Genomic DNA, 1,121,484 nt, shown 5'->3' on the forward strand with positions numbered 1-1,121,484 from the left:
CTACTTGAGTGCCAGCAGTTTTACCCACTGCTGCTCTTGCATCATCAGCACAAATATCAATGAAGTGAAAATGGCAAATAATAACTTAGTAGTATTATGAACATCATTTTTGCCTTGTGGATCCCCTGCAAGGGTCTTTGAGACCCCCAGGGGTCTGTGAATAAGACCCCAAGAACAGATAAGAACTGACATTCAAACTCAAATGAAAGAATTCAAATAGCCACATTTATTTGCCTTTTTAAATGACTTTTTTTTTTTGAGATATCACTCAAAGGTTTGTAAAAGGCTCTCAAATATCCCATGGAAAAAAATGAAAACCAACTCCATTTGTAGTACTATTTGCTTTACTTCCTCCAAAAAAAGTGGGGGAGAGGGGAGGATTAAGAACGGGGAGGCCCATGGGAGTGCATCAGGCATGTGAAGTCATCCATCATGTGTGTCATGGTGAGCAGACACAGTCCTGGGACCGCAAAGGCAAGTGGTGCTGGGAACTCAGGGCCCTCGGCCACCTTCCCCCACACAATCTCTCTAGCTAGCCACACATCCCTCTACAACAGAGTCACACACACACACATAGAAACACACATACACACACACCACTCACACACACACAGAGCTGGACTTTGCTATGGCTAACGTCACACAGCAAAAATAACCAGCTGAACCATGGTTACATTCACACAATACAATCTTATGCCTACACCAACGCCGCACAAAAAGTTCCACTAAACACCCAGTCTTATTGTGCTCAAATCCAATTCACACTATTTTATATTCACAGGTGAAGAATTTCAATGAGCACACACCCAGTTAGAGTGGCACTCCAATGATCAGTGTGGCACACAAAACATCTACAGGGTCACCCTGTGACAGTGTGCATATTGTTCACAAGGTGAGAGTGTAGGGTTTGAAGACGGGCCAACCTGGGTTCAAGTTCAGGTTCTACCACTTACTAGTTCTGTAACCTAGGGCCAGTTATTAAACCTGCCTGGGTTTTAGTTCTCCAAGGTGGAGATAATTCCTATCTTGTAAAGAGGATGTGAGGAAGACATAAAATAACCAGACAAGTGACAGCTCCTTGTCTGGCTAGACGTGCCCTGGGGATAGGGCTGTAACTGCCATGTATGGCTTGTGTCAGCAGAGGGCACCAGGGCTCTAAGATGTCAGTGGGGGGTGCTGGAAGAACCCTGCCAGAAAGTCCAGGAGTCCTGGGGAGTCTGGAGGCAAGTGCAGGCTGGGAAGGTGTAGGGATGTACATGGGGCTGTGCAGACTCTGGAAAACCCAGCAAGGCCCAGGCCACCAGGGTGTGCTGCTGGGCAAGGGGTACCTCCTGATCTCACCCAGGGAGGAGGGCGAGTACTGACTCTATACCAGGCCCCCTTCTATGCCTACTTCACACATATTTCTTCCTCACAAAAATAAGTGTGTGATAGTCACTACTAATCATCTTCCTCTGGAGGAATATTGAGGAAACTGGGTTCCAGTTTACCTGGCTATTAGGTAGAAAACTTGGGATAAGAATGCAGGCAGCCTGAATTCAGAATCCATATTCCTTTCCGAGTGGCCCCTCCCGCCCCTTCCTGGGGCTCTGCCAGGACTCTCCAGACCCCAGCTGTCTGCCCTGGAGCTCAGCCAGCCCCAGCTGACCCTTCTGCTCTTCCAGCCTGCTCCCTGCCTGCTCCCTGAGCTAGCCCACCTTAAGAAGCTCATCAGGCAAGTGGGGGAGATTGATAAGGCAGGGCCCCAGGGGCACGGCCTTATCCAGCCTCACCATCCTCAGCAACTGGGAGTTGTGGGGTGCTGCCAGCAGATGGAGCCCCACCCACTCAGGCGGCCATGTATCACCCATGTGTGGAGTCCCTGGTGTCACGGCCGTTGATGCCATAGCTCCCTATGATGTCATCACGTGCAGTCACACCATGGCTTCGCCTTCTCTCAAGGCTGAAGGGGTTACTCAGATGGGAGCTAGGGAAGTGGAGTCTGACAGCAGCCTTACCCAGGCTTCAGGTCAGCAAGCGGGGTTGGGCTGGACTGGGCAGAGGGGTGGTGTCAGGGTGGATGGCTATTTTTGGTGTTGGCTGCTCCACTTTTAGCCACTCCTCCCAATCCAAAGAGGCTCTGGGTTCAGCAGGAGTAGGGGCAGTGGGAGGAATCACCAGTCCCTCCACAGGGCGGCTCTGGATGTCAGCCTCTAGCTCTGGGCCAGCCCCTGCTCCCCACGGGGAGGTCTGATGCTGGGAAGAGGAGCCTTACAACTCATCCCTTAGGAAGGCAGTGAGGCAGGGAGGGATTCTAAGGATAGCCAGGTGTACGGACTCAGCCAGACTGGCTCTGACAGTCAGACATGCCAACTTGCTGACAGTTTGTGCTCATGGCCTCCCATCATCCCTGTCACACACTGGAAGACATTCATTCTTATGGCCAAGCCCTCGGCCACACATGGGCCACAGACCTCAGTGGGTCATGTGCCCCTCACTGGCACATGACACAGGCACACAGTCACATGTCCCATATAGGAGAGTAGGAACTCCTTTTCTCTCAGGGCCAAGTTCCTAGAAATCAGCACAGTTCCCAGCACAGAGCAGATGTCCGCTCATACAGGCTGAGCAAGTGGACATTCATTTACACAGTTCATGTGACCAGGGGGAGGTAGGACTGGAAGAAAAGCTACCAGATTTGATCTCTCCACAGAATGGGAGCATCCAGGAAGCATCACTGTTGTTTCCAGAACCACCCCCGGCCCCAGCTTCTGCGATGGCCATTCTCCAGAAGATGCCAGTCACTGAAGGGATCTGGGTCATGAGGGCTACCACTCCTCCCCTCCAGATTCCTCTCCAGTGAACTGGGATGTTGGTGCACCGAGAGCTGGTTGTTAGGAACATCAGGTGGTCTAGATGTTAGGCACCCTGGGAATTAGGCCCCCTGGGTGCTGGGCACTGGGTGCTCCGGGTGCTGGAAACTCGGGTTTGGGTTCTCTGCAATGTTGGGAGCTCTGGCACCCTTGGCATTGGGAATTCTGGACTTTGGGAGCTCTAAGCTATTTAGGAATCTTGACATGGAAAGTTCTGGACATCAGGGCTATACCCCAGACAGGGCCAAAGTCAGTATTTCCAATCCCTATGTCTCATTTTACCTGCAGCTGCTGAGGCCCGGCCTTGAACCCTGCTCTGATTCCCATAATTGGCTCATGCTGCCCCCATGGACCAGGGTCAGAGAAAGCACAACAGGATGGCCTGAACGGCACATGGAGCCCCAGAGACAGCTCAGATCTGGAACCAATCTAACCGGCTCTTTTGCATTGGGACAGGGCAAGGAAGGTGCCAGGCACTGACCACTAAGCTCCAAGGTCAAGGCAGGAAGAATCTGAGAGAAGAGCTTAGGTGGGCTTCTGCAGCTCCTGAGGCTGGGGCCCAGGCCAGGCTGCCACCCTCCCCCAACTTCCCAGAAGGGCCCCTCAGCACCCCTCCCCACCAGGTGCCCAGGGCTGCCAGCTCCTACAGTGTCTTCCAGAAGTGGCCCACATCTGTCCTTATCACTGTTCCCACCAGACATACACCTAAGCACACTCCCTGGGTCCCAACAGAGGCCTGGTTCCTGCAGGCTGATGTTGACAAGTGAAACCAGCCAGCACTGGGGGATCTGACGCCCGGGGCCTGCCCTCCCAGGAAATAGCAGCTGGAGGCTCCTGAGACACGCCCTAGCCCACAGTGGGTGGGGCCCGGCTGCTGCCCGTCCTCTGCTGCCCTGCCCCAGGAAGAAGCTCGCCAGTATGATGTCTGACCCCAACAGTCCTCCTGTCCGTCCTCTGGCCTGACCCCTCCACTCTCCCCACAGTGGCCCAGGCTGGCCATACCCTTCCCACCCTGTGGGCCATCTGCCCAGGGCCAGGAGCTCACAGCCTGGGATGAAGGCCATCCCAGCTCTGACCTGGGCTAGGCCCAAACCTGCCTCCCTTGGGGCCTCGGTTGGGTTGGAAAAAAACAGCTGCTTTAGTCCCTGTCTTGTGGAGACGGCTTTTCAAAAAAACAGAATCTTTCTCATAAACTTCCCCTCAGGACTCAACTCACTGTGTGGCTGCCTGAAGCCCTTTCTAGATCACAGAAGACAAAATACAAACATCTATATGCAAATATTCTTTGTGTTGTGTCATCTGTCTAGTAAAATCAACTTTCCCCAATACTCTGGGGAAAATCTTTTTCCCCCCACCCCATGGGCTAAAGTACTAGGCTGGCCCTGGCCCCAGATTAATCCCAGACACTCTTTCTTCCTGATAGAGGCTCAGAGGGCTGAACCCTGAGCACTCCACTCTTCTTCTAACCCCACCCCCAGCCACAGGTCCTGAGAGGCTCCTGGGGGTCTGGTTCTGAGCATTTGAGCCTGCCTCCCTTCATATGGGGTCCTTAGGGTGAGGCGGGAAGTCTCACTTTCTTCGGCCATGACAGTCTCAGAAGCAACACTGACACTCAGTGCCCTCTTCTCAGGCACCCCTACCCCCAGCCTACTCTTCAAGGGGAAAGGAGGCCACTGTCCCACCCTCTCACACTCTTCCTTGTCCCCACACCACTACCTGGGGGATTGTCCAGCGGCCTCCATCCTGCCTTCCCTGTGTGGTGGCCCTTTTAGACAAGCCCCAGGGGGAAGGAGGGAGGGAGCCATCACAAACAGAATTTATGCCCTAGCAGGAGAGGCAAGGGGTGGGGGTGGGGTTTTGACCAGATGTACCCAGTCCCTGGAGTTGGGCACACACACACCTCTACACAGAGCTGCTGCAGTGCACACACTCTTCCACAAACACAGACCCACCTACAGAAATCCACAGGAGCAGGGTGGGCGCAGGCACAACAGACTGCTCAAGTAGAGGCATGCGAGCACACACAAGACATCTGCAATCCGTTCACAGGAGGATATAAATCCCAAACATGCTATACCTGCTAGGTTTGGGGACAAAGTTAAAGTGAAAGATGAGATTAACATCTCCAGACCTTCCTAGATTTGATCAAGTCTCTAATGTGAATAGGTTGTCAGTTCTGAGTCCCTAGCGCCCTAGGGAAGGCTGGTGGAGTGAACTATGTGTGGCCTGAGAGCGTTCCTTGCTGCAAGTATCTGTGCCTGATACCTGTTATCTTGCTCAGTGCCTCTGGTTGTAAATTAATAAAGTGGAATCTCACTCATCAATTGATCCTGTGTGTGTTTGCATGTGTGAATCTGCCTCTTAGAGGCTGACTATCCTCAGGGAACAAATAAAACTGGTTTCTTGGCCAGACAACTGTGAGGAAGAGACTCAGGGTGCAGAGGAGAGACTATCTCTCTGTGCTGATCCCCTTCCTGAGCAGATGCTGGGGGCAAAAACAGTCCCTTGACAGTCAGTACTAACTGGTCATTCTCCTTAAAGCTGGTAGTGCTCAAGGTAAGCAAGTGTGGGAGCCCCTTTCCACCAATTGCCAAGCCTTGCTGCCCAGAGGCAGCCTAGAACAATGTGTTTTGTATATTTTGCAGGACAGGAAACTGAGGCTCAGCAAAGCTCCCTTTGGCAAAGTCTCCAGCTGGAGTAGGAACCCAGGTCTGTCTCCCCAGGGAGGGAAGAGGGGACCCAGGTGGGTGTCTGTAGCCCCTGTAATACAACTGCCAGAGTAGGGCTGACCAAATCCGTGGTCAAAGGAGGGTCCGTGGAGAAAGGACCCCCAGCCCTCCAGTTCCAAGGAGTAGGACCCAGGCCTTACCCAGCTGTGCCCACAGTCCCTAGCGGCACTGCTCCAAAGGGAATGGAATTTGCTCTGACTTCTCTCTAGGGGGAACGCAGGCGCAGAAAGCCGGGGGCCTTTCAGGCTAACTCAAGCCTCAGCACCCCGAGTGCCCAAGGCCTTCTAGCTTCATTCCAGCCTAGCCCGAAGGGGACGACATCTGCTTCCTCCAAGGGCCCCAGCTGGAGGGCAGCGAGGCAGGGACGGAGAAGGGGGCTCCTTTACAGAGCCCACTCCCAGGGGTTCGTGAGGATCAATCATCTAAAAGCTGGAGCGACTTGTAATTTTATTCCCTGGGAGGAGGAGCCTAAGAAGTCGGCCAGGGTGGGGATGAGATGGGGGGGAGGCAGGGCGGCCAGGGGAGCTGTTCAGAGAGGGGAGGGACTTGGCTAGGTCTCCCAAGCCTTCTTCACTCTCCAAACTTTCACCAAACTCTTGGCCCCCGCCTCCCCGAAACCAAAACACAACTAGCTCTGGAGGAGCGGCGAGTGGCGCGGCGGGGCGGGCGGACTCACGGCAGCACTGAGCCTCAGGAGGCTGATGCAACTTTCCCTTTAAGAAAACCACCTGGGTGCACCGCGGTGCGGACCCAGCACGCCCGGGCCGGGGGCTGCAGCATGGTAAGGGGCTGGGGGAAGGGGGCGCTGCGGCTGCGGCTGCGCCTCAGTCAGTCCTGCCGTCGGACACACAATCCGCGGGGCTGTGTGTGTGTGTGTGTGTGTGTGTGTGATCGCGCATGCATGCGGGCATCTGTGGGTAAGAGTGTGGGTGCACGCACGGGGATGGTCTGTCTCGCCGGAAAGGTCGGGGTAGGTGCGCGCGTCTGGGTGTCACCAGTGTCACCGAGGAGCTGAAGCGGGCAGGAACGGTGGCGCGGGGCGAGGGGGCGCTCCCGGAGGAGGGGGAGCTGCGTGCCGACTTCGGTTCGGTCCCGGGCGACGGGCGCAAGGATGTGCGGGCAGTGCCGGAACCAAAGCGTCTGTCTGAGGCGCCAGTGGGTCTGCGCGCCGGGGGCCTGCGGGCGACGAGAACCAGCGGGCCCGGTCTGTGCCCGGCATGCGAGCTCCGGCTTTCCATGTCCTCGCCCTGCTGGCCGGCCTGGCTGCCTATCTGGTCCCTCCAGCCGGCCGGCCTCCCTATCTGCCCGCCCACTCGCCGGCCGGGTGCGGGTTCCCGCGCGCCCGCAGGTCCCGGGAAGCCGCGACAGGGAGTCTCGGCGCCCTCGGGGTGTCTTTGTCCGCGGCTCCCGGCCACGGCTTTGGGAAGGGGCTATGCCCGTGGTGTTCTTTGGGGGCTGCTACCCCGGAAAGAATCTGCGTCCTCCCCACCCCAGCCTTCATTCCGGGTGCACGTAGGGCGAGCCCGGGCGGCCGCAGGTGAGAGCAGGGGCCTAGCAGCCCGGGGCGCCCACCCCTAGCCGGCGCCCCGCACCCCGCAGCCACTGCCGGGCGGGAGAAAGCGGCGGGGCCAAGCGGCGGGGCCCGGGCAGGGCGGGAGGGGGGGCTTTCCCGGAGGGCCGGGAGGGGCCGTAGCCGGCCCGGGGGAGGGGCAAGGGGGCGGGGACCTGGGCGCCCCGGTACTTTTCCACCGCAGGGACCGGGGGCGGGGCTGCCGCCCCCTCACCAGCTCAGAGGCCCACACGTGGCGGCTGATGTAACGCCCGCCCCCATCGCCTCGCACTCGGATTAAGGTGGACGCGCCCCGCTTCGAGGAATCGGGGCGCTCCAGGAGGTGCAGCAGCTCCGAAAGCGACCTCGCCTCTTCCTGCCGTTCTGGGGCCTCCTCTCAGCTTGCCGGCTGCTTCTTAAAGGAGCCGCGCCCCCTTTCGGGCCTGCTCTCCGCAGACCACGCCCTTCGCGGGTCACTCTTAAAGGAGCCGCGTCCCTGACTGTCTGACAGCTCTTGTACACAGCCAGGTTCTGTTTCTTTGCTGAAAGCCTGATGCTTCGGCCGCTAGGAGATAAAGGCTAGAGAGGGTGAGGAGTGGAGAAGTAGGCAAGAACCTAAGAGATTAAAGACCCTCAAAAGTGAGGGAGCATCAGAAGATTGGGACTAGTTATAGGAAGGGACTAATGGGTAGCACTGAGCATGCCTAAGTGTTTCCAAAGACCGCAGAGAAAACGCTCCCTTACTCGGCCTACACTGCGACTGCGGCGGTACCCGCTCAGTGCCCAGCTCCGGGCACACAGAAGAATCACACCTCTGCCCTAGATGATTTCTCCAGCTGGTGGGGAAAGCAGATTTGGACACAAATAACCATGCCGCAACGGCTGTGTGTGAGGAGCATGTTAATCAGATGTACACAGCGTGCTTTGTGTGTACCGTGGAAAGATTGACTGCAACTGGGAGGAGAAAAGAAGGCTTCCGGACGAGAATAGCATTGGGACAAGTTTTGAAGATGGGTAGGGTATATACAAACGGAAATGGGGACAAGGGTGCTCAAAAAAGAGGGAAGGCATGAAGCAAGAACCCTCCGGGAAGGCTGGATAGGTGGCCTACAGGTGGCCACAAGTGGCCACAGGTAGCCGACCTTGGATCTAGGCAGAACTGAGGTCCCTCCCCTACTCCTACAGCCTATCCATACCCTCCATCACAGCAAATGGAGATTATGCTTCCTCCACTATCTTTCCTGGAAACTGTGAGGTCTATATCTACCTAGTGAGGACTCCAGGACTTGACTCTTAAAATTGATTGACCTGACAGTCCTGTTTGGAGGAGAGGCAAGACTGAGCAATGAGACTGTAAAGGTAAGCCAGGGTCCTAAGACTACCCCCTTAGCATCACCCTTTGGTGGCTCACAGACAACTCAAACGCAGCTCACTCAGTCCTGCTGATCTTCTCCCCATTCCAAACCTGCAGCCTCTCCAGCATTCCTGTCTCACACTGGCACTGGCTTCTTCCTATTACACCTCCAGAAACCAGAGACCCCACCTTACCCCTCAGCCCCCAAGTCCAATTCATCTCCAAGTCCTGCCAAAGTTACTTTCTATATTTTTCTCAAATTTGTGCATCTCTCTCCACCCCATTGCCACCTTCCTGATCCAAGTCCCCTCATCTCTGGCCTGGCCTATTCCTAACTGATATCCTCTCTTCCACCACCGCCTCCCTCCAGTCCTTTCTCCGCACTAATCTAGGGTGATGTTTTCAAAGTGCATGCTCCATCAACTACTCCTCCTCACAGCTACAACTCTGCTTTAAAGACTTCAGTAGCTGCCATTGCCCTCAGGATAAAAACCAAAACTGAGGCCCTGAAGACCCTGACGCTGCTTATCTGTCCACCTTCATCTTTGGCTGCTTTCTCCCTGGCTACCTGAGCCCCAGCCCAATGGTCTTTCCACATATTATTTCATTTGTTTGAATCTCTCTTCCTCTTCTCTTCCTCACTATTGCCTAATTAACTCCCTCTGACTCTTAAACATCACTTCCTCAGGAAAGTCCTCGGTAACTCTTAGACAAGGCCAAGTTCCCTTGGTGTAAAAAGACTCTTTCACTTTCACACCCTTTATCGAAGGCTTTACTGATACACATTTGAGTCACCAGTTTCATTTGTTCCCCCAGCCTGTAAGCTGCAGCAGGGCAGAGACTGAGGCATTTTTGATGCCCAGCACAGGTCTGACCCAGAGCAAGCCTAAAATAAATATTTGGGGAATAGATGAATTGAATTGTGGCCACCCCCAAATGCCTGCTGAACAATTTAGGCCATATCCTGTTGGCTGTGGAGAACTCCTGGAGAGAACTGGGGCTTTAGGAGTTGGGGGAAGATTAATGGATTGGAGGGAAGGAAAAAGTGGAGGACGTGTAGTGGAGTCAAAAATGAAGCAGAAACTTCCAACTTCAGCAGAACATACAAAGGAAGTAGGATTAGACCCACCTTCCAGACTGAGAAAACTGAGGCTCGGAGAGGTTAAGTAAATTGCTTGAATTCACATACCTAGTGAGTGGCAGAGCCAGGTCCAGAGCCCAAACTCTTTATCACATGCTAAACTGACTCTGACCCACTGCTGGTCAATGGTGGCCCATTCTAGGTTAGGGGCAGGTCTGGTGCCTGAGAAATGTGGATGCCCAACCCCTAGGAGAGGGCCTGGTGATCAGGTGGTACTTTTTGAATGGATGGATGGGGCCATTTAACAGAAATGACAGAGGCAGGAGAAAAAGCAGGTGCTTTACATCCAACTTGCTGTCCTGGAAATGACCATAAAGCCGTCTTTTTTCCACTAATCTGTAAGCACCCTGCCCACAAGGACTGTATTTGCAGTGCTCAGAGATAGCACCCTGTACCCTAAGTTCCAAGACAGAGTATCCTCAGTTTACTCACCTGACCAGAGGGCATATTCACAACCCATGAGGTGACTCTTAATAATGCCATCTGTTGTCATTACTGTCATCATTGTCGTGATTATTTGTTGGTCGAAGAGAGATAGCTTTGAGAACGTCAAATCTACAGTTTACAGCTCAGAGGGAGGGGTGCTGTGAGTGAGGTGGACAAGGGTATGATCTTCTAGGGGAGCATAACCCCTCTTATCCTGGCTGCCTCTAGGAGACCAAAGCCATGAGCAGGGACCTCTTTAGGGACACCACACTGAGAGGCAGGAAGGCCAGCCTGGGTGACTAACCAAAGGGAAATGGTCACAAGTCACGTCCCCACTTGGCCCTGCCCTGAGGAGAAGGTTGTACAGAACACTGGTGGCCAGGGCAGAAGCCTCAGGTAGCCCAGGGCTGGTTTGTATAGGCAAAAAATAGCTTCTTCCTCTTTTCTAGCCTTCCGATGACTTCCTGGGCCTGTGAGTGAGACATGGCCCTTGAGGTGGACGCAAGTTGGGCAGAGTGGCACCAAACAGCCTTGGGAGTAGAGTCTGCTCCCTGGGAGGACCCAGAGAAGATCCCAGAGGCTGAGCCGGATCCTTCCTGGGACCAGGCTCTGTGGAAGTTGAATGTCCTTGTCCATCTGACCCCGTGTTTTCCTCCTGGGGAGGAATTCTTTGAGGCTCCCCCAAGGTTGTTTCCTCTCCTGTGACCTGTCAAAAATTCCCCCCTCTTCCATCTGTGGCTGGCATTAAACCTGCATACAGCTGCATGCCACATGGCCAAGCCTCCCATCTGTCCCCAGCCCCACATTGCCTCTCAGAGGCTTCCTACAAGACTCCAGCTGACTCAGACCCTCATTTCAAGGTTTCCTCCTTACCGGTTTATTTCCGTTCAACTCAGTTCCACCAACATTTCCTGCAAGATGAGTGCTGCCCTAGGTGCTGGGCGCAGAGGAGTAAATGAAACACATCCAGCCCTTCAGGATTGGCCAACCTGTGGTTGACAGACTTATAAGCAAATATGTCTAATATGAGTTGATAGGGACACTGGTAGAAGTCTGCACACCACAGAAAGGAGGAAAAAATTTGTTCATTCTGGGCTGAGGTCAGAGGAGTGTCAGGAAAAGCTACAGAGGAGAAGTGATACTTAAGCAGGGTCCTAAAGGATTTGTAGAATTTCACCTGGCGAATAGGAGCGAAGGTGCTAGGCAGGGGCCAGCCCAAGCAGGGGTAGGGAGGCATGCCCACACACGCTGTGTTTGGTGTGCCTAGAGCTTCTGGTCCAAGTTAGTGACATAACAAACCCAGCTGCCCTGGAGCCCGAGCTGCGTGGCACCAGGATAGGGAAGGAGCATCCTGGCTGCCTGGCTAGGGTGAGGTTGAGGAGGTTGTGCTGATCCAAGCTGACTCCCTCTCAGGGGAAAGGTTGAAGCCATTCATAGAGACGATGAAGGAATTGGACCCTGTCCCAGTTCTGTGTTCATTTTTTATCTTTTATAGAATTGGGCATCTGGAGAGTCAAAAATAGACCTTTGCCCATTGGGACAGGAAGCCTGGAGACCAAGGGATCCAGGGGAAAGGTTGGAAGAAGAGTGAGGTGGGGGCTGGATGGAGGGTCATCTGGAAAGGAGCAAGATGGGAAATAGCCTGGTGGAGGGGGGCCAGGGCAGGAGGGAAAGAGGGACTGCAAGCTGATGATCCGGGCCCTGTACTGTCTGTTCTGGAGAGCCCTCAGGGCCACACGTCCTGGCCTTCCTGGGACAGGTCCTCACCTCACTCTACTCTCTCCACAGTTCTTGAGGCCCGAGCTCTGAAAGGTGCTAGAAGCTGAGCCTGTGAGTGTGGTCTGGGACCCCAGAGCCCCCAGCCCACCGCCGCCATGGTAGGAAAAGGTGCCAAAGGGATGCTGGTGAGTACAGGGAAAAGGACAGTGGGGGGTGAGGGGTCCTGAGCACCATCCCCTCTGGGGCCTGCTGTCAGCTGCTTACTGTGACAGGACAGCCTGGGAGTCTCCATGGGGCCCCGAGTCTGGCACTGCCTGGGCTCCTGAGGGCTAGGGCTGTCCCAGGCTCAGGTGGGCAGTCCCTCACCCAGCTCTGAGCCCATAGCAGGGCAGATTCTGCCACAGAGCCCAAAAGGCTGCCAGGAGGCAGGAGATACACTCCCCATCCTCACCACAAGAGACCCTGGAGAGAAGGCTGCAGTTTGTCCTGCTGGAAGGACAGCAGGACACCTGGGGTTGTCCCCTGGTGGACACCCTGGCACCTCCACCCCCACTCCCACCTTGTGCTCTGCCTGCCACGGGGAGCATTCAGTATGTGCTCATCAAGAGGTTCTCAGACCCTGTCCGGTTTTTCTCTACTTCCACTCTGAAAAGTAGCACAGAGCATTTCATCTTGAATCCTGTCCTGATCTCGGGAAACTTCTCTCGCTCCCTTCCCCAAGCCACAATCCTCCCTTGCCCCAGAGTCTCTCTGAGAGGCAGCAGGCAAGAGCAGGGCCCGCTAAGTGAGGGAAGGCGGCTCACTGATGGACGGAGCAGGCTGGCACTGGAAGCAGGAACCAGGACAGAGATGCCAGATTATTACCCCAAGGGCAGTGGTTGTAGTTCTTCTCTTGGGATCTTGCTTTGGGAGCCAGCGAGAGTGGGCAGCTGTCAGGGGAGGGAGCCAGTGACTGAGCATGGCCCCTCCCTTGGCTCCTCCCTTCCCCACATCAGTCCCTCCTGTTGCTCTCATTCAGTGAAAGATTGACTGGCTCAGGGTCTCTGCTGAGCCCTCCCCAAACAAGCCCTGTCTCTCACTAAAGATTGCTGGGACTCAAAGTATTTGGTCCAAGGGGAATGGTCTGTGGGAGGAAGCTGGACAGTTCTGCTCCAGGCTGAGGACCCTCTGTCTTACCCTGTTCTGAACTTCCAGCATCCGGCCCCTTGGGCCTGCTCTGGGCTGGCCCCCTTCTGATTGGATGAACTAAGCTTCTCAAAGTATTCCTGAGCCAACCTGAACTCTGGGTTCTCAGATGTGGGCAGAGATGGAGGTCTCATGACCTGAATATTTGCTAGCAGTGGATGTCGTGAGAATCAGAAATGGCCTCGCCCTTCCTGGAAGGGACAGAATTGCCTTGGGTCTGTCGCAGGAAGCGGGGTGTGGCCCTGCCCCTCCCTCCATAGAGATTAGGAGTCCCAGGAAACTTAAGAAACCCTCTGAGTACTCGCTGGCTGCTTTGTTTTCTCTGGAGTGACCCTGAAAGGACTGGGGCCTGCAGGCAGGAGAGATGGGGGACCCACGTGGGCAGTTTAGGGAGCATGAATCACAATGTCCCAGAATCCCTGCCGGAGCTGAGCTTCCTAGACCCTGGGTTCAGCCAGCCAGCAGGCCAGTCGCTTTGTGGAAGGGAATGCTGCCTTGGGACGCCCGTTCCCAGCACCAGGATGTGCCTAAAGATAGATGGGTCTTGGTTTCCTCAATGCCCTCTGCTCTTTGACTTCTGCCCGCCACTGCTGTGACTGAGGCTCGTAGCATGTCCCCTGGGCACCCCCAGTGGTTGCTCGAGATTCTATTCCTGCCTTTTTCTCAGCTCTGCTGATGACCTTGGGCTACGCTATTCTTGGGCTCCAGTTTGGAACCAAAGCTGCCTCCATTCAGTGTTTGTCTCTAGGATACAGCTTCTGAGGAGGGCCAACTCCCCTAGTTAACCTAGGCAGCTGAATCAGGACTTTGTTAGGTGCCTGTGGTCCCCTAAGGGCAAATGACTAAGGATGCTTCTTCTCTGAATGCCATGTTGGGGCAGGATAGAGGGTGCTGAGGGCCATGCAAGTAAGCCAGTGGCACTTGGACTATCCCAGGTCTATGGATTCTGTTTCCATTTGTGCCCTGGTATGCTGGGAGTGGGCAGTGGCCCCTGCCATTGGGTCCTCACCTCCATCCCCCTTTGCCCCAGGTTTGGGGTGTGAGACATGGGTCTCTTCAGTGTCCAAAGACGCCCTATGTCATCCTTGGAGCTTCTGCTGGGCCCTTCATGCGGCCAGTGCCCCATGGAGGGCAAACCACTTCCCAGCACGTGCCCAGGCCCACATGCCTGCTGCACGTGTCCCTCTCCCCACTCCCAGCCCAGATGGTCTCTGCCAGGCCAGCTCAGCTGCCTCCCTCACGCCTCAGCAGCTCCTAGGACAGGGCTGTGCAAGAACCCAGCTGGCCAGGGTGCCTCCAAGCCTGAGAGCAGCTGGGATGCTTGGGGGCACCAGGGGGTGGGAGGTGGGGGTGGTTCTTTCATGGAGACCTAGTGACTCTGTACACATGTGGGTCTGGGCTGCTTAGGGCTCAGAGGACAGGGAGCTGGAGGAGAAGAGCCCAGGACAGGAGAGCCCCACTGGGTCAGTTTGAACTCCACGGCCTCACACCAAGTCCACAAGTTGTCTGACTCAGTCCCCTCCCCTGTGCCCACTCCTCCCTCGTACAGCCTCTTGGGCAGAAAGGCCTTGGTGAGCCTCACTGGCCTGTCCTCACATCTTTGAGGGCACCGGTTGCTTCTACCTCAGGGAAGCCTCGTGATGAATAAGAGCAGAGTCACTAGGGCCCTGGGTGCCTCTTCCTGGAAGGCTTTGCAAGCACCTCAGACCACCTGGGGCTGCCCCACCCTGACCTGTTCTGTTATGCTCTGATGAGAAGGTTTGGATACTTCTTGTTTGCAGTGTCCATCATAGGACTTGGTGCACAGTGGGTACTCATTCAGCCCAAGTCCTGGCATGTGGGAAGTGCCCAATTGGTACAGGCTTGACACATATTGGGAGCTCACCGAGCACAGGGCTTGGCACACGCTGGGCCCTCCCTTGGTAGAGGGTCTGTCTGTCACTAGGCACTCACCTAGCATGAGTCCCAGCATGTGATAAGTGCTCAGCTAGTATAGACATGGCACACACTGGGCACTCCCTTAGTGGAGTGCCAGGCGCACAGTAGGTACTCACCCTGCTCAGAGTTAGGCATATAATGGGTCCTCGCCTGGCACAGAATTTGGCATGCATGGGGCACTGGTCTAGTGCAGGACCTAGCACACCACAGGGGCTCACTGGCATGGGGCTGACACACAGTGGGTGCTTTCCTAGCATGGGTTTGACAGTGGGTCTTCTCCTAGCTCAGGGACTGGCACAGAGGAGGGGCTCTCTTAGCTGGGACACCCTGATCAGTGACTTAGATAATCAACTAGATGATCCTAGGTGATCCTAGATGTGCAAACCCCACCTCCCAATGAAATGGACACTTTCTAGATTCAGAGGAAAAGGCCCAACATTCCTCAGGCTTCCTCTCTGGACCCAGAACCTGCCCTCCATTTCCCTTGGTCTCCCTCCCATCCCCAGGCTTCCTGGAGCCCATCTACTCAGCCCTGTGCCCTCACCTCCCTTCACACGGCTTCCCTGCAGCCCTGCCACCCCAAGCACTTCTCAGCCGTGGCTCAGCAAGACTTTCCCTCAGAGTCACAGGGCACAACAAAGCCCCTAGACTCCTTAGCCCTCTGGAAGGATGCCCACTCTTATTAAGAAAAGTCAGAAGCGGGGTTGGGGGGAGTTGGCCTCCCTGAGTGGGGCTGGAGCAGCTGGATCCCACTAATGAGGCCTCATTACGGCCAGGACCCAGCTGGGCTCCTGCCGCCTCCTGTCCCCGTGGCCAGAGCCAGAGAAAGCTGTCCAGCCAGGGCTGCCTGTTCTGGGCACCCAGCCCAGGCCAGGGCAGCCAAGCCCAGAGCCCACCCTGGGTGGAAGTGAGCATTTGGGCATCATGGGTGACTGGGCCTTCCTGGAGCCAGTGGCCTAGCCAGGGCTTTGGCCCTCAGTCTGGGCTTGCAGGAAGTCAGCAGAGCGTGTCTGGGTACCCGGCTGCATGAGGCTGGCCAGGGAGCAGCTCAGTCACTGGGGTCTGAGGCCATTCTGAGGAGACTTACTTGAGCCAAGGTCAGCCCCCCTCTTCTCCCCCTAGATGGGCTTAATAACACATCTACCTCAAGGAGCTATTGGGAAAACTCAATGAGTTACTGCATATAAAAAGTGTTTAGGACGGCGTCTGGCTCATAGTAAGCACTTAGTATGTATTATCTAACACTATTATTATAATGCTCACTAGCTTCGATGAGTGGATACAATCCCCATTTTAGAGATGAAGAAACTAAGACCAGACAAGTTAAGTGACTTGCCTAAGAAGATAGATAGATAGATAGATAGATAGATAGATAGATAGATAGATAGATAGATAGATGATAGATAGACCAATAGATCGATTGATCTGCTTAGGCAGGAGCTGGGGTTTGACCCTTGGCCTGTCTGACTCTAAGGCCTTTGCCCTTTTTTTTCCTTTTAAAGTCATCTTGCCATGTTCCCATTGGGGTCACCACACTTACCAAACTCATGGAAAGCTGTCTTTTACAGCAGAATTTGTACGTCCTTCCATCTGACAGGTGTTTACTGAGATCCTACCACGTACCAGCCCCTTGGCCAACTTACCAGTTTCCAACTTATCAGTTGTGCCTTTCCTGGACCAGAATATTCATGCCCACCTTCCTGGGCATCAGCTGGAGACTGACCAGTGAGTGTGGCCTCAGAGAAGAGGGACTGGGTGGGTCTGTGTGATGTCCCACCCCAGTCATGTGCTGGCCTGTACCCAACCCATTCAGCACACACTCCCAGAGTGAACACCTCAGGTTCTGGGCATCACAATACAAATCCCCAAGGGTCTGTCTTCTGCAGCCCCACTTTGGACTCTGTGGTAGCTCTTGGCTAAGGCCATCTTTCTTCAGACAGGTGACAGTGCAGTTCATGGGGCCAGAGTATTTTTGCACGGTCAGTCACATTCTCCAATGGGGACGCTCCATCATCTTGGCTGGTTGGGGGTCCCTAGCTCCCAGGGGATTACTCCAGGGCCCCTTATCCCCCAGTCTGCAGCACTCTAGGAAGTCTGAGATGCTCTGGTAGTGCCCTGTGGGCTGCGCCCCCTTCTTCCTGCCCCTCCACTATCTCGAGTCCCAAGTGGCACCCAGTCAGCCTACCAGGAGCCCACCAAGTGCCAGGCCTGTGTGCTCAGAAGCATCTGGGCCCCAGACCCTGTTCTAGGTTGGGAGTGAGCCGCCCTCTCTCTCTGCTGTACCCGCTCTGCCTCACCCTGTGGTTGCGAGTGTGTGTGTGTGTTTTTTGTTCCAATAACTTGCTGGGAACAAGGGAGAAACACAACAAACCCCACGCCTCGCTCTAGCCGTGGAGCATCCGCGCTGGGCTGCAGGGGAACTGGCCGGAGGGGGAGGGCCAGAGGAGGGGGGAGGCAGAGCTTCGGGAGGAGATGAGGTGAAAGTAATTGATGCTGCCCAGCCGGCAGTGGAAGGGGCAGGGGATGCATCAGTGTCGCCTGGAGCTGGCAGAGGTGTGAATGAGCGGAGGAGACACGCACGCACGCTCCGCTCCAAGTGCTCACCCTGGGATGGCCGCGGCTCAGGGACCTGTGGCCCCCTCCTCCCCAGAACAGGTCAGTCACCTTCCAGAAGGTCAAGCCCCTCTCCCTGGTGCCAGGCAGGCTGGGAGGCTGGGCTGCGGGTGGGGAGAGGGGCTGAGTGGTCTGTGCCAGGGAGGGGCAGGCACAGCCAGCCAGCGAGACAGACACCAGCCAAAGTGACCCAGAAAGTTGCAACTGTGCAAAGGAGCAGGAAGAGTTAGCTGTGTGGTGGGGGCACGGGGGAGGAGAATGGGGGTGTGAGGGTTCCCCCAGCCCAAGGACCTGCTGAGAATCTGCTCTGTGTATCAAAGCTGCATTGTCCTAGCTCCCGGGGAGACGAGCCGGAGGTGCCCAGGAATTGTACTAATCAATACAGCCCCATTGTCTGTACCACGGCAGTTACTCCTATGGGGAGAGTGGGTGAGGGGGCAGGGGGACTTGGTACATGGACTTGGTAGTGAGGGTGGGGGAAGGGGATGGGGCAAGAGTTTGGCTGGAAGGAGAGAGACCCCACGGAACATTCACCAGTATCCAGGGCAAGGGCCCAGGTTAGGTGGGCAGTGGTGTACTCTCATCCCTGGAAGCCAGGGATGGGCAGGGATGTCAGGCACCGTGGGACAGATGGCAGCAAGGGTGAGGGGACTGGAAAAGCCACCTTACTTCCCTGTAGGGCATCCTGACTTGACCTTCAGGAGGGAAGAGAAGGAATGTCCTCCGGGGAGATGTGAGTTGGGTTTGGGAGAAGCATTATGCAGGGCTGCCCTCCACCCTCAGGACTGCTGGGGTCAGAAACCAAAGTTACTTCCCAGAGTGCCAACCAGCTGCCAGCCGACTGGGGCAGAGACTGCTCAAGGCTGCCACAGTGTAGGGCAGGGCTGCTGGGCTTCTCCAGGGCAAAGACCAGAGTCCATCCAATGGCCCCATCACTGCTCCCAGGGCCTGGAGTGGAGCCTGGCATCCCTGGGGTGCATCTTCTGTCTGCTGCCCACAGTATTGGCAGGTCACTCTCTGCCAATCAGGGCTCTGGGACGAAACAGCACAGGGCATGTCCTTGCCTCTCTCACCTCCTCCTGACAGGTGCTCTGAGGCTTTTCTTGAGGCAACAGGTACTAATAGCCCCTGCAGACTGCCCGGGCCTGGGGTAGACTTTCCCATGTTCCTGCTCCTCCAGCCCCAGCCCTTGGCTCTTTCCCATGTCTGGATAAACGAGGCCAGTTGAAAGATGGGAGGCTCTGTCATTGCAGGGCAGGTGCCCCCTGTGACTGACTGGACTAAGGGGAGAGAAGTTGGGGAAACAGGAACCGAGGGGTGTGAGGAGGTCACGGGGTCTCCTGAGGCAGCAGCCACAATTTACTGTCATAGCTGTTCTGCCTGAATTCCCCACTGGGGCTCAGAGAAAGTTGCCAGTGATCTGAATTTGGCTCAAGGTCAGTCTGCGATGTAGGGTCTTGCCTGTTCTCCTCCGCAAAGTTTATCTTGGATGGGACTTCATCCCTTGAGCAAACCCTGGGGCTGCAGAGTCCTGGACAAGAAGCCTGCTGAGTCCCAGCGGGACCCGCCCAACCAGGGCAACTCCAGGAGTCCTGAGTGTCCGCTGAGAGCAGAGGAGGGAGCTCACACTTCACAAAAATATCCAATGGACACTGCTCTGGCAGGGCGGGAGTTGGGAGCCGGAGCACAGGCATCGCCCAGGGTAGAAACCTGGGCTGTCTCTGAGTCTGGGCCCAAAAAGGAGGGGCGGCCGCGTGGTGGTGTTGGTGCCCGTGGCCTCTGGGAGCGGGCTCGACAGCATTGTTTCCTCTTTACACTTAGCTGTAGTTTCCAATTTTTTTTAATGATAAGCTTATAATGCTTTTATAATCAGAAAGAAAGCAATAACATCTTTTTTTTTTAACGTTGTTTAGAAAACTAGTGAGAACTAACGGAAAATACAGGGGAGAGTCTGAAATAGCAAATTCCAGGCCACGAGGAGCTACAGAATAGTAAGCGATCTATTGAGGTTGTCTGGTCTAGCCCCTGATTTTATATGTAAGGACACTGAATGCCAAGAGTGGAAGTGACTTGCCCAGGGCGCTGGGAGAGGAGGCTCTGGAAGGCTAGGGTTCTAACCCCCAGCGCAGGGTCAAGCCCAAGGTGCAGGGGGACATCTGGATTCTGCCATCAGAGCTGAACAGGCTTAATTCCAGGAGCTCCCTCAGAGCAGCGAATATGTAAAGGACTTATGTAAGTGACTGCTCAGTGTGGCTCACCCCTCGAGGTAAGGATGGGGGTGAGAGGTTGTGAACCCAAGACAGGTTGTGACATCCTTGTGCAGGGTTAGACACTGCTACCTGCAGGACCGCTTCTAAGGGCAGGGGCCTTGAGGGTCTTCTGTGTGTATGTCTGTGCATGGTAGGCTACATGAAGGATGATCAGCTAGCCCACCCCCTCAGCTACGGAAAGAATATCTCATAGCCTGCATTCTGCCCAGCCTGGGGAAGAAGCTGGGGCACAGGGCAGGGCAGTCCGCATCCTGGAGACCATCCACCAGGCCCATGGTGGGCGAGTCAGAGGTGAGGGTGGGGGCTACCCAGGGACCTGAAGAGGAAGGACAACCTAGAGGGATATCAGGCCACTATGATTTAATTCACCCCCCCAGGTGTGAGCGAGGGAGGGCGGTTGGGAGAGCGGCAAGGGGCGGACAGTGGGAGATGGGTGATGGGCAGGAGAAGCCTGGAGCCTGGCCAGTCGGCAGGGCTGAGCTGGGTTAGGCAGACAGGCCACCAGTCTGGGTCAAACCATGAGCACAAAGAGATTCTTTAGTGGACACCTCAGACCTGACAACCTCTGCAGGGACAGTTAATATCAGTGACACACCATCCACCCAGTGGATCAAGAAAATAGGAGGCTTAGAATAGGGAAGATTATGCAAGGAGAAAAGACAGTGGTACAGCATTGCCCAACTCGCCAGATATGGGCATCGCTGCCCAGGAAGGAAGTGGAAGGAAGTCCCCCAAGGGGGGGCTGGAGGAGGAAGGGCACTAGAGCCCTCAGGACCCCCGGAGGGACCCTTCTGTCCAGTGTACTTGCAGGAAGGTGGGCTTCCTCTGTCACCAGCTAGGCTGTCTGAACATAGATGGCACTGAAACTGAAGTCAGAGACCTGTGGACCAGGCTTCCACGGCAGCATCCTATCTGCAGCTCCTGCACAACGTATGGCGGGGCCGGGGAGCGGCAGATGGTGCTGCTTCTGCTGGGAGCTCCTCACGCCACTTGCAGGGCATCATTTCAACTCCTTCTGTGCTGCAGACCCCTAGTGTTGTTGGTAATTTCCTGCCTCAGCCCAACCCCCAACTCCCAGTTCCTCCCGGGTCACAGCCAGCAAGTTCAAACTGGTGTGCTGCTTGTTTATGAAGCGGCCACTGGCTCTGGAGGGCGCACTCAGGTGGCCACCTGTGGCCGTGGCTGGGGGCATCACCACCCTCCCTGTCCCCTCCATGCCAGGGAAGGAGCAGGACTCAGAGGTTCAGCTCTGGTGCCGCTGCACTTGGTTGCAGGTCTGGGGCCAGGAAAGAGTCCTTGAACTTCAAGCCTTGGGGACCTCAATTTCTGTAAGAGGCCTTGCCCTTGCCCTGCCCATGAGGCCATCCTGGACCCTCAGTTGTCTCTTTACAGCTGTGACCGCTGCTTCGTGACCCCACCCACGTACTCTGCAGCCGCCACAATCCCCCATTGTGCCCCTAAGTAAACAAGCCTTGGACAGAATAAAACTGTTATTGTAGGATCAACATATAGGAGCCCTATTTGGCTGGGATTTGTTTGGGAATGGATAAACTACCCTAGGCAAGCCTCACACGCTCTGAAAAAATGCCCCCCTGATCCTACAGTATTGCTAGGCCTGTCCCAAAAAAGGCCCTGGGAGGTGGTGACAGGCTTAGGCAGGATTCTGTAGGGACCTGTCACACTCAGACCATGAGCCACCCTCTCCCAGAGCCAAGGTGGCCTTCAAGTACCTTCATCAGGGAGACCTTCTGTGACCTCACCCTGCCCCCACCCCCACCCCCAACCCTTGTCATCCTTCCATGCTCTTGTGACTTGAGAAATTCCCCTTTGTGGTCACGTTGAAGTTGCACATAAAAATTATGTATTTGCTTATCTCATTGATGGCTTACTTCCCCACTAGCTCTGAGTGGGCAGGGGAGTGTTTTGTACACAGTAGGTGTTAGTAAACCCCTGTGGCTGCACAAGTGCATGTGCAGCCTCTGCCAGCTGGCTCTGGGTGCTCCTTGAAGAGAACAAAAATGCCACAGTTCCTGCTCCTGTGCCCCCAAACCTCCCAGGAGGGTATGAGGCTCAGTGTCTCCAGGGTCCATCCTGGATGGGGTGTGCAGGACAAGGGTGTCTGTGCTGTAGCACCCACGTGGTGTGCAAGCCCAGAGGGGCCCCCCATATATGCCCACTGTGGGAGCAAGGGGTGTATGTTGGGGTCTCCTGTGTCTGCCTTCCCCAGTGGGCCTTTCCGGAAGGCCCAGGGCCCCATGAAGCCATTCCTCCCCTCTTTTTTGTCAGTCAGTGTCAGGGTCCGACAGCATGTCAAAGCACCAGGCCCCTCTGTTATCAGCCAGCGTGCCTGTTGTCCTTGAATATGTCTCTTTCCAGCTGAGGGTCAGCATCACCACCGTGCCATCCCCCAGAGGCCATGCTGCTGGGTCTCTGATGCTGGGTGTCCTCCAGGGAGAACAGCCCATGTCTGAGAGGCTGTCTGTGCCACTCAAGGACCCCCTGGGGTTCTCTATTGGTGACTCCTGGTCCCTGGTTTGATTTCCCACTCACCTGGGAGGGGGTGGAGGGACATGATATGGGGGAGGGGGTGCTCACACTTACAAAGAGACTTACTGGATTAGTTCCAACCTTGGAGTTAGGGTCCTCAGTGGGGCCTCTGGCCACTCAGCCCAGCCCCCAGCTCCCCCGGGCCAGTCCGGCATCCTACCCTCCAGGCAGACCCCCTCATCAGCCCCTCCTGACCAGTTTCCCCCCTTTGCAGCCCACTGCCTCTCAGCTTAGAGACCCTTTTCCGGAGTCACTCCCTCTGTTTCCCCTAGCAGAATCTGTCCTCCAAGTCTGGCGTGGTGCCTACAACTCCGGTCTCTTCCCCCAACTCCTGGCCAGCACCCCCCAGCCCAGGTCAGCTTCCCCAGGGCCCCCTCCCCAGTCGTGGGCAGTATAGATGGCTCCCTTGGGCCCTCCCATCCTGAGTCCCAGAATGCCATCCCCAGGTCTGGCCCAGTTCAGTTGCTCCTCCCTTCCCCCACCCCACAGCTCAGCCCACCCTGTGCCCCCAGGAAAAAGCCTTCAGTTGGGGGAGGGGTCCAGCCTCCCCTCCCCCGCAGCCGCCTGCTGTGGGCAGCGTGCTCAGCCTGGTGATGTGGTGGTGGCGGGTGAGGGGGAGCTGTCTGGACACAGGCCCCTTTGTGCCCAGCCCGACTTGGCTGCTTGGTATGAGGCTCAGCTGCTCCCAGATCCTCACCCAGAAGGCAGAAGGGAGGCTTTGGAGGGGCTGGGGCTGGGGGTTGTCAACTCTAGCTCCCTCTCAGTGTCCCACCTCTCAGATGTTGGCAACAGCTCCTCAGGTGGGCTGGCACCCCTGACACGGGGTGCTGAGGGGCTGGGGAGGGAGGCCCCATTTGTGCCCTCTGGCAGCCGAGCTGTTCCTCCCCTCTCCCTTCCTCTGCCAGGCCTGCCTGCAGCTCCTGCCAGCAGAGGGGAGGCCCAGGGTGGTGATGGGCGCTTGGAGGGTCCTTGGTGTCCCCGCTGGGGGAGGCCCAAAGGGTCAGGCATTGAGCGCAAATGCCTTGCTGATGGTAGCTTCTCTCCTGTCCCAACAGAATGGTGCTGTGCCCAGCGAGGCCACCAAGAGGGACCAGAACCTCAAACGGGGCAACTGGGGCAACCAGATCGAGTTTGTGCTGACGAGCGTGGGCTATGCCGTGGGCCTGGGCAATGTCTGGCGCTTCCCATACCTCTGCTATCGCAACGGGGGAGGTACCCAGGGGGCACAGGGCCGGGGCCACCCGCATGGACAGAGCCCACCCACCAGGGCCCAGTGCCCCCTCCCTGGCACAGACCCCACTCCTGATAGGCTAGCCTCTCTGGCCCTGATCTCCTTTGCCCCCATCCCTGGCTTAGGGACCCTTTACCTAAGGCACAGACCACCCCCTGACCCTGGCCACCTGCTCACTGAGGTGAGGAGAGGTGGAGGAGAGGTGGTGAAAAGCACGCCAACCTCCCAAAGCTCCCTGTCTTCTACCCCCCACAAACGATTCAGGGCTATTTGAGGCTTCTAGTGATGAGCGCGTGTGGAATTGCTTGGTTAAGCCATCACATCCCACCCAAACATGGCAGCTCTAGGGTCTGGGTTCAGCTCAGAATAGACTTCCTGGGAGCCTCTCAAATTCAAAGACAGACCTCGAGCAGTGTGCCTCAGACCACGCTCTGACTCAATGCATAGGACCCCACTGGGGGGGGCCTGGCCAGTTCCGCAAGTTTTGCTGTTGGGTTCGGAGCAGGAAGAGGGCAGAACCCCCCAAAGCTGCGCCTGAGCCAGCCCTCTCCCTGCCCGCCAGGTGCCTTCATGTTCCCCTACTTCATCATGCTGATCTTCTGCGGGATCCCGCTCTTCTTCATGGAGCTGTCCTTTGGCCAGTTTGCAAGTCAGGGCTGCCTTGGGGTCTGGAGGATCAGCCCCATGTTCAAAGGTGAGGCCTGGGTGGGGTGCTCATGCACATACACGCCCATGCACACACACAGGCCATGCTGACTCACCCATCTGTATAAACACTGCCAACCCCTACGGAACCCTGGTGCTGACCCCAAGCCCCACATCAATGGCCAAGGCCATGGACACATGCTGGGATCTATGTTTACTTGGCCTCCACCCTCCCCTCCTACCATATCCGTCCGTACACAAAATCCCTTCGCCCCACCCTGAACTTGCCCCTGCCATGGCCTTGACCTGTCCCTTTGTGAAAGCCCGTCCCTTAGGCCCTTCAGAATTAACCTGACCTCCTTCTGCTTGATATGTGAGGCTGCTCCCACCCCTCTCCTCCCCCAGGTGTGGGCTACGGCATGATGGTGGTGTCTACATACATTGGCATCTATTACAACGTGGTCATCTGCATCGCCTTCTACTACTTCTTCTCGTCCATGACGCCCGTGCTGCCCTGGGCCTACTGCAATAACCCCTGGAACACACCCGACTGCGCCGGCGTCCTGGATGCCTCCAACATCACCAACGGCTCCCGGAATCCCGCCCTGCCTGGCAACCTCTCCCACGTGCTCAACCACAGCCTCCAGCGGACCAGCCCCAGCGAGGAGTACTGGAGGTGAGGCCTCCGTCGGACCTGTGCTTCTGAGGGCCACCTGGTGCCAGCCCCTCACCCTCTTTGTCACCATCCAGCAACTGTCTGCGGACTAGGGAGGGTGCCAGGAACAGCGCAGGGTAGAGGTGCTTGAAGGGGTATTGGGAGTTCGTGGCCTAGTTCAGGAAAAGAGGTGGATGCATCAGAGTGATGGGAGGTGGGGTGTTGAGCTGGGGAGCCCTTACAGAGCAGCAGTGAGGGAGGCAAGGGTACAGGGGTCTGCAGAGGCCAGGCAGGGAGCAGGGGGATGGCTTCCTGGAGAGAAGAACAGCATGAGCAGAAGCTCGGGCTCCCAGATGAACAGGGGCTGGTTCCAAGCCCGAGGGAAGTAACAGGAGAGTAACAGGTGTGTGGGGATCTCATGAGCCGGGAGGTAGCCTGGGAGGGAGCACTGGCCTTCTTGGAGGGCATACAAGAATGAAGCTTAGACTTAATGCTACAGAACAAAAGAAGCCATGGAAGTTTCCTGGGCCCAGGGCTATCATCATCAAGCTGTGCTTAGGAAAGACAGCCTGGCACCACCGTGCTCTGCAGTGACAGAGAGTGGAGGCTTGGGGCTGGCTGAAGCCGCCACTGGAGGTGTTTGGAACATCTTGTCCCAACTGGGTGGGTGTGAGGGCACAGCAGGACATCCTGGAGGAAATTCCCCATGTCCTGTTGGGGAACTCAGGGGAAGAGGGCTTTGTGGGCTGGAAAGTCAGCCTCGTTCATTCACTCCACCAACATTTATGGCGTCCACACTGCCAGCCCTGTGTGCCCATGGGGTGTGAGTGGCCCAGAGCCCCTGCCCTCAGGAGTTCACAGTCCAGTGGCGAGATCAGTAGCTAACCCTGTGAGGGGCAGGTGCCTCAGTGCAGGTGTGTGCAGGTGTGCGATGGGGGCACAGAGTGGGTGGTGGTCGTTCTGAGGGGATGGGGGCAAGAGCAGATGATCAAGAAGGCTTCCCAGAGGAGGGAGAGAGGGAGATGAGGAGGGAGAGGGGGAGATCAGGAAAGATGCGAGGCCAAGAGGTGGCAAAGTGGAGCTGGAGTCAGGGGCAGGTGGGACACTGAGTATGGGGACAGAAGAGGCCAGAGCATCATAAGGTGCAGGGCTTCCCATGCCCAGCTGTTCTCCACTATTTGATGGGGAACCATAGGTGAGTGGCCAAGGCCCCAGTGATACCTGAAGTCCTAGCAGGTCAGTGTCCTAGAAGCCCAGGCCCAGTGCTCAGACCCTGAGGGGCCCAGCGTCCCTGTGCAAGCCTCTGAGCTGGGCTATATGCATTCAAAGATGGCTGAGATGTGTTCACCACCCTCAGGGCCTGTGGTGGAGACAACAGAGCTGTTGCCTCCCAGTAAGAGGTGAACAAAATTACTTCTGGGCAAACACAGTCACTCAGTCATTGGATAGATCATGTCCTGAGCACCTAGTAGGTACCAGGCACTGCACTCAGCGGGGCACAGAGCAGAGAGTAAGACACACAGACTCCGCCTTCATGGAGCATACATCTAATGGGAGAATTAAGCACGTAACTCCCCAGTTAGGTATTCTGCTGCATTCAAGGCATGATGTGGACTGGGCAACTTGATCTAGAGTAGGGGGTGAACCTTCTGGAAGCTCCCAGAAGCACAAAGCCCCACCCACACCCTGGAGATGCTCCAGAAGTTCTCACCCCAGGGGCTGTCAGCCAGGGTGGGGCCACCGCAGGACAAAGCTCAGGAGACTTTATCCAGTGCAATCAGAGGGGAATCGCCCTCAGAGAAAACTGGCCATGGATCCGGAGACCAGTTGAACTCTACTCCTCAGCTGGGGCTAGTGCCAGGCCTCCCTAAACTAGCCGCTGTCCCAGGCAGGACTCCTTCTTTGCAGGATGGCTCCCTGCTGCCCCCTTCTGGAGAGCCTGGGGAAGTGACCCTTGAGAAGGCTGCCAGGGCTAGCTTTGGTAAGGATGTGAGGCGAGCACCCCCGACTAATGCCAGGCGTATTATCTTATATGATCTTCTCCCTCCTCTTCAGATTCAGATACTGATGCTCAGGGGCTAAGGATCTAGGCGGAATTCTGAGTCGGGATATATATGTCCCCTGGTGCCTGGTACCTGGTGTGAATTAGGCCGATGATACTCTGCAGGTGTTTTTGGTCCACGCTCTCCAGCTGCAAGATCTCATTTGAGACCCACAGCAACCCTGTTAGGTAGCGTTGCAGGTTTTATAAAATATTCCCATTTTACCAGTGAGGAAAGCAAGTCAAAAGAAATATGAAGTGACTCCTTTAAAGTGAGCAAACTCCCAGGACGGATTTCTGAGCCCACGTCTGCCTCCTGCTCAACTTTCTGGCCCACAGCCTTCCCCTCCCTCACCACCCTGTCATAATCTAGTTTTACAGCCCTCAGCATGCTGGTCTGATTCCTGCTAGTAGGTCCGAAGCTGGTGAGACCATGCCCTCTCACCTCCACAGCAGAACACCTGACACAGCGGGCTCGGATCCCAGCACCCCTCTCCCGGTGTCCTCAGGGCAGCTCCGGAGCCACAGCCCTCACTCAAATCCCGGTTCGGCCCCTTACCAGCTGTGTGGCCTTGGGAGGTTACCAAACCTCTCTAAGTCTCAGCTATTCATCTATTCAATGGTGGTGGTCACCACCATCCTTGTTTTTGTAAAGATAAAAATGAGATGATGCAGCATAAAGCACTAAGAACGGTGACGGGTGCTCGGTAAGCAGAGGGATCATTGCTTCTGGAGATGCAATGAAATACGTCTGGGTGTCCCATTCTCAAGGCATTTATTATCTGGTAGGGAAATTTTAAAAATAACGCAGGATAGTTCCAGAGATGTTATGCATGGAGGGGCAATTTGTAAATATGTGGAATTCCAAAAGTTCTTCAGTTAGTTGTTTGATCTCAAAAGCACATGGTCCAAAACCAAAACAAAACACTAACTATGGTGCCATAGAAAGAAAGGTGGAGTTAATTATTTAGTTCCCAGGCTAGCCTTCTAAACTCTTTAAACCTTCATATTGTAATGCTGGACTCTTGCAAAAAAAAATAATCAAAAATACTACCAGTTGAACACATATAATTAGACAATGTTTTTAAAAAGTCTTTTGAGCTAGAAATGGTTTCTTTACTTTGAATGCTGGTGCTTGAAGTAAAGTGCCTCTCAGCTGTAGCAATAAGACCCTGTGGCTATTCTGGAAGGCAGAGCCTCCCAAACTGATGTGCCCCAAAAAGTGTGCCAGTTAGGTGAGGCCTGGGCCACCCAGAGTCCCCAGGCCAGCTGTCTTCAGCTTGAGTGACCTTGTCTATTTGCCCCTATGGGCTAAAAATATTTTTTCTGGATGCCATGAAGGGAAAAAGATAGGAAAGCCCTGATGCAGGGTCCCAGGAGTCTCTCCTTACGGATTCCACAGCTCCTGAACTTCTCCTTCCCTTTGCCTTTGGTTCCCCCATGGACTAAGAGCCTGGAAAGTTCTAGCCCAGGGCCTGGCCCTGTTGCCTGTTGGATGAACCTGCGAGGTGTGCAGGAGAGGGATGTGTTGGACAGCGCCCTCTGCAGGCCACAATGTGAAGGGTGGCCCAAGGAAGATTGGAAGCAGAGGAGGCTGGACAAGGCACTTGCAGTCTAACAGTCAAGCAGGCTAGCCAAAAACCAAATCCCAGGCCTGGCAACATTGTCCCATGAGGGGCCGGAGTGCAACCCATCACCAGATATTAAACATATTATCATGAGGTTTGAAAACCGATTTGGAAAAAACAATGTAAAAATAGCTAAGAATGATAGAGGACAGCCTATGAGCTATGCTGAGAGGTCCGAGCTGAAAGAGGGGAAAGAAGGGAGCTTGTATTTACCTAAATCTATCTACAAATTATCCTATATCAGTGTTATGATGCCCATTTTATAGATGAGGAAACTGAGGCTCAATAGCTTGTCTCTTGCTCATCTCTTCTAACCTGGATAACTCCAACAGCCAAACTGGTCCCCCTCCTGGGTGTCTTCTTTATACTTCCCAATCCATTTTCCATGATGTTCATTCATCCCTTCATTCCTTCAACAAATATTTACTGAACACTGCTGTGTGTCAGGCACTGTGCTAGGCACTGGGGGATACAGATAAAACCCCGTGCCTTTACAGAAGACAGATGACAAACGAAATAGTAAAGTGCACAGTATGAAGAAAGGAGACGTGCTGTGGAGGAAAATACAGCTAAGAAGGGGGTAAGGCGTGCTGGGGCCAAGGCTGCAGTTTTAATCAGAGTAGCCAGAGAAGGCCCCTTTGCTGAGAGGACACCTGAGTAAAGACGTGAGGGAAGTGAGAGGAAGGAAGCCACGTTGACAAGCCCAGCACATCATTTCTGGGGCTCAGTGCAAAATGAAAATATGGGGCCTCTTGTTTAAATGTATTAAGAATTTCAAGATGGTGATGGCAGGGCATTAAACCAAACACAAGGCCCTTCAAGCATGGAGCCCTGTGTGACTGCACAGGTCTCACCTATGTGGACATATGGATATTTGGGGAAAGAGCACTCCAGACAGGGAATGGCATATGCATAGGCCCTGAGATGGGAGCATTCCTGGCACATTAAGGAACCACAAGGAGCCCAGTGCAGCTGGAGCAGTGGGCAAGGGGGAGAGTAGGAGGAGAGGAGATCAGAGAGATGACAGGTAGGGGGTAATGGATCACACAGGGCCTTGGAGCCACTGTAAGGACTTTGATTTTTCCATGGTTGGAGATGGGAGCCGCTGCAAGGTTTGGAGCCAAGGAGAGCCCCTGAGGATGTTTTTATAAAAACCCTTCAGAAGCTTTTCATTGCCCTCAGGATAAAATCCAAACGTCTCAGCCTCGATTCCGCAGCTTCTTTTGGTATGGTCCCTTCCTAGCCTCATCCTTCTCCATCCCCTTCCCCTTCTCCTCCAGCCTTCCTGAGCTACCGACATACCCAGGCCTTGCTGTTCCTCTACCTGGTGTGGGCTTCCACTCCTCTTCACCCACCTCCTCCCTATTTCTCAAACTTTGGCTTGGCCTCACCTCTTCCAGGAAAGCTTCCAGTGTGCTCCTCCCCGGGATTGAAACACTCCTGGCAGTGCCCGCAATGCCTGATCCAGGTCTATATGTCCAGCATCTAGCAAGGGCCTGGCACGTAAATGTCCAGTTGATTGAAAGAGCACAGCTGGCCTGGCATCAGCCAGATAGAGCCATGCATATGTAGGGGAGGAATTTGGGTTCAAGTCTAGGCCTCTAGAGCTTCCAATCTTTACTCAGCATTCCGCTGCCTCCCTCTGTGCATCAGAGTTGGAGAACCAGTGTGAGTGAAAAGCTCACAGAAGGCTTCCTGGAGGAGGTGACACCAGATAGGGTGTGTCTAGTCTGGAGGAGAGGGCATCCCTGAAGGGAGAAAAACACAAGCAAGAACCTGTGCCGGGTCTGAGCAGGGACCGGGAGACTTCTACATCCCAGAGGCTGAGGAGGCTGGCCCAGGCCCAGGGTGTGACCTCCAGGTGCCCTTGAGGGTCCTGGGAGAGGCTGCAAGCCATGGACTCCCCAGGGGACAGCAGGCAGAGGGGGCTGGGCCAGCCTGGCTGGAGCCTCACAGTGGCTCCTATCTTACGTGAACCGCCTGCTGGGACTTCGTGAGGAAAGTGGGAGCTGCTGGGCTGGGCCTTGGCCCTTGGGAAGTTGTTGCTGGCGGCAGTGGTGCTGACCTTCAGTGACAGGCTATCCCCTTCCCCAGGCTCTATGTGCTAAAGCTGTCAGATGACATCGGAAACTTCGGGGAGGTGCGACTGCCTCTCCTTGGTTGCCTCGGTGTCTCCTGGGTGGTTGTCTTCCTCTGCCTCATCCGAGGGGTCAAGTCTTCAGGGAAAGTAAGTACCCCTCCCCCAGCAGGGTCTGTGCCCATCTTGAAAGATCCTGCCCCCCCCCCGTGGGTTTTATGTTGCAGGGGGTGGGGTGGTGATGAATGGATAGGGGAGAGGAAGAGGGACCAGGGGGAGAGGAAGAGGGACCAGAGGGACAGTGGTGATTGGGGGTCAGGTCGGGAGGCAGGAAGAGCCCAGAGGAGTCCAGTGGAGCCCCTCTCACACCCAGGTGGTGTACTTTACGGCCACATTTCCCTACGTGGTGCTGACCATCCTGTTTGTCCGCGGTGTGACCTTGGAAGGAGCCTTCACCGGCATCATGTACTATGTGACCCCACAGTGGGACAAGATCCTGGAGGCCAAGGTGGGATGAGGATGAAGGGTGACCCCGAAGGGACGGGGAGGGGCAGAGAGGTGCCTGTCTCTGACCAAAGTTCCTTGCCGGCCCATCCCTCCCCGCAGGTGTGGGGGGATGCCGCCTCCCAGATCTTCTACTCGCTGGGCTGTGCGTGGGGTGGCCTCATCACCATGGCTTCCTACAACAAGTTCCATAACAACTGCTACCGGTGAGACTCTCCCTGCCAGCCCTGGGGCTGCTCCAGTTCCCTGCCCTACAGCCTGACCTGGCTCCCCAGACCCACCAGATCCAGTGCAGCCTCCCCGCCCACCAGGGCCCTCCCTTCCACTCACAGCTTTGAGATCCTGGCAACGCTGGGTCTGGACCCAGTCATTGGAGAATGGAGAGAGGGTGGAGACGGCAATGTACCAGGGGTCTGTGAGGAATCAAGACTGCAGGCCCACTTAAAGAGGCCCAGAGCAGACCAGAATGGAGATTGGAGGCACCTTTGTTCCTAGAACTTTCCCAGGTGTCTTGGCCCTAATCAGGCAGAGGCAAGTAAGCTGCGTGTCCTGAACCCTCGACCTGCTTTCCTCCCCATCAGGGACAGCGTCATCATCAGCATCACTAACTGTGCCACCAGCGTCTATGCCGGCTTTGTCATCTTCTCCATCTTGGGCTTCATGGCCAATCACCTGGGTGTGGACGTGTCCCGTGTGGCAGACCACGGCCCAGGCCTGGCCTTCGTGGCGTACCCCGAGGCCCTCACACTGCTGCCCATCTCCCCACTCTGGTCCTTGCTCTTCTTCTTCATGCTCATCTTGCTGGGGCTGGGCACTCAGGTACGAGGTGCGGGACGCGGGCCAGTGGCTTGGGGAGGGAGGAGGCGGGGCTGAGTTTAGGCCCCTATTCTGATGGCCTCATCCTGCAGTTCTGCCTCCTAGAGACGCTAGTCACAGCCATTGTGGATGAGGTAGGGAATGAGTGGATCCTGCAGAAAAAAACTTATGTGACCTTGGGTGTGGCTGTGGCTGGCTTCCTGCTGGGCATCCCCCTCACCAGCCAGGTAAGAACTGAGGGAAAGGCTAGGCTGGAGTTGCCGGGGGTGGGGGCGGGGAATAATAGGTGGGAGTGCCTAGCTCTGGGCACCCCCGACTCAGCTGCCCACTGTCCCGTAGGCAGGCATCTACTGGCTGCTGCTGATGGACAACTATGCGGCCAGCTTCTCCTTGGTCGTCATTTCCTGCATCATGTGCGTGTCCATCATGTACATCTACGGTAAGTACCCAGGCGTCCGTGGCCTCCCATGTCCCAGCCCTGGGCCTGCCCACACCATCCTGCCGGGCCGCTGACCTCCCTCTCTCCAGGGCACCGGAACTACTTCCAGGACATCCAAATGATGCTGGGATTCCCACCGCCCCTCTTCTTCCAGATCTGCTGGCGCTTTGTCTCCCCAGCTATCATCTTTGTAAGTTCCTTGGCTGGTCCCTTCCTTCCCCTGCAGCCCCTCAGCCAGTGTCCTTCTCTTGGGGGCCAACGAAGGGAGAGCAGGAGCCCATCCATCTGACCAGAGCTCCCCATGGGGGCTCTGCACCCACAACTCTGGCCATTAGGAGGCCAAGCAAGGTTGCATAGAATCAGACAGGTGTCTGAAGACTCAGAACCACCCAGGCCCTGGCTTTGGGTTAGAAAGGGAGCATAGGGCACTGTATTTGACTGAATAAGGTACCCAGCCTCAGAAGGGGAAAGCAGGCTGGCAGCAGCTGAGAGCCAGCCCTCCCTCCCTGGTATTCCTGCCTGGTGTCCCCAGAGGAGCCTCAGGGACCATAACTGATATTGGTGTCAGCCTCTGTCAGCTTTTGCTGAGCTCCTGTCTCCAATTCCTCACAACCGAGGTGCTTGGAGTGCTCAAGGTATGTGGTGTGAACGCATGAGTGTTCCAGAAGCAGGTTGTACGAGTCAGATGTCTGCTCAGAATCCAGGGCACCCTCGTAAGCCTTCCAGGCAGTGGATGGGCTGGCTTGGGAGGGTGAATTCTGGCTTTCTACCAATATTCAACACCTGGGAAATTCCCATCAGGGAGCTAAATTGGTGGTGGGAATTTCCACCATGGCCAGGAACCGTACATTAACTCATGTGATACAGCTCTCCAAGGTATTATTATCCCAACTTTCCAGATGAGGAAACTGAGGCACAGAGATGTTAAGTAGTTGACCCAAAGTTACACAGCTGATAACAGGCAGAGCCACCATCTGAAGCAGGTAGTGGAGCCCACGTGCTGGGCCAGTGCTACACTAGGAACAAAGAAGCAGGAAGGAGGGCTGGTCCATGGACTAAAAACCCTCCAATTTTGCTCCTTTACACCCAGGGTGAGAAGAGGGGGGCAAAAGGGTAATGTTTGATAGTGTAATGGTCCTGCCACAGAGAAGGGGCAGGGCCACCTCTGAGTGACAGAGGGGTCAGCCCAGTGGCCAGGGCAGTGTCCGGAGTCATGTCCCCCTCACGCCCGCTCCTCTGTGCCACAGGGAGCTCAGCAGCAGATTTCCACTTTGGCTCCTGTTTTTGAAAAGGAGGCCCCTGAGGGCTAAGGCCTCCATCACATGGGGTGTGGGATCTCCCCGAGCCGGGCACAGGCACCAGCTCTGGCCACTGGCCCAGCTTTGAAACAGGAGGAGCGGAAGTCTCCTGTGAAGGGTGGGAGGAAGGGGAGGATACGCATCACCGCCAAGCTCCACGCCCTCCACGCCTTGCCCTGGGGAGCTCATCCTCCATCGCTCCCGGGAGGCTGCGGCCCTGCGGGGAGACCCCGGGGCACCGCCAAGGCAGGGCGGGAGGCAGGAAGGGGCCTGGGTCCAGTGTCTCCACGAGACTGAGGCAAAGTGTGCAGGGCCCTCTCTGTGCCCAGAAAGCCAGGCTGGAGTCACCCTAAGGTGAAGACTCCAGGCTCTGTGGACACGTGTTTCTGGGATGTTGTGTTTTCTTTGGGGGCTTTACTTCTTTATATTTCTGAAAAGCTTTTTTTTTTTCTTCAACAGACTCCATCCTTCTATGAGCTCAAATAAGGAATTTGTCCACACCTTAGATCAGGATCTAGTTGCATTCAAGGAAACTTGTTCTAAGCACCTCTCTGTGCAGTGTCCCAGGATATGGGTCTTGTCCTCCCAAATTTGGTCATGAGGAAGGCTGGAGGGGCCTGAGCTCCGGGATGTAGCTGAGGGCTCGGGGTGGGGGGTGGGGGTGGATGCTGGGCCCTCCTGGCAGGCAGCATCCACTCCCCTGGGCCCTCTGGATGGCCCATGATCCCCCTGCCCATCTTCCTGCTTCCTTTAGTTTTTTGTTGCTACAATGCCAGGCTTTATTTCCCACCTCCTTCATCGCTTTCCAAGAGCATCCCCAGCCTGACGCACCATTTCTAGCCTTTGGAGCCTCCCCAAGCTGTCTGTCACTGTCTTCACAGCTGGAGACAGGCAGGACTTTGCCCTTCCCTCTCCCTCATCACTCCCACCTCTCTGCATAAGTCAGTTCAGATCAGCAAATGACCTTATGCCAGGCACTGTGCTGGGCACTGGAGACCCAGAACTGATGCAACCCTGGGAACTCCCAGGACTGTAGGAAACATTTTAAGAATACTTAGTAGATAGAAAATGCCACTGAAGCCCTTTCAGCAGGGGGAGATGGGAAATCAGTAGAGGCTTCTTGAAGGAGGTGGCATTTGCCTAAGGTTTGGCAGAGGGTGATGCAGCGGACTCTCCATAGTAAATGAAGAGGGTGGAAAATGCCGGCTATAGCTCAGACATTGAGACAGGGTAATGGGACCAGAAAGATAAGCTGACGTCTCAATGTGAGGTGGAGAAAGCCCTAAAGGCCAAGGGTTTGGCCTTACTTCAGTAGGCAGTGGGGCGGCATTGCGAGTCTTTGAGCAGAATTGACTGCCTTCCTGAGGCCACAGCAGCTGCATGGTTTCCTGGCTGGTTCAGGAATCTTACCCAGGTTTCATCAACTTCTTCCACTTTCCAAACGTTGACATCACCCCCCTACACTCCCCCAAATGCCTCTTTCTGGTTTGGGAGAGGAAGGGGAGGGGTGCTCATAGGAGGCCCGAGACCTGCGTGGGGCTGGGCAGGACTCATGCCCCGCTCCCATCCCTTCCTCTTTGCAGTTCATTCTCATCTTCACGGTGATCCAGTACCAGCCAATCACCTACAACCACTACCAGTATCCAGGCTGGGCCGTGGCCATCGGCTTCCTCATGGCTCTGTCCTCTGTCATTTGCATTCCACTCTACGCCCTGGTCCAGCTCTGCCGCACAGAAGGGGATACACTCCTCCAGGTGAGGTGTCAGGGCAGGGGGCAGCCAAGTCAAAGGAGTGGGTGGAAGGATGGGGCTTAAGGGTTCCCTTCTGATGAGCCCTGCCTGACCGTATCCCACACCTCTGCCTCTCCTGCAGCGTTTGAAAAATGCCACAAAGCCAAGCAGAGACTGGGGCCCTGCCCTCCTGGAGCATCGAACTGGGCGCTACGCCCCCACCATTCCACCGTCTCCTGAAGATGGGCTTGAGGTCCAGCCGCTGCACCCGGACAAGGCCCAGATCCCCATGGTGGGCAGTAATGGCTCCAGCCGCCTGCAGGACTCCCGGATATGAGCACAGCTGCCGGGGGAGTGCCCTACCCCCGCCCTGTGCTACCACCACAGAGACTGGGGAGGCAGTGGACAAGTGTCACCGCCTGCCCCCACAATGCCCTGGCCAGGGTGGTTCCTGTCACCTTGGCCACCACTGCTAGCGCGGTCATTCGTGCTCGTGTCCCTAGTGTTTACAGGTCCTTGGATGCCAAGATGGCAGCTGGGGGGTGTGGGCAATGGGAGGGTTGCTGGGGGGAGCCCAAAGCACTTTGAAGGGGGGGAAATCTCAGGCCAGGTCCCCAGAGACCTGTGGGGCTTTACGTGGCCTCCGATGCCCTCACATTTTGCCCTGAGCTGAGGTTCTGGGTGGGCCCCCTACCTGTCCCTTTCCTTGAGCCTTCAGCCTCCTGACCAGTGTTCCTGCCCTCAGAGCAGACCCCCGCCTCTACCCAGGCCAATTTGGATCTTCCTTCCTGGGGGCAGGGTAAGGGGCCAGGGGGCTGTGCAGTGTTACGTGTCAGTCTGTGCTGCCCAGCCATTTGTCTGTGTAATTATTTTTGTAAAAACTGTCTTATCTGTGGTTGCCACCCCTTGCCCCTGGCCTCAGGCCCCATCCGTCTTCCGGGCCTGCCTGCACCTCACTCGGCTGCTCTGGGCTTTCTGCATCTCCTGCCAGCCAGCAGAGGCCCATGACCCCACAGCCTGCCCAAAGCACTCATTCCTGGGGGGTAGGGGTGGGTGATGCTCAGCAGGAGGTTGGAGCCTGGAGCCCTGGGGAAGGGGACCCTACCTGACACCCCCTTGCCCTCACTCCACCAGGCTAAAGGCCCAGTCTTTCCAAACTGGGCTGCCCTTGTTAATGTGCCAAATGGCCCCAGCCCATGTGCCCCACCTCCTCTCTGGAGCCAGAGCTCCTTCCCCCAAGCCCTGCAGTGTCTGTCTGTCCTCTGTGCCCCTCTGTGCTGTGACAGCCCCAGAAGAGCCACCTCTAATCCTCTGTAGCAATAACGGTGCGCCGCCCACCTTGCCCATCCGTGCACCACTAGGATTTTAAAGTCCATAGATTTTAATGAAATTTCTATTCCTGTCTCTGAGCAGCTGCTGTGCTTTATCTGGGTTCCCCCAGGGGAATAAGAGTCAGGGCTGAGATGAGACCTCTTCCCACCAGGCCTTTGAGGGATGCCTGGGAGGAGACAGGCCAAAGGCTATGATGGTCAGACCTGGTGAGGGGGCGGGGTGACAGACAGCCTCGGGATCCTGCTGAGGGCTGATCCAAGACCAGATCTGAAGTGGGCTGGCTCACAGCAGCTGAGAGGTGGCAGCAGCAGATGGGGCGAATGCCAGCAGAAGCTGAAGCCTCTTTCCTGACTGACCCTTCAGGTTGGGGTCTGGGGTGTTGAGCTAGACATTGGAGTGGACATTAGCCTTTTCCTGGGGCTGCACTGAAGCTTCCGCCCCCAGCGGCAGGTGGCAGCCGGACCTCGGGGCTTGGGGCAGCACTCCAGAGGAGGAACAGGCAGGCAGCACTGGAGAGGCCTGGTCCAAACTCCAGCAGCCCCACGGAGGCAAGGCAAGGGTCTGAGACCCTGGCTGGAGGACCCCAAGGGCCACTGCCTGGACAGGAGGGAGTAGCTGTGAGGGGGCCATGGCCTGACCCTTAGCCCGCCCCGTCCAGCAGTTCATCTGCTCTGGTTTACCTGTGGCTGGGGGAGACCGGGGAGGGCCTCGGAGGTGACTGCAGAGCTCGTTGCATGGCTGCCTTCTGTTCCTTTAGCTCTGGAGGAGAGGTCTGTCTGAGACAGCTCTTCTGGCATGTGTACAGGAGTGGGGCAAGGACAGGGGCCTGCTCAGGGTCCTCACCTGCCAGGGTGGGCTCTAGGGTTGCCTCGGAGGGCTGGGGTGCCCCTGTGTACTCCCCTTCCAGGCAGCGCTGCAGGAAAAGCCAGCTCAGTGCCCCGACCTGATGGCGGGGGGGGGGGGGGGGACGTGGGGGGGGGGCAGGGCAGGATGCAGAGGCCAAGATCCCTGGGGCAGAGCCCAGAAACCAGCCCATGCAGGCTCCTCATCCCAACCACCTGAGGGCGGCCCAGGGTAACGCCAGCCTCCCTGAGAAGCCAGGTTTGGCCAGTAGGTGGCAGGCCTGGACCCAGAGAAGGCTGCAAAAGACCCAGGGCAAATCCAGCAGGCTAATCTAAAAGTGCTGGCCTTGCATTTAGGGGCTCAATGAGAACCTTGGGCTTCTGGATTCATACTCTTGGGAAGTGTGCATACATGATGAAACGGCCACAGGACTCGCACAAACTTTGCATGCACGTACACGCGCGCGCACACACACACGCATGTGGATATCACACACCAGGTGAGAGATGGCAGAAAGGCTCTGGGGGCGAGGAGGCCCAGGGCTGCAGCTTACCTGAAGGATGGGAATCTCCCTCTCCAACATACGACACTCCTCCTCCAGCAGGGCCCTGGGACACGAGGGAGCATGGCACCAGCAGCAGCGTTGCTGGCCCAGGTCTCAGCTGCGCCCTCCACACATGCCAACTTCCAGCCTCACCAGGAGCCCTTCCAGGCCCCTCCTTTCTCAGCCCACCTTTCCCTCCGCTACCCCAGCACAGCCTTGCAGCCCCTGCCAGCCTCTTCCTGGGTGAGAAGTGTCCTCTCCTTGCCTTCCTCCCAGCACCCACCCCAGCGGGCACAATTCTCTCTTCTGCATAAGTGCCCTGGGCCAGCGAGTCCTCCTGCCTTCATTCTTTCCCACAGCATAGACCTTCCCCTGCTTAAAAACTCTTCTGTGGTCTATCTCTCCATCATCCTCTCAAGATAAAAGTCCCCAGAACACAGCCCCTGCTGGCATCTGTTCTTGGCTACTTCCTGGCAGCAACCTCACCAGCCCTGCAAAGCCTGCCCCTTCCACTTCTCAGCCCCATTCTCCCGGTCTCCCCACCAGGTGTGCTGCCTCCTTTCTCTCATACTCCCAGAGTATTACGGTCCATCCCCCATCCCATCCGCCCGGTCTCCATCCCCAGTGCATACACTCAGGGGCCTCACCGCAGGTGTCTGGCCACCTGGTCAATGTTGTACACATTCAGTTGGTCGATGATGCTGAGGTCTCTGGGACAGCTGCTGGCAGATGAAGTCAACATTACTTTACCATGTTGTTTCACTCCAGGCCTTCAGTACACAAAAGCCATTTCTCCTAGAGAATTTTGTGTCTTTACTCACGAAGGCAACATAATACCATACAAAGAGGAGTTCTGGAGCCTGGGTTTGCAAATGGGCTTTGCCACCCTTCACTGTGTGTGGCTTCACTGTGTGTGTGGCAAATCGATTATCCTTTCTGAGTTTTAGTTTCCTCATTTGCAAAATGGGGACATCACCCATTTCATAAGGATGTGTAAGAATTAGAAATAAGTTGCTGCCGTTCACTTAACGTGTTCCTGCTCATTTATCTCATTCAGCCCCCAGCCCTTTCCAGTCCAGCCCTTAATCCTGTTCTCAAAGCCTGAGGAACAACTGACCACTGGGTGAAACCTTCCACCCATGTCTGTATATGGTGTTCCCTCTTCCTGAAAAGCTCTTCTTGCTTTATCTGTCCGGAAGTCTGTTCCTCAGACTCTAAGACTCAGCTCAAACCAAGCTCCCAGGCTTCACACGTGTCTCTTGGGCTTCTGCAGCCCTCATGGGCTGATTCCTACCACAAGTGTCTGTGGAAATGTCCAGACCCAGACCAGGAGCTCCTCCATGCAGCCAGGCAGGACCCACCAGTTTGCTGGGGCCCTCTGCCAAGCAGGGACAGATCCCTCCTTTCCTACCACTTTACCTGGATTCACCAGCCCTCATCTGGAATATTTCCTGTTCTGGCAAATCACACCTGGGCTCTTCCAAGGCAAAGCGCAGGATCCTGGGGCTATACTGGGCCCAAGCCTGGGTCTGGTCCCTGTGGAAGGAGCGTACAAAGGAAACTCAGGGGCTTCTTCCCGGGAACCAAAGGAAAGGCGACTCTGGCTCCTTGTCAGATGCAGGGCTAGCCCACTTGAGTTCTGGTCTGAGGCGCCCACCTGCCCTCACAGATGGCCTTCTGGCGGAGACCTTGGAGCAGCTGCAGCAGTTCCCGGCGCACGAGATCTCTTAGAAGGGGCGGCGGTGCCAGAAGGGAGGAAGGGTGAAAGGTGGGGCGGGAGCCAGGGGCTTGGGAGGATCGAGCCTCTCGGAGCAGTGATCGTAGCATCACCACCTGCAAAGAGAGCTGGGACACCTTGCGACTGCGGAGGTAAGTGAGGGGAGTGAGGGGACCTGGGGAGTGAGGGGCAGGGCAGAGTTAAACTGGAGATGGTTGGTCGGACAGTGAGATCAGACCAGACCTCGAGAGTTACCGGGCAGGGTCACGGACCCGGAGGGGGTGGGGAAATTAGCCGAGTCGTAGGACAGGCCAAGGTGGTGCCCACCTTCCCACGCCCCACCTCTGCCCGCAGCTCCAGGCTCAGGTCCACTGCCGTCTCCCCTAGAATTCTCTTTACTTCGGGCTGCTCCGGGAGCGGAACGTGCTCCTCCACCAGCTCCCACAGCGACGGGGAGTTCTCAGACATGGCCTGCCGGGCCGCCGCCCGCCGATGCGCGGCCCCAGGCTTGGACCTGTGAGACATCAGGTCGGAGGGCCGGGTTACTGGGAGACCGCGGATTGCCCAGGACCGGGCACGCCCGCTCACTTCCCGCCCCTTCCTGGCCTCACGGGCCACGCCCGCAGGCTGTCACGTGGGCCGGCCTCTCCCAAGCCCCATCCCCGTTCTGCCACCAGTCCCCACGGCTGGAGTTGCCTGGTCCAGAGCCGCCGGTCTCTCGGGGCTGTCTTTCCTACCTCGCTCCTGGCTGACTCCCGCAGGCTGAGGTTCCTGGTCGCGGCCCCAGGAACCGGGCAGCGGAGGCCTGGGCCCTAACCCTGCCGCTTCCGCGCAGCCATCACCCGGGAAACAGGGCCGCTACCCAGGCCCCGCCCCCAGAGGGCCCCGCCCCCGCCCACTCCGAGTCTGGAGAGCGACGCGCGCTCGCGGAGTCGACCCTCACAGCCGTGCTAGGTGGTTTTGGAGTCCCAACCATCCCCACCGCCCTGACCCCAAGCACCTTTCGGCTTCAGGGCAGGTGAAAGAACCATGAAATCTGAGTCCACTAGGTTTATTACTTCCCTGCCTCTTCTGGCCCGGAGGCAGCGGCAGGGTAAACTTTTCCGCGGTCCAGCCCGCGGAAGTCTAGCGAAAGGCTGCGCTTGAAGAGGCCTGGGGAACTAGAACAGCCCGGGGCAGACCCATAGGTAGGGCCAGGCGCTCTCCCACAACACACTCTGAGCCTGGGTTTAGGGATCCAGATCCCATCAACAACAGACAAAGGGGCTGCTCCATTCACGTTTTTTACTAAAGCACCCACACAAGTTTCTGTGCAATGTACATACACGAGCCGGCCCTGGGGCTGCTGCCTTCTCTCTGAGAGGGGGAGGCGGGAACCAGATTGACTGATCCAAGCCCCACCCGCCCCCATGCAAAGCCCAACCCCAAGATCCCAGGCAGCGACACAGCACCCCCTCTGGTCCCCTCCTGGGGCTGCTCCTCAGCAGGGGGCGCACTGGAGTTTGCCCTACAATGTTGAATGAAAAAGGTTTCCCCTCCCCTGGGAGCGTGGGGGATCCCCAGGTCTGAGAATTCCCCCTGGAAGCAACATTGCCCCTAGTCATACCTCCCACTCTACCAGGCCCTAGGGGACTCAAGGGGGGGAAACTGAGGCACAGAGAGGTGGAGTGACCTGGCCCAGGCCACTCGGTGAGGCAGTGCAGGGGCTGGCCCAACCCTGACAGTGAGGTGGGGCTGGACTGGGGAGGGAGGAGCAGGAAGAAGGGTTGACCCCATAGAGGGCCACACTTGAGGGGCTTGCCCAGGATGGAAGCCCCCCAAAGTAGGTTCTGAAACTTCCAGGTGCAGCTGGGGGCCTCCTAAAGACCCTCAGAAAACAGAGCCCACGGTCTCAGTCCTGGGGGATCCCCCACAGGGCAGCCGCCAGCCAGGCTGTAGGTCAGTCCTCTGGCAGGCAATCCTTGGCACTGGAAGCCTTTGTCCATTAGCGTCAGCCCCGAGGGGGCCATGATGGTGGCCGCCCAATGTCCACTGTGATATTGGTGAAGAGCGGTTGCCGAGACACCTCCAAAACCTGGTACCGCACTGACCCAATGCCGTCCCGCTTCATGGTCAGCTTCGTGTTCTGAATCTTGGTAAACCTAGATAGGATGGAAGTGGATCCAGATCAGGGCTCACCATCAAACCCAATAGAGATCACTGCGGCCAAGGCTCATGCCATCCTGGCTTCTTCCAGGGGTGACTTGGTTCTCCTTGCCACCCTCTCCACCCTCCACCTGCCTGGAGCCCTTTGGGTCTTGTATCTACCCTCACAACAAAGAGCTCACCCCCTTGAGTCCAGAATCATGACACCCTCACCAATCTTTCTCTCATCTCAGATCCAGACATGGGGCACTCTACCAGCACCTCAAATGCAACATGTCTTTATCAGATGCATTATCTTTACTCTCTGTGCCACCTTCTCTGTTCCTCATCCTTCAGTCACCCCGTCACCATCTATTTATGTGTCAGCCTACTCTAAGCACCAGGGACACAGCCATGAACAGGACAGCAAAGTCTTTCCTCTCACGGCAAGACTGTTCCACTAAGAAACAGTGGTAATGGACAGGTAACACACAAGGAACACATCGGAGTGCTAAAGAAGACAGGAGAAGTGATTGCCATGGAAGGGGTAAGTATGGGACAATCAAGCTGACAGCAGGGGAAGAGCATTCCAGGCAGAGGTAACAGTATATGCTGACCCTAAACTGGAAATGAGAATTTGCACAGCTGAGTGGCCAGAGCTTAATGGGCCAAGGCGAAAAACAGATTAAGATTAGCTTGGTGGTTAGAGCGTATATGGACAGGCCTCTGTAAGTCAGAGGACGCAGTTTTTTTATTCTGTGAGTGAGAAGACACTGAAGGATTTTTAGCCCAGTTTGGGAGAAGGGAGGGACAGAGAACATGAACTACTGAAGAGGGAAGATGGGAAACCAGCCGGGCAAGATGACAGAGGCTGCACTAGGGCAGAAGAAAAGGGACAAGCGGACAAGCTCATATATGTTTGGGGAGTGGCACTGATTGAGCTGCTGATGGTGTGGACATACACAGTGAGGGAAAGAAGAACCCAGGAGAACTCCTAGATTTGAGGCAAAAGCAACTAGGTAGATGAAACCAGCATCCACAGAGTTCCTTAAGCCAGAGACATCTTGCTAGCTTGCCACTTCCCCAGGCAAAAGCAGACATCACTGAGGATGGCACCTAGACGCCCTATTCCCGAAACGGGAGCATGGCTCCCGGCATGTGCTTCCAGAGCTCCACTCCCACCCTCATCCCAACCGTTTTGATCCTCCCAGTCCTTCTGAGCTGAGTTCAGATCCCTCTCCAGAGCCAGACCAACACTGAGCTCTCCCCCTCAGATGCCCTGAAGCCCCTCTTATCCCAGCCTGTCGACCCTGCCATGCTCACCACAGTTTTCATCCGAACTGCTTTTTCATCAACTCCCTGGACACCAGGTGCTTCCTGCTTCTGCCAAATATCAACCTCCCATAGTGCTACTGCCTCCCTCCACACTCTTACGCCCTGGCTCCAGAGCAGAACATCCCTCCTGTTCCAGTGGAGGCACAGCAGCCTCATAGCCAGCATACCCCCTGGGCTCCATCGATTCCTTCGGGCTCAATCTGCTTCCTCCTGGTCCACCCAGCAGCCCTGCCAGCCCTTCACCTTCTTCAAACTCAAAGAGTGATCCTTCTAAATGCAAATCTCATTATCATGCCCCTTCCCCACTGAAAGCCCTCCCATGACTCCTCAGCACCCCTGGACAAAAGTGAAACTCCCAGTCTGGGATCAGTATGGACCCTTCTCCCATCCCTCCCAGCCTTCAGACTGTAATACCAAAGAGTTTCAGACTCTCAGCACATACAATGGACGTTTACATTCCAGACTCCCACACACACTATTCCTTTTATCCAAACTGGCCTCCCCCATCAGCCTGGTGAATATAGCACTGTGCCCAAGGTAGGTGTATGACAAATATCTGCAGAATAAATAACTCTTTTCAAACCCCCATTGACCATCACCTCCTCCAGGAAGCCTCCCACCATCACTCCCTTTTGTCAGGACAGCACCTTGCCCTGATCACCTTGTGCTGTAGCAGCCTGCCTTCCTCCTTAGAATGAACTTCATGTGGGCTATCCAACAGAGATTGGGTATGACTGCTCTGGGCCCCCTCACCCCATCTAATGTCACGTGCCCTCCCAGGCATTCTCCCAGCCGGCACCAGACACCCAGTGTTGCTTCCTCCTCAGAAAGGAACCGCCTACTCCAATCTCAGACGGCTCAGCAATGTCTTTCCATTCCTGCCCCATACTGCCCAAGCCACCTTTGTTGGGTCCCCAGGCCCAGGAATTGTGCCCAGTGCCCACAGTCTCTCATCCTATCTGCTCTGGCACAAGTGAGGTCTGTGGGGGCACCGAGAGGAATGCAATCTACTCAATGATGATTTAAGCCCTGCCCTTAAATTTTAGTTCTTTTTAGGAGTCAGGCCAGGGGAGAGAGTCGGCTGGGGTGAGGCTGAGCTGGGGACTGGGGAACAGGGATCGGGGCGCCGGGAGTCATCTCTAGGAGTCAAGGGTCAGGGGCCTTGGGATCACCTCAGGGGGTCAGTGGCACTAGGGCATCACCTCTATGCAGTAAGGGTGGGTTGGGGTCAGGGGCGCTGGGGGTCACCTCTGAGGGTTGGGCTCGTTATGCTTGTCCCGGTCGTGCTTGATCATGCGGTAGCGGCCTATGCGGATGTCTGGGCGCGAGATCTTCATCCCAGTCAGGGAGATCCTGGGGACGGGGACAGATGGGCTGAGCAGGCACCAGGAAGGGCAAAGGGCCCCACCCAGTCTACGCCACCCACTCTCGCACACCCAGTCTAGGCCCCAGCCCGTCCCTGCTCACCGGTTGAAGATGTCGTCATCCTCACCACCCCAGCCCCAGTACTCGTTGGGGAAGCCGTTGATTCTCAGGAACTGGGCTTTACTCAGGCCTGACACGCCTCCAAAGTAGCCAGCGTAGGGCAGCCTGGGGCACAGAAGTCAGGCGTCAGTGAGGGGCCTGAGGTGAATCCAGGAGGGATGGAGGTCCAGAGACAGGGGGTCCCGCAGCAAGGGAGGCCCTGGCTCCCAGCCAGGTGGGGTGGAGGCAGCGGGACGGTGAGGCGGGGAGGCCTGAGTCCAGCCAAGAAGGGAGCCCTCACCGGAAGCCGAACTTGTCCATGGCAACGGCGAAGTGGCGAGGCTGATCGCCACAGCGGTACAGGTTGCGGTCATCCATGGGGACCAGGTCCACGTCACTGAAGATGAAGCAGTCGTAGGTGGCATCCTCCTTCAGTGCCTCTAGGAAACCCACATTGAGCAGCTTGGCCCGGTTGAAGGTGTCCTCACCGTGCTGGGGTTGGTGGAGGGGACAGGTCAGCTCTAGGCCTGAGACTGGCAGGCACCTGCCACTTTACCACTGTCTAGAGCAGTCCCTGGGGCCTAGCACTATCCCATCCACCCCATCATCGCTCCTCCAGACTCTTGGGATCAAGTCCAGCTCCTCATCCTGGACCTGGCCTTCCCCAGCTTTTCATGATTTGGCTCCTGTCTCCTCTCTGGCCACTGCCTTCAGACCCCAAGGCCCTGCTATACTACATTCCTCTGCAACCCCAGGGCACGCCAGACTCTTTCTTGCCTCCAGGCCTTGGTGTCAGCAGTTCCCTCCGCCTGGAATGCTCTTTCTCTGCTTGTCCAACTCATGTCTGGAAAGGCCTCCCTGACCATACCTCCCTACCCCAGTATAAATACTCATTCTCTCCTATGGGCTTCAGTTATACCAGGGTCCATTCAGACTCTTATAACTTAGAACTCCTGTTTCATTCATTCATTCAAACATGCCCTGAGGCCCTGTCCTTGGTGCCAGGCATCTTCTTCGTGCCAGTGAGGATCCTAGAGGTGAGTGGCCCTGAGCACCATCCCTAAGTGAGATGAAAAAAGCATGCCCCCAAGTGACCAGCGTCTAAAATCCAGAGACCATGGGGACTGAGCCACTAAACCCTGGCCACCTGTCACTCCGGCTCACGTGGATCCACATCCAACCCCCTGGGCAGCCTCTGAGACCAGGACAGGACCGGGCTTCATTCATCTCCCCCAAAAGATGACAAGCATGGTGATTTTGGAGTCCCCTGGAAATGGGGCTGCAGGGCCAGGTCTCCTTGAGGCTGGCCTCCAGTGCAAGGAGTTTTCCATGGAAGGAGCTGGCCCCTGAGCCCTCAGCCCCAACCCATGATCTCCAGGCTAGAACCAGAGAGGCTCCTGGTGAGGGGGGTCTTCAAGTGGGACCTACTGGAAGGAGAGGAGGAATGGTAGCTCCTGCTCTCCACCAGCCAGCCTGGGTGCGAGGGGGTGCTGCTACCCTGGACCCTGAAGGGCTCAGCTTCACCTTCTCTCTCTCCTCCTTCCCCTGAACCTTCTCTTGCACCAGCCCTTGGAATAACTGTCCATTCTCCCCAGCTCATCAGCATTCCTTAACCTCTCTCACCACCCAGGAACCCTCCCACAGGGCCTATAAACATGCTCAAGTCTCTTCCATCCCAAGAAAACCCTCCCTCTAGCATGGCCCTACCTTTTGCCTTCCCTTCTCCACAGAGGGTTTTGTTTTTTTTTTTTAATAGAGTTGTCTCCAATTGGCTACTTCCATTTTGTCAAATCTGATTCCTTCTGCAACCCACTGCAATCTGCTCCCGCCCCCACCATGCCCCTGAAATGGCTCTCGCTGGGCCCACCTTGTTGCTAAATCCACTGGACGCTTCTGGGTCCACATCCTTCCTTCCTCCCCCGGCAGCGCTCACGCAGCTGCTACGCTTCCTTCTCAACACTTATTCCTGGGCTTCTGGGACACCATGCTCCCTCAGGTCTCCTCGAACCTTTCTGGCCAACCTTCGCAGACTCTACAGCAGTCTCTCCCTGCACCCCCCATCCCCACCCCGGTCCCTTGTGCTGGCTTTCTCCTCTCAGCTCCCAGGCCCCCAGGGCAGGTCGGACATTGCTGGTTTGGGGACCATCTACATACTCATGGCTCCCAGATCCTTCTCTCCACCTTAGACCTCACTCTGAGGTTGACTCACTTGTCCGACTGCCTGCTAAACCTTCCTGTGATACTTCCCCTGGGCACTTAAATTCATCACATGGGAAAAAAAATTCAGTCTCACTCTCCCCGAGACCCGGCCTGATCCTGTGTTCCCATCCCGCTCACAGGCGCAGCCATCCACACACAGAACAGTCAGGATGGAACCCCGCGAGGTGTCCCACGTCTCTTTCCCTTACTCTCCACTATTTGCATAAATCGCTCCCCTTACCCGCATGACTACTGCCCAGCTCGTGTTCACCATTTCTTTCCTGAACATCGATCGCAGCCTCTTCCCAACTGGACCCCCTTCCTTGAGGCTCCCCTTCCATCCCATTCCCCACATGCAATCTGTCTAGTAAGTAAACGTACACATCATTTTCTCCTTAAAACCTTACAATGGTGCCCCATGACTTTTAGGCTGGAAACACCACTTTCAGGCTAGAATTCAGCTGTTTAAGATGCCTCCTAAGACCTTTCTGGATTTTGTCTCCACCGGCAACTCCAACCTCACCTCTGCTACCCACCTTACATATTGGACCCCACCCCTCAGCCAACAGTTCCCCAACACATAAGCCCAGTTCTCTTGTTGGGCTTGGGGTCTCCAGGTCCCTCTGCTGGTAATGCTTGCCCCCCCAAGTCACTCCACCGGCTGATGCCTGTTCATCCCTCAAGACCCTTCTCAATCAATACTTCCCCACCCCAGGGCTGGCCCAGGCCCCTTGGTGGCCCCACAGCCACCTGCTCCAACTCCAGTCACACATTATCATTCTGGAGTCTCAAGGGATCCAAGTTCAAGTCTGGGAATTCTCTGTGGGGAGGAGGGCCTGTCTTAGATCCTTTCCAGGCCCCGGCAGCCAGCCCCAGCCAGGCCCGTGGCAGGGCTCAGAGGCCAAGCTGAATTCCTGGACCTCAGCTCTGCTCTGCACTTGGGCCTAAGGCAGACTTGATCCCTCTTTCAGGGTCTAACTCTCCCTCTACTCAGGCCCTCAACATCCCATAGCCAGCACACCCAAAGCCGCTACCACCATGGGGTGGAGCTTACCAAGGGTGGACAATGGCTCCCATCTCCACTGAGGCTACACACACACCTGGCAGTGTGCACACCAACATTCACACAGATGTACTTCCCTTAATGCACAAGCAAACCTGCCTCCACACGCCCTGACCGACACGTACCCCCACAAGTACATTCACATGTCTACATGAACACAGGCAGATAAGCACCCACAAATGCCCCTGACCCCATGGATGCACCAACAGGCATGTGGGCCCTGCACCCACAGGGGCGCGCAGGTTCCCTGGTGGCTAGGGGCCAGCCTGGGGGCCACAGGCAGCACACCTGGTTGATGACGTAGATGCCGTAGTGCAGCCGCTGTCGCCTGAGGATGGGGTGCAGGTAGTGGAGCCAGTAGCGTAGGTGGTGCTCCCGGTGTCGAAAGGGGATGATGACCGCCACGGTCTGGGCAGGTGTGCAGTCGGGCGGTGTGTAGCGGCCACCCAGGAGCACGCCAGGGTTCTCCCTCTGCACCCGCTCCAGTGGCATGGGTGAGGTGAACTCAATCAGCAGTCGGCCCACTACAGGGGATTAGGACTTCATCAGAACCCAGGGACGCCAAGCCCTCTCCCTCTGCCTGGGGTGGGCAAGTGAGCCCCTGAAATAGCCCTCTTCCAACACACCTGGACCCTTGGCACCCCCACCCCACCCTGAGCAAGACTCCAGTCCCCCATCCTCTGCCCAACCCTGGAGGTGAGCCCCACCCTGCAGGCTCACCAAGACCAGGTGGCGAGTCAGGACAGGGTGGCAGGACAGGAGCCGTGGGGCCTGGCCGGGCGCTGGGAGCCTCAGGAAGCCCGGAGCTGGGGACAGTGGTGTTAGGCCGAGAGCAGTTGGTGCTGCTGCTGGCAACTGGGTGGAGGGCACGGGTGGGGCCGCGCACACTGAAGCGGCTGAAGAAGGCCAAGTGCTGGGCGTAGACGTCAAAGTAGAGGATGACGGCCACAAGGAAGTGCAGCAGGCAGAGAAGGAGCACGGCCTTGCAGACGCGCTCCAGCGTCCCCCCCAGCAGTCTGCTCATCCCGCAGGCGGCCACCGGCCCGCCCAATGGGCCCGGGCATCCGGCCGCCGGCCTGGGCAGGGGTAGGAGAGAAACAGACCCAGCAGGTCAGGACTGGAGGGGGCAAGGCCACCCACCTACCTCTTGCCCACTGTTCATACTCTCAGACCCACATCCTCATGCTTTGACACTCACAGACTTACAACAAACACACACATGACACACTCCCTGGCAACTCACTACTCAAACACCTGTATACACCTGAGCACTAACCCACACATGCCTACCTTCCTTGTCCTCACTCACACACACACACAAGTACAGCCTCGTGCACCCTCACACTCAGGTATGTGTCCTCACGGCACAACTTCACACATGCCCCCGTGGATGCCCAGGAACATGGACATGTGACCTCTGATCACACTGGTTCATACATGAACACGGAAACACGTTTACCTACAGATCCACAAGTGTTCTCTGTGCCCCAGAGAACAAACATCCCATAGGCCAGCATCCTCAACCCAGGACTCAAGACCTGGGGAAGGGAGACCATTTACCGAGTACCTACCATGCTAGAGTGCTTTGTACTCATGGCTTCATTTAGTCCTCCTGAGAACATGGTGGACAGTGGTTTGGTTGGACAGCTCCCAGTGGCAAGCAGGTCAGGCCATCTGGGACCAGGTTAGGAAGTGGCCCTCAGCATCCAGGCGGCCCAAATTTGAACAAGATGTTTATGGGATCCCTTCCCTCTGGAGCAAGAGGTCAAAATACAGGGTGGGGCATGGGACACCCCTTCCCTAATACCTCAAGGATTGGGATGAACTCCCCAGGGCCTGCCCAGCACCTCTGGTTCTAATTCCCAGAAAGGGGAACGCTTGGGCCCTGGAGACAGCATGTTAGAAGAGAGTCTTGCCTGGGTCCTGGCTCTAGCTGTGGGTCCAACACAGCAGTAACGCTCCTAGGAGCGTTTCTGGCTTGCTTCAGGGAGCAGGGTGAGTCTCACTCACAGATCCATAGTATCACACAACTACACAGGCACCCTCGGTCCCAGCTACAGTTGCCTGCATACAGAGAACTACATACAGTCACAGACATGCCCGGGTGACAGTAACAGAAATGCACAGAGTCACACACGCATAAACAAAGCCACTGCTCCTGGACTTAACTCAGCCATACATACAGGCCCTTGGGCAGCTCACAACACCCTGACCCACGTGCAAACACTCCCACCCCCTCCCTCCGGGGCAGCGGTTCTGGGTCAGGCTACCGGCCAGGCTGCAAGGTGCGTTTGGGCGGGGCTGGAAGGCTGAGTGGCCTGAGCACGTGGCACCCCAAGACTAGGAGGCAGCAAAGACCGGGTGGGTGTGGAGCCTGGGGTAGGGGGGGCGTGGATTGGGGGAGAGGATGTGGGGCGGGGGCCCAGGCAAAGGGTAACGTGAGTAGAGCGCCTCCCCACGCCACGAGGCCGGGGTGAGCGAGGACAATGAGGGAGGCTGGCTGGGGGCGGGCAGAGGAGCCCAGGTCGGGGGAGCCAAGGGATGGGGGTAGGGTGGGGTGACGCCAGGCCGGGGTCTGGCCGCCAGCGCTTCTCACCGGGTCCTGGGCGGGGATCTCGGGGCCGCGCTTCAGGCGCCCCTCGCGGGGCCGGGTCTGGAATCTCCGGGCCCCGGGCTGGGGGCTGAGCGCGCCCCGCTCTCACCGGGCGCTCGGGGCTCAGCAGGGAGTGCCGCTCCGGCTCGGGCTGGGTTCCGGGCTCCGTTCCGGGCTCCGTTCCGGGCTCCGGCGGCTGCGGACGGCTCCGTCCCCCATGGCCCGGCCCCGCCGCCTCCCGCCGCCCGGTCAGCGGCCCCCGCGGCCCCCGGGCCGCCGCCTGCCGCCGCCGCGGGCCATGGAGCCGAGCCGCCCCGGGGGGCAGGGCGGGGCCGGGCGGCCGGGCAGACCCACGGACCCGCGGACCGATGGACCACAGCGCCGCCGCCTCCCTCCCGCGCTACGGCTCCTCGGAGGGGCAGGCCCGGCCGGCGCGCCCGCGCGCGCGCCCCCGCGGCCCCCGCCTCCAGCGCGCCCGCACCCGCAGCGCGCCTCCGTCGCCCGGGCCTGCCGGCGTCCAGGCGCCTCGGAGCGAGGGGCGGGAGAAATTGATCAGGCTCATCCAAGGGATTGGATTCGAAGTCCGGACCGGACAGAGTGTGGATGGGTCAAACCCATTACGGAGGAGTGGAGTCTGGTCTGGGTTGGAGCGCGAACTCAGCCAAAAAAGTGCACTTGGAAGTTAGGTGCAGGGGCGTCAGGGATTTATCCACTCATCCATAGGAACATGATTAAAGGGGGCTGCTAGTTGGACAGGACCCTCAAATGCGTGGACTGAAGTGTGTGACAGGGGCTTTCAGGGTAACAGAAGGTTGGGTAAGAGGTTGGACAGGAGTGGGAGGAGCCGGACAGGGCCTTGGAAACAAGGGATCAAATTAGTTACTGACAGGGGATGGTGCTGAGATGCATGGAGGCAAATGAATGCGTTCCAAGCCCCACGGCATAAGAGGTGATGGATACCTGAGGGTAGAGTAGGGTGAGTACTTGCAGCTGATCTGACAAGAGCCCTGAGGGCATGGGACTAGAAGGACACCTCCCTCCCACACAAACACCTGGGTCCATATCCCGACTCCCTCCTTCCCTTCAGTGAAGATGTTCAGGGCTAGAGTCCTCAGCCCAGCATTCTTCCCTCCCCACCCAAGAGCCAGCTCTGTCCAGAGCAGAGACAGTGTGTATGAGTCAGAAAGCTGGCAAGAGGCTGGCATGAGGTTGAGGCTTATAGACCTGTTTACCCTCCCTCTGTGAAAGGAGGTGTTTAAGGAAGGCAACAGAAGCGGCACTGACCCAGACAAATACCACTTTTATTTCACAAACACTGGGAAGATGGTTTACAGGTGGTGGTGGGACACAGGTGCAAAGCTGCACATAGTCATCAGCGGCCCATTCCCACACTGAGGATCCAGCCAGGCAGTGCCTCCAAGTTGACGCAGGGAGGAGTGTGGGGAGAGCCCTGAACACTGAGCCCCCTGAAAGCCTAAGGGGCACAACTCCAGCTGTCCCGGGAAAACCACACATAAATAAGAGTGGGGCACGGCCCCCACCCACACAGATCATCTAGTCACCCATCTTCACTCGGGAAGTCTGCAAAAAAAAAAAAAAGAACAGGAGAAATCAGGCAGGGACAGAGAAATAAATTAGACAGTGACAAATGACAGATGAGACCTAGCAAACCCATGGCAGGATGGAGGGGCCACAACACACGGATAACTGGACCAGGATGGACATGCTGTGACAAACACAGATGAACAGAGACAGACAACTACAGAGCTGGACTGTGTGACAGACAGACCGAAGCTGCATACGGACAGTGAGAGTCACCGAACGTCAACCCAGTCAGGCTCCCCCAGTCACACTCAGCTGCTCCTTAGCCACACTCACACATTTCCAAACAAACAAGATACACACACCTCAGTTGTGCTGTCCTGCTGACAGCATAGATACCCACAGGCCATGAGAAAGTCACTCACACCAAGACAGACACAGACAAGATCCCAACCTGGTCTACACCACAAAGAAACAGAGAGACAGATACAATAACAACAGGAAAAGAGAGGCTAAGTGAAACATATATAGATACAATACAACATACAAAAAAAGACAGTTGTCAGATACCAAGCTGGAAACAAATAAATGGAAGGCTTCAAAAGGGGAAAACCAGAAGATGGGAATGCAGTGTGGAAGCTGTTCAGGGGTTCTACGGTTACAGGTTAAGAAGGGTACACTGCGGCTCCTCCAGAAGGGTGAGGCTGGGTTGGGGACAAGGACAGAGGCTCCCCAGGGGGATTCAGCACCTGAAGGATTGCAACAATGACCCCAAAGAGGCCGATGGCACTGCCAAAGATCTCCACGATGAGAATCTTTACAAAGAGACTGGGGTTCTGCGCGTCAGCCAGGGCGGCTCCACTGCCCACGATGCCCACACAGACTCCGCAGAAGAGGTTAGACAGGCCCACTGTGAGGCCAGCCCCAAACATGGAGTAGCCTGCGGGGATGGAAAGGGAGCACTGAGGTCAAGCCAGAAACAAGGAGAGATGAGGGCAAGAATCCAGCACAAACTAATGGGGCCAGCCACCACCCCAACTCTGTAGAGCAGGCCAAAGTAGGTGGGGGACTATCAAAATGAGGAGTCTGAGCTTGAGGGTGCATGGGATGGGGAAGAAGCTGTGAAGCCCCAGCCTTTTGCCTCCACACACCCACCTACCTGCATGGTAGTTTCGATGGCCAATGGCTTTGGGGTCAGTAGCACTGAAAGGCTGAGGGAGGCAGAGAAGTAATCAGATACCACCCCATACTCCATCCCCCTCCCCACCATCACTAAGCAATATACTGAAATGGATGCCCACCCCACCCTGGTCCTCCATACCTCAGCCATGTTGCTAATGACAATTGCCATGATGATGCCATAGATGGCCACAGCCTCACAGAAGATGATGCTGGTAGTGGCAGTGGGGGATTGGGGGTAGGAGAGGAGAGGAAGAAAGAAATGAGAAAGAAACCAACCTTTCTCCCCAGATTCTTCAGCCACCTCTCCCTCACTGACACCCCATCCCATCAGGAGGCTGGTCAGGAATACCATGTCAGGTCATATACACAGGCAGCTCCAAATGCAACTGGTTCTGACAACAGTCCAAGGGTCTTACACTTACCTGACTAGGTTCTTGGTCTTGATCCTGGGGGCCTTCACCCCTCCCCCAATGATGGAAGAGCCAGTAATATAGATGCCCCTGGAAAATGGATAAGAAACCAATGAGCAGAGCGCAAATTTGTCATTGCTCCCAAGGTGACTAAGAGCCCAATGACACCACCTGCTATGATTCAGTCCCTCACTCAGTCCCATGGCTCCAAAACTCACCATGCTGCCCCAACCACAGACAAGGAGATAGCGAGGCCAATGCCCAGGTTTGACCACATGAAGGGAGAAGTCTCCGTCAGGAACCTGGTGTGCGGATAGAAAGGAAGGCATTCAGCTCTGGTAGAGAAGTGAGCACAAAATCCACCCCCGTGTCCACTCCAATCCCACCAGTCCTGCATGCTGAGACGTAACATTTCCTATTTCCCAGACAGCTGAGGGGTGGGGTGGGGTGGGGTGGGGTTGGGGGTTCAGATCAGAGAAGGCAGGTTGCAAAGACTCTCCTAGGGAAATCCTCTCCCTTACCATGCCACATCAAAGCGGAAACCCAAGTCAAAAATGGTGTAGCAGATTCCTGAAGCAGTAAGAAAAATGGGGTTAGGGGCTCCTCCCTGAAGAGAAGCTCCCTAACTTAGACAATAAGTTGCTGACCAGCTGATGGACCACCTTCCCGAAGAGCTGCCTATACCTAAGTCAAGGAGAGTCCGCAGGCGGGCCCCACGTGAAAGCACAGCTGTATACACATCCCTCAGCTCAGGCCTCCATTTTCTGCCACTCCCTCAGTAACGTATCTCCCTCTGTGACTGCACCTCCCAGATCGAGACCTCCCAAGGGCAGCTAGCTACCCGCAGACCAGAATACCCTGGACGAGGGGAAGGACAAAGAGGTCTGGGACGGCCTCACCAGATCCAGTCAGCCCAGTCTGCACCGCTGTTTACCCAACAAACTGTGGGTGGGGGAAGGCAAAACGATCGGGAAAAGAGGAACTGGAGCAGCCGGCTCGTGACCCAAGCAGGCCGATCAGGAGCAAGAGAGGGACCACAGCAGTGTGCCGGGGAAAGAGGCGGCAGAAACACTAGAGCTGCGCTCGCGGTCCCCATCGGCCCCCGCCGGCGCCCCTCCTCAAGCAGCTGGAGATCCAGGTCTCTTCTGTCAGGGCTAGAGCCCAGGAAAGGCGCGCGGCAGGGCCCGGGGTACCAGTACTCCCAAGACCCCGCTTCCCAGCTGGGCTCCAGCTCGGCCCGATGCCGGCCCCGCCCGCCAGGGCCCGGCCTCACCCACGACGAGCATGCAGGCCCAGAAGGCCACGAAGACCCCAGAGTAGAGCAGCACCAGCCCCGTCATGGCGGCAAAGAGAGCGGGGCTCGGTTGGGGGGTCCGGAACTGAACCGCGTCCCTGCGTCCACCGTCAGCCCCGCAATCTGTCGGCCCACCCCGCAGCGTCACCTGACTCGCCCACGTGACGTACCAGAGCCACGTGACCCCACGCCGGGTCGCCGCAGGTCTGGTACTTGGCGACGCCGGAACTGCTAGCGCTTAAGGATTGTGGTGGTTGTAGTCTCGCGCCCCTAGGGGCTCGGGTACCCTCCTTACGGAGTACCTCGCCCTCTCCCTGGCAGTCCGGCTCGCATCCCTCCACGCCCGCTCCTTCTCCTCCCTGCCCTGGCCCACCAGCTCTGCTTTCCACCCGAGCTTAGCCTCCAAGCCAGTGCTGATCCCGCGGGCCTCGTCCCTGGCCGGCCCGCCCAGCTCCGTGAGAGTGTCTGCTCTCTCCCTGAGCCCTGCTGTTTCCTCTACCTGAAGCACGCTTCTTTGTGCTCACTACAGGGCCTGGCCAACACCTGCTGGTCCTCAGATACCATTCTTCCAGGAAGCCTTCCTTCCACAACCAGAGGCAGGGCGCCTGCTCTGGGCTCCCCCGCCTCCCTGGAGATCTTTATGAAACTTAAGCAAAATGGTGTTACTCTCTTTAAAATACCTCAGTGGCTCCCATTTCCCACGGAATAAAAGCCATAGTCCTTATAGTGGCCTTCTAGGCCTCTACTGATGCTGCTCCCCATGCCTCTTACCTGACCTCACCCCCTAATACTTCCCCACTAACTCCCTCCTCTGGCTGTTCTGGCCTCCCTGCTATTCCTTGTACATACCAGTCATTATCCCACTGCATTGCACGTGCACTTGTTCCTACTGCTTTCCCTACTATTCATGTGGCTCACTTGTAACTTCTCTCAGTCTTTGCTTGTCTTCAAAAGGCCTTCCCTTCTGTCAACATGCATAGTCTAATTGTAGCATATTTATACTACGGGTGAATGTTCAGCAATAAAAAGCAATGAACTACTGATAAACATAAAACATGGGGGGGGGGGCCCTCTCTGACCATCCTGTTTAATATTGCAAGCCCCTCTCTCTTACACTCCTTCCTAGCTTTGTATTTCTCCACGGCACTCATCACCATTCGGCATACTAAGTGTTATGATTGTCTAGCTTGTCCCACCAAGAGAATGTAAGCACTGTTAAAGGATCCCTGAGCTCACCACTGGATTTCCAGTGCTTGGCACACAGTGGGTGCCCAATACATATTTGTAGAACATGATTGGTACCCTTGTCCCAGTTACCACAGTTGAGTTTATAAATTGCCTCCACCAGCAGACTGGGCAATCCTTGAGGGCAGTAACCACATCTCCCTGTTCACTGGCTTCTTCAACACCCCAGACAATGCCAATAGGCCAAAATTCTCAGCAAATGCAGGGAATGACGTGAGTAGTTTTCTTCATACCTCTGAACCTTTAGGGTCCAGCAACTCCACTTTGCTTGAAGCACCCACCATGCTAGTTCATGCCTGTGTGTTTAAGCATGCTGTACCCTTTGCCCAAATGTCCTTTTCACTCCATTTCTTCCGATAATTATTTTTTTTCTCAAAGAGATCCAGCTTGGGTAACACTCCCTCTGGTAAGTCTCTTCTGGGCTTCAGCTACCCTTGGGGACTTCCCTCCTCACAAATACTGCTTCACTGTGTGGTAATTGCCTGTTTTAACTGCCTTTCTTCCAACTACACTGTGAGGACAGGAATCCAGTCAAATACAATTCAGATCTGGACCCACACGACCTGTGTAAGACCTGCAGCATTTGACAAATAAAAAGAAACAAGAAGAAAAATTATCTAGTTTATTCAAGTTTCTGTTCCCTGAGAAACAAACTGGAGTCAGGGTAGACCAGTATAGCCTGACAGAAATGTCAGGAAATGGCCTATATCTGTGCTGTCCTCTCATGTAGCTTTCTGAGCACTGAAATTTGACTAGTATAACTGAGAAACTGAGTTTTTAATCTTAGTTAATTCAAATTTATATTTGAACAGCCACATGTGGCTACTGTATTGAACAGCATAGGTATAGACTAGTGGTTCTCAATTTTGCACTCACAGGGGACATTTGTCAATGTCTAGAGACACTTTTGGTTATCATAACTGGGGAGGAGTATGCTACTGGCATCCAGTGGGCAGAAACCAGAGACGATGCTAAACATCCTACAATGCACAGGATAGCCCCTCACAACAAACAATTATCTGGCCCAAAGTGTCAATAATGCCAAGGTTAAGAGCCCTGGTCTAGACCATCTAGCACCTGCCTTTGACTGCACAACAGGAACTGGGACTGGCCAGAGGTCTTGGACTGCTCCCAGGAGGATAGTTGGCCCACAAGGCTTCAGGGAAGACCCAAAGCCATTTCCCCCCATCAGTCAAACAACAGGCATTTAGTAAGCCAATATCTGCCAAGCTGTGTACCTGTGCCAGTGCCAGGAAAGGACAGGATAGAGCTGGATCCTATCCTAAGTGAGGGGCTGCCTCAGTGAGAGTCTCCTTCAAGGATCCTGGCAGAGGGGTGAGGTTGATGTAGGGAGCACTAAAGGTTTTAGCAGTGATTCTTAAGTCCACCTGTGACTCTGGTCCCACATGGTATCAGCTGCTTCCCTCATCCTCGTAGGCGATGGCAATCCCTCGTCTTCCGCTCACAGCTCCTGTCACTGGCGTCTGACCCAAGCGGGGCTGTAGTCCCTGCCAGCTCCGAGAACTAAGAAACGAGGCTGCAGAGGTAGGGGGCTAAGGCTGAGTGGGCTGAATCCGGGGGAAGAGTTCAGAGGGGAGTGGGGATTTGCCACACTCACCTGCAGGGCTGCTCTCAGCCAGCTCCAGTTGGGGCCGCGGCGTTAGGGCTGTGCATCCAGGATCACTCGATGGCTTCCAGGCAGGTGGGGGTCGTAGGTCCCCAGTAATGAGTGACACATCTGGGGTGTCCCACAGCTCTGAGTCAGGTGGAGGGAGGGGCACGTGGAAGGGAGAGCCTGGAAGGGAAGGTGAAAGAGGATCCATACTGGCCCCCTGACTCCATGCCCCAAGTGTTTTTAGCTTAGGCAGTGCCCCCACCACTCACCAGGTAATAAGTCTGCATAATGTGTGAGGTGGGGAGCCAGGCCTGGAGGTGGCCAGGCAGGGTTGCAGGCAGCCTCCAGCTCACACGGTGTCAATACAGGCCGGAAGAAGCTGCCAGAAGGCTGGGGGGCTAGGGCACCCAGAGGACAGGCCAATAGCACAAAGACATCCACCTCAGGGAAGTTGGCAAGCTTGGCAGGCGTGGGTCGTCCCAGGGCCAAAACATAGCTACGCTTGCCGGCAGCCTGCGTCAGGTTCCGCAAGTGTGCCAGTGCCTCACGGTGTTGGGCCACACCCAGTGTGCCCGCCAGCAGCCCCACCACACGGGCATCTCTAGCCCTCTCTACCAGATAGTGTCTACGTGCTCTGAGCCGCCCAGCCCGAGCACCTTCATTCCGAGTCTGCCCTGTGTCTGGGCAGCAGGAGAAGAAAGACTGCCCTGGTGCCCAGCCCAAGAGCAGCCGGCTCAGGTCTGGGTCATGGTCAGGGTCTGAAATGGACTCAGAGCCCCCAACATAGAAGGCACCATACTCTTCCAGACACCTCCCTGGAGCCAGGGGGAAGTGGCGCCCAAAACGCTCCAGGGGTTCAGGATCTGGATTGAGGGAATCCACTCGCAGGGGAAAAGCCGGGCTGGAGACAACCAGATCTGAGTACCGTGGGCGCAGAAGAGTGGCCAAGGCCTCTGGAAGAAGGAAGTGGTGTCAGGGTTGGGGCCTGGTAAATCAGGATCCCCCTCATCCCCAGGAGACTGAATGTGACCCAAAAGCAAAGAGTGGGGTCAAGCCCATATTGAGAGCTCCATGGGACTGTACTGAAATGGGGAAATGAAGGCACAGAGTGGCATGCACAGGCAAAACCCCTCACCCAGGGCATGGGCGCAGGCCGGCTCACTCAGCAGCACCACAGGAACTGTAGGGTCTGGGTTCTGGGCTTCAAAGGCCTTAGCGCAGAGTTCCAAGGCCACAGAACGTTGACCAAGGATGAAGGCCACAGGCAGTGGGCGGGCAGGAGGGCTTAAGCAGGCAGGGCCAAAATGTACAAGGGCCTGAGCTCCAGCTTGCTCAGCACCCAGTACATCCACACAGCAGCTGCAAAGGAGATACCATTAGTGAGAGGGGTTCTCATCAGGAAGAGTTGCTGTCATCAATGGGACACGTGGTCAGTGAAGAAAATGACATTACGAAAAGAAAACGCTGTCACTGAGAAAAGCTAGTAGCAGGAGAGGAGTCATCATAATGGAGAAATATAGCCATTGGGGCAGACGCTGTCATAGAGGAGAAACACCATGAGCCCCAGATCACTAAACCTACCCCACCCCCAATCCTTAAACTCAAGTTCACACCTGCCATAGGCCGTGTCTCCCAGAATGAACATCTTCGACCCCGTAGCCCTCTCCAGTCGTGCAGCCACGGCCCCAGCATCTCCCAACAGCTGGTCAGGGAACTGCAAGGCCACCTTTAAGCATAAAGCATGGAGTCAGATACGGCCTCTCCTGCACCGAGGGCCTCTTCAAGGAAAACCTGCCGGGACTCCCTACCTAACCTTCAAAGCGCCTTCCAGAGGAACACCTCCCCCAGACCCCATCCTCACAAAAATACCTCAAGATCCCAATCCTCTGGGCAACCATTCCCTCTCGAACCTGCCCTCACCCTTCGACACCCCAGGTTGCGGACAAATCCAACGACTCGCTCCAGCTCGTACACTCGATCCAGGTCATCGAGAGGAGTGAGCAGCCCTGCTGCGCCCGCCTCTCGCTGCAGCGCCGCCTCGGCGGGGCTACTGAACGTAGATACCATGAGGCACAGCTTCGGTGGCGGGAAGCAGCGGGGATCTCCCTCGGTCAGCTTCAGGCCCCGCGTCCTCAAACGCAGTCCTCAAGGGGTCAGAGTCGTTTGGTAGGGGCAGGGGGCTGGGGGTCATTCACTCCGCAGCCCTTGGTCCAGCCCCCAACCCTTTCAAATTCCCGTTTCTCAGCTACGCATGGGTCTCAAGGGAGATTACTTCCGGGCGTTTGAGGCGGGGCGGATGGCAATTTTACCAATCTTAAACGGCAGGGCTCCCGCCCTCCAATCCTCGCCAAGCCGCCCACAGAGAACCAATGGCCTGCCTCAGAGCCCCAAGCCAACCGGAAGTGCCTCAGAGGAAGGCGCGGAGCCTCATGGGTGTTGTAGTTCTCCTGGCTAGCCTCTCCAGATTCTGGTCTTCGGGGTCAGCTCCCCGGGCCCTCAGAAACACCGACTCCCTGAAAATAACTACCAGTTTGAGCAGTTCCTATTTACCTACACTGTTAAGCACTTCCTGTGCACTCTAACATCTGGGAGATGGCGTTGCATAATTTTTAATTCAGGTGCCAAACTGCCTTCGTTCGAATATTGGGCTCTGCCATTTACTGAGACTCTTAACAAAGTTAATGTCTTTAAGGCTGTTTCCCCATCTGCAGAACGGGGGTTGTAACAACAGTACTCTTAATAGGATTGCTGGGTCAAATTAATTTAGATATAAAACTTTATAAAGTAGTCCTCTGCGTAGCACATGTACAGAAGGAATTCGCTGTTACCCTCACAGCAGTCTATGTCAATCAGGCAAACACTGAGCACTTACTGTTTACCAGGTACTACATTCTGAGAGTTTAGTCTTTGGAGTAAGAATCGTCCCATTTTACAGATGAGGAAACTGAGGTTCAGAGGCTAAATGCCAAATAAGACACAGCAAGTCACTGGCACCATCAGTATCAAACCCAGGTCTGAGTTCATAAGCTGTTATTTAGACCCCTCATTCTCCCGGGTTATGTGTGCTACATTTGGTCATGGCAGGGAGGAGAAAGACACCTGCGTGCCATGTCGTGGGAGAAGAGGACAAAAAGTACGTGAAACATCTCCATACACCCTAGGAGAAGTGACAAATCAAGAGTAAAGTGAGAATGGGACTGAGGAAGGGTAGGGGAAAGGGGACAGTGACCTCAGGGGATAACATGAAAGGGGGACTGATGCTGGCTGGTGTAGGAAGAGATTGAATGAGGATAAAGAATGGAGGGCACAGAATTTGTGCAGAGGCTGAGAAAAGAACAGGAAAAAGAGTGAGACAAACATGGGAATAAACTGTTCTATCACCTCCAAGGAGACTCAAGGCTCAGGAATGAGAATGAGCGCTGTCTTGCTCTTGAGATCCTAACTGAGGATAAGACTGGGGTGCCTGAGAGGCAGTCAGGGTGGAACTCTGATTGAGGAGACAGAAAGAGGGAACCCTCCTAGAGGATAGCAGCAGCTGGCCAGGAGCTGTCCTTGGTCCTGACCAAGGCCTGACCATCTTGTGCTGGTCAGATACCATAGAGGCGGGGAGCTATGGGTTTGCAGACAACACTAGGGTCTGTCTTCCTCTTCCTCTGGGGGCCACATGCCTCCTCCCCTCCACATGCTAAGCCCACCTTTTTATACCTCTCCTCAACCAAGTGCAATTTGGGTGCCTTTATAACTCCATACAAGAAACCCATCCTAGAACTCAAAACCACTCTCCAATTCTTCCCCCACAACTGGACCTAGCCCCACCTCACTTCCAGCCCAAGGCCCCAAGTCCTCTATCTAGGAAACCTCCTATTCCTTTCAGAAATGAAACTCCTCCACATAGCCTTTCCTCACTGGTCCCATTCTCCCAGCTTATGGACTAGATCAGCCTTTGTTCAGACAGAACAAGACAAGGCAGAATTAGGGGCCTAATACTCACCATTGTTGATTAAATAAATGTAAGCGTGCATGAACATTAGGACTAGTTTAATGGGAGGGGTGGAACTGCTGACACTACTGCAGTCCCCACCAACCCCAAGGGCAATGGCAGTATTCTGAATGGCTCAAGCCTAGATGGCTTGGATACAGCACTGCCCCTTTCACCTAGGAGCTAGAGGTTGGCCCCACCACTCCCTACCAAGCCCTGGGTCCAAGCATCCTCCCATCCTTCCCCTAGGTCTTCTGAGGTCACCCAGTTAGGAGGCAGTGGCAGTGGAAAGGAAGCATTGACAACAGTGCAGTGAGGATTCAGGTTTACTCTTTGGGAATGGGGAAGGATGAGGAGGAGGTGTGGGTGGGACAAGGGTGCCCCTCAGTAGTCAGCTGTGTAATCTGTGCCATGTAGCCCCCGGCACAGCAGTGTGAACTCTTTCACCATCTCCTTCACCCGCCTCTTGTTTACTCGCTCCCTAAAGGAGAGAAGGGAGAGCAAGTTAGCACCAGCCAGCCCTGCCTCCTCCTCCCCCGAGACCTGAGCCCAGGCCTCGCCAGCTATGCTTACCGAAGGATCTGTTGGCTGAAGGTGTCCTTCTGCTCAGGGCTGAGGCGGGCAGAGGGAAAACCAGGTGACTGCAGCGCCTCCTTGATCCACACACTCAGGAGGCTGAAGCAGTGTTTGTTCAGAGCAAACAGGATGTCGGCAAAGCAGTCCATGAGGCTGCGGGAGGCCTGGCCCCCAATGGCCTGAGGGAGACGGGTTCTCAGCACACTAGGGCCTCACCCCTTCTGCAGCAAGGGTGCCTAGCCACGCCCACCCACCCTTGGACATTTCCTCAGTCAAAGTGCACATGACAGATGAGTGCTGCTTTTTGAGAGCCAGCTGATCCTCAAAGCAACTTAACAACAGAATCAGAGAGCTTAGGGAACCAAAAGCTCAAGCTTCCCAGGAAGGCAGCTGCCTCAGCAGTGAGGGCCTCCCCCCCACATCAAGCCCCACTTGCTCCACCTCACCTCCAGCACTGCTATGAGCAGCATACGGCCATCCTCCTGTACCACCTTTCCCACAGGTTCTACTTCCCCACACCGAGGCAGCAGCTCTGTCTACAGAGGACGGAGAGGCTCGTCAGCCCCAGCTCTTTCCCCCGTCTCCCTGGAGACAAGACCCTGCACACCACACCTCTACCCTCTAGAATCCTGGCCAGTGTGGGCCGGGTATAAGGGTGGTGGGGAGTCAGGGGTCAGCATGGAACTCACAAAGAAGCCACAGGAGGCCTTGACAGTAGGTGCTTCGGGGAACTTGAGGGCCAGCACAGCTGTGGGAAAGGCAGAAGCAGATCAGATGGGGCCCAAGGATCCTCTAGAGGGGGCTCCAGGCCCACCTGCCCACCTGGCCCCACTTACCACACTGGAACACAGCTTTGACATCCAATCGTTCACACAGGAACAAATCTGGCTTCCGCTTCAGAGCCTGCAGGAGGTGGAGCTGGTAAGCCCAGCCCCAGCCAACTCCAAGAACCATCCCCCCACTCACCTGCCACCCAGGCCCCAACTTCACATACCACAAGTAGAGGCTGCCAAAATCAGCCACCCAGCCATCTCTGGGGGACCCAGACCACTCCAGAGTTCAGTAGATCAGGAGGGGAGCAGCCAAGGGATGCTACATACATGTATGTGTACATGACCATGGCACAGGTATACATGGGAGAGACTGGGGGTCATAATGCAGAAAGCTTGGGTCCCAAGTAACCCCGAGCAAACACCTTCCCCCCAACCCTCCATCAGGGCTAGATCTCCTGTAGGCTCCAGGTTGCCAGCAGTGATTTCACTTTGATTCACAAAGGCCTTTGAGGCCCCTGGATTAGTTAACAGGGCAGCAGGAAGAAGAGATGGCAGTTGGATGTGGAGCCGGGTCGAACAGCCCCCCTCCCATGTCCCACCCGCACCCCTCAGGCACTCTCCAGCTTAGAAAGAGGAAAAGCAGGGCAGGAGCCTGGGAGCCATGGCTCCACCTCTCAGGATCCCCTGTGTCCAGGCCCCTCTCATCCATACCCAGCCCAGGAAGCAGGGCTGCAATGTCGGAGGGAGTACAAGGGCAGAGAGCCCACCCCAAGTGGTACCAGGACATGACTGGCACATCGTCAGGTCACAGGAGATGCTCTGCACAGCCCCCGCAGTCATCAAGCACTGCTGTTCCCCAGCAGCCCCCCAACACATACCACATCAACCCCTAACCGGCCAGCCCCTCACATACCTTCCACTCCCCCAAGTTCATTCATGTGCAAACAGCCCCACGTGCACCCTCATTTGAAATGTCCTACTTACCCTCAAACATACCTCTACCACACCCCTTATACACACCACTCTCATACATTTGCAACACACCCTCGCTACATGTTCACATCCCAATCCCCCCCACATCCCCAGGCATGTCCACACACCCACACCCTCAAGCTACCCAGTTCTCCAGCACACATACTCTCCCAACGCACACATTCACAGATACACACTCAAACGCCCTCACCCCAAAGATACACCCTCACAGATACCCACATTGACGTCTATCCAGACCCAGAACACACTCCCCATTCCCCTGTCCTCCTGCGCCCCACCCGCCACTGGACCATAAGTTCCAAGAGAGTAAGAGCTGTGCCTGTTTTTGCTCAGCATTATATCCTCAGCGCCCAGCAGACTACCAACCACATATTACACAGTCAAAAAATATTTTTGTTTTTGAATGATTAAGCACAGAAATACATCCTCTGCCCAACCCACAGGACTCTCCAAGTCATAGGAACTCGCAAACACACAGGACCCCCATCACACTAACCCCACATTCCCACAGCCCAATACATATATCTTCCAAAACATATAACCCCTAATGCAGACATACTGCTGCAATATATACGATCTTCATAACACGCACTCCCACAGCCCACAGCCCACTACAGACATGCCTCCAATACACATCAACATTCAAAATCCATCAAAGCCTAATGCACATCAACATACAACATGCATCAATGCATGGGGCCACACTCCAACTACACATTTATCCCAACACCCAACACGATACACATGCTACTTAGAGCAGCTATGTGATATCCACTCCCTTCCCAAACTGAACTCAAAACATACAACTAAGGTCTAGCACACTTTAACACACACACCAAACATAAACACAACCTAACACTGTCTCACAGTGGAGCCAGCACCCCACCTCCCAGCAGCAGCACAACCCGTCCAACAGCCCAGCTCTTGGCTCCATCACAGCACATTCAGCTCAGCCCCTCCCTCGGAGCTCCTCCCAGCCTACCTCGGGGAGCAGGCAGGGGACACTGAGGCAGGCAGTTCCCGGCAGGAGCACGGGGACAATAAACCCCAGGCCCTTCAATTCCGCTCCAGCCCTTGAACTTCTCAGGCACCCCAGCTGCACAGGAGCTGCTGGGCACAGTTGCCACTCCCTCCCTTGGCGACCCCCCAGGCCAGCCCAGCTCCCTCCCCTTGGGATAAGCCTCTCCCTGGTCTCTGCAGAAGACTGAGCTACTTGAGGCAAAGGGGCACTAAAGGAGGATGTTGGGTTGTCAACTTCCACGGAAACAGATGAAGAAACTCTATTCAACTGAACAGAAAAAAAAATTTGTCAACAGAAAGCTAAAAATAGGCTTAAATTGAATTTCAACATAAGAGAAAGAGAAAGAGAGAGAACAGAACGTGAATGAATAAAACTAAAACACACCTGTGCCAGGAGTTGCATAAATGAATCAACAATATCAGGATGATCCCTGGGCCCTAAAATATAATAAAGATGGAACTTAAGAAAAAATTATACAAACAGCAACTCAACCTCATATAGTTATGTGGGACTGAGAGCCTGCAGGGAGACAGCGTGGGGGCACATGAGCAGCAGGAAGCAAGATAAAGAAACAAAACATACAAAAACCATGAACTGGGAGAAGCCCAACAGAAAGAGACGGCAAAGTGAAGGACGGGCCTGCCCCAGCTCCCTCCCAACCGGCCTTCCGCCTACTACCCACTCCTCAGGTCAGTCCCCAAGTGATCCTGCGGTGCCCGAGCAATGTGGCCCCCATGTGGCTGGAGAAACAGCCCCCACACTCTTGCTATGGCCTCTGGCACGCTGGGGTGGCCCTACACTGCTTCCTAGCACATACTGCCCCATCACTAGCCATCAAAGAGGGGGGGCAGGGCTGGTGGGAGGCGATCCTTGGTACCTCCTTTGGAGGCCTGGCTGAAGGCCCTGGAAAGGCCAGGGTATCAGGGTCTGAGCAGGTGTCCCCTCACTTCCATGGCGTTAGGGCCCTTGGTCTAGCCAAGGAAAGGAATCTCTTGTGTTCTCTTAAATCTTGGGTAGGGCAGTGCCCAGTATGCTATGGGGATGGCCAGGCAAGCCACTGGCAAGGCCTAGGGGAGGGAATTGCATCATGAGGCCAAAAATGAGAGCCCCACCCAGCAAAACCCCTCCGCATGGACACAGACTCAGCGGAGAGCCAGGCTCAGGGATGACGACCAGCTTCCACCATCTGGATGCACGAAGAAAGAAGGAAACCAGTCAGCGTGTCACCCCATGGTGTGGTGGGAAGGCAAATCCCGAGGAAGGGACAGCAAGACTAGGACAGCATAACAGATAAGGGGGCCATATGTCCTGCAAGACAACCAACAAGCCCAACAAACAGGATGTTGGACACTATTCTGCCTCCAGTTCTGATGAGTCCTGCGGCAAAGTGTGTGCCTGGAGCTCCTGCCTGGCTGCTCCACTCTCAGGAGGAGGCGCTGCAGGAACCTGTGCCTGAGACACCACTAAGGAGCTGTGTGATCTTGCGCAAGCCACAAACGCTCAGTTTTCCCGACTGTCAAGCAGATAATAATCTCTCCCCTGCTTCCTTCCCCAGGCGGTAAGGAGCCATTGATAAAGCCCATTCCTTTCACATCTGTGCCCCAAGTTAGTCAAGTCCTGGAAAGTGAGGCCCAATGTGCCCTATGCCTGGGCCCCACTGCAGACAGCAGGTCGGAAGTTCAGCAGCCACTCTGCTAGCGAGGAAGAAAGGCTCTGAGGGCAAGGAGCCCTCACTCTCCCTTCTTCAAAGGCATCTGATACCTATTCTATGCTGGTCTTGTTCTGAGGGACGCAGAGGGAAGAGACCCAAGCCTGCCCTTGAGGGGCTTAGTCTAGGGAGAGAGACAGACATGGACGCAGCTTACTGAGTGTGACTGGTGCTGTATCAGCGGTGCATGTACGATGCAGTTTCAGCACGGGGTCAGAAGCACCCAGTTCTGACTCACAGAAGCTTCTGAGGACTGATGCATGGGAAAGGTGTGGAGAAGTAAAAGTTCACCCAGTAAAGGGCACAGAGTAATCCAGGCAGAGAAGCACAGCACAGGGATCAAATGGGACACGGAGAGGGGAAAGTTGGTGTGGCTGAACTGCTGGAGCCATGGGGATGCTGCCAGGGATGGAGGCTGAGAGGCGTGCCAGAGCTCCATCGTGTGGGTGGGAGTGGGATGATAACCCGAGGGCGATGGGGAACAATGCAAGGGCCTTAAGCCAGGGAGGGAAAATGCTCAGATATGTGTCTTACAAAAAACAGTACAGCCTCAGGGTGCAGAAAAGGAGAAGAGCAGATGTCAGGGAAACCAGTTAGAAGACTGCTGAGGTGATCCAGCTGACACCTTACACTGGAGCAGTGGCCATGGAGGGTAGGGAGAAGTGGGCAGACTGAGGGACCATCAGAACTTGACCCGACCCAGATACTAGGACAAGGAGAGGTGGAGCTGAGATGACCACACCTGCATTTCTGGCTCAGGTTTCCCCGCCACGTTGAACCTACCCCATGGCCCATTGGATCAGAGGCCAGCATCATGGGACCAGACACTGAGGACTTAAGCAGAGAGCACTCTAGCTCCAGCTGTGACCCCTGGTGAGCCTCAAACCTGTGACCACAAATCTAGGCAAGACTCATGAGGCTGACAGAGCAATGTAGTTTCTCTTCCAAGTGAGAAGCCTGGGTGAGGCAGCAGGGGAAGCCTGGAGCCCCCTGCACCCAACCTCTCTCAGACAGAGGGCCACAGTGAACGGAGGCTGGGACCACAGCCAAAGGCTTTTGGCCTTAAAAGGAGTAAGTCTCAATGCAGGGAAAGGAACCAGCACTTCTGAGTACATTGTGTGAAATAACCCCAAGCCAGGGGCCTAAAAGACGTTACTTTAATATCTATCACAATCCCATCAAGTATAGGAAATCTCCATTTCACAGATATGGAAACAAAGGCTCTGAAAAAGTAAGTGACTTGCCCAAGGTCACACAACTAGTTGGTGGTGATGAGCTTAGAATCTAGGTCTACCTGACTTCAAAGCCCATGCTCTTCCCACTTTTCATTGTATCCCAAAGGAAATGGAGCCACCTTGGTGCCCCAAGTCCCTCAGAGCTTCCATCCCCACCTTCCCCCACATCCAAACTGGCCCTGACCCCAGCAGGCCAGTAGAAGACAGCATTCACTCTCTTGTCCACTTCAACCTAAGGTGTCAACTATTTGTAAGGTGACAACTGTGCTGTGCTTGATCCCGTTAGTTTCCCATCAAGTCCCAGGTGCAACTTGGGGGAGAGAGGAGAACAGAGTGGGCGGCTTTGGCTCCCCAGTTGGGGAAGCAGAGGCAGTGGCAGTGGCGGCAGCAGCAGAGACCCTGGTCAGGACCTACCTTGCTGGAAGAGAGTGAGTGTGACGGAGGTGACGAGCAGGAAGAGGGCCTCAATTGGGGGAAAGTGGGCAGGCTCATGAGCAAAGATGTGGACCAGCTACAACAAAGCAGGGAATACTGGTCAGCTGAGGCCCTGGCCCATTAGGACAGGTCAGCATCCCTGGAATGCAGGTGAGGACCCCTGCCAGAGCAGCCATCCACCTGACTCCACCCACCTACCCAATCCCTGGCCTGATCTCTGACTAGGATCACATCCCAAACACTGCTGCCCCAATCATAAGGCTCACCTGTCGAGTGAGGTCAAGAGCAGAGGCCTGCGGGATGGTGCTGTACATCCGACCCAGCATCTCACACAGCTGTGGCACCATGGGGGCAAAGTCGTCCAGCAGCGTCTTAACGGACTTCTCGAAGATAGCGCACACCGCCTGGGAAGAAAGCAAAGGGGCTCTAGAGGGTCAGCGGGTCACCACTGGCTGGAACGGAACCAAGGCCCCACACTGCAGAGGCCTAAGGGGCCTTACCCACAGGTCTCACCTGGCTCTGCAAACCAGGGAAGGGAAGCACGTCTGACCCGCACCCTGGACAGGAGGAGGCTGAGAGGCACTTCCCAGAGGGACAGAGGATAGAACTTTGTAACTTAGATCTTGCTGCTTACATCTCCACCACTTCCTCTCAGGGAGCAACAACAGCAAGAAACTCTTGAATTGAAAAGAACCGAGGCAGGTCTGTGATGCTAAAATCAATCCCTGACCGTCACTTGGCCCCAACATCACCATCCTTGGGTACCAGGAAGTTCTGAATGTCTTCCCCAAAGGTTTGTTTGTGTCTATGGGATTCGTCTCCTTTATTTCCTTCAGATCATCACAAGCTGAGATGGGGCAGCAACACTTTCCTTCTGCTCCACCTCTGAGCACAGTCACCATGGGGCAGAGGGCAAGGGTCGAGGCTTACCTCCACAACCTGGGCATCATTCAGCCATTTGCTCAGCACCTTCTGGATAAGCTGGAAGACCTGCTGCAGTACCACGACCACCTGAAGACACAGGAAGAAATGAGGTGCCCCCACCTCCACTTTCACCCACCTGAGAAGGACTACTTGGCTGCTGGAAGTAGGCCAGGAGTTCAAACCCATTCCCCCAGACTGCAGGTTGAAGACTCAGTGCATGGGACCCTGGGGGAAGGAGTGCTTTGCTGAACCCGCATGAATGCAAGAAGATATCCAGAATTCTAGTAATCATTTCAGAGAAAGCCTCAAACTGCAAAGTAGAGGTATTATGAGTACTTCAGAAGATTATTAAAATTTTGTAACCTTTTAAAAGACTCACTCCCTATCTACTTCTGCTCAGCAAAAGGCCTACGGGCTAACTCCTGAAGAAGGATAGATGCTGTCTCACCCAGATAATCTTAGGGTAGAGAGCGCCAAGGCATGCACAGATACAGGCAGCTTATGGGGGAGCAGAGAGCAGCCTGAGGTGCTGGAAGGTGAGGGTGGGCAGGATGATGACTACCTCCGAAGGAGAAGGGCTCCTTGGGAGGACAGTGGCTTCGCTTTGGTCTGGAGCCGAAAGGGTAACTGAAACTGGGGTCAGGAGTTGAGTAGAGGGGTCAGGAGTTGAGTAGAGGGGCCAGGGTATTGTGGCTTCCTTTTCTCCAGGAAAAACCCTGGAGGGCGTACTTGGAACAATGACCAAAGCAGTCTCTCACATCTGTACAGAGCTTTACAGTATGCAGAGTACTTTCAATCAAGACCACATCTGCTATCCAGCACAGTTCTATGAGATGAGTGTCAGATATCCTGATGTTCATAGTTCTGAATGGGAGGCTGAGGCTTGCCCCAGATCAAACAGCTTGTAAGTGGTCACTGCAGCCCCCCGTGCCGGAGCTTACCACAGCACTTATCACACTGCTCTGTCACAATCTGCTTATATGTCTTTTCTCTAGACTGGGAACAACCCCAAGGCAAGAACTATTACATGTGGAGCATGTAAGCATCCTCAGTGCCCACAGGGGACAGTGAATGTTGAAGTAGAAGGCCCCACAGAGTTGGGGGTTAAAAAGTGGCCCATATTACATCACTTAGGGGTCGAAGGATAATGTCAGAGTCCCCCATGGAGTGGAGGAAACAGGATAATAACATCACCCTAGTTGGGCTGGGGACAATGACAACATCACCCACAGGGCTGACTGAGACAATGACATCACTCTCTACAGAGTGGGGAGCAATGATACTGTCATTTATGGGGTCAGAGGACCAAATGCATCACGCCCCATGGGGCTAGGGAAACAATGACAATTATTACTCATAGAGTTGGGGGGTGACAGTGACATTCTCACAGGGCTTGGGGGGGCAATGGCAATGACAACATCACCCACAGGGTTGGGTCCCTGCGGCACTGGCAGCTTCCGGAGCTCAGGGCCTTCGTGATCATCCTCATGATGACTGACGTCCAGTGTGGTGAAGAGGTTGGAGAGAAGCCCCAAGATGTGGACAATGGCCAGCTTGTTGGAGGGATTAGGCTATGGGGAGAAGTGAACCAAGCTCTGAATCTCCCATCCCCAGCTGGACCCCCTGGCCCCAGCCCTGACTGCCAGCTCCAACCCCACCCCTCAGCAGCCACAGCCCACACAGAAAAGCCCTGGAGTCCCACTGCTTTCCCCAGCCACACACACACGCACAAGCACACCAGCTCACTCACTATCTCCTCTGCCAGCTTCTCCAGCTGTTGGATATACGGTGAGATGAGTGAGTGCAGGTTTTTAAGAATCTCCTCCACTTGCAGGGCTGACAGCAGGAAGCCCAGTGCCTGCATCAGCCACATGCACTGGCTCGTCTGTGGGGCAGAACATGGAGGGTCAGTCCTGGACATATCTGGTTGTGGGTGGGAAGAATGAACCTCTTGGGGAAGGTTCTAAGAACAGAGAATAAGGGACAAGAGGTGGGGGAACAGCAGAAGATGGGATTTCTATAGATCCCCACAATACCCCAAGAAGCCCCCTAGAAAATTCTTAGCTCACCTTATGGATCTGTTTCATCAGGACATCCTGGAGATAAAGAAAAGGAATATGGTATCAATGCAGTACAGAGTGTGCCCTGAGGTCCAGCTGCACCAGGACCCCACATACCTGGGAGACAGCCACAATGTTGGCAGCATAGGGCGGCAGGTCATACTTGCATTCTCGGCAGATCTTCTTGAGGGTGGACACGGAAGAGATGGAGAGCTCGGGATTGCCTAGGGCATGCAGTACAAGGGGCAGAACGCTGTTGATCATGACGGGGTGGTCGGCCAGCCATTCAGACAGGGCTCCTGGGGGAAGAAGGGAGAAGGGAGGACTTCAGAGGCAGGCCAGGCTGGCTTTGTACCACATCCTGGTGAGGCAGGCAGAGCTCCTGGCAGGGTTGAGTTGCAGCCCCAGTACAGAGCACTGCTCATTCAGAGGATGGAATGGGCAAACACACACACACATGCTCAAACATGAGCCTTACAGCTGAGAAGCAGGAAGGAGTTACTCAGGAGAGGCTCAGCGCTGCTGTTGCATCGACAGTGAACTAGCCTCACTGAAATGCAGCTCAGTACGCTGTAGCAAGGACCCTTAGATGTGCCAGGACAGTCAGTTGTCTGCAAGGCTGATTGTGTGCGTGGGCCTGTATGCCTCCCATTTTGGATCGGACCCAGCAGGCTGGCTGTGGCTGGGGATGGGTGCCTTGGCTCTGGGAATGTGCTCCTGGGTGTGTGCCAGGTCTCACCAATGGTGAACATGACAGTGTCCGCCAGCTGCACGTTGCTGATGCTGATCCGTGGGATGAGGCCAATGAGCCCGGGCACCACGTCAGAATAGTTGACATCGATGGTCTCTGCGATGGATTGGAAGCCATAGAGCAGGGCCTCTGTGTGCTGGGGAAAGAGGATGCTACTGGCTTGGCTGAGAAGGAGGGTGTGACAGGTCTGGGAGGGCTGAGGGATTCAGGCTTGGGAGGTACCTGCCAGGAGTAGGGCTCCTCTGAGCTGGTGAGCAAACGGCCCAGCTTGTCATAGAGGTTGCTGAGCAGCTCGGCCCCCAGCATCTCATAGACATACATGAGCGTGTCTGAGATGTCCACCCTGAGAAGCAGATGAAGGCCTTATACACGGCCTGGATGCTTCCCCCAAGCCCAGGAGTCCACCCAGTACCCTCATGTGAAAGTACATAGAGAATAGACAGAGGAGGCCCAGGATTCAGGAAGCCTAGCCTTGGGCCCCTCCCCTCATTGCCTTCATTATTTCAGGACTCCCTTTAGAGCCAGGATTGGCCTGCTGCCATCACCTGTAAATTCGGAACTGCTCCTTCTCATCTGAGGACCAGAATCCATATTCTTCATCAGAAGGGAACTGGGCCTTGTGCAGAAGCACATCCACCAGCTGGAAGTAGACTGGCCGGTACACCTGCTGGTACACAGCCTGCTTCTCTGCCTCGAAGGACAGAATGTCATCCTGAGAGAGCCAGGGAAGGGAGTTAGCCACAGAAGCCCATGATCCACCTTCATCCACCATGGCCCAGTTCTACTGAAGGTCACACAGACACACCTGCAGTGTGTACCAGAAGGTGAGAGTCAGGGAGCTGGTAGTCTCATTGACAGGAAAGTGGCCAGGGATGCCCGTGCAGAACATGATCATGTTGACAAGGGCCAGGAAGCTCTGCCAGTGCTCCACCTGGTCCAGCAAGGCCCTGGAAGAGAGAAGACATAGTGAGGTCATTCTGCCTGCCCCACCTCTTAGAGGGCCCTGCTGTCCCAACCACAACTGCACCTCTCCTCACCGGGAATGGTTCTCGCCCAGGGCCACAGCAATGCGACAGATGCCGTGGGAAGTCTCCATATCTCCATTCTGCACTGCCTGTCGCAGTTGATCCTGCAGTCCCAGCACCAGCGGGATGAGTTTCAGGAGTGTGTTCACGTACCTGGAGGCATGAGGTGAGGAGACTCATCAGAACTGTCTGCTCATCCCCCACCAGTTTTGAGAGAAAGGCACAAGCTCCCTGTCTTCCATCAAAGCCCCGCTTCCCATATCAAATCCAAAGCAAAAAAAGAGGTGAGGGCCTACATGGCAGGTGTGATGCTGCCCAATTTGGGGAAAATTTTAGATTAGAGACCTCCAGGAGAAGGTCAGTGTTATGGGTTGACTTATGTCCTTCAATTGGACTTAGAGTTGATGCTGAAATGAGTTAAGACTTTTGGGGAGGTTGGGATGAGTGGATCTATTTTGCATGTGAGAAGCTCATAAATTTTGGAGGGCCAGAGAACAGACTGTTATGAATTGAGCTCTGTTCCCTGCAAAAAGATAAGCTTAAGTCCTGACCTCCAGTATCGCAGAATGTGACTTTATTTGGAAATAGGGTCATTGCAGATGAGGTCATAGAGTAAGGGGTATCCCTAATACAATATGACAAGTGTCCTTAAAAGAAGACATTCAGATGAAGACAGAGACCTGCAGGGAGAATGACCTGTGATGATAAAGGCAGAGGCTGGAATTATGCAGCTGCAAGCCAGGCGAACACCAAAGGTTGCCAGCAAACCACCAGAAGCTAGGAGGTGGCAAGGAAGGACCTCCCTACAGGTTTCAAAGGATGCTGACACCTTAGTTTCGGACCTCTAGCCTCCACAATTGTGAGATAATAAATTTCCGTTTTGTGTGCCAGTGTGTGGCACTTTATTATGGCAGCTCTAGGAATTGAATACACCAGTGTCAGTGGAGGCTGAACCAGGATGGACGACAGAAGAGGTAACACAGGCTGAGGAGTCCTCTTAAAGACTTTAGAAGGCAGCAACAGCTCCCAAGAGCACCAGTCCCCACCTCCCACTCCACCCTCTACCACCGAATCCTAACTCCTAAGGACGCTGGCAGCAGTAGGAGGGGAGAGAAGATGATGAACTCAGAGGGAGCTTAGAGGCAAAACAGACAGGACTTGATAAAGGACTGGATACGAGGATGGGGAAGAGTCAAGGACAGCTCTCAGGTTACCAGCTAAACAACTAAGTATATGGTGGAGGTATTTTCTGAGACTTAGAGGGATGGGTAGAGGGAGACAGTAAGCAAATTCAGTGAGTGGCTAGAAGGTGGTTCAGTGCTAGGCATGTTGAATCAGAGGTACCTGGTGAGATATGCAGGTAGAAGTGTCCAGACAGTTGGATATAAAACACTTAGAGCAAGAGACACAGATGCAGGAGTCATCCACAAACAGCTATGGGAGTAAATGAGAAATGCCCCGGAAGAAAGTGTTGAATGAGAGAAAAGAAGAGGGTCCAGGTCAGAGCCCTGAAGCACAATGATCCCTAAAGAAGGAGCGGAGGAAGCAGAATATACAAAGGAGACAGAGAAGGCTAGCCCCATCCCACTGGACCCCTTCCCAGAAGCCTGCTCTGTGGAGATGAGACTAAGTAGAGTAAGTGATACTCTCAAGGGGGATCAGATGCTTGGGATCCCTCTGCTGTCAATCACAATGTCACCACAGCAATCTATGGAGGGGCGGGGGGGTGTGGACTAAGAGTCCAGAAGGACTTCTATCTGGACTTGCCCTAAGCAGGTTGCTAGGCAGGTAACCTCCCTCATAACCTTAGTGGGAGGATGAAAAGGACAAGAGGCAGGAGGGATACAGCTCAGTGGTAGAGCGCATGCTTAGTACGCACAAGGTCCTGGGTTCAATTCCCAGTACCTCCATTAAATAGATAAACCTAATTACCTCCCGCCTTCAAAAATGAAAGGAAGAAAGAAGGGAAGGAAGGAAGGAAGGAAGAAAGAAAGAAAAACAAAAAGGACAAGAGGCAACCAGCCCAGGATGTTGGCCTTCTACACATCCCCGTTCTTGAGGAACAAGATAGCAGGACACCCGCAGTCCAGAGACAGCTCCAGAGGGTGCTGCCTGGAGACAGCTGGGATAGCTTCAGTCTCATGACTCTGACACGGGCTGCACCACAAGACAATGGGCACCCTCAGGCCAGACTCTGGCACAAAGAGTAGGGGCAGGGCCAAGGCCACAGCCTGAGAACTCCCCAACAGCTGAGATGGGAGCAGGAAGTAGTGCCCTACCCCCACAGCATCCCCACTGTATTCGAAAGCTCCCTCATGCCTTCAAAATTCATGTACACAGTAGGTACTCAAGGAAAGTTCTTAATTTGTCTCAACTGAGGCTCATAATAGGATACACGAAGAACAATGTAGCCAGTAGAGCTCCCAGTATTACTCAAGGTCATAGTGCAAGTTAGACACAGATCCCAAGCTGAGACACCTCCTTATACAGCTATAGGTCTGCTTCTGTTTCAGGACCCAACTTGAACTTCCTCAAAGGATCTACGCAGCTCTTAGCCCATATCTAAAGTTCTAATTGATGGGAGCCCCCCAAGCCTGTATAATTCACCTTCTTTCCTTCCATGGCCCCCAGTGAAAAGCTTTTCCAGGATTAAAAATAAATCTCAGGAAAAAAAATTTCAAAGGAGAGAGAGCCAGGCAAGCAGAAGCAGCTGTGGAGGGGTGGGAGAAGAGTGACTTGAGTGCAAGTTCAGCCAAGGAGAGGGCCAATGTCTAGTACACCTGGGGAGGTAGTGGCTGGATGACTCAGGAGTCAAAGCCACTGAAGGTAACTTTCCCAAGCCAAAGCCAGGAAACAGACAAGACAGAGCAAGGCCCAAACGCTGACTCGCTGACTCGGGCTGGGTGCAGACCACCCACGGGGGAAACTCCTGTGTAGATTTCCTACCACCTGGGCGCCTATGCCTGAGATGTGTGAGCAGACAGGAGAACAGGCCTGAGAACCACCAGAGGCATCTAGGTTTGGGGGAGGGAGATAGAAAGGATGTCTTTAAGTACCACGACTGAGACTTGGTTCAAGAGGCCTGGCTCCTGTTGGTCAGCTTGAGCTGCCGGGGCAGGGCTGCTAGGACTCCTTGGCTGCCACTCACACTGAGCTCAGCCTAGACCTGCAATTAGAGCTCTGGGAGCAGAGCTGAGAAAATGGGGAGAGTTGCTAAGCAACCAAGGGGGCTGCAGCCAATGGGCGCTCAGGAGGCTATAGGTTCCCTCACTGGCTTCTTGCTCGTTCATTCGTTCAGAGAAGAAGAGGCATCAATTACCTGCCAGAGCCCTCAAGACTGGCTAGGCAGGTAAACCTGAGTGTATCCAAGGACACTCCACATCACCCATGCACTGGCCCTGCCAATTCCCCTTAGCCACCAACTGTCCAAGCCCAGCCTGCACCGGAGCTTCAGACTGCCAAGAAAGGACTTGACCTGGGACTTGGTACCCACCTTAAGTTGGTAAACCTGGGAAACCATGGGAAAGGGCTCATACTAACTGCCAATGCGATAACGATACCAAATGCAAGCAACTGCCATTTATGGATTGTCCAGGAACCATGCTAAACCTTTCACAAATATCCTCTTATTTAATCCTCATAACAAAATATTCTCCACAGCATATGAGGGGCAGGCCCTGGGCACATGATCCTATTTAAACTCTGTGAGGTAATATGATCAACCTATTTCACTGATGATAAAAACTGAGGCTTAAAAGTGGCCTACCCAAGGTCTCAGATCTAGTAAGTGGACCATCTGGGATTCAGACTCAAATGTGACTAATGCCAAGGCTAGAGCCATTAACCACTTCCCCATGCCGTCTCTTTCAGTGGCATTTTCCCTCTCATTCTGCCAAGCATTCCCAAAGCCTTTTCTCTGAAATGTTAGGTGTAAGGCCTCCAGTCTTGCCCTGGCCAATCCAATTTACACTAAAAATCTCATCATGCTATTTTCACTGCTTAAAATCCTTTGATATCTTTACATTAGGATAAAGACCAAAATCTTAAGCCTGGCTGACAAGGTCTTGCATGTTCTGGGCCTGGCTCTCCCACCACTGGCCTTACACCCTGCTGCCTAATCACACTCACTCACCAGGATCCCTCACACCCTTCCCTTGCTTGGGCTCTTCCATCTTGTTGCAATGTCCTCCCATATCCATCGACCTCCATCTGGCTAATTCTTACACAGTCTTCAAAGCCCAGCTCAGATGCCACCTCCTCTGGGAAGCCCCTCATAATCCTCAGGCTGGGTTAAATGCCTCCTCAGGGTTCTGACAGCCCCCTGCTTTCCTCATCACGTTGACTGTACTTGTCCATTCAAGTGTCTATTAGATTGTTAGCTCCTGACTTGCAGAAGTCAACCCATTTGTCTTTATGCTCCCTGTGCTCAGCCCAGGGCCCCAAACATAAACAGGAGCTCAAGAAACATTTGCTGAACAAGCACCTGACTACACTCACCTTCTTCGGGGTCCTTGAATGTACAGTGGTGCTGTCCACTGCAGGACTTTGCCCCTGCTGTGATTCCCGAAGCCTGGAACACTCACTCCTCTTCCAACATCCCCCTTCCCCACCCCTCACCACTCAGGCAACTCCTACTTTTCATCTGTTTGAAAAATAATGAATGATACCAAGTGCTGCCAGGCACAATGTGACAAAATAAAATGACAGAGTGCCTGTCCTCACATTGCTGAGAAACTAATGGGGAGATGTACATTAATTTATAATGAAATCATGTCATGGGCTAAGAAGGAAAAACACTGGGAGCTCTGAGATAAAATAAAAGAGAAGACTAAACTGAGTCTTAGAAATCATGAGGACTTCCCTAAGAAAGTGAAGTTCCAGCTGCGGCAAAGGTGACATGTCAGGTACATGTGAACGTTCAGAGGCTGGAAGGAGCCTGGGCCACTCACGGAGTTAAAAAGACCATGTGAGAGTGAAGACAGCAAGGAGCACGGCATGAGATTAGGCTGGAAGTGCCGTAATGTGCAGCACCCTTGTGAATCACGTTAAGGATTTGAACCTTACCCTAAGAGCAGTGAAGAGCCACTGGAGGGTTCTCAGCAGAAAGGAAAGACTAGATACTCATTTTTAAAAGATCATTCTGGCTGCTAGGTAGACAATGAAGGGTCTAAGAGTAAAAACCAGGGACTGGTGAGGAAGCTCCTCAGTTATCTGGGGAGAGAGATGAGGACAGCCTTGACTGAGGTGGTGGCAGCGGAAATGGAAAAAATAGATATGCAATGTGATCAGGAACAGGACAGCCAGGACCTGGTGACTGATTGATTGAGAGAAAGAGAGGAGAGGGTGAAATATTTTCATTGAATAATTTGTTGGATGGTTAGTTGTTTAATGTCTGTCTCCCTCTCTGAACCATAGGGACAAGGGAAATGTCTCATTTGGTTCCTTGCTATATTTTCAAGCATGCAATAGGCACTCAATTAATGTTTACTGAATGGGTGGATGGATGGATGTGTGTGTGGCTGGCCAAGCAAGCTGTCCATCTCCAGGACAGTGGGGACCAGCTCACCTCTGGGCATCAGGCTGTGAGATGGCATTGACAATGGCCTCCACACTGCTGTCGAAGAGCTCTGAGTCCTGCAGAGCAGCGAAGGCAGCCTGAATGAGCGCCTCGCAGTCCTGCAGCGGCACCTCCAGCTGCACCCAGCTGGAAAAGCACTTGAGCACCTTCTGACGCACACAGCTGGGTGAGCTGGGCTGCTGCAGCAGCTGCTCCAGCAGTGGGAAGACAGCCCCACACTCCACTGCCAGGCTGGTCCGCACCAGGCTTTTGCGATACTGGGGCAGGCGGCTGGTCTGGAACTCCTCGGGCAGCACTGTCAGTAGCTCCAGCAGGGCCAGACAGCGGCCCTGGCCATCCACCGGTGAGTCCTCAGCCTGGAAGAGCCGTACCATATCTGCCACAGCACACGGCCAAGCGTCAGGCATCATGCTGAGAGCCAGCGAGGCCAGCGCCACACATAGCCGAGTCAGCACAATCTTGGAGCCACTGGCAAAGCGGGTGATCTGGGTGAAGAGCTGTGCCTTTAGACTCTCATACTGGTCAGTAGGGATGTCACTCCAGTAGCGCGAGATCTTGATGTGCAGGGCACTGGCCCCAAAGTACTGGATCTCAGGCACCTTGTCGGGCTGCAGTAGCTGCCAGCTGAAGTGCCAGGCCTGTGGGGAGACCTGGGCCTGCATCAGCCACTTCTGAGCCAGGTTCTTGTTCTCAATGTTGGGGTCGTAGTAGAGCTGGTGCAGAGCCTGCAGGACAGCACAGGACTGAGCAGGTGCCGGCCACTCTGGATCCTGCCAGAGCCCAGAACAGAGGGCGTGACTTGGTCCTGCAAGACTGTGCTCTCTTTCTGACTGGGGGGCTGAGCAGGAAGGGAGACCTCAGGGCTCTGCAGTGTTTCCCGGGCCTGGGGTCCTGCCAGTATCTTGAGAGCCTGAACTTTGTCCATGTTCTACCATATCCTCTTCTTCTTATAGCAAAACACTATGGGTTCAGGGAGTGAACCTCCAAAAGAAAGCAGAAAAAGAAGAGGCCGAGTTCCCCAAAGGGGAAGCACCTGAGGTAAAGGGCAAGGCTCAGGTGGAAGGAACGGCTCCACAGGGAAGAAGCTAAACCCGAGAAGAGAGTGGAACAGCCTGAAGGGCCCTAACCCTCCCAGGCACAGCTGTTCCCATCTCCTCCAATAGCTCCATTTAGCTCCCCCAGGATCATCCCTAGGTCACTTCAGATGCTGGCACCAAACCCACTGTGAAATCTGAGCAGGACTAAGACCTGGCCATGCAGCCCTAGGGCAGAGACACACTGGAGGGAAGGGTGAGAACAATCCTCAGGGAGCATATGAGAGGGTCCAAAAAGCTGGTCCAAGGAAGTCTTGGCCTGTAGCCCTGGCAAATGCCTACCCTGGAGCTCTCAACTAGCCAAAACCCTAGGGTCCCAACTCCATTGGGACTTCACACAGTAAGAAAACAGTGGTTTATCTCCCTGGTAACACATGGAACAGTGCACCACCATGCCAACACTTCCCAGCCTCAGGGTAGAAGACCGAGGCCAGGACTCTTACCTCCTAACCAGGCTCCATTTAAGTAGGCTTAGCCCTATCTGTACCCCTGACAGCCAGTTATGCCACTGTTACTTGTTTGGTCCCCTCAGGGATGCTGAGGCAGGCAGAGAACAGAAGCAGAGAGATGCAGCCTCACCATTTGGAATGGTAAACAGGGCTCAAGAATAACAAATGAATATCTGCAACCATTCCCTGCTTTCCAGCAAGGTAGGCCCATCTTCCCATTCATCCCAGGGGGGGATGCATTTCTGCATTCCAGGCCTCTGGGGGCAGAACCCAGAAAAGAAACAGAGAAACAGTTCAAAAAGATGGACTGGGCAGTGTGGAAGCCTAGGAGTGCCATGGCAGGAAGCCATATGGGCAGGTGAGTAGCTAAGGACACTGAAGCTGCCAGCAGGACCAGGCCCCTTGGACCTAGCACAAAACAAAGGGGGCCAGCCCTAATCCTGCCTGCCCAGGAGTAGTTTGGCCTCCATCCAACAAAGTAAGGACCCTCTCTAAGAAGGAGGGAAACATAACCCAGATTGCTTTAGTTCCAGGTTATTTTCTGAGTTCCTGGCTCAACAAAACAGGTCCAGGATGGTTCAGCATCACTATGGTTTCTGGGGACTGAGCTGCAGGTCTCCTGGGTTCCTGGTTTCTTACTGCACTGCTCATGCAGTTCCCCTGGAGCTGGAGAACAGCCAATCTGGCTGGAGGTCTAAACCATCAGCACCCTGAAAGGACCATCCCAAGACCCTAGAGTATCCACAGAGGACCCATGTCTAAAGGAAGGCCAAAAATAGCCTATTAAGACACCATTACACTGCTGTCCTGCCTGCCCAGAGACAGCAAATGCCAGGTGCTCTGGAGGCACCATCCCAGCGGGCACCCAGCCCAGGCCTGGGCTCTGGCATTAGTGTCAGTCCCCAGAACTTCTGCTCTGTCACTGGAGTGCCCACCCCAGGGCCCTCATACCTTCTCCACGTTCTCCACAGTGAAGTCCAAGGCTGGTGCTGCTCCAGCCCCTGCAGCCCCGGGCTGCTCCTCCCGCCGCTCCATCTTTGCTCCCTCCCCAGCAGGGAGGTGGACCGTGACCTGTCTTCTGCCCCAGCCTCTTGGCTGCTGGCTCCCTGCTAGATTCCGGCTTGGGTGTCCAGGGAATGGTGGAGTGACAGGGGGCCCAGGGTGAGCATGGCTGCCGAGGCCTCCCCACCTCCGTTGGGGGTGGGGGGCTTGCCAGAGGGCAAAAGGGTGCTCTGAGGAGGACACCCACTGAGGGAAATTCAGAGGAGGAAGCCGTCAGTGAGGAGTTGGCAGGTGAGGGTCCCGGTGGTAGGTCACGGCTCTGTCCCCAGAATCTATGAGGAGGAAGTCATAGGGCAGGGAGGCCTGGGGGAAACCGAGGCCCTGGCCTGTGAGGGGTCACAGGGTCGACAGCCTGTACCCACAACACCCTCGTCTGAGTGAGCTCTCGGGTCCTAGGAGGAGGTCACGGTGGTAGGGGGTCTCGGGGGAGAGAGAGAGAGCCCTTCGCAGGTTACGGAGGCGTCCAACGAAGCACAGGGGTGCAGCTCCGCGAGTCTGGGGCGAAGAGTCCGTAGAGTTGGGGGGCTGTAGCAGGTCCCCTCCGCTCGGCCTGGCCCGCGCTCTTCTCACCGCCCGGCTCCGGCCCCGCTACCGCCGCCTGCCTCCGCCCCAGTGACTGACAGGCGAGCCGGCCCGGCCGGGACGGGGCGGGGACCTCAGATAGGCACGGGCTGCCCCGAGCGCCTGTCCCCGGCACCGCCGACTCAGGCGCCGTCCCCCTCCTCCCGCGCCTGCCCTGGCCCGACCCGGCCCGGCACAGCCCGGCACGGCTCAGCGGAACTGCGCAGAAACTCATTCCGGGTCCCCGCTCCTGTCCTCGCGCGAGCCCGCGCGCCCCCGAGCAGGCATAGAGCGACGCTCCGCTCGAGGCCCCCGCCGAGCCAAGGCCCGGCCGCTGTGCATCCTGGGGCATGTGGTCCGTATTGCGCCCGGCGGGAGGGCGGCGCCTCGCGGCTGAGGCCGGGATCACATGGGTTGGGGACCAGCCGAGCCCCGCCAGCCCCAGGCCGACAGCGGCCCACAGGCCCTTCGGGTCACACCGGCGGGAGGCGCTGCGGGGCAGTTCCTTAGGAGGGCATGACTCAGGGGGCCGGTGGATGGACTTGGAAACCTGGGCTGGAGGATTGTGTGTTGGGGAGCGGGGTCGGGGGGACACAGGTCACGCTTATGCACGACCTGGGGCCCAGGATAGGGGCCGTCTGGGAGGAAGGCGTCCTCACCACCCTGAGAAGAAAGGGGGCTTGGCGCGCCTCAGGAATAAAAAGGACGGCTCTCGGGGACACCCAGTGAGCAACCGGGAAACCACATACCATGGACAGTGCTCGGAGAATTTCATCAGGTTCTTGGAAGCAACTTCTCTTTATGAGTAATTAAAATGAGAATAGCTCACATTTAAGTGCTAGGAACTGTACTTGCATACCTTAGGTCCAATTGTCTCAACAACCCTGTGGTGGGTATTCTCATTCACCATTTTCATATGAGGAAACCGAAGTGAGGAAAGTTGAGCTTATCTTGTCCCTGGACCCACAGCGAGGGTAGCAGAGACCAGCCACAAGTCTGGTTGGCCGCAGACCCCAGCAGTCCCTACCACTTACCCCTCCACCTGGCCTTTTATTATCTCTTGCCAGCCATCCCAGCAGGGGAAAAAAATATAATCAAAAGGGAAAAGACCTCTGTACTTGTGTAGAGTGGAGGAAACTGGCGTTGGCAATAGGCAACTGAGGCCTGCAAATGTGGATGAAGGCTTCCCTGAGGAGAAACTTGACCTGAGCTGGAGGAACAAGGAGAGACGGGGGTGGGGGTGGGGGCTTGATTAGCTGGTAAGTGGAGTCCAGTGGGAATCTAGTCATTCTACCAATCTTTATCAAGTGTTTGAAGTTCAGCTAATAATTTGTCCTCACTTGAAGCAATTGTCAGTGGGTGAGGAAGGGGGAGGGGATGAGTAACAGAGGTGAGGTTGGGAAGACAAGTTGGGAACAGTAGACTCTTGAAGGAGTTTGGACTTTATCCTCCAAGAAATATGAATCCATGATGGAGTTTCAAAGTGGGCAGTGATGATTGGATTTGCATTTTAGAAAAATCTATCTGTAGTATATAGGATAAATTGAAGGAGGAAAGAGTAGAGGCAGGGAAAATTTGGAAGAAGGAAACAGGAAGCCAAAATCAAGTAATTGATTCCAGGTCTGTGCATAGCTGTGTGAAATGCCTTGGCCCTGAGATTTCATCTTGGAAGGTATTGGGGGGAAGGGAAGGTTAAGACCATGTTCAAAACCTGTCCTACCTCTTTCTAACCATAAGAACTTGATTTCTTCTGAACGTCACTTAAAAAAAAAAATGAGAACAGTAAGCCCTCCAGTGATGGACACACTGAAATAGTATATGACTTAGGGTTCAACCCAGAGGCCACAACTTGGTCAATGTGAGTTTTCTTCCTGCTTCCAATCCAGGGCTACTTCCTGGGGTCTGGGGCTTCCCATGACAGAGAAAGAAGCCAAGTCTCACCAACAATGGCTCCTGAACATGCTTCATAAACACTACGTAGGACAGATGGATTGAAGTGAGCCCCAGGCAGGTTGGGAGCATTTCTGGGTGCCAGACCAAAGGAGATCGCTAGTAGGTCCAGGCAGACAAAAGAAGCTCCTTTTCCTCTTCTCCTGGGCTTTGGAATGCTCTCTCCTGAATTTTGGAACCCTCCCAGGGTTGTCACAGGTTTTGGCCCCTCTATGTCCCACTCTTGTCCCTCAGATGAGAAAATAACCCATCTGTGACTAGCTCTCAAAGACTCATCCCCCAGTGGGCTCTAAGCTATCCTGGATTGCCACCCTCCTGAAGCGCATCTCTAGACAATCCCCCTTAAAACCCTTCAATGGCTCCCTCAGGACCAAGTCCAAGTTCCCTGGTGTAGCATTCAAAGACCTTTATGATCTCTCTAGACTTCTGTCCTGATGAGAGCCCTCCCCCATTCTACACAAAATCGCTAGCTACCCGGGCTGTTCCACATTTCCCTGCCTTAGTTCATGCTACTGCCTCTGCTGAGAAGGCTCTGCATCAGGCTGGAGCCAATCAGGAGAAACCATGCAGTAACCACACAGCGACAATTTAATATAAAAATTTTAAACTGCAGTAAGGGATTGAAATAATGAGGGGTTGGCAAGTGAGAAGCAAAGAGAACGCTAAAGAAGATGGGAATAGCAGAGTCCTAGGGCTGAGCTAGAGAGCCCAAGGAAGAGGCCCTCACCCCCGACTCCTGCCCAAGCCTGAGACCCAGACCTTGTGGGACAGGGCATGGCTGGTGAAAAGGGGGAATCTAGAGCTGAGAGGCAATGAAGGCAATAAAGGATAACCAGCACAGGCCCGATGCCCCTTGTCCACCTCGTGCAAATATTTCATTTTTCAAGGCTCAAGTGTCACCTCCTTCACGAAGACTTTCCTGCCTCGTCTTACCCTTCCAACCAGGTAGAATTGATCCTTCTCCCTTTGTGAGTGCAGAATTCTCCCTCACCCTGACGTATGTAACTGTGCCTCAGTTCATACTTCTACTGGAGGACTTACAATGGTTGACTGAATTTTTTATTTACTTCTTTACCCCCACCTAGGGTTGCCATAAAAAATACAGTACACCCAGTTAAATTTGAATAATGGGTAAACAACAACAATTTTTTTGTGTGTCTCAATTATTGCATGAGACATATTTACTAAGAAAAGTATTTATTGCCCATCTGAGATTCAAGTTTAACTGGAAGGCCTGTATTTTTATTTGCTAAATTTGGCAGCCCTTTCCCACCTCCATCTCCATCTATGGTCTCTTTGATGGAGGAACATGTTTCTAGCTGACCTCAGAATCCCCATAATTTGCCCAAGGCATAACTGTTAGTGCTCAATTAATGTTAAAATGTCACAGGGTTGAGAGTGACTGGAGGGAATTGAGACTGGAGACAGAGACCAATTAGGAGGATGAGCAATAAACCACTCTACAAATTATGAAGACTTCTATAGCATTGGAAATAGAAAGAAGCGGGTGGACTTGCAAGATCTAAGGATCTGAGGACCAATGGAAAAGAAGTGACAAATCTCAAGGAGTCTAGGATGTTGCCTGAGTGTCACTGGATGGAAGTTGGTGCTGTTCCCTCAGGAGGAGACATTGGAAGGGGCTTGGAGGCTGGAGAGCAGGGATGCTCATTGATGTGAGGCTCAGAGAAGGGTAGGGAGGGATGGAGAGAGGATCTAAAGGAACAGACAGAACATATGCAGGACAGATATATTAAGTTTGAGGCTTCTGAGGATACACAGATAGACGTACAGGCTTGGAGCTTAGAAGAAAAGTTAGGCTGGAGATACAGTGTGAGCATCGTCAGCCTGGAGGTGGTAACTGAAACCGTGGGAGTTGAAACTACTGCTCAGGGAGCGTAGAATGGGGAGATAAGGCCTATATCGGAGCCCTAAGGAACACTGCAAGAGGCAGAGAAAGAGGAAAAGGAACCCAAAAAGAGTCTGAGAATAAGCAGCAAGGGTTGGGAGAAAATCCAAGCAAGCATGGGATGGAGAGAGTCCAGAGAAGACAGGTGTTCCCAGAGGGATGACGAAGTTGAGTGCTTCCAAGAGTTCAAAGGACTAAAGGCTGAGAACCAGTCTTTGGGTTTAGTGATGATGAGGCCCCTGGGGACCACAGCAAGAGCTCTTTTAATGAAGGAAGTGAGGTGGAAGCAGATCATATATTTATATATTTGTGATCACAATGTCTTTTTTTTTTGCTGTGATATATTCAAGCAAGTTTAAATGCAGAGGGAAAGGGGTTATTCAATAGAAAAAGGTTGAAGAACAGGGAGGCTTGTAAATAATGGGGACAGAGAGCCCTGATACGGGAGCCTGAGCACAGGAGGAGGAAACAGTCCAGCTCCAGGAGGACACTGATGACAGCATCACCTGGAGCAGGGCATGATACCTCGAGGGCCACGGACTCCTACATACTCGTTCAATGAGCTTCAGAAAGTCTGAGGGCTCCCTAAAATTGGCCACCAGATATACACATCAGTGACTTTTTTAGCACTGAGGTGGGGGTTGGGGGGTTGGATCCTTGGTATTCATCAGTTTCTCTAAGGATTCTAGAGTTCCAAAACAGCTTAAGAGCCACCCATGTGAACAAGAAAAGTGAACTCACATGGCACAAATTCTCCCAGATCTTCAATCTCTGCTTTCTACCCTACCTCTCCTTTATAAGACCTCAGTTAGGCAGCCAGTCCACATGCACTCAGTCTCAGAGAACTCTAGCTGGGGGAAGTATGGCAGTCCCTGACCCAAAGAGGAGGAACACCATTGGCCAGGGCAGGGGAAGCACATGGATCCCCAAACTTTGACTCCTGGATGAAACTAATCTAGAGGGATGTTTGGGTGCCCCTGAAGGTGAAAAAACTGCCATTTCAAAGCCAACTGCAGTTTTGCCTTGCAAGACTTAATGCCCCTTTGGAGGAGACCACACCTTAGTTCTGGGAAGATCGTTCAAATGGGCAGTGTTGTTTTGCAAATATGAAACAGATTATAGTCAAAAATGGAGATATTAGGGTCACCTGTGGCCCCCAGGAGCACAAGTGCTCTCCAGGTGAGGTCATGTGCCAGGTGACTTTTGCTAAGTTGTACGCAGAGAAGTGCAGCCTGGCAACTTGTTTCCTTTTGGAAAATAGCTTTATTTATTACTTTTTTTTAAAGAGGGATTTGGTTTGTTGTGAGCTGCAAAATGAGACTAGTTCTTGTGGGAATGTTTCTTTTGGAGAAGTTGCTATCTCATCCATGACTTTGTAAGATGTTGGGCACAATCTCTTTGGGGCCCAGAATGCAGCCTTGAGTTGGGGGGGACCCTATTCCCTCCAGGACTGACAGTTTGGGGAGTGCTGAGAGCCAGTACCTTTGTCTGGGGTTCTCACCTGGCTCTCTCTCCAAGCATTGTCAGAGATGGCTTCATCTCAGCTCCTGTAAGTGTCTCTGAGAGCAGAGATGTCCACTGAGGGGCAGGTCCTGGAGGGTTTGGGGATGAGGCCAGGCTTTTTATATATCTAGAGAGAGCATTTTTATTTTTAAATTTTTTAAAGGGGATAGGTAGGTTTTATTTATTTATTTTAATGGAGGTACCAGGGATTGAACCCAGGATCCTGTGCATGCTAAGCATGCACCCTACCACTGAGCTATACCCTCCTGTTAAGGCTTTCAAGTCTTTCCAGCAGGGGATCCCTGGCCCCAGTGACCCTGGAATTGACAGGCTGCCCCCCTTCACTCCCAACCAGGGCCAGGGCCCAGCCTTCATGAGGTGTCTCCAAACTGGATGGCACTGCTGCCATTTTCTTTGGTGGGAGGTGGGGGTTGGTGACTGAAGACCCTCAATCAGTTTGGAGGCAGAGAGAGAGATCAAGGCGGTGTTTGAGGGCAGCATGAGAGCACCAAAGTTTTGAGGACACCTAGAAAATGGGGCAGCGAACACAGAAGAGTGGAAGCACAGACTCATTTCTCCTCCCTGACCCTGAATGCACACAGCCCTGAGAGCTCCTGCCAGCTCCCCATTCCAGCCTGGGCGAAGGGGGCAGCTGTGCCAAAGCCGGCAGGCACTTAGGCAGTTTGGAAGGAATATTGGTTAATTGTGTCAAATGCCTGTGGGATCCCAGCCTCAGCCTGCCTCACTCTCCTGGTGTCTCCGGCACCCCTGGCTGCAGCTAACGCCTCTGTGTTTACAGCTGCCAAATCAACCTCCAGCCCAGACCTCCCTCTTCAGCCCCAGACCGGCATATCCCACTGCCTCCTGACCACCCCTCCAGATGTCCCACAGTTCCCTAGACCCAGCATGCTTTCCAAACACGTCCTGATCTTGTTTTTAAAGAAAAAAATCGTGTAGGACAAATTCATAGGACCCTGGAAACAAGGTTTCACGGGATATACACAGAAGCTCAGAGGGACTGCACTGACTTTTTAGAGATGACACAGAAGCTCAGAGGGACTGCACTGACTTTTTAGAGATGACCTGGGGACAGTGTGGAGGGCCAGGGTTAGCTTTAGCCTCTTCCTTCCAGATGACGGTATGTACCTCTTAGCGTTTTGTCCTTTTTCATACTATTTGCCAAACTGAATTTAAATAATTATTTATGTAATTATTTACTTATTGTCTGTCTCTGCTTATTTAAGCTTAAAGGCAGAGATTGTGTCCTTTTCACTTCTGTATTCCTGGGGTCTACCCAGCATCCGACATAAAATAGGTACTTAATAAATATCTGTTGAATGAATAAATAAATACCCTTGTTCATTATCCAAGATGCAGGTCCCTCGAGGCACACTCAGTCTTTTCCTGCTTTCTTACTCCCATGATGTTCTGGGCCTCATCCCCCTAAACCAGCCTTCCACCACTGCATCTCTTCCCCACCCTTGGCCTTTTCAGATCTCTCTTGATCTGGGGTGCTTCCGAGTGTGGGCAGTGAGCTCCCCAAGGTGGGCCATCTGGAAGCACAGGCAGTATCCGCACCTGTCAGGGTGCCCTGGAGAGTAGGACACTGATGTCCTACTAGGACAATGACAGCGGGGTGGGGCAACGTGTCATTCTCTGCATCTTTACCATTAAACAATGCTCCCAAGATGCCTGAGGTCACAAGGGTAGGGCTTTCTCCATCTGCAACCCCAGGATCCAACTGCTGGGGACTGTGCAAGGGTTTGTGTGTGGACTGTTGGAACTGGTGAACACACCTTTGCCACCCACTCTGTATGGATTTCATTCCTTTTATGTCCCAGAGCTGCTGGCTGGGGGCAGGCAGTCCCAGGCTACGCCTATGATTGCTGAGTGAGCCTGAAGTTGTGAGTGGGATGCTCAGGGAGTGATCTCCATCCAGCTGCTTCTACCTATCCCCCATGCAGCTGCCACAGCTCAGTAAAGGATCTGACAAACCACAGAAGTAAATAAATAACTTAGAAATAATAAATAGGGCTCCAGCTCCCACAAGTGAGTAAAGGCCCAGTCCAGCACAGGCATTCCAGCAATGCAATTCCAACGTGTCTCCTCCAAATCTGTCCCCGCATGCCTGGGCTGTGGCTGAGACCTGACACTGCTGGTTCTCCAGAGGAGTCCTGGGTCCATGGCCTGGTCAGTGCCAGTCTGTGAGAAGTGGGTCCTCGGGTCTCCATGGGTCTTTGGGTCTGAGACTGGCAGGGTGAGAGCCCTGGGGCCTCTGGTCAGTCGGGCCTCCCTCTCTGCAGGGCGGATGTCCATCACTCACCCAGCCAAGGCCTCGATCTCCAGCTGAGGCCCTGGCCCGCCCCAAGCAGGAAGATCCATTGGCAGGGGTGCGGTCTGCAAATCCCCGAAGGGAGCCGTCAGCCCAGACAGCCGCAGGCAGTGGCCGAGAGGCGGTCCACGGTCCTCCAGGTGCTGTTAACATCCATGAAGGAGACGGCCTCGTAGCGCGTGGGGCGGCAGCAGGGCTGGCTAACGGGCCGCGAGCCAGGGGGCGGCCGCAGAGCGCCGGCGCCCAGCAGGCTGGCCAGGCTGAGGTCGTGCGGGGAGCGCGCGCGGCGGCAGGAGCCGCTGCAGAAGCGGAAACGCACCAGCTCGTCGGAGCGGTGGCCCAGGCCGAGGGCGCGCACCGGCACCAGCTGCGAGCGCAGGCGGCAGCCCCGCGCCCCCGCGGACCGCGTGCGGCTCCCCAGGCCCCCGGGGCGGTCCCGGCCCCCGGCCCGCGCTGCGCGGGCCCCGCGTGGGGACGCGGGCGAAGGCGCGGGAGCGGGCGGCGGGGGCGGTGGCCGCCGGGCTCTTCCGCCGCAGGGACGGGCCCCGCGGCCCCCTGGAACGAGACGCAGTCACGCGCGGGTCCCCGGCCAGCCCCCAGTCCCGCGCCCTCGCCCTGTCACCTACCCGGCAGGTGGCCCGCGGGGGGCGCCGGAGCCGGCGCGGGGCCTTCGCGGGGGGCCGGGCTGCGGGGCGCGGGGCCCAGGGAGGCTTCGCCCTCCGCGACGCTGCTCAGCAGGGCCAGAGCGGCCAGGGTGGGCCACAGGGCAGGCTGTCCGGAGAGACCACGCGCAGCCTCAGCGGGGAAGAGGACACCCGGGTAGGCTTAGGGTGGAGCTCAGGGAGGGGCTGGAGCCGGAAGGAATGGCTTAGGTTGGAGGATGGTGGGTCAGCTGTCCCAGGGAGCCGGGGGAAGGAATCACTCGAGGGCACTGACCTTCCTCCTGGTCCCTCCCTGACCATTTCCCCTCCCACTTTTGATGCCTGTGCAGGGAGCCCTGCCTTCCCTTCCTGGTCCAGCCACCTTTCCTCAATACCAAGTGGGAGTCACTTGGAGAACCACTCACCTGCCGCCTAGTCCGGGGCCAGAGGGGCAGCACTGACAGGCCTCCACGTCCGGGCTCCATCTCTGTCAACACCAGGAGCTCCCATCAGCTGTAGTGGACCTGGTCCCCCACCCTCCTTTAGAGCCAGCTCGGAACATTAAGAGTCGAGTTCTCCTTTGTGCAGGTTATCCTTCCACTTCAGCTTCTCCAGGTGAGGGACAAGGGGCTTGGGCAGCTGGACTCAGCCCAAGAGAAGCGGCTGCATCAAGAACCTATGTGTTGGTGCTTTGCACCTGTTTCCTCTTCCTGATCTCACGACTCCATGGGGTAAATGGTACAATCCTCATTTTCCAGACAAACAAGACAAACAAGGCTCAGAGAAGCTCAGCGATTATCTAAGGTCCCAAGGCTAGACCCATACAGCTGTGCGGGGAAGGAAGGAACCTTCCTACTCTGTGCTGCAGGGCTAGAGCGGCCAGAACTGACTGGATAAGGGAGGAGTTGGACACCCTCGATCTCACAGAGAATTTTCTCTCCTTGTGGAAGAAGAGGAAGTTGTGGCCAGGAGAGAATTAGGATGCTTGCTGGTTGACCGGAGATAGCTGATGACAGTGAGGCCCAGGCTTCAGCCTGTGCTGCCCGCCCAGCGCCACTGCACCTTGCTCCTCTATGACCTCTATCTGGACTCAGAGCCGACTGACCACAGAAGTCCTCTCTTCTGACCACAGATGTCCCCTCAAGAGCCGGCAGATGGTGGGAGGCGATGAGACCTCTAGGAACAAGGGGCCTGGGCCATGGCTCCCTATGGCCACCAGGGGGCAGCATCTGCCAAGCCTGTGGACTCAAAGCGGGGTGGGCTTTTCTGCTACCTTCAGCCAGGTTCAGGCCTGAGCAACTCCCACAAGGGTGAGCCAGGCTTCTACACCATCCTGGTTGGTCTCTGAGAGCTGAGCCACCCTGAGAGCTGGTCCTGGCCTATTCCCCTTCCAGCTTCTTCTGGATCTGGCAGCCCGGCCCTGCTCCTAGAAGTTGCCCCCATGAACCATCCTTCCTGAGCCCAATCAGCCTTTCAGAGCCCCACCAGCTTTTGTGAGGCCACAGTGCTTGGCACTCCCAAAAACCCCTCTGCGGCCCTGGGGCCCTCATGAGCCTTCACTAGCTGGCCTGCTCCTGGGTCCTAGTGGTCAGCTCCACCCCCATCCCCTAGCACACAGAATTTCTGCATACCTGTGGACCAGACCTCCTCCCCAGACCTCCCTGGTGTGGTTCTTCAGGGCCAGGTGTGCTCAGCTAATGGAATAAAGGCCTGAGGAGCCAGCCTAGTGACTGTTTTCATGGATAGAGGGAAAGCAGGGCAAAGAAGGCTTAAGGACCCCCTGCACTAGGGGGAGCCCAGGAGCAGGTCTCTTGAGGGCAGCTCATGCCCTATGTCTGCTTTCCAACTGTCTGGGGCCACTTGTCCTGCAGCCCTTGCCTTGCCTCCCCATCCACCAGTCCGATACTCACCACGGTGGCTCTGTGTTGTATTCTTCTAGGCACCTTTCCTGGGACCAGTGCTGGGCTTTCCCCCACAGCTCAAAAGGCTCATGCCCAGGGCTATGCACCTGGCAGTGCCTCTTTTAGCCCAAAGCGTGGACTTGGCAACCAGTCTGAGCCCTGGAGCAGCAGCGGGAGCCTCACGTTACAGCGGGCCGGCCAGGCTAGCGCAGTCCGACAAGAGACAAGAGGGACTGAGGGGGCTGGGAGGGGCGGAGAGCTGCGCAGCGGGCCCAGGAGAGGGAGGATGTAAGAAAGGAGTGGAGGGGGACGACCCTGCCCACTTCCCCTAGCCCCAGGGCTGGGATGGGGGGTGGGCAAACAGGACGGCTTACCGTGGGTACAGGGCTCTGGGTCTGGGACACAGCGAGGGCTTGGACCCGAGGGACCTGCTGCTGGTAGAGCCCGTGGGCCGTGTCTAGGGGCTGGGCCCAACTCCATCCCTCAGGAGCCTCACGCCCGCAGCCGTCCGGTGTCAAATTCCAGCCCCGGCGTCACCGGATCCTGGGGTGGGGCCCAAGCACCCCCGCCCAGCCCCACCTTTCAGGGCTCACCTGGCTGCTCCACCCTCCAGAATCCAGTCCCCCTGGCTCCTCTGCGTCCCCAGAGGTGGAAGGGAGGAGACACTGGGAAGGGCCCCCAGGACAGAAGGGAGAACCCAGGCGGCGCAGAAGCGCGGAACTGGGCGGTCACAGTTTGTAGACATTTGAAGTAGGGAGTTGGGAGGCCGGGCTGAGGGTGGGAGAGGGAGGGGACAGGCCAGTCCCTGCCTTGGGCCACCGGCCTTTGGGTTCTCACGATCTCCACCCTCCACACTAGCTGCTCTCTCTGATCCACTGCTAGTTTCTTCTTTCAACAGACCCACTGGAATCCTTGGGTCGGTGAGGCACTGCACTGGAGTTTTCAAGGTCTGATCCTGCTCTGGCCTCCCCACCGCTCCCTTCCCGCGCTGCCTGGGGCTTGGAGTCCAGACACACCTGCAAGCACCGCTACTTGGCCGGAACAGCTGAAGAAGGGGAGGGTCCTGGAGGAGGAACACTTGCACTGAGGCTTGAGGTACGTGCTGGAGGGTAGTATTTCAGATGCCTCATGGCAATTTGGCAGGTGGGATGGAGGCTGGGCGAGCAACATGGGTAGAGGTAAGGAAAGGCCAGATCCTGGGTGTCATACTGGGGAGTCTGGACTTTATCTCACTGACACTGGGGACTATTGAAAGAGTTCAGGCAGGAGAATGGTGTGATCAGACGTACGTTTCAGTGACTGGCTCTGGCTGCAGCTGGGAGGATGGTTTGGAGGTATGTTGGGAGGCTGCTGGGAGAGAGAGGAGGCGAGCTGAGCTGTAGGGAGAGCATGGGGCTTTGTGGGCTCTTGTAGGACCACCCCTTTTTGCAAACTCTGTTGGTGCCTGATTGGATGGGGTTAGGAAGCAGGACAGACAACTGCATACTTTTGGCCTGGGTCACCAGAGGGAGGGGATGTATCCTTGCAGCTGGGGCTCCTGGAGGAGGGACAGGTTGGGGGCAGGAGCACATGAGTTCAGAGTCTGACGTCAGGTTGGAGGGACCTGTGGATTATCCTAGTGGAAATGTTCAGGAAGTGGCTGAATTTGTCACCTGGCACGAAGTGAAGAGAACTGGGCTGGAGATGGATTTGGGAATTGTTGATCAACGGACAATTGGAAGCCGTGGGTAGGGGTGAAGGTGCTCAAGGAACAAGGAACGTGTGTGGATGGGCGGAACCCTGGCAGTGCATCAGAACTACCTGTGGACGTTTTAAAACTATGTGCATCCAGGCCCTACCCCAAACCTGAATCAGAACTGGGGTGGGCATGTGCAGTTTCCATATCTGCACAGGTGATTCTGGGGTATGGCCAGCCTGAGAACCACAGCTTTTGGGAGAGCAGTTTCCATGCAGCAGTGGGGACTGACTGGTGGGGCTGGAGGCTGTCCCCAGGCTTGGCAGGATCCCTTGGGACAAGAGGCCTGGCAGTGAGCAAGCAGCTGTGCTCTCTGCTGCCTCCCCACCGCCAGCTGCCCAGTTGAGGGGGAGGGTTCTTCCCCGGGGCTTTATCAGCCAGGCCTCCACTTGCAGGCATGCAGCCTATGCCCTGTGCAGCTCTACGGGCATCATTCACGTAGCACACAGTGTGCATTGGAGTTTGCATCACAGTGGCCTTGTTTCCAGCAGAATCAAAGGGGGTTTCTGGGCCTGCCTGTCCCTCAGTCAGGGCCTTGCTTTCCCCTCAGCTGAGGAGGCTTCTTCTGAGGACAAAGCACAGCAGTAAAGGGGCATGTGGGTAATTGGGAGGGATGGCACTGGTATTGGGATGGCAGGTGAGAGGTGAGAGGCCAGCCAGCCCCACCTGCTGCACTGTGGCAGCTCTGGCAGGACGCTCACTCCAAGGCTTGTGGCCTCAGGTACAGGCATGTGTTGGCCTCATTCTCAGGCCTGCCTAGGGATGCTGGGAAAGGGAGAGAGCAGATTCCAGGACTCTAGGGGTGTAGGGTTGGAGGTAGGGGGATGTCCTTTCTAATGTTTGCCAGAGGGAGCCTAGAGCTGGGCTGTGCCTTCCTGTTCTGTGCAGGAAGAGGGGTGCTCAGGGGAGACTGTTTGCCAGTGTGCTGAGTGGGGGTTGTGTCTTTCCAGGGCTCAGCTGGGGCTGCCAGGAGTGGGTTCAGTCCATGGGCTGCTCTGCAGTGCATCTTTCTGGGCTTGCCGGAATCTCTGTCCCTAGGGCTTGTGGGCTCCAACCCCCTGCCCTCTGGCTCTTTTAGGAGGCACCAGGGCAGATTCTGGGGTATGCCCTGATACCCCTGGTCTGCCTCTCTTAAGGCAAAGAGGGTACAAGACTATATGGGACAAGAGAGGCTCCAAGAGGCCCGTAGGTGGCTACCTAGGTCCTGCAGCTGACGCAAGAAGTGAAAGGGACGAGGGAGGGCTGGAGAGATGGCCCTTGTGTTTAGCACCATTGCTGAGGCCCCAGGTTCCTGTTTCTCCCAGGAAAGTCAGAGGAAGTGAGAGGAGGCCAGGTTCAGGGAAGAGCTTTATTGCTTCCATGATGGCTGCCCAGCATGGCTGCCACAGCCTGGGTGAGGTCCTTGAGCCTCACTTCCCCCTGGTCCAGGCTCAAGGTAGAACCCAGGAACTTGGCAGTCTCATTGCTGAAATCCAGAACAGCTGCCAGGTCGGTCAGTCCAGGCCTGGGGCACTGTCCAAGGGGTCAGTTGCAGTAGGGGAGGGGGCCATTCCAATCAGACTGTGCCAGGTCTCGACTCCTGAGCTCTGAAGTTCTGTCCACTCAGGCCCAGGGGCATCTTGTTGGCTTAAAGGATGGCTCCAGGGTTCCCTGTGGGACAGCTAGGGGCTGCTGAGTGGGAGTACCCCACCTTCTCCCCAGGAAAGGCCAAACAGTGTCATGAGCTGGCGAGGGCTGGCCTGAGATCCTGCCCATGTCCCTGCAGCCCCGGAGCAGGGCCTGTCATGGCACTTCTTGAGACAGGGAGCCCACTGGTACCACTGCCTGAGGGGCCCTTTACTGGGTCTCTTTCTGCACGGCAAATGGACCAAACTTGACATCTCCAACCATATTTAAAAATAAATTATCCCTCCCCTCCCCCCACCCCAAATTCACAAAATGATAATACACTGAACACTGATTGGAGAAATGATTCCGGCAGCAGCCTTGCTGCCTAATGTCTACCTCCTGCATGCTGGGCCCGCTGGGCACGGCCAGTGGCCTCCTGGCCCTTTGGCTGCAAGGACCCAGGCTGAGAGTGAGGCTGAGTGCTGGTCTCTGAGGCTGGCCTCCAAGCAGACACAGCTCTGGCTGCCCCGCCAAGGCTTCGTCACCCCTGGGGCCACTTGGCACTGTCCTTCTCTGGGTTTGAGGACCCCCGTGCCTCTCAGGCAGAGCCAGACCCAGGCCAATGACGTGGGCGGGTGGCGGTGGCTGGACCTTTGCGGCTATGTGCTGGGTCCACCTCAGATGCCACTGGTTAGGTCAGTGATGACACGCGCTTTCACCAGCTTCCGCAGAAACTCTTTCTCTCGCTGAATATTGTGCGTCCAGGACTGGAAGAAAAGATGGAGCAGAGATCAGGGGGCAGCCCAGGTGGCTACCAAGACATGGCCCTGCTAAAGCGCACCTTCCCAGGACTCAATGCCCTCTTCCGAGCAGCACTCCCAACCCCCTGTGCCTGCGGGAGGTCTGCTCTAGAAGTGCCACAGCTCACCCTCCTCCCTTCCAGAGGCTTGGAGAAAATGACCTTCTAACCCCCTTCCCCAGCCCAGGAAAATCATGCCTTTTAACTTCTTCCAAGTCTTAGGAGAGTAGGCTTTGCAACCTTGTTCCCACAGACTTCAGCCCCTCCTTGCCCGGCAGCTCGTCCGGGGCCTGGTCCTAGGCACCCAGAGGTCAGGCAACGTGAGTCACTTCAGTCCGGCCCAGGCCTGGGGGTGGGCCTGCTGGAAAGTGAACCACGTGGGCGGCTTAGTCATTCTCGGCCTGATGCAATCTACTCTCCAGGCCTGGGGGCAGCTGATGAAATCCTGCCTCAGATCAGAGGAGCCAGGGGGCCGGAAGACAAGCTCATCTTACTAGTAATGTGGACATTGCAGGGAAGACGCTGCCAGCCAGGGCTTTTCTGGGGAAGACTGCTCCCAGGCTCACTTTCTCTCCTATCCCCAGTAGTCTCACCAGGAAGCTGTGATGGCTAAGTCTCTCAAAGAATGAAAAAGGACTGAATGAATAAAAGAATGCTGAAACCAATAGCCTTGACACAGTCCGGACACAGCTGACCGCTCTGTTGCACCGGTCAGCACTGAGGCTTGCCCTGGCCGTGTTCACGGCCACTATTTACCAACACGAAGAACTTACAGCTCTGGTCTGGTCCTTGTTGATCCAGTCCTCCTTCTCCAACCTTCCAAATATTTTCAGTCTGAAACTTGGGCAAAATTCTCTATAATCCTCTTCTCTGAACGCTCCCTTCAACATCCTGTGCTCACAAGCCTGGCTGCCCCTCAGGACAGCATCCCCAAGACACGCTCTTTCTTCCCTCACACCCACGTTCCAGGGTGCCTGGAGCTGGGCAGGGTCTCCTTCACTCTTTGTTGCTGCGTCTACACAACTGTCCCTTGGTGCTCCCTCAAACCTCTGGCTCCTTTGGCCCCTGCTGTTACCCTCAGCAGTCTGCAAACTGCTCCTCCATATTGCAGACCCTGGGTGATTCCCCTCATTCCTTGAAGATTTAAACATCTGGCTCCCTGTCTCTCTTTGAAGGCAGGGACTGTTTGGCACGGAGTAGATGCTCAGTAGATATGTGTTGAATGAAATGAGGCTTTACAGGGAAGAAAATGGAGGCATGGAGGAGTGGCAGGGCCAGGATCCAGGCAAGTGTAGAAACTCATACGGCTCTTTACTCATCCCATGCCTTCATCACTTCCCAGGAAGACGTAACTGACGGGTCAGTTTCCAGATCACCCAACGAGAGTCACTGAGGGTGAAAGCTCAGCAGAGGACTGGATATCTGATGATATTAAGGAATTATTGTTAAATTTTCAGATGTGATAATGGTGTAATGATGAAAAAATCATCCTGATCTTTTAGAGAAACTTACTGAAATGTTTATGGCTGGAAGAAATGATGTCTGAGGCTTGTTTCCAAATAAGCAGTGAGGGGTGGGGGAGAACCAACAATGCTGGCCTCCATGTTAACTGGGGCAGGGAGGTGAAAGTACATGGGAGTTCATTATTTTATTCTCTATACTTTGAATGTGTTTGACAAAGTTCATAATAAAAGAGTTGACAAAAAGCCTGCCCCAGGCAGATCTCTGGGACAGGCCTCGCCTCCTCCCTGTGCTCTCTTTCCCCTATTCCTCCTCCGCAGACAGCACAGGAGCTCACAGAGCTCTCCAGCCCGCGCTGTCCACGCTGTCTGCGGGCCGGGCCCGGGGCAGGATTCTGGGGTCCTCCCCAGGACCCCCAACTCTGGATGCAGAGGTCCATCCCATTCACAGTCCACACTCGCAGAGGTGCCTTCCTTCTCACTGCTTTTTCCGTCTTTTATCTCTGGCTCCTCTTCCCTCAGCCAGTCCTTAAATATTGGTGCTCCCAGGGTCCTGCCCTGACCATCACACTCCCTCCTCTGTCATCTCCCAGGAAATCTCATCTGAACAGGCAGCTGTGCTCGCAACTCACAAATGGACATTTCCAGCCCAGATGTCCCTGCCGTGGCAGACTCCCACGCAAACCCACTGCAGCCTCTAGCTACTGCTCAGTTCAGCCTGTCCTCCAAGCTTCCCCAGGGAGCACTCACCGTGCGCTGCACCGGCGCTCCCTGTACTGCCCTCACTCAGTGTTCAGCTACTGCAACCTGGCTCCAATGCCCCATCTGCTTTGAAACTACGCTTCCCACAGTCTGTGGGCACCCCCTAACTGGTACGGCCATCGGGCACCCCCTAACTGGTATGGCTGATGGCCGTGTCTCAGCACACATCTCGATGCACTTCCCTGTGGAGCCGGACATCGTGAACACTCCCTCCTTTGGTCTCCACGACCCTGCATCTCCTAACTTCTCTGCTTGCTCCTCCTTTATGAATTCCTTTGACATCCCTCACATATCCCCCAGGGTTCGATCCTTGCTCCATTGTCTTCACATCCCATACGCCCCCACTGGGCCCAAAGAATGGGCTGGCCAGTCAAGTGGAGGTGAAGCCATGGTGAGGCTGAGGTGCTAAACGGTTCAGTGACTGCTGAAGACACCCCGAGGTGACAGTGGGGATCCTACACCCGGGCGCCAGCATTTCAGGGACTCCTCTAGGATGCTGAGAGGTAACAGTAATAAGTAGGGGTAAAAACATGAACATTAACAATGGCTAACATGTATGGGCACTTACTGTGGCCAGGTTTTTTTTTTTTTAATACATTATCACAGGGAATCTTTCCCAAACCTAGGAGGTAGGTGCTATTATTAGTACCCTTTTAATGACAAAGAAAGGAAGGTACTGAGCCAGGCTCAGCGCAGGCCACTTGATTTCAGAGCCAGCACTCTTCAGCATTCTGCATGGAGGTGCAGCAGATGCCATGAGCCTCAGAGCCAGATGGTTATACAGGATGAGGAAGGAGGTCGGGGGCAATGGCCTGAAAACTGAGACGTGGCAGGTGGAAGAAAGGAACAGCCTCCACCGAAGGGCTTCGGGGAAGGTGGCGTCCTTCTGCCTCATTCGTGCATTGAGGCAGTCTCCAGGCCTCGCTGATTTAAAGTCCTAATTTTCTTACTCTGTCTTATCATCACTGAACAGTTCCCATGCAGGAGCCTGCATCTCTTGTCAAGACTGTGATGACAGCGTTCTGGCTAGTTTCTGTTCCTGCCTGTACCCCTCTATTTCTTGCTGCAGCCACAGTGACCCTCCTGCCTGCTAATCTACAGCCTGAAACTAGTCCATGGCTCCCTCCTGCCTTCAGAGCAAAGTCTAGACTCCTTTCTCCTCACCAGGGCAGAGAAAGCCCTTCATGATCCGGCTCCTGCCTAGGTCTATGGCCTCTCACCTTCTGCTGAAAACATTTACAAAGAGTTTACAGAAAAGGAATCTGTAAGAGACCAAATATAGTAGTAGACAGAAGCTGGGGGGCAGGTGAGGGCTGTAAGATCAATGTGGACTGGGTGCTGGCAGAGGACTGAACAGCTAGGAGGTACGTGAAGAGGGGCAGAGATGGAAGGACCAACAGGGTCATGGCGAAAATGAGGCAGGGCTAGGGGGATCAGACAGTTCTGGGCTCTCTCTCCTGGACCCAGGATGAGCTTCCCACTCCTGAACCCCATTCCAGGCAACAGGGGGCTCATTTGTAAGGCTGCTCCTGGTTTCCCATGAGATTCCCAAGTCTCTCTTATGTCTTTGAAATGACTCCCAATTACTTGAGGCAGCCTGAAGGAACCAAAAACTCCTAAAACAACAGCGATGGGAACTGAAGCTACGGATGGGGACATAAATCTGGAGAATGCGTAGAGTGGGGAGAAGATTGTCTAGGATTGGAGCCCTAGCTAATGCTGATGCTTAAGGGGTGGGTTGAAATCAAAGACACTGAAAAAGAGGATGAGAGACTGGCAAGTGGAATGGGGGGGGGCACTAGAAATGACTGACTCAGAAGGCTGAGCAAGAGAGCTTGCTTCTGAGAGGTCAGGAAGGACAAGACTCCCAAGTGTCCTTTGGATTTGGCAACCTTGAGTCACTGGTGACCTTGGTGGGAGTCATGCTAGGTGAAGGGGGAAGCCAGGCTGCGACAGGCAAGGGCCAAGTAGGAGTGAGGAGTGCCAAGGGGACAGAGTCCCCACTGCAGCCTCAGTTTCTCGCTGTGGAGGAGGTGAGGGGGGTGAGAGCTTTGGGGAGCATAAGGCTCCGAACAGAGAAGTAGGGCTGGAGACGGGCATGTAGAGACTGGCGAGGAGGAATGAGGGCTTGTTCAACTGTGAATCTGCACAGATGGGAGATTTCGTCTAACCACCCTCACCACCCAGTTGCAGGAGTAGACAAACTGCTCAAAGCACAAGCCCAAGATGCCCAGGGTCCAGGATGGGAGCAGCGGAAGGCAAGGCAAGGGGTGTTGTAAGAGGCGTTCAGATTTTCTACATGGGCTCTTGCTGTGAAGGGAGGGAGGCCAGGAGAGGCTGACTGACTGGGAGAACTGTAATGCTTCTGGAACTGTAAGGTATGTGTGGATCACCTAGAAAGCAATTCTGGGGGATGAGAAGCTTCAGTGCTTGGCCAGGGGGCAGCATGGAGGAGGTACGGGGGCATCCTGGGACTGAAAGGTAATGTCTGTGGGCTGTTTGAGGGGGCGAGGAAGTCCTTGAGGGGAAGGGGAGAACTGGGGTAGACAGGATGGCTCCAACCTTGAGCCAGGATGAGCATATGGTGGCTGGGGAAGAGCAAAGAGGAGGCAGGACCAGGACAAGGAGAGGGCCAGGGAGGGAAAGTGTGGGGAGAAGGCTGGGGAAGGGAGTGCAGGGTTCAGAGGGAGGCTGAGGAGAGGGGCACAGAGGATGTGTGGTGCAGGTCAGAGGCCTGCAAGACAGGGATGGATGCCTGGTGACCCAATTTAACTGAGGGTAGGGCAGGGCCTTCCAAGGAGCTTTGGGCAGCCAGACATGCCTCTGGCTTGTCCCTTTACTGTTCACTTGTGCATACACCATCAGAGTCTGTCCTTCCTGCTGGCACTGCCCCCTCCCCCTCCCTGCCCAGGGACCGCCCCCCCCCCCCAAGGCCTGCACCTCTTTGATGGCTGCCATGCGCACAGTCTCATAGTAGTGCAGGGGCGCGTTGGGTGTGCTCATGTCGTAGCCAAAGCCTGCAACTGCCACCTCATCACAGCCGTGTAGTGCCATGGTCACTGCCACACTGCCGAGGGTCGGGATGTTCTGGAGGGAGGTGGAGGGGGTGCAGAGTGAGGCTGAGACCCTCAGCTAAGCTCTCCTGAGCTGAGCTCCACTTCTGAGAACTGAGTTCTCTGTCCCCACCCTGCCTCCCCATCCCTCCTTCCCAAGGCACCTCTGGCCCAGGTCCCCTCCTCCCTCTCCCAGTGCCCAGACATCTCACCCCACGGCCCATGAGGCCATTGTTGAAAGGCAGTCCAATGAGGGTGAAGGCAGCTTCCTGGATGAAGTATGGGTTCAGGATGCGAATCTCGGGGGGTTCCTTGGGCACTCGAGTGGCCACAGACTTCCAGAAGCCATCCGATGCACTCTGTAGACATAGCACAAGTGGGCGTGAGTGGGCACACAGCTTATGATGGGACGAGGTGAATAGTGGGGACCCAAAGTGTGTACAGGCAAATGAGAAACGAGGTGGGGAGCATGGGGTGTACGGGGAACCTGGGTCATGGGGAGTAGACACAGCTGTGTGGTGGGGACACGGATGTGTGACAGACAAGGTGTGTGGTGGAGAACAGCGAGCACATGGTGGGGCCACAGTGTGGATGGAGGATACAAAGTGAGCTGCAGGGCCGGGCACGGGGTGTCCTGCTCTGGCCTGAGGGGTTCCTGGGCCAATAGGGAGACCCAGCGGCCCAGCTGTACCCTTCCCCTTCACCGCTACTGAGGGGCCCAGAAAGAGCCTGTCCTCTCTCTCCTATCTGCTCTGCTGGGCTCGCCTCCTTTCCCTTCTGCTGAATTTCCTCGCTCTCTCAGTCAACTGTTCTAAAGTGAACCTGAAAAATAAAGACAGAACATGAGATAGTACCGCACAGCAGAATGACACCCAAGTCCCAGTTCTGCCACCGAAGGTGTTGGGGAACTTTGGGCAAGGGACAGGCTCCCTGAGCCTCAGTTTCTTTGCCTGCAAATGAGGTCATTCTTCCTGCAGAGATCTCAGTACTGGACTGGAAAGGCATCAGCTCTGAAACCTGACACCCCAGCGTTCACTCCAGGGCCACCAATTCCTCTCCATCTACCCATCTCCCTTCCTCTAGTTCCCAGCCCTGGTTTTCTGCTCGGTACACGTCTAGTCTCCTGGTCTAGTCCCTCAAGTATGTCACCTTAGTCACTCTCTTTGTGAGTGCCCCTTGCCATCTTCTTGTCCTAGTCCAGGGAAACCATGAACTTGCAATCAACCCATTCATCCACCTTTCCCACCCTTACACCTGGGCTCCTGAGTACCGCTGGACACAGTCACAAACCAACCCTGCAGACTGGAGATGTAACCAAACCATGCACTCCAGCTGATTATTTCCAGGGAGTGTGTTATTTGCCTGAAAAAAAAAAAAATCAACTAAACTCAGAATGGATCAAATAATTTAGCAATGGGATCTGTACTCCAGTAGGAAAGTCACCAGATATAATAAAAACTAGATCTGTTTGCAGTCCTAACAAAAACATCAAATGCTGAGCAATAAAGTTAATTATGTGGGACCTATGGTTAAAAAAAAAACCAAACTATAATCCTTCATTGAAAGATATAAAAAGATAACTTAAAAAAATGGGAGAGGCAAACCATGTTCTTCAATGGGAAGGCTGAATATTAACACAATGCCAATTCCATCTAGGTCAGTGCAGGTGTAACACTGTAACATAATTCTAAGGAGAATCCTAGTAGGATTTTGTTTTTTGAAATTTATCAAAAGGACTCTAAAAACACACTCCAAAAAATAAAATAAAATAATAAAATAAAAATTTAAAAAACCCACTCCAAAGATTTAACAGGTAAAAACATCCCCCCATTTAAAAATTAGATATTAGAGTATATTATGAATTTTCAGTGATTCAGACAGTGATGTATAAGAATCAACACAAAGATCAATGAAACAAGATGGTCCAGAAGCAGATCTTAGGTTATGATAAAGGAAGTTTCACCATCAGTGGGAATAAGACGATTTTCTTAGCAAGTGATATTTGAAAATTCGCTACTTAGGAAAAAGATCAATTTACTTCCTCACACCACACACAAAATAACTAATTGCTAAAAAAAAAAAAAACTAAAAGAAAATTTAGATGTATATTTTATCACTAAACTTCCTTAATGCAATGTTAGAAATAAAAAGCTAAACAGATTTTGACTTTGTAAATACTTTAAAGTGCTTTGGTGCATCAAAAATATAATAAGCAAAACTAATAGGGAAACAAAAAAGTGGGGAAAATTTTATCACACAAATAATAATACATAATATTTTAAAAAGTCATGAAAAATCAATAAGCCCCATAAAAATGGGGAAAAATGTAAAATAAGGTTAAAAAGCATGAAAAAACTCAATAGTGAAAAAGAAATGCAGATGATAGGATACTGTTTTTTTATCCCCTAAAGTATTCATGTGTATCTGTGTACACATCTTAGTGCTTGTGTTGATGTGCTGTGACCGAATTCTGCTACACCACTATAGGAGTAACTTTCGGTACAGCCTCTCTAGAAAGCAATCTGACAACATGTAACAAAAGCCTCAAAGTTGTTTACACCTGATGACTACATTTCTCTTCTAAAAGAGTAATCAGAATGGTGAAGACTTTTGTCAAGATTACAGTGTTATTTATAAAAGTGGAAAACCAGAAAAAAAATCTGAAAGTGTACAATGGAGGTTTGATTAAATGACACATCTACATAACTGAATGCGATAGACGTCAAAATTGCGTTCTCTAAGAAGTTTGTCACGAGGGTGTACCATAACCTATGTAACCCATCCTCTGCTGTTAGACAGCTCAGTCACTTCTGGCTTCCCCAGGTCTGCTCCTCCTCCTGTGTTCCCTAACCTCTGTTGTCCACCCGGGTTTCCAAACCAGAAGCCTGGGAATTGACATTCCTCATCTCTCCCATCCATTCTGTACTACTGGTTATCTAGTTCTTTTGATTCTGTTTTCTGTAGACTCCCACAGATCCATCCTTTCCTCCCAAAGCCACTGCTGCCACTCAAAGTCCAGGTCTCACCATCTTTCAAACGGACCATCATAATGACTGGCCATGTCCAGTGTCTGTCTTGTTGACCACTAACCCCCGCCCCCAGAGCCCAGTAGAATGACTGGAGCATAAACGGTACAAAATTATTGTTGAATTCCATTCATTTACTCAACAAACATGTAATGAGTGCCCAACGATGGGCCCCCTCTGCCCATCCAAACCACTTTCTGCTCTCTGCCAGAATGATCTATATACAACCAGATCACATCACCACTGTCCACAGGAGATCTCAGCTTTTCAGCCAGTAACGCTGCCTGTTGTTCCAGTCCCAATTTCGGCCCATCTGAAGGCCCCACCGGCTAACTCACGCCTCCACGCTTTTGCTCATGCTGCTCCTCCGTCTCTAATGGCCTGCCCACCTCTATCCACCTGATCCACCCTCCTCATTTGTTAAGACTCAGCATCTCCTCCTTCCTCATGTCTTTCCTGAATTCCTTCATCCCAAGGTAGAAATGACCTCTAGTCTTTGGGAGGCAATAAAATATGGTTAAGATCTGCAATGGTTTGAATGTTTGTTCCCCCCACCCCGACTCATTTATGTTGAACGCCTAATGCCCAAGGTGATGGTATTAGGAGGTGGGGCCTTTGAGAAGCGTTCATTAGGTCCTAAGGGCAGGGACCTCAAGAATGGGATTCGTGCCCTTATAAAAGAGGCCCAAGAGAGCTCCCTCGCCTCTTCCAAGTGAGGACATAATGATCTATGAACTGAGAACCATCTATGAAGCAAGAAGCCCTCATCAAATACCAGATCTGTCAGCAACATGGTCTTGGACTCCCCAGCGTCCAGAACTGTGAGAAACAAATGTCTGTTGTTTATAAGCCACCCAGTCTGCACTCAGCATAAGCTGACTAAGACAGGAGAGCCCTGGCCCTGGATCCAAACTCAGCTCTGGTCACTCAACTGTGTGGGGACCTTGGGCAAGAAACATACCATCTCCTTATGGATAAACCAGGGATACTAGCAGATTTATCTTGTGCTGTGAGGATTCAGTGAGATAATTCAGGCTGAGTGCCCAGCTCACAGTCACTGGCCAGCTGTTATTATCACCAGCATTAGCCCCAGGGCAGGGGCTGTCGGATTCATTTCTGTGGCCCAGTGCAACACCGCCCACCAGGGTAGAAGGGACACGAAGTCCATCCCAGGCTCCTCCGCTGTCCTCAGCCCGTCTCCAGGGTCATCTTCCGCGGCCTTCAATGCACTGTCTGCTCCTCCAGCTACCCCTGCCTCGTATTTCCCCACCTCTCTGGCAACACCTCTTTCTTGGGCAAATTCTACCTGTCCTCCAACGGTCAGAGCTCAAAGGATCAGCTCTTGGAGCAAACTTCTCTGGGTCTCAGCCCCAGTGAGACAAGAGAGCAGACCTCCGGCCAGCTTCCTCCTCTGTCTCCCTCTGTGTCCAGGAGAAGTGTGTGTGTGTAACAGGATATAGGTCAGGGCAGTAGGACCCAGTAGGAAAGGGAAGGGTAAGAGAAATGGCCAAGATCTTACGCAGAGCTGGGGAGAAGCCCCTCCTGGGAGGGCCAGATGTGTGCTGGGAGGGATGGCAGGTGCACAGCCTCTGTCCCTCCTCCAGAGCCCAGCAGGCCCCAGCAGCCCCCATGCCCACCAGGGTTCCTGCCCACGCCTGCCCACACACACCCGAAATGGAGGATGTGCAAGGCTTCTGGGGAGGGGAAGGAGAGGGAGAGGCAGAGATAGGGGGAGGGGGAGGCTCCAGGCTGGTTTCCACAGACATTCTTTATGTCTCTTCAACTTTCACCCACATCCCAGGTACACAACCCAAGATGAAGCCACATGCTCAAGGTCACGTAAGCGGCTGTGCCGAGATGCAAACCCGGGTGTCGTGACTCCAAGATGTGTGTTCTTTCTGCCACATCATTTATCATCACTGTTATTCTCACCTCAGGAGGTCTGGGGGCCTGGGGTCAAGGATGACTGGGACCCCGGTCTACCTGCCAGGAGCTCTGAGGTGAGTTAGGGGTTGCTCTGGTTGGTGCCTCGCATCCCAGTTCATAGAGGGCACTGAGGCTCAGAGATGTGAGGGGACCTGACCAGATGCATATGCAGCTGGGGAGAATCTGAGCTGGATTCAGCTTCAGAGCCTGGGTCTCTGTGACACGAGATTCCCTCTCTGAACTTCTGCTTTTCCCATGTACTTACAGGTCCAGGTGTAACCACCATGCGAAACGGGAGGAAACTAGCAGTATGATCCCAAGCCCCCTTTGAGAATCTGACAGGAGCCCCAGGGTGGAAGGGGAAGCTACTCTTTCCCGGGAGGGGAAACGATGGATGCGACTGCTTGGACCTGAGGATACATGTGTTACGTTCACTGGCAGGAGATGAAAAGGCACACACGCAGCTCCTCCTGGCCTCCCTGGAGCAGCCTAGCATCCTGGCCCCTGCTCTGCTCATCTGTGCTGGGAGCGCTGAACCTCCTACCACCTTCGGGCAGGGTAAGATGGGGACCCCGGAGGAAACAAGTCCTGTGCTTAGATCTCCAGTCCCAGAGAGCCTGCGTTAGGGCGCTGGGAACCAGCACAACTAACAATTCGGCGCTGTGATTTTATTTTTCCCATCTGTCGCTGTCCTGGTGCAGAGCCTCCTCAGGAATTCCAGGGAAAGGAGGAACAGTCAGACCAAGATCTGGCTGGGGCATGGCCGCGCTCCCCCAGGCATGCGAATATCAAGTACCAACACAACTGCAGCCTGTCTCCTAAGGTAAAAGCTACGGCTCTTCTCAGAAAAACATACACAGGCACGCACACATAACACGTAGCACCCCACGGCAGAAGGACGCAGGGTCCCTGAAGGCGCGGGGGTTTGGTGACTTCAGATTGAGAATCTCTGTGCAGACTGAGAAGGGAGGGGAACCCCGAACGGAATCCGGTAAGCACCAACACCGAAGGGGCAAGTGGGAGCAGAGGAGCCTGCGGGAGAGACTGAGGAGCAACAGTAAGAGCAGCGAGAAGGTCCAGGGGAGTGTGAGGCAGTGGACGATTGTGGGAAGACCCACGTCCACATCCAGAGTCCATGTCTGTGTGACTCGGGGCAAGTCATATAATCCCTTTAAGATTCAAGTTCCTCGTGCATATCGGGGATGTCAGGACCTACTTTCCAGAGAGTTGTGATGACTAAGTGAGGTGCTGTGTGTTTTACATCATCTGGAACCATGTTTGGCACATGGCAAGAGCTCATTAAGTCTTACGTATTACGGTTATGAGTGAGTGTCACAGAAGCCAAGACAGTGAAGCAGAGGGTGTGGCCAGCAATGTCAGAGGCCATAGAGAGGCCATAGACATACATAATTCAAATGAGGGAGCCAGCTTTCCCCTCTGGTTCCTGCAGAAGGGCAGTGGGTGCTGAAGGCCTTTCTGCTGCTGGGTGACACTGCCAAGCCTGCCACCAGAACACATCCCTGCTCCAGAAGGCCAATCCAAACATGGCCTGAGGCCTCTCATGTCTCATTCCCCTGCCCCACAGGACACAACACAGAGGTCTATAAATCCAGCCCCGGAACAGATGAACCTCTCCTCCAGGCCACCTGCGGGCTGCATTCTTGTTTGAATCCCTCCTCCAGGAATGTCCCTGCCTCAGTCAAGTCTGGACCCAGCTCATCTGTGTGGAGCCGCCAGTCTCCTGCTGATGCAACTTGTTCTGCTCTTGTTAGAACAGCCAGGAGCAAAGGGGAAAAGCTTCTGGGAAGGAAGCACCTTCCCAGTCGGGTTCCCGCAGTGTTGCCCTGAGCTCTCGCAGGCTGCTTCTCCCGCAGCCTCTTTGCCCTTCTCTGTTAGGAGAGATGCAGTCTGCATGCTGAGATGAGAGGTCTGGGAATGGAGAGACTGACCCGGGGCTGGACTCCTGCAGCTAGGAGTAGGGCAGGTGTGTTTGCTCCTGTCCCCACTGCTGCTCCTGCCCGAGGACAGGTCATCAGCTCTCACTGCAGTCACTCCAGGAGTCACCAGCCCTCCCTGCCTCCATCTTGCCTTCCTTCAATTCTGCGCAAATCTGATCTCGATACTCTCAGGGCCAAAATCTCAGAGGCTTTCCACTGACCACTGAGACAGCTGGTCAGGATAGTCAAGAGCGCAGGTCTGGTTTTGTTTTTTTTCCTTATTCAAAAGGAGTTTATGATCCAGTGGGAAAGACAGGGCTGTGTACAAATATCTCAATATTTAGTATAATTATTATGATGTGAGAAAGCCAAAAAGAGGTTTAAAACATCTGCTATACTTATTTAAAACATATACATGGAAGACCTACCCTCAAAATGTTCACATGCATAGTACTTAAAACGGAGAATGAGCAAGGTGTCATACTAAGAAAACTCGAAGTAAAGTGAAGAAGAGCTTGAAAAGAGGGCTATTTACAGATGTAAATATTTCAGAATTAATTAACCCAGATCAACGAAACAACAAATACACAAGTATCTGTTACATATAAACCATGTACTTTTTGTACAAATGTATTCTATAATATTTCAGGCAATGAATAACCCTCAAAATACTGATTGCATTCATACAAGAGACCTTTATGAACATCCAGTCCAGTCCCCTCCTAAAGAAACCCAAGGACCTGAGAGGTTTGTTTTCTTATCCAATCCATTTCTTCTGAGGGATCCAGCTGCCACCATCCCTCCCCAACAACTCGGTCTTCAATCCTCAGTCATTCCTAGGAACCAAGCAACACCAATATGTGGCTTCTGTGCAGATCCAGCCACAACTGCACCCTTCCCATCCTTGCTTGTGGATTGGGCTGCCCTCAAATTCCGTGATTCTGTTTTTGAACCCTAACAACTAACTCTGTATCCGTAAGAGAGTTCTTTGTCCTTCAAAGTCACGTTATCATCTATAAAATATGAGAAAGAAGACTAGTCCCTTCTTCATAGCGTTTCTATGCTATGACAATTAAAAGTCACGCACATGATATGTTTGGTAGAAAGTCAGCTCGTTGTCTTCTATTATTAGTGTGCAGGACGAAGTCCAAGCACCTTGATGTGACTCTGGCTTACAAGACCCTTCACCGTCTGTCCCTTGTCTACCCAGCTTCACTTCCAACCATTGGTACTACATGCATGGGCAGGCTCATCCCTAAGATTTGTGGGGCCAGGGACAAAATTACAAGTGGATGTCCACATACCACATGTTTAAATTTTAGATTCTAATCAAGGTATCAAGGTATCAAGCTATTAAATAAAATATATTCTATCCTCTCTCTCTCTCTGTTTAAAGACCTCTGCATGCTTTTATTTATTTTCTTTTAAAGAATTTTTTAATTGAAGTAGTCAGTTTACAGTGTTGTGTCAATTTCTGTTGTACAGCATAATGTTAAGTCATACGCATACATACATATATTCCTTTTCATGTTCTTTTTCATTATAGGTTACTACAAGATATTGAATATAGTTCCTGTGCTATAACAGAAGAAACTTATTTATCATATTTTATATATAGTAGTATCTGGAAATCTTGAGCTCCCCACTTATCCCTTATTCTATCCTCTCTTGAAAAACAACCTGGAAGGGCAGGCCTGAATTGAGAATTTGGATTCCTGGAGCTCTAGGGGGAGGGTGTGTACTTAGCATGTATGAGGTCCTGGGTTCAATCCCTAGTACTGTCACTTCAAAAATAAATAAATAAATCTAATTGCCCCCCCTTCCACCAAAAAAAAAAAAACAACCCCCAAAAACAATTCTGGACCACAGTGGAGTAGGGAAAGCTAGCCCCAGTCTATCTTCCCCTCCCCTTCACCCTGGTCCCATCCCTGTGTGCAGGCATGGGGATTGCCCAGCTTGTACATCCAAGTTCTGCTCAAAGCCTCTGCAAGCATCCCTCCTTGGGCTTAGGGATATGCGCAGGGAGGTGAGTTCCACCATCAGTGAGCTTGGCACTGCTAGGGCAAGAAATTCTGAGGTCTCCGGTACCTGGTGATGGTCTAGCAGGGGAGGATGGGCCTAGGGTGGGCATTTCCCTCTAGACCCTGAAAAGAGATCCAGCAAGGCGAGCCACACAGGGAAGCTTTTACTATGCCCATTGTACAGAAGGGGAAAATGAAACTCAAAGATGTGGGCTGAGGCAGAGGAAGGGACTGGTTTCTGTTCCTAATACTGACTCCAGTGCTGTTTCACCAACCTCACCCGTCCTCACCAAAGGAGCAACAGCAACAGCAGCTGCGCTGGCTGGTCCGGGCGCCTGCAGCCTCTGCAGGGTCGCCGGTCTGCTCCTTTATACTCCGTCCAGTAGTTGAACCATGCTTTCCATAATAAACCCCTTAGGTTATATTTGGGTTTGGCCATTATAAATAACACTATAATACAAATCTTTGTAGGCAGATTTTTCCTCCTTTGGGTGATGCCTCCTGGTGCCAAGTGTCATTTCCTTTCCAAAAAGTTGGTCCCCATTTACACCCTGACTAGCTGCCTTTGAGAGCACCTGTCACTGCACTCTTGCCAGAATCACGCGTTATAGTTAAACACATCCTCCAAAGATGTGATAGGTGATAAATGGCCTCCTGGTGCCTTCACATGAATCTTCTGCCTGCCAGAAAGGTCAAACATATTTCTATTGCTTACTAGTTATATTTCCTTCTGTGTGATCTGTTCAGTCTCCTGTCCATTATCTGCTGGGGTCCGAATGGTCTTCTTGTTAACTCTGATGATAACCATTTGTCATATTTCCTTAATATATTTTCAAAGTTTGGTGGTAGCCAGTCTTTTTTGTTGTTGTGAATTTATGAGGAGGAGGTAATTAGGTTTCTTCAGTGATTTCCCCTTGCAGGAGGTACTGGGGTTTGAACCCCTGACCTCTTGGGTGCTGAGCATGCATTCTACCACTAGAGCTATACTCTTCCCTCTGTTGTTGCAAATTTAATATAAATTTTCATATATTATCAAGCCTGATTCCTCCTAGCACTTCTGTCCCTTGGAAGTTCTTTCCCCTCCAGGGATTTGATTTCTATTCTACTTCCTTCAAAATTTCCTTTGGTTGTTTTTTCATATTTTACTTTTTAGTCCATTTGGAATTTATTTTGATGTATGCCATGAAGAGAGGGTCAGAAACCTTTCTGAAAGCTATATTTGGAAAAAGCAATGAACAAAGAGAGGAGTCGGCTTGGGGCCGGCTGTGCGGTGCCTCTAAAAGAGGCAGAGCGCCAGGGACTGTTTAGTTTTCATTTCTTTATCAAGGAGAATGATCTGGGAACCACAGAAGAAGATCAAACATGGCTAAGAGGAAAGAGTTGCCCAGGAGAGGTGAGAGGAGAGCAAAAGGACAGAAGGGTCCGAATAGAAAAGAATGATCTCATGGGGCAATGGGAGAGGAGGTGGCCTACTTGCGAGGAAAGAGCCCTGATGGAGGGTCAGAAGATCAAGGTTGCAATCCTGACTCTGCCACAAGTCCCTGCCTTCCTCTGGGCCTCAGTTTCCACATTTATTTATTCATTTACATATGCTAATTCTGTCTCCAATGCTGCTGGAGGCGATGGGCTTACAGAGATAAACAGGGCAGTTCCTGCCCTCCAGAGGCTTATAAGAGTTGACAGATAAGTAAACCCTTAAGTACAACAGAGTGATGAGCATTATGATGGGGACTCAGAGGAGGAGCATCTAATCCAGCCTCGGGAAGGGAAGCAGGCAAAACGTGGAGGTGTGAAATGGGATATATACTCTGATATGGCCAGCGTGGAGAGCGACGTTGGGTGCAAGACAGAGTGGCAAGGACAAGGAAGGGGCGGGAAGGCCCCGGTCCCAGAGTGCTAGGCTGTGAACTTGGGATTTTATCCTGCAGGCCAGTGGCTCTCTCACCTGAGCCTGCATCCAGATCACCCGGCGGGCTCGTTAGACCAGACTGCTGAGCCCACCCCCAGAGGTGCTCATTCAGAGGATCTAAGGTGGGGCCCCCAAATGCATTTCTGACAAGTTTCCAGGTGATACTGATGCTACTGTTCGAGAAGGCACTTCAAGAGCTGTTGCATGTGGGCGATGGGGAGGGACCCATTAAGTGGGAGAATGAACCAACCAGATGGACACTTGAGGATGAATCTTTTGGATACAGATGTGGGGAATGGGTTGGTGGCAGACCCCACTGGAGGCAAGGAGATAGGAAGCTGCTGAAATAATCCAAGGAAGACATTTTTAAAAGGGAGAACCATAGATTTGGAGACTGAATGATTGAATACAGAAGGCAAAGGAGATGGAGGAATCAAGCATGCTTCCCAGGATTTTGGCCACGAGTCTGTAAGAATCAAGGTATATCCCGAGAGCTCAGCTCTGTGCCCAGGCCACAGTAAATGCTCGCTGAATATTTACTGACGAGCTGTTCCTTTAAAGGGAGGCAAGGCTGAGTACACTGGATTTAGAATCAGAAGGCCACTGCCATAGAGGGATAGGTTTGGAAAATAGACTGGAGAGGGTTGAGAATCAGAAGAGGAAAAACATGGAGATGGACAGGTGATGACTCTTTCCAGGAACCTGAAAAAGAAAGGAAGGGGAGAGAGTGAACACCAGCTGAAGAGGAAGCTTTTATTTTTGAGGTGAGAGAGACCTGAACAAATGTGTAGATGTAAGAGGGGGCACCAGTAAAGAGGTAACAAAAGAGATAAATAAAAGAAGACAGTTCCTGAGAAGGTGGGAGGAGACAGCACCTAGAGCAGAAGAGAAAAGTGAACTTGAACACAAGAGGCACCGAAAGGATGGAGGATGGATGTAGGGATGGATGGGGTGCAGTTAAGTTTATAGGTCAGAGGCAGGGGACACTGAGAGTTTTCAGCTAGTGATGACCTTTATCTTCCCTGCAGAGCTGGACATGAGATTTCTGGTTAGAGTGGGGATGGAGATAGAGCAGAACTGAAGATGATGGTGAGAGTAGGTTCTGAGAACAATGATAGGACATGGGAGTGGCAAGCAGTGTCAAGATATTAGTAAGTTAACACCACTAAGTGTTACCATCTCAGCTGGAGCTCTCTCCTCGTGTGACTCTCTGGTGCTAGACTGGCTGGAAACGGAGAAAGTCAAGGGCAGAGGCAGTTGTTAAGCGAGAGAGACAGTACTTGAAACCCGGGGCTCTGTGTGATTTTGGTGACTGACTTGGATTTGCTGAATAAATGAATCATGGAGTAAATGAGAGGTGTTAGAGTGTGACGGTTCAAGTGAGACACCTTTGGTCCAAAACGCCACTCTACCACTTACTTCTCACAGTATCGGCCTCACAGGGTTGAGATGGCTGGCTGACACAGCCTCATAGATCATGCAGCCCAGGGCCTGGCATGTGGAAGAGCTCAGTAAAAGGTAGCTCTTATCACTCCCGTGGGCCACGGCAGGTAGGAGCTGACTGATGGAGAATTCTAAGCAGGAGGGTGATGTGGTCAGATGTATTTCTTAGGAAGATCCCTGGGGCAGTCAGAGCTGGGTCAGAGTTCACCTCTACCCTTTACCTACTTCTGTGCTCTTAAACAAATAATACATCTTCTCTGTGCCTCAGCTTCCTAAACCCCACGACGGGGATAGTAACAGTACTTATCAAATCGGGTCATTATGAGAACTGAAGGAAGGAACTCAAAAAAGGCTGGCGAACTGAAAAGCTTAATAAAAGAGGGCTATGATGAGGATGATGGAAGGAGGAGGAGGAAGAAAAGGAGGAGGAGGAAGAAGACGAGGAGGGGGAAGAGGAGAGACAATGATTGTGGCAATGACAGTGATTATGAGGCAAGTCACCAAGAGGTCATGAATGATGGTGACAAAGAGGAGCAGGATGTGGTGACCTGAGCCCCTATCCCTCGGCATTTCTGTGGGGGGAGGAGCAATGGTTGGGATGGGGGATGGGGAATGAGCAGGGGGCCTCGCTGGCTCTCACAGGGGATAGAGATAAGGGAGAAAGGGCTGTGTCCACTGGAAATGGCTGAAGAGGACATGGTATCTGGGAGAGCTCATCTCCAAGGCTCGGAAAGGAGGTTGTGGGGTGAGGACCATGGAGCTGGCTCAGCAGAGGCCTCGTTGAGCAATAGGAGGCCATGGTGCTGGCCAGCCTGACCACGCCTTTTGTTTTTGGTTGCAGGGGAGGTAACTAGGTTTATTTTTAGAGCAGGTACTGGGGATGCCACTTGAGCTATGCCCTCCCCCCATCACCATGCTTTTTGGATGCCCTGCACTGAGTATCCCCAGAGGCAAGGTGGTGTCCACGCTGGGCTCCTCCTGGGCAGAGCCCATCCTAAGGCTCTGCCTCCCTCTCAGGCCTGGAGCAGAGCATAGGTTTAGGTGCACATGGACACTCAATTCCCATCTCAGCCCTGGTCCCATAAAGCCTTGCACGCGGGCACCTAGTGGCCATCCACCCTGTGGATTTCCAGGATGCTAGCCCACCCCTGCGGCCTTGCACCAGGAGGCCCATGTCTCTCCCTTCTCTAGGCCCGGCCTCTGACCCCTGTTTTTAGGTCACCTCCTAGGTCAGGCCCTACAGTCTAGACAGAAAAGTGCTTCACTCCCTAGTATAACTGGCCTCTTCTAACAGCACTACCACCAGTAATAATATTAAAATAATATATAGTATTAATACTTGCCATAGACAGAAATTATTGTCAAGCACTGTGCCAGGTGCTTCTATATTTCATCCTGTTTAATTTTTAAAACAACTCTGAAAGATCAGTTTTATAGATGAGATTAAGCCTAAGGGGCCAAGGTGATGTGCCCAAGGCAACCCAGCTAAGAGTGACAGAGTCTAAATGTAAACCCAAGTCTATCTGACGCCAAGGCCGAAGCTGCTTTTCTCTCTTCAACCTTGTTGCCTCTCAAATCTGGGGCCCGGTTTCCTATGCATGAATGTGAGTCCTTCCCTCCTTCCGCAAAGACTGAGCTACAGCTGGAAGGTCAGGCTTGTGTCAAGGCTGTCCAGGGGCACACCTCTCCTGTGTCCTCTTCCCAACCCTCTCCTGGCCCAGAACCACGCCAAGCCAGCCCAGGCCTCGGGGCCTTGCTGAATTGCCCACCAGTCAGAGGCCGCTCAGCAGTGAGGCCAGCATTCCAGCTTCACAATTGAGGATGAGAAAGAGGATTACAAAGAGCCGAGGAGGCAGCCTAGAGGACTAGGAAGGCAGCTCCCTGGGGTCTCTGAAACCCTGGGCTACAAGCATTCTGGGACATGGTTGGGAGGCTGCTGGAGGCAGTGGACACAGCACAGGAAGCTCTGCCTGTCACATGCCCCCTCCTCTCCAGGTCCCAGGGCTCCTTCCTCAGAACAATGGACAGGGCATATCCAGCCTTCATCAAACAGCAGGAAGAGGATGCTCGGGTCAGAGCACCTATCATACTGCATTATAACTCCAGCTGGGCACTGTCTCTCCCACCAGACTGAGTGATTTTGGGTCAGAAACAGTATTTAACTCATCTCTGTATTCCCAGGGAGCAGCACAGTGCCAGCAGAGAACACCCAGCGATGCCTGGCAAATGAGTGCGTGCGTGGAGGGATGGAACTAGATATGCCTCTGAGAAGAATTTCACAAAAGCTGGAGGCTGCCCCTCCCTCCACGGATCTACATCCATATCCCCAGTTCCTCCCTCCCTCCGAACCTCAGCTTCCCCACTCATAGTCCACTGGCGCCCCTCAGACCTATCCAGCACACAAGGCCTGCTGGGAACTCGGCCACCTGCTTGGTCTCCTGGGATCTGGGGGATAAAGGGCCCCTTTAAAGGTAACTTGTTTGGAGTTATCTGTGCTACTGCCCAGTGAATCAGGAAACCAAACAGCCACAAAAGGTGACGAGGACAGCTCCTATTTGGATGAAGAAAGCATGAAAAGCCCCAGCACACGCTGTTTTGGGGTTGTTCCCTCTTCCTTCCCTACATCTTTCCCTTTCCCATGCCCCATCAGGACTCCTGGGTACCAGGAAGTTACACATGCAGTGAGTGACTGCTCGCATAGCAAGTGGCAGGCAGCAGCCATGACTGAGGCCTATTACCTGCTCCGGCCTGCCCAGCCAGGCTGTGGCTCCTGAATACAGAGCTGCCTTCTGCCAGAATTCTGCAGGTGAGGCTCCACACAGGTGCAGTGAGCTCTCCAGTAGCCCAGAGGATGCATGGTTAGAAACATCACTGCAGGAGCAGGGCAAGTCTGTGGCTGGGCACCAGACAGATGGGGGTCTGGGGAAGCAGCCTCTCCCACATTTACCTCGGTCTCAGATGCAGAGAAGTGAAGGAGAGTGTGGGAGAGGTCCTGTGAAGGCATCAGCCCTAGGCTTGGGATAGAGGAGGGCACTAAAGGAGAGACTTCCAGGGTAACTTCCAGGGCCCCGGGCGGGCCCACTTCGGGTGCTGGGAGAGGTGAGGCCATGGGCGTCACTTGCTTTCCTCCAGAAGCTCACTCTAAAGGCCCAAGTTATTTTTGCCTTTGGAGCCAGGGAAGGCTCATGGAACTTCAGAGGACTCTGTCCGATCTCCTCTGTCCCCTTTCCACTCACATGCCCCAACCCTGGGAAGGAGTACTCACCAAGGCCCACAGGACTGGTCATGTGCCTGGGCCTGGCCAAGACAGGACACAGACATCGGCACAGTGAGGGTGTGACTGAGCACAGCTCACACCTCCTCATCCCAACTGCTCTAGTTAGTCCCTTGGATAGGCCTGTCGCCAAGGCCAGGCCAGCCGTGAGCTCCTGAGTCTTCCTGGGAAAAATGAGGCCCTGCTGTCTGCTCCCCGAGGGGCCTGTGTACACTGAGTCTTCCGCCTCTAGTTGGCTTCCTTCCTTTTCTTCTTTCCTTCCTTACTCCCTTGGACTAATTGTAAGAGCCTTGAATTAACTGATCTGGGTGACCTTGGAAGAAACATGTGATAAGACCCATCTGGCTGGCCCTGCCCCACCCTGTGGCCTAGCCTGTCCTATCCCAGTCTGCCCAGCGGGAAGCAGGATCTGGTGTTTGAGCCAATTCCAGATTATCTGTGGTGACTGGGCACTGAGGGGGAAGAAAAGCAAATGGGATCAGGGCCCTGCCCTCTAGGAGCTCCTCTGACAGGTATCCACGGGCAGAGGAGCAGATCCGCCAGGAGCGGGTGGGCAGATGGGCAGAAGGCAGGGTGAGAAAGCAGCCCCCAGGCTCTCTGGGGTTCACCAAGGCAGACCCACTTTCCTCCCATTTCTCCCTGAAAAGTGCCTACCTGTGATGCCAATTCTATTCCTTCAAGGCAAAGAGAAGGGCTCTGAGGACATTAGTGTCTCAGGCCATGGGGTTGTGAGGACAGAGGGGCGCTCCCTCAGCCCCCACACTCTGCCTGGTTTGTGTGGGCAGTGGGTCTGCTTGCAGCTGGGACTGGCTGAAGCCAAACCCTTTCTTCCCCTTTGGGGAGCCAGGCTGCCGCCTTCAGCCTGGCTCTGAGTGGGCTCCCCTTTCCCCTGTCCCACCTACTTGAATTTCTGGACCTGACTTCTGTCTTCTCTCTTGCTTGCTACCTACTTGGCACTGCCTGCACTTGGCCTTGCTTGGGAAAAGGCTGTGGAGTTAAACCAGATTGCGCTGAGACCTCCACAGGCAGGAGAAGCTGTCCCAGCCCCCCAGCTCTCCTCTAAGCCTCCAGAAAGAACAGCTAGCTTCTTACTTTAGGCGGAGGGCTGTCTGTCATCATTCTCCCCTGGTAAGAGGCTGGGGTACTGGAAGATGAATGGCCTGAACTCTGCAGTGCCCCTCCCTCATGGTGGCTGGTGACAGCTGGTTAAGGGGAGAGGAGGAACGGGCCTGGACAAGTTGGCAGAGAGCCCCATAGGCCAGAGCTGAGAGACAGAGGACTCAGGAGGGGGACTCAGTGGGTGGTCCACTAAGGAGCAGTCTGACCCTACTCGGCCATGTAAGCTCTCTAAAGAAACGGGCCCTGACCCTTGTCTGTCGAGAACAATGAGTACAGAATCTGTCCATCCTCAGAGTGGAACCAGACTCAATGGCAGGATGGGGACCCAACCACAGGTCACTGGTAAAAGCACAAAGTGGAGAGAGGCCAGGACTTACGAGTCTGGGAACTGGCACCCTCAACTGAGGGGTCTGCTGTCCCTGCGGAACGGTCCCAGGGTCCAAATAAGGCCTTCTTCCCTTGGCTGGGAAGGAGGGGAGACCCACACGACTGGGGTCAGAGAGACCTCACCGATGGCAAGAGGGACTTGGGGGACAAGGACAAAGTGAGGGCAGGGGATTATGAAGATCAGCAGTATGCTAGGCAAGCCAAGTGAGAGCTTTCCTTAGCGGGGAGCAAGGGTCAGGGAAGGGCCCAGGGAGCTGCTGAGGAGGCACTAGGGGCCTGGCTAGAGAAGGCCGAGGCAGGACCTGCAGCCCAGGGAGCTGGAGGCAGGTAGCAGAGAGCAGACATATCGGCTCCAGGAGTCTGGGCCAGCGACCCTGGCATCCCCTGGCCTCTCTGCCCCTTTCACCTCTGGGTCCTTAACGCCTCCTTTGGAAAGTTTCTACTTGTTCTTTGCCCTCTGCCTGGTTCAGGGGAAGGGGCTGACTTGGAAGCTAGGCAAGGCCGGGGCAAGAGGGGCATGAGCCGCCACACAGGGAGCTCACCACTCTCTCCTTGTAGACGATGTACTTCAACCACTTGAAGTCCTGCCACTTGAAGCCAGCGAGGACAAAGAGAGAATCGCGTTCATACTGCTCAGGCCGCTGCATGGCGCCCTCCGGGTAGGTGATGCGCAGTGTAGTTTTGCTGCCCACGTCCTTCTCAAAGCCTTTCACGGGTGCTGAGTTCAGTCTGCAGAGAGCAGGCCCAGTCAGAGCCTGCCCTGCACTCACTGCATGGTCTGCAGGCCTGTGTCTGGGGAGGCACCATGACCCCAGGATACCCCAGGTGCTCAGAATGACAAGCCCAGGCCGCCCAATGCCGCCTAGCTTCCTGTCTGGAATCCCTCCGACCCAGGGTTCTTCTCGAGGCTTCAGCAGATCTCCAGCCCAATGGGCCAGAAGGACAGACAGTCCTTAAAGGGCTCAGGGGCCAGGGTTTGGGCCAGGACACGGATGTGCCTGAGACACTGCTTTGGGGAGCTCACCTGACCACGATGTCATAGTCATCAATTCGTGACCCCAGAGACTTGTTGGCAAGGACACCTCCGTTGCCCACGATGATGCAGCGGCGGCAGCTGAGGCTGAGGGGACAGGTAGAGGCCTCTGGAGGGCTGTCCACCAGGCCTCCTCCCCCCAGCTCCTTTGACCCCTGATCCCATGCCCTCGGCCAAGCACAGGCTGGGACAGAGGAGGAAGACCAGTGGGCTTTCAGCAGCATTTCTGGGAGGAGGTCAGAACCACACTGCAGAGAGGAGAGCTGAGCCACTCGGGCTCGTAGACACTCCTGTCCTGACGCTTCTCCAGGGAAACGTGTGGGCGGGGCTTGGGCACTAGCTCTGGGGTGGGAGGAAAGAGACTCTGGAGAGACGATAATCTGGGTTAATGACTCCTCAAGGATTAGTGGGGTTTAGGCTTTCAAGGGAAAGGGAGAAGCAGGCAGAGCCTGAGGGCTACTCCAGAAAAGCCAGAACAGAGGAATGGGACCAGAGGCTCCAGGACTCAAGGCTGCACTTATTTTTAACTAAGAAGCCCCCATGCACTCAGCAGCCACCTGGGACCCTACTCAGTTTGCTTCTCCCACCTCTGACCCTGGGGCTTCCCCCATTCAGGGTCTGTTGGCTTCAGAGCTGTCAGTACCTCCTGGATTTAAGCCCCTTCAGCTGCCCCACCACCCAGCTTCTCAATCCCAATGATTCCAGCCCAGTAAGCTCAGTTCTCACCCTCAGATCCTGCTGTCTGAGGGCTGAGAGGTGGCCCCGCGTATCTGCTCACCCATCCCAGTGTGTGTGCTGTGTGTGCATGTGTGGCTACGCTGGAGGACCTGCCCGTGTCCAGGGAAGGCCAGCTGGGCCTCAGCACCTCTGCATGTGCCAAGCAGCCGAGGGACGGGAGGCTGGGCAGCAAGTGGCTCACCTGTCCAAGGCAGGGGTCAGGCGGTACTCTTTGGTGACAGACAAGATGGCTTTGATCAGATTGTCTGTGGACAGAGAAGGGAGGTAGCTGTTAGAGGGTCACTTAAGTTCCCATGAAATGTTGGCCGATTTAAAGGCACCTGGTTCTGGAGCGAAGTTGGAGGTGGAGGTGGAGGAGCGAGCTCTGGACACAAGGCTGGGCCACTGGCCCAACTTCCTCCCTGAGAAAGGAGATGGAAGCAGAAGAAGAGGCGGGCACCCACAGCTCTGCTTGGAGCCAGACCCCAGCACCGGCCTGCAGTTCCTTACTCAGGGCTTCCCTGGCCCTTCCTGGGGGGTGTCAGCTGGCTTTTGGAAGCTCTGCAGTCAGGCTCTCTGGACTCACATCCCCAGGCATGGCCTTGCCTGTCAGCCTTTCCTGGAATGAGAGTGCTTATCAGAGGCAGAGACCACGTGCTCACCTCTGTGCCCCCACCGAGCAGATACCAGGAAGCAAGTGAGGGGACAACCAATGGTGTAGAGTAGTCCCAGCCAGCTCCCCAGGTCAGGCCACTCTGCCGCATTTTCCAGTACCATCTTCCCCTCACCTTCTCCCTCTAACACTGTCGGTCTCTAATCCTGTTCTTGCCAGCTGTCTCTACCGCCTTCCCTCTCCAAGCCCTGCAGCCTGGCATCTGCCTACCTGCACTCTGCTCAGGCTGCCCTCAGCAAGGGCCCTGTGACCTCTGTGCTCTCAGATCCTGTGACCATATTCAGACCTCATTCTTCTTGGCCTCTCTCTGGCTTTGGCAGTGAGGGTGGCTCTCCTTTCAGACTCTAGTTTAATGAGGGCATTATAATATTAACAGATCATGATATCAGCTTTGGACTCAAATCCTGGCTATGCTGCTTATGAGCTCTGTGACCTCAGATAAATCACTTAACTTCTTTGAGCTTTGGTTTCCTCATCTTTCAAATGAAGATGGTAATTTCTACTGTGCAGAGTTGTTAGGAAGATGAAAAGATAATGTACATAAAGACCTAAAGACAAGGTAAGTAAGTTGGTAAAACCACAGTGGAAGGCATGTTACTATCAAGTAAAGCTAGAGATGTGCATAGACTAGAATCTTGCAACTCTGCTCCTAGGTGGATAGCATCAACAAACTCACACGTTTGTTTAAGGTGACTTGTACAAGAATGTTCACTGCAGAACTGTTTGTAACAGCAAAATGTTGGAGGCAACCTGAATGTCCACCAAAGGAAAATGGATAAAATGCGATATATGGAATACAACATAGCAGTTACAAAGTCAATGACCTAGAGTTACACATACCAACACAGATACACGTATCAACACAGATAAAGCATAAGCAAAAAAATCAATCTGAGAAATACACACACACATATACAATACCTTTGTAAAGTTCAAAAAGTGCAAAAATCATGCCATATTTTTGATGGATATATAAATGCTGTAGAAATATATAAGCAGGCATGGAATGATTATGCCCAATCCAGGATGATGGTCTCCTGGGGAAGGAAGGGAAGGGCTACACAGAGCTTTAATTCTATCTCAAGTTTTATTTCTGAGGCTGGGTAGGGAGTACGTGGGTACTCATTATACTAGGCTTTATGCTTTTTTTATATGCCTGAAATATTTCAGATAAAGTAAGGATGCTTCCAAAATTAAACATAACAACCACATATTTTTTAACAGATTGTCAGATGCAGCTAAGAGATCAAATTAAGAACTTGAAATGTACCCTTTGGATCTCATGGGGGCACTGAGCAGTTTCACTGAATTGGCGGGAGGAGAAGAGGTTCTTCAGGAGTAAATGGTGAGAAAGAGGAGACAGTAGGCATGGACAATTTTGTCCAGAAGTCGAATGAGAAAGGGTAAGGAAACAAACCTGTAAGGAATGTTCTATACTGAGTGCCTACAGATCCACTTTACAGTGGGCTTCAGGGAAGGCCACAGATCCCCTCCTTCTCCCACCTCCAGTTTCACCTCTGAGGAGAAAGCATATTGCTACCAATTGGCCAAGGTCAAGTATATGAATTTTTTTTTTCTAGGAGGGGAACCTTAGCAGAAGGGCCATCAACTATTGGGTGCTTTTGCCTGCTGGCCTATGGGCTCTGAATTGGCCTTTCCTGTCCTTCAAAGCTTAGTAGGATCAGAATCTCGAGTGAGGATTTAGGAGAAAAGTTAGGCTGCTTGGACACCTGCACCCAGGAAAAAGGAGCTCTTCATATGGTTCAACCCAACCTACTAGATTTGTCCTTGAAGGTCTAGGTGTGAGGGGGCACTGATGTCTCAGACACCCATTTTCTGTGATCTCAGCACTGTGATCTTCCCTCATCAGAGTCCTTACTGTCTTGCGCTCTAAGGATCTGTGTCTGCAGTAGAATGGAGCTTTTTGAGGAGAGGGACCACACCTGTCCGCTCCACTGTTGTACACCCAGCCCCTGGCAGAGTGGTGGGCTCTGAGAAAATGTTCCACTAAAGAAGTAAGAAAAAAGGAAGGACAGGAAAGAGGGAGAGAAGGGAGGGCACTGTTGAGGGGGATGCTCCCAGGCAGGGAGACTTCTGAGGGTAAAGTCCTGTCCTGGAGTGTAGGGAGATAGTCTAGGGGATGAGATGTTAATGGAGAATGGGGACAGGGTTCCCAACATACCTTGACCTTTGATCCCAAAAGGCGGCACAAACTCCCGGATCCTAGCCCACTTGCGGAAGGAGTCATCCAGGAACATGGGTGCTGGCTTGGAGAACCTGGAATACAACAGGGCTATTCAGGATCCCAAAATGCTCCAGTACTAGTCTGAAGTACTGGCTGGCTCTTCTGTACATCTGTCTTGGCTGTGGGTCTGCCGGAAGCCACCCTCCATGATCCAGTACACCCTCCCTGCCTCAGCCTGTTCATTGGGTAGCTGCCGGGCGGGGTCTGACAGATCTTGTTTAGTGGAGCCTGAGTTTGGAGGAATGGGCCTGGCCAGTCCTTATGTGGCCAGCTGTAGGAATGGAGAGACAAGATGCCCTCAGCAGGGACCAGTATCTCAGAGCAGGAAGCCCTCTGGCAGGTTATCCATGCATACATCCATCAAATAGTCACTGCTGCCCACGCTGTTCCTGAGATCTGGGAACACGGAGATGAGACACTATCCAGCTGAGCAGAAAAATACCCCCAAATACAGCCAAGGCAGAGAGGCAGAACTTGGGAGAGAATTCTGGGAGGTGGACCACCCAGGGCGAGGAGGAAGAATTCAGACGAGAGGACAGAGCAGGTGAACAGCCATAGGAGCTGGCCGTCTGACAAAGAGAAAAATCGCAGTCTCCTGTGGCCGGCAGGCAGGGCTGAGGGGAGGCTTCAGACACGCAGGAGCCTGAACACTGTGGCTGGCAGAGGAGGATGGGGAGTGCTGAGCTCCTCAGGAGGTCGGGGAGGGACTCGGAGCTTAAGGTGAGGGGGAGTGCTGGCCTGGGGTAAAGATGGGAGGGAAAAGAGGGGCGAAGAAAGCATGAGGTGATGATGTTGAGCTGGGAAGAGAAAACAGAAAAGGCAAGTCTCACTTTCCCCCGGAGGCAGAAGAGTGGGCAGGACAGGGCATGGGGGACGCAGGGGGTGGGCATGGCATCAGGGGGAGGCAGAAGGAAGTGAGGGCAGCGGAGGGACAAGAGGCATCAAGCTTGTCAGAGGTGCTTGGACAACACGACTTCACACGGAACCTAGCAACCTGGTTTTGAGACCTTTTTCAGGGCAGCCCAGGAGATGGCCAGCACCTGGTCACTGTCTGTGTGTTGACCTTGCTGCGGGGTCTGCTTGGGGTCTTCTTGGCCAAGAATGGAAGTGTGGAGGCCCAGGCCTTGGGGATGGTCTCTGTTTCTCACTCAGCCTGAATCAGCCCACTGAAAAACTGAAGACTGGAGGAGAGGCACCCCCAGCCCAGAAGCTAGACCTCATCTGGCCCCTCCCACAGACTCTAACCTCAGTGTCCACGTCTCACTCCCATCGTCACCAACCCCATCAGTCACTGGACCCCGGGGAACAACATCAGTAATCACCCGGAGGCCTAACATTATTAGATTGTGAAGTGAACTTGAAATAGGCCGAAAACTTTCAGTGCTGCTCCCTCCCCATCACTTGCTGCTGGGAAGAAGCTGTCAGCATGTGACAGCACAGGAAGGCCATTCCTGCACAGTGGCTTTCCTCTGGGCTTCTGAGTGAGCACACGTCCCTTCTGTGTACAAAGGTCATGCATGTTTCTCATGCCTGGACACGCAATCTAAGTGAATTAATATATTTGATGTTTTACCAGAGGTCCCCGTGGATAAACCTGGGGCAAGAACCTCTCCTGTGTCAGGACCATGCTTATAAAAGTTACGCAGTTGCTCGTCAGGCTTGGACAGGATTTTATCTGCTTCCCAGCATGTACTGTATGTTATATGCTAGTGAAATCGCCTAAGATCTAGCCAAATGGTCTCAACATATTTTTTTCCTTGTCCTCCTCCTTCCTCACTTCTTTCCAGCTGATTAGAAAGCTCATTATGTTAATTTTTACTTAAAGAAACACCTTATTTTTGGTGTCGCTTGTAATACGTGTTAGTTTTGGAAAAAAATACAGATAGGTACGTGCGTGCACACGTGCACGCACGCGCGCGCGCACACACACACACACACACACACACACACACACAAGTAGAAAATAACCAGAATCCCACAACACAGACAATTAACCTTTTGGTATGCATCCATACTGATCTTCCTTTTCCCATATTGTTTTTCAGATTGCTCTATAGACTACTTTTTTCACTTTATAATAGTATGCAAACATTGCTATGCAAATAGACAGAATAAAAACCATAAGCTGCTGGTAACCTGACAAAAATTGACCCCCCAAAATCAAATGTACAAAGATACGCAAATGAAGAAATGTGTTGAGAACATTTGATTTTATATTTATAGCTCTTTTCTCTTAAGCTGACATCATTGTTTATAGTGACAGTAACATTTTATTTATTTGCTTTATCCTAATATATCCATACATGTAGATACATATAGAAAATATGTAGAATAGTTTCAGAATAACACCACCAGTATTATTACTAGCATTATCAATACTAAAAGTTATTTAAAGTTCCTTTGCAGTTCTTTTTGCCTTAGGGTATACCCCACAAGAGGTACAGACAAACTACTTTGCTTTTGCAAAATTATTTTGAAAGAAAACTGCTAAGTTTACTTCATCAACAATACATAGTTAGGTTCATTTGTTTCATTTTGGTTTTGCTTCTGAGAGTCTTCTGATCCCTCATTTTAATTTAATTTTGTTTTATGATGATATGAACCTTTATAGAATTCCAAAATTAAATCCATAAAGCAAGATATACTCAGAGAAGTCACACTTTCATTTGTGTCCAACTCCTGTTATTTCTATTCCCATATAGTATTCATTTTTATTAGTTTTTATTTTAGCCTCCTTTGCTGTTTTTTTTTTTTTTTTTGATATAAGCAAATACATAACATGTCTGTGTGAACTTCTATTCCCTTCTATATTCACTAGAAAGGGAACACATACCCTGTTTCACTTTTTTATTTTTTTCCCCACTTTACAATAGATCCTGGTAGGAGAGTAATAGACTTGATAACACCCCATTATGGTATGTACATATATTATTCAATCAGTCCCCTGAGTTGTTTCTAGTCTTTTGTAAAGTAGGTCCCACCACAGTGATTACAATGGATAACATCATGCATACATCTTTTCCATTTGCCAATGTATCTTTAGAATAGATTCCTGGAAGTGGGTTTGCTGGATCAAAGGGAAATACGCATATATATAATTTTGCTCCATATTGCCAAATTCCTTTCCACCAAGATCACACCGTTTCACAACACCCACCAGCAACATATGAAAGTGCCCTTTCCACCCTCAGCCTCACCAACAGAATGTACTGTTGAACATTTCTATTTTGCCAGTCTGATAGGAAGAAATAGTATCTCAGTGTGGGTTTAATTTGCATTTTTTATTATGAATGGATTGAACATTTGTCTCATTAATGGAAGAACCGTTTGTAGTTCTTTTTCCGTGAACTTGGTTCATGTGTCTTGCCCATTTTTCTAAAGGGTTATTGGTCTTTTTCTTCTTTTTCCCCCCTAGCTTTATTAAGATATAACTGACTATAACTGATGTGTAACATTGTGTAAGTTTAAGGTGTACAACATGTGATTTTATACACAGATACTGCAATATGATTACCACCACAGCATTAGCTAACCATCTTTTCTCTTGTTTTGAAACTCTTTATCTATTAAATGTATGAATTCTCTGAGATACAATTATAAATATCTCTCTGAGTTTATTTATTTATTCACTTGGCTTGTGGTGTTTTCTTTTCTTGCTTTCTTTTCCTCCCTTTTTTGGGCAATATTTTTTTTAATGTAGTCAAATTTATCAATCTTTTCCCTTATTGCTTCTGGGTTTTGAGTTTTAGTTTAAAAAGTTTCTTCATTCCCAGGTTATATCTCTTTCCTGGCTAGAATCTCATTCATTTCTTCAATTTCTCTCTTGCCAGGACCCTGTATCCTCTTGCTCCATTGTCTTTTTGTCTCATCCATTAGGCAAAACCCAATCAGAGATTAATCTGATCCTACACTCATATTTTATATACTCAAAGTGCTGTAGGAACACACACACACACACAAACACACACGCACACACACACATGCATGGACTGCTAGGTACCACAACAAACTGATGGACTTGAGCCTTAGTTGGACCCTTTCCTTTGCTCAGTAGTTATTCCAAACCTTCTCTACTCTCCATAAACTCTCTATCCTCTTCCAACATTATCTAAGCAGGAATCTCTTCTCTTCTCTCACTTCACACACAAAACCAAGCCGACGAGACAGGAACTCCTTCAGCCTCTTGCTCCTTAACCCCAGCCCTTCGTCCACCAAAGCTTAATCCTCTGTCATGCTGTGGATGGATCCCATCCCTGTTTGGCCTAAGCATACAATCAAGCTGAGGTCTCTCCTGTGTGAAAACAAACAAACAAACAAACTCAGCACTTTCCTGACCATGTACCCAAGTTACCCATCTCTCTCTATCCTTTCGTGGCAAAACTTCGAGAAACAGCAGTGGATATTCTGTCTCAACTTCCTCATCTCCTATCCACTCCTCCATCTAATGCAACCTGGATTTCATTCTCCTGAGACCAGTTGTGTTCCACCAACCATGCCCTCTATAGCTCCCGAATATGCTGCTCTTGGTGCATTTACACACACAGTCCCTCTGCCTGAAATGTACCCGCCCCCAACCAGCCCTCTTCCTTCTATATTTGCCTGGAAAATCCCTTCTCATTCTTTAAGTGCAAATGCTACTTCCTCTGGACAGTCTTCCTGACAACCCCAGGTAGACTTGCATTCTTCCCTTAGTATTTCCACTGCACTTTGTTCAGCCCCCATGAGGTGGCTCAGTGCCTGCAGAGGCCTTGGAAGCTGAGCCAGGGGGCCATAAACAACAGGAAGTGGGTTGGGGTGACACACAGAGGTGCTGTATGTGTGTGTGTGTGTGTTTGTGTTAATTGTGCAGGTGGTCTGGGCAGAGCTCCATGCTACACCTGGAAGAGAATTCAGGGGCTTCTGCCCAGAGACCAGAGTGCCAGTCTGGGGGCCTGGCCAGGGCGGAGGTGGCCCTCAAGGTGCAGAATAACTGGCCAGACTGGTGGGGGTGTGGGATGCCTGACCTGCTTGCCCTGGCCTTGGGGGGGCGGGGCAGGGTGGGGCAGCGGCAGGCTCCAGTAGACAGGCCCCAGCCCGCCAGCTCACCGCCTCTGCCGAGAGCCCCAGCACGCAAAGGGGCCTTAAGATCAGGTTTCAGGAGGGTGTGTGTGAGTGCGTGAGAAGAAACAGGGGAAGAAGGAGGCGGAAGCTGCATGGGGACCTGTGCATCTTGTCTTCTTGGATCCTAGTGTGTAGCGTGGTGGAGACTTGGGGCTCTAGGAGGGCACATGCTAAGGGAGTCTGACTCCTGTGCCTTTCACAGCAAGGCTGGGACCGCAGGTCCCCAAGGCTGCCCTGACTACAGACTGAGAGAGGATGATGACTCTTACGACGGCCAGTCTACCAGCCAGGATGGGCAACCCAGGACCCCCCAAAGGGATCTTGCAGCTCATTTAACATCCAGCAGTGTGGCTGAGATGCAGTGTAGAAGGTGAATGTCTCCAATTCTGGTGCATCTACCTAAACCATTTCCTGAAGCCCAGAACAAACTGTGCCCAGAGACCGGCAGGACAGCTAACTGGGTCTTATTTCCTGGGAGGGGAGTAGTTGTTTGTGGGCACCAGCAGACCCGGAGTGGGGTCTCCTCGTTGTCCCCACCAACCCGCTGAGAAAGGCGCCTCCAGATGTGGGTTTGCTGGATTAGGACAACACCCAGCTTCACCTCTCCATCTGTGCCTGTTTGGTCGGGCAGCCAGCCTTCTAGCCGCTATTCCCAATACGTGTGAAAAGCCCAAGCAGCCCAGGAGACAAAGAGAAGGCAGAGCCCAATAGTGGGTGCTGAGACCAGGGGCCACAGCGCATCAGTCTGCTAGATTCAGCCACAGCCCTTGGTCCCAGAAGCGTGAGACTGTCATCTAATGGGTGAAAGCCAAACCACACAGATCCTCCTTCCTAGAACCTGATCTGGGAAGGGGCAGGTAGACAAAGCGGAGGGACACGGGTTCTCTAGAATCTACCTGGTCTTGTTTGGGATCTCGCTGCGGCAGCCCCACATAAATGGCCCTGCACAGTGACACCTTGGGATATGGCCAAGCAAACAAGATGAGCACTTGGTCGGTGCCTTGTCAAGCTTACATCCTGCTGTCACTTCTCTCGCTGACCCACCTGAATGGATCCCATGGCAAGCAGGAGCCTTAGGAGGAAGGGTGGTAAATCTGTAGGACAGGTGGGCCTATGTCCTGCGAGAAGAGGCAAAGAAGACAAACAGCAGGTAATAACCAACCAGTACTGCTCCGAGCATGAGCACGAAGCTCCTGTCCCCAGTCCTATGCGGGATTAGATGGAGCTGGAGAACACAGCTTCATCCAGCGACTACTTGCCTACTCAGTGCCTGGTCCAGCTTGGAGTGCTGGCTGGGGACCTAAAGGTAAACTAGCTTTGGTCCTTCCCTACAGGAGCTAATGGTAGACATAGGTAAACAAATAATCATAAGAAAATACGTCTGCACATCCTATGTTTTGGAACTGGTGTGGGTACAAAGGTCTCGGACCAACTTTGGGGTGTGGGGAAATTTTTTTTTTGAAGAAATATTTTTATGAGTATTGATAAATGCATACAGAGGTGTAAACACCCCACAACCACAATATATAACAGTTCGATCATTCCCATAATTTCCCCAGGTCCTGTTGTAGTCAGACCCTTCTCCACCCCTACCTCTGCCAACTACTGATCTGCTGTCTGTCCCTACAGTTGAGTCTTTGTCAGAATACCACAGAAATGGAATCATACACGGTAGTCCTTTGATTCTGGCTTCTTTCACTTGGCATAATGCATTTGAGATCTGTCTACATTGTTGTAGGCATTAGTAGTTCACTCTACGTCCATTGTTGAGCAGATTCCAATGCATGGATGAACCCAGTTTGTTTATCCTTCATTTGAGTTGGATCCAGTGTCCACTCTTTGTCACATAAAGCCTTTATAACACTTGTCATAGGTACTTTGTGGACATAAGTCTTTATTTCACCTGGTCAATACCTGGAAATTGAATTGATAGCTCAGGGTAGGTATATGTTTACTTGTTTAAGAAACCGGCAACTATTTTTGAGTGTGGAAGCTGGATTCTGCCTTTTATTGTCCTCGGCCATTTATGAGAATTCCACTTGCTGCCCATCCCCATCAGCTCTGGAGATGTCAGGTTTTCATCAAAGCCATTCCAGTCAGCCCAAAGTGGCATCTCATGGTTTTAATTTTCATTTCTTTAGTGACTAATGATACTGAATATCTTCTGAGGGCTATCTGTCATCTGTGTATCTTGTTTGGTGAAGTGTCTGATCCAATCATTGCCCCGTTTTCAAATTCAGATTTCCCCAGGGTTACTTGTATTCATTTGTGTCTATGTGTGTATGTTTAGTTCTATGTGATATTATCACATGTGTAGGTTCGTATCCACCACGGAGGTCCGGATATAAATCACTTCCATCACCTCAATGATCCTTCACGTTTCACCTTTATAACAACATCCACCTCCTTTCTCCCATGTTCTCTCCCTGCCCCTAACTCCTGCAACCACTAATTGGTTTTTAATTTTTAATTTTGTTCAGAAGTGCTATATAGACATATGAAATAGAGCCCTAGAATATGTAGGTTTTGGGAATTGGCCTTTTTCACTCTGCATGATCCCCTGTAGATTCATCAAAACTGTTGTGTACATTAAGTACTCCTTCCTTTTCAGGGCTGAGTAGTATTCTGATATTCAGGTACAACGTCTGTGACCCAGTCACCCACTGGATGACTTGTAGATTGCCCCACTTTGGGCTGTTGTACATAAGTTACTATGAACATTCGTGCATAAGTTTCTCTGTGAACATCTGTTTTCACTTTTTGAAATAAATATCAAGGGTGCAGTTGTGGGGTCATATGGTTCTTCAAGTATACTTTTTGAAGAAGCTTCCACTGTTTCCAAATGACTGGGCCATTGCACATCCCATCAACCACGCATGAGTGATCCGGTTCCTTCACATCCTTGCCAGCATTGGGGGTTGTCGCTATTTTTTACTTTAGCTACTCTGATAGTGTGTCAGAAAATCCTGAAGGAGATGTTGACAAAACCAAGCTGAGCCTTGAAAGATAAGTAAGTGTGAGCTTTGTGGAACATTTTGGGAAGGGTATTCGAAGAGAAGGGGAGTGCAGACAAAGGCACAGGAGGGAAGAGAACCAGAAGTAACCTTCCCCTCAAGATGGGGAGAGAGAGTGCCAAGGTTGCCAGAAGGAAGCAGCGCCTGCCAAGGGCAGGGGAGCTTCAGCCCCCCACCCACACCCACTCCCAGGGACCTGCCCCCTAGTCCCACCCAGGCAGGCGCAGCAACGTGTAAGGAGGAATGAGTGGGCAAGGAAATTCTGACTGGGTGTAAATAAGGCAGCTGAGGCGCAAACTCTTCACAGAGGGAAAAGGCCAGGGCAGGGCCTGCATCAGCACTGCCAGGGTTGGCCTGCTGCCCTGAGGCTGTGTCAGGACCAATTTCAAGCTGGATCATCACTGGTAACTTGGGGCACTCAGTTCATGCTCTTTCTTGTTGGCACCTTGCAGGGGAAATCTGCACTCCTCCCCACTTCTGGAAAGCATCCTACTTTTCATTCCATACGGTCCTAGTTGAGCTGACCCCACCACTGCTACTGGGATGGGCACAAGGCTCAGGCTGGCCAATCAAGATATTTCACCATCAGAACCACAGGCATTGGCTCAATGACTGGCACCTGCCCAAGTGGGATGAATCAAAATCTTCTCTGGGATTTAACGCGTGGACACTGGGGGATGTAGGAGTCTCGCTTCTCTTCCAAGATAGTGAGCTATAAAGACCATGTAAGCCTAGAACAGGGCTTGCGCAAACTTTGGCCCAGGGCCAGCTGCCTGTTTGAATAAAGTTTTATTAAAACACAGATACACTCATTCATTTACCTAGTGTCTATGGTTGCTTTCATGCTGTAATAGCAGAGTTGAGTAGTTGTGACAGAGAAGATTTGGCCTGCAAAGCTGAAAAATTTACCATCTGGACCCTTGAGAAAAAAATCTGTGGAGCCTGGGCCTAGAACCGCCAGAACCATCTTCTGTGACTCCACAGGGGAACTGTCTACACACAGTCAAGCCCAGAGGAAGATAGCACCAAGATGGGGGGTGAAAGACACTGTTTGAGTCCTAGTTTCGGGTGGGCCTGGAGACAGTTCAGCCCTGATCTTAACAGTTACGTAAATCCATACATTTCCTTTTTGCTTGAATTAGTTTGACACGGGTTTCTACCAACTACAACAGCTACTAGAGGATACAGTGTAAGCCCTTTAGTGTGGTTTACAAAGCCTGTGATCTGACTGCCCTGTGTCTACGTCCCTGCCTCAGATACCCCCTCTTCTCCTCCCCTTCCCAAAGCTCTCACCAGATCCAGCTACTTACAGACTCTAGAACCTGCCCGGCTCTTTAACACCTCCATGCCTTTCCACTTGCTGTTCCCTTGGCCTGGAGTTCTCTTCCCCTTCTCACTCACAGGCTGAATTTCTGCCCTGTCTCCCCACAGGTAGGGCCTTCCCTGAGCCACGTGGGGCTGACGAGCCTCCAGGTCCCTGCTGTTTCCGTGCCCTGCTCGTGGCACTGACTGCACACTCCCGGCCGTTCCCACCCCAGCACACAGCTGCGCAGCAGGTGCTCAGTAAATGACCGCTGGTGGAAGAGGGGGGAGGGCTTGGGGTGACGGGCTCCACGGTGTGGCTCTTCCCGGGCCAATCCCGGCCAAGGTGCTGCTCGCCTGTGGAGATCTGAGGGCGGCTTTCGCGTGGCCCCTCGTGGATACTCTCATCTCCCTGCTCTGAGGGCTGGGCTTTCTCATGTCTCTACTGTTTCCTAGCTGGCCCCTCCTCGTCTGAAATCCTGCCCGCTGCTGCCCCTCCGCCTGCTTAGGGACCCTGGCCGCATCTTGTCCAGACAGGCTGGAGCCAAATGCATGACACGTATGACAGGCAGGGAGGCCTGTGCTGAAGGAGGGGAGGGGAGGCGGAGCCCGAGGCCCTCAAGGGGGCAGTGCCTGGGATCCTGCTGACAGGGCTCCCGCTGGCTCTGCTGACAGCCAGTACCCAGTGAGGACAAGGGAGGAAGGACAGGGGCCTGGACTTCCTGGTTAAAGGAGGGCAGCATGGGAGGTGAGGACAGGACTATGAGCTGAGAAGCTGCTATGGGGGGCAAGTGTGCCTCCCCCAGCGAGAGCCCAGACGATGGTCAGACTGTCTTCAGAGGCCACAAAACCCAGAGCCCAAGGACATGATCCCACCCCCAGTGCCCCGCTCCGTCTCTCCAATATGTGCTGAACTTAGCTCATCCTGGGCATTGCGCTAGTCATTGGGAACATGACAACAAACAGCTAGAGTCCCTGCTTCGCAGATAATGGGTGAGGCAGCCATGGTGAAACACATGATACACACAGAGGCAAATGTGAAACATACCGCTACAGTAGCAATGGTAACAGCAACAAGTTACAGCTACCGAGCTCTTTCAATTTCAATGTCCTAGACACTGTTCTAAGTGCTCATGCACATCATCTTACTTCATCCCCACAAGGGCCTCAGGGATCGGCACAATTTACATCCTTATTTTTATTTATCTCATTGCCTTTGGGATACACGGAAGTGCACTATCAGGGAGAGAGAGAGGGCAGAACCGGACTGCAGGGGGATGAGCAGGGAGAGACGTGAGAAAGTGTTCAAGAGACAAGGGGCAATGTCTCCAGAAACGTGGTCGTGGAGGAGAGGACAGAAATGGAACAGTAGCTGGCGAGCATAGTGGGAGGGGAAAGAATTGAGCATGTTTGTATTGTGGGAAAGAGACGGCAGAGGAGAGGTGGGGTGCAGGACACAGGGGCGACAGCGGAGTGAGGTCCTGAGGACCAGAAGGGGATGGGATGCAGAATACGAGGTGGGGAACACAAGAAGGCAGGATGCCTTCTTCCTGGGGAATGGGGGAGGATGTGTGGGTGGCTACTTTGGTAGGTGCACTGAGAGGTGGGGGAACCTGAGAATGCTCACCAGATAGTCCCATTTCTCTGGGGAGATCTCTGGGGTTAGGGATTGTGGGTGGGAAGATGTAGGCTGCAGTAACCAATGAATGGTAGCGGTTTGGAACAGTCACTGTGGTAAGTCAACCAGGGCCAGGATTGCTGAGCACTGGCAGAGGCTGCAGCCCACGACACCACGGCGGGGCCAATACGTGTGTTTGTGTGTCTCTGTTAACAGTTCAGCAGCCCAGAAGCAGAAGCAGAAGCAGAATCAGAAAAGGTGGCTGGAGAGATTTCACCAAGTTTGGGCACTGATGTTCGAGGGTGAGTTGGAAGGGCAGGAGTGTGACAGAACTCAAAGAAATGGTGGGAATACCAACGGTGCCTAGGACCATCATGGAGAGGTGCTGGTTCTGGCTCCCATAGTCAATCAAGCAAAACCTAGGATCATTCTTTTCTTTTTCAGTCCCATTTGCCTGGGATTGTCACATTCTACAAAGAGAAACACCTATTTTACAAATAATCCTCTCTCTTGCCGATTGGGCAGTATCCCTCTGAGTCATTCTTGACTCATTTCTCTTTCTCGTCTGCCTCTCATCCAGGTCATCAGCAAATCCTGTTACTCTCTAAACATATTGTAAATCCATCCACTTATCGCTGTCTCCACCCAGGTCCAAGCCATCACCTTTCCAATGCTGCAACGATCAGTGACCAGCTTCCACTCTTGCACCTCATTCCATTCCCTAGATAAGCCAGGAAGGGTCCTCAGTCATCAACCACGTGGTACCATTCCTCTGCCCCAAACCTCCCCACTGCCCTCTGGGTAACACCACACTGTGGTCACAATGACTAAACCCCACCTGCCTCGTGCCTCACTTCAGGTCCTCTCCCCGACTCCCCCTCCCCCTTCTGGCCAGTCCTTCAACACCGCATTTTTCTGCCCCTAGATCTTTCTAGAACCCCTCTGGACCTTCCCAAGCCTGGGTTTTCATGTTCATTCAAGTCTCTGTTCAAATGTCACCTCCTCCGAGAAGTCTTCCCTGATTCCTCTGTTGAAGGTGGGTTTCCTTTTGTCTCTATCACTTATGTTTATTTTATTTTCTTCATAAACATTTAGCACCATTTAAAATTGTCTTGCCCAATTGCTGACTCTCTCTCATGTGTACTGGTTTATTATAATTAGAGAAAGCAAGCTCTCTGTGACGAGGGGTCTGCCTCTCTTGTTCAGTCATATCCCCCAGCACCTAGAACTATGTCTAGCATAGTAGGTGCTGAATAGATATTTGTGAAGTGAGGTCACAGATCTGTCTGTCACCAAATCTACAAAACCACTTGTATCTGCCCCACTTTCTTCTCCTTCCCTCTTGATAAAAGTGAGGAAGTGTCCATTCATCTATTGAAGATCAATCTCTCCTGATGTGCAATGTCTTCCTGTCTCAGTCAGAGGAAAGGGTAAAGGCTGTACAGTGGCCAAGGCCACCGTGATCCCTGACACCCCCCTCCTCCATTTCCTCTCTGTCTCCATGTCCTACTGCCCGCCCTCTGCTCCCTCCGCCACAGCCATAACCCTGCTGCCTTGGGGCCTTGTCTTGAGCTGTCTCCTTTGTCCAGAACATTCTCCTCCAGATATGTGTCTGGCTCACTCCCACACATCCTTCCAGTCTTTATTCAAGTTCCACCTTTCCCCTGAGGTGAATCCTGACCGCTCTGTTTAGCACTCAACCTGTCACTTTGCCATACTCTTACTCCCCCATCCCCACAGTATTTAGCTTGTTCTAATTTACTAAATAATTCACTTATAAGTTGTTGTCGGTGTTTCTCTGTTACACTATAAACTTCATAAAGGTAGGATCTTTTTTTAATTGAACTATAGTTGCTTTACAATGTTGTGCTAGTTTCAGGTTTACAGCAAAGTGATTCAGATATATATTCTTTTTTGGATTATTTTTATAGGTTATTACAAGGTATTGAACATAGTGCTATATAGTAGGTCTCTGTTGTTCATCTATTTTACATATAGTAGTGTGTATCTTTTAATTCCAAACTCCTAAATTATCCTTCTCCGTATAAGTTTGTTTTCTATGTCTATAAGTCTGTTTCTGTTTTATAAATAAGTTCATGAGCATTTTTTAGATTCTACATATAAGTGATATCATATGAGATTTGTCTTTGTCTGATTTACTTCACTTAGTATGATCATCTCTAGGTCTATCCATGTTGCTGCAAATGGCATTATTTCATTCCTTTTTATGGCTGAGTAATATTCCATTGTATATATACACCACAACTTCTTTATCCATTTATCTGTCAAAGGGCATTTAGGTTGCTTCCATGTTTTGGCTATTGTAAATAGTGCTGCTGTGAACACTGGGGTGCAAATTAAGAGTTTTTATCTTTTCCAGATATATGTCCAGGAGTAGGATTGCTGGATCATATGGTAACTCTATTTTTAGTTTCTTAGGGAACCTCCATACTGTTCTCCACAGTGGCTGTACCACATAAAGGTGGAATATTGAGATGAGATTATCCTGGATCATGCATTCACGAATGTCTTTAGGAGACAGAGGCAGTGGAAGGCTTCTGTATGTAAGAAGAAAAGGCAATGTGACCACAGGGACAGAGACTGAAGTGATGTGGCCACAAGCCAAGGAATGCCAGCAGCCACCAGGAGCTGGAAGAGGCAAGGAACAGACAATCTCCCAGAGGATCTAAAGGGAATGCAACCCTGCTGGTGCCTTGATTTCAGCCCAGGGATGCTGATTTCAGACTTCTGGCTTCCAGGGCTACGAGAGAATAATTTGTTACAGAGCTATAGGAAACATTATTTTCTGAGCCTCACAGGCTAATGGTTTGTCTTGCCTTAAATTCAAGTGAGATAAAGATATGGAAACAACCTAAGTGTCCATCGATGGATAAATGGATAAAGAAAATGTGATATACACACAGACACACACACACACAATGGAATATTATTTAGTCATAAAAAAGAATTAAATCTTGCCATTTCTGACAACATAGATCTTTAAAGCATCATGCTAAGTGAAATAAGTCAAGTCAAAGAAAATACAAAAACCATGTGATCTCACTTTTATGTAGAATCTAAAACAAACAAACACAAAAACCCAAGTTCATAGACACAGAGAACAGACTGATGGTTACCAAAGGTGGGGGGTGGGGTTGTGGGGCAGGCAAAATGGATGAAGGAGGTCAAAAGTTACAAAATTCCAATTACAAAATGTAATGTACACCATGGTGACTACAGTTAATAAAACTGTATTGCATATTTGAAAGTTGCTAGACAGTAAATCTTAAAAGTTCTCACTACAAGAAAAAAATTCTGTAATTGTGTGGTGATGGATGTTAACTGGACTTATTGTGGTCATCATTTTGCAGTATATACAAATATGGAATCATTATGTTATAACCTGAAACTAATATAATCTTGTATGTCAATTACACCTTGATTTAAAAAAAAGTCTCAATAAAGATGGGGAAAAAATTCTTGAAAAAAAAATTCAAGTGAGTAAGGCCCTTAAACTGCCTGGCAAACATACTACATGCTACTAGTCCTGTTACTCTCTAATTTCCCTAAATAACTATTCACGCTTCTTCTGACTTCGCATTTCTAACACCTCCTCCCTCATCCTTATTCTCAGCAGATGACTTTGCTCACCACTGCACTGAAATATCTGAAACAAGCAGAACTCCCGCAGGCTCTGCACCACCACGTGTCTGCACCTTTGCCTCCCTTCTCTACTTTCTTTTCTGTTTGGAGCGTCTATACTCGCGACTAAGGCCAATTTCTGTTTCCTAGACCCTATCCCTTCCCATCAGCATCCAAATATGTTATTTTTCCCATATTATAAAAATATTTTTAAACGCTTTAACAGTTTCACTTTTCCAACTCTGTATTATCAAAAAAAAACAAACATACAGAAAAGTTGAAAGAATAGTACGACCACCTAGATTCAGCTACCACGCATTTCTTTTTTTCTCTTTACTGAAACACACCCTGAAAGAGCTATTACACTCGCCATTTCTGATCTCTCGCCTCTCTTGAATCCATTCTAGTGACTCCTAAACTGGTCCTTTAAGGTCACCAGTTACCTTCATGTTGCTAAATATAATGGTCAGTTCTTATTGACCTATCAGACAACATTCTGATTTGCGTGGGATGATCTTGGTTTATGTGTCTTTACCCTGGAGTAACTATTAAAAATATCCACTTTCACTCTCAACAGTGTCCTAGTTTGGACAGTAACTTATACAATCATCCTACCTATCAGTAACATGTTACATAGTTAATTACTCCCCTTGGTATACTTGCTTAATTTGGCTTCCAGAATACCACAATTTTCAGGTTTTCCTGCCATCACACTGGGCGTTCCTCCTCATTCTCGGCACCACTAAATGTTCTATGCCGGAGGGCTCAGCCCTGGCCTCCTCTCTCCATATACATTCACTTATATGACAATCTCTGCTGCTTTCAGAGCCTGGACCACTCCCTCGAATGCCATGCTTGGATATTCCCCTGCCATCTCGATATCTCCACTATCTAAGCGGCATCTCAAACTTTGCATATTTAAGCTTGAGTTCCTCCCACTCCCCCTAAAACCTGCTTTTCTTGCAAGCATTTCTCCATCTGGATAAACGGCACCTTCATTCTTCCAGCTGCTTAGGCTAAAGACCTGATGTCAGTCACCCTCCTTCTCTCATCCCCACGTCCGAGCTGTCAGCAAACCCGTCAGCTCTCCCTTGAGAATATATCCTGAATGCAACAATTTCTTACCACCACCACTGCTCCCACCGTGGTCCGAGTCACCATTGTCTCTCTTATAGGTTATTACGGCAGCCTCCTAATTGGACTCCCTGCCTCACAACGGTCTCTTCTCATCCAGGCAGCCAGAGGGATCCTTTAAAACCAAAGTTACTCCTCTGCTCAGAATCCCCCATCCTTAGGATGACCCACAATGTCCCCTCCCCATGCTGTCGACTTCTCTTAATGATCTGACTTCGTCTTTTATTTCCCCCTCCAGCAACACAGGCCTCTTTCCTGTTTTTGGATCCCATCCACCTCAGCACTTTTGCACTGTTTCCCCTGCCTGGACGGCTATTCCCCCAGATGATCGGCACGGCCCCTCCCTAACTTCTTTCAGGTTTTTACTGAAATGTCACCTTTCCCAGTCACCCCGTCTAACACGGCAACCCCTCCCTGACTTTTGGTTCCCCATTCCTGCTGTATTTTTCTCTAGCATCTCCGCTATCTAACATACTATATACATTTTATTTATGTATCAGCGGTTTTTTGGCCCGCTCCCCATCAGAACATGAGTGCTGCAAAGGCGGGGATGTTCTCTTCTGCTCACTGCTGTACCTCAGCACCTAGAGAAGCTCCCGACACTTGGCAGGCACTCAATGAATACCTGTTGAATGAAATGAATGTAAAACGGGGCCAATACCACTCCACCTCACAGATTATTGTGAAGATGGAATGACACGGGGCATGCAAAGTTCCTGCACACCATGTTGCTCAACAACTGTCGGTTTCCTTCGCCCCATTCCCTCCCAGTTTTGGTCTCAGCCGTGCCCTCCCTCCCCACAGGGAGTCCCAGGTCAGAGGCAGGGCTGATGGCAGTAACTGCCCTACCAGCAGCCGGCAGCAGCCCCCCCAGCAGTCCCTCAGCCCCGGGCCAGGCTCGGCCCTGCTCCCAGACGTTGATATCCTTGGTTAGACGTGAACCACCTCTATTTAACCCAGGAAGCTAAAGCCTGCAGAGTGACTGAGTGAGACGTTCGCAAGTCCTGTCCTCAGACCACGCCCTTGTATCGAGGGCCCAGGGCTGTTGTGCCTCATACCCCAGCCTCTCCCTCACACCCCAGACACAGCCCGGACGGCCCTCCCCTGTGGGCTCACGTCTTGGCCTCATGGATCCATACAGCAGCACAGCCTGGCTGTCTTTGTCGCCTCCTTCTCCAGAATCCCCACCGGGGCTCTCCTGGGCCCTCCACGCTCAGTGTACCACCTGCCAGGCCACTGCATCCCAGGAAGGCTAGGGCGCTCAGTCCACCAGAGACCACTGCTGTGTCCACGTGCAGGGACTGTCCCTGGCCAGCCACTCGCCTGGCACAGTCTGTTCTGGCCATGCTGCTCCCTTCTGGAGCAGCCTGAGTCCTGTCCCGACACCAACTCCTAGCACCTTTCTCCACACTTTAGGAACAGGGGCTGTTTCCCACAGACGAGTCCCCACAGAAACACAATCAACCTAAGCCAAGATTTCTGCTGGCATTACTTCTTCTAGAACCCTCGCCCCCATGCTTGGATGGCTAAGCCTGTCGTAGGAAATGCACCCAAGCACATAAGCTGGTGCTGCTCCGAGTCCTGGCCTCCCACCTGGCCTGCTTCGCTGCTGCCGGCCCGGGGCTGCCCTAGTAAGCAGCCGCTCCTGTTGAGGACTCCACGGGGCCTCACAGACGCTCTCCACTCTTCTCAGCCTTCTCTCCTGACACCTGCCCTTCGTGGTCAGCACCTGGTCCCATCTCTGCTTCCCAGGGAAAACAAAAGCCACCAGAAGGGACTTCCTTCACCCTTATGCTGCACGTGCAAGCCCACGTGTGTTTCCACCACTCTGCCGTCCTGTGGAACGAAGTCTCCCTGTTAGAGCAAAGGCCACTCCCTCCCCTCACTGACCTCGGGGACCTTGTTGTATCATTTATCCCACCACTCTCCTCCTCATTTCCACCTTTCCCCTCGGTGTCCAGGGTCCCTCCTGTTGGTGGTCTGCACACCCACTTCACTCTCATGGCCGCACCGGCCCCAGCCTCAAGCCCACCGTCCTTCTCCCTTCACAGGCACGGTCTCTAGGAACAGTCCCCGTGCGGTGACCACAGACCCTTGTCTTGTGATGCAGCTTGATGTCAGCTGCTTCCACTCCGACCACTCAGGAGACACGGCTCTTGCTGAGGACTTCATCTCTAGTTCCAACCTCTAAGCTCCTATTCCTGACTTGCCTCCACAGGTTTCAAGCCGCTTCTCAATACGTGTCCTGACACTGGACCCAACTAGCAAAGGCAGGCTGTTCTCAACTTGATTTCAGACCCTCCTGGGCAGCTCCTACCCTGCCCAGTCTCAGGTCCCTGAGCCCTGACTTCCCCTGCCCCCGGGTTCTAGCTCATTTGCTCAGGGCATGGCCTGGGGTCGCGATGGGCTGTGGCATACCCAAACCTCCTGCTGGATCAAAATTCAGCAGGGCTTCTGTGACTCCTATTTGTGTCACTCATGGTGCTTACACACTGGTGGGTTTTCAATAAGTGTTTATCATCATCTTATTCTTACCTACTGTTTCTCATTATACCATAATCCTTTTAGCCTCACAAAAGCCATTTGAAGTAAGCAGGGACTACATTTCCCCTAATTTACAGATGACTAAACAGAGGTTCAAAGACTTTCTAAGTGATTTGTTCAAAGTGAGAAGGTGCCGAGCCAGGTCTGAAAGCTGAGGTTCCTGATTTCCAAGTCGGTGCTCCTTCTAGGAGTCTGCAGTCTTAAAGGAGGAGTCCTGTGCATGGAGCTCTCAGACACAAGTTCGCCTGTGACAAGGTCCTGGAAGAGCAAGTGGCAAATGCCCTTTCAGGTAGATTCTCTAAGGGATGAGGGATAGATAGCAACGTGGGTGAGACGGCAAGGTGGTTTGAGAGCTTGGTAGCTGGTGACTAGTTCTGCTCACACCTACCAGGTCAGTGGCAGATTCTGCTCTAGGCTTACCTTGGTCACTGTTTTTGTTTGTTTGTTTGTTTCTGGGGTTTTTTTAATTTTATTTTTTATTGAAGTGCTGTTGATTTACAATGTTAGTTTCAGGTGTACAGCAAAGAGATTCAGCTATACATACACATACATACATTTTTTCTTTCAGATTTTTTTCCATTAAAGCTTATTACAAGAAATTGAATATAGTTCCCTGTGCCGTACAGTACGTCCTTGTTGTTCATTTTATATATAGTGGTGTGTATCTGTTAATCCCAAACTTGGTCACTGTTTTTATGTCTACTGTTTGGACAAGGATAGAATGGCTGGTCATCAAATCTATGAAAGACAAACAGAAAGGAAAGAAACAGCTTATGTCGGAGGTCCATGGAGGACTGAAAACGCTCCAGATAGGCAGCTACAATGGCCAGGCCTGGTTTGGGCCCATACATTCCATCACGCATGCTGAGTAGGAAGAGGGTGGGGACTTGGCAGCAGCATGTCAAGAAGAGGCTTATGGTCAAGGTGCCATGACCACTAAAGTAGTGTCTCTAGGTGTCAGCCACTATGAGGAGCTGTGGAAATGGGGAGATGCATCCTTTCTGCCTGGCAGGCCACCTCTGGGCAAGCATAAGCTCTACTCTGGGCACCTCCTAAAGGGAACCAGCCCAGAGAAGAGAACCGCCGTGACAGGCAGGGGCCTTATGGGACCTCATGAGGGCAGAGATGTCTGGCTAGAGAGGACTTGAGGGCACCTGATCACCAGCCTCAAATCTCTGAGCATTGGAGAGAGAGGAGGGGTTAGGCTTGTTCTGTGTGGCTTTGACAGGTGGAGGCAGGGCCACAGGTGGAAGTTACAGACAGGCAGATATTGGCTTTTCCTAGTTAAAACTTACCAGTTACTGAGTATCCTCAAGTGGACAGGCTGCTTCTGGAAGTTCAGAGCCTCTGGCTATTGGGAATAGGGAGTGGACTAGGTAATCTCCACCATTCTGAGACAGGGGTTCTAGGCCCACCAAGCCCAGGGAAGTGGCAGGAACCATCTCCTCCTGGGCTCCCCTGGGCTGAAGTTGGGCCCAAAGTGGCAGCAGGTCCTGTCTCCAGTCCAACCTCTGTGGCCAAGGCCGCGAGTTTAGTCACTCAGTGCTAGTGTCCAGGGACTTTCTTAGTAGGGCTGTCTACGATTTAGAAGACTTGTTTTCTCTCTTTAAAAGGAAAAATTTTAGAAAGGGGGGAGGCTGTGGGAGAATATTTCCATCTTGGTGTCTATTCCAAAGCTCTGGTGTTTTGCCAGGATTTAAGCAGGGTATACACAACGCTGTTAAAAATAACCCCTTGATTGAACAGAAGGCGTGGGAGAGAGGGGATAGCCAGGCAATTCTGCTAGAGGGCGGGGGATGTGGGTGAGGAGAGGAAACTTGTATCCAGAGACCCTGGGAAGGGCTGTATTCCAGAAAGTTATGTAGACTTGGAGGGACTAAGGACCAGGGAAATACTGTCCCTAACTGCTCCTTTCCATAGAATTGCTCAGTAAGTGCCCTGCTTTGGGTGTGTCTCGTATATAAACAAGCTACCAGTTTCGAAGGGTTCTCCTAGGATTGAGTGCCACTTTTCAGTCCTGATCACCAGCCTCTGGGACAAAGGTCAGGGAATGACGACAAGGAGCAGAAGCCAAGAAAGGTTAACAATGTCAAAAACCACAGAAAGGTCAGAGACACAGAAGCCAGAGAAAGGTCTACTAGATTTAGCTTTTGGGAACTTCTTGTAATTTGTGTATGAAGGCTTCCAGACATTTCCTTCTATAACAAGACATTTAACATAAACGGAATGATCTGATATGTACTGTTCCATAACTAGCTTTCGAAAAACTGAAAAAATAAATTGTGGGGTCACGTCAGGAAATAAGTCTGGCATCATTTTTTATGACTACATATATTTCTTCACATGGACTTCCTATATTTACTTAATCATTCTCAACTAAGAGACATGTATGTTCTTTCCAATTTTCTGCTAATATAAATGTGCTGCAACAAGCATCATATTACCCAAACTTGTGTGCACAGATGTGATTGTTTCCTTATGTTAAATACTGAGAAGTGGAATTGCTGGAACAAATGAAATCCGCATTTTATACTTTATGACACTTTGCTTCCCATAATTTTCAAGTGAACAAAATATTGATTTCATGACTTCCTCTAGTCTCTCTGGCCATTCTTCCCCATTCTCCTTCATTATTTCTTCCTCCTATTCAGCCCTTATCAGTTAGTATTCCTCAGAGTTGTGTCCTTCTGTTTTCTTCTTCTTCCTCCAAAAATTATAAGCTCAAATGCCTGCTGGAGCCCAGAAGTTACTACAAATATGTTAATTGGGCCAGATGTTAAGACAACAAGAAGTGGCGGGGAGTGGCAAGCCAGAGTGGACACACTGCCTAAAAGTATTCACATGATTTGAAAACACTATGCCAGCTACACAAAGCATGTCTACTTCAGGTTGCAAGCTGCCAGATGAGGACCCGGTCTACACACCTGCCCTACACTACCTCATCCACTGCCCAAACTCCATCTACACTCTGAGAGTTCCCAGTGCATCATCTCTGGATCTGACCTCTCCTCCTGGACTCCAGACTCACACATGTAAATAATTATTCCACATCTCTCCTTAAGTGTCCTGGAGGTATTTCAGCCTCATTACGTCCACAACCAAATTTGTGATCTCTGCCCTTTCCTCTTCTCCTAACAAAAGCCAGAAGTCTAAAACCAGAAACAACTGCTCTTCTTCTTGGGTTCCCTATCTCAATGAATGGTATTCCCATTTTTCCTACCTTCAAAGCCAGAAACTTGGAAGTCATTCCAGATTTTTCCCTCTCCCCAGCCTTCCATACTCAGTTAATCGCCAAATCAATTCAGCAGGCTTGATAAGTACTTACTGACCACCTAATCAGTGCCAGGGGCTGTTAGGTGCTAGGGTTGGCCACAAAGAGGCATATACGCTCCCGTCCTGGAGGGGGAGACAGACAACAGTGTCATGATCAGATGTGGTAGTGGTGGGAGAACGGCCACACAAGATGTTCTGGGAGGAGAGGAGGGACACGTTGATTCTATTTCCTTAGTGTTCCTCAAATAGCCTCTAATCTCCATCCCCATGGGACTGCCTTCAGCAGCTACTGCAGCGGTCTCCTAACCCATCTTCATGTTTCCAAGTTCCCTCCTCCAGTGCATCTTCCCTGTTGGGTTAAAGCAATCTCTCCAAGTAGCAAATCTGATCACGGCATTCTCTTACCTCCTTGTCTAAAACATGTCAATAATTCCCTGGTGTCCTTCAGGATAGAATCAGAATCCTTTCAGTAGGACTTGTAAGGTCTCCTTGGCCCTGGCCCTAGGCCTGGATGACGTCTCCAGCCTTGTCTTCCAGCATTCTGGGATGTAACATGTGCCCCAAACACGCCAAATCACTTGCAGTTCTCTGAATATCCTTGAGTATCTCACGCTATTAGTTTGTGCAGTCCCCCTGTCTAGAACACCTGCCCTATCATTTTTCAGTTGCCTAATTTCTATGCAATCTTTAACAGTTGGATAAAATAACACTTCTTTCAAAAATCCTTCTCTGACCACTTCACCCAAAGAAGATGGCTTCTCCAGGTGTTCTTTGTCACGTGCCCTCCCAGGGCTACAGGCTCACAGCACCAGAGGGACAGGAACTTCCCAGGCATTTTGCCCAGACTGCTGGGCACGTCCTCACCTGGGTATCTCTGAGAGCAGGCACTGATGAGAAAATACAGAGTGCAGAGCAAACAGCGAGGATTCCAGAAGAGGTCAGGAGACCAGGAAAAGGTACAGCTCTTGGGTTCTGGTTGGGTGTGGCTTTGAGGGGCCCATGAACCTTTCAGGACCACAGGCCACATATTTTGGGGGAGCTACTGACGTGATCTAACCTAACCACTGACAACTGGAATACTCACCCCTGCCAAATACAAAACAATAAAAAGGAAAGAAAAGTTTTCAGCTGAATGATGGTGAGTCACCACTCACCAATGAACCAACGAGAAAGGATAGTCTCTGGTGTTTAAATGCTACAAGCAGATTTTTAGAATGACAATCAAGAGATATTGTAAATAATAATGGTAGGAGAGGAGTGAAACCAGAAATTCACCTTAGGAAAAAAAGTCTTCTCTGACCTCTCCAATTTAATTTGGAGTCTTCTTTCTGTATATTCACAGCATCCTATATTTTCATTTATGCCATAGTATATTTTTGTTTTCATGTCTGACTCCCCCTAGAGATTCAAATTCTAGGGTAGGGTTTATTTATTATTCTGTATCCTTAGTACCCAGCATGGTATCCAGTATATGGTAATGCTTATAAGATAAATAATCGGGGAAGGAGTAGGAAGGAAGTTTAGGCAAAGAGTTTTCAAGTTGAGAAGTCTAGGGATAAAGAGGGATAAATAACAAATCAGTATATCAAGAAAAAATTTCTTCCATTGTGTCAGAGACATGAGGAAATTGTCAAAGAACTGTATAAAGACTTATTTATAAGGATATTGTTCATACCAATGCTGTTTATAAAAGAAAGATATTGGGGAAAAGAAAAACTAAGGACCCTGGTGTTCCACATCTCCACCAGATGCTTCACAGGAACTTTAAGGTCAGCATTTCCCCAAATGATCTCAAGAGCTGCCCCCAAACTTGCTCTCCCCCTGTGTTCTCCAGGTTAGAAAGTGGTGCCACCATCTCCCCAGCTACCCCAAACAGAATCTGGGGATCCATTTTTACCCCTTCTCCTCACTTATCCCTACACCAGCCCCCTAATGTCACTTCTCCTCAAACATCTCACCAACCCATCCTTGCCTTATCACTGCCTCCCAAGAGGCTCCCTCCTAAGTCTCACCTCTAATCCTTCCCCGACCATTGGCAGTAATGACCTTTCTAAAGCACAAATCTGACGCTGTCCCTCTCTCCCTCAAAACCTTTGCTGACCTTATAACAAAGAGCAAACTCCTCAGCATGTCATCCAAGGCCTCTTCCCACCCAGGGCCCGGACTCCAGACAGCCCAGGCTACTCACCAGTGATCACCCTCAGCGTGAGGGAGCCTCTCCTGGGAGCAACAATTGTTTCTTCCTTTGTCACTGTTCCCCAAAGCCCTGTATCCAGCTTGGCAGAGAAGGGGTGCTTAGGGTCTGGGGAAGGGGCAGAATCTACCTTGGGTCCCTGGAGGTCAGGAGTGGGGCAAACTGTCACCAAGGGGAAAGGTCCAGATGAGGGTCTGCAAGTCCTGGTCCTGGTCCCCAAGGTGGAGGAGGAGGGTGTGGGAGGCTTGCTCCTGTGCCCCGAGGGCACCCTCTGCCACACAGGAGCCTCTGTGGGGGGCTGGGGAGGATTAAGACCACACGCTGCGCAGGCACGCCCAATTCCAGGGGGCAGAGTCTGGCTCAGTGACGGAGCCACAACTTCCCCGAGCCAGTCCTCATTCTTTACGGTCTCTGAAGTGTAGAGGCAGAAACTGCCCGGCCTCAGTCTGAAGCTTTTCGTGACTCGTGCAGAAGAAATAGCATCAAGAGCCTTTTGTTTGGGCTTGACTCGGGTGAACATGCCAAGAAGACTTGCTCAGAAGGCTTTTCAGATGTCACTTCTGTCTCCTTATAACTCTGCTCCATGAAAGGCATTCACAAGCCAGCTTTTCTGTGGCTAAAAAGCTGTCACCCTCTCAGTCCTGCCACTGCCCGCAGAGCTACTGTGACACTCACCGAGTGATGGCATGTGCTGTAGCCAGACCAGGGCCAGGGTTGGGGTGTGGCGGGGAGAGGGCCTCACCTTTCAGCCTGGCCTGAGTGCCACCAGAACCCCAAGGTACAGAGGGACAGCTCTGACTTCTGGCCCCCAGATGCTGATCTGGCACCATGGCTGCATTTTTCAAGCCCATTTCTCCAGTGTCCAACACAGGCACTCGGCAAAACTGAGTTAAGTGACCAAATAGATCTGCAATTCCCAATTATTTGAGTTTATTCAGGGAGCCCATCAAATTCCATGTGTTGAGGGGAGAATTATCTGGAATTTAATACTTCTTAGAATAAACTGATGAGACTCTTCCCACTGTTGACGCTAGTGGGGTGGCTGCTGGAAGGAGGTGCAGAGTGCCAGGTCTGGGGGCGCTGCAGGCTTGGATGTGGCACAGGAAGGTGAGCAGGACCCCGCTTTCGTCTCCTGCTCCAAGCCGAAGCCGCTGCAATGACTGTGTGACAGGACTGACGAAGGCGAGGGAAACGGAGCTGGCCCCAACTCGTTCTGAGTAAGGGCAACACAGGGTATACTGAAGGTGAAAATCAGACAAGGATGAGCAGAGACCCAGGAGGGAGTTGCAGTGCAGTGTGTGACGGGTTACAGACAGAGACACACAAAGAGCTGTCAACCTCTGCCTGTGGGTCCCCAAGAACATCACAGAGGAGGTGCCATCCGAGTTGGAGTCTGAAAGGTGGAGAGTGTGAGGAGGGACACCCCAGGCGGCACACAAGAGGCTGCCATGCTCTGTGGTAGATGATGTTCAAGCTGCTTCCTGTCAAAGTCATGGTTCTCAAGGTGGAGAATTTGGGGAAGAGCATGCCAGGTTAGGGGAATAGCATGTGCACAGCACAAAGGCATAAAAGATGATGGTTTGTGGGGCAGGGCCACCCACGGGTTAGGGCGCCAGCAGGTACCAGTTCCCTGTGCTGTGACGGCTGTCAGGGGGTCAGAAGAATTTTTTTTTTAACTGAATTACAAATTATCATAGCATCCTGTGTAGCTGGAGTTTTCAAAAGCCACACTTCCTGATATGTAGAGGCAGTCCTATATCAACAAATGCCAATCATCTGGGTCTGTATGCATTGTCTGCACAAGTCCTGACGGTTCCCAGATGAGACACATCACTGGAAGGTCTCGACAGGAGTTGAGGCCGTCAGGGTATGAGGCCAGAACAGCAACAACAATTACCAGCATGGCTGAGCACTCACTGCAGGCCACATACCTCATGGATTTCAGCTCCTGTCATCCTCAGAACTGTCCCTGACACAGGGACTGCTATCTCCATTTTGCAGATGAGGAAGCGAAGCTGGGCGTGGCCAAGGAACTTGTCCAGGGTCACCTAGCTAGCTAAGTGGCGAAGCTGGGATTCAAACCCAGGTTCATTTGACTCCAAAACCCAAGCTCTTTTCATTTGCTCAGATTGAGGAAGGGGAGCCCCCAGCCCCATTCAGTCTTTGCTAAGGGCATGCATGAGATGTTGTGAAACTGGATGGGTACTGGCTGGGCCCTGACCTCAGGGATCACTGACCTAGGGGCGAAGTCAGGTGGCACAGAACCTCCCTCCATTTCCCCTGACCAATTTCACCCCAGCAACAAAGCTCTCTACTTCCTGAAATCCAGGGAAATCCTCAGAAAAAGGCTGAAATATAACCAGTAATTAGGCCCAGTCACGGCCAGGGAAGGAAAATGGGCAACCTCCAGCAGGAGGGAGCATGGTGGCTGCAGCCACAGGCCCCTGGCCCTACCCTCTCTGCATCCTACTCCCGAGCCCTGCTTGAAAGGGCTCATAACTGGACAAGGACAAGACCTGCTGTTCACAGAGGCCGGCCCTGGGGATCCAGATGCTGGGCAGAGAGTGGCTGGTCTTTCCTTCCTTCAGCAGATGCTGCCCCAGGGAGTCTCTGGATGAGTACTGGGACAGAGACAGACAGAGCCAGGCTTACCTGGGAACCTGCACCCTATACACAGCTGTGGCTGTGCCAGCAGATCTCCCTGGCTAGCTGCAGCCCCTGAACCTTTTGTTTCCTCCCAATAATTGGAGTGGCAGCAAAGGAAGGCATCTCCATGAGGGTCAGTGACAGCTGGAGCCTGCTGGAGACAGGGCTGGGTCAAGGGCCCAAGTCTCCCGGACGAGCAGTCTTTCCCCACAGCCTCGAGCACTGGCTAACTCTGGCACTGCTCTTCCTGCTGCTTCAGGAAGACCAGCTACCAGAAGAACTGACCACACCACAGGCAGCTGCTGACCATATTTTAAAAAAAGGTCATTGCCTCTGAGGCCTCCCTTCCATCAACCACAGGGGCTCACAAGACCTAATCAAACCAGTGGTCATTCTCACTGCATCCTCCCTCAGGGGAAGGGGAGGAGTGGAGACAGGCCCGCTGTGGGGGAAGGGACCTGGTTGTCGGGGCACCTGTGCATGCAACAGCCTCTGAGCAAGAAGAGAAAGCACAGGTGTTTTGGCAGCGGCTTAGAGAGGGTGCAAAAGGCCCTAAGGGCAAGCACACAGCTGAGCCAAGTCCTGCCCTTAATCCCTGTTGCTGGTCCTGGGGGTGTGCAGGTTGGATGGCGGAGATGGGGAATGAGGTGGAGACAGCCCTTCACCCGGCCAGAACCTTGCTGATGACAGCCACCCGGGGACACATGGGAATAAGGTTAGCGGGGACAGCAGGCACAGAATCACCCCTAATCAGGCCCCACAGAGCCCAGGCCTCCTGCACCTGCCCTGCCCTACGTGGGGGTCTTGCTCCATTTGGGGGCTTCTTGGGACAAGCTCTACAGCTGGCCTCTGGCCCAGACACTCTTTCTTGAGGGGCTGAGCAGCAGAGTGCAAAATTTTTTTTTTTTTTTTTGCAACTATCTGTTTTCAAACTGCACACTCTCAAGTTGTTCTGTTGCAGGAAGCTTCCCCATCCTAAGCCCTGGGAACACAGGGAAGGAGGATGGGTCGTCCCAACACGAGAGGCACAGAGATGTCATAGAGCCAGCTGTCAACAGGCCTACCATTGTGATGCTGCCAGCAGTCAGGCTTGTGTCCCCACCATGGGGGGCTCCCAAGAGCAGAGACCATATGCCCAATCCTCTCCACATCACCCTGGACAATCCCGTCTGCCCTCCCAATGGATGATCTCCATTTTCCTTCCTCCATCTCAGACCTCTCTCCTGAGTGATTTGCTGAACTCAGGCTCCGTGGCTTCCCTCTGGCTACTTCACTTGCCTCAGCCCGGGCTCCATGCAAGGTGTGGGGGCAGAGAGTAGAGAGCTCGCATGACAAGAGGTGGGCATGGACTGGTGTCCTGCCTTTACTTGGGAGTGGGAGGCTTCAGCCCTGCTTCTCCCTTCCAGCTCTGGCCATTTGTTTGGGGAGGCAAGTCACCCAGTGATGCCCCCTACCTCCACTGCAGACAGAGCAGGGAGAGCCGGACCAAGGTCCTGAAACCACCAGCATCCTCTTCTCTGCAGAGCCTCTGCCTCTGCCCCGGGACTGGTGAGGGTGGAGCTCAAACTCGGGCCCTCCCTCTCGCTGAGTAGCCCGTGGCTGGGCCGGTCCTGGCCCGGAGCCTCGCACAGCTCGGGAGAAGGGCCAGGATCAGGTTCTGTGCTTTCACCAGCTCTTGCTCCCCATAGGCAGCAGAGCTTCCCACATGGGGATCTTGTACCTGAACCAAAAAAAGCAAAGCTGCTAATCTGACAAGATCAGTTTCCAAATACCACAGGAATGCAGCCTGCCAGCCGGCTCTCAGCAGGCGCTGAGCTTCTAAGCACATCGAGGGTTCCTCTGGCAGAGCCTGGAGCTGGGTCCGCAAGGGGACAAGCTGCTCCCTACTGGTGTGTCTGACTTTGCTTCTGAAGCTCCATCCTTCCCAGGATAGCCCAGGCATCACCTGCACCAGGAATGCCCCCAGTCAAACTCTCATCGCCCCTCCTCTGTGCCTCCACAGCCCTCTGTCCTGGCCTCTTCCAGAGCACACACACCCGCTATGTGTTTGTGTCCATGGGCTGCCTCCCTCAACCTTAAGGCTGGCAGGTACAGACTGAGAAAGGGAGGTTTGGAGAGGTTAAGCTGACCCAGTCCTGTTCACTTCCAAAGCCTGTACTCATCTCACCAGAATCCACACTTCTCAAACCACCTGTGAAGAAGGACCAGTTTGTTTTGCCTTTTAAATTTCAATTCTGTCACAGAGTGTGACCCTTTTATAAAGTTTAATAAAAATGAATCTCTAGAAGAATTAAAACACACATATATAAGCTCCATTTTTTAATTATTAGATTCAACTGACAAAAACTTACTCTAATTGCTATAGACTTTTTGGGGGGGGTAATTAGGTTTGTTTGTTTGTTTATTTATTTATTTATTTATAGAGGAGATACTGGGGATTGAACCCAGGACCTTGTGTATACTAAGCACACACTCTATCACTTGAGCTACACTCTCCCCTAGGCTATAGACATTTCTAAAACTTTATTCTCAAATCCTCAAAAATCTTGTTGCAGGCCAGTTCACATCACTTTTGATTCCATGACACATAACAGGCTCCCAACCAACTGCTGCCTGCTGGGACACTCTGCCGAGGTCTCTTGGTAGAGAGGTTAGAGAGAGGATGAGACACAGCCCCTCAGGTCCTGACCTGGGCAGGAGAAAAGACATGCTTCGATCATATCAGGAGCAGTGAGCAGACTGGGGCCCAGCACTTCATCTAGAGCAGGTGAACTTATAATCAGGAAAAACCCCACAGGTGGGTCTGCAACATCCACATATGCAAAGAAGTGTGGGTCCCTCGTCATCCAGGAAAGGAGATTTTTCCAAGAAAACACTATTCTGGCCATATGCTACAGACCCACCTATAATGGTTGGAAGACAGAGCTAAGAGGAAAGAGATGGGGAGTAGGGAGAGCGGAACGACAGGGTCCTAGGGGGCTGAGTTCCTGGAACCACTGGGGAAACAAGAAGGGTACGTTGAGACAAGAAGGGGAGTTAATTTAAAAGCAGATCTTGGATTGGTTCCCAGAGGAGGTCAGAACATTTCTCACATAGGAACACAAGAAAAACACTGATGACAGAGAAACCATCAGGACACAAATGGTAATTCCTCCAGCTTCAAGCTGGAGTCCAAGTCAAAGAGAGGCATGTGGTCTGTCTAGCCCAGGCAAAGCTGTCAGCCCTTGGACACTCTGCAGAGAAGCTTTAGTTACTGAGCACTCCACTCTTCCCAGAAAGGCCCAGCACTCAAGGATTCATTGCACTGAAATACTTAAATATTGAAAATACTCAAAACATTCTCAGTCGAAAGGCATCTGTAATCCCCTACAGGCTCACAGTTCAGAGCCATGACTCAGGACATAAGGTGGGGCTGGTGGGTCTGACTCCTGATTCTGTGCTATTGCAACCTTGGTAAGTTACAGCTTTTTTGTTTGTAAAATGGGCATAACAACACTTACTCCCCAGGGCTATTGTAAGGCTAAATGAGGTAGTGAATATACAGTGTTTAGCACAGTTGCTGGCACACAGCAATGGCTCTGCAAAGCTGTGACATTTTATACACATGGGCTGCATCTGCCAACAGAGTGTAAGCTATTGAGGGGAGAGATTTTACGTATCTTATACGATGCTGAAGCTTCTAGCACCTAGAAAAGTGTCTGGTGCATAGAAGCTGCTCAATAAAGATGTGCTGAATGAATGACATGGTAGCTCTTACCATTAGATCTACTATAGAACAGCAGGGTCATTGTGGCAGCTTCTTGAGGAATGAAGGCAACCTGAGTGTGATTAAACAGTGATATGAAGGAGTCAGTAAAGAGAATGAAGATGCAGGTTCCTGGATGTTCGGGTCCAAGATCCAGGAAAGACTGGAGAATCAGAACACAGGGGAAGGGACTACTTCTCAATAAATGGTAGAAGTGTCAGGACTCAACGATTCACTGGATATTTGGTTGAGAAAGGAAGGAGAAAGAGTAACTCCCAGACTTCTGGCTCAGATGACAGAGTGGACAGTGGTGTCATTCACCAAAATAGGCAATGTGGACTGACTAGATTAGTGGAAATTTGGTGAGCTGGATACATTGAGTTTGAGATACTCAAGAGTCATCCAAGTGGAACTGTCCAGCAGGGAGTTGGATATGTGGGTCTAGAAATCCAGAGAGAGTGGGGCTCCAAAAAGATCTGAGAGTATTTGTTAGCTGGAGTGAGGGGAGGGGAGGAGAAGGAAGGGAAGGGGAGGAGAGGGGAGGGGAGAAGAGGGAAGGGGAGGTGAGGGGAGGGGAGGGGAGAGGAGGAGAAGAGAGGGCCACAACTGAACCCTGGCAGAAAGCAACATTTTTTTTCTAACATCAGCATTTAAGGTTGGGTACAGGAAAAAGACTGCTTATAAAAGAGACTGAGAAGGAATAATAGAGAAATAGGAGGAGAACTGGAAGGGAATTTAGACAAAGAATCGAGAAGCGAGAGTTTCAAAATGTTCAGAATGGAGGAAGAGATCAATAGTGCCCAATGCTTCTGAGAGGTAAAAAAAGAGGTCTACCCATTGGGTTTATCAGTTGGTCCTTTTGGGTGATGTGGACAAGAGCATTTCAGAGATGGGAGGGGCAGGGGTGGAAGCTAAACGGCAGAGATCAGGGGATGTGAGGAAGCATAGAGCAATGAGTCTTCTGCATACCCCTGGGTGGGGGGACACTTGGCCTGCCCTCAATCTAGAAGGACAGTGATTCTGTGGAAGTGGGCGGTGCTCTATTCTCCTCTGTAACTTATGGTACCGCGACAAAGTTTTACATGGATGCCGCTCAATCTTACCATTCCTCCCCACTGTTGTAGTGCTAGAAGTCCCAGGATCCTTCTCTGGAAGGGCAGAGAGGGAGGGGCTTTGGGATGCGGGGATACCAGATACCCAGCTACCCTGGCCAGGAGCCCATAAGCTTTCAAATTCCCCAGGGCAGTGCAATAGACCTCCTGCACCTTCTCACACAAGGGTCCCAAAACAGTCAGCTGGGACTCTGTCAATACTCCAGACTTCCTGTCTCTGAGAGCTCAGCAAGGTTTCAAAGGCCACCCTTGCACTCTGGGGAACTCGGCCAGCTTGGACCATGGCAATGATTCCTTAGCCGTATGAGAATCAGACACACATGGTCACAGATACACACCATGCACCCTGGCCTTCCCAAAGCAAAGCGTGTCTTAAGAGAAGTGAGGTTTTCCTCTGTTAGAGCTGGGCAAGAGGGTAATTCTTACACCAGTACCTCATGAGCCGCCACCAGGCATCTGGTGGACCTCTGGACTCTAGCCACTAGCCACCCTGTCCATGAAACAGTATCTGTGAGAGGAAGTAGAATGCAGTAGTTAAGCATGTGGGCTCTGCGCTCAGAGTGCTTGGGTTCAAAACTGGGCTTCATCACTTTCTGTCTGTGTGACCTCAGGCAAATTGCTTGACTTCTCTATGCCTCGATTTCCTCATAGTTAAAACTGTATTAATAACAATCCTAGTTCATATGATCTTTAGGAGGACTAAAACAAACAAACAAACAAAAAAAAAAAAAAAAAAAAGGAAAAGGTCTGAGCAGAAGCCCTGATACATCAGTATCGATACATCAGCAGTTGTTAGCCATCCCTGTCACTGCTGTTCTTGCTCTGCAGCATGGGCACAGCCTGGATCGGGTTCTGCGTTCTGCTGAAACTGTGTGCCACAGGCTTAGCATCATGACACCATGCTTGCTCCCAGTGGTGAGTGGCTCCACTGGTCCCATCCAAGCGACATGACACCCAGTCGTTCACCAAATTGCAAAACGCCATCCAAACGTATGTACCGAAGTATTTTGCCAGGAGAATGGAGAACGTCAATTAAGTCTTCATAAGTTATATCGTTTTCTTTAAAACTACTTTTAAATGTTTTATCATGACCTATTCTGGGATCTTTACTTCTTCCCGAAAAAAACTTACCTGATTTAATGAAAATCATTGAGAAAACAGAATTCACTTAGTGTCTAACATTAAATTTTGCTGGAATGATCTAACATGTATAGCCCCAGATACCTCATCTCATTTCATTCTCTTGACTAATGAATTAGTCTCTAAAATTCTAAAAACTAGTGCTTAGACATTTCCAAGATCACATACAGCCTGTTAAGTGAGAAAGCTGTGAGAACTTTCTGTCTTCAAATCTCATCTCTTTCGAATCTATCATGTATTTGTACATGTCAAAATAATTATTGTTTCTTCAGTAACTCTCTCCACTGAAAGAGTGTTTTACCAACATACTTCACACCCTCAGATTGTCAGTCTCCCAAGGGCAGAAATTAATATCTATTCATAAAGTAAGTACTAAGTGCCTCCTAAGTGCTAAAGGCTCTGCTAAGTGCTGGCGGCCATGAACAAGACCCTGCCTCTGTGCTAAGTACACAGCTTACTATGGGAGAAGAGATACTAATGCATAACTAGAACTCCGACAACAGAGCTACGTGTGCGGCGCTGCGGTGGTACAGGTTGAGGAACGGGAAACTGGATGTGTGCAGAGGGGCTGAGGTTAGGGAAGACTTTCCATTCCATGAGACCAATAGATACAAAAGCCTAATCCAATGTGTAGAGCAGAGAAGATGTTCAATAAATTTGAGTTCCTTCGGACCTCATGCCCCCTCCTCCCTGTCTCTCCCATTAGAGGAGGATGTACCGGGCAGGCAAGTCTTGAGGAAGGAAGGAGGATTTCCCAGCAGACAGCACAAAGGTGTGTGAGGGAACAGGCTGGCTTCCCAGAGGAGCAGGACTCTGCAGCCTGCTCCCCAGACTGGGCCCAAGTATGGGAGTCAGTGGCTGGGCGGGCTCAGGAGGAGTGAGGCTTAGGGACAGAGTGAGAATATGCTTCACATGACACTTGGTAATTAAAAAAAAAGAGAGAAAGATTAAATAGTTTGTTTTTATCAGACTGTGTCAAAACTAATACGTCAGAAGAGCTACATTAAGATCTTTAGTGTCAAAATATTGTTGCATTAAAAATCAAAATCCTGAATGTACTTAGAACTTTTTGGTCAAAATATCAAGAAACAGTAGCTACCCACAGGGAGAAAAATTAAACAAACCTAGATCCCAGCACCAGGGATCGTGCCTAACACCAGCAGCAAAACAAAACAATAATAAAAAACCTGGATGGATTAATAATTTAAATATAAATAACAAAGCTATAAAAGTAGTGGGAAAAAAAAACAACAGAGGAAAGCACCGCTATAAACTACTATGTGCAGATGTGAATTCAAAAACTGCTACAGACGGCAATTTGCCAATAACTTTCAAAATTACAAATGCACATAAATTTTGACCCAGAAGTATCACTTTATTCTAGATAATCTCACATGTGGGAAATGCTGTATAAAAAAGGGTTATTCTGAAAGGCTGAAGTAGTATCTGCAGTAGTGAGAAATGACGATTGCCTAATTGTCCATGAATAGGGAACGGACGCACTAGGCTGTAGCTCAGTTCACGGAATGCTATGTAAAGAAGGGACTTCTGCTTCCAGCCACGATGGAATAACAGGGATGGGACCTTAAACAACTAGAAAACAAATCAAAATAGATGAGATAAGTTTTCGGACCAGTGCAGGGATGGGGAACCAAACAGAGCCCAGTGGTCTTTCTGAGTGAGAAGAGAGATCAATGTTTAGAGAGGCCAAGGAGACTAGAATTTGTGGAGAGGACTAGCATAGAGGACAGAGCTGCTCAGAAAGCCCTGGAGATCTGCAAAGGGGTCCCCTCAGATCTTGGGCCAAGTACTGATCTGCACATACAAGGAGAGGAAACTCTGAGGCTCAGAAAGACCATCAGGAAGCAGTAGATCAAACAATTCCTCATGTTCACACAGGCCTGGGAGTTGTTTGTATTCGTGAAACCATTGTGGCAACAACTCAGCCACAGTGGAAATGCCTCAAAATACACAAGGCATTGGGTTGAGTTCTCAGATGGGTACTGCGTTAGTAATGGGGATAAACTAGTCCAAGACAAAGGGCTGTTCAAGACCTGTACTAACCATGCTAAAAGCAAGTCTCAAAGGAATACAACTGATTCCAAGTAACTTAACCACAGGCCCAGCAAAACTAGCGCTATTTAAAGGAATGCAACAAGGTCTAGCACAGAAAAATGTAAATTCTGCATTGTCTGGAATCTAATTTAAAAATTACCAGGCAGGCATATGAAGAATCAGAAAGATATAGTCCATGACCAGGAGAAAAATCAATCAATAGAAACCATCCCAGAAATGACAGAGATGATGAGATTACCAGACAAGGATGTTAAAGGATATTATAAATATGTTCCAAGTATTCAAGAAGGTAAACACATGAACATAATAAAGAATGAAATGGAAGATATACAAAGACCTAAATGAAACTTCAGCGAATAAAAACACAACACACACAAAAAAAACCACAATACAAAATCTGTTTACAAACCGAAAACAGACTCACAGACATAGAAAACAAACTATGGTTACCAAAGAGGAAAGGGTGGGGAGGGATAAATTAGGGGTTGGGGATTATAGACATACGTTACTATATATAAAATAGATAAACAACAAGGGCCTACTGTATAGCACAGGGAACTATATTCAATTTCTTATAATAACATAATGAAAAAGAATCTGAAAAGAAAAATACATATATGTATGTATGTGTATGTATATGTATAACTGAATCATTTTGCTGTATACCTGAAACTAACATTGTAAATCCACTACACTTCAATAAAAAATATTTAAAAACCCACAATATCTGAAATGAAAATATACCATATGGGATTAACAGCTGATTAGATACCACAAAAGAAGTATCAGTGGACATGAAAACACAGCAATATCAACTATCCAAAATGAAGCCTAAAGAGAAATAAGATAGGGGAAAAAACACTAAACAAGCCAGAGCATCAAACAAACCAATGGGACCAATGGCTTAACATACATGTAACTGAAATCCTGGGAAGGGAGGTGGGCAGAAACATATTTGAAAAAATAAGGGCAAAAAATAAAATTTAATTTAAAAATAAACTATAAACCCATAGATCCAATTAGCTAAATAAACCCAAGCCAAGAATAATATAAAGAAAACCACAACAAAGTGCATCATATCAAATTGCTGAAAATCAGTGATAAGGAGAAAAATCTCAAAAAATAAAAAAAAGATTAAACTGACAGAAGACTTTTGTTAGAAACTATACAAGCCAAAAGAAAATGAAGTTATATCTTTAAAGTACTGTATGTGTAAAATTGTCAACCTAAAATTGTACACCCAGCCAAAACCTACCAATCAAACAAATAAACTAACTTACAAGACTGAAGGTAAAATAAAGGCAACCCAAAGCTGAAAGACTTAACGCCATCAGATTGTCCTCATAAGAAATGTTAAAAGAAGTTTTTCAGGTGGAAGAACCTGAAAGAATACCATATAGAAATACATAAAGAAATAAAGACCAACAGTAAAACTAAGTTTGTGGGTAACTATAAAAGACTTTTCATACTAATTTAAAAAATTTAAATTATGGTAAAATATACATAACATAAAATTTACCATCTTAAACATTTTTAAGGGTAAAATTCAGTAAAATACTTTCACATTATGCAACCAATCTCCAGAACTCTTCTCATCTCGCAAAACTGAAACTGTATCTATTAAATATCCATCAAACAGCAAATTCTCATTTCCCCCTGTCCCCAGCCTCTGGCAACCACGATTCTATCTTCTATCTCTGTGAATTTGACTCCTCCAGTTACCTTACATAAGTGGACTAAGACAGTATTGTCTTTCTATGACTAGCTTATTTCACTTAGCATAATGTCCTCAAGGTTCATCCACACAGTAGCATGTGTCAGAATTTCCCCTCTTTTTAAGGGTGAATAATATTCCGTTGTATGTATATACCACATTTTATCTTTTCATCTGTTGATGGACATCTGGGTTGCTTTAGCTATTGTGAATAATGCTGCTATGAACATGAGTGTGCAAATATCTCTTTGAGAACCTGCTTTCATTTCTTTGTGGTATATACCCCGAAGTGGAATTGCTGGGTCATATAGTAATTCTATTTTCAGTTTTTTGAGGAACCACCATACTGTTTTCCATTGTGGCTGCACCACTTTACATTGCCACCAACAGGGTACAAGGGTTCCAATTTCTCAACATCCTTGTCTACACTTGCTATTTTCTGCTTTTTTTTTTATAACAGCCACTCGAATGAGTGTGAGATAGTATCTCACGATGGCTTTGATTTGCATTTCCCTAATGACTAATGATGTTGAGCATCTTTTCATGTGTTTGTTGGCCCTTTGTATACTTTCTTTGCAGAAATGTCTATATGAGTCCTTTGTCTATTTCTGCTGCTGTTGTTGCTGGTATTGTTGAGTTGTAAAAGTTCTTTAATGATTCTGGATATTAACCTCATATCAGATATATGATTTGCAAATATCTTCTGCCATTTCATGGCTGCCTTTTCCTGCTCTTTTTAATTCAGTTTAAATGATTAACTGTTTAAAACAAAAATAAATAAGAACAATGCTGTGTGGGCTTATAATATATATAAATATGAAATGTATGACAAAAACAGCACAAAAGGCAGGAGGGGAAACGGAAGTACAGTGTTCTAAGGTTCATGAGCTCTAAGTGAAGTGCTATAATATTGTGTGAAAACAGATTATAAATTAAAGATGTTGAATGTATGTATTATATGTATGACTGAAACATTATGTTGTACACCAGAAATTGACACAACACTGTAAACTGATTATACATCAATAAAAAAGAAAAAGGAAAAAATATATACATATATTATATAAACTTTATAAAAATCATGAAAAAACAAAACAAAGAGGTAAGCCAATAGTAAAGGTAAAATAAAATTGTAAAACACACTCAATTAATCCAAAAGGAGGCAGGAAAATAAAGGGGAGAAAAAAAGAACCAAGCAGAAAACTAACAGTGAGGTGGTAGATTTAAACCCAACCACATTGATGATTACATCAAACATAAATGGTATAAACACTGCATTAAAAGGCAGGCATTGTCAGATTGGATAAAACAGCAAGATTCAATTATGTGCCATCTACAAGAAACCCACTCTAATTATAAGGAAATAGGTTAAATGTAAAAGGAAGGACTGCTGCCCATCCTACCTCTAAAATCCAACTTCTCTGATACTCAAGGGTATAACACACATACGCCTTCCTCACCAAAAAAGTAAAAGGACAGAAAAACATGTACATGATGAAGCTAATTTTTAAAAAGCTGGAGTGGTTACACTAGTATCCTACAAAGAAGATTTATTACCAGCGCAAAAGAGACATTTCAGAACAATGAAGGGATCTATTCAGCAAAGGGATAGAATGATTCTAAATGTATATGCACTAAATGGCAGAGTTTCAAAATATATTGAAGCAAAAACTGATAAATGGAGACTTCAACATCCCTCTCTCAGTAATTGACAGAAGATCAGTAAGGATACAGAACTGACAAATACTATCAACCAGCCTAATCTAATTACCATTTATAGAATACCCAATAACAGCAGAATATTTCCTAAGTACACAAGAATATTCACCAAGCTAGACCATATTTTATCCCATAACTCAGGTCTCAATAAATTTAAAAGTATTAAAATCATACAAAGTATACTGTCTGATCACAACAAAAATAAGCCAAAAATCTTTAACATATCTAGAACATCCTCAAATGTTTGGAAATTAAGCAAAAAAACTTCAAAAGAATCTAGAGAGAAACTAAATGTTTATGTTAGAAAGGAATTAAATCAATCGTCTAAACTTCTACCCTAAGAAATAATCAAACAAACAAAAAAGAATTAAGCCTCAAGTAAGTGGAAGGAAATAATAAAGGTAAAAGCAGAAATCAACACTATATTGAAAAAAATACCAATGGAGAAAAATCAGTGAAACCAAAAGTAAGTTCTTTGGAAAGATCAATAAAAATAATAAACTTCTAAGTAGGCAGATTAGGAAGAAAAGAGAAAAATAGAAATTACCAATATTAAGCATGAAAGAGAAGACCTATCTGGAGATCCTAGCCATTAAAAGAGTTACATTTTATAAACAATTTTATGCCAATAAATTTAACAACAACTAGATGAAATGGTCAAATTTCTTGAAAGACAATCTATCAAAGAGGAAATAGGAAAGTCTGAATAGAAATAAGAAAGCCTCAGACCTATTAAAGAAGTTAAATTCTTAGTAAAAAAGCTTTTCATAAAGAAAACTGCAGGCCTAGATGTCTTTGTTGGTGAATTCTATCAAACATTTAAGGAAAACTATTATCAATTCTACACAAAACTTTCAGAAAACTGCATACTAAAGATATTACAAGAAAAGGAAAGTATAGAACAATATCTTTCATGAACAGAAAAATAAAAATCCTTAACAAAACAATAGCAAATTGAATCCAGCAATATATGAAAATAATACATCAGGACAAAATGAAGTTTAGCCAAGAAATGAAAGATTGGCTTAACATCCGAAGTCAATCAATGAAAAAATCAATCAATGTGATCAATCGTATTAAAAGACAAAAAAAGAAAAGCCATATGGTTATCTCAAACAATGCAGAAAAAGTATTTGACAAAGTTCAACATCTATTAATGATTAAAAACTTTCAACAAGCCAGGAATAGAAGAGAATTTCCTCTACCTGAGAAAGGTATCTATGAAACCCTTAGAACTAACACCATAATGGTAAAAGACTAAGGCAAGTATGCTCACTCTCACCTTGCCAATTCAGGGAGGCAGGAAAAAGGAATAACAGGCATCCAGATTGGAAAGGAAGAAACAAAACTGTCTGTTGACAGAGGACGTGATTATCTGTGTGTGCATGATACTGGTGCAAGTATAGACATAGAGATCAGCAGAATAGGACAAGGAATCCAGCAACAGAAGCACACATGTATATTAACTGATTTTCAGCCAATATGCCATGGTAGTTCCTTGGAGAAAGGATAGTCTTTAACAAATGGTTCTGAAACAACTGAACATCCATTTGCCAAAAAATGAATCTCAACCCTTACCTTTTTCTATATACAAAAACTAACTGGAAATGGGTCATAGACCTAAACGTAAGAACTAAACCTATAAAAATTCTAGAAGGAAATAGGAAAAAACCTTTTGACTTTGGATCAGGGGAAAATTTTCTTAGATAAAACATGAAAAGTGAAATCCATAAAAGAAAAAATTGATAAAATGGACATGATCAAGATTAAAAACTTCTTCTCTGTGAAAGACTTCATCAAGGGACTGAAAAGACAAGCTACAGACTGGAGGAAAATATTTGCATATCACCTATCTGAGAAGGGACTTCTAACCAGAATATTTACAAAAGTCTTCTTACAATTCAATGAGGAGACAACCAACCAACTGAAAAAAGACAACAGATCTGGACATTTCCCCAAAGATAAAAGAAAAGCAAACAAGTACATGAAAATGGTACTCAACATCATTGGTCATTAGTAAAACAACAAATTAAAATCACAGTGAGATATCACTCTAGGCCTACTAGAACAGCTAAAATTAAAAAGACTGAAGCCAGGGATGCAGAACAACTAGAATTCTCATACTTTGCTGGCAGGAAAGTAAAACAGTATAGTCACTTGGGGAAACAAACTTGGCAAATTCCTAGAAAGCGAAGCATACATCCTGTACACAAATGTCTATATTGGCTTCATTTATGAGAGCTGAAAACTGGAATTAACCCAAATGTCTTTTGATTGTTGAATAGATAAACAACATACAATGTAACACCCAAACAATGGAATACTATTCAGCAATTAAAAAGGAACAAGCAACTGCTACACACATGTATTAATCTCAAATGCATAATACTAAACAAAAGAGGCAGACTCAAAAGGCTCCTATATGATCCATTTATGTGACATTCTGATAATATAGAAGGACAGTGGTTGTCAGGGCCTGGTCAAATTTCTTGAAAGACAATCTTTCAAGAAAGATTCAAGAAAGGTCAAGGGAAGGATTAACTGCAAAGGAGCACGAGGGAACTTTTGGAGGTTAATGATGGAAATGTTCTATTGATGTGGTGGTTGTACAAAGATATTACCAAAACTCACACAACTATACTAATAAGTAAATTTTACTGTATGTAAATTAAACCACAACAAATCTTATTTTAATAAAACTGTGATACCTCCATACAATTACATATTATGCAATCATTTAAAATTTACGATGAGGGGGTGGAAAGGGATAAATTGGGATTTTGAGATCTGCAGATACTAACTACTATATATAAAATAGATAAACAACAAGTTTATATTGGACAGCACAGGGAACTATACTCACTATTTTGTAGTAATCTACAATGAAAAAATATGAAAAGGAATATACGTATGTATATGTATGAGTGAAGCATTATGCTGTACACCAGAAATTGACACATTGTAAACTGACTATGCTTCAATAAAAAAAAGACTATGTTCTGTCTCTTAAAATATACAGTGGATCCATATATGCTGGTAATAGGATAATCTCTAAGATCTATTGTTAGGAGTGAAAAGTAAGATACAGAACAATAAATACAGCATGTTCCCGTTTACGGCAATATTGGCTGTCTCTGGGGTCTGGAGTGGGAGTATATACCCTTTTGTCCTATTTGAGGCTTTTTTATTCCACATGCTTGTATTACTTTCAATTAGAAAATCTGTATACAGGTCAAGGAAAAGTCACAGGTGTCTGGTCCAGGGGACCGAGCCATGTAGATCTGAGAGAATCTGTGTAAGAATACGGAACATAGTGCCAGACACTTAAGAGGTACTCAGTAAATAGCTGGGGGAAGCAAAACATTTGGAATCAAGTCAGAAGACAGACCCTGGACAAAGAGATCGCTATCTGAACACCAGATCTTTGGCCAGCAGAGCCCCTGTTTTCTACAAGGAGCTAAGCTTAGATTGCTCACATTAGAAAAAGAAAAGGAGCATAAAATCCAAACATCCCGGATTTGCTTCTGGGCAAGCTGTTTCTCGGCATTCCTTTGCAAGCACATTGTGTGCCCCAACTCCAGCCTTCTAAGGGATGGGGTGCACACACTTGCCCCGGTGAACAGAGCCCACCCCAAGAGGCTGCCCCTAGGGCTCCTCTGGTGGTCCAAGTACTATGTCCTGATTCCTGGAGGTCCAGAGCAGCCTCTCCTACATCCCCTCCAAGTCAGATACTCCTGTAACTTTCTGAAGGAACAAAAACAAGCCCAATAGTCTCACTGCACTCGGACTGTAGACAAGATGATCTCAGCCTGTCAGGCCCTTTTCCACACCAAGGCTTCAGAAAAGAAAGGCTGAAAGGAAAAGGCAGATAAGCAAGCAAGGCCCCTGAGTGGAATTTGGTAAAAGGAACTCCTGGGGTTTGGCACAGCTTCTTTCAGCAAGCCTGACATCAAGGAAATCAGGAACTCAGAAACTCCTTTGTATTTCCTGCTTTATTTGGCTATGCCTTCCCAAAGCCAGGTTGTTGGTCCCAGCTTCCAAAAAAGACCACGAGCTTCTGTGCTGTGCAGCGTTGTCTGGCTGCTTCTGGACACCTGGCTTCCAAGGGGCAACAATGGAATTTTCACCCCCTCCCGCCCCTCCACAGAAAAAGCTGTGATGGCAAGTACCAGCTCCAAGTGACAGGACAGGGGCAAGGGGTAGCAAGGGCCCAGGGTGGGGCTGGGGTAGGAACCAACTGAAAGCAAGGTCCTTCCCAGGCACCCACAGACTCAAGGACACAGGAGGGAAGGCACCCCAGAATCTCATCTTCTCAGGAGCACAGCACTGGCCACAAGGGGCAGGGTGTCTGGTCCTGGGCCATGGACCGGGCTGTCTAGGTGGTGGGAAGAAACAGGAGCACTTACCTGGGGAAGATGGCAGTCATCAAAGCCGAAGCATAGCCAGGCTTGCAAGTCCCCTCGGAAAAGTTTGCGTACTTGGTGGCTAAGTCAGCAGGCCTGCGGGAAGAGAAGGAGGGTCACAGCTCACCAGGTCCTGGGCAGTGGGGCACCAGCTCGTGAAGAGCCGGCTGTAGGTGTTTAAACCTTGAATACAGCTTCATTCCCTCCAATCAGCACTTCAGCCCCTTCCCCACACCAAGGGGGGGGGGGGACCAAGAAACCCAAAAGGAATAGGTAGATAAATACACAAGGCCTCTCAGTAGAATTTGGTAAAAGGAAGCCAGTGGGTTTCGCATAGATCCTCGGCAGTAAGCCTGATCCTGAGGAAATCAGGAACTCCATCCAGGCTCCCAGAATGGGAGAGTGAGGCCTGGAGACCTAAGGAGAGAGCTGCTCAGGCTGTGATAAAGTCACAGGCACTGCCCTTTCAACCTTCCTGCCTTGTCCTACATGTCCAGCCTCATCTGCCTCTGTTCTCCCCAGACAAGCTATGAGCCAGTCAGCGGGAGCCACTTGCAGGGCCCTCATGCAGGTCACATGTATGTTGGGGCTATTACTGTAGCCCTCAGATGTTTAGCTGAGGATGCTTTCCTGCTCTCCTGTTCTCTCTGCCTGGCATGTTCTTCCATGTCCCTCTCCACCTGCCTAGGGCTCCTAGTCCTTCTCTACTCAGCTCAGATGCCAGCTTCCCTGGGAGTAATTCCCTGACCCCCGGACTGGGCCAAGTGCGTCCACTTTGCTCATCGTCTGCCCCCCTGCCACCCACACTACGTGCTGACCCCCATCAGTACTTGCCACACTGAACTACAATTGGTGGTGGTGTGTTTCCCTCATTGTACTGTACATTCCCGGGGTCAGGATCAGATTTAACCCTGCAACCCCAGTTCCTTGCACAGAGATGGGCACACAGAAGACCCCGGTGATTTTCTAAAGGAACAAAATGGCCCTGACAGCCTCACTGCACTTGGACTGGAAACAAGGCAATCTCAGGAGGCCACAAGTCAGGGGGAGCTATTTTTTCAGGAGACTTGTATGTTCTAGCCTTGGCTTTGTTGCTGTGTGACTGTAGTCACGTCACCTTGCATTTCTGGGCTTCGATGTCCTTATGTGTTCAATGTGGGGCTGGGGTCACTGCCCTGCCACCAAAAACTCTGCCTAATACAGTCTAGAGAAAACCACAGCCGAAGAACAGGACACATTCAGTGATGGCTGGGGCACCTGAGGGAGCCCTGGCTGGTTGCCAGTTCCCAGTCCCGACCTCCCCCCACCCCTTGGGCCAGCTGCCAGCACTCTAAAGCCCAGCTGCTCTGCTGCGCTGGGGCCCTGTGGCAAGTCTTCCCTCCAGGCTGCCTTCTGCAGGGGCTAGGGGGGCAGGTACGGTGGGGGGTGGGGGAGGGGGGCAGCTGGCACCTATACTGGACGGCCAGGAACCATGACGCCACTGCCTGTCCTGTGTCACATGTGACTCATTCTTGTGCCCTGTGGGCCCAGCCCAGGGCCTTACACAGTCATTGCTTGTTGAATTTAGACAAAATTCATCTGTATCCATGGGCAATTTCTTCTAGAAATCTACTTTTTTTTAGCCTTCCCTACCAGTGAAATTTAAAGCCTGAAATGGAAATACAAATGCTGAGTGACAAGACAGAGTGTGGGGGTGGGGGCAGGAACCTCTATTTGGTAGGCAAAAGAAAGTCAACGCTTTAATAAGAGCATGTGCATAACAATATTTCCTTATGTAAGCAACTATATTTCAGAAATGAAATATAAACTTCAGTGCAATTACTGAAGCTGCCTGAAGCTTCTGGACTAGGCACAGCAATTTTAAAACATTATACATTTTTTAAGTCACTCCTCTCAACAGCCACATGCATAGGTGCTATTAATGATTAATTCACACGTGAGCTCAAAAAGATGAAGAGACTTAGCCAAGATGACAGTTAGGAGGTGGTAGATACTATTTGAACTGATTACTCTGTAACAGCAGTGCAGGAGCTCTTCCGGCACCACCACTGGTGTGGGTCACAGTCAGCGCCACCACAGAGGGAAGCACCGAGTCCAGGGATAGCACGAGTGGTCGGTGCTGCTGCAGATGGGGCAGACACGAGAGTCAAGGAGCCCCGCACAGGCTCACACGGGCACCTCTGGCCGGCGTGGCCCACTGCTGTCTGTGACAGTGTACCCTAATAAACTATTCTTACACTTGACCTCTGGTTTCAGGTAGATACTGCAATTAAGAGGTTTAGGAGTTTCCTGGTCAAGATGGCACTGGAAGAGGATCCTGATCTTACCTCCTCCCACAAACACCTGATCTTACCTCCTCCCACAAACACACCGAGTCTACAGCTACATGGAACAACCCTTTGAAAAAACTTAAAGACGGGCTGAGCCACTCCCAGCAACCCCGAACGAGAGGAAGTCCGCGTCAAAGCCATTCCCAGGTATCTCCGAGACAGGAGTTTATACACTCATTTGGAGCCCCGTTGTGGGGACTGCTGCCCAGGGGACACCTCGAGATCAACTGGCCACGCTGCCCACCAGGGCATAAGCTTGAAGTCCCACAGGACTATACATACTTGTACACTTTAAAAGCTGCTGTCTGAAGGTCTGGCTTCTCAATCACTTGCCACAATATAGTACATCAGAAAACTCTAAATAAGAAAAATAATCTTCCACCATCTCACCAGCAATCCTTGACTTTTTCATTTTATGCTACCCTCCAATCCTTGTCCACGTTCATTTTCAGAATCTATATTGAGTTTTATCTTCTAGAATGGTGATTTTAAAATACAATATTTGTTTTTTTAAAAAAGATCTCTCTTAAAGAGCTATGCCTAAAGCTCCACCAAACACAGCATTAGTTTCTAACATGTACATCATGAATAAATTTACGAATATCATAAAAAAAATAGAAGAAGAATCAGCCATGCACAGCTCTCGGGGAGCATGAATACCAGCAGTGAGACATCATGAGCCTGTCATATTCTCGTCTCTCAGTCTCCCACCTTCTGCCTGCCTTGCTCTGTGGGTCCCTATGGGCTTTCTGAATTCCATAAGTTTCACAAAGAGAAGGAAAGATGGGTGGCGGTTGCCCCTTTAGCACAGAGCACTGCAGAAAGGCCTGTACAACTACAGACAAAGCTTCGGGCACATCTTTCCCCTCTCTCCTGCACACCATCAACTTCCGGCAAGGTGCTTCAAGAATCAGGGCTATGGAAGAGTCCGAGCCATGATGAGAAGAGGGTGCCCAGGTAAACTGGAGCACAGGGAGACCAGAACCCAGCAGGACAGGCTCCTCCCAGGGCAGTGCAGGGTCGCTAGATATCGAGGATGAGCAGGTCTAAATCAACCCCCCATTGAGAAAGCAACAGTAACTTCTAAAACACATAGCCCTGGGTAGAGTGGGCCACGTCAAGTCATTACCAAATTAAAATGCCTCAGAAATGGCCTCCTGACCATCCCAGCGAGAGAAGAATAGTGGGAGTGTTGGGGATTCTGAGTCATACAGCAGGCGGGGACCTCTAGGGCAGTTAGCGGTCAAAACCACCAAGATTAACAGTCGCCAACTCCCTCGGGCCAGAATAGTTAGTTTCTCTAAGGCGCTCACACTCCAAATGCCAGGAGGCCCCCCTAGATGTCTGATCAAATCATGCAGCCCTTGTTCTTCTCATACTCTGCAGCTGGCCTTTCCTTTGGGGGGATTTAGCATTTCAACCAGTAAGAGCACCCATTGTCCTGCAAACGTGACTACCAAGCGCCTGGGGTGAAGAGTGTAAACCACTGCACTCTCAAGAGGAAATCCAGATGGAGAGGCTGGAACCTAAAAGAAGGAACCAGACTTCCACTCCTCTGCTTCACTCGGATGCACTGAGCTTAAGGGATCAGGCCAAACGATGGGTCGTAAATGGGAAGGATGTAGGACCCGGAATCAGAAACTTTTACAAAAGACACTGCAAGCTGTGTGACCTGGGGCAAGTGGTGGACAACCTGATTCTCTGCTTCCTCGTCTGCAAGTGGGAACCTCTCAGTTCCCAGGGATGGTGGAGAATGTGGTGAGAAAGCACGCTTGGAGGGGCTGGCTGTCCTCTAGAGCACCACACAGATATGACATGAAAGGTGAGGTGGCACGGGCAGGTCCTGGAGGTTTCCAACACCTGGCTCAAGTGTGGATTCTGTCACACATCCTCACTGAACAATTTCCAGTGGGACAGTGCCCTGATCACCATGTGCGTTTTAAGGATCAACATTTGGGAGGCGAGGAGCAGCACAGCAAAAGGCTGAAAGCAGCAGTCCATGAGATAGAAAAATAATCAGGAGAGAGTGTGAGGTCTCAGTTGCCAAAGGAAGGAGGTGTCTCAAGAAGGACGCAGGGACCAGCTGAGTGAAACGCTGCACTAGGCCCGCTAATGTGGGGACATAGGATTGACCACACCTGGACGCCCAGCTGGATTGGGCAACATGGAGGTTACTCCTGACTTTGAGTACAGCTGTGTCACTGGAGTGTGGGGGCAAAATGCTGACTTCATTGGGTTTAAGAGAAAACAGAAGAACTGGAGTTCTGGAATAGAGACTGCAATGTTTAGAAGTTTTGCTATAAAGGAAGACAGAGAAATGGGTCAATAGCTAGAGGGAAGAAGCAGGGAAAGATGTGTTTTGAGGTTAGGAAAATTTTTAGCAAGTTTATGAGCTGGTTAGAATAAGGAGCAAACTCATGCATGATGCAGGAGAGATGTGACAGTTCGAGAAATGTCCTTGAGAATGTGCCTTAGCTCTGTTTACCCTGCCCTGCCCTGCCCTGGCCAGTGACTACCGGTTTGTCTTGTAACATTCAGTTTAAGCACCACTTTCCTTTATGAAGCTTCTCGTGATTGCTTCCCCTCCAAAGTAGAACCAACCTACCCTGCCTGTGGGCCCCATCTTACCTAGAGCTGACATGAACCTGACCTTGCTCAGTTGTTCCCACACTCTCTTTCTCTCCCACGTCTTTCCCTCCCTCTCGTTCATTCATTCATTCATTCATTCGCTCAACAGATATTTAGAAGCAACAGTCATTCTGCTTGGATTTGTATCCTGGCTCTATCCCTTACTAGCTGGGCATGTTATTTAATTACTCTGTGCCTCAATCGCCACATCTTTAAAACTGGAATTATACTAGTACTTACTTCATAAAATTATTGTGAGGATTATGTTGAGAATAAAGTGCTTAGTACAATGCCTGGCACATGGTTCTCTCTCAGAAAATGCTAACTCTAACAGTCTTGTTCTGTGCCAGATGCTGGCCTGGGATTAGGGATACAATGATGACTAGGACACAATATGGCTAGCGCTTGTTATACTGAAGAATAACTGTCCATTTAAATATCTTTCTCTCCCAGACCAAGAAATCTGAGCACAGTGCATGGTGCTGAGTATGTAAGTACCCAACAGAATGTCTGTTGGACTGAACTCCATTGGTTACTTTGACTTGAAAGGTTAATTGATAGGAAGTGTGGGGGTGTGATGGTGATGGCTGGTGGAAATGGAGAAGGGACTTTTAGGGTTAGGACTCTATAGATCAGTGATGGGCATCTTGTGACCAATGGTCTAATTTCTAGAACCTCTCAGAAAGGACTGAACTCAAATCAACCCCCTACTATGCCCCCTCCCTCATTCCACGTCGTAGTTTACCGGAAATTTATCTCATTCAGTGGAAGCAGTTCAAGGAACTGGTTGTGAGGATGAAATAAGACCATGTATGTAACGCTTAGCACACTGCCTGAAAAATCACAGTTAATAAATAATGGTTTCTTTTCAAACAAATATAGCAACTTGATCAAAGGTAGCCAGTATAACTGTGATGGGAGGGCCTGCATGATGAGCACACAGAAAGAACCCTCAGCACAGAGCTCACCCCACCACTGCTTCTCCAGTTCTATCCTCTCTAACCTTCCTGATGAAGATGCACTTCTTTAGGTACTAAAGGGATGTTTCTGGAAAAATGACATGGTTTGGGAAATGGCAGAAGCAGCCTAGGTTAGTAATCTTAGCCAGTCACTAAACATTTTCATTTTACATTTCTTTTTTCTGAAATAGCCTTTATGGAAGAAAGGTTACTTAACACTTAACAGTGCCACAGACCCTTTCAAGCTCCAAGATAGAAAAGTTTTTCCTTAAGGACAATTTCTGTCTCCTCTGACTGCCTTTTCCCTCTGATCCCCTGATTACAGGCCTGCTGGCTCTGCCTGTATTATCACCAGTCTCTTTGTTCACTCACATTTGGGGTGTTGCCAATCCATCCTGCTCTGGGTGGGCATCACTGACCCTTTGTGAACTCCACCACACACTTGGGCTTCTATGTAGCTTTGCCCCATTTACGGTGACCTATGATAAACTTGGCTGCATAGTATCATGTCTCTTCCAGAACTATAAGAGAAGAGGGACTGCTTGGTCTATGCCACCTAGAATCTGGGCTATTTCTCAGCTCTGGAGGCCCTACCTTTCAGCTCGTGCGACTGGGCACTGCAATACCCTTTCAACAAACCAGGCCACTCTGCTGTTTGATTAGTGATCCTGGAGCTGACATTACTGTAGTTTATCTTTGTCTCCAGGGCCTTGAAATTTATTTCATTTTAGCTGGGAGGATGCTCTCCAATAAGCTCTTGCAAACGCTTTAGCCTGAGCTGTATAGGCAACTCTCACAAAGACTCTCCACCAGGGATCTCTTGCAACTGCTCTAATTCTATTTTGTTTCTACGTCTTACTTAAAAAAAGAAAACACAACCTCTTTCTGGATGGTAGTGAAAAGAACAGGGGAACTAACATTTATTGAGAATAAACCATGTGCCAGACAGTTGACTTAATTATCTAATTTAGCTTTAGAATAATCCTCTAAGGCAGTGCAGCCTTTAGACCCAGGCATGTGAGGCTAAAAGAGTCCAAGAGAAGACATGTTGGAAGATGTGCTGTTTCAAGTTTATACTATAAAATTTCAAATGATAAATATTGATAGGGATTGCACTGAACCTGTAGATTGTTTTGGATTCTATGGACATTTTAACAATATTAATTCTTCCAATTCATGAGCATAGACTATCATTCCATTTACTTGTGTCTTCCTTAATTTCTTTCATCAGTGTCTTATAGTTTTCAGTGTGCGTGTCTTTCCCTTCCTTGGTAATTTATTCCAAGGTATTTTGTTATTTTTGATGCAATTATTAATGAGACTGTTTTAAACACAACTGATTTTTGTGTATTGATTCTGTATCCTGCAACTTTACTATATTTGTTTAATAGTTCTAACAGTTTTTTGGTGGAGTCTTTAGGATTTTCTATATGCAATATCATGTCATCTGCAAATACAACTTGGATTCCTCTTATTTCCTTTTCTTGCCTAGTTGCTTTGGCTAGGACTTCAGATACTATGATGAATAAAGTGGCAAAGGTGGGCATTGTTGTCTTGTTCCTGATCTTAGAGGAAAAACTTTTCAGCTCTTCACCATTGAATATGACACTATCTATGGACTTAAAATATATAGCCTTTATTCTGTTGAGGCATATTCCCTTTATACTCACTTTTTGACAGTTTTTGTTATGAATGGATGTTGAACTTTGTCACATGCTGCTTCTGCATCTATTGAGATGATCATATACTTTTTTCCTTCATTTTGTTACTGTGGTGTATTGCATTGATTGATTTATGGATGTTGAATCATCCTTGCATCCCTGGAATTAATCCCACTTGATCATAGTGTATGATCCTTTTAATCTGTTGTTGAATTTGGCTTGCTAAAATTTTGTTGAGGATTGTTGCATCTATGGTCATCAGAGCTATTGGTCTGTAATTTTCTTTTCTTGTAGTGTCTTTGTCTAGTTTTGGTATCAGGGTAATGCTGGACTCGTAAAATGAGTTTGGAAGTGTTTGAATAGCCTCCTCTTCTATTCTTTGGAAATGTTTGAGAAGGACTGGTATTCATTCTTCTTTAAATGTTTGGTAAAATTTACCAGTGAAGCCACCTGGTCCTGGACTTTTGTTCATTGGGAGGCTTCTGACTACTGATTCCATCTCCTAACTAGTAATTGGTCTGTTTAGATTATCCATTTCTTCGTGAGTCAGTCTTGGCAGTTTCAAATGATAAATTTAACACAACCATAAAACTAATTACAATTCACATTTTCCCTGCATGCTTTGGGTAAGACTTGCGTTTGTGATCATTGTCAGCAAAGCAGTCACAACCTTTGAGAGTCACTGGAAGCCAGTATTTTTGGCCTGCATGAAGTCTAAGGATAATACAGCATCATGAGTAATGATGTAACCACCAAGAAATAAAGTGTACCAGAGGACTGAAGAGACAGGAAGATGTACATCGTTTCTATAAAACACGTTCCAGAGAAACATGACACCTTAAATAATAACAGCACTGCTACCTTTTTCTTGTGGTAGGAAATGTGAAATTGGTGAGAATGATGCACCTGATAATAAAAAACATGATGAGGTGTTTCCTGAACCTGAACAGAAAGAAATGGTGTTTGGATACTATGAAGAACCCTCATGTGCCCTGACTGGATAATAAACACATATGTAAATAACACTTCTTCCCCCATTGCTCTAAATCCTCATCAATAAATCATTATATCTCACACAGACCCATCAACTTATTTATAAAGCCTTACAAAAAAAAATATTTAGCCAGGGTTGGGCTCACCCGTGAAGCAGCCTTACTCTAGGGTATTATTCTCATTTTTGACAAGCTGACTCTAAAATCCATTCTTTTTTTTTTTTCTCACCAAAGCCCTTGCTTTCTTTGGTAGAAAGAACAGTGGGGCTTAAAGGTAGAAAGACTAGAGTTTAAGTAACTAGCTCTTCCACTTACTAGTTGTGTAACCTCAGGCATGTGATAATTGGTTCCCTTAACTCTTAAAATAGCTATAATAAATATAGGACTGTTGGGAAGATCAAATGATTTCCTGCAACAATATAAGTCAGAACATTCTTTGAAAGGTTATACAAATGTCAGTAAATATTCCTACTGTTTTAATGTCTGACTTCTGCTTTTACTACTTGTAGGTCACCTGAATTATTATCATCATTTGACTAATTTAATGAGGAAAAGATTGTTCCTTTTACTTTTCTAACTTGCGTTAGTCTCTCCTATTCACTTGGCTGTCTCCAAACTTCTGCTCTACAGCAGTGAGGTCAGGAGACTCCTGGGAACAGAGAAGGAGGGTCACTGAAATGAAGCCAACATCTCATATAGAGGGACTTGTCTTCAACTGGCATGCCAGTGCATATTTGAGCCCAGTGGAAGGGCTAAATCTCATAAGAGCTGCAGTGTAGTACTTAACTGATCTTTTTACTGTCTCCACGGTTTTTCCCTTCCCAGAATGTCATATAGTTGAAACCATAGAGTGTGTAGATTTTTTCAGACTAGCTTCTTTCACTTAGCAATATGCATTTAAGGTCCCTCCAAGTCTTTTTAACACCAAATAATATTCCATTGTCTAGATGTACTACAGTTTGTTTCATCCATTCACCTAGTGAAAGATGTCTTGGTTGCTTCCAATTGCTGGCAATTATGAATTTTTTTAAAGGTAATAAAACAAAAAGGCCTTTATTATTGTATAAACTAGAGCAATGTGCAACATTTGTGCCATATTACAATATTTGTGAGCAGTGTCTGTATAGACATAGGTTTTCAACTTAATTGGGTAAATACGGACAAGAGAAATTGCTAAATAACGTGGTCAGGAGATGTTTAGCTTTATAATAAATACGTTGCCAGAATGGCTGAACCATTCTGCACTCCCGCCAGCAATGTATGAGACTTCCTGTTGCTCCACATCCTTGTCACCATTTGATATGTTAGTGTTTTGGATTTTAGCCATTTTAATATGTGTGTGGTGATGTTTTAGTGTTGTTTTAATTCGCATTTCCCTAATGACATATGATGTGAGCACCTTTTCATAAGCTTATTTGCCATCTGTGTATCTTGTCAGGTAAGGTGGATATCTGGCCAGGTGATTTTTATTTTTTATTGAAGTTTAGTTGATTTACAATGTTGTTAGTTTCTGGTGTACAGCATAGTGATTCAGTTATACATATATATGTATATATATTTTTCAGATTCTTTTTCATTATAGGTTATTACAAGATATAGAATGTAGTTCCCTGTGCTATAAAGTAGGACCTTGTTGTTCATCTATTTTATCCATAGTAGTTTGTATCTGCTAATCCCTCCTCCCTTTCCCCTTTGGTAACCACAAGTTTGTTATCTATGTCTGTGAGTCACTTTCTGTTTTGTAAATATGCTCATTTGTTTGTTTTGTTGTTCAATTTTTTTTATTAAAGTATAGTCAATTTACAATGTTGTGTTAATTTCTAGTGTACAGCATAGTGATTCATTTATATATATATTTTTTGCTTTTATTTCTATTCCCATGGGAGACTGACCTAGGAAAAACATTGCTATGATTTATGTCAGAGAATGGTTTTGCCTATGTTCTCTTCTAGGAGATTTATGATGTCCTGTCTTATGTTTAAGTCTTTAAGCCATTTTGAGTTTATTTTTGTATATGGTGTGAGGGAGTGTTCTAACTTCACTGATTTACATGCAGCTGTCCAGCTTTTCCAACACCATTTGCAAAAGAGATTGTCTTTTCTCCATTGTAAATTCTTGCCTCCTTTGTCGAAGATTAATTGACTATAGGTGTGTGGGTTTATTTCTGGCTTCAGCCCATTTTTAATTGGGTTGTTGTTTTCTTATTGCTGAGCTTTAAGAGTTCTTTGTATATTCTGGATAAGAGGAGTTTTTGGTTTTGTTTTGTTTTGTTTTTTGCAATTGATCTAATAGGCTTATTTATTTATTTAAAAGTTGAAACACAGTTGATTTACACAGTTGTGTTTGGATAAAAGTCTTTTATCAAACATGTGTTTTACAAGTTTTTTTTTCCATTTTGTGGCCTTTGTAAAAATTCTTTTAACAATGTCTTTCACAGAAAATTTTTTTTTTAATTTTAATATGTCAAGTTATTGATCTCTTCTTTCATGAATTATACTTTTGGTTTTATAACTAAAAACTCATTGCCAAACCCAAAGTCACTTAGATTTTCTCCTCTGTTTCCTTCTAGAAGTTTTGTGTTTTACACTTAGGTCTATTACATTCCATTCTGAGTTAATTTTTAGGAAAGGTGTAAGGTGGAAGAGTCAGTTTCTGTATATGGATGTCCAGTTGTTCTAGCACGTTGAAAAGACGGTCCTTTCTTCCATTGAATTACTTTTGCTCCTTTGTAAAAGATCGATTGACTACTTCTGGACTCTCTGTTCTGTTCCATTAGTCTGTTTGTCAGTTCTTTTACAAATACCATGCTGTCTTGATTACTACAGGTTTATTGTAAGTCTAAAGTCATGTAGCCTCAGTCCTTCAGCTTTGTTCTTCTACATCAGTTTTATGGGAGCTACTCTTGGTTGTTGGTGTTTCCATATAAACTTTAAAATAAGTTTGTTGATATCCATAAAATAACTTGCTGGGATTTTAATCAAGATTACATTGAATCTATAGACCAAGTCCGGAGGAACTGACATTTAAACAACAATGAATCTTTTTATGAATCTTTCCATCTACGGATGGAATAGGTCTCCATTTATCTAGATTTCTCTGATCAGAGTTTTGTAGTTACATACATATTTAGATTTATACCTAAGTATTCCTTTTCGTGTGTGTTAATGTATATGATACTGTGTTTTTAATTTCAAATTCTGATTGTTCGTTGCTGGTATACAGGAAAGCAACTGATGTTTATATATTAACTTTGTATCCTGCAACATTGCTATAACTGCTAGTTAGCTCTAGGAGTTTTTGGTCAGTTCTCTGGGATTTTCTACATAGTCAACCATGTCAACTGTGAACAAAGACAGTTTTATTTCTTCCTTCCCAATATCTATGCCTTTTATTTCCTTTACTTTTCTTACTGAATTAGCTAGAGCTTTCAGTATAGGAGTAGTGAAAGGAGACATTCTTGCCTTTTCCCAAACTTAGGGGGGAAGCATCTAGTTTCTTATCATCAAGCATGATGCTAGCTGTAGATTTTTTTTGTAGATGTTCTTTATCAAATTGGGGAAGTTTCTTTCTATTCCTAGTTCTCTGAGTTTTTTTTTTTTTAAATCATGATTGGATTCTTGCTTTTCTGCATCTTATGGTTATGATCATGTGATTTTTCTTCTTTAGCCTGTTAATGTGATGCAATACAGTACCTGATTTTCTAGTGCTGAACCAGCCTTGCATAGCTAGAATAAATCCCACTTCATTTAGGTGTGTGGCTTTATACATTGTTGGGTTCAATATGCTAATACGATATAATAAAGCTAATATTTCATTGAGAATATTTGCATTATGTTCATGAGGGATATTGGTCCGTAGTTTTCTTCTCTTATAATGTCTTTATCTGTTTTTGGTTTTAGGGTAATGCTGGCTTCACAGAACAAGTTGGGAAGTGTGCCCTCTGCTTCTATTTTCTGGGAGATATTAAAGAGAACTGGTATCATCTTCTCCTTAATGTTAGACAGAAGTCACTAGTGAAACCAGTCACTTGTAGTCTGCTGCATCTCAGTTATGAAATTTGTGAGCACAGAGTTGTTCATAATATTCCTTTATAACTCTCTTAACATCTCTGGAATCAGTAGTGATGATTCCTCTTTCATTTCTGGTATTAGTAATTTATGTCTTCTCTAGCCTCGCTAGACGTTTATCAATTTTATTAATATTGTCAGAGGATCCACTTTTGGTTGTATTGATTTTCTTTACTGATTTCTGCCCTTTGCTTCTTTGATGGCCTCCTAAGTATTATTTCCTTTTCCACTCCTGCTGCTCTCCAACCCATCTACCTTCCCACAGCCAAAATCATCTTTCTACGAGTCAAACTGATTCTGCTTTTCACCTGCTTAAAATACTTCTAGTGCATCTTTTGCCTTCGAGATGAGCCAAAACTTCTTACTGTTGTCTCTAAAGCCTTGCATGCTTTGGTCTGCTCATTCCTCCAGACTTATGCCTCACCCTCAGACCTCTTGGAGATTTGACAGCACAGAAAAGATAGATACTAAATTTTCACACAAATATTTATTTCAATTATAGATAATTAAGAGATATTTAAACAGGCTGATAGAATGTACAGGAAACCCTTCAATGGATTCAGATTTTAAAAGGCCATGAAGGAAAAATTAGGTAATGGGCTGGTAACCAAAAATTAATATAAAAGGAATTTCTGAAAATAGTGTTTAGAGACCTAGAGATCATAATGAAAGTTTTTTTTCATTACAGAAAAGGCACATCCAAATATACTTTTTCATTGTAAAGGTATATTAAGGACAACACAGAAAATGTAAGCTCAGAAGAAAAAGTTCCCACAATCTCACTGTCCTAACGTAATTACTACTACATTCTGCATAGTTATTATGCCATATTCAGATATGGTCACAGTGATAGGCTTGAAGGCTACACCCCCTTGGTTCTCAACCCTGGCTGGTTAAAATCACCTGGCAGAACTTTTAAACATTAATGAGTCCGATTCCTGAAACTAAATCAGAATCTCTGGGTGGTGAGGTCCTGGGTTGAGAAACACTGTGTATACATGATTTATGTACAAGCAGGAGCCTCACCTCCAGGGTGAGTTTATTCTTGGCATCCATCACCTGGAAAGTGAAGAGTTCCTCAGACAGGAAATGGAATCTTTTAGAGTAGTGGTTCTCAACTTGGCTGGATATTGGAGTCATCTGGGATTAAAAAAAAATCCCAATACTGCACCCCAACCCAATGACTTCAGAATCTCTAGGGGGTGGGATGCAGGCATCAGTAATTTTTTTAAGCTCCCCAAGTAATTCCAATATGCAGCTAAGGTTAAGACCCACTGTGCTAAGAGCTCCAGGTGAGCTACAGAGTGGGACTTTGGCTCTTTGGGTCTTGATCACATAGGTATCAAGATGTCTAGGAGGCTGTCTTTGAACAGCGAGTTGTGAAACAGGCTGGAAGCTATGAAGCAAAGAACCCAGTCAGACCCTGCAATGCTGCGCTCTCCTGCCATGAACTAAGTCCGGCCCTGGCTTCAGCTGTCTACAAAAGGGACAGAACTCTGTATTTTGCAAACCTGACTGCTTCTTTGGGTTTCTTTTACCCTCAGGGTTTCCCTGTTGTCCTCTTTTAATCTTTAGTGAAATATTTTTAGCTTTGTTCGGAGGAACCAAGAGAAAACGTTTTGTTGTTGTTGTTTTGGTGGTGGTTTCTCTTTTCCTTAAAGCATTAAAGAGAACCTGTGCTCTCTGGAGTCAACGTGCTGGTGGCAGCAGCTCTTGAAGTGAGAGACCCACCAGGAGATGGTGAAACTCAGGATTAAGGGCAGGGGAGTCCTCATCACTGCATAAAGATGTGATTTCCCTCAAATCTTCCAATATTGATACTTGGGGGATCTGGGATTTGTTATTAAAGATGGCATTGTTCTTTCTCATATCCTCTTTCTCTGTCCTTAACTGATGTTGTGAACATTTATTGAATATTTACTATGCACCAGAAACATTGGACTAGGCATCGGGAATACATCCATGAGTGGGACATTCACAGTTCCTGCCCTTACAAAGTTTTTGTAGTTGCTCAAACTTAGGATCAAACTGACAGTGTGAATTTGGAAAAAATAGAAACCTATGTTGAATAGTGCGACAAGTAGGATGTTTGGAGCCAGGCAGAGAATGGTTGGGATGCTGGCTTCACCACATATGGTTCTGGGAACACAGTAAATTGCTTTTATGGTTCTCATTTGTTACATGCATTTAAATACTTCCTACTTCATAGAGTGGTCCGCCAATTCACACATTCAACCAACAAATATTTACTGAGCAATCACTAAGTGCTGGCAATGTTTTAGGTGCTAGGAAATAGCAGTGAACAAATTAGAACCCCCTCCCCACTCCCCCACTGCTGCCCTCCCTCAAGTGAGACAGACAGTCAACAAGTGGAGTCCAACAGTGATAAACACTCTGGAGAAAAATGACACGGTAAGGGGAACAGGGGATGCTAATGGGGGATGGATATATAATTTTAAATGGCATGGGCAGGGAACATCTTAGAAGGGGACATTTGCGCTAATGTCTGAAGAGGTGAGGAAGGGAGCAATCTCTGCAGGTGTTTGGGAAAGAGCGTCCCAAAGGAATGAGCAAATGCTAAGAGTCTGAGGCAGGAATGGACCTGGAGTACCTGAGGCACAACAAGGAGCCCAGTATGGAATAATAAACAAGGAGAGTAGTGAGAAAATGTGGTCCAGATCATGAGCATGGTTGAACGTGGTAAAAACTCTGGTTCTTATTCTAAGACAAATGGGGAGCCATTGGACGGTTCAGATCTCAGGAGTAGCCAGAGCCATCTTGCATTTTAACAGGATGGCTTTGGCTTCAGTGTGGAAGCAGACCACAGGGCAGCAACCATGAAAGCAAGGAGAGCAGATAGGAGTGCAACGAGGAGGTAGGAGATGATGGCTGTCGGCACACAGTGATAGGTCAAGCGGTGAGAAGTGGTGGTAAAGCCAGTGGAGTTTGCTAATGATCAGTTTGGTGTCAAAGATACGATGCTTAACAGCCGGAAGGATGAAGTGGCCATTTACTGGACTAGGGAAGATTCTGGGAGGCAGGGGTGAGAATCAGGTGTTTGTTTCTGGACATGTTAAATGTGAGATGCCTATTACACAGCCAAGTAAAGGAGGCAAGTGGATACATGAGTCTGGAGTGTGGGGAAAGGGGATACAAATTTGGGAGTCATCAGCACATAGATGATATAAAAGCCACGAGACTGAATGAGACTGTGTAAGCAGTTGTTGTGCAGAACAGGTAACACAGAAAGTACCTAGCATGGAATTGTGCGGAGAGTAGGTGCTCAATACACACGTTCCTCCTGCAGCCATAGGGAACCTGGCAGGTGGTTCTGGAAATAGTAAACTATGCCTTGGGGTATATTTTAGACTGCTCCGTGTTTACAGGCCTTTCACAATTGGCTGGGTTTTCACAAGCCTTTGGGGGTTAGAAGTTGTTGGTTTTGGCTCCTGTATCTTTGGGTCTTCATGCAGAATTCCTTATAAAATCAGACTGAGCATTAAGGCCCCCACACTCTTGCCCACACGGCTACCATAAAACACCCACTGTGGCAGGACACAGGTGCTTTCCCAGAGCACGGAGCACCCACCCACATCCAGCTGAAACAGATGACACCTCCATTTAATTAAATCAGGTTCCAGAAGGCTGACATCAGCCCAGGAAAAACACACCTGGACACCAGGGTCTGGCGCCATCAAGGCTCCAGATGGCTCTTCTCTGGGCTGGACCATGGGCACATTCCTGGCTCCTGGTGTCATGTTCCTCATAACTGAGACTGAGATTTCCTCAGGGTTCTGTCTGAAGTGCTCTGCCTCTGGATACTGGCAGGGTTAACTCCCTCTCTTTTGTTGTGAGTCTTTGCTCAAACGTCACCTTGCAATGAGCCTGTCCTGACTATCCCCTTTAAACTTGCAGTCTCTTCTCCAGCATTTCTTTTTCCTGCTCTGTTTTCTTCCATAACACTCATCAGCTTCCAAGATAATGAAAACATTAATTACTTATCACACTTTCTGTTTACAGACCACCTTGTTCACTGGTATATCCTCAGAGCATAGGATACTGCCTGACACAAAAGATACATAGTAGCTGCTCAAGAAAGAATGAATGAGGAAGTGCTTACCTCAATGTCTAGGCAGCAGCCTGGAGCCCTGAACCTTTCCCTAGGGCCCTGCACTTTGGACAGCAGACTCCTTTCAGGGAACCCAGAGCCTCCCCAGGGACCAGACTTGAAGCCTCTGGAGGTATCATCCAGTAAGACTGCAGCTGAATGCCCTGAGCAGCCTAAGTGCCCACCCACAAGGGAACACAAGGTTAACTCCCGGGCAATTCTGAGGCCAGCAAAACCCAGCTCACCAGCCTCACATCCTGGTTATTCACCCCCTCAATGATATCCTTGTGGGTTTTCTCATGCCCAAGTCACTGCTCTCTGTGGCTTCCTCTTCTTGGTCCAATCTCCTGCTTCTCCCCCACCACCCTTCCCCTACCAGACTCTTAACTTTCCACTGTCTTCCATGAACTTTTGTTTCTTCACAGCCTCACTTTTTCAGTGAATGTTCCTTCCATCTTCTGCTTTCATAGAAACCTGAGCCCTGAAAACACCATTTCCTTTATACCCCATGCATCTGAGGATCCCTCATACCCTCTCTGTGCTCCATTTATGCTTCCAAGACACAAGTATATCATCTTTATTTAAAAAAAAAAAAAACCTGTCCATCGCTCATGCTATCCAGAAATACTACTTCTTACCCCCACTTGCTGTTCTCATCTACTCCCTGCCCCTTCACCAAGATTCAGCTCACAAGACATCCTTTCCAATCAGGCTTCTAAGGCTGTTCACATGGGTTTAGAATTTCAGTTTTATCCCAATTACAAAGCACACAGTCAGCACTCATAAAATATTTGCTAAAAGAATGAGTGAGGAAATGAAATCTGTGGCATGAAGCAGGAGGCAAGCTGAGGTTCAGATCTCATTTAGGGGCTATATCCTTCCCGGTTTACCAAACATCGATAAGGATAGGTTGAATTTCATCCTTGGGTGATTACTATTATCCCAACTTCAGAATGGGAAACTGAGGCTCAGCAGTTAAATAACTCACTCAAGATTATAGCTAGTAAGATGTGTAACTGGGCTTTAAAAATCCTTGTCTGACTCGACAGCCCACGTTTTTAACCTCCAAAAAACACTGCCCTCCTGAACAACAGAGTTTGCAGTTAAAAGAAGGTTTTGTACAGCTCAGTGCATATTAAGTGTTCCGAATAATTTTCATAGCACCAACAAATGATTCTGTCATGTAGATACAAGAATTGAGGGAACCCTCAAAGGAAATAGGAAACTAGTTACTCTGCAAAGACGTAATTAAAAGAATACAGTGAAGAAAAAAAAAACCCCAAAACATCTATTTCCAGATGTTTGGAGTATCACTGGATATAGAGATATTTTAGGAAGATTTCTATATTTTAATAATAATAATTAATAGAATATTTCTATATATGGTTGCCCCTTGAACAACAAGGTGGTTAGGGGCGCTGACCCTCCACACAGTCAAAGATCTGCATATAACTTACAGTCAGCCCTCCATATATGCAATCGCACATGCACGAATGCAATCAATGGCAGACTGTGTAGTGCTAGTGTTTACTGTTGAAAAGATCTACGTAGAAGCGGACTCACTGCAGTTCAAAACCGTGTAGCTCAAGGGTCAACTGTAAACGGATTTCAAGATTTGAGAACACCTAGGGTGGGGAGGCACTTCTCATGCAGATACACTGGTACTGCACTCTCAATGAAGGGCCAGCCAAGTATGATCTGTGGGCCAAATCTGACCTGCTATCTGTTTTTTGTATGGTCTGTGGAGTTAGGAACATCTTTTACATTTTTAATGGTTGATTAAAAAAATTAGAAGAATAATATTTAATGACGTAAAAGTTACATGAAATTGAAATTACAGTGCCTGTAAATAAAGTTTTATTGGCTACAGCTACAGCCATACTCACTTGTCCATGCGCTGCCTGTGCATGCTTTCATGTTACAGCAGCAAAGGTGAGTAGTTGTGACACAGACAGTGAAGTCCCCAAACCCTGAAATACTGACTGGCTCCTCACAAAAAAAAAGCTGGCCAACCTCTGTTTTAGTCATTTCTTCTGACTTAGCTTCAAGTTCACTAATTCTGTCTTCAACTGTATCTAATCTGCTGCTAAATCCTTCTATTGAGTTTTTAATTTTGGTCACTGTATTTTTCAATTCTAGAATTTTTGTTTTTCCAATCTACTATTTTGCTTTTTATACTTCCCTTTATATATATATAGTTCAATTTTTATCTTTATTTCCTCAAATACAGTGTATCTAATTGTTTTATAAACTGTGTCTGATAATTCCAATTTCAGAAGTCTTCGTAGGTCCCCCTTTGTTGTTGTTCATGGTTCTCCCTAATGGAGCCTTGTTTCCTGTGTGCTTAGTTATTTTTCACCTTGAGCTATTCATTTCCTTGAAAAGTTATTTGTAAAGAACTCATGTCTTCCTCCAGAAAGGGTCTGCATTTGCTTCTGCCAGGAGCTCAAAGGCACTACCAGCCTGGAATGTCCTGGACTGAGTTCATGGTTTGAGGGCTCACCTGAGTGATGAGAGCCCTCGCTGTGAATATCAAGAGTTTCTTTTTTATAGACTTAGTGCCCTGATCCACTCAGGGCTCTGGCAATCTTCCCTGCAGTCCTAGTTTAGGGGTGCAGGTTTAGTCCTAGTTTATCCTTATGCTGAGTCTTTCGGGGTTCCAGCTTAATGCAGAAAGCATCAAAAGATGGAAAATACGGAAGTCAGTAGACCTGGAGGCTAGAATGGGAAGGTCTAACACTTAATCAGAGTTTCAGAAAAGGAGTAGAGAGAGAAAGTGGGATAGAGGCAGTATTTAAAGACATAATGGCTTAAAATTTTCCAGAACATAAGAATTCTTTTACTACAGAAGCTAAACAAATCAATCAAAATAAATAAAAAGCAATTCTTACATTTGCATATTTATTCATACTTTATAGAACTCTTTCTTTTATTCTTCATAAAAACCTAAGGAAGTGGGTATTATTATCTATATTTTTCATAAGGGAAAATTGTGATCCAGAGAGCTAAAATCAATTATCTAGGGCCGTATAATTCTATGCAGCAAGGGCTGCTCAGAATTGTATCAAATCCAGTTTGATCCTAGTTCAGGATCTTTCCTATACATCAGAAATAGAACACAACACAGCAGAGAAAGACTTCATAAGGGGAAAACTGAGCGTTGCTAAGGAATTCCTTCTAAAACCCAGAATCTTTAACTTGGAAACTTCTCCCTGAAAGCAGTTAAAAACCTTTCCCACAGATCTGTGCTTTGTTCTGAAGACAGCACTGGATTGGAAAAACCTTTGCAGTAAGAGGCAGGAATGTTCTAGCTTATACCTTAAATTGGGAGTTAAATCTAATGAGGCCAAACCAATTCTCTGGGCTAAAGACCAAGTTGATTCCAACGGTTTATGGAACTGGCCTGGTACACCACCTACTGTGTACCACCCAGCTGTCAGGAGAGCAGTGCAGGAATGCCCTCCTAATCCCCCCTTACACCACTGAAGACAGGTTAAATACTGTAGTTAGCATGTCCTGGGTAACATGTCTTTCGTTCATCAACGTGATTCGACTTGGTAAATTACTACATCTCTTCCATTCTGGTTGTATTTCACTTCTTATAGCTTATTCCTGATTTGTTTTTTGCCCAGAGCACTAAAACAAGAATTTTCTAAGGGTGAAGGCTGTGAATTACTAGCATAATCCAGCCCGATTCCCCAGGTGTTAACACGTCGCTGACATCTCTCTACTAGCTTGGTATAAAGAACAGACCACTCTTCCCTCATGGCTGCCTCCACGATATATAAAAACTGAGAGAATTACAATGCCTGAACTCATAGGAAGAGGCACCAGAGCCAAGAAGCCAGATGCCAGGGTAAGGGGGCTAGATGCCAGACAACTCAGCAGGAAAGCCAAACAACCCCGGGTTTGAGGTCTTGTAGGTAGGTGCAGCCGTCACCATCAGAAGCAATTGTGGTCAAGGCCTCGTACAAAAGAGGAAAGAAAGGGGACATAATTCCGACCTTTCACGTCTGTCTGGTATGGGCCAAGGGCAGAGGCATATGAAGATGACTAACCACAGAAAGGAGCCACAGGCAGTTCTGCAACCATTTACTGCACATCAACCATGTGAGAGGTGCTGTGCAGGGCACGAGCACAGAGGGGATTCAGCCCCATCTCAAGGCAGCCCAGTCTAACGAGGGAAGAGCACAGGTAACCAGCTGTCATCCAGGCTCCGTGTATTCATGTTTACTGAGCACCTAACACACACATGCCAGCCCTGCCTAGGTGCTAGGGAGACTGAGAGGGCTAGAACAGGGAGGATACTGAAAGGATTAGATACTTACTTGAAAGCCCCTGTGAATTCATCATTTCAATTCAATCCTTACCACAACCCTGTGAGGAAGGCATATTCACATCCTTATGTTACAGGTGAAACTGAGGCTTAGAGTGGTTAAGTGGCCTGCCCCAAGTCAGAAAGAAAGTAGATGGCAATCTGGGATTTGAACCCAGCTTGGCCCAGCTCCAAGACTGTGCTGTTACTTAAATTAATAACTATTACATGGTTAATTATAAAATAATGAGATAATGGGTGCCAGAGGCAGAAAATTCACAGGAAGCAGAGGAAGAGATCATTTCGTGTAGGGAGGTGGCCTTTGAGTTTTCCCAGTGGACAAGCAAGGAAAGGGGATTGCAGACACAGATAACAAACACATGCAAAGGCAGAGAGAGGGAAAGGGAGGGTTTACCCGTGGGAGAGTGACAGGAGTTAAGGTGGGGAGGAAAGCTGATCATGGGAGGTTTTGCATGCCAGGCTGCAGAGCATCTTTGAAAGGCCCCCGCCTCCTGCTGCAACTCAATCACCCTCCACTCTGCAGCAGAGGACTTTCCTTCTCATCCCTCAAACTCCTGGCAGTGGCTCCTTCTGTAATGAGCTGTCTGTGTCTGCCAGGCCTTATGTTTGTACCCACAACCCCATCCTCTCTGGGCCCCAGCAGACTCCAGGATTCTGCCGACAGACTGAGGACAGAGGCCCTGGGAATCCCCCAACAACCCCAGGGGTGGTGAGAGATGACCCTCCAGGAATGGCCCCCAGCTCTCACAGAGCTCTCTACCACACAGTCAAGGCTTGCTCTCATTCTACTCACAGTTTAGAGTCCAGCTTCAGGAGGAAGCCCAAACGATCATACTCTGAAAAAGAAAAGCAAAGCAGGAAATGTCAGTGATGTCGAGCACAGCTGACACTAGGAGATTGCATTCCCCAGGAACATGGGTGACAGGAGCAGATTGCATTCCCCAGGCCCTGACCAGGGGTGGCAGACAACTGCTTCAAAGGACAGATCCAAACACCTAAGCTGCAAATAAAGTTAAGTCACCACACTCTTGCTGAACACCTGCCTTGTGAAGGACCAGGTTCCATGCCGGTACTTCCTAGGCCTTGTAGGCCAAACAGGCCTATGCTGGTCTGTAACTGCCTTCCTGTTCAAATGTTGTGCTTGAAGCTGAAATTTAGTAAACCACAACACGGGACCCCTGGAGAAGTAAGAGGGTCAGAAGCAGTCTCTGCTTTCTCTAAGCTCTGAGTTCTCAGATTTGTGCTGAATCAGCCATGTTAACTTTGGGGTGAAGATATGGCAGCCAAGGGTCCTCAAACCCATGGCAGTGATCCTCTTCATGACAATTACAAAGAAGTGATAGATTTGATTTAATAAAGGGTGTAGGAAATTTAAAATGAAATCTAAAAAAAACCTGGTAAGATGTTTGAAACAAATGATAAATCATTATTTTATTTAATTTCTCTGTATCTTGCCTCATTCTAAAATGAAGTTGAAGAAGTTTTTAAAAACTGTATGCAGTACAAGATTTTAAAAAAGAAGAAATCTGGGGCCAAGGGGGAAATAAGCATAGGAAAAATAATAAAAAGCAGCCAGGATAAGAATGCCAAAAGTAGATGTCCTAAGCTTTTATGTGTTTGCTGGAAAAGGATTACAGATCTAGCCCCAAGATTTCTCACAGCTGAAACTAAGTGCAAAGCACTGATACAATGGTTTAGAGTATCCATGAAATAAACTAGGAGAATCCTAGCTCTTTCTGGTAATAACACTTCAGAGAAGTTTCCTGTGTCCTCAAACATATTTTTATAAAGAAATGATAGACAAATATATGTATGTATATGTATGACTGGGACATTGCGCTGTACACCAGAAACTGACACATTATAACTGACAGTACTTCAATTAAAAAAAAAAGAAATGACAGAAAGTGTTATAAGATTGTTTCATATAGCTCTGTTCAATGACTGGAGTGTGTGTGTGTGTGTGTGTATAGAGTGCTGTGTCAAAATAAGGTGGTCTAGGAATGCAGCTCTCAGCTGGCCTGGCTTAATTTGAGGATAAAACAGAATACCAAGACCAAACAACTTTGGAAAAGGCCATACAGCACGGCTTTCAAGGAATTCAGTCTTTAATAAGCAATGAATGGCTAAAGAGGGAAGTTACACACACGGACAAGTATCTCACAAGAGCCACTCTGCAAGGCCAATTAAGGCCAGACTGTGTGCTTTCACAAGCAGCTGAGCTTCGGGGAGAGAATAATTCCTCCTACTAAAACGGAAGATAAACCAACTAGGACACACAACTCAACAGAAGGCTTGCCTTCCAAGAGAATACGCTCAGGCAAGTGAAAGCCTTTCCTCAAAATAATCCTGGTTTTGCTCTAATTCAGATGAATGGATGAGACACTTTGCTTAATACATCAGGAACTTCTAAAAAATCAGTAAGATTTCAATTTTTAAAATAAACTGAAAACAAAATTTGCCAAAAGAGTTAGTTTCAAATTTTAATGCTCTTTCAATCCTATTTTATCACTGCATGAAAAAGAAAACCTCGTTAACTTGCCAACACCTGCTGCTTTTTCCCCACGTGGCCATAACACTGGGGAAACCCTCCTGCCGCTCCTCAGACCCGAGCTAAGACTTCCTTGGACATACGATGAATCCACACTTTGGCTGATTCCCTCCAGAGAGGCCAGAGAATGCTTTTCCTTTGCTGCAAACTCAAATGTCAGGGGCCAAGCAAGAAGATAACATAAACCAGAGAAGTGGGAGAATGTAATGCCCTCTCACAGCAGCTCACACCACTTACTTTAGCTGCACTGAAAACAGATCCTGTTGAAAGGTCTTTTTTCATCACTTATTTTTGTATAGTAACCATAATTATATCCGTGGGTCATTTTCCAATGGCATCTTAAGTTCTGTTTTACACGCACACACACTAATTGCACATTAAATATGTAAGAACACTTTGCATTTCTAAATCAATTATGTCCTGTCCTTCCATGGCTCTCTTGGACTATCTGTTGTTTGTTCTCTTTTGTTAAGAGACACAAGTACCAGAGACATTTCATTTTACTCTTAATTTAAGAAAAGGTAACTGCATGTGCCCAATGGTAAATGGCCACTGACACTGGCTTCAGGTCTCAGAGCCACCAAAAGGGAACGGAGTCCATCTGGAGACGCTATGCCCTGTCGGAAAGAGCAGCCTCCCCCACCTCCAGCCAACTACACCAAGGAGCAGTGCAGGCCTGGCGTTGCCACATTTTCTAATTTTTTAAAGCCAAGAATCTGGAACTTCTAAGGTAAAATTTCTCAATTTGTAAATATTGGCAAAAGATTCGAGAAAAAAATTAATGATTATGAGGCTCAACCACAGTATGCCCAGGGGCAGGACGCAGCCAGCAGGCCGCTGGTCTGTAAATGCTGCCCTGGACGAGCAGCTCAGGAGGGCTAGAAGCAGCTCTCTTTTGTGGCTGCACACAGGAGATGCTTCATAAATATTTGTTGACTATTATTATCAGGATTATTTGGTCACATTGGTCATAAATCCAAGTCAAATTCTAACAGGATGCTAAGAAAGTTTTAGCCCAGCCTCTAGGATGGTAAATTTTCAGACACTGAAGTGAGATGCTAGACTAGGTTTTAAGTTTTCTAAGGTAATATCTGAAAATGTGTTACATAATTCTAAAGGCTCTCCTACATCAAATATAAAAGTAACTGATGGTGAGAGATTAAAAGAGAGAAGACTTGAAGAATTTCTATGGAGAAAGCAGTGTATGAACTCCACTACCCTGAAGGGGCAGAACTCCACCTCCCTTAGTAGTTGTCTCTTACTTAAGCCTGGTGAGGGAAGCTCAACACATGACCCGTAAAGAATGAGAAACACAGCGGACTGCCAGGTGCCTGAGTTCTACCTGAGAAGTACGAAGGACGCAAGATGGGCTGGCTGGGGAGGATAGAGCTGCATCAGAACTGACCTCTAGAATTTGTTGCAGAGAAGGAGGCATGAATAAGCTAGTGTTTGGTTGTTTCAGGTCCTTTCCAAAAGATCTGCCCAGAGGGCTGTTGGGTCCTCAGCAAACAGAAGTGAGAGTGGACATTGGGAGTCCCAGGAGCTACAGGAGTGAGCGACAGGGTTTTTGTGAGTGCATGACCCACATCAGGGGACCTGCAGAGGAGAGGTCCCTAGAGAGAGTGGTCTCCAAAACGTCTACGAGAGCACCCCACAAGAGTCAGCTTAACACACTTGCCAGCGCAGTGCCGACACTATCTTCTGTCTTCTCTGCTCATTCTCTCTCTCCCTTCCCCACCAATTCCAGAGGTCAGAAACTGCAGCCAGCTACTGAGGGACCAGTGGGAGAAGGACAAGCAGGGCACATCCCCTTCCCTGGGTCAGCATTGCTGGTACTAAGCCCTGATGCGGGGGCAGCTCTGAATGAACTGAAAGCTGCGACTATTATATAAGGCGGGGACGCTCTAATTTTGGAACTGGTGACTCAGTGTGACCACAGGATTCTTATTACCTCATAGGTACCAAAAAATTCTCTGGACCTCCCGCACTGAAAACATCTTAACGGGACAGAGAGAGACCAATGAAAGTGGCTGTGATTATCCCCTGATGTTTCCTGCATGTCCTACATACTGGTTGTACCAGCTTAGGCAAGTAGGGCAGTTTGGTTTGTTTCACATAACCAAAGCGTGGGAAGGGTCAGGGTGCAGACGACTTCGGGGAAGACCGAAAGGGACTCGAATGCCAGCAGGCTTCAGGCTTCCCTCAGTTAGCTCTGCTGTCCCTGACTAGCTCTCCTCCTAAGTTAGGAAACAGCCGGCAGCAACTTGCAGGCTGAATCTTCAGCTCAGCCACTGAGAAGGGGATGGACCCGGTCTCTGCTCCTGATGGCAAACTCCCCGGGAAGGGATCGAAGTGGTCTAGCTTGCATCAGCTCCTCACCCCTGTCTTCGTCACAGTGCTCAAGGAGATGGGGTTTGTATCAAATTCTGATTCCAACATGACACATCTGGTTAGAAGGAGCATTTTACCAGAAGGAGGAACGTGCTGTCCTGAACAAATAAAAGCTCCTGGGAACAGCAGAAGTCCTTGGAAAACATAGAGCTGGCTGAATCTCCCAGATACAATAGGTACGACCACCGCTAAAATGGGCCACGGACTTTCTTCTCACATCCGCATTCTGCTGTGGGTTTTCTCTTCCCTGTCCAGTCTCCTCTTTAAATCTGTCTCATGATGCCCTCTGAACTTCCAATGCCAACTACCTGGCTTACTTCCCTCTACCTTCTGGCCGACCTGAAGCCTGGCTCTGCCCTGAGAGACTGGGCTTTTCCTGCGGCTCTCAATGGGCAGCTGCTTTTTCTCTCAAATGCTAAGGACCTGTGGGTAGTGAGAAGGGAATGCTTATGAAGTGCTGTGCTGCACTTTTCATCATTTTCCTTGTGTTTGGGGTTTGCTGAGCTTCTGGGATCTGGGGGTTTAAAGTTTTAATCAAACTTGAAAAAATCTTGGCCATTATTCCCTCAAAAAATTTCCTGCCCTCCCCTCTCTCCTGGGGGCTCTGACTACACATGCGTCAGGCTGCATGAAGTCCCACCACTCATTGATTGATGCTCTGTTCATTTCTTTCCAGTAATTTTTCACTCTGTATTTCATTTTGGATAGTACTGATGTCTCTTCTAGTTCACTGTTTTTTCTTCTGCAGTGTCTAATTTGCTATTTATTTATTTAGTATACTTTCATCTCAAAAACTATTTTCTTAGCTCTAGGTTTCTTTCTTATATCCTACATGTCTTTCCTTGATATCCTCATGCTTTCTTCTACCTTCTTGAAGTATGGAATATATTTTAATGTCTTTGCCTACTAATTCTATCATTTGTGTCATCTCTATGTCTGATTCTATTGATTGGTTTCCCCCCTCACTATGGGTTGTACTTTCAAGCTTTTCTGAATTGCCCGGTCATTCTTGATTGGATGCCAATAATATGCATTTTCCCATGTTGGGTGCAGGATATTTGTGCATTCCTTAAGTATTTTTGAAGTGCACTTAAATTACTTAGAAACAGTTTGATCATTTCAAGGCTTGCTTTTAAGCTATGTAGGGTGAGGGTTAGAGACAAAAGTGGACGTTAGTCTACGGCTAATTTGCACCGTTACTAATTTTGCCCCTCTGCCAAGGCAATACCCTTCTGAGTACGCTATGTGATGCCCCATGTATTGTGGCATTTCCCCACTATTCCTAGGTGTGAGCTGCAGGGGCTATTCTGCCTCCTCCTTTCCAGGTTCTTTCCCTGGCTTCCAGTCGTTTCCTCACACACATGCTCTGATCAGCTGAGGAGTCCAGTGCTTTCTCTGTGTGCAGCTCTCTCCTCTCTTGTACTCTGCCCGTGAATTCTGGCTGCCTTGGTTCCCTCAAATTCTCAACTCTGTTTCCTCTTAGGAAGACTCTTGGGTTCTGTTTGGGTTCTCCTTCCTGTCCAGCCTTCTCTCCTGAGTTCTGGACTTGTGTACCCAGCTGTCCCCTGGACATTTCCACTTTGATATCCTATAGGCACTTGAAACTCAGGCTGCCTCACACAGAGTTCATTTTCACCACTCTCACATACAGAGCTCCTCCTGTATTCCCTACCCTAATGAATGCCACCACTTTTCACCCAACTGCCCAAGCTTGAAACCTGAGAGAACTCCCTGATTCTTGCTTCTCTCTTATTTCATTAATTCACTACCACGCCCTTTTAATTTCATCTTCTAAGTGGATCGCAAATCCACTTACTTTTCTCCATTTCTACTATCCTTGACTAAGCGTCACTTCTCACCTGCATTACTAGCAACTGCCTCCTACCAGGCTTCCCTGGGTCCCATCTTGTCTCTTTCTGCTGGATTCTCCATGAGGTAACCAGAGCTAGCTTTCTATAAGATAGATATGATTATGTCGTAACTGCTCAAAAATCTAAATGGCCTCTGTTGTTCCCAGAATAAATCTCAGTCTCTTGGTTTACAAGGACCTTCATGATCTGACCTGTAGTGATCATCTCAAGTTCACTTTTTGACTCCCTGCATCGCCCCATGTGCCCTGACACTTCTATGTCCTAGCCAGACTCAACTATTTTTTTTTCCTCCAAAGTATCTTTACCATCTCCAGACCTTCATGCCTGCCTTTCCCTTTACTTACAGTATCATTCCCCACCCCCTTTCACATTGGGTATTTCCTACACATTGCCCCTAAATGACTCAGAGTCACCTCAAACTCAAAACGCTGAAAATCAGACTTACCTTCCCCTGTCCCCCTAGCCCTGTTGTTTCTCTGGTAATGGCATTACCGTTCAGTCCTCCGAGAATGAAAGTTTTGGTGTGCCCTATTTCTCTCATTTCTAAATACAAATCCTCCTTCCTATACCGTGGCCGCTGCTTTTGCTGGAGCCTTCACTGCTGCTTGGGCCATGCGGCAACCGCGCAGTCTGTCTCCGCCTGTCTTCCAGCCTTGCCTTCCGCCACCCCCTCCAGGCAGCCGTCATGCCTGACACCTGTCACAGGTGACTTTCCCTCTACCTGAAATGCCCCCATTCACCTTGCTGACTGGGTAAACTCAACTCATCCTTCAAGATACAGCTGTCACCAAAGCTAAATCTAGCAGACGTTTCTGTAGCACCACAAGGACCTTCACGACTGGGCCTTAGCTGCCTTTCCAGCTCTGTCTTGTACTATCTTCTCCCCTATGTGCTGTGTGCTCTGGCCACTTGGGCCTTCTTTCAGTTCTCTGAATGAGCCATGAGTTCTCTCAACACAGGCCTTTCTCTTAGAAGCAGTTTCTTTTCTGCCTAAAATGTCTCTTTATTTGGTTTGATTCCTACTCATCTTTGAGACCCTAGTTCCAACGTCCTCTTTTAGCAGAGCCTCCTGGACCCTCCTGTCTGGGCTGTGTCCCTCCTGCATGCGTGCTCCTTTTACAGTGTACCTACTTGACCTCATAATAGTTACTCCCTTATACAAATGTAATTATACGTTCATCAGACTCTGCCTGCTGGCTCTCCTCCACTAGACTAGAAGTTCTACTAATGCTTCATCCAAGAGATGGACCACTGTTCCAGTCTAGATTCCCGAATTCCCAGCACTGCCCTTCATGCTCTTTCTGAGGGCCAGTGGTTTGGCTTTTAATTTGATTCTGTGGGTACCGTGTCCTTCTGATAAGTTCCTTTCTGTTTTAAGTTAGCCAGGGTCAGTTTCTGTTGCTTATAATAAACAATCCTAACTGTATGTGTCTGTATCTCTGGTACCTAATATAGGGTCTGGCACAGTTGGGGCTCATACATGTGCTGAATGAATGGAAGAATGAACGAGTGACCTAGCGACCAAGAGGGCCTAGTGAATAGCCCTAAGAACTGACTTCCTCCTAAGACCTGTCTTCCTCCACCTCTTGCTGCCTCTAGCAGTCACTAGTCCGACCACCTTTTACAGTGGTGCTTCCCTTGCTCTGGCCATGCTTGGTTTCCAGCCTATCCAGCTGATTACAGCGAAGTCAACTGCCTATGGAGACCTTGCCCTGGTTCTTCTTAGGCACTCTTCCCTAATTTCAGTTTCTGGCTTTTACTTTGGAGTTCCCTTTTGATGATTCTAAATTTGCCAAGGTAATTACATCCTGCCATTTATAAAAGCCTAAAACTTAACCTTCTCTGCAAAGCCTTCTTGAGACCCCTGAGTAAACAGTCACTGCCCCATCTCCAGCTCTCCCAGGGATCTTATCTGATAAGCATTCTATTCTCATATTCATGAGCTATTACTGAATACGAGGCATACTCCCAATTTGTTACTGATGGTCTAATCTATACCCAGTTCCTCAGACTTCCCTGACTAGCAGGAAAGCCAACACACAATCTTAAGGGAATATAAACTAGAACAGAAAGCGATCAGGGAGTCACAGGCATAATGCTCTGGGAATACAGGAGCAGAGCTTCTTACTGCTGGGTCTGAGCAAAGCTGCAGATCTCAGAGCATCTCACTGTGTACAAATGTTTCTTGAGGTTGCATGTAAATTTAGCTTATAAATGGAAATGCTATTTTGAGTGTACCAATTTTTCAGGGACAATTCACCTCTGGGGAAGCTGGCAGAAAGAATCTGATCTCACCAGCAGTCCAATGATCCCAAATCTATAAGGATGGAAGACTCTGGGACTCTCAAGCCACCAGGCACAATGTGTGCTGATGCACACGCACAGCTCTACCAGCACCTGAAGGTGCTCTCCTCCCAGGTGTCAAAGAAGCAAGACCGCAGCTGCACAGTGAAGGAGCGATGTTTAGTCTGGTGGTTTAGGCTTCCTGCCTCAGCCAGGGTGGGAAGCCCAGCATTATTAAAAAAAAAAAAAAAAAAAAAAAAAAAAAAAAAAAAAGAGCCCCTAACCAAAGAGCACATGTGTGTCCTTGCCCGGCTCCAGGTGGGAAGTTGCATGAATGATGCAAATCTCTGCTCTTCCTCTCCTGCAGCTGCACCAAGTCAGACCTGTGAATGTATAAAGTGCCTTTCAGAAGCTTAAGAGTCTTTGAAATTAACCATTAACTCTTCCATTGCCAAAGGGATATATTGTTCTGAACTTATCTAAACTCCTATGAGGTTCAGAAACTGGATATAAACAAAAAGGACCGCACACTACAGTGTGTATGCACCTAATAACGAAACCTCCCTCTGTATCAGGCAAAATTAACAGAATTACAAGGAGAAATATATAATGGGCCCCTTGTCATCACATGGGAAACTCATACACCACTGGAAAATCAGGCTTACAAAATCTGTGAGAAATCAGAAGATCTGAAGAGAATAATGAATAAATTTGAACTAGCTTGGTTTACAGAGGATCCTACATCCAACAAGTGGAGAATGTACATTCTTTTGAAGCATATATGGAACATTTATGAAAACTGACCACCTGAGAGGCATACAGCCTGAGATAAAGATGAGTGAAACAAGCTCAAGTTTTTAACTTAAAAACTTGAAAATATTTCTTTTTATGTTTTACAGCGATTCAACATTTGATATGTTCCATAATACTTTGTATTTCATTTTGCTCCTCGTAATTCCATAATGTAAAGAAAATTACAGATGTTTTCACAATGCCCTCTTTAGATAACCCTAAGTCCCCTCATGCTTATCTTAGCAGGGTGTGCAAATATCACTTCCTCCTTATACTCTCATGTATAAACAGCTGGGGCACTGGCTACACAGTGGGATCCTATCCTAGGATGAAGGGAGAGCTCCCTGAAAGGAAGTGCCCCACTCTAGCCCCACTCTCCGTACACTGAGCCCCCAAACGGACTTTCCAGGAATACAGGTGCCCACTGTGAGCCAGCAGTGCTACCAGCACTTTCCGTCTCCAGTGACCCACTTCCCTTTCTAAAGAACCACCACAAATTCCCATCGGCTGTCACTGCGCTTTGCACAAAGCAGACGAATATGAAATAACTGCTGCTAATGACAACAGTGAATATTCCTCAGGAAGGCCAGCTTGAGGAACATTATTGAAGTAGACAAAGTTCAGCTTATGGGATAAAAACACGGCTTCGTTCTATCAGATAACTGCAGTGCTTCGTATCAGAATGCACAAAAGCCGGAGAAGCAGGGCAGGCCATCAGGCAAGGAAACTGCAACCACACAGGAGAAATGGCTCTGCAGCCAGGTCTTCTCCGAAGGGGTCTTTGACGCCAATCTCTGCGCTGTGATGAATTGCTGAGCGCAGAGGGAAGAGGTGTAAATGGAATGAGGGCCTAACCTGACCCAAATAGATCCCGCATTTCTGAAGAAATGGCCCTGTACAGCCTCCAGTAAAAGTCATGGGCTACATTAAACCTAAGTAATGTATGTCATGACTTGGGTGGAGGAAGAAGTTGGCAACAGTTGCAAATGGACGGTCAGACAGGCCAGACAAAGGGGAAGATGGAGGGTATTACAACTGACTGAGCACCTGCTGTGAACTCATGCTGCGCTCAGTCCTCTAGACCACAGTCTCAGCTTGATGCTTGGGACCCCCGTGAGCTGGGTATCTTCTCTGCTTTACAGAGGAGGAAACAGAGCATCAGAGAGGGCCACAACCAGAACATGGACTAGCTGGGCTGTTGCTGAACCGACCCAGGTCAGACTCTGCAGCTTCTTTTCCTTACTCTATGCTGCGCTGATCCTGAGAGGAAACAAGAAAAGCAGAGCTTCATGTCAGCAGAGCTGCCACGAGAGCAGTTATCTTCCACTGCTTCCCACCCTGGCCCCAGGGTGGTGTCAAAAGGCCCATCCATGCTCACACATGAGCCACGGGAGTCAACAGAGGCCCAGAGGGGCTGACCAGAGTGCAAACAGCTCCCACATCATTTCCAGTTGGGAAAATAAATCATAACATAGGATCAATTAATCAAAGACAAACTAAAATAGGAAAAGCGGTTTTATAAAATAAACACAGAAAAAGTCACTGACCTGGACTAATTTAACTGACCCAGTAAAAGAAGTTAGACATTCACAAACTGAAGTCCAATCTCAAACGGGTGTACACTGCTGTGGGGGTGGAGAGAGGCCTCGCAAGGGGCTCCTGATAAGATGGAGTCCCCTGTGACTATGAGCCCTTCACCCAAGCACAGCACAGCTGTGACGGTACTGGGAGCCAATGGAGCGTGGAACCTCCATTGGTGGGTAGAAGTCCCATCCCAAAGCAGGCAAAGAAGTCATGCACAATTTCCCCTCTGTCCTGGGAAAAAAGCAGACATCTAGAGCTAAGCACGCAGTGAACTCAGTTCTATTCGTGATGCCAAGTGTGTCCAGACCATCCAGGGCATCCTGTGCTAAGCTGCAGGAGGATTATGAAGGACAATTTGTCAAAAGAGCAGATGGGACAGAAAATGGGAAAAATGATTCACTCTGCAGACTGTACCTGAAACTTCATGGAGCTTACCACCTAATGGGGTAGATATGTACAAATAATCACCAAGCAAAGACAGAGTCCCTCTCTCCAAACAAAAACTTTTTTTTCCCAGTTGCAGGAATAATACAAACTTACTGTAAAAACTCAGATGTAAAAAACTTATAAACAATGAGGTAAGAACCATTCAAAACCCTCATTACCTAAAGTTAATTGCTGCAAATATTTTGGTGAACATCTTCCCAGAAATCTCTACAATTATATGTGTGAATGTGTGTATATAATTTAACTTACATGTGACCTCAATATATATGCTGTTTGTTTCTGTTTATTCACTCAACAATACCCTCGACATCTTCTGTGTCAATAAAAATAAAGTTTCATCATCATTTTTAATGGCTGTACAGTATTCCACTGTATGGATATGCCATTGTTTATGTAATCTTTAAGCATTCGTTAAGTGATAGACATTATTATTTCTATTTTTCTACTCTTCATTCAACAAATATTTACTGAGAACCTATTATGAGCCAGGTAATGTTTTAAGTACCAGGGACACAGTGGTGAACAAGATAAGCAAGGTCCCTGGCCAGATGAAACCTACACTGTAGTTCGGGAGACCAACAGTCTGCAGGAAAATAAGTAGATACTCTGCAGGAAGGATAAGTGCTGACAAGAAATAGACCTATCTTCTTAGAGAAGACCTGGGTGTCAAGAGAGTAGACTACTGTATACTTTACATAAAGTGGTCTGGGAAGGTGTTCTTGCAGAGGTGACATTTGAATAAAGACCTGAGACAGTCATGCAAGGCAGGAGGTAAGAGCAGTCGAGGTAGAGGAAAAGTGAGTACAAAGGTCCTGGGGCAGGAAGGGACTTGGCATATTCATGGAATGGCAGGCATGCCGGTGACGGGCAAATGGACTAAAGTGAAAGTGTTGAGATAATTAAACAGAAACTGGAGTAGGAGCCAGCAAGTCGGGTCCTATAGGTCATGGAATTTGGATTTTAAATGCACCATAAAGTCACTGAAGAGATTTCAGTGGGATAAAGATATGATCTGATTTACATTTTTAAAAGGTCACTTTGGGTACAACGTGGAGAATGGACCCCTGGGAGGCGAGAGACCAGTTAGATGTTTACTTGTCTTGAGGGGAGGAGATGGTACCTTGGACAGTGGTGTTAGGAAGAGTTGGCTGGAGGGGAGGGTATAGCTCAGTGGTAGAGTGCGGTGCTTAGCATGCACGAGGTCCTGGGTTCAATCCCTGGTACCTCCATTTAAATAAATGAACCAAATAAAATTGCCCCCCAAAATAACAAAAAAAAACACAAAGAATTTTTTTTTTTAAAAGAAAGAGTTGGCTGGACAAGAACACACTGTGAAGACAGAAAAGGTGGGACAGAGTGAGGAAAAAGTACAATTATGGTCATTCCTAGGTTTGTGGCTTGAATGGTTTGGTAGATGGGGGGAAAATGGGTGAAGAACAAGTTTCAGTATACAGATCCCACACATTTCATTAGATTTATAGATGAGGGGGTATTTTGTTGGGGGGCTACTGTAATTTTTAGAAAAATTTTTGATTTTCAATTATTCATTGCTAGTACCTAGAAATATAATTGATTTTTTGTGTTTTGATCTTGTATCCTGTCAGTTATTAGTTCTAGGACTGCTTTTTAGATTCCTTGGCACTTTCTACGTAGGCAATCATGTCACTTATGGGGAGGGTTAGTTTTATTTCTTCCTTTCCTGTATTCTTTTTATTTCTTTTTCTTCTTACCACACTGGCTAGGACTTTCAAGGGTGGTTCCTGATCTCAGGGGAAGAGCAGTCTCTTACCATTAAGTATGATGTTTGCTGTAGGTTTTTTGTAGATGCCCTATATCAGTTTGAAAAAGTTCCTTTTGAAGTTTGCTGAGAGTTTTTATCATGAGTAGATGTTCAATTTTGTCAGAGGCTTTTTCATCATCAATTGACATGATCATGTAGTTTTTCTTCTTTAGACAATTAATATGGTAGGTTACATTGACTGATTTTTGAATGTTGAATCAGCCTTGCATTTCCAGGATAAACCCCACTTGGGCACCAAATTTGGGAAGTTTAAGCCATTACGTCTTCAGTATTTCTTCTGTACCGCACCCTTTCTCTTCTTCTGGGAATCTAACAACACAGATGGTAAACCTTCTGGTATTGTCCCTCAAGTCACTGAGGCTCCATTCAACTTTTAAAATCTTTTTTCTTCTGCTGTTCAGATTGGATAGTTTCTACTGCTTTATTTTCAAGTGCACGGATTCTTTCCTCTGTCTTCTCCATTTTGTGATTGAGTCTGTTCAGTTGAGTTTTCAAATGTTCAGTTACTGTATTTTTTTTCTTATATCTCCATTTGGTTCTCCTCTGTATCTTTTCTTTCTTTAGCTAACGTGTTCTATCTTTCCATTCATTTCAGTGGTGTTTGTCCTTACTTTCGGGAGTGTTTTTACAGAAGCTGCTTTAAAGTCTGCCAGATTATCCCAACATTTGTTTCATCTCAGCGTGGGCATCTGTTGACCGTCTCTTCCCATGCAAGTTGAGATTTTCCTGGTTCTTCATATGATAATTAATTTTGGATTGTATCCTAGATATTTTGAATATTACATGATGAAACTAGGTCTTATTTAAATCCAGTAGAGAATATTGATATTTTTGTTTCACCAGACAATCAACCAGGTTGGATTTAGGTGGCAAGATCTGACCAGCCCTCTGTGAGTTGTAGTTTCAATGCCAGTTTCATCAAAGCCTGTTCAGCTGTGTCCCTGTGTGCACCACCAGCGTCCATTCTGGGACCCAGGTGGTGGTCTATCCCTTGGTTCAGTTCTCAGAGTATTTTGGTGTGTTGGTGAGTCCGATGCACACATGCTCAGCTCAGGGTGAGCCCAGAAGTTCACACACAGCTTTATGGAGTCGCTTTCCTGAGCTCCTTCCTCTCTGTTATCTCCGTACACTTCCCAGGTCACTAAGACTCCCCTTCTTGGTTCTCTGGCCCCAAATCTGGAGTTTTAGTTACCACTTTCTGCCACACGTTTCCTGAGCTGTACCCAAATCTGAGACCAAACAGCAAAAAGGCAGAGAGACAGAAAAGAAACTAGACTTCACCCTACTGTCTTGGGATTACAGGGAGAAAGGTTTGATCAAGGAGAAGGTTTCCCTTCCTCAGTTTCAGGTGCTTGAAGGCCCCACTGCTGCCACCAGCACTACCACCACCTCCACTGAGAGCACTGCCTGGGGACCAGGGATAAAGAAAACAGACAAAAACAACCCTTGGGATTTCTCCCTCCATCTGAGTCTTATACCCAGAGCCATAACTAGAGGTCCTCTGGAATTCTCTCCATTTGTGCCCTGGTGTCCACTCTGTTTGTGCCTAGGTTTCAGGCTGCCTTGAGTCCAGGTCATGGGATACCAGGGGAAAAATGAGAAATTCACTGCCAGTGTGATGGTACGTTTAATTCTAGTTTTCCCCCAATCTGTCTACTACTATTTATATTTCAGAGTCCTCAAATAGCTGCTAAATGCATTCTGTCCAAGCCTTTGGCTGCATTCAGTGACAGAAATAGGTCCTTATATATGTATCTTGTACATGTATCCCATTTGTGCAGGGAATATACTTAGAGGAGGAAATGCCAGGTCGTGGGTAGGTGTACCTTCAAATTTAGCAAGACACCATCAAAGTTTTTTCCAAAGTGGTTGTAACCAACTTACCCACTGACCAGTGGAGCCTCAGAGCTTCCACTGCACCACATCCTCAACAGCCCTGGGATGACCAGCTCTTCAAGTTTCCTTGTTTTGATAGATGGGCAGTGATATAGCACTGAAACGCTACTTTGCATTTTCCTAGGTACTAACACAATCCAACACCTTTCCACAGAGTTATCGGTCATTTAGAGCCCTCTTTTGCGAAGCACCTGCCCGGGTCTTTTGCTTGTCTCTATGTTAGGTTGTTTCTTTACTCCTGCTGATTTTTGTAGTTCCTTATTCTGGAAACAAGCCCTTTGCTGGTTATTTGTGTTGCAGGTATCTTTTTTTCACCCTGGAGTGCCTTTTCAGTCTCCTAATGGTATCTCTGATTAATAGAAGTTCTTAACTTTTATAAAATTGTTCCATTTTTTTCCCATATGAATTGACACAATGTTGCATCTATTTAAAAATGCTTTTATCTGTCTACTCTATCTTAAGGCGACTCCCTCATCTCAGCATTTCATTAGGGACACCTGAAGCATGGTAAGGCAGAGAGTACTGGCTCTATGAGTGGCCATATTAAACAAGTGGTAGCTGTGATCATATTCTCTGAACATCTTCCCCCTTGTCCTCATTGTCACAACGGCCTGAACTCACAGCTGCTCTGTGAAACATCAGTCTACTGCAGGCAAGGGGAGCAAAATGGGTCCACTGCCCTTAGCTGGCCAGCAACGTCTCCCTGTTATTCACAGGCAGCACTAGTGGTACAAGGACCACCAACTTCAACTAAAAATGGAGACCTGATGCATAGAGATGCTCTTCTCATGAGGTAAAGTCATTCTAAGGCTCCCTTGGGGATGCGGTGGCAGCGAACTGAAGAATCAAAGTATCTTCTCTTTTTGTTCACTGCCAACAGCATAGTAGTGTGGGGCAGGCAGACTGCCTTAGACAGGGGAGAGTCAAGCTGCATTAAGCCTGGGTGAACTGTGTCAAAGCAAGGGTGTGCCAATTTGTCTGTCCTGCACCACAGACACAGGGAAAAGCAGGGGTATGTTGGCCTGCATGTGCTTGGGCACAAGTACACAGTGCAGTGCATCTCCTGGAGGAGGTGTGTATTCGAGTATGTGGGGGCATGCGTGTGAACATGCAACAGGGTGGATGGATGTCCTCAGGAAGCGGCGATACTCTCACCAGCCGGCATGTTACTGGACAGCCCCGATGGTCATCTACTCCAGCGTGCCCAGAGCCCGGGGTCTCTCAGCGCCCTCCGCCTCACTCTCTGAGCCAGGATATGTGCACAGAAAACAGACACCTCTCCCATGAACCTGGACCACTTTGAATGAGGAAGGAGCATCTACTGCAAACTCCTCAGTGCACACTTTTAAAGCAATTGGCAAAGTTTTCCAGATGGTGCGTCCTCCTGCTGCTTCCCAGACCACAGGTCTCTAGAAAAGCTTCTTGAGATTTTCCCACAATACTGAGATACTCCAGTGCCCTCCCCAGACACCCCCTCCCCCACCTCATTAGGCTCCACTTCAAATGCGGCCAGTGCTGGGGGCTGAAAGGATGGTAGAGAGGGATTGGTACCTGAGCCTAGTGTTTGTCCAGCGGAGTCAAAGGAAAGAACCATTGAATCTGCAATACAAGAGGACAAGTTCATTTCTTTCCCCTTCTTATAGTAAAACAACAGACAAAAGAACTCCCACTGGGGCTGCCCAAACCCTCCCCCAAGGAAAGGCAAACTGGAATGGGACTCAGCTGCATAGACAGTCTCCACAGGTCCATGCCCACCCGTCCACTGGGCCAAGAGGCCCTGCCGTGCCCAGCCCCCAGCCTCGTGCCACTGGGAGGAACATCTCAGGGCAGAGACAGGCCCCAAAATCTTCAGAGGCATTTCCTGCCAAATTATGGGACACATTTACTTCTTTTTCCTTCTCACAGTGAACACAAAATGAAAACAAAGCAAAAAGGAAACTTCCCTCCTGCATCTGGTTAAAGGCACTAGTATTTCCCTTGGGCTCCTCCCTTTCTTTTCCTGCTCATACACCCAGTTTATTATTTCTTCCCCCAAAAGGCATAAAGTGACCTATAGGAATTTACAGTATGCACTGGAATTTTAAAAGTGAAGAAATCAAAGAAAGGAAAAATACAGTCAGGGGACTGTTAGTGCACAAAATGCATGCCATGAGGACCTACACAAACACTACAGATAGAATCAGAGGCCGGGGCTCCCAAACAGCTAAAGAAAAGGGGAAAATGAATACGATTTACTGCCCACCATTCATTCATTCATTCACTCAACCATTCAGTATATCTTTATTGGGCATCTACTAAGTGCAAGACACTACACTATGACTATGAGATCCAGGAGCAAACAAAAAACAGCATGGTCTCTGTCCTCATGGATCTGTCATCAGTCTAAGAGAGAAAAAAGTTACCAAACAACAAGTTATTTCAACAAAAAACGGATTAAGTAAAGAAGAAGAGAAAAGAGTGCTGAGAAAGTTTCTATTAGGAGCTAGACCTAGTTTGGAAGAGGAGTAGGTGTTGGTTAGGGACATCTTCCCTAAAGAAGTGACACTTGAACAAATAATGAAGAATAAGTAAAGATTAAACCTGACAAGAAGGGAATGGGGCATTCCAGGCAGAGAGGATGCTATGCGTGGAGACCCGAAGTTAGATGGGACAGGGCGTCTCAGAGCGGCCAGAAGAGCAAAGTATAAATGCATATACTATACAGTGATCAGAAAGAAATTTCTCTTAATGGGTCTTAGTAAGGGAGGATGTTGCATGATGTTGAAGACTGTAACTTCTACAACATTGCTGTAACAAGTAATTGTGAATCCTGTACGGCAGTTTCTTACAACATGAGCCAATACCAATGATGGCATAAAGCCAATGCACAGCTCAATAAAAGCCATTATAAATGACACCAAGATAATTTAAGGCCCAAGATAACCCCAGAGACCCCAGACTAAAAAGGGATCACATTAAAAAGGCTCAGTCTCTACAAAGCAATGCTGGCTGGCTGCATACGGGACCAGTGTCTACACCCCGTGCAGTGTCCCACCCCAACATGATCCTTCAGATCTCAGAAGAATGTCATTTTGTCTTATCGCACATGGAAATCTGACACAGTCATTATCATAACTATAAGTAACTTCTGTCCCCACTGCTAGACTCTAAGCTTCATAAAGGCAGACACTCTACCTGCCTTATTCACAGCTCTGTTACCAGCGTAACACCTGGCAGGCAATACCTATTTGCTGGATGACAGTGCCTAGAGAAATGGATGGACCTCAGCTTCTTCAGGCAACCGTTCATAAACATTTTTTCTCATAACCAGCTGTTTACTAAGAACTGGGTAAACTGGAGAGAGCTGGAGGATGTGGTTTTGATAAAGATCCACAGGCAGATGCTGTACTGCCAATTAAGGGCAGATCCATTTGCTTTGAAACCTACCAAATAAAAGCTAGGGTTGATTTTTTTTTTCTTTCAGAAAAATGTAGAAGCATAATTAGGACACTTGGCTAATCAGATAGTTGACCATCTTACCTTGTAGGAGATCCAATCCACATCTAACTCTTACAAATTTTACTTCTTTATCAACGTTTCTCACATCTGTCTCCTCTCAATGCTGCTGTTCAGAAGAGAAGTCCTATTTCTCTCTCTTTTAAAAGAGCTTTATTGATGTGTAATTCGCATACTATAAAATTCACTAATTTAAAAAATATAATTCAATGATTTTCAGAAAATTTACAGAGTTGTGTAACCATCAGCATAAGTAGTTTTTGAACATTTCTGTCACCCTAAAAAGATCCCTCGTGCCCACTTACAGTCACGCCCTGTTCCCACCTCTAGTCCCAGGCCACCACTAATTTACTTTCTGTCGCTGTAGAGTTGCTTTTTCTGGAAGTCTGCTTATCCTTTCTCACTGGCACTGTTCTCATAGTCCTCTAGCCAAACCCCTGTTTCCAGCTTAGCCCACGTTCATCATCCTTTATACGGCTGCACAATTTTTCTAAAAAGTACACCAGAGTGTGTTTTTGTTCTTGATTAAATACTTCTCTGGCTTCCCATAGCCTGTAAGATAAAGTACAAACCCTGACATTCAAGGTCTTTACCATTTTGGCTCATTTACCACCTCAAATATATCTCATGTTCCAGATATGTCAGACTACTTCTATTTCTATTTCTCCAAAGAGAGATGCACCTTCGTGTCTTTAGACATCAGAGGTACTGTTTTCTCTGTCTGTTTGCATTAAGAAACTCCCACTTTTCTATGAAGACCCAACGCAATCATCTCCTTTTCTTGAAGCCTTCTCTGATCAGTTCTGCCCCTCCTCTTCCTTAGGCCATCACTGTACCACCATCAATGGCATTTATTATACTGCATTATAATCCGTGCCTACTTCTCTTTTTCTCTTACTAAACTGCAAGTTCCCTGAGGATAAGGACCATCTATCCACTTTGAAGCTTTGTTGCCTAGACCAGTGTCTGACACACAGAAAATGATCAACATGTTCATTAAACAAAGGAATAAACTAGTAAATATCTGCTTTCCTTCAAAGGTGATGTTATCTAAGTGATATTTCTCAGACTGGGGATGGGATAAATCCATTCTGCATACAGATTCTCATTCAATTCAAGTCAACCTTGAAATACCCTTGTACCTTCAGAGGTTCAAGCCCGGCCCCACCCCTGGAAGATAAAAGCTCTCCCACAAAGCAGTACGGAGGGGCCAGAGGTGGGTGGGTAGTAAGAAAAGGGCCCTAGGCACTTTCCAGATGAGAGAGCGCATTCACCTGGAGAAAATTAGGAAAGTCTTTCTGAGGACTTGACTGCCCAGACAGGCAACAATAAAAACAGCATCTCAAATTTTTATTGCAGTTGACAAGTATTTTCCCAACTCCAATTTACCTTCTTTGTACTCACAAGCAGTCCTGAAATAATCTCTATTAAACTCGTCAGTCTAAATGTAAAGAAAAAAGGCTGAAAGTTAACTAAAAGACTAAAACTTCAGTAAGAGTAAAAGAAAGAAAAAAAATTAAGTGTTAACAATGGTCGTCTCCGGGTGAAAGAATTATAGGTGATGTTTATTCTTTGTATTTTTGCAAAATTTCTACAGTGAACATGTATTACTTGTATTATCAGGGGGAAAAAAAAGTTAAAAAAGAACTCTCTAAACCAGCTCTAGGATTTCTGACCTCTAGCTCACTGGTACCAATGCAAAAGGATGGAAGGTTCTTGATCTCCTTTGTTATTCACTGTACATGTGGAAAAGCTATTCAGCTTAGTTACTTAGTTACTGAGGTCACCCTTATATTTCATGACACTTTAAACATACCTCAGCTACATCAATTCCTAAATAGACTGGCTTCTGTAAAATTCTTTTCTTCTTCCTTCCTTCCCACAAATATGATCAAGTGCTTTTTATGTGCCAGACATGAGAGACAGAGAGCTGCATAGGACATAGTCTTTGCCTTTCAGCCCAGAAAGACAGACACGTTAAGAGGCACTTAAAATAAATATAAAGTGTGATAAGGGTGTGCAAGGGGTGAGCACCAAACAAATGAGTCTCACTGGAAGGGAAAAGTCAGAGTTTTTGCAAATATTATTTTAAGTGATAGTGGGATGCTCCCGAGAACATGAGTCCCTAAACTGCAGAAGATGCACGTGAGAGGGCAGAAGCTTCAGGAGGATGGTAGTGACACACACCATGTTTTGCATAAGTTTTGACAGATGTTGCTTTGAGCATTTAAGGCAGAGATTTGAGAATCAGTTTGGCCATTCATTTTTTTGTGTTTATTCTAAAGGATGTAAGATCATTTTAGTTATAAACCACTTTGACAGCTAAAGAGAAAATTCAGTATTCAACAAATTGGGAAGTTTGTTTTGCAAGAAACAGAGCAAGAATATCAAGGCTTCTCCCTCTCAGGCTCACAAATGTGTCATTTTTATTTCAAGCAGCCCAGGCTCTGGCTGTTCCTGGCTCCCAGGCCAGAGGCAGCCATGTGGTGTGCTACACAAGTGACCAAACAGAATTCCAGACCAAAGTACAACAGAGCATTGCTGCACATGACTCTGTTCAGTGAGGAAACCTGGAATTTACTGGAAATCTTTTATTATGGTCAGATGTTTCCTGTGTCTGGTTTCTGAAGCGGATAAAAAGAATATAAAAGGAGGATGAAGAATGGGGCTCAGTCTTTCCAGGCATTGGAGAGGCTTCCAAAACTCAAATTACGCAGTGAAGCAGCTACACTTTTGGGTACTATCTGTCATGGTACACATTCAGTGCATGTGTTCTGCTGGACGCCATGTGTAAGCCCTAGTGAGGTAAGAATGAATGAAAACAAAACATAAAGAACAAAAAAACCTCTTCCCTCCAGTAGCTTGCAACCTAACAGGTAAAATAAAAACACACATAAAGCCAAGCATTCTATAGGTAACAATACAGCACTGTATACCTGAAATCTGCCAAAGTGAGTAGATCTTAAATGTTCTCAGCGCATGCATACACACAAGAAGGTAACTCTGTGAGGTGATGGATTTGCTGGCTAACCTTATTGTGGCAATCATTTCACAATATATGTTTTTCAAATGACCACGTCCTACACCTTAAACTTACACAATGTTATTTGTAAATTGTGTCTCAATAAAGCTGGGGGAGGCTAAGTATAATGTATAGATATGGATACAAGGGTAATGAGGGAGATATTTCACTGTTCATTAATTTAACATATTTATTAAGTGACTACCATGCACCAGACTCAGGTATACAATGGTAAAGAACAAGAATGTTCCTGTTCTCAAGGAATTTATATTTTAGTCAGAGAGTTTGAAAAAAATAAGTAAGCAATGAACAGAATAATTTCTGACGTTGATAAGTGGGATGAAGAATATTCAACAACATAATGGTGACCAAGGGTGGAAGTACAGGCAATACTAGACATAGGGTGTTTGGGGAAGGCTTCTCTGAGGAGGTGACATATGGCTGAGACCTGGAGACAGGAGCCCGCCAAGACAAGACCAAGGGAAGAAGAGCTCCAGGTAGAAGGAAGGCAAGTACAGCAATCTTGGTATATTTAAGACACAGAGAGAAGGCCAGTGTTGCTGGAATACAGAGCGTGGAGAACACAAGGAGGGTGGGAAATGAGGTCAGAGAGGAGGGCAGGAGCCAGATCTGTAGGAGGCCTCATGGCGGAGGCCACAGGAAGACGTCTGTGGCTGTATTTCAATAGCAGGTAGAAGCCCCTGCTTAAAGCCAAAGGAGTAATGTGATCTGATTTATATTCTTAAATATAAACTTTCATTGCTATGTGGGAAGTAAACTGACTGTTCTGGTAACAGGGTAACAGGTAGGTTAGGGGAGAGAGACTGGTAGAGGAGAATGCAACATTCCAGATGAGAGGTGACAGTGGCCTGAACCAACGCAGTGGCAACAGAAACCAAGAAAAAAGGATGGATTTCCATTATAGAAAGAAAGAAAAAAAAAAGGTAGAAAAAATAGGGGAAAAAAAGAAAACAAAAGAAATAAGGTTGGATGCTAATAATGTTTAAAAAGGAACATTTATAGGACTAGTGACTGTTGGGACATGAGTGAGAGATACGAAAGAAAGAGGACTATATTTACATTCTGGGCTTAGGTGAATGGAAACTGACTGTTGCTTGACTGGGAGGGGCCTTCACCTAAGCCACAGGACCCTGCCTCTCCTCTGGGCACTGACAACTGGACCACAGGTGAGTACCTGACCCAAGAGAAGGCAATTCATAGACTGATCAGCCATCTAAAAGGCAGAGAAGTTCCACCTTTTGGAGACTGGGATTGGGAAGTGCAGAGAGTTGGGGCGGTTGGCAGGAGATACAAGCATACAAGCAAAGAAGAGCAGAAACTGGGAGGCCACGGGCTGGACTTGATGCAGGGCCTTGGGGCCCGCGTTAGTGGCAGAGCATCAGAGTAAAGAGCCACGACCCTCAGTTGAGGGTAACAAGACACTTTAAAGAGCCACCTTAGATCCAGAATGTTCCTCCAGGGCCAGTCTCTGCGGCAGTCAGCTACACCATGGATCATCTTTCCATGAGACTTTAGGGCTTAGCACTTCCTCAGTTCCCTTAAGACTTGGCCTATAATTGAGATTCTCCTTTTCAAGTCTCTTGGTATCTTGGAGCTGTCTGTAGTCTGAGTGGGCTCACCTCCTCTACCCTCCAGCCCTCATGCTTTTAATACCCTGGAGCACTTTCTGCCTCCCTGATGACCTGCTCCGAGCACAACTCGCACCACAGGGTCTAAATCTCAGGACAGGTAGAAGGCGCTGCTTGGTCCTTGGGTCTAAGCTGTGTTCTCCAGTCTAGCTTCAAGAACGAGCTCTCACCTTTGGGGATTTATCAGTCCACCAGCAAAACTGATACTTTAGTGGCCATGTGGCTACCTGTGTTATGTTCTACTTTCTCCATTGCTTAGATCCTGGTTCTCCTCTAACCCCTAGTCTGAGGCCCTCAATTTCTTCCCTCTCAACTCCAATCTCAAACAAACAAGAGTAAATGACAATACATAGAGAAAAAAAAAAGCTGAGGACAGAAAATAAAACATAACTACTGATTTAGAAGGATGTGACATATGGAAGAGAAATCAGTGAAATAATCAGAGGTAGGAGTAGCAGCACAGAGGAAGCCAGAGGAAGTAAGAATTATTTATAAGGAGGATCCAAATGTGGCAAAGAGATGGAAGACGCTGATGGATGCAAAGATACTGAAGAATCACTCATTGGTAGGGCATCCGTAACTTCAGTGGGAACAATTTCTGTACAGTGATCAGACTGCAGGGCCTCAGCTGTAAATGAATTAAGTGGAGGCTGTTGATTTAGTAGACTTATTTCAGGAAGGTATTCCTTAGATTTATTTAATTAATTTAACTTACCAAACATATACAGAGGTCTTAGTAAGTTCAAGAGGCTGTATGGAAAGATTAGACATGGTCCCTGACATGAAAAGAGTTTCTGAACTATCAGGAGGATAATACGAAGATACAAATGTATTCCATGCCTCTAGAGAAGTTGCTACAGGAGTTCAGATGCAGGAGGGAGAATTTTTTTCTGGGAGAACCTGGGAAGACATGGAGGAGATAGTATTGGAGCTGGTATGCCGTAACCTTATGGGACAGGCTGTGCTGGGAGGCAGGGAACATCGAAGAAGGGGCACTGAAGCATGGAAAGTGAGAGGTGTGTGGTTACAGGAAGGTAAAATCATACCTAATTAATATATTAGGGCTCCTTTCAGGAGGTAAAATGCATGTTACTAAAAGGGAACTAGTCAATACAGCCTGTTTAGACTTTCAAAAAAGGCTTTGACACATCAAAGACTATTTTTAAAAACTGAGTCATCATGAAATTGAGAAAGAAATTGCTATGTCATCCAGGAGACAAAAGGCACTTGGCTGAGGATCAGAGGCAGGACACCCCCTGGGGTATAATCACCCATGGGGAGACCAGGAAGTCTGGGAGTAGCTTGAATTCTACTACCAACTGCCCTCTAGGAGGGTGGGGGCAGGTGGAGGAAGGGTGGCACTGCTTACAAACACCTGTTTGTGCAACAGAAGAAGCTGGAACGATACTAGGCATGTGTGGAAACTGAGAGTGAGATGGTAGGATGAAGTCTGGAACTTCAGGTGCCTGGGAAAGTTTTAGTCGTGGTGCCCTGGAAATAGGAAAGGGATGGGTTTGGTGCAGGAACCAGAATTTGCTGAACTTGATTTAGATTCCACACATGCCTCAGCTCTCTTCCAAGCCCCTCAAAATGACAGAAAAGGTTGTTTATTTCTTGTAAATCAGAAATACACAATAACAAGAAAATAGGAGAGGAGACATCAGCAACAAAAGTTTTGGAAAAGCAAATAAACCAGTGGAACTTACTCAGCAAAACTAGGAAAGGTGAATCCTATACTACTAGCAGTGGGGAAAGCTGAAATATGACCTCAAATACACCACCACACTCCCCAAAGCCTCAACCACTGGCCCCACCAGTACCACTAGAAGTAGGAGAGAAGACAATACTAAAAACAAGACAGCACACTCTGCAGTATGGGCTGACAACCAACAACAAGGCATTAGAGGAAAGCATCTAAAATAAAGACAGAGACCAAAACAAGTGAAAAATGATCACAATGCAGAAAAATAGAAAATACACATGAAGGTGAAAACTCAGGAATAAAATCATTAAAATCCTCAGAGGGAAGATATTTTGTTTACAAAACAGATAATCATTTTTAAAGGTACATTTAGTAAATAAAAACAAAAGAATAACTTGAAAACTAAAAACATGATAGCAGAAATAAAAAGGATTAAAAAATAAGTTGAGAAAATCTTTCAGAATACAGCAAAAAAGATAAAGATAGAAAACAGAAGACAAAAGGTTTCCTTAAACAATTAGAGGACCAGTCTAGGAAACATGACAACTGAATTATGGGAGTTCTATGAAAAGAAAACAAAATTTAAATGGAAGGGAGAAAATAGTCAAAGAAATAATTCAATAAAATTTCCCCATAACTAAAGAATTTGAGTTTTTTGAGCCCAAAAGGGCCCTCTGAGTGTACAGCACAAGATGAAAATAGCCCTCCAGCAAGGTACATCATCATGAAATTTCAGAATACTCAAATTTTCAGAGAGAATGACAAACAAGTTTTAAAAATCAGAGCAGCATAAGACCCCTCAAGAAAAACACTGAAAGCCTAAAATACATTGAGGCAATATCTTTAAAATTCTGAGGGAAAATAATTTCCAACCAAGAATTGTATACCCAGCCAAACTATCAATTAAGTACAAGATTAGAATTAAGACACTCTTACACAGGCAAGGTCTCAGAAATTTACCTCTCATGCATCCTTTATCAGGAAATTATTAGAAGCTGTGCTAATCCCAGAATTCCAATTTATCTCTCCCTCCCCTTCTCCTTGGGTACCATAAGTTTGTTTTCTATGTCTGTGAGTCTATTTCTGTTTTGTAAATAAGTTCATTTGTATCTTTTTTTTTTTTTGGATTCCACATATAAGCGATATCATATGGTATTTGTCTTTTTCTGTTTGACTTACTTCACTTAGTATGATAATCTCTAGGTCCATCTATGTTGCCGCAAATGGCATTATTTCATTCCTTTTTATGGCTGAGTAATATTCGTGTGTGTGTGTGTGTGTGTGTGTGTGTGTGTGTATAGCTTCTTTATCCATTCATCTATTGATGGGCATTTAGGCTGCTTCCATGTCTTGGCTATTGTAAATAGTGCTGCTATGAATGTTGGGCTACTGGGCTATATGTATCTTTTTGAATTAGAGTTTTCTCTGGGTATACAGGAATTGCTAGATCATATAGTAACTCTATTTTTAGCTTTTTAGTTTTCTAAGGAACCTCCATACTGTTCTCCATAGTGGCTGCACCAATTTACATTCCTACCAACAGTGTGGAGGGTTTCTTTTCTCCACATCCTCTCCAGCATTTATTATTTGTAGACTTTTTGATGATGGCCATTCTGACTGGTGTGTGGTGTCACTTCATTATAGTTTTGATTTGCATTTCTCTAACAATCAGTGATACTGAGCATCTTTTCATGTGCCTGTTGGCCATCTGTATGTCTTCTTTGGAGAAATGGCTATTTAGATCTTCTGCTCATTTTTTGATTGGGTTTTTAAAAAAATATTTAGCTGTATAAGCTGTTTGTATATTTTGGAAATTAATCCCTTGCTGGTCATATCATTTGCAAATATTTTCTCCCATTCTGTATATTGTCTTACTGTTTTGCTTCTGGTTTTCTTTGCTGTGCAAAAGCTTTTAAGTTTAATTAAAAATAAGTTTAATTAGGTCCCACTTATTTATTTTTGTTTTATTTTAATGGCTATATTTTCAAATGTTCTTATCTGTTAGAGATGCATACAGAAATATTTATGAGTAAAACGACATGATGCTTGGGATTGCCTTTCAAATCTAAATAATTTTAAAAATCCAAATATTGAAAAAAGGTATGACTCTCCATGAGAACAGGGCCTGCAATATTCACATATGCCAGAGTCCTTTGGACAGGATGAGTCAATCTGCCATATGACATTCTTTCCTTCACCTGGAAAAAAAGAGGTAATTGATAGGCTGTCATCAAGAGTACGGTACCATTCCACTACCAAGAGATAACTTAGTTAAGACAAACGGAAGGAATAAGATGAAAGGTTGCTCAGTTAAGTTTTTACATTTTGTCATGAAAAGAAAAATTGTATATCCATTACTTTGCATTATTTCTATTTGCAAAGAAAGGATATGTATCTCTTAGTACCACAACTGAGAAATGAAAAGTTGTAATTGGTTGATATCACCATCATTCCTCTTAAGTACTAAGAGTGGAAGGCATGGGCAGAAAGGGAATACATTACTAATGGGAATGTAAAGGGTAAAGCAGCTTTGGAAAAATAGCCTGGGTATTCCTTAATACATTAAGTACAGAGTCGCCATATGACTCAGCAATTCCACTGCTAGGTATACATATACCCAAGAGAAATGAAAATTTTATGTCCACACAAAAACTTGAACATGCATGTTTACAGCAATATTATTCACAATTGCCAAAAAGTGGAAGCAACCTCAGTGTCCATCATGATGAATGGATTGTGAATACAGATTTCAGGTAAAACTAGAGTTAGGACAGGTCTATAGGGAGAGCTCTCACACCCTGCCACGCATCCTCAATTATTCCAAACAGGAAGACACACACCAGATCTCCAACAGAGAGGTGCCTCTACTTTACTCTCAGAAGGAAGAAGAAAACTTCTCTCCACTCCAGGACAGCCCAGCCAATCAGAGACTGCAGCAGTCCAACCAATGAGAAACCTGTCAACTCTGGACTCCCAGCTTCCTCCAATGGACTCTTTGGTTATCACAGACCCTTCGAACCCCACTTCCCCCTCACTTCCCTATACAAGCACGTTATCCTTCCTTGTGCTCTGGATTTACCTATGATTTGCCATAATTTGCACTACCCAAACAGCAATTTTTCTGGTACTCCCAAATAAATGCACTTTTGCTGGTAAAATATCGAGCTACTATATTTCTAAAGTTGACATATTTGGTGTCAGAAGTGGGGTCCAAAGGAAGCAAACCCTGAGAGATGATGGCTCCTGGAATCAAGTGAGGTACCTGCACTGAGACCCTTGTACTCATGGCTTCCCTGAGTCGCTGCCTGCTTTCAATTTGGTGAGTCTCCTCTCAAATTCTGAGCTCTGCTCTTTTTGTATTTTGAGGTCTTCAATTTTACTCAAGATCTGGAAAGGCTTTCTCCTTTCAGAGGAAAGGCTTTGTCCTTTCTGGTTCAAGGCTTTGTCCTTAATGAGTACTCAAGTTGTCTTCTGGAGCACGCGGTAGCTAGGTTCTCTTTTGAGGATTGAGCTAACTGGGAACTAAGAGTTTGCCTTATTCCTTTTGCAGTCTGGGCTAGGACTCTATCAACTTTCTTGGGTTTCTGGAAGAATTTAGGGAAATGGGATCTTGATCATCTAAATGCTCTGAGGGCAGCCCTTTTATGGGGACTCTGGCTGGTTCATGCTTAAAACCTATGGAACCCCGACATGTGCATTTTTAACTAAGTTGGCCAAATGAACTAAAGTAATCTGAAATTACAGTGGCCATTAAAGGGAACTTTTAATCTCCCCAAACTCATTTTTCTTAAGATTAAATTGGAGGGCCACAGTTCTAAAATGAAACAAAACAAATGGTGTATTTATTTTCACTGATACCTGGAAGCTCCAAAATGTGTACAAAACTCTAAAATTTCCTTTCTGCAAGATTCCGTTTCTAAATTGGTTGAAATAACCCCGCCTCAAACAAAAACAAAAACACTAGAAAAGAACAAAACAGCTTCCAAAGTCAAGCTCTTTGTGTCCCCTTCCCCCAACTGCTCTGTCTTGGGCACCATGTTGTGTGTCTTCTCCACCTGCTTTGTCTCAGACTCGGCCCTGGCAGCCAGCTTGTGCTCAGACCCTGTCCCTGATGCTATCTTCCTTTCTCCTCCTCTGCAAAAACCTGCTCCTCTAAAGTTAGACCCTCTGAGGATCCAAATGCTAAACTCCTAATTACTGTTTGTAAGTCAGCTGGAGCAAATAAACAACTAAAAGGAAAGATTTAAACAGCAATTGCCCTAGATTTGTGATAACAGACAGACTTCAAAACTCCTAGGAGAAAATTTGCTTTCTGTGTCTGCCTGTTTGTGAAGCTTTTTGGTAAGTCACCCATCCTGTTCAAAAGGTTCAACCTTTGTTTTAAATAAGTCCACCTTGAGGGGCACCCTTAAAAGAGAGAATTCCAAACCACTCACGAGACAACAGATTGCCTTCTTTGATTGGTATGCAGAACTTTCTGAAAGACAAATTAATTCTAAAAACAGCTCTAAAATGATCCTTACAATAAGCCAGGAACACAATTTGGATCAAACTATTCTTTTTGAGGTATTACTGTACCTGAGACATCACTAAAATTTTAAATAAAACTATAAGGTCCCTATTTGCATCTGTCTGTATGCTGATGTGTATCTATATATGTATGTATATGTGTGTTGTAGATGCATGGTATTGTTTTTTCTTTTCTATCTCTGGATGGTATTGTTAAAATTAATTTGTAAAAGAGCTTTATTTAATTTGTTTAAAAACAAACAAGCACTTATATGAATTAAAATATAACTGAGATTGGCCAAGGTGCTTTCTGAATTTATGTGATCTGGTTTTGAAAGCTAGTTTGGGGTTGATGGTTTAATTAAAACAGGCATGTCTTTGGAGTTATCAGTGCTGAAAATAATGTAGGCATACAATTTTTATTCTACCTGGTTTATTGGCCAGAGAAATTCATGTTATCTTTGTTACAAAATTGGTCAGCAAGAAAAATACTTGGCATGATAAAATTTTTCATGAGTGTTCTAAATATAACTGCTGAGAACAAGTGAATTGAAAGGATGTGGATAACATATAAGTTTCTAGGTAAGCCTTTTAAATAGCTTCCCCAAATCTTTTTGGTATCCTGAAACCTTACAGTTTTGCTAAATTAAATAATGGGTAGTCATTTAAATATCTAGCTCATTCTCAGATAAGATAAAATACTGAAATATTACTTAAAATAGGTTCATCTACTTTTGGCTTCCCTTACAAAAGAACTAAAGATATTTGAGTCTATTGGTAAACATGCCACATTGGAAAATTTCCTATAAGGGAAATACGCTTTTAAGAATTATGAAGTGTATCCATAAATTTGTAACGAGCCATTCACAATTGCTTAGAGCTATCAGAAATAATAAGGGGAAACAACTATGTATATAAGAAAAGTAAGATATGTGTTTTGGGTAAGGAAAGGTAGAGGAATGGAAATGCATTTTGTTGAGGAAAAGAAAGTAACTTTATCCTAAAGTGACACTGAATGTTTCAGAGCGGGGAAGAGGAAAAACAGGACAAGGTTGAATGGAAATAGTAAGCTGTAGAAGATTTATGGAAAAAGAATTTTTGAAAGAAGGAACTTTTGTGTGATCAAGCTGGCTAAGATTAAACTGAATATATTTTAAAATGTAAACTCATTTTTAATGTCAAAAGTACACTGGTCCAAAACTAGAATTTGGTTTTTATGTCTGTTAAAAGATCAAAGTTTTTTTGAACTATTGGTCTGCTCCTGATAAGAGATAGTGAAAGGTTTTTCCTTACCTGTAAGTAATTTGCTTAGAAAACACAGATTTGTGTTTTACCAAAATTCTTCCCTGTGCTTCATGTTGTCTTAATCTGGCCTCTAATTACTTAAGAAAATTGAATCTTCTTAATATTAAAAGAGTTAAGGTTTGCTTACAACTATGTAACCTTTTATATTTGCCTCTGTAATCTGTTAGTTATTATTACTTTGATCAAATAGATAATTAAGTATCATTTCGTAATAATCTATGATCCTGTTTGATCAAATGTCCAAAATCTTTTGATGTTTTTTTACAAACTTCCCAAAAATCAAGTTCTAAATGAAGTTTCTCCAACCTTGAACTAGCTCTGGGCTCTTACTCCACAGGGCCCCTGCAAAACCTCAAAGGATTTTTCTCTCATCTAGTAAAATGTTAAACTCATCAGGCTTCTTTGATATGTTTGATTATATCAGACATTTGTCAAATAAGAAGGAATATTAAAACTTTGAACCTTATATTTGTAATAGGTATATGTTAATAAGTGTTCTGAAATTGTATAAAATTCCTGAAATTCTAAGGTGTCCTGATTATAATGTTATTAGTCATAATTTTAAAATGTATGTCACAGAAATTAATGGAACCCCTTGTCAATCCTGTTATAATAGACTCTCATTAGATATTTAATAATGGGTATTTTCAAGTCTTTTTGCCACTTATAGGCAGTTATTGCTTTACTCTAATGCTTTGCAAATACATTTCATCTTTAAAGAGATTCATGTAAAAAACTCTGACAGGTACTTTGGAATTCAGGGTTTTGATAACTTTAGATCATAAGACTGAACTGGGTAAGGAATTCTAAAAGTAATGGAAAACTGATTGCTTTAATGTTTTTTTTCCTAGTGGTAAAGGGACTCTTTCCCTCCTCTCCTTTTAAGGCTATCTAAACTTACAGTATTTAATAAAGTGTATGTTCACAACAAAGATTGAAGCATTTATCCTTTTCTCCACACCTGGCTCTCCAAAAGTCCTGAAACTTACTAAATATTCTCGTTTTTTCATGGCAATGTATATATTTGCATGGGTTTGATGGGAGTCTGTTCTTGTAACAGGATGCCCAATGCACTTGGCTCCTGCTCCTTTCAATCTGCAACTGATAAAGAGACATACTTCTGTAAAGGCCTAATTACATATATTAAAAATAATCGCGATGCTCTAGTAGAGCACCCTGTTCACAGCACATTCACAGGAGACAAAGACCCCAAACATCACACTCTACAACCTGGAGATTTTGTGTACTGGAAGAGGCACCTTCAAAAGAACTCTCTCCAGCCTCCCTGGAAGGGCCCATATCAGGTACTGTTAACTAATCCTTTTGCCACCAAACTCCAAGGAGTAGATTTCTGGATCCACATGTTGTACTTAAAGAGGCACTGAACCCCAAATGGACCATCTGGTGACCTGAAAATAAAACTCACTAGGATCTGAAGCAGACATATCAGAGGCTGAAAGCTTTCCCAAGATTGTCCAGACCAAGCCTGTGTACCTTTCTTTCAATACTGTCCCTCACCATGCTTTCTTCCTCCTTTCCACGGAAGGACAATGCCCTTGTCTGTATTTCTCAATCCCTTGTGAAAAGGGGAAACCTGTCTGATTTCTGGATTTGCCGTTGGAAACATCAGTCCATTCAAGATGACCCTTTGGTTCATCCTATAAGTAATTTCACTGGGGTTCCAGATGCTGTTGTCTGTCCAAATTGTTCCATGGGCCAATTTTATAGAGTCAGTGTGCTAAGCCTGCCTAAACTTATTCCTTGCTTCAATTTGACCCAACCCTGGGATGTGAAAACAAGATCTTTAAATATCTGTATGAAAGGTTCTGTAGAGTTGCCAGTGTTAGTCACGTCATTTGTAAACTCACTGACGCATCTATACGTATAGGTAATCTCTTGGTGTGTAATAACCTTATGTACAAGCCTTAGTTAAGTAATGCTAATGCCTTTATGCCAACAAATGACTCTATAGACACTATCATTTATGAGGGGGCCTTATTACACCCCTGGTTATGCCTTCATATGTGGAAGTTTGGGAATGGCCTTTATGCCTGGACAACTCATTGCCTTGATAACTGGAGAACACAAGGATGGTGCACCCTTGCTATATTCACTGTCTTGTTCTCCCTTCATAGCCAAACAGAAGCCTCTCATTGGTCCATCCCATTAGAGCTTTAAAACCACCTTAAGCGAGAACTTCCAGGAAGCATACAAGATTCTAGTTTTGCCTCTGTAGGGAGCGCTTTCTTCCCATGGACTGAAGTGAGCACCAATGAACACATAATCAGGAATCTCTCCTTGACGTTAGGAGTTAGCTAACTCCATAGCCAATGCAGTTTCAGCTCAGCAGTGTTCAATTAGCTCCTTGGCCAAGGTGGTTGTGGATTGCCACACAGCCCTTGATTACTTACTTCCTGAACAAGGAGGCATCTGTGCAAGAGCAAACACCTCTTGTTGCATGTGGATAAATGCCTCTGGGGAAGTAGAGACCCAGTTGCATAAAATTAAAGAGCAAGCACATTGGTTACAGCAAATTTTGCCTGTCAACCCATTTATCTTTTGATTTATTCAACTGGCTACCATCAGGTTTGGGCTTCTGGTTTAGAATTATCTTGCACACTGGGTTTATTGTGCTGTTTTAAATTCGGCTCTGTATATTTGTTAAGTTCTGCACCTACTGCTTGTTAAATCTCTGAAAAAATGACATGTCTAGTAAGATGTTGCCAGTCCAGTGCTTAAGAACAATTTACAGCACTTACCTTGACTAAATATGGACTTTTAATAAGAAACTTTTGAGAAGTTTCCATACTTACTACCTTTCCTTGTTACTCAAATGTGGTCTTGTGAGGAGGTTTCTAATTTGTGTACTTTCCCTCCAACAAAGAACATGACAACCAAGGAAGGTTGAGAGGCAAACTACTACATGTGGAGATTCTGACTCTTGATCAGCAATGCTTTCAAGGGATGATCTTAATCAAATGGTGGAAATGTGTAATTAATTAAGGAAATCTCAGCTAAAACTGGAGTCAGAACAGGCCTGTAGGGGGAGCTCTCACACCCTGTCACATATCTTCAATTACTCCAAACAGGAAGAGACATATGCCAGATCTCCAACAGAAAGGTACGTCTACTTTACTATCCAAAAGGAAGTAGAAAACTTCTCTCCACCCCAGGACAGCCCAGCCAATCAGAGACTGCAGCAGTCCAACCAATGAGAAGCCTCCATACTCTGGACTCCCAGCTTCCTCCAATGAACTCTCTGGTTATTCCAGCCCCTCCCAATTCCCACCTCTGTTTCCCTATAAAAGTTCTCCTTCCTCGTTCTTTGAATTTGCTTATGGTTCACCACAGTTTACAGTACCTGAATTGCGATTTCTCTGCTGTTCCCAAATAAGCTCACTTCTGCTGGTAAAATCACTGGTTATTATATTATTAAAGTTGACACCATAAATAACTTGGTCTATCCACAATAGAATATTATTTCAACATAAAAAGGAATGAAGTATTGATACATGCTTCAACATGGATGAATCTTGAAACATGTGAAGTGAAAGCAGTCAGTCACAAAAGATAACATAATGTATGATTCCATTTATATAAAATGTCCAGGGCAGGCAAATCTACAGTGGTGGGAAGTAGCTTTGTGGCTCCTTAGGACCAGAGGTGTTTGGGGGAAATGGAGCATGACTGCAAATGGATACAGGGTTCCTTTCTGGGGTAATGAAAAAGTCCTAAAATTAACCGTGGTGATGTTTGCACACTCTGTGAATATACTAAAAACCATTGAAAAAAAAAAAAAAAAAAAGTATACTTTCAGTGGGAGAATTCTATGATACAGAAATTGTGTTTTAAGAAAGCTGTTACCTTAAAAAATAAAAAGGAGTGGAAGGCAGGTCACCTCATCTCTAGGGAAACATGGACCCCTGTGGTCACAAGGGTCAATTGTGGACAAATCACCTTTGTCTGCCCCTCATAATACAGAGGGAACTTTAGTGTTTGGAGTTTAAAAAAATGAAACCAAGAAACCTCACCAGCAGAGGACTAAAAAAATCAATGAAGGTAATAATTATTTTACTTAATATTATATTGAGGAGAAAATTAAAAGGACTTGTTTTTTTAAAAAAACCAAAAAACCTCTTCTGGTTTCTGTCCTTAGTATTCTGAATCTTTTATTTAGTAACTTTGTAAAACACTTTAATTTAGGGTTGGACAAGAAGGGAGTTTTGCCTAATCTTTGACTCAGAATTTTCCTATACCTGTAATTCTGTGTCCCCTCAGCACATGTTGCAAACTGGAGGCTCACGGTGATGTTATGCTTAGTCCACAAAGTGCATGAAAAGTTATTAATTTGTTAACATTCATAAATCAGGAGATACCACATAAAAACATAGATTTCCAGCTTCTCTTGAAAAATAGGTAGATCCTGGCAATAGAGAAGAGTGCTTCTTTTTTTCAGCAACAGTAACAAATTATCTTTATAAATTGATATCCAAAGTATGCAAAGAATAAGTTAGCTGGTTCTCACTCTAAAACTAGGGAAGGAAATGTAAAAGAATCAGGCAGACAGGGACTGGATGTAATCAGAGGCAGAGGATGGAGATGTAGGGCTAAACATCTTCAGAGTTATACTTTGAGGTAACACCTCAGGTTGGGACAGTCTTCCTATTATTCCCTCTCATAGCACTTCTCACTACAGGTATTTAGGAGTCTCTATTTTAGAATACCTATAGGATGCTTGCTTCTATCTTCCTCAAAGAAGATGAGTAATTTTTCTCTTCAAACAGAGCTTATGCCATACTTATCCTTTACCGCTCTTGCCCTTTCTCTACTCTTGATCCTAAAAAATCCAGTTCCCAATCAGCAACACAAAGATCCTGAATATGGCAGAGACATGAGCCCACTCCAGGCCGACACAACACCTGCACGTATATATAGCAGGGTGCAGCCTTCTGGAAACATTTACTGCAAAAACATTTACCATCCACAAGGGAATGGGACAGAAAATAGCTTCGATCTTTATTAAAATATATTACAGGGTATACAGTCCCATTTGCTCAGTGAAACAAGAATAAAAATATCAAAAGAAAAAAATCAAGTTAGAATTAGAATCACCACAACTACTAACATTGTTTCATATAAAAATAACAAGGATTCAGTATTACCATATATACTAGTAAAACTGACCCAATTATCCCCTCTAAGGTCTTTTATGGCTTTTCCCCCTTTTATCTGGGTTCCAGTCAAAGCTTGCCCTTGGCATTTGGATATTTGTCTCTCTGGCCTCTTTTAATTAGGTCCACCCCAACTCCTCCATCTTTGTTTACTCATGTAACCAACTTTTCTTTAAGGAGTCCAGGTCAGCTGGCTCATAGCATGTCCTACATCTTGTACTTCTCTGATTATTTCCTCACAATTAGATTCAGGTTAAACATTATTGGAACAAATAGTCTAAAAGTGATGTGTATTTCTTATTGCATCACATTAGAAGGCATATAATGTCAGACTATCATATTGATGTTAAATTTGATCATTTGGTTAAGGTGTTGACCCTCAGAATGCTTTCTCCCTTTGTGACTAGTAAGTTAATTATTAAGTAATTAATATGAGAATTAATAAGTCAATTTTCTTAGTGTAATAATGGTACTATGGTTAAGTAAGAGTATATCCTTGTTTTTAGGAGATGCAGATATTTAAGAGAAAGTATCAAAAACTCTGAAACTTACTTTCAGATAAAGGAATACATGAACAACTCTATGCCCACAAATTTGATAACCCAGATGAGATGAACCAATTCCTTGAAAGACGCAATTGGCCAAAACTCACACAAGAAGAAATTGACAATGAGAATAGGCCTATACCTACTAAAGAAACTGAATCAGTAATCAGTAACTTCCAAAACAGAAAGCTCCAGGCCCAGATGGGGTCACTGGTGAATTCTACCAAATTTTAAGAAAGAAATTAAGCCAATTCTCTACCATCTCTTTCAGAGGACAGAAGCAAAGGGAGAACTTCCTAACTCATTCTATGAGGCCAGCATTACTTTAATACCAAAACCAGACAAAGAAACAAAACCATTACAAGAAAACTACAGACCAGTATCTCTTATGAACATACACACAAAAATCTTCAGCAAAATATGAGCAAATCAAAAAACAGCAATCTGTAATATGAATTATATACCATGGTTGTGGGCTTAATCCCAGGTATGCAAGTCTGGTTCAACATTTGAAAATCAATTAATGTAATACAGCACAGCAAGGTAAGGAAGAAAAATCATATGATCTTATCAGTAGATGCAGAAAAAGTACATGACAAAATCCAACACCAAAACATGATAAAAACTTTTAGTACACTAGGAATAAAAAGAAATCTCAACCTGATAAAGCATATCTACAAAAACCTATAGATAACATCATACTTATTGGTGAGAAAATAGAAGAGTTTTCATTAAAGTCAGAAACAAGGCAAGGATGTCCCCTCTCACCACTCCTTTTCAACATTGAAAGTCTTAGCTAAAACAAGAAAAGGAAATAAAAGGTGTACAGATAGGGAAGGAGGAAATAACACTGTCTTTGTTCACATATGACATGATTGTTTATGTAGAAAATCTAAAAGAATTGACAAAAAAACTTATGGCAAGGTTGTAGGATAAAAGGTGAATATATGAAAGCCAATCACTCTTCCATAAACCAGCATTAAGCAAGTGTAATTTAAATTAAAACGTATACCATTTACATTAGTACCTTTCGAAATAAAATACACAGGCATAAATCTAACAAAATACACATAAGATCTATATAAGGAAAAGTACAAAACTCTGATAAACAAAATTTAAAAAAAAAACTAAATAAATGGAGACATTCCATTTTCCATAGGAAAACTCAATTTTGTCAAGGTATTAGTTCTTCTCAACTTGATCAACAGTTTCAAGGCAATTCCAATTAAAATCCTGGCAAGTTATTTTGTGGATACTGACAAACTGATCCTAATGTTTATGTGGAGAGGCAAAAGATTCAGAATAGCCAACACAATATTGTAAAAGAAAAAGGTTGGAAGACTGACATTGCCTGACTGAATTACCATAAAACTACAGTAATCACGACAGTGTGGAACTGGCAAAAGACTAGACAAATAGATCGATGGAACCTTGATAGGGAGCCCAGAAATAGATCCACATAAGTACAGTCAACTGATCTTGACAAAGGAGCAAAGGCAGTACAAAGGAGCAAAGACAGCCTTTTCAACAAGTGGTGCTGGAACAACAGGACATCCACAGGCCAAAAGAAAAAAGAATCTAGGTACAGAGCTTACACCTCTCCTAGATACATTCTGTTTCAAGTCAGCAGAATTCTAATATCCCTCCCTTTTGTATATTTTCGCTTAACTTCCATGATCCTGGAGGAGAGAAAAATGATGTCCCAAATCCAGGAGCACACACCTTTGAAAGAGACAATCTTCTGTTAAATAAGGAGAAGTGTCCATTTGTCTAAGAAATTTATTTTCCTTAATTTAATGGTATAATCATCACAACTATAACCACCATAGCCTTGATGGTACAAACATTGCACACACATACACAAAACACACATCCATGAAAAATGGCCTTGAAGAATACACAGCAAATCTTTAAGAATAGGATTTTGTGATGGATAACTTGTTTTTCACTCTGTACACTTGTTTATTGAAGGTATTTACATGACCATGTATTCATGTTTAACATGTATTACTCATTTAATTACATAATACACTGTGACCTTATAATTTCAGAATATTCTTGCTATGTTACACAATTAAAAATCTTAAGAAATATATGGTATCTATACACCAATGTGATTAATTATATACAACAAAGAAAAAAGCTAGACATAGGAAAAAGTTCAGGAGAAAATAAAACAAAATTTACCTCAAATTGCCTCCAAATGACAGAATTATAAATGTTTATTCTATAATGAACTTTCTTTTATAATGGTGTAAATATACACAAAAAATTATTAAAAACTATAATTTCTGAGTTCTGGCCTAAGTTTTAGATCACTGAGTCAAAAGTGGTTTCCCCAAGAGGTGTCACCTAACAGTCTCATTTATTTAAATATAAATAATAACTTCTAAGAATCTATTTTATACTACATGGAAAAGAGATCCCTAATTCATGTCAATCTATTTACTACAGACATATTCAAGTACTTATTTCAGATATAAAATATATTCATAATTTTTATGTATATGTAAGTAAGTAAGCATGTTTATTGCCCAAAGGAAAGAGCCAGGAAAAAGTGGAAGGTGGCAATGTCAGAGAGGAAGGTAACTGATGGTGACAGACAGCTGATAAGGGAAAAAGAATTTCATTGGACTTGTCAACTGGAAACAACTGGAAGAGTGGAGATGTGATGAAAGCAGATAAGGATGAAAAGTACGAAAGGCAGCAGATGACAGCTAACTTTGTGACTCTGGCAGATGAAGTTGCAAAGACAGCTGAAGAACAAAAGGTGGAGGGCTCTGTATATCGGGAGAGGAAGTTGTGGACACTTTCTGCTGGAGATCACGTCTCAGAGCTTCCTTCCAGCTCAGAGATCGAACTTGTTTGATTAAGCATCCCAGCCACTTGGCAAACTATCTGGCATGCAGCAGAAATTCGGAAATGTTTGCTAAACTGAATAATGTCTTCTTCCTTCTAAGCAAGGCAAGATTTTATCAGATGTTTTGTTTTTAGTATTAACAGTTAATAAACTAAGCAATTTTCCTTCTTTCTTTTTTTTAAACAATATAAACGGTAGGCAGATCTTCCTCGTGGACCAAGTGGTTGACTCAGATATCCGGGACCCAGCCGTAAGCTCAGCGCAGGCTCCCAGCCTCCCGCTCCGACTCCAAAGGGGCGAGCACGTCACCCTCGCGCACGGGACCTTTCAGGTTTTGGATGATGGAGCGGCTCGGTACATCCATGAATTCTTCGCGGACCTGCGTGCACTGTCCCTGCAAACCGGTCCTGCCCAGCCAGCACCTTGGTCACCACAGCCGGCTTGATGGGCTGCACACGCTCGTGTTCACGACAGCGCCGCGGTGGCGGGCAGCGGAGAGCTAGTAATTTTCATTCTATTCTCACTCTCAGGGTGGCTTCTTTTTCTCCAATAAATGTGGTCTTTGTACAGGACATTCCCTTTCATGATGTTTTTGTCACCAGTTCTCCCTCAGCGAGTCATAATAAGGTTGCACCTCCCTCCTGTGCCAATACTTCCAAAATCTGCCGTTTGTGTTAATCTTTGCATACAGCTGTGGACCTGAGGCCTGTCACTGGGACGGAGGAGGTTGCTGTTCCTCTCTCTCTCCGCCTTCCGCTTCTCCCTCCCTGCCCTTTCTTTCTCTCATAGTCTTACACACACTGTAACTAGAGATATTCTGTGTGATGGCCCAAACCATGCTTCTAGGACCCCAACAGATTTCCATTTCCAAAATCTTTTGATTATGTGCTTTGAAGTTACAGTTTCTGTGCTCCCTGGAGTGAAAGATTAAAGTCTTGGTCCTATATTGACACTGAGCGAATCAGTATAATTTTATATTTGCTTCTTCATCTATAAAATTAGGAAAAGACCTTTTGACAGACTTCATTCTACCTCAAAGACCTGCTATATGATTAAAAACGAATGAAAAAATATATAAAGTATAACATACTCTTGATAGCTAAATATGAGCTTGAACTAGTATTTAACAATTGGGATGAATTTATGCAAATGTATTTCCTTTTTCTCAGGTAGTTTCCCTAATCATCAACTGCATGAGTTTTCAAGATAGTAAAGAGAATATGTGATTTAAATAATTAAATATGCAAAAGCATCTAGTACAGAACTTTCACAGAATAAGAACTGAATAAATATTAGGTCCTTTTCCTTTGTTTCAACTTCTTTCTATATTCTCATTACCAGCCAATATATTTAATCAATGAAAGAAATGAATACATGGGTCCAAGTCAGGCAAGGCTTTCTAAATTTCTCTCAAACCCATGCCCACACCTCTCTCCTATTAACTTCCTCAGGTTAGATTTTCATCATTTTCTTTCTTGCCTCACTGCACTAGGCATCCAGCTCAATACTGAAAAAGTCATGTTTGGTGCTTGTCTTGTTTCTGATCCTGAAAGGAAAACCTCCAAAATTTCCCTAGTAAGCAAGATGTTTTATGGAGAGTTTTTATGGATAGATACCTTTTTTCAGCTTAAAGTTCTCTGCTAGCTCTAGTTTGCTAAGCAGTCCTAGCATGAGTGAATGCTGAATTTTACCAAATGTTTTTTTCTGTATCTATTGAAATACTATGACTTTTCCTTTATAATCCATTTAAATATACTTAACCTACTAAAACCTATTATTAATGTGATTAATTACTTTGATGGATTTCTCTAATGTTAAATCAATCGTGTATATTCTTAGGATAAGACCAACTAGGTGATGATGTATTTTTTTTAATATATTGTGGAATTTGCTAAAGTTTCGTTCTGGATTTTTATATCCATATTTTTAAGCAGCTTGGCCTGTCATTTTCCTTTCTTGAGCTGTCTTTGGTGGGTTTTGGTATCAAGGATGTGCTAGTCTCAAAAAACAAGTAAGGGGTGTCACTTTTTTTCTGTTCTGTGAGTTTGTATGAGGCTGGAATTATTTATTTATTCTTTTCAATCTTTTTAAGAAATCTCCAGTAAAGCCATCTGAGCTTGGAGTTTTCTCTGTAGAAAGATTTTTGATTATTGATTTCCTTGGTTTAATGCTCACAGGATTGTATGGTTTCTATTACTTCTTGAGTCAGTTTTGGTCAGTTATTTTAGAAACTGATCCATTTTCACAAAATTCTCAGAACTTTTGGTATAAAATTGCTCACAACCTCCTCTTTCTATCTGTTGAATGTCTGTGCCTTCCCCAGTGCTGTCCCCTTCCCATTCCTGGCATAGCTAACTTGCACTGGTGCCTGCGTGCTCTCTCTCCCCCAGCTCCTCCTGATCAGTCTTGCCAGGGGTTTGTCAATTTTATCAGTCTTTTGAAAGAACACGTTTTGGGCTTTGTTAATCCTTTACACTGTAAATTGTTTTTTCATCAAACTCTGCTCTTTATTATTTTGTTTTCCTGCTTTGCGTTTCATTTGCTATAGTACATTTTGCAACTTATTGAAATACAAGTTTAGATTTTCAGCCTTTGGCTCCCCTCCACCAAACTTATGCCTTTAGGTCCAAGAATTTCCCTCAAAGCTTGGTTTTAGTAGCATTATATAAGTTCTGATATGTAGTATTTTCAATACCATTCAGTCCAACCTGTTTTTCAATTTCCATTATGATTTTTTTGACCCAACAATTATTTACAAGTTCATGTCTTAATTTCTAAACAGAAAGGGATTTTCTAGTTATCTTTCTGTTATTGAGTGCTAGCTTAATTCAACTATGGCCAGAGACTTTGTTCTGTATGCTATCAACCCTTGGAAACTTGTTGGGACTTGCTTCCTATGTGGTCTGTGGCTTCCTCTTCATTTACCTAATAAGTCTAACCTCTTTAATGTGATCTGAATGATTACCTACCCACCCAGTGATTATCATTCCCCATTTATATCCTATATGCCAGCCATAGAGACTCCCCACAGCTTTCTACACATGCCATGCTCTTTCACACTGTGTGCCCTTGCCCATAATCTGCCCTTTGTCAGGAACACCCCTACTGCTATTTTCTGTGCCTCCTTATCCTTCTCTGTTCAGCTCAGGTACCCCCTGCACCGTGCAGCCTTTCCAGGCATTCCCCCATCCCTGAACCTCCCCACCTGGTGAAGTGCTGTGGCAGGTGGTATCTCTACCTCCCATCTCTCGGTCTCAATCTATCCTCCATACTGCTGCCAGAGTTCTCTTCCTGAAATGCGAATCCCACCACACTTCTCTCCTGCTTAAAATCCTTGCATTATCGGCTTCCCACTAACAAAGTTCAAACTCAGCATTCTTTACAAGGCTCTCTCCTAGCCCTATTCCAGGTCCCTCCCCCTTTACTCACGCTACTCTCTCTGCCTAAAATGCACTTCTCACCTTATTCATTCATCTTTCAGGTCCAGGCTTGTGAGTCACTTCCTCTCTGAAGGCTTTCCTGTGCCCATCCCCAGCGCAGCTCTTCCGAGTGCAGTTAACCACTCCCTGTCTAACGGTAATAATCAAGGGGAGTGGGAGGGGCAGGAGGATTTCCCTGAATTAATTTCTAATTATGGCATTTGTTGTATTATTAAACATTAATGAAGAGAGACTGAGAGACTTCAATGTTTCCACAGGAGAGTGTGGGCTTTTTAAAAGCTTGGCGAGCGCTATAAGCACAGCTGTACATCCCTCTGTCTTCACATATGTGACCCAGTGCACTTGTTTTTACAAAGTGTATCTTACCTAACCAGACGATAATTTCCTCAAAAGTAGAGACCGTGGCTTAACTTTGATCTTTAGACACTGGTACAGTAACTAGCTTAATAAGTATGATTTAAATGGCTGTGGAATGAACTTTGCTGATGGAATAAAGGAAGACAGTTTAAAATTCTAGGTACTCAAACAGAAATTCCACAGGAAACCTCTGTGAATCTTCCTTCACACAGAAGTCCAGAACACCACATCTCCATCAGGTATTTCTATTAAGTGGAAGAACCTCTCATGGCCTTGCCTCGCGCACCTGACATTAAGGCCCTCTGTGACCTGGCTCTGCCCTCACTCTCCAGTCTTTGGTCTCACTACTCCTTGCCCCCTCCCCCCACCATTCTTCACATCACTCTCAGCAATCGCTGTTGCTTCAGAGGTTCTGCTAATGTTCTACTTAACCAGACCACCTTTCCCCGGTCCCCAGATATCCCAGGCCACCTGTCAGGGTTCCTGACTCAGAGCCTACCTCTTTCTCAAAGCCCTCCTCAATTTCACATCTTCCTTCTCATCTCTGAAACACTTAATCTGGCCCTGTCTTATCTTTTCTGCGACATCAGCTGTCAGTCTGCACACTTCTCAGGCCCTGCTGCCTCTCTTCCTGTGTGCCCCACACTGCCTAGAACAAAGCTGAGCAAGTAACCAGCCGCCACTCAGCAGTACTCTTTCTTGTTGGCTAACAGAAAAAGTTGATATCGCTACCTTGGCTTCTCTCCCTCCAGCTCAAGGGCTGCCTGGGTGGTATTTACACGAGACCCCACAAGGACCTATCAGTGCAACTTGCAGGCACATTTCCTTGTAATCCTCTGTCTCCCACTACCTCCATGCTACCTCTGAGAAGATGCTCCTGCTCAAGCTGGGGGAGAGAGGTGAGCTTGCTTTCACAGCTAGACGACATGCTCAAAGGCTTCCAGTTTTCTTCTCTACTGTGACACACACACACACGCTCACACCTGAAGTTATTTTGCCTCTTTTTTGCCTTTCCAGAGCAGGGAATCCTTAAATTCTCAGCTCTGTTTTAACTCTGTTCCATCCTTTCTCTCTGGTAAAATTTTGCTTTCCTGAGCCTTTTAAAATAAGCCCCAGATGAACAAAACCATGCTATTATGATGATGGCAATTTAAATACGTAACTCTGGGAAATTAAAAACATACAGTTTTGAAGTGTCTTTGATTCACCAGCAGTGACTAAATCCAGCCACCACAAGGATAAGAGCAAGATAATACTGTAGCAGTGAGGGTTACATGTCCATCCTTTTCCACCTGGGTACCCCACTACTCTAGTTTCCAGCTCCCCTCAGTAGGTGGGACCCTGTGAATGGGGTCTGGCCAATGGAATGTGGGTGGCAGAAACACATCACCTCCAAGCTGGCCCCTTGAGACCCTCAGCACATTCTCCACAATCTTGCCTGTTTCTGCTCAGAGGACCCAGTGGAAGATTCCATGGCCCTCAGAGCTGGCAGGGTCACTAGTTTGAAGGAGTCTGTGTCCCTGAATGAATTAGGTAGAACAGAACGCCTTCCCCTAGTGTCACAGATCTGCACTAGATAGTGTGGTGAGAGAAATGAGCCTTCAATGTGCTAAGCCACAGAAATTTGGGGATAGTAAAGGGTCCATTTAGACTAAAATGACTTTATCCTGAATTCTTAAAAGTTAAAAGTAACAATCATTTCTAAGTATTACTCACAAGCAATTCTGTCTAAAGCTGTCTTTCGTTAAACTGCACTAGCCATGTTACTGTTTTCCCTTTAGGGGGCCACAGGCACTGATGAAAGCTGTAGTGTGCCCCTCAGATCCCCCCTCAAGTAATGAAGGACTAGTCCGCTGCTGGGATCACGGTGGGAAGAAAGCCCCCAGTTCTCAGCTCTCTTCAGGAATCGCTGTGGCTGAAGAGAGCTGCCTTGCCCAGGGTCATGCGTGGGCAGGGTGGCCTCATCCAATGACTATCCTAGGAGGAACCAGCCCCCTCCCCCTAGCTCAGAAGGACCATCCCAACTTCACAGTCCCCGTGCGGTAGCCTGAGGCCTTTCTTGGGACTGAATCACAGCCAACTTCTCCCTCTGTACCATCCTGCTGCCTTTTCCTTTCCTTTCCTTCCAGGGGTGTTGCTCCCTAAAGTATTCCACAATAAGATTTTCACATACTACTCTTTATCTCAGAGCCATTTCCCTGGGATCCCAATCTGAGACAGGTGCAGTATCCTTGACGCAATACCATGTCACCCAACACTACCTCTGCCCAGGGCACAAATACCTATATTCCAATCAAAAATAAAAATACACAAAATCACAGTGGGATGGAAGCTGTAAAATTGAGACTCTCCACAAAAATTCAAAATGTTTTACAGTATTAAGAGACTAATTCTTTGCAAGGAAATCAGTAAGAGACCACAAATATTTTGAGGGCCCCTCTAAGAAAAGGAGCTTTTGAAATTGTCCTAATGAAAATATTACCACCTTGCTTGTAATCAAATAAAGAATTAGTAAGTACATAACAAAGAGCCACATAACAAAAATTACTGAGGATCCATTATCCATCTGTATTGTTAGCTGGTCTTACAATTATAGCAGTTACTTCTTCATTGCTTGTCACATAGTGCTAAGAGCTTTAAATGCACTATCTCACTGAATCCTTAACTACTTTTGCAGGTGAGAAAACTCAGGTTCACACAGAGTAAATAAATTACCCAAGGTCACAGGGCTGGGATCAGAGTCAGGTCCAGCTTATTCTGAAGCCTCCAGTCTCTAGGACGTCTTGCATATTCTTGCATATATGTCTTGCATATTCAAGCTCTAAGAGATTAAGGATTATAACTAGTTCACTAAGTAATTTGCACAGGGGAGGGAGGAAGAGCAAAAAGCAGGTATCTGTGATGCCAAAATCTATGTTCTCTCCTGTCATCCCCCTACTGCCTCCATTTATGACACGAAGAAGCCCTGCCTTCTAGGTGCATGCCATCTAGTGAACGAATCAGTGAAAGAACAATTCCATGCACAATTTTGCCAGAAGGAAGATACCCAGTACAAGCCTGTCCTGAGGCAATCATAAGGTTCTTCTGCCCTCTTGTGGCTCAAGGAGACTGCTACATATCAAAGCTCCATTAGAAAGCTAAAACACCATATAAAGGCACTAGGCAGTCAGACACAAAACAGCAGGAGGCAACTGTGATTGGCTCAAAATGGAACAGATTTAGTAACTCAAATATTTGATTATGCCGACCATTGCTTGTAATAAAAAAGCAAATAGTAACAATACTAGAGTTCACAGAAGCACAACCAAAAAAACAGTATTTTGCCATGATAATAAGGAATATGATAACCATCCTTTCAGAACGATAAAAGTTTAAAACATCCTAAGCACACAAAACTCCTGATCCTTGCTTTTCATACTGAACAATGTATTTTAGAACTCTTTTCATATCAGCACATAACAGAGCCTCCTCATTCTTCAGGTGCAGAGCACCCCCACTGGATGAGTGAACTTGGCCCCTACTGGTGAACATTTAAGTTGTTTCCAAACTTCTGCTATTAAAAACAATGATGCTAAAAACGATGCCAAAAACAAATAGGCAAAAAAAATGCTGCAGTGGATAACCGTCTACACAGCCCGTTTTCCAAATGTGCGAGTATACCTGTAGATGAATTCCTGGAACTGGAAATGCTGGGTCAAAGGGCACATGCAAGCCTTAGCCTTTTTAAAACTCCCACCTCTGACTTCCCCTCCTATCTCTCTGGCTGCTCCTTCTCAGGCTTCTTCCCATGGCTTCCTAAGAGTGTATGAAACATTGTTTATTCAGGGTGACTTCATAAGAGGTGACCACCTACCTCCCACCTCTTAGATGTTGGTTCCTCCAGGATTTGGTCCTTTGTTCTCTTTTATCCTGTATCCTCACCTAGCTATCAGCTTTCTTCCCTGAAGGCAGCCAAAGTTATTATTACTGGGTTCTATGCTTTCAGAGTTGTTTTATACATATTTATGCAAATCTATATTAAATATATGTACCTGTGTATATATAAATATGAATATATATGCACAAGACTTTCCCCTTCTTTCTATATAAATACATTCTGTATTTATATATAAATGGTAGGATTTGTAACCCAAATTGAAGCAGTTTTAAGGGGATGCTGCCAAGTGGCAACTTTCACAGGAGAAAACTGTGACCTCAAACATTTTTCAACCTGTAGTTAGTTATCTGCCAGACCTGTGGAGTGAATCCACAGGGGAAGATCAGAAGTACTTTCTCCCACCCTAGGCTACTGTTTCGAAAGGTCTCACAAAGTAGTCACAAATTAATTTAAAGGCTAGAAGAAGGACAGAACACAGAGGCCAGTGAACAAAAGATCAAGAGTCTAAATAAGATCTTCGGCAGCTGTGGTTACTTACCTATAAAAGTTTTTGTTTGACTTTTTTTAATGAAAGTTTTCTAACCACACAAAAGTGCAGAGAAGAATACAATGAGCCCCATCCTATAGATGAAACAAACATTTTGCTACTGGCTTCCTGGTTTGGTTCTCTCCCTTTCATGCCCTCCCTCACCCCTCTTTATTTCTCCTTCTCTCTTTTTTGGCTGCATTATTTTAAAACAAGTCTCTCGATATCATGCTGTTTCATCCTTGAATACTTTGCCTAGACATAATTATAACACACATAGACATTTCCTTACATGACCACAGTATCATCATTTCTAACAAAGTGCATAATTTCTTAATATCATCAAATGCTCAGTCCACATTCGTATTTCCACAATTATCTCAAAAAAATATTTTTATACTTGGCTACTTAGGTTTTGAGGGAACCGTATAGCCAAAGAAATTCCGAGCCCAGTCTGCAATAGCTTGCGATGATTAAATCTTAAAAGAATTCCTAGGCTCCCAAACCCCCACCAACAAGAAACGAACTGCTAAGGCTACACAGCTCCCAGGAAGGGTATCTCTCCTACTGCCCACCTTGATGTGGCCTTGACAGATGGCGGTTAAGGAAGAATCACTCTCTACACTTCAGCTATCGCCCAGTCCTAAGCAACTACTAATCCATCTTCTGTGTCTATAGGTTTGCCTATTTTGGACATCTCATACAATACATGGTCCTTTGTGATTGGCTCCTTTCACTTAGCATATTTTCAAGGTTCATTCATGTTGCCCTCATTCCCTTTTATTGGTGAATAATATTCCATTGTACGAATGTACCATACCTTATTAATCCATTCAGCAGTTGATGGACATTTGGATTGTTTCTACTTTTTGGCTGTTATGAATAATGCTGCTATGGATGTTTGTGTGTGAGTTCTAATGTAGATATGTTTTCATTTCTCTTGAGTTTTATGCCTAGAAGCGGAACTGTTGGGTCAAATAGTAACTAAATGTTTAACTTTTTAAGTAACTGCCAGACTGTCTTCCAAAGTGGCTACAGCACTTTACATTCTCAGCAGCAGTGCAAGAGGGTTCCAATTTCTCCACACTGTCACCAACACTTGTTATTGCCTGTCATTTTGATTATAGCCGTCCTCATGGATGTTAAGCAGTATCTTGTGATTTTGACTTACGTTTCCCTGGTGACTAATGATGATGTACATCTTTTCATCTGCTTACTGTTTAAATCTTCTTTGGAGAAATGGCTATTCAGATATTTTGCCCATTTGAAAAACTGGGTTATCTGTCTCTTTATTACTGAGTTATAGGAGTTGTGCTTTCTGTTTTTCTCCCATCTTTTCCAAAGAGAATAAAAGGGTCCTAATTACGCAGAGTACTGACTTTCGTTTTCTATGGCAGAACTAGTTTTCAACTCATCTAAATCAAACAATGATAGCTTCACACTATTATACAAGCTTTTGAAAGCCAGACAACAACTTCAATGACTACGCTTCTGAAAGTCATCCAATCAGCAATGGTCTTACTCAGGTAACTGTGAACTCACAGCTTAAGGTCAACCACTCCCTAAATACTCTTGCTTCTGAAAGTCCACCAGTCCTTGAACCACTCTTCTGAAGACTCCAGAAAAAACAGTAGTTCTTAAACTTTTAGTATCAGGACACTTTTATACTCTTAAAACTCACTGAGGACTCCTGAGAGTGTTTGTGTATGTGGGTTCATAATTATTAATTTTTAATACATTAGAAAATAAGATATTTTAAAATACTAATTCACTTAAAGTTAATAATAAACCCATTAAATATTATCATACAGAATATAATTTTATGAAAAAAAAACTATTTCCCAAAAAAATTAGTAGGAAAAAAGTAGCATAGTTTTACTTTTTTGCAAATCTCTTTAATTTACAACTTAATAAGGGAAATTTGGATTCTCATCAGTTTCTACATTCAATCTGTTGTGAAATGTTCTGAATGAAATATATGAAAAAAATGTTGGTCTATCATAGTTAGAAGACGGATAAGTATTATAATAACCTTTTCAGGTGAGTATGTGTATTCCTCTTTGATACTACACCAAAACTCAAAAAGTGGTAGTTTCTTAAAGGTTAGTGGCAGCGTTAAAATGGAAGCCGTATCAGTGAACATTTTCATACTTTGTTACATTAAAATTAACTGGTCTATCTTACACCTTGAATGAATCTTTTATCCTTGCATGATTTGATAACATCCTGACAGTGGTCATTTGGACATTATTGGTTCACTGAGTTATGTAGACCTTCCTATGTTTTCATGTTCATTAAACAATATAAAAAAGCACATTTGTCAATATCACTATCAATCTCATCAGAAAAGCATTTAAATATTGAGGTGCCAGTTTCATGGAGACAGATACATTTTTCAGAATTCAAATTTTCACTTGAAATCTCAAGTTTTATCATAGTAAAAAAATAGTTGTTCCCCTTGAAATGACAGGCTCATTTACTTCATTCATTTCTAAGATAAGGACTGCCAAACCCTCAAGCGTGAATAACCACAGTTTGCCTGTCAATCATTTCTCCAAGTGGAAATGGTGTTCCACCAAAGAAGCAGCTATTTCAGCTTGCAGTCCAATCGCACAAGTGCGTTTCCTCAAGATAATGTTAACACTTCACAGTGCAAGTAAGGAAGTATATGGATAATTATGCATATTTCCCACTTCATCTTCATATCTGTTTTTCAGTAAAATGATACCCCAAAGTCAAGATATAATTAAATCTGTTTCATCAAGAACATTCTTAAGTGAAACTGGTTTTGTTTCTTTCTTTGTTTTAATGTACTGTGTGTGGCAGTGAAAAACACAATGACTGCCAGGACAGTTTGGTGCCATTGCTTTGATCTGTGCTCAGGTGTGAACAGCTTCACCCACCATCACTTTACATCATTAGTGCAAATGTCAACACACTGCATAGGGCAACCAATATCTTGTCATTAATATGAAAATACTCTTGACCAAACTTTGAAAGCCATTGCTCTCTGCTTTATTGAGACTAGGTCTTACAAGCATGACTCTCCTTGCTTAAACTACCAACTATTCAATTTTTTGTTTCAGATATTAAGTATTGGCCTTCCTTCAAAATCAGCTTTTTGTTTGACTTTCCTGCCTTCTTTTTTTCTCATTAATTTTTTTCTTTTGTTAGTTTTTAAGTTATGTACTCTTTCTATTCGAGTAGTAGTTGCCTGCATATTTAACTTAAATCTTACCTGCATATTTAACTTAACCTCTAAGTTTACTGATATATTTAACCCTCCTACCAAACATTACAAGAAATATACTTTAACTCTTAACATCTTCTCTCAATTTATATGCTATTACTGACTCATAGTATGGTTCCATCCCTTTGTTTTTTATAATGCTGAATATTGGACAATACTGCCATTTAAAAATACTATATGGCTAATATTGATTTAGATTACCCACATGTTTACCATTCTCTTTTCTTACCATTCCTTCTTGCATCCTCTTCCTGGAATAATTTTCTTTTTTCTGAGGCTTATATTTTGTAAGTGGCTTTATGTATCAGTAGTGAACTTTCTTCAGTGTTTGTTTCATTCTTGAAAAATGATTTCACTGCATATGCAGGTTCTGGGTTGACAGTTATTTTCCTTAAACACAATAAAACAGTCCACTGTCTTCTGGCTTTTATTGCTACTCTTGAGAAGTCACCTGTAAGTCTAACTGTTGTTCTTTTGAAGGTAATCAGTCTTTTTTTCTCTGGCTATTTTAAAAAACGTTATTATTGAGGAATAATTAACATACAATAAACTATCCACATATAAAATGTACAACATAGTGAATTTTGACATGCATCTGCAAAATCATCACAATTAATTAATGAACATATCTATCAAGCCCCAAAGTTACCTCATGCCCCTTTAAATCCACCCATCACCCCACCCCATTCCTATGCTACCCCTGATCTGCTTTTTGTCACTATAAATGAGATTGCCTTTTGTAAGTGGAAGCATATTTTACGTACTCAGTTATGTCTGGCTTCTTTCACTCAGCACAATTATTTTGAGATTCATCCATGTTATTTGTGCATCAATAGTTAATTCTTTTTTTTGTAACTATGGGAGGTAATGAATGCTAACTAAACTTACTATGGTAAGTTTTGCAATATATGCATATATTATATCATCATGCTGTAGACCTGAAATCAGCACAATGTTACATGTCAATTATGTCTTGATAAAAACAGAAAAAATAGTTAATTCCATTTTAAAACTGCATATTATTCCATTGTATAGATATATAACAATTTGTTTATCCATTAACTGTCTTTGAGTTGTTTCTAGTTTGGCAATTTCAGTTTTCTTAGATTTATTGAGGCTTGTTTTGTAGTCTAGCATGTGCTCTATCCTGGAGAAGGTTTCATGTGCACTTGAAAAGAATGTGTATTCTGCTGCTTTTGGGTGGAATACTCTATAAATAGCAATTAAGCCCATTTGGTGTAAAGTGTTATTTAAGGTCTGTGTTTCCTTATTGATCCCTCTGTCTGGATGATCTGTCCATTGATGCACGTGGGGTATTTAAGTCCCTACTGTTATTGTATCACTGCCAATTTCTCCCTTTATGTCTGTTAGTATTTTCTTTATGTATTTAGGTGCTCCTATATGGGGTGCATATATTTTAATGAGTGTAATATCCTCATCTTATATTGCTCCTTTAATCATTATATAGTGTTACCTTTGTCTTCCTTTATGGTCTCTGTTTTAAAGTTTGTTTTGTCTGAAATCAGTATTGCTATTCCTGCTTTCTTGTCATTTCTATTTGCATGAAATATCTTTTTTCATCCTCTCACTTTCAATCCATGTATGTCCTTCACCCTAAAGTGGGTCTCTTGTATGCAACATATTGTAGGTTCTTGTTTTATTATCCAATCTGCCACTCTGTATCTTTTGATGGAGCATTTAGTCCATTGACATTTTACAGTAATTAATTTTTTTTATCTGAAGAAGAAATTTCATTCTAGTTTTTAATACTCCTATGGATCCTATATAAACAACATGATCAAGGCAATACAAACATAAAATACCCTTTTATAAACTGACTTTTCTTCTTGCAAAAGAGTCATTTATAAGCTTTTATTTTGAAATAAATTTAAAGATGATGATTGAGAAGCCAAAAGTATTTCTGGGTAAGGCTGAAGACCCATTTGCTTGTTATCCTTCAACTTTTGTACTATAACTTTGGCAAATTCTTCTCCGTGGATGTCACTGGTATCCAGCTGTCTGAGTTTTGAGGTCCTTGTAGGTTTGGTACTAATGAGCTCATAGTCCCCCTTCATGATCAAATCCCTGGACAGAAGGGCATCTAGCAACTGGTTAAGGCAGGCTTCAGTTATTTGGTTCACAATGTCTTCTCTTTTACTCTGAATCCACTGTTGGTCTATACCAGGCTGAAATCGCTCTGAAGTTCCCTCAGCTGAGAGTGGATTTATTATTGCTAAAGAACATGGGGCAGTCTTGTGATCACAGAATGTTGTCTTTTGAGCCACAGAAATGTTACTGTTCCAACTGTGATTTACTGGACATTGACGCAGCACAGAAAAGTTTTGCATTTTTCTGTTCTCTGTTTTCTTGCTTCTTTGCCTCTATGTTGTTCCTTTTGCCTGGAATGCCCATCCTTTCTAACTATAGGATGTTCAACCTTCAACCAGAAACAATTTCTTCATGATGACAACATGGTATAGTACAGTGACATGAAAATATTTATCAAAAGACCTGACTCTGAGTCTTGGGTTTGCCAGCTACTAACTGTATGATCCAGAAGTACTGATCTTAAGAATTAGGTAAAAAAAAAATCATTTTCTTGAGGAGCTGACAGGAACCCTGAGGCTCCAGGAGAACCACTAGTTCTATGGAGCTGAGAGGATCCACACAATTCCTCCTGCAGACCATGATTTACAGATGTGTTTATAGATAACTCCATTTTCTTCTTGTCACAGAAGTGAACAGTACTTGAAACACTCTGTAACTTTGTTTTCTTTAGTTGAATAACAGCTTCAAGAAAAGTTATCTCTTCAAATGTTCTCAACACTGATTCAAGTTCTATTAAACATTTTAAGAATGATGGTTTTTCTTCTGGATTTTTGTGCCCATCCACTTTCTATTAGAGATCATAAGTGCTCATTGAGGTAAATCAAATGGCAAACTTTCTTCATTAGTGTCAGGTCGATGTCCTTGTGACACGCTATACATAACCTGCAAAGGACTGGTGACTTTTCAAAAGGCTGTTTTCAAATGGCAAACTTTCTTCATTAGTGTCAGGTCGATGTCCTTGTGACACGCTATACATAACCTGCAAAGGACTGGTGACTTTTCAAAAGGCTGTTTTCTGAGTAAGACTTCCCATGTGATAATTGCATAGCTACTTATATCATGCTGATACTCACCCTTGACTTCTGTCCAGGTTCATAGCTTTCAGGTGGCATATACATAACTGCCCCTCCTTCTGGTGCAGATTTACTACTTCGTGATTGTTAGAGGGACACCATGTGCAATTTTGGTGAACCAAAATCTGCCATCTTAACATGAAATTCATTATCCAATAAGATATTTTGAGTCTTCAGGTCATGATAAAGTACAGGAAGATTCATATTGTGCAGATAATTTACACCTAGTGCAATTTCATGCAGAATGCGAAATCTCAATGGTCAAGGAACATCGGGATATTCATTTTTCCCATGTAGGAGTTCACTTAATGATTCATTTGTCATGTATTCAGTAATTATTCCCAAAAATTCAGGCTCATTGCAAATTCCCAAAATTGGAAGAATGTAACTAAATCTAGCTTTGTGTAAAATTTCAGCTTCTCTTTAAGACATCAGTTCTTTCACTGTCGAGCAGCGGGATGTGCACGTGCAGGTGCTTCACAGCCACCTGAACGCACCGGTCTGCGTGCCGGGCCGACGACAGGGTGCCAGAGGCACCGCGGCTCAGGTAGCACAGGTCGGCAAGCCCGTGGTGGGCAGGTGCTGCACACGGCCCCCTCGTTCGTGGTGGCCCGCGGCGCGGGCACTCAGGCCGCCGGTGGTTCCAGTTGTGCCCTCCGCTTCCGCGGCTTCGCCCCTGCACGAGCGGAGTCGGCCAGGCCGTCTAGGCCACCGGACACTAAGTCACGAGGCCGTCCGTTCCCCATGCAGCCTACGCCAAGCCGCTGCTCTTCCGCAGCTGGGGCAGACTCTTCTGGAGACTGGGGTCAACTCTGCGGGTTTCCTCTCCCAGATCCGGCCCTCCCAGGCACCGCCCGCCTGCCGAGCTCCTCCCTCCCCACGCATCTCAGGCGACTTAAGCCGTGGACGCTGAGGCGGGGAAGAGGGCCTGGGGCCTGGGATCTCCGTCTTGTGGCACGGCCCCGGTCTGGGCCACACTCGCGGGGCTCGGAGGTGGGGAAGGAAGCCAAGGGCGCCCAATATGTCTTCTTGCCCCTAACCGCTGGGTTTGGAAGTTCTCTTTTGAGGAAAGTTGCTCTCAGCAGCCTCATACCGAGTCAGAAAACTCTCACTCCGGGGGAGAAATCTCTTCTGGGCAGTGGATCTTTATGATTTCTTCAAATATCTTTTCAATCCTCTTTTCTCTTTCTCCTCCTTCTGGGACCCCTATTTGTTGATTAGCATGCTCTATATTATCCCAGAGGTCCCTTGTGTTGTTTTCACTGGCTTCTCTGTCTGCTGTTCTGTTTAGGTGACTTCCGTTATCCTGTCTTCTAAGTCACCTAGTCTCTCTGAATTATCTAATCTGCTTTTGACTGCCTTTAGCTCAGCTCTTATCTCAGCCACCGATTTTTCTGTTTTTAATCAGCTCCTCTTTATAGTTTTTACTTCCTTTTTATAGTATTCTGCATGTTTATTCAGTCTCATTTTTCAGTGCTTTTACCATCCCCTTTTTGAAGTCATGATCTAGTAGACTATCTGAAGTCTGAATCACTGGCGGTTCTTTCGGGGCATTTCTCTCATTCCTTTAATTGGGAGTGGTTCCTCTGCTTCCTCGCTTTACTTGTATCTCTCTGGCCCTATGGATTATGGAGTATCAGTTATCTACCATGCTCTTGAAGGGCTATTTTTCTGTCTTTTGTTTTAAAGAGGATGTGTTCCCACGTAGACCGTGCACCTCTACTAAGTTTGTAGCGAGGTCTGTTATGAACGGTTGCCACATCTTTCTTCCGTGTGTGTGGCTGTTATCCCTTTGATTGTGGGTGTGGCCTGTGTCGTGGTGACCAGAGCCTGCCCAGGTTGTTGAGTGGGACCTCCTTTCTGTTCTGTGGTTGTCACAGCCTGACAGGGGCCAGGCCTGTTCCCCTTCTGTTGGACTGGAGGCTTCCAGGCCTGTGTCTGAGCTGCAGTGCATGGCAGGGGGTGCTGGAGTACTTCAGGCACTCTTTGTTGATGCTGCCCTTGTCCCCGTGTTGGCCGCAGGAAGGTCAGTGCTCTGCTCTGGCATCCCCCAGGTTCTCTGCCCTCAGAGCTACCAGTGCACATCCGCTGACATCTGGGTCACACACCTGGATCGCGGTGGGCTATTGGGTCAGTGCTGTCCCCAGTGCCATGTCCATGTAAGACACACAGGTCCCCTGAAAACGCTGCACCTGCACTTGCCCCCTCTGTGCGAACTCCACTCGTTGGTCTCAGAGGCGCATGCTCGCAAAGCCCCCAGAGCCCTAGCAATTGTGTAGCTGCGCTACTGGGTCAGTGCTGTCCCCAGCACCACGTCCACGTAAAGTATGCAGGTCCACTGAAAACCGCACCGGCACTCGCCCCTGCTGTGCGAACTCCGCTCCTTGCTTGTTTGTCTTAGAGGCACGGATCCACAAAGGCACCCGTGGAGCAAATCAGTCCCCTCTGCCTGAGGTGGTAAACAAATTTCAGTCCCATCTATGAAGTTGTGCAGGCCCTGGGTACGGATTCAGTTTTCAACCTCACCCCTGCACCAGTGAATATGGTGGCTATGGCTGAGCCCCACCTCTCTTCTCATGAGAACGTGTCAACAATGGTGCCATGGGCCTGTGGAGACAGAGGCTACAGCCCAGCTATACTGCACCCCTCCCCTCAACACACCAGCTGTGTTGCCTTTTTTTATGGGGGACTTGGGCTACTCTGTTCAGTATACATTCCCAGCCACAGCCCACAGCACACTCCAGCCCTCAGAGGCTGCCTCTTGGCAGTCAGCCCCAGCCCTCTGCCCAGCTCGGGCAGCCAGTCTTGGCCCACCCTCACTGGCTCACATCTAGGGCTAGAGATCGCAGGGCCCTCTGTGCCGGCTTCTCTCAGTTCTGTCAGCCAAGCACCTGCCATGCAACCCTCTAAGCCTCAGAGGTCCCCCTCTGTACCCACTGACCTCTTCCTTGGAGAGGGGGCATTCCAACATAAGAGCAATATTCCTCTTTTGCCGCTCCCTCCCCACAGGACAGATTCTCCCACTAATTTCCTTTTTCTTCTTTTTCTCCTTTCTCCTCCCAGATTTTGTGAGGAATTTTTTTTGTCTTTTGAAGTAGGCGATGTTCTGCCAAAGTTCAACAGGTGTTCTGAGTGAATGCGTGGGTCTGTGGATGTCTCTCTTAGTGTATTCGTGGGAGAGGGTGAGCTAAGAGCATCCTTCTACTCTGTCATCTTGGCACTTTCTACCTACATTGATTAATTTTTAAATGGTGAACCAACCTTGAAGTCCTTAGGCATAATGTAATATCCTTATTATACATTGGGTATAATTATATATATATATATATATACACACACACACACACACACACACATTATATAATAATTTTTATATTAAATATATGTATCTCACACTCAATTTCTAACATTTTATTGAAGATTTTTGTATCGATGTCCATGAAGGATAATGATCGCTAATCTTATTTTCTGTAATATATTTGCTATACTCTGGTCAAGATCATGCTGGTCCCATAAAATGGACTGCAAACTATTTCTCCCTCTATTTTCAGAGTTTCTGTAAGACTAGTATTAAACCATTCCTTGAATGTTTACAGAATTCACCAGTGAAACTCTCTGGGCCCAAAGCTTTCTGATTATGAATTCAAGCTCCTTAATAGATACAAAGCTACTCAAGTTTTTCCATTTCTTCTTGAATCAGTTTTGGTAAGCTGTGTTTTCAAAGGAATTTGCCCATTTCACCTAAACTGTCAATTTTATTACCATAAAACTGGCCATAATATTCCCTTATTACCCCTTTACTATGTGTGGGATCTGTAGTAATATTGCCACATCTCTTCCTAAATTATGTTTTCTCTCTTATTTCCTTGATTATTCCTTTTAAAAAATGTATTGTTATAAAATACACATAAAATTTACCATTTTAACCACTTTAAGTGTACAGTTCTGTGACAATTATTCACACTGTTGTGCATTCATTGCTATCATCCATCTCCAGAACTTCTTCATCTTTCCCAACTGAAACTCTGTACCATTAGAAGCTGGCTCCACATCCGCCCCCCACTTCCTCCAGACCCTGGCAACTACCATTCTACTTTCTGTCTCTATGAATTTTGATACTCCAGGAACCTCATGGAATCATACTATATTGGTCCTTTACTGACCGGTTTGTTTAATTTAGCATAATGAATTCAAAGTTCATCCATATAGCATGTGTCAAAATGTCTTTCCTTTTTAAGACAGAATAATATTCCATTGCATGTATACACCACATTTCGTTCTTTACCCACTCATTCACTGATGGACAGGTCAGTTGCTTCTACCTTTTGGCAACTGTGAATAATGCTGTTATGAACACATGTGTACAAATATCTGTTCAAGTCCCTGCTTTTACTCCTTTTGTGTATATACCCAGAAGTATAATCCTGTAGTATATAGATATAGATCATATAGTATAGATCATATAGTAATTTTATTTTTAATTTTTTCAGAAATCATCATACCATTTTCCATGGCAGCTGCACCTATGAATGCACATAGGAATGCATTTTATATTCCCACTAGCAATGCAGCAAGAGTCCCAATTTCTCCACATCCCTGCCCACACTTGTTATTTTCTGTTTTAAAATATTTTAAGCTTTGCAGACCAGATAGCCTCTGTCACAACTATTCAATGATGCCATTAGAGCACAAAAGCAGCAATAGACAATACGTAAATAAACTGACATGGTTGTGACCTGATAAAACTTTATTTACAAAAATAGGCAGCAGGCTGGATTTGGCCTGCAAGCTTTAGTTTGCCTCTACCTGCAATTACTGTCTTATCATTACTGATTTCTTATTTAATTCTATCATAATCATAGAATATATGCTGTAAGATTTCAGTCTTTTAAGATGTATTGAGACGTATTTTATGGCCTAGTATCAGTCTCAATGAACACTCTGTTTACACTTGAAAAGAACATATATTCTGCCATTATTGGATGAAGTGTTCTACAAATGTCAACTAGGCAGAAGTAGTTGATAGTGTTGCTTAGATCTTCTATATCTTTATAGATTTCTTGACTTGTTTTATTAATTACTGAGAGAGGAGTATTAATATATTTGAACATTATTGTGGATTTGCCCTGTCCTCCCTTTAGTCTTATTAGTTTTTGCTTAATGAAGTGTGACACTCTCTTATTAGATACATACATATTAATAGATGTCTCCCTAGTGAACTGCTCCTTTTATCATTATGTAATGACCTTCTCTAATCTCTCGCAAACTCTTTGTCTTGAAGTATAATTTCCTGAAATTAATATAGCTGTGCCAACTTTCTAATCTTACTGTTTATATAAGATATATTTTCCAACCTTTTACTCTGAACCTATTTGCGTCTTTAAATTTAAAATATATCTCTTACATCAGGACATAGATCATGTTTTGTTAACCATTCTGACACTTTGTCTTCAACTGGAGTTTTAACCCATTCACATTTAAATATAATTATTTATACACTAAGGATGGCGTCAACTGTCTTACCATTTGTTTTCCATTTCTCCCTTCTGTTTTTTCTTCTTATATTGCTGTTTTGGGGAGTTAACTGAATATGTTTTTAGCACTCCATTTTATTTCTTCTACTGTATTTCTTAGATACACACCTCTTTTTGTTATTTTCGTTAGCAGTTGTTCTACTTAAGAGTTCTAATAAAGAGTACACATCCTTTACTCGCCAGAGTCTATTCAGAGTCAGTATAATACCTCTTTTCATCTGACATTTCCTACTCCTTACTTCACAAACTTTACTCACTTTACCCTTTACTCACAACATTCCTACTTTCCATTTATTTCCTTTTCACAAATGTAATCTTATAAGCATAAAATTCCACTTACTCACCCCCCACTCCTCGTGCAAGTGTTGTCGTATCTTTCACTTCTACGCGTCTTCTAAATCTCACCTTATAGGGTTACTGTTTTTGCTGTAAGCAATTAGTTGTCTTTTAAGCAAGTTATGAGAAGAAAGGAAAGTCTCTTATATTTGTCCACTATTTACCATTTCTGGGGATCTTCATTTTTTCCTGTAGATCCAAGTTTCCATCTTCTATCACTTCCCACTGGCCTGAAGGATATCCTTTCTTTTGTATTACAATTCCACTAGCAACTAATTCTGCTAACTTTTCTTTATTTGGAAGTGTCTTTATTTCATCCTCATTTTTGAAGGATATTTTCCTCAGATAAAGAATTCTGGAATCACAGGTTTTTGGTATTTTCTTTCAGTCCTTTAAAGATCTTTCATTGTGTTCAGATCCTTACTGTTTATGCTGAAAGGTAAGTGGAATTTCTTACCCCCATATGTAAAGTCCGCTTTCAAGATTTTCACTTTATGTTTAGGTTTCAGAAGTTTGACGATTAATGTATCTAGATTTCCCCCCTCCCCCAATATTTATCCTTCTTAGTTTGCTGAGCTTCTTAGATCTGTAAGTCAATGTTTTCACCAAAATTTTAGGAAGTTTTCAGCCATTATTTCTTCAAAATTTTTTCTGCCCAATTCTCCTATATATTAGAAAATTTTATGTTGTACCACAGATCCCTGAGGCTCTGTTCATTTTCCTTCAATATTTTTTCCTTTCTGTGGTTCCTACTGGATAATTTTTACTCTACTCTTTTCAAGTTCATTACTTCTGTTATATCCTGTCTAGTGTTAGATAAAATAGTCATTTCAATTCCTACACTTTTCAGTTCTAGAATTTGCATTTGGTTTACAGTTTCTATTTATCTGCTGAGATTACTTACTGTTCACTGTATTTCTTTTAATTCTTGAGATTACCCATAATAGCTACTCTGTCTGCTAAGTCCAGTATCTGGGTCCTCTTACCGATAGACTTGGGGTTTTTTTCTTGCGTACGGATCACATTTTCCTGTTTATTTGTGTGTCCAGTAACTTCTTACTGAACACTGGACACTGTGGATGTTATATGTAGAAACTATGAGTACTATTGTCTTCCTCTGGAGAATGTTGATTTGTATTTTGAGAAAGTTCAGTCACTGCCTGACCACTTTCAACCTGTATAGCCATGATGTTATGCTATGTTTCGTACGGATTTGAGGAAAGTCTATGGTATTTTAGACTTCTCTAACTGGAAGGGACCCATCTTCAAAATCTGCTTTGCTGAGGCTTGGTTTGGGCCCCTGTTAGGGTGTGTCTCGAGTAGATCTTCCTCCAGGATGAGATCTTTACTTGTAAGGCATGGCCTTTCTGATATCTCAGCTGGACGCCGGGTGGGGGGGGTGTTCGAGTGTTAATGAGATCTCTCCACTCTGGCAGGGCTGTGATTTCAAGGTCCCCGGCCCTCCATTACCCCCGTTATACTGACCTCTGCTCTCACCCTACAGCAGCTGCTATTTGCATGGCAAAGCCTCAGGTGTTTCTGCCCTGTGTGTGTGTGTGTGTGTGTGTATAACAGCCAAGTCCTCAGCTGTAGGCTCACAGGAAATCCCCCTACAGACTTCTGAGACCCTCATCACTCCCTACTCAGTGATGGCTCACCCCACAGATTTCAACCACTTCAGCTGCCCTAAACTCTGATCCCTGCCTCCTCAGTTTAGTGGAACCACCACAGATTGTTCAGACTCCAGGTCACTGAACAGGAGTGGGAAACTGTCCCCCAAAAGAGAACTAGGCAACTGTGGAAGTCACCTCATCACTCTTCCCTCTCTTAGGGACTGAACTTTTACACTGCCTGTGGTCCACTGCTTGATGGGAGCTGCTTCCTTTATTTTGTCCAGTTCTACAGCTGTTTAAAGAGGGAGGACTAGCCTGATACCAGTTAATGCTATTATCATCAGAAGCAGAGTGCCATCCTAAGCCACAGGACAGAAATGCCAGCCTCCATTTCATTTTTAACATGGAAACCAGTTAATATAATTGTTTATGACTATCAAGCTAAGTTCAAGGTATCCTCCCAATATCAGATCCAAACTCCAACTTACTTGCCAGATGGTATTCTCCATAGCAATCAGATCACTAATGAATATTTTATCATCTCTCTGGTAACGATCTTCTGTAAATATGGGCAAAAACACAAAAGGAATTGCTAACTGATAAATGGAGTAACATGAATTTTTAAAGCTCCCATAACACAGGAAATTAATACTAATCATTTGAAATATCCACTTTAATTTATTATATATAAATAAAAGTCAAAACAAATTAAAATATGTTATGCTTCCATAAAATGGACCATAGAAATAAAGTCTATTGATAAGAGGCAACTACCCGACACTTATACAAGGCACTGACCTAAGTAAAAGCATTAGAGCTGAGAAATTAAGTATAGTATCTCCACTTTGAAGATGAAGAAACTGAGTGCATTCAACTCTTTCTGGCTCCACTGTGTTGGTTTGTTCATTAATTTAAATATATGTACATAATTTTTATCATAGTATATATGTATGTGTGTATATACATGCACATACACACATAAAGTAGGATAATTCTACAGTACTTTTAAAATTAAGACCTTATTTTTTTAGAGCAGTTTTAGGTTCATAGCAAATTGAGGGGAAAGTACCGAGATTTCCCATATACCCCCACCCTCACACATGTATACTCTTCCCCCATTATCAGTATCCCTCATCAGAGTGGTACATTTGTAAAACTGATGAACCTATGTTGACACATTATCACCATCCAAAGTCCGTAGTTTACAGTCTATGCTTCATGTACACACTTTGTGTGTTTGGACAAAAGCATAATGATTATATCCACCCTTATGATAGTCTATACAGATTTACTGCCCTAAAAATTCTCTGTGCCCTGACTATTCATCCCCTCTCCTACCCACAAACCTTGGCTAATCTTTTTATTATCTTTACAGTTTTGCTTTTCCAGAGTGTCACATAGCTGGAATTGGAATCATACAGTATGTAGCCTTTTCAAATTAGCTTCTTTCACTTAGCAATATGCATTTAAGTTTCCTCCATGTCTTTTCATGCCTTGAGAGTCCATTTCTTATTAGCATTTAATAATATTTCATTGTCTGGATGTACTATAATTTAGATATCCATTCCACTTACTGAAGGACATCTTGGTTACTTCCAAGTTTTGGCAATTATGAATAAAGCTGTTAAAAACATCGATGTGCAGGTTTTTGTGTGAACACAAGGTTTTAAATCCTTTGGGTAAATATCAAGGAATGTGATTACTGGATCATAGAGTAAGAGTATATTTAGTATTGTAAGAAACTGCCAAACTGTCTTCCAAAGTAGCTGTACCATTCTGCATTCCAACTAGCAATGAATGAGAGTTCCTGTTGCTCCACATCCTTGTCAGCATTTGGTGTTATCAGTGTCCCAGACTTTGGCCATTCTAATAGGTATGTAGTGATATCTCATTGTTATTTTAATTTGCATTTCCCTGGTGACATATGATGTGGAGCATCTTCATATGTTTATTTTCCAACTGTAAACATTCTTTGGTGAGGTCTCTGGCCCATTTTTAAACTGGATTACCTGTGTTCTTATTGTTGAGTTTTAAGAGTTCATATTTTTAAATAACAATCCTTTATCAGATGTGTCCTTACAAATATTTTCTCCCAAACTGTGGCTTGTTTTTTCATTCTCTTCACAGAGCAGAAGTTTCTAATTTTAATGGAGTCCAGTTTATTAGTTCTTTTTTCATGAATTGTGCTTTTGGTGTTATATCTACAAAGTCATCACCAAATCCAAGGTCATCTTAGATTTTCTCCTCTATCTTCTAAAAATTTTTTAGTTTTATGTTTTTATACTTAGGACTGTGATCCATTTTGAGTTAATTTGTGGAAAAGGCGTAGAGTCTGTCTAGATTTCTTTTTCTTTCTTTTTTTTTTTTTTTTTTTTTTTGGTATATGGATGTCCAGTTGTTCCAGTACAACTTTGTTAAAAAGACTATCTTTTCTCCATTGCATTGCTTTTGCTCCTTTGTCAAGATAAGCTGACTATACTTATGTGGGTCTATTTCTGCGCTCTTTACCAATGTTCCATTGATCTGTTGTCTAATCTTTTGCCAATGCCACACTATCTTGATTACTGTAGTTTTAGAGCAAGCCTTTTTTTTTTTTTAATATACTAAGTCTTGAAGTCAGGTAATTGCCAGTCTTCCATCTTTGCTCTTCGATAATATTGTGTTGGCTATTCTGGGTCTTTTGCTTCTCCATGTAAACATTAGGATCAGTTTGTCGATATCCACAAAATAACTTGCTGGGATTTTAATTGGAATTGCCTTGAGTCTATAAATAAAGTTGGAAAGAACTGACATCTTGACAGTATTGAGTCCTCCTATCCATGAAAATGGAATATCCTTCAATTTATTTTTTGTTCATCAAAGTTTTGTAGTTTTCCTCGTATAGATCTTGTGTGTATTTTGTTAGTTTTATACATAAGTATTTTATTTTGGGTAGTGCTACTGTAAATGGTATTATGTCTAACTTCAAATTCTACTTGTTCACTGCTGGTTTAATATAAAAGTAATTGACTTTTGTATGTTCACCTTGTATCCTACAATCTTCCTATAATTGCTTACTAGTTCTAGGAGCTTTTTGTCACTTCCTGTGGATTTTCTACGTAGACAATTGTGTCATATGTGAACAAAGACAGTTTTATTTTTCCCTTCCCTATCTGTATAGCTTTTATTTCCTTTTTTTGTTTTGTTTTGTTTTGTTTTATCACATTAGCTAAGACTTCCAGTACAATAATGAAAAGGAGTGGTGAGAGGGACATCCTCGCCTTGTTCCTGACTTTAACAGAAAAGCTTCTATTTTCTCACCATTAAGTATGATGTTATCTGCAGGTTTTTGTAGATATGCTTTATCAAGGTGAGGAAATTTCCTTTTATTCCTAGTTTACTGAAAATTTTTATCATGATTTGGTGTTGGATTTTGTCAAATACCTTTTCTGCAGCTACTGAAATGATCATGTGATTTTTCTTCCTTAACTTGTTGATGTGTGAATTATATTAATTGGTTTTCAAATGTTAAACCAGTCTTGCAAACCCTGAGATTAATCCTACAACTATAGTGTATAATTCTTTTATAGATTTATGGATTTGATTTGCTCATATTTTGTTGAGGATTTTTGTGTGTATGTTCATGAGAGATACTGGTCTGTAATTTTCTTGTAATGTCTTTGCTTTTGGTATTAGAGTAATGCTGGCCTCATAGAATAAGTTAGGAAGTTCTCCCTTTGCTTCTGTCCTCTGAAAGAGATGGTAGAGAATTGGCTTAATTTCTTTCTTAAAATTTGGTAGAATTCACCAGTGACCCCATCCGGGCCTGATGCCTTCTGTTTTGGAAGGTACTGATTACAGATTCAGTTATTTTAATAGATATGGCCCTACTTAAACTGTCAATTTCTTTTTGCGTCAATTTTGGCAAATTGTGTCTTTCAAGGAATTGGTCTATCTTGTCTAGGTTACCAAATTTGCGGACAGAGTTGGTCACAGTATTTCTTTCTAAGCCTTTAAATCAGTAAATGATGATCCCTCTTTCATTTCTGGTATTAGTAATTTGTGTCATCTCTCTTTTTACTTCATTAGCCTCATTGGAGGCTTACTGAGTTTATTGATCTTTTCAAAGAAACTGGTTTGGGTTTCACTGATTTTCTCTATTGTTTTGCTGTTTTCAATTTCACTAATTTCTGCTCTAATTCTTATTATTTCTTTTCTTCTGTGTGCTTTGGATTTAATTTGCTCTTTTTCTAGTTTTGTAAGGTGAAAACTTAGGTGATTGATTTTAGATCTTTTTTAAAATATATGCATTTTAATATATTTTTAATATATGCATTAGTGCTATAAATTTCTCTTTTTGCTGTGTCCTACAATTTTGATAAGTTTTGTTTTCATTTTCATTTAGTTCTAAATATTAAAAAAATTATCACATATTTCTTCTTTGACTCATGTGTTATTTAGAAGTGTTATGTTTAATCTTCAGATATTTGGGCATTTTCCAGTTATCTTTGTTTTACTGATTTCTAGCTTAATCCTTTTGTGGCCTGAAAGCAAACATTGTATGGTTTCTATTCTCTCAAATTTGTTAAGATATGTTTTATGGCACGGAATGTGGTCTATCTTGAATGCTCCACGTGAGTCTAAGAAACATGTGTTCTGTTGTCGTTAGGTGAAGTAGTCTATAGGTGTCAATTATATCCAATTGATTAACAGTGTTATTGAGTTCAACTAGGTTCTTACTGATATCCTGCCTGCTGGATCTGTCCATTTCTGACAAAGGGGTGTTGTAGTCTCCAACTATGGTGGTGGATTCATTTATTTCTCTTTGTAATTCTATTAATTTTTCCCTCACATAGTTTGAGGATCTGCTGTTAGGTGTATACACATTAAGAATTTTGATATCTTCTTGGGGAACTGAAGCCTTTATCATTATGTAATGCCTTCCCTATCAGTGATAACTTTCCTTGTTTTGAAGCCTGCTTTGACTGAAATGAATACAACTGTTCTTGCTTATTTTTGACTAGCATTAGCATAGTATATTTTTCTCCAATTACTTTTAATCTGTATGTCGTTATAAGTAAAATGGGTTTCTTGTAGACAACAGATAGTTGGATTGTATTTTTTGATCCATTCTGACAATCTCTGTCTTTTAATTGGTGCATTTAGACCACTGACGTTCAACAAGATTACTGATATAGGCAGAGTAATAACATATTCATTACTGTTTTCTCTTCCACTCTTTTTATGACTTTTGTGATTTTAACTGAGCATTTTTATGATTCCATTTCCTGTCTTTTTTTAGCATAATGGTTATACTTCATTTTTACTTTTTTCAGTGGTTGTCCTAGAAGGTTGCAATGTATATTTACAACTAATCTAAGTCCACTTTCAAATAACACTATATCACTTCACGGGTAGCGTGAATACCTTATAGTAACAAAGTAATCCTAATTTCTACCTCTCATCCAATATATCATTGCTATCATTTATTTTATTTGTACATAAACATACACATACATGTGATATATATGTAAGCATACATAATCAAATACATTGTTGGAATTATCTTGAACAAACTGTTATCTGTTAGATGAATTATGAATAAGAAAAATGAAAGTTTCTATTTTACCTTTACTTGTTCCTTCTCCAGTGCTCTTTATGTAGATCTGAATTTCTGACCTATATTACTTTCCTTCTCTCTAAAGACTTCTTTTCACATTTCTTGCAAGGCAGGTCTACTGCAACAAATTCCCTCGATTTTTGTTTGTCTGAGAAAATCTTTATTTCTCCTTCACTGTTGAAGAGTAGTTTCACAGGGTACAGAATTCTAGGCTGGTGGGTTTTTTCTCTCAACACTTTAAATATTTCACCTCACTCTGTTCTTGCTTGCATGGTTTCTGAGATGAAGTCAGATACAATTCTTATCTGTGTTCCTCTATGAATAAGGTATATTTTGCCTTCTAGCTTCTTCGAGGATTTTTTATCTCTGATTTTCTGTAGTGTGAAAATGATATGCTTTGGTATCGTTTTTAGGCATTTTCCTACTTGGTGTTCTCTGAGTGTCCTGAATCTGTGGTTTGGTTCTGACATTAATTTGGGGAAATTCTCAGTCATTACTGTTTCAAATATTTCTTGTTCCTTTCCCTCTTTTCCTTCTGGTTTTCCCATTTCACATGTTACACCTCTCACAGCTGTCCCATAGTCCCTGGATATTCTGGGTTTTTGTGTGTTTGTTTGGTTTTTGTTTTTTTGTTTTTTCAGTCCTTGTTCTCTTTGCTTTCTAGTTTTTGAGGATTCTATTGATATAGTCTCTAGTTCAGAGAGTCTTTCCTCAGCCATGTCCAGTCTACTAACAAGCCCATCAAAGGGGTTCTTCATTTCTGTTACAGTATTTTTTTTATCTCTAGTATTTCTTTTTGGTTCTTTCATAGAATTTCCACCTCTCTGCTTACACTGGCCATCTGTTTTTGCATGCTATCTACTCTATCCAGTAAAGCCCTTAGTAAAGCCCTTAGCATATTCAATCATAGTTGTTTTAAATTCTTGCTTTGGTAATTCCAATATCTCTGCCACATCCGGTTCTGATGCTTGCTCTGTCTCTTTAAATTGTTTCTGTTTATTGTTATGCTTTATAACTTTTCTTGATAGCCAGACATAATGTACCAGGTAAAAGGAACGCTATAAATAGGCCTTTAGTAATGAGGTGGTAAGATGTGGGGGGATGGGAAACTTTCTACAGCCCTATGATTGGGTCTCAGTCTTTCAGTGAACTTCACAAGCATTTCCCAGTTTTTCTCTCCCCACTTAGGTGGGGTAAAGTGGCTAGTGGGCTGGAGCGGAATATTTCCCTTCCACATGCAACACTAGAGATGGCTGGAGTGGGTATTTCACTTCCCCCAGGCCAGTTAGGCTCTGATAATACTCCAACAGGTTAGGCTCCAGTTAACTAGTTTTTCTGGAGGGCAGGCCTTGTTAAGAAAAACAAAGTACTCCAGTATATTTCAGAATGGTTCTTTTTTCTTTCCCTGCCAGATGCAGGAGGGGATTTTTCTCCAATATTTATTTTGGGAATCTGGTCCAGCTCCTGGAGGTAAATCTCATGATACTGTAGGGGTCCCCCTATGACTGGGTCCTCCTGGAGTTTATAATTCTTAGTCTTGTCCACCCTGAGCCTCCAGCAATTCATCAAGTGTAATTCAAGTTTGTCTACTCCGGCGCTGGCTCCTGTGACAGTTCCGACATGAGACCCTCTGTATTCACCTGCCTCGCCCATCTGGGTGGCAGTGGTCTGCCCTGTGTCCTCCCCTCACTTACAGATCCAAGAAGAGGTGAGTTTTCAGTCTGTTCAGCTTTTCATTTGTTGTAGGTCAAAATGGCAACTTTCAAGCTCATTATCATGCAGAACAGGAAACCTCAACTTTTTAAAACAGATTGATAACTACACCAGTCTCATACAGGAAGCATTTGACTCAAGTCCTGGCAAGTCTTGGCCATGTGTGACTATAAACTGCTCAAAACAAAATAGTTTGCATCCTTCTACAATATGCCTTGGGATTAATTAAATCTTAAAATTTTCTAGCTGGAGGGGATTACATGCTCTAACATGGCATTTCACATAAACCTCTTTTTTAGAACATTACACATTATAATAGTTGTCCTATTTCTTTCTCATGTTATAGGTTGAGAGCATAAAGTCTATGTTCATCTTATATGCAGTTTACACAGAACAGCATGTGGGCCATAATAAGAACATACGGCTTATTGGATGAATAATTTAATAATAAAAATGTAATTCTAGACTCTTCTTCTTCCCCCACTATGAAGGAATTCCAATACATATTGTTGATGAGTCACAAGTAGTATAAAAATTAAGGGAAAATTGTGCTAAAGACATTTATTTTTTCAAACTTGGAAATGCCCTCTGAGTTCCACAGATGAAGACATACAAACTCGTGATTACTGAGCCTTTTTGAAGCCTCAGTTTCTACAGCCCTGTGTAAAAGAGGATAATAATAATCAACATAAACTATGAGGATCAAATGAAATTATGAATATAAAGCTCCCATTACAGTACAGACATACAGTAGACAGTCAATAAATTATTTTCATTTCATTATTATTGGCATCACCATCAGTAGCATTAAACCATTGCCTAACTTTCGGTCGGTACACAGCAGTCATCTGCTTTGGGAAGCTCCTTCAGCCTGACCTTGTTTATTGAGTGAGGGACCCTTCTCTGACTTGTTAAGCCTTCAGGGCTGGTCATATCACTCTAGTCTCTGATATTACTGCACAGAAACAATATGCTCTAGTAAGAAGGTCTAAACAACCTACTTGGAGTCAAATACCTGCAAGGCTTGAGAGTCAGAGTCACAGAAAAGCTGTGGATAGTGGTTAGTCAGCGAACAACTAACTCAAAGGACAGCAGATAACACAAACTACGGAAGCCTACAGCACACGAGCAGCACCTGTCACCTCTAAGCTAACAAACCCCTGTCGCCTGGAGGACTTTCTGCCTTTCCCTTCCCCTTAACTTCCTTTCTTTTTCTTTCTCTTTGTCCCTCCTGACACTTTATACTATTTCTTCTCTGAGTCCCTCCCCTCTCTCTTTTCACCAACTAGAATACAGAATTAAATCCTATCCTAATATTTATTACACTTTACAGTAAAATAATGAACATAGGTTTTAAAGACAGAAAATCAGAATTCAATTCCAGTTCTAACAATTAGCTACAAAACTTGGGTAAATTAGTTAAGCTAAATACTTCAGTCTGCTCAAATGGAAAATAGGGATAATAATCGCATCTTCCTATGGTTATAACAAGAAGTAAATTAAATTTGTAAATTATCTAGCCTAAAACTTGAAACACGAGAGTTCTTCCCCAAGTTAACGTCTTTCTTGATTTCTCTAGGAAAAAATGACTGAATCCTTGGTTATGTCATTGGACAGTAGCTTTTAACAGAGAGACCCCACCCCCAATCCTTGCACATTTTTCCATCTTTTTTATGGATACAGATGAATCCATCCATTAGGGGTATGAACAATGTCTCTAACTACAGAATTCCACACTGCACTGATATAAATACTCCTTACTCTGAGCTGTCGCCTTGATTTTAAAAATAAGTTGGAACAGGGAAATTTAAATAAACTCTGGAAACACAAAGTAATTAGTGATAATTATAAGCTACGCATTTAAGAGGCACTTGAACATTCCATATAAAACAATAAATGAAAGCTGTAACACTACGCTTTTAAAACTGGCTGAAGTTGCTTCAGAAGTTTGAGAAAGAAATGAACCACTTCATAGGAGCAGTTCCATGTTAAGGAGTCAGTAGAGCAATAGGCCAATTGCCAGTTGCCTCTTCCAACTCATTTTAACCTCATATCTAGAGACTGACTCTACTCTTGAGTGAATTCCACACTGGTATCTAGTAGGTGTTTGTAAAAATAAAACTATTTTAGAGAAGAAACACTCACTAGGAATCAGAACAGGCCACCCAACCTTTCCTGGGCACAGCTCAGACAGCCGTCAGATAAAAGAACCAAAAGGAAAGCTACATGTGACCACCGTGTGACACCTGGAACTACAGCCAAGGGGACAACGTGCAGAGGTCGGTGCGGCTCAATGCAAGTTCTCCAACTGCAATCCCCAAACCACAACACAGGCAGTGCTGGGGAGCCAGAAGCAAGTCAGGGGCGGGGGTGGGGCGTTCAGACAGCCACACAGACAACAGTGAGTATGACTACAAGTGGGAGAACAGGATTAGGAGTCAGTGGGTGTGGGGGAAAAGCCACTGTTCTATTCAGCTGCACGTGCAGTACCAGCAAGGGCTAAAAAGATTAGGTGGACAAAATTTCCTTAGTGAAAATAAAACAAAGCCAGTGTTAAACTGAAAACTGAAAATGCAAGGAAAAGATAAAGGTGAATGTTTTAAGGGCATCAGGAAACCAACTTCAACAGCAAGCCCTAAGGCAATAACTGGCAAATGGGAGTGGCAAGAAACTGTAGTGATTTAAAAAGAACAACACTGGAGAACCAGAAGGACTGGTATGGTTTGGGTTTTTATGGAAGAATTGCACATTTTCCCTGAGTTCATAAAAAGATTTGCCATGACATGCAGTTGGGTTTTTTTTTTTTTTTTTTGAATATCAAAGGTCTCAACCTACAGCAACAAGAGTGGTTTCTAAGCCTCAGTCCCAGAAATGCTCAGTTTACTCTCACTGCCCATTTCTGAAGACAATGAGAGCATTGCAGCCACAGGAAAACCCCAAGTCCTGACCTGCAGCAGGCTCTTCCTGGGGGTGGGCGAGACTGGCCATACTTACTGGAGTCCTCCCACTGGAGTAAATGTAGCTTCCACGCAGAATAATACAGAAATCCCAGGACCAGAAAAAGGCAGAGGGCTAGCAGCAGATTGCGTACAAATACCAAGAGTCCCATCTTCACATGATTTACAATTGCCTACATGACCTAAAAAAAAAAAAAAAAAAAAGACAATTTAGGTCTTAAATGATCAAGCAATCATCTTATTGATATACTCCACCTTAAAATAACTATTTATAGGAGAATTTCCAAATGAAGGACAACCTAGAATTACCACTGACTGAGTTGATGACCTGGGATCCTCCAACCTGCTCAACCCAGTCTCAAAGAACAGCTTCACCATTACTCAGCATCCAAGCCAGAAGTCAGCAGTCATCCTCATGGCCCTCCTCTCCCTCACTGCTGACACCCAATCAATGACTGAACTCTGGCAATTCCAACCTCCCAAATAAATCTCAAATCAGACAGCCTTCCCTCCATCACTACCCCAGTCCACACCACTTATGTTCTCCCACCTGCAAATATGCACTCTCCCAAACCTACTTTCCACACAGCACAAGGAGCAATCTGTTAGTATCACAAAATGTGACATTACATAAACCCCTTTGTATAAGTACTTAACTGCTGCTCCAACAAAGTACCACAAATGTAGCAGCCTGACACCACATGGATTTAGTTATAAAGGCCAAAAATCCAGGTATGGTGTGGTTCAGCAGGGTCCTCTGCACAGGGTATCACAAGCCCCTAACCCAGGGGCCCAGCAGGGCTGCATTTCTTTCTGGAGAAGCTGGAGGTAAATTCACTTCCTAGATCCTTCAGGCTGAAGCCTGAATTCAGTTCCTTGCAGCCGTAGTGCCCAAGTCCCCGTGTTTCTCCGCTGGTTATCAGACAGTCTTTGCTCCCCTACTCCTTCTCATGTTTTCCACATGGTCCCATGGAGGGTTAAGTCCCTCCCCCTCTGATCTCTCCAACTTCTCCTTGCTTCTGTTTCTGGCCAAAGAAACTTCCTTGCTTTTTTCATGTGATTAGACTGGGCCCACTTGAATAATCCAGGATAACCTCTCTATTTTAAGGTCTTACATTTCTTGTGCAAAGTCCCTTTTGCCATGTAAAGTAACATATTTACAGATTCCAGGGATTAGGGTGTGGCCATCTTTGAAGGGTCATTCTGCCTAACACACCTTTCACTAAACTCTCAATTCCTTTAGAATAAAGTAACTGCTCTAAAGTAATTGCTCCCTATAGTCTAGCAGCTTCTGACTGCAGTCCTATTTACCCTCCAACCACCTCTTGCTTCTCACAACCTCATCTGTGCCCTGTGCCCTAGCCCCTCTTCTTTCTATGCGCTGAACGTTTCCTGTTGTTTCTCTCTTCAAGGTCTGTCTGGAATACATTCTCCACCACCCTGCTTTCCACCTACTGCACATTCTTTGATACTCACCTTAATGTAGCATCAGCCAAAAAGACTTCCCAGGATCACCCTTCCCCACCTCCCAGATACCTCAGTCACAAAATAATATATGACAAAATATGTATAAATATTATAAATGAAGTGATAAAAGGTTATCACTTGCAGATTATATAACTGTCCACCTACAAAAACCAAGAGAACCAATCAAAAAACTATTAGAACTAATGGAAAATGCATTAAAGTAAGTGATTATATGGTTTACTTGCAAAAATCAACAGCCTCTAAAAAACTACACCAGCAATAACCAACTAGAAAACATAAGGGGAAAAAATTCCATTCACGATGGCAACAAAATCTATAAAATACCTAAAACTAAGCTTTGGAAGAAACAAAAGATTTTCACCAAAGGACATAAAAAATCCAAATAAACAGACATAACAAGTTCCTAAGTGACAAGATTCAATACTGGAAATATGTCAGCTCTCCTGAAATGTCAGTTCTCTCCAAGTTCAGTCTAACTCCAGTCAAAACCTATTATTTTTTTAACTTAGATTTAATGTTAATCCAAAGAGTTCATGCCCAAGAAGAGTGAAGAAAAAAATTTAATAAAAAATAATGAAATGAGGATTAGCCTTATCATACTAAGATCAACTCAAAGTCATAATTATTAAGCTTGATGGATACTGGCACAGGAAAGGACAAACGTATCAACGGAAGAGTCTAGAAGTGAGCTCTTTCAATAAACAGACTGATACAGATACAGAAATAGATACACACACACGTATAGAAATGAATTTATTTTGTCTATATATTTGACTTTATGACAAGCACATATGTTTTCTTAAAAAGCTATTATGGGGTACACAGCTAACTATTTTGGTTTTTGGGGGGAGTAATTAGGTTTATTTATTTAAATGGAGGCACTGGGGATTGAACCTAGCACCTTGTGCATGCTAAGCACACTATGCCACTGAGCTGTACCCGCCCCCACCTATAGCTAACTGTTGACATGGTTACCTCTAAAATATAGGATACAATGATGAAAGATAACTTTCCCTTTATATACTTTGAATTAAATGTCATAAGTCAAGTATTGCCTCGATAATTTTGAATATTAAAAAATCAAACAAATAACACAATAGAAATCTAAATTGGTAGACTTTCAGGAGCAATTTGGAGGTAGAGATATTCCATTTTTTGAAAGTTTGCTTTACACCACTTCTGAGAAAGACCTACATTAGTACCTGTTTTTACTAAGTGAAAGAAATCTAAAGAGGATTTTCACTTTCATGAAAAGAGGTGAATGGCCAAGACAGCCTTCAGCATCTGTTTTGCATCCAGCCATTACGGAAGCAGCGGACACCCAGAGGGGCACCACCAACTTCCTTCCCCAGGAACTACACTGGGCATCTCCGTCCGCATGAAGCCACCAGAGCTTTAAATTGTAAAAGTGAGCATCTGTGCTTTATCTCCATTTATTTTGTGTATCTGTTAGCAAGACGTGTCCTCAGGTATCAGAAAAGCCTAAGAGAACTTGTAAGGGTGTTATGCTTAGCATAAAACTGGACATAAGTAAGCATTTAGACTGTGCTTGCGTTGAACTTGCCTTCGTCCACTGTTCATACTATTTACACTCAGAGAGAAAGAGTGTTGAAAACTGCCAAAGTTACCACTGGTTCTGCTAGTAGCCAAGTGGTCTCTTTTAGTTGGCATCCAGTTATGGATAAATTGCAAAGTTCATTGCTTGAGTGGATTGCAGGGTGCAGAAAGCATAGTGTTCCGCTATCTTATACTTTAGGAGAAATCAGTCTTTTAAATAAGCTGAATTAGAAAGCACTGGACGATGTTGATGAAAGTGTTACAAGAGTAAAATTTAAAGGTGGTTTAGTTTCTGAGATGAAGGCAGCCTCACAGCTTAAAGGTTACTGGACAGAGTGCTTTGGCTGATACTGAAGTTGCTGAAGTTCCCAGAAGAATTGAAGAAAATTACTGTTTAACTGTGACAAAACTGCAATTTATTGGAAAAAATTGCTGAGCAAGTCATGTACTTCAATAGAAGAAAAGCAGGCTAAGCGACACAAGGCATCGAAGGACAGGCTTGCCCTCTGCCTACTGTTAACACCACTGTGATGCTGCCCTAGGGCCTCTAGCCGTGTACCCCCCAGAAAACCCGGGGGCACTTAAAGGCATGATAAGAACACACTTCCTATTATGTTTCATTCCCATCCAAGTGGTTGGAATATCCACCTGACTTTTTCTGAGTACACGAGTGGACACATTAGTCCTTCTGTTGAAAAATACTGTAGAGAAAAAACCTCAGTGATAGCTGCCTCATGACTATGGATAATTGTGCCATTCATCCACATGGCATTACCAAGTATAGTAGTACTATCCATGATGTGTTCTCACCACCAAATACGATGTTGCTGCAACTGCATGGCCAAGGCCTAACAGCCACAATTAAGGCTTACTTACTATGGGCAAAAATGTGGTGCGTTTTATTATAAGTGCCACTGACAGAGGGGGCAACTCCAAAGCATCCTTATGAGAGATCTGAAAAGATTACAATATACACTTGACAACTGCTAATCGTGGAGATGCTCTCAATAGGCTAAAAGTCTTGGTGAGAAAACGGTGTTTGGAAGAAACAGGGTCCTGAAGTAGTAAGCAATTTTCAGGGCTTCAAATCAAGAATAAGTAAGGAAATAGTGACTTTAGCTAAGGAGGCTGGGTTTGCAGAAGCTGATGAAGGTGCTGACGAGATTTTGGCACCCTATGACCAAGAACTGACAGATGAAGAACTGCCATAATTGCAAGAGTAAAGGATACAGATTGAAACTGAATGCAATAGCAAACAGCCAAATAGTGAAGTCATCCAGGAACTGATTATGAAACATTTACGTAAGATTTTCACTATGACTGGCAGTGCTGCACAAAAGTATGACTTAAATTTTGAAAGGATACACAGGTTTAGGGCAGGTCTGCAGGATGTTTTGAGCATCTGTAAAGAATTGTATGATAGAAAAATGTGTGAGGCTAAGCAGTCAAGCATACTGTTCTATTCAAGCCTGTCACATCAGCCACATTACCCACAGCAGACAATAAATGTCAACCTTTGACATCAAGGCAGACAGACACAGAAAAAGGTGTAGACATCAGTAACCGGCCTGCTCTGATGGATTCAGACAATGATGAGATGTTAATAAATTACCCTCTTCCCCTCTCTCCTCCACCCCAGTCTCCTGTACCTCCCACCACCCCAGTCTCCAACAATTCAGCCTCACACACCGTCACCACCACCTCTTAGCCTTCCAGTGTAACTGCTGTCTTCCCAATTCTGGGGAGTGAAACAACACCATGCATACATTATTTCTATTTTATGAAGGCTGTGTGTTTATCATTTCATTTCTGCTTTTACTATATGTTGATGTTATCTGGTATGATTTGGTAGGTTATTTTTTGGGTCTGGGAACACTCAAAAAATTTTCCCTATGTATTAGTGGTAATTGCATCTTCGCTTTCCACCATTTCAGCTTACAAAAGATTTCACAGGAATGGTCCACTTTCAGATAGCAGGGGAAACCTGAATCTACTGAAATTTACAACATTCATGTCCATCAGTAGGAAACCAGACAAATACACTGTAGGACGTCTACACAATGATACCTGTATCAGCTGAGGTCTTGGCAGGAAGTAGACCGTGTAGGAAAAGGAGTTAACCAAAGGAAGGGAATGACGGGCTTTTCCGTAGCTGTGTGAGTAGGTTAGAGGAACCACCCAGGGGTGTGAAGCATTCAAGAACTAGCAACAGCAGGAAGCTACTTCTACTTTCAAGCTGAAAATGGAAGGAGAAAAAAGGGCGTTCCTGGAGCCCAGCAAGGGTTGGCTGGAGAAGACAGGCCAGCCAATAGGGGCAGTGGCCACAGATAAACACAGCTGCTACTACAGCCAGGGCAAGGCACAGCTGGGGACAATAAATACTCTGACTTCTCTCATCATTTGCCCTCTGATAACCTTTTACCAGCTGATCCCAACTGGAACCAGAGAGCAAGGAAGCCCAGATGATGCAGTTTGTAGAGGTCGGATACCAGCACACAAGGAAAGAAGGTGGATGATGAATCGATGGGGGCAGGAGGATAACAAGTATAGAATACAATGTACCAGTTAAAAAGAATGAGACACACCCACATGTCCTGACACAGGAAAATAGAATATACTGCTAAGTGAAAGAAAATCCTGTAGAACAGTATGTCTATGAATGTCTGTATGGCCCCACGCTGGTGGCAACAAACAAGGACGACAGTAATATTTAAAATTAAGGTTAATTATTAAGTACATACATAAAAGAATATGCACCAAGCTTCTCACAATAATCATCTCTGAAAAGTGGGTCTGGAGAGGGTATTTTTCACAATGTTTTCGTATACTGAACTTTAATTTTTGTATTTATTCAAGTAACAAGTGTACAAAGGTTTCATAGTGAAATAAAAATTGGAGACTTGCATTTCCAGTAACACAAAGGACTATGTATTCTGTCCACTCCTCCCACAAAAACAACAAAAAATTTAAGGTGTAAGCAGCCTGCCTACAAAAGGCAGGTGGTTCTTGGAAAGTTTTTTCATTCTTTTTGAAAGGGGACTGAAGTGGCTGGTACCAGCCCCACCCAGGTCTTTCTGTCCTGAACTGCCACAGCCACACAGGGACTTCCACCCACACAACCAACAGTCAGCCAACAGATTTGCCCAATTTGTTCAACAGATACGGCAGTGAGAATGGTGAACTAGTCACCTACTTTATTTCTGTCTTTTCCATTAAGGAAAATCATCTTCAAATAAAAAGGCAGAACAAACATCTTAAAGAGGAAACTGATTTTCAAAAGTGGATGACATACGAAGAAGCAAATGAGAGCTTAATCTAAGCCCAAACCTCGAAGACAAAGAGGAAAGAACACCTCAAGATTCTGAGATGAAATTTCAGACTCACTGTGGGGACAAAAAGTTAACAACATATTCCAGTGGTGAGGCTGCAGGGAGAACCCTCATACAGTGCTGGTGGTGAGCGGGACTCAGCAATATTTAACAAAATCACACATGCCCCCACCCTTTAACCCAATAATCTCACTTCTAAGAAACTATCCCAAAAGATACACTGACAAAAAAATACAAAAAGACTTACACACACGGCTATTTACTACAGCACTATTTGTAATATAAAAGTCCTTCAGTAGGAGTTGAATAAACCAGGGTATATCCACAAAATGCAGGATTATGCAGCCATAAAAAAGAATGAGCTCTCTCCCTCTCTTCTTTTCTAAATAACTTAACCTAAAAGCCATTAGGCTTTAGGGGCCAAGCAAGATAGGCACAGGTACCTGCAGTGAAGTGGGGGAGGAGCATCAGGCCATGGTGAGAGGTCTGGGGGTGTGGCAACACATGATATGAGATTGACCCAATAAGTAAATTTATTGAGACTAACAGGAGCTGGATTTCTCAATGATGGAGAAGCGAGCCACAAGTAAGGAAAAGGAAAAACTAGAATAAATCTTATGCACTGCACTAGAATTGACGGTATCAGTGTGAACTGATGGTTTTCAATATATACACACATACAAATATAAAAGTAACTGTAGCAGTGGACAGTGTGGGTGTGCCTTGGTGTGTGTACACGCATATAAGCCCTAGCTCTGTCCATTGAACGGGCCCAGCAGCAATCACAGCCCACCAGCAATGAGCAAACCTAGCACCCAGATCTTGCTTTTTAAATACCATCCTCCACTATGTAACAGCAGCCGGTGATCCTTGGAAGGATGGCTAATTCCAGGGCTGAGGCACAGAAAGCACAAGACAAGCCTGAAGGTAAGAAAATACTCAAAGAGTGACAACATGTCAAAAGGAAAAAGCAGCCAGCTTGAGGGGCACCTCACGGCCAGATCTGGAGTAATTTAGACATAATAACGGATTATGACTCATTAAATTAAAATTTAGTAAATGAGAGGAGAACGCTCTTCCTTAGAGTGGAATGAATGTAGAAGGAATAATGTAATAAGAAAATCACCATTCAGCAACCATTTTAGCAATAAGTCAGCTAAGAAACATCAAAGAATGCCGAAATTAATGAGTAAAAATTTGAGAAATGGGATAGTATATAATCTAATGTATACAGAAAGGAAGAGAGTAATTTTACAGTGTAGAAATCTGGTAGACACCACTGTAAACTAGCTGAAGGACACCCAAGAGTTCTCTGTAATATTTTTGCAACTTATTTGTAAGTCTGAAACTATTTCAAAGTTAAAATTCTTAAAAGAAAAAAATTAAACCACATGGGCAAATGCACGTTCAAAAAAACATCAAATGAGAGATTATGCAGCCAACTGAGATATCGTCTACGAAAAAATTTTAATGACTTGGGGAAATGCTTGTGACCTAGTATTGAATGAAAAAAAGGTAAGATACAAGTATCATATACTCAACTATAAAAAAGGAAAAAGACCAGAATAAAACACAGAACACTAACAGTAGGCTAACGCTGAGAACTTTTCTGGCTGCAGGAGCGCACCTGACCTCCCTGAACAGCCATAAAAAAGCATGCGGGTGAAGAGCTGCAGGTGCTCACAGCAAGCTCTCTTCAGCATGTAGAGGGAACCCAGCAATCTGGACTCATCCCCTCCTTATGCATTCATCTCTCAGAGAAGCACGTGTCCCTCTTCTGTTCAAAGCTAATGCAACAAACACCAAGTGCCAGGGATTATGTGAGGCACAGAGGACACTAAGACAGGCAAACCTAGACCCTGCCCTACAAGAGTTTGTCTGACTTCTCACTTCCCATTCATTCTTCAACCCACCACAATCTGATCTGGCTTCGGATCCTACCTGTCACCTCTTAACTGCGAAAGCCACTGGACACCACTCCTCCCGTGACTTGAACTTAATACAGCATCAGAAACTGTAAGAGATGGTATGGTGTGGTGCTAAGAGCTCTTTCTTGCCTTCTTCACCTAGCAACACCAACTCACCTTTCAGGACTCTGTGAAAGTCTTATCTCCTTCAAAAAACACTCCTTAAACACTGCCCTACACTGCGGCTCCCTGTGCTCTCCTAATATGCATGCTTACCTTTATCATAACATTTGTAAAATATCTTGTCTATTTCTCTATCTCTGTAAAGAATGAGCATACAGTCTGAAAGCAGAAACTATAACTTCAGTCTGTGAGTCACCTATATTTAACAGCATAGCACCTAGGTCACAGTACTTTTAAGAAGTGTTTGTTTAAAGATCAAATAAATTAATACATTTCTAATTATTTTCCCAACTCTAGACACAATTAATGTAATCTGTACACATTCCAAAAAGTAATACATACTAAAGACATAATTTGCACATGCATGTGTTTGTGTACGTGGGGAAAGAGACAGTGCACAAGCAATTTTAAATGTAGAGAGAACCTCGGGCGCTGTCTCAGGCCTTCTTATATTCTCATTCCATAAATACCCGCAAGGCAATCTCATTTAACTTCCATGATTTCATTTACCATCCTTATGCTGACTATCCCAAACTTTATATATTCCATCCAGATGTCTCTTCTAAGTTCCATGTCCGTTTATTTACTTCTATATTATCACCTAGATGTTTCACAAATGTCTATAGTCTATAAACCTCCTCTTTCTCCAGTGTTCATAATCTCAATAAAAGAATTAAAGGCAACACCTTCACAGATGCCTCTGTCAGAAACCTGGAAATTATCTGTGACACTACCTTCCTTCTCACTCACCCTCCATATATAATCACCATCAAGTCCTATGAATTTTGCCTCTTAAATACATCTGGAATCCATCCACCCCTCTACCTTCATGCCACCATCATATTTCAAGTCACCATAACCTGTTAATTGGACTACTATAGCCTCCCAATAAGCTCCCGTATCCACTCTTCCATGTGTGCATGTGATAAATCCGACATGCTACATTTTGTAAATTTAAGATATACGTGTTACTTTGATGCATTTATATATTATGATTGCCACTGAAGCAATATTTATCACTTTACATTATGGTACAATATTATTATCTATATTCATCATATTGTGCTTATTTGGCCTCTATGGCTTATTTACTTACCTCTACAAGTTTGTACCCTTAACCATCATCAGTCTTACCTCCCTATCCCCTATCCTGTGGTAACTTCCATTTACTCTGCTTTTTTACAGGTTGATTTTTAGATTCCACATATAAATGATACCGTGCAGTATTCGTCTTTCTCTGACTTATCTCACTTAGCATAATGTGCTCAAGGTCAATCCATATTGTCACAAATGGTAGAATATCCTCCTTTCTCGTGGCTGAATAATAGTCCACTGTGAATATGCACCACATCTTTTTTTTAAACCCATTTATCTGTTGATGGGCATTTGGGTTGTTTCTGTATCTTGCCTACTGTGAACAATGCTGAGATAAACATGGCTGTGCATTATCTCCTCAAAATCCTGTTTTCAGTTCCTTTGGGTACTCCCATTTCCATCCTTGATCCTCTTCAATTCATTCTCCACATAGAATTCACTTCACTTCCAGGCTTAAGCTTTATGAATTTCCCACCCTCTTCAGGGTCAAGTCCTAACCCCTTAAAAGGCATGTGAGACTCTGCATGATCTGGCCCCTACCCACCTCTCCACCCATCTTTCTTGCCATACCTCACCACCTCACCATTCACATGCAACAATGAATGTCTTTCAGGGTTTTGAACTCTCCACACAGTCTCCCAATGTCAGGCTGAAGCCATCCTGATTCTGTCACTCCATCTAGACAACTCCCACTAAGCCTTTAAGTCTCAGCTGAAAAGTTAATTCCACAGGGAAGCCTCACCTGTCTCCACACTTTAGGGTTCATCCCCTTAGTAGAAATTCCCACAGCATCTGTATATCCCCATCCATTACATAGTGCACTTATAATCTTACGAGTATTTACAGTAATTTGCTTAAAATTTATATTCTGGCTAATCCAGTCAGGGAACATGTCTATTTTATTCACCACTGCATCCCTGGTAGGTATTCAAAATGTATCTGCTCACTGACCAAATGTTCAGTCAGTTAGTCTGCTCAAAAAAAGGTACAAAATGTACATAAAGCTAGGTTGTTTCAATCAGCTACAAAAAATAAAATTTTATAAAAATTTGAACTCACTGAAACAAACTGCACCAAACTCCTGTCATTTCTAAAACATCCTACAATGTGGTTATTTTCTGAACTATACCTGGCAACAATTTTTAGCCTGATATGTTAGAATTTTGCTGACCTTCAAATATCAGCCATAATGAATATGAAGTCAATTATGACAAAGTTCCACAGAGCAAAAGCCACAAAGTATTTCCCCTTTGAATATTTTGACACAAGCTAACTAGAAGTTATTACATACTATTTATTACCCAGATCTCTGAACAAGTTACTGAAAAGCTCATCAGTTTCTTAAAATGTTTTTGCTGAATGTACACCTCCTTTTCAGACTTTACGCATGACTGCGCAGATTTAAGGTGTTAATTAACATGCAATATATTACATTATTCTATGCAGAAGAACTGTGCATTTTCTAATTGCAAGTCACTGTGAGGGAAAAATTAATTAATATTGCTAATATTCATATAGTGCTTACTGTGGACTAGCTGCGGTTCTAAAAGTTTTCTATGATTTAACTCACTGAACCTTCTCAACAATCCTATAAGGTTATCATTCCCATTATATATAGAGAGAAACTGAGGCACAGGTAAAATTATCCTAAGACCATGAAGCTAGTAAGCAGAAGAGCTAGGATTCAAATCCAAATGATCTGATTTCAGTCATGTAACTTTTTTCACCTGAAGAGGTGAAATGGTACATCAGAACAATAATAAAATGGAATCATTACAGAATCAAGTGGAAGAAATGAAAGGGCAGGGTCAAGGGGAAGTACAGAACAGACAAAGATCACAACAAAGGTTCTCCCAGCCCTGTCCACTCCCAAAAGGCTCTGTAAAACAAGAGCTGACTAAAACAGAGATTAAAGGGAGAGCTCAGGGGGGAAACAGTAAAACAACAAATTTTAAATAAAATAAAGTTAGCACTCAGGAAAAGCGAAGGAAGAAAAACATCACCACCACAAAAACAAAAGCCTCACAGTAAGAGTCATGAAGGCCATGGTGGATTAAAAAATGAGCAAGATAAAATGAAAAAGAACAAAATATTTAAAAGGATTACCAGAACAAATCCAAACAAAAACATAAAAACACAACAGGAATCATAGGAGATCTCATATAAACATAACTGGTGTCTGAAAAAGAGACCCAAGCAAATGGTACAAAAAAGGACATGCAAAAACGGCTAATCAGAGAGAGCAGGGCTGAGGGTAAGTTGGACCAACGACACAGCATCCCAACTTTTCCAAACTACAACAGCCAAGGTGGGGAGGATAACCTGAAGCTCTCCAAAGGGAATTAAAAAGCTAAAGGTATGCTGCAGTTCTGATTAGCCACTGTGGGGGTTACGGACTTACTGCCTCTCAGCTCCAAATTCATCCTTTTTGCTTGTTCTGCAAAATGGATCTGGGCCCTTAATGTTTCTTTTCTCAGCTGGCATGAGACCAAGCTTTGTCACTAAAGGATGTCAGAAAGCCCCTGCTTCTGGGTTGCAGTATGTACCAGTGTGCTACTGGTAGGCTCCTGTGTCACACTCGGCTTTTCCAGTGCACAGCAGTCAGCAATGAGCAGCAGCCAACAGCTTCCCTCAGCTCTCCTCTTGGGCAGTTTCATAGCAGAGTGCCTCTGATGAGACACCCCTCTGCAAACAGCTTTCCTCAGTACCTGGACGGCAGATTTCTGGCAAGGACCACCATGCAGCATCAGAGTGGCTCATCTGCAATCCAGTGAGCCGTGGCCTGGATCTCAGCCTGCGGGGGGATCTCTTGGGAGCTCTCTCTGTCGAGCACCCTAGCTCAGCCCTGGGGCAGCAGCTGCTCCTTAGGTCTGTTTCTCTATTTTTGAGCATTCTCTTCACTTCTTTTTGACAGCATTATTGAAATATCATTCACATACCATACAACTCACCCATTCAAAGTATACATTTCAATGGCTTTCTGTATTTTCAGAGTTGTGCAAACATGACCACAATCAATTTTAGGACATTTCTATTACCCAAATGATACTCTGCACCCTAGTGACAATCCCCTAAAAGCCTCCAGCCCTAAGCAACCACTAAACTACTTTCTATTCCACAGAACAGGCAAATGTTTATAGACACTTCATATAAATGGAATCACACAATATGTAGTCCTGTGTGACAGACTTCCTGCACATGGCATAGTGTTGCCAAGGTTCGTGCATGTTGTAGCATGTCAGTACTTCCTTTCTTTTTACTGCCAAATAACATTCCATCGTATGGATATACCATCTTTTATTTACCCATTTGTCAGTTGATGGACATTTGGGTTGTTTCCATCTTTTGACTGAATAATACCGCAATGCATATTCATGTACAAATTTCTGTATCAACATAAGTTTCGATTTCTTTGGGAGTGAAATATACCCAGATCATATGGTAACTCTGTTAAACTGTTTGAGGAAATGCCAGGCTGTTTTCCAAAGCCCCTGTACCATTTTACATTCCCATCAGCAGTGTATGTGAGTTCTGATTTCTCCACACCTGTGCCAACACTCCTTATCATCTACCTTTTTGATTACAGCCATCCTGGTGGGTGTGAAGTGGTGTCTCGCTATGGTTTTGATGTGCATTCCCCCGACGGCTAATGCTGGGTCTTTCCATGCGCTTATTTCTCTACTTCTCACTAGCTAATCTCATGTTACTCTAATTCAGTGTTAAAGTTGATAATTCTTATGTTAAACTTTACTTGCTCAAAGTACCAGGTGTTTTCTCTCTCTTGACTGGACCCAGACTTGTGTAACATGGGCAGTCAGTTGACTTTCTGAGCAGAAATTAGATATCTACACCAAGGTTTTAAAATAGAAGACGGAAGAGTGAAAAATAGTTTGTCTCTGGTCAGATGTCCCCTTTAGAAGTAACTGAGAAAAAAGGCTAGGGGAGAGGGGTAAAAACCCAAAGAAACAGAACTTTCAGTTTCGCGTGTTTTAATTCACTTCTGTTTTTACTTAAAAAAAAAAAAAAAGCCTTTCTGAATAGGAGCTGACAATGTTTGGTTTTATTGGGGCTTTGCTTATTTGTTTTAACGTTGTTCAGAGGACAAGGTTCTAGACATAATTTTTTATTTGGAAAAGTTGACTTCAATCAGCCTTGAGAAAATTCAACTGGAATATTTGAAAAGATGACCTTGCTTTGTCTGGGCCAATGGAGATAAAAGGATGGGGGCTGGTGTGGAAGGTGGCTAGGGGATGGCAGATGGCAATATGTCCAGAAAACCGGAAACAGATGATTGCAGCACGAGAACAGTCAGGAACAATACTTAAACATGGCTATGGCTGAATTCCAGTAAAACCCACAGGCCTGTTTGGTGGCCCCTGCTACGTATTGTACATGGACACATAACATGTAGCAAAAGTGCACAAGCGTAAGAACATGTATGGGAATTTTAAAACTTTAAATTCAAGACAGTGAATTGAATGGTGAAGGAGGAAGGAGATCGGGAGAAATATACAGAGGGCTTTTACTGGAAATGTTCTATTTCTTTAAAAAGACAAAAACTGAAGCAATATGGCATGTTAAGATTTAGTGATGGGTATAATTATATTGTTACATTCTTGTACGTGTAAAATACATCATTAGAAAACATGAGACAAATGCTCCCTTCCATTGCTATTACGTCTCTAGGACTTTGGATGTCTTAGGCTACGTAGCAGTTCCATAGTGTTTACCTGCTCATATCTTAAAAAAAAAAAAAAAAAAAGGCAAGGAAAGAAATATAATGCTGCAGAATAACTATGTTGGAACCATGCTAGAAGCTATGTCGTTCTTATCAGTCCAGGCAGAAGCCACTATTACTCACCTGAACAGAGCAGTAGGACAGTGTGGTAACCGCCCTCAAGAACAGTGTAATGCGTGGAGTTAAACAGCTACAGACATTGTGGGGCAGTGGAAATTAGTAACTGTCTGTGAGGTTTCAGAAAAGCTTCAGCAAAGACGTTGAAGCAGCAAAACAGTAGATCTAAGGAGTCTCAAATTTATCCCACCCGGCAATGGAGAACCACTGAAGGGATTAAGCAGAGAAGTGACACAGACCTGTTTTTTAGAAAGATCCCTTGAGTAGCAAGATGGAGGACTGCCTGGAGATGGCCGGAAAGAACAAGATGAGGCTGTTGTAACAGCCCAGGCCTCTGCCGTCAGAGAGGATGGACATCACAAACAGCACTCAAAATGATTCACCAAGGTAACAAAAGAAGATACCAGAACTTCTGTTCATGAACTTTCCTGGTATTTAATTTCAGTGTTTGCTGGCCTCCTCACACAATCCCTATGTCAGATGTTTTGTGGCACGTGAGGTTCAGGAAGAATCCTCAGAAAGTGTGCAAGTTCCACAGCATGGTGGGTATTGGTACCAACACTCACCACTGCTGTGTGGTGCAGTGCAGTCTGTGCGTTAAAAAATGACATCTCTGTGGTTAATTTCATAAAAAGTAGATCTTATTTTAAATAGGATCATAATTAAACTTGACAATAAGCTGGTGAGTAACCACATGCCTCAGAGTTCTCTGGTTATCATCTGGCCAAGCACGTATAAGATTTCTAGAACTTGAAGAGCAGTTGTATATTTTTCTTTCACAAAAAATACTGGTGTTTCAAGGTTGCTGATCTTTTCTGGGACGGCAAATGTCTGTTAACAGTATGGCACCTAGAAGATTTTCCAAAAATATGCATACCTGCTCTTTCAAGGTGAAGAATGTGTCTTAACAAAAGCTAGAAACTAGGTTTTTTCTTTTTTTTTTTTTAAAGAAACTATGTTGAGTGCATTATGAAAACAGATGTTTGGCAGTGATTTCATCCTTATGTTACTCTGTTGCCAAAAAGATATAAAAGTGTCGCTTATAAAAACTCTCATATCTATACGCCAGCAGTTCTCAATTTGTGGTCTCAGGACCCTTGAGGGTCCCCAAGACCTTTTCAATGGATCTATGAGTTTAAAACTATTTTCACAGTAATTCTCAGACATTATTTGCCTTGTTCGCTCTTACTGACAAGAGCCCAGCACGGTTTTCCGGAGGCTACGGAACATGTGACATATAGCATGTGACTATACCACTGTCCTCACAGCTAACAGAGTGTGTGCTTGTGTATTATGATTTTAAATTTTCTCAGTAATTTTTAATACATTAATTATCAATGGACAAAACCCACAAAAAAGAAAGTTCTCTGGGGTTTCATAATTTTTAAACTTATAAAGAGGGTCCTGAGACCAAAAAGTCTAAAAATCACTACTATATACTTAGAAAATTTAGTAACAGAATATTCTAACTTGTTTAACATATTTCAAACAAAAGGCTTCCATGGGTTTTTAAGCTATGTTAAAAATACATAAACATGCCATCTTCCCATTATTTTGTAAGGAAAACTGCTATCAAGAAAAAGGGAAATTTACTGACATATAGACAAATAAGGGTAAGACAAGGCAGTCGACAACATTTAATCAGAATAACATAAATTACGTTGCGCAGAAGTTCGAGGGGGAGAAACTCCTGTCAGCCAGGATGACCAGGGAGAATCCTGAAGGAGAACAAATTGGAATTAAAACCCCGTTATCACATTTACAAACATATTTAGAAGACTGAGGAGGAGCAAAACTTCAGGGCAACAGTCGGCAGTGAGGAGGACAGGCGAAGGAGGGGCGCACACGTCAGCAGCCCAGGCAGACAGAACGTCAGAACGTCAGTGACAAGAGCATCTGCATGTGTGCAAGTGTCACTTCTGATTGATGGCTGGGAAAGGCTGAATGGCCACATATAATCTGTTGGGATATGAAGAATGCTTAAATTGGTATAATATTCATACTAACCAACTCTTCCCCTCATGATCTCAGAATAATTCCCTATGCCTAACCTGCCCAGACCAGCGTCATCAATCAATTAAGATGTGTAAATAAAGCCACGATGTTGGCAGTGGTTATTTCTAGGTGGTGCGATTTTAGGCTGATGATCACCTACCATGAACCAGGTAATACACTTCAGGTTAAGAATCTTAAAACTATTATTTTTATTATAATAGGTCCCTCATGTATCCAATAGTACAAGACCAGGCATTTTACACTTATTTGCTCAGATTTTCAGAACAACCTGGCAAGGTAGGGATTTTTATCCCCATTTTACAAATTTGAAAGCCAAGACAACACAAGAGGTCCTGAAGCCTGCCCAAGGCCATACTGTAGAAACTGGTGAAGCCACAATGGAAATCCTGGTCTGCTGACTCCTGTACCCCTGGAAAGGACGTGGACATGCCCCTCCTATTACTGCAGTAGTCTAACTGATAACCTTCCCTCCATTCTAAGCTCTCCTCATACATAAATATTTTACTCTGTGTAGCAGGTGTGGTACTATGGTTGCAAACCTTAGAACTTCCCATGTCAGGGAGACAGGACATTCACTCCTCTCCTGCCTCCACACACAGTGATCTTCCTAAAAGGCAAAGCTGATAAAGTCATTTCCTACCTTCAAATCCTTCAGTGGCTCTTCCTTCTCATCAGGATAAACTCCTGAACTCAAAAGTCTTCACAATTTGACCTCTGCAGCCCCCACACACTCCCGAACACATCCTGTTCTCCTGCCTCGTAAGCATCTTCAGGACGTAGCCACATTCTCTTGTGTTTCTAGGCCATTACATACATTGTTTCCTGCCTGAAAACCCATATTTGCCCAGCTAATTAGTTGTTTCAAGACTTAGGTGTGAGCTTCTCTAGAAAACCATTATTTATATTCTCTGTGTGACATCAGGTCCCCTTTGAGGGGATCCCACAGGACCTTCAAACAAAGCCTGTTACACTGTATCCTGACTGCTGGTTTACTGGCTTCTGGTCCTACCAGACTAGAGGCTCTCTGAGGCGTGTGATAAGCCTTTTACATTTATAACACCGTGACCTAGCACAGAGCCTAGCACAGAGTTCATGTTCAATAACTCTCTGTGGGATGACAAGGGAGCCTAGTATAGTGGAAGCTACAGACACATATACAACAAAGTAAAATAAAATATGATATATACAAAAATAAGAAAGGTGTGGCAGGATGCGATCCAAGGAAGGGGGAACAGGTAGGAAAATCTGGGGGAATCCTTCTGCCTACATCCCTGGGATTTTCTTACCTGATTTCTCAGTTTCTTCAAACCCTGCTGCTGCTACTGATCATGATCATGTCTGTTTACTTTGAATTACGTACTATGCAAAGCACTTCATGCAAAATGAACTCGTAATCACCCTATGCATTTCCCTGATGAGGAAACTCAGACCGAAGACACATGCTCAGTATCAGGCAATCAGTGGCAGAAGCCAGATTTCAATCCATTCTTTCATTTTCTTTTTTGAAAGTGAAATCTCCTCCCCAAATACCAAAGTTTTACAGCCTCCATTAAACCCAATTAAACTAATAAGGTTGGACTAAGATCCTTTTTGTTTTAACCATTCAGGTGAAAATGTACCTCAAGTTATTACACACTTCCTGGCTTCCTAAATTGAATATCTTGAATAAAATTTAACTTTTTGTGGACGCCTCAGGACCATTCCTGTGTTCATTACAGAGGGCGCTGTAAAACAGCAATGCTCTTGGGAAAGACCGTGCTATGGCTGGAATAGCACTGACTGCCCTTGTAGCAACGGCCTTGGCCTGTTTGCCTCTAATGGAGTTCTGACTTCCTAATTCACCTTCATCCCATGCCGAGAGCTATTATTTCTTGCTACTGTTAATATGTTTCTCTTCAGTAGCCCATCTGATTTTACTACCTCTGATCTTCCATGGGCTGTGCTACTCCAGGAAGATGTAGCAGACATTAGTGCTGTCCAACAGTTATTTCTGGCTTTTTGCTTTCTGGGCACATGCTAAGACTGCAATTTCCTGCCCTTCTTTAAATTAGGCATGGCCACATGACTTGCTTTAGCCAATGATACATAAATGAAAGTGACATGTGCCACTTCAGGACAGAAACTTTAAAAGCCACTGTCCTTTGATCACCATCTTCCACTCGATAAAAATGATCATGGAAACACCATGTTAAGATGGAGTTCCCATCAGCCTGGGTTCCTGAGTGACTGAGAGGAGCAGACTTACCTGTGCAATCATGCTAGACACGAGGCATGAATAAGAAGTCAACTTTTGTTCTGTTAAGCTACTGAAATCTTGACAATTTTTGTTAATTCAGCTTAATCCAAGCTATCCAGATCAATGTACTCTCTCAGTAAGGAATTCTCTCACATAAGGAAACTTATTTACAGATTTTATGATGAAAGTTTTGGCTGTGTAAATAATTTTGTTTGCATCCATCCTGGTTCAAAGCTAGGTTCAATGTAAAATATTGCCAAGTACCTACTATGCATGTACAAAACACTGTGCTAGATGATGCAGATAGCCCATGTCTTGGAAAAGCTTCAGTCTTACGTTGGCAGCAGACGAAAAAAGGCAGGCTCTAGTGTTATGATGGTTTAAAGGAGATACAAGTCCCATCTAGATGGTAAGAAAAGCATAGGAAAACTTCACAAAGAAAGTTCCATATCAAATGGCCCTGAAACATGGGTAAAAACCAACAACTAGAGATTCAAGGTGGGGGGTGGTCACTGAAGATAGAAAAAGCAACATGAGCAAAGATTTGAAGTAAACAGCAACACACGAAGAGCAAATAGTTCCACTGACCCAGAAATATTAAAAAAAAACTAAGGAAATGGCAAATAGTGCTTTTACCCACACTGCCCAGGCCAGGCTGGTCTGTGCTTAACTCAGCAGATGGTGGTAAGCCATTAGAAGTCTAGGCTGAGGCAGTTAGTTACCAGGAGGTGACAACAGTACACAGGATAGATGGGAGGAAGGGGGCGGGGAAAGGCTGGGGGGTTTCTGCAGTAATTCAAGAGAATGTTATCAATGGCCCCAAATCAGGGTGATGACAGTAGGCAGAGAAAGAAGCTAGAAAAGAGTGTGGAGGTAGCAGCAACAAGAGCTGGCAACCAGCTTAACACAAGGGACGAAAAGAAGAAAGGCAAAAATGAATCTTGGGGTGAGGATCCTGGGTAGCTGAGAGGTTAATCAGAAAAGTCACAAGGCCAAATGCAGTGCTACTGTACATGGTTCTAATGGCTAGCTCCAGCTTCATCTGAAGTACTACTTCTTTATACTTTGCTCTACTGAGGACAAAGTTACCTCCTGATTTGATGCTATCAACCTATCTTTTTTGTACAACCTCATCTCCTACTTTGTCCAGTAAGAACATCCTGAAACCACCCATGATCATTTTCGGTTCTCCTCTGCCACCTTTCCCATCTTCACCTTCTCATTTCCTCACTTCTGTCTCTTCACCACCCAGGCCTACCCATTCACGGCTCAACTCAAGCCTCAGCTCCCCTGTGAAACTTTCCTCAAACACATGGATTTCTCCTTTCCCCAAATTCTCATAGTCCCTACTGTTTTGGAATTCCAGAGACCACATTATTAGTGATCATTTTCCTGTGTACCCTTTATCCCCACAACTATCTCGCAGGCCCATTAGAACAAGCCTCATACAATAATACAGGTCATGAGGTCCCCACAGTTTCATTGCCTTGCACACAATATGCACTCAGTAGACACTTTATTGATGATGCAGTCACTTAGTCTCTAAGAATATGCACGCCTTTTCCCCTCATTAATAATTTTCTTTTATTAAACCATGGTGAGACATTTAGACATGAGAAATAGAAAGATTCATCAGTTAATACTTCAAAATACCCTTGAGTTCAGAATCTTTCATCTTAGGAGCTGCTACTGCCTTAAGAGATTATTTGAAAAAAACATTTGGTCATAAATTTTTGTACCAACTTCCTTTTAATCCTTTTGATTTGAAGATACACCAAACAAGGCAATAATCATCACTCCAAGGTGATTCTGACTTAGAAATAACCTAATTTTCCATGAGGACTGTTTCCTTTCAGGAACCTAATCAGTGCTTTTTTTTTTTTTCCTCCCAGCTTGGTGTTCAATCAGCTATAGTAAAGATAACTCAAAGTGAATCCACAGAAAAGTTCGTATTTCTTTACAAAATAACAGCTACCTTCATTGGTCTCTCTCTCAATTAATAACAATGATTCAGTTCATAAGTTTCAGTCCTTCATACGTGCGAGTAACACAAACATAAATGAGGTTTATTAAGGAACTATAAAAAAAAGGGCACTGTTGTAAAAAGGAATTCGAAATATTCGTAGGATACTATCCCAATCAAACTTACTTTCATCACTAAGATATTTCCTCCTACAAGCATAATCACAGAGTAAACAATGGGGAGAAGTACCACAGGAGAGAAAGCAGAAGGCGGTAGTCTGTCAATCAAATTGACCCCGGGCCCCTGAACATCTGGAGGCTGGTAGAGCAAAAAGCAATGACAACTGCTACCCGTATGCTGCTGATTCCCACTCAGGCTTTCCACTTTTCCTCCCTCTTCCCATAGAGAAGGCCCGCCTGACATGTCCTTCCTCTGCGCCAAGGTGCGCAGCGCTGCGGGGTCTCGCGCGCTGGTGACCTCAGACCGCTCGGCCCAGGTCCAGCCGTTCTCTCTCCCGAGGCCTGGCAGTCCCTACCCTGGCGAGGTCGTCCAGGGCCCGGGCTCCCTGCCCGAGCCCCCAGTCAGAGCCAGACTTCATTATTCAGAGATGGCGGGGCCGCGCCCGACCCCTCCTTTCCTAGCAGCAGCGCGTGCGGGCTCCGCGCCTCCCCCCGGACCCGGAGACCGAGGGCGGCGGGGGAGGGGAGGGGCGGCGCGGCAACCGTTAGCCGCGGTGATTGCCCTCCCGACGCGCGCAGGACCCGCCCTTACCGCAGAGGAGAGGGAGGCAGGGAGGAGGCGGCGCCCGGCTCAACGCGAGCGGGAAGGCGGGGGCGACGGCGGAGGCGGCGGCGGCGGCCGCGGGGGACCCCGGCGGGCGCCCACGACGCGGTGGGCTGCCTGGGCGCCGCCATAGTGGGGACGCAGCGGCGGGCGGAGCGCACGGCCGCGACCCGGGTACGGCGGGACCACCAATCCCGCTCTCCGCCTCAGCGCCGGGCATCAGCGGCCAATCGGCGCACGGGCGCCGGGCGGGGCGCACGGCTGACCAATGCCGAGCTGTGCTGCAGGCCGTGGGCGGGCGCAAGCCCCTAGCAGCCCACTAGGCACGGGAACCCAGTTCTCCCACCCGGCCACCCCTCCCGGGGGCCAGGACTGGGAAGCTCGAGCGGACGCCCAGCACTCTACAAGGAGCCCATCCGCCACCTTGAGCAATCCTCTTTCCCCGGCTTGACGCTCCGGAGAGCGCGCTGACCTCTGACGGCCGCGGGGCTCGCTGTCCGCCGGGACGACCCTGTTTCCTCGCCCATGCGGGGGGCGAGGGGCCACGATCTTTCCACGCCGAGGGACACAGGCATCAGCCCGGAGCCAGGCTGAGTCCCAAAGCTGTGGGACGTCCACGAGCTGGGTGACCTTGCCCAGTCCTGTGGGTTAGGGAGGACAGAGGTCACTGGCTGCCCTTATTTATCACTAACTTTAGAGCCTCGCAGAAAATTTTTAGTCTGGGCATAGGACCACTCGGCCCCGACTCGTCTACCCTTTGCAGCTCTGGCGGTCCCAGCTCTCCCACCCCACTCCCTCATTCCCGCAGCTGAGCCCTGGCATCCTCCTGGGGCGCAATTTAAAAGGAAATTCTTCCCAGGGGATTTACAGAGAGAGGAGGAACTGTCAGGCTGTGATCCATGACTGCAAAGGAAGGCAGTTTGCCCTGGCAAGAAGGCTTCTGAGGGGAGCCTGCCTAAGACCTGCTGGGCGCTTCCCTGGAGTCAGCCAGTCCTCTGAGCCCAGGCCTCACTGCAGGCAGGAGAGACAGCCTGTTCTGTGTGGTTTGAGCATCATCACCTCTTTAAACTTCAGTTTCCCAGGGGGTTAGAACATTAGGCCAAAATAAAAGTAAGTTTCTAGAAAAAAAGCTGCTGAGCAAGAACTCGACAGGGGTTACACCAAACACCCCAGCTCTGCCTGTCGTTCAGTAGGGCTGGGGATGCTAGGGTCAGTGAGAGGTAAGGAGGTCTGGGACCCTCCTTACCAAGTCTGGGGAAGTGTTCCTTCCCTCCAAAGATGTGTGCTCCCAGGGATTGCCAATCCATTAAGTCCTGGCTCTGTCTACTCTCCCCTAGGAATCCTTAGGTGCTGGACAAAAAAAGTCAACCTCCCTTTCACGGCCCCAGGAGGGAGGGAACTGGCATAGAAGAGTATCTTTGAGACCTGCTGCTCCTCCCTTCCCCCACAACCAGACACCAGGTGACAACCACCTCCCAAGCTCCAGGACACAAAGAAGCATTGAATTGCTGAGCTGACCCGCACCTGGAAGGAGCCAAGAAATAGGGCCTAGTACCTGGCTGTCCAAGACCAGCTGGAACAGCTCTGTTGTGCCCAATTCACTGAACCCTCCTTGCCCTGCTGCTGCTCTATCCTTGTCCACCTGGACCTCAGGAACTCACTGGGGGGTCAAAGGGACTGGGTCTTCCCCCAGGGAAGCATCTCTCCAACTACAGGAAGCTCAGAACAGCTTCAGAACCCACCTGGGGATCGATGCCTTGCTCTTCAAGCACCTAAAATATACTGCTTCCTTTCAGGCTAGCTCCACAATTTTGATGGAACAGACACCGGCATAAACTTGTATCTGTTCAATGAAGTTAACAAGTTGGGGCAAGATGAGATCAAATTCAGTTCTACAAGGCTGTGGAAGTGGCCTGGTCCTTCCTCTTACTACCTCTTCCTCCCCATCACTAAGGCAAGGAAAGCAAAAGGAGGTACTCATGGCCAGATGTGCCTCTGCTCCCCAGGTCCCACCATACAGAGCCACAGGACCAGAACTTGACAAGCAACCCATCTCTTCAGGAGGGCTTCCTGGATCCTGCCTTACTGAGCCTTCATAAAATACACGGCCCTGTTCCATGGCCTGTGACTAGATACACTCTCGGCCTGACCCTGGGCCACTCGGGCTCCTTGGGGCAGATACAGCCAAACCTCTGCTCAATATATTTTATTGCTAAGGACAAGGTGATGCACCGGTTTTCAAAATAATTTGGTTTATAGCGTTCATACGTAACAAAAAATGGGGAAGTATTATAAATCTGATTCTTGTATACACAGGGTATAAGTGTGAAGCCCTCCGATCCTGGACCCAGGCAAACAAATTCATGAGGAGCAAAAACCTGTTTAACCCCTTCAGTGTTGCCCTCCAGTCCCACCCCCCCCCCAAATCAGCTCCCTCCCACCCCCAGACAAGAGGCACATCTAAACCTGCCCCAGTCTCCAGTGGCCCCAGTTCATCTTAACCCTCCCAGCCCCTGCATGATTGCAATTTTCTGTTGACAGAATCACCCACCAGGCTCTGCCTGCTTCCATCATTAGAGTCCCCCTTCAGGGTCTTCCCCACCCACATCCTCTAACACTGTCCTCAGCGGCTCCATGCCTAGCGTGGTATTTACAGGCACACACCCACGCAACCCCCATCTTCTCCTTCAAGAGAGGGCCAAGAAGTGGCCTTAACTTCTCGGCATCTCATTACTTTGCCAGCACTCCCTTGAGGCAGTTCCAGGGACAGACAGATGCCACACCCATCTCCAGCCAACCCCCAGGAGCCCTCACTCAGCTAAGCTGAGGGCAGAATTTCACATTTTTGTTGCCCTGGATAGGCAAGGAAGAAAGTAAAGGCCAGGGGCTGGCAGAAGCTGGTCCAGACCAAGCACACACACGCACACACGCACGCGTGCGCACACACACACACACACACACACACACACACATAAATACAAAAGGGTGGAGGGGCAAGCACCAGCACCTCTGCCTAGTTGGTGCAGGTGATCATTAGGAAGCTTAAGTCCTAGGCCAGGTACAGGGCAACCAGCCCAGCCAGCACAGTCGACCCCATTCTAGACCGGGGCCAATGCAGCCACAGCGTTCCAGTGCTCAGCCCATCAGCTGGGAGATCAGTGGCTGTTGCCACATGTCCAAGAACGGCTTGTCCTTTCACTACAGTGGAATTCGATGAGGGTGGGGTGAGAAGATGATGGGGTCGGTTATTTCATTCCTTTTCATTTTACAATTCACTTTTAGAGACTTCAGAGTTCCAAGTGGCTGCTGTGCTGTGGAACCCCAGAGTGCTTTCGGCTTGACAGCTGGGAATCTCTTGGCCACTGGAAGCATCTACTCCATGATGGCCCGGTACAGTGCAGGCTCAATGTAATCTTCCCGGTATCTTGAGTTGATAACTCGCTGCCGTTTCTTTTCCTGCTTAACCTCTTTCTCTGTGAAAATCTCATTGAAGCGCATGTCTGAGGCTACTGACTGCAGAAGAACAGGCAAGCCAAATGAGCCCTTTGTGGCCAATCATCCCAGAGAAAAAAGCCAAAGGAACACATTCTTTTGTTCCCTCCCTCCCAGATAGGAACCGAGGGCACACAGAAAACACACTCACCAGTCTAGACTTGACTCTCTTGGGAAGCTCTTCATCCAGCGTATACACATCATCTCTCTTAACCACAAGCTGTGAGCCATCCTCAAACTCCACCTACCAAGGAAACAAAGGCCTTTGGCCAAGATATCCTTCCCTCTCTCCCTGGTCCACCACTCACAGTGCAATTTCCTGCAGTCACAGGAAGGGTTTAGAACACTGAAGTAAAGCCTGCCATGTTTGAAGCCATACCTGGCAGACTGGACACAGGGCAGTCCTTAGCACTCCCAAAAGCAAATACCTGCCTCTGGCCCAAGAGGAAACAATGAATTAATCAAGTACCCTCCCCCCTCCCCCATCCCCAGCAAAAATCTTTGGCTACCTGATACATCTGGATGGGGTGGGAGGCCACAAACTTGGCTCCATAGACTTGGCCGTCAGTCCATCTCACTTGGACTACTTCCCCTTCAGCAGGTGGACCCAACTGGAGACAGTCCTGACTCTGAGGGAACAGGAAGGGAGAAGAGTGAAAGAAGGTCCACCTTCTAAAGACCTGCCCCAAAGTTGGCCCCATATCTCTGCTGGCTACTGCTTCTTGGTCAACGAAAAAAGTCAACTTAGTAAACTCAATAAAGGTAGATGACAAGTGCCACGATCAAGAGTCCTTCTCACATTCCTTCGACTGTGTCTCTTAAGGGACAGGGCTCTTCCAGGAACAAACACTCAAACTGCGCTCAGCTATTTTAAGAAGTGGGTTCTTAACAGGAACACCTACCAAGGGACTTGGCAAAAAACTTTAGGACTCTTACTCCCTGCAGAAGGGAGTACCCTTGCTGCAATGCCAGCAGAGGGCTTGGTATAAAGTGGGAGGTCAATGTACGAGCGTGTTCATGGTAGCTGAATGAAAGGTCTGATGGGCAGACCGGGGAGAACATCCTTGGGAACGTGGCCTGAAAAGGTACACACAGGGGAGGGAGCAGGGCAGAGTCTAAAATGAGGCAATATTCAAACTGCTCTTACCAACTTCACTACTACTGACAAGAGTTAGGAAGGTTCTATACTCCTGCTCACTTACTGAGTAGAAATGGTTGTATACTGTGCCCATCACTGACTAGGTACTCAGTAACTATAATGTGTATAAATTCAACAATCAGGTAGAAAGTATTGCCCCCCCCCCAATCTCAGGTGGAAGTTTTAGCTAGCCCAGTATGTGATCCTTGATAAGTCACTTAAGTTCTCAGAGATTAAGTTTCCTCTCCTATAGCAGCAGCTCTTAAAGTGTGGTCTGCAGACCAGAGGGGTCCCTGAGACGCCCACAGGAGCATGTGAGGGCATGACGGTTTCCATAACAGCATTAAAACATTACTAGCCTCTTTCACTGTGTTGACATTTGCAGTGATTGTGCAAAACCTATCACAGGTACACCTGCTGGCACCTCAGCACAAACCAATGGCCCTGAGCTCTACTACGTGTTACTGCACTCTTAACCGCTGTGGACTCATACTGTAGGAAAAGGGGGGAAAACCTACTTTCACGTAACACTGTCCCTTGATGAAGCAGAAAAAGCATTACTTTTATTAAACCTTAATCTTTGAGTTCATGTGTTAGTACCCAAAAGACACTTCTGCTGGACGCCAAAGCATGATGGTTGTCTAGAGGAAAAGCATGGTCTAACTGTTCAAGTTGTAAGAAGTAACTGCTTTTTTTCATTGAACACCAGATTTAAAAAAAAAAAAATACCAACCGACAAACTATGGTTATTCAGACTTGGGTACTGGCAAACAGCCTCCTGAAAATGAATGAAGTGGGCCTGTCACTTCGAGGAAAACAACTGACAGTACCACCAATAATAAAACCCAGGCTTTCAAGCGCAAATTAGAATTTCAGAAGAGTTGTATCACCACCATGAGCTTGAAGCTTCCTAAAATGTAAAGATTTTTCTCAGATCGATGATACAAATGAAAGTGATACTGCATCGTAAGTTGCATTTTTGATATAGCATCATAAAACTTAACATCTGGAAGACTGGCAGAGCCCACTGCATCAACGTGGATGATGGCACAAAATCATGCCTGGGTCAAAGACCCGTTCCCGGTGCAAGACAGACCCACGAACTTCAACGTAGTAGAGCACGCAAGGTTCGCTGAGCTGCTTTCAGATTCCACACTGCTTCTAGCTTTTGAGAAATAACCACTCGTTGAGCTTTGGTGTAGTAGCGAAGTAGAATAACCACAATCATCCGAGAGGCTATTTAAATACTCCTCCCCTTTTCAATTACATATCCCTGTGAGGCCAAATTTCTTTCATATACTTTAACCAAAACAATATACGGCAACAAACCGAAGATGTGACATTAAAAAGACACACAAAACTGTAGGAAAATGGCACTCTTCTCACTAATGTTTTTTGTTTTATTTAAAATGAAGTTGTTTTTCATTTTAAAAGGGACTACTTCAAATCACTTAATCTGTTTTAATTTCTAATGAGAAAATACTGACACACATAATTCAAACACACAAGCTCTTTGGTAATACAAGCTCTTTAAGTCCTCCGTAACTTTTAGAAGAGACCTGAGATCACTGTTCTCTGAGTCAGAGATAGCACCTACTTCTCAGAGTTGGAATGAGGCATGAGATACTTGGGTGAAGCACTTAGCATACGTAGTGCCTGGCGAACTGGAAAAGCTTTAATAAATCTTAGCTATTCCACTGCCACAAACACTGATACCACCTTATAACTAATGAGTGCTTTTAGCAACTAAGTTGCTAGTGTGGTATAAATGTGGGAAACACCTGTTGGTAAAGGAAGAAGTGGCTTCCTCCCGCTACACTGGTGCTTAGTCTAACAAGAAAAGAAGGCAGGGTCGGGGGTGAGGATAGGGGAAACCTGAACTGAGTCCTCAGTCCTGAGCCAGGAAACCCAGGACTGGGTCCAGGTAGGGCCCCCAGTGTCTCAGGTGTTGATAACATAAGCAGGCCAGGGATGCCTCCAAGCAGTTTCTATTCAGCCCCAAAGCCTTCAACTATACAGAACCAAAAGCAAATTCCATACATCTACTAAGAAGACATGGTAGAAAAGAGTTCAGCTGGGTAATTCTCCCCCAAATCACACAGCTACTAAGCGATGCAGCTTGTACTGACAAACTGGTCTTATTCTGAAGCCTGGGCTGGAAACCACACCAGAACGCCTCCAGGAGTAGTTTAGACAGAAATACAAGCATGTTTCAAAGAACTACAGAAAATGCTGATTCCTAGAAGCTTCCAGAGGAAGCAAGGCATCTGAGTGGCACACAATTTTCTCTGCACAGAAAGACCAGCACAAATGCTTTTCTGTTCAGGGAATGACTGATGGGACCATGGGCTTGGCTAGAAAAGGCAGGCAGGCCCACAGCCAGTCTGCCAGCCAGACTTAAAAATACCCCTGTTCCAAAAAGCCCAAGAAGCTCCTTGCAGACATTACCACTATGTCCTCGGGGTAGAGATTGTCGCTGAAGGAGCCGTCATCAAAGTTGACTTCATAGAAGGTTTCGGTGGTGAGCCTTACCACCTCACACTGGTAGAAGCGCCCGTTCTTGTGCTTGCTAATGACCTTCTGGCCCGCAGTGATGCTCTGCAAGGCCCCCTTGGCACGCTGGAAAAAACAGAGGCTTGGGTTAGGCCCACGTTGCCAGAGGCCTGGCAAATGGGCACCAAGATCAACTGGTTCCTCTTTACCAGGAAAAGATAAGCATGAGAATGGAAAAGTGAAAAGGAGTAAGAGATAGGAGCTGAACCAGGTCTCTCCAGATATCCACACCCCAGCCAGACATAAAAAAACCTAGTGTCATATTTTCACCCATGAATGTAGCTCCTCCCCCGTTCCCAGTCCACAACTAGTCCTTATACCACCCTATCTTACAACAACCTCCCAGAACAGACCCTTGTGATTTCCCTTTTGTTGCAAGGAACTGACCAAACAGCACCTACTAGTGCACACAACTTAGACACACAGCAAAGTAGAGACTCAACATGTGATCTGAGGCCCAGGGCCCCCACACAACGTTCCACACAGGTCTTAGCACTAGCTCTACCCTCTGGGCTAGGGAACAAAGACTCAGGTCCCCTGGATGTCCTCAGCTGCATACGACAGACAAACAGCTCCCCATCACAAGGGCCCTGCCATCTCTGGGGCCCTCACATCATCCTTCTTCTCATTCTGAACTCGCCCTTGAGATCACAGAGCATGTGGCAGCCTAATGTCTAACCATTCCTCCCCAGGCTGCCCAGGCACTGTGCTCCAGCCATGCTGGCCTCCTTGCTGTTCTCTGAGCATGCGTGCCAAGCGTGCTCCTTCCTCAGGGTCTCTGTGCTGCTATTCCCACTACCTGAAATGCTACTGCCCAGTGCTCTGCACACTGGCTCCCTCACATCCCAGTGTCAACTTACTGACAACACTCCTTACCACCTCCTCTTCCATTCTCGTATCCTGCTATTTATCCCCACACTTCTTCCCATCTGACACGCTGTATTATTTACTTGTTTCTATATATCTTTCTACTGTATGAAATGCAGGAGGGCAGGGACTGTTTTTGTCTGGTTCACTAGACAAAACACACCTAAAACTGCCTAACATACAGTAGATGCTCAATAAATACGTGAAGAATGAATTAGTGAAAGAAATAGTCCACAGAACCCCCAGCACCAACAGCATACAGCCGCCAAACCACTCTCCTGTTCCAGCGTGAAACTCCTATTTCCTTACCAGAGCCAGGACTCAAGAGTCCTCAGGCTTTTATTCCTCCAGAGCCCCATTTACACGCTGACAATTTTATCCCTCTTCCTAAGCTCCTAACCCACACCCAAGCACTTTTGCTCAATTAAAACATCTTTATGAAGAAAGGAGAGCCCAGTCAGCAGACTGGCCTTCATGATCCAAATGGTAGAGTTTATCCTCAGGGCTAGTGGTGCTCTGTCGTGTCCTTCCTTTTGTGATCGTTTCTGCCACATCGTGGACAAGCCTCTTATCAGCGTCTCCTTTGTTGGACTATACCTCACTGATGGTGGTCTCCTCCAGCTACAGTCTGGCTTCTGACCTGACTGCCCCATGGAGCCACCGGTTTGGGGAACCCAGTGACCATGCTGCCAGCTGGCCCTCCCGCCAGCGCTGGCCCTCGGGAGCCCCCTGCTGGCCTGCTGGCTGTGGTGCTCTGCTTCCCTCCACCCCTCTGCTGCTCAGCTGCTCCCTCTGCCTCCTGCTCCGCCATCTGCTCCTTAGATTAGGAATCTCCAGAGCCCCGTTTCTAATGGGAATTAGATTTAACTATCCTGTTAAATGCTGATGATAACCCAGTCTTAATCCAGTTAATCCAGCTGCCTACTGGGAGCTCCATCAGATTCTCCTGCAATCTCAGTCTACAGGTTCTTTCCTCATTTTCATCTTCCTCCCTCCCCACTGCAAAATAGCCCAGCCCCATCTCAGCTCCTGTTTGCAGTTAATACCATCATATCAGCATCCCTTCCACCCTTCAAGGGAGCAGCCTGGGTCATCTTAAATTCACACTCCCTCACTCCCTCACCCTTCCTCTTCCTCCGTCCTCTCTCCCCATGGCAGTCAACAAACTGTGTCACAGTTCCACCCACTGTAGGAGCCCAGTGCTGGATGTGACCCTAAAGCTGTGCCTCTGTGCTCCCACTTCAGACCTCACTTCTCACCTTGGCTAACTGGTCTCCCTGCCTCAAATTCTCATTCCCTCAATCCTTTCTTCAAACAACCACCAGGGGAACTGTTAAAAAAGACAAATATATATATATATATTTCTAAATCATAATATTAGAGAAGCTCTCCACACCTTGAAGGACAGAGGTCAAGCTCCTAAGAATGGTGGCCCAGGGCCCTCATCCTCTGGCACTGCTTGCCTGTCCAGTGTCACCCCCGCCACGTTCCTGGAACCAGTCTTCCACTTCTGTTCTTCTGAGACTCATTCATTCTGTTTCTGAAGACTTGAAGGCCCTCTTGCTCACAATTCCTACTTACTGTTTAAGACCCACTTCAAATGTCACCTTCAACCCCAAACCCTTTCATGGATTTTGCACTGAGCTTCACCGTTTAGAGAAGTACAAAACCCTCTACTGTATGGGGGTTAATGGCTAACCGCTCTTCCCCCCAGTTCACAACACTTTACACAGAGTTTCTGCTATGTTCCTGACACTGTGTTAAGTACAGGGACACCGAGATTGATAAGACAGAGACCCTCAAGGAGTTTATCCGGAGGAGAGGCAAACAAGTGAACAGCTAATCAAAAGGAATCGACCACAGCAGCTGATGCCACTGGATTAGGAAGCACAAGGCAGGAAGGAGAGATGGACGGGGGCCACCCCCGTACCCATTAGCACGCTCCGCAAAGCATAACACTTGCTGACACAATAAACAGACAGCCTGCAGAGAAAACGGTCCTGGAAACCATCGAGAGGATTCTAGAATGGCACCCCCCTCACCTCCAAGTTGGGAATCTTGTGCCGAAAGCAGGTAATGAAGACAACAAAAGGCCAGTCATCTGGCTGCATCATCACACCCGCGGCCTGCGCACAGCTCACGTGGAAGGCGGTTGGGCAACGGCCGTGAGAGCACTGCACACAGCAGCCAGCGGTTCTTTTCCTCCGCTTCTTACAGAAGACACATTTCTATGACACAGGGAAAGCAAGCCAATGGTTCCAGGAACTAACAGTCCAGTTTCCTCTACTGTTCCCCTGCCCCAATGCAAGAGCCAACCCCCTTCCCAAAACACAAGGGCGCACACACCCTCTTTTAATCTTGTGTCTGACCACAGGTGTCCTCATGAAGTAGCTTTAGCCAGAGGACGAGACTCGTAAACCGTGACCAAAACCAAGGCCAGCAGAGGACGCCATCAGAAATGCTATGTCCCCGTCTACACAGAGACCCGGAAACAGGGATAGGATGTAGAGTCACAAGCCCATCTTTCTCCTTACCAGTTTGAAGCGGGGCAGGGGAATTTTGCTCACGTCCACTGGACTTCTTTCTGCAATGTTGACAAATCTCGCTTCCAGAATCGCCACAGCACATGAGACATGGACCCACCTGCCAAAACGCAAAGGCCATCTCAGTCTCTCTCTGGCTCCGAGGCCCTGGGGCCTTCTCTTCCTACGAGGGCTGCCGATAGAGCTTCCTGCCTTACTCGGCCTGACCACTAGACTTCCCAGCAAGTTCCTGAAACCCAATGAGGTAAGAACCAGAAGTGTCTCCACAATGATATGCGGAAACAGGTCCCCACCACACTGCCCTGGTCAGCACAGGGACATACTTCTTACACCACTAGCTCACAACCTGTTGCAAAAGGAGCAGAGCCAAGCTAACTGGGGAGTGAGAAGAAATTAGAGGGCCTAGGTGCTTCCTCAAAACATCTCCAACTATGTCCCAATCTGCCAGTAACCCCAGCCCGCCCTCCCCTCTAGGCCTTTGCCCAAACCTTTCCCCGGGCTGAAATGACCACTGCCTTCTGCTCCCTTCATCCACCTCAGACTGTAAGGTCTGGTGCAAGCCCCACTTACTCTGAGAGGTCTGTTCAATTAAAGTGAGTTCTGAACATTTGGGGAAATTGACATGCACCAAGATGAGATCAGCTAAGATGGCGAGAGATCTTAGAACCAGAGCAGGTGAAAACCTAAACAGCCAGTGTCAGGGCTCAGGGACACTGTCTGCAGTACGGACAGGGCTGTGGTGTGAGAGTGGGAACGGATTTGTTTTGCGTGGCCCTGGAGGGCTGACCAAGGGTTGTAAGGTCAAGGTGGGAGGTCCAAGAAGAGCCATTTCCACTCCAAATGAGGAAGAACTTTAACACCACTGTCTTCCAATTGTGAGAAACACAGTGACCTCAAGTTGTGGCAGCGAGTGCCTTTAAAGGACTGGAAGTAGCAAGCAGAACAGCACAAGGGGATTCCTGTGAGGCTGGAGGCCAGGCAGTGCATGTGCTCCAAGGATTTTAGCCGAAGCAGGAGCTTCACCTCATTGCCCATTGACCTGTGTGCACTAGCCCCTAGACAGCCGGCTCTTTAGGGCAAAAGCCTCAATCCCCTCACATTTCTACCTCAGAACCACTAAGCCAAGACCAAACACAAAAATCCAGCTCAGTGAAAGCGAGCTGCCCAACAGCCAAAAAGCCCAGCTCAGAGCTAAGGAACCCAGAGCGTTCTGCAGATGTGAAGCAGTAGGGTAGGTAGGACGGGGATCTCCTCCTCGTCCCACTGTCCTCCTTAGGACACCCACCCTCATTCTAAACAGCAAGGGAGCCTGCCTGCCGAAAGGGCTCAGAGCCCACAGCCGTGGCTACCTCTGCACCAGCCCCCGTGCTAACACCATAACCACCCTCACTTCCAGCCGTGAAGCCCCTGGGTCACCTCCATGGGGCCTTCGTCCTATCGTGAGTCCACCTGAGCTCCTCCGAGCAGAGGACGTTACTTCCAGGGCTGCCTCAGAGAGGAAGTAGAGTAGGAAGGCTCTGGGACCACTTGACTTCCCTTTTTCAAAATGAGTCTTGGAGATGCTATTTCAGCCCCAAACAATGTGCTTTCCAAGTCCTCATCAGTCGTGTCGGTGAACAGCCACCCTCCTCACGGTGTGCCCGCCTGCGGCTTCAGAGCTCTGAACTCACCTGTCGTCGTTGGCTCTCTGCAGGGCTCCTCCTCGTAATGAGCATAAACAGCAGTCCTGCCAAGAAGCAGGGAGGGAGAGTGGTCACTACGGGGTCGTTAACAGCCCATCTGCTCTCCCCTCAACTTCCTTTGGGCAACCGTGGCCCCCACATAAGAGAGCAGCCCACAGCGTGCGGGGCCTCGCCAGCTCAGCCCTGTAACAGCACACCCCTGGAGGAAGACAGGGAGGCCACGCGGGGCTAAAGCACACCAATTACTCCCCTGACTTAACATAATCCTCTTTGCCGGTACTATTTATTAATAATAACAATAAGCAGAGTCATGGATGACACTCTGCTCAAGCTGGAGGCATAGGGCTCTGACTGCCTCCTATGTGGGCACTGCCAGGCTCCAGGGGCGGTGGGACAGGGATGAAGAGAAGGCTATGAAATGAACCACCTGAGCCCTATTCTGATGCTCCAGCCTGATGGCTCAATTCTTTCCAGAGGGTTATGGTCCATCCACAGGAGGACCTCCACTTGGTCCTGACACAATGGAGCAAACAGTTTCCAGACTCCATTCTTGCCCTGCCACAGGTGGGCAAAGAACACTCTCACTGTCGTGGGGTTTTATTCTGACAACACTCCCTGACATCACTGTGTAACAGGCCACGTGCAGACTGCTGGGACATAAAGCCCACATGAAATAGTCCAGCCCTGAGCAAACTCCAGGTCTCATGGGGAGACAGCAACATCATGGAAGCACTCACCTCTTCCAAGGCATTGGCCGAACACCGAGAACACATCCAGTCTTCAGAAGCCTTTGCAGGGGGGACCCCATAGCAACCTAACAGAGACACCGAGATGGGCAAATTAAACCCAGATGTAAGCGTTAGAGTGAAGACTAACTCTTTCCAAATACTACCTCCCAAAGCTACGACCAAATCTTACAGAGACCCCTGAATTCTAGAGTCCGGGCCCCCACGATGTAGCCATACAGTACGATCCAAAGTCTCAAAAAGTCAGAAACTAGATTCATGGGTACAAACACCTAGTGAGCACTGGGGACTGAGCCCCTCCTGGTATCTGTGACCAAGAGGACAGTCCAGGGTGGACAGTGAAAGCATGGACCCCAGAGTCCCAGGAAACTCAAGACTCAATTAGCACCAACCTCCCCAAGAACACAAAAGCAGTCTCTGCACTGAGGGACCAGGGAGGCCACTGGGAGGCTGCAGGGAGGCCAACAAGTGGCAGGACTGCCAGTGAGAAGTCCCACGCCACTGGGGCAGGATGTAGAGAAGAGGTGAGAGGCACTCACTGGCGTGGACGCGGACACTGCACTTCTTGCAGGAAACTAGAATGCTGGTGCCGTCCTCCTCAAGGTAGGGGGTAGACAGGTTGATGTCCGTGCTGCAGCCAGTCGAGGTGAAGCACATTTCTGGAATCAGTGGCTTGGTCCTCTGCTTCTGGGGGGCTAAATCTGAAGCATTTCCACAGTTCTGACTAAGGCCTCCAAACTCGACCTGAGGAGGGAGTAGGCACACACCTCAGTGAACATGCGCCAAGTCCTCAGCTCCCGCCTGCTCCATGGTAGAAAGCTGCTCCCTTCCTCACAAGGAACTGCTATGGCCCTTGGGTGCACAGCCATTATCCCAGAGCTGCTAATTGAAGTTACCTCTAATGACTCCAATTCAATCTCTCAGAGCAGCATCAAACAAAAGCCCCCAGGGGACAACTGAGAAAAGGGAGCGAGGTAAGAGGCAACTGGGATTTCAATCTCTCCAAACCAAGTGGTAATAAAATGCACTGAGATGTTAGCAGGCTGCTCTTGGGGGCTCCCTGGCACGGCTCGGCGGCCCCACCCAGGGAGAGGACCCAGAACAGGTGCTCCCAGCAGCCAGCACTGACTTCCTCTTGGGGCCCATGTCGGCAGTCATGTCGCATGGCTGGAGCCCCATGTGCCATTCCTGGCTTGGGGCCCCGCCCCTTCAGGAAGAACATTATTATGTCCATGGACTTCCCTTGGCAAATGGCCTGACTGCAAGACTCTGCTGGCTCTGCCACTGGATGCCACCATCACCCCGGTTCCAAGGACGGGCCCAGAAATGTCGACCCCCAAGCCTATGCCACTCATAAAACTCTGAGCCCCACTCGGCAGATCTGCTGACAATACAGCCAGGCCATCTGCCTGCTTCCCTCACAGGCAAAGGCATAAAGTTCTTTGGGCTTTGTTTTTGGTCAATGGAAAGAAGTAATGAATTACTAACTCAAAGTGCATTGGTCTAGGTCTAAAGTTTCATTCTTTGGCAAACATGAACCTGGCTGCCAGGCTCTGTGGCGGCTACACCACTTTAACCGTCACCAGGGGACTGGTTAACAACATACCACCCTGTGCAGGTCCCAGCTGAGACTGAGTTAGCCATCTGGCACATGCTGCTGTGGGTGCCTTCCTGGCCTCCTAGAGCTGGACCCAAAGAGACCCATGATGGAGGAGCCATCAAACACCCCAGGGATGGGAGGGGCACAGCTGGGCTCAGCCACGGTGCCTTCCCACCCTTCCCCATCCTGCAGGCCCTCTGCTCCTACCCCTCCCAAGTTCCTTTCCAACACTGCCAACATCCATGGTAGCAAAGGAAAGAAGAGACAACATTGGAGGATCTGGCTTTTCATCTGAAGTTCAGACTAATTTAAAGAAATCTGCAGTCCTCCAGACTGACTGGCCAGAACTGCAACCCACTTGGGAGGAATCGTCACTGACCAGAGTAACAGAAGGGCAGGTTCCTCAGCAAACAATGACTGCCAAGGGCAGCAGGAAATCCCCCAGAGCCTAAGCCGCGCCCTCAGCTTTTCCCCAAAGCATTCTCGAGTAAAAACCCCGCACTGCTGACAGTTAACCACCTGGCAAAGCCTTTCCAGCACATGATGGGACAGAAGACACTAGGAAACATGCCTTTCCCTAAGCTATGCACCCCCCATTAAACCTAGCTTCCCTATGACTGCTGGTCCTGGGCCAAAAGAGGGGACGAGGTGGGCTTACCTGATGGTAAGTCTGAAAGATCATACAGACAGCGCAGTGAGGGGCCTGCTGGGCGATGGTCTCATTGAATTCCTTTTCGGCCTCGAAGTTTGGAGGTCGGTTCTGCCATAGCTGGCTCAGGGGCTTGGCCCAGGCCTCTGTCTCCTCAGCCTCCTCCTCGGGGGTCCCCTGTTCTGATATCTCTAGAGGACAAAGCAGAGGCAAGAGTCAGTCGGCACCAGGCCTGCACGTCTGTAGCTGTGCCTGGAGCGCAGATAAGCTCAGCCAAGGCTCATGGTCCCAGGTTGGGACTAACCAAGATCCTACGGGTGACAGAGGCAAAGGGCGGAAGTCATTTTCAAAAGACTCCTACAATACTTGGATGATGCCATGAGAGCCCTGGAACCCACAGCTACAACCCCTCCAATGATCTCACTTCTTCCTGGACACGAGTGCTTTCCACGAGACCCTGGAGACCTGTGCAGAGCAGCCCGAGGAAAGCTCTGAAACATACTTAGGCGAGGTACCCATTTATGTGTTCATGTCTTACAACTCAAGCTTGGTGCAAATAAATAGTTATCCCCAGGAGAAGGGTATAGCTCAGTGGTAGAGCACATGCTTATTAGCATGCACAAGGTCCTGGGTTCAATCCCCAGCACCTACAGTAAACAAATAAACCTAATTACCTCCCAACTCCAAAAAAAAAAAAAAAAAAATACAGTTATCCCTGATGCCTTCAGACGTGTTTAATCCAAAGGGGTTTGGCAGCTGCCAGTGCACACGACCGACCTCAGTGAAGGGTACCATAGCAAATTTAAGCCAATGCAGACAATGAAAATCAACTCCTACAAGCCCCATCCAACAGGCCAAGCCAGAAGCCATGGTGCCAAAACACAAACACAGGTAATTTCTGCATCCTGGCTAGAACAAGAGTGACCAGAACAGGAGGGAAGAAACAGAAACAGACTGCCTCACAATCACAACTGAAAAACTTAACACACTGACATCTGCTCTGCTTACAAAAATCAAAAGTGGCCAAAAATCATTCTATTTGTGAAAACTGAATGAATAATGAAGGAAAATGTTCACTGTTAAGTGAAAATTGCAGGAATCAAAATTCTACAGTTCATATAGATAAAAACTTCACTGACCTGTAAAGTGAAAATGTGTGCATTTCCCTGAATGAGTCCTGCCTCCATTGGGGGGTAAAAAAGTTATAAGTGGAAAGAGGGGTGTGTTCAAGACTAAAGAAACATTCAAATGCAATGTGTGACGCTAGCTTGGTTCATACCGGTTTAAAGGGAAAAAGCTATAAAAACACACGTTTAGGACAAGCGGGGAAAGACGCACACAGACTGAAGGGCAGAGGCTATGATGGAGTCACTGCTCACTTCCTGAGATGTAGTGAAGTGGGGTGTTTATACAGGAGACGAGCCCTCCTGGGAGATGCCTACCGGTGTACTTTAAGTCAAGTGATCTGATGACACAGCTTCCTTTCAAATGATACAGCAAATATGTACACACGTGTGTACGTAAACAAGGCACGCGGAGAAACAGCAATTTTGGCAAAGTGGTAACAGCTGTTGAACACTGGAGGCGGATACACAGGATTTTTATTCCTTCAACTTTTCCACCCTTGAGATTTTTTTTTAAAATCACAAAAGTTGGAGGGTTGTATATTATGATCTCATCTGCATTATTATAAAAAGGACATGGACATAATATAACATCTGACTGTAACAGTTGGCAAGAGTAACACGTTAAAATGTTCACAGTGGTCACCTCTGCGGGGTAGTTTTGCTGTCCTCTTTATAGCTTTTTCTGCTCTCCCAGTTTTCTACAGTCTACATTGCTTTTGCACATTGGGAGCCATCATGAAGCTAGGCTGCTGCTACCCCAGAGGACCTGAAGCCCCAGTCTGGGCTGGAGGAAGGCCACTGAGGACTTCTGACTTGGGTCTGGCCTACTTCTGACTGCAGGATCAAGAGGCTTTCCCCACCAGTTTATCAAGGTCCTTGTACCATAGAGAACAGCAGAGAAACTGCCCACCCAGCCCTGGGTGCGAGCAAGGCTAGGACAGGGCAGGAATAAGCCGGGCACTGGCTGGGAGTAACAAGGGACCTGGTCACTGACAGGCTCACCAGCAGACCTCACTGGGTCCGGGGGCTCCAGACAGCACAGGAGACCACGCTGCGCGGACGGCAGTCACTCCCTCAGCCCCAGCGACACCTCAGTTACCCTCCATGTGCTGCCTCCTCCTCTGTCTCCTTCACAGGCTCCTCTTCTCTGTCCTCTTTATCCCAGCCTCTGCGCCCTCTCCCCAAGTGGCCCCGTCTATCCTAATAAAGACAGCAAGCACCACCTCCATGCACCCCAAGTCTAGATCCTCCATAGACGCTGAACACAGATTTCCAAAACCCAACCAGCACCAGATCCCCGGAAGGCACTCTACTTGGGCTTCCCCCTTCCCTACTGCCCTCACACTACCACATCCAGTGGACTTTATCCTCCAGACACATTCACCACATCCGTCCCCCATCCTGACCACCACTATGCTGTTTCAAACCCTCCTATCTCACAGAGACCACAATACAAGCCCTCTGCTCTTTCTCAAGAGGCAACCACCAGGAACAATCTATCTAACAGTCAAACTTGACCACGTCACTCCTCTGCTGACTACACTTCCAAGGCTCCAGAACATCTATGAGCAAAGAGCAAAGTCCCCACTCTTTAGTTCACAATGACCTCACTCCTCCTCCTCCACTCGTCACCCCCAGCCTGGCCCTGTAACTCCAGCCACACTGAGCTGCTTCCTCTGTATACACCTTCTTGCTTGTCTTCCCCATGGTTAGTCATGCTGTACCCTCTGCCTGTGTTAACTAACACCTACTTCCTTCAGATCTGTTTACAGGTCAGTCTGCCTCACTACCCTGTGAGCTTCCCGAGGGTGGGGACATATCTTAGTTATCTCTGTTGCCACACACTCAGCACAAGGCTTGGCATCAGACAGAACTTGCTATCCTGAAAAATCAGTCTGGTGCCTACTAAGAGAAGGAAAGAATCTGCATACAGTGATCCCCAACAGGTACATTCCAAGGTACTCAAACTCGGAACGATTATAAATTAGATATCCTGACATCCTGCCCTCTTCATGGAGCATCTGGGAGAACAGCTAAGACACACAGGCCTACCCCTGGCCTTCAGCTTGGCCTCCTGAGGTCCTGTCAGAGCGGGTCCTAATGCAGGGAGAGCTGCTCTCCTGGTGGATGGGGAACAACACTCACCATCATCGCTGACGCATTCCTGCAACACGAGAGGGTGATGGCGGGGGAGTTTGCTCAAAGGCTGCCGCCGGCCCTTGGACTTCTTAGTCTCCTCCAGGGAAAACACGTATTCATCCGTGACCTAGGCAAACACAAGAAAGCAGAATGGTCTCTGCTCCACTTGGGGACACAACAGAAGTTAGTCTTACAATGAAAATCGAGGGAAAGAGCGGGGAACAGAGAGACACGGAGAAGTATAAAATCACACACAGAAAACACCTGTCTTAGAAAAAGCCAAAGTGACAGTGTCATGCAAACCAGTCTAAACTAGGATTATGTAAACATTTCCGGGCAAAATCTGTGCCTAGTAAGTGTGGGTCCTGGCCTTCTCAGAAGCAGCCTGAAACAAATGTACCAAAAGTAAAACCAGTCTAGCTCTGAAGGTGCCAAGTGCCCCCCTTAAGCGCACTGTCACAAGACTGTCTAAGAGCGCCAGGAAGCACCACAGGCCCCTTTCCTTGGACCAGAAGGCAAGCAGCACCTGCCACAAAGAGCCAGGTGGCTGGGCCGTCCAGGTCTGAAAGGCCAGAGGACATTCAAAGGAGTGAGGAGTAGTTGGCTCATTAAAAAGAAAGCAGGCCGACCTCCCCTGAAGCTGAGACCTCAGCTCTAGCTGGTACTGGTCACCGCTCCATCAGTCTCCCCTCCGCCAGGGAGACCATCAGCCAGGACACAGCGCCACTCGAAAGCTCCAGCCTGGCCACGGAAGGAAGGGTCCGTTTAACACCACATTCACAGTGTCAGAGCAAATGTGATCAGGTTCACAGTGCATAGGACTGAATCATAACACGCATCAGAGCCTGTCTCTAATCAACATATTTAAAACTTGGTTATACCGAACAGGAGGCACGGGGTCATAGCAAAACCCATTTAGCGAGGAAACGAGGCCTGGAAGAGGGCCACTCTGCAAACTGGGACAAAAACCAGTGCCTCCAAGTGCCACAGAGAAGTGGCAGCACCGCAGAGCCACATCAGGGAAGCAACGCTGGGCCTGCAGACCCTGAGGGCAGCTCACGGGGCCCCGGGACTGAGGGCCATGCCAGGGACATCAAGAAAAACCAAACGCTGAGCAGGCCACGTCCAGGCAGAGCACAGCCTCCAATTCCAGACATCAGCTGAGTGTCTTTTAGTCCATTCGTTCAGCAATCATTGACCGAGACTACCAAGCCCAAAGGCCTGCCTGGGGAAGGAAGGTGTGAGGAAACGGAACTAGGAGGTGACCCATGCTCACACGAGTGAGTGGTGCTCAGGGCAGCGTGCAACATGGTGGAGGAGAGAGGGCGGTGGGGAAGCTTTACTACTGAGTCCACAGAGATTTCAACCATCACGGACTTTTAATCAGATCTGAACCATGATGACAGTCTAAGGCACTGGTTTCCAAAACATACACCAAGAAGGCCCCTCAAAAGCCTCCATTAGCATGAACAGTTGGGGCTCCAGGCCCACCTCCATTCCAACCACGACAGCCCTGCTTTCCATTTACATTTTTTTAAATGACTAAGGTTTCACTTAAAGTGGTTCTTTGGCTAAAACAAACTGGAAAACCCACAGTCACCGAATTTATTTGATAGTCTTACCATGGAAATAAAAGGTGTAGGAAGATGCACCCTAACACATGTATGCTTACTGATGAATTCTACATCCCAATGTATTTACACATTAAAGCAAAAGTAGACTACAAAATGATTAAGGTAAAAATAAAGTCCCATTATTTAATTCCTGCACCCCCATAATCTTCTTGCATCCCCCACTTTGAAGACCACCTAGATAACAGGCCTAAATGTGAGATGTGGCAGAGACTAGGAAGAAAAGGCAAGAGAATAAAGGAAACAGACGGTGGGGTTTCCAGCCTGGTCAGCAAGGTGAGAGGCTGAGACGGCTCAGGCTCAGGTGGACGAGGCAGGAGTGGTAACAAGACAAGCTGAACATGCAGCATGTGGTACACACGCCCCCTGCCTGGGGGCCTTCCTTTGAAATACCCAGGAGGCAAGAAGAAATCCAGCCTGGGGGTTCAGAAACAAGTTCAGGGCAAGAGCTGTAGATCTGGGACTCCTCAGCATCGGGTTCAGAATTAAAATCGTGAACGGATGACACTATCAGTGAAAGACTGACTGGAGGGCTGTCTGGAGACGAAGCCTTCCAGGACGCGGGAAGAAAGGAGGATATAAGCAGGGGTGTGGGCGAGGCTTCTGGGGGGAAATCCAGTCCAAAGACCACCGAAGAGCTGAGCAGGCAGTGGCCAAGGGATTCAGCAACTGGGACATGCCAGGACTTTTTTAGAAGTAAATTCCACGCAATAAGGAACTAGGGAGTGAATACATCACAGAGACTGTTTTTGAGACGATCAAGGGAAGGAATGAGATAGCGGCTTGAGAAGGAAATTTCCTGCAGTTGTATTTCAGGGTAAGGGCCTTGTGAGTATGGTTTTATGGGCGGAGAAGATGATCCTGAAAGGAAAGACACTAGGGAGACGTGGCAGAGGGAGTAATGGTCCCCCAAACACAGTCCTAATCCCTGTGAATACGTTAGGTTAACATCACAAAGAACTGTTAAAGTTGCTAATCAGATGCCTTTAAATTTAAATCATGCTGGATTATCTGGGTGGGCCGTATGTATTCAGTGCTCAGTAATGGAAAAAGGAAGAAGAGTCAATGCCAAAGTGATGTGAACGAGGAAGGTGTAGTTGCCCTAGGTGGAAGAAAAGGGCCATAGGCCAAGGAACGGAGGAGCCGGGTGGAAGCTGGAAAGGGCAAGGAAATGGATCCCCCCACGCCTCCAGGAAGGTACACAGCCCTGCCCCCATTTCAGACTTCTGAAGAACTACAAGAGAGTAAGTGTGCATTGTTTTAAGACACTAAGTTTGTGAAACTTGTTGAAGCAGCAACAAAAGGTTTAGTATAGGGTAAGAGGTGGAGACAAATTATTTTATAGGCTAGTACTGGAGGAGGCAGAGGGGTCAAGACCGAGAACACCAGGATGTGGCTCTGGGAAAGGAAGGAGGAGGCCGCCTCTGTCCACATGTGTTTAACCTAAGTGCCTGCTACACACCCAGCAGATGTGCCCAGGATGCCATGCCTGCTGGTGCTGTGGCCATGCAGACATTGTAAGACCTGACTCTACCTTCAAGGACCTTACAGCCCAGCCAGAGGGAGACTTGGTGTCCCAGTCTAAGCCTGCCCTTTCCGCTATCATCACACTGACATTGACCAAAGCAGTCAGGCCTATTCAAATACCTGAACATCCTTCCACATTTTCCCATCTTCTGGCTAAAGTCTGCCTCCTGCTACAGGGCATCCACACCCTTCCCCACAGTGCTATCTTGCCCTCCAACATATTCCAATTTCTAAACTGGAATTAGAATTTAACAGGATTTATCAGAAAGGGCTGGGTTCAAACCCCAGTTCAACCAACTAGCCATGTGAGCCTGGCAAGTAGCAACCTACTGCTTAAGTGGGGTAATGAGCACGGCCCCCCAGGGTTCTTTGTGAGGATGGGGTGGGATGGCGTGTAGGGTTTCCCAGGCCTCTGCCGGCAAGAGAGTGGGAGCTCAAGGCTCTCAAGTTCCTTGTTACCCCCTTAATGTGGGGCAGAGAGGTCAAGATCAATGTTCCTAATAGGGCTTGTTCTGCTGCAGAAGAACCAACCGTTCTCTCTTCTTTCGGGAACTTACCTTTCCAAAGCAGCCCCAACTAACAAGAACTCCTGCAGCAGGCACACCCCTGCGGCTCAGCCTGCAGGTAACTGAAAACTCCGAGGCTGCAATGCCCTGGCCGCCAGTCACCCAGGGTCCTTGACACAGGGTGGTGGCACATCAGCCGAACAGCAAGAAGCCCAGTTACACCTTGGGGGACGCTTGAAGTGAGGAGAGGGGGCCACAAGGGTGCGCCTCAAAATCCAGCTGTTTCCAAATATGGACTCAACGCTGTGAGACTTCTCCAGGGATCAGCAGCATGTCTCAGCTTCTGCCAAAGCCTTGATTGCCAGTCCACCATTCCGCCCACCCCACTAATCCTGACGTCAGCTTCTCACTAAAGTTAAACTTCCACTCATCCCGCCCACGATAACAGAAGGCTCCTGGGCCCAGCCCTGGGGACCACGCTGGTGCTTTAGGGAGCAAAGCCGAATGCACCACGGGCCCGGCTCCTCACAGCACATCCGCACCAGCCTGTGACGATCGCCCCGAGACCAGGGCCCAGTGACGTGAAAAAGGAACAAAGCACCACAGAGACTGGAAGGAGACCCGGAAGCAGGTGGGAAGCAATGAAAAGCTTCCAGGGTAGTGGATTTGGAAAAGGGCTGGGGCCCAAAAAGCCAGAGGACTGTTCCAGGAGTGACACCTGTCTCCTCCCACCTCAGAAGCGTCTGCAGCTGGTGACGGCTGCACAACAGGCCCCTGAGCTGTACACCAAACAAAGGCAAACGGTTAGAGTCATATTTTATGTCACATCTATTTTACCACAATAAAAACAAACCCACCTGCAGCCACCCCCTCTTGCCCCGTCTCGGGGTAGCCCCTGGCACCCTCCTGCTCAGGGCTCCAGGCCCTCTCCTCACCCTACAACACAGGCACACTCACAGGCTCCCAGTCTCTCCTCCCTAGCTCTTGAGGCACCAGCCTCTCCCAGTTCCCCTGCACCTCTGGCTGCTCTTTACTCACTGTCCCCCTTCCCAGGCCCTCTGCCTCCAGCCTCCACACGCCCCACAGGTGAGCTCCTCCATGCCCACCAATGCCCTCCAAGGGAAGGCCGACCCTCTGGAGCTGCAGGTGTGTGTGAATGTGCGTCCTGAGCCGAATTCAAACATCCCTTCACTTTTCCTGTGACCTCCATCCTCCACTGATACACTGCCGTCCATCTAGTAAATAACTCAAGCTAGAATCCCAAGTCACACCGCAATGCCCTCCCACTCAGCCCACACCAGCCCCCAGCCCTGGGCTCCTACCTTTCAGGCAGCCCCCAGTCTAGCCCCACTCTCCCCACCGGTCCTCCCACATCACAGACTAAAGGAGCAGGTTCCAAACTGAATTCCCTACTGCAAGTCTTTTTCCCTCCTTTCCTGATGCAGAAGTATTTGATCATAAAAATAACACATTATTCATAAAAAGTATTCAATTTATAAATGCAAGAAGTGAAAATCATCCATAATTCCACCATCAAGAGAGCCACTGCTGTTTCTAATTTTGCCTCCTTCTTCCCCCCAAAACCCTTCTACTGCTTCCAAAATGTTCTTCCAAAATATCAGAGCGGAGCTTCAAAAACCCTTCACTGGACAATCTAAAGAACCACCAACACCGTTTCTTGAGTGTGTCAGCGGGGGCTGGACAGAGGGGCACTGCCCAGGTTAAGGCAAACTTAAAAGACATAATAAACAATTGTAAGATCAATTAAATCTTGATTCAAACAAACCTACTGTAAAACAATGTTAGACTGCTGAGGAAATTTGATAATGGACTGAGTATTAGATGATGCTAAAGAATTTTTCTGATTTTGCTGGGTACAATAATGGCATGTGTGGTGATTAAGAAAACACCTGTATTTTTAAGAGATGCACACTGAAGAAGAGAAGAAATCACATGACACCAGGATTTGCTACACAGTACTTCAACAAATAAAAAAGGAGAGATGAGGCAACTGTGGAAAATACTGACAGCTGTTAGATCTCGGTGAGGAGTATTTGTGGTTTATCGCATTATTTCCAGTGCATCGCTGTGTATTAAAAAAAATGTGTTATGGAATCTCCAATCTCCAAAAACATACAGCAGGAACGTTCCCCTGCCTCCTGAGCCACAACTGTCAAGTCAAGGTGCCTCAGAGAACAGGCAGAACTCCAAGACCCAGCTCCAGTCACCCCTACCCACACCTCCCAAGGCCCTCTCATCTCACATGCCTGAGACCTAAAAAACCACCGTGGACCCCCATGTGCTCAGACCGTGGCATGAGCCACCATCACCAAATTCAACCCTCTTCTCCCCCAGATTCCCTCTCCAATTTCATCCCATTCACCAGGCATACTTCTGCTAACACCTCTTCCCCGCAGTCTCTCTCAAGTCCTCACCCCAACCCCGGGCCAAGCTGCCAACTCTTCCACTGGTGCTACGAGTATCACTAAGTATCAGAAATCCCCGCTCACCTGTCTACTTGCCTGGACCGTGAGGTCCTTGAAGACACAGTCTGAGCCCAAGAGTAGACACTAGCAACCATTATAAAGTGAAGAGGCCAAGCAGCTAAGATATTTTAGTGAATCTGAAGTACTGCAAAGATGCCAGCACAGCAAGGGGGGAGGTGGGAGAGATGACCAGTGACAGAGTGGAGAAGGGTATTACCATCCGGCTGTGGCCGAGAGGTCCACACAAAGTAAAAAGGAACCAGGACAGACACTCAACAGTTTCTGAGTAGGGGCTGCACAAGAGAGGCGTGTTGGAGAGAAGCCTCCTCTCCCGGCATATTCCCACGGAGAGGATTCCTGCCTTCCTCCCTGGCCCTCGGACGTCAGTGGGCATCACTACACTGGGACCTGCCTTTTGTGGAGGGAGTACCTTCTGGTCTGTGTACACAACACGTGGAAGGCGAGCAGGAAACGCTCTGCCACAGTGTCGGGAAGTGCCTGCGCAGTCCAGGACTGCCTGTGACCAGGTGAGTCATCTGTCTAACTGAGGGTAAGTGAGCAGCCTGGCCATGTGGCCACAGGTTAGAAGCCAGTCCCTTCAATCAACTATAAATGGCAATAAAGTGACATTCTGAGCATCATATGCCTGCTTCCTGTACCCAATATTTAACTGGTTTGTAATTTTGGAGGAATAAAGGAGTTATTTATTTATTGGCTCTCCCCACCAAAAAAAAAAGCCATAAAAAACAAGACTCTGTGGCAAAATTAAGTTAGCCATTATCGTCTGAACGATGCAGATAAAGTATTTAGAACACAGTAAGTCCTTGCTACTGTTAGCTGCATTTGTGATTGCAACTGGAGGCAAGAAAGTCAGGACACTGCAAGAGAAGGACAGTGGGACCTGCAGTGCGATGGCAGGATGAACGAGAGGGCACAGGGCTCTGCAAAGGAACAACGGCTGGGATGCGACCACAGGGAACTGAAGGGGTTCCGTCTCCCAGCTGAAGAGCCCTCTGTGGAAGAGGCCGCAGTGGCGCAGACAGAGCAGCCATCAGAGGCAGCACAGTGGTTACTGGCTCACTAGCCTGCACCCGCCGTGAGAAGGGGGAGGATAAAGGGAGTCTACAGAGACTGAGCCCCAAGACTCAGAGACAGCAGAAGGGAAAATGACACAGGTGTTAAAGACAAGGGGACACACCAACCACAGGAAGGCACTACTGAAAAACTGAGGAATTTTAACGTGGATGAAGTGTTAGCACTTCAGCCGAAGACAAAGTAAAGCCAACGTGCCAAACGTTAACGTGCACAGTGTCCACGGGGACTGGCGACAGTATCCTATTTATGTACTCTTAAAATGTTTCGTAATAAAAACTTTGAGAACAAATTTTTCAAAGGGAAAGGGAAGGGAATGTGGGACAAAGGAGACCTTCTGCGCTGACTTCTACCTGCTAGCGGCCCCGCCGCATGCTGCCCCGGACTGCCACCTGCCCACAGGCTGTGCGGCTGGGAGACAGCAGCTCGCTTGGGTAGCCTGAGTCTGGCTGCACCCAGTGCGGCCCTGCTGCATCCCACTCAGACCCACCAAGTGCCTTTCTGCACAGAACGAACAAGACATAGCTTTTGGCAACAGTGTGTTCTAGGAGAAAGCCTGAACCAACATGTCCACGTTTACAGCTCTGGGAATTCATCCTGGTCTCCAAAAGGAAGTTCTCCCAGCAATGTTATCCCAGGAGGTGAAGAATGTTACAGGGGTAGTCTAGGGTAAGAAAGGCCACCTTATCCCCAACCCTCAAACACTTGGGTTGCAACCACTGCCCCCTAACCCTGTGTCCCTACTGCCAGGAGGGTCAGAGGACGCACCTGACTCAGCTGAAATCCACCGAGGGCATCACTGAGGCTGCAATGCAAGTCTCTGGAACAACAGTCACAGAGAAAGAGGCAGGAACTCCCAGCAGAGAATGAGCTGGAAGTGAGCCAAGGCCACCTGGCTTTTGCTCGGCTCGTGTGCAGACTGGAGGTCTGTTCTAAGGGTCTCTCCTGCCATCTGGAAGCCCTGCAGCAGCCCACCCCAGAACCATGGCCCGAAGCCCGTACCTCGGCCAGCTCCCGCTCACTGAGGCTCCTGGTGGCGCTCGCCTTCTTCCTTGTGCACGGCTCTCCCACGGGGACCCGGCCGTCCCCTTTGGCATAGCTGTGCACAGTGAGAACTCCCGTTTGCCCTTGGGCTCGGCAGGACAGAGGCTCACTGGTTTCTGAATCGGAAGAAATAGAATCCTGGGAAGAACCAGAGCCCAGGCTGGAAGACAACTTCTTTTTGGAGCCTGAGAAGATAAGGCGTTCCCCGAGAGAAGCTGGATTCACAGAAAGGTCCAAGGCCGCTGCTTCCTGTTCCTCCTCCTCCTCCTCCTCCTCTTCCTCTTCTAGCTTGACATTTTTAAGCTCTTCAAATTTGACTTCAGTGGAGTCGGAATAATCTGAAACACAGATACACTGGACGGAGCCCATTTCCTCATGCACATCTGAACTTCGTGAAAGGCAGAGTGACAAAGCACAGACATCGTGGACGGCGAGCGAGGCTCCAAACTCCGACTCCATCACCTATGGGGGCACTGTGTGATGCGGGCTAGCTCCTAGCCTCCCTGGGCCTCCAGTTTCACTCACCCTCTGTAATGCAAGGGTCCTAGCACCTATCTCCAGGGCTGTGTATAAGATGGGAGCACAGTCAGGCTCTTGGCAGACACTCAGTAAGTGGCAGCTGCCATTCCTCAGATGTCTCCTGCGGCTCAGCAGAGAGTCAGCCAGTCCAGGCTAGAAAGTCTGCTCCACCAAAGGCAGTCAGGCCCTAGGGTCTGAGTCCACAGAGCTGTCTGGCTGTCGGTAGACACACTGTCAGCACAGAGATTCTTCATGTCTGTCCCAAGAATGAAAGTAGCCACTCCCTAACACATCCACCCTCAACAACCTCCCCAGTGGATGTTTTAAAAACACTGTATTGGAGCCAAGACATGGAAGCAGATAAAGAAGCCGCAGGGGGTGTGTGTACACATGCGCGTGCGAATACTACTCAACCACAAAAAAGAATGAAATAATGCCATTTGCTGCAACATGGATAGACCTGGTGATTGCGATTAAGCCAGAAAGAAAAATAGCACATGATATCACTTATATGTGAAAATCTAAAAAAAATGATACAAATGAACTTATTTACAAAACAAACAGACTCACAGACATAGAAAACAAACTTACGCTAACACGGGTATGGGATAAAATGGGAGATCGGGTTTTGCAGATACTAAATACTATACATAAAATAGATAAACAACAAGGTCCTACTGTAGAGCACAGGGAACTATATTCAATACCTTGTAATAGCCTATAATAAAAAAGAATATGAAAAGAAATATATATATGTATAACTGAATGACTATGCTGTATACTGGAAATTAACACAATATCATAAACCAACTATACTTCAATAAAATAAATTAAAAACAATAAAACAAAACACTGTATTGGACCACAACATCCCTTCCTAAAATACAACACAGCCCCTCAAGCCTCCCAGTGAGCAAACTCTCAGATGGTGGGCAGTACCCCCACCATCTCATTCCCGTTCCTCCAGCAACATCTCCTGTGACACACCCGTCCCCTACACTTCCCACCCCAAGTTCAAGTCACAGGATGTCACTACCAGATCCCCAAACAGCTGGTGCAGTGGCACATCTCCACGCCTTCACCCCTGCTGCTCCTCTCGAGGATGCCCTTTCTACGTCCTCCAGTCTGCCTGCAGAATTCCTGCTCATCTCACAGGAGCCCGTTCCTCGTTACCTCACCAGGCTAAGGGGTAGCGGGGTCTCTCCCTACATCCCTCAGCCGCCCCGTGTGTCCCTAACCCTAACCGAAGCACTTCTTTCTCACACTCCAGTCGTGCTACTTGCTCCCAGACCTGCCTCCCCCCTCCTCCTCTGTGACCGCGCCCTCACATGGCACCTAACAGAACAGAGCAGCAGGGCTGTGGGGCAAATACCACAACCAACTCACCTGGGAAGGCAAGACCGTCCTCGACTTGGCGCACGGAGCTGTGGGTGGGCCTCACGGGCGCGAGGGCAGCCTGGCACTCCGTCATGTCGTACTGCCCTGAGCCCAGCTCCTCCTTGGGGAACAGCTCGCTCTGACTCACCTCCTGCGGTATTTCAAGACAAACTCGGTGCCTCTTTGTCCCGATGCGGTGCTTGGCAAGGCTGCAAGGAGAAGGGCAGACTCTTTAAGAGCCCCTGACACATCGGCTCACACACACACATTCACACACGACCTGAAACAAACAGCCAGAGCCCGTCAGGCCTGAGACTGGAGACATCACCTCCGCAAGCCTGTTCTATCCAACACAGTTGTATCAGCACCCACCTTGCCTGTATGTGACCCTCGCTCCAGCAAACTAAGGCCCCCGTGGAGGTGCTATCCCTCCTGGGCGGCAGCCACAAAGAAGGGCCTGAACACCTCACTGAGGATTCTGGAGCCTGTCCCAAGAAGAAAATTCCCTCAGCGGAGGCTTAAACACCCCACTCAAAAGCAGCCTCCTGGCAGGTTATGGAGCCGCCTGGACCGCCCACCCCAAGCAACTGGGCCCTGAGGGCTGTAGGTTACCTCCTCTTCGTGTCACCCTCCTCTCCATCCTCAAGCGCTTCCATGTCCTCCTCCGGGCACTCCTCCTCATGCCGGGCTCTCGGCAGCAGCTCGCTCTCCTGAAGGAACTCGGCCGCTTCTGGAGTGGGCAGGGTGTGGTCGATGACTGTGCTGTCCTTCCCAGCTTTCCAGAGTTTGTACCTCTCTGGCTGGAACTTCCTCACAAACACATCCATGGAGATCTTCACCATGTCCTTCCTGCAGGAGCACTGTCACAAGGCACCAGAGGGGCCTCAGGTGAGCACGCGCTCCCTGCTTCCACCGGACCCCAGCTCCCATCTCCTCCCTCCAAGTGGAAAAAAACACAAGACAGCTCAAAGCTGAACTCTTCTGGGTTCACAGGCTGAGGGCATAACACCCTTGCTGGAGTCTCCAAATGAGAAAGGAAGCAGGGAAAAAGGGCGGAGAACGCATGGCACTGGGGCAAGTCCACCCAGGCACCGAGAGGGCACGTGGAGAGCTGGTAGAGATGCAGTTCAGCACTTAGACCCTGTACGGTCAACGTCCACCTTCCCTTTGATTTCTCTCCAAGCCAGGACCACGTGAGCAAGTCAACTCCTGGCCAAGCATCCAGCCCTGCTGCTTCCCTAGAGCAAAAGGAAATCCCTAAGAACTCCTCAACAGACAAATCCCACGGTGACTAAAGCAAGAAACAGCGCTGGGTGTGGGTGTGGTTTTAATGCTCAGTGGACTCAAGCATGGAAACTTCATTTTATACGTGCCCAATCTGAAGAAATTTTTAAATCACTCTGTGAACACAAGATGCTGGCACTTTTGCACATTCCCTGCCACTTTGTTTCTGAATTCCAGCTGCTCAAAGAAATGTTCTAAATGCCCGCCAGTGTATCTAAGAGTGTGTTCAACCAGTCATTGTTAGATGTGGTTATTACAGAGAGAAACCATGCAGACTCACCAGCACAGCTTGTTTGCCATACTCGATCCACCGCCGGGTGGCAAAATTGGTAGACTCGGCACAGTTGAAGCCGTGGTTGAAGCCAGCATGGTACCCATAAGGAAAAGTGATCATAAATTCTCCAGCTTCCTGAGTCACCTGAACAAGAGCAGACTTGGAGCAGCTGCAGCAAATGGCAGAAGTCTCCAGACCTGGAACCCTGGGCTCCAGCTCTGTCGTGCTTTAGCTATGTGACCACGGACAAGCCATAAAACTCCTGGGGACCTGGTGTCCTCTGTGACATACAAAACCCTCACATATCAGACGCCATGACTATAATTAATGATTCCTCCAAATTAACTCTGCTCAAGGGGGTGCGACCCTCCTCTGTCCCCAGGAAGGTAGTTGCCCACCTTTAATGCACTGAAATCAGTGTCTACCAGGTCCATACCTGGGACAGAGGATCGACCAGAATAAAGCTCCTCTGTGAAACAGACCGCAAAGGGTGGTTTCCATGTACGCCTAAGGACCACTGTGTGCAAAACCTGCTCACCTTGTCGAAGGGAATGCCGTACTTCTTTAGCATTAAAGGAGAAATCAAAGTCATCTTATGTCGGAGAAAAGCCTCACAGCTTTGAGCACTGCCTGGGAAAAAGCCTGTTGAATTGAAAACGGGGACAGTTAATACACAGCTCCATGCTGCCTCTGTAAGCCCGGAGTCGCTTCACACTTGGGTGTCTCATCTGAATGATAAGGAGGATGAATCACCAATGTGATCTCCATGGATCCCTCTAGCTCCAGGGCCAATCCTAAGATTCTACAACAAGCCTCTGGGCTGTCTCTCTTGCAGGCTGGGTCATCAAATTCTGTTTGGGGGATCGCCCCGGCTACCTCTGTTCTTATAAAAAGCCTCGAAACTATTTAGAGCTGCTCTTCATTCACCTGTATCCTCCACCCTTTGTCAGTAACACATCTACAGTGCACATTAACCAAGCTCTTGTGAAACAGACTCCCTAGAGGGACAAATTTACTAAAGTTTACTTAAAAAGAACCAGAGCATAAAATAATTCAATTTTGAATTTAACACTTGGGTTTTAGGGAAAAGAACCCAGTACAAATAGTATCCTTGGCCAAATAAACCCATGCATGATAAAACTTAGACAAAGGCAGTCTAAGAATTACTAATTCCCTTCCAAGGACAAAATGGGGAAAGGCTCCGATTTCAGTTGCTCTGCTATGGGGATCAGCCTACCTCACCCCTCAAATGCAGGCCTGTGAAAGGACAAGTAAGACTCTGACCACAGAAAGTGGACATCTAGAGCAATGAGTGCAGCTCACAGGAGGGTCTGCCCCAGCACCGAGGAGACAGCGTACCTTTGGCCAGGCGCTCCAAACGCTTTCCGTGCTCGGGTGGGACAGAGTACCTGCAATCACACAAAAGCACTGGCCACTGAGCAGGACAGTACAGGAGCCAAGGGGCCTGCTCCCACTCCCAAAACAGCTCAAAGTAACGGAGTTTTCAACTTCCCAACTACCAAAACTAGACAGGAATATGGAGAAATATTAGATTATTTGGGCAAGGAGTGGGGCACCCACATAAAAGCAGAAGCAATTTTCTTTCTTTTACATTCGTCCATTTAACAAGACATTTATTGGACATCTACCGTGAACCAGGATTTACCATGTGCATTCATTGTTGCTTTCCTTTTAATGTTGTTGGTGCAATAAAATTAAAAAAAAAAAAAAAAAAGCACAGCACTAAAGTGCTCTTGGTAGAGCCTCAAAGACCTAACTGGGGTGGCACAGAGGAATAGTCGAAAACTAGGTGAAGATGGATTCGACACCAGATCTGGCCCCATACCTGCTGATAAACCCATTTTCCCTTCTCCACAACAGCTACACTGATTACCCAATCACTCACTACTCACTCCTCTACCCTCTTGGGTATCTATCTAGACACCAAAGAACTCTTCATTAAAAAATGACAGAAAAAAAAAAAAAAACACATATAAGACTATTTAAAACTTTTGCAAAACTGTTAAATTGTATATTCTGGAACTCACAGTAAGTCTATTTGAACCTCTATAATCAATTCTAAAGATTACTCCACAACAGCAAAACCTTCCCATCCTAAACAGCTTTATTATAAAACAAAACAGATGAGGGGCTGAGAAAATGCCTGTCCCCTAAAGGAGTCGGATCTATCGGGGACCTTGCACAGAAGTCTCTGGAGGCCTCACTTCAGATGACCTCAAGAGGGTACGCAGGGACGGGAAAACCTCTCAACAGGAAAACAGAACAAGCAGCTTCAGGGAACAAGCAGTAAACGTGGTGCAGACACAAAAGCCAGAGGTTCTAGAGGTTGAGCCATCCAAGGAAGGAACCGGGACAGTAGTCGGGGGGGAGTCACAGGCTCCAAAGGGCTTCCCCCCTCAAGGATGGAAAATGTGACACAGTTGACAGAAAAGAAAACCCCTAGGAAAGGATGTGGCTGAAGAAGTTAGAGAAGGAATGAAGGTGGATGCAGTCTCCCTGACTCCCCATGACCAGCCACGGTGTCCCCTCCGGCCTCCTCGCTCCTCCACCTTATACATGGCACCCAAACCAAAGGGACTTCCTTCCTCTCATCACTAAAGACATCAAGCTCGCTCTCAACTTAGTCTTTGCAGGTGTTGTTGTAGCCACACAGACACACTTCCCCCGGTCCCCTTCTAACCCACCACCAACCCCCTGAACCACATCCTCATCTGCAAGGTCACCTCTTTCAGGGGAGCCTTCTCCAATTCCCACGCTCACGCACCTTCCCATGTGGACCTGTCGCACCCACTGTTCCCCATCAGAGCTCCTTTCCCACCTTCCATCTCCTAACCAGTCTCCCACCTGTGTGAGGGTGGGCACCTCATCTGTCTTACGCTCTGAAGGCAGCACCTTCACTAACATGCCGAGATGGAGATGGGTGGGCGCAGGGAGAGACCAGAGAACCAATCTTTGTCTCGCAGGCCAGACTGCAGCCATAGTGAAGAGCAGGGAGCATACACTGAGTGGCCTTGCATCTTGAGTTAAGCACACACTGCTGCTCACCAAATATTTTTTCCATGAGGAAAAGAAAGCTTTCTATCATCTGAAGGAGTGACTCCAGTCTTGGAAATCTGCCTCTAAGAAAAGCCTCAGGCCTGCTCAAAAAAAGAAATTAGAAAGCAGAGGGAGAGCCTGGGAGAGCCTCTGTGGCTCTCAGTAACTCAGCCACCTTCTGTTTTCATACAGTGGTATTAAGGGCCCTGCCCTCAAACACCTGCTACTCAAAGGGCAGTGGGAGCACCAGAGCTCCAATTGCACCTCACTGCTTGAAAATCAGGATAATATGCAAAATGCCAGTCCCACCCCAAGCCTGTCAAACCAGAATCTGCATTTTGCCTCGATCCCATGGTGTTTCCTGTGCACAAGACAGTTGAGAAGCTGCAGTGCCAACTGTAGGCCAACTTTACCAGGATTTAGGTTCTCCGAAGTGCAGGTAATTGATACTGTACAAGTCCATGTCTTCGGTGTGCCAGGCAAAGGATGTCTTCCACATGCCGAAGTACAGGTAGGGGGTGTTCACACCCTCGATGGTGATCCCACTCTCCTTTTCCACCAAGTCCAGGATTGTTTTCAAACGGCCAATATTCCACTCATCAATATGCTGCAAAGGAAATGACGGACCAGGGCAAATTATTACACTGAATATAAACTGAGGCTCTGAACCTACCAATCACAGAGTGGATCACAGGTGAGCTGTCACTTGTAACAAAGACCTAGATTAATGTGGAAACTGCATGGACATGAAGACCACAGCACCCCTCATTCCCAGTGCAAAGCCACCGCTGGAACTGAGGCCCACTGTACCCCTGAAGGACAAATACCACTTGCTGAACAACACTAAACACCAGTAAATGAAAAATAAAAAAGGAGGTGACAGCAAAAGGAAGCATCGGAACAGACGCTAAAGAAACTCAAGTCAAAAGAGGAAAGAACTCTCAAAGCATAAAAGACACAAAATGTGGAAATTAGCTATACCAATATGTGACCTGTCTAGCCCTAATTTCCACTGGGCAGTGTCTTCAGTAAGTCTACAATGTCACGTCCTTACCCTGAGTCGTACTGGTCAGTGGCAGCGAGGAGCCCACTTTCTCTGTATGTCTGGACTCGAGCCTTCCAGCTCCACTTCCCACCACCCAAAAACACCCTCACCAACAAAACTGGAAGCCACTTCTTGTACACCTTCATTTCAATAATTTACAAAAACATTAAAGTAATCAGAGGGATAATCCCTGAAACACCCTACAGGTTTTTTAATCATCTTAAAATGGTCCCAGATATTCCTTCCTTGTACCGTATCTAAGGCGGTTCTTTATGCCAAAAAGCACTACATCCTAAGCCAAAGAAATTTGTTAAAACAGATTTTGCTACAGAATCTTGTTTGAGGATTCTAAAAACCTAAATATGTTTCTCTCCTTAAATGCATACTCCTTTCATTATATTAGTCAGCGATCCTTTTTTTTTTCCCCCAGAAACCGCTCTGCCCTCCTCCAACATTTCATTTACTGCGATCCCACCCTTTCCAGAACCCATCCACTACCACCCACGGACTCTTCTAACAGCCCTTGCAAAGAACACCATATCATCCAATTCACCTTTAGAGTGGGAGAAGTAAAATTCAGTCACATGCAAAAGTACCCATAATTAAGAGAGCACAGCATTCCTCTGTCCAAACGCCCATTCAGCAAAACAGCTTTGAGGTGCCTACTGCACGCTGGGCAGATAAAAATGGGATTACATTACAAAACTGCACAAATGCTGCAGAGTTTCCAGTGAGTCTCACCTTTTCATAGAGAGTGCCATTCACATCTGCACCATAGATTGGGGGATTGAATGTGAGGTTTTTCCAGTATTTCCGTTCAAGCTCTTCAAACTCACTATAGCGTGGGGTACAGTACCTTTCAAAAGTGGGAGAAAAAAAAGTGTTAGCCACTTACAAGGGACTAAATTCATTAGGCATTATGAACAGCACAAGATACAATCCCTTGTCCCACGGATACCAAGACAATTTCAAATGAACGACACATAACCTTGGCCTTCAAGGTTCCAATACCCAGTAACTCCTTCAACATCCCTTCCATGAGTTCTGGGCCCAAGGAAGGTAACCTACACAAAGACGTGAGCCCATCGTCTTAAGAATTATCTCAACTCTTTCAAGACTCTACTAAAACTACACCCTGCTTAGTCAGCAGTGGCCTGGCCACCCAGGGAGAAAACAGGCTTAAAAATTTGTGAGAACCAAGAACTGCAAATCCCTGCATATCCACAGACAGCCAAAACCCTCCAGCACATGGAGAGCTGAGGCCCTGGAAGAGTATTCACTTCCCTGCGCTGTGAGGAAGCAGCTCCCAGAGGGCTCACTTGTCTCGTCACTGCTACCTTCCTGGCCCCCTGTGTGGTGACTAACATTCAATCAATAACCATTCCTGAAAACAAAATATTTTAATAGAAATATAAAACAGTCCTAAAAACATAAAAAGAGGGTTTTGCCAGAAATAGACTCACAGACATAGAAAACAAACTGTGGTTTACCAGGGGCGAAAAGCGGGGAGGGACAGATTAGGAGAGTTTGGGAATAACAGATACACATTACTATAGATAAAACAGATAAACAGGAATCTACTGTGTAGCACAGGGAACTCTACTCAATTTCTTGTAATGAGCTGTAATGGAAAAGATTCTGAAAAAACATACTTGTATGTGTATGTATAACTGAATCACTTTGCTGTACAAGAAACTAACACTGTAAATCGACTATATGTTTATAAAAAATAAGAATAAAAAAATATATAGGGTTTTGCATATCATGTCCCTAGTGCAATACACATCTATATGTATGCACACGCACTCACACACAACTATCTATACCTCTAACTGTACATAAAGCCTTTGAAAATATCTATGCTCTTTAAAGCTCAATAATATTGAGAATCTGCTCCCTATGAAAATTAATATGCAGCAATTTAAAAAGAGTAATATGTAAACCTAACAGGTATTTGAAAATGCACACTCTAACTCAAATGGCCAAAAATGAGTGGATAAGGAGTGGAAGTGAAGACCAAAATGAAATTGTGTAGAGATAGTGGGATAAGTGTGTGGGGGGGAGCAACTTACTTTAAATATTGCCTTACATTTTGATGTCAATCTAATGAACAAAAAAGTTGAGAACTCTCAAGTTCCCTATGAAATATAAATAACTACTTCCAACTGATCTGCTTTATAAATTTAGATTTTACCTACTGGGTTTTCTTAGAGCTGGCAGACCATGCAGACAGAAATCAAGGGCAACAACTGGCTGTATTCCGGCTGAAGAGAAAAGACACAGGACTGGTTCACTTAAAAAGAGGGTATTATCCTGAAAGAAGGTAAGGCCGAGTGTGGCCTCTGAGTGGTGGAGGAGCCCCATGTGACACAGAGCAGTGCGCTTGGTCTCTGGCAGAGCTGGAAAGCAGACATGAAGGATGGCACAGCCTCTCGGGTGCAGAGCATGCACACTTCCTCAATGTGCTTTTACCCGGATTCTCGTTAGAAACAGCAGGCTGGCCAGCAATAGAGATGCTTTAAGAGTTAAGCTGCCAATAATGCTGAAGCACACATTTAGAACTGTGATAAGTCAAAGGAAAAAGCAAAGCACAAATGTAGAAAGAGTGAGATCTGATGTGAGATGACAGCACAGGACGTGTGAAGGCTGGCAAGCTGAGGCTCCAGCTCTGTGCTCCCCTACGGCGGAGCCACAATACATCTGCCCGGCTGAAACCGAGACATGTGTGGGTCCAAAAAGCTCTGGAGAAAAGACAAGGGGGGAAGGCAGAATCCCTTGTGGAGCCTCAAAATGAAGAAGCAACGTGGGAAGGGAGAAGATCCAAGAAAGAGGATTAAGAAGGCGCAGTCGGAGCTGGAGAACGGAAACACAAAATTCTTCCTCTGTGAATCTTGAGGTCAAATGAGACCAAAACACTAAAGACAGCAGAGAAAAACAACTGAAAAACAGCAGGCCTAAACAAAGACATTTCCCACAGAGACAAGAATGTACAGATGACAGAGTGACAGAAAATAGCACCCAGCTTGGGAGTCAACTCACAACTGATTAATGTCAAAATGCAAATGACAGCATCTTGATGGGTGGTGAGGAGTCTGACATGATTAAAGACAGAGGAACCCAGAAGAAAGAGATCAACTTAAACTACTAAGGCCACTTTTCGGTAGGTGGGTATTATCGATAGATCTGGCAGAAGCTCCTTTTGAACCAACCTTCTCCTTTGCAACCTTGCAACTTACCAGAGTCAGAAAATGGTCCTACTTTAGAAGGAAAACAATGGGATTAAGTTATGTAAGAAAAAGGACAAGTTTAGACCGTGACAGTGCATAGAGATGAGGAACGCTTCTGTGTAAAGAACAGAACAGAAAGGGAGACAGAAAGAAGCTAGAGTTCCAGAAACAGTTCAGTAAGAGGGCAATAGTCTGGGAGACAGCTCTGAGCAGAACATGCCAGGTCCCAGACGCGTGGGAAAGAAAGTGTTCTCACTCACTTGTCGCTGTTGGCTATCTTGCGGAACTCTCGAACGGTCATGGCTTTCTTCTGTATGTTGTACTGAGTGAAGAGGCCAGACTGCCCAGTCACCAGCTGCTGGATGGGGGCAGGGATGACCAGATCGTCGATGTCATCATAGGACGCTCGTGGCTTCCACTCTTTTGGAGGCACAACCTGTAGGGAACACAAGAAACAAAGAGCTCAGAAACCTGGCATGTTGGTGGTCAGAGTCCAGGAAGTGGGCAGGCTGCTGTCCAACATCACAGTCGATTTTACTAGAAAGTCACTTTGATTCCACCATGCTCACTCAAACACAAAGTTACACTGTCATGCTAGCCCCCATCCAGTTCTGCCACCAACAAGCTGCCAGGTTGCAATGACCTCAGGTAAGGAATATTCACTCTCAGCCTTGGAATCCTATCTGGGCACCAAGAGAGGAGGCTGAAGAGCTGATTCTCTCTCAATCTAATAGAAAGTCCAAAGTGGGAAGCCAAAGTACTATCAGTGCTAAGTGAGATGGAGAGAAGCTGGGTGGCGCGAGCACTCAGTGACAGATGAAAACACTAAAGCACCCATCGTTGGTCCTGGGACACTGCTCTTCACCTCCCTTTTAAAGATGCCAAACAGCTCTCCACCTACCTCAGAGACACTTCAGATGTTAACGAAAGGAATTAACTTGCAAATAGGACAGCATACACTCAATCATGACCCCACCTGCCTTTCAGTAAAACTCAGTTCTTCCAGCCTTCACTTAGGGAAAGTCTGACTACCGCCTGCCCTCCGTTACAAAAGCCTCACCCCTCACCTTGGCCAGCCCAGCCCGATGAGCTCCTTGGGATTCAATGTAGGCAATGTAACGACTAAAATTCCGGAACTCATCCATGGTTGGGTAAAAGGTCATTATCCGAGCGCTGGGATTCAAGGTTTCAGATTCAGAAGCCATTTTTCCTTCTTTTTTGAGGTCACTTTGGTCAGGCAGGAATCTGAAGAAACACATTAAAAGTATAAAATTACTTAAAATATAACTTAAATTAAATGCTGGAAATGTCAGTGCTGAAAATAGTAAAAGACGTAGAAATTCTCAAGAAGCATTAAGACCTCACACTTGGAATCTGCCTCTAGGTAAATTATTTAAGTGAGTAAGAAATACAGATAGAAAAGGCTGTTTGAAAGAATCTGATGTATCAAAACTATATGTATTCAAGTGGAGACACTGTTTCTGCTAAAAAAGGGAAACTAATTATTTGCTTGCTGGTCCCATCTAACAATACAGCTGCCCCGCCCATATTTTATTCTTATCTTTTCAGCTGCTCCCTTATTCACACCTTGCTAGTTGCTTCTAAGTATTAAACTGATTATACTAGAACCAGATTCTTTTAGAAATAAAAATCAACCAATGGGCTCCCTTCTAAGGCACAGTTTTGAAAAAGGATTCTAGATTCCTAAGTTAACTTGGCTACAAGATTACAAAGTTCAAGAGTTAAAAAGTACCCTGTTATTAGTAGCCCCAGTTAAGAATGTTAAAACCTAAAGTGAAATTGTTCTCACATCTAAACCAAAATATAGTTACATGACTGCTACATGAAGTCAAGCCAGAGACTAGTTCAACTGTACTGTACCCAGAACTCAAAGGACAAAATTTAAACAGGCAATAAACTGGCAATACAGGGCAAACTTCATAATTGACTGGAGATTAAATAAATACCACTTTGTTTCTAGATGAGGCCTTCAGCTAAGTGGGTGCATCCCCACTGCCTGATAACACAACATTCTATTTCAACTGAGTAAGAATCAAGCACACCAGATAAAGGAGCCAGTTTAAAAGCAAAACCAATGTGTCCTTTTTTCTCTACTCAGCACCCCCCTCCCCCCAACCTGGGCCTCAAAGCCACGGCAGTTCAGCTCCAAGAGTCCCCTTGAGAGCCCCTTGAGAGCCGGAGAGATCACAAGGGAGGAAACTGCCTCCAACCTACCAACAACCTAGTAAAAGACTGGGAAGGCAGCATGGAGCAGAACTGTCTAAGGCAGGAGAGAAGACAAGCCCCAGAACCCCCATCTCTCTTGCTTGCTTCCATTTCACCAAAAATAAACTGTGTTCTGGCCTGGCACTTTCATGCACCTCACCAAAACTTTGCATGGCAGATATGCTGTAATTCCTATTTTACATACTAGGAAGTCTGCCCACAGTCCTGTAATGCACTCCAAGTACTCCTTCCATTACTCTATGCTGCCTACATCATAATCTCCCCTTAGTCTAAGCCCTTTGCAAGGGCAGATTCCAGTGTAGAGGAATCTGAAGTTTTATTCAATTTTGAGGACCCTCTTTTTAAAAATAACACAAGATATCTTACTTTCGCAAATTTTACAAAAACATACAATCATGTGAACACAGTGTTAGGGCCCATCCCCAGGCCTCAGAAACCCCTATTGAGGCTTCATGCGACTCTGGCCTTAATTCATCTTTGTATGCCTAGAACCTAGAACAATGCACCGCACAGAGTAGGCACTCTGTAACTGCTGAATAACTGATTTCCTCGCCCTTACCTCAATAGCTCGCTCCCTTTTTTCTACTCGAGGATTCCCTTCCCCCATTCTATTCCCTGGGGAGAGTTCCTGTTCCCTGACACCTTCCTTTCCCCGCCCAACAACAAAGCCTAGTGGTTCAAGAGAGCACTGGCCCAGAAGTCAAAACAACTCTGAATACAGATCCGGTCTCTGCTGTCTGTTAGCTGTATGACCTTGGCTGTGTAAGCTGCCCGAGTCTCAGTATCTCCTCCTGTAAAATGGGGATCCCAACCTCTCTGCCCTGCAGGGTTGCTGTGATTAACTCAGATGATGCAAGCGAAACGCTAAGCACTAAGCACTAGGCCTGGTACTCAATAAAGGGAGCTGTCGCCAACAACCACCTCAAACTCCCGCCCCCTCCCCCCGCAAGCCGCTCCCGCGGGCATCGCTCCCAAAGTAGCCCCTCGCTCCCAAGGTCCCCAAAGCTCACCGCGCAGACGCCCGGCCCCTCCCGGCCCCGCCGCCTAGGCGAGTGAGGCTGGGCCGCAGGAAGAAGAAAATAAGGCCCAGTAGACCCGCCCACCCTTCCCGACGTCCATTGGCCATAAGAGATTGGAAAGGACCAATCCCAGGACCCAGTTTAGGAGCTCCTGTTCCCATTGGCCGAGGCCCATGCCTTTCAGTCACCACTGAAGGCCACCCTCCGCCCCTCCCCCATCGGAGCTCACGGTCACGGCTACCAGCAGCAACAAACCTAAAGGATTCAAAAACCCTGTGGTTCTTACTTAAAGCCCACCGCCCCGGCAGGGCTAAGGCACGGCTTTTGCTGTCGCCACTAGCCGATCCCACTGCTTTCCCAGCCGGCGAAGGACAAGGCTCCGCCTCCTCTCAAGTCGGCCTCTGCGCAGCCGCACAGTGCTCCACAGAGTCAACCAATCCGAGGGCCGCCATGAGCCTTCCAGCAGCCAATGAGCGAGTGCTGCATCCGCCCCAAAGTCCGGGCATATCAATCTCCTCAGCCTATGAGCGCCAACTCGGGCTGTTGCCAGGAGGAAATGCTATACCACTCGGGACCGCGGCCACTGAGCATCTCGCCTGAATCTCAGAGCTGGCCAATCATAGGCGGGCTTCTCGCTGCCCGTAGCTACTCTAGATTGAAAGAGACTAGTGCCTAGAAATGGGATAGTCAGCCAGAGTAAAGGCGATGATGAGGCCATTGTAAGATGTTTCTAACGAAGGGGTGGGGACAGTCTTTTAGGGGTGAGTAGAACCCTTACCTAAGATAGAAGTGCGCCCTCGACCCTTAGGGGCAGCTTCCGAAGTCAAGGAGTTCCTGATAAGGTGACCAACTTGTCCCGGCTTGCCTGGTACTGTCTCGGTTTTTAAAATACAAAGTCCCATGTCTTGAGAACCCTCTCAGTTGCCGACAAACCGGGACATTTCTTGAAAGGAGCAGTTAAAGGAGCTCTGAGCGTCATTAGGACAAGTCCTGAGAGGGGATGTCCTTAGGGTCATTAAAAAGCATTTCCTCAGTGGGCGGGGATTTAGGGGGTCATTAGGAGCAGCTCTTGGGGTGGGAGAAGATCCAGGGAGTCATTAGACACACTTCTGGAGGGAGAGGGGTTTCCTAGAAGTCATTAGGAACTGTTCCTGAGAGGTAATGAGTCGTCCTAAGGAACTCCCAGATTGTCAAGGGTGATAGAGAGGGAGGCGTACAGGACAGTCTGAGAGGTCAAACAGAAAAGTGGAATACCCACAACCAGCCATAAAGGATGTACAAAATAATCCTGGATGAGTAGTTCTGTTGTGCACTGTAAAAAGCTACGGAGTCACATCAGTGTTCAAAACCAGTCACTCCTCTTAGCTTGGATCTTCCCATCAGTAAAAAGGAAAAGATAGTATCTGTCTTGCAGGATTGTTATGAAGATGAAAGTTAATATATGTTGGCAAAAAGGATGGTAGTACATCGTATGGAATGAACATAAAGCAATCATGATTTTTACCCTGGTCCTGAGCATGGGCTTCCTTAAAAAACAAACAAACAAAAAACCGAATTGTGTTGCAAAAAAGACAAGGGAATGACTGTTGGGTAGGAAACCAATAGTCTTTCACAATTATAAAGTTTTTCTCTTGACCTAATATATTAGATAATAGATTATATTGGTTAGCTCAGAAAATTTCTGAATCTGAAGAATCCAACCTGGAGTATACATAACAAGGAAAATACCACCCCAAATCAGACCATAGAATTCATTCACCACTCTCAGATGCTCTAGCTTGCCTCATTGACTCCACTGTGCTGGGCATGGATACAGTTACTAGCACTGCTGTCACTACCAACTCCTCCATGAATTTGATCTTGCTACATTTCTCACTGCTGCCAAAAAGGGTTTTCCAGGATCCCTGTTACTTTGTATCACTAGCTTCCAATTGGTATCTGCACATGATAGGTAGAACCTAGATCATATTCTCTTGTTATCCTCCCATATCTCTGATCAGTTTATCTCAGTCACCCTTTTAAGCTCATCTTTCCTTTCCCACCCCTAAATTGTTGATATTTGAAGCAAAACTCATCTATGGTGTTGTAAAACATATCGGGGGGCGGGGCGGGGGTGGGCATAAGGAAAGTTTCTGGGGTATTAGTAATGTTCTGTTTCTTGATCTGGATAGTGGTTATTACACTGAAGTGTTCAAAATGTTGAGCTGTACACTTTTAAGTTGTGCATAGCATTTGATGTATCTGATCTTAATTTTTTTTAAATTGAAGTATAGTTGATTTACAATGTTGTGTTAGTTTCTGGTGTACAACATAATGACTCAGATATATATAGCTATATCTATATCTATCTACACACATTTCTTTTTATTTTTTTTATTATAGGCCATTATGAAGTGTTGAATATAGTTCCCTGTGCTATACAGTAGGACCTAGTTCAGAATCATACATCCTCCTATCTCTGGATACACCCCCCTTCCCCACCCACCTGGGTGTCCTACAGGTACCCAGAACCCACATGCCCAAGAAAGAACTAATCTATTCACTCCACAAATGAGCTCCACCTCCTAGGTCTCCTATCTTAGTGGGACAGCCATCCATCCAATTGCCTAAACCAAAAAAAAAAAAAAAAAAAAAAAAGCCTGAAACCAGTAGGCAACTACGGATTCCTTAATGTTGTCTATCACCTCACCTCACCCATACAGAGTCCCACAGAGCAAGTGCTTTACAAATGTTTGGATTTGTTTCCATGCCCATCTTCCTCCATGAGACGAAAATCTCTCAAGAGTATCACTTTGGTCTTATTGGTAGTATCCTTTAGGAATGTGTCCCATTGCCAGAAATAGAAAACCCTAGCAACAGTGACTTAAACAAATGCAAAGTTATTTTTCCCAAATGTAATAAAAAGTCTGAAGGGGGGCATTTATTGGCATTGGCTCAATGCTCAACGAGGTCACCAAATATACAGGCTTCCTCCATCTTTCTCCATCCTACTTGACAACTTGGTCTTGGCCCTCACGTGTGCATCTCACGGTTGTGACGGGATTACTGAAGCTCCAGGCACCCTGTCCATACTCAAGGGAATACGGAAGAAAGGGACAGTATCAGCAGCACCCTTCCCTCGTATCAGATCCAGCAAAAAGTCTCCCAGAATCTGTCCACCTGCCAGTAAGGAGTGGAAGACCTTACCCTGCCTTCGTGGTGTTTACAGTCTAGTGATGGAGACAGACATGAAACAAGTGCTCACACAAATAAATAAAATCACAAAAATTGTGCTTGTGATGAAGGAGAAGAAGAGGGGAGAACAACTTTTAGAGTAACTCACTGGCAACGGTGGTAGGATTTGGACCTTAAACTGTCATTTTGGCATAAAATTCACAGCAGGCTCGTAGCTCAAGGGCTCTCTCCTGGAGCTTCATTTCACCCAGCTCCCAGCACCACGCCCAGCCCAGGGTAAGCCTTAGATCAGTAACAATCATGGCAGTAACAGTAGCTTACAAATGTAACTACGTTTCCTCAGCACTGACGACGTTCTGAGCAACAGGCTAAATGCCTTATATTCACAAAAATTGTTTACATTGTTATTAACACTTTAGTTTTTCCAAAAACAACTTTTAATTGAGGTATAATTTACATACCATAAAATCTGACCACTTTAAGGGTAGAGCCTAATTTGCCAAGTCATTCAGCCGTCAAGCAACCCAGTTTTAGAACACTTTCATCACCTCAGTGAAACCTACCACCTCATTAAGATCCCTCGTGCCCAGTTACAGTGACTCTCTGTCTCCACTCCCAGCGCACAGGCAACCATTCATCTACTTTCTCTGTACAGATCTGCCTTTTCTGGACATTTCATATAAATAGAGCCATACAGTAGATGGTCTTTTGTGTCTGGCTTTTTTCACTGAGCATGATTTTTTTTTTTGAGATTTGTCCACGCTGTAGCATGTGTCAGTATTTTGTTTTTTTAATGTTGAATAGTATCCTTTTGTAGTATTGATTGACATTTGGCTTGTTTTCCACTTTTTTGGCTACTATAAATAGGGATTCTATCAACGTTTATGTGGGAGCCTTTGTGTGAACGTGTATGTTTTCATTTCTCTTAGATAGATAATTAGGAGAGGAATTTCTGTCTTACAGTAAATTTATATTTATTTTTTTAAGAAGCTGTCAAACTGTTTTCTAAAGTGGCTGTAGCATTTTCCATCTCCATCATCCTTTTCTCCACATTTCTCCACATATTTGCCAACATTTGTTACTATCTTTCTGATTATAGCCATTCTAGTGGGTGTGAAATGCTATCTCATTGGGATTTTAACTTGCATTTCCCTGATGACAAATAACATGGAGTGTGTTCATAGCATCACTATTTACAATAGCCAAGACATGGAAACAACCTAGATGCCCACTGATAGATGACTAGATAAAGAAGTTGTGGTGTGTTTATACTGTGGAATACTACTCAGCCATAAAAGATAATAAAAAAATGTCATTTGTAGCAACGTGGATGGACCTAGAGATTATCATTCTGGGTGAAGCAGGCCAGAAAGAGAAAGAGGAATGCTGTGTGATGTCACTTATATGTAGAATCTAGAGAAAAGAAAGGTGGGCTTGTCTGTGAAACAGACTCACAGACACAAAGGGTAAGCTTGTGGTTGCGAAGTGGCGTGAGGGAAGGGGATAGGAAGGGATAAATTGGGAGCTCAAGATTTGCAGATACTAACTACTATATATAAAATAGATAAATAACAAGTTCATACTGTATAGCATGGAACTGTATTAATATCTTGTAGTAACCTATAATGAAAAAGAATGTGAAAATGAATATATGTATATATATGTATGACTGAACTATTACGCTATGTACCAAAAACTGACACAACATTGTAAACTGACTATACTTCAATAAAAAAAAGAAATTAGAGTCCTTCTCTGCCTCCAGAATTTGTCCAGAGCCCAGCACTTCCTCCACCTGCACTGCCACCACCCTGATGCAAGCCGTCATCATCTATATAGCCTGATCAGAATAATTCTCCCTGCTTCTGCCTGGCCCCCTTGCAGTCTGCTCAGCACAGCAGGCAGAGTAATTCTTTAATACTAGAAGCCAGATCATGTTACTTTTCCTCTTAGAACCATTAAATGGCTCTCTATCTCATTCTGGAGAGATGCCAAGTCCTCATAATGGCCTACAGTCTTCCCCCACCCCCCTCCCTGCGTAACTCCTCCCCCAGCTCACTGCTCTGGTTGCCTATTCCCCCACTCTGAATGGCTTACTCCCTCACCTCCTTCAGGGCCTTGCCGACATGTCACCTCCTCAGTGAAGCCTTCCCAGATCATCACTACATACTTTATTAATTTTTCTACTGTTTAACTCTCCCCATTAGAATCCGCTCTGTGGGGACAGGGGTCTGTGTTTTGCCCATCAAGATCCTCTGCATTTAGGACAGCCCTGGCACTTTGTATGTGCTCACTAAATATTTGTTGAGTGAACAAATGACATTTCTGAATTTTATTCTCAGAATGAACTTTGGAAGAAGGTGTTAATACTGTTCCCATTTTACAGCTGAGGAGACCAGGATGCCGGGAGGTTAAGTAACCTGCAATGAACACTGAGCCTGTGGATACATGTTGAATAAATGGATGAATGAATGATGAACTGAATGAGTAAACAGACAGGAAGGACTATGTTTGCATGTTAGTGAGGCCTTTGGCCTTCACCTCTGGTGGCATCACATTCCAACCCTTGCCTATGGACATCAGCTGGGGAACAGAAATATCTTCCCTGGAGCTTTGGGATGCTCTGGGCAAAGGGCCTGACACTAGTTGCCCAGGAAAAGAAGCCATGATCTGTAGGCACCAGGCACTTGCATACATTGCCTGACCCCCTCAGCCCGCTTCACTGGAGGGGGCTTCTGCAGCCAGGCCTATCCATGTATACAGAGAATTCAGCCTCAGTTCAGTCTTGCAGACACAGTTGGGAAGACCAGAGCCTTCTAACCTATGAAACATAAAAATACAAATGTAAAAATACTCTGAGGCAGACACATACACACCCACAAATACACCCTGGATTCCTCCATTAATGAAAACTTAATTTTTCTCTCTATCTCTGATTTCTTCTCTCGCTCTGCAGAGGATGCTCCAGGTTACAGCCCAGGCACAAAAGCCCTGGCAAGTTTCAGCAAGGGGTGCCCACAAGCCACTTCCACAGCACAGTCTCTCCCTTCTCCTTTGCTCCCACCAATAGTTCCACTTGGGTTTCGTTTTGTTTTCATCTCGGGCTCCAAAATACCTGTATCTCAAGGCCAAATGCAACCCATCCTTCAAGATGTGACTCAAATTCTACCCATGTGCACATTCTTTTATCTAAAAGATTTTAAAATAAGCACCTATCTTGTGCTAACTCAGGATACAAAGATGAGGTCCCTGTTTCTCTGCTTGGGCAGTTGCAGGGACCTCAGACTCAGCAGAAGCACTCTGGGTTCTCCACTAACCCTGCTCCCCACTCGGTGTTCCCCGTCTCAGTAGAGGCATCTGTATTCATCCAGGGGTCCCGAGAGTCTGTGTCGGTCCTCCTCTCCTGCAGCCACATCCAGTCCTATTGACCTAACTTTCAAAACTCTATCCTGAACCCTGCTCTTCTTACCTGCCCTGGCACTGCCGTCCCACCTCAAGCCACACCACTGTTCTCCAGGACCCCTGCAACCATTACCCCCTCCAATCTGTTCTCCAAACGGCAACCAGACTGATCTTTCTAAAAAGTAAATCTGAATTCACTGCTCTATTGAAAACCCTTCAAAGCTTCCTGTGCCCTCACCATGGACTCCAAATCTCCTGACTCTGGTCTACCAGGCCCTGACCGACCTGGCCCCTGCCCACTCTCCACCCTATCCTGCCCCTCTCTGGGTTCCAGCCTCCCTGGCCTTCATTCTGTTTTCTAAAACAGCTCCTTAAGGAGGAATCCTCTCTTAGACCTTTCTTTAAGGAGCTGTTTTAGAAACCCCTGCCTCAGGGCTTTTACTAAAGACCACTTCCTGGGAGAAGCCTCTCTGATTGTCGGGCTAGTTCCGTGCTGCTCTCCTTGCTTTAGGCACTTTTCCTCAGAGCATCTTGGAGAGTTTGTCATTATGTATGTGGGTAAGATTTCTGTGACTGATGTCAGTTTCCCACCAGACTAAGCCTCTAATGGGAGGGACTACTATGTTTTCCACCATTGAATCCCATCACCCTTGTACAATGCCTGGTTCACAGTAAGTCCTCTGTAAACACTCCTAGAATATTATTTGTGGAAGGAATAGAGAAATGAAACCGCATGGATTGCAGTTTGTGGAATAGTTAATCATTCAGGCTCTGGAGTCACACAGATCCAGGTTCACATATAGATGCTGCTTCCTTTCTAGCTGTGTGACTTAGATGAGTTGCTTGACCTCTCTGAATCTTAGTCTTCAGCTGCAAAAGGAGATACTAATATAAGCTACTATACAGGACTGTTGGGGGAATTACATTTTAACAAGCAGGTAAAGTGCTTGGCATGTTTAAGTGGTTAGTGATGGTAGCAGGCATTATTATAGTGCGTCATAGGTGTATACTGTGCGTTTGTTGGATTTAAATCTTTAGGACCACATAGGAGCTCAGAAGGGAGTAACTGCAAACTGCCCTGAAAGTGTGCTAGAGAGGAGGCCAGAAAGGACCATCCCTGGAGAGGGGCCTGGGACACAAGGTCTTTGTGGAGAGATTGAGGAGCCAGCTTCTGGGGCCAGAAATCTCCCTACAGGTCAAAGTCCAGTCCAGGTCCTGGCTGACTTTTCTTTCTTTCATTCAAAAATCTTGTTGCTTAGTAAATCTCCATCAAGACATTTCCTCCTGTTGGTGTGGGGGATGGGGAGAAAAGCAGGTCCTCAGGGAGAGGTTGGGGTTTGGTGTGGCAGATGCAGATCCTTAGCTGAGGTGATTGGAAGGGTGGGAAGTCCCTCTAGGAGCTGACCAGGGTGTGTACTCAGGGTGGAGATTCTGAGGACTGTGTATTGTGGCAACCTCAACTGTAATCCTGCCTGAAGATCAGATTTACTTCCTGCCTCAGGACCAGGTCAAGCTCCTCCCCTTTTATCCATTTAGCAAACATTTGTTCAGATCCTACTTTGGGCCAGACTAAGCTGGCAGGCAAGTGAGACACAGTCCTTGCCTTCAAGAAGTTCACAGTCCAGTGGAGGAGACAGATGAATCAAACAATAATTATCATGTCAATTTGCATTTCATTTCTGCACTGCAGCCTGGATAATTTCTTTAGTTTTGTTCTGTTTTTTCCTATCTGAGTATGTGAACAGCTGAAGAAGCAAGAAGAATAATTTCAGCACAGTGCTTTGGTTGCTGGACCAGCAGCACAGCTGGATATGAGGCTGTCTGGTCAAGGGTAGGGGAGGAAGGGGCTAAGAGACAATTCCTCGAGGACTTGGATGAGATGTGCTAGGAAAGGCATCCAGGCAAGTGCAACCACAGCCTGATCAATTTCTCTACCATTGACATAATCTTATTTTTAAAAAAAGTGCACAGTAGAGGTAGAGGAGCCAGAAAAGACATTTAAAACAGGGAGCATCACAACCTGGAAAAATTACTGCTAACAAGCTTGCCAGGGCTTCTCTAATTTTAATGCTTATACAGATGCCTTAAAGAGTTGTCAAAATACAAATTCTGATTCAGTAGGTCTGGGGTGGGACCTGAGATTCAGTGTTTCTAAAATGCTCCCAGGCGATGCAGATACTGATGGACTCCAAATTCACTTGAGCAAAGCTATAGATTATATATCTGTGTGTGTATCTGGGGTTGTTTCGAACTTTTCAGTATTATAAATGATGCTACCATGAAGCTTTGCCTATAGATTTAAAAAATATTTGTCTGATTGTTTCCATTATAAACATTCCTAAATGTGTGTCACTGGGTCAAAGGTAAAGTTTTAAGGCTTAAAAATATTTTAAGGTTTTTGACTGATATTGAAAATATTCCTCCCAAAAGGTAGCACCAGATTATATCCCCACTAGCAACGTGGGTGCTCAAATCACCACATCATATTAACACATAAGTTTTGCCAATTTGATAGCCACATAATGGTATCTCGTTGTTTCAATTGGCACTTCTTTGATTAATAGCGAGGCTGAAGTAGCTTCCATAGTTTTACTGGAATTTGTGTATCTTCTTTTGTAAATTGCCTATTTGTGTTCATGCCCATTTTTCTATCAGGGTGTTTCCTTTTGTTCCTATTGATTTGAGAGCAGTTTTGGATTCAACCCTTTGATTGTTACAGATGTTTAGCATGGCGGGCTTAGGAAACTACGGTATTTAGAGAAAGCCAGAGTAAAGGGTTTAAGGAGAGATGAGCCGTGTAGAAGAGCCTGATGGTCTGAAGCGCCAGGCTGTGGCCCCTGGGGATGTGGAGAGGCTGCACTGCATGCGTTACTGCCCTCATTCTAGAAATTGGGATGGCTGCACCTGTCAGACAGTGTTTCCTCCCTCTCAGCAAGGCTGGATAAGCACAGCTTGCTTTTGATTCCAATTTTTAGGCTTCATTTAGACTCCAACCAGCTTTTCTTTCTTTTATGTTAACATATATCCTTCACACACATGGCTGGCAATTTTATCAAGCTACAATAAAATCTGCAACCAAAGTTGAGGGAGGGGAATTTTCCAAAAATAATCTAATGTCTACTTGGAAGAAAAACAGGGGACTAGAACTAATTAATTTTGAAGAGAAAAAAAAAGATAATGATGGGGGATTAGCTGTGTTAAGTAATAAAACAAAGTCACAGAAGTTAAATGAGTAGTTATGGCTTGGCCTTGACAGACAAGTGGAACACACTTGAGGCCCAGAAGTAGACTCTGTACTTATAACTTCCTATGTAATAAAAAGGAGGCATTACAAATCAGTTCGGGGGGGAAGGTGATCTAAACAAATAACTATTTAGGAGGGGAACCCAATTTAGATACTCACAATAACTGTACACCAAAGTATTTTTTGAAATAAAAATTCCAAAAGATAGCGGGTGCACTTGGGTTGATGGAGAAATCAGACCTGAGAGAAACCACAGCAAAAGATCCCTGAGTCAAAGGTCGTCCTTCCCAAGAGAAGCCTAGACTGGCTGCAAGTTCAGAATCTACAAATAAAAAATCAAAGTGGGCGACCAGGCAAACAGCAGGGTAATTTGACAAAGAAAGCCATTAGCAAAGCAGCAACAGCTGCCTTACAGCCCTCCTCCTCCTCCAACAGCTGCTTAAGACAGAACTAGAAACAACAGCTTTAAATGTTTCTGGGGAGAATTATTTTCACAACGAAGCCCTCACCAGACCAAGCTAAAACTGAGAGTGAATGTAAAAGAAAGATCTTTTCAGACATACAAGAATCCGTTTATGATCCTACGGGGGGAAAAACTGTGACAGGTACTCCACCCAGGTAAAGAAAAAGACTTAAGGTGCTAAGCAGCAGCAGTAGCTGCGTGTGACGCAGAAGGGAAGGAAACAAAAAAGTGGAGAAAGACTTATCTGAAATGGCTGCTCGAAAGATTTTCATAAACACCCAATTAAAATGCTGTTTATCGGCTTTCAGTTTGGGGGATGAAATACTTAATTATCCTGACAGAACAAAAAATATTACAAACCTTGACAGTGTGAAATAACAAAAAATGGGTAGTTGGAGGAGGAAGGAGGGGAACCCAAGGAAAGTGAGCTAATTTTCTCGTTCTTCATAGAAGGTCATCAATAGAACACTGCCTAAGGTGATAAATAAATGTTTATATATATGTTGTTTAAAGTTATCAGGGAGCTCCAGAGGAATTAAGGGTAATAATTTATCTAACAAAATCAGGAGGTACAGGTGGGAGGTCATCTAAATTGACCAAACCCCACGTGTTTTATTGTAAAGACTCACCAGGTACTACCTACTAACGGTGCAATCAACTTTTTTTTGAAGATACGATGCTATCAGCCAAATTGCTCAAATCAGGAGCTCCAGGGAAGGAAACTGGAGCTGGGGAGAGAAGGGAGGAAAGTTGACCTGTTTTGTATCCTTTAAGGCTGTTTTGAATTATTTTTATCTATTTAATCGTGTGTGTCCACTTTTTCTTTACTAAAAAAGCTATACTGGTAACTATTTAAAAATCATGCCACATCTATAACAGAAGAGTATGTGGCAGTTTTAAAAATGAAATACTGACATGGAAAGAAGTCCCCAATGGACTTAAATGAAAAGGGCAACTTGCAGAAAGATATGACTAATATGATGGTAGTTTTATAAAAAAAAAATGGAAGTTTATATACGTTTGTATATTCATAGAAACACTCAGCAGAATGTAGACTAAATTGTGACTCCCTGCAGGGAGACAGGGGCAGGAACGGGAGGGGGACCTTAATGTTTTACACTTCTATCCTATTCTGTTTGTTATTTTTAAAAACGAAGTATTGGTTGTACCATTTTAAAAGTTTGTCTTTTTAAAAACTGAAGTCATATTAATGCTTTATAGAAAATTTGGAAAATTACAAAGAAAACAATCACCCAACCTCACAATTCTTGGTGTATTTCCTTCCATTTTTTTTTTTTTTTTTTTTTTTTGACTCTATGTGTCTGACTCTGCCTCTAGCCATGGGCAGGTGGCAGTGAGGTAAGTGCCCTGGAGTCAGGCAGACCCACCAAATTCCAGTTGGGAGCCTGGAGCAGGTACTCAGCCCTTCCTTGCAGCTTCACATTTCCACAAATGGCAACTTCATCCTTCCAGTTGCTCAGGCCAAAACTGTGGGGTGAACCTTGACTCCTTCCCCTCCTCCAGTCCACAAGCACATCCTCTTAGTTCTATCTACCTCCAAGACAGAACCAGTATCTGGGCCCTACTTACCAGGCCTGGATTTCTGCCCAAATCTTTCCCTTGGCGTAGGAGCTGCACTGTTTCCTCTGACCTCACCTCCACTGCTCTCACCCCTGCTCCCAGTGTCATGGCCACACCTGCCTCAACCCTCCTGGCACATTCGCACCCCGGCCTCTGCTCTGGCTGTGCCCTCAGCCTGGATGCTCATCTCGAAGACGTTTAGGCAAAATCCCTCACCAGCTTCAAGTCTTGCCTCAAATCCCATCTTTTCAATGAGGCTTCTTCTGACCACCCCGATTAATAATCTAACCTTCCCTATGTGCCTGACCCCTCCAGTTCTGATTTCCCCCCTCATGACACATCACTTTCTGACAAACTGCATATACATTTATTTATTACTTTTCACGTGAACCATTTTCCCTCCCACCAGAGTATAAACACTGCATGGGCAGAAGTCTTCACACTGATGCGACTGGCCCACGGCAGATGTTCGACAAGTACTGACTGAGTGGGTGAGACCTAATTTTCCCATCTACAAAATGGGCATAATAGGACCCACCCCCCCACCCTGTTGTGAGAATGACAGGACAAATATTTCAGGTTACTTGCACAGCAGGGTCAGCCAACCTCATTTAGGATGGTTCAGGATGGCTTTTAAAAGAATTATTTCAGCGGAAACCTAGCGACCAGGAGCTAGCCAGCTAGAGAGGTGGGGGAGAATATTCCAGAATAGTTTGTGTGAAGGTCTGAAGCTGAGAGAATGATGAGGTAGGCACAAAAGGTAAAGAGTAGACTGGGTCATGATGGGGGAGCGGGGGCAGGGACGGGAGAGGAGGCTGCAGAAACTGGGTCCCGCAGCCTCAGAAACCCGAGGATTTTGGGCTGGCTAGGAGGTCTTGGCATGGTCTCATCAGGTCACGTCTGCCAATAGAATCACTGGCTGCAGTGCTGGGGCAGGGCTGGGGGCAGGCAGAGCAGCAGACCAGGCAGGAGAGGGGACAGAAACACTGGAAATGCAGAGAACGGAGCAGGTGCAGGAGGAGGCCGAATGGGCAGGGTGTGGTGATCACCTGAATGCGGTGGTGAGGAAAAGAGGTCTGAGTGGGGAACCGGTGGGTAGGTGGGGTGCCATACACTGTGATGGGGTGCCCGGGAGGAGGAGCAGGGTTGGGGGGTGACAGTGAAGGGAGGGGGGCTGACACCAGTCCATGAAAGGGCAGGGGCTCTGGAGCAGCCATAACCAGGCATGGGTCCCAGCTCTGGTGCGCACCTGCCCTGTGGTTTTTGACCAGGTTTTTAATCTCCATCACCCTGTCTCATCTGTGGGGAGAAGAGGGTCTACTCATGTCCCTAAAGCAGTGTGCACAGAGCCTGCCTGGTGCAGTTCTTATGCTGTTGTTCCTCAGGTGACAATCTGATATTTATCCCTCACTTGAAAATACCTAATGACTAATTCTTTAATTTAGCAAACATTTATTCAAATTTAATACCATCAAGCATAAAGCAGCGATGGTGTTTTACTTAATGAATAGAAATATGCCAGGCACTGAGCTAGGAGCTGGGAAACCAAGGAGAGCTCTGAGCCCAGGCCTTGGTCACTCACAGCCCCCAAGGAGACAGCTAGCAACACTGGAGTGCGCTAGAGCCACAATGTTGGTGGCACAGCACATTACAGAGGCCCGTCACCCAGCAGGGACACCTGCACCCCCTTCACAGTCCCCTTAGCTGCTTCTAGCTAACCTCTCTCACCTTAGGTCTCTAGCTCAGTCATGTGTGCTCCTTGTAGTTTCTCATGTTTGTTGATGTGTTTCATGCTTCCAAGCCTTTGTACAAGTTGCTCTCTCCATCAGAAATGCTTCTCCCACCTTTTGAAAGCAACACCTACTCACCCTATGAAGCACTCAGAATCCAGTTTGTCACCTCCTCCAGGAAGACTTCCCTGATCCTGTCGCAGGGAGAGGTGCTGCCTCAGTGCACCCACAGCACCTCTGTGTTGTGCTCATCAGGACACTCTCTCCAGTCTGGTCATTGCTGACTACATGTATTATTTCTCTTCCCCACTCGTTCTGGGTCTTGTTCATCTCTTGTCCCCAGAAGTTCCATGGTTTGACAACCCGGTAGGACTTGACTGATGACCAGCAGAAAGGCTCCTGCAGATGTTGCTGTGTGTCCAGTACCTACTTTACTAGAATGACAAGAGTCCTCACTAGCCAATTTTCATCCTGTCTTGGCCTCTGTGCCACAAAGCCATGCTTCTCCTTATAGCAAGGAAGGAGGAGAGGGGAGAGGGGGATGTGGCTCAGGGAGCCCAGTACCCCTGACATGGCGACGCAGAACATGGTGAGGGTGAAGAGAGGCAGAGGGTCCCTGGCAGCTGGGTCCTGCCGGGCGCTCCGCACATGCACTGGTGGCTCAGACTTGAGGCTCCTATCTGAAAGCGGGCATGACACCCAAGTGGGAGCTTGTCTTCTCACAGATCCCTGGGACAGCTTCACTGTCTCCTGAGCAGCAGGGAACCTGCAGAACCCACCCCTAAGGACTGACTTACAGAGCCCAGACTCTAGTTCCAGAAAGAGCTGAGACAGAGGCCCGGTTTGTAAGAAATCTGATTATTCAAATTTATTACCATCAAGAATTATGCAATGATGCTGTAGTTTTCTTAACAAATAGAAAACAGACTGTGTACAACAGTGAACTCTACAGCACTAGCATCCACAAGGTAAAAATGAATGTCTCATTCAACATTACCAACCCTGGATTGTTGATCTTGACAGCCTAGCTAACCTGGGGATGTCCACCTCGCGCCCCTCGGCTAAAACAGCTATATACCCTTCCCGCCCCCACTTACCTATCTAGATAGTGCTGCCCAGAGGAAGAGGCCCTCTCCCTGCCTCCAGCAAGCCGAGATAGTAAGGATTGATTATAGTACCATTGAGAGAAGTCCAGTAGTCTTGTCACATTGGTTTATGAGGGCATCTCGAAGGAGTGGAAAAGAGCGATTCTCAGGGGCTTTGCAAAACAGCTGCAGACCAGGGAGGGAAATCATCTGGCCCTGCTCTGGGGACAGATATGTGCTACCAGGCCCACTGGCCTGGACCTGAAGGGCCAGCTGCACCCCTGCTTGGCCCTGAGGTGTGGGGGGCACGGCACACACCCCGGCCAGCACTGATCACCTTGGCCACACGGCCAGACCCATAGCCAACCGACACCACGCCACACCGCAATGCTGGGGACAAAATCCAGGCTCCATGGGCCCAGAGGTCAGCCCAGCAGCTCCCCGAGAACCCCAGGAGCACAGAGCCACCTCCCCTCTTGGAGGTCTGATGCACAGGCAGGGGATGACTCTCTTTTTTTTCTTGGGTTTTCTTTTTTTTTTTTTTTTTAGTTTTTTGTTTGTTTGTTTTTTTGTCTTTGCTTTATTTTTAACCTTTGCAAACACAATGGTGATGAGGAACGCCTTGCCCGGCTCCCTCAGACACGTCTGTGGTTCTGGGCTGTGAATGTTAAACACACACTGGAATAGACGACTGGGGGTGAGCGTTTCCTATCTCCTCCCCGCCCACCACTGTGGGGCCTAAAATAAGGCTCTCAAGGAAAAACAAGACAGAACTTTAAAAAAAAAAAATTGTTTCCCTGCACTTGGCTGAAACAGGATCTCGTCTGACGGGCTGGAAGAGCAGCCCGATCAGCGATGCCTCCACTCAGGCTGGCGGCCCCAGCTCCACACACACGAGGAAGGCACGCTCTGTCCTTCAGCAGTAAGAGTCATACAAAAAAGGATCCAGAATGAACTAAAGAGAAAACTACACCCCAACCCCCACAGCAGCCCATTCTGCAGTTAAGAATTTGCAAAAGGAAAAGTCAGAGGGAAGAGGCTAGAATCCCTGTCTACCCCACTCAATGTATAAAAAAGGAGGCTTTGCTCCCATCCCCCCCACGAGAAGCATGAGAAACGCGGCAGCGGAACAGAGAGCTCAAAGTGGCTCTGGGGCGGGCTTGGTGGACAGAGACAGCTGGGAGTCTGCCTGCCCGGCCCACCCCCTTGCCTGGGGGAGTTCTGGGCTCTCCGTTTGGTGTGGCAATGTTCCTGAAACGCTGTGATCCCAGTGGACTGTGCTCTGCCAGCAACAGCATCCATGCAGGAGGGCTGGACGATGGTCGGTATGGCTCAGAGGAGCTGGGTCCCCTCCAGTGCCCCCAGGTGGGGGCGGCGGAGGAGAGGGGGCGGTAGTTACGTTGCATAGTGGTCAAAGCTGCCGAGGTACTCCAGGGCCGCGCGGTAGCACAGCTGGTACTGGTCCTGCCGGGACAGAGGGCCGGTCAGTGTGAGCGGTGCCAGTGGACACCCCCAACACACTGCCAAGAGCATCTGTGTTGCAGCCAGTGAGCTATGGAGTTAGCCCCTGCCTCTGCTGGCCAAGAGCAGGGGCTGGACCCACACATCGGCTCCAGGCTTTCCCCGACACCCCAACCTGCCGCTAGACTGTGCACCCCATAAGGAGTGTGTGTCCAACCTTAGCCGGGAACCAGGCACACCACTGGTGCCCAGAGCACAGCTGCTGGGCTGGGAGCACATTTGGCTCACCCTACCCCAGCGCCTCAGGCAAAGCAGGCAGTGGTCAGTGGGCCCGGTGGTGGCACGTGCCTATGAGGAGGAGCCAGTCCCTGCACGGCCAGTGGCCTACGTACCTCTGTCTGCACCATGGCTGGGCGCTGTGTGCGTAGGGTCTTCACGGTCTGGAACATGTCAACCACGCCCTCATAGCGCATCCGCTCCAGAACGATGCTCAGCGTGATGAACACCCCGGTGCGGCCCACACCGGCACTGCCCAAGGACAACGCTGGGTCAGGGCCCCTGTCCCTGGGCCCCCAGGCCCCCAGCCGTCCAGCCCTCCACAGGGTTGGCCCCACCTGCAGTGCACTGTGATGGGCCCGTCCTGCCCAAACTGCTCCTTGGTCTTGTGCACCTGCCCAATGAAGTCGATGAAGCCCTCGCCCGTTTTGGGCACACCCTGCTCTGGCCAGTCTGTGAACTGGAACTGCCGGATTGTCCTCGACTGCCCATCCTAGAGAGGCAGCAGGGGGTGGGGTCAGGGCTGAGCCTCAGGCAGCAGCCCCCCAAGCCAAGGGGGTGGCACAGCAGCACAGGTAAGCCCCCTGAAGTTGTCACACTGTGGCCACCTTGGGAAATGGGCTCTTGCTTCCACATCTCACCTCAGATTCCTGTGGGTTGAGCTGGGGCACCATGTAGGCAGTACCCACTCCACAGGGGCTCAAGCAATGTTACAGACATGCTTTCGTGCAAATACGCACACTTCCCTGTCCACACTTACCCGGGCGTCTGTGACCTTGAACTCACGCAGGATATACTGGGGCATGTTGTACTCAGCCATCGGGTCAACAACAAAGTACTGGTAGCGAGCAGAGCGCTCTGCGGGCCAGTACTGGTGGCATTTCTCCTGTGGACAAAGGGCCCAGCCCCATGGTCAGGTGGGGAGGAAGAGGGGAAGGGAGCTCCGAGTTTCAGAGGATTCGAGGCGGGATGCTGCAGGTGGTGATAATGGGGTCTGAGACTACACTGATGGGGCTGGGACGTGAAGGAGACGATAGTGAAGGGGCGGCTGGTGTGCTCCCAGGTACCAGGGGGGCCCCGGGGGTGGGCTCACCCTGCCCATCTCCCGAAGCCTGGTCAGCATGACGATGATGGTGGAGTTGTGCTCCCAAAGCATGCGCCAGAAGTCCTCGGTGCTCTCTGCCAGAGGCCCCTGTGTGGCTATGTAGGCCTTCTGCTGTCTAGGGTGGACATAAGACTGGACATGCTGGAGGTGCTGCTGCCCCCAGAGTCTCCCCATGGTTGCCTAGTCCCTCAGGGCCCACTCAGATCACCCCTCCTCCAGGAAGCCCACCCTGGTCTTCCAGGCTGGCCCTACTCTGTTGCACTCCTAGCCAGCCAGGCACAGGCCTAGCCACCCACGGGTGTGGTGGACTGCCCCAAGCGTGCTGACCTATAGCCATCCAGGAAGCTGGCATTGATGTAGTCAGAGCCCTCCACGCCGCGGATGGGCTGCAGACACACACGGGTCAGTTCATAGGGCATGATGTTCACCAGGCGGTTCTTGAATTTGTTGCAGGGCAAGTTGGCGCTGATGAAGCGGGATGTGTGGGCCTTGGAGCTGGCCAGCAGCTAGTGAGAGGGAGAGGCTGGTCAGGCCTGGCTTCCAGGCGGAAGTCATCCCCATGACCCAGTCCAGGTCCTGAGCCCACCTTGAACTCGAGCTCCATGGCAGTCACACTCTCCCCAGGAGGCACTTGGCCCAGCTTCTGGATGTGGGCATAGAGGTTGCGGGCGGGCACCTCTGTGTGTCCACACGTGGCGGCCTCCAGCAACGCCTCGTGGATGAACACGTACTGGTCCTCGGTCTGCACCATGTAGTTCCGCTGAGACCGCATGCATGTCACGTGGCCGTAGATGTCCACCGTCTTCTCGTGCTTCATCCGCTCCAGCATGGCATCGATGACGATGAAACAGCCCGTGCGGCCCACGCCCGCGCTGCAGGACATGGGCTCAGCCTGGGCAGAGGTCCCCACCGCCTCCACGCCCCCACCTCCCTGGGGTGCGGTGCCTCCTTACCTGCAGTGTGCCACCATGGGCCCCGCGTCCAGCGGGTTGCAGGCCTTGACCCGACGCAGGAAGGCCAGGATGGGGGTTGGGTATTCGGGAACTCCGTGGTCTGGCCAGGCCATGAACTGGAACTGACGCAGCTCCCGCTTCTCACTGGAGCCGCTCTGGGGAGGATGGTGGGGGAGACGGTGTGACCCAGGGAGTGTTCCTACAGCAGACTTGGGGCAGGATGCCATGACGCGGAGGCCAGACCCTGTGCTCTGACGGGACTCACACAGAGCAGCCTGAAGCAGCTCACGGTGCTGCTTCTGTCCATCCCATCCTGGCTCTGGCCATCACAGCCCACTCACACCTCCAAGCCCCAACCTCCAACATTGGGTTCCCCCCAGCATACCACCATGCTCAGACCACTGTCCTAACAGGGCCTGGGAGGGCGGGGGACAAACACCAGGGCAGGGCCGCACCTTGTGGAGCGCAAAGGTGCGCACAGTGTACGTGGCCAGCTCCACTGTGTCCAAAAGGGTCACCTGAATGAGGCCGTAGGTCTCGGTGCCACGAGCCGGCCAGTACTGATCACACTTCACCTGCAGAGGGACAGCCGGGCAGGGTGCAAGGGTGTTTGGAGGTACCCAAAGGCTTAGACGGGCAGGGTCCAGGGTGGAGGCAAGTTGGAAGGTCCAGCCTACCCAGCTACGAGCCCCCCTGCCCCAAACTCTCAGATCCATTGCACCATCCCTCACCAAACCATATCAGCTTCTCTCGCTACATTGCCACCCCTGCCCTTGGAGGGGAACGAGGGCCATAATTGAAAATTATTTATTCATGACCAGATCGCACCAGGCACATTTTCTGCCAAATTTACCCATAACGTTTATATGCCATTTTCAAGCCCTGTAAATTTTACGTTCCAGTCGATGCTTTGCTGTGTAGAAGCAGATAAGAACAGCTCTTTCCACTAATTAACTTAGGGGATGTGTTAATGCCCCAGCAACACTCCAGCATCTGGGGAAGGCATGAACATCCCAGGAACACGCCAGTGACGGGAGAACCTATTAATATTCTTGAAAAATGACAGCACCTGGTGCAACATATGAACATGTTAGGAGCCCACTAGGGTCTGGGGAACACGCCACATCCCAGGAACACCCAGCAACTGGGATATGATGACACCCCAGGAATGCAATAGCACTTGGCACGTCCTTGAGGAACTTCTTCCCACAGGGACATGAAAAGGGGCCCAAAGTCACCTGATGGCTGAGTAGCCCCTCCCCTCAGCCTCCACTGCCAAGCAGGGCACTGCCCAGTCTTACCCGGGACTTCTCCTCCAGCCGCGTCATCATGACCACAGTGGCTGTGCGCTGCTCCCACACCATCCGCCAGAAATCACCCATGGTCTCGGGCAGCGGGCCCTGCGTGGCAATGTAGGCATTCTGCTTGCGGTAGCCGTCGATGTAGTTGGCATTGATGTAGTCGCTCCCCGGGACGCCTACAGACAGGAAGGGATGTGGGAAGGCATTATCCTGGGGCTTCCAACCAAGCCCACCATACCTCAGTGTGCCCTGGGATCCGTGGGCTGCTTCTGGAGGATGAAATTTCACCCCAGAGAGGAGAGCAAGGGGGCGGGAAGGGTCCCGCCTGCGGCTCACCATCGATGGAGGTAAGGATGACTCGAGAGTGGTCGTAGGCAATGACATTGGCGTAGCGGTTCTTGGGCTTGTTCACCTCCAGGTTTGAATTCTCCCATGTGAACTGTTGTCCAGGGTCAATGGACTGCAGGAAATGGAGGAGGCCGGTCAAGTAGCACAAGAGTTGAGTTCTACCTAGTGCCCCCAAGGCAACCCAGCCTTTCAGGTGGTGCCCACAGCCTGCCTTCACTCCTGGGCCACAGCCAGCCACTCTGTCCCATAGAGCTGGTGAGGCTGTGCACTGGCCACCCCCCCATGGAGCGCAAAGGCCGCCATGGCACCTGTCAGCAAGACGATGGACCAAAGACTCCTCTAACAGAGGTACCAAATTCCCTTGCCCAGAAGAGTGGTCGGGGTGGGGTAGGGGTCAGGGAAGTCCCCAAGCCCTGCACCCAGCTAATGCACGGTGCAAAGCAAGATAAAGCAACGGTGGCCAGCCATGTAGAACCTGGCACTGCTGGGGCTTGGACGCCACTGCATGGCTTTGCCCAGCTCTCCTCCTCTCTCTCTGGCTGTTCCTTCCCATGGGCAGGACACGGCGCTTCTCCTGGTGAATTCTCGGGCCCTCTTTCCTCTTTGCAACCTTTCCTGGGGGAGCTTGCTTGCTCTCAGGACTTACACCCATGTGCTAGCACTGCCACAACCCGTGTCTCCCCCACGCTCCTGATCCGAACAGCCAACAGTCCCTTGGACATCCCCACCTGGACATCCTGCAGCCCTTCCATCTCAACCTTTGCCAAGCTGAGCTCATCAGCTTTCCCTGCAAACCTAGTTCTGCTGCTAGGACTCCATCTCGGTGAAGGGCAATGGCCTCATTTACCCAAAAGCCCAGGCCGGAACCTGCGAGTCGTCTTCAAAACTCCTCTGTGCCGTGTCCCATCAGAACCCATGTCCCGGAGCAACCCCACCCCTTGGCTCTCTCCAACCTGCTGCCAGGGCCTCAGCAAAGCCACCCTCCCGCTCAGACTTGGCATCTCCCTGCCTCTTCACTTTGCCCCACCCCGTTCTGCAGCCGGAACAACCCCTGTAAATGCAGATCTGATCATCAGGTTCCCTGCTTCTTGCCTTCCATGGCCCCGCATCACCTCAGGGCACAATAATAACAGCTGAGTCCTAGTGAAAACTTACGGACTGCTTGGCACTGTTTTAAGCACTCTGCATGTATTCTCTCATCTAATCCTCCCAAGAAACTGGTTCTATTATCATCCTCCTTTCACAGAGGAACATAGCCCAGGGCTCTCAGCGCAGTGCATAATGCCCTCCATGTTTTGGCGCTGCCCCATCATCCTCCACAGGACAGTGAGCACCACTTCCATGAGTGCCCCCAGCACACCCACCCCAGCCTGCAACGGTGCCACCAGCTCACCTTCTCCGCATGTCTGCACTGGGGCACGTCGTCACACTCAGTGTTTACCTGTGTGCACTGTCTCCCCACCAGCACTCCCTGCCCCCAGCACCCTGCACAGGGTAGATGTTGGACTATGCGTGAAGACTGACTGACAGTTAAAAGTAACAGAGCTATGGGATCCTGGCTGAGGGAAAGCTCACGGCAGGCTGGCCAGGGCCAGAGAAGGCTCCCTGGAGGAGGAGGGTCTTGAAGGAAAGCTCAGGCTGGAGGAGAAGGTGGAAGGGGGACTCCATGAGCCTAGACAGTGAGGCGCAGAGCCCAATCAGGAGGATGTAGGACGTGGGACTAGGTGAGTGTGAGTAGAAGACCACGCGAGGCCTTCCGGGCCAGATAAGGGACTGAAGGCAGAGAGCCCAACTCACCGCTCTGTCCCCCTCAGCAGGGCCTTGTGCAGAGCAGGCCCCCAAGTGGGAGGGCACTCTATAGGGGGAGGCAGCACACTCTTCTCACAGCAGACATGCTCACCATTTCACCTGCCAAGCTCCAGTTCCTCTGCGGAACCTGGCCCACAGCCCTTGGAAGGGAAGTTTCCCAGGATACCGCGCACAGCCGAGGGTGTACATCTGACTCACAGGCGGGGCTGGGCCAGCCCATCGATCACCTATCCATCCACCAAGACCCCTGTGCCAGGCCTGCGCTGGAGGCAGGGGGACTAGTAGGGGCTGAGGCAGAAAATGCCTTAACAACATCTGCGCTTCCATCTGTGATCCTTAGAGGAGGCAGGGCTCTCGTTATCACCTCCTTAATACCTCCTTCACTAGCAAAGTGCCTCCCTTGCTGGGCCTGGAAGCCCCGACCGCAGGTGAGGGAGCAGCAGCGCTCCTAAGTCTGAGCCCTGGTAGGTAGGTAGGTAGGGTCGAGTCCAGAGTGAAGGAACACCTGGAGGGCCCTGAGCATGAGGGTCTGTGCAGCAAGACTCAAGCCCTGACCACCCCCCATCTCTGTGATCTGCATTCTGAGAACACCCGTGAACACACACACGTGCGGGGCCCGGGCTGTCATGACAGTCTCCACTATGTATCAGCTGTGTGACCTCGGGCAAGTCACTTCCCCTCTCAGAGCCTCAGCGTCTTGTCTGTAAGATGGCATAACACCTGCACACACTTCACAGGATTGTGGGGAGGACAGAATGAGGTGATGCATGCCCAGTGCCTAGCCTGGCGTCGGCCCACAGGAAGCTCTCCATAAACGTCGGCTGATTACTTATCTATGTGTGTGTGTGTGACCTCCTGTCTGACTGTTAGCTTTGGGGCATGTGTCTGAGTGTCCTGACCTGGGGTGCCTGGAGAGCCTCAGCCAGCTCCAGCACCTGAGGAGCTGAGTTCCCCGCTTGCTACAGCTGACTCCTCCATTCTGTCCTCTGGGGAAGCCTGGAGTCCCCCTCCCACAGCTGGGGCTGAGATGGGAGAGGAGCCACCATAGGGCCAGGCCTGGACCAGGCATGTGCAGGGGTTCAGGATGAGGACGACTCACCTCGTATTCTTGGGAGAACTTGAGGCCATCGTTGGCTTTGAGGCGCTCGATGTTGTCTGCCAGATCGGTGATGGGGATGGGCGGATGGTCTCGCATACCTAGGGGCGGGGGCGCGTACAGGCAGAGTTAGCATGAAGCCTGAGTGCAGTGGCGGAGACAGCCCCGATGCATGTATATGCACATGTGAACACGTGTGACCATGGAGCACTCGGCACTGGTGGCATGGAGAGAGCAGTACATGCGGCGACAGGGATGGCAGGGCACACGGTGGCGGGGGGTGGGAGAGGACAGGGAGGGAAGTGTGTGTGTGCCGTGAGCATGTGTGAGCATGTCCATGTGACACGGTGCTGAGTGGCAGTTTCTCAATGGGGATGGGAGACTTCCTGAGCCGGAAGCCTAGGTTGAGAGCAGCGGACAGGATGGAACTGGGCTGCTTCAGCCTGTGCCCCGCCCGCAGGCCCTGCCTCTGGACAGCACTCCTGCCCCTCACTGGCGCCAGTCACCATGGGAGGCTCTGTGACATCACTGTCCCAGCGCCCAGCATGTGGATGGAGCGATCACGACGTACACGGCAGAGTGACGTGGAAGAACTTGGAGAGAGAAGCAGAGAGGAGGAGGAGACGGAGGCAGAAGAGGCATCAGAAAAGTGTCAGAATGAGGCCAGAGGGGAGAGAGGCAGAGATAGTTGGGAGGGAAAATAGGGGAGGAAGGGAGCAAAGTGGGGAGAGAGAGGGATGGAGAAGGAAAGGGCAGGAGACGGCAAGAAGGGGGAGAAGAACGAGGAAAGGGGAGAGAAGAACTCAAGAAGGAGAGAGGTGACAAGTGAGAGCAGTGGAGGAAACACACAGAAGCTGGAGTGGGCCCCAAACACGGGAACGTGGAAAACTAACTTGAGATATTCGGGCAACTGGGGACACTGGAACCTGCAGAGAAAAAGAACAAAAACAACGGGGCAAGAGAAGGAAATCCATTAACCTCTGGTTAGGTCACTGTTGGACACAGTGAGGGGCTGAGGGCTCGGGAGGGGCAGGCCCTCCCTGCAGATGCATCTCCCACCCAGAGCTTGGGCGGCCTCGGGGGGCCTCTTTCTATGACTAAATTCTGGGTCCAAACCAACCCTTGTGCTCCCTGGTATCAAAGATTGACCGTGGCTATTTCCAGATAATTCGGCAAAAGGTAAATGTGCTTTTATAGAGAGATGAAGCACATGTGGCAAGAAACAAAAGGGTGAATCCATAGGAGGACGTGCAGTGGAGGACTGTATTGCTTTCAGCTTTTATCCACGTTGGAAGCATTTTCAGGATAAAAGTTAAACTACAAAAGAAATTACAAACGTTTGCTAAACTGAAAAAAAGGAAACCTTCAGCCGTGGACAGCACTGCCATCCTCGCTGTCTGCCCCCACCGCCCATCGTCCCTTCTGGTCACTGGTTAATGCCCTGGGGCCGCCCTTGTGCACAGGACGCCTCTTCCCGCCAGCAGCCTCATGCCCTGATCTCAGCACCTGTGGTGACCCTCACGGTGCCCCTCCCCACAGCCTGCCCCTGGCCACAGCATCCCGTCCTTCGGAACCCCAACCCTTCTAAACACCATCTCAGGCCTCTTGTTCTCCACTCCGCTTTCTCCTCTCAGACCCCTGCCATTTCCCCTGGCCTTGCAGTAGCCACAGGGGTTCAGGCCCGGGCCGGCTCTCACACCCACTTGCTCATTCCCCACTGGCCGCCTCAATCCATCTAAATGCTCCTACCCCTAGGACTCGGCTGCCACGGCTCGCCAACGTCCTCACTGCCAAAGTCCTCCATCTGGGTCCCCCCTCGAACAGCCCTCCCTGCCTGGCTTCAGGGACACTCCTATTCCCTCCTTCCCCTCCTTGGCTACATTTCATCCATCCTTCCTCAACATTTCACCTCCTTCCCTGGCTGCTCTTCCCCTTCCTCCTCTTCTCCTGGGAGAGCCATTCCCAGGCTTTGACCACCGTTGAGTTCCTTGGCACCTCCTGCGCCTGTGGCTCCAGCCAGGATGTCGGTGCAGAGGTCCAGACCCTGAGATCCAGCTGCCCTCTGAACCCTCCCAACCCACCGCTCAGCCAGCAACCACGGAGCAAGCCTGGTGTCCACGCCCCCATTTCCTCACTCTATGTGGAATCAAGCCCAGCCCTGCTGTTCCTGCCTCCCTAATGCTTCCCAAGCACATCTCTTCCCTCCGCCACCCACCTCGTCCAAGTCCTCTGCACCTTCTCAATAGTCTGCCTCCCCACCTTCTCCTCCTCCAATCTGTCTTCCCCACGGCAGCCAGAGCGATGTTTCTAAAGCACAATTCTGCCCAACTAGCCCCTGCTAAAAACCTTTAATGTCTTCCTGGAGCTCTCAAGATGAAGTCCAAACCCTGTAGCCTGGCACCCAGGTTCCTCTATGACTGGACCCTGGCCTAATCCTCCAGTCTCTTCTCTAGGCTCTCAACATCCTCAACTCCGGTGCCACAGAACATGGCGCCCTGAGCTGCTTTCCACGAAGGGAGCTCCCTCCCACCCACTCAGCCCGCTAATGTAGGCTGGCATCCCCTCTCAGAGGAGGCAGCTGTGCCCTCCAGGCCCCAGCATCTTGGAGCTTTGGTTCCTCGTAGATCTGAGCATGCCTGGCTGCAACAGTCTGCTAGGTCAGCCTGGCTTGGTCGCTCTCAGGACATGCGCCCTTGGAACTCAGTCAGCATGTTATGGAGGAGCCCAGGCCACAGGAAGAGGCCTTACGTGGTTGTCACAGCCAAAAACCCCAGTGGGCTCATAGCCAACTCCAGCGTCAACCACCAGACACAAGAATGAATGTGTCTCCAGAATTCAGGGGCTGGCAAACTTTTCTATAAAAGGCCAGGTAGTACATATTTTTGGCTTTGTAGACATATGGTATCTATCATATCTACTTAACTCTGCTTTTGTAGTGTGAAAACAGTCACAGACAATACATAAATGAACAGATGTGGCTGTGTTCCAATAAAACTTTATTTGCAAAAACAGGTGGTGGGTCGCATTTGGCCCAGGGTCATAGTTTGCTGACCCCTGGTTTAAATGATTCTGGCTCCCAGCCTTTGAGTCTTCCGGCTGAGAGCCCAGACATTCTGGAACAGAGACAAGCCACTCCTGCTATGCTCCTGTCTGAATTTCTGACTCACAAAAACTGTGAGAATAGTACATAATTGTTGTTGTTTTCAGCCATGAAGTTTTGGGGTGATTTAGTATGCAGCAATTAACTAGCTCGTGTGCACACAAACCCTGTGTATGTTAGTTCACTCACTCATTCAGCTGTCTGTGTCTGCTTCCCAGGCATTCAACAAGAACGCTCCGTGAGCACAAGATAGGATATGGTGGAGGAATAAGACACAGCTCCCAGCTCCCCAAAGCTCAGACTGCCACAGAGGCAATTCCAGCCCAGGGTGAGAGGTGTCATGATGGAAGAAGCATCTGGGAGCCGAGCAGAGATTCCCCTCACCCCACCCCGGGGAAGAAGTCTGAGCTGTGTTACTGGGGCACGGGGAGGGAGCAACACCTCAGGTAGAAGGAACAGCCAGAGAGCCACGTGAGTGGTGGGGCAAGAAGGGCAGACACCAAGCCCTGTGCTTGCATGGAAAATCTGGGGCGAGCCACCAGGAAGGGTCAGGTGCCGGCACCCCATCCCACCACGTGTCCAATGGGCCATTTGCCACCAACAAAGCCCTCTTTTGTGTGCAGAGGCCAGAGTGCAGACACAGAGGCTGGTTACCCTGTGCTGGGATGCGGGCTCTGTGGGCCATTGTTCCCTGGCCCATGTTTGGAGAGCTTGACAAAAAATGAGGCAGTACCCAAGCAGCTGCCCCACCACCCCCAGGGGCTCCCCATGGAGTCTGTCCAGCTGTTGGATCCAGGGGTTCCCTGGTCACTTCAACAAAGCAGGTGGATACCAGGAGAAAGGCAGAAGGGAGGAATAGGAAGTAGGGACCAGGGAGAGGCCAGGGGGACTTGGTGGAGACCTCAAGCCTGGGCAGGGGGCAGGCAGTGGGCAGGCAGGTGTGGGGAGCCGTCCTACCTGGGGTCTGGTAGTTGAGCCTCCGCATCTCCACGGGGTCGGAGGAGTGGGCCAGCAAGGAGTCCTTCAGCCCAATTGACTGCTCATCCTTGGACGATGGGGAGTGGGTCCTTTTCCTGCAGAGTCAGAAGGGTGGTTGGTGAGAACCGAGGTCCAGGGGGAGGTCAGAGACGCGTGGCATGGCTGGCTGCCACAGAGCCTCTGTGTCCACAGCTCTTCCCCACCTTGCCCCACCCCAGCCTGGGGTCTCTGAGCACAGGGGAGCCAGGGCCAGAGCAGCTTCACATGAGAGAATACAGGGTGGGGGTGGGAAGACAGCAGGAGTGGGAAGTCCACAGAGGGCCAGTGCAGCGGGAAAGGAAGGGGTCACAGAGGCTGGCGGCTCCTTCGCATGAACAGCAGGTCACTGCTAGGCAGTGGCTGTTGTCCACAAGGCCCCCACAGCTGAGGCAGCAGGAGCCACCAAGAATAAACATGCAAATGATACATAAGATATGCAAACATCAGAGAGCTGGGCCCCAGCCGTCTGGCTGTCAGTATCAGGGTAAATGCACAGAGCAGCAGGGGAGGGACGGGGAAGGCGGCACCCTAGCCAGGCAGAGTCCTCCCTTCCTGGCTTCAGCTCCCCAGTCTACAAAGACAGGATCAGACACAGACTACGGGGTCCAGTGCTGACAAGTATCCAGGGGCCGCTTCTGCTCGATGGACACAGGTGTGCTTGGGGAGGGAGAACTTGTAAGAGTGTGCCCGAGTGTGGAGTAGCACACCCTTCCCCGTGCTCTGCGGCCAGCACTCTCTGCACCCAGGCCAGACTCTGTCTCTCGCAGCGCTAAGGTAATCTCAGAGAACTGGGAGCCAGGGGCAAGGCTCCAGTGAGCTCAGTCAGTCTGTGCACGCAGGGGAAGCATCGGAGGCCTGTGCTGCCTGTGCCCTAGAGAAGGGGCATCCCCTGTGCAGGGTACTGGTGGAGAGGGTGACAGAGCCTGCCCCATTGCCTGCCGAGCTGCCAGACAGCCACAGGCCTGAAGGCTTCCAGTCAAAGCACTGCCCCTCCCTGAGGGGCCCGCCATGTGCATGAGGTAAGAAGTGAAAGGGGAGGCAGGTGAAGAGAGAAGGAAGGACTCCTACCTTTCTTGTTTACTAGGTCCCGAAAGACAGGCAAGGACAGAAGAAAGGAACGGTCATTGTTTCTGTCAAGCACTCAGGCCTTCTCATGACCGGAAGACACTGCAAGACTGAGCTATAGCACACACGTGGCATTCACAGGGAGGGTCGCCTCTCCTGGCAGACACCAGGACCCAGACAGAAGTGGAGGGAGGGTGGGGGTGTATGTGGGAACCTCCTCAGGTTCTTCCTGCAGCAGTCTCCAGGAGAACCAGGAGAGCCTGTCCCTATTCACCCTGGGAGGAAGGAGCTAATTCAGGAAGGAGACATTGGGTCCAGGTCAAGGCTCAGGGTCAGGGCCGGGGAGAGACCGGGCACTGGGCACAAGAACTCCTATGCAGAGATGCATTCAGACATATGGACCAACAAGCATTCATGGACAGTCAACAATGTTCCCACTGAAGCATCACCCGATGGTGGGAACAGTGTTGGGGAGGGCTGGGGGCCTGGCAGAGCTTCAGGGCCCCAGAGCCTGGAAAGGAGTCTTGAAGGATGAGCTGACAGTTGCCTGGTGGTCAGGGAGAGCTGCAGACCGGGGCGGGGCATAGCTGGAGCTGGCCCTGGAGCTGCATGAGTTTGGTGACAACACTGGCGGTGGTGGTGGTGGCCAGACAAGCCAGACATTTGATTGACAGGCTATAAAACTCTTTAGTTAAAGCTAAGAAGTTAAAGCTAAGAAGTTTTAAACTGAGTGACAAAGTAAATCTTTGGAAATACCTTTCAGGCCTGGAGGAGGATGGAGAGAAAGGGGAGACTCCAAGAGCTGCAACTAAGAGAGGCCTGAGGCGTGCCATGGGCCAGGTACCCAGCTATGCCTGCATGTGCATTACCTGGTGGGGAGCCCATGGCGGGGGCAGGTCCAGTGATATTCAGGACAGGACTCCCAGGGGACTGGGTGGAGCGCGATGGGGGTGGGTGAGGATGACACTCAGGTTTCTGGTTGGTAACTCTATGGATGGGCCCATCCCCTGGGATAGGGGCCCTGGGGGAGGGTGTGGGAAGGTTCAAGACACCCTGGGGCTGGGACAGCTGTGCAGGCTGCAGTTAACAGCAAGCACTGAACAAATGTCTGCCAAGTGAATGTCTGAGGGCATGTGGGCCTGCAGCTGGGTCTGGACCTCTTGAGGCCTGAGCAGGACAGCCAGGCAGGGGAGTCATCTAGGGATGGTGGAGGAGGAGGAGCTGAAGATAGGAGACCAGAAGAGGGTGGTGACTTGAAGCTGAGAGACAGACACGCTCACATCCACAGAAACACAGAGGTGGACAGACAGACATACCCGAGGATGCACGTGATCAGCCCTCTGTGAAGGTTCGGCTCCTCATCACGCCGAGACTCATATCCATGCATATGCACACACACTGCTTCTGCTCTTCCTGGCTTCCCACTGACCCCAAGGGTGCACTTCTGAGGTGCAGGCCCGGTGTGGCTGCCCTAGGCCCAGGGAGGGCCTGAGAGTCCAGGGACAGGTGGCCGTCCACTGGAGCACTTACCTCTTGAACAGGAGGATGGCAATAACAATGAGGATGATAAGGATGACCGCCAGGACAGGGCCCGTCACCCACAGCATCTCGGGCTCCTCCTGCTGCTGGGCGGGTGTCACCTGGATCACGATCTCATCGGAGTAGGGGCTGGAGGCATAGCGCTTCTGTGGCCGGTGGAGGAACAGCACAGGTGGTGAGCTCAGGGTGAGATCCCCCACTCGCTGCCCCCACAAACCTGGAGAAAGGGCTCTGGGCTTGGTTGGCTGACTGGGCACCTAGGGTTAGATTAAGTCTGGCCTTCTGGGTCCTAGGGGTTAGTGCCTTGAGACTCCTAGTGCAGGTCTGGGGCCTCTGGGGAGTCTGAGACTGGCCTGGGGGCTATCTGGTCAGGCTTGGGGTCTCAGGCAGACCTGGTCCACTGGTTCCTTCAGGGAGGCGAGCACAAAGCACTGGTAGCTGAGGTCCGGAGACAGGGGCCGGTTATAGAAGCCCCGGTAGCTCTTCTTGTCCCCCAGGGTGAAGGTATCAGGGAGCACATCCACCTGAGCGGCCACATAGGGCTTCAGCCGCTCTGCCTGCCGCCGCCGCCGCCGCCGCCGCCACTGCTCCATGTCACCCTGCTCGATGGCCTCCAGAAGCTGATGGAGCAGAGCACGGGAGTCACGCTGAGCCCTGCAGCACACGCTCCCGGGCCTGGGGTCTGCCCCACTGTGCTTGCAGAATCACGCCGGACACGAGACATGACAATCACTTTCCCAAGCCACCCCGGTGAGAAGGGGCCCTCCAGGTAACCTGCCTGTCACCCTAACCAGAGAGGGCTGGTTCCACACCACTGCGAGAAGAGGGTGGAGAGTTCCAAATGTGTTGGGGCTCCACTCTAACCCCTCTGTGGCCTCAAAACCTTCGAGACTCTAAGCTTGCAGGACCCGAGACTCTGCAGAGATGTCTCTGCCACTTCCCACCCCAGGGGATCCTCCACAAACCCTCTGGGGATTCTCTGTGAGCCCTCCAGGAGTTCTCTAACAGCTCTCAGGGGCCAACTCAGAGTCTCTCTCCCCTGAGAGGGGGGCAGGCAGCCAGCAAGAGAGTGATTCCAGTTTGAGGGAGTCCCAGGGGCCACTGCCAACCACTGCAATGGGACTGTCACCAGTGCTGCCCCGCCTGGCCCCCAGGCACCTCGTCCAGCTCCAGCTCCTCGGGTGTGCTCCACCGGGGCGCCAGCATGCTCCCTCCCACACGGTCGATGGGCACCACCATGATGTAGAACCACCTGGCAGGCAGAGTGGGAATCAGGAACATCATTGCCCGCGTTTGCATCGCCAGCCTCCCCTGAAGCCTCGTCTGCTCACCTGACCAGTGAGGGGTCCTGCACATGGGGCATGGAGAGCGTGAAGCGGCCATCCTCGATGTAGGCAGAGGCTGGCAGCGGCTTGTGTGGAAGGAGGTCAGGGGCCGTGCGGATGGACACGAGGTGCTGCAGGCCCCCTGCACTACTGCCGCGGTTCATCAGCACAAACGAGTACTCTGTGTTCGGCTGCAGGTCTGCAATCAGCTTCCGCATGGAGTGCCCGTCCACCTCCACACTCTGCCCATTGTACAGAATCTGCCAGGAAGAGGGCAGGCAGCACGCTTGGGTGAGGCCTCCCATCACAGGCCTGCAGCCATAGCACATGCGCGCACCTAGCCAGGACCCAGCATCACATGGCATCAGCATGCACGCCTGGGACCGGAGTGAGGGCCCACAGCAGGACTGTGTGTGTGCCAGGCATGGCTGGCTGGCTTCACTCACCTTGAAGGGTACAGCTGACTTGTAGGAATCGGGGACCTCCCAGCTGAGCAGCACAGATGTCTTCATGGCAGCCGCCACTCTGAAGTTCTTGGCAAACACTGTTGGGATGTAAGAAGGGAGTCAGCTCTGACTGCATAACTGGGGTGAATGGGCCTGAAGGGGTTCCCCAGGAAGAGATGTGGGGGTAGTGCAGAGGGTTAGGAACGGCTGCAGAGGACCAGGCAACCCTGCTCCTTCCAGCTTCAACTGCACAGTTCAGCTCCCAGCTCCGGCTCCTCCTCACAGTGGGCACAGAGTGGGGCAGACGCTGCAGGACCCGTGGTCAGGATCTCCAGAAGTGCTTGGGTGAAGCTGGAACTTATATATCAGGTCAGAGTGATCAGAGGTCAGTGGGATTTGGTCACAAGAAGCATGTGGCTGCACACCAGAAAGCATAGCAGATCGTGTTCACTAGACGTCAGGGGGCCATGGCCCCGAGAGATTAGTGTTGCGTACCCCACAGTGGTGATGCAGTCAAAAGAGATCAGTGGGTTAGGGTCACAAGAGATTGGAGGGTCACAAGAGATTGGAGATTCACACAGCAGAGGTCAGTAGGTTAAGGACAGCAGAGATCAGGGGTCACACACTGAGAATGTGGCGCCCATTTGCTAGAGGTTAGTGGTCACAGTCATGAGAGATTGGAGCGTCACACACCAGAGGCTGGTGGATCACAGTCGCCAGAGGTCAGTGGGTGAAGGAGAGCAGAGGTCCCCAGGCGCAGCCACATGCCCACAGCACACACCTTGCTCCACGGGCATGGTCCGGGACTGGATGCTGGGGCTGAGCGGGCCGGCGCCTTTGCTGGTGCGTGCACGGACCTTGATGTCATATGTGGTGTCTGGCCTGAGGCCTGAGAGTGTCAGGTGGGTCTCGGCAGTGATGTTCTGCAGCTCCTGCTGGCTGTTGATGTCACGGTACACCACGGTGTAGTTGGTGATGCGCCCATTCCTCTCCGCCAGCACCGGGGGGTCCCAGCTCAGTTCCGTGGTAGACGTGGTCAGCCCTATCACACGCAGGTTTTGGGGGAAACCGCTGGGCACGTCCTCAGGGGTCGTGATCTCCTTCTCAAACTCCTCGCCTGGGCCGGCCCGGTTCTTGGCAGCAAGCCGGAAGATGTAGGTGGCCCCTTTGTGCAGGCCAGTGATTGTAAAGTGCTGGTCGTCCTTGCCGAAGTCGATGGTGTTGGGCCGCGCCTCATCAGCTCGGCGGTACTGCAGCCGGTAGCCCAACAGCTCACCAGGCAGCTCCTTGGGTGGGTGCCACTGGAGCAGCGCAGTGTTCATGGCCGTGGTGCTGACCATCATGGTGGGCCGGCCTGGGACTGAACAACCACGCACTGGGTTCTGGTCCTGCCCTCCTGATGGCCCCACCCTCGACTCTGGCCCTGACCCTCACTCACCTGCCCCTGTGGTCGTGACAATTTTGGGCTTGCTGCGGGCACCATCTCCCTTGGTGGTATAGGCGGCAACAGTAATGGAGTAGGTGGTCTCCGGGGTCAGGCCACTGATGGTGGTTTCCTAAGGGAGGAGGAGGGGCCCATTCCCATCACAGGAGAGCAAGGAGGGGCCAGACCAGGCCAGCCCCCTCGGGACTGAAGCTGGTGGGGCAACCCCAGGGCCGGAGATCCTGCGAGAGTGGGCTGTGAAATGCCGGACTCTGCTGGAGGCAGAACAGGCAGGTGGATGGGTACCCAGAAGGACCCTGTCCATCCTAGGAGCCACATGCCTGGGGCAGACAGCTCATTCTTGCTTTCAGACAAAAACAAAGGGCCACACTGTTCCTTCACTCCATTGTATCTCGTAAGGTCTGGACACACGTGACACACAGCCTCGCATGCACACAGAACCTCGAATGGCTCTTGGCACGCACACGCATGCAGCCTACAGCTCCTCCTGCACTAGCAGGCGGAGGGTCACCTATGGGTACTAACACACGCACACGAGAGTGGAGGGGTGGGCCAAGGCGCCACCCTGCAGGACCAAGTCAGGACCCCCTCCTGCCCCAACCAGGCACCGCCTCTGTGAGCACCTTATGCCCTGCAATGCTTCTTGAGACAGGAAGGAAAGAGAGGACAGGGAAACCACCCCCAGAAACATACTTCCCCACTGCCCCCAGTGATGCCTGAGAACTCAGCTAGGGCAGTGTCCCCCCTGTCTTGGCAGGCTCTGCCCATATACCCATCCCCAGCCAAGGCATCATTTCCGGACATGCGGAGAAAACCACGGGAGGCTAAGCCACACCACACAGAGGGAAGAGTGGGAAGAGGGGAGGGAAACACCGCGCAGTGGGAATAGAGCTGTCACCACCAACCCTGGCGTCCCTCCAGCTCTGAGCCTCAGGTGGGGCCACTGCAGCTGCCACCAACCCCTTGCAGGCCCCCTCCTGCCCTGGCTGGAGGGTCTCCCAGGGCTGGGGCTCCAGAATGCACCAACGCTGGAACCCAGCTCCCCGGACTCCCCTCCCAGCCTGGGCCCAGAGCAGGTGATTTTTCACTCCAGGGATCAATAAAGCCTAACGATCAGGATCGGATTTAACTCTATCCCCGTCTGGCCAGAGCAGGGGCCAGGCCCTGGTCGATCGCAAACACTGGCCTGAAATTGCTGCTCGACAGGCGAGAAGTTAAGGATTAGAGGAAATGCCAGTCGCTGCTCAGCTTGGGGCTTGCGCCTAAATGCCAATTTTCTCTGGATGTGGCTGGTGCCCTGTGGATCTTGGTGGCTCAGGCTGGGAGGAGAGGTGGAGGAGGGGGAGTGTCCCACGAGCCCAGCCTGACCCAAGTCTTGCACGCGCTTGCACACCTCTTACTTACATAGTCCTCGGACTCCTCTGGCTGCCACTGACCGCGGGAGAGGGAGAGAAAGGGAGACAGGATGTGAAGGACTCTGGCCCCGAGGGGCCTGGCCCGGGGAGGGCAGATGGCAGGCATGGGCCTCTGAAGTGCCCAGGAGTGGCACCCCAGGACCACTCCCTGTCCGAAGATCCCAGCCCCTGCCTCACGAGCCCAACTGTATGTAAGCCCAGCTATGTGCGCCAGGGATGAGGAGGGGAGGCCTGGAGGGCAGTGGGCTGGAGAGAGAGGGCTCCCAGAAACTGAGGAGGTCACACAGCGCCACCTGGAGATGCTTTGAGGGAGAGACTGCCGGACATGGCAGAGGGAAGACACGAGGGTGAGTATGGTGACTGTGCCCTTGGGTTGCCTCAGACAGTCCTGGCCTAGGCTTGCTGTATTAGAATGATTATTCACAACATTTCTTTTCACTCTCAGAAGTATCCCAGTTGAGAAGATAGGTTATCCAGTCACCCTAGGCAAGGAGGGTTGTCCCAGGAACAGCAGGAGCTGTACCGTGGCTGGAAGGGGCTGGGGCGACTGGCCAGCAAGACGAAGGCTGCAAGTGCCAAGCTCGAAGCCTGGATCCTGCCCCAAGGCACGAGTGAAGCACTGAGACCCCTGTTCCTTCCTGGGGTGCCTGATAATCAAGGTAGGAAGCCTCGTTTTGGGGCCGGCACTGCTATTTCTTGAACATTCCACTTTAGGACACTGTGCACAAAGGTATACTAGCTGGACAGGTGCAGGGAGGGTAGTCCTGTGGCACCGGAGAACTGAGGGTTGGCAGGACAGCACAGGGAGGTGCTCCACGACATCTCCAGACTAGAAGCTCCATGGGGTCCTCCTGCTCAACCACCCTTGCAGTGCTGGTCTAGTCTCTGCCCAATGGCCCCAGTTCCTCCTGCCCCGGGAAGGTCTCTTGGAAAGTCCTTGCAAGGAGCACGAGATAACATATGGGAAGAAGCCATCTACTGCCCCTCCAGCCACGGCCACTTTCTAGGGTGTGGGAGGGAGAGGCTTGAGATGGGAGGACAGGAGAGAGGAGAGAAGAGAACAAGACAGACAGAAGCACAGTAGGTAAGAGGGAGACAGAAACAGAGAGAGGATGGAAAAGCAGGCCACAGGAAAGGGACAGAAGGAGATGGGGAGATGGAGCTGGAGACGACGACAAATGGACAGGCTTGAGATGGAGACATACATGCAAGGAGACAGGTCTGGCTGCACATTCATGGGGGGCACATACCCCATGCTTCTTTCAGAACTGATGGGGCCTGGGCTGAGCAGATGGTGCTGTGGGGAAGGAGGACAGGCTGTGGTGTCCTTGACCAGGCGCTGGGGGACAGCTGGGCCCTGTGGCCAGCTTGGGGACCAGCCCCATCTGCTCTGCTACTGGCTTGGAGCAGAATGACCCAGTCCCGGGAGGTGATGGTGCTGCAAGGGCAGGCCCTCCACCTTCACTTCACTCCCCTGGAGCCCAGGCTCATGTTTACCTTCTGTCATAGGGTATCTGTAGCCAAGAGGACAGTGTCCCTTGTCCTATGGCCCAGCTCCTTTCAAACCACTTGGGACCAGAAGGGGGCACTCAAAGTGGCTTCTCTGAAACCCCACTGGCTGCAGCTGTGCTGCTGGCCCCCTAGGGTGGGAGGGACTGGACAGAGCCCATTCCCAGGATGTTTCTGGGTGGGTGTGTCCGCTGAAACTCCGGGAAGAGCCCTCAACCTGCGCTGGAATGCAGGCAGGTCCACAGCCTCCTCCACCCCGTTCCTTCAGCACTGGGCAGGCTGAGAGGAGGAAGAAGGCGTCCTTTGGGCAGAGGGCTGAGCCCAGCAGATGGCATGAAGGCCCTGTCTTGTCTATGGGTGAGTCCATCCCTCAGCACAGCACGCAGAACACAGGGTACATGTTTGCAGCGCTGACCCCAGCCCAGGTAGGGTGAAAAGCTGAATGGGGAGGGGGGAGGGTGTGTGGGTTCTGGAGGGAATCTGGGCTTCTTTCTCCACAGCGCTGCCCTCTGTGGATCCCTCCAAGGCCCTGATTCTGGATGGGAAGCCTCTGAGCACAGACACACCAAGTGTTGTGACTTTTCAGCAGATTATTTTGGGAGGGAACTCGTGGTAGCAATTATAGCCCTTTCCCAGGAGTCTGGAGACTTGGCTTCTTATCCACCCCTTACTGGGAAATTCTGGCCCACTTGCCTAACCGCCTAGTACCTCAGGTTCTCCATCTGAATAGCAAACCAGTGCTGAGAATACCCCAGCGACCTCACCCCAAGCTCACCCCTAGGGACAGAAGGGCACAGAGGGAGGTATGAGACTGGCTGGCAGGCCCAGCCCTTGAGAGTAAACATCAGGGGCTGAGCCATCCTCTGTGGGCAAGGCACGGAGCAAAACCCCAGCCTGGCTATTCACAGGACTCTGCGATGCCAAGGGCCAAGTCGGGGGAGAGGACGGCTCTTGGCTGTAGGAGGAGCAGCTGCATCTCGTAAGCCCAGCCTAAGTGTGACAGCGAATGTACTTCCTGTAAACCACAAAGGAAGGCTTGGGGGGACTGAGGACAGAGCTCACTGCTAGTGCTGGTGGCTGAGCCACAGACTGCCAGGCTATCACCTGGGCAGATGGGGCTGACAGGGTCTGGGATGACACAGCTTAGGCAGACCCAAGACAGAGGAGGGAGTGCTCCTGACACCTCGTCCTAACCACCTGGTCCCAGCACTTCCCTAGCCTGATGCAGCAGGACGTCTTGGTGTCACAGTCCCTCTGAGAGCAGGCAGGGGCAGGAAGCAAACCTGGGCTCCAAAGAGGAAGCAAAGCATGCTGGCCTCGCTCACCCTCCCACCCCAGCACCTCCCAGTGGCACACCTGGGCCTCGGCCAGCATGACGTCCTGGATGATGGGGGGGCCCCGGGGCTCGCCATTCTCCAGCCGCACATAGGTGACCTGGTAGCCGCGGATCTGGCCATGCTGCTTGCTGGGGACAGGCAGCTTCCAGGAGACGCGCACCGCCGTGGAGTTCAGTGGCTCCACCTCTACCTTCCTCGGTGGCCCGCTGGGCACTGGGAACCAGGTGGAGAAGGAAGTCAGGCCCGTGGTATGGATCTGGGCTCAGTCAGGCACAGCACATTCCAGGACCTTCCCCATGGCCCCAGGAAAGGACCTGATGCAGTTTCCTTAGGCTGTCTGTCCCTGGAGGGGAACGTGGAAGGCTCCCTCTGCCTGGCACAGGGAAGAGTCGGGGACCCTGCCACCTCTCTGGCTCAGGGCTACCTCACTTGGTGGGGAGGGTAGCAGTGGGGGAACTGGGTGAAGGTGGGGCACCAGGCCTTCCACCACCCCAAGTCAACCTGTCCTATCTCTTCCTGGGCCCCACATCATGCCAACATCTAGCCAAGGCAGAGTCTAGTCGATTCTACTGAGTGTCTCTTGCACCAATCTCCCCAGTTCTCAATCTCTCAAGTCTTAAGTGGATCTGCTTCTTTGGCCTTAGCCTTTCAAGGCCCCAGCTGCCTTTGGGAAGCCCCAAAGGCTGGGATCTGGGCACAGGCTGTCCCAAGAGCTACACCTCCCCAGTTTGGACCATTAAGCCTATACCAGAAAGATGATGTGTCCTTCTGGGCTTGCAGGAGGTCAAGGCCCTGGGAGCCAGGTGGATGGTGTCCTGGCAGAGCAGCCACCCTCCCCACCCACCCCTCAGCGCCGCCTACCGTCCTCGTCGGTGCGCACCAGCACCGGGCTGCTCTCGGGGCCGGGGCCCACGTCCGTGTGCGCCCGCACCCACACCCGGTACTCCGTCCACTTCTCCAGGCCCACCAGGTCCCAGCTGGAGTGCTCGCGGCCGATGCCGTCCACCACGTGCCGCCCGCGGTCCTCGCCGTCCACCGCCTCGTAGGCCACCGAGTACTGGGTGATAACACCGTTGCGGCTGTCGGCTGGCGGTGGGACCCAACTTACCCGGACTGTGGTGGAGCCCACGCTCACACACGTCACCTTCTGGGGAGGGGCGGAGGGGGCTGGGGAAGACAAATGGGGGGAAGCAGGCAGATGGAGGTGGGAGTCAGGCAAAGCGACCAATCACAGAGGACAGGAAACTCACCCAGGCAGGCTATGCCCCGGGTACGGCGTGGCTATCCCAGGGCCCCTCCAGGCAGGCTGCTGCCACTGCCACCAGATGGCCTGGCTCCCTCTGGACCACAGGCTCTTCACACACACACACACACACACACACACACACACACACACGGCTCTAACACAGCACCTCACACACAGTCTCCCATAAAACACACATAGCATCAGACACACACAAGCATGGGGCCATGTCAACCTCACCCCCAGTCACACCCACAACCACACATGGAGACCCTCTCCAGCCCACAGCTCTCTCCCTTCTCGGGACAAGTGACCCCATCGGCTCTTCTGGTGCACAGCTGCCTCGGCCTGTGCCTGCCTGGAAAGGGTGTCTGCGGCTGAGGCGCAGGAAATCACGGAGGCTACAGGCCCCTGGCACAGGGGAGGTGTCCTCGCTCAACAGCTTTCTTGGGTGTCAGAAGGTAGGTCCATGCCCTCCTTGTTCCCAGTGACATTTCCAGAACCTATTCCCACTAAGGACACTGTTGCTATCACACGGGCTTCTTGCCATCTCAAGTTCTGCCACCACCCCTGCCCAGGCGACTCCAGCCACCCCTCAACCCACTGGCCCTCAAGTCCCTCATCTCCAGAGCTTTCTCCTCCCCTGTGCTGCTGTGGTCATGCCCTGGATGCTGCCACTGTCTCTAAGACTATAGCCTCCAACACCCCCCGCAGGCCCTCACCTGCTGTCCCAGCTCAGTTGCCCAGGGCCCCCAGCACTGTGCCTACACCTCCCCGAGGGGCACCTCATCCATCAACCTCCCATCCTTATCACCCTCGACATTCAGCTTAGAATCTCACCACTCTCGCCAACATCCCAAACTCCCCTGCCTCCTCCTCCAAGCTCCTGCCCAGGCTGCACCAAGCTCTGAATGAACCCAACCCCACACCTCCTCGAGGCGGCACTCGGGCAAGCTGGCATCCTGTGAGCACCCCACGGCCGCGCCTGGGCCCTCCCTGCTGTCTGCTGCTCCGTTCTCTGCCCGGCGCCCTCCAGCACTTTACACCAGACGCCTCCCACCTCCTGCAGACTCCTCAAACCGCCAGCTCCTGCCATCTCCCCTCCTCTCAGCACGCGTCCCCGTCTCCTAGTCCGCGAGAAAACCAAAGTCTCCCAACGGCAGCTCCTCCATCTCTTGCTACCAAACCCACCAACCAACCTGCATGTGCATCAAGTTTCTCCTTTCCTCCCCTGGGAAGAGCAAAGGGTGCCCTCCTGTCCAAGGCCAATCTCTCCCATCGCCTGTGCTCTGCTCTCTTCTCCACCTCCCGAGCCTCCAATTAGCCTTCTCTTTTCTGTATTTTCTACTTCTTCTTATCAACACGTTTCCAGTAGCATTTATATATGTTCAGTATTTTCCCATCTTACGAGGCAAATCCCAGCCTCAGCCCCACACCCACCATCCCCCACCCCACACCAGCTACAGTGTCCCCTCCCGCCAGCTAAACTGCAGACACTGAGCTCTCTGTCTCTATTTGCCTCCCATTCATACCACGTGGAACTACAACTGATTTCAGCCCCTCATGCCACCAAAACTCTCGTCTGGGTCCACCCCCGACATTACTAGATCCAGTGGATGCTCCTGTGTCCCTCTGGCCCTGACTACTTAGTGGCAGCATCTGGTCCACGTCTTAAAAACCTCTTCTTTCAACCTCCAAGACACTCCCCACTCCTGGATCGCCTTCCATCTCTGGTCCTCCACCTCCGGCCCCAGCCCTGGATTCTGGCAGCCTGTCAAGCATCACCGTTTTGATGGCACATGGCATCTTAAGCTTGGGGGCCCTGGAACCAGGTGCACCCCCCCACCTGCTTCTGTCCCACTTCCTATCCTAGGGAGTGGCACCACTGTCCTCCCAGGTCTGTGCACCACACATACAGGTTTCACCCAGTGTGTTCCTCTCCCTCAGCGCCCCACACCTAACTCATCACAAGTCCGGCCAGTGGCATCCTAGACAGCTCTTAGATCCACCCCCACCGTTTCACCTGAGCCTACATCTCTTGCCTAGACTGATGCACAGCTTCCTCACTGGTCTCCGGCATTCTGTCTGGCTGTCCCGTGTGTTCTCACACAGCAGCCAGGCAGCCCTCCCTCCTGTCCTCTGTCCCTGAGGCCCTGACTGCTGTGATCTGGGGCTTCTCTGGCCACACTGGCCGGCTGCTTGCTGCTTATCACAACCAAGTGCCTTCCTGCCTTGTGCACCAGCTGTCCCCCTTCCTGGGGCCTCTGTATCACCCAAGGAAGTCCTCCTTGACCCCGCAGACCAGGTGAGGTTCCCGTCCCATCACCTCTGCACTGTCTGCCTCTTCCACAGCACTTTACACAAATATAATTAAAAGCTCATTTGGATAATTGTGGGTTTAATCTCTGTCTTCCCCACTAGACTAGGATCCCTGTGGGCAGAGGCCACGGCAGGGTTGTGCTGCTGGCCCTAAGGTGTACACGGGCCCCGACCAGGAGCTCGGCAGGCGCTTATAGAATGAATCCGTGAACATCAGATTACACGTGGCACATTTACACAGTCCCATGTGACATGGGCGGCCTCACAAGAACATCACATGTCAGCACATGTGCTCAGTCTCAATGCCACAACCTTAACCAGCCACACACCTATGGCACGGTTACCACATACAGCCTCACACAGTGGCCCACAGGCCACATGACCAGTCTCACAGTCTGTCACTAGGAGAGCTGCAGAGACCCTCAGACACCCAGAGACACACTGGTTGGGTCCTAATCCTAAGAACAGCCTTACAGACCTGACCCCAGGACTATAGCAGACTCGTGACACACACATTCGGGAGCTGTTAGGTGCCTGGGCGGGGACACACGGCATCCGAGTCTCACTCACACAGGAATACAGTAACATGCAAAGCAGGCACACAGATGGCCTCATGGATGTTCCAACACATGGAGGGCCACATGGTCTCAACACAGGCAGGTGGACATGCCTAGTCACACGGTCTCATCTCTGCTGTGTGCTCTGGCTCAGTGTGACTGCACAGCTCACACGTACTCGTTGGGGAGGGGGTATGAGGTGGGAACACAGGTAATAGGGAGATGAGATGTGAGGATGTGGGGAGGGAAGACGCCCGCAGAAGCAGGTATGGGACACAGCGAGCACGGTGGTCCCTCCACTGAGGATGGCCCAGTGGGCTAGTGTGACTAGCACAGAGTGGGTTGGGGAAGGAGGTGAGTCAGAGACACAGGACTTACCTGGGTGGGCGTAGGGGTGAGGGAGGGGCAGGAGTCGGGCAGGGAGCAGCGAGCACAGCAGCCACCTGGATGCAGACTAGAGGGCACTTACCTGTCCCTCTCTTAAGGTCCAGACTGAGCCCAGGGCCCAGCAGATCTGACCACCCGCCTGGTTGAGGGGAAGGGGTATGCGTATGTCTGCGTCCCTGCCCAACTGTAGCAGGCGGTGGCCTCGGGAGACACTTACTAGACTGTGCTGTGCGAGCCTCAATGGTGGGGGTGAAGACGCCCACCCCCATCTCGGAGCGGGCAGCCAGCTGGAAGCGGTACAGCGTGTCAGGCTTCAGGTCCTCTAGTGTGTAGGAGGAGGTGGGGTCGAAGGTCACCTTTTGCTAGAAGAGCAGGGAGCACTCACTGACTGCCCTGACCTCAAAGGTCACTCAGAGGCTGTTTCGCAACATAGAAGGCAGCTGACCCCCAGGGACCCATGGTGGCTACAGGGCTGGCTTCATGCCACATGGCCACCTGGACCACACAAGGGCACCTCACCAACTGCATGGCCCTAGCAGAATTTCAGAGCTCTGCTGGTGCCATGTGAGCACAGAGCCTAAGAGACCCAGGACAGATCTAGGGGCTTTGTCCCCAGCACAGACCTAGGGGCTCTGTCCCCAGCACAGAGGTGACAAAAGACTACAGAAACACAGAGGCCACATAAATCCCAGAGCCCCAAGGGACTGTGCCCACATGACCACAGAAATCCAGAGAAGCCTGGGTGAGCCCACCACAGACCCCCAGGGACCAGGAGGAGTCCTCCTCCCTTCTGGCCTGTGGGCACTCACCTGCTGGCCCTCGTCCTCTGCCGCCCAGTACACTAGCTCATACTTGATGATCCGCTCCTGAGGGGGCAGCAGCCACGAGAGCTGGATCCTGGTGTCCGAGTCCGTCTCGGCCTGGAAGTCCGCGGGCTGGGCAGGCACTGCAACACCGCGAGGTCAGGCGCCGTCAGTCTCACCAATCCCCCCGGGGGTGGGAGCATCCAGGAAAAAGAGACAGGAAGGCCAGGCCTCACCCCCAAACCCACCCTGCCTCCCAAGTGACCGTATGTGTGGACACGAGCCCTTATTCTCCTGAAGCCCCAGGCTCATGGCTGGAGGGAGGAGGCACTGCCCAGCCTCGCCCACCCTAGCTCTGCCCGCTGTCCACCAGCACCTACCTCCCTGCTGTGTCTTGACCTGGATGGTGGGGCTTGGGGGGCCGTCGCCCACAGCAGTGAAGGCCAGCACACGCAGGCTGTAGGTGATGCCGGGCAGCAGGCTGCCCACGGTGGTGAGGAGCCCGGCATCCGTGTTGTGCTTATGCCAGGCGCTCAACGGGCGGCGGGAGTCGGGAGTGTAGTAGACGCGGTAGCCCCGCACCAGGCCGTTGGGCTCCTCGGGCGGCTCCCACTGCACCAGCATGGTGCTGGCACTCAGCATGCGTGCCTGCACGCGGCGCGGGGGGCTGGAGGGCGCCTGCTCCCCTGTGCGTGCCCGCACCGCCTCACTGGGGGGCCCTCGCCCGATGCTATTCACTGCCAGCACGCGGAAGGCGTACTCCGAGAAGGGACTGAGGCCGCCAATGCTGTAGCGGGTGGTGGCCACGCCATCCACCTCCTGGAAGGGACCCTCCATGCCCGCTGGACGGTACTGGATGCCGTAGTAGGACACAGGCTCTGAGTTCCCAGAGTCCCAGGTCAGGGTGACGCTGGTGGCGGTTGTCTCTGTCACCACAAGGTCAATCGGAGGCTTTGGCAGAGCTGGGGACAAAAATGGAAGGTTCAGGGCTGCCTGTCATGACCCCTGCTCTTGGGGTTCATCCAACCAGAGAGTGGTTGACCTCCACAGCCTACCCTGAAGAATGGCCTGGAAAGCCCTGAGGTCAGCTAATCGGGGATAGTGGCCACCTGACAGTGCCTCCAGGCACCTTGGGTCATTTAGTGTCTACCCAAGTCACTTCTGGGACTCCTTGGATCCTCACATCAGCTCCAGTGGCTCATCTAACAAACAGACCCAGAGGTGGCCTGCCTCGGTCCCATGCAGATGGAGGGCACAAAGGCTGAGGAGCAGAGATCTCTGCCTCTGCAGCGCGTCTGGGCTCACCTGTTCGCCAGTCTTTGTAACAGGGGCTGGGAGGGGAAAGATACTTCCTTCGGTAATGCCTCTGAATTTGAGAAAATGATAGGGCTTCTGGTCCCACAGACTCTGTGGCTTGGCTCAAACTGAAGGTGGGGAAGTCCCAGGTCTGCAGCCAATCCCTCAACAATAGTAACTGAGCACCTACTGTGTGACAGGCACTGTGCTAGGGCTGAGAACACACTGACAACCATGTCCCTGCTCTCACAGAGTTTACACTCCAGTGTGAGAGAGAAGTAATCAGTGAGTTGATAATCATGGTTTTGGTATGTGTAAGGACAGCAGAAAGCAGGGTGCTGAGATGGAGTGAAATTCAGGGGTGTCCTCCGATGATTGGGGTGATTGGGGAAGGCCCCACAGAGCTATGAAGAGCGAGATGGAGCCGGTGATGGCAAGGGCAGGGTGAGGAGACGGCACAACTGGCCAGTGCGTGGCAGTGATGATCCCGTGAGGTCTTTATCTGAAAAGCAGCAGGAAAACACTGGAAGGTGTTTGTCCTTTTCTTTAAGGGAGTCACGTGATCTTGCTTTACTTTTAAAAAGAACATTCACATTGCAGAGTGGAGGAGGGGTCAGAGGTCGGGTGGGGAATGGAAGCAGGGTGCCTCAAGGAGTCTGCACTGTACTCGACCTGTCCCAGAGCTCCGGGCAGGGAACCCACCCACCTTGGCTCTCTTCTCATCCTTCTTGCCAGGAGGCTGGTAAACCCGAGGGTCTGGTGCTAAGTAGTGGTCAGAGGGGTGTGCGGGGGAATCAGACCCCCAGGGTTCAAGTCTCTGCTTCATCATTTACCTCCATGTGACCATGTGCCTCAGCTGTCTAACTTAAAAGATGGGGAGAATGAGACTGTCTTTCTCCCGGAGTGACACCACACATGAACAAAACAATCTGCGTTGACTAACCCCAGGAACCCAGTACCTGTTAGCTATCATTACTGAGACTTTTTCTGACAGAAACCCCTTCCTCCACCACTGAGGACCAGGAGGACCCCGGAGCTGGGCACCAGGAAGGCAACGACCCCTTGGCACCCCCATCAGCCACACTTGCCTGCCACGCCCTCTGCTACAGGGCAGGCCACAGGCCACAGCAGGCACTCACCTTTCACAGTGACTTGGGCCGTGGCCTCGATCATGCCCAGTGAGGAGATGGCCACACAGGTGTAGTTGGCGGAGCGCACAACGTTATTGAGCTCCAGCACGTTACGGCCGACTGGCATCTCGTCCTCCTTGGTGAGCTCCTCAGCCCCCATCATCCACTTCACGTAGGGCATGGGCGCGCCCACGGCGACGCAAGTCAGGTTCACGCTGCCGCCGGGCATCACCTCCTGGCTGCTGGGGGGGATGGAGAAACGAGGAGCCACACGGCGCACTGCGGGAGGAGGGAGAGAAGCACTCATAGGCTGGGCAGGACACACGCGGGGATGGAAGGGCAGGGGCCCCTCATTCAGGAAGCCAAACCCACTGCAGAGGCAGGAAAGGCGGAGTCCCTGGGCCCCGGCTGACCATCTCCTACCCTGCTTTCGGGCTAGAGGTAGCCCCTGCTCTCAGGGACTGTCTGAAACACGAGAGATCCCGCAATCAAGCCGCCTTTTCACAGCTTAGGTAACTGAGGTCCAGGGTCACACAAGGACTCAGTGCAAGGTCCAAGCCTCGTCAGAGCCACATCCCAGGTCGCCTTCCAGTGCCCACCCTTACCTGCTCCTGACCCCCACCCCCACCAAGGGTCTCCAGGGGGGCTAGCTGGGGCAGTGAGAGAGATCCAGGCACCCTAGGGTGGAGGGTCCTAGGGTGGAGAGCATGTCTAGGGCAGGGAAGAGGGTCAGCCCAGAAGTGGCAGGGCTACCTTCTCTGGAGCCACTGCCTCCACTTTCGGGCCATGATCCAAGGGGAAGAGAGGAGGGCAGTGGCAGGACCACCTGCCAGGACCCCAGCCATGTTCAGGGCACAGGCTGGGAACCCACACAGAGGGGCCACCTCCAGGAGGGACTCGGCATGGGCCAGGGTTCAGGGCGGGCCAGGGACGTGGTCCGCGGGCAGGATGGGCATGATGATGGCAGGAACATGATGAGGGCGCCGAGCAGACAGCTTTTGGCGCCAATGAACAAGGGTCTCAAGGCGGAGGGTGGCTGTGCCTGGCCACGACCTCCGGCCTTGGGCTTCCCAGGTCAGAAGCTGTTCTGAGCTTCTCAGTCCAAGGTGTAGCCTGGACCACCCCCCAACCCCTGCCAAAATCGCAAGCTTGGCACAGACATTTGTAACATGCAGAGGAAGGGAAGGCAGGCAAGACCTAGCCATGGGAAGGCACGCGTGGCATGCAGACTTGGCATGCAGCTGGTGGGCAGAGGCTGGGGTGTGTCCTTCCTGGGCACCCCTACAGACAGGGTGGGAGAAGGCAGGCAGCGAGGCTGAGAGACCAGAGGGCACCACTGAGTGCGGGTCTCTGAGGACTCCTGTTGGGGAGCCCAGGCATGCAAAGGATCCACGGTGCCACGTTAGGAGCACCTCCAGTACAGGCACCAGACTGCTGCTCACACAGCCCCAGACCACAGGATCAGAGCTGGAAGTAACTGCAGAGACTACCTGGTCCAACCTACGACCTCACCACACAGTGGTCAAAGTGGCAGCCCAGAGATCAGACATCCAGCAAACCACCAGGTCCTGTTAATGCATCACCTAAGTATCTGTCAAACACACTACTTTCTTTCCAAGTCCACAGAAGACTGACACTTCCAAAGTCCAAGCCACCATCCTTCCCTCGATCACTTTTTCACTGCTCCTCCTGCCTTGTCGTCCCCTGGGCCTCTGGTCCTATAGCTGGTGGTCCACAAACGGCTGTAACAAATCCAAATCTGCTCACATCACTCCCATTAAAAACTCTTGCATCGGTCCACAACGACTCCTCAGCCCAGACTACAGGACCCCAACTTGCTCCTCAGCCCCCACCTCAATTCCGCCCACACTGCCTCCCTCCAAGGCCTCCAGACAGAACCAAAACACTGCCAGTCTCCCAGTGGGCTGGGTATGACCCAGTGCCAGAGGCTGGGTCTGCTTCCCTCTGTGCCCCAGGCTCACTGGGGTCTCAGCATGTCTTGGGGAAATCAAGCGCTCTGCCTTCTCCTAGAATCAGCATTCTCATCTTTTGAGGGGAAATTTCTCAGCCCCCACTCTTGGTAGGTGGTGTATGTGATCCAGGTCTGGCTAATGAGATACAGCCTTGTAAAACCTAGTAGGAAAGCAACCTTTTCTCTCCATTGTGCTGGCTAGCCTAGAGGGACTGGGGACCACCTGTTGCAAAACACAACAGGACCTGCTTGAGAACAAAGGAGTTATTGAGGCGAGCAGAGCTAGAGACAGAGATAGACGAATGCTCAACCAAACCGTTTAAGTGTCTGGATCCAGCCTTGCCTGACACCAAACCTACTTCTACGTTTTTTTAGTTTGGTAAGACAAGAGTTTCCCTGTTTTGCTGGAGCTGACAGAAGTGGACTTCTGCCATCTGTCCTAAAGCTGGGTGTCTACACTGAATGACAAGACACGTCACAGGTACAGCAGTTCTGTGTAGCAGGGAACAGGTGGATCCTGGGGGCATGGGTGGCAGGAGGAAGCCACGACAAAGAGCCTCCTTTGAGTACTCCCCACAAATGACACAAGGGTGAGGCTGGGAGGCACAGACAGAAACATCGCCCAGCCTGTGGTGCAGGCACTCCCTGGGCTCTGGAGCTGAGCCGGAGGGCAGGCTACAGAGGAGAGGCGCAGGCAGGCAGGGGCCCAGCACAGCCCTGGCTAGAGCAGAAAGGGACAGCAGAACAGCCGTAACTGACCAAGTCTCTCCTCTGTCTCAGCCAGCAGCTGCCCCATCTCCTCCTCATTCATGTGCATCAAAATCGGCTTGGGGAAAGGAAATCACTCTTAAGTGATCACCTAATATGTGCTGAAGGTTTCCACGCTGTGGATGGTATCACCTCCCAATTACAGACAAGGGAACTGACTGGAGACTGACATTTTAAGTGAGGTGCCAGAGTTTATACATGTACTAGGAGGATTGTGTGCTGAAAAGCTCTTGCCCTTTTTAGTCCTGGCTCACAGGGCTGAAAAAAAGAGACCCAGAGGTTCTATGAAGAAGCTTCTCAAGCTTAGTGGCCTCTGGGTTAGCCAAGGTTGGCAGGAGAAGATATTCTCCAGTCGGCATAAAGATGGGACTTGAAGAGCCTGTGCCAGAGCAGAGGTCATGGTGGCAAACTTGACCATGATCATTGGCAGAATCTTGGAACCTAATCAGGTCCCTGGACATAAGAACAAGAGCTCCAGGAAAAGGATGCAGGTCCTTGGCCAATAAACCTTGGACCTAAGCAGTACAGAAAACTGACTTGGTTTTACCTCAAATCATCCCCTAGGACAAGTATTCTGTGGCCCTGCCAGGAAATGAAGGCCCTTTGGGAACACATCCAGAAGAGTTTTGTTTTTATTTTTATTTCTTCTCCACCTAGATACAGGTGGAAAGGAGAACCCCAGGAGCTAAGGATGAGTGAGAGGTCAGACATGACCCTTAGGGTCATCCCTAGCACCAGGCAAGGGCCTCAAGCCCAAGGACTCCTGGGTGGCATACACCACACTTGATGCTTTCACAAGGATACTGGCCTTCAGTCACACACAAGGAGCCTGGAGGGCAGTTTCCTGCAGCCCAGTCTCATCTTCCCCACAGCATGAGGGAAGTCAGGTCTACAGAGAGAGGGTGGGGGCAGCAGAAACGAGACACTACCTCTTGGGATCTGAGTGCCCTCTGGACCTGCCCGGACAGCCACCCCCATCCCAAGAACCGGAGTGGCAGGTGCCTCCCAGCAGCAGCCCCACCGCACTCCTCCCGCTGTCACAGACACAAGGCCTCCGAAAGGGGGAGGACCCTCCCTGGACTCAGTCTATTAACAGAAGCAACAGCAGGGAAGGGAAAACCAGAGTCGGGAAAAATGCACTTAGGGTCTAATCGTGAGCTCCAACAATGCTGGTCTATTACTGTTTCCCGTGCATCCTTAGTGCTGACATTTTATAGACAATTTCCAAAACAGGGCCTTGCCATTTCTGGATTATATTTCAGCTGTAACTTTTAAGTCTAATTATTTGAGCTGACAACCCCCTATAATAGGGCGGTGCGGCGCCTGGAGGCATCAGCATTCAGTGGAGTGACAGCCTAATCGCAGGGGGGAGGCAGCCCCGCAATCTGCATTCACTCCCGGAAATTTCTCCGATGAAAATAACACAACATTAAGGAGGGGATAAGGGGCAGGATCTACTGTATCAAGATAAAATAACTCTTTAATAAATAACCTTGTGGCTGCCGCAGAGCAGTAATTAAATGCCGGCACACTTGGAGCACAGTTTTAAGTAAAGCTGGAAAAATGTAAGATGTAATTATCAGCGCCAAACAAATTACCAGCCCGGCAAATCCCCCCCGGAATATTTAGAAGCTCATTTCTGCCTTCCCATTAAATATTTGTGTACATGCTTATTTTTGGTGGGACCACAGAAGGGGTCATGCAGACACGTGGGGTGTCAGGAACCCAAGGGACAAGGGACCAGGAGGGTGGGGGAAGGGGCCCAGGGGGAGGCGGCTGCAGGCTGGGCTCTCTGCTGATGACTGTTTTCTGAACTTGGCAGATCTGCTGGGTCAGCGAAATGGTATAAGTGAAATGCCCCCAAGCTCAGGAGTGCATATGGATGGATGCTCAGAGCTGATATCTGAGCTGAGGCCGCAGCCCTCCTCCGACTGGCTCACTCTCCCTCATGGAGGAAATTCAAACCACAGAGATGATGCAGAGGGGACCAGGTGGCCCAGCTCTGCTCCCTGGGGCTCAGCCCAAAGCCCAGCGCACAGGTGAGCTCCACTGACCACTAAGACCATGTGACACAGATAGGCCCACTGGCCCCTGCTACTGGTCCCAGGATTGAGGGTAGGGGTGTAGCCCTGAGGGGGTGAGACTGCTCTGGAATGGGCTGGTGCAGAGTCTCCAGGAAGCCCTCCCCAACCTGCAGCTAGGCCAGGGCCTCTCCTAGACTCCTGTGTGGGCCTCGCTAAGCTGCAGTTGACCCGTCAGTCAGGTGTGAGCTCCTGGTCTGAATGCCCAGCATGGGGCTGAGGAAATGCCAGCTGTCTGGGAGCCTCAGGCAGAGAGAGGGGCCTGGGGCAGGTGAGAAGACCTTCATTTGGATCTGGTCCGAGAGGAAAAAGACAAGTCAACAGAACACTTCCTCCATGAGCCAAGATGATGCCAACCACCTAGTGTCTCGGACACTAAGCTCAGTAGGCAGAACAGGGTCCCATCCGGCTTGAGGTAAGGGGGCTCAAGGACAGGGCAGACCCTGTAGAACTTTCACCCTGTGTTGCAGGATCTTGAGGGGTGAGCTCATTCTAGGCTAGCCTTTTCCCTTCATCTTCCCACTGGTTTCAGCCGAGCTTGGGCAAACGTGGATTTTACATGAGTGCAGGTTGTGGAAGACCCCACGGGAGCACATAAAGCACTGCGGCTCTCACTGCGCCCACAACCTCTCCTGAGCTCCACCTGGAGCAGACAGCTGGCCTGGCCTGGGCACAAAGGCGGGGCCCGTCTCATGCCGTGCACCATGCCCACCCGACCTCTGCAGCAGGGGAGCCCAGCTAAGGGGTCATGCAGACACGTGGGGTGTCAGGAACCCAAGCAGCAGAAACATGCGGGGCAGGGAGGCCTGCCCACCCACCCCTGGTCCTGCCCGCATGCCGGCCCAAACAACGGAGCGCAGAGCCTGGTGGGCAGGCAGGCCTGACTGGGGGGAGCCCGAGGGGCTGACGGAGCCCGCTGGTCCCTACTGACAGGAGCATCCCATCGATGGGCGAACTGTAGATGGATAAGAAGTGAAAAGGACCAACCTTCTCGCTGATCTGAGAGATGAGAGTTTGGGTTGATGGCAGAGTGCGATGAAGATGAGGAGGGAATAAAAAAAAGACAAGGAGAAACACAGAGAGAGTAAAAACAGGCCAACCTTCATCTGCCCACACAGCACAGAAATGAGACAAGACTCTTGTGCCCCACGCACACACACGTGCTCGCAGGTGCGCGCGGACCACGCCGCTCACAAAAGACTCAGGACTCATGGAGGACATGGTGGACAGGGCTGGGTCCCGCTGGCCGGTGCCGGGAGCCAAGGGTAGGAGAGGAAAGGGTGGGAGTAGGGCACAGGCAGGCCCCTATGCCTCACGCACACCCCACAGCTCAGATGGACCCAGTGGGCTGGGCTCTGGGGTCAGGGCCCACCCAGCCCACAAACCCACCAAGGCACACAGGCCACTAGAACCCCGCCACCTTGAGGAAGCCCCACTCTGTGTGGCACCAGAGTGTGAGGAGCTGGTTTGGGAGCCTGTGGGAAGAAAGGCTGGGAGGACATGGCCCTGTTAGAGACAGCCGTGGCCCAGTGGCCAGGTCCCTGCAGAGAAGGGGGAAGGTGGGGGCAGGTAGGGCCGGCTCTGTGGAAGGCATGGCCCCGCCCTGGTCCCTGGCAGCTGTGCATCCTAAGAGCTGGAGAAGAGAGACGCTGTGGATGGAAGGAGAGAGTGAGTCACTAGGGGAGGGAGTCAGCTGGAGAGGGCCTGGAGAGGGGCTGGGCCATCCAGCATGCCTGGGCCTGCCAGACGGTGGGTGGAGCTGCAGAAGACTGGGAGCAAAGTCAGCCGTAACTGGGTGATGCAGTCCCAGCAGTGCTACCTCGACAGCAGCAGAGGCTACTGACCACCAAACACTTTCTGTGCGCCCTGCGCCGGGCAGGGAGCTTTACACACGTGGTCCAATGAAGTGCAGTGACCACAGATCTCAGACAGAAAGTGGGAGCCCTAAATCTGGGGGACAGAGGAGGGATGTGAGGTGGACATTGAAGCAAGATCCAAGGGGGAGACAGGGCCCCAGGTCCTGTGGACATGGCAGAAGAGAGTCAGGGATGGAATGATGGCCAGCAGGAGGCTGTCCATCCAGATCAGTGTTTATAAAGAGGGGTTGGGGGGATTCCCCCAGGTGACACTGGGCAAGGTCTGGAGACACTGTGAGTTGTCCTGACTAGAGGATGCTACTGACATCTAGGGGGCCGGGGTGCTGCCAAACACCCTACAATGCACAGGAAAGCCCACAGAGCTAAGGGTTATCAGCCCCAAATGTCAATAGTGCTGAGGCTGAGAAACCCAGGGCTGGAGTCCACACTGACCTGGATGCTGAGTTCCTGACGGTTGGAGCCCGGGGGGACCTCCCACCAACCCAGAGGGTTACAGGTGCCTGCTCTGGAAGGAAGACTTGCAGTTGCTCTGTGGGGAGGTAGTGGGCCCAGGCTAGTAGACAGGTTGGCCCTGGGAGGTATTTCCATGGGTGGCCTGCCCACAAGCAGCACTTAAGATACAAAGCTGGTGGCCAGTGCAGCAGAGGCTATCCCAGAGGAGTTGGGGCTGATGGGCCCTCAGCGCTGCTTTTCCAGGACTGTGAGGAGGGGCGGACAGCAGAGGCCAGGGTCTAGCAGCAGGGCTTTCTAGGTGTCTGCAAGTCCAGTCAGTAGGCCCTGACCTGGGGCTATGGGGCATGCTGAGCTCTGCAAAGCAGGACAGGTGGAGATTCAGGTGGGGCCTGGTTACAGGGCAGGTCCCGGGGACAGAGACTTAGGACTGGCCCTTAGACACCAGGGCCCACAGGAACGTGTATGCATGTCAGAGAGAGGGAGAAACAACTGAAACCAGGTTGGGACACTCTGCTTTAGGGTCCCTGGCAAGTGGGGCTAGAACTAAAGGAATCCCCATGTTCCCCGCCCAAAAGACCTGTGGAAACAGGACAGGAAGGCAGTTCAGGAACCCTGGTAGGGGTGCAGGGTGGGCCATGGCAGGAGACAGTCAGGTTCCTGCCTGAGCCCACCATGTGCGGACAGTGGAGTCCCCATAAACAGGGAGGTCATGGGCTGGAGGTAACAGCTTATTGGTCAGCACCTGAGCCACCAGCTACAGCAGCTGAGCTCAGCTCATCTCAAAGAGACCCACTGTCCTGCCTCTGGGCCACTGCAGAGGACACTGCCCAGCCAAGACGACAATACACAGTCCATCCACTTTGGGCCAGGGCCTTCTCCTGCCTCGGTATGGCCTCGGGCAGCTCCGCCCCAGGAACTGTGCCCACACAACCACGCCCGCGCAGCCTGCTTGGGATTCACAGCGGCTCTGCGGGGCCTCTCCTCTCCCTGGTGCAGCCACATGCAGTGAAGGACTTTGTTGCTGAGGCCCAGGACCTGCACTCTCAAGCTTATGATCCTCTGGAAGAAGTGCTCGGTCAGGACTACACAGCAGTCGGAATGGTCCTGGATGGGAGGCCGCAAGTGGTTGACAAGAGTCATTCTGGCTGCTCCCCTAGAGTGGGCTCATCAGGTCCCTGTACACTGGTCAGCAGCTCTGCCCCAGAGCAGATTCGGGGGAAGGCTGTGCAATTTACAACATTGGTCTTGGCCATTTGGGCGACTCTCAGGGTCCTGGCCTCCATGCCCGGATGCTGTTCCTTAAGATAGGTCCCCGGTCAGTTCAGGTGAGCCTCGAAGAGCAGGACACCTGAGAAGTAGGCCAATAGGGACCTCGCATCCCATGCCCCCAGTTCCAATGAAGCATCAGCCACTGTCTCTAAAGCACAATCTGCCCATCATCAAAAGGGCTGGTGTGGCTTTTTGGGATCCTGTGCCCTAACACAGTGCAGCCCCTCCATAAGCACACAGGTGATGGCCTAACTCTCTCTGCTCTGTCTGACCATGTGGCCCTGAAGAGCGGGACAGACCACTGCCATCAGCTGCCCCATGAGTGGTTCTGGGTGGACAGGGAGATAACATTGCGAAGCTGCACTAAGCACTTAGCGTGATGAAATCATCACTGCAAGGAAGCTGCAGACACTTTCCTTGACAGATCCCCTGAGTGGAGGCAGTTTCACTTTTGATGACGCCCATATGTGCAGGAGAGCTAGGTTGGGGGATGGTGAGGGTGGGAGGGGCAACATGCATACAAGACCCAGGGTGTTCTCAGGAAGGGGCAGGTGGCCGGCTTTGGTCCCTGTTGGGCTGTGAGCGTAACAGAAACTAGACACGTCAAAACAGTCCTCAGATCCTCTCTACCGGGTACCTGGACTTGTGAAAGAATGTGATCCACTTAGTCCCAGCAAGAACACCTAAAACACAGTAGGTGCTCACCTGTAGGGGCTCAAAGCTGCCTGAGCCTGACCCCTCACACAACGGTCCTGGCTGATGACAAAGCACAGCTGGCTCCTCCTCCAGGAAGGCCCCAGGCAAACCTCGTCAGAGGGCAGGTGCACCTGGCCCGGAGCCCACCCTGCAGGTGTGCACATGTTCACACACAAACGTGCGTGCCTGCTAAAACACACACACACACACACACACACACACACACACACACAGTCTGCTCAGAAGGCTCTAGACTCCTGTGGGGCTCTGGGCCCACGAGGCAGGACCTATAAGAGATACAAATGCTCCCAAGAGTGGCTGCTTCCCAAAGGGCCTGCGAGGAGGAAGGCAAAGTCGGGGCGGATGTCAGGAGCTTGCCCGGTGGGAGCTGCTGCCGCTGCTAGGGCTGCTACAGAAAGAGGCAGAAAGGAGAGACGAGGCCCGTGGCAGCCCTGGAAGTCCACACCAAGGCTCCAGGCAGCAGTCCCGGCAGGGGCCACTCAGGTCCACGGAGACGGCTGGGCGCCGCCCGAGTCCTTACCTCGCACATACAGGTTGGCAGGGGCCGAGTAGCGCGTGCCTGCGGAGTTGGTCGCCACACACTCGTACTTGCCTTGGTCCGACTCCTCACTGCTCTCAATCTGCAAGGCACCTGCGGGGACACAAAGACAGCAGTCAGGCCCGAAACACGAGGAGGGTTCTCTACAGCATCTGTGGCTCCTGTTGACCAGAGTTGCAGATATCAGGGCCACACCTGGGCACCAGCGCTGCTTCCAGGAAGCTCTCCCTGACAAGCCTAGACACCTCCTGCCCAGAACCAAGGTCGCACTCTGCAGCACAGTCCCACCCTGCCTGCAGTCCAGTCGGGCCTGTCCACTCGGCCAGGGGCTCTACCCCATCCTCCAATTCCACTGAGTGTCCAGCTCTGGCCAGTACTGGAACCGGTTTGCCAATGAGCATCCCCACTGGAGCATCGTGAGCCAGGCGTTGGGGGAGCAGACAGTAGACCTGCTGGCCTGGGATCCACAAGTAGGCAACACCCTCATCGGGCAAGGCCTGAAACTGCCACCCACCAGAACCCCACAGGAAGGAAGGCCTGGCCCTGGGGCCTGGTGCCCAGCAGCCTCTGCTCACGGCACCATTCTCCCCTCCCACCACCCCCCAGCCTGCCAGCCCCACCCATTCCGGCTCCTCTCCTCAGCCCTGTCCTGCTAAAGTGCTTCGACCCACCATGGCTCCTGCATAATTCAGGAGGCTAATGGAGGCTGCAGCTCCCACTCGGCCAGCGCCCTGAGGGGCTGCTCTGGCCGCGAACTGACAGACAGGAGCTGGGACTGGGTGGGGAGGTGCTGAAAAGGACCCTCACAGAGGGTGGAGGGAAGGGTCCTGGGCCAGTCCTGACAGGTCCAGGTCGGGTGGGCCAAGGTGAGGAGTAGGGGATAGGGGTGAGACCAGTCGACTTGGCCACCCCTAGCCCTGGCAATAAACACTTGAAAACACTGCTGGTGAGCACACACTGGGCAAGCCGTCTGTGACAGGAACACCCGGAGGCACAGGCAACACCCCGCCCCCTGGAACAAGCTGACAATCACACCCACACAGGACGGTCCAACGGACAGTTAATAACCCCACAGGACACAGCCTGACAGCAAACCACCACCTGCACAGACCTACCCCTCCCAGAGCCCAGGCTGGCTGATGGTCACACCCACACAGGACACAGACAGAACTGCCCAACCCCACCTGACCAGACTGGACAGGAGCCACAGGAAGAGTTCTAGGCCACGCTTTCAGGCCCAGGCCCCAGGAGAGGGCCACCGAGGGTCTGAGCTACGGCCCCTCCACTGCCTGACACGCCTCTTCCACCATCCAGACCCAGGGCAGCAGGAGGGGCCATGAACAACCAAGAGGCTGGGAGCTGGGAGTGGGGGAGAGGGATGCCCAGGCTTGACCCTGATAACAGGGAAAAAGGGCTGGCCTGCCCTGTGGTTCTGGCCTCAGCCCTCCCCACCAGCACCAGGGAGCATGAGGGCCCAGGGCACGTGCCAAATACCCATCTCCAGTGAGCACAGCCTTGATGGGCACCCAACAGGTCATGTTTATGGGATGGATGGGCGTTGTTACAGAAAATGTTCATTCAAGCAGGAGGGGTGGGGTCAGAACCCTGGCAGAGGGGAGGTGGGCCACACTAAGGTCAGCTTTGCTGGGAGTAGGAGACCTGGCAGCTGGTGCCACAGGCGGAGACAGAAAGCAGTACCTGGGTGGGACCCTTGCTGGAGAAGGAGGCTCTCCTGCATTGAGAGCCAGGACTGGTCAGGGGACCCAACACAGACCCCAAGTCTACTGCACACAGAAACCCCCAAATCTGGAATCAACACCAAGACCCAACAGTGGGGGCACTGAAGAGACAGCGAAGGCTGAAAGGATGGGCGGGGAACCCGGAGGGTGAGTCCTGTCCTCGTGGGGTGAAGGACAAGGTGCCCCACAGGGAAGCAGCTGCTCCTCCCAGCCCCATCTTCTGTTCCGAGAGCAGCCTGGCCCCGAACTCTGAGGGTGGAGATGTGCCCAAGGATACTAAGAGGTGGAGAGAAAATGATGTTAATAAAATCATACGGAAGCGACCAATTTACAGGATGTCTGCTCTGGGCCAGGCAGTGCCCAAATCCTCTTCCTCTCCCCTAATCCTCCAGACTTCATGAGGTGGGGCCCTGGCTGCAATTGGAAAGGGAGGAAACAGACTTCTGAAAGAGAAATCAAGTTTTTGAAGGTCACACTGGAGGTGGGTCAGACTTGAACCTGGATCTGTGAGTCCAGTCTGGGCTTTGAACCCCAGGCTGCAGGGTCCTGCTGCATGAAAGCAGCTGGGGCTAATAGGTCAGGGGGTCTGGTTACCTAGGACCCTGTTTATTTCTGTTGTTATCCTAGCCTCTATACTCAAGTCTTAACTGCATGTTCCTCCTAGTGCTTGCTGGGCTGAGGGATTTACAGGAGGATCCAGGGCCAGGATGTTAAGGAGGAATTAGTAATAACTGAAAGCCCCAAGACAAAGGAGGTTCTCGAGAGGAAAGGCAAGGCTGGGTCATGCTCCCTCACCTCATGGGAAGACTTTCCATCTCCCACCAGCCTGGGGAACCCGGGCTTGGCTTCCCTGCAGGAGTCAACACAGCCCCTTCCGTGGGGCTATCCAGCCCCACTGCAGGGATCAGCCAAGTAGCTCCACAATCCAGACTTGCAATGGATGAGTCCACAGGAGGGGATGACTGAGAGTGGATGTGTGTGGTGGCCGGTGGTGTTGAAGGGGCTGGAGCTGGAGATGAGGACGCTGGAGAGGTCGGGATGGGGATGGGGGAGGTGACGGACTGGACTGGACGGGATGGAGTGGTGGTGACGGCAGTGGCGAGGCGTGGTGTGGCAGGATGCACGGACAGCATTCTTACCTCTGATTGGTGAACCACCTGGCGAGGTAATTTGAATGCAAATAAGATCAGAGAGAAGCATTAGTACAAAAGGAAGGAAAGCTACAAAAAGCCAAATCAGATAAAATAAGACACGAGAGAGGGCCTTAAATACACGGAGAAACTGAGGCCTGGCTTCAGCCACAGCAGGTGATCTGTGAGCAAGCACCAGGCTGAGTGTAGGCAAAGTTGTGTTCCCACGTCACTGGCACTGCTCTGAGGAGGGGGAGTGCGGCTGGGTGAGCAGGGCTAGGGGTGACGGGAGTGAGGATGCTGAGTCAGGGCTCCTGCAGACCCCACACACACTGGCTCAGGTCACAGAGAGGGAAGAGGAAGAGAGGAGGTAACAACCCCACCCTGCAGGGACCCCCAGATTCCACAGGTGAGTAGGATTTCTGAACAGAGCACTTACCAAAGCAAAGCAGGGAGTTGAAGCAACAGAAGAAATGGCTAGAAGGAGGCTCACCTCAGGCAATCACCAGCCCAGCACTCCCACAAACACACACACCAGCCCCCTACACACGACCCGACCCAGTGGCAGGCCCCCTGTAACGCCACTCAACCTTGCTAAAAAACTGAGTGACCACAGAGTCCCCCGGACCTGATTGGTGAGAGCCAGAGGCCAGTGCCCCCTGTCGACCCTCGCCTGTTTGATGCCTTGTAACCCTGGGAATCAGCAGCCAGGAGGGCCAGACGTTCACCCTCCAAATGCCTGATTTGGGGCTATTGTGAAGTCTGGACAGGCCTCTTCCCAGCAGGGACCCCTCTTCTACCACTGCCCCATCCAGAGGACTGACGGGCCATGGGCAGGACCAGGTCAGCCCTGTCCACCCTTCACCTTCTGGGGGAGGGATGTATGCTGGGAAACAGTGATCACTCTCAGTGAACCTGGCAAATCCACCCGGGGGAGTTATCCACCTCAGCAAGAATGAGGAAACAGGCTGAGGAACATTAAGTGACCTGCTCAAAGCCCAAGGTCACACAGCTTTGTAAGGGAGATGGCAGGAACGAACCAGGTTTCGCTTGCAGCCTTCCACCAGACCAGGCCGCCTCCTGCAGACAGAGCAGCTGGAGAGAAGGTAAAGGTGGTTGCTGGTGCCTGGGCTGTGTGAGGCGTGCAGAGACTGTCTAGGAAGAATCATCGTCACGGTGATCCTCCAAGAGCCGTACCTGACCTTCAGGGCCCCTGAGGCCCTTTCAGAGGTCCACAAGGTCAAAAGCATTTTCATAATAGTAAGAAACTTTTTGCCTTTTTCACTCTTGTCCTTTCATGAACAAACATACAGTGGAGTTTTCCACAGGCTTCAGGACGTGTGATGTTGCAATAGACCAAACGCAGAAGCAGATATGAAAATCCAGCTGTTCTGTATTAAACTCCAGATTATAGAGATTTGTAAAATTGTAAAACAGGGCCACTCCTCTCACTAAACACTTTTGATTTACAAAATGTAATTATTTTTCATTAAAAAAGTTGTTTATCTTAACATGAATGAATTTTAAAATTATTTTAAAGTGGATTAAAAATATTTAAATTGTCTCAGTCTTAATAATATGCCAAGTATTGATAGATAAAACCCACACAAACAAAAGCTCTTGGAGGTCCTCAGAGGTCCTGAGATCAAAAAGTTGACACCGCTCATCTACCCCATACGGTCCAGGCCTGACCCAGGAAAGGGAGGGGTGGTAGTGTAAGTAGATGCTCCGGAGCTGGGACCTCAGCCCCTCCGAAACCTAGCCTGCTGTGTGATGAGTCTCTGGGCCTCTCAGAACAGTCGTTTCCCCACTAAATCGCAAGAAGAACTTGCCTTTTCCATTTCCTGAGATGGCTGTAGGAGATAACAGGGTCCCTTGGAACCTGCACTGGCCGAGTGCTCAGACGAAAGGGTCTGCCATTGACAGTGCACCCTCCTGGCAGACTGGCTGATGGTGGGATGGAGTGGGGGCTGCAGGCTCAGGCCCACCATGGAGCCCGCCCTGCACGTCCCTCTGAGTCCCATCCGCTGGGGCAGCGGGCCACTTCCCACAGCCAGGTGTCTCTGGATGAGCACGTGGACAGCTGTGTCAGGTGGTCCTCCATGGTGATGGGGATGGCAGCGTGCACATCAGGTGCTGGGATGAGCAGACAAGGGGGAGGTGGCTGAGCTCGGGGCCAACAGCAGCAGCTAAGAACCCCACTGGGAGGTCAGCCCCGTTCACTTCTCCGGCGATGCTGTGTGCTCTTGACTAATTTCGTCTCTCCCCAAACTGTGCCCACTCCTCCAGGGCCCACACTGGGTCTCAAGATCAAATCCTCCAAGATGCTCAGGTTGTGGGAGAAGGTCACGTCACTTTGGGGAATAAAGCGTCTGTTGAGCAGGGGTCCCGAGACAGCCGTCCTCTCCAGCTCCTGTTCCAGGGGCCATGCTGTGGTGACACCTGTTGGAGCTCAGCCCACGGATGCCTGAGAGTTCTGGGTACCAGTCAGGGAGGGCCTAAGGTACAGAGAGGACGGGCTCTGGTGCTCTGGTGCCCTAGAAACTTCCAGGTTTGGTGGATATGATAGTAGAAGGCCCCTGGGTGACATCCCAGGGGAGCTCCCTGGCCTCAGATCTCCAAGTGACCCTGGGTAACTCCCTAACTCAGCTGGAAAGAAGGCATGATGATCACAGCCTGTCCCACTTCTCAGGGTTGCAGGAGACTCAAGCGCGACCAAAGGCAAGAAAGCACTTGGTAAACTGCTGGTGATGCGCAAACCGTGAAGCCCCTGTAAAGCCGAGTGTTCGGGGGCTCGAGTCCTCTCCATCAGGGATGCCCCTGTCAAATGCACATGGAACTGCTCCAGCACCTTCCTAAATGGTAAAAGCCATTTAGGGGTCAACGGTCAGGGGCCACGGTCAGGTAGTGACGGAGGGAGCCCTGTCCTTTACTGTAGAGCGGGGATGATTAAGGGCCGTCAGGTGCTATCGCAGGAGCTAGACCTTGAGTCCAATGCACTGAGGTCACAGCTCCTATGGGGCAGGAAAGATCAAATAAGGAAGTCTTCCCTGGACCTGAGAAGCAGGGGGAATGGACGTTAGTCTGCAAGGACAGGGCCCAAAGGTCAGGTTCAGGGAATCATGCATCAGCAAGGGCTCAGAGATACCCGTCCTATAGCTGGTGCTGAAGGGGCCCTCACAGAGGGGAGCCAGCCCGAGGCCCTTCCTGCAGGGTGCCCAGCCTAAGTGAGGAGAGCTGGAGCCAGACGGTGATAGTATAAAGCAGGATGAGTCCTGAAGGAGTGGGCCTTAGGTAGAGAAGGGGGAGCTTCACATTCTAGTGACTGTGAGTGGAGGGTAAGGATGTGGTCAAGGGGCTCAGTGCAAGTTGGAGAGTGGCTGGAGCTGCGAAGAGCCCGATTCACAGAGCCCTCATCATACACCAGTCAACTAAAGCTCTCATTGCCATTGTCTTGCTTAATCCTCACAGTAACTCCTTTTTAAAGATCAGAAAACTGAAGCGCAAAAAAGTTAAGTAACTTAAGTGAGGCCACAGAGCTAGTAAGTGATGCAGCTGGGACCTGATGAGATAGAGCTGGAGATGTAAGCTAGGGCAGAGCAAGAAGGGTTCTGTGTGCCTTGTTCAGGGGCATGCACCTGACCGTGGAGGCAGCAAGATGCTACTGAGGTCATCAGAGCACAGAGCGCACAGGCAGAAAATGCTGCCAGTGCTGCAGGATGGATTAGACAGGAGAGCCTGGAGGCAGAGAGAGCAGTGTTTATTGACCTGGGATACGGCCGAGGAGGCAGATGGAGATAAGGGGACCAACTTGAGAGCCACGTGGGTGACGGATCAAGAGGATTTGGGGGTTCCTTAAATAGAGGAGGATTTGGGGTGTGTCCTATATTTCGGGTTAGAGGGGCTGCCACTCACAGAGAGAGGGTCAGTGGGAGAAGGGCACAACTGTTTGGGAAGGAAGTTACCACACATCTTCATCAGGGTGACACCCAGAAGGAAGATGGGATTTTAGTCTAGAGCCCCAGCAAGGTATTTGGGTCAGAGAGATAGAACTGCGAGTTGCAGGCATGGAGCTGGTACTTGAAGCTATAGGAGTGGGTGGGCTGGCCCGGGGAAGGGCTCTGTCCATGGGACAAGGGCAGGGTTTGCGGGCTCCCTGGCTGGAAGAACGAGCAGAAGAGGCTGCCCGGCAGCGAAAGGGCACTCAGAGGAGCAAGAGGGAAGCCAGGGAGACATGCAGAGAGTGGCTGAGAGGAGGGAGGGGCGTCGGCCGAGGAGGCCGAGGTGGAGCAGCGCCTAGTGGAGCCCTGGGCCGGAGCGGACTCCCAGGGTGGTGAATGAGTGGCACCAGGCCTGGCACAGGGAAGGCACAACATAAATACTTAACGAAGGAACGCTCGAGACAGCGTGCCTTCCCAGAACTGCTACCACTGGCTTCACGCTGTTCAGGTGGAGGCCAGGCCTGTAGGGAGGACCATCTGGCTGCTAGGGGAGCCTGCCTGGGGGCTGTGGGGAAACACAGAGGGGCCGAACCGTGGCGGCCGCTGTGCCGTGCTGGGCAGCGGCCGCAAACGCTGGCGGACTGTTTCCTGCCTTGATTATGGCTGTTTTAATTAACTGCGCTACAGCTGCCTCCATCTTGTTGAGTTTTAATTAAATTAAATGAGCTAACACTTCGTGGGTTGTCTCAGGCGGCCGTGGCTGGAGTCAGAATCCCGCTCTGCTGGGCAGCTCATCTCTTCCTCCTCCCTTGGGCACCACGGGAGGCGCCCACCTGGTGGGAGTTGGTGAGAAGAGGCTGGCACCCCAGGGAGTGGTGGTGCACCTCTGCTGCCTGCAGGGTCCTGAGAGGGGCAGAGTCATGTCCTCCTTTGTGGTGTTGACATCACAGCTGATGGGCAGCTGGGGCTCTGGCCAGTGCTGGCCATCCTGCCTGGGCCCACCATCCCACAGCTAGCAGGAGGGCTTCTGGACCAAGGTCTATCCGTCCAGCCTATGCAGGTGGCAGATGCAGAACTGCAGCTAAGCTGATTCCAAGGCTCCTTTCCCGCCTGTTACGTTCCCACAAAAACTGAATCAATGATCCTGGCGGGAGCCTCACAGGCAGATCGATCGATGGGGCGACACCTCCTGCCTGCTCACGGCGGCATCCTTGCTCACAGGGCTCCAAGCTGGCTCGGTTGAGACATCCAGAGGAGACAGGTGGCTCTGGTGGCCGAAGGATGGCAGCATGTCCCCCTGCTCCAAGCCTCTGAGGTCCAGCCTTTTGAAGCCTGATGAATCAGGCATCTTTGGCCTCTTTCCCTGCTATCTGGAGAAGCAAAGAGATCATCATCCAGGCCCCCTCTCAGGCCAGGCCCCAGGGAAGGAGGAGGATGCATGTCCAGAGCACCTTCACAGAGCCCAACACCAGGCTGGGGATGACACTCGTGCCTCACAGAGAAGAGGTGGACTGAAGTCCGGAGTCTGACAAAGCCAGGAACGTGTAAGAATCGTTGATGACCAGCCCTCGCTGCCAACCTCTCTTCCCCAGCAGGCCGGGTGGGCCAATAGCAAGATCTGGCCCACCCACCAGGCAACCTCTGCTCAGCCCTGGAAGGCCAGGCCCAGGCTGAGGTCTCCTGCGGCTCCCAGGCCCCTGGGCCCAAAAGGGAAGGCTGTGCTGTTTCTGGCTGGATGGATGCCTTTCCTGAAGTCTGCACGGCCCCTTGACCCTCGCCCTCTGCTCACCTGAACGCAGCTGCTTGATGCGGCCATTGCTCGTGGTGGGGTCCACAGGGAGGAAGTCCTTGAACCAAGAGATCTCAGGGTCTGGATTCCCACCTGCTGCACACAACATGGTGGCTGTGCGTGCCTTCTCCACCACCTTCAGCTGAGGCCCCATGTCGATGGTGGGGAACCCGGAGGGCAGCTGTTCCTCTGCAGAAAAAGAGCAGGTGTGCACGTCAGGGCTCGCACTGCCTGCCCTCCAGGACCACCCTCTAACTCCCAGGATGGCTGGGACCCTCAAGACTCTTCTCTTCCCTGACTTTTAAGCATGGAGCCCACCTTGAGGTAAGGAACCAGAGTCCTGAGCCCCACTGCCCAGGTCTGTCCTTCGCAGAGCCAGGGGGCTGTGGGGGGGGGGGGTCCATCCTGCCCTGTCAGGGAGTTTCCAGGTCTGAGAAGCAGTGCCTCAGATTGTAGACATGAGCACTCATCTCTCTGGCCCTGGGAAAAAGAGGATTGAAGCTCTACAGGCCACAGCAGAAAGGGCTGTGGTGTCCACAGCTCATGCAGTGGCATCAATAGCCACGACTCAGCCCAAAGGCTCCCCTTGCTGCTCAGTCCCCACTCCCCCGTCTGCATGTGCTGCGTCCCCTCCACTGCCTGCATCCAGCCTTCAGCTCCACTGCTTGGCAGGGCCCCATGTCACAGTCTAGGTTCTGGCCTGGACTCTGGGCACCTCCTGCCCTATAAATGACCCATCCTGGACCCCTGGTCCCAATCCCGACCCTCCTCCCTCACTCAGCCCTGACCCTGGAGGCTACAGTCAGGCCTAGGGACCATGTCTGTGTATGTGGAGACAAAAGAGATTTTTTTTTAATGTCCTTGGAGGACACCAAAATTTGATGAGGGAGGCAAAACTCCTCCCTGGGTGCCTCTCCCAAATTGCAAGGGGTTGGTGGCTCATGGAGGCACTTCCATGGGAGCAGCAGAAGCAGATCTCAGCAGTACACCCCTACTCTCTGCACATGGACTCCTGCATCAGCCATGAGGGGCTGGGGAGCAAAGCTGCTCACTTCCTACCCTTGGAGGCACCAGGGGCTGGAGCAGAGGCTCTGGACCAGTGCAGACCAAGTGGGGCTCCCACCTCCACCACTAACCAGCTCTGTGACCTGGGGGTGTTACTAACCCTCTCCAGGTATCCATTTTTATCTGTTCAAGTGCCCACCTGTAAAGCCATTGTGAAGACCACATTGGATGATGCACATAAAGTGCTGGAGAGTGTCTGACGAGGAATCTACACCCAATGAATATTAGCTGACATTATTATTATAACTAGCAAAGGCTGGGCCACTGGGGGAGACAAGTACCAAGACTTGGGCCTGGGGCCCCCTTTCCCATCCTGGGTTGGTAAGACGACCTCCCTGCCAGGAGCAAACCACAGAATGAGTGTGAGAATTCGGCAGAGCCTCTTCACAGTGTGGCTGCCAGGCAGACTCTGTGGGGGAAGTGTCCTGTGGCAGTGTCCTGGCCTGGGAGTGGGGCTCCATGGTGGGGGAGACCAAGAGACTAGCACTGCTCCCCTTCCCCCCCGCAGGCCCAGCACAAGAGGTGGGGTGGACATTTGCTGAGGCCAGACTCCTGTGCAGGGAAAAGGCACGTGGCATCCTCAGCAGGGAAGAAAGTGAAAGCTGGCCGGACTGGTCCTCCCTGAGACTCTCAGAGACCCAGGGGGGCTAGCTGGTGGGCAGGCAGGAGAGGAAGCTGGAAGAGCTCCAACAGGCAGGGGCAAGACATTCCTCTATCTCTCTTGCCACCTCCCAGGGGGTGCTCTACCTGGAGCATCCCGAAGGAACTGTGGCCCTGTCAGGAGAGGAGGGTCTTGGGCTGGAGAGCAGTAGGACTCCCAGCAGGCCTTGCCTCCCCAGCTTCTTCCAGTAGCTGGCAGAACACTTCCCCACCTGCAGCCCTAAAAATTCCAGACATGAACCAGCATCTCCTCTGCTGTAAATATGATCCCACAGCGTCCTCACTTTTAGCTCTGAGTTTTAAAAGGAAAATGTTAAACATTGACAAGAAAAGGGAGGATGGAAATGAAGCAGGACTTGGGATGCACCACGCAGGGGAACACCTCTGGCCCTGCTGTCATTTGCTCTTAGAGGAAGGCCAAGGCAGGGCTGGAGGCCCAGGATTCCACTTCCACCCTCCCTGCTCTCCCCAACAGCTGGGAGACACTCAGGGCTGCTGGAGCCATCCTGGTCCACCAGGGCACCAGTGAAGTTCCTCCCAGACCTCAATCCTATCTGCTCAGCCCCCTGAGCAACGGAGGAAAAGGGGGCTGGGCCTGCCAGAGTTAGGACCCAGGAGTCAGCTGGCCCCCATCTCTACCCACAGGTGCTGGCTAAGGGGAAGGGAAGAAGTAGACACCTGGGAGTCTACTCTGAATTCCTAGCACAGGGAAGGTCTTTGGGATTTATGCCAAATTAAGGACAATTAATTTTCCTCCCTCAATTATCGCGCCCTCAATGGCTCCGTCCTTGGCTCAGATCATCCCTCAGGCACTGCTGCCAGAGCCTAAAATCGGCATGTGTGAAGAGCTGTCCATAAAACAGCGGGACCCAAAAGCCAGTCCCTTGTGCCAACTAAGCTTCCAAGCACAACGCAGAAAGCTGCAATTCTGCACCTCGGGGAGGGGAAGCGTGTCTCACAGGAGGACTCCAGCCCCTCGGGAGTGACCTGCTGCTGGCTCTTCCGTCTATGCTCAGCAGGGGGTGGGGTGGGGGTGGGGAGAACGCTCCAGCACATTCAAACATCGCCAAGGACAGCAGACATTTACCCATGCCCATGTGTGTCTGGCCGGGCTGAGCACTAGGCAAGCTGGTGTAACTGACCCACCATCAGACTGTCACATTTATCCCCTTCACCTCCTCCAGGAACCACAGGAACTGGGGCCACTGTAGCCTGAAACACTCAGGCAAAGGACGGGGCAAATTCCTCAGGCTGATGTCACATGATCACTCCAAACCCATCAACAACCGGGAAAATAGAGACCCAGATAGGAGGGATAAAGATTAGATTTACGGAGCATTTACTAGTTTCAGGTACCGAGTTAAAACACTCTGCAAAATGATTTAATCTTTACCAAAACTATGTAAGGTATAAAAGGCAATGGGGGCGTAGAGAGACCTTCGAACCTGCCCAAGGTCACAGGGTTAAGTCAGAGGTGAGGCTGCGATGAGACCAGGTGATGGGACCCAACACCTGACAAGGTTGGGGCCCAGGGCTCCGGGAGAGCTGGGGCGGCCCTTGGGGAGCCAGCCACCAACCGGCTCTCATACCACACCCTCTGCCGGCTCGGTTTCGGGGTTCCGCGGCTCCACAGCAGACCCCTTAACACACGCCGCAGCGTTTTTATTTACCGCAAAATGAACCTGACTGTCCCCTTCCCTTGGCCACCCGTGGACACGCACCCACGTTGCAACACCCGAATGTGCGAGTCAAGCCGAGTCCACTCAAAGCCCGTCCCGCGGGCGGAGGGGCTGCGGAGCGCCAGGCGCGGAAGCGCCCCTCCCCGCTTCAGGCCGCCCGGTAACCATGGCAACGTCAGAGAACCGGCGTGGCAGCGGAAGGCTGCGCATGCCGTGTCCACGCGGGCGCGCATCCGCGGTCAGAGCCGCTGCCGCCTCTCCCGCCCCTCCCCCCCGCCTGGGTGGAGTCGCTGCGCCCCTTCCCAGGACCTGCTCCCCAGCTCTGGGGTGCCTGGCTTCCTTCCCGCTCAACCGACCCGTAGCTGGGGGGCCTCTATTTGTGCACAGCGAGGGGAGGTCTCTACACCTGCCTCTCAAACTCAGTGCCCAGCTTTCGCAGTGTTTGTGTCTCTCAGGTCCATCCATCCTTCGATATAAGGGTCCCGGCGATGGAAAGAAACCCAGGGGGACTTTAGGGGGCCTCACAGGTACTAGGCAGCCTGAGTCCATACAGCTGTTTGTGAATTCTGCCTGCATGCACGTGTAGGGCGCACACATTCTGCGGGTCTGCCCGCACAGATCTATACCTGCAGGCAGTACACACAATGTGCATGAATGGTTCCTGCACTGAACTGCGCTGGTCTTTAGATGCTACTGCAGTGGGAGACCTGACTCCTCCTTCCCTGCTATCGCCACTGGGCCAAGGAAGATGACAGGTTGTTGGGGGGGTGGGGGAGGTGGGTAGCTGGTGGAATGGGGAGGTCAGTGTTGAAAGCCTAAGGCAAGAGCTTGGCTGAGGTCCCACAGCAACAGTAGAGCTGGATCATCTCAAATCCACAGCTCACCTGCTATCTTGGTGGCTTCCTGGAGGAGGAGGGAGATGCAAAAATAGGAAACACTTGAGCTTGAGAGGCAGGAAGAGCTTTCTGGGGAACTGCCTGAGTAAGGGCTGTGGGAGGGTGGGGAGACAGCAGGAAGGTGAGGCTGGTTGGAGCTAAGGCCAGATGGATGAGGCTGGGGTGGGGGTGGACAGGGGATCAGCCTAGGCTGCTGCAATGACTGGGGGAAGGAGCTGCTGAGGCCCCTACACGGCACACACAGGTCTCTTTGTCCAGCTCAGCCTGGGACGCCTGAGGCAGAGTCTGGGCTAGAGGGAGGGGGCTGCATCAGGGAAGCAGACAGATGGAGATGCCTTGCGGGGTCCCGGAGCAGGCAGCACCGTCTGTCAGCACGAACTTCTCACCCGTGTTTACCCAGCTTCCTGGCGTCTCTGTGTGCATGGAGGCACACACAGGCAGCACACACATACACAGGCTCCCTGGGGTGGCACCGTCTGGAGGCCTGACCCCTTCCTCCCCTGTGTGTGAGTGTTGGGCCTGGCCTCACTCTTGCCTCCGAATGCAGACACCTAGATACATGCACAACCAGGGACACACAGATCTACATGGAAAAAGAGACAGGTGCAAAAATAGAAACCTACATGTGCGTGTGGAAGGGCACCTGCAGTGACAAGCACCTGTGGAGACAGACTCATGCAAGCAAATCCAGCGGCACTGCACGCAGAGATGCGGAAACACACATGTGGAGACATGCAGAGATGCACGCATGCTGAGACACGTGTCCCTGGAGACGCACGCAGGGACAGAGCCGGGAACCCCAGACGTGCAGAGACGCATGAGAGGTCCTCGAGGGTAGCGGGGGGCTGCTGATTCCCCAGCCCTCCTGCACTCTAAGGAAAATAAGGCCACCTCAGGCCCTGTCCCTGAGGCAGCTCCATCCTGAACAAGGTGAGGGACAAGTGGGAAGGGCTCCCCAGACCTGCAGGCTCCCACACGCTCCCCGAGAGCCCTGCCCCGCCCCCAGGCTTCCAGGCAGTAAGGGGAGCCTGAGGAGCCTTGGGCTCCCTTCGCAGCTTTCAGTCTTGATTTTCAGCTTTTTCTGAGCGAAAACTCCCACCTCTTCCAGCACTCAGATTTCATCAAACTTGGCATCTTAAAAGCCTGTTTTGTTTTTGAATTTGAGCTGTTTGGGGCCTGTCGGCAGCGGCAGCGCCAGCTAGCCGAGAACAGCCAGCTAGCCAAGAACAGCCGAGCAGCCGGGCCTCCCCCTCCTGGCCCCACCTTCAGGGCTTCCCCGGCGCCTCGTACAGCCCTACTCAACCTGGTCGCTGAGGCCTCTCAGCCGCACACACCCAAGTGAATCCACGGGCCATCCCTACCCTCGTTCCAGCTTCCAGGCCCTGACCCACAAGGGACTCTCTTCTTGAGGTTCCCCACCTCAGTCCTGCTCCAGGAAGGTTCTTTTGATCCCTTTACCCTCCCCCACCCCCTAGGTTCAGGCCCAATCATTCCAGACCACCGAGAGCCTCCCACTCACTCCTCAGGTCCCTGCAGCCCAGCTGCCACCCCATGGCTTCCTGCCAGGGTGTTCACCAAGGTCAACCATGACTCCACGCAGCTAAGTCCAAAGGGCACGTCTCAGCAGTCATCTTGCCTCACCTCTCAACAGCACCCCTCCCTGCTGACCACTCCCTGCTCCTTCAGGTACTCTTTGCTCTTGACTTCCCTGTACTCATCCCTACCTCCCAGGCACCTCCTCACCAGATTCCTATGCAAACTCCTCTCTCAACATGAAGAGCTGGCATCTTCTGGCTCCATCTTCTGGGGCTCCATTAGGGCCCTCTTCCTCCCCTCTTGGCTCTGGCTCCCAGATTTGTCATTTCTTGGCTCTCAAAACTCTACCTTCAGATGTCCCATGGAGTGCCAGGCAAATATGAACAAGGCCTCCTTGACACCCCGCCGGATGCCTGCACACACCTGATACAACAGATTTCTAACAGGACTCATCAACATGCCCCTCAAACCAGGTCCTCCTTCCACGGCTGAACGGTAGAAAACATCACTGCCATCTACCCTGAGTCTCCCACCTCCCCGGTCCCCCAGATAGCTGGCCAGGCAGGCCACCACTCTTTCAGAACTGCTTGTAACCAAGTCTCCCTTCCTCCCCTACCCACTCCCTGGGCTTGGGCCACTGTCAGCTCACACCTGGGTTGTAGTGCTGCCCCAACATCTCACTGGTCTCCCTGTACCCAACTCTGCACCCCCAGGGACCTTTCTGAAGCATACATTTTATCATCTCACTCCTCTGATTCAAATCCTCTTTCCCCTGGTAACCAGAGGGAGGGGGCACCTCACCAAGGATGGAGAATGCGCACACACAGGGGCATTTAAAACCTTCAACTTGGCTAACTGTTTCCAGCGCTGCTGGCTCCACTGTGGTCCTGAGGCTGCGGGGGAGGGGGGAGGGGAGGGGAGCATGAACACAGCGGGGCCTTGTAAGCGTCTGTGACTACAGGGGCAGGGGAGCAGGCTGGGCACAGGGGAGGTGTCCAGTGTCTGTGGCTAATAGGAGAGGCAGGCATACTGCCCACCCTACAGGAGGACCCACTCAGAAGGAAGTCCACTTGGACCCTTGAAGGCAGATCAGAACTAGAAACAAATGGGGGACCCCAGGTACTAAGAAATCCGAAGTCTGACCCTCATGACCCCCTGGCAATGGCTATCTACTGACCTCTCCCACCCTCATGCTCGGGGCCCAGAACACTCCAGGAAATGGCTGCAACCACATATCTGCATGGACCCAAATGTGATGATGGTCACGATGTGGGGTGGAAGGACAGGTGACAGACACCATAGTCACTGGGCAAGAAGCACTTAGATTATGCCTCAGCTGTGAGGGGAGGGCAGAAGCTGGCCAGGGCTCTAGGTGCTGAGGCCCTTTCTATGTCTTCTGTGGATGCAAATCAGGGAGGTAACAGGCCCAGCTTCCTCAAAACGTGCCTATTACCCAGACATGTGTGCAGGCAACAGAAAAGAGGCTCATCCTGCCCCTTAGGGAGTCATCCTCTGCCTCTGGGTACCCTTTACCCAAACTCCCCCGCCAAGGGCAGGGAGGGTGGTGGGGCAGGGTGAGAAAACACCCACCCACCCTGAAAACATAAGCTCCTGTGCTGGCACTGCTCCAGGTCCAACCAGCGCAGGAGATTGCAGGACGGGGTCATAGGCTGCTCATCAGCCCTTGTGTCCCTGGGGCTGTTTCCAAAGGGACTGTGTGTGGGGCTGGGTGGATGGGGTTCAAGAGGGCCATCATCCCACAGGTCCCAAAGCCAGCCAGAGTCAGAAGTACTGTAGAACCCAGGGTCCAGGCCCAGTACTGACTGCCCCCCATACCAGCCACTACCCACATGCCTGACAGCTGCCCCCCACCCCCAAGCCTATCCTGAACAAAGTAGGCAAGATCAGGCACTCCATGTGGGCACCTGGATTCCTGGGCCTGAGTGTCCCAAGTGGTTTGGTCCCAGTCAGTCAGCAGACACCAAGGCAAGGTGGGAACAGGGGAAAGGGAGCCTGGGCTTGGTGGTGAGAGGGTAAGAAGAGGACAGAGTCCCAAGGGCCAGGCAGAATCCCTATCTGGCGCCCCCTCCCTTTGGGCGGGGCTGCAGAGGAGCTGCTGCGGTGCGGTTCTCAGAGGCACTGAGAACACCTCAGCCTGGCCACTCTGTCCCACGTTCACCTCTGTCCAGCTGTCCTGGCTGACCAACAGCTCTGAGCAGAGATCCTATGGGTCCTAGAGACAGTGAGCCCAGAGACAGCATCTCCGGCCTCCCACAGCACCAGACTGGCTGCACACACTCAGCCCAGACTGCTTGCTGTACACCTCCCTCCACCACCCAGCTGTACACACAGCCCAGAAGGTGCACACTACCTGCTGTATAGGCCACACCTCACATAAACACAGTCTGAAGTACACACTGCATGAGTTATACCACCTGCTGTATACACCACACCCCACACACACACTGCCTGATGCACGTACACACGAGCACACACAGAGTTGGACGCACACCCCTGCAACCTGAAAGACACACACAGCCCGTAAAGCTGTAACACCACACCACATACCTCATGCACATACTGCCTTACAGACGGCACGCAGGGCACTCACACCACACACGGTGCACTCCGCTGTACCCATGACCACAGGGCAAATGCTGCCTCTTGCACTTGGAGCCCGCAGAGTCAGGCCCTCAGGACAAAGTCAGAAACAGCTCATCCCTGCTCCTTGGCCTTCTTCCTCCTCCCTTCCGTCTCCTCCCTCCCTCCTCTCCTTTCCCTCCTCCTCCTCCTTCTTGGCCCTTCCAGAACCTGCGCCAGCCACCAGTGCCCTGCCCACATCTCTGCTTTCTGGCCCTCTCCGGGGCCTTCCTGACCACTGTATTGCCAGGACCCTTGTGTAACAAAGAAGGGACAAGGGACAAGGAACCCACTGGCCCAGGCAGATCCATAACCTCCAGACTGAGCTCCAAGACCCTCCTACCCCCCTCCTCCTGGAGGGAAAGGCCAAGAAGCAAGGCTTGCCTCCCCTCCCCCTCCGCTCCCCCTCCCTCGCAAGGGAAAATGTCAGATTCCCTGTCTCAGTGTCGGCAGCGGGCGGGTTGGAGGGGGAGTGATTCAGCCTCAAGAGTGCGTTGTGAGAAGAGCTTCTCCTGCCATTACTCAGGCGAGGGAGAGGCTGGCGCGCTAATGGCTTCAATTACCACTCAGACAGGAACGCTGGGCGGCTCACCCCCAGCCAGCCTGTGCCAGGCACCCCCACCCTGTACCCAGTCCGGGCATAGGGGGCGGTGAGGCAGCCAGCTGGGCATCACAAGGCAGTCGGAACTCACCGGGAGTGGCAGTCCTACCCAGGGAGCTGGGTGCAAAGGCCATGACATGGGAGTGGTGTGGGGTGCTCCCAGGGGCTGCAGCGGGGCTGGGTGTGAGAAGAGCGAGCAGGGCCTGGCACAGAGCAAAGCAGGGCAGGGAGCTTGGGACAGACTTGCAGGCCTGGGCTCCCTTTTGGGGATGCAGCAACCCCTTACCGGAGCCAAGTCACCCAGGGAGCCCCCAGACACTTCCCTGAAGAGCCCAGCATGCGGTGAGCTACATGCACTGTGTGATGCGGGTAAGGGACTCAACTCTTCTTCCCAGCCCCCAAGACAGCTTCATCCTCACCCCAGTCCTCCTCCAGGGAATGGCCCGGGTTCTCTTTTGGCCCCAGCCAATAGATAGAGTCAAACCATCCTTTCACCCCATTCCTACACAAACCCAGCTTTCCTGACCAGCACGGGAGGCCTGGCAGGGTGGGGCTGGGCTGCTTTCCTCTGGCCCTGTCCCCCGGCACTTTTCAGGCCTCCCATTCCACTCCTTTCTGCCAAGCCCAGGGCCGGTCAAGGTTACACAGAGCAACATGGTAAGTCAGCATTTCATCTTCCGGGTGCCATGTTTCAGGAGCAGGAGGGGCTCATTCAGCCCACAGCTCCACCCCAACTGGGTTGGGAGCATGGGTAGGGGTCCCACTCTCCCCAGCCTCATCAGACACCCTCTACATCCAGAAGCACAAACGTACCCCAGACCCCTGCTGGAAAAACCCTCATCCAAGAAGGCCCCTCCAGATGGACAGACCCCTTGCAAATCCGTATCCCCCTCACCTCAGGCCCTGCAAGACCATCCTCATCTCCCTCAACCTTTTAAAAGATAGAGCTGCCCAAGGCAGTGGTGGGGAAAAGAGAGCACCCACAGAGGACCTGGGGAGAGAGCAAGGCCCAAAACTGGGGCGGAGGGGCTTTGGGGGGGACTCTCTTTCCCTTAATATGAGAGCCTGAGAGATGCCCTCTGGGGCGGGAGCCAGTCTGGCCCTTGAGCCACCTCCCAAATGCCAGGGCAGGGCAGATGGCTCCTGCTGGGGCAGATATCAAGAGGAGGGAGGACAGGGCTGAAATCCTTGTCCCCAGGTCATGAGTGAGGAAACTCAGGTCAGGGGTGGCAGGGAGGAGCCTGAAAGCACTCAACAGTGATCCTGGCCCAGGGCCTGTCCTCTGGGCCCCTGCCCCACAGTAAAACCACTTTGTGGGAGTGTGCGGTGGGGGCTGCACCACCCGGATGATGCCAGGTGGCACGGAAGCCAGCTCACTCGTCTGGGCCTCAGGATGTGCTGTTCCCAGCTCAACAGCAACTACCATCCATGCTGGAATCCAGCTAAGGGCTTAACCACATCCTATTCGATCTTCCAAAGCAGCCTGGGTGACAGCTATTACATCCCTATTTACAGATGGAGCAAACAAGGCTCAGAGGCATGGTTACTTGCCCGAGGTCCCAAAGTGAGAGAATAAGTGGTCCAGGGCCCCTGCTCTTAACCAGTGTCCTCCCTTCACTGCCCCTCTATACTGGAGGGCCCCGCCCCGCCTTGCAGGAGACACACAGATGCAAAGGAGCTACTGAATGGATGTGTGTGTGAACACATGAAGCCACAATGTAAAAATGGCCAATAGGAAAAGATGTTCAACTGCTCTTGTAATCAAAGAAATGCAAATTAAATTGAGATGCCATTTTTTGCCTATTAACTTGGCGAAGATTTTTCTTAATGATAATTCCCACTACTGGTGAAGATGTGCAGAAAAGAGGCCCTCTTATGCCATTTGGTGGGAGTGTAAACTGACACAATCTTCTGAAAATACTGAAAACGGCTTAAAAATGCACGTGCCCTTTGATCCAGCAATGCCACCTCCACAAATCTAGAACAAGGAAATAATCAGGAAGGTGAACACAACTTATCTGAAAGGAAGCGTATAGCACCTTATTTATAAAAGCAAAAACTGGGAACAACATATGTGCCCAACAATAAGGGAATGGCTAAATAATTTAGGGTACCTCCATGTGACACTTACCCACAGCCATTAAACATAATGATGCAGAGACATATTTAATGGTGAGAAGACGTTCACGATTATGTTTTTTAAAAAAGCAGTCTACAAATCATTGGGCAGAATGTAATCCCGTTTTTGTTATACATATAATGCATGCACAGAAAACGGACTAAAACGAAATAACCAAATGTTAACGGTAGACATAAGATACACAGGTGATTTTTATTTTTTTCCTATGTGCTATTTTACACTTATCTAATTTTCAACAGTGAACATGTATTGTTATTGTAATTTTTTAAAAAGCAACAATGCCATATGTTGAAAATACATGCCAATGTATTCAGACTCATGACTCCTCGTGGCTGGGGGGCGATCATGTCACTCCTCACCCCATTCATGGCTTCCTATGTCCCCAGGATAATGTTTATTTCTCAGCCTGGTCCTGTGTGGCCTGCCCTCCAGCCTTATGTTGAATTACTCTTCCTGGCTTGTCTCTGTGCCCTCCAGCCACCCCCACCCCTCAAAACCAAATGGAACCACTCAGAGTTCCCTGAAAGCTCCATTCTCTCCTGCCTCTGGGCCTTGGCACAGCTGATGCTGTTCTCCTGCCCAGGTCCCCACCCCAACTCCCACCTGTCCTCAGGACTTAGCATAGACAACAGCTCCCTTCTTCCCATACACCCTGGGCCCCCTGGGCAGCTCCCATGGGATGTATTAGAGACAAGTCTCAAGGGCAGACCAGGTCAGAGACTTCTCAGGACACAAGGCATTATTAGGGAGGGTTTGTGAATGAATGGAGGAGCCATCAAGTGAGAGAATACACTAAAATCAACATACAGAACCCCAGCCTCCTGCTCATACGGGCAACAGGGAACACACCTCTCTGAAGCCAGGTTCCACCTGAAAATCAGAGCCACTGCCACAAGCCAAGCACCCCAAGAATATGCAGCTGCAGCCCCACACCTCAAGTCAGACCCCAGACACCATCCGAGCAATGCCCCAGCTCAGCAGAATACAAAGACACCGGGACACAGCCGGCTTCAATACAAGCCAAAAATCCAGCAACCATCCCTGTCCACCGCTGATCATTGCTGACCCCAGGACAGTTCTCTCCCTCAAACACCTCCCAGCCTACGGTGGGGACAGGGCTGGCTGGCTGGCTCTGTCCCGCATCAGTCTCCCCACCCACCGTGGCCCCTCCCTTCCCAGCACGTACCTTCGAGCACTGACAGCTTGGCACTAGTGTTGATCTCTCCCAGGCTGTTGGTGGCTGTGCACTCATAGATGGCTTCATCTCGCTGCACCCGCAACGGCTGGATCCGAAGCACGGACCCCGCCCCATCGTCAAACTCGATTACCTGCCGGAGAACAGACACGTGGTCACAGCCTGTTAAGGACACAGGGGCCTTCTTAGGGTCAGCCATCCTCTTGCCACCAAATGGCCCCCAGGGAGGGAGACCAAAGGAGGTAAAGTAAGATCAGACCCCAGAACTGGCAGACTCTGAGCCCTGCTGGCCCCTTCCCACCTGAGGACGTACCTCAAAGCGCTGGGAGCTGACTTTCTTCCCCTTCTTCATCCACGTGATGCGTGGCTTGGGGTCCCCTGCAGCTTGGCACACAAAGGAGGCCACCCCTCCTGACAGCCCAGTCTGGTCCTCAGGGACCTTAATGAAGACAGGTTTGCCTGGAGAGATGGAGACACCAGGTCACCATGGCACCACCACTGTAGACAGGCCCTATACTATCAGGGGCAGTAGTGGGGGTCTTGGAGGGGACAAGAAAGATCTATAGAGGATGAAAACGAATATATGTATGTTCATGTATGATGAAGCACTGTGCTGTACACCAGAACTTGACACAACATTATAAACTGACTATACTTCAATAAAAAAATATACATATACCAAAAAAGAAAAGATTTATAGAGGAAACAAGGGGGTGACGCCTAAATGTGGTGCTTCTTATGTGCCAGGCACTATTCAAGGAGCTGTGAGCACATGAGGTGGGTGCTACAATTACCTCTGCTTACAGAGAAGAAAGTCAAGGCACACAGAGGTTAAGGGATTTGCCCAAAACAACAGCTGGTTAGTGGCAGAGCCAAGATCTGAACCCAGGTGCTCTGAGTCTGGAGTCCACGCTTTAATTGCTACACTCTTCTGTCTCCCATCCCCCCATCAATTCCAAGCTCTAGGACAAAGGCAAGCTGAGAGCTGCCGGGAATAGCCCCAGCATCTCCCCCAGACGGGTCCCTCCCTCACTGCTCTCTACCCAGGTAATGGTACCTCTAACTACCCCAAGGCTCAAGCCAGAAACCATGACTCCTCCCATCTCCCCGCCCCCACACACCATCAGTCCAGAAGGCCTAGACATTCTACCTCCTAAGTATCTCTGGACGTCTTCCCAGGTGAATGCTTTCCTGTAAATCTGCCCTCCCCACCCTGCTCCCAGTGACTTGGTTATTGTTTTCTGAGGCCTAGACGTCTCCCCAAAGTATCCACAGGGAAGTGGGGAAGGGGGAGAAAGAAGGGGGCTAAGACACTATACTGCCATGCCCACTCACATCCCCCTCATACAGGCACCAGGGCCAACCTGGAGCACCTGTCCCTGTGAAACCCACCACCCAGGGTCACAAGACCTGGGAAACTCGGCCTTCATTAAGACATAGCAATGCCTCATTAATCCCGACAGTGGATCCATTTCCTATTAATCAGGCCAATGAACAGCTCCAGGAAGGCTGATAGCGTGAGAAGTGACCTTTCAAACCACCTGCTTGGTGCCGATGAGCCCAGGCCTGGCCTGGTCTCTGGCGCAGAAACATGTTTGTGCAATGATGATAATCCCGCTCTGCACCAGGAACTTTATCTCATTTAGTCCTTCATTGTTGTTATCCCGTTTACAGGCTCAGAGAGGTCGTCACTAGCTCAAGGTCACACAGCCAATGAGCGGCACATCCAAGACGTGAATTCAACCCTGTGTGACTCCTAAACACCTGGCAAAAAACAGTTCATATGGCATTGTTGGGGGCCTTGTCCAGAGCAGAGTCAGTGGGGTGGCGGGGGGCAAAGTCAGACCAAAGAAGGTCAAGGAGATACGTGGGAGAGGAATACAGTGACTATTTGACGAATATTGGCTGTGATGGGGAAGATAAAGAGAAGATGGCACTTGGAAGGGATGAGGGTTGGAGGGAAGTTTTTATATTCTTGCGTTTTTTTCCCCTAAGATGTGAAAGACAGTGTTTAAATGCTGATGGGAAGGAGCCAGCAGAGGGAGAAGGTGCCGATCCAGTGGAGAGAGGAGGGACAGCAGATGGGGCAGAGTCTCTGAGGAAGGGAGGATCTGGGGCACCAGCAGGGTCAGGAGTGACAGGTGCAGGTACAGACAGTTGGGAGGGGCCCATCTTACCCATCACCCCAGGGTCCAGTGGGCTCTGGAGGTTTTATGTAACTATTAAGAAAGTCACTCACGACCTCTGAGCCTTTGTTTTCTCACCTGCAGTATGGTGCTAGTGACACAGGGGTCTGCGCAGACAAAGCGTGATGACCTTCTGCAGGCTGCCTACACAGGCTAGGCACGTGGTGGGCCCTGCAGGCGGGTGGCCATCACCCTCATCACCCCCGCATCAGAGACCAGGAAATGGAGGCTCAGAAGGTTAAATAACAGACACATCTCAGAGTGATCTGGGGGTAGAGCCAGGTTTGAGAACGCGTTCTAAATCCGAAGCACATCCTACAGCACCTAGAGCCTCCCCAGAGAAGGGAAACTTGGTTACCCACCTGACTGTGCCTGGGGGTACCCAGAGCATCCAGGGGCAGCCTTGGTGGGGGAAACACTCAAACCTGTTGGGGGCCAGAGTGGCATGAGGACATCATTTTGCCTCATGAGGAGCCTCAGTTTGCCTCACACTTGCTCTCACCACCCTCTAAAGAAGGCTCCGGACTCTCCCAGTTTGCAGCTCTCTGCAGAGCCTGTCCTTGTTTGCTGGTCTTTTCAGTCAGGTCTTCTCAGATGGGACTCCCCCACTCAGCAGGGGAAGAGTCTCCTGCCTTTCCTCCCATTGCTCACCTCTCCGCTACACCGGAAGGCCTCCTGGCAGCAGCACCCCATCTCTTTCTGCACTGCCACCACCGTAGCCCAGACATCACTTTCCCTCGACTGGACACTCCACTAACCCTGCCTCCAGCTTGCCCACCCCCATCTAGTCTCTATTCAGCAGCCAGAGTGAAGTGGTAGCTTCTTTCCTGTAAAAACCCTCCAAAAGCCCCCCATGGCTCTCAAAACTAAATTTAAACTCTTGTCATGGTGGACAGAGCCCTGCCAGGTCCGATCCAAGCCCTCCATAGCCCCTAGAACCCTGCCTTCCCATCCTTTGGATAAGCAATGTTCCCTGCAGCCTCAGGGCCTTTGCATAAGCTGCTCCTGCTGTCACAAATCTCTTAGACTACTTTTTTACCCACTAACTCCTATTCATCTTTCTGATCTCAGTTTAAACATCACTTCCTCAGAAAACCTTCCTTAGCACTCCTGCCATTGCCCCCACCTCCATTAGCTCAGTTCTGGGTTTTAGGCCCTCTGGTGATTCCCTCAGCCTCTCTCACAGCACTGCTCATGGTTTGTTACTTCTGTGTGTGAGGTTATTACTTTTGCTCACGGTTGTTATGTACACATGTGAGGTTATTACTTTTTCCACATTTTGAAGGACTATTTGATTCATAGCTGCTTCCCCACAGGGAACAATAACCCTGGGCAGGGCAGACACCACGCCTGCCTTGCTTCCTGCCCCGTCCCAATGACGACCCTGTTCCTGGCACACGGGGGTGGGGAACAAGTGAAGGAGTGACCTGACAAGAAGGGAAGGCCTGCAGAGGATGGAGACCTCGCCCCTCACACATGGGGGGAGTTCCCTCTGCCAGGGAGAGAAGCCCGGGTGAAACACTCCTGGCTCCTGCCTCAACGTGTTGGCTGCAGAAACCAAAGGCTGGAACCTGCTGAACCAGAAAGGCTGGGTGAGTGGGCCTGGGGGTGGGGCCTCCGCGCCAAACAAAGAACCAGAAGCTGGGGAGGGAGCCAGGTACAGGTCATGAGAGAGAGAGGGCGGCAGAGGGGGAAGGCCTGAGTACAGTGGAGGCTGGATGGTGCCCAAGGCCTGGGGCTATCGGGGAGGTGGACCCCTCCACTCCAGGGAGACTGGAGAGGGGCCAGGGCCCCGCTCAGCCCACCCACCTACCCACTAGACTCTGGCAAGACTAGCAGTGCCCAAGCCTGTGGCAGCCAAGTAGGGGGAGGGGCAGTCCCCTCCCTTCCATCAGACCTCACCCTCGCTTCCCCCAGCCCACCCACCCCTGAGAGAGGGCACTTCCCCGCAGCCCTGACAAGCCCTCGTCCCTTCTGTTCACCAGGTGGACCTTGGGGAGCACAAACTGTGCTGAAGTTTGTCTCCCTGCTCCCTTCCCCATATTGCTGCTAACCTCTCCAGGCTCACCTTTCTTGACTCTTTCAAAAAACGAGCACCTGCCATGGGCCAAGAACTGTGTAGGACACAGCTCAGGCCCAGTGGATGTGTCACCCCAACCCAGGCCTGTGGGTACCCCCTCGCTTTGCACATGCTCCGACTGTCTCATGCACCCCACTCCCAAGCCTGTGGGAGCCTGCTCTGTATACTGCAGCCCTTGGGCCACAGTGACTGGTCAAGTCCCCAGGCAGGCAGGCAAAATTAGGCAACTTGACCACTCTGCCCAGTACTGGTCCAGAGCTGGTGTTCACTGAGGGTGTGAACAGAACTTTGGAGACCAGTTGCCTGGAGGGGCTTTCTGCCCTACCAGAATGTGGCTCCACCTCGGCTGCCCCACCACACAGAGGCGGTGGGCTGCACAGGCCTTTGGGCAGCAGCTCCCAGGGGCATGCCCTGAACATTCTCAAGCTGCCGAGTCCATGCAAAGTGGGAGGGGGTGGCCTAAGGAAGGAAACAAGTGGGCCATCCTGGGGTGGGGGTGGGGGTCCAACATCTCCCAGGGTCCAGCCCTCGGGACAGCCAAACAGAGCTACCTAAGGCTGCTCCACAGGGAGATGACTGCAGAGTACACGTATACATGTACACAAACACGCAGCACTAGGGGTGGTGAGGCAGGGGAAGGAGGTGCTAGAGAGGTGGATTTCCCAGGCCCTGAACCGCCTAATGAACCTGGGACTCACTAACGCTGGCTCCTGTGACCACTCCTGGTATCCCTGGGTGGGTAGCCCACTCAGAGACAACTCTGGGTTCCCGGGGGACACACAAGAGCCCCGGGTCATGGCCTGGGATTGGGGGAGCACATACTAAGTGCTAGGTGCCTTAAACACACGACCTCAGTTAACCTTTCCAGGTAGGAGTCATCATCCTCGTTGTGCAATAGGAAAACAGGCCCTGAGAGAGAAAGCAACCTGCCAGAAGTTCCACAAAGGGCAGAGTCTAGACGGGCCACCAGGTCCTGCCTCCCCAAGGGGGAGGGGGAGGGCATTGCAGAACTGTGTGCGGCACCCTGCCACGTTCCAGCACCACTGGCTGGGTGGGGGGCTGAGATGCCACAGACGTATCCCCAGCCACTTAGGCCTTTGCCCCCACCCACCACCTTCTGGCCACTGGGCATCCTGCTTTAGGGTCCTATGATTCCAAGTAACTGGGCCACACCAGGGCCCCACTCACACCTGGTCACCTAGTTCTGCATCCCGGCCTCTGTCCCAGGCTGTCCGGGGACAAAGGGAGATGGTCTTCACCATGGCTCTCCCATGAGCTCCAGGGAGAAGCCTAGGCCCACTCCTGCTTCTTCCCCCACAGTCTCATCTCACTCGGCAGCACCCCCCATTAGCAAATGCCCACTCACCCTGCAGGGCTCCCCCTTTCCAAGAAGCCTCCCACCCCAACTCCCACGATGCTTAGGTCACTACCTCTGTGCCAGTGCCACCCCCAGCACAGCACGCTGCTGTAGGTAACCCACACTGCGGGCTCTGAAGGCAGGCCTATATGGGGCCTTCCCACCGAGCACCTGGAATGGACACAGCAGATGAGTAGAAACCTCCTCCTGCTCAGGACCACCTCTGGCCCCACAAGCCTCCCTCCTGAGAAGCCACAAGGCCCGGGGCTGGGGAGCCACTGAGCCCTGCGTGCCCAGGTCTCCGTCGGAGCTGACTTGGTATTGACGCTGGGGCTTCTGGGCTAACTCTTAGCAGCTGCTTCTCCGCCCCACTTCCCTGCGCTACCCTCAGAGGCCAGGGCCCCCATTCATTTGTCTCGTTAAGAGGCCTATAGAAACACATTTGTCCGCTCTGCGCTCCACTGCACCAGTCGTCAATTCTCTGGGGAGCCTGCCCTACCTTCTGTGGCAGCCCTGTCCACGCTGCCTGCTCACCCTGGCTAGAAGTCTCCCAGGCCCAGCCCAAGCTTGGCCACGGCGGGGGAACAGACCCAAAAGCACCTGCAGCATGTCAGGCAGACCCTACCTCCTGGGCCAGATCACCACAGACCCCAGCTCACACCCCTCTCCTGCCCCTCTCTCCTGGCAGCAGAGCCCAACTCACCTATTTCCTACCCCCAAGACCCTGATCTTTGGGCTCTGACCCTTAAGGGATCACCATGGAGGCTCTTGGACTCTGCTCTAAAAACTGTTCCCAACCCTAGAGTTCTACTGGGGGTCCAGGCCTGATTCCACCCCTCCACACACTCCAGGGTCTGAGCTGGGCAATGATCTGACCCCTTGGGACTCACAGTCCAATGGGACATGCGGACCTGAAGCAGAGTTACAATCATGTAATACAAAGGAGCCCAGAGGAGAAGCACACGACCCAGGTTCCTGGAGGAAGTGATGGCTCCAGGTAAGTAGGAACCGAAGGATCTGGGGCAGAGGGCTCCAAGCAGAGGAAACAGAAGGAACAGAGGAGCCTGGGAGCACGTGAGCAACTGAGAGGTCAGCTTGGCGGGGGAGTGGTATGGGGCAGGTGAAGGACGTGGTGGCAGATACAGGTGCAGGGTCTGGAGAAGGGTGTAGACCCCAAGGCTGATCCTGAGGGCAACAAGGAAGGAGAGGGAGGGGCGATACGATCAGGCTTTCATTTTGCAACATGACTCCTACTTTCACGCGGAGAATGGCCCATAAGGGGAGACAAGAAGCAGGGAGGCCATCAGGAGGTGGTTGTGTGCAAAAGCTCCAGCAAGGGCTGAGTGGCTTGGGTGAGGGCAGTGGGGAGAGAGGTGGACGCATTCCAAAGATATTCAGAAGGGAGAAGCAACAGAACTTAGTGATGAATTAGATGTGGGTATGAGGGAGGGAGGAGGCTGGGAGGAGGCCCGGATTTCTAAGGGTGGCTGGGTGGGTGGGGAAGCCACTCACCAGGAGAGAGAACACAGAAAGACAAGCAGGTCTGGGGGATGAAGGTGAGGGTACAGGTTTGAGCATGTTGGGTCTGAGCAGGAGGGAAGGCAGTTATGCTCCCAGAATGTGTTGTCCCTGAAAGCTTAGCCCCATGGTCCTCCCTCTGCCTCCAAACTCCCATCTGAAGGCCCTAGTGTCCAGGGAGAGGGCGGAGGAGCAAGGCCAGGACTTCAGTGTCTCAGGGCTAACTTGACAAGCCTTTGCCTCCCTGCCATCTCTGAGTCACATCCAATGACTTCTACCCCAGCCTGCCCCTGCAGGCTCCAGCTCTCTCCCGGCAGCCCCAGCCAGGCCTGCCAATCACCCCCACCCCAACTCCGCCCTGCTCCTGCTAGCCCAGCCCTCTCATCCACCCCCCCCCCCCCATTGCTCCCATCACTCACCACACACCCTGGGAGTGATGCCCTCCCCTTCCTCTTGCCCTAGTAGCCCCCTCTGAGCCCAGCCTGGAGGACTAAGGGTTGGGTACTCCAGTCCCACCCACTCCAGGATCTCGTGCTGAATAATTAATGAGGCATTAGGAGAAAGGGCTTGGGTGGATCAAGGAGAGAGATCTGCGTCCAGACACTTGGAGAAGGGGGTGAGGGAACCCTCTGGCCTGCTGACCCTCAGACCGACCCCTGGATTGGCCCTTGGCCACCTCTGGGCTCCGGACAGGCTGGGAACAGCCCCTTCCCCCAGGGACCTTGGCCCCGACCTCGTCCCTCCCCCTCAGTGTGCAGATTGGCTAAATCTGCCCTGTGCCCCGCCTCCCACTCGTAACCAAGCAGTGGTAACCATGGCGACAGGGCGGGCTGCGGCCAGTCTTGTAGCGCCAGGCAGGGGGAAGGGCGGCAGGAAAGGGACCAAAGTTCCGAGTTGGATCTGGGCAGGGGTCAATCCCACCTCTTCCAATACAAAGAGGGGCGCTGGAGCTAAGCTTCCTGTGGCCAAGTGCAATCTTCCCCCATTCTCAGGGCTGAGGAGCTGGGGAAGGGAGATATTTCTTTGCCTTGAAGGGGGGAAGGGGAAGGAAGGGCTCAGTGTCTAGCCCACGGGAAGGGCTGTGGTGATTTGGCTTCCAATCGTTCTCTGGACCTGTGGACGTATCTGGCATCCCATACACACGTCCACACACATTCCTTGTGTGTGGCCCCCTTATTCTCTTACCAAGGCCCCCCATGGCTCACACTGTGCCTTCTGCACAGATCCTCAGTAAGGGACACAGCACACACCTGAGCATATTACCTAATGACCACATGAATCCTGGATATGTCTCACGTCCATCCCATAAAACAGGGTCACACTTAGACATGCCCCACCCTGCAGATGCCTTAAGAGACATGTGGGTATTTCCACAGGATGCCCCTAGGAAGCATGGGGCTGGGGTACTCCCTGGAGGGGGCACTCTTGAAGTTCATGGGGGTGTCTTTCTAGGACAGAAGGTCTGGAGGGGTATCTAGCCATCCTGTCTCTCCTAGTGGCTGGTCCTGTCTCCTATCCCAGAGTCCTGCTGGGAGGAATGCCACCTTTTGATCTGGGAGATCCTACACCTTGAGGGGTCAGACTTACTGTCGCCATGGGCACCTGCCACCAAACCAAGCATCACGAGTGCAGGTACAAGGGGCACCATCGTCCTCCCTGGGGCTAGCTGGGGGGCCATCCAGGCCAGCCACAGCCCAGGACAATCAACCTGTGATGGAGAGAAGGGCAGAGCCAATTAGCTGGTATCCACCAATGTCCTGCTGCCCACATGCCACCTCCTGGTCCCCACTTACCACCAAGACCCCCACTAAGCCTCACTGACCATCCAGAACCTAGTTCAACAGACACTCCTTCCTTGGACTATGTAATGACCACCCAGACTTTCCAACGCCTGTGAAAACCCAGGCCCCTCACTGATCCCCCAGGGCCTAAGGATAACCCACCAGTAACATGTAGGGAGAGAGCACAAGAGGCCTTCAGGTCATTCTCTAAACCTGAGGAGGAGCAGGGGCTACTGAGACCAGGGTATGTGCAGGGATGTTCCATTCCAGACCCTGAGTTTCCAACTTGCCTCGGAAAGGGGACTGGGACAGGGAAACGGGGTCTAAGAGACAGAGACAGGGACCAGACAAAACCAGACCAGGACAGGGAGCAGACTCATGGAGGCCAGGGACTCCAGAGTTCCTGGGGCCTCGTGTAGCCCCTTCTCTCCCCAGCAGACCCTGAATGCCGGCTGGGCACAGGTCCCAGAGTACAGCTTTGGTAGAGACAGACAGGATCCAGGTATTAGAGGCTTGGAGCCAAGCCACAACAAGTCTGGGCTCGCCAGGATGCGCTCTGGACAAGTTGTAGCTGCCCCGCCTGGCCACCCTCATCCTACCCAATTCCCATGGCACCATCCCACTCCAAAGGGAAACCACAAGGAGTCCCTGGTGGAATGGGGGTGCTGGACCCTAAGATTCAACCCCACCCCTCCTCTGCCCTTGCCCCAGCAGCCCAGAGCAGATCAAGGGGAGGGGTGCAAACCTCACAGAGCCACTTGCTCAAAACCGGCATCCTGGCTGAGACAGGACCCTGGGTATGGGCAAGACTGCTCTTGGGATTGTCTGAGTGCCTTCAGGGCTCCTCGCCAGGTGTGCCCTCCCCACTCTGCCCAGCACCTTTGTGGAACCCTCAGCACGGCCAGATCGGATGGATACACCACTATCACTCCCCAGCCCCAGTGGTGAGCTCCTGGGGGTCTCTCTCCCATGTTTCCCACTCAGGGGGCTTCAGGGGATCCGCACCAATGCCCACCAGCTCTGCTCACACCTTACTCTGGGCAAGGGGTTGGTGCATGAAAGTCCCTCATTAATGCCACAACAGGGCACAGAGCAAGAGTGAGTGATGGTGAACACACCCTGGGGCCCCACAGTAGTACACATGTACTCTGGTGGGGTCAGACCCAGGTGCCAGCTGACCCACAGTGGTAAGAGAATTTGCAAGGAGGTGACACAGCTGGTGAACAAGAAGAGGCAGGGCTCACAGATTGCTCTGCTCCTTCCTGGAACTTGAACTCTAGTCTCAACCGCGACGGTCAAAGGTCCTTAGATCAGAGAGCAGGAGGTGAGCAAAGGTGCTGGGACAAAGCAGGTAGGACTGCGAAGCAGGGTGGAGACCGAACACGAAGGGAAAGTGGGGGGGAGATGTCTCTCGTCCAAAGATCTCACCAAAGTCTGAGATGCACTGAGCAGCAAAAGCAAGAATGTTGAAGTGGCCTGGCGGGCATCCAGCCCTGTTTACATCACACCTAGGGTTCCATTCAGTGATCACAAAGCTCAGGGGCTGAGACCAGAAGAGAGGGAGTCCCCACTGTGATGCCCTGTATGGCCAACTTGGGATGGAGGTCACGCATCACTCAGGCCCTGTCTGGGCTTGGTCATCACGGCCCTGTGGTGCAGCAGTGCAATCAACAATAGAATTCAACTTTCCGGCACACATCATGGGGTGAACAGCCTGGTCAGGCTGTCATGGGGGTATGGCCCATTGAAACAACCATCCTGCAGCCCCTGGTACAGCTGTCACAGGTTTATAGCTCAGTGGTGTCAGTGGTGTGTTGCACCAGAGAACAGGGGCAGAGGGGACTCATACAGACATCATGGGGTACAACAATACAACATTCACAGAGGTTTCACTCCCAGGTACAAGCAGTCTGGGTGTGACCCTGCCCCCGCCCATTGCGGACACCATAGGGGCATAACCCTGAGAAACACACATCATGGGGGACACACCTCTCTGGTATGGATGTAGAGGGGATGAAGTTACAAAGAGGAGACATTTTGAAGGTACCACTGTACAGCACCACAGGGTGTAACTCCCCAGTACCACTGCCACTGAGGTGTGAGCCCCTGTAGCTGCCTCGGTACGGTAATCATAGCAGTGTAACTCGCAGGCAGAGACATCATGGGGGTGCAGCTGCCTGATGGACATTATAGGGGTGTAACTCCCCAGTACATCACCATACAGGTGTAACTCTATCACAGACATTGTGGGGTGTCAGTTCCCAGTACAGCCGTCTTGGGGGCAGGATTCTGGAACAGACATCATGTGACAATCTAGGACGCAATTCTGGCCATGGGTGTTAGAGAAACTGGGCCTCTGGTAATCCCACCCTCCATGTGATAAAGACAAGTGGCCCTTATTTGGGAACTCCAGGGTCCCCGTGTATCTGGGTCTGGCTTGCCTAGGACACTGTTCAGATGCAGAAAGCAGAACAGACAGAGGTGGAGATGTTGAAAACAACGACATTCTCTCCCAGAGAGATGGGGAGACCCGGGGACACACTAACAGACACGTTCCCAGGGAACTATGCTGGCCACCACACAGCTGCCTGAGCCAGGGCCTCTCCCTCACCAGCTCCTGGTGTGAGCAAGCTGCCCCGCCCCGACTCTGGGCATGGAGCCCGCCCCAGTGTCAGGCGGTGCAGGCTGCTCCCAGGTTCAGGGCCCCCGCGTAGGATCCTGGCTCCCCGGGTCTGGCCTCCGTCGAGCCGTTGGCCCTGCACCAACCCCAGAGTGCTCAGGGTCACCTGTGGGTGGGTAGCAGTTGAGAAGCAGGGAGGTGGGACCGACACTAGTCTTGCTTGGGTTGCCCAGAAGCTTCTGACTCCAGTGCAACAGGGTGCTGAGCAGAGCGTGCACTTCCGCCTGTGTGGCGGGGCTTCCAACAGCCATGATGACAAGGCGGCCTGAGCACTTGCACACTCGGCTGTCTCTGAATTGCAATGCGGACCGTCGGTTCCACCAAACTGACACACTCGGGCAGGAAAACGATTCCATACTGAATAACGTAGAATATCATTGGAGGCCATTTTTCTACATTCAGAATGGTTTTAATATGTCCTTTTTCTTTGCTAAGTCAGTGTAAAGCTGCCAACTGCCCTTTTGTAGGAAGAACTGTCCTTTACTCTGAAATGCTATCCTTGTTGTTTGAATGTCTTTTCTTGTCTGAAGGGATGGTGATAGCAGATACCAGTTATTTTGTTTATAATGTCCTTACTTGGCAAAATAAAAAACTTCCAACCCCACATCTGGCCCCCAGGTACTTTTGGTAATTGTACTGGTTTGTGAAACTGAAGAATCTGAGAATCATTGCTCTGAGGGAAGAGGAAGGGGCAGGCACATCAAGCCACAGGATTTGGATGCAAACGTTACAGAAAGGCCTGTTACACAGAGGCCATGTCACCTCCTCACAGTCCACCCCAACCAACCCTGCCAGACTCGATGGCAACCCCTCCCCCAGAGACCATGTGATGCCAGAGATGGGCTGGGGGTGTTCCCTGGTTGGCGAACAGCTGGGATCAGTCCGAGGCCTCCTCATGAATATGCAAACACAGATTGATCTGTTTCCCTTGGGCACGTGTTATTATTCACAAATATTAATTAGGCTCCAAATACCACCTGTTCCTGCAGCCTCCTCCCCATTTCCTCCCCAGGCCAGGACCCCAGCTCCCAGGAGGCTGCGGCCCCAAAACAGACATCAGCAGAAGGAGGGGTATCCAGGGCCCCATGGAGCTGCCAGCCAAGGGGAGAGGCTAGTGCTTAGGCAAGAAGGGTGTGAGAGCAGGGAAAGCGAGAGCTGTTGTCTAACTGGCGGGCAGCTAACCGAGCCCTCTTGTCACGTCCTGCACAGTTCACGGCGTGGCACTGCAGCAGCGGCCGCGGAGGCGGAAACAGGCCTTGTTACACTTGGGAAGAGAAAACCAACGTGTTTCCAACTCTCACCAAACCAACCACCAGATTATGATGGGAATAAATCACAATCTCAGCCGTGACCCTGGCCCCAGGAAAGAAGGCGGCCGGCAGCAGGCCGCCTTCCCTCCTCCAGCCAGCTGGCCAGAGTCTGTGAGCACAGCCAGGATCAGCCCCCACCCGCCCTCCAGCAGCTGGGACCCCTTTTCTCTGGCGGCCATCAGTTCCTTGGTCTCCCCTGGGATCAGAGGAGTAGCTTAGGAAGAGCATCCCAGAGTCTGGGGTGGGGTGGGGTGAGAAAGCTCTAGCAGAGGCTTAGCTCTGGGGGCAGAAGACCAAGGGACCACCTTCCTATAGCTATAACCCCTCCAGCCTCCTTCGTCTGGGGAGTGGAGCCTCCCTTGGGCTAATGCTCAGCAACATGGCTGTCTCCAGGCCTCTGCACCTGCTGTTCTCTCTACTGAGAACACCTTCCCCAGCCCCAGCCACCTACTCACCCTCCAGAACTCAGCTCAAGTGGCCTGTCACTGTGAATCTTCCCTGAGTGATCCTCCCCAGGTTTCCAGATTTGTACAGCACAGTGAAGGCAGCAAGAAGTGGTGTTGACCAGTAGTTCTCCATCCAGGGTGGTTCTGCCCTGCCATGGCGCATTAGGCAATGTCTGGAGACATTTTTGATTGTCCAGACTGACGGTAGAAAGTAGGCTACTGGCAATGATAGGAAGGAACGAAGGATGCTGCTAGACATCCTACAATAATGGGCCAGCCCTCCACAACAAAGGATTATCTGGTCCAAAATGTCAACAGTACTGAGGCTGAGAAACCCTGATGTAGACAGCAAGATCCCTTGCTGATGTAGCCTAGGGCCTGCCCTGGCCCCTGCCCCAGAACTCAGTCCCTATGAGTACCCCAGGCCCTGCACCCAAGGTATGCTTAACTCCTATATTAGCTGTACCTGGGCCTCAGGATCTCAGAGCATCTTCCCCTCCCTCTCCACGTCAGTCATGCCTCCAGAAGCTGGGCTGTACAGCACACCCCACTCCTACCCCTTCACACCCGCCATCAGCCAGTGGCCTCCCCAGAGGACAGAGGGCTCCACTTTCAGGCACCTTTTCTGGTGAGGCTGGGCTCCCAAGAAGGTCAGACGCATCATCTGAAGATGGACAGGTGAAGAGTATCCCCATAACTACCCTCCCGATCTGACTTTTCCTTCCTGCTGCACCTTCTACAGAACCCTGGAGCCCACCTCGCCATGCACAGGGCCCGGCCCCAGCAGATACCCAATACATGCTCCTCTCCTTTCCCTGCCTAGGCCAGACCCATCTCTACCACTGCCCTCTTCACCAGCCATCATGCAGAACTGACCGGTGGGCCCTACTGGGCCCTGAGCCAGAAGGCAAGGTGATGAATCAGCCATACGCTCAGCCTTCAAGGAGCTTACAGAGGACGGTCCAACCAGACCTCATTCTCTGCAACCCTGCTCCTCCTCCAGGTCCCCTTCTCAGTGACAAGCACCACCATAACCAAGCTAGCCATGCCTCCTCAAATCCTTTTTTTCCTTATCCCACATGCGCAATTGGTCAACACTTTTGAATCTGTCCTGCCTCTACCCAACCACCGCCAGGCTAGGAAGACCTCATGGGCGCCCACGTCTTCAGTGGGCTTTCTGCCTCTGGTCACTCCCTTCCAAGACATCCTGCACACAAACCAATGTCCCCTTTCAGCTTACAAAAAAATTGCATCTTTGATCACAGCCCTCCGGCACGCTTTGCTGCTTTATCCCACAGCAGACATGCAGATAATGTTTCATGAATGAACGAATGAATGAGCAAATGAATGGATAGATGAATATATGGATGTAGCTTCTCTGCTTAAGAACATTCAGTGCCTTCATATCACCCTCAGGAAAAGGTCGGCAATCTTTAGCCTGACATCCAAGGCCAATCATGCTCTTACTCCAACCTAACTCTCCAACCTCAGTCCCTGCAACTCCAATCCACATGCTTTGCGCCTCCAGCAGAAAGAAGTGGATGTCAAACAGACAAGGAAAGATGTGCCCCAGATCCCTGAGTACCCTGTTCTTTCTACCACAACCTACAGTCAACCAGAACAGTCTTTTCTACAGAGACATGGTGAATGGGAAGAAGACAGCTGCTGGTGAAAGTCCCAGAGGCCCTTTTCACACCTACAGCAGCTGACAAGCTGTGTATCATTCCCACCACCCACCTCCATCACCCACTCCGGCCAGAACCCTGGGAGCCATTCTTGACACCTTCCCTCCCTCACGCCCCACATTCCACCCTTCACCATGTCCTGTCAACTCTGCCTCCCTAAACAGCACTCAAATCCCTTCTCTCCACCTCCATCACCGCCTTCCTGGCACAGGACTCTATTATCTCTCCGCCACACGCACACTGGATCATGTCATGCCCCCAGTGACAACCCCTCAGGGCTCTCCACCGGTCTGCATCAGAATCCAAGCTGCTTGGCTTGGCCCACAGACCCCTCGGCGCCTCTGCCCTGGTCACACCTGGGGGACACTCACCGGGTCTTTGCTTGATCACGCCACTCACTCTTGGACAACCAGGACCGAGGGCAGGGCACTGGGGCCTCTGCTCATTCCTGGAAAGAGAGGGAAGAATGAGAAAACAGCAAGAATTTCATCCCAGAAGAATGTGAACTGACACAGAAAGATATTCAAAATTTGCTCTTTAGGCAGGAAAAGAAAAGCAGGTGACAGAACTGTTTATGCAGGACGATCCCCATTTAGTAAAACTGCCCATCTCTTCACTTCATTCACTCACTCACTCCTTCCATACTCCTGAGCACCTACTATGCACCAAGCTTTCTGCTAGACACCCTGCATAGAGCTGTGAACGACACAGACCAAGTCCCTGACCTCAGCAGTAAAACGTGTCCAAACCCATTAGCATAACCCTCCAGCACAGCAGTCAGTGCCGCCCACCTCTGCAGACCCACCTGGCCACGCTCCCTCCCACCAGCCAGCCTCTGGCTTCCTCTTCTGATCTCAACTGTACCACATTCTTCCAGGCTCTCTGCCTTGCCTGTGCTCTGAGCCACTGCCCAGAACAAACTCCCCACCTTCTTCTAGCCAGTTACCCCTCAGATCTTAGAGCCAAAGGCACTTTCCCAGGGAGGCCTTCCAGGATGTCCCAACGACATGCCTGGACCTTGCCTTGGAGCGATGACCACAGATGTGATGATTTATTTATTTACACAATTGCCGAGTGGTTGCTGAGTCACAACCATAAATTCAGTGCATGCTGGCTTAGCTCTGTTTCCCCAGTGCCCAGCAGAGAGCCAGCACATAGTAGGTGCTCCGTCAAGATATGCTGAGTGATGAACGCATGAATGAGTTCACAGAGAACAGCCCAGCCTGGGAGACCATGCCAGCATCCATGCAGCCTTCAAAGAAGCTTCAGAAGCAATATTTATTTTTGACTCTCTGCTGCTCTGTAATTCTAAAAATGAAGGTGTGCCCCTGGATGCCTCCTCCGCTGGCACACATACAGTGACAGAGCCTGGCCCCTGCCTTCTAGAACCATTATTGAGCCCCTACCAGTGTGGGCCCCGTCCTGGTTGGAGGCAGGGGTCAAACACGCCCACACCATCTCGTCACCAGCTCCCCATCGCTCAGCATCCCGGCCCCCCAGTGCCCACTCCAGGCAGGTGGCCCCTCACCATGGGTTTCTTCCCCAACTTCATGCCCCCATGCACACAGGGATCCCACCCTACATAGCAGATCCCCTCCGGCTCCTCCCGAAACAGACACATTGGGATGGGGTCAAGGAGTGACCTGAGGCCAGCCTCCCACACCTGGCACCTGGGAAATCTGCCTCACTGGAGACAGACCATCTCCACAACATGGGGGACGTCCTTACGACTGAGGCCCATCCCGACTAACCAGGACAGGCCTGGCCAACCCAGTGCTGTTCATACTGACCCTGTGGCTCACACCCTCTCCCACCTCCATCACCCCCACCCTACAACTCACAGCCCTGGGTCTCAGGATGGCCGCACACTTCCCTCCCCCTACTCACTGGGCTTCCCCACAAAGTTCCCTGTGGCCCCTGTTCCCAGCACACAAGCTGTTGGGCGGGTCTGGCCAGACAAACCAGCTTCCGTGTCCCAAACTCAAAGGCCCATTTGTCTGGGGCTGCCTGCCTGGGCCTCACAGGGCCAGACGTGAGGCTGTCAGCTCCACCGTTGGGGGCACAGGGGCAGAGTCCAAGACAGAGAACAGGGAGGGTCTCCCAAGCCAGCTGGTACTACTGCCATGCCCAAGGCCACATCAGGACCACGGGGCCTGGTGCCTGGAGACCGGACCTAAGCTGAGCAGGAGCCACACATGAGTAGGGGGGTGTGCCCCAAATGGCCCGGAGGTGGGTCAGGGAACAGATGAATCAGGCACAGGACCTTGTACTTGGAAAGACCCTAAAGCACAAACAGGACTCCAGAAGAGCTGGAACAGCACCTGGAACCACCGGTGCCCCAAAAGGGAGACCAGAATCACCCCTCAGATTCACCACTAGCAGCTCCCAGAACCACTCCAGACTCACAACTACAATCAGCACTGCTGGGATACACCCAGAAGACCAACTAGAAAGCTATTCAGAAATGGCCTGATTGGTGCGGGACCCAAGTTAGAAATCACTGGTTGTCACCCAGAAAGGCCTCAGAAGGGGTGAGGCTGGCAGCCATGACCGAGATCAGGTAAGAAGGCCTTGGCACCAAGCTGGGCTGGTCCTGGCACAGCTCTCCATCATCGGCCAGACCTGGAACCTGGCTTGGCAGCGGGACCAGGAGGAAGTTGGGATCTAGAGGAGCATGGAAACCCCCTCTGGAGCAGCCCTCAGGAGCAGCCGCTAAAACACTGTCAAGGAGCCAAAACCACTGTTCTCAGATCTGGAGGTTGGGGACACAGAGTTGGGGTGCATCTGGACCTCAGAGGCAGACACTTCACTAGATGCCCAGGGCCCAGAGGTGGGGGAGACGAGGTACCCAACTGGCTGAGGCTGCCCCTTCTCAGAATCCCTGTCCACCCTCTCCCAACATGGGGTCTCTTCCCCAGGGCTTCATCCTCTAGCCCTCTCACACCAGCCCCCCGAAGGTCAAACACACCTGAGCAACATACATCTCCACCAACAATGAGGGCTGAGGGCTGAGGGCTGGCTGGGCACTCCCCAACCTGCTGACCCAATCTCAGAACTGCAGCTACTTTAGGTGAGCCGATGCCCAAACCTTAACAATGCACAGTTTTTAAAGCCTCTCCCACTGTGATTTTGCTGAGGATGGGATGATTGATCATAATAACAACAACTGTTAACACTGAGATAACAGTGCTTACTAGATGCCAGGCCCCGTTCTAAGCACTTCGTGAGTATTAATCTCATAACACCCCCACGAGACATGAAATTTTATTATACCCATTTGACAAATGAAAAAACTGACTCAGAGATGTTAAGCAACTTGCTCAAGGTCACACTGCTATAAAGTGGAGTTGAACTTTCAGCAGTTTTCTGTGCTTTTAATCACTGAGGTTGTCTTCTCTTAAGCACAGCTCTACATACTCTCATATAATTCGCCATCCTTCCTTTGGCCCAGAATTCTCTCCCAAACTCCAGAGCCTACACACAACCCCCTAGTAAAAGTTCCCCCCCACCCTGACCCTCAAATGCTCTAAGCATCTCAAAGGCAACATGTCCAACCATGAGCTCATTATCTGCCCCCCAAATCTACTTCTCATCTCCAAGTCCCTGGCTCAGTGAAGGCCTCACCTAGTCACTCCCAGGAAACTGGACCCCTTCCTCTTCCTCACCCCGACATCCAAGAAATCACCCTATCTTAATAAATACGCTTTCTAAATGGCTCTAAGCTACCAGGTCACCATTATCTCTCATCTGACTTACCGGCATCACCCTCCTCACTAGGTGTCCCATCTCCATTCACTTCCCGTAGCCACAGAACCCTCTTCCACAAACATGAATCTGATCATAGGACACTCCACATCTCCCACCTAAGCTTTAATTCTTTGGTATCCGCCTTCTGTGTTCTCAGAGTAAAGTCACTTACTTAACAAGGCATTCGAGGCCCTCTGTGATTTGCTATATTTCTGACTACCCCACAAGTGATAAGACCTCTTAAATGTTTACTCATGCTGTTTTTTTTCCTGACTGGAGTGCCCTTTCTTCAATTGGAAAACTCCTATTCACTCCTCAAAACCCAATTCAGATAGCCCGTTTTCTTGGTCTCCTCTGGGACTCATCTTGACCTCTGAAGTCTCTCCTGCCTCAAGGTGAACTCCTCCAATCTTCTAACCTCAGCTCAGAATTGCAGCTGCTTTAGGTAAGCTGATGCTGAGCTCCACCTCAGTGGCTCCTAAGGGGTGGGCTGCCTCTTCTGCACAGCCGCTAGGCCCACAGGAAGCACAGCAGTCTGGCTGAAAGTGCCTAGCCCAGAGTCTGGCACACAGTTGGCAATCAATAAGAAGTTACTGAATTGCTCTGCATTCCCATGATGCAATATGCTCCCCCAGGGACCATGAGCTTCTCAAGGGCAGGGCCCTGGCTGCAAGCTTGGCCCAAGCACAGCAGTGTCAGTCACATGGGAAGCAACCGCCACTCCTGCTGATACACTGCCACACAGTTCCCTTAGATTTTCACAACACCCTTGGGACCTGGCCAGGATTGGAGTACCTCTCCCATTTTACAGGGGGTGAAACTGAGACTTTCAGGGAGGAGGGAATCTCCTCAAAGTCTCAAACTGTAAAGTGGAGGGACTGTAGTGTGTGTCATAGCCTCTGTAGAAGGGGAATGCCCCTCCCTCCATTGAGGGCTCTCAATCCTGGACTCCCACAGTTAGGACTGATGGGATAAGGTGGAGGGCGCACAGACAGCCAAAGCCAGCATTCTGTGGCATACCAGTATAATTCCTAAGAAAAGTAGCCAGTCTACTCTTACTGCAATGCCCCACCCCGCAACTGCTCCACCAGCACCCAGACCCAGCCTCCTCTCTTCAAAGCCCTGGACACCACACCCACCCTCAACATGTGCACAAGGCTGACCAGAGGGGAGGTCAGGAGTTGCAGGGGGGACAAGGGTGGAAGGAATTATATTAAAACAATTTCCTTGTTAAAGGAAAAAAAGGGGGAAGAGGAAGAGCAAGTGGAAAAGAAAACAAGTAGAGACATTTCAAATGACATGGGGAAACTGAGCAAGCAGAAATGTGCAAGAAAGTGTGTGCACAAGAATGCACAAGACTGTGAGTGTGCACACACCCTCCCTGGGGCTGTGCACAGGGGTGCAGTGAAAGCACAAGCAAGCACACAGACTGGTGCATGGGTGTGCAAGCCCAGATTTGGTGGAGCTCTGGTGACTGTGCAGGCCCCAGTGTGCAAGTGTGAGCTCATTTGGAGACAAGTGGATGGGGGGGGGGGGGTGAGCTGAGTGTGGCCTGTGCCTGGGGCTGTGGATGTAGGGGGCTGTGCTTGGGGAGTTACACCTGCTTCTTCTTGAAGCCCCAGGCTCATTCAGACAACCAATGAAAAACAGGAATTTTTTTACTCCCTGAAGCAAGTTAATAAGGAGCCAAGCATACAATGTCCTGAGATTTCCTGTCAGAACCCTGCTCTGGATCCCATCGGATCTCAGATGTCTCTCAAAGGATCCCTTAGCAGATCCCTTTCCTTCCCAGGGGATCCCTCACCATTGAGGATCCCCCTGGAAGTACCACCCCTGGATCCTTTTCCAGGCCTCCCACCCCAACGCACTTCCTTGGATTCTGTGGCCAGATTCCACGCCCAGTCATTCTGGATCTCTGCCCCTGTCTGTTCAGGAGCCATCCCCCAACACTCAGCAGTCCAGCCTCCCAGGCCTGCCTAGCTGCCCCCAGGGGAATCCAGAGCCCGCCCCCCCCAACCTTGGGCAGGCAGGCTCCCTTCCATTCCACAGCTCAGACAGGTACCAGGCTCCCACCCAGCAACGTTCTCCAATTCGGGGCCCTACACTGGAGGGGTTGGGGGTGAGTGGAAAAGGGGAGAAAAGTTAGCCCCTCCCCCACTCTGGGGTGGAAGAACCAGAGGGGCAGCATTCCAGAGAAACGGAGAGGCCGGCTGAGCAGAGGGGCCGCAGAGACTCCAGTCAGTGGGAGACAGAGACACCAAGAGACCAGCGAGAGACACGACATAGACCCAGGAAGGAAGACTCAGACACGGGGGAGGAAGCACGGAAAGACCCAGGGAAAGAACACGGAGCCCCAGGAGAAAGAACACAGAGACACGGGAAAGAGCACAGAGACCCGGGAGAAAGAACAGAGAGACCCAGGGAGGGAGGGAGCTGCATACAGCTGAGACACCCGGGGATTCCGAGGCGGGGTGGGGGTGGGGGGGTGAGACAGGGAGGCAGTTACACTGGGAGATAGAGATACAGAGACGATGAAGGGCACAGAGAGAGACCTAGACAGAGGGAAACGGAGAAAGAAGCTGAGACCGAAACGTGGGCACGGCGATGAGGGCCGGGGCACAGCAGCACGGGACGGGACGCGGGGCACAGACTGAGTGAACTTTCCGGAGCGGGTCCGAGTGGACACGTCCTCCCGGGACAGGTCGCCCCAGGGCCTTCGGGTCGTTGTACCCGGGTAGGGGCGGGTATAGCCCAGCCCGGCCCAGCCCTCCCCCCAGCCCGCGCCGGCGACCAAGAAGGGTGGGGGGTTTCAAACTCGCGCCCAGCGCACCCCGGGACCGCACGTGGGCCGGGGCCGCGAGCGAGATGGGGGCGCGGCGGCTGCGGATCCCCCGCCTGCTGGGAGGGGGCGCCTGTGCGGCGGGGGCGGGGGCGCGGCCTGGACCCGCCCGGCGCTGGGGTGGCGGTGGGAGGTGGAGGGCCGCCCCCGGAGCGCGTCCGCGCCGGGGGTGGGGGGAGACGAGGCGGGACCGAGGTGGGGGGAGCATGGATGCGAAAGGAAAACTTTGCGCTGGGGGGGCGCGGGCTGCGGCTCAGGTGCGGCGGGGAGAAGAGGGAGAGGGGGAGGAAGGGGAAAGCGGCGAGGGGCACCGGGGAGCTAGCCAGCCGGCGGGGGGTTGGGGGGAGCGTCTGCCGCGGGGTAACGCGGGGAGGAGCCGCCAGGCTGAGGGGGAGGCTTAGCCGATGCGGCGGGCGCGGCAGGTGGGGGCGCGGCCCGGCCTAAGTGGCGCCCCCAGCCCCCCGGGACCGCCCCCAGCTCCACTCGGCGGATGCGGGGAGAGGGCGGGGGGAGCGGGGAAGGACGGATGCAGAGGGAACTGGAGGGGGGCCCGGGGGTCACTCACCGCCTATCCAGGGGCCGTCGGTCCGCATGTCCCCCCAAGCCGCTGGGGCCGCTGCTTCTGCTCCTCTTCTGCCGCCGCCGCCACCGCCACAGGATCCCACTCCCGCCACAGCCACCCGAGCCGGAGCCGGAGCTGGAGCCGCCGCCTCTGCCGCCGCCGCCGCTCCCGCGCCAGCTCTAGCCGCGCGCCCCCGCTCGCGCCCGCGCCCGCGCCCCTGCCCCTGCCGTGCGCGTCCCCGCCGCCGCCCCTCCCCTCGTGCACTCTCGCTTGTAGAGCGACAGAGCCGCGTAGGCCCAGCGAGGCCACAACCCAAGCCTGAGTCTAAATCCACCGGGACTCCAATATTAAACCGGAACCCTAATAATGAGCTTCGACAGACCCTAACTCCCATACGAAGTCCATATCCTGTTAGTGGCTCCCAGTCCAAAGATGAACCTGATACAGGACCCCGTTTCCTCGCCATACAGATCTGAACCTGATATTGAGCCCAGACCCAGCTCCAAACTGAATAGTAAGTCCAAACACCCAAATCTACCCGGATATTGGCTCAAGTAGTAATTTTAATCTGAACCCCTAGTTGACCTCAAATACCAATTCTGACTAGAGTCACCCCTAGCACCAACCCTGGTCCTTAAATGGATTCCAGTACCAATACTAAGTCCCGATCCCTATATGAACTCTAAAGACAGCTCCCTTGCTATGGATCCCAGCACTCTGTTCTGAATCCCAAGCCTTACATAAAACTCTAATATCGCACTCCCAATCTCAGGTCAACACCAACACATTTTTCAAACTGGGGCTAGGTCATCAGAAAAAGACCTTAATACAAATACTGAACTCAAATCTCATCCATTTGGGGGGCCATGTAAGACGCTTACTTGACCCATCTCTAATGATAATCTTGGCACGCAAGATGAATGAGACTCCACACAAATCCACTTCATCCCCATACTCACTCCTGACTTTTCTGACCTGATGTCAACCCCAACCCAAGGCTGGAACACTCCAATATTTATACCAATTCTAACTGTGAACTTGAATCATGTCCTGAATTGGCCCTTGAGTTCAAAACTTGATAATGTCCCACGAACCTGATATCAACCTTGGTATTGAGTTTCTGACTCCTCATATCAAACTCAAATGCTGACCCTATAAATTTCGGGCTAAACCAGTAAATTACCTGAAGATTTATTCCAAGTCCTAACTCATAGGAACTTGGTGAGCTCCAAATCTTAAGACCAAAGCCTCTGGCCCCAGGCCTACCCTTCTGGTCCATGCCACACTAGCCCTCCCCTGCCTGCCCCCCTCATGAAAGATGGGGAGGCTACCTATTCTGCCCTAGGTCAGGTGAGGACCCCTATGGGGTCTCTGATCTTCTGGGGTCTCTGTGATACCTCTGTCAGTCTGTGAGAAATAAAGCAAGTTTGGGGATTGTTGGGGCACCTGGATTCAGGGATCATAGTGTAATGCACAGGGCAGGGGTAGAGGTAGGGTCTAGGGATCTGGGCTGAGGGATGGAGTTCTGGTTCTCATCTAATTCACTGCCTGCTTTTGCCCTGGACTTGGATTTAGAAACGGTGCGTGTGCGCCCCCTGGTGTGTGAGAAGGGTATGGGACTGGTTCCGGTGATTCTGGGCAAACAATTAGATCCGGATTCCATACGACAAACGGATCAAGAATGAACATTCCCAGTTAGTGGCTTTTTACCTATTGGTGATTTTGGTGTATTGTGGAAGAGGTATTGCAAGTTTTATGCATTTTTAGACATTTTGGCATGTTTTTCAGAATTTGGGGCGGGTTTAGGTTTTGGGGGGTTTTCTTCTAAATATAAAAAAAAGTATATTTTTTTGGCTAAAGATGCCTGCTCATTGCTGACCTGTGAAAACATTTCTTCCCCTTGGCTTCAACGGCCTACACTCTCCTCGCTGGCTACCCTTTCTCTTCTTTATCTTCTTCTCTTTATCTTCTCTTCCTCCTCCAGGGGTCTATCCGAGGCCATTCCTTCTCCTGCTCTACCTCTTGTCCCTGGATCATCTCCACCAGCACCAACCAAATGCTGATAACTTCCAAATCTCTATGTCCGGTCTGAGCCTCTCTTCTGAGCTTAGGACCCATATATCCAGGAGCCTTCTCTGGACCACTCCCTGGATGTCCCTCAGGTACACTGAATTCAGTCTCTCCTATCCCAGATCTGCTGGCCTCCAGCAGTCCCCATCTCAGGCAGTGCCACCTCATTCACTCAGTCACTGAGCCAGAAACAGGCACCTTCTCTCCTGCACCCTCATCCAACGCAACCATAAAAACTTGAAAAATAGAAAAAGACTGCAGATCACCCCAGAGGGAGGTGGGCAGAAGTAGGGGAGGGAGAAGGAAGAGGGGAGGGGGAAGATGAGAAAGAGACAGAGACAGAGAGCTTCTGACTTTTGGGTTCACACAAAACTAAGTTGGGCATAAAATCTCTCGCACATAGTCATAAAAATTACCCCTTAAAACTTGCTCTATCCTGAGTGGGTTTGGTACTCTGGAACCAAGGGTACCTGTTTAGAACCATCACTTCCTGCAGGGAGCCATCCCTAACCCTTGGCTGGGTTAGGGACTTGCCTGCCAAAACTCTAAGCACTGGGTGTCACCACCATTAGTATCTGTGTTTGCCCTCCCACCCTACAGACTGTGGCTTCCTTGAGGGCAGAGCAGGAGGGATGGACCTGCCTTGTTTATTGTCATGTCGCAGTGGCCAGCATAGGGGCCTGACACAGAAAAAGTGCTCAATACCTCTTTGTTAAAGGAATAAAAAGGTAGATTTTCCCCATCTGTGCTCAGGGATCATTAGGCATAAGTAATTGGGGAGAAGCTCCCTGACCAAGTATCAGAGCTCATCAACACCTGGGGCTTCTGTCGCCCTGGCATGCCCTGAAGAAAGGCTTGTGGTGTTTGCTGGCCTGTGTGCCTGCAGCCTGGGCCTCAGTGGGTCTGCCGCTCTGGCAGCCCAGTTCTCTCTGCCCAGTGCTGCCTGGTCTATGAACCTAATCCTTGCAAGGCCTGTGGGCCAGAGGTCTAGCATTTGTGTCGTTAAAGCCAGCAGACCCACTCAAGGCTGTGCCAACCCCCAATGGGGACACAGGGTTCTCAGAACCTCAACCCGTTGGTCTCTAGCCCCTTGCTCATTCATCTTTCCATACCACGTGTGGTCAAGCATTTGCCAAGGTGGGGAATGAGGATGGCTGAGAGCAGCCTGCCCAGATCTCAGTGAGCCCAGCACCTGGGGCTGGACAAAAGGCCGAGGTAAAGGGACCAGAGGCCCAGGCCCTGGGGCCACACAGACAAGAGCCTCAGGTGGCTGGGCCTGTGAATGCATGAGAGCCGTGGGAGGAGAAGAGTGAAGGCTGTGTCCAGACTGCCAAACTCGGAACACAGGGTCCATGTGGAGTTGACCCTCTGCCCTGCTTCAGGGCCTGGCAGGGAGGGACGTCCTTGTGCTCATCTGTGAAGGCCGAGTGCGACCACGTGGTTGAGCTGTGTCTGCCTTGCTCCAGCCCTAGGGGGCAGGGCAAGGGGAGCCAGATGTCAGCTCCTACTCACTGCTCACCCTTTGTCCAGGTCCTGGGCCCACTGGACACTCTGCTCAAACTCATGACGTAAATCCGTCTCTTAGTCATCCCTTAGTTGGCCTAAATCAAATTAAATTCAGCTTGAGTCGCTACCCACAAGATCAGTGAGAATTCTGCATCACTCATAGCTCCCCTTCAGCTCCCTCCAACGGTCCAGGAATGCCAGGGGCTTGCACAGCCCAGAGATGCTCAGTCTGTGCTCCCCTTTGCAGGGAAAGGCCAGCGCTGCTGTAGCAGACATGAGCCGCCCCTGCCATGGGGCTTCCGCTCTTTGTCCCCCCTCTGTAGGGCCACTCCCCCCAGCCTGGCTCTTTAAGGGGGCCTCTCCCGTAGACCCTCAAAGTGGCAGCCCTTTGTTCTTGGTGTTTTCACTCTCACACGATGTCAGGGTGGGATGGGGCATGCCCGGCCTCCTGCCCCTCTCTTCCACGCTGGAGAATCAACTCTCTGAGACACAGTCATGTTCTCCCTCTTAGCCTGTCAGAAGGAACTCAGACACCAGCACCACAAAACAATGTTTACCTTCTCAGGTGTGGGGTGGGAGGAAAAAGGCCCAGGCCTTAGAACACAAAAGCCTGGCTAATGCCTTTCACTCCTTCCTGATGAGTCACTTTGCAGGGGGGCGGAGGGGGGGAGTGAATGAGACAGGAGTTAATTTCTCAGTAGAACACTCTGCTGCTGACGTCCCCTCAAGCTTCTCTGAGAAAACAGAAGCCACCAGAGGAGGACTCCATCATCCACTTACGACTAAACCCACCCACGTCCACTCCTTCCTCTCTGTCTCCCTCCTGGTTCCAAGGAGGATGTGCCTCGCCAGGGCAGGGGCTGACCCCACCTGCATCCTCTTTCTTATATCATTCGTATGGACTTGTAGTCATGCTCATCCTAAAAAGTCCCCTCCCTTGACCCTACAGGCCCGTCCAAAGTGGAAGAGACGACGCATTTCCTTGTTCTTCACAGCAAACCAAAGAGCTATTTATATATGAAGCGTCTGCTCCCTGGTCTCCTGGGCCTGCTCAGCCCACTACAATGCAGCTTTCAGGATCAACGCTCCGCTGAAATCACTCTTGACAGAATGACTGTTCACCTCCCTTCTGCCCAATCCAGCGGCTGTTCTTGTTCTCGGTGGCCTTTGTGACTTCCTGTCCTTCAGGGCCCGTGCACACAGGCAGACCAGCTCCTGACCTCATCACATCCCCATCCACAGGCCACGGGGCCACCCACTCTTACAGTCCCACGCTGGGCCTTGTCCTTCTGCCCCCACCTTACTTGGGTGACCTCGAGGTAACTGTGCCGGCTCCTCAGACCTCTCTGACGTGGACCTTTCATGCTCTCCTAATGCATCCGCTCTCTCCTTCCTTCGCTTTTCTTCTTGTCTGACTTCAATGCCAAGGCCTAACATTTTAATAACACTCTTGTCAATACCCCAGGCCCCTCTGCCTCTCTCTGCCTTTTGATCATATCTGTCTGGCAGATCCCCAGCTCCGGATGAGCCCTCCTATCTGCCTTCCTGAGCTGCACTCAAGCAGCCAAGTGACTCCATGGGTCAGAGGGATGTTCCATAAATCATGGCCATTGACTGTGTGTGGGCCCTCGACGGCTCTCTCCCCGCTCTCTGCAACAACTGTCTCCTGCCTTCCCCATTCCCTCTCTCTTTTTTTAAAATATATTTTTATTGAAGTACAGCCAGTTTACAATGTTGTGTCAACTTCTGGCGTACAGCACAGTACTTCAGTCACACAGGAACATACACACATTCGTTCTCATATTCTTCTTCACCATAGGTTACTACAAGATATTGAATATGGTTCCCTGTGCTACACAGTAGAAACTTGTCATTTATCTATTTTATATATAGTAGTTAGTATCTGCAAATCTCAAACTCCCAATTTAGCCCTTTCTCCATTCTCTTTAATCCTCCAAGCAGCCCATTTCCTCCTCCCTTCAGATGTGACCTGGCCCGCTCCCTGACAGAGGATTAGAGCCCCTGAGAGGAACTCCCTTGTTTTCCCACTAACACACTCACACATCTCTCTGCATCTGCCCCCGCTCCTGCTATATCCGAGAAAACTCCCCTCCACCCTCCCAGGCCAGGGCTCCTGCCCATCCTTGACTCTCTAGCGCCTCCTGCCTCTCTATCCGTTATCCCCTCCCTCTCTGAGCACTCCATCCCACCCTCTCACCTGGACCCCTCCCACCAACCTGCCCCTGCAACCTTAACTCCAGTTCCCTGCCCCACTGCTGGCCTTTACTGTTCACCCCACCATTCAAGTAGGGCTTTCGCCTCCCACAATGTCCTGGAAACATTGAGCTAGGACCTCCATGTCTCAAAATTGGACGGGCATTTTTTTTTCAGTATTCATCTTCTTAGACCTTTCGATGACTGCATTCCTAAAACACCAGCTTCTTTGACTCCCTTGATACTCCCCTGGTTTGTCTCAACTCCCTGGTTTCTTTCTGAGTCTCCTTTGCAAGGTCACCCTTTTCCATTAAATGCTTGTGTTCCTCCAGCTCATTCCTAGGCCTTTTGCCCTCTCATTGTGGACCCTCCCAGGTGATCTCATCCATGCTACAGATTCCATTACCATCCATCTGCTGATAATTCACACCTTTATGTCTCCAGCCTGGAGAACTTCTTGTCTAAGCTCCTGATGGCAGGAGCCTAGCTAGTGGCCTCGTCAACATCTCTACCTCCATCTCTCAAAGGCACCTTATCCCTAACATCTCTGAAATTTAACTTATGGCCTCAACTCTCTTACCTTCCCAGTGTTCTCTCTCTCTTGGTGGATAGCTCCATTGTCTATCTAATAGGCATGCCAGAATCCTGGGAACCATCATCAAATCTTGTTGGTTTGAAGCATCTCCAAAGCATCTCTCTACTCTACCCTCTTCACTTCATCTCTATGGATACCTCACCAGTCCAAGCTACTGTGTCCTCTTATCTGGACTCCTACGGGGCTCCCAAGTGATCTCACTGCATCTGCCCTGTCCTTCTCCAGTCTTATCATGTCACTCACTCCCCTTTTAAAACCTTCTAATGACTTCCCGATGCTCCTGAGATAAAGAGCCAACTACTAACAGGTACTAAATGCCCCCCCCCCCCCCCCCGTCTCTCAGCATCATCCAGCATCACACTCCCCCCAGCTCAGTGCCCTCCGGCTGCACAGGCTTCCTTTCAATTCCTCAAACACACATGTGCCTCCACTTTCCCCAATCCCCAGGCCTCGAACATTCCTTCTGGAAGACTTTCCTACTCCATCACTTGACCTTTTGGTTCATTTTTCACTTTTGGCTCAAACATCACTTCCTTGGGGCAGCCTTTCCTGACCCAAGTCATGGTTGTTTGTTGGACATTCTTATAGAGTCCTGTTTCTTTCACATGAGATTATACATACACATCTCCTTGGGCCTCCTGCAGTGAAAGGTGGGTGGAGTCCATGGGGGCCCCAGGCCAAGTGGGCACTGGGATTCAGAAGTGTAGTGGGGACTTGGAGCTGCACAGGTGTATGTCATGGGCACCTCCAGGTCTCCAAGGGCTCCCTATACACCTCAAATGCCACTGGATGCCAAGGGCCGCACTGGCCCCAGTCAGGATAGACCAACTGCTAGGGGCAGCCCGGCATTTAGAGACATACAGATCTGGTCTGAATTATACCTGTGGCATTTATTAGCTGTCTGGTCTTAGACAAATTACTTGTCTTCTCTAAGCCTCAATTTCCTCTTCTGTAAAAAGGGGATACTACTGACTTTGCAGCATTGTAAGAATGATATAAAATTTTGTATTTTGTGTTTGTAAAGAGCTTCATCTGAGCTTCACATTGCAAGTTCTTGAAAATAGAAGCTATTTGATGATTATTAGAATTAGCATAATCAAGCCTCTGATAGCCTCAGTTTGGAGGACCACTGGAAAGCACATCCCGCTGGGCCTCACATCCTGGTAATCCCGAGCTACTGTCTGAATGAGGGTCATCATCCATCAGCCTCCTTCTGCACTTCCTCTCCCCTGATCCAACGTCCCATTGCTCCCTCCCCAGCCTTCCCCTGGAGCCTTCTGAGGTCCTTCCTTCTGAGGACCCAGCAACTGTCTCCAGGGAGCCACTGTCCTCCACAACTGCAGAGTAAGGAGGGAGGGGCAGAGCCTTCCTCGCACATGAAACTCCCTCCTGGATCATAATGCCTTCAGCCTCATGGAAAGATTCCTGCTCACTTATGGCTTATGCCATCTGGCTCTTGAAATTCATTGATTCAACCAAGATTTATTGGGTGTTTTTTTCTCTTTCTCTACCCTACCTTCTTTCTGAAAGGACTTGGGTGACTTATTAAAAACATGTGATATAAGACACCTGGTACGTAGTAGGACTCTTCATATATTCGTGAATAAATAAAGGCCTTTAAAAATGTTGCATAGATGTTCCCCTCTCCCCAATCCCTCCTTTAGGAGGTAGGTTTCATCTAACATAAACAGAGAAGTAGAAGGTTCAATCGTGGACCTCCTTTGAGTTGTTCATTTGGAAGCTGGTCCACCATTTTAAACGTTCTTTTAAGTTTTGCAGAGGATCATGTCTCATAATGCCAGTCACTGCCTGGAGCTTGGTATGTAGATAATTCAAGAAAATTTTGATTCTAGGAACCCCTGCAAAGAGGTGAGAGGTGGAGCAAGCCCCCTACTCCTTCACCACGGCACCTTTTTTTCTCCCCAAGACCATCATATGAGGCTGGGCTGCCATATGTAACTTGCTTTAATGCAGGGCAGGGGAGCTTAAAAGGGGAGTTACAATGCAGAAAGAGAACATCACAGCTGGGTAATAACTAGTACTTTCAAGAGATCCAAGAGAAAAGTATGTTGAGAATCAAACGCTAACTTCACTCTCCTGCCCTCCTTTATACAGGTTTTCTCTGGACTGCATGCAACTTTCATCACCTCCCCCTTGTAACTCACTTTCAGAAAAATCCCTTCCTTCCCCACCAGGATGGGGGTCTAGCTCCTTGAGTCCCTTCCCTTCCCCCATTCAGTTCCCCAAGATAACTCGTCGTAAATCATGTCTGCAGGCTTCACCAGGTTATCAGTAATGCTTGAAGTGGCACCTCCTCCCAAAGATTATCTCTGTAGGGAAGGGCATTGGCATTCTACGTCCCAGCCTTCAAGGTGGGTTTCTTTTCTTCAGGGGCTTTCTTTTCAATATTCAATAGCCTTACAAGTTTCCTTAAATATTGAAGTTACTAAACAAATACATTCGTACCCATAGCTCAGAGACTTTGCTTCTTAGGTCTAGTACATTCTTAAGCCATATTGAGAAAGGAAATAATTCCTTAACCGCCTCATAATTAGCATCGTGTCTTCCCTCTTCCTTGGGAATCAGTAAATCCGATTACTGTGGCAAGGGTAGAATGTCTGTTCCTCTCTTGATCCCCTTTGGGATTTGTTTGAATAAGAATGTGGTCATAGTCCCTTTAATGACTTCTCAATGATTTTCACAAGAGAGGATTTGATGGCTTGATTTTAGGAAGCCTCAATTACATTCTTGCAAGAGCTAATATCAATTTGGGGAAAGAGACAGAGGATGACCTATTCTCCTTGTTAAGTAAAATTAAAGAGTACGAAAAACCCCCCAAAACAAGGACAATAATCAAGACTGTGATATTGGCATGAGGCTAGACCTACAAATCAATGGAACAGAACTGAGAGCCCAGAAATAAACCTTTACATTTATGGTCAATTGATTTTTGACAAAGGTGCCAAGGCAATTCAATGGGGAAAGGATTTTCTTCTCAACAAATAGTTCTGGGACAATTGGATATCCATAAGCAAAAATATTAATTTAGACTCTTATCTCATGCCATACTTAAAAATTAACTCAAAATGGGTCATAGACCTAAACGTAGGAGCTAAAACTATAAAACTCTTAGGAGAGACATAGGAGTAAATCTTCAGGAACTTGGGTTAAGAAGAGTTTTAGATATGAAAGGAAAAGCACAAGCAATATAAGAAAAAAATGATAAACTGGACTTTGCAAAAATTAAGAACTTTTCAATTCAAAAAATACCATTAAGAAAGTGAAAACAAGTCACAGATTAGAAGAGATTATTTGTAAATCTTAATGACTGGTTCATAGCAGCAGTAGCCATAATAGCTAAAAAGTAGAAACAACTCAAATGTTTATCAACTGGAGATGGATAAACAGAATATAGTATATCCACACAGTAGAACACTATTGGCAATAAAAAGGAATAAAGTACTAACAGAGTCTACAGATGAACTTCAAAAACATGCTCAGTGAAAGAAGTCAAACACAAAAGATCACATATTGCATGATTCCATTTATAGAAAATGTCCAGAAAAAGCAAATCTACAGAAACAAAGTAGATTGGTGGTTGCCTCTGGGAATGCAGAGTGACTAGAAATGAGCATGAGGGTTCTTTCTTGAGGTGACGGAAATATTTTGTAGTGTCAGTTACACAACTTTGTAAACTTACTAAAAATCATTTAACAGTACACACATACACACACACAAGACAATTGGATAGAAAAGAAATAAATGGATAAATGGAACTGAGGGTGATATTAGTATTCAGGTGTACATAAGGTAGGGGTGGGCTCTAAATTTGGCTGAGCTCCCTGTTAGCCAAAGGAAAAAAGGAAACAAATTGAGTATGCAATTCATAGTGTCTTTAAGATTAAAAACAAAACAAGACTAACTGTTTAAGAGCAGCTTTGGCTTTTCGGGTCCTTAGACCTGAGAAAAGATTTTCCTAGTGAGAGGACAACACATAAACTAGTCAACATCCTGAGCATTGCCCTACAATCAATTTGATTTCAAATTTTCTTTGACAGTTTCATAGAATGGCCCTCATTGTCATGGTGGAATTAGGCTAGAGTTGTGCTGCCTAATATGGTAGCCACAGTTGCATGTGGCTATTTAAATTAGAATTAAATAAAATTAAAATTTTAATTTCTCAGTTACCCTAGCCACATTCCAAGTGCTCAGTGGCCACATGGGCCAGTGGCTACCATATTGGACTGTGCATCAACAGAACATTTCCATCACCACAGAAAGTTCTCTTGGGTGGTGCTAGGTTAGAAGATGGTTTAGTTAAAAAAAAAATGGAGTTCAGAATGTTGGTGAAAGAGGGATTCTGTCCTTACTCTTCAATCTGCTTTCATAACTTCACACATTGAGAATAGGGGCAGAAAGATGGGTTGGTGACAAGAGTGGAAATTGCATTTTAAAAAGTAGGAGCCGGTTTAACACAGACGTGTTTTGGCTTTTTCTAACTTTTGAATGTGGAGTGGTGGGATAAACTGGAGCCTCCCAGGGGCACACTCCCTGGAGGAACATTTGGCTAGTTCAGTTGCTTAACTAAGGACTGGGCTTTTGTTTTGCAAAGCATCCTTTGACTGGCTTCTCTGAGTGGTGTGTTCAGACTGGTGGTATTTGATATGCAGAAAGGCTGGGAAAGGCTGAAATGAGGCTGGGTTGGGGGAGAAGGAGTGAGTGTGGGTTCTGCCTTGAGGAGAGGTGCTGAGGGAGCTTGGATCCGAGGCGATTCTGCTGTGCAGTGGGTCATACACCTTCCTCTTCCAGCACTCCAAGAAACTTCTGGTCACATGGGAGTTGGGTTTGTATTTGAGGGGGATTTCATGGTGTATAGAGACCAACTTCCAGTCTAGCAGAGGGCAGAGGAAGTGATGGCTCCAGGAAGTCCAGTCACTTGGGTGTTAAAGACTGGGGCTTGTCTGGGATTTTTAACTAGTGGGTGGTACTTGGCAGCATCTTGGATTAAATCATTCTTCTCGAACTCCAGAGTGCAACCTCACCATGACTGCCAAGCTTGCAGATTTATGGCACAAAGAAATGAAGATTGATGAGGCCTGAGCTGTCCTGAAGTTTGGAATCCCATCTGAAAGTCAGGGGGAAATTGTGGAAATCACTCTGAGAATGAAGTGACAACTGTGGTAGGACAAGGGTCCCTCTGGGCACACATCAGCCTTCCTGAAGCATGGGCCATACAGAGACCAGAGCGACAAAAAGGGCATGTGACCAGGTGACCCCCGACCAAAGAGACAGCAGCTCTTTGGGCATAATGACACACAGCCAGGTGCCAGGAAAAGGTTGCTATTGGTGGTGGGAAAAGTCTTTCCTGAGATTCTCCCAACCAAAAGCCCCCATCTCCATCCCAGTCCCTTCTCACCCGGAGTGAAACCAGACAGAACTGCACAACTGACAGCTTGTACGGGGGAGCCCGAGGAGGGAAGGAAAGCATTTATAAGACACAGGTAGGGGGAGCCGGAGAAGAGAGCGAGAGGGTTCAGGAGAGGGTTTTGTTCCTCCCAGTGTCGAGAGGGTGTACTGAGAGCCTGCATAAACAGGCCCTTGCTGACGGAAGCGCTGGTAGGGTTCAGCTGTTCTTGAAAGTTCTCTGTACAGACTGGGAGAAAACCTCAAGTCAGAAGTCAACAATGATTTTAGTGCTTTTAGTGTGAGTTTTTTCTCTGGCTCACAGCACGGTTATTTACAGTGAACTCTGCTTCTCCCTCACTTCCACATTTAGAGAGTAGTGGAGAGTACTGTCACAGCGAAAACCACCTGGATGTATTGACTGAGACCAGGGACCCCACCATCCCACTGCACTGAGCCAGTGCTCTCCACCGCGGCATCCGAGGAGCGGTAAGGAATGTGCATCCAGCAAGGGAAGGAAGGAGAAGAGAGATGAGGGGGAGGTCACAGCCACACCTGGCTCTGCAGTGGCCAGAGGGTGTCACTGCCAAGAACGGATGGTTCAACCAGATGGCAGCAGACAATGCTGAGGGGAGGCAGCCACGCAGGGAACTGTGTGCACATGTGTGATCTGAGCAGATCTGGAGCCACAGATGCACGAATGGTTGTCACTAAAGAACCATGTGATGATCTACTGCCATTCTTCAAGGCTATGGTCAAAAGAAGTGGGGCAGTATGTGTATATTTCAAATTGTAAATGGTTTCACCGACAGATGTAACTGTCCCAGGGAAACAGCAGACCTTTTATTTTGTTTAGATGGAGAGGGAGAATCCATGCACTCACATGAGGCCCTTCCTGTGAAAAAAGCTCTTTGTCCAAACAGGGCGGGGACCTGGGTGGGGACCAGGAGCTGCCGGAGCTGTGGGTTCCAGCTCCACCTCAAGAACTAGGAGAATGACTGCAGGGCAGGGTCGGGGCTTCACTGGGCCTTTTGTGAGGTGGACTCAGGTTCAGATCTCCATTTGCTCCCAACCCCACACACTCCCACTCTAACCAGTGGGTCCTACTGGCAACCCAGAGATCCGGGAATCAATGTTAGGTCAGGGCTGATGCCCAATGATCTTTGAAAATGTCTGGAGGGGCCATGGGCCCTGGAAGAGGGTAGGCTATTCAGAACCCCAGGGATGAGCCAGCCCGTGCTCCTGTGTGACCTCGGCCTCCCTCACCACTCCCCATGAGACGGTGCATTAGTCAGGATTCTTTCTGTTGCGCATGGCAGAGAAAGGACAATGTACTGGTTTGTGTAACTAAAAAGTCCAGGATGTGGAAGAAGAAGTTTAAATTCTGCATTGTGTTTTTTCATGCGAGTCTGCTATAATTAGTACTTGTTTTTCTTGCATAATTTCTGCAAGGGGGAAAAAACTTACAAATACTTTTTCCAAATGCCAAGAAACTCTACCACACTTACGCTGCTGGTTGGTTTAAATAAAACAAAAGCACTGAAGTCATACTCCGCGGGTTAAATATTACAAGGTTGATGGAAAGTTCAATTTCCTATAACAAACTTACAGTGAGTAAATACAATCTTCTACAATAAACAAGCATCAGAGTCTCAAGGTTAAGGGTTATAAAACAATAAACGACCGTAGTTAGAACAGAATATTATCGGAGAGCTTCTTGCATACAAACTACTCAATATCATCACAACAAGATACAAAATAAGAATAAACGTAATTTGAAATAAGATCTTGACTCCATATGGTTAATATTCTCTCTCTCCCTCCCACTCTCTCTCTCTCTTTCTCCTGCTCTCCCTCTCTCGTTCTCTCTCTGTTCTTGTAAACTTTCAACTTACTCCTGATCTTTGCCGCACAAAGAATTATATCCAGTCGGATGCTTTGCGTTCTCAAAAGCCCTCACGGCAATAACTTCTCATTCTCTCTAGATTCCTTATTTATTGTTTTAACTACAATTTTAAACATAGATGGAGTAAGAGAATGAGGGCTTACAGTATTTTATTTCCTCAAAGGGCAGATACTCAGACACGGCTGGGTGCTGGGGCTCAAATATGGTCATCAAAGTTATCTCAGTCTCTGTCTCTCTCTCCATCTGTCATCTCTACTTGATCTCTGGTTCAGTTGACTTGTTGGCCTCATTCTCTTCTATTGTAGAATTTCCCCTCCTTGGGAACAGCGAATTTGCCACAGGTGGCTCCAGCTTGTACTCTTAGAGAAAGAGGGGGCATTTTCTTGGTAGAGCTGACAGAAAACTCCCAGGGAAGAGTCAGGTTGGCCCAGTTTGGCCATGTGCCCATCCCTGAACTAATCACTAAAGCCAGAAAAAATGGAATGATCTGCAGGCCTGTGTTACATACCCACCTTTGGGCTCTAGGGGTGGGGACTGAGTGGGGGTCAGTGCCACCTAAACCACATGGAATTAGGGAGGGATGTTTCCCTAAGGAAAGGATGCCAGGCAGGCATACAACCTCGGTCTAGGACAAAAGGATGGAAGGTGATGTCCTATTAGGTCAATGGGGATAATAAAATTGTGACATGCTCATCAAAGCCCACCTGGCAGTGAGGCCCAAGCCCCCATTAAAAGACGATAGAGTGGTTCTTCTTTTTTTTAAATGTAGGACAATTGCTAGTTTTCTTTTCAAACATATCTTTTTAAATATATTTTTTAAGATTAAAAAAAATTAGGGGAGGTAATTAGGTTTTTAAATTTATTCATCTTTAATGGATTGAACCCAGGACCTTGTGCATGCTAGGCACACACTCTACCACTGAGCTATCCCCTCCCCCTGCCCCCAAGACTGTAGAATTTTTAATGCTGAGGTGGATTACTGAGAGTACATTTAAGGAAGATGAGTGTGGATCACCCTTCCCAGCACGGGTTGCTACCTGCCTCACTTTCCAGTTCTGAGTGGGCTATTAGGAGGCGTGCCGGATGGAAGCTCTACTTATCTGTAATTCCAGCATTGTTATCATCTGCTCTGAACATGGCAGCTGCTAAGTTACAAAGGTCATGTCCTCAGGTCACCGAAACCATCTCTAATGAGGGCGTGCAGGCCACTTGGAATGGCAAAAGGGTCTGGAAAAAGAGGCTTGGCTGACAGCCTGGGGCAACCCTCAGAAGTTGAACTTAAAACCTCGAATTGCATAACCCAAATCTGCCTCCCAGCCCCGATGGTGGTGGGGCATGACAAAGAGCTTTACTGGAGTAAGCAGTGGTTGATGCTGAAGGGAAAGAAATGGGTCCTTTCAGCAGGAAGAGTATGATGCTCCTCTTATGGCCCGAAAGTACTACACTAGGATGACAGTGATCGCCTGATTATTGGGTGTCGCACAGGACCCTGCGTGCTTCGTAAATAGATTGTGGAAGCAGTTGGTACTGTTTCAAAAAGGCTGCCCCGCAGCACTGAGGTCCATGCATGATGATTTCGGGCCTTGGGGAGGGAACAGATGCTGGGGCTAATTAGGGCACAGCTCCTCTGGCCCAAGACAGAAGAGGACATCCAAATAAAATGGGACACCTGCGCCCAGTGCATTACGTGGACAACACTGCTCACCAACTATCTGGAGATGACTCAGAGTGGCATGCTCTTAGAAATGCTGTGCCTTGACAGTTGTCTTCTGAAACCGGATAGTCCAAGTCAGGATGGCACAGTTCCTCCCATGCCTGGGCATCCCACCAGGGATCAAGACACATCCTCCGCAGCAGGGGTGTGATGGGAGAGGTTCTTAGTTGGTGCATTTCCTGTCTTTATACATCCTCACCAAGAAATTGCAAGATATTGAGAATCATTTTACCCGCAGAATTGTAATTGGCAAAGCTAAGACTGCTCCTTGGAAGGGACCCCCAACCCAAGGGATTCCACAGAACTTGACTAAACGTGCATGGAGTGCTCTATGCAGCTCAAAAGTGGCAGTGGTGCTGGTGTGCAGATGCTCTGATCCACGCCAAGCCATGGGAACAGCGCTGCTGTTCTATCATGATAGCTGTCCTGGAGCTCGGCCACTGATTGATCTTATTTTGGGCTTGACACCCAGGGGACACACAGGGGCAGCGACATGCAGTATGCCACCAAACTGAAGGATAAACTTCAGGTGTCTGATGGTTTGTCATGGGGGCGGCTCCATGGAACACTGCACAGAAAACGAGATCGGAGCCTGTAGAGCAGACGTCTGTTGTCCTGGCCTGCTCAGAAGCCACTTATCCTTTCTCTGGTGACCACACTTCAGTTTTAACTTGGCAAAGCTAAGCTGGGTCTTGGTCTATGTCACTTAGGAGCCAGGGACTAGGGGAGCAACAACCTTAAGGCAAGAGATAAAGGCAGATTCCTGATGCTATTGTTTAAGCCAGGGGTTGGCAAAGACTTTCAAGTAAATATTTTCAGTTTTGTGGGCCATACCGTCTCTGTTACAACTACTCAGCTCTGTGTTTGTAGAGTGAACGCAGCCATAGACACTGTGTAAACCAGTAATCATGGCTGTGTTCCAATAAAAAGGTATTTATAAAACAGGTGAGAGGCTAGATGTGGCTTACAGGCTGTAGTGTATCAACCCTTTATTTCAGCACCTGGATCCAGCTGAACCTGAAACTAACTACCCTTGTGACTTTTCATTAATAAACCAGTGTCTCCCCCTTTTACTTAAAGCAGTGTGAGCTGGTATTCTTGTCAACACAATGGAGAGGTTTCTTACCAATCTACCCAGGTACAGAGCCAGGGCTTCAGACTGGAGAGAGAGTTTCACAAGGGGTGTGGGGACCCAAGGTAGGCAGGAGACAGCTCAGCACTAGAGGAAACCCCACATCTGATGGGGGACTGGTCAGGATCCCTGACCACTTATAACATGCAGCCAGAGGCCATGGCTGTTAAGATTGTGTATCCAGGCAAACTTCCACCCGAGGGAGACCTGGAGGGGTGGGAGTCCACCTGTCTGAGGACACTGACCGTAAACTCATGATCAGCGGGACACGAAATGCCCCAGTGAGGCCAAGGAGAAGCCAGCCCTCTCTCTTGGTGGGGAGTGGGTGGGAGACGATGGCGAGAAGGATGACAACGGCGAGGGGTGCCTGGTGACCATCTGCAATGGGCGTCCGGTGATGCCTTGGTCCTAGTCACCTACTCCTCTCCATGGGGATGTGGGGAACCCTCTCCACAACACAGTCTGGAGACAGCAGACGACAAGAAAGCACAAAAGGGTATCATGAATGGAGGGATGGTGGGTGGAAACTTGGGAGTTGGAGCCAAGGGGCAAGAGGAAATCCACCAGTCACTCAGTCGATGGATTAAGAGATGGTTTTGCTCAAGATGGACACCCCCACCTGTCTAGGGGCTGCCTCCTCTGTGAGGCATGTGGATGCCCCAGGCCCTAGCTACCCTTCATGTAGAAGGGATGTGAATCCTTCTTTATGAGGAAATAGGAAACTCCAGCCTCAAAAGACTTTTAATTCCTTAAGGGGTCAATCTTTTCCTGGAGGGGAGAGGAGCTGGGAGCCTATATACCTGGACTGGTTTGGGGTCCAGTCTTACTTCACCTGCTGGCTGAGCAGATGCCAAGGGACAGGCTGGGGTAAAAATGCACTCTGCTCCCAGGATGGCAGATGACTTAGAGTGGTGGTTAGAACCTGCATGCAAGTGTGACAGTGTGGCAGGTTTCAGATATGAAGAACCAGCATTGAGAAGTAACTGCAGAGAGACTGTTCCACCCATATTCCCCAGGGTTGGGATCAGAAGGGGACAGACACAGGGGGCTGGAGGTGATGTAGGTCAAATTCCCAAGAGATGAGGCATGGGGAGGGGGAAATAAGCCCCTAATCTGAGGGCCCTTCAGACAGGCTCCAGACCCAGCTAGGTACCACTCCCAAGTTTGGTCCATTGGGATTACCGGCTCTCGCGGCACTCCCAAAGGGCCCAGCAAACGGCAGACAGCCTTGGGGACAACCCAGTCCAAGGCTTTGTGGCATGAAACCCTCTACTCTCTCCTGCCCTGAAAGTGTATATGGATTGTGGCAATGAAGGGTTTCTTACAGACTGTGCTTGTGGGAAAAGAGCTTGGCAAATGCAATGTTCCTCCAGAGGAAGGGAGACTGAAGTGGGCAGAGCAGCTGCCCAGGAGAGCGAGGGAGCAGGAGACACAGAAGGGTAGGCCTGGAGGATGGGGCGCTGGGAGCCCCAGCACAGCGGTCAGGTTGCTGGCTCAGCCCCTGGTGGTTCCCAGGTCCCGTGGGTTTGCCCCTACAGTAGTCACATTCCTCAGCCCCAGGGTGTCACCAAAGGTTTTGGTAACCACTGAGGGTTCCCAGCAGGCCATTTGGGGCCTAGGAGAGGCTCTGGAGGAGACAGTCCTGAAGAGCCAGGCTGGGACTGGCAGGCACATCCATGAGCAAGGCTTCAGGGATTAAGGCGGGGATGCGATAGGAAGGGAGGAGGGGGCAGCGGGCTGGGCTTGAGCCAGAAGAAACTCTAGGGTACAAGCAAATAGCACATCCACTTCTCTTTGCTAAAGACCAGAAGCATCTCCTGAGCAGGAGGGTGGGAAGGTGAATCAAGGCCTTCCCAGAGATGCTGCGGGAATGGCCGGGGCCATCTGTCTGGCTAAGGATGTCGGGGTTTTACAGCTGATTTTGAAAGAGAGGGAAGGGGAGGCTGGCACCACCATGGAGAGAGAGAACAAGGAAGAAAGGTTAGAGAAAGGTGAGGGAGCAGCGGTGCAGCTGCTGTGGGCAGAGAACTTGGGGGAAGGAGGCTGTGGACAGCCTTGGGACTCCCATCATCTCACAAACTGGCAGGAGGATCCACATGATCTACTGCTGCCTTTGGAGTTGGAATTCTATTTATCTGGGATGCAGCAGCATGTGGGGACTGGCCCCAAGGCTGTCAGAGGGAGAGCCGGCACAGCCCTGTGTGGGCCACCCACACACAGGCGATGAGATAAGCCAGCGAAATCCAGAGAAGGTTCAAGTGAAGGCGAGAGAGAGGCCTCTGTGCCCGGAATTCAAATGAAGACCTCTGGTTTCTGCTCCTCCCTTTTCCAGTATAAACAGGAGTCTACGCAGTGCTAGAGGGGATGGTCAGTGTGGAAGGATGGCCAGCGCAGAAGGACGGCTTCGGGACTCAGGAGGCTCCCTGCTCATGTCCCGGAGGAGGAAGAGGGAGGGCTCTGCTGCTTTGGAGACCATCCTGCTCACGGGGTCCTGGGATCAGACAATCAGATCTGCCCTGCCGGGGGGGATACTTCAGGGGACAAATGCCTGGGGAAAGAGAGATTGGGAAGCCAACAATGCCTGCCTTGAATTTGATCCTAGGCCCATAAGGTGTGAGCACTTCAGAGCTATATGGGCTTCAGGAAGAAAAAAAACAAAAACAAACTGAGGGGCTTGGTGAGACCCCAGGAAAAGCAGTGGGCTTGAGCAAGTGATACAGGCCACGGCTGAGCGGAGGACGGGCCCTCTCTCCAAGGCTCTGTGGTCTGCCGCTGCCGGGACTCTCATCCCCAGGGCTGGCCTTTTGGGGAGCAGGAATGTCTAGCTGTGATGCTTGAGAGAGGAGCAGGTGGGGAAATCTGAATTCAGCTGCTGTTGGGACCCTGAGGAATACCAAAGGCTGATAAGCCTGGCAAAAGGCAATGTATGCCTTTCCTGTGGGTCTGTTCTTAAGGAAAATAAGATAGTTCTGAACAGAAAAGAATTCCTTCTAGTTGCTAACATCCGCCAAACTTCCAGACCTGTCGTTCTCAGCTCTATCACACACAACACATATTTATAACAAATGTTTTGTATTATTTCCTTGATTAGCCTGAAATAAATGCATCAGTAATATTATCACATATGTGTGTATGTATATATAGTTTCACATGTCCAAACTGTTCAAATGTCAAAAATGTCCACATAAGACCCCAACAATAATATAAGGGAGAATAAATGATGTATCGGTGTGTAAATGCTCGGGCACGAGTGCACTGAAGACACAACGAAGGGGTCAGATGCTCGCATGTGAAGGCAGAAGCACTGAATACTATGGCTACAAGTGCAGTGTTTGGCATGAACGTACCTCAAAGGGCTTTGCTCCAAGTGGTTTTCCAAAATGGTGAGCAGCTATTGGAAAAGTTCTAAGCAAAACAATGGTCAGTCTTCCCTCCATCTACACTGTAGTTGCTGTGTTCCCAGAGGGATTATCCACTAGGGCGGTGAAGTCACTTGAGATCCTGGCAGAACTTTGGGGTGTGGGGAGTAGTAAGTCCCCAGTTCAAAGCCTTCAAAAGATGAGGAAAAGTGTGTAGACAATCTCCCAGGGCGTGTTTAGAAGATTGGTGGGGCATTTTTGGTTGTCCTAATGATTAAGAGGCGTCCTTGCATTTAATGGTCAGGGGCCAGGATGCTGGCTGCTAGGCGAACTCAGGACAGTTCTGTACAGTGAACCATTGTCCTCTATCCTGCTTGACCTGGGAATAGCCCGCTGGACTTTCATGTAAGTGAATAACCTGTTTATAATGATCTGAACCTAGACCATAACTCTGTGTAAAAGGACAGCTAAGTGTGCAGTGCCCTCAAAACACTGTGGCCCTGGGAGCTGTAGCCTCTAAACTGATGCAGTAAATGCTGCAGGCTCTCTGCGTGCATGGAGGGGAGCTTCGGTCTGGATCACAGAGGTGCAAAGTGATTTGACTGGGGCTGTGTGACACTTCCCTGGTGGAGCATCACTCTGGGACAGGGATTCCCAGAGTATGAAAGAGCCGTCTGAAGCTACTGCCTTCTACAGGTAGCCTTGTGTACAGCAGGTGCAAGGTCCCCTGGACTCCTCCACTGCCTACACTCAACGCGAGGACAGCACCTCCCGGAAACAGTTGGTAACAAGAAGACAGAATGAATAGGAGAGAGAGAGAGATGCAAAGTGCTCACTGCAAAAACCCTAAAGAATGCACCAAAAGCCGTGCTGATACTGCTGCATCTGTCCTATGAGCACACCTCTCTCTTCCTGTTGGTAACACCTGTTATTCCTTTGGGGAATACCTCCCGAACTTCAAGGCATCTTAGTGTGAAGGTCATGGTGTCCTGCCCACCTGACTTCCCCCAGACCCTCAGGGAGAGGTGTGCCACTCACACCTGGCCAATCAGAATGCCCCGTTCTCTAGGACACAGTGATCAGGCCAGAGGAGGCATGTGATCTGCACTAGACCAATCATCCGTTGTCTGGGCCCTGCAAACATACAGATGCTGAGAGGAACAAAGGCTTTTTTCTCTGGTGTTGCTAAGCTGAGAATACATGAACTTGGAACTGTCAGCACATATCTCCCCTGGCAACATGGAGGAAATCCACCAAGAGCCGGAGATTTTAAGATCAACATGCAGAGGGAAGCAGAGGAAGCCCTTCTGGCGTCGAGGAAGGGGCCAGATAGAGCTGTGCGCGATGTTAGGGCTGCCCATGGCCTCCCCACCGGACTGAGCTGATGAATCCACATCTCCCCTCCATTTTTTCTTTTCATTTCTTTTTCTTTTTCCCTGTATCCAGGCTGAGATGGATTGTAACTGAAAGAGTCCTGACTTCTACAAATAGCATTCACTCGTTAATCCATCCTTGAAAGATTTACTGAGTGTCTGTTGTACACCAGGCAGTGTCTTTATCCTAGAGCCACAAGTGTAAACAACTGGATGTGATCCCTGCCCTCAGAGAGCTTGCTGTCTTGTGGAAGAGGCAGAAGGAAATAATTATCCTAGGATGTGCCGTGAATAAATACCTATAGAACTAAGCTCCATGAGGGCACAGACCTTCGTCTCTTGTTCATTGATGTATCCCTGGGGTCTAAAACAGTGCCTGGCACATAGTAGACACTCAAAAACACTTACTGAAAAAAAAAAAAAAAAAGAACAAAAGACAAAGTTCAAGACATCACAGAGTGGAGGTGCGAGGGTCTGGGAGAGTTTCTCCAGGAGGCAGCATTTAAGCTGAGATCTAAAGAACACAGAGGAGTTGGTCAGGCCATAGATCAGAGGAGGGAGAAAGTGGGATGGTGGGGCAGGAGCAGGAGCAGAGACGTACGTGACTGGAGTTTAGGGAGCATGGGGTGTGTGCAGTAGATGAGGTGGTGGGGCGGGGAGTGGGTGCTCACTAAAGGCTATAATGGCCATATTTAGGATCTGAATCACGTTCCCAGAGCCATGTGAAGCTAGCGTTCAGAGCAGCAAAGGGAGCAGCCAGGGTCCTCAGCCTCAAGGGTCATAAATGGAAGTAGAGAATGAAAAGGGAATGGGACCCAGCGAAAGCAGAAGGACTGGTTTGACGGTTGTGTTCACCCTGGTGAGAAATGACAGAGACGAGGGCACAGTCCAGAGATATTTACAGTCATTACCATCCATTGAACACAAGTCATATTCACATACCCGATGGGAAAATGACTTTCTGAGCTAAACAATTATTGGGTAAATAAATCAAGGATCCCAGGGAAAATTAATAAAGAATTATAATGCTGTACACCAGAAATTGACACATTGTAACTGACTATACTTCAATTTAAAAAGAAAGAATTGTATACCAGGACAGATTCTGGCCATGAAAAAATTATTTTTTCTAAGATGAAGGGAAAATATTGCATGGACCCATAGATTAAATCAGGTTACAGAGGGGGAAGTCTGAGGTTGGTCTTAAGCCCTGCCTTCACATTTCTAAATGCTAGACAATAGGGAGCAATGATTATAGTTTTGAGTGAAAAAAAGAATGACACTATAATTCTGTAACCAACAAATTGTCATTCATGGGCAAAAACAACAGAAATATATTCCAGATTTACAAAGAAAGATGAAGAAAATGTATCACTTGTGTTCTCCCAAAGTAAACAACCTGGAGACATACTTCAGCTGCTCAAGAGATGAATGAAAATTAAGGACTTGAAAATGGGAACTTTATAATATAAGAGATTTGGCTGCAAGCATTAAAACCAACTAAATATATCATAAGAATTGAACAACAACAAAAATGTATCCATGGTTGAAATGCAAGTTGGATTTAGAAGCCTACAGTACATTTTGAAAGATGGGGAAGTAAGTGAGGAGAGGACAAGGTAGGGTACACTAAAATCTTCATTTGATATAAAGTAAGGGAGTTGGGAGATACTGTTTCTAACTTTCCTAATCAGAGAAAACAAGGTTTAAGAATATATTTGGTAAATATAAAAGTCGGTCACTAGTAAAATTAAAAACAGGATTACTACCTTTTAAATCATGGGAACTGACAAAAGAAAATAGAACATTCTATTAAGCAAAAAGCAGAAAATAAAGGATTCCTAAGTAACAGAGATGCAATGTGAAAAAAGATTTAAAAAAATCTGATTCTAAGATTTCAAATGACTTCAATAAAACAGAGGACATGAGGGGGTGGGGAATGGAGTTCAGGTATATTAATAATCTTATCTTGTTTGGAGGGAATTTATTAAAGGATTTGATTCTTGACATTGATATAAAAATCTGTTTCAATATTTAACAGAATATACAAGGACCACAACTTTGAGTATAGAAACAGAATGCAGATCTTCTAAACCTCAAAAGGATATGTTATCAAGCCTCAAAAGGCAGGAAGGGAAAAAGGAAATCAGAAAGTATGATCAATAGAAAATATAGAATAAAATAGTAGGCATAAGTCCAAAGACATCAGTAACCACAGCAAACTGAGTTTTGCAAATGATACGATGGTCTCCCTAGGAAAGAAATTATAATCAACCATAAAACTATTAAAATCAAGAAAATGTTCAGGAAGGATGCCAGAAATAAGACCAACATACCAAAATCAATAGCTTTTCTATTTGTCTATAGTTATCAATTGCCAACAACAACATCAAAACACTTAGGAATAAACTTAAAACAATGTGCGGGGGAGGGTATAGCTCGGTGGTAGAGCGCGCACCCAGCATGTACAAGGCCCTGGGTTCAATCCCTAATACCGCATTTTAAAAAAAGTAAATAAACCTAATTACCTTCCCCCCTCAAAGGAAAAAAAGAGAGAGAGAAAAAATCCCTCACAACGTGTGAAAGATAAGGAAATGACAAACTATCCAATAGAAAAATAAGCGAAGGTTAAAAACAGTCAGTTCACAGAAAAAGAAAAATGGTCAGTAGACATAAAAACAAGTTCACCCTCACTAGTAATCAGAGATATGGAAATTGAAACAATACTAGTATCAAAATGAAAAATGATTCTTAATATTTAGTGACGGTGATGGAGTAGGGAAACAGACATTCTCATAGGAATAAAAATTGGTAAAGCGTTTTTGTAGGGCAATTTGGGAATGTTTTAAATTTAAATGCATGTGTCTTTTGACCCAGCAATTCTGTTTTCAAGAATCTATTCTCCAGAAATATCTGCACTCATGCCAAGATACTCCTTGCAGAATTATTTATAATAATAAAAAAGGAGGGAAACAAATATTTAAAAGTAGAGGCGCGATCAATTAAATTACAATATATCCATATGTAAGAGAGGGCCAAGCAGCTGCCCCTCTCCTCTGCTTAGGTGGATGTAACATTTCACCTTGAAACAAACCTTCCCCACTCAGGGAAGGACAGCTTTAGTGGTATCCATTATTTATGGCATTGTATGTTAGATAGGCACCCTTTGCCCTGAGAGCATGGTGAAATAAAGCTCTCTGTGGCTTCATGGAAGCAGGATTCTTACATACTCCCTTGCTACGGAGGTTTGGTCTTTGAGGAGATGGTAAATGATTTGCATGAGAGGCTGAAAGCCTCTGAAAGGGAAAGGATGGCGGTTATAGCCCCTCTTCTCTGATGTTTGAAGTTAGGGAGACCCGATCAGGTGGAGCGCTAAAGTCCTAATGTAGGTCTGCTGGTAAGAGGAACAGGATGGTCCCCAGTGGAAGAATCATCATAAAGGAAGAGGGCACCTGGTCTCAAAACAAGGATCTAGGAGATCACCGGGAAAGCCGTGCCTTTGGCTCAGAGTGCCTCAGCATGGTAATGTTTCCGGGAAACTACAGTTGAGTTCAGCTCTACTAAGAAAGACCCAGGCCTACAAGGTGAGCACCAGAGTAGAAAAGCATTCACTGGGTTGCGGGCGCCAAGTTCAACAGGAACACCAGGTGGTATCAGCTGAAGGAAAAATACCAGTGGCTCAAGAGGATCAAACTGAGCCGCCTCCATGGACGGTCACGTGGAGCTAGATAACCCCGGCCCGGCAAGTCTTGGCGCTCGCTGGCCCTCTACAGCCATCTGACCTCATCTCCACTTACTGCTCCCTCCCTCACTCTGCTAAGGCACACACATCTCTTAATGGTTCCCCAAACATGCTAGTGTGTTCTTGCCGAGTCTTTGTTCTCGCTTTGCCTAGAAAGTTCTTTTCTCCTATTGCCTCACTTCTTACAAGTCTGCTCAAACATCACCCTTTGAGGAAGGTTTTCCTTGTTCACTTTTTGAAAAATTGCAGACCTCTTCCCCTTCCACATGGCTAGCACTCCCTGTTGTCCTTCTCACTTAATTTTTCTCCACAGCACTTATCACCTTACTTATTATTTTGTTTATTGTTCATTTCTGATCCACCTCCTCCCACCCTCACTACAATATCAGCTTCATGGAGGCATGTTTTTTATATATTTGGTTCACTAATTTATCCCCAGGACCTAGAACAGTGCCTGACACATAGAAAGCGCCCTATGAATTTTTTTTTGTCTTTCACATTTTATATATTTTTTTATTGAGTAATAGTTTTTTTACAATGTTGTATCAAATTCTAGTGTAGAGCACAATTTTTCAGTCATACGTGAACATGTATATATTCATTGTCACATTTTTTTTTCGCTATGAGCTACCACAAGATCTTGTATATATTTCCCTGTGCTATACAGTATAATCTTGTTTATCTATTCTGCATTTTAACATCCCAGTCTGTCCCTTCCCACCCCCAGCCCCCTTGGCAACCACAAGTTTGTATTCTATGTCTATGAGTCTGTTTCTGTTTTGTATTTATTTTATTTATTTTTTTTTTTAGATTCCTCATATAAGCAATCCCATATGGTATTTTTCTTTCTCTTTCTTGCTTACTTCACTTAGAATGACATTCTCCAGGAACATCCATGTTGCTGCAAATGGCATTATGTTGTTGGTTTTTGTGGCTGAATAGTATTCCATTGTATAAATATACCACATCTTCTTTATTCAGTCATCTGTTGATGGACATCTAGGCTGCTTCCATGTCTTGGCTATTGTAAATAGTGCTGCTATGAACATTGGGGTGCAGGTGTCATTTTGAAGTAGGGTTCCTTCTGGATATATGCCCAGGAGCGGGATTCCTGGGTCATATGGTAAGTCTATTCCTAGTCTTTTGAGGAATCTCCATAATGTTTTCCACAGTGACTTTCCTTGCTTCCCTCTCCCACTCTTCATGATTTAGATGTCTTCTTTTACAATTTTGTGTTTATTCTTTTTGTAATTCATGGCAGTTATTTCCTTTCCAGTTAGAGTTTCTCATTTTTGCAATATCCTGCTTCTTTTATATTTAGAGTAGACCTGTGAATATTTCTTTTAACATGGGTTTAGTGTTGCTAAACTCTTGTGCATATTTGATGAAAGAACAAATATATACTCATTAAAAAACTCTTAAATTCATGATAAATGAAAAAAAAACCAAATTGCCAAATAACATGTATAGTATCATATCATTCATGTAAAAATAATATACATGTTTGTGCATGTGTGTGAATAAAGAAAATGAATATATGTATGCATATGCATGACTGGGACATTGTGCTGTACACCAGAAATTGACACATTGTAATTATTGTACTTCAATAAAAAATACACTCAAAATACTGAAGGAAGCCGTATCTAAAGAACTAAAGGAAAGCATGAAAATGATGTATCACCATTTAGAGACTATCCACTGAGACAGAATTATAAGAAATACCCCAATAGAAACTCCAGGGTTGAAAAATATAACAATTAGAATGGAAAATTCACTAGAGGTGTTCAACAGCAAATTTGAGCTGGCAGAAGAAATAATCAGTGAATTTAAAGATAACTTCAAATTGCAAAAGCAAAAAAATGACAATTAGAAGATCATAAAAGAAATGGAAGAATTAAACAACACCTTCAACCAACTTGACGTGACAGACATGTATAGAATATTCCACTTAACAATAAAATGCACTTCTTTCTCAAGTGCACATGCACATGGATTATTCCCCAGGATAGACCATATGTTAGGCAATAAAACAAAACCTAATAAATTTAAAAGGATTGAACTCATACAGTATACAGTATATGTTCTTCCAATCACAATGAAATAAAATTAGAAATCAATGACAGAAGGAAACGAGGGAATTCACAAATATGTGGAAGTTAACACATTCTCAAATATGCAATGAGTAAAGAAGAAATCATAAGGGAACTTATAAATTACTTTGAGAAGAATGGAAAAAAAAAAAAACCCCAACAAATCAAAACTTATGGGATGCAGGAAAATAGTCTTCAGAGGGAAATAATGTAAAGACATAAATACAAAAAGAAGAATTATTGCAAATCAATAACGTAAATCTTTCACCTTAAGAAACTAGAAACAGAAGAAAAAAAACAAAGCAAACAGAATAAAGAAATAATAGAGATTAAAGCAGAAATAAATAAAATACAGAATAAGAAAACAATAGAGAAAATAAACAAAATCAAACACTGATTCTTTAAAAAGATGAACAAAATTTACAGATCTTTAGCAAGACAGACCAAGAAAAAAGGAGAGAAGACTCAAATTACTAAAATTGGGAATAAAAATGGAGATATTACTGCTGACATATAAATACAAAGGATTTTAAGGGAATACTATGAACAATGATATGTCAACAATTGGCTAATCTAGATTAACTGTGCAAGTTTATGGAAAGACTCAAACTATTGAAACTGACTCAAGAAGAAAAATATAAACTCAACAGATATATACTAAGTAAAGAGACTGAATTAGTAAGACTGTCCACACAAAAAAGCCCAGGCCCAGATGGCTTCACCTGTAAATTCTACCAAGCATTTAAAGAAAAATTAATACCAATTTTTCACAAACTCTTCCAAAAATAAAAAGGAAACAATTTTCCACCCATTCCATGAGGGCAGTAGTACCCTAATACCAAAACCAGACAAAAATATCACAAGAAAACTACAGACTAATATCTCTTATGAATATGGATACGAGAATCCTCAACAAAATAATAATAATCCGATCCAGCAGCCTACAAAAAAAATTATACAACTTGACCAAGTGGGAATTTATCCCAGGAGTGTAGATTACTTGAACACCTAAAAATCAATTAATGAAATACATCATATAAATAGAATAAAAAACATAAACGACATGATCATTTCAACAGGCACAAAAAAGCATTTGACAAACTCCAACCCCTTTTCATGATAAAAGATTAAACAATCTAAGAATACAAGAGAACTTCCTCGATATTACATGAAAACCTCACAGCTAACATCATACTTAATGGTGAAAGACTGGATGCTTTCCCTCTAAAATCAGGAAGAAGACAAGGATGTCTGTCTTATCACTTTATTCAACATTGCACTAGAGGTTCTAGCCAGGGAAATTGGGAAAAAAAAAGAAATAAAAGGCATCAAGATTGTTAAGGAAGAAGCAAAACTATTTTTATTTGTAGATAAAATATTGTATACAGAAAATTCTAAAGAATCCAATAAAAACTGTTAGAACTAATAAATGGGTTAAGCATGCATGCAGGATTCAAGATCAAAATAATGTATACATGAATGTTCATAGCAGCATTGTTCATAATAACTAAAAAGTGGGAACAGCCCAAATGTTCATCAACTAATAAACAGACAAACAAAAGGTAGTATATCTGTATTGTGGAATATTATTCAGGCATAAAAAAGGAATGAAGTACTGATTCATATTATAACATGGGTGATCCTTGAAAAAAATATGATTAAGTGAAAGAAGCCAGATAAAAAAGCCAAATATTTTATGATTCTATTTATATGAAATGTCCAAAATTGGCATATTTATAGAGACAGAGAGTACATTAGTCGCCAGGGATTGGGGAAAGGGAGAATAAGAAGTGACTGCTAATGGCAATGGTGCTTCTTTTTAAGGTGATGAAAAGGTTCTGGAATTAGATCCTGATGGTGGTGGTTGCACAACTTTGTGAATACAGTTTTTAAAAACTCACTAAATATACACTTTAAAAAGGTGAATTTTATGGTACATAAATACATCTCAATTAAAAATAAAAGGATTGGACAAAATAGAATCTAAGATTAGAGAACTTGAAGATGGGTCAATATAAGTAATCTAGACTGAAGCACAGAGAGAAAAAAGGTTAGAAAAAAGAGAGAACAACTCATTGATAACATGTGAGATAGCAACAAGAGGCAATACCCAAATAACTGGAGTCCCATAATGAGAAGAGAAATAGAATGGACGAGAAAACACATTTGAATTCTATTCAGAGAAGCTTTGCCTGAAACTGTTTTTAATTTTGTTAAAAATATATAGCAGCCCCCAATCCAGGAAGGTTAGACACTCCCAAGCTGGATAAATTACAATGAAAACCACACTGACATACATCATAGTCAAATTGCTGAAAAACAGAAATAAAGACAAAAAAATCTTAAAAGCAGCCAGAGGAAAAGGGCACAGGGGAGCAATGACAAGAATGTCAGCTGACTGCTCATTAGAAACAATAGAATCCAGAAGACAATGAAGTGATATCTTTAAAGTGCTGAAAGCAAAAAAGATTGTCAACATATAATTTTATATTGAATGAAATATATTTTTTAAATGAAGGTGAAATAAAGACTTTTCAGAGAAGCAAAAGCTGAAAGACTTCACTGCCCACAAACTACACTGTAAGAATCACTAAAAGAAGTTCTTCAGGTGGGAAGAAAGTGTCATCAGATGGAAAATTGGATCTATAGGGAAGAATAAACAGTACTGGAAAGGGAACATATATGTTTAAAAATAAAACAACTATTTTTATTTTAAAAATTCTTTAAAATTCAATTGTCTGTTTAAAGCAAATAGTAACAATGTATTGTGGTGTTTATAGAATATTGTTCCTATGAATAATAGCATAGAAGATAGGATGAGGTGTAAATGGAATTTTACCACTGTATATTATCTTCTGTATGATGTGATATAGTATTAATTCAGCATAGGTTATAATAAGTTATTGATGAATACTGTTATCCTTAGAGAAACCACTAAATAATAATATAAAGAAGTATAGGTAAAAAGCCAAAAAAAACTCCAAAGAAGATGTAAGAATGGCCAATAAGCACATGAAGAGATCTCAACATTCTTAACCATCAGGAAAATGCAAATCAAAACCACATTGAAATACCATTTCACACTTACTAGGATGGCTATAATAATAATTAAAAAAACAACAGGTAATAACAAGCATTGGGAAGGATGTGGGAAATTGGAACCCTTATTTGTTGCTGGTAATGTAAAATGGATCACTTTGGAAAACAATCTGGCAGTTTTTCAAAAGTTTATACACAGAGTTGCCATATGACCTAATAAACTCCTAGGTATATATCCAAGAGAAATGAAAACATACGCACACACACAAACTTATACAGAAATATCCATAGCAGTATTATTCATTATAGCCCCAAAGCGGAAACAACCCAGTGTCCATCAACTGATGACTGGATTAAAAAAATTGATATATCCATACAATGGGATATTATTTTACCATAAAAAGGAATGAAGTACTGATCCATGCTACATGGATGAATCTTGAAAACATCGTTAAGTGAAATAAAACAGACACAAAAGGCCACAAATTATGTGATTCCGTTTATATGATATGTCCAGTATAGGCAATTCTAGAGACATAAAGTAGTTTAGTTATTGACTAGGGCTGGAAGAGGGTTGGCAGCAGACAGAAGGGAACGACAGGGCATGAGGGTTTTGGGGGTGGGATAATGAAAATGTTCTAAAATTGACTGTGGTAATGGTTTCACGACTTTGTGAATATACTAAAAACTATTAAATTGTATACAACTTAACTTTGAACAACACAGGGGTTAGGGACACTGATTCCTGCTCAGTTAAAAATCCATGTGCTACTTTATAGTTGACCACAGCTCCATATCCATGGATTCAGCCAACCAGGGATCATGGAAAATCCACATATAAGTGGACCTGCCCAGTTCAAAACCATGCTGTTCAATGGTCAACTGAGTTTTAAATAGGTGAATTGTATGGCATGTGAATTATATATCAATAAACTCTATTTTTAAATAATAAACTATTTTTAGAACTAGCAATGGAGAAGACAAAAATGGAAGACTAAAAATACTTGATTGATCCAAAAGAAGGCATAAAAGGAAGAAAAAAGGTACAAACACAGGGAATAAATAGAAAAACAAATAACAGAATGGGTAACTAAAACCCAACTGTATATCTATAATAATATTAACTATAAAATGGACTAAATACCCTAATTAAAAGGTGGAAATTGACAGACTAGATTTTAAAAAGCAGAACTCTTAATTCTTCTTGAATTTTGTTCTGGGATGCAACTAAGTTGCTTTTACACAGTTTGATCCTTTCAGGTCTTGCTTTTATGATTTGTTAGGTAGGTCTGCAGGACTGTTCAGTCTAAGGCTATTTCTTCCCCACTCGGGAGGCATTCTACACAATGCACGAGTTCTCTGTGCAATGCCTCATGAATTTAGAGTTTTGCTGTCTGGCCCTGTGTGAGTGCCAGGCACTGTTCCCTCTAATGCTTTTGGGTGGCTCCAGTCTCAGGAAGTTTCCTTGCACACAGGTGCTGACCAGTATTCTGTTGAATACTGGAGTGGGATTCTCTAAATCTTCAGGGTTTTCTCTCTGTGCAGGTCTCCACCCTTTTGTATTCTGTCCTATAAACTCTAGCTGCCTTGTCTCCAGACTCTCACTTCCACTTTCTCAAGTCAGGAAATCTCCAAGTTCTGCCAGATTTCCCTCTACTTATTTCATCACCTAGAAACTCTTTCAAGGCAATAAATTTGGGAAATCATAGGATTTACCTTATTTGTTTCCCATCTCTCAGGGATCACTACTCTTTTTGCCTGATGTCCAGTGTCTTGAAAACTTCTGTTTCGTGTATTTTGCCTTTGTTTGTTTGTTTGTTTAAGGTAAGAGGGTAGATATGATCCCTGTTACCCTATCTTGACTAGAAGTATAAGAAAGTTGGTGTGGCCATTTTAATATTAGAAAAAGTAAACTTTAAGACAAGGAGTAATATCAGCGATAAAAATGTAATTTCTTAATGGTAAAAGGATCAACTTTTCAAAAGAGATGATGCTAAAGCCTCCAATGATTGTGAATTTGATGAGTTTTCCTGATCTGTCAATTTTTGCTTTATGCTTTTTTAAAATTGAAGTATAGCTGATTTACAATGTTTCAGGTGTACAGCAAAGTGATTCAGTTATACATATATATCTTTCAGATTCTTTTCCATTATAGGTTATTACAAGATACTGAATATAGTTCCCTGTGCTATACAATAGGTCCTTGTTGTTTATCTATTTTATATACAGTAGTGTGTATATGTTAATCCCAAACTCCTAATTTATCCATCTCCCCCACCCTTTCCCCTCTGGTAACCATAGCTTGCTTTCTATGTCTGTGAGTCTATTTATAGTGTGTAAATAAGTTCATTTGTATCTTTTTTAGATCCTACATATGTGATATCATATGATATTTGTCTTTCTCTGTCTGACTTACTTCACTTAATATGATCATCTCTAGGTCCATCTGTGTTGCTGCAAATGGCATTATTTTTTATGACTGAGTAATATTCCATTGTGTGTGTGTGTGTGTGTGTGTGTGTATACACACACATACATTTTCTTTATCCATTTATCTGTCAATGGATATTTAGGTTGCTTCCACATCTTGGCTACTATAAATAGTGCTATGAACACTGGGGTGCATGCATCTTTTCGAGTTAGAGTTTTCTCCAGATATATGCCCAGGAGTGGGATTGCTGGATCATATGGTAATTCTATTTTTAGTTTTTTTAATGGAAACTCCATACTGTTTTCCATAGTGGCTGCATCAATTTACATTCCCACCAACAGTGTAGGAGGGTTCCTTTTTCTCCATACTCTCTCCAGCATTTATCATTTGTAGACTTTTAAATTATGGCCATTCTGATTGGTGTGAGAAGATACCTCACTGTAGTTTTGATTTGCATTTCTCTAATAATTAGCAATATTGAGCAACTTTTCATTTGCCTATTGGCCTTCATATGTCTCCTTTTGAGGAATGTCTATTTAGGTCTTCTGCCCCTTTTTTTTTTTTTTTTTTTTTGATCGGGTTTTTTTTATATTAAGCTTTATGAGCTGTTTGTATATTTTGGAAATTAATCCCTTGTCAGTCTCATCATTTGCAAATGTTTTTTCCCATTCCGTAGGTTGTGTTTTCATTTAGTTTATGGTTTCCTTTGCTGTACAAAAGCTTTTAAGTTTAATTAGGTCCCATTTGCTTATTTTTGCTTTTATTTCCATTACTCTAGGAGACAGGAAAAAAATAATGTTGCGATTTTTGTCAAAGAGTGTTGTGCCTATGTTTCCTCTAGGAGTTTTAGAGTATCCAGCCTTACATTTAGGTCTTTAATCCATTTTGAGTTTATTTTTGTATATGATGTTAGAGAATGTTTTAATTTCATTTTTTTACAGGCAGCTGTCCAGTTTTCCCAGCACCACTTATTGAAGACACTGTTTACAGTGAGAAAAGGCAAAATTGTCACTGCAGATGACATGATACTATGCTTTATGTATTGAAGTTCTGTTATTAGGTGCTGTTATGGACTAAAATTTTATGCCCCCCACCCACAATTTATATATTGAATCCCCAAAGTGTCAGTATTTGGAGGTAAGGCCTTTTGATAATTAGGTTTAGATGAGGTTATGAGGGTGGGGCCCCCAGGTTGGGACTAATGTCTTTATAAGAAGAGGAAGAAACCAGAACCCTTTCTCTCTCTACCATGTGAGGATACAGTGAGAAGGCTGGCTGTCTGCAAGCCAGGAAGAGGGCTCTCACTAGGAACTGAATCTGCTAGCACTTTGATCTTGGACTTCCCAGCCTCTAGAGCTGTGGGAAATAAATGTCTACTGTTTAAACCACCCAGTCTGTGGTATTTTGCTATGGCAGCCCAAGCTAACTGATACAGGTACATATGCATATTTCAAACTGTTGTGTTCTCTCAGTAATTGATAAAGCAAGTGCACTAAAAATTGTAAGGATGCAGAAAATTCAGACGTTATCAACCAATTTGACCTAACTGACCTTTATAGAACACTGATGCAACTCCAGAGCACATCTGCTTTTCAAGTGCACAAGGTACATTTACCAAGGGAGACCATATGCTGGGCAATAAGAAAAATCTTAATGAATTTCAAAGGACTGAAACCATACAGAGTATGTTCTCTGATCACCATGGAATTAAATTAGAAACAAATGAAAATAAATTTTTAAAAAATCTAGAAAATCCCCAAACATTTGGATACTAAAGAACACACTTTTAACCAATAGGTCAATGAGAAATTACAAGGGATGTTTAATAACATTTTGAACTGAATGACAGCAAAATTAAAATACATCAAAACTGGGTGGATGCAGCTAAAGCAACACTTAGAAGGAAATTTATAGCTTTAAATGCTAGTATTAGAAAATAACAAAGTGTTAAAATCAATTATCTAAGCTTCCACTTTAAAATGCTAAAAAAAAGAAGAGCAAATTAAACTTAAAGAGGATAAAGGAAATAAGAGATAAAGGTAGAAACAAATAAAAAAGACACAAATACAGGAAATCAACAAAACCAAAATCAATAAAAAGAACGAATTATTCATACACGCAATAACATGGATTCACTCTTAAAAGCATGTTAAGTGAAAGAAGCCAGATCGAAAGAGTATGATTCCATTTATCTCAGGTTCTAGACAGTGTCCCATTGATCAAATCTAGCCCAATGCCTGTTTTTGTATGACCTTGAGTTAAGACTGGTTTTTACATATTTAGAGGGCTGTAAAAGAGGAGGAAGTGAAATAGTAGTGACAGAAACCATATGTGCCCTGCAAAGCTGAAGATGTTTACTATCTGTCCCTTTACAGAAGAATTTTTCAACGTATGACTGAGACAAGTTAAGCTATGGCAACAGAATTGAGAATAGTGGTTACCTCTTGGGTAAGGTGGGGGGAATGACTGGAACAGAGAACAAGGGAACATTCTTGTGCAAGGAAATGCTTACTATTTTGATTGTGATGATTACTTGGATGCATATTCTTATCAAAATTCATTAAAATCTGAGCATTTTCTTGTACATAAATTTTACCTTAATAGAAGAACCAGGAGGTCTTTTCCCCCTGTGAGCTGCATTCACCAATTAAAACAAAAAAGCATTAAAAAATGTTTAACTTTTCCCCTCATATCTTTCCTTCTAAGTGGGATTTTTTGAATTAAGAGCTTTTTTTCTAGACGTCTTCTTTGATATTTTTAGCTTGACTGAGAGCTAATCAGATAAAAAACAGTGTTTATAGGGTTCAGAAATTATTGTTTCCTTGAGATTGTGCTTCCCAAGTAACAATTTAACATGATTGAAAATATAAATTTATGTTGTGAAAACTGCAACAGATGTTCTCTTTCTAATGTTTGTCTGTCTACATGTGAATGGGGCTGAGGAGTGTACTCTCCCCACTTACATTAAAATTTATGAAAAAAATGCAGTAAGTTATTTTGCAACATCTGTTTTCTATCCATGGGTATGAATTTGGCTGATAGAAAGTTGACTTGGTCTTTAAACTGATATTAACCTCTATTCTAATATGATTTTTAGTTTTGAGAATCCAAGTTATGAATTCTTCTTTCTTCAAACTTACGATTTTTTTTAATGCAAAATGTTGTTGACCTGTGTTTGCTGTACCTGTGTATCAGAAGACCTAGGCTCCCCTTTCCCTTTGATCAAATGATTAAGTTGGATTGTTAGTAAAAAAAAAAAAAAAAAAAAACCCAGCACCACTAAAGGAGCCACTAGTATTATAGTTTTTTATTTTAGGAATATTTCACTTAAAAGCAGGTTTCTGACTCTTAGATATCCAACTGGCAATGAGCAACAGAAAAGAGGGAGGAAATACTGTTTTAAAGTTGATTCAAAGATACCACTTTTGGTGAAAAGAGGAGGAACACTAAAAATGGTGGCAAAGTTCTGAGACCTCTGCCTCACACCACATAGAAAAATAAATTCCGAACGGGTAAAAATATAAATAGTCCACTTCTAGCATTAGCTGTCTGGAGAAACCTCCTAGTATAGAGCACTTAAAATGCTGGATGAAATATAAAAAGCATCTTTCTTTTTAAAGGCATGGCGATGTTGTCAGAAAAGGAAGGGAAGTTGTCAGAGACAAGACAAAGCTCCACGCCAGAAAGATCCCAGCTGGAGCTGGTGTTTCCTGGTGGACATCCTCCAACCCCTGCTGGCCTAGCAAAGTGCAGAGGACAGGAGTTGAGGCTTCGGAGGGCAGGGAGGTTGGATTGGAAACCTACACATTAAGCTGGGATTCCCTTTGGCTGAACCAGAAAAGGGATTGAACTGGAAAAATGCCACCAACGGAAAAAGACAATGAGGGTACCTGTCTTGAAACCTGGGGCTGTGCACACTTGGAAGGGATGTCTCATAACACGCATCAAAAAAAACCTTAAGCCCAAAACTTAGTTCATGTGATTCTGGGTTTGTAGTGCCCCTGACTACTCGTCAGAAGCAAACATGGAAGATTTTTCCATGGAGGAACACATTTTCTCCCAGGCCTCAATTCCCACAGATCAATTTTCAAAGAATATGAGTTCAGGCACATTAAAAAAAAATCCTCACATCTGATATATTGTCACAGTTAAATTTAGGTTGCACACCTTTGGCAGGAGTATCACAGAAAGGATGTGCTCTTCTCATTGCCTCCTGTCAGTGGCACATGATTTCAATTTGTCCCGAACTGATGTTAACTTGAATCACTTGATCAAAGGGGTGCCTGCCAGGCTTCTCCAGAGTCAACATTTTTCCCTCCTTTCATAATTAATAAGCACTCGTAGGCAGGTACTTTGAAACTGTAAATGACCTGTTCCTCATCAAACTTTCCATTTATTAGTTTTTGAATTTATTTAAAAAATCCTCAAACATAGGAGGTAATAAGGCAGTATGTGTGTGAATCAGCAGAAACAAGACATAGCAGAATCAGACCTGTACATACAATAGCTACTAGAATAATCAGATACAGAATATAAAATACACATTCAACATGTTTAAAGAAACACAAAAGTTTGGCAAAGGAACGACAGACCATCAAGAGAATTTAGGAAGAGTTTAAAAGAAACCAAATAGAACTTATGGAAAATAAAAATAAAATGGGAAAAAAATAGAGGGTTTAAAGGGTCGATTCCACACAGGTGGAAGAAGAAGATAAATCTAGGAAACCACCGGAATGCATTAAGAAGAGACAAAGATAGTGAAAATGTGAAAGATTAAAAGATATGGAAGAGCAAATGAAAAAAATCTACAATAAACCTAACAGGAGTTCCAGAAGCTGCAATATGCAGAGATTGCTGTCGAGAATTTTCAAAAATTTCCAAAACAGATGAGAGAGTATGAGATTCAGAAAGACAAACAATTTTCAAATAGGATAAATACACACACACACACACACACACCCCTGTACAAGATGAAGAAAGAAAAAAAAACCCGGACCATTACAAGGTGACAAGAATGAGACTGAAAGCTGTCTTTTCAACAGCCACAATGGAACTCAAAAGATGAAAGAATATCATCTGCAAAGTCCTGAGAGAAAGTAATTTTTGTTTAATTATATGCTTAGCAAAATTTTCTTTCAAAAGAGAGGCCAAAATAAAGGTACTTCTGGACAAAACAGAATAATTTACCTTCAATTGCCTAAAGAAGCTGCTAAAGGTTAGGTACCTTTAGATGAAATACTCATGTTCAGTAGTCATTAGAGGAATGTAAATTAAAGCCACAATGATACACCACCACTGGAAAGGCTACAGTTTCAAAGAACTGACCACATCAAGTGTTGATGAGAAAGTGGAGGAACTGAAATTCTCATTCACTGCTGACGGAAAATGTAAAGTGGTGCAACCACCTTGGAGGACAGTTTGGCACTTTCTTTAAAAGGTAAACACATACCTACCATAAAATGCAGGCATTCCACTCCTTGGTATTTACATAAGAGAAAAGCAAATGTATGTCCATATAAAGATTTGTACTAGTGTTCGCAGCAGCTTTGTTGGCAATAGGGAAAAAGACTGAAAACAATCCAGCATTCATAAATGTGAATGGATAGATAAATGGTGGCTATCCGTACAATGGAACATCATCTAGCAACAAAAAAGAATGAGCAGTTGATGCACACAGAATGGATGCACACAACATGATTGTGCTGAAGAAGCCAGACCAAAAAGAGGATGTACAGTGTCATTCCTTTTATAGACAACTCTAGAATATGCAAGGTAATCTTTAGTGACAGGAAAACAAATTAGTGGTTGCCTGGAGATGGAGCAGGGGCAGTGAGGGGCAGGAGGGAGTGATCACTGAGGGTTATGAGGAAACTTTTGTGGTTGATGTGATTTCACTATCTTGATTGAGATGATGGTGATGTCAGAACTTATCAGCTGTACACTTTCAATATATATAGTTTATTGCATGTCAACTATACCTTAATAAAGCTGTAAAAAACGTAAGAAAGGATGGGAGGGAGGAAGGATGGAAGGATGGAAGGAAGAAAGGAAGGAAAGAAAAGAAAAACTGAATTCAGTGGTGGGCTGGAGCCTGCAAAATTTGTCTGCTTCCATGTCTATGTTCAGTGATGTTACACTGGTAGCTTGGAATAGACCATGGTGGGAGTACACTTTCTGACTACAAATCAGGGTTCCCCCCACCTCCAGTTTACTGCTTACTGCTAGATGTACATCAGCAGATGGAGAATGATCCCAGAAGGTGTACCTTGAATGCAAGAAAAAAATTGTGAACAAAGAACATGAAAAACCCTTGAATAAACTGAAAAATAAAACGTTGTAAAAATTTGTTAATAATATCTAATTCATAGGGTTAAAGACAACAAGGTAGATCTAACATACAGAAGAACAAGGACAACAATAGCACACAGGTCTGAAATAGGGTGATTGGAGTTCAAATATTCCAAGATCCATGAACTAACTAGGAGGAGGATACAGGTATTAACTGTAGACTTTTTAAGGTTAAATATAAATGTTAAAATGTTTAGAGTAACTACTAAAAGCATATAAATCAAACATATACTTTCAAAACTAGTAGAGGAAGAAACGCAATGAAGGAAAAATATTAATTAAATCCAAAAGAAGGCAAGAAGTGGTAGAGACATCTTGTATGGGTTCCTGAGAGCCAGTTGTCAAAATTCCAGGAATTTTGTGAACCAGTTGTTAAACATAGCTCTCATTAGAAATAGATAACTTACAATTAAATACACAAAGTTCATTAAAAACAAAGGTAATAAATACTCAAAATTCATCACTTCATAATTATTTTACTATTATCTGTGATCTTAAAGTTATTTACATCTATTCAATCTATCTGGTGGAAACTGTATGTGCGATACAGTCTTCCAAACTCTGTATTTAGTGCTGTCATGTTGGTAGCTGGAAATGAGCCATGATGGGAGTAATTAACCCAGAAATCAGAAAGCAATACAAATCAGGGCTTGATTTATTGTTTTGTTGATTATCTGGACTCAGAAAGGTGATGGAGAAAAATGTTAATAGCACAGGTTAAACTTAAAAGTATGTTGTGTCTGTAGCAATTATATTGTGAATAGCACAAAAATATTGGGGAATATTCTTCTAATATTTGAAACTATTATCTAGTTCAGCAAAGAAGATGTTCTCATTAATGTTAATGAAAATATAAAGAAACATTGATGGCAGAAATACACATAGACAGCCAGTGGTTAAACTATTTCCAGTATACCACCGTAAGAAGGAGTGGATATATATATGTGTGTGTGTAGCAGGACAAAGTGAAAGCACAAGATAAGAGTAGAAATTATTTCAACTAGTTCTATAATTACAATAAAAGTAAAGCATTAGTCAGCCTATATTAAGAAACAAACAAAACCCAATAAAATCCAGTTACACGTTATTCACAAGAGAGACACTTAAAACATAAAGACAAAGAAAGGTTGGAAGTAATAAGATGGAAAAACATGCAATGAACACTAACCAAAAGAAAGCTGGCATAGCTAGATTAATATCAAACCAAGCCGACCTTAAGGCAAAAAAAAAAAGTGCTAAGAATAAAAACAATCAGATAAAATTGATAAAGTATTAAAATCACTAGAGAGAATATTTCTAAATATATATGCATTTAATAACACAACTTTATATTAAGCAAAAATCAACAAAACTATAAGGAAGAATTGATAAATCCATTATAATTGTGGAAAATTTTTTTTTTCAAAATACACTTTATTTTTTTAGAACGGATTTAGATCTACAGAAAACTTGAGAAGATAGTATGGAGATTTCTCATATATTCCCTCACCCAGTTTCCCTTATTATTAACATATTAGCATGATATATTTGTTATAATTAATGAACCAATATTGATACACTTGTATTAAATAAAATAGTTTACGCAGATTTTCTTAGTTTTTAGCTAACGTCCTCTAGAAAAAGTTTCCAGGACCCCATCCAGGATACCACACTACATTTAGTCATCACATCTCCTTAGGTAGGCTCTTCTTGACTGTGACAGTTTCTCAGACTGTCCCTGTTCTCAGTGACTTTTTGAGGAAGTACCAGTCACGTATTTTGTAGGATACTCCTCTATTGGAATTTATCTAATGTTTTGTCATGATTAGACTGGTAATGTTTTTGAGAGGAGGACCACAAAAGTAAAGTACCATTCTCATCATATCCTATGACAGGTGCATACTATCAACATGACTTCTGTAGCTGTTGATGTTGACCTTGATCACCTAGCTGGGTTAGTGTCTGTCAGGTTTCCCCACTGTAAAGTTACTCTTTTTCCTTTCCTTCTATACTCTACTCTTTGGGATGAAGTCACTATGTGCAGCTCAAGCTAAAAGAGTAAGGAATTATACTCCCCTTTCCCTCCTCTGAGGGCAGAGTATCTACATAAATTATTCAAAATTCTGCAAGGGAGATTTCTCTCTTCTCTCCTATTTACTTATTCAATCATTTATATCAGTATGGAGTCATGGATATTTATTTTATACTTTGGACTGTAATACAATACTACTTAATTTTGTTGTTCATGTGGAAGATTTTCAACACAAATTTACTAAAATTTTAAAGACTTAACATTCAGAAAATCAGGAAGGATATAGAAGATTTAAATAAAACAACTAATAGTTTGATCTTATGGACACAATTAAAACATTACACCCAAAAGCTGGAGGATTAAAAAAATATAAATTATTTTGAAGCACACATGGGACATCTATAAAACTGATCATGTGCTAAATCATGAATTAAGTCAATACATTTCAGAGAATTAGTATCATTCAAATATGTTCTTTGGCCATAATGCAATTACATAAAAAGCTTTAAAATCCCATAAATTTGAAAGTTTAAATACATACTTCTGAATAATTCCTGGGCCAAAGAAGAGATGAAAATGTAAATAATGAAACATTTAGATAAAAATATAAAAGAAATACAACATATCAAAACTTATGGGATGCTGATAAAGGGAAATTTGGAGGTATGTTTATAGCTTTTATTCAGAAATTTGTACACGAAAAGAAGAAAGGCCAAAAATAAATGATCTAACCATTTAACTTAGAAGTTAGAAAAAAGAACAACTGAATAAGCCTAATGGAGAAGAAGGAAGTAACAAGAAAAAGAGCCAAAATTACTGAAATAGAAAACAATGATACATTTGAGAAAATTAAGAGGCCAAAATATTGCTCTTCAAAAATCATGAAAAGCAAGTTGGAAGACTCCACTACCTCATTTCAGGACCTACTCAAAAGTACAGTAATTCCCTCTGTGTGGTAATGGCAAAAGGATAGGCATGTAGATCAATGGAACAGAATTGAGCCCAGACATATGTGGTACACTTATTTTGTACAAAGATGGAAATCCAAATTTGGAGAAAGGATAATCTTTTCAATAAACAGTGCTGGAACTATTAAACATTCATGTGCAAAAATTAACCTTGACCCATACCTTTCACTTTATACAAAAATTAGTGCAAAATGGATTACAGACTAACTATAAACTCCAAAACTATAAAACTTCTTGAAGAAAACATAAAAGAAAATCACTGTGTCCTTGAAGTAGGCAAAGATTTTTTTATATATGACACCAAAATCTTGATCCATTACAAAAAAGATAAATTAGACTTCACTGAAATTAAAAATTTCTGCTCTGTGAAAGACATTATTAAAGAATGAAAAGATAAGTCATAGACTGGGAGAAAATATTTGCAAAACACATATCTAACAATGAATATGTATCCAGAATAAATTTTTTGAATTCCCTAAACTCAGTGATAAGAAAAAAGCTCAATTTAAAAACAGGCAAACTTTTTTCACAGACACTTTACCCCAAAAGATATCTGAATAGGAAATAAGCACATGAAAATGTTCTCAACATCATTTGATATTAGGGAAGTGCAAATTAAAATTACAACATGACAATGCTACACACCTATTAGAATGGCTAAGTATACAAAGAAACAAACAAAAACTGACAAAACCAAGCACTGATGAAGATATGGAGCAACTAGAACTCTCATACATTGCTGGTGGGAATGCAAAAATGATACAGGCACTGTGGGAAACAGTTTGACAGCTCCTTATAAAGTTAAAAATACACCTGACATGTGATTCAGTAATCACACACCCAAGAGAAATGAAAACTTATGTCTGCACTAAAACCTGTATACAAATTTTATAGCAGATTTATTCATAATTGCATAAAATTGGAAACCCAAATATTCATCAGTTGGTTAATAAACAAACTGCAATACATCATGCAATGTAATAATACTTAATATAACATAATACAGCAATGAAACGAACTAGCAATGTACATTAGGAAGAATGAATCTCAAAGATTAATGTTGAGACTAGAGAGCAAATCACAAAAGAAAACATATATATAATTCACTTATATTGTATTAATCACATAGGCCAAACTTAACAATATATAAAATAGTGTGTGTGTGTGTGTGTGTGTGTGTGTGTGAGTGTGTATGTGTATACACATATATATATGATAAAACTATAAAGAAAAACAATAGAATGACCAAGACCAATTTGGGAATAGTGGTTACCTCAGGGTTCAGGGTGGAAGATGCATTTGCATTTGAAGAGGGGCATATGAAAAACTTCCAAAGTTCTGTTTCACTCTATTTCTTAACCTCACTGTTGGGTTATGTTTTGTTATTCTTTAAAATTTACATATAATTATACATAATCTTTTAAATGTATTATATATTTTTTAATTTAACATAGAAAAACATCTGACTGTAATAAAAAGCAGTGGAATGTAGCTTGTATTGGATCCTTCTGCATCCAATACCTCTTTAGATCTTGGCCAACTCCAGTCCTAAAATGCACATGCACACAGTAAGACTCCAAGAAACTTAGAAGAAAAGAGTAGATGATAGAGTAAAATGTTGAGCAGGGATTTCGGCAAATGCATGATGTAAAGAAGACAGAAGTTGGAGTTCAAGTCCTACCAGGGTGAAAGGGTCTTGGTAAGTGCCTTAGGCCTTTAGTTAAGATCCCAGAAAAGCCACTCCTAGGAGTAAGGCCCACATTTTGAGAGTGAGTTCTATGACCTGGGAACAGGGTTCTGCTCCAGGGGTAAATCCAACCCTTGACAGGATTGAGGTATCTGGCCCATACTCTAACCTCCAGAAGAAACTTTAATCCTCTTTGTAGAAAGACAGCATCATCAAAGCCTCAGCAAATTTTCATACATAGTGATAGGCATTCAATAAAAACTATGAAGCATGACTTAAACAGAATCAAATGCTTAAACATCAAGAGAAAAATATACCCATACATGATTCAGATATTGGAGTTACCAGACATGGACCTGAAAATTACTGTTTCTAACATAGTCAAGAACATATATAGTATATTTCACCAGAAACCTGGAATCTATAAGAAACAGATGAAATCTCAGAAATTCAACAGGTGGGTTTAATAGCTGACTAGACACACAGAGGATTTATAAACTGGAAAACAGCTAGAAAACAATACATAGATTGAAACACTGAGAGATTTAAAAAGATATTTAAAAAGAGAGAAAAAAAGGATCTTAAAAAACCCATGAGAGACATATGAAAAACAGCACAGAAATCTAATATACATATGGTAAGATTCCCAGAAGAAGAGAGAATGATACAGGAGCAAATGGGGCAGACATAAAACCACAAATTCAAGATGCTCTGTGAACCCTAAATAAGATGAATACAAATAAAGCCGTGCTTAGGTACATGAGAGTCAAACTGATGAAAACCAAAGACAGAAAATATCTTTAAAACAACTGAGAGGGAAAAACACATTACCTTCATAGAAGCAACATTAAGACCAATAGCTGACTCTTCAACAGAAATAACAGATGCCATAAGACAATGGAACACCTGCCAATCTAGAATCTATACCCAGTGTAAATATTCTTCAGAACAAAAATGAAATAAAAGTGTTTTCCAACAAACAAAAGTTGAGAGAATTTGTCACCATCAGATCCACACTAAAAACTATTAAAGGGAATTTCAGGCTGAAGGAAAATGATCCCAGATGGAAGCACAGCATTGCAGGAAGAGATGTAAAACACTAGAAAGTGTAATATACAGAGAGAGACACACAAAACAGGTTTTGTGTATGTGTGTGTGTATATTATATATATATAATCTGTGTGTTTAAATATTAATTGTTTAAAACAACAACAACAATGTCCTGTAGAGCTTAAAATAGATGCAGAAATAAAAAAGATAACAAAAATTGCACCAAAAGTGGGGAGGAAGAGGTAAATGGAGTTACAATCATAAGTTTCTTTTACTGTTTGTGAGGTAACAAAAGTACTGAGTCGAGTCATGTTTATTTACACTTTTTAATTTTAGAATAGTGTTAGATTTACAGAAAAGTTGAAAAGATAGTACAGAGAGTCCCCATATACCCCACACCCAATCTCCCCTATTATTAAATCTTACATTATTCGTACACTTGTCACAATTAATGAACCAATATGGGCACATTATTAACCAAACTTTCAATTTTATTTACATTTCTTTAGTTTTTATCTAGTATCCCTTTTCTGTCCAGGATTCAATCTAAGGTACCACATTACATTTACTTGTCGTATCTCCTTAGGCCACTCTTGACTGTGACAGTTTCTCAGACTTCCCTTGTTTTTGATGACCCTGACAGTTCTGCAGAGCAGTGGTCAGTACTTTGTAGAATGTCTCTCAACTGGGATTTTTTGATTTTCTTCCTCATAATGAGATTGGGGTTGTCTGTTTTGGAGAGGAAGAACACAGTGGTAAAGTGTCCTTTTTCCACACTGTATCAAGGGAATCGACCATAACAAGACCTGTCATGGCTAAGGTTAAATTTGATCACCCGGCGGAGGCAGTGTGTGTCAGATTTCTCCGCTGTAAAATTACTCTTTTTCCTCCTTTTCATACTACACTCTTTGGAAGGACTATGTGCGGTTCATAGCCAAGGAGCAGGGAATTATGTTCCACCTCCTTGAAGGCAGAGTATTTATATAAATTATTTGAAATTGTTATACAAGGGAGATGTCTCTCTTCACCTTCATTTATTTATTCACTTATTCAGTCATTCATTTATATGAGTATGGACTCATGGATATTTATTTTATATTTTGGGCTGTAATATAGTGCTTTTATCACTTTTTTCCTTCAAACTGTTCCAGCTTTGTCAATTGGGAGCTCTTCATTTGATCCCTATGTCCTTTTGACATACCCTCATCCTTTTTTAAAGCACTTCTTTACTTTCTGGTACTACAAGATCACTTAGGCTCATCTTGTGTTATTTTCAATTTTAGCCAGTCATTTCTCCAAGGAGCCCTGGTGTCTTTGATTTGCAAATGGTATTAGAAACCAAGGTCCAAGTGCTAGCTGTGCTTGCAGCTAATGGGGTGTCATAATGTCCAGGCCCTCTCAGCTGACAGAGTAAGGAAACATGGCTTTGTACACATACATATGTATGTATGTGTGTATATATAAATATTTTAAATATATCTTTCTATATTTGTATTAAGCTAAACATGAGTTCATACGGATGTAAGGTGATATATTCAATCTCTATGGTAACCACTAAAAGAATAAAAAAAGAATATAAAACTGACAAGGTAATGGAGGGAAAAATGGGGAAAAAAATTAGTCCCAAAGATGGTAAGAAAGGAGAAATAAAAGAACAAAAACCTGATGAGACAAATAGAAAACAAAGAACAAAATGGTAGGTTTAAATGTAAAGAAGAATAAACAGAAAGAGTGTCAGAGAAAAAAAAAATTAGTAGGATGTTCATCTCTCCAGATCCACTGTCTACCCTTTTCCACCTTGTACTTTGTCTCAGGGCAACCTGCATGGATTATGTTAATGGCTTCCTCCCCTTTTGTCTTCTTGTTTGGTTCAGCCAGTGCAGACCCCCACCAAGATATCTCCTGCAGACACCCTTTTGGGCTGGCTGTGTTCTTTGATCAAAAGTCATTGCTTCTTTCCAACTGACCCACTCTGTTGGAATTTCCTTCTGGATTCCAGAAATCACTCCCTCTCTTGGTTCCTTCAGGCCCAGGGGTGTTACCAGTTCTGCTGCTCTTTGTTCTGGATTACCACGTCATCCCTTGTGAGTCCTCTGTACGCTGCCCAAACCTTCATAAATAGTCCCTTTATAAAACCTTCCTTGAATTATACTAATTTCAGTGTGCCATCTGTTTCCTATTTGGACTCAGAATAAACAGTAATGGTGGAATCAGCAAACAGTCCCTCAAAACGGGATCCTGGAATTCAGTTGCTCATATATTTGAGAGGCACAGTGATAACCTGGCTGGAGAAGAATTAGAAATGAGCAATCCATGGCATGTGGTGGCATCATAGTCACTCTGATGGTCAGTGGTGGCAGCATGGGATGAAATGCAGATGGAGGGCAAGGCATTAAGAGAGCAAGTGGCTCTGACACTTAATCATTATGGCAAGAGCAGTGGTTATAAAATAGTCGAACCAACTGGATTCTTTTTACCACCCTGAGAAGTATACATAAAGAAAAAAGGGAAAATAAAAGCTACAGAAATACAATAAAAGAAGACACATGGAAAACCAGAATACCTCCCTGGCAGCACTGAAGGAGTCCCTTGTTTCCAGTAATTGCAGAGCAACTGTGGCTAAGAACCAATCCTAGGGTCTGACTGTAAGGGCTGTAGATTTGCAACACCCAGGAAATGCTTAACTCTCCCAAGTCTCTTACACCCAGTCAAGGTGATTGGTGGCAGAAGTGGAACTCTGAGATGTGGGAAGGGAAGGCACGATGCCCAAAGGGCAGATAGGATGGGGCTGAGAATTCTGACCCCCAAGACTCCTTTGAACTTCTTCCGTGGGCTGAAAAAACTAGCTTTCCTCCGTATAAGTCTTAACCTTAAGTTCACCTGAGGCAGTTGCCTCATAAGCTGAGGTCAATTCTCCTTAAATCCCATCTCTTTATCTCTTCTCACTTTTAGGCCCCTAACAAGGCCTGGATGGAGAGGTGTAAGGCCTGCTCCAGAAGAAGATGGCCTATGCACTTAAAGAGCTACAAAACCTTGCCAAGGTGTAGGATCAAGAATCTTGGGACGTGTGTTCTAATGGATTAGACCGGTGGTTCTCAGGGTGTGGTCCCTGTACCAACAGCATCAGCATCACCTGTGGACGTGTTAGAAATGCCAGTTCTTGAGATCATGGTTTCCAGGGGTTTGGGGAGACAGAGGGAGGGAGGAACGAATAGATAGAGCGCAAGGGATTTTTAGGGCAATGAAATTATTTTGTATGCACTATAGTGGTGGCTAACATGTCATTATGCATCTGTCAAAACCCACAGAATGTACAATATCAAGAGTGAACCCTAATGTAAACTATGGACTTTGGTTGATGATAATGTGCCCATGTTGGTTCATTGATTGTACCAAATATGCCACACTGATGAGAGATGTTGATTGTAGGGGAGTATATATGTGTGGGTGGGGAGGGCTATGTGCGAACTCTGTATTTTCTGCTCAGTTCTGCTGTGAACCTGAAACTGCTCTGAAAGAACAAAGTCTATTAAAAAAAATAATAATAATAATAAAAGAAATGCCAATTCTTAGGCCTTACCTCAGATCTACAGTCATAAACTTTGTTGGGGAGGTCAGAAATCTGTTTTAACCAGCTCTCAGGTGATTATGATAACACCTGAAAGTTTGAGAACCACTGACATAATAGATCCATTACAGTCCCATTTCTGCATCTGCAGACACCCTCATCCATAGCACCACTGCTGGAAGCTGCGGTATTAGATCGGAAGCACTGGTATCATCCAGGAACTTGTTAGAAAATGCAGTATCTTGGGCTCTACCCCAGACACACTGAACTAGACTCTGCATTTAAAAAGATCCCCAGGTGGTTTGCATGCATATTCAAGTTTGAAAAGCCTGGTTTTACAGCAATGGTTGTCAAACTTCAGAGTGTATCAGAATCACCACACTTGGAGAGACGACAGTACTGGGTCAACCTGCTCACTTCTCCCCAGCCATAGCCCTCAGGGAGTCTGGGGATGCTCCCCTCACGGAGGTGTTAAGAAGTCCCTGAGGAGCTTGCAGTGACTGTCTCGACAGACTGGAGATGATGGTTACGGACAATGCAAAGGAATCGGGTTCCTTGATCTCAGTGGGAATAAAGGGATTTTGAGTCAGAGTACCGCCCCTTCAGATAGTATTGGTAGTAGATTTCATTGTGTGCTATTAATATGAATTCTTAACTTTAGGTCCAGACAAAAGAGGAGATAAGTCAACTGTCAATACAATTAGTAGCAGGAAATCTGTTCAGCAATTGCTTGGTATATTGCTTGGAAAAAACGTTTCCAAATTCCTTGGAAGAGCTTTGGTAGCATTTTTTTTTAAGTATAAATGCTCATGTAGCTTTTGTGAGAAGCTGCAAGTCAGAGTAAAAGTCAGTAAAACAATGCTCTTTCTGGTATAAAATGAAAACAATTTAAGTTAATGGTGGTTATTTTTGTTTTAATTCTGCAGTACCAAAACAAGTATAAAAAATTCATATCTCCAAAAAAATAATGAAAAATTTGAGGTTTCTGGGTAGAAACTGGGGAGGAGGTGGTATTCATGGCCTTTTACCCAATTCCTAGGCCTTATTAAGTCAGTTCACAGACTCAGAAACCCTCAACTGAGGGAGGACCCTGCAATGTGGCTGCAGTTAGATACCGCGTGTTGTCTCCAAATGACCTGTAGCCAGTGACCAAGGTAACTGTGCACTAGATCTTCCTGAGGTTAGTAGATATTGGCTCTGAATTCATGCTGATCCCCAGAGCCCTGAAGTGCCACCATGATCCACCAGTGAGACTGGGAACTTATGAAAGTCAGGTGATGTATGGAGTCCTAGCCCACGTCTGCCTAGTAAGTGTCCATGGGGTCATGTACTCACCAGTGTTTTTCCCCACTCTCAGAATACATAGTGAAAAGAGAGATACTTAATAATTCTTATATTGGTATTTTCAGTCATGAAATGAACGCTATTATGACGAAGAGGGCAAAGTGGGAGCTCCTGAAATGACCCCCCATGCTGACCCCTACCATACCAAGAAAGTAAGCCAGAAACAATACATCCACCCTGGGGAAATTACAGAGATTAGTGCTACCATTGACCTGGGCATATATCTGGAGAAGACTCTAATTTGAAAAGGTAACATGCATCTCGATGTTCGTGGCAGCACTATTTACAATAGCCAAGACATGGAAGCAACCTAAATGTCCATCAGCAGATGACTGAATAAATAAGATGTGGTACATATACAGTGGAATATTATTTAGCCATAAAAAGAATGAAATAATGCCATTTGTAGCAAAATAGATGGATCTAGAGGTTATCATACAAAGTGAAGTAAGTCAGAGAAAGACAAATATCATACGATATCAATTATATGTAGAATCTAAAAAAAAAATGATACAAATGAACTTAATTACAAAACAGAAACAGACTCACAGACATAGAAAACAAACTTATGGTTACCAAAGGGGAAAGGTGGGGGATAAATTAGGAGTTTGGGATTAGCAGATACAAACCACTATATATAAAACACATAAACAACAAAGTCCTACTGTAGAACACAGGGAACTATATTCAGTATCTTGTAATAACCTATAAGGAAAAAGAATATGAAAAAGAATATATATATATGTATAACTGAATCACTATGCTGTACACTAGAAACTAACACAACGTTGTAAATCAACTAAACTTCAAGAAAAAACAAAACAAAACAAAAACGTGAGATGTGGAAGGGTGGTGATTCCCAGCACATCACCATTTAACTTATTTGGCTAGTGCAAAAGCCAGATGGTGCTAAAAAAGAGTATGAAAACGAATATATGTATGTTCATATATAACTGAAGCATTGCGTTATACACCAGAAATTGACACAACATTGTAAACTGACTATATCTCAATTAAAAAAAAAAGCCAGATGGGGCCTAGAGAAAATCTTTGTACACTCAGTCAGGTAGCGATGCCAATTACAGCTAGAGCGCCAAATGTGGGATCACTACCATGGCAATTCAACACAGCCTGTGGTACCTGGCATTCAGCATCTGACCTGGAAAAAAATTTTTTTTTCTTTCCAGGAAACGCTGAAACAATTTCCATGTACATAGCAGGGAAAATAGCACACTGTTACCATCTTCACCAGGGCAGTGACAAGTCTCTTCCTCCGCGTCATCATACACGTGAGGGAAACTCAGTCATCTTGATATCCTGTAGGACACCCCGGACGGTATCGTGCTGAATGCACCTGTGGGTGGGGAGTGTCTCTCACACTCCAGATGCCACTACAAGGTATATGTGTGCCTGAGGGTGGGGGGCCCACTACATGAGGAAAGTTTTTAGGGGCTCCGTGGTCTGGGGCATCCTTCTAAAGCGAGAGACGAGTTGCTCCCTCTTGAGTCTCACATTGTGAAGGAAGAGACACGCTGGGGTTGGAGGGAGGCCACCTGGGACCCTCCATCTTGGTTCTCATGGGGTAAATACATATTCTGATTATTTGTCTTCTCTGCCTGAAGTTCTTCTTCCAGAATCACTTGTAGATTTACAGAGCACCTTATCCTTCACCGTGCTGTCAAACACAACATCACCTCTGACAAGGGGACACATTTCACAGCCTAAGACGTGCAGCAATAGGCTCACGCCCATGAAATTCACTAGTATCACCATGTGGCTTATCACCTAGAATCAAACAGCCTGAGAGACCGGGAAGTGGACTAATTACAGGCCAGCGGGAAGAAAACACCCTCCAAACAGGGTATGTTCTAAAGCGGAGGCCAGTATACGATGCCATGTCCCCCGTAGCAGGATGCCCAATCAGAGAACAAGGGCCAGCGGTGGGAGTGGCCCCCTCACTGTTACACCTGCTTATTCACTAGAAGACTGTTTTGTTTTCCATCCTTGCAACCACTGGCTCAGTGGATCTGAAGGCTCTAGTGTTCACAGCAGTCATTCTTCCATCAGCAAACGTGATCACCATTCCAGTTAGCTAGAAGCTGAGATTTACCCTGTTCATTTCAGGCTCCTCATGCTGCTAAACAGACAGAGGAGAGGTTCTCTAGCTTGGCTGGGGTGGTTGATTCTGATCACCAGGGGGAACGGTGTTGCTGCCACACAGTCGGGGCGAGGAGGGCTTTGTCTAGGGCACCTCTGATTCCTCTCTTGCTCTAAAGTTCTGGTCAGTGGAAAACTGACAACCCAATACAGTCAAGACCACCAAAGACTTGAATCCTATAGGAATAAGGGTATGAGTTGTTCAACCAGGGAAAGAAATTCATCCAGTTGAGGTGCAGGGTAAAGGGCACTTGGATTGAGTGACTGAAGAAGACAGCCGTGATTACCAATTTAGGCCCCATTACCAGCTACCAAAATGGGGAGCATAAGTTGTGTCTCTGTGTCACTTTACTGCCTTCCCCCTTATGGATTTCTATTGCTACTGGACAAATTACTAGAAATTTAACAGCTTAAAATAACATCCATTTCCTAGCTCACAGTTCTGTAAGTCAGAAGTCCAGGCATGGCATGCGTGGCTGGGTCTTCTGCTCAAAGTTTCAAAGGCTAAAATCAGAGCGTTGATCTGCATTCTCATCTGGAACTCAGGGCCCTCTTTCAGCCTCACATGGTCAAGGCAGAATTCAGTTCCCTGTGGCCACAGGACTGAGGCGTCCATATCCATGCTGGCTGTCAGCAAGGGGCTACTCTGAGCTCCTAGTAGTCGCCCACATTCCTTCTCCACCTTCAAAGCCACCAGTGGAGGGATTCTTATGCATTAACCTCAAATCTCTCTCACCAGGAAGAGCTCTGGCCCTTTTAAGGGCTCACCTGATTAGGCCAGGCTCACCCAGAGCCTTCCTTTCATAACTGATTTGGGACTGCAGTGACATCTGTGAAATCCCTCCATAGCCGTACCAAGACTAATGTTTGATTGAATAACCAAGAGAAAGGGTGTGTACACCAGGGAGCAGGAATTTGAGGAGACCATCTTCAGATTCTGTCTACTACACCTCTCCTCACCTTAACCTGACTCCTTATTTGAAGGACACCAGTGGTAGTAAAACTTGAGGTTTCAGGAGGGATTACGGAGATTGGAATCATCTCATAAAATGGTAGTGGGTGGGGGCTTTGTGCATCCTGTTGATGGGGCCATGAAGTTTTCACCCAGATAAAGGATGAGAGTGCATACTAGGGGAGGAAAAGGCGAACTGTGCCAGTGGTTTCTGTTTGTCCCTCATTCTGGTTTCCTCCTTGCTCTCGCCCAGGTAGAGGACTCATGTTGGCTACGTCAATGGGTTCCCTTGCCCTCGGGCTCTGGTTGGCTAACCTAGTGGGGAGGCCCAGCAGGAGATTAGAGAGAAGGAGAGTGAGGTAGGGCATTTACGTCTCAGGCTTCCTCTGTACAGACTGCCTCCAGCTGCCTGTGTCCTTCAGCTGAGGGCTTCTGCTCCTCGTCAGGCACTCATCTCTACGTGACCCCCTCCTCCTGGATTTCAGTCCCCACACCCTCATCCCCTGCACCCTTTCAGGGCTAAGAAGAATAACAGCTCTGCCCTAAGTTACTGCACTGCCCCATGTTATCTCCCCTACACTCTGCCCATGTCTTAGTAAATAGTCTCTTTATTAAATCTTCCGAATTATCCTAATTTGAGTGTGCCATCTGTTTTCTGTTTGGACTCTGACTGATACAAGAACCTATTAAGAGATAGACACAGGAGTGTGGCAGATGGAGATACAAACATTACCTTTATTACCGCCACAACAGATACTGGACAATATGGCTTCGGTCTGCTAGGCAAGCAGGTTGCTAGTATCTCACCCCCGAGGTCAGCCCTGTGAGGGTTCATCCCTGTAAAACTTATGGCATGGGGGAGCAGAGTAGGAAATGTGCCTTTTCACAGAGAGGACCAAGCCGAGCCTTTTGGCTCCTCCCTCTGCCAAGAGAGTCACTGTCCTTCCCCTGGGGAAGATGGAGAAGGTGGGGCAGGAGCCTTCTGCAGAGGACAGGCCTCCTTCCACACTGGAATGTCAAGCCTGGTAGAAAGGCAACACTCTGAACAGCAAATGAAACTTTAAATAAAGTCAAAGAGTGGGAAGGGATAGCTCAGTGATAGAGCATGTGCTAAGCACGCAAGAGGTCCTGGGTTCAATCTCCAGTACCTCCATTAAATAAATAAATAAACCTAATTATCTTCCCCTCAAAAAAGCAGCAAAAAAAAAAAAAAAAAAAAGTTAAAGATAAGCAAAAACAGCCAAAGATGTAATATCCAGAATTTCCACAAAGAATACCTACAAACGGATTAACTAAAACTAAGAATCCAATTGAAAAGTGGACAAAGGTTACCAACAAGCAATTCACAGAAAAGGGAATGTTAATGGCAAATAAACAACTGGAAAGATGTTCAACCTCAGTAATAATCAAGGGCTTGATTTTTAAAAATGTTTTTCCCCCTTCAGATGGGCAAAAATCCAATGTTGAAGATGTAGGGAAACAAGCACTCACAGATGGTTCATACAAACTGATAAAGCATTTTGAAGGGCGATTAGGCAGTGAATTAGAACTTTAAATGTGCATATTCTTTGGCCAAGCAAAGTCCACTTCCAGGGATATATACTGGAGAAACACTCATATTTGTATCTGCACCCAAAAAGGCATATACAAGGATATTTATTGTTATAATAGTGATAAGCTGGAAGCAATCTTTTTGACCATCAATAGGGGAATGATAAAATCTTCATATTCTGGAATAAAATGCAGTTAAAAGACTGGCCAAAAAAAGGATAAACAATAAGGTAGATTGAGTTTATATATATATACATATTTTTTTTCTCCCAGGGAAAGACATCCTATATGTAGTGCTAAGTACAAAAAAAAAAAAAAGTTGTAAAAAGTATATACCTAATGCCATAGGTAGAATTCACAAGTGTAAAAACTGAACAAAGGAAGAATAAGATTCTATAGTTAGGGTTACTAAGAGTTTTCAAAATTCCAAACATGAAAAAAAACCCTTTTGGCTATCTACCCTTGAGCCCTTTGAGTCATAAATACACTGGTTGTATTTAACTAAGTTTAAAGATTGCATGTGGATGGGTGTGTAATTAGTTAACACTCCATTAACTAATACCGCCAAGAGCCTGTGTTACTAACAACACGCATATGTAGGGGAGGGGCAGGAGGACAGTTTCTGGATGTGATCCAGCCACCTAGTAATAGAATAGAAACTAAAGATAAAAGGCCAGTTATAGGAACCTCCTTTTAAAGATAAAGATGTATAACATGGAACAGCAAATATTATTATATTCTTCCGAGAACATAATGATCGCTCATGCAAGCACAAATTTTGTAAAGTGATTCAATATGTTTTGTATAATGAAGTTATTATTCAATGTACTGTGTGTGTGAGATGATTGTTTAAATGTGCTGAAATTTTAGTTATAGAGTCCTAATGTAGATGTACCATGGATATTCCTCTATGACATACTTGGATACAATAGAAACCTATGAAAGAAAAATTTTACCGAAGATTTAGTTTCCTTTTTGACACGGTTACAAGCTATCATGAATCCATGTGATATGGACTATTACTGGTAAAATTGAGTAAAGTGGGAAAGTTAAATTCTGAAGCCTTGGAAATGCAGGCTCAATGGCTCAGACAAATAATAATAATAGAGTGACACAAGATTCTTAAATCTAGGCAGCTGTAACTGAACACATGGCTGGATGTGAAAATATACAACATGATATATGGAGTCTGATTTGAGTATGCTATATAAAGGTGATAAAAAGACTGGGAGCTCAAATAAGAAAGTTAAAATAGAAGTGAAGATGCTCTTGTATTAGAGCCAGGTAGGAAAGAGCTTAATGAAGTTTGGGTGAAATAAAAATCATCAGCATAAACTCATGACTTTGAGAGACAAAGATTTCCTCATCGACACTGAAATCCCTAAGTTTCTGGGAGTCTTCCAGTTTACCACTACAAGCTATGTGAAATTATACAAATTCATGAAATTATATAAAGACCAAGCGCCCAGGGTTCAGGTCTTCAAATTGCTTTTTACCAAAAGAACCAAGTATTTTCTGAAATGTGCACAATGTTGGATAGTGGGATGGGAAAAGCAAGTTAGTTCTGGGACATCTTGTTTTTGTAAAGAGTTAAGATGAAGCAAGAAGGCTGGAACCTTACAGAGGTTCCACGTGAATACAATGCCTCTCTTGGTTTTTCTTGCCACATCTCTGCACATCAGCTTTATACTCTCTGGCTGACTGTCCCCATGAGGCATGGTTCTATTAAGTAGGAGAAAAGAGGAAACAGATGTTGGACAGGCAACCTACACTATCTGTAACAGGTACTCTGGTTGGTCCAGCTTGGAGCCGGTGCCCATATGTTGACCAATCACTGTGTGACCAATAAGAGAGGATCTTATAAGAAGAGGCAGCATCTATTTAGACTTAAGATGAGAAAGTGGTGCACGTTACTATATATAAAATAGATTAACAAGGACTTACTATATAGCACAGGGGAACTATATTCAGTTTCTCATAACATATAATGAAAAAGAATCTGAAAAGAAAAAAATATATAGTATGTATATGTACAACTGAACCAATTTGCTGTACACCTGAAACTAACATTGTAAATCAACTACACTTCAACAAAAATTTTTTAAAAAAAAGAAGTGGTGAAAATGATAAAACTCCGTCAAACAAGGGGACTATTCCCAGAAGAAGAAAGAGAACCGTTACTAGTTATCTACTTCTGCTAACAAGTTCCCCCAAAACCCAGTGGCTTAAAACAACAAACATTTCCTATTACAAAGTTTCTGTAGGTCAGGAATCCAGCTGTGGCTTAGCTGGATGTCTCTGATTCAAACCTTGTCTGTGGCAAGGCCACAATCAAGGTGTTGGTTGGGGGTTCGGCCATCTGAAGGCTCAGTGGGAGTGGACCTGCTTCCGAGCTCACTCACTGTTGAGTGCTGTTGCCAGGCCCCAGCTCCTTGCTGGCTGTTGGCTCCTTGACACAGGTCTTTCTATAGGGCAGCTCTCGATATGGCTGCTGGTTCTCCTCACAGCAGGTGAGTGAGAGAGTGAGAGGGCATCCAGGACACAAGCCACAGCCTTTTCGTAACCTCATCTCTGAGGTGACGTATCCCTTTTGCTGTCTTCTGTTTGTGAGAAGTGAACCAATAGGTCCAGTTCATATTGAAGGGGATGGGGCGTGAAGACCAGGAAGTGGAGATCCCTGAGGACCATTTTATAGGCTGCCTCCCACAGGTGCTGAGTGGGTAATACAATAAAAGACCACTATCCTGAGCAGTGACACACGGAATCTAAAAAGTGGTAATTATAGTCTGATACAAACAAGCTGAGTGTGTAGAAAAACCTCGAGATTCTGATGATACTACAATGAAGATGTTAATGTAAAATGTGCTAACAGGTGGTAGTAATGCCTACAGAAAGCTTTAACATTTTGTTTTTATTAAATATGAAACAGACAGAAAATGATTTTACAAAATGTATGTAAGATACAAAGAATAGTGATGAAACAAAGATACATGATCACATCACCCCAGAGAAAGGGGACGACCATTACTTTTGAAGCCTCAGTGCCATTCCCTTCCCTCCCCGTTCAGAGGTCACTATCCTCCTGAATTTTGTGATCACTATCACTTGTTCTTTTTCATAGTTTCATCACAGATATTTCTATCCTCACACAAGACATCGCTTGGCTCCCCTGCTTCTGACTTCATGTAAATGGAGTCATACTGTATATATTTCTCTGTGACCTGCTTCCTTCACTCATGACTATGTTTCTGAGATTTATCCATTCGATGTGTTCATACTGATGTTTTCAGTGTGACCCAAACGTCCCTGAGCTCTTCATATATTACTCTAATCCAAGAGCAAAGTCAATTTTATCATTCCAATCAGCAGCTTTCTCTTCACTTCTTTTTTTTTTTTTCTTTCTCTTCACTTTTACAAATAGCACTGTATGGCTATACCAGAACTCATCTATATATGTATTGAGGGACATTTGAGTTAGTTCCATATTTTTGCTACATAAATAATGCTGCTATGAACATCACTGAACTTGTTTCCTGGTACACTTGTGCACAAGGTTCTCCAGGAGATAAATGTGGGCAAGAAACTGCTGGATCAAAGGTATATGAACATTCAGCTTTAAGAGAAAATGCCAAATTATTTTCCAGAGCAGTTGCTCTGATTTACACTCCAAATTATTTTCCAGAGCAACTGCTCTGATTTACACTCCTATCAGCAGTGAATAAATGTTCCAGTTGTTCCAAATCCCTTCCATTACTTTCTATTGTCTGACTTTTAAGTCTCTGCCAATCTGGAAAGTATAAAATGAAATATCATTGAGGTTTTGATTTGCATTTCACTTATGAATTGTAATATTTTTTACAACACTGGCAAGTACAATCCAGCGATGAGACTCTGAACTCTACATGCAAGTTTCTGCCATTATCCACATAATTACTTACAAATTGTGGTTACCTTAACTGATCATCATACCTGTACAAATTCTCTGATTAAAGGTTAAAAGCAAAGAATCAAGATGTGTAATAACTTAGTGTTAGGCTTATGTGGCAATAGGATAAGGTATAGACAAATGGTGAATAAAGTAAATAATTTTTGTGGGCATTGTATTCATTTTGTTATTTCTCTTGATACATTACGTGAAGGTGTTGTAAGGGAATGAAGGGAAAAAGTGAGTCAGGCACATCTAGTTTATACATCATCTCTGCTGCCCTAAAGGGTATACAAGCAAAAAAGGAGTCGACCACTGGAGGCTGGACAAATTTTGTTCCTGGTACACACCCCAGCAGATGATGGTGTTTTTAAAGTCTTAAATAGAATTTGAACTCAGAGATTTACAGTGAAGTGTTAATAAGGAATTATTTGCTTTAGATGTTACTCTGTATTGTGAACATTGGGTGATAAACATGCAGAAGTTGGAATTGATTAAAATGTTAAACTTAGTGAGGTCACATCCTGACTGGACTGTGCCAAGAAACACATGCCCAGAGAAGTCAGAGTTCCAAGCATTACGCCAGCTGCAAGTGGGCAAGAAATCAGGTGATCAGTTATAGCTGGTGGCAGTCTGATCTTGGAGGAGGAGCTAAGAAAAGGTACCTGCCAGGCACTTGGATTAGCTCTGAGATCAGCCCAGGTCCCAGGTTTCCAAGTGGGCCTGATTCCAGATACAGGTGAGCAGGGACAGGAAGACAATGGAAGCTGAGTGCTCCTGATGTTGCACTTCAAGCTTCCTTCTGTCAAAGCTAACATACAAAGCAGATCGAGGAGACTTCTATGCATGCACTGTTCGAGTGTAAACTCTCACATTTTGAGAAGCCTTTAGCAGTCATCAAGAACTTAAGCATGCTCCTATTTTTTCACCATGTAATTCCAACTGCCCTTTCAGTTGGGTTATTGTAGTTGAAGTAAATTTATTCGAATGATCTCAAGAAACATTAAGAGGCTACAGACACAGAAACCCGAGAAAGTCTAAAACATCTAGGCCTTGACTCTCAGGATTTCCTTATTTGAACTCCCTAAAGAGGGAATCTGATTGGCCAGATAGTATTTCCAAACTAGATAAGTAATGGGTCTTTGGCCAGTCTACGCACTTTGAGCAGATGTCCTTTCGTGGTCCAATCAGCCGGGGCCAAGAGGGGACAGCCCGCCCACGGTCGTTCAGTGCGGAGTTCAGGGTTGGAGGGTAGTTTTCCTTACACAGGATTTTGGACAGGCAAACGCTGTAATGGACATCTCTACAAAAGGAACCTAAGGGAACGATTCAGAGATGGGACCAAGAGGTGTATAAAAATGCGCGCGCGCGCGCACACACACACACACACGTGTTGAAACCCCGAGTATTCATCACCAGCGTAGTTTGCTAAATTCTGGTCTGTCCAGGTGTGGAACAATGAGCAGAGCTAATGCAGGGTTTTCAAGGGAAAATGCTCACAAAATATGAAATGAAAATCATACGCAAGCCATAAAACCGCATAGACAGTACGATTAGGATGTTCTAAGAAATGACCGCACGTTTAGTTTTTGATCTGTAGAGAAAAGGTAATGGGTGAAGGGGGCGATAACTGGTGGTTTACCTGTGCTTTACTCGGTCCCACGGCTTTCAAACGTTCTATAATGAACAGAGAATCCGGTTATAACGAGGGAAAACACTGTTAAGAGTCCATGTTCCTCCACGTTAACTGGGCCTCGAGGCGGCCGGCTCGCCCGCGCCGCCCTCCCACGGGTCTGGAAAAAGTGCACTTTCTGCCGGGTCCGCGGTCTGATTTACGACACCCGGCTTTTCCCACCCGGGAAGGCGCGCTCCGAGAGCTCGCGGCGCCAGCGCGCCCCCGCCCGGCCGGGCCGGGCTCCTCCGCCGTCTCCGTGCCTCCGGCTCCCGCCCAGCCCCTCCCGGGCCCCGCCCGCTTCCGTCTTCCGGCCGCGCGGACTCTGCCCCGCGCGCTCCCGGGCGGTCATGGCTCCGCTGCGCTTCTCGGCCAACGTGTCCTGGCTATTCCCCGAGCTCCCCAGCCTCGCCGCGCGGCTCCAGGCCGCGGGCAGCTCGGGCTTTGAGGCGGCCGAGGTCGGCTGGCCGTACGCGGAGCCGCCGGAGGCGCTGGCGCGCGCGGCGCGGGAGGCGGGGCTGCAGCTCGTGTTGATCAACACCCCCCAGGGTGCGCCCTGGGGGCCGGGGCCGGGTCATTGGCGGGCCGGGGGCCAGGAGCCGGAGCCAGGGGTCTGAGGCTGATTCTCTTCGCAGGAGACCGAGAGAAGGGGGACATGGGGCTGGGGGCCGTTCCCGGGAGGCAGGCGGCCTTCCGAGAGGGGCTGGAGCAGGCTGTGCTGTACGCCAAGGCTCTGGGCTGTCCCAGGTAACCCCCTCTCTCCTGCTCCTCCCGCCTTCCAAGACCCACGGGAGAAGAGGCCGCCAGGTCTCGAGAGGCTCCGGAGTGCACTGTCCCTTCTCTGCCCCTGCAGTCCTGGTCCCTTGTAATTGCCTTTTGTATTTGATCTGTTGCGTGTCACTCTCAGTTTGCAACTCTTTTTTGCTCATCTCATGCTGGGATCCCATGCTGGGAGCTGACCAGGGAGACAGCAAAGTAAGAGGACAGGTCAATTCACGGAGGCTGTGGGAGCAGCGTAGGCACTAACTCTGGGATCACAGACAGCTTCTTACAGGCAGTGATGTTGAACTGGTTCTCGGAGTGGGCACTTGCTTGATGTAAGGAGCATTCCAGGCAAGGATGCAGTGGCCAGGGGCGAGGGGCTTGGCATGTTGCGCAGAGTTCATGAGGCTGGAGATGTAGCCTGTCTGCGCTGGAGATGGCTGAGAAAGATCGATCAGGAGGTGAAGGGAGGTGGTTGGGGGGCTCAAAGTGGGGCTGATCAGGTAAACCCTGCGGAGGACAAACAGGCTGAGAAGGAACTGGCAACAAGGGATTATTATGATGGGAGTGGTGTGTGTACAGAAAACAGATGGGAAGAAGCTAAGAAACAGATGCAAGGAGGAGAGAAAAGCAGCGTGGAATTCCTGAGATGGCTAAGGGTCAAAGTAATTTTTAGAAGGTGCGACTTAAGCGTGTTCATAGGCTTGAGGAGAAGGGGCAGGGAAAAGGAGAGATTGGAACTACAGGAGGGGCTAAGTGAGGGTCTGAGGTCTCTGAGGCGGGAGGATGCGCTGACCCGCGGTAGGGACCTGGGAAAGAGCTTGGCTTTACAGTGACACAGGAGTGTCTGAGGGCACTGGGAGGCCTGAGCATCATGGCAAGGTGGTCCGGTCTAGACATTTGGGGAGATGGGAAGCTGGCATGGTCGGAGGGCATCTGGAAGAGGTGCACCCAGGGAGCCAAGGGAGTGAAGACCCCCACTTCGGGGATGGACTCCACACTCACTCTGGTCCCACTTCCCTCCACAGGATTCACCTGATGGCTGGCCGAGTACCCCAGGGGGCTGATCGAGCAGCAGTCAGGGGTGAGATGGAGACAGTTTTTCTGGAGAACCTAAGGCACGCAGCTGGGGTTTTGGCTCAGGTGAGACCGTGAAAAAGTACAGGCACACGTACTTCCTGACCGTCTGTGTGTGTGGAGGGGGCGTACGGTGGGGAGAGCAGTGAGGCACAGGCTGGACACTGGCCCAGGTCAGAGGGACCAGTGAGGGGCTTGACCAGTGACTGAGGGGGCCCCGCCTGGGGAAGAGCTTCCTCACAGACCCAGCTGGTGCTAGGAGAACCTCGTGGGACTGCTGGAGCCCATCAACACCCGGATCACCGACCCCCAGTACTTCCTGGATACACCCCAGCAGGGTAGGGCCCCCAGCCCAATGCCACCTCCTGCCCCTTTGATTCTTGTGCTCTCCTTGAGTCTCATGGCCCTCTCCCCGGTCTCTCTCCCAGCGGCAGCCATCTTACAGAAGGTTGGAAGACCCAACCTCCAGTTACAGATGGTAAGTGGGAGAAAGCGAGTGCTTCTCCGAGGACCCGTGTTCTCCAAATCTGGGAAGAATGTTGTGGCCTGAAAGGTCTGTGACTGTAGGAATCTCTTCCCCAGGACGTATTCCACTGGCAGATCATGGATGGGAACCTGACAGGAAACATCCGGGAGTTCCTGCCCATAGTTGGTGAGGGCCCCTTTCTTGGCTCCTTCCTAGTCTGCTGTGCTGCTTCCTCTGTCCTCCCACTCTTTCAGTCCCTCAGGCCTCAGCAGGAGCCTGGGACCCACATCTGTCCCCATCTGTCCCCAGGGCATGTACAGGTGGCACAGGTCCCAGGCCGGGGGGAACCTAGCAGCCCCGGAGAGCTGAACTTCCCCTATCTGTTCCAAGTGCTGGAAGATGAAGGCTACAAAGGCTTTGTAGGCTGCGAGTACCAGCCTCAAGGTGAGGGCGGGCGAGGCTCCAGGCGTGGCCTTGGGGAAGGGGCTCTGGAGGGACAGGTGTCGGACAGGAGCGGGTTTCCTCCTCGTGGGTTGAAATGCCTTTCCCCTTTCCCCTCAGGAGACACGGTAGAGGGCTTGAGTTGGCTACGTTCATACTGGGAGAAGCAGGGCCACCCACAGGCTGGCCAGTGAGGTCCTGCACTCCACCCACGTGCCTCTGGGACAGTGAGTTGCGCATCCTGAGTCTCCTCTGAATTAAAGACAACCTGCTGAACATTTCCATGTGTGTATGTTATTGGGGGCAGGGGAGAGACACACAGTGTCTAAACTTTCAGTTTCTCTGGGCCACTTCCCTCCTGCCAAGAAGGGACATACAGCTCATGTTCAAGTCCTCCAGTCTGTGCCAGTGTTGCCGTGGAGATGGGAGAGCTTTTGAGCCCACCTCCTTATGTACGTATGAGAAACCAAGGGTCCGAGAGTAGAGGAACTTGCCAGTGGTTACAGGTGCTACAAAGGCAGAGCTGAGATTGGAACCGAGGTATCTTATCTCAGTGGCAATGTCCAGCAGTGATGTCCCAGTGGGAAATGAAGACCAGAGGGCTTAAGATGGGAGTTGGGGAGGCAGGTGGCTGACAGCGATCCAAGACTTGGAGGCAGGATTCAGACAGAGAAACTTGAAGGGGTGAGTACTGGCCACCTGATAGGAAGAATTCCCAAACTCCACCAGGTGAGCAGGAAGGAGGAGTCCCCTTCTGGAAGGGCCCAGGGGCCTGAAAGGACATGGGCATCTCAAGGAGTTGAGTGGACCCTGTGGAGTCCTGGGCTGGTCAGTGGCTGTGAGTGTTTAGGGAGGGCAGCTCCTGCTGCCAGACTGGGGCTACAGACCCCACCAAGACATATTCACAAAACCTTTGGTGTTCCTCAGGGTCTGGTCTTGCCCTGGGGTCCAGAAGAGCTGGTCAGTCCTGCTTCAAGTGGGCCATCTTAAAGAGCCATGATGCGAGGACATTCAGTGGTCCATCCCTCAGAGGAGGCGGGTCCAGAGGGTGAAACAGGCTGTGTTGATAACAGACTCCAGGTGGTGGTAGGTGGAGACCAGCTGGGCGGGGGGGCTCTCGCTGTCCTGAGGCTGTACTGGGAAGGGCTCTCGGAAAACCACCGTCAGAGACTGTGGGGAAGACAGTGGGGGTGCAGCGGTGAGGGGGTGGGCTGGGCACAAGGAACAGGGCTCCGGGAGAGCGGACTCCCCAACCTTGGCAGGATCTGGGGTGGAACCTTTGGGGTACAGCCTCCCACTAGACTGACACAAAGCCCCTTGCCCCCCATTCTCACCGTCTTCTCCAACTGGGAATCCAGAAACACTAGCACAAAACAGTCGGTGAACTTCTGATTCAGCACAACCTGCAGCAAAAGACAAAACGAGGTGGGGAGTGAGGAGGCACGACCCTCCTTGAGGGCAGCCTGGAAGTGGGACCAGCCTCCCTCACCACACCTGGCCCCACTCCCTGGTCACTCAGGGCCTCTCCTCCAAATCCAACCTTGGTCCTCATCCTCACTGGCTCCCGGTCAGCCAACCAGCCTCATCAGGATGAGAGCGTGGGGCTTGACTGGAAGGCCCTGCTCAAGCTGGCACGCCGAAGCCCGTCAACGAAGGAGGGTTCTCGACCCTTGACATAAACCCTCCTTGCCTCCTGGCCTGTTCTAGGTTTTGAATCTCTGGCTTCCTCTGGAACCATCCCCTGTTGTCTGTCTGTCCCTGTGCTCAGCTTTTCCATCTCTCCCTGGACGATTTCTTCTACTCTCAGGATTTTGGTGACCACCTGTTTATGCAGATGCTGCCTAGATCTCTCTCTCCTGAGCTCCAATTCCTGATGTCCATATACTTTCTAGACCATGGTCCTGGAAGGTCCTCCTGGACCTCAGACTCAACTCACCACCCTTCCCCAAACCCACTCCTGCTTCAGCATCCCCAGCACCCACTTGTGCTTCAGTACCTCCATCCACTCATATCTGCCTGCGCTACTGCAGCTTTCCCCTAACTGTCCTCAGCTTCTCTGGATGACCCTCCGTAACACCTTGGGACTAGTCTTCCTCACTATGCACTATGCACTTCCCCACAAGCACTATGTCGCAGGACCCCTCGCCACGGACCAAGTACTTTTTCTTTTGAAATCTCTTGAACATTTCCTCTCCTGAACTGCTGCTCTGGTTGGGCCCATCCCTTTAGTCTCTTAATCCCCACACTCTGGCGCCCACTGCCACAGCTCTTCTGTCCACCTGGCCTTCCCAGCAGCACTTTCAACCTCTACTGTGCACACCAGTCACCTGGGGATCTGGCTGAAAGGCAGGTTTTGAGTCAGCAGGTCTGGAGTGGGGCCTGCAAGTCTGCACTTTGGCCAGCTCCCAGGCAGTGCTGATGCTGCTGGTGTGAGACTCACATCTTGGGTTAAAAGGCTTTAAAGCCCAAGAAGTCCTTTCTGGGGCTCCAGCCTCCAAGACCAACACTCCTGAGGTTCTAGAGCTTGGTCCTCCAGATCGCTGGCCAAGGTTTGTGCTTTTGTGAGCCCTTGAGGGCACAGCTCTAGGGTATTAGCAAATCAGATGCTGTGGCCCGGGGCTTGAAGGGTTTTACATCAATCTGTGTAGTCGCTCCATCTCAGCCTCCCTCCAGAGCACAGCCTGTTTAGTCAGGGCCTGGGGCTCCTTGAGGGGGATCTTGTTCCCTCTCTGATGAAGATTCCTGTGTCTCCCCTTTGAGAGGAACGGCAAGAAGACTTACCAGGTACTGAGTTCCCAAGTCTGGGCTCTGGAAATGGCGACAGCTCTGGGGAAAGCGGCTTAGGAGGACCTTGATCAGGCTCTGGTACCAGGAAACCGTCATAGACAGGAAGCAGTCCTGGGAGAAGGTCCACAAGCATGGATCTGCTGTCCCAGAGCCTCCTGAGACCCCTGCAACCTCTATTTTGGCTGCCAATGGAATTCATAGCATCCATCCCAGCCCCTTCTGGAACCTGCAGCTGCTTACCAACTGGGGGTCAATGTCCCCAATGGATTTGGTATGGACTGCTTCTAGAAGCTCCTCCAGCTCAGCCAGGGCCAAGCGCCCCCCAAGCCGCAGCCGATCAGGTCCTGGTGGTTCCAGCAAGAAGAGGCGCTTCCAAAGGGTGTCCCGACGGCAGTGCCCTCCAGCCAGCCGCACCAGCTGAGCCAGCCGTGCCCGGGCCACACCCACCTCTGCAGCCAGTGGGGGGAAGAGGGGAGCTGGTCCAGGGGCCAGACCAACCCCTGAGTCCTCCCCAGGACTATCAACTGAGCTCCCAGGAGCCTCCGGCTCAGGGGGCAGCCTGGGCGGCTTCCGCAACCGGCGCATGTCAGCAGTGAGTCTGGGGAAGAGCTCTCGTTGGCTGGTGAGCACCACGAAGAACTGGAGCCTGGGGTGGGGAGGGGCAGGAGTGTGGTGGTCACAGCAGGAGAGACACAGGGCCAGGGCGGGGTGCGGGGAGGGCAACAAGCACATTCAAGGTGGGGCATCTGCTGACCGCAGGACATGCCGCTCGGCCTCTCCTTGCTCCTCAAAGGGTGCAGCACAGTGACAGACAAGCAGAGACACGTCAAAGTCATCCTGGTGCCGAAGTCCCTCAGAGTCCAGGTAGGAGCCAGAGCTGTGTGGTGGGGGTGGGAGAGATGTCAACCCTGAGGTTCTGATGAACCAACCCCACCCCTCCTGCCCAAGAAAACACAGTCTTCCTACTGCAAGGATGGCCCCTACTCCAGCTCCACCCATTCCTTCTCGCCTCACCTGTGCCATGCTGACACCAGGGCGTACTCATTATGTTCTGGGCCTCCTGGCCGGGCCATCCGCAGCGGCTTCATGTGATAGGAGCTGGCATGGTCAGCCACGTAGTTGTACAGCTGGTGGGCAGCAATGAGTGGAGTGGGGAGCTCCAGGGTCCCTGAGGGGTGAGTTACAGGAGACACTGAGCCTGCGACAGGCACACTGATCTGGTGGGGTCAAGGGATAGGAGCCCCCGAGGCTCTGACTGATAGACAGACTGGCTCTGCCTTGCTGGGGAGCTCCTGAGTTCCTGTGGAACATGTAGATGGGACATTAGTGGTTCAGGACAGAGGGCAGGGTACACATGATGGCGGATATAAACTTTGCTATGAAACAGGCTGGGAAGAACTTAAGACAGAGACACAGGGACAGGGTCCAAGTGATATGAAGCGAATGACACCATGGCCTGCCCTTGGGCACCAACCTTGGTAAATATGGTTGCGGCCGAAGTGGGGCCCATCAGGGTGGTGGGCCAGGAAGTGTCGCAGGAAGGTGGTAAGGTGGTAGCCATGTCGCAGCACCAGGTGGGCGCCCAGCACGTGCTGGTGCACGAGGCGCAGGTGGAAGTCGTAGCTGAACGAGTGAACATGCATCAGGTCCCGCACCCTGTCACACTCCTCCGTGAACAGCATGGACAGCTGGGGAGGTGGCCGTGGGGAACCGGGTCAGCAAACGGTGGCAGAGCTGCCCAGCACATCCCCTCTCCTCCTCCTGCCTGGGAAACGGCAGCTCGAGATTTACCCTGCTGCCAGGGGCCTCTCGGCCAGAAATGCTTCTGTGGGAAGCCCTCCTTGTGACGTTCTCCTTTATGCTGTGTTATAACTCTGTTTACACGAACCTGACCATTCTGAGAGATGGGCCTTCTCAGATTTCCTGATTCAACAAATACTTGAGTGTCTACCATGTGCCTAGCTGCTATTGTTCTAGGTGCTGGGGACACAAATCCCTGCCCTCAAGGAGCTTATGTTCTAGTAGTGGGGAGATGAGACAAGAAACATTAGAGTAAATGAGTGCACAGTAGATGGTTATGGAAAATCAAGGAGTAAAGCAGTTGCAGTTTTAAACAGGGTGGTCCGGGTAGGCCAGGTGTGCAGTTAATTACCATTAGAAAGTTTTTCTGGATCCTTTCCCATCTCTCCAGCTTTATCTTCCCATCAAATTACTCCCTCTTCCCAAGTCCATCACGTATTTTCTTTACACTTTTGCACCTGCTGTTCCCTCTGCCTGAATGCTGCTGTCTATGCCCCAACAGCTGGCTAACTCCTACTCATTTGTAAAGCTGAATCTGGGACATCCTGCCAAGGCAAGGCCAGGGTGGGCCTCCTCTAATTGATCTGTGAATGAATGAATGAATGAATGAACCACTAACAGAGGAAGAAAGGAAGACAGAGAAGTGGAGCTGGTGCTTCTCTTGATGGAAATCAACATTACTGAAAGTGTATTTAACAGTTGGATCTGTGGTGCTAGAATGGCAGAATCTATATGACCATGGCTTTGGGGGCACTGGGCATAGGAGTTAATGGGAAAGGAAATCAATGACTGTAGAAGCAGCAGCATCCTAGGAGTCAGAGTAGCCGCATGACCTTGGATAAGTCACAACTTCTCTACTTTGGTTTCCTCATCATGGAGAGAAAGGAAAGGTCCTCATAAAGTTAGAGCAGCGTGATAAACTGCAATAACCTCTGGGTCTCAGAGTCAGAGACCCAGATCGCAATCCCAATACTGCCACCAACTAGCTGTGTGCCCTAGGGCACATCACTTAACCTCTGTGAACCTGTTCCCCTGTCTCTGCAGTAGGAGTAAAATTCTCCTCTTTGCTTAGTATGTATACTAATCACTTAATAAATAATAGCAATAATGAAGCAACTAAAGAGGGTCAGAGATTAGATACACAGGGGCAGAGAGAACCAAGCTGGATGGAGATCAAAGGGCAGGGGAGCCAGAAAGACTTCAGGAAGCTCAAGAGAGTAACAGAGTGGGTCCTTCCCACCAACACTACAGCAAAGTGAAAGAGTAGCTGCCTGTCCAATCTGCCTCCTGAGCGCTGGCCCAGGAAGGTTCCTGCACAAACAGTCACCAAGCTTTCCTGGATCACACTACCCTGTGATGACCAGACTAGGCATCCATACCTCAGTCAAAGGCAACCACCTGCAGGTGGGATCTGAGCTGTCCAGATATGGGAGGAGTCTGTGCTGCCTTTACTGGAGGGCAACACTCAGACCCTGATCTCTCAGAAACCCAACGTGAGACACAAAGAAGGCAGGGACCCTCGAACGATGTGCCTAATGATCTGAAGGGGCTGAACTAACTCAAGTAGGGAGGGCTTTGGGTCCCTGACCACACTCAATCATGACTCATTCACTCTGAGCCCTCATGAGTGCTCAGCCCTCATGGGGTACAGAGGCTTTGCCTCGAGACGGACAGACAGGGACAGGAATAACAACTAAGTGACAGAGGTACACTGTGTGGGTGGGGACTCTAGTCCACATTCTAAGTGTTAGTGACTATACAGACAATGCCAGGCTGTCCCCAGCTCTAGATTAGGCCAGGACTGTCCATGACACTGACCCACCCATGTGTCAGATTACCCACTATGCTCAAGTGTCCTCACTGTCTAACCATCTATGCTCACGGTGTGACCACAGTGCCAGGCTGCTGTCAGTGCCAGAGTGACCAGAGAGCCAGACCAGCAACTGTACTGCACTGCTTTCTGCCCCCAGTGCCACGGCTGAATACAGCTCTGGACTAACACAGGGTGAGGCTGGTGGATGGTCCAGTCTCGGCACCAGAACGCCCCAGCCATCCGCAGCACCAGATCATCACTGGGGCAGACTGCCACAGCACACTGGGGGTGCACTGACTGTGCCTGAGACCCCACAGTCCTCTGTACCCACCACATACCTGAGAGTTGACAGCTTGCCCCATGGGGATTCGGGAACATTCCAGGGCAAACTGTTTGACACAGAAGTAACAGCCCTAGAGAGAGAGGGTAGATGAGGTCAGGAGGGCAAGAGATGGATGGGCCTGGTTCTCTCCACTTAGTGCTCCTCCTGCTGACCTGGAAAGTCAGCTCCATGAGGATGATGCCCCCGGGCAGTGCCCGCTGCAGGTGGTACGTGGTGACCGGAGAGCCAGTGCTCTGAAGAAAGAAAAAAGCCCAGAGTTCAGGGGCAAGGACTAGGGGCTCACCAGCCTCAGACCAGAAGGGGAAAAGTCCCTTGGGCCAGTGACTAATGGTGTCAGGCTTGGATCAATGACCTCAGTCATCACCCAAGGTCCCTGACTTTTGGTCTTGGGGAAGTAATTCAGGCTCAGTGATCCCGGAATCTGGGGCATCAATGATTTTCCTGTTGGGAAAGGCACATGACAACGTGTTACCTTGGGGCTCCCATCAGTCTTGGTTTTCGGGCAGGAGAAGGAGCCCCGCCCCTCTGTTCCGAGGATAGCCATGGCCCGCAGCCGGCTGGTGCTGCAGAAAAGGAAGGGGACAACGGGGTGAGGCAGGCCGGTGGGGTGAAGGCTCTCAGTGCGGAATCCATTTCACGTGGAATCGTTTTGCAGAAGAGACAGGCCCAGAGTGGGAAGGACTTGTTTGGAGTCCCACAGTGGGTGAGTGAAAAGGCAGGGACCGGAGTCCAGGGCTAAACTGCGGGGCGGGGCTCTCTCCACAGCTGTGGCTGCTGTAAGGGAAGTGTGCACAGTGCTCAGTGGGGAGGTGGAAACCAGGCCCTTCTCTACCAGTGAGAGGATGGGGGCAGGGCAGGAGAGGCTGCTGTGGATATGGGGAGATACCCACGAGGGGATGGAGATATCTGCTTACTGGGGACAGAAGTGGGTGGGAAGGGAGAGGGTGCTGTCTAAGATTTCATGGGGAGAATTCAGGGAGATGCTTGATGCCCTGATTAGGTGTGTTTCTCTGAAAGGAAAAATGTTCTCTTTTGGCCAGGGAATGGCAGTTTCAGCATTCCACAGGCCTACTGTTCTTCATTCTCAGTTCTGAGGCAGAGGGAACAGAGAAGTACAGGGAGCGAGGACAGAACAGAAAGGGCCATTGGGACCCATTCATCACACTCAGGAGCTCTAAACTGCCAGAACTCTTGTGGAGGCGGGGGGGCGGGGTGGTGTCAATGCTTCTGGTGAAGAGAAATGTCCCACTTAATCCTCAAGGAAACAGAGACCAGACCTAACACATGATTGGTGCTGGTTAGAGACTGGTAAGAAAAGGAGGCTTGACTTAAAATTCTCTTCTAAAACATATTTTTTAAGCTAGTGTTTTTGGTTTTAAATGGGAATTCTGACTTCTGGGAAGAACGTAACTGAATGGGACCTGGCTGTGGAGGGCAGCAGGCAGAGAGCTCCTCCTGGGGCCTGTCACTGAGAAATGAGAGGGGCACTGAATGAAATGTCCCAGAGGTGCAGGCCTGTCTCTCTTCCTGTCTGTCTTCCCTACGAGAAGGAGGCCTAGGAGGTGGAGAGCTGGTTACAGAAAAGCTAAAGCGCTGGAATTGGCTTTCGGGGCTAAGGGGGCGTCGTGAGTGAGGAAGTATAACTTACATTTACTAGCTTGAGAAGACACCAGACTGAAAATAGAGAGGAGGGAGAAAATAAACTCACATATCTGGAGACACAGAAGTGACTGCATAACATGAGTGGGTATTTTCCCTGCAGCCACTGGGAAGCGGCTGGGAACACAGAATCAGGCTTGGATGTTGAGGAGGGTGTAGAGCAGGGGCCACAGAAATGGGAATTTGAGACTTGACACAGGATGGGAAAGGTGGTTGCAGAGTTTTCACTGAGCTCTGGGGAGATCGGAGGTGGTGCTGGAGGGGCTGTCTACCACCTCCCAAGACTCAGACCTCTCACTACAGGCCAGTGAGTGAACAGGACCAAGAACAGACCAGAGGACAGTGATGCGAGTAGGCCCAGTGCAGGGGTCCTTGGTGAGGGAAAAACCAAACGTGGTGAGAACAGGACTTCCCAAGGCTGAAACCAGGTGAAACCTAAGGAGAGGTTGGGGCTGATCAGGACAGCAATCACTAAGACCCAAGTCCAAGAGTTTAGAAGCATGTACAGGATTGGTGTGCATGGATGTACATACACCAGTGTAGAAGCACATTAGACGCACGTGGGTAACAGCTCTGTGAGAATGTACGCAGTGCGTGTACAAACGCGGCGGTGAGCTCCATGACACGTGTGAGGCTTTCAGACTGTGTGAGGGCTGTGTGTATATGTCCCAGATCTTCACATGTGTGTGTGGGCCCAGTGACATGAATGTGCAAAAGGCCCAAATTATCCAATTGGGACCTAAGAGGCAGGGAGTGTGGGGGAAGAGGAGCAGAGGGCGGGGAAAGACAGGCTCACCTGCGGGTGGGCGAGGGGGGCCGCAGAGGCACCAGCACGAAGCCCATGCTCTGCAGATACTGCATGTACTGCTGCAGGAAAACCAGACTCAGCTCCTTCAGCCAAGGCTCCTCCCGCACGCCTGGCAGAGGCCCATCCAAGGAGTCGCAGCTTGCGGGGGCCTCTCGGCTCCCAGACCCTGACTCAGGGCGATGGCGCCTCTGTGGGAGTGAAGATTAAGAAAGGCACTGCTCACTGTCAACCACTGCTGGGTGGAGGAACGGAGGTCCCCGTGGTGGTCCCAGGGGAGAATCCAGGCGTCTTGAGCCTCACCTGTCCCTCAGGGGGCCCAGAGGTCTCTGGGGGCCCGTGCAGCCAGGCCGCCGGGTCAAAGAGCAGGGCAGTCGCACAGTAATGCACCAGGCGGGACGACTGCTTCAGTGTCTCCAGCTCCCCGGCCTGGGGAAATGGGCAGTGAGCACTAGGGTGGTGGCTGCAGCAGGGTCCCAGGACGCTCCCGGAGGACGCCGGCTGGGCCACTCACACTGATGGGCATGCTGGCTGGGGCCGAACGCTGCTGCCAAGTTACAAACAGGTTCTCCATCTTCATCTGGCGCTCCAGCTCTGGGGGTTGGAGGCTTTAGTAGTGGCTGCCAGGAGCGGCTGCCCCTCTACCTGCCAGGCTCCACAGATCGCCCCGCCTGTGACCCGGCCCAGTACCCTCACCCCTGCGCTCTGCCATCTTGATCTCCAGGAACTGCTGTCCATGGTAGGTGACAGGATCAGGCGGTCTGGGCACAGGGCCAAGGGAGGAGCTGGGGCGGGCAGCCGTGATGTCCCTCAGGGCCTCATCGAAGGGGAATGTGTCCAGGGGGAGGGGGCCCCCACCTCGAGAAGACCCACTCAGCCGGCCCTGCTCACGGCTCAGCGGGGGGCTTGCACTCCGGATGAGGGTCTCTGCTTCCATGGTTGGCAGCAGGAATGGGTTTGGCTCCTGAGAGACACGGAGCTTCACAATGGGTCCATGGCCTTTGTTTGCCCTCAGACCTTTTCCCCAACCCTAAGGCCTCCTCTCTCAGCCTCTCCCTCCCCACTACCTCTGCCCTCGGTCTGGCCCCTCTCCTGTTCCTGAGCTGGTACTTCCTTAAACTGACAGCTCAGGAGAGGAAGGAGCCCGAGCAGCAGGCACCTTTTCGTCCCGCACTGGGAAGTCCAACTGGCCGTAATGGTGGAAGAGCCCAAGCTTCTGGCTGAGAAGGCAGAAGATGAGATGGGCGCGGGCGTTCTGCCACTGCACGAGGCGAACCAGTGCTCGGCCCAGTGCCGCCCCCAGGTCTGGAGCCCAGTTGTAGGTCAGCAGCTGGAGCTGGAAGTCAGGCCTCAGCATCAGCGGGATCACAGAGCCCCTTCACCCACCCAGCCCCTGGGCCCACATCTACCTTCTTGTCCACGACCTCCAGCAGCAAGAACCTCTGCCGGGGAGCACATCGCCCCAAGCTCCCGTCACCTCCTGGCTCGAAGCGCTGCACGGCTTTGGCAGCTATGGGGTCAGGGAGGGGCAAAATGAGGGTCTGGGGGCTGATTCCCCTCTATCCCACTCTGCCTCTCGCAGGGTCAGAGGCTACAGGAACAGTCACTCTGAGCCCACCCTCCCCCAGGCCATGCCCTCACCCTGCTGGGTGGGTCTCCTCCACTGCAAGAAGTTCCTTCCCAGAAGCAGCAGGTGCCGCTCGGCTGCCGGGTGGGGAGTTGGGCCCAGCTGTCCAAGGGAACAAGGACTGAAGAGCTCTGGCTCAGAAGCCCTGGTAGTAGGGAGGGACGGACAGAAAGCAGACCATCCATGTCCCCATTCCCTGGCCATCTACTCCTGGGCCTAGGCCCCCACCTCTCTTAGCTCAGCCTCCACAAGACCCCAGACTCACAAATGCTGCTCAAAGATGCGGACACTGGTGTCTCCAGCCATTGAGGTGACCATAGTGGTGAACTCAGACAGGACAGATGGGAGGAGGAACCGGGACACCATGTGGGTGGAGCTTCTGGACACCGAGGCACATCCTGGATCCAGGGCAAAGAAGTCACGATGGGGCTGCAGGATGAGGACCAGGCCATGGGGTCGAGGGTCGGGGAGAGGGCTGAGGTCTCACCGATCTGAACCATGAACTCCATCCAGCGCTGAGCAACACAAGCAAACACATGCTGCAGGGCCCCCACCTCACCCTCTTCCAGCTGGGTGGTCCGGCGTCTGAAGACACAGCAGGAATAAGAGCCTCACACCCACACGTGAGATGTGTGTGTTTACACACACCCAGTAACTCACTCCACACCACCCACGAAACACACCCCCAGACACCCCCACGTACCTTTGTCTCTGGGTTCCAGACTCCGGGCCTGATGCCCGCTCAGTCCCACCAGGCGTCCGAACACTTTCTGTTTTGTGACGCCTCCGGCCCCGAGTGTCTTCCGGCCGATCCAGGACAATGTCATCAGTTGTTTTGGGGGAACCCAAGTCCCCACATTCTGTTTTACTCTGGGGGGCAATGCACTGAATGAGGAGGGGCTATTGAAAGGGGGAATGGGGTGGAGGATGGAGGCATCATAGGATGGTAACAAGAGCCTGGAGCATTTGGAGGCCCAGGTTCAGGTCCTGGTGGCTAACTGAGCAGCGCTGGGTGGCTACTCAACTTTCCAGAGCCTCAGCTGCTTCACTGATCAAAAGACCTGCTGAAATCTTGCAGGCTGTGAGGATCCAACAAGGCAAGTGGACATAAAAGCTCTTAATAAGATGAGGCTCTCTCTGTTTTGGTGAGAACTTGCCAAATTCTGCAACCTCCTATCCAAGGGACAGAGTAGTTTTACACAACAGGAGACCTGGGGCAGGGCCTGTAGGGGAGTGTAAAGGAGCCAGGAGGCAGGCAAGAAGGCAGCTGTCAACTTCACCACCTCCTCCCTTTCTCCCATTACCAGCATATCCCAGAAGCTACGCCGGCCAGCTTTGCTGGGGGGAGTCACAGGCTCGCCAGGGCCAGGGCCAGGACCAGGGCCAGGGGGAAAGGTGCTAGCTCGGCCTGCAGGGCTCTTGGTTTCCAAAGACCCGCTCCTGAGACTTCCTGTGGGCACCAGACATTACAGACTCCTGTTACTGATCATCCATCCCCATTTCAGATAGACTGGCCCCAAGACTGGTATGAGAGTGACATGCTACTTACTCCACCTGTTAGTAAAAGGCAGGATACGCAACTGATAGTGCTTGGCTGTGTGTGTTTGTGTGAAGTGAGTTCCTGATCATGTACCCCTTCTCAAAGCAAGTGACCAATGGCATGAGTACATTTCTACCAGGGCGGATCACCTTGCTGATGCAGGGAAGGTAACGGACAACTGTGAATGTGTATTTCAGATGGGGCCTCTGGATGTCTTCTCAGACCCCCACCTTTGCACCCTCACCTGGAACACTGTCTCTCCTGCACCTCTGAGGCTCTCTGGACCCCACATACCTGGGGACGTGTCCTCTGTACACAGCGGGGCTGGCAGCAGCCGGAGCTCCATGATGCCATCAGCCAGGGCCTGGCGAGCTGCTGCTCGGAGCTTCTCCTCCAGCTGCACGATACTGATGTTCCCCTTTTCCCACACATCCAGTCGAAGCCGGGGGGCCCCATTCTGAGCTGGAGGAAAGAATGGGGGCCACTTGAGTGTGTCCCTGGTTTCCACAGCATTAACTGAACAACCCCTTCTTTGACTAAGCTGCCCCACCTGAAGAACTGTCTGGCACAACTGGGCAGCGAGTGACTTGAGTCAGCGGCTCAAATTCCTCCTCCTGTGGTGGGTCTGGGGGCCCCGGAGAAGAGGGGGGCCATGATGCCAGTGAGATGGGGGCTCCTCCTTCATCCACAAAAGCTAGAGTGATGCAGGCAACCCCTGGGTAGAAGTGCACAGGAAGACTCAGGTCTGGCACTTCCAGGCCTCGCCCCTCCCAGCCACGAGATAGAAGGCTTTCGCACACCTGGTAGTGCCACAGGCCCTGCACTGTACCTTTGCCCCCAGTGCCTTGTCCTCCAGGCTTGTTATACAAGTAGATGTCCAAGTCGGGGAGGCCACCCTGTGGTGGGAGTGGATGCTGGAGAGAGAACATCCACAGAGCACTAAGACCAGGCAGATGGACAAAAGCCATCAGGGAACGGGTGTCCATGGGGGGAATGGGGGACAGGTACACGCAGAAGCACAGGAAGACACAGGTAGATAATAAAGGCTGGGGTGGGGGGGCGGGTGTACACAGGTCCCTGGGCAAAGGTAAATAGGGGGCATCTGTAGAAAACAGTCTACAGTTGAAGGGTGTATGAGTGTGGAGGGAGGTGGGCCCAGCCGCACCTGGAAGTGGTTCCGGCTGTTGCTGTCTGTGTACTTAGGGGAGTGCAGGAAGATGAGCAGGTTCTGCCGTAGGTACCAGGCCAGGGCAGGAAGCCAGGGCCGGCAGGAGGGCGGGAGCGCCAGATGCAGCACCTCCGAGGGGAGACTTCCAGGGGGCTGGATGAACTGCAGAGAGCAGGAAGGGGAGTCGGAGTTGAAAGGAAGAGGTTCCAGCTGTGACTGTCCCTGCACCTGCTGTGGAGCCACAGAGAAATACTGGGCCTGGGAGGGAGCTGACCTCCACATCAGCGGGTGTCAGCTTGCAGTTTCGAACAAGCATGACTGTGATGACATCCAGCGTGGCCTCATCCAGCCTTCGACGCAGAACCCGGACCAGCTCATCTGTGATCTCGGGACCTGGGCACGGTCATGGTGGGAAGATGGAGACACTGGCGGAGGATCCAGCTACCCCCATCCCAGACCTTAAACCCTGGACTCATTCTCCCATACACCAGAGGCAGCCAGCACTGGGTTCTAGTTCTGCCAAGCTACTCATTGTGTGACTATGGACAAGTCATACCTTTCAAAGCCTCAGTGCCCTCCTCAATATACTGGAAATAATAATAGTATCTACTCGTATGTAACAGCCTTAGTACAAATTAACTGAGTCAATAAATAAATTAAATGAGCCAGTTGTCTAATGGATACCTCAGGCTTAACATATCTCAAATCAAACCCGTCATTTTTACCCCCAAGATGCCCCAGCATCCAGCCAGTGGGACCACCATCCATCCACACAGTCGCCCAGGTTAGATACTCAGGCGTCAACTTTAATGACACCTCTTCCCCAAGCTGCATTCCAATCAGCTACAGGTCCTACCCCTAAACATCACAGCAGCCTGTCCTTTCCCACCCAGCTCCTGCTTGAGAGAAGCCCAGAGCACAGCACGAGCTGGCGTAGGAAGAAGAGAAGTCCCCAAGGATTCTGCAACCTCATCTGGTCACTCCCCTCCTGGTCCTTACAGCCCTCACCTGCCTGCCCTACGCCATGCACCAGCAGCTGGATGTGTCTGTCCACATGGCCCACAGGACGAGCAGTATCTGAACCGCGGCTGGAAGCCATGTCCAGGGGAGAACGAGGACCCTGCACGGGAAGTCCGGTCAGGGCCCAGCTCCCGGGAGCAAAGTGTGAGGGGGCAGGGGGGCATCAGGGCACTGGGGGGATACATGCCGAGGCTTCCTCAGAGTAGATGGGCTCCTGGCTTCGGGACAGAGCTAGGGATGGGGGCAGAGCATCGCTGTCCCAGGGCCGCTCACTGCAGGACGTCTCCAGGAGCCTGGGAAAGAGTGGCAAGGGCTTTGGACATACCAACTCCTGTGCCATCCTTGACCCGTGCTGCAGCCCATCTTCCCAGGGCCTACTCACCGCAGATAGTACACAGCCTTCGTTGCTCGCTCCTGATAAACAAACATATTCTTCCGGTTCACCACAGAGAAGGCATTGAGCACAGAGCGTAGGGCCTGGATGGCTGTGGGAGGAACACGGGCTCACAAAATGCCCCTCTCCAGATCCCCCCACCCGACTGCCCCACCTCACTCCACCTGTCCTTTCATGCCAATCACATACCCCGAGAGACACCCATGCTGGGCCCCATTTTGAGGCGTGAATGGACCCGAATCACGGTTCCCCACACAACATCACAGGAGAAATGGCCAGGGACAAACTGCATTGTGGCTGCTAGGTACCCTCGGGGTCCACAGCTCTCATCAGCAGCATAATCTAGGGGAAGAGAGACAGTGGATCAGAAATGGGGCATAGCCCTCTGTTCTCACAAACTTTTCACCTGCCCTCCTTGTCCTCCACTCTCCTGACTCCTCAGACTTAGTACTCTGCAGAGGGAAAGATGATCGTTTTGGGTAATAAGGCAGGACCACGTTCTTAGGAAAACATGTCATAGCGCACAACTTTTCAGAATTACTTCAAAGAGACGTGGAGAAGCAGCTAAGGAGAGGTGTCAGGAAAGGCAAAGCATGAGAAAAATCCTGACAATAATGCTAAGACACTCTGAGCCTGTCAAAATATAATAATAACATACACCCCTCCTGAGTACTCATTGGGAGTTGCAGTGATAACCTTGTTAAAACAAAAAGGGTGTGACTGCTCACACACACCCATAGCAGAGTGGGGGAAAACTACGTCCTGGACTTCAGAGCACAATTATCCCAGAGAACCCAGAGAATGTGTGGCACTATGCAAGAGCCTGGGACCCTTTCCTGGTTTCCAGGTTGATGAGGAACCTTCCAATAGGTCAAAGTGGCAATTTGGTTTCCCAGAGAAGCTGCTGTCAGATGTGAGCAGTGTATAGGACACCCAGGAGGCTGCAGAGTATGGAACAGAATGTGGCTTGCTAAGGGTTTCAGGGAAACCATATGGAGAGACTAAAATGAGGAAGGGCTGGGTCTGGGTTCCAACTGGTCTTACGTCCCAGGCTTCTGGGAGCCATTGTGAAGTAAGAGTGCTTGGCTGTCCTAGCTCATACTTGATTTGCAGAAGATGCCTTCCAAACCACAAGAAGCCCACCAATTACAGGGACTCTGCTTTGATATGGAACACACCCCAGGATGTGCAGAGACGCACTCTCCTGGAGCTGTTAGAAAGGCCATCTACAGACTTGCTGAGACTGTCAAAACACTAAGGAGTGATCTGACTTTACTTTTAGACCAGAGAGAGAGCTACAAAGCAATGGCAAGGTCCAGCTTTTCTCTGTGAGCTGGCCGAGAGGTCAAGAGGAGTTAGAGAAGGGAGCAGAAGTATGGAGACTTCAATTATCATCTCAAGTAGGTTATCAGATGTTTTCTAACCATGACCAGAAGTCTCAGAAATCCCAAAGGGTTCTGTGCCTGCTTGTCTGGAGGGGCAGCCAATCAGAAGGCAATCCTTTGGCTGGCCCTCAGGCTCCACTTCTCTGGTTTTCTCACCTGTGAGCTGGCCTGCTTGCCCACACTCCCCATCACCTCCCCGCCACCTCTTTCCTCAGCACTATCACCTGTAGAGGAGAGACGGTCCTGTCGGAAAACAAGGTAGGGCCAGGTAGAAGCATGCCCTTAGGAAGACAGGCCACAGCTAGGCCCCTTCCATGTCCCGTCTCTCCTGTATTCTTTAACCTCTCTCCCTCTGCTGGCTCTTTCCCAGGGAACAGAAGTGTGCCCAAGTCTCTACCTTAGTTTAAAATTCCTGCCTTGCCTCCTATCTTCTTTAGTTTCTGCCATAGCTGTTTTGTCTCTTCCTTCCCTGCCAGGCTACTCGGAAGAGTAGTTACTCCCTGCTCCTCCCACCTAACATCTTTTCATGTTTCCTTTTCCTCTGGTTTCTACTCCCATCCCTCCACTGAAAGCACTTTCACTAAAGTCACTACTGAACTCACAGCAGCCAGATCTGGTGACCCTCTTCTGTCCTCTCCTCCTCGCCCTCCCTGTATTTATTACCTGGCGCTGCTGACCAAGTAATGGTGACTCTGCCCTCAGCTTCTCACCAGAGGCTTCAATAAAGGAAAGGGCAGCAGTATCCCCTTGTGAGGGAGGCTCCTGGGTGGGACTCACCATCAGTAGGCAGTGGTACCCGCTGACGGGAGTGGAAGGGGGTCTCACTGCGCCACAGGTCTTCTTCGCTCTCGGCCACCAGGAGAGAGTTACACACATGACTGTCATGAAGGTCCTGAAGAAGCAGCCGCTGGGAGACAAGGAGCAAGATCTCAGGGAACTGAAATATTTCCTTACACTGCTGGTGGCGGTGAGGGGTGATCAAAGGCTGGAGAGATGCCTATTATCACTGGGGGTCAGAGGTCAAAAAGCATCAGGAATCATGAGGAGGTCAGAGATGGCATCTGATGGTCACTGGGATCTGGGCTTTAAGCAGTGAAACCCGGTTAGGAACACCTGTCCCTCCTCTTTGCCAGAATCTGTTCATCATCCTTCAGGTCTCAGCTTAAAAATCCCTTCTTCCCAGAAGCCTTCCCTGACACTGCAGAGAGTCAGATCCCTCTGCAGAGCAGTCTCTGCTATTCCTCCATAGAAGCCACCACAATTGTAATGGAAATAATTCATGTAATTTAGTCATTCAGCATCTATCTTCCCCACTTGATATAAGCTCCAGATAGTCAGTGTTTCCCTCTGTCTTGTTCACTATCCTGTCCCTAATGCTGGCACAGTGCAGTGACAGGGAGCATCTCACGGTCACTGGAAGGGGAAGAGAGAGTAACCCACTCTGGGGGTGCATTAGGGAGCATTCCCCAGTTTGTAGACAGCCTGGGGGGTGACAGCATTCCAGTAACTGAGGTGGGGTACAATGGGGTGGGGGTGTCAAAAAAACATCCAAAATGGATCAACAGCATCTGAAGGTCAAGTTCCTGAAAACTCCTTCCTCATCTGGGCTGCATCCCATTCCTGGAGAGCCCTGTCCCTTACCTGGTTGACTTCCCTGCAGATCTCCCCAACGCGCCTCACCAGGAGCTGCTGCAGATGGCGACATTCAGTGCCTGGGCCCCCATCTTCCCGAATCAGGCTCCTGAGAAGGATGGAGCAGACACAGAATTGCAGAGGGGAGGGTGTCATGGGAGCTGGGGCTGAGAGGAACCATGAGAAGGAAGTAGGACTGGACAGAGGAAAATAAACATGACGGGAACGGGAAAGATGGAATTCTCAATAGCAAGCCTAAAAGCCTAGGCTCCATGCTTGCCTCACCAGCCTCCCTGTGGGCACCACACTGAGCCTTCTGCCATGTACCTCTTCTTTATCCCCAGATCTGCTTTATCAGAATGAGGGTCCGCCCTTCTCTCAACCCCTAAACCCCTGTGATTAGAGTACTGCTGAGCCAGATGTGCAGGTGTGGATCCTGGCGCTCCCGCTTACTATGAACTTGGGCAAGTATTTAACTTATCTGGGCCAGAGTTTCTTCATTCAGACCATAATACTTTGCAGGGCTGTTACAGATTAGATGACTTGATCCATGTAAAACTCTCAGTACAGTGCCTGCCATGTAGTAAGTACTTGTTAAATATTACCTATTATTCCTTATTTTTATCTATCAACAGACCCTGAAGCTGCTCTGAACTACAGATGCTTTTAATGCTCGGCTAAGAACCAAAATCCTCATCAGCTTTTCAATTCCTTTAGCAAGGCAGAGTGATATGCTTTGCTATAATCTGTGGGAAGTGGTAAGGAGCCCCCACCTTTAGAATACAAGTCAGACCCCTACCCAAATCCTCAGTCCTAAGTCTGGCTTTCTAACAACTCTGAAGCGGGACCAGGGAAAAGAAGCTAACATCAGAGGTAGGGTGCGGGGCCCCGGCTTCTCCTTACCGTGCGTGTGCATACACTTCCACACGGTCCTGCAGCACCCGGACGATGAGCCAGAAGTCAGGCAGGCAGGGCCCAGGGAGGCCTGCGAGCGAAGGCTGGGGAGGTGCCAGCCCGGGCGGGGTCCTCAATGTGAAGGCAGCCTTCTCCCCTGGGGTCTCATTGGGACCCTCACTGTCTGAGCCACTGCTGTCACCATCATAACCTGTGTCAAATATGCTGAAGTTCAAACTCATCCTTAGGCTTATCTGAGCCTCCAAATGCACCAGCTCGATGGGCCCCTCCAGGTTAGTTAGTCCCTTTGGATGGCCCTGCTCAGACCTTGGGCTGTGCAGCCCTGAGTCCACTTCCCATCAGCTTAGTCCTCCACCCCCACCCCAGCTTACCGAGGTGGTCTGAGTCCACACTGCCCTGACTGGATATAAGGCTGAGTCCCTGGCTCGGCCCAGGCTGACTCCCTGGGAAGAGAAGGGAAAAGCCTGGAGCCTCTTTCAATCCTGCATGGGACACCCTCTGAAAAGGGAAGGAGGGCCAGGGATGCACAAGTCCCCAGTCTTGGCCCCTAAACTCTGCCACCAAGTCCTCTTACCTCCTTGGGGAAGGCTGGGCAGACTGATGAGCAGGGGGCCCTCAGCATCCTCTGGGGAGCCAGGAGCTTGGGGGCTGGCAGTCAGGGCCTGTGGGGCAGGAGGTCAGGATGAAGCACAGGCCCCACACATCCACCACCACCCCCTCCGTTCCCAGGTCAGCCCAGGAAAGACTCACCTCCCCTTCGACGCCTTCAGCCCTTTCCTCGTGACTGTGCCAAGCCCAGGCCGCTGAAGGGGGCTCCCCATGAGACCCACCTGGCTGTTGGCCAGCTGCCACGAAGAAGAAGCTGCTGTCAGGGTCCTCAAGAAGAACATGACCAGGGAGGTGGAGGCGGCGGAACTCCTAAGGAGCAGGAACCAAGGGCACAATTTAGGTAGGGGTGACCCTCCCTGTTCACGACACCCCACACTTTCTTACCAGACCCTCACAGCCATGTGGTGAAGCAGACACTAGCATCCCCCATGGTGAGATATGAAAAGGTTCAGTGACCTGCCTAAGGTTCAACAGGCCCAGTAGCAAGGCTGAGCTAGGCCTCTTCCCACTGAGCTGGGCTGCCAGGCATGGGTTAAGGGACAGACAATAGGGTTAAGTGATGGACTCAAACAAGAGAGGGCCTTCCAGCTCTGTGCAGAGTCCAGGGAAGGACAGGCCCCCAGGCGACCAGGGAGTGTTCTAAGGGCAGCATACCTCCTTGAATTGTGTGAGGGAACGCTCTGGCCCAAACACGAAACTCAGTGGCAGAGTTTGGCGAAAGCAGGTGGAGCGTCCAGGAGAGCTATGGATGTGGGCAGCTGCACGGTGCAAGGCAGGGCTCTGGGGGATGCCCCCTCTTCGGAGGGCCCCCACCATCTCATCCTCCAGCAGCCAGCGGATCTACAGTCAGAGAGCAATCCAATCCAGGAAGTGGCAAAGGGCACCCTCCTTGCTGACCGGGGCATCACCTCACTCCTAGACTAGAAGATACTGGAAGATACTCTGCCTCACAGACTGAGAGGCCTCATCGGGATCACAGAACAATGAGGGTACCTTACCTCACCATCTGATGGAAAGGGTATGTTACAGTGTTGAGGGGCTGTCACTTAGGTTGGGGGAGGAAAGGCCCTCACCTCACTCATGGTGGTCTCAATAGCCAGTCTGTGGGGTATGGCCAAATTGGATAGTCCTGGGTGCCTAATTGGAAGAAAGGATTAGATGCTGGTTTCCAGGAAGTGAAACCAACAAGGAGCAAGGAACTCTAAGAGGGGGATAAGGAAGTACCTGTCTTCTCCTGGAGGTGGCAGTGGCGGCCCCAGGCCATCATCCGATGGTTGCCCTGGGGATCGTGGGAATGATGCACTGCTCTCAGATGTTGACCTAAACAGGGTGGGTGCAAAGGTCAAAGGTCAGCAGCTATTGGCCTCCGGGGGCCTCTTCCGCACTCCTTTTTTGGAATCCTTAAGGTGCCCTTAGTCCCCTGGTACCCCTAGATTTCTTAATGGCCCCCCATCCCACCAAGGCCCCAGATCCCCCCACCAAACTTGCTGCCACACCGGTGGTGCTGAGGGTCTGAGGTCGGGGGCAGCTCCACCTCCAGGGGCAAGGTCAGCACGAAGACGTCCAGAGTGACACTGAGGTCCCTCAGGGGAACTCGGCCTCCGATGGGAGGGCCCTCCAGACTAGAAAGCACTTGGCCTGGAAGATGGAGAAAGTTAGGGGTTGCTGGGAGCCGTGGGACAAGCACAGATTACAAGTCTCCAGTGTTAAGAGTGACACCCGCAGGCTCTCCCCTACCCCTAGACAGGCAGGCAGGCTGTCCCAGGACCTGTGGCCCTCCCCCAGGCACCTCCAAACTCACCTAGGCAGGTGGGCAGGCTGCAAACGGGTACTGAGCTGTGCTGCCCACGCAGCCGCACGGAGCACGTGAGGTGCAAGAACAGTGGTGGCAGGTCATGCACAAGGTTCTCAGGCCCCGTGGGTGAGTCGCCCCCCAGGATACTGAAGGAGTCTTCATCAGGGTTCACAGTGTCTGCATCTGACAGCGAGGTAGAGTCCAGCCCAGCAGGCCCGAGGTCTGGTTCACGGCTCTCGCGGTATTCCACCTCCAGCTCTGGGTCACTCTCGGTGACCACACAGCAGGCAGATGTGTCTCCTAGAGATATATGTTACGTGGTCAATGGGACAGGTTGGCAGTGGAGGCCCCGGAATCCTGGCTTGAAGCAGCCTTCCCCACCCCTACCCGCTTGTCTACATACCTTCTTCTCCCATAAGCTCAGCCTCTGAAAACTCCAGGTCACTGACTTTTCTGTCTATTGTGTCCCGGGGGCCCTCATCCTGAGCAAAACAGATAGACTGACCCAAGGCAGGGCCCCAGGGAACTGAGAGTTAAGAGGATCTGGGGCGGGTGGGCCAAGCAGGATCTCTGGTGCTACAGGTTGAGGGTAGGAGGGAGGTAAAGGAGAAAGCCATTCACCTCGCGTCTGCTGGATGGAGGGCAGTAGAAGAAGTAGTGGGGATTGGAGGGCACTGTGCGGAAGTGGAGACCACTGATCTCCAGGAACTTCTCCTGTTTGGCGGTTAGAAGGAAGCGATGATGTCAGCCACCCCTCAGCGGAACACTGCCACCTACCCTAGGACAGACACCTATATGCCCTTAACCCAGGAGGGACCACTGTCCCCCTGTACAGACGGGACTCCACCCTTCTTCATCCTCACCAATCTTCCCACCTGGATGAGGCTATGAAGGGCATCGTGTGCCTCTCCTCTGAGCTGGCAGACATCTGTCAGCGAGATCTCCAGGCCAGGGTCTGGATGGCCAGGGACACGCATGCTCTGAAACTCAGGTTCACTCAGGTCCTCCGTCTCTATGCTGTGTGGTCAAGGTAGGGTGGGGAGGATGGTGAAGTGTTAGGAACCACCAAGTCCTAGAGGAGCCCACTTCCCAACTGGGAGCAGCATATGCCTGCCTGTCTTTGCCTCTAGGAAGGGTGCCTAGTACATGACATGGGCGAGAAGAGGCCAGGAGAACCAACCCACCCGTTTCGGCTCTAACTTCCACATTTCTTAGCTGTTGGACATTTCTGTGAAACAGAGGAATGGGTAAGGATGACTCCCAGTTTTCTAACTTGGATCACTGGGTGGAGGGAGAGATCGTTCACCATGGATGGAGAACACAGGTGGAGAAGCAAGATTAGTGGGAAGAAAATGCACTCATTTGGGGGGCATGAGAGGTAGGGGATCTAGACCTCCAGAGAGGGACCAGGGCTGGACTTCTGATCAGGGCATCATCAGTGTACTTGTCCCTCTGCTCCTTCTGTTTCCCCAGTGCTGATTCATTGCAGACACCAGACACCTAGCTGTCTGTCTGCCTGCCTTTCTTCCTCCCTTCAGTAGGGTCCTTTTGGGTCCCTAAGGTGAGGTAGGGACTGAGCAGTGGGCAAAATACTGTTTTTGCCTCCGTGAAACTCACAGATAAGTTTGGGGGCTTATTCCTATTGTATGAATTGTCCTCAGAAACAGCTCTACTTTCACTGATGGCAACTGGTAACTCCCCACCCCTAATCTAGCTCGACACTCCACACCAGAACAGGAGAGCCAGGGAGAGGGAGAAAGAAGCCTGGGCAGTAGGTGGGAAGACAGCGACCAAGCATGACCGCCCCCCTGGGGCCAGGTACTACCATGCACAGCCACTCCCTCGGGTCACAAGGCCCCTGCTTACAGGGACTTTGTCTGTGTGCCCCATATACGTCATTCAAGGGCCATCCCAACCTGGACTCAGAAGCCAAGACAGCTCGTTCCCGAGGCTCAGGGCCCTCCTCGATGCTGCTGCTGAAGAGCCCAGGGCTGAGAGGACCAGGGCTTGGGGGTGCATGAGGCAAACCCCGAGTGTGGCCACACAGTGCGAGCAGAAAAGGGGTGATGTCTACTTCCTGTAGTAGCTCCTCACAGGCATCTACTGCTATCAGCAAGTCCTGGGAAGTCACACTCTGTGCTTGCTGCAAGCTCCGGAACAGCCCTGGGGGAAGCCGGAGGGCCCACAGGGGGTCAAGCTCTGGGAGGGACTCTCCAGGTCCCATCTCTGTCATCCCACAAAGCCGCACTCCTCCCTGACGCTCCCTCACCCGGCCTCCGCTCACCACGGACGTAGCACCGCTGTGCATGCTCCTGCAGCAAGGCACAGTGGTTGGCCGCCTCCTTGTGCCTGGGCTCCATCCAGGCTGAGGACTGGGAGGGCTGGTCGAGGAACTGAGTCCTAGGAATGGGAGGAAAGAGAGAGCTCGGCCGACTCCCCTGAGTAACACCTCAAACCCACCATTCCCCTACCTGCCAGTGGAGCATCCCAAGCTCCCTACCAACGGTATTCACAGCCCCGCAAGCTCAGCTGATGTGCTGAAGGAAGTCCAGCAAGGAGCTGGCAGAACACAACTAAGAAGGGGAGCTCCTGCCATTGACCTGAGCGGGTACCTGAGCCACAGGTGGGGGCCATGGTTGGGATGGGACCTAGGTCAGCACTGAGGTGCTCACCGGAAGACGAGGTCTCGGGGTGCCTGTGGGGGCTGTATGCCAACCATCTGCTCCCGCAGCGCTTCCAGGGCACAGCTATAGATGTAGACAGGACACCGGGGCCGGGGCCCATCTGCACTCTCTGTCTGTGAAGTCTGACGCCCAGTATAAGCCTGGAAGTCCCGACGGAAGGGTGGGCTCAGCTCTCCCAGGTTCAGGGCACTGTCTGTGGGTAAGAGGTGGGATGTGGCTTTAAGGCCTCTGTCTGTTCCCATTCCCGCTCCTGCTTAGCTGACTTAAGAGTCAGCAGCCTTACCACTGGCTGGGGTGACACTGAGGATGGGGACCTGGGACTTTGTAGCTCTGACCCCAGTTCCTCCCAGATCTTTCAGGTTGGGGGCCCCAGTCCAATCCCCCAACTTGGGCTTCGTCTCTTCTTGAGAGGGTCCCTCCAGGCCATAGGCGGCCAGATGCTGGACATCTAAAGAGGAAAAGAGAGACAAATCAGAGCCACCTGGTGGGCCGGTGAGGGAGCTCAGGGGTTTGTACCTGAAGAGGTCAGTGAGAAAGGTCAGTGTCTGGTACCTGAGAAGGTCGCTGGGAGGAAAGTCAGAAACACATGCTGGGGGGTCACAAGCCTTGCATAGCAGCGCCACTGAGGTGGCTGGGCAGAGCTGACAGGCTTGAGAGTTTCAGGAGGGCCTAGACTCTGTAAGACAGAAACAAAATTAGAGCCATCTATAAAGGATCATCCAATGCCTGCTCCCTTCCTCTACCTGAGAGTCTATCCTTAGGGACAGCGTGTAAGATTGGGGACCAAGGTGAATGACGGTATCCTGTCAGTGGCAGGAGGCACTCAGTACCCCCGGTGATGGACGGCTGGGGTATGAATATGTGTTAACAGTGGGAAGTCACTACGGAAAAGGCCTCAAGGAGATGCCTCAGTGCTGACCAGGGTAGGAAGAGCTGAGTCTCCGGTGGCCTGAGCGCTGCTGCCTGCTTGATCCTGCAGGATCCCGTGGTCCACCACTGGTGGTCCCTCTGGACCTACAATGTGGGTAGAGACGGGTGGGAGAGAGCAGGGCCAGCAAGAGAGGCAGGGCTCCAAGGTCAAGACAGGAGAGGCCAAAACCCAGACAGAAACCCCCTGTAGGGTGGGGGGAAGCGGCTGGGCCAGAGTGTGGTAGGAGAAAGAGGTGGGGGTTCACCTGGACTGTGGCAGGTCCGCCGCAGCACCTCACGCAGGAAGGCCGCCTGGTCAGCGGCCGGCAGCGGGATCTCCCGGTCACTCAGCTCCTGCCCCAGGCAGCTATGCAGCAGGCACAGCACCATGTCGTTGGCGGGACAGGGCCCCTCGGAGAGAGGGCCGCCCTCTGGCTCTGCCCGACATACACTCTGCTCAGCACCAAGAGCCTCCTGCTGCCCGGCATCCCCAACTCAGCCCTGACCAGCCCGGCTCCTCCTGCAGCCTCCAAGCCTCCTCCTGCCCCATCCCTCTTTGGCTCATGCATAGGCTCATCTGCTCTCTGTGCTCTAACACTTCTCGGCTGGCTGGCCCCAGATGCAAAGTTCACCCACCTCTGGAAAGCAGAAGGAAGAACATCTGGAGCTGCTGGCACTGAGGCAACAGTCCCATTAGGTCAAAATGGAAAGGGATCTCATGGACACAGGTGTCTCCTCCTTGGTTCGATCCTGGGAGGGAGGGAAGGCAGGCAGGCTGCAGTGAGGCCCAGGTTCCCTGTCAGTGGCTGCCTTCTCCCTGCCTGCTCCTCCTCCCCAGGGGCCCTTTCCCTACTGACCATCAGGGACCCTTGGCTCCAGGGGCAGGGGACTCCATTCCTTGCTCTGGCACAGCTGTATCAGGTACTCAAAGCTCAGCATGGAGCCTATGCAGGCCGCGTCCCGAGGGTGGAGCTGGGGAAGGAACAGCAGAGGGCAGGGGTCAGCCCCTCTGGGCCAGAGGAGCCCAGCTGCCAGCCCTCAAGGATGCCCACGCAGTCACGGACATTCAGAACACAGACCCAGAGGGACCAGGAGGCCCCCAGGCTGTGCTGCTCAGAAGGGGATGGCACCCAACCTGGTAAGCAGTGGGGTATGTCTGAGGCCACTCACAGCTCGAGGGATCTCAGAGTATGTCAAGTCCTGGAGGTGCTTCCAGCTCTCAGGGCCAGGTCCCACTCGTCCATACTGCGGCTCTACCCACACCTCAGTGACCAGGTTGAGTTCTGAGTCTCCCTCCAGGGCCTCCACCTCCACATCATTGTCATCATCTGTTGAGAAGCTAAAGGAGGAAGGGCTCTGAGCCTGGGAGAAAAAGGAGCCCAATCTACCACTGCCTGGCCAGGAGTCAGTCCACAAAGGGTGGGCAGGCAAGGGCACACAGGACAGTCACAATTCACACGTGGCCTTTGCAGACCCTTGTCTGCCCAGTGAAACATCTAAAGACAACACCTCCTGCCCTGACTCTCAGGGTCAGGAGATGGCCCTTCAGGGGACAGAAGGGTGAAGGGGGACGTGGAGAAAGGCAGCTCAGACAGGGGCTGGGTCTCACCTGTCCTTGGTGGAGGTAGAGTGCGGGGGGAAGAGGATGTACTGGACGACGCACGTGGGCCTCTCTTCGGCTGTAGCCTGCCCCGGGGGCTCGTTCTGGGATAGAAGGGGAGAGCTTGGGCAAACCCCAGCCCAGGCCGAGATCTGGCCTGGTCCACCTCTGGCCCTCACAACTTAGTCCCCTGGCCACACTGTCCTGGGACTGGCCTCAGGCCTTGGGTCCTCTGACCACCAAGTCCCTAAGAGGCAGCATTTCCAGTGGTCCCAACCCAGCTAAGAGGCGAGCGTCCTTGGGATGATGGCAGACCTTGGTGGGAAGGTGTCATGAGGGAGGGCACATACCTGAATTGGAAGCTCTAGGACCATGTTGATGATTCCTTCCCCACTGCAGGCAAAGTGGAACCCTTCAGAGAGGCGGACTCTGAAGTCCCATTGAAGCGGGGGTGGGGACAGGATGAGATGGGGAGAGACACTTAGAGTACAATCTTCTGCCCTCCACGCCACTTGCATACCCACCTCTCAGCAGCCATCCAGGCAGACTTGTCTGCTGGTGACCCTGTTCAGACTACTGGTCCCTCAGGGAAAGCAGGTCCAAAATAAACCAAGGAGGGGGAGAGGTCGTGGGGGAGAGCAGTAGCACGCACTCCTTTGTGCTGGATACTCTGCATAATGGCAGCAGCCAAGAGACTGGGGCTGAGAGTGGGGCAGTGTTTGTCTTAGGCTTTCTGCCAGCGTCCAAACCCAGCATCTACACTAGCTCCCTCCTTGTCCCAAACTGCCCGGCCAGCTCTATGACTGACGTACTCAGTGAGGATGGAGAGGAGCTGGGCGATGGCGCTGAGCGGCAGCGCGGGGGCCAGTCCTGATGGGACACTCCAGAGCCAGCGCTGATGGTAGAGGTAGCGGGACAGCGACGCTAGGCTAGAAGAGGCTGAGCGGCCTGACACCAAGGGCAGTGGCCCTGGTGGCTCCAGTGTCAGCAAGAAGGGTGCCCGGTAGTCCAGGGGTAGCTTCTCATACCTGGGCCATGGGGGCAATTCCTGGTTAATCTCTACTCATACCTGGCTCAGCCACAACCCTCCACATGCTCCGGGCCCCATCCCAACCCTTCCCACCAACCTGATGAGTAGCTTGTCCAGCGGCTTATGCAGGACCACAAGGCAGGGCCGGTCAGACAGAGCCTGCTGTGGCCCCAGAGTGGGGGGCGACTTGGAGGGAGAGTTGCCCCCACTGGAGCCCCCCAGCCCTTTTCGTTTCACCTTGGGTGTCGGTTCCTTGCTTTGCACCCGGTGAGGGAAACGTAGCCGCAGGATTTCTTCCTGCAAGCCTGACACAATCTGAGGGAAAAATGTGATCAGATCCTCCCACTCCTGTCTCCTACAAGTGGGGAGAAGGGGCCCAGGGACAAGGTGAGAGAGCCCTCCACCGCCAGCCTTACTTGGTCTGGGGGCTTCTCTCCCTGCCAGCCCTGGCTCTGTGGGGTCTGGGGAGAAGGAGCAGGTCGATGCTCCAGGGCTCCTCTGGGAGTGAGTCAGGGTCCAGCTCACCTTGTGCCGGGCCTGTGCTGGTGTGCCGATGGGAAAACCCAGGCGGAGTACCATGCATGGGGCCTTGGAAATGATGCGGACCATGTAGAAGGAGGAGGGGGGCTGGTCTGGGGCACTGGGGAGAAATGGGAGTCAGTGAGCAGCACTCGGCTGGGAGAAAATGGGCTTAGGAGGAAGGAAGGAGAAAGTTTGGGGTTAGAGGAAGAGACACGGGATAAGGGGGACGGGGAAGAGTGAGGGGACATCACTTTGCCCACCTGGAGAGCAGCTTCACATAGGAATAGCCCTCGACCAGCACGAAGCTGCTCCAGTCACGAAGCAGAGAGGTCAGCGAGGAGTGCGAGATCCTGCACTGGACTGTGCTGTAGCGCCCATTGCTGCCTGGGGTGTGCAGGTGCTTGGGGATTGGTCTGGGAAGAGGGTGTGGAGTGAGGTCAGACCTCCCAGCCCCAGTCTTGGGGGAAAAGAACAGATTGCTCCCTCTCTCTTTTAGGCCCTGTCTGAGGATATGGGGGCTGATGAGCAGGAAGGCTAGGAAAGAGTTGGAGCTTTTCTTGGCCAAAGTCAGTAAGAGCTCATCTACCACCTTCCTTCCCCATCACTTCCTTTCTCCTCACCCCTGCTCCTCCATCCTAACTATGGCCCTAGGAGGATACCCACGTGTCATGTTCCAGGATTAGCACTAGGCGATGCATGTGCAGCCAACGCTGCCATGAGTTAGCATCCATAGACAGCACTGGCTTCCAGTAGGCAGCAAACTGGGCATGGGAGGAGTCGGAACCACTGTGCTGAAGGGAGAGCACCTGAGGACAGGAAGGACGGCCTTACTGGAGTATTCGTGAATAATCTCCAAACAGCAAATGGACCCATGGGGCTCAGGCAGTCAGAGGTGGTGGTGGTGTAAGGCTAAAGGAACCGCTAGCCCAGCCTGGGACGGTGACAAAAACTGCCTCCAATACAAAGGCTAGATTAGGATGAATGAGCCCAGGAATAGGTGGTGTAGCCATTTAAAAGCTGAATCCAGGCAAAGGACACAACTTGCCAAGCTTCCATCACTGACTTTGGAGGAAAGTCGCAGAGTGATGGCAGGACCTCAGGATGGAGCCGCTGAACGCCAGCATAAGCCCCCTGCCTGGCAGTGCAAGGCTGAAAGCTGGGGCGGAGTGTGGAGAAAGCACAGGACAAAGGAACACATGGTCAAGAAGTGCACAGTTCACATGGTTGGCAGTGGTGGGAAACGGCCGAAGGTGCCGGGAAGCCAGAGTATACCATGCTGGACGGCAAGGGGGCTTGCAGTCAGCTGGAAGACCACCATCTAGACATTCTGCAAGTTTTTACCTCTGACCCCCGTGGTCTGCTGAAGACAGCCTCTCTCTATAGAGCCTTCCCCTCCCCCGGGGGCATGGAAGGATGGGGGAGAATTGCTCTCAAGGCTAAAGCTCAGGATTCTGGTTTGGGAGCCTCAGATTTGAGAGGGGAGAAAACGAGCATGGTTCTGGGCTCAGATGTGGTGCCAACTCGAGTCTGGGTGGGCACAAAAGGGGAAGAAAGAGTGTCAGAGCCACTCACCGGGGTGGTGGAGCCGGGCGGGATGTAGAAGAGGGGCACTCCACTCTTGGTGCTGTCGGGAAGTGTGAAATGTTCCGGGACTGAAGAGAAGGACTGAAGGTGGGCCAGCATCTGGTCCGTCTGGTTAATGCTGCAGACCAAGGGCCAACCCTGAGCCACATCTGACTCTGGTGGATGCAGAGGAGGGGAGCCACAGGGACACACGGGACCCGGGACACAAGCCTGGTGACTTTTTCCAGTTCCCAGTTTTACACATCTGTCCCTTCACACGACAAATGGGGCATCCCTCACTGAGCCCGGAGACCTCGCTCACCTCTGCAGCGTGTTCCAGAACCGTCGGATAACGTGGGTCCGATACAGCGAGCGAATGGGCTGCCTTAGCGCACAGGACACATCATGCAGGATGTCATAGCCACCTTCCATTGTCACTTCTACCCGGGTGCCCCGAGGGCCCTCAGGCTCCAGGGGCCAGGGCGCCACAGCCACGTACTCGATACGCATGTTGTGTTTCCACAGCAGCACCAGTTTCACCTCCAGCTGGGACCCTCCTTCAGGGGAAGCAGGAGGGCTGGTTAGGGGATGAGGCCTGGGACTCCAGGCCTGGGACTGAGACCCTCACCCACCTCACGGAACTCAAGCCTGGCCAAAGGTTACAAGTATGGTCCACAGAGTTCAGGCCCAGAGCCTGCCCACTGACACAAGCAGAATTTGTCCCTGTGACACCCTTTCATGCGTGGTACATGTGTGTCTTCCACTCCGTTCAGATTTGTGGGATACAGCAGGGCCCAGTGACCCTCACCTTTGGCCAGCGTGACCTCTCGGACACTGTAACCCTCTCGAAGCCGCACAGACACGGTGCTGACCAAGTCAGCTGGCACCTCCTTCTCAGTGTGCTTCTTTCGGCGCAGGGCCAAGGCAGGGTTGCTGCTTGCAGAGACCAGGTGCTCATTAAACAGGCGGTGCTGAGAGCCTAGAAGACCAGGGAGGATGGGGAAGGGAAATGTGGTTCTCTGTTACCTGACAGAGGTTCAGTAGGAGGGTCTACACTAAATCACGAGGAAAGAACAGTGCCAAAGCCGTCAGCCCGTTGTACTTCCAATCCCTGAGGGGCCCAAACCCTAGATTGACTCCAGCATCATCTCTGGGTCCACACTACACTCTCCTGTTCCCACACCAGCCCCGGTCTGCCCCTCACCACAGTAATATTCAGGGTTCAGGGCTTCCCCACTGCGCAGGAAGGAGTAGAGGAGAAAGGCCCGGTGGTAGACAGTCAGACCCAGGTTGCCTGGCTCAGGCTCAGGACAAGTGGACAGGTAGGAGCCAAATGTTGCCATTGCGATGAACTTCATCAATTCCACATTGGGCACATGGCCAAAGCTGCAGTCGTAAGAGTAGACTCCTCCCACCTGAAAAAGGTGAGCAATGAGAGACCTAGTTCCAAAAGAGAAACCGGAGAAGGAAGTACAAGAGACTGGGCTGGGTGGCTGTTCCCATGCCCGGCCCACACAGTGGGAATTGGGCCAGTGCTCTCTCAAGGCAGACCACTGCTGTGCATTTTTCCTTCTCTGAGCCCTTCTGTCTGAAGCCCATGCCATCTGGTCACATCCTTCTTTCTGCACATCAAATACCAGCCTGCCCTCATTCACTGAAGATTTTGGCCACTGATTCACTGAATTCTTTTCATCATCTTGAGACTGCAGTGTTAACAAAGTGCTTCTCATACTTTAGGGTACAGACAAAACACCTGGGGATTAAAATGCAGCAGGTCTGGGGTGGGATCTGAGACTCTTCATTTCTAACAAGCTCCCTGGTGATGCCAGCACTGCAAGTCTGTGAACCAAATTTTGAGCATCAAGCCTATAGATCAGAGATTGGCAAACTACATAGAACCTGTGGGCCAAATCTAGCCTATTACCTATTTTTGTAAATAAAGTTTTATTGGAACACAGCCACACCCATTCATTCTCATGTTCTCTGTGCTTGTTTTCATGCTACAAGAGCAGAGCTGAGTGGTTCTGACAACCATATGGACCACAGAGCTTAAAAATATTTACTAGTTGGCCCTTTACAGAAAATGTTTCAGATGTATTCTCAATGGTTCATGCAATTCCCTAGCTCTCAGCTCCTTAACCCTCATCTCCAGGAACCCTCTCAATTCCACTTATCTGCCCGCTGGCTACACATTTGCCCTTGGCTTCACCTGGAACTAACTTCCGCTTTGCAATTTCAATTGCCACATACCACTGATTACAAAAAACTTTGTCCTTTTTTTTTTCTCTAGGTTTCTTTCATCCTGCTCTTCCTACTGCTGTTCTTTGACCTCATTAAGACTCCCAAGCCTTGAACCTCTGCTCCTTTCAAATCTATCCAAGTCCTCCTGGCCCTCCTTTCTCAACCTAGCCTGAATCCCATGTTCAAGCAACTTCGCATGCCTCATCCTCAACTCCCTGGCCCTCTTGACTTTATTCGGCTTCCACCTGAAAACCCCAACTAGGATCACAAGCTCTATACTCAGATCTCAAATGAGATCCCAAGGGATCTCAAATACAAAAAAACTTCAAAGTTGTGTAGGTCGGCACCACATCAAAATATCACGCCCATGGAGGGGGAGGGTATAGCTCAGTGGTAGAGCGCATGCTTAGTGTGCTCGAGGGCCTGGGTTCAACACCAAGTACCTCCCTTAGAATAAATAAATAATTACCTTCACCATAAGCAAAACAAAACAAAACAACAACAAAAACCACCACACCCAATCCCACTAGGCCTTCAGGGCTGTCCTCAGTGCTGCTCCTCCTTTCTGACTCTGGCTCCCGCCCTTATAGTACACACCTTCACCTTCTACTTCACCAAGAAATCAGAAGCCTTTGGGGGAATTTATCTACATTTTACTTCTTAGTCTCAAAGAAGAAGTGACCCTTTCCTGCTCCAAAAGAATCCCTCAGTCTGTTTCCTGAACTGATGCCCTCCTGTCAGTTTAGGGACTCCATCCAGCTTCCTCTCCTTTCCCTTATTTTCCAACTCTGCTTCACCAAGGCTCCTTAGAAGCATCTTGAAGTCTCTAGCCTAAAAAATAAAACACAACAGAACAAAACACCCCTCTCCTTCCACCCCGTGTTTCCCTCTGGCTGCCGCGCTCTCTGGCTCCCCGCTTGATCTGAACAACCAAATTCCATCTGTCAATACTCGTCTCCACTTTCTTCTCCTCTATCCACTCTCAATCCACCACCATTGCCCTCGCCACCTCTCCACTGAAACGGCCTGGAAAAGATCCCCGTGACCTCCGAATCATCAAATCCAAAGGGCACTTTTCATTCCTCATTTTACATGATCTCTGTGCTGCATCTCACCCTGTAAAGTACCCCTTTCTTCCTCAAACTCTAACTTCTTTAACACTGGAATCTCCTGGTTCTTGTCTGATCATTTCCCTTCATTCTTTGCTGGGCCCTCTTCCTATAAAAGACCTTTAAACACTGGTGACCCCCAAGTTCTTTGGGGACCCTCTTCTCTTCTCAATTACCATCTGTAGGCTGCCAAATCCTAATTCTCTATCTCTCAATAGTGCTGTCTCCTGAGTATCAGATCTGCACATCCAACTGCTAACTGCAGTCATTTATTGCATAATTATGCACCATGCTAAGCACTTTCAATGTATCATCTCATCCAGTGAGGTAGGTATATTATAATCTCCATTTACAAATGAATCCAACCAAGCAGTGAAGTGGCGTGCCCAACGTCACACACCTAGTAAGTGGAGCCAGGATTCTGGCCAGGCATGCCCAACTCCGAAGGTGACGTTTAAACTGCTATCCTGCTGACCCAAGGCACAATGTACACACACACGTACACACACACACCTGGATTCACTGTCCTGTCCTCACGCCACCCCAATTGCTTCTCTCCATTTGCTTCACCAGCTGAAGTCAGAAATGTGGAGACATCCTTAGCCCCTCCTTCTCACCACCCCTCACATTTTGCTAATCATAAGTCATGTTGACTCTACCTCTTCATTTTTTCAGTCCTACCCCTTTCTCTCTTACCCCGAATTCCCCTATTTAAGCCCTGATCCTGTCTCACCTGACACTGCAGTTTAACTGCCTCCCTGACTCCACTCCTGCCCTTTCCCCAGGAATGAGTGACCTTTGTAAAACATAAACCCAACTAGTGATTTTCCTTCTATTTCTCTGTATTGACCATAGAATTTTGCTGGAACTCCTAACATAGCAGAACTGGCTCTCCAAGCTCTGGCCTCTGCCTACTCTCCAGCCTTGTCTCCCATGGCTCTTTGCCTCCTATAGTCCATCAATCCAAAGTGGCCACAGGTCTCTGAAAACACCTACTTCTTCCTTTGCTTGAACTAGTTGACATGAGTTTTCTGACCCCTGCAACCAAAACAGTAATGACTAATAACGGGGGAGGTAGAACAGGAACTGACTGCCACATTGCAAATTCTGCATTCTTCTTACTATAACACGCTGCCTCTCACATCCTAAGGAAAGAGGACAAAGACCAGAGTTCTCTCCCACCACCGCACCTACCCTGTTCTAGACATGAAGCCCCCACTCCAGCCCCTCCAGGATGATGTTATTGGCTTTACCTGGGACATCAATGCCTGCAAGAAAGTGACCAGCCATATCCCACCTTGTGAGCTATCACACCTCCCTCTCCTCCTTCCCAGAAAGTACTCACCTGCACAAAGGAACAAGCCACAGTGCCACTGCGAAGCTGGTTCAGCAACGTCTCACAGACAGCAACATCAGGGACACTGGTCACCCCATCTGTGATCACAATGATACCTGGAGCAGGAAACACCAGACTCAGACGTGGGGACACTGACCAGATGAAAGTTACAAGGAGGCATCCAACTGACGGGGCCCTGAAGTCCTTAGTGTCCACCAAATAATGTGTCTCATAATCTTCCAACAATTCCTTCTTTCCTTCCCTCCTGCTCCTTCCTCTTGAGGGCTGGATCCCAAACTCCTCCAGAGTGATGTCCTTAGAGCTCTATTCCTTTCCACTAGGGTCCCTAATGATTGTCAGAGCTGGGGTACTTGAGGTATACACTAATAAACATTTACCACTTACAAACAGGGAAACAGATCCTCTTCCCTGGGACCAGATGATCCCCTGGAACCTCTATCTTTGCTGACAATGCCCCCCGTCCTTCCTATATCCTATTTCCCCAATCCCACCAACATTCCTTCTACTGACCTGCACTAGAGTTTGAGGGCAGCAACTGCAGTGCCAAGATGCCTTGACGAATCATACTGACCAGCCCAAGATCAGCTGTCACCATGGAGACTCCCACTTTCCGGCCTGGGGGCTCCCCTGAGTCTGGGGACTGGTCCTCTGCCTGGCCCAAGTTACAAAAAAGATAGAATGGGACAGATGGCATTGCTGTTCCATACACAGTAAAGCCAGAATTTGTAGCCCAGCACCGCCTAGGCCAAACGGGCCTAATCCTATGAGCACCCCAAATACCCTACTATGCTGCCAAGTCCTGACTATGCCCCCTACCCTACTGTGTGCTTGGATACTGACCCTCAGATGGGCAGGGAGTCCAGCACCAAATGAAGCACCAGATTGTACTGGAGCAGGGTTTCCCCACCTTTTGCCAATAGGGCCCCCTTTCCGTCTTTTTTCCATCGCCATTGTGAAATATCTAATACATCAATCAAATTAAGTCTTCAGACATATAGAACTGCCATCTGCCTGGCTACTTCTAGGATTTCTCAAGGAATGAGAGAGTGCATTCCAGTGAGCCCAAGCAGCTTTATCACTGATTGTACAAAATACTAGTCGTCAAAGCCACCCACGATCACCTTCTCAGATCCACGGGGGGAGAAGATCCAGGTCTGAAGAAACACAAGCAAATGGCCTTCACGTTTTCTCCCAGCAGGGCTGTGTGCCTTGGAGAGTGTATCTGAGCCCTCTTCCAACAGGGAGCCTGCTGTGTGCGCTCACTAGCACTTCTATCCTGGCTCCCTCACCCTGACTCTTAGCCCTTGTTTCTGCCATCTTTTCCCTCTATATTTGACTTGTCCTTCCTCTCTCCTCTCTGTCCTCCTTTCAAGCGGCCTCATCCCACTTTCTCCCGCACACACCTGGCTCTGGGGGTCATACTGCTGCTGCAGCGTGGTGGCCACCTTATCCTCAAAGAGGCAGAGCTGCTCATACACCTGCTGCAGGAACGCCTCCCGCTGAGAAGGGTCCAAAAGGCAGCCCTGGACCAGCACCTGAGAAGCACAAGGGGAAGACCCAGACATGAAGGTCAGGGGGACACTGGACAGCATCCCTCTGGTCTCCCTATCAATTCTACATTCTGGGCTTCCCCAAGCCTCCGCATGGGGGAGCCATAAGATCTTCCAGCTTCTATCTTGGCCTCTGGGACATTGTCTTTATAAGCTGCCCTACCAGGCAGGGCCTTTTTTATTTTGACTCCTACTTTTTTCTTCTTGTTGATTTCTAAGCACTACACACAGAAGCTGTTCTGGAACTTTTCTCTTTTTTAGGCTCAAAATCTTCTTATTCCCCCAATGACTGCTCCATCCTTCATTTTTGCCTCAGGGTTAACACCTACCCCCTCTTCACAGAGAAAGGTAACCAGTCAACAGGAACTCCCCACTCACCCTAACCCCGAGTGTGTACTACTCTCCAAACCACTGAAAATGTCTGCTAGACATTTATATCTACCTTTGTTCTTGTTCTTTCTTTGAGGCTCGGAAGAAAAGATTCCTCCTTCTCTTTCTCCCTAAAGGTAATCTTTCCATCCAATCTTGGATCTTTTATCTTTTGTCTCTCTAATATCTTCATTCCCTCTCCATGGGGTTTCTTCCCTTCTATGCTCCCATCCTAAGAGTTTTATACAGGCTTAGTGACCCCTGGGATCTCTCCTCTCCCTCTCTTCATCAGACTCCTACAGCCTGTCCACATCTTCCCAGCCCCCGCCTGCCTGTGCCACAGCCGGAAAAGGCGAGAGTGAGACTCTGGACCACTAAAAACCTGACTGTGAGAAAAAAAAATACAAACAGAATCAGAGGAATAGTGGGAAGTGGGGCTGGGGAAAGGGGAGAAAGATGTTCAGAGATGTACTGTTTAGAAGACTGAAAACTTGGTCAACCCAAGGGTCAAATAATAAGGGTCTGGCTACATATATAATGACAAAATATGATAAAATATTAAGTCAAGCTGCCATTAAGAATCATGTTTTCGAAAAACATTTAGTGACACAGAAAAACACCCATATGATACTTTAAAAAGTCAAGATGTAAAACAGTGTGTCTGGAATGAGTTGGGTGTTTCTCCTCTCTCTGGATGGAGGGGTGGTAGTGAGGGGAGGGAAACACATACTCATAGACAAGTAAGGAACTCCATAACACATGTCAGTAGTAGTTATTTCCAGGTGGTGTGTTACAAGTGAGTTTTGTTTTTCTTTATATTTTATGTATTTTTCAAATTTCCTTCAATGGACATGTATTATAAGTGTCATAACTATTTTTTTTTTTTGAAGAACAGCACAATCCACGTTGAGGGAGCTATGGAGACAGTGAGGAAGCTGCCTGACTTCTTAGCTGACTTAGTGACAAGTGACCCTGGGGCTTACCTAAGTTCTCAGCCCTCTCCTTCTCCCCAGCTGCTGTCCTTGTTCAGGCCTTAACTCCCGCCCCATGCTGCAAGAATCTTCCGCCTGTTCTCCCCAATCCAGAATTTGTCCCCCAATCCATCTTCCTCACTGGTCACAAACAAGAGTGACCTTCCTAGTGTACACAACTAATCCTGTTACTGACATTCAAAACCTTCAGTGGTTCTCTACCATCCGTGGCTAATGGTTTTAACAGCTAGCATCTGCATGTTTGCTATGCGGCAGGCACTTTTTTAAGTGCTTGACATGCATACTTCAATCACTGTATGATACTGGGACTGTTAACATTCATATTTTGGAGAAAGGACCCAGGTGCACAGAGAAGTTAAACAATCTGCATAATGGCATACAGTGGTATAGCCAGAAAGCAAATAAAGCAATGTGATTCCAGATCCAGTGCTCTTCACCACCATATTAAGCTCCCAGACAGAATAAAGTACAAGTTCTTAGCCATGACACTCCAGGACTTTCATAATGATGCCCGACCTCTTTCTCCAGTCTCCTCTTTACCACCACCCCTCCCCCATTCAAACTTCACTGTGTCAAACTGAGTAACATGTAGTTTCCTAGAACACCTGTGATTGAGAACACAGTTTCATACTTCTGTCTTGGCTTTTGTTGGCCCCTCTGCCTGGAAAGCCCATTTGCTCTTCTCTGAGTGGTTAACATCCTTTAAAACTCAGTTCAAATGCCTCTTTGTCCAGTAGTCTTTCCTGTTGCTGCTCCAGACTGGGCTGGCTGCTCCCACTGCACCTGAGTCATCACTTATCAGTGCCCTTATCACATTCAACTGAAATTACCTCCTTCAATATCTGTCTCTCCTACTAAACACTCAACTCTTCCTATTAGGATAGGGACAGTGTCTGATTAATCTAGCCCAGGACCTAGCCCAGGCCTGGTGTAGATCAGGCTTCAGTAAGTGTTTGTCAAACCAAACTATGTGTTGAGTGATTATCTGACACCCAGGCTTTCCTGACTTGACTGTGAGCACCTGCAAAGCCAGACCTCTGTCTGGGAATATAGCCTACAACCAATAGACCTAACATCTCTACTAGGAGATTACTTTAAACCAGGGCAGAGGGCTGGATCCAGACATGAACCAATTACCTTGTGGTATATTTCAGCCCCTCAGATGCCGTTCTTTGCATCCCCTTCTCTCAAAGCCATTTGATGGCTAAGGTGACAATGTAGCCACCAGGGACAGTTTCAGGGTAAGCCCTTACCAACAGTGAAGGGTGGTTAAGAGCAGAAGAGGGGAAACTGGGCCAATGCTTATCTAAGCCGAAAACAGATATTCCAGTAACAGACTTGGCCGTTCTCCCAAAGGAGTGCCTTCTGATAGCCTGCTTGGGTGTTGGATAAGCCCTGTAATTATCTGTATGGTCAGCATTACACCCGACAGTTCAGGGGGCCCTCAGAGAAAATGACCCTCCTCTGTCCCTGGAAAAATAATGTTTCTGGATCTTTGTTATTTTTAAAAATCATAGAACTGTCCTAAAAGACAATCTTCTGGGGGTAGTGCCAGGAGTTAGGACGTTAGCAAACCTTCTGATAGAACTAAAGGAGGCAGGGGAGAGAAAACAGACATTCAATGGCCAGAACCCGAGACTCACAGGAGTGAGAGAGGCATTTGTCTAATCAATGCCAGCCGACCTACAGCAGATGGGAAGGCCCTTTAAGACCAGAGCAGTAGATTCTTCTTCAGAGGAGACTCACAGAGATAACTAAGAAACAGGTTCAAGAAGAGCTGGGGACTTTGGGCACAGAGAGTAGAGACAGGATCAGAACTTGGTCAGTGGACTATCAATTAGGTCTGAGAATACGAAGTTGGAGAAAGGATGCAATACCTGGTGGGACTGCAGGCCAATGATTGAGGAGTAGGCCTGGATAGTGACGTAGATCTCAGGCTGGAAGTCGATGCAAGATCCAGGCACTCGGAAGGGCCGAAGCAGCCCGCCTAAGCAGCGGGAGAGGGCATGGAAAACTTCATCAAACAAGATCTCCCCTGTGGAATCATCCTGAGGGCAATGCAGAGAAAGGTCTCTCAAGGGTAACCAAAGGCAGCCCTGAGCAGAGGGCAGGAACAAGCAGCTTCCATGGGTCAGTGGGACTATATCCTAAGGTTGATCAGACCCCCAAATACAGTGCCCTAGATGGAACCGGATCTGTCTTCAAACACCCACCATCTTTTACACGCCTTTCTCCTTCCTACCATGGTTAGCTGGTATCATTTTTCCTTTGTCCCAGGCCTCTCCCTCTTCTCCTCCTTTCCCACCCCATCCTTTCTGCTCTCTGTCTCCCTCCGACCCCTTACCACAATGCCAGTAGATGGGCTGAGGTCCAGCTCAATGACAAATCGATACTGCCAGGCCAGGAAGGTGACCCGGGTGGATGGGACAAGGAGGAATGGCCTTGGGACCACTGGTTCATCTGGCTGCCACCCAGGAGGCAGGACACTGAGGACTTCCAATTCCTCCTCAGACTGAAGCTGACAATTAGGATGGAGAGAAAAGGAAAGAGTCAGGGAAGAGTCACTCCCTTCTTCCCAGAACCTGACTGCCACATCCAAAATGACACACCATCAGCTCTACCTCCTGCAACCCCACCATGTACTCTTTCGAGCTGGACAAAGTGATTAAACAAAATTTCCCCCGTGGAATCATTTTGTGGGCATAGCAACTTGCCCCTCCTGGAATCAGACCCCTCAGAGTTAGTCTCCCCTTCTGTCTGTTTCCAGCACCTTCCTTAAAAAATAAAAAAGATCCTCTGGATCACATCCTGTGTGTCTCTGGACCTCACCAGCATCTCTTGGGGTGTGGCCTGCACAGTCTGATGCAGGTGATTGAGGAACCAAGCCAGGCGAACATTTCGGGAGATTCGGTAATCCTTTTTCATCAACAGGAACACCTGCCCAGCTTCTTCCACCTGGGGACGAAGAGAGACATTTCATCGATCTATAAAGATTCACTGAAGAGGGAGGGTATAGCTCAAGTGGTAAAGTGCATGCTTAGCCTGCATGAGGTCCTGGATTCAATCCCCAGTACCTCCTCCAAAAATAAGAAAGCCTAATTACCCGCCCCCCAATAAGATAATCAAATAATATAATAATAAATAAATGAAATACAAAAAAATAATAAAGTCATTGATTAAAAAAAAAAGATTCAGTAAGTTCCTAGTATATGGAGATCATGGTGCAAGTAACTTGCCAAAGAGCTTAGAATCCATCAGTGAGAAACAAGGCAGCAGAGATGAAACCTTTATCCCCACCTCAGTGCAAGGTGTCCCCAAGAATTCAGTTCTCAACTCTCTGCTCCCATTCCCCCTATGAAGACCTCTATAGAGACAGAGTGACCTTTGCACATTTCAATGTATATGTCTGTTTCGCCTATAAACTCTAAGTTCCTTGAGGGCAGGGACTGTGTTTTGCTCTACTTTTGTGTCCCTGTGCTTGGCAAATTGCTTAAAACAAAGCAGTCACTCAGTAACACCTGGCAGTTCCTCCTAATAAGCCTTGACAGCAGCAGGCACTAAAGGAATCTTCACCGGGTGAATGGCAAGCCTGCCAAAGACCTCAAAACCAAACTTCTGTGGGTCACGGTCTCCTGCCCCCACCCTCCTCAGTTGTCAACACCCTAGTTCCTTCCTTCCATTGCCTCAAGGGCAGTCCATTTAACAATGTCTTAACCAGCATCAGTTCCCTTGCCAGTGCCCTCACCTTCCACTACACAAGCCCAGCCAAATCCTGACTTAGATGAATCTGACCTTTTCCCTTATCCACATGAATAGCCATGCCAGTTGCACTTTGGCAGAAACTCATCACCTCACCAGTGGTGCCACTTCTTGCAGCCTTTACCAATCCAGCAACCTCTCCTAACCTCCTCACCTTTTCCAACTTCTCAACCCCCGCAGTCCTGGCAGATAAACTTGCCTACTGTTTCACAGAGAAAATAAGGGTCAAATGGTCTGAACTCCTCAAATGTTTCCTCCAGATTAATCCTTATCTGTAACATTCCTTTACTCCTTACTCTTGCCTCAGACGAAAAGATTGCTCTCCTCCTGTTCTAGACAAACTGCAAATTTCTCCTCTTGTGTTTCTAGTGAGGAGGGAAACACCAGGCTGCGAGAAAGTGAGCAGAAGTCGTGACTGCCTACTGAAAACGGGGTGCTGAAAGGAAGTGAAGTTTTTCTTTTTCAAAAATAGGGAAATATGCATAGAGAAGAGGTGGAAAAAGTCCTGGAAGAGCAATAATGAAGGGTGCCTGATGTCAGAGAACAGTGTGGAGAGCTGATATGCAACGACTAAAGATGAAGAAAATCTTTCTTCTCCAAGACAGAAGGCAAGCATCAAGAGATATAGGAGACATTGGGAAATGGCAGAGATGAGAGGAAAAGGAAGAGGGAAGAAACTCATACTTATTGAGCACCTAAAATACATTCCATAGTGCACTGTAGAGGTTAAGGACAAGAATTTCAGATTCAGACAGCCTGGGTTTGAATCCCAATTCAGCCCCTTATTACCTGTGAGATGGTGGAAAATGTACTTAACTTATTTAAGCCTGTGTCCTCATTTGTAAAATGGAGATAAATCCTAACACCGATCTAGTAGTGCTGCTCTGTGGACGCAGTGAAATCACACGCATATAAAGTGCTCAGCACAGTGCACGGCACTTAGTAAGAATATAACAAAAGTTCACTATTACAGGTTATCACTGGGCACAGCACTAGGGCTCCTCATATAAGTAACCATATAAGTAATTACTTGTGTGAAGTAATTCAGTCTTCACACAAAACATTTAACAGAAGAAAACTGAGGTCCGAAAAAGTTAAGTGACTTAGCATAATTTGTAGGCATAGGGTCAGAAGTCAAACCCAAGCCTGATGAGCTGCAAAGCCCATCTACTGAGCATGACAAATGGATCAAACTGAGGGCTTGAGAGCAGAGAGGATTTAAAGTGGTCACAAGAAGGAACACAATGGGGGTTTATAAGTAGAAAGGATGTTTGACATAATCAGAAAGATAAAAAGACAATTTAAACATCGATATGATGTGATTCAATATTTTTGTGCTATGTCTCTATACCATCTAAAACCACACTTTGGGAAATATGATTGTCTACTATACGGTTTCCCTACACTGGACTGAGTCAGCCCTGGCTGGGATTCTGGATTTTATCCAAGAATTAAGTCAAGGTACTGAACCCCTTCCTTCAGCAGGGCAGTACTATTACATCTGCATTTTAAAAAATTCCCTCTGGCTACCATATGATTCCAAAAGACCCCCTAACAGCCATGAGAGATGACAGTGGCCTAGACCAGAGCGACTCAAAGTGGCCATTCTGTGAACTGTTTGAGACTGTTCCCTGATGGCACCAGGATTTATGCTAGTATGTAAAACCAGCACTGCCTTTCACTGAGAAACTCATGGAAAAAGTTAGCTGAATTAACCTACAAGACAAGTAAGCTTAGCTGCATTTTAAGGGATCTTTAGAATAAGATGAAAAAGAACTGGTGATTAATTGGAAGTGGGGAGGAAAGTAATTTTAAAAAAATTTCAAGGATGACTAAGGTAACATGAGAAACCAGTAAGCTGCAGGGTGATTTCCATGTTAGCTAGAGAAATCAGATGTAGTTATCTCCCATCACTTCTAAACACCACCCCCTCAAGAAGTCCCATCAAATTGTACGCTCGTATTACCACACTCCTAAAAACAAAAGGGGTCTTTTGGCAAAGAAGGAAACTGCAGCAATGACTTGACCTCTCTACCTCTGATCCCTGGTCTCAGGATGAGATACCCTCATAAACCAGGCAACTTCTCCCTCAGGACTGACTGAGCTGGTGCGGGTGATATCAGAGACCTCTCTTGTCTATGAATTGACTATGCTGGAGCCTTGCCAAGGTTCTTATCTAAAAACAGAGTGGGTTGGGGCTCAGTATTATCAGGATAGGAAGGATATCCCAGGTCAGCAGCCCTTTCTGTTTATCACTCTATCCCCAGAGTCTGGTGCACTGCCTGGCAATAGGATGCTCAATACAATTTTGCTGAATAAGTGAATTCACTGTATGTTTTAAGCAAAGCAAATTCAATATTTAAAACGAATCATAAGCAGTACAACTCTTCTCACAGCAAGGTCATCTTAACACTAGTCTCAATACTATTTTCCTTTTGTTCTTCCTTGGTACAGACTTATTTTTTCAAATGCCAGTCCGTCTCAGTTATGCAAGGAAACATCAAAGAAAGGAGTTTGGGTCCAGACTGAGTCTGAGTTAAAGGAGGGAGAGCACGTGCTCATGAGTCAGCATCATAAGGAGAGTTGGGGACACCTGCTCATTTCATCTTCTAGGATTAAAATCTTGGCAACTCCAGGTTTAATAAAAGAACCTTCCCAGGATTCCCTGCATTGTTGGGTATCTCTGTTAGGCACTCACAAGACAGTCTGTACTTCCTCAGAGCTTCCACCATAGTTCATAATGAAGAATTTGTGTACTTTTTAATGTTGGTTTCCCCTCCAAGTGTAGAAGCTCCAGGGAGGTAGGGACTATCTATACATTGTTATTTATTTATTTATTTTTTTAATACTTAATTTATTCTTTGGGTTTTTATTTGTTTTTGCTTTGGGGGGAGGTAACTAGGTTTATTTATGTACTTATTTATTTTAATGGAGGTACTGGGGATTGAACCCAGGACCTGGTGCATGCTAGGCATGCACTCTACCACTGAGCTATACGCTCCCCCCTATATACTGTTCTTTGCTGTATCCTTAGCAACTAGAATAGTGCCAAGACACGTTAAGGGTTCAAATAATATTTGTTGAATGAATGTAAGAATGAGAGAAATTGCTCTCACAAGCTATATTTATTCTCTTCTGTTTCAAGCTTTGTTCTTGATATCTTACCAGTGTGTTCTAATTTTTCACTCTTATCAACATCTGCTTTTCGTTGTTCAAGAGTTTCCATCCTTCCTCATTTGTGTTTCGGAAAAACTTACCTATTCTATTGTTTGGATTTTTCCTTTGCCTCTATGAAAGTTGTTTTTACCAAGTTTTTTTTTTCCACTGGTATGTTCCTTCCTGGTATTAACTTCTTTCCTATAATTCTGGAGTCCAGGAAGTGGGGTTTTGGTATAAATTCTCATAGATTTGTTTTAGAAGGAATTACAGTACTATGGAAAGAAAATGTGATATGACAGCTGAGACTCTGGGCCTGAACTTTAGTTTCCTCCTCTACAAAATACCACCACCTACTCCATGATGTGTGAAAGCACACTGTAAAGCCAAAAGTGCCATATAAATGCACACATCAGCAATAACAAGGTGCTGCTTCTTTGAGTCTGGAGGAAGCCCTGCACAGCCATTCACTTCAGCTTTTTGTGCTCACCCCCATACAGTTGGCACAGTTGGAAATTTCTTCACACTGAGCAAGAATCTGTCTTTTTGATAGTAACGTGACCCATTCTTGAAATCTATTCTCTTGAAAATATCTAACTCACTTTGAGTTTTACCTCCTGAGGCCACACAGGGAAAATGTGACCCTCTGCCAAAGGAGAATCTATCAAACATCTGGTGATGACTTGAGTCTTTGCTTCTCCATAATAAACATTCCCAGGTTCCTGAAGTGTATATCAAGCAGCATGGTTTCAAGTTTCCTCACTATTTTATATCTTTGATCATGTGCCTATGAATGAACTCTGGCTGGTCTACTTTTCAACATAAAATGTGGGGGCCAGAATGTAACACAGTACCCAGGTGAGGTCACAGACTCTGAAGTCTCTTAGAGTCTATGCTGGGGAAAGCTTTACCATGCTCCTGACCTGAGAAGCCTCTATGACTTTCTCGCTTGTGCTGCTGTTAAAACACATGCCCCATTCTGTCCTCATGCAGCTGGTGTTTTTGGACACATACAATTATTCAATTAGTCCTATTATATTGGATAAATTCAGTCTATTATTCTATTGTGAAGCTTAGACTGCTGTTTCATCTTCTAGTAAATCTCTTTCCAGCTTAATTTCCCTGATAATTTGATCAGGATGCCATCAAGTCCAAAGAGGACAAAGCAAGGTGAGCATGCATTCATTCATCAGTCAACAAAGTTATGGAGAGCCTGTTACATGCTAGCATTGGGCTAGGTCCTAAGGATACAAGGGAAAGCAAAAATTGGCATCCTCTGCTCACACAAAATTTACCCTAGAATGGAGAAAAAAATTAAGCAAATGCTCACTCTAATTACTATACCATTATAAACGGTGACAGCGTGCCAAAGGGTAAGAATGTGGCTTTATGATAGTATGTAACAAAGTAACCAGACTCAGGCTAGGGCCTGAAGAGAAAGCGACACTCAAGGTTGAGCAGGTATTGCTAAAGTGGGGAGGGAAAGGGGGATACACCAGATGGAGGGTACAGACAAACACTGTGCTATTAGGAAAGCGTCTTCAGACTATGAGTTAGCAGGCTGCTAATTCTACTACTCTGCAGCTTCCAATTCTCCACTTTGTCTTAAAGGTTATTTTGAATGATGGACTGACTCTTCGAGACCAAACTGAAGTCTAGTTCATCAATCAGTTCTTACAGAATTCACTCTCTTGAAACCAAGAACATTTCCTAACTTGAGCTTTCTCGCAGCATTCCCCCTCATACGTGATCCTTCAAAGTCAACAACTACGTTTTCAAAACATCACCCTCTAAGTTTTCTTCACATTTAAGATGTAATTTATCAGAACCAAAAGACTGGAGAATTAATTTAACCAACTAGAATGGTATTTTTCAAAGTGCAAGCCAAGGACCAGCTGTATCAGAATCACCCAAAGTGTTTGTTAAAATGCAGATTCCTGCCCCCCTCTCCCACCCCATTGGGAGGCCAACTGAATAGGAGTTGAGGGCTCAGGAATCTACATTTAACAAGCTCCCCCAAGTGATTCCTCCACTTTACTGCTTGAGAATTCCTGAATGAGTTGTGCTCTCACAGCACCCACCCTCATAGTCCCTAATACTTAATCCTCCTGGGTCTGAAGTGCTTTGGAGTGGTCTGGCAAAGAGAAAGCAGGGCTTTGAAGTCAGAGACCTGGACTCAAATCTGGTTCTAATTCTTGCTATCCAGGTAAACTTGGAGAAGTTAGTTTTCCCAGGTCTCAGTTTTTCCATCGATAACACATAGATAATATCTGCTTCATAAGGATGTTGTTGTAATTCATCAGGAGAGTCAGGTCAATGATAGAGGAAGCCTATCATTCTTTGGAACATTGATTGAGGCCTACATACCATTGATAACAAGATGAATAAAACATCACCAGGCACTGTGCTGCATACCCTGTATACCAGGATGAAGGAACATTGTCCGTCTCATTAATTTGTTGTTTGTTGCTCCTGTCCCTTGGTGGCTAAGGTATAAATTATTTTTGGAGCCTCTCCCAACCCCTGTGCTATTTTCTGATAACAGAGTCCCACCAAACAATGCAGTTTCCAACCACCCCCCCTGGACCACTGCACTTATGTCCAAGTCCTGACCCCTGAGCGTGGCTTCAACCTGAATCATCTTTGCCAGCCTTATCTCTCACCCATCTCCCCCTGAGCTCAAGCGCCTAGGATCAAACACTGGTTCTGCCACTTGTTAGTATAAGGCCCCGGTGAAGTTACTTCAACTCTCTGAGCCTTCGTTTCTTCATCTGTGAAACAGGGATAGTAACAGTACCTATTTCATGGGGATTTTTTGAGTATTAGATGATACTTAGGGCACTCCATGTTAGCGATGCCCACTGTCGCTGCGCCCACACTAGCAGCTGTTTCCTCTCAGCTCCTTGACAGCTCTGAGCTCCTTCTCACCTCTGGATTTTCACTACTCCCCCTGCCTGTAATACACTCTGCCTCTTCTCACAGCCACCTTCTACTCGTGAGAAGGCTTTCTGATCCACCCCTCACCCCACCACTTAACAAGGTAGGTTAAGAACACCTGCTAAACACCCGCTCACTCTACTTTTCCTCTGAGGCACTTATTACCATAATTCAATGTTTGTTCATGCTATTAAAATAGGGGATGTGTCTGACACTGCTCCGTGTCCACCCTGATACTTAGCACAATTCTGAGTCCATAGCAGCATGCATGAAATAACTTAAGTATCTGAGGAATTAATGACTTCTTAAATCCAACTATGCCCAGTTTCTCTCTCTTGGGATTGCAATAACCTCTAACAGTCAGTCACTTTTCTCCCCAGGGGCGGAACTCTTCACTCCCTGTATCTTCTGAGATAAAATTTCCAGAAATGTAAATCAAGAACTAAACAAATGAACTTTTGGCCAAGTGACACTTCCAGGAGTATGTGTCTTGACTCCAAGTTACTTTAGGTTTGCTCTGTTTAATATAGTAGCCACTACCATACGGGGCTACCGAGCCTTTGAGATGTTGCTAGTCCATAGTGAGATGTGCTGAGTGGGGGATGGTATAGCTCAGTGGTAGAGCATGTGCATAGCATGCATGAGGTCCTGAGTTCAATCCCCAGTACCTCCATTAAATAAATAAATAAACCTAATTCCTAATTACCTCCCCTTCAAAAAATAAAAAAAGAATTGCTTAAAAAGAAAAAAGACTAAAATAAAAAAGGATACCAAAAACAAAGTGAGATATGCTGTAAATGTAAAATACACTCTGGGTTTTAAAGACTTGGTACCAAAAAAAGAATGTTAAATATCTTATAATTTATAATATTTCTTACATGTTGAAATAATATTTTGGAAATATGGGGTTAAATAAAACATATTATTAAAATTAATTTTACCTGTTTCTTCTTACCTTTTTAAATGTGGCTGCTAGAAAACTTACACATACGGCTTGCATTAGATTTCTATTGGACAATGCTGTTTCAGACTATCTGCCTAAAAGGTATGTTGTATTTCACCACAACATCCCTCCATTTCTTCTCATTTTAATCTGTAACAAAACATACTCTAAATTCCTTCATAGGTTTATCTCGGTATTGACACTTCTGATGAATGGGATACTCCACCACCACTGTGAACACGTCTGGTTCTTTTAAATGGGATAGCTTCCTAAAACCACATTTAATTCTGAGTCTTACTACACCAAATCCAAAGGAACCGGAGATTTACCATCTGGTGGCTCCTTTATTATTTACACTGCAAACACTATGGCTAAGAACACAAGATCTGCAGCAGACCACCTGTTTTGGAGTCCTGGCTCTACTACTTAATAGCTGTGTAACTTTGTTACTCTTAGTATCTCTGTGCCTCAGCTTCCTCAACTGAAAAAGGGGGATGATAATACTGTCTATTTGGTAGGGTTGAGAGAATTAATTGATGTTGGTAAAGTGCTAAGATGGTATGTAGCACACAGTAGGCATTCAATAAGTAACGACGACTTGTGTCATTATACACATCTCACCCTTCCCACCTACTCATATATTCTCTTGCATTTCTGTGCACCTCTCCTAGTGACACTGTTCTTTCCAAATCTGAGATTTTACATTCCAGTCTTCTAACTCCAAAACTCTGCTGCTCAGCTGACAGCAGCACTTTGGTAAGGTACTTAATTTCTCTCACTTTTCAGCTTTTCTGTAAATAAGAGTGGATATTGCTACCTAACTTGAGTAAGTTTGAGTAACACAATATATGTAAGTTCCTTGCATGGTCCTTAGCACCTAATGGATACTTCATATGCATTTTCTGATTTAGAACATGGGATCCTCACAATACACCATAAGATAGATATTTTATGAAGAAGGAAACAGGATCTGGGAAGTCAAGACTCGCCCAAAGTGGCAGAGAGCTACATGGCAGCTCCAATATTATTGGAAAGAAGTTTTACTCCGAGCCAATTGTTTGAAACCGAAGTCACGAAACCGAAGCTGCTTTCCAAAGGCATGAGAGCTAGAACTAAATTAATTCATGCTGTTTCTGGCATTCGAATGTTTGAAGAAATGCAGAAACCGGCGAAGTATGTCTAAAAAGCCGTGTTGCACTGAAACTGCAACAGAAAATCATGATATAGATTTTGTTAATATCATTATGAGGTCAAAGAAGCCGAGAGCCCTAGAGTCAGCGACGTGGATGAAATTTCAGCAAACAAAATGAGTGACGAGTTTCTCCTCTAGCCCCCAGAGAAAAGCGCGGACCCCGGGGTGAGGAGATGCAATTGTCGGGCCTTCGGGGCTGGCCGGGCCGCCCCCGGACCCGGAGGAGGCCTCGGCCGCGCCCGGCCGCCGGACCCTCCCCCTCTGATCTCGGGGCCCAGCGCTGCGCCCGCCCGCCCCTCACCTCTGGCTCCGGGCGCTCCGAGGCCATCACACAGCCCTCCTGCGCTGGCCCGGGCCAGAGAAGCTGTTTCGCTGGTGACCCCTGACCCGGGTTCCTCGCTCCCAGAAGGAACCGGAAGCGAGTGGGAGGGCTGAGACCTGAGCTTTCTGATTGGCTATCTTGGAAACCGGAAGAGGAAGTAGTTGACGTCACTAATGCCGCCGCAATGCAGGTGAGGATCAGGTTGGCGCTGGTGACTGCTAACCAGCCTCTGGTAACGGGACAGAAGGTGGGCTGACCGAAAAGAGAGGAGTTGGGGCTGGGCGAAGAGGGCACAGCCGGCGGCTGACGGATAAGGAGACGCGCGATGGGGGCGAGGCCTACTGGAGACAGCGCGGCGCCGATGAGAGATGGGGGTGGAGCCCGGCTAATAGGAGACTGAGACAGCGGCTAGGGCTAAGTCGGGAGGGAGGAGGCCGCTCTGATTTGCTAGGGTGTGGGAAAGGATCAGGTTGCAGTTTGGGAAGGTTAAGATGCAGCCCAAGGAAGATGGGTCAAGAAAGTGGCGCACTGACCCAGGCCCCGGCCTAGGCTGTTGGATGGCCGCTGTTGGATGCAGACAGATCAGGGGATCTGTAATTGGAGAGAAGCCCCAGGGTGGAAGAAACTGTGGGACCGCGATGGCCAAACTAATGTAATCCGAGGCCGTGGGTGGAATCCAGGATCAAGGCTCCTGTCCTGCACATCGGCGAGTTTGCAAGACAATTTTGCTTCATTCTTCCTAGCCTGTGCTGGATAGTGTTAAGGATGAAGAAACGAAATAAAACTGTAGGCCATAGATGGAAAGAAAATGCTTTGCACACACCCCCTACCTCCAGCCTATCAAATTGTTTGTCTAGTACTTAGGGGCATGTGCTTTTTTTTTTTTTTTTTTTTTTGCTTTTTCATTTGTCATTTAGTTTCTTGCACTTGGTAGTCTGTCAGTAAATATTTATAGGTTGACTAATCTTGAAAAGGGCATAGAAATATTGGCACAGAGATAAAATGAGTGCAGATTAGTTCAGCAAGGAGGAGGTTGAAACATTGAATGTTGAGGGTAAACGAAGGGGCGGGGAGTGGCAGGTATTCAGTGGAACCTTCACGTGTAGGTAGATTTTTCCAGAGATAGTGTCATTGGCAAGAACAGCCGGGTTCACAAGGTAGTTTCTAGGACAGAGAAAGTCGGGGTACGTATGTGGCAGAGGTGCACAAAAGATAATAAACCACAGGTGCTTAGGTCTGGTGAAAATTTCTCAGAATAGAGTGTACCTGATACAGAGAAAGACCAGGCATGGATTAGGAGGTGACAAGAGAAAAGATTCAGTAGGTAGGAGGAATTGAGGTCAGATGAATGGGTGGGAAGGTCTAAGGGTTGATGCCGTTTGTAACCCAAATACCAAAGATAGAAAACAATCTGGCTCTCCCTGTGCCAGTGAGATCCCATGTTATTTGACTGGGGTTGCACACTGTCGCCTTGGCTTTTCAGCCTTCCTCTGTATGTGTCACTGAGTAACCAACCTATTCATATTGATGCAGAGGGAGGAGAAGCAGCTTGAAGCATCATTAGATGCACTGCTGAGTCAAGTGGCTGATCTGAAGAACTCCCTGGGGAGTTTTATTTACAAACTGGAGAACGAGTATGACCGGCTGACCTGGTAAGGGTTGCCAGGGCAAGCTGGGGAGGGCTCCATGGGTGGAGGGGCCTCGCCACCTGGTGGATAGGACATCTCCAATGATGTAACAACTTATCTGTTTGGAAACATCTTGTGATTTAGAAAGAGCTGGGTTTCCCAATATTTGACACTACAGTTGGCTCTGGGCCTCCATTATAAGGAAGTAGAGAAATGCCCAGTTTCTCAAGCCAGGTTATTTCTGGCTTTTGGCTTCTCAGAGAGGAGGTCCTCCCACTACAGTATTCATACTGGATCTCTTGCCATGCGTGTTGCTGTGTCTTTTAGGTCCTACCTACTTTGGAAGTATGAATCATATTTCCAGGCTGGAAAAGAGGCTTTTACCTAGTTTCTGAATTTTTAGTGATAACAGCGTGGCCATGGTTCCTATTTTGCCACTGTTCTCATCCCATTCAAATACAGTAGTCCCCCTTTATCTGTGAGGGATAAGTTCCAAGACCCCCAGTGGATACCTGAAACCACGATAGTACCAAACCTTATACTGTATATACTATGGTTTTTTCCTATACTAACTAGGTGTGTAGTATATACAGCATGGGTATGCTGGACAAAGGGATGATTAACATCCCAGGTGGGACAGAGTGGGACAAAACAAGATTTCATCATGTTATTCAGAATGGCACTCAATTTAAAACTTACGAATTGTCTACTTCTGGAATTTGCCATTTAATATTCTTGGGCCATGGTTGACCATGGGTAACTGAAACCATGGAAGGTGAAACTGTGGATAAGGGGGGACTACTATAACAAACTCCCCTTTTTCTCCATCTGTGTCAGAAACTGCAAATATGTCCCTCTTTCCTAACCCTATAATCCATGTGAGCCAGTCTAGTTCCCACCCAGACCAGCCGTAGGGCTATGAATCTTTTGGGGGTGAGTCTGGGTATTCCTAGTCTGAAGGACCCCTTTGAGGCTACTTAACTGGGAATATTCTGACATCTTCTTACCACCACCAGGCCCTCTGTCCTGGACAGTTTTGCCTTGCTGTCTGGACAGTTGAACACTCTGAACAAGGTCTTGAAGCATGAGAAGACACCACTGTTCCGTAACCAGGTCATCATCCCTCTGGTGTTGTCCCCAGACCGAGACGAAGATCTCATGGTAAGAGAGGGAGAGAGATACAACTTGGAAAATGAAGTTCTTGGATGAGGACCTAGAGCACAGTTGTTGGTTGGCTCTCATACAGTAGAGGGTGGCAGTAAAAAGTGAGGGCTGCATTTTGGAGGCCTTGGTTTTGGTCCTCTGGAATCTAGGGAGCTACTCCCAAAAAGTGCTGAATTAACCTGAGGCATATGTACCTGAGGCAAAGACCTTTCTCCTCCAACACCTGTCTCAAGCAAAAAGTATGTTCTTTTGTGACTTTTTCTATTTCAGTCTTTGATTAAAATGTGGCAGAGAGAGGTTTGCCCCTAGGTCTGGTAGAGATAGGGATATGAGAAGACAGAAGTGAAAGAAGTGAAGTGTCCTAAGAAGGCAGATATTGTAAGTCATAGGTTGTGTTTTCCCTGAAGAAGCACTGTGTGTCTGTGGAAGGAACTATGTACATAATAGGCCAGATTGAGTCTTCTTGGAGTGCATAGTAGAATCAATAAAATCTGTGTGTTACAGCGGCAGACTGAAGGACGAGTACCTGTTTTCAGCCATGAGGTGGTTCCTGACCATCTGAGAACCAAGCCTGACCCTGAGGTTGAAGAGCAAGAGAAGCAGCTGACGACAGATGCTGCCCGCATTGGTGCTGATGCAGCTCAGGTTGGATCGAATCACTGCCCTGCTGACCCCACCCTCAAGCTTTATCATGAGAAGCTAGGCATTACCAATCCTGTGTGGTAGGGATGCACAGTTGTTTATACCTAAGTTGTCCCCGGAAGAATACAAGGAAGAAATTTCCTGTAATCATGTCTTGCTTGTCCTAAACTGCACAAATGTATGTGTGTTACAGAAGCAGATTCAGAGCTTGAATAAAATGTGCTCAAACCTTCTGGAGAAAATCAGCAAAGAGGAAAGAGAATCAGAGAGTGGAGGTATGGAGGGATTGGTGACAAAGTAGAGAAGGAAAGAGGGATAAAATCACTGGAATAGAAAGGGTGGTTTTGGTAGCAGTGAAGTGAGGACATAGGATGAGCTGCTCAGGAAAGGGTACGCATCCATGCTGTCAGCCTTTTGTATTTAAGGCCAGCTCTGGGGCAGGTGGGAAAAATGGGCAAAGTGAGAAAGGAGAATTCTAAGATAGTCATGGGGCTCCTCTGGCTCTTCCTCTGGGCTGCCAAGGAGTCTAGATGCTGGTGGTCAGAACTCCAAGCCCTGGTACTCATACTGGTCTTTCTGCTGCTTAGTTGAGTCCAGCGCTGGAGGCACACCTCAGGGTCCTCACTTACCTTTTTCTTCAGGTCTCCGACCGAACAAGCAGACCTTTAACCCAGCAGACACCAATGCCTTAGTGGCAGCTGTTGCCTTTGGGAAGGGGCTGTCTAATTGGAGGCCTTCAGGCAGCAGTGGTCCTGGCCAGCCAGGCCAGCCAGGAGCTGGGACAATCCTTGCAGGAGCTTCAGGATTACAGCCGGTGCAGATGGCAGGCGCTCCAAGCCAGCAGCAGCCAATGCTGAGTGGGGTGCAGATGGCCCAAGCAGGTCAACCAGGTAAGGTGACATGGCTTGGCATGGTGGCAGACCTTGAGCAGGAAGTGGGAATGAGCTGGGTTACCTGGGCTCCCAGCATCCCCAAAACTGGAGATATTCTCCTTTTCTCCCTTGGACTGTGACCCAGAAAAAAATTTTAGGAGTAAAAATCTCATTAGAGGCTGTTAACAGGCACCAGACAATGTGGAAAGAACTTTGATTAGCAGAAACTGCTCTCACCTCCCAGCCCATTTCAGATCTGTCTCAACTGCCCTTCTGTGCCATTTACTCTGGACATTAGATGTGTTGTCAGTGTCTTATCTTAGAGAAACGCGTGGTTAGGCCTTAATTAGGACCCCTGGGTAGGTACATTGGGAACTGACAAGCAGGCAAGTTTCCCAGTTCTACATGTATTCTTTTCTCTGTATCGTGTCTTTCCTGTTCACTTTTAGTAATTATAAGAAAAATTTGGAGGAGTTCAGATGCAAGTAGCTAGAAGAGATATTTTCTTCCAGGCTGTCTAGGCAAAGGAACAATTAAAATAAGAGAACATAGCACTCTTTTACCTGTGACATTAAATGGTGGTCACACAGGTTTAGCTCTCTTTTACCAGGAGACTGCCGGGGTGTGTTCTGATCCCTCCCCTAATTCCTCCTCCTAGACACCTTCAGGGAAGGGCTGGGTGAGGAGCCATACCTCTGAGCCTTGCCGCTCAGGGTCAGATGCCACAGAGATTCTGAGATGGTAGAGAATGTGACAGATCACATTTCTGATTTACTGTCAAAGTCTTACTGTGCTTCAGGTGTCTTCCTTCATGTTCCTTTTAGGGAAAATGCCAAGTGGAATAAAAACCAACATCAAGTCGGCTTCAATGCATCCCTACCAGCGGTGAGTGTGGCTGGCAACCTCCACGCCCAGGTGCTCTTTGCAGAGTTGGGCAGTGAAATTGCCTTTTGCCAAGAGCTGACCTAGATGGGTACAATAAAAAGAACATGGGCTTTCAGCAACAGACAAGTCCCATCTCCACTGCTGACTAGTGGTGTGATCTTGGGCAAGTGACCTAATTTTTCTGAGCCTGTTTTCTTGTTTATAAATGATGAAAATACCTACCTCATAGGGTTGTTGTGAGGATTAAAATAAGAAAATGAATGTAAAACACTTAGCATGGTCTATGAAATAATGGGTATTTAATAAATGAGAGTTTCTACAGCCACTTCTCCCCTCCGCCCTCCTCAATCCAGAACTTAGCCTGATCTGATACAGCTTCATGTCTGTGGTGAGTTGATGGACACAAGATCATGGACCACTCAGCTCCGTTTGAAAGCCTGTGCTTATTTTGTGCTGCCAGAACTGTGACAGCCTCTGTGTCCTTAGGGGCCTACTACCTCCACAGGCCTTCCTGCCCAGGTTCCATCCTGGCCATCTCTTCAAGCTGCAGGTGATGACGCTTCTGGGCTGGGACAGACCGCCCACTTGCAGCTCTGGTGAAGCTCAGGCCTGCTCTGCTCTCCATCCTCGGAAAAGCCAGTTTAGCTCTTATCTGAGATACTGTCACAAAGTGCTCTATCCTTTACCCCACCAAACACTCATGAAGGAAGATACGGAAGGCCCAGTGGGTGGGGGCTTTCTCAGGAAGTGGCTCTACCAGGCAGGACTGTATGAGAAAGGGTTTTTCTTAGAACATGAAAAAGCCCCTTGTCCCCCAGACTCATTTTCTTATTTTGGAGGGAGAGGGGAATAGTATTTCACACCATTTTTCATCAAGGTTGCATTATCTTCACAGTGTGCCTGGTTCCTTGGCTCCAGGCAAAATGGCTTTCCTCAGTCCACTGAGCCTGTGGCTCCAATAAGGGCCAGGTGGATGGTAGGAGGCGGCAGCCATCAGGACCTTTGCCTGCATTTATAAAGCTGGAGAGCAAAGTGGGCTTGGGTCTCCAGCCTAAGCTGCCTTTCTTAGCGCTTCTTTGTGAGCCAGGGCAGGGGTTGAGTCAGCAGAAGTGGGCCCAAGGGTTCTCTGAATAAAGTTATGTCAGTTGATGGCTGCTGTGTCAGGGTTATCTGACAGCAAATAAACTGAGAGAGCTATGCAGGAATTGGAGACTATATGTCAGAGACTTTCAAGGTTGCTGCAGGGCAATTCTAATTTGTTCTCCATAAAAAGTGTTCTTTGATTAGCTATGATCTAAAAGTCCTGAGAGGTAATAGGAAGGACTGCTTATACCTTCCAGCTGCCTTTTTTCAATTCTTTTCTGTCACACACCAGTACTTTGGCATTTGTTCAGTGTCAGGCAGAATCCTGCCAGGCTGTGGCAGCAAAGGACTGGAAAAGTGGTCACAGATGTCACATCCATTCCTGTTCCATCAAGACAAGAAATAGAATCCACACAGCTCACTGACCACAGTATGCAAGGGCATGGAAATTCTGTCATTGGCTCTGAGGCAATGTCAGACCTTTCCGCTACTTCAGCAGTGCTACGTTACTGGTCCGCCAGCCCATTCAGGTGTTCCTTATCTTCCCTCCCCACTGGAAGTGTCACCTCTAAGTCTCATATTAGGTAGAGTTCAAGGTGCACTTCTCTAAAACCCCTGGAGCATCTTTCAGTGACTCCTGTCCTTTATTCCACCAAAAGATTCCTTCCTATGGAAAGCTTTTTGAAAACTTTTTGAACCTATTGAAACCAACCCTGAGTTTCTTTGTTGCCCCAGCTAATACTGACTTCAGCCCCAAAGTACTAGTTGAAATAGATTCCTTGTCTTCCCAGAGTGAAAATGTCTTCCTGCCCCAACAGGAACATATGCAGGACCCCACCTACATCTTGTGCCCGCAAGCAAGCATTCCTTACTCCACAGGCAATTACATCTCTATATTCTTTACTCTGGGAGCACATGCTCTCATTTCCAACCCACTAACCCCAGGTTGTCTGGAATACGTAAACCTAGGTAGCATCACCAACTTTGGGGCCCACACAACCCAGTAAATGCCTCAATGGAGAATATCTCCCACCCGTAACACACTCATTCCCAAAGGATGGAATATAGAGAGAGTTTCCCTTCAAGAAGAGGACATTGACCTGCTTCCTTGCTCAGATTTAAGACTGGCAAAAGATGGGCCTCTTGTTCCACTCTGGTAGTGTTGCTCAGTCTCTGGTGTCTCTTTTTGCCTGGGGCCTGTGCCTTCTCCTACTCTTGGGGCCTCTGGAGACAGATTAAGCCATTGTGTCCCAGGTGTGTGTCTAGGATGGAGAAAGCGGCAGCTGTGAAACTTCACGTTATAGCACAGAGGTCACCCTGCTGAAGGCGGAAGCTTACTGCATCAGTATTTGCATGACACTCATTGCTAGGACTTCTCCCTCTTCAGCTCTGCCCCAAGGCTGGGACTCTGTCATTGTTAAGTCTTCCTTTTGCTCATTGCTCCAATCACCCCATTCTCTTTCCCTCCTGGTATCTATTGCTGTCCTACCTAGCTGGGTCACTTCACTTAACCTTGTAGTTTCTTGGGAAACAGCCAAGTAGATAGCTTGTAGCTAAGTGCTCCTAACTCCACAATCAGTCCTGGCACTAGGACTGAGCTGGAGGGGTATAGTCCCTACCTCCCGTCCTGCTGTTGAAGGGAAGGAGCTGAACTCTGCAGGAATGCCCTAGTGCAAGGCTGGTCCCTTTTCCCACCCCCTTCTCACCTCCCCCAGGCAGCTGGAAACAACCTCTCCCTTTGTTTGAGCTTCTTGTACAGAATAATCCTCCTTATGGACAATGTATTCTCTGTGCCTTGTGGACACAGGAGCCGTGTGTGAGCTGATCCCAGCACCAGGCAGGACGGAGGCTGAATCCTTCCAAACGCCCACCCTAGGTCAACTCCTGATTACTGTCCAGAGAAACTACTAAGGGATGTACATTTTCTTCTGTCTATTCCAGATTTGTGGGGATAGCCTACTGAAGTTTAGCAATGGGCCAGGGGCGGTGGTCCCTTTTTGATCCAGTCCTGAGGGTTCACCATACCAGCCTCTGGAGGCTCAATATGGCTCTGGCCTGACAGCCTTAAACACACAGAGGCTAACACTTGGAAAGGATTTGCCACCCTGCAGATGCGGCTTTCTAATTGGAACAGAAAGCGAGCTCTCCAACCTGCTGACAGGGCCATGGCACCCATTACTTCAGCATGTGTTTTGGCCCACAGGACAGACTTCCTCTCTTCTTCCCTTTAATTTCCCTCCCTTTTGTTCTGGAGCTCCTGTGTGTTGCTGAGGCAGATCCTGGATCTCTGTTGTGGTTTCTTGATGAGTTCTCATGCTCTCAAGAAGTCACCTACCATTTGGACATGGCCGCTTCCCCAAGAACATCATGGACAAGGCCCCTGACTTCCCTGGGCCACAGTTTTCTCACCTGGGTGATCCCAGCAATCCTTCCTAGCTTTTAAGTCTCTGGCAATGATTCTCAAGCCTGTTTGTCCCTGGGCATTTTTTGTTTTCCTCATTGCATGACTATGTTACTACAGGCCAGATTTTTCCAAGATCAGCCCCCAAATCCCTTGAACCCCTGTAGACTCTTCCTAAAGTTCCCTTTCTGTCACCTACAGCTTAAAATACTGACATCCCTCTAGACCACTTCCCTGAAATCGTCTTCTAGCTTTCACTAGTTCTTTAGTGAAAATTCATCAAAGAGTTGGTAGGTTACCGAGATACATGCATTAAATGTCAGAAGTCACCATCCCACTCTCAGGCATCCCTCTCTCTCTGGGCAAGAGTCATGTACTGGAGAGACTCCTCCAGTGAAAACAGTAAATTATGCTTTTCTATGTGATGATAACCTCCCCTACTGAATCAAATTCACAGGGCCCTGGGCTGCTCCCCTTCCTGCTTACCCTCAGCCTGGAGTGCCACTGCCTTCCTGGCTCTCACCTGAATCTCACTCATTTCCGGTCATTTTGATTCTTCATCTTCTCTCGCCCATCCTCGTTCTTTTTACTAGTTTCTCTGGGCTGCACCCACTTTCATGGCTCTGGTTAGTGTCCTTCCATGTTAATCCTTCTTGACCCCACGTCCCCACTCACTGACTCACAGCCACTCTCTTGAATAAAAGCCTACCATCACTGTCTTCTTCTACACCCCCTCTTCACTCTTCAGCCCCACTTCCCCCATTCCTCTGAACTGCCCTGTCACAGGTTACCGTTGACCTGATGGCTAAGTCCTGACTTTTTCAATCCTTATCTTACTGTATCTTCATGGCATTTAACAGCTGACCATTACTTTTTACCTCTTTCTCTTCACTAGCTCCTATGTCTCTAACCATTTCTTCTCTGCAGCTTTTGGCCTTCTGTCCCTCTGCCTGCTTCTTGAATATTGTTATCCTCCAGGACTCTTTTTTCTTATTCTACCTGCCATCTCTCTGACCACCACCTTTACGTACATGACTCAAGTTTTATTTTCAACCCAGACCTCTTTCCTGAGGTGCAGATGCCTATTGGCTATCTCTGCCCATATGATCCACAAGTACCTCAGGTTCTGAATGTCCAAATCCAATCATCTTTCCCTCCAAATCCATTTCTTTTCTAGTATCCAGTGTTGACCCAAGCCAGGTCTATGGAAGCCATCCTAAACTCTTCCCCCCTTCTGTGTCCCAGTCTCACAGCACCAAATCAAATACTAAATCCTGTCAATTCTGTCTCTCCAGTGGTACCCATACATCCTGCCCTGCAGTGCAGACCCTGGGCCTCTCACCCTCAAAGTATTGTTCAGATTCCCTGTGCCCCGTCTTACCCACTTCAACTCATCTTCCATATGACTGCCAGATAGATCTTTTTGAACTGCAGTTCTGATCACATTACTCCCTTGATAAAAATCCTTTTGTTAGTTTCCTCCCCGTGTTTGTCAAACTGGGGTCCACATACCCGGTAGGTTGGTAGGGGCAGTGTGCCAGGCATACTGAAAGTCACAAGATAAAAATCATCCTAAAATGCCCACTTGACTCAAGGGTAAGTAATTTAAACAGAATGCAAAATTATCATGTGTGCATTTAGAGAAAATAGGCTTCAAAGAATTCCTACTAGTCTGAAGGGCTTCTTACCAAGCTGCTAGATTCCCTAAGGATATTTCTTTCTTCTCTTTCTCCTCCCCGCCCCCCTTTTTTTGTACATTTACTTCAGTGGAAAAGCTTGAAAAACAGCTTAAATTTCCCAGAAAGGCAAGTAAGATTCTGTCATCTAGCCCCCTGACTTCTCCTGACTTACTTTCTCGTTTGTCCCACCACCCACTCTATTCCCAAGCTGTACAAACTGCTTGAAGTTTCCTGAATGTAACAGACTCTTCAGCCTCCATTCCTTTATTCCCACTGTTCCCTCTGCACGGAACACTTTTCCCCATTGTTCTATGTGATGAATACCCAATCATCTTTCAAAATTCAGCTCACAAGTCACTCCTCTGTGAAGCTTCCCAACAGCCCAGTCTGTCAACAGATCAGTGCCACTCCCACCAGGTGAGGTCAGTGACCCCCACTTTTATGCTCCACATTTGTACCTTGAACAAACTTATTCTAGCTCCTGCTGCTCTTTATTGTCCCCCAAGTTCAAGCACCCTGAACTGTCAGGGTTTGGATCCCAGTTCTTCCATCTGAGAGCTGTCTGATCTTTGGCAAGAAACTTGCATGTTTGGCATTCTCTGGCATCTGGCCCACCATAAACACTATAAATGGTAGCTGCTACTATTATTGTTACTGTTATGATTTGGCTGACTTCGGAGAGAGTATAATGTAGCATTTTTAGTTAAAGGAACAGTTTCTAATGCTAGACCTCTTGGATTCAAATCCTAACTGTGCCACCTACTAGCTTTGTGGCCTTAGGCAAGTTGGTTTATCTCTCTGTGCCTCAGTTTCCTTATTTCTGGGGATGATAATAATAGTGGCTATTTCATAGGGTTGTTGTGAAGTTTAAATACATAAATACATACACAGTGCTCAGAATAGTGTGCTTGATAATAGCAGAAGCTCAGTAAATATAAGCTGTCTTCAGGGGAGTGTCTTGAACTCTGCTGTCAGTAATTGTTGCTTAAATCAATGATTGACCAGAACCTCTCTGAAGAGGTAACTCTTCCTCCCCCTGCAGCTCATCTGTGCTTACAACTATGGTTTGTCTCAGGAGCTTGGCCTCAGGAGAGACTCTGTGTGCATGTTTCATCCCCCTTGGGGTCTCCTTAGCACCTAGTGCAGAGCAGGCGCTGGAACATTCTTACACTGGCTTTCCTGATGTGATAAGTCACTTTCAAATATAGTTTTGTGAATTTCCTTTCTCCCACTTAGTTGTCACCTACACTCTTCTCTTAAAGACCAGTTTGGGCTCTCAAAATGTGTGATTTTGATTTGAGACCAGATGACAAGCTCCCTTACCAGAAATATTCCTTTCATCCCTTCTAAACCATATCTGTTCCCTGTCCACACCGGCTAGACTCAGTTCCACAGTCTGCCTGCATCCTGTCTAAAGGGGGGACCTTTCACCCCCTCAGAGGTCTCTCTGTGCAGTTGTGGTGCGTTCTTTCCTCCTCTGTCTTGCTTACTTGGTCTGGGCTCCTGCTCCATCCCCCTTGTTCACCTAGTGAACAGTTCATCCCTCCAGTGGTACCCACTCCTGTGAAATCTTTTCCATGTCTTCCCCTGTACACTTGACCATTCTTAAATACACCTGACCTGGATGCTTATCCATTGTGTGACCTTAAGCAAGTTACTTCACTTCCAAGAGCCTCAGTTTCCACCTCTGTAAAATGGGATTGTAGCACCAACCTCTAAAAGGTTCCTTCCACAGAGCATATTTGAAATTAAATTTAAACCTCTAAATAGCTCATAATTTTCTGCAAGATAAAGTCCAAGCCTCTTTGAAGGGCAAATAAGGCCCTCCAGGCATATAGTCAGCACTGAAATGCTAATACTAGTCTCCTTTCCCCTTCTCTCTCCTGAGCAGTATCATTTTTATCACATGGTTTTGACTGCCACACATTACAATTCAACTAGCTTAATTGACAACCAAAAGAGGGGACCCCCACCAGATTTGGGCTATGTGGATGGAGAGTTGAAGGGTGACTGGCTCCAGGTGGGCTCAGGGGCTCCAGTGTTGTCTAGCCCCTCTATCTCCACGTTTCTCCATGCTCCCGCAGTATAGCTCATCTTGTAGAAGAACTCTGATTATTCTTGCTTGGATTCTGTGCCATTGAGAGCTTGGACTGGGGGATGTAGGGAGAACATCATGATCAAAAGGCCAATGGAATGAGGCAGGAATTCCTTAAAGGCAATGAAAGCAGGGGGACGGGAAAGCGTCTGAGTACGACCAGACCTAGAGCTACTACAGTCCACTTCATGTAGTTTTGTCTCTACAAGGAATCGTCAGATTCTTTTTGCCCCCCTGAGCCCTGTCCTTTCTCCTAAACTTACAGTACTGTGTTTCAGAATGTTTGCAGAATGTGTCCGCTTCCCTCAAACTCGGGGTGTCCCAAACCACACTCACTTCCTCCATCCTGCTCCACTAGAGTTACCCAGCTTGACAACCTTGCTGTCCATTCTGAGCCCTCTCTCTGCTCTGTGTGCTCTTCTTCCTTCTCACCCCATTGCTCCAGGTTGGGCCTTCACCATGTCACACCTGTGCCTCTGAGCTGGTCTCCCCCGAGTCTCTCTTCCTCTGCTTTCCTCTTGTAATACACCTGTCACCAGGTTTTTCTTTGTAAATAACAATGGGGATCATGCCAGCCCCTTTCTTAAAAATCATCAGGGATTTTTAAGATACAAACAAAACTCATTCTTTCATTCAAAACATTTCATGATTTGAGGCCCACCTACTTTTTAACCTTTGAGCATATGAAGACCTTTCATTCACCATATCCTTCAGCCAAACAGAATCACTTGCAGTGCTTTCTCCATCCATCTCTTGGTCCACACTTTTTCCTCAGCCTGGGACACCTATGCTGCTTCCCCCTTACTTGCTGTGTGACCTTGAGAAAATCCTTCACCCTTCTGATTCCAGTTCTTTCTTCTGTTAAGCAGTGATAATAGTACTTACCTTCCAGGACTGAACCGTCAGAGCACACGGGAAGCAGCTGGCCCCAGGCTTGCCAGAGAAGGGATTGAATAGTGAGCTGTGTTTCCTCTTTTCCCCTTTTGGGCCTTCTCACACATCTTCCAGATCTCGCTGACCCCCTTTCCTCCATCTCAATAACCTCCCCTGGTTTGTCCCTGGCCAAAAGCCTTCCCTTTTCTCTCTCCAGAGCTCTTCTGGCACATTCTGTCACAGCCCTCTCCCCCTACCTGACTTTCTTCAGTTCAGAGAACACAGAATGATACCCCTAGGGTGTTGGCTTGGGCTAGCTACTGACGGATCAGACCTTGTCCCTGACCTCTCAGGGGTCCAGATGACAGGATGAGAGCATGCAGTCTCTCCCTTCTGCTGGCTGGATGTCTTTCCAGCCCCAGTTCCTTCTGCCAAGGTCCCAGCCTTAGGCAGAGGACACTCACTCAGTGACTCAGGCCCAGGGACATGCAGAATGATTAACTGACAAACCCTTCACCCTCGTCTTTACTCCTCTGTCCTCATGGACCCAGCCCTCCCCTCAGCTCCTCTGTGTGGGTACTGTGGAAGAAGTGCCCTTTGTCCTTTACAGGTTGGGGAAGGGAGAAGCTTGACCCAGGCCCCAGGAGGCTGCTTCCATTTCTACCTGCCACTCCTGTTGTCTCTCAGCCTGGACCCTCAGTGCCTGTTGTTCTTGGCCAGTTCCCCTGCGTCTCCCATGCCCCGTTCCCTCCACTGCTCCACTGCTCCCTCCCTCACCCACTCATGCACGTCCATGTATACCTTTTCCCATTTGTTTCCCTGCTTCTTTGATCCCGTTGCCCTTGAACTTTTCTGCTGAAACAAATAAAGCCTCAAATAATCACAGGAATAGAGTTGTTAGAGCTCATACAGATGATGGTTTTCAAACAACCCTTGGAGAAGGTAAATCAGTGGTTTATCTTCTGGGGAAAGAGGACAGAGAAGGGCCTCTCAGAGAGCCATGAGTACGGTGTGAGTCAGAGAGGGTGGGACACAGTAGAAGTTGTCGCCTCACTTCCCATTAGTCAGGAAGGCTCCATGAAGAAGGGGGAATTTTATCTACTGGGCTGGATATTCTTCCCTACCTAGACGCATCCCTGGCCTTTATCCTTATCAAGACTGAGTTCCTGGACCCCTTCAGTTTCTCAGCCTGCCCCTGGTAGAGGGACATAAGAGTGAACCATCTTACCTCCAAGGCCTTCTACCTAGCTTCCCTGCAGGTCCCAAATGGTCCCTCTTCCTCCCAGTCCATTGACAAATGCACCTTTCTTTTCCATATATTTCAGTCTGTGAGGTGTTCTCTTGAGCCAAAGGCTAATCTCCCCATGTGTACACTGAATCTCATTGTCTTCCACACAGCACATAAACACGCTCAAGCCTCTTCCCATTAAAAACCACCATTAGAATCAGTCTGGAGGTGAGAGCCAGGCATTGATATTTTAAAAGCTCCCCAGGTGACTCTAGTATGTAGCTAGGGCTGAAAAAGATAAACAATTAAGCCCACACTTCTTACCAAGGCCCGCAGGGCTCTTCATAACCGGCTCCTGCCGACATTTCCCCCTTACCTACATGCCCTCTGAGCTGCGGTCACACCAACTATGTAGGTCTCCCCACACCTGCCACACCGCTTCTTTCTGTACCTTCACACACATGCTTCCCTCTGCCTGGAGAACGTTTCCCTGCTTTCTAGAAAGTGTCCTTCAAAGCTCAGCTTTGGTGTCATTTCTGTGACGTCTTCAAGAACTAACCCCCACCCTGGGGTAAGGTGCCCCACCCAGTGCTCTCATAACCCTCCCGGTTTATCTGTGGAATACTCACCACATGCTACTATAATTGTTAATTTATATGTCTGTCTCCTCCTCTAGACTGAGTGTTTTGCAGGGACCCCAGGGCCATGGAGATGCCATTTGGTAGGTCCTGGGTAAGTGATCTGTATCAGATACTTGAAGACGCTTTCTCCCAAGACTAGGACAAGAACTGAAGGAAGTGAATCTTTGGGCACGTGCATTCATGTAGTCAGTGGGCCTTTACTGAGGGCCTGCTCTGGTCACTTACCAGTGTGGTCCAGGGAACTAACGGGTAGTTGAAGTTCCCTATCTCTACTATGTTTGACCTCTGGGACTGTTTCATCATTTATAGTAATCTGCTTTTTTTTGTTGCTAGTTGGGGTTCATCCAAAAGCTTCAGAATAGTGCTCTCAGAACAGTGCTTTGCACACAGTAAACATTTAGGAAATATTTGTTAAATGGATGCTCATGAATCTATGTTACAGGTATATGCCTTCTTGCTTCCCCCCTTGTCTGTGAAATGTTGAGATGAAACATGCTGAGCAATCTACCTGGGTCATCTTTCATCTTCACAACAATCCTGTGAGACAGGTACTGTTGTTGTTCCCATTTTCTGGAGGTCAGCCATTTACATAAAGTCCTACAGGTACTAACCAGAAGATTTAAATTCAGGTCTTTGGAGTCAGGTGTGTCCCCAAAGCCACTTCAAGTATACCTGGAACACATGAGGCTTTCAGTAAACATTTATTGACTCAACGGATACTGCCACCCCAAGGGAAGTAGAAAGGCTTTTGAATTCTTACTGTCTTCCGTTCTTGACTCTGGGTCCCTGGATCTCTCTTGTCTTTCTTACATTGTGTTATTCACTCTAATATTCACTCAGCAAACATCGTGGAGGGTCAGATGAGCCAGACATTGGGACAGATGCTAGAGACAGATGACTAAAAATGGGTCCTGCTGAGAGGAACTTATAGTTAGGAGAGGGGAGGAATACAGATAATTGCATTGCAGTAAGATTGTGGGAGCAAAGTAAGGGAGTGATTTGTTGCTTGGGAGAGCTGCTTGGTCCTTGTGTTGAGTTAGGGAACAAGGCTTGGAGGGTGGAGGGGAGGCTGATATCCTTGGGAAACAGTTCAAGCATAGGATGTGGCCCAGGAGAGCAGCACAGGTAGAATGGGAGGCTGAGGGCCAGATCAGGTCGGCCTTAATGTACAGCGCTACGAAGTTTGAGCCTTTTGAATGGTTGAATTCTTTGGCCATTTCCCTTCTAGGGTAGGCACTAATAGTTTAGATCATGGCTGTACTTTGGTGCTGACCTCTTAACTCTAAGACTAAACTTCCACATAGCGACATCCCACCATTAACAAACACATTGCTTGTCCCAAGCCACCACCCCTTCTGAATTCCACATGTACATCATATAATCCTGTGAGCATTTACTGGATCACTCTATGCAAAGCACTGTTCTAGGAGCTGCTGGAGATACAGATTTCATTTTGCTAAAACCTAGTCCTCACCGGCTATAGTTCAGTCTAGTTGGTGATTGTGTGCAACAGGGAGGGGAGAGTGCAGGAAGCCAGATAGACAGTGAAGTATACAGTGAGGGTCCAGCTGTCTCAGGGAAATCTCCAGCGTCTGCTCCTCCAGTCCCATCAGTTTCCAAACCTTCTTAGGTCGGGGTGCTCTCTTATCTGGTCTCCCTCCAGTACTCTCATCACACTGGCTGCCAGAATGAAGTGATTTGACCAGACAGTAAACCCCATGCAAGGACAGCATGTGCCTTGTTCATTGATGTGTCACCAGCAATCAACTCCATCTTACACGTGGTAGGATGTTGATAAATATGTGAAGAGTATTAGATAATACAGGCCTGACTATAGCCTCCTGAAAACCCTTCATTGTTTCCCCTCTGCTTCCAAAATAAATCGAACTGCCCCATTTGGCGTTCAAGACCTCCTACCTTCAGCCACAGTTGGCTTCACTTCCCTCTCTTTCCTTTCACTACCTGGAAGGCCAGTGTAGCTGGTGATTCACTAACTTCTGCTCCAGGCTAGTTGTATTCTCTCATCTCCACTCCACAAAATCCTCCCAGCAACTCCTAATGCTAGTCTCATCCAAGTTTACAGGCTCGTAGTGAAGGCTTCCCTCCGCAACTGCTCCCTGGGGCTGAGACCTCCCAGCCTCACCTAGTTGGCGGCTCTCGCAGGCTGCCTCCAGCCCACCCCTCCCGTCCCACCCTCTAGAGAGGGAGCTCTTTGAGGGAAGGGCCGAGCCCTGGAACATTTCCCAGGTTCCTAGGCTGCGTGGGCCGGCCACCAACAGAAGCTGTATGGGTCGTGTTGGTGGATTAACCCCCGGAGGCCCAGAATGAGGCCTTCCAGGGGCGGAACGTCAGGAAGACGCAGGGTGCAACTCTGGCGGGCGGAGGCGAGGCCGCGCGAGCTGACCAGGCGGGCTGCGATGCGGAGGGAAAGGGTGGGGAGCCTGGGCTGGGCGTGCTTCCTGCCAGGGCATCTGGCGGCCCGCCCCTGCCCCCGCCCCTCAGGCCTCAGAGCCTGGGCTGGACGGCCCCTCCTGCCTCCGCCCGCGGCCCAATCAGCAGGCGCCCCCCAACCCGGCCCGCCCCCTCCTCCTCTGGTGACAGAAAGTCGGCTCAGCAGATGAGGAAGTGGCAGGCAGGCTGGCCCCGGGGACTCTTCTCTGGCCCTGCTCCCTCTGAGCCCTCCACGACTGCCCGCCTGGCCCCCACTGGTGAGTCTGGACCTTCCAGGGCGGGCTCGCCACGTGCCGGGGCCCCTGCCCCGCTGGCCCGCCTGACCCGGCCCTGCCCTGCCCTGCCCAGGCTGTGGGCGAGGCTGATCCTGGGGAGAGTGGGTGGGAGGTCCTAGCTCTCCGGGGCTGGGCCTCCCCAGCAACCTCCCTCCCGCCTGGCCCCCATTTGCTTAAACCTAGGCTTTTCTCCACCACCTCCTGGTCTAGCCCCTATGTGCCTCCTACTCCTCCTTCCCCTTGGCTCCTTTCTCCACCCCCACCTCCCCCTTCCTTTGCCTGTCTCCTTTTCCCTTCCATCCATCTTAAAGGAAGCAAGGACCACACTGTTTCCCTACCTGTAACACACCCAGATTCTCCTCAAACTTGGGGAGAGGTTCTTTCCAGAAGCCTTGAGCCAACCCTGATCTGCAGGATGTGTGTGTGGTGCTTGTGGGGGGAGGTGAACTTGGGGATGGTAGCTGGAGAGACCAGGAGATAAGTAGCTGGCGAACTCACATGGTCAGGGAGGAATCGAGTGTGGGAGCACATGCTTTGGGTGAGCCCTACCCCAGAATAAATGACCAACAAAGATCTGACCGTGAATGAATGAATGACAACTGCTATCAGTGAAAAGAGATCTGTCCTGCTGCATGACCCAGGGCAGGTGTGTGTCTGCAAAACTTGTGGTTGGGTTCATTCACCTGCAGGTGGGCTGTGGGAGTTTGTGTGACTGCATTTACCAGTGACTCACATACATGTGAGGAAACCTGCGTATGGACCCGCCGTGTGAGTGTAAGCATTTGCACATGGTAATGCGGGACCTGTAAAGGAGTGTTTGTGAGTGTGGGTGTGGGTGTTTGCCAGTGTGAACGCAGTTAGGAGTAGGCCTGAGTGTTAGAAACCATGCATGTCAAAGTCCACGGAGACTTGTCCGGGTGGTGTGTCAGAGGAGGGCAGTTTTTCCATCGGGAGGTATGTGGACTCTGTGTGTGCCTGGGTATACTAGCCACTGGTGAGTTGTCGTTGGGAGCTGGGGAGAGCCGTGTAACAGGAGATATATGTACAGGAGGCCTAGGGGCCTGACCATGGTAGGGCAGTCGTGGGTCAACATGGAGGTTGGGGGAGCATCTGGGAGCTGTGTGTGCGAGGGGCGCAGGTGCAGCCTCCGTGGCCGTGTCAGGTGTGTTCTTCACTTCGTCCCTGCACAGGTGGTTCTCCGGGTAGAGGGAACCTGGCTGACTTGAGGGCAGGCAGCTTGCAGAGCATTTGCTGCCCTGGCTGTTTGGGGAATGCCTTGTCCCTCTGGGACTGCCTCTGAGTCCCAGGCTCTCCTCCATCTGGGCGAAGGCTTTTGTGTCCCTGTGAGCCCTCCCCCGACATTCCTTTTGGGCTCTGAGGGGAAGAGGGCCAGAGGGCCAGAGGGCCGAGCTCATGAGGACCCCTCCCTGAGGGAGGGGAGGATGCCTGAGACCTCTCCCACTTCCCATCTCCTCACATGCCACTGGCTTCCCTGCCCCTCCCTGGGAGAGAAGGGTGATCATACCCATTCTGAAGTAGGGCAAACTGAGAATTTCTGGCTAGCTTAAGAAAGGATGCTGGGTGTGGGTTTTCAGCAGTTCTCTTTGGGCCAAGACTAAGGCTGGGGATGGAGTCCTGGGATGTTTCTGGCTCAAAACCTAGAACCTTAGCTCATCTGACTGGCCCAGGGTGGGTGGGTGTTGAGTCTTGGGCTTTACTTGGCTTTCTCAATCCTGGTGGGTCCTCCAGGCACTGACCTGTGGCCTGGACCCACCCTCCACCCCGTGTGCTCAGTCCAGCGGGGGCGGGTGAAGGGCGGGACTGCTGCCAGATCTAGTCAGACAGGTGGAGCTGCCAGGGCAGGAGCCTCAAAGAGCCAGGCTCCTGCAGAGGAAGGGCGAGAGGAGTGCACCGGAGACAGATGAGAGGAGAGGCTGGAGGTGAGAGCCCAGGAGGACAGAGGAGAGCTGAGGGGGTGTCTCGACAGGGAGAGGAGGAGGGGACAGCAGGGACCATCCCGGGAGGTGAGCATCCTGAAGTGGGACAGAAGAGGTTGAAGGGGAGGGTCCCTGGAGAGAAGAAAGACCCAGAGCTGAGAGATGGAGATGTGAGAGACTTTGGTGAGGAAGGGAGAGATGGCTCATTCTGGAGATGAGTTCTCTGTTGGTGAGGGTTAAGACTTTCTGGAAGGACTCCAGAAACTGAGAGTTCTCGTGGAAGAAGAAGGGAGGGGAGGTCAGGAAGTTAAATCCCTGGAGAGGACCAGAGAGTGAGGAGAGGAGAGTAAGGTGTGGAGAGGAAGGGCGGAACAGCCCTTCCCAGGCAGGCAGGATGTACAGGAAGCAGATGCCCCTGCCAAACGGCCTCCTCCTACCCCTCGTCCCCAGTCCCTAGCAATTCCTTCTTCTTGCTGTTCTGTGAGGTGTGGGGTGCTGTCCCGTCTGGTCTGTGTCCTGTCTGTGGGTCAGGGGTGAAGTTAGGGGAGGGAGAATGCAGTCGGCCCAGTCTGACACTCATCCTCCATACCTCGCCAGAGTCCTTAGCCAGGATGGAGGCTGTTGTGAACTTGTACCAGGAGATGATGAAGCATGCAGGTAAGATGCTGTCCACCAGCCCTTCCTCCATCCCACCCTGAGATCCTTGGATCTAGGCTGTCTCCTAATGGAGAGTCCCTACCAACCCCTGACCCTTTGTGACCTGACCTCATGTCTGCAAACCTGGTAGGGACCCTTGGACCCTGTGACCCTTCCTGACTCCTTTGACCCTTATTCACAGATCCTCGGATCCAGGGCTACCCTCTGATGGGGTCCCCCCTGCTAATGACCTCCATCCTCCTGACCTATGTGTACTTCGTTCTTTCACTTGGGCCTCGCATCATGGCCAATCGGAAGCCCTTCCAGCTCCGCGGCTTCATGATTGTCTACAACTTCTCACTGGTGGCATTTTCGCTCTACATTGTCTACGAGGTGGGCCCCTGGGATGCCTAGGCTTTAATGCTTGCTGGCAGGATAAGGGGCGGGCCTGAGGGCCAGAGCACGTCTTCTATTTTCCAGACAGGCTCAGATCCATTTCTTTATCTAGATAAGGGAAGAGATTGGGAGAGGGGAGGGAAGTCTAGTGATCTAACCTACACCCCTTCGTAGTTCCTGATGTCTGGCTGGCTGAGTACATACACCTGGCGCTGTGACCCAGTGGACTTTTCCAACAACCCGGAGGCACTGAGGGTAAGTAGGGACAGGGGCCAGATCCTGCCTTGGCAGCATGGGACTAGGAGCAGTTTGGGTGTGACCAGTGCTCATGGACCAGCTGGGGAGACTCTTGGGGGTCCTAAGGCTGCTCTGACTTCTTGCAGATGGTTCGAGTGGCCTGGCTGTTCCTCTTCTCCAAGTTCATTGAGCTGATAGACACGGTGAGTCATTACAGGAGATACGAGAACTTGGGGGGAGAAAGGATTGAGAGGCCCTGGCACTGAAACCCCTTTCCTGACTCTTCTCTCAGATCATCTTTATTCTCCGGAAAAAAGATGGACAGGTGACCTTCCTACATGTTTTCCACCACTCAGTGCTTCCTTGGAGCTGGTGGTGGGGGGTAAAAATTGCCCCAGGTGAGTGGTGAAGGCCACTGAGGGAGGAGGGATGACCACTGGGAATGAGGCCGGACTCTCCTGACCCTGTCCATTGTCCATTCACAGGAGGAATGGGCTCTTTCCACGCCATGATCAACTCCTCTGTGCACGTGGTCATGTACCTGTACTATGGATTGTCTGCCCTTGGCCCTGTGGCTCAGCCCTACCTTTGGTGGAAAAAGCACATGACAGCCATCCAGCTGGTGAGGGGCCTGGGCCTGATCTATAACCATCCCAGCATTCCTGGTCTGGACCCTACCTTTATCCAGCCTACCTCCTCTGCCCCCATTCCTCCCCACTCAGAGTTCTTTCTCTACCCCTTCCCTCCAGTCCTCTCACTGTTCCCTCTGACCCTTCCTTGCCTTGCTCTGTCCTAGATCCAGTTTGTCCTGGTCTCGCTGCACATCTCCCAGTACTACTTCATGCCCAGCTGTAACTACCAGTACCCAGTCATCATCCACCTCATCTGGATGTACGGCACCATCTTCTTCGTGCTCTTCTCCAATTTCTGGTATCAATCTTACACCAAAGGCAAGCGGCTGCCCCGTGTACTTCAGCAAAACGGAGCTCCAGGTACTGCCAAAGTCAAGGCCAACTGAGAAACATGGCCTAGCTGGGCGCCCACCTAAGTGCCTCAGGACTGCACCTTGGGCAGCATCTGTCATTGTCCTCCCCAGCTACACCTGTGACCAGAGCTCATGTGATCAGGACTGAGCTGGGGGACAGGCCCTCTGCTCCCCACAGCTGGTACACAGGGACCACTGCTTCCGTTCCTCCCCCACTTCTCCCGGCCAGCCCCAGGGATGTGGCCTCACCGCCCTCTGCCGCTCCAGAGCAGAGCTCGGGGCCTGGAAGGGCTGGACACTTACTTTCCCCTCCCTGCCTTACACTTGGGAGAGGAGCACTCAGGGCTGGCCCCCACCAGGGTCTTGTGGCCTTTTTCCTCACACTGAAGAGGTCAGCAATAATCTGTCACTATGGACCCAGGCTCCCTCCTTGTCCACCTCACACTGAAGCAGGAGCTTCTTGGCCAAAGGTCAGGGTGGGTGGGAGGCCTGGGAATATAGCCTGTGGAGGCTGCTCACTCACTTATGTCTCCATTAAAAGTGACAGAGGTAACCACTGAGGCTGTGTGTGTACATGTGTGAACGGAGGAGGTGGGGTACAAAGCCGGCCAGCCTGCCTGCAAACAGGAGGGATGGGCAAGGCTCCCACAGGGTGACTGTTTCTCGAGCTCTCTGACCACAGTGGAGAGGGAGCCCTTGGGAAGGCTGTGGGGACAGAGGTCATGCAAAGAGAAGAGAGGGAGACGTGACTTTATTAGAAAAAGTAAAAAAAAAAAAAAAAAGAAAAAAAAGCACAAAAAACTGGTGAGTTGGTTCTCAACGGATGCCTTGGTGGATGAGGCTGCTTTTGGCTGCATTGGCCTTTTCCCGCTCCCGTCGCCGTGCAGGGTCCAACTCAAAGCAGCGCCACAGCCGCAGGGTCTCATCTGCTGCTGCTGATGCCACTGTAGCTCCATCTGGGCTCATGGTCAGACTTAGGACCCGGGCTGTGTGACCTGGGGCACAACAGGGGGAAAAGGGAGAGCAGTACCTATGAAGGTAGATACCTATAGCCCTCCAGGTCTGAAAGCTGCCTAGCTTTTTTGGTTTTTGGTTTTTTACGACAGCTTTATTGAGATAATTAACAATTCACATACTACAAAATTCAGCCTTTTAAAGCATACCATTCATTAGCTTTTAGTATACTCACGAGCTGTGCAAACATCATGACAGTAATTCTAGAACATTTTCATCACTGCATAAAGAAAGTCACTCCCTACTACTCTGCTCCCAGCCCCTAGCAACCACTAATGTTGTCTCTCTCTGCATTTGCTGCTTCTGGACATTTCATATAAATAGTCATACAATAAAGGTGGCCTTTTGTGTCTGGCTTCTGTCGCTTAGCACCTACCTTTGAGCTCAGCCACCTTGGCCATAGTTGGGTACTTCCAAATAACCAGCTGGTTCTGGGCAAAGCCATGGCCTGAGATGAGCTCCTTGTAGTGGGAAGACCAGAGGATGGAGCACACCTGTGGAGAGGGGATGGCATGGGCATGAGAAAGGGCCAGCGCCACTCAAATCAGAACCAAGTCCTCTCTGGTGTTAGGCACCCTGCCAGGTGCTATGGACTCAAACTTCAATGTTCGTCATCTTTACAAAAGCCTTTTGAGAGTTGTAACTGTTATCCATTTTACAGACAAGGAACCAAACAGAAGGAAGTTCAGCAAGTAGCCTAAGATCACAGGTTAGTAGGTGAGAGAGCCAGGATTTGAACTCTTGCCCCAGAGCCCAAGTGTTGAGTGCAGGTTGCATGCATGAAGGTGGGAGGAGGGGAAGCCAGCAGTGGTTGCTGGAGGGTTTCTCCAGCAAGGGCCTCAAGTATTCTGACAGATTTGGATTATACATGGAAGGTGACAAGGTACCATCACCGGGCTGAAGGGGGACAGTAACAGACCACCCGGATCAGTGCAGAGGACAGACTGGAAGAAACAGAGTGCTGAGACCAGTACTGCAGGAAGGAGGATGAGGCCGAGGGGAGGGGTGAATGATATTCTGAGGTAAAACTGATACATCTTGGTGACTAGGTGAGGAGGATGAAAGATTCAAGGTTTTTCAAATTTCTGAGTAGTGTCCCTCTCAAAAAACGTAGGAGGAGGAACATGTTTCAGGGAGGCAAGGGGAAATGACAAGTTTAATTTGGGATATATTAGGGTGGTGCCACCTATAGGACATGGGGTTAGAAATAAGCGGTCTGTGGACTGTTGGAAATAATGGGTCTGGAGCTCATGAGTGAGCTCTGAGTTAGCAGTTTGGAAATCATCAGGGTATAGAGTTGTGAAGCCACTGGAAGGGACATGGTTGTCCAGGAAGACTATATAGACTAGGAACACATCTGGGAGTGAGAGGCTGGAGTAAGGAGGACTACCTGGGAATGGGCATCCACAGCACTCAGACAGGCCCCAGAGCAGACATTCCAGATACGAATGTGTCGATCACTGGTGCCCCCTCCAGTTGCCAGGACATTGGACTGCCAGGGACACCAAGCTACAGCCTAGGTGGGACAAAGGTGGGGTCAGCAGGTACTAGAGTGAGACAAAGAGCTATACAGGAGTTACAGATCAACCCAGTCCCATCCTACCATCCCATCTCCCCTTAATAGTCCCCAGGTTCTGGGTGAGAGTCTGCAGAGGCCCCAACCCAGCCCCACTCTCACCTTGACAGCCCCTTGATGCTGGGTGAATGTCTGCAGAGGAACCCAGCCACCCTCTCCAGGAGCACTGGGCCACACGTTGACCAAATTATCATTGCCACCACTGGCTAAATGTCGTCCATCTGGGGCCCAGCGCAGCCCACACACTTCCTGGCTGTGGCCACTCAGTGTGGCCACATGGTGTTCTGCTACCCGAACGTCATGGTGGTGGATGTGGCCAGAGCGTGAGCCACTGCAGGAGGGAAGAGGGAATCAGGCTTTGCGGCAGTGCCAAATGCTGCCAGCAGCCAGAGTTAGAACTTTGGAAATCATCAGGGTATAGAGGTTCAGTTTGGAGGTATACAGTCAGTCTGGGAAGAGTGAGCCAAAACCACAGACTGATTTGGTAACAGACTAGCAAAATCCACTGACCTGGACAGGATATAGCTATTCCAACAGAGGGAGCCCACTCGGGCAGAATGACTGGTCATGTTTCGAAGTCGTTTCTGCTGTTGCACATCCCATAGCTACAGAGAGCGAAGACCATTAGGATCAGAGATTGGGATTTAGCATGACCATCCTCCCGCTGTGCCTGGGTCTGGGGGGACAGGGGAGCTGCAGCACAGGGACAAGTCTCACCTGCACCTCAGCACTGCTGGTGCCCACAGCCAGGTAGTTGCCCTCTTTGATCCAGGATACAGAAGACACATAGTCCCCAGGCTGCTCCATTTGCAGCAGCTGCAGGATGTCACCAGAGCTGGCACTCCACAGGTACACACTGTTGTCCAATGCCACAGCCAGTACATTCCCAGAGCTCCAATCCACAAGGTTCAGGTCTGCCAGAGAAGGAAGGGAAGCACATGAGCTACCTTGTTTGCCTAGTTCCTGAGCCCTCTTTCTCTATCTACTGGGCAAGGAGAAGGCTGCACTCACAGTAGTCATTCCGGATTTCAGGGGCATCAAGGATCCGGTCTGGCAGGGAAGGAATGTAACGGCAGGTCTTCCTGCTAGAGCCGGGTGTGGCCTTCTGGCTGTAGAGTACTTTCAGTCTGTTCTGGTAACCTGTGGCAACAGAGTGGGTCTAGACACTGGGAGAATTGACACCTCCCCCAGCTCCTCACCTGGAGGGCTGGATAAGCACCTTCTCTCCCCTCAGTCTTAGGTGCCAAGAGCAGACAGGCATCTCCCCTGAGCCGGGACGATGGAACAACATCTACCTCCAAGAACTTTAGGTCTTACCCTCTGGGGCATTTTGTGGTTTCCCACTGAGCCGAAGGATCTTGGCTTCCTCTACATCAAAACCGTTCAGGTTCAGAGCCCAGGCTTTCTGATGTTCCTGGCACATAAGAGTGGTGGTGAGGCAAGTGGTGTTATCCAGATTACACAAACAGGTCCCCTGCCTTAAGCCCCTTTGGGACACATACCTTTTTGGTGGGCGTCTGGCTGTTTTCGGGCTGATTCTCCTTGCTCAGGAGGAAGCTGGCCACCTCCATCTGGGAAGCACTGCGATGGGGGATATAGCGGTCACCGCCAGGTTTGCTGGGAGTGGTCTGAATCTTGGAGCTGGATTTCCCTGGGGCAGGGAGAGGGAAACCAGACAATCTGACCAGGCTCCCGTGGGAGGAGAAAGCACTCAGTCTTTCCCTCTCCCTCCCGGTGTCCCGCCGCACCCCACTGACCGGGAGTTCGGCCCGGGGTCCTGCCAGCGCTATGAGATCGGTTGGCGGCCCGCATGGGCGAGGGGGCGGGCCCCGCGGCTTCCTTGGCTTTGCGCTGCCAGCGCGCTGGGGGTGCATTGGGGATGGGTGTATCCAGCTGCAGCAACGAGTGCAGGTCACTCTCGAACACGAACTGGGCCATGGGAGCGTCTGGACTGGGAGAGGTCCTTGCAGTGGCTGCCGGCCGAGCTTCGGAGGAAGAGAGATGATCGTGCTCTGGGACGCCCGGCCCCACAGTCAGGGCCACCCAGGCCGCAGCCCCTCCTGGCCCGACACCCCCGGCCGCGACCCCACCCCGGCTCTCTCGTCCCAGCTGCCTCTCACCGTCAGCTCACAGCAGGTTCCGATCCCGGACCAGCCTTAACAGTGTGGACTGAAGCTTCTTAAACTCTCCGCTCCGAGCACTCATTGGCTCCTTCAAAACTCAACTGTCCCAACCGTCGCCCTCTTCCATTGGCCTCCACGGCAGGGGGGCGGGTCTTCCGGGGGAAGTCACAGATCTCACGGGAGTCCAGCCGTGGAGCGGGATTTGAGGGTGAGACAGAGGCAAAGGCAGGTCTTAGAGAACCGGTGTCGGATAGTGGGCGGGGCGGGGCGGGGCGGGGCGGGGCGCGTCTGGGGCGGGGCCTGCGTTGCTTGCATTCCCCAGTCGCTTCCATTCATTCCGCAGCTTCCCCGCACCCGCCCTTCATATTTAAACCCAGCCTGTGGCTCGTATTTACGATGCGTAAGTGCAGGACTCGGTGGAATGACCTAAAGCACTTCAGGTGTTTAGAGAAGGTTACAGGCAGCGGGCGGCCGCCGGCGGGCTAGAGTGGAGCGAGGAGGGGGCTGCGGGGGAAGGAGTAGACGGAAAAGCTTGGGAGCAGAAAGAAGGCCAGAGCATCCACTGTTTAGTGCCTGCAGGAATACTGCTAGGACGGAAGTAGCACGTGTTTGTTTTTAAAAATTGTTTTGTTATTGCTTTACAAACAAGTAAAATGAGGCTGAAAGAGGGGTGAATCCTTTATGGTCCAGAAAAAGAATCAGGATTCAGACTTGCCTATCTGGGAGATAAGATTGGAGTGCCCTGTGAGGGGAAACTGGCTTACCTCTATGAGGCTTTATCAGTGTCAGGGATTTTAGAGCTTCACTAGTTTAATCTGCACGTGGTGCACCCTCCCTATCCCAGCAACATACCCATATTTTTGGCTGAAGAAGCCGAGGCCCAGGAAGGGATTTGCCTGAGGTCCCATGGAATCCAGGTCTGACTCCCATTCAGTCCAGTGCTCTAATAATGACTTAAGTGAATTGTGTGATATGCTTAGAGGTGAAGCAGCAATAATATAAAATAATGGGTACCATTCATTGGCCATCTGCTAACTACTGTGTTTAAACAATTTACATACATTACTGTGTTTAACCCTTAATCTTATAAAGCAGATGCTTATCCTCTTTTTTACAAAAAAAGAAACTGGGTCAAGGAAAGGTTAGAAACTTGCCCAAAGGCACATAGCCAATAATAATAAGCAGTGAAGCCAAACTATCTCACTAACCCCAGCAGCCTAACCATATGCTATACTGTCCTAGAGAGAGGCTAGAAAAATCATGTTTTCAATCATTAGGTTAAGATCGACTCTGATGATGACAGAGAAAAATCTGGGGCTCTTAATGCAAACTTAATATTGTTATATTATTATTATTTTTTATTTTGAAGCATTCATGTTGTCTATTTCCAGTTACCTTGGAAAACAAGGAGTTAGGTGTCCTGGGCTGGAAATAGGGAGTCCCTGAATGTCAGAGAACATAGAAAGCAGTCAGGCTGGTCAGGGCCTTAAAAGTTAAAGCTAAGAAGTTTGGACTTAATCTGCCAGGATTGTGGAATCAGTGAGAGTTTCTGTGCAGGGAAGGGGCAAACAAAACATTTCTGAGGGCAGGACATGGACAGAAATTTGCAGCTTCTGGAGTAAGGGTAGCTGTAGAGAAAAAGAACAATAGGGTAAATATGCGTACAACCTCAGGGAATTTGTACATTTAAAAATAAAGCAATGAGGGGGAGGGTATAGCTCAAGCTGTAGAAGGCATGATTAGCATGCATACGGTCCTGGTTTCAATCCCCAGTACCTCCTCTAAAAATAAAGAAATAAAGCTAATTACCTCTCTCTTCCCGCCAAAAAAAAAAAAAAAAAAAAAAAAAAAAAGGAATGAAAGAAGCCATTGGAGTTTCTATTGATCTGGACCTTGAAGGCGAAGGAATTCTAATATGATACAAAACGATCAAGTAGGATGATGACAGAAAAGGTCAGAGTTGATGATTGAGAAGCAAATTATCAGTTAACTCGGAGAGAGGTGAAGGTGCTCCTGTTCTATTTGGAAGGGGTAACAGAAAGAAGGGCAGGGAGAATGTGGAGGCAGCAAGCACGGGCTACTTGTGTGAGAAACATGGGAGTGAGAAAGAGGGCGGTGCATGGGAGCTCAAGGGAATGCCAGCACCAAGATGCCTATGCGTGTTTGAAGGTGAAGGCAAAAGGGCCAGGGGAGATGCAAGAGGGTGGGCAAGGGCCAGCTGGTAGAACCAGATGTCTGGATACCTTGCCCAGGAAGAAAGGGGATAGAAAACATGGGGAACTTTTTCAGTCTAGGAAAGAAAGGTCACTTCCTCTTAGGCTGGAGGGAAGGAGAACAAGGCCTTAGAGATAATTAGAGGCTGAGAAACAGTGTAGATGGGGAAACTCCCACCTAAAGGACCTAAATCCAGGTTAGCAAAGGGCATGTCAGGAATAAAATATAGGTGATATTCAGGGAGTGGAACAGCCCAGTTGAGATAATAATAAAAATATCTCAGTAAATACTGAGTATTTACTATGTGCTTGGCATTGTGTTAATACTTTTAATCCTCACGCTAGGGAAATAGTGGAAGAGAAAGAGATCAGGTTCTGAAGAGTCAAGCTAAAGATTTAGAGGTAAGGAGTGAGCAAGAAGAGAGATGAATAGGAAGATCAGTTTGGAGGCAACATACAGATTGGATTTAAGGAGAGAGACTGGAGGCAGAGATATTAGGTAGAGGCTGTAGTAATAGCTCAGGGGAGATGGAGAAGAGGAGGCAGAATTCAGGACGTAAAAGTGGTCATGATGGCTGAATGGGTGAAGAGGCGAGAGGTTCAGTGTTTTGGATCTCAACCCTAGTTTTGAGTCCCTAGGGACAGAGTGGGAGCCTTGGACATGGCTGGGGGAAGGAATTATGGGAAGTGAGTATACTAGATGTCATCCATTTGTCCCATCCAGACCTACTCTTCGTCCTTCTCTACTCTGCCCTGGGCCCAGTGAGGCTGACATATATGACCTGCATCAAAGGATTCCCTTGGGCTTGGGTTTCTGTTTGTATTCCACCAATGGGAGGATGTTATGTGTTAAATTGTGTCCCACCCCCTGCCAATTTATATGTTGCCTACTTAAGTCCCAGTACTTCAGAGTGTGACCTTATTTGGAAATAGGGTCACTCCAGATATAATTAGTTAAGATGAAGTAATTTGGTGGGCCCTCATCCAAAATGCTAGATGTTCTTGTAAAATGGAGAAATTTGGACACAGACACATACAGGGAGAATGCCATGTAACGATGAAGGCAGAGATGGAGGTGATGCTTCTACAAGCCAAGAAACACCAAAGATTGCCAGGAAACCCCTAGAAGCTAAGGGAGAAGCATGGAACAGAGTCTTCCTTGTAACTCTCAGAAGGAACCATCCGTGCTGATACCTTGAATTTCTAGACTCCAGAACCGTGAGACAATAAATGTCTGTTGTTTAAGCCGCCAAGTTTGTGGTACTTTGTTACGGCAGTGCTAGCAAACGAATACAGAGGAGATCAGAGGGTGGGGTGGAAGAAGGGGTAGAACAGGCGTGAGCTTTTTATTCCCCTGGCTCAGTGCCTACCATATCCCCACAGGTTGGCTGTGGCTCTGCCACAACTCCTGCCAGGCAGCCCTCTCTGTAGCTACTGTCTGTGGATCTCGGATCTCAGAGCTCATAACCACTCTGTCATCTTACCCCTTGATGCCTAGTGGTGGGGAGGGTGGGGAGGGGACCAACTCCCAGCTGTTGTTAGCCCTGGGATACTGCACTATTTCTTGATGGTTTTCCTAACTCCTGCCATATCTTTATAAATATGCCGTTTATTAAACTCTCATCAAGATGCCCAGACTGAATACATCATCTATGCCAAGATCCTGACTGATACAGTGAGTATGTCTGGAGTCAGCAGAAAATACCACTGGTTTGAGAATTTGAATGGGTCAGGGGAATTCATAACCAGAATGGCCTAAGTGCATTTACCACTGCATATGAATGGCATAAAAGATGAGGGAGGTCGGCCTGGGGTTAAAGTGGCATTGTCCAGAAAGATTTCCTTCCTTTAGAAAACATTTATTGAAGGCCTACCACGCACCAAGCACTACTCTAGGCACTGGGGGTAAGTGTTGGGGAGGGGAGAAGACAAATAAATCACAGCCCTTGCCCTCAAGGAGCTCACAATCTAGTAACAGAAAACAGATATGTAAATGGTTACTTGCATAAAGGATCACAGGTGCTGTAACAGAAGTCTGGGCTGGAGATAAGAACTTTGGAATGGTCAGTAGAGAGGAAAACAATGAGAGTAGATGGGGTTGGAAACTGTTACGAATGGACTCTTGAGGGAATGCAATAATTAAAAGGGGAAGAGACTCGAGGTTAAGAGATTAGGAAGGAATAATTACAATTGTTTAGATATATCAAACACAACACATTCCTAGGCAACATGCTTTACTCAGATTATCTCACTAAATGCTCTTCACAACCCTACGGGGTTCTATTATTACCCTTGTTTTATAGATGAGAAAATTAAGACTCGAAGACTTTAGGTTATTTGCCCAGGGTTGCACAACCAGCAAGTGGGAAAGACAGGAATTGAACCCAGCTCTGACTCCAGAATTTATGTTCTTGATTACTAATATTCTTGGAGAGACCTGAGCAGAGCCAGGAGAGATGGTAATTATGCGAGCTATGGTAGGAGAAAATTTAAAGGAGAAATGGGTAGTCATCATGACAAATGCCAACAGAGAGATCAAATAAATTGAGGATTAACAAGATCCAATTGGATCTTTTTTTTTTTCTCTATTGGATCTTGCAATTAGAAAGTCTGAGGAGTCTCATTAGCAGAGTGGTAGTGGGGGGGATTAATTGAAGTAGTCTGAGGAGCAAATGGGAATAGGGAAATGGAGCCTTCTTTTCAGGGAGTTTGGCATTAAAGAGGAGAATGAAAGGAGGTGAAAGTTACAGGATCTTACTCAAATGAACCTTGCCTGAGGAGAGAAGGTCCTGGATCTATGTCAGTGGCAGTACCGAAAGATCAGTGTTACAAAACCCAGCTAGGAGGATAGACAAGGGGGAGGGAAGTGGGGTCTGAGATGGTTGTGTTGTTGAGATAGGGTGGGTAGGGAAGTTTAGAAGGAAGCTCTAGAGGGTTTGGATCTGTCCAGGGTACTGGGACCGAGGGGCCTGCCAACAGCTGAGAGGTAAGTAGGAATGGTTGGCGATGTGAGTGGTGCAGTAGGACCCCAGCTCAGCCACAGGTGGGCACACAGACAGGGGCATGGTCCCCAGGCAAGAAGGCTGCAATCCTCTGTAGTCCATCTGGGTTTGGGAGGAACATAGGGGCAAGGGAGTCTTCTCTGAGGTCTTAGGTAGAATTTCAAGGAGGCTGGGTTCCACTTCCTCATAGGCATCTGAGACTGCAGCCTTGGGCTGGGAGAAATGGGGGTTTGGATTAGAGCAGGTCCTGTGGGAGCAGGACCTGGACTGTGTAGGAAAGAGGGTTTGGCTGGAGGTGAGTTCTTGGGATGGTATGCTGGTGGGCAAGGGCCTTGGAAAAGTTGTGTAGTGGGGCAAAGATCCAGCTCCAGGCAGGGCTGGTGGTGGGAGCTGGGAGGGGAGTGCACTCACCGGATTCAGGCCAGCAGTATCCCTAAGGTACTGGCCGAGTACCCGGTGCAGGTCTGGAAGTGAGGGCCACAGGGCATGCCTCAGGCTCCTTGAGAAGAAGAAAGAGAAGGAGACTGAGTTGTGGGAGTGAGTTGAGAGGAGGGAGGAGAGTACTGAGGTGGGGCAGTGGGGGAGGTAGTGAGGTGAGGGAGTAAGGCTTGGAGAGGTAACAGTGTAGCCAAGGCAGTAAAGTAAGGTAGAGGAGCACAGGTGGAAGGGAAACCTTAGATGGGAGACGGAAGTCAGTGATGGGGAGGTTCAAAAAAGGGGTTTTCCTATCCTCAAACATTCCTGCCTCAGGGCCTTTGCACTTGTATTCTCTGCTTGGAACACTCGATTTATTCCCTCACTTCATTTAGGTTTCTGCTCAAATGTCATCCTGCCAGAGAGGCTTTCCTTGACTACCCTGGCTAAAATAGAACTGCCTCCCTTCCCCATTACACTCTGTCTCCTGCTCTGATTTATTTTTCTTTATAGTACTTCACTTATTCTGTATTTATTATATTACTATATATATTAAACATACTAGAGTGTAAACTTCATGAGGGCAAAGAGTTTGTCTATTTGCTCACTCTTGTATCTCCAGGATGTAGAAAAGTGTCTAGCCCATAATAGGTGCTCAAGAAATTAGTTAAATGAAGGAGTGAGGAGAACCAATAGAGCTTAACATTAAGTTGCTGAGGAAGGTAGTCTATCTGGGAAGAACATGAATTAAAGTATATTGGGGGAATCTCCAACTCTTTGGGCTCATATTTCCTCATGGAGAGACTTTAGCTGAACAATATTTTAGGCCTCTTCTGTGACCCCACTCCCATCTTTCCAGGGGAGGAGGAGTGATGTATCTGGTAAATGGGGAAAAGGAACTGAGTAAGCCTGGTTCCCCAACATTTTTTTGTTGTTGTTGGATCTGGCTCCCTGCATCAAGGCTACAGTCCAGTCTGCTCATACAGATGGGTGGATTAAAAAGCTCAAAGACATGTTCAAGGAGAGATGCGGGCACAGAATAGGGGCATCTCATCTAGCCTAGAGCCATTGAAAGAGGCCACCTGGAGGAGCTGCCTTCTGAGCTGAGTCTTCAAAAAGCGAGAGATATTACCAATTGAAGGACTGAGGTAGCGTGGATTCTATCCTTTATGTTTATAACTTCCAATGACACTTCTCCTCAGCCTTAGTCTTCCCACCTAAACAAGTCATTCATTAATAACATTTATTTAAGGGTGTGCTATTTGGCAGGCAAAGTGCTGAGGTTTTAAGGATGACCAAGTAAGGCATGGGGAAGATATATAAAGAAATGAATGCAGTAAAATGCTTCTGGTACTATGAAAGAAGTCTGTACTGGGGCACAAAGAGAGCAGCCAATAGGGGAGTGTCAGGAAAAGTTTCCTAGGAGTTGGTGAAGAAAGTTATTTAAAGATAAATGGGTATTAGTCATCCAGGGAGGATATTCCTGGCAGAGGGGACGTTATGCGCAAAGGCACTGAGAAGTAAAACCGCTTGGCTTGTGGAGGAAATCACCAACAGTTTGGCATGGCTGATGCACAGGGTGGGAGGGTGGAAGTGCTGGGAGCGGCCAGATTTTGCACAGCCTTGTGTGTCATTCTAGAGTTTGGATTTTATCCTGGGGAGCTAATAATGAGATTTAAGGAGGTGGAGTGACAAGTTCACGTGTGCATTTCAGAAAGATTATTCTGGTGGCTCTGTGAGGCTAGGTTAGGGGAGAGAAGAGGCTCTGTTTCAGTGAATCAGGTAGTGCTTGTAGAGCTGGAGAAAGGGAGTCATTGTTTGAACGAGGTTCAGGAGGTGGAATGACCAGACCAGAGCAGACTGGGTAGGGGGGAGGGAGGCGCCTAAGTGTTCTGTCTTGGGTGACAGGTGGACAGTAACCTTGCTACTGGGATGAAGAGCCAGAAAGTGGGGCTATTTGAGGTGTCCAGTATAATGGGCTTGTTCGAGTGTAAGGAGGCGGTGTGACGCCACGGGATGGATGTAGGATTGTCCAGAGAGCGGGTGTCCTAGAGTGACCCGGGGATGCTCCTTTAGAGGACGCAGGCCCCACCGGACCGCAGCCCCGTCTCGCGCGTATCTCTGAGAGGTACCTGTAGCGCTCAGGAAACTGCCACCTCAGCAGCAGCAGGCCCAAGAGGGCGCTGAGGCCTAGCACCAGGAGCAGAGCGATCACCAAGGAGATCCAGGCTGTGTGACAAAGTCAGTCAGACCTGGGCAGCCGGTGGCCGGAGCCCCGCCCCGAGGTCCGCCAGACCCCTCCCAGGCCCCGCCCCTCGCCGTCCCGAAGCGCCGCGTAGGGTCTGCGCAGCCGCTGCCGGGTGGGGTCCGAGCCCCGCCCCTCGCTGGGCCGGCGCCCCTCCACTTGCGCAGGCGCAGACCGCCTTTGCCCCGGCCCTGCCCTCACCGGTCTCAGACGAGGTCTCCACCCACGATGGGTCTGACCAGGGGCTCCAGGGACCTTGGAAGGTGGAGCCTTGGAGCCTGGCGCGCAGTTGTACACGGTAGCGAGAGCGTGGGCGCAGCTCCAGGGTCTCTCCCTGGGCCCCGAGAGCCGTCTCCAGCACCTGCACAGAGGAGAAGCGAGCGGGTGGTCAGGCTCCAATTGCCCGTGGGCTAGCGTCGGGGCCTCGAGCCTGGCGCCAGACCCAAATCCAATCCCTTTGAATTCCTAGGGGTCCCCCCAAAGAGCCTCACGGGCAGAAACACGCATCCTGGCGGAAACTGACTGGAGAGAACACCCCAGAGAGTCTCGCCCTGACTGCGACCTTGCCCTGCCCGGCCCGAAACCCGCGACGCACTGACTCATCTACGCACAACACTACTCATCCTGACACATATGACTCCAATACACCTGCAGACTCTGGTGCACACACCCTGACCAGGTGCACGGACATCCTGCCAGAAGCGAACACCAGAACTCCAGGTCCAGCGATGGAAACCCCAGACACCGTCAGATACTGAGAGCCACGTGGACCAGTCCACAAATAACATGCATTCAACAGGGTTGCCCGCATTATGCTAGGTGCTGGGGGTACGAGGACAGATTCCATGTAGAGGGAACAAGCATCGTGTGTACAGGCAGGGAGACATTATTAACCAGTTAGCAAACATTTATGAGCTGCTTGTGATGTGCTAAGCTTTGGACTAGGCACTGGGGAAAAAGATAAATGAAACATGGTCTCATGTGTCTAATGAGGACGATGTCCAAACAAGTAAATAGTTACAAGGAGTAATTAGCACGGTAACAATGACGTAAGTAAAGCACCACGGGGGCACCAAGAAGCATGTAATGCTACCTTAGGTGCCTGATGGGGGGTTACAGAGTAGTCCTGTGTCCTCAGAGCATGGGTGGGCAGGCTGGATGCTCAAAGATGAGGCAGAGGCAATGGTAGTAGGGATTTGAGGCCTGTTAGGACAATAAACTCAACTTATTTGTTGATGAATAGGGGGAAGGGACAAGGGAAAAGGGAGAAGAGTCAAGGATGACTCCAGGCTTGAGTAACTGGAGGAGTGTTGGTGACATTGTCAGAGAGAGGGAACAGAGGAGAAGGAAGTTTGAGGAAAAAATACTGAATGGATCTATTTTATTAAGTTCTACAACAGTGAAAACTTATCAGTGGTAATGTGAGAATAGTTGTCACCTTGGATGGGGTGTGTGTGACTGTAGGGGCATGTGGCACTTCTGGGGTGCTAGAAATCACCTATAATTTGATTTGGGTAATGATTCCATGGGTGTATACACACATACAGATGAATCAACTGTATGTTTAAGATTTGTGTACTTTATGTAACTTGTATCTCAACTTAAAAAGAAGTTTGGGGAGGAAAATGAGTTCAATTTTGGATACATTGAGTCTGAAATGCCCTGGGAGGGGTGCTTTTAGGTAGAGCTGTCTGGTAAGAAGTGGTACATACATGTAGTAAGTGAGAATAAAAGTAGAGAAAAAAAATGAATATTTAACTAATGCATAGTGGGTACCTTCTATTGGCCAGGCAGTATGCTGGATATTGATGTATTTAATCTTTACTATACCTCTGGAAAGTAGATATCTTTATCACCAGTGAGGAAACTGAGACTTCAAAAGTCTAGGTAATTTCCCTGTGGTATAGAAGTTCCTTTCCATATGGGTGTGGGAATGGTAAGTTTGGGATGGTTAGTGTATAACTGTTGAAACCATGGAGTTGAAGCATTTGCCTAAGGAGAGCATCCATATATTTATTTAGAGGAGAAAAGAGCCAAAGGTGGGGCCGTAGGAAGCACAACATATTAAGTAAGGGTGGAAAAGGAGGAGCCAGGAAAGAGTGAGGAGATTCTGTCAGAGAAGTGGTATGAGTATCAGGAGAGACTATATCCCAAAAACAAAGGGAAGAGAAAATTTGAAATAGGAGTAGTCAGCAATGTCAATGACAAAGAGAGATTAAGATATTAGTTGAATCAGATAAGCCTAGATAAACAAGCACAGACATAGATACGCAGACACCTTCACTGCTGATAACAGACATGGTGAAACTCAGGAATACCCTGAGTGTGTGGTCTGCGAACGTTTGTTTCTTGACTGTACCTTCCAGTCCTGATGGCCTTCTCCTGAGTATCGAAGCTGATAGCAGGTCTCTTGGGCTGCCCAGGACGATGGATGCTGCCATTCCAATTCCAGCTGCCCGCTAGAGACCTCCCTCCAGTGCAAATTTGGAGTGGGAATGAGCACTACAGGGACGTCAGCAGGGACTGGCCTAAGCCCTTCTGTGCATGAGACATCATGTCACCAGGGCCATGGGTCAGATGTGTCGGAGCTGGTGATTCCGGGCATGGGGTCAGATGGGGTAGGGGTGGGAACTATGTGGGAGAAGGGAAGCAAGTTCTTACCAGCCTGGTGGATCCAGAAAGGGGAGCCCAGGTAGCTGTGAACAGCACCCTGGGCTGTGGTCACCTCCACAAGGATGTGAATGACACTGTCATTTCGTGACTTGAAGTGGCAGCGGGAGAACGGGGAGGGCTGTGATCCTGGAATTTTCTCCTCCTCTTCACACTTCTCCCAGATGGGGTCCCTAAGAATCAGCCCCATATAGTCACTGAATAGGGCCTGCCTCAGAGATGAAGGCTGACATGCCCATCCCACAGGGGCTATGGGCTGCTTGGATTATAATCTAACTCCTCCCTTGGAGGGGCCTCCAGGATTTCTCTGTGTCTTCATGCCATGATGTTTTGTTTTCTAAGCATTGCTTTGGCGTCCAGACTCTTCCTCTTAAGAAAAGAGCTGGAAGATATGTGAAAATAGCATGGTCTATAGCATTCAGGTCTTGGCTTCTTGGTGTATAACTCTGGGCAGATTACTTGACTTATCTCTGCCCCATTTCTGTCATTTATTTATTTTCTTCATCTTTCTGGGGGAAAATATCCTTATGTTTTTAACCTATTCTCATTAGGCAGCCGTCTTAGTCACCTCTACATGGTATTTTACTAATAGGTAATTACGAAAACCTCCTAACTGGCTTTTCTGCCTCTGTTTTTGCCACTCTCTTCAATTTGTTCTCCATGTGGCAACCAGAATTTAGATCCAAAGTGTTGATCTGATAATGTGAAATATATGACAAATGTGTCCATTAATTTTGATCTTTACCCTCAGAACATTAGGTGAAACCATTATCTGTTGCTTGAATTAAGGCACATTTCTAACTGGTGATCCTGCTTCTATTCTTACTTCTTTCTAATTGCGCTGAGAAACATCTTTTTAAAATGTAAATCATATCATGTCACTCTTTTGCTTAAAATCCTTCAATGGCTCCCCATCCCACTTGGAATAAAATCCAAACTCCATAGTATGGTTTAGTTCCTCCCTACCTCTCCACTCTCACCTCCTACAATTCTCACACCAGTTTGCCACCTTTCATCCACCGGGACCTTCTCTCTCGGCTGCAAATACACCAGATGCACTGTCTTTGCACTTCAGTTTGCCCTGGACTGCCCTGCCTCCAGACCTCACATGACTCACTCCTTCTCAGCTCACCTGTCACCTACTTGGCAAGGCTTTCCCTGACTTCTCAGTCTAAATTAGCACCTGCCCCCCATCCTCTCAACCTCTGTCATATAACCTTGTTCCTTGATTTCTTTTCTTGTTTGTCACCTCTTCTCTCCCTTCCCCAACTAAAATGTAAGCCCCCCGAATGCCGAAAGCTTTTCTGTTTTGTCACTCTAGCCCCAGTGCCTGGAACATAGTCACCTTCAATCATTGTTTACTGAACAAATAATTCATGTTTCCTTCCTGATTATAATGCCTAAATGGCTAGCTCTGACTAGAATTATTTATCACTTTATGTATTTATATGTTTACTAATTTATTCTATGTGCCAGGCACTGTGATAAGCCCTGTGAAGACGTAGAGGAATAATTTTCAAGGAGCTCTCATTTCAGTGGGAAAGGCATAAAAATGAACAGATGGTATTCTTCTGTGATGGGCACAGGCTGGCTTGGGAGTATCAAGGAGGACCATCTAACTCAGACGGGGAGGGTCCGAGGATATTTCCTGTAGAAGGCAGTGCTTAGACTGAGTCTTGGACTGGAAATAGGATAGGCAAAGGGGACAAACAGGCATCCCCGGCGCGGGCTTGTGCACAGGTAGGAGACATGGTGCTTTGGGGGAAACTCCAAGTTATGCAGAATGCTTTTAGCATAGAGGGCCTGGTGGTGAGTGGAAGATGTGAGACAGCAGACCAAGGTCATAGATGGCCTGTGGCCTTTCTAGGGAGCTTGAATTTAATCTTGTAGTATTGGTGGAGACATTGAAGGATTTTAAACAAGGAATTGTCATAATTAGCTTTGTACTTTAGGAAGGCTACTGTAACTGCAGTTTCTAGGGAAGGATTTGTCAGGGGACTAGAAGCAGAGAAATTTATTGGGACAGTGTTATGGTTTTTCACGTGCAAAGTGATGGGGATCTGAAAGTAGGGGTGTGGCCGTGGGGGCAGAGGGAATTTGATGGATTCAAGAGATACTGAAGCAGTAGAAGTGACAAGTGTTTCTGACTGCACCTGGCGGGTGTAGAAATGGCAGAAGTCCAGGACAGAGAGCAGAGTTGATGGTAGGATGGACAATAGGAGGAGGAGCAGGTTTGGGCAGAGGAAATGATGAGGTCAGTTTTGCCTCCCCTTAATCCATTCACGGCACCTCCATACTATGAAAATCTGCAGTTATTATAAAGAATGAGTTACAACTTTTTATAATGATCTCCAAGAAATATTTTTAAGTGAAAAAGTAAGGTAAGAAATCATATATGTAGTGTGATCCACTTTATATTGAAAGCTAAATGTTGTGTATAGACATACATGAATGCATGGAAACACTGGAAGAATACATTAAAACTATTCATAGCAGTTTTTTCATTATCCATTCATTCAACAGTTTTTTACTGAGCACCTACTATGTTCCAGGCAGTGTGGTAGGTGAGAATACACTAGTGAGTGAAAATAGACACTGACTTTGCCCTCATGGATCGTGTATAGTCAAGATCAGCCTTTTATGGCTGGAGCTCTGAGCGAGAATTTTCTTATCAATAAAATAACCACTTAAAGTATAAATGTGAAATTGTAACTATGATAACTATTTAAGAAGGAGAAGTACATGGTACAGCAAGGTTGTATAATAGTGCCATTGGACCTAAGGAGGAGGGTCAGGGGAGGGTCTAAGGAGGTGACATCTGAGTTGAGATCTGAAGGACAAGTAGAAGTTAAGTAAAGACAGGAGAGCTGGATAAACAGCATGTGCAAAGACCCAGAGGCAGAAGAGGAATATGGCAATTAGGAGGGGACCAATGAATGCCAGTATCGGAGCACAGAGCACAGAGCACAAAAAGCAGCATGGTATAAGATGAAGCTGAAGGCATGGATAGGAGCTGAGTCTTCTAGAACTCTATACAGCCACAATAGAGTTATTTCCTTTGTCCAAGGACCAGTGGAAACTATGGATCTTGGAAGAATTTTAAACAAGGAATGTTTATTTTTGCACTTTTAAAAGATCCCTCTGGCTTCTATGTGGAGAATGCTTTGGAGGATTCAAGAGGTGGTCTTCTCAGTAGCCTAAGTGAAAAATGATGATGGCTTGTACTGGCCTAATGGCAGTGATGAACAGAAGTAGGCAGATTCTAGAGATATTTAATAAGTAAAATCAATAAGACTAGGTCATAGATTGGATATGGGCAGATCAGTGAGGTGTTTGGTAGAAATTCTTGAAGACCAGGTGATGTTTTCATTGGATCCGATAGATAGCGAAAAGTTGTACTATGTATTGGAGTAGGTGAAAGCCATGCAAAGTTTAACCAAGGTCAGTCTGTCAGCAGCACAGGAAGCGAGGAATTGGAGGTGAATGAGAATGTAGGCTGTTGCAGTAGTCCGGTTGACATGATTAAAGCTGAATTAAACTGAGGCATTTCCAGTAGGAATGAAGAGAGGTTGAAAAGATAAAATACCCATTGGAGGATGAGAGCATTTGGTTTGGGGACAACGGAGCAGAATGCAGAGGACCAAGAACAATCTCTCCCTTCTTTCTGCAAGGTTGTGCCTCTCTCCCATGACACCAAGCTCAGTCAGTAGTTCAACTCTTACCTGTCTCTGGGACAGCACCGTGCCCTGCTGTGGTAGAAGAAGCCTTGGGAGCTAGCATGGTCCTGTTGCTGCCACTGACAGGTAACATTCTTCAGGTCCAAGGTAAAGCACTGCAGTCCAATTTCCACTGGGGTCAGAGAAGGAAGTCCCATCAGAGCTCACGTGCTCCTGCTCTATAAGGTGTCCACATCATCTTTACATACATAACTCAGAACATTTACTTTGTTCTTTGTCCTCTCCCTGATCATAGTTCACTCTGTCCAGTGGCAAGTTTGAGGTCATCAGGAAGCACCATGCTTCCCAGAGCTTCCATATCCAGCCCAGGCCTCCCTAGAGATCTTTTCTGTCATCTCCCCATCTCCCCATTCCTTTGTTGACTCACCTGCATCCCCAGGCAGGTCCACAGTCACAGGGAGGGACCAGGATCCCCAGGAACCACGGAAGGAGACCCCATCAGGTTGGCTGCGCAGTTGGATCCAGTAGGAGTTACCAGGCTGGAGCCCTGAGACGAGGCAGCTTTTACGTATCACTGTCAGAGACGGAGCCTTGGGAGAAGAATCCCAGCCTCAGAATCTAGGTCTGCCTCAAGCCAAGGCAGCCTCCACCTCTTATATCTGAAGCCTCATGGCATGCCTGTGGAGAGACACTCAATTCTTCCCTGGGTAGATATGTACACAGACTGGGCGCCAGATTGGTGGGCTTCAGGTGGTTTAGGGCTTTTTAATCCCCGTTAGCTTAGAGGCCTGAAGCTCTCAATTTTGTTGATGTGAATGACCCAAAGTGGGAGATCCTTAAACAGTTATGGCTCCTAAGGGCTGATCAGAGCCTATATGAACTTTCCAAGGACCACCCCCATCTAGAATTCCCAAAGTATGATCTCTACTTTCTTGGGGCAAAACTAGGGGTAGGAGATGGACAGAGGGTGGAGCAGAAGAAGGCCAGGATACTTCTCTAGTTGGGGAGGTCTGCTCTGGTCCATCTTGTTGGGGCATCATGGCCTGAGCACATGGAGGCTGGTCCAGAGCTGGGGCTGGATTTGGTCTCCACAGAGCTGGACAGCAGGTTTCTGTGGACAGCTGCTGGATGACAGTGGAGTTCCTGGGATCCTTGGGGCCATAGCGGAGTTCATGCCTCAGGAATTCACTGATTTCTGGAGTTGGGGTTTCCCAGCTGATCTGAAGTTCCCCTGGCTGGCTCCCACCCATGGCCTTGATGAGACTGGGGGGAGCTGGCAGTCCTGAGGGCAAGACAGAGCACATAAGCCCAGGGAGAGGGTGCTGGAGGCTGGATGGAGGGCAGCCCCTGGGGCTGGGCAGGGAAGCTCCTTATCCTGTTCTCCTTTCCTCAGGAGCACAGTGACCTCACTGCAGGTTTGTTAGACTCAGGGACCTCTTTTTGTCTCTGCATCCTTGTCACCTAGCACAGTGCCTGGCACACAGTATGTATTCTGTAATTGATGAAGGAGTGAGTAAGGGAATAAGTTAATGATGGGAAGACCAGGGTGTCTCTGGCGGGAAATGAAGTCTAGCTCTGGATGCTGAAGCTGATGGGAATGAGAAGGGCGTCTTGAGGTGCCTCTGGGGGCCTGGTGAGGGAGAGCATCCATGTCGTCTTGAAAGAGCACAGATCAGTCTGATTCTAGGAGCTGACCTGAGGGCAGCAAACAGAGGGGCCAGGGTGGCTGGAGGATGGCCCTTACCCACACTATCCACAGAGAGCACCCGCTGGGTCAGATTCTGGTTCAGAAACACGTTCTTCACCCACAGGTGCAGTGAAAAGAAGAGGCGAACTTCATCCTGGGCTGGAAACTGGCACACGTATCGGGTTCCAGAGGGCAGCACGCTCTGGGAACTCAGGGGGCAGGCACGGGGCTTCTCCCTGTGGGCATAGGAGAAGTCCATCCTACCTACACGGCTGCCACGTCCAGCCCCGAGGACCCAGGTCTGGGCCCAAGCCCAACTTCTATTTCCACTACCACCATTTATCTTCTCAGTGCCTGGAATAGGTGGGATCAGGGGCTAGGTAGGGGCCTAAGCTGGGTATATCCAAAGCACACTTGTTCATTAAGTGGTTATTTAGGGCTTATACGTGGAGTGGTCCTCTGACAGGGCCACAGGCAGGGTAGCTACTGGAATGGGGCTGAGCTGAGGTGTGTACAGGACAGATGGGGGAGTGAGGCACAGCCCAGCACATACCCTGCGTAGGCATACAGCAGCTGATACGTTCCACTGGGCGCTGCCTCTTCCTCGTCCCAGAAGCAAGTGAGGTCCTCAAACGTTCGGGAGAAACATTTCAAGGGCTCTGAGTCCGAGGCCAGCAAGGAGGCATCTGAGGAACAGCTGGTGAGTGGGCTCTGGGTCCTCCCAGGCATGTTTGTGGGCAAGAGGAGGGACCAGTGGGAGCCTCATACCTTGTACCCCTCCCAGGGCTCCCTCTTCCTGTGTATAGGTGATCTCCACCCTCCACACACCTCACCTTGGCTGGTGACTTGTGCCAGGTTTTGGGGGGCTGGAAGGAGGCAGGAGGTGACCACCAAGAGGGCCCAGGAGGGCATCTTCTCCGGCACTGTGCGCCTGCCTTAGCCCATCCTCCCTTCAGGAAGCCGGGCCCCAATCCCCTCCCGGGCCAGCCCCTCAGGTTCCTGTCAGATACAGCCCCACGTCCTGTCCCTGTCCCTGCCCCATGGGGCCCATCCAGACCACACTGGGGCCGGAGTCAGGGGAGGGGGTGTGGGAGTGGGCGGGAGGGTAGGAGGAATTTGAAAGAGAGGATACAGGCCTTTGGGTGGGAGGGAGATGGGGGTTACATTTTCGACCATGTACCAAGAGGAGAGTGAGCCTGTGTGCATGTCTGTGCTCACTGCTGTGGAAGGGCGTTGTATGGGCAGGAATGGCAGCCTTTCCTGAGTGCTCACTAGGCTGCCATGTAACAAGCACTTTATATCTATCGACCCAGTTAATCCTCACAATGGTCTTAATATTTCCATTAGTGATGAGGTAACTGAGATGCAGAGACGTTAAAGATTTGCCCAAGATCACACACCCACCAAGAGGTAAAGCTCAGGGCATCAAGCTCCAGAACCCAAGTGCGTGACAACCACACCAGGGCTGACAAATGACTGTCTGCCTCACAACCGTGACAAAATGGGGGCCACTCCCACTGTAAAAGGTTCTGTGACTTTGTGCACTAGTAAACTTTGTGCATTCTCCCTGGGGCTGGACACGCCCCTCCATCGTGGGTAGCCTCCACAGTGGCCTCTCGTCCTTTGCTACTCAGTGTGGTCCATGGACCAGCAGCAACGGCATTATCTGGGAGCTTATTAGACATGCAGAATCTTGGTCCCCACCCCAGGCCTACTAAAACAGAATCTGCACTGTACTAACCCCCCCAGATGATGTGAATACATATTAAAGTTTGAGAAGCTCTGGTCTGCAGCACTTTTATCTGGTTGGCTCAGAAGCAAGGGATAGTTGGTCTCAGCTCTCAGCTCCTGCTCGTCTTCCCATTAGTAGCAGAAGAGCTGGTGTGATCCCTTCTCTGAAGCCCTGCTGTAACTGTGGTGGCTTTTATGCCCATTCTCAGGAGTTCTGACTCTCACAGGGGAGTGGGGCTAGTGCAGGCCACATTAAGTCCCACACTTAACCCCTCTGGCCTCAACTGGGGCTCCCCTTGCTGGCCCTGCAGACAGTGTCCTCAGTATCGCCCTTCTCTCTTCCTCCCAAATTGGTGTTACTAACAAAGGATTATGGGAGGTGGTGGGAGGCAGGACATGGAAATCCTTCAGCCCCCTCCGCGAGGTCTTAGTTTCTCTGGCACCATTTCTCTGCAAGGAGTTCCTGAGGCCAGGTTTGTCCTGATTCCTGTCCAGCTCTCAGTTACAAGGACCAGCTTCCTCTGCCCAGTGGGGATGACTCTGGATGCCTCAAGGGCCACTGAGCCTCTGTCAGGTCAAGTGAGAGAAGAAAAAACTTTAATGTTCCTGCAGTCCCATGGCTTTGATGATGTGCATGTGCTGGTGACTTCAAAATTGATATCTCCAGCTGGGACTCGCCCTCCTGGGCTCCAGATTTGGATCGTCAACTGCCTACTTGGGATCTCTGCTTGCATGTCTGATGGGTGTCTTATACTTATGATGACCAAAATAAAATGAAATTCTAGGTCCTTCTTCCCACCCCTAACCCTGCTTTGTTTTTTCCATTAGTCTTACCCACTTCTGTCAGAGGCACCACCATCTACTCAAACCAAAAACCTCAGTGCTCTTTGATTTCTGCCTTACTCTTACCCTACATTCAACTCATTAGCAAGTCCTGCCAGATATCCTTTCAAAATGTACCCAGCCTCTGAACACATTTTACCACCTCCACTCCTCCCATCCTAGTCCAAGTCTGGGTTACTGGGTAGCTTCCACTCTTACCCTCTCTAGCAGAACAGAGTGAAATGTTTAAAATGCAAATCGGATTTCTTTGCTCTCTTGCTTAAATCTAAACACCTCCTAAAGGCACACAAGGTCCTGCCTGATCTGACTCCTGCCTGCTTAGATCCCATCTCCTACCACTGTCTCCTTCACCCTGGACCAGCCACAACAACCTCATTGTGTCTCTTATCTTAATCCTTCATGCTCAGCTTCTCTGCGATGTTTGACACTCCCCTCCCTGGGGTTCTGCAGCATGTCACATTCTCCCAGTGTCCTCCTATGCCTGTACATTGCCTCCCACTGTCCCTCTTTCTTCGCTCTTTCTCTTACATGTTGCTGTTCCCCAGGTGTCTTTGTGTCATCCCCTGCTGTATTCCCTGGGTGGTCTCATGGCTTTGATTCCATCTATATGCCACTAACTCCCAAGATTTTATCACTCTCTTCAACTGCAAACTCTCAGTTACTTATTAGACATCTCAGTTTGTTGTTCCAGAGGCACGTCAAACTCACCAAGTCCCAAACAGTATCATCACTACCTCCTGTGCATCCTTTCCCATCTTCCCTTCCTATGTTCACATCTCACCATCAGCTACCTGGGCATGTAAGCCTGGAACCTGAATGTTAGCCTCAAATTTTCATCCTCCCTCCATTCCTGCATCCAAATCTTACCAAGTCCTGTGACTTCTACAGGGAGGCAGCATAATGGTGGTTAAGGGTGCAGAGCCCACAAGACAAGGGGCTTGTCTGTGACCATCAGGGAGTTGAGATGGGCCTTCCTGCTCCTGCGTGGAAGGAAGTCCAACCACCTGTCCCTGTCATTTCCCCATTTTTTAATGCTTCCACACAGCTGGAAAGAGATGCCTTCCCCAGTCCTTGGCTCCTTTAGAATATCAGACAGGGGCTGGAATAGCCCTAGGGAAAGGAGGGCACTCAGGTCTGCTACTCTCTGGCCAAAGAGTCCAGTGAGTCCAGTCCAGGTCAGCAGGCTCAGGCTTCTCTGTTGGGATATAAGGCCAAAGCCCTGGCTTACAAAAGCCTGTGTTTGGTCTCTGTTCAGCCGCTGCCGAGAGAACTCAAGGGGTTGCCGGGTGAGGACGGGCTCAGGCAGTGGTGTGCTGTTGAATGGCTCTCTGGGGGAGCCCTGTTTTGTAGCATTTGCTGCTCTTTGTGGTGTACATACTCCAACGTGGCCAATTTCAAGCTACTAACATGATGTCACTGAACAGTGATTGGGAAGAGAATCGGGCTCTCAGGGCCCATGCCTGTGCCCTTGACCTCTTTCTCCCAACATCTGCCATTGATATCCCATCAGAAAGCCCCAGATAGGTAGCTCTGGGCACCTGGATTTTCCACCTTCCCATCTCTTTCCCAGCATTGCCAAGCTTCTCTCTAGAACCATTGTTCCACTGACACCCACCTCGAGCAGTGTGTTAAGGCACTCTATTTCCCCCAGACCTTTGTCAGTGTTAAGTTTGCCATTTCTATAGTTGACAAATGGTATTATATCTCTTTACTCCTGTTTTTCCTGAAGCTCCAATTTGTTTTTATTCTTTCCCTGCTTAAAATCCTTTCACGGCTCTAGGTGAGACCAAGTTTGGTCTCTCTTTTTTAAAACTCTTTTTTGCTGGGGTAAGGGGAGGTAATTAGGTGTATGTATGTATGTATTTATAGTGGAGGGACTGGGGATTGAACCCAGGACCTCCTGCATGCTAGGCACATACTCTACCACTGAGCTACACCCTCCCTGCAAGGTTCGTCTCTTGATGTTGGAACAGAAGCACTTACACCTCTCACCTCCCCGTTCCTGGATTCTCTCCCTCGTGATCCTTCCTTCACTCTTTCCCAGGCTCAACCCCTTTTCTGCCACAGGCCCTGTTTCCTTGCTCTCCCAAGCACAGAGTCCAACCTCTCATCCTGTTGGAACTGTCTTTGTGATTCAAGACCTCCCCCGAGTCATTACTTCTTAGGAGACTTATTCCAAGGATAATAATGAAGGAAAAGGGTTATTTTAAAAAGAAAAAGGCAATTTCACATCTTTTCAGAGGCCTTGTAGCTCTTTTGTGATTAGAAACAAGTTGGTGAACCCTTGGGCATGGCCTTGATAAGAAGGAGAATTACATTTGCTGAATATGAAATTGATGAGAATTTTGGAGTCTAAGGCGTGTAACTCCGGGAAAAAAGGGCAAGGGTGAGCTTGTACATGAAAGGTAGCAACCTGAGAAGAAATCTTTACCAGTGAGAAATTCCAGTGGAGGGACTGTTGGAGGAAAATTGCAGAACCGTGATGGCTAGTACTTAGTTTTACGTGTACCCCCTATTCTGTGAAAGCTTAGCTTCCCTAAAGCGTCCCTAAATGCTCCATAAAAGCATTCCATACACAAAACCTTATATTTGTGGTATTTTAGGAACAAGGGGAGAAAGGTAACAATACCCATGGACTTGAGAGAGGATGCTGGTCTCAGAAAGTAAGCAGCCCAGTGATCAGAATTTAGCAGAAGCAGGAATTCAGATTGACAGATGATCACAAGGACGTACTAGAGTCCTAGCAAAAACCGAGGAGGGCAGGGACATCCCAGAGAATGTGGAATACAGACGGGGCTATTCTAATTGGATACAAATGGAGAAGGTAAACCCAGAGTGTTGTAAGCCTTGAGGAGATTTCAGTATACACACACACACACACACACACACACACACACACACACACACACACACACACGGCTATTCTAATTGGATACAAATGGAAAAGGTAGCCCCAAAGTGTTGTAAGCCTTGAGGAGATTTCAGTACACACACACACACACACACACACACACATACACACACACACACACTTTCCTTCCCCCGAGTCTCCCTAGAATTCTGTGCCTCTGTTGGGGTGCTTTTATACATGAACAGCTATGCATACCTCCACCTTAGCTAGACAAGATGTGAACCCTGCCAAGAGAGGACTGTCATCTAAACTCACTCCTCCTGGGGTAAAAGTTGGGTTTGCCAGCCCTGTGCTAGTACATTGTCTCATTACATCACACAGGGACTCGATTAAGTGCCCTTGTCCTTACCTGACACAAGAGAAAGTGGAGGCTGAGATGGATTAACTGAGTTGTCCAAAGTCACGATCCAGGGGTAGAACTGAGATTTGAATTCAGGTCTGTCTGACTCCAAAGCCTGTCCTGATACCTACAGCATGGACACCTCTGACTGGGGCTCCTGTTCCCTCCACTGTAGTCACTTATTTAACATTATGTGCCTGGCACAGGGCCACACCAGGCCGGAGTCCGTCCCACAGGATGAGGCTGGGTTCAAAACAGACATCAGGGGAGGCTTCATTCAGGTAAATGGGAAAAGGACCCCTGCCCAGCAGGGAACCCCATATGAGGGAGCTTCAGGGGACCCAGTTTGGTCAGTCCTTCGTGCTCCTGCACTGCTGGGCTCTCTCTGACCCCTGAATCCATGTTTCCTGCTGAGGAAACATGAAGACCAGACCACTCCGGCCAAGCCCTGGGAGAGGGCTGCAGCGAGATAAGGGGACGCACAGCCCGCGGGAGGAGACTGAGCTGCCCAGCGGGCTGGGCTGCTCAGGAAATCACCCCTTCCTTGGGGCCCGAGGGGAATGACTCAGGGCTCACGGGTAGGACTTCCGTTGCTGCAGCCCAGGACCGGCTGCAGGGCGGCCTCTTGGACAAAGTGCTTGGGTTTGCCTTGCCTGCTGCCGGCCTCATGGGGCTTCAAGGGGCATGCCATGGCCTTCCCTCTTCCCTTTTCCATCGTTTCTCTGGGAAATGATCTTGCTCCAACCCTGGTCCAATTCAGGCCTGCCCCTGTGAGATTACAGCTGTAGAGGGAGGCAGTGAGGACTGAAGCTACATGGGTGTGGGGCAGATGAGGCTGAGGGTCCAGGTGCTGTGACCCACAGTTCTCTGCCTTGTTTGCAGTGGAGCCCTGGGTCTGATGGTGCCACAGTGGAAATGTGAGCTCTTCTGATGAGGGAGGGTGCCCTCCCTGAGCCCAGGACCTGGCTTGCAGTATGCAACCAAACTGTTTACATTGGATTTGAAAGCTGTATTATACCCCAATCTGGCCCTGTCCCCTGTGCCAGAGAGGTAACAAAGTACTGAGGCTAAAAGAGGAACTCCAGAGCCAGAACATCTAAGGTTTGAATCCCAACTCTGCGATTTCCTAGCTGCCAGACTCTGGCTACGTTACTTGACCTCTCTGAGCCTGTTTTCTCTTCTGCAAAATGGTAACGATAATGATAGTACTTACCCAATAGGGTTATTGAAGAGGGAAGAATTCATGGGTGCTGAGTGCTTGGAACAGTGCCTGGCAATGAAGTACCACGTATCATCTGCTTTTGTTCTTTTAGTGCCTGGCACGTCCATCCATGCAGTCATCCAAACAGAAGCTTGGCGATAATCCAAGATGCCTTCTTCCCTTTCCTTCCACGCCTATGGCCAATCCCTGTCCATTCTTTCATTGAAGTGTCTCTTCCAACTCAACACCACGCCATCACTTCTCACCGAGCTCCTTGCTTTCACACTCACTCCCTCTTTTAACAGATTTATTGGGTTGTAATTCACATACCGTACAATTCTTCCAGGTAGTGTGCAATTCAACTTTTTTTTTGTATATTCACAGATAGATGCAATCACAATTTTTGATCATTTTTATAACCTCAGAAACAAATCCTGTATCTTTTAGCTTTCACCCTCCTATCCCCCCATCTTCCTCCCAGCCCTAAGCAACCAGTAATCTACTTTATATCTCTGCAGACTTGGCTGTTTTGGACAGTTCATACAAATGAAATACAAACAAATACAATACACAGATGATCTTTCGTGGCTAGTTTCTTTCACTCAGTATGGTAGTTTCAAGGTTCATCTATGCTATAGCATGTATCAGTACTTCATTCTCTTTACATGGCTGAATAATATTTTCTTGTGTGGGTATATCAATTTTGTTTATCCATTCATCATCAGTCGAGGGACATTTGGGTTGTTGCCACTTTTTGGCTATTACAAATAATGCTTTTATGCACATTCGCGTACTGTTTTTGTGTGGACCTATGTTTTCATTTCTCCTGGCTGTATACATAGGAGGTGGAAGTATGGGGTCCTATGGGAATTCTATGTTTAATTGTTTAAGGAACTGCCAGGCTGTTTTCCAAAGAGGCTGCACAATTTTACATTCCCTCCAGCAGTGTATGAGGGTTCTAACGTCTCCTTGCCAACACTTGTTATTATCTGGTTTTTGATTATAGCCATCTGAATGGGTATGAAGTGATGTCTCCTTACTTTTTTGATTTGCATTTCTCTGATGACTAATAATGTTGAACATCTTTTCATGTGCTTAGTGGTCATTTGCATATCTTCTTTGAAGAAATGTTTATTCAGATCCTTTGCTCATTAAAAATATGGTTTTTTTTTTTATTGTTGAGTTGTAAGTCTTCGTATATATTCTAGATACAAGTCCTTTATCAGGTATGTGAATTGCAAATATTTTTCCCATTCTGTGGGGTGTCTTTTTAGCATTTTGATAATGTCCTTTGATACACCAAAGTTTTCAATTTTAATTCTAAATTATTTATTTTTAATTTTGTTACTTGTACTTTTGGTGTCACATCAAAGAATTCCTTGCTAAATCTGAGGTAATGAAGACTGATTCCTATGTTTTCTTTTAAGGATTTTATAGTTTTAGCTCTTGGATTTAGGTCTTTGATCCAGTTTAAGTTTGTTTATGGTATTTAGGTAGAGGTCCAATTCATTCTTTAGCACATGGCTATTGAGTTGTCCCAGCATCATTCATTGAAGACTCTTCTTTCCCCACTGAATGGTCTTGGCATCTTTGTTGAAAATTAATTGACCATAGGCACGTGGGTTTGTTTCTAGACTTTCAATTCAATTCTATTGATCTGTCTATCCTCATGCTAGTACCATACTATCTTGATTTTTATTGCTTTGAAGTATGTTTTGAAATTGGGAAATGGCAGTCCTCCAAATTTGTTCTTCTTTTTCAAGATTGTTTTGGTTATTCTGGATCCCTTGCAATCCCATACGGATTTTAGAATCAGCTTGTCTATTTTGACCAAGAAACCAGCTGGCATTTTGATAGGGATTGCATTGAATCTGTAGATCAGTTTGAGAAGTGTTATTATCTTAACAATGTCAAGTCTTCATGAACACGACATGCTTTTCCATTCATTTAGATCTACTTTAATTTCTTTCACTGATGTTTTGTTGTTTTCATAGTATAAGTTTTGCCTGCTGCCAAATTTATTCCCAAGTGTTTTATTCTTTTTAATGCTATTATAAATGGAATTGTTTGCTTATTTTCATTTTCAGATTGTTCATTGCAGGTGTATGAAAGAAACCTGCTTTTTGTATATAAATCTTATGTCCTGCAACCTTCCTGAACTCATTTAATAGTTCTGATAGTATTTTAGTGGAGTCCTTAGATTTCCTACATACACAATCATGTTATCTGCAGAGATAGTTTTACATCTTCCTTTCCAGTCTGAATGCTGTTTATTTATTTTTCTTGCCCAACTGCCCCAGCCTAAACCTCCAGTACAGTGGTGAGTAGAAGCGGGGAAACAGATACCTTTGTCACGTTCCTGTTCTTAGGGGGAAAGCATTTAGTCTTTCACTATTAAGTATCATGTGGGTTTTTGTAAATGTCTTGTATCAGGTTAATGAAGTTTCCTTCTATTTTTAGTTTTAGTGTTTTTTTTTAACATGAGAGGGTGTTGGATTTTGTCAAATGCTTTTTCCGTGTCTATTGAGATAATCATGTAGTTTTTATTTTTCATTCTATTGATATGATGCCGTATTACATTAACTGGTTTTCCGATGTTAAAACAATCTTGCACTCCTGGAATAAATCCCATCTGGTTACGTTATATAATCCTTTTTATATGTTGTTGGATTCTGTTTGCTATTACTTTCTTGAGAAATTTTTGTGACTTATTCATAAGACATTGGTCTATAGTTTTCTTGTGATGTCTTTGTCTGCTCTGAGTATCAGGGTAATACTGGCTTACAGAGTGAATTGGGAGCTATTGTTTCCTTTTCTGATTTTTGGAAGAGTTTGTGGAAAATTTGTATTTATTCTTTAAATGTGTAGTAGAATTCACCACTGAAGCCATCTGGGCCTGGGCTTTTCATTGTAGGGAGTTTCTTGATGACTAATTCAATCTCTTTACATGTTCTTAGTCTATTCAGATTGATACTTTTTCTTGAGTCCATTTTGGTAATTCTCATATTTCTAGGAATTTGCCCATTTTACCTGTTATCTAATGTATAGGTTATGTCCTCACCTTCACTCTTGCTCCTCTGTAATCCATTCCCCATGTAGTAGTAGCTAATAACCTTTTCAAAAATGCAGATCTGATCATGACACAACCCCTCATCCAGCTCTTCCATGGCTGCCCTCTGCCCTTAGGATAAAGACCCGTATCCTTAATGTTGCCTGCAAGGTTCAGCCCCGGCTGGCCCCTGTCACCCCTCTGGAGTCATTACCCTCATGGAGCTGTGTTCTCAACTTTGTTCCAGCCACAGGGAATCCTTTGCATCTCCTGAACATACTACACGTCAGGGTGCTGTTTCCTCTGCCAGATCTTTTACTCTGGTGTGCTCTTTGCCCGGATTAAAATATCACCTTCTTTGCAAAAGCTTTCCAAACTCCATCTCCATTCTATGTATTCCCCAGGTCCTGCCCTCTCTTAGAGCACACCCCACTGAATTTTATTGTTTGTTTACATATGTATTACCCCACAGGGACATCTCTGTTTACATATTGGTCTCCATCAGGGATGACTTTTCAATCCCCACATCCTGGACTTAATATCCCTGCAGTGGATCTGAAATAAAATTTCATTCTAGCAAATCTCATCTCCCCCATCCTGTACAGCTACCCATTTAATCCAGTTAATTTCTTCTTAGATTCAGTTCCACACTCTAAATAACCATTCAAGTCTTTCTGGAGTACAGATTCCGATCATCACCACCCCACCCTCCAATTTCTTGCATTTGTATGTAATGATGTACACTTAATGAACACTTATTATGTCCAAGTCCCAGTACTGTGAAAAATGTCCCTGCCTAAACTGAGACTAAATATTGTCTCATCTAGTGCTAACAGCAGTGAGGTAACTATTATTAACCCCGTTTTCTCAGAAGGGAAAACTGAAACTCAGAGAGGTTAAGTGATGTGACCGAGGTTACAGAAATAGTAAGTGATAAAACAGGGACTTGGACATGGGTCCACTTGATTTTAGAATCTAAGCTCTTAACCACAATGCCATACCATGGCATGTCTCCTTTGGTTTTATCTGATTAACTGAAAAAAAAAAAAGTGAAGCAAAACAAGTCTTGTTCCTTAAGAACCAGTGGGAGAGAAATCTGAGGCCGGCAGTGACAAATTCGAAGGATGGGCAAACCTGAAGACCACAGAACAGGGAATAGTGATGTGGGACTAGCTTTCAGGACAGGGAGCATCTCCCCGAACATTATGAAGACCCTGAGGAAGGCAAAGCGATCCTACTGTGGCTGGCTGAATCTGGAAGTAACCTCTGCCTTCTTCTTCTGGGGCCCACAAGCCAAGAAGTAAGGTGGCTACCAAGTCAGGGAAGGCTGCCTAGAGATGTAAGGAAGTTGGGGCTCAAAACAGACCAGAATCAGTTTGAGCTATGGCTGGGCTAGAGCCAATCCTGGGATGACTTTTTTGGACAGAGCAAAGAATCCCAGGCTGGCAGCTACTTAGGGAGATATATTGATGATAGAGGCTGCCAAGCAGGGAAGAGACCAGGGGCAAATTGGACTTCTCATTGTAACAGAGATGTGGGGCCATATATGTGTAAAGTGGGTCTTTCAGAACATCTCCCATCATGGAGAGGCAACCCCAGTAGAGGGCTTGGAATAATGACAATATAACTAGTTTAATTTCTTTTCCTGGAAAGTCTAGTTTTTCCTTCTTTGGTTTAACTTTTCCCTGGGATTGATCAGAGGTAATAGGCAGACATGGAATGGAGCTTCTTAGAGCATTTATTTCTTCTGATTACAAGGCAGGGAGAGGGGAGGAACTGAACAGGGCATGCTACTGGTGTGAGTGCTGGCTCGGGTGGAGGAGCTGAAGCCGGGGTTTGAGTGCAGGGAACAGAAGAGCACACATGTGGAGCAGCCCAACTGGAAGGAAGGATATGAGGGCAGCTGTCAGTAATGTAGGAGGCACTGGGAGCAACAGCAAACGATGAGGATCCAACTCCCCTAAGCCCACCCCATCCCTTGATTCCCCTTTTTTCTTCCTTAAGTTAAAAAGCAATTCCTTGAGGCAGCTCAGGCTGCAAGGATCAGAAGTCACAGGTTGGAGAGCTGAGTTTGCTCTGGCCAGCAGAGCCAGGTTCTGGCTGGATGGCAGCTCAGGCCTCCTCAGCGGTGGCGTCGATGCCTGCGTACGTGAAGTTCTCGAACAGCGACATGTTCACGTAGGCCTGGGGAGCAGAGCAAACTTTAGGAGGGGAGGGCCAGGGATGGGGGTGCCCTGGCCTGGAGGTCCTTGACTTCCATGTGGTTGGGTATATGAAGAGACACTGATTTGTTCTGGAGACTCAAAATGACCCCATGGCCAAGGGTGGTCCTCACCGGCCCAGAGAAGCAAAGTCATCAGACCACAGGTGGGGGGCGCAGGTGAGAGATCCTCATCACAGTTGTTGGACAGGAGTTTTTTCCTGCCCTCATTCAATGAATTGTTCGCTCATGCATTCATTCATTCATTTACTTATCTATTCATAAGGCTATTTTTAATAATTTACCCATATATATGGTTATTTGATCATACCTTCCTTCTTAAGATAGTTTACTATTCTTCCAAGTATTTAGTCATTAATTCATATGAAGAACTTTTTGCATATTTATTTTAATGTATTTCTTCATTTACATTTATCTCATAATTAATTTATTGATATGGGTATTAGATTCAGTTATTTAATTGTGTATTTATTCGTATGATTATTGTTTCATCCATCCTCTGATTCCACTCATTCAGTTACTATACCGTTCATTTATCCATCCCCCACTTGGTTAGGTGAACTTTCATGCATTATTCCACTCTGGCTCTGTGCCAGGTGAGGAGAGGTGTCCCAGATGAGAATGGGCTGATGGCCCCAGCAGAGGAGGACAGGCAGGGATTCTGGGACCTGGGACCTGGGGGAAGGATCTGCTGCTGAGGTTAAGCAGCAGCCTTGGAAGAGTTCAGAGGGGCCAAGTGCCCAGCCCAGTGAGAGCTGGAGAGGGGGCTGTGGCCCAGGGCCCCGGGCAGACTGTGGTGCCACTAGCGGTGGGGACAGGGACACAGTCTGGCTCCGATGAGGGGGCCCCCTGTGAGCTTGGTGAGCCCAGCCCCCATCACCCCCAGGCTCCTCACCTTCCTGGCTTCCAGCATTCGGCCCAGCTGCAGTGCGATCTGGGCAAAGGGGGGTCGCTCGTAGGGACGGTCCCGCCAGCACTGCCGCATCAGCTCGTACCTGCAGATAGGGAATCGCTGAGATGAGGGTCAGGGCCCCCTGGGGTGGCGGGGGTCATGGGGCTCAAGGCTGAGGCGACTCACACTTCGTCGTCACAGTTGCGAGGCTGCTCCATGCGGTAGCCCTGGGGCAGCTTCTCGTAGAGCTCGGCACAGGTCATGCCGCAGTACGGTGTGCCCCCTGCAGGAGGGGCAGAGCTCTCTCAGCCAGGGCCTAGGGTGGGGGGGGGGCGAAGGTGGGGGCACCAGGGGAATGGGGTGAGGGACTCACCAAGGCTCACGATCTCCCAGAGGAGGACTCCGAAGGACCAACTGAAATGAGGAGGACACACTGCATTATTTTCTAGACCCTGGGGCTCAGCAGCTCAATGTCTACCTAGCCCAGCTGTCAGCCCCTCCCAGCCCCTCCTTGTGTCTGCCCTTGGCCAGTGTTGTCTTTGCTCCATTGAAGCTTCTTCACAGCCCCTCCCAGGCTCAACATTATTACTGTGCACTTCCTGTGGGCCAGGCACCGATCATTCAATGCATATGTTAATTCATTTAACCCTACACCAACTCTATGATATAGGGACTATTATTATCCCCATTTTATAGATGGAGACACTGAGCCACTGAGAGGCGAGCTAGCTTGCCCAAGGTCACAAAGCTAGTAAGTGGCAGAGCTGGGATTCAAACTCTTGCAGTCTGGCTCCAGAGTTCTTGCTCTTAGCTGCCTCTTACATCGTAACAACATCTGTGTGGGTAAGAGGCAGGTAGCACCAGGGTGGGAGTTCTAGTGGAGGCAGGGAAGCTCGAGGGTCTTGGAGCAGAAGCAGGAGGTAGACACGCAGCGGTCAGAGGGGTGTTGGTGTGGCGAACAGTGAGCCAGGCAGGCTAGGCCAAAAGGCTGGGGGCAAGGGGCAGAGCCAGGGCCAGAGCACTGGGCAGGCCAGGTTCCCTGAAGGTAGGAGTGAGGGGCGGGGGTCATCTAGGGGAGGGAGCACAGAGAGGGCGTCTTGGGGGGTCATGCTCTGGTTAGGTCCTCAGGTGGAGATGACCTGCTCGTCAGAGAGGAAGGTGAAAGCATTCTTTGAGTGGTCTCTCCATTTACCCAGGCATTATCTACCAGCATCCCCAAATCTCTCCAAGTTACCCCCAGTCTCTGAGTCAAACCCAGCCCTAAATCACTCATACTCCAATCCTTCTCCTGAAACACCTTCCAAGATGAAACTCCTTCCAGCTAGCCCCCACTTTCCAACCAAGATGCTGGGCATGGCCAACTGATACCCAAGACACATCTGTGTCACACTTGTGTCACACCGGGAACACACCCTAGGGACGGCCAAGTCATGCTTTGGACTATATGAGACATGTCTGAGGTGTGTCCACTTACACCTACAAGCGTCCTTGGGGGCCAAACCCTCCTGCCCTTCCCCACCCTCAAACTCACACGTCGCTCTTGGTGGTATAGACGCTGTAGTTCAGAGACTCAATGGCCATCCAGCGCACAGGGAGACGCCCCTGGGAGAGAGTGGGTTGAAGGGATCAGGTGAGGAGGAAGGGCCTGGTTAGCAGCTTCTAGGGGGCAGAGCCAGGTACCGGCCCTGATGAGGAGGACTGCATGAGACTTACCATCGTCTTCTTCACATAAACCTCCTCTCCCCGAGAAAGGCCAAAGTCTGCAATCTTGGAGGCCAGGTTCTCTCCGACGAGCACATTTCGGGCAGCCAGGTCTCTGTGGATGAACTGCAGGCACGGTCAGAAGTCAGGGAAGACGGGATGTGTGAGCCCTGGACTGCGGGGCCAGGGAGGGATCCGGCCCCATGGCTGCCTTCGTGGGCTCCTTCATGCCTCTAGTAGCCCCTTACTCTTCTTCCCACCTACCCAGGCCCCATCCTAGATCAGCAACTCCTGCCTGAGAAAAACCACAGTGCTGGCTGTTATCCCTTCCTTCTTGTGACCTGGGCCACAGCCAAGCTCAGGCTGCATCCTTCTCCTGGAACAACAGTGGGCTTTTCCCCAGTGACCACACTGCACCTTCCCCTCTTTGCATGCTTCCTATTCCCCTCTGTCTGGACCTCTTCCACCCCCACCCCACTGATAAGAGTGGAAAGGCCCTTCTCTTGCCCAAAGTGACCTTCTCTCTTGAGTTCCAGATCCTCCCCACTGGGCCCTCCACCTTCCTCCAAGACCTCCCTCTGCCTTGGCCCCTTCCCCTCTGTTTTCAAAGATATTAAAGACTTCACCAACTTTAAAGTGGACCTCTCATGTCACATCCCCTCCTGCTACTGTCTCTCCTTCCATTCAAGCAGGGTGTCCTTGAACTGGGGCTTGGGCCTCCCCTGCCTGCTCCACCCTCTATCCTCTCCTGGTCAGTCTCACCCATCCCTGGCCACTGGCATCACTATGGTGAAGCTCCCAGACTGTTATTTCTGGCCCAGGCTTCCTTACTGAGTTCTAGGCTGGCATCTACAACCGCTAAGCCAACACCTCCACCAAGATATCCCTCGGATGCTTCGAAAGCAACACCTTCTCCAGACCTGCTTCTCGTCCTGTGTTCTCACCCACTCACCCAGGCCAGCAAGTCGAGGTCACATTCTCCTCTCTATTTCTCAATTCCACATCCAAATAGAGCCTGCTGACTATCTCCTGAAGTCATCCCCGTGGTCTCCCCTCATCCCTCTAGCCCACCTTCCCCCAACACACACACACACACACACACACACACACACACACACACACACTCACACTCACACACCTGCTTCTCACTCAGGTACTGCATGCCATTGGCAGCATCACTGGCAAAACGCAGCAGCTGCCGAGAGCTGAGGGTAGAGGCCGTTCCATGTTCTCGGGCAAAAGCTGGATCAGTTTCCAGGACCCGGCTCTTCCGCAGAAAATCTAGCAGGTTCCCATAGGGGGCATATTCAATAGCGATATACAAGTAACCTGGGAGGTGAGGAGCACAGGGTGGCGGTTGATACATAGGCAACCCGGGGCGTCAGCAGTTTCCCCACGGTGCTAGACAGAGACCCCAAAGCACGAAGGAGAATGAGTAGTGATGTTTAGCTGCCCTGAAGCTCCCCACAAGCTACGGATATGGAGGTGATGGCTGATGTTGGGGGTTAGAAGAAGGGGTCTGTGATGAGTTGGGGGCTCACCTCGGTTCTCACAGGCCCCCAAGAGGTTGATGATGTTGGGGTGATGCCCCAATTTGCAAAGAACTTCCAGTTCTCCCGCAAAGTCACGATGGTCATTTTCAGAGGCATACTCTGTGTAAAGAATCCAGTATCACTTTTGTCAGACATAAGCCTGGAGAAAGGGCATGGGCTGGTGAGGGCTGGGATCAGTGGCTGGAGGGAGCCGAGGGCGGTGGTGCTGGGGTCTGTGGGACAAAGGAGAGGGTCTGGGCTGGGACAAGGCTCACTGCCAGCGGACCTTTCAGCATCTTGATGGCTGCGTTCATCTTGAGTCCGTCCTTCTTGATCATGGCCCGGATGACCTGGCCGAAGTTCCCCTCCCCAATGAGATCCTCAAAGGTGATGTCCTCCCATTCCAGCACTGGGTAATTCAGGGGCTCGGGCTGTGGTTTTGGCCGCCGGGTCAGTGTCAAGGTGCCCGAGCTGAACTGCAGGATGGTCTCCTCACCCTTCATAGGATGGGACAAGTGGGCAGAGAGTCCACGAAAGAGCCAGGGGCAATAAGGTGCACAGACAGAGGGTGGTCAGACAAATGGACAGAGACCCAGACAGAGGGCATCCTGGTGGCCAGCCAGGGACTGACAGACAGACAGAGGACACATACTGAGACAGAATCCTATGAGATGGAGCACAGGTGTGCCGTCGGGTGGACCCATGTCCAAGGAGAGAAATGGAGAGGCCACAGCCTGGGGATCAGGTGTGTGGGGCTCTGAAAGAACAAGGAGTGGATAAAACTGCTAGAAGCCATGACATGAGTCAATGAAAGGATGATATTTCTAACATTTAAAACAGAAAAAAAATGGAACGAGCTGTGATGGGGAGCAATGAGCTTCCTGGGATTGTGCTGATCCCACAGCCAGGCTTTTCTGTCACCAGGGATGCTGCGGAGAGGGTTCCGGCCTTGGGCGATCAGCTAGGGTACACTTACTGAGCACCTGCTCCATGCTAAGCCCGGAGCTGCTGGGAGCCAGTGGAGGGGTTTTCTTCACAGCAGCAGAAGCAGAGATCACCCTGTCCACCCACCTGGCAGCCACCCTTGCTCTCAGAACACCCTAGGACCCGAAGAGAGAAAGAGCATAACAAAGAGGCGCATCCACTGCCCCCAGCCGAGCAGGAGCTGGGCCTCCTGGGCAGGAAAAGGACACAGCCGAACAGGACCCCGGGAGCGGCCAGTGTGCGAACCGGAGAAGGATTAAGACCGACCTGGAGGGAGGGGTTCCTAAGTGAGCTGTAGCCCAGCCTGACGGGTGAGGGCTGAGGACATGGGTCACACAGACTCACACAAAACATGGACAGCTGAAGGCACACGCCAGAGTGCACACACATGTTCTAGTGGTGGACAGGATGCAGGGGCATCCTTGAGAGGTACACACAGACATGTGCACACAGGAACACAAGCAGAGGGACACACGTGTCAGGGACACAGGCCTACACACATGGGGGCAATCACAGGGAGGTACACGTGCATTCCTGCACACACACCCCTCTGCACCCAGGCACGTATAGCAGGGATACATCTTGATGTATGATAGGATATATACACACTCAGGCCGCCTTCCCACCTCCTTCCTATGACGGTGGTTCCCAGAACCCTCCCCCAACTACAGCAGTGGCAGCTTTCTGTGTGCACTGACCTCAGAGGGAGGCCAATGCAGCCTGGAACAAAGAGGCTGATTGAATCCCTGAAGGGAGTTTTTTTAAAGGCATGGCAGAGACAATAGCTTGGACACTAGGCTTTCTATCACAAGGATCAGCCCTTGAGAGAGAAGAGGGGTTTGTGGGTTTTTTTTTTCTGAAATGCCGAGGCTCGGCTGTAAATATAAGGCGCCCAGGCATGGAGGAACAAGGGCGCAGTTTGAATCATAAGTGACAACAGTGGGGAAGATCCCAGAGGGGAGAGAGGTGGGAGGAGGTGATGAGAGGAGGTGACACTGGGTCCCTGAAGAGGCGCCTGTGCCCGCCACCCCCATCCCCCTTGGTGTGGGCCTGCCGGCTCGAGGGACGTGGACCACAGAAGGACAGAAAACTCAGGTTTACAGGGAAGCCAAGAAGAGTGGAGGTGTGTGTTTCCTCTCTCAAGGAGTGACAGGTGAAGCTGCAGGTTGAGCTCAACGCGAGAGCGATAGAAACAGCTGTGGGTGGGCTTTAGAACAGCCATAGCAGCGGGTCTAAGGGCCACAGAATACGCTGCCCTCCACAGGGTACAAGGAAGCACCTGGGAGTTCTGAGTCTCCCCCAGGAGGCCCTGGGATCCACAAGGATGGAGGCTGGGACGAAGAACTTGCAGTGTGAGTGCCCCATTGGCAGGGGGCCACAGAAGGGCTGAGGACATCGGCCAGGGCTGCCTGCAGATGGAGGCTGGCTCCCCAGCCCAGGAGGGCCTGCCGGGACAGAGGCCAGTGTGAAGGCCACCTGTTCCCCGTGTGGCACCAGGCTTCCTAGGCTTACATCGGCCCGAGTGAGGAGGAGGAGGAGGATCCTGAACTGACCACAGTGAAACATGGACATAACCAAGTGATTCTGAACTGGGGGTATTAAATACTTTGCCACTAGTGTAAGTGAGCTCATAAGTTGAGTTCAATTCTAGAGAAATAAAGATAATTATATATCCTACCCTTGTGTGCGGTTGAGTGTAGCCTTATACCTACGACATAAACACGCATGTGGGTGCGCACACACACACACTTGCTGTGTGCAAATACTGGGGTGTACATAGACAGGAACACATACACAAAGGGTCTGCCCACACGTGCCCTGGGGCGGGTACAGGGGACTGACCGATCCCGACTGGTAGGTGAAGGTGCGTCTGCGATGCAGGCAGCTTCTTCGGATGCACACCAGGGTTAGGAGGGCAGCCAGGATGGTGAGGCAGGTGGCGGACACAGAGCCCACCACAGCCAGGACCAGCTGTTGGTCCAGGCCCTCTTCAGGCGCCTGGATCTCTTGGACTGGGCCCTCGCTCTGCAGCCCTGGACACAATAAGAGAGGCAGATCATAGGGATGCACAGGTCAGGGAACTCAGAGGCCAATGTGGGGTCACACAGAGGAAGAGGTCAGAGATTCTAGTGCCAGGGAGGGAGCCGGGGTGCCAGGCCTAGGGCCAGTGGGTCACTGGAATGATATGATTTCCCAACACTAGGACAAGGGGTCATAAGAAAGGAAGAGTCAGGGTCCCCAGTACCAGGGCTCAAGTGACTTGCTGGGAAGGGCCTAGGATGCTCTAGCTCCAAGGCAGGGGATACGTGGATGGGGAGAGCACTGAGACTGACCCCAGGGTCCAGGAGTCCCCCCTGGCCCTGCCCTCTCACCGTTGCCCAAGGTGGACTCCTCTACCACGTTGCTCCAGTCGCCGGGGCCCTGGACACTGGCCCGCACGCGGAAGAGGTAGCGTGTGCTGGCGTTGAGGCCACGGACAATGGTGCTCGTCTCCTCGGGCCTGTCCACGTCCATCCACAGCGGGTCTCCTGAGCCCCCAGCCACCTGCACCTCCACGATGTACTTGGATATAGGCCCAGCCGGAGGCTCTGGGCGCTGCCACACCAGCTGAATCTCCGAGTCTGAAAGGGCCTGGGCATGGAGGTGTCGGGGTGCTGGGGGCCCTGGGGAGATGGGGGTGGGAAGGCAGGGCTCAGATGGGGCCAGACCGCGTGGCTGTGGGGTCGGATAGATCTGCTCTAACTGTGTCCCCTGCTCTGCAGAACCCAGAATGCGAGCCACCCCGCCAGCCTCCTCCTCCCTTCCGGGGCTGAATTCCTCTCCCTGAGCTTCTGCTTCCCCTGGTTCTCCTTACATCCCAAGTCTTCCTGGTGGTCCAGATCCTCCCAGTGCCCTGGGTCTCCCCCATGTGCCCCCTAAGATCTGTTTTCCCCCAAGTCCCATGTCCTCCTGGGGCCCTACATCCTCCCCATGACTCTTGTTCTCCACGTGAACTACGACCTCCCCGTGCTCTCCTCTGCCCCCATGCTCCTGGTATCCCGTATCCTCTGTCACATCCTCCCTGTGTTCATGTGTGCTTGACATCCTAGGTCCTCCTTCTGCCATGTTTTCATGTCCTGTATTCTCTCCATGTCCATCCAGGATCCTATGCCCTCCCATGTCCTTTTGGGTCTCACTTGCTCCTGTGTCCCTTGTGCCCCCTCCTACTGAGCCCACCACCCCCTTCCGGAGCATACCGCTGGGGGGCAGAAGCACACGTGCGGGGGGTGAGGCAGGGCCCAGGAGGGTACAGTGGTAGAGCCGCACATCCAGCTGGTAGTGGGTGCCAGGCGTGAGTCCGGTCAGGAGGGCGGTGCGGGCCTGGGGGGACGAGACGTTCTCCCGCCGCTCCTGTCCCCGGGCCCCGTCCCACAGGCGCAGCAGGAAACCATCGCCCACCAGTGGCCCCGGCACCGAGGGTAAGGACCAGCTCACTCGCAAACGGTCGGGGCCCTCCACATGCCAGCCCTCCAGCCATGGCTGCAACAAGGGCTCTGGGGCCAGAGGTCAGGGGTCAGAACTGTCCGGTGAGTCCTTGGAGCTGGACAGGATAGTGGTCCCCAGGGGACAGGGTGCAACAACCTCCAGTGGGAAAGGCAGGGGGCCCTGGGGTGGACAAGACATGACAGCCCCTGAGTGCATAGAACAGTGACCCCTGGGGGGACAGAAAGGGGTGACTCTTGGCCTCTCACCAGGACAGTCTGTGGTCATGAGGGTGGGAGGCCCCCAGGCTCCCTCCCCGCCTTCTCCCGGCCGGCTCAGCTGCACACGGACACTGTACCCTGTCTTCGGCCTCAGGTTCATTAACGTCACGTTCTCACTGGGGTCCACTGGGGGCGGGGTGGGCAGCTCACATCATTCAGCCCCGGTTCCTTCCAGAAGCCACCACCCTCCCTGTAGCCCCTCTCTTCTCCTTACACGTCTCCCTCCCTCTCTAGTCCCCCTCCCCTCATTAATGCCTGATACCTCGCCCCGCTCCAGCCACCCTGCTCTGTCCCTGGCTCCCTCCCGACTCACCCACGATGGTGGACCAGGCCATGGTGCTATCCTGGGGCCGGTAGTGCAGGCGGACGGAGGCGATGGGTCCGTCCCCAGAGAAGGAGACCAGCGGGGAGACAACGAGCTGGCGGCTCTGCTTGGCCAGGAGCCGAGGGGCGGTCAGGGGCACTGGGGGCACTGCCAGGAGGCTCGGGGTGAGGCGTGCCCCAGACAGCACCCCCAGTCCTCAGAAATGGGAGCAGACTCTGTGTTCTGGGCATCAAAGAGATTGCTAGTCTCCATTTAGATCTGGGGACCCCCTGGGCTGGGGAGAGACCAAGTCTAACAGATGACCAGAGTGGCCAGGGCACAGGGAGGATGGCTGGAGGCGTAAGGATTCGGCAATAAGGACATGAAGGTGTCCCAAAAGATGTTAAGTGAGGGAGTGGCATGGCCAGTTTTTTTTTTTTAATTTTGAAATTTTTTAACGCACAGAAAGAACGTCCCAGAAACGGAACAGGTATTGACTTATTAACGATGAAACACTATATAAAGAAAACTCCTCCCCACTTAGTAAATAGGAATATAGTGCAAATAGATGTGAAAGGAGGTGAACACTTTAGGATTTAAATGACAAAGTTGTATACAATATTCACATATGGCTTATTATCTCATAGCAATATTATTTTCATAATGATGTATACGACATTTGTACTTATTGGTAAGATGCTTTGGGCGGGGGGTTGAGGAAGGGCACCCCCCTGTGCAGTGTGGTGGCAGGCAGAGAGGCCTGAAACCCATCTCAGCGTCACCCTGCTCTCTGCCCTTCCCCTACCATTCATCACTCTCTAAATTAAAAAAAGAGTAGTAGGTAATGAAGCACCTGCTCTACCTGGAGGCTTCACATGCATGGTCTCAAATTCTTATAGCTGCAGGCAGGGCTCCTCACCCCTGTGTTATAAATGATGAAGCAGGCTCAGAGACATTGAGCAACTTGCTTAAGGACACACAGCCAGGGTTTGAACTAGGTCTGTCTGGCCAGGCCACCTAAAATCAGTCCATTCTACCCCACAACAGCCTTTGCGCTCCTGCTCGGCTTCCTCTCTCCATGGTCACTGCCTCTGTTCTGCTTTAGCTTTTCTCTCCAGGTTATTGCGTTAATACCTTAACTGGTTCCCTTGCCTCTTCTAAATATTTTCCAGAAGACTTTCAAAGAAGAGTGGATGGTTGGAAGAGGGGCGGGGAGGGCCAAGGAGGATGCAGGGGTGTGAGCTGAGGGGGTGAGAAGGAACAGTGGTGTCAGGCAGGAATACTCATGTCAGGAGGAAGTGCTGATCTGGAGGGAGATGAAGGCCCGGCTTGGACGCTACGGAGCCCAGGGACCTGTGGCTCAGGCATGGGGTTACATGTCCTGGAGGTGGCTGGATACTAAGTGGGCCCCTGAGTCATACACCAAGTAACTGCCACACTGACTTCAGAACCAGACCTTCACTACATGGAGGTCCCACTAAATGGGTCTAGAGCCCAGGAGAGGGGTCCAGGCTGCAGGTCATACATATCTGGGAGTTGCTAGGGAACAGATGACATTTTAACTAATAATAACAATAAATGTCAACATGTACTGAGCACATACCCTGTGTCAGGCACTGTGCTAAATGCTTAAATGCATCATCTAATTTAATCTTCACAGCAACCCTATCGAGGGAGCACTGATATTCTCATTTTAAAGAGTGAGAAGCAAGCTATGAGGAGCTAAGTGACTTGCTTATTATGTGACGGAGCTAGAATTTGTGGTGAGGATTCACAGCCAGATTGTCTGGGTCCAAAGCCTGGGGAGAGTGGGAAGAGAAAGGGGTGCGCAGCTCACATCATTCTCTAATACTTCCTGGGGGTGGAGGAGGCTGCAGAGTTGGGGGCGGGTGGGCAGCAGAGTCTGACAGTGAGAAAGAGGAAGATGAGTACGAGGTCCAGGCTCATGTCAGGGGAAGTGGGGGATGTCGGGGTTGGAGGAAAAGAGGAGCCAAGAGGTGGGAGGGAGTGTGAGTGTCAAGGCTTATGGTGCTGGAGAAGGTGAGGGACACCAAACGGGGGTGGGGGTGCTCTGCTCTGAGCAATCCTGGGCACTGGCAGTTCCCTCTTATTCATCAGGAATCACCTCTGGGAAACAGAGCAGGTCACCCTCTGAGCTTCCCTGTCCTCGCACTGAGTGACCTGTGGTGTGACTCGGGGCGGGGGAGGCAGCATCCCAGAGGCAGAGTGAAAGGCACTGTGTGTCTGTGGGCAGGGTTTTGGGGAGGCAGTGATGGGAAGCATCACCTGGGCAAGGCTGGAGGGTGTCCCATTCCTGGGGCATGGGATGCCTTTTCCAAATGAGATTGAGCTGTGCTCCAGCCTGGACACTGTCCAGTCCAGGCCTCAGGCTGATAACAGGCCTTCTTCTCTGCCTGGTATTGGGCTATGACCTTAGATGCCCAGTCTGAGCAGCATGGGCTGGTGCCTGCTGTGCCTGCTATCCAGCCTCCAGGGCCATGGGACATCACTGACCTTTGACGTTGACCCTGAAGCGTCGGCTGTCCTGGCCACCAGATGTGGACACGCGGCACTCCCAGAGCCCACTGTCCCCAAGGGTCAAGCGGGGCACCTCGAACTCGGCTGTGGTCTTGTCTGGCTCCACAATGGCCTTGGTGGACTGAGAGAGACAGGGGAAGGGGTCAGACCACAGAGAATGTGCATCACGTAGCAGACACACGTGTTTGTCCAGACTGATAAGGGGACAGAGGCTGGATGGCGGTCCCTCAGCAATCAGCCTGACCCCACTTGAGCTGTAGGCAGAGCCTGCAGAAAGCCCCATGGGCTCGGGGCCTGGAGGGGCGGGGCCCGGGTTGGGGTCTCGGGGCTGACCAGGAGCACTGTGCCGTCCGGCTTACGCAGCTCCATGCTGCCCCGGACTGGGAAGGGGTTCCCCGCAGCCGCGCAGTTGATCCGGGGCATCGTCTCTAAGTTGAACTCCAGTTCTGAGACCACGTCCAGGATCTGGGGGATCCGGTCTGGGGAGAGAGGGGACACTCATCCTGGAGGCCCTGCGGGGGCAGACATGTGACTGCCAAGGCACCCCTCCTCCCGAGTCCTGCATCTTGGTGCAGGCACTGCCTGTGGCCCAGTCACCCCAGCCTGAAGGCCAGCACAGTCCCATGTGACTCCTCCAGGGCTGTCACGCCCACCTCTGATTGCCCCTGAGTCTACCTCCTGCTCCCTCCCTATCCTCACATCCTCCTACACCGAGACCAGACCCCTCCAGCCTCACAGCCGGAATGCTGGTTTCTGGGCCCTGCTACAGATCCTCCAGGCTCTCCAGCTCCCACTCCCCACTTAGCAGCTGTGGTCCTCTCTCAAACACAAATCTGACGGCTCTGTGCCTCTTCAACCATTCCCTGCTGGCCTATCATATTGAGTGGAAATCCTATAGCCTGCTATTCAAAGGCCCCAAGATTTGACCTCTTCTGACCACTCCTCCAGCCCCCCACCACTCCACCATCCTGGTACTCGAGGCTGAGTCCTCAAACCCCGCCCTTTGACCTTCCTCTCTCTCGAGCTGTCTTCCTCTTGTCCTTCATATCCCATCTCAGATGGTGCCTCTTCCCAGAAGCCCTCTCTGACCCTCTCAGGCTGGTCAGGGCCTTCTCTGGGCTCCCACCCGCTCTGGGCTGCTGCCCACCCCTGTACGGATGATGCGGGCTGGTAGTGAGAACTTCTAGACCATGAGCTCCCTGAGGACAGGACTTACAGCCTGGGGATGTGTCAGGTGAAGGTTGACTTGTTTTGAGAGATGCTCATACCTGACTTTTCACAGTGCACTCCATGCCACCCGGAGGGGCAGACACAGCCGCTGAAGCGGTCACAGGTGCCACCATTCTGACACTGACACTGGAGGCGGCAATCAGCCCCAAAATGGCCTGGAGCACAGGCTGGGAACAGAGAGGGTGTGCTTAGAAGGGCACAGGTCAGGGGATAATGAGGGCACAGCTGGGGACAGGCTGGGTGGAGAGAGCACTGGTCAAGTGAGCAGGGGACTGTGGAGGGATTGGTGTGTAAGTCAGGGCCAGAGTGAAGGGGCTGGGTGGAGCTTGTGGCTAGCTGTCTGGTCAGGGACCACAGAGGGTGGGCTAGCCCATACCTTCCTGGCACTGGCTCCCTCTCCAGCCAGATCCACAGGAACAGCCATAGGGGTCCGGGAGGCAGAAGGTGAGGCCCTGGCAGCCTGATGTGCCTGGACACTGCTCCTGGCAGCTCTGCCCAAAACGGCCCTCTCTGCAGGCTAGAAAAAGGGCAGGGTGCTCTGCTGGGCCCCAGGGTGCAGGACCTGCTTGGTATCCAAGCTGCATCCTCATGGTTCAAGAGTCTTCCCCCAGCCAGGCATCCTCTTTTGTCTAGGTCCTAGCACTGCCCAGCCTCCTTACCCTGCTCACAGCGGGTACCAGTGAATCCAGGGGGGCACACACACTCGCCGTCCTGGTCGTGGCAGACACCTCCATGAAGGCAGCCTGGGCATTCCTTGGTACAGTCTTGTCCCCAGTGCCCTGCCCCACAGCCTGCAGGAAAGTGCTTTTAGCAGCTGACTCTCACCCCTCTTGACCACTGGTGCTGAGGACTTGGGGTGGCCCTGGGGATCCACAGGAAGTACCCATTGGGCTCCCAGCTTCCCACACCATCCACCACCTCTGCCCTCTGCTCCTGACCTCGCACGATGAGCCGAAAGAAAGCGCTGCCCAGTGGGCTGGCTTCCAGGTAGGTGGCACTGTAGATGCCGCTTGAGGGTGGCTGCACGTTTGGGAGCTGCAGCAAGAACCGCCTGTCCTGGACCTCGTGCCAGTCCAGGGTGTAGAAATAGGATCCTGGGGGCATAAACTGGGGCCTCAGTGCCACACGAGAGTTAGTGTCCCCTCCCTTTGCCCACCTCAACCCGTCACATCAACGTGTGCCATGCAGAGTGATCAGACCTGGGAGAAGTTACCAGAGAGTATCAGTACCCAAGCCAGAAAGCTGGGAAGCATCCTCTTCTCTACGCTCCACCAGTCACTCAGTAAACCAAGTCCTGTTTGGTCTATCTCCCCCTCATCTCCTAGAGCTCTTCACTTCCCTCCATGCCCACTGCCACCATCCCGCTCCCAGCTTCCCAGCCTTCCAAGCAGTCTTTCTGCCCCAAGTCGTCCCCCTTTCCACCCATCCTCCACTCAACAGCCAATGAGATTCTTTTCCAATAGATTCCTCCATAGCTCCCCAGCTTAAGCTCTCCAATAGTTCGCCACTGCCCGCAGGACAACAGCCAACTCCTTAGCACATCATTTTCACCAGTTTGGCCACTGCTTAGCCCTCTAGTCCCATACCTCTCCGCATCCTGCCTGACTCCGAACATCCCTGAATTCCTAAATTGTCTGTATCTGTTCTAGAAACACCGTGGTATCTCAGAGCTTCCTGCCTTTGCTCTTGTCACTCCTCCTCCTGGAATGTTCTTCCCCTCTTCTTTGTGGCTAATTTCCAGGAGCCACTCCCTCCAGGACTGGTGGACTCTAACATTAGGGTCCTTGTCCCCGACCATCTCTTCTTGCCTCTTTGCTCAGGACAGAATAGAGATTCTAGGGGAGTGCGGGTCTGCCTGACTCTCCACATCTCTCATTAATTCAGGGGGCCTGGACATCAGGAGGCAAACCCCCAGCCCAAGAGAAAGATCCTCCCCTTTTAGGAGCTCAGGGACGTAAGAAGCAGCCAAGGGGCTGTGGGTCTGAGGGTGGGGGCAGGAATCTTTGGGGCCGCAGAGAGAAATGGCTTCCTCCTGGGGAGGGGAGGGCAGAGGGCCTGATAGGGCGAGAGTTGGGGCAGAGCTGGGCTGAGATCCCCAGGTCTGCCCAGGCCCCTACAAGTGTGTCTGGACAAATCTCTGGAAGAGGCTAAACTTCCCTAGCCTGTGCTGAGTCTTTGTTACCAGCTCTCTTCTGTCCCATGGGGACTGCTGCTCCCTGCCAAGTGGGCTATGTGACAGCATCTGCTAACTCTCAGGGAGACTCGAAGGTTGGGGGTTAACATAGCGCTGATTTGAGGGTGACAGAGAAAGAGGTAGTTGATCAGGAGGCTGCTGGTCCTCTGGGCGCAGTAGGACAGCTCAGACCTAGAGATGAGATGGATTCAGGTGCTTCCTACAGACCTGGTCCAGGGAAGAGGATGTGCTCTGGAGGCTGGCAAGAGCGGGTAACAGGTATGTGGAGTGACAGGTGTGTCAGGGGCCAAAACTGGGACCACCGAGGGCCATGGAGGTGTTGGGGTGTCAGACCTACCGGTTTACCTGCCCACCCAGTTTCGATGCCCCTCTCACCGTTGCTTTTCCAGATCACATCTGTCTGCTTCTCCTTGCGCACGCGGGCGGCAAGTACAGCCGTGTCGCCCTTGTTCACCGTGTGTGTGACCTTGTCTGGGAGCAGGTGGGCTGCGGGGGGCGGAGGGCGGGGTCAGGGGTCCAGGACAACCCCCTCTCCCCCTACCCAACCCGGGCTGCGGCCAGACTCACCCCCGGGGCTGTTGTGCACGTAGAGGACGCGCGTGCGCCGAGCCCCCGCGCCGCCCACGCAGGAGAAGACGCCCACCAGGTCCGAGGGCTGCGAGAAGCCGCGCAGTGTCACCTGGCGCGAGCCGTTGCGGTCCAGGTGCAGGGGCTGCCAGGGCCGGGGCGAGCGCACGATGCGGTCGTCCTTCTCCAGCAGCAGCGGGGGCCCCCAGGCGTCCGAGCCTCTGCCCACCCCAGCCTCCCCGGACACACAGGTCAGGAAGAAGCGCTGGGGCTCGGTCAGGCGCAGGTCAGCCAACAGCGTCAGGTCCACCGCCGCGCCTAGGACGAGACACCAACATCCTCTGAGCTGGCGAGGTCCCGCCTTCACCCCTGCCCTGCCCTCCCCCTCTCGTCCCCCCTCCCCCCGCCCCAAGACTCCGCACTTATCAGGCACAGCCACCCCACTCCCTTCCTGTCCCTTTCCCCTTTCCCGTGTACTGCCCCCTTTCCCTCAACTTGCTTAGTCCTAAAAGAACAAAAAGGAAAACAAAGCCCCTTCTCTGGCCTCATCCTCTCTCTTCTCCTGCCAGATGGCTTCCCTGGACAGCCCAGCCTTCGGAAAGAAAGAATGATCTATGCTCTCCGTCTCCATTTCCTCACTTTATTCCTGGCAGTTCCCTTTCCTGACCTGTCTCTACAACACTCTGCAAATGGGAGCTGCTCACACTGCCCTGCCCCTGCACCCCTCATCATGAGGGTGCAGGCTAGGAGAGCCCCAGAGAACAGAAGTGTCTTGGTGGGACCCCTCCCTGACACTCTGGAAATCTAGACTTGTTTGCTGTGCTAGGATTTAAGGCGAGAGAGGCAGAATTCTGTAGCCAGGTGGTGAGGGTGCAGAAAGGAAGAGATCCCTGGGTCCAGCAAAAGGCCAGAAGCAGGGAGGGCAGGCCCAGGGGCAGACTTGGGGCCAACACACACAGAGACAGGAGATGATCCTTGCTCTTGGTCTTCCAAAGAGCTCCCAGTCCCAGTGGGGAGACAGACATGGATGTGCCTGTCAAATGCAGGGCACTGTGCAGGGAGTGCTGAGAAGGGACATGTAACCTACCTTGGGGGAGGCAGGGGGTGAAGAGGTGCCTCCTGGGAGAGCAGAGCAGAGTACAGTGAAGGGTAGGAATGGGGACAGGGAGAGGTCAGTGGTAGGATGGCCATTCTAGGCTAAGGACATATCCTGAGTACAGGTGTGGAATGAGAAAGACCACGGTGTGGACAGGGGATGTCCAAGTTCAGCGCGGCATGGCTGGGGCACCAGCGTGAGGCTGGAGCAGGGAGAGGCTGAGTAGAGCTGGGGTCCAGGCCTGTGCTGAGCTCTGCGAGCCTCCTCAGCCCTGGGACCCCACATCTTCCTGAGCCCCTCCTACTCTGTCCCTGTTCACTGCTAAATAGTTAGTTAGCTTAAATGCTACTTAGCTTATCAGTCGATGCTCTTTGAGAGCCGGCCATGAGTAAATGAAGGTAGCATTAGCTGACTACCTGTTGTGTGCTGAGCACCTGTTTTCCGTTGGATGCTCACACCCTCCAGAATTTGAGGTCTTTCCATTCACATAGGTGGGTAATGATTATTTTCCAGACTTCCTCTAGCAAATTCGCCTCCTACCCGGGCTTTCAGCTCAGGCCTGCATTTCCATCAGTTCTCCCCAAACCTGCTCCTCTCCTGTGTGCCCTGTCTCAGCATACGGCAAAAACCACCCAAGATACAAACTCCAAAGTCATCTCATACTCTTGCTGTCATAATTAATGTTTATTGGAGGTCAGTTATATGCCAGGTACTTTACTTATGTTCTCTCATTTTATCATCCCAACTATCCTGGGAGGTGGGTGTTATTATCTTAATTTCATAGCCAGTGAATGGAAGGTTCAGAGAAATAACTTATATGCCCAAGGTCATATAAGATTAGTAACTGGTACAGCCAGGTTTTCTGACTCTGTAAAGTCCAAACGATGAAGCATTATGCTGGCTGCCCCAATCAGTCACAAAGAATTCTGCAAACTCTCTTTCCTCAAAGCATTTTGACTTCATCCCCATCTCCAAGCCCACCCTTGTAAATGCTCATCCTTACTCCCTGGGACCATCCTGACAGCCACATCCCTCCTTCCTCAATTCATTCTCCAAATGAATCCATCGAAGACCTTGTGTCTCTTGGACTATCACCTCTCATGGCTCCCCATTGCCCTCAGGATGCAGTGCTTGTTTTTGAGCCCCCTTGCTGCTCACACCACCCCACCTGCTGCGGCCCCTTCAGGAACTTTCTCTCCTGTGCACTTCTGTGCCTCGGAGACTTGCATCTATTGTTCTGGCTGCCTGGAATGAAGACCATCCCTCTTAGTGGAGTCTCTCCCAACTCCCTTTCCATCTATTACCCTGAAGCAGAGTAAGCTGACTACTCAGTGCTCCTCTGGATGGAGCTCCTTGTGTCTATCTGTTCAGTCCTCATCCCGTGTCCCGTGCCCCTCCAGTAGACCATGAACCACTCAAAGGAAGCATTTGTGTTTTAATCCTCTTGGGCAGGTTAGTGAAGGAATCGGTTATTCAGAAGCCCTTACCAAGTGCTTTGTGTAAATTACCCCATGTAAACCCCTAACAGCCATAGGAAGTCGGCATCACTTAATCTATCATAAGGATCTAGAGGCTGTCTGCCTCTCAACCAATGGCCCTCCACTTAGCACAGCTCCTGGAATATTGTTGGTGCTTGCTCAATGTCTGTCAAATGAATAACTGAGTGAGTCCCACACACTGGCCATAGGAGCCTCCAATGAAAACCTCGTGGGGCCCAGGGGCCCAGCTTCTCCCCACTGATGTTAAAATTCAACACAGTCAAGGACTCCTTCCCTCCCCTCCCACAATCCCTAGTGCCTGCCTGGGTTTTCCGGGCCCAGATCCCACTTTCTAGTGGGTCAGGGTGTGGATGAAGTTGATGGCAATGTTGATAGGGTTTCCTGGGGGCGGGGGGAAAGTCAAGGCCATGAGGGCAGGGGGGCCGGGGCGTGGGGAGACTTACCAACATGAGAAGCCAGGAAGAAGATGGAGAGCAGCAAAGGAGGCCCCAGCCAGACCATACTCCAGCGGCTGACCAGGCCAGTCAGGACACGTAGGCCCACGGTCAGTCGCTCTGGGTCTGGCTTCTCAGCCTGTGCTGTCAGTGTGTGTTGGTTCTGGGGAGGAAGAGGAAATGAGTTAGCTTGAGTGGGAGGGGGGGCAGGGGAGAGGGGTGGGGAGGCCTTATCCTGCTTCTAGGCCTCTAGGCCCCCCTAGCCCGGCCCCCACGAGGCTGGGGATGGGTGTGGCCTGGAAGGCCCAGGAGTGGGATCACTGGAGGTGGGGGGAGGGTTGTGGCAAGGACAGACCTGGGGACTGTTGGACTGTTTCCCTTCGCCTCTTCTCCCTGTGGTCCTCAGTCTTGCCAGTGCACAGGAGGCAGGAGGCAGGAAAGGGAGGAAGCCAGTGGCTTCCTCCTATTGAGATGGGATGGGGGGAGGATATTGTTCTGGGGTCTGCCCTCCCCCAGCATGTACACACAATTCCTCATGTGTGCGCCCCAAGGATCCTTTTGTTACATACATGAACTGCGCCCCTCCTAGAGAGCAGTTCATGTATGTAACATAAGGATCCTTGTGGGCCCAGCAATGTACACAAAGGAACAAAAAAACTCACACCCAGAAACACCCTTTGATTCAATCGTGTGTAACTCATTTCACAGATGGGAAAACCGAGGCCTGCAGTGCCTGAGGGTTCTCTGAGGTCATGGCGAGGCTGGGACTTGAACTTCTGGCTTAGTTGCTCCTCAAGGGCTCACACTAAGCAGACCCAAGGGAACGCAAAGGAAGTGAGTCTCTTTTGTTTACAGTCCTTAGCTTAAGCCACTAACAGAGACTTTAGTGCATTGTCACCTGTGGTCATTATCCCTGGGCACCGGGGCAGCGGAAGGTCCACCCAGGGAGCGTGCACACTCTTGAGGGCTGACAACAGCCTGGGAGCAGTCCCAGCCCCTTGACAGAAGCTCAAAGGCTCGGTTCATCTTGCCTCTGCTGTGCCGCTTGTCTCTCACTGGCAGTTCCCAGAGTAGAACATGGCCCATGGGTCTGGAACGCCTGTGCGGGGGTCTGTCCTTGCAGGGAGCAGTTGGAGCCGGCAGGTGGCCAGGGCTCGCTGGTGAGACCTGTGGCTCCCCTGGTCTGGAATGGAGTGGTGGGGGTGGGGTGAGACTTGGTGGCAGCTCAGGTGACTGGCTTGGGAGTCCAAGCCCTCCCTTTGGGGCTGGGACATCTTCCCAGAGCCTGTTCTTTGGTGAAGTCTGGACTCTCCTCTAGACCCACCAGGTTCTAGTTCTCTATTCTGGGGAAGCTGGGCTCCTACAGCCTGGTTGAGCTGATGGAGGTCTGGGGCTCTTTTGAAAATCTCTGAGAAGTCCCAGGGGAGATTTTAACTCCTGTTGTGGCATGAAAAACGGATCAGAGAAGACCCCCGCCCCACCCCACCCCCACAAGATAGGCCCACAGACACCCCGTTTCTCAGCGTGAGGCTGGGAAGACCTTTCTGTGGACACGACTCAGGTGGGAGTCAGGTGGTTGATACCTTAGTCTTCAGCTCATCTTGGTGCCAAGACCTTTGACTCTGACATGAGAAAGGAGCTGGGAAATGCTGGGGCAGTTTGTCTGGCGGGGTTGTAGGCAGAGGCCACTTTTGTGGAACCAGCCCCTTGGTTCTGGGAACACCTGGTGGGCCTGATGTCATTTTGCACATGTAGGGAGAGCACTTGGACAGCATCTGTTCTAGAAAATGACAGATACTGCTCCAAATAAAGTTTAAGACCCTGTAACACTATAGTGACAAAGACCACAGGCCCCTCTGCCCTCCCCACATTCCACTGGGAAACACAACTCAGTAGGAAGCGTAGATAAACACAATGCACATCTTGCAGAATTTGTATACAAGGGTTTGTATTATAAAACAGTGTCCTATAAGTGTAAAAGTGTATTTTTACATGTGTTGAGACTGTGTTGCAAGTAATTTAAATAGCACCCCGTTTGCAAACAGCATGTCACAAAGGAACTACCACTGCACAAACAAACTTTGAGTGGGCTGTGTATACATCTGCTATGGCAATAGGAATACTTGAACTGTAATGCATATCTGAAAGGCTCAGTCACTGGAAGTTTACAGACCAAGAATAAAGTTAATGCAGGTATGCAGTTCTGCACATTGTGAGGTCTATTCTCCAACCCCAAACAAACTAAGCTGATAATGAGAGAGTTAAAGTAAAGGTAATTATTTAAAAAAGAAGGCAGGCAAGAATAGCAATATGACTGACCACACCAGGCTCACAATTCACTGCCGCGAAAGCCACCTTCTTACAAATTGTGGGCATTCCAGCTTTTGGCACGTGGGCACATACAGGAGCTTGGCCGGGTGGCCAGGGGTTCAGGGCAGCCAGGCCTCCTTGTGGAACACTGAAGCAGAGATTTTAGTAAACTCCCCGTGCCAATTTACTTTCCAGAGGCCAAATTTTAGTCACCTTCAATTGGAATGTTGCCGGGAAGAAGCCTGCAGTTGGACCTGCAAAGGAAAGGTGATAAAATCCTTGGCTTATAACACCTGGAAAAGGACATGTGATTTTGGAACCTTCAAGACCCGTGGGGATAGCTTCATGTTCCACTGTGGGCTGTGGAGCACAAGATATCTGTGTTTGTTTGATGGTATCAAGCGATACTGAACATGGTTGTGTAATTTCCTAGCTAACCTGTAGCTTTGGGGCTGCTGCTTTTGGAGAAGCAGTCTGCCTCGGTGCCTTCGGGCTGCCAGAACAGAACGCCACTGACTGGGTGGCTTGTAAACAACACACATTTCTCTCTGACAGTTTTGGAGGCTGGAAGTCTGAGCTCAGGGGGCTAGCATGGGCAGGTGAGGGCCTGCTTCCAGGTCACAGGTCCTTACAGGGCAGAAGGGCAAGTGAGCTCTCTCAGGTGTCCTTTTATAAACTGCGGGTTCAGTTTCAGACTCCCGTAGTAAAATGAAGAATGCAATAAAGCGAGTCACACGAATTTTTTGTTTTCCCAGTGTGTGTAAAAGTTACATTTACACTTACACTGTAGTCTCCTAAGTGTGCAATAGCATTACCTCTAAAAAACAATGTACATCCCTTCATTAAAAATTTTTTTATTTGCTAAAAAATGCTACCCATCATCTGAGCCTTCCACAAGTCCTAATCTTTTTGCTGGTGAAGGGTCTTGCCTTGAGGTTGATGGCTGCTCACTGATCGAGGTGGTGGTTACTGAAGGTTGGGGTGACTGTGGCAATTTCTTAAAATAAGACAATAATGAAGTCCGCATCAATTAATTCTTCCTTTCACTTGAACATTTAGAAGCCATTGTAGGGCCATTAACTGGCCTAACTTCAATATTGTTGTATCTCAGGGAAGCCAGAGGAGAGGGAGAGAGATGGGGGACCAGCCAGTCAGTGGAGCAGTCAGAGCACACGACACTGATCCATTGACTTTGCCTTCCTATATGGGTGCGGTTCGTGGTGCCATAAAACAATTACAATAGTAACATCAAAGATCACCAATCACAGATCACCATAACAAATATAATAATAATAATGAAAAAGTTGGAAATGTTGGGAGAATTACCAAAATGTGACACAGAGGCATGCTGTGAGCAAATGCTGTTGGAAAAGTGGCACCGATAGACTTGCTCGATGCAGTGTTGCCACAAACCTTCAGTTTGTAAAAAGCGTACTATCTGCAAAATGTAATGAGCGCAATACAATGAGGTACACCTGCAATTTTGCCCTTGTGATCGAATCATCCCCCAAAGGCTCCCACCTCCTAATACCATCATCACGTTGGGCATTAGGATTTCAACATGAACTTTGGGGGATGCAAATACTCAGATCATAGCATAGTCCTTCTCTAGGGGGGTTAAGTGAAACCAAGGTTTTAGCCCTTCCCTCTTTGTGATGGTTGTCAGACTAGCGCTGGGCCACTGGCTGCATTTTGAGTAGCGTTAGTCTAATGAGGCAACAGACAAAGAGGGCTGGGGGAATAGATGGGTGAAGTCAGAACCAAGGTCTGAATTTGAGAGTTACAGTTATCACTTTTTTGCTTTATGCCACTTGGCTTTTACGAGAGACCTGCATTAGTACCTGTTTTTGCTAGCCAAAAAAAGCCGAGGAGGATTTTTGCTTTTTATGAAAAAAGCTGAAAAACGAAAATATTATTCAATGTCTGTTTTGTAGGGAGTTGTTATAGAGGCAGCTCGCACCGTGAGCAGCTAGAGTGGTGGACCACCAAGCTCTTTCCCTGGAAACTACACTCGACATCTCAGCATCAAGCCACCAGAGCTTTGAACTGTGTCTGTAAGCATCTGTGCTTAATCTTGATTTATTTTGTGCACCCGTTAGCAAGATGTGTCCTAAGGTAATTGCTTCTTCGCTCTGCCATTTCAGCTTAAAGCTTTTGTAGGAACGCCGTGCTCTCAGATAGCAGGGAGACCCGGAGAGCATTTCTGGGTTTATGGCAGAGTCTATGGCTGTGGGAGTGGGAGTGGGAGTGGCAAGGCCACAGGAGATGAGGAAGTCCACTAGGGTTTTGGGAGGGTCACCTATAAGGGTATACTCCTTTTCCCCTTCATCATTCAGAACACACTGTTTCTTTACAGAGATGCAGGCATCTAAGGACCCTGCACTGGGCATTTCCAATACCGGCCTCCCTGACCCGTGTACCATGTACACATTGTAACACATCAAGACTCCTAAACTAACTCAAAATGGAATTCTGTCTTTCCTACAGAGTGGTTCTAAGCTCTCTTGGGGTGATGATAGGAAAGACAGATCTTCAAAATAAAGGCAGGGAGGTGGCGTTAGGGTGGCTGTGCTGGCCTCCTTTGTCGAGTGTGACCAGTGGGTGTCTTACTTGACCTCTGGGTGCTCAGAGGACCCCAGACCATGGGAGACCTGTTATATTTGCTTATTTGGGGCTGGGGACTTCTCTTCTCCGTGTTGAACTGTTCCCCATCCTCCATCTGGCCTCTGCCATTCTCTTCTGTGAGTGGAGGCTGGGGAGTGGGGAGGGGGAAACTGGGGGAAGGGGGAGCAGGAGACCAGGCTGTGTAGTGGGCAGGAGGCTGGGTGGGGCTCACTCTTAGGGATGACGGCTGGCTGGCCAAGGCCCCACTTAGTTGGGACTTCAGATGATGGTGGTCCTGGGGGAAATTTCCCTTTCTCTTATCCCAGGTTTAAATCAAGGGACTGCCTGACCTTTTATTCTGACCATGTGGAGAAGTCAGGAATGGGGCTGGCGGTGCCCGGCTGGCTTCCTCCGTCCCAGGGCAATGGGGTAGTGGCTGGTACTGCCTGCAGTCATAGCCCATAGGCACCTATGGATCTTTTCTCCTGAGCTGAGGGGGCAGTGCTTTTAATTTTTAATAGATTCTATTTTTTAGAAGAGTTTTAGGTTTACAGAAAAATTTAGATGATAGTACAGAGAGTTCCCATATATCCTAGAGCCAGTTTCCCCTATTACCAGTATCTTACATTAGTATGATCTATTTGCCACAAGTAATGAACCATTACTTATTACATTATTATTAACTAAAGTCCATGGTTAAATAAATTTTGATGTAGCCGTATGAGGGACTATTATACAGCTGTAAAAATGGTTGGAGAAACTCTGTCTGCATACTGATTTTAAAAAGCTCTCCAAGACACTAGTTAGTAAGTGAAAAAAATTACAATGCAGTGTGTATGGTATGTTGGCTTTTGTCTAAGAAAGGAGAAAATGAGAATATATACTCATACTCTTTGTATTTGCATAAAGAAACTGGAAAGATACAACAGAAATTAATTTTAAAATGTTATTACTTGGGGTGATAGGAATAAGATGGGAGCAGGGGGGTGGGAGTGAGAACTTTCACTGTGTGTCTTCTTTTTCTGATCTGTGACCCGTATTACTTATTTGAGAATAAAATAAAATTAATTTGAAATAACAGTAATTCAGCTCCTCATATTTATTTCCTCAGTTTGAAAACACGCAAAAAGCATCCTAGTACACCTGAGAGAACTCAGGAGCGTGCGTGTCTGGTTGCAACATGAAGTACCACTTTGGAGGGAGTCTCAGCAGCAAACTAGTCAAGACATTATTTTCTTGACTTTTCTCTTAGAAAAGTAAAGGCCCATTTCCTGTGGTCACTCCCATGGACGGGATCCATCTTCATCCAAGTGATTCTCATGTTTAAGAGAGACGGAAAAGCTGGACTCTCCAAGCTCCACCAGCCTCCCTTAACAAATGGCTCAGACAACAAACTGATTTCTACCCCTTCCATGGTCTCCCATGGTCTTCAGTGGCGTGTAAGTATTTGTGGAAACATTTCTTAGGCTCTTCTGAAAGTGCCCATGAATTCGATTTAATGTTTTATGCAGACAACGTCCACCGTCTTCTTGCAGAAATGGTGATGGAATTGAGACCCGGCTGAGTGAAACTGCTACGCAAATGATGCACGCACACAAAACCCTGTTTGTGAAATTTAAGGCTGGGTCAACAGAGGGAAAGAAAATTAATCTGTCCACGTTGCCCCTCAAAACTGACATCAAGGCCATCTAAATAAGAATGTCAAATTGGTCCTCTTCTAAGTAACTGAGACTGACCCCTCCCAAGAAAACCTGCCAGACAAGGGCGGATTGCCTGGGTGTCCATGTAATTGTTTTTCAAAGTAAACAGAGTGAGAATTCCATCTTTGCTTCTCGGATTTTAGTCAAGCTAGTATATGTAAACTGTTTAAAGTTAATGTGTAAAGCTGAATGCTGCTTTGTTTCCCTCAGTGATTTTAAAGGAAATGAGTAGTTTCAATATGACTCCCCCCCCCCCCCCAATTACATTCCTCTGTTCTCCTAAAGCGTGCCCTTGTGTCTTGGCTCCTAGAATATTTGGAAAAGTATTTAAGATATTTCTTTGTTATGTGTAAGCCCAAATGCTGGTGTCTTTATATATTGCCTCTGTGCTTTAACTCTCTCTTCTGTTGGTCACAATTGCTTTTTGAAGAACCAAGTAAAATACTGCCCAACCAACACTATGCAGTTTTCTTTTGGTTGAACTAAGCAACACTTTAATTCCTAAGTCCTGTCTTTCCCTGAAAACGACTTTCCCAATAAATTATTCTTCATGTTGATCAGCAAAAAAAAAAAAAAAAAAAAGTAATTCTTTTAAGTTTTTGTTTTGTTTTGTTTTTTTAGGTAAATAGTTGGTAACAATGGTACTTTCACTTCAGCAGCAACTAAAGCCATATTGTCAATTCAAAAACAGTTTTTGCTGTTCTTCCAGGAAATAACTCTCTAGTGAGAGGAAGTTTGTCAGCAGATGCTTTCGGAACATCAGGCTGGGACTGTATTCCTGAAGTTAGCAAGTAAGCGAGTGTGTGTGTTTGCACCCCCGGCTGAAAAGACGTGCCAGGTGTTCATGACAAGCTGTGATGAGGACTGCAGATTACTTGGAATCCATTGTGTTCTTTTTCCTTGCTGGAAAAAGAAAGCTTCTGAAAACAAGCCCTTCTTTAAAGGAAGCCCCAGTTAATCCAACAAGGCTTGAGTGATGTCCCTTTTATACAAACTGCTTGGCAAAGGCCATTTGGCCCCTAGGAGCCCTGTGAGACCAGAAGCTGAAATCGACACCCCACAGAGGTAGTTCAAATCTCAGGACCTACTTAAAGCATAACAGACTTTTATTGACCTTGGTCAGAATGAAATTTACCCAGTACTGCAAGCAGAAACATCAACAAACCTCCATTACAATGACTAACAGTTACTGAACATTTACAGGTGCCAGGAAAAGGTGCTGACACCTTGTCATGGGCTCCCTGCCTCTTGAGGCAGGTTTCATTATGGTTATCCCCATTTTACAGATGAGGAAACTGATACTTCCTAAGGTTAAAGTGGTGGAGCTCAGCTCTGACACCCGACAATTTGATCCACAGCCAGAGAGCTTAATTCTGCATCAGGCCTGGTAAACAGTCCCACCTAGAATGAAATTTGGTACAGCCATTATGAAGAACAGTATCGGGATTCCTCACAAAACTAAAAATAGCGTTACCATATGATCCAGCAATCCTACTCCTGGGCATATATCCAGAGAAAAATCTAATTTGAAAAGATACATGCACATCAATGTTCATAGCAGCACTATTTATAACAGCCAAGACATGGAATAACCTAAATGTCCATTGACAGATGAATGGATAAAGAAGATGTGGTGTACACACACACACACACACTGGAATATTACTCAGCCATAAAAAGAATGAAATAATGCCATTTGCAGCAACATGGATGGACTGAGAAATTATTATAATAAGTAAATTAAGTCAGATAGAGAAAGACAAATATCACATGATATCACTTAAATGTGGAATCTAAAAAAATGAGACAAATGAACATATTTACAAACCATAAACAGATTCAAAGACATAGAAAACAAACTTATGGTTACCAAAGGGTGGGGGGAGGGATAAATGAGGAGTTTGGTATTAGCAGATCAAAACTACTATATATAAAATAGATAGACAACAGGTTTATACTGTATAGCACAGGGAATTATATTCAGTACCTTGTAATAACCCATAATGAAAAACAATATAAGAATATGTATATATATGTGTGACTCATTCACTTTGCTGTACACCAGAAATTAACACAACATTAACTATACTTCAATAAAAACAAAACAACAACAAAATCCATCCCACTGAGATAGCAAGCGGGTTCATAGTCCCTGCCAGCATTCGCAGCGGGTGGCTGCTCTCTGCATGTGTCATCTCCAAGCTCTTAAAAGTGATTTTTAAAAGCCAAACCCTATGTACTCAGAAAGCATTAGAGGTTTTAGTCTGGAAAAATAATGAGCTCATCTCTGTGCTGTGTCATGATCGAGTGGGGACCCTTTAAAAGGCAAGGGTGGGCTGGCAGAGATGGGAAGGCATGGATTTTCAGGGTGTCTTGCCTTTAAGGTACACCAGGTCCTTGCTTCACCCTAGGTCACTCTGAAATCCTAGAACCACTAGCACTGGACACAAATGACTCATTGTCCTCCTGCCTCAAACAACAGCAAGCCTACTTCGAATACAAAGCACATTTTATGAGGGAAAGCTGCCACTACAGACCACAGCAGGATCCTGCAAGGTCCACAGACTGGCGGAGCCCCGGGGATTGCTTCCTGGCTGTTCAGTCTGGCTTGAAATGCTATTTGAGGATAAGGAGGAGTGACAACGCCAGCCCATTAGCTCTCATGATTCATTTGTGGTGACATAGGGATGTCATCGGTGTCAGAGGGATGTCCCACCCTTTTCTTTACCCTCTTCCCAGAAGTCATGTTTGTCCTCCATCCTTGCCCCCACCCTGAGGAGGGGATGCTTGTTCCAACTGGGAAGTCTGAGTGGGTGCCGGGCAACTGCACGCAGAAGTGGGCTTTCTGTCCCTGTGGGGAGCGATGTCTCCTCCCAGGCGTGAGTGGTGCCGGCCACCAGAGGATTTCTACACGGTAATGCACCAACACTCCTAGCGTCTCAGGTGGGACCAGCTTTCCTCCTTTCCAGACCTTAGAAGAAAGCGAGAGCATGGGACAGTTGACTATTTCCATTGCACGGGCCCAGGAGGGCAGGGTTGGGAGGGGACAGCCTGATGGAGCCACTCTGTCCAGCTGGTCTGCCACCTCTGGCCACTTGCCTGGGTGTAACATCCCTCAGGAGAGGGTGTAATCATCCTCTGCTAGGTCTGCTGAGTTCTGTTCCTCTCAGACCCGGTTACCCCAGAGATAACTGATCACTGGGGTGCCACAGACAATGACTTCATTTTACATGTGTAATGTCTGATTATAAATCCAGTGTGGCAAGATGGAGCTGGTGGCTGGGGAAGTTGTCCCCTGTACCTGGATGTTGGATCTGATGTGGTGAGCATATGAGGCAATTATACTGAAGTTTCAGGATGGTGTGGTTGGGAGAGAGGAGGTTTGCTAAGCTCTGCCTCAGGGCTTGGCGGAATACCATGGCCCACCTTGAGAAAGTGAGGAAACTCTAGAAGCTGTGATCGCCAAGTGTTTCCCTAGTGTCAGGTCTAGGTTTGGGGAGCGCTGCTGGGGAGATGTCCTTTGACCTTCAGTGAACTGTGACTTCTCAGTGATGACCAGGTCAGAGGGCTCGCTTCAGCAAGCTTCAAGCCCAGTCCCCACTGGGATTACTTCAGGGATGCTCTGAATGTGGGGACATGTCCAGGAGGTCGGTGCCGGCAGGACAGGAGTGGGGAGAGGCCAGCCTCCAGGGAAGGTGACGGTTGAATGAAGGAGGAAGAGTGCAGGGTGGTCTTAAGGAGGTTCTGCCTCCGCCTCTGGGAGGCCGGGAGTGACTGGGAGCAAGAAGTGGGCAGCCACCCCCCAGAAGCTTGCCAAGAAGCGGGGGTCCTCTGCCTATTGAAAAGGGGCACATGTTTACACTAGAACAGAGGTTCCTGCACACAGAGTGCAAAGGCTTAACAGCAGTTCTTTACCTTGAGAGAGCAAGTGAGGCCCCTGGAATTCCAACCATTCATTCCTTCAACAAGTTTTTATTGACCATCCTCTGCCTGCCAGACCTGTAAGCAGATGTGTGACTGAGTGCACACGTGCATTCTCCTGCTCTCATCTGCTTCTTAAAGGGGACTGCAATTACCCCCAGGCTCAGAGTTCTCGGTCTGCCCTGGGGAGGCATTGGGTCAAATGGAGAAGGGAGTGGGTGTGGGCTGGGGACTGGGACACCTCGTTCTTTTGCATGCCCAGCATCCATTTTTGGTTCTACTAGCAGCACCCCCAGTTTCCGTTGGGAAACATAATCAAATCTTTGAAAAGAGCGATTGCTGTCTCTCATACCAAATGACTGAGGAATCGAACACCTTCATGGTAAGTGCTACTCAGAGGAGCAGCAGATTGTAGTTGGGATGTAGTTGGACTGGAAAGGGGCTGGACCTAGAGTCAGAAGTCCTGGGTTTGAGTCCTGCTTCTACCATTTACTAATAGAGCTGTTAGTGTATTACCATTAGACCTCTGATTCAGAAGGTTGAGTTAAGATGCTTCAGATAATAGTAAAACGACCATCAGTCTGTAGACCCCACCTGAGGACCACTCCATGGTTCATTTCAAGAACTGTATCCCCTGGGTAACCTCCATTTCTACATGCCGCCATTTGCCCACCACCTTCTATTTTTTTAACTTCCTGTCTCTAATATGCCAGCAACTGCTCCTAAAATCTATCAGTCCTACCACCTTTTCAGGGCTCGTCACACGTCCCCGACCCCGTCCTCACTTCCCTCTTTACCTGGCCTGATTGCCTGCCTGGGCCATCCTTGCCTACAGCTCAGCCTCCTTGCCCCTCTCTGGCTTTATCAGACTTGCCCAGCAAGTCCCCAGTCCTGATTAAATTCTGCCTGCACTTGGATTGGCTGGAAGACAAAACACTCAGCCACCCTTCCTGACCTCAGTTTAAATTCAGCCCCAGGATGATGGACTCACACCTTCTCTTCTCTTCTCTTCTTGAACCCCAGTACTCCCTCTGGACTCTTCGCTCTCAGCTGATAGTGCTGCTTCCTATTTCTCTGGAAAAAAAGAACCCATGGGAAGAAAACCCGCTAAGGCTCCCATCATTCACCTGACCCTCCATCTTCCTCAGAGGCACTTTCCTGATCCTGCCCAAGGTCAGCCCTCCACCTGGGCACTCCACTTCATACCCCTTGATGCCGTAAGGACTTCCCACCCTCGTTGTCCCTTCCTTCTGCATCATCAGTTTCCTCTCTCTCCTGGATTATTCCGACCAGCATACACAGGTGGTCCAAAAGCTCCCAGCCTTAAAAAACCCATCCTTGATCCCACACCCGCCTCCCATGTCTGCTCCATTTCTCAGCTCCTTTTATTCCTTGAAGGAGTTGTCTTTACTTCCTCTGCTCCCAAAATGATGCATCACTCCAGTTGGGCATTTGTCCCCAACACTCTTGAAACTGGTCTTGTCAAGTTGCCAGTGACCTCCACACAGTCAAATTCAAGGTCATTTCTCAGTTCATATATCTTGGTTGACCAATCATCAGCAATTAATGTAGCTAGTCAAGTCTTTGCCCTTGAAATGCTTTTTCCTCTGAACTCCAGGATACCTCAAATGTCTGCCTCCCACCACGCTGGCCACCCCCAGTCTCTATTCCTGCTTCTCTTGCCTCCCTGACCTCTGCTCCCTGAGTGCTCCAGGGCTCAGCCCTCAGCCCTCTTCTCTCTCTGATGAAGGCTTTAAAAACCACCCACATGTTACTGGTTCCCCAGTTTATAGTTCTAGCCCTTAGCTTCCGCTGCGCTCAGGCTAGTTTATGCTACTCCCTACTTGGTGTGCCACCTGGATGTCTTACGGGCATCGCACAAGTAACATGTCCAAAACTGAGGTCCGGACTGCCCTCCCAAATTCGTCCCTTCCTGCGTCTCCCCACAACTCCATTCTTCTAGTTGCTCAGATTACAACTCTGGAGTTACTCTTGGTCACTTTCTTTTCCTCAAACCCCACATCCAGTCAGCAGATCGTGTTGGCTTCACCTTCAAAATACATCCAGAATCTGAGCACGTCTCCCCATTTCTGCCTGACTACCCTAATGCCACATCCCCATTCTCCCGCATGATCACAACAGCCCCTAACTGGCCTGCCCGCTTCTACTCTGGCCTCCTTTTGTCCATTCTTCACACAGAAGCCTGAGAAATTCAGCTTTTCTGTCCTCCACACCAATCAGTGGCCTCCTGTCTCACAGAGGGAAGGACTTGGTGTGGCCCCAAGTGAGCGCCCCCACCTCTCCCCACTCACTGAACTCCATCCAGCTGGCCTCCCTTCTGTTGTTTGAATAAGCCAGCCATGCTCTTGCTTCTCCATCTTTGTCCTGGCTGTTCCCTCTTTCTGGAATATTCTTCCCCCAGACTGTGGTGTGATTGCTGTCTCACTCTTATTCAGATCTCAGCTCAAAGTCCCCCCTTCAGCCAGTCCCCTCTATTACCGACTACCTAATGTACAGTAGCAGCCCCCTCCACAAGTCTGTCACTAGAAGCCATTTTATTTACTTCAGAGCATTAACCATTATCTGAAATAATCATATTTACTTCTTTACTTGTGTAGTGTCTATCTTTACCACTAGAATGAAAGCTGTATGGTGCCAGGAAATCTGTCCCCAGCAGCTAGCACAGAGCCTACCACATGGTTGCCAGGGCTGCCATGGAAGGTTGTAAAGGCTGTACACTGCTCCAGAGCTCCTGGCTGAGGGGCCAGTGGGTGCTAATATGCAGCCTGCTCTCTGCTCTCCATGCTGTGGGGGCATCTAGCTGGTTGCCTTCTGTTATTTTGCAATGTGTGCTGTATGGGCTGGCTGTGGCTTGGTGGTGGGTATTTAATAAATATTCATAGAATAAACGGCTGACTGATGGAGGACGTGCAGATCTTTACTTGTGTTCTTCTGGGGACTTCACGCAAATTACCTTCTCATGGCCTCATTTTCTTCATCTTTTAAGGGAGTAATTAACATCTATCTCATAGCACAGTTAGGAGGATTAAATGAAATAGTTCATTAAAAAGCTGGCACAAATATAATTACATTCGTATGACATATCTGGAATAGGCGAATCCATAGAGACAGAAAGCAGATTAGAGGTTGCTGGAGGCTGGGGTAAGGGGAAGTGAGGAGTGACTGCCTGATGAGTAGGGGGAATCCTTTTGTTGTGATGGAAATGTTTTAGAACTAGATAGAGTGAAGGTTGCAGATCATTTTCAGTGTACTAAATGCCACTAAACAGTGCACTGAAAATGAGTAACATGGTGAATGTTTTGTGATATTAACTAGGTTATGCTATTGTGAATATCTCAATTTTAAAAAACAAAAACAAACAAAAAACATGTGACACAGTGCCCAGGACATGGAAGACATGGTAGGTATTCAATGAATATGTCTTTTTTCAAAAAATTATTTATTCTAATATAGTCAGGTTACAATGTTGTGTCAATTTCTGGTGTACAGCGTAATACTTCAGTCATACATGAACATACATATTTTCATTTTCCTATTCTTTTTTACTATAGGTTACTATAAGATATTGAATATAGATACCTGTGCTTTACAGGAGAAATTTGTTGTTTATCTATTTTATATATAGTAGTTAGTATCTGCAAATCCCAAACTCCCAGTTTATCCCTTTCCACCCTCTTTCCCCTCTGGCAACCATAAGTTTGTTTTCTATGTCTATGAGTCTGTTTCTGTTTTGCAAATAAGTTCACTTATGTATTTTTTTTTTTTTAAGATTCCACATATGAGTGGTGTCATATGGTATTTTTCTTTCTCTTTCTGGCTTACTTCATTTAGAATGATGATCTACAGGTCAATCCATGTTGCTGCAAATGGCATTATTTTATTCTTTTTTATTTCTGAGTAGTATTCCATTGTATGAATACATCAAAGTGACTATCTTTTGAATTCTATGATTTCCTTGCTTCAAAATAAAACCAAAACCCCAAACTTTCCTTGGGTCTTCACTGCCCCATCCTGGATAATATTCACTTTCCTCCCATTCACTTATTTCAGGAGTGTTTATTATTGTCATTTTGGATATTAGGGATATGATGGGGAACAAGACAGACACAGGCCCTATCCCCAGAGATTACAGGATCATAGTGGACTCTGTCAAATAAAGAGAAAATCACAATACCCTGTTCAGGGCTATGGGGTGAAAGAAGGGCCAGGGTCTTCCTGGGGCCCAGATCACGGAGGAGGGGTCCAATCTAGGGAGCATCACAGAAGGGGTCTAGATAAACAGGCACCTAAGCTGGGGCCTGAGTGATGAGGAGGCCTGGGAGGAGCAGTTGGTTAGGTGGGAGGTGACATGTCGGGGGAGGAGAGGAGAAGAGGGCTGGAGGAAATCAGGGGCCCTAGGAACAGCACAAGCAAAGCCTGGGAGGGGAGAGTATGGTGGGTTCTAGGAATAAAGAACAGTTTGGTGTGGCTGCAGCAGAGACGTGTAGGTGGGAGAGTTAGGAAGGGGCCGTTGGCCATAGGAGTTCAGAATCCGCCATGCCAAGATCTTCAAGGTCCTACATAAACTGGCCTCCATTTTCCAGCCGGAGATTGCCATGCCCCACTGGAAAGCCTGGCCGCAGCCCTTGCTCTGGCTGTGCCCTGTAGGTCCCTGTGAATTCCTGCGCCTGCGGGGCTTAGCTCATGAAATGCTTTCTCTCTTAGATACTTACTGAGAGCCTGCCCTGTGTCAGGTGCTGGGAACCCAGAGACGTCAAACTTGGCCCCACCCTGGGAGAGCTCCCCAGCTAAGGGGGTAGGCAGTACAGGAAGGAAAAATTACAAGAAAATAAGTAGAAATGTTGTGATAAATGGTGCTTCTAGGTATGGAGAAGGTGGTGTTTGCCGCGTGGAGGCGGGACTTGCAAGGGGGCGGGGTTTCGGGGTGGAGGCAGGGCTTGCTGGAGCGGAGGCGGAGCTTGCTGGGGTAGACGGAGGGCTCAGGGAAGGTGACTGAGGGTATAAAAGGACAAAGAGGCACTAGGTCCGGGGAAGAAGAGTAAGGCAAAAGATAGATGTTCAGAGCCCAGCTTTGTGGGGTCACAGGATCCTTGAGGTCAGGGTGGAAGCTGTACCCTCTATCCAGGTAAACACACATGCACACGCTTACACACCTTTTGCAGGCAGTTTTGAGTGTCCTTGGTCCCTCTGGCTTTGCCTGGAGAATGCTCGCCTCCTCCCCTCTGGTTCCTGCCTGCGGCCTTCACAGGCCTACAATTCTCCCTCTTCAGCTCTGGACTTTGTACCTGTCACCGGAAATTCACTTGTTTATCAGGGCCACCAGCTTGAGCGGCTGCCTGCTGAAGGCTGCCCCTTCTAGGGTCTGCGGGCCCCCTCTGCGTCCCAGCTGCGCCGCCCTCCCCAACCTCCCGCCCCAGCACCGAGGGTGGGGGTGAGGCCTGCTCTAGAAGGTTCTCCGTGAAAGCTTGGGAAGATGTAGAAATTAGTCCTTCCTATTGGAGGCGCTGCCCTCCGCCCTCACCCGCGGCTTCAGCCCCGCCCGCCTGTTGCGTCTCCAGGTGAGTCAAGCGGCCGCTCTGGCCCGCCCACCTGTCCAGGTCCCGCCGGCCCCAACCGGAAGCTCCCTCCGCGGACTGTGCACAGTTCCTACAGGTGGGGAGCAGAGGGGAAGACAGTGGGGGTCCTGGGGGCGGAAACCTACAGATCCCCGAGGGCTCCTGGGAGCAGGAAAGAAGCTACAAATCAGGGTGGGGTGTGTGTTTGTCGGTGGAAGAAATGTGATCTGGAGGGGTGAGTTGACAGCCGGTAGGGTGGTGTGTGTCCTTGGGAAGAAGCCACAGGGACAGGGAAGGAAGGAAAGGAGTAGGAGTAAAATCTTAGAAACGTCAGATTGAATTCAACTCATTTCAGTTTAACAAAATCTTATTTTTTGAGGACCCAGTGCCTAGTGTGGGGTCCACAGACGGCACCCAAGGAATGTTTGCTACTGAATGGATGAGTGAATGATTTACCTCTCCTTTCTAATGCCACCCCCCCCCCCACACACTCATCTCACAAACACGCACCAGGCAGCTGACTGCCCAGCTCTCTGCCAGAGCCAGGTCGCACATTAATCAGCCTAATCCCTGCCCAGGGTGCTGCCCCTCGAGTATCTGGCCAATTCTTACTGCTGGTTGACTGGGCAGGGCAGTGAAGGGGGGTCATGAGGGGGGTCCTGGGACAACCTCACAGTCAGGTATGGTCTGACTTGGGCTTGAGGGATGGGGGCTCAAAAACTGGGGATGAGGTGGGGGAAAACAAAAACTAGGGAGGGAGTGGCGGGATGTGTGTGTGTGTGTGTATATGGAGCATGGGGAGGGAACTGTGGAGAAGAGGAAGGAGAGTTTGGCCTGAGGGCCGTGTGCTGGCTTGTGAGGCCCTGAAGGATGTCCTGAGGAATCTGCACACAGCCCTGGGGGTGACCAGTTAGGAGTTACTGCAAGCGTCAGAGGTATAAGATGAAGGCAGCCTGGACTGGGGCAGTGGTCATGGGGTGTGGAGGAGGGGCAGGCATTCTAGGGAGATTGAGAGGAAGAGCTCATGGGGCTCCGTGACAGTTTGGAGATGAAGATGGAGGGCGTGGATAAGGTGTTGGTGTTAAAGAATGTGGCCAAGTACTCCCCTAAACTAGGTGCTTCTCTCCTAGGTGCTTTCCTAGCCTGGATGCTCCTCCCAGGTCCTCCTCTGATTCAGTCTGCTCCGCTCGCAAATTATCTCCGGCACTAGCTGTTCCTCCTCCAGGTACTTCTGTAACCCAGATGCCCTTCCTCTGGGTACTCCCAACACTCAAGTGCTGCTCCCCCAGACACTCCTCTGATTCAGAAGCTCTTCCTCCAGATACTCTCTTAAGTCAGATACTCCTCTAGATCATCCCCAGCCCGGTGATTCTCATCCAGGTAATGTCCTGATTCAGTTGATCTACTTTTGACTGCTCCGTGAATTCAGCTCCCCACCACCCCCTTGGGCAGAAGTGATGAGACAAGGGATGTGCCTGAAGGGCTGGGAGTAGCAATGGGATAGCAGGTTCCTGACTCAGGAGCAGAGGGATCAGGGCTGCCCTGGCTGTGCCTGGGGCCTCCTGTCCTGAGTGGGAACTGGCAGCATCCTTTAGGTGTGGTTTCCACTTTGGCTCCAAGCAATTGCTGTTGTCCAACCTCTGGGAGCCAGGACCGCCTTTTCTCCCACCCCCCACCCTCAGCTTACCAAGCAGGGTAGCACCCTGGACTCTGGGCCATGATATCAGAGGCCTGGGTTCAAGTCCTGGAACTTTGGCTGAGTTAGTGCACCTTTCTGAGCCTCACCTACAGAGTGGGGATAATGTTTGTATCCACATTACAGGGTTCTGTGAGCAGGTTGCCTGGTGCCTGAATCAGAAGTTGTGCTCAGTAAGTTCCAGCATCGAGTTATTTTTCCAGCCACTTCCAATGTTCCTTTACAAACAGCCAAGTTCTGTGGCTCTGCTTGTTTTTCTCCTGTGGACAGCTGGTTACGGCTGGTTGTCCAGTCTCTAGAGTTCGTGCAGTGCCCTGACGTGGCCGAGATTGTGGCCTGGAGTGTGTGCACTGTGGCCATCCCTGACGCCCACACGTGTGTGTGTGTGTACGTGTATTCCAGGAGTCTGTGCCCCGGGGCTGCCTGGCATCTGGGAGTCTCCTTAGAGCCAGCAATCTTCTGGCAGAGGCTGAGGCTCACTAGTGTCTTCTGGCCCCTCCATGAGTGAGATAAACCAAAGTGAGTGACAGTAGGAGGGAGGCTGAGGAGGGGGTGGGCTCCCCTTAGATGCTGACGTTGGGGGGTGGACCCTGCCCCCGCTCCTCTTGGGATCCTCAGGGAGCCTATCTGGGGCCCTATCCATAATTCTGTCTCTTTCTCTGCAGCCATCATGGGGCCCTCGGAGCTCCCCACAGCATCAGCCGTGTCCCCTGGACCGGGTGGCGGGGCCCGGGCATGGCCTGTGCTGGTTGGGGTTGTGCTGGGTGCTGTGGTCCTCTCTCTCTTCATTGCACTTGCTGCCAAATTCCACCTCTGTCGCAAATACCGTGCCAGCTACCAGCACCGCCCGCTGTCTGGGCCGGGGAAGGGGGTCCGCCCCGAGGCGGGTGAAGATGAGGATGATGATGGCTTCATCGAGGACAATTACATTCAGCCTGGGGTTGGTGGGCTGGGGACGGAGGGAAGCAGGGACCCCTTCTCCCTGTGAACCCTGATCTTGAACTCCCCAACCCCCGTGCCTGACAGCTTAAGGATAGCAGATACTTCGTGGGAACCACACACCTCAGGGACTTGAAGGCTCGGACTTAGGGGCTGACCAGGAGTAGAGCAATCCTCCTTTCTTTGACACTAGCCACCAAAGTGACCACGACCCTCTCTTGCTCAGTAACCCTCAATGGCTCCCTGCTGTTCTTGGGGTAAAGCCTACCAAGGGCCAGACTATGAAATCAGGCCTCTGTCAGCCTTTGGTTTCCTTTCTTGCTTTTCCCTACATTACTCCCTATTTAACTAATTATTTGTTATCCCCTCACCCTCACCCCCCTGAACATGCTGTTTCTCCATGGACCTTTGCTCACACTCTTCCCCTGCCTCGCTGCCCTTCTGTTCTCCCAAATCCTCTATGACAGTAAGGAAAATCCTTGGCCAGTAGACCCCATGTGGCCTGCCTATATGGCAGCATTTCAGATGTGCCCAGACAGTAACATTTTAGCAGGTGAAAATCAGTGTGCCAAGTTTCTTATTGAAATTTTTTCCTATCAATCAAGTGGGTAATCGAAATGGTTATAATATATTATGTTTTTCATAGGTATGAATAAACCTATTTTCATTTTAAATAAAAATAAAAAGTCACTCATTTAAAAAATTTTCCTGGACTGGAACTTGTGCATAAAAATGTGCCTTGTCGCTCAAAGCTATGATACAGTTTGGAATCCCCTCCCCAGGATATCTTCCCAGTGCCCCTTCCTCCTGTAACACCTGTGAGTTTTCTTACCACTCTCTTGTCACATGTCATTTTATTCTGTATCACAGTTTGCACGTAGCCCTTACTGGGCTAGACTGTGAATTCTCCGAAGCCACAGGCTGCGCCTCATTCCATGTCCTCAGAATCTCGCAAATGGCAGATGCTATATAAATACTTGCTGTCTTTGTTGAATTACTGTGGGCTGGGGAGTGAGTGGAGGAAAGGTGAGGGAGTGGAGTCAAACATGGAAGACTTTAACAAGAACTTTGACGGAGAGGAGTCAGACAGGGTCATGGTTGCTGGTGGGGATTCTGGGTGAAGGGAGGCAGCCTCAAGATGGCAAAGACTTGAGGAAGTCTCTTTTGGTTGCAAAGGATGGAAAGAAGTTTTGGGGGAGAATTAAAGGGACAACTGACTCAGGAGGGTGGGAAGCAGGTGGTCCCAGCCACCCGAGGTCAGGCATGGGACCTCTAGTGCGCTGTCATTTACAGGCACTTGTGAGACTCCATGCCTGGGACTCCCGAACTCTTGATTCTGAGTTTCAAGTACTCAGGTGACAGAATCTGACCGGCCCAATTTGGGTCAAGTCCAACCAGCTCTGCCCAGTGGGGGCAAGCTCTGGTAGCCCGTTTGTGATTTTGGGAGCCCACTTGTTTGTTTCAGGTCAGTCCCAGACACAGGGAGGTTGTTGGGAACCAGGCAGCCACCCACATGAGTCCACCAGATGCAGTGCTAGCCTTTGAGGAATGAGCCAGCAGAGAAGGGCTGACTGATGTAGGGGGCTGTGTGAGAAAAAGGCAGGTGGTCTCAGGGTGCTGCAGCATAGGGTCCAGGGTGCCCAGGCCAGTGATGAAGCCAAAGAGGGGGATGCTGTGTGGGGATGGATTGGAGGGGAGAGACCAAGAGAGAGGTGGTAAGATGTGCCTAAACTGTTGCACAGGGAACAGAGAGATTCCAGAGATGTGATGGAGGCAGTGTTGACTTGGGGAAGGGCAGGTATTTGGGTGAGTGAGCATTCAGTGCCAGATGTAGGATTTTCAGGGGGAGATGCCCAGGGCAGCTGAATTCAGAGGGCAAATTTCCGTGTGCAGGTGTGGGTTTGGGAATCATCAGTAACAGGGTCACTGAGACCCTAGGAGTGAATAACATCACCAGGGAGGAGGCAGAGTAGAGGAGGACTGAGGGCTGACTTCTAAGGGTTTGTCTGCAGAGGAAGACGTGCCTGGAGAGCTTGGGAAGAAGCAGCCGGGGAGGAGAGGAGCCCAACCTCAGCAATTGTTCCTCTGCCCAGAGACGGCTGACCCTTGCAGGCCTGGGAGGTCCCTGTGTTTGGGACAGCAGCGGATGCTACCCCAGCCTGAGATCCCGGAGAGTACACTGAGTAGCAGAGCTAAGGGGCCCGGAGTGTGTCCTGGCCTCCAAGGGAGGAACTGCTGAGAACAGAGTGGAGTCTGTCCCCTGCCTTCACACATCCCCAAAGCCCACCCCCCACCCTGAAGAGCTGCCCTGCCTGCTGTTCTGGGCCAGGAAGCAGCTCACATCTTCTCTGGGACTTGAGTCAGAACCTCTGAGGGATCCAGGATGAGGAAAGGGCCCAACCCCAGATCAGAAGTCGCTTTTCCTGAGCTCAGCGCTCAGAAGGGTTGGCAGGGAAGGTGTCCTCTCAGAACCTGCTGCGGGTGGCATGCCTGGCTGAGCAGGGCCCTGGGGTCATGAGAAACTTGACCCCCGGGAGAGGCCCTGCTGGATTTCCCTGAGGAGTGGTTCCCACTGCACTCTGTGTGTCTGGCCCTAGGCACGAAGACAGAACACTCCTTGGGACCCCCGGTTCGAAGGGCCGGGATGCTGGAACTGCTGTGAGGTCTGGGGCTCGGCTAGACCCCTCCTCCAGTCTGCCCTCTTCTGGCTTCAGACCCTGGTCCCAGCCCACCTCTGCGCCCAACCCTGCACCCTGTTCTCACCCCTCAGCAGCTGCCCTGGGAGCCCCAACCCAGACCTGACTGCACAAGACAACCCAGCTTCCCTGCTGCCTCATCCTGCTGTCCCCAAAGCAAGGCCACATCCCTTGTCCTTGTGTGGAGGCCAAAGATGGGGTCACACAAGCCACAGGCATGAAGTTTAAGAAGCCCAGCAGAGCAGCAAACTGAGTAGAGAGCACAGATTACCTGGAGTCAAATCCCAGCTCTGCCTTTTATGTGCTGTGTGACCTTGGGCAAGTTACTTACCTCCTCAGTGCTCCAATTTCTTCTCAGGAAAATAAGGATCGTAATAGTCCTTGCTTCACAGTTTTAGAAGGATTAAATGAGTGATGTGTAAAGTAAAACAAAGCAAGCATCTGTCCCTATGGGCATCCCCAGGGCCATCGCTCCCCACAACAGGTGATCAGTCTTAATCCTGCAGGAGAGGCTTGTCACACTTCCTCCCTCCTCATTCGCTCTGGGCTGGGGCTTGAACGTCTCTGATTCCCAGGACTCAGGTCAGAAGATCTGGGCAGGACAGCAAAGGACTTGAATTAGAAGTTCTGATGCTGTAGGATATCATGATAGCAACAGGAACAACAGTAACCGTAACAGTAACACTGATGTTTTAACACGTCCTTACAACAGCCCTGCTGGGCAGGCACTCCATTTTCTAGCCTGAGAAGTTGAGGCTCAGACAGGTTAACTGCAACTCACCTGCTTCATTCAGCAACAAAACCATTATCTCACCTCTAGGCAGTGATCAAACAGCTTGAGAGAAGGAACATTCTGGTAGCTGGACTTGCTCCCATGCAGCCTGGGTTGGCACCCCTGACTACATGAACTAGGCCCGAGAATTTCAGGTTCGTGAGGGTAGGCTGTGAGGGTTGAAGTGGTGTGGCCCATCCCTGGCCAGGGAGGGGACCTGGGCGGGTCGGTCCCTGCTGTGCCCAGGGCAGTCTCACGGGCCCTGGGGAGCAGTCCAGAAGGCAATCTGGTCAGCGTGCCAGAGCTGAGCATGAGGTGCCTTGTGTCAGTCCCCCGAGGCCCAGGGGAAGCACCTTGACGGAGGTCTCACATGGGGTTGGACTAGATAGGAGGGAAGGACCACCTGGACTGGAACAGATTTGGAAGTTTCTGGAACATGCATCCTGGTGACCCAGGAGGCACATGTCGCAAGTTTCTCTCCCTACCTCTCCTGCCACCCAGTGGGAGCTCCTGGGAGGGCCAGACCACCCTCTGCCACCCTCATCAGCTCCCCCCGACCCCACCATGTACTGTTGAGGAGACCCCCTCATCACCCAGGCCGTGACTCTCTTCATGGCTGGTCTCCAGCCTTCCATGGGCTCTGAAGCCTTCGGCAATCTTGCTGTTTTCTTGGTTATTCTCCAGAGCAGCTCTTAAGACGGCCCCCGCCTCACAGAGAGGGTAGTTGTTGGTTGGTTTCCTACTACCAACCCACACACTTACCTGGGTCCACATTCTTACCCCTCTCCTATCCAAATAGTGTTATGAGCCCAATCCCTCCATCCTGGGCCCAGGTCTACCCTCCTCACCTCCCTGCTCAGGGACTTTAAGACCACCCTGTTCTCTGCCTTGTATCTTAAACTTCTCTTTCTATCAACATGGACCCATCACATCTCTCCCATCCTGAAAAGCTCCTCCAGTCAGTCACAAAGACCTGTCAGTCCCACTGAGCATCCATGGAGACTGTCCTGACTCTGTCCCAGCATCCACCCCCTTGTGCACCCCCCATTGTCTTGCATCTGGAAATGGCATCAATCAACTAACTGACTTCCCTGCCTCCGTTTTTACCCTATCCCATTAATTCTCCCTGCGGCAGGCAGAATAGTTGTCCTAAAATACAACTCTGGCCAGGCCATTCCTCTGCTTACAGTTCCTCACTGGGGTTCCTCTTGGCCTTAAGAAACTGTACTCCCTGCTAGGGAGACTCTGAAGCCCAGGTGGGGCCCAGGGCTCCCCCTAGCTGCACCCTTGCTTCTTGCCAGCTAATACTCTGCGTTCCCGCCACACAAACCCTCCCTGGTTCCTTGAAGGAGCCAGTTCTCTGTCTCTGGCCCTTCCTCTGCTGTTCCTTCTTTCTCGTATCCTCTTCCCAACTTCTGGAGCTCGGCCAGCTGGTTCTCACCCATCAGGATCCAGCTGAGATGGCACTTCTGGGGTTGCATGGCCATTTCTTCTTAGTCTTTTTCTCTTTAGGCTAATCCTGGCTTCACATTGCAGCCAGCAAGTCCCAAGTCCTATTCTGGTCAGAATACTCCCCCAGTTAAAAATCTTTCCATGTTTCTCAGTGTCCTGAGGACAAAGTCCAGATTCCTCAGCTGGGCTGACAAGACCATTTGACAGACAGGAGTAAAGGAGGAGTGATTCCGGGGGAGCAAGGGGGAAGCTTCCTGCCACGCTCACTTTCTCACAACGAGGGAGGCCAAGTCTGCAGAGAGCTGGGGGTTGCGGAGAGGGGATGCTGGGGTGTGAAGGGAGAGGAGAGAACTTGAGGGCTGCTGTGGGAGCAGGAGCTGGCCAGGGAAACACAATGTAACTGTGTTTTGGACCTGGTTATGATGGGGGGTGAGGACTCACGGCGACACCAGGCTGCCTGGTGTGCGGATTCTCTAGTAACTGCTCCCTGCGAGGCAGCAGGCGCAGTGAAGGCAGATGGGTAGTGGGGATGGGGGATTCCTCCACGGAGGGGATTTTGCTGGGAGGGTGGGACCAAAGGTCAGGGGGCTAAGGAGTTGAGGACTCTGACAAGGAGTGGGTGAAATGATGTCACACAGAATCTTAATCAGATGGGAGATGAAGACAGAAGGGTCTGCTTTAGAGAGAGCAGAGGGGCCAATGGATGCCTGGTTGCAATGGGTACCAAGATGGGGTTTAGTGAGATGCTTTGTGCAAACAAGCTGGAGGTGGGAGGTCGTGGGGTCAGCATTAGGGAATGAGGAAGTAGTAGCATTTCTGCCTCCCCTGGGCCTCCACCCAGCTCTTACTGTCAGTCTCACATCATAGTTGGGTGTGAAGATGCCGACTTCCACTGCCCTTTGTTATAGGTCCTTTGTGGGCACCATGTTCCTCATCTGGCATCCTTCCCAGGGGAGCGTGACGCGGGCCTGTCCTACAATAGCTGCTCACCCAGACCTTTGGTTGTGTAACCCTTCCCCCTCCCAGTTTTCTAGGCCTCTGTGTTTCTGTTTAGTTTCTTAAAAGAAATATTGTGAAAGAGTCTAACCCTACTTCAGCTGAAAAGAAACAGGATTTCTCCCCATTTTACAGGTTGGAGAGGTATTCTATGGTCCTCAAATGGCCCAGGAGTTGGTGATAGTGAGGGCATCCTCTTGGGAGCCCAGGAAGAATGAGTTTCTGGGGCAGGTGTGCGGGGCCTCAGGAGGGAAGGATTCAGGGCCAACAGCAGACAGTGGCCTAACTTCCCTACCCTTCCCATCTATAGGTGGGTCTCACCAAGCCGAGTCCTTCATCCACCCATCCACATCCTACTATGTACGAGGCCTGAGCCAGGAACTAGGGACACATAGATGAAGAGGATGCAGACCCTGCCAGGAAGAGCTCCCTGACTGGTTCAGGAGATGGGCACACAGAGAAAGAACTGTGGACTGGCACCTACCTTTGATGGTTTGGGCACAGGAAAGTGGTAATTTGCTAGTTTAGGGGGAGAGGGTGGGGGAAGACCCCTTGAGAACCTGGCTCCCTAGAACACAGGGTCTTGAGGAGTACGAAGGCAGGAGAGGGCATATGAAGGCTGGGAGAAGTGAGGGACTGTGGTGGGGTCATGATGATGGGGCAGCGAGGCTGGATTTTGGGGTGCTTCGAAGGGAGAGGGAGGCCAATCGTTTTGGGGAGTCTGTACATTAGCCGGCAAAAGCATCTGACGTCACTAACCTGGATGCTGGATGCTGAGATGGAGGAACTAGTTCAAGGTGGAGAGGACAGGGGGCTCACTTTGGCCTATGTGGAGCCTGAGGATTCCCTGGGGCTCCTGGACATGCCCTGTTCTTTTTGCTCGAGTTGCTCTCTCCCAGGGTTGGCAGCACCCTTCTCCTCATCCAACAGCTAAGCATTTTCTCGAGGAAACTGCCTTGATCTTGGCAGCTGAAAGCAATTTTCTCCTGTCAGAGCCTCTGCAGCTCTACATTTAACACCTCTTAGGGAGCCTGGCTTCCCTGTCTCTGGGTATCCTCTGTGGGGCTTCCTGTAATCTGGACCTTGCAAAGCAGGAAGTGATGAAAGAGTAACTGGCACTCGTGGGCGCTCCTCCAGTGGACCTCTGTCCTCGCCTGCACCACAGAAGGGGAGGTCCTTTCCAAGGCTGCCCGTGAGCAGGAAGGGACTCCTACACCCAAATGGTTTTAAACACCCCTCCCATGCCCGGGAACCCAGAGGCAGGCCAGCCGGTGCAGTGACAACACAGACCAGGATGTACTGGTTTCAGAGGTGGGGTAGGGAGCTGCAGCCTCTGGAGGAACCCCAATACTTCAGGTTTCATCTTGAATCAGCACATAAGCAACTGAGAAATGACTCAGCATCCTCCTTGCCGCCTTCCCTGGGGCCAGAAACCCAACATCTTCCTGAGGCTGAGCATCCCCTCAGCCTGTCTCCCCTCTGGCTTCCTAGTACCTAAGAGAGAAAACCAAGGCTTGACTGAGGACACTTTCCAGGCACCTTTTGTCAGCCTAAGACAGGTGTGAAGGGGTGGCTGTGGGGGGAGGGGAAGGGAGGGTCTCCAGTTGAGATGGGTAAAGACAATACCAATAGCAGGAGCCAGCACTTTATTGCACATCTGCCATGTGCCCAGTCCACAATGTCATTTGACCCTCACAATCCGTGACCATTACCATGACCATAACTTTGAGGAAACCAGGGCTCAGAGAGGTTAGGCCCGAGGCCCCCAGCTGGTGAGCGTACAAGGGGTTCTCCAGCCCAGGCCTGATATTCTGGAGCCTGTGTCCTTTACACTTTGCCACCGCTCGCTCTCCTCAATGAAGGGGACTCACTGGTCTCGGAGTGGGCAGCGGGCCTCCCCTGGGGAAATCCCTGATGGGTGTTACAGGGCGGGGCTGGCTTTGAGGGGTTTTAGGAATAGGGACCAGGAATCTTCAGGGATCCCAGACACTTCTCTGCCTAGAGGCCCCAGACACAGCCAGGCAGACTCTGACAGTTCCGTGAGCCCCAAAGAGAAGCATTCCCCTCCCTGCGGTGTGGGTGTGTGGGAACACATGGGCGCTTCCTCACACAACACGCGGTCCCTCAGAGGGCTGGACAGTCCTGGGGACATGTACATGCTCATACACGGTCACTGTCCCCTTGGTGCACGTGTGCACACACACACACTCACTTGCGTCCAGGCACAGTTCTGAGGGGGCTGAGGCAGGTGGTGGGAAGGAGGGCTCGGTCAGATGAGGCTGGCGATGCTGGACGTGGTCTCGTGACGTTGGCCAGCAGACAACTGTCCTGAGATGCTGAAGACACTGCCATTGCCTCTGCGGTCACTGTGGGTGGAGGGGGCGGCCGCACGGGTCGGGGGGCAGTGTCTGCTCACGGCCACCTGATACAGCAGCAAGCCCAGCAGCAAGAGTGCGCCCGAGGTGGCCAGGGTGATGCCCACGGACAGCATGGCGGCCAGCGGCCGGGCGGGGGCAGGGGCAGCGGCCAGCCCCGCCAGCGTCAAGCCGGTGACCAGCAGCACCAGGCCACTGAGCAGCACCACCAGGGCATCGGCACCTCCGCCGCTGCGCAGCAGGGCCACGTGGTGGGGCTGGCGGAGGCAGTTCATGTCCTGCACGGCCGAGCTCATCAGCTGCTTAACCAGAACCAGCAGGGCCAGCATGCAGAGCACTGTGCCCACTGCCAGGCGCCACTCGCCCGAGCGACTGCTGGTGGAGGACAGCAGGGCCACGCCACCCGCCCCGCAGCCTGCCACCAGGCCCACGGCCACGGCAAAGCAGAGCGCCGAGCGCCGCGGCTGCTGGGACCACCACAGCTCCACCTGCTCCGCCAGCACATCCGGGGGCAGCCCCCGGCCTGGTGGGGCCCGAGCCCCTCCTTCAGACATGGCTGATCTGGGCACAAGTAAGGGCAGAGGGCAGCGTCAGTGGTCAGAGGCACTGATCACAGCCTGGAGCCCCCACCACCTGCGTGGCAGCTAGAGGCCCAGAGTCCTGTTCCTCTCACGGTCCAGGGGATAGTCAGCATCACCTGCAGGGGGTGAATCACACTTGCTATCTCCCCAGCCCCCCTTCCCCTCATGGTCTCTCCTGGGAGTCTTGGGCATGGTCCCTGGAAATTGCCCCTCTGTTCCCTGCAATTTCCCCCTCCAGAAATGCCCCTCCCTAGAACCACCCCTTGGGAATGCCTCTCCAGTGACCCCAGGAGAGCTCCCTCCACACAAATTGCCCACCAACCCCTCCAGGGAACCCCCTGCCCAGCCCCTGACCTCTCTGGCTCTGCCTTTTTCGGTTGCCTGTTCCATCCCAGCTGGCCGAGGGAGCTGGTGCCACGGTGGACGATGGGACTGGATGAAGACCCAGAGATAAAGCCTCATTCAGGATCCGACTCACATGGCCTCAGCTGTCACCGCTGGCTCCTGGGGGGAGGGTTGTGGGGACTGAGGGGCCTTATGACTTAACTCTTCTGGAACCAGCAGCCTGACCCTGAATATTCTCTCTTGGGGCTGTGGCTCTCCCGTGAATCAGGATCTGACCCCTGACACCCTCTTTCCCCTAACAGCCCATCCAATCTCACAGCCAAGGCTGCTGTTCCCAAATCCCTCTCTCCCTCTAACCCAGATCTCCCTCCAGAGCTCTGCCCATAAGCCGTTGTCACCTTGATGTCCCATAGGCACCTCTGGTGCAACAGGTCTCAACCCAAGCTCACGTGTCATTTTACCCCATACCCGTGCCTCCTCTTGTGTTCCTCACTTGGGCACTTCCCAGGGACGCCACCTCTAAACATTTCTCCACACCATTCCCTGCCCTCATTCCCACTGCTCCTGACTGTCAGCCTCCCTCTCCACAGCTTCCTCACTGCTCTTCCTGCCTCCCCGCCTCTTCTCCCTCTCACCACACCCCCACACCATCCCTTTCAGGATGTCTCTGAAGTGGTACAGTGGAAGGAGGGCTCTGGACCGGAACCCCTGCTGCTGTCCCTGCCACCATGGGAATGTGGGCGAGGGACCTCGCAGTGGTTCCTCATGGAACACGTCTTCCAGAGGCCAGTCAGCGTGACTCACACTGGGCAGAATACCGCAGCCTTTGCCCTCAAGGAGCCCCAGGTTACAGCCAGTGTGTTCATGTGATGAATGCCGACTCTGGGTCAGTCAGAAGAGGGCTTGGGGGAGGTCAGAGAAGCCCTGATGGCCTCACCTCTTGGAGCCTCAGGCTCCTAATCTGAAAAGTGAGGACAATAGCCTTTATCTTGAGGTGTCAGGACATTAGAATCTCCACTCAGAATTCCAGCAGGAATTCTAGGGCCCCCACAGATGCCCAGAGCATAATTTTTGAATAAAAGAACACAACGTTCTCTCCTCCAATTCAGAATGGAACTCCTGCTTTATACATAGGACACAGGTCTGATCATTCTGGGAACATGACATCACGGCTGTACGTGGGTTACAGCCCTGATGAGGTATCCGTCTTCCACAACCCCTGGGCAAGGGCTGCCTGGCACACAAGGCGGGAGGGGCAGCTGCAGGTGCCCCCAGGGGGAGTGGGGGAGGGGCTGAGGGAGGGGCCCTTCAGTCAGTCCAGGCATTCCCCAGGGCTGTGACTTCACTGGTCCTGCGGGCCGGACCAGGGGCGGGGTGGAGGGTCTCAGGGTAGGGCCAGTGGGAGAAGGTGGGGTGGTGGGGGTAGGGGGGCTGTGGGGCACTCACAAGAAACCTGGAAGTGCTGGATCCGATCCGTGCAGCCAGGGCAGGTGGGGCGCTCCAGCTCTGTTTCCGGGGGAGGTGCTTCACCTGCCTAACCTGCACCTAGGTGAGCCCTGGGGGGAGGGGTAGGAGGATCAACAGGTGTTTCCAAGGCAGGGCTGAGCTGATTGGCTGACGTGGCATTGCTCCTTTTGCAGGGCTGAGGCATTCCTGGGAAGGGAGGGGCTTCTGCCCGCTGCTGTTAAAGCGCAACAGGAGTCCCAGACCTGGGCAGCAGGAGGAATGTTGTCTACTTGCCCCAGAGCCTGGACCTGAACTCACTCCCCAGCTCTGACCCCAGCTTAGCCCCAGCCTTAACCCAACCCCAACCCCCAAGCCCTAACTAGAACTCCTAGCTCCGACCGTGGCCCCTACCCCACATCTCAGCCCAAACCCTGCGTCGTGAATCCCAACCCTAACCCCAGACCCAGATCTCAACCCCAGATCTGGCTTGAAACCTCAGCTCCAAATTCTGGAATTAGGTCTTAGTCTGCAATCTCATCCTTGACCCCTATTCCTGCATCCAACCCCCAGATTCTAACACCAAACTCAAATCCTGCCTCCACCCCAGATTCCAGCACCTGCTGACTCCCAAACCCAGCTCTAGTACCTCCATCCCTTGGCACTTTCCCCCAGGGCTGGAGCCCCACAGCTTCTTGCTCATTCTCCTTCAAAGCTTCAAGTGCCTGACCAGGGTAGGTTTGCCCCACATGTCTTGGACCAGCTGGGGAGGCAGGATTTGAGTGCACAGGGAGGAGGAGGTGAAGGCTTTTCAGGTGGGAAACAGAAGCTCCCTTGCTTAAAATGCTCACAGAATGAACACTTCAGGATAAATGCCATACTCCTTCACAGGGCTCACACAGCCCCTGCCATCAACAGTTGGCCAGTCATTTGCCACTGGTCCCTGCCCCCCAGCCAGAATGCATGTCTTTCAGTTATGCATGTTCTGCACGGCTCTGTGCTTCAGGTTGGTTTTTCTTTTCTTTTTAAATTGAAGTATAGTTGATTTACAATGTTGTGTTAGTTTCTCTGGTTGACTTTTGAACTCAAGAGTTCTCTCTCCCTGGGATGTTTACCACCAGCCTCGATCTGGCCAACTCAAATTCTTCAACTGAGACGTCACCTCCTCCAGGAAGCCCTCTTTGACCTCCAGGCTGGTTTTGGTGCCTCTTTGGGGGCACCCAAGGCCCTTGTGCTTCCTCTATAACTGTTCTTACTGCATGTGCTGTGATTGCCCTTATTTACTTACCCGTCATCCTCCACTACATGTGTGGTTCCCAGCAGGTTCAGGTTAAGCGCCTGTTTTGCTAACAATTGTGACCTCAGCAGCCAGCCTTATGCCTGGCACATGGGAGGTAATGAGTAACTCTTTGTTGAATGAGTGAGTGTGTGAATTGCAGGTGTGGGGGTGTTTAAGCAGGGGGCATGTGAGATGAAGTTGGAATGACAAGTTTGGCTCCGGTGGCACTGGGGCTTGAATTGAGGCTTTTGGACTCATTTGAGGTACCCATGGCAGGTTCCGAAGTATAACAAGGACCCGGTCAAGGGCTGTGCTTCTAATAGGTGAATCTGGCACCACACGCCACACGATAGGCGAGGTGGGGCTGGTTGGAGGTGGTTATAGGCTGGACTGAGTAACGCCTCCTGCTCTCTCTCCCTCTGCTGTGTTTGAAATGGACCAGAAAAACAAAATCAAAGTTAACTTTGCATTATCAGCTCTCAGAATAATTACGCTGGACCTGTCCATGCTTCCCTTTGCTTTGCTCCGTGGAGATGACCAGGGGGCCAGTCACAATTCTAGAGCAGTGCTGACCAATAGAAATATAGTAATGTGAGCCACTTACGTGATTCAGAATCGTCTAGGAACCAAGTTAAAACAGTAAAAAGAAACGAGAAATTAATACATTAAAATTTTAATTTAATCCTCCAATATTTTCATCTTAATATACAAGTGAATAATGAGCTCAGTCAGTCTTTTATTTTGTCTTGAAAATGCGCTGTGTGTTTGATACGGACAGTGCATCTCAGCTCAGGCTAGCCATTTTCCTGAAGGTCAATCACCACGTGTGCCTTGCAGCTCCCTCACTGGACGGTGTAGCTCTAAATGGTTCTTGCCCTCAAGGAACAGTCATGGCAGGCTGACCACTGCAGCGGCCTGGCGGGGCTCGGTGGCTTGGTGGCTGTGTTTCCCTCTTGCACATCTGACATTTATTTTTCCTCCTGGTCCCAAGGAGGGGCCAGTCCCAACCAGATCCGGGGTCCAGCTGTCCCGGATAGAACTGGACAGGGAAGGACGTGAGATTCCTCTCCCCAGCCCTCTCCCCTGGGGCTTTGAGGGGAAGTTTCAGGCGGAGGGAACAAAGCCTAGAAGCTTCCCTGGTTTAAACATTGAGCAGGTGAGACTTTGTTCTCATTCTGAGTCTTATCAAATAACTCAGAGTTAAAGTGGACAGGCAGGCTTCTTTCAGGGCTGTTGAACTCTGTCCCCAAAGCAGAAGCTGTCGGGGCAGCTCAGATGGGCGGGAATGAAGGCAGGGGGAGGAGGCGGCAGTGGGCAGAGAGCGCAAGGTGTGGATTCTAAGTGATCCATTAGATGGTAAGAGGCGGAGGAGGAGGCCCTGCAGCCCAGCCTCCCTGCTTCTGCCACGTTCCCACCTCAGACTGTTCACCACAGGGCAGCTAGAGTGATCCTGTTGTAAGGTAAAGCAGGCCATGTCACTGCTGGCTGTGCTTGAGTCCCTCCAATGGAGAACAGCCAGAGACCTCCCATGATCCCTAAGGCCCTCTCTGAGTTCATCCCCTGCCATCCCTCTCTGCTTGTGTGTGCTCAGAGCCTTTGCGTGGGCTGTTCCCACTGCCTGGAATGCTTTCCTCCCACGTGGCTCTCCCTCTTGCCTTCCTTTAGCAAGGTGCCCAAATGTCACCTTCTCAGTGAGACTTCCCTGGCTATCCTGTCTAAAATCACAGCTTTCCAATACTTCCTATCTCCCTGCCTTTAGTCCTTTGAGTTCCTTTATTCTCTTATGTTTTTCCTTAGCACTTGTCACTGTCTAACATGCTATGTTTTTTTTCTTATCTGTCTGGAATATTATCTGTCTACCCCCTAGAAGATAAGCTTCACAAAGGGAAGGGTTTGTGTATCTTACCTCCTAGAACCGGCCTGGCATATGATAGGTGTCCAATGAATGCTTGTGAACAAATTAATGAATAAACAGTAGAGAGAACACTGGTTTGGGAACTAGATTGACCTTGAAGTTTCCAGTCCCAGCTCGGCTTAACCTCCATGTGTCCCAGTCTCTTCATTTGTAAAACGGGGACAACAGTACTTAGTCTAAATAGTTGGTGGGTGGCAAGGGGGAGAGATTAAATAATATAATTAATTCATTCAGCAAACATTTACTGTTCTCATTCTCTGGACCAGGGATTGTGCTGGGTGCTGGAGACACAGCAGTGATCAAAAGAGGTCCTGTCCCTGCCTGCCTGAAGGGCAGTTGGAGGATAATGGGCTTAGAGCACAGGTATCGCGGCAGGTCTTCAATAGCTCCAGGCAGCCCGCCCCATGAGCGACAGCTGCCCCAGACAGACATCTTTTGGAGTATCTGCCCCGCTCACCATAACCAACTCCACTTCAGGGATGAACCCCAGCAACTGGGATTATATTCTGTGACCTACCCTTATGAGTACAATTGATTGGACAGAGGTGAGCCCCAGACTCAAGCTAGGCCCCAAACATTCTCTTTTGGCAATTTAAAGTCAGATGAGACAGAATGACCGTCATCAAAAAGTCTACAAGTAATAAATGCTGAAGAGGCTGTGGAGAAAAGGGAACCCTCCTACACTGTTGGTAGGAATGTAGTTTGGTGCAGCCATCATGGAAAACAGTATGGAAATTCCTTAAAAAACTAAAAATAGACTTAACCGTATGATCCAGCAATCCCACTTCTGTGCATATATTCAGAGGAAACTCTAACTTGAAAAGGTTTATGCACCCCAATGTTCATAGCAGCACTATTTACAATAGCCAAGACATGGAAGCAACCTAAATGTCCATCAACAGATGATTGGGTAAGAAGTTGTGGTATATACACCCAATGGAATACTACTCAGCCTTAAAAAATAATAAAATAATGCCATTTGCAGCAACAATGGATGTAGCTGGTGATTATCATACTAAGTGAAGTAAGTCAGAAAGAGAACGAAAAATACCATTTGATATCACTTATATGTGGAATCTTAAAAAATGAGACAAATGAACTCATTTACAAAACAGAAACAGACTCACAGACATAGAAAACAAATGTATGGTTACCAGAGGGGACGGGGGACAGGGTGAAGGGATAAATTGGGAGTTTAGGGTTTGCAGATACTAACTACTATATAAAAAATAGATAAACAAGGTAGTACTGTATAGCACAGGGAACTATATTCAATACCTTGTAATAGCCTATAATGGAAAAAGAATATGAAAACTGAATCACATTGTACATTGACTATACTTCAATTAAGAAAAGTAAAAGCAGACCAGAGATTCCTTGTCAGCCTTGGGGCATCTACTCATGGGATGCTAAGGGTACCCTTCTGCCAACCCAGCTGGCAATGGGAGGCTGCTCTGCAGAGAGGCAAGAACAAGGTGGGGGGGGGTGTTCCAGTTGTGTCCCAGGCCTGGGTTCAAGTCCTTACTTAGGCCTGCTTGTACCACTGCCCTGAGATTCCATGAGACATGCCCAGAGCCAGATAATAAGCTCTCCCTTTTTGCTTACATTGGCTGAGGTTGGTTTCTGTTTTCTGTAAACAAAGGCGGGCACCCAGAGGTCCTCAGTTCAGAACTAGAATCTCATTGTCTCACTGAGTACTAGAGCACACAGTAGGTGGTTATTAAGTGCTAGTATACACTCGTTGCCCCTGCTGATTCCCACCACGTGACACGTACTAGATGAGGAATAAATACAAATCCTTATACATGACAGGTCATGGGAGGTGATGAGGAACATCAGTCTTTCCTGCTGCCTGGCACACGGCAGAGTTCCTTCCTTGTGAGTCTGCTCCCCAGCCCTGCTCATCTCAGACACACTCAAAGCATAATCAGGCCCCTGAAACCCTGAGGTCTAGGGGAGCTTGCCCCAACAGAGCTCAGGGAGAACCAGCCCCAGGACCCCTGGTCCTGACATGCCTCCTCTCTCTCCTCTCACTTAAATCCAGAGCAATGATTGCCAGGGGTCCCAGCTGGACATGCAGATACTCCCAGGCCCCCCGGGCCCCCTCCAGCACTTGCTGGGAGCTGCTGGTTGGTAATGGCTTTGTGTAAGAAGCAGTGGGAGTCTGTGCCTCCTCTTTTTGAATCTGAGTGGGTTCTAAGACTGCTCTGACAGATAGAATATTTACAAAGTTACGATATTGCCAGTTTCTAGGCCTAGGACTAAAGAGGATGGCAACCCATACTTCCTAGGTGTTGAAACCCAGTCTCCATTCTCTGAGAAAGACTATGCATTCCAGTGACGAGGTCCTCAAGTTTCTCACCTAACCTCGGGGCTGACAGCCAGTACAAACTTGCCAGCCATGTGAGTGAACCATCTTCCAAGTCCATCCTCCAGCCTCCGTCAACTTCCCAAGCTGATGCCACACAGGGCAGAGATAAAGTGTCAAGTGAAGTCCTTCTTGAATTTCTGACCCATAAAATGATAAGCAAAATGAAATTGTTGCTTAAGCCACAAAGTTTTTGTGTAGTGTCTTTTTTTTTAAAGTTACTATTTATTTATTTGTTTATTTATTTAATTTTTGGGGTGTAGTTTCTAATACAGCAATAAATAGCCAAAACAATCGATTATCCAGAATTTTCTAAATAAGGTGGAAGAATTTCATTCTTGCAAAGGAAGAGATAGACAAGAGAAAAATAAATCTGACTAGAAAACAATTCTAGGCTGAGAACCATTTACTACTCTCAAAAACACCTAAAATATTTTAAATGGTACGTGCTATGAAATATTGATGGTATCTTTAAATAATTGATAAAAATAAGCAATGATGATTGTAAATATCTAGTATAATGCAACTTTTTATAATTTTGGAAGTAATAATTTTAGAATACTTAATCCTACATTATAAGAAGAGAATACAAATAATTTAAGTCTCATTCCTAGAAATCCATTAACGATTAAAGACAACATGAACAAATAATAAACTGAAGTAATAAGCCACTGCTATCTGAGTTGCTAAGACGAATTGTAATAGAATGGCACAATAATAAACATTATCTTTGGGGAAATGCGGGAGGTTAAATTCAGCAAATCCTTATTTTTCCCTACAGTAAAACCTGTTAGAAAACAGGTTTTTATTACCAAAAAGAAATGTACAACATGAATGGGAGATACGTGTAAGGTCAGCTATTACTTAATTACTTTGGTTCTTTAATTTTGAGATGAATAACAGGGATTATGAGAAGCCTGTCCTTCCCCCTTGTTCTGAAGCCACGTTTAGTTTCTTTGACACCTCTATCCCGAATGGCAATTTCCCCCTCTCTGGCTCTGGAGGAGTGACACCCACGTTCTTCCATTTTTCTCAAATATGTTTTTCTACCACGCTGCCAAAAGATTTTTGTTCTTTTATAGTTGCATTTACACTAATTGTCATATGTTTGTATGTCTTCTCACTGTACGTCTTATCATAAGACCAGGTTTAATGAATATAGAAGTTCCTATGAATGCTGCAATGTCTCTCCTGACCCATCCCCACGCTGTATCTGAGACTCTAATAAAATCAAAAGTTAATGTGTAAAACAAACAAACAAACAAACAAAAGAAGTGGTGGGGAAAGGTGGACCCTGATGACAGAACCTCCTGAGGGGCAGGGTCTTCGGTGCTGGGAGAACAGGATACCAGAGGAGGCTCAGCTGTGGAGCGCACACTCTCTGGCCACAGCTGATGCTAGGACTCTGGGGGAGAAGGGGCCGAGAGCCACAGGATGTCTGGGGCCCAGAAAGAGGGCAGCTCCTGAAGACACAGCTGTCACACCAGCACTGAATGAGTCCCCAGAGCTCAACAAAGGACTGTAACCAGATGAACAAGAGCAGAGTCCATATACTAATGTCTTAGGTGACCAGCAGGAGGAGGTGACTGCCAGGCCCACTCTATCAATGAGGGGTCAACTGGCTCAAGGGACCCTGTGAAGGAGGAGGTGGCACCAGTGGGGTGAGAGCCCCCATGGGGTCAGGATAAGCCAAATGGAAGGAGGAGCAGCAGCTACCCCAACACCACCACCCAACAGGCTGGTGTAGGAACACAGAAGACAGAACATTTTAGAGGTAAACAAATGTGTACTTCTGGCCCCAGATTGGCTAGCAAGAAGCTGTGCTCACCCCTGTGTGGCTGAGAAAACACCCTGCTGACCTGCTGGCCGAGGTGCCAGGCTCCGCTAGTGTGGGGCAGTCCCTGCACCTGGGCTTCCTCTCCCTCGTCCGTCCTCACCCGCTGGACCACAGCCAGCCACCGGCTTAGCTGAGTTTAGCTGTCTGTTCCTTTCACTTCTAGTTTAGACTCCATGGGCCTCACACACCTATAACCTCTACCACTTGGCCCAGTGTTCTGTTTGGGCACCTCTCCAGTGCAGACTTAAGAGCATGGGATGTGGAGGCCGCCGGGCAAACTGGGCTGCAATCTGGCCCTGCCAATGTGACCCTGTGCCAGCTGCTTCTCTCCTTGGTTTTGGTTTCTTCATCAGCAACGAAGATCCATCTTGTAGGTGAAATGTGACATCTTCACTTTAAGGCATTTTTTAAAAATTGAGGAATAGTTGACTTATGATGTGTTAATTTCAGGTGAACAGCAAAGGGATTCAGTTATACATGTTTGTATATATATTCTTTTTCAGATTCTTTTCCATTATAAAGTTATTACAGGTATTGAATACAGTTTTCTATGCTACACAGTAGGACCTTATTGTTTATATTATATATAGTAGTGTGTATATGTTATTCCTAAACTAATTTATCCCTCCCCTACTTTCCCTTTGGTAACCGTAAGTTCGTTTTCTATGTCTGTAAGTTTATTTCCGTTTTGTAAATTAGTTCCTTTGTATCATTTTTCAAGATTCCCCATATAAGTGATATATTTCTCTGACTTACATCACTAAATATGATAATCTCTAGGTATCTAAGGAATTTTTAAGTTGAAAAATCTGTCACTTGAATGTTGCTACATTCTAGACACAGTGAATTTCCTTTTGACCCTTGGAAGAGCCCCAGTTTCCCTTGTGTGTTCCTTCTTCCCCAGGACCATCTCCCTCCCCCTTTGCTTAGCTAACTCTCTCCAGCCCTTAAGTCACAAGAACCCTCTTCTCTGCATCTCTGTGGCCACCATCTTGGTCCCAGCATCTGTCCTCACACATGTGATCAGCCACAGTGTCCTCCTAACGCTCCCCCTGCGACCACTATTGTGTTCCACCCGGATACCTGAGTGAACTTTGAAAACACATACAGCCCCTGTCCGCATGGAACTAAGAGCCTAGTAGGAGAGGCAGCATCAAACTCAACGGATACATTATGTGAGGGTTAGGAAGGAAAACGACATGGCGAGCGTAATTTAGATGGGGGTGGAAGGGGTCAGGGAGTGTCCTTCTGAGAAGTGACATTTCAGCTACCATCTGAAGGATGAAGAGCAGCTCATGGAGTGAGGGGTGGAGGTGAGAGCATTTCAGGTGGAGCAAACAGTATGTGGAAAGACCCAGAGACAGGAAAGAACTTTGCTTTTTCTAGGAACTGAAAGGAGGCCTGTGTGGCAAGAGCTTGGCAAGCGGTTGGGAGTGACTCTGGTGGCTTAGTGCTGGCTCTAGACGTCCCGTATCTGTAATGGGCCTTTGGGGCTCTGCACCATCTGGCCCTGCTGCCCTCCCCAACCTCATTCCGAGTCAGTTTCCTCTGCAGAGGGTGAAGCTGGTTTGGAATGGAGAAGCCTGGGTTTCAGAAGAGCCCGCCTACTCAGCATGACAGTGTAACGGGCTGCTGTCCTTGTGGTCGAGTCAATCAGAGGGCGCCTAAACTTCTCCCTGCTCTTGAGCCTGGCCCCACAATGGGCAGAGGACATGCTGGGGTGCACACTGGTCTGGAGGGGATAAGCTGGCTACCGTGACAGGGTGTCGGCTGGGGCTGGGGGTGGGGAGTTGCTAAAGAGAGAGGGTCCCATGTAGACTTTGCATTGTGGCCTCCACCCTGAGTCTCCTTTGTTGTCCCAGACTTCAGGAGAGCCTTGGCAAGCATGACAGCCTTACCTCAGCTCTCAGTGGGAAAACTAACCCAAGAGCAGTGCCCAGAGCTGGGATAAAGCAGACTAGGGGAGTTAGGGAGATGCCTTGGAGACAATGTCGGGGTTAAGACCATCGGCAGGGACCAGCAGAGACTGGAGGCTTAAACATTTGTTATTTGGGTATTAGAAGGGTGTTGGGGACATCTGGGTTCTATTCTTTTGCTCTTTAGTGTGTAAAAAACCCACTTTTCCTGGTATATGTGGCTGGGGCACCCAGTATAGGGTTTAGAGGAAGAGAGGTCCCCCAGAAATGCAAGAGAGGAGCAGGGCCAGGCCCTGTAGACCAAGGGGGGACAAGCTTCGAGTGGCTCGGAGGTAAGAGAAATAAGGGCAGAGCTCTGCCTGTGGTCCTAGCTCCAGGGTCTGCAGATAACGGAAGACGTGGGGCAACTCTGCTAACTTTGCCGTGTTCGTGGTTTTACTCTCATCTTCACACAGAAGTAAAAATTCTCAGAAAACCTCATATGTTTCATAAGTAATAAGAGTAGGCTTTGTCTGGTCCTGATGTGGCTGGCAGAAGAGAAGGCAGGTCAGAAGCAGCAGGCAGCCTCGCCCTTGAGGCCCAGAGAGGAAAGGGGGTCTGGGATCTCGGCAGGGACGGGCAGCCCTGTGCCGGGGACAGGGGCTGACAGCGGTGGCTCTGGATCAGCAGGAGCCCCCCGCCCTCAGGGCCCTTTTCCTGCCGCCTCCTTGGACCCCTGGCTAAGCAGAGAGCCAGACGTGGTTGTGGGCAAACACCTTTACTCCGCCGATGTCCCGAGGTCCCCAGGGCAGGAGAGAGAGGCCGGTGCGGTCAGTGCCGCAGGGGCTGCAGCCCAGAGTCAGTCTGGGGACAGAAGCACAGTGCTTCTTCTGGTGTGGCTGGAGATGGCTCACCTGGGGGTGGGGGTCACTTGGTCTGCGCCACTTCTGACCCAAGGAGTGAAGGCAGCCGCATCCCAGCGAGGGGGTGGAACCCTGGGACCTGCTCCTGCTCTTGGATCTGGTCTCTGAGGCGCTGGATCTCCAGGCGTTGCATTTCAATGATTCTCCCAGTTTCTTCTTGCTCCTTCAGTCTCATGGTGGGAGACATGCCAAGCATGTCCTCTCTGGGCACTGGAGGGGACAGAGCAGGACGAGCGTGGACCTGTGACTGGACTGCTGCAAAGCTTTTTTGAAACCAGCTTATCCTCCCTCCCTACTTACCACCCCTCACCCCCACACAGGTTTATGGAGGACCTACAATGGGGTAGACACTCCATCCCAGATGCTAGGGATACAGGAATGAGCCATTTCACTATTTGGCAGAGAAGGAGACATGAAGAGACATGATTCGGAGTATAAGGCAAATGTTAAGCATGACCTCAGCCTGGCCCCTCTCCTGGGCTCCCCAGTCTGCTTGCCCCGAGGTCCCCTTCAGCGGGAGCTGCTCATTCTCCCATTCCCCACACCCCAACAGGGCGGCACTCACCAGTTGACCTAGGTTGGCCCCCTCAAACCACCAGTTCTCCTTACCTAAACCCTGCTCCTGGAGACCCCTCTCCAGCCCTCCTGGTGTGGCCACTCACTCATGTTCCTCCAGGACTGTCCCCCTGGACTCTCAGCCATCCTCCCATCTCAGGTGCTGCATCGACCTGGGCAATGCTGGTGTCCATGGGGGTCTGTGTCTCCTCCCACTCCCTGGCCTCACAAAGCTGAATTCTCAGCATTAATGAGCTTGGCCTCCAGGTCAGCTCAGCACCCAGTCTGTGCCCTCCCCTCCCTCCTCGCGCTCCACTCTCCCATTATGACCTCTTTGACTGCCCTGTGCCCAGGACACCTCCTCTTTAATTGAACTTGGACCTCATCTTCCTGGATGACTCCAAATGGGTTCCTTTTAGCTTCACTCCCTTTTCTGTCCAGTTAGACCCACAGTGAGTTTTTCCCATTGTCTTCTCTACAGCACCCTTGGTATTCAAGAGGCCTCGTCCCTCTGCCCCAGGCACGCTGCACAGCCCAAACCTGAGATAATCCAACCATCCAGGGTCTCCCCTTTTACATCTGGCCTGCTGCGTGCTACTGAAGAAGGTAATGCATGAACTTCAAGTTCTTGGCTTCCAACACCAGACGGACTTTATGTCTATAGTCAGCAGACTCTCATTCCCCAAAGTAGCACTTAGGAACTTCGATCTGTACTCCAACTCCTCTCCCCAGCTTTTTAAAAAATTGTGGTAAAATCTATATAACATAAAACTTGCCATCTTAACCATTTTTAAGAGTATGGTTTAATAGTGTTAAGTACATTCACATTGTTGTGCAACCAATCTTCAAAACGCCTCTTATCCTGAAAAACTCAAACTTCACACCCATTAAACAACGACTCTTGGTTATCCCTCTGGCCAGCCCCTGGAAGCCACCACTTTGCTTTCTGTCTCTATGAACCCGACTGCTCTAGGTACCTCAGATAAGTGGAATTGTATGGTATTTATCCTTTTGTGACTGGTTTATATCACTTAGCATAACATCCTCAAGGTTCATCTATGTTGTATGTCAGAATTTCCTTCCTTTTTAAGGTTGAATGACATTGCATTGCATGTATATGCTACATTTTGTTTATCCACTCATCCATTGATGGAAATATGGGTTGCTTCCATCTATTGGCTACTGTGAACAATGCTGCTCTGAACATGGGTGTACAAGAATCTCTTTGAGACCCTGCTTTCAATTCTTTTGGGTATAAACCCAGAAGTGAAATTTCTGGTTGATATGGTAATTCTATTTTTAATTTTTTGAGGAAACAGCTTACATGTTGGGTTTCCCATAGTGGCTATATCATTTTACATTCTGATCAACAGTGCACCAAGGTTCCAATTTCTCCAGGTCTTTGCCAACATTTGTTATTTTCTGGGTTTTGTTTTGTTTTCTTTTTGGTCTGGTTTATTTTTATAGTTTATTTTTATATTTTTTAGCCGTCCTAAAGAGTATAAGGTAGTATATCACTGTGGTTTTGATTTCATTTCCCTAATTGTTAGCAATGACAAGCATTTTTCATGTGCTTGTTGGCCATCTGTGTATCTTCTTTGGAGAAGTGTCTATTCAAGTCCTTTTTTTTGGTTGTTGTTCAGTTGTAGTTCTTTATATATTCTGGATGCCAACCCTTTATAAGATATGTGATTTTCCAATATTTTCTCCTATTCCATGGGTTGCCTTTTTATGCTTGTTGATAATGTTCTTTGATGCACAGAAGCTTTAAATTTGGATGTAGTCCAATTTATCTATTTTCCTTTTTTTTTTTGGCTGTGCTATTGATGTCAGATCTGAGAAATCATTGCCAAATCCAATATGAAAATTTCCCCCTATATTTTCTTGTACAAGTTTTATAGTTTTAGCTCTTCTGTTTCAGTCTTTGGTCCATTTTGGGTTAAATTTTGTATATAATGTAAGATAAGGGTCCAACGTCATTTCTTTGCATGGAGATATCCAGTTTTTCCAGCACCATTTATTAAAAAGCTTGTCCTTTCCTCATTGAAATGGTCTTGGCACCCATGATGGAAATCATTAGACCATTATATGTGAGCATTCATATCTGGGCTCTCTGTTCTATTCTGTTGGTCTATATGCCTATCTTTATGCCAGCACCACACTGTTTTGATTACTATAGCTTTGCTGTAAAATTTGAAATCAGGAAGTGTGAGGTCTCCAATTTTGTTCTTTTTCAAGAGTTTTTTGGGCTATTTGGGGTAGCTTGAGACTCCCAGTGAATTTCAGAATGGATTTGCTATTTCTGCAAAAAATGTCCTTGGGATTTTGATAGAGATTTCATTGACTCTGTAGATCACTTTGGGTAGTATTGACATCTTAATAATAAGTCTTTCAGCCCATGAACATGAGCTGTCTATCCTTTTGCTGGTGTGTTCTTCAGTTTCTTTCAGTGGTGTTGTGTAGTTTTCGGTGTACCAGTAGTCCTTCACCTCCTCCGTCAGTTTATTCCTAAGTATTTTATTCTTCTTGATGCTATTGTAAATAGAATTGTTTTCTTAATTTCCTTTTCAAATTATTCATTGTTAGTGTATAAAAATGCAACTGACTTTTGTGTGCTGATTTTATATCCTGCAATTGGAATTTTTTTTTCTTTGTACTCTGGTGTTCTAGAATTTCATGATGATGGACCTAACGGGTCTATTTTTAACCACTGTATTGGATACTAGTGAATCTAACAGCTTCTTAAAGGCTCCCTCTCTTGCTTTCAGCCCCACCTTCACCCCCACTTCCAGAGATATCTGCTTTTGCTAATTCCTGAGCCTTTTAGGGGTTCATCAGGTTTCTTCTAGGTTCCCCACTTCTGGCTTAGGGTTCCGGGTTCTCAGGTCTATGAAGTCAGTTACCACTCATCTATCTGTTTTTCAGCTTGCAAAATTTTTTGTCTCTTGTTTCCTTTTGTGTTTCCTTTGGTTTATTTATGCCATTTTAGTAGGTTTTCAATTAGCCATCTTTAATTAGAAGTTCTAATGATGTGATTTTAATAACTGAAAAACAGGCAGGTGTGTCTTTTAGGCCTGTTGGATAACTGTTGTGGGAATGACTTAATATAAATGCTGCTAAAACTAAAATAGTGGTTTGGGATGGCAACCTCTCCTGTTCAGATAAAGAATTCTTAAAAACCAACTAAACTTGTCAATTTTAAACAACTTGGGAATGTATATTTTGGGCTAACTTTTTTTTGGTGGCCCTACATTCAAAATCAGAATTCAATTTTATTTACTCTTTCAAAAAAATCAACTTTTGGTTTGATTGATTTTTTTCTATTTTTTTTTAATCTCTATTTTATTTATTTCCTCCCTGATATTAATTATTTCCTTCCTTCTGCTGACTTTTGGGGTTTTTGCTCTTCTTTTTCTACTTCTTTTAACTGGTAGGTTAGATTGTTTATTTGAGATTGTTCTTTTTTGAGGAAGGCCTGTATTGCTATAAACTTCCCTCTTAGCACTGCCTCTGCTGCGTCCCATATTTCACAATCAAGGCAGATGCTGGGTAATACCTGTCTTCAGCTGTTACAGATTAAAATCTCCCATTGAGAAAAACTAGATCACACAAATGACATGATGTTTGGTTTGCATCAAAATGATCTACTGTGGGTGTGGGAGGAAATAAGCAGAGGAGGTGAGGATACAGAGGAAGCGAGTGACAGGTGTTGATATTTGCTCAATGTGGGGAATGGATTCATGGGAATTTGTTAGACTTTCCTCTCAGTTTTTGTATACGTCTGAAATTTCCATCTCCAGAATAAGAAGAACCTGGCTATATCATACAGCATCCTGGGGAGGTCTTGGCAGACTATTTGCTAGGGTGCTTGGACATAAATGAAATCTTTTTAAAAGAGAAGTTTTGCGATTGTTCACAGACACATCTATGCTTCACCTCCAACTGAAGATGGTGTCACCTCCAAGAAGCCAAATTCTCAATCTTTACAACACATGCTGTGCTCCGAAGTCAGTTCTTTAGAGCTAATCCTGCCAATTGAGGCACTACTCGGAGTCCCACGTTTCAACTTCACTTCTCTAAGGAAAATGGCATATGAGACAACAATTCTCTCTCTATATAACTTTGTAATAGTTTAAGACTCACAAGCAGTTACGAAAAGGGCATGGAGAGTTTCTGTGTATCCTTCTGCCACCCTCCCCCCCATGATAATATCTTGCATAACCACAGGACATGAGGAGACTGGTATTTGAAAGACCCAGTCCGCAGCCGTGAACTATTTCAGTTCATCAAGGTTTCTAAGCTTTATTCCTGAATTTAAACCACCAGGAAACGAAATACTTGAACTACGTTGGCTTAATTTTCCACAGTAGTACCTTATACACTGGGTTTTTATTGACTGTCCAGATAAGAAAGGGACACCTGAAGAAAGTCTTTTATTGTCTGAAAACCTACAGTTAAAGACTGTCAATTATGCTGTTCAACCTCCCTTTTGTAAGGATTCATGTGTTAAGTTTCTCATAGAATTTAATGCCAGGGAAAGGTGTGTTTCTCCAGAAAAAAAAAAGTTCCTTTCTCCACATGAGAGCTATGTAAACTATCACATTTGTTGCCTTTTTGTTGGCTGTTAGAAATTCAGAGGAACTTTACAATGTAACTGCAGTAACTAATTTAATATTTTTTAATGGAGTTATTTCCTCTCTGCCTTTAAATAGTTTCTGATCCTTTTTTTTTTTTTGCCTTCATTTTCTTTTTTTCTTTTTTTTTCTTTTTTTTCCCCACTGGTTTCATTTTTTTTTTTTTAACTTTTTTTATTGATTTATAATCATTTTACAATGTTGTGTCAAATTCCAGTGTTCAGCACAATTTTTCAGTCATTCATGGACATATACACACTCATTGTCACATTTTTTTCTCTGTGAGTTATCATAACATTTTGTGTATATTTCCCTGTGCTATACAGTGTAATCTTGTTTATCTATTCTACAATTTTGAAATCCCAGTCTATCCCTTCCCACCCTCCACCCCCCTGGTAACCACAAGTCTGTATTCTCTGTCTGTGAGTCTATTTCTGTCCTGTATTTACGCTTTGTTTTTGTTTGTTTGTTTGTTTTTGTTTTTGTTTTTTAGATTCCACATATGAGCAATCTCATATGGTATTTTTCTTTCTCTTTCTGGCTTACTTCACTTAGAATGACATTCTCCAGGAGCATCCATGTTGCTGCAAATGGCATTATGTTGTCGGTTTTTATGGCTGAGTAGTATTCCATTGTATAAATATACCACATCTTCTTTATCCAGTCACCTGTTGATGGACATTTAGGCTGTTTCCATGTCTTGGCTATTGTAAATAGTGCTGCTATGAACATTGGGGTGCAGGTGTCATCCTGAAGTAGATTTCCTTCTGGATACAAGCCCAGGAGTGGGATTCCTAGGTCATATGGTAAGTCTATTCCTAGTCTTTTGAGGAATCTCCACACTGTTTTCCATAGTGGCTGCACCAAACTGCATTCCCACCAGCAGTGTAGGAGGGTTCCCCTTTCTCCACAGCCTCTCCACCTTCATTTTAATTGTACAGATCCACAATCGTAAAATGCAAAAAGCTCCAAAAATGGAAAGCATTTTTAAATTCATGAAGTTTAGTGTGAATATCCATATGTTTCACCACAGAAATACTAATGTGTTTGATTTCAAGGCACTGCCTCAGACTCCTCTAGGGCTGTTATATAATATACAGTATACAAAGTATGTTCTTCCTAAGACCTGAAAGATTCTGAATTCTGAAACCTTAGCTAACCCCCAGGATTTTGGATTTGCAAGTATTTGAATGAGGTAGGGTCCTCATAAATCCTTTGGAGAGCAGGTGTGTGGCATGGAGAGGTGCCCAGAAAGTCGTGGGATGGATGTAACCTGATACAGGAGGAAACAGCTTGGGAAGCCAAAGGGAGACCTGCTCGTGGCTGCCGTTGGTCCCTGGATCCCAATGCCCATGTTTCTTGACCCCTGATGACATTACCTGTCTCTGGAACGTCTTGTGGTTGGATTTTCTTCGTCAGTTTCAGAGCTGCTTCAAGGTCATAGACTTGGGAGCGGGTGAACTTCAGCTCTCTGCGGAGCTCATTAATCTCCTTGATTAGGGAGACATTTTCCTGTAGGAAAGAAAGAGGAGAGAGTGAGTATAAATGGGCACAGAACTCGCCCTTGCTTGGGGCTGAGGGTGTGGGGAATGGTCAGGGTTGGCCCCGGACCCAGATTAAGTCTCTGGTTCCTCCTGTGGCATGAATCTTTATCCTGGCTCATGGATCAGCCCCTTCGGCTGCCAGCCGACACCTTCAGGTGGACTCTGGCAACATAAGATACAGACAGTGTGCACCATTCCCATCCATCCAGCCTCTATCCATCAGAAGCAACAGCAATATTTTTCTAAGCACTATTTATGAACTTAATGCATTGAAGTATCATAATTACTCTATGGTAGATTCTGTTACAACCACAGTTTTACAGGAGAGAAAACTGAGGCACAGAGAGGTTATGTAACTTACCCAAAATCACACAGATAGTAAGTGACAGAGCCAGGATTCTGACCCAGTTTGGTCCATAGCTCTGAGCTCTTATGTGCTGGGCTATACTTCATTGGTTTTCCCCCATTCATTTGTTGGTATTTATATGTTGGTATTTATATGTTGGTATTTACATTTACATGGTATCTGCTACATCCCTGGGATACAGACAGAAAGAAGACATGCGTTCTGCCCTCAGCAGCACACTGTATAGTGAGGAATGCAGAAAAGTAGATGGATAATTAGCATTTGCTACACCCATTGCAAGTTCACTTCTCTTGTTAGTGTTTGACAAGTATCCATTCATCCATGCTCTCAGTTTGTATTGCGTGTTACTATGTTCCAGGCACGGTGCTGATCCTGAGGTTTGTGTACAGAAGGTTAGACCTGGCCTCTGCCTGTGAGGAGTTTAGGGTTTAGTGAGGGATCTGGGTACAGTTTAGTGGGGTGGCTACCTTGCAGGGATGGAGGAGTGGGGCAAGACAGAGGAAAGACACTTAGCCCGGCCTGAGTGACCAGAGTGGATTCCTAGGATCGGACCCCTGGGCTGAGGCTTGATGGAGTTACCAAGGAGAGGGGAAAGGGGGCCCCAGACAACTGGAACAGCAGGAGAAGGCACAGAACGACCTGGCTGGTGTGTGGAGGTGACTTGCAGCAGTTCGGTGTCACTGGCACGCGGAGGGAGAGGAGCCGAGTGCGGGGCAGCGCCCGCTGGAGGCCAGGCGGAGGGGCCCTGCACTCTGGGACCAAGTGGTCAGGCCGCTGCCTTCCGTTTCACACTCAGCACAAGGGCACCGAGGGAGGCTCCAAAGAGGCGACCCCGTCACTGCGGGCCAGGCCACTCTGTTCTTAGACCACATGGCCCCCGTACTCAGGTTGTCCCCCTCAGCACCTCTCCTGTGACCGTGCACACCAGTCACCTGAGGATCCTGTTGAACGTGGCTTCTGACGCAGCAGGTCTGGAGCTGCTCCTGAGATTCTGCATTTCTGACCAGCTCCCTGGAGATGTCACGGGGTCGGACCCTCGGGGGTCTGAGCACCAACAAGGGCAAACACTGGCCAAATCCGTGTAAGATGGGTCTGTGCTAGAAACAGGCTGTGCTTCCACTTGGGGCACTCTCTGCAGAGTCGTGAGTGTGGCGTCTGAGCCCAGAGAACAGTTTGATTCTGAGCACTAATGCCAGCGAGCGTGACAAGCCTTTTCTGTTACAAGATATGAACTGGAGACCCCCTGACAGCTCTTCCCTCCGGAGCCTCTTTATCTAAGCGGGTCAGATATACCTTCAGATTTTCAGCGTACCACTCAATTTCACTACTCCTCATTAAAAAAGCAAACGTTCTCCCCCTTGGAGGAGATGCGCAGTTACTGCCACTCCCTTGCTTTCAGGCTGGCTTTTGTGCCTAGTTTTCTATAAAGTCAGCAGATCTTCTCCTTCTGGCTTTTCACCCATCTAACCAGCCCAGGCCTTGGTGATGCACCTCCCAAATTTCCTTCCCAGATGCTCTGTTTCCTCCCATCTAGAACTTCTCCATGCTGACTTTATAACATGACACCATCAATTAAATATATATTTATTGGGTTTTAAGACCTTGGACTCTGCCTTGCCTGTAAGAGGTGCTCAATAAATATTTGTGAAAGAGATAAGCAAATGAATAACTAATACAGTGGCTACCAGCTGAACAAGACAAGAGTCTTCCAGGGAGGAAACTGCAAACCAGGGGGTGAAGGCCGAGCAGGGGAGGCCAGACAGAAGGGAGTCTTAGGAGAGCCACAGGGAGCTCAAGGGCACACCAGCTCGCTTAGGGGCTCTCCATGCCTCCTTTTAGTTGGCGTCACTTAGCTTCACGTCCCCCTGACTCATTAGATAAAGTAATACTAATAGATTAGAGACTGACAGTACCATTTCCACAGTTCTCTCCAGAAACATCTTTAGGTACTTCTTCCTTGTCCATCTCCATTCATTTTGTCATGGAGTCCTGTTGACTTTGTGTCTGAACTGAATCTCGTGTTCATCTATAAGCAGCTCTCAGCATCTCTCCCCTCTACTGCTGTATGGGCCCCAGTGGAGCCCCTGCCGTTTCCTCCACCCTGACAACCCTGTCACCGTGGTTGGGGCTTCTGGCTCCTGGTACAGCCTTGGACAACTGCACGAGGCTGGCCACCTAAATGGGTCTCCAGAACACGGCCCCGTCCTCACTAGAGTGTGACTGAGGCCCACGACTCAACGCAGCCCAATTCCTCTGTTCTGTTCATTGGTTCATGAAAATCACCCAAGAACGAGCTCCTGCAAGCCTATTAGGCACTTATTGTGCCAGACGCGGGAGGACCAGCTTGGATCCGGTGCAGAGAGAAGCCACGCACGTGAAGGGGGTGCTCAATGGCGTGGGGAGGGCTCCCCGTGGATGCAGGGGACAGGGACGACTGTTCCAGGCCCAGAGCCGAGAAGGAGCAAGCAGGATCTGAGGCACTAAATGACGGATGATGATAATGACAAGATAATAACTTCAAGGGCTGACTAGATTCCTGCATCATATCAAACATTTGGCTTACCTGACCCTGCTGAGTTCCTGCCGCAGCCTTCCAGGGAAGGTGTTATCACTCTCAGTTCCATATGAGGGCACCGAGGCTGGGCAAAAGTGGTAGAGCTGGGATTCAGATCTGGCTGTGTCTGCCTCCATGTGCCTGGATTCCTCAATGGCTGCTGCCTCCCAGACTCTGCTTTCTCACCTCGTGTGGATGTCACCTCCATCCCAATACCTCTCACAGTGTGAAGGCCAAGGAGGCCCCTCAAAAGTACAAGTAGGGCTCCCTTAACAGGGCGTTCTGGGGTGGTCTATGTTCTGGGGAGTCCAGAGGTCACACTGAGGTCAACCGTACTGCCTTGGGGAGTTCTGTGAATTTCAAACGTGAATGCAACAGGTTTGCTGAGCCTTCTGCTCCTGATCCCTCCTGGGGCAGGATGGCTTACAAAAGCCCCTCTATTCCTCCAGACCCCCTCCCAGCTCCTCTGTGGCTGGGAAAATCTGACCTGGGTCCATCAAGTGCCAGGTCTTGGGATGTGTGAGAGAGACTGGCTCTGGGAAGCTAAGATCTATTTATATAGAAAGCCTTCTAAACAAAGAGGCTATGCCAGGCTGTCGAGGACTGCCTTTGGTTGGGGGCAACCCTAGGCAGCCCAGCTGGGAAGCGACTGACAGAACTTCAGACTCAGAGGGAGAAGGGCCCAGAGAGAGGAAATGCCACTAGCACCCCCTACTGTCCTGCCTTGAGTTGGCACCTTGAAGAACAGAGCAGTGTCCGGTTAGCCTGGAAAAAGCAGGTGACAGATTTATTCCGGTCCCTTGGGAGCCCGGCGTCAATGGTGTCTTGGTGGGATCGCCATTTGCCCGGCTGCACAAATGAACCATCTCTCCGCTCCTCTTTCAGCCTTCCTCTCATGTCTAAGCTCACATTTCCATCCACCATCTCTCCTCGGAAACGTCTTCTGATGTCACAACTCTTCCCTTCCAAGGCCTTGTCCTCTCCCTTTGACACGGCAGTCATCTTCTGAAGGGTCTTCCTGCCACCTGCCTCTCCCCGCCGGCCTTCCCACCCTGCCGATTGAGGCAACCTTTCCAGAGCACGCAACACCCCTACCTACCTAAGAAAGGTTTGTGGATTTCCATGTCCCCAAGCACCCTACAGGCCTCGGTCTTCTCTGACTGTCCTCAGGTTGTGTCCTCTGCTTGGAAGACTCTCCCCCAATCTGCTCCCTGACCCCTCGGCTTACACTTCAAGGCCCAGCTCAAATGCCACGCCCTTACTGAAGCCCACCCCTCTCCGTGAGCGCACGGCACTGGATGCCACGTATGGAGCAGTGATTATTTTTGTGTCTGGCTCACGTTGGCTCAGCCCTAGATGATCTTCCTGAGGGCAGGCAAGCTACCACATTCATCCTGGAACCCTCCACGGCCAGCTCAGCACTCAGCATGCCCCAAACCCGCAAAATATGTGTCCTGAATTAGTCGGGCATCTGTCCTGGATGTCTGCATTCCATAGCAGCTCGTGTTTTCACGTCTGATCTCCAGCATGCTGGAGGAGGAACGAGAAGGCCCAGTGCTCCTGTCTGAACACACAAATGAGGAATGAGACAGTGACCTCGTTCTCTGTGTTTCCTAGTGAGCTTCTCTCAGGCACCAGGTCTGCCCAGCCTTCTTCTACCTCCTGAGACCCTTAAGTGTCAGAGCCTTGGAACCTACAGATGCAGCTCCTCACAGACACATCCCAATGCATCAGGCACCCAGGCCAGGGGTAGGGAGTCTGTGACCAGCTGTACTGGCCCCCCTCACATGCCCCCAGCCCACAGGCTCCCCCAGTCCGCGCTGTGATGGCCTTCCAGGCCCTCCTACTGGATTTTGCCTTGGTTCTTAAATAAGCCTTTTGCTTAGAAGAAGGGAAAGGGCTAGCATTATTTGAACACCTATTCTGGATGGGGCCAGTGCCTAATGCCTTATCTCATTCAATCCTCCCAGTAACTGAGGTTGCTGTTTTCTTCCCCTCTTACAGACAGGAAGGTGGCTCCTGGAGAAGGCCCGTGACCCAGTGCAGCTGATTCCTCTGTTCTGTTCATTTGTTTACGCTCACCCCTACCCCGCCCCGAAGGCAGGATACAGCAGGTCTGTACAGAGACGGGGCCACACTCTTACACTTTGCATGGCCCTTGAGATCAAAGAAGGAAACAATTTTTATCATCTAGAACAGTGGCTTTGAAAGTTTTTTTTTTAATCTTCCAAACAAACTCTTACACAGAGCCCGCTGTAATAAGCAAGGAGTCTCCCTGGTTGAGGGAGGGCTGGGGACCCAGAGCCCCACGCTCTGATCCCTCTGGTCCCCTGCAGTTGTCTGCGGCACGTCTGTTCATCCCCAGGGCTCCCTGGCACACAGGCTTACAATGCTGCTCGAACACTTCCTGGGGATTTCCCTGTCAGTGGCTCTTTCTGCCAGCCATCAGGGAGTGGTAGGGCTGGGCAGAAGGCTACTTGGGTCTCCTCTGCTCCCTCTACCCCGACTCTCACCCTGGCCCAGCAGAAGTGTGCATGTGGCCTCTGGGGAATGGGTGGCAGGGATAGCAAAAGAGGACCTTCTGCCTGCCCCGAGCCATCTCATGCCTGGCCTGTGGTCTTCACTCTCTTTCTTTTTGGTTTGGGTGTCTGCTTGGCAGGGGTAGAGGGACCCAGCCTCTGGAGGACCCCTCAGGCCTGTGCTTTGGTGGCAAGTCACAGATGAGAGCTCAGCAATGTTACCAGCTGATAACCACTCCTGCTGTTGCTCTGGTCACAGCACGCTGCCCTGCAGTGCCTCAGGGGGCTCTCCATGCCTGGGGGCACTCAGACCCTTAGCACTGCTCTGTGTATCAGCTGCTGGTGCCTGAAGGTCCTGCTGATTGGATCTACTCCTATCTCTGGGCCTCTGGCTGCTTTCATGGCCCAGGAGCAGGGCCGTGGTTTGATGGCATGGGCTGCTTTAAGCAGGGGCTGGTTGTAAGCTGGCATAAAACCTACCGTGCTTGTCCCTGGCCTGACTTGCAGTGTGCTCTGCCCAGCTGTGTATGCGCTGGCCAACCTGGGAACTGGGTTTGTTTCAATCTGACTGCAGCCCATCCCCTTTCTGGCATTTTAATTATGGCATTAAAGAAATATGAACATTGAAAGGTATGTGCCTTATAAACATGATTCTGATGTTCTCTTTTGATATTAATTCACATTAACTGCCTCAGATGATACTGATAGCCAAACAGCAGTGGCGGAAGAATTCCGACCGGCAGTCCTGATAACGAGCGTACGTGGAGGTGGCAGTAATGGGGTCAGGCTTTCTGAACATGCTCTACCACAGATCCTGGGAGTGGGGAGCTCATTAAATCACAGGGAGACCAACTCTTAGGGAGGGTGTGGTTAGCGCTGGATCCAGGAGATAAGAGTAGGGACCTGAGGCACCAGAAAAGTCAGAAGAGGTGGGAGGAGACAGGCATGTTCAGAGGAGAGAACTCGGCCAGCAGGGGCCATGTGATGCAGGTAGCAGATGAAAAAGCAGCACAACAAAGTAAATAAGAGTTGGAAGCAGAGGAGAGGGGAGAGAAGAGAGGGACTCGGAGAGTTAAGGTCACATGGGCGAAGGCCCCGAGGGGCCAGGGGTCAAGGAGCGGGGTGAGGCAGGACACAGGAGTGCTTTGGGTGAAGATGAGCTGGAAAAAAGGAACAGTTGCCTGGTGAAGTGAAACGGGGCGGAAGTGAGCGGGCACCGGTGGGGCAGAGGTGGGCAAGGATGTGCCTAGGGAGCCTCCGGGGTGGGGCTCTGGGCCATGGTCACAGCCAAGACAAGCTCAGAGGTCAGAGGAGGGACGTCAGAGAGGAAGCTGTGGGGAAAGCTAGTGAGTCCCTTGGACATTTGGGGAGCTCTGAGGACAGATGGCCGTGGAAGGGCCCTCCCTCAGCAGGCTCTCTCATCTCGATGGCTCAGCCTCTGAGGGAGCTGAGGGGCATGCACAGTTACCTGCATGATGCGGACATAATCCGTATGGTGCAGCTCACTCTCCTTGACCACCTTTTTCTTGAGGGTGGCCAGGTTCCTCTCCAGGTGCTCCCGCTGACGGGCGTACTCCTGCTGCAGGTCCGAGTTCAGCCCTGCGATCTCCACCTGATGGGGCAGGAGGGTCTGGCTGTGAGGGAGGGGAGACCCCGGAGGGCAGGGGAGGGCGGGGGAGGGCGGGAAGAGGAGGCAGAGCTCACCATGTCTGCCCGCTGCACGTACTTCTCAAAGAGTGCGCGGACCTTCTCCTTCAGCAGCCGGGGCTCCTGGATATACGCCACGCAGTTGTGAAGGTCCGTCTTAAACCGTTTCACCAGCGCCTCCAAGTCCCGCTCCTGCAACCAGAGGCATTGACTTCTGGCCCAGTAGGGATTCTACAGGGGCAGAGGCTGCAGCCTCAAGCAGAAAGGGACAAGGGACACCCCATCTGGGACTTATAGTTGACTGCCAAGGGCCACACGGGGCCCAGAGACCTGGATGGACACACAGCCCAGCGGTGGAGGCACTTAAAACTCCTGTGCCCCTGGCCTGAACAGCTTCATCTTTAAGAGGCTGCACACACTGATTCCTTTATCGGCTCTGGATTCCTTTTGGGACCACAGGTCTTAAAAGACTAACGGAGGTGCAGGTGGTCACCCTACTCCTCTTTGAGCCAAGATGGAGAGTATCGATTCTCTCTTGCAGATCCGTGGGCCAGGGCTTCCACGCCCCCTAATTAGCTTATCCAGTGTTTCTCCCTGCTGAGGGCTGCTGTGAGTAGGTAGGGAAGATGATGACAAAACTGGGCAGACTGGGTCATCTGCAAACTGGGGCTACAGTCACCTTCTTCCATCATGCTTTCTCTGACATCCATCTTCCTCTACGCCTGGCCTAGAGAGCCTCTCCTTTATCTTCGCTCTCATAGTCCTTTCTTCATATTCTCTAACTTCCCGCCTTGCCTTATATTATTATGCACATGCCACAGATCACCCATCAACCTCTTTGGTCTGTGAGGGGCAGGGTCTGTGTCAGTTCACGTTGATATAGCTCTGCAGCTTCTAGTGTTACCTAGTACACAGTCAGTGCTTCCTGTGGGAGTTGGGAAAATTCAATCTGATTCCACCATCATTATGAGGTACCCTGTGCCAGGGTGTGAGGGTGCAGCCAATTCCTGGCCCAGGACCAGAAGACTAGGCTCCTAGCACTGGCTCTGCATGTGCTTCCTAGCTATGGGTGCTGGGTGAAGTCTCTAAGCTCCCAATCTCTCTGACCTTGCTCTCCTTGTTTATCACAGGGAGAGACTGGAACAGGTGATCTCTGAGGTCCTCCCAGCCCAAAGCTGTTCTGGTGGTCAAGGCCTTTAACCACCAACTACAAATGATCTCTGAGCATGTTTCTTCCCAGGCCAAACAAGCCAGTGTTGTGAGCATCCTTATAAAACTGGCTTCCCACCTCCATGATCACTTTACCCAAAGTCACTGTATCGTCTCGGATGGATTCAGCCATGTAAGTTTACGTGGGCCTGAAACAGGGTAGGGCTGTGAGCAAGTAAAGAATGCGGTTTAAAATGGGAATGTATCTTAGCAGTGGTCTGGCTCTGTCTCTGGGAAGCCAGCTGCCTGTTGCAGGCAGGTGCCAGCTCCTGAATCCGGGAGCCTGAAAATCCTCACACCTTCTGTCTCTCTCTGCGCATCTCCTGATCGGTGGCTCTTAGTTTCTGCCATAATTCTGTGATGTTCAGCTCCAGCTGCGTGTTCTGCTTATGGAAACGCTCCAGCTCAGCTTCCATCTGTAGAGAACAAGGGGGAAAGAGTTAAGAATAAGAAAGTAAACCACAGAAGACATACAGATGGCCAACAGGCACGTGAAAAGACGGTCAGTGTCACTAATTATTAGGGAAATGCAAATCAAAACTACAATGAGATGTCACCACATGCTATTAGAAAGGCTATTATCAAAAAGGCAAGAAATAACAAGGGTTGGTGAGGATGTGGAGAAAAGGGAACCCTCACGCATTGTTTGCAGGAATGTAAATTGGTATAGCTGTTATGGAAAACAGTATGGCAGTTCTTCAAAAATTAAAAAAGTGCAGGTTAAAAAAAAGTGTGGATATTTGCACAGCTAATGAAAGAATGTATCCATTAGAAAGGGCTGGCCAGCTATCACAGGCACAGAAATATAGAACTGATTCTTTTTGTCTCCAAGAAGCCTCACCCAGAGGGATTAGAGGGAAGTAAATTAGAAGTGAAGATGAAAAAGGGTAAGCACCCTCTGCATTCCAGGTAGAAAGGGCCCTGTGCCTGCACAGAGGTGAGGGGTGGCAACCAGAGATGGGATGCTCAGTTGGATTTTGTAGGAGGAATAGGGATTAAAAGGCAGGTCTGGAAGGAGAATTTCAGGCAGAGAGAATAGCCATGCACAGAAAGGACCAGAAGCAGGGGCAGCCTGGTGCATCTCTGCAGGCTACAAGTCGTCCAACCAACCTTGGAACTTGGAGGAGTGTATGTGAGGAAGGGGGAGAGGGCCTTCAGAGGTCAGCTGAGCTGGGTCATGCAGAACCCTAGGGCAGAGGTTTGAATGGTAAGAAGTTCAGCCTTTCTCCTGGCCAGAAGTTTAAACTGCTCAGAAGTGTGTCCTCTATCCTGAAAGCTCAGGGAGCCACTGATGGGTTTTACCCAAGGAATGGCATGATCTAATTTGCACCTTAGAAGGCCTGATCCAGAAGTTTTACTGGAGAGAGCAGGGCTGGAGCCGGGCAGACCAGTCAGGAAGCTGCTGCTGTGGCCCAGGTGAGATGCTGATGCCCTAGACCAAGGTGACGGGGGAGCTGCAAGAGAGAAAGGGGCTCCTCCAAGGCCTGTCTGAATGCCTGACGCTGGCTGTGCCTCTTTCTCTACAATCTTCAAGTCAGCAAAGACAGATTAGGTTAGCAAGGGAGTGATGCAAGCAAAACTTCAAACCATGCTGGGAATAAAAATAATCTATTTCGGAGAACAATTTTGAAGTATGTCGAATTTGAGTAGCTGGCTGGGCAGCCAGGAGACTAGCTGGTATATGGCAACAAGCATCCTTTGCCTGGAGTAGGAATTCCATGTACTCTTCCATGTGTTACTCATCACATCCAGAGATTCTCAGTGGGGGCGGGGGAGAGGCATTTGCCTCCCAGGGGACATGTGGCAACATCTAAAGATATTTTTGATTGTCACATCTGGGGGAAGGGGACGGTTGCTACCGGCATCTAGTAGGTAGAAACCAGGGATGCTGCTAAACATCCTCCGATGCACAAAACAGCCTCCTGTAACGGAGAATTATTCACTCCAAAGTGTTAATGGTGCTGAGATGGAGAAACCCTGTACCAGATGAACAAATAAAAGTGTGTGAAGTAAAATGGCAAGGTTCTGGAAACTCCTGCCCTAGGAAGCAAATAGTCACGTCTCATTGAAGAGAAGTCATCAAAGAGAGGCTGAAAAAGTGTTTGTGGGTGGGGGTGGGGGATACCTGAGTCAGGGGAATATTCTGTTTCCATGCACAGGTCTCAGCTCTCCAAAGGAGCCCAGGGCTTACAGCTTCCTTCCTGTAGGGAAAGGAACTTCCCAGGAGATCCTCACTGGGTGGGCCAAATGTGTCTGACCCCCAGAGGGAAGCCCCCAGGTCAGGGGCCCCTGGGGAAGGAATCAGGCTGAGATAGCCACCCTGGCAGCAACTGGCACCTGGGGTGGGGCAGGAAGGGTCTTGTTTGAACCATTCCCAAGGTATGGTCTAGTTCCTGCTGAGATCAAAGACATGGTTGGTCCAGTTATTGAAGGGAAAGTGAATAATCTCTCAGGTGTGTTGCAGTGGCAAATAACTGACCCAGTCAGGAATGCAGTTGACAGATATGTCAAATGGGGAGGGAGAGGTTGGGCAGTGACTGACGGGCCTGCAGCGCATTGACCTTCCAGGCACATGGGGCCTCTGCTCTTCCTCACCTTCTCAGGCTGCCAATCTTGGGCCCCGAAGTCACTCAGGACTGACAGGAGGCCCAGAGGAGGCTGCTCTGTGGTCAGCTGGGGAAATCCTTCCTAAATCCGGAGGCCATGGAAGAGTCACTGTCACAACCGACCGTCTCTGGATGGCACAGCCCTGGCCTGATCCCACCACCTGGTGTCCTCCTGGGCCTCCCGGAGGATAGGCTTTGCTCTTCTCGACCACAGCTCTTGCATAGCCAGCTCCAGGTGGGCCATCGGTACCCTCTGGTATCCTTTACTTTTAGCCTTGCTCAGCACCGTTAGAGAAAAAGGAGGGGGAGCAGAAGACTCTTTTGGACAGGGTGGTCAGGGAAGGCCTCCTTGAGGAGGTGACATATGAGCTGAGATGTGACAGATGCAAAGAAGCCAGTCATGTGACGATATAGCAGCCTTCGAGGCAGAGGAAGCAGCACTGCAAAGGTCCCAAGATGGGAGAAGCCCGGCTTGTCCTTGGAGCAGTCAGAAAGCCTGTAGGCTGGAGCAGGGGAGGGAGCCTGCAGACGTGGCTGAGAGGCAGGTCGAGCTGGGATCATGCACGGCCTCGTGGGCCTCGGTAGAGTTTAGATTTCATTCCAGATGGGATGGGACACCGCTGGGGGTTTGCTGTGGCCTCTGTGTGGGGACCAGGCTGGACGCTGGAGTCAAGTTCAGAAGAGAGATGGTGGAGGCTTGGACTGGAGTGATGGCAGCAGAGGGGAAGGAGGGTTGGATTTGAGATGTCTTCTGGATATTGATCAGCTAGGCATTGGTGATTTGGATATAGGAGTTAAGAGAAGGGAAGACTCGAGAGGACCACTGCCCTTCTACCTTCAGCACCAGGGGATTGTGGTGCCACTGACTGAGGAATGGGAAACTGGAGGAAGGGGAAGTCGGGCGTCAGTTTTAGATCAACCACAGTCCCCACTGTCAGCTGCTCTCTGCCCAGTATGGGGAGGCTGACAGGTAGCATGTCATCAGGAAGTGCAAGGTGTATGGGGAGCACTTGTACCTCCCTGGGCTCTCAGAAGCCCTTGTCCCATGCTTCTAATCTCTCTCCTCTCTGCCTTCATCCTGTTTGCTTTCCAGAACACACACTTACTTTTGCCACTCTCCTGCTCGAGAGCCTTTGATGACTTCCCATTCCTTATCAAGTCCAAACACCACAGCCCTGCATGGGTCCCTCACCAGTATTTTTAGTCTGAGAGAAACTGTTGTATTCAGAAGGGTGTACTTTCTGGTGGACAGGTTGGTGGCTGGGTACACACCGCCCCCTGGTGGCTGAAGGCCCAGCGGCACGGTTTCCCTTTGAGGGCCCGGAGCACGCGCACTCAGCCAGGCTAGGGCGGCAGCCCACGCCAAGGCCCTGTGGGAAGCCAAATCCCAAAGCATCCTGCACCACTGAGGCCCTGGTTGGGCCCTCCCTGTGGCATCCTCTGCAGAAGGGAGGCTGTGCACATCTTGAGGGCGGGGAGGGGCTGCGAGGAGAGCTTTATTTCATTCCCCCAGCCCAGCCAGGAAAGGTCGAGGAGGAAGCCAGGTATCCAGATGGCTTCTCACCTCTTGAATCTGTTCCTTCATCACCTTGATCTCATTCTCTCGAGGTTCTATTTGCTTCTTCAGCTCCTTTATTTTGTAGTCGAGCACAAACTTGAATTTTTCTAGTTCTTGATTTTTCTTTTTTAGATCATAGATTCGCTTCTCCTGTGGGGAAGAGGAGAGAGAAGTAAGGGAGGTATCAGGAGGTCCTGGTACAGAATCCCTTTGGGCCAAGAGCACAAATCCTGTGACCTCCCAACTGAGGAGGCCACAGGCTGCTCTCCTCCTGGGGACACAGAGGCTGGCTCCCCAACCAGGGGGCAACCCTGGCTCCATGGCCTCTGGGCCAGGATGTCACTGGTTCACCCACCCACTCATACAGGGCTGTGGCCAACTGTGTCTTCTAAAGCTCGCCTCCACAGCATCTCTCATTCCATGTGCTCTTCTACGATGTGAGCTTATGCTTCTCCATCAGGAGGTTGGCTCTAACTCCCACCCCTTGCATCTGGTTGGACTCATGGTTTGTTTGTAACCCAAAAAGTGCAACTCAAGAGATGCTGCATGGCTTCCCAGGCTAGCTTGGAAAAGGCCAAGCAGCTTCCACCTGGCTTTCCCAGAATGTGTGCTGTGGGGGAGGCCAGCCACTATGGAAGGAGTCCTACTACACTGAGACCTCCAGGCTGGAGAGCATGCTTGGTGCTCTGGCCAACAGCACCAGCTGAGCCCAGCCTCCCAGTCATCCCAGCCAAGGGGCTGGACTCGGGGATGAGGCGGCCACCTGGGATGCTGGTATTCCGGACTGCAGCTGCTGGAGTCACACAACTGAGGTCCCACTAGGACCCAGATATCAGGGACCAAGACAAGCCATCCCATTGTACCCTGTCCAAATTCTAGACCCTCCAAATCTGCAAGCATAATAAAAGAGTTGTTGTTTTCCACCACTAAGTTCTGGGGTAATTTGCTGCCAGGCAACAGTCATTGGAACATAGGTCTAGGCATTCTCAAACATTTACGGAATGGAGATATTTTGCCAAGGTCAGAGACTCCAAATAGAAATATGAAACAGTCCCCACCTTTAGGAAGAAACACACTAACTGGGAAAGCACATGTGTCAACGAATGCAAACGTGCACCATGACGGGGTGGCGGAAGAGGGAGGCACAAAAGGCGTGGATGTATTGAGGGTGCTAAGAATCTGTTCGCAGGTCAGTGGGAAATGAGGCTGCAGGGGAAGCGGGGAGGGAGGCAAGAGTCTGGCATGTTGGGTTAAAGAGTTGAGAATTTATCCAGGAGGCCAGGAGTTGGGAAGCTACTGCCCTGGGGTCAAATCTGACCTGCTGCTCATTTGCATGAAGTTTTCCTGGAACAGAGCCAAGCCTGTTCATTTATGTCCTGTCCATAGCTGATTTTATGCCACAGCAGCAGAACTGAGCAGCTGTGTCAGGGACTGCACTGCCTGCAAAGCCTGAAATATTTGCTATCTAGTCCTTTATGGGGAAAAAAAGTCTGCTGACCCTTGCCGCAGGGAGATGCAAAAGAATTTTAAGTGGGAGAGTGACATAATCATGGGATGTGGTGGCAGGGGGCCCAGATGGGAACTGGAAGGGAGGACATTAGACTGTCAGGAGGCTGGTGCAATTTTCTAGGTCAGGAGGGCTTCACCTTTTCTTGTCAAAACTCTTCTTTGAGAATCTGAAGAGAGTTTTGGCCCCTCCCTAAAAAATGCTCAGATACAAACACAAACGCTCACTTGTAGACATTACGGGCAGGCCGGTCTCACGTCATCCTTATCAGAGCCTCTGGGGGCCCCGTTTCACAGGTGAGAAAACAAGGCTTGGATTTGTTGCCCGAGGTCCTGGGGTGGGTGAACGGAAGAGCCTGCCCAGGAACCTAGTGCACTAGGCTGAAACCGGGTTTCTCAACCACCTGGGAGTTAATGTCTGACCGCGGTGGTACTGGCAGAGGGGGTGGAGAGGGGGGCTCGGAGCCTGGATTTGCTCAGGAGGGTGATAGGAGATTTCTGGATACTGAGGTGGTGTGCCTCTCAAAATGTGATGTCTCTCTTCTTAGTGTTTTCAGAGAGAGGCATCCCGGAAAGTGATACCACTTTCTGGGGGGTACCCAGCAGTGATAGGGCCAACCACAGGGGAGCTCCTCTCCAACCAGGGGGCCCACGTGGGCGATGGGGCTGGGAAGCTCCCCCCAGGCCATGGGATGGTCGCCTTGGGTGCCTGGCACAGTGGTGAGCAGGGTCCTGGTAGTCAGCACTTGGGTCTTATCTCAAGTCTGCTGCCCATCAACTGTATGACTCTGGGCAAGATGCTTCACCCTCGGAACTGTTTCCGGAGCTCTATAACTGGGCTGCTCATGGTCCTTGGGGTCGTAGGGAAAACTGAATGTGATGTGTTTACAGCAATGAGCCCAGTGCCCTGCACGCAGGAGGCATTTCCCTGACCGCTCACCCCCCTTCATGTTAAGTAAATATGCCCTGGGAAGACAGGGACACTGTCTTCTTGAGCTCTGTCCTCTGTGCCTGGGTCCACCTATCTGGAGCTGAGGGAGGACAGAGGACGAGCCTTCACCTTGTCTTGAATTGTCTCATCTCTTTCCTGGATCTCCCGCTTCAGGCCCAGGATGTCCTTCTCCAGGGACTTAATGACCCCCTGCAGTTTCACCTGCTCTCCCTTCAGGATCTCAATGTCGTTGGTTCGCTCTTCAATCTCCTTCTGCAGGCTGCTGAACTAAAGGGACACATAGCAACAACAGAGACCACGAAAGTCTTCCAGCTCCTCTCCATTCCCCATGACTGTCTGTAGATTTTAAGAGCTCCCCGTCAGAATCTGGGACAGTCAGGAATATCCCAGGCCAAATGGACAGTGCGGTATTCTGTCCCATGAGGTTCAGTCCCACCCCTTTCAGTGAGGACGGACTGTCTGCCTTCAGAGACTCCAGAGACCAGCTCCCCCAGTGGATCCAGAGTTTTCCGTGACCACGCTGACCTTGAACGGTTGGGATCCAGGCCCTGTCAAGGTCAGAGAGACTGAGTCCTAACTGACGAGCCATCTTAGTCATGTCCCAGAAGGGAAGGTGTGATTGCCCCCGGCCTGACTAGGAGTGTGATTTCTAATAGGAAGGGATGTGAGCTTGCATTGAACTTGGCTTCTCTAAGGCTAAACGTTTTGGGGAAACTGGCAATTCTATAAGGGTCTGGGAATGGAACCTCCTTACCCAACCATCGGTGACTACAAACATCTTCCCTGCCTTGTAAACTAAGCCTCCTCTACCCCCAATCTTTCTCCCACTCACAGAATCTGAACAGGAGCACCCCTGACTTCTTGCCCTGAGAGCCGGAGGACACCCCCAGGAGATGACTTGATCTATCTCACCTCCAAAGCTCTGAAAATCCTGACGAAACCCTATCTGCCAATAAATGAAAGCTCAGGGTGTCCACCGGGGTCACAGTGAACCCCCTGCCCCTGTAAACAGGGAAGTGGAGGGAGAACCCCAATGGTACCCAGTCAGAGGATGTGGTAAGGATCTGTCTGCCTGTCCAGGCAGGGGGAGCCCTCACACTGGCCAGTGGTTCTGTCCAAGGCCACTTGCTGGGTGGGAGGACATTCAGGTGGAACCCTCTGCCAGGCCACCCGGGTCAGAGCCAGACAGCTCCGTGTCTGTCCACCCACCCCATGCTCTCTCTGCAGCGCAGCTCAGCCCGCCCCCAGGCCTCTCAGGGCACGGCCCACTACCTTCTTCCTCATGATCCCCGTTTCTCCTTTGAGCCGCAGGTTTGATTCCTTTTCATCCCGAAGCTTCTTCTCATACTTGGTTTTGATATCTTGGATTTCTCGGTCCTCATCTTCTTCAATCTGCTTCTTGGTCTCTTCAAACTCGCGCAGCTGCTGCCTGACATCTTCCTGTGCCTGGCTCAGAGAGAGGGGGAGAGTGTGGCCAGGGCAGAGGGGACATGCCGCACCTCTGTGCTAAGAGGGCCTGGGACGAGGTGAGCACGCGAGGCCCTTCATGGGACCGGGAGACGAGTGCTATTACAGAGATGGGAGCCAATGCCGTGGGCCCCTGGACCTCCCACTTCCCTCCTGTCCTTCTGTCTGTCCCTCTTTCCCTACCGGGGTAGGCCTTGGGCTCTACCACTCCAGGCACTGTGTCACCAACTCCCCCACACCCTGTTCCTCCTCCATCTTCTTCACACTGAAGCCTCTAAACTCATGACAGTTGTAACTTTATACTGATTTGTGAAATTGCTCGGTTGTCTCTCCATCAGATGTACATTCCTCAAGGGTAAAAACCTGGTCTCTAACTCCCACCACTAAGTGCCCAGTGTACAACGCACGCTGGCGCACAGCAGGTCCTGTCTGAGTGAGTAACTGTCGGAATGAATGAGTGAATCTTTAATTCTGCCCTCCAGCTCCTTAATCCATCAGTTCTTCCCTTTTCACCTCCCAGACAGTTCTCGAATCCACCCACTTCTCTTTAAGCCACTGACTGCCCAGGCCACCGTCCTCTCTTGCCTGGACTGTTGGCTCAGCCTCCTAACCGGCCTCCTGCCTCTGGTCAGGTCTCCCTCTGGTCTGACCTCATTCTCTAGCCGACGGGAGCTTTCGGAACCACACACTTGGTGATGCCAGCCCCAGCTTAGAAGCCTTCTCCGGCTCACGCTCGGTCTCAGGACGGAGTCCAGACTGTTGGACCAGGGCCACAGGCTCTGTGGGAGGAAGCTTGGGACCATCTCTCTGGCCTCGACCATCACTCCCACCCCAGGCTCTTGCAAGTGTGAACTGACATCAGTTCCCCCAACATGCGTGCTCCTCAGCCGCTGGGCCATCCGTCTGCTTCCCGCCCTCTGCCCGCGGCTCTCTCCCCTTCTTCCTTCCTCTCGGGGATGAAGCCAGCACACCCCAGCACTCTACGTTACATTGTGAATGCCTGCTTGTCGTGGGGCTCCTTGACGGCACGACCACCCCCGTGCCCAGCACAGTGAACACCTGGCACAGTGTGGTACAGCCCAGATGGTGGGACAGCGGACTCTGCCTGGTGGAGTCTGGGAAGTGACTGGCGCCTGACTCCTCTTTGCTTACTGCCATCCACTGGTGGATGCTTAGATTATGTCAGAGTCAATGGATTTCTTCTCAAACAGAGCCTGGTGTTCTCCCAGGCTGCACGGACTGTCCCTGGACTGAGTGTTTTGCGGGGTTGAGAAAGACAATGTGGTTTTAAAACTGGGCTCAAAGGCCTCCTGAGAAAGGCTTCTCTTTGCCCATCATGTCACCAGACCTTTGCTGGACAGAAGCCTGGCAAGGTCGGCTCCGTCTGCAGCCTAGAGTGGCCCGCAAGCCCTGCCCTTGGTCTGGTAGGTGTTGCTAAGAAGGAAAAGCAGCCCACTCAGGCTAGTGCGATGGCACTCAGCGGGGAGCTCCCTAGGAAAGTTCTGAACTGAAATCCTCAGACTCAAAAGAAGGAAAGCATTGTCATCACAATGGGAGGTCCTGGGAGGAAGGTCATGTGTGCAAGTGGCCAGGTGAAGAGGAATCATCCTGAGCACGGCTCAGGGGTTGTGCAGAAAACTCCCAGAGGCTCCGCATCACTGGATATCGGGGAGCTGGACCGGGGCAGCAGGAAATGGGGCTGGGGGGTGGGCGGGGCAGACAAGGAACATTCCTCACACCGTGGAACTGGAGCCACGCAGGGCTCAAGTGAGGGTGGCATTCTCTTAGCTCCCGCTCTGCTGTGTCAGCGCTCAGCCTCTGCCAAGTCTGCGAGGCCCCACCCTCTACTTCTTACTGTGTACACCCCCCACTGCCTGGTCGAATCCCAGTCCCCCGAGACTTTGGGGGGCCGACTCACAGTCCTCCCTGCCATCATCAGGGGTGGTTACAGAGGATCCTAGAACGTCTCCTGGTGTTTTGACCTTCATATTCCTGCATCCGCTCTCAGGCCCATCCCCTGGAATGGTGCTACCTCTGATGTCTTAAAATACAGGCCCTGCTCTGTGAGCACAGGTGATTTCTCTGCTGGATCCCAGGTATGCCACCCGGCCCTCAACCTCACCACCTCCCCTGGCCCTGTCTTGATTCCTCCACTGGCCCTTGGTTCCTTACTGACCCTCTCTGGCCTGGACCCAATGTGTGGTCACTGTTGACCTTTACTTTGTGCACCAATTAGTGAAGCCCCAGCTCTGAGTCAGGGCTGCTCCATGCCTTCCTCATTCACATGTCTACTTGCTGAGCCCTGCTGTGGAAAAGTGCACAGCCTGGTGGATTAATGCTGCCAGAATTCGCGTCTTAAACCTCAGTGGGGCCTTCAGCTACATTCCTGCCCACCCTGAGCTTGGACGGTCCCTTTCTCATTCCTTTCCAAAATTGCTCCATGCCTTCGTGACTCTCCTGCCCCCTCGCTCTCAGCACACCATCTGCCAGAACTTCATGCCCCAAAGGGGGCCATCTGGCCTCCCTCAATTTCCTCTCCATCTTGGGAAACTGTCTATTATGGCAACCCAGACTACTTGAACATTCTATGACTTCGCTCTGCTTGGATGCTCTCAACTTCCTGCACTTCCCCGTCTCCTGGTTAATTCCCACTGACATGCCTCCTGGAGCTCATTAGCTCTTGCAAGCCTTTCCTGACCTCCCAGGCCAGGGGAGGTGCCCTGTGTCCGCATTCCCCTGCTGTCCAGTATACGCCTTGATGACTATCGGTCTGTGTGACCACCTCTCTCACCCGACTGGGAACCAGGCCCCATGTTTTACTTCATGCTTGACCACTCAGCACTCAGGCTGGTAAACCAGTAAGATATGATCTGTGTTTGTTGAGTCAGTGAAGGAATGATTTCATCTTGTAAGACATAAGAAGTTACGCAGGGGTTTCAGGCAACAGCCCTCCCCATCGTTCAGGGCTCGTGGTCCTCTCCAGGTTCTATAGGCTTCTTCTAGAAAGCCCCCTCCTTAAGGCTTAAAGGTTCAGCTAGGAGAGAACAGTAGGTATTCCTATCTAAGGAATTCCAGTCTCAAAAGCGGAGTCAGCTCAGCGAGTCCCTGGCCCACAGGGAAACAAATATGGAAAAGGTACAAAACGAGGCCGAACGAAATACACAGGGCAAGGACGGTGGGGAAGGAAGAGGAGCTCCAGTGAGGCTTCCACAGCGATTTGGGCGGTTCCCAGGCCAGGTCCGTGGGATGGCGCCGTGAGAGGGAGGCCTAGCGTGGCCCACCGTGAGTACCTCTTCCAGAAGGGTGGTTTTCTCCTGCAGCTTGGCCTCGTAAAACTCAGTCAGCTCCTCCAGGGCCTGGCTCTTGGTCTCATCGTTATCCCGAAGCTGTTTCTCGTACTCCTCCTGCATCCTCTGGGACTTGAGCTGCAATTCCTGGTACTTCTCATATTCCAGAAGCAACTTTTGATTGTTGCAACATTCTGGAGGGAAGTGGGGAAGGTTATTTCAGGAGGGACAGTAGCACCAAGCTCAAGGACACTCAGGAGCCTTGGGTGTGTTTCTGCCCCCTGCCACCATCGACTAGAGCATCTGCCTCCACAGCCAAGGTTCAAATGCATGCCTGGCTTCCTCCCCTGCCCCCTGCACCATCATCTAGTCGGGTGGCCAGTTTTCCCTCCCTTCTCTGTCTAGGTGGAAAGGTTTCCAGGAAAGTGCAGAGGGGTGTCTGGCGGTTCGAGGCCAAGAAGAATGTCCAAAACAGGCACTAGTACTCCCATTTTATAGAAGAGCAAACTGAGGCTCAGTGAGGTTAGGTGACCCCCTAGAGTGCCCAGCAAGTCCTGGTGAGTCTGGGACCCAGACAGTCTATCAGGCTCCAAACCTGCACTTTCCCGTATCACCTACTGGCTTGCAGGAGGGATTTAACACATTTTTAAAGACTGAGTAAATACACAGGAGTGAAAGCCACAGTGAGTTCCCAGGGACAAATGTAGCCTGTTTGTAGACTGGGGCTTCTGCTGGGTCTGGAGGACTCTCAGGCTTTTGCCCCCAGCCAACCGCCCTCTGCCCAGTGGCCTCCGCGCGTGGCCTCACCCAGGTCCTGCAGTTCCCGGCTCTGCTTGTCCAGGAGGTCTTCTATGCGCTCATGATGGAGTATATCCTGCTTTTCTTTTTCTGTTCTTAAAACCTAAGGCACAGAGTCAAACGTTTTCATTTCTATACATCTGCTGAACGCACCGTATGAGAAGCACCAGCTACGCAAGTGATAGCTTCCTTCACTCACAACTGATTCCCAAGCCGTTACTTTGGCCCAAGCACTGTTCCATGAGCAACATCTGAGCCATCACTTTTATCAGCATCATATTCTGCTCTGAGAGTTCTGTGCTTTCTCTGCTTACATCCTTCCACTAAATGGGTCTTGTCAACAGATGAGTTCAGTTTTGGACATGCAGCAAGTGAATTTTTGAGGTGGAAAAGGTGAGATTCATTTGAATCCTTCATTGTCAGCACACTGTTCTCAACTAAATCCTTGGCTATGTTCATGTGTCAGTTTCTAAAGAAGTGTTTTCTTTTATGGAACAAGAAAGCTCCTTGGCAGGGAGGGGAGGTACCTAACTTTGTGCTTAGCTTACGACGGCATCAAATCAACATTTGCTGACCAAAGGAATGAAATAATAACATTGGCAGCCATGGTGCTTGTTTTTTAGCCAAACTTTCTGACCCATGGAGGTAACATAAAAGAACGAATATCCCTTGAGCAAATACTTGGGGATTTTGGATGAAGAGCCAGGCAGATTTGGACAGAATGGAGAAATCGTTCTGGGAGAGTCCTGGGCCAACTCTAGCAACAGGAAGACCCTCTAGACTAATTTTATTTAACCTACTGACAACCCGAGATCAATATTCTCCTGGCTCTTCTCTTTCCATACTTTGTTTTTCTTGTTACTTTTCATTTTGCTTTTAAGGTAGTTTCTCTTGATCAGAAAGGTAATATATTCTCATTGTGGAGAATTTGGAAATTATAGAAAAGCATAAAAAACAAAATTCAGACTATCCACAATACCAACTTCCAGAGATAATCACACTGTTAGTTATTTTCTTCAACATTGTTCTATGTGTATTTATTTTACTAAATTAATAGCATCACTATAGAGAGTCTTACATTCTGCTTCCCCCCCCCCCACTTAGCACTTTGTTGCAAGCACTTCTGATGGCATCAATTATGCTTTAAAGTCTCACATTATCACAGATCTTACTGCTCAAGCGTAGGTCAGTTCTGTCTTGAGTGAATAGGAAATTTCTTGTTATTTGTGGTTGTTGGTTCAACCGACCTGGTTTTTTGTTTTCAAGGACTCCATTTCCTGGATGAACTTGTCTGTTAGCTCCTTAATCTTCTCAGAATAGTTCATATCCTTCAGTCGAAGTTGATACTCATTCTCCATTTTTAATTCTTCCACACGACTCTTCAGCTCCAACATAACTTGGGCCTTTGGGGGAAGGACACAGAAGCAGGAACGTTCACAGTGCCAGAAAAGGGGACTACTGTTGCTTTTAGTGTTTTATTATTGACAGGAATGGGTTTCAGGAATGCTTCATAAATATGTCTTTAAACGAAGGTTCCATATACCAGCAGTTAATCAGTTTTACAGATATAACTGAAATATTCAGTTGGCCACTCTACCTTTGTAAATGTTTATCAATTGTCTCCCACGTGCCTAGCATGTGCTCCCACGTGCTGGAAACTGTTGGTCATACAAGTGAATTACACGTGGTTCTTGCCCTAAAGAGTAGGAGAGGAAAGCTAGCTCACAGGCTAAAAGCAGAGCCTGGTACAAGTCAAGGTGATCACTTGGTAGAATGACAGGCGGGGCAGTGAGGAGGACAGCATGGTGGTGCGGGCGGAGAACAGGCGCCACCCCTGGGCACAGGGGAAGCCGGGCTGGAGAGGGGCTTGACTGTCAGTCGCAGGACGCTGGACACAGTCTGGCAAGGAATTTCCCGTGTCCCTCTTTACTAGATCTGATTCTTACCTTCTCCTCCATGTCTGTTTTGGTAACAAGCACCTCTTCGGCAAAGCCCACCTCCCTCTCTCGCTTGACTCCTCGGCCATCCTTATCAAAGACTTTCCAGGTGAACAGGCAGCCGTCCTCGGCGACAGTCAGCAGGAACTGGTCATCGAAGGTGAGCAACATCTGAGGAGGAAGAGCATGGAGGGGAGGCTTTCTTAGGCCCTGGAGACCAGGACTGAGCCTTAGGAAATAATCAGAGATGCTCAGAGAAATCTACAGACTAGGATATTTATCAGAGTTCATAGGATAATTTAGATGCCCAGTTGTAAGGAAGAGTTAAATGAGTTATGGTCCATCGTATGGTACATATGGTATGATATTTGTATAGCTACTAAAAATATCATGTTTTTGAAGAATAATTATATGGAAAAATGCTTACAATAGCATTAAACTTTTAAAAAAGCAACCCGCAAAAAAGTGTACATACAGTATAATCTTAATTTATTTAAAACATGTACCAAAAAGTGGAAGAAAATGCATCAATCTATTAATGATGATGCTATTATGAGGATTTTTATTCCTAAAATAAACATGCATTGCTTTCATAATCAGAAAAATTAACATCTTATCTACAGAACTTAGCGGTGCTGAAGCAAAGAGGAAAGAATATGTTATAGTAATTTACTTTGGACCCAAGACCAGGCTCAGTGCAGGAATGTTCCAGTTTATAATGAAAAATCCTGTCTTAATAAGGACGGTGTCTGCAGGCAAGCATTTGGGACAAAAACCCCAGGTTGGTATTCTTCACTTGGGGATAAGAGAGGGGAGGGCAGAGAGACACGTTTTCCCAGTGCCTGGTCTTCAGGATCCCACGTAGACATAGACACTGCTTTTTCACAAGGCGGAATGGAAGAACAGTTTACAAATGTGTGCTCATGTTATCACCCTGGAGAGGGGCAGGGGCTCAGCTCCTGGGCCAGGAGTCCTTTTGGTCCAGGGCAACTCTGTGGAGGACAAGGAGCACTGTGAGCCATTCCACTCAGAGGCTGGGAGAGGAGCACACTGGCTTGGACAGGACAGCTGGGTGGGGCGTCGACAACATCTCTCAAATGGTCCATTTTTATGCAAAATAATTTGTGAACGACCTTGTACATAAACCTTTAGGTGCCTCTCTGATGACTTCCTAGGACAAATTCCTGGGAGTAGTTGAAGCAAAGAACATCAATAGCCAATAAATGTTTATTGACTGTTGGGCTGGATGACTTAATAAGGGGAGAGCCAAGATGCTGGGATGTTGAAAGGATGAAGCAGGTGTGTTGGGGGCAGGCCCAGATGGACCTACCAAGAGCTGGATCTGGGACTGGGCCCCTGAGGACAGGGTCCCCTCTCACCTTGGTGACAGGACCAGCATGGGCCTGGTACTCGCTGAATTCTTTCTGCAAAGGCAGAGGATACTTCATGGCACGAATGGTTCCCACCGAGGTGCCCACAAACATCATGCGTCCGGAATGCGAGATGACAATGGCTGTGTAGGTGACATCAAATGCTGACGTCTCTCGAAGGACCTGGAGGACAGCCAGCTCTGTTCAGGGTCGGGGGCTGAGCTGTGTCCCCATGTCCTCATCTCATTCTCTTCCTCTCTTCTGACAGCACTGCTAGGGCAAGTTCTGGATTTAAAATGTGTTTTTTTTCCCCCATCACTTTCAGCATGTGGCACAGTGTCCAGCACATAAAGGGCACAAACTGCACACTTCTTGGCTGCCTGACCAATGAGTCCACGGTTCTAGGAGTTAGGAATAACACTAATGAAAGGAAACCTTCACACAGCACCCACTGTGTGCCAAGCAGCGCTCTATGGAGTTTACATGTTGTAACTCATTCCATCCTCACAAAAGCCCTTTGAGGTAGCTACTGTTATCCCTATTCTAAAGATGATGAAACAGAGTCACAGAGATGCTAGGTAAGTTGCCTCAACTCACCCACCAACTAAGTGGCAGTCAGGCTCCTGAGACTTAACGTTACTGACTGCTATGCTATGGCTGGGCATCTTAAACTGAGAATGGGATGTGGATCGTTAATCCATTCAGCAAATATTTATTAATGTCCATTATATAAACAAAACCATATTATCAGGGAATTCATACATTCCTACACCCTTTAGTTTACTCATCCACCCATCCATCCACCTAGCCACCAGATATTTACCAAATGTTTGCTGTGGGCCATGCACTGCGCTAGCTGGTAGGGATACCAAGAGCTGTGAACCACGGCCCCGCCCCAAAGGAGCTTTGTTCCAGCACAGCACTGTGGAAGCCACCACAGAATTGGGACCAAGCTCCTTGGGGGCACACTGGAGAGACACCCTGCTCTAAGCTGGGCTCGTGGAGGACACAGCCACATTTGCAGGAAGTGTCCCTGCTGAGTTCTTCTCTCCTCCCTCAACTATTTGGAGCCAGCGTGGTAATTCTAAAATTTCAGAGTTTGGGGATTTTAGACAAATATGGTGGCAACCTTAGGTGATCGTGACAAGTAGAGTTCTGTTTTTACCCCCATAGAAGTACGTGTAGATCAAGGATTAGAGCACAGTTCAGAGATGCTGCTGACCTCCATCCCTAGAGGGTGGGGGGAGAAGTTACAGATGGCAAGCAAAGTAGAAATGGAAAAGGGCCCCCCAGTTTAACACAGTCAGGTGGGCACTGGGCAGGAAATTCCAGAAATCACAATAACTGAGCTGACTGTATAGGAATGAGGAGCCAGGTGTTATCCCATGAAGAAGGGACCCAGTTCTCACAGGCCCCCTTTCCATCCCTTTCTGCTGTAAACGCAGGAGGCTGCCTTCTGTAGATCAGGCCAGCAGCCCAGAGGAGGGGCAGGAGCAGAGGCAGACTCACTGAAGAATCCGCAATCTCCTTGAGTGTCTGGTCTGATCCAACAGCAAAGATGATTTTGCCATCAGGGGAGATGGTAACACAGTTGTAGCTGCAGGACTTGAGAACACATTCTGTCTCTCGCTTTCCTGTGGACAGATTCCATTCATACACAGCACCATCTGTGCCACAAGAAATCAGTCTGCTGTCATCAGAATTCCACGCAACAGAACGAATCTACAGGGGATGAAGACGTACTCAGTTAGGAGTGTAAACATTCGCGTGCGCGCACGCACGCACACACACACACCCTTCTCATGGAAAGGAGGATAACCCCTTATGTATTCCACTAGACTCAGGCAGAATGTCCTTTCCTGGTGTGTGCCCTTTGGTAAACACAGATTGTAGCTTCATGGGAATATTAAAATTCTATTTTCCCAGATGCTTGCATAATACTGAAGACAAAACATTCCCATTTTGCTTTATGGATGTAAAGACTAAATCATAATGCTTTTCCTATTTATTTATTTATTTAATTAATTAATTTATTTATTAATTTATTATTGCAGTACAGTCAATTACAATGTGTCAATCTCTGGTGTATAGCACAATGTCCCAGTCATGCATATACATACATATAAGGACTGAATCATAATGGCTCCTATAATGCTATGATCAATCATTGCTATGTTTCACAAAAACTTTTTATTTTGAAATAATTATATATTCACAGGAAGTTGCAAAAATATCACAGAGAGAGGGGACTTCAGAATGGCAGGGTAAGGACCTGAGCTGACCTATCCCCCACAAAATAAGTTAATTGTTAAAAATTATAAAAACATTTATTTAAAGTCTCTGGAAATTGTCCTAAGGGCACACAGCAAATGTAGAAACATTCGTTCAAGAAAATCTACTCAATCTCTGTAGGAAGAGTCTGTGGCATATGAGCCATGACCTGCTCCTTTACCCTCCTTGGCTTCGAAAGCTTTGTTCCTGTGCACACTGGGCAGGTGTGGCCAAAAGACGGGGCACCCTCTGTCCTCAGCTCTCAGTCTTTGGCCACAGTTTCACCCTGGGAAACCTGCTGGCGTTTCTTATCCTTACCCAGAAGCTCTATTCCAGGCAGGCATGGCCAAGAGGACCTCAGCTTCCTTCCCCCAGCCAGTCCCCACTCGTCAGTGGAAGCTCTACTCCAGTTCAAAAGCCTGAGAATACTGGTGCCCCAACTGTCCCTTCCCACACCACGAGGGAAGAGCTGAAAAGACGAGGGATTCCACCTCCTTTCCACCTGCAAGTGCCACTCACAGAGTAGGGATGTCACTCCTGGGAAAGAAGGTCCCTACCCCCAGCCCTTGTGCAGTGGAGCAGGGGCTCTTCCCAGGGTAAAGTCCGTCATAACCCAATGAGCGCCACAGCTTGGCTTGAAGAGACTGACTTCCTTGAAGGAGAGCATGGAGCATTCCCTGCTGTGGGCGTCATCTAAACCACTGGAGATCTAGTTGGAGGGCAATTAAGGGAAGGCTGGTAACTCCCTGATATAAGCAAAATGGCAGAGCAACAGAATTTTAATTTTAACAGAGAGAACAAGGGAAAGAGATAGTCAAGGGAGCCCTTCTGGGATCCGAGACAACTCTGGGGGTCGGGAAGGCTTTACGGACGTGCTAGGCTGCACCCACTCAAGAGCAAGCAGAGCAGGATACAGGGAAACCTTGAAAGCACCCCTTAAGAGGCACAAAGACCCATTAACACAGCGCGGAAGCCTCCCTGGCACAAGGGGTTTAAACACAACATCTGACCAAACACTAACTGAATAATAAGCTCCTGACCTAGGGGCATTTCCCAGGAAGCCAGGCTTGCAAATAAAGTCACGCTGTGCCTGGCAGCCTGCAGGGCTGTGTGCATGGCTAAGGCCGCACCCTCTCAGGTACAATCAGACAGGAAGCCTCCAAACTATTAGTCTCTGGCTAAACATGGAGCAAAAACACAAACTCCGTGAACTGTGACAGCAGCGTCTAAGCCAAACAAAAATCCAACAGTAAAGGGTGAAAATCCAGCTGGCTACGGGGCCTTAAGCACAATCAGTGACTAATAAAGTGGCTTAAGTCAACCCAGGGGCAAGCTCTAGGCAACCAGGCTAAAAGGTCAAAAAAGAACTGCATCTGAGCAGAGACATCCCATGCCGTACGCGGCAGGGGAGAAAAGACTTCTCAGAGTTAGTGCAGCCAAGTCACTAAACAAAATGAACAAATGAAAAACAACATTCTAGCCTTTCCCCTTTTCCATATTTGTAACTCTCCAGGAGTGAGAGGCTGGCCCCATGATCTCCAATATATTTGGGTATTTTCTCAGTCTCCTTATAAGCAATGCCCTGACCCACTGGCCACCTCTCTGGGTGTCCCCATGACCCCCAGTCCTGCCAGCCATGTCCTGAGCCACCTCTCAGCCCCATCTCCACCTCTTAAATCACATTTTCTAACTGTTTGTTACTGTTATGTAAAGGTACACTTAAAAAATATAGTCACCTTCTTTCCTATCATATTCCTAGATTCGCTAGTTTTAATGATTTACCTGCAAATTCTTTGAATTTTCCACATACCCAATTATGTTGTCTGTGATGATAGCTTTATTTCTTCCTTTGAACCTTTGTGCCTTTTATTTTGCTATGGTCTGAAGGTTTATGTCTCTTGCTAATGCTCCCCCAAATTCATATGTTGAAGTCCTGCCCCCCAAAGATGGTGGTATTAGGAGGTGTGGCCTTTGGGAGGTGATTAGGTCATGAGTGCTCCCCTCATGAATGGGGTCAGTGCCCTTAGGAAAGAGGCCCCAGAGAGCTAGCTCGCCCCTTCTGCCAGGTGGATACAAGGAGTCTGCAACCAGAGGTGGGCCCTCCCAGATCCTGCCGGCACCTTGATCTTGGCTCCTCACCCTCCAAACGGTGACAAAAAGTCTTGTAAAGTGGTGAAACAAATCGCTGCTGCCCTGGGCTGGTGAGGTAGGGCCCCCTCGGGGGGTGTGCACCGTCCTAGGAAGAGCATCCCGTCCACCTGGCGTGCTTTTACCTGCATCTCACAGTCGCATTGCAGGCGCTGCGGAAGCTCAGCACCTCTCAATGCTGCCTGCTTAACAGCACTTTCACTCACGGCCTGCTAATCACTGAAGTCAATGGCAGGTTTTAGTCTTCAGGAACCCCTCGCTGACATTTAATACCACGGGCTACTTTATCCTTTTGGAAACTAATTCCCTGGCTTCTCTGATACAGTTCTTTGATTCCAGGTTCTCTTTGTACCTTCATTTGCAATCTTTCTCTTCTTCACCAGTCCCTTAAATGTTGGTCATCTGTCTCCTGCCCAAGATCTCAGATTCCACATGAGCCCTTGGTGATCCCATGCCTCTGACTCGCACGGTCACCTAATCCCCTGTGCCGTAATTTCCAGCCTTGCCTTCTCCCTGACATCCACACCCGTATCTCACTGCGGGACACATCAAACGCAACACGTCCAGAATGGAACTTAATATCTCTTTTCTCTGTCCCTACTCCTAAAGCCATGGTTTAGTTCCTCCGTTTTCTTTCACTCTCACTTCCTAGCTGGCCTCCTTCACTCCAACTTATCCTCTGCTCTAATCTCTCCTTAGCACTGTTTGGAGAATTATCTTTCTGATCACCTTACTTCCTTTCTTAAATCCTTCCAATTGTTTCTTATCACCTACAGACTAATGTCCAGTTCCTTGGTGTGGCACACACACTCTATGATGCAGCAAACTTCTCCAGCTCCCCCTCCTCTCCCTCCTCAGATGTGCTCAGTGCTCCAGCCCCGTAACCACAAATCACCATCCTCTTCCGTAGTCCCATTCCATCATCTGTAACATGTCCTCCGGCCTAGAATGCCTTTCTTTCCCCATTGCTTTTTCTCACCAAATTCATCTGCTGACGTCTTACCCTTTCAGTCTTTGGCCTCTCCCTTTTCTTCCTGCTCCATATCCACCCTATCTTCAGGAATGACATGTTTTACTTCCTAAATGTCTTTTGAATCCATCCACTTCTTCAAATACTATCATCTGTCGTGTGGACATTGACAATCATCTCCTTACCATTTCCACCCTTGTCCCTTTCAATACAATCTTTATTCTGCAGCCAAAGTAACCTCTTAAAATGCAAATCTGGTCATATCATTTCCTGTCCTGAAAGTCTTCAGTGATTTCAAAGATCCAGAAGGATAAAGTATAAAATTCTTAAAGGCCTACAGAGTTCCATAAACAAGATTCCATGAACTTGGGCCCCTGCTAACCTCACCGATCTCAGCTCACACCAAGTTTCATTCCTGATAGCTATGTTTCAGCCCCACAGACAGTTCTTCCTGTACCCCCAGCAATCTCTCATCTGAGGGTCTTTGGATCCTTATCTGCAATGATGTTCCCCACCAGCACTGTCTGGTTAATTCCTACCCACTCCTTAGGACCAAGCCTTTGTGAACACCTCCGCCTCCTTCATCATGCCAACTCCTCATTGCTGTGTCTCATAACAATCCACATTTTTCTTTCATTGAATTTACTGCAGTTAGCACTTAAATGTATCTGTGCATTTGTTTTCGTTTTCTTTTACCCCAAGTAGACAGTGATCTCCAAGAGGAAAGGAATCACTTCTCTGTTGTTCAGTTGTATCCTGCTGGCTAGCATGATGCTTGGCTCTGTGTCCTTGTTTCCCTGGACACTGTTCATTCACTCACCTTCCCTGTGTGTCCTTTCAGGTTTGAGATGTTCTCCAGGCTTGTAGTGGTAAAAATGTGAATCACATTTCCATTGACAGCAGCAAATAGGTGACCTCCATTGCTAAAGCAACACTACAAGGAAATACAGAAAGAGAGGAAGGATGGAAGAAAGAAAGGCGCAGTCTCCTGGGAGGTGACAGTCAGGAGCTCCTTATCCTAAAGAGTTCAGGCTGAAACCGTCGTAGAATTGGGAATCAGGGGAAGGTGCAAATAGGACTGAGAACTGGCTGACACCTTCACTTTCTCTATTCCTGGAGCTCATAACTGGCCGAGATGCTCACACTACCATGTGCACTAATCATGAAGCTGCTCGGGTCATAGAGCAGAACGCTCATTTTGTCTGCAAGAAGGAGCTTCAGAGTGGGGAAGCAATGCCTGAAATCACTCTCTTGTTTCTGCAAGTCATCTCGGGGAGATCTGAGAGGCTGCTGCTGTCTCTCACCACTGCTCACTCTGCCTGGCTCCTCCCAATCGCCAACCCCGCCTTCCCAGCTGTGCCTGATTCTGTGATAACTTTTCAATGCTTTTTTAATTCTTTCTTTTTTTTCATTTTTTTGGGAGGGGCAAGGTAATTAGGTTTACTTAATTTTTAGTGGAGGTAATGGGGATTGAACCCAGGACCTCAAGCAGGCTAAGCACATGCTCTACCACTGAGCTAAACCCTCCCCTGGACTCAATGCTTTTTATTACTCCACAGACACAGAGAGGACTAATAGCAGATGGGATCTCACAAGGTTTGGTTCAATGAAATATTTTGGTGGGGAGGACAGGAAGAGGATAGAAACAATATACTCAATAAGTTTGGTGGGAGAATTGGATTTTCTTTAAGCCATTCAAAGTCTCTAAGACAGGCTTTGGTCCCACCTCCCCAGTTGTGTTAGTTCTTGGTATTTCAACCCCGGCTTTCCAAGAAACTGGACCTTTGTCTCCAGCTGTTCTTACCTCTTTGCACCCGCGGACAGAGTACTCTTTGAATGAACGTATGTCATCAATGAGGAGATTCATAAGGCGTAGCTTGTCAGCGAAGCCCACCACAATGAAGTGTCCGGATGGGTGAAGGCTGATTGTGTACGCTTCCTCTTGGTATTCCTTAAACAGTTCCAGAGTGCTGTGCAAAGATAAATTACTGAGTCTAAGTCAAGCCCACTAAGACCCTCAAGCCCTCCACTGTACCTGGGACATAGTTTTATCAGAGCATTCGAGATACTTCATCTCTTGCGATTGTTGGTGTGTCTTTTTCTAGAGTTTGGTTACTTGAGAATAGTGTTCAGCAATGAGTGTGCCAAGTAGGGGGACTGATCAAGGGGTTGTTTAGGGATGCTGCAGGCACAGTTCCATTTAGATTCCCAAATCAGAAGCACTGCACATTTTTTTCCCCCCAGCAGCCCCAGCAGCTATACACAAGAGCAAAGAAGTTATATTGTGGGGCCAGTCTAGGCTGGAGAGTCTCGGGGAGCTAAGGCAAGAGGATAAAATCACTAGGGCATTGAGGGTGGTTAGGGCAGTGATAAAGATTAAAAGGAGGAATATGAAAAAGAATATATGTGTGTACATATAACTGAATCACTATGCTGTACACCAGAAACTACACAACACTGTAAATCAACTATACTTGAAAAAAATTAAAAAAAAAATTTAAACTAGAAGAAAGGAATCGATGGTTTAGAGAGCTCCATGGGGCAAAAAGCAGATCTAGTGGGAGTGAGGGAATAGGAAAGCTAGAAGGACATAGAGGTTACATGAGAAGGTAACATATTAGGTTGTTCACGTCCCTAGTGTCCAGTATAGTGTCTGGCATGTAGTAAGCATTTAATCAAGTGCAAAGTGATTTTCTAGCTCATGCAAGAGGGAAAAGATAAAAAGATAATTTGCCTGACTTTATTAAAAAATTTTTTTTCCAACTGAAAGCTTCTAGGTAATTAAATTTTAAAACTCTTTAATTAAAATAATTCACACGGAAAAAAATTTAACACCCAAAGTCCTGCATACTGCAGTAGCAAAGACTTTTATTTCTTACTTTGATTCGTAATTCCAGATGCGAACGGATCGATCCACAGAGCAGGTGGCAATGAGGGGTTTGCGGATGCAAGAAGCTAGACCAGTGATGGATGCTGAGTGTAATGGGTGCATCAAATACTCAAAGTGCACAGGCTCCCCCTGGAGAAATCATAAAGAATGAGATCAGGCAGAGTAAGCAAGGGGCTGGCTATGCACTCCAGCCCTCATTACTACTTATGGACGTTAATTAGCCTGGGTGCACATAAACCGGGCTGAGGGCAAATCACTTTCACATTACGTATATCTCCCTATGCCATTATTATTTTAAAACATCACTTAAATGGCAATAAAATATTTTATTCTATGAATATATCAGAATTTAATTTAGCCATTTCTCTATTGTGGGAACCTTTAAGTGGTCTCCAATTTTTGTTACTTAGGCTAAATATTCTTCCATGTAAGTCTGTGTTCCTCTCTGATTACTTCCTTAGATACTGTAGTGCAAGTGCCTGATATTAAGCTTTTGAGCCTCAGGGCATCTGTTTCGAAGGCCATCCACCTTAAATAAACACATTGCCATCTGTACGACACAGCTACCAGCAAAACCACCAGCTAAGGAACTAAGCCGCCCCTACCCTTGAGTAACCCTTTTTCAGAAAGCCCTGGGTAACTCCAATAACTGACCACTTGAGTGACCCCAGTTTTCCCTTCTTGTCCTCTTATGCTTAAATTAGCCAATAAAGAGTAAACTCGTGAAACCCTAGGCACTCCAAGCATACTAAGGGAGAGCCCTTTATCCATGACCTCACTGTGTGAACCTTGGGCATGCTGTGTACCCTCCAGGACCTGTGAGTAAGAAATCTTGTTCCTCAGAGTCCCCTGATGGTTTTTGCTGAAGTGCATCCTGCAATCATAAGAACTACCAGGGCCTGTCCAGCCACAGCAGTGGCCCTGTTGTGGGAGTAATACAGGCATTCCTGGCTGATGGCATCACTAGCAGTTGGTTGGGTCCCACACAACAGATACATTTCTAGAAGAGGAATATGCGAGCAACGATGTGAATGATTCTGAGGATCCTGATGAGCACTCTCAAATTTACTCTACACCAGCAGCAATGACAGGTGGGTGAATGACTTCAAGTTAAAATGTGTCCTGTTGCACTGCTGTGTAGAGTCCAGCTATCTGTCATCAGAGGCACCTGAATGAGGAGCGATGATGGGGAATTTAATGAGTGTACATATTTTGTGCACGAGCCAAGACAAAGGCTGAGATGGGAATTCCCTCAAATTCTGACCCTTCCCCATTTATGAACGGCCTGCATCCACTCCGTCCTTCTCTACTGTGTCAGAAAGGGGTGCTGTGCTGGGGGTGGGTAGGCAGAGATTATTACACTCTTCTCCATATGTTACCCCTTCTTTCTCCAATGTCTTCAACCTCCCTGTCTCCGCTAGCTCATTCCTATTAGCTTTTTCTTACCCTGAAGGATGAGTAAGAACTAATGTGGATATATTCAATACCTTGTAATAACCTACAATGAAAAAGAACATGTACATATAGATATATATATGTAGACTGCATCACTATGCTGTACACCAGAAATTAACACAACATTGTAAATCAACTTTACTTCAATTAAAAAAAAAAAAGAACAAATATGGGGGAGAGGGGAGGGAAGAGGATAAGAGTGCCCCAGGCAGAGGGAAGAGTGTGTGTCGAAGCCTTCTGGCAGAGGGCACAGATGGATTCACTGTGCTCACAAAGGCCAGTGCTATCAGGTGGAGTGATGGGACGGGGCTGGAAGGGCAGCCCGGGCCAGAACATGTCCAGCCCTGAGCACCTAGTTCAGTTCTTCTCCGAGCACTGGAGTCACAAGAGTCCACATATTCGTATGAAATGTTCAGAAAAGGCAAGTCTAAAGAGACGCAAGGCATTAGTAGTTGGTTATAACTGGGAAGGGGGCAGATGGGATGGTGAGAACAAAATAGCTAAAGGGCAAACTTTCTTTTTTGAGGTGATGAAAATGTTCTAAAACTAACCTGGTAATGGCTGCACAGCTCTATGAATATACTAACGCCACTGAGCTGTACACTTTAAATAGGTGAATTGTGTAGTATATCAATTATAACTCAATACAGCTGTTATTTTTTTTTAAAAACTACCATTACTAAGAAAGATGTATTCAAATCTCCTATGATTGTAGGTGGTTTATTTTCCTTGTTTTTTCAAAACTTTTTTTTTGTACAATTTATTTTATTTACTTATTTTGGGGGAAGGTAGTAAGGTTTATTTATTTATTTATTTTTAGAGGAGGTACTGGGGATTGAACCCAGGACCTCATGCATGCTGAGCATGAGCTCTACCACTGAGCTATACCTTCCCCCCTTAATTTTCCTTGCTTTTATGCCAAATTTTGCTTGATATACTTTGAGTCCATGCACGTACAAATTTAAAACTGTAATGTCTGCTTGAATAAGTGAAAATTTTTATAAGTACAAAGTGATGCTCTCTACCTTCAGAACGGCTTTTTTGTTGCAATGTCTGCAGTGTGTTTATACTGGTGTTCTTTGCTATTTTTAAAAAAGCAACAATCAACCTTTTTATGCATACATCTTTGTACACAGGAGCAGGTATAGCAGTACATTAAATTCCTGAAGTACACTTGCTGGGTAAAAAGAAACGTACAGTTTAAATTTGATAGCTGTCTCCAAGGTGTTCTCCAAAGAAGCTGCAGCGGTCACATTTCACCCCCTGCTCTCACCCCAAGGGTAGCGGAGGGCTCCTACACGGACGTCTTGAAATCAGAGTTTCTTTTGCTCTGTTGTGAAGGGGTGGATGAGCCCCTGCTCAGTAACTGGATAGAATTTGCCCACACATGGTGACCTGGCCCGGGCTGGGACGAAGCTCTGCTGGGGAGACCCACCTTGCTGATCTCTGTCAGGGACATGGTGATGCTGTAGAGCTGGTTCTTGCTGGTGCTGGCGATCAGGATCTCCTCGGAGGGGCTGAAGCACATGCAGAGCACGTCCTGCTTGTCAGACTGACTCGGGTCATGGCTCTGCGGGTCCATGGGAATCTGCCCAGGACATAGGGCAGCGGTCAGCAATGTCCCCACGGGGTCAGGGTGTCCCCAGGCTTTCAGATCTTCTCAGATACTTGCAGCTCACAGGCTCCTGACCACGCTCCCGGGATCCTCTTTTAGAGGTGGAGCAGGGAGGGCTCGGGCTGCCTCCGTTTCTGAGGGCTTTGTACTCACCTTTGAGTGATTGGTGGCTGAATAGAAAGACAGCGGCATGGGTAAAACAGATCAACCTACACATCTCAACTTGAGATCGTCCCACAAAACGAGCGTTAGTCTGAATTCCACACTTGCCCAGCAGCTGGAAGCCTAGCGCGGGTGCCCACCTGCACCAAGTACACAGTGTGAGCTTCAGGCAGCAGGGGGGAAGGTGGCAGCCCTCCTACCGTGTGGGGTGGGTGGCGGGCAGAGAAACAGGAGGGGTCACACAGCTCCTGCCAGCAGCCTCAGGGGGCCTGTAGTTCCCAGGGGACATTATAAAATGACATTTCTTTTTCCTGCTATTTTTTTTTTATTTCACTAAAAACCAAATGTATTGAAAGTCTGGTCTCCATGTACCATCTCCACCTCCTTACCACCCACCCAGTTCTTTATTCTTTGTAATTTAGCTTCCACTGCATCATTTACTGAAACTGTACCCATGAACATCAGAAATTTCCTTATCACCAAAGCCCAATGCCCTGCTTGGCCCTCATCTGCTTGGCTTTTCTGGAGCCTGCAGCAATGGCGGTGGCACCTTCCTCACTGGAAGGCACTGGGCTCCTGTGCTGCCCTCCCTCTGCCTGGGGCTCTGTCTTCCTATATAACTCCTACCCCGTCTTCATGAAGTCTACTCTCCCTGTTCCTCCAGGACAGCCAGGGCCCCAGGAAGCCTTTCCTGACTGCCCTAGGCTGGGGCGGGCATCGGGAGTCCCCTCAATGTGCCCACAGTCCCTGGGAGTGCCCTCTGTAGTCACGTGCATCACACTGTGTAAAGTAGAATGGGAGCCCGCAGACCGAGGACCTGTCTGTTCCCACGTCTGTCTCCAGGTGCTTGGAACAGTGCCTGGCACAGAGCAGGTGCTCCAAGAGTGACTGGTGTTGCCTTGTGGCCCTCCTCCAGAGACAGTGAGGTCTGGGAGGGAAGCGGCCATGTCTGAGTCACCTGCCGCAGGCCCCCACGGAAGGTGCACGAGAGACTCTAGTTGACTGAATGACTGCAGGACCCCACCTTCTCTGTGTCCTGCTGGGCTCTCATCCTGTCTCAGTCTTGAAATTAGGAAATGCTAAGTTTTGCCCTCAGTCCTCTTTTTGTCTATTTTATCTCTCAGTGATTTTATCTAATAGGAAGTTTCAGTGAAAACAATTGTAGTAAAGTAATTACAATAATAAATACTTAAAATAGTGAAAACAGAGCATCGTCTATGTGCCAGATATAAGCCAAGTTCTGTGTGTGTTTGTGTGTGTGTGTGTGTGTGTGTATGTGTGTATGTGTGTGTGTGTGTGTTTGTCATGGATATATCGACCTCACTCCCACATTTCCAACTGCTTCACTTTATCCTGGCCTCTGGTCTCTGCCTGTTGACTGAGCTCTAAGGCCAAGCTTTAGTGTGTTTGCTTTCCTCCTGTATCCTAGCTCCGAGGCAGAGCCTGGCAGGTAGTAAACAATAAATATTTGTTCAATGAATAAACACACAAAAGAATGAACTGCTTTGTGGGCAAAGTAAACTCACAATGTTCCGCCTCAGTCCCCACCCACCTTGCTCTCACCCCAATTTCCCTTTGCCAGCATCCGGCACTGAGCCGGGGCGTCCTCCGTGAGAGCTCCTTACTCCGAGCTCCTCCATCTACTCAGGGAACGTCTTACAGACTTACCCTTCACAAAGGCTCTCTCTTTTCCTCACTGCATGACCCTAGGCCTTGCTGCCTCTTGGCTCCGAAACAAGGAAGACTCTGAACTGAGTCCTAAGCCTGGTGACAATGACCATGGAGCACAGGTGCTGCACACAGCGACTACACAGATGTCGTGTCATCCTGTTGACAGCCACCAGGGGCGGGCTCTTTCCACAGAGAAGAAACACAGGCTCGCTAGATTCAGCAATTCATGTGAAGTCACTCAGCCAGTAAACCTCAGCGTCAAGTCTAACTCATTCAGTGAGTGTTTAACCACTTCCTGTCCGATGCCCCAGATCAGCAGCACCTCGCATCACAGGCAGCTTACTTTTCTGAAGCAGGATGCTTCTCCACGGAAAACAAGGTGCCCGCCCAGTTACATGCACACTCCTCAGGCTGACATGTGCCCTCGTTCACCAGCCTTAGCTCCTCTCTTTCCCTTCAAGTGACTCCTGGTCCCTGCATGGGGGAACTGACTATCTCCCAAACACCAACTGCTCCCCCATCAGTGGTCCCTTTGCTTGATTTGTTCCTTTCACCTGGAATTCCTGATCTGTTTCTTCCTGTCAAATGCTATCTACCCTCTAAGATCCTTCCTCAAAGATTACCCTCAAACATCCAGAAGATTCCTGGTTCCTCCCCAACCAGATAAGTTATGTCTCCACAGCAGTGCGTGTCATTCATTCCACAAACACTTAGTGAATGCTTGCTATGTGCCAGGTAGTTTTCTTACATTAAATGCCAATATACATCCTGATCATATTATTTTTATGGGAACACTAAGCTTCAAAGAGAAAATAGAATTTGCCGAAGTTCTCCCCCAGTATTCAGAGCCAGATCTTCCTAATTCTAAACTCCAATTCTGTCTCATCGATCCTAAATCTTCCCTCAGGACAAACAGTGCACGTCCCCGTTTTGCTCAGCACTGCAGCCCCCTCCCCACATCAGACTCCTGGTTGGTACTCTGCCGCTGGAGCACCAGTGCCGGAAGGACCCCAGTTTGGCTTCTTCCTCCCCTCCTTACCCGGATCTCCCTGCTCTCATGGTAAAACTCCTTGTCTTCCATCTTCTCAAACAGTAGAACTCTCCCTGGCCCCGCAGAACAGGCAAATCCCTTTGAATAGGCTGCAATGGCCAACACCTGTGGCAGGGACATCTGGCTGTGGCTCCTGGCCATCGGGACCTGCTCATAGGAAGGGACTGGGGAAGTGAGCGTTGGGAATTCGATCAGGCTAGAAAAAGAAAAAGGGCACAGAAAGTTAACGGACAGCTCCAAGGAGATGGATTCTGCTTGGGATGAGAAAGAAGGGCTGTCCTGAGTGTGGGAGCCCCTTTCCCCGGCCCCGGTGCTCCCTTCTGGCTGGGAATGCTACATGAGCTCCAGGAAAGACAGAAGGTCACACATTCATGTGACGTCTCACAACCCTGTGTGGTCACCACTATGCCTGGTGATGATCATATGAAATGATCATCATACTTATTTTGTTGTTTAGAAAAACGTGGCTTAGAGGGGTTGAGTTTCTAAGATCACACAATCAGTAAGTGCAAGAGCTGAGGTTTGAATCCGGGTTTCCATTTCCTTCCTTCCTTCCTGCCTTCCTGCCTTCCTGCCTCTTTTCTTTTCTTTTGTTCTTTCATTTCTTCCTTCCTTTTTTCTTTCTTTCGCCTTCCCTCCCTTCCTTCCTTTTTCTCCTTCATTCATGTAACCTTTATTTGAGTTACACTGTGTTAATAACCGTGAAACAATGACAAATAAGTCGACACAGTTCCTGCTCTGAGAAGCTGGGAGTCTACGGGGCGTGTGAGAAGGCCTGCTGGGGGCAGCTGAGTAGGATGGGAGCAGCGGGGCAGGAGCTAACAGGGATCTTCTGAGGACAGTCACAGAGCAGAACCACCTATCCAAGATGAGCAGAGGCTGAGAGCTCTCAGCTGAGACCTGAAGGACAAACAGGAGTGCGTCAGGCGTGTGTCTGTGTCCAGGGGAGTGGGGTCAGGGTGCAGGCAGGGAGAACTACACATGCCCAAGTCCAGAAGCAGTAGGCAGGGTGCACGAGGCAAGAGCCGATGCTCCAGATGTAAAGCAGTGTCAGAGCAGCAGGGATGTGTGGGTCAAGTTCAGGAGTTTGAGCTTTATTCCTGGAGCCCTGCACCCACTGAAGGATGGTGAACCCAGCAAACTGGAGGGCATATGAACTTAAGAAAGGAGATGTCACTGGCATGGGGGGTGGTGAAAAAATAGGTGAACCCAAAGTTATTGAGGAAGAGAAATCCACAGTGTGGCATTGTGGTTGAGGGCTCAACTCTGGGGTCAGACAGATCTGGGTTTGAATCCTGACCTGTCATTTAACAGTGCTCAGGTGAGCCACTTAACCTCTTTGAGCCTCAGTTTCCTTGTCTATAAAATGGGCATGATAATAATATGTACTATATAGGGTAAGACTCAAATGAGGATATATGTAAAGTGCTTAAGGCAGTGTCTAGAACACACACTGGTACTTTCCTGTTCGTGCGAGAATGACTATTGTTGGCTGCAATAGAGGTAAAATTGACAGCTCCATCCTGAGCCCCCACTTTAGTCCATATGCTTCAGTCGGACTGACCGACAACACTTCCTTGCACTCCCTTGTTGGTCTGCTGCCTCCTACTGAGCTGTAAGGTCCTGAGGACCTGTGTCCCCAGCACTTAGAAAGATGCCCTGCATCCTGCAAATGTTCAGAGGACATTTATTTAATTGACTCAGTAAATCAGGCAGCATTGGAAAACATATTTTTGAAAATCTGTTGTTTTGAAGAGTAGCCACACAAAAGTGCTTATAAAATGAAGTTAGGTATAAAAATTAAAACAACTGTATCTAGGCCATGGTCACAACTGTCAAATTTGTGCTTGAACGTGAATGGACACTAGAAAGGCAGAGGGAGAATGAAAAGCGTTGATTTTTAAGGTAGAGGGGTTACGAGCGATTTTAAAGAGTGCTGTTTTTGTTGTAATGCTATTAGTGCGATGGGTATATTTTCACAAGAGCTCCAGCCCAGAGGAGCGCCGTTACCTCTCGGATTCCTGGATCACCCCCAGGTTCTTCGTCTCGTTGGTAGGCTCCTTGACCACTATACTTGTCTCCCAGCGTTGATCTCCGGATTCAAAGAGGAAGAGCCTGCCTGTGTCAGTGCCAACGATGATCCTGTCATCTGACACCCAGGTGTGGGCGAGATAGTTTTGGGGTTCTCCCCTCTGAAAATTAGTTTGCTTCAGGGTCCCCTCAGCAAAACGGAGAAGCTTAAACATCCCATTTCCAGTGACACAAACCTGAGTGTTATCCTGGGGATTGAAGCTCACCTGTAAAATGTGAAAAAATAAAAGAAAAAGATGTATAAGACTAATCTTAATGGGGTTATTTCCCACTTTACTAATTACTAGTTATTTCAGGGAGCTCACAGGATTCTTTTTTTTTTTTTTTAGGATTCTTTAAACATTACGAAATCATATAATTTTGAGACCATATTTGACAAGAGAACAGACCTATATCCATAGTATTTATAGGGCTCATGAGTCTTAAACTAGGAAGCCTTTAAGAGTCATCTGACAAAGGTCAAAAAGCAGAACGAGCAGGTCTTGATAGTCACCAAACTCTGTGCCAATAAAATCGAAAGAAGGCTCAGCTAAAAACACAGGAAAATGAGGGTCTGGCAGGTTTCTGTGCCCTGTCCAGAGAGGAGGAACCACATGTCAGGCCCAAGCTTCCTTTAGCTGTACCCTCATCCCAGTGTGCAGCCACCGGCAGGCAACCTGTCGCCCCCGCTGGATGGTGAGCACCTGGAAGGGCTGTGCCTTTCCCACCTCTGTATTCCTAGTGCTGGGTTCAGAGCCATCATCCAATGAATGTTTCCTAAATCTATTTAAGAGGAGGTGCTTCCTGCTCTGAATAGGATGCTGAATCACGCCTTACTGAGATCTAGATGAAATAATCTTCAGGCTCTACCTGCCTTTCCTCTGATTCTGTGATCACCAAGCAACCTTCTGATTACTCATTTCACCTCCCAAGGGCTCTATTCTAGGGAGGAAATACACTGGATAAATGATGTGTGTTCCAGTTGTGACATGCTGGTTCATACACCAGCCTCTTGTGAGAATAACGGAGCCTATGCTGGAGATGCTGACTAGCCAGTATCTCTGTACATTTACAGGACTGAGTCCTTCAACTTGTAAAACTGAGTACGAGATGCTAGACCAGGTTGACTGCTCCAAGGTGAAGCCTCCTTGGGACCCACCACCTATACAACCAACCAGCATCCTAATGGGTCCTCTTTATTTGGCCCTAAAATCACTATAGAAAATTCTGCTCCCCATGGAACTGTAATTTCACAGACAGCCTCCTAAAGATCTACCACTTCACAGTGGCTTCCTGAAGTCTTCCCACTGCCCAGCAATGCTGCTGGGAAGAGGTCAGACCAGGGAGAAAGAGCAAGTTTGATCAACCCACCTCTGGGCCTGACCTGTGACCAGAAAGCAGTTGTGGGCTGGAGTAAAGAACACAGGCCCTGGGGTTAGGGCGTCCAGGCCTTGTTAAGTTCTTGGAGTCTCAGTTCCTTCATCTTTAAAATAGGGACAATAATTACGGATACTTTATATGGTATTATAAGAATTTTAAAATGCATGTTAAGAAATTAGCACTATTCCTGGTACACAGAAAACATTCAATAAGAGACAGTTCATAATATTTTTAATAATTTGAACGATACTTGTTCTGCTGGGAGGTACCTGGTAGACAGCGTTGTTCTGAGTGTCGGTTCTAAAAATGGCCATTACTTTTTGTTTTTCCCACAGCCAATAGACAAGGTTTGACTCCGGAGGTGATGTCTGAGTCAACAGGTATTTGGAGTCTGGAGAAAAAGCCATGCAAATAAACCTCTGAACTGGGAAGTCAAAATTATTAAGGATTTTGCGCTTCCGGCAAGGGATGGATGACAGTTCATATATGGTGATGACGGGTTTTTCTTGCACAGTCTCGGAGACAGCGAGGTAGCGCCGATTGGGACTGATGGCCAAGGCCAGCATGCCCTGGCTCTTGTCTGAGCCTGCAAACAAAGGAGAGGGCATGATGTGGGAGATCTTGCTTTCACCAAGACTCAGCACGAGCCAAGCACAGTGGTAGGCACCGCTGATTCAACAGGAGGAAAGTGCAGAAACAGGTAATTCTCCATCCTTGCATCCCTTGGTACATCTGTGTCTGGGCTGTTATGAAATGGGCACCTCACTGAGGTCGCGGTGGGAGGAGAAGTCAGGGAACAATTCCTGAAGGATGACAAAGTGGAACAGAACTGGGGGTGGAGCAGGTCAGGAAGAGCAAATGTGTGGTTGTGAGAAAGGGTATAGATGGTGGAGGAACTGCACACAGTGGGAGATCCCTGAGCATCCTGTGTGAGCTGGTGGGAAGTGGCGGTGGGGGCGGGGATCAAAGATGGATCTAGAGGGTGGAGAAGGGTCAGATCAGAAGACTTTATGCCCTGAGTGGCCAGCACTCAATACACTCCAGGCTGGGATGCTAACTGCTGGATTCCTCAGCCTCCCTTGCAGTTAGGTGATCTATGTGACAATCTGGCCATGAGACAGATGTGGAGGTCTGCTGGACTGACTTTATGGTAAAGCTTGTGCTTTCTTGAAAACCAGAATGGATGCACTGTACCCCCTTTCCCTGGAATATAGAGGTGATATCTGGTGATTGAGCAGTCTTCTTGGAACAATGAGGTAACCATAAGAATGGAAGCCATAGGTTTCTAGAAAGCAGAGCCTGACGTAAAGATTAAAGTGCAATACTTTATTTAGGTAATGTAATCAGGTCTGCATTATGATCTTTGTGGGCACTTTTGCTTTCACAGACCCGTTCTTCCGTTAAAGAATGGTAAAAATTATAGTTTATGACTCGGTTTAAAGTCCATGCTGGATTCTTTAGTATTATGTTAGTTTTTTTCCTGATTTTAAAGTAAATTAAAATTAAGATATTTTCTTGGGTCCCTGAAAGTATCACGGCTGTGCCTCACAGTAATCTGCCCTCACAGATAATCTCTGGAAGGGCTGCAGGGAGTAACTGCGCCTCAGCGAAGAACCCAGGATTGGGGCCACTGAGAGCCTTGCCCAGGAGTTTGGACTTTACCAGGGAGGCCAACGGGAAGGTACTGAGAAATTTCAGGCAGGGTCAGATGTGTGCTGCAGAAAGATCCCTCTGGCCACTGTGTGAAAGACAATCACGGAGGGAAGGAAACCTCAGCAAGTTATTTCAAAAACCAAGAGATCTGGTAGCAATAAGAAAGCAGTCAGGGCGATGAGAATGGGAGGCTAGAGAAATGCTAAGGGGTACGGCCAGGGGGACACAGCGACGGCTGGGGTGAGGGCTGATGGAAAGGAAGGAACAATGAATGATTTGTAGGTTTCTGGTTTGGGTGAGGGTGTGGTGGTGCCAGCTGGGATGGAACATAGTCTGTGGGAGTCAGGGGTCATGGTGAAGATTATTTCACTGTTTTTCACTGAAAATAGCCCATCCAAAGATTTGTGATTTGTTCATGCTTTTTTGCTTCCAGTTTTTTATGATTTATTCTTTTTTTTTTTTTTTTTTTTGCATTAAAGTCTTTACTCCATCTCGGTTTCATGATGGCAAAAGGTTTGAAGTGAGGATTTAAACACTTTCCCACTTCCCAAATACCTTACTATGTTCCAGCACTAATTACTAATACCACCTTCCTGTTGTATTAAATTCATTTAGCCATTGTATTCATTTATGTGTTTATTTATTGGGCTTCTGGGATATTTATATTAGGATCACTTAATTTGTGCAATCATATCTTTATCATGTGTTTGGATACTTGGCAAGAGGGAGAAAAAGGGAAATGGTAAGTTCCTTTTTCGATATATCGTGTGTGAGCTGCATACTGTGCAACAATCAGGTAAAGAGGTGTTAGCAGGCAGCTGGATATGAAAAAGGCTGGGGGGAGAGGCTGGGACTGAAAAACAGATTTGAGGGAAGAGTCACAGTGGGAAGTTAAAAGTGTGAGCATAGATAAGATTGCCTGGAGGAGGCAAAGGACAACTGTCCACTCTCTTCTCTGTGCTTCTGAACCAGGGCTGTACCAGGCATAGCATGTGTCCTGCTCATTTATATAGTCCCACTCATTTGAATACATACTTGTCCCTACTACAATACTGAGAGCTCCTGGAGGCCAGGGGCCCCGGCTTTCTCGCTTATTCATTCTTTCAATCACCAGTGCCTGGCACCTAGTCGGGGCTTAATATATGCTGACCGGCCACAGAGTCTGTAAATGCTTTTGCATTGTTTTAACCCAGTTGACGACCAACTCCTTGACATATGTTCACCTCTTGCATGGATTTCCTCTTATCTTTTCAGCTGCTCCTTCAGAGATTCTTTTGCTGCTTCTTCCTTGTTTCCCCAGCACTACAGGAAGGCCCCAGAGCCCTCTTTTTAGGCTTCTTCTCTGTCATAAACTTACTTTCTCCCAGAGGGATCTGATCCATTCTAAGGACTTCATATTTCACCTCTAATGCTGATGACCCTCAAATTTCTATCACTAGCCTGGAGCTCTTTCTCTCTTGAATCCAGACCTGACATCAAAGTGCTTACTTAAGATCCCATTTGCATATCTAGCAGGCATCTCAGTCTTACCATGTCAAAAACAAACCTCCCCATAAACTCTATAAAATCTGCTCCTTCCTCAGTCTTTCTGTCTCAGTTAAAAGTAACCCCATTGGTGCAGTTGCTCAGGCCAAAACTTTGCTTCTTCCTTTTCTCTTCCACTTACATCAGGTCTATGAGGAAACCTGTCACCTCAGCCTTCAAAATACATCCAGGCTTTGATGACTTCTCACCACCCCTATTGCCTGACACCTGCTCCAAGCCACCATGTTTTCTCGCCTGGATTATGGCAATAGTCTCTCAGCTGGTCTCCTGTCTCCTCCCTTGTCCCTCCTTAAATCTATTGTCTGTACAGTAGCCAAAATGGTCCTGTTGAAACATAAGTCAGATCATGTTACTCTGCTCAGAATTTCCCCCCATGGCTTCTCACTTCACCGGGAGTAGTGGGCCTTCACCTCAAAGCCCATATGATGTTGCTCCCATCACTTCTCTGCCTCACCTCTTGCTCCTCCTCCTCCACTCACTCCACTCCAGCCACAATGGCCTCCTTACTGTTCCCCTAACACACTCAGCACTCTCCTAACCCAGAGCCTAAAAGGCGAAAGGCGAAAACGTAAAGCATCAAAGAGATAATATAGGAGAATATGTTAATAAGCTTAGGATAAGGAATAATTCCTTACATGACACAAGAAGGAAAAGGTTGATACATTTGACCATTAAAACTAAGAATTTCTGTCCATCAAGATACCATAAGGAGGGAGAAAACACAAGCCCCAATTTGGGAGAAATTATTTTCAATAGATATATCTGACAAAGGATTAGTACATGGAATACATAAAGCGTGCCCATTAAGCAGTAAGAAAATTACCAAAAAAAGGTTAAAAAAACAGGTAAAAGATCTAAGACATTTCACAGATGATGAAATAGGAATTGCTCTTAAACATGTGAAAAGGTATTCCTCCTCATTAGTATCAGATAAATGCACATCAAAACCACAGTAAGATACCCTTTCTTAAGCACTAGATGAGCACAAAATTAGAAAGGAGGAGAATAGCAAGAAGTGGTGAGGCTGTGGAGGAGTGGCACCTCTCATACACACCTAGTGGGAATGTGAATTGGTGCTACCACATTACCCAGTAATTTCAGTCCTGGCTGTGTGCCCTGAAGAATCTCTGCACAAGTGGATGAGCACACAGGAATGCAAGAATGTTTAGAGTGGCATGGTTTGAAATAGCAAAACCCTTTTGTTTCCCAAATGTCCATCAACACTAGAATCGCTAAATATACTTGAGGCATTAGTCATATGATGGAATACTGGACAGCAACAAAATGAACTCAGTTAACATGGATCAAGATGCATGAATCTCAAAAGCATGTTGTTGAACAAAAGAAACAAATCACAGAATACATACACCATGATTATATTTTATATAAAGTTGGTAAAGGGAAAAAAAAACCACCCCTGATATCTTACATAAGGCCACACAGATAGAAATGTGGTAAAAGTACATAGAGAAATAAGGGAATGATTACAAGGTCCAGGATAGGGTGAGAGTGTGTGCATGTGTGAGAATGCAATCAGGGAGGAACACTGGAACTGGTAATGTTTGATTTCCGATCCTGTTGGTGGACTCACAGACCTTCATTTTCTCATAGTTCTTTAAATATTTCATGTATGTAGTGTACACTCTTTTGTATGCATATGTCACAATAAAACATGTTGAGTGCAAAAAAGAGTGGAAAAAGAGAGTAGGTGGTTAAGTTGCAGAAATCATGTATATTATTAACAGGACCAATGTGAACAAAACCAACTGTTGCAGTATACAAATGGTTATGGTGAATTAGGATAAAATCTCTGGGATCTTCACGATACATGGATTCAAAAGGTACTGTAGTGACAGTGGTGTACTCTGTAAAACTGTTAGACAAGTCAAAAAGTGGCCCTGGGGATGACAAAGACAATGATATTGAAGATGCATGAAACTCTTTAAAATCATTTTTTTTCATTAAATCACAGTGAAAAAAGTACTTTTAAATTAACATGATTTTAACTATATATGTGTGATTGATTAATCTGTACATTAAACAAAGAAGTAGATACGTACTTATTTTACATTTATAAAACTTTCATACATTCGAGTTGGCCAAAAAATTTTCCTTTCAATCGTCGTATTGGGATTATGGGGTTACATCTGGCACATACAGTGATGTATGCATCAGATCAGAAAGGGTTTTACCTGGAATGAATTTTTGCCATTTCTGATCCACATTGTACTTCACACAGTGATTTCCTGAAGGAAATATAACGATATGCTCATCGAAGAAGAAGACATTGTTGGACACGTGAGATCGAAGTCCAAAAACATGCAGCGACTGAGCTACCACGGTGGACATGATTCCGGTAGAGTTCTGCTAAAGATGCAGCGCAGCTGGTGAGCGTGGAGAAGCGCAACACCCCGCCCCGACCCGCCCCCACCCCCGCAACCTCCTCGCGCACCCCGGACCCGACTCCGGCTTCTCCTCTTTCCTGTGGCCCTCGCGGCTTGCTGCTCCTCTAGACAACCCCCAGGTACCCCTCCCACCTGTCGCTTCTTCTCTCTGGATCACCAGACCACGCGTGTATCCAAGGTACTACCGCTACGGATCCCAAGCAACCCAGCACTTCCTAACGCCGGAGCGGTTCCTATAGCAACGGCAAACCGGAAGTGTGTCTGCAGCCGGAAGCGGAAATCCCGACCAGAAAGTTCAGCGGCAGCTGGGAGGAATTGGCTCCCGTTCAGGTTCGAGTCCACGTGGAGCCGCGGCGGGAGGGCAGGGGGCTAAAAGCCCGCCGAGGTGACGGGGAGAGGCGACTTTTTCCAGTCGCGGGGACCTCGGGCTAATTCACTTTCTCCGGCGGGTGTGGACGTGCGCTCTGCGAGATGGACACTCCCCCTCTGTCAGGTTCGGACTCGGATTCTGATGATTCTCTTGTCACAGACAAAGAGGTAAGTGTCAGCGGAGCTCGCGGGGCTGCGCGCGGGGGAGGTGTCCTCATTCCCTGGTGCTGACCGCCTGTCGTGCCCTATAGTTGCAGGAGGCGTTTTCCCGAGGGCTTCTGAAGCCAGGCCTCAACGTGGTGCTAGAGGGGTCGAAGAAGGCCGTGAACGACGTGGTAAGCGCCAGGTCAGAGGGTACTGGACTCGGGATGCGCACGAGGCACTGTTGTGCTCGGGAGGCTGCGTTCTACTCCCAGGAAAGATGCAACCGGCGCATTTCCAAGAGAGTCAATTACCTGTCAGAGTTTTGGGGGTTAGCGCTTGGTCCTTTGGCCTATTCCCTTCTTAAGAGCTTAGTGTCTGAATTTCCTAGAATGGTCTGAAGCAGTGTCTGGCTGAATTCAAGCGGGATCTGGAATGGGTTGAAAGGCTTGATGTGACCCTGGGTCCGGTACCAGAAATCAATGGACCTCAATCAACACCTCAGAACAAGGATCAGAACAAGGATCAGAAAGGTGTTGATCCAGAAGATGATTTCCAGCGGGAGATGAGCTTGTATGTATGTTTTCAAGTGTGAGAGAAGTTGTGGGTCCCTGTGCTGAGAGTGGGGGGGTGGGGTGGGGTCGGGGGGGTGGAACAGTGAAGCAGTGAGCCTGTACTCCTCAGAGATGCTGGTAAGTCTGGGAGTGGGGAGTTGACTAAGGAGCTAGGAGATTTTCCCCGGTTGAGAGAAGAGCTCCTTGGTCTAGCAGTCACAATTTGAAGTCTTTTATTTTCAAATACCCAGTTTTAGAGTCTTTTTATGCAATTGATCATTAGAACAAAAAATTTGCTTATAGAAGGTGTTTATATGGACTTTTTTAATTGAGTAAATAAGAATTTGTTTTTTGGCATTAGTTTGTAAGCTAATGGGTACTTCTAAAGTGGTCATTCTCTTAAACTACTAATTTATTTTTAGCAGTACTCCCCACCCCTTTTAAAAAGAGTGTACATCTAAATTTCTCCTAATAAGTTAATGAGGTATTATTACCGTTTTTGCTCGTGTGTTTGTTCTTGCTGGTGGGGGTCAGATCCTGAGAGTCCTTCTGACCTCGGATGACTCATGAGAGGCCATGAGGAGGGTTAAAGGCCTCTCTCCCTTAGCTAGTTTCACACTTTGTCTCACATCCCCAGCTACCGTCAGGCCCAAGCTGCTGTGCTTGCGGTGTTGCCCCACCTCCATCAGCTCAAAGTCCCCACCAAGCGGCCCACGGATTATTTTGCAGAGATGGCCAAGTCTGATCAGCAGATGCAGAAGGTGAGAAACAAAGGTTTTCTCTGGAAAGCTGAGGCTTGATACTTAAGTGTATTCAGCTGGCTTATCTCCTTTAGTGTTTAAAAAAACAGGCACAAGCCAATGACCAAACCAGTTGTCAGAGGACAGTTATTATCTCGATTATCTACTTCAGAGTCATGCCAGTCACCAAAAATTGAATAAATATAAGGATGACTTTTTCCTAATTTAAACAAAGAGAGGAAAGTGCTGTGAGAAGTGTGGTCCCTGAGGTAAAGGGGGCCTTTTGCATCTCCCAGCTGGCATGGTCATGGCATGGTGTGTGGAAGACAATAGTTCTTTTCTGCCGTTGCTGAGGGATGGGGAGGGGCAGTGCTGGAACTTATAGACAATTACTTTTCTCTGAGCCTCAGTTTTTCTCTTCCTTGAAAAAGGGGATTAAAATATGGCTCAGGTTTGGTATATCACTTTAGGGTTAGGTAGAACTTGGTCCTTATTTGACTTTGGGAAGAAGAGAATTACCAGTATCTAATCCAAGATATACTTAAATAGTTCCCTTGGGTCTCAAGCTGCATTTTGGGGAGCTTTTATCTCAGTGGTACTCAGAGAAGCTAATTTAGAGATGAGCCCAGACCCATCTCTGCAGATTCAAACTGACAGCTGCTTGTCCTTTAACTGACTTGTGTGTATTTAATGCAAGCTGCTAGGTGCCTGATGTCTGTTTGAGTTTTTACTGTGTATATGTATATTGGAGAAGGGGGCTGAGGCTGCGTGCTGGTTTAACCACAGCCTGCAGGCTGTGGGGATGGGGAGAAGTTAGTCTTCTCTCCTGGCTCAGCAGCAAGCAGGCGGTTTTGTTTCCTGGAACAAACAGCACGCTGGGACGGGGAAGGTCTCCTTGAAGTTCCGGCTCCGTGGCTGATACTGCTGTTGTGTGAGACAAAGCGGTTAGCCTTTGGGTCTTATTGTCCTTGTGTGTAAAACACAGGGCTTGAAATAGATGATTTACAAGGTTCCTTCAAGTTCCACAGTCTGCAGAGCTGGGAAGACCTGTTCTGCTGCGGCAGCCCCTCAGTAGCAGCTAGCCCATTTTCAAACATCATTTTGTGTTTTAGATTCGACAGAAGCTGCAGGCTAAACAGGTGGCCATGGAGAAGTCGGAAAAGGCCAAGCAACTGCGAGCACTTAGGAAATACGGAAAGAAGGTGGGAAGGAAAATGGGCAGGGACGGGATGGGGCCGTCTTCAGTCAGGTTGAGCTGGTCCTGTGTCCTGTGTGTGTTCTATCACGTGTTTGCTACCTCACGGTGGGGTGTGTGCTAGTGTCCACAAGCACCATCCTTCCTGGACACCCGTGTGTCACCAGGGGTAGTGTGGTCACTGCAGGTGAGTCATGCAGTGGGCTGCAGTTTGCACACCTGTACAGTGAAGAGTTGGGTCCAGATCAGTGGTTTCCAAATGTGACCCCACAGCACAGTCACCTGGGGGAGTTTTTCAAAACAGGTTTCTAGGCTTCAGAATCTCTGGGAATCTGAATGTTTTCTCCCCTTCCCCGCTAAAGCTTCTCAGATATTTCCAATACTCACTCAGGTTTGAGAACCACTGGCCTAGGTGATTGTAAAGTCCTTAAAGGAATCAACCGTATTATTGATTGTCATCCAGTCAGAGGGAAAAATGGCACCAGTATGTTTGTGCCTGTCTAAGTTCTAATGTAAAACCCTACCATGGAACTTTTCTTGATTTTCTTATTTATTTCACGGTCATCTAGAAAGGAAGATGACAGGAATTAAACGGAGGGCTGTGGGAGGAAATGAGTGTGAGGATCAGCACGGGCATTAAGACTTGGGTAGCATTTTGGACGTGTTCACTTGTGATCTGGGTGCTGACTGCTGCCCACACTTAGAGTCATGTCACTGATGGATCCTTAGCAGAACATGAGCAGATTGGTGTCCTGGGCTCTGCAGAAGGGCAGCTGTGGAGCTGCTGGATGGATATGGCTTTTTTTCCCTGTCCACCCTGGATTGAATTGAACCCAGGACCTCCTGCAAGCCAAACACATGCTCTACCACTGAGCTCTACCCCCCACCCCTGGCTGTGGTTGTTGACGGATGACATCAACTCAGAGACTTGGGCAGTTGGTTTAACATAAATTATCAAAAGCAAAGAATAGCTTAGGCCTATTAGCTCCCTATTTCTAATTTGAGGAACCTTCAGGGCTGTGTTTCTCAGTAGGGGATAATTCTGCTTACCAGGGAACATTTGGCAATGTCGAGACGGTTTTTGTGGGGAGTGTGCTATTAGCCACTGGTGGATAGAGGGCAGGGAGGCTGCTAAACATCCTATAATGCACAGGACAGGCTGTCCTCTTCCAACAAAGAGTGACCCTGTCCAAACTGTCCTTGAGATTGAGAAACCCTGCCTTAGAGTTTAAGATCTCCCTTTGTCCTTAAAGCTTTTTTTCTTCTTCTTCTTTTTATTGAGATTTTTTTTCTGTTGGTACTTTCATTACCTAGCACTAATAGGTTAAATATTTAATCTGCCCAATTAGTGGGAGAATTGGGTGTAGACATAAACATGATCTGTGCAGTTTTGTAGGCAGGTTGTGTCATGGGATAAGAGTGCAGACTGCCTGTGTGTGAATCTCAGCTCCACACTTTCTCGCTGTGTGACTCAGGCCAGTTGCATAACTTCTCTGTGCTTCAGTTTCAGGGTCATAAGAATTTCTACCTCACTGGGTTGTTGAGGCGATAAACTGAGAATACTCTTAGTGCCTTAGTTTAGTTGTGGCACGTAGTCAGTGTTCAGAGGTGGTGGCATTGTCACCGTGAGATTACTGAGAGAATGAAGACACTTGCAGTGCTGGTTTGGAATGGGTGTAACAGTCCTGTGTCCGTGTCCAGGTGCAAACGGAGGTTCTTCAGAAGAGGCAGAGGGAGAAAGCAAACATGATGAGTGCCATTAAGAAATATCAGAAAGGTCAGTATATTCTCTCCTAAGGATGCAGGGAAGTGAGGATACCTGTTAATTCTAACAAACATATGGGGCTGTGAGGCTTGATTGATTGGGAACTGTTGGACCTAAGGTTTGGGAATGGTACGGGGAGCAGGATGTGCCTCTTAATACCGATTCTGTAAGTAACACCCTCTTGGAATTTAATCTTTTTAAAATATGATGGTGCTGATCAAAGTACTTCTTCATTCCCAGGCTTCTCTGATAAACTGGACTTCCTTGACGGGGATCAGAAACCTGTCGCACGGAGCACGAAGGAGGGAGCCAAAAGCCAGCAGATGAGGAAGGGGTACAAGTGTTTGGTTCTATTTTGTTGGTGGGTGTGCGCGGGCTCCCAGTTCACGATGTGGCAGGGACGTGCACAGGAGCGGCCTCAGAGTGGTGAGAGGGCGGCGGTGCCTGTGGCCCAGGCCTACGGGCTGTGTGATGGGCCCATTTAGCCACTTCAGTCTTTGAAGATTAAAGTGAGGTGATTTCAGCATTTGGCACATTTGAAGTGAATGCTCAGTAAAGCTTGATGCCTGATGTCACAGTGTGATGGTTTTAGAGTGCAGAACTAGTGTTCCCATCTGGACTCTGCCACTCATTAGGAGGGTAGCTTTGAGCAAGTTACTTGACCTTTCTAAATGTTAATTTCCCCCTCTAGGAAAATGAGTGAATTGTAAGTGCCTTAAAATATTAGGAAAGTTAAAAAGGATAATGTTGGATATTGTTATTGTTCTTTTTAGTTCACCTTTATGTGTTCCTAGACAGCCATCCTGGGGAAGTGATCATTTCAATGTGCAGTATGGTACACACTGTGACAGAGGCATTGAGGCAGTAGTATGGAAGCACGTTCTAGAAATATGTGACATGGTCTGGGGATGGCTTCCTGGAGGAGGGGCTCCTGGGGCTTAGTCTGAAGGATGGGTAAGAATTACCCAGGAGAACAGGAGACGTGGTGGGTTTTGGGAAGAAGGAAGAACATGAATGAGCCAAAGCAGAGAGAGGAGAACAGCAGGCTTGTGTGTGAGGAACAGCCAGCCTGTGGCCCCATGGGGGATGCAGTGTGAGGCAGAGCGTGGTCAGGTGTGGCTGGGGGACCCGGGCTGAGTTCTGGGCAGTGTTTGTTGGCCTTGTGAGGAGCTTGGGCTGTATCCAGTAGGCAGTGGGGAGATGCTGATGGGCCTTACTCAAAACTGTGAGCAGATCATATTCATGTTTTAAAAATTACAGTGGTACTTATGCAAATGAGGGAGGCAGGGAAATTGATAAGGGGCCTGCTAAAGAAGTCCAGAGAACAAGGATAATGACCTGGAAGTGGTAATGGGGTTAGAGAAGGGAGAATGATAGAAGGAATATTCAAGAGGTTAAATGAACAGGACTCAGTAATTGAGCTGGGTATAGAGAGTAAGAGAAGGAGAGAGAATCAAGGCTGACTCCAGGTCCCTGGCCTGGGGGGCCAAATAGATGGTGAGACCACCAACCTCAAGTTAGGGCGTAGAGACAGGAGGCGAAACCAGTCTAGGAAGGGAGATGACAAGTGATTTTGGACACGCTGAATTGAGAACCTGTGGGATGACCCATTTAAAAATGGATTACATCTGAATGTTAACTGCATTTAACACCAGAGAGGAGCAGAGACAACTGAGGATGCTTTAGCAAGATTTAGTTTAAATAGAAAGGTGTCTAAGGATAAACGGTGAGCCACATGGTATATCTGTGTCTTTTCCTGACTCTTGCCTTGTTCTCCTGCTTGGGTGGTGAAAACTGTAAGTAGATGAGCTTGCCTGGGGAGTTTGTAGAGGTGAAATGTAGGGCCAAGGATGGGGTTCTGGGGTAACAGCAGTGTTTGCTTACAGATGGGAACCTGAGAGTATTGCTGGGCTGTAAGTAAGGTTCATCAGGGTTTGCAGTGCTGCAGCTAACCTGTAAGACTGCTTTTTTTCAGGCCCAATGCCAAGCGACGCTATAAAAACCAGAAGTTTGGTTTTGGTGGGAAGAAGAAAGGCTCCAAGTGGAACACTCGTGAGAGCCATGATGATGTATCCAGCTTCCGGGCCAAGATAGCTCACGGCAAGGGCATCAAGAGGCCGGGAAAGAAAGGATCAAATGTAAGTCAGCAGGGGATGGGGAGTGGGGTGTGGGGTTGGGGGGTCCGGTGAGGGTTGGGAGCCACCTCCTACCCCACGGACCCCGCCCCGCCCCCTTTCTTTCCTTGTATCCTGACCCTGGGCCAGAAGGCTCACTGCTGTGTGAGCACATGTGACCTTTCTTTTTCTGTAGAAGAGGCCTGGAAAACGGACAAGAGAGAAAATGAAGAGCAGAGCGCGCTAAACAAACAGCATCTCTGTGTACAGAGGCCGAGGGAGGGGGAGGAGGGCTTGGGATTGCCCAGTACGGCTGGGTTCCTGCTGTTTGTTTCTTTTTGTAAAAATTCTTTCAATAAACTAAAGAACAGTTTTCAGAGAAATACACATTCTTGATTAAAAACTCAGGACTAAAAGATTTAGAAGGTACTTTTACATATTAAATAAGACTACTTTTTAATAAATGAGCCGCTTGAAAATTAAGAGTGTGGACTCTGGGGCCAGACTGCTGGGTTTGACACCTGGCTCCGCTGCTTGCTTGCCGTATGACCTTGAGCAAGTTAATTTTTCTTTGCTTGTCATCTCTGTACAGACATGGTAGTAGGATCTACCAAACAGAGTTCCTTTCAGCACTGAGTTAACATGTGGAATGCTTGGAACATTGCCTGCTGCATAATGAGAGTGTATACCGGCACAGGGTTATTTTGCTGGGTGGGGTGGCTTTCCTTAATGTGTGCTGAGCTGTGGTGGTACGTATTTGAAGGTCCTAAGTGCCGGCTGGGAGCTGTGCACAGGTTAGACGTGGTGGGCAGGCCACATCACATGCTGGGCTTTGCTCTGTCTTGAAAGATGGGAAGGGAAGGCAGCTTACCGGCCCTCCCTCTTTCTCTTCCAGTTTAGAAACCATACTTTAAGGAGACTACAGACATCTGAGAACTGTATATTCTTAAGCAGAAAAAAACAGCTCATTTTCATATTATTTCCTTGTAGCATCCTTGGTACATGAAAAAGGATCTGTCTGGTTTCATATGATACTAAGTTTCTAGAACAAAAAGAGTGAATCTAGTTTTTATAAACTAATTTCAATGAACGAAATTCTGGGCAAAAAGGTCCTGTTTTCAGAAGACTGCAGTATTTTACCTGGACCTATTTCAACAATCTGTACAATATTAGTGAATGGGGTAATTATAGTAATTCCAATAAGGAGCCTCAGATCAGAGACTTAATGTGTGGAACATGGTGAGTTTTAAGAAAGGAGTACACAGATGGACAGCAGTTCACACTGGTGGGGACAAAAGTGAATTACTGATTTGAATATTTTTAAAGGTTTTAAAAAATGTGCACCTTTTCCTTTTATAGCAAATGGAATCATTTTCTTTAATTTCAGAGATACACAGTACAGAACTCATTTATATCACTTCCTCTAGCATCCCGGCCTTAAACTAAAGTATAATCAGGCTGCAGGCAGTATTAACCCTCAGATTGCTTTAAAATGCAATTTCGTGCACTGAAAGATAGGTCGGAGCTAGAAGTTCCAGTTACTGAGTCCAAGCCGTTCTTTGCTTTGTCCAGTACGCATGGGCTTCGGCTGTCAAGGCGCGGTTAAGTAACAGCAATTTCTCAACAACACTGTTCACCTTTCAGCTACCAAAGTATCGTTAACCAAGTAATTGCCGAAAGGAGAAACTTTGCTGCTTGCTCTCCAGTCTATAAACCCCCGCATTAAAGATGCATAATGATTAGTGACCAAAAGTCACTTCTTTTGAAGTATGTGGGTGATCAGTCACTGCACACCTGTTACTCAGTTCACACGCGGATGGCCGAGAGTGCAGCCGTGTTGCCTCCTCGTCTCCAGTGATAAATCCACGTGGCATTTTACAGAAGTAGGTCATTGAAAGAGGAAACTGACCAACAGAGATGAAAGTGCAGCAAAGAAATGAAAAGTGATCAGGTTGAGGGTGAAACTGAATAGAATGCAATGGAGTTATGGGAGAAAAAGGTGACAAGGGAGTGAAGACACGGCTGCTGTTCTGGAGACTAGACAGATATGCGGCCAGAGAAATAGTGAACGTGAACTTGTCAATGTAATTAGGGAAAAAAATGGAAACTATGTCCCAGAGGAAGTGACATTGGCAGAAAACATCACAGTAAAGGGACTCTTGGAGATATTCTGTGACATGGAAAGTGTAAATGATAAAATGTTGGAAGTGAATCCAAGCTTAAGAGTAAGACAATTTGCCGATGCACAGGAAAGATGCGTGCTCCATAGCATGTGGTATAAGGGGAAAAGGCACGCACTGTTTTTTGTAGAGGAATGAAAGACTTGATTCTTAAATGTTTTAAATTATGGCATAGTAAATAAAAGCTTTACTATTTTTTTCATTTTCTTAGGCAATTAACAGTTTTTATTCCTCCTGACAAAAATTTAAAAAATCATTCATCGTCGTGAGTAGGATATTTTGAGGAGGGCATCAAAAGTAAGTGAGTTAATCTGCAGAGATGTGAGTCTAATTTTATGAACTACTGTAAATTATCAAATAGATTAGGTCCCTGATTCTTTTTCACCCCAAAGTTGCTCTCAAAATGGGAAGGTAGTCCTGCAGATCTGTCCCTTGAAATAGAGCAACCACATTTCTTCTGCTTTCACCTCCTTCCCAACATCCCCCCAAAGAGAAACTGGTCACTTTGTGCATTCAGTTCATCCAGAGTATGCACCCGTAGTCCTCACTTTGCACAGTAGTGCAGGCCCATACAAATGACCTGCTTGCTGCAATCATGCAAAATAATCTGATAAATTTTGACAAACTACATTATTAAATGTATTGTCAGGGGTTGCCAGGAGCTTCCATGCCCTCTTCAGCCTGCCACCCTCCCAGCACCTTGATGTGTTCACTCACCTGGAAGCTCTCCAAACCCTGCACTCTAGAGGTTTTATGGTGATTTCACTATGTAGGCATGACTTATCAAATCATTAGCCGTTGGTGATTAACTCAATCTCGAGCCCTTCCTGGAAGTTAGGGGGTAGGGCTGAAAGCTGCAAGTTTCTAATCGAGGCTTGGTTTTCCTGGGGAGCAGCCCCCATCCTGAAGCTATCCGGGGGCTGCTAAGAGTCGCCTGGTTAGAACCAAAGACCTTCCTACAACCCCTATCACTTAGGAAATTACAGAGGATTTAGGAGCTCTGTGCCAGGAACCAGGACAAAGACCAAATTTCTTTCCATGACATCACAGGTCACCCCTTGGTCACTGACCATGGATACCTTTTAGCAAAAGAACTGTAACAGTTATGAGATACCAGCACATGTCTAGATTCCCATGTAGTCATACATAATTCATCTAGTTCATCATTGCATTGTATGAAAATGTCTCCCAGGTTTGCAGGCTTCCATTCAATATCGTCAAGTTCCAAGAGCAGGAGTGACCTCAGCAACACATGGCTTCACCCACTGAGGCATAACTCAGGATCAGCCAGATGGAAGAGACACAGAGAGCAAGGTATGGGGGAGTCCCTGCCCTCCCCGGGCTGCAATTCTCTGGGCACCTCTGTGTGCTCACCAGCCTGGAGGTTCCCTGCCTCTTTCTTTCCAGGATCTTCACCGGGTACCATGTGGGGGTCTTTTCTTTCAACCTGATTCATTTTTCCAGAAAGGAACCCTCCAGCTTCAAACCCAGGGTTAAAATGCAGCATGTGAGGGTGAGGGTGAGGGTGAGGGTGAGGGGTTCAGCCTTCCTTTCACAGATTTTCACTGTTTTCAGCCTCACAACTCACCCCTACCGTGTCTCTTAGTGTCCCCGAGCCCTGAGCTTTGCCCATTTCTCTAAGAGTAAACTTCCAGTGTGGGAGACGTTATAGGCCTGGCTGCCGGGGTGTGTGGATGGGGCTCCCCGCAGACTCCCTCCCGGTGTCCACTTCAGATCCCTGCATCACACCCCACTCTGTCTCAGAGTCCTGACCTCCCCCAGAGTTCTGGGAGGCGGGCTGTGTGCTCAGAGGGGTCCACTCAGCTCGCACGTTGTGGTTTCCTCCACCCTCTTCCACCAGCTTTCCATCTTCTAAACATGGCTTCAGTTTTCTTGGTCGCTAATGTTTCTCTGCCATTTTCTCTGTTATGGGTTCAGACCTTTTAAAAACCCCTTGATTATCCTGTATTGGGGTCTGGAAGGCAGAGGAGAGATCGTAGGCCTTAGTTTGCCATCTTTAAGCAGAAGTGTCCCACTAGTTTATAAGATTAAGGATGTGAACCAGTGGCCTTGGGCAGAAGGGAGAAACGGGAGACTCAGGAGAGGAAAAGCCAGACCGAGGCTTTCGTGTCATCTTTATTAACCGGCAGCACACACTTTGGCCATGAGAGGCAGGCTGACAGCACTGCTGGAATACTACGGGTGGCGGCCCTCTTCTCCCAAGCTCCACAGTTTGGCCTTGTACAGAGTGATGTCGTTGTAGACCCTGAAGTGGTTCAGCCTGCGGTCATCGCGTTCCGGGCTGACCTAGAGGGGAGGATGCGGGCGTCAGAATGAAGCTGTGGGAAGGGGGAGGGACCTGGACTTGACTCTGGCCCCGGTCTCCTGATGTGTGGCCCCTGGTGCCTTTCCTTGCTAAAGCCTGTTTGTGAAATGAAGATGACATTTGCATCAAAAAACTTGCCGGATTGTGTGAGAAAAACCTTTGCAGAGCTGCCGCACTGCCTTTCCCACGGCCTGCGGTAGAGGCTTGTGAACTGTTTCCCCGACTGGCAGGGAAGCTCCATGAGGGTAAATGCTGCATCTATGTCCCCAGCACCTGGAGCAGTGTCCAGCACACACCTGGGACTCAGTACGTATCTGCTGAATAAAGGATGGATGTTGTTGAAGTGCTTACACAGGGAACTGAGTACAAGTGAGCCCCCTCACGTGTAAATCTCACCGTGCAATTAGCTTAAAGGATACACTTCAGCAAACGTCACCAGGAGACCAGAGGCTGAGAGGTATTCATTGAGTGTGGCTTCCCGAGATTCCCAGTATTGGCGTTGGGGTTCTCTGCCTGTGTGGGGCGAGGTCCAGTTGGGGCTGAGCAAGACTCTTCTGCCTCCAACCACAAAACCGTGAAACTCCAGCTTAATTACCTTTTATGGTCAACCTACCTCTCGGTCTAACGTTTTCTGTGTGTGCTTTTTATTTTTTTCCCACCAGTGCCACCTGATGGCATTGTCCCCAGGTTTATAATGATGAACGGGCTTGGTATATTTCCAGACCCTCTGCAACTCCATAGTGATGAGGGGCCCACATAGTCAGTTATCTGCAACACCTAGGGGAGTCTGAGCAGGGCAGGGCCATCCAAGCTGGTCTCACTTCTTCCTGTCACAGCTGGTGGGCCTGCCATGACATGTGCTGGTCAAAGTGCGACATTTCCACATGCATACTTTGTACCCGTGGCAGCCAGGACTTTTCTCTTTAAGAAAATGAACCCATGCACTTATGGTCAATTAATCTACAACAAAGGAGGTAAGAATATACAATGGAGAAAAGACAATCTCTTCAATACGTGGTGCTGGGAAAATGGGACAGCTACCTGCAAAAGAATGAAATTAGAACATTCTCTAACACCATATACAGATATAAACTCAAAATGGATTAAAGACCTAAACGTAAGACTGGATACACTAAAACTCCTAGAGGCAAACAGGCAGAACAAATACCCTTTTACATAAATTGCAACAATATTTTTTTCAATCTGGCTCCTAGAGTAATGAAAATAAAGTAAATAAGCAAATGGGACCTAATTAAACTTCAACACTTTTGCACAGAAAAGGAAACCCTAAGCAAAATGAAAAAGACAGCCTACAAAATGGGAGAAAATATTTGCAAGCAATGAGACCGACAAGGGATTAGTTTCCAAAATATACAGGCAGCTCATACAGCTTAATATCAAAAAATAACAGCCCAATCAAAAACTGGGCAGAAGACCTAAATAGACCTTTCTCTAAAGAAGACATACAGATGGCCAACAGACACATGAAAAGATGCTCAGTGTCACTAATTATTAGAGAAATGCAAATCAAAACTACCCTTAGGTACCACCTCACATCAGTCAGAATGGCCATCATTAAAAAGTCTACAAATAATGAATGCTGGAGAGGGTGCGGAGAAAAAGCAACCCTTCTACACTCTGTTGGTGGGAATATAGTTTGCTGCAGCCACTATGGAACAGTATGGAGGTTTCTTAAAAAACTAAAAACAGAGTCAACATATGATCCAGCAATCCCACTCTTGGGCATATATCTGGAGAAAAGTCTAACTGGAGAATATACATGCACCCCAATGTTCACAGCAGCACTGTTTTACAACAGCCAAGACATGGAAGCACCCTAAGTGTCAATTGACAGATGAATGGATAAAGAAGATATGGTGTATATATATACAATGGAATACTACTCAGCCATAAAAGAATGAAATAATGCCATTTGCAGCAAAATGGATGAATGTAGAGATTATCATATTAAGTCAGACAGAGAAAGACAAATATCATATGATATAAGTTATATGTGAAACCTAAAAAAATGATACAAATGAACTTATTTATAAACTGGAACTAGACTCACAGACATAGAAGACAAACTTATGGTTACCAAAAGGGAAAAGGGTGGGGGAGAGGGATAAACATTAGGCGTTTGGGATTAACATATACACACTACTATATATAAAATAGATAAACAACAAGGACCTATTACATAGCACAGGGAACTATATTCAGTGTCTTGTAATAACCTATAATGGAAAAGAATCTGAAAAAGAATATATATATATATATATATATATATATATATATATATATATATATAACTGAATCACTTTGCTGTACACCTAAAATTAACACGATTGTAAATCAACTATACTTTAAAAAAAAGAAATGAAGAATAGTGAGTTAAATTACTTGTGCTTTGTAATATTCTTCTTAGTTGCGTAGTTATCTAATTTGGAGGATTTTTTTCACTTAGTCTTCCTTTGTTCACAAGCCCCCTCTCCATTCCCTTATTCACTGTAAATTAGATGCCTCCACCCCCATTCCTCCTCCTTTCCCCCTTTAAGCATGTGCCTCTTCCCCAGCTGTCCAACAGTACCTCGCCTTCTGGGCTCAGTCCTGCTTGGGCTCCCACTGGAACCCTCTCCCTGTCTCCCACAGTCTCCTCTCTCCAAGGCGCTGCCCCGTATCTGAAGAGGGGCTGCTGCAAAGAGCAGCTATTTGCGCTCGTCACAGGTAAAACCAGACTCACTAAGCCGTTGATTCCAGTCTCCTTGCAGTAGCCCTGCGCAGAGCCACGTGCCCAGGCTGGAGTTGCATAAATGGGCAGAAAGCCAGGCCCCTGTAGTAGAAATATAAGGGCTATAGGTGTGGGAAGGGAGCACACTAGAAAATCACTCAGATTATGAAGACAACAGGGATTAAGCCAAGGGGCCAGGAGAAGCATCTAACTGGTCCTCAGCTGGGCCATGTGCCTTCATGTCTGTTCTTCCTCCTCAGCGTCCTAGCAGCGCACATTTACTGAGCACCTACTGGGCGCTGAGTACCATTCTCAGCAGTTTGTATACATTGTCTCAGTTCATCATCACAAGAAACCTTCAAGTGTTGACACTACTGTCCTCATTTTAAGGCAGATAAATGGAAGAGCGGTTAAGTCCACAAAGCTAGAGAGCAGTGGAGACTGGATTTGAACTCAGGCTGCCTGGCTCCAGGGTACCATGTTACACGCAGACACTGATGGTGATTTGGCTGCTGCAGCAGCAGGAAGGCACGGTGCTAAAGAAGCCCAGGGGGATGTCGGGGACAGAAGAAGAGGTGGCTCCTGGGCTGTCAGGAAGGGTGAGTAGGACTTCCCCAAGGAGTGAGGGCTGTGGGCCAGGAGGTGGCTGCAGGGCCATAAATGTAAAGACACAGGGTGTGCAAGGTCTTGGGGCCTTTGAGGTGTGAAGGAAGTTCCAACACAGCTGCAGAACAGTGTCCCAACCTCACATCTTCCACGAAATACATAGATGTACTCAAAGCCAAATACTAACAACAACTTAGGGGGAAACATAGAAGCAAAGTTAGCTGTTCTGTAACTGGATGTTGAAGGTTTTCCTAAGCAAGGTATGAAACCCAGAAATGGTAACAGAAAAGATGGGCACATTTGACTTCTTAAAAATTGAAACTTTCTGTGTGAGGAAAACCATTATCAGAGCCAAAAGACAAGAGTGGCAGGGAGTTCTTCAGGTTATCTATTCAAAATCCTGCATTTCTTCCTTAGGAACAGAAGCCCTGTATCATTTAGGGAGATCGTGTGCTAAAGACAGCATTTCCCAGGCCATCTTGCACTTAGTGGTGCCCTTCCAATCAATGAGGCAAGTACTGTTACTAGCATTCCCATTTTCCAGAGATGGGACAGAATTTAGAGATGTAGGCAACATGGCTTAGACCATCCTACTAACACCTGGGAGAGCAAACTCAGGCAGTCTGTCATCAGCAAGATTTGCTTAATCCACGCTGACCCAGCATTCACTATGTGCCAGGCACTGTTCAAAGCATCATACAAACACTACCTCATTTAATCTTCAGAACAATCATAAGTGCTGTAATATCTCCATTGTACTAGGAAAACTTAGTCACAAAAGAGCTCAGTCACTTACCAGGGTCACACACCTGGTACGTCGTGGCCAGAGTTCAAGCCCAGGCTCCAAACCCTGCTTTCTTAGCCACCACCTGGATTTCCTCTGAGCTTCTAGGTAAAGGAGCCACACTTACCAAGGGCTCAGAGTTCCATCCAATTTCTTGGCTTTCAGTCTGTGTCTCTGGGTATTTCTTCCTTGGTCCCTGGGCGGCATGGTGAATAAGATTTAGGAACTTGGCTGGGAGACAAGATATGAGTTATGAAGGAGTCAGGCTTTGGGACCAATGGGAGATCCTGTGCCCCTGACTCTGCCACATCCTCCCTTCGAGGGAGAGCACCCGGCCTCAGAGCCCGCAGCACAGGTGTCTGGTTCCTCCACTCATCTCTCCACAAACATTTGTTGTGCACAAACTCTGTGCCAGGCACTGTTTGAGCCCTGGAGATAGAGCAGAGTGAGACAGACATGGTCCCTGCTCTCCTGGAGGTGTGGTCCAGGTGAGGGGACAGGGGACACAATATACAAGTAGAAAAACAAACCCGATGGTGACAGTGATGCAAACTCTGAAGAGGGCAGGTGGAGGCAGGGCTGGATACTCAGGATGGTGAGGGGAGGACTCTCTGGAGGCCATGCAGGAACCAGTCCTGAGAGAGGCAGACAAAAAGCCCCCACAGGCAGCAAGAGCAAATGCCCTGGGGCACGAGTGAGTTTGGGCAATGGAGCTGCACAGAGAGGGTGAGTAGCTGGGCTGTAAGAAGTGAGCTCAAGTCCTTCTGGGTTGAAATAAGTATGGCTGCCAACACCAGGTATATTTGTAACTCCTTGGCTTAAGGGCTTAATTCCATTTTCAATCCACCCTATCAAGTCTCGATTTGAGAGAGGCAGTCTGACAAGGGGAAGAAGCTGGCTTGTAGTCAGCCATTCCTGGCCCTTCCACTACTAGCTTGACAGGTGGTTTAACTTCTCTGGGCCTCACTTTGCTCGTCTGTAAAATGGAAGGAAAATACCTACCCCAGCAAGATGCCTGAGAATGGAATGAAGGAATGTGAACGAAGGACCTGGCATTGGGCTGAGCTTGTCCTGACTGTAAGGCGGCTGGTAATGAACTCCTGCCTGGTGATCAAGACCCTCATCCCCCGTAATTTTCCTTATTGCTGCGAGGCCCCAGCTCCTACCCTTCACTCTAGCCGGGCGGGTGTCTTCATTCAGGTAACAACCCACTTCCTTGGATTGAGCTCTGTTAGTCTGTTCACTTGTCTGTACAATGCTAGGAGGTCCTCACTCGTCCTGCCCACCCCCCACTTCCTACCCTGTCCTCTTACATAAATCCTACCTCCTTCTCTATCACACTCCACTCTAAGAAGGTAGTGGGGAAGGAGGAGAGCTTGCCAGAAGGATCAGGCTTCCCATCAAATATCTCTCCTCCCTCACTCCCAAACGTGGTCCCATCCGCCCGTGCATCAAGGCCATGCCAAACGACTCCCAGTGCTTGGGCCATGCTGGTGCCTCCCATTTCTGTGCTTTCCCATATAACTCGGAATGTCCTTCCCCATTCTTCTACACCTGCCATACTCCACCTCACCCTGACATCGCCTCCTCCAAGAAGACTTCCCAGAACTCCACTGCCTGACTGGGGCATCTGTCTTCCACGTTGCTGCCATCCCAACCCTGCTTTCTGTTTACTTGTGTATTTACTTGTCTGTCTCCTTGATTATAGTGTGAGCTCCCCAGCCCCACCCTAGTGACGATCACATGGTAACAATGAAAATAACATGTCCTCATCACCAGGCACCAGATACTGTTCTAAGCACTTGCCGTGTTTTGTTTAATCCTCACAATGTCCCTAAGAGATAGGCTCAGAGAGGTTGAAAAACTTGCCCAAAGTCACACAGTTCACGAGTGGCAGAACCAGATTTGAACTCAGTCAGTAGGATCCCAGAACCTGTGCTTGTAACAGCTAAGCGTTGGATGGATGAATGAACACAATGTGAGGGCCATTAGGAACATGTTTTTTGCCTGGACAGTTAATAAACTGGCAGTTCGTTTGACTGCGTCAGACTCTTGTGAGCTTCATTCCTACGAGTCCAGTTTTCAGACGATCAGAGGACTGAGCTTTCCCCAAGGAGACACGACCCTGAGAGGTCTCCCAGCCAGCTGCCCCTCTGTGCTCTATCTCAATGGCATTCTCAGTCCTGGACTTACCATCTGCAGGTTCCTCCAGGTTATCGTGCCAGGACATGGGCTTTCTGGTGATTGGGTGAACTAGAGGAAAACAGCATCACAGGCTCACATTAAAATCTCTCCTCAGTAAGCCAGAAAGAGAAAAATGTATCACTCATATGTGGAATATAAAATTAAAAAAAAAAGACACTATGAACTCATCTACAAAACAGAAACAGACTCTTAGACTTAGTAAACAGTCTTATGGTCACTGGGGAAAGGGGGTGGGAGGGGATAAATTTGGGAGTTTGATATTTACAAATGCTAGCCACTATATATAAAAATAGATTTTTAAAAAGCTTCTTTTGTATAGCACAGGGAACTATGCTCAATATCTTGTAATAACCTTTAATGGAAAAAAAATGAAAATGAATATATGTGTGTATATTTCAGACTGGGACATTGTGCTGTATGCCAGAAATTGACACGTTATAACTGACTGTACTTCAATGAAAATAAAGGATAGCAATAATGAAAAAGAATATGAAAATGAATATATGTATGTATATGTATGACTGAAACATTATGCTGTGTACCCAAAATTGACACAACATTGTAAACGGACTATATGTCAATAAAAATTTTTTAACTTAATAAATTTTTAAAAACTTTAAAAATAAAAGAAAATTAAAAACCCAAAAAAACTATCTTCCTGGCCCCTCTAAGACTCACTTGTGGCTGGACACCCATCAGCATCTTCTGAGTGTCTTGTCACGTGTTAGGTATTGTGCTGGGCCCTAGGGCATAAGACCTTCCAGGACCTGACAATCTGAGAGACACTGTCCTGTCTGGTGGCCACCAGCCATCTGTGGTGATTTGAATTTGAATAATTATAATTCAATACAATTGAAAATTCATTCCTTAGCTCCACCGGACACATTTCAAGTGTTCAACAGCCACATTTGGCTACTGGCTACCATTCAGGGCAGCACAGATTGAGAACATTTTCATCATCTCAGAACGTTCTCTTGGACAGCGCTGGTCTACAGGGATGCAGACGTACCAGGCAGCCAGAGATAGTGATATATACCCAGGAGGCCATGTGTTAACGGAGGTGTAGGCTCCACAGACATCTATTCAGCTCGTAACTACTGGTGCACTGGAGACATGGCTGCAAACAAGACCGAGAAGATCCCTGTTCTCCCTGAGCCTCCACTCTGTAGTGACACTTGATAAACAGATATACCATATCAGGCAAATATAAGTGAGCTGCAGAACAACATAAAGCAGGTTACATGGGTGCACCCATGTTGACGGTGGGGTTGGGAGTGTGGGTGATGTGTTTGTAAGGTGATACATTAGAGCAGAGTCCTGAACAAATGTGCTGTATGAAGATTCGTGGGAAGAATTCAAGAGTGAGCTTGATGAATTAGAGAAACTGGGAAGCAGAGTAACTCAAGCCGAGGGAGCTTGTTGGGGAGTAGTAGTAAATGAGTGGAGGCCAGAAGGAACCAGTGGTCTCTAAAGTGTTTTATCTCAAACTCCTACCAGTAAAAGCTTCTGTAAATGCATATTTCTATAGTCTTTATGTACTGTTGTCGATGTATCAACAGAACATCCTTTTTTTCTTTATACACAAATGTAGACATCTACATTCATAGAATGCAAGTTCTAATATATCCCCACTTACTCCCAATGGGTCATATTAATCATATGCCCAAGGGGCATGAGCTGAGAGACCAGCCTTTTTCCTAGAAAACCTGAACGCTGCCTGAAGGGATTATTAAAATTGTTGAAATGGACCAAGTTTAAACAGAATTGGATGTTAATTTGTTTTCCTGAAATTAGTGTTTGGGGGCTCCAGAATAAAACCAGGTTGGTTATAAGCAAAATGAAGACCTTACATCTTCTCCACTCTCACCCCTCACCCCACCCCCACCAAAAGGTGAGGAGATGGCTAAGCTACTTAGCTGACTATTGTAATCATTTCAGTGTGTGTGTGCAAATGTATATCTAAGCATCACGTTGTACACCTTAACTATAGGCAAATTCTATTTCAAAAATGACATTACATTTCTTCTACATAGCTGGGCTGCAGCGGACTACAGTTAATCAGGTCCAGGGTTGGGGGAGAAGTTCAGAAAGAAGGAACAACGTTTATGAAAGTGAAGAGGTGGGGAATGGCATGATGATTTAGGAAATTCATGTCTTTAGATACCGCTGCAGAGAAGGGAGCCCGTGGCTGCTGCAGAATAGGCACTAAAATATTTATTAAAGGAACAGTGTGCAGGTGAAGAGGAGAGTCGGGAGGAAGCTGGGTGAGCAGCAGAGCCAGATCCGTGGGATCTTATGTACCTATCAGGTTAAATCTCAGCTCAGAAGCTGAGGATTTTATAGAGGGACTGTATGATCGATTCCCCCTTCTGCACAGCTCTAGCCAGAAGTGGGTAGGGGAGGGTTGCAGGGTGGGCCTGGAGGAAAAGAGACTAGTTAGGAGCCCATCAGACCAATGCAGGCAGGAGCGAGGACGGCCCTGCTGAGGCTGGGGAGTGAGGATGGACAGAAGGCAACTCAGGTGCTACCTTGAGGGCAGAGGTAAGTGAGGAGAGATGGCGAGGCCTCCCCATGCATGACTGTGTCTCCTACGGAGACAGGAACAGGGGGCCCATCAGGTGAGAGAAGTGTTAAGGAAAGAACAGGACTGTGCCTACTCAGCTGTGTGGAGTGAGGGAGACTGAGGATGACTCCCAGGCTTCTAACTTGTCAGAGACAATGGCTGTGGTGCCCTTTGCTAAAACAAGGTATCTGTGGTAGCCGCAGCTGGGGGAGGGGCGCAGGATCAGCCTCGTTTTTTCACTGGGGAGTCTGAGGTATCTAACAGACGTCCAGGGGAAGAGAGCCGGGAGAGCTGGCATTTAGCCAGAGGGGGTGTTACAGGATGAGATGAAGCTGCCCCAGGAATGTGCAAAGTGATGAGAGGGGTGTGTGGCCGTTTTACGGGGGGGAGGGCAGTGGCGTGAGTCTCTTCCCCCTGAACTTTCTGAAGACCTTAGGACAGAATTAGAAGCCTGAAAAAACCCTTTGGCTTATTAAAACAAACCAAAACACACACAAAACAAAACATAAAACCCTGCAAATATTTCAAAAGCAAAATTATAAAAAGACTTTCAAGTTTTTACCATGAAAAATTTAATCGTGGCATGAGTGCATTTTAATGCATCTAACATACTTGATGTGATGTGGACTGAGACCGCTCCACTCCCACCAAAGTCATAGTTCCTGAAGGCTAAGAAGGGAGGTGAGATCAGAGGAGGCATCTTCTACAGTGCTCCTCTCAGCCTCCCACCCCCACCCCCAACCCGGCATCTCTGCCCCTCGTTCCTCCGAGGCGCCCCCTCACCCTTGCGGAGTGGATTCACGTGATACTGCGTGTAGAGTTTCTGAGTTCGTAGCTCTTTGAGGTACAGTTCCCGCAGGATCTGGTTCTGGTGGACCTCATCTGCGATCATCTCCTTCTGGCGTGCAGCCATGGCCTTGGTACAGCTGGGTCCGGACAGTACCACCCTCCTCACTGCCCTCTCCTCTTGAGGCTCCTTAGTGCCCAGCCAACTGCTGTCTCCAGGCAACAGAGTCCCAAGCCGTCTCCAGGCAACGCGTCCTAGATTACCCCCCTCCCTTAGGCCTCACTCTTGCCCGCCCATCCTCCCGCCCCAAATCCTATAACGCGCGCCCAGCCCACTTTGGGCGCTCAACTCACCGTCGCAGTTTCTCAGGAGCTAGTCCCGTTACAGAAACCCCAGAAAAGAACTCGCTGTCCAGTGACAGGCCTGGGAGGTGATGGATTTAGGATCGGACCTTCCCTTGGCCAGCCATTTCCTAAAAAAGATTTTGGAAGGAGTCAGAAACCTCTCCCATTTTAAGGCGGATGCCCAGAAGTGAGACCCTCTATGTCAGTCTCATAAAACATCAGAGGTTTCCTACCTGAGAAGACATCCTAGTCCATATCCCTCATGAGATAATATGGACAGAATAACCCTGTCCTAACCCTGAAAGCAACTTCGGGACTTGTTCATTTATTTATATTTTTAATTGTGCTAAAATACACATAAAATTTACCATCTGAACCATTTTTAAGCATGTAGTTCAGTAGTGTGAAGTACAGTCACATTGTGCGAAACCAATCTCCAGAATGTTTTTATACCCATTAAACAACAGCTCCCCATTACCACCCACCCCCACCCCAGCCCTGGAAGCCTCCATTTTACCTTTTCTGTGAATCTGACAAATCTAGGTACCTCATATAGTACAGCTTCTCTTAAAAGAGCAAAAAGTAGGCCTGGCATAAAGGAAGCAGGCAGCTGTGGTTTTAGGAAGCACCTAAACACTGACTCCAGATTCTGTGCTCTTCCCCACTGTGTACTCCCTCCCTCCCTCCCTCCATCCATCCACCCACCCATCCATCCACCCACCCATCCATCCATCCATCCACCCATCCATCCACCCACCCATCCATCCATCCATCCACCCATCCATCCATCCATCCATCCATCCATCCAGGATAGTGTGCTCGTGTGTGTTTAGGTCTGGAGGCACAGTATAGATCATGTCAGTTGGGTGGACATGTCTGCAGCTTTCTGAGCCCAGCAAGTGACTTCATGACTCCTTGCTTTAGCTCCTGCTGTTTCTTCTCCTTAGCCTGGGAGTCTTCTGACCCTGTAGTCTGTCTGGGGAACACCTACCCAATGTTTATCACATGTAAGCTCACATGTAATCTTTTTTCAAAAACCTTTCTATACTCTACAGCGCCTAGTCACATTTTTCTTTGTGCCATGCTCAGCCTCAAATCTGTAGTCCAAAAATACTTTACTAAACTTATTTGTATAGAAGTAAGTTACTTGAGAACAAGCGGTGTATCTGGTCCATCTCCGGATTACCAGTGCCTGGCACAGTATGTACAGATGTATTTGGTAAATGTTTGCTTGCTGACTGGATGCCCAACCAGATGACACTGTGATTTTCTTCTGCTTCCGTCATTACATAAACCCTTAGATCATGCAGAAATGCAAACAGAGTTCATTACACCTAGAGAAGTACCTATGTTACTTGTCATTGTGAGCCATGCCTGGGTCCCTTTTTCTAGCAAGAATCAAACAGCCTCCTAAAGTCTTCACTACCTTCATGAGGATGAGAAGAAAATGAACCATCAAGCAGATGAGCCCTATAATTGCCCAAATTTCTGCCTGGAGGCACTTTCTGAAATGTGCAGGAAATAGAAACCCAAGCTGAGCATGGTAATTTTGCTTGGTTGAGGAGACACAACTGAAGTTCGGGCAGTGTGAGGCAATTGAAACTTTTGTGGAGCAGTAAACTGGAGAGTGTGTGAAAAGAGGAAGGAAGGGCTGGATGGAGGGAGGGAGAGGAAGATAGAGAGCAAGTGAAAGAGAAACCCAAAATGTGCAAGGAATCCCCTTGAATTTGCTGCCTGTGAATTAGCGGGCTGAAACTCCATGGAAGACTGACTGAGACGTTGTAAGCTGAGCAATTATTAGAACTTTTACAGGACTAAAAGAAAAGTGAGTTCTGACCAGGCAGAGTAGAGTGTGCTTGTTAAAGGTATTTAGTAGAGACCTCCAAAAGTTTACATCCTGGAAGAGTACTAAACTAGCCTTATAGAAAAGGCTACTCTACTTTTACCCTAACACAGCTAAAACACAACTTTAAAAGTATTAAATTGATCCAGAGGTAGCCAAACCGACTGCCAGAAAAATTTCCAACACCTTTTAAAGCAAGACGATAAAGTCCAGCATTCAACAATGTAACATTCACAGTGGACAGCCTCAATTAAAAACTATAAGAAAAAGCAAACCATTGAAGAAGTAAGAAGGTGTGACCCACAGCCAGGATTAAAAATCAAATAGAAATAGAAGCAAAAATGATTGAGCTCAAGGAACTGAAACTTCAAGGCCCTCAAACATCTACTATTTATTTGTTAAAGGATTTAAAGGAAAATATGAAATGACAAGAAAAATGGAAGACATAAAAAAGAAACAAATGAGAATTTTGGAGATGAAAAATATATGAAACAAAAATTTCACTGGGTGGAATTGATAGCCTATTAGATGCCAGAGAAGAAAATGTCAGTGAATATGAAGATACTTCAATAGAACCATCCAGATTGAAGAATAGAGAGAAAAAAATGACAAAAATAAACAGAGCCTCAATGCCCTGTGGATAGGTAAATGTCCAAAACATGTTTTACTTGGAAGCTCAGAAAGAGAGAAGTTGAGGAACATGAAAATATTTGAAGAATTAATGGTGAATAACTTCCAAATTTGGTGAAAACCAAAAATTCACTGATGCAAGAAGTTCAGCATAGCCCAAGTAGCATGAATTTAAAGAAACCCACACCAAAGCACATTACAGCCAAATTGCTAAAAACCAGTGATAAAAGCTTCAAGAGGGGAAAAAAGAGATTATGTACAGAGTAGCAAGTATAATATACACAGACATTCCATCAGAACTATGCAAACGTGAAGCCAATAGAACTTTATCAAAGTGTTGAATGTATGTCAGCTTCAATCCTATAATCGGTTTAATATGCTTAAAATATGCTTTAAGAATAAAGGTAGAATAAGGAATTTTGTGATTATACCATAATTCAATCATTTGTTTTGCTACTGATGAACATTGGATTGCTTCAGTATGGACTATAACAAATCATGCTGTATGAACATTATTGTAGCTGTCTCTTGGCGCACACGTGCAAACATTTTGTTGGATACATACTTAGAAGTGAAATTACTGGATTATAGGGCATGTCTAGGGTTCAGTTTTAGTAGGTGGCATCAAGCTGTTTTCCAAAATAGTGGAACTGATTTACTCTACCACTAGGGTTCTTATTGCTCCACATCTTTGCCAGTTCTTGATATTGCCAGTCTTTTAAATTATGGCCATTCTGGTCGGTACGGAGTGGCACCCCAAAATGGCTTTAATTTATATTTTCCTATTTCCCAGTGAGGTTAACCAACTTTTTTGGTATGTTTGTTGGTCATCTGAAAAGCCTCCTTTGTGAAGTGACAGTTCCAAATGCTTTCCTATTTTTCTTTTGGGTTGTTTCTCTTTTCTTTACCAATTTGTTGGAGTTCTTCTTATATTGTTGATATAAGAAAATATTGATATTTATTTTTCCACTGTGTGGCTTGTCTTTTTTAATCTTTTTGTTGACTTAAGACACTTAAGACTGTCTTTTTAAAATTTACACATGATCAAATATATCAATCTTTTCCTTTGTGGTTAGTTATTTTTAATGTCACTTAAGAAATTTTTTTCCTAATTGAACATTGTGAAGATATTTTCTTATATTACCTTCTAGATCAATGCAGTCTAATAAAATGAAGCAAATCACAATTTAAAATGTTCTAGTATCTAAAAGAGCAAAAAGAAACATAAAAATTTTAAATGTTTTACCTAACCCAATATATTCAAATTATTATCATTTCAGCATTTCAATATAAAAATTGTTGTAATATTTTATTGTTTTTTCATAGTAAGTGTTTAAAATCCAGTACAGATTTTAATAGCACATACATTTAATACATTTAATAGCACATCTCAAGTGATTAATAGCCAAGTATGACCAGAGCAACTCTAGAAGGTTTATGTTTTTTCCTTTTCATTTTAGATCTATATTCTAGCTGAAGCTGATTTTTGAGTATAGTGTGAGGTAGGAATCTAGCTTAGTTATTTTGCATAAGACTACCCAGTTGACCTGGAATCAATTTATTGAAAAGATAGTCTTATCCCCACTTTTCTTCTATGATACTTTTGTCTCAAATCAAGTGTCCATATATGTGTGAATCTGTTTTATGGACTCTATTCTGTGCTAATTGTCCATTTGCCTATGTTTTCACCAATACTCCACTATCTTAATTACTATAACTTTTGTAATAACTTCTGATATCTAATAGGAAAATTGTTCCTACAAATTCCTGGCTATTCTTGGCCCTTTGCCTTTCTATATAAATTACTTGTCAAGTTCTCCCAACACATCTGTTAGGATTTTGATTGGCATCTGAAGAGAAGTGATAAGATGAGGATGAAGGCAAAATGCAGATAGTAGTAAGATGACCTGGACCTGGTCATGGCTGAAAACACCACTGTGGAAAAGGAATCCTGTAAGGATCCGAGCTTACCTTGAAGCTGAATGTTGTTTGGCCATCATCTTGAATTCTCCAGTTCCCCCTGGTAAGGCTTCTGGGAACCCACAATCCTGGCAATTCTGAATGGCACCAGCTCTGTCCCAGTAGTAGGTAAACTGTCTCTCCAGGATGAGTTGTGAATCACCAGGTCTTGTTGGGAGTGGCTGGAGTATTGGCGAAGACCAGAGTTCAAGAGACTAGAAAGAAGGGCTAGGAGGAGGAACAGGGGCACAGATAAAGGAGTAACAGGAAAGGGGAGCCAGATGATTAGGGCAGCAAGTAGACTGTCTGAAAGGGACAGGGGAAGAACTGGACATGGAAGTCATTAAGGTAGGGTGGCAGGAAGGGATGACACTAGACAGAGAAGGGAATTGTGTAGGGCTGAAGTCTGAAAGAGGCGGATGGAGCTAGGGAGTAGGCCGAGGGCTAAAAGACTGAGGGGATAGGGGAGGAAGGTGTGTTGGATAATGAGAGCAAGAAGAAGTAGAAAGAGGAGGTGGAGGCTGGGATTGCAAGGGGGAAATTGGAGGTAGCTTTCTTGTCATTTTTTCAAACAGCATTTCTCTAGTTACTCATCTTGTGAAAAGGAGAAATGAGCAGAAGCACCCAGCTGCTCCAGCGGTTATTCACACACTACCACTCGCATCACCCCGTGTTGGAATGCCCTGTATGACGTGTATGTGCTCCTCCCTTTGGAGCCAATGAGAAGGCCCCACCAACCAGAGCAACGGTCCCAGTTTCTAGGTTAACGAATGGTCATGAGAAATGGCAAAGACATGGAACTATAATAGCAATCCCTATTCCTTGGAATGGCATGCAGTTTTGCCCCTCAGTAGGCAGAGTTGGTGGTTGGGACCTAGAAAAAAGGATCTGAAGCAGGAATGGCCAAAGTGGGGAGAAGTCGGTGCCCCCATGTATTTAACTTATTACATTTTCCAAAGCCCTTTCACATCGTTCATATTATTACTCCATGAAGATGAGGTTATTAGAAAGGAGATATGTCCATTTTACCAATACAGTGATTGACAGTCAGCTAGGGAAATCTCTAGGCAAGCAGTGGGTGACGAGGCCAGTGAGACTAGAACCTGGGCCAGAAGTCAGGGAGTAGGGGGTGTGCAGGAGGGAGCACAGAATGACACAGGGCACTGACAGTCAGCATGGCCCCCTCCCATGTTCTTGGCAGGATCTTGTAGCAGTGCTTCAGAGCAGAACTTTACAATATAGCTTTCCTCTTGGTCCCTGTGGTCCCTTGGTATTTTGCCTGACCATTATCTGGAAGCAGAAACACAGGGCCAAAGCTGATAGGATGGCTGCCCACAGCTGAGTGCCTAATGACTGGATTTGGACTTTCCTGTTCACTACCTGAGATGCTTAACTCCATGTCAGATGATTTAGGAGGCTACTGCAACTCCCTTTTTCCTTTGTCTGGTGTAACAATTCTCTTTTTATCATTCCAGGTTTCTTTGATCACCGTCCAAATAATGAGCCCCTTTAGTCCCCTATTATTTACTGTATTCTTCCTACCATCATATTATGATTATTCTCCTTTGACCCAATACTTTGCTTCCCACGTTTCACAAAATGCTTTGTCGTACTCTCTGGAAGTCCAGCGACCTGACTAGAAAACTTCCCTATTTCCTTAGACTGTTTCTATGTTGACTGTTCTTTGCGTCTCCTGGCTTTACCTGTAACTCAGATTTCCCTTGAGGACATTGTTTCCCTCATATGTCTCTCAAATAGAGACTGTTCATTCTCTCAAACTCTGAAGTACTTTAGGTGGGATGGGGTGTGTTCTCCTTGTTCCTTCTGTCTCCTTCTAAACCATAATTCCTCTATTCCTATTAGGAAATCTCTCGCTCCTTAGAATCTGGTGTTACCCACCGACATTTCCCTGGTACTGTCATCTTTAGATCTTCCGGGTACTGTCTTTTTCTATGAAAACTTTGTACTTGTCTCAAATCACTCTCATCTGTTGGTGAACCCTTGGTTGCTTCCACATTTTGGCTTTTGTAAATAATGCTGCTATGAACATGGGGTGCATATATCTTTTCAAATTCATGTCTTTGTTCTCTTTGGATATATACTCAGGAGTGGAATTGCTGGACCATATGGTAGTTCTATTTTTAGTTTTCTGAGGAACCACCATTGTTTTCCACACTGGCTGCACCAATTTACACTCCCGCCAACAGGGTACAAGAGTTCCCTTTTCTCCACATCCTCACTAACATTCATTATTTGTGGTCTTTTTGATGAGAACCATTCTGGCAGATGTGAGATGATATCTCATTTTGATTTGCATTTCTCTGATGATTAATGATATTGAGCTTCTTTTCATTTGTCTATTGGTCATCTGTATGTCTTCTTTGTAAAAATGTCTATTCATGCCTTCTGCACATTTTAAAATCAGGTTGTTTGTTTTTATGATATTGAGCTGTATGATCTGTTTATATATTTTGGATATTAACCCCTTATTGGTCATATAATTTGCAAATATATTTCCTATTCAGTAGGTTATCTTTTTGTTTTGCCCAGGGTTTCATTTGCAGTGCAAATACTTTTAAATTTAATTAGGTCCCATTTATTTATTTTTGCTACTGTTTCTTTTGACTTAAAAGATGATCTTAAAAAGAATATTGTTACTATTTATGTCAAAGAGTGTTCTGCTTATGTTTTCTTCTAGGAGGTTAATGGTTTCTGGTGTTACATTTAGATCTTAAACCACTTTGAGTTTATTTTTGTATATGGTGTTAGAAAATATTTTAATTCATTCTTTTCCATGTAGCTCTTGAATTTTCCTAGCACCACTTAGTGAAGAGACGGTCTTTTCTCCATTGTCTATTCTTGCGTCCTTTGTCATAGATTAATTGACCATAACTGTGTGGGTTTATTTCTGAGCTCTCTATTCTGTTCCATTGATCTATGTGTCTGTTTTTGTGCTAGTACTATCCTGTTTTGATTACTGTAGCTTTGGAGTCAGAGAGCACAATTTCTCCAGCTCTGTTTTTTGTTCTCAAGATTGTTTTGGCTATTTGGGGTCTTTTGTGTTTCCATACAAATTTTAAAATTAAAATTATTTATTCTAGTTCTGCGAAAAGTATTATTGGTATTTTGATAGAGATTGCATTGAATTTGCCTTGGTTAGTATGGTTATTTCAACAATATTAATTCTTCCAATCTATGAATATGATGTATCTTTCTATTTGTTTGTGTCATCTTCAATTTCTTTTATCAGTGTCTTACAGTTTTTCAAGCACAGCCCTTTACCTGCTTAGGTAGGTTTATTCCTAGATATTTTATTCTTTTTGATGCAATTGTAAATGGGATTGTTTTCTTAATTTCTCTTTCTGGTAGTTCTTTGTTAGTGGATAGAAATGCAACATATATATATAAAAATTTTTTTCTTGAGGCCCAAATTATTTTTGAGACAAATTAATCATTTCTGATTAAATATCTAGCAACCTATGAATAAAATTATATTTTCTTAACACAATGATTGATATTTATCTCTAATGGCCCATAGTGTTCCCATTAAAGTTTTAGCAAAAGAAGTCCAAAGGCATACAAGATTGTCTACACCAGCAGAGTCCTTGGTTTCTGCCCTTGGTGATATTATACTCTGAGGGAGAGGCAGAAAGTAATAAAAGTATACATATAACGTACACCCTAATTGTCAGAAGTACTAAAGTGGAAAGGTGCATGGTGCTACAAGGGCATACAATAGGTATATTTAGTCTAGTTAGGTCTGGGAAGTTTTCCTTGTGGAAGTGATGTATGAGATCCTAAAGTAAGAGTTAACTATAGGAAATTGATGGGAGGAGGGAACCACATATACCAAGTTTCTAAAGTTGGAAGGAATATGGCACGTGCAAGGAATAGAAAGAAGTCCATAATATTCTCGTATGATATTCTGTATTTCTATGTTATTTGTTGTAATTTCTCTGTTTTCCTTTCTTATTTTGCTTATTTGTGCTCTCTCCTTTTTCTTCTTTGTGAGTTTGCCCAGAGGTTTGTTGATTTTATTTACTCTTTCAAAAAACCAGATTTTGGTTTGATTGATTTTTTTCTATTTTTTTAATCTCTATTTTATTTATTTCCTCCCTGATCTTTATTATATCCTTCCTTCTGCTGACTTTTGGGTTTTCTTGCTCTTCTTTTTCTAATCATTTTAGCTGGTGGGTTAGATTGTTTATTTGAGATTGTTCTTCTTTTTTGAGGAAGGCCTGTATGGCTATAAACTTCCCTCTTAGCACTGCCTTTGCTGCATCTCATAAATTTTGTGTGGTTGTGTTTTCATTTTCATTTGTCTCAAGGTATTTTTTAATTTCAACTTTGATTTCATCATTGACCCATTGGTTTTTCAGTAGTATGTTGTAACTAGGCAGAAAGCGGGGGAGAAATATGTGGAGATGTGCAAGGACCAAACCATGGGTCTTGAGGGCCACCTTAGAACTTTGTTCTTTATCTTAAGAGCACTGGAAAATTATTAAAGTATTTGAAGCTGGAGATGACATTCTAAAACTTGTATTTTGAATGGATCATTCTAGCTGCAGTGTAGAGAACAGATTACCAGGTATAGATTTCTTTCATTAATTTTTCCCTGGAATATAGGGGAACATTTTGATCTTCAGAGCATTTCTTTTGAGATTCAGGAAGCTTTCTTATATCATACCTTTGGATAATGCCTCTGATCCATTTACTGTTGTCTCCTTTAGAAATTCTTTAATTCTTACAAGATGGATCTATGCAATTGAAGGGGAACAAAATGTGCCTCCCCAAAATGTCTTTTTGGTACACAGATCATTTCCAACTGAAAACAATCAAGGCCTAAAAGACTCAGGAAGAAATTTTGACCTTCCCCATAACTACCTGAAGAATTTAGGGCCTAGTTCAGGAATAGAGCTATCACCAGAGATATCAGCAATGAACACGGGCTAGGTGTGGTAGGGGAAACTCAGAGATCAGAGTCCACTCTGTCCCATCATCTCTGCAGGGCCCAGCTGAATATTTATTTACCAAACATTGCTTTTTCATCTTCCTATAAATTGCTTTCCTCCCCTTTGAAAGCCTGGACCACTAGAACCAACAACCTCTTTTGTCCTTAGCTGAAGATGGTATTTAAGGTGAGGGTTTCAGCAATTTTGGTGATTTACTCAGTTTTTATGGGTCTCTTCCATATATACATGTTATTAAACTTTCGTGTGATTTCCTCCTGTTAATCCATTTCATGTCAATTTAATTCTTAGACCAACCAGAAGAACCTAGGAGGATAGAGAAAAATTTCTTCCTCACTGAAACAATTCATCTTTAATTCTATAATCATCATAATTTTCCCTTTTCCTCCCTGCATTCTGGGAATATTTAAAATGTTATGCAAGGTCAGTTGTCCCATTTTCTGTCTTCAGTTCAGGTTATGTTTTGACTTCTGTGTCAAATTTTATTTAACGTACTAAATGCATTCTTCCCATCACAGTCTATTACCTTCTCATCATGGCCTGCTTTGTCTTCTTGTAAGTGATAGAAATCACAGAACAGCTGCTTAAAAAGTTATTTTTGGTCTGTTTTCAAATAAGGACTTTTTCTATGACTTCTCATGATCTGCAGATGTATATCGTAGTGATGGTCATGGGAGTGATGGCAATGGAATGGTGAAACTGAATGGTGGCATTTGAGTGATAATGAGGATGATGATAATATAGATGATGAAGACCGTGAGATGGTGAGTTGGGTAATAATATCGAGAAAGATAAAGCAATAAGGAAAGGATGATATTTTGGGGATGATGGATGAGGGTGATGCTGAGAATACTAATGGGATGATGAGATTATGGTGATGATGTAAGATATAATGAAAATAACAGGATGATGGTGGTGGTGAAAGTTAAGGTGCCTTGGGAATGTGCTTAGTAGCTAGGGTACACACTTGGGATAAAGTTAGGTGAAAGTTAAAACAAGTTTCTTCAGATGCCTCTGAGGACACTGAATCACATCTGCTTCTCCCACTTAGCTGCTGCTGTTGGCCCAGCTGTTTAATAAGCTGAAATTCTTAATGTTCTTCCCATATCCTTAAGTGCAGAACTTAACAAGCCCCCCAGGACATCTCACTTCAGAGCAACTCAGCAGTGGCTTAATTGGGCCACCGCCAGGAAGGAGCACTCCTGGGGCAGAAGCACCCAGGAGTGGCTCCCAGTAACTTGGGAATAAACTTAGAGACTCATAGCAGGAAGGGGAAAGAGGAAGAGTGTTCAGGATATTACTGCTAGTTTAATTAAGATGAGAAGAGTGTAGCTCTCTGGGTAATGGATAGTTCTTGTGTCCTCCTGGGAAGTGTCAAGCTAATGCAGAGCTTGTGGGGAATTCTCAGTAGCTCAAAGTCTGGGGCCTTTGATTTTGCTTGGGAAGCCACATCACACACCTAAGGCAGGCCCCTGAATTCAGCAGCATCTGCTGCCTGAGAAGTTTTCTCCACCTTGAGCTCGCTTTGACTTGCAAGTCCATTATTGAAGATCAAAGCTATTAGGAGCCTTAAAGGTGACAGCGGTAGCCTGGTTACATCAGAAACCACTGAAGTGTTTTTATTGCTATTATTTGTAATTTCTTTTAATTTGTCTCTAATTATAGAAGTAAACATGAATACACTCATTATAAACATTCTCACAGTACAGATAAGTAAAAGTCCCTTCTGATCTTTTCTTCAATAGTAGTCCCCACATCAGAGGTTAAGTCTGCTTCCAGATTTTTTAAAATATGCTTTAATGTTGCACATATATAAACATATAGAAATATAATTTTGTTCTTTTTTTAAGGTGGAGGGACATACTGATATCATAATATAATAATGATATAAATGATGTACTATTTTTACTGCTAGGTCGAAAGGTATATATGTTAAATTTTTTTCAGCTTTAATTGACATAAAATTGTAAGATATTTAAAGTGTGTATCACAGCAATTGGATATACGTATACATTATGAAGGGATTCTTCCCATCTAGTTAATTAACACATCCAGTGCCTCATATGTTTATCTTTTGTGTGTGTGACGACATTTAAGTTCTACTCTTTTAACAAATTTCAATTATACAGTACTGTGCCATCAACCATAGTCATCATGTTTTATGTTAGATCCTCAGACTTCATTTATCTTATAGCTGAAAGTTTGTAGTACCCTCTTACCAGCCTTTCCCTATTTCCCCTAGGCCCTGGCAACAACTTGTCTGCTCTCATTTCTATGAGTTTGGTTTTTGAAAAATGAAGCCTATGTGTGATACTATGCAGTATTTGTCTTATTTCACTTAACATAATGCCCTAAAGGTCCATCTATGGTAGGGTTTCCTTCTTTCTCATGGCTGAAATATATATATATATATATATATATATATATATATATATATATATATATATATATATATATATAATATTATATATATATGAAATATATATCATCTTCTTTATCCATTCAAGTGTTGATGGACATTTAAGTTGTTTCTATATCTTGGTTATTGTGAATAATGTTACAATGAATATGGGAATGCAGACTTTTTTTTGATATTCTGTTTATTTCTCTTGGATATATACCCACAAATGAGATTGCTGGATCATATGGCAGTTCTATTTTTAAATTTTTGGAGAAACCTCCATACTGTTTTCCACAGTGGCTGTACCAGTTTACATTCCCACCAGCAGTGCACCAGGGATCCCTTTTGGCCGCATCCTTTTCAACACCTGTTATCACTTGTCTTTTTGATGATAATCATTCTAACAGGTGTGAGAAGATACCTCATTGCGGTGTTGATTCTCTTTCCTGATGATGAGTAATGTTGAGTCCCTGTACATGCAACTATGGACTGTTTGTATGAATACTCTCTAGAACTTTACAGACACATTTATTAGATATCTGACTCAAGCCTGTAGTATCAGGCAAAAAACTATAATTTGGAAATAAATTTTACTCCTTGGAGAGGTTTTTAAAACTTGCCCAAAGTCACACAGCTGGTAACTGTGTGAAACCAGGGATCCAATCTGTGCAGTCTGGTGCGAACCTAGAGAAAACACGAAGCACAGGAGGTCTGGACAGGCAGAAGGCTGGCCTGACCAGAGCAAGGAGGGCTGTTAGGGAGCCTAGGGGCTGAGGCTGGGAGGGTCGGGGCTGGCTGTACGCAGCCTTGAGTACTAGATGTGGAGTTTGGAGTTGATGTTTAGACCTTGGGGAATTCAAAGGCACAGGGAGCTCATTAGGAAGACACTGGGCTTGTCCTCCTAGGAATTAAGGTTCCCAGGAGTAGTTTCAAAGGAGGGATCCTCAGACTCCTGACCTATCCCTCACACAAGCCCAACAGCAGGTAAAGAATGGCAGAGGTGGGACAGGTGGCCCAAAGTTTGGGGCATCCCATCTTCTGCTTGCCCTGGTTTTCTCTGCTGTCAGCAAATCTTTCATGTCCATGCCTCTTGCTCTGTCCATCTCTTCTTCCCTGTCTCTCGGACTTGCTTTTTTGTTTGCTTCTCTCTGTCCAACTGCCCTTCTTTCATTCTCTGTCTTTATTTTAGTGTGTATAACTCCCTCAAGGCATCTGGCCTCCAAGCCAATAAAGACAAGGATAAGGAGGAGGAACTGTTGCTGGGGAGCCTGAAGCAGCTGGGCTTTGTTGTGTCCCTGTCCTAATCGGGAGGACCCTCGGAAGTGGGCAAGACAAGGGGATGGCAGATAGGAGGTGAGGAGGGTTGATAGAACAGCATTAGGGTTTGGGGGAGAGGGATGGGAACTACAGGTAGATCTAGGGAAGGCAGAGATTTGGGGGACCACCTTGAAGCTGGGAGTTTCTCTAAGGATCTCTTCTTATTGAGGATCGTGGAGCAAGACAGATGCCTTCCATCAAGATACCAGCGGTCCAGTGATGTTCCCTGTCACACTCACCAGGAACTGCAGGGCTGAGTGTGTTTTGGAGCCTGCTTATCTATCCCCTGTTCCCATTTCCTCTACTTTTTCTCCTCTAAGCCCACCTTGCTCTTTCCCACATACATTCTGCACCATGTTATGAATACTTGAGGAGACAGAGGTCACAGTGAAAAAGCTCTTTTATTAAGATTGCATCCAGCAAATGCTATACGACTGGGGGATGGGAATCACAAGTGCGAGTTACTGCAATGCTCCAGGCATTAGGCATCAAGAACAAGAGAAGTCAGATAATAAAGAGAACAGAGAAAATGGGGACGTTCTTAACTCTTCCAAGTGGAATGGACCACAGCAGTTTTCCTGCCCCACCTCTCCCTTAGTCCATGTTGACCTCAGTGCCTTCCAGACGTGTAGTCAGCTAGATTCAGCCTAAACCTCTCAACAGAAACAGGAAACTCATTGCCTCTCAAGACATTCTTCTGTCTATGGACAGCTTGGAGAGTCAGAACATGTTCTCTATAGTCAACTTGAAGCTTGCTACCCTGGTAAGTTTACACTTAATTCCAAACTTGGGGCTGTGCAGAGCAATTCTCGTTCATCTTCCTCAACACAACTCTTTAGATACTTCGGTTAACAGACCTCAGCACCCTCTGGTAAAGAGAGCGTAAGTACTGGATATTGTGGCAAAGGAACTTAGGTGAAAGCCAAGATGGCAGTTGATGGAACAGGAAAAATTGCAATGTGGTTTTGTGGAGTAAGCAAAGGAGACAGTAATGGGAGATGAGATCCAAGAGCTACATCATGTAGTGGAAGTTAGAAGTCCAGTTTTGGACATAACATGTTTGATCTGCTTATTAAACATACAAGGCAGAGTTCAGGTAGTCAGTCAATTGGATAAATGGAGCTCAGGGGAAAGGTCTGGCCAAGAGATATAAATCTGAAGATGAGTTTAAGACACAAGACAGCCTGGTTTTGGACTGTTTTTCTTGTTGGGTGACATAGTTTTCTCTTGATTCTGTTACTCATCATATTAGTTAATTTTCATCACCCTGGGTATAAAGTATGTTAAAAAGAAAAAAAAAGACCTTGGAGTTAGCCAGTAGAATTGAAACAGAATTTCTGCTACATGTTCACATTTCAAATATTCTGCATTCACATCAATTCTTACCTCCTTCCCATCAGCCCCAGTGGAAGGGGTCCCTCCTCCGATTTGAGCCTGATCCCTCCTTTCATAGGCTGGATCCCACATTTCCCTGACTCATCAGTGCTTTGATTCATGATTTAGTTTGTCACATTCCTATAATTTTATCCTTCTCTATTGACTGGTAATTTCCTTCACCATATGAAGAAGCCAAAATTCTTATGGCATAAAATATTTTATTTCCATCACCATCTAGCTCCTGACATATATCTGTTTCCAGCTTGGTTCAGATGTCTTAGAAATCCAGCCTCCACTTGGCTTTTTAAAAAAACCTACTTCATGTAGACATCTGTTGAAGCTATTCTCCCAAACCTTCTTTGTTTCTAAAAGCAATAGACAACTTTTTGGATTCTTGTCTTACTTGATATCTATGTACATTTGACCACAAAGACCACCCTCTCTTTGCAGACCTTGTCTATTTTTGGGTTTCTGTGTCACATTATCCCTCTTTGGTCCCTCAATTCCATCTTCTCTGGATTCTGCTTGAATCCATATTGGAGCTCTTCAGGGTTCTGTTTTCAGCTCTCCCTGTACATACTCCCTCTGAGTGGTCTCATCCCTTCTGATGGCTTCAGTTTTTCCAGAAGTGCTGATGACACTCAGATTCTTACCTCTAGAGTGTTCTTTTTAGCTTTTAACCCGTCAGACTAATAGATACCAGGAGTCCCACAAGCTCCCTGAGTCCAAATCTAGATCCATCATGTTTCCTCCTCTTCTCCTTCCCCAAACATCCTTCTCCCATGTTTCTTATCTCAGTGAATGGCAGCATCTACTTTTCCTGCCTTCTTTGGAGTTAACTGAGAACTTTAAATTATTCCTTTTATATTCTGTATTACATTTTGAATTTTACTGTTTTGTATTATTCTTTTGATTGTTGTTCTAGAGCAGCAGTTGATAAGCCTTACATCTTAAAATGGTTAAAAAAACAAAAATATGCTGCAGTGACTGTATATTGTTTGCAAAGCTTAAAATATTTATTACCTGGCCTCTTATAGAAAAAGTGTGCTAACATCTGACCTAGAGACTAAAATATACATCTTTGACTTATTATAGTCTCACTTAAATTAGTACTCTACTGTTTCCCAAACAATACAAAAATATTGTAACAGTTTAAGTCCATTTTCTTCCCCTCTTCACTGGGCTATTTTGGTCATAGATTCTACTTCCTTGTATAGATCTAAAGTCCCTCATGATTGTTATTTTTGTTGCTGTAATAATCAACACAGTTATTATTTCTGGTATTCATTTTTCTTTCACTTCCATGCTACCATTAGGAATCATTTTCCTTCTGCCTAAAGAAGTTCTTTAATATTTCTTTTACTCTGAGCCTTTTGGTAATCAGTTATCCGTTTTTGTTTGAGAGCAAACAGTTTTCATTTCTAAAGGATATATTCATTGAGTATAAATCCTAGCCTTCCTTCCATCTTCCCTCTCTCCCCTGCCCATTCTCTCTTCCTTCCTTCTTTTCTTCTTTCTTCTTTTCTTTTCTTCTTTTAATACCCACCCCGCCCCCCCTTTATCATCTACCTGTGGCTCATGGAAACATGACTTCGACTCTCCATGGAGTAAAATTTATTTCCAAATTATAGTTCTTTTCCTGATACTACAGGCTTGAGTCAGATATCTAATAACTGTGTCTCTGAAGTTCTAGAGAGTATTCATTAGGTTATTCAAGTGTTTCCACTTCAGGAAGCCCATTTCAGGGGAAGCTTCAAAGGAGGGGCAGACATCCCCATTTGGTATGAAACTCACAACAAATGCTATATCCTCAAATATCCAATTCTTTCTTTGACGACTTTGAAATCTTATATCAGCTGCACAAGCTACACATGCTCATGAAGTACAAGAAACAGTTTTAGATGCTCCTTTTACATATTCTACATTTTGAAATGTGGAATTTGTTATTTGGGATCTCAGGATAAACTGAGATTAAATAAAACAATATTAATATGCTGTTTCATATCAAGTGGAAAATCTTTAAAAACTCTGGTTCTCAGCTTTGCAGGTGTCCAAATATGCACTCACGTTGCCACTGATAATTGGCCCTCTTAATAAATGAGTAGCAGCAGCAGGATTTGAATCTGGAAATTTCACCTTATGAGTCATGGTTCTGTTATTTGTCTACACCAGGAGAAGGATGCAGGACTTCCTCTTGGGAAACCACAGCTCCCTTACTGAGTTCATTCTTTTAGGATTCTCTCGTAATACAAAGATAAATGTTATTCTATTCAACGTCTTCCTTTTCCTCTACCTCACCACCCTTCTGGGCAATGGGCTCATTATCACCTTGATATGCATGGACTCCCACCTCCACACACCGATGTATTTTTTTCTTAGTGTCCTATCTATTCTGGATACGGGCTATGTCACTACCACAGTGCCCCAGATGCTGGTGCATCTGGTTTGCAAGAAAAAGACCATTTCCTACATTGGATGTGTGGCCCAGATGTACATCTTCCTGATGCTAGGAATCACTGAGTCTTGGCTTTTCGCAATCATGGCTTATGACAGGTATGTGGCTATTTGCCATCCCCTGAGGTATAAAGTCATCATGAGCCCTTTGATGTGTGGGTCAATGGTGGCCTTCTGTGGATTCTGGGGTATTAGTTGTGCCCTAATATACACTGTCTCTGCTATGATTCTTCCCTATTGTGGACCCAATGAGATAAATCACTTCTTCTGTGAAGTACCTGCAGTCTTGAAGTTAGCCTGTGCAGACACAACTCTCAATGACCAGGTGGACTTCATCTTGGGCTTCATCCTTCTGTTGGTCCCACTCTCCCTTATCATCATTGTCTACATCAAAATATTTGCTGCCATCTTGAGAATCCGCTCATCCCAAGGGCAACTCAAGGCCTTTTCCACCTGTGCCTCCCACATCACTGTTGTCACTATGTTCTCTATTCCATGTATGGTTATGTACATGAGACCTGGCTCTGAGGCCTCCCCAGAAGAGGACAAGAAACTAGCTTTATTCTACAATGTCATCTCTGCCTTCCTCAACCCCATTATCTATAGTCTTCGGAACAGAGATGTGAAGAGGGCTTTCCTCAAAGTGACAGGCTGGGGCAATGCACCAGAATGAAGTCACAGAAGCATGAACACCAGCAACAAACCCAGGACACAGCCTACATGACTTCTCCATCCAAATTATTTCCAACATCCAACGGGTACACATGATGTATTAATAGGTTAGATTCAGTGAGATTATGTATCAGAATACATGAAGGGCTATGACAGTGGGTGTCCCTGAAGCACAAAGATACCAGACATGAATGCAAGTCCATGAATGCAAGTCCCATATCTGATTCATTTCTATATCACCAGTTTACAAGACCTAGCCAAGAACTGGCATGGATATTCATCTTTTTTGTTACTAAATGAACATGAGATTGAGTGCTTGAGCACTGGACAAGAAAATACGTTCAAATTGGTGGGTACAAGATGACCTCTAGATTCCCAGATCAGTGACCTGGCTATAGCTGAATCAGGGATTTAACAAGTTCTGAAGACGAACAATTTAAGAGAAAACAATGAAGATCATATAAAATAGAGTTCAGGGATTTAATACAGGTCCTTTTTCACTTAGTACTATTAAAAGAGAATCAATTTAGGATGCAGAAGCCCTCATGTCACTAAATAACTGAGCTGTATTTTAGTGAAGTGATATTTGTAGGGGGGACTAGAATCTCCTAGCAATTGGGTGAAAATCTCCTCCCATCCAGATGCTTTCATAATGCATTTTCACTTGACTGAAGTACACGGACACACAATGAACTGTAGATGTTTAAAGTCTCCAACTTGATGAGTTCTGAAATATGAATATACCCATGAAACCATCACCATAATCAAGATAATTATAACCATCATCCCCCAAAGTTTTCTTGAGATCTTTGCAATTTCTCTGTACTAGTTATCTATTGTTACATAGGAAACCATAATGAAAAATACAGAATAAAGATGTTTTGCTATAATGATGGCTGGATTGTGGCATTTTCAATTTGGTTCACAGTTCTTCCCACAATTGTGTAAGGTCTAATTCCTAAAATAAATCCATTATTCCTAAAATAATCCCTAATTGCTTAGGGTGGGAACTGTTTCCCAGAATCCCCTTCTCTGTGTGCTTTGGGATTTGTCTGCAGAAGTAGTGGTTCCTACTTGGTTTGACGAAAAGTCTTCATGATCAGATATAGTGATGGCTAGACGCTGAGTGCTCTGTGGGTCCTAGTTTGTCCTTGGTTTCCTTGGCAAGCTTATTTAACCAAAAGCCGGCCCTGGGACCACAGTCCCACAGCTGAATGCTTGGCTGGGACTCTCAGAGGCAACAGGTTTCCAGAGATCTCTCTTTAGGAGTTCCTCTGTTGTGGTCTGTTAAGTGACTGGACCTGGGGCTTATCAGATTTTCCTGTAAGCTCTGACTTGCTTACCTTTACCATTGGTTTGGGATGAATGGATAGTGATTTTACTCTGATCCTCCAATACCCCTTCCAGATCTTTACTTCCCCAGTTCTTGCCACAGTTGTGTGAGGTCTAATTTCTGAAATAAACTCTTTATCCATACCTTGTGTAGTGGCTAAATTTCTTGAGTGAACTCTGACTGCTACAAATAGCAAGCTGGTGCAGGGCTAGCCTGCCTGGCGTGGCCTTGTGGCAGCCACTTCTCCTGCCTGGTGGAGACCTTGAACCAGCTGGATTTAACCATAATGGTAATGCCTCTGATCTTGCCAAGCTTCTTAGACTGTGAGATAAAGGAGGTAGCAGGGGTCTGGCCCCTGCAGGTGACTGGAGACTTGGCATGAAATACTACTTAGTATTAGTGGCTCTGAAATGTGGCACAGTATCCTTTGTGTCATCAGAAGCAAAGCCCAGCATTTCTGTGATCACCATTCCCATCAGCTGCTAGCAGCCAGGAGATCCATATGTATCCCATTAGAGACGTCGAGGAATCTATAGCTGTAACCAATTCTGATTAGTACCACCCTGGGAACATGTGAGGGCGGAACATTTCATCAGGACTCCCTGTAAGAGGGAAGTAATGTAGGAAGGGGTAACATGCCTGGCACTCCTGCTCTGCAAATCTCTAGTAATCATGAACCTCAGAGCTGGATACAGTGTCAGAGGTCATCCAGGTTGGTCTTCTGGGCTCTGCAGACCTCATCTCTGCAGACTTTCTGACCAGGCTCAGAGGGAAAGACTGCTTCCACTACTACCTCATTGGGCAGCCTGCCGCTGAGCGTGAGTACATCTTGGATTGAGCTGAAATTTGCTTTGCTGGTTTTTCTGCTTTCATTTGACTTTGTTTGACCACGTGTTCAAACTGAGCTGTTAAAACCTGGAATGTGAACATAGCTGACTGCATGGAAATAAACTTTTTTTTTTGCAATGCTCTGGCCACAGCTTGGGCTTTGGGAAAGTCCTGGCTGTCATATAATCAGGGCCTAGACTGATTACTCTCACTTGTGTTTGTATTTTTCTTACCAATTTGTAAGTGCCCTTTCTGTGTCAACGACATTATTCACATATCTGTAAGTATGTTGCAATTATATACTCTGTGTTGTTATTTGCCTTTAATTTTTCTTCATTATTTATGCAATACTGTGGCTCCTGGATGGTAGGGTGGAGTAATACCTTTAGAGACACTGTAAACCTGCACCCTTGACTTGGACTCTGGTCTCTCACGGAGGGCACAGACACTCATGTTATATTTTTTGGCCAGCCCAGCTGATTTTCTGCAAGGAGTTTCATAGGCAGTGCACATCAGCAGGGGCTGGGAAAGCAGAACCCAAAGGGGCTGGATGGTAGCTTATGGGACATGTCCCTAGAACCTCATAGGGATTGCTTTGTTGGGTGCTGAAGTTCCTGTAGCAGCAAGCAGTCAGTAAATATGGCTGACGCCCAGTCACCTGACCCTGCAGACTGGTGCAGCCTGAGAAAAAACAATTCACGTTTGTGAAGATTCAATGAAAAATAATCAAGAGTTTCAGGGAAGGTCACTCCAAGCAATAGGGAACACAGCATAAAACTCCTCATAGAATTTTTAACCTCTCTCTGGACTCCCTAAATTTTGCATCTAGAGGGAACATTCTATCTACCCTCCACCCTCTAATTCCCCTCATTCTGTCCCTTTTCCTTGAGATCAGCAAGAGAGACTACAGTTTTCAAAAAAATGAACTTTGTTAGAAACAAGGGAAATGAAATCAAGAGATATGAAAATACAAAAGAATGGAAAAAGATGGTCATAAAATGGAATTTTTCCCCTTTCTAAGACAATGTCAATTGACCTCAGATGCTCTAACTGGCACAGTTTGTAGATACAGGTTCAGTTCCTCTGTCGCAGGTCTGTCTCTTCCTCACCTTAATATTCCCTACTTTACAGTTCTTGAGTTTTCTACTCCCACTCTCCTCTCTGCTCCCACCCCTCTACCCCTTTCTCTCTGGGGCTCCAGTCACTTCCACAGCCCAGAAGGGTTGCAGCCAATTTACGGTTGATCATGTTACCCGACCTAACTGGGTCCAGTTGCCCGCGCACAGTAAAGCCAATCTATTGACACCAGATAGTGGTGAAGGAAAGTGCAGCGTTTATTGCAGGGGGACAAGCAAGGAGTCCAGGTAGCTAGTGCTCAAAAGTCCCGAACTCCCCATGGCTTTCAGGGAAAGGTTTTTAAAGACATGGCAAGGGAGGGAGGTTGTGAGGTGCATGATCAGCTACTGACATTCATCTGATTGTTTGGTGGTGAAGTAATCGGTAGTCGACATCCTCAACCTTCTGGTTCCAACCAGTCTGGGGTCTACATGCTTGTGGTCAGCATACAGTTAACTTCTTCCATCTGGTGGGGCTCTCAGTATCTGCAAAACAGCTGAAGGATGTGGCTTAGAATGTTACCTATAGCACACGAGGAGGAAGTAAAGGTCCTTGACTTTGCTTAATGTCTAAACTATTATTATTTTGTCTTGCTTGACTATTTCCCTTTCTTTCTGCATTTTTTTTTCATTTCTCTGATTAAATTTATTCTTTGGAACTTGGGAAAGGCCTAGTAGGCTGAAGTTTTTCTGCCGACAAGAGGCACGGGGAAAACATGGTGGTGGGGAGGGTTCTGTCCCAGGAAGGCCCCATAGGTTCCTGTGTGGTTACTATAGTTCATCCCTGAGTAATAAACTTTAAAAATTAGAACTAACATTTGTTAAAAGATTACTGTTTGACAAGCACCTTTCATGTATTATGTCATTTAATCATTACAACTTCCTCGTATGGAAGAGATACAAACCTTAGAGTAGTTAAATGACCTGCAAGAATTCACATGCCTAGTAATCAGAAAAACCAAGTCTCTTATTCTGATCTGCCTGGCTTTAGGGTCCAGGCTCCTGACCACTGTGTTCGGTCTTCACGACCGTCTTTGTCCTGAACCACACCGTCACAGATGCTGCCAGTGTCCAAGCACCCTGTTCCCTCCCACTGGGCCAGGGTGAGGCTGGCTTTATGGGGTCCAGCTCTTCCAGGTCTCCTGGAAGAGTTCCGAGGGATTGGTGAGTCCTGCACTGGACAGCTCCCTCGATCTTCAGCTTTAAAGATTCACTCTGGGGCCCTGCCCTGTCCTGTCAACTTGAGGAGAGCCTTTTTCACATCCTTGTTCCTCAGACTGTAGATGACAGGGTTGAGGAAGGCTGTGGCCATGTTATAGAAAAGGGACATTTTCTTGCCACTGTTTTGACAAGAAGTCAGAGCCCAGGCTCATGTACAAGATGATGCACGGAATGGCGAACATGGTGACTACAGTGATGTGGGAGGCACAGGTGGAGAAGGCCTTGATTCGCCCCTGGGCTGAGCAGATCTTCATGATGGTGGCAAAGATGTTGGCATAGACAGTGACAACCAGGGAGAGTGGGACCACAGTGATGTTGAAGCCTGTGACGAAGTCCACCAAGTCATTGAGGGATGTGTCTGCACAGGACAGCTTCAGGACCACAGGGACCTCACAAAAGTAGTGGTCAATTTCATTAGGGCCACAATAGGGCAGGCGCATAGCAAAGAAGGTATCGGACAGGCCGCCCACCATACCATAGGCTGCACAGATGCCCACCGTGAGGAGGAACACACAGCGGCTCATGACGACCTTGTACCGGAGCGGGTGGCAGATGGCCAGGTACCTGTCCACGGACATGATGGAGAAAAGCCAGGACTCGGCGATCCCAAAGAGGAGGAAGATGTACATCTGGGCCACACATCTAGCAAAAGAGATGGCTCTTCTCTTGCTGAGAACCTGCACGAGCATCTGGGGCACGGCAGTGGTGGTGAAGCACATGTCCAGCATGGACAGGACCCTGATGGAAAAGTGCATGGGCGTGTGCAGGCACATGTCCTGGAGGATGAGGGTGCTCAGGAGGCTGTTGCTTACGAGGATCAGTAGGTAAGAGACTAGAAGAAGGTGAAGAGCAGAGGGTTGGTCCTGGGGCTGAGGGCGAAGCCCAGTAGGATGAATTCTGTCACAGCGGACTGGTTGAGCTCCTGCTTCGTAATCTGCCTATTTAAAGAGTTCGGGGGGATATGTAATTTATTGAGTTTCTATGCCAAGGAATTTTCACAGTCGTTTCATTTACATTTCCTAATAGGAAGCTTGGATTAGCAGATGGGGGCACTGCTGGATATGGCCCTATGGCCGTTTGAGTGTTGCTGGGGCTGCTTCAGAATTTAATTGAGGGCCACAGGGATGAAATGGTGAAGACCAAGTCAGGGAAGCGCTGTACATTATGCTCCATTCTGCTTCTCCTTTTCCTGAGGTAACCTCGCGTTTCTCCCTATTATTCCTCCCTTTTTGTGTTTTCTCTCGGGACAGCAGAGCTTGCTAAGCCTTGGTTTAAGATCAGTGTTAGGACTATCACACTCATTATTTGGGTGAAGGTTTTTTTCTTTTTTTAAAAAATTCCTGTTAGGATTAGAATTAAAATTAGAATTGAGGATTAAAGTCAGTGCTATGTAGGGTAAATGTTAACATTAATATTTAAGAGCTAGCTCTTTCTGGTAAATGAAACTTTACTGGTGTTCATTAATTATGTCATTGATTCAACTTATTTTATTTTATTTTTTTACCCAATGCTTACTATTTGTTATAAATCAGAGGGGCAAGAAAGAGTTATAAATAATATGGGTGGGAAAGGTGACTTCATGTGGTCTACCAAGATAAATTTTAAATACATTACAGAGTTAAATGCAAAAAATAGAACTGTAAGGCAATCTAGGAGAAAATATATGGATGAATATTTTATGGTGGGACAGAGAAAGGCCCTTAAGCATCACCTGAATATTCCAAGTCGTTCAGTCTCATGGTGTTGATCCCTTTCCCTTTAGTAAACAAATAAAGCAACATAGCTCCTCATCTGAGCTGCTCTATATTTCCCCAATATTTTTGAGAGTTTCTTGTGCCTCCCTGGTACTTTGCTCTAAAATCCTGGCTCTCATTGAATCCTTGACCCCCGCTCACTGTCTTCCTTGTGTAGGTACTGACTTCTCCAGTGATTCATCCCTATTCTTTTTCTCTTTTGTGCCCTCGAACCTCACCAACACAAGGATACTATTTGTAAGAACTTGTCCTGAAGGTGTCAGTAAAATGAAGATGACTTACAATGCAGCACAGAACAGAAAACTGTTTTAAAAATGAACATTTAATATTGAAAGCCCCTAAGTTATCTCTGCAGCTGCCTTTCCCCTGTAGTCTCCAGTCAGCTGTCATGTTCCTGGAGTCTGGTCTCCTTCCTGGAAACTTCTCCCATCTCCCCTGTCTCCCTGTTCAGGACTCCTTACTCCTATCACTTGGGCAGCCAGCCACAAACCCCAATTCCTCCAGCCCAGTGCTTTAAAACTTCACTGCGGATCAGAATCACCTGGAGGGCTTGTCATATGCTGCTCTGCCTCACACCCAGAGTTTTGATTCAGAAGGTCTGGGGTACAGCCCAAGAATTTGTTAGAAATAGCAAGTTTCCAGGTACTGCAGAGGCTGGGAGCCACACTTCAAGAGCCACTGATCTACTTAATTAATTGTAAAGAGAAAGCTGGCTCTTTCTCAGTTCCCCTGTGTCCATATTATACTCAAGCTGCTCACATTCTCCCTGCCTAAATGCCAATATTTTCTTTCTTTCACGTAAGGATAAAAATAAAGGAAGAAAAAGCAAAGGAAGAGATGAATGTTTTTGGCCATATAAAAAATAAATTTTTCTCTTAAGTTAAAAAAAAGAATAATAGTTGTTGCATATGTGGAAGACAAGTGATTAATGTCATTCAAATATAAAGTTCTCTCTTTATAAAGAAAAACACGGAAAACCAAGAATGAGATACGAATAATCAACTCACAAAAGAAGAGACTGAATGAAGAATGAACCCACAAAAAGTATAAACTTTGCAATAATTAAAGGCTGCAAGTTAAAACGTCAACGAAATAGCTTTGAACCTATATATTGGCAAAAGTTCTTTTAAAATGATAATGCCTAGCATCGGCCAGTTTTTAGTAAAACAGAAATTCTTATCTATTGACAAGGGAATTCATATGGGAAATAAATTACTCAAATCTTTCTGCTGGGAAATTGGACAGTATGTAATTTCACTTTTAAGAATTTTGCATGGTGAAGAATCAGAGCTGTGAGGAGAGATTTTCATCAAGGATGTTTACTGTGGTATTATTTCTAGTGGGAAAAACTGGAAACAACCTTCGTGTCCTATAAAAGAGGATTGCTTAAATAAATTATAGTATATTGATATGATGGAATACCTTATAGCCTTTAAAATAATACTTTGGAGACTATTTGACATTGTGGGGAAATGCTCCAACAGGTTGTTAAGTTAAAAAGCAGAATATGAAACTATATATGACCCAGTTCTAATAGTATGAAGATCTATGTGCATAGACTAAAAATTGAAAAGGAATATACCAAGATGTTAACAGTGGTTGTTCCTGGTGATTAGATTTATAGGTGACATTTATTTCTTAAAATTCTCTGAACTTTCCAAATTTGCCACAATAAACATAAATCACTTTTATAATAACGAATGAAGTTCAAATGATACTTTGAAGATAGACTGTATAAGGATTTCTCCATTCAGACTAATTAGGTAAAGGGTAGATATGAGGGAGGAAGGTCAGAGATGAAGAAAGACACGTTGAACCTGGAGAAGCCCAGAGGAAAAAGCAAGGGAGAGCCTCTCCAGTTGCCCTGGCTCATCTCCTCCACTGAGCTGCATTTGGGAATCAGCTTGTGTAGTTTAATGCAAGTACATTTATTGGTTAAGGTAAATGTGTTTTGAATAGGAGATAGGTCCTGAAAGATGCAGATCTTAAACAAGATCTGTGGTGATCTGAAGCTGCCCAGTTCTTATCTCCAGCTTGGACCTGCAGGGTGAGGGCTGAGGAAGCAAAGGAGATGTGGGAGACAGGCTTCTGCCCCCCAGGACTCCTTGCCCTTTGATGAGTTTGTGTCTTTGTCCAAAGTGGAGCCTGGAGACTGGTTTCTACTCTTACTTCTCTTGGCTGGCTTGCTGTGTGTCTTAAGGGCCAGTTGCTTGGCCTCTCTGAACCTCAGGTTCTGACCCTGTGACAGCCAGGTCTGATGGTGACCTGTTACCAATGAGAAGACAGAAATGGATTGTGTGATTGCAAGGTCCTGGTAGGGGTGAGCCTGTAGTCCCCAAACTGGCTCAGGCTTAGGGCTGGGGGCCAGCCTTGGTCCCTTGTTAGGATGTAAAAGAAATCAGAGAAAATTTGTTTTCTTTTTCACTCTGGACTCTTATATTTATCTCTTCCTTACATATCTACTCTCCTGCAGCACAGGCTAGGTGAAGCAAGACTCAGGATAGTTTTGAATTTTTACTTTTGCCCTTTACTGCTGTGACTCTGAGCAGGTAATGATTTCTTATCTATAAAAAGAAAGGAGGTTAATTACAACAATATCTGATTCTGTCAAATTCTGAAGATATATATTTTCTTCTCCCTCCCACTTTCTTCCCCCCACCTCACACACACACACACACACACACACACACACACACACACACACACACAGCATCAGCACAGACCTGCAGGAGTTAAGAATGACCCAGAGAAATAGGTAAAACTAGAAGCAAAAAACAAAACAAAACAAAACAAAAAACAGAGAATGATGGGAAAAGATAGGAAGGACCCAGAAGGGAGAGAGAGACACAAACACAAATGGCAAGGAGGCAGAGAGAGGCACAGAGAACTAGAATCTGGGGGCACAGACAAGGAGAGAGGAAAACAGATGCCAGGAGTGCAAATGACATCAACAGAAGGGGCAGGGCTCAGAAGGAGGAGGAAGGTGGGGGAACATTTCTTCTTCTCTTTGTATAAGAAGAGGACAAAAGACTAGAGGAAAGAGGCAGGGAGACACGGAGACCCAATGGGAGAGTCAGGGGGACAGGACAAGGTAGAGACACAAAGGGAGAAAGAGGCAGGGAGAGAAAGGAGAAGATGGGGAGGGATGTCGGAGATGCTGGGAAGGTGGAGTGTGAGCCAGGACTGTGAGAGAGAGGCACCGGAGGGCTGAGAAGGGGCAGTGGGAGCACAAAGAGCTGCAGAGACCAGACAGAGAAAGAGACAGAGGCAGTCAGACAGGACAGGTGGAGAGCAGTGGGGCAAGGCCAATCTCCTGGGGAGAAAGGAGCTGGAAGAGAGGCCAAGAGCAGGAAGACAGGGTGACTGCAGACCGGAGAACTGGACAGAGGGGTAGAGGCTGAGGGGGCCAGAAGGTGAGGGAGATGGTGAGGGAGATGGGACAGTGGAGGAGGAGGGCGGAGAACCAGGTTCGAGGGGAGGACTCAGAGAAGTGCTGCAGGAGGAACTCCACGTGAGTCAAAGAGGCAGTGATGAGCTGGGGAGAAGAGAGAAGCAGGGATGGCCTGAGCGGGACTGCGCTGCAGGAAACTCCAGAGGCAGAGCGAGTGATAAATAGACATCAAGAGGGAAAGAAAGGCACAGAGCGAGGTGAAGACTCAGTCAGAGTGAACATGGAGCCAGAGACGCAGAAAGAGGATCAGGGAGATGGGACAAAAACTTCAGAGTCAGCAGGCAGAACAAACACAGAAGGAGACAGATGGAGAGGGATGGAAGGTAAGAAAGAAAGAGAGGCAGAGACAGATGATAACAGACTCAAGACAGAGAAAGCGGGATGGACACAGAGAGAGAAAGCGGCAGAGACTCACATAGACATGGGGAGAGAGACAGAAGTGAGTGGGAACCCAACCAGGCTGGGCTTCTACCTGGAGCTCCCCACAAGCCTGGGTGCTCCCCAGAATGGCTGGGGGCGCTGCTGTCCTGAGCTTATAACCCTTCAGGGAAGGAGGTTATAGGCAGGGTTCCCTCAGACTCAGGGGGTCACTCCTGCGTGGCATGTGGCCCCCGGGGCCCTAGCCACCTTCCTGCCAAGAAGGAAGCACCAGGCTCCTGCTCAGGAGCATCACTCCCCAAGGATGCTCGGGCCAGGCCCTCCTGGAGGTCCAGGTCGGGCAGGGGGAATGTGAGGCTGAGCTGGGGACACAAGTGTGGATGCTGGGGAGGGTGTGTGTGTCCTGGGGCTCAGACAGGGCCCTGAGGGCAGGACTTCTCTCAGCTGCTCCTCCTTCCCCAGGAAAAAAATAAAGCACCCTGGGAGGTCTAGAGTGACGAAAGCCATGAAATTGTCCCCTCCCCCTGAGGTGGTATCCCCAGGGCTGTTTCATCCATTAGAAACTGTGGGCAAAGTGTCTAGGGTCCTGGAGCTTTCACAGAGATCTCAAAGGGAAGATTATTGGCTCAAAAACAGGGATCTCTCAGAATAAAAATTAGTGAATAGTTAAATGACTCTTAAGTATCCCATTTTATCAGTTAGTCAATGGCAACTTATTAAATTCTTACATAGCCATTAGGAAGTGATACATTAATTACATTTGGTGTAGGACATGGTACACTTTCATATGCGTCTTATAAAGAACGGTGCCTGTGGATGTCTGGAACTGCCCAGTGGCCTCTTGGGTCTCAGCCCCATGAGGGTGTGTTTTGTCATTTCAAGTCGCTCGATGAGAAGCTTTTCTCAAGCAGGAAAGAAGGGGCCAGGCCCCCGCTGTGGCCTCTCACCTCTCGAGGACTCTAGCACCAAGGACCTAGGACAGGTAGCAGAAGGAACTTGCACCCTACGATTCTGAGGGAGTGAGGTCGCAGTGAAGACTTTGGAGCCCTCCCTGTTGATGTCTCTGGCCAAGGCACAGGGAGGAGTTCAGTCCTGCCTGGAGGGCAAAAGGAACTTCAGGCTCCATCCTTCCTGAGCATGAGAGGGCCACCTGCCCCCAGGTGGCCCAGGGGGAATGAAGTTACATTCGGTACTTGGCCCAACGCTTCCCTGCAGGAGCCAGACTGGGGCTTGGGCAGGAAGCTGGGAGCCGCACAGGGGAGAGGCTGGTGAGAGCGGAGCCCAAGAGTCTGGCTTCTGGGACAGGCAGGCTCCTTAGGCTGGTCCTCCTGGGCTCATTCTAGCCTGCATCCCTGTGTGATAGGTTGGCAGAAAGTTGGGGCCAGAGCCCCCCTAGAGCTTCACTGAGTCCTGCACTCCCTGGATGACATCCCTTCCCACCCCTCCTTACTGGCCACTTCTGTGGCCACAGTGAGGGCCGGGTGCTTCCTCCTGGGTGAAGGTCTCTGTCCTGCTCCCTGCTCTCCTGATGCTGACCTCAGTGTGGAGTCCACTGCAGGATGGATCAGGCACTGAAGGCCTCTCCCTCTGCTCGAGGGTTGCTCAGGATTTGGTGGTGTCCATGCCCAGCTGAATCTGACTCTGGCTCCCTCTGAGACCTTCAGACCTCCCTCTGAGGACTTTGCCTGCCCCCTGGTGAAGCCCCCACCTCAGGGGCCTCCTCACCCCTCTGGAGGGCTGTTTCTTTCCCAGCATTTCCCTGGCCCAGCCTGGAGCATCCTCTCCCTGGCAGTCCTCCTGCAAGCAACCAGGGTTTCTAGATCTGTGATCTGCCTCCCTTCTCAAGCAGCAGGGCCTGAGTTCAACAGCCAGGCTCTGGGCAACGTGCATTCTCACAGCGGCTACAGCCATCTTTTCTAACCCGCAGCTCTGACTTTATTCTTCCGCTGCTCTGAAGCCTGCATCGGTTCCCACATGTAGAATTTAGTCTCCACTCCTCTGTCCAGCCTCCAAAGCCCTTCCTGTGCTGAATCTGGTCCACCTCTCCAGTCTCTCCTCCTGCAGCTCAATGAAATCTTTGACATATGTTCATTTAAGAAAAGGCATAAGGAAAAGACTCATAAATTCAGTAAGAATTCTATTCATTAAAAGTTGTTATTCTATTCTGTTTGCCAAAAAAAGTGAAAGGAATACTTTTCAGCAGTGAAAACAAATCAACATGGAAAAATGTCAAAACCTATATTGACTGAATAAATCAAGTTACAGAAGAATACATACTGTGTAATTCAATTTTTAAAATCATGGAAAGAATAAATTGTTTATGAATTATATTATAATATATTTCTTCAAAAATACTAATAAAAGCAATTAAAATTTTTTTAGACCCTGAAATGTTAACTGTAGTTATCCCTAAGTCTAAAGTAATGGGCGATTTCCATTTTCTTCTGCTTGTTTGCATCTATTATAAAAATTTAAAAATAAACATATACTACACTTCTGCAATAAAGTAAACAAGTAATAAACTGAGAGAAATATTTTCAATGCATGTAATAGACAAAGCATAATATCCAAAATATATGGTAAACTACAAATTAAGAAAAGGTAAACAGTATCTCACATTCATTGAACACTTACTGTTTGTCTTTCATTATGATAAATGCTTTACATGTATTATCTCATTTAATCCCTCCAACAACCCTCTGAGGTCTATAGGATTTTCTTCCCGTTAACAGATGAGGAAACTGAGACTCAGAGAATTTAGGTAACTTGCCCATCATCACTGAGTCACTAACGGGTAGAGCTGAGGTTAGAACACAGAAGTCTGACCCCAGGGCTGACTTCACTACGTAATACCACCAACAGTCTTACGAAAAGATGGTAAATTCACTAGCAATCTGGGAATTATAAATGAAACAAAAAACGATGTTTCCACTTTCCGTCTGTGAGGTAGAGAGGAACTTTAGAATGGCTGAGATGGGTGACATAATCAAGTGCTGATGCGAATGAAAGTTGTGGAATGGTATCCCTACTTGAGAAGAATAATTTCAGAGTACCTAGTAGGTTTAAAAGTTGTTGGATTCTAAAATCAGCCAAGTTCACTGCTATACATAAATCCTAGGAAAAATGCTTACATATGGAGAAATGTCCAAAGACATTTGTTGCAGAATTGTTTAAACAGTAAAAAAAATTGGATATAAACAGATGTTCAGTTACAAAGAATTAGATAAATGAAATGTGGTACATTAAAATGCTTGTGAAAGAGAATGAGTTAGGCCTATAATTATCAGATAGATGTCAGAAACAGAGTTTAAAATTTTTTAGAGTGATACTGATATGCTACCATTATGAATTTTAAAATTCATACAAAAACAATTCTATGTATTGTTTATGGATACAATTGTATGTAGGCAAAAGCTTAAAAACTCACTGAATAGACTTCAATTTAATGATAGTAGTTGATTCAGAGGAGGTGAGGATATTCAAAGAGCACTTCAACTTTATGTGTAATTATTTAATCCTTCTTTTAAAAAAAGAAAAGACTCAAACTAAATATGGCAAAATATTAACGTGTTTGTTTTAGATGTGATAAAATGGGAATTTTGTTATATATAGAAAAGATTTTATAATTTTTTTCTGTATAACTCACTCTGACTCTCACATCATACAGATGTACACAGAGAGAGAGATGCATATATACAGATATAGATAGATATACACACATATTTTTCTTTTATGAAACATACATATTTATTTTCTTAAAGTAAAAGTAAGATTTAAAATGTAAAACCAGGTAAGAGTCAGTTTCATAAGCTGAGTTCAGACCAGATTGTTAGCCATATTGTTACATAAATATATCTAAACAATTCCAGCTTAGATTTTATGGCACCTAGTACAAAAAGTTATGCTAATGTTATTTGTGAGTGTATATCAGACAGTAATACAAGACTGTCCCTGCATAATCTGTCCATGATTTATGTCATCTTCACTGCCCCACTGCCCCCCACCAACCCTTTACACTTAGACAAGCATGTGTGCATGTTAAACATTTGGCTGTGATTATACTAAAACTGACATAAACTTTCAGAGATGAGGAGAGAACCCAGGAAAAGCAATAAAGTGATGGTCTTGAATCATAAGGACATAGCTGCTGTAAAAGAAATCCTTTGCCTTCAATCCCAGCTGTGTCACTGGGTGGTGGTGGCTTGAAATTTTCCAACCAATGGGGAGAACTTCAATGTAGGGGTGGTCTCATCCTTTCTAGGTAGCTCATAGCCCCAGAAAGGCTCAAGTTGGTCAGAATTGACATAGTTTTATGATACTACATGAGCCCCATCAAATCTGCCCATGACTCTGGACAACTCTGAAACATCCTGGGTCACTGAGCTGTCCCTCTGTTGCCAAGTACTTTCAGAAAGGCCCACTTTACATCCTTGTTCCGGAGGCTATAGATGATGGGGTTGAGGAAGGCAGAGACAACATTGTAGAAAAGGGCTAGCTTCTTGTCCCTCTCTGGGTCATACCAGGAGCCAGGCCTCATGTACATGGTCATGGCTGGCCCATAGAACATGGTGACCACAGTGATGTGGGAAGCACACGTGGAGAAGGACTTGAGTCTCCCCTGGGATGAATGGATTCTTAAGATGGAGGCAAAGATACGGACATAAGAGGCCAGGATGAAGGAGAGCGGGACCAAAAGCAGGATGAAACCCAAGATGAAGTCCAGCCGGTCATTGAAGGATGTGTCTGCACAGGCCAACTTCAGGACAGCAGGGACCTCACAGAAGAAGTGGTTTATCTTGTAGGGGCCACAATAAGGCAGACGCATGGTGAAGACAGTGTAGATCAGGGCCCCCGCTATGCTAATGGACCAACAGACTGTGACCATCTTAATACAAATGGGACGGCTCATGAGTAGGGTGTAGTGAAGGGGGAAGCAAATGGCCATATACCTGTCATAGGCCATGATGGCATAGAGAACACACTCAGCAATGCCCAGGACCAAGAAGATGAACATCTGTGCTGCACAAGCTCCCCAGGAGATGGTCCTCCTTAGATATACCAGGTTAACCAACACCTGGGGCACAGTGGTGGTGACATAGCTCATGTCCACCAAGGAAAGGACACTGAGAAAGAAGTACATAGGTGTGTGGAGGTGTGTATCCAAGTAGATCAGGGTGACAATGAGTCCATTGCCCAGAAGGGTCATGAGGTAGAGGAGGAGGAAGAAGGTGAACAGAACCATTCTGACCTGAGGCTCACTGGAGAAGCCAAGGAGGATGAACTGAGACACAGAGCTGTGGTTGTCCTTGCCAAGGCTCTGCGTGGTGATCTGCCTATAAGGAGACAAGGACTTCCCTGTTTTCTGTCCTCAGCCTTGGAGGAGGGAGGATGGAGCTGACCAAAACTGAGCCACACACATGGCTCCTTGCACAGTAGCTTGCCCAGATTTGATCAAACCTTTGTTGAGTTGAATGAAAAGAGACAGGAAACTAGGGCAACTCTGGCAGTGGGAGATAAGTCAGAGGATCTGGATTCATGCCTGTACTAGAATATAGGATGCCTGACTCAGGCCCTTTCCTGGAACCCATCTTCCCCTATAGAAAGCAAGGTATTAGGTAGCTATGTTTGTAACAGGTCCCCAGACAACCCCCAGCCACTGCTGAGTTCTTCCAAGGGTGTATACTTGTCCAAATCTGAAGAATAGTTCTCTGCTGAAAATTTAAAATGATGGCACCAAAACTCCAGGTCAGCGGGCTGTGGTGGGTGCCTGAGGTACTGCCAACCCAGAGCTGGTGTGGTGGTGACCCAAAGCCCCAGGGGAGCTGAAGCCATAGAGAAGAAATGTGGAGGCCCTACGGAGGTAAGAAAGCAGACATGCTGAGAAGCAGAGAGTAGGGACCTCACAGCCCTGAGAAACTGAGAGAGTGACTTTGGTTCCTGACTTGCTACCCTCAGCCCCCGAGGTCTGTCTAAGCTTTGTTTCCTGTGATTGGATATCTGTGGAATTTTCCATTGAATCCTTTCAATTACCACCCTATGACCACATTTTAAATTTGGCTCTTCCTGAGTGTCCCATGGCTGCCACTTACCAAGCTGTGTGGATCTGGGCAAGCCCCTTCACCTCCATTGGCTTCAGTTTCCCCATCTGTTGGATAGAAACGAGACATTATGGCACAGGGTAATGGCAAGAAGTATATGAGATACCATATGTCAAGAAATTTTGCAAAATACAAAACACTAGACAAGTAAAAAGGGTTAATATAAGTGGGAGGAGTCTGGAAATCAGAAGAGTGGGGGCTTGTCCTAACTCTGCCCCTGATTTTCTGTGTGATTTTAGGTAACTCCATGCCCCTCTGTGAACTTCACAGCCCCGTTTTTAAGTGAGGCTGTTGGGCTTGACTACTCCACAGGAATCTTCTGGGTCTGCTACTCTTTGATGTCAGAACACCAGGCTGGAAACCTGTGATTGCATCAGTGCCAAGAGCACCAAGGGGAGGGCTGAGCTGAGAAGTCAGCTGAACAGGATTGTGTTGGCAGGAGCTGGAGACAAGAGACCAGAGCATAGGAGACATAGAGCAGAGACTCAGATGTCAACACACCTGCATCTTGTGCCCTCTTTACTTACTCCTAAGTCACTTAGCCTCTCAGAGTCCCATGTGCTTCAACTGTAGTACCTCTTCCATGGAGGAAACTGCATGAAATACATCTGGTCTATTGAAATTGTTCAATAAATGGTAGCAATTTAGATATGGGAAGCTGGGTGGCAGGAGTGGGGGAGGAGAGAGGAGCTATCATGACCTTTTCAAGCATCTAGGTTCCAGAGGACAGGGCTGAAAACATAATTGTGAGGACTGCTTGCTACAGGATGATGGTGGAGGTCTGGGGATGGAGAAGTTGTCCAGGCTATGGGCAAAAGAAGATGGTGTGACATTTTTGTGCTGAGCTTTAGGGAACAATAATAATTGGATAGAGAAGAAAAATGATCCAGATCAGGAATGTTTATGAAGGGAAGAAGAGAATTAGGGAAGCTCAGAGTTTTGGACATTAAGAGGGATACATCCAAGAGATGAGGATTGGTCAGCAGTGCAAATGGCAAACCCTGAAGCCAGGATGAGGGCTGAGAATAAGGAGGTGCTCACACCCTCCTTTCCACTGTCCACATCCCAGACCTGGTCTTTCCCAGCAGCCCACTCCTGGCCTGCCTTCCTTGTCCACCCACCAGCAGACATTGTTTCATCTCTTAAGCCCATTCTCATGCTTCCTTAGACTATAATAAGCTCTTTCCTATCTGGTTCTAACCAATTTTCAAGTCTGTGTGATTCTCCTCAGTGAGAATTCTGAGCCATGATGCTAACAGCACAACCACTAAAAGATCCTAGTCTGGGCAGCTGGGGTCCCCCTCCCCTCTGACCCACAGATCTTCCAAGGTACCATCCCATATACGCCATGCAAATCCCTACCACTCTTCCCTCGAACTGTTCATCTGCTGGGAATGTCTCCCATAATCCTTTCTGCTTCTTCACTTCCCACCAACCTTCAGAGCCCAGCTTGGGGTTTCCTCCTCCTTACCTGCCCAGTCTAGCTTTGTGGGTTCTCTATACTGTCTTCCCAGTCAGGCTGCAGGCAGAGGCTACGTCTCTCAGCTCTCTCTCTCCATGGTATCTAGTCGAGGATCCATAGATTGCTTTTGGAGCCCTGCTCCAGTGCTAGTCTTCTCTGCTTTAGGACCAGATTCTGCCCTGCCTTCCTCCAAGCTAATGACTGGCCGTCCCAGGCTGAAATTCAGAGTCTCTGGCTGCGTAGCTTGCCAGGCTCTTAACCACTGCTCTCTGCTGCCCCTTGCGATGGCACCCGTGAAGGAACAGTGGCCAGGCCTCCACCCCGTGTTAGTAACTGCTCTCTTTTCTCCACCTGTCAACCTTTCCGTGTCTCTTCCCAGCCTCTGCTCTTCTGGTAGAGAAGGAAAAAGAGGATCCCTTGTCAGAGGGACCCACCAGAGAGCCCCAGGACACATTCTGGGTATGGGGTTGGGAGCCCTGAGCGGGCTCCTGTGCAAATCCAGAAACGGCCATGGAAGTGCACTGGAGAGCCCATTCCTAACCAGTGCGGGCAGACACCCCCTACTCCTCCCCAGTGAGGGGGCAGAGAAGACTAGGGTGGGGCTCCCTTGTCCATTCTTGGGGGTGCCCTGGGAAGGGAACTCCCCCAGCCCTTCTGTCAGTCCCACCTACAAACGACCAGCACCCTGTTCTTCTGCTGGCGAAGCTTCCTTCGCTCCGGCGGCAGCATCAGCCTGGTTTCTCCTAGTCTTGAGCGGTGCAGTAGAAAGCAGTCCCCCTTCTCCTTTGCACGGTGGCCCTGCAGGAGAGGTCCACATCTCCCTTAAGTGTGTCAGATGTAGAGCAGCCCTGGAGGGAGGGGCCTCCTGCTGGCAGACCCAGGGGCCCTCTTCATATCAGAATGGGGTCGGAGAGTAGATCCCAGTCCCTGAAAAGCCCTGCAGATCCCCTGTCCAGGCTGGTAAATGCAGCACAGAGCCCTTAGGCTGGATGAAAGTCACGTCCAGGAAGTCTAAAGCCCCCAAGACATTTCGGGCTCAGCCCCTAGAGTTACTGAACAAGGCATCCTTCCAAAGGTCCCATCTGGGGACTGAAATGCCTTCCTGATGGGACTTAGAGGAGGAGGCAGGAGTCTCATGGCTGAGTGGCCACATCCCCGTGTGACACAGTGATTATACTACTAAGGCGTGCTTCACTGCCTTCCAAAGCTCTTTTGTCTTTTATGTCCTTAAGCATCTTATCCAAGGCCACATACCTGCAGGGGTAAAGCTAAGGCCTGGCTATAGAGAATATAGATGCTGCTAATACTTATTAGCGTCCTCAGAACTACCATTTACTGAAACCTACTATTCTGCAAGGCCACACACCTCATTGTGGTACAAGTGCTACCAAACCTATTACTATAGCAACAACCACCTACTATTGAACACTTACTCTTAGATGCTACACTGGGTACCGCACATAATGTAATTACTCCTCACAAGGTTGGTTAGCCATGAGATAGGTCAGGAGGCACAGAGAGTTTAAAGGAATTAAGTGGTTTATTCATACCACATAGCAGATAAATTGCACAGTCTGAATTTGAATGTGAATCTGCTAGATTCCAGATCATTCCACCGCAGCCAAAGTGCGATACTATCTTACAGGAAATGTATAGTCGGACTATAGAGTGTCTATAGGGCTGGGTGTGGGAGCCACGTGGTCAGAGTCCAGGACAGAAGCACAGCCTCCTTTGGACCTACTTGAAGGACACGGGTCCTTTTGGAATTCCAGGAGAGAAAGGCAGCCAGCTGGCTCAGTCTCACCATCCGTGGCAGGACAGGGCTCGCTGGGAAGGAGCCTGCCCTGTGGGTAGGAGGCACTGACCCACTGTGAGAGCTTGTCCAGTCATGCAAGGTAGAATTCAGGCTGTGAAGGGTGTGGTGATGAAAGTTAAGTTCAAGGCAAGGTGAAGTCCAGTTCCGACACTGTGGGACTTCAGGCCAATGGGGAATGCTTTTACCTTGGTAGAGGTCAGCAATGAGGAATCCAGGTCAAGGCAATTGGTCTGTTCCCTACGTCATTCCCTTCTCCACACTTATGTTCAGAGTCAGTCTTTCTTGTGCAACACAGAAAACAAAAGACCAGACAGACTGGCGATTGATTGCTGACTACCACTTGCTAGCCATATGACCTTGGGCAAATCACTTTCCCTCTCTGAGCTTCATTTCATCCTATTTAGAACAGAAAACAATGCTGTGAGGGTTGAGAAGATGCGTGTATGGTGTTTCACACAGGTTCTGGGACACAGAAGGGGCTCAGTCAGCGGTACGTCTTAGACTGACAGCAAAAAGTGAGTGGTATTAAGGGTCAGCCTACTTCTCTAGTGGGACACCAGGACACCCTGTAGCAAGGACAGGAGCCTGGATACCTGTATCCACAGTGGAGGACTGCTGCCCAGGCCACACATATCTCAAGCAAGAGGGAGGGGACCGTGCCTGTGTGGGGGAAATCTCTTGCCTCCCTAAAAGAGGACAAACCTCTTGAATCTGGCATTCTTGAGACCCCAAGCAGAGATTTGTGTTCAAGAGGGGACTGCACATCCATAAATGGATAAGCAGGTAAGGAGTTTGTCTAATGTGCCTGGCAGTGCTACGCCAACTGCCTCGTAGTTGGTGACTCACTAAATCCTGATCTGGGTTCAAATTCCGGTCTGGTCTCTACTAGAAACTCAGGCAAATTACTTAACCTTCATAAGCCTCAATCCCTTAAACTGTAAAATTTGGATAATATGAACCTCACATGATTGTTCTGAGGATTAAGAGAGAGGAAGTATTAAAGCATCTGACACCATGAACATAGTATGTGCTTAAGAAATGGGAGGAATCATCACGATGATGATCATCATTCCTCTGCGGTCACACAGCTGGGAAGTCGTCCAGCTGGAGTCCAGAACTGTGCCCCTCTGACGCCTGCTTTCATCCCAGCACACTCTCTATTTCTCAGCTTAGTTTCTTTTCACCTAACAGTTGGCCATGGAGTAGTAACCCTTTAATTTTTTATTGTTTTTAACATTTTTTATTGAGTTATAGTCATTTTACAATGTTGTGTCAAATTCCAGTGTAGAGCACAATTTTTCAGTTATACATGAACATATATATATTCATTGTCACATTTTTGTCGCTGTGAGCTACCATAAGATCTTGTATATATTTCCCTGTGCTATACAGTATAACTCTTTTAAAATATACATCAGATTCAATTTTAGTAAATTTTGTTAAGAATTTTTGCATCTATGTTCCCGAGAGATATGGGTCTGCAGCTTTCTTTTCTCAATATCTTTGCTTGGTTTTTGTATCAGAGTGATGCTGGCCTCACAGAATGAGTTGGGAGCTATTCCCTTGTATTAAATTTTCTAGAAGAATCAGCGCAGATTTGGAAGTATTTCTTTAAAGGATTGGTAGATTTCGCAACTGAATCTATCTAGGTCTAGAGTTTTCTCTGTGAAAATGTTTTAATTCCACATTCATTTAAAAAACACAGATATACGGCTATTCAGGTTACCTATTTTCAGATGAGCTTCTGTAGTTAACGTCTTTCAATGACTTTGCCTGTTTTATTTAAGTTATCTAATTTATTGGAATTAAGTTGGTCTTAGTATTCCCTTATTAATCTTTTAATACCCCCCCCCGACCCTCTGGTGATTTCCTCACACATGTGCACTGATCAGCACTCATTTGAAGACCTGAGTGAGACCTTCTGCAGACTCCAGGGCTCTCTCGCTATGCAGCTTCTTTTCTCCAGTGCTCTGTTCTGTGAATTCTAGCCGCCTTGGCCTCTTTCTTAGTCAACTTAAGAAAGTTGCTTCTGCTCTATCAGAAGACCACAGATTGGGTGGCCTAAGTAACAAATATTTATTTCTCACAGTTCTGGAGACTGAAAGTCTGAGATCAAGGTAAAATGATTATCATATAATATTAAGTTTTTAAAAAGCAGAATACTTAATCCATTAGGATTTGCCTGCAAAAACCAGAAAACCCAGCTAACAATGGTTTAGATACACAGGGATTAATTTTTTCATATAACAAGTAGCCTTTTTTTAAAAATTGAGGTAGAGTTGATTTATAATGTGTTAATTTCTGGTGTACAGCATCATGATTCAGTTATACATATATATACATATATATAATAAAAATGAGCATGTGTGTTATACAGTAGGACATTGTTGTTTATCTATTTTATATATAGTAGTTAGTGTCTACAAATCCTGAGCTCCCAATTTAAGCCTCCCCACCCCCTCCCCCTACTGGTAAACATAAGCTTGTTTCTATGTCTGTGAGTCTGTCTCTGTTTTGTAAATAAGTTCATTTATGTTCTTTTATTGTTTTGGATTCCACGTATAAGTGATATCATATGGTATTTTTCTTTCTCTTTCTGGCTTACTTTACTTAGTATGATGATCTTCATGTCCATCGTGTTGCTGCAAATGGCATTATTTTATTCTTTTTTTTTTAGTGGATGATTATCCAGTTATCTGTGAATGGACATTTAGGTTGCTTCCATGTCTTGGCTATTGTAAATGGTGCTGCTGTGAACATTGAAGTGCATGTGTCTTTTCGAATTAGAGTTCCCTTTGGATATATACCCAGGAGTGGGATTGCTGGATCATAGAGTAACTCTATTTTTAGTTTTTAAAGGAATCTTTATACCGTTTTTCATAATGGCTGCACCAGACTACATTCCCACCAGCAGTGTAGGAGGGTTCCCTTTTCTCCACACCCTCTCCAGCATTTAACATTTAACAAGAACTCTTGAAGTAAGCAGCTCCTTGTATGAGTTCACAGATGGGTAACGTTAGTGAGAGGATCCCTGTGATTCTCTGAGCTTTTTCTTCACGGTCTCAAGATGGTATGCTCCTTTCTGCATAGGACATCTGTATTCATGATGAGAGAAACAGAGGTTAAGGGGAGGGGTTTTTCTCATGGTCACTCTATCTCTTTTTTTAGGAGAATAAATATTTCACAAACAGTCCTCAGCTGAGTCCCCCCTGGGTCTCACTGGATAGGACCAGGTTACATGGCTGTCCTGCTGAGAGAGATTCGGGGAAGGGGGAAGCAGAGCTACCACCTGGGCTTGGGCTGTTCATGACGTGCTGACTGCCCCAAGCAAATGTTGTCTGCAAGAGCATGGTTCTGTCAGCAAAGAAGGGGGAAACAGAGAGTCAACCAACTGGCATCTGTCACAGTAACGTTGTCCATAAAGTGTGATGTCGCTGAAGTAAGAGAAAAAAAGCCACTGTCATTTAAATACAGAAAAAAAATTAGAAACACCCAGAAATCATAACTAAAATGTTCTTTCTTATGTGGAAGGAACTAGAGGGTAATTATCTTTCTCATTCTACCTTTCTATGCCTATGAATTTGCCTTGATGAGCACGGATTACTGTTGTAACTCAGAAACCAGGGAAGATTCTATCAGGGAGTATCCTGGTGTAAAGGAATCCACGGTGGAGTGGCCTCCAGACTGAGAACCAGGATTCTCTCCTCCCCTCTCAGCCTCTACCACCTTGCAGCTCGGGCAGAGTCTCCTGAAAGAACTCAGGACTCTGGGACGGCTGGAGTCCAACTTTATTGGGGGGGGGGTGGTCAGAAAAGCTGAAGAAAGGGCCCCACCTCCAGGCTAGAGACTTGGGTGGTCCCGGCTTGTCCCCCCATTCCCCACCCCAAGCAGAGTATGTTGGAGGCACTTTACTGTCAGGCAGACCTAGACTGGGATCTCGGCTGCGTCTAATAGCTGTTTGACCTTGTATAAGCCCTTTCACGTCTCTAAACTCAATGTCCTCATCTATAAAGTGGAAATAATGTGCTCTCACAGAGTAGTTGGAGAATTACATACAGTGATGCCTCTGAAGTGCTGGGCACCTAGAAGGCGTTCGATAAATGTGGGCCCCTTTTCCTTCTCTATCCCAGGAGAATATGTATCTAGCAGAAGCCCCAGAAGAGCTCGCTGCCCTCAAAAGTTGCTGCTCCTGAGTTCAGAGTGAATTAGCCAGCCACTTCCCACTCCATGTGCAACTCTGTCCTTCCCACCCGGGAGGCTGCGTGGCTCCCTGCCCCTGGTCTGCCTTGTGCCAGATCATGACACCAGGCTCAGCGCTAGTTAGGAGCAGAGCCCGTGTGGTCAGACAAAGCTGCATTCAGAATCCCAGCTCTGCACAGACTACTTAATGCTCCACGTTTCCATTTATGTATCTGTGAAATGAGGGTAATACTGTGTTCCTTACAGCACTGGTATATATCAAATGCCTGGCCCATAATGACTACTCAAAACAAACCCAATAGGAGGTGTTACTATGATATAGGGAGCACAGCTCCATTTCACAGAGAGGAAGCTGAGGCTCTGTGAGGCTAAGTGACTTGGCCAGGTCCCCGTGATCAAGTCTGTCTGATGACAAATCCCAGGGCCTTCTGTGTACCAGTTGCTTCCCCAGAGGTTGTTCTTGGGAACCATTAGCTGCTGAGGAGAAGGGTGGGGCCATCCCTGTGCTATCAGTGGGGAGTCTTCTGGGGCTGCCACCTGGCATTAGAGACATGACACGGGAGTAGGGATCCTGCTTAAGGAAAATGGGCGGGATTGAGGCATGAGGGCTTATCAAGGGAGAGAGGATGACCCAGACAGCCCCAAGTACTTTCATAAGGAAAGGCAAGGCAGGTAAGGAACACAGCATTGTAATGCAGACTGGGGATTCTGGAGGACAGAGAAGAGGTGGGAGAGTGGAGGGGCAGAGTATGGGGCAGGGGGATGCTTTAGAGAGCACATCACTGATGTCATAAAGACCAGTATTTACTTTTAGCTCAGTACAAGAAAGGATTTAATGAGAGGCAGAGTCAAGGGTACCTAAGCTGCCTTGAGCAGTAATGAGCCTCCTGTCCCCGGGAGTGTGTGAACAGGAGTTGGAGCATCCTTTGCCAGGGAGGCTGCAGAGACGATGTGTGCCCTGGTAGGGGCTAGATTCTCCAGGATTGCCTCTAGCCCCAAGGTTCGATGAGTCTATGAAGCTGCCCAGAACAGATCTGTAGAATGTCACCGAGGGCTCAGGGAGGAGCCTGCAACACGGAGCATATCGAAGCAAGACCCAGAGCCTGCTTGCTCTGGACTTGGGCCCAACCCTACCTTCAGTTCAGCACCAGCCATGGCAGATTCAGGAGCCTTCCAGACACAGGACCTGACAAGGACTGGGATAGCCCTCCTTGGCTGGTAGGGAAAGGCCAGGGCTGGGGCAGGGGCATACTCTGAAGGCAGCATCTGTCTGCAGTGTCTGGGGAAACTGCACGTTTCAGGCATCCATGCAAGGCATGATCCAGCAGGAGTGGGTGAGTGAAGGTGGCGTCGGCCCCAGCCCACCCACCAGGGGCTTCTGTGGGCCAACATCTGCTCTTTGGGGCCAGGCTCCAGGGGCCTCTCTGACCCTGGATTCTGTTTTCAGTTTCCACCCTTTTCTAGCCTAGTGATACTCTTTCCTGCCTCTGTGGTCCTCTTTGTTTCCCTGTCTATCCAGCTGTGTATGTTGATCCTTCCTGGTCTGCCTCTGTGCCTCTGTTCTGCCCAGTCTGGGCCTCTGGTCTGTGCCCTGGTCCATCCTTGCTGCCCTTACAGGGGGAGCTGCCACCCCAGACCCCCCTTTACACCTGCACTGTCTTCAGTCTCCCAGGATCTCCAGGTCCCACCAGGCTCCCCTAGCTCACCCCGTGGATCCCCTGACACAGCAGACCCCAGGCCCTCAGAGAAGGCTGCTCCCTGGTTGCCCCGTGCACCAGAGTCAGCACTTTTGGAGGACTCCAGTGGCCGCTGGACACGGCAGGGGAAGGACATGGAGAAAATGGCCAGCACCGGGACCACCTGCCTGGCCTCTGACTTCCCATCGGGACGCCCGCTCCCCGCATACAGCTCTCTGGGAAGGAGGCCGCGGTGTGGAGGGCAGAGGGGGCCGCGCAGGCTCAGGGAGGGCCAGCACGTGGCCGGGTCACTGTGCATGGAGTGGACACCAGCAGCCTGACTTCGTTGCCTCCCACACCTGCCTGGCCTGATCAGCTTCCTGCTCCAGCTTCACTCACTCTGCTATTTGGCCACAGTTTCTGCTCCTCCTGCCCCTTTCATTCCAGCTCCTCTCCTGGAGGAGGCGGGAAATGAAAGAGCAAGTGAGCGAGTTAAGTGGTGCGGGAGCGAGGGAAGACGTTTTCAGGCAGGGCAGTCCAGCCACCTTCCTGTCACAGGTGCTCAGACAGCCAGCTTCTTCCGGTGGTTATGAGCACAGGCTCTGGAGTCAGCTATGACCGTGGCTCTGGGTATGTTGTTCCACCTCTTTCCCAGTCTGTAAAATGGGTATAGTAACAACGCCCACCTCACAGGGTGGCTACGTGCAGGGCTCATGCTCAGCTTGTAGCCGTTCTGGTACAGCTTTTCTTGTTTCTCATGGCAGGTGTCTGTTCTGATTGGAGGGTGCCCATTTTTATTGTCAAATCTTTCATCTATCACTCCAGGTATGGGAATAAAATAAAATAATGCATGTAAAGCACAAGTGACAGCACCTGGCACATAGTAAGAGGCTATAATAGTAATATTATTACTATTATTATCCTATCTGTCAATTCCTGTCCCAGATAATATTATTATTAATATTATAATATTGTTATATATTATTATTATTATTAGCTGGGACAGTAGTTGAGAGATCTGCTAGAGAGATTCAGAACACCTGGTGCCAACTCTTCTGATGTTCCTCCTTCGGTGGGGTTGTGCCCTGATTTCTCAGACTTGTGACCTCCAGACACAGATCATTTTCTCCAGATCTCTGAGGAACAGGAAGGAAAAATGTAGGGAGAGAAAGAATGTCTGTACTCTTTCCTTTTTCTTTTTTCTCTGGCTTCCTAGGATCTCCTGGTCTGTAGATCATTCAGTAGGCATTTACTGGGTCTTACTATGTTCCAGGTTCTTCATTAAATAATGAAGTTACAGTGGGAAATATTAAAATTACAGTGAAGCTGAGCTGCTCACTGGGGATGTGTCCCACCTGCAGAATTTGCAAGCTAGCTTGGGCTTGCCTTGAGCTAAGGCAGAGTCCAAGGAGCTGGCCAGCTGGTAGCCTGGAGTTCTGGGTCCTAGTCTCATCTCTGTGACAGATTCCCACTGTGACCTGGGATGCAGCTCCTTCCTACGTCTCCTCTTTGCACCTGGCATCTTCAGCCACTGTGATGCTCTCTGTTTCAGCTCTTGCAGCAGCTGAAGATTTTTCTTAAGTGTCTGACTTGCCTTTGGAGTCTGGTGACCAAAACTGAGTATGGCTTTAAGGAGTGAAGCCAGGGCATTAGTCTTTCTTAGACTTTTCCTTGTGGACAAGGGAGCCACGGAAGGATTGAAGGGATGGCCCGGTCAGAGTTTTGTTTTAGAAATGGTGCTCTGAAGGCCAGGGAAGAGAAAAGGGCTGGGCAAGGATCCAGCTGGAGGGCTGCGATGAAGCCCAGGAGAGAGAAAGATACTACGTGTCTGAACTGAACAGTGGGATTGGAGAGGGACAAACGGGTGGGAGAGGCATTTTGGAGATGGCAGCAGTGGACTGTGGGGACAAACAGGATGCAGGAGGATGAGAAAAGAGCTGAAGGGATTGCTCCAAGTTTCTGAGTGGTGTGCGTGCATTCATCCTAGAGGTGCCACTGATCACTCTGTGAGTGTGTGTGTGCACATCTGTATCCGTACAGCAATGTAATTAAGTCCAGTGCAAGATTCTTTGCTCTCATGATCTGTCGTCCTCGCCTGAGACTCAAGAACAGAAAACATTTCAGCAAATTGAGGACTCAGATTAGTTGAGCTCTGGGTAGCTATGGTTTTTCTGCCCCAGGGAAACTATTTCTGCTAAAGAATGAGTGCGATTCAGTTTCTCCCATGTATTTCCTCTCTGAGCCTCAGGTTCCGTATCTGAGATGGGGGTAATGATTCCTACCCTTTACTTCTCACAGAATCATTATGAGACTCAAAGACAGAACGGATGTCAAGGTCTGTTGTAAGGGACAGCCCCAAAGCCGAATTCTATATTTTTTGCCCAAATGTAGGCACATAGGCCAGGCTCACACGGTGGATAATGATGTCGCCCTTTGTTCCCCCTCATGTGGAGTTTCTGGTTCCTATTCCTGAGAGTCAGGCAATTTTTTCCTAGGAAAAAATGATTTACCCTCAGGAGAGTCAGAGGAAGGATGATGGGGACCCAGAGGTTCAAGGAGCCCAAGTGTCCGACCCAGGGTCCTGGTTGTGGAACGGCACTTTGGGCACACTTTGCTGGGTTATAGACTGCTCGTTCCAATTGCCCTCAGCCTCCTCTTATGGCTCAATCAGACTAAATACTTTTAACATCAGACTTTTAAAAAGCAAGCCCATCCGTTGGCTAAGTGTAATAAACGAAGAGTTAGAAATGGCAGCACATTTTCCCACTTTTGGCCCCAACGTAGAATATCTCAGATCTTGGGTATTCTTCTCAGGAAGAATGTGGCTGGCAAGGTAGGTATTTTTATTCCTGTTTTATAGTTGAGGAAACTGAGGTCTAGGAATTGAGGTAACAACCCAAGGTCAGGTAGCAAGTAAAGCCAGAGCCAGGATTCAAGCAGTTTAGAACTTCTGTCTCTAAACCCTGTGCCCTTTCCATGCTGCCACGTAGTTTGTATCCTTTCAAGATCGCCTGCCCTAAACACCATAGTACTTCATGTAGAAACTGAGGCCAACCTGGGGGCACAGTGTGACCTACAAAGGCCCTTTGGTGAAAGGTAGAGATTTAATTTAAAAAATAGTTATCTGCCAGCTATTGGATAATATCTGTGAAGCTCCTGGAAAAGTACCTAGCATATAAGATGTTCAAATTGTGTGCAGCCCTTTGGCCAAGGTCAAGAAACCATCTGATGTATTAACTGTAGACACGGGTTCTTGTGAAGATTCATTCCTGGTGTCTGAAGGACAACGAGCAGATTGGAGATCAAGGAGGTTTGTAATAGGGAAGGACCTTTGCATTCTATTACAAGTTAATCACTAAAGGGATGTTGCCTATAAGCTTAAATTACACATAATGGCCCACCTCTGGGAACGCTACCTCCCAGGTAATGAGTGTTAAGCTAAAATACCTTGGTTTAGCTCACAAGAAATAGCCTAACCAGGCCCACCTGTGAATGGCTTCGGGTAGGACGAAATTAACAAATCCCCCTTGGAATCTGGCCGGAACCAGGACTTTAACCCCTCCCCTCTTAGTATAAAAGAAGCCTGAATTCTAACGCAGAGAAGATGGTCCTTCTCTGACGATAGTCCACTGTCTTCTCGGTCGGCTGGCTTTTGCTATCCTTGCCTTGTGGTGAGCAGTATGAGCTTGGACTCGGCAACAGGTGGGTCAGATAAATTGGTGCTAGGAGAAGGAACAATACTGATAGCATTAAGATTGCTCCCATTCCCTAAATATCAGTAATGCACATGACGTCTCTTCAGTGAGATGAATTTATCCTAGGAAGGGGTAGGGGGCGAGGCAAAGGGCTTGTTCAAGGTCATTCACTCAGTAAACCATAAAGCCAGGACTTAGAACTCAGTGTCCCTTCTAAAACTCCATGGCCTGCAGTGGGGCGGGTGGGTAGTCAGAGAGCTGTGCTGGCCTGGGGCAGACTGAGGGTAAAATTAAATTGGAAAAATAAATTGATGTCTTCAACAAGACCAAGTAGGTTCTTTCACTGTAATTTGCAAATTGCATAAAGTCTGTCTGTCAATATTTACCTCTAAACACCCGGCTGCCTTACTAAGGCACAGGGGATGCCAAGGGGAAGTAGAGATCAGCCAGCCCAGTGCTCTTGCTCCACAGCTGGGGAAGAGGCTGAGACGAGTCATCACCAGTGGGTCAGAGGCAGAGCCCAGACCAGATGTGGAAGCCCTTTCCTCTTCATAAACTTCCTGAAAGTGGTGGCAGTGGATAGAACAGGTGAAATGGCTTGTCACGTTGAGGAAGATCCTGGGTTTCGTTATAACTAGACAGTGACCATTATCCCCACCTCATCAGTAACCTTCACTTGGTACTTAGCTTAGCTAGTTCTCTATCTGAGTGGGTGCCATTCTTTTTCATTTAGAAGTAGAACACAATGCAAGAGCCTAACCAGTCCTCTGTGACTGAATTCATCCTTCTGGGCTTTACCTTCAGCCCCAGGACCACTCCTCTGTTCTTCTCAGCCTTCCTGATAACCTATTTGTTGATTATTTTGGGCAACAGCTTGATCACCATCCTCATCTGCCTGGACTCACACCTCCACACACCCATGTACTTCTTTATTGGCACCCTTTCCATGTTGGATCTGGGCTATACCACCACAACTATGCCCCAGATGTTGGCACATCTGGCCAGCCAGAAGAAGACCATCTCTTTTGCCAGCTGTGTGGCCCAAATGTACATATTTTTGGTGCTGGGTATCACTGAGTCCTGGCTCTTTACCATCATGTCTGTAGACAGGTATGTGGCCATCTGCCACCCACTCAAGTACAAGGTCATCATGAACCCATGGCTGTGTGGGGTAATGGTCATGTTCTGTGGACTCTGGGGTGTCATCTCTGCTCTTGTTTACACTGCCTTTGCCATGCGTCTGCCCTACTGTGGCCCCAATAATATCAACCACTTCTTCTGTGAAGTCCCTGCAGTCTTGAAGCTGGCTTGTGCGGACACCTCAGTCAATGACCAGGTAGACTTCATTCTTGGCTTTAGTGTCATCCTGGTTCCACTTTCCCTCATCCTTGTCATTTACATCAACATCTTCTTTGCCATCTTGAAGATCCGTTCAGTCCAGGGGCGGCTGAAGGCCTTCTCCACCTGTGCCTCCCACATCACTGTGGTCACAATGTTCTGTGTGCCAGCCATGGTCATGTACATGAAGCCTGGCTCAGAGGCCTTCCCAGAAGAGGACAAGAAGTTGGCCCTGTTCTACAACGTCGTCTCTGCCTTCCTCAACCCCATCATCTACAGCCTCCGGAACAAGGATGTAAAGAGGGCTTTCCTCAAGGTGATGGGCTGGGGCAGGGCCCCAGAATAAGGCCCTGGAAGGGTAGCTGGGAGACAGAGAAACAAGACTCATGATGCACAGTCAATGCATCAAACACTCATTCAAATGACCCAGCAGCACCAGCACACACCCCCCCCCCCCAGCCCCAGATCTCAACTCTACACAAGCCCTAGGGGGACAGACCTGTGATGAGTTGTCTTCCAGGCACATCAGCCTTTTAGTTTCCTTTTGTTTCAGAGTCTCAGTGATTAACAAAAGAAGGATATCTGAGCCATTAAAATCAATTAAGACAAAGGGATGGGCCTTGGGGTATGCATGCCCTGTGGCTGAATCTTGAAAAAGCTGCATTACCCTCTGGAAACTGCACACATGATATTAGGGGTTAATTGGATAAAAGAGCAAGGGCACTGACATTGCAGGATGCCTGGCTCAGGGAGGAGGAAGAAGTAAATGCAGTTGCAGTGACTTGCAGAGCATTGCGTGCTTGTTTCAGACATACAGATCAGAGACAAGTTGGGATGGCTGAGGCTAGGTGTGATCTGGCCCCACTCACCTTCCCAGACTCATTTCAGGCCGCTCTGTTCCTCTCTCTTTCACTCCAAGTAAACTGGACTTCTGTCTTTGCCTTGAATGTGCCATACTGTTTCCTATTTCAGGGTTTCTACATAGGCTATTCCTTCTCTTCTCACCCTTAACCCCATCCCACCTCCATCCCATCCTGCCATGCCATTGATCTCCTATTCATCTGTCAGATCTTGGCTTAAACTGCAGCTCCTCAAAGAAGCCTTGCCTTGAGCCCCCAGAGTGAGTTAGCCTTCCAAAGCACCCTGTACCTCTCTCTCATAATAGTAAAAACACGTGGTTCAAATCTCAGTTCTCTGTCTCTATTAGACAGCAAGTTCTGTGAGGCAGGGTTATCCAGCCAAGTGCTGTATCCCTAGGACCCAGCCCTATGCTGTTTACATACTGCCTTTCAACAGATATTTTATGCGTGAAGGAATGAGCACTCCACTGAAAAACCAGAGAAGGAAGATGAAGCCAGTGAGTGGGACAGTTGATGGATTCAGACTAGCAAAATTTGGGAAATAGTGGATGAAAAAGATTAAATGTTGTTATTCAGCTATCATGAAAAAGTTGTTTGCTTTTGTTATTCATAAACACTAATTGAATCAGTAGAATATCATTTTTCATCATCAAACTAGGAAAGTTTAGAAAAATAGTGATATGCAATGCTGGGAAGGATGCAGTAAGACTGACACTCAAAGTCGTTGCTGAAGAGAATATCATTCGTTCTACCTTTCCAGAGCAATGTCTTCCAGAGTGGGGACTCAATATATCTGTTAGGTGAGGAGTAATCATACTAATAATGTTGGCTCTATTTATTAAGCTTTTATGTGCCAATAAAGTTTTAAGAATTTTACATATAATTTATTTAATAAAAATATCAGCAAATGGGAAGCCTATAAAAATACGTATCATGAACTTTTACAATGTTTTTATTTTTTATTTTTAAAAATTTTATTGAGGTATAGTCAGTTACAATGTTCAGTTTCTGGTGTGCAGCACAATGTCCTAGTCATGCATATACATACATATATTCATTTTCATATTCTTTTCCATTAAAGGTTATTACAAGATATTGAATATAGTTCCCTGTGCTATACAGAAAAAATCTATGTTTTTTAAAATCTATTTTTACATACAGTGGCTAACGTATGAATTTTGGGGAGACACAAACATGCTGTCTACAGCAGATAGATTCTTAGAAGGAAAGCACTCTCATTGTCTCAGTACCTGAGACAGATTTCTTCCATAAAGGGATGGTAACATAAAAGGTGATCCATTCTATATTTATGAAGGTGATTCTGAGGCACAGGGAGCTCCCACTGTGATATGCTGGTCCATGTGGTCTCAATAGTCAGTGGCCTTCCCAAACCTCTTACAGTAATAATCATGATGGTTATGACAATAGCAATAGCTAAGACTTAAAGAGTGCCTATTATGTGACAGACCCTGTGCTAAGAGCTTTATATAAATGAACTCAAAACCCATTTAATCCTTGTAACAGCCTTATGAAGGAGATTCTATCATTAGTCTAATGAAAAAACTGAGGTTCAGAGAAATAAAGAACTTACTTAAGACCACATGGGAAGTATATGTGAATCTTTTATAGGAATTCTTTATTATTCTGGATACAAGTCTTGTTATATTTTTGTATTTTTGAATATCTTATCCCCAATGATTTGCTTTTTCATTTTTAATAGTGTTTTTAATGAGTAAAAGATTTTAATTCTGGTGAAATCCAGTTAATTAATTTCTCTTTTGTGGGAAAGTTTTTTTTTTGTTGTTGTGAATTTAATTTCTTTAATACACAAAAGACTATTCAGATTTTATGTTTCTTCTCATATCCTTTTTGGGAAGTTGTATTTTTCAAGGAATTTGTTCATTTTATCTAATTGTTTAATATATCAGCATAAAATTGGTCCTTTAATATCTGTAAGACCTATGTGATATCTCTTTACTCTTGATATTGATAATTTGTGTTTTCTGTCTTCTTTTCTTAATCAACTAACTGGAGATCCATCAATTTTATGGAGCCTTTCAAGGAACTAGCTTTTGGTTTCATTAATTTCCTTTTGTTGTTCATTTTCATCTCATTATTTTTTAAATTTATTTAGGTGAAAAATTACAATTAAAAAAAACTTTCTTCTTTTCTAACATAGATACTAAAAGCTATAAATGTCCTTCTAAGCATTGCTTTAGTTGCATTATTATGTTGTCTTTTCATTATCAGTCAGTTCAAAATATTTTCTAATTTCCTTTGTGATGCATAAGTTATTCAGAAATGTGTTAACTTCCAATATTTGGGGCTCTTCTAAATATCTTTGTTGATTTTTAACTTAATTCCATTGTGTTCAAATACCATACTCTGTAAGATTTCAATCTTTCAAAATTTTATGACCCCATATTTGGTCTGTATTGGTGAAACATTCCATATACACTTGAAATGAATGCTGTTATTGGCTATAATGAGTAATAAATGTCAATTAGATCAAGAAGGTTAACATTGTTATTTAAATCTTCTTTTGTGGGGGTGGGGGTGAAATATTGCTTTATTATTTCATTATGTTTCAACTTTCAATTCATTTAAAGTCAAGCTTAGATGGAGTCCTACAAGTTACTCTTCCCAGAGTTTCCCTCCATCTTTCCTACCAAATCCTGGGACACTGTGTTCCTCTAAATGTCTCTGAGCCGTGCCTCTCCTTTCCCGGTGGCCCTTACACGGGATGTCTCTTGGGGGACAGTCTGGGAATATCTAACCCAGTCACTGTTTAGCAACAGGTCCTTGGTTCCATCCTTAAAGCAGCTGTTTAGCAACAGGTCCTTGGTTCCATCCTTAAAGCAGCATCCTGAATGTGACCTCTTGGAAAGAGGTTTGTGGGATTGTCACTTGAAACTAGCTTACCTCCAAATTTCTTAATTTTCTAAAAACTCATGTGCTCATCTTTTCCGTGCTATGACATTTCTTCAATTTCAGTTGGTAGATTTGTTCTTGAGAATCTAAGTAATTGAAATTCTGCCTTGGTGTGTTTGTCCTGCTGTGTTTTTTTCTGCTGACTTCATCTTTTTGCTGACTTTACTTTTTGCTGAATTTATTTCCCTGCTCAGGGGTAATAGCTTCTAAGATGAGGGTCTGAAAAATAAATAAATAAATAAATAAATAAATAAATAAATAAATAAATAAATAAATAAATAAAATGAGGGACAGAAGTGGCCAGACTCCAGTTTCTGCCAACTTCATCCATCTTTCACTTTCTGCTCCTCCACCCCCTCTTTCGCAGGCACCTGAAAGGAGGCCTGCCAGAAGGAACTTTATCATAGGAAGCACCCTGTTTAGGCAATATAGGCAACCAGTAGCCAATCAGCTATAAATAGGGAAATCCACACATGCTGTCGTAATAGTGGGGAGTAAGCAGGGGAAGGCAGCTTTCACTTGGGTGAATTTATTGGGAAGGATGGTCCTCCTTTTGTCCCCCTCTATTTTACTAAAAAGGCCACAGCCGATGAGGGTGGGATTTGAACCCACGCGTGCAGAGCACAATGGATTAGCAGTCCATCACCTTAACCACTCGGCCACCTCATCGATGTATGCTGGGCCTCTGGAGTGCTTTATTTCAGACTTTATGTTCGGGAACTCGCTGGCTATCTTGCATAGAAAGACATTTAGGAGATGGCTTGCAGTCGTGTGGGAAACGCAGAGAGGGCTAGCTTCCACATGAATAGACAAAGAACTGCAGTAGAAAGGCTGCGATGGGAAACCAAAACCAAAACGGGCTTGGCTTTCACAGAAGTCATAAAGTGGTTGAGACGTGGTAGAAATATTTGCCTGGGCAGTATTGTTCCCTTTCTCAGGCTGCCTGGTCGCAGGCAGGAGGCATGTCAGCACCTAGCAGCGGCAGGCGGTGGGCGTGGCTAGGGCGATCGACCTGGGCTAAACCCGAGCATACAGTCACCCTCCGGAGTCAGGGGAGCCTGGCCCCCGCCTCTGTAGGACCCCCGCGACCCCAGAGCTGGGCAAGAAGTCCAAAGGGAGCAGGGATTCACAGTGCAAGTCCTACTGACGTCAATCTCAAGGGAGCTGGCAATTCTGGACTCCTAACTTGTGGTTAATAAAATAGTCTGGAAAATTAAACGACGGATCTGAGTAGGGCTCAATTCAGTGTTATTGCCGCATCTTCAGTACTTCAGGGTGAAATGCATGGAGAAGAATCCTTAACTCTCGGGGCTCTTCTCCTGGGTCATCCGCATGAGAAGGCTATGAATTGTTTTCCCTGCAAATACATGTGTCCTTCTTTTCTTTTTTAAAATTTATGTAACTATAGTTGATTTACAATATTGTGCTGGTGTGTACCGCTTCAGATTGTTTTTCATTGTATATTATTACAAGATATTGAATATAGTTTCATGCGCTATACAGTAAATCCTTGTGGTTAGTCTATTTTATAAACAGTGGTCTGTATCTCTTAATCGCAGATCCCTAACTTGTCCTCTCCGCACCCCTTCCCTTTAGTAACCATAAGTTTTTTTTTTTTGTCTGTGAGTCTGATAAGCTGATTTCTATTATTTTTTAAGATTCCACGTATAAGTGATATAATATTTGTCTTTCTCTGCCTGACTTACTTCACTTAATGTGAAAATCTATAGGTCTATCCATGTTGCTGCAAATGGCAATATTTCATTTTTTAAGGCTAATATTTGTGTTTGTGTGTGTATGTGTGTGTGTAGATAGATAGAGAGATAGATAGATAGATAGAATATCTTCTCTTCTTTATCCATTCATCTGTTGATGGACATTTAGATTATTTCCATGTCTTGGGTATTGTGAATAATGCTGCTATAAACATTGGGGTGCACGAATCTTTTCAAATCAGAGTTTTTGTCTTTTCTGGATATGTGCCCAGGAGTGGGATTGCAGGATCATATGGCAACTCTATTTTTGTTTTGTTTTTAGGGAATCTCTAGACTGTTTTCCATAGTGGCTGAACAAATTTATATATACTCTTACAATTTTTTTTGTCTAATTGGTCTATCTATTATTATGAGAAGAATGTTATAATTCCCACTATGATTTTGAATTGCCTAGTTTCCACTTTACTTCTGTCAGTTTTTATTTTGTGTATTAGGCACATGCACATTTATAATTGTACACTTAAGATATGTGTGTTTAACTATATGAAAATCTCATCTCACTAATATTTGAAATAATCTGAATAGGACTTAAGGCCAAAAAGATTGCATATAAAGGAGAGCCTATTAAACAATGGTTTGGCAGAAGGCTGAAATAAAAATAAAATTGTCTATAGATTGCTTCAATTTGGTTTTTGAGATCCCCCCCCCGCCCCAGCCCATTACAAGAACTAATATCAAGGGCTAAGACTGACTGCATGCATGTGAGTTGGTGTGTAGGCAGTTATAACATCAAACACCTTCAGTTGATGTGAGGCATTCTTTTCTGATGTGGCACGATCTCCTTCAGCTTAAAAGTCTTTAGCTGTAGTATTCAGCTCTATTTGTTGTTCTTGCTTGAAGTTTTGTCTTCTCCTTGGCTCTCTGGCAAATGTTAGTAGAGGCCAACCTAAACCTGGGTAGGTAAGCTGAGGTCCTTTCTTGGAGAGGACAGAAGGTGTAAAAAGCTCTGGAAAATGAGTTGTATGACAGGACAAAAAGTGACTCACCCTTATGTCTAGGTATGTACAAATATTACTACAGAGCAACTGAAACCCTCGGGGTCAGAATGGGATCTTCCAGACTGATGTTGAACATCAAAGAAGGGATATGTGTGATGGGGGTGAGGAGAAGTAGGAGAGAGGGAAATTCTGAAGTCCTGTGCCATTAAGCAAAGTTAATTCCAATCCCATTATTGGGACTCAGTGTAGTTAACCTTAGTTCTCTGTAATGTTAAAAGTAATGAACATATGTCTGTGTCAATCTGCTTGACTGACATCTCAAGCAGCTTAAACTTAACATGTCCAAAAGGAAACTCATCACTATTCATTTCAAACCTGTCCCCCTCATGGATTCTTTATTTCAATAAATGGTACCATGATCCACTCAATATCCCAAAGCAACTAATGCCAAACGTCCAATTAATTAGCCACAGCTAAACACCATTAATTTTTTTCATTCCGTCTCCTTCTTTCCATTCCCATTTTACCTGGCCAATAAGGCCTAATAATCTCTCATGTGAGCTCTTAATAGACTCCAAATGGACTCCCTCCTTCCAGTCTTATTAGCCAAACTGGCAAACCAATCTTTCAAAACACTGCTCTGACCAGTGGTGTGCTGGTAACTATTTAACAACCAGCTCTCCAGGGAAAACAAAAACTCTGATTTGTTGTGTTTGCCAATTTTTCTTGCTGTGAATACTCCCACCATGACCATGTTCAAGCTGCCGATATGATATCGCTGAGCAGAGCTGGAAGGAGATGAGCACCACCAGCTCTAAGGAGCCGCTGTGAGTTGGCCCTAGCCACTAAACCATGTCACTCTCTTGGATAATACATTTCTATGGATCCTTGACGCCTTCAGGGTGTACGGTAAACTCTTCAGGCTGGCCTACAAGACCCTCCATGATCTGGCCCTGACAATTTCTCCTGCCTCATCTCCCATCATTTACTGACCCCTATTCCTATCCAAAGCCCAACTTGCTCAAATATCCACTTTGTGGTTTTGCCTGTGAAGACAAAGATGGGAAGAGATATTCCTGGGCCTCAGAAAGGAGAGCTAAATGCAGGTGGGGCAGGCATAGAAATGAGAAGAGGCCAAAGACAGATGTGCAACCAGATCAGCCTTCTGGATGTACCAGTAACTGGAGAGGTGGGACAACATGACAAAGTGACAAAGAAGGATCAGGATACCTGGCTTTGAGTCCTAATGACTTTCCACAGTTATTTCTGAACACTGGGCTTCAGTTTCCCCACCTCTAAATGGGAGTTTGGGAAGGCAGTACTTAAGAGCTTTCTAGTTTTGGCATTCTTTATCTATGGAGGGCCTAAATAAAGTTCAAATACCAGCAGAGCAGCTGAAACTTTGGTTCTGGTATCAGCCCCCTAGATGCACTAACCTGGGGGCCGCCACATGGAGGCCTGAGTTAAGGGACCAACTTCCACACCCCCTCTGTAGTTCTAGACCCCCAGAACCTAAGTTTTTCTTTAGGGCATTTACAGAGCTTCTTTCTCTAACCTGATCGCTCCCTCCTTATTGAACTTCTCCTGAGTAATGGGATCCCTCAGGACTAGAAGGCTCCTAAGGCGACATCTGTGGTCTGTTTGGCTGCACCCTGAGGGACTCTTTGATCCCTGACACCCATGGGCCTCATTAATACACCAACCAGGTATCTCCCAGGGAGCTGCTGAGCTGCGGCAGCTTCTGAAGAGTAGCAAAAACAAGACTTTCTTCTAGATCAGTATATGGATACTGGAGCCGCCCAAGGCAGTCGTGGGATATGGGTGTGGAGGAGGGTTGTATGCTGAACCTGGAATCAGGGTGGTAGGACAGGTAAGAGGCATGAAAGGCAAGACCAGAAGCCTGGGAAGGCTACCCCACCAGATCGCGGTCAGCCATAGCCCTAGCACAGGGTCAGCCTGCAGACAGTGCAGAAGCAGCAGTGGAGCCCAGAGAAGAGAGGCCCTTGGAGAAAGACAGATCTGGGTTGTGTCCTTTAATACTGTGCAACATCAGGTGAGCTACCCTCTCTGAATCCCTATTTCCTTTTTTCTAAAAATTCAGTATTTTTGAAAAAGATTTGTTGTGGGATAAGAGTAATAATAACTACCTGTTTCTGAGCACTAACTACTCTGCAGGCGTGGTGTTAATCAGCTTCACATGTGCTGTCTCAATTAATGACTGGGACAATCCTTTGAGATAAATACTATTGTTATCACTTGTTTCTAGAAGAGGACATAGACACACGATTTAGATAACTCTCCCAAAGTCACTCTGCTCATTGGTGATGGAGTCAGTACTCAAACCCAGGTCTGATTCTAGTGCCATGCTCTTAATCATTTTTCTATCTTGGATATAAAGTAATTGGCCCATGATAAGTACTCAGTGAAAATGGGGTCTCTCCCTGCCTCATCCCCTACCTAATGACATGTCAAGTGGCACAGACTAAGATTGGAAGAGAAGCATATTTGAGGAAGATAATACAAGGACTGCCCATGTGTTCTTGATTTTATTTCTCCTGTTTTCCATTTAACTTTATTTCAGTTAACAAATCTCCAAGGAGAGGATTTTGGTTGTTTTGGGAGGGGATAACCCAGGTAGAAGTCATCAAGGAAGAAGACCTTGATAATAATTTTGAAAGAAAAGTATTGGGAAAGTCGTTGGATTGGGAGTCCATTCTTGCAACTAACTCACTCTTATACCATTGGCATGACTTCATAAAGTCAGTAATCTGATATTTATTAGCTCTTACCCATACCCTGTGCTAGGCATTGGAGATAGAAAGATAAGATATGGTTCTCCAACTTTAAGGAATTCCACAAACCAGGGTGTGTATAGGTATGGGGAATAATAGAAGCACATTAAAGGTGTTATCAGAGCCCAGAGGAAGGAGAAATATGGTAGGAATAAGAGAATACTTCCATGATTAGGATTTTACCAAGAGGAGAAGACAGAGGAGGGCCTTTCAACTGGAAAGTGATTTCATAATTTCAGTGATAATAGCTGACACTTATTGCTGTACTGTTACATACACCTAAAATATCATTTAAGCTACACAAAAACCTTCAAGGTATATGTTATTCTCCCAGTTTTACAGATGGTGAAATGGAAGTTTAATGAGATTAATGACTTTCTCTGGGTTGTGCTGTTGGTAAGTGGCAGAGCTGGAGTCAAACCAAATTTCCTTTGACCCCAGAACTTCTACTGCCTCCTTGGTACATACTGCCTCATGTAAAACAGATTTGTGAAAGGACCTGGAATATTTGAAGGATAGTGAGTGAGTTGATTTGTCTTCAGCTGGAGTCAGCAAACATTTCCTGTAAAGGGTCAGACAGTAATTATTTTAAGCTTTGTGGGACACATATGGTGTCTATCACAACTTCTCAACTCTTGTTGTAGGGCAAAGCAGCCAAAGACATAAATAAATAATTTTAAAAATCATCTTAAAAAGCAAATAACATTCCTAGAGAGTAAGCTATATGAAGGTACACATGCTGAGTGGAAGTGCAGAAAATAAAGCTAGAATGCCAGGAAGGTAATTTCACCGGGTGTTGAGTGCCATGCCAAGGAATTTAGGCATTAGCTTATAGTAATGGGAGTTTTTTTTAAGGAATTTTAAGCAGAGAAATAGCATCATCAGATCCACCTTTTTGAAAGCCTCTCTGGCAGTGTGCAGGTTGGGATGGATGGAAGAAAGACTGGAACAGGAAAGGTCAGGGGAGAAGCTCTTATTCTCCTTCAGTGAATATTCTCTTCAGGGATGTTTCTTGCCCCACTCTGTCTTGGATCTTGTATAATCCTCCTGTGATCTATTCAGTTGCTAATTAATGACTTTTAAATTGTCTATAGTTTCCTAATTTGATTCTTAGAACATCCTCTCAAAGGAGACAAGAATAAAGAATTTTAAACAGGAAAGCATAACGAAGATTCGGGGCAAGCCTTATAACAGTGTTTTCCCTTCAGCTTGTAGCCTGTCATTTTTTCAGACTCTCCCTTCTTCTTTCTGGGTGGAACCTATGTGGGCCTTCTCAGGAGGCAGGAGAGTAACCCCTCCTGAATACCAATCATTGTTCCCATGGGAGCTTCATATCTGCAAAAATTAGACAGCAGAAATTTTAAATTATCTTTTAAAATTTTACATTACAGTTGGCTAATACGGTATTCCCACTTTCTTTCTGGCTTCCTTCATTCTCATTATTACCATGTCACTTTGTTTTGACTCTAGATTCTGTTATGAGGATGGGTACATAATGAGAAGTCACACCTAAAATCACAGATTCTCTGAATCTTGGTGTCATTGAGCTTTAGAATCTTAGGATGTTTATGGCAAAAGTGACTTTTAATGTAGTACATTATAATTTCACCTTCAAAGCAGTGATACTACCCCAAACGATATGGCCTTATAGCATATGCTTGAAAACGTCTAAAAATGGAGAGCTTGCTATTTCACTCTACTCCTAAAGGCATAATGTTTCATTCTTAGGCAGTATTAATCACCAGAGATTTTGTTTTTTGCTTTTTGTTGTTTTTTTTTTTTTTTTTTTTTTTTTGTAAATTGAGCTTAAAGTTTGCCCCCCTACAAATTTCACCAAACATTTCAAATTTTCCCCTCTGGTAACACACAATACACAATTCCACCTTTTTCTGCATGACAACCTTTGGAATATTTGGTGAGATCTCTAAAGTCCCGCATAAGCCTCCAAGCTAAACTTTCTCAGTCTCTTCCACCCTTCTGTAAATAACATGGTTTCACATATCCTTTACTGATAAGCAATTTTTTCTGTATGGACAAGCTCTAGTTTGTCATTTGCCCTTTTAAATTGCAGGTTCAAGAATTAAAAACAGTGCTCTAGGCAGCCCTTTTGGTACTTTGCTTAACTCTGGTAAATGTCAGTGTCCTTAGTTACAAAATGAAATTAACAGTAGATATTGATTTTGTGGCATTGTGGGATGACTATGGATAATGGATATGTAAATGATCTAGACTGGTCCCTGTTCAGAAATCTGTTGAGAGCTATGCAAATCCAAGGGAAAGCCCCCAAATGATGCCAGCACAAAGGCTAGCTCGATGGGAAGCAAATTTCAGCACCAAGGATAGTTCCATCATAAGGCGCACCAGTGGCTGCTTTGAGGTGGGGAGGATGGGGGGGGGGGTGCAGCTCAGACTCAGAGTCCCTTTTATGTAGCCGACATTTATAATGCCTACTATATGCCAGGCACTGCTGTAGAATCTGATAATATACAATAAATCAAAAAGATAAAAATTCCTGAATTCTTGTGAGGGAAACAAATGATTTAAAAAATTATATTGTACATTAGAAGACGCTAACTACTATGAAGAAAGATAAAACAGGATGTAGGGAGCATGGGATATTTTAGTTTTAAACAGGGTGGTCAGGAAACATTCAAGTATTTCCTGAGAAGATGAAAATTGAGCAAATTATTGAAGGAAGGAAGGGAGTGAACCATAAAGATATCTGGGGAAAAAGAATTTTTAGCAGTGGGAACAGTAAAAGCTCTGAGGTAGGAGTGTGCCTTGAGTGGAGAGCAGAAGAAGGTTGTGTGGCTGGAGCAGAGACAGTGAGACATGACAGGTAGGAGATGAGTCCAGGGAGGTAATTTGGGACATAGGAGCACTGATCAGGATTTTGGCTCTTCTTCTGAGTGCTACAAGAAGACACTGAAGGGTTTTTTAAGTTTATTTTTATTTCTTTTGGTGGAGGAGGCAATTAAGTATGTATGTATGTATGTATGTATGTATGTATGTATGTATGTATTGTATGGTATTCATTTATTAATGGAGGTACTGGGGATTGATCCCAGGACCTCATGCATGCTAAGCATGCACTCTACCATTGAGCTATATCCCCCCAATCTCTGGAGGGTTTTGATAAGTGGATTTACATGATGTTTAAATGATCTGACTTACATTTTAATAGTAGTACCCTAGTTACTGTGCTAAGAATAGACTGTAGGGGAATAGAATGGAAGCCATGGAACTAGCTAGAGGATATTGAAATATTTCTTGCAGGGAAAACGATGACTTGAGTATTAATGATGTAGATGATGAGAAGTGATCTTTTGGGGGGATATATATTTTAAAGGGAACCAGCAATATTTGCTGAAGTATGCATGTGGGCTGTGGGAGAAAGAGAAAAGTCAGAAAATTTTTGAGTCTTTTTTTTACCTTTGCCACATAAAAAGATAGAATAGTCATTAACTGAGCTGAGGATGACTGTGAGAAGAACAGGTTTATGGGGGTTGGAAGTTTGATTTTAGATAATGTTCATTATTAACATACCCATTGGATATCCAAATAAAGACAGATGTCAACTAGGCAACTGGATAGATGAATTAAGACAAGAGATCTAGGTGGAGATACATTTCAGATCAATCAGCACATACCAGTACTTAAAGCCTAGGTCATATTTGTAATTACAGTGAGGATTTAAATTCAGATCCTCCTAACTCCCATACTATTGCATACTGCCTATAACATGAATATTAATATTATTTTTCTCATCTATCTGAGTCCGAGTCTTCTCTATGGCTTTAAGTGGTGTTATTTTAACACAAATTGAGAGCTATCAGCCTTGTCACTACCAGTGCAATATCTCAGATATTGAAATTGTGATCCAAAGTTTTGAGATTCTCTATAAGAAAACCTGATAATTTGCAATACTATGCAATATGTACTTTCTGTCCTCTAAAAGTGTTAATACACAGGCCAGTTTTCTCTTACAATATCACCCAATTTTGTGTTTGGTGACCTGCTAAGCTCTGCATGAATTTGGTGTGAGAGACACATTTGGGGCTTAGAGTTTGAGTCTTGGCTCCATCATTTACTCTCTGTCCAATCTTAGGTGGATGATTTTATGAAACGAAAGTCATGATACTGACCTCAGTGGGTTGTGGTGATAATCTAATGGGATCACATTTATTTAAACATTTTTATAGAGTTCTATTTTATAAATGACCATCTCCTTCCTTGGGGGTCTGTAAAAGGTGCATATCCTGCTGTTAGTGTTCTGTTGCAAAAGGATTAAGAGAAAAGGATTGGTCAGTATCATGTTCTGTTGTCCAGGCCTGCCAAGGCAGGATCAACGATCTGAATCTTCAAAGATCACACTGAAGATCTGTTCCTACCCACCACTGAACTCTCTTCTGTGAGCAACATGGCTGCGGAGGAGTCCTTACTAGTTTTTAAGAAAGGCTTCCAGACCTGCAGGCACCTAATTCTCAGGTAAATATTCGTTGTTTTCTTGAGAAATGCCAGGGGCACAGAAATTTTATCTAGGTTTCAATTCTCAAGTCTTTAGCCATCTTTTTAAGTCCATTTGTTTTTATAGTTGTAACCACTGCAGGTAGGGCTGGAACTGTGCAGGTGAGGGAATGAAAGTTCTAAGGGAAAGATTTCTTTTCCCTGAAAATGTTTCTTTGAAACTCCTTTTCCTGAAAATTTATTGTGTATGGATCTTCAAAGGTACAACATCAGGGAGGAAGAAGGCAAAGAGAAGAAGCTAGGGTTTTGTTTGTCTCACATTTGTACTGTTCTTGGCAGCACCAATTTGTCTTGAGAGTTGAAAGAATGACTTGAAGGACTACAGAAAACTCTAGAACTTTTTGGTTTACTGTAAAGCATTTTGTATTTCCCTAGCCTCCTTACTTTGTTTTATGGTACATGTGTGTGTTCTTCAGAATAAGACTTCTGTTGTGTACAATTCCTTCTACAAGCCCCTTGGAATTTTACCAAAGACAGTTAGACCAAAAACATTTATTGAATCCCTACTAAGCACCTAAAGCAATGCTAGGCCAATTTGGATAAATGTTTCCCAAGCGTGGAGGTGGATATCTTGGTTTGCTTGTTTAGCTTTGAGATTCCTTTGGTCCTTGCATCTGTGGATCTCACATGGCATTTTCTCACTGAGGCTGCAAGGTATTCAGGAATATGTCCTCTTCTTTCTCCAGAAGGAAGCCCATACACAGCCAAGGTTGGAGAAATCACAGTTCTGTAACTGAGTTTATCCTCCTGGGCTTCTCCAGAAATCCCAGAACCAACTGGATCCTTTTCTTTCTCTTCCTCTTCCTCTTCCTTTACGTATTTACAGTCCTGGGCAATGGGCTCATCGTTACCCTGATCAGAGTAGATGCACACCTCCACACCCCCGTGTACTTCTTCCTCAGCATCCTCTCTCTACTGGATCTCAGTTATGCCACTACTACAGTGCCCCAGATGTTGGTCCATCTGGTAAGCAAGAATAAAACCATCTCTTATGTTGGGTGCGTGGTCCAGATGTATGTTTTCCTGACCTTGGGTATCACTGAGACCTGGATTTTTGCAGCCATGGCCTATGACAGGTATGTTGCCATATGCTACCCACTCCACTATAGGTTCAAGATGAGCCAGACCCTGTGTGTACTCCTGGCAGTCAGCTCTGCCCTTTGTGGTCTCTCCTGTGCCCTTGTCTACACGGTCTTTGCAATGAACCTACCCTACTGTGGCCCCAATGAGATCAATCACTTTTTTTGTGAAATTCCTGCTGTCCTGAAGTTGGCCTGTGCAGATACATCCCTCAGTGACCAAGTGGACTTTATATTGGGTTTCATCTTGCTCCTAATCCCATTGTCCCTCATTCTGGCCTCATATGTTCGCATCTTCATGGCTATTCCAAAGATTCGCTCCACCCAGGGGAAAATCAAGGCCTTCTCAACATGTGCCTTGCATATCACTGTGGTCACCATGTTTTGTATTCCATGCATGGTCATGTATATGAGGCCTGGCTCTGAAGCCTCCCCAGAGGATGACAAGAAGCTGGCCTTGTTCTACAATGTCATTTCTGCCTTTCTCAACCCCATCATCTACAGCCTCCAGAACAAGGATGTGAAGAGGGCTTTCCTAAAGCTAGTTGAAAATGAGTGAGGACACTCAGTAGGCCGTGGACTAGGATTGTCTTCAGTACCTCTGATCTCTGACTATACCGTCCACACTTTCACTGAAGTCGTTGGGTTGAAGGAGAAACCCTGGATGAGGAAGATATTAGAAAAAAAACAATTTTGCATTTAATTTCGTCACTGGAAACATTAGGAAAGGACTAAACACATCATTGACCTTCTGTGGCTTTCACGAAGTCAGCTCACTTCTCTGGGATTTAATTCTCATATCTATAAAATGTGTTTCAGGATATTCTTTGTGCCTAAATGATAACTAACTTTATTGAGTGCTTTCCACATGACAGTCACTGTCTAAGTGCTTTATATGTACTTTATTTTAATTCTTACAACAACTCTAGTGTTGTTATTGTCCTCTTCATACAGGTAAAGAAACTGAGGCACAAGAATATTAAGTTCCAAGTGCCACCCAACTGGAAAGTAACACAACTGGGATTTAAACCCTGGCAGTACAGTTCCAGAGCCTAGGCCCTTCCCTGTTGTATTATGCCACATCTTAGGTAGTCAGGAGAGATTTTTAAGGCTCAGCTAAGATACTGGATGGGATATTATTGAGAAAAATTCAGAACATTTAGGATTATTATTCTAAGTCAAACTATAGGGTAAGATGCATGAAGTCAGAGCTCCATTGGATGCTTTAGATATTCCCCACCAGCATTTCACAACCTAGAAAAATAGCATTGAGCACTGTAATATTAACTTCTCAGTAAATGTTTGTTGACTGATTTTCCTAGGCATCCCCACCACCCCCACCCTGGTCTACAGCCTCTCCAGTTCTTTTTTAGCTTTTCTTCACTTTCATGGGTCCCTCTCTTATTTACATCGTACCTACCCCATCGTGGCTTCCAGCAATCCAGACTTTCATTTACAAAAAGAGTGTCTTGATTTCCACAACTGACACAACTTGGTTTCCTTAAATTTCCTCTCCCACCAGAGAGACCAGGGGGACAAAGGGAAGAGTCCTGGACTTTTTAGTCTTGACTTAATTTGTTGATATCTTGGAAAAAAAACACCTAATCTCTCTGGAACCCGGGCCACCTATCTATAAAATGGAGATAATGACCACATCAGACTGCCTATACCATAAACCTATTTTTAAGTTCAAATATGAATAGGCTTTAAAACTTAAATAATTGTATAAATTATCATTACAGTCATCAGGGTCATTGCCTTCAAAGCCAGATACCTTAGAATATGTTCATTAGGTTATTAACAGTAACCTGTATTTTTCAACTAAAAATGTTAAGATCAGACTCATTGTGAGTGAATGAGGGGGGAAGAGTCTGAGAAGGAAGTAAGGTGAGGTTACAAATGACTCCTTACACCATGATAGAAGTTGATGATTCTAACCTGCACAACGTGAAGCTCTTAGAGCATTTAACGTGGGGGAACACCATGGTCATGTTTGAATTTCAGAAATATCACTTTGGTGGCTGTTGTGTGGGAGGAACTGGAGAGGAGATCCTAAAGATCACGGTAGCAGGAAAGAGGAAGCCTAACATCTTTTTAGATTCCACAGTCCAATCTCAGCTTTGCAGTCATCATTTATACAGCAGCACTATTTCCCATCCCTGTGCTCCTGCCTTCCTCTACCTTGGACTATAGTAGTGGTTCTCAACCAGAGACAATTTTGCCCTCCAAGAAACATTTGAAATATCTGGAGACATTTTTGAGCCTCACAAATGGGCAGAGGTGGGATGCTACTATATTTAGTAAGTAGAAGCCAAGGATGCTGCTAAACATTCTACAGTGTGAAGGAAAGCCCTCATCACAAAGAATTATCCAGCTGAAAAATGTCTAAAATGCCAAGGTTGAGAAATGATGGACTATAAGAATGATAGTTCATATGTAGCCCTTATATGTAGACCTGCTTTTATAATGGAAAATGGGCCTGCTTTGGTTTTCTGGGGAATCCTAGGATGGGAAGAGACTTGCTTGGAACCCAGAGATCTGGGATCATGTCTTGATTCCATCATATGGAATTTGAGACAAGCTTTCCCTATCTGAGAGACAATGGTTTTATTTGTCAATGAATGAGTGTTGGCATTTAGAGGTATCTCTTATTACATCATCTAAAGTGTCTGCTTATCTAAATATCAAAAGAATGAGATGTGGCTACTACTCTGAAGTGATTTACATGTGCTGCACAGCATTCTAAGGTTCTAAAATTAAAGATAGCATTTCATGGCATAAAATTCAAAGCATTTAATGAATCAAACAAAGAGCTCAATGTAGAAATTCAGGAGCTCAGGAAACACATGATATGATAATATCAGGAAACAGAATATGAGCTGGGAGAACTCTGGAAAGAAGTCAATGAAAAAAAATCATTATCTTAGTCTGTTTGAGCTGCTATAATAAAATACCATAGACTGGATGGCTTATAAACAACCAAAATTTATTTCCCATAGTTCTCAAGCCTGGGAAGTCCAAGATTAAGATGCCTGCAGATTTGGTGTCTGGAGAGAGACCACTTCTTGGTTCATAGACAGCTGTCTTTTCACTATGTCCTCACATGGCAGATGGAGCAAGGAAGCTTACTGAGGTTTCTTTTATAAGGGCACTAATCCCACTTGTGAGGGCTCCATTCTTACAACCTAATAATTCTCCCAAATCCCCCACTTCCAAATATCATCATGGTGAAGATTAGGTTTCAACATGTGAATGTGGGGTGGGGAGGACACATTCAGTCTATAGAGTTCTTCCCCTGACCCCCCAAAATTCACGTCCTTGCATGCAAAATATATTCATTCCATCCAAATAGCCCCTAAAGTCTTAACTTTTTCCAACATCAACTTAACAATCTAAGTATCATCTGAATAACATCTAAATGAGTTGTGAAGAGACTCAAGGTGCAATTCATCCTTCCAAAAATTCCCCTCCACCTTTGAATCTCTGAAACCAAACAAGTTATGTGCTTCCAAAATACAATGATGGGATAGGCATAGGGTAGACATTCCCATTCCCTTAAAGGGAGAAATAGGAAAGAAGAAAGGGCAGGTCCCAAGTAAGTCCAAACTGTAAGACAAACTCCGTGAAATCTTAAGGCCAGACAATAATACTCTTTGGTATGATGGCTGCCCCCCAGAACCACTGGGCTGGGAGTCTCACCTTCTAGATTCACTGGGGCAAAGATTTTGCCTTCTGGTACTCCTAGGGCAAAGCTACCACCTTCTGGACCCAGTGGGGTTGTGGTTCTCTACCTGCAGCTTTGCTGGGTGGTGTTGGACTCCCAAAGCTCCAGGCAGCCCTACTTTACCGCTCTGGGCAGTCTGATTCCAATGAATCTGGGTGGCTCTGTATGGCTTTGGGCAGCCCTATCCTCATTGCTTTGGGAAGAGACCATCTGGCCTTTTGAAAGTGAGGCAATGGTACCCCCCCACCCCACCTTTTAAACTGAGGAGGAAACTCTGATAATATCTGAATTGCTTTTGGCATCATTCTTCCATTGTTTTGGAAAATAGCTCCTAGCTTCTGTTGAGATGGATCTTCTATACTAATTTCCTTATCAAACAGTCACTTTGCCACACCCTTAGTATTTTCTTTTGAGCAGGCTTTCTCATTTTTTATGATATGGAGAGACTGAGAATTTTCCATATCTTTAAGTTCTATTTCCTTTTACCTTAAAAATTCTGCCTTTCAGTCATTTTTCTCTTCTCGCATTTTACAATTAGCAGTCAGGAGGAGCCAACCCACATCTTCAACATTTTGTTTGGAAATTGCTTTAGATAAATATCCAATTTCATCACTCTCAAGTTCAGTCTTCCATAAACACTTGAATATGAACACAATTCAGTCAAGTTCTTAGTCACTTTATAACAAGGATCACCTGCCCTCTTATTTCCAAAAATACATTCTTTAATTTTGTCTGAGACCTCATTAGAATGGCCTTTACCATTATACTTCTATGAACAGTTTGTTTAGAATTACTTAGGTATTCTTTAAGATTGAGGTTCTATTTACAGCTCTCCTCTTTTCTTTCTGAATTCCCACCAGAAGAGAGCAGTGACTCATCACATATCCAAGGGATTCTCAATACGATTAGTGGCTTACTTTGCTTCAGAAACCGTGAAAGTCAGAGGGCGGTGGGATGACATATTCAAAGTACTGAAAGAAAAGCTGTCAGTCAAGAATTCTATATCCAAGGGGGAAGGTATAGTTCAGTGGTAGAGTGCCTGCTTAGTATGTATGAGGTCCTGGGTTCAATCCCCAGTACCTCCATATAATAAACAAACAAACAAACCTAATTACCTCCTTCCTCCTAAAACTCTATATCCAGCAAAATTATCCTTCAAAAATAGAAAAATTAAGACAGTGCCAGATAAACAAAACCTGAGATAACTAATTGCTATCTGAACTACTTTATAAGAAATACTATATGGAGTCCTTCAGACTCGTATGAGAAGTCACTAGACTGAAACCACATGAAGAAGTAAAGAGCGTTGTTAAAGATAGCTACAGAGGTAAACACAAAACACGTATTTTTGTTTGTAACTTTTTTTCTCCTATATGATTTAAAAGACAACTATTAGAGCAGTAATTATAAATCAGTGTTAGTGGGCACACAGAATATAACAATGTAATTTACATGACAACAACAGTCAAAGGAGGAAGGAGAGAAAGGAGCTATGTAGGGACAAAGTTTTTGCATACTGCTGAAATTAGGACAGAAAATCAACAAGGGAGCATTGAACTTGAAGTATGTGGAACTCATAGAAACAGGATAGAATGGTGGTTGCCAGGGGCTGGTGATTGGGAGAAATGGGGAGATGCTGGTCAAAGGATACACACTTCCAAATGTAAGGTAAATAAGTTCTGGGGATGTAATATGCAGCATGGTGAATATGGTTAACATTACAGTATTATATACCTGAAAGTTGCTTAGAGAATGGATCTTAAATGTCTTCTCCACTCACACAAAAGTAATTATGTGAGTCGATAGAGGCAATAATTAGTCCCCACAATTACCTGTACTGTTACTGCTTCATTTTACTGATGAGAAAACTGAGGTACAGGGAGGCTGGTATCTTGCCCAATACTATGCCATTAATAAGTGGCAGAGCCAGGATTTGATCTCAGGTCTCCCAGCTATTCAGAGCTTTGCTCCTATGTGGAATATTTATCACCTGTTCCATCCTGAGCCAGGTTCCATGAAGGATCTCATAGTTGTTGGGGGCATATACCCTTCTCTACAGGGAATAACAGTCTTTTGTGGCCCCAAGATGTCAGGACACAACACAGGTCAGTACCCAGCAGTGCATGATGGAGAGGGTGGAGCAAGGTCCTAGGGGATGAGAGCAGATCCAAGCCTTAGTCTTCCATCCCCTCTCCCTAAAAAGCTACTCATTCTTTATGGTCCATGGAAGCCTTCCCTGGCATGCTTGCCCAGCCCTCCCCTCTCATACTTCTCAATTCATGCACTTACTCTAATTGAAGTTCACACATCTGCCACCTTGGGCTGTGAGGCAGAGTAGGGAGCGTGGGTGTTCAGATGGGAAGATCGGGGACCTGGGTGTATAAGCTTTGAGCGCCAGGCTGGGAAGGTGAAATGTGTGCTTGGGACTTAGGAGGGCTGCTGTGGGGCCCAGAGAATCCCATAGCACAGAGCCTCATTAAGAAGCTGCCTAATTTGTCCTCCTGAGGAGCAGGAGTAGAACACTAAAGGAGGACCCAGCAGGCCCCTGGCTCATTCCTCTCTGAGCCCACCACCAGGTAAGGAGGGGAGGGACAGAGGCAGTGGCCTGAATCATGATGTCCCACCCCTGGGCAACCCTGCCTGATGTTCCCCACCTGTCCCCATCTGTCTGACTGGGGTGCCTACCTGCCTGCCTCCCATCTCCCATCTGTCTAGATCAGGCCCTCCAGAGCTGGGCATCTGCTCTGCTCCCTGACCTCTGTCCTCCTCTCTTCACCAGTTTCTCTCTGTACAGTGATCTGTTTATCTCCTTGGCTTTTTCTTTCCCGCCTTGTCTTTTGGGTGAGTTCCTCAGTTGAGAGGGAGAAAAGCAGAAGGTAGTAAAGGCTGTTGCTATGGAGCTGAGGCATTTGGCTGTCCTCTGTAGCCCACTGAGGACACAGGACAGGACACTGGAAGGATAGATAAAGGTACGGAAAACAAGTTACAGAAGTTGGAAGCTGGAGAGAAACATTAGAACTGGGAAGAGCTCTGATGCTCTCATTTGGGAAGAGGAGAGATGTAACTGCTTTCAGACAGGATACTGGGATCTTGCCATTCCTCTGTGGCCTGACTTTAGGCCAGGCCTTGGGATGGATGGAAAGGAGGCTCACAGGGGCTTGGAGCTCCCCACTCACCTATTCCTGGCTCTTCTATCCCTCTCCCTTCTGCACTTTCCTCAATTCTGTACCATATTCTCCTCTCACCAAGTATGTGGCAAGGACTAGGAGTGGGAAGCTTACTGAGAGACTTCCATAATAGTCCAGGCATCAGGTCCAGGAGCAGCAGGGAGAAGGAGAGCACAGACGGATGGCAAAGTCTTCAACTCTTGCAGGTAGAGTTGACCACAGAGCCCCTCTGCCCTACCAGCAGGACTGGCCACAATGACATTTTGTTTGATCCTCTCGTGGGACCAGCAAGTTCACTACCTTCCTAGTCAGTTGATCCTATCTGTGGACTGCCCTCACTAATCTAAGTTGGTTATATTACACTGGAACTTGCCTCCCTAGTGTACTTCCAAGTGTACCTCCAGGGGCCACCTGGAACAAGTCTCATCTGAAAGCCTTTCAGAGAGTTGGCCCTCAGCTTCCAGAATGCTCCCCCACGCCTTTCATTCTGCATGGCAAATGCCTCCATTTGCCTCAATTCTTCCTCATATTATGTGGTTTCCAGATCCTTCTTTATGACCTTTTCCAACTGAACTACACTCCCTTTAAAATGTGGTCCCAGAAGTAGAAGAGATGCCCCACATGTGGTCTGGCTACCGCAGACCCAGTTCCATGACGCTTCCTGTGATCTGTCAGCATCCTTTCTCAGCGATGTCACTTCACAATGACTTTTTAGAAATTTCCTTGCACTGAGCCACTTTCAGTCTTTGGGGTGTTTCCCAGTGACCTGCTGCCCCCATCTCAGCTTGCCTTGGTTGGCTTTTTGAGCACCAAGGGAAGGACAGGGAATTTTATGTTTGTCTTGTAACTTTATGTTGATGTCAGCTTCTTGTTCTATTCAGTTGAGACTTGAAATTTAACTTTTTAAAAAAATTTAACTTTCAACCACTGGATAAGATCATCTTCTTCAGCATCTACATGAGGTGTTGTTAAAGAAGAACCCATGAGACTGGTCCTTAGGAATGTAATCTTGAAATTTCTGCTGGTCACAGTTAAATGGTCTGTATCCACCTCATTCTTACCTCCTCCCTTTCCTTTTCTACTCATATTGAAGCCACCTCTCATGACTTGTACTCTTAGACCTCAGAGACCATGCAGTGTCACTTCTCTCATTCTCTTTTGCCCCACCCTCACCAACCCTGTGTTATATGCATTCTGAACTCTGTTCTATGTTAAGAAAATAACAAAATGAAAGAAAACACTCTCTCAACCTTATGTCACAATATTAAATATTTCTTCATCTCACTCTTTATCTTTATAGCTCAGTACATTCCTCACAACCCACTGCCATCTGATTTCTGCCTTCATCACTCCATAGAAATTCCCCACATCCAAGCCTCTAATAACTTCCAAAGTGTTATATTTTTTGAACAGATTTTATTCCTCCTGTTCTCTCTGTAGCATTTGGCACCAAATGCATTCTCTGCTCTTGGAGATGCTACCTTCCCAGACTTTGGGTATCAAGCTCCCCTGCCTCCCTGGATGCTCTTGTTCAAGCCCCATCTCTTCTGTGGATCTCTCCAATATTCTTACTCTGAGGTTGCATCTTTGGAGCCTCTGCTTTCTCTCTCTGAGCTGTTCCTGAGCGTTCTCATCCATTCTGTGCCTTAATTGCCTTCCAAATTTTGATCTTCCACTCAAACTTCCTTCCTGAGCTCCAAGGCTATCTGTCTAACTCTTTGATGGTCAAATCCTCAAGGATACACCATAACACAGGGTTAGGGGGAACCAAAAGAGAGGGAGAGAAGTGATGTTGCATGGTCTCTGAGGAAGCAGATAGCATCAGGACTAAGAGAACAAGTCTGCCATATCTGTAGCAGAGTTAATCATTACCTTCTGGCCATTTCTTGCTCCTTCCCACCCCCTCTTTCATCTCCACCTAGGTTCTGACTTGTAATGATATTACTGTCAACTTAAGTTCCCAAGCCTGGAATCTCAAGCTCATCCTTCATTCCTCTCTCTTCCTCACCTTCTGCAACTCTCAGTTACCAAGTCCTGTTGATTCAATTGCCTACACCTTCCTCTAGTCGCTCACCTCTTCTTTGTTGTCTGTAACATTACTCTTCTTCTGCCTTTTACCCATACTTCTCAACTGGTCTTCCTCTAATCCTTCTTCTAACTTCTACCCAAGGAGTGATGTTTCTAAAACCTAAGCCTCGATGAACAACTTCTCTGCTTAAAATTCATCTGTGACTTGCCATGGTCTAAATGATCAAGTTCTTGCTCCCTATCAAGGTATACAATACCTTTTATAATCTTTTTTTCTACCCTGTGTAAACCAGTCTGCCCTCAGACGTTATTGCTTGTGCTCCCTGGATGTACAAATCTCTTCCTTGGGTACAGTCTTTTGACCCGCTACTCCATCTGCTTGCAAAACTCTTCCTTGAGTTCTTAGCTAATTCCTACTCATCATTTTAAGATTCCCATCACATGCGCTCTTCTTAGAGAAGTCTACCTCCCAGAGGCTAGCTCAGGTGCTCCTTAATGGGCTCCCATGACACCTTGTGTTTACTCCTGCCACAGAACTTATCATCTGAGTGCCATTCATTGTTTGTCTGTCTCCTTCCTATGCATGCTCTTTGAGGGCAGAGATTTTTATTTCTGTATCTCTAGTACTTAGCACAAATCTTTGACTGCTAGCACATATTTCCATCACAGTGCCAAGTACATTGGAATGTGGTTTGTGTCTCTGTTCCTCTATTTCCCAAACTAGATTGTAAGCTTCTTGAGGATTAGGAATAACCACATTTGTCCCTGTCTCTTTCAGTGTTTGTTCTCCATTTGATGGATAACACCATGAGGAAGAGAATTTGATGAGAACTAACATTACTGACCTTCTACTCTGTGCTAGTGAAAGCGCTAAGTGCTCCACACACATCATGTATTACTTCTCATGGGATCTGCTCCTGGTAGATATTATGTAGACTTCACAGAGAAGAAAATGAGGCTCAAGGAAATTAAATTACTTGAACAGGGCCACAGTGGAAGTACCAAGACTTGAACTCCAGTCTTTTGATTCCAAATTCCATATTCCTCCACTAGAACAATTACCTCCTGTGGTACCACAAACAAGGAATCCACCCTAACTTTTAAGATATAAACTAAACGCTGGAACTCCCTGCCTATTATAAATCTCAACTCTAGGAGAAGAAGAGACCCCAAAGTATACATTACCATTGGGAGTGGTATCCCCACAGGGGTGCCAACGCTGCCTTTAACCAAAAGGACAGCTACTATTCTGCCTCGATTATACTTTAGGGTCAACCAGGAAGACCCTTCTTTTCAGTTGTAAGGCCAGGAAGAGGAAGGATGCTGAGCAACTCCATCTAAAAATCAGATATGAGGAAGTTTCCAGAGACCCCAACAATTCAAGAAACACACACCTGGGTAAAATTTTCTAAAAACTTTTTTTTTAACATTTTTTATTGATTTAGAATCATTTTACAATGTTGTGTCAAATTCCAGTGTAGAGCACAATTTTTCAACTATACATGAACATATATATATTCATTGTCACATTCCTTTCTCTGTGAGCTACCATAAGATCTTGTGTATATTTCCCTGTGCTATACAGTATAATCTTGTCTATCTATTCTACAATTTTGAAATCCCAGTCTATCTCTTCCCACCCCCCACCCCATTGGCAACCACAAGTCTGTATTCTATGTCTATGAGTCTATTTCTGTTTTGTATTTATATTTTGTTTGTTTGTTTTTTTAGATTCCACATATGTGCGATCTCATATGGTATTTTTCTTTCTCTTTCTGGCTTACTTCACTTAGAATGACATTCTCCAGCAGCATCCATGTTGCTGCAAATGGTGTTATGTTGTTGGTTTTTATGGCTGAGAAGTATTCCATTGTATAAATATACCACCTCTTCTTTGTTTCTGGAGTCATATACCTTGCCCGTGTTTCTGACTTGCTCTGTCTCTATATCTATGGTGGCTGGAAGCTTAAAGCACTAAAGGAAAGTATTTTGAGGGATTGTTTTGGGGGAAGAGGGAGAGGAAGAGTCAGATCTTCATCATCACACTGTACAGCCAGGGCTCAGGGAGAAGGACCTCAAGCAGTGCACTGTGTGATGGCAGCTCCTGGAGGACAAGAAAGCAGGGACAATGAGACCCTGGATATCTTGACAAAAGATTCAGGCCTGAGAAACAGAAAATTCCATGAAGCTTTCCCTCCTCTCCCCTAATTTAGCCTCATTCTAAGTAGGCTTCAGTCTCTGACCTGATTTTAGTCCCAAGTAGTATCTAAATAACCGCTGATGTTGCCAGTAACTGAATGATCATGCTGCCTGAATATGCTGGGTCACTAGTAGATTCGATTCTCTTTCTGCAGCTGAAGGAGAATGCAGGACTTCCCCTGGAAGAACCAGAGCTCCGTGTCTGAGTTCATCCTTCTGGGCTTCTCCAGGGATTCCCAAATAAATGCAATCCTCTTCAACATCTTTCTCTTCCTCTATCTCTCTACACTTATGGGAAATGGGCTCATTGTCACCTTGATCCACCTGGACTCCCACCTCCATACCCCCATGTACTTCTTCCTCAGCGTCCTCTCCGTGCTGGACATGAGCTATGTCACAACCACTGTACCCCAGATGTTGGTGCATCTGGTCTGCCAGAAGAAAACCATCTCCTATGTTGGGTGTGTGGCCCAGATGTTTATCTTTCTGGTGTTGGGCATCACTGAGGGCTGGCTGTTTTCTGTCATGGCCTATGATAGATATGTGGCCATCTGCTGTCCACTCAGGTACACGGTTATCATGAGCTCCTGGCTTTGTGGGGCAATGGTGGTCTTTTGTGGACTGTGGGGTGTTAGCTGTTCCCTAGTCTACACTATCTTCACTATGCGCCTGCCCTACTGTGGCCCCAATGAGATCAATCACTTCTTCTGTGAAGTCCCTGCTGTTCTGAAGCTGGCCTGTACAGACACATCCCTCAATGACCAAGTAGATTTCATCCTGGGTTTCATCCTTCTCCTGGTACCCCTTTCCTTCATTCTGGCCTCTTATGTCCGCATCTTTGCCACCGTACTGAGAATTCGCTCAGCTCAGGGTCGACTCAAGGCCTTCTCTACCTGTGCCTCCCACATCACTGTGGTCACCATGTTCTGTGGACCTGCCATGTTTATGTACATGAACCCTGGGTCCAATGCCTCCCCAGAGCGGGACAAGCAACTGGCCCTGTTCTACAATGTCATCTCTGCCTTTCTCAACCCCATCATCTATAGCCTCAGAAATAAAGATGTAAAGAGGGCTTTCCTCAAGTTAACAGGCTGGGGCAGGGCCCCTGAGTGAGGCCGCAGAAGCACAGAAGGCCACAACCAGAACTGAAACCACAGGCTCTGTGGTCCTTCCATCCCATTCCCTCTTGTCACCCTGTGGACAGGCAAGAATCCCTGAATGACAGGGGAGATGATATGTGAAAGTTGGTACCTGGATGGGACATGCTGATGGTTCCAGCAGCTGGGCCATCTTCAAACATCAAGAGACCCAACTATCAACAGAGTACCAAGTAAGGACCATTTCTGTTTCCCCAGGGTCCAGCAAGAGGTTTGGCACAAGCATAGCATCATTAACACTTGCTGACTGAGTAACTGAGTGCATAAGGATTGGACCTATTAACTCAACTCAAGATGGGTGGAACAAGATGATCAGTGATTTTATTTTATCTCAATCATCAGTATGAATAGATCTAAAGAAATACAGCCTCAAAATAAAGGGAAAGTAATCTTTGGAATGGGACCTAGGAATTGGTCATCGCCTATCCAGCACTTCCATGGGAGTATGGGTCCCAGGGCACATGGTGAGTCCCTGCTATGATGAAGAGAGATTTTGAGGGGTCTTTCAGTACACAGAGGAAACATCACCCAAAACAAATTGTAGTGGGTCAGAGCTCAAACTTTGCACCAACCATCACCTTGTAGGATTGTTGTGAGAAATTAATGTAGGCAACATTCTCAAAACAGTGCTTGATACATTGCATGCTTTGTATAAACATTGCCATTCTTATTGTTATGTTCTATTTCTTTTTCCTAACACTGTAATTACCAAGAAAACAACTGAGACAATTTCATCTTAGAGAGAGAAGCTATTCTGCTCTTTGGAAAGGAATAGCTAACATCACAAACGAAAAGGTTGGCATTTGTGTACACTTCATTCTGGTGTGGATTCAGTAAGTGTGGGTCTGTCACCAAGAAGCTTATGAACTCTGAATCAGCAAAACTATAGAAAAATGACACCCCTTCAAGATACCAAATAAAGAGGTCCTGATTGCAAATAACCAGTGCTCCTCAAAGGTACTTTCATCAATATTCTCATATGGTAAAGCTTTTTAAATAAGCATTTGTCCAAATCTGAATTGAATAATAATAATGTTGATAGAGTACTTGATTCAAGAGGATACTACAGGTATGGGAGGATATAATGATCATAATGGTGCTAGCTTCTCTTACTAGTGTCAGAACGCTTCAGCCACGTATGTGGTCCCTGAGAGTCCCCGGCACCTCGGAGGAGGCACAGAAAAGTTGCTCCACAGAATCTCAGGAATTGTACTGACTGCACAACATCTATCATACCAAGAAAGGCAGGCAACGCTCCAGTGAAGCCCGAGTCAGAGAGGTAAGCTTTCACTAGGAGCCCCTACCGACCTCTAGAGAATCTCCTCTAAGTTTTGCCTTCACTCTTTCTACCACCAGAGAAAAAAGTTCAAAAGAGGCAGATGTTCCTGGCATTCATTTTATCCTTGTCATCATTCTGACATCCAGCCCACAGTCCATAGAGCCATCCCAGCCTTTCTGGTTCTAAATCTGGTTTTGAACTTAAAAGTGTGAGTCACCAAATGGATACAAATGACAGGTTATTCAATGAAATGGTGCCCTGGTGAAGTACTGGCAGATTCTTGATTTGAACACAAAGGAAATTAGAAACTATTAGGCCTCTCTAGCATCCGAGTTATTGAATCTACTTTAATTAACAGTCCTCAATAAAACAGTGATGGTTCCAATGAAGGTGATACAGATTCAACCCAACCAGATGTCAGTGAAGATGCTTTAAACTCAATAAGGAAGCACAGATGATTATGGCACTGATGGCAGTTATGATGGTTATGACTGGTTGTAGGACATTTGCTGAACATGTTTTGGAAAGTAGTGAGGAGGGGGCTTGAGAAGAGATGCTGAAGCATTAAGAGAGCAAGCAACCAGGAGCCATGCAGAAAGGTTGGCAGGATGCTCCAGATCCCCAAGTCAAAAAAAGCAAAGGGAAGGAGAGTAGAGATATTATAGGAGATGATCATCCTATCCAGGCTACATCAAGATAACAGTGGTAAGATGGGAAGACAAGGGGATTTGATTAGGCCAGGGAACAGTATGGTGGGATTAAGGGTTGGAGAGAATTGGGGGAGTTACTGGAAGAGAGTGGGATGCAGGAAATTTAGATTACAGAGTGGCAACTATTACAAGAGATTATGAAAAAGCCCATACAAGAGTGTTGCCCCTAGGGCAAACTCAGATTTTGGTAAAGAGGTGGAGGGCACCTCTTTACCAAATTCAGTGAAGAAATTTGGGATATGCTTTAATTTTAGGAAACAAGACTTCAGAGAAAAGTTGCAGGAAGAGGAGATGAAGTTTTTAGTGTGGGAAGAAATATATAGGTGGTTGAATACTCAGGGACTGAATATTTCGGGTGGTGCTGGCCAGAGACAAAACAGAAAAAAACGCCAAGGGATAGAGCCAAGGAAGAACAGACATGAGAGGGACTCGGACCTCACTGGAGAAGGTTTGGTTCAGGCACTGAATTGCAGAGGAATTCACTGGTTAGTCAAGCCAGAGTCGGTCTGGAGTTGCTAGGCAACCTACAGGCCACCTCCTAGGGTGCAGGTAAGGAAGCAGGCAACCAGAAGCCAGTGGTATGGACATGCTAGAGGCCATTAGGGACAGAAAGCCTCCACAGGGCATGGGCTTGCAGACAAAAACTTGACATTGCGTGGCCCTGAGGACTACAGATGCTGTGTGTGTATCTGTGAAGACTTGCTGAGAGTCCACCAGGTGGCTGCATGCAGACCACTCCAGGGCTTGCTGAGGGAGCTGAACAGATGGTTGGCTGTGCGGGACTCTGGTTTCCATAATGAAAGGGCAGCCAGACTGAGGTTACAAGATCACCGTGTTTTCTGGGCTGCCTGCAGCCTGGGTTGAAAATAGCAGGAAACCTTGTTCTCCTGTTATAACCCTCCAGTGCCCTTAGAGAAAGTTTGACATCACGCTCACTTCAATGTTAAGGGAATTGGGCTGTTTATTACAGAGCATATATCGAAGGCTGCATTGGAAACTGAGAGGTAATCAGGATAAATTAGGCTTACTCATTTCCTTACGCATTCTACGAACATTCAAACTTCATCACAACAAACAAAACAACTCTAACAAAGAAAAAGAAAAATTAGTAAAACTAAAATTTATTTAGTAGGCTATAATTTAAAACATTAAAACTTTGAGAAGCAAGTCTTTTATTTCTTTGTAGAAAAAAAACAGCGTGTGCCTTTTCCCTGTACAGCATGATAGAGAGCAAACATCTTTCCCGTGCCTTGGCAACTGTCTTCCTCCTTTCTCAATTTGGATTCACTTCCAACATTTTATCATTTGTACTTTCGATGTCACAAAATATCTCCAAGAGTCCCTTTAATGTGAAGATTTCTGCCAGTATCACTTCAGCTGGGACATGGTCATCCTTTCCATCATTTCCCTCATTAGGTGACAACTTCACATTCACTATTTCTCTGGCCGCATATCTGTCTGGTCTCCAGAACAGCAGCCGTGTCTCCACTCCCTCGTCACCTTTTTCTCCCTTAACTCCATCTGCATTCTATTCAGTTTTGCTTCCACCCTCATCACTTTTCATTTCTTTGCTGCGCTTTCATCCCTGTTGGTCAGTTCCCTCTTTCAATGATCTACGTCTGTAAACTGCCACGTGGGCTTATTCCTGGGAGACGAAGGGACAACACAGCTGCGCTCTTAGCCATTCGCGCACGAACTGAATAACACGTATGCGGTGACCACCACCGACCATCTCTGAAAGAAGGGATAATTGTTTACTAATCATTAGGCACCTCCTATTTATGTAGTGATTTATGGCCTGCAGAGCTAGTAGCAAAGTTTCTGTTTTCTATAATTACTCAGTTAATATTTGGTGAAGTGTTGTTGAGAAATTGTTGTTGTTGAACTGTACCTCGACAGCTGACGCCTGGGCATATCAGAACCATGCAGAACAAGAACAGCCGGGACTTGGTACTGGGAACTGCTAGGCTCCTACCTACCTTTCAATACGTGGAATTGTGTTTTAAAGCAACATGAGGGATAATACTGCCTGCGTGCTGATTATACTTGATTTCAAGGGCTGGAGATGCGGAAGAAGTGATGTAAATTAATTCTATGAAGCATAGCTCTCAAATTAAGTAATTCCATTTGCTATGCAAAAGGAGGAGGAGCAGGAGGTAGAGGAAAGAAGAAGGTACATAGTTTTCAAATCCTTTAAAGTACTCGCATCAATAAATTATTATTATTGGCCTTACTGGTGTGAATTTCTGTCAACCTGTGCTCTCCTTTCTTGAAACTCTCAATATGTTCCACATATAATTCAAAGTCTCTGGTCCGAGGCTCCTTGTTAGAATTACTATACATTACCCCCAGTCACTAATACTACACAGATCGTCAATATAGGTCAGGGTAAAACATTGTGGTCTTCTGAAAATATGACCTGTTTGGTCAAAATTTTGTTTACTGAAATTAATTTACAAAGACTCAATTCATTCTTTTTGTACTAGAAACTCAGTTTCATATGAAAACATAGGTGACCATTTTTTAACATACCAAAGATGCTACAAGAAAGGAAATGATGTAAAAATACATTATTTTTTTTTCTACCTAAGAATATGTAGTTCCTAGATATCCCTAGCCTCTTTAAAGTGTGATTTCTAAACTGCAGTGGACAGGAGGGCCAGTGAGCTGCCTGCAACGCAGAGGAAAGCCCAGCATCTCACGTGGCCCACCCACCTCTCTGACCTGCACGGAGCTCCCAGCCAGCATTTGAGGGCCTCTCAAATACTTGCCACCATGGCTCTGCAGACATTAAGGAAAACCACCCCATGCAGCAAAATAATCCTATGCAGGGATTTACTTTCATTCTATGGCAGGCAATGTTCTAAGGATTTTACATACATTGCCTCACTTAAGACCATGTTTTCTAGTTGTTTTTGTAGTTCTTTTCTGTTCATTTCTTCTTCTTTTTATTTTTTCTTTTGTGGTTTGACAGTTTCCTTTTTAATAAGCTTGAGTTACTTTCTCTTTGGTTTCTGCGAAGCTACTGTATGTTTTTTAATGTTTAAAATGTTTTTAATGTAATTTTAAAGATTACTTTCCATTAACAGTTACTTCAAAACATGGGCCGCATTCCCCATATTGCACAACACATTCCTGAGCCTGCCTTACTCTGCGGTATGCTCCTGACTTGTGGTTACCAAGGAGTCCAGTTACCTTGACCCACAACTGTATCTACTTTAAACTGATAGTCTTTCAAACACATCTAAAAGATAGACATTTTTCACTCACCTTCCTCATTTTGATGTCCTATTTTACATCTCCGTGCTTTTCCTTTTACCATTAATCATAGCTATAATCACTTTAACGTTTTTTTTTTTTAAATTCTAAATACTGGCTTCTGTAAGTGATCTTTGATCATTTTGTTTGTTTTCCTTTCCTATTATGATTTCCCCTTTCTTATAGATTCTTGCTTCTTTCCTATTTAGAGGTCACCATTCAATATTTCTTTCAGGGTGGACTTAGTACTGCTGTTTTCTTTTGTTCTTGCTTGTCTGAGAAATTCTTTCTCTTTCCTTCTATTCTAAATAGTGATCTTGCTGGGTAGAGTACCCCAGGTGGCGGGGTTTCCCTTTCAGGACCTTGAATATATCATGCCATCCCTTCTGGCCTACAAAGTTGCTGCAGGGAAACCAGCTGGAAGTCTTATGGGGGTTCCCTTGTTCTGGCTTTTTGTTTTTCTCTTGCTGCCTTTAGAATCCCCTCTTTATTTTTAAACTTTTACCATTTTAATTCTGATATGTCTTGCTGTGGGTCTGTTTGGGTTCATCTTGTTTGGGACCTCTGAGCTTTCTGTACCTGGATATCTGTTTCCTTATTTAGGTTTGGAAAGTTTTCAGCCATAATTTTTTCAAATGCATTTTTGATCCACCCCACCTCTTTTCTCCTTCCTGAATCCCTATTGTGTGTATGTTGGCACACTCTATATTATCCCACAGATCTCATGTGTCGCTTCACTTTTTTTCATTTTTCTTTCTGTCTGCTGTTCTGATTGGGTGATTTGCATTATTCTATGTTCCAGATCACTAATTCACCCTTCTGTGTCATTTAGTCTGCTATTCATTGCTTTTAGATTGGTTTTTACTTTGGCAATTATATTGTCTATTTTGATTGGTTCATCTTTATTGGTTCATCTTTATAGTTTCTTGTTCCTTGTTGCAGCACTCTATCTGTAAGCATTTCTATCGATAATCTTTTAAAATTCCTTTAGTGTTTTTACTGCCTCCTTTTTGAATTTGAGTTCTAGCAGAATGATGAAGTCTGTTTCACTGTTTGTTCTTTCAGGGGATTTCTCTTTTTCTTTTAATTCAGAGTAGGTCCTCTGCCTTTTCTTTTCACTTAACTTTCTCTGTCTCCATGAATTTTTGGAGAAACAGTTATGTACTGTGGTCTCAAATGGGCGTTTTTATGTGGGAGCATGCCTATGCAGACCGTGTTGTCCAATAGTTTTGGTGCAAGGGCCAGTTCTGTATGGACACCAACCACGGCTCTCCTCAGAGTGCGCTGGCTGTTAGCTCCTGGGTTAGGGGTGTTGTTAGTGTTGTGGTGCCTGCACTGGATGTGAAGCAGAGCTTCCTCTTCGCTGTGCGGCTGTCACTGTCCTATTAGGGGTGGGGTTTGCTCCACAACTGTTAGAGTAGAAGCCCTGAGGACTGGGTTCATTTGGGCTCTGTTACTGCTGAGTGCGTGACCTGCCCCAAGAGATGTGATTGCTGAAGCAAGTGAGGCCTGTGCAGTCACAGGGAGCACACACGCTGTCTATGTGAGCATCCATGTTTCCTCTCAAAAGCAGCCCAAGGTCAAGTGCTTTTCTCTGTTGTGTTCATGCAAGATCTAGTGCAAGGCTGTGGTGTGGAGTAGGCTGGGGCTGGTGGTTGGGGCGTTGTCACTGTAGGAATTGATATGGCTGTGCTGTTACCTGTGAACTGGGCTGCCTCTATGGCAGGCTTCACCCAGGACCTGTCTGTCCCAGCTCTAGTGCTAAGCTACAGTACGGAGTGTATGGAGCCAGGACTCTCTCTCTGGGAAATGAATGCATGCTACATACTCCTGCCCCAAGCCTGTCTGCCCGCCCAAGCTTCCATGCTTAGCCACTGTGCATGCTTGTGGTGCCTCCTGGTGCATGCACTGACAATGTCTGCCTGACTAGCCTGGCCGCCCCTGTGTGTGCAGTGACAGTGGTCTCTGTGGCTCTGCCTATATCATACCCCAGGGACCCCAGTCTTTCTCTGTGTAGCTAGACCAAATCTTTTCCCTGATCTCCCATAGAGTATGGTGTAGACTGAATGGGCCCTGGGTGTTCAACCTTTCAGATTGGAAAGTGTGGCAAGGCAGCAGCCACCAGTGCAAGGCTCTTTCCATCCTGATTTTTAGCAAGCCAATATGTGCACACTCCTCATAGAGTCTAGGCTTCTCCAGCACTTTTATCTGTTTCAGCAGATTTTCAGCAGGAAACGGGGCTTATATTCTCCATGCAGAACCCCAGAACTTGGATGCCCAGATTATGGCTCAGCCTGCTCACTCCTGAGGGTAAGGGGTCCCCCTGTGTGGACCTTGTCTTCCTTACAGATCCCTCCCCAGGGTGCGGATCCTGACCCCATGCCTATTTCTTTTTCCTGTCCTACCCAGGTACGTGGAGGTCTCTCTTGCAGCTTCGGTTGTAGAGGGGTTCTTCTGCCAGTTTCCAGTTAGTTTTCCATGAGAATTGTTCCACATGCACGCGTAGTTTTGATATGTTTGTTAGGGCATGTGAGCTCCACGTCCTCCTACTCCACCATCTTGGTCCCCCTCCTAGCACCCACTCTGGAATGAGGGTTTGGCGGGGTGTGAAATGCTCGATTAATAGTTATTTCCTCTCATCACTTAGAAGATAACATTCCACTGTCTTCTGTCTTTCATCGTTTCATTTAAAATTTCTCCTTTTGGTTTAATTTTTACAAACAATGTGCCTATTCTGTATTACTGCTTTAAGCTCTTTTTCTCTTCCATGTTTACAGTTTCACTCTGTTATGTCCAGATATGGATCTCCTATGTTTTTTCTTAAGAATTCATTATGTGTTCTTAATCTGATGATTACTGATCTTTATCATTTCTAAAACAACTTAGTTATTATTACTTCAAATATTTCCTCTTCCTCATTTTCTCCAGTTTCTGCTTTTTGTATCCTTATTAGACATATGTTGGAATTTTAAATTCTACCCCACACACTTCTTAACATTTCTTTCATATTAAATGGTTCTGATCAGCAAATTCCAAAGCTTGTATATGCATGGGGGTGGGGAGGGGTTCTTCACAACACCAAGCAGTGCTCTGACACCACCTGGGTGTCCATCCTGTCATTCAACGCAATTCTGATACTATCTACCCAGAGATAGCATCCAATTTCACAGGTTAAGCTCTCAGTCCCACAAGACTGCCCCTCCACTTCAGGTGACAGTCACAAGTTCAGGTTATCACATGTGCTCTTGACCAAATGGCCAGAAATCAAAGATTCCCATGACCCTCCTTGGGTTGATTAATTTGCTAGAGCAGCTCACAGAACTCAGAGAAATGTTTTACTTGCTAGATTACCAGTTTACTCTAAAAGGATATAACTCAGAAACAGCCAGATGGGAGAGCTGCAGAGGACCAGGTGTGTGGCAATGGGCATGGGACATTCACGCCCTCTCCAAGTACACCACTGTCCCAGGACCTCCTTGTGTTTTCCAGCCTGGAAGCTTTCCAAACCCTGTCCTTCTGCGGTTTGATGGAGGCTTTACTCAAGAGGCACGATTGATTAAATCATTGGTCGTTGGTGATTGGTTCAGCCTCCAGCTTGTTTCTCAACCCCAGAAATCAGGGGGCTGGATGAAAGTTCTAACCCTCTAATCCCATGGTTTCTTCCCCTGGCAAAAGGCACCCATCCTTAGGTCCTTTCCAAAAGTCACCTCATTAACATAAGCCCCATTGTGGTGAAACAACACATCTTGAAAAACAAGACATCTATTTTATTTTATGGCTCTAGAGCAATTTTGGAACCAAGGACAGGAGACCAAGTATTACAACGATAGATACCACCATTGGTCTTATTGCTCAGAAAGGTCCAAGGGTTTTAGGAGCTGTGAGCAAGGAACTGTGGTTGAAAACTAAATATGTGAGAGAAATATATTTTGGTCGTCTTAAGATCTTAAAATATATTTCTCATGAATCACAATATGACAGATATTTTCCTTCTTTTCATCTCACTGTGGTGTCTCTTGAAAATTCCCTCACATTTATCCTCTCTCTCTCTCTCTTCAATGATATCTAATGTCAAGTTTATTCTATTCACTGTTATTTTATTCTTATTATTGTTTCTTCTTCTTATTATTATTTCAATGACCATATTTTTCATCCTGGTATTAGAAAGTGGTGTCTAACCTGAAGTTTGTCCTGTCTACTGACTTTTTTATTTCAAGGACCATATTGTTCATTTTGGATTTTTTTGTCATTTATTCTTTAGTATCTTGTTCTTTTTTTATCCTTCAAGATTTCATGTCCTTGTTTTATGCATTTAATTATATGAAATTCTTTGTGAAGCATGTATGAATATGGTCTTGGTTGTATCTGCTGACAATTGCTCAAGTGAATTATTTGCTCATGTGTTTTGTAATTATGGATTGTGAGTTCATCTTCAATGGGGTTTTCCTATGGGAAGTACTTGTGGCCTGAGTTACGGTAGTATTTCTACAGAGTGATAAACTTTACATCTTCCTAACAGCTCAGAGGTAACCTGAAACCAATATAATTTTGGCTGTGGGTTTCTACATCATGTAGCTAAAATTTGGACTTAAAACCAGGGCAAGAGGTGGGCACAGGATTTCAATTGTTTCAAGAGAAACTTTTTTAAAAACTTGGATCCCAGAGACCTTGTCATCTCTGTGAAGATGAATATAGCTTTAGTTCCATCTAGGTAGGCAGCAGAACCCAAGCCCCTAGCAATGATCAAATTCAATGATCCACCACCCACCCCATCTTAGACTGCCATAGTAACACTTTGAGTACTAACATCTCTTTACTTTTTTGCATCTGGAAATGTCCTTTGCATATTTTGTGGTGTGGCTGCACCAAAATTTACTTAAATCCTTTTTTATAAGCATTCAGTTTGTTTTCCATTTTTTTTTTACCTGTAATAAACAATATTGCAAAGAACATTCTCATAGGTATTGAGTATTGTGGATATTGTTTAGGATAGAGTTGAAGTTAGACCATTCATTTAGTATTAATCTTTCAGGCTGTATAATATTTTTTCCAGCAGCATGCAGCAACACAGGGAAGTCAAAGAGTTGGAATCACCTAGATTGAGGGTCCCCCCGCTGACCCAGGAAAATGCAATAAAAAGAATTTCTAGCAAGAGAGTTTAGAACTATGGTAAGAAAGTCAATGACATTTTGAATCATACATACTGAACTGGGTAAGGAGGGAAATGGATCAGGGGAATCAGAGTTGATGGATTAGAAGAAAGTAAGAGTCAATGAGTTGGAGGCCTCAGGGAAGTGGGAGAAATGGAATGAATACACTGTAAGGATAGGAAGTAATGGTCAGAGAATAGACTATCTGAATAACTGATTTCAGAAGTGGGATAATTCTTGGGTAATGGAAAAGATCAGGTATGACCATAGGCAGCTCAAGTAGAATGTAGGTGGTGAGCTTTGGTGCTAAAGAAATCAAGGAAAGGAGAGGCCAGAGCATTGAATGGAGTTATCTGCACGGACATTGAAGTCACTCAGCATGATGGACTCAAGACTAAGTCTTTGAGACAAGTACAAAGTTTTCATGAATAGATAAACAGGATTATACTGTATAGCACAGGGAAATATATACAAGATCTTGTGGTAGCTCATAGTGAAAAAAAATGTAACAATGAATATATGTATGTTCATGTATAACTGAAAAATTGTGCTCTACAATGGAATTTGACACAACATTGTGAAATGACTATAACTGAATAAAAAATGTTAAAAAATTTTTTTTTCATAGAAAAATATGGTATCCAGAAGATCTAAAGGTGACAGTACCAGGGAAATGGTGGTGTATAGCACCAGCTTCTGAGGAGCAAGGGGTCTTCTAATTGGAAGAGATGGGAAATGGTTTGGAAGGAGACGGCAGGAACAAAAAGAATACACCCCATTCTACCCTGAAGTATTTTAGAGTTTGAGAGTGAACAGTCCGTTCTTGAGAGATATACAAGGGAAACAATGCCCTCAAGGGAAATCCAGGTCACAGTTAAAGACAGGAGATGCCAAGAATAGTCAATGAAGAAACAATCTAAGGAAATATGGAAGTTTTCTAGTCATGTAGCTGGACTTCTAGAGAGTACAACAAAGAGTTTTGTGAAACATGGAAGGCAAAGGTATTGGGTCAAGGGAGAATAATCAGAATATGATGAAACGAGGAATACAGGAAAAGTAGGGGACCGAAGGGGCTTATGATTTGGATGCTGATCAAAGAAACCTGGAATGACAGGCAGAGAGGATTGCTAAATCAGACAGAGGAAAAAGGGAGTTGTACCTCCTAAATGATCTATGTGGAGTTAGGCTATTTAGTAATAAGCAACAAAGACCACATTTAGTCATTAGGCACTCAGGAGTGGGCAGCCATCCTATCAACTTTGGCCCTGTGTTTCTGCCTCCAGATAATGGTCAGGCAAAATACCAAGGGACCACAGGGACCAAGAGGAAAGCTATATTGTAAAGTTCTGCTCTGAAGCACTGCTACAAGATCCTGCCCAGAACATGGGAGGGGGCCGTGCTGACTGTCAGTGCCCTGTGTCGTTCTGTGCTCCCTCCTGCACACCCCCTAATCCCTGACTTTTGGCCCAAGTTCTAGTTGTACCTGCTTTTTCACCCACTTCCTGTCTAGATAGTTCCCTGTCTGGTCTTCAGTAGCCATATTGGTAAAACAGACATAATGTCTTTTCTCTGATTACTCATTCTCATGGAGTGATATAAATGATGTGAAAGGGCTTTAGAAAATGTAAGAAGTTAAATAGGTGGGGACACTGACTTCTTACTGACTTACTTTGGCCATTCCTGCTTCAGATCCGTTCTCCTAGGTCCCAACCCCTACTCTATCCTAGCTCTTTGATCAATTCTGCCTCCTGAGGGGCAAAACTATTTGTTAGCCCAAAGAATAGGGAATACTATTAGACTCCATTTCTTCTCTTTGCCATTTCCCATGACCATTTTCAACCTAGAAACTGGGATCATGGCTCTGGTTGGTGGGGCCTTCTCATTGGCTGCAAAGGGAGAGGTATGTACACTTCATAATGGGCATTTTGACATGTGGTGATGCGAGTGGTTGTATGTGAATAACTGCTGAAGCATGTGTGAGTTTCTGCCAGTTTCTCATTTTCACAAGATGAGTAACTAGAGACTTGCCATTGGAAAAAATGACAAGAAAGCTACCTCGAATTTCTCTGTCTCATCCCCGGCCTCCACCTCCTCCTTCTGTTCCTTCTCACTCTCGTCGTTCAACCCACCTTCCTCCCCTGGCTTCTCAGTCTTTTAACCCTCAGCCTACTCCCCAGCCCCGCCCACCTCTTTCACCCTTGCGCCCTACCCATTTCCCTTCTCTGAGTAGTGCCGTCCCTTCCTGCCACCCTACCTTAAGGAATTCCACGCTCAGCTCTTCTGCTGTTCCTCACAGACCATCCACTCGCTGCCCTGATCATCTGGCTCCCCTTTCCTATCAACCCTTTATCCGTGCCCCTACTCCTCCTCCTCGCCCTCCTTTCTAGTCCCTTGGACTCTAGTCTTGCCAGGACTCCAGCCACTCCCAACAAGACCTGGTGATTCAGAAATCTCATCCTGGAGAGACAGTATCCCTGCTACTGGGACGGATCTGGTGCTGTTCAGAATTGCCAGGATTGTGGAGTCCCAGAGGCCTTACCTGGTGGACCTAGAGAATTCAAGATGATAGCCAAACAACATTCAGCTTGAAGGTAAGTTCAGTTCCTCTTTTCTATGATGGCGTTTTCAGCCATGACCAGATCCTGGTTATCTTACTACTAACTATATTTTTCCTTCATCCTCATCTTATCAATCCTCTTCAGATGCTGATCAAAATCCTAGCAGATACTTTTGGGGAAACTTGACAAAGGGCCAAGAAGAGCCAAGAACTTGTAGGAACAATTTCCCTATCAGATGTCAGAACTTATTACAAAAATTATAGTAGTGAAGATAGTGCAGTACTGACGCAAACATAGACAGACAGACAAATGGCATGGCATCGAGTCCAGAAAGAGATTCATACATGTATGAACACTTGATTTAAGACAAAAGTCTCCTAGAAGAAAAGTGAGGATAGGACTGTGTTTTCAATAAGCTGGTTTGGGTCAATTGGATACTCATATGGGAACAAAATTAAGCTGGATTCCTACCTCATAGTACACTCAAAAATCAACTTCAGGTGCAACATAGATCTAAAATGAAAGGGTAAAAACATAACCTCTCTAGAAATGTCCTGGTTGTGCTTGGCTATTAACCACTTCAGATGTTCTATTAAGTGTCACATTTGTGCTAGATTTTAAGCACTTGTATGACAAAACTATAAAATTTCTCAATAGCTTTTAGAATGAAATATTGAAATGATAATTTGAATATATTGCATTAAATAAAACATTTTTGAAGTTAATTTTTTCTGTATCTTTTGGCTCTTTTTGATACTACAACATTTTAAATTGCGGCTTGCTTCATCTTTTTGGACTACATTGATCAAGAAGGTAATATAAAAAAATATTTTCACAATATCAGATTAGGAAAATGTCTCATGTGGCATTTAGAAGGCACTAATCAGAAAAGGAAAGACTAATACATTTGATCATATGTAATTTTAAAAATACACTCTTAAGTGTGTTTTAAGTTATCAAAAAGACACTAAGACTAAAAAGACAAAGTCATACAGTGGGAAAATTAATTTGCAGCACGTACAACTCTCAAAGGGCTTATATCATTAATATATGGAGAACTCCAACAAATTGATAAAGAAAAGACAAGTAATCCAGAAGAAAAATAGAAAAATTTGAAACAGTCACTTCACAAAAGTTTTTGAGTGACCAATAAACATACAAAAAAGTTGGTCAATCTCACTAGTCAACTGGAAAATGCAAATTTAACAGCATAATGAGATGCCACTAAATACTAAATTACAGAATGGCTGTAATTATAAAGACAAACAATGCCAAGAGTTGGCAAAGTAGTGGAGCAGTAAGAACCCTAGTGGTAGAGTAAATCAGTTCCACTATTTTGGAAAACATTTTGATATCATCTACAAAAACTGAACCATAGGCATTCCCTATAATCTATCAGTTCCACTAAGTATATATCAACAAAATGTTTGCACGTGTGCACCAAGAGACATCTACAACAATGTTCATAATGCATTGTTTTAATAGTCTATTGAAACAATCCAATGTTCATTAGTAGTAAAGTTAGTGATTAAAATGTGGTATAATCACAAAAGGGAACACCACACAGTAATAAAAAGTAATAAAACCATGTCTATATGCAACAGCATAGATGAATTTCACAAACAAAATTTGAGCAAAAGAAGCGAAAAGAAAGCATGCATACCATAGGATTCCATTTATAGAATGTGAAAAATCAGCTAAGGAGTCTTTAGTGTTAGGAGTCAGGACAGCTGTTACCGTTGAGAGAAAGGAGAAAATAGTGTTTGGGAATGGACATGAGAGAGGCTTCTGGCGCGTTATCAATATTCTACTTCTTGGCTTTTGTGATGGTGACAAATGTGTACTCTGTGATAAATCAGTGTGAGCTATACATTTTGGAGAAGAGCACTTTTCTGCATATGTGTGATGTTTCACCATAAAAAGTTTTTGTTTTGTTTTGTTTTTTAAATACAAATGCTTATCAAGAATCTCTAATTTGGAACTATGGGTTCTGACAAGTTATGGTGCCAGGAGGGAGGTGCAAGAATCTCCCATAAAGAACGCAGCCGCTCTTCCCTTTTACGTTCCTCCCCATCTGCCAAATGTACACAGGGGGTCATATGGCTTTTCTCTTTTACTCATTAATATGGTGAAATAGTATTTCCAAACCTTAATTCACCCTTGCATCTGACAAACTTCATTTGGTCATGGTGTATTATTCTTTTAATATATTACTGGATATTATTTTCTAATACTGAGTTAAGAATTTTTGCATCTATATTCATGAAGGATATTTACCTTTAGATTTCCTTTTTTAATAATCTGACTTGTTTCAGTGTCAAGGTAATGCTGACCTCATAAAATGAACTGGGAAATGTTCCTTTTTGTAATAATTTGTCTGGTTTTAGTATCAATATAAGGCCGATCTTATTAAATGAGTTGGAAAATGTTCCCTCCACTTCTGTTTTCTGAAACAATGTAGTATTGGTATTTTCTTCATTACATGTTTGAAAAATTAACCAGAAAAACCATCTGGGCCTGGAATGCATATTGTGGGATGTTACAAATTCCACTTTTAAATACATATAAAGCCATCATTTTTCTTCTTTTCATGTCTGGGAATGTATATCTTCACAGAAGATATACATCCTATTCATCCATATTGTCAAACTTATTGACAAAGTTCTTGATGATATTTCCTTATCATCTATTCAGTGTACACAGGACTTGCAGTAGTATCCTACTATTATTCATCGTATTTGTCAATTTGTTACTGAGTCCAAGCTTGTAGTGCTCACTGCGTGACAGGCCAATAAACCAAGAGACAAGTTGTTGGGGCAAGGAATATGACTTCACTCAGAAAGTCAGCAGACCTAGAAGATGGTGGATTAGTGTCCCAAAGAACCGTCTTATGCAAATTAGAATTCAGGCTTCTTTAATACTAAAAGAGGAGGGATGGGGTTGGTTCTAACAAACTTCTTGGTGTCAGAATCCTTTGTTCTTGTAGCTGTCCATGTAGATCAGTTCAAAGTGTTGATGTAAATTCTCTGTTCTGCAACTTTTAATCTATGAATGGAAAAGTGTTATACTTTTAAAGGTCAGAGCCTTGACAATTGGCTGTCTATATATTTCAGCCAATAGGCAACGTTCTTAACTTACAGCAAAAGCAGTAGAATACAAAGGTTAAAGTAAAAGAAACAGATCCAATGTGGTGTCAGATTTGTTCTTCCCTACTACAAGTTTGTTACTGAACCTAACTTGGGTCTTACAGCAAAGCCAATCTAATGATGCCTGGTTGTGGTGAAGGAAAGTACAGTGGTTACGGCAGGGCACCCAACATGGCGCCAAGCAAGGAGAATATTCAAAAGACCCAAACTCCTCGATGGATTTCGGGGAGGAGTTTTTAAAGGCAAGATGAGGGAGAGAATCACAGAGTGCTTTATCAGCTTGTGGACATTCTTCTGGTTGGTTAGTGAGAGAACCTGGTGGTATTTTGACAGTCAACATTATCAGCCTTCTGGTTCCAACCCTCTGGGGTCTACATGCTTGTGGTTAGCACACAGTTAACTTCTTCCACCTGGTGGGGGCTTTAGTATCTGCAAAATAATTCAGGAATATGGCTCAGGGTATTATCTATAGCCCATGAGGAGGAACAAATATTCCTTAACTGTTTAAGGGCTAAACTATTTTTTTTTTTGATTGCTTGACTGTTTTCCCTTGTTTCTACATTTTCTCACTCCTCTGATTAAATTTGCTTTTTTAAGCTATTTTGAAGGCCTTGAAGTTTCAATTCCCTGATCTTAATCATTTTTGCATCTCTTCATATTTGTTGATTTTTCTTCTGGTTATGGGTTACATCTTTCTACTTCAGCTGTCTGCTTTTCCTATAGTTTTTAATTGAGGCTGTCCATTGTGAATGTTACATTGTGGATGTTGGATTTTGTTGTTATGCTTTAAAGGGTGTTGAAAATTTCTCTGGTAAGTAGTTTGGCTACTTATGGATCAAAGCTTGTATTTAAGATTTGATAGAGTGATAGAGTAATAGAGTAACCATTTCTATAAGGCTAGCTTAGTCCTATTACTAAGGTGTAAACTCTAGGGGGGTCTTTACTAAATGCCTTCAACAAGGACTCTATACTCTGCCTGGTCAGAACTCATTTTTCTTTCAGTCATGTATAAGTTCTGGGAATTTTTCAGCTTACAGCTTCCCATTCATTCTTTCATGGGGTTTCATCCCTCCTTAGTATCAGGCAACACACTCAAGACAATTCCATTCACATTTCTGGTTTCTCATTCACTCATGCTCTCTGTCTTTCTCTCTCTCTCCTTCCTTCCTTCTACCCCCCACTTCGACACCCTCTCCAGTTTATTGCTCCACAAAATTTCAAATGCCTCACTCGCCCTGAACCTCAATCTATGTCTCCTCAATGAAGCAATATTACACATGCCCAGCTTGGGTTCCTGTTCCCTGCGTATTTTAGAGAGTGTCTCCAGATAAAAATTTCTGGAAATGTTAGGGCCATCTCACTTATTTTCCTTATGTTAAGGAATAATAGTGCTTCTTATTATCTGATGTCTAAAAACAGCTGTTTCATGTATTTTTGTCTAATATTTTGCACCAGGAGTACAAGTCTAGTCCCCCTTACTTTGTCATGCCATAAATCTTGTTATTTTGTTTTTTACCCTATATTTTGCCTCACCAATCTCTTTATCCAAATAAACATTTACTCTCTATCTACATGGTATAGAGTTGGCATTGGATCATATAAAGTTTGTGTGCTGGCAGTTTTAATAGTATTACGTTACTAACCCTAGCCTTTTCTAGTTTTTCAATCGACATTATTTTTAAAGGTTTGTTGATATTGCTGCAGTACATCCAGTTTGTGGTTCTAACTGCTGAATAGTTGTCTCTTGAACATACAATATATACATTTTTAGTTATGAAATTGTTTCAGCTTTTCTTTTAGAAAAGCTTCATGCATTCATTGTTTATTTAATTCCTCAATAATTCAATTTCATGCCAATGTGAATGATATTTTATTTTTTACTCTATTTTCTAGTTGAGTTCCCTGTTAGCTGGGTCTCTGCATCTGATCCTAACTGAGAGAGAACCCAGAGATTTCAAGAAGAATCTACAACGTCGGATACTGGATGAGAAGCTACAGGGCCAGGGCCACTATGTTTTTTACTCTCCAGTATTTCCCAGTACATAGTTGTGGAGTTTAGAAGTACACTGATGGCCTGGAAAAACCCAAGGTAAGTAGGAACTAGCTCTAGGGAGCCACTGGGCTGGCCTGACTGAGCTGGGCTGTAGTATGTTCAGAGCCCAGGTCCAAGGCAACTGGAAGACAGAAGAATGTGGAGCTGGAGTGGAGGGAAGTTAAAGAAATTCCATCCCTCTTTCTCCTGAGCCTCCACCTAGCCCTACCTCTAGCCCTGGGTAGAGTTGGGGCTGCAGCACCACTGGCCCAAGCTAAAGAAAGCTCAGTGTGGCAGAGGACAAATTCTGTCTTGCTAGTTTTCCCAAAGCTAACCGTGCGGCTCCTCAGCTAATTAATAGTTCCTTTTCTTCTCATCCTTAGGAAGGTACTAAAGACTTCAGGAGGCTGTTTGATTCTTTCTAGGCAAAGTGACCCAGGCAAGTAACAAAGGTACTACTCTAGCTCAGCCAGGTGTGATGAAATCTGTATTTCTGCATGATGTAAGGGTTTATGTAATAATGTAAGCAGAAGGAAATCACAGTGCCATCTAGCGGGAAGGCCATTCAGCCAGCAAACATTCACCAAAAGCCTACGTATGTATACACATTGTGGCTGACAGGACAATTCAGAGACGGACTACTTAGATTTCTTGTTCTCAAGGAACTGATTTATATTCAAATAAGCTTAGTAAAGTATTCTAGGACTACAGATTTGGGGTAGAACACGGCACAAAGGAAAATTAGACTAGAGGCTGTAGAGTCCAGAAAGGTTTTTGAAAGATTACATGTGATTTCATTAAAAACATTGGGTAGGTGTTCCCCAGACAGGCTACAGGGGAAGGAGCCTTCCGGGCTAAGGAGGAGGAACAGCAGGAGCTAAAAGCAAGAAGTCATGAAGTCACTTGCTGGGCTCAGGAAACTGCAGACGTGACTGCCCAACTGACACGTTCTACACTGTGTCCCCAGACCTAAACACACACGAACACACTATCCTGCATGGATGGATGGATGGGTGGGTGGATGATGGATGGGGGGATGGGTGGGTGGGGTGAGGGAGGAAGGGAGGGAGTACACCGCAGGGAAGAGCACAGCCTCTGGAGTCAGTGTTTAGGGGCTTCCTAACGCTGTGGTGGCCCTCTTCCTTTATGCCAGGCCTACTTTTTTCTCTTTTAATGTTAAATTAAATTATATGAAGTATGTAGGGTAGTCAACTTCACAGAGAAAGTAAAACGGTGGCTGCCAAGGACTAGGGGGGAAGTGGCAACGGGGAGTTGTTGATTTTAGGTATAAAAACATCCTGGCAACTGCTTTCATTCGACGTGAATTTGATGCACACTACTGAACCGTATACTTAAAAACGATTCAGATGGTAAATTCCGTCATATATACTTCACCACAATTCAAAGTAATTTAATAAATAAAGTTCCCAAGGCACTTTTAGGGTCAGGAAAGGGTTACTATCACATGGGGGATATGGAATAAAATGTCTTCTCAGATGGCTGGTGCCACGGGACAGGACAGTGCCTCTCCGATTGTGAGGTCCTTGAAGGTCCTATTCCTTAGTGCCCAGCACAATGCCTGACATGTGACAGACACTCAGGAAATGGGTGTCTGGCCTCGGGTGGGTCTTAGAGAGGACAGGAAGAGAGTTTTTCAATGTGAGCCTGTGATGCTGTTTTCCTCTAGTTCACACAATCACCAGAAAGCCCGTGTCCTGGCACGATAACCTGGAGGAACCTGCAGATGGTAAGTCCAGGACTGAGAATGCCATTGAGATAGAGCACAGAGGGACAGCTGGCTGGGAGACCTCTCAGGGTCGTGTCTCCTTGGGGAAAGCTCAGTCCTCTGATCGTCTGAAAACTGGACTCGTAGGAATGAAGCTCACAAGAGTCTGACGCAGTCAAACGAACTGCCAGTTTATTAACTGTCCAGGCAAAAAACATGTTCCTAATGGCCCTCACATTGTGTTCATTCATCCATCCAACGCTTAGCTGTTACAAGCACAGGTTCTGGGATCCTACTGACTGAGTTCAAATCTGGTTCTGCCACTCGTGAACTGTGCGACTTTGGGCAAGTTTTTCAACCTCTCTGAGCCTATCTCTTAGGGACATTGTGAGGATTAAACAAAACACGGCAAGTGCTTAGAACAATATCTGGTGCCTGGTGACGAGGACATGTGTTATTTTCATTGTTACCATGCGATCGTCACTAGGGTGGGGCTGGGGAGCTCACACTATAGTCAAGGAGACAGACAAGTAAATACACAAGTAAACAGAAAGCAGGTTTGGGATGGCAGCAACGTGGAAGACAGATGCCTGATGGGAAGTCTTCTTGGAGGAGGCGATGTCAGGGTGAGGTGGAGTATGGCAGGTGTAGAAGAATGGGGAAGGACATTCCGAGTTATATGGGAAAGCACAGAAATGAGAGGCACCAGCATGGCCCAAGCACTGGGAGTCGTTTGGCATGGCTGTGATGCACGGGCGGATGGGGGCCACGTTTGGGAGTGAGGGAGGAGAGATAGATGGGAAGCCTGATCCTTCTGGCAAGCTCTCCTCCTTCCCCTCTACCTTCTTAGAGTGGAGCGTGACAGAGAAGGAGGTAGGATTTATGTAAGAGGACAGGGTAGGAAGTGGGGGTGGGCAGGACGAGTGAGGACCTCCTAGCATCGTACAGACAAGTGAACAGACTAACAGAGCTCAATCCAAGGAAGTGGGTTGTTACCTGAGTAAAGACACCAGCCCGGCTAGAGTGAAGGGTAGGAGCTGGGGACTCACAGCAATAAGGAAAATTACGGGGGATGAGGGTCTTGATCACCAGGCAGGAGTTCATTACCAGCCGCCTTACAGTCAGGACAAGCTCAGCCCAATGCCAGGTCCTTCGTTCACATTCCTTCATTCCATTCTCAGGCATCTTGCTGGGGTAGGTATTTTCCTTCCATTTTACAGACGAGCAAAGTGAGGCCCAGAGAAGTTAAACCACCTGTCAAGCTAGTAGTGGAAGGGCCAGGAATGGCTGACTACAAGCCAGCTTCTTCCCCTTGTCAGACTGCCTCTCTCAAATCGAGACTTGATAGGGTGGATTGAAAATGGAATTAAGCCCTTAAGCCAAGGAGTTACAAATATACCTGGTGTTGGCAGCCATACTTATTTCAACCCAGAAGGACTTGAGCTCACTTCTTACAGCCCAGCTCCTCACCCTCTCTGTGCAGCTCCATTGCCCAAACTTGCTCATGCCCCAGGGCATTTGCTCTTGCTGCCTGTGGGGGCTTTTTGTCTGCCTCTCTCAGGATTGGCTCCTGCATGGCCTCCAGAGAGTCCTCCCCTCACCATCCTGAGAATCCAGCCCTGCCTCCACCTGCCCTCTTCAGAGTTTGCATCACTGTCACCATCGGGTTTGTTTTTCTACTTGTATATTGTGTCCCCTGTCCCCTCACCTGGACCACACCTCCAGGAGAGCAGGGACCATGTCTGTCTCACTCTGCTCTACCTCCAGGGCTCAAACAGTGCCTGGCACAGAGTTTGTGCACAACAAATGTTTGTGGAGAGATGAGTGGAGGAACCAGACACCTGTGCTGCGGGCTCTGAGGCCGGGTGCTCTCCCTCGAAGGGAGGATGTGGCAGAGTCAGGGGCACAGGATCTCCCGTTGGTCCCAAAGCCTGACTCCTTCATAACTCATGTCTCATCTCCCAGCCAGGTTCCTAAATCTTATTCACCATGCCACCCAGGGACCAAGGAAGAAATACCCAGAGACACAGGCTGAAAGCCAAGAAATTGGATGGGACTCTGAGCCCTTGGTAAATGTGGCTCCTTTACCTAGGAGCTCAGAGGAAATCCATGTGGTGGCTAAGAGAGCAGAGTTTGGAGCCTGGTCTTGAACTCTGGCCACGACGTACCAGGTGTGTGACCCTGGTAAGTGACTGAGCTCTTTTGTGACTAAGTTTTCTCCTAGTACAATGGAGATATTACAGCACTTATAAGATTTTTCTGAGGATTAAATAAGATGTTTTGTAAGGTGCTTAGAGCAGTGTCTGGCACATCATGAATGCTGGGTTAGGAGTGGATTAAGCAAAGCTTGTTGATGACAGAGTTTGCTCTTCCAGGTGTCAGTAGGGTGGTCTGAGCCATATCTCTAAGTTCTGTCCCCTCCTCTGGAAAATGGTTATGATAGTGCAGTGCCTCCCATGTTGATCAGAAGGGAACCACTAAGTGCAAGACGCCTGGGAAATGCAGGCTTTTTTTGTGTGTTGACTTTTTAATAAATTGAAGAATAGTTGATTTACAATATTGTGTTAGTTCCAGTTAGTTTCAGGTGTACAGCATAGAGCTTCAGTTATTTTTTCCAATCATATTCATTAGGGGTTATTATAAGATATTGAATATAATCCTGTGCTATACAGAAAATCCTCGCTACTTATCTATTTTGTGTATAGTAGTTTGTGTCTGTGAATCCCAAACTCCTAATTTATCCCTTCCTGCCTCCCTTTCCCCTTTGGTATCCATAAATTTGGCTTCTATGTCTGTGAGTCTGTTTCTATTTCATATATAGATCATTTGTATTACTTTTTGGATTCCACATATAAGTGATTTCTGTAGTATTTGTCTTTCTCTGACTTACTTCACTAAGAATACTGCTCTCTAGTGACACCTATCTTGTTGCAAATGGCATCTTTCATTCCTTTGCAATGTTTCATCATATACATGTACCACATCTTCTTTAGCCAGGCGTCTGTTGATGGGCACTTGGGTTGTTTCTACATCTTGGCTATTGCAAATAGTGCTGCTATGAACATTGGGGTTCATGTATCTTTTCGAATTAAAGTTTTTGTTCTTTTGGATGCATACCCAGGAGAGGGATTGCTGGATCATGTGGTAGCTCTGTTTTTAGTTTTTAAAGAAACCTCCACACGGTTTTCCATAATGGCTGCACCAATTTACATCCCCACCAGCAGTGGAAGAGGGTTCCCTTTTCTCATACCCTCTCCAGCATTTATTATTTGTAGACCATTTGATGTTAGCCATTCTGACTGGTGTGAGGTGATACCTCATTGTAGTTTTGATTTGCATTTCTCTGATAATTAGCAATGTTGAACATCTTTTCATGTGCCTGTTGACCATCTGTATGTATGCTTTGGATAAATGTCTATTTTGGTCTTCTGCCCACTTTTTGATTGGATTGTTTGGGGGTTTTGTTGTTGTTGCTATTGAGTTGTATGAGCTGTTTGTATATTTTGGAGATTAAGCCTTTGCCAGTTGCATCATTATTTGCAATTATTTCCCCCCATAGGTTATTTTTTATTTTTGTTTATGGTTTCCTTTGCTGTGCAGAAGCTTTTAAGTGTGATTAGGTCCCACTGTTTATTTTTACTTCCCTTAGTTCTTCTCAGGTTTTAGCTTGTTCCTTCATCTGGAATACGTTCCTCTCTTGCCTGTTGTATTGCTATTTGTATTATTATGTATCTGGTAGATTAGTTATGTTTCCCTACCTTGGAGAAGTGGCCCTCTGATGTCCTATGCATCTTAGCAGCACACTCCCCTCTCATCACCCAAGTTATGTACTCTAGGGGTCCACCCTCTAAGGGCTGCATGCTGTGTAAGGCTATGTGAGTCCTCTGGTAGGCTTGGTTGGCCCCTGGTCCAATTGGTTGCTAGGCCCTGCCTTGTGTGGAGGCTGCTGGCTGCTGTTTGTTGGCACCAGGTCACAATGGCTGACTCCAGAACCCCAGGGGGCCCCACCATTAGAGGTAGCTTGCTGGTAGGGGGAGTCATGGTCCAGAAGACTCTGGGGTTGTTGCCCATGCAGTGGTGGGTGAAGTCATTTCCTGGGCTTATTACCTCCTGTTTGGGCTCAGGGTTTGGTAGACCGGAGAGCTCTGTTTCATTATTTGTTCTTTCAGGGATTCAGCTTGTTCTTTAATTGGGAGTAGTTTCTCTGCCCTTTCACTTTACTTTTCAGTCTGTGAATCTAGGAGACCAGTACTGTGGTCTGGGGGCAGTGTTTTTATGTGGGAGGATCCCTGTGTAGACTGAGTGGATCCAGTGTTTTTGGTGTGGGAGCTGGTTTTGGTATGGATGCCAACCACATCTTTCCCCGGGGTGTACTGGCCATTATCCTCTTGATAAGGGGTGTGGCTGGTGTAACATCTAGAGCCTGTGCAGGATGCAAGGCGGGGCTTCCTCTCTGCTCCATAGCTGTCACCACCCTGTCGGGGGCGGGGTCTGCTCCCAGCTGAAGCCCTGAAGGTTGGGATCAGTTAGGCTCCATTGCCCTTGACTGTGTGCCCTACTCCAAGGGAGGTGATGATTGCTGAAGCAAGTGAGGCCTATAGAGTTACTACATGATCCAGCAATCCCACTCCTGGGCATATATCTGGAGGAGACTCTAATTTGAAAAGATACATGCACCCCAATGTTCATAGCAGCACTTTTTATAATAGCCAAGATATGGAAGCAACCTAAATGCCAGTCAATAGATGAATAAAGATGTGGTTTATACACACATGGAATATTACTCAGCTACAAAAAATAAAATAATGCCATTTGCAGCGAGATGGATGGACCTAGAGATTATCATCCAAGTAAAGTAAGTCAGATAAAGACAAATATGATATTACTTATATGTGAGAGCTAAAAATGATACAAATGAACTTATTTACAAAAAAGAAACAGCCTCAGAGACATAGAAACAAACTTATGGTTACCAAAGAGGAAAGTGGGGAGACAGATAAATTAGGGGCTTGCAATTAACAGTTAGATGCTAATATATATAAAATAGATTTTTTATAAAAAAACAAGGTCCTACTGTAGAGTAAGGGAACTTTGTTCTCTGAAGAAAAATATATATATATATACACACATATATATACACACACACACACACACACGTACATATATATATATTTGAATCACCCTGCTGTACACTAGAAACTAACACAACATTGTAAACCAACTATACTTCAATTTAAAAGAAACTATACTTCAGTTTAAAAAATAATATCAGGGTTGTATTATACAATATGATATATATGTAATTAACACTGCTATATGTTACATATGAAAGTTGTTGAGAGTAAATCCTTAGAGTTCTCATCACAAGGGAAATTTTTTTCTATTTAACTTTGTATCGATATGAGATGATTAATGTTCACTAAAATTATTATAATAATTTCATGATCTTAGTCAAATCATTATGCTGTACACATTACATTTATACAGGCTTGTGTGTCAATTATATCAAAAAAACTAGAAGAAATAAATCATCCAATTTAGATAATTCAGCAATTTAGAAGAATGTTATAAAGCACAAATAAGTAACACACTACTCTCTATTTTCTTAAAGAGAAAAGGCCTGGCTCCCACGGGTACAAAGTGTGCACGTGGAAATGCTGTATCTGTGACCAGCACATCTCATGGCAACCCACCAGCTGTGACAGGAAGGAGAAGGGAGACTGGCTTGGACGGCCCTGCCCTGCTCAGACTGTCCTAGGCATTGCAGATAACTGACTACCTGGGACCCCAGATCACTCATCACTGTGGAGTTGCAGAGGATCTGGAAATATACCAAACCTGTTCATCATTATAAACCTGGGGACAGTGCCATCAAACGGCACTAGTGGCAAAAAAAAACAAAGCACACACAGAAAATGTTGGTCCCAGGGACTGTGCGACCATAAAAGGTAATTAAGCTGGAGTTTCAGGGTGATGTAATTGGAGGCAGAAGAGTCTTGCTTAGCCCCAACTTAATTTAGGGTTCCCTGCCCCCTAGCAGGATCTTGCCCCACACAGGCAGAGAACTCCAACCCCAATACTGGGAATCTTGGGAAGCCACACTCAATGAATACCCCTCAGCCTCTGGTCTCCTGGTGACGTTTGCTGAAGTGTATCCTTTAAGCTAATTGCACGGTGAGATTTACATGTGAGGGGGTTCACTTGTACTCAGTTCCCTGTGTAAGCACTTCAACAACATCCATCCTTTATTCAGCAAATACGTACTGAGTCCCAGTTGTGTGCTGGACACTGCTCCAGGTGCTGGGGACACAGACACAGCACTTACCCTCATGGAGCTTCCCTGCCAGTCCGAGAAACAGTCCACAAGCCTCCACTGCGGGCCATGGGAAAGGCAGTGCAGCGACTCTGCAAAGGTTATTCTCACACAATCCGGCAAGTTTTTTGATGCAAATGTCACTTTCATTTCACAAACAGGCTTTAGCAAGGAAAGGCACCAGGGGCCGCACATCAGGAGACCGGGGCCCGAGTCAAATCCAGGTCCCTCCGCCTTCCCACAGCTTCATTCTGACGCCCGCATCCTCCCCTCTAGGTCAGCCCGGAACGCGATGACCGCAGGCTGAACCTCTTCAGGGTCTACAACGACATCACTCTGTGCAAGGCCAAACTGTGGAGCTTGGGAGAAGAGGGCCGCCACCAGTAGTATTCCAGCAGTGCTGTCAGCCCGCCTCTCATGGCCAAAGTGTTTGCTGCCAGTTAATAAAGATGACACGAAAGCCTCGGTCTGGCTTTTCCTCTCCTGAGTCTCCCGTTTCTCCCTTCTGCCCAAGGCCACTGGTTCACATCCTTAATCTTATAAACTAGTGGGACACTTCTGCTTAAAGATGGCAAACTAAGGCCTACGATCTCTCCTCTGCCTTCCAGACCCCAATACAGGATAATCAAGGGATTTTTAAAAGGTCTGAACCCATAACAGAGAAAATGGCAGAGAAACATTAGCGACCAAGAAAACTGAAGCCATGTTTAGAAGATGGAAAGCTGGTGGAAGAGGGTGGAGGAAACCACAACGTGCGAGCTGAGTGGACCCCTCTGAGCACAGAGCCCGCCTCCCAGAACTCTGGGGGAGGTCAGGACTCTGAGACAGAGTGGGGTGTGATGCAGGGATCTGAAGTGGACACCGGGAGGGAGTCTGCGGGGAGCCCCATCCACACACCCCGGCAGCCAGGCCTATAACGTCTCCCACACTGGAAGTTTACTCTTAGAGAAGTGGGCAAAGCTCAGGGCTCGGGGACACTAAGAGACACGGTAGGGGTGAGGTGTGAGGCTGAAAACAGTGAAAATCTGTGAAAGGAAGGCTGAACCCCTAGCCCACACATGCTGCATTTTAACCCTGGGTTTGAAGCTGGAGGGTTCCTTTCTGGAAAAATGAATCAGGTTGAAAGAAAAGACCCCCACATGGTACCCGGTGAAGATCCTGGAAAGAAAGAGGCAGGGAACCTCCAGGCTGGTGAGCACACAGAGGTGCCCAGAGAATTGCAGCCCGGGGAGGGCAGGGACTCCCCCATACCTTGCTCTCTGTGTCTCTTCCATCTGGCTGATCCTGAGTTATGCCTCAGTGGGTGAAGCCATGTGTTGCTGAGGTCACTCCTGCTCTTGGAACTTGACGATATTGAATGGAAGCCTGCAAACCTGGGAGACATTTTCATACAATGCAATGATGAACTAGATGAATTATGAATGACTACATGGGAATCTAGACGTGTGCTGGTATCTCATAACTGTTACAGTTCTTTTGCTAAAAGGTATCCATGGTCAGTGACCAAGGGGTGACCTGTGATGTCATGGAAAGAGATTTGGTCTTTGTCCTGGTTCCTGCCACAGAGCTCCTAAATCCTCTGTAATTTCCTAAGTGATAGGGGTTGTAGGAGGGTCTTTGGTTCTAACCAGGCGACTCTTAGCAGCCCCCAGATAGCTTCAGGATGGGGGCTGCTCCCCAGGAAGACCAAGCCTCGATTAGAAACTTGCAGCTTTCAGCCCTACCCCCTAACCTCCAGGGAGGAAGGGCGTGAGGCTGAGTTAGTCACCCATGGCCAATGATTTGATCAATTGTGCCTACACAGTGAAATCTCCATAAAACCACTAGAATGCAAGGTTTAGAGAGCTTCCAGGTGGGTGAACACATTAAGGTGCTGGGAGCGTGGCAGACCGAAGAAGGCACGGAAGCTACATCCAGCCCTTACACATAAGACGGCTTTGCATGATTGCAGCAAGCGGGTCATTTTTATGGTCCTGAACCACTGTGCAAAGTGACAACTACCTTATGTACTTTAGATGAACTGAATTACAAAGTAACCAGTTTCTCTTTTAGGGGGATGTTGGGAAGGAGGTGAAAGCAGAGGAAATGTAGTTGCTGTGTTTAAAGGAACAGACCTGCAGGAGCACATGACCAGTTTCAGAGCAAACAACTTTGTGATGAAAAAGAATCAGAGACCTAATCTATAAGATAATTTACACTAGATCATAAAATTAAATTCACATCTCTGCATATGAACTAACGTACTTTTGATGCTCTCCTCAAAATATCACACTCATGATCAGTAAATTTTAAACTTTTGTCAATATATTTAAAAAACTCTTACTGTTAAATGCATAAAGATACATCTCTGCTTACAGGGAAGCTGATGGGTTATAGTAATTACTCTCAAACTCAACCATAATCTCATTGAAATTTCTGTTACCTAAAAACATTATAAAGTTAACTTCTGACAATATGTGCATAAAATGATTTTAAATGTTAATAAGAAGAGAATGATTATTAGGTACACATTAACATATGTATATTATACGCAGAGAGAAAATATGCAGATGACTATAGTCCTTGTTTCTGTAATTGGCCATGATGTGATATTTAATATCTATGGCTTTCTTCTTCAATCTTCCATTCCTTGTCCTCAGTCAGAACTTTGGTTTTTCTGGATGATTTACCTACTTAAGTAACCCAAACTTTCATTACTGAAGGGTCCCAGTCATCAGTCATCCTGCCTGTTTCTCAGTGCCTATAGTTTTGCATTAACCTTTATTATCAGGCATGGAATTACTAAGAATTGCCACCAGGAGAATCCTGTGAGTTTTAAGCAGAGTTCTCCTTGCTTCAGTTGTGCAGAAGCATCCCCCAATTTCCTTTAGTAATTAGAATCTACCACTGCAGCCAGTAGACTGGCTCCTTACTGTGCCTGTTGGTTCAGTGGTGTAAGGAGCCAAACTAGCCAAACTGACGACTCATCTTGCAATTCAGTGGGACCATTGTTTTGTCCACTGGTAGAAACACTCCCCATGGGGGGACTAAGATCTCCAAGGGGGTAAATATTTGCAAATGATGCAATTGACAAGGGCTTAATTTCCAGAATGTACAAACAGCTCATACAACTCAATAACAAAAAAATCAAGAACACAATCCAAAAATGGGCAGAAGACCTAAACAAATATTTCTCCAACGAAAACATACAAACGGCCAATGGGCATGTGAAAAAATGCTCAGTGTTGCTAATTATCAGAGAAATGCAAATCAAAACTACAGTGAGGTATCTCCTCACACCAGATGGAATGGCCATCATTAAAATCTCCATAGATGATAAATGCTAGAGAGAATATGGAGGAAAGGGAACCCTCCTACACTCTTGGTGGGAATATAGTTTGGTGTAGCCATTATGGAAAACAGTATGGAGATTCCTTAAAAAAACTGAAAATACGGGGGTGGGGATAGCTCAAGTGGTAGAGTGCATGCTTAGCATGCCCCAGGTCCTGGGTTCATCCTCAGTACCTCCTCTAAAAATAAATAAATCTATTTACCTCCCCCCACCTCCACTAAAATAGAATAATTAAAAAACTGAAAATAGACTTACCCTATGGTCTGGCAATCCCAGTCCTAGGTGTATATTCAGGGGAAACTCTAATTTGAAAAGACACATGCACCTCAATGCTCATAGCAGCACTATATACAATAGCCAATCCATGGAAACAGGTTAAATGTCCATTGACAGATGACTGGATAAAGAAGTTGTGGGGGAGGAGGGTGTATGGTAGAATACTACTCAGCCTTAAAAAAGAAGAAATTAATGCCATTTGCAGCAACATGGATGGACCTGGAGATTGTCATGCTACATAAGCCAGAGAAGAGAAAGAAAAATACCATATGATATCACTTATATGTGAAATCTAAAAATATGACACAAATGAATTTATTTACAAAACAGAAACAGACTCAAAGACATAGAAAACAAACTTATGGTTACTAGAGGGGAAAGGGGGTGGGAAGGGATAAATTGGGAGTTTGGAATTTGCAGATACTAACTGCTATATATAAAACAGATGAATAACAAGGTCCTACTGTATAGCACAGGGAACTGTATTCAATATCTTGTAATAGCCTATAATGAAAAAGAATATGAAAAGGAATATATATATATATATAAAATATGTATAACTGAATCACTATGCTGTACACCAGAAATTAATAGGAATGAATAGATAGAGCACAAGGGAATTTTAGGGCATTGAAATTATTCTGTATGTTACTATAGTGGTGGCTACATGTCATTATGCATTTGTCAAAGCTCATAGAATGTACAACATCAAGAGTGAACCATAATGTAAACTATGGACTTTGGCTGATAATAATGTGCCCATGTTGGTTCATTGATTGTACCAAATATGCCACACTGATGAGGGATGTTGAGGGTAGAGGAGTATATATGTGTGGGAGGGCTATGTGGGAACTCTGTATTTTCTGCTCAGTTCTGTTGTGAACCTGAAACTGCTCTAAAAGAAGAAAGTCTATTAAAAAAAAAAAACCTACAGGGTGTAAAACTTCAAAAAGAAAAACAAAACCCAACAACAACAACATTGTAGGGGGTAGGGTATAGCTCAGTGGTAGAGTGTATGCTTAGCATGCATAAAGTCCTGGGTTCCTACTTCAAAATGACACCTGCACCCCAATGTTCATAGCAGCATTATTTACAATAGCCGAGACATGGAAACAGCCTAAATGTCCATCAACAGATGACTGGTTAAGAAGAAGTGGTATATTTACACAATGGAATACTATTCAGCCATAAAAACCAACAACATAACACCATTTGCAGCAACATGGATGCTCCTGGAGAATGTCATTCTAAGTGAAGTAAGCCAGAAAGAGAAAGAAAAATACCATATGAGATCGCTCATATGTGGAATCTAAAAACAAACAAACAAAACATAAATACAAAACAGAAACAGACTCATAGACATAGAATACAAACTTGTGGTTGCCAAGGGGGTAGGGGGTGGGAAGGGATAGACTGGGATTTCAAAATGTAGAATAGCTAAACAAGATTATACTGTATAGCACAGGGAAATATATACAAGATCTTATGGTAGCTCACAGTGAAAAAAATGTGACAATGAATACATATATGTTCATGTATAACTGAAAAATTGTGCTCTACACTGGAATTTGACACAGCATTGTAAAATGATTACAAATCAATAAAAAAGTTTTAAAATTATATAATATATAATTTTATGTATTAATTATAATTATATATAATTATTTAAATTTTATAATTATATATAATTACCTCCCCCTCAAAAAAGAGCATTTTTAAAAAATAATAAAAATTAAAACCACAACATTGTAAACCAACTATACTCCAATTTTTTTTAAATGAGGAAACTAAAGCCTAGGAGAGGAAAAGATCAAAAAAAAAGTTTAATTTCGGTAATCTATATTTCCCTAAGAAATTATCCATTTCATCTAAGTTTCCAATTTTATTTGCATAGGGCTCAGCAAAAATCTCTTGTGATTTTTAAGTCTTTCTCATGTTTCAGTGGTTTACAATAACATTCACTCTTAAAAGAAAAAGCAGAGTTGGGAAACAAGTTTCTTGCACAAGAACAAAGAACCATTAAGTGGTAGCTTATTAATCTGCCCATGAGGAAACTTTGAGGTCATTATTGGAGAAATGGACAAAAGGGCAAAGAATTTGGAGAGACAGACGTGTCAGTTTAGCACCAAACTACCTCCCCAAATGGCTGACCTGTGTGCCATCAAGTAGACAGCTATGACCCACTCTATCCCCATTTTGTTTAAAACAAACAAACAAACAAAAACCCTCATAGAGACCCAAATTAACAGAGAATTAATTTAACAACATTTTAAACCCCACCCCTGAGTATTTATCTGCTTCCTAAGAACCGTGCTGGTTTGTGGACTGCAAATTCCATTAGGACAGGGCCTGTGACTTCCTTTCAGCAGTGCCAGAGATCAGTAAATGACAGTTGACAATCAGCGCTCCCCATCAGTGAACTGCAGGGAAGCAGAGTCAGTGGTCAGGCTGGCTTAAAACATCCATAGTTTCCCCGATTTCTCCTTTTCCCACCAACATACCCAAGCCATCACATACTCTTGCTTCTTTCTTCTCCCATCTTTCAGCACCTCCCCACTCACTGCCACCATCCAAGTCTAGCCCCTTCATAAATTATGCCTAGGTCTTCCCACTAAGTGTTCCGCTTCAATCCAACCCCCTCATCAGTTATCCCAACCCATTCTTCTGAAGATACTGTGTCACTCTCTCCTCCACCCCATTCCTTATCCTTGGTTCTTAAAATTATAGGTAGCTCATCACCTTTAAGATAAAATCTACTATCCTGAACTACAAAATCTGTTACAGTCTGTTCTAGGAGAGAGGCATATAAAACCTCATCACACATTAGCCACAAGACTCTCCTCTCCACTGTTCTGGTCCCTGACCTATAGTTGTAGAAGAGTGAGCAAGCAGACCCCCCACCTTCTGAAGGGAACTCCAACAGCCAGGAAGACCTTGTCCCCATTATCCAGGCAGCCCCCTTCCCTGCAAAGCCAGAAGCAGGAAGCTCTCAAAAGTTGGCAAGTTCCCTCCACCAGCTACATAGCTTCCTTCTCTCTCCTGAGATGGGGAAGGGAACACCCCAACAGCCCAGGGGACCCTTCACTTTCTGCCTGAAACCTTTCGGAACTGCCACCTGGAACTCTGTTGTATCAGGTACTGGAATCGCTGAGCAACTGTACTCACCCACTCAAATCCGCCACCTAGCCCAGCCCTGTTACGTCTCTGAGCAAATCCTTTAGAATCGTATCACCACCCAAATTTGCACCTAAGTGCTAGAGACAAAATCTTGATCCCACCAGAAGTCCAGAACTCTCTAGTCATCCATTATTCCCAGACTCCTATTTCTCATGAATCCTGCTCATCCCCTAACTGCCCAAATCCCTACTTCTCCCTTTCCCCAGTTCTCCCTCTCTTTGTCATCTCAACTTCAGTCCCATAATCGGCAATCACCCTTCTCAACACCCTCAACCTGGAATTCTCCCTGGGACACCACATCTCCTGCAGCTCTCTAAAAGGGAACTCTTTATTCTCACTCTTGGCCTGTGAGTTCCCTAACATTCCCATCCCCAGTGACCTTTTCTCCCACCTCCTTTCCAGGCATCTCAAGTCACACCCACAGCAGAGCTTATCACCAGTAAGACTGGACCAGCTCCCCGGTAAGAATCCAAGCATTCCCACTGTACCCAGCATAAAGCAAACACTTCTTATGTGGCTCTTCAGGATTGTCCTATGCCTACTTCTCGGTGTTATCTCTACCTCTCTTGCTCACTTTATTGTGACCTCCTGAACCTTCTTCCAGCTCTGCAGACAATGCAAAGTCCTTTCCTGACTTGGGGCCTTTGTACCTGGTGTCCTCTTGCCAGAAATTCCCTTCTCCTGGTTCTTTGCACAAGTGACTCTTTCTTATCCTCAGGTATCAGCTAAATCTTAATTCCTTCCCAAGGCCCTACCTGTTAGCTCTTGATAAGCAGGTTTACCTCCTCCATTTTTCTATATCACAGAACTCTGTTTATTTCCTGAGAGTTCTGAAACTTCATTTTTCAGTAACTAAGTTTAATTTCTATTTCAACCTATCATTCCACTGGTGGAAGAATAATATCAGTCTTCTTGGAGTTTCCCTCCCCTGCTCCCGGATTCCAAGCTCTAGAGAGCTTACAAAGTGCTGAGGTACACAGAGCTGGATGGGAGTGAGGTGAGGTGGAGCCTGATCCTCTGTGTCTGATACCCACATCACTCCACGTGAGGTCACTGTGGCATCTTCTTGGGATGTGGCATTATGATTTCATGACTGCAGATCTCTCCACAGATCTGTCTTGGGCTCCACGGGGACTGATACTGGCTGGGTCTTAATGGATGCTCAAGAAATACTGAAGTTGAATTGACTTATCCCTAAGAGTTCTGGGCCATCAATGAGGCCTAAAAGAAAGCTGGATGCCCATGCTAAATCTGAGGCTAGGTGCCATCTTAGAGAGCCTCATGTGTCATTTAGGTCCCTTGAAAGATTAAGAGGCACTGCTATGTGTGCTGCCCATTTGGGAACATGCAACAACTCTTATTCTTCTATGGATTCCTTAGTTCTCCTAGGGTTCACAGAAGATTCACAAGTTTATTGCATTTGAGTTTCACGCATTCCACCTACTGTGGCATAGAATTTTAGAGACATGAGGTCCTGGAGACCATTCAGTTTAAGGTGATCATTCTATAGACGAGTAAAATAAGATCCAGAGAAAGGAAGTAAATTGTCCAAAGTCGCAAGACAAGTTAGCAAGGTTGGGACTAGAACCCGGGTCACTTAATGTCAGGTTTTTTGTCCTTCCACAAGACAATGCAGAGTACACCATGTTGGCCCCGTGAACCACATTGGTTCCATGCACCACATCAGGTCTGTGGGTTACACTGGTTCCATATACCATTGGCTTAATTTTCAATTTTGGCTACAGGCATTTTTTATGTGTACCACTTTGCCTACATCACAGTGACCCTCTACTGTGTCCATGTGCCATGTGACTTGCAGTTACCACATTCATTTTGGTTACATGTATTCTACTGGTTTCAGTGCCACTGCAGTAGATTATATTATCACCCCCCATTATTTGCTGCTCCCACTGTAGAGGGAATATACATCCATACCCATTGCCATGTAACTTTCATTACTTTCCTGTGGGAAGAAAATACTTTCTGCCCTTTTGCCATCAGGCTTGATCATGTGACTTGCTTTGGCCAAAACGGTGTAAGCAAAGAAATGTGTGTCACTTCCGAGCAGAGGCTTTCAGAGGCATTGTTCCTTTCTGTCTGTTGTAAGACTGGCATGTTCCAGAGAGGGTCTACTCCTTCAGGTTGGATCCAAGAATCCAATGGCAGAAGGCCACAGTCTACCTACAACTGACATGCAACATGAGTAACAAACGAACTTCTGCTGTTGTAAGCCACTGAGGTTATCAAAGTGTTTCTCACTGCACCACAATCTAGCAAATTGATCAAGACAGCCATGTTGGTTTCATGTACCACATTTGTTCCACTCACCAAGCACTATATTGGTTTAAATGTATAATGTTGGTTTTACACATCATAGACATGTTCCTTTCCTCAGCATTGGACATTCTACCCCAGGTCCCTCCTATCTCTAGGCTCACCAGGCCACTCTACCTCTCCCCATCACTTTGAGAAAAGCCTCCTTAATGTCCTTGTTCCTCAGACTATAAACCACAGGATTGAGCAGGGCAGTGAAGACATTATAAAAGAGTGATATCTGTTTGTCTTGCTCAGGGGAATAGCTGGAATTGGGCCTCATATAGATGTAGGTGCCTGGAGCATAGAAGAATGTGACCACAGTCAGGTGCGAAGCACAGGTGGAGAGAGCCTTGTAGCGGGCCTGTATGGACTTGATCTTGAGAATGGCCTGGGCAATACGTATGTAGGAGGCCAGAATGAGTGAGAGTGGGGCAGCAACCATGAAGACACTGATGACCAGGTCCACCATCTCAATGAGGTAAGTATCCATGCAAGCCAAGCTTCGTACTGAGGGACCTTCACAGAAGTAGTGGTTGACCAAGTTGGGCCCACAGTATGGCAGGCTCATGGTGAAAAATGTATGGATCAGAGAGAAGAAGAAACCACAGGCCCAGGTCCCAGCTGCCAGCCATGTGCACAGGTCCCAGCTGAGGATGACAGTATAACGTAGAGGGTAGCAGATGGCCACATATCGGTCATAAGCCATGACTACAAAGAAAATGCATTCAGTCAGGCCCAGGGCACCAAACATATACATTTGCAGCCAACAGCCAGCAAAGGAGATGGTCTGAGGTTGAGTGAGAAGATGCACCAGCATCTGGGGCACGGTGGTGGAGACGTTGCCCACATCCAGCAAGGAGAGGATACACAGGAAGAAGTACATGGGAGTGTGGAGGTGCACGTCCAGGCATATCAGGATGACAATGAGCCCATTGCCAAGGACTGAGCTCAGGTAGAGGAGAAGGAAGGCAATGAAGAGGAGCCTGTTGGATGTGGGGTCACTGGAGAAGCCAAGCAGGATAAATTCAGAAACCCAGCTTTGGTTCTGCCCTGGAAGCATCCACATGGTGGGCCTATAAGATAATCACATTCGTTTAAATGTCATCTAAAGTATGGTAGTCTAGTAAGAACTGGAGGCAGACAGGCTAGGATTTTAATTCTGGGCTCACTTGAACCAGTTACTTAACCTCTCTGAACCTCAGTCTCCTCATCTGTAAAATGTGGCTAGTAACACTCATCTCTCAGGGTTTTAATGAGGAGTAGGGGCAATATGTATGAAGCATCTTACACAATGCCTTAAAACACTAAATAACAATAAAATGCTCTTACTCAATCTCCCCAGTCTTATTCCCCACCCCTCACTGAACAAAATGGTCACTCGCATGTCTAGCAACAGTCAATTTACACTATATCAGATCTAGCCCCCAAACTTGTAGAGGTGGCCTTCCCCTCTGTCCGAAGGATCATTTCTCTGGGTGTGCTACAACCTCTCCTTACCCTGTAAACATTTCTCTTGTGGCAGCTGGCAACGTGAGACATTAGAGGGGCACTGTAAAGATAGCAGCAGGAAGGCACTTTTGCGGGGGCTTCATCCTCTGTCCTCAGTTACTCAGCTTGAGAGCCAGTGGGCTGGTTATGGAAGGGCCAGTAGCACTCATCTCAACGGACCTCAGTGGACCAACCACAGTCACACACTCAGGCTATACACAGCCTCCCCATCCAGTGGCCACTCCCATGGAGCTCTGGCCTTGCCCCATGGTAGCAGACTATGTATTCCTGTGGTAGTCACACCCTCTTTAAAAAGTCTTAGCTCAGTCTTTTGGGGCAAGGGGGTGGGGAAGGGGCATGTCAGGAGCAGGAGGAGGGAGGGAAGTATCTCCTAAATCCTAAGTCCCTTCAGTGTGTGCTCTTCTTCAGCCATGAGGCAGTAGCTGCTTTTTCCCCCCGACTTGCTACTTTTGGATATCTTAGAGTTCTCTTGTATCCCTTTTAGTAGTTATCCACCTTTTGCTAGTTAATAATTCTTTGTATTACATTTTCCCTGCTCACATGACTGGTGTGCTCTTGTCTCCTGCGGGGATCCTGACTGATACAGATGCTAAATCTATGGGGAGTGAGTTTGATAGGGAACAGAATGTCACATAGTTATAAGCTATCAATCCATAAAGTAATTATTAATTACAACACTAAAAGGTAGTAGCTATCACTGGAGAAACTAAACAGCATTTTAACTGAGTGATTACATCACCAATAAGGAACAGATAGACACAATGTGTCTCCATATGTAAAATCCTAATAATATTTCACCTATATATTATTTCAGCCAAAAAAAGCAAAACCTGAATCTAATCATGAGGAAACATCAAAGAAACCTAAACTGAAGAATATTCTATGTAATAACTAATTTTTAATCTTCAAAAAAAAAAGTCTATATCACGAAGACAAAGGCTGAGAATATATAAAAGACGCAAGGAGACTGAAAAAGATACAACAACTAATGCAGGATGTAATCCTGGAAACGGGGATGCTATAACATTAATTTGACAATTGATAAAATGGAATATGAATTAGATTAGTTTAGATAAATGCATCACTGTTATATTTCCAGAATTTGATAACTACTATATAAGAGAATATTCTTATTCTCTTACATCTTAGGAACTATTCACTGCAGTATTAAAGGGAAAAGGAACATAATACTTGCACATTATTCTCAAACAGTTCTGAAATTATAATAAAAACAATGGGTTTTTTTTTGTTTTTGTTAAACAATGTTTTAAAATTAGTAAATCTAGGCATGGGGCATATAGGATTTCTTTGTAGTATTCTTTGAGCTTTTCTGAGGGTTTTAAACTTATTCCCAGAAAAAGTTTTTGAAATAAAATTTTAATGTGAAGTAAAAACTTTTTCCAACAAACAAAAGTGAGATTATTTAAAAGGAGTTCTTCCGGCAGAAAGTAAGTGACAGAAATACAAAAGCGCAAAAAGGAATGAAGAGTCCCCCAAGGAAAGGGTAAATATAAATTACTAATGAATGTAAACCAATAATAAAGTCTTGTGGAATTTAAAACAAATGAAAGACTAAAGATGATGGCAACAGTAGCACAAGAAATGGAGGGGTAACTAGAGTTAGTATCCTAAATATTTAGCATAATTGGGACAGTGATAAAACTAATCATTTGCACTAGACTGTGATAAGTCAAGGATTTATGTTGCAATATCTAGGAAAATCAGTAAAAGAATAAATAATATATAGCCAACAACCTAAAATAGGAGAAAATGGACTAATAAAAATGTTCATTAATCCAAAATAATGCACTTTTGAGAAAGGAAAAATGAAACATAAAGCAGGCAGTTCAACAGAAAATAAGTGGAAAGATGGTATGAACTTAAATATGTCGGTAATTACTTTAAATGCAAAAGGACTAAATACTTTTAAAAGGCATATTCTCAAACTGAGGGTTTTTCTTAAAACCCTACACATTATTCACAAGAAACACACCTTGTTCATTCTGCAATACATACATATTTCAAATCAACACGCTCTTCACCTTAAACCTACACAATGTTATGTCAATTATATCTCAATAAAGCTGGGGGGAGGAAGAAATACACCTTAATATAAGGTCACAAACACACTAGGAATATACCTTGCAAATATTAAGCAAAAGAAACAGTGTAACTTCATGAGACATTTGTCAAAAGTGACCATATCCTGCATCATAAATGTAAGCCCCCCAAAAATCCAAAGGATGGAAATCATTTAGAGTATACTCTCTACACCGTGAAACTGGTTAGAAAGCAGCTTTGAAATAAATATAATGGGGAAGTACTCAACTCCTTTGAAATTAGCAAAGACTTCTAAATAATTTATGGGACAAGGAAAAATCAAAATGGAAATTAGTATAAAATAAAATAAATAATGATGAAAACAAAATATTATCAGCACTTAGGGGAAACTTTATAGCCTTAAATGCATATATTAGAATATTTTTAAAAGCCTAAAAATTAATCAACTAAACTTCAAACTCAAGAAGCTAGAAAAGAACTACAAATCAAACCCAAAAAGAAGTTGGAGAAAGGAAATAATAAAGAGAAGAGCAGAAAACAATGAAATGGTAAACAAACTTACAATAGAGAAAAATCAACAGAGCCAAAAATTCATTCTTGAAAATAATATACAAGTCCTTAGCAAGACAAATGAAGAAAAATCAATAAAACACCAATTACCAACATCAGGAATGAAAAGATGAATATTAAAATAGATCCAAAAGTCATTTAAAAGTTAATTTTAAAAATTACAAATGACTTTATACAATTTATGTATAAATTGACAATTAAACAAAATAGACAAATGCCTTAGAAAACACAAATTACCCAAACTGACAAAGAAGAACTAGAAGTCAGAAGAATTCACTGTCTTTCAAAAAAAAATTGAATCTATAATTTAAAACTTTCCTAGGTGGAAAACTCCAGGCCCAGACAGCTTTACTGGTGAATTCTTCTAACATTTAAGAGAGGAATAATACCAATCATAACAAACTCTTTCAAAGCATAGAAAAAGAGTAAAAATTTCCCAACTCATTTTATAAGACCAGAATAAACTCAATACCAAAAAATAACATTACAGGAAGGAAAACTCATAAATGAATCTCTCTCATGGGCATTGTTGTAAAACTCCTTAACTATATATTCGCAAATATAATGTAGCAATAAATTTAAAAGGATAACACATCACAATCAAATTGGGTTTATTACAAGAATTCAAGGTTGGTTTAGCATTTCATAAACCAACAACATAATTTATCTGATTAATGGAAATTAAGGAGAAAATTATATGATTAACTTAACAGGCACAGAAAAAGCATCTGGTAAAAGTCAACAACCAATTAAGTTTAGAAATAAACCTCTCAGCAAAGTAGAAATAGAAGGGAACTTTCTTAATGGGATAAATATTATTGCCAATAAAAGAAGAAGCAACCTACAGCAAATTTCATACTGCGTGGTGAAACACTGATAACTTATTCACTGACATTGAAAGTGAAACAATGCTTACTATTACCATTTCTATTAACCATTGTACCAGTGGTCCTAGCCAGTGAAATAAGAGAAAGAAATAAAAGACTAAAGGATTGGAAAGAAAGAAACAAAACTGTCATTATTTGAAGAACACTTGATTGTGTAGGTAGAAAATCTAAAGGAATGAAAGACAAACTAGAATTAATAAGTAAGTTTACAAAAATCCAACATATTTCTCTACACCAGCAACTAGAAAATAATTTACAAGAGCATTTTTAAAACCAAACATGCAATAATAACTCTAATAAAATACGTATAGAAAAACATTATTTAGAAAAATTAAGGTAGACCCAAGTAAATGGAGGAATATTCCCTGTTCAAGAATGAGTTGGACAATTCAATTTTATAAAGACGTAAAATTGACTTATGGATTCAAATCAATCCCAGGCAAAACCCCAACAGGTTTTTCTATAGAAATGGACAAGCTGGTTATAATATTTATGTGGAAACTGAAGAATCTTGAAGAAAAAAAAACAAAGCTGGAGGACTTACCAGATATTCAGACTTACTATAAAGCTGCAATAAATAAGCAAGTATGAAGCTGGCACAAGAATAAACAAATAGATAATGGAACAGAATAAAGTCCAGAATAGACCCATGAATGTATAGTCACCTGATTTATGACAAAGTTGATCCTACAGTGCAACGGAGGAGAGCATGGTCTTTTCAATCAATTCTGCTTGATCATGTGGATATTCACACAGGAAAAAAAAAATTTTGAATCCTACGTCATACAGTACACAAAAATCAACTCCAGATGTATTATAGATTTACATGGTAAAGATTGAACAACAAAAATTTTGGAATCAAACACAGAAAAATATCTATGTCACCTTGCAATAGGCAGAGATTTCTTAAACAGGACACAAAAAATCACTAACCTAGAGAAAAAATGATAAACAAGATCATATTAAAACAAATAACTTAAGATTTGTACCCAAAATAAATAAAGAACTCTTACAAATTGTGGTATGTTCATAGAGAAGTTACCTTTGGTGAGGGTAGAAACTTGAAGGAGACGTCAGGCCATCCTTAGTCTTCACTGTCCCTGCCCCGACCTCGTCACCTAACCAACGGACCACATACATATCCCTCAAAGCCATCTCTTCCTTTGCTGTGGACCAAGAGCCCATAATTTCTCACCCACAATTCTGCACAAGCCCCTCCTGCCTCTGGACTCTTTTCCTTAAATGCATTCCCTAAATAGACTACTGCAAATGATTGTTCACAACACAACACTGGTCCTGTCTCCTGCTTAAAACCCTTTAAGCGTTCCCCGATACCTGATCACTTTAGACAAATGCACAGAGCCCTTCCTAAATGATCTGCCCCCTGCAGACTTTTTCAGCCTCAGCACCCAACCCTCTCCCCTCTCCCATCTTTTCCATACAAGCATAATCTCCATAGGAGTAAACCAGTTCCATGTATGTCTCCACTTCTGTCACACCTTCAGACCTTTGCCTAGGTCTTCATGGAAGAGCCATGCCACCTGCTTCCCTGCTGCCCACACACTCTATTGCACATCCAACCTTTATTCCCACAGTAGGACTCAGCTCAGGTGTCATCCCATCAGGAAGCCTTCCCAGACCTATTCCCCATCTCCCACCTCCAAACCTTGATTAGATGCTTCCCTTATCTCTCACAGGCCCCAGCGATCATTGGCAGATTATAACCTAAGTAATCCCAGAGAGTTCTGATAGAAAGTTCAATAACTAATATCTTGGGAAAATGTTCTCCCTCTCATGTTAATTCCCACTAATTGAGTTGGAACATCCATAATAAAGTACGGACACAGGGGTAAGTTGATAACCTCCCTTTCAGTAATAATAATAGCTAATGTTTAGTGAACAATTTCTTTGTGCCAGGCATTGCTACACTAACTTTATCTCATCCTCACAACAACTTATTGAGGTAAGTACTATTACCTCCATTTTACAGATGAAAAAGACTAAGGCACAGAGAAAATAAATGATTTGTTTCAAATTTTATGGTTTGTGTGAAGGACAACCAAGGCAGTTTGGCTTCAGAGCCAACACTTAATTATCCTCTCCTGCTTCAGGTGAACAGGCTCTAAGTGAGAAAGGTAAAGAATGCAAACTTCCCCTGTCTTACCGCAATCTGAGCCTTGTGAAGTTTGGCATGAGATACTACAGAATCATGGCCTATGAGGTGCAGCTACCAGACTAGACATGGGAATGGAGATATCATTTAGTTGGGGGAAAAAGTCTCCTAAGATTCTGTCAGTCCGGCAGTCTTAGTCTTAATTTACAACAGCCTAGACAACTGGGCGGCAGGGGGTGGGGGTGGGTCCAGATCATTGCAGTAACTGATGTCACTGTTGAAGGCTTCTCCCAGCATAACCCTCATTGTCCTTTCATGGATGTCTCTTAGCAAGACTCGGAGATCTCAAGCTCAGGAAATTGTATTATTCATTTTCTGTTTCTGGCTCCTAGAATATGCCTTGACACAAGGACCTATCAGTAAATATTTACTAAATGAATACATGAAAGAGGGAAGAAGGTCTAGGAAGAAAGAATGGGTGGGGATTGAGGTATGAGGTGGTGAAGGAAGATGAGTGAGGAACGAGGGAAGGGCACAAAAGGGATATTGGGGTGCAAGCACAGAGAGGACCAGGGACTGGATGACTTGCTATCTCTGACCTCTGGCCCTCACAGGTGCCTGGCTTCTGCCCATAGCCTCAAGCCCAGTGACCATCTCACCCCTCAGGTATCCACAGAGGCAAGTCCTGGAGAGACTGTCACTTGTTCTTAAGGGAAAGAGACTGAACAGGAAGCGCCCAGGGCTAGTCCAGTGAGCCAGGATTCCAGGCAACCCAGTCTCCAGAAAAGCCCTGTGTTTCTGAGAGTTCGGAGGCTGGACCCCCTGCCCTCTCTCCATTGTGCAGCTCTCTGCACCCGGCCAGGCCAGCCGTGGCTCATGAAGGCCTTGCCTGTCAGGACCTCGGGTACAGATGTTGGGAGCCTCAGCCATTCCAAGCTCCTCCCAATGGGCCAAGTTGCTGAGGCTTTATAGTCCTGCCTCCTCACCAGGTTTTTCTGGGAGAGCATGGATGGGTAGGGCCACCCCCTGCCACCTGCCACCTCCATCCCTGTCCCTGGTGGGGATGCCAAGATGGAATTCCCTGAATGCTGTCAATAAGAACCCCACAAGGAACAGGCCCCTGGGGACAGAGCAGGAGGAAACCACACCCAGGTTGGAGATGGGGAGGGACCTGTCTACTTCCTTTTCTAGTCTTCGGGGGGGGGGGGGGTATGACCAGCCCAGGGGAGCGGTGGTTGTTACCTGGTCACCTTGTAGAAAGGTCAAGAACTGAAGGCTTCATGCTGAGCCCTTCTCACCTCCCAAACCCCTGGGCCCCACTGTCAGTCAGAACAGGTCTGAGTCCCATCCCTGTTCTTTAATGAACTACCCTGAGCAAACACAACTCCTCCACTCCCCCCCAGCACGATCCCTTAGACGGGTTACTCAGCCTCTCTGACAATCATTAAAAGTTGACCACGGAGCACCTACCTTACTCTTGACCCAGGTCCTGACAAACAGCATCTGAAAGGTAAGCAGTAGCAGCTGCGTGTTACACACAAGGAAGTCGAAGCCCAGCGGACAGAGGACCTTGCCCCAGGGCTCTCGTCTTCTAAGGGCAGAACCAGAGTGTGGGTGAGGGTCTACCAAGTTCCAGTGCCCTTTCTCTTCAACTTGCTGTGATTCTGCCTCAGTTTGTCCCTCCGTAAAATAGCAATAATCTCTTCATAATCCCGACTTTCTGGGACTGCTGGGAGAATTCAAGGAGGCAGCGTGTTGAAAGCCTGGGCACGAGTCCCGGCCACGCCTTCCGTGACTGTGACCTCTCACGTCTGCCTTCTGTCTGGATCTTGGTTCCCCCTCCACTCGGGGAGAGAAGGTTGGGCTCGGAGGTCCCTCAGGTCAGCCACAGGTCACCAGAGCCAACCACTGACTTTTCAGAAATGTTGTGAGGTGGCGTTAAACAAGGTCATCATCATAGTTAAACTGTATAATCTATAACCATACAACTTGAATCAATTATGTTATAAACAAAGTCAGTGGACCTTGCAAGTATTCTGGTAAGTGAAGTAAAGCCGACAGAAAGACTAATACTGTATGATCTCAGTTATACATGGAATCTAAAAACATCGAACTCCTAGAAACAGCAAGTAGAGCATGGCTGCCAGGGGCTGGAGGTGGGAAAATGGAGAGGGGTCGGTCAAAGGGTACAAACTCTCAGTTACAAGATAGTAAGTTCTGGGGACCTAACATACAATATGGTGACTACAGTTAACAACATTGTCTACTTGAAAGCTGTTGTGAAAGTAAAGTTTTAATATTCTTACCATAATGGCAACAACAAAATGGTAATTATGTGAGGTGAAGGATGTGTAAACTAACCTTATTAACTGTTTCAACACTGTATGCATGTGTTTTATCACATTGTACACCTCAAACTTACGCAATGTTATATATCAATGAAATCTCAATAATTTGGAGTAGGAAAAGAAAAATCAGTTTACAAAGTGAGAAAAAAACAAAGGTCAAAAACAAAAGCTCCAAACTCTTCTCCCAGTTACTCTACCACTGAAGTGCAGGTATCTGTTCTCTGTGTTATAGAAGTTGTTTGCACCTACTGGATCTGTTTAGTGGAAGCACTCTATAAGGGTATGCTCCGTGCCTCTCTCCCCACCTCTGAGCTCAAAGACATTACATTAGCTTGAAATGTGGCCATGAGGGGTGTATTTACCCAACACAGTAATTGGCAAACAATACAAATCAGAACTCCTCCCTGCCCTTCCAGGACTGATTGGTAAGCATTTATCAGGGCACCTCTGATTCTAGCCCTGAGTCCTAAGAGTCTATAGACATCTCAGGACAGCCTAGTGCTGGAGACACCCCACTCTGCCAACGTCAGGGGCTAGGGGACCCTCAATGAGCAGCCTTCATCCAGGAGAAGCCCAGCCCAACAGCTCAGTCACTCTCAGCCTGGTCCTCCTTGCCTGGCCCCAACAGAGGCTCCCAGACAGCAACCCCTCACACTTTCCTCTGGACCTTCACCAGCGTCCTCACAGACCTCCGCAGGCCCAGCTGTGGTTGAGGCCTCCTGATGCAGGACATGCAGCAGACCAGCTCTGCCATTTTGCTGCTCAGGGAAACACCGGCTCTCACTTTTAGGGACAAAGTCCAAGGGCGCTCACAGCCTACTTTGCACAGGCTTTGGGCAGAAGGGATTTGACAGGTGAGAAAACAGTGTTAGAAAGGATAAAGGACTCATCCAAGGTCATACGGCTGCTAAGGGAGGACCCCAGAAGTAAACGGAGGCCACTGCTACCCAACATGGCCGTGTCTTCTGAGTCAAGAGTCAGTTCCCACTCCTCTAAAGTGGGGAAGACCCATTCCTTTCACAGGGTATGATACAGATCTAGAGAAGGCACATGTGGGTGGTTGGGCCCAATGCTTAGCACAGAATAACTGTCTAATAATGGTTAATCTCATCCCTGTGCGGTGACTTGTTCAAGGTCAGAGGTAATCTACAATCATAGGATGAAACTCAGGCCACATTGATTTTTTAGATGGCAGTATTACTTAAAGACTGCCTAGCATGGTCCTACCGTCTATCTCCCAGATAAATGAAATGTGACCAGGCAGAGATGAGGGATTTGGCCAAGACCATGCAGCTAGAAAATGGTAGAGCTGACACCAGCACCCTGGCGCCTGCTTCTTGGGCTGGGACTGTGTCCACAACCTCATGCGCTTCCGTGCTGAAGTCTAACCTAATGGCTATACCTGAACTCTAACTGAGATCCTTCCTGCTGTCCCGAGAGCGGGCTGTGATCACCAGTGGGGTTAGGGCCGGCTGGAGCTTGGCATGAGGGAGAAGACTGGACTTTGAATGCTTAATTCTGAGCCAGGTGGGCCCGCAGGCCTCAAGGAGAAGAGGATGGGCTGGCAAGAAGGGGAAAATTAGGGCTGTTGCAGCCCTAACAACCTGGGACTCTGTAATTGGCCCCAGACCAAGAATGCCTCTGGGAGGCACTCTGTGGGAATTAGCTCTCATTTGCTAAGACAGGTGCCCCAGGAAGTTTTCTGGGTTTGTGTCTGGGGAGGAAGCTGAGGGGAACGGCAGGAGGTGGGGATGGTACTAACGATCAAGATCATCTTCATGGTCCTTCAGGACATGCTCACATACAAAGCACCTTCATGTGTGTTTTCTCACCAGGTCCTCCCAGCGCTCCTGGGAGGGAGGTGCTATTGTCCATTTTACAGATGGTGGCAATGATGATGACAGATACTTACTGCGCAATTGTCATGGGTCTAGGCCTGAAGGAGCTATTGTTGCTGGTTTTGGTCCTTTCACTGCTCTCTACGTCAGAAGGGGCCTTCAAGGTCAACGTGTCTAGTTCCCTACTCTCTTTCACAGCCATGAAAATTAAAGCTCAGATAAGGAAGGTCATTGGCCTTCATGAGTTAGTGTAAGTGGTTAGAACCTAGAAGTCCTACCTCCCAGCCATGGACCCATTTCATTGACCTCAGGCTCCCTCCTCTGCTTTGTTCTCCAGGAATTTGGAAAAAGTGCTGCCCACTCACTCAGTAATGATTAGATAATTGCAGATATTTTATCACGCCTGCTCTCAGAATCTTGATTTCTGGGTGTTTGTAACCCCCGAGGCTGTAAATCTTGTCTGAGGCAATGAAAGTGCACATAGGTCAGACAAGCTAATAGGGCAGTAATAATAATGACAACAACAATAAAACAACAATAATAGTAATGAAAGTAATAATAGCAAAATAGTTATGGGTGTTGCTTCTCATGTGTTTTACTTATAATAACCCATTTAATATTCAAAATACCCCTATGAGTTAATATCCAAAATATATAACAGCTCATACAACTCAATATCAAAAAAAAAAAAAACAACCAAATCAAAAAGTGGGCAGAAGACCTGAATAGACATTTTTCCAAAGAGGACATACAGATGACTGACAGGCACATGAAAAGATGCTCAGCATCATTATTAGAAAAACACTGATCAAAATATCAATGAGATATCGCCTCACACCTGTCAGAATGACTAGCAACAAAAAATCTACAAATAATGAATGTTGGGGAAGATGTGGAGGAAAGGGAACCCTTATACACTGTTGGTAGGAATGTAAGTTGGTGCAGCCACTGTGGAAGACAGCATGGAGGTTCCTCCAAAAACTAAAAATAGAACTACCAAATGATCCAGCAATTTCACTCCTGGGTATATATCCAGAAAAAAGGAAAACACTAATTCAAAAACACTCCCTACCATTCATAGCAGCATTATTTACAATAGCCAAGACATGGAAGCAACCCAAGTGTTCATCAACAGACGAATGGATAAAGAAGGTGTGATTTTATATATATATATATTTGCACACAATGGAATACACACACATATACACAATGGAATACTACTCAGCCATTAAAAAGAATTAAATTCTACATTTGCAGCAATGTGGTTGGACCTATAGAATATTATACTTAGTGAAATAAGTCAGAGAAAGAGGACTATTACATGATATCACTTACATGTAGAATCTAAAAAATAATACAAATTAATGTATATGCAAAACATAAATAGACTCACAGATACAAAGATCAAAGTAGCAGTTACCAGTGCGGAGAGGGGAGGGGCGAATTAGAAATATGGAATTAAGAGATACAAACTATTGTGCATAAAATAGATAAGCAAAAAGGATATATTGTATAACCCAGTAAATTATAGCCATTATCTTGTAATAACTTCTATTGCAATGGTCTATAAAAATATCAAATTACAATGCTGTACACCTAAAATTAACACAAGTCTAAATCAACTATACTTCAGTTTTAAAAATCCCTATGAAATAGTGCTACCTTCATCATTTTGCAGATGAAGAAACTGAGCACAGAGATTTAGTAACATGACAAACGTCCAACAGCCACTAATTGGCAGTCTAAAATTTAAAAGTCGTGTGATGTTAGAAGTTTAACAACCAACTCTCTAGAAAGAAAGAAGGGGAAAAAGAATAAATCAAGCCTGATTTGCAGCCAGGCTGGCCTTGGTGAGTCAAAGTCCAAGTTGCTGAGCCCATGCATAGCATCCATCCCAGCCACCAAAGCCATGTTTTCCTGAGTCCACTGGACAATGCTAGTGGTGGCTGGCGAAAGAGGCCAACTGGTATCCACAGATGGATACCATCCACAGATGGATCATCCTATCCACTTAATTATTAAAATCCTTCTCTGCAGGAAGACTGTGATTCTTCAAAATTAAAAACATTTGTGCTTCAAAGGACACCACCAAAAAAGTAAAAATGCAACATACAGAATGGGGCTGCCAGAAGTATTTGCAAATGATAAATGTGATAAGGGACATTTGTCTACAATATATAAAGAACTCTTTACAACTCATTAACAAAGAGACAACTAACCAAATGAAAAAGTGGGTAAAGGATCCAAATACACATTTCTCCAAAATATACAAATGTCCATTAAGCACAGGAAAAGATACTCAGCATTAGTGGTCATCAGGAAAATGCAAATCAAAAACACAATGAGATACCACTCCACACCCACTAGAATGGCTATAACCAAAAGCACAGATAATAACATGTTGTCAAGGATGAGGAGACAATGGAACCTTCATTCACTGCTGGTGGGAAAGCAAAATGGTGCAGCTACTTTGGAAACCAATCTGGCAGTTCCTCAAAAGTTTATAAACACAGAGTTAACACATAACCCAGCAATTCTATTCCAAAGTATATACCTAAGAGAAATGAAAATCTATTTCCACATAAAATCTTATTAAAAAATGTTTATATCAACACTGTTTATAATAGCCAAAAAGCAGGGGGAAACCTAAATGGGCAAACCCAAATGATGAATGGATAAACAAAACATGGTATAAATGGAATATTATTCAGCCATAAAAAGAAATGAAGTACTGATACATGCTGCAATATGGATGAACCTTGAATGTATTGTGTCAAATAAAAGGAGCCAGTTACAAAAGACCACATATTGTATGACAACATTTATATGAAATGTCCAGAACAGGCAAACCCACAGAGACAGAAGGCAGAGCAGTGGTTGTCTAGGGTTGGGGGGATGAGGAGAATGGGGAGTGATGGCTAAAGGGTGAAGTATTTCTTTTTGGAATGATGAGAATGTTTTAAAAGTGACTGTGGTGATGGTAGCACAACTCTGTGAATACACTAAAAAACACTGAATTGTTCACTTCAAATGGGTGAATTGTATGGTATGTAAATTATATCTCAAAGAGTCTATTAAAAAATTAAAAGAAGCAACAATAGATTGAGAGTAAGAGAGAGTCCCCTACCTGCGTCTAAGGCCCAGAAGTTCACACAGTAACTCTCCAAGCACTGCCCTGCCCGGTGGTCCCAGCAACCCTGTGGTGAGGGGACTACCCCCTTTTTAAAGATATTACAGTTGTGTGTGACAAACCCTATTTCCAAAAGGAAAGGAGGAAACCAGCTTAGGTCCCTACCTTTGCCAGGCTCTTCACATCATCTCCTTTAATCCTTGAAATACCCTGTAAAGAAAGTATTAATGCCCCACTTTATACACAAGGAAACTCAAGCTCAGAGAATTGTAAGCCCTATGTCCTAAGACACACAGCTACAACGTGACAAAGCAGGATTTGAACCCAATTCCACTGCTGCAGCCCTTCCCTCTGTGCCACCCCTGGTGCCCAGGACCCGAGTTCTGTGTCCCAGCTGCCGAGTGTCTGCTGGCACTCTGGCCCCCGCCCCAGCCCCACACTGCTGCTCAGTGCTTGCTTCCTGCCCACTTCTCTCTCCAGCCAGCCTGTCTCCGCCTGTACAAAGGGAACAAAGAGCTAGCCTTAGCATTGCAGCCAGTTGGCCTGATTCTCTGGGGGAAGAAATTCTGCTGCCAGAGAAGCCTGCCTGAGCCTAAGGAAGCCCTGGGGGCCCCAGAGGAAAGGGGAAAAAAACCCACTCACCATTGCAAAAGAGCCAGACCAGAGAGCCTCTGCCGTGCCTGTGGAGGGAGCCCCTAAGAGGGGTGGGGAGGGATCCGTTTTCCCATGGGAACTCATGGCTAGAATCCCCATCGTGGAGCAGAAGGCTCCACAGTAGCGTAGCAATAAAACAGGGACATTCTTGAGTGGGACAGTCAGGAGTTTTGGCTTGTGCTAGGAGCCCAGACACTGGACTTCCAAACCAGTCCAGGCTCTCCTTCCCAAACCTCACCCCTTCCTGGAAGATGGTCCCAGCAGGTTTGGGATGATCCCCTGGTTCTCATAACCCCTCCTCCCCGTTGGCTAGGGTCTGAGCTGGGAGAAGGGGCTTTCCCTAGGAAGGGAGCTGGGCCAGGAGGAAGGTGGAGATGTAGAAGATGAGGCTGGGGATGGGACTGAGTCGCCACGGCAATACTGTCTCACCTGCCTGCCCAGCCCTTGAGGGCAGGGCTTCTCTGCTTGGCCCAGCCAATAGGACCCTGGGCCAGCTTGGTGGGGTGAGGCCAGTTACTACTGGGTGGAGTTGGCTCCTCATAAAGAGAGGGAGAGTTGTCCCCGGCTCAGCATAACCGTAAGGCCGTGGTCAAGATGAGAGGTAAGTGGGGTTCCTCCTCTGGGTCTGAGAGAGAGGCACCTGAGGAAGGAGGTGTTGGACCCTGAAGCAGGGAGAGGAGCTAGACTGGGGAGTGGGGATGGGCCGGGGGTGTTGAGATGGGCCCAAGGGAGAGTCTGGGCAGAGGGTCATGCCAGGGGAGGGATGGCGGGGACTGAGACGGGACGGGAGTTAGGTCAGGGGCCATAAACAGGTCAAGGTGTTGAAAGTGAGTCAGGAGAATGGATACAGGTCTGGGGAATGAGTCTGCGGCTTGGGCCATGCAAGGCGAAGGACGTGGGGACTGAGACGAGAAAGGTGGTAGCTCAGGGAGGCGGGAACACTTGTCGGGGTGGAGAATGGGTTCGGGAGGTTGAGGTGGGCCTGGTGGGGGCTGCAGGGAGGCTTGGGCCTCTCTCCCATGAGGCATAGTTACCCCCCTCCCCTTTTCTGAGGAGTGACCCCTGCAGAAGGCCCCTCTGGCACTGGGAAGGGCCTGCCCTGCGAACCAGCTGGGTCCCTGCCCCTCCTCAGTGGGTGGAAGATCTCTTTTCCTCAGAGAGCTTCAGTTGTCCTGCCTGTGCAAAGACTGGACTGAGGAGGTTCTCACCTGCCCCAAAACCCAGGGCTAGCGCAAGGGGGCTCAGTGTGTCACAGCTCCAGGCTCTTCCCCTTTACAGCAGGTGGCACTGAGGAAACACAGTCTCTTGTTTCAGATGCTTAGATGAACTTCTCTGTACATCAGAGCAGTTAAATGTAGAGAAGAAAACCAAGTCACTCCGGGCTTATTGCACGTTATATATTAACTATGGTTTCCGATCTTGACTGCACACTAGAAAACCTGGAGGGTTTTGAAAATCTAATGCGAGACGGGAGAAGAACAATAGGACTGCCAGGTTCCCGCAGGGCACCAGCAGTCATGGGGAAACTGGGCGTGATTCCCCCCCTCCCTTCCCCTGCAGAGAACTGTGCTATACAAATGCACACACACACATCCTCTCACAAATGCACCCATTCCCGAGGAACACAGACACCCTCAGGCTCCCCCACCCAACCTCGTGCTCAAATACACACACAGAAGCAAACACAAGAGGAACAGCAACCAAACTCTTTCAAACTCAAGCAAATGCATACGTATCATCCTCACTCCTCCAAACCCAGGCCAGCACACACCCATTTCTACAGCCCCTCTCGCTTTCCCATACACATCCATCCACCCATCTCCTCAGGTACCCACACTGTCCTTCACATAAAATCACAGATAATGCACGGTTCTACAGGGCAACCATCACAAACTCACAATCACAGCCACTGTATCACAGACAAGCTCACACACACTCACCATCAGAGGCAGGCATGTTTACACTCCAGTACGAAGTCACACACATTCATGAGTTTCCAATCGCGTGCACACGTGTGAACTTGTAGTCCACATTTGCAATCACACAACTAACACGAGCATAGTTCACATCTACATTCAGACCCCACACAACGCAGTCACCCCTGCACAGACACAATCACAAACACACGTATTCATTAACAACCATACATTCAACAGACAGTGCCTGACCTTATCACTCCCACTCATTCACACAGCCAAACTCACACCAGATAGGGCAGGGTACAGAGCCCCAGCTTTCTGCAGCCCCCATCCCTTTCTCTGCCCCAGGGATCCTGATCTTGGGGCTCCTGTTGGCTACTCCCAGCTGCCTTGGCTACCCTGAAGACTTGATCAGGTGCTTCCAGGACCCCGAATATGAGTCTATCTGTGTCACAGCCCAGGAGGGCCTCCACACCTCCCCGCTGCCGAAGCGCGTGGTGGTGGTGGGAGCTGGCATGTCAGGGCTGACAGCGGCCAAGGCCCTGCAGGATGCGGGCCACCAGGTGAGCCGGCCTTGGAGGGGCCTCAGTCATTTGCCTCCAGTTTGCTTCATTAGGTGGAAAAAGAAAAGGAATGGGGTTACAACCAATATTTAGACAACTGCACAGAACACATCAGGGCTCTTAGCCCTTTGTCACTGTCCCTTAAAAATCTGGGTACCCCTGAGACCAAACTGCAACTTGGGTTCTTTTGGAAATAAAAGTGGAGAAGGGCTCTGCTAAGCAGAAAGGCCGAGAGGTGCTCTGAGCCCTGCAGCTGTGGGGCTCTTCTGCCTCACTCACATTACTCAGGGCCCTCTGGGAGGAGCCCACCCCTTCCCCAGCTTGGTTATCCTGCACATTCAGAGACCTACTGCTGGGAATTCCAGACTAGAGCCTGTGGCTGGTGGGGGCGGAGTACATGATGGGAGAAGGGAGAGCATGACCCTGGGAATGACAGCAGCCTCTCTGGGCACCAGGTCACCATCCTGGAAGCCAGCGACCATGTCGGAGGTCGAGTGGTGACATTCAGGAATGAGAAGGAGGGCTGGTACCATGAACTGGGGCCCATGCGAATCCCAAAGTCCCACAGGTAAGTCTCAGGAAAGGGATGGAGCAAAAGGCAAGAAGGGAGATCAGGAGGGGGGCCCTGCTGCCACTGTGTCGGAGTCCTTTCAGATTCACTGTCTCATGCGATTCGGTCCTGCGGGTCAGGACTAACACTGGTGCCCCACTCGACAGAGGTGATCAAGGCGCAGAGCCCAGGGTCATGCAGAAAGTGGTAGATCTCAAACTACCAGCTATTATGATTATGATTATTATGATTATGATTATGGTTATGATTACTACTACAACTACTATTATTATTATTATTTGATGGCATAATGTAGGATAATTGACCTGTAAAAGTAACAGCCCATATTTAAAGTACACAGTTTGATGAGTTAATGGTAAATATTATCATAATTATCATTATTATATATGAAATAATTATAATTATATATAATATATATAACTACATTATATATGATATAATGATAATAGTAATGGTAACTATTATATATAATTATATATATAATTATATTATATAATATATAATTAAATATATATTAAATTATGTAATATGATATAATAATAGTAATGGTAACTATTATCAAAATTATCATTATGATAGAATAGTTACCATTAGCTCATCAAATTGTGTACTTTAAGTGTGTGCTGTTACAGGTCAATTATATTACATTATGCTCTCAAATAATAATAATAATAGCTGCCATTTGTTGAACACTTACTATGTGCCCAGCCCTGTGCTACACACTCTATGTGCATTATTTCATTTGATCTTCACAACCCTATAATTTAATACTCTTATTTTTCTTATTTACAAATCAAGAAACTGGGCTCAGAGATATTAAGTGACTCATCCAAGATTCTCCTAGGAGAAAGTGACAAAGCTCCTCTTCAGAATCAAGCGGGCACCTGGCACAAAAGCATATGGTCAATCTCTAAAGCATAACTGACTCCTGGAAGAGAACCCGGCCCCTGGTTCTGGCGCTTCCAAGACAAAAATGGTCCCTCACCCGGTGTCCCACACACTTCCAAAAATATGACTTCTTTTTTGCCTTAAGTGGAAACTGAACCCCAAGATTTCCCTCCAAACACAACCAAAAACTAAAACAAAAATTAATAGTACCATACCAAAGTAGGAGTCTTTAGATATGGCCTCAAACTTCCTTAGAAGTGGAAAATGGAATGTCAAATACTGTCTGAAACAAAACGTCTGTCTCTATATTTGAGTTCTATACACTGGGCCTCATTCAGTGATGGGTGAACTCCCTACTCCCTCTCTCCCTCGGGGCAAAAACAGGAGGAAAAGCGGTAATGCCACAGCACGAGAAGGCAAAGTTGGAGATGAGGAAGCAGTTAGTCTGAGCTCCCCAGGCACTTAAAGAAACTGGTTTTCCTGGAAATGGTTTCTATAGTGAGGCCAGTGGGAACGAGGTGCCCTTGGGATGGGTGCCATATGATGCCTCTATCTGCTCCAGGCTGGTCCACACCTATGTCAGGAAGCTGGGCCTGAAGCTGAACAAGTTCATCCAGTATGATGGCAACACCTGGTACCTCATCAACAGAAAACGCTACCGTGCCAGAGAGGTCAAGGCCAACCCAGAGCTCCTAGGCTACTCCACAAGCCCAAGAGAAAAGGGCAAGAACGCTATGACTCTCTTCTACCAGTCCATTGCCAAGGTGATTCCTGCCTCATCCCTCCCAGGGTTGGGCGAGAACAGGGTCTGGCCAAAGGCCACCTGGCAAGTTAGTGAATGGGCCTGGGCCACCTGACTCCTACCTGGTACTCTTGTGATTGGTCTACCTTCTTTCTAACACCCCCTAAGAATGTGGCCACCCCACCCCTAGTGCCCATCTCCATCTCTTCTCCCACCCCTGTGTTGTCCAGTGGTCCATCGCTTGATTAGGCAGTGGAAAGAAAGGAAATCACTAGGTAATCCAATCCTTGGTAATGAGTCAATCCTCCTAGACTACTGAGAATGTCTTCACCTTAAATTTTGGTCTCCAAAGGTCTTTAAGTGAAGGAGAGATTTAGGGGGAAAGAGAACATTTAGGAGGTCCTGGAAGGACCATTCCCCTCGTCCTTCTATCTGCTTCCTATTTGCCCCCATCCTCTTCAAAGGAGCATCCAGAGAACCTAGGAGTCCTGCCTCTGGCTCTATGGCTTTAATCTAAAGATGCTCCCCCTCCCTCCCCTCTGCAGCTCAAAAGAAGTCCGAAATTTTTCAACTGCAGCCACCTGATGTCCTTTTATGATTCTTACTCCACCAAGGTGAGTGAGGCAAAGTCCCAGGATAGGGGTGGAAGGGGGTCTATGCTCAGTCTAGCCCCTTGAGGTTGTCCCCTGCCTACCAGGACCCTCTCCTCCCAATGCCCAAGGCTTCACCTCCCTGGAATCCAGTCCCACCCCCTTGCCTGCCCCAGGCTCCTGTTGAGGCTCCTTCCTACATACTGGGCCCTTTGTCTGGTGCTTCCACCTCCCCAAAGGCTTACCTGTTGAAGGAAGGGATGCTGAGCCAAGGAGCAATAAAGATGATTGGGGATGTGATGAATGAGGATGCTGGATACTACAAGTCCCTCCTGGAGTCCCTGCGGACTGACATGATCTTCAAAAGCAACGAGTAAGGATGACCTGAACCAGGACTCGAATCTGCCCCCTCCTCTGACACTTAGAGCACAGAAAGAAAACTTTATTATTAAGTAGTTACTATGTGCCAGACACTTTCCAAGGACTGTCACATTTAATGCTATAATCACCTGGAAAGTAGCTACTGTAATTCAGAGCCATTTTACCAGTGAGAATGATGAGGTTCAGAGAAGTCATGTAACTTACCCAGGTTCACTCAGCTCGGGCAAGGGCTGGAGCCACGATCTCAACCCAGGTCTGTAGGACTCCTCCTGGGATACAAAATTGCATGGTGGCTGAACCCATGGGCTTTGGAGCTACACTGTGTATGTCATCATGGGAAAGTCCCTTTTCTCTGGATGTTTTCATTTTCCAAACTATAAAATCAAACAATAACCCCTCTCTCACAGAGATTAGTTAAGGTGATGTATATGAAGTATCCAGCACAGGCTGCAGGAGGCTAGGTTTCTCCCTTCTCAGACTGGGATCGCTGCTAGCAACTCAGCAAGCTGACCTTGCACCTCCCACACTCACCCTCCCCCGCTCTTCACCCCTGCAGCTTCTCTGAGATCACCGGTGGCTTTGACCAGCTCCCCAAAGCCCTCAGCACCAGCTTGAAGCCTGGAACCATCCATCTGGGCTCCAAGGTGGAGATGGTAGTGAGGGATGGGCCCGAGGTCCAGATTTCCTACCGGGTGGGCAAGCCCAACTCGACGCTGCACACCCTCACCGCAGACTTTGTCATCATCTCCACCTCGGCCAAGGCCACGCGCCTCATCACCTTTGAGCCGCCGCTCTCCTGGGACAAGATGGACGCGCTCCGCTCGGTGCATTACACCAGCGCCACCAAGGTGGTTCTGGTCTGCAACGAGTCCTTCTGGGAGCGGGATGGCATCCGGGGCGGGGTCTCCATCACAGACCGACCCTCACGCTACATTTACTACCCCAGCCACAGCCTTCCCAGTGGCAAGGGTGTCCTGCTGGCCTCCTACACCGTGGACGATGATTCCCTCTTCTTCATATCCATGAAGCAGGACCAGGTGGTGGACATCATCCTGGAGGACCTGGCGGCTGTGCATCAGATCCCCAAGGAGGAGCTGAGGCGCATGTGCCCCTCCTCTGTGGTCAAGCACTGGTCTCTGGACCCCCTCATCATGGGCGCTTTCACAGAGTTCACACCCTATCAATTCGTGGACTATTCGCAGAAGCTCTTCCAGCCAGAGGGCCGCATCCACTTTGCTGGCGAGCACACTTGCCTGCCCCATGCCTGGATGGACACTGCCATCAAGTCTGGCCTCCGAGCAGCCAGGAACATCCAGGCTGCTGTGGACCAGGAGGCCACAGGGAGACAGATGACCTTTACCAACACTCAGAATCATTACTAACCCTGAGAGAAATCCCTTAGGGAATCTGGCAGAAAGCAGGCTGCATGTTCCCCTGGCCCACAAGCAGGAACCCAAAATACCAAAGAACCCAGGTGGTAAGTCCACAGGAAACATCACCCTCTTCCCTGCTTCCCTCCCCTGCCAGCCCTGGAAAAGGATCGGCAGAGTCAGGGTATTTGGAGGGATAAGGGGAAAAAATAAAGGATGGAGTGTGCCAGAATCAATCAGCCCTTAGCATGCACAGTAGTAAAAAGGGGAAGAGAAATGTTGGACAACACCTGAATTCTGTCATCTACAACCAGAAGCCCCTAAAGAAACAGACAAACCCAAACCACAGCGATGTTAAACCAGAGATTGACCACACGAACCCTCAGTGCAGCAACTCCCCATCACTGCGTGCCTGAGCCAGGGGCCTTACACCTTGGCTCCACTGGAGTCTAGGTAGGTGGGGGAGATGAATTCTTTTCTGCTTTTTTGAGCCTGCAAGTGTAGGCTCTTGGCTTTCTAGAGATCTGCTGGCCCATGGACTTTTCTCTCCACCTTCATCTCCTCATCGCCAGCCAAAACGCACCTCCCTGCCTCTGCCTGGCCAGTCCATCCATCCCCCTGGGAGGACACCAGGCTCATTCCACATGCTCCCTCCCCACTCTGTTCCTAACACCTGCCCTGTCCCTTCCAGGCCCAAGTGAAATTGTTCACTCGCCCCAAATCCTTCCTTAATGGCCACACTCAAATGCCAGGCATCATTCTCCTTTGAGCCACATCCCTTCCTACCTAGTGTCGAAACATTTGGACTGTGGATCTTCTTATGCTGCTATATAGTTACTACACGAGGGCCACTCCTGGGTATTTGGGTCCAAGTGGGCAAAAGGAATAAGTGAATAAAGTGGTAAACCCTCTCCCTGGAGAATATTCCCAGCAGAAGGCCTCTGAAGACTTGCATGCTGAAACATGGGGTGCAGTGTCCTGAGACTGGCACGTTTATAGGAGGAAGGGATACAGGAAGAAACCACACTTCTTACTGCATTTGGTCTATTGTTAAAACCCTACCCTACTTGATTCTGGTTTCCCATGCACCCCTATAATAGTCAGGACTTTTTCTATTTCAAGAGCTAGAAATCAAACCCAAACTACCTTAAGGGAAAAGGACATGGTTTGGCTCACATATCTGAAAAGTCCAGGGTGAAGCTCACTTCACTCAGACTGACTGAGTTCAGGAATAGATAAATCATCATTAAGGTCCTCTCTCTTTCCACCTCTTGACTCTGTTTCCCTAAATTAGCTTCTATTTTGAGTTGAACAATGTCCCCAAAAGTTCATATCCACCCAAAACCTGTGAAGGTGACCTTATTTGAAAACAGGGTCTTTGCAGATGTAATCAGGTTAAGATGAAGGTACACTGGATGTGGGTGGACCCTAATCCAACCACTGGTGTCCTGATAAGAGGGAAAGCTGAACACAGACCTAACACGGAGGGAAGAAAGCCATGTGAAGATGGAGGTAGATCGGAGTGATGTACCTACAAACCAAGGAATGCCAAGGACTGCCAGAAACCTCCAAAAGCTAGGAGGAGGCATGGAACAGACTCTCCCTCAGAGCTCCCAGAATGAACCAGCCCTGATAACAATTTGCTTTTGAACGTCTAGCCTCTAGTACTACGAGAAAATAAATGTCTGCTCTTTTAAGCCATCTAATTTCATAGTAATTTGTTACGGCAGCCATAGGAAGCAGCTTCCTTCTTTCTTTTGGCAAAGAATATGGTTAGAAGCAACTCCAAAATTACATCTTTATAGGTTGCCATCCAAGAGAAAAGAAGGGGCTTCCTTCTCCCAGGGTATTCACATTTATATTTTTATGCTGCCCACCCACCTGCTTGGTCAGGGGTTCACCTCTCAGCCTAGAAAGTAGATCTTGTGACTGGCAGCCCAGCCCAGCTGCCAGTGGAAGGAGAGAATGGGACAGTCTCTTAAGATGAGTATGCTAAGCAGATAAAGACAACAGATGGACACTACAAAGTGCAGCGTCTCCGAGTTGGGCTATGGAATACAGCTAAGCCATTCCAGGGCTAGGCTAAACCAGCTCCCCGGGGGGCTTCCACTGCAAGATGGTTCACCACCAACAGTCGTGATACACATGGTGAGCCTCCTGGAACCTGGCTCCATTAAGAGAGGAGTTGTTTTCCAAACTGCCTCCTGGATTGTTTATCTTTGGTAACCTCATTAGTGCCATGACAAAAGGCCATGCTTTCTCGAGGCTCCCAGAAGAGAGAAGTAATCCTGACCCACAGAAGCCCAGGCAGAAACAGAAGCAGACGGCAGAACCAGGGGAAAGCAAGGTCCCTGAGGAAGAGCTCACATGAACCCCCTTGGCTTAGAGGAAGACTCTGAAGAAGCAAGTCAAGGAGGAGCACAGGCAAGAACAGGGCATCAGATCCACTGGAAATAATGGCTCTTTGCCGCCTCTGTCCATTGGATGTAGCAATGAGGCCCCAGGGGCTTGGAGTCAGCTGAGCAGAGAGGATGGAGCTGGGTGAGGGGATGGAGGGTGACAGCCAGACTCAACCTGTGGTTTGGAGGTACATGATTCAGCATTTGGATGGAAGTATTAGGCAGAAAATGAAAAGGTTCAGAGATGCCTTTTGTTGGAGACAGAGAGCTGCCACACAGGGTTCTTAATTACAAAAAACCAGAAACCAAATCTGAGTGACTTAATTTGAAGAGGAATTTGAGGAAGAATGTCAAGAAGCTCACAAAATTGACAGGAATGCAAGTGGGCAGATGCCAGAGGAGACCTGTGACCTGAGCCGCAGCCAAGCTCCTACCACAGGAGCAGCCTGATAGGTGGCAGCGTGGCCACTGAGCACTGGTGTCGCCATTGGGACCACCACCACTGACCACAAGATGCTCCTACTGCTGCCAGAACTAATTCTCAAATGTCTACTGTTTTTTCATGTCTCCCATATGCCAAATCCCAGATGGGAGCATCCAGTTGGCTGAGTCTAGGTCAGTGCCCACTCCTGGCTGCAGGGTCAGGGAAAGCAAGTAACCAACAATACTCTAGTTTTTGAGGTGGGAGGGGAGGTGCTGCCTTCCCTCAGACCTTACTGTGCTGGATTCACCAGGCATAGGAAGTAGGTATTGATGTTGGTGGCCATAAGGCAGAAGTCAAGGTAACTCCCAAAGGGAAAGACAGGGTACAGATCACCTCTGCTACAAGAGCCACTGCATCTCTAAGCCTCAGGTCCTCAGCTGGACAATTAGGATAATACCCCACCATATCATGGCCAAAGGGATTTGAGATTATGTACAAAAGGCATGTAGAGATTGTGCATGCATAAAGCACGCAGAAATTCTTTGCCCTCCCGTGCTCTGAGAGAAGAATTAGGGATGAGGACACCAAGGTTCAGTGGGATCGGGTGACTTGCTGAAGCTTTGACATCCAGGGAGAGAATTCACAGCCAGGGCTGCCTGAGTCAGAAGTCCAGCTCTTCCCACAGCACAATGCTGCTAGTCTAGTTAGAGAGAGGAATGACTGGCCTGAAAGAGATGGGGTAAAACTCAGACCAAGCAGACACTGAAGCAGGCGAGGTTGCAGGAGCTTCATGAAGACCAGGACGAGCATGGGCCAGAGCTGACCACGTATCTCGGTAACACATTATCCCTACAAAGCCTCGCTCCCTCGTTTCCGTTCTACATGCTTTCTTAAGAGGGTAAAGGAAAAAGGAAAGTTATGGATCCTGAAACCAACAGCCTCTCTACAGATCTCTACTATGAATTTCAGTGAGGAGCCTTTTTTATCTTTCTCAAAATCTGGGAATGGCCATAGAAGGGTGAGTGCATAGAACAGTCATATGGAACATATGACTTAACAAAAGCAAAAGCAGTTGAGAATGACTCCAATAACTGCCGAGAGGTAAAAGCATGCCCATTCCTTCCCAAAATGTACCACCCACACAAAGCCACCTGGAGGTCTCACTCCAGGAATCCCAGGCTGAAGCTTACTCTAGGGGCATGGAGAGTCTTGAGCAAACTTCACTTGGAGTGCCTGGGTGTGACATCTTTTCCTGCCCCCAGGGGTCTTCTTGGAATCCATCAAGGGGCAGGAAGAGAAGATCACGGAGTACATCAAGGACCAGGGGCCAAAGGCCAGAGCTCCAGGTTATGGAGCAAGGCTAGAACTTGGAGTTGGGCCCCTTTGAATGCTAAGAACCCACTCACAGGCCCCAGGAAAATGGACAAGGCAGGAGGGGTGGAGAAGGAAGAGGAAGGGGACCCTGCCAGGAACAAAAACTCAGACCCTCTTCCCCTTCCTTTTCCAAGCATTTTGTATTCATCATTAATTGTTAATCTTCCTGCTTCACAGACAAGGAATTGAGGCTCTGAGAGGAAGGTCAACCCAGCATGCGTGAGAGCCACACTACATGGTAATAATAATAGCCGTCATCACTGAGTCTTACTGCAGGTGTTACGCTAGAACCGTACATTCATTTCCTAACTGAATCCCCATCAATAAAAAAAACTTCTGTGAAATAGACACAATTATCACCTCTATTTTGCAAATGAAGAAATTGAGAACCAGAAAGCTTATTTTGTTTTAGCTTGCACAAACAGGATTCTCTAACTGGTGCCCTGCATGTCTATGCACATTTAAATTTAACATGTAAATTAAACCAAAAGATCTCCCAGAAAAGGGAACCCTCCTATACTGTTGGTGGGAATGTAATTTGGTGCAGCCACTATGGAGAACAGTATGGAGTTTCCTTTAAAAAACTAAAATTAAGGTTGCCATATGATCCAGCAATCTCACTCCTCGATATATATCTGGAGAAAATGAAAACTCTTAATTTGAAAAGATACATCAAAATCTGAGAACCCCAATGTTCATAACAGCAGTATTTACAATAGCCAATAGCCAAGATATGGAAGCAACCTAAATGTCTATCAACAGATGAATGAATAAAGAAACTGTGGGATACACACATACACACACACACACACACACACACACACACACACACACACACACACACAGAGTGGAATACCACTCAGCCATCAAAAAGAATGAAACAATGCCATTTGCAGAAACATAAATGGACCTAGAGATTATCATACGAAGTGAAGCAAGTCAGATAAAGACAAATACCATATGATATCACTTACATGAGCAATCTAAAATATGATACAAATGAACTTATTTACAAAACAGAAAGAGACTCACAGACATAGAAAACAAACTTATGGTTACCAAAGGGGAAAGGGGGTGGGGGAGGGATAATTTGGAATTTGGGATTACAGCAGATACAAACTATTATATACAAAATAGATAAACAACAAGATATTACAGTATGGCACAGGGAAAAATATCTTGTAATAAATCATAATAGAAAAGAATATGAGATAGACAGATAACTGAATCACTTTGCTGTACACCAAAACTAACACAACATTGTAAATCAACTATACTTTAACAAAAAATGTAATAAAAATTTTATAAAAGATCTCCCAGATCCCCTGTAATAAAAAGTGAGTTAGTCCAAACCAGGGCCAGGCCCAGTATTATTTTAAAACCACTTAAAATAATCAGAATGCTGCTTCTTCCTGGAGCCTCTGATTGTCTGAAGGGCTTCCATTCACTACCAGGGGTGCGGCCCCTGTCTGTCTCTCCTAGGCTAGAAAAGAAGGAAATAAACTTTCTGGTGAGACTCCAAGGAAATGCAAATTAAACTTCAGGAAGCACTTTCAACTGTGCACCTGGGAAGATTGGGAAACAGCTTTTTCTTGAAATGGTCCCATCTTGAGCATGGGGGTGGAGAATGAGAATCAGCCACTATGCCCCAGGCTGTCGTGCACCTGGCAGGTAGCTGGAATTGAAGCTCCCCAAGCTCATCCAGTGCAGTGGAAATGCTGGCTCCTCACCATATGGCAGCACTAAAGTAGGTTTTGAGACCAATGCTGGGTTCCTGAGCCACTCGAAAGAAGAGGGCAATTCAACAGAAGAGCACTGACCTAACAGCCCGTCACCACCCCTGCACCACACTGCACCCCAAGAGGGAGGCAGGGAGTGTGCATGGACTGAACATGTGCTTAAAGATCATGAAGCTGGGCCCCATTTTTAAAATAGGGAAACTGAAAAGCCCAGAGGAATTAAAAATAAAATCAAGGAAAATAGAGTATCAAAAACTTCCCAGTCTAATTTGACAAATAAAGAGAGCTTTTGGAAATGAAAAAACATAAATAAAATTAGAAACACAGAGATAGATTTAATTGAAGGTTAGAACTCAATTGAAAAGATAATTACTAAACTGGCAGAAAGAGCTGAAGAAACTTAGAAACAAAGAGATGAAAAATATGAAAAAGAACTGAACAGTCATGTAGGCCAGAGGGAGAACATCCAGTATAAATTTAATCCGATGTAACAGGAAAGAAAAGATGGAGTGGGAGAAAGGCAATATGGAAGAAATAATAACCGAAGATTTTCCAGAATTAATGAAACACATAAAACAACAAATTAAGGAAGTTCAACAAATTCCCAAGCTGGGATAAATAAAAAGAAATGCACACATCATAATCAAACTGCTGAACACAAAAGACAAACGTAAGATGCTAAAAGCAGCCAGAACAGAGAGATTACCTATAAGGACTGTCAATTAAATTGATAGCTGGCTTCTCAATAGCCACACAGACCAAAGTACACTGGAATAATATCTGCAAACTGCTTAGAGAAAATAATAGTCAGCCTAGAGTTCTAGACCCAATAAAATTATCTTTCAGTAACAAGAATGAAGAAATTTCTAGGTAACAAAAACTGATAGGTTTTCCATATACAGAACCTCACTAAAGTATCTTCTGAAGGGAGTAAGTTAAGAAGAATAAAAATGATTCCAGAGGGAAAGTCTGAATGGGAAAAAGGAATGTGGAGCAAATCCTACTGTAAGCATGTGGTAAAGTCTAAACAAACAACACATGTGTGAAACAATAATAACTGTGACCAGTTTTTAGTGTTAAAAATTTTTAAATATAATCAAAATCCTGGACAAGAATAATCCATAAGTCAAGAAGAAGGTGATTGGAGATAAAATATATTGTATTGCAGTAGAAGAAATAATACAGTACAGTACAGGACAAGACAAGGGCTTAGTAAAGTGAACTTCAAAGATTTTTAAACCTGGAACAAATTACCTATCCATTCTATTATCCCCTTGGTTAGAAACAGATGCTTCTGCTGTTTAAATAGCAATGTGCCCAGATAAAAACCCACATTTCCCAGCCTCTTTTGGAGATAAGCATGACCAGAGAAATACAAAAAAAAAAAAAATTGTTAAATAAAATACCTAGAAATATTTTTTTAAAGGGAGCTGACTCAGCTAAAAGGGCTCTCTTTTTGTCCCTTACTCTTTACTTTCTTCCTACGTATACCTCACATGAGATGGCTAGAGCTCCAGCAACCATTTTGTGACCAAAAGATAGCCTCCACTCAAAACATCAGAAGAACAACAACAGAATAAACATAAGAAAAACAGAAGTAATGATTTAATAAAGAATTAGAAATGTATTACTTAGAAAGTAAAACAGTAGAATATATAAATGCAAGAGCTTTTCAAAACAACAAACGTAAATACATAAGTTATTAGCTAACCTATTCAAGGAAAAAAAACAGAAGAAAGCACAAATGTATAACATAAAAAATGAGAATGGGAAAATAACTAGTATGGAGCAACTTTAAAAAATCATACCTAGACTGATCTTCCCAGTTATGTGCAAATAAATTTTATACCTGGATATGATAGCTTATCCTCTCAGAAAATGAAAATTAATAAAACTGATTTTAGAAGAGACAAGAAAGTTTAAACAGACCGATTACAATAATGAGGAATAAAGTTGTCAAAGAGCCAACTCTCCCCAACAAAGCACCAAATAGTCATGGTGTCACAGAATTCTACAAACCTTTAAGAAACAGATCATTCCAGCTTTGTCAACTGTACCACAGGGAAGAGGAAAAATAAACAATGAGAGGACTTTGAAAAGGGTGATAACTACAGGTATAATTAAGGATTTAAAAAAAAAATCATTAGAGAATACTATGAATAACTTTATACCAATAAATTTGAAAATGGGTAATTTTCAAGTTGGTGAAAAGGACAACTTCACATAATTTCATATAAAAATATAATTTGGATGAAATGGGCAATTTCATTTAAGAATTTACCAAAACTGAATGAAGAGAATTTTTAATACTTAACATTGATCTACAACTTTTAAATACATAGAATAGTTTATAAAAACTTAATGCCCCCTCAAAAAAAAAAAAGGCCCTGGAAATATAAAAGCCTAACATTCAAGTGACATTTTATTGTATACAAAGTATTCCAATAATAGAAAAAAGGGGGGGAGTTCCCTCAAATTCATTTTAGATGGCCAGTCTAATTTGATACCAAAGCCAGAAATAGAAGGTTGAAGAAAGAAGAGGTATGGACCAATCTCCCTTATGAACAGAGATGTAAAGTGTTTTCCTAAATTATCAAACCATATCCCGTGTAAGATAAGATATATATATATATGTCTATATATCTTAGCAAATAAGGGTTAAAGGAAACGTCCTTAACCCATCAAAAGATATCTCCTAAAAACCTATAGCAAACACCAAATTTCATGGTAAAATATTAGATACAATTCCCCCAAATCAGGGATAAGACAAAGATGCCCACAATGACCACTTCTCACACTGTTCTGGTTGTCCCAGTTAGTGCAATAAGACAAGAAAAATAAAGTGTGAGAATGGCTAAGGAGGAAACAGAACTGCTAGCATTAACAGATAACATTACATTGATATTAAGTCTTTGTCTACAAAATCCAAGAGAAAATACAAATTATGGTGTAAATTTATATGAGAGTCCAACAAATTTTGTGAAAGAGCAAAAAGACTAAAAAGAATCAAAGAAAAATTTAAGCTATTAATATTATTTAAAATGTAAGGTGATTAAGACCCACATAAATACAGTCAATTGACTTTTGACAAATGAGCAAAGGCAATACAAAGGAGCAAAGAAAGTCCTTTCAACACATGATGCTGAAACAACTAAATATCCACAGGCAAAATAAATGAATCTAGACACAGACCTTACACTTTTTGCAAAATTAACAGAAAGTGAAAAACATTTATGTAAATATAAAACACAAAACTGTAAAACTCCTAGAAAATAACAGACGAAAATCTAGATGACCTTTGGTATGGCAAGGACTTTTTAGATATATGACACCCAAGGCACAATCCATGAAAGAAAAAATTGATAAGCTGGACTTCATTAAAAACAAAAACTTTTGTTCTGCAAAAGACAATGTCAAGAGAATGAGAAGATAAGTCTCAGACTAGAAGAAAATAGACACATCTGATAAAGGACTGTTATCCAAATATACAAAAAAATCTTAAAACTCAACATTAAGAAAACAAACAAACTGATTTTAAAATGGGCCAAAGACCTTAACAGATGTATGGCCATTAGCATAACTGACGCCATCCTGACCCTTACAGTTTCTCCTTTCCTTCTGCAGACTCTACCATGACTGAACTGTGCAGTAAACCACTTTTCTGTCATCAAGGGCTTTGTAAGTTAATAGATATTGTTTAATAATCATTAAGACCAGGTGGCCTCTAAGCTCTGTTAGTTCCAAAACAATGACGAAAACCACTGACGTAATTCCAGCAGCCACAAGACTAGTTACCCATTCATAAATCTTGACTTAGAAATGCATGTCCTGTTTCCAAGCACATATCCCATACCCTAAGTTAGCTATAATATTGTCCCAGTGGCCACTCAGTGAGTGCGAAGTGCAGCAGCAAATGCTTCCAGATCATTGTCCCCATCCCACCCCATGAGTAAGTAACCCTATAATAAACGGATCCATTGATTATATGGAGCTCCATTCAGGTGGCACTTTTCTTTCTTTTTTTAAAAAATTTATTTTTTTTTTGGTGGGGGGAATTAGGTTTATTTATTTATTTTTAGAGGAGGTACTGGGGATTGAACCCAGGACCTTGCGTATACTAAGCATGTGCTCTACCACTTGAGCTACACCCTCCCCCAGGTGGCACTTTTCTTTCCCTCTGTCCTCCAACAACAGACACCTCACCAAAGAAGATAAACAGATGATAAATAAGCATATGAAAAGATGTTCTGTATCATGTCATCAGAGAAATAAAAATTTAAATAACAATGAGATACCACTGCATACCTATTAGAATGGCCAGAATCCAGAACACAGACACCATCAAACTTTGGCAAGGATGTGGAGAAACAGGGATTCTCATTTATTGCTGGTGGGAAAGCAAAATGGTACAGCCTCTTTGGAAGACTGTTTGGAAGGTTTCTTACAAAGCTAAATACACTTTAATTATGCAATCTGGCAATCACACTCCTCGGTATTTATTCAAAGGAGTTGAAAACTTATGTTCACACAAAAGCCTGCACACAGATGTGTATAGCAACTTCATTCACAATTGCCAAAACTTGGAAGCAACCAAGATGCCCTTCACAGGTGAATGGATAAACTGTGGTATATTCAAAAAGTAGAATATTATTCAGCACTATAAAGAAACGAGCTATCAAGCCATGAAAAGATGTGGAGGAATCTTAAATACATATTACTAAGTGAAAGAAGCCAACCTGAAAAGGCTACATTCTGTATGATTCCAACTATGTGACGTTCTGGAAAAGGCAAAACTATGGAGACAGTACAAAGATCAGTCATTGCCAGGGGGGAGGGTTGGGGGACATGAATAGGTGGAATGGAGGATTTTTAGGGCCATGAAAATACTTTGCATGATACCGTAATAATGGATATATGTCATTATACATCTATCCAAACCCATATACTGTACACCACCAAGAGTGAATCACAATATAAACTATGAACTTTGGGTGATTATGGTGTATCAGTGTAGGTTCATCAGTCATAACAAATGTGCCACTCTGGTGGGGATGTTAATAATGGGGGAGGCTGTGTGGCAGGGGATATATAGGAAATTGCTGCGCCCCCAATCAATTTTGCTATGAACCTTAGAATGCTCTTTTAAAAAATCTTAGTTTAAAATGATAATTAATAAATCCCCACATGTTTGAAGATCAAAAAATACATGTTGGGGAAAGAAAGAAATATCAAAATTCCCCATTGGTCAAAGAAGAAAAATCACAGTCAACAATGAACGTACACTGAACTTTATGATAACGAAAATTGTATAGATCAAAATTTGAAGGCTGGAGAAGTACCTTAGTTCAGGCTGTTATAACAAATACCATAGACTGGGTGGCTTACACAACAAACGTGTATTTCTTATAGTTCTGGAAGCTGGGAAGTCCAAGATCAAGATGCCAGCAGATTTGCTGTCTGGTGAGGACTCTCTTATTGGTTTGCAGTTGCCTTCTTACTGTATCCTCACATGGAGGGGAGAGAGAGAACAGCAAGTTCTCTGGTCTCTTCTTGTAAGGGTTTTAAGGGCACTAATCACGCCATGGGGGCTCCACACCCATAACCTCATCTAAACCTAATTACCTCCCCAAAACTCCATTTCCAAATATCATCACACTGAGGGTTAGGGTTTCAACATGTGGGTTTTGGGGGTGACACAAGCATTCATCCATAAAAAGAGCTAAAGAAGTGCTTAGAAGAAAATTCATGGTTTTAAATACAGCTATTTTAAAATAGTGATTGAAAAATCATAAAGTAACATCCATCTCAAGAAATAAGAAAAAGAATAAAATATAAACTCAAGGAAAGTAAAGAGTAAAGAACAGAAATTCACAAAATAAAAAACAGGCATACAACAGAAAAAATCCACAAGGCCAAAAGACGAAATGGCACACTCCTTGGAGGACTAAAGAAAACAGAGAAGGCAAAAAACAAGACAAAATAAGACCTCTAGGAAAAGAGAGACAACACCATAGATACTAAAAATGCATAAATCTGAAAATTTTTATCAAATGGACAAAATCCTAAAACAAAATCCAAAAACTAACATAAAAATAAATTTTACAATGTGAATTGTCTATACTTAGAAAACAATCTTTAGTTCAAAAAAACTGTGCACAAAGAAAATTCCAGGTACAAATGCTTTCAACAGTAAATAAAATTCTACCCAATATTTAAGGAAAATACATCAATCTTAGATCACCTCTTCCAGAGAAGAATAAAACTTCCCAATTCATTTTACCCACTACTATCACTGCTTCTACACACGTTGTACTGTAAAGCCTCACCAGTGCAGTAAAGCAATAAACAGAAATAAAAACACAAAGATTGGCAAGGAAGAAATATAATGATCAATATTCTTAGATTTATATAAGAATCTGTTTATATAAAATTCTGAAAACTTATCAGAATTAGCAAAGTTGCCAAAAATAGATCAATATGCAAATATTAATCATATTTCTATATCAGCAAAAAGTTATAAGATAAAAAATTTTTAGAGATATACTTTGCAGTTGAATAAAAAATGTCAAATACCTGAGAATAAATCTGACAAAGATTCTGCAAGACCCATACACAGAAAAGAATAAAACAATATTGAGAGACATTTTTAAAGACTAAAAAAAATGGAGAGGTTTGTAAATGTTCATAGGTCAAAAGACAGTTTTGTGAAGATATCATTTCTCTCACATTAACTTTGTCAATGGACTCCAACTCCCAAAAGTGTGTGTATGTCTACCTTTTCTTCAAGGCTGGTATCCTGGTTTCCTTGTTTCTCATCAGCCTTTCTTTGAAGATCTCTTCCCTACATCAATACAAATACATTAAGAAAAATGAGGTAAAGACTTCATGGACAACATGGTGTACATAAAAATCATTCTCTAAAAATTCAAGAAGACCAACCAAAGTGTAGCCCAGAGTGAGAAATTTAACATGGCAGTTTAAACCAAACCAAGGGTAAAATCCAAGTTTCCTGACTTACCTGGATCTAATCAATAAGGAAACAAATTCAAATTTAAGAAATAATTGAATATTATAATTCAGGGCAGACTTTTTACATAAGTAAGACACATCAGAGAGAGGCACATTTTCTATAGAGCCATCAGGATTCCTGCCCTAGACCTGGTCCATGAAGGCAATAGTGGTTACAGACCTTTTTCCCTATAGGCCACATTAAAAGCTTTTTACCAAGAATGAGAATTCTCTGATGGGTGAGCAGGTTGGAACTATTGCTGAAACCCTTCTCACAGGTGGGATATTTGTAAGGTCTCTCCCCAGAATGGGTTTTGATTAATGATGAGCAATGAGCTTCAACTAAAGCTTTTCCCATAAACTGAGCACTTATATAGTCTTTCTCCTTTGTGGGCTCTTTGATGCATAAAAAGAAATCAACTTCATTGTTGTATAATTATACAATGGAATACTACTCAGCCATAAAAAATGATAAAATAATGCCATTTGTAGCAAAATGGATGGCCCTGGAAAATGTCATTCAAAGTGAAAAAAGCCAGAAAGAGAAAGAAAAATACCATATGATATCACTCATATGTGGAATCTAAAAAAAAAAAGACAAATGAATTTATATATAAATCAGAAACAGACTCACAGACATAGAATACAGACTTGTGGTTGCCAGGGAGGTGGGTGGGAAGGGATTAACTGGGAGTTTGAGATAAACAAGTTTATACTGTATAGCACAGGAAACTATATTCAATATCTTGTAGTAGCTTATGGTGAAAAAGAATATGAAAATGAATATACATATATTCATCTATGACTGAAGAATTTTGCTGTACACCAGAAATTGACACAACATTGTAAACTGACTATACCTCAATAAAAAAAAAAAAAGAGAGAAAGAAATCAACTTTAGCTGAAGCTCTTCCCACACTGAAAGTAATGATACATTTTCTCACCTGTGTGGGTCCTGTGGTGCACTGTAAGTTGGGAGCTGTAACTAAACCTCTGACCACACTCTGGGTACTCATGGGGCCTCTCACCAGTGTGTGTCCTCTGGTGCTGGCGCAAGTTGGAGCTGTAGCTGAAGCTGTCCCCACACTCCTGACACTCATAGGACTTCTCTCCAGTGTGAAGGTCCTGGTGGTCAATCAGGCTAGAACTCTGGCTGAAGGTCTTCCCAAATTCACAGCTGTTGTAAGGCTTCTCCCCCATGTGTGTCCTCTAGTGGGGTGGTGAGGTTGGAGCTCCGGCTGAAGCTCTTGCCACATTCTCCACACTGGGGTGGCTTTTTACCAGTGTGTGCCCTCTGGTGGGTGATGAGGGCTGAGCCTTGGCCAAAGGGGCACCCACAGAGCACCATTACGGCTTCTCTCCAGTGTGTGTCCACTGGCATCTAATAAAATTTGAGTTGTTACTGCAAATGATATGACCGATCAGGGATTAATATCCAACATAAACAGCTCATGCAACTCAACACCAAAAAAGCAAACAACCCAATTTTTTAAATGTGCAGAAAGCCTAAACAGACATTTTTTCCGAGAGGACATCAAATGGCCTACAGGCACATGAAAAGATGCTCAACATTGCCAATCAAGGAAATGCAAATCAAAACCACAATGAGATACCACCTCACACCTGGAATTAAAAAATACAACAAACTAGTGAATATAACAACAATAACAAAAAAGTAGCCTCACACATATAGAGAACAAACTAGTGGTTACCAGTAGGGAGAGGGAAGGGGGGTGAAATATAGGGATGGGGAGTAAGAAGTACAAACCATTAGGTATAAAACAAGCTACAAGGATATATTGGACAACACGAGGCATATAGCCACTATTTTATAATAACAATAAATGGAGCATAATCTTTAAAAATTGTGAATCACTATACTGTACACCTGTAATTCATATAGTACTGTAGAGCAACTATACTTTAATTAAAACTTCTTTTTGAGCTGTTACTGAAACATTTCCCATAGTCTGGGCAATGATAGCATTTCTCTCCTGCGTGGATCAGCTGATACTTAATAAGGTTTGAGCTCTGAGTGAAATTCCTTCCACACTTAGAACATATATATACACACCTCTACACGGACCCCTTGCGACTTGTAAATGACCTTATACCATCCTCTTCAGGAGTAGACCTTCCCTGATTATGTTCCAGGGATGTTATTTCACATTCAGTTTCAAAGTCTCTTCTCTGGTAACACCATACAGAAGATGAAAACGCATCATCAGGACATCGTGCTGTACACCAGAGATTGACACATTGTAACTGACTGGACAATCAAAAATAAACAAATAAAGCACCATCAAGCGACACTTCTAAAATGTTCTCTTCTGTGTTGTCTTCTTTCTCACTTCTGATCTCAAAACCTGAGAAAATGCAGTTATCTTATTTTCATTTCCTAAGGAAGATCAGGATTAGGATTAAGGGGCCTCAATAGTTTGAGGTTTTTAAAGGATTTCTCACCTTAGGTCTCTGCACACATGAACCCTTAAGACCTAGACATCTCTTTGTAGAAATAAAATAGTGGGGTTTTTCCTACTGATAAGAATAACATACACTTACTGTAAAAGGTGTAGATAGTACCAATAATAGATTCATTCTATATATGCTACTTGATAATTTGTATTTCCCCCCAACATATAATGGGCATCTTTCCATGCCTAAAATATAGACCTACATCATTATTTTTATTTGCATACTGGTATTCTATTCTATGGATTAAAATGAAGTGCTTATGAGCATCTCCTTTGGAATCAGACAGTCATGAATTCCAATGCCAACTCTATCATCTACTAGTAGTAGGATCTTGGGCAAATTATTTCATCTCTTTCAGCCTTAGTTCCCTTAACTGTGAAAGGGAGATGGCAATATCTACCAAAAATGTGAGAATTAAAATGAAATAATGCCTAAAAAGAATTTTCAGAATACCTAAGACATAATAATAGCTTTATAGATGATAGATCCAATTTTTGGAATAACTATATTTTATTTTAAATAATTATCAGTGAACACATAGATTATTTCTAATTTTTCCTTTAAAAAACTGTGGCACAATATATTCCTCTGTATACATGTAGAAAAATTTTCCCATTTGTGGAATTTGGTTTTATAGGTTTAAGCCATGAAATGAAATTTCCAGGTCAAAGGATATTGATGACACAGTGTTTCTAACCCCCACCAAAGGCTTCACTAACACTGGGAGAACTGTAACTTGTAGACAGAGCACGGAGAAAGACTGAAGCATAGGAGCCTTGCAGTGGAGAAATCAGGAAAAGGTATAGTCCTTCTTGGGCAAACTTTATTGTGTGGGGGAAATGGAGGGAAGAAACCAGAGTAGAAAGTGAAAGAGTATACACAAGCTCTGAAGTCAAATCGTCTGGATTCAAACCCGTATCTGCATATATTAGCTCTATAATCTTGGACAATCACTTTTAAAAAAAAAAAATCTAAAATTTAAAGAAATGGTAATAATATGTATTTCCTAACTATGAGGAATAAATAAACGAATGTATACGAAAGGTTTTATGTAGTGCCTAACCCAAGGAAGTGCTCAGTAAATGGTTGTTATTATTGAAAATACCAGCTAAATTAGGAAAATGAAAATGAGGAAAAACAGAGCACAGAAAAAGAAAGAACACTTCCCAATGAATGCTTTAAGAAAAACACAACCCTGGTATTAAAACTGGATGATAGCATGCAAAAACAGAACTTTAGACCGCTTTCCACTTGTGAATATAGATATAAAATTCCCAAATAAAATAAGGGCAAAAAACCCCCAACAGAGTACTCAAAGAATAACACCATGTCCAAGAATGACAGCACGTCCAAGAAATGGCTAAGAAATGGGAGCAGTTTTAAACTTTTTGTGTCTCATTTTCCTTATCTGTAAAACATGATAATAATACAGTAGGAGCTACCTTATAGGGTTATAGTATTGAGTTGAACATAAAGAACTAAGAACACTGGCTGGTGTATAGTAAATGCTTAATAAATATCAATTATCATATTAGCATCATCATCTCTACTACCACCCCTGGAATGCAAGAATGGTTGAACTTCAGGTAGAGAAAAATCATGATCACCTTAACTGCTGTCAAAAAATCATTTCATAAAACTCAAGACCCATTTCTTTTAAAAATACTAAGCCATCTAGAAATATATGTAAGCCTCTCATGTACCAAAAAACTATAGCAAATATCATTCTTGAAGGATACAAGGATACCTCAGAGATATTGAGGATTTGGTTCCAGAGCACAATAAAGTGATTATTTCAATAAAGTGAGTCCACATGAATTTTATGCATATGAATTCTAATGCATATGAAATTTATGTTTACACTATACTGTACTCCATTAAGTGTGCATAGCATTGTCTTTAAAAAGTGTACATACCTTAATCTAAAAAATAATGCCATTGGGAAAATGGCACCACTAGACTTGCCCAACACAGGGTTGCTGCAAACCTTCAATTTGTAAAAAATGGAATATCTGCAAAGCACAATAAAACAAATCACAGTAAAATGAAGTGTGCTTGTATCTATTATCATTGTTTTTAGGCCACATTTTCTGGATGTCCTAGCCAATGCAAGAAGTCAGGAACAAGAAACAAAAGGTATAAATATTAGAAAATAAGGGGTAAAACTGTCTCTTACACGCAGACTATTTGCAGATAATCAGAATAGTCAGAAGATCTGAGGCAGGGAAAATTATTAGAATTAACAAAAAAAATTAGGGCAAGCGTTGAAACTGTGTAGTGAGATGGCCCAATACAAAAACAACATATAAAATCTGAGCCTCAGAATCCACCTCAATAAAACAGAGACTATGATATTGTAATTATAATATAAAACAATAAATGTAAATAGACTATTTAGCAAAGTCCTTGTCATACAGTATGCCTTCAATAAATAGATCATTATGAGAATTCAGTCATTTATTGGAAAGCTTGCTCTGGAAATATAGTAATAACAATTAATTAATATATAGTATGCAATAATGTTTAGATTTGGTTAACAGAGGATATTATTTTTTCGTTTAAGTTTGTTTCTCTAAATGAATGGAATATTTACAGCAAGAAACAGTCAGACATTACATAGTACAGATCACATGCTGAAAGCATTTTGCTGCCATCTGGTGACTTTATCTTTTCAAAAGTGCAGTCAAGTTTTGAAAGCTCTTCACAATACAAACTGCAGACCTAACACTCTGAATTATAGTACGTCTCAAGGCACTTTTTGTCCAGAGATCAACTGACCTTACGATGTCAGGAGATTCTGTTACTAATTAAAGACAGAAATTTGAGAGCCAAACTCACCCAGCAACTTTAGAAAATACTTAAAGGAAAAACCAGCTGTCTTTTGTTACTGCTCACTTGCTACATTCTAAAATCTAAGCCGGAAGGAGACATGGCAAAGAGTTCATCCAGCCAAAGGTATGATTATTTTGGGATGGAGAAGGTGAGGTGAGGAATATGGGAACTCTCACTAATGTGGGCTTTGTGATATGAGTGCAAAAAGCACGGGCCCTGGAGCAAAGACCGAGACTTAATTTCCACCATCATCATCACTTACCCACCGCGTGACCCAAAGCAAGTTTCTCAATTCATTTCTTATCTGTGAAATGTGAAGAGCACTGACCTGGCAAGGTTACTAGGGGAAAATGAAAAAGTTCACTGTGTTCTGCTCCAAAGCATGCTTCTGTAACACAAACTAGCTCTCCTGTGACCGGCACATGGGGAAATAATATCATTATTATGCAAATGTTATACTGGTTCATACATAATTTTTTCCAGAATGTTAATGCGTTGCACCACCAACTAACAACATCTGAATTTAAGTACTGGATACAGCGAACTAAGGGGTAAATGCATATGACCCATACTGAACGTGATACCCATTTGCTCCACATTCTTCCTCTTGGCCACAGCTCTGTTATGAAACTAAATGACTAGCTTACTGTGACTCCCTTTTCAGGAATGTTGCTATGTACACTTTAATGACTACCTTTCCCACCCCTCCCCAAAACCATATCATTCTTGGGGAGTTAGAACAGTGCTCCACTATTATCTCCAAGATTTTCTTCCAACCCACTGACACCCATTCTGCAAGTTTTGATGATAAAGCCTTTTTTTAGTCTATTTACATTATATTAGTTTCATGTGTTCAGCATAGTGACTCAGTATTTTTACAGACTATACTCCATTAAAAGTTATTATAAGATAATGGCTAGAATTCCCTGTGTTATACAGTACATCCCTGTTGCTTATTTTATACATAGTAATTTGTGTCACTTAACCCCATACCCCTAATTTGCTTCTCCCTCCTTCCCTCTCCCCTTTGGTAACCACTAGCTTGTTTTCTATATCTGTGAGTCTCTTTCTGTTTTGCATTTGTATTATTTTTTAGATTCCATATATAAATGATATCATACAGTATTTATCTTTCTCTGCATGACATTTCATTAAGCATAATATTCTCTAGGTCCATCCACGTTGCTGCAAATAGCAGACCTTCATCCTTTTTATGACTAATAGTCCACTATATATAATATACTCTCATTTATCCGTTTGTGTTGATGAGTGTTTCCATACCTTGGCTATTGTAAATAGTGCGGCTATGAACAATGGGGTGTTTTGAATTAGTGTTTTCATTTTTTTCAGATACATGCCCAGATATTCAGAACTGCTGGATCACATGGTAGTTCTATTTTTAGTTTTTTGAGGAACCTCCATACTGTTTTCCATAATGGCTGCACCAATTTACATTTCCATCAACAGTGTGCAAGTATTTCCTTTTCTCCACATTCTCTCCAGCATTTGTTATTTGTGGTCTTTTTGACAAAAGCCATTCTGACAGGTATGAGGTGATAATTCACTGTTTGCATTTGCATTTCTCTAATAATTAGCAACATTGAGCATCTTTTCATGTGCCTATTAGCCATCTGTATGTTTTCTTTGGGAAAAAAATGTCTATTCAGGTCTTCTGCCCATTTTTATCAGCTTGTTTGTCTTTTTGATATTGAGTTGTATGAGCTGTTCATATATTATGTTTATTAACCCCTTGTCAGTCGTATTATTTGCAAATATTTTCTCCCATTCTGTAGGTCGTTTTTTCATTTAGTTGATGTTTACCTTGCTCTGCAAAAGCTTTTAAGTCTAATTAAGTCCCATTTGTTTATTTTTGCTTCTATTTCTTTTGTCTTAAAAGACAAATTCAAAAAAATATTGCTATGAATTATGTCAAACAGTGTTCTGCGTATAGGAACACAAAACCTCTGGGAGGTTTGTGGTTTCAGGTCTTACATGTAGGTCTTTAATCCATTTTGAGCCTATGTTTGCATAAGGTGTGAGGTAATATTCTAATCTCCTTGTTATACATGTAGCTGTCCAGTTTACCCAGCACAGCTTTTTGAAAAGCCTGTCTTTTCTCCGTTGAATATTCTTACTTCCTTTGTCATCGATTAATTAACCATAGGTGCATGGATTTGTTTCTTGGCCCTCTATCCTGTTCCATTGATCTATGTGTCTGCTTTTGTGCCAGTACCATGCTGTTTTGATTACTGTAGATCTGTAGTCTAGTCTGAAATCTGGGAGGGTGACACTTCCAGCTTTGCAGTTTTTTCTCAAGATTGCTTTGGCAATTGGGGGTCTTTTGTGGTTCCATATGAATTTTAGAATTATTTATTCTAGTTCTGTGAAAAATGTCATGGGTATTTTGATAGGAATTGCATTAAATCTGTAGACTGCTTTGGGTAGTATGGCCATTTAAACAATATTAATTCTTCCAATCAAAGAGCACAGGATATCTTTTCACTGTATCATCTTCAATTGCCTTTATCGATGTTTTATAGGTCTCAGTGTATAAGTCTTTGACCTCCTCGGTTAAGTTTACTCCTAGGTATTTTACCCTCTTGGGAGGAGGAGTTAAAATTGTTTTATTTGGGAAAAGTGCTTTTGACAAAAGGGCAGCTGCAAAATACAGAGACCTCTGCAATAATTTTTTTTTCCCTTAAAGTGAAAGAGTAGGCGGGATCCAAGGAATCAGAGGAGTAGGTGGACCAACCAGGAGCATCTCCAAGATACTTTCAGGAAATAGAGCAACGGAACGCAAAGCTAAGACTTCCAATCAGGGAATTCTTCTAACAATTTAGCTTGTCTCCTGGATTACCACCCCTTCCCCTATAATGGGAAAGCATGACTGATTACTCCATTACAACAAACACCTTACAACATAGTTTTGAATCATATCTGTCCAGCTGCAGAGCTCAGGGATGGAATGAAGCAAATACCCACAAAACAAACACAAAAACCCGACAACAAAAACCCCTTAAATGAGGACAAAAGTTTGTCCAAAAGTGCTAAGAGATCATAAAACATTAAATACAACTGTATATCTGAGACCCAGTTTGTGTTAATATGAGATAACCAGATAGTTTTAACTTCTATGGCTAATTTCTCTATTTATATAGACGGACAGAACTAGCACTGCTCTATTAACAGCTACCAATACACTTTGTCCTTTAAGATCTTTTTGCCACATGAGGCTGAAACCACTAACCCAAGTTTTTCCACTAAGGCTACAAACACTGCAGCTATACAGGGATAAGAAGCTTGTTACACACTCACACACGGTATTTTATTCTTTTTTATGCAGTTTTAAATGAGATTGCTTTTTCACTTTGATAATTCATTGTTAGTGTATAGAAATGTAACAGATTTCTATACAACAATCTGTATCCTACAACTTAGCTGAATTCATGTATCAGTTTTAATAGTTTTTGAGTGGAGACTAGGGTTTTCTACATAAAGTATCATGTCATCTGCAAATAATGAGCAGCGGTTTACTTCTTCCCTTCCAACTTGGGTTCCTTTTATTTCTTTTTCTTGTCTGATTAAGTTTTTGATGTTTGCAAATGCACAGGTAATGACTAGTTCATTACAGCTACCTGGCTAACAAAGATTTAAGCTTTCACCAACTTCAAGAAACATTTCATTTTCAAAGACGTCTAAACCATGAAAAAATGGGCATTGAAAAAAAATCAGTAAAATAGGTAACATATTTAATCCTCACAACAACCCTATGACATAGGTACCATTATTATATTACTTTTATATATGAACTAAAGCACAGAGAAGTTGCGTAACTTGCCCAGGATTACAGAGTTAATCAGCGTTTGGGCTGGAATTCAAAGCCAGGAGTCTGGCTCCAGAGTCTTGTAAGAAGCCCTCAGCTTCAAGGCTCTATTCCTATTTCATCAAAGCTTTATTCTAAAATATCCAATCAGTAAATATACTATTTTCCTAAGGCAACCTACATGGTGCAGATCACAATCAGAAAACCTCAAGGAACCTGAATATCTGTATAAAAGGCAAAATGGCCCTAATTTACTACATCTAAAAAATCAGAAATGTTTGTTCACTCTCCAGGCTGTTTGTTCTTCAAACCCTCACCTGGGTACATTTTCCTTAAGGGCATCACCTCTCTTGAGACCCCGCATTCTCCACTGTTCCAACCTGGAGAGAAGTGCAGCTTTTGAAAATGGGATTCTTGCCTCTGGGAAGAGACAAGGGTTGTGGCTTGTCTTCCAGGAGCTCTGGTTCTAGACTCAGGGGCCAGGGACAAGCTGAGACTAATGATCATGCCAAGTGATTCAAATCACCACTAATTAGTCTTTGATGAAACATTCCGTCTTAAGACAATGGTCTTGACTATTATCTACTACTATCTACACTATTATCTACTGATGTGAATTATAATAGGAACAATGGGGATAGAAAGAGGTAGCTAAATGTAAGAGATATTAAGGAGGAAGCATCAGCAAGGCTTGGTGATTGATGAGATATAGCATCTGAGGGAAATGAAGGAGCTGACATTGACATCCAGGCAGCAGGGCAGGGAGGGGTAGGGGGAACCCCATTCCTAATTGTTTCTATGTGGAGGAACTTTTAAAGAGAAACCCTCCTGACCTCTCTCGGCTTCCTCATTCTTCTCTCCTTCAAGTGGCTTAATTGGTAAGTTTGGAAACCTCTTCTTTCCCAAACCTGTCCCTAATTTTTTAGATGAGAGCTTCTGAAGTATTTCAGGGACATGGAATCCTTTAAGAGTATGATGAAAATTTAGGACCCTTTTCCAAAAAATTCACAACTCCAAATTTTTCACAGATTCCCTAAAATCCATCCATAGTTCTAGGATACTTTCCAATTTTAAGAGCTAATGGATCTTAGCAAATTGAAATGGCTACTATGTTTTGAATTGATTAGGCCATATGTTTGTTGTTTAAGTGAGTGGATTGCAGTCACAGCTCAATATAATTTTTAATCTTGCATTTTTATTTAATGTGTCATAACCATCTTCCATGTCATTGCATAGTCTTTTAAAATAAAATTTTAGTTTCTGTTTAATATTTCACTGAATGGACATTTCCTTCTGGTTGTTCTTCTGTGTGGCTTCTAACTTATAGAATGGGCATCAAACAAAAGTGAGCTACTTGATTCAGTTCCCTCCTCTTTTCTTTCTGGGGCCCATCTACTCTTCCACGTCATAAGTTTTATTGTGTTGGTCACCAAGTGGGAGGCATGAAGAACCCAGAGCTGTCTGACTGCTTGGCTGTATCAGTCAAGATGAACTTGGCTGCAGGTAACAGAAATCCAAACATCCCGTCTAGAGGTTTAAGCCAAAGGGATGAGATGTCGAGGCTTGACTTGTCCTATAGTCATCAAACCAATCTTACTAAATCTTTGCTTTAGTCAAAATAGTCCTCTGCTCAAAATTTCAAATGACCCCCTCATTTACTATCACATTAAATCCAAACTCCCTTTGCTCGGCTTTCAAGGTCTGTCCTAATCTGTCTCAGCCCATCTCCCCAACAGGACTCACTTCCCAATTACCAAGATGATCTTTCCTCAAGCCGGTTTCAGCAAACCCCCCACGTGGCAAACAAATCTCTGCTCTTGCTATTCCCTCTCCCAAAGAAGTTCTCTGTCTCTTCTCCTCACCTTGCAAGAACTAGCTCAAGTCCCACTTCTCCCACACCATCTTCTCATGCCTAGGTGTCCCTTTTTGTGACCCTTCAAACTGTAGTTTCTTCTCACTGCTGGTGGAAGAACTCTTCGCTAGACAAAAAGAAACTGTCCTTCCTTCTTCCCAGCTGTAGATAAGCAGAAACTAGTCTGCTTCATACAATTGTTCTTGCAAATGTTATTCCTAACAAAGTAGCTCTTTGAAACATCAGGGCTTCTGCCATTGCTGGTATATCCAATGAAAATAACCTTTAATTTCAAAAGGGCCTTTAATGATTGGATGTTACGGGGCTGCACCCCAGAGGCCTGCCAACCTTGTAGTTGCCCAGTCATGAGACAGAAGAGTGAGCCCCGGGACAGCAACAGAGTCGTCAACAGTTTTGTTGGGTAGGGGGTCTTACACGTCTGAAGCAAAGGGTCCTGGAGTGACACCCCTCCGTGCACCGCCGAGGGCAGGCAAGACGTGGCAGCAACACTCACCACCCGGGGGCAAGGGAGGCTCCCATTTATAGGGGGAATTGAAGGCAGGTTGGCTCATTAGTTACCAGGGAAACCAGTGGTGGGGGCGGGGCAAGCAAGTAGGCAGTTACTGATTAAGCCCCATAATTAAGAGGATTGGATAGTCATGTGAGTGAAGCAGGGACTTGTCAAGCAGGGAATGAAGAGCGCAAGAGAACAGCCGTCTTGAATGGGCTGACCATTCAGACCTCTTCCTTAATGATTGTTGGCATCTCTGTTTTACGGAAGGTACAAGTACTTGTGACTTTGTTTTGTTAAGCTGGTAGAGGATCACTGGCATTTTCTTCTTCTCACACATACATAAGTTTAAAAGTAAAATGACGCTAGGAGATTTCTGATTTACACAGAATCTGAGTATCTGCATCACACTTAAATTTAATGCATATAATAATTCCTGAAATAAGAGTGAGCACAGAGTACCTTATAAGTACAGAAGAACATCCACCTTGGGCCACATTTGGAGATAGTTTATATTCTTTCAAGAGTCAAGAAAGCTTGCACTGGGTGGAGGGATGGGCAAAATAGGTGAAAGGGATTAAGGAGCACAAACTTCCACTTATTATAAGTCATGAAGATATACTATATAGAATAGGAAATATGGTCAACAATATGGTAATAACTTTAAATGGTGACAGAAGTTAACTAGATTTATCACGGTGATCATCTTGTAATGTAGGTAAATGTCGAATCGCAATGTTGTACACCTGAAACAAATGTAACGTTGCACGTCAGTTATACTTCAATTTAAAAAAAGAAAGAATGCTTGCACTGAATGTGGAGCAAAACAGCAGACAACTAGTGGAAAGGCATTCCAGACACAGGGAACAGTATGTGCACAGGCACAGAGTAAAGACACCATCACAACTTCAGAAAACAACAAATAGTCAATGACTATTCTGTGACAATGGAGTGAAAGATAAGTTTGGAGAGAGAGGCCGAAACAAGATGAGGTGAATTGCGAGATTTTCTGCTCTAATTGGGATCACAGGTTCCTTCTGATAGTCCCAGGCATGTTGTAGGTAGGTGACTGCCAATATGCTCACTTGCAGTGAACTAGATGGCATGTAGGTTGAAGGGGATACACAAGCTGTGCCAATATTTTTGGTGTTTGAGAGGTTTGGGGGAAAGAGCAAGTCTAAAGATCATGAAATTGGATGGCTATTGCTAAATCGATTTGTTCTACAGAGAAAATGACAGGATTAAATCTATTAATTGAAGATTTAAAGCAAAGTGTAAGAGTCAAAGACCCTCCTTGGGAACATTTAAAGAAATCATCTCCTGAAGACACAGAACAGACAAAACTACCTTTTTAACTGTAAAAGAAGCAGAACTTTGGAGCAGGCTGAATTCTTAGCCTAAGCAAGTCTCCTACACCCTGATAGGAGAGGGATGGGACCTGAAAATTAGAATGCGGCTATCTGGGTAGATGCATTTGAGAACCTTAAATTCTTGGATTCCCCTGAAATCTCTAGTCCTAAAGAAGTGTACTCTTTACCGGAAGATAGAGAACTCCCTTATCTGAAGACTATGTAGAGGACTCAAATGAGGCAGGTGCCCTATAATACAAAGCCTGCCCTCCTAAAGATCTGCTCTCACCACCCCTCCTCATCACCAGACCCCAAACTAGGTTCAAATCTCAGCATATGACTGGAGAAAGCACTAGCATCGTTGAAAAACTCAGTAATGGCTGTCCTCTGTAGCCTTGGACTGACAAGAGGAGAAGCTGTTCCTGAGCCAGGCTCCGTAGCAGCAATATGGATGGTTGGATCCCAGAATAGCAAAGTTCCAGCGGCAGCATCTTGCTGTCAGAAGCAAGGGGAGGCATAATAACGTGGGCAACAAGATCAGGATGGCAACCGGGAGGACCTAACCTCAGGGATCTACGGAGATGCTCATGGAACATGGTTCTAAAGGCAAGATAGATGGGCAGCCAACAAGGGAACTGTTTAATTTATACACTCAAAAGAGATGAAGAAAATGTGAGCAAAAGGCCTGAGTCACTGCTCCATGGAAAGCCAAAATTCCTTGTCCAATTTCCAGTCATGAGCCAGTTCTCGTGGCCAAAACCATCAAGTGAAGGAGAGGCCAGGTCCCCATAAGAAAAAACTCTGAAACACTGTGCAAAGTGAATACAGTTAGGGATTTTCACAGTACCCCAACCCCAAAGAGATTACTTATTCAGGTAACTATATACTAGGGAAAGGGAACCCACAGATCTTTCAAGAACTTGTTAGGATTCGGGGGTGAGTTGATGTTGATCCCTAGGGACCCAAAGCTCCATCACGCTCCCCCTGTTAAAATAAACATGTCTGGAGGTCAGGTTGAAAGTCTTAGCCCAGGTCCATCTCCCAGTAAGTACAATGACCCACTTCGTGGTCATTTCCCTGGTTCTTGGGAACAGCGTTTTTAGCATTTGGCAGAACCCTCATACTGACGTGACATGTAAGGTGAGGGCTATTTGTAGTTAGAGACCCAGTAGAAGCCACTGGGACTGCTCCCTTCCCCATCAACAGAATAAATCAAAAACTATTTGTATCCTGAGGGAAATGGCAGAGATTAGGGCTACTTTTGAGACTAGAAGTTACTATAAACCTACATCATATCCCCATTTAGTTAATCAGCCTGACCCCTGAAAAAAACTACATGGGTCACAGCAAATGACAGAGGAATAGCGCAAACTTTGTCTTTACTAACGCAAATTATCACAGCCTCAGCTACATGGCAAGTGTCTATTGATTTAGTGAAAGTGTTCTTTCCCATCCCCATCGTATAGGAAGATGCACAGCAGTTTGCTTTCACGTGGGATAGATTTCCTTATGCAATTACAGTTTCATATTCACATTCACAAAATCCACATTTCCCCAAGGCTATGTTGATTCTCCTTCCCTTTGTTATAATAGACTACAGAAGGTCCTAAGTTGTTTCACCATCCCATGAAACATCATATCTAATGAGCAAAAGATGACAGAAGCTCTGAATGCCTCAGTAAGACACACGTGCTTCAGAGATTAGGGGATAAACCCTGCGAAGTTCAACATCTTTTAATGAAAAAAATATTTCAGAAAGTTAGAAATGAAAGGGACTTTTGTTAATCTGATAAAGTCTATACATGAAAAACCTATAGCAAACATTCACAGATGATATGAACATATACAGAAAATCCAAAATAATCAAGAGACTAAAACCAACACAAGAGTTCATTAAGCTTTCCAGATTGAAGGTCGACCGACTAAAATACATTTGTGGCACTTCTTCCAAAAGTGAATCCAATCATGAGAAACATCAGACAAACCAAAATTAAGGGACACTCTTGACACAAACTGCCTATTGTAGTCGGCAACAGACAGCCCACATCCTAACCCCCAGAACCTGTGAATGTGTTAGGTTATCTGACGAAGAGGATTATGTTTGCAGATGAATTAAGGTTGCGAAGCAGCTGACTTTGAGAGGGGGAGAGTGTCCTGGATTATCAAGGTGGACCTAATTAAACCACGAGGGGTCCTTATGAGTGGGAGAAGAAGGCAGAAGAGAGAGGACCAGAGAGGTGGCAGCATAAGAAGGTCTCAGCCAACGTTGCTGGCTTTGAACGCGGAGAAGCAGAGCCTCGGGCAGAGAAGTGCAGGCAGCTTCTAGAAGCTAGAAAAGGCGAGCAAATGGATTACCCTCTAGAGCCCTCAGATGGAATACAGCCCTGCTCACACCTGGGTGGAGGCTTCTGAGACCCACTTTGGACTTCTCATCTCCAGAACTGTAAGATAACAAATTTGTGTCATTTCAAGCCACTAAGTCTGTGATAATTTATTACAGCAGCAATAGAAAACTGTTATACCCGTACCTTCAAAAATGTCAATGTCATGAAGGAAAAAAAAAAAAGAATAAGAAACTCTTACTTATTAAAGACTAAAAAGGATGTGACCACTGGAATCATTGCCTGACCAAAATTTTCTTTTGCTATAAAGAACTCTGTTGGAACAACCGGCAATTCTGAATACGGTCTGTAGATTAGAAAACACTATTGTGTGAGTGTTACCCTCCTGGTTGGCTTTGATCACTATACTGAAGTTACTAGGAGAATGCTCTTGTTTGGGGAATACATACATTGAAATATTTACGACGAAAGGGGCATGGCATCTACAACTTACTCTTGAAAATTCAGAATAACTGTACACATAGAGAAATATCAAACTGTTAACAGTTGGCTCTTTGTATTAGTGTTGCAACTCTGTTACCACTTTTCTGTAAGTCTGAAATTATATCAAAATTAAAAGTTAAGAGAAAAATGTTTTTAGCTTCAGTTGTAGCAAGAAGGAAACAAAATACCCAGAATCAAGGTATTTGCAGATGCCTTTATTTTAGGTGTATTTCCAATGACTAGAGGAAGGTGAATTCCAAAGTAGTATGACATATGTAAACGTTTTATAGTAAATACTGACACTGGTAATCTAAGGTCAGTTAACTTTTGGGGGTCAGAACTGCTCATACAAACATTTCTAGATATCAATATTATACTTCATTTCCTCTCTCTCTCTCTCTCTCTCGCACACACACACACACACACACACACACATAATTTCTTTTATTTCTGTAAAACCAGTTGTGATGTCCTCACTTTCATTTCCGATCTTAGTGCTCTGAGTCTTCTCTCTTTTGCTCCCTGTTCCGTGCAGCTAAAGGTTTGTCAGCTTTGTTGATCTTGTCACAGAACCAACTTTTGGTTTTATTGACCTTTATTATTTTTCTATTCTCTATTTCATTTATCTTCACTCTAATCTTTATCGTTTCCTTCCTCCTACGAGCTTTGGGTTTAGTTTGTTCCTTTTCTAATTTCTTAAGCTCTAAAATTAGGCTTTTAATTTGAGGTCTTTCTTGTTTTTTTCATGTAAACATGTATAGCTATAAATGTCCCCGTTAGCACTGCTTTCACTGCATCTAAGTATTTTATTTAAATTTTAATTTTTTTAATCGAGGTATAATTGATGAGTTTTGTTACGTTGCATTTTTTTCATTCATCTCTAAGTATTTTCTAATTTCCCTTGTGATTTCTTCTTTGATCCATTGGTTTTTTAAGAGTGTTGTTTAATTTCCACAAATTTGAGAATTTTCCAGTTTTACTTCTGTTGCTGATTTCTAACTCACCCTGCTGTGGTCACAGAAGATACTTTGTATGGTATCTATCATTTAAAATCTATTAGGACTTCATTTGTAGCTCTATCATATGCTCTGTCCTGGAAAATATCCCGCATGCACTTGAGAAGAATGCACGCTGCTGCCTTTGGGTAGAATGTGCTCTGTATGTCTGTTAGATCTAGTTGGTTACTTACCTACTCTCTAGTTGTTCTGTATTTGACTTTAATACAAAGACTGTTTGCTTTTATTTCCTCTCTTGCCAGCCCACATTCATGCTTGCATCTGGCAAAATGTTTTATACCAATTCTTACCTAATCACAAACAGAATCACAAGGAGCAAGATAATTTCTAAGGCTACAGTCTATTTTTAGGTTTTGCCTAATTGTGTGTTTCATCTGTTTCAAGAATCCTCCTCACTTGGTACTAGAGATCCCAGGCATGTTATTAGCATCCCTTTAGTTTTAATTATGTGTGTGGTCAGAGTCACTGCTCACCACCGTCTCCTGGACTGTCCCACTTCTCTGTCTTGAGGCTCTCTATTCCAATTCCATTCTCAATTTGATAAAATATTTTCGTTGGGTGGAGTCCATGTGTGGTAGTTTTTCTGACTCTTCATATGTTTGAAAATGTTTTCCTTTTACGCTGCCAGATGAATGATGCCCGTGCTGGATCTAGGATTATTGATTCACAGCCTGTTTCCCTCAATAGCCTGTAGACATGGTTCAACGATCTTGTTTCTTTCATTGCTGTAAATGGAAAACATTCAACGTAAGTCAGATTCTTCTTTCCTTTTGTAGGTAACCTGTTCTTTTATAAGAGAAGTTCATGAGATTTTCTCTTTCTCCTTAAAGTTTAAGTGTCTTTTGGTCTTTTTAAAAAAAAAATCATGCCTGGGATTATCCGAGCTCTTTCAATATGGATGTTCACCTTTCTTTAGGTCGAGGAGGTTTTCATCTGTAATCTCTCTTTTTCCTTTTAATTATTTATACCCATGTGTGTTTTTCACATATAGACCAAAGGACTGGAATTTGTCTGGGTTTTTCAATGGTCAAATAAGCCCACATTCAACTAGACAAAGCTGTGTTTTTCTATCTGTGCTTTAATTTCTACTTCTCCATCTGTTTCCCTTTTTCACCCTCTGTAATTCCTGTTATTAGCTTGTGTAGCTTCCCTGACCTATCATTTGACTCAGCTATTTTTTTTCTTTCATGATTTTAATTTATTCATATTTTTACTCTAAATTATAAGGGTTTTTAAATAAAAATGTTAATCGGAATGTTAACTCAGTTCTCTGCTCTGACCATAACTTCTTAATTAGTTTGCCAGTTTTTTAAATTCAGAAATCATGTCTTGAAGTTTTGGAAAGTCTTTTTTGGCTTTTAGTTGCATTGCCTTTGCAGTTCTTGGACTTCTATTTCAGTTCTGATTTTTTTTTAAATCACTCTTTGGCTTCACCTCAAGAGGACCCACCTGTTGTGATTGTCCAACTTTGTCTCTCTCTCCTCTAAGATACTATCCCCTTAAATGGACTCCAATTCACGTGTGAGCTGGGGTCTTCTATGCGATGGCAATCCAGCAGAAGATGAAAATTATGCTATTTGTTATGGAGGGCCAGTAACAAATGGGCTGATAAATAATGACCACTCTTTTGCTTTCTGGCCTTTTTGGGTATAAATGAAGTCTCATATTCATCTCTCAACTAAACTTTTAGGCACCGCCCACCTTCCAAGATTGCTGGCAAGATCAGCCCCTCCAAAGACCACATGAGGCAAGAATAGAACAAATGAAAAGCTTGATCAATTTCACTTATTAAAAATTTAACATTGTGAGCAAAAACCTTCAAAAACAAAATGAGAATAAACAACATACATGAGGAAATACTTGTAATACATGTCAGAAATCTTTTTTCAGCCTTAAAATTTGAGACAATCCTCCTCTACCCTCTTCCTTTTTGAATAGGTAATTCTTCCTCATGGTATTTACATCAAGAGGAAAACACAGAACCCAAGCTAAGTCAATTGGATTTTTTGACCTGGAATCTGAATCTTGAGACAACAGTGATGTCTATGGCTACTAGTAGTCACACTCCTTGAATTCTCACTCTGTTCCAGGCACTATTGCAAGCATCTTATAGCCTTGTAAATAGCTCTATTAATGAAGTGCAATTACTATGTCTATCTTGCAAATGGGGCTAATTATACTGACACCAAGAACAATAATCATTGGGGATACCTTAAAGATACTGTAGGAGTTATCTGCTGCTGCAAAACAAATTACACCAAAACTCACTGGCTTAACATGACAAACATTAGTTACCTCACAGTTTCTGTGGGTCCTGAATGCTGGAGCTTCTTAGCTGGTGGTTCTGGCTCAGGGTCACTCGATACAGTTAAGGTGTCAGCCAAAGCTGCAGTCATATGAAAGCCTGACTGGGGACTGGAGGGTTGCTTCCCAGACGGTGCACTCACATGGCTGTTGGCAGGAGGACTCAGGTCATCACCATCCAGGCCTCTCCATGGGGCTGCTTGACTGTCCTCATGACATGACAGCCACAGGCTTCTCCCAGATCAAGTGATCAAAGAGGCGGGGGGGGGAGGGGGAAAGCCAGTGCGCTCTATAGCCCAGGTCCAGAAGTCACAGGCCATCGTTTCTGGCATGTTTTCTTCATTAGAAGTAAGTCACTAAGTACAGCCCACATTCAACAAGAGGGGATTAGGCTCCTCCTGAAGGAAGGAATATCAAAAAATTTGTGGGCATATTTTAGAACTACCACAAATACCATCCATCAGCTCTGTAAGGCATCAGCAGATCTTCCCTGGCTCCCACCTATTCTGTGGGCGTGTTCAGTCTTTGCCTCATTTCTTTGAATAACATTCCTTTAAAATAGTCTCTCCCTTTTATCTTAAGTTATTCAAGCCATTTCTGCTGCTTTCAATGACAGCATTATGAAAAAAAAAATTTAATTCTCCCTCAGTCATTCCACTCTGAAGTTCTACTTATCTTAGCCTGGGTCCCCTATAAAGCAGAGCCTGAGGCCAAGTTCACCTGATAAATCTTACCTTGGAAGTACAATCCCAAACAGCAAGAGCGAGAAGGAAAGGAAAGTGAAGCAGGAGAGAAAAGACACAAATGCAAGGTGCTATATTACCAAACAAGCCGCAGTTTCCCCAGAAGGTATAGGCAGCCACTTGATCATGCAGAATACCTTGCCAACAGGTTGCAGAGAACACCACACCCTGAAACAGCATGTCACGGGAAGGGAGGGAAAGGAACTGACCTGCTGTCTCTCTTTGTTCCTTCCCAACTGCTGTCTCTCATTATTCCAGGTTTGTCCCATAAAATATTAGCTCCCCCACTTTTGGGGTTTTGTAACTCAGCCTCTCCAAAAAGCTTCTGGGAAAGCCAGATACCACATCCTGCAATACGGTGCTTCATCCACATTCGGAAGCCATAGGAGGACCCCAAGCCTTCCTGGGTGCAGTATGGCTGGACCTGAGCAGCAGAGCTGCTGTGGCCCCCACGTGGAAAGCACAAAGGAAGCTGTGCTAAAGCAGATCCCATCCTAAAAGAGCCTGTGAGAGTTGGCAGTGCTGGAGATGAGGAGTGGCAGTAGGGGACAGGAGTCTCCACCGACAAGGAACCAGGGCCCAGGGCAGAGCACATGAGCATATCTAGGGAGGCACATAAACTGGATTTGGTGCAGGGCTCCTTTGCATCTTTCATATCTGTTCACACGCTCTTATGATATGTGAAAAACAAGAGCCCTGACTTCTTACCTATGAGAAGAAGTGCGAGTCCAATCCTTCAATACAATGATGAGGTAAGTGTCTATCAACAGATGAATGGATAAAGAAGATGTCGTATATGCATACAATGGAATACTACTCAGCCATAAAAGAGAATAAAATCTTGCCATATGCGACAACGTGGGTGGACCCAGAGGGTGTTATGCTAAGTGAAATAGGTCAGAGAAAGACAAATAATATCATTTATATGTAGAATCTTTTTAAAAAAGGAAAAAGAAAAAAAAAGCATAACAAAACATAAAAAGACCCACAGGTACAGAGAACAATCTGGTGGTTGCCAGAGGGGAGGGACTGAGGGGATGAGTGGAATAGGGGAAGAGGATTAAGAGGTAAAAACCTCCAGTTATAAAACAAGTCATGGGGATGTAATGTACAGTATAGGAATATAGTCAGTAATATTGTAACAGCTCTGTATGGTGACAGTTGGTAACTAGACTTGTGGTGATCATTTCATAAGGTGTAAAAATCTCGAATCTATGTGTACTATGTGATACACTTGAAATTAAAATAACATTGTAAATCAGTTATACTTCAATGAAAAAAAAAGATAAAAGCTAGGTGTGATAACCTGCAATGACTTAAAGATCCAGTCCCCACAGCAAAAGCTGCGGCTGATTTGGAGGCTAACTGATATTCAGCATCATTCTCCTCCATTACTCACATTGGATTTCCTTCACTTTCAGCGAGCACCTGCTTGGCTGGCCTTGGTTGCTTGCCTCCAGGGCAGAACCAGAGCTTTATCCTCTGCAGTTAGTTATGCTTAGTTGCTGTGCCTTTTTCAGCCCATGGTTGCTGCAGTTGACCATTAACGGTTATCACTGGGCATTGAATCACCAAGAGATGTTCCATGAATCTCCTGAGTTCCAGATACATTGCTCTCTACCCTTATAGTGTAGAAGCAACCCCAAGTCCTAATGCTGATCAGGCCAATTAGCACTGCCTGTTCAGTAACTTCTTTCTTTACTGCTGGTCCACTGGCATGAGAAACCTAAAGCTACTAAGTGGGAGCCACAGCTTCAGACACAAGGAAAATTTCACTGTGTGCCCTGGCGGAAGTGTTTTTCCCCATACCCAGAAAACAGGTAGAGCCTAAATTTGCAGGAATGGTAAAGGCAAACTTCATCATCAGGTCACCAGGATTGATCATGAGAGAGCCAATCCTACTTCTACCTCATAGACTTGCATATTCTACTTATTAAGGATGGTTCAGCACATCCACGTGTAAAGGACAGCACCCTATGAGGTACTGTCTCTAAGCTCAGCTGACCTTTGACTCAGCTGAACATTTACTTAGTTGTCCCACTGTTCCCTTAGGCAGGCTACTTCTAGGTAAGGGGTTATATTTACCAATGAATCATGTGGTAATGAGTCCATTGTCTAATTTCCTTTGCCATAAAATGGGCCCCTTGACCTGCACTATGTCGGAGACGCCATGATGATGAACTATAAGGATGATGGCTTCAGATAATAGTGCTGGTGAAGGTGATGCCATCAGAAAGAGTGCAAATCTATCAAATTATCAATTCCAGCAAAAAAGAAATCACTGCCTCCTTCAAGGTATAAGATAACCAGTGTGGTCAGCTGGCCATCGGGTAGCTGGCAGGTCTGCCTGGAGAATGGTGCCAGATCCAGGGCTCTGCATCATTCTCTGATGCTAGAAGACCAAGCATTATTAACTCATCCTTGTTGAGAGGGCGGCAATGTAGTTGAGTCCATGCAGAAATTTCATCCATGCCACCGTGGTCATTATCTTTGGGCTCACTTAGCAAGTTCTAGGATGACCAAGGAGAAGAGAGAGGCTATGGCGGTGGTCGTGGTTTTTAAGTCTCTTCTGAAGTGGATACTCTTTGATAGACATTAATGTAAGACACAGAGATCCGCATGCTTTGTGTTCACCTCCATAAGTACGTATACATATCTCTTCCCCAAACCTCCCAGTCTTGTTCTTTCTTGGCCATTGTCCAATTAGCCAAGTCATTCATCATGGTCCAGGAGTCAATGTGTGTAGGTACGAGGACCATATCTCCCTCTATAGGAAATCCATGACCAGGTGTACTGCTTTCAGCTCTACCCATCAGGAACGTTTCCCTTCACTCCTGTCCTTCATGACCACCCCTGATAGGGTCTGTAATCAGGAGTAGTCCTTTCCTACCTTGCACCAGCAAATCACACTGAACTATCAATGAACCAAGCCCACATCTTTTCATCCCCCATCAGTTGGTCATAGGGACCCCTTTCTGATGCCGTAAGTGAGCTGCACTGGTAGGTGACAGGAGAGTCTGGGACACCTGTTCTGATAATTTATTCGTGATTCCTGAGTGACCACTTTTACCCTACAGTTCACTGCTGCTGTGCCTGCTCAGCCTTACGGCTTAGTGCATCTTCGGTCCTCCAGTAAAACCAGCTCATGATCGGCAGTTAATGTCACATGGCCTCCTGGCTTCACGTGGTTAAACATTCAGTCTCTACCAAAGCCCAGCAGCAGTCCAGGAAATATTTTTCAAATTGAGAGTATTTCTCTACCACAGAAGTCATGGCCCTGCTTCAAAACCTAGAAATCTGCAGCAGACTGTCTACTGGAGCTGACCAGAGCATCCTCACTCACCATAGACACTTTGGGCACCGTCGTATCTGCTGGTCGTATCCGCTGCTTCAGCAGCAGAACAGCTGGCATCACAGCCTGGATCAGCTGCAGGGCCCACTTTTCTCAGGGTCTGAGTCAAAACTGGAAGCCTTCTCAGTCACCCGATTAAGGGTCAAATAATGTTCCCAAGCGCGATAAATGCTACCACCAAAACACAACCAAGTGTTGTGCCCCTTTCTCAGTGATAAGAGGTGTGAGGAGCAATAACTTCTCCTTAACTTAGAAGGAATGTCTCCTCTAGGGTAGAGGTTGGCCAACAACTGTCCACAGGCCAAATATTGTCCCCCTCCTATTTTGGTAAATGAAGGCTTCCTGGAACATAGCCACAACCATTCGTTTATGTATCGTCTATGGCTGGTTTCGTACTACAACGGCAAAACTGGGCAGTTACAAGAGATACCTTATGGCTTGCAAAGCCTCAACTGTTTACTAACCATCCCTGTAAAGATAAAATTTGCCAAGTCCTACTGTAGGAAAAGAGGTTCCCTAAAAATTTCATCAATGTGACAGACCCCCGAACTTTCATGAAGTTTATTTCCCATCTAAAGGGCATCCCGACTTCTTGACATGTCTTACTCCTGGGTCCATGAATATAATGCCACGAACATAGTGGACAGCAGGATATTCTGCAAAATCCTGTAAGACTATGTATTAAGACAAAGAACAGAAGCTAATTAACTTGGCCCTGAGGCAAAACAGTGAAAGCGAACCGATACCTTTGCCCTGAGTACACATCTGTGTTCAACTGCAGCCACTCCCTTTTAAAACTGAAAACTCCGTTTCCCAGAATCCCCTTTCCTATATAGTTCCAGGTTACAATTTACCAAATAAGAGAATTCATGCAAGATTTAAAGGGTACAGGCAAAGTCAAAACCATTATTCTCTGGTGGGGGTTGTAGCCAAACCCATGAAGAGACAACAGTGTCACAAAAGCTTCACACAAGTTCTTGAGAACTGTCCCCTTTACCACTGCAGATTGAGATGACTGGAGCCTCTCGGAGATTTCTGAGACTTGCAGCAGTTTCCTGGCAAGCTTTTGAAAACCATGCCTTTTATTGCTTTAAGAAGAGATACAGTGTGTCGGCTTCTCTGACCTTCAGCAAAGGTTTCTTTGATTTCCCTCCCTCCGCTTGGCTCTTCCCACAGTTACATAAGCCCCTAATTCTGTATTAAAGCCTTTATTCCTAGAATATGTAGAATTGCTTCTGTCTTTCTAACCAAACTCTGAGAGTCTTCAGTACTGCACAGAGTTCTGGAATTTGTTTTCCAGTCTGTTTAGATGCAAAAGTAGCAATGGGGGGGGGGGGGCATAGCTCAGTGGTAGAGTGCGGTGCTTAGCATGCACGAGGTCCTGGGTTCAATCCCTGGTACCTCCATTAAAAATAATAATAATTAATAAATGAATAAATAAACTTAATTACCCATAATGACTTCATTAATATTGGAAAGGTGACACTATTAGTCCACGACATGCAGTTACTTAATTGGCAAGAGTCAGCGGTCTATAGGAGGCAAGGCTTTGGAAAATCAAGTAACTGTAATAACAGAACATCATGGAATATCACCTCCAAGGTGAAGGATAGTTACTGCAACTGGCACCTCAAATCACAGAGAAGGAAACACAGCACCTCTGGATTTGGAAGGCACCGTGTATCTCACTGGGCATGCCGCCAGGGCCTCTTTACCCATAAGGCTGTCACAGCGGGGCAGCGGGGCGTCTTGGGAAGTTCTTTGGCCTCAATTTTGGATGGATCTTGAGCCTATTTTCTCATATGTAAAGTGGCCATAAATGACTTCTTCCTAAGGTTATGGCGACTATAAAATGAGCTAACAGGGGAGAAAGCCCTCGGAAGCACACATCCTCAGGTGTTGCCTGTACCACTTTGCAATCCAATGCCCAGTCCAACGACAGACTTTTTGTCAGCCCAGAGTAAAAATTGCCCCATAAGGATTAGCAACAATTCTATGTTTTTCTATTGAATTGTAACATAGATGCAGACGAGCATCTGAAACACGAATGTGGTGTTCAGGGAATAACAATAACACAACAGCCTCCTAACTAGCACTCCAGTCAGAAGTAGAATGTGGCCACTTACCCAGCAAAACGTCACCCAGATGAGAGGCAGGTGGGGGTTGAAATCAAAGAAGCTTCTACCCAGTGCCATCTGTGGCACAGCCTCGCATCCAGGGAAATGTGGAGGTGTGCTAATTTTCCCAGGACCCCCGAACTCTGAAAGGACAAGTTGGGGTTATTCTGAGCTCACCCCACCCTACTCCTGAGACAGGCAGATTGCTAGCTCTCCTCTCGGCCAGGACAAGTTGCATTTAGAACACCAGAGGGCGGCCACTCCCCACAGACGGTGGTACCTGGAGAAGCCACAGCTAAACTAAGGGCGAAATGAGCCAGTCTCCCGGGTCCCCTCTGGTCCCTCCTGCTCAGGCCCACACCACACATCAGACCCGTGCAGCGTAGAGATCTGGGGCGTTGGTAACTGGGAGACTTTCTACCTGTGACCTTGAACAAGTGACCTCACGTCTCCAAGCCTGGAAAACTAGGGCACAAAGATAGTACGCACCTCATGGGGTTGCTGGAAGGACAAGTGAGATCATGTGGGTATACAGCAAGACACTGTCCAAATAGTCGTTGTTCTTAGGCATCATAACAGTTCATCTAACTGGATTCTCACCAGAGTCCTGACAGGCAGAGTGGGTGAACACGATTCTCATTTTTCAGTTGAAGAAACTGAGGCTGAAAGGAGTCACACGAGCTGTTAGCATCATGATGGTCACAGTCATTTTATTTCCTACGCCTTTCTCTCTACCATTTCAGTGCTGGCAGCTGGCCTTACAAGACTCACTTAGAACTCTTTTTGGGATTCTGGAATTCTGAGGGCCAGAGAAGGCGAGTTTTATCTTACCTGAGGCTACACAGTGAGCCAGGGGCCAATTCAGGACTCAACGAGCCAGTCCAGTGGGCTCCGTGTGGTGTTCCAGCCACAGCCCCAGACACCCTGACAAGACACAGCCTCGCTGTTCTGCTCTTGATCGACTGTCAGGGGTCCCAGCCTTGTCTTGTCTCCTTAACCAGACTGTGAGCTAAAAGAGAAAAAAGAAGTCTTGAGGAATATATAGTACTATAAAAAAGCTTCCATGGCATGTTGCTAAATGAAACCAGGGATTACAAAACAGTAAGTGCAAAACCCCAGTGCGTATTTCTGTACATCAGCAAAGGAAAAAAAAGTAGAAGGGCTTAATAATACACAGGAGGAAAAATGCTTATCCCTGGACGGTAGAATTACAGATAATTTTTGTATTTTCCCCTTGTGCTTTTGTGTGTTCCTAGGATTATCCAATAAGCATGTTTTATTTCTGTGATCAGAACAAGTGTGTGTCGGGGGGGGGCGGTGATACTATTTCAATTGTCCTTTTTCTTTTTAAATGCTACATTAAGAGTCAGGGATCTTGGGCTGTCTTCCACATTAATTTATTGTGACTTCGTACAAGCCTCTTAACGCTCGTGAGTCTGTTTCTCTGCCTGAAACGTAGGGAGGACCCCCGGCCCCCTCCAGAGGCTCAGACTCTTCCAGGCAGGGCTGCCTCAGATGGCTCCCTCTTCTCCTTGGGCAAGTTCCAGGCAGTCATGACTCCAGCTCCTGCCTCCACTTCCCCCACGCCATTAATTAATCCCTCGCCTCCTTGCAGCTTGAGTTTTGTCCCCTATCCTCCAGACTGCATTCTACAGAGGTCACCACTGGCAGCCTCCTCACTGCCAAAACCAAGGGCCTCCCTCCCTCTCCCTCTCTCTCTCCTTCTCCCCACCCCCCCCGCCATATCCCCCCCCCAGTTCCCCAGCACGGAGCTCTCTTGAACTGCCCTCCTCCTTGGAGCACAGTCTTCCTTCTGCCCCTCTGACCACAGCTCCCCTCGGCCATCCCTCGGGCTTCTTTCTCAGCAGGGGTTCCTTGGGTTCAGAGAGGGGCCCCTTTCTGTATCTTCAGTCTCCCTGGGATGACCTCGCCCACACCAGGAGCGTATCAAATGGTCCCCACACCCATCTCCAGCACACACCTGGCTCCTGAGCTCCAGGCCTGATAAATCCACCCAGGGGCCCACCCCACACTCAGCACAGCTGAGCCCTTCTCACCTCCATCCCCTCCACCTCTCACTCAGCCTCCTCCAGCATCACCTCTGAAGATAGCTTCCCAGGGCCAAGACCACAAGTGCTGAGCCTGGCCTCTGCCTCTCCTCCTCCCTGGCCACATGGAGTTGTCCCCAGGTCTTGGTCAACTCACCTCTCAAGTACCTCTCTAAGCTACCCTCCTCTCCAAACCCTAGTGAGGTCCCCACGCCTCTCCCACAACTAGCAAAGCCATTCTCAACGTCTCACTCACACTCCACAGCCCTCAGTGTGACAGTTCTATCCACTCTTGTGCAACAGCCCAGACCTTCTTAGCATTCAGCCTGGGTCCCTCACTCATTCAGGGGACATCACCATGGACCCCAAAACCTCTCATTTGCAGGACTTCCATGGACTCCCCACTGGTCTCCTTGCCTCCACTCCCCATCCCTCCAGCCTGGCCTGAAACAGAGGTTACCTCGTTAGTATCATCATAACCATCATTGAGCCCTTCCTCTGTGTCAGGCATGGAGGGCTTCACCTGCATTCTCATTTACTCATTTATTGTTCACAATGACCACATGAGAAAGGTACTATTATTATCTCCATTTCAAAGATGAGAAAGTGAGCTATACAGAGTGTAAGGAACCCACTTGTGATTAAATAGGTACTTATGCAGTTACTAGAGGCTCAGAACTGCAATTTGAATACACACCGTCTGATCTGATCATGGAGTATCCGCCTTCAACCATGCCGTCACACTGCGAACTTGCCTCCTCTGCCAGAAGCACCTATAGGCTAAAGCCCACGCTCTTCCGCCTGGCTTCTGGGGACCCTCCTGTATCACTCAGACATGGCTTTCCAGTCCTGTTACCTACTGTGCCCAGCTGCTGCCTCCCAGCCCTCCATCCTGACTGCACTCCTCCCCTGCCCGCTTCCACATCTCAACCCCTGTCTGCTTGCAACTGGGGACTTGTCTGGCTCAACTGCATCTCCAAGTGTCAAAGCCGTCCCACCCTTCACGGCCATCCCAAAGGCTTCTCCCTCCATGCCAGGCAGGCCTAGCTACAAAGCAGTCACAATGGGGGAGGGCCAGCGACTGAGGGACAGGAGACCTGAAAGCTGGTTCTTGCCCTTCCAGAAGGCACTGGGTAGGACTAGACCATCCTTAGGTCCCCATCCTGCTCTAACAGTCTAGGACCCGATGCTTTCCTGACCCCTGAAATGGAGGTGAAGTTGCCCTCTCGAATCCCTTTAATATTCACAGAATGGAGAGAATGTCAGGGCTGGGAAGGACTTCAGAGAAAACATAATCCCACCCCCTCACATTACCCCCCACCAAGGAATGCTTAGGCCCAGGGAAGGGCAGAGGCCAGGCTGGCCATCTGGGGACTGGTGGGAGGGAGGCCATGCTCTCTGCTTAATGAAGGACCCATCTCGGCAGGTCCACAGCCCTGCCGAGAAAGGGTGGGAGGAGCCTGGCTCTCATCCGGCGCGGCCCGCCCATCCCCAGGAGGCCTCGGTAGTTTTCCATAACCAGCAGGCCTGCAGCCCAGGACATGTGCTCCCCTCTCCCCTTGCCCCCTGAATTCCTCTGCACTCTCAGGCAGCAAAGTGGCATTCAGGGCCCTGATGGGGCAGGGCGAGGGAGGCCCACACACAAAGACTCACAGATACCAGTGGAGCCACAGACATGCAGACCCAGAGAGATAACACAGATCCAGATGAAGCCAAAGGAACCAGACACAAACAACACGCAGATACAATACACCCACCTCGCCAGACACGTAGACCCATTCTCAGAGGCGCCCACAAATAAGACCATCACACAGAGACATGCGTCCCGGCGCAGACACACCCAGGCACATTGACACCTGGAGGCTCATGTGCACACTCAGCAGACACCCCGACCCCCAGGCCCTGCAGTCCCCCTCCTCCCCCTGAGAGCCGCCCCCCACCCCCCCGCACTGCCCGTTTGATCAACATCAGTCAAGGAAAGGGAGAAAATTCCCGGGCTGCCCCAGTCCTGGAAGATAGGGCCGGGGCTAGAGAAACCCAGGGCCGGCCAGGCTCCCTCTGCACTGGGAAGGCACTACTTTTCAGTTCTGAAGAATTGACCAGACAATCCTCACCCTGTTTCCAGAGGCCAGGGTGAGCCTGATTCTGGGGCACCACCCTTCCGTGACCCTTTCTCCAGCTTCTCAGATTCCAGCTTTGTCCCTGGCTATTAAAAGCAGAGCAGAGGGGCATCCAGCAGCCAACCCCCCAGTTCATTTCCCTCCCATCCCTCTCCACCACCACCCCCTCCTCCCTACCTGACTCCTCCTCCACCCTGACACTTGTCTCCCTCACTCTGTCTCCACACTTCAGCCCCAGTCTGTCCTCCAAGAGACTAACTCCACACCTTCACGGCATCCTCCACATTCAAGAACCCAGAAACACAGCTCCCTGGCCAGATGGACCCAGTGGCCTATATGTGCACCAGAACCTCCTGTTGGATGCTCCACGACTATCTGGTGGCCAGTGGGTCCAGCAGGAGGACTGACTGCATGCACATCACACACCATGCTGCAGTCAGCAGAGGTGGCTCGGGTCCCAACCTCACCCCACCTGTCTGGGGACCTTGGACAGGTGACTTCAACTCTGAACCTCAGTTCCCTCATTTATAAAACGGGACTCATGATGCCGCCCAGCTCTCAACAGTATATATAGTTTATCATGGGGCCCAATTTAGAAGCCTGGTTTTAACCAAGAAATGGGCTGTGAGACTTGCAACCTCTCAGCCTCAGTCTCCCTGCCTGGGAAACGCGATGGTAACTCTTGCTACCCTGGCGTGGTGAAATACCGTCGGGAGCAGCGGCCTCTAGAGGGGGTGGCCGCCGAAGGGTTCCGCTCCCCCTACACCCCCTCCCAGGCCCCTTGGCCCCCGCCCCAGCTCCCCGCCGCGCACACCTTGCCCCCGGCCCCACTCAATCCGGTTCCCACGCCGCCTGGCCCCAGCCGGCGCGGGCTGTCAGCCGGAAGGGATTTGGGATCAGCTGCGTCGGCACAGAGGCCGCCTTGTCCTGGTGGGGACCCCAGGCCGCAGCCCGGCCGCTCGGTCACGTTGCTCGGCGGCCGCGGTGCCAGCGGCCGCCCGCCCCTCCCGACCTGGGGCCGCTTCAAGGGCCGGCGCCGGGTTTCCTGGCCCCGCGCCCAGCGCCCCGCCGGCGGTTTGGGGGGCGCGCGGCGCGGAATCCGCAGGGCCTCTCGGGGCGCATCGTTTCCGCCCAGCTCGGGGCAGGGGTGGGGGGTGGCTGGAGGGGGCTACTGCGTACTCGTCTCCCGCCTACTCCCACCCACCCAACAGCAGTGAGCAAACGAAGCCCACCCCTCCCTGCAGGCGGCGCAGGCCGGGCCTCCTGCCCTCTCCCGTATCCCCGGCATCCCAAAGGATGACCACAGATTTCCCCGGAAAAAGCTTTGGAACCTAGGAAACTTGGGATGAACTCAGCTGAAGATGGACTGTGGGTGGGGCGGGGTGGGGGTGGGGGTCGGCTCCTGGCGCCCTAGGTCGAGCTGTGCGGTTACAGTCAAGGTGTGCTGGGTCTGAGTTGGAAGCCAATCAGATGTTATCTGGTCCCGTGTTGGGATCTTCCCAGTGTTCTGAGTTGGAGTGCTGGGACCCTCTCTGGGTGTTATCCTCTGGATGTTGGGGTCTTTGCTGAGTTTCTGGATCGAGTTATACGGGTCCACTCAGGCTGTTCTAAGTTTGCAGTGGAAGCCGATTCAGATATACGTGGTCCAGGAACGGGAGTCGTTCTCAGGGTTCAGGGTCCCGATGTGGTATGCTTCTCTAAGTCAGGCTGCTGGGGCTTTCTCTTGTGTGGCTGTTGGAAGCCCATGCAGTACATGTGGCCCAGGGTTGGGAATCTTCTGTGGGTGTCCAGGGTCTGGGTTTGGAACCTGCCCCCAGGCAGGTCAGGTCCAGGTGTTAGCAGCTGCTCTAGGTTTGTTTGGACATAATGTCCAGCCCCAGAGCCTCCCATTGGCCTGAAGGCAGGCATCCCAGCTCAGCCTCTGTCCAAGTTCACCAAGATCCCTATGGGACCAGCTACAGGAGGGCCTGAGGCACCTCAGCCTGACACCCCTCTCCAGAACCCGAGAATTGGAGGTAGACCCAGCTGAGAAGCAGTCATGGCTTCACTCTGCCCCAAGGCACATCCCTTCCCTTCTCTACTTTTGTTTCTTCACCAAGGAAATGGAAGAATTGGATTTGATATTCTCCAAAGTCCTCTACACCACCCTCCTACTGTCCTCCCCTACTTGCACACACGCACACGCACACACACACACTCACTCTTCAGTGCTCACTCCTGTCTCCCCACGTTTGTTCACACTGGTCCTCCTGTCCAGACTGTCCCCCTTTCCCTCTCCAGCCTTACTAGTCCCTCAGGCTCCCTTCCTGCTAGAAAACCTTCTTTACCCCTGCCCCCCTTTCCAGCCTGACCCCCGGTCCTCTCCTGTGGCTGGGCGCTCTCTGAGGGCACAGCACTACCTGCTACTCTACTCTGAAGCCTCATTCTAGATGGGAGTGGGGCTCAGGGTCTCACGCTCAGCGCAGCCGCCATCCCAGGCTGGCTGTTGACCCTCTGAGAAGAAGTTCTTTAGTCTCTAATACACTAATACTAATAATGGTGGGGTGGACTCTAAGCGGATTTGGGAGGCCTGTCTCCTGCCCACACCAATCCTCCTTTCCAGGCCACTGCACCCATGTGACAGACAGTCTGGGGCACCGGGAGCCCTCAGAATCACATGGGCCTGGGCAGGTAGCTGGAAACTGACTGCCCGGCCCTACCTCTCCTGGGTGGCTGCGTACCAAACAGACAGAAACCAGAAACCCCAGAGGGCAGGAGTCACCTAGATCAATTACCCTGTTCTCTGGACCAGCCTACACAGTCAAGCGTATGAGCTTGACTTTCCAGGTGCACGCACGCATGCCCATGCAGACATGCCCATGCACACGCATGCACACATACATTTCCCAGAGAGGGAACTGAGCCAGATTCTGAGCTAGACCCATCACAGTATTTCTCAGTCCTCACAGAAGCCTTGTAAGAGTCATTAGGCCCATCTGCAGATGAGGAAACTGAGGCTCAGAGATGGGAAGGGACTAAGCGGGGATCCCGCAACTGTTAACGTGGAATCAGAATTCAAAGCGATGCCCTTTGCACAGCACCACTTGGCTGCACACACAGATACACGCTCACACACAGACACACACATACACAAGGGCACACACAACTTTCACACACTTGTGCCCAGCTCCTAACCTGGCCATTGAATATCAAAGCTCGAAGGGAACTTAGATCATCTCGTCTACGCCATCCCATTTTACAGAGAAAGGGGAAGGGATTTATTTCAGTTTTCAACACATTTAGGAAATGGCAGAGCCAGGACTCAAATTCACATCTCTGTTGTCACATAGAGTCACACATCCACACACCACACAACTTACGCCCAGACTCCTACACACAAACCCATGAATGGACGCATTGACACAGACAGTCATTCCCACTTGGTTTATATGCCTGCACACATGGCATTGCACATGTTCACTCATCACACACACTCACACACACACAATCATACACTGTCACACACAACGCACGTTCACCTACACTCGCTCCCACACGATCCTTTCACTCAATGCACATACCCACACACTCACGTCCTCCCACTCCCACACTCACATGTACCCACCCTCCTGATGCAGAAGAAACAAGTTGACCCTGTTCGGGGACCCTGCACAGCTAAGGCTAGACCCTAGGGTGGGAGCCACACTGAGCCTTTAAGAAGAGGTGCCCTGGAACCAGCATGGGGATGAGTGGGTGACCCCGGCATTGCCACGGGCAGCCCTGCGAAGTGTGCCCTGCCAGCAGATCCTCACAGGCCCAGGCAACTCGCCTTGGCCAAACCCAGCAGGTAGCCCCAGAAAGTGTCGAGTCATGGGCCAGGAGTGGCCTGACCGAGCCAGGTGGGCGGCAGGGCTGGTCCCAGCTTGTAAGCTAATAGTTGTCTTCTGCCTGGAGCCACACTGGGGACGCTCCTCCCCGAAAGGGCCAGACCTTGAGTCATGAGGCCTCTTCTTCCAACACCCGCTGAAGGTGAGAATCAAGGTGCCAGGATTTGGGGGCAAAGCACCCAGAGCTGCTAATGGGATTTACCAAAGTTGGTAAGCCAACTAATGTATATATCTAATACGGACTAATCCCAAAGCCTAGTCCATGAACAGGGACAGCTGTCAAAGTTCTCTAACAGATGCTCTAAGCTGGACAGACCAGACACAGAAACAAATAATTACAGTGCAGTTGTTGGGGATGGTAACACAGAGACAGACTAGACAGCATGGTGGGAGCTCGGGGTGGGGAGCGGCCACCTTGGACCAGACGTGGGGCCACTTGAATCTGGGTCTTGAGTGGTGACTAGGAGTTCACCAAGAAGCTTTCCAGATGGAAAATTGCACTTCAGGGAACAGAGACCAGCATAAGCATGGGCTTAAGCAGAGGAGTGGAGGGCGGATCGGAGGTACAGAAGATGAGGCCAACTGGTGTCAGCTAGTCAACAAATATTCATTGAAACCTACTATGTGCTAGAATTAAAAAAAAAAGATTAATCAGTCTTTTTTTTTTTTTTTTTTTTGGTTGGGGGAGGCAACTAGCTTTTTATTTAATTTATTTATTTTGAATGGAGGTACTGGGGATTGAATCCAGGACCTTGTGCTTGCTAAGCAGGCACCCTACCACTGAGCTATACCCTCCCTCCTACTATGTGCTAAATTATGACAAGTAAAATATACAAGCCTGTCTCTCAAAGACCTCAGGCTCAAGGGTCCCAAATTCAAGTGCTTTCTTGTGCCAGGCAGGTGGTGTAGCTGGGTGAAACGGGAGAGTATCGGCAGTAGGGAGTGGTGCGGCTTGTGTCTAACAAGAGCGTTCATGCCCTGTCGGAAGCATTTACGTTCAAGAATATGTGTCAATCCTGTGACAGCCAAAAACAGATTGTGGATGGGTTCAATTGGTAGACTCTGAATTTGAAGGAAGCCTTACATGTGGCGTGAAGGACTTTGAGCCTAACCCTGTAGGTGGGCTTCAGACCCATGGGAGTTTCTTGCCATGAGAAGCCATTTGTCCCAGGAGCCTCCAGGAGAAGGTCTCACACTGTGTCTTTGGACTTAAAGGGGCCCAAGACCCTGACGACAAGGATAACGTTCTGCTTTTCCCCATCACAGCTGTTTCCCAGCAAGGGCCACTCCCTCCTCACAGGAATCTCCGTCCTCACCCACTTTTCCTACCCCTGCCCCAAATCCTCCTTTTTCTACCCACGTCTTGCATAGAAAAACTGACTGCACTGGGTCCTCCCACAGTTCTCTCTCTCACCCAAGGCCCTCACAAAAGGACACCACACACACACACACACACACCCCTCTGTCAGGTACGGGGCTTAGACTAATTGATGTAGGAATGATTCTCTATGTCCCACAGCATGGAAATGTCAGGATGGCATGAAGGATGAAAATATCTGACTTGACGTCCAGGTTCCTCAAAGTTCCTTGAGGAAACTGGGGACGAGATTGGTATCCGGGTAGAAGTGGGGAGCCCGAACCTGGAGTTCAGAAGCAACTCTCCCACTGCCCAGGGAAGGAGGGAAGCACAGCCTCCTCCAGCACACATGGAGACCCCAGATGCTTGGCTGTGGGGCCTGGGAGCCACCCTGGGCACATACTGGTACCCCGCTCCCGCCTCCCCCCACCAGCCACAGCCTCCCTCCTGGACCCTCATTAAATTCTTCTGCCCCACTGGACCCAGGCTCAGACTGCCTTTGATGTGTGCCCACTCAGCTTCTGAGGCCAAGGCCAGACCCCTCACACCAGGCCAGGCTGATGGGCTCTGACAGATCCCCTGAGGCCTCGTGATGGCAGGACACCAAGGCCCCTCTCATGCCCACAGGACACAAGCGCAGGCTGTGGGCAGCCAGAGATTCCCACACTTACATGCAACACTCTCACAAACACACACCCACAGGCGCCTAGTCCACATGGGACTGCCTCGTTGCACAGACATGGGTGCACTCAGGCACGCTCCAGCACACCCTTTTGCCCACGCTCACACGCACACATTTGCACACACACACACCCGTGCACTCTCATTGTCTCACACGCTCACACGGTGCTCCCACGTCTTCCTTGCCCCTCAGCTGGAGTGTAAGGCCGTCTGCAAGCTCACCTACTTCCTCACCGTCCTCATCTTTCAGAGGTCATCACATCACGATTATGAACCAGACGGCTGGGCTTCTGTTTGGGAGACCCTATTTAGAAGCTGTGTGACTGTGGGCGAGTTACTAACCTCTCTGGGCCCCCATTTCCTTTCCTGTTGAGTGGAAATGATAATGGTACCTTCCAAGGATGACTTAGAAGAGGCTCTGCTTAGACAGTGCCTGGCACGTAATAAGAACTCAACACGCATGGCTGTTATCTCTTGCCTCTTCCCTTCTATATCCTTCGCCTCAGCCGTAAGATCGTGAAGTTTCCTAAACATGCCAAGCTGCTACATGCTTCTGACCCTTTGCATTGGGCATCCTATCTGAAATATCTCCACCCCATTTCTCCCTCCCTCCATCCACCTGGGGAATTCCTACCCTGCTCAGGGGGCTCTGCCCCCAACCCCCACCAGCAGAACTGATCTTTGCTACTTTGCATCCCACCCCCGACCTGAACTGTCCATTTCCTAGACTGTGAGCCCCTCAAGAACACGGGGTCTCGTGAAGTTCGTCTCTTCAGTCCTATATCCAGCACTGGATGTGCATCAGCGGGAGCGTCAGTGGTATGTGAGGGGGAAAACTGTGCTGCATAAAATGAGGAGTAAACAAGAGGCACTTGTGCAACTGATCATTAAATGTTATGGAAACTATGTAGCTGAAAGTACGGATAGAAGCAATAATTACACAGCAGTAATGACAGCTGACTCTACCCAACGGGAACTTCGGGCAAGCTCAGCATTAAGGGTTTTCTACTTAGTGCTTCAGTAATGCTGTGAGGCTGGGGTGGTGACGTGTCTATTGCTTCGGGGAATGAATGAGGGAAGCATGCAGATGCTCATAATGGAACAGGCTGCAGGAACAAGAAGAAACAGATCAATCTACACACACGAACTTGGACAGATCTCACAATCACCGTGTTGAGTAAGAAAAGTAGGGACCAGAAAGATTTACAGCACAGTCCCATTTAAAAAAAAATGAACCCCCATGCATATTTTATAAAGACAAACACATTTTAAAGGTATGTATTTTTAAATACATGGAGAGGGTTCCCGGATTGAAGAAGGGAGTAAGAAATGGGAAGGGGAATCTGGAACGGGGAAAAATTAAACTGGCAGAGAGGCCTCAACTCTAGAAGTCTAGACAAACGGGGAAAAACATCAAATCCATGGCAGTGTATCATTTTTATATATCTTTTATAGTTGAGAAAGTAAACTAGTCATACAGTTGATCTTTTACTTTTTCTTTTTTGTGGGGGAAGGTAATTAGGTCTACTTATTAATTTTATTTTTAGAGGCAGTACTGGGAATTGAACCCAGGACCTTGTATATGCTAAGCATGCGCTCTACCACTTGAGCTACACCCTCCCCCCACCCCCGGCCCGTTGATCTTTTGTTTAGATGTTGACTTTATAGTCTCTAAACAGCATTGCTGTTGGCAGTTTTCCTTAATGCAAAGACAAGTTTAATTTTCATTTGATGATTTCTCTCTCTCCCTTTCTTCTCTCTTTCCCTGTCAATCCCCCTCTCACTCTCTCAGTCTTGCTCTCAGAATCATTACCTGAAGCCCTAATAGAAGTCTGGAATAGATTCTCCCTGAGACAAGGGAAGACTCCTCCAACCCCACGTCAGATAGAGGAATGAATGAATGAATGAGTGAATGAGGAAGGGAAGGAAGAGAAAGAGAGAGGGAGGTAGGGATGAAGGAATGAAAAACAGACTCCTTCGAAGCCTCAGCACGGGAGGACTCTCCCAGAACATTCTCTCCCTTTCTCCATCCCTATGCTGGGCATAACTGGGGCTGGGGCAGCAGGAGGAGGGCGAAGGGCTAGAAACTGGATTGGCTGATCTCCTCAAATCTTCCCATCATGAGGAGGAGTTGCTTCTGGTGTCAGGAGGCAGCAGGTGCTAGCACAAGATCCCGGAGCCGCAGGATAGCATCCATTGCTCCAGGGATCCAAAATCCCACGTGACATGAGCCCGCTACTCCAGGAGGGACACGGGCTGGCCCTTGCACTAGCAACAAGGACAGTAACAACTAATGTCTTCACCTGTACACCCCCCTTGAATTCTCATATCAAGTATGCACGTTAAGGATTATTCCCATTTTGCTGGTAAGAAAACAGACTCAGAGAGCTTAAGATTCTCTTAAAGTGACTCAACTTTCAGTATCATAATAAGAGCAAGAACTTTCTGAAGGCCCACTCTGTGCCAGCACCTCAGGGACTCTGTATGCCTTACCTCATCTGCTCTCAGCCTATGAGCTGCACAGTCATTGCCCCCATCGCACAAACAGCAAGTCAAGATGCAGAGAGGGGAGGTGACTGCCCCACAGTCACACAGTTAACGCAGGGGAGGCCTAGACATTGAGGTTAGACGGTCTGGTTCCAGAGTTTACCCTCCTCACTCCCAGGCTGTGCTGTGTAGCAGAGCAGGGATTTGAATGCAGGGTAAACCAGCCCCGTGGAGCAGGTTTGGAGGAGTAAGGTGGCTGGATTCCTGGGGACCTTGGCTTCCTGCCAGCCAAATGGGGGCCACTGGGAACGAGTTAAGGACACATGGTGTCAGTCACTGGCCCTGCGGGGGCCCCCACAGTTGGTCCACAGCCTCCCCCAAGGGCCCCTAAGCCCAGGGAGGTGGGAGAGGCCGCCTCCCTCCCCCTTTCCCAGCCAGAGCTGAGTGAGCTAATCCCGGGGGGAGACACATTAGTCCAGGAGAATCAGTCCCAGCCTGCTCTGCTGAGTCAGCAGGAAGCACAGCCCTTGTTCTGCCAGCTACGTGAGCCCCTGCACGGCCACCACAGCTGCCTGCCTGCCTTCCTGCCTAGCGTGGGCCCCACCATGGGCATGCCCTCATGTGCCTGCTTCCTGCTGACCTGCCCCCTCAAGCACACTCCAGCTCAGCAATCCTGAGCCTCCCTCCCCGTCCACTTTTCTAGCAATAGACCCTTTTCTCAGCGCTGTCCCCACCAACCCAAAAAGACAGCCGTCTCCTCTGGCACAGATAACTAATTCCCACCAGGACTGCAGCAAATGGGAAGGAGGGCTTGGGGTTAACGGAGTGAGCCTTTTCCCCACCTCCAGCACACCGTCAGCTCCAGAGAGGAGAGCTTCGGGCAGCTCATGTAATCTAGGGGTCACTCTCAGTGTAATCACCACCGTCCTGGTCATTGTCCCTTTCTCCACTAACACCCTCCGTCTTACTACCACTATCACTGTGACAGCTACCATTACCACCACTACCATCAGCCTGGTAGCAAGGCTACGATCAAGTTCACCACTGACGCCAGCACCCACACCACCACCACTTCCATCAGTTAGCTCCACCAATGAAGACAGGCAGGTGTCACCAACACCATCAAAAACAGCACTGCCACTAGCACTGACACCAATACCACCACCACCACGGCCAACACAAGGCATCATTAAATCATCTTGACCAACAACAGCCACACCATTCTTCTACCAGCCCCACTCTTGCTGTCACCAACATCCAAGATAATTGTCATTTTACCACCAAAAGTGCAGCCATCATTTGTAGTACCAACCAGCACGACCACTGCCTTTACCACTACCACCAGTACCAACATAATTATGTCCACCACCACCATTATCACTATTATCACTTCCATGATCAATACCACCATCACTGTCACACTACCCACCACAACCATTATGGCTTCTATCATCAGCATGACTGTAGTCAACACGACTGAACTGGACACCACCAACACCAACATCACCATCAGTATCACTACCACCATAATGATAAATAACACCAGTGTCACCATAACTACAACCAACACCACTAAACATGGTGCTACCAACATCTATACCACCATCATTGTAACCACGACATAATTGTCAGCGATACCTCCACCAACATGAACACCCCATCACCCTCAACACTGTCACCACCACCACACCTCTTTATTTGGACGAGAAACGTCTTGAGTCTGTTTCTATGTCAGGCAGAACGTAAAAACAACAGTTGGAGAAAAGCAATAGCAGAGCTCTTCTAACTTATTGTTCTAACTATATAATTACGTGCCCACTCACTCCCAATTAATGTCCTTCTCTGAACAGACTAATTGTTCGCTAAATTGGTCCGTTTAGCAATTCACAGAGGAACAGCCATGCATGCATGAAAAACACAGGAGTGGTTACAGGAGTCACCCCCTACTGTCTGTGACATCAAGAAGTCCAGCTCCCAACATCACACACCCTTTTCCCTCTGCACCTCCCTCAGACATTCTGGGGCCCTGAAGATTTGCCTGTCTCTCCAAGGTAGACTTAATCCCTTCCCTTCCCAAATTTTTGTTCTGCTCCTCTAGAGCAGAACAGAATGTAGGAAGAGTGCTGGTTGGTTTGAGGATCAGAGCCCTAGATCCTAGGCTTGGTTCCACCACTAACTCTGTGTAGCCCTACCAAACTGACTTTCTTTTCTCTGCCTCAGTTTCGCGACCTGTAAAAGAATGACCTTCAGACTCTGGTGCTTGAAAGGTTTGCATGAGCTGAGATACTTCCCAGGACAGATTGGAGCCCCTTCTCCAGAAAGTTCCTTCAAATGAGAAAACAGAGATGGTCAAGTCACCGATTGGTTCCCTCAATAGACTTCCCTGGACAGCATGTCCTGGGATCTCCAGGGAGACCTCTTTGGGCCATGAGATGCTGCTGTCTGGGCAGGGTGGGGTCTTGAAGGGTTAAGCAGTCAGGGCTGTGCGTGAGCAAGTATCTCAGATGAAAGGCTGGTCCCGGAGAACGCCATGTGGCTGTTGTGGTTGGCAGGCTGGGGCAATGGGACCAGACTAGGTCCCGAAGGAAACCCCCTCCTGGTCTCACCAGAACAAAGTGGTGTTTTATGAAAACGCCATTGTTCTTGGGCAAGTCTTTCCCATCTCAACATAAACCAGGAAGCAGTGCTTCCTTTCCTTGGGCGAGACCCCGAGGTCCCCCCACCGGTAGGAGTGGGGGGAGAAGAACAGAGTTTTTCCTGCCTGGAATGATCTACCACAAAGCCCATGCCCAGGGATATCCAAGGCTCCTCCAGGCTGGTGTGTGTGTGGGTGGGGAGCGAGGGCACACACACGTGTGTAATGGGGTGAGGAGAAGGACCAGAAGGGCACCTAGCCCAGTCTCGCCTCCAAACAGAACCCTGTAGCTGGAGCCAGACTCTATGAAAGAGGTGTCACTACCCATCCATCTCCCATCACCCCCATGGCCCTCAGGCTTTCGTCTGTCTGCATCAACATAGTGATCTTGTTTCCACCTGTGGCCTTTGCACATGCTGTTCCCTTTGCCTGGAACTCCCTGCCCTTCACATGCTTGCCCATTCTCATCACCTTGGTCACTGTTCTAACCTCAGTGAAGATGTAACTGTTTGATTACTTGTTCAGTGTCTGCCTTTCCTGACTCTGCTCCCTGAGATCAAGCACTAAGAGCTGTGTCTGTCTTGCTCATTGCTGCACCCCCAGCACCCAGCACAGGATAACCCCGATGTGTGTGTATCCCCACCTCCACCCTACCCCCAACCCCATATAGAAAACAGGACACAGCAGCCTCTCAGGCAAGGGAACCATTTCCCTTCTCAAGCTGGAAAATCAGTCTTTTAGATCTTGGAGAACATCCTGTCCAAACACTCCACTTTGCTGGAGGGGAAACTGAGGCTTAGAGCCTGGAAGGTCCTCACCGGAGGCCAGTGGTTGGTCAGTGGAATTGCTAAGCTAGACTCCAGGTCTCCTGATGCCAAAGCTGCCAGACAGGACCTATCACCTACTTTCCAAGCTTGGGCACAGCCTGGTGCTAATTCTCTCAGCTCTTCAGATACAAGCCCCGGGCTCCTGCCACAGTTGGAATTTGCCCAACCTGCTTTCCCCCTACCTCCCTGAGAACTGGCTTACTGAAGAAATCCCTCTTGTGGTGGCTCTGCTAGGCTAAGGGGCTCAGACGCTCCCTCCTTACCATAACCCCCGCACTTTCCACCTATCACCTTTAGCAAGAGAGGGGTGAAATCACCCTCTGGGGCATCCCCAGTGGCCAAAGAAGCAGGGTTGCAGCTTTCTATTCCTTTAAACTTCTTTTTTTTTTTTTTCTTTCTTGCAATTAACATTTCTGCTTTTGTCTCTATAGCTTTTACTTGAACCAGGAAGTCTCATTCTTAAATATTAATACCTCCTTGCAGGAGTTGTTGGGAAGATTAAATGAGACTCTGTCTCAAGCACAAGTAGATGCTTGATTAACGCCAGATCCTTTTGAAAGTCTAAGTGTAAATGCGAGATACTGCTACTTTCTAGGCAAGGGGTAGTTACAGTGTTCCTTTTACAAACGTGTGTTTAAGCCTTCTTAGGAATGAAGGTGAAGTCCCTTTTAAGAATTGTTCCCTGAGGTTGACTAGGCTAGAAATGGTTAGCTTTTTTCTATTCTTTGCAAAATAATGCATACTCCCAGGCTGGATGTTAAGCAAGCGAAGGACGTGAAGACGAACAGGTGAACAGAGTTGACACTAACACCAGTTCCCAGAGAGGAGATGAAGAAAGAGAGGAGGGAGCTTGCATTGTGGATCCCATTCCCTCCTGAGCATCTCCTATCCCGGGCTGGCGGGGACGCCACAGACGGATTTTGTGCCTCCAGGCAAGGGCAAGATAGGGGACAGATAAAATTCCACCCACAGAAATTAAGATAAGCAGCTAGTAAGGGATTAAAACCCACTGCGGTGGGGAGATGGGGAGGTGGGGAGTTGGGGAGATGGGAGGAGAAAAGGCCTCTTCTCCCAGCTCAAGGGCCTCTCAGAAAACCAAAGAACAAACAAATGCCTAGTGAATTTCTCACCCTGGGAAGGGAGAGCAGTTAGGTTCCAGCCCTGGAGCAAGGGTGGGGTTAATAACCCTTGAATTCCCCATAGAGATGCAATTTAACCTGGGCAGTGGCATTTGCAACCCCAGTCTCAGGGGTACTTGTGATTCTTTCAAATCAAATTAAAACTGATGGTGCATCTCCTAACGCTGTGCTGATGGAAAATTCCAGTTCCATTATTAGTGGGAAGGTCTTCCCTGTTCTAAGGCTGCACAAGAGTCCGTAAGGCTTAGATGGTGTCCAGGAAACCAGAGAACCACCCTTTGAGCTCCTTGCTGCTGAGAAGTCCCAGGGGGAGCATGTTAGAAACACAGACCCAGGATCCACTCCAGGCCCACTGAATCAGAACCCGCATTATAGCGAGATTCCCAGGTGATTCCAGTGCACATTAACGTTTGAGAAACGCGGTAACTAACCACAGATACCTCCCAGGGGTTGCTGAGAGCACTGTGGTTTTGGTGGATCAAAGAAGCATGGATGCCTAGGGGTCCAGCCTCCCTAAGGGAGCCACACAGCAGACACTACCCTCTAGAATTCTGCCCGGACCTCATTCTTCCCAGGACCTACCCACCCACCTCCCCCTTCCCTTTCTTTCATCTCAACCTCCTCGATAATCTCAGGCTTTCAATCAACAAAAGCCTGAAAGACCAGTTGTCTACAGGGGACTTCGGACTGTAGCCCAGCTTCACCAACACCCCTAGAGGCGTTGAGCACAAAGGCAGGAGCCTCTGCCTGGGTTGGAGGATGCGGGATGAGGAGAAGAAAAACCACCAACACAAATTAACATCTCAATCCATTATCCTGCCACACTTGTAATTCTTTAACTCTTGCTCTCAATTATATCTGGATTTAAAAGTGCAAAACAAAGGTTTATGCTGTAATTTTAATGGACTTGTTTTTATAGGAAAAAAAAATGAGTCCCAGAATCCTAGAAATGATTGCCTCTAAGACTCACAGGAATTTAATGAGTTCCTAGTTTAGAGATTAATTTTTTTTTTTTGCATCAGTGGAACGTGCCTCTTGCCCTTCTTCCAAAATAAAACACTTGGAGAATCCCACTGTATGAAACAGACTTGGAGCTGCTTTGGCTATCAGGTGAAGGGCACAGAACTCCAGCTAGACGGTTTCCTCTCCATCCCCATGGCAGCCCTTGCAGTGGCGCCAACAGGCGCGAGGCTCACTGGAGTGTGGGGTGACAAACCAGCCTCAGCTCACGCTCCACCCAACACGGGAGTCTCTTCCTGGCCTCCCTTTTCCCACCTCTAATCACTCACTTCCGGAGAGAAGTCTCACAGGCAGCCGGACTCAGTGCCCAGCGGTACCCAGGACTGAAATACACTTCCCACATGATACCCGAATTCACTTCCCCGTCACGTTCACCTGAAAGTCCCAGATCTGCCTGAGGGGCTGCAAGGGACAGGTCTAGTTCCTCGTTCACCTGATTTACAAGGCCAGGCTCTCCTGGAGTCTCTTATCCTGATGAAACAGGCACTTAAGCAGAGGATAAATGGGTAAAAGAATGAAGAAATGAAGAAATCATCAAATGAGGGAGCAGACTGAAGGCAGGAACTGATGGAAGGAAAAGAACAAGGGAATGGAGTACCCTCCCCACTCCCTTCTGGACATCCCCTGGCTGGAAAGAAGTTCTCTTAAAAAGGGACGTGTAAGAAAAATATAGCTTTTGGAGTTGAACACGATACTCCAGAGAGACTTTAACCCAGTGTTTTCCAAACTATGGGTGGTGACCTGTGTAAGTAATAAAAGTCAATTTAATGGTTCTCAACGATCATTTTGCTTCATGAAAGCGAAGAATAGAAAAGAACAGAAAACATTAAAGTTCATCGACCAGCACTAAGGTTAGGAATTGTTTGGAAGAAAACTTTTCCATTTATACGTTCACGTGTGTGTGTGTGTGTGTGTGTATTTATATATATTTATACATATACACATTTGTGTGTGTGTGTGTGTTTACTGGGTCTTGATGTAGAATGTGTTTCTTACTGTGGGTCACAAGTCAAAAAAAAAAAAAAAGGAAAGAAAGAAAGCCAATGTTTTAACTCTATGAATGAGGCACCACAATTATTTCCATTTTCAGATGAAGAAAAAAAAAAGAGACATAGATAAATTATTAACTTGCCTAAGGTCACCCAACTAGTAAATGACAGAGCTGAGACTGGAACCAGATGGGAGAGTGGGGCTGGGAGGGAGTCTGACTCCAGACCAAGAACTTAGATCCTCTCCATTCCATGGCCTCCGGGATACAAATGGCCGTGCCATGCAGGCAGGGGGAGGGTAGTGCAGAAACAGTGCGGGACCAGGGGACACCCAGCAGGGTTTTCCTCTTATACATTAGACTCACATTCCCTTCCTTTACTCAGGGCACATCCAGAGAGACACTAGTGAGCTTTAGTGAAAGGACCATACTGTTGATGCTCTGGGTTATAAAAGAGGCAGAATCCCATCCAACAGAATCAATGTATTTCTTTCACTCTGGGCAGAAAAGTTCAATCAGCCATGTAAAGGCTGAGCAACCCTAAGATTTGGTCCATATTTCTCCATTAACCCTCAAAGACATGTGTGAGTGACATTTCAAAAGCCTCATTAACAGCAAAATTGACCTTGGTGCTAGTGGTGCGTGACAAGGAAATCAGCCCCTCCTTAATCCATGTCACACAGTCTAAGAGATTCTTGATGTCTTAGTCCTACGGACAAACTCTTAAAACTTTCTAGACCCTAAGTGTTTTATTGGACAAATACTGTCATTGTCTCTCAGATGTATATCCCAACTTCCATCACCTTAGCATGCCTCATCTTTCTCACTTGTGTTTCCCAAGGCTCCTCCTCCACTGCTGACCACGAGACAAATTCTGGCAGCACTCTTGAGTCTACTCTGCTATAAAAGGAAGCCTGTAATTTTGACATGTAAGCAACTGTGGTGTGGTAGATCTCAGACCCTGGACGATGAATTCTCTCCTTTCTTCCTCAATGCAGTTCTCATAACAGTAAAGTCTTATTTTAAAATTGTGAATCTGTAGTCCTTTGCCCACAACATGCTCTGCTCACCCTTCCTACAGGGGAAATCTGGAAAGTTAGGCATGCCTTGACCTAAGTGAACTCATCTTGGCTCCCAATAAGCCCAGCTTAGAAAAGGAACTTCTGGAATTTTGCCTAGGATTATCATAAGCTCAATGCACCATGTTTTGCCCATGCTTAAATTGAGGCAGCATTTTTTTTTTTAATTCCTTCCTGGAAACTCTCACCTCCCTAGAAGGGCCCCTGGAACAACCCATCTCTCCCTGGAGGGGCCTTAAACAAAGCAAAGGAAGCGAGGGGTAGCTAGGTTTTTGAACTTACTGTTAACCAGGATTGTTCTACTTCTCTGGCTTGAAGAGCTTTCTCCTTGATAGAGAAGGCAGGGTCCTTTGGACTATATTCTGCTCTATAACATTCTGTTCTGTTCTATAAACATTAAGCCTGGGACTTATTTTTTCTCTCTTGCTCTGAACAGGGTTCAGAAAGTCTCTTCCATATTCTTTTAGTCTCAGTGGTTCCAGGAGATGGGACTCAGCTACACCTAGAAGGTGCTTATCCTTTCCATGATCCAAGCCCAAAACTTGGGGCTTGCTCTGAGGAGCCAGAGCAAGGGAGGAGGGGTGGGCAAGGCAGGGATCTGGCCAAGGCATAGTTTGCTGGGGCGAGGGTCCATCAGTCATTACCAGGGGGAGATACAGATCACATCTAGGAAAGTGCATAAGATTTGGAGCCACTAGGGCCTGGATGGATTATACTGGATACCAGTTCCTCTCTCTCAGAATTACTGGGAGGATTAAATGAGCTCATGTTTGTTAACGCTCTGTGTCACATAGTAAGGGTTTAACAAATCGCACCTAATACTGTTACCATTCCTTATGCTGTTATCCCAAGAGCTCTGGTAATCCCAAACTCTCCTGTGAGCCTTCAGGGTCTACCTGTGACTTCCCTGAGTCCAGGAGCTCCTTCAGCTGCCTCTTCCAGCACATAAACACCACAAGCCAGATCAGGCTGGATTCACTGTGGCCCCCAGCTCCCCAGTTACCTAGTTATGAGTCAGGCCTCTCAGATCTTCATCCCTATAGATTTTGGCAGTGACCTCACCCAGCCATTAGGGGAGGGGCGCTGGGCTTGGAGGACAGTGGGCTGGGGTCTAATCCCAACTCCACCCCTCTATCTACTGAGCCTCAGTTTGCTCAGAATAACAGATCCGGCCTCGCTGGATTGTTGTGAAAGTTATTATGGGAAAGTGCCCAGCTCAGGATCTGATACAAAGTAGGCACTCAAGATAGTTTGCTTAAATTTCAGCCCAGATGTCTGAGTGCCTGGCCTTCTTCTGAGAATTATAGGGGGCAGGTATCCTGGGGAGGGCATGAGGGGACGGGGGGAGAGTGAGCGGTTTTGGAAACGGAGACTCTTCCTCAACAGCTCACTGGCAGTTCCTGACAGAGCATCTTTCCCTGGGGGGTTCTGGCTGCATCTGTGGTGTGGATGGAAAAGACAGGGCATGTGGTATGGAAGAGAAAGAGAGGAATCAGAGAAATGATAAAGATGAGGCCTCTCCAAGAAGCACAGAGACCAAAGCTCCATGACCCATCAATGAAGAAGCTGGGATTGGAACACAGGTGTATCTGACTCTAAACCCTACACCCTTTTACTTTCCAGAGGCTGTCCAAGGGGAAGGCGTGGCTTTCCAACGGGGCCTGAGAATGACCTTCTCACTTTCCAGATTCATCAGGTGACCTGGTGTCATCCCAGATCCCGAAAGTCACTCAGGCTGATGTCACACTGTGGTGCAAAACTGACAGAGTCTAGCCAACACCCTGGGGAGCTCCCGAGCAAAGACTGCCCATTAGAAGAGTACCACGTTGGGCAGAAATGGCAGATTCTAGGACCCACATGCTTCTCGTTGGCTGGGAGCTGCCCAGTGAGCACAAGCTGGCTACCACCTACAGCACCCCTCACAACTGAATGGCAAGTTCTTCACTGAAAGGAGGTCCAAGTAGTACATCTCCCTGGCTTCCACCGTCCACCCATTCCCTGCATGGATGCACTTCTCCAAGCTTCCAGGGGACCTCTCTTCCTGGAGGGAGAGACTTGGAAGAGGGAGGTTAGTGGGACAACCTTCAGCTCCCATCACTCCTGCTGATCTTGGAGCTTCAACTGGTGCCCATCATCTCCTTCCTCCACTGTCCATTCAAAATCCCCTCCCCTCCCCTGAGCTACCACCTTGATAGTTCAGATGATGTGACCCAAGCCCTCAGTCCTCATCCCAGGGACTACGCTGTGATTCTCCTGGGGCTTGCCATGAACCTCACACCACATCTTTTTTGACACTAGCACCTGCAACATGGGCATCTGCTGGACTGTATGCCCCCATAGCAGGACTGCTCGCACAGCAGCCTAGCCTTGCTGCGGAGCCTTTTCCTGCTCCGGGCCCCTCTCAAAGCTGGGAGCCTTTTATGTCACCCCATAATTGAACTGGAGCTGTATCCCTAGGTATGCAATGAGTCCCTCCAGAACCCAAAAGGGTCTGAGTGGCACTGTGTTTCCTTCTTTATGGTGGCAAAAGCAAAATACAGCCATTTATGAATCTTGGTAAAGCTTACCACTTTCTAGAGCACACATGTCTCGTCAAAGCCACCCCTTGCTCACTCTCCTGGTTAGTTTGATGTTATCAGTGTCATGGGTCTGTGTGATGTTCTGCAGGATGTCCAGGTGGTCCACAACTCTTTGGACTATATTGTGACAAGGAGCAAGAGAATTAACATGGCCCTGGGATAAAACTATGAGTGTATATTCTTGTCCATTCTTTGTGAATGTGAGCAGTTTCTGACCTTCTTTCCTGACTGGGATAGAAAATAACACATTTACCAAGTCAATAGTGGAATACCATGTACCTGAAGTCCTATTAACCTGCCCTAGCAAAGTCCCGAGATCTGCACGGCAGCAGCATTTGGGGCTACTCTTTGGCAGAATTTTGAGTTGTCTACAGTCACCCTCTAGGATCCATCTGGTTTCTGCAAGGACCAGACCGATAAGTTTAACATAGATATGATAGGGACGACCACTCCTATATCTTGACGTTGTTAATGATAGCATTAGTATTTGCCATCTTCCGTAGGGTACAATACTGGTTTTAATTTACTATCTTGGTGGGGAGTGGGAGTGTGGAGAATAGGGAGTGAAAAGGGAAGGAGAAAAAGGAGGACAGATTCAGAAGCTTTCACTTGGCCTTCTCCACTTCGGTAGCTCTTACCTCACAGGTCAGGGGACCAAATGTAATGATGACTCTATCTGCCAAGTATGTCAACCCCAATTATACATTCAGAGATCAGAGAAATGAGTGCTTAGTGGTCTCACATCCCCCATGGGTCTATTGTAAGCTGGACTCTGGACAGGACCCCATTATTACTTGGCCCTCAAATGTAGGTCCATAATGGCAATTCAGGTTTCTGGGTATCGATGTCAACTCAGATTCATCATCCAACAGCCCTAGAAATACCTGGGTATCCCCATTTCCACTGTAAAGAGACTGAGTAAATGGCCGTCAGTACCTTTAGGGAAGGACTGGGAAGATCCTTATAGCATAAGCTTTTCAGTCAACAGGTTCTCCCTTCCACTAACACAAAGATCTAACACCTGGGTTAGGTCCAAGAATTGGGCAAGGGATTGTGACATTTCATTGGGGCAACCACCCTAAACCTGCTGCTTAAACATCCTAGCTTTCTTCTGCTGATACCCTCACTGGTTACCCATCTACTTTGCCTGGAGGGATATCTTATTCTATTAACCATCTCCACAGCTCTCTGCAGGTCAAGCTCCACTGGCTGCCACCCTAACTTTACTGGTTTTACAATCACTGTGACCTCCTGGCTTTTGTAGGAGCCATCACCGTCACTGCTACCAAAAGACCCAAGCTCTGTCACAGTCTCTTCCACTGTCATCTTCTACCATCACCTCGTCTTGCAAAGGGGAGAGCCGCCATTGAGCTCAGGGACACTGATGCCCTTGAACCAACACACTCCCGATGCACTTGGTGGATAAATCTCCTCTGGGCCTTCCTGCAGACTATCATCCTGTGCTGGGTCTTCTGACCTCACATGGTGTATTCATTCTAGCATCTCTGCTTCCCCGAGCCTTGTAATCCCTTTCTCCACCACTTTCCATGGCAACTCAGGCATTTCAACTTTTCTCAGCATACGTCATCATTCTCTTAGGTTTCTAGGAGCTTCCTGGGCAGCAAGTGTGCACTGTCCCCTTGGATCCTTGTCAGACGGTTAACTCTCATACCCTCAAGTAAATAAATTCCCCTTATCCAGTCATCTGTTCTGGACTCCTTGACTCAGCACCCTTAAAATACAGTTTACTGCATAATTCTTACAGTTCTTCTGAGGTATAGTCCCTTTTCTTCTATAAGACTCTGGCTGGGTCATGATGCACCTTAGCTTTGATTATCAGCTTGGCAGCCTGGAAAGGAGATGGGGGTAGACTCTGGGGAAGACCCCTATTTCTGGGTGGGGGAGAAGCCTCTGCAGTGTCTTCCTGCATGCACGGAGTACTGTCTCTTATTAGAGAGTAGGGGGCCACCTCTGCATGCTGTGATGGTGCAGAGTCTGGGGAGCCAAAATATATAGATGTTCCCATCCCACGTGTCCCCATCCTGTGTCAGGTCCCAGCTTTTTCCCAACCAGGGCCCTGGCCTTACCATAGCAGACTTGCCTCAGCTGAGCATTATTCATCTTTGAATCTCCATACTATTAAATCCTGACCTTGATCATAAGCTTTTTCTGCTCTCCCTCTGCAGGAAATAAAGGCTTATTTGTAAAACACCCAAAGCCCCTTCACATTTAGTTTTTGTTTTTTAAGTGCCCTCAACTTGTTATGATCTCTCTGAAGGGTCAGTATAACTTATGTAACTTGAAACAACCAGTTAATTCCACTGTCTTTGTATGCATTGTCCCCTGTGCTTTTCAAATACCTGAATCACTGCATGGCCAGGGGGTTCCCTCCACTAGGACACCCTTCCGAGTCATTACCAATCAAAGTTTTAGCAACTGAGCTGCCACCTTATACCAGGTACTATCGTGCCTCACATACCCCGGGGATGGGGTCTTCGTTGACAGCTGGGCAGCAAGTGATCCAGTAAATAAATGCATCGTAGCTCCTGTGCCAGTTTTGGTCCTTCAGGAAGCAGTCACCATGGAGTAAAGAGTACAAAATACTGGGAGATAATGTCTGTGAAAGATGAAGGGAAAAGAACAGGATTCGGCCTTCTGATTGTGATGCAAACCTGACAAAGCCTCTGTCCCACTGGCTGAGAGCTGCCTGGGGAAAGTGTGGCTACCCAAGAGTGCTGCCGCAAGAGGGGGTCCGCTAACTGCACTCCTGGCAGCTTGTTATGGGTTGAACTATGTCTCCAAACCACCCCCTCCAATAAAGAAAGACATGTTGAAGTCCTAACCCCTGGGACTCCCTGAATATGACCTTATCTGTAAATAGTATTGTTGAGGATGTAATTAGTTAAGAGGTCATGTTGGAGTAAGGCGGTCCCCTAGTCCAATATGATTAGTGTTCTTATAAGAAGGCCATGTGAACACAGAGACACACAGGGAGAATACCTCTGTAAAGACAGAGTGTTAGAGTCAGGCATCAACAAGCCAAGGAATGCCTGAGGCTACCGGAAGCTAGGAGAGAAGCACGGAGCAGAGCCTTCCCTAGCACCTTCAGAGGGGCATGGCCCTGCCAATTCCTTGATTTCAGACTTCTAGCTTCCAGAACTGTGAAAAAATTAATTACTTTGTTATGACAGCCTTAGGAAACTCATACACAGCTGAATAGCAAGTTATCTTTCGAAGAGGGAGCTGAGTGGTGCACCTCTATGGTTGGCACAAATCTTAAACTGGCTCCAGAGCTCACATTCTTTACCTTCCTTGGGGGGCCCATGAACTGGGAAGAGCCTGGAGAGGCTCAAGACCCCACGCTTTCCTTTGGAAGGCCTCCCACCACCACCTCCCCTCCACACTGGTCCTCTGCTGTGTGCACTCAAAGACTGGGGTGATGGAGACTTGGGGCAGCCCCCCACCCAGAAAAGAGAGGCAAGGCTCTAAGAGGCCTGAGCCCCTTCTAGGCCACAGCAGCTCATCTGACCTTATCATTTAGTGGCCCCATCATTTAGGTGACAGGGAAGGAGCTTGATCTGCCACTTCTCACTTTGGAGCTTCCTTCTCCTGTGAGGCTGGCCCCCAGTCCTTCTGAAACTAGAGACACTCATGGAGGGGGGCAGGGGCTGCAGAGGGCACTCCCTTCCAGGCCCAGCACCTCTAGGGAAGAGCTTGCTACAGCCTCTGACAGACTACACACATGTATATTTGGGGGGATGGGGTATAGGATTTTCATAAGGTTTTCAAATATATCTCTGACCAACCCTCCAAAGGTAGGAACCCCTGGTTTATTCCAAATCTTCCTCTCGACCAGCATCTCTTCTCAGCTCTACACTGGGCTCACTGACTTCCTCCCCTCTCCACAGCCCCAGAGATCTGCCCTCTGATGACACCGTGGGGCCAGGTTCCATCTTTCTCCAAAGAAGACTGGCCTGGTACCCCTAGAGGTCTCCACAGACGAAACTCCAGCCACTTGAGACCTCAGGGGGCCAGAAGTGCCAAGTAACTGAAACGGGTGAAACGGGCAGCCTTTGAAACTGGAAAAGTCTTGAGCTGCCTTTGGGGATAGTTTTAAGAAGTGGAGGAGGAAACCCGTGTCCTGAGTTCCCACCCTGTGCCAGACCTGGTGTGAGTCCTTTGCCTTCTGAGGTCACATTGTTACTGGCTCCATTTTGTACATCAGACGTCATGGGCTTAGAGAGAAGGCAATGGCCCAAGGCCACCCAGTTTCAGAGTGGTAAGGTTGGACCTGACCCAGATCTCCTGCTTGCTAGCTTGACAGCATGCTGCCCTCTCTGAAATCATCCACATGGAGAAAAGGATGGAACTCTGCAATGATTCATCTCCCAACCTGACTGAAAGAGAATCACGTTTTTCATACAGTTCTTTAGAGGGACATGCCAGACTTATTTTTCTGGTGTCGGCAAAAATTGTGAGAAAGACTTTGACACCAGCATTAAAGATTACTGGGTGTCTTGTCTAGAGTCTTCTTCCAGGTTACCCTCTCATTTTACTATCCTTGAGATAGACTACAACTCTCTAAGTAGTGGAAAATTGATAATAATGCAAATTCTTTTTTCCCCAGAAATGCAAATGAATTGCATCCGTTGGAATGCAACTGATGATTTCCCCGTGGATAGACCAATTTTCTAAATATTTTTACATACATCAGCACTCTTATAACCTGTATATGTGAGGTTCTCTTAGTTCTCCTTTGAACCAGTTGTGCCATTTTCCTGGTTCCCTCATGAATTAATGGGTTAACTGACGCATGTTCACTACATATTTGTAAGTGGCTGGGAAATTCATACTTACTGGGTGACTTTGGCTCTTAATGCAAATCTGCTACTCATCACCTAAAGCGTGAGAAGTTGCACGAGGCTGGGCTTTGTGTTGAACTAGCTATTTCACATCTCTTCCAGAGTTCATACAGAGACACTCTTTCTTGTTGTTGTTCTTCTCTTTATTTTTATTACTATTTCCTGTCTTCTTGATATTTATCCTTGTGTGGATCATAAGAAGAGCCCTGAGTACAAATCTACCTGTCCTTTAGTGGAAAAGCATGTGTGCTCGCCAAGGCCACACGGGAGACATTTATTGACACTGTCACCTCTCTGTTTACTCTCACTCCAAGGACAGACTGTAACCCAGCAGGATGGGAAGGGGCAGGAGGTTCAGGCTCTTTCTTACACACTTGGGCTCTGATAACAGGAAAGGCTGTTGGAGGCTCCAGTACTGATAACCTCCTGGGCCAGCATGAGCCAGACAGGCTGGGAGCTGGCGGGGAGCAGGCAGCTCTGACCAGGCTGAGGATCCACCAGCGTCTGAAAGATGATGCCGTTGGTCCCTATTTGTCCCCTGCAGAGACCCAGCCTGAGCCGAGCCCCAGAGCAGGAAGGAAGTCATCCTGAAAGGCAACGTTCAGGATGGTTCCCCACAGCTGTCGTCTCCAAAGCTCTTTGATCTCATACCATTATTGGTTAAAAATAATCTAAGCATGCTGTTTCAAATATGTGTGCACTTTATTTCTAAATATTATATTTGTTTATCTCTATATTAAATAGCAATAAAGCTTAATGACTTTTTTGTTATAAAAAAAAATGCCTATAAAGAGAAGTTCTTCCTGCAGCCCAGAGATTGTCTTGCACCCTGACTTCGAGTCCACCCCATCCCGGAGTGTGTCAGTCTTCACAGCACAGGAGAGAGTAGAACTCATAAGGCGCTTAGAGCCTGGCTCTACCACTGATGACTTCAGACAAGCTGCATCTCCTCTCTGACCTGAGTTCCTCCATCTGTTCAAAATCAAGATTATAGGACCTGTCACTGTCATGCCTCCCTTACAGTCTTAACATAAACACCAGCTTGTGTGAAAAATTCGAAGTCCTATAATTATCTGCTGTGAGGTGTCATTTCCAGGAGCCTGAAATGCTGGCGCTTTTTGTTTTTGTTTTTTTAACAGTAGACAAAGCCTTTCAGCCGGAATGAAAGTTCAGGTCTAAACAAGGAATTACCCCCTGAGGGTAACACCTGGACAGTATAAACTCGCCAGGGCAAAGCCACACTAAATTACCGCCATCAGATCCTCTTCCAAGAGGGAGGGAATCCTGGAGGGGCAAAGCGATGTAATCAGGGCCCCAAAGTAAATGTTGCTGACTTCCCTTCTTTGCCTCCAAAGAGAGCTAAAACTTCACAGTGACAGTATTTGCTAAAAGTAATCACAGGAACTACTACTTACCTAGCACTCAGGATTCCTAAGTGCCTTACATGTGCTCGTTTTTGAACTGACACCAGGGGTAAAGCATGATTGTCCCACTTGACAGATGGGGAGCCCGAGACTAAGAGACACTCAGTAAGTTGACCAGAGTCACCTGGCTGCCAAGTCTCAGAGCCAGGTCCTCTGACCCCAAGGCCACCTCCACCATGGCGCCCCAGCACGCCATGCAGCCTGCCTCCCCGGGCGCCTCCATCTTTGGTGAGCCAGGGATGACGCCGTCTGTCAGTTCAGACTCTCCCTTAGGGAGGGAGAGGGGGGCCAAGTGGGCCACCAGCAGCTGTGGAAAGCCCCTAGGACCAGGGAAGGCCCCAGCAGCCCCACGGCTGGCACATCCACGTTCACAGCCGCTTCCAAGCTTGCAGCGGCGGGGAGGGTGGCATCTAAACTCACCCAGACTCCCGGACACTGTTTCATCGACCTCTCAGACTAAGGCCCACAGAGGCGATCCGCCCCCTTGGGAACTCCCGTGGTTGGCTGGTGGGTGAGATATGGCAGAAGCCGCTGTGTTTGTCAGAAGCACTGGCCTCGAAATCAGTCTGAGATTTAAATCCCAGCCCTGCCACTTATTCACTGTGCCTTTCTGTCCAAACCGCTTTATCTCCGGGAGCCCTGGTTTCCCTATCAGTACGATAATGCATTGCAAATCATCATTTATTCATCCAACGAATATTAGGTTGAAACATATGAACTTGTTGATTTTTAACCTTTTTTTTTTAACTCCCCAAAACAGCCATTTCATGTGGTTCAACTCTAGTATTTCTTGAGTGCTACATTAGTCAGAGTTCTACAGAGAAACAGAGAAGCAGAACCAACAGGTTTAAGAGAGAATTAGAGAGAGGGCGTGTGTGTGCTTTTAAGGAACTGGTAAATTCCCCATATTTTAAGGGGCTGGCAAATCTGAAATCTGTAGGGCAGGCCAGAAGACTGGAAATTCAGGTGAGAACTGACACTGCAGACTTGTCTGAATTTTGCAGGACAGCAGGTGGAAGGAAGTCAGGCAGGGTTTCACTGTGACAGTCTTAAGGAGAACTCTTTCTTCAGGAAACCTCAGTCTTTGCTCTTAAGGCCATTCCCTGATGGGATGAGGCCCACCTACACATTATGGAGGGTCACCCACTTTACTTAGAGTCAATCAACTGTAAATATGAATCATAGCTACACGTCCCTTCACAGCAACATCTAGACTAGTGTTTGACCAAATAGCCAGACACCATGGCCTAGCCAGGCTGAGATAAAATTAACTTTGCAAGTGCCAGCTAGGTACGAGGCTCTGCTGTAGGTGCGTGGGGTACGTGAGTGAATAAAACTGACCAAGGAGCCTGGCGCAGGGAGCTTACATTCTAGTTGAGAGACAGAAGGGCAATCACCAGCACAATACATAAATAACTGCATTGATGTGAAGAGGGAAAAAAGCAGGCGAAGGCGGATGCGCGTCCCGGGGGCTGGTAGGCACGCCCCACAGAGCGGTCAGGGGAGGCAGGCCTCCCTGAGGGCCACGGCGGGAAGGCACGAGGGGCCAGCCACGCCAGAGCGCTCTGGGCAGAGGGACCGGTCGGCGTGGAGATGTGAAGGCCGGATCGTGCCTGGTGTGTTCTGGAACTGAGAGGAGGCCAGTGCAGCAGGAGCGGAGTGAGCGAGGGGGAGACTGACAGGGAGGGAGTTCAGAGAGGTCCTGGTGGGCCTCGTAGGTCATTGTCAAGTGAGAAAACCAGGGTTAAATCAGAGACATATACATGTCATGTGCCCAGGCTGGATGGAGTCTGGCAGAAGATAGGTGACGTGGGTCCTTGGGTGCAGGCCAGTGAACTCCGGGGCCTCCCCACCACTCTCCTCCCCACCTCTTGGATTCTGTGTCCTGGACTCCAGTTTTACCCACTTCGTTCCTAAACAGGGATTTGGGGAGCCAGTGGACCACCATGACAGCCTGGAAGTCCACCAGCAGCTGACGGATACGTGAGAGAGCCAAGACCCATCCTGGAAGGAGGCCAGAAATACCCTGGGTGGGCCAGGCTGAGAAGGGGCTGGTCCGAGACACACAGACCCCTTCCCCCACTGGCATCCCAGCCCTGACCTGCCTGCCCAGGCGGCCAGCAGCCCCAGCCAGCTCTGTCCCGGGCTTTGTTCCTGAGTCTCCAAGGCCCCTCTTCCTGCCAAACAAAGCCCCCAGCCCCCGCCTGCCGCCCAACAGGCACCTGGGGCCTCCGGGCCTGGGAATCAAAGCCTGTTTTGCAAAGGAGGCCCTGTGTTTGGAGAAACACCCATCCCCTGCTGCCCAACCCTTCAAAGAGCTCGCATTGTTCTGTGCTGAGAAGGCGCCTCCTGACGTGAGGGCAGGGCTGGGGCTGACGCGGGTGGACCTCTGATCTCAGGCCAGGCCCCCCACACCACTCAGGGGGGATGCAGGGGCCAAGCCAGGCGTGGTCTGTCTCATGGCACCATGCCCCCTCCCGCCCTCTGCCCACCTGAGCCCCTGTCCCTTGTGTCCTCACTGAGGCCAGGACCAGTTGGCCCAGGCCCTTCCACCTGTCCAGATGACAACGTGGGCCGAAGGGGCATCAGGACAAGAACTGAGGTGCCAGGAGTGTGCCAAGGCGAGCGTGTCAGAGACTGTGTGAAAGATGCCTTCGTTTCACAGATTGCGAGATCGAGGCCAGAGAGGAGAAGGAACTGGACCTGGAGCCCAGCTCGAGCTGGGGCAAGACTGGACTTCACACCCTTGGTAATGAGAGGTCCAGGCCAAATCACGGGCCTTCTGACCCAAAGCCCACTGTTCTCTTTTAAAAGAAATATTTCGTATACACTTTTTATTCCCCCCATGTTGTTTTCATTGCAACTTAACTTCAGGTAAAAGTAAACTTTACTTTAGATAAATCTTAACAGAGAGTGGAGGCCACAGAGCTAGCAGTGGGGCCTAGAAGTGTCCTGGTCACTCACTCAGCCCTTGGAGTCACTCTCCTGCCCCTGCTTTCCTTCTCCTGCCATCATCACACAGCCCAGAGGTGGCCTTGGGGCCTCTTAGCCTTACTCCTGTTGTACTGAGGTCTCTCAAGGCATAGAGAGGTTGTCATCTACCCAAGGTCATACAGGAAACTAGGAGCAAGCCACAACTCAGAACCCCATCCCAGGGGCTATTTCCATACTCTGTTTTCCTCCAACTGCACTCTTAAAGCTGTGGCATCCCAGGTCCCTTTGCCACAACATCCCCAGCACCAACATTTATTGTGTGGTCCAAGATACTGACCAAGATCAAGGGCTCTGCAATCAGACAGACTTGCGGCCCACTCTGAACGTCAGTTTCCTCCTCTGTCAAATAGGACTGATGGCAGCCCACAACCTGAGAGGCTATTGTGAAGATTAAATTGGGGGCAAAGGATAAAAAGTCCTTAGTGAACAATAAATAATAAACACTCAATAACTGTTATCAGGATAATTATTATTACTCCTACCTTCACTCTTTGGAGCAGCGGGGAAAGAGGGGGCCAGGGTAAGGTGTGGCACTGTCTCTTTGTGTGAGCTCTTCCTGAAGCAAACAGCAACAGCCTCTTCCTGCCAGGCTAAAGCGAAAGGGAAGGGCCAGGCAGGGAAGAGGGGGGTGAGTGTTACAGAGACTTCTGAGCTCCAGCCTGGGATTCTCGCATTTCACCTACTTGGCCTTCTGAGCCCTGAGCATGATCTTTTGACAGGCAGGATATTGCTGTCCTGGTCATCTTCATTAAGTATCTAACGACCATAGAGGTCACTTCCAGCCCCAGATTCCTGGAAAATTCCACCAGACTGTTTGGGGCAGCAGTGTGGCAGAGTAGAAACTGTGGTGACACCTTGAGCAAGCAGCCACTTAACTTCTGAGACTTGCTTGAGAGACTGGCAAGAATGGCAGTTAAGAGCTCCAGTCCCAGCCCTATCATTTGCTAATCCTGTGATGAGCTTGGGCAAGTCTCTCAACCTCTGTGGGGCTCAAGTGTTCTTCTATGGCGCAAGGATAAAAATATCTTAGCAAAGTATGATTTAGGATACTCTAGGTGCCGTATTTCCTGGACCCTAAATGGTGCAAGGTGACATTACCCAAAATTATACAAAATGCCCACCGTAGTGTGTGGCTTCTGATGGATGCTAAACAAATTCTAACTCCCCTTTGGAATGAGCAGAGTTTAGATTCTTTAGAAGTTGTGTCAATGGGCAAGTCATTTCAGCTATTTGTTAGGTGATTCCTCATCTATAAACTGGAACTAAACATAACTTCCTTACAATATTAATAATAACAGCTGCTATTTGTTGATTACATACGACGTGCCAGACATTCTCTGTGCTAGGTAATTTTCGTGTATTAACTTGTCATGTTTGCAACGAGTCCATAAAGAGGTATGCTGATCCCCATTCTACAGATGGGGAAACTAAGGATGGGCACAGCTGGGCATTCAGCCCGACATCAGAGCCCTGCTTTTCACCGCCACACACACACACACACACACACACCGCCTACCACTCAGCACCCACAGGAGGGGTCAAAGAGGGGCTTGTGTACAAAGTAACACATGGCATCTACCAACGCTAGTGCTCTTCCAGCCTTGCTAAGAACCAGATCAAGTACTGGGGGACAGAGCTGGAGATACAAGTATCACGAAGGATTTTTTAACATTTGCTTTTTACATTATAGAAGATTGGCAAGTGGAATATTCATACAATGCAATACCACACAAATAGTAAAATCTAAAGATGTCTTAGAAGAATTTGCAATGACATGGAGAGACATCCATGATACTATGTGACAAGAAAAACAAAGCCAGTTCCCAAACAATGTACCTTGACTGATACTGACATGCGATTGCTTAGAAGAATGCCTGGAATGATCTATATGGCAGGTTATTAACACCAGTGCTTATGGCTGGCCGGCAGGATGGCGTGGAGTTGTTATTTTTTTCTTTTTGATCAACCATATTTTCTAATTATTTTTCTAGCATCAACAAGTATTTCTTTGGTAATTTAAAAATATTCACAAATGTAGTGGGGAGGGTATAGCTCAAGCAGTAGAGAGCATGCTTAGCATGCATGAGGTCCTGGGCTCAATCCCCAGTACCTCCTCTAAAAAAAATTAAAATAAAAAAACCTAACTACCTCCCTCCACCAAAAAAACAAAACAAAACAAAAACAAAAACAAAAAACAAAAAAAACCAACAAACAAAACAAAACAAAAAATATTCACAAATGTAAGAATAGTGACTTAGGTCTACCAGTTTTTAAAAGATTGAGTTTTGTGCTATAACATTCATTTATTCACTCAATAAATATTCAAGTATTTACTATGTGTCAGGTACTAAGCACCAATCTAAGTTCTGTTCAGTAGCAAGTCAGTCCAGAACAAATTTGCTATGAAGGAGAGGATGGTGGGAGGCACTTGGAAAAGGGGCACGGAACACACATGGAGACCAGCCTCATGCTTTAAAGGACACATGCCTTCCTTTTGACAGCCCAGCAAGCCTGCGCTTTTCCCTCCATGGTGATGTAGCTACATGTGTATTCAAGGGACTCAAACCTCCCTCCTGAATGACTCACTGAGAGGGAGATACAAGAGCTCATACCACATGTGAAATGACCGAGAACAAACATCTGTTGAGGATCTGTCACCATGCTAGGGAACTCCATGTCACCCAGTCAATGAATCCTCCCAACTACCTTGCAGATGAGGACGCTGAGGCTCAGAGAAGTCAAATTGCTTCTCCCGGTGACCCAGCTAGTCAGGGAGTGAGCTGGGATTTGAATCCAGCACCTTCGAACTGAGACTCCATCACCCTTCTACTGAAGGACCCACTGTGTCCTGCCATCTCCTTCACCATCATCAGTGATCTGGAGCATCACATGCTGGGCACCCTGCTAAGGGCGCTGTCTCAAGATATTCATGGTCTCATTCACTCTTCCCCTGAGGTGGAGGCAGGAGGCAGGTGGCATTAACCAATGGGGAATCCCAGGCTCAGACAGGTTAGTCACACAGCTCTGGAATGGTGGAGATGAGATTCAGTCTGTCCTGCTGGGTTCCAGAGCTGTGGTCCTCAACAGCCCCTCATCCTATCCTAGGTTAGACTCCTCTGAACAACATGGAGCACCTTGGGGTGGCATTAGTGAACACAAACAAGTGTTAGCTTTTCTTTTCCCTTGCTTTTTACAACACTCAGGGAGCCTGTGTAATGTGGAACGATAAAGAAAGTAGAGGAGTACAGGAAAATGGAAGATGTAGGAGGAACATTTGACAGTTTGTCAAGCTGTCAGAATCAACACCTTGTTCTTCTATAGTAACTATAATTCAGTTTCTGAAAAATGAGCACGGAAGCCTGGCAGGGAAAGAGAATGGAGAAAAAGCATGAAATCAAGTTCCTGGAGGTAGAATTGAAGGATGAAAATGCTTGACCTGGAGGAAAGTGGTTTTGATCATTCAACTAACAAATATGTGTACAGCTTCTCCTCTCGGGCAAGCTTTGTACAAGGTGCTGAGGACACAGAAACCAACAGGACAAGACGTGGCCTCTGTTCCCTTAGAAACATGAAATGGGTAGGGGATGGTCATGGTCTCTGCCTGCAAATATCTGAACAGGTGCCAGGGAAGAGAGAATGGCCTTGTTCTCACTGTATTCTCTGACAGCCTTTCCTTAGTGCATGTACATGGAGAGAGAGAGAGAGAGAGAGGAAGAGAAAACTCGCTCTTGTGTTTCTTCTCATGAGGGCACTAATCCCATCACAAGGGACCCATCCTCATGACCTCATCTAACCCTAATTACCTCCCAAAGGCCCCATCTCCAAACACCATCACACTGGGGATTGGGGCTTCAACACATGAATTTGGGGGGGGCACCAACTTTCAGACCATAACAGGGGTCTCAGCATGAACAGGGCAGCTGCCCTAGCTCATTGCAGAAAGCCCTTCTATACTTAGTTCTGTGCTTCTGTGGAAGTTGATGGCCATGCAGACCCTGTGCTGAGGGCCAGGTGTAACTCAGGCAGCTGAACTTGGGCAGGGCAAGGAGTTGGGAACCAGACAGAACACCTGGGTGGTTCACTCATCACTCCTCTCTGCCCTAGGAGTAGAGATGCAAAGATGAGCAAAACCACTACTTGATAAGACAACCCTGGACAAGGCACTTGCCTTCTTGTAGTCTCAACTTCTTCATCTGAAAAAGAGGGTGTGATGGCACCACACACTCACAAAGTTATTGGGAAATGGGGATGAAGTAAGAAGATGTGTGTTAATGCTCAGCACAGAGCTTGACACATCAGCACCCAGTGGATGTGAGCTGCCATTGATGATTACTAATAATAACTATAGCAAGCACCTGCCATGGGGTTTCAGCCAGGGTGGGGAACATACAGGAACACAGATGGGGAGATTATAGTATAGGAGTCTCTCTACCTCAGAGGTGTCCTCTCCTGGAGTAGGAGTCAGGGAAGGCTTCTTGGTGGAAAGGATATTTTGAGCTGAAACAGGAAGAAAGACTGAAGAACTTGAGGAGTTTTGGGCCAGGTTATTATGAACCAAAGGATAAAAAACAACAACAACAACAACAACAACAACAACAACAACAACAACAACAACAAAACACAGGCTGTTGGGTTAACCGGAAAAAGAAAATGGCTCAGGTGACCATATACATACGTTCACTCAGTAACCTGCTCAGTCATTCACCATTTCCCACAACACAGTCATAATGGCTTCAGCTCCAAAGTCACAACTCAAACATCCCACCATCTGACCATAGCCTGCACTCTTGCACCACATGTACTGCACAGGTCCCCTCCAATTGTTCTTCATCACACTGGCATCTCCAGCCACTGGTCCTCTACTTTCTTCCAGCCCATCACCCCTGTTCTTCCTCTTGTCTTTCTTCTCCCCACTGCCTGCCCAAGTGGCAACCACTTTTCTACTGTTTCTATGAGCTCGACTATTTTGTTTTGTTTTATTCCATGTTTAGATTCCACATATAAGGGATATCTGCAGCATGTGTCTTTCTCTGACTTACTTCATTTAGTATAATACCCTCAAGGACCATCCATGTTGTCACAAATGGCAGGAGGTCCCTTTTTCACAGCTGAATAATATTCCATTTATTCCATCTTCTTTTTCCATTCATCCATTGATGGACACTTAAGTTGTTTCCATATCTTGGTTATTGTGAAGGGTACTGCAGTGAACATGGGAGTGCAGATATCTCTTTGAGATGCTGTTTCCATTTCCTTCAGATATATACCCAGAAGTGGGATTGCTGAATCATATGGTAGTTCTATTTTTAATTTTTTGAGGAACCTCCAGATTATTTTTCATAGTGGCTGCACCAACTTACATTCCCATCAACAGTAAACAAGAGGTCCCTTTTCTCCACTTCCTCGCCAGCACTTGTTATCTCATTTATTTGGTGATGGACATTCTAACAGGTGTGATTCATGTCCTTTATTACAGCTCAGAGTTGAGGTCTAACATTTCAATAACAGTCTTGCAAATGCCATGAATTCTCTTGCTTCTCTATCTTTAGATCTCACTGGTTGAGCAAACCTTCCCCTATTTGCCTCCTATGGTTTCCTATGTCCAGCACCAAACACTGCTGAGAACTGCACACCACAGGGCAGAGGGCTTCCCCATAACTCCAGAACACTCACTTCAAATGGACCTTGGGCACTGCCCATAACAAGCCACCCACCAATGGCCACTTCACACCTTCACCATCCTCCTCAAACCTGCTTCTTCATTCTCAGTGGTAACTCCACCCTTCTACTTGACAGAGATAGAAAACACTATCCCTTATCTACACACACACACAGACACACATGCAACCCTCCACCCACACTCTTCCCTTCCCCTTCTATATCAACACAGGAGCTGATATTCTTATCAAAGGCCAGTTCTCCACCTGGATTTTGGTGCCCTGCCTTCCACCTTTCTTGGAAACCTTGTATTTTTTATTATGCTTTCTTTTTCCTGGATTTTCTAACTCTACTTCTCCATCACACCTTTCCTGTTAGCCTTTAAACACAGTCAAATCACCTTGTTAAACAAAAACAAAAGCCAGCTCCCTCAATCTCACTTCTTCTCCGGCAACCACCCTCTGCCTTTCTTACCTCCACTGCTGATCTCCTCGAAGGAGCTATCTGCACTCTGTCTCCACAACCTCAGCTCCACCCATCTTTTCTGACAGCTTTAGTGAGGTACAACTGATGTACAATAAACTGCACATGTAGAAAGTATACAATTTGATAAATTTCACCATATTTCTACACCCATGTAACCACTACTAGAATGAAGATAATGAACATCTCCATCACCATCACCACCACCCCTAGTCTCTTTGTGTCCTTTACAACCTTCCTGCTCTATCACTCCCTGAAAATGCTCTTGATAAAGGTATTAGTGAGCCGCATCTCACCATATCCAATGAAAAATGGTAACTGTTCCTTAGACATCTCAGAAATACCTCAAATACAACTCATCCAAAACCGGACTCATGGGCTTCTCCCCTCCCCTCCAAAACTGGCTCCTCTTCTGGTAGCAATATTCAAGTGCTAGTGGGAGCCAAGAGTCTAGGTGTATTCTTGGTACACATGAGCAATGATGCACCAAGTACCACCCATTTCATATCTTCAATTATCTCTGTCCCCTCCTCTCCATCTTTATCATCACCACCTTAGCCCCAAACCCCTTCATGAGTCCTGCATCATTGCAGGGTCTCCCAACCGAATCTATGTTGGTGAACACACTTCACCTCCTAGCTGCAGCCTGAGGTATCTTTTTGGAGAGCAAGGATGATATAGACAAAGACTAAAACCACCAACACGATCTACAAGGCCTGCAAGGTCTGGCCTTCCCTCTTGTCTCCAGCCCCACCTTACCCCATACTCACTCAGTCCCTGAGCTCTCACCACGCTGGCCTCTTTTTAGTTCCTTTAATTTACTGGGATTCCCCTATCACAGGGTTTTGCACATGTTGTTTCTTGACCAGAATGCTCTTCCTGCTCATGCTTCTGACCTTGGCTCAAGCATCATTTGCTCAGAGAAGCCCTCCTTGACTTCCCCAAAATGGTTGAATGATCTTGTCACATCTTCACTTAGCACTCTGTACATCTCTGTGTAGTATGTGCCATGTACTTGATTAACTGTATGGCTATCTGTTTCCCTTACAATATGATTTCCCTTACTAAGTTCCTAGGCAAGGGGAGTGGGTCTGTCTGTGCTCACCATGGTTTCCTCAATGCTTGACCTGGCGGACCTAGTCTTCAGCATAAATAGGTGTTAAATTAATGAGCGTAGAGTGAGTATCTACTGCATGCCACACTCTTCTGTACATTTCTTTAAGCCTCACAACAGTCTTGCAAGTGGGTATTTTACTCTTTATAGATGAGGTCATCGAGGCTCAAAGAAGCTAAGAAACTGAGCCGTGGTCCCACAGTGGGAAGTGACTGAGCCTGAGCAGGAACCAGGTTGGTCTGACTCTAAGCCAGAGTTCTCGTCAGTTTCCCCAGCTGCCTGGGAGGTGAGGAAACACTCTCATGTCTCATCCCACACTCGCCTGTGCATACCAGGTGCTCTGCAGCCCGATCTCAGCTTATCTTCAGAATCAGTACATGCAGTGGGTGTTCTATCCTTTTCCAAAGGCAGTAATTGAGGTACAGAAAGGTTATGTGCAGAGCCCCAGTTACTCAGCAAAATAGCAAACCTGGGCTTGTAACCCAGGGTATCAGGGCCCTTTTTGCCACACCAGACACGACAGAACAGATAAGTGAAAGCACAGCCAGAGGGGATATCCTTCAACCGCCCACTGAAGACTCAGCTGGCTTCTGGGCCTCTTCTTTGGTTCACACTTGCCGACTTGAGTCATCTGGGCTTTGAAAAATACACATGCCTAGAACTGCTCTGTTGACCCAAGGCCCCAGCATCAAAGAGTCTCCAACCAAGGCAGGAAGCAAGGGTAGGAGCCAAGCCATATCCCTAGTGCCCACTCAAGGAAGCCGGTGTCAATCAAGATGGGAGGTGGCAGTATAATCCTGGAACTGACCTCCCACCTCCACTGAAAAATTAACTGCAGTCTCAGGTAGCTTTTCAAGGACAGCCTGTGTCAGTCATCAGCCTCCCTCCAGGGCACTGTGTGGAAGCACAAGGTGGGTGGAGCCCTCGCTGACAGTGCTAGGTGCCCACAGACTGTGGACAGAATCAGCCAGTTTCCAGCTGGAGGACAACCAAGAGCCCCCGGGCACTGGAGCTGCTGGAGCCTGAGCCTCCCTGCCCGCCCTCTTGTAGGCGGGAGTCAGCTGCAGCAGCTTGTGCTTAGGGTGGGGCTCCTAGGAAGTCTGCCCTTGCCCGCAGAGTGACAAAACCATCATGTGAGTGGTGGGATGAACATTCCACCCACCGGGGTCTCTGTCCATGGAGGACCCACGAGTGCCACCATGGTTTCCTTTGCTCACGCCTTAATTCAAGAGGGAACCAAACAGACCAATGCTTCTCAAATTACTTACAACATATCTCAGATCTTTTTGTATTACCACACTTGGAGGTCAAAGCAGTGTCAAGACAGAAAACAAGGTCTCCCTCTCAGGAAACTATATTCAATAGTTTGTAATAACCTATAGTGGAAAAGAATTAATATATATGTATAACTGAATCACTATACTGTACACCAGAAACTAACACAACATTGTAAATCAACTATACTTCAATTTAAAACACACACACACAAAAGCAAATTGCTGCAAAATGTTTCTAAATGCTTACTCAGAACGTTGGTACTTAACTCACAATGGACTGGTAACAAAAAGAGTTTGCAGACCAGCACAGTCCATGGACCACACTTTGAGTAGCACTGGAACAGAGAACCTGTTACAGGCTAAGATCTGGAGGAGGGTAGAGGGGAGACCTAAGAATGAGAAAGACCCTGTCTGCTGCCCTGGAGGCGCACAGGCTACAGAGAAGGACACCTGGGTTCACGTTCTTCCATATCAGATACTAGTATAACCTTTGGCAACACATTTCTGTTTGCTGAAGCTCGGTTTCTTTATCTGGAAAATGGTGGGGGAGGAGGGTACCTAGTATAGAAAATATCTATTGTTTCTTTCCGCCCAGTGTCTGGCATCTGACTTCCCTTCAGGTTTGGGTGGGCTGAGTACATAACCTTGGCTTCAGGGCTGGGTGCATAACTTAAGTGTGACCAGTTAGTTAGCAGGTTCAATGCCCTGACCACATGATTGGTCCAGAGATGGGCACATCCCCAAACTGAGCCACTGAAAATCTATCTTGGATCCCTTGCTGGCTGTGTTCGGGAAGAAATGCTCTTTTCATGCTTGGTTGCTAAGCACAGGGAAAGCCTTTCTAAAAATGAAGCCAATGCAGAAGAAAGCTGAGCAAAAGCTAGAGAGAAGCCATAGTGTCATAATGCCTGGATTCAGGTGAGTTTCCATCATCTCCTCCTCTCCTTCTCCTGGTCACTGTCCTTGGTCAGACTTCATTGACTTTCCTTCCCTTCTCTGACCTCCCTGCTGACATGCATACAGGACAGGAAAGGTCAGAGAATGCATTTGGGTCAAGAGGCAGGGGCCAGCTATGTGACTTCGGATAAGCCACTTCATGTCTCTGGACCTTGGTCCTCTCATCTGTCAAATGGGGAGGCTGACTGTCTCAGACTCTCAAAGTTCTCTCAAGGACTTGGCATACTCGTGAGCCAATGTGATCTAGAAGCTTAAAGTGCTGAGCATTTACCCAGGACTCCCGCTGGCGTTTTACTCATTTCCTGGAGGCCATGTGCCATGTGCAGGTGGATAGAGTGTAGATACAGGGCTTTGTCAAAAAGATCTGATCTCTGCTTATTAGCTGTGTGACACTGTGCATGTCTGTGGTTCAGCCTAAGACCTTGTTTCCCCCATTTATAAAATGGGATAATAACAGTACCTACTCTCACAGTCTGACTGTGAGAGAAGAGTGATAATGTAGGCGAAGCACACGGCACATAGAAGGTGCTTTAAAAGTGGACTTTATAAATTTTTTTGAATGGGAAGCAATTAGGTTTATTTATTTTTAGAGGAGGTACTGGGGATAGAACCCAAGACCTTGTGCATGCTAAGCATGCACTCTACCACTTGAGCTATACCCTCCCCCCTGCCCAAAGTTTTTTAAGGACGCCAAATGTAGGTGAAACCTAGCTGACTAATAATGCTCAGGAAAGGTTCTGGTGTGTTCGGGGTAGTGTTCCTCTTTTGATGCTTCCTGAACAAGACATGTCCTAGAGATGTTATTAAGTCCTACCTGAGACACAGCATCCTCTTGATAACCTCTCTTTCCCCTGCTCTGCTCTGATCCAATCAGGTACTAAACCCTGTCCATTCAAACTCTGCAACCAGGTCATCTCCTCCTGTCCATCTTCCCCTTCCCTCTGCCCTGCTGCACAGCCTCCACCCTGTATCCCTTATGTCTCATTCACCACCTCTCCCCTGTAGCACATTGTGGGGACTGGCAGGAGCTTTCAGGAGCCACCCCCTAAGTTCAGAAAAACCCCATGACTTCCCATTGCTTAACAAATAAAAAGCAGGAGTCTCTAGAAGGGACTGTGGGTCCCCCACAAACTCTTCTCAGCTATCCTTTCTACAACAGGTGCTATTGGTACCCCATCCGTATCCCCTTAGCCCAAACTCAAAGTCACCTACAGATTTGGTGAAGGGTTCCTGTCCACACTGGTGGTTCCTACCTCAAGCACACCCACACTTCTTTGCCCAGAAGCCTTCTGTGGCAGCAAGAGCGGGCTCACCCACCTGGACAGGAGTGTGGGACTGATCAGATTTGGTGGACAAATACCCCAGATTCCTCGTCCCTCGGTTGGACAAGGTGTGTTCTACACAGTCTCTCAAAGGGTCCCCAGTGGGACTGAGCCCCAGTTACCTAAAGGGTAACTTGTTCATCTTTTACTGGTTTTTCTCTCTGTCTCTCTTTCCCCAATCCTTCATGTCCTAGGCTTTCTGGGGACATCCTCTCAAAGTACTTACACCTAAATTGTTGATTCAGCATCAGCTTTGGAGGGTACCCAAATATGGACGCTTTCAAAGCTCAAGTCCCACCACACCCTTTCATGCACCCTTAACTTTAGCCAACTTAAACTATAAACTAGATGCCCCAAACATTCGCCCTCCCGTGTTTCTCTTCTTTCTGTCCCTGTTACCTAGAAGCCCTTCTTGCTTTCACATCTGTCATCTCCTATCTATTTTTCAAGAACCAGCTCAGGTTTCACTGATCTCATGATAAGCACAAAGAGTGATTGCTCAACCCTTTGAACTCTCAAGCAGTCCCTCAGTCCCCTTGGTATGCTCTTTGTCCTCTAGGTTTCTTGACCTAGTAGAGTCTACTGACAATCTCCCAGCCCCTCCCCCCTGGCCCCCCACCGCCCACTTTTGTTCAATGGCTTACTCCCACGGCCACAACTAGACCTTATCATCACCCAGAACTGCCCAGGCTCTGGGATCTTAAACTCCAGAGTCCCCAGAGTGACCAGACACTTCTCACTCTCTTGCTTCAGAGGCATCTGCTCTATGAGGTTATCAAGATCTCCAATCTCCTCTTCTGTGTCTCTCGGCCCCTCCAAGCCACACCTACCCTACCAATCCCTTGGGTCTTTCCCCAAACCCGCCAGTCCCTTGGCCCCTTCCAATCCTCGAATTGTACCAAACCCAGCTCTGGGTCAGTTCACTCATTAGCCTTTTTTGGCTCCCTCTCCACCAGCGGCCTGAGAAGTACGAAGTGTTTAAGGGCACCCACAGGAATGACCAGGACTGGAATCTTGGCTCCACTACATGCTTATTGTGTAACCTTGGGCAAATTACGTAAGTTCTTGGTCTGCAGGCTCCTCATCCATAAAAGAGAAAAATAATAAAACATACCACTCAGGTGAAAGGTTCAATTTTAAAATGCCAGGGACACGGCAAACCCTCACTAACTGGTTAAATGTTTGCATTGCTTTTAGCACCCACATCAGCTTCATCGGGTTGGGGAATTAAATGATGTAACACATGGAAGGCACTTAGAACCATGTCGGGCACAGGGCAGGCACTCCATAATGTTGGCTGCTATTATTATTACTGAATTGGTTTCTTGGACTACCATTATAAATCACCACAACTGGGTGGCTTCAGACAGCAGCAATGTATAGTCTCATAGCACTGGAGGGCAGAAGTCTGAGTGTAAGGTGCCTTCAGGGTTGGCTGTTTCTGAGTCTCTGCCAGAGGATCCATTCCTGCCTCGCTCCTTGCTGCTGGTGGCTGCCAGCAGTCCTCGGTGTTTCTTGGTTTGGGGATATATAACTTCACTCTCTGCCTCTGCATTCATATGGCCTTCCTTTCTGGGTCTCAGTCTCATATCTCTCTCTGACTTTCTCTTTTAAAGATACTTGTCCTTGCGGGGTGGGTATAGCTCAGTGGTAGAGCGCATGCTTACCATGCATGAGGTCCCGGTTTCAATCCCCAGTGCCTCCATTAAAAAAAAATTTTAAAAGATACCTGTCATTGTGTTCATGTTTACATTCACAGACTCCAAAGTTTAGGACTTGGACACATCATCTCAGGGGCCAGCTCTCAGAATTCTACAGTGATCATAACAAAGAGTTTCAGGGGAGGGGAAGCCAGATTGCAAAGAATTAAGGGATGGGGAGGGAAAGAAGAGAAAAAAGATTATTTCAAAAAAGACAAAGGGAAGATAAAGAAATGTGGATAATTACTGACAAGAGATTTGGTTAAGAAGAAATGCAAATAGAGAGAGAGAGCTGGACGGGAACTAAGTAGGAGAGAAAGTGTTGTGCACATTTTTAAATATGGTAGAAAATGGATTCTCTTGAGGGGGAAAGGATAATAGAGAAAGATACCTTGAAAGATATCCTTGAAGATATAGGAAAGAGAGAAGAGGAGCAGTGGAGCAAGGTGCAGGCCCCAGAGCAGACACCTTCAAAAAACTCAGGGCGAAGGGGATGACCCAGTAAAACTGGGGATGGGTCAGCCACAGACTGACAGTGACCACAGAACAAGTTGGAACAGACATAGCATTGGAAGAGAAAAGGCCAAGCCAAGGAGCCACCAAAGACAAGAGAAAACATAACCAAAGAGCCCTCTGGAAGAGCCGGAGACTTAAAAGGGCTGAGTCACAGATCATCTGCTAGGCAGTTGACAAAGCACTTTCTCCAGTTTTCCATCTGAAGCTCTGACTACTGCTGGAGGGCAGGCGGAATTATGGTGCCCCATGGGTGGAGAAAGAAACTGAGGCCCAGAAGGCCTGGGGGTTACTGAAGGACACACACGTAGTTGGGACTACCGAAGGACACACAGAGCCCCCAGGGAGGGGCCAGGGAGCCCAGGAAGGGCTGGGGCATCCTCCGTCTGAACACAGGAGGAGACCTCGCTGAGGTCCAGAAGCGGGCACTCTTTTATACAGTTGCTCACGCTCCCCTTTTTGCACTCTCCACCTTGGGCTGCTTCTTTCTGGTTTTCTACCTTTTGAATTTTCCTCAAGAGCCTTTCCCGAGTACCTCTTCTTCCTCCAACCCTTTACAAATCCCAAACTGGATTCACCTTGCTCCCCGCAAAACTGTCTCCTCCTTTTGTGTGTCCTCCTTGGTGGCTGGCACCACCAGCCACAAATCAAACTCTGCCTCTCCCCAACATCCTGCCAATCACCAGGCGTTGTGTCTTCTTCCCTCTAAATACCTCATGAGCCTGCTCACTCTCTCCTTCCCCCAGCCTGCGAGCCCTGTCTTACCTGAACCCTGCAACAGGTTCCCACCAGATCTCCCTGACTCTTGGCCTCCCCAGCCCATCCTCCAAGCTGCTATACCCTGATCTTCCTGAATCATAAAGATGATGTTCTTGCCCACACGTTTAAAGATCTCTGCTGGCTTCAACTCTCAGTTGGGTCAAGCACTGACTAGCATTCAAAGCCCTTCATGATCGAGCCCCTGCCAGGTTCTCCAGCCTCATTAACCCTGAGCATATTCCCACCCTCCAGCCACACCTACGATTTGCCATTTCTCAAATGCTCCCCATGTTTGTCTAGGTTATTCCTACTGCCTGGAAGGTCTTTCTCCTTCCCACCACCGTCTGCCTAAAGCCAGCTCAGTTATCTGCTCCTGTAAGAAGCTCTCTGTGGAGTTAAACCCTCCACACGCACTTTTCCCCACTTCTCACGCTATACAGTGACTGTTTCCCTGCCTGTCTACCCACTAGAGGGGACAGAAATTCCCAGGTTGCCAGGGTGGAGTTCAGGAACGGACACACAGTCTGCATGCAGTTCCTGTCTGCGGGACTGTGCTGAGTTGTCCAGTGCGCACCAATCTACCATAGTTTGTACTTCACTTCCTCGCTGCTCCGTTATTGCCACTCTTCTCCATGACACAGAGTCAGCTCAAAACATCTTTAGACAAATAAGCTTTTTTCCCCCTTTCCATTATTTACATGGAATAGAGTCCACAAACTACTGTTACTTGGCCCAAGTTTATACTTAAGTGCGTGGCTTTTAATAGGCATTGCCAGATGGTTCTCTAGAAAGACTGTGTTGTTTCACATCACTGCTGTGTGTGTGCATGAATCCCTGCACCACCCCCAGCGCTGGGATTTGTGGTTTTCATTCATATTTGCCATGACAGAGGGTAGGGACTGTGGAGTGGAGGTGGGGTCTAGTCCAGGCTGCGGGGTTCAAGGAGAACTTCCTAAAGGAGCTGACACCTAACTTGGACACAACCAGCTGATGTTCCCTCTTGCCTTGCTTCCATAACATCCTGGCCTGCACTGGGCTTCCCAGTCTTACCTCCACCAGTCTTCATCCATCTCCTGCCGTGAGGCTCCCAAGTCCCAGAGGCAGTAAATACAACAGCTCAAGGGGAGTAGATGTTTTTTCCATCTCACAAATGAGAAAACCGAGGCTCACAGGGACTACACGGCTAGTGAGGGGTGGTACTGGAACTTGAACCAAGCCCTATGTGACTGTCCCCGGGCCAGTGCTCTACCAGCTACTCGCACTGAGAAGGAAGAAAAAAGACATTTCCTGGGAAGACTAGATGCCATGCCCCAACAGAAGCCACTGTTCATCTACCACTCCATTCACAACAACCCGGCAAGGTAAGAAATACCAGCTCAGTCTACAAAGGAGGAAAGTGAAACCCAAAGAGTCTAGATGACCTTTCCAAGGTTACACAGTGGAACAAGCACAGGGGGGCCCTGAACGTCCAGGAACATAGACTCTTCCCCTCGATGGAGGGCTTCCCCCCAACCCCAACCTTCCTGCCACACTCATCTCAAAGGGAACACACCAGTTCAACAGTGTTATGGGTTGAATTGTGTATCTCCCCAGATTCATATGTTCATATGTTCCTCCCTCCATACCTTAGAATGTGACCTTATTTGGAGATAAGGTCTTTACAGAGGTAATCAAGTTTAATGAAGTCAATGGTGTGGGCCTTAATTCAATATGACTGGTGTCCCTATAAAAAGGGGAAATCTGGACACAGAGACAGACACTCACAGAGAGAAGATGATGTGAAGACACATCAGGAGCAACTAGACAAGGAACACCAAAGGCTACCAGGAGCTAAGAAACAGGCCTGGAACAGAGCCTTCCTACAACCCTGAGAAGGACTCAACCCTGCCAACACCTTAATTTCAGACTTCTAGCCTCCAGAACTGTGAAACAACAAGTTTTAGGGTTTTTTTTTCTTTTTAAGCAACTCAGTTTATGGGTTTTTTTGTTTTTTGAACTCATGATCTTTGTGATTTTTAAACATTCTCATGTTTTTATTATTATTACATATTTTTATTAGAGAAAACTTCGAGAGGATTAGACACTATAAAGAAGAAAAATTAAAAACACATGTCCTCTTTGGAGAATTCTTGGGTGTGGGGGGGTGGCAGGGGTAACCACATGCCCTTTTATTGCACTGTTAACCCCCTCGTCTGTTTCTGTTTTTTTCCCTTGCAGTTACTGGAATCTCACTTGCAAGGCTGCTGTGATGCTTGACTGAGACTGCGTGGTTCTAAGCACAGGGTAGAGCACCCAGTCCAGTGCTATAAACGGTAGATATTGTGCATATTTATACAGACATTGAATAAAATTGGAGTCATGCTGTTTTATAACTTCCCCTTTTCACTTACCAGCATGTCTTGAGTGCTTCCTCATATCTTTAATAGCCTTCAAGAGCGTGAGATTTAATTTCTGCCCAGCCTGCCACCTCTGAACACGGCATCATCTATTTACCCAATTCCTGCTGTTGAACGTTTAGGGAATTTCCAATTTTCCCCAGTTATGAAGAAGACCAGGATAAATAATCTTTGATTTTAGGGTATATCCTGGAAGGAGAATTGCTAAATCAAAGCATAACTCTTTTCAAAGCTTTTGGACATTAAAAAAATGTACCAATGGTCGTCAGAAACGCTGCACAATTTACCTCCTCGACAGAGAAAAAGGCACTGACTTCCACAGTCTACCAACATCTGATGTTTTCATTATTTTTATCTTGACCAATTCTATACGCAAGAAGAGCCGGAATCTTCTTTTCATTTGTACTTCGCGATTTCTAACACTTTCAAGAAAGTTTTTGTATTTCTCAGTAAATTACGTTAATCATCCTTTGCTGGTGGTGTCCCAGGTCAGTTCCTTTCATTGTTACGGGTTTAGCAGGACTTGAAAGGGCGGTTGCAGATGGGGCCCCATAAGCAGCTTCCTCCCCGCCCTTCTGACCCTCCTCTTCCCACATTCCCATCCTCAGAGCTTTCTTCCGCTCCCCAGGGAACCTTTGTCATTCAAACTAGCCCTTGCTTTCCCAGGGCCCTGGGAAAGCCATCTCCACCTTCTTTTTGCTGACTTTACCCATCCCCCAGCCCCACATTCCTGCGGCTCCCACCTCATTTCTCACCGCACCCTGCACATTCACCCCTGAAATTCCTCAAGGAGGCCCCAAGCCACAGGGGACCCAGATGCACCTAGCCCTAGTGCAAGAATCTCAGCCCTGCCCTGCTCTGGCCTGAAAGGGGGAAGACTCAGGGAGATGGGGAACAGTTCAGAGAAACAGATGTCCTAGGGGGAAGTCCTGGGAGGACAAGACAACAGCAGGCGGACGGGAGGAAGAGCATGTTTTTGACGTTTCTAGGTATTTGATGTCTTTCTAACACAGAGCTCAAACCCCAGGTCGGCCACAGGCAGACTGTCACCCCACTATCTGCAGGGTTACCACGGGGGTGAGAATGCAGCCTGCTGTGTACAGCACCAGACACAAAAGTCAGCCGCACAGATGACGAAGCCCCAAGGAGCAGGCAGGGCTTCTCCATGAGAGATGGGCCTTGGAAAGGTCTGGTTTGCACTTGTGGCTGGAGAGGGAGCCTATCAGGCAGAAGGAATGGCTTGAGCACAGGCAGGGAGGCCAGAGGTTTGACGGAGTAGGTCAGGTACACGCAGGGTCTCCAGGGCACCGAGAAGGCCCCAGGGCCAGTGGTCGGGGCCGACAGGGAAGCTCAGACAGCTCCGGCCGTGGACCGGGCCCGCGCCGTCTCCACCTTCACTCCCGTCTCCAACTTCACTCCACTGCCCCGTGAAGACACTTGTACGTACGGCGTTGGGGCCTGTGCGGGGCAGCGAGCGGGGCCCCGCCCTGGATCTTGAGGGGAGAAGAGCTCCAACCGAGTGATCAGGGCCCAGAGGGCACCCGGAGGAGAGTGATTAAAACCGAGAGTCAGGGAGCCGGGCCCGGGGTGCGAGTTGGTCAGGCGCGGGGGTCGTGGGGGTGGGCGGCCAAGGCGGGGCCGGTGTGCAGAAAGGTCGCCCTAAACCAGCGAGGGTCGGCGAGCGTCATGAGGGTGGCGTGCGACGGAGGGCGGGATGCAGCTGGATGCCCAGAGCCGCCTCAGGAGGCCCGGGGCCCGGCGCGGCGGCGGCGGCGGCGGCGGAGGGGAGGGGCAGTGGAGGGGGCTCTGGCGCGCCCCCAGCCCCGCCCGCGCGGGCTGCCGCACGTAGCGCTCGTCGTCCGCGTGCTCCGGCAGGTAGCAAGGAGGAGGGCGGCGGGGAGGGGCCTGCCCGCTACCTGCCGCCGCTCCCGCCCCTACCTCCACCCCTACCTCCATCGTCGCCTGGGTGGATGCTGCCCCGCGGAGCGAAAGGGCGGCGGGGGCTGGGCCAGGAGCCCTAGGGCACACTGTCCAGGCCAAGGCGGTCTCCTCCTCCCGCCGTTTCCCCAGCGGCCCGCACGGCCCAGGAACGTGGTGGAGGACCCTGTGTGGCCAACGGGATGTCCGAGGCCCAGACAAAGAAAGGGGCTGCCCCGGGTCCCGCAGGGACGAGCCTCACTGCCAGGGTCGGCGGCAAGGGGGTTCGTGAAAGGCAGGGTACAGTGTTTTATATGAGAAAGGCGAGGCCGGGGTCCCCCCGTGCCCCGATAGCACCCCCAGCCCTCAGTGTGAGGACGGAGACTCTGCCCCGGGCCTCTGAGCGGAATTCGATGTGCAAGAACACTCAGGTATTCAAGTCTATGCCCCGGAATGTCTTATCTAGGAGTCAGCCTAGATGGACCTGTCTCCGAGAGGCTCTTTGCTTTTTACGCAAGATTGTCCTGTCCACATCAAAGAAAGGGAGAGGCGCTGATAGAAGGAGACCCAAATTTTCTCAAGCCATCTGTGGCCCCACCTCTGAAGGTACCCATGCCCAGAGGATGCCCTCGTGGGTGCTCACATTCCCGCAAACACAGGGGTACCCATGCATGAGCGTACACTTGTGTGTAGACCCACAGACCCTAGTTTCACACACGCACGCGTCGGTTCAGGACCCCAAGGAGCCACTCAAGAGATCCTGACAGTCAGAGAGGGCTGGAGAATGAACCCTAGAAAGATCCTTTGGATTAACCCTCCAATTCAACCTCTCCCCCACTCCCCTCTGACGCCCCCCAGCACTTTGTCTTCAGTGCAGGGCCATCCAGGGTCAGATGGGGGAGGAGAATTGGGCCAGGCTAGTTGGAGATCAAAAGCACTTTGGTAGGGAATGTCCTCTGGACGGGGAGCGGCTGCCCTCCCCATCACACCCATGACCAGCCCAGCGCAGAGGGACCTCCCATCTCCCATCAAAGCTGGCCAGAGGACCACCCAGGATAGGTATACTGTCCACAGAAGATCTGGAAGCTAAGAGACTAGGGGCCCTGCCAGTTGTGAGGAGGGGAGGGAGTGACTGCCTCAATTTTCTAATCAGTACAGTGGGGAGCAGAGCTGTTCCCTGTGATCTGGGCCCCTCTGGTTCTGCCCTTCTGCTTGGAGCTGATCAGCAGGCTGGGGGAGTGGGGCCCCTGTGCTTACACACCCACTCCTCCACCCTCAATCTGGCCTACAGCCCCCATTCCTGGAGGGGGAACCCTGGGAGCAGCAGACAGAAACTCTGAGGCAAGGCGCCAAATATCCTGGTACAGTATCCCCTTCGTCAGCTAGAAACGAGTGAGACCAGGCCCCTGCCCTGCGGGCATCTAGACCATGAGTAAGAGTCACGTACACACATGCAGGCACGGCGCTGCAGCCCAGGTGCTGAGGGCTCCCACCAGTGTTCAGAGAGGGAAGGAAGACCCCCCCCCCAAAAAAAACACAGGCACAGGACTGGGTACGCAGGTGTTCCCAGTAAAACTATCTGGTGACTGGATGAAAGAACGAACGACTGGATGAGTTTAGTGGATGAATGAATGAATGTCCCAGGCTATGACTTCGTTTGGGTCGAAAACACTTGGCATGCCCAGGCTGGGACGTCTTGTGAACTGTCACTGCTCTAGTATGTGTCATCACCCCAGCAGGGCTGCAGCTCCCCAGGGGCCAGGAAACCCTCTGCTTGAGCCCTAACCCAAGGCCTGACAGTCACAAGGTGGCCAAGCTGTGCTCACTGCAAATCACGAATGGGTGTTGGTGAGTCTACCTCCCCACCAGACTGAGAACTCTTCACAAATCTTCAGCATCTGGTTCAAATTCCTTCCCATCCTCCACCCCAGGGTCCCCTACAGTGAAGGGCAAACCTGCTGAAAGACGAGGACAAGGTCATGGAATGAAGACAGGCCTGGCCACTTCCTGGCTGCGTAGCCTTAGGGAGTCATTTCTGTCTGTGAGCCTCAATTTCCTTATGTGTAAAATGGAGACAAGATGCCTTCTTTGGGGAAAAGAAAAAAAAAGCCTTTGCTTTGCTTTACAGATTGTGAGGTCACACGAAGCACGAAACCCCGCAGCCCCGCCCGTCTGCACCCAGGGTTCTATGTTCACCTCCACGTCTTACCCACCCCTCCCTTTACATCTGCACTGTACCTGCACTAGCGGTTCCCTGAGGGCAGGAATTGGGTCTCCCTCATCTCTCTGGGCCCTCTGTTGCCCAGCATTGCCCAACACGTGGTAAAGCACATGACCCTGAGTGGAATTAAAGGCTCCTTGATGTAAGTGATGAGGGAAAGCATCTTGTTACGCAGACAGGGCTGTGCAAGCATGAAGACTTCCATCTTTATGATAGTCATTTAAATCTTAAAGGATCAGGACTTGGAACATATCTTATAGATAAACTGAATCCCCCACTGGACATATGAAGAAACTGAGGCCCAGGAGAGACTGCCAGAGATCACTCATGGAGGATGGCCTGCTTGGACCTCGGTTGAAGTCTCCTAACTCCCCAAGGAGAAGGGATTCCTCCATGACCCATCGCCGGGTCATTCTCATCAGACCACGCCCCCTCCCCCCGCTCAGCTCCAGCCAGTCCGGGCACAGGGGAGCCCAGCACATCGACCCGGTCTTCCTTCCTCCAGTGACTGCCTTCCTCAAGACACCTGAGAGCCATGAGTGTATCTGGGGTTCTTGAGGGCTGAAGACCGGGTGCTGAACTCTGAGTTTGCATTTCAGTGGAAGGCGGTGGCAGTGAAAGCAGCAGGTGCAGGGCAGAGCTGGAGCTGCAGCTCTGGGGTTCCCAGTGGAGCTCCGGGCAGTGGAATCAGCATGGACTTCAGAGCCAGACCAACCTGGCTTTGAATCCCAATTCTGACACTCAACTGGGTGAGTTATTTGGCAAGTTACTCATGAGCCTCAAATTCCCCACCTGTCATACATAGATACTCATCTCTACCTGACAAAAGAGTTGAGATGACTCAGTAAGAAGCAAAAGTGTCCGTGATGGACTGAATGTTTGTGTCCCTAAAATTCCTATGTTGAAGGCCTAGCCCCTACTTAGGAGGGGGCTGTATTTAGAGATGGGCTCTAAGGGAGTAATGAAGGTTAAATGAGGTCATAAAGTGGCCCTGGTCTGATAGGATAGACACTAGAGAGCCCCTTTCTCCCTCCCTCTCTCTGTCTCTCTCTCCTTCTGCCCCGCCCCTCCCCCGCCCCCACCACCATGTGCAAACACAAGAAAGGTTATGCGGCAACATAGCAACAAGACAGTTGTCTACAAGCCAGAGAGAGAACTCTCACCAGAAACTAACTACACTGGCACGCTGACCTCAGAGTTGCAGCTTTTGGAACTGTGAGAAAATTAATTTCTATTGTTTAAGCCACTGAGTCTATGGTGCTTTGATGGCAGCCCAAGCTAATACAATGACTTAATAAGCAGGAGGCCATCACTGATCTGCCCCTTGGCTATCTCCAGTTTCCCCTCACCTCTCGGGATGGGGATAAGGAAGGAACTCTAGCCTGCTGCTCCTTCTGCCACAGCTCAGAGGCCATTGGACGGGAGGTAGTGGTGTGAGATGGTGAGATCTGTGGTAGGCTGAAACTGGCCCAAAAAAAGATATCTACATCAAATCCCTGGAATGTGGGAGTTTCACCTTATGTGGCAAAAGATGTGATTAAATTAAGGATCTTGAGAAGAGGCAGTTATTCTGAATTGTCCAGGTGGCCCCTAAATGTCATCCTAGGTGTCCTTATCAGAGAGAGGCAGAGGGACAGAGAGAGGAGAAGACATACACTCCCAGAGGAGAAGGAAGCATGAACACAGTGGTAGAGACGGGAGCAATGTGGCCACAAGTCAAGGAACATCTGTGGCCACCAGAGGAGGAACAGATCCTTCCGGGGTCTGGGAGGCAGTGGAGCCCTGCCCACTACTTGCTTTCAGACTTCTGGTCTCCAGAAGTGTGAGAGTACATCTCTCTTGTTTTAAGCTACCCAATGTATGATCATTGGTTCCAGCAGCCACAGGTAACTTATACAGGCTTATTCATTCTGGATCCAACTCAGCCAGTCCCCTGCCTCTGTACCTCTCATCTACTAGCCACACCTGGACCTCGACCCCCGAGGCACTCAGCCCCGAAGCCCTCAAGCCCAGTCCTGAGAGGGATGGGACAGCAGCTACCCACAGCCTAGGCTGAGTCATAGCTGCCGTCTACCTCTGCTGGACCACAGGTCCACTTTCTCTGCTCCGTCAGACCCCACTCGGAGTGGGACGTCATGTGCCTGCTAGGGCCCAGTACTGGTCAGTGGGGGAAAACACTAACTTGGGAAGATCAGGAGGCATATATTTAAATTTTGTCTGTGAACTTGAGTAAGTCACTTGAGCTCTCCGGGCCATGGTTTTCTCATCTGCCAGATGCCTGGATTGAAGTGCATAATTTTTCTGGCACTTTCAGTGTTGACTGTGAATGAGCAGAGAAAGGGGTGGGAAGGCTTGGGAGGGAGGAGGAAGATACCCAATGCCAAGCACAAACAGGTTCAATTCTATAGGTGGGGTCTGGGTTTCTCTCAAGGATTGGAAGAGGAACAGTGTCACACACTGATTCAAGGCTTGGGAGAAATGGGGACTGCATGAGAGGTGTCCATCCCAGGCCCACCCTGTCACACCCCTGAGAGGGAGACTGCTCTGTCTCCAACCCCTGCAGCCCAAGTGGGTACATCTGGTCCATGGAACCTGTCCCCTGTGGACAAAACCTATGGGAAGAAGGGGAGACCTGACCAAACGGCTGCCTGGCAATGAGTGACCTGGAGGGAAAAGGGCGGATGGGCCACCAGATCGTCACACTTGGGAACTTGAACTCGGAAATGTGGGAAACAAGAAGGAGACAAAGAAGTCACAATGTGGAGAAGTCCAGAGAGCTGAGCCTGTTCAAGCCAGTGACTGAAAAGAGAAATTAAAAGTAGTAAGTTAGTAGCCAGCAGAATGAGATGAAGCAAACTGGGATGGGAGTTAAGTTGTTGTGTAACTGTTGAGCGGTGAAATAGAAGTCCATGCACTCCTGCTGCTGGCAGCCCTAAAGGTTCCTGGGATTGAAGAGGAAAGGCCTCAGACTTAGAGTGAGTAAGAACCTGGTTAATAGAAGTGCACTACAGTGTGGGGGGAGGTTGTAGCTCAGGGGTAGAATATGTGCCTAGCATGCGCAAGGTTGTAAGTTCAGTCCCCAGTACCTGCATTAAAAAATAAATAAAGATTTTTAAAAAAAATTTAAGTTTACTGCAGGAAAGGTGGAAGCATATGCTCACCAACTAGGAATTGAGGACTAACACTAATTTCTTAACACAGATTTCTAAGCTACTAGGACTGAGTTCAGCAAGGTCACAGGATACAATGTCTATATTCTAAATTCAATTCTATTTCTATCTACTAGCAATAAGCAACTGGAAGCTGACATTTTAACAACATCTTTTTAAATCACATTAAAAAATTTCTAATACCGAGTGATGTATTTATCAAGAATAGATGGGTATATTAGTTGTCTCTTGCTGCATAACAAATTATCCCAAACTTAGTGGTTTAAAACAACAGATATTCCTATCTCAGTTTCTGTGGATCAGGAATTTAGGAGTAACTTGGCTGCTGGATGGTTCTGGGTCAGGGTCTCTCATGAGGTTGCAACCCAGATGTTGGACAGAGCTGCAGTCATCTGAAGCTTGATATGGCTTTTAGCAGGAGGCTTCAGTTTCTCATCATATGGAACACTCTGCAGGACTGCTCACAACATGACAGCTGGCTTCTCCAGAATAAATGAGCCAGTAGAGAAAGGGCAATCCAATCAGAAAGCCACAGTGCTTTTTATGACCTATCCATCGAAGTCCCACATGGTCACTTCTGCTTTATTCTATCTGTTAGAGCAAGTCAAATCACTAAGTCCAGCCCACACTTTTGGGGTGGGGAATTTGTCTCCACCACTGAAAAGGGGGTATATCAAATAATCTGTGAACATATTTTTAAAAATCACTATAACCGGTATACTGGAAACAATAAAACATTGCAGAGAGAAATGTTTAAATGGAAAGATAAAGTATGTTCACAGATGGGAAGACTACATCGTTAAGATGTCACTTCTTGGACTGATGTGAGGATTGAATACAGTTGCAATCAAGACATCTCGGATTGATGTGTAGATTCAATACAATTGCAATCAAAACACCAGCAGGATATTTTTATAGAAATTAACAAGTTAATTGTGAATTTTTTATGAAAATGTGAAGGTCCCAGCAGAACCAAAACAATTTTGTAAGGGAAGAACCAAGTTTGAGGATTACACTACCTGATTTCAAGACTTGCTATAAAGTTACAGCAATCGAGACAGTGCAGTACTGATGTCAGGATAGACATATTACTCAGTGGAATAGAACCGAGTCCAAAAATAAACCCACACATATGTAGTCAATTAATTTTTGATAGAGCAGCTGAAGGAATTCAATGGGGAAAAGATAGTCTTTCCAACAAACAGGGCTGAAACAATTAGGTATCTGTATTCAACAAAATGAATCTCAACCATCACATCAAATGCAAAAATTAACTCAAAATATGTCATAGAAATCGTAAGAGTTAACACTATAAAGCTTTTAGAAAATTACTTCACATTACATTTTAGTTTTGGCCAGGACTTCTTAACTTGGGGCAATATTCCCCCAAGGGACATTTGGCAATGTCTGGAGATATTTTTAATTGTCACAACTGGAGGGGTGATGCTACTGAGTTAGTTAGCAGGGGCCAGGAATGCTGCTAAACATTCTACAATACACAAGACAGCCTCCCACAACAAAAATTTTCTGGCCCAAAATAATAGTACTGAAATTGAGAACCCCCCGGCTAAGCTGAGATTTCTTAGATAGAGCACAAAAGTCAGAAATCACAGAATTTTTTAAATGGATAAATTAGACTTTACCAAAAAAATCTTCTGCTCTTTGAAAGACACCATAAAAAAGCAAAAAGCAAGCCACAGATGGGTGAAAGCATTTGCAAAACATATTTCTGATAAAGGACTTTGATCCAGACTATATAAAGAACTCTTACAGCTCAAAGCAAGAAAATGACCCAATTTTTTTAGTGGGCAAAAGATTTGAATAGATACTTCACCAAAGAAAATTTATGAGTGGCCAAGAAGCCCACAAAAAGATACTCAACGTCATTAGTCATTAGAGAAATGCAAACTTAGATCACAATGAAATGCCATTACACATCCATTAGAATGACTAAAAATGAAAAAAATTGATCATACCAATGTTGGTAAGGATGTAGAGCAACTGCAAGTCTACACTGCTGGTGGGAATGTAAAATGGTACAATTTTGGAAAACAGTTCGGCAGTTGCTTGTAAAGATAAACATATGCTTACATTACAACCCAGTAATCCTGTTCCTAGGTATTTACCCAAGAGATACTTACCAAGAGAGGTATTTACCTAAAGATTTAAAAATGAATGTTCAGAGTGACTTCATAATAGCCAAAAACTGAAAATAACCCAAATGCCAATTAACTGGTAAGTGGGTTAACACTCTGTGGTATATCCACAGACTGGAATTTACTCAGCAATGAAAAGAAACAAACTACTGATAGACACAAGAATACAGATGCATCTCAAATTCGTTATGCTGGGTGAGAGAAACCAGACACAGAAGAACGCATATGGTAGGATTCCATTTATAAGAAATTCCAGGAAATTCAAAGTTACAGCGATAGAAAGCAGATTAGTAGTTGCCAGGGGATTGACTTCAAAGGGGTGCAGATTTTTGGGGTGATAGAAATGTTCTCTATCTCGATCTTGGTGGGGGTTACACAGTGACACACCTTTGTCAAGACTCATCATATCTCATACTTAAAACTGGTGAAATTTTATTTGTATAAGTTGTACCTAAATAAAGCACATTAAAAAAAATATATAGGCTTCTTTTTGTACCTAAGGCCACCTCCAAGACTGGTCTTGTGGTCAGCAGTGGAGGAGGGGCCCTACAACACTAAGAAGTTTAGTTTCCCTTAAGAAGTTTAGCCGAGAAGAAAGCACACTTAGTACTTTATCAAAATTATTTAAATTTGACAGGAGTTCTAATATACCATACATTTGAAAGAGTTTACTGGGGTTTTTTCCCAGTAAAATATACATGGGTTATAATATTTGTCCAGTGGAGATTACCTGCTAAAGATCTATACAGGAATCACAGAGCTTGTCCAGGAAAGAAATCATTTGAGTCTCTTTGTTCGTTGAGATTTTTGACATTTAGCACCTGACATGGAGTTCTGCTGGTTAGAGAGAGCTGCATTCCTCATATTTAGGGGTCCACCTCTAGGCAGACGTCCCGGGGCCCACGCTGTAGGGTCCTTGTAATAGTCATGGGATTTCTCTCAGTGCACCACATATACTCTTAGACAAACATGTCCTTTGTTCTTGACACTAAAAGCTTTTCACTAGAAAAGGGTCAGAGTTCTGGTTTACGACTAAGGATTAAGTTAAGACTAAATTTAGGACTATGCTCATGGAAAGCCTAACAGATATTGCTCCTAGAACTGTGTCTAACACAGTGTCAGTACATTTAAGTGAATTAAAACTGTTTTAAACAAAAGCAATCTGTTAATTGGCTTCAGGTGGCTCAAATAATGTTATCAAGAATGGGGACGTGGTCTCCACCTCTCTGCTCTGACTCTGCAGAGTCAGTCAAAGCCCTCCCACCATCATTCTACTAACGCCTCCTTGTCCCTCCCTGTACTGCTCTAGAAAAGGGAGTCTCCCTGGTAGCACACATGGGACAGAGAGGCCACTTTCTCAGGAATGCCAGCAAAAGTCTCCTTGTTTTTCATTGACTCTGACTTGGTTTGGGGCCACCCAAGAAAATGGTTGTGGATTTGTGGATTGGCTAAAACCAATCAGAACCTATTCTTGGTGTTGGGGAGTGAACTACTTCTAGAGATGCAGGGAGAATGGGTGTTTGCTGGTCAAAAATGACAGATCTCATAAGGAATTTCAGGGTCTGGGCCGGGGTTCCAGGAAGGCCCTGGCTTATACTAAAGCATTTAAAAGACTATGTTTTTTTTTTTTTTATCAAGATAAGAAGTGGGAAATATATATATATAACACTTTGCACCCTGCATCCTACTCCTCAGACTTTGCCTAAAAACAAATAAATCCCCTACCTAGAAGCTGTTCTTAGTGGTGTTTTTCATGTAGAAGAGTGTAAGGCCACATGTAGAGATTTGAGGTTGGGATCAGGGAAGAGGAAAATAATTTTTTATGTACATTATTGAATTATGATGGTAATAATACTTTCCCTATATGGATTTAAAAATCATGGAAAAATAAAAATCATTAGATGTGTTAGGATAGTCAATAAATGTACTGGGGTTGACTGAAAGCAATTTAAAATTAAAAATCTTGTTTTCCACAAATATCACAATGGTTGTATAATCACAAGAACAAATCAGAACAGAGTTTGAATTATGTTAGGGGTAAATGCTAACATTTCCTTGGAGAAGTAACTTAACCACTCTGAGCTTGTTTCCTCATATGTAAAGCATCACCTCACAAGACTATTGTGAAAGTTAGATTAAAAATTCCATATAGTATTTAGCACACAGTACCTTGTGCGTAGTAGCCATTCAACGTCACTGGCAGTCAGGAAGAGGACACGGCGGGAGGGACGCTGTGTAAAGACCAGACTGGCTATAACTGCTCAGAACTGGCCTCATATTTTTTCAACAGTTTCACTAAGGTATAATTGACATACAATTAACAACACATGTTTAACTTATATAATTTGATAAGTTTTAACACATGTATACACACTTGAAACCATCACTACCACCAAGATAATGAACATATCTATCACCCCAGAAGTTCCCTCTCATACCTCTACATCCCTCCACCCCACGTCACTGTAGATTAGTCTGCATTTCCGAGAAGTTCATATAAATGGAATCATACACATTATGCACTCTCCTTTTGTTTTGGTCTGCCTTCTTTCATTCATCTTGCTTTGAGATCCATCCATGTTGCTGCATGTGTGAATAGCTCATTCTTTTTCACTGCTGAGTAGTACTCCATTGTATAGCTACATCACAATCTGTTTACCCAGTCATCTGTTGGTGAGCCTGTGGATTGTTTTCAAGTTTTGGTTATTACAAATAGAGCTTTCACTTACTAGTCTTTTGGTGGATATTTTCTTTCAGATGTCTTGGGTAAGTACCTACAAGTTGGATTGCTGGGTTGTCATGTCAGTATATATCTTTATAAGAAACTTTCCAGCAGTAAATGTGGCATTTCAAGTGTGGGCTTCCCCTGGAGATGGGTGGGAGGCTGGGGGCCAGAGTCAGGGGTCTCCTACACCCCCTCCCCACCTTCTCAAGCTCTATACTCAAATCTGCTATTCCAATAGGGTCTTTCCCTGCTTAGAGACACTTCCTCCCCATGGCAGGGGTTCCCATACCTCAGTGGGTGTCAGAATCTCCTGGGAGCTTTATACAGTATAGATTCCTGGCTCCCACCTGAGATCTACTACTCAGAATACTGCCAGGCAGGGCCATGGATTCTATGTTTTATTTAATGTCTCAGGTCCATGGATTCTATGTTTTGTTTAATGTCTCAAGTGATTCTGCCATGTAGACTGGCACAGGGGCTCCCCACCTACTGGAGTGAGTTTGACCCCTAGGCAATGCATTCTGGACCCAGCGCCCCTGGGCAGTCTCATGCCTTGTCCCTCCTGCAAGACACACAGCCTGATGAACCAGCTCCATGTTCCCAGACATGCTCAGATGCTCTCACTGCCAAGCTTTTGCTCAAGTTCATCTCTACCTTTCCCCTCCTCCACCTTAAGAACTTCTACACCTCCTTCCTTCGAGGCTCAGAAAAGGCCACTTCCACCAGGAAGCCTTCCACACCCATCTTCCAGACAGGCAGAACTTTTGTCTTCTTCCTGTGAGTCTCACAGCACCTCCCACCATCTACATCACAGCACCTGCCTCATAATTACAGTCATCCTTCCAATCCACAGGCTCTGCATCCATGGCAGCCTCAGGCTTAGCCAACAGCAGATCAAAAATAGTGGAAAATTAAAATTCCAGAAATTTCCAAAAGGCAAAACTTAAATTTGCCACATGCTGGCAATTATGTACAGAGCATTTACATTGTTAGGTATTACACGTAATCTAGAGGGATTTACATCACGTGGGAAGATGTATGTAGGTCACATACAAATATATGCAAAAATATGTTGCCATTTTATATAAGGGGCTTGACCATCCTCCAGTTTGGGTATCCACAGGGGTCTTGGAACCAAACCCCACGGATACCAAGGGACAACTGTATCTAATAATGCCTGTGCCAAGCAGTTTGCGTTCGGCAGCCTTTGAGGGGAGTCATGGTGATGATGATGACGATAGTAGCAAAGACTGAATGGGTGAAAAGTCTGCTACAGTCCTTCCGCATGTGCTAATAGACCCCTTACATCCTCACAATGGCCAGGTGAGAGAGGTCCCATGATTAGCAGGTCCATGTTACAAGTGAGGAAGCTGAGGCTTAGAGAGGTGAATTCACTTGCCCAAGGTCACACTGGTAAGCATAGAGCCAGGATTAGCCCAGGGAAAAAAAATGTTCCAGCTCTTTGACAGATGAGGATGCTGAGGCTCAGGGAAATAATTTGCCCAAACTCACCATTTTCCTAAGTAGCACAGTCATAGTTTGCACTCAGGAGCCTCTGATTCCAGAGCTCCATACTCCCACATGGCTCCGGCTTAAATCTTCTGCTAAGTAATCCCTAGGTCAAACCCTTATTCCTTTTCCTTGGCCCTGGGACATGGATTATTTCCAGTCTGGGGCTATTAAAATAGGGTTGTTATGAATATTCATGTATAAGTTTTTGTAGTGCTTTCATTTCTTTTGGGTAAATAATTAGAAGAAGAATGGCTAGATCATATGGTAGGTACATGTTTAACTTTGTAAGAAACTGCCAAACTGTTCCTCCAAAGTGGTTAAACCATTCTACACTCCCACCAGCTACATCTCAGAGTTCCAGTTGCTCCACATTTTCACAAATACTAGGTATGGTTAGTCTTTTTAATTCTAGCCATTTTAAAAGATCTGTCGTGGTATCATGCTGTGGTTTTAATTTGCATTTTCCTAATGACTATGACATTGAGTTTCTTTTCATGTCTTTATTAACATCCGTATATTTTCTGTGATGAAATGTCTGTTAAAATCTTTGCCCATATTTTAATGGGTTCTTTTGTTTCTTACTGCTGACTTATAAGAGTTCTTTATATATATTCTGCAAACAAGTCCCTTGCCAGATATGTAATCTTTTCTCCCCCAGTCTGTGGTTTGTCTTCTCATTTTCTTCACAATGTCTTTCTAGGAGTGGTAAATTTTAATTTTGATAAAGTCAAATTTATCAGTTTCTTTTATGGATGATGCTCATTTATCTCAACAATATTTTATCATTTTCAGTATATAGATCTTACATATATTTTGTCAGATTTACCCCTAAATACTTCATATTTTTGATGCAACTGAAATTTTTTAAAATTTCAGTTTCACATTGTTTATTGCTGGTGTGTAGAAATATAATTGAGTTTTGTACACCGATCGCGTAGCCTACATTTTTGCCAAACTCACTCGTTAGTTCTAGTGGCTTTTTTTTATAGATTTCATAGGCTTTTCTACATAGGCAACCATGTTGTCTGTAAATAAAGATAGTGTCACTTCTTCCTTTCCAGTCTTAGTTGCCTTTTCTTTTTCTCTTTTTTATTAATTTTATCGCACTAGCTATATAGCTGTTTGACACTGTCCCACAGTTCACTAAAATGTTAGGTTTTTAAGTCTTTTTCCTCTCTGTGTTTCATGTTGCATAGTTTCTGTAACTGTCTTCAAGTTCACCTATCTTCTCTTCTTCAATGTCTAATCTGCCATTATTTCCATCCACTGTATTTTGCATCTCAGACATCGTAGTTTCCATCTCTAGAAGTTTTTCTGAATCTTTTGTTAAATTAAAAAAATTTAATTTAAAAGTGCCACTTTTTTGTCTTTTTTTGTTTGTTTCACGTTGCTACATAGTAAGCTTTTTTCTGGCTAAGCATATGAAATACATCTGCAATAACTGTTTTAATGTGATTGTCTAATAACTCTGCTAGCAATGTCACTTACAGGTTCAGTGCCCACTGATTCCCCACCTGCTCATTATGGGTGGTGTTCTCCCACTTCTTTGCATGCCTACTAATTATTGATTGGGTGCCAGACATTGTGAATTTTATCTTTTGGGGGTTCTGTATATATACTTTTTTTCCACAAATAATCTTGAGTTTCATTCTGGGAAGTAATCATATTACTTAGAACAATTTGATTTTTTTTGTTAGGTGGGACCAGAGCTGTGTTGAGCATAGGGTTCCTTTTTTCCCAGGACTCAGCCAAGACCCTTCTTAGTACTGTAATTGACATCCCCTGAATTATGAGACTTTCCACTCTGGCTATCAGGCTATCAGAAATAGGCTTTATTTCCCAGGCTTGCATGAGCTCTAAGCACTATTCCATCTTATCCTTTTGGGTGGTTCTCTCCCCAGCCTCCGGTAATTTCTAGTTGATTAAAACTCAGCTGAACTGTGGAGAGGTACCCCCAGCAGATTTCCAGAGCTCACACCCTGCAGCTTTCTTTCCTACAAACTCTAGCCTCTTTGGCTTCCCCCAGACTCCCCGCTATGCCTCCTTAATTCAAGAGACTGCTAGGTTCTGTCTGAATTCCCCTACATCCGTGCCATGGCCTGGGAACTTTCTCCAGGTGATATGTTGATTCAGTAATAGGACTCACCTTATTGTCATCTTATTCTTCCCTTCCTCAGTGATCGCTATTTGTCATTGCCTGATGTGCAATGTCTTGAATGCCACTTTTTTTTTTGTCTTTTGTTGTTATTTCAAATGAGAGGGTAAATCTAGTCTCTGTTACCCCATCTTAATCAGAAGCAAAAATTCCTGTCATCAGAGTTGGCACTGGAGTTGGTCACGGTTGGCTCTGAGCTAGATCTAGGAGGTTTTTCATCCCTTACACCAGGTGGCACACCTGGTCCCAGGGAAGGACTGATCCTATTGTGCTCTCTAGCTCGCAGGCACTGGGTGCCAACCAGGACAGCAGCCAGGAAGAGGAGGTAACCAGTATGCCCTATGGGAGGTCGCATTGGGATAGCTCATTATAACTTTGTCAACAAAATGATTCTTCACTGAGGTTCCAATGCCCTCCCCTCCTCCACCACCCCAGCTGGAGCTTCTGACAGCTCTGACCTCTTCTCCAGTTATTGGCCTCACCAGGCCAGGGCTGGAGGGAATTGGCACCTGTAGCCTCCCAGCTGGCAACATTAACAAGTATTTAGCACCAACAGTAACAACTTCCTTTTCTGAAACAGCTGCCATTTTCCAGACTCTGGGCTACTTCCTTAGAACCTGATGCTGGAGGAGATAAGGTGACGCCCTTAAGGTCACATGGCTGGAAGGGGCAGAATCAGGATTTAGCACTTACCTCCAGAAACCTGGGGTCTTGTCTGCCAGGAAGGAGCCCTGGGAACTTTCTTAGCCTCTGGGTCGCATCCTCTGTTTTGGCCTGGGCTCCTGTCTCTAGTTCTGACTTGTGTCTGCCTTTGGGACTGAAGTCCTATCTGGAATCTGTTTAATTGTGGGAGGTGGCATGGGAGGTAGCATGGGAGGTTGGGCAGGGGCTGTGCAGGATATACACAGGCTTTGTAATCAGACAGACCCAGGTTCAAATCCTACTTTCTAATGGTGTGAACTTAAGGGAGTCACTTACTTTTGCTAAGCCACAGGAATCGCTTCTACAAAGTGGGGAAACAGCATCACTTCAGAGGACTGGGGTGAGGATTAAAAGTACTCTAAAAAGTACTTACTTCATGTGAGGGATCCATACGTGGTAGCAAGACCCCCAGTTTCCAGTCTGGCATGTAAGGAGCCTGGAAGTCATCATTCCATACTAAAAACAAATTAAAAAGCTGAGTAAACTGAAAAATCCACAACTCTTCTTAGATCTGTCAGAGAAGTGAGGTCACAGGGCAAACTATTGCACCAAAAATTGGAGAGACAGACAAGTGAGTGCAGAGAATCATAACTTTACAACACAGAAATCTATGAGTAGACACCTCCACAGGCGCCAGTACTGGGTGGGAAAACCTAACCTGTAATTAAAGAATTGCTGGAGCACTATTTACAATAGCCAAAGCATAGAAACAACCTAAATGTCCATCAACAGATGACTGGATAAAGAAGATGTGGTATATATATATATATATATTATATATATATATACACACACACACACACACACACACACACACACACAATGGAGTACTACTCAGCCATAAAAAAGAATGAAATAATGCCATTTGCAGCAACATGGATGGACCTAGGGATGATCATTTTGAATGAAGTAAGTCAGACAGAGAAAGACAAACATCATATGATATCACTTATATGTGGAATCTAAAAAAAAAAGATACAAAGTCTATTTACAGACCAAAAAAAGACTCACAGACAGAAAACAAACTATGGTTACCAAAGGGTAAAGGGCAGGGAGGGATAAATTAGGGGTTGGGGATTAACAGACACATTATTATATATAAAATAGATAAACAACAAAGACCTACTGTATAGCACAGGAAACTGTATTCAATTTCTTGTAATAAACATAATGGAAAAGAATCTGAAAAGAACATATATATTTGCATATATATGTATAACTAAATCACTTTGTTGTACACCTGAAACTAACATTGTAAATCAACTACACTTCAATAAAAAAATTTTCAAAAAGATAGGGAATTGCTAGAGGTCCCATGGGGACAAATCTAAAAGTTTAAAAGCCTAGGGGGGGCCCAATCATAGGGGGATTCCACATGTTGGTGAATTTTACTTCCAGGAGCTCTACCAGGTCCTCACAGTGAATATCTAAGAAGTGACCTCCACATCCAGCAGGGGCAAGGGAAAAGGAACATGCTGGAATACACCAGAGCATTCTGTTCTTCTTAACAAGACTTGCTCTCAGGAGAAACTGTTTTACCCAAGCCTATCCTACTGGAGTTTTATCAGAGCCTAACCTACCGAGAAGGGAAATATCCAACTCCAGCCCCTTCCAACCATCGTGTCCCACCTAAGGAGAGGGGTGGAAACTGAGAAGCCCTTATAAAGTTCACAGACCAGGGGCACAGGTTCACTAAAAGACAGAGTGCTAACCGCAGGACTACAGAATGCTTCTCACCCCCTACACTTTTACCAACACATCACTAAAGGTCTATTTACTGGGGTTTCTTCTATCCAGTACATCATGTCTGGCTTTCAACAACAAAAAAAGAAGAGATAGAGTAAGCATCAAAACCACACTTAGACCCTGCAGGAATGTTGGAATTATCAGACTGGGAGCTTAAAACAACTATGATCAATACACTAAGAGTGCTAATGAAAAAAGTAGACATCATTGCAAGAACAGATGGGCAATGTAAGCAGCAAGCTGGAATTCCCAAGAACCAAAAAGCAATGCTAGAGATCAAAATCACTACAACAAAAATAAGAATGCCTTTGATGGGCTCATTAGTAGACTGGACATGGCTGAGGAAAGAATCTCTGAGCTTGAGTATGTTTCAGTAGAAACTTTCAAAACTGAAAAGCAAAAAGAAAAGAGACTGGGGGGAAATGGGACAGAATAGCCAACAACTGTTAGACAACTACTAAAGGTGTAGCATACACATACTGGGAATACCTGAAGGAGAGGAAGAAGAGAAGCAGAAGCAATATTTGAAGCAATAAAAACTGAGAATTTTCCCAAATTAGTGTCAGACACCAAACCACAGATCCAGGAAGCGCAGACAACACCAAGCAGAATAACTGTCCCTCCCACCCCCCAAATAACTACATTTATTATATTCAAACTACAGAAAATCAAAGATAAAGAAAAAATCTTGAAAGAAGCCAGAGGAAAAAACATCTTAGGGCAGGAAACATAAGAATTACATCCAACTTCTCAGAAATCAGAAAAGCGAGAAGAGAATGAGATGAAACAGTGTTGAGAAAGGGGGAAAAAAAACCTCAAACTGCAATCTGTATCCTGTGAAACTGTCTTCAAAGTGAAGGAAAAATACTTTCCTCAGACAAACACAAACTAAGAGAATCTGTTGCCAGTAGACTTGCCTTGCAAGAAATATGAAAAGAACTTTAGACAAAAGAAAATTGATACGGGTCAGAAACTTGGATCTACATTTAAAAAGGAAGAGCAGCAGAGAAGAAATAAGTGATGGTAAAATAAATTTTTACATTTTTCTTCATTGATCTTAACAGCTAACAGTTTCAAAATAATAACAGCAATGATGCATTTGATGATTATAACTGATGTATAAGTGAAATGAATGACAGCAATGACACAAGGGAAGGAAGAATTAGGAATAAAATTTGTTATCATTAGATACTTGCCCTACTGTAAAGCAGAATAGTGTTATCTAAAAGTGGACATGGATTAGTTGTAAATGTATATTGTAAACTCTAGGGCAACCACTAAGAACAGTAAAAAAAAAAAATTATAATTGATACACTAAGAAAATAGAGAAAATAGAATCACATAAAATGGTCCACTGAAACCACAAAAGTCAGGAAAAGAGTGGAAGACAGAAATAAGAACAGGGCAACAAATAAAAAACAGTAACAAATATGATATATATGAATCCAATTATATCAATAATCACTTTAACATCAATAGTCTAAACATACCAATTAAAAGACAGAGATTGTGAGTGTAGACTAAAAAATAAGACCCAACTAGATGTCTTCAAGAAACCCACTTTAAATATAAAGATACATGTAGATTAAAAGTAGACGGATAGAGAAAGATACACCATGCTCACACTAATCAGAATCAAGTTCGAGTAGCTATGTTAATTTCAGCCAGAGCTGACTTTAGAGCAAAGAGAGTTATCAGGGATAAAGACGGACATTACATCAAGATAAAGAAGTCAGTTCTTCAAGAAGACATAATAATCTTTAATGGGTATGCCCCTTACAACAGAGAATCAAAATACATGAGGCAAAAACTGATAGAACTGCAGAGAGAAATAGATGAATCCGCTATTGCATGTGGAGACTTAACCACCCTCCATCAGAAATGAACAGATCCAACAGGCAGAGAATCGGCAAGGACACAGTTGAACTCAGGAGCACCATCAATCAACTGGATACGATTGACCTCTATCAACTACCTTGTCCAACAACAGCAGAACACACATCCTTCCCAAACTCACATGGAACATTTACCAAGAGAGACCACATTCTGCTCCATAAAACCTCCCTTCACAGATGTAAAAGAACAGAAGTCAGACAATAGCTGCTCTCACACCACAATGGAATTAAACTAGAAATCAGTAACAAATCAGTAAGAAAAAGGTAGCTGGGAAATCCCAAATTACTTTCAGTGAGTCATCAACACACTTCTAAATAACACACGGGCCAAAGAAGAAATCTTAAGAGAAATGTAAAACTATTTTGAAGTAGATGAAAATACAATTTATCAATACAGGGGAGCCATCACCATTATCCTCATCCTCTGACTGCAGCCCTGCCCCAAACGTCGCTGAGCTCACCATGATCATCACGCATTGGATCACTCAGGTCCCAGCTCGTGGGTCTAGCTAGTTCACTGCATCCTGGTCTTTTCAACTGCCATTGCTCTAAAAGCACAGCACACCTTGGGCTGGAGTCCACCTGTGTTATCACAGGCACAGAGGAAAGTTAGTTAAGGGCCTCCTCATCTCAAGCATTTCTACAGGCAGCTGATGTCGTCACCTGACAATGGAATGGGCCACCTGGTGAGACAGTGTGAGCTGTGTTTTAGCAGAGAGGTGCAGTCAGAGCAGCTGCAGCCGTCCTGTTATAGAGGAGATGCCTGCAGTGAATGAGGTGTGGACTCCATGACCTTTGGGGCCCTTCCAGTCGTAAGATATGGGGGATTCTAAAATTCTCCACGATCCTTAGAATTTACCATCCTTAGGCTAGATTATTCCAAGATTCTTGTTCTAAGATGGTTTGATTTGAATGTTCTGTAAGTCTCAGGTTTTCTAAGTGGTACTAAATGTGACACTGAGGTATACAAAAATTACTACCTAAACACGTGGCCCAGAATTCCCCTTGGAAAGAGAAGGAATGATCTTTGTGGGCGAAACATTTGATAAGGGCTTTGAGTGGAGACCCCACACACAGCCTGGGCACCTGAGGAGAGAACTAGGAGGAGGAAGAGAGGGGCGGGGAGGACGTCAGGTGGAAAGGGAGAGCTCATGACCCATTGTTCTCTCTGGATGCCAGGAGGCTGAGCTCCATATGATGTGCTCCTTCTCTGGAACATTCCCAAAACCCTGTACCGTCTATTCTCAGGAATGCTTGGGAGGAGTGAGTTTATTTTTTATATGAAATCTAAATAAGCGTCTTGAGTTTCATCACATTCGCCGAGTCAGTGTGGTTCAGGACAAGGCCAGAATGTTTTGCTGGGGGCAGAGATTGTAGGGGTGAGGTAAGCCTGGGATTTAGCAGACTTCTCTAGAGAAAATGGGTCTCCCTGTGTGGTGGTGCAGCCATCAAGGGGTCATTTAGCATCTGGGGGACTCCATTCATAACAAAGTCTATGTGAATAGCTGTCTTTAGAGATATATAGTGCACGACCTGAGCAACTGAACGTGACAGCCCTGGCCCTGAGGCATTAGAGGAAATTTCACCTCCAACTGAAGGAACAAGAACTGCCCAACTAATATTCAGGCCCTATGTTTTCTTTAGGTTCTATTTTTAAGGTTTTAAGATCCTAGGGTTCTATGACTCCAAGAATCTAAGCGTATAATACAGTTTTATAATTCTGAAGCAACAAAAACTCCCACCGCAGCCAATACAGCTGTGTGACCACAAGCCAGGCACTGTGCCAGGTACTTTATCTCAATTAATCCCCAAGCCTGATGAGATTCACATCATTCTCTCCATTTTGCAGATGTGGAAACTGAGGCATAGAGAGTTAAATCACTAGCCAGAAATCCTGACAGGATTCGAGCCAGGTATTCTGACTGTGGAGCTGCTTTACCTCCACCCTCTACTGCTGGCATTCCTACAAGCATCTCCTGTTCCTCCTTAATAAGCCCTCACAACCGTTTTGCCTATGAGCTGCACTTTCTTCCAGCTCAGGCTCCAGAGATCTGGAAAACAGACCTGAGATCTGAGATGTGTTGAGCTGAGTTCTGTTGAGTTGTGTTGTCGTGTTGTGATCGGTTGTGTGTGTGTTGCGTGTGTTTGTCTCTGTTGTACTCCGAACCCTCCAGGACAAGGACTGAATCTGATCCAGCCCAGGGACTCTTAGTCCAGGGACTGGCACACTGTGGGTGCTTAAATAAATGTCTGTAGTATGAGTGACTAACTGGCTAAGTGGGCTCTAGGCAGTGCGCTCTTCTGCCTATGTATTCATAGATCATTATCCGGTGACTGTATCCTGATGGAGGCTGGCAAGGTGGGCACACTCCCAAAGGCACCTGAGCAGGTGGAGCCAAGCCAGAATTCACCCTCACAGGACCTTGGAACCAGGGTCAGGGCAGACCCATGAAGCTTCAAGTCCCCAAGTCAGAAGTCAATGGTAACTGGAGTCAAGAAAATAGCCCCAGGAGCCCCCAATCCATCTTCAGAGGTAGAAGGGAGGTGGTCCAGGACATAAAGGTGCTGGAGCCCGCTGTCCCCTGCTCCTTGTAGCTTCTTCTCCCTTCAGGACCACCATCTGATACCCAGCCTGGCTCATGGGATCTCCTCTCCAGCGCCAGTCCTTGCCCCAATTCCTACGTGTGGGCTGGGGCCCTGCCATGGACCTCCGAAATCTCTAGACACAGCCCAGCTGCATCTGCTGACCTTGAGCTTGTTCAAGCCCAAAGCCCAGCAGCATCTGGAGTTCCTACTGGCCTCAGCCTCTGTTTGACCTCGCGCCCCAGAAATGCCCAGCTGCCCTGAGCGGGGCCAGCTCTGTGGCCCATCTGCCCCGTGCCCACCTTGGTTCTTCCACCCAGAGGTGCTCACATCTGCTGAGCCCTTGCCCTCGGTTAGGTCTTGGCTGCTCCTCCTGGACTGGGACTGGTGCTCTTCACTGGCCACTCTGCTTGGCCTCTCCTCCCCCCGCCCCCCGCCACCGCCATTCCCCTCAAACAGCCTCCATAGCACGTTCTGAGGTGCAGATCTGACCGTGTCCTTCCCGGGCTCACAGTCTTCTAATGGCTCCCCGTTGCCTACGGCAGAGAGTTCTAGGGCCTTAGCCCAGCATTCAAGGCCCCTCATGGACAGCCCCTCTGAGCTCTCCAGCCTCCACCCTCTCTAGCCTTTGAAACTTCCCTGTGCTGTAGCTACTGCAAATAACTTCTCACTCCTCCTTTGCACTTGCTGTTCTCACTGCATGGAACGCTGTCCTTAATTCCTACTCATTTATCAAGAATCAGCCTTCCCTTGGTTCCTCCCTTTATGACACCCTACGCTCAACTCCTCGGGGCCATAATCACACTCTACTAAAGCTGTCTGAGTTTGTTTCCCCAGCCCTTGGGAGTTCTGCCTGAGGCTATATTTTGCCTACAGCTTCATCTTCAGTGTCTGGCCCGTGGTACCTATGTGTTGAGTGAATAAGGGAAGAAATGAGTAGATGGCAATGAGTGAGTGAGGGTGATGGTGACACCCATTGCCTGCACTCTGGTGATGGTGCAGGCGGGGTTCGAGTGGGCCAGGGATCATGATGAAACCAAAGAACAGAACCAAGGCATGAAGGCACGAGGAGACAGCTCCGAGAGGGAGGCAAGGAAGTTGCTGCAACAACTCCATCTCTCTGCATGGGTCCTGCATGGGTCCTTCCTGAACCGGAGCTGCGAGCTGCGTGCTCTGAAATCCCGGGAATCCCTGTCATTTCCTCGTGTTTGTTATTTCTACTGCCCCTGTGAGGAAATACTCCTCCAGTTGCTCAAGCCTTACCCAAGGCTATTGCCTTCTTTGTGGGCTGGGGGGTGAGGAGGGGGCTGCACAGATCACCCCCCTCCAGGGCACCAGGACCCTCCTGGCAGGGGGCACCCTGGGGACAGCCTGGGAGTTGGGAAGGCAAGGCTTGAGCCATGTGGTAGAGGAGATTGGGCTGGTGGGACAGGGGAACCAGGAAGCCATGGGGTTGGGAGGAGGGCCCACTGAACCCTACTGCTGCTGCCGTCTGAGCCCCCAGGTGGGTTTCCTGTCCCGGCTCTCATGTACTTGGCCACATTCCCAGTGACAAAGCACTCCCTGCTCAGCCAGCTGAGGGAGTCAGGACTAAAGGACAGTTTCATGGGGGGTAAGGTACGGAGTGTCTGCTTTATTCACCCTGTACCTCCAGGACCCAACACCATGCCTGGCCCATGAGAGGGGCGGGGGAGCTCAAAGACAATGTCAAATGGATAGATGGATAGATGGATGGATGGATGGATGGAGGGAAGGTTGTCCTTCCTGGAGCCACAGGGCTATAGGGCCGTAGCACCTCCAGGATCCATCCCTGGGGAAAATGTGGCCATTTGGGTGTGGACTTCCTTGGGGAGGGGTGGGAGGCTGGGGGCCAGAGTCAGGGGTCTCCTACACCCCCTCCCCACCTTCTCAAGCTCTATACTCAAATCTGCTATTCCAATAGGGCCTTTCCCTGCTTAGAGACACTCCTCCCCATGGCAGAGGTTCCCATACCTCGGTGGGCGTCAGAATCTCCTGGGAGCTTTATACAGTATAGATTCCTGGCTCCCACCTGAGATCTACTACTCAGAATACTGCCAGGCGGGGCCAGGTATCTATGGGTTTTGTTTAATGACTCAGGTGATTCTGCCATGTAGACTGGCACAGGGGCTCCCCACCTACTGGAGTGAGTTTGACCCCTAGGCAATGTATTCTGGACCCAGCGCCCCTGGGCAGTCTCATGCCTTGTCCCTCCTGCAAGACACACAGCCTGATGAACCAGCTCCATGTTCCCAGACATGCTCAGATGCTCTCACTGCCAAGCTTTTGCTCAAGTTCATCTCTACCTTTCCCCTCCTCTACCTGGAGAACTTCTACACCTCCTTCCTTCAAGGCCCAGAAAAGGCCACTTCCACCAGGAAGCCTTCCACACCCATCTTCCAGACAGGCAGAACTTTTGTCTTCTTCCTGTGAGTCTCACAGCACCTCCCACCATCTATATCAGAGCACCTGGCCCATAATTAGTCAGCCCTCCAATCCGCGGGCTCCGCATCCACGGCAGCCTCAGGCTCAGCCAACAGCAGATCAAAAATATTGGAAAATTAAAATTCCAGAAATTTCCAAAAGGCAAAACTTAAATTTGCCACATGCTGGCAATTATGTACAGAGCATTTACATTGTTAGGTATTACACATAATCTAGAGGGATTTACAACATCTAGGGAGGTGTGTGTAGGTCACATGCAAATACTGTGCCATTTTATATAAGAGACTTGAGCATCCTCCAACTTTGGTATCTGCAGGGGTCCTGGAACCAGCTCACTGTGGTTCTGTATCTAATCTGTACCTAAAGGGACAACTGTATCTAATCCTGTGTAAAACAGTTTGCACTGCTTAAGGGGCCTTGTTAAGCCTCCCAGGAATCTTTTGAAGTAGATGATGATGATGACAGCAAAGACTGATGAGGTGGAAAGTTTGGAGGCCTTTGACATATACTGCTAGACCCTTAAATCCTCACAACTGGTAATAAATAGTTACCATTATTATCAGGCCCATCTTACAGACGAGGGAACTGAGGCCCAGAGAGGTGAAGTCACTCACCTCAGGTCACTCTGAGAATTGGTAAAGCCAGGATCTAACCCAGGAGATGTTCCCGTTACTACAGTCTAACCCACTGCCCTTCAGCCTCTTTACGGATGAGGACGCTGAGACTCAGGGAAACATTTGCCCAAACTCCCCATTCTCACAAGCAGCACAGTCATAACTGGCACCCAGGAGCCGCTGACCCAGAGCTCCACACTCCCATGTGGCCCCGGTTTCAACCTTCTGCTAAGCAATCCCCTGGCCAAGCCCCATTCCTGACCCATTCCAGGCACCTTTCCTCTTTCCACACTCCTCAGAGACCTGCCCTCTCCTCCTCCTGGCCTGGCCTGCCCTCTGATCTCACTTCTATCCCTCCTGCCCCACCTCGAGTTCCCTGGAAGGAACACCCAGCCCTTGTGACAGCCACAGCTCAGCTGGCAGGCACAAGCCCAGCCCGGCCAGCAAGCTTTGCCTGTCACTTCCCCATTTGCATTCCAGACTGAGCAGGCTGAGGCAGTGGGGAGAGCAGCCCCCTCCTCTCCCCAGGCCTCAGTTTCTCCATCTGTTGGGCAGGGCCGAGAGGAGGCTCCGATGATCACGGGACAAAAGGCTGTGTAAACGCTGGTGGTCCAGCCCTGGGCGCCTCACTCCCAAGTCCTGATTAGAGGGGTGGGATCCCCAGTCAGACTGGAACCCAGCTCTGCCGCCCTGGTGGTTACCTACCCACCTAATGTCCCTGTGCCCCCACGTCCGCCAAAGAACAGGATCAGAACCGAAGCTCGGAAAGGGTACCTCACACAGAGTAACAACTCTGTAAGTGGATGGCGGCCGTCATCAAGTCAAGGGCTTTGCCTCCCCCCATGGAGAGAGCGGACGAAAGCCCGAGCACAGCCGAGCAATTAGGCACCTCTTCCGAGAACTCCAGTGGGAAACCGAGCTCTCCAGGTGGTCCCCAGCCCAGCCATCCCCCACACTGAGAAGGACTCTAACCGTCCAGCGGGGGGACGGCCCGTTTAACTGCAGCTACTCTGGGCACACACTGCAGAACTCTCTCATGTGCCCTTTTCTCAACCGACCCTTTACAAAGCCTGTAAACGGAGCCCACGTGGGCTCTGGTTCCAGGCCGGCCTGAGCTCACTTCCAGCTCTGCTGCTTATCTACCGCGTGACCTTAGGCAAGTTATTTCTCTCTTCTGAGTCTCACTTTGCCTCATCTGCGAAGTAAGCCGGATACTCCCAACCTTGGAGGGTCCCATGAGAGTTACAAGGATCAGGCATAAAGGAGGTACATAATCCTTAAAGCTCTACTATCCCATGTTCTAGACAAAGAAACCAAGGCTCAGAAAAGCTCTGTTGCTTGTTCCACAGTCAGTAAGAAGCAGGGCTGGCTCTGAGTCCAGGATCCCTGCTTCCACATGGGAAGGTGTCCCCTAGCTCATGAATTTTTTGAGGCCAGGAGGTAGGGCTCTGCCTGCTCAAGGCCAAGGATGGCTCTCAGGGACCCACTTTACACACCTTTCTTACAACTCTCATTAGTCATAGCTGGCCAGCTTCCAGACCTCAGCCCCAGGCTCTCCAGAGTGGGTCAGAGGGGACAGGGTCAGAGTCAAGATGGCGGGCATGGCAGGCAAGGTCATGTGCCCTGTGCCCACCGGAAGACCCACAGACAGAAGACAGGAAAGCAGCGGGCTTGCCCCAATCGATCTGCACTATGAGGGCACAGTGACCTCATCTCCACAGCCAGGAGCTCAGCTGTCAGCCCTGTGTTCCTTCTCACAGCCTGAGTCAGTGGGCAGAGCCACACAGCCTTGTGCTGCCTTATCAGTCTCGCTTTCCAGCAAAAGATAAGAATTCCTCTTAAGCATCTGGCTCTGGGCAACCTGCTTTTAATTTTCACACTTTGAAGATGAAGATGAGATCCCATTTCTCACCCCTCCAATTGACAAGGGCTAAAAATCCATACCCAGTATTGGCCAGAGGGCCATGAAAAGGGCAGGTCCCTTTACAGCTGGTAGAAGTGCAACGAGTACTATTTTTTGAAAGGCAATTGCTTTAAAAATTCCCCTCTTCTTTGACCCTGTAATCCCTCTCCTGCAAGGATTTGTACCTAGTTTTTGGTACAAAGTTGGTCTTTACAGAGTTGTTTACAACCGCCCACAAATGAAAGCCACATAAATATTCATCAACATGGGCTGATTAAATCAAAGATTGGCTATCAGTCAACCATTAAAAATCAGGCTGGGAAGAATATTCACTCACAGAGAAAATGCTCATGATAGATCAAGAGACAAAGCAAATCAGATCCAGAATGATTTGCATTGATTGACATAAGCGGGTTTGGTCAGTTTTTTTTCACACTGGGGCTTGTTCTCTTGAAATGCTCCCTCTTGGCCCCAGCCATCATGTTGGAGGGAAGTCTAGGTTGGCCTGCTGGAGACAGAGGGGGATGCGAGTGGTCCCAGCCAAGTAGCCCACTGAATGTAACTACATGAATAACCTCAGCTGCATCGTGCGGAGCAGATGTGCCCAATCCACAAAGTCATGAGAAACAGTAGATCATTACTGTTTAAAGCCACAAAGTTTTGAAGGGGTTATTCTATAGCACTAGACACCCTGTTTTTCATTTCCTAGATTTTCAGAGTGCACAGAGATCATTAAAGCAGAAGCACCTGTGTCTGAGCACCCAGTCCCGTTGTGTGCACTTTGAAGGCGGAGCCTTGGGTGACCCCCACTATTGAACCTCTACCACTGGCCCCTATGCAGCTTCCACAAGCACCATCACATACGACGTGCTTAATAAATATTGAATAACTGAATAAATGTCTTAGTTAACACACACTGCAGCCCTGTGTGGTAAGAGTGATTATTTTATTATTACTCAATTAATACTCATTCATTACAGAAAAATCAGAAAAATGCAGCTATTACAAAAGAAGAAAATAAAAGTACCCCTAATTATACTACCCATCATTTCAATGAACATTTAGCATGTATATATGGAAAGTCAATTATATTCCATATGTATATTTACTTTTTTAAATGTGATAAACATACTGTTCTATAACCCTTTTTGTTTCTATTTAAAAATATCTGGACCTTCCATGTCAATGAACGTAACTCTCCATTCAATAACCTTTTTAACAGATGCACATGTTTGCCTATGTGACCAGGAGTCAAACATCCTTCCTCCACCCCACTCTCACACAGAGGTGAGGACTGCCAGCCTTGTTTATTTTCTATGACCCATCACCAGATCACAGCCAATAGAACCCAGGACAGACATCTCACCCAAACTTAGCCGATCTGCTTGTCTCATCTAGAAACTTAGAATCAAGACCAGAAGACAGTCAAGTCAGCCTTGAGGGTTGTTGAAATGGTCCCAGGTAAATTCTGGCATTGTGTGGTGGTCATATTCTGCCATGGGGCACAGAACATGCCTGTCTGGGAAGAAAAAGAGAAATAAAGGAAGGATGAGGGATGCAGACCATCCTGGCGGCAGTCTACTCGCTGAGTCCAAAGCTCAGCATCCGACTGCACCCCTGCCACTGCTTGTGAGACCTCTGTATCCCTTAAAAAAGTCTCCTTTATTGGCCGAAGTTGGCTTAAGTGTATTGATACTTGCCATCAAAAAATCCTAGCAATCATTACCCTGAGGAAGTATGAAAGATGGGACTCTCAGCCACAAGGCCAGGGCTCTGGGAACCAATAAAAAGAAAACCCAAGATAGAATATTGCCCTGCACCATCCATGAGCCACTTGACGATTCTGGGTGCACAGGCTGGAATGCAAGCTGCTTGAGGGGAGGGCTCCGTGGCCAAGCAGTCAAGGCCCGCTCCTCGACACCATGACCTCCACCTTCCAGCCTCAGCCGCAAACATCCGTTGGGTGCCCACCATATTCAGGGCACTGTGCTCAGGGCATAGATGCTCACGGCTGTAAAAGGTTCCATGTGTGACTTGAAGCAAGTCATATCTACCTCTCTAGGCCTCAGTCATCTCATCTGCTAATGTTTGAAGAGTACAATTCTAAGGTCTCACACCTACAAATCTAAGCCAGGGTCCCAGTCCTAGCACTCAGGAAGAAGGTATTTGTAACAAGTCTGGAAGTGGCAGTGGACTTTCCAAACACCTTCCTCCCCGCTGTCTCCTGTGATCCTCCCAACAGTCCCACAGGACTGGACTCGTTAGGCCAATTTTAGGGGTGTGGAAATGGGAGAGGCAGAGAGGTGAAGCAACCTGCCTGAGGATACACAGCTGCTAAATAAAAACTTAAATCCAAGTCGAGCCACCGGGCCCACTGCGAGAAGGATCAAATAACCCTTGACCATCATTATCATGTTTTTAAAGATGAGGGACGTTTATATGAGGTACTTAGAGTCAGATTTGTAGAGACAGAAAGTAGAACGGTGGCAGGGGCTGGGGAGAAGGGGGAGAGGGGAGTTAAAGTTCCAGGGATGGATAGTGGTGATGGTTGCACAACAGTGTGAATATACTAAATGCCACTTAAAAATGATTAAAATGGTACATTTCATGTTGTGTATATCTTACAACAATTGTTTTAGTGAGGAAACTGAGGTCGGAGAGGATAAAGGGGGTAAGAATAGACCAGTTTATGAGAGCCCTGGGGGCAGAAGAGGTTTAATTTCTCAGATTTGCCTCTTGCTTGCGTGCAGATTACTCTGAAACTGTGCCTCAGTTTCCTCCTTTATGAAGCGAGATAGCAAGAGTATGTCTAGGATTTGTTATGAGAGTTAAGGGGGTAATTCCACACTGGTCACTGAGCCCTGCACCTGCACATAGCAAACTGTCGACACACATAAAAAGTCTTCTCAATCCGGAGCTGAAAGGGCCTTGGAGATGCTGTAAAGGGCCTTGGAAATCATCTGTTGCAACCCCTTCATTATGAAACCAAAGAGATTGAGGCTTAGAAAGGGATGATGACTTGCCTGAAGTCACCCAGCAAATCTGTAACTGCCCAGAGTGGAGTCAAACCACTGCCCAGCGATGTCTGCCTCCAGCCAGCCCACAGTGCTTTCCTTTTCTTAAGAGCTAAACCGCCATGGATTTGGGGGTATTCATATCCAGCCTCGGTGAGGAAGGGAGGGCTTCTCCAGGCTTTCAACCAGTGCTCTCTCTCACCTTCTAGAGTGTGAGTCAGCGCCAGTATAAGGGAGTGAGTCAACCAGCTCCTCTGTGACAAATGTTCATGTGACTCCAGGTGGCATCCAGGTGTGGGCTGGGCGGGGGGAGCGGGCATAGCCGGATGCCCACTGGGCCATAGCAGCTCACTCAGGAGGTGAGCTCTGTGCTTTCTTTTGGCTCCAAGTTGCTGTATGGTGGTACTTAGAGGTTAAGAGGTCCAGCTCTCAGACCTTCGATTTGCTACTTAATTCCTCCTTTGGCATGATCTCAAGCAAGTGGCTTTAACCTCTGTGTGCCTCAGTCTCCTCATCTGTGCAATGGGTATGTGAATAAATATGGTCTTGCCCTCAGCACAAAGTGTAGGAAGGACCCAAGGAATGACATGTGGGAAGGTGTTTTGTACAAACAGGTGCATCAGCATAAATGGCCTTATTATGTCACTTCTCAGGAGAAATAAGGTTCTATGAACAAAATGGAGCCTACCCAGGCTATTTATTTGCTTTTCCCATCAGTCCTTGGACTTCTCAGGGTCTCTGAGAGCCTCTGGCCTCCTTGCTTTTCCCTCGCACCCTGGGGCACAAACTTCATGGAAGGCCAACCGTGCGCTAGGCCTTGAGATAGGCCACTGAACCTCCACAGAGACCTGCGAGGTCAAGGTTATTCTGAGCCCCATTTTACAGAGAGAATACTGAGGCCCACAAAGAAGAAGCAAATCCTCAAAGATGGCACCACCGGCAGGGTGGAGCTGGGCCCGAAAGCCAGACTTGCAGACTGTTCCAGCTCTCATCCTCTCTGTGGGCCAGAGGAAGAAAGCTCCTGGGGGCAGCATCAGGTCCCCTCCTTCCAACTCCGGAGACCCCTAGAAGGCAACATATGGAAATCGAAAGAGATAGATCCCTACCACCCCGAGTAAATCAGGGTTCGAGAATGTGAAACACTGGAAATGACAAAAAAAAATAGTTCCCGTTTTTCAAATATTTGTTATATGCCAGTCACCTGACAGTTAACTTCTCACTTCTTGTTATCACCAAATCTTTGAGGGGAGTACTGATATTATTCCCATTTTACAGCTGGGGAAATTGAGACTTAGGAAGGCTGAGTAATAAGCCTAAAGACACACAGCAAACCTGTCCTCTACGCACCACATAGCACTGCCAGCCTTCTCATTTATTCACTCTTTGCTTCATTCATTTATTAAACATGTAGAGTGTCTTCCCTGTGCAAAGTAACTGGCTGGACACAGAGAAGGTAAGGATGCCTGAGCCCCTATCCCACGGAGGTCATTATCTGGGGAAAGATATGGCTCAAATAACTTCATCTCAGTGATAAGAGCCAGGCCCCAGTGCACTGCTTGTGCTGGTGCTGGGTCAGGTGCCTGAGCAAGTCCTGCAGGTCAGTTTCTGTTTATTTTTTTAATCAAAGTATTAGAACTCACACCTACTATCCATGAGATCTTGGGCAAACTAATTCACAACCCTGAATCTCAGTTTTCTCATTTAGAAAATGGAGAGGAAAATATTTATCTCATTGAGTCCCTGTGGGGATTAAATTAACTGGAATATGATTGTATTCATTCACTCAGCAAATATGTACTGCATCCCAATGTGTGCCAGGTACCGTTTTTTTGGTGCTGGGGCTGCTACATGAAGCAGACAACAGTCCTTTCCTTGAAACTACAGAAGAATTTTTTAAGGTGAAAAAAAATTTTTTTAATTGAAGCATCATATGCATACAGAAAAGTGCAAACACTGAAATTGTCCAGCTCATGAGTTTTCACCAACTGAGCACACGCATGTAACCAGCACCCTGATCAGAAAACATCACCAGCAGGTCAGGACTAGGATGTGACAAGTGAGGAACTCACCTCCTGAGTAAAATGCAAGGGGATGCCGCACAGCTCAGGCATCAAGATAATTAATGCTTTTAATGCAATATTTTTTAAAAGTCAAAATTAATGCCAAAAAAATCCATGATGACAAAATACCAAAACTTGACATAAAGACAGGATTAGTAACAGGGCCATGTTAAGCCATATTAAAGCTCAGGGCAAAAGGGAGATCTCAGTAATGTGGAGCCTGCCTCATCCTAGTACCAGCCCTGATTATCAGCCCTCCTCGCCATCACTATCCTCCTTCCAAGGGTAACTATTATCCAGACTTCTAATTCCATAGATAAGTTTGCCTGTTTTTGAACTTTGTATACGTGAAATCACACTCATTTTGCATGTGGCTTCTTTCACTCAACATTATCTCTGTGGGATGTAGCCACATTGTTGCCAGCCACGTAAAGATATTTAAAAAAGGGAATGATGCGATGGCTGGGTGTTTGAGAGAGACCAGTGAGGTGGCAGGTGCGAGCGTGAATGGGGAGAACTAGTGCAAGGCCAGTGGGATGAAGAGGAGGGGATGGAGTCCAGGGATGTTTTGGAAGGACAAAGTCCACAGGATTGACTCAATATTGGGAATGAAGGAGGGAGGCGAGTCAAAGAAGATGTCAGATCTCTGGCTTGGGCAATTTGGTGGCTAGAGGAGCCATCTCTGGAGTGGGGACCAGGAAGGGTGTGAGAGCAGGAGGAGTTTAAACATGGTGAGGACCAGGTACCTGTGCAACATTCAGAGGGCTGTTCTGGAGGCAGCTGGACAGACAAGCCTGGCGCCCAGAAGAGAATGGGGGAAGTGTTCCTTCAATATTCCCCATCAGCAGCGGTGAGCAGGTGGTGGCCCTAATGAGACAGCGCGCAGAGGGCCGGAGAGGGGTAGGTGAAACAATAAAGAAAGGAAGCTGAAAACTTCTCTGAGAGCAGGTGGTTGGAACAGGTGAGCAAGTCAGAAGGAAAATATTAAGCACACAGAACTGTCCCGCCTGGCCTGTCAGGCCTTCCAGGAGTCCACCGCCGTGTTTACCCACAGCCTGGGAGACTGTGTGGGGCAGAACCTCCTATGGATCGGGGCTCTCCCGTCCCAGCCCCAGCCCCGCCAGCACCAACTTGAATCAGCTACAGCTGACTCAACAAAGCATTTTTTTTCTTCTGGCTGCCAGGAACGCTTGCCTTTAAAGGCGAAAAAAACCAATCAACCAAACAAACAAACAAAAAAAACTCTTTCCCGGGTAGTCTTACTCACTGCAGACTCCGGGGCTGCTGGGACTGCCCCCGCACAGCGCACAGCGCCGCTGGAGACCAGGAGTGTGCATGCAGGCACGCACCAGACCGCCAGCATCCGCCTGGCCACCTGGCACCGCCCCGCCAGCTCCAGGGAGCTCTTTTCCTGACTGGCTAGGGCTAGAAGTGCTTGGAATCAAAAAGTCCGAGTTCCTTCCTGGGCTAAAGGTAGCATCCAGGGAACAAAGCTTCCAGTGTGAGCGCAGCTTGGGGAGGGGGGCATCCTTACACTCCACTTTAAAGCCCCAGGATAGGGTAGGCTTGAAGGGAGGCTGAGCTTTCCTCAGGTCCTTTCCTGCTCAAAAACCCTCCATGGCTCCCCACTGCCCACTGAATAAAGCCTTATACCTGGCGTTTGACCCCACCTCCTTAACTTCTCTCATTTGAATTCCCTCATCTTCCTCTCCTCTCCCTTCCAACCCCTTCTGCTCCAGCCCCAGGCGCTATTTAGCCTGGCTTTCTGGCTTAAACTGCACTTTCAGGACTCCCCTGGGGCATTTGCTCCTGTCTTCCCAGGCATTCCAACCTTCCAGGCTCTCTTCCTTGGCTTTCTCTGGTGACCGCTCCCTGGCTGGAGTTAAATCCTATTTCCCAGGACTCAGCCACCCAAAAACCAAACTATCCCACCTGAGAATCTAATATTTCATCAGTGTCAATAGCTTCTGTTGAATTTACCTTGATACAGTACCCTCTAGGGATCATAAAACTTTCACCGAGACAGAACATCTAGAATCGGAAATTTCAAGCAGATAATGGGAGTCTATTTGGGCAAGTATGGTGCGGTGGGGCGAAGGTAAAGCTGTTTTTCTGGCCACTCTGTTCCATCTTCAAGTCCCACCCTGACCGTAGTAAGGGGCTTTGATTGAATTTCTGACATCATGCATTAGTACCGTTTATTTGGATAAACTTTTATACACATCCGTTTTTCCTCTGGTCAACCAAGGAAGGGGTTGTTACACCTATTTTACTGATGTGGGTCTTGAGGCTCAGAAAGAAGGGATTTACTCAGTGATATTTGGCATGTAAATAGCAGAGCTGGGACTCAGGAGTCTGAATTCAGGGCTCCCCATCTGTCTCTGAGTGTCTAGACTCTAGAGATTCTTTCTCCTCTTCAGCAATTACTCTGCTTGTCTACTGTCTTTGCACATGTTCTTCCCTCTGCCAAGAACGGCCTTCCCTCTGACCCACCTGGTGAACCTATATTCAGCCTGCTATACCCTGCTCAGCACGCCCTCTCCCTTCCTTAAAGCTCCCTTTACTTCCTCACCTTTCTCTGTGGTACGAGTTCTGCTCTCATACCCATTCTTATCCCCGTCCACCCAACTTGCTATTGGTGCTGTGCATCACCCCTCTTGCATCCTCTCCAGTTTGAGAGCTCCAGGAGCCTGCCTATGTCCCTGGGGGAAATAGCCAGCACAGGGCCAGCTTAGAGAAGGAAAGGGTGATGATGAGTGTGACCCATGGGCTGAGTGGGGCATACCCAGAGCTGGGAAGAGACATACACAGCAGACTGGATGTGCTAGGAGACAGGGAGCTATGGAGAGACTTTGAGCAGGGAAGTGACGAAACTGAACAGGGCCTTAAGGAGACGCTGGTGTTGGCAGGAAACTGGCAGACTAGCAGCTCATCTGCTCACTCATTCCTGCCTTCTTCCTTCACTGCTTCACCTGTGTGTCTCAGCTACAGAAGCCATCTTCAAGGTGATCAGTCTGCGAGGAGACGGATGGGAAGAGCAGCACACTAAGAAGCACCAAAAGGTAAAGGAGAGAAGAGTTCCCTCCTGGAGGACTCAGGGACACTTGCTGGAGGGGGCCCTGTTCCAGGGGTGCTTTGTGTCACCAGAAGCATTTTGGCTTGGTGAGGTGGGGGTGGAGGGAGTTAGGCAGAGAAAACAATCTGAGCAAGGGTACAGATGTAGAAAGTGCTGGTGTGAGGGGTGAGGCTGAGCCTGTAAACTGGTGCCCCAGGGACCTGGCTGGCCAGGCTGGACCCTGTTTCCTCTTGGACATACCAACAGGAGAGTGAGGTCAGCACTAGAGGAGGTGAGACCAGATGTGTTGGAGGCGCTACAGACAGCAGGAAGGGAAGGAGGCTAGGGTGGTACAGAAGATGAAATCAACAGGACTAGGGGCCCTTGGCATCAGACAAGGAGAGGTGGCCCCAAGCTTTCTAGGCTGAGCAGCTGGGAGACCATTGAAATAGGAGCTTATGGGCAGAGGTGTGCCCAGAAGGGCTCCCCTTCCAGGGCTCCTTGCCCAACCAGGGTGGCCTCTTGGCCAGCACTGGACCCACAGCCCAGATGGAGGACTCCAGGGGTCATGTGGTCAGCTCAGGCTCCTCCCTCCCAACAGAAAGTAGCCTCTCCCAGGCACTCTCCATAGGGAAAGGGGCCCTCAGTCTAAAGTCTGGATTTTGTCCAGATCTTTGGACTAGGGGTCTTTCCCTTCACTGTGTCTCAAGTGAGACACAGGTCTAGAAGAGAAAACGAGGTGAAATCAGATGAAATAAGGTGAAATAATACTACCACTAAAGGGCGACTTACCTCAAGTCAGCATGTGCCAAGAACTTCACGAGCTTATCTGCATGTTGTAACTCTCATGATTACACATGAAGTTGGTGGTGGTTTTCATCCCGTTTTACCCAGAAGAAAACAGAATCTCTTGGGCCAGCATCTTGCCTAGGATCACACGAGGTCTGGTATACAATTGAGCTCGTTCAAACCCAAAGTCTCCTGTGTTACCTTTCATATTTTTCACACTTACCTGTTATCATAGATTCACTTGTACTGTCAGGCGTAGAGGAAGGCGTCACAGAGGAGTTGATATTAAAGTCCAGAGAAGAGATGGGTATGGTTTTGCAGGCAAAGGGCCCAGCCTGTGCTAAAGCAAGGCCTGGCTTAGAAACAGGAATGTGGGGGTGGAGAGGGGACGGGAGAAAATCCCTGAGCAAGACCTCCCGTAGTCTGTCTAACAAATACTTAAATACCACTTACCACATAACAGACGCTGTTCTAAACACTTTACAAATATTAACTCACTTAATCTTCATAACAAACCTATGAGGTGGTACTATCATTATCGCTAGATTACCGATGTTATCTGGTGGCAGAGTGAGGACTCGAGTCCTCGCTCTTAAGCGGTACTCTGTGCCGCTCCTAGTTTGTCTTACAGCTCTTATGTTCTCTACCATTTTGCCAGAGGCCGCTGAGGCTCAGAGAAGTGTGCACACTTGCGGAGGGTCACACAGCGAGCAAGCTACCGGGACCCAGAAAGCCGGAGAGACTCGCAGCCAGTGCCAGGTCCAGGTCCCAGCAGGGCGCCATTCGGCTCCCCGTCCCCTGGCCCCATCCCGGCAGAGCTCCGCCCCGGACGTGCCCCAGACCCCGCCCACCCCACCCCCAGCCAGCCAATGGCTGGGGTCCTATAAACGCTATAGGATGTCTCAGTGCTCTCAGAGTAACCCAGCCAGCGTTCAGATCGTGTGCCCCCGGTCTCAGTTGCTAGTTCGCCAGAAAGCGGGAGGCCAAGCGACCGGAGTCTGAGTTGCAGTCGGAGTCTCGGGACCGGAGCAGGAGCCTGAGCCCGAGAGCGGAGCCCGCCCGCCCTTCGCCGCCCGCGCACCCGGCGCCTCCAGTGCCTCCGGCGCAGCGCGGCCATGGAGCCCAGCAGCAAGGTGAGTCGCGCGCCCGCGGGCGTTCCCCTCCCGGAACAAAGGCGCGGACCCTCGCCGACCCCGCTCTACCGGCCTGGGCCTCCCCAGAGGCCCGGCCGCGCTGTGCGCCTGGGACGAGCAGCGCGCCTCTCCGAGCCTCGCTCGGCACCAGCCTGGAGCGCAGCGCCCTGCGGGGGCGGGGGACGCAGGAGCCGATAGGTTCGGGATCTGGCGGGCGCGAGGGCGCCGCGTGTGTAGTTGGCGCCCGCACTGAGTCATTGGCTTCTTTCCTGGGGCCCCAAGCCGTCCACGCGGCCCGGCGGAGCCAGGGGACTCAGGGCCCGGGCGCGGCACGTCGCTCACGATCTCCCAGGCGGCGGCCCCGCGCCGGCACCTCCCGGTGCGGGGGAGGGGGCCCGAGCGCGGCGCCCATTGGCTGAGCCGGCCGAGCCCCCAGCCCGGCCCCGGCCCTGGCGCGCGGAGGAGGCGGGACCCGCCCCCGTTCGGCCGGCTCCCATTTCCCGGGTGCCACACGGGGCGCGCGGCCTGGTGTGTGGCGTTTCCCGTCCCGGCGCCAGCCCTCCGGGGTTCCGAGGCGGAGGGCTCTTTCTTAAGGCTGGGCCTCCAACCCCGGGGTGCCTGGCTTCAGGGTTGAAGCGAAAAGTCCGTCTCCGAGGCCCTTTTTTCCTAGTAGTGGAGGCCCCAGAGCTTTTGCCAAGCCCCAGGGAGATGTGCTCCGAGGTGGCACGTTTTCCTGCTCGGGCGGGGCTGGTGAGGGCCAGGCGGAGAGAGCACCCTGGAGGCCACCGCCGCGATCCCGGGGGCCCGGGGCCGGGAAGGGTTCCCGGGCTGGGGTGAAGTGGGTGGAGCGCGCGCCCGGGGGCTGCGGGACAGGGGACTCTGAATAGATGACGACTCTTATTCTGGGAGAAAACAACTACCTAGATACGATCTCTTTTTTCATCTGTAAACGGGCTTGTCACGTGGGGGGGGGTCTCTTTGACTTCCCCAGAACGGTTCCTTTTCAACAAATACTTATTGGGCCCCTCCTTGTGTGTAGGGCGTTGTTTCTTTACTATCTTCCCCCTTCTATAGAATATTTTCAAGTCCCTCTTTTATTTGAAACCCTGCCTCTTATCCTCTTGAATTTTCCCGTCTCCTCGGCTGGGAAGGCACGGGGATGCCCATTTTTACACCTGGAATGCAGGTAGCACTGAACTCTGCACAGCCTTACCTGGGGTGTAGAGGTGTCTGGTGGGACTGAGCGGTGTCTTGGCTGGGCAGAGACGTGCGTGATAGTGACGCCAGGCTATACCTCAAAGAGAAAAGTCTCCTTTATGCCTGTTGAATTCAGACAATTTGCTTCACCCCGCCCTGGCCCTCGGGGCTGAAGGAAGACCTTGGACCTAGAACACATTCCCTGACAGTCATAAATGAGCCATTATGCTGGGGTGTAACAAAATAAAAATAAAACGAAAAGGTATTTTAGCTAGTGGTAGGGGGTTCACTGTAAATTTTAAACACTTGGCTGTGTTAGCGCAGTACTCCGGCAAATCATTTAACCTCTCGCCCTCAGTTTCACTGTCTGTAAGAGAGGGATAACTTTCACCCCTTGAAGGGTAAGAACTGTCTGTTCAGCAGGTGATATTGAACTTGGGTATTTATTTGTTGAGTAAATAAGTGAATATTCTGAGTGGAGAAGAAAATCAACAGCCACTTACAGTTCACTAGGCTCTTGGCTCAAATGTTTTCAATGTCACTGATCCTCCACATGGATCATGGGCCTAGAGCTCAGAGAAGGGAAGTAATTTTCCTGAACTCACACAGCTAGTAAGTGGCTGTGCTGACTTTGAACCCAGGCCAATCAGAAAGGGATTTCAGTCTCCACTGTCCCTTTGCACCATAGCCTTTCTTGAATTTTGGGCTGAGAGGAGAGTTTGCCTAATTTCAAGAGCTCCCCATGTGCCAGCTGGTTCCAAATGCTGTAGCACGTGGGGATTTTTCATTAAATAACCTCCAAACTTTTGATTGCCTGCCCCATCATTAATTTTGAAGTACCTCCTTTCCAGTGGTTTATCTGTATTTATAAATTCATGTACATGCACTGTTATAGTAATAGATTATACACCTACATAAAACAGAAATTTCAAAAGACAAATACAGATAGCAATTATAGTAAAAACATTTGTCTTATTTTTTTTGCTAAACCCTCTACAGATCATCCTGTGTACACTCTACAATAAAGCCCTTCCCTTTGGAGACTTCTGATTTGATCAGCAAGCCCACCCCTTCTGTGCAAGAGGTTAGACTGAGGCCTAGAGAGGTTATATCATTTGCCCAAGGTCTTAAAACCGGGTGTACCTGGTTCCGAAGTTCTTTTTGCCATGTTCCTCTTCATCTCCTCGGACTCACCTGACTTCCCTGTGTCCTTTCATGCACTTTTGCAGCATTGTGATGAGTTTAACTGAGTAGGAAGCAGGGAGGGGACAGGTTGAAGACCCTCCCATCCCAGCCAGGGCAGCAGACAAGGGTAAGCCCTGGCCCAGGATGTCTGACACAGCCTTTTGTGAAGAACTCCTAACTAGTCCCTCCTGGTGCCCCAGTTGTGCCCCAGGACCTCTGCTGACCCTGCCCTCCAAAGGAGAAATCAGAAATCTGCAGGGGTCCTCAGTCCCTCAGTGGCACAGAGAGCAGAAGCTTCTGAAGTCCTGCATTTGTGGTTTCAAATTCCAGTTTAGCTCGGTTGCCTCATCTGCAGAATGATGTCATTTTCATCACTAGAGTGTTTGTAAGAATTCCGAAATAAATGTGTCCGTCTGTCCCCATCAATACTCCATAAATATCCCTTGCTTTTTTGGACTCCCTTGATGTGTTGTACCTACCTGGGCCCCTGGTGACCTGTTCCCTGGGTTGGAGCCTCTGTCCAGAAGTCTGGCCTTCTGGCAGTGTGAGCTTTAGGGGGCGCCACTATGTTGGGGACCATATCACTCGGTCAGGTAAGTCATTAAAATTCTTGCTCGCCAATTCTCCTGCAGGGGTTTGTAAGGAAGCTGGTTGCTAGAGTAGCACACGGGTGAGAGTGCCCTGCCCAGAGACGGGTCAACTAACGGGGCTGCCCTGCCTCCTCCCTGAGGGTGAATGAATCACGATGACATCTCGGTCCAGTGGAAAATGGCTCTTCCAAGGTCACATATTAGCCTCTCACCACAAAACACACTGCCAGCCTTTCTAGGGTGATGTAAGAGAATAAAGGAAAGTCCTGAGCAGGAAGGGACCTTCCAGTGCATAGCCCAGCCCTCCGTTTACAGATGGGGAAACTGAGGCCAGAGAAGGAAAGCGACTTCTCCAAGATAACGCTGTCACAAAAAAGTTGAGATGTTCTTCAGTATCTTTTTAAAAACATGCTTTTTCCTCTACACCCCTGTCCTTTGTGCCACCCTTCACTCACCCCAAATGAGCAGGAATTCCCAGACTTCCCAAGCTCTTTCTGGGTACAGTCTAGAAGTTGGATTAGATATAATTTGACAGCTGAAGGCCTTCTGTGAATGGAAACAAAACACGTCCTCACGAAACTATGACCTTGGAGAAGTGGCTTTCCTCGGGGCCTTGGTTTTCTTCCCTGTGAAATAGAAACTCACTCCCCATGGTGGATGTGGTGAGATTGGCCTAGTGCCCTAAATCAGGGTGGTGGCTGTTTTAAATGGAAAGACCCTTTGCACAGCTAGTCTGAGTGTCCAGACAATGTAAATGTGTCCATAATGATCCTTGTCCCATGCTGAGCCATTCCAAGACCAGCCTCTACTTGGCCTGGAGCTGGGTCAACCCCAAATCCCCCATAATCAGCTTGTGACTTCAAGGAGCTCAGCTTTACCTGTGCCTCCTGGTCATGGGGTGTCAGGGCCCAGAGCTCTACTCCAGCTCCAAGGGTACAGGCATCCCATCTCTCCTCCAGCTGGCAGAGCTGGGAGGCCTGGGACAAAGGGGAAGTGTGCATCATTGGCTTGGGACCTGCAACCTCACCCCTCCCCCACCTCACTCCTGGCAGAGAGGTGACAAAGCCCCTCAGTTTGTTAACCTGCATCCCCAGGATGGTGGAGGCCGAGAAGGCTCCTGGTTGGACTCACGGGCTCAGAGAGGCTGTGTGCAGGCCAGCAGGTCCAGGCCTGACCACCAAAACAAACCTCCAATTGTTACCCGCCTCTGTAGGAGGGGTGGAGTGGAGCCTGAGGCTCTGCCATCCGGCCTCCAGGCCAGGGAGGCTGTAGCTAATGCACAAACATTAGGGTTTTGCAGTAACTGAGCAGGTCTTCCAGACCTTGAATGAGGACGGTGTTCACCCCCTCTAGGACCTCAGCACTACCACCTTAAAGGCTTTTGCCTCCTTGGGGCCTAGGCAGCCTTGGAAGGGGAGGGAGCTCTTGGACCCCAGCTTATAGGGACTTTGGCTACTAAGGCCTCTGCCGGACGGGATGTTTGCCCAAACTGCCTAGCCAGACGCTCACCCCTGCACTGTTGGCATCTAAGTGGGGAGGAAAGGGCTGCACCAGAAACAGCTCTACCATTTGGCCTCAGGCCAGCCACACCACACACAATTAGTTGGAGCTTATTTCCTCAGCTGCAATAGAAACAATGCCTACCTCTCTAGGTCAGGCTGTGGATTTTTTAAATTACAGAAGTAAGGAAGCCAATCACGGAGAAGCAGGCAAAGCAAAAGAGTAAACATCTTCTCCTGGTTGCAGTGGTTTGGTGTTTACCCTCACAGACTTCTTTTTGTGCATGTGTACATGTGTGCCTGTAAATGAAATTTTATGTAATTGGATCACAGTTTCTACACAGCTCTGTGCAGCCCTGCACCACCCATCCTGTTCACCCACAGTCCTGTAGAGGTAAATGCTTGAAGTGCTTCTCTCTGCACATATATATAATCAAGTGCCGTTATGCAAGTTATCTCCTCGCTCCTTATACAAAATGTACATCCTATACATTGTTCAGTACCCTGCTTCTTTAACAAACGACCCTGGTACTCTTCACATCAAGTACATACAGATGTGTTGCAGTCTTTCCAACAGCTGCAGGATATTCCATTACAGGAAGTCCCACCATGATTAAGAATTAAGTGACTGTCCCCATCACTTTCTTTCATACCACTCGCCACCTGATGTATTTTTGGTATTTATTTTCTGCCTTCCCACCCAACCCCCTCCTCTGCTGGCCCCCAGCTGAAAATATCAAGTTCCCCGAAGCAGGGATTTGGTTTCGTTTATTGCTGAATCCCCACTGACTAGAATAGTGTTGGGAATATGCCTTTAGGTTTTGTCTTTCCTTAGTAATCTAATTTCTTATTCTTAGGAAATCTGCCTTACAGAGAACAGGAGGTCTTAGGGCAAGGGGCTTTTTCAAAGTCACACACATGGGAGCTGGGACTGCAGCTTGTCGGCTGAGATTAACTTCAATTGAATTGGTGCCCACCTCACCAGTGAATGGGAACCTCTCCAGGGTGTCAGCTTCTCCAAATGTCCAGGTCCTGACTCAGGCTGTCAGTTGTTTGCATTTAACATCCCGTTTTAGGACAGACAGCTTTTCGGAAGATTTGGTTTGGCCTGGAAGACTTTGAAAAATCCTGTGCAGTTCATGTGTTGGGTTTTCACATAGCAATTCTGGGATCCTGGGGCTTAAATCAGAGACTGGCAAACTTTTTCCAGAATGAGCCAAATAGTAAGTGAATATCGTTGGCCCTGTGGCCATATGGTCTGCCATTGCAACACAAAAGCCGCTATAAACAATATAGTTATCTGCAAACAAGCATGGCTGTATTCTAATCACATGTTGTTAATGGTAGCTGAAATTTGAGTTTAATATAATTTTCATGTATCACAAAATATTAGCCTTCTTTTTCTTTTTCCCCAGCCACTTAACAATGTAAAGCCCATTATCAGCTGGCAGGCTGGATCTGGCCACGGGCCATAGTTAACCAACCTTTCCTTACAGCAGAATCCCCCCAAGTGATCGAGAGGTTCTGAGCTCGGGCCTGGGCTGTCCGGGCTCAGACTGGATGGAATTTGACCTACATAGGAAGGAAGCACCAGGTAGATACCTTGTTTCCTTCGGGGACTAGTACCTGGAAGCAGGGGGAGGACAGGAGCAGGAAGGGTTTGGCCTCAGAGACCCCCCCCCAACTTGAACTTCACAGAAGCTGGGGCCTCCTGGTTATCCGCTTGTTCCTCTCTGAGCTCCTGTTTTCTCATCCATGAAGTAGGAGCAATCTCTCCCCCAGAGCCTGGTGGTGGTGGTTAAATCAGGATGAGGAAGCAGCCCCTGGCACACAGCCTAGCGTCTGGCCGGTGCTGCTGGTGCTGATAAAAGTGGCTGCTCCCTCCTCCCCTCTCTGCTTTAAAGATTGATGAGCACCTTCTGCCTCTGGGGCCACCCCTGTGGGGTGCAGGGGAGGCTCTGCCACACAGGAGCCCTGACATCACTAGAGGGCTTGAAGGAAACGGCTTCCAGAGGAGTGAAAGCCTGAGGTCACCTGAAGGTCAGGCTTTGGAGGGTTATCACGCTTCTAGTTGAAAAGACCTGGCCGCTGGAAGAGGTCAAAGGGTAAAGCCTCAGGCCTGTCGAGGAATCCAAAGAACTCAAGTCCCGGCCCTGGCTTTTGTTTGCTGAGTATCCTGGGCCTCTACCCTCTGACTTCAGGGTCCTCATCTGTCGTGTGAGAGGGCTACAGCAAGTCTGCAATTTCTTGGGCTTCTTTCTTTTTTAATGCCCAGAATTTTGTTCAGATAAAATCTTAGAAAAGAAATGTATACAAAATAAATAAAAAGGGAGCCATCATGGATCCTGTAAACCCCTTGCCTCACCCTCCTTGGAACTGGGGGCCAAGCAGTTACAAAGGTCTGCATCCCGTGTTCCACCTCGGGGGCCGTGCAGAGCTGTTGGGGGGTGGTGGGGGATGGGAGCCACATCTGGCTCCTCACAGCTCTGGGACCCTCCCCCCATTGGGAGCTCCCTACCTCTGAATAGCAGTGGCCACTTGCCCTCCCTCCGCCTATACTGACCCAGAGCGCCCAGGGCTGAGCGTGTGCAAAAAAGGAAAGGCCCGTGGGCACAGGTCAAAAGTCCACGCATGGTCCTCTGGCAAGTTATGTGACCTGGCCAGGCCACCCGGCATCCCCATGATTGGGAGGAGAGGTCCTGAGGCCGACACTTCATCGGTAGCTTCTTGGAAGAGGGAGAGCTCTCAGTGGGCTGCAGGATCCCCAGAATTGGAGTAGTCATGGGGGTGTGAGAGCCTCTCTGTGCGGGGCCCCGGGCCCTGGCATTCATAGCACTGAGGGGCCTGGGGCACCCCTCAGAGAGTCAGGATTTGAGCTCGGGTCAGAGGTCTTTCCTCTACAGCCCTGTGGGTTGGGGTTCGGGGTTGGAGAGTTACTGTTAGGCTGTTTCCACCTCTCAGAGCTGATGTTCAGTACTTATCAGGGGTTTGATACATGGCCAAGTTAAAATCTGTTAAGACTACCACGAGTCTGGCAGAACAGATACACACAGAGCCAGTTTTACCCAAAAAGCTCATTTCAGGGGTGGTGGGTTTTGTTTTACAAACGCTCAGTGCTGTACCCTACCCTGGGCACTCTGGGTCCCATTCTTAAGGATATCCCAGGCTGGTGGGTGAACAGCAGATGGGTATTCCCAACTGCTTGGAGCAAAAGCTGGAGATGGTAGAGGACACAGCAAAGGCAAAGGCCTAGAAGAGCAAGGGATGTTCTAGAAAGTAGCCCCATCCCCAGGGGGTTGTGATGGGCAGCTGGGGGTCCCAGATTCTGGGCTCTACATCGCTCCTCCACCCCTAAAACAGAAAGCCGTGAGCTGCAGGGTTTGTACCCCTTCTGTAAGGCATCACCAACTAGTCCATCAGCTTGGCACCTAAATAAATGCACATTGAATGAATGGACTTCATCACTCCGTTTCAGTTCCAGCCACAGGGCAATGGGGGCACGTGGTGGCTTCCCATCCCTCCCTGCTTGTCAAGTGAACTCTGCCGGCTCCATGGTGGACACTGATGTGGAACCTGACAGCAAGCCTTTAGGGAAGGAACTCTTACTCCCATTCTCTATGTGAAGAAACTGAGACCTAGATTCAGGGCCACCACATATCCCAACTCCAAGGTGAAGGGAAGCAGCTCACTGCCTTCCAGCCTGGGCCTCCTGACTCCCAAGTCCAGCTGAGAGAGTGCTGGATGTGGTGGGTGTGGTGGGGGCCAGAGGTAGAGGCGTGGATATGTGACTGGACTCAGTGCTGCGTGCCTGCCCGGGAGCAGGGGCCACACTCCTCCCCCCGCGTCGAGCATCCAGGCACACTGATCACCCCCCAGTTTAATCAAGCAACACAGACTGTTCTGTCTACCTGGAATGCAGTCTTGCCACCGCTTCCCCACTTGGCAGACTCCCTGCATGTCCCTCACAGCCCAACTCCAGTGTCACCTCCTGGGAATCCACCTTTGATTGTCCTCAAGCAAAATTACAAGTCTGTCCCTGCAGGGCTCTCACAGTGCCCTGGTTGAAGCTCAGGCCACACTAGGCTCCGCTTCCCAATGGACCTGATGCCTGTTCCTTGATGCCAGGACCAGGGCCTGCAGCACAGGTCACTGAGCATTTTAGTTGGTCCTGATGCAGCAGCCTGCCTGGGTGGACGTGGGTGGGTAGGGTTTCTAAAGCTGAGTTTGACCTTGACCTGCCACTTGGCAAAGTCCAGCAGAGGGTTTTGTCCTTGGCTCCCAGCAACCCCTACTCCCAGAGACATGGCCATTCAGCGGGGCCCCAAGGGTGACTTCAGAGGCCCAGAGACCCCTGGCATATCAGAGCCAGACAGGACCGTAGTAATAGTACTAACCACCTCCCACCTCGAGTCCCTGCAACAGTGTCATTCATGCCTGTGCTACTGGCATGATCCTTTTACCAGATGTCCTATCATCTGTATCATTTTTCACTTATATTTTTATTCAGATTGCTTTGTTCTAAGTAACAAAAAACCACGGGGCTTATGAAAAATTTTCTTTTGAATGAGTGATGTGTTCACATGGTTCAAAATTCAAAAAAATACAAAAGGGTATAAAATGAAAATTCTCCCTTCTACCCTGTCTCTGCCACTCAGATCCCCCAAAGTACACTACTACCCTTTTCTGTGCCTTCTTTTAAGTAGACATTTTTTCCTCTCCCACTGCACTCACCCTTGACCCCCAGCCTTTTGTTTTTTCCACACAAAAGGTAGCTTATAAATACACTGTTCTGAAGCTTTGCTTTTTACTTAATATAGCTTGGGGACTTGGGGACTGTGCCAGATCAATACTAAAGAGCTTTTTTTTCCCAAGTATTCCAGTATATAGCTATGCCACATTTTATCAATCATAGGTTTGCTTTGCTAGTTTTATGTTTATTCTAGCGTGTACTAGGAAAATACGTATCTTGCATACAGTTAATATCAGTCGATGGCCAACCTCAGTGGACAACCTAGAGTTGACACATGTGACTCACCAGGCAGAAAACCCTGATGTGTGGGGCACAGCCTCTATCGGGCCCTTCTGTCCTTGTGATATCCTCTTACTTAATCCCACTGGTCACCCTGGGAGTTGGGCTTGGCCAGGGCCCACCAGAGGAGCTCTGTCAGGTGCTCAGCACCCACTCAGAACTGACAGCACCTGGATCTGACGGCTCCCAGGGAGTTGAGAGAAGGGAGGCCCTGGAGGGGGCTGGGGTGCGCTGGGCAGGGGGCGTTTTTGGAGGTGGGCTGTGAAGGACAGGATTTAAGGGAGTGCAGCCCACCAGGAGGAAAGCCCCAGCCTCTAGGATGCATGTTGAGTCCGGCCAGGAAGGGGCCATGGGAAGGGAGGACCCAGCACTCCCCTGACAAGAAATGGGCTCTGAACTCATGCCGGCCAAAACCTCCTTCCTCTTTCTCAGCCTCTGGCGTGAGAACCTTGGCTTTTGCATTCGTTGTCCTTACGGCTTCTAGAATGAGAAGACCACACAAAGAATGAGTCTGATAAACAGCTAAGCCTGGCTCTATCCGTGAGGATCTTGTCGTCAAGGCTGCTTCTTCTGGGGGAAACCTGAGTGAGGCCCATTGCAAGGCCATGGCCAAGCTGAGACTCTCCCCTCCACAGGTGGCTGGGCTCGGGGTCTGTGCCTCCAGCCTGCCCCTCCAGTGCCCAGCCCTGGGTGGGGCACCCAGTAGTGCATGCCTGTCATTTCTTTGACAACCCCCACCTACCCTGCTCCGTTCCCTCAGTCTGTTAAGGACCTGCCTAATATCACACTTACGCCTAGTGTCAGTTTAAAAGAAAAAAAGAGTCCTCTCCCTTTCTCTAGCTAGGCACCTTGCTCACCTGGGCCCTGCTGCCTGCTGGCCTCCTCCCTGCCTGCTGCCTTCCTGCCCTTGGCTTCCAGGAGACGGAAACCCACCGCCCTTTTCTCCCCCAGCCCTTTGTCCCTTGGAAACACCTTGGCCCAGCAGTCTTCCTCGCCTTGTGTCACATACTTTTCCAAAGCACATTCCTGGCTGTATGTCACCTGTGTCTAAACAACCCTGGGAAGCTCGTGGTCTGGGGCTGGCTGCCCCAAGCTTCAGCCCAGCTCTCTGCAGACCCCCAAGTGAGCTGGAATTTGTCTCTGCCTCAGTTTCCCACCTTGTGAATTGAAGAGGGGTGGGGGGCAGGCCCATATCTTCGATGCTGATAAGTTGGACCAGTCCCATTTTGCAGATAAGCAAACTGCGGTCTGGGAGGAGTGAGGAAGGGTGATTTACCTGCTGGAATTTACAGAGCAAGGAGGAAGAGGGGCTAGAATTTGAAGCCAGCATCTTCGGCTCCAAATCCAGGACACGCCCTGCTCTATGCTGCTCCTCCTATGTAATGTGCCCCCGACCCTTTGCATTGGCTCCTGGGCCTTCCAGTCAGAGTCCAGAGCCACCTGAACCCCAGGCATGGCTTCAGGGGAATGAGACCCCAGAGAATGCCAAGGCCTGTTTCTCTCGAGCCAAGACCTGGCAACAAAATGAGAGAGAAGACCCTTAGTCCCCTCTCCCCACAAGTGAGACTGGCCAGCCCTATGTCTAGACTTTAGCAGGGCTGGTTTGGGCACCTGAGGTCAGGAAGTAGCCAAGTTTCTTGGGAGAAGGGCTGGTATGGTGCCAGGAGTCAGGCAAGATATCTGAACAAGGGAACCCGCCAGCCCAGCCCCTGCCTGCCCTCTAGTAACCTGGGCCTGACATGCCTGAAACAGTGTGCTTTTTTTTTTCTCTGCAGAAGCTGACGGGCCGCCTCATGCTGGCCGTGGGAGGGGCAGTGCTTGGTTCCCTGCAGTTTGGCTACAACACTGGCGTCATCAATGCCCCCCAGAAGGTGAGTGCTGTGCCTTCCTCAGCTTCACGATACCAGCTGGCTCTGCTGCACACCACGCATCCCCTACACACTCACCCTGCCCTTGGGTGTTGGGGTCATTTACCTCAACTCACCGTCTGCCTCACCAGCCTATATTCTGGCCCTGAATGGGTTAGAGACTCTTGGCTCTGGCCTGGGAATCTTGGGGCTGCAGAATTCTAGGAGCCCCCACAATCACAGGGTCTTCATAGGTCATCTCGACCAACCTGCCACCCAACACAGACTTTGATAAAAGTCGGAGCCATGCTTGGTGTAGGGGGGCCACGTCCCTGCGGTATGCAGAGCGCTTCCGTGGTGCTGGTCTCACCTGCTGCTCGGGCCGTGCTCTAAGGCAGGCAGGCAGCAGCCATCCCCGCTCCCACCCTGCAGGGGAGGCGGGGCAGTGGCCAGAAAGGAGGAACCTGCCCAGCATCACCAGCTGGTCAGGTATGGAGCCAGCCTGCAACACTAGTCTGCCTTGGCGCCCTTGTCACCAGGTGGTCCCTGAGCCCATGCTCACCCATCCACACTCCCCTATAAGGAGCCTGTTCTAGGCTGAAACTGCCTGTCTTCCCGGAGGCCCTGTGCCAGGCAAAGCAAAAATGGCGTCTTGCCCTAGGGAGCCACGGGGGGTGCAGGTCTGTGCTTATTCCCTTTGCCCCACAATGCAGCCCAGATCTGCCTTCACTTGTTCACCTGAATGTCAGGACTGGGAGGGACCCCAACGAGCGCCTTCAGCCCAGCCCACTGCTTAAGGGAAAAGAGAAGAGGCGCGGGTGGCGGGGTTGGAGGGAACTGTAACGCGTCCCTCCTCTATACCAGGCCTGTTGTGTATGTTCATGAGGTCAGGTGGTGATTTCCCTTTTATAGACCTGAAAACCGAGGCCCCGGGTGGATGAAATGACCTGTGGGCACAGGGTCACATAGCAGTGGATGGTGGAGTCAGAAATCAAACTGTTGTTTCCACGACCTCATGCTGTCTCCCTGACCAACCACCTTGTCAGTTCAAAAGTCCATACCTTCCCAGGGCAGGACAAAATGAGAGTGGACAGTCCTGTCAAGGCCACATTCGTGGTCCAGACGGGTAAGGCCAGAAAAGTGAGTGTGGCTGGCTCCCAAGGATCAGGGGCCTCTCTAGGGGAGCTGGGCGGCGTCCTGGGAGTCATAGCTGGGCCTCCTCCAAATAGGCGGAGGGTGGCTGTGGGTGCCACGCCCGATGCTGGGGAGCAGGTCACCAGGAAGGCCGGGCCTGCTGAGTCATGCTCAGCTGCAGCGGAGGTGACCGGGCTTTTCCGAGCGCATCAGAAATGGTGACTGTGGGCCCATGCTTGGAACAGCCCCAAGCCCTGCTTTTGCTAAGTGCTCTGAGCTGCTCTTGCTGAGGTGTGTGCCTTGGAGCTGGCTCCCTCTGGGAATCCTCACAGATGCAAAGTCTGCACAGTCTTAGAAGGAAGTTAAGTTCTCACTTGACTGCACATTGGGGCCCCCTGACACTCACAGAGTCTGACCTCATTGGTCTGGGATGCTGTCTGGGCATCAAATTTTTAAAGCTCCTCAACTGATTGTAATGTGCTGCAGTCAACGATGAGAAATAATGGATTAAGTGATCACACTTAGTCAGGGGTAATCACGTGACTGTAATCACGTGACTGTGATCACGTGGTGAGTTACACCTAGTGACAGAGCTAGGACTCTGAGAACAGGATAGAGGTGCTTTCCAGAAACAAAACAGGGTTGTGATAAGCAGGGGCCCACAAAGTTGGGAATAAAATGACCAGAGGAGAGAAAGCCTAGTGTGTCACTAGGGTGAATGGGAGGGGAGAGAAGGATGGGAGGCCAACAAGGTAAGCCAGACACTGACCACGAAGGGCCCTTGTGGTGGATATCTTCATCTACAGACTATCCAGCCACTGGCAGGGCGTAGCACAGCAAGAATGGGCACGTGGTCACCGACACGTAGGCTGAGCTGGGGAGCATGGACTTCAGAATGAGGACAATAGAGCCCCATTGAAGAGGACAGATAGGATCAGATTTGCATTTTAGGGAAATGATTCAGGCGTCTGGTGCGGTGGGGTGGGTCTAAGAATGCAAGACTAGAGACAAGGAAATAGTGAGAAGGCTGCTGTTGTAATAGGGGTAGAAAAACAAACAGTGAGTAGGAAAAATGGACAGGATCTGATCATCAGTTCAGGGTGAAGATGAGAGAGTGGGGTTTAAAACTGGCTAGGGCTGGTTTAGTTCTTTGGGTGCCGTGGGATACGCAGGAACTGAGGTTTGGTGTGACACAGTGGACACAGACAGGGAACACTTGGACACAGGGTCTGTTTCTTGGGAGGGTGATCAGTGGGAGGAAACTGACAGGTTGGTCCCCGGTATCCAAATAGCAGTAGAGGAAGATCTCCCAGAGACACTGTGGATAAAAAGAGAAGTAAGTAAGGGTCAAGTCCCCTTTGATGGAGAAAGCTTCCGCCTTGATGGAGAAAGATCCTAGGAAGGAGGAGGAGAACTGGCACCTCTAAGCCAGGAGACGAGAACCTTACAAGACAGAGGAAGAACGGAAGAGCCCCTAGGCGAGGGCTCATGGCCGTGACCTTGGCACCTAGAGTGGAATAGGAATAGGCACTTGGATATGAAGGAGTGAAGGGATGCTGCCAGGTTCCTGGAAGCTGACCCGGATAGGTCAGCCCAGTATCACCAAATCCGAAAGACCCGATGGGGACCCTGCAAAGGCTGAACAAGTGGAGCCGTGAGGGTGTGGGTATAAACCTCCCTGCAGTGCATGGAGGAGGGAGAAGGGAGATGGGAGAGAGTAGAGTCAGCCCTTCCAAAGGACTTGGAGAGGGGGGAAAAGAGCAGTGGTAGCCAGAGGGTTGCCTGGCTAGAATTTTTTTTTTTAATGCAAAGGCTTCACTTTTAAACATGTTGTAAGGAATCAGCAGAGGAGGGGAGGGTGAAGACAAGGAAGGGGAGTGGGCCTCCAGGAGGCAGGTGGTGGTGGAGCAGAAACAAAGGTTTTGCATTTGGCCGAAAGAGACTAAGAGACTCTGAGGTTGCAGACATGGACAAACCCAGAGTGACCTCCTCCAATTCTTGGGGCCTCCATCTAATCAGAAACAGGAGAAAGGTGAGACCTGCAGTGGGAGATGTGCGGGGTGGCGGGCCATGGTGTCCAGAAGTGTCTGGAAGGCTATTGGGCAGCCCAGAGGGCCCAACTGTAAACATCTGTAGGAGCATTTGTGGGCACCTATCCACAGGTCACTGGGGAAAACGGCCCCTGAGGACCAGAGCAGGAGGCCTGAGTGGCGTTTCCGGGGGTGCGCACTCAGACTCTCTGTCTGTTGACTCTTGCACTTTACAAACACTTCTCACAGCCTGGCCCTAGGCTTTCCAACCAGGGGCAAAGGTGTTAGACTTAACATGTGGAGAGGCGGTGGGAGGACACCAGAGTAGGAGATGAAAGCCGGGCACAGCGCCGCCTGTCAGGCCTCAGGAGGCACCAAAGCCATTGTCCTGGGATGGCACAGTGATTCGGTTCTGCATTTTTCCTTCACAAAACGTGGACTGTGCCAGGTACTGTCCTTGATGAAGGCGGGGGGATAGAGCTGTGAACACAGCAGGCACATCCGGGCGCTCAGGGAGCTGCCTGGCACAGGGTTGGAGCTGGACCCTGTCCCTGCCCTCCAAAGACTCAGTGTGTGGACGGTGGTGGGAGAGGACCCTGGAGACCCCTTGGGAAAAGCCAGAGAGTTATGAATGGAGGGTTTCTAGGTGCAACGGGAGCAAAGAGAAAGGAATGACTATTTCTGGGGTGGGGCTGATGGGAGAGACAGGAAGGGCTTCAAGAAGGAGTTGGCAGCTGTGCTTTGACCTTGGAGGGCAAGTCGGCCCCAGGGGGAAGGAGGGCAGGTATCCCAGGCAATGGGAACGGCTTGTGCAGAGATGCGATGGCATGAAGTGTTCCACTGATGGCCGCACCAACCAGGCCAACAGCCCTTGTCTGTTTAAAAGCACTTCTCTTGGGAAACTGGACTGGGCTGGCTGGGTTGGCCCGCTCTCCGAGGAAACCTTGCCCCACTAGTGGTAAGGATGCCAGTACTGCTGTTAATTAGCAGAAGCTACGTCTCCTCCATAAAACAGGCCCGAAAGGGCTTCCTCCTGGAAGTGGTTAGTTAATCATAACATTATCTTAAATGTTTACAAAGCACCGCCCCATAAATTATCTCCTTACAGCAGCCCGGCAAGGTGGGTAGAGCGGAAGTTATCTTCCCCCTCATAAAGAGGAACCCAGGCTGGGTGAGGCCACCTGGACAGTGAAAGGCTGAGCCACAGGTGGATGCCAGGCCTCACACCGGATGACGACATCTCTGCCAGGCTTCCTGTCTCTCCGGGGGAGGAGGGGAGCCCAGCCACAGAGAGAGCAAATAGATGAGCAAGGGCACCCTGACCCCCATTCTGGGTGGAGAGAGCCGCCTCTCCCCTCCCCAAATGGCTTAGCTGCCAACAGAGATGACTAAAAGGCCATTTAGGAGCCATGAGTTCCTGGCCGAAGGACAGTGTCAGGCAAGTCTGAGAACGAGGCCGCCTAAGAAACCGGACTGTTTGGGCTGGAAGGGGCCTGACGGTCCGTTGGCCCAACGTTCCTTGTTTGCCAAGGGAGGAACTTGGTCTGGAGACCAGGCGGGCTCTGCCCAGAATGACCTGCTTGATGAGCGAAAGTACTGGAGGCAAGACTGTTTCCCAGCCCAGGCTCCACGCAGCCCCTCCTTACCTCTGCCTAGATCCAAAGAGTTCTGGGACCCTTCACCCATCTCTGCTCACACAGACTCTCACCTACTACGTGCCAGGCATCATTCCATATGCATTAGAAATAGTCATTCAGTTGTTCCTTATAATAACCTGTTAGGTAGGCACTGTTATCGCCATTTTATAAGAAACTGGGGCACAGAGATGTTAAGCAATTAAACCAAGGACACACAGGTAGTAAGTGGCAGAGCTGGGATATAAATCCAGGGAGTCTGGCTCTAGTCTGTGTCCTTGATCACTGGAGACGGAAGGGCAGTTACACTTACAGGCACTGAAATACCCTTTCACACGCCAACAACTTCTACCCAGCTGCTCCCTCCTGCTGTGACTTCAAGCTGAGTCAAGCTCAGTCACGCACAGACATCTCAGTTTCCCACACACAGTTGCACAACCTCTTACACCATGACACCCTGTCACAGCTCCATCATCTCTTAAACCCCTCAGATTCATAGCTTGTTTATCAATCAATGACAACGCTTTCTGCCTCCAGCCCTGTGCTGGGGCCCAGCGACACAGATCAATCAAACCATCCCCACGTTGGAATTTAGTCTAGAGGCTGTGATGGAAACATGGATGAACAGAGACAGGGAGGGAGAAGGTACCTGGCCCATACAGCAGGGGTTTTTGTCAACATGGTGGACGTTTGGGGCCAGATAGCTCTTTGGTATTACGGGGGCTGTCCCATGCATTGTTTAGCAGCATCCGTAGCCTCTGTCCCACCAGTGTGACAACGAAAAATGTCTCCAGAAATAGCCAGATGCCCTCTTGGGGGCCAAACTGCCCCTGTTTGAGAACTGTTGCAGTAAAGGAGGGTGGCTATCAGGAAGGCTCTCCAGAGCAGTGATTGTGCATTCTCTGGAAGGTGACCAGTAGCTCACCTGGCAGAAGGCAAAGACGCAGCAAAGTGAAGGTGCAGAGGCGTGGGGTGCCCAGGGAGCAGGGGGGCATCCCCGTGTGTGGATGGGAGGAGCCACTTCAATGAGGGCGGTTGGGAGCCAAGAAAGGTATTGAGCAGGGGAGACTGAGGAGGCTGGAGACCAGTGAAGGGCCAGAGCGAAGGTCTGGCCTGGGTTTGGGGAGAAGCCGTATCAGGGCTCTTCCAGAGAAGCAGCCTGGGTGGTCCAGTCCTCTGCTGGGGGGTTGGGCCCCAGCTTTAGCTCCATCTGGCTGCCTGGGCCTCTTCCCCAAGCCCCGAGGAGAGCCCTGCAGGGCCCAGGAGCTATCTGTCCAGCCCCACCTGTAGCATCTGGCTCTGAACTCCTCCCAGCTGACGCTGGGGTGTGACTAAGAATTGCCATGGAGGCAGAAGGTCTGGGCTGAGGAGCACAGCCAGCCCCAGCTCGGGGAGGGGTAGGTGGGGAACAGGGGATAGTGGTCAAAGCCAGTATGAGAGACAAGCTGGCCCTTTTGTCGTCCTGACTGGTGCTCAAAGCTTGGGTGGCTGTTTAACTCCTTCATCCCCACAATACATCTAGGACAGAGAAGAGAGGGTTGAGAGAGGGCTCTGTGTCCTTCTCAGGATGATCTAGAAGGCCAGGCCTTCTGGAGTAGAGCAATGTCTCCAGGGAAGGATGGTGAGACCAGCCAGAAGTTCCAAAACATAAACCCTTTCTCTTGGCAGTAGTCTTGAATTCTAGATCATGGGTTGGCAAGGGGACCAAATCCAGCCAGCAGCCTGTTTTTGTATGGCTTATGAGCTAAGAATGGTTTTTCACATTTTTAAAAAGTTGTGGGGGGAAAAAAGAAAAATAAGCAACAGAGGGCAGATGTGGTCAGCAGACCTTAATATTTTGTATCTGGCCTTTTACATAAAATGTTTATACCAATCCCTGCTCCAGACTTTGACTTGAATGCTCCCTGCTGATGGGGGACTCACTATCTGTAACATGGATAATTTCATCTTCTGAAGCCTAGAAAGCTCTTCTTTCCCCTGAGCTGAGGTCTGTGCCTGGGGATCTGCAGACCTCCTGGGTCCCTCTGTCCAGGGCAGCCAGCAAGACCTGAAGATAGAGCTCTGCCCCCGAGGCAAGCCCCTTGTTCCTGCGGGTTCTTTATTGTATTATGAATTTCTTAGGGTAATACTTTGTTTTTCGGCAATTTAAAAATGGCAAACTCTGACCCTAATGCTCCTCTGAAGGAGGCAGCTTCTCTCCTTGAGAGAACAACAGTGACACAAGGAACAGCTTATTCCATGTGCCAGGCAGTGGGCTATGCCCAGAGCCTCACTACAGACACTGTGTCAACCCAGAGGAAGTCAGAACTTCCACTCTAGACCGGCAGACATGTCCTTCATGCACAGTGGCCCGGGCACGGATGGGAGGGGCGTGTCAGACATGATACAACCCGCCTGCCCCCAACCCCAAGAACTGCTGGAATGAGGCATAGCTTTTTACTGGAAACTGTTCAGTCTACGGGATCGCAGCTTCCCAGAGATGTCCTCCTGCTTCTCCCTGCTGGCCCCTACAGTGTCGCCGAGGGGGCCTCTGCCCCCTGGTTCAATGAGGGGCTGATTGGACAGAGAGCTCTTATAGCCGTTCAACTCCTGACAGCCTGATCCCGAGGCTGACCAGGGCCCTCCCTTTGTCCCCAGCAGGCAAGCACTCACACAGAGCCTCGGCAGGTGGAGGGGTTGGGAATGGAAAGGGAGCAGAGACAAACGGGCAGCTGAGCCTGGTCCACTTGACGTGCAGGGCTCGACTGCCAAGTTGAGGGGTAATTGTGGGAAGCGGAATCTGGCTTCAGGGGATGGGAGGAGTCGGGAGCAGGACCCAGGTGAGACCTGGGGCAGGCGCTGCACGCATGAGCAGAGAGGACAAATTTGGAGGGAGAGTGGACAGGCCCTGGAGAGTGACTGGATGGGGAGCGGTGGCAGGATCAAGGGCATCTCCCAGGTTTGTGACGAGAGCATGAGGTGCAAGCATTCAGAAGAGGCATGCGAGATGCCTCGCCTCACACGTGAGCAGGGGCTCAGGATGCTGCCAGGAACCTCGCTATGGAGACTCGGTCTGCGGGATCCTGTTAAGGGAGGACTAAGGGGCACCCAGCCACTGCTGGGATGATGTTAAAGGCAGCCACTGGGTGGAAGAGGTGACCCAGAACTTCTCCCCATGTAGGGTTCTTCTGATTCTCCCAGACCCTCTGCTTTTACTGGGCCAAGGGCCAACTTTGCACCCCCACATGGGGCATGGACCCCCAGTGGGAGAGGACAGAGAGCTCCCCCACCAGCAGCAGGAAAGGAAAGCCACACTTAGCTTCTTCCCAGAAATCTCAAGTGGCAGGAAACTCCTGCGCAGCCTCAGCTTGGCCAGGAAGTGCTGCTGGAGGTGGAGAGGTTGAGCCCGGGGCCAAGGTGGAGTCTAGCTGCTCTTGCTCACCCTCCCGCAACCCCATAAAGTGCTCTGTGCTGCAAGGGGTGTAGAAGAGCCAGCTCTGGACAGGGTTTGGCCCTCTGACTCGTTACCACATGCAGGAGACTCCACTGGAAAGGCTCCGGTAACACCTCACTTATACATGGTCCTCAACATCTCCAGCCAGACCCCAGTGAGAGGGTTAAAGATCTCAGCCTCACACCGTTAAACTCATTTAGGTCAGAAGCATGCACTTGTTAACTCTTTTTTCGCACACAATTCAAACAAGTTCCATTAGCTGACTTCTTGGCAGATTTTAAAACGATGTCATAGAGGCATCTGAACCACAGGGGGCAGGGGGAGACCCTGAGAACTACAGGATGCAAAAATTAAACACTGTCTGGGGTCAACACCTCTCCTTGTTCCTGCAGAGAGCCCCAAGGACATCAGTGTCCTGGAGCCCTGCCTGTAGGTCTGGTTGCTCAGGGTAGCACGTGAGAGGGCCAGGAGGGAGAAAGATTTCCACCCAAATGATGGGCCCACTGAGGGGTGAGGGTCATTTATCTGGGCAGTTCCCTTATCCAGAACAGCTTGCTCTCTGCAGAGCCTGATAAGCGGAGCATTACTGTTCCGAACCATCCTCCTCTGGGGTTGGTTTTGTCCCTTGAGGAACACAAGCACTTTGTATTTGTTTTGTTGAAATCTGCCTTCTCTGCCACCAGCAGAAGTGAGGGCTTCCAGGAGCCTAGGGCCCTTTCTCCAATGACTGCTCCATCCACTCACTAGGTGTCCCTGCACCAGCTCTGGGACAGGCCCTGGTGTGAATCCACTGGGATCCCCGACCTTAGGAAGGGCAGACTCCTGGGACCCTTTGAGCTGCATCTTAAAAAGTCTCAGTGTGGTAAGGCAGGGTGAGCCCTCCGGGAGGGAGGAGTAACCATGGCAGGTGGGGAAAGGGTGGTAGGACAATGGGAGGGACGGTGGGAGGGGAGGAGGTGAAACTGATACCTGGCAGGAGCCTTAATTTTGGATTGTGGGATGAAGGCTCTGTTAGATGCTTTGGTCAGTTCCAGAACATGGTGGGTCTCTGCCCAGTGGTGGTGCCAGGGACCAAGCAAGCACTGCAAGTAAGTTTCATTAATTCCCTGCAGCAGTGTGACGTAGGCATTGCTAACGTAGTCATTTGAGATGAAATCATTTGTCCTCCGTCTCACTGGAGATAAGTGGTAGAGCTGGGATCTGAACAGGGCTGCATCCAGGTTCCCAACCCCTGCACTGTCCGGTTTCCCTGGGACAGACAAGTAGATCACTATGGCTGCCTCTCACCAACTCCCCCCACCCTACCATATCAATCTATCCCAACTCCCTGGAGCTCCATCTCTATCAGGTGTCTCCAGACCTAGGACACATGGCAGCAGGGCAGGAAGAGGATGGTTAGAGGCCAAGGACCCACTGCAACCATGGACCAGCATCTCAGTGGGCATTCCTGGGACTGTGGGCCTTGGTTCCATTCACCCTTTACCCACAGCCTCCTTTTCTGGTAGGCGCCTGGGGTTGGGAGGGGTGGCAGGTGGAGAGCAGTACCGAAGGAGACTGCACTGTATGAGAGACCGCATACTGCCATGTGCCCATGAACTCACAGTGGGGAGGGGTGCCGATGGGTTGGGATCACATGGAATTGAGTTTGAGCTGCAGGTGGTGAGGGGAGGAGGGGCATGCAGGTTTCTGACTGGCTGAAGCCTGGAATATTCAGATTATGTGAGCATGAGTATGTGTGTTTAATGGTGTGTGTACACAGGAAGCTGTTTCTGGGTATGTTGGGCCAGTTCCCAGCTATGCATGTGGCTGGCTGGGTCTGGCCGGTCCCATGGCACTGGGCGTGTATCTGCATTGCCTGAGAGGAGGGTGAGCGTGTTCGGACAGAACCAGTGCTCTCCGCCTGCCACATTCCTGGGCTGGCCAGGCCCTCCCCTTGGTGGGGGCAGGGCAAGCAGGCAGGCCTGTTTTGGGACAGGTGTCTCCAGTTCCTGGAACTGCTTCCTTGTCTGTAGCTTTCCTCGTACCTCCCAGCTGGGCACCTGGGAGAGGGGACGAGGTCATGGGTCCCATCAGGCCAGCCACAAGGAGCTGGCCTGCCGGATGGAAAGCAGCGGCGTGGGTCTCGCGAGCCCATCTTGTGTGCAAGTTGCTCACACCAGGCCCTAAGTGCAAAGTCAGTGAGCCTGCCCTTCCCTTCCTCCCAGGCCTCCTGTCCAGCTGGATTTCCTCCCCAGCATGGAGGTGGGGAGAGCACCCACGTGGCAGGAGCTGGGGCCTTAGGCACCTCAGGAAAAAGGGGGCACGTAGGAAGGAGCATTTTCTCTCTGAGCCTTTCTCTGCTGTGCCTGACGTTCCACCAGCAGTCACTTGCCACCATCCCCACCAAGTCGCCTTGAGCACATGAAACCACAGGGCACTGGAAACCAGGCCTGGGGGAGGTATGGAAGCTGGTGCTGCTCTCCCTTGGAGGTAGTGCCCAGACCCGTGTTTCTCACTGGGGGAAACTGAGGCCCACAAAAGGGGAGTGACCTGGCTCAAGAACACCCAGTAAGTCTGGGGCCGGGCCTGGCACCGTGCTCCCTCTGGCATCCCATGGCCCTCTCTGAGCGGGGAGCAAGGGAAAAGGACGGCCAGGTCCTGGCCTCGCCCACCAGGCTGCTTCTCCGCCTGCAGGTGATTGAGGAGTTCTACAACCAGACGTGGATCCACCGCTATGGGGAGCGCATCTCGCCCTCCACGCTGACCACGCTCTGGTCCCTCTCTGTGGCCATCTTCTCCGTGGGGGGCATGATTGGCTCCTTCTCTGTGGGCCTTTTTGTGAACCGATTTGGCCGGTGAGCAGAAGGGGTCCTGGGCAGGAGTGGGAGGTGGTGGTGGGGTCCTTCCCTGGCTGTTTTAGGGTATGTACTCATGACTCAGCCCCTGGGTCTGACCTGTCTGACCTGTGATGCCCATCCCCTACCCAGGCGGAATTCCATGCTGATGATGAACCTGCTGGCCTTCGTGTCCGCGGTGCTCATGGGCTTCTCAAAACTGGGCAAGTCCTTTGAGATGCTGATCCTGGGTCGCTTTATCATCGGTGTGTACTGTGGCCTGACCACCGGCTTTGTGCCCATGTACGTGGGGGAGGTGTCCCCCACAGCCCTTCGAGGGGCCCTGGGCACCCTGCACCAGCTGGGCATCGTCGTCGGCATCCTCATTGCCCAGGTAAGCCAGGACGGTCCTGCTCTCCCAGCACAGCCCCCAACCATAGCTTCAGTGCATCTCGGGTGTGCGTCCAGATTCTACCTCTCACCCGGCCTTCCAGCCCTGCAGAGGACAGCCTCCTAGGACATACTCTAGGTACAGATATATGCATCCCCCTCTCTCCAAAGGCTTTCCCTGCCCCATCCCTAAATCGTCCTTTGGCAGAGTAGCAGCCCCCATGCCAGTGGCCCAGCCGTCTGTCCTCGCCCTCATGCCCTAAGGCAGTTCCTACTTCCCCCTTGTCACACGAGGAAACAGGTTTAGAGAAGTTCAGCCTCACATTAGTGGCCGGCTCAGAACAGGAGCCTTTTCTCTGAAGCAGCAGCTGAAACAAAGCAGGCGAAAGTCCCTGGGCAGAGTGGGCTGGGAGTGGGCCCCAGGCTCAGGTGGTGCTCCGCCTGGCCTCCCTAGGTGTTCGGCCTGGACTCCATCATGGGCAATGAGGAGCTGTGGCCCCTGCTGCTGAGCGTCATCTTCATCCCAGCCCTGCTGCAGTGTGTCCTGCTCCCCTTCTGCCCCGAGAGCCCCCGCTTCCTGCTCATCAACCGCAACGAGGAGAACCGGGCCAAGAGCGGTACGGCGGGCTCCGCCCCTCCCCGCCCCCCGGCCCCTGCTGCCTTCCCGCTCTGAGACTACCCCACCTTCCCTCCGGCCCCCTCAGTGCTGAAGAAGCTGCGCGGGACCGCGGACGTGACCCGCGACCTGCAGGAGATGAAGGAGGAGAGCCGGCAGATGATGCGGGAGAAGAAGGTCACCATCCTGGAGCTGTTCCGCTCGCCCGCCTACCGCCAGCCCATCCTCATTGCCGTGGTGCTGCAGCTGTCCCAGCAGCTGTCCGGCATCAACGCTGTGAGTGCCCCTCACCCACCCTTTCCTGTGCCCCCCGCCAAACCCTGCAGTCAAGTGCGTGCTGTGAACAGATCCCACACTTAAACAACGAACGAGCCCCTGCCAGAGGAGCAGCTCCCGTTTAGAACCAAAACCCGGTAGGGGGCGGTACAGTGTCCCCTTCGTTTCCATTCACTGTGCATCCTACACCTGCCAGGACAGAGGCGGGGAAGGGCCACAGCACCCAGCTGAGCCCCCATGACTTCTGTGTCCCCTAGGTTTTCTATTACTCCACAAGCATCTTCGAGAAGGCGGGGGTCCAGCAGCCTGTGTATGCCACCATCGGTTCTGGCATTGTCAACACAGCCTTCACTGTCGTGTCGGTGAGTCTGCATCATTACCCACTGCCTGTTACAGCCTGGGTCTAGCTCCCGGCCTTAGGGGAGCTCGGGGTTGGGGGGGGGTTGCTTCAGGACCTCATGGCCACATGGCCTAATGACTGAAGAACAGCCTTTACTGCGAGCCAGGCGTGCATCATGTGTTCCATAAGTGCTATCTCGTTTCATCTTCAGCAACTTGTCAAGTTCATTACTCATATCAAACAGCTGATGACATTTATGCTCAGAGAAGTGCAATGGCTGGCCCAAGGCCACAGCCAGAATGTTTAGCTGTCTGGCTCTCCAGGCAGCCCTCACCCCTGTACTGCGGTCAGGCCCTAGGGTCAGCATGTTCCCCCTTGTTCCTATGTAGTCCCCAAGCCGAGCCCCAGGCAGGAGGCGGTCTCGTCTTCCCTTGTGTGTCTTCAGTGCCATGTGGCCTTCCCCACACTTGGGGCCACCCTCCTGGAAGAAGGAGTGTGTTCCGAGGGGCACCAGGTGGGGGTGGCACTGACACTCTCTCTGCCCACAGCTGTTTGTGGTGGAACGAGCTGGCCGGCGGACCCTGCACCTCATAGGCCTGGCTGGCATGGCCGGCTGTGCGGTGCTTATGACCATCGCGCTGGCACTGCTGGTGAGTTGCTGCGCCCTGGGGGCAAGGTGGCAGGGTGGGAGGAAGCTCACATGGGCCTCGGGCCTCAGATCCCACAGTGCCTGTCTCAGCAGCACCTGGAGGCCAGGTGGGGGCTGCTCTCTCCCTGGTTCTGCCCACCCCACCACCCCCGGGCCTGACCTTCTGTCTCCTTAAGCTGCCTCTTTCCATCCCACTCATTTCCTGTCTTGAGCTGGCTCCTACCTGCTTGGTGTTTTCTCACCACAGCACCTCCAGCCCCAGAATGCAAGGGCCCTCTCCCCAGGAGTTGCTTTGCCCAATACTAAATTTTTCAGTCTTCCCCTCAGGCTTAATTCATCTTTAGAACAGCCCTAGAAAATAATGCCCTCCTCCCCACAGAGGGGCGGAAACACGCTTTATGTCACTAAGTCCTCAGGACTCGCAGGTGTGGCTCAGTCAGTCTCCCACGTATCTCACGTGAGAAGACCTAGTCCCAGCGACGTTAGTAATGCCACAGATAAAGGGCGAAGCCAGGAATCAACCTCAGGTCTCCTGGCCCCGAGCCTGTGAATGTAACCTCTGTGATAACCCTGTCCCAGGCACTTCACATACAAACACTCACTGGTCCAACGTCTGGGCAAGGAATGCACCAGTACACTCATTTCGCAGCTGAACCAAGGCTTAGAAAGTGCCGTGATGGCAGAGAGATCTGGCATGCTGTAGGCGATAAGCAGCAATCTGGGATCTGGAACAAAGCCCATATAACTTTTCTACTGTAGCCTCCTCGAGAATGATTATATATAGAACCACATGCCTATAGCCTGCTCTGTGCCGGCCCTGAGCTGGGCACCTTACAAGTCTTCTAACCACCACCCCCCACTCCCTGCCCCAGCCCAGGGACCTCTTCTTAGCACCTCCCACGTGCATACAACACGACCGTTCCCAGGGGGTGGGCCCAAGCTCACAGCCACCATGTTTTGTTCAGATAATGCAACCAAAACCCAGCCCAGGGTACCTAAGTCACATGGCAAATCCAGGATCAGCCCCAGGCCTCTTGCCTTCCAGTCCAGAGCTCTTAGCCCTGCCCTGGGCTGCCTCTGCAGTTCATTTCCTCAGAGGATCTGTCACAGCTCAGTCTAACTTTCCTTCTCTCTCTTGTCCTCACAGGAACAGCTGCCCTGGATGTCCTACCTGAGCATCGTGGCCATCTTTGGCTTTGTGGCCTTTTTTGAAGTAGGCCCTGGCCCCATCCCATGGTTCATTGTGGCTGAACTCTTCAGCCAGGGCCCCCGCCCAGCTGCCATTGCCGTCGCTGGCTTCTCCAACTGGACCTCAAATTTCATTGTGGGCATGTGCTTCCAGTATGTGGAGGTAAGAATCCCCAGAGTCCCCCGTACTCAGCGTTTCTCTCCTGTGTGCAGGGCCTCGCCCAGAGTGCTGTGCAAAATTCACTTCCTGCCGTTGTCACTGGAATCATGCTGGGGAGGAAACTGAAGCTCAGGTCATACAGTTAAGCACCCTGACCTCAACTCCAGGGTTCTTTCCTAGCTTTGAATTGTCGCCTGTTCTGCTCTGCCGTGGGAACCTGCTCCTATTACATGCCACGTGCAGGCAGAGTCTCATTTAACCTTCCCAGTACTCACCCAGCTGGGTTGTAAGTGGGTGTTCCCTTTTTCAGATCAATGGCCCTGAGGTAAAGTGATTTATCCAAGGTCCTACAGCCAGGATGAGGGTCAGTCTCCAACCGAGTGTTTCCGTGTGTCTTTCAGCAACTGTGTGGTCCCTATGTCTTCATCATCTTCACCGTGCTCCTGGTTCTCTTCTTCATCTTCACCTACTTCAAAGTTCCTGAGACAAAAGGCCGGACCTTTGATGAGATTGCTTCTGGCTTCCGGCAGGGGGGAGCGAGCCAAAGTGACAAGACACCTGAGGAGCTGTTTCACCCCCTGGGGGCTGATTCCCAAGTGTGAGGTGCCCCACACCACCAGCCTAGCCTGCTCCCAGCAACCCCAGGATCTCTCGGAGCATAGGCAGCTGGATGAGACTTCCAAAGTGACAGATCTTAGCGGAGCTGGACCTGAGGCTCCCTCCTTCAGCCAGTAATGAAGTCCAAAAGAACATTCAGGACTTTCATGGCTCCAGGATTTTAACAAAAGCAAGACTGTTGCTCAGATCTATTCAGACAAGCAACAGGTTTTATAATTTTTTTTTATTACTGATTTTGTTATTATTTTTTTATCAGCCAGAGTCTCCTTTACCCACATCCCAGGCTTCACCCTGAATGGCTCAGTGCCTGAGGGGGGGGACCAAGCCCTGCCTAGACACTTGCCTTCTTCGCCAAGCTAATCTGTAGGGCTGGACCTATGACCAAGGACACACACTAATCGAACTGCGAACTATGAGTCTTCTATCCCAAGAGGTGGCTGTGACCACTCCCTTCTGTGGGCCTGGGTCTCCCCACCTAGGGCGCCGGGCTCCATTAGGATTCGGCCATTCCCATCTCTTCCTACCCAACTGCTCAAATTAATCTTCCCTTGCCTGAAACCAGTTGGGAGCACTGGAGTGCAGGGAGGAGAGGGGAAGGGCCAGACTGGGCTGCCAGGTTCTAGTCTCCTTCACACTGAGGGACAGACGATCGCCATGAGAGAGCCGTGGGAGGCTGAGAACTCACTATTCACGAAGACATGGACACTCCTGCCCTGCTGTGTATAGATGGAAGATATTTATATATATTTTTTGGTTGTCAATATTAAATACAGACACTAAGTTATAGTATATCTGGACAAACCAACTTGTAAATACACCACCATACTCCCTCTGTAACTTACCTAAGCAGATATAAATGGCTGGTTTTTAGAAACATGGTTTTGAAATGCTTGTAGGTTGAGATTTGGTTGGGAATGGGAGAGAAGCAACTACTAGAGTGGCTTCAGACTTTTTGGCTCCAAGATCCAGTCACTTCCAGGCACCTTTGATCATCGCCTTCTATTGCTTAAAAATCTGCTTGATCTCCATTACCTGGAGAAAATCTAAAAATCTTGGCATTCGAGGCATTCCCATTTTCCTTTATATATGGTAGCTGGTATTCAAAACATGATAGTCATGTGCTGACCTTGATGCTCAGGCCTTGATACGCATTATCTTGAGTATGAGGTAGGTACTATCTCTGCGTTTAACAGGCTCCAGAAGTTATGTGCCTGGCGTCTCACAACAAATATGCTGAAACTCCTGCTTTCAACAATTTTACTACACAATCCTTACTCCACACTTCACTCCTCCCCCCTACTCCAAAGCAAAATGAACCAGTGAGCTGTCAAGCTGCCTCCTCCCATCTATTTCATTAGGAATGCCCCCTCTAATCCAGTTGATACGTTACTGCACACTCAAAAGATTTCTAACGCTCTTCTCCCATCCCTAAATTCCAGGAGCACTTCATTGGTTCCTTTCCTGTGACACTATACTCCCTTCCACCTTTATCACAAGTTCCTGTTTCTCCCACCAGTCTCAGTTTTATGGGAAAAAGCCAATTTGGTTCGTCTGGGTCTTCAGTACTAAGTACAGTGCTTGGCACAGAGCAGGCACTCGGAAAATAGTTGATGAAATAAAAGCACCAAGGATATCTGTCCCTAGAGGCTCAGCTGACAACACCTGGGGAGAATTTGCCTCCCGTGGAAGCCTTTGTTACCGCACACAGGCAAAACTGTAAAATTTGCTTGGCATGAAGAGAGGTTGTAAGGAGAGTGAGAAGGGAAAACGAGTACTTGGTAATTTAAGTGTCTACGAGTATTATCATTAGGTATAAAGAACTTGAGTAGTCACCTCCATCTCACAGATAAGGAGTGAGGTTCAGGGAAGGTTGTTACTTGCCTGAGCCCAGGGGCAGGGTGGTGAATGGGTGAAGGGCTGGGGCCAGGTGCCACGGAGGAGGCCTTATCACGTGAACCCAGAAAGCTGCTGTCGAAAGCAGTTGGCTCTTTAAGTTTTACAGGGCACCACCCCCGGAGGGGCAGTGCAAAGAGTAGTTAGCGGCCCAGGCTGCCAGGTGTGCACTCCAGGCTCTTAAAGTCCAGTGTGGCGCTCTGGCGGCTGTTCCCAACCACCTGGAAGGAAACGGAAAGGGTGGGATTGGGCGGAAGGGGCAGGGTAGAGGCCGGAGCTTAAGGATGCAAAGCAGATGGCGCCCGAGACCCCGAAGAGGGGCAGAGCCCGGCAGCCCCCCGGCCCAGGGCTCTAGACCCTGGTCAGAAAAGGCCTAAGAACTGACCCCGGAGTTCCCGTCCCGTGCAGGGTTTGCACCAACGTGCGGGGCGTCAACCTTTCCCGAACTGCGAGGTGCGCGCAGGCGCCGGGAGTCCCCGCCCGCCCCAGCCTCAGCCCACAATGCCCACAATGCTCCGGGAGGCACCTCTTCCGGTCCCCTGATGTCTTTTCTCTGGGGAGCGCAGCCAACCGCAGAAGATTTGGGGCCGAGTCGACTGTCCATCCTCCCCAGACTCTTAACAGCAGTGCTCTAGGGCCCCCGCTGTCGCGCGCACACTAGGTTAGCTTTTTGTCACCTCGCGGGAGGGGCGGGGCTGTGTGATTATCTCCACCAGTCGGAACTGCAGTATTGGCTGGTGAGGGGCGGGCCTCAGGCCCCCACCAATCACAGCCTGGCAGCTCTGGGCGGCGGTCCAGGAGCCTCTCAGGGACACTGTGGACATCTGTCTTCTTGGGGGTGCGTTTGCTCCAGGAGCCAGCAGGCGACAGTTTAGCGCCGGCCTCCTGGGGAATGTAGCTCACGCATAAAGTGACGTCTACGGTGCTGACGAAAAGGGGTAAATACAGAACGGGGCTACTCTCAGACACCCTTATTTACCAGTGCTTAGCTCACTGTGAGTTTTGTGAGATCCTTTATCTGGTATCTTGGGCTCAAAAGTCTCCTCTCCCTGGAAACCTGTATCAGGTTCCCCCACTGGACCCCACAGCTTCCTTTATTTCCTCCACCCAAGCCCTCTCCACACTGTACAGGAGTTGACTCTCCTTCCACCAGACTGGGGGGGGGGGGGGGGGGACGGACGGACGGACAACTAAGTCATTCCTTTGTCCCCAGTTCCCACCACAGGCTGATCAGGATTGTTGAATGAATGAATTAGAATTAGACTCAAAGAAGGTCCATGACTGAGTTCTTCCAGTGAGTGTTTAAGGGAGAGTTTAAGGGAGAGTTCTTCCAGTGAGTTTCTTAGGGAGAAAATCTAACAATTCAGAATGTGTTCTTAATAACAGAGTAAGAATATTCATTCTCTTCTGTTAATGCCCCCTTTCTCATTCTATAATTTTTATTTCTTATGTCTCCTACAAATCTGAACCCTTCTGTCCATTGCAATTGCTGGCACTTATTCAGACCACTCATCTCTCCCCAGATCACTGCAGCGCCTCCTCACTGTTCTCTGCTTCTTGGCTCTTTCCCCTCATTCTTCACACCGCAATCTTGGTGATCTTTCTAAAATGCAAATCTAGTCATGTCTCTTCTACTTAAAACCTTCCCTGGGTCCCTATTTCCCTCAGGAAAAATGTCTCAGCTTTCTTAGCCTGTAAATGTAAGGCCATTCATGATCAGTTTCTAGCTCTCAGATGCAGCCTGGTTTCTGATTACTGACCCCCAACCTCACCACCTCAACCATCCTCCAAGCATTGATCTTTCTGTCCTTTGACCTCCACATAACCCTTCCCCTATGGGTCTTTGGGGTTCCCTCCACACAGACTGCCCTCCCACCTACTCTTGTGTTCCACCAGGTGATCACATCCCATCACAACCCAAGGAGTTGCCTGAGGAAGCGCGTACTTGCTGGCTGGCTCACCAGTTTCTTGGGACACTTCTGCCAACTAGTGGCTGTTGTGTGAACACGTAGGACCCGGCTGTTAACCTCAACCTCTCATGCATTCAGAGAGCATTGATTGCTTTGGAGAAAACCTTTCACTGGGACTATTACAACAAATCCATTTGGTGACCCTGTCTCCAGCACCTCGGAATGACCCTCCTAAAGCAGTGTCTGACCACATTTCTCTACAGCTTAATGCTCCCCACTGTCTCATGGTAAAGCCCAAATTCCTTCACCAAGCAGTCAAGAACTTTCACATTCTGTTCCTTGGAGACCTTATCTCCCAAAAACCTCCTTCAACACCCTAAGATCCAGCTAAGCTGATGTACTCAGTGTCCCCTGGACAGCTCCTCACCTAACTGTCTAATCTTAAGACTTTGTGTTCAAGCTTCTACCTTCTCTGGGGCTGCAACTGGTCTTTCCAAAGGCTGTTTGATATCAGAAAGACCAAATTAACTTCACTTTCTCTATAAGTCATATATATTGATTCCTTCCACTGCCACTTACTGAGTAAATACTCTTTACCAAACCTTCTCCTAAGCTGTGTGGTATCTTGGAAAGAGCATTGTTTCTAGAGTCAGAGCTGATTTCAGATTCTGGCTCCGTGACTTAGCTGAATAACCATGGGTAAGTCAGTTTACCTTTCTCATCTTCAGTTTCCTCATCTGTTGTGATATTAAGATGATATAAGATGTGTGTGCAATGCAGGTGTCATTTAGAGTTACTCTATATTCCCCCTTCCAGCCCCTTTCATAAAGTCTGGTACTCACCCCCAAGGTTTCTGTGAATTCCCAGGGATCTCTTCCATTCTCAAACTCATCTCTAGCTCTGATGGTCGGCATCTCCTAAACCACCTGGTACAGGTTCCCAGTGCAAGCTCTTTCCTGTTATAGAACTCATATCTTTTCATCATTTTTACTTCATTCACCTACTGGGCGCCAGGCATTGTTCCAGAGCTAGGGATACAACAGTTAACAAAACAAAGATTTGCCTTCATGGAGCTTACATTCTGGTGGGGGAAGCAGCAATCAACAACCAACAAATGTATAATAAAGCATCAGATGGTGATTTGTGTTACAGGGGAAAAAGACAAACCAAAGGACAGAAGATGACGGGTGTGAGGGTGGGGCAGGTGGGTCAATTTTAGATGAGATACTTTAAAGGTCTTCCTCAGGGAGTGATATTTGAACAAACTTGACTAAAATGAGGGACAAAATCATACACATAATCTGGGGGAAAGGCTTTTCTAAACCAAGAGAATAGCGAGTCCAAAGGTACAAAGGAAGGACCACATCTGGTGTGTTGGAGGACCAGCAAGGAGGCCAGGATGGCTGGACCAGGGCGACAGGGAGATAAGGTCAGAAGAGGTGGAAGGATGCTAGATCACGTAGGGCCTTATGCATCATATAAGATCTTCAGGTTTTGTTTTTGTTTTTGTTTTAATATAAGAAGAGATTTCACAGTTTTGATATTTTGTTTGGGTTAATTATAATACACAGTGATGCTCAGCAGGTTAGTTATTATAGGATTAGTGAGCAAATCCAGCCTCCTATGACGTACTTTACAACTTGGAGGGGACCAGTGCAATTCCAACATTGCAACACATGTAGTTTTCTAGAATGAAAATATAGTTGGAAGGTGACAACAACCCATGGAAGAGAATTACGAAAAAAAACCTCTGACTCTTATAGAAATTTCATTGCCTTTCCCAGTAAGGAGTCAGAAATTTCAGTTGCTCTCCAAGATAGAAGTAAGTATAAATAAGAAGCATAAATTTAACCTAAACTTTTTAAAAGCTGGGAGGTAGATATTCTCTCTCCTCCCTCCTTTCTATGCAGAGAGTACCTGATCTCTTGGTATCTTGTACTTTCAAAACACTTGTGTCAACAGACTTCACTCAGAGTTTCTCAGGAAATGCCATTGATACCATCGATACTAGGGTTTAAATCTAATGTTAAACGAGGCAAATCAAAATATTTTGGGGCTTATAGTTTATTTCCACAAACCCTACTGCAGAATGTGATGTAATTATAGGGTGTCTTAGCCTCCCCCACCCCCACCACAGCCTGTTGACACCCCACCTTGACATCTGGTTCTCAGTGATACCCTTGAGAATCTGATAGAGTCAGAAGTGTGGGACCATCCTGCCCAGGCAGGAATCCCCGTCACCTTCTATTTGTCTTTTTACGGAAGTGGGAGTGGAGGCTGACGTGGGACATAGTTAATAACACCTACCCCACAGAACTGTGAGGATCGGGCAAGACCAAGTTAGTATACTCTTAATGTAGTGCTTGATCATAGAAATGGTAAAAATTAGGAGGCATGATTATTTTCTGATACCTTATTTCTCTATCCCCGTCATTGGCCAAGATTACAGCTAGCTAATCTTCCTAACTAAAGGCCGAGTAAGAGGAAGCCAGGGTGAGTGCGGGCTTCTCCCCGTCTCTCTGCTTGGAGGTTACATATATTCACGGCCACAGTGGTCCCTGGTAGCCAAGTTTCTATCTTTAACACCAGGAATGGCTAGTATTTAGATAGTGAGTGCTATTTGTCAAGCACTGTCCTAAGTCTATGACATGTATGAATACATTGGATCCTCCAAACTCTCTAGGAGGTCGATACTATTCTTATTATGCCCATTGTGTAGATGAGGCAACTGCACCTAGGCCACCAGCATAAACCACACTCTGTACATGGCCTCTTACTTCCATCCACACCTATGGCCTGACATGACCTAGCTGCCTCCTTTGCAATGAAACCAAGAGGGGAAACCAGCCTCATCTTCCATTACTCTGCCTGATAAAGAGGCAGTTGCCATTTCCACTTACTGCTGAACAAATTGACACCTAAAGAAATCAAGCAGTTCTTTTCTTGTCAGATCATCGTCCCCAGGGGCCAAGCTATATGCTGTCTGCCAAGCACAACTGCTTAGGTCCAGGGAGTGCAGAGGGTAAGGCCACAAATTTGAAATAGAGAAGTACAGTTTTAATCTAAATAATGCTGCATATTGACTCTGACCTCTCTGAGACTGAGTTTCTTTACCTATGAAATGAGGATAATAACTGAGTCTGTATCTCAGGGTTGTTGTGAATACTGAATGAGGAAAGACTTATAAGACCCGGGTCAGAGCAAGTGCTCATTCAATGACTACTATAATTATTATTGTATTACTATACAGCCAACCTATGCTGGCTCTCTTAAAAACCAATTAGATCAAAAGCAACTGTGTCAAAATCTGTATATTTGTTTGTTCTTTTTTTTGGTGGGGGGGAGGGCAATAGGTCCTGGAGCTTGGGCAAGCTCTAGCCTTTCATTTTATACTTTCAAAAATCATGTCTCACCCTTTAAGGCATATCTTCAGAGGCAGACCCTATTAGGGTTATTTTGTATCAGGACATTTATGGAAAAAGATGTATTGTTCTCTGAGTAAACTGAAATACCTCCTTAACAAAGTTCACTTTCTCCACACTCTTCCCGTTTCAGTTCTCACTCAGGTTTGGGGTTATGGCTCCTCCCCACCGGAAGGCCTTGGTGACTGCGCACTGTGGAAAGAACACCCAGCCTGCCATCTAAGGCTCTGTACTCTCTGGCCTGCCTTTTCTTACACCATTCCCTCCTGCTAGTACCTACCCCTAGTGATCTGTAAAGTTCTTGGATTTAAGGTCTGTTTTATTGGATACCAGGATAGCTACCTGTGCTCTCTTTTGGTTACTATTTCCATGGAGCATTTTTTTTCCCCATCCTTTCACTTTCAATCTATTTGTGTCTTTGGATCTAAAGTGAGTCTTTTGTAGACAGCATAGAGTTGGATTATGTATTTTCTATCCATTCTGCCAGTCTGTCTTTTTTGATTAAAGAACTTAATCTGTTTACATTTAAAGTAATTCCTGATAAGGAAGGACTTAATTCTGTCATTTTGCTATTTGTTTTCTTTACGCCTCACGGCTTTTTTGGCCCTCAGTTCCTGCGTTACAGTCTTCTTTTGTGTTTGGTTGACTTTTATAGTACAACATTTACATTCCTTTCTCCTCTCCTTTTGTTTCTATTCCATAGCTCTTTTCTTTCTGGGTACCATGAGAACTACATTTAACACCCTAAAGTCATAACATTCTAATTTGAATTAATAATAGCTTAACTTCAATAAGATACAAAAGTTTTGCTCCTTTACATCTCCATCCCTACCACTTTTGGTTGCTGATGCCACAAAATTATATCTTTATACATTATGTGCCCCCAAACATAAACGAATAATTCTTTTAAATTTGTTAGTCTCTTAAATTATTATTAAAAACAAAATTTGGAGTTACAAACCAAAGGTACAACAGTACTAGCTTTTAGACTAGTAATTTTTTTCTTTAAATATATTAGTCTCTTAAATCATGTCAGTTACAAACCATAGTTACAATACTAGCTTTTGTACTTACTGATTTGTTTACTTCTACTGAGATTTCTGTTTCTCCACACAGCTTCAAGTTACTGTCTCATGTCCTTTCATTTCACGTCACAGGACCCCCTTGAGCATTTCTTACAGTTCAAGCCTAGAGATCACAAATTCCTTCAGCTTTCGTTTATTGGAGGATGTCTTAATTTCTCCCTCACTTTTGAAGAATTATTTTGCTGAATATAGGATTCTGGTTCACAATTTTTTTCCTTGAACACTTCAAACATATTGACCCATTGCTTTCTGGCTTCCAAAGTTTCTCATGAGAAATCCACCAAAAATCTTACTGAGGCCCCAGTGTATGATGATCTGTTTCTGTCCTGCTACTTTTGTATCTCAGTCTGAGTCCCTTTGAGTTCATCTTACCTGGAATTCATTGAGCTTCTTAGATGCTTATATTCATATTTTTTCATCAAATTTAGGAAGTTTTGAGCCATCGTTTCTTCAAGTATTCTCTCTGCCTCTCTCTTTTCATTCTGGGACCCCCATAATGCATATGATGGTGTGTTTGATGTTGTCCCACAGGTCACTTAAGCTCTGTTCACTTTCCTTTACTCTTTTTTCTTTGTGTTCCTCAGACTCAATCATTTCTATTATCCTATCTTCAAGTTCACTGATTCTTTCTTCTACCTGCTCAAATGTGCCTTTGAACCCCACTAGTGAATTTTTCACTTCAGTTATTGTACTTTCTGGCTCCAGAATTTCTTTTTGGTTTCTTTTTAGGTTTTCTTTTTATGTCCTGGACCCACATAGAACAGCAGCAGGGTGTGCATTTAACCAGGAGTGTAGGCTGCACCCTCTTCACCCTCAAGAAGTTCTCCATTTTTATCTCAGACCCACATATGCTGAGAAAGATGTGCCATGGTGGGCTGACTTCTGTCACTAGCCTCTCCCTCCAGGAAGGTAGGAGGGAAAAGGAATGAGCTATTTTCTCATAGAGCCTGAATGGCTCCTTCTCTAGCTCTGCTCCTGTTTCTGCACTTCCTAAGCTTCTGAATGACCACAGTCAGGTTTTCAGAATGGGTGCAGTGTGTTAAATGTCCTTCCTCTGAACAGCCAGTGAAAAGTGCAATCAACTTTATTTCACAGAGTCTCAAGCTCAGATACCTTACATACCCTCCCCCTGGAACTGAGAAGTACCATTTCCATGTCTGTAGCCATGCAGTTCCTGGGACAATGTTCCATTCCTTTAGATGTATGGAAGCATGGTCTCTGCTTTGTCCCAATTTTCCCCCATGTCCATCATTTTATGAACATCTGGGTCTATTTGCAGCTAGGTTATTCACCCACTGAAGTGGTGGGTTGAACCCTGAACCAGGACCTGGGCCTGTTCTAGGAGACTTCTGACCTGCCTATCCCCATCCCCCAGGCCTTGAGGATCGGGAACCTGATATAATAATAACAATAAATGGAAACTAAAAACCTTAAACCCAACCAAAATTACACATAATAACCCCAGCCCTCTCTAGGACTCAACCCATTATCAAGGGCTCTATGATGGCTCACTCTAACCTGGATCTGGGCCAAAACCAAATCACAGTAACCAACAGCTAATGTCTATCTCTTATTCTAGACTGGCTGCTCTTTGAAGGCCACTAGAACACTGTCTCCAAAAGGGATCGGCCTAACACAAAGAAGTTATCAATAAGCGTTTGTGAATTTGATTTACCCTCCTTACACTGCATAATTACGCCCCCCCGCCAATACCATAAAAGCACTTTCCCATCTTCCTTATTTCTTTTCTAAGGTAACACAGGCTCCTGTAATCTGGGTTTCTTTCACTTAGACAAGTCCCTGAACAGCTTTTATGCCTGGTCACTGAAGAAAGGCAAGGCAGATATTCTTGCCCTCAAAATGCAGTAATAGGAAGAATAAAGAATATACAGTTAAGTTAGAGTGTTGCATCACGAATCTTGGCCAAAAGAAAGAGTATATGTCAGCAGTAAATGTGAGTGATATAGTGAGGTACTCTCAAGAACTTGAAGTAAGAGAGAAGTTTGCCCACTGTAGTGGACATCTGTTTTGGCTGCCTGTCATCCAAACACCCTTCTCAAAGAGAACTGCCCCTTCCCTACTCTCAGCCCATATATTTGTGGTGGATCTGACTCCACCTCCAGTTCTAGGCGTCAACCTGTAACACCAGGCGTGGCCAGTTAAAACGTCACATTCCTTCAGTCGCAGTGATTAGTTCCAGAATAGACCCATCAGCTAATCAGAGTCAATGAGATGCAATGGTTCTTTCGTGGGAGCACTGGGAGAGAGGTAGCCACATTTTTCAGCTATTCTTGAGCCCAGGGAGATAGCTCAAATCATCTTACATGAAGGAAAATAGAGCCTATCTCTGAATGGAGTCGATACAGACAGATGGACAGAGAGAAGCAGGGTTTGAGTCTGTAGCAACCCTGACTGTTTTAAGAGCCAGTAAATTCTCTTTCCTTGAGCTGAAATTGACTGCTTAGCTGTAAAGTCAGACTATTATGCATATAAGGAGACATTGATTAAGTCACTTCAAAACATTTTATTTAGTTGTTTTGAAGTCACTTGACTTTTCAGGTGATTGGTTCATCAGGGAAACTGCATGCATACTTGTTAAGAACACAGGCTTTAAAGCCAGATATGCATGGATTTGATTCCTGGTTTCTCAAACTTTCTGAGCTTCCATTTCCTCATCAGTTAAATGCAGATAGTAATAGTGTCAATGTGATTTTTTTTTCATGTCTGAGGGCAGATTTTGTGAGCACAAAAGACTATTTATAGCATCTTGGGTTTTAAATTAATATTAAGTTTTTTCATCTATAAACTCAAAACCTTGGTTTTATTAAGACTTAAAAAGTTTAATTTACAAATATGTTATTCTATTTATAAGTTGATTGTATTTATATAAAAATAATGATGGTTTAAGAGGATTTTTTTTTAAGGGGATCTTTTATTATTTATTGTTCAGGTAACTCAGGCAGAACAATCTAAACTCTGTTAAACAATTAATCCCATTTTTAAACTCATAAAATGTAGTTCCATTTAGCATTGTAAACTGTATTTGTAAATTTCACATGTTCTCTTTTCATTTCACGTCCATCACATGCCTGCTCAATCAAGTTTCATCCCTAATGAGCAAATTCTTTTGAAGTACTTTAAATTTTTCTACACACACACACATATATATATAAAGAGCATATAGATCTAGTAGAGCTAGTATTCCAATAGTATTTATAAACTTAATTAAATTTCCATACATTTCATAGGTCTAATCTATCAAATTAGGCTGATCTTTCGGATTCTTCAATATGCCATATTATTACAAAACTACATTTTAAGTACCACACACACAATTATTTTAAACACAAAAGTATTGATATGATAGGTTTGATTTATTTATCATCTCTATATTTAACTCTAAGCCTTTTCAGGTTTGAAAAGCCACTTACTCACCGAGAAAGAAGTTCTAGCCTCTCCAGGGAGTTCAGATTACTAGGTCAACCATTCACAACGATGACAGAGTTACCATCTAGAGGGGCCACACTGAGGTGACTGGCTCAACAATTCATGATTGTGATATAGTTACCTTCCTAAGACGGCTGAGGTTGACATCTTAAGTAAGTTGAGGTTACTGTTCGACTACTTATTAGCACAATAAGGTCATTATCAGTCAGAGATTTGACACTGGGGAGGAGGACCTGAGCTTTGCAGGCTTCCAGGATGACTCCGCCTGAGCCACATGTGGATAGAGTGAGCCCTTTTTATAGTCTCCACCTCAACAGGGGACTTCTACTCCCTGTCTTTCTCCTGGGTTCAAATTCCACCCTTCTGTAATTTATCTGATCAGAATTTGCAGCCTCACTCAGGTTGCAAGAAAGGAAACTTCTATCACAATTTGAGGGAATTCTTGAATTCTCTGAAGATATTTTAATGCAATTGTTCTTTAAAAACTACTGAGGCCTTTCCACCCTTCTTCCAAGATTGTGATGTAATTTATCTGGGTTCAGCCTAGGCATTGGGATTTTTCAAGGCTCTCTGAGTGGTTCTAATATGTAGCCAATGTTGGGAACCGTTATACCTTCTTCTCTAACTCTTAAGACATATTAATTTTATTACATTGGATCTTGAGTACCTCTCTTTGTCTGTTGCAAGCTGTGTTGATGACAATAAACTTATAGAATAGTGGTTAAACTTAAAACCCTAGAGTAGTTAGACTGCTTAAGTTGATCTTGAGTGAATTTCTTACCTTCTCTGTGCCTTAGTGTCACTATCTGTAAGACAGGGAACATAATTATACCTCTCTCGTAGGGTTTTATTAGAGTAGGATTAAGTGGCATTATACATATAATGCTTATTGAAGAGCACCTGCACATATTAAGTGCTCAATAAATGTTAGCTATTCTTATTATCATTATTTTAATGCAAATGATCATATAATAAATCTCTTTCTTTCCAATCTTATACTTCCTCTTTCCTTTTCTGTTCTTCCTGTATTGGTCAGGACCTTTAATACCTCTTGAGCATTAGTGGTGACAGAAGTATCCCCCATCTTATTGGCCCTCTTCTTTATCCATGTTAAAGGAAATGCTTCTAAGGTTCATAAGCATACTTGCACTTTGACATATGAAGTATGATGGAGGTTTTACAATAGCAGCTCTTTTTCATATCAAGGAAGTTCTTTTCTTATTTTTAAAGAGGGACTGAATTTTATTGCATGCTTTCCTAGCACTGAGGGAGACGATCATATTGTTTTACTCCTTTAATTTATTAAGGTGAATTCCACTTGTTGAAAGGGGGAAAATTATTAAGGTGAATTCCACATTGATTAAAGGGGGAAAACTGAGAAGAGGAGTTTACTATGTAGGAGGAGGAAAAGGCACCAAGGTTAACTATGAAGAAATAAATTAACTAAGTCAGTAAATTCAGGAGAAGCTATTCAGATGACTCAGACCTTATGAAGAGAGGGGAGAAAAACAAGCACAAAGTATGGAATGTTCACATTTTTGCGACCCCAGAAGTGAGGGTTCCAAGAACATAGTTGGTTCTTGAAATGCTGCACTGCATAGGCTTTCTCCCTTGGTGCCCCGCCTTTTTCCAATTGCAGTGGGTGCTTTTTATTTTTTTATTCTTTTTTACTTTTTCTCCCCTCAACTTTTTATTTTGAAAAATAATCCCCAGAAAAGTTGCAATTCTGGTATAACGAATTAACAGTTTATCCATCACCTAGATTCACCAGTTGTTAACATTTGGCCACATTTTATTTATCTAAGTATCCATCTGTATACTTTTTTCTCTTTTTGCTGAACCGTTTGGAAGTTCCAGACATGACAATACTTGATGCCTGAGGACTTCAGCATGTAGCTCTCTAACAGCATGAACATTCTCCTACATACTTGCAATACCATTACCACATCCAAGAAATTTAACATTAATATAGCTAATATACAATAACATAGAAAATTTCATCAAGTATCACCAAAGTTTCCTTTATAACTTTTTTCTTATTTGATCTAGGACCCAATTAAGGATCCCATGTTGCATTTGGTTGTCAAACCTCTATAGTGTCCTTTAATCTTTATCTTTACTCTAGAAGAGTGCACACACATGCATGTGCACAGGCACACACACATAGGGATGGTCTTCCATGGCTCTACTGTTTGGAAGAGTCCAGGGAAGTTGTCTTTTAGAATGTCCCATGATTTAGATTTGGTCACTCCCCCATCCCCACAATTAGATTCAGGTTAATCATTTTTGGTAAAAGTACTACACGTGTGATGTTGTATACTTCTCATTACATCACATCAGGAGGCACATGTCAGTTTGTCTTACTATTGGTGATGGTTAAGTTTGACCATTTGTTTCAAGTGGTGTCCATCAGAATTCCATTTTGAATGAATTCATATATTTTACTTATTTATTTGGTGGGGTGAGGTAATTAGGTTTATTTATTCTTCGAGGAGGTACTGGGGATTGAACCCAGGACCTCATGCATGCTAAGCATGCACCCTACCACTTAAGCTATACCCTCCCCACATCAGAATTCCGTTTTAAAGGTAGCTTTTCCTCTTTGTAGTTAATCAAGTAACCTGTAGAATGATACTTTGAAACTGTATAAATATCCTTTTCCCACAACAATCTTTCACCCAGTGGTGTTAGCATCCATTGATGATCCTTACCTGAATCTATGCATTACATGATGGCTGTAAAATAGGGATCTTCTAAGGCGATAACACCACCTGCAAATGAAATAAGTGAAAGTTAGAGATGTTAACTCTACCTTGGGAGAAGATCTGGAGAGGCACTTACAAGGGACTTATGCAGAAGACAAAAGACCTGATGTCATGAAAGAAAAGATTATCTTGAGCCTTTACACCCAAGAAAGCTTCTGGGTTCTAGATCCATAAAACAGTTGTTTCTCCTGTCAACTTCAATTTAATTGTCAAGATAACATGCAGTTGCACATCTGTTCTATCTGTAGGTTGAAATCATTAGCCTTGTGTGTATGAACGAACCCCAGATGTTCATTCCCTGGTCCTCCATACAGTTTGGCCTGCATCAGAGTAACTGTGGTGGCGTACTGCCTGGGTTGTTCTCTTTGTGCTTTTGCCTACGAAGAAGTCATGGGAATAGGTTAGGAAGCCAAAAGCAGTGATGGAGTTTCTAGTTTTCTAAAATCCTTAAATTCCTAGAATAAGCTATACTCTGGTTATAATACATTATTTTTAAATTTACTATTGGATTTAAATTTTAATATTTTATTTAGAACTTTCACATCTATGTTCACAAATGACGTCTTGGTATCAGTGTTATATTAACCTCTTAAAAATGAGTTGGATAATTTTTCCCCTTTGGAATAACATGTGTTAAGATAAGCATTATCTGTTCCTTTGAAAGTTTAGTAAAAATTCACCAGTAAAACAGTCTGGCTTTAGTGCTCTTAATGAAGAGAATAGATAAATAAGTTGGGGCATTTCCCCAATAAAATAGTATTCCTACAATAGAGCAGTAAAAATCAAAGAATACAGTTTTATGCAGTAACATAGATAAATCTTGAAACCATGAAACCATTTTTATTATTTTTGGTTTTTTGTATGTTTTGCTATTATGAGCAATGCTATAAACATTCTTCTACATGTCTCATGGTGCCCATATGCAAGAGTTCTTTTAGGAAACAGACCTTGTAGTAGAATTTCTAGCTTGTAGGGGACATGCATGTTCACCTTATTAAGGTGATGCCGTACTATCTTCCTCGGCAACTCTTACAATTTACACCAACATCAACAATACATGGAAGTTCATGTTACTCCATATTCTAGCAAACATAAGGTGTTATCTAAGTTTTTCATTTGGTGGTTGTGAATTGGATTTTATTATGGTTTCAACTTATATTTCCCTGATTTCAAATGCACTGGAAAAATTTTTCATATGTTTATGGATTATGTATGCTTTCTCCTGAGTGAAAATACTGCTTGCTTCTTTGTCAATTTTGCTAATTGAATTGTCATTTCTTATTGATTTACAGAAATTATTTATATAGTCTAGATATTAGACCTTACTCAGTTTTATGTGTTGCAATTACTCTCAGTTTGTAGCTTATCTTTTCATTCTCTTTATGTGAATCGAAATGCTGAAATATAAATGTAGTCAAATTTATTAATTTTCTTCCTTTTGGTTTGTTCTTTTCTGAACAGATTAAAAATATTTTGCTGTCTTGCAGTCACAAAGACAGTTTCCATATTGTCTTTGCTAATAATTTTCTATTCATATTAAGGTCTTTAATACTCTAGAAATTGACTTTTACATATATTGTAAGATAGGGGTCCAGTTTTATTTTCTCCCTAATATATAATCGTCCAAACACCATTATTTTAGAAAGTCTGTTGTTTATTTTTCTTCTTTTCAATTTTTAATTCTGAAATAACTTTAGATTCATAAGTAGTTGCAAAGATAGTACAGAGGGGCCCTGTAGACTCTTCACCCAGTTTTCTCCAATGATTACTGAGTTAGAAACATTCAGTCTTGCTCCTGGGTCTCTCCTTTACTCTCACACCACTACCGCACTCACAACATTTCTGACACCAGGTGTACAGGGTGGGGTGGAGGGCGGGGGGCGTCCACACAAGCAAGTCTCTGTAACACCAGGTGGGTGTCCTACAGTTTAACTCCATTATGACACAGTCTACCTGGAGATAGCATCAGATCCCACAGGTTAAGGGCTCAGTCTCATGAGTCTTCCCCCCACCTCCCCACCCCCACACACTTTAGAGGCCAATCCCAAGTAGTAGGAACCCAAGTTAACCACAACTTCTGTCCAATTTGGTTACAAATCGGAGGTTCTCTAACCCCTCCCACCTTGGGTTTAATTACTTGCAAGAACAGCTTGCAGAACTCAGGGAAACACTTAATGATGTTTACCAGTTTATAAAAGAAATGATAAAGGATACAAATGAATAGCCAGATGAACAGATAAATACACAGTGCTTCTGTCCTCAGGGAGTTGGGTTTTATCACCCTCCCAGAATGTGGATGTGTTCACCAACAGGGAAGCCCACGAGCCCTATACTGTTGAGATTTTTATGGAGGCTTCCTCATGTAGGCATGATCAATTACTAACTCCATTTTCAGCCCCTCATCCCTCACGGGGGAAGGATGCAGGGAGCTGAAAATTCCAAACTTTCAATCATGCCTTGGTCTTTCTGGTGAACATCCTCCATCCAAGAGCCACCCAGGAGCCCACCCAGAGTCACCTCAACAGAACAAAAGACACTTCAATCACCCAGAAAATTCCAAGGGACTTAGTACCCTGTATTGGGGATGGGGTCAAAGACCAAACATTAGAACAAAAGATGCTCCTAGTGCTCCTACCACTTAGGAAATGACAAGGGTTTTAGGAGCCCAGGAACCAGGGGCAGAGAGTAATACACACTGCTATTATCTCATAGTTATATCTTATGATATACTATCAAAACCAGGAATATGACATTGATACTATGAATGTGTTATTTACCACATGTGCATACTTGGATAACCACCACCACCATGAAGATACAAAACTGTTTTATCACCACAACGTTCTCCCTTGTGTTACTGTTTATAATCACACACACCTCTCACCCCCACTGGTATTTTTTTCTCTCAACAGTGTCTTCTAAAGACCAGAAGTTTTAAGTTAAAAAGAAAATAAACAATCCAATAAAAAATGGGTTGTTAACAGACACTTCACCAAAGATGAATGACATGGGTGACAAATGAGCTCATAAAAAGATTTGCAATATTATTAGTCATTTTGGAAATAAAAATTAAAATCACAACTGTACATCTTTGTAAAAACAGTTCAGCAGTTTCTTTAAAAAGTAAATATATATATTTTTTAAAAAGATAAAAGGTAAATATACACCTACGATCTGACCCAGTCATTCCTAGGTATTTACTCAAGAGAAATGAAAGCATATGTCCACACAAAGACTTCTACAGGAATGTTCACAGTGGCTTTATTTGTAATAGCCAAAGACTGGCAACAAATCAAACTGTCCACAAATGGGTGAATAGATAAATAGGTGAATGTATGGCCATGTGATAGACTACAACTCAACATTAAAAATGGATGAACTCTTTATGAACCCTGCAGCATGCATGAATCTCAAAATAATTATGCTGAAAGACAAACAAAACAAGAGTACATATTGTATGATTCCATGTGCATAAAATTCTAGAAAATGCAAACAAATCTCCCAATGACCAAAGCAGATTCAGTGGCCACCTGGAACCAAGTGGAGGGTGAAGACGCGAGGGAGGATCACAAAGGACATGAAGCAGTTTGGGGGATGCTGGGTGTGCTCATCATCTTGACTGGAGGGCTGGCTGTACAGGTGCATACCTGTGTCAAATCTTATCAAATTGTACACTTTAAATATGTGTGCTTCATTGTATGCCAATTTTCCCTCAATAAGGCTGTCAAAAACAACCCATTAAAGATTTATTTCTTACTCATGCTCCATGTGCGTCATGAGTTGCTAATGGCATTTTCATTATCCTCACTCTGGGAGCCAGGCTGACGGAGAAGGCACCATCCAGACAGTTTTGGTTGCCATGGTAGAGGGGAATGAGAGTTTGTAGCACATCACATGCTAATTCTTAGAGCTGCCACCCAGCAGCAGCAAGGGCACTCCTAACTTCTGAGTCTTTATTAGGCGCTTATAGCTTCAGGATCATTATATATTCCTGATGCCTTGTAATTCATCATTATGTGGCCCTTTTTAACCCTAGTAATACTTTTTCCCTTATAGTCTGTGATTTCTCCTATTAATTAATGTAGCTACACACTGGCTTTCTTTTGGTAAATAATTGCCTAGGACAGCCTTTGAAATTCCTTTACTTTCAATCTTTCTTTGTCCATACATCTTATTTATTTATTTTTACTGTGTTAAGAACATTTAACATGAGGCTTAACCCTCTTAACAAATTTTAAGTGTACAAGCAGTACTGCTGCCATAGGCACTATGTTGTACTTTCGTTACTACAGGCACTATGTTGTCTTCAGAACATATTCACCTTGCATGACAAACTTCACACCCTCTGAACAACACTTCCTACTTCCCTTGCTCCTGGCAACCACTGTGCTCCTCTCTGTTTCTTGAGCTTGACTATTTTAGCTAAGTGGAATCATTCAATATTTGTCCTACTGTGACTGGTTTATTTCACTTAGCATAATGTCCTCAAGGTTCATCCGTATTATTGTACATGGCAGGATTTCCTTCTTTTGAAAGGCTGATTAATATTCCATTGTATCATATACTGCACTTTCTCTATTTTACATTAATGGACATTTAGGAAATTTCCATATCTTGGTTATTGTGGATAATGCTTCAGTGAACCTGGGAGTGTAGATATCTCTTTGATATCCTTCCTTCAATTATTTTAGATATATGCCGAGAAATAGGATTGCCAGATCATACAGCTGTTCAATTTTTAATTTTTTATAGGAATCTCCACAGTATTTTCCATAGTGGCTGCACCAACGTGTATTTCCTCCAACACTGTACAACGGTTCCAAGTTCTCCACATCCTCACCAACACTTGTTTTCCTTTTTGATAGTGGCCATTCTAACAGGTGTGAGGTAACACCTCATTGTGGTTTTGATTTGCATTTCATTATTTTTGATGCTATTATACATGAGATCGTTTTCTTAACTTTCTTTTTAGTTAGGTCGTTTTTAGTGTATATAAATGCAACTGATTTTTGTATGTTGATTTTCTATTCTGCAACTGTACTGATTTGCTTATTAGTTCTAACAGTTTGTGTGTGTGTGTGTGTGTGTGTGTGTGTGTGTGTGTGTTGTCTTCAGGATTTTCTATGTATAAGATTAGTTCACTTGTAAACAGAGATAAATTTACTTCTTCCACTCCAATAGATGCCTTTTATCTATCTATCTATCTATCTATCTATCTATCTATCTATCTATCTATCTATCTAATTTCTCTGGCTAGGACTTCAAGTAATACGTTGAATAAAAGTGTTGAGAGTGGGCATCCTTGCCTTGTTCCTAATCTTAGAGGAAAAGCTTTCAGGTTTTTTTCACCATGGAGTATGATGTTCCTTGTGGGCTTTTCATATATGGCCTTTATTATGTTGAGGTACATTTCTTCTATACCTGGTTTGTTGAGTGTTTTTATCATGATAGGATGTAGAATTTTGTCAAATGCTTTTTCTCTGTGTCAGTTGAGATGCTCATGTGATTCTTGTCTTTTGTCTGTTAGTGGTATATTACATTTATTGATTTTCATATATTGAACCATTCTGTATCCTGGGGATAAAGTTCCCTTAGTCATGATGTATAATACTTTTAATGTGTTGCTGAATTTGGTTTGCTAGTATTTTGTTGAGTATTTTTGGGTCAAATTCATGAAGGATATTGGTCTGTAGTTTTCTTTTCCTGTAGCATCTGTCTGGCTTCAGTGACAGTGTAATGCTGGCCTCATAAAATGAGTTTGGATGTATCCTTTTCAAGTTTTTGAAGAATTTGAGAAGGATTGGTATTAATTCTTCTTTAAATATTTGGTAGAATTCTCCTGTGAAGCTATCTGTTCCTAGAATTTTTTTGTTGGGAGCATTTTGATAACAGATTCAATCTCCTTGGTAGTTACTGGTCTGATCAGATTTTCTGTTTCTTCATGATTCAGTCCTGGTATGTTGTATGTTTCCAATAATCTATCCATTTCTTTTAGGTTACCCAATTTTTTGGCATATAATTGTTCATAGTAGTCTCTTATAATCCTTTTTTTCCCTGTGGCATAAGTTGCAATGTCTCCTCTGTCATTTATGATTTTTATTTGAGTCCTTTTCTTTCTTCCTTTTTTTACTTAGTATAGATAAGGGTTTGTCAATTTTGTTGATCTTTTCCAAAGAAAACAACTACTAGTTTTGTTGATTTTTCTATTATTTTTCTAATCTCTATTTTATTTATTTCTGCTGTAATCTTTATTAGCTCCTTCCTTCTGGTAAGTTTGAGTTTAGTTCATTCTTCTGTTTTTAGTTCCTTAGGGCATAAGGTTAGGTTGCTGATTTGAGATCTTTCTCCTTCTATAGTATAGGCATGTTCTACTGTAACTTCCCTCTTAGTGCTGCTTTTCTGCATCCCGTAGATTTTGGTTGTGTTTTCATTTTCATTTGTCTCAAGGTATTTTCTGATTTCCCTTGTGATTTCTTCCTTGACCCACTGGTTGTTCAAAGCTATTTTGTTTAACTTCCACATCTTTGTGAATTTTCCAATTTTTCCCTCTGTTACTGATGTCTAGTTTTATTTTATTGTAGTCAGAAAAGATACTTGGTATGGTTTCAGACTTCTTTAATTTGTTAAGACTTGTCTCGTGGCCTAGTTTGTGGTCTATCCTGGGGAATGTTCCCTGTGTACTTGAGAAGAACGTGTATTCTGCTGATGTTGGAGGAATGTTTTGTTTATACTTGTTAGGTCTATTTGGTTTATTGTGTTTTTCAGGTCCTCTGTTTCCTTATTGACCTTTGGTCTGATTGTTCATCCATTACTGAAAGTGGGGCACTGAAGTATCCTACTATTATTGTGTGACTGTCTGATTTTCTCTTCAGTTCTGACAATGTTCAGTTCATATATTTTAGTGCTTTAATGTTAACTGCGTGTATATTTGTAATTGTTATATCTTCCTGGTGTCCTTCCTAATGTCCTTCCTTGCTTCTTGTGACAGTTTTTAACTAAAATCTATTTTGTCTTATATAATACTTCTACTCTCCTTGGGTTTTCATTTGCATGAAATATTTTTTCTTCTTTTCACTTTCAGCCTATGTCTATCTTTACATGTAAGATGACTTTCTTGCAGACAGTATATACTGGATTTAAGGGTTTTCTTTAATCCATTCAGCAAGTCTATGTCTTTTTATTGGAGAGTCTATCCATTTATATTTAAAATAATTACTAAAAAGGAAGGATTTACTATTGCCATTTTATTCATTGTTTTCTGCCTGTCTTGTGGCTATTTTGTCCTTTTCCTCTCCTCCTTCCTTATATGTTGTTGATTTTTTGAATTGATATACTTTGATTCCTTTCTCATTTTCTTTTGTTTATCTTCTCTAGGTATTTTGTGTGTGTGTGGCTATCATAGAGCTTACACAGAACATCTTATAGTTGTAATAATCTATTTTAAGCTGATAACAACTTAACTTCAGTTGTGTGTAAGGACTGAAGGCTTTTGCACCTCTCCGCCCCTACTTTATATTGATGTCACAAATTACATCTTTATATAAACTGTATCCAATAACATAGTCTTATAGTTATTTTTATGCTTTTGTCTTTTAAATTCTATTCCGAATTAAAAGCGCTTTTCACAACACCATTGCAGCATTAAAGTATTTTCTATTTGTCTATATTTACCATTACTAACAAGCTGTATATTTTTATATGCTTTTATGTTTCTGTCTAGCATCCTTTTGTTTCAACTTGAAAGCTCCTCTTAGCATTTCTTTTAAGGTAGACCTAGTGCTGAATTTCCACAGCTTTTGTTTATCTAGTAAAGTTTTTATTTCTCTTTCATTTTGAAAGACAGTTTTTCCAGATACAGTATTATTGGTTGGCAGGCTCTTTTTCCTTTCAGCACCTTGGATGTATCATTCCACCCACTTCTGGTTTGTATGGTTTCTGCTGAGACTACATTGATAATCTTATGGGAGCTACCTTGTATGTAATGAGTTACTTTTCTCTTGCCATTTTCAAGATCTTTGACTTTTGACGCTTTGATTATAATGAGTCTTGATGAATCCTTTGGATTCATCCTACTTGGAATGAGCATCTTGAATTTGAATGCCCATTTCCTTCCTGAGTTTTGGGAGTTTTTGGCTATTATTTCTTCAAATAAGTTATCTGTCCTTTTCCCCCTCTGTTCTCTTTCTGGAAGTCCCATAATGCATATATTGGTCTCCTTTATGGTATTCCATAAGTCTCCTAGGCTTTCTTCATTCTCCTTCTCCTCCTTCTCCTCCTCCTCCTCCTCCCCCTCCTCCTCCTCCTCCTTTCTTCTTTCTTCTTTTGTTGTTGTTGTTGTTTAGTTTTTGTTCCTCTGACTCAGTAACTTCAAATGACCTTCTTTGAGTTCATTTGGTTTTTTCTCCTGTTTGATCAAGTGTGCTGTTGAACCCCTCTCATGACTTAAATTCAGTTACTGTATTCTGTAGTTCCAGAACTTCTTTGCTTCTTTTCAGAGTTTCTATCTCTTTGTTGATATCCTCATTTTGTTCATGCATCATTTTCCTGATTTCTATTTTTTTAATGGAATGGCTTCAGGGAGGGGAAGACCTTCAATAATTAGCCTGACTAGAGATTCTGGGGACCTCTAAAAACATGTTATTTCTCTAAGCTCATGCAAATTTTGCAATGAGAGAGGTTTGCTGGTTTCCTTCTTCATAATCTCTTGCTCCCTCTGGTGTCTTTCTGTGGTACTGCAAGTTCTCTGGTGCTGCAGCATCAAGCCATCTCACTCAGCAACATCCCAAAGTATGTTATGCTCAGTGGCATCCGAAGTATTTTGGGTTCCCATCGGTACCCCAAATTAAGTGAGACATAAACCCATCCATCAGGAAGCCCTCTAAAATGCCAGGATGTTGAATGTACATTCCACTCTCCTTCCCACTACAACACCCACACCTAATAGAACAACCCAACTTAAGCTGTGCTGGCTTGTGTGTTCCTGGAATTCTCAAAAAGGCGTTTTGGGCCATACATTGTTGTTAAATCAATGTCCCTGCTGCAGACTGAAGGCTGGGACTTCCTATCCCACCATGTTTCTGAGATCACTGCCTTATCTCTTTCTTGTAATATAATATTTAATTTTCTCTAAAACAGCATCAATTATTGGACATATTTCAATTCTGGAGATGTTAAAATGTGGAGGAGAAAAGACCAGTAGCAATAGTAAGACATTATACACAGGAAGATGAGCCACAGTCTTGTTATGGTAGAAACTCATCTCTAAGTTTTAGGGTAAAAGGTTAGGGTGCTGTAAAAGAGAGACAAACAATACAGTGGTTTGGAGTACAAAAAAGTGTGTTTCTCCCTCACTAACAGTTGTGATATGTGCATCCAAGTGAATGGGGCAGCGTTGCTACATGCTAAATTCAAGAACCCAGTTCCTTTTATCCTGTTGCTCTGCCATCCACTCAGATGCAATATCTGGGACATACTTATAGTAAAAATGATTCATTGTTTACCTGAAACTCAAATCTAACTAGGTATCCGGTGTTTTATCTGGCAAGTCTACACTAGGATATTGTATAGTCTGCAACCATCAAAGCTGGGTTCCTACAGGTTACAGCTGATGAAAAAGAGAAAGAAAATGAGGTGAAGGCATGCCTGCTTTCCTGAGGGTCTAGGCCAGGAACGTCATATACCATTTCTGCTCATTTTCCATTGGCAAGAACTTAAATTATATGATTATATCTAATTGCAAAGGGGACTGGGAAATGTTAGTTAAGTGCCCCCAGTAGAATGGGTGAACAGATATTGAAGGACAACCAGCAGTCTTCATCATAAGAAGGTGGTCTTCTACATGCTTTATTTCTTCTTTTTCTATCTCTGTACTTTGGCTCTACATTTTGGGGGCTTTTCTAGATGTTATCTTCCAAGTAGTTTCTTGAATATGTTATTTTAGCTACCTTATGCTTAATATCCAAAAGCCGTTTCTTATTTTCCAATTGCTCTCTTTCCACTAGCAACCTTTCTTATTCTAGCAGGTAGTATCTTCCCAGAGTTTCCTAAGAATATCATTAGAATTTTTAAAGATTCTGCTGTGCCAGAGAGCCTAGAAATAAACCCAGGCCTTTATGGTCAATTAATCTATGACAAAGGAGGCAAGAATATACAATGAGGAAAAGACAGTCTCTTCAATAAGCAGTACTCAGAAAACTGGACAGTCACATATAAAAGAATGAAATTGGAACATTTTTTCACACCATGTACAAAAAAATAAACTCAAAATGGATTAAAGATCTAAATGTAAGACCAGAAACCATTAAACTCCTAGAAGAAAATATAAGCAGAATACTCTTTGATATAAATTGTAGCAATATTTTTTGGATCTATCTCCTAAGGCAAAGGAAACAAAAGCAAAAATAAACAAATGGGACCTAATTAAATGTAAAATCTTTTACGCAGCAAAGGAAACTGCTGACAAAACAAAAAGACAACCTACTGAATGGGAGAAAAATTTCTGCAAATGATATGACCAACAGGGGGTTAATATCCAAAATATACAAACAGCTCCTATACCTCAACATCAAATAAACAAACAACCTAACATCGCTACTTATCAGAGAAATGCAAATTAATATCACAAGATATCACCTCACAGCTGTCAGAATGGCTATCATCAAAAAGATTACAAAGAAGAATTATTGTCAAGGATGTAGAGAAAAAGGGAAGCATACCCTTATACACCTTTGGTGAGAATATAAATTGTGGAAGACAATATGGAGGTTCCTCAAAAGCCAAGAAACAGAACTACCATAAAATCTAACAATCTCATTCTTGGGTATATATATGAAGAAAATGAAAACACTAATTTGAAAGGGGGATACATACACCCCAACGTTCATAGCAGCATTATTTATAGTAGCCACCCCCTATTCTGAAGGTAAAGGGGTAGAGGGGACTGGTACAAGCTTCTGCATAGACAAACATGTATAAACTCCCTAGTTTTTAGGTCCACTTTTCACGTCTGTCCTCAGTACTTGCCAATTATGAACTCAGAGCCTCTCTGGGATTTTGCCAGGAAGATTGGCTCTTACTTCCATTACCTATGTTCTGAGTGATGGCTTCTTCCAATCTGCTGAGCCACCAATGAAGGTTATCTATTTCTAGAGATGTGCTGAAGTCGCTACACCTGCCACCCCTCTTCCCTGCTGTTCCCTTTGCTGTTATGTGTTTAAATCCCTTTTCTGTCATCTTAAAGGGGCCTCAAAAGGAAAGGGAAACAACCACTTGTGCTCACACTACTGTCTTGAATCTTTAATATGTTCACATGCTTTGCAAACCTCCAAGGGTATTTATTTGTTTGTTTATTTTAACACTGCTTTTGGGGGTGGGTATACACTGTTAAGCAATGAGGCCTTTGTTCTGCTGAGCTTGATGTGTTTGTGTATATAAATTAGTATCAGAGACTGAGGAAGGCTAAACAGCTTTTCATAATAGAGTAAAACCACCTCGAGTTCCCAGAGCAATCTGAGAGAGAAATAAGGGCAGTGATGGGAGGAAAGGAGTGCATGTTAGTCACATGCCATGATGTGACCCCTCCCCAAGACTCCTAATTTAAACGTACAAAATCCTTGGTGGAACAGAACTTCTCAGGGAACCCATGAAGGTGCTTAGTTCTGTGATGGGGCAAATGGGGACAAAACAGATGATGAAATAAAATTCATATTTTATGGCAAGAATCAAGAAAAATTTAAACAGAATTTTCTCTTGCTTCTTTGGGCATCCTCCCTCCCCCTTGGTGTGGGCTGTGCATCTGCATTCACCAGACCTCCTTAGAAGATAATCTTCCTACTTAATCTTGAAAGGGGCCAGGATGGCCCATGACCTACTCCTTGCTTTGTACACAGAGACCTGGATTGTGTAAACTGTCAATAACATGTCATTCAATGTACAGCCCTCCATCTCAAAAATTTATATAACTGAGCTTCAACTTCTAAAGGGCCGAGCAGTTCTGGGAGCTTTCTCAGAGGCTGTTCCAAGGTTAATCCTCAGTTTGGCTCAAATAAAATTTTCCATTTCCTTCTTAGATTGGCTGATTAACTTTTTGCCAACAATGAGAAGGCTTACATAGACCACTGGAGCCTCGGGCAAAAGACCATGAGAGCATAAGTCCCGGAAATCTGCAGAAACTGTGTGGTGGGTTTGGACTCTTCAATGCTGTGGCTCTGGCAAGCCTCTGAGGCAACCATAGAGTGCATCTCTGTGTGTTGGGAGGCCCTACCTGGCACCTGGCTTATACATGCACGTTCCCAACTCACCTGACCCTTTTAGTTCATATGCCACACTAGCCTGAATGTTCTTCCTAAAGGATGAATGTGATCATGCCATTCCTCAGCTTTAAAATTCTCTGTTGTCCACAACCTCAAACTCTTTATCCTCACATCCAACATCCTTCATGATCCAGCTCCCAACTACCTTACCAGCTTCATCTCCTCCTCACACAGGACACTGTTAACTCCATCAAATGTTTCACTGCTCCCTAAAACACTAAGGCTTCCCTTCTATCTGAAAGAACCTTCCTCTTCTTTACTGAGTACTCACTCTTCAAGAGCAAATTCAATCATTCTCTCAGCCTTCTCCTCCTCTGTGAAGTTAGCCATCCCATCCGTGTTCCCCCAACAACACTTCATTCAGAGGGGAGTTTCTCTTCCTCTGAGTTCCTTGCAGGAAGTGATACAGGAAAAAACATGGCGGGGGCGGTGAGAGGATGGCCACATTCCAGGTCCCAGACGAGTCCCTGGGACGTGCCCCACCAAGCGAGGGTCCTTGGCTTCGCACAGGAAAGAATTCAAGAGCGAGCCATAGTTGAGTAAAGGTAGATTTACTCAGAGAGGTGTACATTCCATAGACAGAGTGCAGACCACCTCAGAAGGCAAGAGAGAGAGAGAGAGAGAGAGAGACAGACAGACAGACAGACAGACAGACAGACAGACAGTGTGCAATCTCAAGGTGCAGTGTTGCTAGTTTTTATATGCTAACAAGTGAGAGGATTACTCCCACTGCTTTGGGGAAGGGGTGGGGATTCCTAGGAATTGGGCCACTGCCCTCTCTTTGACCTTTCATGGTTAGCTTCGGAAATGCCACAGCACTTAAGGGTGTGTCATTCACCATGCTAGTACATTACAGTGTGTGTAATGAAGCTCAGTGTCCACTGGGCATTGAATCCCTGCCATCTTTGGCCTCCAGGTCTATTGGGAGTTGACTTTTCTGCCATCTTGGTGCTAATTGCTGTGTCATTCCTTTAACGCCTGTGTCCTGCCCCCTTCCTTCCTATCTCAGGACTGTGTCTTATTCACTGGGGACCCAATGTCCAGTGCAGGCAGGTTAAGGGCCTCTTTGGGCTCCTACAGCACCCTGGGTACAACTGTAATGACACCTAGCATCCGGCACTGGAACTCTGGGTTTATGTGCCAATCCCCCACACTCAAGAGGAGAAACTGGGAAAAGCAGGGTAGAAATTACTTTTTTTTGAAAGAAAAATTTATACTTATAAAGGAACACTCCATTTGTAACCCACTGCATCAGGGGAAGATGATTCTAAATCATAAGGGAAGCTCACCAATGGAGAGGCATAAACCCACATAACACACCTTACCCTTGTTTACCATGCTTTACTGGTAACCTCCCATGACCGGCTTCCTCCTCTGCTCCCACCTTTCATTATTTCGTCTTTGGCCGAAGATATATTTAAACTGCTGGTTTAGGCCACCTGGGAGGTGTGAACGGAAAAACACTGCAAACCATATCAGTAAACAAAGAATACTGAAGTCATCAAGTCATCAGCCATCCCTCCAGGGAAGACAAGCCTGCAGCCCGCCTCTGCAGCCACTCACAATGGTGCACCCTGAGGGGACTCAGAATAATAAAGGACAGGATACTGGCCCTAGACAGCTAGGTGCTTGTCAAAGGAATGAATTCAATGAGCCCAAATGTTTGCTTCCTCCCATACACAGAAAAGCACTAAATTCTTTAACTTCAGATGCCTAGTTTTCTTTGGATAACAAGCTATCTTTCATTGTTTCAACTACCTGGTCTTTGTTGTAAAGGTCCTGTATATCCTAGCTCCTCCTCTACCTCTTCGGGGCAGTCCCTCAGAGCAAACGGAGAGGCTGTCATCCCGGCTCGAGTCCTCCCACCAAATAAAACATAACTCTCAACTTTTAGGCTGAGCATTTATTTCAGTCGACAGAGGGTTAACTCATTTTTCCTGGGTATCTCCCAGGTATACATGAGGTATACATGTGAATAAATTTCTGTTTTCCTCTTGTTAATCTGTCATTTGTTACAGAGGTCTCAGCCAAGAACTCTAAAGGGTAAAGGGAAAGTTCTTTTTCCTCCCCAACAGGGGGTGCGGCTGCCAGGGGCCTGGAGGCTCCTCCCCCTCCCACCAGTCCCTGGACACCCACTGCAGGTAAATGAGCTATGTGGGCTGCACCCTGGGCTGGCATCTCAGCCCAGGACTTGGGAGCATTAGGGTTGGTGGAAATTAAACCCAGCGTGGGAGCCACAGGCCAGTAGGCTGAGGCCCTGGACAGTGTCCCAGAGCAGGGGAAAGAGGAAGCCCTGTGGCTTCCCAGAGTCAAACTAGGAGGAGGAATAGCAAGTCCCTGGAGTCCTGGGGTTTCACAGGACATTGCACTGCCCAGGAGACACCCTTGGGGTGGGGTAGGGTGCAGGAACAAGAAGGAGCCTCACAGGGCTCCTGCTCATCTCTCTGTCCTTGTCCACATCTACCCCCAGCAGACCTTCCCCTCAGCAGCCTGGCTCTGGCTCTGTACACCTCATCTTTCTCAGGAATATCAACCCCCAGGCCCAGCCAAGCCACCATGGGAAAGATATGAGAGAACAACATGCTTCTGGAATGGGACTACTCTAGAAAGCAGCAGGGGTCCAGGGAGTAAGGTTAGCAACCATGTGGTCATTAAGAAGAAGGCATTAGTATCAGGCCTGGGTTGGTTAAAATTCCAGCTCAGCCACCGAGCAGCCATGTGACCTTAAATGAGCAAATTATTTAACCTCACTGAACCTTGACTTCATCATCTGCAAAATGGGAACAATAATTACAGAATAATGAAGATTTAGAAATTAGAATCAATAGTAAATGCTATTACAATCAGTATTTTCCAATATCCAGGCCTGTGTACGATTTGTCAGGCCTCTCTTCCAGGCTCCAACAAAAAAAATCCTAGAACTTGCCTGCACTACTGTACTGTGATAGTGAATTGGTAAGAAATTATGTTACCCAGACAGGAATGGGTTAACATCTCCCTGTTGACTAGAGCCTCTGGGAAAATGCCTTGATTCCAAGGGGTGAGTATTGGATGGCAGGCAGCAAGGGCTGTGACAGCAGAAGGAACACAGAACTTTTCAGAAAGAGACCAGGGGTGACTGCCTGTTCCAATAGAGGGTGGGGCCCAGGGGCTCCATCTATGGCTGTGTTGATGTCCCTTGTACCTTTCCTACCATGGGGTGAGAGTTCAGCGGTCAAGTTCCTCCAGCGTTGGGGGAAGAGACAGGGCCTGAACGCAGGGTACGTGTGCACAGCTCTTCCCTTCTCTCTGCCTACCCGCAATCTCCCCTCCCTCCTCCGGACGGCTCAAGTACCCAGTTAAAATTCCCTTAGGTGACTGCTTCCTGACACATAACTGCTCAATAAATGTTGGTGGAACAGAATTGCATGCAGGCCATAAGGTTGACTGGTGGTGGGGAAAGGGCTTTCCCTGAACTCAGTCCAGAGGCAGCAAGCCTGAGGGTGGTTACCACCCCAGGATCAAGTGCCAGGAACAGGGGCCCCATCCACAGGGGCCTGCTGTCGAAACCTGGCAGCTACCCCACACTAGAGAACACAGGAGCCACGTCTTCACTGTCAGTATTCTAGCAACTAGGAGGGAGGGAGGAAGGAAAAGGAAGAAAAAGGGGAAGGGAATGAAGCAGAAAGTAAAGCAAGCTAGCAAAAAAGGAAGTTAGAGACTGAATAAATGGACAAGTCAGGACTCAAAAGTCTGGACCAAAATAGAAGCCCTGGCCTGAGAACTTGGTCCAAAAAGGGGAAACGAGATTGGCCAGCAAGTTATGCCCCAAGATCAAAGCAGGTCCTGCGTCTCACTGGCAGCAGACACTCCCACTCACAGCAGCTGTCACAAGGGCTCTGGGTCTGGAAGGATAATGGTTCCGAGCTGCCCAGGCTGAGACCAGTAGACCTAGCTTGGTAATGAGCTTAATGAAGACCTTGGTCTTGGGATCAGACATGCTTGATTTGAATCCCAACTCAGCCATTAGATTAGGTCATTCCACCTCTTAGAATTTTATCTTGAAAACAGGGGCACTACTACCTGGCAGACTAGTTATGGAGGTCAGAAGTAACAGGTGGCCCTCAGGAAGTGCTTGCTGGATGGCAACTTTTATTATCAGGGAGCAATTCATACATGCAAGTTTGGGTGACCATATGTTTAAAATAGCTTGTATGGAAATTTTCAAGGAGCAGGAAAATGTATACAAAATAAAAGTGCTTTGTAAATTGAGAGGTACCCTACAAATGTTAGGGAATTGTTTGGAAATTCTTTTATGGCTGGAGAAAATACAGGCTTTGGGCTTGGGCCCTGCCACTGATTTGTCATGTATGCCTGTTTGGCATCTGTCACATGTGGGTCATTTCTACTTCACAGGGTTGTTGTGAGAATTCAACAGGATGATGAGTGGAAAGCTCCTGGCACATCCCTTCCTGGGTGGGTGAGGACCCCATGTCACAGGTCAGGTCATACGGGCACCAGAATCACATTCTGCCGACTGGCTACAAACGAACAGGGCCCCTCACTCCGGAAGAGCAGGACCTCAGATTGGCGAAAGGTAGAGGGATGTCTTCTGTATATGTTGCAGGAAATTTGGGTGAACACTAAATAAATGTCCATGCAGGAAACACTGAAACCTGCCACATGCAGCCAGGCCTTCAGAAGGAAAAGCAGCCAGGTATGACCCCTACCAAGCTGTCCCAGACTTAGGAACTTAACTATTGCTACTAAGGGCAAAGACTCATTTGAGATTTATTGTGTCCCACCCCTCAGTCCCTACTCCCTGGCACTCATTTTCCCTCAACACAGAGTTAAGCGTCAATCAGTAATCAGTCTAAAGTTGAAAAGGTTCTCATGCTTGGCACTGACATCCCACAGAGCAAAGGGTCCAGGGCCATATCAAGAAGGCACACCAGCTCCCACTTCCAGGGAATCACTTGGTCCCACCACATACCCGCTGGGTGACTTCACAACCAGTGACTTCACCTCTCCACTCCTGTCTCATCTTACTTCCCTGCGGGCTGCTAAGACAACCAAATGAGATAATGAATGTGAACGTGACCTACAGAATATAGGATACAGTGGACGGTCAATTAATATTAATTCCTTCCCTTCCCTTTCCTCTTCACAGGCCCCAAGAGTCAGCCTTTCTTTTGCTTTTCAGAGCAGCCACTCACTCTGTCTTTCTTGGACTTCAACTCCCTTCTGCAGTGGCTGCAGTATGACCATCTCCCCACTCCTTTGATGCCCACAAATAAGTACACAGGTCCTTCTCATTCAAGGTTTTACTGCTAATCACTCTGGGGAAACAGATGTAGGTTGCGGTAGGGGTGACAAGTCAGACATGGGGGAGTGTGAAGGTCCCTGGATCATGGCTCCTTGAGGGCTTCCCTTTCATTCCTAAGGCAGGACCCCAGACCTCTTCTCCAAGCCAAGGAGGCCCCTTTCCCCCCTGCTCCACCCAGCCCAGTTGGAGTACAGCAGGTGGGGACCGGTGGACCACTGCAGTGTGCCCTAAGCAGTGCACATACGATACGGAGGACCTCCAGACCATGATGCCCATCTCATAGGTACTTCCTCAAAGTCCAGGGGATGGTTGCCCTAATGATATGAGCATGTACTAAGCCTACCCTATTTCTCTTTCACCCCAAGGAGATGAAGGCAAGACGGCATCCTCTGACTTTCCACAGCAAGAAACTGGCCTGGAAAAAAGAAAGGACTTTTACTCAGAGTCCCTTCTCAGGACTTCCTGGAGATCCTGGCTTCAGAGACAACAGAAAACCATTTTCCAAGGTGGGACGAAGTGCTTGAGGTCAAGGGGACAGCAGCAGATCCTAAAGATCTTTCTACACTAGGGTGGGGTCTCCTGCTCTCTGTCCCTCGCCCTCCTTCAGCTGGAATCTTTCCCGGCCTGTTCTCCCCGGTGCGTTTTCTGGTGGCGGATGAGATTGGAGCTGCGGGAGAAGTGTTTCCCGCACTGAGTGCACCGATAGGGCTTCTCGCCCCGGTGGGTCCTCTGGTGAGCTCCAAAGTTGGAGATGTCACTGAAGGTCCGGCCACACTCAGCACACTCGTAAGGCCTCTCGCCCGTGTGTGTGCGGTGGTGCACGCCAAAGCTGGAGCTGTTGCTGAAGCTCTTCCCGCACTCGCAGCAGATGTAGGGCGCGGGCTCCAGGTGGGTCCGGTAATGCACCGCCAGCGCCGAGCTCTGGCTGAAGCTCTTGCCACAGATGTCACAGCGGAAGGGCCGCTTGCCCAGGTGATCCTGCTGGTGCGTGGTGAGGTCCGAGTGCCGCCGGAAGCTCTCCTCACAGTTGGGACACTTGTAGTGCTTCTCCTCCAGGTGGATCCGCTCGTGCCGGATGCGGTTGGAGCTTCTCGAGAAGCTCTTGCCACACTCAGAACACTTGTAAGGCTTCTCGCCCGTGTGGATCCGCTGGTGTGTTCTCAGGTTGGAGGTGTTATTGAAGGTTTTGCCACACTGGGCACAGATAAAGGACTTCTCGTCGGCCTCGGGCCTCGGGGGAGCACAGGGGTCCTCTGGCTCCAAAGCGGGGCCAGTGACTGCCTGCCGTGGCTTTTCTGGATGGATCCCTTGTGGCCCCTCTGACGAGCTTTCTTGCCCGAGCTCTTTATCCCCATCTGGGATCCGAAAACCCTCTGAGTCATCCACTCTCCAGGGCTCATTACCCCGTTCCCCTTCCTCAGGCAGGTGCTGTTCTGGGCTCTGCTCCTTCTCACTGCCCATCTCTGAACCCTGAGAATGAACACAAATGGCCAACACCTTTATTCCTTGGGTCAGGCCAGACCCCAGGGAACCTTTTGTTCTGGTTGAGGGGGTGTACACCGTCCCCATGGAACCATCCATCAGCAATAACCTCAATTAACCAGAATACTTGGCTAGAATGCCTTTACTTACTAACTTTCAAATGACAAACTTCCCGACATTTAAAGCTACCCCAGAGCAAAGAGAAGGCCCCAGCTTTGTCCACCCTCAACAGGTATCTGTAATTTGTATAATGTCACTTTTCTTAATACCACTAAACAATGACAGGCTAGACTATCATTCACGTGTAAGTAAAGGAGCTTCCATTTGGGAATGAGTTTGATTTTTCTGCCTAACTGTAAGTTAATGGAAATTTCCTCTGTTTAATCTCTTTTGAAAAAACTTCTTTAAAAGTATCCATCTATTTGCCTGCTTTCAAAATGGAGACAACAGAACCTCTAATCCTGGAGGCTCTCCTAGTTTTTATACAAGGCCCAGCTTTGAATCCTCTTAAACGTTCCACCGCCCTCCCGTTCCCAGACCTTACCATAATCCAGCAAATAAAGGGTTAGCATCTGGGCCCTCCAAGACCTACAGCAGGGCCTGGGCTGTGTCTGTTCTGACTGGTCATCACCCACTTCCACACTCAAACACTACACACAGCAGTGTATACACACAGAGTCTCACACACATTCACAACACACACACATACCACACACGGTCACACACACACATCACACACACCACACACAGCCCTCCCACACATATTGCCACATTCCTGGCTGCACATACAGCTAACCTCTCACAACTCATGCAATCTCACACACACACTCATGTGCCCCCTCCCCACGCCCCGCTCCCACACACAGGGCCCAACACAGGGCATACTTATGCAAGTATCAGTAAATGCTTGCTAAGCTGCAAAGACTTCTTTGAGTTCCTACATCCAAGGGCAGGAAATGAGGGGAAGAAAGTACTTCTGATAAGAGGGGAGTGATGTTTCCTCTGGGCCTTGAAGAAATAAAGACATTTCAAAAGGCAGAGTGGGCTGGTGGAGATACTGTACAGAGTAACATGAACAAAGGGATGAGGGAGGGAAGCACAGACTATGATGGGTCACTGATGACAGAAAATGAAAGATTGATAACTGCTTCAAGTCAGCAAGGATCCGTGGAAAACAGCACCACAGAATCACTGAGTCTATGGACTCCATGGAAGGGGCACTGACTACATTCAGGGTGGGATCCCAGTGGTGACACATACTGTCTTTACAACTCTGCAAATTATCCAACTACTCTGAGCCTCAACTCTCACATCACTAAAATTGTGATACCGACCGACACTGCAGGACTTTGATAGAGACAAGGCCTATAATTTGCTCAGTGTAAGGTGTGGCATTCAGTAAATGACAGCTGCTATTATAATTGTTGAAGACACTATATGCTAGCCCTGTGAAGAATGCAAGAATGAAAAGGATCCCTTACATGATCTTCTTTGGGAAAAAAAAAATTTTTTTAATAAAAAAATGGTACAAAACTATATAATCTAAAATGTGAAATACAGACAGCAACTCAAATCTTTAAGGAAGCGGGTGGAGGGGGTCCAGCCAACTTTTTCTGTAAAGGACCAGAGAGTAAATATTTAGTAAATATTTGTGGCCATGGGATCTCTGTTGTAGCTACTCAACTCTATCATTGTATCATAAAAGCAACCACAGAAAATCCGTAAATAACTGGGTGTAGCTGTGTCCTAATAAAACTTTATTTAAAACAAAAGGAGGCAAACTATAATTTGCCAATCTCGATTAGAGTGTTTCTTCAAGAATATAGATAAGCGATGTGAAAAATCACAGGCCTGCTTCACTTTCAAAAATGCAAGTGAACATCAGAAACAACTTATTCCTTGATACTTATTCACTATTTCCTGACTATTCTTTAAAAACTTACAACCTCTTCCCCCACACTCCCAATCCCCCTGCCCCTTAGCACTTCTCACCTAACAATCTACTTTTTACGTCTATTACTTGGTATCAGTCTCCCCCTGCAAAAACGTAAGTCCCATGACAGCTGGCTTCTTTGTTTTATTCATTAATGCAACCCAAACTCCTATAGTGGCAGTTATATATAGCAGATCCTTAATAAATGTTGGTTGAATGAACTGAATGAAGACCAGGCTTCCTGTCTCCAGAACCCATTTTATCCTTACTTGTGTCTATTCTCACCCACTGTTCCTTAGCAATCTCTTAATTCCTGCCCACTTTCTCATCTCTGCACCCACACAATCTTATACTTGCTTTTACAGAGATTTACAATTATTTGTTTACATGTCATGTAACAGTTTCCACTATTAGTTTACAAGTGCAGGACCTGGGACATTTTGGTAATCCCTCCAGCACAAGGCCTGGTGCCCCAAACTGTTTTAAGTATGAGTGAATGGATACGATCTTAGTTCCCTTGCTACCCCTGCCCACCCCATCAAGGGCTCTAATCTCTTTTTATACAATGAACTACATAACCTCCACTCACTACCAATCCTGCTATTCTGAGAACCTACAATATACCAAGCTCTGACTCTACTCAGGGCTGAATGCTGGGTCAAAATAAAAGCAAAAAGAGTTAGGACTACAGTCACTACCCTACAACAGTTTATGGTACAGCACAGTGAAAACAGGCCATGAACTCCAGACACTCATAGGGTAGGTTAAGTTGCAGGGAAAGGAGGGAAACTGTAATTTGTCCAAGGGCACATAGCAAGTGAGTAGAACTGAGAGCTATGCCCATCACTCCAAAGCCAGTGCTTTTAAGCATACACCAGTATCGGAGGGAGGAGAGAAAGAAGGAAGGAAGAAAGGAAAGAAGGAAATAAAAACAGTGCCACCGGAGTTCTGATGACACAGGCATATCTCCCTGAAGAGCTCAGGGATGAGCAGCTTTACAGCAAAGGTGGTCTTTGAGCTAGGACTTGCAGGATGGGTGAGCAGGATTGGGACTTACAGAGGTGGGGAGCCCACGATCTACCAAGACAGTGGCAGGTAAAGTAAAGAGGCACTTTCACATCACATTTCAGAGATTTGGGAGAGAATGGGGCTTGTGGGACTTGTCCTCCCAGGAGTCTCAAGAGGTACAAGGAGGACCAAGAATGGAAGGGATTGAGGAAGTGGAGAAGGAGCCAGGTCTAAGAAATAAGCTCCAAGAAAATGGGCAAGAAGATGGGGCTGGTGATCACAGATGCTGAAGGTCAAGGGCCTGGGTTAGGGGCAAGGGGCCCAAGCTAGAAAGCGGTATAAAGGGCCAAAGTTTGGTGTCTCTACGGTCAAGCCGAGAGCTGGGGGTAGGAAGGGGAGAAAGGAGTTTGGAAAGATGAGGGAAAATGTGTGAAAGAACAGGGAACTGAACAGCGGAGGTGGATAAGGGATCAGAGATAGTGGAGGAACAAGAGTCAGGGGGTCCGAGGAGATGGTCAGGGGTTGTGTGTAGCCGGGTGAAGTCTGAGGGTACAAGCGTTCTAGAGGACAGGAGCTGGGTTCAGAATTGCCGGCGGGCTTCGGGCTGTAGGGCTGGGAGAGAAGCTGGGGCTGACCCCAAAGGTACGGTCAGTGGCGGCGGTGCTGAAGTAACCAAAACAGGAGAAGGGCGGGACGGTAGGGGCTGGGGCCGAGAGCCTGGCCGTGCAGGCCGGGGGAAGGAGACAGGGGTCGGGGCGGAGGGACCACAGAGCCCCCTGTGCTCCCCACTGGGTCCGCGGAACAAAGCCACAATTCCAAGTCCCCGGTGAGAGGGAAGGGGCCATGTTTACAGTTCCCCGCGAAGCCATGTGCGCCTCCCTCGCGACCTCGGGCCCAACCCCGACCCACCTCTCTCCCGCCGCTCTGTCGGGTACAGCGCCGTCTGGCTGGACCGGGGGGAGGACCCGGAACCGGAACCCAGAAGGGATCCGCCCTACCTCTTCAGGATTGGCTCTCGAGCACTGTCTTTCCTTTCCATTGGCTAAACTGGCTGCCACAACGCAAGAGACCCAGGCTGAGCGACCAATAAGCTTCGGCCCTGCGCATGACCTGCTGGGAGTTGTAGTCCTACCAAAGAGAGTAGCCTCGGAGAAGAAATTTGAGAAGTTTAGAACTGTGTACTGGAGACTGGGGTCCTTCTAAGGTAGTCGGATTTCCTTCCACGCTCTGGCGTTAAAAGCCCAACGTGCAGGGCCACCGGTCTTGGAAGTTGTAGAATATGTAGAGTTACCCTACATGATCTCCAAGGGGTCATGAACTGAGAGTTTCTTCTCTACTTTGAGTTGGTGACCCTTGATGGTCCTGTGGGCATCCCATAAAGGCGTAGAGTCCTGCGCCACACTGGAGGTTTATAATTTAAAGTCAAAAGATAATGGAATTGGAAGGGGGTTTAAAGATTAGCTAACCCAATCCCCTTTTAAGAGAAGCTAAACATTTGTCCAAGAAACCACTTGTGCTTTCGCAAAGCCCCTTGCGCAGGGATTTTTCTGGATGCTACAGTATTTAAACCTGACTGACGTTCATCAGTCCAGACACAAGACGACCACTAAGGTATATCCAGGACTAGGATTTTTTGTTTTCAGGTTTAACTTCAAAACAAAACAAAACAAAAGTCTAATTGAATTTGTAAGGCTAAAATTCTACAGATCTCTCATATCTTCAAGATATTTCAGTGCAAAGAAAAAAATTATTGTCTTCAGAACTAGATACACCAGATTTATAATCCCAGGTCCACCACCTAGCCATTTAAAGCATGATTTCCTTTTCCTTTTCCTATAAAATCCCTGGCAGAACTACTGCAAGGATTTAATGAGTTAACATATGTAAAGCTTCTGCGGCCACAAATGTCAGTTCTCTTTCCTGCTGGTAAGTCTTTGGGTGCAGCCAGTGTGAACAATGTGAGTTAGTTTTAAGTTAGGAATAGTCACGAAAGTACGTTTGAAACTCAATATGGATGAGTGAAATATAAATACCCTATATATGCTATTACTTTATAAACTGTTATAAATGAAATACAGAGAAGGCAGACTCAGACATAAAACTGTGGCTTTATTTTTAACTATCATTAAAGCTTGTTTGGGTGGAATCAAGATTGTTCAAAATGAATCCCATCCATAATTTGCTTCTCTCTTACCAGCCCAAAGCCTTTCCCCACAACTTCTCATTCACGATGAAAATAACAGCATGCCAAGCAAAAAATATCAAATTTTTATTTAAGTACCATACAAAAGCAAACAAAAAATTCCACTCAAGTGCTGTGATATTTCATTTTATGTGTCAACTTGACTGGGCTACAAAGTGCCCAGATATTTGGTCAAACATGATTCTGAGTATTTCTGTAAGGGTTTCTGGATGAGATTAACATTTTATTTTTAACTTTTTATTGAAGTTCAGTTGATTTACAATGTTAGTTTCAGGTATAGGGCAAAGTGACTCAGTTATACATATACACACATATTTTTTCTTTTTAGATTATTTTCTATTATATGTTATTACAAGAAATTGAATATAGTTTCCTGTGCTATACAGTAGGTCCTTGTTGTTTATCTATTTTATATATAGTAATGTGTGTCTGTTAATCCCCAACCCCTAATTTATCCTTCCCTGCCCTTTCCCCTTTGTTTTCTATGTCCATGAGTCTGTTTGGGGTTTGTAAATAGAATTTATATATGTATTTTTAGACTCCACATATAACTGATATCATATGATATTTATCTTTCTACTTCACTCAATATGATGATCTCTAGGTGAGATTAATATTTGAATTGGTTGACTGAGTAAAGTAGATTGCTCTCCCTACTATGGGTGGGCCTGATCCCATCAGTTGAAGGCCTGAGTAGAACCACAAAGCTGACCACCCACTAAGTAAGAGAATTCTTCCTGCCTGACAGCCTTCAGGTCTGAGCCATCAACCTTTTTCCTACCTTCAGACTCAAAACTGAAATACTGGTTTTTCCTGGGTCTCAGCCTTCAAATTGGAATCATACCATAGGATCTCCTAGGTGTTGGGCCTTCAGGCTTGGATAGGAACTAAACCACTGGCTCACCTGGGCCTCCAACTTGCTGACTAACCCTGCAGATCTTGGGCCTTGCCAGCTTCTATAATCATGTGAGCCAATTCCTTATAATAAATAAATACATATATGTTTTCCCCGCCATATGTATATATATGTAGTCTGTTTCTCTGGAGAACACTAAAATAGGCACTAACAGAGAGAACTTCTGACAGACAGAATGATCCAGTTTCTGCTGGGTAGAACTGTGTACCCATCTGCAAGTTGATAGCCAATATCTCGACAAAGAGGGCAGATCACATACGTGGTGTGACTTGAGAGTGACTAGGGTTCTTTCTGCAAGCCACACCCAAAAATCAGATTCATTATTTTATCCTCACACTTGGTCTACCAACTTCCTATTTGAAATCCATACTTTCTGACATAAGAGGCTGTTTGCTACCCAAATAGTCAAGTCCTCCGATATCATGGTCTTACGGAAAAAAGGCTTCTAACTTTGGAGGCTAAAACTGCCACTTTTTCTAGCTGGGCCTCTCTGAATCCCAGAGCGGATTCAAAAGGGCCAGTGTAACAGATTGCCTTGCCCATAGCTGCCTTTTCAAGGCCACAAACAGCTGGGCTGCTCTGTTTGAAGGTGGGCTTCCCAGTTTCCTGATTGCTCTCCTGAGGTTTTTCAGGATTATGGCTACCATGTTTGAAGTCCCCATAACTGGTTATCATAAATAGGTAATTAGCTTTGAAAACATGTACATTAGCTCTGAATGTCACCAACTGTGCTGTAAACAGCATCAAGGAAATAGAAAAGAGTGATTGCATTTTTTTGTTTTGTTTTTAATCCCTCTGGCCTCCCTTCCCTATATTCCAGAAGAAAGAAGGAAGAGTGTGTGACCCAAAACATGTTTACTTTTAAAAAGCTGGCTTTGGGGACTAGAGGCCTGCCCTGAGAAAAGGAGAAAAGCAATTCTTCATAGGATAAGTAAGAAGTCAGGACTGGGCACCGTAACTCATGACTAACAGCCTGAGAGCAGGATGAGGCAGGATGAAGTTCTGCTAACCAGCCCCTCAAGTAGAGAGCCCTTGCATCTTGGTGACACACATTCAGCATCACCACCTAAACCTAGTCTGACTGTTCATTTGGTTCTCAAGAATTCTTTTAGGGCAATGGGAGTTGCAAGTCCCCAGAAGGAGAACAGAGTTTAGAACTGAGCCGTGGGAGGAAGGTGGTACAAAAGGAATCACAAAAGAGTCTGGGCTGGAGGAAAAGAGAGATGTTCCAGAAGCAGGTGCTGGGCCAGGAGACTGAAATCCAGGGCACTGGGCTGGTAATGAGGTCCGTCCCTAAAAAGAAGGAACCCTAAGTCCTTGAAGGGCTGGGCCAAGGTCAGAGGGCCAGGACAGGATCCTGTCTCTGAGTGGGAAGAGCTCCGGAGTCTGAGCAGCGAGCAGGGAAGGGTCCACCTTCAGGGCAACATCTCTATTAGCATGGCCTTTGTCTTCTGGCTTGGGCACAGTTGATCCCTCCAGTTTCTGGAGTTCAGAACAGATGATTAGAGGTGCTGTGTTTTTCCCTCCATCATGAAGGCAAGGTTCAAAGAAAGGGCGAAGGGGACCAGAGAAACTGTGGGTGAAAGTAAACATGTGGGATTGGTCCGTCACGTTGTAGAAGGAAATGACTCCTGCTTCATAGTCCAGGAAAATCCCCACGCACCGCGGGGGCTCTTTCAGGCGGAAGGAGGTCTGCGGGGACGTGAGGGCCTCGTACTCATTCCCACAATTCTGTCGCACGAGCCAGTGTCCGTTGGTGGGTGAGGCGGTGACCTTCCCCTTCCTGCTCACGGACTCACTACACACCCCGAGGGCCCACTTGGTCTTGTCTGTCACATACACCTCCCAGTAGTGACAGCCGGCCGTGAAGTACTCAGAGCCCAGGACACTGACGATGAAGTCAAATCTCTGGGGGTTGTCCGGCAAGGGCTGCCTTGTGTCTCCAAGCTTCACACATCTCCGGTCCTCAGACAGGATGAGTTTGGGATGCGCTGTGTCTGGGTCCAGGGTCACCGCCACTGCAGAGGGCCACAGAGAGATGAGGTTTGGGAAGTCTCAGTCTCAAGGGATCTTTGGGTAGTTATGGAGGGAATAAAAATCTCTAGGTCTGCAACCACTGTCATTGGCCCATTTTAGTTCATGGTGCCCTATCCTCCATGTGTCCTGGAACCAAAGAAAACTGTCTTCCAGTCTCTTAGATCTACTGGTAGTGTATTATGTGAAAGAGAGAAAAGTTTCTCAGCTGTCTGTGAAGCTGCCTTGATCCTTAGAAAATACTGCCTTTGTCTTTGACGGCCCAAAGGAACCAAATGTATGCTCATAAACAGACTTTGATGTTAGACCAGAAGCCAGATAGGATGCTTGAGTCCAGCTCTGCCGCATGCTAGTTATGTGAACTTGGACTTGTTATCCATCCTCAAATTTTAGTTTCTTTTTTTTTTTTTTAATTTTTTTTGGGGGGGGGTAATTATGTTTTTTTAAATTTATTTATTTATTTATTTATTTATTTATTTATTTAATGGAAGTACTGGGGATTGAACCCAGGACCTTGTGCATGCTAAGCATGCGCTCTACCACTGAGCAATACCCTCCCCCCACCAGACTTTACTTTCTCTATCTATAAAGTGGGAATAATAGCAGCACCTATGTTGTAGAGCTGTTGTGCAGATCTAATGAGCCAATGGATGAGAGAGTGCCTCATTCACGTACTGAGTGTGATGCTCATTTTCTTAGGTAAAATTATTGCTTATAATCCTCGTTTTAAAATGTTAATATAGAGAGAAGGATTATTCCTTAAAATTGTGGATATATGAGGGTCACCATGAGTCTCCCTCCTTCCCCAAGTAGAGATAAGAAGCTCTTCTTGGAGAGTTAAATCCAAGAAATGCAAACTGAGTCGAAGTCGTGGGAATGAGCCAGGTTATGAGCGTGAGAACTGTTTTTGAGTTCCCAGAATGCCACAGATGCCGACTCATTGATTCTGTTGCCCCTGCCTGAAGGAAAGCCCTGTGAACAGAAGGGGGATGAGCAGCCCGGAAAGCAGAGAAGGACAGAAAGCAGTGAAAATAACAGGTCTCATTCAAACAGCAGCAAAAAATGCAAACTATTTAGGAATAAATTGAAAAGAGATGTGCAAATCTTTTCAAATAAAACTATGAAAACTTTTCATAGTCTCCTTTGTTGAGGCATCTGCCCAACTCACTCCCCTCTCTGAGAATCTCAATCAGCATCCTCCCCCCCCAAGAAACTGATCTTCAGAGAAAGAAGGATGCGGCAGACGTGTAGATAGGGACAGGAGCACCAGCTATTTACCCAGTAGCGGGAAAGGAAGGACTTCCCACCCTGAAAGCACAGAGGAGACTACATAGGAAAAAATGGATAGATTTGACTACCGGAAAATGGAACACTCATGCATCAAAAAAAGGATAAGAAAATTAAAATGCAAATGAAAAGCTCAGAAAAATATTTTGTGAAAAACATGACAGAGTGAATACAGAAAAAAAAAATCTTCACAAATCAAAAAAGTAGCCAGAGTAGGACAGGAGCAGACAAGCCACAAAGATAAAATATGAATAACCAATGAACTTAAGAAAAGAATCTCAAAATTTGTAGAAAACCGACAAGAAGATCAAATGGAATATTTATGTGTTCTAAAAGAGGGGTGACTTTCTGAATCTAAGAGTGACCTTCTCAAAAGCACAAAGTTTTTTAAAAATTTGATGAGCAGGTAAACAAATTTGATTAAAAATTCTTTAAATTACAGTCTGCATTCCAAAAGAACAGAGCAATGGGCTCTAAAATGTGGATCAGTTTGACTGGTGTAACTTACCAAAGTGCAGCCGAGCCCTTCTCCAGCCTGAAAGACAGAAAAAGGGGTTGTTAAAGCGACGAGAAATGGAGACTTGCTGGTGAGGATGGCAGGGCGGGGAGCAGGGAAAGTGCATCTCACCTGAGTTTGCTGCTGCTCTTTTCAACTCTACAAAAGAAGAAACAAGGGGAATGAGCTATCACTGGAAGTCGAATCAACAGGAGATAAGCTGGTGTGGAAGTCACAAGAACAGGGGAACTTACTCAGATCACTCCGGAGTTTCTCTAAAGAATAAAAACAGTCAGACAAATCAAAACAAGGGCATCTAATTCCTGTGATGCTACAGTTCCATTCCAACCACATTCCCAGATCAGATCCTCAAGGTGATACCCTGAACTTCCCCCATGACAGTGACTTTGCAACAGCAGTGGCTCACCGCCGCAGAACAGGGGCCCCCAGAGATACTGCAGAGGGTCAGCAAGTTCCTGTGGGAACCAAACCTGACCGGCAGACTGAACAAACAACACATGTCACACACGTGAGGGATGGCAACATAAACTTGTGAAGATGTCGTGGGAGAAGAATAAAGTATAAGTTCATTTAAAATGATCATTGAATTTCCATGAGATTTTCTTATGTTTATTTCTCAATGTGAAATAAAGCAGACATGCCACATGTCTGACGATTTGTTGTTGTTATAAGGAGGTTCTCATGCATGAAAGGGTGGAGAGGCACCACTCCACATACTCAGTTTAATTCAGTGTAATGGGGATCCATCTACCTTGGGTCCCACCTAGGGGAACGTCATGCCTGAGTGACAGAAGGGTCTTCCAGATGGCTTCACCTATGGGAGGAACCTCTCTTCTTGCTAAAACGTTTCCCATTTAGAGACTAGGTAACAATTGCACAGGAAAGAGGATGGGGGACTACTCGAGAAAAAAAAAGAGGCCTTAGAGAGCCAAGAAATCCCCAACACTCATGGACCTGACCCCTCTCTTCTGCCCCAGGAGGTGAATCTGAGACTCTCAATCTAAAGCAAAGTCGTCAGCAGAAGAAGGTCTGCACAATGGATGAGGACCAGAACTTACTGAGGGCTTTTCGGAGCCTTCCTGAAAAACAGAGAGACACAAGTGAGCCCGTCCTGCCGCTTTATCGCCAGAGCCCAGGAAGGACCATCACTCCGTCCCCTCACAGCAGAAGGGATGGTGTTGATGCTGTCAGCCCCTCATCACATCTTCCAAAGGGCAGGCCGGGGAGTACAGTGGTGCTCATGCCACTTTGCAGATGGCCTGGACTACCCGGAACTTGGGGTTCCTCTTCCCTTCCTTTTGTCTGTCTGGTTTCATCTCTGCTGTCCATATGGGTGTTTCTGTTTGTAACTGGGTGTCCGTGAGTGTATGCCTTGCTGCCCGTTTATGACTGTTTGTAACATCTGTGGTGTAAAACGAGCTGAAAGCCTACCACTGACTTACTGACATGCTCCGTTACCTCTATAGTGACGCCCCCCCGCCCCCCCCGCAAAGAACAGCAGAGAAACACAAACCTGGAGACCCCAGGAGGTTTGGGCACATGGGTATATGCATCTGTGCTTTGGTGGAGTAACTGCAGCTTCTCTGGAAGGGTCATCCACCCACACTTCCCCTTAGCACTGGCCCTGCCACAGAGCTGAAATTAGACACTTGAGTTCACTGCCAGGCCCCGTGCTAAGGGCTGGGCATGGGTTAGGTGTTAGGCTTCAGGGCAGTGAACTTGAATATGATACGGCCCCTAGGAAGTCTTTGGTTTATTTTTACCATTCCCCCTACCAACAGCTTCCACATCTTGTGTCCTGTTCTTATGACTTAGGCCCCGAATCCTCTCAACCATGTGAGGTGCATGTAATTATTATTCTCATTCTACAGAGTGGTGGTCTGAGGCTCAGCAGGACATTCAATTTGTCCAGATCATCCAGCTAGCGAGTAGCCAAGGGGGCAGCATTCAAACCCAAGTCTGTCTGACTCCTAGTCGGAGGCCTTCACCCCTACACCACACTGTTCCTTCCCTTCTAGGACAGAACGGATTGAGTCCCTGAGGTGTGCACATTTTTACCAGCTTGGAGGAGGTGTGAAGGGGGGAGGGAAGAAGTGCCGAAATCACTGCATGTGGAGCCGTTTCTGAGCCAGTGACATGCCTTCACAACTAGACTTTCAAAGGGCAGAGCCCTGCCTGTTCTCTGGGACTCGAGGTAGCTTTTACCCTCAGTGGCCCAGAGCAAACATTCAATTAATGAAGACAAAATGGCAATAAGGGAAAGGGTCTAGGCACTGTAATAGGAGGTTTTGGGGTTTTTTTTTAAGTTGTCTTTTTCATCCTGAAAATAATCAGGTGAGGGGACTTAGAAGCCCCATTTTACAGACGAGGAAACCAAAGCTCAGAGAGTGAAGTAAATGGCAGATCTGAGCCAGGTGTTGCTGACTTCAGAGCCTGTGACCCTCCCACTGCATCACACCGCCTCTCTCAAAGCAAAGGTTGCATGGACCCCTGAGATTTTCATCCATCCCATAGGACTATTTTAATATATTTTAAGTAGTATATAGATATTCTTTCTAGGTGACTGGGAGAAAGGCTAATGAAGGGAGCTCATGATAATCCAGACCTAAAAATTTTGACCAGGGCATCCCGTCACCCACTGCTACCAACCCTATGACCCCCTTGATACTGGAAAGTAAATTCCAGTAATATTGACAGAGGATATATATATGGGGTGTGTGTGTGTGTATACATACACCACACATATAATGTATGTATAATAAGACTCTCAGCATTTACGTAGAAGGAGAAAAATACATTATTTGTTCACTGCCCCTTATTCTAGACATATAATTACCTTTTTCTTTTGCATGGGCTGAGAGAAGATTTTCTAGAGGAAGAAAAGTAAAAGAAAATGAAATTCTGAGCCATTACCTTGAGGGTCCCTGCCTCCTATTGAGTTGACAGGCTCTTGAACCTGTCAGCTTCTATCTCCACCTCCACCCGCTGATCCAGCCCTCATCATCTCTCATCTGGATGCCAAGATAGCAGCCCCCATGGCCCCCACATTCTGTCTTGCTCCCTCTGGTCTCCTTCAACACAGCAGCCCGAGAGAGCTTCTTGAAACACGATTCTGGTCGGGAGAGCCCCTTCACAGCTTCACCACTGCCTGGCGGAGAAAGACGAAAACCCTTCACATGGTCTACAAGCCTCTCATACTGGCCCTGCCTAAATCTGCAGCGTCACCTTCTGCCACCTTTCCCCTCACTTTTGCACCGTGTTTCTTTCTCAGGCTCTTCTTTCTGCTGCGGATGGTTTTCTATTCCCTCTCCTCCAATGCATGTCCGTCCTCCAGATCAAACAGCACTTCCTCCGGGGACTCCCCTTCCATCCCTGAGGTCTGGCTGGTTGGTTCCACCTGGTCACTGTCTTCCCAGCCTTCAGAACATCCATGTGTGGCATTTGTACACATTTATTTGTGTAGTTATTGAATTCATGTATACATGCCTGGCTAGACTGAAAGTCCCAAGACTGTGTTGTCTTTCATCCACCACCGTATTCCCAGCATCTGGTGTAGTCTGCACCACTTAGTAGACAGCTATCAATGATTTGTTGAATGAATAAAGCATCTCCCGCATTAGGTCTGCACAGCTCCTCCAGCGTAAGATCAAACCATGAGCTCACAGGCAAAATCACCACGCATATTGGAAGGCAAGCTAGTACAAGAGTCAGCAGAAACTGGAAACAGTGGGTTTTGACCCCACCACCACAACCACCGTCACCACCAAGGACAGCAGATGCTGGGATTTTCGGGTACAGGATTTAGATTCGTGGGCTCTGGGGACACACAAATGAACAAAACAGAGAAACATCCCCACCCAGCCTGGGACACTTACCTACCTCCATCACCTGTTCATAGAGAAGCTCCTCTGGTAGGGAGAGAGAAAGAAAGAGCTGTCAGCTCAGTTTGAGGGAGGGCCTTCTCTAACAGGCAGAACTGTCCAGGGACAGCAAGCCACCTAACTAGGACTTTGCTCCTTGTCACTGTGGGTTTGTGACCTTTGCAACAATGAGATTCTGTGAAATGGTACCATATTTATGAGTGTTTTATCCAATGGGTAGAATTGGGTTTCCTAATTAATTAGACAGCTGGCATGATGTGTTATTTTCTAATTTCTCAAAAGATGAGATTTCACAATTTCACGTTCTTTGATCCCCTCTGCAGTGTAGGTCCCCAGAGCATGGCTCTACCAGTCTCCCAGCCAACCTACAGATAACTGTCCCATCTATGTCTGCTTCCTCCTGGCCTTTTCCTAGAGAGGCCACAGTCCCACTTCCTGCCAGCCTGGGCCGCCTTACTACTTAGTTACCTTTTGATTTTCTTTGCTTCCAGATGAAGTTAACGCCCACAATGATGAGAAGCCCCAGGACAGGCAGGATCACAGCAAGAGCCACTTCTGATGAGGAGAACCTCGCTGGAGACGGGGCTGAAACAGAAACCACCCATGACCACCCTCTGAGAGCTTCTCCCATTCCCGGGGTCCCATCTCACATGGCAGGTCATGCAGGTGCCTCCTAACTGCTTCCATCACCTCTACAAAGAGGCCTCCAGCCAAGTCAGTGAGGCTCTTTGCTTCTCCTGTAATTCAAACCCCAGATGACCAGGGATGACTTGAAGGTGAGATGTTTCTCTCTCAGGTTTGCTTTCAGTGGTCCTGCCCAAAGACACGGAGTCAAACTTGGCTTCTCAACCACAATCTCATCCTGTCCTTTATGGAAAAATTCCCCAGAGACTGGAGATTTGGAGGTGCTTCCTTGGGAATCCCCTACAGCCTTCTCATGAGCACCCAGCCACTTCCCCTTCAAATCCTCACTCTGAGGTAGAACAGCAGTCAGCAACCTCTTTGCCCTGAGCCCTGTCTGCAGGGGCAAAATCATCTCTGTGGTGCTCCAGCAGCAAGCTGAAAGTCTAGGCAGCGGAGAAAGGAGAGGGGAAAGAAGAAATAGAGGTGAAAAAAGCAGCAGAAGAGGCTCTGTGATAAGTGGCAAAGAGCTTAAGCTGGATGTGAGCCCTTGCTCAGTACCACGTGACCCTCAGCAAGAGATGGAGGCTCTCGGAGCCTGGCTTGCCATCTGCAACATGGGGGTGGTGAGGAACCCTGTCCCGTTGGGTGGTCGGGAGATTTGACGAGATCAGGCATGTAAAGTGCTTAGCACTTAGTGAAAGGCAGTGGCAAAAGTAAGAGAAGGGAGGGGGGCAGGGGGAGAAAAGAAAAAAGGGATTGGCAGAGGTCCATGACCCCACCCCACCCGGGACCCCAGACCACTGTCTGTCTGTCTTGACTCTAAAACCGCTCTGCTCTGCCACAGGGCTCCCTGTTCCAAGGGTCTAAAAGAGTCACACCCACTTTGACCCACTAATTCTACCTCCAGAAAAACACTTTAAGAAAACAATCAGAATCACTTCCCAAAATATGTGCCAAGATATTCATTGCATCATTAATTATAATGTGAGGAGAAACTGAAAACCATCCAGATGTCCAGAAATAGGACTTTGATTAATTGTATTATGCTATAACCACACAATGAAATACTATGCAGCCTTCAAAAATCACACTGCAAAGAACTACTTAAGGACGTGGGTGAACAATGCTCATGGCATTGTAAGTGGATGGGTCAAAAAATAAACCTGGGTGGAAGAATGCATATATATAAACACAGGGACTCTCACAGATACACACACACAAAAAAAACTCTTGAAAGAAATGTCCCCAAATGTGAGCAGTGGTTCTCCCCAACTTAGGAAATTATAAACTTTTGGGGTTTCTTTAAAATGTTCTGTATTTTTTCAGTTTTTCTACAATAAACGTGTTATTCCTGGAATTTTAAATATTCAAAAATGCTTAATGAAGTTTCCACCAACATAGGAGTTTTCTCTGAAACCACCAGGGGTTTCAAGCCTGTCTTCCAGCCTGCGTTTACCTGCTATGACCATGGCTGTGGTCTTCTCTTGGCCGAGCGCCCCATTGCGGATGGTGCAGGACACATTCCCCAGAATGCTGTCCCTGACTCTGTTGGACACCGCTGCTCGGAAGAGGCCAGCTTCGTCCAGGGAATGGGTCTCCAACAGGGATGGAAACACCCTGCCCTGAGGGTCTCTCCACTGGACCCAAGGCTTTGGGAACCATCCCGCCGACCTGCACACCAGCTGGATCCATCCAGCGTCGTAGCTTTCCACGTGGATGTAAGGGTCGGAGCCTAGAACTGAAGAGGAGAGACGCTGGGCATGTCCTGGGCAAGGGCGCTCCCCGCCCCAGCCCTCTTCTCGCTCCCACAGCCTTCGGTGCTGAGCGGGGAAGGAGGGGCGGCTGATAAAGGCACTTGAATGCCTGCCCTCTCCTTCGCTGATCTTCCAACAGGAGACAGTCTCTGGCTTCATCCTAGTACCTTTCCAAATCTACATCTAGCAGCAACTGCATCCCATGATTCAGATCCTGGGGCCACCTCAGTCCCCCTTGAATAATGACTAACCTGCAACCTGCAGCGTCACGGTGCCCTCTCGACTCAGGTTTCCGATCTGGACCTGACATCGGTACCGCCCCCGATCCTCCAGCCGGACATGGTGGATCCTCAGAGTGACACTTCCCTCTCGGGCGTCTCTCACCAACGCCGTCCTCCCCTTATATTCCGGCATCACGCCTTCCTCCAGGTCCTTCCCTTCCCGGAATACGTGAACAAGCTGGGAGAGACCCAGCCCCGGGGTCCGCAGCCACCTCACATCGGAGGGTATGGTAACGGGCCAGAGCGGGAGAGGGCAGAGCAGCTCGGCTGTGCCCCCTAGCGGGGCCACGTGGGACTGGCCGGCATCCCCTGTGCGGTGCGAACGAAAAAAGGGGCAAGGCGGTTTGGAAGAGATGGGAGAGAAAGCTTGGCAACCGAGGTGCGAGGGAATATTTGGGGGAAGGACAGCTCCTGGGTAGGGCATTGGAAACCACTGGGGGAAGAACAGAACCCAAGAAGAAACAAGGCCTCTGGCCAGGCCTCTTTATTCTTGGAACACCTCTGTCAGATGTCCCAGAAAGGGAAAGAGAGGTTCTGAAACTCTTACCCGACACGTGCAAAGGCAGCTGGAGGAAGACGAGTGTGATGAGGCATCTGGAGAGCCAGGAGCGAGAGGAACTTGCCATCTTCACCTGGACTAGGAGGACAGACACAGGGAGACATCAGAAAGGATTGGCAAGTTTGATGTGAGAAAGGGTACCACCTAGGAGGTGGGGCAGAGATGGAGGCTGTAAAGGGTAGGCTCTGGAAACACACAGACCAGGTGTTGAATTCCAGCTCTGCTACTTACTTCCATGTAACCTTGTGACAATTTCTCTGAGACTCAGTTTCTCCATCTTTGAAATGCATAAAATAACTGTGCCTCCTGGCAGGATTATTGTGAAGACTGAAGGAGCTAAGTGCTCAACACAGAGGTTGGCATCATGGTTAAGTCTCTAAATGCCATGAGTGAGAACGATGGTGGAGATGAGATGAGTGAGGACCAGATGGCAAGACAGTGTGCTCTAGAAGGCATCAGGAGAAGTCTGAAAGAATGAGAACTTATACCCAAAACTAGCCAGGTAGACACCGAGTATTGGCCTCTTTTTGCATTTAGTGTCCCAGGCTGGGCTTGGGAAGCACCTGTTGCAAGCCAATCGTGGATCCATAATACAGCCTGGAGCTCTTCCCTGACAGCCTTTCAAGTGTGACACTTGAGAAACAACAAACCAAGGCATTGCATCATGAAGGCACTAATCCTACAAACTCAGCGTCTGGAGTTCAAGTCTTAGCTCCACCTGGTACTAGTTCTGTGTCCCTGGAAAAGTTATACAACATCATTGAGCCTTCAGTTCTTAATGTATAAAGGGGGAACCTTCTTCACAGCTGAATGTGAGGGTTCAAGGAGATGACGTACGTAGAGCACTTGCCACAAACGCCTGGCAGATCAAGCTCCCAGTTAAGTGCATTGCTGTTGTTACTACTAAACTGAAAGAGGACGATCATCCCTGGGAAGTGTGGGCCACTGTGTGCATTCACCACAGGGAGACCCTAAAGGATTCCCTCCTACAACTTTTCCCCTCCTACTTGCTACAGACTGAAATTCCTTGAGTGGGAAACAAATCTTTCATGCCACCCCCGGGGAAAAGTTTAAATGCAAACACTCGAAGAAGAGAGAACTTGTCTTTTAAATTCTCTCTGACATTTGAAATCATTTCCAAAGAGGAGGTTTTTTATAGAAGTCATCAGGGTGGGACCCTGTAGGTCTGAGGATAGGGCAAAATGAAGCTTGGGAGAGGTGGGCCTGTCAAAGTGAGGTTGGGAAACTGAAGAGGAACTCAAGCTTTGAACACATTTCCAATTCTGTTTTTCTCAAGGCAAACAGCACACTGGTTTAAGGCTGTTTTGTTTGGTTTTGTTTTTAAATCATGATGCATATAACACACGCCTCAAATCCCCCAGTGTTACAAATGGCAACGTAACACTAGGACATGGTAAAGTTAGGATTACAGTTAGGATGCTTTTTTTTTTTTTTATGTTTCTTTTCTTTCTTTCTTTTTTTTCCCTCTGCCTCTATCCCTGCCACTTTCCTACAGGTTACCGGCTACTCAGAAGCTGAACAAGAGAAGTTAGGTAACTAGGGTGGAAGGTGGAACTTTATGAAGAAAGTTCCCCTGATAAATGTAAAACATAATTTCACTTCCTAAAGCTCAACATACATGATACAATTTGGAGACCACTGACACCTTAACAATATTGAGTGCTGTGGCTCATAAATGTGGCTTCTCTCTCCACTTATTTAGGTCTTCAATTTCTTTCAGCAGTGTTTTATAGTTATCAGTGTATAGAGATCTTGTGTGTTTTCTGTCAGATTTACTAAGTATTTAATATTTTGATGTTATTATAAATGGTAGTAATTTATTAATTTTAATTTCTGATTTTTCATGTAAAAATACAGTTGATTTTTGTATATTTTGTCTTATATCTGTGACCTTGATAAGCTAAGTTACAAGTTCTAGTAGCATTTCTATAGATTGCATAGGATTTTCTACATAAAAGATTGTATTGTCTATGAATAAAGACAGTCTTACTTCTTCCTTTGTAATCTGAATGTCTTTTATTTCCTTATCTTGTCTTATTGCCTTGGTTCTCTCCTGATCCTAGGGGAAACAGCCCTTCTTTCACCGTTGAGTTTAATGATGGCCACATCATTTTCATAGATGCCATTCATCAAGTTGAGGAAATTTCCCTCTATTTCTAGTTTACTGAGAGTTTTTATCAAGAATGGATGTTCATTTTGTCAAATGATAGGTCTGTATCTATGAAGATGATCCTACAATTTTCCCTTTTTTTGTTGAAATACAGTTGATGTACAATATTATATAAGCTTCATTTGTAAAACATAGTGATTCAAAATTTTTTTAAGTTATATTCCATTTATGGTTATTATAAAATATTGTCTATATTGCCTGTGTTGTACTGTATATCCTTGTAGCTTATTTATTTTATACAAATGGTTTTTAATTTTAGTTTGTTAATATAGTAAATTATATTCATTTTTTTCAATGTTATACCAACTTTGTATTCTGGGGGTAAACCACAGTCAATCATGAAATAGTATCTGTTTTATATACCTTCAGATAAAATTTCTTTAAATTTTAAGAATTTTTAGTGGGGAGGGTATAGCTCAGTGGTGGAGCACATGCTTAGCATGCCCAAGGTCCTGGGTTCAATCCCCACTACCTCTACCAAAATAAATAAATAAACCTAATTACCTCCCTTTCAAAACAAAAAGCAAACAAAAAACTCAAAAAAAAATTTCAAAATTAAATTTTAAGAATTTTTGCCTCTATGTCCATGAAGGATATGGGTCAGTACTTTTCTTGTAATTATCTTTTTCTAATTTTGGCAATTAGGGTAATGCTGGTCACAAAGAATGAAATAAGAAGTGCTCCCTCCTCTTTAAATTTCTAGAAGAGTTTGTGCAGCATTAATATTATTTCTTCCTCAAATTTTTGATGGAACTTACCAGGAAAGCACCTGAGCCTTCAGTTTTCTTTATGAGAAGGTTTGTAACTAACATTCAATTTCTTTAATAAATACAGGGTAATTCAGGTTATCTATTTCTTCTTCTTGAGTGATTGTTGGTAGTTCGAGTCTTTCAATTTGTTTAATTAGTTGGCATAACTATGTTCATAATATTTCCTTATTATTCTTTCACTATATGTGGAAACTGTAGTGATGTCACCCCCTCTCATTCCTGATATTGGTCATTTATGTCTCTTTTTTCTTGATTAGTCTGACTAGAGGTTTATCAATTTTATTGATCTCAAAGAACCAGGTTTGGTTTCATTGATTGTTTTCTATTGTATTAATTTCTGCTCAGATCTTTATCACTTCCTTTCTTCTGCTTACTTTGGGTTTAAAGTGCTCTTTTCCTTGTTGCTCAGGTCCTTGATTTGAGATCTTCTTTCCTAATATTGTCATTTAGTACAATACAGATGACTATATTAGCCATCTTTTCTAATATAGTTATTAGTCATTTAGCCATAAGTTTCTCCTTAGGTATTGCTTTAGTGCAGCCAACAAATTTTGATACGTAGTGGTTTTCATTTTCATTACATTCAAAACACTTTTTAATTTCCCTTTTAAGTTTTGCTTTGACCTATAGGCTATTTAGAGATGTGTTATCTACTTTCCAAATATTAGAAAATTTTCAAGATGACTTTCTGTTATTTCTAATTTAATTCTGTTGTGGCCAGAAAACATACTTTGTATGACTTGGATCCTTTTAAATGTATTGACTTGTTTTATGTGCTAGCATATGCTCTATTTTGGTAAACGTTTCATGTATTTTGCTGTCATTGGGTAGAGTGTGACCAGTGAGATATGAGACCTTAGCTTTTTCATTAAAGCTGATGAAATTCCATTAATCATAATGTCATCTGAAAAGAGCAGAGAGCAAGCTGGTGATAACACCCACAAGAATCTAAGGCTTACATTGTAAAATGATTACAAATCAATAAAAAATGTTAAAAAAAAAAAAAAAAGAATCTAAGACTAAATAAAACCAAATGGCAAAAGAAAGGCTTATATCCCTAGTGGACTGACGACTGGAGTCAGATGGCTTGGTTTTGGTCTTGGCTTGGTCCTTGGTTTGCAACTTTGAGCAAGTCACTTAAACTCTTAGGCCCTGAGTTTTCATCTTGAAAATGGGAAATTCACTTATATTTGCTGAGTTCATTCTAAATTGGGAAGTAACAAGAGGTAAGGAAATGTATTTGCCTTTTGATCCAGTAAGAAATGTTCTGGAAATCTACTCTAAGGAAAAAATATGAAATATAAAAGTTTACATGACCTCAGCAGTATTTTTATAGTAGTGAAAAACTGGACCATCGACAGGTACATCAGTAAGGAAGTGACTAAGTAAATTATGATTCATCAAGACTATGTTGCAAGTGAAAACTAATAATGATGTGTTAGAGGCAAAACACAAAATAATATACTTACAATGACTATAACTACATTAAGGTGTGTAAGAAAGGAACTAAGTAGTGGAAACATGGGCGATTTTTCTCATCTCTATTTCCCAACTTATTAATAAAGTGTAATATATTGATGAAAAATGTGTAACACAAAACTAAATTTAGCAAAAGTAATATTTATTTAATCAAAGAACTTTGACTAGATGAAGTTTCAAATTCCTTCCCAGCTCCAATGTGCTATAATTCTGCTTCGTGAAAAGGAAAAACAACATTTCAAGAGTGTCCTACTTTCAGTTCTCCACTAGAAATCACTTAATTTGGAAACTTAATGCTTCAGATTACAAAACTATTGAGTTAAGAGGAGGATTAGTCAGATTCTATTTCTGAGAGAGCCTTCAGTGGGTGGAGCAATGGGGAGGGAGAACCATGGTATTTGATGGACGTTTCCAGATCAGATGGGGAGAAGAAACCAAAGAACGGGAGAGGAAACTAAATGATGGCAGAGGGGAAACAGGGTAGAAGAAAAAGACTGAAAAAGTAAAAAGGTAAACAGATGGTGACTAAGAGTTTTCCATCATCAGCTGTCTAGGTACCACTTTTGCTGTAAGTCACCTGTAGGACACCAGGTCCCGAAAATCATTACATGTATTTTTTCATTGCCATATCTAGAATTTTAATTTTTTCTTGTATCCATCCTACTTGAAGGAACTAAAAGCCCTCTCTTCTCACTATCTCCCCTAGTCTTTGGCCTCTAACTCCCTCAACTCTGGGAGCCCCTCACATTACCCTCTGGGATGGGCACTCCTTGTCCCAACAGGCTCCCACCCATCAGCCAGCTCCAACTCACCTCCAGGATAGCCCCATGGCATTTCAGCTATCTTTCAGTTTTTACTGAATAAAATTTTTGCTTTTTCTATCCTACTTATTATAGAAAATCTGGAAATTACAAGAAAAAAAGACAAAAATGTTTTAAATCATCTGTAATTCCTCCACCCAAAGAGAAAATGGTTCTTCAGATATTTTTTCCATGGATGTATACAACCTTTTTAAAAAGTAGGGCTACACTGTATGTATTATTTTGATACCCAACATTCTCACCAAGAACTTGGTGCATTTTCCCATGCCATTCCAATATTCTTTTAATGATTTCAATGTTCCATGATGAATATGCAAGAATTTTAAAAATAATTCCATATTATAGGATATTTAGTGTTTTTCCCAATGCATTGCTATTCAAAGCTTTGCTACAATTGGCAGTGAGTAGATTGAGGGCCAAGTTATAAGGCTTAGTCCTAGTCTTGGCTGGGTCCCTAATTGTGTGACTTTGTAAATTTAAGGAAGTCACTTAAACTCTTAGGCCTTGAGTTTCCCATCTTTAAAATGGTGAGACTTCTCATTTGCACTGCCAAACTGCCCTCCAGAGAGGTCATATCAATTTACCAAAATGTATCATACTGTTTGTTTCTCCACAACCTTGCTATCACTGCTGTCATTTTAAAAAATTTTTGTCATTTTAATGAGTAACCAAATCGTTATCTCTTTAAAAATAATTAATGCTGTTTCATTTTAATTTGTATTTCTTTTTTTTTTCCCCTCCACACTGGACTCAACCTTAGGAGACTGGCAGCACCTGTGAACCCTAATTTGTATTTCTTTGATTATTCGTTTCTTATTTGGACTTTGTCCATTACCTGCCTTTATACTTTGTCCATTTTTCTATTTGGGCATTTGTCTCTGAAATGGGTTACAAAATTCTTCACATAGTTATTATCTTTTTTTCTACTATACATGTTGGAAATATTTTTTCCCATAGGAAGTCACTTACATTTAAGTTTGAAATAGTTTAATTTCAAAAACTTCTAAATCATAAAAAACATGCAACGGAAGTTCCCTTGATAACTCCAAGCAGCTTAAGAGGATCCTGGGAATCTACAGATGATCCGTCTGAAAGCACAGAGCTCAGGACAGGGCTGAGAGAGAGGGCTAAGAAAGTGATGGCTCTGATGCTTAACAGTGATGACAGTGCTACCAGAGAAGAGTCTTTAGACAAAGCCGATCAAGCCTCCTAGTTACTTGTCCCCTTTCATGCCCCTCATTTCCTGTTGCCTCATTTCATCCTCTAAAATGTTCTTGTGAGTATGGAGAAAGGGGATAGCTTCTCCAACGAACCTGAGGATCCTGAGAAAGTCCAAGAACTAGGAAGAATTGAGAAAGGAGAGAGGGAGGAGGACTCACCACCTTTGGAGCTGGGGGCCCTTTGTCCGTCACCGGCTGAGCTGGCGTCTCCAAGCTGGAACCATCCCTCCGCCCACTCAGGGAGATCAGGCAGGCATCAGGCAGAAGCATCAGGAAGGGCTCTGCAGGTGGGCCTGGGGAAAGTTCATCTTTTATTTGATGCTGGCAGCTCTCAGCCAGGGGCTTCCTCTGCCCCACAGACTCCCTTCCAGTGTCCCTATACCCCAGCAAGCCACACCCTGCCTGCCTGCCCCTGATAAAGAAACTGAGCAAAAAGAGGCTTCCTAAGAGTGAGGGAGCCTTCCAGTGCCACTGAGGTAAAGGGCCTTTGCCCCTCAGCTCCCTTTCCCTCCCAAGCTAAGTGCAAAGTGATTGCCTTTGATACATTTTGATCCTATCACACCCTTTCTGAAAAGCTTGCTTCTCTTTCCTTTCTAAATCAGAGTAAAACTGAAGATCGGTTTCAAAGAACCACCAGTTAGCCACCTTCTATAACTCACCACCTTTATCTCCAGCTGCACCCTGATGTGTGCTTTCTGACAAACAAACTTGCTTACTGCCCCCAACATGTGATAAACGCTTTCCCTCCTACCTTGCTTTCAGAATAGCCACAATTTTATATTAATAAGATCCATAATTGTATCCTTTTATGTATTTTTAAACTTTATAAAGATGGAGCACATCATATGTAATACCCTCCCTGTGTTTTCCTTTTTTCACTCAACATTAGTTTCTCAGTCTAGCAGACACCGGTGATGGCTCACACCATGTCTCCTCAGCTCACCCAATTTCAGGGTAGCTGAGACTCGCGGACTGGGTATTTACTGTTGAAAAATATCCACGTTTAAGTGGACCCAGGTAGTTCAAACCCACGTTGTTCAAGGGTCAACCGTACATGCACTTCCCAATTGAATGCAGTAACTGGTATGAGCTAATAGCTGTCGTCTGTTAAGCCAGACACTTAAAGGACTTACAGAAATGGAAAACATTCTTCTATTTTCTTGTTTCAGAAAATAGTTGTTTTTCATAAAACATGGTATGTTGACATGTAATGTGTTTATTATTTTTGTTCTTAAATGAGGTTATAATTTAAATATCTCAGTTTTAATTCCTAATATGGCAAATTTCAAAAAATATAACCCATGTAAACTAAATCTCTTTGGGGCCCTCATTCATTTTTAAGGCACATGGACAAATACATACTTCATGCCATTACTACACCTATCAAAATTGACAGTAATCCCTTTATAGAATTTGATAGCCAGTCTATGTTCACATGTTTTCAGTGGTGTCAAATATGTCTTTTTACTAATGGTTTGCTCAAACCTGAATCCAAACAAAGTACATACATTGCATTTTGTGGCTAAACTTCCTAAGTGTCTTTATTCCATAATGATTCCTCTGCCCTTCCTTTAAAAGTTTTCCTTATACCTTTGATTCATGGTAATTTGTCTTGTACAATGTCCCTCATTCTCAACTGGGTCAATTGCTTTCTTGCAGTATTATTTATTTCTCCATCTCTCATATTTCATGTAAACTGGAAAGCTGGAGGTTTGATCAAATTCAGGTTCACTTCTGAGCTTTGTGACCTGGATGAGAGCCTTAACCTTTCTGTCTCTGTTTCCTTACTATAAATTTTTTTACATGTCTTTTTTTTCCTCAGGAAATTGACTTTTTAAAATTTTATCATAGCCTCATACATTAGAATGCTTAGAAAGAGAAATAAGCCAGTCACTTTTCTTAACTTATATTCCATTTAGAGTTATTATAAAACAATGGCTATGTTTCCTATGCTGTACAATATATCTTTGTAGCTTATTTATTTTATACATAGTAGTTTGTACCTTATTGGTAAATTGAAGCTAAGAATGGTAACTCCCTCACTGGGTGTAAGGATTATATTAGTTAAAGCATGTAAAAATATTTGGAACAGTTCTTTACACCCAATAAATGGTAGCTATTGTTATTATCTGAGGAAAGTCTCCAACTTGAAAGCCAGAGACCAAAATAAACAATGGAGACAATCTAGGAAGTGGTAGAAAGTGGCAGAAAATTACAACTGATATCCTCAGAAACGCAAAATAAAGAAGATCCTGAATCCACAACACAAAAGCAAGAGGCTACCAAAAGGAAAGTCAGGGAAACAGGAAAAACTCTTGGAAACTAAAATTTTATAATAGAAATAAACCAATTCAACAGAAAAATCAGAGGATAAAGTTCAGGAAAATGTCTCAAAAAGTTAAAGTAAAAAAAAAAAAAAGGGAGATGGAAAATGAGAGGGAAAAGATGAATTAAAAAACCAGACAATCTAACACACAGAAAATTTCTCAGAATTGAAGACTATGTTTCCTGATTGAAAGAAACCAATGAGTCCCTAGTGCAATGAATGATAGACCTATATTATCACTTACCATGATGAAGGTTTAGGACACCAACGATGAAGGAAAGATATATGTCCTAAAAGCTTCCAGAAACAAATGAACAAATAAAAATTACACAGGAAGTAACAGAAATCAAAATCATTCAGACTTTTCAAGAGTCTAGCCACATGAGAAGCTAGATGATGATGGATCAATGCCTTTAACATTCTCAGGGAAAGTGATTCCCAATCTGGAAATCTGTACCCCACCCAGCTGTCAGTCAAGTGTGAGAGCAAAATAAAGCCATTTTTAGGCAAGCAAGGTCTCAAAAACTTACCTTTCATGAACCTCTTCTGAGGAAGCTACTGGAGAATAAGATCCTCCATAATGAGAAAATAAACCACAAACAGAAAGATCCAGGAGACAGGGGATTCAGCACAGGAAAAGAGATGGGATTATTTAGTTAGGATAATTTAAAGGGTAAACTGACTCTGTGTCTGTGTCTGTGTCTCTGTCTCACACACACACACACACACACACACTTCTAACTTATCCTCTTCCTCATCTTTTCCCAAGACAACTTATGATAACATCACTTTTATCAGTGGCTCCCCACTTTTTCCAGTCTTCCAGTTTGGCTTTTCCACTCCTTCATTCCCTACATCCAGTCATTTTAGTCTTTTTTTTTTTTTAAAGCCTTCCAAAGATCCCTGCCCTGTCTCCAGCTGTAATCTAAACTTTATAAATTGTACAACGTGATGCAAATGTAAAATACACTATTATGTCAAGATTTCTGAAACAGACTCTTGTTCCCTTTTCTCCACATCCTCGTCATCCTGTTATTTGTGTGTGTGTGTTTTGTTGTTTTTTTTTTTTTTTTTTTTTTGATGATAGCCATGATGACAGTTGTGAGGTGATATCCCATGTGGTTTCAATTTGCATTTCTCTGATGATTAGCAATGTTGAGCATCTTTTCATGTGCCTGTTGGCCCACCTGCATGTCCTCTTTGGGAAAATGTCTATTCAGGTTTTCTGCCCATTTTTTAATCAGGTTGTTTGTTTTTTTGAAGTTATGTTGTATAGGCTGTTTATACATTTTGAATATTAACCCCTTATTGTTCATATCGACTGCAAATATTTTCTCCCATTGGTTGTCTCTTCATTTTGTTGATAGTTTCCTCCTTAGAAAGGTTTACCATCTTAATCATTTTTAAGTGGTAATAACAGTGGTATTAACTATATGCCTATTGTTTTGCAACTGATGTCTACAACTTTTTCATCTTGCAAAACTGAAACTTTACATCCATTGAACAACTCCCCTTTCCCCCACTCCCCCAGTGCCTGGCAATCACTATTCTACTTTCTAAGAGTTTGACTGTTTTAGGTATCTCACAGAAATGGAATCATGCAGTATTTGTCTTTTTGTGGGGTTGTGCTTATTTTCAAGGCTTCTGACATGCCGTGCTAAACTGGCTTCCAAAAAGGTTGTAACCACTTACACTTTGACTGAAAATGTTTGAGTGTTCATCCGGGCTACACTTTCACTGTTGCTTAGAATCCATCCTTTGTTTCAATTCTTGCCCAGTCCTTAGACGTACAAAAGGAGCAGCCTTGAACATGTTTTCCTTTGGACAGGCCATTGTCCTATCCTAAATCCTGGCTGAAATACTGGTTGGGGCACTTACTAGCTGTGTGACCTTGGACAAGTTACTTAACGTCTCTGTGCCTCTGTTCACTTATTTGCAAAATGGGAACAATAATATTATTATGGACGTACATTATTATGCGTACTTACTATGAGGAATAAATAAGTAATAAATATGAAGCTCTAAGAAGAGTACCTGGAATATAATAAAGCCCAGAAGACAGGTAGCATTATTGTTGTTGTTGTCATTATTCTTACTAGACTGTGCAAGATTTCTGTCAAAGCATTTATCTACCATTTTGTCCAATCCTTGCTAATCTAATAAATGAAAAATGATAGCCAGGTATCTTTATTTGTAAAATTATTGTAAATAATTATAAAATTGTAATTGTAAAAAATTGTCATTGTAAACTTATTGATTATGAGTGAACCTGAACATTTCCCTTTGTTTATATTGGCTATTTATACTTCTCTCACTATTTCCTTTTCAAAGCACTGTGGCAAACAGGCTCTCATTTGACCTTCCTAACAAGCTCCTAAATCAAGAAGGCGGCAATCACCATTCCTATTTTTCGAATTAAAAACTGAGGCTTAGAAAGCTACAATTCTAGTCCCAGGTTTCAGATCTCACCCTTCAAGGCCGAGCAGCTACCCGAGAATATAATCCCGGGAAAAGCTTTTATTACTCGTTCCCACCCACTCCAGCCCCAGCCCCAGCCCCAGCCCCAGCCCCAGCCCCAGCCCCAGCCCCAGCGCCAGCCCCAGCCCCAGCCCCAGCGCCAGCCCCAGCGCCAGCCCCAGCGCCAGCCCCAGCGCCAGCCCCAGCGCCAGCTCCCGGGCGTCCGGACCGCCGCTTTGCGCACGCGCGGTCCTTCCTGTGGGCGGGGCCTCGGCGCGCCGGACTGCCCCCCGCCTCCGGGCCCCGCCCCGTCGCGCCCCCGTCCCCGCCCAATCCCAGGCGCGGCGGGCTCTGGACTCCAGACCCGGAGGTAGGGAAAGGCTAGGGTCCCCTCGTGGGGCCTTGTCCGCGACACGGCGGGGCCCCGGGCCCCGAGGCTGGGGAGGGAAGGCGCCGACTCCCGGGCGTCGCCCGCCTCCCGCCGCCATTTTGCACCGGAAGAGGGCAGCGGCGGGCGAGGCGCTCCCCCGGGGCCGGGCTTGGGCCCAGGGCGGGGCGGCGGCGGAGGGCGGCGGCGGAGGGCGGGCCCGGCCGGCCTAGCCGGGCGGTAGCTGCCCGGGAGGGAGGGGGTGGGAGAGCGCTGGACCGAAGGCCGGAGACAGCGAGTTTCGGGTCCCCGCGGTCCTGCCTGGACTTCGGCCGGCTGGTCCCCCTGGGCCGCGGTGGCTTCGTAATTCTAGCAGACCCACCCTGGATGCGGCGCGCCACAGTGTATGAACCGCTTTCACAGGACTCTTATCGTTTGGTCCTCACAGGGCAGCTCGTGGAAGGGGTCCAGGGAGTGGACTGTAGTTCCATTTTGCAGATAGAGAAAACTAAGGCTCAGAGTGGGAAGGAGATTTGCCTAGGGACGCGCAGCGTGGTGGTGGTAGTGAGACTCAGGTCTTACTCCAATGCAGTGTGCCCTTTCCCCCCGGGTCCCTCTGCCCCACCTGCCAAAGGAAGGGGCTGAGGTAGGATATTAGGCGAATGACAGGCAGTTCGTTCCTTCGTCCTTTCTTTTTCGTTTTTTAGATCAGCCTCCTTCTGTGCTATACAGGTCAGAGCTGACTAAGAAGCGCTCAGAAGCCAAGTCATGGATCCACCTGCACGGAAAGAAAAATCCAAAGTTAAAGAGCCTGTCAGCAGAGTTGAGAAGGCCAAGCAGAAATCAGCCCAGCAGGAGCTGAAGCAAAGACAAAGAGCAGAGGTGAGATTAGGGAGGTATCTACCTGTACTCTGCTGGAGATGATGCTGGAATAGAGAAATAGGAGAGGAGAGCTGTGATGGGGAGCCCCACCTGCTTCCAGGCAAAACAGGTGTTCTCCCAGGTTTCCAGAGGAGATCACTCAGGTCCTGATGAAGAGGTGGCAGCTCAGAGTCACATGCCAAGTGTCAGAACCCTGACCAACCAGTACCAGGTCTCCAGATGACTCCTGGTGCAGAGCTTTTGTGGTAGGGACCTGAGGGAAGGAAGAAAACAGAAAGAAGGGGTCCTGTAAGGGAGTGAGAGAGAGAGCAGGTGTCAGACATCCCCTAGTACGGATGTTCTGAATTTGGTCTGGAGAGTAGCTGCTCATAACCAGGAAGTAGAGTCCTAAGCTCTACACACAGCACTGTGTTCCTTTGTTCACTCTGCACCTAAAATCAACTTGGCTGTTTATGTATTTGATTTGAGTATTTAATATCAGAAAAAAAGTCTGCTGCAGTCTTTTCCCTCTTTTGTTTTGTTTCCCTTTTTTTCCCCAGAGATTTAAAAATACAGAAAAACAGAACATTATAACTAACACCTGGGTACTCAGCACCCCAGATTGGTAGTGGTTAACATTTTATCATATTTGCCTGGAGTCTTAAATAAGATCAATAAAAATTACATATAAATATGAAGTCCCCTTTTTCCATTTTCTGTCTTATACCCTTTTTCCTCTCCCTATTTGCAACCCTGTTTTTTTATACTTTTACACTCAAATATATTAATAGCTATTCTTGAACAATACAGTGTTCTTTTGTTTTAAAAATTTTACATTGAGGGGAGGGTATAGCTCAAGTGGTAGAGAACGTGCTTAGCATGCATGAAGTCCTGGGTTCAATCTCCAGTACTCCCTCTAAAATTAAATAAATAAATAAACCTAACTACCACCATCCCCCCCAAAAAATTTTTTTAAAACTTACATTAATTCCATATGTTTTGTTTTGCATTTTGCTTACATTATGTTTTTTAGAACTATTCCTGTCAGTGTAGGAATCTGGCTAACTCCTCAGCACTGCTTATAGTAGTCTGTTTTATGAATCCACTTTAGTACATTTACCCAGGCCTTCAGTGATGGATATTTAAATAATTTATAGGGCATTTAAATAACAATTTTTGCTATTACAGACAATATGGAAGTGAAAACCTTTTAGTTGTCTCCTTTGGCACATGTGCTAGAATTCCTGTAGGGCATATACATAAATTCTAGGAGTAGAATTATTGGGTACATTTTCAAATTTACTAGATGTTGCCTAATTATTTTCAAAGAAATTGTACAAGTTTGCACTTCTTCTCATTCCTCACTTCTTTTCCAACACTTGATAGTGTCAGACTTTAAATTTTTGTTAATATGATCCACTCACTAAACAAACATTCATGAGATACATGACTGGACCAGGCAGGGAAGAGTCCCTGCCTTCATGGAGCTTGCAGTCAGTCGGGGAGGCCGACAGAAACATAAGAAGTAAATTTAATAGTGTGTTTGAAGTTAACTCATAAACTGAAAACTGCCTTTGGATTCAGGCAGACCATCTGAGAGCTGTGGACCTCGGTTCTAACAGCTTGTTCCCCTCTTTCCTTCACCTCCCCGTCCTCACCTGGATCCAGGCCCCTAGATGATTTGGCTGCATCGTGCTTTGGTGAAAGTTGGAGGGCCGCTGTAAGAAACAGCCCTAGGAAACTCCTTTGTGCACACTGCAGCAGTAGATGTTGTTGAGGACATTGTTCACATGACACCCTGCCATGAGGTTCCACAGGTTAGACTTCTTTGTCTGACTTCAAATCCCAGCTCCTCTGTAAATTCCAGTTCTTCCCAGGTCCCCTTGTACCAGCTACTGAACCTCTCTGAACCTCAATGCCTCCTTGGTAAAACGAGGATGGTAACATCAGCCTCACAAGATCGTGGTAAAGAACAGAAGTGTTGTATGTAAAGCAGTAGGCACAGGGCCGGGCCTGGGGAAAGCGCCTGGATATGGCAGCGACTGTTACGGGGAGTCCCTGTGCCTTACTGTGCGGCCTCTAGGTGAATTATGCTGACTTGCTGAGATGTCGTATTGGACCTGCACTCCCGCAGCTGCTGGCACTTGTTGAGCTCCTCAGATGTGCCAGGCACAGGGCCAGCCTGCACAGGCATGACCACATGTAATCCTCACATCAGGATTATTGTATTATTGTTGCTCCCACTTTGACCTTTGAAGGGAGACAGAACGTACCTGATCTTGTAAGGTAGAAGGTGTTAGCATCATTTACAGTGAAGTGACATGACCAGAATCCCTAGGTAGTGACGGATTGAAGGGCAGGCTGCGGTCTGAACAGGTCTCCTGACTTTCCTCCCTTGCTTCCTGCTTTGCCTCGCAGCTGTCTTGATGTTTTATCTGTGTTGCCTGGAATGCAATCTCCTAAGATAGGAATGTGACAAGAGCCCTTGTGGGGAGGAAGAGACACAGTTTCCATTCAGTTCTGAAAAGATGCCATATTCCAGAAAGTGAGATGTGAAAGTGAGGGGTGAATGGGAGCAGAGTCCCATTTGGCAGTTGAAGTAGCATTTGGCACTGTTGGTGACCCTTTCCTTCTTGAAAGTCTTTCATTCTGTGGCTTGGACCCCTGACCCATTTTGAGTCTCTCCTTTCTCAGCCATATATATGTATATACTTAATAATATTATATATAATAAATATAAAATGTGTGTGCACTTAAAGAAGATGAATAAAACAATCACCCTTGTACCTACCACCCAACTACAGAAATAGAACATGACCAGTAACTTAGAAGCTCCTCGGGCCTCTCTCACTGGTCACGTCCCCAGCCTTCCCACTAGCAGTGCCCTCCTTCCTTAATTTTATGCTAATCATGCCCTTGCTGTTCTATATTAATTTATTTTCTGTGTGTACCCCTAAATAATATTTTATAGCATAACAATACATTGTCTAGTCCTGCGTGTTTCTGAACTTTATATATGTTACCATATTCCATGACTGACTCTCTTCACTCAGAATCTTTTTTTTAAACCATTCAAATTTATTAATTTATTTGTTTTTATTATGGTAAAATATACATAAAACTTGACCATTTTAACTTTCAGTGTTACACTTTTTGAGAATCATTTGTGTTTTGAAACTATTTTCATCAGTGTGGAATTCCGTTTTCCTCAAAGATTATAGATCTTACCACAATTGTTTAAATTGGGGGGAAAAGATTATAGGATTATTCAAGCTTTCTATTTAGTCAATTTTGATCTTTAAGTTTTCCAACTTACTGACAGAAAGCTCGTAGGTTTTGTTTTAATCTCCACTGTATCAGCAATTACGTCTTCTTTTTAATTCTTGTACTGTTTGTGCCCGACCAGTCTTGTGGCAGGTTTACAGGGTTTTCTTTAGTATTTTCAAAAACCATTTTGCAGTTTTGGTGATACTCTCTATTGTACATTTGGTTGCTTTTTCATTAATTTCTGCTCTTATTTTGTATTTTCTGTTTGTCTCATTTCTCAGTTCTTTTTCCCCTTCTCTTCTTTTTGATTACTCGAGTTTCATCCCCTAACACAAACACGGCCCTTCTTTTTTTTTCTTCTGGAAGATTTATGGTGTTTCGGGTACTTCGGGGCATTGATTAATTACTGCAAGGGGATCAATAAGGTAGATACTCTATCTACTACCTTTCACCTTAGAATGTCTCTTGCAGTTTTCTTCCCACCCCCCAAACTGCCCGCCCTAGGTCATTTTCCTCCTGCCTCCTCCTGGACTGTTGTAATAGATGTCTCCTAAATGCCGATAATCTCTCTTCCCAGACTCCATCCCTCACATAGTCATGAGTAATCTTTCCAAAGCACAGATAGAATCAAGTTGCTTCTCTGCACATTTGTCTTTGCTGGTTCTCTAGAGTTGGCCAGATGAAGTCCAGATTCCTTGGCGTGGCATTTAAGGCCCTAACATACTTTTCTTGCTTTCTCCAGCTCCCTAAACCCCACTCTATGATATCTTTCATATTAGCATACTTGAAATTTCCAGAAGTAATCCTGTGCTTTTCCATTATATTTATTTAATCATAATATCCACTCCCCCATCCCCTTTCATGTCCCTTCCTCAATCTCTACCTGTTCAAACCCTACTGATGCTTTAAAGGCCACATCAAGCCACCTGCCTCCCAGCTTCTTTCCCGATTCCCCGGTGGACTTAACATCATCTACCCCTCCGGTTCCTTTATCACTGCCCCTGCTTTACTGATGCAGTTCTGGCACTTTGAAAGGGCACAGCCAGTTGTGTCTGAAGGTACGCTGAGCAGCTGTCTCCATTGCTAACATATCTTTTCTCCCATTCAGATCTATGCCCTCAACAGAGTCATGACAGAACTGGAGCAGCAGCAGTTTGATGAGTTCTGTAAACAGATGCAGCCTCCTGGAGAATGAGCTACCCCTGTGTTCACAATAGATGGGACCCTGGAGGCTTGCTTTGTGAACCTGTTACCAGTTTTAAGCTGAGATGGCCCATTTGGAGCCTTACACAACTAGGCAAGAAGACATTTGTGTTATTCCTAAAACTGGATAAATCTGAATTCCTATATGTAACTTCTGCTTCACCGGTTCCTCCAATTGAATTGGCCCATTGCTTGCTGAAGAGACTTGTTCTGTTCTTCCAAGACAATAGACACTTTTTTTTAAACCTTTTCTATTGTTTGAAAAAAAAAATCAGTGTTTCTTGTGAAACTGTAAATCTCCAAAAGTACAAATAAAATACTAATTAAATGTTGGTTTGCTCATACTTTAGTTTGGGAGTCCCTACCCACAGAAAGTGGAGTCAAAAAGAATGTAGTAGGTAGGAAAAGTTGAGGTGAGCAGAGGGAACCGTTTTTCCATCAGGAGGGGAGCGGAGAGGAGAGGAAGAACAGGACTGCTTCCAGATTTCATTCTTCCTGGGGCCAAAGCTCTGCAGACCCTACAGAGCCTAACTTTAGCCACACAGGTATAAATATGTGATCTCTACTCCCACATGAGCCACTACTCAGGCTTAAAGGCTTGAAGCTGGGATTCCTGTCACCCTGTGAATGTTGACCTCTAGCAGCAGGCTTGTACCAACAGAGGGAGGGGACTGAGGCACTTTGGGTTTTTCATTTGGGGGGCTACCTTATCAGGCGTAGAAGCAGAATATGCATGGAAATGAGGCAGATCACTCAGATGGGGCACAAGAACCAACACTGCCACCCCCCCGTTACTCTCCATGTTGGAAATACCTGTACTTTTCCTACTCAGAATATCTCAAGTGATTCCCATCTCTCCTTTGTCTCCCTGCTGCTTGGAAGTCACTGAGATTTCTGTTCCCATTGCTCTGCTTGTGTTTTAGGAGTAAACTCGCATTAAGGAACTTGTTACCACTGTGAAGAATGTGTTTTTCAAAGCCGAAGTTAAAGTTGAGGATAATCATTACATAGATTATCCCCATAAATGGTAATTAGATTCTAGTGTCCTACTGAATTTGGGCTGAATGGGGATTTTTCAGTTTGTGTTTTGGAGAAACGGGGATTTGGAGTGAGCTGTCATCATAAGCCTCAGGAAATGATGCAGTATGCTGGAAAGAGCACAGTTTGGGGAGCCAGATGACCTGGGGGCAAATACCATTTTTACTACATTGGATTAACCTCTTAAAGCCTCACTCTGTAAACAAAGTGCAATTTACACATCCAAATGTGCATTTTCCCTTTCAAAGCAGTCCTCTCGGGAGTCTACATATTTATTTTAGCTCTGCTGCTATGGCTCAAAGTGAACATGGAAATCCTCTTTCAGAATTGCATCTTTTTCTTTTGAATGTAGTTCAAGTTTTAGAAGTAGCCAGAAATCATGTGAGGCCAAATCTGATAGCTAATGTGGTTTTGGTTTAAGAAGAGGACATCACTGGCTAATATTAAATATTAAATTTTTGGACTAAATTTGGTTGATTCAGAGTAAAGTAAGTATTTTTTGAGTACCTCCTATATCTAGGCACTGTGCTAGGTGCTAGCCTCTAAGAGTTTATGTGAAGACAGTTCTCAAACCAGAGTTCCTAAAATGTTTTGATGAAGGATAACATCAGTGAAATGAGGGTTTGGCATTGAAGGACATCACACTGAAATGTCTGTTGTGTATCTGTATATTTGCACAATGTCTATGCCCATGTATATTTGTAAGATTCTTACTACATTATAGTAACCTTGTATGTAACTCACCAGAATGCATAAGGAAATCAATTTATCTACAAAGTAAGCATTTTTGAGTGCTAGGCCCTGTGGCAGGCAGCAGAAATATGAAAATGTAAGCTGAAGGAGCTTAAAATTTGGTGGGATACAGACAGAGTCATCTAACCATGAAAAACTGTCAGTGGTGTAACAGAGATACGAACAGAATGCAGCGAAGAGGAGGGCGCTGTGTGTTCCTCTAGAACCAGATCATAGCAATGTGGACTTCACTTTTATTTTTTAATTTAATTTTAGATGTAATGTATATTTGCCATATACATTGTCCTGCAAACTTCAGAAAGTTAGGCCTGAGGTAAAGGTGCTCTGGTGCCCTAGAGGAAAGGACAGAACTAGCCAATAGTCCTCTGGTCCACTACGTGAGGTGGCAAGTCCAGGGGCAGTGCTGGGCATGGCTTTCAATGGGCCTGAGTTCTTTGCCAGGTGCAACTTTAGGGTTCCATACAATTCTTTTTATTTCTATTCAATGTGGATTTTAAAATATGATGTGCCATTTGAATACCTGAAGTTCAGTATATTAGAGCTTAGGGGAAAAAAATGCATAATGAGATCCTGGAAACCAGATGATGCCCTCGAGATGCCAATGAATCTAACCTCTAAACAAAGCAAGAGGCAGAAGCCTTGACTATGGAATTACAGAATTTTAAGTTACAAAATCCTACAGACAAAGTGGGCAACGTGATGGTCCTGCTGTTAGCTCTGCACTACAGGCCAGAGTCTGCACGTTTAAGGAACACGTTAGTAAGCCCCACCTCACCACTAGAGTAATTACAGTTTGGCAGGGCCAGGGTGGAGGCTATACCAGTTCTGAAGGGTTTCACTCATTTCCAAAGAATTAATCTTGGTGCACAAAGTGACCCAGCTGATAACAGAGCTGGAACTCAAACCTGGGTCAAATTCAGCTTGGAAAAAATTCTGTTCTGTATGACATAAACAACTACTGTCCCCAAGGGATTCAGAACCCTGAATAAAGAGGAAGAAGTAACGGCCGCTGGCCCTACTGTAGGTTGCTCGGGTTCAAGGCAACATGTATTGAGCACATGCACAACAGAGGGACAAGGCAAAGATTTAGTGAGGATAAGGCAAGGCTTGGCCCAACATGCTGGCAGAGACCCCACCGAGGCCAGTGGGAGAGTGGAAGCGGGTAGAGCTGTTTAGTATCTTCGGTGCTGTAGCCTAAGACATGCTGCCTTGCCCCACAGAGCATCTGGAAAGAAGATGTAGGAGAGTGACCACATCAGGCAGTAAAAAGCAGTTAGCGAGAATGGAGACAAAAACAGCATGATGACACCTGGAAGAAGAAAAGAGGCAAACACTCAATTTTTACGAAGCCCTCTTACATGTATTTTCCACCCTCTACTCTCCCATCCCCATCCTTCCAGCCTTCAGTTTTCACTCATAGTGCCTAAGATACTAAAACCAATGGCACATGAGCCTGCCTTTACGAGGTTTGTCTGTGCGTAACTAGAAAATTAATTCTAATGTAATCTCAGGTTCCGTTTTGTCAAATTCAGATCAGAAATCACTCTTAGCCAAGAATAAATATGAGTAGCCCAGATGTCTTGTTAAAAAAAAAAAGAAAAATATTCATAATTGTTTCAAGTTTAACATGTGATATGGGCCAATACAATATTATACTCACGCAGAAAAGAGTTAACCTAGCAGGCCTGCAACTGCTATCCTTAGAGAGGCCTGCTTGCAAGGTGGGCAGAGGCCTGGAAACGAGAAGTAAATAGTTCTCTACACTGATAAAACCGAGAAGAGTGGCTCACTGTGCTTAGACTGTTTATAGAAGCAAGGTAGTTAATGTGGAGCGCAGACTTCCTTCTGTGGAAGTCTGGAATTTTGGTACATGCTAGGCAGAGGAGACTTATGTGTCCGGCCCCTGTAAATACCTTCAGCACTGAGTCTCTAAAGAACTTCCCAGTAGGCAGACCTTCAGAAGTTGTGTCACAATTCAGTGCTGGAGAATTAAGTGTGTCCTGTGTGACCCCATTGGGAGAGGACTTTTGGAAGCTTGCGCCTGCTTCCCTCCAAACTTCGCCCCTTTCTACCTTCCCTTGGCTGATTTTGCTTTGTATCCTTTTGCTATAGTAAATTTATGCTATAAGTATGACTATCTGCAGAATCCTGTGAGTCCTCCTAGAGAATCACTGAACCTGGAGGTGGTCTTGAGGGCCCAACACAATTTGAATCTCAGATTCACCACTGAAAGGCAAAAGGGCACTAACATTTGTGGAAGATCTACTTTGTGCTAGACATTCTGCCAGGTATGGTACAAAAATTACTTTATGTACATTTCACAGCTATCCTGTGATTTAGAATTAAGTCTTTTTCAGATAAGGAAACAGGATGTAACCTGCCGAAGACCCTGATTCAATCCCATGTCTATCCAACTCTTAATAACTAGACACTTACACTGCTTCAGAAAGCTCAAAAGGAGGGTGGGAGAGTATGACCCACAGCATGCCCATGGGAATAACCACCACGTGCTCAAGAGAAACCAGAACTCGTGCTCTGCCAGAAGACCACTACTGGGGTAAGAAGCAGTTACAGGAAGTTCCTGAAGCTTTGGAATATGGCATCAAGAGAACAGTCATTGACCTGTTGCATCAATGAGATAATATTTTAAACCAGAGTTGTCCTGGAAAAAAGTCTTAGCTAGGCCAGCTTCTCAGATGTACAGAGCTCTGTTGGGGAGAAGGGGCTTCAGTCTAAACAGGTGACTGGCTGCACTCCAGGCAAGAGGAATATCTACAGCAGGCATTCTGAAATGTATCTAGTAGGGCTCCAGTATCAACTAGTGTCAAGTCTGTGAGGTGCAGCTCCCTCCTTTATTCACATAGCACAGACGATACAAGGAAGGCTAAGGCCAAGTGCACAGCTTATTGTGAGAAGAGAGGATCGGTGGTGTCCACAGGAGCAAAGAACATGGTGGGAAATACTGTTGCTATGAGATAAGAGAAGGGCAGGTGGAGGGAAGAAGAGGGCTAGAAATTTCCATTTAAAGGATACATCTGTGCCAGAGGATTTATATACATTGTCTCATTCAGTTTCAAGAATCCTGAATTGGCTTGCTTTCCCAGATGAAGAAAACTGCAGAAGGGTAATTAACCCAAATTCATGCAACCCTATGTGCTGGGGGTAGAACTTGAACTCAGGTCTCTTTAGCTCCAAACCCAGACTCTTCTCACCCCAATTCTGCCTCTGCCAACTGGGGCACAGGAGGAGCCAGCGCCTAGAGATTGGACAGGGTTGTTGGTCTAATGCTACAGAACAAAGGGTGGGAACCTAAAGGGGAGGGTCAGGAGGGAACCCAGGACCCTGCAAACCCAGTGGACCCACAACGAGGGAATACAGAAAGAAACTCAGCATCCCCATAGATGTTTGTCTTGTTTACATGAGCACATTTCAAAGAAGCAAATTTGATATTCCTTGAAGAAAGCCCTAAGTCAGGGGAAACTCTAGGAAGGCCTCTGCCAGGGCCCCAGTGTGACCAGGACCTCAGCGCCTGGAACCCATCACTCAGTTGCTATAGCCCAGAACCTGCTTCCTTGATATGAATCCTATTTCCAACATTTATATCAAATCTCTTCATCCCCACCACCACCATCACCTCTTATCTGATGAAAGGCTGGTTTTTCTCCCTCCTTTCTCAGTCTCCTACAATCTATTCTCCACTTTGTAGTCAAAGTGATCATTGAAAACTATCACACAGAAATCCCTTCAGATGCTTCTCATTTGCCTGCAGGACCAAATCCTAAATCCTGCCCGGTCTGCCCACATCACTGGTCTCAGTCTGTCACCAGCCCCTCGCTCAGCAAGTCCAGCTGCACTGCTGCTCTAACGCTTTCTTGCCTCCGAGCATTCACAAAATTCTGTTTCCTCTTCTGAACCACCCCTCCCACCACTTGGCCAACCATCTTGCAGGTGTCCCATATTTTTTATTTTCTTCCAGTTTTGTTGTGCTATCATTGATATATAACATTGTATTAGTCCAAGGTGTAACAGCAATTTGATATTTGTGTATATGGCAACCTGATCACCATAATAAATGTAGTTAACATCCATCACCTCACATAGTTACAAAATTTTTTCTTGTGATGAAAACTTTTAATAGCTACTCACGTAGCAACTTTTGAACAGATGATACAGTATTGTTAACTGCAGTCAGCACGCTATACATTATATGTCCAGAACTTGTTTATCTTATAACTGGAGTTTTTAACCTTTTGACCACTTTTACCTGGGTTTCATTTAAATGTCACCTCCTTAAGGATCCTTTCCTACCCTTTAGGCATCCCAGTCTAAATCAGGTCACCCTCTGATGCCCTCTGAGAGCACCCTGTAGTTTCACAACACATCAAAACTATATATTTTATAGATAAACAACAAGTTTATACTGTATAGCACAGAGAAGTATATTCAATATCTTGCAGTAATCTATAATGAAGAAGAATATGAAAGGGAATATATGTATGTGTCTGTTTGACTGAAACATTATGTGGTACACCAGAAATCGACATGACATTGTAAACTGGCTGTACTTCAATAACATTAAGAAATTCAAAAAACAAAAACTATATATTTTAGTTACTTCTGCCATGATTTGTTTCGTATCTGTCTCCCCTACAGGACTGTAAATCCTGACGTGTTTGTCTAGTTCACCGTTTTGACTCCTACTACCTGGCATATGATAGGTGTTCCCTAAATTTCTGTTCAGCTTAATAACATCCAACAAATATTTATTGAGCATCTACTGTGTGAGTGGCACAAGCCTAGGTGCTAGGGATTATAGCGCGAATAAAAGCGATTCCTCCACTGGGGTCAGGTTTAGTGTGTATAGGCAATAAACAAGTAAATACATGTCAGGTGATGATCAATTCTATGGAAAAAATAAAGCAGGGTGAGAGAGACAGGGAATGCTGGGTGAGATACAGGGTGGCAGTGAACAGCAGTGATAATAAAGGACCACTAGTGACATATGAGAGCAGTATTTTCACTCACCTCCCAGATAGACCATTTTTTTCCAGTTCTCAGACTCCAGGATTTCGTCATGTGGGTAGTAGCTCTGATCCATCATGAACAGAATCATGAGACAGGCCATGCAAGAGAGAATGAACGTGTTGCCGTTGGTCAGAAGGGAGGTGGAGGCCAAAACACAGGAAGCATAGGGGCAGGGTAGACCCTTGTATGTGAAAGGAATGCCTGCCAGGAAAAGAAGATGGGGTGAGCTGCTTCCCACTGCTCCAAACCATGCACAAGAAGCAGCCTTCTCTCTTTGAGTCTTCTCTGCCCCACATTCCAAACCCCCTTAATCCCAGGGCAGTGCACATCTGTAAAGCACTTAGTTATTCCGAGACGACAGGTGGGCTTTGCACTCGATCCCCAAGGTGAAGCTGGAAGCTAGGACCAGGCCTATGTCCCAGCCCCTATGGAGCCTCTGTAGAAGGGTCCTTTGAGACCATTTAGTCTGCGCCTGCAATCCCTTGCCATGTGACCTCAGGCAAGGCAATCGCCCTCACCAGAGCTCAGTTTCTCCACCTAGTTTTAAAGCCTGTGAATCCATATGCTCCATCCAAAGGACACACAACAAGAAAAAGTCACAGCTGGTCCAAGAACCGAGGGCTCCCGCCCACTAGACCAGGGCTCTGCCAGTGCAGCTTGCGGTCTCCAGTGGGCCTGGAGCAGGGGAGAAGGAAGGAAGGGGGTGTCCATAAAAGGAAGGAGAGGAGTCAATTACTGCACCCCAGGCTTCTGGCACCAACAACTCCTCCCCTCCATGATGCCAGACCCTCAGCCATAAGGCTGGCTTCCACTCACCAGTTGAATAAAAACAGAGGCGGAAGGAAATAGCTAACACATAGATGATGGCGAGGAACCCATTCAGAGGCCCATCCACGCCTAGAAGCAGGGCTGATGCCAGGCCAAAGGTGGTGAAGACAGCAAAGTCATTCAGCTCAGCTCCTGCTCCAGAAGGCCAAGGTTAGAACTTACAGTCATATGTCTTGTACATTAGTCCCCCCTGGTGGGGGTCTGGAGTGTGACAAGCAGGATCCCAGAGGGCAACAGCTGCTCTCCTCTGGTCTCTAGGTCAAAGACTAGAGTGTCCTTCTAAGCTCTGCCTCAAACTGACCATGTGGCCCCAAGCAAGCCTTTCCCTGTCTAGGTCTTAGTTTTCCCATCCTTAAACATGCAAATGTTGGAACTCAACTGGGAACAAATTGATAAGCTATGAAACTCTTTTTTCAAGTAAAATCTTACATGGAAATATTTTTACTGTATTTTAAACCAGCTGCTCTGCTTGGGGTAACTTTTCATTTCCCCACTCCCTCATTACCACAACCACCACTCCCAGTCCCAGATCGGCCCTGAAGAGGGAGGCAGGGCAGATTAGGAAACTGAAAGCCAGGACAAGGACAGCCAGAGATCAATAGGTGAGCCAGCAGAGGACCTAGATCTGGACTGTGGGGCTCACAAACTCCTGTCCTAGGGCTGCCTCTGCTATACTCAGAGGGATGCGAACAGGACTGGAGACTGATGAAAGCCCGCTGGATGTTAGAGGATGGAGGAGCTGACCTGAATGGGTGCTCCCGGGGTCAGGGATGACGAGTCTGAGGCCTGGACTCACCTGACTTGGAGCAGATGTTGAGGTGTCTGGTCACTGCTCCGATAGCCATGTCTAACAGAAAGCCGACCAAAAGCAACCAGGAGGCACAGGGGGATTTCCTAAAGTGCAGGCCCACAGCTCTTTCAGAGTCTCCACTGGACTCCACCCTCCCTCCAATATACCAATATGCTTCCCACCGTGCACATATACACACCCCCCTACATGTTCCCCACACTTACATCCTTTCTGATAGATGCTGCTTTACACACCACACACACACACACACACACACACACACACACACACACACACCTACCTACATCCCTTCCATACCTTCAACCCACAGTCTTACCTGAACCCCCTAGGTAATCACTAAGGTCCCTTTAAACTCTAAGTTCCAGGCATGTTCAATGGCAAGCGGGATCCTAGGCCCTGGCCCAGCCTCTGCAACCATCTCACTGCGAATTCTCAGGTAAATCACCTCCCACTTTCTACAGGCCTCTGTCCCTCCATCTGTAAAATGAGGGGCTTGTACCAAATGATTTCTTTAATACATAGAGGCCTATTTAGATTATCTATTTCTCCTAGTGTGAGTTTTGGTAGCTTATGTCTTCTAAGGAATTGGACTGTTTCATCCAGGCTATCAAATTTGTGGGCATAAATCGTTCACAATATTCCTTTATTATCTGTTAATGTTCATGTAATGATTCCTCGTCTTTCACTTCTGATACTGGTAATTCTCTTCTTCTTGGTTAGCCTGACTAGAGGTTTATCAATTTTGCTGATCTTTTCAAAAAACCAGGCTTTGGTTTCATTGGTTTTATTTATTGGTTTCTTGTTTTCAATTTCATTGATTTCTGCTTTAATTTTTATTATTTCTCTCCTTAGCTTACTTTGGGTTTAATTTGGTCTTCTTTTTCTAGTTTTCTAACATGGAAGTTTACATCATTGATTTTAGATCTTCCTTCCTTTCAAATTTTTCTAAGACTATTTTTTTAGAGAAGTTTTAGGTTTACGACAAAACTGAGAGCAAAAGTACAGAGTTCCCATTTGCACCTTGTCCCTACATGTGCACAGCCTCTCCCATGTTGACAACATCACTCACTAGCCTGGTACATCCTGGTTCCTGGTATGTACCAAGAATGAACCCATGCTGACACATCATAATCACGCAAAATCCATAGTTTACCTTAGGGTTCACTCTTGGTGTTGTACATTCTATGGTTTGCACAAAAATGTAATGACATATCCATCATTACAATATCATATGGAGTACTTTCTTTTTCTTTTTTTTTCAATGGAGTACTTTGTCTTAAAAATCCTCTGTGCTCTACCTATTTATGTCCTTCCCAGCCCTCCTAGCAACCACTGATCTTTTTATTATCTCTATATTTTTGGAGACATATTTCCCTCACATTGTCTTTTCCAGAATGTCACATAGTTGGAGTCATACAATATGTAGCCTTTTTAGATTGGCTTCTTTCCCTTAATAATATGCATTTAAGGCTCTTCCATGCCTTCTTAGGGCTTGATAGCTCATTTCTTTTTAACACTGAATGATATTTCATTGTCTGGATGTAACACAATTTATTTACCCATTCACCTACTGAAGGATATCTTGGTTGCTTCCAAGTTTTGGCAATTATGAATAAAACATCATAAACATCCACGTACAGGTTTTGGACATAGTTTTAAATTCATTTGGATGAAATACCAAGGAGTGAGATTGCTGGATTATATGGTAAGAGTATGTTTAGTTTTGTAAGAAACTATCAAACTGCCTTCCAAAGTGGCTGTACCATTTTGCATTCCCACCAGCAATGTATGAGAGTTCCAGTTGCTCCGTGTCCTCACCAGCATTTCTTTTTGTTAGTGTTCTGGATTCCAGTCATTCTAATAGGTGTGTAGTAGTATCTCACTGTTATTTAATTTGCATTTCCCTGATGGTATATGATATTGAGTATCTTTTCGCATGCTTAAATGCTATCTGTATATCTTCTTTGGTGAGGTATCTGCTACAGTCTTTGGCCCTTTTTAAATTGGGTTGTTTTCTTATTATTTAGTTTTAAGCCTTATATATTTTGCACTATAGTTCTTTATCTGATGTACCTTTTACAAACATTTTCTCCTAGTCTGAAGCTTTTCTTCTCATTCTCTTGATGCTATCTTTTGCAGAGCAGATTTCTTTTTTAAAATATGCATTCAATGCTATAACTTTCCCTCTAAACACTGCTTTCACTGCATCTTACAAATTTTGCTAAGTTGTATTTTCACTTCTTTTAGTTCAAAATATTTTAAAATTTCTCTTGAGACTTCTTTTTTTTTTATCATGTATTATTTAGAAGTAAGTTGTTTAACCTCCATCTATTTTGGGGTTTTCTAGTTATCTCTGTTATTAATTTCTAGTTTAATTCCAGAAGAATATCTGACAGCATACTTTATATGATTTCTATTTTATTTGTTAAAGTATGTCTCACAGCCCAGAATGTGGTCTGTCTTAGTGAGCTTGAGAAGAATGTGTATTCTGCTGTTGTTGGATGATATTTATAAATATCAATTAGATCCAGTGGATTGATGATGCTATTCAATTCAACTATATCCTTACTGATTTTCTGCCTGCTGGATCTGTCAATTACTGATAGAGGGGTATAGAAATATCCAACTATGATAACAGATTCATCAATTTCTCCTTGTAGTTCTATCAGTTTTTGTCTCATGTATCTTGATGCTCTGAATAATTTCCAAGGCATCTTTCAGACTCTACATTCAAGGATTCTGTTTCTTTCCAGCACATATTCCCAGACCCCTCTAAAAGCAGCCACCACAATCTCAGGCCAAGCTGCCCTAGGAGCTGCAATGCTTGGGTGGCCCAGCAGAAGCAAACAGAGCCTGACTCCAGACCTCAGCTGTCCCGAAACAAACTTAGCATTTCCTTTGTTGAGACCCATACCTATGTGTCTAAAAGGAATTGGGCCCCCATCATGACATATAACCTACGCTCCCAGAAGATTAGGCTGAACTAAGAAGATGGAGATTTTCAGCTGCAGGTATGCCCCACTTTATGAGGCCCCCAAAACCCAGACTTAGGGAATCATAAAACTTTCAGACTGGAAGGGAACTTAAACATCATCAGGTAAAATCATCTTATTTTACAGATGAGAAACAGATCCAGAAAAGTCACTTGCTAATGGTTATAAGAATCAAACAGATTAGGAGGATGTTATTTGTATTATAAAGGACTTATCTTTAAAGAGCTGATTTCCCAAAGACGTTAAAATATGATTCAATTTATAGAAACATAATTTGCTTATAGCTTTTTTGGGGGGCCATACATAAGTCTCAGAGTTTCCAGAACAGTGTTAATTTCAATTATTCTGCTAGATCATATGCTCTAATTTAAGAATCAAAAAAATTTGATGGTAGGTAGCCTGACTACTTAAGGATTGTGCGAAGGCTGCCAGAACAGAATTGCTTGACTTTCTCATAGAAACCATTCTAGGCTGGCAAAGCTGGAAGGAACTATAGAGATCACAGTGTGAGCTCCTTGTTTTAAAGATGGAGAAACTGAGGCTCAGGATGTGACCTAGCCAAGGCCATATCAGGTTGGTGGTAGAACTGAGGCTAGGATCTCAGCCCCTTGACTCCCAACCCACTGCACTTTCTCCTGCCCCCAATTGATCTGTACACCTCAGTGCCCAGCTCTCTAGACTCCCACCTCATTCCCTCATGCCACTGACTCCCATTCTTGGCTAGGAGCTTGCTGGGGCCCAGACCTACTTGCAGAAGCTGCAGAAGATAGAGAAGAGCCCCAGGATCATGTTGGCCAGGGACAAGGCATTGGTAACATCCTTCCAGGAAAATTCATTCATCTGGGGGTGGATGTGATCTTCAGTCAGGAAGAAACTGGCAAGCTGACCTGGGCCCAAGGGGAGAGGAGAAAAGGGTTGCCAAGTTCAGAGAGTCCCAAAAGAGGCCCCCAAGGACCTGGGCGCTCCTGTTCCCATTGACCTCATCCCAGAAGGGCACCCTCCCAACACTGTTTCGCTGGCTGGAAAGAGGAAGGCAGGAGGTAGATGGAGGAGACCTAGGAGGTAAGACAAAGGTGCTAAAGATGAGGGCCTGGGAAAGTCTGACAGCAAAGCGAGTGAACCAGCACAACCATAGCTCTTACCCTTCTCTGATGGCACCCCTTGCCCTACAGCCCAGACCTCCCTCCAACCCATATGCTGACCCTCCTGGCACCCCATGGCTTGGGGTCCAAGGGGTAAGGTCCTTCCCTTTTCTGAGAGACAAGCCTTTCATCATAGAGACCTTTACCGTTGATGAGCTCTCCTTTTTTATTTTAATTACAAAGCTACTTTTAATAGTTTGGGGTAAGTGCCACAGGAATAAAAACACTGGGAAAGGGTAACCCCCTCACCCCCAGGAGTGGCCCGGGGGGAGAGAGGCTACCTGGCAGGAAGGAAGCACAAAGGGCCCACTGCAGACTCAGGCTCCTTTGTCCCGCAGGCCATGCTCACTCCCTCAGAAGGACAGAGCTGTGGCCGAGGTGCCCCAAGGTACTGGTCCTGACAAGCCCCAACAGCAGGCCCAGTTCCAGAAGGGAAGAGATGAGAAACAGAAAATGAATATGGGCAGCACTAAACAGTTCACAGGGCAATGTCACTGCATTCTCTTTTCTGATCCTGACAGCCTCCAGTAATGGTGCTAGCAATCTCCCCATTTCATTGGTGAGGAAACTGAGGTTCAGAGAAATGGAGATATTTGCTCAAAGTCACATATTAGGTGAGTGGAACCTAATCCTGCCTGTTTGATTCTAAATCTGGTGCTTCTTCTGCCAGGCGTATAATCTCAGCAGGAGAGGTCTGTGGGGCAGGGGGCAATGAGGGAGCTCAGATGGCCAGCCCAGGCCTGCCCCGGCCTCCTCACTCCTCCCAGCCTCCCTCAGCAGCAGTGCATTAGCTGGCCCTGCCCATTTTCACAGTCCCTCTGTCTCTGTTTTCACTCTAAGACCAAAGATGTGCACTCCTTACACATAAACTATGTGAAACTTTCTTTTGGAGAAAGAGCCCCAGTGCCCTCTGAAATACTGGTTGTAAACACGCTACCTGCAAACAGCAATTCTGCATGTGAGTAAAATATACAAGTTCTGGGGTGTTTTCATGTCTGTCTTCTCATTAAATCCTTACTCATTTTAGAGTGAGGAAGCTGAGACTCAGCCTCCATACAGTCCCAGGCCCTTTTGGTTTTGGCAAGAGCTAAAACAAATCATGGTTTAAACACTAATTATAGTTTAAACCATAAACACTGCCACCAAGATGTCAGAGGTTGCAAGGGGGCTGTACTTCTAGTTTGGGACTGGGAGTTTACCAGGGCAGCATGGTGGGGCTTACTGCTCCCACAGGCCAGCTTCTTCACCAAGGGGCATCAGAAGCTACACTGCTAAAGCCACTGGGACTCCTGAGACCTTGTCATGCCAGGGCACCTCAAAACCTAAGACAGAAAGCGATGCTTACCAGAGAAATCTGGAAGGAGAGAGGGCAAAGGACTGGATGCACACTCCCACCCCGCAAACTCTTCCCTCCTGGTCTGTCCTGGGTCTCAGGGCTGATCCCACCCAGCAAGACCAAATACTTCTGTTCCAGCCTAGCCCACTGGTGCCTGGAAAAGCAGCATCCTAGCCTCTCAGAGGCAGTTAGCAGATGCCTGGGGTATGTCTACCAATTACTAGATACGCCTCATCTGCACTATTTCATAGTTTGGGGGGGTTAATATTCAATTAATTTTCTACTATATTATCTCTTTCAGTCACAAGGCACTTTCACCTCTTTGGTTTCCAATGGCCCTATGAGGTCTGCCAGGTAAGGCAAAGAAGACAGAGAGAGGAAGAACCTTGCTCAAGGTCATACGGGAAGTGGCAAAAGACTTCCAACTTCACCTTACGTGTTCTTTCCTATTTACTCTGCTTTCTTATTTACTCTACTAACCAACAGGACTGATCATTGCATTTGTTGTAAGCTTAGACTGAGGGAGGTGCTGGGGAAAGCCCTTGGTCCCTGCCTTCATGGAACTTATAGTCTATCCAGGAAAACAAGACTCATGCATGCGTGGGAAGACTTACAGACTCAGTTCACAGTGGTAACTCATCCTACAGATGGGGAAACAGGTTTCAGGACAGTTAAGCAACTTGTCCCAGTAATTGGTGGAACCATTTGGAACTGGGCCTCCTCTTTCCCAATTAAATGCTATTTGCAGCAAAATGCACAGGTCCCAGCTGTGAAAGGATGTGGACCTGAGAGTAAGGGCTGTAGAAATTCAGAGAAAAAAAGGAACAATCCATACATTCAGCAAACATTCGGTCTTGGGACACAGAGAAGATTAAGACCTGGTCTTATCTCTCAAAAAGCTCAGTTTAGGGGAGGCATCCAACCCTGAACAGAAAAGAAGTGATGAGGCTGCTAAGGGAGCACAGAAGAGGGACCTCACCTGTCAGGGGTCTCAGAGAAGGCTTCTTAGAAGAGGGGAGTCAGAGCCAGGGCCTTGCACAGCAGTGGCCTGCAGACCAGATCATGTCACTCCCCAGCTCCTTGGAAACCATCAGTGGCTCCCCAGTGCCCTTGGGATGGAGTCCAATTCCTTCATTTGGTATGCAAGTCCTTTGTGAAGAAGCCCTGCTCAACTCTCAGCCTCCTCTCTCTTTTGCCCCTTGACCCCTTCTCTACACCCCACTCTGGTCTTGGATTGGGTGGTGGTCCTCTTGGGAAGCCTGACACCCCTGGCAAGCCTTGAGGTGCTCCTCCTCTGTACTGCCACAACTCCTTGTGCTCACCGTGTGACACTTGGCACTCTGTATTGGCACCGCTTATGTGGTCTTCCTCCTCTACTACAGGGGAAGTAACTTGAGTGCCGACCGAGGTCCCCTGTGCCGGGCATGAGGCCTGACAATAGAAGTTGTTCAATGATTGTTAAATTAATAGAGCACGCCAGTGCTTGCCCGAGATCCTCTCCCTGCACCAAATTACTCAGAGCCTGTCCAGCTTGTCTTATGAGAAGCCTTCTCAAAAAAGCTCTCAACAATCCAGCCCCTTCAACACACCAAGCATCTACCCAACACTTATGATCTTCCATTTACTCATTAAAAAGATTTATTTGCCAATGCCTGCTCTATGCCAGGCCTGTGTGTTCTGGGCACAGTGAGCATCCTCAAGAAGCTGGGAGTCTGGCAGCGGGGGCAGACGTGTGCAGGGACAGTGAAGGCAGTGTGGCAAGTGTTCTGTTAGACAAGGGGGTTGTCTGGTTGCTGAGGATGTCCAGGGGAAGACTAAGGCTGAGGTGGTGGCAGGGGAAGATTCCGCCATTGCAGTATTTAGGGAGGGTCTCTAAGCATCAACAAGGGGGGTACTTCTTGGCAAGGGTGCCAGCACAATACCGATGCAAAGTCGGCAGGGAGGCCACATTTGGATAAGCTGCTGTGACCTTGAATTGCAGCCTGTGGATAGGCAGTGATATAATTTATTTAGTAAGGAGGTGTCTTGGTCACACGCGGGCTGGGAGGGGAGAGACTGAAGAAAAGGAAATGAGCCGCGAGACTGGTGAGTGAGGAGAACGATTTGGGCGAGCAGAAATGGCAGACACTGGGGCTGCTTCCGGAAGAAGAGGGGAGGGTTGAGTATGACTCTGAGATGTCTCAGGAAAGGCTTGGCGGTGTTGGTTCCTTGTCCGGAAACCCTGGCGCATCACTGGAGCGAGAATATTCCAGGTGGTGCTGTCCCGCAGGGGCTGAGCCATAGGCAGAGTCACGCTGGTTAGAGACGCTCTGCCTCCCCCTCCCAGCTCCCACTCCCATCCCCATTAGAGGCCAGCATCCCCAACAGAGAGCTCGTCTATCTGAACTAGAGACACCAGGGATTCCCTCCCCGCCCGCCGTTCTGCGCCCAGACCGCGATGACAACCGCGACGCCCCCTCGAAAAGATGGACGAGACAGAGCCGGGGCTCGGCAACCGCACTTTGGCACAGCGCCTTCCCCCAGGGGCGTGGTCACCGACAGCACTGGGGGCAGGCTCACCAGCGATGCTGAAGACCTGAAGACGCTTACCTGGGGACTAGACATTCCTAGGTGGGGTGGGGGCCACACTCTCTCCCCGCTTCCTGTGCGGTGGGCGGGGGCCAGCCCAGGCGAGGGGGAGCCGCGCCGTCCCAAGCCTCTCACCCCTGGCTCTTAGCTCACAATCCCCGGGAGAACAGGGGAGGGGCAACGGGGCTGTAGTTGGCAGGGAAAGGGGCCTCAATTTACAGGGGCGCCCTAGGTCACGAAGTGGCGCGGCAGGCGGAATGGAGGATCTGAGAGGAGGGGACTAGTCTATCATGGCGAGTACGGAAAGGCTTGGCCAGGAAGAGACCAGAGCGCACGGTGTGTGGGAGGTGAGCTGGAAGTGAGTTGGGGGAGATAAGGCTGCAAAGGGATGCTGGGGTAAATTTGAAAATAGTAAATTTTAAGGAGGTACGTGACATGGTCGGGTTGGTTTAGAAAGATTATGTGGCAGCCAGTGTTGAGGAAGGCTCTGTAACACTGCGTGAGAGATGAGCAGGCCTGGAGTAAAGACATACTGTTGGACAGCAACAGAAAGGAATGGGAAGAAGTAGCCAGACCAGGAGCCATTGTGGGATGGAATCCCAAGAGTGTGTGTGTGTGTTGGGGTGGTGGTGGGGTGGTTAGAGCCTGTCTGAGGTATCCAGATTTGGCAACTGAAAGAATAGTGTGCCACAGAAAGAAACGTGTTACTACTGGGTAGGATCCCAAGCACCAGTGCTAACACCCACCCCACATTCTCTGACTACCCTATTGCTAAGAGAAGGTGTGGAGCTAGGAGGTCAGGAGACCCTTTGCCTCACCTTACAGCCTGGAGGGGGAAGACGGGTACAGGATCTAGTGTGTCCTGAGTGGCTACCAGCCATTAGGCACTGTGTTCAATGCTTTGCAGACATCATCATCTTACTGGATTTTCTCAAGTGCCCCTGAGGTTAGTATTAGCGTTCCCATTCTCCAGAAGAAATGGGGCATGAGCCGATTTTACTGAAGCTTACACTGTTATTAATTAGTGGAGCTGAGACCTGAACACGGTCTGACACTAAAGTCGCATCTAAGGTGTCTGAGAAACTACGAGGGAGATGCAAGATGGAAGCAACCAAAGCTGTGCTGAGTCCAAGTCCAAGAGTCAGGTCGGCTTCTTTCTATGGTTTGCATTTCTCTTCATTTGTCCAGGCCACATGGACCATTAAAGTGGCAAAATTAAAACTATCACATAATTATATTGCTGGCTTTAACTGTTAACCAGATTTACATTCCAGCTCTAACACTTAGCAGGTGCATAAAATTTGAACACATCACTGTAGTTTCCTGAACCTATTTCCTAATCTGTAAAAGAGGATTGCTGTGAGAATTAAATGAGATTACATGAGGTGCTCAGCACAGAGCAGAAGCTCAGTCGTCATCATTATCATTCTAAGGACTTGATCATGCATCTGTTAGCCTGGACATCCCCGCAGCTTCCTTCAGAAGAGAGAGGAAGCAGGGATAGCGAAGAAACACCTTCCTCCCCAACTGCTGGAAGTTTCGAGCTTCCTCCCTTCTGGAGCTCACAGAACAGCAGGGGGCTATGTGCACTTGCACTAACACGGTAGCCACAAGCCACATATGGCTCCTGAGCACTTGAAATGTGTCTAGTCCAAATTGAGACGTGCTGTACATTTACCAGAGTCTGAATAGTTTTTTTTAAAATGCAAAATAACTCACTAATAATTCTTGGTATTACTTGTTGAAATGTTAGTATTTACTAGTATATACTAGGTTAGTGTAAGTGTAAAGTTAATTCCATTTGTTTCTTTTTATTTTATGTAGCTGCTAAAAATTTTTAAATCACACATGTGGTTCATATTCTATTTCTATTAGCTGCATTGCCTTAGATCCTCTGCAGGATGTAAGTAAGTACAGAGCTGCAGATATCCATCCTTTCATCCATTAATAGAGCATTTGTTATGTGCCGGGCACTATGTTAGGTGCTAGGGGTATAGCAGTAAACAAGACCGACACTGCTTCTGCCCTCAGAGAACTTACACTCAAGTATGGGGCAAAGGCGATAATCACTGGTCGTGATAAGTGCTATGGAAATCAAAGCAGAGTCAGAAATATTTCGATGTGAAAGGAGTTGGTACTTCTGTTAGGGTGATCAGTGAAGTGATAATTTGAGCAGGAACCTGAATGATGAGAAGACACAAACCACGTAAAGATCTGAGAGGAATGTTCCAGGCAGATGGAACAGAAAATGCAAAGACCCTGGAGCAAGAATGAGCTTGACGTGTTAAAAGCACAGCACGGTCAGTGGGAACATGGTGAGCACTGAGAATGTGCTCACATTCTCACATGGAACCCTGGCAAGTTTGGACTTTAAGTATAATGAGAAATTTGGGGGTCACTTTTATAGAAGTGTTATAACCTGACTTATAGTTTTAAAAGATGATGCAGTTTCTACGGAAACAGACTGAAGGAGGATGAGAATGGAGGCAGGGAGGCAAGTTAGGAGGCTACTGCCTTAGTCCAGACTAGAGATGTTGGACTAAGGAGGGAGAGAGGGGCACAGGTGGTGAGCAGCAGTCAGATTTAGGATGTAATTTGAAGACAGAGCTGAGAAGACTTGCTGATTGGTATGGGAAGAACAAATAGAATCAGGATGATTTAGGTTTTTGGCTTCAGCAGCAGTGTGTACATAGGTACTGATGGAAACAGAGGACTGGTGATCAAACAGATTTGGGGTATAACTCAAGACTCATTTTTGACACGTTAGGTTTGTAATTTACATCAAGTTGGGCTGCTGGATAAATGAAGTCTGCATGAAACTCAGGGAGACATCAGGGCTGGAGACACATGTGACTCAGCAGCATTTGAGTGGCATTTAAAGCCATGGGAAATGATTAGATCACCAAGGAGAGAAAGAAAAGTGGGCCAAGGACATGACTCCAGAGCAGTCCAAGATGCAAGTGTCAGGAGACAGAAAAGATGCAGTCAAAGAAGTAGGAGAATAGCAGGATGGTTATATTCCAAATCAAAATGAAGAAAAAAAGCTTTCAAGTAGTGAGTGGCCCACTGAACCAAACGTTGTTTTGGACTACAGAAATCTAATTACTCCAGGCACTTTAGTAGCTCCTTCCTCTCAAGCTCTGGCTCCTTAAGGGAATGAGCCCTATCTTGCATACGTGTATGTGTCCGGGTTGGGGGCAGGGGCGCTGCACATGGGCTTTAGTGCCAGAGATGTGGGCTCCGTTGCTTGTAAGTTGTGTGACCTTAGGTGACTTCTCAGGACCTTGATACATACCCTCTGCATGCTCAGCACTAAATGCTCTTGTGCACTGCTCCTACAGCATCCCATATGCACGTGTTACTCTATCGCTTTTGAATTTTAACTTCTTCGCACTTCTATGGAGAGGTCCTATTTTGTCCTAATCGACCAAAGCAGGTTATTGTTACGGCCATGGTCAGACGGAATCAAACAGGAATGTCTGAACTTGACTCTACCACTCTGTTTAACTTTGGGCCGCTTGCTTAATCTCTGAGATGCTCCAGCTCTGTAAAACAGGAATACTACATAATACCTCATAGATGGTGGATTATATAAAGATTAAATCAGGTAATGGGTATGCCTGGCAGAATAAAAGCTCACTACACAGTATGCATCATTCTTGTATCTGCAACACCAATACTCTCAACGCTTGTAGATTAATGATACCTTGAAAAGGTAAGGACACAGCATGCCTTCTTCCCCCCACTTCTAGAACCCTAAGGTAGAGAAAGGAGGTACAGTTAGCCAATACTCATACCCTGTAAACCTGGTGGAACCTGGGCAGGGCCAGTGCAGTGGATTGTTGAAGCAAATACAGACTGCTAATTATTCTGGGAAATATCAGAGATGTCTTCCTCTTCCATGTTTTGTTGGGTGGATCCCTACCATCCACACACTCAAGCCAGAAATATAAGCATTATCCAAGATTCTTTCCTTCCACTCATCCTGCTACACTGTATTAGTTAACAAGATGGCAATCCACTGTACTTTCAAAATGCCGTACTTCATTAAGCCTAGGATGCTACCCATTGCTAAGACACACCACTGTTTTATGTAGCTGAAAGAAAAAATGCTGCCACTTAAAATGATGAGATACTCCTGACTTCTAGAAGCATCTAGGTCTCAGATATTAAAATGTGAGGGAAGAAAAGTACATCTTACAACTGATGAAATATGTCAACTCTCATTCCAGCACCATCTTAGTTCAGATCTCTATCGTCTCTTGCCCAGACTAGGATGTAGGCCCCTGATGATTTTCCCTCCACTCATCCTCTGCTGCCAAAATGAGGTTTCTAAAAGGCCAATTTTACCAACTCCCTACTCCCAATCCTTCACCTGGCTCTTCTCTCATATCCCCTGGCCCATATTCTTCACTTTAAACTGGATGCAATACCCCAAATGTCAAATTACATCTTGTCAATGTCCCTCACGTTATTTTTTTTTTGTCTAGAATTGATCCTATTCATCATCTACCTATCTCCTAGCCGTTAGAAGAGTGTTCTAGCCAGTACATATCTCACTCCACCCCTCCTGACTGGCAGGATTACTCTGGTTGATACGACTTCAGTGGATATCCCTTTGTTCATTCACAATAAAACTCCATCCCAAAATGGACCCTACCCCCACCCTCAGAGACAACTTTACTACAGAGCAGAAAATTGAAGCCTCCAAACAGGCTTTTTTGTTTTTCAACACCAAGCAGGTGTCAGCTCCTCCTCTTCTCAAATTCTCGAAGCTGAGTTAGGTACCCCTCCCCGGTGGTCCATGATATCCCATGCATACCTCTATCACAGCCCTTCTTATACTATGTTGTAATGACTGACTTGCTTCACCCCCCACCCCAGACCGTGAGCTTCTTGGAAACAGGGACCTGTCTTATTTAGCTGTGTTATTCTCAAAAATCTGCAACCTAGAAGGCACTTATTACTTAATAATAACTGGATGGGTACATGGACAGGTAAATGAAAAATGGTTACTGTACATAACCACTGGGTCCTAGTCCCCCATTCTGAGATGCTGCCTCCAAAATCACTTCACAATGCCACTCACTTTCCCTAAGCTTGGAAACTGGCTTAACCAGGAAAGTACAATGGCACCACCTGGTGGTCAGTGTAGGGAGCACACCTTATAGAACAAAAGAAAGTTTTTAGTTTTTTGGGTTTTTTGGTTCTTGTTGTTTTTAAGTGGATGTACTAGAACTTGAACCCAGGACCTTGGTCATGCTAAGCATGTGCTCTACCACTGAGCTACATCCACCGCTCTGAAAGTTTGCTTTTGAATCACTGCTCATTTCTGCTCCAGTGGTTAGGAACTGTCAAGGGTAAGGTGGATTTGTAGCAGCATTCACAACAATTTAAAATGCAATATCCTTTGTAACAAAGTTAAAAAAAAAAAAAAAGAGTGAGGTGGATTTGCATTTCAAAAGATCACGCTGATGACTTTATGCAGAATGGACTGGAGACGGGAACAGAGGAGGAAGCAGGGACAACAGCGGGGAGGATATTCTGTCAGAGCAGAGAGCCACGTCCAAATCTGTGACTCCAACACCACCAACTTAACCATTGTAATTTTGCCTCTTTTACCCACAACTTTTCCTTTCTCCCTCTCAACTGAGCACTATGGGAGAAAGGTTCTAAGATTCAACGATTTCTGCCTTCTGGTATTCATGCTCTTTGGTCATTCCCTCCCTTCAGATGAGGACACAGGGCTGGCAAGTAATTCGACAGCAGCCTTGTGAGAAACCCTGAAGCAGAGGACCCAGTACCTGAACTTCTGACCCACAGAAATTACGAAATAATAAATGGGTGTTGTTTTAGGCCACTAAGTTTGTGGTAATTTACACAGCAATAGATAATAAAACACCTACTCAAAATGGGCTATTACCATGCAAGTGAGAACCTTCTGAAAACCTGAGAAACTTTCCGTAGTTAGAGTCAACTACTGTACTAGTGTGTGTGTGTCTCATTCCCTGGAGCATCTCACCCTGTGAACTGAGCGACCAAGTACCATCTGTGTGACCTTGTCAGAATCCAGCCCCACCTGTGCTCGGCCCTGGCCAACCACTTACAGCTCACGAGGAATGAAGCTTGTAAGAAAAGGCCATGAGCACCAGGATGAGGTTGTGGTATTACCAAGCAGACCAGCACAAGAGACATTCATCCCCAGAGAGGAACCTGGCAGTCGTGGTTTCGAGCACACATCTCTCACTCCTTTTACCGCATGTTGTGATAGATTATATGGCACTGAGGGGAAGTAAAGCAATGCTGGATACACGGTCAATTAGTTAATTCCACTGAACAGACAAGTAGTGAGGTAGAATCCCACAAGGGCTCAGTCAGAATCAGCATAAAAACTCAGCCAAAGAGCCTCTAAATTCCTTAATAATCCAGGTCAAAATGAGTTTTAATCTGAGTTAACTCCTAACCAACAGGCTGGCTGTTTTTCTTGTTTCTCACCCGCTGCACTATTCTCTCTTCCATAATATTCTGAAGTTGCCATTTAGTGGATTTTTCATGCTGCAGATGGCTGATCTCTGGATCTCCAGCTCAGTGAGGCTAGAGAGTGGATTCATACCATGGTTAGCAGCAGCCTCCAACATCTCTTCCAAGTCTAAAATTCTGTGAGTTTAGAGGCTGAACCTGACCAAAACCCAAAACCTGGCCATTGCTACTGCCTCAGTTTCTCCGGGCATCCTATCTTGACAGAAAGAGCAGAATGGGGCAAGCCAAACCTCATCAACAGTGCAGAAATAGCAGAATCACACACCCTCTCTCACTAGCCAAGCCAAGTTGTTTATCATCCTCCAGTACCCAATATTCTGCTTCCCAGATGAATCTGAAGCTGGGGTTACACCAACTGTTAAATAGCCTCAACCCTAATCTTAAACACTTTCAGTTACAAAAAGGCTAATAACAGTCCTCTCCGGGAAATGACTCGGTAACCTTTTTGTGGAAAGAAGAAACTCTTCTTTCTCTAATGGTGTGACTTATGGGAGAACAGATGGAGATAATGGAGAAAGAAAGTACACTGGCCAGTGCTATGCAACTGACTGGTTTCATATCTATGACCCAGAGAGGATCCCCAAAGAGACTGATATGATTCTTCATCATCCCAACTAAAAGTAGTAACGACAGCATTTACATTCACAGAGGATCGCCTTCCAAGTTCATGATTCACCTACATGCCACTTCCCATCAAGGCAGACATTGGAGAAACAAGGAGGTGACTGGTCCTTGTCGTGACAGCGTTTGTCAGAGTCCACTCTCAGTGGAACTGAACCCCTGGAAGCTGGGTTCAGTGCTTGAAGGCAGAGCCACTGGCTGGCTTAGCAACTTGTTCACAATGCTGATTTTAGCATCTTGCTTCTCAATGTCCTCGTACGGAGTCCAGGACAAGTCATGCTGTAGCTTGTAGGCACCAAGGAAGTCATGTGGACAGCTTGTCCCCCATTCCTAGAGAAGGCAAAGGAGTCAGTTCTGATCAAGGTGTAAAGAAACTGAGTGCATTTCCTAATTATGTCTCAAATTTCTCTTTTGGTTTTTCATTTCAGACCGGTCAGAATCATTCTTGGAAAGCATTACATTACATGCCAGATACCTCTCTTAACAGAGGTAATGACTGTGAAATAATTTAAGCACCTGTATATCTTTTAGAGCCATGTCTGAGCTCACGCCACCTCCAATTTTCTAGGAAACCATTTACCAACTACTATGCCTACATTTTCTCTCACTCTCTCTCTCTCACACACACACACACACCAAGAATTTCTCAAAGACTGGAGTAGATTTTTGTGCAAAAAATAAATGTTCCTACCTTTGGAGAAATAATGGAAAAATACTGCTGACCACTCTCCCGTTTATAAAGGTAGTAAATGTTGCCAGGTTTTTTCACTATATTACAAGCCACATGGTGCAAGTCAGCATCTCTGCGAGCATCTTCCAATACCTAAGAGCCACAGAAATGTAACAAATTAGGTATCAGAGGTAACAGGCTCATAGTCAACGATCATCCCACTCAACATCTGCAATCTGCTCAGTGCTAAGGATCCTGCTCCCCAATAGCAATGAATCACTACTGAGATCCAGATGATACTGAGGAGACAAAAGTTAGACTGGGTTACGCTACTGTGCTGTAAAAATGCCTTTAGAAAAATATTTCAAAATGTTGAGTATTATTGGCTTTGAGCAGTTTTTAAATTTCTTTCCAATTTTTCTGTAGTAAGTACATTTCTTTTATAACTGAAAACATATTTTTCCCTTAAAATACTTTGCCTTACTGAACTTTCTCTCAGTGAAAAACTTACACTTAACCTCTTGGGCTTATGCTCTTTCACTCAACATTTCTATATTCCTAGGAGGTACTGAAAACAAGTAAGTTACAATGATTTATAAGCAAGTTCAGTCAATCCTGTGGACTAAATGAAGAAATGAAAGCCGAGCTAAAGCCATCTCTTACCTTCCTGGCTTGTTCGTGCAGATGTTCGATTTGCTCGGCTATGACTGTCAGCTTGTTGGTGGCGTTTGCTCGGATGAACTCATCAGCCTAAGAGTGAGAAAAAAACGAACTGTGGGTCGAAAAAGGGTAAGATTTCTAGGACGCCCTTACTTAGATCCCAAAGTGAAGTTACGTCCACATCTTTGCTTATGCCTCAAATAGTCTTCCCGTTCTCACCATTCCCCCGTGAATGCCCACTCAGCCCCAGGCCGAGCTCCGACAGCTCTGCTTATGAGAAGCCAATGCTGACGTGGCCCCATACCACAGAATGAAGTGCTCCTTCTTTTCTACTTCCCAAAGCTTCTACCGTTTTCACTCTAGATTCTAGTCACACTCAAATTTTCCAGTCCTCCAACATCCCCTGCTCTCTCTTGCTTGCAAATGATACTGAACATGCCCTCTCCTCTACCCAACATGTTTCCCCTATTGCTCTTCTGCCTAACTCCACTTATTCCTCACGCTGCCATTATTTTCCATGTTTAAACATTTCTGAAATCAGGGATGCATCTTACAATGAAAATCCAAAGACACCTGTGGTCTGCCTCTTACCATCTGCTGTACAGGCATCTAGCTGTATAGAGAAAGTATCTGTTAACCTGACCACTATCTCAGTTGAATTTACATCACACTTAATTATATTTTAACTTGTACTTGCACTCCTAATTGTTATTTAAAGTGTATTTTTAAAAATTGCACCATAATGTAGACCTGAAACAATTATTATGTACACAGAAGACTGCCTATCATGTGCTAGGAAATTCAACTGAAGGCACCGGAAATTGCTTAAAATAAATCAACTAACTTTCAAAGCTAGGAGAGACTGGTGTGACCAATTCATGTATTGGGAAGAGTTATCACTCAGGCATCAGATGACTTTCATGAAAAGCTGATTAACTTCTAGTGTTACACAATTAAGTGAAGAAAAACAAATTGAGAGGTTAAAGTTGAACTAAGAAATATTAAGAGAATTTGCTGGTTGGCTGAGGAAGCATAACATAAAGGTCAGGTATAAACCAGTGTTATGAGTGAACAGAAACAACTAAGTAGGTTGAGTCAATCATTTATCTGTTCAAATATATACTTAACAACTACTGTGTGTCAGACACCATGCCAGGCACTGGACACACCAGCAGACATGAGAAAGAGGTCCCTGCCTTCATTAAGATAATAGTCTAATGCAACTGTCTTCTAGAATATGAAGCAAGTCACATTATGTAATTTTAAATTTTCTAGCCGTGCTGAAAGTAAAAATAAGTAAAATTAATTACAATGATACATTTAACTCAATATATCAAAAGACATTCTCACTTCAACATGTAATCAATATAAAAATTGTTAATGAGACATTTTACATTTCATACTAACTGCGTATTTTATATTCACATCACAAATCAATTTAGATGCCAAGTTTTCATTGGAAAAACCTGATCTGTAGTTAGACTTCATAAAATTTAAATTGAAAGAGTAGATTCACACATCCAAGTTGTTCCAAATATACTTAAGTTTCCAAAAATTGAATCAATTACCAGGTTTTAAAGTTTTAATTACTTGAAATCACATAAAATTTAAAATTCAGTTTCTCAGTTGCACTAACCATATATTCCAAGGTTCAACAGCCACATGTAGCTAGTGGCTACCATACTGCACTGCACAGCACAGCTCTAGTGAGTAACAAATACAGACACCAAAAAGAAAAATCATTAAACTTAGTGTTGTATGTACTTGGAATTATGATGTTGTTATGAAGGAAATAACCACAATATGTGGTAGAAGCAGATCAAATATAACGAATGAAGCAAATGGTTTAGTAACAGGGAGTGGTAAGGACTGCAGGAATTAGAATGCATGTGTAGTCTGGAGGCATTCAAATTTAACTGAATAATACTGTCATTTGGATGAGGTGGGGTATAACCCTCTAGAGTCAAAAAAGCCTAATCAAGGATGTGACATTTGACTTGAGTCTGAATGAAAGGGCCAGCCATGCAAAAAACTGAAGCAGCAGCTTCCAGGCATTTCTGAGGCCAGTGCAGCTCAAGGGTAGTTACTGAGGGGAGATGTGAAAAAGAGGGCAGAGACGAGATCACGCAAGGCTTTATGGCTCCTGATATAAGAATTTGCCTTCTGTTCCAAGGACAATGTGGCCATGAGAGAGTGAGGTGGTTCCTAGGGCTAAGACAGTTCTGGGTTAGAAGCGGCCTTACAATATATCTCCTTTTTCTTAAGGTGGCAACAAATCTGTTCCTTGTAAACAAAAGAGGCTAATTAAAACAGAACTAAGGGAAAGAGTACCTATAATTATCAAGCACAAACTCTGGCCTTAATCACTCTGAGGTCTTTTACTCATTTACTACCTCATTTAACTCTTGTAACACCTTATGAAGGTATCTTCACTTTCTCATTTTAGGAATTAGACTCAGACTGGTGAAGCGACCTGTCCAAGGTTTCATAGCTCATAAATGGCAGTTGAAGATTTCAACACAGATCAGGCTGGTTCTAAATTTCATGTCTTAATCCCAGGGCTCCCAAGCTTTCTGAACACACGTTAATGTCAAATGGCAGGTAAGAAATCAGTCCTGCTAGAAAGTACGTTTCAGTACACAGGCAGTAAATATGCTTCATCCAATTTGTTTGTCTCCAGAGTGTTTTTCCATCAGTTTCTCAAAGACTAATACTGGAAACATGAAGGCAGCACAACAATGCATCCTCTATATTTCACTAGATTGATTATAGGCTGAAGGACAAAAACCGTGTTACTTCTTTCTTTGTTTTAGGCCACTGTAATAAACATAATGGTCACTTGGTAACCCAATGAAAATGTGTGCCAAAGATCTGACCCTGGGAGCCTCACTCCCAATAAGTGATCTGATTAAACAGACACATAATGTTCTCCTAACCCATAGTTATACTTGGCTTCCTACCTCTCTAGAAAAGAGAAAGCACAAGGTTTAATCACAGATTTCCTAAGTATTTGAGTATTTCTTAATTTTTAAAAAAACTGAAGTACAGAGATGTATATATAACAGAACTTAAGCACATTCATTATTAAATATTTTTGAGCAAAACGAAGGCCTTTAACACAACCAAGGCCAAATGTGATAGTGTATACAAGGATGAGGGAATATCGTACGCTTTGAAGCAGCCAAGGCCCTGTATCTGTACATACTGAAGAGGGTTCTACAACTGGAAGTCCTGGTAAGAAAGATTAGATGAAATTTGGTTTTTCAAGAACTTTAGATCTAGGAGCTCTCCTAGTTCAAACCCTGGATTTTACAGATAAAGACACTGAGGTCCAGAGAAATGTAATTTACCTCAAGTCACAGTGTAAGTTAGTATCAAAACTGGGATTAATTGTAAAATGATTATAAATCAATAAAAAAAGTTAAAAAAAAAACTGGGATTAAAACTCAGGTGTCCAAATTCCCAGTGTTTTTTCTCTTATTTCACATTTCAGTCTTATTTTACTTCTTTTGGCAGTCAGTGTCTAAGCGCTGGGCTTGGGAATACGGTGTCCAGAGAATGAGGACAGAGGACAAAACCTACAGTCCTTGCCCTTAAGATGTTAAGTTCTACAATCCCTCAGGTCACAGGTACGGAAGCAGTTTAAAGTGGACTGTGCATCCCTGCAGAACAGCGTTACAGTGATATCGAAACTTCCCTGGAAACTTCTCACTTCTCTTCACGTGTCAGATAGGAAGAATAACTACTGCCCACCTCACAGGGCTGTCCTAAGGCCCAAATGAAATCATGAATATTGACAGTACCGCACAAACCTTCCCACGAAGGGAGATTATGGGCAGTCAAGTTGCAGCTGAAGGAGTGTTTATTCTCAGATCAGAGTTCGAGTCAGGCCACCGACTCGCAGTGACCATCAGTTCTCCCCGCGTGTAAAATGGAGACAAGAACAGATGCTACCCCACACTAAGCGGCTGGAAGGTCTGAGCCCTAAGACGCACGACCAAACGTGCACGGAAGACGGTCTTTACTTCCCCCGCCGCGCCTCCTCACCTTCTGCACCTGCTCTGCGAGCGCCACGAGGTCTAAGGGGTCCCCGGCCCGGTGGGTGTGGTAGGGGCTCACCAGGGCCAGGCCGCCGGGGTTTGGCGTGAGCTCCACCAGGGCTCCTGCGACACATACCCAGGAACACAGGCCGTGAGCGCCCGCCCTCGGCCTCCCGCCGAGCCCGGCAGACTAGCTGCTCCGGGAGGGCTTCTTCTCCCCTCCTGACTCCCGCCCCGCCTACCTCCCCGACCTGCAGCCAACTGAACTCGGTTTTCTGTGACTCCTTCGGTCAGCCCGGGCGTCGCAGCGTCTTCCATGACAGCGTCGCGTCCTCCCTACTACCCCGGCGGCGCGAGGCGGCAGAGCATGCGCATAAAGGCCCGTGGGCGGAGCTTCCGTATTCCCTGGCCATTGGGCGTCGGAGCTGCCTGGAGCTCGGAGGCGGGGCTCCTGCTGACGCGCAGGGTTCCGCTGAGGGGCGGAGTCCAGGCTGAAGGGAGGCAGAAGAGGCGGTGCAAGCCTCCTGGGCTTGCGCTGCCGAGCTTGGGAGCCGGGTGAGCACTTGGGGGCGGGGCTTCGGCCGGGGGCGGGGCCTCCCGGGGGTGGGACTCCGGCCTCCGTGGCCGGTGACCAGCGGGTCCCGTTAGGTCTGAGGAGGCAATGGCGGCACGCGCGTTGAGGCTGCTGACTACGCTGCTGGCGGTCGCCGCCGCTGTCTCGCGGGCCGAGGCCGACTCGGAGGCGGGGTGGGACATGGCGGCTCCTGATCTGCTCTTCGCGGAGGGGACCGCGGCCTACGCGCGCGGGGACTGGGCCGGGGTGGTCCTGAGCATGGAGCGGGCGCTGCGATCACGGGCAGCCCTGCGCGCCCTCCGGCTGCGCTGCCGCACCCAGTGTGCCGCCGACCTGCCGTGGGAGCTGGACCCCGCCTCGCCCCCAAGCCAGGCTCAGGCCTCGGGCGCCGCCGCCCTGCACGACCTGCACTTCTTCGGGGGCTTGCTCCGCCGAGCCGCTTGCCTGCGCCGCTGCCTCGGGCCATCGGCTGCCCTCTCGCTCAGCGAGGAGCTGGAGTTGGAGTTCCACAAGCGAAGCCCCTACAACTATCTGCAGGTCGCCTACTTCAAGGTGCAGACCTGCCTGGGCCCAGGCGGCCGGAGTCCTTCTGGGCGTGGTTGACCCGGGGGGACTTGGGGGACCAGGGAAGTGTCCGTGGAGTGGAAAAGTGGCCTCTGGCTGGAGAGCTCTCCCCGGACCCAGGGAGAGCAGGGACCCTGCCGGGAGACTAGCTTCGCCCGGTTCGCATAGGCAGATGGTGATCCTAAAAGTCCAGCCTAGGGTTAAGGCACAGACCAAGCAAAACTTGGCCTTGTGTCCCCGAGAGGCCTCCTAGAGGGAACTAATGCGGCAGCTTGGGTCTCTGATTCTGATTCATTGTAAGTAACGGAGTAAGAAGCTAGGACCTTTCTACAATATCTTCCTTCCGGTTCGCTTTTCAGTGATGCTTTTCCTGCTCCTGGAGTGCAGTAGCTTTCCTTCAGGATGTGAGGTTGCCACGTCGCCAGTAGGGGCTGTATGGCCCCTCCCCGTGGGGGACCCTCTGGCTAGTCTGTCAGGTTTCCAGCGAAAATGAGTGTTTTAGGAATTCCAGAGTGCCTTAAGTCCAAGTGTGTACATAGATTTGGAACTCTCTGACTTGTGTAAGATGGTGATGATAACCAACACATACTTCCAGGCACTGTTAAGTACTTCGCGTTTATGAATTCATTTGTCCAGATCCTGGCAATGTCCTGTAAAGTCGAGGCCATTATTGGCCCGATTTTACTGGGGGGAAAGAGAAAGAGGGACTGTGCCGTCAATCTGTTATATCCATAGTTGAGCAGACCTTCACTCTAAAGAGAGACTTGGAAAATCTTGGGGAATCTCAGACTTCCACCTCCCCACAAGCATTTGGCCTACGCAGTTCTGTTCCATTCCTTCTAGTTTCCCAGAAGAGTGCTGGACTTGAAGCCAAAATAATTGGGCTATGTCTTTGGTCATGTCACTTAACAGCACTTTAAAAAATTCTTTGACAAACATTTATTGAATACTTAGTACATTCCAGTTATTGTACAGGTAATTAAAGTGCTTGACTTTATATTCTTTTGTTTTGCCTTGCTTTGCTGTTAAGAATCCCTTTAGTAGTAAGGGCTACAAAAAGGGTGTGTACAGCAAGCTGTGGGAGCACAAATTGGGGAGAATATAGCTTTGTCTCAGAGAAATTAGACTTGAAAGATGACATGACATTTGAAACTGATCCCAAATATTGCTAGAGAGAGCAAGGATGGCCATTCGCATAGAGTGAGGCCAGACTGGGAAGAAAATTCTGCAGACTTCAGGGAGCCATCATCAGAACAGGGCTATGGAATGCTAATTCTGGAAGCCACATGTAATAAGCCTTGGGAGAAGGAGAAAGTGGTGGCAGGGTGAACCACTAGCAGTGTGGTTGTCCACATGAGGAAAGGAAATGAGATGCCACGTGCTTGGCGGGTAAAGAAGGGCTGGGGGTGGGGTGAGGGGAGAGGAGATGGAGGAGATCGGAGAAAGGCAAGAGCAGTCCTGAAGGATACCAGAGAGAGAATCAATCCGTTACAGGAACAGACTTGAGAGAATTTCTAATTTTACAGTTAAGGAAACTGAGGTACAGAGATGGGGATTGGTGACCTTGGATCACCTAGCTATTTTCGGGTCACAGCCAGGGCTGACTCCTTGCTTAGTGTGCATTACTAGTGCTGATGATCAGAAAAAAAATTTTTTTTCTTAGCATATTAATAATATGCTGAGATTTACATTTATTGAACTAACATTTTTTAAGCACTTAATACGTGTCTGGCACCATATGTTAGTATATATATTTTTTATTGAAGTATAGTCAGTTTACAGTGTTGTGTCAATTGCTGGTGTACAGCATAATGCTTCAGTCATACATGAACATACATATATTCATTTTCATATTCTTTTTCACCATAGGTTACTACAAGACATTGAATATAGTTCACTGTGCTATACAGCATGAACTGGTTGTTTATCTATTTTATATATATTAGTATCTGCAAATCTCAAACTCCCAATTTATCCCTTTCCATCCCTTTCCTCCCCCTCCCCGTAACCATTAGTTTGTTTTCTGTGCCTGCGAGTCTGTTTCTGTTTTGTAAATAAGTTTGTTTGTCTTTTTTTTCAGATTCCACATATAAGTGATATCATATAGTATTTTTCTTTCTCTTTCTGGCTTACTTCACTTAGAATGACAATCTCCAGGTCCATCTATGTTGCTGCAAATGGCATTATTTTATTATTTTTATGGCTGAGTAGTATTCCATTGTGTAAATATACCACAGCTTCTTTATCCAGTCATCTGTCAATGGACATTTAGGTTGCTTCCATGTCTTGACTATTGTAAATAGTGCTGCTATGAACATTAGCATTGGGGAATTAAGTTTCCTTCTGGATATATGCCCAGGAATAGGATTGCTGGATGATATGGTAAGTCTATTTTTAGTCTTTTGAGGACTCTCCATACTGTTTTCCATAACGGCTGCACCAAACAACATTCCCACCAGCAATGTAGGAAGGTTCCCTTTTCTCCATTTATCTCTAGCATTTATCATTTGTGGACTTTTTAATGATGGCCATTCTGATTGGTGTGAGGTGATACCTCATTGTAGTTTTGATGTGCATTTCTCTGATAATTAGTGATATTAAGCATTTTTTCATGTGCCTATTGGCCATTTGTATGTCTTCGTTGGATGGCGCCATGTGTTAGAAACTGCATGTATCTATCATCTTGTTTCACCTTCCTGGCAATCCTGTGGCTAGCGAGTACTATCTCCAGACGACAGACTAGGGAACTGAGTTTAGAGAGTAAACTTTAAGTAATTTGTCTAAAGCCCCAGCAAGTAAATAATTAAATCTACCTTTGTTACCAGTCTGACCCCCAAACCCATCTAGTTAATCATTAGATCATCAGTGATTTGTTTTGGGTTCTACATATGAACCTGTATAACTTTGATACATTGGAGTCCATTGCTATAGGCATTATTGTGACCTGTTGTACATTTTTTCCCCCTCAGATTTCTGGATACTGACTTGTTTTAACCACATGAGTCCTGGGCTTTGAGTCAGAAGATGCCACGTCTGGATTTTGTATAGGACCTTAAGACTTTTCAACCACCCACTTTTTCCTTCAATGTGTCAAAACATTTATTTTATGCAAAAATATATACATATTTTTTCTAGGCAAATTCTTAAGCATAGTCTAGTTGTTAACTGCTCTTTCTCTGCTATCGCTAAATCCTTGACTCTTTAGATTTTCTTTAGCTCAGTCACTACATCTCAATCTCAAGAATGTATTATCCGGGCAGTCTTCCATAGCATTCCCCCTACAATACAACCTTTGTTTTAAAATAGTGTTTACACTTTTGAAGCATTACCTCCTGTAATTTGAGGAATCCCTAATCCTGATTTGGGAAATAGCTGAAAATCCGCCCAGGGCCCTGTGCTTCTGATCTCTGGTATGTAGTTCCTGCCGTAGGTGTGTTTTCTGGGCTGGGGCACACCGCGTGGAAGGCTCAGGAAGGCTGGGATTTCCTGTTTACCATGAACTGCACATTTGGACATAAACCTTATGGGTGTGGATGTGACAGCTGTGTTCTTGTGCTTCATCCTTAGATAAACAAGTTGGAGAAAGCCGTGGCAGCAGCACATACGTTCTTCGTGGGCAATCCTGAGCACATGGAGATGCGTCAGAACCTAGACTATTACCAAACCATGTCTGGGGTGAAGGAGGCCGACTTCAAGGATCTTGAAGCCAAACCGCATATGGTGAAAAAAACATTATCCTCTTCTCTTTTTATTATAGTGACATTTACTAGGGTTGTTTCCTGATGACAGAAGTACAATAATAGAAAAATGGAAATAAGTATAAAACGGAAAGTAATCACCTATAATATTACCACCTTAAGAAAACCAGTAGTTGATATTTTGGCGTATTTTGTAAGTCTTCTGTATCACTTTTTAATCTTATTTGGTGTCATATGACGGAATGTATTTTTCATCATCCTTTTTGCACTAACATTATTACATCATGTGCCTTTTCTCATATCTTCAAATTTTCTTTGAAAACACAATTTTTAATGACTGCATGATAGTCCATCTTATGCACAGATTATATTAACTTACTAGTCAAATTTTTTTGCTCATGTAGTTTTTTGTTTTTCACTACAGTGTGTGGTACAATACTCCTCAATGTTCTTATTCTATTAATTTAGCAAGAAAAGTCTGTATCTCATAAGAGATAATTGTCTGTGATGATACAGCATTCTTATAAAGGGCTTATGTTCTAGTTTAGAAACAGGCATATTACAAACAATATCAGAATGACTTTTAAAAGTAAACCTTTGGGGGAGGTATAGCTCAAGTGGTAGAGCCCCTGCTTAGCATGTTTAGCATAGAAGGTCCTGGGTTCAATTCTCAGTACCTCCTCTAAAAATAAACCTAATTACCCCCCCAAAATAAAACAATTAAATAATACAATAATAAATAAATAAATAATTTTAAAGTAAACTGTGTACATCTAGTACATTACACAAACTCGACACAATTTGGGGGATTTTTTTGGTGATTCCATGACAAATGAAAATCGTTATTGTCCACAAGAAGGAAGCTGTGTCCCACAGAAAGCAGAACGGCAGTCTGTAATCAGCCACAGAGGCCCAAATCACTCCGTAACTGCTGGAAAGATGGCTTTCAGCACCTCTGATCACATTCTAAAATCTGAGCTAATTTTTTATATTAAACTTTTATGTTGAAAACTTTTAGCCCTACAGAAAAGTGTGAGAAGATGACACTGAATCCCCATGAGTCTTTTCATCTAGACTGAGTTAGATGTTTTAAAATTTCAAAAGAAACAGAGACCCTTTACAGGCAGCCACCCTCACCTACGAGGATGCCCTTGAAGGTGGCTGCAGGCAAGGAGGGAGGGCGGCCTGCCGCCTGCCCTGCCCTGCAGCTGAGTACCCCTTCCTCCCAGTAGCACGAGTTTCAGCTGGGGGTGCGCCTCTACTCGGAGGAGCAGCCGCAGGAAGCCATACCCCACCTGGAGGCAGCGCTGCAGGAGTACTTCGTGGCGGATGAGGAGTGCCGGGCCCTCTGTGAAGGGCCCTATGACTACGACGGCTACAACTACCTGGAGTACAACGCTGACCTCTTCCAGGCCATCACAGGTGCGTGCCGCAGGCCAGGCCCGCTGGGCTCAGACGGCAGCAACGTAACACGGCAGACACAGCCTCTTCACCCTCATTCCTGAATCTCTTAAATCTGGGACTCTGCCTGGAAATCGCCTCCACTTGAATTTGTTCATCTTAAACAGAATTTGCATCCTGGAAATTGACCTTATGTTTCTACCCCCTCCTTGATTCCTTTCAGATCATTACATCCAGGTCCTCAGCTGTAAGCAGAACTGTGTCACCGAGCTTGCTTCCCACCCAAGTCGAGAGAAGCCCTTTGAAGACTTCCTCCCGTCTCATTATAACTATCTGCAGTTTGCCTACTATAACAGTAAGGCCTACTTTCCTCTCTCTCTTTTTACTAAGCCAGAAGCAAGGGAGGCAGGGATTATGGCCACTGTGCCTCGTCAACCTGTTTGGTCTCTCTCTGTGGCTCTGGGAGGCACAGTGCCAGGTGATCCCTGTGTGCCTTGTCATAAGCCACTTCCTGGGAAGCTGGTACCTGCAGCCCTAAAAGCTGGGAGAGGGAGACTCCAGGACCTCACTCTCTGGTCCCCTCTCTTAACGTTTATAATCTGATTTTGCATCTGAGTTAAGTTACAGCAAAGGCAAGGGTGTAGTTCCACATAAGCCTACTCACGGGACACTTCCCAGCCCTTCTCCCTAGTGTAGCACTGGGGTTGGGGGTGTGGCTGTCAATATCCAGAAAAGCGACAAGTCAGCAGGTCTTTACCGAGTTCCTACTGTGTGCTGAGCATTACAGCATATTCAAGAATATACCTTGTTTATAGTTGCGTTGAAGAGACCAACACATGTCAATAAGAACTCTTCTGCTAAAGAGGCAATCTGCTATTGTAATCTTCCCTTCTCTTCTGAAAATCCATAGGGAAAAAAAGGTAGGAAGACGGGAATATTCCTGAAATTGGTCTAATGATGGGGAATATTAGGGCTGATGTTTGAATTACCTGAGATCACTGAGCACCTTAAGCTCAATTATATATTCTATGTGGATTCTGGAATTTGTCCCCCCAAATCAGGCAGTCTTGATATGTAGCTGGTGCCATCTTGTCGTGTCATCACTGCCTTGAGCTGTGCTGAGACTGAACACTAGGCGGTTCCTGGTAACCAGGATTAGATGCTTTCTTCTCAGCCACGTTTTTTTCCCCTTTGCAGTTGGGAATTATACACAGGCCATTGAGTGTGCCAAGACCTATCTCCTCTTCTTTCCCAACGATGAGGTGATGAGCCAGAATCTGGCCTACTATACAGCCATGCTTGGAGAAGAGCAAGCCAGGTCCATCAGCCCCCGAGAGGTGAGAGACTTGCATTAGTTAGGGCAGAGGCCAGCCGAACCCAGACCAGAGGACAGGGAGGTGGGTGGACAGGGGAGCCAGCACCACTTGGGCAGGGTGGGGGCAGGGTGCCCGGGTCGGTGTGAGCACAGAGGAAGCCTGGGGGATAAGCCGAAGCCTTAATTGGCACAATCTTTGGCCCAGAAGTCTTTTCTCTGAGTCGGTAAAGAAAAGCAGAACTGCAAAGCAGCCATATTCTTTCCATTTTTAGCATCCCTACTTTGAGACTTGATACCATTTGGCCAAGATTTATCATTTTCTACTTCAGGCTAAATTTTTTTTCACTCATCTCTTTTCTGTCTCCATTTCCCTCCCTGTCCCCTCTTCTTTCTGCCATTCTCTGATCTCTCCCTATTTCAGCATTATTCCCATCTCACTCCAAATCAAGAAGAAAAATCTGTACAATACACACTGAAGCAAAAGGCACTGCAGTGAAAGCAGGCACCCCCGCACTGCTGGGGGGCTTCAGGTTGTGCTGTACATTTAACAATGGCTATTTCTGAGTGGCAGAATCACAGGTGATTTTTGGATTTTGCTCATTTATGTTTTCTAAATTCCCTGTAGTGAATGGGTATTATTTTTGTAATTGAAAACATGGAATGTTTTCTGTTTTTAATTTAATGGAGTTTGGTACTATGAACCTCGATATTTGTATGTATGCCTCACACGGAACCTACATCCTCTCCTTGAGCCCAGAACAATGGATTTGAAGTCACTACTCTGGGCCCAAATCCTGGCCCTTCCACTTACTAGCCGTGCGACCTTTGGCACATCGTATGGGATGTTAGTCATGCTGCATTGCCCTTCTGAGTCTCAGCTTCTCCTTCTGTAAAATGGGATTATGGTTCTTGCTCTGTCTTCAGCACAGGATGAGTGTGAGGGTCAAGTGAGATAGTGAGCTGGCAGATGGTGTATGAATATGTGCAAAGTGTTGTGTGGGCAGGTGGCATCACAGGGGTCTTGCTGATGGCACACAGGTAGCAGGTGGCTGGTCTTCTCACGTCTAACCTCAGCCACCTCCTGAAACCACATTCCCAGCCTGGGAGACATATGTGTGGTGCCGGCCACATGGCTTAGGGACACACAGGTGGAGCGGGATGCTCCCTGCACAGTCTCCTGCCCCGCCTGCACTCCAGCCCATGGTGGCTAATTTCTCCTCTGTTCACTGGAGAAGCAGGCAGTAACAGACTTCCCGTTCTGTTTGTTGTGGTGTTTACTGTTGAAAATAACCACCCTTCAAATGTGTGTGGCATTTTTTTAGTTGACAAAAAGTTTTCATAGCTTTTCTTTCATTTGATTCTCATAGCAACCCAGTGAGGTGGTGGTACCCACCTACCCTGAAGTTAAAAACCAAGCTTCTTCCTTCCTAGTGCTGGAATCCCGAGAGTCTCCAATAGAAATAACCCTTCTCTTGTCACCCCCTCCCATGTGGAGACCAGTTACCTCATCATTGTCCTCTTCAGCTGCTAGATGGTGACCATCTGGATTTGAGATGGCACCGCTCCTGGTCTCCGTGCTGGGTTCAGACCACACCACCCCTACCCCTTATGGTCATATTAGTGAGTGTGGGGCAGAAAGGGAAAATAAGTCTACGTGGTCAATCTACCATTTCTAACTACAACCACCCTTCTGGAAAGAAGCTAAGTAACATTGGTTGAGCCCTGTCCCAGGCCAGGCACTGAGCTGGCTGGTTTACACCCATCATCCCATTTAATCATCACAGCTGCCCTGTGAGGTGGGCACTATTCTTCCCGTTCTAGAGATGAGACTCCTGGAAATGAGTTAAATTACACAGAAGCCGACGGGCGCCCGTGGTGACCAGAATCCCTGTCTCCCTGCTTTATCCCGGTGCAACAGGGTTCTGACACGTGGCTGATACTCAGTAAACTGGTGTTGAATGAATATATGGCAGAAGTGGGACTTGCTCCCTCACAGCCTCATAGAGCTGTTGGAGAGGGTTAAAGGAGATGACAACCTACCGAGCTTGGTGTCTGGCACTTGGAGAGGGAAGCCAATCATTCAGACACCACAGGGGAAGAGTTCTGTCTTCCTCTTGGGTACATGTAATAGGTGATACAGGAATCACCGACGCCTTTAACATCCCCCTTATTGCTTTCATCTTTTATTTCAACTGACGATGTCTTTTTCTTTTCCTTCCTTCTACTGCTGCTGGGAGACTAAGCGGGGCACCTAGGGAAACATGTGACCCCGGAAGGTACTTAGTTTCCTTGTCCTGGGTAAGCCCTGCCTGTGAGCATATGTGGGAAGGGCTGCCCGTCTGCAGGGAGGGATACCGTCTGTTCCACGTCTGACAGGAGGCGGATGGCAGAGGAAAAGCACGTGGGCTTTAGGTTTGGAAAGACCTGGGTTTCGATGTGGGTCCCTGCTCTACCATGTCCTGCAGTGTCACCTGAATCAAGTCGCATATCCCCTCTGTACCTCAGTGTCTTCATCTGTAAAATGAGGATAATAGTACCAACACCAGAGGTGTCTAGAGTCACCTAACTCCTAGGTTTTTTCCTGAGTATTGAAATCCTGCAGAGATCACAGAAGGAATTTTCCTTCTCTGAAAAATATTTCAACATCTCCGGAGAATCCTCAGATTTTCTGTCTCAGAGATTAATGCAGGGGTAGGGGGAGTGGTGGCGGGGGAGGAAGGGGGCTTTTTCCCTTCAAGGGAAGCCAGGTTATGCCACCCTCAGAGGTACTGCTTGTGCCAGGCAAGAGGAGCCCTTGAGCAGAGAAATGAGACTTTTGCCCAAAACTGGGGGACCTGAAGCCTCAGGTCACACTGGGAACAACAGTGTAGAATGCCAGAGTCCCCCACCCCCCGCCCCGAGAGCTATTGACAGGGCTGAGTTCCAGGGTCTTCCTTCTACTGTGTTTCCTCAGAGTGCCCAGGAGTACCGACAGCGAAGCCTGCTGGAGAAAGAACTGCTCTTCTTCGCTTATGATGTGTTTGGAATACCCTTTGTTGACCCGGTGAGCTAGGGTGTGGAAACAGAGTAGGGAATGTCATGGGGCAGGGGGTAGGGGTGAGCTGTACACTGTGTCACTTTGGGGAGAAGACTCTCAGGGCTTGAGCCAAACATGGGATCCGAGAAGCCCATGGATGAGAGATGGGAGACGTAGGGGAATTCTTGGCAGCTAGTTATAGCTGACTTAGTTCCAGGGATCTCTCACTTTATCTCCTGAAAGGAGGCGGGTGAGAAGGGGTACTCCCCTGTAGGCCCTAGTCTGTGCATCGAGACCTGGAAGATTGAGCAGCTCACCCGACTCTGTTTATTTTCTCCCGATCTGCTTTTAGGATTCATGGACGCCAGAGGAGGTGATTCCGAAGAGGCTGCAAGAGAAACAGAAGTGAGGACCTTGAAGAAAGTGCATGATTGGATCGGTCTGATGAAGCACTTGAGGCTTCCTGAGCCCAGGCAGATGTGAACCCCTGGCCAGGGGTGGGCAGGTCCAGTCTGGGCAGTGGGGGTGGGAGCCTGGGCGGGTCCTGGAGCCCAGTCCTCAGAGCGGCTGTGCCCGCAGGTCAGAACGGGAGACAGCCGCCCGCATCTCGCAGGAGATCGGAAACCTCATGAAGGAGATTGAGACCCTTGTGGAAGAGAAGACCAAGGAGTCACTGGACGTGAGCAGGCTGACCCGGGAAGGTGAGAGGATGAGCTCGGGGTCCCCTGTGACCGTTGTGGAGGCAGCCAGGCCAGGGGTCCCCACGTTAGCTGGGCAGCCCCCAGCAGAGGGCAGCCTCAGGGCCTGCACCAGCACAAGTCTGCTCTCCCTCGCCACATGTCCTTCCTCACTCAGCAACGGGACTTCCACCTGCAAAGAGCACTGAGAGGTGGCCTTGGGTTAAGAAATGACTCCTGTGTCACAGTGACACTAGTTTAGTTCACTCCAGTAAAAACTCATCCTGTCTCCCTGCCTCCAAACTGTTTCCTCCCAATTGCCATCATTCGTCCTGTTTCCAAGCCTCAAAATCTTCAGGTCTCTTTTGGTCCTCCTCCCCCCTTGCCCATCGTCCCCCCCAACCCACTGGAGAGACCCACGATCAGGACTCCGCCCTGTTTCTCTCTCCCAACCCTTTTCTTGTCCCATCGCTGCCTCTCCTGTCCGCACTCACCTTGCCCCTTCCCATGCTGGGACTAGACCAGTCTCCCAAACACGGGGCTCTGACACCATCCTCCCTCCTGCCCCCTTCACCACGTGTTCTGCTCTTCCTCGTTCACACCTTCTCTTCATCCCTGAGCCTCTCTCTGCCCCCGGGTCTTTGTTCATCCCTGTCCCCCTCTTATACACTTCCCATCGTCTCTGCCTGGGGGTGCATCTCAGACCCACCCTACAATTCCAGGGCATTTAGGATCCCCTCCCTCTTTCTGTTGAACTTCCAAGGCACTTCACCCTTTCACAAGGTCGGCCTTGTGCTGGTTGTTCACGTAACTGTTGGAACAGTTGCTGTCTTAGGTGTTAATCCCTGGCCTTGTCTAGCACGGTACATGGCACACGCTGAGGCCTCAGTAAATAGATGGAGTTATAGTGAGTCTCTGGTATGGCCCCAGCACAGAGAGACCCCAGGGGAAATAGAAGAGAGGAAGGTTGGCCTTTGTTCTGAAGTTGCTTCAGTTCACAGTGGTTAATTTAACAAGATTAGCGTGTTAAAGAATTTGTCCAGCATTCCTGTGTTTTCAGAGAGCTTTCCCTCTGTGATTTCTCTTGACTCTTTTAATTGTCTGGGAAGTGAGTGGGGCAGGTTGTAAGATCCTCATTTTAAACAGGTGACGATGATAGTGATATGATGGTAGCTAAACGTTCAGGCATTTACCATATGTCAAGTATCGTGCTAAGCTCTTAAATTGTCTTATTGTTCTTTATATCAAACTTACGAGGTAGATGCTGTTTTACAGATGAGATAAGGCTCAGGTAGGTTAAGTAACTCACATGCTAATAAGTGGGTCCAGAGGTCAAACCTAGTTCTTTCGGATCCTGGGGCTCATATTTTAGGATTGTCTTTAAGATGTTTCCTCAACAATGTGTGACCAGCAGGCCCAAGAGCCAGCAGCTCTTTGCGAGTGGAGCTAGGACCAGCACTTGGCTCTCCTGTCCTTCAGCTCCAAGTTCTGTGCTCTGGACCACGCTGCCTTTAGAAGTGGCCAAAAGGGAGGTTTCCCTGGTGAACAGGAAACAAACACCTGGAATTTCTGTTCCTTACAGGAGGCAATACCCAATGGAGAGTGTTGGGACAGAACTGCTGCTGGATTTAGCCCTGTCTTGTCATTGCTCTGCAGGTGGCCCCCTGCTTTATGACGGCATCAGTCTCACCATGAACTCCAAAGTCTTGAACGGTTCCCAGCGGGTGGTGATGGATGGCGTGATCTCTGATGATGAGTGCCAGGAGCTGCAGAGACTGACCAATGTGAGGGAACCCCATGACCACACCTTCTCCCTAAGGGCCTGGCCTCCCCTGACTAGGTGCCTCTTTGGTGCTGAGTGATTGCCTGCTTCTCGTGGGCAGTTGACTGCCTCTTCTCAGGCCCTCAGCCACCCTGGCTAACTCCACCTGTTTTGGGGGCCTCGTAGGCAGCAGCAACTTCAGGAGATGGCTACCGGGGTCAGACCTCCCCACACACCCCCAGTGAAAAGTTCTATGGTGTCACTGTCTTCAAGGCCCTCAAGGTAGGGTCAGTACTCTGTTCTCGGGTGTGGAGAGGGGGAGGGGGACACCCAGGATCTGGGGGAGAGTTGGGGATAGTGGTGGGAAAGGTAAAAGGTGTCTGCCTGTCAGCATTCCAGCTGCTACGGAGGCAGGATGAACTACGTTGAGTGAGGTTGACTCTTGAACCCTGGCTACTAGACCAAGTATAACAGAAATAAGGCAGGCAAGCACGACCACTATCCTAAGCTTGAGAGTGCTCTGAGGAACGGCTGTACTCCTGAGCAGGATGCACGAGTTATTCAGAAAGAGAAATACGAAGGCGAGGGGAGGGGGCTGTGGCAGAGTGTCATGTGTGGGGAGCAAAGGGACTGCGCCTTCTTGGGCACGAGGAGTGTGGCCCGGTGCCTCCTGGTCTCTGTCAGCCACAGCCACGGAGGGGCACTCCGGGTGGCTGACCACTGGTCTCCTCTGCAGCTGGGGCAGGAGGGGAAGGTCCCTCTGCAGAGCGCCCACCTGTACTACAACGTGACGGAGAAGGTGCGGCGCGTCATGGAGTCCTACTTCCGCCTGGACACCCCCCTCTACTTCTCCTACTCCCACCTGGTGTGCCGCACTGCCATCGAAGGTGGGCCTCCCTCCCCACTGCAGCCCCTGCCCCGCAGAGCACGTGCTGTACTGGATGCTGAGGGTGTGCAGGAGAGCAGGACACAGTCCCTTTCATCCTGCTGGGGAGTCAGCATAAACCAGTGTGAGAAATGCAGTGGAGGAAATTACAGTCCATCTCCCTGGGGAGTCAGGAGGGCTTCCCAGAGGAGGTGATGACTGATGACGGTTGTGCAGGATGAATAGGAGTTGTGGGATACACAGGGTGATGGGAGAATGTTTGAGCCAGAGAGAACAGCGTGTGCAAAGGAGTGGAGGCATTGAGCAACTGGCAGTTGGGGGAACTAAGAAAGTTGCTGTTTCTGGAGAGTAAGTTTAAGGTGGGGAGCAGGGCAGTCAGGTAAGGTGGTGAAGTCCTCAGAAGCCAAATTACAGAGTCCTGCATTCAAGAATACTTTTCCTCCAGTGGTTCTCAATGTTGGTATTGAGATGACTCTTTGAATCATGCTCTGTGTCTTTAGATGAATCCTGTTCTCTGTTGCAAGTTCTCTGTCACTAATTGTTAAATACCAGATTTGCGAGAGAGCTACTTATCTTACAAGTTAGAGCAGGTTCAAGGTTATTTGTCATTCACTCTCCCTCTGTCACACTGGGCCAGCGCTCCCGGGAAGCCGGGAAGAGTCCACAGGCAGTGAAGGACCTGATGAAGCCTTGTTTTTAACTCACCAGGGGTAAGGATTTCAGGTTAGTTTTGCTGCTGTGTGTTGAAAGATTTGGAGGGTGTGGATCAAACCAGAATAAGGGAAGGGAAGCTGGTCAGCAGTGACATATGCTGACAGGAGAGCTGTGATGTCCCCTGAGGTGGCCTGGTGCTAACGTGTTACCTTGGCCCCAGAGGCACAGGCTGAGAGGAAGGATGGTAGCCACCCAGTCCACGTGGACAACTGTATCCTGAACGCCGAGGCCCTCGTGTGCATCAAGGAGCCGCCTGCCTACACATTCCGGGACTACAGGTGCCGGCTCTCCCTCCAAGGCCCCCAGTGCCCTGTGCCTTGCCCCCTCCCCCAACACATACATATTTGGGACCAGCTCTTCCCAGAATCCAAGACCCTCTGGATCAGAAGTCAGATGGTACAGGAACCATCACAGAGTAGTGTGATGAGTAGGACAGTGAAAGCTGGATTTGGTACAGAAACACCCCAGAGACGGACATGGTGGATTCTCTGGGGCGAGGGTAGGGAGGCAGGAAGGTTGGGAGACGTGTTCGTGAGACTTCAGAGGAAGTTCCAGAAGGCTTTCTTCCTATGAAAGGCCCCCTCCAGCTGCTGGTTGGAAGCACTTGGAGATGAAGGCACTGAAGCTGTGGGTTGTGTGGGGGGCGGGAGGAGGAGGAAGTCTGTGTTGAGATGCTCTCTGCCTTTCCCAGCGCCATTCTTTACCTGAATGGAGACTTCGATGGAGGAAACTTCTATTTCACTGAACTAGATGCCAAGACCGTGACAGTGAGTGCGCCCTTGTCCCCATCCCTGGAAGGACAAACCCTCACAGTGCAGTGGGCAGAATGGCCAACCGGTCTCCCTAGTGGCCAGCACTGCCCTCCCAAAACAGGGGGCCTCCAACTGGTCACGTTTCCTCTTTAGCTCTGGTCTTTGGGGAACCAGGCTGAGGGGACACCCCCTCCTGGACCCCAATGACTGCATGTCCCTTCTGAAAGCAGGTCACGGTCTCTGTCCTGTGTACCCCCCTCATTGACCCCTTTAGGCGGAGGTGCAGCCCCGGTGTGGAAGGGCCGTGGGATTCTCTTCCGGCACTGAAAACCCGCACGGTGTGAAGGCCGTCACCAGGGGGCAGCGCTGCGCCATCGCCCTGTGGTTCACTTTGGACGCTCGACACAGTGAGCGGGTGAGAGCAGCTGGTGCTGCTGTGACCTCTCCCTGGAAGGGCCCCTGTTCTGCTCCACCTTCTCTGGTTCCACTACGGATGCTCAGATGTGAAAGAGCACTGGGCTTGGGAGTCCAGAGAGACTCCTCCCTCGGGCACTGTGTCACCATGGTCACGACGTGCCGTGGTCACTGATCCTTCTTCTATCCTTGTAAATGGGGCTCCAGACAGGGGTTGGGGGCAAGATGGGGAGCAATCCTGGTTCTTGGTCCCTCGCTGTGTACCACCTCCGCTGCCTTTGCACGGAGCATAGGACCTGCTGAGACGATGATGAGCTTGGAGGCCATTGAGGAAAAAGCCTTCTTGTCCTCCAGGAAGTAGAACTTGAGAGTTGGTGAGTACCTGGTCCAGAGGCCTCTCTGAACAGCTAGGGGTTTGTCCTTGCAGGACAGGGTGCAGGCAGACGACCTGGTGAAGATGCTTTTTAGCCCAGAAGAGATAGACCTCCCCAACGAGCAGCCCCAGGAAGCCCAGGAGGGGCACCACCAGCCTGTACAGGAGTCTCTCTCCAGCAGTGAGTTGGGGCGCAAGGATGAGCTCTGACAGCTCACACATGGGTGGTGACTGGACCACGTGAGGAACTGTCCTGCATCCTGAACTGGCCAGCCCTGGCTGAGGAGCAGTGGGGACCTTGGGTCTGCCGCCCAGCTGAGGGGACTCCACTCACAGCCGTCCACACGGTGCTACCGCTTTTGTAGTGGACATGGCAGGACAGCCACTCCCCGCTGGACCTGACTGAGGACTCAGGACGCAGGCCCAGAGCCCCTGCGGGGGCCTGCACAGGCAGCCGTGTGACAGCAGTACAGTATTTAAGTGTCTGTGTAGACGTCCAAAGAATAAATGATTTGTGGTTTTGTACTTGGTGGTTTGTTCAGAGAGGGGAAATCTACCCATTGACCCCGGAGGTCTCACTGAATAAAAATTGCTCTGGGCAGGACGCAGTGGCGGGCACGCTGTGAGGAGGCCTGGCTTGGTACCCGGCTCGGCCACTTCCTCTGCAGCCTCAGGCCAGACACTTAACCTCGGGGACCTCTGGGTTGTCGTCTGCATAATGGGGACCACGTAATCCCCGCCCTGCCCACCTGGGCAGTGGTGTGGCCCAGATGCAATACTGGATGTGACAGGACTGTGTAAACTGGACACTCTGGGTGGATGGCAGGGATTACTATTAATCCTTCTCTGGCAGCTAGCCGCAGTCAGCAGTGCTCTGGCGTGTTGCCCCCGTGTCAGCCGCATGTGTCCTGCTCTGCCGTCTGGCTGTAGGGTCCTCATGCCTCAGGGCCTGTGTGCATGACAACACCTCTAGGAGACAGAGGAAGAGCAGACCTGGAGATTTGGCTTCTCTGGCCAGAAGCCCATCTCCCTTCCCGGGCTTGAGATGCTGGGGGGCAGTGAGTTGGGAACCTGCAGTCTGAGTGCCCATTTATTCAATCATCTGGTGCTTGTTTATTGAGCACCAGCTAAGTGCCTGGTGTTGGGAATATGGCACCACACAAAACAAGTCCCCACTCTCCTAGAGCTTACAGTTTATCAAGGCAGACAGGTAACAAACACATAAGTGTGCATGTGTGTGTAATGCTTTGAGGTAGAAAAGAAAGTGAGTCAGGCCCTGAGGGGGGAGCAACAGCAAGGAGGCCAGCATGTTGACACCGAGTGGGCCAGGAGGGCAGCCAATGAGGCCAGCGTCCTGGGGGGTGCTCATCGGCCACTGTGAGCACCTGGGCTTTGACTCAGTGGGACAGGAGCCCTTGGAGGGTTTTGAGCAGGGGGGTGACTTACATCTGACTTACATTTTAAAGGCCTCAGTGAAGAACGTACATTGAGCATGGGCTGTAGGGGCAAGGACGGAGACAAGGAGAGCAGAGGCAGCTGCGGTGGCCACGGAGAGAGATGGAGGGGGCGTGGATTGGGCATTGGCAGTGAAAGAGGTCAGCTTCTGGATCTCTTTAAAGTAGAGGTGGCAGGAGTTGCCGATGGATTGGGTGGTATGAGAAAAAGCACAAAGGATTCCAGCCTAAGTAGTTGGGAAAGTGGAGCAGGCTTGCCTAAGATGGGGACAACTGCGGGCAAGATGTTGGTGGAGATGGAAGGCAGGAGTCTGATTTTGCATCAGTTACGCTTAAGTTTGAGGAACCTGTTAGGTATCCAGGTGGAAATATCAAATAGCCAGTTGGGTCTATGAGTCTGGAGTTCAGAGAGAAGTGGAGGTAGGAGCCAAAACTTTGGGAGTCACCACTGGTGTATGAGGTGGTGTTCAAAGTCAGGAGACGGAGGTCACTGTAGACAGGAAGAGTCAGAAGACTGGGCCAGGCTGGAGGACAGTGGGGTCCAAGAGAGGACACGAGGACAAGCCGTGAGCAGGGGGTCCAGGAGGCCTGGTGTCCTGTAAGCCAAAGAAAGTGTTTCATGAAGGAGGGAGTGGGCAATGGTGGGGTAATGCTGCTGAGAGGCTGAGCCAGGTAAGAACTGAGAATCCACTTTTGGATTTGGTGACACGGGGATCAGTGAGAATTTTGGTAAGAGATGTTTCAGTCGACACGAGATGGGCTGGCGTGAGTTCAAGTGAGAAGGGGCGGGGAAATGTGTGGTGATGGTGGGTGTAGACAATTAGGAGTTTGGCTCTGCATGGGGGCAGGATGAGCTGGAGGGAGATGTAAAGGAACGATTGTTTTTTAAGCTGGGAGACAGCACATGTGTGTATGCTCGTGGGAGTGATCCCATAGGGACGGTCACTGTGCTGATCCCTTGTCCTGTCTGGATGACCCACTCGCCATAGGGAGGGAGCACCACGTTCATGGAAAGAGCATGAGCCTCTTCACACACGTGCTGAGCTGGGCTAGACTCTCACTCCCAGCATTGGGTGCTGTGTGACCCCCGAGTGTGCTTCCTCACCAGTAACATGAGATTACAGTCCTTACCTCCCAGGATGCTGAGAGCATCAGTGAGGGGGCGCTCAGAGAGAGGCTTAGCGCATAGTAGACACTCAACATTACAGCAAACTCTGTCAGCCCGATTCAGGTCTTCCAGCAGTTTCTACTTCAAGGCAGATGACCTTCACAATTTTAAAATATGCTAAACACATAGAGACAGCTAACTGTCTCCGTTTAGTTCATGAAAGGCCAAACGTTTTTCAAAGGGAACTGAACCGGGATAAGTGCATGTAATTACAGCGAGTGAGTCCCCCCCCTCCCCGGTCAGCAGGAGGTGATGGTGGGGGCGGGCCGGGATGCGGCTGTGATTGCTTGACCCGTGTGTATGCACGTGCCAGGGCAGGTCAGCCGTGGGCAAGCCTGCTTGAGACGAAGGAAGAGCAGCCATGGGAGTGTTAGAGAGGATGGGAGGCAACTTGGCAAACTTGGGGAAGATGTGAATGGGGAAGACGTCAGTCCCCAGGCAGGGGGACGGGCAGACCTCTCAGCAGGGATGCCAGAGAGAGCCTGTGAGGAGAGGGCACCTCCAAATGGCCATGTTTGCTGCAGAGATGCCTTCGCCCTGGGTTAGCATGGGACACAAAAACTGGGCTAGTAGGAGGGCCTAGAGACACTTTCAGTCCTCTGGAAGGAGGCCAACAATGCACCAAGTGCTCTGAAAGGAAATACGCAAAGAGCATTATGGATCCCAGATCAGGGCATGGGCGGGACGGTAGTGTGTCCACGCTGCTGGCTGCGCTCTTTCTGGCTGTGCCGCCCAAGGCAAGTCCTCTCCATTCCAAGCCTGGGGTTCCACAGCAGTCAGACCAGGAGCTGGGGGGAGTCTGACCAGCACCACCTCCTGAGCCTCCAATGTTTCAGGTGGTGGCTGCCGAGAATGTGCCGGATAGTAACCAAGTGAATCAGACCCTCCTGACCGGCCATGGGAAAGGACCAGGGAAAGGACTCCAGTGTCTCACTGGGAGGGAGGCAGAAACGTGTCATCCTCACAGCAATCAGTCCATGGTCAGCACATATCTACTAAGGGGCAGTTGCCACACTCAGGGTAAGAAGACACAAGGGGGAGACCCGCTCAGGAGGGAGCCTTTTTGGAACAGAGCTCTCATTAGCCTCATTTCTTCCAGTGTATTAGGTTTTCCACAAACACTTCTCACCCATCATTTGAGCCTTGTAAACTCCCTCACGATCCCAACAGATGAGGGGTGTTACCCCTATTTTCCAGTTGGGGAATCAGGGCCAGAGAGGCTAAGGGACTTGCCTAACATCGCACAGCTTTTCAGTACCCTAAGCTTCTTGTAATGTGAGTGAAAGCACTTTTTAAACAGTGAAGTGTGACACACCAGGGCGGTTTCTAGTTAGCTCTTAACAGAGGCTGTGGCGGGTCCCTGAGCCCTCCCACTCTCCCCGCATGCCTGGGAGTTGCTGGACTGCAGGGGCCACTGGGGCAGTAGGAGCCCTAGGAGGAGAAGCTACACCAGGTTCAGGAGCTCCACTCCAGGAGCTGGATCTGAATTTCCAAGGGCTTTGGAATACTGAGGTGGGGGGTGGATCACAGTAGGAGAGGATGTTTGGGTAGAACAGACTCAAGCCCTCAAATAACAAAGAGAAGGGATACACAGAGGAGCTTCTGAGGGAGATGTGAGCATCGTCCTGGATCATAACGTGGCTCTGGGTCCCCAGTGTGGGGGTGGGCTCTGGGGGTACCCGCGAGGAGGGGCATGCAGGCCCCGGGGGCAGCTGTGTGACCCTAAGCAGCTCTCTTCCTCTCTTTGGCTCTCAGCTCCCTTTGTCAACGGAGGGAGTGGCAGTCCATGGTCTCGAGAGCCCGTGTGGTTCTGACACTCCATTTCTACGTGGCCTTGAAGGTCCTGAGGCTCAGAGACCTGACCCAGGTATTCCTGAGGACCAGAGTGAGCCCTGAATCCTCCTTACAGAGAGAGTCCTATGGAAGAAAGCCTGGGAGAAGAGGTCAAGACCCCACTGGGAAAGGACAGACCTGGCCTTTGGGGAATAACCTGTGCTAGGTGGCTGCCACCTGCAGGCACTCTGCTCCCCGTCAGGCACAGGGCAGCTCCCCCCACTCCGTGGCAGCCCCAGGAGAGGTGAGGACACAGGCACCACAGCCAGCTCAGTCTCAGCCCCCCAGAGCTCCTGAGAAAGGTGGGGAGTGGGCAGGCCCCCGCACCTCCCAGCTTGGGGTAAGTCACTTCTCAGTCTCGCTCCTTATCTGTGAAGGGTTACCTTAAGGATTAGAAAGGGAGCTCCCAGTGAGTCTCCACTCTGGGATCCGGCAATGTCCTCTGCTCCCCCACATCAAACAGTCCCTCCCTGTCCATGGGGGAGGAATTGGAATTCAAGACCGACTTCTGTGCAAAGGCTCTAGGTCCCGCTGGCTTTGGGAGACACAGGTGTGTGTGTGCACAGGTCCACGTGGCTCTGGCCTCCCCAGCACTGAGGGCCTGGGGAGAGGGAGCCGATGTGGGGAACCACAGACCCAGCAGTGCCCACTGCCCCCTCGAGGCAGGCCTCTCCCCTAGCTCGCAGCCCCAGGCCACGGGCCATGGCAGGGCCCACGCCTGGGCGGGCACACAGGGCAGCATTGTCTGCAGCGCCTGGCACCCTCTCATTTGCATAGCCACGTGAAGAATGCGCGGGAGCAGGGGGGCTGTCCTGCCGGAGGGGGTCTGGGCGGTGGCAGGGGCGAGCAGGCCAGGGTCATCAGCGGGACCTGCCTTGTCCCTGCG

The 1,121,484-nt window shown here is 47.6% G+C and overlaps 36 protein-coding genes, 2 long non-coding RNA genes, 2 other non-coding genes and 4 pseudogenes across 114 annotated transcripts; 15 read left to right on the forward strand and 29 right to left on the reverse strand.

Moving 5' to 3' along the window:
* The first annotated feature begins 6,099 nt into the window (after positions 1 to 6,099).
* On the forward strand, positions 6,100 to 36,796 carry SLC6A9 (solute carrier family 6 member 9). 5 transcript variants are annotated; one of them, XM_010948813.3, is made up of 14 exons: positions 6,100 to 6,362; positions 11,840 to 11,955; positions 23,379 to 23,535; positions 24,117 to 24,248; positions 24,605 to 24,875; positions 30,618 to 30,750; positions 30,974 to 31,108; positions 31,207 to 31,310; positions 31,686 to 31,923; positions 32,013 to 32,147; positions 32,260 to 32,359; positions 32,449 to 32,549; positions 35,241 to 35,411; positions 35,530 to 36,796. In XM_010948813.3, the coding sequence occupies exons 2-14, from the start codon at positions 11,926 to 11,928 to the stop codon at positions 35,722 to 35,724; spliced, it is 1,902 nt and encodes a 633-aa protein (XP_010947115.2). In that variant the 5' UTR covers positions 6,100 to 6,362; positions 11,840 to 11,925; the 3' UTR covers positions 35,725 to 36,796. The 5 variants fall into 5 exon arrangements, with proteins under 5 accessions (XP_010947115.2, XP_074232725.1, XP_074232726.1 ...); XM_074376624.1 differs by lacking the exon at positions 6,100 to 6,362 and adding an exon at positions 6,614 to 7,118; XM_074376626.1 differs by lacking the exons at positions 6,100 to 6,362; positions 11,840 to 11,955 and adding exons at positions 17,371 to 17,552; positions 22,560 to 22,681.
* Positions 36,797 to 36,944: 148 nt separating this feature from the next.
* Positions 36,945 to 40,680, reverse strand: CCDC24 (coiled-coil domain containing 24). Of its 3 annotated transcripts, none has more exons than XM_074376628.1 (9): positions 40,561 to 40,680; positions 40,166 to 40,337; positions 39,764 to 39,939; positions 39,526 to 39,642; positions 38,754 to 38,825; positions 38,116 to 38,170; positions 37,563 to 37,632; positions 37,400 to 37,478; positions 36,945 to 37,316 (listed from the first exon to the last, which is right to left on the reverse strand). In XM_074376628.1, exons 2-9 carry the CDS (start codon positions 40,289 to 40,291, stop codon positions 37,079 to 37,081), a joined length of 933 nt encoding a protein of 310 aa, XP_074232729.1. In that variant the 5' UTR covers positions 40,292 to 40,337; positions 40,561 to 40,680; the 3' UTR covers positions 36,945 to 37,078. The 3 variants fall into 3 exon arrangements, with proteins under 3 accessions (XP_074232729.1, XP_074232730.1, XP_074232728.1); XM_074376629.1 differs by having other exon boundaries at positions 36,945 to 37,312; positions 38,754 to 38,828; XM_074376627.1 differs by having other exon boundaries at positions 38,754 to 38,828.
* A 410-nt stretch (positions 40,681 to 41,090) lies between these two features.
* B4GALT2 (beta-1,4-galactosyltransferase 2) lies at positions 41,091 to 51,001 on the reverse strand. 2 transcript variants are annotated; one of them, XM_074376631.1, is made up of 7 exons: positions 50,711 to 51,001; positions 48,729 to 49,084; positions 48,297 to 48,532; positions 45,048 to 45,238; positions 44,750 to 44,872; positions 44,531 to 44,635; positions 41,091 to 41,964 (listed from the first exon to the last, which is right to left on the reverse strand). In XM_074376631.1, exons 2-7 carry the CDS (start codon positions 49,030 to 49,032, stop codon positions 41,814 to 41,816), a joined length of 1,110 nt encoding a protein of 369 aa, XP_074232732.1. In that variant the 5' UTR covers positions 49,033 to 49,084; positions 50,711 to 51,001; the 3' UTR covers positions 41,091 to 41,813. The 2 variants fall into 2 exon arrangements, with proteins under 2 accessions (XP_074232732.1, XP_074232731.1); XM_074376630.1 differs by having other exon boundaries at positions 50,605 to 51,000.
* An 880-nt stretch (positions 51,002 to 51,881) lies between these two features.
* ATP6V0B (ATPase H+ transporting V0 subunit b) lies at positions 51,882 to 55,193 on the reverse strand. The gene is made up of 8 exons (XM_010948866.3): positions 55,009 to 55,193; positions 54,257 to 54,305; positions 53,954 to 54,037; positions 53,748 to 53,825; positions 53,465 to 53,534; positions 53,303 to 53,354; positions 52,893 to 53,083; positions 51,882 to 52,182 (listed from the first exon to the last, which is right to left on the reverse strand). The coding sequence occupies exons 1-8, from the start codon at positions 55,073 to 55,075 to the stop codon at positions 52,156 to 52,158; spliced, it is 618 nt and encodes a 205-aa protein (XP_010947168.1). The 5' UTR covers positions 55,076 to 55,193; the 3' UTR covers positions 51,882 to 52,155.
* A 1,689-nt stretch (positions 55,194 to 56,882) lies between these two features.
* On the reverse strand, positions 56,883 to 60,186 carry DPH2 (diphthamide biosynthesis 2). 3 transcript variants are annotated; one of them, XM_010948880.3, is made up of 6 exons: positions 59,810 to 60,185; positions 59,503 to 59,615; positions 59,025 to 59,248; positions 58,159 to 58,842; positions 57,893 to 58,069; positions 56,883 to 57,811 (listed from the first exon to the last, which is right to left on the reverse strand). In XM_010948880.3, the coding sequence occupies exons 1-6, from the start codon at positions 59,954 to 59,956 to the stop codon at positions 57,687 to 57,689; spliced, it is 1,470 nt and encodes a 489-aa protein (XP_010947182.1). In that variant the 5' UTR covers positions 59,957 to 60,185; the 3' UTR covers positions 56,883 to 57,686. The 3 variants fall into 3 exon arrangements, with proteins under 3 accessions (XP_010947182.1, XP_074232737.1, XP_010947192.1); XM_074376636.1 differs by lacking the exon at positions 59,503 to 59,615 and having other exon boundaries at positions 59,810 to 60,186; XM_010948890.3 differs by lacking the exon at positions 58,159 to 58,842.
* A 1,990-nt stretch (positions 60,187 to 62,176) lies between these two features.
* Positions 62,177 to 82,335, reverse strand: IPO13 (importin 13). Of its 5 annotated transcripts, none has more exons than XM_074376635.1 (20): positions 81,442 to 82,334; positions 78,936 to 79,717; positions 73,382 to 73,522; positions 73,150 to 73,291; positions 72,890 to 73,056; positions 72,567 to 72,687; positions 72,333 to 72,480; positions 71,711 to 71,892; positions 71,603 to 71,629; positions 71,284 to 71,496; positions 70,961 to 71,104; positions 69,540 to 69,620; positions 68,876 to 69,013; positions 68,589 to 68,685; positions 65,616 to 65,668; positions 63,281 to 63,347; positions 63,134 to 63,192; positions 62,891 to 62,980; positions 62,442 to 62,623; positions 62,177 to 62,349 (listed from the first exon to the last, which is right to left on the reverse strand). In XM_074376635.1, exons 1-20 carry the CDS (start codon positions 81,523 to 81,525, stop codon positions 62,253 to 62,255), a joined length of 3,015 nt encoding a protein of 1,004 aa, XP_074232736.1. In that variant the 5' UTR covers positions 81,526 to 82,334; the 3' UTR covers positions 62,177 to 62,252. The 5 variants fall into 5 exon arrangements, 4 of the variants coding, with proteins under 4 accessions (XP_074232736.1, XP_045367912.1, XP_045367919.1 ...); XM_045511956.2 differs by having other exon boundaries at positions 78,936 to 79,672; positions 81,442 to 82,333; XM_045511963.2 differs by having other exon boundaries at positions 71,284 to 71,418; positions 81,442 to 82,332.
* A 7,140-nt stretch (positions 82,336 to 89,475) lies between these two features.
* Positions 89,476 to 92,857, reverse strand: LOC123615000 (artemin). 2 transcript variants are annotated; one of them, XM_074376643.1, is made up of 4 exons: positions 92,721 to 92,857; positions 90,871 to 90,932; positions 90,431 to 90,575; positions 89,476 to 90,359 (listed from the first exon to the last, which is right to left on the reverse strand). In XM_074376643.1, the coding sequence occupies exons 1-4, from the start codon at positions 92,824 to 92,826 to the stop codon at positions 89,893 to 89,895; spliced, it is 780 nt and encodes a 259-aa protein (XP_074232744.1). In that variant the 5' UTR covers positions 92,827 to 92,857; the 3' UTR covers positions 89,476 to 89,892. The 2 variants fall into 2 exon arrangements, 1 of the variants encoding a protein (XP_074232744.1); XR_012511321.1 differs by lacking the exons at positions 89,476 to 90,359; positions 90,431 to 90,575; positions 90,871 to 90,932 and adding exons at positions 90,983 to 91,108; positions 92,356 to 92,605 and having other exon boundaries at positions 92,721 to 92,856.
* Positions 92,858 to 95,415: 2,558 nt separating this feature from the next.
* ST3GAL3 (ST3 beta-galactoside alpha-2,3-sialyltransferase 3) lies at positions 95,416 to 282,640 on the reverse strand. Of its 6 annotated transcripts, XM_074376637.1 has the most exons (12): positions 280,589 to 282,640; positions 259,226 to 259,370; positions 204,098 to 204,145; positions 187,724 to 187,766; positions 165,853 to 165,945; positions 123,411 to 123,505; positions 120,758 to 120,821; positions 119,830 to 119,925; positions 119,348 to 119,534; positions 101,976 to 102,122; positions 101,651 to 101,797; positions 95,416 to 96,456 (listed from the first exon to the last, which is right to left on the reverse strand). In XM_074376637.1, the coding sequence occupies exons 2-12, from the start codon at positions 259,338 to 259,340 to the stop codon at positions 96,367 to 96,369; spliced, it is 1,125 nt and encodes a 374-aa protein (XP_074232738.1). In that variant the 5' UTR covers positions 259,341 to 259,370; positions 280,589 to 282,640; the 3' UTR covers positions 95,416 to 96,366. The 6 variants fall into 6 exon arrangements, with proteins under 6 accessions (XP_074232738.1, XP_074232739.1, XP_074232740.1 ...); XM_074376638.1 differs by lacking the exon at positions 204,098 to 204,145; XM_074376639.1 differs by lacking the exon at positions 165,853 to 165,945.
* On the reverse strand, positions 225,706 to 228,475 carry LOC123618291 (small ribosomal subunit protein eS28-like; annotated as a pseudogene).
* On the reverse strand, positions 227,066 to 240,607 carry LOC105072843 (receptor-interacting serine/threonine-protein kinase 2 pseudogene; annotated as a pseudogene).
* LOC141579679 (receptor-interacting serine/threonine-protein kinase 2 pseudogene) lies at positions 241,267 to 242,527 on the reverse strand (annotated as a pseudogene).
* Positions 282,641 to 282,835: 195 nt separating the features above from the next.
* KDM4A (lysine demethylase 4A) lies at positions 282,836 to 321,884 on the reverse strand. 3 transcript variants are annotated; one of them, XM_074376632.1, is made up of 22 exons: positions 321,758 to 321,884; positions 319,273 to 319,450; positions 318,466 to 318,641; positions 315,720 to 315,834; positions 314,347 to 314,540; positions 312,236 to 312,285; positions 311,415 to 311,518; positions 310,883 to 311,020; positions 309,931 to 310,178; positions 309,328 to 309,527; positions 307,381 to 307,760; positions 299,143 to 299,263; positions 295,880 to 296,061; positions 294,161 to 294,365; positions 293,613 to 293,689; positions 292,864 to 292,919; positions 291,185 to 291,293; positions 290,693 to 290,878; positions 287,679 to 287,849; positions 284,602 to 284,721; positions 284,244 to 284,336; positions 282,836 to 284,113 (listed from the first exon to the last, which is right to left on the reverse strand). In XM_074376632.1, the coding sequence occupies exons 2-22, from the start codon at positions 319,408 to 319,410 to the stop codon at positions 283,973 to 283,975; spliced, it is 3,204 nt and encodes a 1,067-aa protein (XP_074232733.1). In that variant the 5' UTR covers positions 319,411 to 319,450; positions 321,758 to 321,884; the 3' UTR covers positions 282,836 to 283,972. The 3 variants fall into 3 exon arrangements, with proteins under 3 accessions (XP_074232733.1, XP_074232734.1, XP_074232735.1); XM_074376633.1 differs by lacking the exon at positions 321,758 to 321,884 and adding an exon at positions 321,463 to 321,536; XM_074376634.1 differs by lacking the exons at positions 282,836 to 284,113; positions 284,244 to 284,336; positions 284,602 to 284,721; ... (7 more) ...; positions 299,143 to 299,263; positions 307,381 to 307,760 and having other exon boundaries at positions 307,879 to 309,527.
* A 14,023-nt stretch (positions 321,885 to 335,907) lies between these two features.
* On the reverse strand, positions 335,908 to 479,264 carry PTPRF (protein tyrosine phosphatase receptor type F). Of its 9 annotated transcripts, none has more exons than XM_045520198.2 (35): positions 479,089 to 479,264; positions 412,532 to 412,608; positions 405,846 to 405,966; positions 397,431 to 397,576; positions 397,109 to 397,250; positions 384,706 to 384,894; positions 376,089 to 376,199; positions 366,441 to 366,710; positions 364,386 to 364,967; positions 364,012 to 364,148; positions 363,420 to 363,564; positions 359,558 to 359,863; positions 358,716 to 358,909; positions 355,840 to 355,866; positions 354,430 to 354,547; positions 353,773 to 354,351; positions 352,992 to 353,089; positions 352,552 to 352,805; positions 352,379 to 352,472; positions 351,613 to 351,840; positions 351,212 to 351,366; positions 348,557 to 348,672; positions 345,393 to 345,425; positions 344,503 to 344,600; positions 341,583 to 341,706; positions 341,247 to 341,422; positions 340,401 to 340,520; positions 339,946 to 340,100; positions 339,579 to 339,864; positions 339,320 to 339,498; positions 338,981 to 339,107; positions 338,648 to 338,773; positions 338,226 to 338,380; positions 338,004 to 338,139; positions 335,908 to 337,614 (listed from the first exon to the last, which is right to left on the reverse strand). In XM_045520198.2, exons 3-35 carry the CDS (start codon positions 405,934 to 405,936, stop codon positions 337,546 to 337,548), a joined length of 5,766 nt encoding a protein of 1,921 aa, XP_045376154.2. In that variant the 5' UTR covers positions 405,937 to 405,966; positions 412,532 to 412,608; positions 479,089 to 479,264; the 3' UTR covers positions 335,908 to 337,545. The 9 variants fall into 9 exon arrangements, with proteins under 9 accessions (XP_045376154.2, XP_074232749.1, XP_074232750.1 ...); XM_074376648.1 differs by lacking the exon at positions 479,089 to 479,264 and adding an exon at positions 419,312 to 419,496; XM_074376649.1 differs by lacking the exons at positions 412,532 to 412,608; positions 479,089 to 479,264 and adding an exon at positions 419,312 to 419,496.
* Positions 479,265 to 479,416: 152 nt separating this feature from the next.
* Positions 479,417 to 482,144, forward strand: HYI (hydroxypyruvate isomerase (putative)). The gene is made up of 8 exons (XM_074376657.1): positions 479,417 to 479,667; positions 479,754 to 479,865; positions 480,909 to 481,023; positions 481,217 to 481,295; positions 481,386 to 481,435; positions 481,540 to 481,609; positions 481,733 to 481,867; positions 481,985 to 482,144. The coding sequence occupies exons 1-8, from the start codon at positions 479,469 to 479,471 to the stop codon at positions 482,056 to 482,058; spliced, it is 834 nt and encodes a 277-aa protein (XP_074232758.1). The 5' UTR covers positions 479,417 to 479,468; the 3' UTR covers positions 482,059 to 482,144.
* On the reverse strand, positions 482,137 to 531,523 carry SZT2 (SZT2 subunit of KICSTOR complex). Of its 4 annotated transcripts, XM_074376644.1 has the most exons (72): positions 531,371 to 531,523; positions 521,912 to 522,037; positions 521,427 to 521,600; positions 520,960 to 521,130; positions 517,575 to 517,706; positions 516,682 to 516,823; positions 516,160 to 516,266; positions 512,669 to 512,879; positions 512,273 to 512,443; positions 511,787 to 512,021; positions 511,474 to 511,603; positions 510,565 to 510,707; positions 510,162 to 510,314; positions 509,905 to 510,019; positions 509,477 to 509,694; positions 509,162 to 509,377; positions 508,700 to 508,778; positions 508,359 to 508,453; positions 507,920 to 508,088; positions 507,607 to 507,721; positions 507,386 to 507,499; positions 507,016 to 507,186; positions 506,760 to 506,854; positions 506,393 to 506,516; positions 506,124 to 506,288; positions 505,829 to 506,033; positions 505,441 to 505,556; positions 505,073 to 505,319; positions 504,032 to 504,173; positions 503,778 to 503,870; positions 503,560 to 503,638; positions 503,163 to 503,456; positions 502,858 to 502,999; positions 502,586 to 502,681; positions 502,435 to 502,498; positions 502,016 to 502,201; positions 501,503 to 501,670; positions 501,327 to 501,414; positions 501,124 to 501,195; positions 500,741 to 500,942; positions 499,847 to 499,946; positions 498,983 to 499,112; positions 497,010 to 497,162; positions 496,809 to 496,911; positions 496,614 to 496,719; positions 496,415 to 496,526; positions 495,681 to 495,799; positions 495,404 to 495,568; positions 495,068 to 495,152; positions 494,789 to 494,953; positions 494,533 to 494,700; positions 494,003 to 494,148; positions 493,402 to 493,568; positions 493,186 to 493,283; positions 492,964 to 493,096; positions 492,713 to 492,843; positions 492,481 to 492,581; positions 492,231 to 492,407; positions 491,768 to 492,035; positions 491,586 to 491,665; positions 491,375 to 491,500; positions 491,063 to 491,262; positions 489,080 to 489,170; positions 488,760 to 488,840; positions 488,603 to 488,677; positions 486,126 to 486,339; positions 485,666 to 485,819; positions 485,406 to 485,528; positions 484,892 to 485,297; positions 484,646 to 484,762; positions 483,199 to 483,267; positions 482,137 to 483,034 (listed from the first exon to the last, which is right to left on the reverse strand). In XM_074376644.1, exons 1-72 carry the CDS (start codon positions 531,395 to 531,397, stop codon positions 482,891 to 482,893), a joined length of 10,299 nt encoding a protein of 3,432 aa, XP_074232745.1. In that variant the 5' UTR covers positions 531,398 to 531,523; the 3' UTR covers positions 482,137 to 482,890. The 4 variants fall into 4 exon arrangements, with proteins under 4 accessions (XP_074232745.1, XP_074232746.1, XP_074232747.1 ...); XM_074376645.1 differs by lacking the exon at positions 501,124 to 501,195; XM_074376646.1 differs by lacking the exon at positions 488,760 to 488,840.
* Positions 531,524 to 531,563: 40 nt separating this feature from the next.
* On the forward strand, positions 531,564 to 536,907 carry MED8 (mediator complex subunit 8). The gene is made up of 7 exons (XM_045520206.2): positions 531,564 to 531,638; positions 532,925 to 533,043; positions 534,036 to 534,180; positions 534,688 to 534,828; positions 535,019 to 535,100; positions 535,467 to 535,715; positions 536,522 to 536,907. The coding sequence occupies exons 1-7, from the start codon at positions 531,576 to 531,578 to the stop codon at positions 536,584 to 536,586; spliced, it is 864 nt and encodes a 287-aa protein (XP_045376162.1). The 5' UTR covers positions 531,564 to 531,575; the 3' UTR covers positions 536,587 to 536,907.
* Positions 536,908 to 547,106: 10,199 nt separating this feature from the next.
* ELOVL1 (ELOVL fatty acid elongase 1) lies at positions 547,107 to 554,056 on the forward strand. Of its 4 annotated transcripts, none has more exons than XM_074376656.1 (8): positions 547,107 to 547,130; positions 551,843 to 551,902; positions 552,084 to 552,274; positions 552,452 to 552,532; positions 552,661 to 552,717; positions 552,807 to 552,912; positions 553,000 to 553,136; positions 553,311 to 554,056. In XM_074376656.1, exons 2-8 carry the CDS (start codon positions 551,857 to 551,859, stop codon positions 553,530 to 553,532), a joined length of 840 nt encoding a protein of 279 aa, XP_074232757.1. In that variant the 5' UTR covers positions 547,107 to 547,130; positions 551,843 to 551,856; the 3' UTR covers positions 553,533 to 554,056. The 4 variants fall into 4 exon arrangements, with proteins under 4 accessions (XP_074232757.1, XP_045376164.2, XP_045376163.1 ...); XM_045520208.2 differs by lacking the exon at positions 547,107 to 547,130 and adding an exon at positions 548,862 to 549,290; XM_045520207.2 differs by lacking the exon at positions 547,107 to 547,130 and adding an exon at positions 550,292 to 551,248.
* A 176-nt stretch (positions 554,057 to 554,232) lies between these two features.
* CDC20 (cell division cycle 20) lies at positions 554,233 to 558,360 on the reverse strand. Of its 2 annotated transcripts, none has more exons than XM_010959732.3 (11): positions 558,210 to 558,360; positions 557,847 to 558,074; positions 557,592 to 557,740; positions 557,407 to 557,503; positions 557,101 to 557,229; positions 556,807 to 557,003; positions 556,600 to 556,694; positions 556,192 to 556,420; positions 555,904 to 556,029; positions 554,890 to 555,007; positions 554,233 to 554,494 (listed from the first exon to the last, which is right to left on the reverse strand). In XM_010959732.3, exons 2-11 carry the CDS (start codon positions 558,025 to 558,027, stop codon positions 554,316 to 554,318), a joined length of 1,500 nt encoding a protein of 499 aa, XP_010958034.1. In that variant the 5' UTR covers positions 558,028 to 558,074; positions 558,210 to 558,360; the 3' UTR covers positions 554,233 to 554,315. The 2 variants fall into 2 exon arrangements, with proteins under 2 accessions (XP_010958034.1, XP_045376159.1); XM_045520203.2 differs by having other exon boundaries at positions 557,847 to 558,101; positions 558,210 to 558,319.
* Positions 558,361 to 558,520: 160 nt separating this feature from the next.
* Positions 558,521 to 575,032, reverse strand: MPL (MPL proto-oncogene, thrombopoietin receptor). Its single transcript, XM_010959733.3, has 12 exons — positions 574,954 to 575,032; positions 574,674 to 574,806; positions 574,178 to 574,356; positions 573,426 to 573,715; positions 572,861 to 573,023; positions 572,479 to 572,605; positions 568,748 to 568,929; positions 568,446 to 568,588; positions 566,288 to 566,447; positions 565,974 to 566,070; positions 563,839 to 563,926; positions 558,521 to 563,640 (listed from the first exon to the last, which is right to left on the reverse strand). The coding sequence occupies exons 1-12, from the start codon at positions 575,030 to 575,032 to the stop codon at positions 563,353 to 563,355; spliced, it is 1,929 nt and encodes a 642-aa protein (XP_010958035.1). The 3' UTR covers positions 558,521 to 563,352.
* A 10,883-nt stretch (positions 575,033 to 585,915) lies between these two features.
* On the reverse strand, positions 585,916 to 605,560 carry TIE1 (tyrosine kinase with immunoglobulin like and EGF like domains 1). Of its 2 annotated transcripts, XM_074376658.1 has the most exons (24): positions 605,486 to 605,557; positions 605,140 to 605,293; positions 602,102 to 602,419; positions 601,910 to 602,020; positions 600,279 to 600,434; positions 600,000 to 600,131; positions 599,717 to 599,857; positions 599,379 to 599,507; positions 598,444 to 598,589; positions 598,087 to 598,231; positions 595,582 to 595,740; positions 595,257 to 595,394; positions 594,762 to 595,058; positions 593,898 to 594,188; positions 593,368 to 593,558; positions 590,828 to 591,038; positions 590,551 to 590,661; positions 590,148 to 590,338; positions 589,022 to 589,135; positions 588,840 to 588,910; positions 587,682 to 587,722; positions 587,495 to 587,591; positions 587,312 to 587,411; positions 585,916 to 586,379 (listed from the first exon to the last, which is right to left on the reverse strand). In XM_074376658.1, the coding sequence occupies exons 2-24, from the start codon at positions 605,195 to 605,197 to the stop codon at positions 586,308 to 586,310; spliced, it is 3,420 nt and encodes a 1,139-aa protein (XP_074232759.1). In that variant the 5' UTR covers positions 605,198 to 605,293; positions 605,486 to 605,557; the 3' UTR covers positions 585,916 to 586,307. The 2 variants fall into 2 exon arrangements, 1 of the variants encoding a protein (XP_074232759.1); XR_012511323.1 differs by lacking the exons at positions 585,916 to 586,379; positions 587,312 to 587,411 and having other exon boundaries at positions 589,022 to 589,124; positions 605,486 to 605,560.
* Positions 605,561 to 620,670: 15,110 nt separating this feature from the next.
* C13H1orf210 (chromosome 13 C1orf210 homolog) lies at positions 620,671 to 624,581 on the forward strand. Of its 14 annotated transcripts, XM_074376664.1 has the most exons (6): positions 620,671 to 620,811; positions 621,245 to 621,338; positions 622,372 to 622,466; positions 623,064 to 623,110; positions 623,340 to 623,456; positions 623,603 to 624,581. In XM_074376664.1, the coding sequence occupies exons 5-6, from the start codon at positions 623,438 to 623,440 to the stop codon at positions 623,923 to 623,925; spliced, it is 342 nt and encodes a 113-aa protein (XP_074232765.1). In that variant the 5' UTR covers positions 620,671 to 620,811; positions 621,245 to 621,338; positions 622,372 to 622,466; positions 623,064 to 623,110; positions 623,340 to 623,437; the 3' UTR covers positions 623,926 to 624,581. The 14 variants fall into 14 exon arrangements, with proteins under 14 accessions (XP_074232765.1, XP_010958037.2, XP_010958044.2 ...); XM_010959735.3 differs by lacking the exon at positions 623,064 to 623,110 and having other exon boundaries at positions 622,372 to 622,621; XM_010959742.3 differs by lacking the exon at positions 623,064 to 623,110.
* A 6,840-nt stretch (positions 624,582 to 631,421) lies between these two features.
* On the reverse strand, positions 631,422 to 634,649 carry TMEM125 (transmembrane protein 125). 4 transcript variants are annotated; one of them, XM_045520216.2, is made up of 4 exons: positions 634,540 to 634,649; positions 633,898 to 634,054; positions 633,103 to 633,252; positions 631,422 to 632,864 (listed from the first exon to the last, which is right to left on the reverse strand). In XM_045520216.2, the coding sequence occupies exon 4, from the start codon at positions 632,719 to 632,721 to the stop codon at positions 632,062 to 632,064; it is 660 nt and encodes a 219-aa protein (XP_045376172.2). In that variant the 5' UTR covers positions 632,722 to 632,864; positions 633,103 to 633,252; positions 633,898 to 634,054; positions 634,540 to 634,649; the 3' UTR covers positions 631,422 to 632,061. The 4 variants fall into 4 exon arrangements, with proteins under 4 accessions (XP_045376172.2, XP_074232762.1, XP_074232761.1 ...); XM_074376661.1 differs by lacking the exon at positions 633,898 to 634,054 and having other exon boundaries at positions 631,422 to 632,728; XM_074376660.1 differs by lacking the exon at positions 633,898 to 634,054.
* A 5,100-nt stretch (positions 634,650 to 639,749) lies between these two features.
* On the reverse strand, positions 639,750 to 698,804 carry CFAP57 (cilia and flagella associated protein 57). Of its 4 annotated transcripts, none has more exons than XM_074376665.1 (23): positions 698,682 to 698,804; positions 698,337 to 698,508; positions 693,216 to 693,532; positions 691,507 to 691,793; positions 689,485 to 689,692; positions 686,433 to 686,585; positions 683,532 to 683,671; positions 682,457 to 682,622; positions 681,473 to 681,586; positions 676,773 to 676,985; positions 675,273 to 675,446; positions 673,903 to 674,064; positions 673,204 to 673,359; positions 671,966 to 672,059; positions 671,162 to 671,352; positions 667,677 to 667,850; positions 666,513 to 666,671; positions 663,953 to 664,096; positions 660,082 to 660,198; positions 658,631 to 658,765; positions 658,395 to 658,538; positions 651,322 to 651,454; positions 639,750 to 644,963 (listed from the first exon to the last, which is right to left on the reverse strand). In XM_074376665.1, the coding sequence occupies exons 2-23, from the start codon at positions 698,491 to 698,493 to the stop codon at positions 644,758 to 644,760; spliced, it is 3,744 nt and encodes a 1,247-aa protein (XP_074232766.1). In that variant the 5' UTR covers positions 698,494 to 698,508; positions 698,682 to 698,804; the 3' UTR covers positions 639,750 to 644,757. The 4 variants fall into 4 exon arrangements, 3 of the variants coding, with proteins under 3 accessions (XP_074232766.1, XP_074232767.1, XP_074232768.1); XM_074376666.1 differs by having other exon boundaries at positions 698,337 to 698,511; positions 698,682 to 698,793; XR_012511325.1 differs by lacking the exon at positions 639,750 to 644,963 and having other exon boundaries at positions 651,326 to 651,454; positions 654,417 to 658,538.
* Positions 698,805 to 698,851: 47 nt separating this feature from the next.
* On the forward strand, positions 698,852 to 705,800 carry EBNA1BP2 (EBNA1 binding protein 2). The gene is made up of 9 exons (XM_010959747.3): positions 698,852 to 699,086; positions 699,170 to 699,253; positions 699,451 to 699,632; positions 700,251 to 700,374; positions 701,466 to 701,555; positions 703,250 to 703,325; positions 703,554 to 703,647; positions 705,289 to 705,451; positions 705,624 to 705,800. Exons 1-9 carry the CDS (start codon positions 699,021 to 699,023, stop codon positions 705,672 to 705,674), a joined length of 930 nt encoding a protein of 309 aa, XP_010958049.1. The 5' UTR covers positions 698,852 to 699,020; the 3' UTR covers positions 705,675 to 705,800.
* Positions 705,801 to 709,725: 3,925 nt separating this feature from the next.
* Positions 709,726 to 719,830, reverse strand: CFAP144 (cilia and flagella associated protein 144). 3 transcript variants are annotated; one of them, XM_010959748.2, is made up of 4 exons: positions 719,606 to 719,830; positions 716,248 to 716,307; positions 714,182 to 714,285; positions 709,726 to 709,914 (listed from the first exon to the last, which is right to left on the reverse strand). In XM_010959748.2, the coding sequence occupies exons 1-4, from the start codon at positions 719,733 to 719,735 to the stop codon at positions 709,804 to 709,806; spliced, it is 405 nt and encodes a 134-aa protein (XP_010958050.1). In that variant the 5' UTR covers positions 719,736 to 719,830; the 3' UTR covers positions 709,726 to 709,803. The 3 variants fall into 3 exon arrangements, with proteins under 3 accessions (XP_010958050.1, XP_074232770.1, XP_074232769.1); XM_074376669.1 differs by lacking the exons at positions 709,726 to 709,914; positions 714,182 to 714,285 and adding exons at positions 714,292 to 714,483; positions 714,585 to 714,689; XM_074376668.1 differs by lacking the exons at positions 709,726 to 709,914; positions 714,182 to 714,285 and adding an exon at positions 714,292 to 714,689.
* A 16,799-nt stretch (positions 719,831 to 736,629) lies between these two features.
* Positions 736,630 to 737,577, forward strand: LOC105072725 (olfactory receptor 2A7-like). The gene has a single exon (XM_010959750.1). It carries the CDS (start codon positions 736,630 to 736,632, stop codon positions 737,575 to 737,577), a length of 948 nt encoding a protein of 315 aa, XP_010958052.1.
* A 4,485-nt stretch (positions 737,578 to 742,062) lies between these two features.
* Positions 742,063 to 749,567, reverse strand: LOC105072850 (olfactory receptor 2G3-like; annotated as a pseudogene).
* A 2,464-nt stretch (positions 749,568 to 752,031) lies between these two features.
* Positions 752,032 to 754,261, reverse strand: LOC105072726 (olfactory receptor 2A12-like). The gene is made up of 3 exons (XM_010959751.2): positions 754,256 to 754,261; positions 753,746 to 753,801; positions 752,032 to 752,989 (listed from the first exon to the last, which is right to left on the reverse strand). The coding sequence occupies exons 1-3, from the start codon at positions 754,259 to 754,261 to the stop codon at positions 752,032 to 752,034; spliced, it is 1,020 nt and encodes a 339-aa protein (XP_010958053.2).
* A 13,087-nt stretch (positions 754,262 to 767,348) lies between these two features.
* On the forward strand, positions 767,349 to 768,287 carry LOC105072727 (olfactory receptor 2A12-like). The gene has a single exon (XM_010959752.1). The coding sequence runs from the start codon at positions 767,349 to 767,351 to the stop codon at positions 768,285 to 768,287; it is 939 nt and encodes a 312-aa protein (XP_010958054.1).
* Positions 768,288 to 772,319: 4,032 nt separating this feature from the next.
* TRNAS-GCU (transfer RNA serine (anticodon GCU)) lies at positions 772,320 to 772,401 on the reverse strand. The gene has a single exon. It is a non-coding gene; the product is annotated as a tRNA-Ser (tRNA).
* A 10,029-nt stretch (positions 772,402 to 782,430) lies between these two features.
* Positions 782,431 to 783,402, forward strand: LOC105072851 (olfactory receptor 2B6-like). Its single transcript, XM_045520369.2, has one exon. The coding sequence runs from the start codon at positions 782,431 to 782,433 to the stop codon at positions 783,400 to 783,402; it is 972 nt and encodes a 323-aa protein (XP_045376325.2).
* Positions 783,403 to 794,126: 10,724 nt separating this feature from the next.
* LOC105072728 (putative olfactory receptor 2B3) lies at positions 794,127 to 795,074 on the forward strand. The gene has a single exon (XM_010959753.3). It carries the CDS (start codon positions 794,127 to 794,129, stop codon positions 795,072 to 795,074), a length of 948 nt encoding a protein of 315 aa, XP_010958055.1.
* Positions 795,075 to 828,979: 33,905 nt separating this feature from the next.
* LOC105072729 (olfactory receptor 2D3-like) lies at positions 828,980 to 832,154 on the reverse strand. The gene has a single exon (XM_010959754.3). It carries the CDS (start codon positions 831,454 to 831,456, stop codon positions 830,509 to 830,511), a length of 948 nt encoding a protein of 315 aa, XP_010958056.2. The 5' UTR covers positions 831,457 to 832,154; the 3' UTR covers positions 828,980 to 830,508.
* A 13,940-nt stretch (positions 832,155 to 846,094) lies between these two features.
* On the forward strand, positions 846,095 to 852,633 carry LOC105072853 (L-amino-acid oxidase-like). The gene is made up of 7 exons (XM_010959940.3): positions 846,095 to 846,101; positions 847,768 to 847,982; positions 848,438 to 848,550; positions 850,004 to 850,205; positions 850,729 to 850,797; positions 851,013 to 851,146; positions 851,711 to 852,633. Exons 1-7 carry the CDS (start codon positions 846,095 to 846,097, stop codon positions 852,534 to 852,536), a joined length of 1,566 nt encoding a protein of 521 aa, XP_010958242.1. The 3' UTR covers positions 852,537 to 852,633.
* A 28,388-nt stretch (positions 852,634 to 881,021) lies between these two features.
* On the reverse strand, positions 881,022 to 959,728 carry LOC123618271 (uncharacterized). Its single transcript, XR_012511326.1, has 6 exons — positions 959,613 to 959,728; positions 955,884 to 955,966; positions 891,499 to 891,676; positions 891,157 to 891,329; positions 884,447 to 884,853; positions 881,022 to 882,876 (listed from the first exon to the last, which is right to left on the reverse strand). It is a non-coding gene; the product is annotated as an uncharacterized LOC123618271 (long non-coding RNA).
* Positions 935,217 to 935,289, forward strand: TRNAG-ACC (transfer RNA glycine (anticodon ACC)). Its single transcript has one exon. It is a non-coding gene; the product is annotated as a tRNA-Gly (tRNA).
* Positions 959,729 to 967,645: 7,917 nt separating the features above from the next.
* Positions 967,646 to 976,465, reverse strand: LOC123618272 (uncharacterized). Of its 3 annotated transcripts, none has more exons than XR_006726680.2 (3): positions 975,856 to 976,465; positions 975,636 to 975,770; positions 967,646 to 968,233 (listed from the first exon to the last, which is right to left on the reverse strand). It is a non-coding gene; the product is annotated as an uncharacterized LOC123618272 (long non-coding RNA). The 3 variants fall into 3 exon arrangements; XR_006726679.2 differs by lacking the exon at positions 967,646 to 968,233 and adding an exon at positions 973,973 to 974,802; XR_006726678.2 differs by lacking the exon at positions 967,646 to 968,233 and adding an exon at positions 973,973 to 974,833.
* Positions 976,466 to 976,530: 65 nt separating this feature from the next.
* Positions 976,531 to 1,004,267, forward strand: SLC2A1 (solute carrier family 2 member 1). Of its 2 annotated transcripts, XM_074376670.1 has the most exons (10): positions 976,531 to 976,765; positions 988,041 to 988,136; positions 999,017 to 999,177; positions 999,310 to 999,550; positions 1,000,001 to 1,000,163; positions 1,000,251 to 1,000,438; positions 1,000,696 to 1,000,800; positions 1,001,327 to 1,001,428; positions 1,002,575 to 1,002,778; positions 1,003,177 to 1,004,267. In XM_074376670.1, the coding sequence occupies exons 1-10, from the start codon at positions 976,748 to 976,750 to the stop codon at positions 1,003,375 to 1,003,377; spliced, it is 1,479 nt and encodes a 492-aa protein (XP_074232771.1). In that variant the 5' UTR covers positions 976,531 to 976,747; the 3' UTR covers positions 1,003,378 to 1,004,267. The 2 variants fall into 2 exon arrangements, with proteins under 2 accessions (XP_074232771.1, XP_074232772.1); XM_074376671.1 differs by lacking the exon at positions 999,017 to 999,177.
* Positions 1,004,268 to 1,035,514: 31,247 nt separating this feature from the next.
* Positions 1,035,515 to 1,040,918, reverse strand: ZNF691 (zinc finger protein 691). The gene is made up of 2 exons (XM_010959756.3): positions 1,040,864 to 1,040,918; positions 1,035,515 to 1,037,001 (listed from the first exon to the last, which is right to left on the reverse strand). The coding sequence occupies exon 2, from the start codon at positions 1,036,990 to 1,036,992 to the stop codon at positions 1,036,135 to 1,036,137; it is 858 nt and encodes a 285-aa protein (XP_010958058.1). The 5' UTR covers positions 1,036,993 to 1,037,001; positions 1,040,864 to 1,040,918; the 3' UTR covers positions 1,035,515 to 1,036,134.
* A 1,283-nt stretch (positions 1,040,919 to 1,042,201) lies between these two features.
* On the reverse strand, positions 1,042,202 to 1,065,383 carry ERMAP (erythroblast membrane associated protein (Scianna blood group)). 5 transcript variants are annotated; one of them, XM_074376672.1, is made up of 14 exons: positions 1,063,348 to 1,065,383; positions 1,063,062 to 1,063,114; positions 1,060,651 to 1,060,784; positions 1,053,999 to 1,054,083; positions 1,053,422 to 1,053,760; positions 1,052,873 to 1,053,154; positions 1,051,261 to 1,051,377; positions 1,050,787 to 1,050,819; positions 1,049,748 to 1,049,780; positions 1,047,970 to 1,047,990; positions 1,047,145 to 1,047,165; positions 1,047,023 to 1,047,049; positions 1,046,903 to 1,046,929; positions 1,042,202 to 1,045,091 (listed from the first exon to the last, which is right to left on the reverse strand). In XM_074376672.1, the coding sequence occupies exons 3-14, from the start codon at positions 1,060,759 to 1,060,761 to the stop codon at positions 1,044,367 to 1,044,369; spliced, it is 1,821 nt and encodes a 606-aa protein (XP_074232773.1). In that variant the 5' UTR covers positions 1,060,762 to 1,060,784; positions 1,063,062 to 1,063,114; positions 1,063,348 to 1,065,383; the 3' UTR covers positions 1,042,202 to 1,044,366. The 5 variants fall into 5 exon arrangements, with proteins under 5 accessions (XP_074232773.1, XP_074232774.1, XP_074232775.1 ...); XM_074376673.1 differs by lacking the exon at positions 1,063,062 to 1,063,114 and having other exon boundaries at positions 1,060,651 to 1,060,772; positions 1,064,510 to 1,065,383; XM_074376674.1 differs by lacking the exon at positions 1,047,970 to 1,047,990.
* A 118-nt stretch (positions 1,065,384 to 1,065,501) lies between these two features.
* SVBP (small vasohibin binding protein) lies at positions 1,065,502 to 1,071,304 on the forward strand. 3 transcript variants are annotated; one of them, XM_074376681.1, is made up of 3 exons: positions 1,065,502 to 1,065,644; positions 1,066,374 to 1,066,523; positions 1,070,878 to 1,071,304. In XM_074376681.1, the coding sequence occupies exons 2-3, from the start codon at positions 1,066,410 to 1,066,412 to the stop codon at positions 1,070,962 to 1,070,964; spliced, it is 201 nt and encodes a 66-aa protein (XP_074232782.1). In that variant the 5' UTR covers positions 1,065,502 to 1,065,644; positions 1,066,374 to 1,066,409; the 3' UTR covers positions 1,070,965 to 1,071,304. The 3 variants fall into 3 exon arrangements, with proteins under 3 accessions (XP_074232782.1, XP_074232783.1, XP_074232781.1); XM_074376682.1 differs by having other exon boundaries at positions 1,065,537 to 1,065,644; positions 1,066,349 to 1,066,523; XM_074376680.1 differs by lacking the exon at positions 1,065,502 to 1,065,644 and adding an exon at positions 1,065,860 to 1,066,045.
* Positions 1,066,531 to 1,093,627, reverse strand: TMEM269 (transmembrane protein 269). Of its 3 annotated transcripts, XM_074376678.1 has the most exons (6): positions 1,087,488 to 1,093,627; positions 1,083,169 to 1,083,307; positions 1,079,413 to 1,079,510; positions 1,078,605 to 1,078,748; positions 1,077,789 to 1,077,989; positions 1,071,438 to 1,074,072 (listed from the first exon to the last, which is right to left on the reverse strand). In XM_074376678.1, the coding sequence occupies exons 2-6, from the start codon at positions 1,083,258 to 1,083,260 to the stop codon at positions 1,073,936 to 1,073,938; spliced, it is 672 nt and encodes a 223-aa protein (XP_074232779.1). In that variant the 5' UTR covers positions 1,083,261 to 1,083,307; positions 1,087,488 to 1,093,627; the 3' UTR covers positions 1,071,438 to 1,073,935. The 3 variants fall into 3 exon arrangements, with proteins under 3 accessions (XP_074232780.1, XP_074232779.1, XP_045376177.1); XM_074376679.1 differs by lacking the exons at positions 1,071,438 to 1,074,072; positions 1,087,488 to 1,093,627 and adding an exon at positions 1,066,531 to 1,066,776 and having other exon boundaries at positions 1,083,169 to 1,087,467; XM_045520221.2 differs by lacking the exon at positions 1,087,488 to 1,093,627 and having other exon boundaries at positions 1,083,169 to 1,087,467.
* A 650-nt stretch (positions 1,093,628 to 1,094,277) lies between these two features.
* On the reverse strand, positions 1,094,278 to 1,100,377 carry C13H1orf50 (chromosome 13 C1orf50 homolog). Of its 2 annotated transcripts, none has more exons than XM_010959760.3 (5): positions 1,100,249 to 1,100,377; positions 1,100,005 to 1,100,120; positions 1,095,961 to 1,096,047; positions 1,095,319 to 1,095,450; positions 1,094,278 to 1,094,957 (listed from the first exon to the last, which is right to left on the reverse strand). In XM_010959760.3, the coding sequence occupies exons 1-5, from the start codon at positions 1,100,313 to 1,100,315 to the stop codon at positions 1,094,757 to 1,094,759; spliced, it is 603 nt and encodes a 200-aa protein (XP_010958062.2). In that variant the 5' UTR covers positions 1,100,316 to 1,100,377; the 3' UTR covers positions 1,094,278 to 1,094,756. The 2 variants fall into 2 exon arrangements, with proteins under 2 accessions (XP_010958062.2, XP_010958061.2); XM_010959759.3 differs by having other exon boundaries at positions 1,100,240 to 1,100,368.
* Positions 1,100,378 to 1,100,582: 205 nt separating this feature from the next.
* P3H1 (prolyl 3-hydroxylase 1) lies at positions 1,100,583 to 1,116,668 on the forward strand. Of its 5 annotated transcripts, XM_010959762.3 has the most exons (15): positions 1,100,585 to 1,101,123; positions 1,104,703 to 1,104,855; positions 1,106,066 to 1,106,255; positions 1,106,458 to 1,106,589; positions 1,107,432 to 1,107,571; positions 1,110,503 to 1,110,592; positions 1,110,918 to 1,110,970; positions 1,111,145 to 1,111,266; positions 1,112,899 to 1,113,026; positions 1,113,191 to 1,113,286; positions 1,113,741 to 1,113,891; positions 1,114,765 to 1,114,882; positions 1,115,296 to 1,115,371; positions 1,115,631 to 1,115,771; positions 1,116,198 to 1,116,668. In XM_010959762.3, the coding sequence occupies exons 1-15, from the start codon at positions 1,100,659 to 1,100,661 to the stop codon at positions 1,116,351 to 1,116,353; spliced, it is 2,211 nt and encodes a 736-aa protein (XP_010958064.3). In that variant the 5' UTR covers positions 1,100,585 to 1,100,658; the 3' UTR covers positions 1,116,354 to 1,116,668. The 5 variants fall into 5 exon arrangements, 3 of the variants coding, with proteins under 3 accessions (XP_074232785.1, XP_074232784.1, XP_010958064.3); XM_074376683.1 differs by lacking the exon at positions 1,113,191 to 1,113,286 and having other exon boundaries at positions 1,100,584 to 1,101,123; XR_012511328.1 differs by lacking the exons at positions 1,115,631 to 1,115,771; positions 1,116,198 to 1,116,668 and having other exon boundaries at positions 1,100,583 to 1,101,123; positions 1,114,528 to 1,114,882; positions 1,115,296 to 1,115,326.
* The last annotated feature ends 4,816 nt before the right edge of the window (positions 1,116,669 to 1,121,484 follow it).

The sequence above is a fragment of the Camelus bactrianus genome, chromosome 13 (genome assembly GCF_048773025.1).
Source record: "Camelus bactrianus isolate YW-2024 breed Bactrian camel chromosome 13, ASM4877302v1, whole genome shotgun sequence".
NCBI lineage: Eukaryota > Metazoa > Chordata > Mammalia > Artiodactyla > Camelidae > Camelus > Camelus bactrianus.

What these genes read in the sequence shown, in the direction of transcription:
- SLC6A9 (XM_074376626.1), top strand. Translation starts at nt 17,453, where the DNA reads ATGAGCGGAGGAGACACGCACGCACGCTCCGCTCCAAGTGCTCACCCT. An exon ending in TTCCATAACAACTGCTACCG is followed by an intron (nt 31,311 to 31,685) that starts GTGAGACTCTCC and finishes CCTCCCCATCAG; the next exon opens with GGACAGCGTCATCATCAGCA. An exon ending in GCATCCCCCTCACCAGCCAG is followed by an intron (nt 32,148 to 32,259) that starts GTAAGAACTGAG and finishes ACTGTCCCGTAG; the next exon opens with GCAGGCATCTACTGGCTGCT.
- CCDC24 (XM_074376627.1), bottom strand. Translation starts at nt 40,291, where the DNA reads ATGTCTGAGAACTCCCCGTCGCTGTGGGAGCTGGTGGAGGAGCACGTT. An exon ending in AAGGCCATCTGTGAGGGCAG is followed by an intron (nt 39,643 to 39,763) that starts GTGGGCGCCTCA and finishes CTCCTTCCACAG; the next exon opens with GGACCAGACCCAGGCTTGGG. An exon ending in ATGAGGGCTGGTGAATCCAG is followed by an intron (nt 38,829 to 39,525) that starts GTAAAGTGGTAG and finishes TTCATCTGCCAG; the next exon opens with CAGCTGTCCCAGAGACCTCA.
- B4GALT2 (XM_074376631.1), bottom strand. Translation starts at nt 49,032, where the DNA reads ATGAGCAGACTGCTGGGGGGGACGCTGGAGCGCGTCTGCAAGGCCGTG. An exon ending in GCATCTACGTCATCAACCAG is followed by an intron (nt 45,239 to 48,296) that starts GTGTGCTGCCTG and finishes CACCAACCCCAG; the next exon opens with CACGGTGAGGACACCTTCAA. An exon ending in AACGAGCCCAACCCTCAGAG is followed by an intron (nt 41,965 to 44,530) that starts GTGACCCCCAGC and finishes CATCCTATCTAG; the next exon opens with GTTTACCAAGATTCAGAACA.
- ATP6V0B (XM_010948866.3), bottom strand. Translation starts at nt 55,075, where the DNA reads ATGACGGGGCTGGTGCTGCTCTACTCTGGGGTCTTCGTGGCCTTCTGG. An exon ending in TTCCGCTTTGATGTGGCATG is followed by an intron (nt 54,038 to 54,256) that starts GTAAGGGAGAGG and finishes TCCGCACACCAG; the next exon opens with GTTCCTGACGGAGACTTCTC. An exon ending in TCATTAGCAACATGGCTGAG is followed by an intron (nt 53,355 to 53,464) that starts GTATGGAGGACC and finishes TGCCTCCCTCAG; the next exon opens with CCTTTCAGTGCTACTGACCC.
- DPH2 (XM_010948880.3), bottom strand. Translation starts at nt 59,956, where the DNA reads ATGGTATCTACGTTCAGTAGCCCCGCCGAGGCGGCGCTGCAGCGAGAG. An exon ending in GCAACCTGGGGTGTCGAAGG is followed by an intron (nt 59,616 to 59,809) that starts GTGAGGGCAGGT and finishes TTATGCTTAAAG; the next exon opens with GTGGCCTTGCAGTTCCCTGA. An exon ending in GGAGACACGGCCTATGGCAG is followed by an intron (nt 59,249 to 59,502) that starts GTGTGAACTTGA and finishes TCTCCTTTGCAG; the next exon opens with CTGCTGTGTGGATGTACTGG.
- IPO13 (XM_074376635.1), bottom strand. Translation starts at nt 81,525, where the DNA reads ATGGAGCGGCGGGAGGAGCAGCCCGGGGCTGCAGGGGCTGGAGCAGCA. An exon ending in TGATGAAACAGATCCATAAG is followed by an intron (nt 71,497 to 71,602) that starts GTGAGCTAAGAA and finishes CTCTGTTCTTAG; the next exon opens with AACCTTCCCCAAGAGGTTCA. An exon ending in ACTCACTCTCTTCCAGCAAG is followed by an intron (nt 65,669 to 68,588) that starts GTAGGTCCTGAC and finishes ATTATATTTTAG; the next exon opens with GGCCCAGGGATCATCCTGAT.
- LOC123615000 (XM_074376643.1), bottom strand. Translation starts at nt 92,826, where the DNA reads ATGGAGTTGGGCCCAGCCCCTAGACACGGCCCACGGGCTCTACCAGCA. An exon ending in GGCCCCGGACTAGGCGGCAG is followed by an intron (nt 90,576 to 90,870) that starts GTGAGTGGTTCT and finishes CTCTCCGGACAG; the next exon opens with CCTGCCCTGTGGCCCACCCT. An exon ending in CCCCGCGGGCCACCTGCCGG is followed by an intron (nt 90,360 to 90,430) that starts GTAGGTGACAGG and finishes GTCTCGTTCCAG; the next exon opens with GGGGCCGCGGGGCCCGTCCC.
- ST3GAL3 (XM_074376637.1), bottom strand. Translation starts at nt 259,340, where the DNA reads ATGGGACTCTTGGTATTTGTACGCAATCTGCTGCTAGCCCTCTGCCTT. An exon ending in TTTTGGGATCAAAGGTCAAG is followed by an intron (nt 120,822 to 123,410) that starts GTATGTTGGGAA and finishes CTCTGTCCACAG; the next exon opens with ACAATCTGATCAAAGCCATC. An exon ending in CTGACCCCTGCCTTGGACAG is followed by an intron (nt 119,926 to 120,757) that starts GTGAGCCACTTG and finishes CTGTCCCCTCAG; the next exon opens with CCTCAGCTGCCGCCGCTGCA.
- KDM4A (XM_074376632.1), bottom strand. Translation starts at nt 319,410, where the DNA reads ATGGCTTCTGAATCTGAAACCTTGAATCCCAGCGCTCGGATAATGACC. An exon ending in GTGAGCGGGAGCTGGCCGAG is followed by an intron (nt 299,264 to 307,380) that starts GTACGGGCTTCG and finishes GTGTTTGCCTAG; the next exon opens with GTCACGGATGAATACGTGTT. An exon ending in CCCTGCCCCGCTTCAAACTG is followed by an intron (nt 290,879 to 291,184) that starts GTAAGGAGAAAG and finishes CCTGTGTCATAG; the next exon opens with AAATGTGTCTTCTGTAAGAA.
- PTPRF (XM_045520198.2), bottom strand. Translation starts at nt 405,936, where the DNA reads ATGGCCCCCCAGCTAGCCCCAGGGAGGACGATGGTGCCCCTTGTACCT. An exon ending in CAGAGGACGAGGGCCAGCAG is followed by an intron (nt 363,565 to 364,011) that starts GTGAGTGCCCAC and finishes CTGCTCTTCTAG; the next exon opens with CAAAAGGTGACCTTCGACCC. An exon ending in AGTTCTCCCAAGAATACGAG is followed by an intron (nt 341,707 to 344,502) that starts GTGAGTCGTCCT and finishes CATTTCCTGCAG; the next exon opens with TCCATTGACCCTGGACAACA.
- HYI (XM_074376657.1), top strand. Translation starts at nt 479,469, where the DNA reads ATGGCTCCGCTGCGCTTCTCGGCCAACGTGTCCTGGCTATTCCCCGAG. An exon ending in CCTGGATACACCCCAGCAGG is followed by an intron (nt 481,296 to 481,385) that starts GTAGGGCCCCCA and finishes TCTCTCTCCCAG; the next exon opens with CGGCAGCCATCTTACAGAAG. An exon ending in CTGCGAGTACCAGCCTCAAG is followed by an intron (nt 481,868 to 481,984) that starts GTGAGGGCGGGC and finishes CTTTCCCCTCAG; the next exon opens with GAGACACGGTAGAGGGCTTG.
- SZT2 (XM_074376644.1), bottom strand. Translation starts at nt 531,397, where the DNA reads ATGGCCTCGGAGCGCCCGGAGCCAGAG. An exon ending in TCCTAGAGCTTCCAATTCAG is followed by an intron (nt 508,454 to 508,699) that starts GTATGTGCCCTC and finishes CTTCTATCCCAG; the next exon opens with AACGAGCCCCCGGGGCAGGC. An exon ending in CCGCAACCATATTTACCAAG is followed by an intron (nt 485,820 to 486,125) that starts GTTGGTGCCCAA and finishes CTCACCCCTCAG; the next exon opens with GGACCCTGGAGCTCCCCACT.
- MED8 (XM_045520206.2), top strand. Translation starts at nt 531,576, where the DNA reads ATGCAGGTGAGGATCAGGTTGGCGCTGGTGACTGCTAACCAGCCTCTG. An exon ending in ACCGAGACGAAGATCTCATG is followed by an intron (nt 534,181 to 534,687) that starts GTAAGAGAGGGA and finishes TGTGTGTTACAG; the next exon opens with CGGCAGACTGAAGGACGAGT. An exon ending in TTGGTGCTGATGCAGCTCAG is followed by an intron (nt 534,829 to 535,018) that starts GTTGGATCGAAT and finishes TGTGTGTTACAG; the next exon opens with AAGCAGATTCAGAGCTTGAA.
- ELOVL1 (XM_045520208.2), top strand. Translation starts at nt 549,200, where the DNA reads ATGAGGAAGTGGCAGGCAGGCTGGCCCCGGGGACTCTTCTCTGGCCCT. An exon ending in GGAGATGATGAAGCATGCAG is followed by an intron (nt 551,903 to 552,083) that starts GTAAGATGCTGT and finishes CCTTATTCACAG; the next exon opens with ATCCTCGGATCCAGGGCTAC. An exon ending in ACATGACAGCCATCCAGCTG is followed by an intron (nt 553,137 to 553,310) that starts GTGAGGGGCCTG and finishes GCTCTGTCCTAG; the next exon opens with ATCCAGTTTGTCCTGGTCTC.
- CDC20 (XM_010959732.3), bottom strand. Translation starts at nt 558,027, where the DNA reads ATGGCCCAGTTCGTGTTCGAGAGTGACCTGCACTCGTTGCTGCAGCTG. An exon ending in GCCAGACGCCCACCAAAAAG is followed by an intron (nt 557,504 to 557,591) that starts GTATGTGTCCCA and finishes CTTATGTGCCAG; the next exon opens with GAACATCAGAAAGCCTGGGC. An exon ending in AATAGCTATATCCTGTCCAG is followed by an intron (nt 556,421 to 556,599) that starts GTCAGTGGATTT and finishes TCCCTCCTGCAG; the next exon opens with TGGCTCACGCTCTGGCCACA.
- MPL (XM_010959733.3), bottom strand. Translation starts at nt 575,032, where the DNA reads ATGCCCTCCTGGGCCCTCTTGGTGGTCACCTCCTGCCTCCTTCCAGCC. An exon ending in GGAGACCTCGTCTGAGACCG is followed by an intron (nt 566,071 to 566,287) that starts GTGAGGGCAGGG and finishes TTTGTCACACAG; the next exon opens with CCTGGATCTCCTTGGTGATC. An exon ending in ATACTGCTGGCCTGAATCCG is followed by an intron (nt 563,641 to 563,838) that starts GTGAGTGCACTC and finishes CATTTCTCCCAG; the next exon opens with CCCAAGGCTGCAGTCTCAGA.
- TIE1 (XM_074376658.1), bottom strand. Translation starts at nt 605,197, where the DNA reads ATGGTCTGGCTGGGGCCTCCTTTGCTGCTCTCCATCTTCTTCCTGGCT. An exon ending in TGTGATCTGGAAAAGCAACG is followed by an intron (nt 600,435 to 601,909) that starts GTGAGAGGGGCA and finishes TTATGCCCCCAG; the next exon opens with GATCCTATTTCTACACCCTG. An exon ending in TTTATGTGAAGAAGACGATG is followed by an intron (nt 588,911 to 589,021) that starts GTAAGTCTCATG and finishes ACTCTCTCCCAG; the next exon opens with GGGCGTCTCCCTGTGCGCTG.
- TMEM125 (XM_074376661.1), bottom strand. Translation starts at nt 632,721, where the DNA reads ATGTCTGAAGGAGGGGCTCGGGCCCCACCAGGCCGGGGGCTGCCCCCG.
- CFAP57 (XM_074376665.1), bottom strand. Translation starts at nt 698,493, where the DNA reads ATGTCCACCGTGGTAGCTCAGTCGCTGCATGTTTTTGGACTTCGATCT. An exon ending in ATGCTGGTCCTGTCACCAAG is followed by an intron (nt 674,065 to 675,272) that starts GTGAGAGGGGAC and finishes CTTCCTCCTCAG; the next exon opens with ATGTTGCTCACCTTCGATGA. An exon ending in TGAAGGAACAGATTCAAGAG is followed by an intron (nt 660,199 to 663,952) that starts GTGAGAAGCCAT and finishes TGTTCTCTACAG; the next exon opens with ATGGAAGCTGAGCTGGAGCG.
- EBNA1BP2 (XM_010959747.3), top strand. Translation starts at nt 699,021, where the DNA reads ATGGACACTCCCCCTCTGTCAGGTTCGGACTCGGATTCTGATGATTCT. An exon ending in CTGATCAGCAGATGCAGAAG is followed by an intron (nt 700,375 to 701,465) that starts GTGAGAAACAAA and finishes TTTGTGTTTTAG; the next exon opens with ATTCGACAGAAGCTGCAGGC. An exon ending in CGGGAAAGAAAGGATCAAAT is followed by an intron (nt 705,452 to 705,623) that starts GTAAGTCAGCAG and finishes CTTTTTCTGTAG; the next exon opens with AAGAGGCCTGGAAAACGGAC.
- CFAP144 (XM_074376668.1), bottom strand. Translation starts at nt 719,735, where the DNA reads ATGGCTGCACGCCAGAAGGAGATGATCGCAGATGAGGTCCACCAGAAC. An exon ending in CGTGAATCCACTCCGCAAGG is followed by an intron (nt 716,308 to 719,605) that starts GTGAGGGGGCGC and finishes GTTTTCCTCTAG; the next exon opens with TTCACCCAATCACCAGAAAG. An exon ending in CCTGGAGGAACCTGCAGATG is followed by an intron (nt 714,690 to 716,247) that starts GTAAGTCCAGGA and finishes TGCCTCTCTCAG; the next exon opens with GACTGGTTCCTGCATGGCCT.
- LOC105072725 (XM_010959750.1), top strand. Translation starts at nt 736,630, where the DNA reads ATGCAGGACTTCCTCTTGGGAAACCACAGCTCCCTTACTGAGTTCATT.
- LOC105072726 (XM_010959751.2), bottom strand. An exon ending in GCCCAGATCCACACAGCTTG is followed by an intron (nt 752,990 to 753,745) that starts GTAAGTGGCAGC and finishes GTCTCCTTATAG; the next exon opens with GCAGATCACCACGCAGAGCC.
- LOC105072727 (XM_010959752.1), top strand. Translation starts at nt 767,349, where the DNA reads ATGCAAGAGCCTAACCAGTCCTCTGTGACTGAATTCATCCTTCTGGGC.
- LOC105072851 (XM_045520369.2), top strand. Translation starts at nt 782,431, where the DNA reads ATGTCCTCTTCTTTCTCCAGAAGGAAGCCCATACACAGCCAAGGTTGG.
- LOC105072728 (XM_010959753.3), top strand. Translation starts at nt 794,127, where the DNA reads ATGCAGGACTTCCCCTGGAAGAACCAGAGCTCCGTGTCTGAGTTCATC.
- LOC105072729 (XM_010959754.3), bottom strand. Translation starts at nt 831,456, where the DNA reads ATGTGGATGCTTCCAGGGCAGAACCAAAGCTGGGTTTCTGAATTTATC.
- LOC105072853 (XM_010959940.3), top strand. An exon ending in TCTACCAGTCCATTGCCAAG is followed by an intron (nt 850,206 to 850,728) that starts GTGATTCCTGCC and finishes TCCCCTCTGCAG; the next exon opens with CTCAAAAGAAGTCCGAAATT. An exon ending in ATGATTCTTACTCCACCAAG is followed by an intron (nt 850,798 to 851,012) that starts GTGAGTGAGGCA and finishes ACCTCCCCAAAG; the next exon opens with GCTTACCTGTTGAAGGAAGG.
- SLC2A1 (XM_074376670.1), top strand. An exon ending in AGCTGTCCGGCATCAACGCT is followed by an intron (nt 1,000,439 to 1,000,695) that starts GTGAGTGCCCCT and finishes TGTGTCCCCTAG; the next exon opens with GTTTTCTATTACTCCACAAG. An exon ending in TGTGCTTCCAGTATGTGGAG is followed by an intron (nt 1,002,779 to 1,003,176) that starts GTAAGAATCCCC and finishes TGTGTCTTTCAG; the next exon opens with CAACTGTGTGGTCCCTATGT.
- ZNF691 (XM_010959756.3), bottom strand. Translation starts at nt 1,036,992, where the DNA reads ATGGGCAGTGAGAAGGAGCAGAGCCCAGAACAGCACCTGCCTGAGGAA.
- ERMAP (XM_074376673.1), bottom strand. Translation starts at nt 1,060,761, where the DNA reads ATGCTTCTGCCTGATGCCTGCCTGATCTCCCTGAGTGGGCGGAGGGAT. An exon ending in GCTGCCTTTGCACGTGTCGG is followed by an intron (nt 1,053,761 to 1,053,998) that starts GTAAGAGTTTCA and finishes CGCACCGCACAG; the next exon opens with GGGATGCCGGCCAGTCCCAC. An exon ending in GAAGCAAAGAAAATCAAAAG is followed by an intron (nt 1,050,820 to 1,051,260) that starts GTAACTAAGTAG and finishes TCTCCCTACCAG; the next exon opens with AGGAGCTTCTCTATGAACAG.
- SVBP (XM_074376681.1), top strand. Translation starts at nt 1,066,410, where the DNA reads ATGGATCCACCTGCACGGAAAGAAAAATCCAAAGTTAAAGAGCCTGTC. An exon ending in AGCAAAGACAAAGAGCAGAG is followed by an intron (nt 1,066,524 to 1,070,877) that starts GTGAGATTAGGG and finishes TCTCCCATTCAG; the next exon opens with ATCTATGCCCTCAACAGAGT.
- TMEM269 (XM_074376678.1), bottom strand. Translation starts at nt 1,083,260, where the DNA reads ATGAATGAATTTTCCTGGAAGGATGTTACCAATGCCTTGTCCCTGGCC. An exon ending in CAACATCTGCTCCAAGTCAG is followed by an intron (nt 1,078,749 to 1,079,412) that starts GTGAGTCCAGGC and finishes CTTCTGGAGCAG; the next exon opens with GAGCTGAGCTGAATGACTTT. An exon ending in AAAAATGGTCTATCTGGGAG is followed by an intron (nt 1,074,073 to 1,077,788) that starts GTGAGTGAAAAT and finishes TTCTTCTTCCAG; the next exon opens with GTGTCATCATGCTGTTTTTG.
- C13H1orf50 (XM_010959759.3), bottom strand. Translation starts at nt 1,100,315, where the DNA reads ATGGAAGACGCTGCGACGCCCGGGCTGACCGAAGGAGTCACAGAAAAC. An exon ending in GTTGGCTGCAGGTCGGGGAG is followed by an intron (nt 1,100,121 to 1,100,239) that starts GTAGGCGGGGCG and finishes TATGTGTCGCAG; the next exon opens with GAGCCCTGGTGGAGCTCACG. An exon ending in TTTCCATTATTTCTCCAAAG is followed by an intron (nt 1,094,958 to 1,095,318) that starts GTAGGAACATTT and finishes TGCCTTCTCTAG; the next exon opens with GAATGGGGGACAAGCTGTCC.
- P3H1 (XM_010959762.3), top strand. Translation starts at nt 1,100,659, where the DNA reads ATGGCGGCACGCGCGTTGAGGCTGCTGACTACGCTGCTGGCGGTCGCC. An exon ending in TGCAGGTCGCCTACTTCAAG is followed by an intron (nt 1,101,124 to 1,104,702) that starts GTGCAGACCTGC and finishes CTTCATCCTTAG; the next exon opens with ATAAACAAGTTGGAGAAAGC. An exon ending in GAATACCCTTTGTTGACCCG is followed by an intron (nt 1,110,593 to 1,110,917) that starts GTGAGCTAGGGT and finishes ATCTGCTTTTAG; the next exon opens with GATTCATGGACGCCAGAGGA.